Source organism: Oryctolagus cuniculus, chromosome 13 (assembly GCF_051225735.1).
Source record: "Oryctolagus cuniculus isolate XC-2025 breed Fujian yellow rabbit chromosome 13, ASM5122573v1, whole genome shotgun sequence".
NCBI lineage: Eukaryota > Metazoa > Chordata > Mammalia > Lagomorpha > Leporidae > Oryctolagus > Oryctolagus cuniculus.
The window spans coordinates 109,359,746-110,437,801 of record NC_142879.1 but is presented as its reverse complement, the minus strand read 5'-3'; the positions used below and the strand labels follow the sequence as shown (position 1 = coordinate 110,437,801).

Here is a 1,078,056-nt window from a genome sequence, read left to right as displayed (position 1 = left end):
CTCGGCGGAGCCCCGGGGTTGCTGCCCGCCTCGCGCAACTCCGGGCTTTCGGGTGGCGAGGACGCAGGGTCACGCCCTCCCTGTGCCGACCCCAGACCCAGGGCAAGGGCAGCGGGCGCACCTGGCCACCCTGGGCTGAGACTGGAGGCTGCAGTTAGGGGTGGGGGGCGCAGTGCACAGCCGGCAAGGGGCAGTCCCGCCCAGGCACGTGCGGCCCCCTTGCCCCTCGGCCCCGCAGCGCCAATCGCGCCCGTGCCTTCTGCGCGTGGCGGCTTCATAGTTCCGAGATGTGGCGCCCGGCCCTGGGAACTGGGGTGCCTCCAGCCCGGGGCAACCCCGCCCCGGTTTGTCGGGGACCCCGTGCTCTGGGCGCTTTGGAAAGTGGGGGACCCCCGGGGAGGAGGGGGGGCGGGCCCTCTCGGTGTCTGCTGCGGCCAAAGACCGTGCGCACGCCTGGTCCCCGACCCCAATCTCTACCGCCCCCACCGTCCGCGGGGCGTCCCCGCCTCCATGCCCGAGGGCTTCCCAAAGGCGGCGCCGAGGCGCGCGCGGGTCTGAACCTCAAGGGCGTTTCAGGAGCAAACGGGCTGTGGCCTCCCGAGAGGCCTGGAGTGGGGTGAATGCCCGAAGCTCTTCCAAGAAGAGGGGTAAAGGACGTCCCCTCTGGAAACGGGCGCAGCCCCCACCCCACCCCCTGGAAGCAGCAAAGGGAACAGGCTAGGGCACCCGGTCAGTAGGCGGGGACACTCGGGCCAAGGGGGTTGTTGCAAAACCTGGAGGGGTCAGGCGGGGAGAAGGGCAGCCCAGGGCGCGCGGGCCCGGCCAGGGCTCCAGAGCCCCTCGGAGTGCAGGAAGCCCCGGCCGCGCCGCGCTCTCGCTTGCAGTCCAGCCTCCCTGGAGCCGGACGCGGCCTCCGGGGCGCCGCGAGCCCGCCCTGCCCCCTGCTCCTTCCTCCCTCGCCAGCTCCCTCCTGCTGGGCTTTCGCTGCAAAGGGAGGCGCAGAGTGGGCAGGGGGCGCTCCAAGGCCGGGAGTCGGAAGCCTGGATAGAACGGAAGGGGCCGTGGCGGGCCGTGGAAAGCCTCGCGCCCGGCGTGGACCCACGGAACAAGCGCGGCGGGGGCGAGAAGCCACCCCTCTAGGCCACGACCCTCTCCTGCCGCCTCTCCCAGGGCACCAGCAAGCTCTGGGTGACTCGGGCGCCCTCAGCGCGCGGCTTGGCGGGGAAAGACTCCTCTCGGGTCTGGCTGGGTGTCCAGGAAGGGGAACGGGGCGTCCCGGCCGCTTCTCCCCGGGAGCTAGCTGGGGCGGGAGAGGGGCGCACGCAGAGATTTGGGCCATGTTGTGTTTAGCAAGCGGCCGCCACGCTGCCTTCCCGCTTTCCTGCCGAGAGCGAGTTTGCCAGCCCGACCCGCCAGGATCGTGCGTTCTGGGAGACACCCCCTCCCGCACTTCCAGGGCAGGCTCCTCCCGCCGCTGTGGGCAGAAGTGGCCGTCTCGGGCTCCCGGGTCGGGCAGGTCCGCCAGCCTCTCCAAGGCGGCCGTTGAGGCGCCCACCGCGCGCTCCGGGGGAAACGCGTGAAGTTCGGGTCTGCAGCCTGGGCGAGGGCGCGCAGCCTGCCCGCCCGCTGGGTGGTTCCGGCTCCCAGGCCGATGCCAGGCGCGTTGTCCTTGTGCTGGACACCGCCTCAGGCGGCAAGGGTCACTCCTGGAGTCCGCCTTTGCCTCCTTCCTAAGCGGAGTTTATGTTGGTTTCCAGAGTGCATCGCCTCGCGGTCCGAAGTCGCCCTGGACAGGACCCAGGTCCACCGAGGGGACCTCTACGGGCCGCGCGCGCTCCAGAGTGCGGGGCAGAGGCCATTGTGGGTGGTGCCCCTTTGCGTGTTGCAAGGGCCGCCCTCAGGGGCCGACAGGACTGCAAACCATGGCGCCCTCACAGGCCCTGGTCAGTTTGTCAGAGACCCCGTTGTCCCTTGGAAAGCCCTTGGAGCTGCCAACGTGCCCCCCCCCAGCCCCCTTACCAGGAATACCCACCTCGAGGTTCCAGGTTGGTCACGGGCCCGCGCCCAGTGCAGCCAAGCTTGTGAAAACAACAAACCCACGGATTTCAAGAAAGCGGCGGAAGCCAATGCGGGTCCAGAATGCAAGCAGTGAAAGCAGGGTGGGGGTGGGGGCTGAAACTTGTAACTTAGATGAATTATTTTCAAGAACTCCATGAGAAGTGGCACTAATGTCCAGCGAGCCTTTTCTCATTGATAGCTAGCACCTTCATCTGCACTGGCCCAGGAAGAAGAAACAGAGTCCTGACTCTGCGACCCCTCCTCTTTTTCGCTTTTAAAAGCTGCCTTGACATTCCTGCAAATGGTGGAGAAGAGACTACCTTTGAAGTTTTTAGTACAGTCTACTCTGGAACAGACGCACTTAAAGAAGACAATGATAGTTTGTGTGGGTTTTAAAAAGTTTTCATTTTTTTTATATGAGAGAGAGAAAACATCTTCCATCTGCTGTTTCAGTTCCCCAAAGCGCACAACAGTCAGGACTAGCCCAGGCCAAAACCAGAAGCCTGGGGCTCCACCCGCTCTCCCACAGGCACGGCAGGGACCCGAGGACTTGAGCTGTCTCCCCCTGCCTCCCAAGGTGCACAGTAGCAGGGCGCTGGGTCAGAAGCAGAGGTGGGACTGGAACCCAGGCCCTCTGATACGGGATGTGGACATTCCAGGGGGCACCTTAACCCCTCCACCGGACACCTGCCCCCAGGCTGCATTTTGGTTCCCCTCCGTGGTAGTAGAGGGTCAGGCCATGCTGACACCCAGTGCTGTTCCTTCCTCCCCCAACCCCGTGCTGAAATCCAGAGGCCGCCTCAGCAGTGGTGGAGGCGGGACCCTCAGGAGGTCACTGCATGGGTGAGGGCTTTCCCCTGGAGACTGCATTGCTCCTGCTGCGTCAGCAATGGGTTCCTTTCAAAGCCGGAGTCAGGCCTGCCTGGCTGTCTCCTGCCCTCTGGCCACATGAGGATGCAGCAATAGGGCCGTTCTGGAAGCAGGAGCCTTGGGCACCAGACCCCGGACCTGTGGGTGCCTTGACCATCGACCCCCAGCCTCCAGGGCAGTGAGGGAGCTCATATCTGGGTTTATTAATGGCCAGTCTTGGGTGTTAGCAGCAGCAAAAACAGAATGAGTCTAGAATTTGAAAACTGTACACTGTGACATTGTTTATCCAAAAGAAGCATTTGTCTTTACTGAACTACTGTTAAATTAGGAACACCGAAATAACAATAACCGGCAGAAACACTCATCACACCAATAAAAACATCATTACAAGACAATCAAAATTTCCAAAGCTCCGTCTTTAATTAGGACGATCTTTATCATCTGAGCAATCAAAGCAGGCAAGTGGCTACCTCCTAAAATTTAATCATAGTTTGATATAAATAGAGAACTGACATTTTAGGGACTTCTGAAAGAAGTCAATACAAAGCGATTAAAAGGATATGGAATCGCTTCTCAGCCTTTTGGCTAAGATCAAGTGTAAAATGACATGGAGACCATAAAAGCAGTTAAGCGTTGCCTCATGTGGGGCTGGTGTTGTGGTATAGTGGGCAAAATCACCACCTGCAACTCCGGCATCCCATGTGGGCGCCAGTTCGAGTCCCAATTGCTTCCCATCCAGCTCCCTGCTAGAGGCCTGGGAAAAGCAGCAGAACTCGACCCAGGAAGAGGCTCCTGGCTGCGGCCTAGCCCAGTCCCAACCACTGCAGCCATCTGCGAAATGAACCTGCAGATGGAAGAGCTCTGTCCCTCCCTGTCTCTGTAACTGTTTCAAATGAATATATCTCTTTTTTAAGTGCTGTTTTATTTTGTATCTTTATTAGGGGGATGCTGGCTGGTGCCTGGAGGATGGGAGGTAGGGAGGAAGTGAGACCAAGTGTGGAGAAGCCAGGCGGCCTTGCAGGCTGTCCAGGTGACAGGACAGACGTAGAGTGGCTGTGTTGGAGGCCACAGCCTTCACCCTGGCAGAGCCCTAGACAAAGACCGTGACCTTGGTGTGGTCCACGTCCGGCTGACCTCTGAGACAATCGTGTGAGTCAGGATTCCAAAGGAGGCTGTGCGTCTGCAAATCACTGACGTGCATGAGAAGGAATGGAGGACATCGCTGGGAGTCGGGAGAGGGGCCAAGGGCACACCAGGATCCTGGTTGGCTGGAGTGGGCCAACAGCAGGAGTCTTGGAGAGGCAAGGAGGTGGAGCCAGCGCTGGGCTGAGATGCAGCTGGGGTGCCACGGTGCTCAATGCCACGCTCATTCCCCAGACACGGCTTTCCCAAAAGCCTGTGCAGCCCCAGCACTGGAGGAACAGGCCTGAAGTCCCACTGGAGTGGGCCTTGGGCCAGGGGAGGTCAAGCAGTGGAACTGTTCCACTGCTGAAGAGGACACTGGCTCTGGGAGTGTGCATGTGTATGTGTGCACATGTGTGGTGGAAGCCAGGCGTGTGTGTGTGTGTGCATGTGTGCATGCATGTGTGCGTGTGTGTGGTGGAAACCAGCTGTGTGTGTGGGTGTGCACGTGTGTGTGTGGTAGAAACCAGCTGTGTGTGGGGGGGTGCGTGCGCATGTGTGTGTGGTCTTTCTTATTTTGTTTGCTCGTATGATAGAGTTCTCTTGGACACTCTTAAACACAGAACGCTAGTGCCACCACTGGGGAAAATGTCGAGATTCTAGCCCGGAGAAGACAGCCGTGCGCAGACTGCCTGCTAGGTTGGGAGGGGATCCAGCCCGGGGGCCGGGGGCTGCAGGAGGGAAGGGCAGCCATGGCAGGGCCACCCCTCCCCTCTCCCACTTTCCTGGTGAAGTGAGTCAGGTGGTGGAGCCAGGCTAGAGGAGAGACGCCTACTGTCCCAGGCACAGCCGTGGACTCTGACATGGGTGGGCCACGCTGACCCCACAAACTGTCACTGCTGGTGTTTTGATCATTTTCTAAGCTGAACACTGGAGATAGGAGCATATTTTCTGGAGGACACTTTTCTGAAATGCACAGAAATCTGCTTCAGTGAAATAGCAACAGGACATTAATGGTGTGATTTTGGCTCCAGCGAGCCAAAGCAGATGCTCGACCATGTTTTTCTTAAAAGCGGCTTTTCTGGGCATTGTTTACCACCAGTTAACGAAGGTCCACATGGGTGTGCAGGATAAGTGTCCCCTCCACGACTCTCTGAGATAATGAGGCCTCTCCTCCTCCTCCCCCGTCTCCCTGGGCCCTCTGTCCTCCCCGATAAGAACTGCGGACCGACATCTCCCGCGGTACCCGACGCCTCCCCAGCTTTGTGCAGACTGGAGCCAGCGTCACATTCTGCATGGATGGCTTCTGCTTTCTTCATTGCTCTGCAGCTTTCTGCCCTGGCGAAATCATCACAGGGCCTCCGTCTGCAGCAAAGCCTTCCCTTTCAGTCTTTTGTGTTAAAAGTCAGAATGCTCAGGTGCCCTGCACACGGGGTGGGCAGCTGATACTGTGGGCTGATTTTCCCCTACCAAGTGCACTGCCCAGTGTCACACAAAAGCTTGTACAACAAGAGCAAGTTGCAAACTGGAATATTTTAGGAAGCCTTCAGCCTTTGGGTCTGTACCCTTCCCTCCTGCTCAGATGCTACGAACAGCCCAGTAGGGGTGACGCGGGGCCAGGCAGAGAACAAGGTTAAGCCTCTGCTAAGATACCCCTGCACACTTCCTGCTCAGTTTTTCCATGTAGGTTTTACTGCACTAAAGGAAACAGTAGAACTGCAAAAGCTGGGACAGGCAAACCTTTAACATGATGGGCGACCAACCAAACCCAAACAGCCAGTGCATACTGGGAGTTGGAATAGTGATTTGCAGCACTCACGGGATTCAGAGCTGACGTGGGTGTTGCCAGCCAGCCCCTGGAGGCCGGGCTGCTCCCTCACACTGCGGGGGAGAGGGGGCCAGAAATGCACCCCGAGTTCAAGCCTGGCAGTGTCAGGCAGCAGAGCCGTGAGCGTGTGGAATCCACGTTCGGTGTTACAGTAGGCCAGGGTAAAACTTCACAGTGAAAGGCGGCCAAATAATCATCAGCCTATTCTAGAAAGTTCACAGAGCTTTCCAGTAGTTTCTGTGTTCTTTAAACCAACGTGGTGGGGCTGGTGTGGTGGCACAGCTGGTTTAGTCTCTGCCTGAGGTTTGAGTCCAGCTTCTCTACCTCCCATCCAGCTCCCTGCTAATGTGCCTGGGAAAGCAGTGGGAGATGGACCAAGTGCTTGGGCCCCTGCACCCATGTGGGAGACCCAGAGGAAGCTGCTGGCTCCTGGCTTCAGCCTGGCTCAGCTCCAGCCATCGCAGCCATGTGGGGAGTGAACCAGCAGATGGAGATCTCTGTCTCTCCTTCTGTCTGTAATTCTGCCTTTCAACTAAAATAAATAAATCTTGTAGAAACAAGTCAGTGTGCTGTGTGTCTGGGCACACCTCCACACTGTGACCCGTCCTCTGAATTCTAAACTCCTGTGGAGCCCATAGTTCTGCTGCAGACTCCGAGGCTGTGTGCGCAGGCATGCGTGGGTGAAGGGCTCCACCCCTCACGGCGTGTGCAGATCACAACTGCGCGACTTTGAAACCACAAGGAGGTTCATCTCGATCTGACGGCTGCAAGTCCACGGGTGTAGGCCGGGGTCTGGCCAGGGCTGCCCTGGGCGTGGTAAACGTGGCAAGAGGTGAAACCCACACTCAGGACTCAGGAGGCTCACTCTTGTGACGGATGCCTAACCCACACCCCAGGGACGACATCTGTCCACGCCTGAGTGCTCCACCTGTGCCTGTGCACCTGGCCCAGGCCCTGCCCACACCGGGCCTGGGCCACGCAGCTTCCAAACCACAGCAGCCTCTCCTGTTTCCTCCCTCCTCCCTGCTCTCTCACAGAGGTCCTCAAGGAGGTGGACCGAGCTTAGGGTACAGGAGTGCCCTGCACAACAGGGACATCTTGGGCCCCGCATGACTGGGCGGGGAACCTCTGAGAGGCCACACGGGGCACTGAACAGGGGTCCCACACCACTGGAGCAGGCAGTCCACTGCCTGGGGCAGGAGCCTCAGGCTGCCTGGAGGAGGAGAGGAGGATGCCGCTCTGAGGCAGTGCCATGGGTACACATGAGATCGACAGACAGACAGGGCCGCGACCCGCTGGCTCCAGGCACGCCCGCTGTGGTGGGAAGGGAACGGCCCGAGAGGGACCCTGCATGCATGTCCCCGAGACATGTCAGGGCTCCTGGGGCAGAAGTCACTCGTTACATCAGCACAGACTCGGAACAGGCCACAGCTGGTTTCCTTACCAAGCGTTACCTTTCAACAGGATGGAAATAGCCCCCAGATGGGGATGGGGCTATGGCCATGGCCACGGTGGTGTCAACCGTGAAGGGTGTGACAGAGAGCCAGGACACAGCTCAGCCAGCAAGTGGGGAACCAGAGAGGGGAGGAAGGCACAGTACGAGGTGGGGGCCACAGGCGTGCACTCCAGGGTTGCCCTGTGGCAAGCAGCCCCACAGTCCTCAGCGTGTGCACAGTGCGTGAATCCACGTGTCTGGCAGTGGCTGCCTGGGACAGATGTGCACATTGATGAGGAACTGGGTCAGGGCACCGAGCCCTGCTCCCACTGTGAAAAAGCCAGCTTACATCAAAAGGGTACTGGGGGGCCGGCGCCGTGGCTCACTTGGTTAATCCTCCGCCTGAGGCGCCGGCATGCCAAATGGGCGCCGGGTTCTAGTCCCAGTTGCTCCTCTTCCAGTCTAGCTCTCTGCTGTGGCCTGGGAGTGCAGTGGAGGATGGCCCAAGTGCTTGGGCCCTGCACCCCATGGGAGACCAGGAAGAAGCTCCTGGCTTCAGATCAGCGCAGCGCCAGCCATGGCGGCCATTTGGGGAGTGAACCAATAGAAGGAAGACCTTTCTCTCTCTCTTTCACTGTCTATAACTCTGTCAAATAAGCAAAACAAAACAAAAGAAAAGGGTACTGGGGCGGGTGTGTAGCGCAGCAGTAAGCCACCACCTGGTAGAACCTCAGGGTGCCTGGTTTGAGTCTCAGCTCTGCTTCTGATCCAGCTCCCTGCTAATGCACACCCCGGGAGGCAGCAGGTGAAGACTCAAGTCCTTGGGTCCCTGCCACCCTTGTGGGAGACCTGGATGGAGCTCCAGGCTCCTGGCTCAGCCTGGTTTAGCCAGGAATGAGCACATGGAAGACGTCAGTCTCTGTATCTCTCCCTGCCTCTTTGCTGTTCAAATGACAGAGAGCAAGGCCACCTGAAACTGTGGAACCCACCGCACGCTTCAATCTGCTGCATGTCCAGTGCTCTGTCAACAGAGCACAGCAGGTGAATTGCATGACCTTTCAGGCCCTTATCCATCACAAAACTCAATGAGCACTGTTTTATGAGTTGCCTGTAAAAACTTAGGAGCTGGTGCTGTGGCACAGCAAGCAAAACCACCTCTTGTGATGCTGGCATCCCGCGTCAAAGCTCCAGTTCAAGACACGCTGCTCGGCGTCCATCCAGCCCCCTGCTAATGCACCAGGAGGCAGTGCTGGTGGCTCACGTCCTTGTGTCCTTGTCACCCATGTGGGAGACCCAGATGGAGTTCCTGGCTCACGGCTGCAGCCTGGCTCAGCCCCAGCTGTTGGGGGCTTTTGGGGAGTGAACCGACAGATGGAAGATCTCCCTCTCTCTGGCACCCTGGGTCTCTCTCTCTCTCTCTCTCTCTGCTTTTAAAATACATACCTATGAACATTCATGCACACATGCATGCATAAATTCTGTAATATCGGAGCGGGCCTGTCCTTGTCCAGCACTGAGAGAGGCCTTGGGTGTGGGGAGGCACCCAGTGAGACAGGCCCTGGAAGGCCCACACTGGCATCAGCTCCTTCCCACATCTGATATTTGAAGCCTTCTCAATGTATTTTTTGAATTGTGTTGCTAACATGGACCAAGGAGCTCCAGGTGGACATGCAGACCGTGTCCTGCATCATCCGTGCCCGCTGTCAGCTCCTGCTCAGAAACACAGCACTAAAATAAAAGGCTGTCAGCGGGGTGACAGTATGACCAAAACCACTACAAAAAACAAAGCAAAGGAACCACAAAATTCACACAGATTCCCTCATCCAATTTCTTCTGATTTCTCTTAAGGACAAGGGGAATTCAAATGTTTGGGGTCAAATGAAATTTTTTTAAAAAAGCTTATCGTGGTGCAAATTTTTCTTAATCCATAGTTTTTCCCAGAATATTCTTAGGCCGAGTCAACGTTCCTGTTCAGCTGGGAGCAGAAGTGTGTATTCCATGAGACTCGGTGAAATTAAGCATTAAGGACCAGGTCCACTGAGGGCAGGTCAGGGGCAGGGCAGGAGGCAGCACCCTGGGATCCCTGGGATCCCTTCTGAGAAATCAGCCTACGGAAAATGGGCAGAGAAGAGGCCGCCGCCCGCACCAAGGGGCATAGCTACAAAGGCTCTGGGTGGGTGGAGAAAGCCCCCTGGGCAAGGTCCTGCTGCCTGCAGCCCAGGCACAGCCTCACGTGCCTAAGGGTGTCAACCCCTTCCTTATCCTCAAGGCCAGGGGGTCTCAGCCCTGATGCTCCACAACTCTGCAGGGGACATGAGTCCCCCCCCCCCAAGGGCTCCATAATTAAGTGCCAACAGTTACAGGGCGGCCAAAGCCCAGCAGCTTCTGGGGCCTCTTGTGCAGAGCTCACGTGTCCAACACGTCCCACACACTGGGCACCCTTAGTCCTCTCCACCCCAGCCAGATGGGTGCCATTCCTGGCCCTGTGAGTGCCCTGGTGTTTGCTGTCTCTCTAGGGCTTTGCTTCTAAAGGCAGGACCGAGAGACAGAGTTTTGGTTGCTCACTTGCTTTTCTTTTTGGTTACTGTCAACCTTCGGCACCGACACATGTTCTAGCTCCAAGCAGCAAGGCCACGTACATGCTCTCAACAGCTGGGTTCCCTCAGCCACTGAGGGGCCCCAAGACCTGTCCTGCTGTCACCCAGGCACTTTTCGGGGGTTCCCAGGATAGCTCTGCGTCCTCAGTTTCCTCTTCTCTTTGTTCTCCGTTTGGCCAACAGATGGCTTGGTGGTGAAGACAGCCACATCCCACTGCACAGTACGTGGGTTCAGGTCCCACTTCCACTCCTGACCCCCGCTGATGCACACCCCGGGAGGCAGCAGGTGATGACAGCCCCTTGGGTCCCTGCTGCCCAGGCAGGAGACCTGCATGGAGTGCCAGGTTCCTGGCTTCAGCCTGGCCCAGTCTGGGCTGCTGCAGGCATTGGCAATGACTCAGGGGGTGGGCTCTGACTCTGGTTCTGTGCTGGTGGTTTAGTCTTCACAGCCTGCTTGGCAGGACAGCCCTAATGCTGAGCACGTGGGTCTGAAGGGGAGGCTCTGGGGAGTGGTGTGAGGAGCAGGGATGGCTCTGGGGGTTGAGGAGGGCACAGGGAGCACCGGGCGCTCCTTGGCCGTCCAGGCTCTCTGGGCGTCAGGCCCTGTCGGATTCAACGAGGGCACAGAAGCAGCCCCATTCCACCCTTGCAGGATCTTCAGATGCCTTCAAAGTCCGCGTGCACTCCCACTACTCTTCTCTGGAAACAGCTGTGCACTCTCTTCCTGGACTCGTGTTGCTCGTGTTGGCTCTGGATGCAACAGAAGCGGCAATGCACAGACGCTGTTTCTGAGTGGTGGACAGAAGTGGGGGCTACTCTCATTGTCCTGTACTCTCCCTTTGGTGATTATCATAGTTTTCTGTACTTCACCTTCAAAAACTACAACAATAGGAGCCAGCGTGAAACACAGCAGGGTAAGCCAACACTTGTGACGCCGGCACCCTGGATCAGAACACTGGTTGGAGTCCCCACAGCTCTGATTCCGATTCCAGTTCCCTGCTCATGTACCAGGGAAAGCAGCAGCGATGGCTCAAGTGCTTGGGCCCCTGGCACCCACAAGAAAGATCTGGACAGAGATCCTGGATCCTGGCTTTGGCCTGGCTCAGCCTTGGCTGTCACAGCCATTTGGGGAATGACCCAGCAGATGCAAGATCAATTTCTTTCTTTTTCTCTCCCTATCTCTTTGTCACTCTGCCTTTCAAATACGTAAAATAAGTCTTTAAATAAGTCTTTTTTTTTTTTAAATAAGAGCAATAGTGCATCCAAGTATAAAGTCAGTTGTAAAGTGTCTGCTGTGTTGTTGCTTCAAAGTTGTTAACTTGTGCTGTTCACAGTACCACAGCGGCTGTGTGGTTTCAGAACGTTTTCAGCAATGCAGACAGGTATCTGGGAGACAGCACCCCTCCAGTCCTGCTGTAATTTGTCCAGGTGTGTTTTTCTTGCTGACAGGTGTTTTCTAAAGTCTCTCGCTAGCTTCTCCGCTCCTGTCTTTGAAAGCTGTGGTCTAGAAGCTTTTTCAGTGGCTTGCTGTTATGTCTGCTGCGTTCCCTGGGCCATCAGACAGCCTGGCTCCTTTACCCAACACCGATTTGATATTTCTCATACATCCAGGTAGGACCGAGGAGACCTGGTGACATGATCAATAAACCATTTTGAGCACTGCTCAGAACTTCATTTTATCCTTTTTTTTTTTTAAAAAAAAAAAAAAACAACCTTTAAAATCACAACCCTGGCACAGCAGCCTCCAGCCGTGCCACAGAAGGCCACGAGCATGGTGGCGGTTTTTTTTTTTTTCCTGTCTATTTTTGTCCCCTACCAAATCACAGGCTGGAAGGGAGCTTTAGAAGTCACCAGTCTGTCCGCTGCCTTCATGCTCAACATCAGAGTGGAGACATGGGTTTCAAAGTCAACAACAAATGTTTGTGCTTCCCAGCTGCCGGGAACAGCGTGGCCAGACACGGAGCCGTAAGCCCGGCCCCTGGCCCCGGCAATCTTACAGTCCACTTGGGGAGAACAGGTGCCCATCTGCCCACAAGCCACTCTTGGTGACTCTGGACTCTGTGGCCAAGCCTGAAGACCCTCACTTCCTGACCACGGCAAACACACACTCCTAAAATCCCCAGCAGGAGTCTGCCAGCTGACCGTGGCAGACCTCACTGGATGGTCAATGCCAAATTCACAAAGTCTAAAGCATGCAGTGAGCTTGGTGGAGATTAGAGGACCACTCTAGAAACACCCGAGCACAGGCCTTGGCTTCACCCGTTATTGACAGGATGGCCTCAGGCCAGTTACTGGACATGCTTGCCTTTCAGGCTTGTATTGCAACATGGAGGAGAAATAACAGCATCTGCCTCGGAGGGTCGGGAGTTAAGTGACGGACTTTCTGAGCAGTGCCCGCGATGGGGCACGCGAGTGACAGCTGCTCAAATGCTGGCCCGCACCCCTCGCGCCCCACTTCTCCAGCCTCCCTCTGCCTGCTCCTTCCCCAGGGACACCTTGCCCCCGAGCAATCACCAACTATTACCTGTTCCACACGCTTCCAGCTGGCTCCGTCCTCACTCCAAACGCAGTGAGAGAAGGAAGGGTCTGCTGTCACACCTTGGAAACTTCCAGGGTTGCCCTTGGTGGGCAGCACGGTCCAGTCACGTGCAGCTTTCTCTGCCCCTCTTTAAGGAAAGGCCAGCTATGGCTCTGAGAGAAGCCAGCAGCATGAACGAGGGGCACCAGAGCTGGGTTCCCAAGAAGAGGAGAGAATAACTCGGCAAAGCTACAAACGATGTCCGTCCTGCCCCCAGAGCCCGAGATGACACCGCACCTGGTGGCAGGCAGCGGGCACAGCTGGAGGCGGCACGATGTGCGTCTGCAGAGGACCACAGGGTCAGACACGGGAGCTGTGGCCGGTTTCACTGGTGGTGGTCTCCAGAGCACGGGTATCCCAACTTCAGCATAGGCTTTGTGGACAGCTTGGCCTGGCCCATGCCTGGCAGCACCAGTCCATCCCCAGAGTGTCCTGCCCTGAGCCCGGGACCATCGGTGGATCCCAGGATTAACACATCTATCTCTTTGGAAGACACCCAGTGCCTGTCCTATAGCGATGTCACGTGTGTGCGTGAGGGCCGTGTGCAGGTGCACATCCGGCGGCACACCCAGAGTCACGTGCACTTACTGATGAGAAACTGAGACCCAGCGGTGCTCGCGCAGGTCACCCAGGAGCCCGGCTTGGGGCTGCTGGCCTCTGGCCTGATGAGCACCAATGGTAACTGTGGGGAGGGGGCTTCAGCTGAGCCCTCAGGCCTGAGGCATGGACCTGCAGGGTGGGGTCCCCCTTGCTTCTGCTTGCAGGGGGCGGGGGAGGCCCAGCATCATCCAGCATCAGGCAGCCGGGTGTGTCCGATGTGTCTGACAATAGACTACATGAGTGAAAGTGGGGTCTGTGATGGCAGCACGCATGTGGAGGCCCCAGGCCATGGGGAAGAGGCTGTGCCTTCTCCTGAGAGAGTGGCAGCAACCCAGGGAGTTCCCGTGTGGCCTGGAGGGGTCGGTCGTGGCTGTGGCGTGGACGTCCCCGAGAGACAAGAATGCCAGCCCGCTCTCGGGACCCTAGGGGCCCCACTGGAGCCGCCACATACGAAATCTGGAGGAGAGCTCAGGAAAGCGCTCCACCTTGCGTTCACACGGCTATAAAAGGAACGACCTTCTTTCCTCTCGCAGCACAGCTGGGCTCGCCTGGCTCTCCCTGACTGCAGACGGCCGCCTCCCAGAGCCTCCTCCGCCCGCGCTCCACTGCCAGCCCTCTCCTCCCTCCCCACGCTGCTCCCCTCTCCCTTCCTGCTCCAGCGTCCCCGGGTGCACCTCAGCCTGAGCTCCCACTCTCTTCTCCACCCTGTGAGGCCCAGGATCTGACTCAGCCGCTCTTCAGGCCCATGTTTGGGTCTGGGCTATGGTCGATTCCAACCCAAGTGGGGCCAAATAACCTCCTCACTGCTCAATCCAGCCGACGATCCCTCTTCGTGGACGGCTCATCTTGGGTGAGATGCCCACACAGGTCTCCGGAGCCCCCTCCTCTCCTCCCACCTCCACTGCCTGAACTACAGTCAGGTCTGCTTGAAGCTCCCGGCCACCCCTCCTTGTACACGGAAGGAAACACAGGTGCTGGCTGGGCTGTCCCTTCCGCCCAGGGCCTGCTGTGCACGCCCACCCTGGCCTCCCTCACACAGGAGCCCTGCACTTTGCTGCCACCCGGCCGCCTCATTCTCAGAGTGCACCTGCCGTCCCAGCTCCTGCACGCCCTCCCAGCCCCACCCTTTTGTGAATCCTCTGAGATCTGAGAGGCCTGATCTTGCTCACCGTGGCCAGAGAAAAGTTTGTCAAATTGAATAAAGAAATAATGAGAAAGTTCGCAAGAGGATGTCCTCTTGCTGTTACCAATCTCATTACTGGGAGGCCAGGAAGGCCTGAGGGGATGGATTTGCAAAGAGCGTGTGCTCTGGGCCAAGGGCTGTTCTGCGCGGTTGGTCTGTCCTCATGAGGACTCTGCAGGATGACATCATCCTGAAGCCATAGACAGAGGTCCTGAGTCAGAAGAATGTGAAGCGGCTGAGTTGCATGGGCAAAACTACAGAAATGTGACGATGTCGTAGCTCACTCAGAAACCCTTCCCAGCGCTGAAGCTGCAAACCAGCTGAGCTCCGCACAGAGCCTGGGCAGTTCTGCCATGCTGCTGGCATCCGCACTGTGCTCTGGTCACTTCGTCCCCCAGGGCCGGACTCTGAACATTCGGGGGTGCTTCCCACAGTGCAGTGCAGCGGTTAAGCCACCACTTGGGATGTCTGCAGGCCCTTTCACTGTGATCCAGCTCCCTGCTGACAGCCCGGGAAGCAGCAGAAGGTGGCCCAGGACTTGGGCCCCTGCCACCCATGTGGGAGGCCTGGATGAACCTCCTACTCCTGGTGTTCGCCTGGCCCAGTCCTGGCTGTTGTGGTCATCTGGGGAGTGAGCCAGTGGATGCAAGATCTCTCTCTGTCTCTCCTTGTTATTCTGCCTTTCAAGTAGATGAAAGTAAATAAACATTTTTTAAAAAGATTAAAAAATAATTTTGGTGCAAAGAAATCTTGAAATCCATGCATAGTATTTTCTCTCTTTTAAGTTTTATTTAAGGTATACAAATTTCATGTACTTCATGTACACAGGTTTAGCAACACAGCATAGTGTTTTCAGAATTCATGAAAACCTGTATTTCTTGTGCAGGCATTTTCCATGACTTTTTGAAGACCTTTTGTACGCATGGGTTTCGTTTTGTTCCTTGGCACCAAAATGAACTTGATCTTTAATTCCATTCTCAGTGAGCTCTTTGAAGGGCCCTTGTGGGTGTCCTTCTACCCATGTCCGCTCACTCCCCACCTGCAGTGCACCTCACCAGAGGCACACCTGCCATGCGTCGGCCTCCCTGGCCACATCAGAATTAAACGCATGGTTCTCTGGAGCGCTGGGAACATTCAGCCCCTCAGGGACCACCATGCCAGTCCCCGGCAGGTTCAGGAACCTCGAGCTGGAAAATCACCTTCCAAGAAAACATCCACCTCTGTGCACTCCAAGGCCAGGAAGAGGCTGGGACTCAACTCCTGGAAAACGCCGCAAACCCGAGGGTGCAGGGCGGGCTCTCCTTTTCTAGACAAGCCAGCCTCGCCCAAGAGCACTGTCAGCCAGCTGCCCCTCGGCATCTGTAAGCCTGCGCTTAGCGAAAGACCAGGACTACGCCATGCGTCTGCCGACGGATGCAGGCCAGGAGCAGGTCCACTGTCTCCGCTGCGGTCTCTGGCCCAGCGTGCGCCATGCAGCAATTACATGCCACACCATGGAGCCTAATGCGTGTTTCCTGGCACACCGGCTCTCCCTTCTACAACAACTCGTTCACAGGGCGAGGCCTCCCCTAAATGCAACCGGAGGCTGACTTCCCAGGGCTCGGGCCACTTTCCACCCGCATGCTCGCCCAGGCTGAGCCCCTGCCGCCTGCCTGCTTTTGTAGAAGGTGAGGAGTGTCCCTGTGTGTGACACTAGTGTGCGGTGCTCGTGTGTTCCTCTCGGTGGACAACAGCAAACACAGGTGACACTCAGAGGAGCTGCACGAGACCATCACGCCTGTTGTGTGAGCCGTGTGCTCATCTCCTGGGCGTGCATGCAAGTACTCGGGAGGACAAGGAGGAGGAGGAAATGTTAAAGAGATCGAGAACTCAGGCACGGGGCCGGCGCTGTGGCGTAGCGGGTAAAGCCGCCGCCTGCAGTGCCGCCAGACCAGACTGCTCCACTTCCCATCCAGCTCTCTGCTATGGCCTGGGAAAGCAGTAGGAGATGGCCCAAGTCCTTGGGCCCCTGCACCCACGTGGGAGACAGGGAAGAAGCTCCTGGCTCCTGGCTTCAGATCAGCATAGCTCCAGCCGTTGTGGCCATCTGAGGAGTGAACCAACGGAAGGAAGACCTTTCTCTCTGTCTCTCCCTCTCACTATAACTCTACCTCTCAAGTAAATAAATAAAATCTTTTTTAAAAAAAGACCTCAGACAATTACATCCATGGTCTCTCTCTGCAGCCCCCAGGGCACATGTCTGGAGGGCCCAGGGCAACAGGACCCGGGCTGACTTGCGAGCACCTCCACAGTCTTTATTTGCCCCACCGAGTGTGGAAGTCCTGGTGCAGCTGCAGGAAGGTTAACAAGTCTGAGCGCAAGGTGCATCCCTGAATCCCATGTGGGATTCTCATCACATGGGTACAGACACCACCCCTGTCTGAGAAACTAGGTCCACTGTCTCCATGCCTCCCTCTCTCTGCACCTGTCAGGTGAGACCGGCAGCAGGCCCACTGTCTCCACATCTCCCTCTCTCTCTACCTGTAAGGAGAGATCAGCAGCAGGTCCACTGTCTCCATGCCTCCCTCCCTCTGCACCTGCCAGGTGAGACCAGCAGCAGGCCCACTGTCTCCACATCTCCCTCTCTCTCTACCTGTAAGGAGAGATCAGCAGCAGGTCCACTGTCTCCATGCCTCCCTCCCTCTGCACCTGTCAGGTGAGACCGGCAGCAGGCCCACTGTCTCCACATCTCCCTCTCTCTCTACCTGTAAGGAGAGATCAGCAGCAGGTCCACTGTCTCCATGCCTCCCTCCCTCTGCACCTGCCAGGTGAGACCAGCAGCAGGCCCACTGTCTCCATGCCTCCCTCCCTCTGCACCTGCCAGGTGAGACCGGCAGCAGGTCCACTGTCTCCATGCCTCCCTCTGCACCTGTCAGGTGAGACCGGCAGCAGGTCCACTGTCTCCATGCCTCCCTCCTTCTCTACCTGCCAGGTGGAGACCAGCAGCAGGTCCACTTCCCTAATGTAACGTGCCCCAAGCTCACCACCCTGCGTGCATCTTCTAACGTCCACTCCTGCTCTTCTACCTCCAGTCCCCCACCTCACAGGTACAACAGTGCTGAAAAACCTGCAGGTCTGAAATTCCCGGTGGCTCCCGGTTCAGTTTCAAGAGCTCTGAGTTCTTTGCTGGGCCCCCTGCAACTCTGACAGCCAGGCGGTAAGGCATCTGCAGCTCCCCCGCTGCCACTTTGCCAGCCACGTCTCCTTCCTCCTCATCTCACGGCCCCCAGGCTCTCTGCTGCCCTGGGCTGTGGGACTCGCTCTGAGCTCTGCCTGTGGCTCCCTCCCGCATCTCCGCAGAGCTGCCTCTTCTCAAGGTGCAGAACCCAGGCTTCACTCGCTGCCCGCCACACCCCTGGGTGGGGCACGCCCCCCTCCACGCTGACATTCAGCCCATAGGCTTTGTGGCTTCCTCCTAAGCCCTGGGCGCATCCCTGCATGCCTGTTTTCGCTGACAACACCCCGCTGCCAGCCCCTTCTCCCTGGCACGGACTGTGGCAGCAGCCTTTGAGCCCATCCCCACATCCCCACAACCCCACATCCCCACAGGATGCTTCTTCCCATCCATCTGTGCGCTCCGACCCCCCAGACCCTCACTGCCCTGCTCCCGTGGCCTCTCGATGCCCCGAGCGTGGACTGCAGACTCCTGGAAGGACCTGGGCCCAGCTTTCCCTCTGAGTGGCACCTCTCACTACCAGGGTTTTCTCTGAGGCCCCCAGGCAGTCCCCGCCCCTTCCCAGCAGGGCACTTCCCTCTCCCGCTCCTCCTTTGAGTCTCAGCCAACAACAGCGCCTTTCCAGCCACCCCAGCCCTCCCACAGCATCCCGGAGCCCACAGTGCACACCAGGACCAACTGTGCTGCTTCTGTCTCTGGTGTCCAGCTTGCGGGGCACGTGGCTCGCCCGCTGTGGCTCTGGGGTCAGGATTCCAGGCTGCATATCCTGGCTCCTTTTCTCACTGAGCTGTGAGAGGAGTGTTTAGAATTTCTCAGTGCATATTAAGGTCATCATGGTGCCTGCCACATAGATTGGCTTTGGGGTGTGAATGAAACATAAAGTCCTTGTCACAGTGCCTGGCAGGTGCCGCAAGCTCCATAAATCACCAAAGCTGTCACTGCTATCAGAGGCTGGAGTCACACCCACCCCTTAATCCTGGGCCACACAGAGTTTGTGGGACATGCAGTCCGCACATGTCATATAGAAGTGACCTCACTAAATGCTCTTCAGAGCACACACAAGGAGGTTGGGGAGACGCAGTTCCCACAGGCATCTCAGCGGGCTTTCTGCTGCACCATGGCCTGGGGAGGTTGTCCAGCACAGTATGTCAGGTTCACGGTCTGGTGCCAGTGAAGGGGCCACATCCGGAGGGGCCGGGCCACACAGGAGCCAGAGCCATGGCTGTGCTGTGTTTTGTGGCAGGTGTAATCTTGAGATAACCCTGTGATCCATTAATCCCATGAATTAATGAAGTCATCAAATAGCCTAACTCACGCCTCTTCAAGCCCCTCCTGGCCGTCTCTCACCAGCTGCAGAGGGGATTAGTGCTCAGGGTGCATTCAAACCTCACGGTGGTCGGGGTGATTTGGCCCTGGCTCCAGTCTGGAGAGCACTGGTGTGGAGCCCTGGAAGGCTAGTGGGGCAGAGGGTGTTCCTGGGTGCATGTGGTGCCGGCGGCAGAGCAACCCAGAGTCCCACAGGGAGAGTGGGACCGAGTGTGGAGGAAACAAGCCGCACGGAGACCAAGCAACACCACTGCCTTCTACTTTGTGTCTTGTTAAAATTTAACTATTTGGCCTGGGCGGGGGGAATGGGTAGCAAGAACATGACCATCTACCTACTGGTTCACTCTCCAAATGCCTGCAACAGCCAGGCCAAAGCCAGAGCCAGGAACTCCATCTGGGTCTCTCAGCGCAAGGGACCCAAGCACCTGAGCCGTCCCCCTGCTCCCAGGGCGTGCATGAGCAAGGAGCTGGAGCTGGAAGCAGAGCTGGCTTGAGCCCAGTGCTCTGACGTGGGATGTGGGTGCCTTAACCACCAGGCCAGCTCCACACATTGGGGCCGGAACACACGACACACGACAAGGTAAGGAACGCTGATGCTGGAACGTCAGAAGATTTCTGCAAACCAGGGCCACGAGCCAGATATCAAAATCCTTATCCAGCCCAGTGGGAGGAACGTGAGGGAACAGCCCCTCTGCCCTGGTTTCCAGACGAACCTCTTTCACGTCACCCTGTGACAAGAGTGACCCAAGCAGCGCCAAGCTGTACAGCGCAGGGGCTCCCAATGCCAGCCGCCAAAACGGCCACATCCTGAGGAGGTCTCTTGCAATTGAACTCCAACATATTCCAGTCCCCCAACCACATGCAGTATCGGTTCAAAATTTACTATTGAGCCATCCTTTTTTGTTCCATAATTAAGGTAAACCAAGCAGTATGTATCACACAGTAAATGAGGAAAGGCTAAAGATTTTGTACATAGAAGGATACCACAGAAGATTACATTAAACTTTGCAATATGCTCTTTCATAATATACTAAAAAAAAAGAACACATGGTTTTTTAACTTAAACTGACCTCATTTCATGCCAAGAAAAATTTTAAGGGGAATTAGTTCTAGGATTATTTGCAAAGGATTCATGAGTCGTGAAAGCTGGGCAAGCCTGGGGAGACTCAGCTGGAGGGGAGGTGTGTGTGTCAGGGGGTGTCCAAGAGCTTCAGGTTGGGGCACCAGGCACTTGGGGCTCAGTTTGGAAGAGGAGATAAAGGGGAAAGCGTGCAACTTGAAGTACTTTAACATTTACTTACTTATGTTCATTTTATTTGAAAGAGACAGAGAGAGAGGGACAGAGACAAATGGCTTCCATCCATTGGTTCACTTCTTAAATGGCTGCAAAAGCCAGGTCTGGACCAGGCCAAAGCCAGGATCCAGGATCTCCATCTGGATTTCCCATGTGGGTGGCAGGGGTCCAGGCACTTGGGCCATCTTCTGCTGCCTTCCCAGGAACATCTGCAGGGAGCTGGGTTGAGTGAAATCAGGACTGGAACCAGCGCTCTGATATGGGAGGCTGGTGTCACAGTGGCAGCCACACCACCAGCCCCACAGCCACATGTCCCTTAAGGATAATTAGTGCCTGAGTCCCAGCCTCATGCCACAGACCAGAGGCAGCCATTGTGGCACAGCAGTTAGACACTGCTGGAGACACCCGCACCCCATATTGGAGACCCGGGTTGAGTTCCTGCCTCCTGGCTTTGGTGCGGCCCAGCCTTTGGCTGTTGCGGCATATGGGGAGTAAGCCTGTGGACGCAAGATCTCACTCGCCCTCTCTTTCTTTCTTCCTTTATGTGTGTGTCTCTGTAACTCTGCCTTTCAAATAAAATAAAAATGAATGAAGGAAATTCAAGAGAATAAGATAGATGCAATGGAGAGAGAGAGAGAAGAGAGAACAAGCCCCAGTGCCCTGTATAGCTGTGTCTGTGCACTTCTCACACTGGCTCCACAAAGTGTGCTGATCATAGAATTTCTCAAAAGGTCATTTGCTAAAGCGAAATAAATGACTCGGAAAAATAATCCTAAGAGAAAAGTGTGTTGAACAATTAAATCGTAATAATCATAATTTAAACCACTTTGCAATTAGTCTTTTTATGAACATCTACAACTCCAAAATGATTTTCACAAGAATGAATCTTGGCAACTGATTAACGCTTGGCCTGGTCTAATTTACTGCATTTTCTTGAGGGCACGGAAGTGACGCGGCTCCTGGAAGCCACAGACACAATGCTCACCACAGCAGTGGCTTTAACAAGTGCATTACACGGACCCTGCTACAATCAGAAGCCACACCTACTTGCTTCTCACCTGAGTCCACAGGGACCATGCGGGGGCAGCTGCTCTCCTGCGCTCCGGTCACCTGGCTGGGGACGCCGATGGATGCCGTTTACTAGAAGACAGCAGAACAAAGTTTCAGCCACGGAAACCGAGTGTTGCATCCACGTTTCCATGATGATCTCTACACACCCATTTCTCCACCAAATGCAAAACCATCCCCTTAAGAACAGAATTTATCGGGACTGGTGCCGTGGCTCACTTGGTTAATCCTCCGCCTGTGGCACCAGCATCCCATGTGGCCACCAGGTTCTAGTCCCGGTTGCTCCACTTCCAGTCCAGCTCTCTGCTGTGGCCCGGGAGTGCAGTAGAGGATGCCCAGGTGCTTGGGCCCTGCACCCGCATGGGAGACCAGGAGGAAGCACCTGGCTCCTGGCTTCGGATCAGTGCAGCACCGGCCGTGATGGCCATTTGGGGAGTGAACCAACGGAAGGAAGACCTTTCTCTCTGTCTCTCTCTCACTGTCTATAACGCTACCTGTCAAATAAATAAAAAATAAAAGAACAGAATTTATCTGTCCAAGTTAACTAGGAGGGCTGAAGTGGTACCAGTACTGGCTGTTAGAGACACTTGCCAACCCAAATCTCTCTCTCTTCCTTTCTCTCCCTCCTCTCTGACTTTCCCTCTCTCCCCTGCCTCTCTCCTCTTTCTCCCTCTCTCTAACCCCCCCCCCCCGTCTATGCAGTCACTGCAAAGCTGAGCTGATTAAAGGTACCCCATGGATGTATTCTTACACAGAATTAGGCTTCCGTAAGTTTACACAAGTGTGTGTGATGTCTGAAATATCTCGTATGTAAAATAACTTCTGTGTTCTTTAAAACAATTTTACCTGTGAATAATTAAAAATGAGACAAAAGAAATTTAAATCAAACATGGTCTCCTGTTATCTGTTTCAGCGAACACATCTGAAAAGGATACCCCAGGTTGAAAAGGCAAAGAAAAACTAAGTCAATCGCAAGCACCGAGTTTAAAAGAACCAAAAACTGCCATTTATTTCCCAGATGCCCTGTGACCAGGAGCTTGGGAGTGGAGCTTCCGGGCATGGCTTTGTCCCTGCAGGAGCAGAGAACTGAGCCCCCGCCTTGCCCTGTCTCCTCAGGGCTGTGATACAAAATCCTAAACACTCTGAGGAGCGTAATCTCTCCACCACCTGCCTCCTTGTCTGATTTCTTTTGTGGGGACTGAGAAGAAAAGTAAAAATGGAAGAATCAAAGGCGAGGAATGGCGTAGGAAGGCGAAATGGAAATCGGAAGAATTGTGCAGTGGAAACAGACAAGTGGCTGGGTCAGTGACCCCAGTGTTCCCTGGAAAACAGGCACAGCCCTCTTCATTCAGCTTGGTCCTGCCCTGGCCCCACCAGCCTGCTGGGGCTGCCCAGGGACCTTTAGACATTAGGTCGTCTTGGGGAAGACACAAGCCTCTCCCAGCCTCTGTGTTCTTTTCTAGAACAGGAATATTACAGTGCTTCAGAGGAGCCACAAAGAAACCAACATGCATGCCCACATATGTACACAGATAGCAACACACGTGCACACGTGTGCACAACAGCAACACACATGTCCCACCTGTGCAGAAACAGCAACACACATCTGCACCTGTCCACAAGCGGCAACACACATGGCCACACATGTGTGTGCTTGGAACTCAAGCCTGCCTCTTTCCCCGGCTGCAACACACATGGTTTTATCTGTTCTAAAAATTAATCAATTTGGAAAAATCCACATTATACACTTTTTCTGATTCCTTCCATGAAAACAGACATTCTGTTGAGGATTTAAATAATATGTACCTCTCAGAATAGTCACTAATGGTTCGGCGTGTTTCCTCAGAGCGTCTCTGTGATGAATATGCATACCCATATTTTTATCCCACACGGCTGCATGATCACCCTGCTCCTGGCTGCACTCTCGGTTTGGCCTGTGGGCGGCGGGGACCAGGGAGAGAGGCAGATCGACCTGGCTGTGTTTACGGCTGTACAGTCTCCCGGCTCTTATCACAGCTCATCTTCTTGTGGCCAGGGAGTGCTGCAGTGCGTGTCTTCAGGCAGACTCTGTGTCAACTTTGTAGGGGCATCTCTAAGCAGAGTGTCCTGGTGACAGGTGTGCATCAGCTGAAACCCCGACAGCTCACACCGTGCGGCCCTCCCAAGAGACGGGATCCTGTTTGCGAGTTTTCCCATCTGTTCTCAAAGCCAGAAACTTCTGGGCGGTCGTGGAGCCTCCTCCCATCCCCCTGTCTCCTTCCAAATGCAATCACTCTCCAGAGACGGGCTCCTCATTCCACCTCCCAGGTCCCCTCTGCCAGCTTCCCCTAGCTCACCAAGATCCATTCCCTGTCTCCCCGGTCCCCACAGCTCCCTCGTGCCAGCCTGGCCGCCCCAATGGGAAGACAAAGGCAGTGGCTTTGTCCCTTCCAGGTCCAGCCCCCCTGCTCTTTGTGCCTCTATCGACTGCAGGTGATGAGGCCCTGTGGGACCACTGGTGAGGTTGCAGATGGCAGAGCCAGTGTTGGGGCACAGCCACCCAGAGCAACACTGCCCGTGCTAACCACCGGCATGCCCGGTCCATGTGAGGCACCAGCGGCCAGCAGTGGCTGATGTGAGACTCATCTCTCTGACGCTGGCCTCCCTGCCACCTTCTTCCCTCGCGGTCACTGCTGCTGCCACGATCCTGCTCTGAACCCGGTGCTGGTAGCAGTGGGAATGCCCATCAGGCACTACCTGGATCCTAACTCCTCACCCTGGAACAGAAGCTCCTTTACTGCACAGCACAGAGCCCAAGGGCAGGCACATGCGTTCAAGATACGCCTGCAGAACCATTTCAGAAGAGGCCGGTGCCGCGGCTCACTAGGCTAATCCTCCGCCTGCGGCACCGGCACACGGGGTTCTAGTCCCGGTCAGAGCACCGGATTCTGTTCCAGTTGCCCCTCTTCCAGGCCAGCTCTCTGCTGTGGCCTGGGAGTGCAGTGGAGGATGGCCCAAGTGCTTGGGCCCTGCACCCCATGGGAGACCAGGAGAAGCACCTGGCTCCTGCCTTCGGATTGGCCTGGTGCGCCGGCCACAGCAGCCGTTGGGGGGTGAACCAATGGTAAAGGAAGACCTTTCTCTCTGTCTCTCTCACTGTCCACTCTGCCTATCAAAAAATAAAAAAATAAAAAAAAGGGGGGGGGGGAATCCCTTCAGAAGCAAGCAGCCGAGCACCCAGGAAGACGCTCCAGGAGGAGGAGCTCCCCCGCCCCATCAGCTGCACTGTTCCGCTCCTGACGTGGCTGGGACCAGGAGGCACGTCAGTCAGCGCGGCCGACTTAGGTCCTGGACGTTCTGAGCACAGAAGAGCCTTAGCGCTCCCAGCATACAGCTTCCTCACGTGGTGGCCAAAGTCTGCAGGCCAGGCTGCCACACGACCCTGCTCCAGCGACACTCCCAGAGCACTCAGGCAGGTGCACATCTAAGACAGGCTGTCCCCTGGGCCAGTGGTGTCTTCTGACCACTGTGCGCTCAGATGCAGTGCCCCCTAGGCTCAGTCTAACGTTCTACTTCACACTCTGGTGCCTCATTTTCCTGTCTGGGACCCCGACTGCTGGTCTAACCAGGCAGGGGCAGGGCCAGCCCACTGTGCAGGGAACCGGATGTGCGATCTGGCCCGTCAATCTGCATTCCTCTGTCAGCAGGAGAATTTATTGGGCTCTCACACATACAAGGCCTTCTCATGCATCAGGGCCCCAGGCTGCTGGTGTGGAGGGAGGAATGGCAGGTTTATGACTATAATTATACCCCACAGAAAATAACTGTTGCTTAAAAAGCGTATTGTTCTCTGTCCACAGTGCAGAGGACGGACAATCGGCACATCAGAAACCAACAGCATGGTGAGCCAGGCACTCAGCTCCCGGCCTCAAGCTCCCAGGGACTCGACTTTGCCAGGAGGGCAGGATGGATGCCAGGTGGATCTGGCCACGGGCACCTCTTGGGTGAGAGAGAGGAAATGTCGACAGACGTCACAAGTTGCCCCCTGCTCCCTGCTCCCCTGCGCGGTTCACGCTGTCACCTACAAACCTAATGAGCCTCCCCCCAGGCACTTGTGCCAGCTGAGCGCCGGGCAGAATCTACGAACCCTCAGAGGGTGGCAGAGGGCGGCACTCCAGGTATCTGGGTCCCGGCTTCCAAGGGATGAGGCTGAAGCGTGGGAATAACCCCGAGACGGTGCCATGAGTCTTCTGTGTGTAACAAGGCATTTAGACGCGGGGCGCTGCTGCAGGAGGGCATGTGCCTGGGGAATGTGAGACCGTGGGCGCTCACGCAGGTGTTCACCTCCACACCTCGAGTCTGAGCCCAAGGCACTGTTGAAGGCAGTGCGCTCACGGCCACAAGGGAAACCCAGCCCCTGCCTCCACTGGGTTTGCTTTCCAACAGCACAGTAACTGCAGGGAGCCATCTTAGCCATCTCTTGGTGCACAGGACGAGCCCCCAGACCAAGTGACTACAAACAGTGCTGTGGACAGGCCAGGTGCTCCTGCTGCTCCCTCTGAGTGGGAGGCTGGGCCTCTCTGTCCATGTCATCTTTGTCCCTGAGTGGTCCTGGCCATGCCGGCAACAGCACAGAAAGCAAGGGCTGATGGGTTTTTCATGGCCATCTTGCCAGTCCACGGCTCTGGGCCACAGGAAATTGTGTGGCAATGCTCAGAGCCGTGGTGGGAGGGACCCACACGGAGGCAGGGATGTGAGGAAGCGTGGCTCACTGCAGACCACGGGAGTGAGTGCACTGTTACGAGGCACTGAGAAAAACGAGGGAGATGACACGTACAGTGAATAAGACACCGCTTGGGATGCTGACATCCCACACAGCTGTGTCTGGGTCTGATTTCCAGCTCTGGTTCCTGATCCCAGCTCCCTGCTAATGCACACCCTGGGGGCAGCAGGCGAAGGCTCAAGTACTTGGGCTCCCACCACGAATATGGGAGACCCAGAGGGAGCTCCTGGCTCCCAGCTTCTGCCCGACGTTGGTTCTAGCTGTTGTGTGCATTTGGGGAGTGACCCAGTCGATGGAAGATGTCTCTGCCTCAGTATCTCCCTCTCCGCCTTTCAAATAAAAGACGTTTTAAACATGTGATAAGGAAAATAAACCAAGAGGAAGAGAGTCTTCGGCAAGTACGGGCAGTGATTCCAGATAAGCCGGGCTGCTGCGGGCACAGGCGGTCAAACAGTGGACGCGAGGTCTGAGTCTGTGTCTCTGGTCTTTCGAATACAATGAGTAACACAATCGCACAAAGCAATTAAGAAACAGTTCTAGTGCTTTAAGCTCTTTTGCTAAAACGGGATTTGCTGGAATAATCAAGTAGTGTGGGGAGCAACTCGGACTAGACTAAGTTACTGGAATTAAGACTTATTCTATGCATCTGCTCTCCCACAATATGGCGCTGGGAGAGGAGAAAACAGCTTCTACCCAGCTGCCTCTCACCAACTTGACAAGCTGTAGGACTTGCTCCTGATTGGAGGAGAGCAGCGTACTCGGCGTGTGGGCAGCCGAGTTAGGATTGGCGGAGGAGGACTATAAAGGAGGAGAGAGACGGCATGCACCAGGAACACCTAAGGGGAACACCTGTGCAGCCCCCGAGAGAGCCGGCCGGCGGTGTGCCGCTCCCCTGCGGAAGTGGGGAATGTGGCAGGGGGAACTGCCCTTCCACGGAGGTGGAAGGGACAGTAGCCAACCCGGGAAGAACCAGCAGCAAACCCGGGGAGGGCCGAGCAGACGAAAGAACAGCGCAGGGTCCTGTGTCGTTCCTCCACGAAGAGGGGGAGCGACAAGTAGACACAGCAGAAGAGGGGCAGGGAAATAAGCAGACTATGTTGATACCCATGGATTTCCAAGGCAGCAGTGGTACTTTGTTTTCTCTTTTTCTTCAAACCACTGCACCCAGCTTGCTGGGCCACGCAGCTGCTAATGTCAGAGAGTACACTGTACATGAGGGGCTTTCAGAAAGTCTGTGGAAGTGGAATTAGAAGATATTTTATTTTGGTGCAAAGCTTTCTGAGATCGTGTGTGGCTGTTTTCATCACACACATCTCCCTGGACGTTCTGAAGGTCTGCGAGCTTCGTCTCCCACAGGGCCTGGCTCAGCAGGCCCCACACACGTTTCCTAGGGGTCGGCCCAGATCCTCCAAGCCACGTTCATTGTCAGAACTGAGCTGTACTAAATTAAACTCTTGTGATGCAGCAAGTCCCTCATGCAAACCAACCTATGCTCTGCACACCTTCTGTCTACATCTGAGGTTTTATTTTCTGTGCCTACCCTCATTTGAATGAATTGAAAAAGCAAGTTCTTTTGTTTTTTTGCTTTTATAACAACAAACTAGCATTGAACATTTGTGGAAATTTTAGAACTTCATTTCCTGTGTCCCCTACTAGGTCAAAATGCCATTTGAAAAAAGATTTATTTATGTATTTGAATGGCAGCATTACAGAGAGGGAGAGTCAGAGAGAGATCTTCCATCTGTTGGCTCATTTCCTAGACGGTCGCAATGGCCAGAGTTAGGCCAGCCCAAAGCCAGCAGGCAGGAACTCCATTCTGGTCTCCCTGTGGACACAGGGTTCCAAGCACTGGAGCCATCATCTACAGTTCGCCCTAGGCACATCAGCAGGGAGCTGTACAGGAAGTGGAGCAGCTGGGACTCAAATCAGCACCTACATGCAATGTTGGCATCACAGGTGGCAGCTTAACCCGCTACACCACACTGGCCCCCAAATGCAAGCTTTAATCTGGTGAAGTGTAATTGTGTTTTACATTAGTTCAAGAATAAATTTGGGGGGGGGGCGTTGTGGCATAGCTGGAAAAGCTGCCACCTACTATATCAGCATCTCATATGGGTGGCGCTATTCGAGGCCTGGCTACCCCACTACTGACCCAGTTCTCTGCTGATGGCCTGGGAAAGCAGTGGAGGATGGCTCAAGTGCTTGGGCCCCTGCCACCCATGTGGGAGACACAGAGAAAGCTCCCAGCTCCCGGCTTCAGCCTGGCCCATCCCTGGCTGTTGCGGCCATTTGGGGAGTGAACCAGTGGATAGAAGATCCCTCTATTTCTCCTTCCCTCTCTGTGACTCTAGATTTCAAATAAATACCTAGATTTCCTGGGGTGGAGCCCTGGGTGGAAGTCAGGTTCTGTCCTGGGTTTGAGTTCTGGCCCCAGCACTGCGAGGACGTGAGGTCAGTACACGGCTGGGTGCCCTGGAAAGTGCACGTGGTGAAGGCCGTGCCCACAGGCCTGGCCAGCTGTGTCTCTAGGGAAGCCAAAGGCCCATCCACTAGGCACAGGCACTTGTTTACAGAGAAGACAGAGGAGAGGCTGAGGCAGGAGCTCAGTGGAATGCCAGGACTGCTCCCTCGCACCCCCAGGTCAAAGTTTCTCAGAACCAACCAGGTCCTCGGGGTGCACCTGTGTCACAGCACAGACTGAGTGGACGCCCAGCTTCCGGGGAGGGAAATGCTGACGATGCCCAGGGGCGTCGTTAGAGCTTCCAGTGCTCACCCGAGCTGTGCTGTGGATGCCAGCTTTGGACACTGACTGACGGACCTGAGCAGGCAGAATCCAAAACCAGCTCAGGAGTTCAATCCCGGGAAGCTGAGGGATGGAAGCGGGTGCTGTGTGCTGGCTTTTCTGCCCGGCCAGAGATGTCAGCTTGAGATCTACATGAGGGGAACACCAAGAAGCCACACACAGAAAGGTGCTGAGTCATCCCCAGAGTGGGAGCCTGTACAGAGCCAGGAACAGGGCTTGCACAGGCTGGGCTCACTGGGCTACCGTCACAAGCTACGTTGTCTTTAAAAAGAGGAAAACCCCTCCAGCTGAACACATTAAGCCATCGTGCCTCTCTGCCAGGATTGTACTGGTTCTAGCTGGGACCCATCTTTCAGCCTCCGGGGAGCTGGCGAGACCCTCCAACCACAAGCAGCACAGCGGGAGACAGCACAGAAGAGGCCAGAGTGGTAACCGGCAGCATCGGAGAGCCTCCGGGGGTGTTCACTGTGGGGTTTTCAGGCTCAGCCCAAGAGGACCAGGGCTGGACAGCAGGACGGGGCCCCGCTCCTGTGACTCCAATCACAGCATCTGCGTTTCTTCAACATTACTGACTGATTGGGCGTCCCTGTTAGATTTCAGCTCATCAAGGTTCCCATCAAACACTTTGATTGCACAGATGGCAAAAACAGAGGCCCAGGCTGGCACTGCGGCTCACTAGGTTAATCCTCCGCCTGTGGCACCAGCACCCAGGGATCTAGTCTCGGTTGGGGTGCTGGATTCTGTCCCGGTTGCCCCTCTTCCAGGCCAGCTCTCTGCTGTGGCCTGGGAGGGCAGTGGAGGATGGCCCAAGTGCTTGGGCCCTGCACCTGCGTGGGAGACCAGGAGGAAGCACCTGGCTCCTGGCTTCGGATTGGCGCAGCGCACCAGCCATAGCGGCCATTTGAGGGGTGAACCAATGGAAAAAGGAAGATCTTTCTCTCTGTCTCTCTCTCTCACTATCTAACTCTGCCTGTCAAAAAAAAAAAAAAAAAAAAAAAACATAAAAAACCAGAGGCCCAGCGAGGTGGGCACCCATCCCGAAGTGGCATACCCTTATGTGAACTCCCATGCGTGCGGAAGGACACACAGAGCAAAACTACATAGAAGCGCAACGCTGACTCACAGATACGGAAACTGCTCCTCTGCCCACTGTCCCAAACGACTGGTGGGGGCTAAGTCCTCAGTCCCCTGAACAGGACGTCAGCATCAAGCGGGGGGGGGGGGGGCTGGCTTCCTCACGGACACACACTTTCGGACTGCGGGCCTCGTGCAAGTCATTATGCAGGTACAATCAAAGACACTCAGGCAAAACCCTACACTCGGTGCAGACACGGTCCAGACGGAGCGGCTCCCCTACCTTCTGGGAAGAGCGAGCACAAGACACAGACAGTAGCCTTCCTGAGAGGAGAGGTCCCTAGGCTGGCCTAGGGAGGGCAATCCCGAGTTGAGATTTCAGTGGGTGCCTGAAACAGGACAGGACGGGAAGGCATTCCGGGATTCCAGACGCGGAGCACTGTCCACAAGCCGCAGATCTGGGGACCCTCAGGGCTCCTGTGGGGTGGACGGTGAGAGTCAGTGCCCCAGGAGCCTCCGGGTCACTGAGGAGGCAGAGCAGGCCTCACTGCACCAAGCCTGCCCTGCTGCAGCAGCCCTCCCCGGGGCTGTGACAGGGACACGTGCTCCAGCCCCACTCCGCCCCTCACCCCAGCTCTCTGCCATTCCTGCCCCAGCAGTATCAGATAGGACGATCTGGGACACCATTTCTAACAGCCCCCAGATCGCGCCACCGTTCTACTCAACAGGCAGCAGCAAGCAGCAGGGGGTTCTGAGCTCGGGTGCAGTGTCTCTCAAAGACAGAGTTTTCAGGGGGAATATTTGAACTGGGAGAATCCGCTGGGGGAGGCGGGCAGGATCCTGTGTAGGAATCCCTGTGTGTGAACATCTCCAGGGCAGCTTTGCTGCCGTGTGTTCTGTGTATGTTGGTAATTTACCCTTAAGACAAGCCTTTGCGAGGGTAGTGATATCCCCCTTTTACAACAGGGAAACAGAGGCACCAGGACATTGCAGTAACCTCCCAGCATCAGTTCACTGCCATGAGAGCTGGGATATGAACTTAAGGCTTCACGCTGCTCCAGCTCATCCCTTTCTGGTCTTTATTTTTAAGTCAAAAGCAGATGGTTGAGTTAATCATTCTCCTGCACTCCACACACATCATCATCTTTGATCTGTGCACGGCCTCCTTCTCATTTATTTTTAGCCTGTATGAAAGCTCCCTGCACCCTATTCCCCTGACCCTCTCTTCCACCATCGACAGCTTCAGTGTTTGATGTGTCTCTGATTTCTGGTGTGTGTTCTTGGAAAATGAGTATTGTTACTCTGCTGCACGTACTTTTAATTTATGGAAATGGTATTAATTATGCATCTTCTTCTCTCCCTCACTGTTTTTCATGAAAGACTATATAATTTTTTCCAAGACTCACCCATATTTCTATGGATACCTCCAAGTAACTGCTTCTAACTCTAACTTCTGCCCTTTCAATTACATACAGTTAGTTCCCTAAAGCAAGGGGCAGGCTTGGGGGATCTCGTTCATAAATATTAATTAATCAATTAGCATATTAAACACCATTCAGTCAACAGAACATTGGTGTTTGATACTGGGAATTCTGAAACAGACAAAGTTCAACACCCAGCCTCACGAGCCTCTCAGTCCAGTGGGGAACGCAGTCTTGCAAATGAATAATTACAGTTCAGTGATTCGTGGGTAGGGATGGGTGGGAGAGGAAGTGGTCCCAGCACAGCGCAGGGCCTCAGTGCTTCTGCTGGGGGAGCTGAGCGAGATGAGTGAGATGTGGAACAAAAGGATGCCCCTGCCCATCTTTCAGAGCAGGAGGAGGCGGCAGTCCGGCTGGGTGGGTGGAGAAAGGTTGCTTTGTTGCCTGAGTTCCCGGGGCCCTCCCAATGGCCGTCTCCACCCACGGTCTCTCCCGGATTGTCTAAGCGGTGGGCAATCATCCCTGACCTGCAGGACACCGGTCAGTGGCCCAGCAGTGACACAGGCTGTGGTCCTGGTTAGGGCAGCGAGCGCCCCAGCTATTGTTCCCTCCAGAATCTGGTCCGAGAGGCCATGCGTGTGGCCGGGGGCAGACGCCCAGCGGATGTGTCCTGGTGCGTGGACACCACTACGTCCTGTGGATGAATACGCAGACGGAGTGGCCCTCAGCCGAGGCCAGCAGAGGAAGGGGGAGGGGGGACTCCTGTCCAGTTCAGGCCCACCTGGAGGCTCACGGGTTCGAGGCTCTTGGCAGCCCCACCCTTTATGGGGAAGGACTTTGCGTGCCCGCTGCGGCTCCTAACGGCGTCCTCCTGTCTGAAGCAGCATTCCAGGGGCACGTGCTTCAGAGCGTGGTCTGTTTGCAGAGCCGGCCGCAGCTGATACCAACAAGCCAACAACAGGGTGTGCGGGGCGCGGGGTGCGCTCAGGTCAGCGCCAGCGTCTGCCCCAGTGTGGGCGAGGGGCCAGGGGAGGGGGCCACTGCCGACGACAGAGAGCGGCCCCGGCCCCGGCCCGGAAGGGTTTACAAGGCAGACGCTGAAGAGAGCGAAAACTGTGGCTAAGCCCCCAAGGCATTGGGGTTTGCAGAAGGCAGATCCACATCCTCACGGCTCCACACAGGACTCCGAGCCGAGACCAGCGCCCGCTGCACCGTCGACCCGGGCCACGGAGGTCTCATTACTCGGCGCCGAAGGAGGCCCTCCTGGACGCATACGGAGAAGGTGCCCACTGCTTCAGCCGCCGCGGAGCCGGGCTGCAGGATCGCCGCGTGAGCACAGCGTCCCTCGTGGGCACGGCACCCCCGGAAAGGCCTTCCGTGCTGCAGGCCACCCCGGCAGCCGTGGCTGCGGGCTTTCCCTGCCAGCACATGGGCGACACAGCCAGGCGGCCCTGCCCGCGGGCGCCCTCCGCGCTGTCGGCTCGCATTCCACTCGCGGGTGGGACGGAGCCGATCCGGGACACGACAGAGTGCATCTTGCTGCCTCTGAGGAAAACGCCAGCCTTTCCCCGCCACGTGACCCGCGACGTCACGCAGTGACACGCCATGCCACCCACCGACTCACGGCGCCCCGCACCGACCCCAGCCGAAGCTCAGAGCTCGCGCCGTGTGTCCGGCGGCCCCTCTTGCACACCCTGCGTGACGCTGCCCTCCACGTGCGTGCTCTGGACACTGTGACAGCCAACCGATGGCGGGGTCACCCTTAGAGAGCTGGAGGCCGAGAGGCCGCCACTTTCCTGGCTGCAGAGCCGCAGCAGCTGGCGCTCGCACAAGCGGAAGCCTGGGGCGCAGTGGGCGCTGCAGGGGACCCCCACCCCGGGGGGCAGGGTCCGGGTTCCTGCACAGGTTCCCTGGCCGGAGGACGCGGAAGCTCCCGCGAGTCTTATTCCCGCCTGGGATTCACAGCTTGCTTAAGCAACACCGAATACAAGTCGCAAGACGAAGAAGGATAAAAATAGCGCGGGAAAAGCCGGGAACACACATGGCCCTGCACAGGCTCCCCCTGCTCGGGTGCGGTGGAGCGGGGCGGCCTGGCGCGGGCAGCCGGGTGCGTTCCTGGCCACGCAGCACACGTGAGGTCCCCAGGGCTTCCCGCACCTGACCTCCGGAACCCGCGGGTCCCTCTGAGATGGCAGCCGGCTTCCTGTCCTAGAGTGTGACTTTTTTCTGACACATCGGGCATCACGCGCCAACAATGCCGAGGGAACACCCCACCACCCTCCTGCAAATATGGCCCCCAAAGCTGTGTGTCCTGTGGCCTGGCGCCCGCCCAGGGACCGTGCGGAACCGCTACCGGGCTCTGCCAGGGTGGCTTCCTCCTGCTCCTGCCTTTCCGAGGGGCTATAAATAGCGGCCCCCGTGAGGATTGTTGAAAGAAATTTGTTGCTATAATTATAGTGACATTTCTAGCATGCTATAATCATATAAAACTGCAGAAATAGAAGCAGCTCTTCGGGACTTACTATGCCCCCGCCCCCAATTCCGTTTGTGCCTCATGGAACGGAAGGGAAGGCTGGGGCACCCTTGTTTGTGGCAACAGAGCCTCATTGTAGCAGGAGGAGTTCCAGAACGCGAGGTAAGAGGGAAGGCAGCTGAGGCCTCTGAGACCACACGCATGTGCCCTGGCGTTGCTCTGGCTGGGTCGCCCACCAACCCACCGTAGCGATCCCGTAAGTGCAGACAGCCGAGGCCTCTGAGCCATGTCGCCCTCTCCCTGGGACCTGTCTACTGGACCGGGCCTATCCTGCACAGCCAGGTGGGCCAGGGGTGCACACTGGATGCACCCAGCCTTGTGTTCCAGGGAACTGGAGTTGTGCCTCAGGACCTGTCCACCCCAACCTGCAAATGTCGGCACTGCAAACCGCAGGCTTGGGGGCTCTGGGGCACACATCTGGAGGGCAGAGGGGTCGGGCGGAGGCTGCAGAGCCACAGCCAGTGGACGCTCCCATGCCGGGCGCTCGCCAAAGCCAGGATTCCTGACTCACATCCTCTCTGGTGGCTCGGTACTCACAGTACATTTCCTCCTTCCACCTTTTTGGGATGAAAAGGAGCTCTAATTAGTTTTGTTTCTTGTACCCAGGAGCCCAGCTAATATGTACACACGTTCTTCTCAATAATTAAACCTCGCTTAATTGGCAATTCCGGTGAACTCTGCCACATCTTTCACGTCTTCACCATGGGCGCCCGCACACGCCCAGCTGTGAGCAGCCTCCTGGATCCCCACAGAGCAGGTGGCCGCCCCACGGGGACTGGAGGAGCCTGTGGCCTAGGCTGAATGGACGGTCCATTTCCTGGTCCCACCTTCAGGGACAGCCCTGCTTACTGCCCACAAGGCTCAGCCCTTCCCAGGCCACGGGCAGAAGTCACCAGCCCTCGGAGCTGCAGCTTCTTGTCACGCACATCCTGGCCTCCCTTTCCCTTCGTGATCTCATTGGGAAACGAGAAATTGGGTTATGAGTCACCTAATCCCATTAGGGTCATTATTCCTCAGAAACTGGAGTCCTGGGGGGTGGGGCCACAGGAGGGGAGGAGACTTGGCGTCTGAGCGACCAGGCTGTCTCCAACAAATCCACCTGCTCTCCTTTGTAAGGGGAGGAGCAAGCAGCAGGGTCCCTGGAACCCTGCAGAGGGCCTCAGTGTCCAAGGCCCCTGCAAACAGGACAGGGTCTGGTTTGAAGGTGACCTTTGTCACCTGGCCTTTCACTGCATTTTTTTTAAAGGACTTATCTATTTATTTGAAAGGCAGAGTCACAGAGAGATACAGAGAGAGATCTTCCATCTGCTGGTTCACTCCCCAAAAGGCCACAACAACTGGGGCTGGGCCAAAGCCAGAAGCCAGGAACTTCTTCCAGGTCTCCCAGAGGGATGTAGGGCCCACGTCCTGAGCCATCTTCCACCGCCTTCCCAGGCACAGATCAGAAGTGGAGCAGAGAGCCTCTGACAGGCACTCCAATGGGACGCTAGCTTCAATGCCAGCCACAAGTGTCTGAACCCCAGAGGCTCCGGGCAGATGAGCCCTGCAGCGTGGAGGGCCTGAGGCTCCGGCTCCTTCCTGCACTGGCAGCGTCCTTGGCCCTGGTGTTTGCTGCCTCAGCTTCCTGAGCTTCCGAGCGCCTCCCCTCTCACAGCTCCACCGTGAATGAGTTTCCCTGGGCAGGTGGGCGGCACTGAGCGGCTGGCCCAGAAACCCCACGCTGAACACTGGGACATGACAGGTAAGGCTGTCCTGGTAAGCACCACACTGGCACCTTGGCCCAAACCCTTCACACTGGGCCCTGATGATCAGGGGCAGGGTCAGCTTCCCACTGGGCCTGCACTGCGGCACTGGGCACAGCCACCTCTCACCTGGCAGCCATCTGGAACTTCCTGCTTACAGGCATTGGCACTGGGGCAGATTTTTGAACAACGATGCTTAAGACAGCCAAACAAATGGATGTACTGGAGCTTTGGTTTTTAAAAATGTATTTGAAAGGTGGAGTGACAGAGACGGCCTCAGAGATTTCCATCTGCTGGTCCACTCCTCAGAAGTCCACAGACGGGGCGGGGCTAGGCTGAGGCCAGGAGCCAGGAACCCCATGCAGGTCTCCCAGGTGGGCAGCAGGAAAGCAAACACTTGAGCCATCACTTGCTGTCTCCCAGGTTGTGCATTAGCCAGAAGCTGGGTTTGGGAGCAAAGCAAAGACTCGAACTCAGGCTCCGGGGTATGGGAGGCCGGCTTCCCAGACAGCATCTCGACCACCGCACCAAACACCTGTCCCCTACCAGAGCTCTGAAAGGCACCCCTCTCTGCTGACCGCACGGCCCCTGGCCCTTGTCAAATCTGTTCCGAGTTTCTCCTCTCACAGGGAGCTGAGCTCATGGCAGAGGAGAGAGGGAACATGAAATAACTCACTGAGTGGGAAAGATGAAATTTTCTTCTGTCAGTTTGCAAAAGCACAATTAAAGATCACACAGGCTCCTGCAATGTCACAGCGAATGATAACAATCTAGAGAACAGCCAAGAAAAGGCAACGTTATTGCTTTCTTGCAAACAAGCCAAAAACAATAGTTCATCAGGTTTCCACTCTATTCATAAAGCAGTGTTTTATGATCTAAGAAGTCTGATGAAAGGCACACTTGTGCTTTGGGCAGAAACGCCAAGTTTCGTTGAAGTCTCCACATTCATTTCTCACAGTTTCTTCCTAAATTCCAGGAATCTAGGGGCTGAGGTCTCCTCTCATCTGCGGGGTTTTTCTTCTAACAGGGAAGCCGTGACATCTGTGCTTACAGTGACCGTCGTCCTGCACTGGCTGTCCTTGGCCTGTTACTTCTTCACTGCTCTCACTGCCGCTTGTGGAGCCTGACTCACTCGGTCTTGGCAGTGCCGAGTCTCCTTGACCGATTCAGCTGTTTATGCCTCTGGCAGGCAAGGGGACGGAGACGCTACCACGTGCAGGAATGCTTCTTGGAACGATGGAAGAAGTGGCTGGAGAACTCCCAAAGCCCCTGGACGCTGATGGGAGGGGGTGTGACTGATGGAGGGTGCCTGACACTCATGGAGGGGGCTTCAGTGGCCACACAGGTGCGGCAGCTCGTTCTGAACAAGCAGAAGCCTTGGCTATGAAGTTCAGCTTAGGATATATGGTTTTCCTTAAAAAAGATTTTATTTGAAAGGCAGAGTTACAGAGAGAAAAGGAGGAGACAGAGATCTTCCGTCCGCAGGTTCACTGCCCAAATAGCCACAATGGCTGGGGCTGGGCCAGGCCGAAGCCAGGAGCCAGGAGCTTCATCTGGGTCTCCCACCTGAGTAGCAGGGTCCCAAGCACAGAGGTCAAGTCCTTGCTTCTGGTCTTTGCATGAACACCACGGGTGCAGAAGAGACCCAATCATAGCCTCAGTTTCCCCAGCATAGACAGTGGGACAGCCAAACCAGGATGTAAGTCCAGGGAGCAGTGACAGTACCTGTGTGAGTATGTGAGTTTGTGTGTGTGCAAGTGAGCATGTATGTGACAGCGTGAGAATGAGTGTGTATGCAAACATGTGAGTGCATGTTGTGTGTGTGGTTAAGGGTGTGAGCATGTGGGTACATGACAGTATGTGTGCATGTAAGCGTGACACTGTGAGCTTGAGTGTGTGAGCGTGTGTGTACCTGGCAGTACGTGAGTGTGCGACACTGTGAGCTTGAGTGTGTGAGCCTGTGTGTACCTGGCAGTATGTGAGTGTGCGACACTGTGAGCTTGAGTATGTGAGCGCGTGTGTACCTGGCAGTACGTGAGTGTGCGACACTGTGAGCTTGAGTGTGTGAGCGCGTGTGTACCTGGCAGTACGTGAGTGTGCGACACTGTGAGCTTGAGTGTGTGAGCACGTGTACCTGGCAGTACGTGAGTGTGTGACACTGTGAGCTTGAGTGTGTGAGTGCGTGTGTACCTGGCAGTACGTGAGTGTGCAACACTGTGAGCTTGAGTGTGTGAGCCTGTGTGTACCTGGCAGTACGTGAGTGTGTGACACTGTGAGCTTGAGTGTGTGAGCGCGTGTGTACCTGGCAGTACGTGAGTGTGCGACACTGTGAGCTTGAGTGTGTGAGCCTGTGTGTACCTGGCAGTACGTGAGTGTGCAACACTGTGAGCTTGAGTGTGTGAGCCTGTGTGTACCTGACAGTATGTGAGTGTGCGACACTGTGAGCTTGAGTGTGTGAGCGCGTGTGTACCTGGCAGTATGTGAGTGTGTGACACTGTGAGCTTGAGTGTGTGAGTGCGTGTGTACCTGGCAGTACGTGAGTGTGCAACACTGTGAGCTTGAGTGTGTGAGCCTCTGTGTACCTGGCAGTACGTGAGTGTGTGACACTGTGAGCTTGGGTGTGTGAGTGTGTGTGAGGAAGGCAAAGCAGTGTCTGTGCTCCCACACTCCTGTCTGTCATCCTGCCAGTCACCCCGTGTGAATGGAGTGGGCAAGGTGTAGTGCAGCTGATCTCTGGCCCCATGCTCTCCCAGCAGCCACACGGCATTGACAGGGACGGGAGGGAGGGAGCCATCCGTGGAACCCTTGGGGCAGTCCAAAGGATTCACAGCGATTTTTGAAACTTAGCGAGGACTGGTGTGTTAAATAGTCATATCAGGTGCTCTAAAAACTCACCATTACAGTCAGCAGGGCAGCCAGTGATGTGGAATCTGAGTTAGGTCTCAGGCTGCTGCCCCCGTGGTCTCCGGGTGTTTGAGAGGATGACGTGGAAAGAGCAGGCACGCACACCTCTCTCACAGGGAGATGTCATCGGGAGGTGGAGAGCTGTGGATGTGTTTAAATGTAAATTTTTTGTGGTTTGTTTGTGTGGTCTCTGAGATTGGATAAGAGCTTTATTAAAGGGGCAAAATCACATCTGATCCTGCTTTACCCAAAACCTGATAGCAGACTACTTTCCTTGGAATAAAGGGTTACCTAGGACTCACTTGAAAATCACCTAGACAGCTGTTTCTCACACATTAAACCAAGACAGTGCCTCACGGCCCCCTAGCTTCCTCAGCGGTTTGTTATACCCAGAAAAACTGGAACTTATCATCAAAGTGAAGCTAATTAATAGCTATCTGCTGTTTTGCAAAGATAACCTTGGAGCTAGTGGTGGTGAAAGTATTTAGACCTTGGAATCCATTGACTATGTATATTTTTGGAAAAAAAGAAAATCCTTTCAGTCAGTTTTTTATAGTGTGACTGTTTCTGAGTGATCCAAGTCAGACCCTGAAGGCTGATTTTCATATCCCTTGATCAAGGGTTTCACTCTTGGTGGGGACCCTGTCTCTGCAGGTGTTACAGAAAGATCTGGAAGCAGAACACTGTAGCCTGCTGCCTACCCCTAGATCAGATTCTCCAAAGGACACCCGGAGCTGTGATGTGGGGGCCGGCACAAAGGATGCAGCCTACAAAGCATGACCAAGGTGCCGATGGGCTGGGGGAGGGGAGGCGGTGGTCAGGAAGTCCCTGGAGACAAAGGAAGCCAGCAGAGAGCAGAAACCATCAAACCTTCCCAGGACAGGAGAAGGAAGCCGCCCCACACATGCGCATCTGGGACTTCCTTGCATCCACTCCACAGGCCAGTGCAGGGGTCCCCAGCCCTGCAGGGCCACAGTGCTCAGCTGCTAGGGTCAGATTCTCTCTGACCGGAATCACAACACCAAAAACTGGACATTTGTAGCCAAAATGTTACTGGAAGGAGTGTCAACAAGATGCCTGCTGACGGCGGACCCTGGGGCAGCCGTGAGCTCAGCGGGGCGAGGGCAGGCTGCTCTCAGCTTGGCCTGCGTGGGAGCCCCCGAGCTCTAAAGCCACAGCAAACATGAGATGCCCACAGGAAAGGCCCAGCTGTGCAGGCGGTGCCAGTGCCCGGGAAAGGGCAGCTGCGCAGAGGACTCTGGAGCCAGCAGAGCAGGGCTGCCAGTGCCCCGACTTCTCCACAACTCCTAGTGGTGAAGACGCCCACAGCACGTGCTGCCCACATCACAGTGCCTGGGAGGGATGCCAGCCCCTCTCCCTAGTCCGGCTCCCTGCGAATGCACACCTTGAGAGACAGGGTGATGGCACAAGGACTTGGGCCATTGCTACCCACATGGCAGGTCCAGATGTAGTTCCTGGTTCTTGTCTTTGCTTTAACCTGGCCCAGTTCTAGCCACCACAGGGATCTGAGGAATGAATCACAGATGGGAATGCTCTCTCACCTCTCTCTCTCTCTCTCTCTCTCTCTCCTTATCCCAGGCACCACGTCAGGCCAGCACTGGCTAAAATCTATTTTCTGCCACTCTAGCTCTGGGACCATGATGGGACACAGGCTACCGCTGTCCCCAGCAGCTTCACACAGGCACACTTTAAACCCAGTCCGGGCTTGTGACAATGTTCTGGTGCAATGGACATGAGGAAAGTAGATGTGAGAAAGTTCTGGGCCAGGCCTTAAAAGGGAAGGGCACACTGCCCATCTCCTTCCTTTGATGGCTGAGTGCGGAGGTGACCTCTACCTTGGCATCAGCTGTCCCGGGCTGTGCTGGCCAAGGATAAAGTCACAGACACGAGTTGCTCACATTTCTTCCTCCTGTAGGAGCGGTCAGAGAGAGGACTCCCTACGGTCACTGCTGGTGTGCCTGCTGCCGCAGCTGCGCTTGGGCTCCACACACTTAGTGATGATGGGGATAAACTACTCACTTCATAGACTCGGGAGAACCGACCCTCTCCGGTGCACCCAGGCACCCTGCACACACTTAGTGACGATGGGGATAAACTACTCACTTCACAGACTCGGGAGAACTGACCCTCTCCCATGCACCCAGGCACCCTGCACACACTTAGTGACGATGTGGGATAAACTACTCACTTCATAGACTCGGGAGAACCAACCCTCTCCCGTGCACCCAGGCACCCTGCACACACTTAGTGATGATGGGGATAAACTACTCACTTCACAGACTCGGGAGAACCGACCCTCTCCCATGCACCCAGGCACCCTGCACACACTTAGTGACGATGTGGGATAAACTACTCACTTCATAGACTCGGGAGAACCAACCCTCTCCCGTGCACCCAGGCACCCTGCACACACTTAGTGACGATGGGGATAAACTACTCACTTCACAGACTCGGGAGAACCGAGTCTATGCCTCTCCCATGCACCCAGGCACCCTGCACACACTTAGTGACGATGGGGATAAACTACTCACTTCACAGACTCGGGAGAACCGACCCTCTCCTGTGCACCCAGGCACCCTGCACACACTAGTGATGATGGGGATAAACTACTCACTTCATAGACTCGGGAGAACCGACCCTCTCCCATGCACCCAGGCACCCTGCACACACTTAGTGACGATGGGGATAAACTACTCACTTCATAGACTTGGGAGAACCGACCCTCTCCCGTGCACCCAGGCACCCTGCACACACTAGTGATGATGGGGATAAACTACTCACTTCATAGACTTGGGAGAACCGACCCTCTCCCGTGCACCCAGGCACCCTGCACACACTAGTGATGATGGGGATAAACTACTCACTTCATAGACTCAGGAGAACCGACCCTCTCCCGTGCACCCAGGCACCCTGCACACACTTAGTGACGATGTGGGATAAACTACTCACTTCACAGACTCGGGAGAACCGACCCTCTCCCGTGCACCCAGGCACCCTGCACATACTTAGTGACGATGTGGGATAAACTACTCACTTCATAGACTCAGGAGAACCGAGTCTATGCCTCTCCCGTGCACCCAGGCACCCTCCACACACTTAGTGATGATGTGGGATAAACTACTCACTTCACAGACTCGGGAGCCCAGCCCTCGTGTGTTGCAAGTACTGAGCCAGTGTTTCCTGAATTGAGGGTACTATGATCAAGTGCAAGGCTGGAGGAAAAATTTCCAGGGGACATGTGGGGGAAGCCATAGCAGGGGTGACACTGGAGATACACTGGGGATTTGAACTTTGGCCCCTCATGGGTAGCAACACACAAACACGGAGGCTTTGTCATTTATTTTGACACAAACAGGAAATTCAGTATTTATGGAGCCCCAGTGTCAAGCATGTGGAAAACAAAAGAGAATGAATCAGGTCTTTGTCCCCAGCCTTCTCCTTCATGCAGTCCTTTTGTGCTAGGCCGTTGAAAGAAGGGGCTCAGTTTCCAGACTGTGGCTTTTCTCCTTCTCTAAGGCAGACAGAGACAGAAATCTCCCACCTGCTGGTTCCCGCCTCAAATGCCTGCAGTAGCTGGAGCTACGCCTTGGCCAAAGCCAGGAGCCAGGAGCCAGGAGCCAGGAGCTCCATGCAGTTCTCCCTCAAGGGTGGCAGGGACCCAAGTACTTGCGTCCTCACCACTGTGTCCCAGGTGTGCATTAGCAGGAAGCTGGAGTCAGGAGCTGTGGCTGGGAGTCGAGCCCAGGCACTCCAGTGAGGGACGTGGGCATCTTAATTGCTAGAGCGAATGCCTACACTGTCTGCTTTGATCCCAGCTCCATTATTTAGCAGTTAGTGAATATATCAACTTTTTCTCCTGTCTTTAGCTCAGTCTCATTCTCAATAAAACAGTGCTAACAACATCTGCATCACAGGTTTGCTGTAAGGAGTGAATGAAAGAGGCAGCACTTCATTTACGGTGGCTATTGTAGCTGTTGACGTTGCCCCCTGCAACTCCATGCGACATGATGCGGATTCCATTCCGGGTTCTTCAGGCAGGCCTTCTAGAAGGCAATCAGCTGCACGGCTCATCAGGTCTTGGGAGTGCTCCTTCCGCACCTGCAGTCAGCGACAGGCTGACTGGGTGTCTCTGCTTGGGGAATGAGCCCATTTCTACAGTCACTTGCTGGGCAGTGACAGTGGCAATGGAGCCATTTGCCCCTTCTACTCCAGCAGGAATGCCATGCCTGTTCCCACAGTGGAGGGATTCCAGGAGACACTTTCTACACACATGGAAGGTCTTGAGGCCTAGGCACAGAACTGGCAAAGATCACTCTGCTGTGTTCTGAGAATCTAGGCATTTACAGGGTGCTGAGCCAGCCTCTGTCTTGGCGGAGGAGTAGCAAAATCACTCTAAAGGTATAGAAGCCTTTGACCAGGACTCTCAGCACATCCCATCAGCCATAGTCTGTCCTCTGGCCATGACATCTCACCTCCCTCCTACAAACAAATGTGTTTGCTTCCTCCCAAGACCTCGGCATCTCATTATGGCACCCAGCTCAGCATCTGTTCTGCGCCTGGCTCTTTGGAGGCAATTCCTCTTTTCTTGGATGCCCGTGAGACAGGAGACCCAGGGCAGAATGATGATACAATGGGCAGAGCGACCACAAGGAACACTGCTATTGGGAGGGAGGAGTTGGGGGCAATGCTGAAACTCCCCTTGGTAAGGCCATTAAGCCCCCAACTTTGTGGAGACACAGCAGGTGCTCCTGTCCTCACTGGCGGCCCCTGAGTCACCAGCCTCAAAGGTTCCTGCTCCAACTCTGGCTGCCTGGACACCCCTCCCCAGGTGCTCTCTTCCCATCTCCCTTCTTGGCTGCGTCTGAAGCAGCAGCCCCTGTTGGCAGTTCTGCAACTTTGCTAACCTACTTCTGCCTGAACAGAGTGGGAGGCCCACAGCCTTGGTCATGTTTTTAACAATTTCAGTTCCTTCTGATGCAAACTGGCAGCACTTTTGCTGGACAACTTTGTGAGGAATGTGATGGGTTTCTTACTAATTTGGTTATTTTATCTTCTTCCTTGGACAGAAGCCAACACCCACACTGTTTTCTAGATGTGCCTCTGTTACTACTGCTTTGGGATTTGGTTTTTGTGAGTTGATGATGTTAATATTCTACACAACTTGGGTCCAGACGGGATGGTTGACCTCAATGATTTCAGAGGTTTTAACAGGTCCTATACTACATATGATCCCTATTTTACTTTAAGAATATTCTGGTGGTGAGAAGACGGCATAGTCAGCTGTTATAGTCTCCAATCCAGCAGTCTTTCTGCCCCCAAACTGGCCAGTTCTTTATCCCCGCTGTTTCTTGATGTCCTTGTCAGGCCCAGCTGGAAGTAACCTGCTGACACCTTCAGAGTTCTGCCTGGGATCTCATCTGCCAAACCCACATTGTTGAATATATATTCTTGCCTTCTTATCTAATATCCATCAACAATTCTATCTTGATGCAAATGACTGTTTTTAAGAAAACATTATTGAGGAATAAATCACATACTATAAAAGTTCAGCAATTCAGTGGTCTGTGAGCACCATCACAACCTAACTTTATTTATGACTCCAAAAAGAAGCCCTGTACTCACTAGTGGTCATTTCCCATGGCCAGCCTCTTGCAAATATTAGTGTAATTTCTGATTCCATGAATTGACCTGCTAACAGTTAAGCAAGGTATGTCGTCCTATGTCTTGATGCAACTGTTTTGAAAGTAGTTTTGCTACTATACAATACCAATCTTCATTTTTCTAGCTTTAAAAAACATTTTTCTTTATTTGAAAATGAGGGAGAGAAAGGGAGGGAAATGGAGAGACTCTTCCATCTTCTGGTTCATTTTCTAAATGCCTGCAACAGCCAGGGTTGAGCCACGCTGGAGCCAGGGGCCTGGAACTCAATCAAAGTCTTCCATGTGGGTGGCAGGAGTCCCAGACACTCAGCCATAAGCTGCTGCCTCCCAGGGTGTACAACAGCAGGAAGCTGGAGTCAGAGCTGGATGAAGACGTGAGCCCAGGTGTGCCAATATGGGATGCAGTCTTCCCAAGCAGCATCTTAGCCATTCATGCCAAACACCTGCCCCTTTTTACTAGCTTTGGAAAAAATTTCTCTATCAGTGCTCTAGCCAGTGCTGATGGTGTGCTTACTGCTCTTCCACCCCTCTGGCAGGTTGTCAACAAATGATGCACGTTTCAGATTTCAGCTGTATTAGTTGGTACCACTTCTGGTACCAACTCCCACATCATGATGCATTACTACCACAATGTTATATGCAATCACCACTGTGCAAGCACAGTTATTTAGCTTTGTTCACGAGTCTACAGGTCAGTTGGGTGGTCCTTGTGGCAGTGCTGTGGCTGTCAGGCACGTGTCAGGTTGAAGGTGTCATGGTGCTGGTTTGTGGTAGGCTTGCCTAGCATGGCTGTGCCAGGACCACTGGGCTCCCGTTTGTGCAGTGTTGCCCTCCAGCAGGCCAGCCCTACCCAATCACATGCAGCTGGGGAGGGTCCCTCCAAAGCCTAGGCTCGGAACTGCACACGGACACTACTGCCACAATGCACGCGCCAGAGCTCATTCCAGGGCTGGCCCAGAACCGAGAAAACAGAGTCCTCTCTTTATGCGAGGAGTTGTCAATTCTTGTCACAAAGGAAGCCACATGGAATACTACACAGCAGTTAAAAAAAAAAAACAAAATCCAATCACTGGCAACAAAATGGATGAATCTGGAAAACATCATTCTTAGTGAAATAAGCCAGTTCCAAAGGGACAAATACCATATGCTCTCCCTGACCTGTGATAACTCATAGAGCAGCTAAAAGGCATCTGCAGAAGTGAAATTGATACTTTGAGAAGAAATGTCTTTAACAGCCCTTGTCTTGACAGTCGAGAAACAGGTATCTGATCCACTGTCTTGGTACCCCAAGTTGTGCTTAAATATCATCTTCCAAATACGTGCTAGGGTGACCAATTCTCAGAAGAGCAGTTTTCAATCTAGATCTCAACTCTGCCCATTGGTAGTCTACAAGTGTTATTTAAGCACTTGTTGGTTTTGACAGTTCCTTGTGAGATGACTGTAATGGTGCAGGCAAATTCTGTTGACCCCACAGCCAGTTCCCTCCTTGTGTCAACCTGGCACACACCTGTACCACATCACAACCAACTGAAAGCTGATGCCCTCTGTGAGCCTGGCGCATGCACTTACCTACAGGTCAGTTTTATACAATTTTATTGTGTGTGCAGATTTACATGGCCACCACCACCATGACAGAGCAGTCACAAGGGTGCCCAGGGCTGTCCTTGGAGCAAATATCGCCCTCTGTTCTCTACTCCTCAACCCCTGTCACCTGTTAACCTGTTCTGCATTTCTGTAATTTAGTTATTTTGAGAATGTATTGTAGGTGAAATTGTGTTGTTTGTGTACTTTAAATCTTGGCTTGTGTTCATTTATAACACTTCTCTGGAGACCCAGCCAAGTCATTGTACATATCAGTGCTCTGAGCACCTGTCTCACTGCTGGGTGGTAATTCCTAGTGTAGTTGTGATGCGTTTGCTGAACCATTCACTCGCCAAAGGATGTTTGGCTCATTTTTAGGCTTTGGTTGTTAGAAATAAAGTTGCAACTCATGTGTGTGCAGGTTTTTGTGTGCACGTAAGTTTCAATTTCTTTGAAATAGAAGTCCAGGAGTAGGACTGCTGGGTCTTGTAGAAATACAGGTTCAGTCTGACGACATGCCAGAGAGGCTGAGCCATTTGGAGGAGGAGGAAGTGTGCTCAGCATCTTTGTCAGCATTTGCTGTTTCTTATTCCAGCCATTCTGGCAGGTGTGCAGAGGTACCTAGTGTGGTTCAGACTTAACATTTCCCAGCAGCTCAGGGTCCTCCAGGAGCTCAACCTCTTCACTGACGAGCCTGTGTCTCTTCTCATTTGCTCAGCTGACTGTCCTCTGCTAGCATTTTCCCACTCCTGGCTTCGTGTGCTCTCACTAAGGATGCTTTTCCTTGGTGGGGAGTGGAAAGTCCGAGCCTCCAGAGCACTGCGCTCGGACGCCTCACCTGGGTGGTGTGCGGCAGACGCATCTGTCATGGACACCAACAGAACTGGCCCTGCCCGTTTGTTCCTTCCTGCAAGCCACTGCTGTTCCTGCATTCCCTGGGGTTCTCTGGGGCTGAAGTCCAATTATTTGCTGAAGCTGGTACTACAGATCTTGGCTTATGCGAAACGTTTGGCTTCAGGTTCAACTAAGCTTTGTTATCCATACATCTCTAAAGCAAAGTGTGGGCCAAGCACTTAGGCCACAAGAGGCAGGCGCCAGGGCGGTCCAGTCGTCCTGCTGGTGTACCACTCTCAGAGAGCAGTGGCTTTCAGGGGAATTTCGCCTCTAGGCTCCCCGCTCAATGTGCAGATCTCCCCAAGCACTGGATGTCACCCAGAGAACCCTATGAGATGTCACAACGATTGAGATAAAAATCACCAAATATGGATCCAAAACTGAATAGCAATTCTTGTAGCAGAAGCAGCAACTCCTATCTACATGGTCCCTCAGAAACCCTACTGCACAGAGCAGCACGTGAAGTGGGCACAGCAACCAGCAAACCCAGAAAACGGCCCTGTGGTGTGAGGAGGACTTCCGAGGTCCGTGTCGTGCTCTGAGTGGGCTGAGTCTACATGCCTGTGTGGCATGACTTCTCAGGTTCATGTTGTGAATCTACACATGTGTGGTTTGTGGATGACTTCTGAGGTACTTGTCATTCTCTAAGCAGGCTGAATGCACACACGTGTGGCATGTGCAGGACTCTCCCACTGCTGCTGCGATCAACACCCCAGATCCAGGGGCTTAGCGCAAGTGACTGTCTTATAGCTCTGGAAGCCTCAAGCCGCATTCCTGGGTTGACTGTGGGGTCAGTAGGGCTGGCTCTTTCTGCCATCTTAGAATTTCATCTCTGGCCATCAGCACATTTCCCTCTTCTGATATCAAACCCCTCTGCCTGGGAGAAGGACTTGGGACTGGGTTGGGCCCCCTGGGGTGAGGTTTACATCCCACCTCCAGACCCCTGACCTTCTCACGGATGCCCACCGGCTCCAGATGGGAGAGAACAAACCTCGGGGAACTGGGATTGGCTCCTGCGACAAAGGCTAAGGTGAGGATTCAGCTCGGTAGTGCGATCTTCCCAGACTTAGGAAGAACCGCATGAATTCCAGCCCACACAGCCACTGAGAACAGATCCCGTGAAGGTCGCTCCCAGCAGATGCATTCCTGACAAGACAATGAGCAGCTCCAGAAGGGAAACCATAAAAAGAACGAACGTGTCTGTTCTCACAAAGGACGGTAGCATTTCAAAATCCCGATAAATAGAGCATGTGCCTGGAATCCAAGTCTCCGGAGGCAGAGGAAACGCTGCAGAATGAACACAAGCACAACCACGAGTCAGATCCGACAGAGCGAGCACAACCGTGCCGCCTGCGCAGAGGGTGGGGAAGGGGCATTCGCAGACGCACTGACTCCAGCAGCAGCAGCGCACGCAGGCGGGCCACACGGCCCCCAGCGCCTGGCTGGCGGATTCCCCACCCTTCTCCAGCCTGTTCTAGGCTGACTCCCGAGTCTGACTTCTCCGAGCAATGCACACTGAGGGGGGCATTGGCAAGACTTGGCATTGATGAGAGACCCTTCTAGATCTTCAGAATCCCCCAGATTTGAAAGCACTCCTTGCAAAATGTGTTCCCTCTCCTTTCTGAAGTTCAATGAAAAACTATGGAGATATACCACAACGTCCTTCAAAACTGAAGACCACAGAAGTGCCGACCTAAAAACCAACATTGTAAAAACCAATCCTGCTGCTAAAATGAACACTTTCCTGTGTTACGCATATGCTGTGTGCCAGCCACGCTCAGCAATTCATCTGCACCTGACGGGGAAGTGGCGTCACCTTCTGCACTGACTGCTGGTGCGGCAAATAAAGAAGTTATGCCTCATCCAAGCCACATGAACCATGGGCCTTTAAAACAGTTCATAGAAGGCCGGCGCCGCGGCTCACTAGGCTAATCCTCCGCCTAGCGGCGCCGGCACACCGGGTTCTAGTCCCGGTCGGGGCCCCGGATTCTGTCCCGGTTGCCCCTCTTCCAGGCCAGCCCTCTGCTGTGGCTAGGGAGTGCAGTGGAGGATGGCCCAGGTGCTTGGGCCCTGCACCCCATGGGAGACCAGGAAAAGCACCTGGCTCCTGGCTCCTGCCATCGGGTCAGCGCGGTGCGCCGGCCGCAGCGCGCCAGCCGCGGCGGCCATTGGAGGGTGAACCAACGGCAAAGGAAGACCTTTCTCTCTGTCTCTCTCTCTCACTGTCCACTCTGCCTGTCAAAAAAAAAAAAAAAAAAAAAAAAAAAAAAAAAAAAACAGTTCATAGGGGCCTGCACTGGGGCGTAGTGGATAGAGTTGCTGCCTGCGATGCTGGCCTCCCATACGGGACCCTGGTCATGTCCTGGCCTGCTCCTTTTCTGATCCAGGGTCCTGCTAATCTTCTGGGGAAAGCAGCAGAGGATGACCCATGTGCTTGGGCCCCTGCCATCCTCACAGGAGACCAGAAACTTCCGACTCTGCTTCGGCATGGCCCAGCCCTGGCCATTGTGGCCATCTGGGGAGTGAACCAACAGATGGAAGATATCTATGTAACTTTGACTTTCAAGTCAATTAAAAAAAAAGCTCATAAATGACCACATCTGGGGCCAGTGCTGTGGCATGGCAGGTAAAACCTCTGCCTGCAGTGCCGGCATCGCTTATGGGCACCGGTTCAAGTCCCAGCTGCTCCACCTTCTATCGATCTGTCTGCTATGGTCTGGGAAAGCAGCAGAAGATGGCCCAAGTCCTTGGGGCCCTGCACCCGCGTGGGAGACCTGGAAGAAGCTCCTGGCTCCTGGCTCCAGATTGGCCCAGCTCTGACCATTGCAGTCATCTCTGCCTCTGCCCTTCTGTAACTCTGCTTTTAAATAAATAAATAAATCTTAAAAAAATGACCACATCAAACACTGTTAAATTTCTGCTCACCAGGGACTAACAAAGTTTGGAAACTGAAGGCAAACACAACAGCAGGAGTCAAAGCATCTGGAGAGGACTTCGCCAGGGAGCAGGGGAGCTGAGGCTGAACGTGTCCTCCTAGGAGACAGCTGGGTGAGGACATGGAAGCTCTTGACCTAGCCGTGTTTTGTGTGGGTGAATGGCTGGAGCTGGTGTGGGCACGCTGCGTGCAGAGGTGGAACTGACACCTTCCTGAGTGTTCCAGGGACCAGGAAATCAGATGAAACATGAAAAGAGGAAATACCACAGCCAAGCTGATGCACTGTGAGACTTGTCATGAACAGAACACGAGACAAAAAGACCAAGCAGTCAGTAGGGTCAGAGCCACGGGTGGGACGAAGTCTGTGTCGGGCGGCCCTGGCACCTGCAGTGAGGCCCCAGCAGGGTGAAAGAAACAGAAGTCATTCCATGTAAGACAGGGACCATGCTGTGGCAGATGTGAGAGCTGTCTGTGCTCTGAAAAGGAATCGGAGAAAAGAACACTGTCTCGGCCACCAGGGCTGCAGATTCAGAGGCGAGCAGGGAACTGTCCACCTGCAAGTCTGTGCAATCGTCTGTGATGCCTCCCCTTCCCCAAGTGGCCACTCTGACACCCAAGTCTGCACCTGGAACCCAGGGGCCAAGAGCAGAGGCTGCAAAAATGCTGAGCCAGGAAGGATGAGGTCATAGGGGAGGGCAAGAGGAAAGATCTATCAATGAACCAGAAAACCCCTGGAGAGACCCAAGGCCAAAGACACAATGAACAGTCAGGGCAAGGAGCAGGCAGGGATGCGGGCTGCGTGGAGACCTGTGTGGTCAGCTCCCACAGAGACCTCATGTGGGCCATGAAGAGACAGTGGAGGACAGTGGCAGGGAAAGTGAAGACAAAGCAAAGAAGGCCGAACTGAAACCAGAGAGGACGGTTTCCAAATGTTGGAACTGGGAAATATCGTAATCAGAACAAAGAAGAAAATTCCCACCACAGGCTGCACCATGGTGGGGTCAGTAGCGGGGAACAGTCCCTCAAGAGTCCAGGAAGACACTGTTAAGGAGACGGGCTCGGGAGAGGGCAGTTAGCAGCAAGACTCCCACATCCCACCTTGGCGAACCTGGGTTTGATTTCCAGCTCTTGCTCCTGACTCCAGCTTCCTGCTCATGGGGCAGCAGGTGATGGCTCAAGTGACTGGGTTCCTGCCACTTACAGGGTGACCAGGATGGAGTTCCTGGCGCCCAAGACCAGCCATTGCAGGCATCTGGGGAGTGAACCAGAGGACAGGAGCATGTGCGGTGCATATGCAGTGGACAGAAACTCTTTCTCTGCTTCTCAAATAATAAGTTGCAAATTTTCAACAAGAGAAAGAAGAGGAACTCAGCATGCAGCTCAGAGGTGAGGAGACAGGAATTAGAATGTACTTCTATGACAGAACTGCTCAGAGTCTCCCCCAGGGTGGATGTGAGGAGGGCTCCAGAAGACAGAGGGGAACAGGCAGGGACACGAATGCTGTGAGGGCTCAGATGGGGAAAACATCCTTGCCCACTCACTGCAGAGTGAACCTACAGATACCAAAGGGGAAGAGCACATTTAAGTATTTATTTATGAGTGACAGAGATCTACCCACTGGCTCACTCTCCCAATGCCAGGCCACACCAGAAGCTGTCCAGGTCTCTCATGTGGACGACAGGGACCCAGATACTTGAGACATCGCTGCTGCCTCCCAGGGTGCACATTAGCAGGAAGCTGGAATCAGGAGCCAGAGCTGGACTCAAACCCAGGCACTCCGATGAGGGGTGTGGGCATCTAGGCCAAACGCCCACTCCACAAAGGGTAACTTGTAAATCTCAGGACACAGAACAGCTAGGTTATCCACAGCAGAATGGCAGCCAAACACACAGCTGAAGGAGAGCAATTACCAAGGTGATTTTTAAAACCAAACCATCATCCAGGAGTGAGATCAAAACAAAGCCATTTAAAAACACATAAAAACCTAAGCACTGTAGCAAAAGAATAATGCACTCCAGGGATGGATAAATGCAGTGAATAAGTTAAAAGCAATTATAACACAGAATTTTATTAAGAGACAGTAAATTTAATTTTTGCCATAAAATGACTTTAAAAAGTATAAAATAGGGGCTAGCACTACAGTGCAGTGGGTTCATCTGCCATCTGCAGTGCCGGCATCCCATGTGGGTGCTGGTTCAAAACCTGGCTGCTCCACTTCTGATCCAGCTCCCTGCTAACATGCCTGGGAAAGCAGCAGATGGCCCAAATGCTTGGGCCCCTGCACCCACGTGGGAGATCAGGATGAAGCTCCTGGCCCCTGGCTTTGGCCTGGCCCAGTCCTGGTCATTGCAGCCATTTGGAGAGTGAATCAGTGGATGGAAGGGCTCTCTCCTCTGTTTCTCAAGAAAATATATTTTGAAAACACGGTGTAAAGTAGAACCTAAATAAGGACCCTGAGACAAGGAGGAAAGATCCCTCTTTAGGCATTGTTGAGACTGACACCATCGTCATGGTCAGGATTTAAGCAATGGATTATGCGGGGCCTGCGTGTGGCATGATGGGTTAGGCTGTTTGCAGTGCCAGCACCCTACATGGGTATACCAGCTCCAGGCCCAGCTACTCCACTTCAACCCAGCCCCCTTGCTAATGCACCTGGGGAAGTAGTGAAAGATGGCCCAAATGCCTGGTCCCCTGCCACCCACATGGAAGACCCAGATGAGGTTCCAAGCTCCTGGCTTCAGGATGGCCCAGCCCTGGCTGTTGTGGCCATGTGGGAAGTGAACCAGTGGATCGAAAATCTGTCTTCCTCTATTTCTACTTCTCTGTCACTCGGCCTTTAAATAAATACATAAATCTTTAAAAAGCTCAAATTAATTTTTTCAAAGATAGTTTTTTTAAATTAACAGTTGTCAGTAAAGAATGAAAGCACAGCCTGTGATGAAAGCAGCTGAGGAACAAATGCAGACAAATCACAGCAAAAGGCGAAGCAAGAAAAAGTCGGGGGAGAACGCTGAATGAGGCAGCAAATCTGTGCTGAATCTCAGTACGCGTCAGGTGTCAAACCCATCTGATCCAACAGAGGTCAATCAACTGATGAAATCTGGCATATGTTGCTTTAAAGAGGCAATTCAAGACAATTCCAAGCCACACGTAAAGATTAAGCTGAAGCGAAGGAAGGAAGAAGGTCCACTGCTAAAATATTTACCAAAGAAACCCGAAAACTAAACCCCATTGGTAGTGTCAAACAAGCTGGGCTAGAAGGCAGAAACAATAGAGAGGAGAACCTTCCATTAAATTTAAACAACAAAGGTTTGTGTCCCTGTAGGCATCTAAGAAAACAAGCTTCAAAGATTAAAGACTGATGCAACCGGAGGCAGCCTCAGAGTGGGGACGGCACAGCAGGGTCCTGGCTCTGCTCCTGCAGCTTGTTGCTGACGCCCACCCTGGGAGGCCCCACTGAGGACTCAGGTACTCTGGTCCCTGCCACCCACATGGGAGACCTGGATGGCGTTTCTGGCTCCTGGCTTCAGCCTGGCCCAACCTCAGCTGTTATGGCCATCTGGGGAGTGATCCAGTAGAAGGAAGGTCTCTGTCCCTCCCTGTTCCTGTGTGTGTGTGTGTGTGCATGTATCTGCTTTTCTAATAAAGACAAGTAAATAAAATTTATGAACAAAAATTAAGCATTAAAAAAAGAAATGAAAGAGAAACAAATAGTTTGCTTTGAGCATAGGAATAGAGGGAGGTGGGCTGGTGCAGGGAGGTTGCAGGAGAGCACAGAGGGAGGTATAGAACCTTGTGGGAGAGCAGACACCCCCAGGAGGGCCCAGATGCTGGGACAAGGGGAGGCACAGGTGCCAGCACCTGCTGAGGGTGGCTGCTGCTCGGAGGAATGAGGACTGAAGAGGTGGGAACTTTGGGCTGCCGAAGTGAAGTGCCTGGTGGGTGATGGGTTCATTCCTCCACGCCCCAGAGAGGGAAGCGGCTGCCTGGGGAGGAGGAGACGGGTGGAGGAGCAGCGAGGAGGAGGAGTCAAGGCAGAGGCAGAACACTGACTCACAGCGGAAGAGGTCCAGGGGACCATTGGTGGCTGGCCACTCTGGCACAGCCGCGGTGGGAACTCTTGACAGGAACACTCTGGCCGTGACTCACACTGGTCTGTTGTGATTCAGATCCCACAGCAGAGAGAATGCACTGCAACTTTCAGGAACGGGGCCATCCCTGACTTGATCCATCTGCAGGGGAAGATGAGGGCTGGCCTGGCAGAGGAGCCATCCATAGGCCAAGGGCAAGAGCCGCGAGCATGTGAGTGACTGCAGGGACTGCAGGGGCTGTGGGAGGCTGTGGTGAGGGTTCCTGGACTGACAGCAGGAGGGTGACCATACCAGAGGGCAGCTGGGAAAAGTTCTGTTCTCAATCATCTTCAGGGAAGGAGAGGGACCGTCTACGACTGGTTATGTAACTGCACACAGGGAATGTTCTGCTGCTGGCCTGAGTCTCACAAGTTTCCGGTGTGCTCCCTCTCTGCAGGGAAGCTGTGCGCTGACCCAGCTCGCAAGGAAAGCTGCACTGGTGACCAATGGGAGGGAGCTGGAGCAGGAGGCATCCCAAGTCCTCTCACTTCCTTGGGGTGGTCAGATACCAAAAGGCGTGTGTCCATCAGCGGGGACAGAATTCTATTGGCCTGTGTGCTTGATTCTGGACATCAGAACTGGGACTGGAGCATTTCAGTCATGTTCTCCACAGCTGATACGTAACAAAAATGCATGTTTAGTCAGGAAATGACTGCTATTCTAGCTTCCAGCTGCATGAGTCTCTGTGGATCCCCTTGGCCCTTGGACAAACGCAAATGAGCATATCCAGCTCACCTCAGGCACCGCCTCTGACCCCTGTGGAGTGCTGACTGGGGTCTCCATGGCCTAGGGGCTGAGTACCGAGTGCCGGATCACCTCTCTGGACACCGAGATGGAAGTGGTAAGAGATGCGGCGTCACACCTACAGAGAGGAAAAGCAGCCGAGTTGGGCAGGAAGGGACTGAGCGGGACTCCGTGATGTGGGCAGCAGTCACTTTCAGATGGGAGCTGCGGATGGGGCTGGAGAAGCCCTGGTGTCTGCAGACTGCACGGCAACAACAGGAACTCGGCTGGGAATAAAACCCGCAGGAGTGAACTAGATGAGATGTTGAAGGGGCTTGTGGGATGTGGTTTTCACCTGAGGACCTCATGTTGAGAATTCCAGTGCTCCAAGGTCCAAGATTATACTTTTCATTTGTGCAAGGAAACCCAGGTGCCGTGGGAGCCTTCTTTGCCTCAGATAGGGCTTTGAGGAAAGCGGAAGCCAGAGGCACCCCTGGGTCCAGACAGACTCAAGACTCCAGGCCCATTCTTTTCTTTCATGACCTACAGACTCCTGAATCACACAGGATGGCTGCCAAACCTTGGCTTCTGAAGAGACAGGAAGGGGATTTTAAGAGCACATCCTAATGTCTTGGGGAGGAAGGGCTGGTTTTAGGAGATGAGGCTGCGCATGTGACTTGGCAACCAAGAGAAAACATCACGGATTTCCACTTACACAGATTGATACAGGGAGATACTTCCGAAGGAGGGGGTCACCCTCATGGCAAAAGCAGAAGAAAGTTCCAGTGTACGTGCTACCCAGGTGGCCAGCCCACTGAATGCGATCTCAGGGTCAAAAGGAATGTGCCCTCCGTGAGGATATCTATGTATTTTATACGCTGGGTAACAGAACTTCTTGGCAATTTTTGTTTAGAGTCACCAACCTTGAAATTCTGTCCACACTGAACACACAAAAAAGATGTGGCATTATAGGACAGAATTAGCAAATGTCTTATCAGACCTTTCTCTGCTAAAGGTTTCACTACTGAGTTTTGAATAATCATGAAGGGTGAGTCAGACAACCAGACCAAGTCCGTTTAAGGTCAAAGGAAGGTGAAGGAGGGGTTGTTGGATTCTAAAACAAGACAGAGCAATAGAGAGATGAGCCGCAGAGAGCCACATGGGCAGTGGCAGGGTCAGGTTCCAGAAGGACACACAGGAGACCCCCACTGCATGGTGTAAGAAAGACTGGCAGCTGGCCGAGTCAGCACAGCTGTGATTCTGGGGGCAGATTTGGATTCCTGAGCAGGTAGCTTTTGTCCACAGAATGCCTACTGAACTTGTGATCCTCTTTCTAAATGGACATAGTGTTGGCCAGCAGGAACACAGCATTCACATGGATGGATGATGAAGTTGATGGATAGATGATGGATGAATGAATGGATGATGGCTAGCTGGATGTTTGGACAGATGGTGGAAAGATGGATGGATAACAGATAAATGGATGAAGATGGATGGATGATGGATAAGTGGGTAGATGGATGGATGGACACATGACAGGTAGATGATGGGTGAATGGAGGGATAGATGGTGGATGCTGGACGGGTGAATGATGTATGAATGAATCACAGATGGATGATAGATGTACCAAGAATGGACTGTGGATAGATGGACCACAGATAGATGAAGGGATGGATGATATATGGATGCCTCATGCATGGTTGGTAGATGAACAGATGGATGGATAGATGATAGGTGGGTGGATGGATGAATGACGGACGCATCACAGATGGATGGGAGATGTTTCATGGATGGACGCAGATGGACAGATGGATGGACCCATGCATATGTGCATTTCCACATACATATGGTCTGTAATGAATTTCACAGTCATCAGCATTCTAAGAATTGTTGAGTGGAGGGGAAATGTGTAGAGGAATCTGCTAAGTCAAATGGCAAGAGGTTGCTCCGAGAAAGCAGGGGCCACACCTGAGGTCAGCATGGCCAAGGGTCAGGGACCATCGATCTCCTTGGACTGTGCATTCAGTACTGTCCTGAAGACTGCAGTGTTCTCAAACTACATGACATCCATGCAGAGGTGTTGGAGTTTAACATTACACAAAAATCCCAGGCGGCGCAGGCTGAGAACGAATAAAATGAGAATGGAAAACACACGGGGAGGTGTCTGGCACAGCAGTTCGGATGTCTCCTGGGACATGCACCCCATATCCAAGTGTATGAGTTGGAGTCCTAGCCCCAACCCTGATTGTACTTCCTGCTACTGCACTCCCTGGGAGGCAGCAGGTGGCAGCTCAAGTACTTGGGCCTCTGCCACCCAAGTGGACACCTAGATTGAGTTCCAGGTTCCTGGTTCCAGTCTAGCTCAGCCCCAGCTACTGTGGGCATTTGGGGAGTGAGCCCAGTACACAGGAGGTTCGTTTCTGTCTCTCACCCAAACCCATCTCTGCCTTTCAAACAGATAGAGCATATATATAGCTATATATTTACAAAGACATACTAAGGAAGAGAAACTTCCCTAGAATGCCAGGGGTACTAAATCAGCATCAGGAAAGGCTGTCTATTACACAAACATCTAGGGCACAGTTAGCACAGGAGGAGGACCCCGCAACCCAGACCTCTGGGGTAAGCCCAGCAGCACCCATCTCCACCCACAACTGGCTGTGGCCTGTTTCGCTCATGTCACACAGAGGAACAGGACGTGTTTCTTCTTGGCTCTCTTATCGGTACTAATACCTCATGTCTTTGTGCTCCAGGAAAAGACATCCACCCAAGGCCAAGCCGCAGCCAGGGAACCCCACCACCTCCCCCTGCCCATGCTGGGGTGAAACTGCCATGAACGCAGTGAACAACATCGCTGAGGTTTTGTCAAGACGTGTAAATCTCAACAGTAAGCCGCACAAGTGCTGTGGCAGAGTTCCAGGGTGGTCTGCAGGGCCATCCTGGGGTGGCCCCGGGGGCCTCAGGAAGTTCCCTTGGCAATGAGCACTGGGTGGTCTGGCTGCACAGCAACAGCCCCTTCCACGCACCCGTACAGATCCCTGAGCACCACTGACAGTGCGGGAAGTCCATTCTGCATGGACAGGTTGAAGGTGCGTTGTAGGAGCGTGGCTTTCTGGCTCCCGGACCCAGAGGCACCCTGCAGCTGCAGCACCACTCTAACAGCACAAGGAGGCGTGGGGACCAGAGCAGGAGCTCAGAACACAGGCAGCAGGCCCAGCTCCCTGGAAGTGGAGAATCTCCCTGGGCTCCCGAGGTCCTCCATTCACGAAGACAAAGCCTCGGGGCCTAGCAGCTCCCTGGGCAGCAGCAGAGGCAGACCTCCCCCTCTCTGCCTTCAAGGGCTCTGGGGAAGTGTCTCTGCCAGCCCGCAGCAGCCTCCACAGCTCAGCCCTCCCTCAGGACCACTCCAAGGCCCTTCTGCTTCCTGTTTCCTGTCCAAAGTCATGAAGTCTTCTTAAAGAAAAAGTAACAATGGTGCCTAGTGGTACAGCCTGCTGTGACTCAAAACAACAGGTGTTTAGAAGCCACTGGCTACAAAGTAAGGAAATACAGTATGCCCCTATTACTTGTGCATGGTACACAGGATATGAAGGGGGTTTCAAAAATTCATGCAAAAACAGAACGAAAAGATTTATGTTCATGTTAGTGCAAAACAGTTTTGAAATTCATGCAGTTTTTTCATAAAATGCATTTCCTGCAAACTTTTTGAAGATCTCCACTATTTAGCATACATTCCAAGCTTTAAGTCAAGTAAATTAAAATGAAGTGACTCTTCAATGTTAGAGGAAGCTGCACTGGGAACTCTGAGAGCCAACTGGTGACCGTGTGGAGGACACGGCCAAGAACAGCAGAAAATGAAATAAAAAAGAGGCCACACAAATATAGTGAAATGCTGACTTTTATGCTGAGCAATCAACCTGGAAATATAAGAGAAAAAAACCCCACGTGAGTGGACTGGGGAGCATGGTTGGGGCTGAGAAAACAGAATGTGAGGGTAAACTGCAGATCCCTGGGGAGGAGAGGAGATAAGCGCAGAGTTGGAGTAGGAAGTCAGGGTCTGGCAGGTCCAGCAGGAAATTGTTCTGCCTAAGCAAGAGACACAGCAGAAGCAAGAAAGAAAGTGCTGCATGTGTGAGATTTCTGAGCAGGAAGTGGAGCAGGGCTCCTGTGGGAATGAACGTGGCCAGAAGAGGAAACGGAGGAGTCACAGGCGATGGCGTCTGGGGCTGTGGAGCAGGAGGTGTTAGGCACCCTTGAGAAGGGGACCGGCGATTTCAGAAAGAACAATGTTCATTTTCAGGTTGGTTGTTTGATGGATGGGAAAAAACAGATGCCAGGGGAGCGCACAGGTAAAAGGGGTGTGAGCCTGCTCACTCCAGAGACAAGAGCCACCTCTGGGCAAACATGGCAGGAGCCCAGCGTGAGGGCAGTGGTACCGTGGCGCTGCCCAGGTCCTGTTTCTGCCCACCTGTGTCTCTGCTCATCAAGCCTGTGGTCTGTTTCTTATCGATCAAACTAGGGAGAGCTCCTTGGAAAAGCAAGAGACAAAATCAGGATCTGCCTGCCTCCTAGTGACTGGCACTTAATAAGGAATCAGGAGGAAGATGTGGCAAACACAGGCTGATTCTGAAAGCACAGGGCAGGTGGGTAAAAAGCATCCAACGGAGGTGGTGGGGAGGGGAAGCAGGCAGGCCTCTGGAGGGGATGCTGTCCAGGGATTCAGAGGCAGATGTTGGGCTGAAGGACCCAGGAAAGCCAAAGCCACCCCACTCTGTTCTCAACATTAGCTAAAGGCAGAGTGGGCCCCAGAGCAAAGCTTTACATTCTGATTTGAAACGAGCAAGGAGTGGGTAAAGAGAAGTGATCAGGGCCGGCGCCGCGGCTCAATAGGCTAATCCTCCGCCTAGCGGCGCCGGCACACCGGGTTCTAGTCCCGGTCGGGGCGCCGGATTCTGTCCCGGTTGCCCCTCTTCCAGGCCAGCCCTCTGCTGTGGCCAGGGAGTGCAGTGGAGGATGGCCCAGGTGCTTGGGCCCTGCACCCCATGGGAGACCAGGAAAAGCACCTGGCTCCTGGCTCCTGCCATCGGATCAGCGCGGTGCGCCGGCCGCAGCGCGCCGGCCGCGGCGGCCATTGGAGGGTGAACCAACGGCAAAGGAAGACCTTTCTCTCTGTCTCTCTCTCACTGTCCACTCTGCCTGTCAAAAAAAAAAAAAAAAAAGAGAGAAGTGATCAGTGATCTATGAATGCACCCAGCCACTGCTGAGGCTGCAGGCATGTGGTGCTCAGGGTGAGGGCCTGGGGATGTCACGGATTTGACGACAATGGAGACACTCACTTTCCACACACACACACAGGTGGTTATCTACAGGTGGCAATTTCTTGAACAGTATCCATTTTCTACTTATCAGCTTTAAACATTATTTTAAATTTGAGTTACTTTGTAACCAGACAAAAAAAAAAAGTCATTACGAAAGTCCGAAACTGAAAATTAAGCCAAACAAAATGTCAAGCCATCTTAATGCCCAAATATTTAAGCTGCATAATCCTTTCAAAGAGCTTTTTAATGTGATTGCATGGAAAGTACAGCGTTTTGCCAGCAGGTGAGAGCTTGAAGGTTTTCTGCTTTTACAATGCCAAGGACAGGCACTCTTTACCTTTAATGCTTTCCTCCTCCACAGGTGGCTTAGGTCTGGGACAAACCAATCCTTGGGGACATTCGTGGGCAGAGTGGAGTTGTGAGCAGGGCTGGACTGTGCAGGCTGCACTCTGTAGAAGAGGTCTCCCGGGAAGATAGAGGGCTCTTAGGCGGGAGTTTAGGATGCTGTGGGGTAGGCCGCCATGACAAGCTAGGCTTGAGCAAGTTGGTGTGTGACCTTGTACATGCATGGCTCCTGCTTTCTGGACCACAGTCTGGTGCCAGCACCCAGTTAAGGCGTCCAGCCAACCACAGGAATGTCCCAGCGACTCCAGCAGCGCCAGCTCTGAACCCTGTGAGTCAGGCTGTCCTGAGAATTCAGAGGCCACCACACGCCCCCACTGGAGGGCGAGCTGGAAGTTCTGGTTTGCAGATACAGCAGCTGCGTCCCCAGCATACAAGGGGCTCTGCCAAATCAGCCAGCTCCCATGTAGGTGGCACTGGTCTCAGAGTAGGGTGGGAGAGAAACCTTACAGTTTGTTCTGGCTTTTTTTTTTTAAAGATTTGTTATTTATTTGAAAGGTGGAGTTACAGAGAGGGAGGGAAGGTAAGTGTTCCCTGTGCTGGTTCACTTCCCAAATGGCCAGCACAGCTGGGTCTGGAACTCCATCTGGGCCTCCCATGTGGGTACAGAGGCCCGAGCACCTGGACCATCTTTTGCTGCTTTTCCAGAAGCATTAGCAGGGAGCTGGATGGCATGTGAAGCAGACAAGACTTAAACCAGTGCTCATACGGGATGCCAGCGTCTCAAGTGGTAGCTCACCCTACTGCACCACAACACTGGCCCCTGTCCTCGCTCCGTATCTGGAACTTATACAAGTCCCCCTGCTTTGGTTGCTGCTTCTGCCTGGCGACGTGCTGTCTAGGCATGGAGGGGCTGAGGTGCCCAGGGAGCTCCAAGAGGCAGACGCAGGCAGTACCCTCCATCGCAGCAAGGCTTTGCGACTCAGAGGCCCTGGCCCTCTTTTCCACGTCGCCTGCTTGACACCATGTGCGACTGACCAGGCTCCTTCTGACCCAAGCCAAATGGGAGACTATCCAAGGAGGATGCACCTGGGCATACCTGGCTCTGCCCCTATCCAGGACGAGAGGAAGGTGAGCTTGCTCTGGTCTTGCTGCCTGCTTTTCTTTCTTTGAAAGATTTATTTGAAAGGCAGAGTTAGGGAGAGAGATCTTTCAGCCGCTGGTTCACTCCCAAAATGGCCACAACAGCCAGGACTGGGCCATGCTGAAGCCAGGAGCTTCTTCCAGGTCTCCCAGATGGGTGCAGGAGGAGCCCGAGCACTTGGGCCATCTTCCACTGCTTGCCCAGGTGCATAGGCAGGGAGCTGGATGGGAAGTGGAGCAGCTGGGTCTCAAACTGGTGCCCCTATGGGAGGCCAGCGCTGCAGGACACGGCTTTAACCTGCTGAGCCACAGCACTCACCCTCTGGCCACGCCTCCATCCCTGTGTTCTCACTTCTCTGTGTGTTTCCCACTCCTTTGCATAAATGAAATGTTCTCCCAGCTGCAGAGCCACTTTCCCTGATTGATTCCCACCGTGGCCTCTGTGTAATGCAGCATCTTCATTTCCTGAAAATAGCAGGCGTTTGCTTTTGGAGTTGAGTTAATGTGGGTGGAAAGTAGTGAGCTAAGTCCCCACGGGCTCCCGAGAAGCCCCTCAACCTCTTGTCAGCAGCTCACATTTCCTGCTGATTTCTTCTGATTTTGCTCATGCCTCCCCCAGGTAGGAGACAGCCTGTGTCACTCAGAATCCCAGGAGACGTCGCTCTGGCCCGGCTTTCCCCAGGCCACCCCGGGAATTCAGGGGCATCCAGTTCTCTCCTGCACCAGGGCCTGGTTGGTGATCAGCCACTCGCAGAACGCACAAGGCACAACAACTGCCGCCCCACTGCCCACGTCCCAGCGATCATCTCCCGCTGCTGCTGGACTTGGACAGACGGCGTTCCCTCCGGAAGAGAGGCTTTACCACGACACGCTCAGTGCAGGTCGCAATTTTCACAGCCACTAATGTGAATTAATAATCTAATACCCTGGTTTCAGATGCGTCACTGGACGCCAGTGCACGTTGCCATGGTGATGGCGTTTTATTGCTCACAGCTGTGCAAACTCCGTTTGGCCGGCACGGTTCTCCAGCGTGACCTCTCCCCTCATGGGTTTGCACACTCTCAGGCGCTGCAGATGTAACAAAAACAAACAGAGAGAACAACTTCAGGGGAAGCTGTGTTCTTAGGCTCTGGGAAAGGACACTGGTGAGTACCTGGGGGTGAGGGCCCAGACTTTAGGCAGAACTGTGCAGTGGTACGTTCATGAAATTAAACCACAGCTTCAGCGCACTCTCCAGTATCACGTGCAAATGATAATCTGCTGGCAACTCCAAAGCGTCTTCTTCAAGCGCACTGGGCATAGAGAGTTCCATAATCGAATGCCCCAAGCCAGCTGCCACACACGAGAGGTACAGCCTCCCGGGGTGTCAGCCCCCGAGGACTCTGCCTTCCAAGGCTCAGGCCTGTGAGGCAGATGAGCTATCCAATGGACCGGCCTGAATCCCTAATCTGCTCCATAGCACACTGGATCAAGCGCCTGCCCGTCTCCAGGTTTAGGGGCATTTACCACATAGCCGTGGACAACTGGGAGACTGCGAAAACTTACAAGTGAAATGACTTGACCAGCATCAAGGCCCAAGACTCAAAATGGGGTCTATTTGACACTAAATCTTGAAATATTTCACCCTAAAAATAATATGCCCTGTAGGAGAAGTCTACAGACAAGGCTGTCCTTTTTGTCTGTTTTGTTTTGTTTTTAAAAGCAGCTGTAAACTTTTACAGGGTTTCTAAGCTTGTGCAAGCCTTAAGACCTGCAGGTGGCTGAAGCAATGCTGGACCGTCCTGCCTAGGTGGACATCGCCTCCCTTCAGCAGGCTGTCGTCTGTTAACAGACTCAAGTTTCTGCTCGCACTGAACAGCAGTGAGGCCAACACCACGTCTGCCTAGAGGTTTGCAGGCCACAGGAAAGCACTTGTGAATTGGGAACAATTTGATAAAACCTCAGGCCGCACTGCAGCAGAGCTGCAGGCCATGTACAGCTGCGCTTGGAGGACTCTAAGGCAGCTCTGCGATTTTCTGTGAACTCCGTTTTCCTGGAAGCACTGATGACCTCCCTGTAATGAGGCTCAGAACAAGGTGGCAGGTGAGGGAGCTGCTTCTGCAATTACTCGCTGCATCTCGAAGCCTGGGGGAATAAGGGGTTTTCCTTGCTAAGAAGCCTTATTTATTAATTGTTAATTAGAAGTTCTCTTATCAGCTTCTCTGTGGATTTGGTGTCTACAAAGAAAGAGTAAGGGGGAAATTACAAGGGCTTCTGTGGCGCCAGTGGCCTGCCCGCAGCGGCACCCAGGAAGCTCAGGTGAGATACAAGACGGATGCACTGGCCGCTGCATCTGTACAACATGGCAGGTGGGACATCTGAGCACACAGCACCACGCTGCAGAGCTCCCTGGGCGCAGTCCTACAATGACGGCACAGGAGAGTCATCCTCTACGGGAAAGCTTCAGAGGGCCCCAGCCCCGCATTCAGCTGCATGGCCTTTGAACAGCCCTGGGCAGGTGATCACTGATGACGTGGGCCTTCCTCCAAATTGGTGGGTCCTGAGACACCAACAGGTCACACGTCATCAAGACAACCTGCTGTGTGCGTGTGGCAAGCAGAGACCCTGTGTAGGGAGCCTTCGTGGGTGTGATGATGCATGGCTTCCATATGGAAGGAAATGAATGCCACCAACCCTTAAAGACACATTGAGCATGAAAATAAATATTGCCAGTTTAATTTTTTCTCTATAGGGTGGTTGTCTTTGTGGAATCTGTGGTATAATTCTTTGCAAGTTATAAAAGCGCATAATTGCTTTTGACAAATATAGATACACACATTTCCCCACTAGCAGTAAGTGGATTAGATGATATTTCAGATCTAGACAACCCTAATTAAATTACTCCTAACTTTACTGGCCTCTGTGGATTGATCTCTGGTTGACCTTCACAGCCCATCAGTATAAATGGAAAGAAAGATTCTAATATTCTTTCATGTTAACTTTTGCGAGAGCTCTTGCATCTGTGTACTACATCTGTGTGTGATCGTGTACCTATATTTTATACGTACATCAACCACAAGCGGCAAACGCTTGCTTGTTCTTTGTGTGCCTTTTGAAGGCCTTCAGTGGTATAAATTAGCATGATGTCAAGGAAATACATTAGATTGCTGCAAGGAAAGGTCATTTAAGTTACATTTTTTATGTTCTCACATTCATTTTATAAAGAAAAAATGTTTTAAACAAACATCCTCTCTTAAGATAAGAATGTAAATGCATTCGGAGGCCTTTATCTTTTTAAAAGCACAAGCTGAATGTGTTGTCCAATGTAACGAACAAAGGAATTTTCTTGAAATGGGCAAGGCAGTGGAAATTTCCTTTACAGCATCAGGCACTGCAAATTGTCTTTTGTGTGAAAGGAAACTGTTCCGCTCTCTGTGAGGTACCTTTGTGGCAAGCAGTGGGAAGGGGCACTTCTTGCTGTTGAAGAAAGAATGTTTATGTCACACATTTTTTAAGAGGTTGGGTGTATTTTGCTATTTGTTTAAAAGTTATATTTCACTGCATAAAGCAATATGCCCTCTTTTCCAAAAGGAAAGCATTCATACTTGGAAGTCACAGAGATCATTAGGACTAACAAGTCACAGAGATTACCAGACTAACGAGTCACAGAGATCCCCAGGACTAATTAACAAGTCACAGATATCCCCAGGACTAATGAGTAACCAAGGTCCCCAGGTCTAACAAGTCAGAGATCCCCAGGACTAAGCAGGTCTCCCCTCTCCCTTGGTGCCTCTGGCTTTCCTCATCTCTGCCTGATGCACGCCAGCTGAGGAGTGTCCCAGAGCACTGCATGTCCCCTGAGCGGTCAGGGCACTGCCCATTTATGAACCTGAGCAGCCCCACTGAGTAGGAGTCCCCACCCATGGGGATGTGGTCTTTGAGGACCTCATGGGAAGAAGCATGCAAGCATTTTGAGCAGTGCCTCAGGTTGTGTCTGAGTTAAATTCAACTGTAGCCCTGACCAACAGGATAGGTAATGTGGTGCTGGCTGATGGTGGAAAGGCCACCAACCCTGTGGTGGCCTGGCGATTCTGCAGTTTCACCAAGGGGAGCGTGGCCCTCAGGATGTGCACAACTACCTTGGCTGTTCTTGCTGGGACCTCTACATGGCCTTGGGACAGTGTCACCCTCACTGCAGGTGTTGGATCTTCTCTTGTCCTGACCTCATCTTTGCCTGCCTGGAAGGAAGGGTCTTTGGGCCACACACGTGCAGCATGCATTCACGACGTGCACGTGTGCCCACACACACGCGCGCACACACACACACACACACACACACACCGAAGGTTTCCCAAGACTGTCCATTTCCAGCTGGAATTCCTAATCCAGGGGCCTGTGTTGTGGCACAGTGGGCTAAGCTGTTGCCTGTGATGCCAGCATCCCATATGAGCTCCAAGTCCCTTTCGATGCACCCACGGGACACCCACACCGTATGGTGGCAGGCACGGATCCCCACAGTGCACATATGCTGTAAATTACCTTCCATAAAACACGGTGCAGGGAGACAAGGGCAGGGAAGGCTCCATTAGCAAATGAGTTCGGCTTCCTGCCCCCGTGAAGAGTTCAAGGAGGCAATCTGGTTAAACAGACACTTTACATCCAGCAGTCGTGGGCACCACGCACCCTCCCAAACAGCACCAGTGTTCTCCAGAACGTCTGTCAACTCCCTGCTTGGAGGAGCAAGAGGTGAGATCTCACTAGGGAACGAAGTCAGCCAGGGCCAGCAGCTTCGCCGCTGTCCCCAGCACATCCCCACCTGCTGCCATAAGCACCTCTAGGGCTAGCTCCCACCCCGAGACGCAAAGTCCTGCGGCTGGAGTTGTGAGACACATGCTGTAACCACAGTCCACCTCTGACTCTTTCTCATCGCCTCCCTCTGTTCCTACCCACCCTCCTGAGATGGGGAACATGTCCTCTCGGGAGGGCTGGAGGGGCTGGAGGGGGATGGGACTGCCTTGGGTTTGCCAGAGTTATGTTAATAATTCATCTATTTGAAGCAGGTTACACAAGCAGGACCCACTACTCAGTTTCCTGGTTGGACTCGTTCCTGTGCACACACACTTGTGTGCTGAACTAACATGCCCACGGCTGCCAAAGTCTTCACGGAATTCTCACCACTGCACCTGCTCCAACCGTCCCACCCAGGCAGCACACGGGAACAAGACAGCACCCACGTGCTCTGTCTGGGTCTGGTGGTTCTTGGAGCGATCCACTCACTGTGGTCTTAATGAACCCCACACTGAGCAGGGCCCCAGCTTTCTTTGTCTCCAAAGGGACCCCTGCCCAGCAGATTTGGGAAACTCTGGGAAACAAAGTTAAATAGTCTTCTTTGCTGTGGAAATGTCACTGCAGAGCCTCTGATACATTTATTTATTCTGTGGTTCCTCCCAAGCATTACAGTTTGTTGTGTTCCCCAAGCCTACTTGACTTCGACGAGGGACTGTCTTCTGTCAGACATGCCTTGTGCTCTGGGCTGCAGGAGCACAGAATCAGCAAAGCAGAGGAGAATGGCCCTTCCTCAGCCCTGACGGGGCCTCCCCAGGAGGCCTGCTATCCGAGGGGCACGATGAGATTGGCACGGTAAAGCCTTGTCCCAGAGACTCTCACTTTGCAGCTCTGTTGCAGCTGGCATATCAGGGAGGCCCAGGTGGAAGGCGCAAAGAACAGCTTCCCACCAACATCTAGCAGAGAGACAGGGCCTCCAGGACTCCCAAGGCTGTTGGGTGAGGCTGCAGGCCCTAGGCTGACATCCTGCCTGCAGCCTGTGGGAAGTTATGAAACAAAGACCACTGAGGGCCTGTGTTGTGGTGCAGCTGCCGGCATCCCATCTGCGTGCTGCTTTGGGTCTTGGCTGCTCTACTTCCCGTCTGGCTCCCTGCTAATGTCCCTGGGAAGGTCTAGGCCCCAGGACAATGGGGGACAATGCCTCGATGGGATGACCTTTGAAAGCAAGAGCTGAGAATGTGAGTGCTGGACAGTTGTGGAGAAGGAACGCATTGCTGCTCTCAGGACGGGAGACTGTGTTCCAGGTATGAAGCACAGGATGTGAGGAACTGATCATGCCAATCACTGCGGAGAACAGTCCTGAGGCGCACCGCAGCTGTGTGCCGCTGTGAGCAGAAAACCGAGCGATTTCTCAGTCCTCAAAGGGCCTCGTCCCTAGCTGAGCAGGTGAATCAATGATTGAGCAGCCATGCGCGAGAAGCAGCAGTACACAGAAAGGACAGGAGCTGGGAGACATCAGCTTCGGCAGAGGCAGGCAGAAGCTGAGGACGCCGACCCGCAGGAAAGGCCGAGGGAGCCAGCCTTGAGGAACAGGACTTACCGCAGAAGTGCTTCACCAGGTGGTGAAGGAGCAAGACCCTCCCCACAGGAGGGAGGAGCAGGAGTTCCCATAGCAGGAGGCAAGGCTGTGACACCTCCCAAGGGGCACCTCTCAGAAAGAGCTGAACCCAAAACTGGCTATCAGCCACTTCCGTCTATACTGAGTGGAGTTCTGTTTAGACAAATTATATCGAGTGAATCACAATTTGTCTCCCAGAAGGAAAATGTAAAATCTGAATTTTTTGCTTGGTTTGAGCTGACTCTGATGTGGGCACACCCACCTTTTTCAGCTAAGTCCGACCATGCCTTATATACAAGACCTTGCCAGCGCCACACATTCGAACCCAGAAATAGCAGGAGATGGACACCACAGCAGCTAAGGACCTCCAGATAAGATGCTGCATCCTCACGGCTCATCACCCACTCTCAAACATGGAGATGCTTGACACTTCGCTATAATGTTCCTTACTCTTTCTCCAAGTCATTAATAATGGTCACGTTCCCCTCTGGACCCAGTACAAATACGCAGGATCCTTCTAGGAGCAGACTCTATCTTGGCAGTGCACATTAACAAAGGACCTAACACGCGACAGACAGGGCTCAAGATGCCGTGACCCCACGTCTCCCACTCCCACTCCACATGCATGGCGTCACATGGTGCTGGCCTCCTGATGTCAGTGCCATGCCATGGGCACACCGTTCTCCATCAGGCACACCTTCTAGAGCTGCAGAGGAGCCTTGGCTGAGAGAGCTCACTCAGCCTATCTCTGGGGTCCTAGAATTTCACTGCTCTTACACCTCCCGAGGCTGCACTGGAGCAAAGAGCCCACGGGATCAGCATTCCGCATCCGAACCAGGGAACAGGAGGGGCCTGAAGCTCTCTGTTGCTGATCACGTTCTATGAACCTATCCAGGTGCTGTCTCTGACAGTGTCACCATCACCTCGCTGAGAAGGAAGACGGCTCGTAGTTCTGAATTATTCTACCATCGGGGAACTAAGGCTTGAACCATGGTCCTCAAAGGAACCCCTGCAGAATCTGCCTCTTTAAACATGTCCCCTACAGAACCTTCCCTAAGCCCTGGAAGCCGCAACTATGAGAAAATGCAATGTAACTGCTGTATCGCAGCTGAAATTTAGCCATTGCAGGTGCACTATCAGGATGTGAGGGCAGACTGCAGAGGCTTGGCTTTGTTGAGCCAGCAGGTGCCTGGACAAGATGCTGCTCAGCACAGTAACAGAGGCGCCGGGGAGAACTCCCGTCTTTCCCCTGATCTGCAAGCCAGCCGGGCCCTCTGGGCTCTCGCAGGTGGCACAGCCTCTTCTCTGTCTACCTAGGAGTGTGCATCAACCTTGGAGCTGAGTGAAAAGACCCATGACTTCTCTCCCCAGGAACTCTCAGATCTTCCTTTCTTCTCGAGGCCAAGTGTCTGACAGCAAAGTCAACACCTCTATCTGCCAAAGTGTGAAAAAGTTCACAGAGGGGCCAGCACTGTGCTGCACTGGGTTAAGCCACTGCCCGTGAAGCTGGCATCTGTATGAGTGCGGGTTCAAGTCCTAGCTGCTCCACTTCTGATCCAGTTCCCGGCTAAGGCACAGGGGAAGGCAGCAGAAGATGGCCCAAGTGCTTGAGTCCCTACCACCCACCTGCCAGACCTTGACGAAGCTCCTGGCTTCAGCCTGGCCCAGCCCCGGCCACTATGGCCATTTGGAGAGTAAACCAGTGGGTGGAAGAAATATCTGTTTCTCTTTCCTTCTGTCATTCTGCCTTTCAAATAGTAAGTTTTTTAAAAATTTCATGAGAAATGGAATTAAATAAGTTCATTTTGGGCAAAAAGTCTTGAAATCTATGTGTAGGAGGACTCTTTAAAGCCTGTGGAAAATGCATATATTGGTAAAACTGCATGGATTCCAAATTTTCTGCACCCAAACAGACTTCTCTTTTAACTCCACTTTCCCCAAACCCTGGTCTGTCTCCGCCCAGGCTTGGGTTTTGGTAGAAGGACCTACTGTGCCAGAAAAACCTCTTCTTATCTCCACCTTTGGAAGTCAAGACACTGTTTTCAACTGAAGCCCACAACTACGCAGCCGCTCCAGCTGGGGCAGACTCTGGCTTCTGTGTCCTTCCTGGGGACCTCACTGTGGGCAGTGGGGCAGGACTAGGAGATGCAGGTGCTCAGAGCCCCCTTGCCTGGCGATTCCAGTGCTTTGTGGTTAAAGTCGCAGCCTTCACTGAGAGGGAGGAAGTCAGCGACTGGGCACAGCCAGTCAGCAAATCATATTCTCGGTGCTCCCTCTGGAATCAATTACAGAACATCTTTAACAAATTAGTCCTTTTGTTTCACCATTAGAAAGGAATACACAAACAAGATATTTAGACAATGAAATATTTCTCATTCAGATTAATTACAGCGAATTAGCCAGAGAATTTTCAATAAACTGCAAAGTTTGACACCTTATGAACTTATTACAGTGAGAGTTTTCCTTGTAGCCTTTACATTATTCATTCTTGTGGCCTAAAATTATAATTTAATAGTTTTATTGCCATGTGATAATATTTAAACTGCAAGAACAGCCATCTTTCTAGTTCTTCAGATGATGTAACTGAAAATTACCCAGAGCATTTTAGTGGTGATATAGTCACCAATGAAATCTCAGATCTAATTGGTTGCAGAGTTTTCCAGTTTTACAAAAGAGATAAAAATTCTTTTCCTCCTCAATAACAATTTTTTATTATTATTATAAAACCAATAGTTTATACCTAACAACGTCCATCTAAGAGAACCAACTCTTTCACTTGATTATCATGAGCATCTCAGGCGTACTGATTTTGTCCTTTACTTCAGTCCTTCCCGAGTGCCCAACTCTGGACTTCCTCCGTCACAGAGGAGGAAGAGGTGCACTCAGCATTTCTAAGGCCTCAGGCCCTGCCCGGCGGGGGCCCTGCACAGGGCAGCCGAGGGAGGCCCTCCCCTCCTCTGCAATCAGCGTCTACCCTGGTGTCCTCTGAAATGACTCCTTCAAAGTGCCAGTGGTCATTTCTTCTCCTTTCTTTCCTGACTCGGCAGTGATTTTCACAGCACTTGAATGCTCACGCCTGTACAACACTGCTGGCTCCGGTCTCTGCACAGCCTGCTCTCCCCTTACTGTGCACATCCTGGCTCTTGGTCTCCTGTGCCAACTCCTTTCCCTGCATCCACATCCAAGCAACACTCCCAGGCCCCTTCTCAAGCTCCAAGTCTCTGCTCTCTTCCTCCCCAGGGGTCCTTTCAACCCCTGCAGTGTCACCTGCATGACACTGAGCTCCCCTGTGCCTGCTGCCCTGACCTAGCTGGGGGTTTGCTTCTGCATTTAACCCTTCACAGACTCTCAGCTCAGCTTCAAAACAGAACTCCTGGCTTCCTCCCGTGAGTGACCCCCATCTGTGGCCCCTCAGCAGCATATCCCAGCACCTACCCAGCTGTCACTCTGAGAACCTGAGGCGTCCACGGCTCCTTTGGTTTTCAATACATGCCCCGTTCTGTCCACAGGGCTCCCAACACATCCAGTTCCGCCTGTCTCTGACTATACACCTCTACATACTGTCACCTCCCTCACTCCAACACCGTCAGAGCCTTCCTAGCTGTGCCCTGGATTCTAACCCTGTCCCCTGCACTCCATATTCCACACAGCATCCTGAGTGGCCTGCAAAGTGAAATTGTCCACTCCCTTGTCCACAGCACTCCCTCAGCCTATAACAAAACCCACGCTGTGTGTTGTGGCCCGGCCCAAATGCTTCACGGGGCCCAGTCTGTCCCCAACTCCTGACATGTGGGTTCCATCAGCCATGGTCACAGGAAGGGCGCAGAAGAAGAAATCTCCAGGCCCCAGGGGGGCATGGTGGAGGTGACGGAGGTTCTGGGATCCTGTGTACCTGATGGTGACCTCACCTGTGGCAGCTGCACAGGGAATGACCTGCACACCCACCCCTACAAAACAGGGTTCCTGAGTGTACAGCGTATGTCAGACATTGCTTCTGGAATAACGTGCCTGGGGATGGTCAAAATACCCTCGCCAAGGGGTCTGTGTTCTAGTGAAGGAGGCGCCATAAACAAGCAAACACATGAATAGGACGCTTTTCTATAACGAAGTGAGCAGGGCAGTTCCAAGTAATACTTCAGATCCAACCTGGGGGTCGCAAACCCAGGGCACCAGGGCACCGTGAACAGAGGCAGCTGGGACCCCGAGGCGAGGAAGCAGCCGGGGCGCTTCTACAATGAGCGCGAAGTTCAGGCTGTTTGAAAGAAGGGTGACGGACACGAGTAACGAACAAAGTCCAGCAATTAAAAACACGGTGGCCAGGAATGCTCCGACACATGAACGTGTAAGAGTTAAGAGACTGTCTAGAGTGCTGTGTAACAAGAATGAGAGGAAAATGTCTCATACGTAAGACACCACAATCATTTGATAAAACTCAAATCCAGAAGACCACTTAAGCTTTCAAAAGAAAAAGAGGATTACCTGAACACGAGTGAGAATTGTGCTGACCTCGGCTTTCCTCCTCCACGTCGGGAGAGAGAGAAAATGGAACAGCAGCTCCAAGGAGCAAGGCCAAGATTCTGTACTACAACTGTAAAATAAAAGCTGAACTTTTACTCGCACACAAGAGTGAAATTAGGAAATTTTCAGGCCAAATATTCACCACACAAAGGTTCATCCCGGAAGCCCTTCTGAATAAAAAAGAAAGCAGCGAGAGTCTGGCAGCTGCCACGCACAGAGTTCTCAAGCTCAGGACTGACCAAGGAAAGAATGGCCACCAAGAGACGCCTACACTGCAGACAGACAGTAAAGTGTGGGGCAGGCGGTACAGGCAGAGTAGTGTTCTGAGCCCTAACCAGGAACAGGAGACCTTTACCTAGAAAACCCGTGAGCCATGACTGCAGGAGCCAACCAGGCTCCAAGGTAGGTCCACGTCCTTCAGACTGGTGTCAATGTTCACACAGTCCCCACCACACCCCACTGAAAACGGACATGAACACAGGCCCACACACAGCCAGGAGTGCCACAGAAAATTGCCATGGGCCTCTCAGTGTGCAACATATTAAGACCCACTTCCAGTCCGTAATGTTGAAGTAACTTAGTGCTGGGGATAATTTGATGGCAGAGCAGTGGATCAGAACAAACCCAGTTACCTATGGAAACCTGATACAAGACAGCAGAGAAATACAAACCAATTTCAGATATCAAATTTTAAATGTGTTCTTCTAGGGAACGGTATAAAAATCAAATTTGGGACCTGACACTGTGGCGCAGTAGGTTAAAGCCCTGGCCTAGAGTGCCAGCATCCTACATGGTGCTGGTTCATGTCCTAGCTGGTCTACTTCCGTTCCAGCTCTCTGCTATGGCCTTGAAAAGCAGCAGAAGATGGCCCAAGTGCCTGGGCCCCTGCACTCGTGTGGGAGACCCTGAAGAACTCCCGGGTCCTGGCTTCAGATCAGCCCAGCTCTGACTGTTGGGGCCATTTGGGGGTGAACCAGCAGATGGAAGACTGTCTCTACTTCTCCCTGTAACTCTTTAAAAAAACTAAAATAAATCTTTAAAAAAATCAAAATTTGATCCCTATCTCACACCACAAATCAAAATAATTTGGGGCTGGCACTGTGGCATAGTAGGCCAAGCCTCCCAGCTGCACTTCTTCCAATCCAGCTCTCTGTTATGGCCTGAGAAAGCAGTAGATGGGCCCCTGCACTCATATGGGAGACCTGGAAGAAGCTCCTGGCTCCAGAATGGCCCAGCTCCACCTCTGTGGTCATTTGGGGAGTAAACCAGCAGATGGAACACCTTTCTGTCTCTCCCTTTCTCTATAACTCTACCTCTCAAATAAATTTAAAAAAAAAAATTTCCAATCAGCTTCAAGTTTTAAGGATAAAAAATAAAACATATACACAATTCAATATACTTAAAAAAAACTTATATATTTGAGAGGCAGAGTTACAGACAGAAGATGAGACAGAGAGAAAGGTCTTTCATCCACTGGAAGGAGCAGAGCTGATCCAAAGCCAGGAGCCAGGAGCTTCCTCCAGGTCTCCCACGTGGGTGCAGGGGCCCAAGACTTGGGCCATCTTCCACTGCTTTCCCAGGCCACAAGCAGAGAGCTGGATCATAAGAGGAGCAGCTGGGACACAAGCTGGCACCCATATGGGATGCCAGTGCCGCAGCACCAGCCCCCTCAATATACATATTTCTATGAAAGAGCCCCCCGGGGAGCTTTTATTGTTACAATCGGGGTATAATTTTTTAAACAATAAGCAAAAGTCATCAATCATAAAGTGAAATTGGTGGAATGCACTAAATGAGAGATTTTTATTTAACCAAGATCATGTAGAGGTAACAGACTGAAAGAAGATACTCTTTTTTGAAGATTTATTTATTTATTTATTTATTTATTTATTTATTTATTTAAAATAAAGAGTGACGAGGTGGGGGCAGAATCTTCCATTGGCTTATTTACTCCCCAAATGGCTGCAAAAGCCAGGTCTGGGCCAGACTGAAGCCAGGAGCTTCATCAGCCCCCCCCCCCCCCAGGGATGGCAGGAACCCCTGTATTTGAGCCATCACCTGCTGCCTCTCAGGGTACACACTAACAGGAACCAGAACTCCACCCTAGGCACTGTGATATGGGATGAGGACTTCCCAAGAGGCAGTTTAACCTGCTATACCACAATGCATGTGCCTCCCTGGAAGGACAGATCTCTTAGACTACTCATAAAGGGTTAATATACAGAATATTCATGGAACTCTCCAAGTCGAAAACAAAAAGGTTTGAACCAAATAGAAGTGGAAACCTTAATGACAAGTGAGGTACTCAACCTCATTATCAAGTAGAGAAATGCAAATTACAATAACAGTGAGAGCCACTCATTTGATAAAAACACAGGAGCTGTACAGTTTCAAGTGTTGCTGAGGGTAAAAGGAAGAAGAGTGAGGTGAGCCCAGCCCCTTGCTGTGGGGTATCAACAGGTGTGCAGTGCCTTGGAGCGTTGGGAAGGGGAGGGCACTGGCATCTGGGCCTGTGTGTGAGGCTGTGTGGAACACTCATAGAGACCCACAGGGGGATGTCCAAATAGACGGTTTGAAGTAGTAGGTATGGGATAAAACAGATGGGTCTGTGAAATCTGCACATGAGGGACCCTACTGTGGCTCAGAGGGATGGACAATCCATGTGCATCTCCACGGATGAGTCTCGAAACTATAATCTTAAGTTCAAAGCAAGTAAGAAGTGGAGTGCCCAGCCATACATGCCACAAAGGAGGCCTGAGAAGGCCTTGGTGGTAAAGGAAGCAACAACGCAGTAAAATACAAGGAGCCCACGCGTGATCCAGCGGGAGAGAGGTGCATCTTAGGCACACAGCCTGATGCCCGGGAGTGCAAGGGAGCAGAGGCTGCTGGGTAATACAGCACCAGGAGTGAGCTGGCTGGGGGCTTTGGGGAGAGGCCCTCAGAAGATGCAACCTGAAAGCTCGGATGTGAGGGATCAGAAGGGTCACACCCACCAGGCAATGACCTGGGGGTATGACTTCCGGGTAGGCAGTGCGTACCCTCTGATGGGATGGACAGGTTGAAGTGGAGGGAGGGGAGAGCTGGTCTGGGTGCACGTGGGTGGGGAGCGGGATTTGAGGAGATTTGAGGGATTTGAGTGAAACAGTTTGAGACCTGGGCCACGTGCAGTCAGGGGGATCCTTGGAGATCATCTGGGAGGGGCTAAGACAGGAAATGGCAGGAGAACTTGGGATTTGGTCTCCATCTCTACAGGATTCATTTGGCTTCTGAGTAAATAAGCCAATGGAAGATTCTGCCCCTACCTCGTCACTCTTTATTTTAAATAAATCTTCAAAAAAGAGTATCTTCTTTCAGTCTGTTACCTCTACATGATCTTGGTTAAATAAAAATCTCTCATTTAGTGTATTCCACCCATTTCACTTTATGATTGATGACTTTTGCTTATTGTTTAAACATCATCCCCCTACTTGGAGCTCAAGAGGGAAATGGGCAGCACACAGGCCAAGCCCTCGGTCAGGCTGGACCATGGTGACCTTTCACCTCAGAAGACAGCAGAGGAATCTAAAGCACAATGTGAGGAAAGCAGACGTGATCCAAGAAAGAAAAGAATTTTATACCAGGGGAGATGTCCTTCCAGTGAAGGCAAGGGAGGGGCATCTCAAGAATGCGAGAATTTAATACACGCACCTCCTATCAGCTCTTCTTGAAACACCTGTGCAACTATGGAGTCCAGCCAAAAACGAGATGTACCAAACAGGAAGTCAGAGGATAGAGAAACCTCACTAAAAGCACACAAACCAAAGCCTGCACAATCTAGGTGCTAACACTGTGTTCAGCTAAATATGTTTAATCTGGGCAGCCATGAGAACCATAGTGTGAGTGCTATGATCCAACATCACCACTATGGTGTCACCAATATGACTCAGAGAGAGGTTGGGAGAGGCGGTTTTCGCACATTTAAAGCAGATCACATAATCAATGTGACTCCACCTGGTTCTCTTCTTAAAAAAATCTTTTCATTTTCATGTAATTTTATGTGGAGCATTTAGGAACCAATGTCTTTGTTAAGAAATATCATCTTGAACTTCAATTCTTGCAGTTTTGTATCATTTTCCTCTTTTAAATCTTAGACATGTCCACTTTTAACACTTGTACATACGTACAATCACCCTTTTTCGTTAGTATGCATTAAAAAGCACATCTCATGTTACATCTCTCTAGATTGATCTCTATACACACATGTCTAGGATGGCATTAAGACAGTGGGAAAATTATATTCCTAAAGTTGTACTTATGAAATCTGTACTTATTAAATGAAAGGTTTCTTCAGGGGGAAAAAAAAGGCGGGTTCCAAGTAATAGATTTTTTTTTGTCTTTCCATATATTTTTCATTGATAGTTTCTCAGTTGTTAAGTAAAAATCATGCTTCACTTCCACAAAACAAATGATTCCATCATTCTACAGACTAGGGTTCAAAAAAGGAGGGGCAGGTGTTTGGTGCAGTTCTTAAGTGGCTGCCAGAGACACCCTTACTCGTTATGGGAAAGCCTCAGTTCAGCTTTCTGTTAATGTGCCTCTTGGGAGGCAGCAGGTGATGGCCCCACTGCCTGGGTCTTTGTCACCCCTACTGGAGACCCAGATAGAGTTCCTGGGTCCTGGCTTTGACCTGGTCCAGTCTCAGCCATTGCAAGCATGTGGGGAGTGAATCAGTGCACAGACGATCTGTCTCTCCTTCTCCCTGCCACCCTGCCTTACAAGTCAATACATAAATATTTAATATTCTAAAACGCTTGGATCCATACAACTGAAAGATTCCTTAAATCATTTTTACCTAGTTTTTTCCCTCCCCATCTTAAAGACATGTGGAAGGGAGCATCTGCCTACCAGCTTCCAGGGTAATCACTCCACACGCCTTTCTATTCCATCAAACTCATCTAGTTTGAACTACAGACATTAATAATGAAATCAGCCATTCAAGTTTTTAGTGTCTTGCCATATTGAAAGTACTTGCATACAATTATTTTTTATTTACTCATTTTAACTGTGTTAAGAGGTACATAGAATCTAATTTTATACAGGAATAAAAGTAACTAAACAACAACACACACACACGCAAGACGCGAGACAAAGTCAGCAATAAAACTCAGGTTGAACAACATCTGGGGGCAGTCATTTGGTGCAGCAGTTGAGATGCCACTCAGGACACCCCCATCCTATGACAGAGGCCCGTTTCCAGTCTCAGCTCTGCTCCCCAACATCAGTGTCCTGCTCATGTGTATCTCCTGCTCATGAAGGTAGGAGGTGATGGCTCAAGTGCCTGGGCCCCTGCAACCCACATGAGATCCAGAATTGAGTTCCATGCTCCTGGTTCTGGCCTAGCCCAACCCTGGCTGTTGTAGGCATTTGGGGAGGGAACCAGTAGATAGAAGACGTCTTGCTCGCTTTTTCTCTTTGACAAAATCAAAGTAATAAAATAACAGTTTTGAAAGTTTTTAAAGTTAGTATTTTTTCTCTTTTTATTCTTCCTGTGCACTGCTTCAACAGTTCAACAACTATTTAAATACCATCAGCTCAAGAAGAAGGTGTGGGCAAGGCACTGAGAGAGCTGCTCCCTGCCCAGAGTGATTCCTGTAGTCCTAGTGAGCACCGCCACACACAAGCAGCCAGGTTTCTCTGTTCTTCTTTAAATCAACCTTCTCTCTGCACATCCCATAATTCTGAATTACAGCTTAGTGTTCATTTACAGTTGGGATTTTGATTAAAGGGCAATTAATCTCTGATAAAGCTGTGTCTACATGGATTCACTAAATCAAACTTTCTGAAGGTACATTTTCCTTTTATTATTTCATTAATAACTAACTTCTGGTTAATCAGACAAGCACTGCAATAAATCCAACAAGTCACTGCCAACAGGCTGGGCTGACTTGTTCCTTATAAAATTGTGGTTTTGGTGTTTATAGGTCTTCCAATGTTCTCCTGCTTACAAATCCAACTTGATTCATAAAATATTTCAAAGATTTAAAATCCAGCTCACAGCGAATCAAGGCTCAACCTTTCTGTCACTCATGCAGTGCTTTCCGATGAAGAACTGTGTCTTAATGATTTTTAAAGTCCTTACGGAAGCATTCTTTATGGCTTTTCCTCTTCTGGGGAAACACTGCAGATGCCTGTACCTACGACCAAGCTTGATTCTGGGACAAGGCCTTGTCTTTTCCGTGCACTCATCCATTCTCTTCACAACATTTTCCTAGGTTACAGAAGGTTCAGCTCCCATACATCTTCAGATGTACAAGTCACATACAAGTTGGGTGTAAAATTCCCAAGGGTGGAGGACTGAAGTCCATTTGGTCATCAAAGATTCTGAAAACACAAGACTGAGTGGGTAGGACGTGGCGGATGTGTGGCTGCCACATTCCATGTGGCCCATCCACAGAAGCCAATCATCTCCAAAGGGCTCGTTCAGAGGTGGGAGCTGCATGAGGCCATTCATAGTCAGTAGCACAGCTGGTTACACTGGAGGGAAGTAAAGCCATCCACAGGGACTGCAAGAAATCCTGCGCGAGTTGTCTGAAAACCTGCAGCGCAGAGCTCTGGAAAGTTCTGTCTTCCACAGCTCCTCGCTGTTCACTCACTCAGAAGCAATCTCATCCTCGCTTCCCACACTGCACTTGCACACGGCAAGCTGTGACGGCCCAGCCGGTCTGCTTGTCTGCACAGGCTCAGGCTTTCTCACTGGGCCACACAGCACGCACAAGGCCCTCCCAATCTCTGTTCAGGGATGCCTCTCTGTTCTCAGCCACTTGACAACTGGGTGGCAGGAGTCAATAATTCAGATTCAGTTTGCCCAGGAACGTGATTGGCTTTGGTGATGAGTGACCTGGCTATTTTGAATTCTAGCACCTACCTGCAGAAGTAGTGGTTTCAACAGGTTCTCAAAACATTCACATAGGAGCAGGTGTGTGACCTAGAGGTTAACATATGCACCCCACATCAGAGGACCCAAGTTCAAGTGTTGGCTCCACTGCTGATTCCAGCTTCCCGCCAGTGCAGGCCCTGGGAGGCAGTGGTGATGGCACAAGCACTAGGGTCCCTGCATTGGGTTCCTAGCTCCTGTCTGCAGTCTGGCCCAGCCCTGGCCATTGCAGGCATTTGGGGAGTGAACCAGAGTATAGAAATGCTGTATCTGTCTGCCTCTCTCTCTCCTACTCTTTGCTTCTCAAATATATAAAAATTTTGAAATGTAAATACTAATAGAACTCAGATAAGCAAAAATGATGTACATAAACATGATTGTGCAATGCTAAGGGCAGGGACACATTAACTAGATGCCTGGCTCACAGTGGCTGTGACATTCCCATCCTAAGGTGGCTACATCTTCATACCTGGGTCTCATAAAGCTCATGCAAAGTACATATTACAATAAATAGGAACAGAAATCAAAAACTCCTGCACCAAAATAAAGTCAGATTTTTTTTTAAGATTTTATTTATTTATTTGAGAGGTAGAGTTACAGTGAGAGGAAGAGTTAGAGAAAAGGTCTTCCTTCCATTGGTTCACTCCCCAAATGGCTCCAACGGCCAGAGCTGCGCCAATCCGAAGCCAGGAGCCAAGAGCTTCTTCCAGGTCTTCCGTGTGGGTGCAGGGGCCCAAGCACTTGGGCCATCTTCTATTGCTTTCCCAGGCTGTAATAGAGAGCTGGATTGGAAGAGGAGCAACCGGGACTCGAACTGTCACCCATATGGGATGTGGGCGCTGCAGGTGGAGGATTAATCTACTGCACCACAGCGCTGGCCACTAAAGTCATATTTTAATTGAAATTCCCATGAACTTTTTTTCAAAAAAGGACTTATTGATTTATTTTACAGTAAGAGACAGAGAGAGAGAAACGGCAATCTCCCACCTGCTAGTTCACTCCCTAAATGCCTGCAACTGCCAGGGCTGGGCCAGGCTGGAGCCAGGAATCCAGAACTCCATCTTGGATTCTCATGTGGATGGCAGGAGCCTAAGTACTTGAGCCATCACCTGCTGCCTTCTCCAGGGGCATCAGCAGGAAGCTGGATCAGAAGTGGAGTAGTGAGGACTGGAACCCAGGCACTCAGACATACAGTCTGCCGCTTCAGCTCTTTCCAATTCTCGAGAATGTAGGTAGAGTGGTAAAAAAGTGGTAAAAAAGATCTTTAACATGAGAACAAACACTCTGAGACTATTTGGGGGAAATAAGAAACAATTTTCATTGAGAAAGGAGCTCCCAAAGTGGTGTGGGTGTGTGTGTGTGTGTGTGTGTGTGTGTGTGTGGGTGTGTGTGCACATGCGCGCATAGGCCTGAATGCCCGTCTCCATGTCTATCGTCATCAGCTGCAGTGTGCTCTCTGCTCACACTCACTCTCTCCACTACCATCCTTCAGCCTAAAAGACCAAGACCCAGGGGCTGGCCTTGTGGCACGGTGGCTTCCGCCTCCACTTAGGATGCCTGCAGAACGCTGGTTACTCCGTTTCTGGTCTGCCTTCCTGCTGATGCTTCCTAAGAGACAGCAGCTGATGGCTCAAGTATGTGCTTCCTTGCCACCTGTGTCGAGACTCTGCTGGAGTTCCTGGTTCCTGACTTCAGTCTGGCCCAGCCCTTCGGTTGGGGGCATTTGAAGAGTCAGCCAGACAATGGAAGATCTCTTTTTCTGCCTCTCTGCCTTTCAAATAGATGAAAATAAATAAATAAGATCAAGACCCAGAGGAATCAGGTATTAAAATACACATTCAAGTATATAATATAAAGTAAGCAGATAGAATTATCCTTAAAACATCTTGAAAAGAATAAAGGTTTTAAAGAGGAAATTCAGGGTGTCAAAACCTCTGAAAGGCCGGCGCCATGGCTCAATAGGCTAATCCTCCGCCTGCAGCACCAGCACACCGGGTTCTAGTCCCGGTCGGGGCGCCTGATTCTGTCCCGGTTGCTCCTCTTCCAGGCCAGCTCTCTGCTGTGGCCCGGGAGTGCAGTGGAGGATGGCCCAAGTGCTTGGGCCCTGCACCCCATGGGAGACCAGGAGAAGCACCTGGCTCCTGGCTTCAGATCAGCATGGTGTGCTGGCTGCAGCGTGCTGCCCGCGGTGGCCATTGGAGGGTGAACCAGCGGCAAAGGAAGACCTTTGTCTCTCTCTCTCTCTCACTGTCCACTCTGCCTGTCAAAAAAAAAAAAAAAAAAAAAAAAAAAAAAAAAAAAAAAAAAACCTCTGAAAAGCAACACAACAAGAAAAATATTCAGTGAAATTATTAATTACAAAATAATTCCTGGGGCCGGCACTGTGGCGCAGTGGGTTAAGGCTCCAGCCTGCAGTGCCAGCATCCCATGTGGGTGCTGGTTTGTGTCTTGGCTGCTCCACTTCCCATCCAGCTCTCTGCTATGGCCTGGGAAAGCAGTAGAAGATGGTCCAACTCCTTGGGCCCCTGCACCCATGTAGGAACCTGGAAGAAGCTCCTGGCTCCTGGCTTCAGATCAGCACAGCTCCAACTGTTCCGGCCACCTGGGGAGTTAACCAGAGGAATGGAAGACCTCTCTCTCTCTTTCTCTACCTCTCTCTCTAACTCTGCCTTTCAAATAAAATAAATATTAAAAAAAAAAAAAGGAAAGAAAAGAATTCCTGGGGCCGGCGCCATGGCGTACTAGGTTAATTCTCCGCCTGCAGCACTGGCATCCCATATGAGTGCCAGTTCTAGTCCCAGTTGCTCCTCTTCCAGTCCAGCTCTCTGCTGTGGCTTGGGAAAGCAGAAGTTGGCCCAAGTCCTTGGGCCTCTGCAACCGCATGGGAGACCAGGAGGAAGCACCTGGCTCCTGGCTTCGGCTCTGCGCAGCCCTGGCTGTTGCGGCCATTTGGAGAGTGAACCAACAGAAGGAAGACCTTTCTCTCTGTCTCTCTTTCTCTCACTGTCTGAAATCTACCTGTCAAATAAAAATTAAAAAAAAGAATTTCCTTTTTAATTCATTTATTTGAAAGACACAGAGAGCTTCCAACCACTGTTTCACTCCCCAAGTGTCTACAACAGCCTAAGATCCAAAGCCACAACTGAGACCTCAATCCAAGTCCCCACGTAGGTCACAGGGACACAGTTTCTTGAACCACCACTGCTGCCTCCCAGGGTCTGCATCAGCAGGAAGTTGGGACCAGGAGGCAGAGTGAGCAATGGATCCCAGCCACTTCCATGTGGGACTTGGGGGTTGTAAGCAGCGTCTTAGCCACCAGAGCAAACACCTGCCAGTAGAATACTTCGTGGGCACTGTCACTCTGGGAAACTTTTCACCTAACAGAGGGCTTAGTGGCAGCTTGAGGCAGAGGATCTCTGCAACACCTGGAGATAAACACAATGCGTATCAAGTTCATCATTTCCAAAGCGGACTCATCCATAAATTAAGTTTTCCTAAACTGTAGCCCTAATTAGAGTCCCATAACATGTGCCATCATCAGGACACACTGTGGTGTGTTGTTATCACTTCAATTGTTTTAATGATAAATTTCATTTAGAAAATGTAAGGATCTGATGACAGACAGAAACAGGAACCAACAATGGGGTGTTTAGACTTGCAAATGATGGAACATTTAATTATTCCAAAACAGCACTCCCCAGTTAGGGTCTGATCATTAAATCCATCATCCTTCAGAGTACATGCAAGGACCATTTGTCATGTCTTCCTCAGCAGAAGTCAGTCATCTAAATATAGATTCCCCGACCATCCACTGCTGCATGACATTTCATCGAAAGCCCAGAATTTCATTTATTTTCTGTAGCAGAGATAAAGTGTTTGTAAACGAAGTGATAAGACCGTGCGGCGAGAGCAAAGTGAATCCAGCTTCTCACAGAGATAAACACAGACTGTGGGAGGAAGAGATGCTGAGAGACCAAGCAGGAGCCACAGTGTCCTGAGTGAGAGTCCTTCCCAGGCATGGTTTTAGATGGGGTCAATTTTAGCCTCCAAATTTGTTTGCAAATTAACTTCAACTCAATGCAGAGGCAGCAAAGCCAAGACGAAGTAAAACCAGGTCCACCTGCACTGCTGTCAGTCTTCAACACTGAAAACATGTTCATCCCTTACTTGAGAAAGAAATGTCTCAGGCAGCCATGACTTGGGAAATTCAGTCTGCGGTTATTCTGCAGACCTGGGTTTCAGGACGCCTGTAAGAGGGGCCTTCCAGAAAGCTCATGGAAAATGAGCAATATGGAAACCTATGCATGGATTTCCAAGTGTTTTCTCACCAAAATAAACTTATGCTTTAATTCCATTTCCCACATTTAGAAGAGCCCTCTACCTGCAAAAAATACATACATGTAACCTCATGTACACGTGTACACAAAACGTGTGTAACTCCTTACATATGTGTACACACAGAGAGTACATTCAGGAAGCCCTTTTCAAAGTATAGTCAAAAACTGCAATCAACTAACATAGCTGGCGTCTGGCATAGAGTGACTGCTTGGGATGCCCATATCAGAGTACACGGGTTCCAGTCCAGCTCCACTCCCTATTCCAGCTCCCTGCTCATGCACACTCTGGGAGGTGGCAGTGATGGTTCAAGTACTCGGGTCCCTGCCACCCACATGGGAGACAGGAACTGAGTTCCTAGCTCCTGACTTCGGCCTACTCCAGCCCTAGGTGTTGTGGGCATTTGAGGAGAGTAATTTGAGAGGGCATTTGGGGGCTCTGCCTCTCTGCTTATCAAATAAAATTAAAACACATGTTTTAAAAGCTAATAGCTCACAACAGGTCTATCCCCCACCCCCAGGCCTGGCCTTCTACATCTAGAAGGCACGGCTGCTTTGCGCATTCCATCCAGTCTCCTGCTTTCCCACTGGAGGTCGGCTTTGTGCTGGTGACTGTGGCAGTGAAAACAGAGAGAAACATCACTGGTGGCCAGGGTGGAGCTAGCACCAACTGTGTTGAATTTTTTCTTATTTTGCCTACAACAGAAGTAGGCAAGTCAGGGGCCAGTGACTCTCTTCTGGATTTAATTAACTGTCAGGTGCTTGTCAACTGCGGCAAGTTCTCCCCTTCCTAATTTGCCCTTTTTATCCTGGTGGACTAGTCCACATTCACTACTCTTTGGGAAAGTAAACTTTTCGGTGGCTTCATCACTGACCTGGTGAAGAGAGAAATGGGAGACGTGTCTTCTCCTTACAATGGGGACAGCACGGGCACATGGAGGCCTTGGGAACTGGTCAACAGCACAGGGCTTTAGCTGTCGGATTCCTAAAGACAGGATGTAGGGACGGCAAGGGCGCAGGTGGTGACTTTTTCTCCTCAACAGGGTGGCGCAGCAGGGCTGAGGAGAGAGAGGAAAGCCACCATGGACACTGGGAGGTACCCTACGTACGAGGCAGGGTGGGAGGCCAAGCAGCACAAGTCTATGGGAGCAAGCGCCTGTCACGGGACAGGTGTTTTGCTCTCATGTGAACTGCAGTGACGCCTAATGGCTGTGGTTTCTTGCATACGCAGGTCCTCCTGGCACAGGCACAGGCCCTTGGTGAGGGCCCTATGCAGCTTCTGCCCTAGTCCTGCAGCAGCGCATGCTGCGTCCATGCTGCATTGCCCCCACTGGCTCTGCTTTCACTCCCTGCCCTGCCAAACCACCTGTGGTTCTTGTCTTTTCTGCACAGACGGCCCACTTCCACACTCTCATGCAAAGGAGACAGTGCCTCCTGACATTCCCCGTGTGGACAGGAAGTGAGCCTGGACACAATCGGGAGCCTTGGGACAGAGTCTCACCACAGGAGAGTCTGAGGTACGGCCAGGGCAGGGTTAAGGTCACCCTCAGAAACAGAATGGATGGGGTCAGCCATGCTACCCAGGGGCTGTGGGGCTCTGGGTTCAGGGACACTAGCTCCAGATCCCTCAGAGGCACTATGAGTGCAATTCAGGGGCGGACTCTGTGTTCCTCAGGTTTGCAGAAAGGAGGGGCCAGAGAGGGTCTTCATCTTCATCACTCTGCGTACCCCTTGGGGATCCCCAGGGATGGGTGCCAAGAAGAGGCCCTGATGCCTCTGCCTCCCTGACTCCCAGGAAGTGAGGGGGTCTCCTTGTTCTTCAAAACTGAGGGGTATTGTTTTTTTTCCTCTTCCTTTTTAAATTCAATGAAATTAGCCACCAAGCTCTCAAATTATATATACATGTAAGAATTTGGGACAGAATCAAAGGAATATGGAATGATCCCAAAGCAAGGCCTGGCGAGCAAGCAGGTGAGCTTCAAGCATTTGCTGCAAGCATTTGTCCGCTCACACACAGACACTGCCATGGAATTCAGGGTCCTGGCGTCGGGCCTGTGGCGCCCTGGTAAAGTGAAGGGTTTGGGAGAGGGCAGGAAACAGTTGAGACACAGTCACGACCTCACAGAATCGGAAATGCTAATGAGAAAAGACTGCCCTTCAGAGATGACATCTAGAGAGCGTTCGCACAGCCACACGCTTCAGACTCGCACCTCCAGCTGGGGACACACACACCTGGATTAGAGTTTGCTTCTTCCTGGCAGTGGAGTGAACGTGCAGCCACCGGCTGTTCAGCACAGCAGCCTTCAAAGCACACGCTTGTGTTTATGGGTTACGATTAAAGCAAGGAGAGACCTGGGTAAACTGTTAACCCGTAATGACCTCTCTTTCCTGAAAATGAAATACGTCGCACAAGCATCCCTCTTGAGAGAGACGTGATGCTAGTGTTTGCAGAGATTATTCAACTAGAGCAGGGATTAGCTTTTTGTTTCTGGCTCACGTTGGTTTAATATTTTAATGACACTATAAATTTTGGAGCTAATCAACACAGGAAAAAGCTCCAGCTCATTTTCTTCAATATTTTAGGACATTCTATGAATAGTTTCAGACAGTCTTCCGATGCCTGTTTTAAAATGTCCGATTTGCATCAGAATAACTCCTAATTGCCAATAACACCATCCTTTACCTGGAATCCTTCCTGAAACTACCTGTCTTGTGCTGTTTGGGCTGTTGCGACAAAATGCTGTAGACCTGGTCATTTATAAAAGACAGAGCTGTGGGCTCAGCCTGGGGGTCCAGGGCCAAGGCAGCAGCAGTGTGGTGCGATGAGGCTCTGTCAGCCTCAATGCACCCTCTTCTGCATCCTCAGGGCAGGCGCAGTGAACGCACTTCCTTGGGTCCTCATGAGGCACTCATCTCATCTCCTAGGGCTCTGACCCCGAGGGTGGGAGGGCATTTGGCACAGCAGTCTGCACAGAACCTGGCATCCCAGGGGGTCTGTTTCAAGTCCTGGATCTGCTTCCTATCCCCAGTCACTACACCTTGGGGGAAGTAGGTGATGACTCAAGTACCCTGCCAGCCACATGAGAGACCTGGATGGAGTCTGGCTCATGACTCCAGCCTGGGCCAGTCCTGGCTGCTACAGGCATATGGAGAGTGAACCAGTTGACAGAAAAATCTCTCTTTCTGCCTTTAAAATGAAAGGAAAATAAGTAAAAACTGAAGACAATAAAGGCTTTGCACTCATGACCTAACCTTCCCCGGGCCCACCTCTAGACACTCTTTCATACTTAAGGCTGTGGATTAGGTTCCAACAGCTGAATCGAGCACGAGGCAGAAACCTTCCGATGACAGTATCACCAGATGAAGCCACAAAGGACAGTGGCTCCTGGAAGACAAGTGAGGCTGGCCCTGTGGTCACCCCAGCTTCTTTACAGGCTGTGGTCAGGAGGGGGATCCTGGGCAGAGTCTAGAGGGAAGGAGCTGAGAGTCCAAGAGGAATTGTGCAGCCAGAGTCTGCAGGACCTCATACTTGGGAGGAGAGAGCCAGAGAGAGGGGGAAGAGACTAGAGCTCTGCAGAGGGTCCCCTCCAGTGAGTAGCCGGGCACTGACCAGGTTGAATATGGGAGGAAGCCACCAGAACCCAGGGAAGAAAGCAGCTCCAAAGAGGAGATGCATAAACAGAACTCAGCTGATCAAACACAAGGCATGACAAGAGGGGGAAGAGGACCACAGAAAACTAACAGCAATGTAATAAATGCAAAGTTATCCATATTGATATATTAAATATAAATGGTTTCAGCACTCCAGTTAAAAGGTAGAGACCATCAGACTGGACACAAAGCAAGTTAAAAAAACCATGACCCAACAATTTATGCTGCTGACAAGAAAATAACTTCAAATATGAAGGCACAAATAGTTTAAAGTAGAAGAATGGCAAAAATATACCATGCTAAAACTCTTTTAAAAGTGGGACTGTTAGGAAAAATATATTTCAAGGCAAAGAACATTAACAGAGATAAAGTCATTTCATAATCACAAAGGGATCAATTAACCAAGAAGATGTAATAATTCTAGATGGTTATACATAAAAAAATTTATAATACATGGAAGAAAAAACTGACAGAGCAAAAGGGAGAAATAGTGTCCATTTATAACCATTTAGACATCTCTCTCTTAATTAGTATAACAAGAGACAGAGAATGAATTACGATATTGTTTGAATAACACATTTACATGACCTAAGTGGCACCTGTAGAATAGCCCAGCCAGCTGGGACCAGAGCTGTGGCACTGTTGGCTATACTTCCACCTATGGTGCTTGCATCCCATTTGGGCACCACTTCATGTCCCAGCTGCTCCACTTCCAATCCATCTCTCTGCTAATGCACCTGGGAAAGCAATAGAAGATGGCCAAAGTGCTTGGGCCCCTGCACCCACACGGGAGACCAGAAGAGGCTCCTGGCTTCAAATCAGCTCAGTTCCAGCTGTTGCTGCCATTTGGGGAGTGAACCAGCAGACTGAAGACATTTCTCTCTTTCCCCTCTGTCTGTAACTCTACCTCTCATGAAATAAATATTAAAAAAAAAAATGAAAAGAATAGCCCAGCCAACACACACACAGGATTGTTTTCAAATACATGCTGGCCACTGACTAAGAGGAACAACAATGCATGTCAAAAAAGAAAAATCCCAGTACATTTCTGAGGCTTTGAGTATCAAAACCAATAAAAACCAAGATGCTTCTTGGACAATAATCAGATGTTTAGAAATTAAATTTGTCCTTGAAGTTATTTGTTTAAAAACTTTCCCACAATTAAAGCTCTGAGCTCAGGAGGTTTTATTTGTGAATTCTACAAAATATTTAATGAAGAACCAGTACCATTCTACACAAAGTTTTTAGGTAAGTAGAGAATGTGTCCAGCTAACTTCCTGAATATTACTCTGATATCAAAAGCAAATACTTCAAGAAAAGATTATGCAGTACAATATTTCTAAACAGCACAAGCATACATTCTTTTTTCGGTAAAGATTTATTTTTTATTTACTTGAAAGACAGAGTTAGAAAAAGATGAGCAGAGAGAGAGAGAGAAAGAAAGAGAAAAAGGCAGATAGAGAAAAATTTATCTTCCATTTGCTGGTTCATTCCCCAAATGGCTGCAATGTCCTAGGCTGGACCACGCTGAATCCAGGAGTCTATATCTTTTTCTGGGTCTCCAACGTGAGTGCAGGGGCCCAAGCATCTGGGATATCCTCCACAGTTTCCCAGGCTCACTAACAGGGAGCTGGATCAGAAGTGGAGCAGCCAGGACTGGAACCAGCACCAATATGGGATGCCAGAAGCACAGGGCAGGCTACGCCACAACACCAGCCTCACGAGTGCACAATTCTAAGTGGAATGTTAGCAAACCAAATAGGCCAATATAAACAGTCTAATATGAGGAGTCTAAAAAGTTCATGAAAAACGCAGATTGTGGTGGGAAAAATACATGGATGCATTTCAAAGTTTTTTTGTACCAAAGTAAATTTTTTTTTTTTTGACAGGCAGAGTGGACAGTGAGAGAGAGAGACAGAGAGAGAGGTCTTCCTTTGCCGTTGGTTCACCCTCCAATGGCCACCGCGGCCCGCGTGCTGCAGCCAGCGCACCGCGCTGATCCAATGGCAGGAGCCAGGTACTTATCCTGGTCTCCCATGGGGTGCAGGGCCCAAGCACTTGGGCCATCCTCCACTGCACTCCCGGGGCACAGCAGAGAGCTGGCCTGGAAGAGGGGCAACCGGGACAGAATCAGGTGCCCTGACCGGGCCTAGAACCCGGTGTGCTGGCGCCGCAAGGCGGAGGATTAGCCTGTTGAGCCACGGTGCCGGCCAGTAAATTTCTTTTAATTCCATCTTTTCCTGTGAACTTTTTGAAGTACCTTTGTATGATATAATGAAGTGCTGTTTCTCTCAGGAATGCTGAGCTAATTTAACATTCAAAAATCCATTTGTGATATCCATATTAATAAAATAAAAATTATAAAGCACACAATCATCTCAGTGAGCACAGAAAAAGTGCTTGACAGAAGTCTAAAACCCATTCTGGAAAAACAAGAAACTTCCTGGGAGTAGAAGAGACTCCCCCCGCTAAGGGTCTTTATAGAAAACCTGAGGTTGATGTCTTCCTTCAGTAAATGCTTTGGATGTTGGTGAGATGGCTGTGAGCAGAGGTGCCTAGGGGCTCTGGGAAGGCGGCAGGGTCACTTGCCTGATTTGGCCTTGTCTGTCCCTACTACGTTTTTTTGTTCCTGGCATTGTGACCTTTGAAATGCTTTCTAGAGTATGATTGGCAGCTTTCAGGCTATACCATGCTTCACTGGACCAACTGACCACTGCCAGCCACCTGTCTGGGGAAGCTGTTTGGGCCTCCTCTCACCTGCTGTTTCCTAAGCAATTAGAAGTACAGCCCAGTTTCTGTGGTCATACATGACTCAGGACACAGTCACGCCAAACCCCACACATCCTTCTCGCCTGGAGCATCACAGAAACCCATGAGCCTGGTCTCAGAGGTTGACTCAGCAGGATCCCATGGTGCCTCTCGAGTCATTCCTCCTACGTTGCTCTACTCGTCTGAGCACTGTGCTCACGATGGCCTTGACTCCAGACTTCATGTGTATATGTCCCTTCAAGGTGACCCTGACTCATTAGTCTTTAGACCCTCCCCTGGGTGTCCTCAAGAGAATATCACTGGGAAATGTGTGGAGGCAGGTGTTGGCCTTGTGGCTATGCCAGCCATGTGCCACGATGGAGTGCCTTTTTCATGTCATTAAAATCCCGTGAAGGGCAGTGGGTGCCACTTTCACAGCAGACCCTGGATACACAGAGCATGTTCCGCAGTGCAGCCACTTCCTGCTCCTGCTAAGGTTCCCACACTTGGGCATCCTGAAGAGCCATGTGCATCAGTGATTGTACTTCTAAGGATAAACTCAAGGCAGTAGAGGTGCTGGCTGTGAATCTACATGTTTTAAGGTTTTTAGTAAATGCACATTCTGAGACCCTTATACAACATCTCTCGCCTCTGAAGGTGCTGAGCATCTTGACACATAGAATGGAACTTGGAAAAGTTCATGGAAAGTGTGCATTTGTATTTATTTGAGAAGCAGAGATAAAGAGAGCTCTCATCCACTGGTTCATTCCCCAAATGACTACAAGAGCTGAGACTGGACCAGCCTGCAATAGGAAACCCAGAACTCCATCTAGGTCTCCCACATGCCAGGGTGTGCATTTAAAGGAAGCTAAAATCAGAAATGGTACTGGACTTGAACCTGGGCTGTCTGCTGTAAGACACAAGTGTCTAACTGCTAGGCTAACTATTTGCTCCTGCATTACCTTTTAATTCCACTTTCTGCGAATTTTTTGAAGTCCCTCAAGTTTTTACCACCTCTCACGTTGAAAAGGACAATCAGTGAATTTGGAGCCATGAGTCAGAAATCTCATTTTGTAGAAATCTGTGCCTCTGTAACAATCTGCACCATTTCTGTTCTTAATGATACCTCACAAAAATGCTGTCCAACTCCAAGATGGCAAGTTCTGGTACCACATGGTCCGTGTCGGTCCAGGAAAGGCCTGAATTGAAGACATCTGGGGTGAGATCAAAGCCTTCCCCTCAGGGTCATCAGCGCCATCACACTCACTGGGAAAACACCAAGGTGCCCTTGGGGAGCCTGGCGGCATAAGGTGGACACACTGTTCAAATCTGCCGGTGACTCTGCAGGCGGCTCTTCCTTCACGTGTGTCACTGGGCCAGTGGCACAGGATGTAGAAGTCAGAGCTTCAAGGTCTTGGTCAGAGGCTCCTCCCAACCTTCCAGACAGGGGAATAGGCACCAAGCCTTCTGCAGGAGAGGCTGTAGGCTTGTGGGCAGAGCAGAGCATACAATTCTGAGTGTGCCAACACAAAAAGACTTAGCTGTTCTGAAGGCAGCATGAGATTCACAATCATATCAGATAGACCACGACGTCTACGAAAACCTCAGGTCTGGCTTTAGAGTGAGCTGGTGGGGAAAGAGAAAAGCAACTGCCTGCAGGTCCACACTGGGCATCAGTAACTTGCCTCTTGTGGAACACATGCTGCTAAGATAGTGGGTACATTACAGTAAGAGACCTCCGTATTTATTCAAAATGCAGGTGACAGAGGTATAGAGTAATGAGAGAAAAGTGCCTGCCATAACCCAGTGTAAGAAATGCCACTGGGGGTAAGATCTTTGCATTGTGTGATGTATGTAAGCTGTGTGGATGGCTCACTGTCATCTTGGACCATTTATTTTACACAGCAGAATCAGAAGAGAGCAGTATTAAGGACAGAGTCCCCAGAAGGTCACAGCACTGTGATGAGTCTGATTGTGTGGCGTGTGACCTGAATGAACATGGGGACCGAGGCAGTAGGCCTGGGTTTCTGCCCAAGAGCAGGACTGGCAAATTCCCAAGGAATTAGGTCACCAGGAATTGTTCCAGGGCTGGCAGCATCCTGGTGACTCTCCACGTCCCTCTAGAGTTGTTAAAAAAGACTCTCTGGCACTTAAGCATTTTGCTAAGATAGTAGGAGAAATAACAGAATGGCTGAAAGGGACATCTGGTGAACGCAAGCTAGGAATTCACGAAGTGTAGGAAGAGCCCCGAGTACTGAGAAGCTCTGCTCCTCAGGCCAGCGGGAGAGGTCAGGAGCTTATCAACCTCCCAGTGAACAAGTTTTCACTGTAAACACGCATGATACCCAATCACCTTGGTAACTACTGTATAAGACAGTTAACCATGATAACTGTTGTACAAGATAACTGAATACCACAGTCACTATTATATATGGCTGACTAACTATGGTAATATTGACAAGATGCCTGATTATCACAGTTAACTCTTTGGATGAGATAGCTACTAACCATGGTAACCACTGGACAAGAAACCTTATCACCATGGTAACTACTGGATAAGACAGCTACTAAACTTGGTAACTACTGGACAAAATTCCTGATCACCATGGTAACTGTTGGACAAAATATCTGATAACCATGGTAACCGGTGAATAAGATACCTGATCACCACAGTAACTGTTGGATAAGACACCTGATAATCATGGTAACCATAATAACTGATAGCACCATATGGGAAGGAGTGTAACACTTAGGGTGGGTGTCTGCCTTCAGTTCATTTAGAAATTTACTAACATTCAAAACAGGAAAACTAAAGCAAAGGAATCCACATGGCCCATTAGGTCATTTGAAAGGTGACCTAAGTGTGGATGAGGGAACGTGTGGAAGTCAGTGGCCAACAAGTCAAATAACTAGATTTGGGACCTTCTCATTTTCAAATCCTGAGTTCTGCATAAGGGACACATTTGATAGCATGCTCACTTTAAAAGTTCTCTGAACAAACATCAACTCTAAGCAGTCTCAGAAATCCAACAATGTCCAAATACTTCTTCCCAGCCAATGACACAGGTGTCAAAATTTCTCTTGTTGTTTGAAGAGGTATTTTTTAGCCTAGTCATCAGTTATAGCACAGTAAGCCAGCAAAAAAAGTATAACTTCTTGGGAAGAATGAAGACTTTCTGGAGCACTGAGCTTCCGCATGGCTGGCACTGAGGCAGAGGGCAGTCCACACCCTTGTGTCAGTCATTGGCAGCAAAGTGCTTAGAAAGGTAACCTGTGCACACTGATGCACTCCTGGAAGGTGCTGCCACAACAGAAACAGGGAAGGGTGACAAATGCTCACTTCCAGTCACAGTAACAGGACTGATTTCAGCTCGGTGTTGCTAGTTGTCCCACACAGAGATGGGGGTCTTTCCCCTGCCCCTGTGCTCAGCCATGTAGACAACAACACCAATGACACAAAAGACTTCTTAAAAAGGTAATCTTGTACTCATGGAATAAAGTCTTCATTTTGTTCTTGCTTATTTTTTTTAACCCAGCAGTGGCTATTGGGTCCTTTTGAAAGCCAGAGTTAGAGAGAAGGGGCAGAGACACAAAATTTTCCATCCATTGGTTCACTCCCTAGATGACTACAACATCCAGCACTGGGCCAGGCTGAAATTAGGAGTGGGGTGCTTTGTCTCCATGCGGGTGGCAGCGGCCAAAAGATTTGAGCCATTTTCTACTTCTTTTCCCAGGCCATTAGCATGGAGATGGATTGGAAGTGGAGCAGCTGGGACACAAACTGGTACCCACTTGGGATGCTGCTGTCACCGGTGGCGCCACAATGCTAGCCCTTCCGTTAGCCACTTCTGGTTCCAAGTTTGGAAACCTGTGACTGCAGAAATGCTTTTCAGTGGCCCAGATGCTCTAAATCACACTTACGCCGTATGTTCTGTCACATCAATAATGCAGTTTATAATTATTTTGAACTTCTGATTATTGCTTTGTATCAGACAGTTTAAACTCTATATCATGTGGCAAGCCTTTCACTTTCAAGAAGAACTTCATGTTACATATGACTCACTGCTTATCTATAACGTAGAGAAATACTAATCTTATTTGGGAAATACCCTAAGGATCTGTTAAATTATGGACAAAGTATGAATCACTTTGTGACTAATTATAAAAAGTGGTGAGTAAAATGTCAAATAAATTGATTTGGGTTTTTCAAAAAGTGAATACTTCTCCTAATAGACTTTTTGAAGTTTTTAGACTCCCAATTTTGTAGGGGAAGTCATTTAATTGTTATTAATGTGTTTAATTCTCAAGTTAGTTGTGATTTTTTTGTGTAGGTTTGCTTGGAAACTGTAGGCAGAATATTATTATGATGTGAGCTTTATTATCTCCCTGAGAAAGCAGAAATAAACAAAGTCTAGTTTCAGATAAGGATAAGAATTCTATATATTTTTATCTATCACTAAATAGTCTTTTGCAAATGATTTTAATTTCCTGGGGCTCGATTTCTGCATCCATAAAATAGACTAGAAGTAGATCGCTCTCAATGATAATCCTGAGATATGCTCTGCGGAACATTGTTTCTGGTCACGTGAATTTGGAAGCCACAACACGCTGCATTCCCTGTGGGATATTTAAGATGCATGCTGGTGAATTAATATCAAGAATCTTGCATAAAGTGATTTGCTGATCATGTCTGTGCCAAAATTTCCCAAACCAATTTGGGAAACTCTGCTTTCTCCTTGTGACAACAATTAATGCACTCAGACCATGCTGGTCAGTCTACAGGGTATTCCAAACCCCACATTTTGATGTTTTATATAATTTAAGGCAAGACAGCAAAGAACTGAATGCCATTCCTTTTTTGAGAACAAAAGTTATAACCCCACGTACATACCATCATGTATGGTTATTCTCTCTCATCATGACTTACTATTTTCACTTTGGTTTCCATGCACACTAACGGTCATAAAGTTCATGCTTGTACCAAGTAATTCACCATCGTTAGGTTAAGCCTTCCTCAATTACTCAACAAACTTCAAGAAGCACAAAAGGACAAATGACTAAAATCCAGACGTACACACTTATTAACTGCAACACATGTGGGCCACACTGACTCCACAAATACTCAGTGAAGATGGGTCGTTTTACAAAAGTAGGACAGACACCCTGAAGACATGAAGAAGTGCTCCCTCAACAAAAGGGGCCTGTGTGGAGCAGGAGATGAGCTCATGTAACACAGGTGATGATGCATTAGTCACACATTCTGTGTTGTCACGACAGCAGAAAACAGCACAGGTCTGTACCTACTGCATGGCAGGTGCTCCAGACCCACTATCACTCATCCATCTCTTAAAGAGATGACCCTTACAGCACAGATCCCACTATTGTTCTCATTACAGATGTTTATAGCTTGTTTAAGGACACACTCAGCTGTCAAATGATAGAGGATTCAGACCAAGGTCTACAGGATTCTTCAAAAAGTTTTTGGGAAATGCATATGGTGAAAAAAAACCATGCATACAGCTCACAATTTTTTACACCAAAATAAGCATTTTTAAATTTCATTTTCTATGAACTTTTTGAAATGCCTATGTACATGATGGCAGCACCACCCTGCCTTTCAAATCATGCTTACTCAGTAAGAGGAGAAGGGACTAGTGAGGTGATGGGACAGTGCTGACAGCCGAGGACTGACTGAGATGGGGTTTCATGGAATCATTACATCCAGGTTGCTAGGAGAGTAAGGTGGCCTTGGGACATCCGTGGTCTCTCTCTCTCCCAGAGAGAAATGAAAACCGTCTGACAAAAGGGAGATGGATCAGAAGCATAGGCAAGAAGGGCTCCCAGATGCGCTCCTTCCCCATGCAACAGCTGGAACAATTCCTAACATTCACCCCGCTGGGAGCACGTGTCTGGACATGATCCACCGTTCTCACTCAGTGGGAGACCAGCCTGAAGGGACTAGAGTCCCTATACAAACAACCAAGTCTAACTTGTTGAACGGAAGGTCAGCCCCCTGCTTTCTCCTCAGGAAGTCAAATGCCCCAGCAATAGTTGCTGATCATGTCTGTGCCAAAATTTCCCAAACCAATTTGGGAAACTCTGCTTTCTCCTTGTGACAACAATTAATGCACTCAGACCATGCTGGTCAGTCTACAGGGTATTCCAAACCCCACATTTTGATGTTTTATATAATTTAAGGCAAGACAGCAAAGAACTGAATGCCATTCCTTTTTTGAGAACAAAAGTTATAACCCCACGTCCATACCATCATGTATGTACGAAAGGCAAATGTGAAGTACATTCCAGAATCCAATGGTCAATAATGATGGAAAACGGGCCGATTCTCCACCTGGTTGTCAGGAACCCTTCAAACCCAAAGACCCCCTTTGTCTTGGAGAACACCCACTGTGCTAGAAGCCTGGAGAAAGAGCTCCTTTTATCTCCACCTATGTGTGACCTAGGAAGCAGCCTTCATCCTAAGCTCCAGCACTCTGGGATGTGTGCTGTGCTGGACGCTCTGGAGGACCACGTGGGGCTTGCCCAGGGGAGATTCACCTCCTTGGAGGACCAAGCAGGCAGCCCTCTCAACCCTCATCTCCTCTTCATTCACAGCCTCGGAACTTCCCGGGCTTCTATCAACTAAAGTACTGGGCTCCACCACAATGCAAGATCTGCCAACCTTGCTCCAAGGCCTCAGAGGAGCTGCAGAAGATTAGGACAGAACCTGAATTCCTGAAGCCCGTGATGTCTGGCTGTCTGGTGGGTGGCAGAAAGTTCCTATGAATTCTTGCTGAGGCCTCACCCCAACGGAGCAACATTTGGAGCCCTTGACCTGTGTGCTCCATATTCAGCTCTACTGAGAATTCATGGTGGGGCCGGTGCCACGGCTCACTTGGTTAATCCACCGCCTGCGGTGCTGGCATCCCACATGGGCGCCGGGTTCCTGGTGGCTCCTCTTCCAGCCCAGCTCTCTGCTGTGGCCTGGGAGTGCAGTGGAGGATGGCCCAAGTGCTTGGGCACCTGCACCCACATGGGAGACCAGGAGGAAGCACCTGGCTCCTGGAAATGCTGGCTGTGGCGGCCATGTGGGGAGTGAACCAACGGAAGGAAGACCTTTCTCTCCGTCTCTCTCTCTCACTGTCTAACTCTGTCAAATAAATTAAAAAAAAAAAAAGAATTCATGGTGTGGTCTTGGGGTAAACACTCAATTTGAAAGATTCTTCTGATTGAGAGATTCCAGGTCACAGGAGTGGGGAAAACAGAAAATCTACATTAAGGAAAAACAGAACTGTGATGTAGGCACCACAGAATGCAATGTTCACAGATTTAAAAATAATTACATGAAAGGCATAGCTACAGGGGGAATGAGAGGCAGAGAGGAAGATTTTCCATACACTGGTTCACTCCCCAAATGACTACAATAGCTAGGATTAGGCCTGGCTGCAGCTAGGAGGTCTCCCACAAGGGTGGTAGGGACCCAAGTACTTGAGCCATCTTCTGCTGCTTTCCCAGGTACATGAGCAAGAAGTTGAATAAGAATCAGAGCCAACTGGACTCAAACAGGTGCTCTGATATGGAACGCAGGTGTAACAGGCAGCAGCTTAACCCACTATACCAAAATGTTGGCCCAACATGCACAGCTTTTAATGACAGAGGCATGGGGTCGGCACTGTGGCATAGCGGGTAAAGCTGCTGCCTGCAGTGCCAGCATCCCATACTGGCGCCAGTTCAAATCCTGGATGCTCCTCTTCTGATCTAGTTCTCAACTATGGCCTAAGAAAGCAGTAGAAGATGGTCCAGGTCCTTGAGACCCAGAAGCAGCTCTTGGCTCCAGATCAGCTCAGCTCTGGCTGTTGCAGCCATTCAGGGAGTAAACCAGCAGATGGAAGACCTCTTTCTCTCTCCCTCTGCTTCTCTGCAACTCTGCCTTTCAGATAAATAAATAAATCTTAAAAAAAAAAAAAAAAAGGTCCCCATTTTTAAAAAACAAAATGACAAAGGCAGTTCTCTCTGGATCCTGTGCTTGGAGAACATGCGTACTCACAAAACAGGCTGCCTCACAGGAATCACATTAATAAATTATGGGCGTGTACAACACGCTAGTCCTGTGCACTGCAACCGTTCTCAGCTATGCAACTCACACACAGCAATCACGTCCAAGGTCAATGGCAGTTTCCCTCAGGAGTCTGCCAGTCAGAAGCTCTGGATCTGAGTGCAGCCCCAGGCCCCTTTCACCCCTGACTGTACGGAGCTCTGCATTCTTTGCAGCAGGAGGAAGAAAATGCAGCTGCCCCACTTGCGGAAGGGCTTAAATCTGTGATCAGAAGTCTAGTAGACGTCTCCAATTACTTACATCAAGGAATTAGCAACTTCCTATGTTTCTGCTGTGTGTTATTTTCTAATAAAAATGAAGTGGTTGAGCAGAACTATTCCTACTCATATAGCTCATATGTTCTGAGAGCACAGAAAATTGGAGAAATGCTTGCCTGAATTTAGGCACAAAATACGAAGCCTTGGAAGAGAAGAAAAACGAAACTGATTAGCTTAAAGGCTGGGTCTGCCATTGAGTCTTGTGAAATTCACTCTGCATGATGAGATCAAAATTAACTCTGTATCTGAGCTGCCATTTTATACGTGTTATTTTCTACTTCATTTCCACCAAGAGTTCTAAATGTATTGTTTACTCTCTTTGAGGAAAATTCTTAATTTTTTTCCAAGACAGACTTTCTGCCACATGACAAGAATACTTAAAATAAACTAGACTCTAAGCTACACAAGACAAGGAAAATGTCGTAGCATCCCCTGCACCTGGTGTAGTCTCTGGCACTGATGAGTTCTCACTGAATGTTCATTAAAGAAGGTTACTAAGTGAATAAATCAATGAGGGAGTAGGAACATGGGGACCCTAACAACATGTAAATGTGCAGGGTCTCTGGAGGTCCTTGCGGTGCCTCTTGGCCTCCTTGTGATGCTAAATCAAGTTTGAGTTAACTGGTTCCATTCAGAGACTGAGACCCTGGCCCAACCCTACCATCCCTTGACAGATCCCATGGAAGATCACAGAATACCCTCTGGTAGAATATTCTACCAGTTAAGACTGGTCCTGGCAGCCCTGGCATTTACTGAATTCATGATAAGGTGAGTTATCATCAAATGCTAGCAAGACAAGGTATAGAATGTTAGGTCCACTGAATATGGAGATGGTGTCCCTCCCTGCCTGGCTCTTCCTAGAAAAATTTATTACAGCTACAGAGCACACCCCTACCCCTGGTCATTCACAGCTATGGAAATTCAAGTTCAGTTCCTATGTCTCTCAATAACCTCTCCTACAATGAAAGCTGTGACTTCTACAATGAAAGGACCGTGACCAAGTCCACCACTGTGACCAAGTCCTGTTTTCAAGAAGTAGGTATGGCATCAACAGAAAGCTACTCCCCTCCCCCCTGAGCTGTATTAGTCATAGCCATGGAAATCCCGAGTTCAATCATAAACAATTCCTGAACATGTGAGGTCTTTCTCCTGGGGTTGGAGAGAGGAGGTACAAAGCAATCTGCTGGTACAAGGTCACCACCTGTGTGCTGCATCTCCTGCTCCTCTGCCCTGAGACTCCAGCAGTCATGATCTGTCCCAATTCCTCTCAGTTGTGTCAAAAACTAGGGAAGACTTACTGGGTGACCGAACGGCATGTTTTCATTCTCAGGGTTTAGGATCCTCAGTCCATGGGGATATCATGAAAACTGCAGAAAATCTTGCCTGTCCAGTAAACAAACAACTCTCATCTAAATAGATGGATAGAGATTGTTTTATCTTCTAAAAAGTTCTTTTATGGGGCCAACACTGTGGCCTAGTGGGTAAAGCCGCTGCCTGCAGTGCCCACATCCCATATGGGCGCCAGTTTGAGTCCTGGCTGCTCCACTTCCGATCCAGCTCTCTGCTGTGGCCTGGGATAGCAGTGGAAGACGGCCCAACTCCTTGGGCCCCTGAACCCCCTATGGGAGGCTGGGAAGAAGCTCCTGGCTCCTGGCTTTGGATTGGCACAGCTCCAACCGTTGCAGTCATGTGGGGAGTGAACCATCAGATGGAAGATATCTCTCCCCACCCCACCCCACCCCATGCCTTTGCCTCTCTGTAACTCTTTAAAATACATACACACACACACACACACACACAAAGTTGTTTTATTAGAACAAGAAAGATGCCACCTCCTAAGGGACGTGCCAACTCTGGAGAAGAGCAGTGTCCAAGGGGGGAACATGGCTGTGGAGGATGAGGGTCAGAATCCACATCTGACCATCATTTGCTGAAACTGGGTTTATGCCCAGTGTGGCCAACAGTCCCTGTACACAAAGGGGAGTCGCTGAAGAAATGCACTGAAGGGTTTCTACAAATCTGGCTGCTGCAGTAAAGAAAAAAGGTGGCACTGAGCAGATGGTACTGATGTGAACCACAGTCAAGAAGCTCAGAAATGGAAGCTCTAAGGGTGCCCTGAGGTCCTCCAACGTCCAACACCCTGCAGCACGGGCCGCGGGGTGGGAGGTGGGTGGCAGAGCTGGATGCAGAGAAAGGGCAAGGACCCCAATTAAGTTGATCCTTATAGCCACGGCGAAGCCTTCATTTTCTTCTAAGTGTAAGGACTGGAGACTGACAGGGAGTGATATCATCTGATTTATGCCTAACAGACCACTGTGGCTATTTTATGGGAAAAGGGGAAGCTGGGAGTCGTCTGGGAGGTTTTTTCAGGCAAGCAAGAAACAATAGAGAAAACAGCAAACTACTGATGCACAATGTCAGCTGACACCACTTCCTCTGTGTGGGTTGGCACTGGCACCCCGTGCACGTTCTGTCCCAAGGCCCCACACTTGCATCTCAGTCCTCAGATTTCTTAGGGCTGGCATTGTGACACGGAGGGCTAAGCCACTGCCTGCAACGCCAGCATCTCATGTGAGTGCCTGTTTGAGCACCAGATTCACCACTTCTGATCCAGCTCTCTGCTAATGCACACAGGAGAGCAGCAGAAGACAGCCCAAGTGCTTGGGCCCCTGCCACCTACGTGGGAGACCTGGATGGAGTTCCTGGCTCCTGGCTTTGGCTTCCTGGCCATTGCTGCCATTTGGGGAATAAACTGGTGGGTGAGAGATCCCTCTCTAGCTGTCTCTCCCTAACTCTGCCTTTCAAACAAACAAATAAATCTTTTTTAAAAATACACATTCCCAGACAAAAGCATTCTGCACTCATGTCTCATCTGGTTAGGCATGAAACTCACTTTCTTCTCTTACCAAGCCTACGTAGACCACAAGAATTTATGTAAGCTCTGAATGAAAAAGAAAAATGGGGCAAATCAGGGGAGATAAACAGACTCTTGATAAGAACAAAGAAAAACTGTCAGGGGCTAGGAGGAGCAGGAGTACTTAGAAGCCCAAGCAGCCCTAAGCTCTTCCTATGAGGACACTGGGCAAAACACACACACACACACACACACACAGCAACCTACTGAACTGCACAAGGGATCTTCAACAGAAGGAAATCATGAATTATGAAAACATTATGCATGGGTTTGAAAAATTTTTTTTGCACCAAAATAAACTTTACTATTTTCACAAACTTTTATAGGTACTCTTGTATATTGATTTATCATATGTTCAATGACAAAAATCCAGAGGATGGCCAGGGAAAGGAACTCGATGGCATTTCTGCACACATCTCACAATAAATGAAAAGCATGCTTGGAAATGGAAATGTAGGAATTTCCAAGAAATGTTCATGGCTTTATGTAGATAAGGAGCAGTGTTGTTTAATCATTCAAGCAAACTGGGGAGGAGGAACAGACATGTGACTGACAGCTCTCTTCCTTGAAAATGGATACTTTCCTCCTGCTTCCTTCAGCAGAGATGTGTCCCTCAGTGCAATGGCTCAGTGATGAACAAGGGTGTGTGAGGGATCGCTTCTGATGCCAGAATGACCAGGCCTGGCCTCGAACCTGCACATCCAGCTTGTTACCTACCACCTCAGCTACTAAGTATGGGGCTGTGGTCATCTAACACCTGCCTGGGAGCCCCTGCACTCTTGCCTGTTCTTATATGATTTCACTTGGCAGAGAAAGGTTTCCTGGTAAGGAAACTGGAAGAAAAGGAAAAAGAATTCTAATTCATCAAAATAAGCAACATATAGGTATGACAAAGCACACACACACACACACACACACACACACTCATCACAGAAACCTCGCCCATCCCTTGGTGTACTTCATCTCATTGCTTCCAGCCATCTGAAGACAAATAAATCCATAATGTGTCAAGATATAACACCTTTTTTATTCTGTATAACTATATGATACCTCATTGTATTCAGTGCCATTAGATTCTTCTTTCAAAACTAAATAAATTTAAACGTTCCAAAAAAAAGAATTAGAAAAGGAAATCAAAGAAAAAAGATTAAAATGTAGCGAAATGTTGAATTCTGAATGACAGAGGCAGGAAGATAGTTCCCTAAGAACCCACAACAATTTATACAGGTGAGGGTCACAAGGACAGCAGCAATGGACAGGGATATCTCCTCCCTGTCCAGGCCACATGTGAAGATTTAGCTCACTAGGGAACACAACAATGAGTTTATACTTTGTGACTAGGATTTCTTGTCCATTACTACTCAAATTTCTGGGGAATAACAACTGTTCAATACCAGAACTATTGACAACAAATGACCACTTTAGGCCCAATCTCTGTCATTTTCTCCTTTGTTGATGGACAGTTTCCCATGTGTCTGTTCTGTTTACAAGCCCTAATCAGCTTCAAGGCACTGACCAAATCCCACCACATTGAAACAGAGTGGTTTTCACCATTTATGAAGCTCTGTAGCAAAACAGAACTCTGGCATTTATACCCACAGCTCCAGCTGCTTGCAAGAGATTTATTCCGCTTGAGTTGGGCACGGGATAGCATCTCGATGCACAGGAGGAACTCCCTCCGAGACACAGGAGCTGGCCCAGCAGTGAAGACCGGCAGCCCAGGAGGCCCTGTTCCTCTCTGCACGGAATCCTCAAGTTTGTCAGTCGGCATCTCCGGCGAATCTCAAGGATCTATTTGATGTAAAAATCTGTATCCTATAATGAGACTCCTAGTCTACACAGGGTCTAATCTGAATAACCATCCTTGGGACTCATGGCACCCACGACCAGCTTCTGGTTCATCAATTTACAGGCAGCCATCTAAGCCAGGGAGAAATAGATTAAGACTCAAAAGGCAGTCTCAGGTTAAGTCAAAACAAAAATTCTGGAAGTACTGTTTCAAGGAGTTTAGTATAAGGTCACAGTAAGAATCCAATCATCTGCCAAAACTAGAGTATGAAGAAAGCACCTTGACACTGCCACCTCCTACAGTGCAGTACGGTGTTCTACACTGGGAAGAAGGCAGTATGAGTGTCCTCCTCCCTCAGCGCGATGAACACAGAGTGTAACCTCCCACCACAATGTGAAGGCGGCAGGAGAATGTTCTCCAACTACCGTGTGAAGAGGGTGCACCAGGGTATCCTCTTACAGCAGTGGAAAGGCAGCGTGGGTGTATCCCCTACTGCAGTGTGGAGATGACAAATTGAGGGCCAGTGCTGTGGTGTAGAAGGCTAAGCCTCCACCTGCAGTGCCCATATGGGTGCCAGTTGGAGTCCCAGCTGCTCCACTTCCCATCCAGTTCTCTACTAATGCACCTAGGAAAGAAGTGGCAGATGGCCCAAGTGCTTGGACCCCTGCACCCACGTGGGAGGACTGGAAGAAGCTCCTGGCTCCTGGATTCGGCTCAGCCCAGACCTGGACATTGAGGCCATTTGGGAGTGAACCAGTGGATGGAAGATACATCCCTCTCTTTCTCCTTCTCTGCCTTTCGAATAAATAAAATCTTAAGAAGAGATGACAAACTGAGTATATCCTCCTACTACTGTATAAAGAAGACAAACCAAGTGTATCTTCATACTACAGTGTGAAGGCGGCACCTTGCATGTATTGTACTACAGTGTGAAGACACCTTGAGCGTGCCCTCCTATTGCAGTGTCAAGAAGACAAACTCAGTGTATCCTCCTCCTACAGTGTGAAGAAGGTTCCTTGAGCATGTCTTCCTACTACAGGGTAGGGCCTGTGATATGGCGTAGTAGGTTAAGCCCCCACCTGCAGTGCTGGCATCCCACATGGGCATCGGTTTCTGTCCCAACTGCTCCTCTTCTGATCCAGCTCTCTGCTTGCGGCCTACGAAAGCGGTGGAAGATGGCCAACTTCTTAGGCCTCTCTATCCGTGAGGGACACCTGGAAGACGCTCCTAGCTCCTGGCTTCGGATCAGCTCAGCTCTGACCGTTGTGGTCATTTGGGGAGTGAACCAGTGGATGGAAGACCTTTCTCTCTGTAACTCTACCTCTCAAATAAATTAAAAAAAAATCACCATGAGTGTTCCTTCTTCACCCACTGTGCAAAGCTACAGTCCCAACACGAACTCCTCTTCAAGTCATGGAGAATTTCCAGTTGAAAGGTAAATGAAGTCTGTTCCAGAACTTTCTGTAGTCCTGTGGTATGGCAATTTAGTTGAAGTCCTTTTCTAATGACCTTCAACATTAAAAAAAATTATGATTGCTCTTCAGAGCTCAAGAGAATTCTTGGTATCATTGGTTAGGTAAAAACTCCTAAGAGGCTAACTTATAGGAGATGACACTCTGATAATTAGGATAAAAATGATTCATTCTGCAGAAGTACTTAATAATAGTATTCCTCCTCATCACCAGCTGAGTCCTTTTTCAGTATCTATATTTATTTTCTCTTTTAATCTTTCTAACTGCCATTTGATGTGGGTGTCATTAAGCCTTTGTACAGAGCAGGAAACTGAGATATATTTGAGAATTCAAGCCAATTATCGTGTGAGAACTGTCTGAGGCACGAGTGGTAGGGTCAGTGTTCAAGCCTAAGCCTGTGTGATTCCAAAGCTTGTATTTGTGATCACTGACTTCAGTGTCTTCTACACAATGGCACACAGGCTGAGGGATGGTCTTGAACAAATCCAGAGTCAATCTCTCATACCAGGAGAGGCTTCAATGTGGCCAGGGTGGGGTGGCATGGTCAGGTAGATGTGTGGGGTCAAGACACAGGGATCCTGAGGGGTAACAGCAGCTAGAATGGGGCCCAGCCTTGGATTTTGGGGTAACTGGGATGGTCAGGAAACCAAGAGTTTCTCTTCTATTTTCCTCAAGTCGCTGAATGTGTGGTATGCAACCCAGTTGTACATTTTCACCTTGCAGGTGGGAAGCTCAGTCTATAATAATAGTAGTTACTTTCAGACATTTAAAATTTACTTGATAGGTCCTCGTTCTTCTAAGATGGGCCTGTGAATACAGTGAGCAGAGAGCTTTTTAATTACCAAAAGCCTCAGTTTTAGTTATACCCTCACTGGTAAAGGACATTTTCAGGAAGACACTCTTAAAAGGCATTTCCCAGACAACAAATGTCTTTTCTGTTCAGCAGCTGTGACCTTCACCCTTACTTTCCATTCTAAACTTTTTGAGCCAACAAGACATAATCAATTCATGGTCCAAACCTGCAAACCATGCACATGCAGATTTATGTAAATATCCATGCAAATCAGGCACCACCGTCATTGGGCTTCTGGGAAATTGCGAATGGAGCCCTTGGTACAGTAGAGGTCAAACCTGCATGGTCCTGGCCGATTCCATGGCAGACCGCAGAGGACGGTGTCAGCCCTGAGCATAGCAGCCTTTACATGCTGCAGTAATCCCACGCCTGAGTGGTTTCCGATCCCAATCAGGAATGGGTGACCCGGTTCAGAGGAAACTAAAGAGCGGGGTGATCTAAGCTCTCAAGTCCCCATGCGCTGGAGCTGGCCCTCCTCTTCCTGGCCCTGCTTTCCTGATGTTTTTCTTGTGTCCACAAAAGGACCTCAGCTGGCACAAACACAAGAATGGCATTCACCTTCTGAGTTGGCTTTGGCTTGAATACTTTCTATAACTTACCTGCAAAGTGGGCTGGCCTAAGGCCATGTCCGTGGAGATGCCTCAGTTCCAAGGTCCTCCTGCCTTGAAGGGTGGGAACCTTCCCGAAACACTAGTTCATCCCTCAAAAGCCCACTACCATCAGGCTCAGCCAGGCCAACACCAGGAGCCAGGAACTCCATCAGGTCTCCCATGTGGGTAGCAGGGATCCAAGCACTTGAGTCCTCACCCATTGTCTCCCAAGCACCTCAGCAAGAAGCTAGATGGGAAGCGAAGTGTCCAGGACTAGAACTAGAACTCTACCATGGGATGCTGGCTTCATAAGCAGTGCCTTAACCGCTGTGCCAGCGCTTCCAGCTAACCACACAGGAAACTTTGCTCTGTCCCGGTGCTGGCCACTCCAAGTCCCCTGCCACACAGCATGGCCTTGTGGTCTTCACAGACACAGGATTTCCCTACTCCGTCACACGTTCCCTGGACCGTGGCCGTGGCCAACAGCAGCTTAGCTCACACACTCACTGCTGCGAGGCTATGGCGAGGACAGGACAGCTCTAATGAACGCTCCACCACTAAGCCCTGTATTCCTGGGATAAGGTGATTATTTCTGAGTTCCTCTGATTCCACACAAAACAGATCAAAAATGCCAATTTCCTACCATGAAATGGTGTGGAAAATGAAAGAGATAAAAATCAGTAAGTATTTACACACACCACTCTTCAGTTGAGAAAAGGAAATTACTGAGTTTGGAAGTAGCCAAATTCCACGAGGACTTTCTGTAAAATCTCAATCTACCAGGGTGAAAGCTCCAGCTCCAGTGATGACTAAAACAGGGAGGGGAAGGTGTAAGAGGGGGGAGGTGGGGCTTGCTCCGCTGAAGGCAGAAAGCCAAGGACTTGGAGAAAGGGGAGTGGGGCTGGGAGCTCTCCTTCAATGAGACACGAGAAAGCAAATTATGCCGCACACAAGGGGACCGGGTCGACATCCCGCTTCCAGTGTCAGATCAGCACTCTGATTTCAACTCGACGCGGCTCTCACTCAGGCTTTGGTGTGAGCCAGGCGAGCAGTACCAGTGTTTGAAAGGGGGACTTGTTCTCGCTTCTCATTAACAGGTATCATATTCTCAGTCAGCTGCGTGGTCCAAGAAGCTGTTAATCAAAGAGACCATCACATCTCCACTTACGTTAATTCCATTATTGAATCACGTGAGTTATGTTCAAACATTTATTGCCCAGTAATTTTCAGAGAAAAATGTAATAACCGGGGCGGAGATACCGTTAATGTGAGGAGATTCCTGGCATGGGAACTGATGGAACACATACCAACCTCCAACCCCAGGTAGCAGGGACCTTGCCAACTCTGAGGCTGATGAAGGGAATGGGGTGACTGGATTCAGGCAGCACTGTGCAAATGCCAATTCAGTCCCGACCTCTGCGAAGGCGGCATCAGGTAAGCCACACTAGGGCACCCTGTACACCTTCCAGAATGCTGCAGGCCACTGCCTACACACCCACTGATTGTTTTTAGCAACAGCTTGCATTCAACCTTCATATAAAAGGACATTTTTACAGGAACAAACTGCTTCCTAAAGCAGGTGCTGGGTTGTTCCTTTTAAACACCTCACGCGGTAGCACAATACCACCATAAAAACAATCCCAGCAAGACTCTGCAGGCTGTTACAGAGAATTTGCCAAATGTTTCCTGCTGTCACTTAGCCGGTCAAAGGCAGACTTGGGGGACAAAGGGTAATGGCTACCCTGCAGGGTTTGCTATGGGAGCCTGAGTGACATCAAGACACACCCCCAACATCTGACGCTGGGTCCAGACTCTGGATGAATAATGAGAGTCTATTGGGTGGGGCTGATCACAGCACCCGGACACACACTGGGACCTCCAGGTTCGTCTGGACCAGGCAAATTCCCCTGTCAGAGATGAGGGGAGACTCAAAGCTGGGAATCCAATCGTCACAGCTATCAAAATGGGAGGGATCAAACTTGGAGGCCACAGAGACAAGCTTTTATCATTGGTCACAACAACAGCTAAACCAACAAAAGGTATTTTAAGTAAAATAGCACATCAAACTTCAATATATAAAATATACAGAATGGGAGTGGGTTAAGACACCATTTGGAATGCCTGTATCCCATACTGGAGTGCCTGGGTTCGAATCCTGACTCCTCTGGTCCCGATTCAGCTTCCTAGTAATGCACACCCCACGGGTATGATTCAAGTAAGAGACCCACATGGAGTTCACATTTCCTGGCTTGGGTCTGGCCCAGTCCTGGATGTTGTGGGCATCGGTGGAGCAGACAGGAGGATGGAAGATCTCCAACTCTGCCTTTCACATAAATTAATTTTTTTTTAATGTATAGAATGGAGATGCTTGGGTTGAAGGCAGAGGGATGGAGTAGACCCCTCCCCCATCTACCCAGCCCTGCTCTCCTCTCTGCTAGCTTCTCTGCAGGGGGAGATGATTCACTGAGATCCCTGGGGAACCGCAGGAGTTAAGACTTTTCTGATTGCAAAGCAAAGAATTCCATCTGTGCGAGAACGAGACCAGCAAAACAATGACGATGCTGTTAGCATAATTGCGTACATGCGGCTGGCCTTGAGGAAGGGGCTGCCACTGGGAGAGTGGCCGTCAGGTCTGCCCCTGCCCCGAATGCACATGCGTGCACGCGCACACTTGGTTCTCGGTTCTGTGGAAGATGCGGAGTGGTCCAGCCTGGGTGGGGCTGTCAGCTGTGATGGGTGGGGGAGGCGCGGCAGTGTAGGGGGATGGGAGGCAGTCACGGCTCTTACGGCAGGCACCTGGCTGTCTAGGGGGTGGGCGTTGGTTCCCAGAGAACAAGAGCTGGTCGGGTGGCCCCGCAGTATGGAAGCCCCTGGACGTCGGCACTCAAGTCTGGAGTGGGACTGGCGCTCGGAGGCCAGCCACGCTGCAGGGGCGCGGCTGTCGCGGACCCGTGGGCCAGCACCCTGGGGAGGCGGCCAGCAGCAGGGCAAGGCTGAGACCAAGCTGGGCCCGCCACGCAAGGCTGGGAAAGCCGGACGGTGGCCTCTCCAGAAACGGGATCGGAATGAGCCAGACGCCCCCCTTCTCGGCCTCACCGAGACGGTGAGTGCCACCGGCTGCCGCCCGGGCGTTCGTGACCTCTCCTGAGGGGCCTGAGCCACGGGCAGAGACAGCCACCGGCCGAGAACACGCCACACCTGGGCCGGGCCGCGCCTGCTCCCCCAGGTCCACTCACCGGGCGGTCGACGTCGTCCGACGGGGCGGACGTGCGGAATCGTCGGGTCTGGTCTGTCGACGAGGCCCTGTGTGGCTTTCCACCACACAGTTGGCTGGTCAGAGCTGAGGCGGGCGGGCGGCCACCCCGGCATGGCCGCGGAGCGTCGGAGCGGCCGATTTGACGCAGCCAACTTCCCAGGATGCACCGGACGCACCCGCGGGCCCGGGGCGCATGCTCAGACGGCGGGGTGCGTGCTGGGACCTCGGGGATGGTGACCCCGCGGCGAGGGCCCTTAGTAATAGAAGTGGGAAAGGCCGCGCTACTGCCGACGAACGCGTGGATGTGCGTGTGTTCACTCACTGCCCAGGAAACTCCCGCGGGAGACAGGAGCCTGGCGCCCCTCGGGCTGGCTGCGGTGTTCCCGAGGCCCCGCTCCCGCCGTGCCCGGGCCGGCCTCCCGCGACCCTCCCTCCTCCGCCTGGGCGCTCAGCTCTCCCCGGCGAAGATGAGGCCCACGGGGCACACGCGCCCCACTCCGCAGCCCACCCACTACCCCGAAGGGCTCCTCCCTGACCCCGGGGCGGGCTTCTCTTCCACCCCCGACTGTCGCCCGCCTTGCTTCTGCGGCTCCGGTTCCCTCGCGTGGCCTGCAGGCGACCCAGCCTGGGGCCTCTCCGGCGAGGAAGCGTGGGATGCGGCTCCATCGGAGGGACACAGCTTATGCTCCTCAGATAATCCCCGGGAAACACGGACATAAAGTGCCAATTACTGTCCCCATGAATAGGGCTGGCATCTTACTGTCTATTTCACCAGTCACTTGCAATTTGCTCATTTTTTTTTTCTCGGCTGGAAAGATCAGAGTTCGATTTGACTTCCTATTTTGTGAAGGGGCCCCTCCGCGTCCCCGTGTGCTCCTCTCCTCGTGTGGATCGGGTGACTGATGTCCACAGATGGCCGCCTGCTGAGAGTCACAGTCACAGCGGGCTCGGACGCCCTGGGCGCACGGGAGCAGAGGCCTGGTCACTGCATCGGGCCGGCAGCCCCTGCTTTGGGTAGGCTCCCGCCAACCTGGGAGCCTCTCGTTTTTGAGAACTGGCTGCTGTGCGTGCACAGCCCGCCTCTCTCGGGAAATGGCTCCCTGGACCCTGAGGAAGGCCTGTGGCCAAGGGAAGCCCCCTCTCTCCAGCCTCACGGCTCCAGGAGCGGCAGAAGCAGCGGCGGCCTCTTTGGTCCACTGTCAGGGGAAGCTGTGTGGCCAAGCAAGGCCCAGGCACAGCGGCGCCCCCTCCATAGGCTGCAGGGAGCACTGACACTGCCCTACCCAAGAGCCCGAATCAGCACCGGGGTGGAAGGCGTCAAGAAAATGCAGAATCCAGACACGGCCGGTATGTGAGCCTCAATTCTCAGAAGCCAACTCCTGGATACACACGAGACCCGGGGACAGGCAGTGGCTGCGTGCGGGGACCCAGGGTGTCTGACCGCCTGCAGCACAGAGCGCCCTAGCCTCCCCCGGGACGTGTGTGTCCACGGTGGGAGCTGCCAAGCACCTCAGACACAATGCCTGGCAGCCCGGTGAGAGCAGTGCGCCAGGCCTCCCGCTCTGCAGGGAGTTTCTGCTGGAAGCAGCAGCCTCTGTCCGTGCGCATTCGCTTGTCCTCTGGATTTGTGTGTCTGCTTAGGAGACAACCAATGTCAAAGTGGTTTTCTCTTTATTATTTCTCATTTTTACTTGCTAATTTTCATTTCATTTAAAAGGGAGAGAGAAAGAGTGAGAGAGAGAGATTGAGCTTCCATCTTCTGGTTCACTCCCCAGATGCTTGCAACAGCCAGGCCTGGGCCAAGACAGAGCCAGGAACGAAGAAGTCTACCTGGTTCTCCCCTGTGAGTAACAGGGACCCAAGCGCTTGAGCCAGCATCTGCGGCCTCCCAGGGTCTGCATTAGCGGGGAACTGGACAGCAGTGGAGCAGCCGAGGACTTGAACCAGGCAGTTTGGTATGAGGTGTTACGTCCCAAGGGGCGTCTTAGCTGCTGTGCTGAATGCCTGCCCCCAAGGCCGTTTCTCAAGATGGCAGGCCATCTGTGTGGGACGACGTGCATCAGGGAGCCCAGGGGAGCTCAAGATGCAGTCCAGACCCTGATGCAGTCTGCCTAGTCATGAGGAGAAAGGCCAGGTGCCCGAACCCCGGGGTCCACACTGACCTCACTGGCTCATCCGTCACAGCCCCTCCATGGCCTCCCCTTGGCTCACTCCACACAGCCTGGTGGGCGTCTGCACCGTGCTTCCCCGCATGTCTCTGCTCGTAGGGTTTCTGTCAACCACGCTGGGCATCTCCAGGGCTCGCCCTCGTGGTGTCCACACAGGGCTCAGTCGCTTCCGCCTGGAGAGCTGCAGTTTCCAGGACGCGTCCATCACACCGGAGTGGCAGGAGTGCCCACCTTTTTTGGGGAGACCACCCCCCTCCTCCCCGCCTGCCTGCTCTCAGCTTCCTCCCTCGGCTGCGCTGACAGCTGCTCCATCTGACTTGTTCAGCATCTGTGACTCTTGAACCCAGGGCGCGGCCATCCTGGGGCAGCCCCTGGGGTTCTCCCGAGGTGGCAGTCCCGTGTGAAGGGTTGACAGGTCCCTTGAGTCATCCGGGAACACCGTGACTGGGTTACTGATGCGCATTTTCCAAGTCTGGCTGACTTGGGGAGTGGGTGAGGGAACACATTCACTGAGCCTTCGCTGAGGTCAGCACGAAGCTCGGCTGGAGAAAGTGCGAGGGCCACACCAAGAATAACGTAAGGAAACGCACCCTGCTTCTTCCCGGCCGGGTCTCTGACTCCTGAGCTCCCTCCCTCCTCCCAGCCGGGGCGGGGGGTGGGGGCTCTCCTCTCATGGTTGGCGCTGCAGTGAGCCTTGGGTAACAGAAGACGCACGGACCAGCCAGGGAGTTGGAACTCAACACCTGCAGAGGCAAGGGAGGAAGTCTGGAGCCGGGGTGCACGGGTGAACAGGACTGAGTTCAGTGGCCAGGAGAGAACTCAGGAGCCCCACATCACAGGTGTCAAGGTCAAAGAAACGCAGGTCAGAACCCTGATGGGCTTCCAGAATGCTCCTGAGGTTCCAGGGGCCGAGCTGCAGCTCTGCCTCTGCGAGAGAGCCCGGGGTGGTGGTCCTGCTGGAGAAGGAGCCGTTTTCGCTGGACCCGGATGAGGACAGGGGCACAGCAGAATGTGGAAGCGGCTCCCTTGGCCAAGTTTGTGTCTCAGGATCTCTACTGCTCGATATAGACCCTGATACTTGTTCATTTGTTTAAAGACCCAGAATAGATCACTGCACAGTTTCCAACGTTCAGAGATCTTTGAGGCCATCTGGAAGCCCTGGATGGCAGGCACTGCTAATCTTCACACTCCCCATGCGAGCCAGTCAGCCTCTGCTGGGTGCCTCAGCTCCTCCAAGCTGCAGAACAGGTGACTCCCAGCACCTTCCGCTGAGAAAGGTTTCCCTCTCTAGAGCTCTCTGGCAATGACCACTGTCAGACGGCCCCTCCCATCTGGAGGAGGAGCTAAGAGAGGAGAAGGTGAACAGGACTGGAAAGCAAGAAGTAGGGACGGGCTCTGGTGCCAGGGTTAAGCCGCCACTGGACACTCACATCCCATATCAGAGTGCCTGGTTCTAGTCTGGGGGCCTCCACTTCTGCTCCAGCTTTCTGCTCCTGCAGACCCTGGGAGGCAGCAGGTGATGGCTCAGGCACTTGGGTCCCTGTCACTCACATGGGAGACCTGGATGGAGTTCCTGGTTCCTGGGCCAACCCTGGATATTGTAAGTATTCAAGGGAGTGAACCAGCAGATGGGATGGGAGATATCTCTCTTTCTCCTTCTCTCTCTGACTTGCATATAAAATAAAACTTGACATGTACATTTAAAAATACATTTTAGAACAATGACTTTAGAAAGCAAGTAGGAGGTGGTGTTGGAGAAAGACGGGAGTTTTAGCAGTGTGTAAGAAAGGAAGCTAAAGTAGGAAATACTACATGCATGCATCTACTCAAACATTTGTTGGGTGTTTGGGTGTTTACAGCATACCAAGCTCTGCACACTCAGCCAGACACCAAAGGCATCCCGTAAGAGAAATCTGGGGGCCTCTGGCCATGTCTGCATAGAGCGCGCAAGACGGCTATGGGAGACACAGACACTCAGAGGAGGATCAGGCTGGTGAGGCTGAGGGTCCTCTACAGGGTCCTCAGGGGGTGCGTGCCAAGGATCTGGGTGTTAGTTTTACAATTTGGGGCAAGGCTGAATGTTTTGGCTCTCAGTTCCCGCCTCCTTAGGACAGGTTCTTCATTGTCAAGGTCAGTGCAGAGGACATCGTCCGGTGGGCTGGGGGTGCTGTTCCAGAGACAGAGGCCAGCTCCACACACTCAGTGCTCAAGGCCCCCTGTTGGGCAGAGGGGGACGGCAGTCAGGACACCTCTGCGGAGGGCAGGGGACACCACACTACCAAAGCCCGGCTGAATTCATTGCTCCTTCATTCATTCAACAGATTTTCCACCTGCTGGGTCACTCCAGGGCTGGGCCAGGCTGAAGCCAGAAGTCTGGAACTCCATCCAGGCCTCCTGTGTGGGTGCAGGAACCCAAGTACTTGGGCATCCTCTGCTGCTTTCCCAGGCACAGTAGCAAGGAGCTGGATAAGAAGCAGAGCAGCCGGGACTCGAAACAGTGCTAGGATGGGATGCCGGTGTGGTGTTGGGGCACTGACTTAACTTACTGTGCCATAACACCGGCCCAAACTAATACTGTTTTAGACACTGGGGATAAGGGTATTTCAAAAGGTGCATGGTCAATCCACCTAAAATACAAGTCTATTTTGGTGTAAAAAATTTTGAAATCCATGCATATGAAGAGTTTTCATAAAATGCATATGGATTATGACAAAGTTATGATCTGTATAGCAACCAAATAAGGCCTCTGTTCTCAACATCTCCAGTCTTGGGGACAGAGAGACAAGATCAAGTGACGAGCACAATTAGCTTGGAAGTGATGCAATCTTAGGATTTCAATAAGCCACGAGAAGAGCCAAGCAGGATGAGAGAGTGGATGATCATGGTGCTGGAGGTGGAGACTCTAGCTAAGTCAGGGAGGGCCTCTAGGGGGAGGCAGTGTTGGCCTAGAAAGAAAGACAGGGTCAGCATGAGAAGACCCGGAGTTGTTCCAGGTCACGCAGGGTCAACACTTGGGAACTCTCCAAGGCGGGTGTCACAGGTGGTACTGAGCTGGAGGAGGGCCAGGCCGGGGGAGGCCAGAGGGTCTCCTGACCATGGTGAGGACCTGTAGCTTTCCCCGAGTGCAGGGAGAGCCATGGGGGGCCCGGGTATGTGCATGGATGGCACGTATGGGAGATTCTGAGACCTCCAGTAAGGGGTAGGTGGGGGGGGAGGTAAGAACAGCACCACCCAGGGTGATGTCACCCTGCTGGCAATGGCACCTGTCTGTGGTGGGACCATGAGAAGCAGAAGGCTCTTGGCCGGCGCCGTGGCTCACTAGGCTAATCCTCCACCTGCGGCGCCAGTACCCCAGGTTCTAGTCCTGGTTGGGGCGCCGGTTCTGTCCTGGTTGCTGCTCTTCCAGTCCAGCTCTCTGCTGTGGCCCGGGAAGACAGTGGAGGATGCCCAGGTGCTTGGGCCCTGCACCCTCATGGGAGATCAGGAGGAAGCACCTGGCTCCTGGCTTTGGATCAGCACAGCGCACTGGCCATGGCAGCCATTTGGGGGGTGAACCAATGGAAGGAAGACCTTTCTCTCTGTCTCTCTCTCAGTGTCTAACTCTGCCTGTAAAAAAAAAAAAATAGCAGCAGAAGGCTCTGGAACACTGTTTCCCACGGCAGGAAAAGGTCGGGGGGAATGTAAGCTGTCAGCCTTTAAGAAATGTTGCCTCTCAGGGCCCTGGGGAGGCTTTGGGCCAGAGGTGTGCAGAGAGAGAGGAACGCCCTGTGGTGGACGCACTGATTCTGAGATGCGCACTGAATCAGGCCGGAGGTGGCAGCTGGCGTGCTGCCCACATCGGGACTGGCGCAGGGCGCTCACAGCCCTGTGCTCGAGGAGTGAGGCAAGGGCCGCATCCATGGCCCAGCAGGCCACGAGGACCACCAGGACCCTGCCGAGCACCTCCCAACAGTGCGGCAGCTGGGAGACGAGTTCAGACCAACCTGTACTAAGTTCAGATGGACTGTGGGATGGGTTCTAAAGGCCTAAGACACCAGGGTCCCCTATGAGACTTCCACAGGCCAGGCCCCAGCGCGTGTAACGTCAGCTTGGAAGCTGTGACCTATGGGTGGGTGGACAGGATTAGAAGAGGCAAGCACAGAGGGTTGGAACCCAGAGAGGGCTCGTAAAGGAGGGGGTGGGAGTTTGGCCTCAAGGGTATAGTGTAGGCTATGACGTCACGTCCCATATCCAAATGCCTGGTCTGAGACCTGGCTCCACGTCTGACCCAGCTGCCTGCTGATCACCGAGGGAGGCAGCAGTGATGGTCCAAGCAATGTGCCCCTGCCACCCACGTGGGAGACCCAGTGGAGTTCCTGGCTCCTGGCTTCAGGCTGAATAGTTACGGGCATTTGGGGGAGGGAATCAACAAGGAAGATTTCTCTCTCTCTCTCTTAAATAAAATGAAAGTAAACAAGCATTAGAAATGAAGAAAATGAGATGAGTTGCCATTCACTAGCCTAAGCAGAGGCCACACCGGGCCAGCACGTCCATGAGCCCCTGGTGTCCAGCGCCAGCCTGAGGCCACGCCTTCCCCTCCACTGATACCCTCTTCCGCGGTTCTTTGACGACTGTATCACCTCCCAAGCTCTGTTCCTCCAACACAGAATAAAAAGGAAACGTGTCCGGCTTCTCCCTGGTAAAATATAAATCTCGGAAAAATCAAATTCCAACTGGAGGAATCTGGTTTGGATCAAAGTCAGTAAATCATCAATCTGGATCTCTCTGCAAACCTGGAACCAGCCCAGCCCAGGCCATGATTTAAGACGGCGGAGGCCAGATATTTAGGGGATGCTAATCCCTCCTGATTGTTGATGTGTTTGTGCTGACAGGGAGACTAAGACCGACGGCAGAAGACAGACTGCTTTTGGGTATTTTTAGCCTGATTAAAATAAGGGATGATTTAAAACTATTCCAAACAGCTCTTCCCACAGAACTCTGCAAAGCTCCCACCCCCTTCTGGACTGCAATGGACATGGGGCACCGGTCCCACTCGGACTGGCCCCAAGCATCCAGAGGTTGCCCCTCATCCATCTATAAACAGCAGCACAGACCACAGATGGGGCTCGTCTCTGAGTGTCTCAGATGGGAATGCCAGCAGTTCTCACGAGCCCCTCGCAGACAGTAAGAATCAACTGCAGATGGCAACGTGTCCATCTCCCTTTGCAGGGCACTCTCGGGTGACAGCAACCACAGGCGGGCTCAGCATCCCAGGCTGGGGCTCATGTGCACTGGGAAGCTGTCGCCAGCCCTCTGAGCATGCCCTAGTATCTCTGGCTGGAGGGTGGGCCCGGATGGGCCAGCCAGGAGTCCCCGCCACTCCTCCGCTGGAGTTGTGAGAAGCCCAGAGAATGATGAGCAGTTTTAGTGCTGATAGGGCGGACATGCAAGTGGCCTCATGTTGTGCATGGGAACTTGGACAACACAAGCACCTCTGATGTCTGACTCACTTCCTGTCCTCAGAGAAGAGGCAGGGACTCCTGCCCAGAGCCCTCACTTTCCACAGCCAGGTTCTGAAGCGTGGTGAGAGACAAACCCAAGGACCTGACTTTGGGGCAGGCTGTCTCATGCCAGAGAATGGTACAACCTGCAAACATGCAAGCAAGCAAGCAAAAACAGGGCTCGGCCAAGACCTCACCTGTCTCCCTGCTTCAGGCTCTGCACGTGCTGTCCACAGACGGCGCCCAGGTAGACACGTGTGACCTGACAGTGAATGTGCGCGTTCAAATCTAATTTCACTGCTGTATCTTGGAAGCCTTTGCCGATCCCTGCTTGCACACTTGGTAGAGCAAGCGACAAGGCTGGGCAGAAATTGACAGAGGCCAGCCCTGCCCCCCTGTGCCAGGTCTCCAATCTTGTCACCAAGTGTCTCCTTGCAGGAGGGACTCAGCAGTCACCCGGCATGTCTGCAGCCCCTAACCACAGCACTGCTCTGTGCACTTGGCTTAATGGTGACACAAATCAATCCCCAGTGCCAGTCACTCGGGTCTTCCCTGAGCATGTCCAGGCAAGCCACCCACACAGAATGTTCTCTTGCCTTTTTTTAAGATTTATTTATTTGAGAGGTAGAATTACAGAGAGAGAGGGAGAGACAGAAAGGCCTTCCATCTGCTGGTTCACTCCTCAATGGCCACAATGGCCAGAGCTAGGCCGATCCGAAGCCAGGAGCCAAGAGCTTCCTCTAGGTCTTCCATGTAGGTACAGGGGCTCAAGCACTTGGGCCATCTTTCACTGCTTTCCCAGGCCACAGCAGGGAGCTGGATCAGAAGAGGAGCAGCTGGGACTTGAACCAGCACCCATATGGGATGCTGGCCCTGCAGGTGGGGCTTAGCCTACTACTCCACACTGCCAGCCCTACTCTTGGTCTTTAAGAATTGGGAGATGAGGAGCTAGCATTGTGATGCAAAGGGTTAGGTAACCACCCATGACACTAGGATCCCACCTGAGCAGCAGGATCCTGGTTGCTCCACTTCCGATCCAGCTCCCTGCTAATGTACCTGGGAAAGCAGCGGAAGATGGTCCAAGTGCTTGGGCCCCTACACCCATGTTGGAGAACCAGGTGAAGTTCCAGGCTCCTGGGTTTGGCCTGGCCCAGCCCTGGCCGTTGTAGCTTTTTGGAGAGTGAACCAGCAGATGGAAGCTCTCCTTCTGTGTATTTCTCCTTCTCTAACTCCTTCTCTAACAAATATTTTAAAAAAAAATTTGAAAAATGGACAGGTTTGTGGCACAGCAGTTAAGTTGCTGCTTGAGACGCCTGCACCCCAGATCAGAGCTCCCATGTTTGAGTCCTGGCTCCCCGGTCCCGCTAATGTACACCCTAAGAGGCAGCGATGGCTCATGTAGTTTGGTCTCTGGACTGAATTCTTGTCTCCTGGCTTTGGCCTCACCCAGACTTGGCTGTTGCGGCATTTGGGGAGTATACCAGCACATGGGAGAGCTCTCACCCTCTCAAATAAAATGAGGAATGACTAAATAAATAAGCTTTTAAAAGAGTTGAAACATAGCTCATTATGGTTTGGATGGGCGTGGACAACCTCCTGGGACAGGGGTCTGACCCGTGGAAGAGGCCGGGCACCGGGAATGACCAGGCACCTGCCTGCCCAGCTGGCTGGAGCACTCAGCCTGCACCCTCAGGGATGAGACGCGGCGTTCACCCCAGCTCCACTCCTGGCTCAGGGTGCCGCGGGCGGCGGACGGGACGGGTCCCCGAGAATCGGCCGTCGCTCTTGCTCCGTTACGGTTTCATTCACTCTGAGGGGACGCTGCAAAGCCCAGGGGCCGGGTTAGGTCAGATCTCGCAGGGAGGTCCCTCAGCTCTCATTGTGACCGCGAGGACTGGGGGAGATGTCCAAGTCCTCCTGACACAGAGGAGGTACATTTGTAAACATTCATTCATTCATTCATTCATTCTGAGACAGCTCTCACCCAAATAGTGCCCAGCAATAGCTGGGCTGGGCCAGGCTGAAGCCAGGAGCCCAGAATTCAATTTGGACCCCCACGTGAGGGCGGCAGGGACCAAGCTACCTGAGCCATCACCGCTGCCCCCTAGGCTGTCCAGTAGCAGGAAGCTTGAACTCGGGGGCTCTGGGTGGGATATGGACGTCTTAGCTGGCGTCTTAACTGCTAGGCCACATGCCTGCCCCAGGAGACCATGTCTATACCCTTCAATGCCAGAGTTGTCCCAGGACAGAAGCAGGGTTCATAATCACACCCCAGCACTGTCGTGGGTTCTGAGTTGGGACGGGGGCAGCGCAGGCACTCCCACCCGCCACCCATGAGGTATTGATGCCCCACTGCACTTGCTTAGGGTCCCCCGGTCACAGAGTGGGGTGCATGTCTCCCCATCTCCATCTCAGGGCAGCCAGTGGGGACTGTGAACCGGTCAGTCTGCATTGCACAGTGGCTGCTCAGAGCTGAACGGAGCCAGTGAGGGCCACAGATCCTGTCCAAGCTCTGGGCAGGATGAGGGGCAGCAGCAGCTGGGGGAGGGGCATGACCGTCAGGTCCTCGTGCGAGGAGCAGCAGCCAAGAAGATTCTCACTGTTCAGCAACCGAGATGTTAGGAGACCTTCGGAGAACAACTGAGGCGGTTACAGGATGGAGCCCAGTGAGGGTGGGCGGGACCACGAGCGGCGCTGGCCGGGCTGCCGTCTCCTGCCCGTCTCACGAACCAAGACCATCCCGGGCCTGAGTCTCTGTCCAGGACCCTGCTCCAGAACATTCTGCCCACCACCTCTTCCTGCCTCCTTCGTGCTGTGAACCAGGTCTCAGATGGAGGATTTTTTCCTGAAATAACCCATCTCTTTATGCTGACGCCACACAAGCTTCTTAACCTGACTTTGCATGCTTTTCTTTAAGCAAAGCAGCACGGCCCCGAAGGACGGGGGCTCTGAGAGGCGCTCCTGGCCTACGAGGTAAGGGCCACTCCCTGTCGTCCATGGTGACTGCGCTCCAAGCAGAGGCGCCCAATCCACCGGACACGACCTTGCAAAACTGAGCCTCCGGCTGAATGTTTCACTGCATCCACAAAACACGTGGACCAAGACCGTTTTTCCCTTTCGTTCTTTTCTCCTTTAAGGTAAAAAAAAGGGGGGGGGAGTGGAGGGGCTCTCTTTTTTTCTTAACCCCTGGCTCATTCGTTTATGTCTTTACATCTTAAACAAAAGGAATTAATGGCTTTTAAACCCTTTTGACAAGCTCCGTGATAAGTCGCAGCCCAGTGGGTTTGAAATGGACCAAACATAAATCCGTCCTCCAGAGAGTTTTAATTGGAAGCCACTCTGACCCAGACCTCCGGCCGTGCTACCACACAGCTCGCGATAACGAGGCCGACAAATTGTCCTGGTGGGACACAGACGTCTGTCACTCTGGCCCGCGGCCCCCACCTCACGGGGCACGAGCCAGGAGGCGCCTGTTCCCAGGTGAGGGAAGGAAGGACCCAGGGCCCACTCCGGGGCAGAAGCAGGTGTTTCAGGGTCGGGAGAGCGGGTCTAATGTGTGAGTACGCCCAGGCACCCACCTCTGAAATTCAAAGGGAGTGGTGGGGGCGGGGAAGAAGCACCCCAGCTCTGGAGGTTCCGCCTGCCTGGGGCCTGCTGGGGACTCAGCTAGAGCCCCTCCTCCGGCCCCCTGAGGCTGCACGGCCTCGGCCCAGCCCTGCAAAGCAGAGAGCGGGCGCCTCTGGCATGGCGTGTGCTGAGCAGAATGCAATGCTGAGGCCCTTCCAGGGGAGGAAGTGTCAAGGCCAAAATTAAAATAGCACATTTGTTCCTTGCAGTTTGACTTCAGAATCCCCAAGCCTCCTTCCTCGAGAAGGCTTATTTTTCAACTAGAGATGCTGTGTGCCATATGGACCCTTCTCTCCCTGGGTTTGCACGCTGCGTGTGCCAAGAACGTCTTAGGGGACCCCGTGCCTCGTCTTCCGCGTGCGTCCCAACAGAGAGCAGGTACCTTCAGAACTCTGTGTTTCTGTCTCATGGGGGTAAACACGCAGACTGAAACACTAGTTGGCAACTAAGACGATCCTCCCGTAACTTTACACTGTGACAGTCAGTCATGGCAATCTCAATCACTATCACTTAATGTTCAAAAGGCACCAGGCTCCACTTAGAAGCAACTTAAAATTGGAATCCAGGCTTGACGTTAGCCTATCAGAGCCCAGGGCCTCCACAGATGGCACACAGCCGTCTGCACGGTGAGGCTAATTCCCGGGTGAAGTCAACATGGCGGTTCCCCAGAACTCCAAGCCGATGGACGAGGCCCAGCTGTGCTGTCAGCGTGTAGTCACGGCCACTGCACAGAGACGGCAGTGGAGAGAGCGCAGAGGCACAGACAGGAGGTGCGGTGGGGGGACAGAGTGGCCGAGGGCCCTGTCACTCTCTCTGCAGCCTCTGCATTGGCTGCTGGTGTGCTCCTGGGTCCCCAGAGGGAACAGAGCCACTGCTGGGGACTTGAAGTGAAGCCGTAAGGGTGGGCCTTTCACCTGGCCCTGAAGACACCACTGGGGCATCCAGCTTCCTGCTATTAGGTCCTGAGGGGCAGGGGTGATGGAGCAAGTAGCTGACTTCCAGCTCCTGCCTTGGCCTGGCCCAGCTCCGGCTGTTGCAAAAATAGGGGGAATGAACCAAGGATGGAATCAGTCAGTCAGTCAATCAATCTCTCTCCCCCCACCTTCAAATACACGTGTAAGTTAAAACATTTAACTTTAGAAAGTGAAGCTGAAGTGGTAGAAGTTGGATTTCAGAGGCTCACGCTCACGCTGCCACTGACGGCGCCTCTGCCGTGTCCAGCTCCCCCCACGCTGGCATCTCCCGGGCTCTCCACATTTCTCCCTGGCTCCAGGCTCAGTGGTCACTGCAGTTGGATCTGAAAGCGTCTCTGTGGCCAGTTCTCCGCACTTCCTAAGCCGTCTTCAGCTGACCCCAGTCGCTCTTGCTGTCAGATTTCATAGGCTGCATCGCAGGAATCACACCCAGTGCTCAAAATGCGGTCGCATGACAGAGAGCAGAGACGGTCCTGCGCGCCTCACAGGGTCTCCGTAACTGGTAACCAGCGTTCTGGGGTCTCCCTGCCTCCTGAGAAATAGTCCAGGCAACACCCCCATACACGTGAGAGGGTGCACACACACGCACACGTGGATGCAGGTAAGAGGCAGCTTCCGAGGCTCACGGAAACTTTGTGTTACTGAAAATCTGTGGTGGATTTGAATGTTTTTCCCACCACAATAAAGCCTGTCTTTTCATTCCATGTCCCGCACTTTTTCACCACCCTCACGTGTGTGTGTGTGCCAGCACCCACAACAGCCTCTCAGAACGACCCGACAGAGCACGGCGTCTTCCAGGGCAGCGCCGCGTTCCTGGTCCTTCAGCGGCGTGTGTCCCGCACAGCACTCCCTGGAGCTCCGCTGCTGCTGCGCCCGTCGTCTACACCCACTGCACCACCAGCTTCCAGCCATCTTTGCAAAGTCGCAGCTTCTGTTTCCAATTTTTTTGTTTTGTTTTGTAACTGCTGGCTTCATTCAGCTCAGGAAGGAAGGATGATCCAGTGGACAGGAATGTAGAGAGAATAAGTAAAGCCTCAAACGCGTGGCGCTGATGCACGGTGAGCCCTGAAGGACGGTGGCGGCCGCTGTGCCTGCCTGAGTGCGGCCTGCAGATCCCCTGGGGAAGCCTCGCCAGGCGGCGTGGCTGCAGGGCTCAGACTGGGCCTGCGCCGAGCTCTGAGCTTTGGCATTTAGCCAGATGCGTGAACGTGGAAGTGTTTCTTGAGCCTGGATTCTCTGTTCAACTCCAGCCAGGTTCTGACCATGACCTCACGGTTTCTGCAGGCAGTGTTACAAATGAGCAGCCACGCACACGGAACATCTGTGTGTGACATCACAGTGCACGCAGGGTCTACACGTGACGTCACACCGTGTAGAACCCCTGCATGACGTAACGGCGTGTGTCAATATGCTTATCACCAGGGCTTACCTCACATTCTCGATCACCCTTCTATTGCCCAACACCCTGGATTTCTCTCTCTGGTCTTTTCTTGTGGGGCTCATTTCCCAGGCGTTGGATCATCCTCACTGCTCTCTCTGAATCGTGCCCAAGTCCTCCATAATTCATCTCAGTTCATCTCGAAGCAAGACACAGCCCCTTGACCAGGGCCAGTCTGCAACCGAGTTAGGAGAGGCACCAGCTTGCTCTTGTGCGTGGAACACCCACCCGCCCTCTGATCCCCGCATGCCCTGTGGAAGAGTCCATGCTGAGATCTGAGTGGAGAAACGGAGGCACAGAGCAGGTAAGCTCCTCACCACAGCATGCACCCACCCGCCAGCAGTTCAGCTTCCCTGTTTCCAGTGCAGTTTTCATCCAACCCCCTCCTCGGTTGGTACTCATCGTCCCAAGCAAATGACAGCAACACGCTGTTCCTCCGTTAGGAGGAACGGAGCGAGTCAGACGCTGTGCTTTGCTTTCTAAGTGCATAGGTAGTGTGGAGCTTCCTACACAGCCAGGACTCTGCAGTGGGCAGCGGCTGAGGGCCCTACGTGCAGTGGTCAGAAGCACACGGATGCAAAGGGCCAGGACAAACAGCGAGGGAATTTGCAAGCAAGGCATCTCAGTTCATGTTTCTGCTGAGGGCTGTTTTCTGGTTGATTTGGGAGATTCAAGCCAATGTTATCAAAATCACTTAGATTACAAGGAAATTAATCTCTGGGCCATTTTATATACAGGGCCACTCTGGTCAAACCAAGAAGGATGCAACGTGGATTGAGTAGGGGTCCTGGAGGTGTCCCTGTGAGAATCCCCGCAGGGACCACCACACCGAGGCTCTGTGTGCCAGGGTCCCCGCAGGGACCACCACACCTGGGCTCTGCCTGACAGGGTCTCTGCAGGGACCCAGGCTCTGTGTGCCAGGGTCCCCGACTTCAGGTGTGCTGCCTGTACTGGTGAAAGTGTGCCTGGCAAGTTCTGTGTTTATGGCAGAGTTCATTTTGCACATTTTTATTTATTTTCATTTTACTTGAGAGAGAAAGAGAGAGAGCGCACGTGCGCTCCCATCTATTGCCTCCCTGCCCCGATGCCTGCAATAGCTAGGACTGGGACAAGCTGAAGCCAGGAGTCTGGAAGTCCACCTGGACCAGGAATCCAAGTACCTGGGCCACCCTCTGCTTCCCAGGGTGCACTTCAGCAGGAAGCTGGAACCGTAAGTGGAGGAACGACCCTGCTATGAGATGTGGACATCCCTAGTGGCGACTGAACTGCGGCACCAAACGCCTGTCCCTGGAATCCACGTTTGGCAGAGGAAGAAGACAGGGAAAGGAACCCATCTTACCTGTGTCCTGGACATCAGCAGGAGCCATGGCCTCATGCTGGTCCCGCAGACAGCCAAAGTGATTTCTCGAAACGTCCAGAACACCTCCACGCTGACCAGCTGCTGCCGAGCCTCCAGCAACGGGTCTCAGCCATGATGGTTTCCATCACCTGGCCGTGGTCCCTGCCCAGGCCGAGCTTTGCCTCAGGAAGGCCGGCTCCTGAGCCCTCAGAGGGCATCAGGCTGGGGATGTGTCCCACGTGGGGGAAGCAGGTCTCGCTCCACCTGTCAAAGACAGAACCTGCAGGTGAGACCCTTCCCGTGCACCCAACTGTCCCTCGGGAGCTAAGGCAACGGGGCCCCTGAGACGCAGCCCTCAGAGAGGCCCAGCGCATGCTCAGGTTAACAAGAGCTGTGGGCTCAGCCCAGCCCCTCAGAGCCCTTGGCCCTCGTGCCGAGAGTCCCGGCCACAGCGGTGACATCACAGGGCATGGAAACTTGAGCCACACCAAATACGTGGCCTCCACGTGGTGGGCCTCTCCCCAGCACGGCTCCTGGGTTGATGCTTGTGTCTCGCCCTCCCTGGCCGTCCACACGGGGCGGCTGACGGTGGCAATAAACGTGGCCATTCCCAGGGATGGGGCTGTGACAGGCGCAATAAGGAGAGGACTGATTTGTTGCTTTGGGGTTGAAAGCTCAGACTTTCATGAAACAAAAATATTATATTCAGGGTAGCAATTTACAGCCCTGACTCCTGTTTGATTGCAAACTATAAATACTGGCAAACGGCGCTTGTGGCGTCTCGGAGACGTCGGGGACACGTGCTGGTTTATCGCGCGCAGCCGTTACCCACTCAGTGGAAGCGTGGGCATGTTTAGAAGACATCAGTTCCGCTGAATACGTCTTTGTGGACCTTGATGCCCTGCAACGTCCTGCACACCAGCCCTTCCCACGACTCGCACGTGCTCAGAGAAACCCGAGGACAGAGCCACCAGGGAGCGGAGGCGACGCCGCAACGCTCTCCCGGGACCCTCTTTTTATCCTTCAGAAGCTTCTCGGCCTTGAGTGCACGACCTGCGGCCAGCACTGGGCCTTCCACTTTAGCAGCCACGGAGCCACCACGTCTTCGGCCAGCACTGGGCCTTCCACTTTAGCAGCCACGGAGCCACCGCGTCTTCAGCCAGCACTGGGCCTTCCACTTTAGCAGCCACGGAGCCACCGCGTCTTCGGCCAGCACTGGGCCTTCCACTTTAGCAGCCACGGAGCCACCGCGTCTTCGGCCAGCACTGGGCCTTCCACTTTAGCAGCCACAGAGCCACCGTGTCTTTGGCTTGCTGGCTGGGACCGCCGCGATCCGGCCTCCTGCATGTCCTGGGCTTCACACCCCTCCGGCTGCAAAGCAGGAACACACTGTCTTTGGGGGGTTAGCCTGAACCTCACTATACCTATGGGCCCTTGGAAACAGGCAAACACGTCTGACCCGGGGTGGGACGAGCGGCTGTCGGTTCTCAGGGCCCCGTTGAGTAAGCGACTTAAAGCTGTGAAATGTTTTCTGCGACACAGATCTGATCCTGACATGGACAAGAGCAATGCCTTTTTAAAAAGCCGCTGCTGAGCTGTCCTAGTTGGAGCCCAAAGACGCCCACGAAGGGGAGTCTCGGGGAGACAGGGTGTGGCTGGGGGCCGCGGTGGAGCCAGTTCCCCGCCCTGCCCTCTGGGAGAGACTTCCCGGAAGACAGAAACAATTAACTCTTTGTCCTGGCAGTGACCATGCTAGGTGTTCTTCTAATGGGCACGCTCCTTGCTAAATTATGGATGAGCTCGATCGTAAGACAAATGCCATTATCCCAGTTATTTATTCATGGGATGTTGTCTGTAGCAGACCCGCACCGCTCTTCCTCCGGCTTCGGCATTGATCAATCGCTTTCCTGGGTCATGGCCGGGGAGGCGGGAACACTCGGCAGTCTCCAGGAGGGAGACCTGTGGCCATGTTCAACCCCCTTGGTAACAAGCTCTGGGTAGATGCGGACGGACGGCTCCTGCCATTGAGACGGAGGGTGTAGACGCTCTCCGGGCTCACAGGCACGCGCCCGCCCCTCCAAGGCCGCCACAGCTGTGTCCCCGCCCCCTCCCCGCCGCCACTGGGTTCGGAGGCAGCGGGCAGCGCTGCGACACGAAGCTCCCTGGCCCCCGCTAATGACACCCACACATCTTCTCCAACTCTGCTTTCGAAGCAAAAGCGCAGGGCTCTGCTGGCTCCCCGGAAACACAGGGCCGAGGCCGGGTGCATAATCAGCGTTCTGTCTGCAGGCAATTAAAGATGATGTAGCCGGGCTTTGCTTTTATTTATACTGTGTAATGAGGCTCCAAATTAAAAAGCGATGCCCTAATCTCCGCTAATGTACGTTGCCGCACTCGAGCGAGAGCAGCAGTCCATATTGGGTGACAAATTCATCATGTTTACGCCTCCTCTCCGTGCCCAGACCCAGCCCTTCGCGGGCACAAGTGCTGATGCAAACAGCAGGCGGCCTGCTCCCCTCCCGTCCCGCACCGCCGTGCACATGGGTGTCAGGGCTCGGCTGGGTGGGGCTCCAAGGGCCAAGGCTGAAGGAAGGGGCTGTGGCGTCCTGAGGAGTGTGGCGGTGGCCGTGAAGTGCCCAGCAAGGGCGCCCTGTCGCAGCTGGGAGACGGAGTACGTTAAAGTGGAGACAGTGGGGGACACAGACCTGAGTGGAACTGGAGAGGGGGGCTGAGGCGAGGCCAGGCGATCATGAGCCTGTGGGGGGGTTCTATAGCCATTCCTGAACAGCGTCCCTTGACAAAGCTCCCGCGCGCCTGCTTTTGTCTGAGAAGAGACTTTCGCCAAGGCCAGAGGCCAGGGGTCTGCCCTGACCTGACACGTGGGCCAGAGGCCTGTGTGGGAGCCGGACGAGGCTGAGGGAAGGTGAGGGGTTCAGGACAGGCCGGATGCAGACACGCCCGCAACTGTCCCCGAAGACGTCCGCGAATCTACAACCATGGCAAAAATGTTCACAGAGGGGTCTTCGCTGACGTGATCAAGCTGAGCATCAGGGTGTGGGCGGTCCCGTCATCCACGTGGGCCTTAAACACATCCCACGCCTCCTTACCAGTGGGAGTCAGCACCCACGGAACACCAGATGCACAGGGGAGGCGGCCACAGAGCAAGGGTGCAGGGGTGGCCCCGAGTCGGGCAACGCTGGCACCTCTGGGGCCCGGAATTGGCGAGGACCCGGCTCTCCCCAGAGCCTCAGCAGGGAGCTGGGCCTGGCCACCACCTCGCTGTCTCCCAGTGTGCTGGCTTCCGGCCTCAGACCTCAGGTTGTTTCTTTACCCCATCAGCCCTGGCCACAGACCCCACCCTACTGCGCTCCCAGGTCCTCCCTCAAAGACTCCCGTGGGCCTTATCTCCAACCTCAGACAGCCCACAGGTAAGTTGTTAGAGAGAGCGAGCGAGAGAGTGCATGAGAGCGAGTGCACTCCCACTCACCAGTTCACTCCCCAGACGCCAGCAACAGCCTCAGATGGTGGCTCCATTAGTTGGTCCTCGCCACCCACATGGGAGCCGGGAGCCTCCTCCAGGTCTCCCATGTGGGTGGCAGGGACCCAGGCCCTCGAGCCATCCCCGCTGCCTCCCAGGTTCCGCTGTAGCAGGGAAGCTGGAGCCAGGATCTGAAGCCAGGCACTCTGACATGGGATGCGCCCATGCTAACCCACGTCAGTGCCACTAGGCCAACCCAGCACAGGGAGACCTGACTCCCACAGAATGAACGCTGGCTGGGCTGGGGCACCCAGCGTCTGTTACTTATGACAAGTATTTCTCTGCCTTCCCACTCCATGTCTGCCTTTCGAAGCTCCAAGAGCTGCAGAGCCTGTAACAGTCTCAGCTCCGGGCCCAGCAGGAGGCTGCATCTCCCATCCTCCTTGGCGGGGCGGGGGTCGCTGACCTACAGAGAGCCAAGCAGTGATCTCTTTATGAGGCTGGAAAAATCCCTTCCTCCCGGGAACACTTCCCCCGAAGGTGTTTTGTTTCGCAAGCAATTTAGCGGTCACCCAGAGACCCAGGACACAGAGAGATTTTATCTATTTGTTTATTTCTTAAGGCTATGGGGGAAGAAAATCAATGAGTAACAGGTCTGTTGCTTTCGTGTGTTCTGAAACCTCACACGTTGGAAACCTGATCCCGGAGGTCATTTGTCAGTGGTGTTTGGAGGTGACTGGGGTCAGGTGGGGTCACGAGAATGGGTCCTTCCTGGTGGCACTAAGGGGCTTCATAAGAAGAGAAGGAGGGGCCGGCACTGTGGTGTAGCGGGTAAAGCTGCTGCCTGCAGTGCCAGCATCCCATATGGGCACTGGTTCAAGTCCACCTGAACTGCCCCACTTCCAGTCCAGCTCTCTGCTATGGCCTGGGAGTGCAGTGGAGGATGGCCCAAGTGCTTGGGCCCTGCACCCCATGGGAGACCTGGAGGAGGCTCCTGGCTCCTGGCTTCGGATCAGCACAGCTCTGAGCACTGTGGCCAACGGGGATGGGGAGGAACCATCAGATAGAAGACACCTTTCTCTCTCACTCTCTGCCTCTCCTTCTCTGTATAACTCTTTCAAATAAACAAATAAATCTTAAAAAAAAAAAAAAAGAGAGAGAAGAGCGGGGCGACATTCAGCATAGCAGTACAGATGCTGCTTGAGGCCCGCCCTCCCCCATCAGAGAGCCTGGTCCAAGTCCTCACTCCAGCTCCTGCTGATGCACACCCTGGAGCAGGGGTGGCTCAAGTACTTGGGACCCTGCTCCCCACATGGGAGACCTGGTCCAGCCCCACTGGGTGGGCACTGGGGAATGAGCTGGCCGACAGTTCTCCGATAGATCAATGAATCACACTTTTTTTAAAAGGAAGAAACTTGCTAAGAAATGCCCTGCCACTTGGTGGTGTGAAATGTGAACCCAGGCTGTCAGTCGAGAGGGCATGTGCTCTCTGTATGTGCGACACACACACAGGTCAAAGAGCTCAAGAAGTGAGGCCATAGGATAATCCATGCATACCAAGGTCCTCACGGAAACACGCGTGATGAAAAGGCCGTGCACGGGTCTCCACATCCTCACACTAAAATAACCGCGTGTTTTAATTCCGTTTCTCTAGATGTTGAGGGCGCGCCCCGTGCGAGAGAGAAGGATGTACGCCATCCTCACCGCGGGTCTCAGTCTCCTCTACGCACTGGTGGCTCTTCTCCGTAAGTCAGCAATGTGGCCCCTCGAGCCCTTTCCTGCTGGGCCGCTCCCCAGCCAGGACCTGCCACCCGCCCACCATGGCGGCGCCCGCGAGGCCCGGCCCCTGCGCAGGCAATGGCTGCTCTAAGGCAGGGTCGCCCCCAAGGACAGCCTCTGCACTGCGGCTGCCGGACAGGGTTGGGGCCAATGATCTGGAGATGTTTCCCCTGGGGTGTGTGCGCCCCGACTGCTCAGGGGCCTGCCTCTGCCTCCCCACCAGGCCAGGAGCCCCAGAAATCTCAGCTTCCCACAGGGAGACCGACCCCTCCTCCCGCTCTGGCCTCTCTTTCCCCTCCCCGCCCGCCTCTTCCCCTCTCCTCCCCTCTCCTGCTCTCTCCCGCATGGACTTGGAATTCCAACACCTCTGCTTCCTTCACATGGTGGCCGCTGGTGCCCCGGCGCCTCTCACTCTCACAGAGACACACACGACGCCCCTTTCCCGTGATGCTCCCTGATATCTCTCTCCTCCGGCTCAGACCCTCTAGGCTCTGTGCCTGGCAACTCAGACGCTGTTATAGAAGTGCATGTCACAGCCGACATCTGTGCAGTGATGGACAACACAACAAATCAATGCTTGGACTAGTCTTTCCCTACTTGCTGGTTCAACCTACAGTGCTTTTTAATACATCTTGTCCTTGCGGACAAGGACAACAGCAGGGACTTAGGACGTGGGGGATACGTGGCCGCTGCAGCCAGCAGCAGCGAGGGTGTCTGGGACGGCAGAGGAGAGGCCCAGCAGCCAGTGCCGAGTGCTAGGGACACACAGGTCCTGCAGAGCCCGTGTTGGTGTAGACTATCACCCCACAGAAGAGAGAATGGAGACCCCGGAGGTAACAGCCAACATCACTGTTAGAGTCACAGCCTCTCTGAGCTGGGAACGCCCTCCAGGGCCACCTGGCCAACCACCTGCCTGCATCAGCCATGGACACTCCCCGGCAGGCGGTGCTCCCACCACGCCAGACCCTCCCACTTCTGGCCCTTTGACAACGTCTCCTTACAATAAGCCTACACTCTGCTTCCACGCCCCAGGAGCCAAGCATGAGCAGCCTTCAGAAAGGTCATGGAAAATGCATAGCAGGAAGAACCACGCACGGCCCTCAATGTCGTCCTGCACCAAAACGAACAAATCTGTTAATTCCACTTGCTGGGGCCTTTTTGAAGCGTCCTCGTAGGGCAGAGCCCGGCCTCCCCCACATCTCTGAACTCACCTGGCGCCGCCTGCCGGGTCATGGCCAAGCCAGCATCCTCAGATGCTCCCCAGACCACCTGGTCTCTTCCTGCTCCAAAAACCCCCACTGTTTGTTTCACTCCCTTTAGAAATGCGGGCACAGGACCAAACATGAGCTCCAACAACGCCTGAATTCACTCGCCAAGCTTTTTAACCTTCTCTTCCTTGCGCAAGATCACGGTCACTCGCTCAGGGCAGGGATGGGCTGAGAGACAGGGAAGGGAGGGGGACACCGCTGTCTGTGGGCCGCTCCCCTCTGTCTCCCAGGAGGAACCCCCCCGCCCCGAGAACGCTGCTGGGGAGCTGGCGCCGAGCTCCGCCCTGGAGCCTGCCGTCGCCGTATCTATATATACCAGGGCGCTTTATTTCGTGGGAAAATGGAATTCCAAGAGGCTCGTTTTTGGCACAACCATTTTTGAAATCCATGCATCTTGTTTTCCATAACACAGCTTTTCCATGAACATTCTGAAGACCTCACATTTGCATGGATTGCAATATTTTTTGCACCAAAATCAACCTATCTTTTAATTTCCTTGACCACAGACTTACGAAGTCCCCTCACCTGCTCCCAGCAGGACTTACACAGTTGAAACCAACGTCGGCTGACGACAGGAACGCACTGGGTAGGGTTCGGATCGCTCACTCTACACCAGTCACGTCCGAGACGGCTGCTCGAGGCTGCTCGAGTATCTATTCACCAGAAGTCAAGATCAAGCACAGCAAGTGGACTGAGACTACTGTAGGAACCCGCGCAGGCCTTCTCGTGTCGGCAAGTGAGACAAGGAGAAACAGTTGCCACAGGCGGCCCCGACCACTCTGCAGGGAGCTTGCAGGGCAGACTGAGCTGCAGAGCTGGGCAGCGCTGGGGTTCACCACGCTGGCACGGAGGCCAGCTCCCAGGAGTGGGCGGCTTTGTTGCTGCATGGAAGTGGCTGCGTCTCCTTGAGTCCATCCTGACCAAGCCTGGTGTGTCCCGAGTGGCTGGGGGGTGGTCACGGCGTGGATCGCTGTCTGGGAAAGAGCCTCCCACCGAGGGGGACCTCACACAGCTCAGAGACGGCCGTGTCTGCCTGCTCTCTCCAGGCTGCTGAGAGGCCACGGCTGCACTGAGCTGGCCTCTGCTTGGACACACCCTGCGACCTCAGCTGCAGATAGCCCAGCAGGTGACCCGCACCTGCTCCCGAGAGAGCTGCTGAGCGCTAATCCAGTCGTGGGCAGTGGGAGAGACTCAGTAAGCACAGTGAGTGGGCAAGCTACATGGGGCCTTGGGGGTGGAGGGAGGGCAGAAAACAGGCCTCCTCACTCAGGGCTCCCGCACCCCCACTGTGCTCCTCTGTGAGACGAGGGGGCAGGGCCAGATGGGCTGTGAGGTCCACCACCACCCATGAGCCGAGTGACAAGAGGGCCTTCAGGGAGCAGCAGGCTCCAGAGAGCAGAGGCGATGGGGACGGCGACTCCGCCTCTTCCTGGCACCTGCTGCTCCTTCTCTGGGAGGCCCCTGGAGGAACTGCCTTATCGTCAGGCAGATCAGCATAGGGACGAGCCAGGGCAGCCGGCCTGCTGCACCCCACGGAAGTTGGTCCTCCAGGGATGGCCGGCGGCCCTGGGCCTTCATGCCCCCTTGTCTGCAGGGTCTCGCTCCAGACGCACCCCAGTCGTAGGTGGGGCTGGAGGGAGCAGGTGCGTTTGCAGGGACCTGAGACCACCACCCAGCACCGGAGGAATGCTGATGCCTCTAGTCATTTCTACTGCCCTGGCCATGGCCATTTTTTTTTCTTTTTGAAACGTCTGTGTTCTGTAGAGAGCCCAGGGCTGCGGGCCCCTTGAGGCTCCAGCTTCCCCAGGGCAGGGACGGAGCCCTCAGCTCCTGGCCAGGGTCTGTTGTGAAATACGAAGGCCAATGAATCAGAACGAAGGACCGACCCGTACTTTATCTGCTGAATGTTGCAGGCGCTGGGGAAGCGAGACGCCGGGCAGCCCAGCCACACGGGGTGAGGGCGCCGTCCCGGGCTTGCGCCTGCGTCTCCGTCAGCAGCTTTGGAGGCTGCAGCCCAGAGGCTGAGGTGAGGGCGTGGCTCCACGTGCATGGGGAGAACCCCGCAGGGAGCCCCGTGAAAACACCCAGTGGGGCTTTTTCCCTCAGCCTCTTTTCCTGAGGGAGCAGACCTGCACTCCGGTTGGGTTGTGGACAGGGCCATGCTGTACCAATGACTCATCGCCACTCGGGCCGCGCCAGCTGCCTCCCCGACCACAGCCCCGTCTTAGCTGAAATGCCTTTTCTCTCTGTTTTAAGATCCGGGTACATGGGGGGAGCTCTGGGGTAAGTTTTTCCCATGAAAACCGATGCCCTGTCCTCCTGCCAGCCTCTCCCTTCCCACCCACAGAGTCGGTCAGTCTTCCCACGCTTGGGCACCACAAGCATGCACAGCCACTGGTGGGGGCCCCACGGCCACCCAGTGCCGACCCGGCTCTCAGCTGGGAATGGCCAGGCCAGCGGAGAGGGTGACCACGGCCGGCTTTGATTCCAGGCGCAATGCAGACCGCGCATTCCCTAGATGTGAGGTCAAAACAGCCAGAGCCCAACCAAGCGGAGGAAGAGCAGAGGCGTCTCAAGTTCCTTCAAACTTGTTCTTGGGCAGAGATCCTGGTAGGAGTATTATCATCAGTGTGGTTCAGTGTATCAGAAAGAGAGAGAGAGAGAGAGAGAGAGAGAGAGAGAGAGAGAGAGAGAGAGAGAGAGAGGGAGGCTTCCATCTGCTGGTTCATTCCCCGCATGCCCACAAACAGCCAGGGCTGCTCCAGGCTGAAGCTGGGAGCCACGAGCTCCATCCATTTTCCCACGTGGGAGGCAGGGTCCCAAGTGCCTCCCAGAGTGCACACTAGCAGGAAGCTGGATCAGAAGCAGACGAGGCAGACTCGAACCAGGCTCTCAGGTGGGACGTGGCGGTCCAAGCAGTGACCTAACCACTGTGGTGAGTGTTCACCCCCTCTTAGTTTCTGATGGACAAGCCTTGGAATGCTACCTTCACCAGGTTGTAAATGTTGGCAACACCAATATTTGGACAAGCTGACATCAAGAGACTCCTTGAGTGCTTCACTGGGCAGGGACACGGATGACTTCCAGGTGTTCCTGCCAGAAAGCATGTCCCGAACCCAAGCACAGGGAAATAGCAGAAACCCGCACGGCAGCGCCCTCTACAAAATAACAGCCCTGTGTTTTCCCAAAGGTCAAGGTCAAGAAAGACAAAGAACGGGAGACTAAAGAGATGTCTCAACTAAGTGAAGTACACGAATTTTCTATTTGAAAGGCAGTTACAGAGAGGTCTTCCATTTGTTGGTTCATGCCCTGAATGGCCACAACCCAGCCCAAAGCCAGGAGCTTCCTCTGGGTCTCCCATGTGGGTTCAGGGGACCCAGCACCTGGGCCATCCTCCACTGCTTTCCCAGGTGCATTAGTGGGGAGCTGGATCAGAAATGGCACCCACACCTGGTGTGGGCTGCAGGCAGCAGCTTAACCCACCATGCCACAGTACCAGGCCTCGAAATACATGATCTTGAAGTTGATCCCGAGGCTCTAGAAGGCGTCGTATGAATGACAACATCCGGGTACAGACTGCGGATTGGATACTGACACTCGGGCAAGTCTGATCTCTACGCCGCGGCTGTGTAGGAGTGTTCTCTGTTCCCAGGAAGCACAGTGATGTTGCCAAGTCCCTGCTCAATGGACTTGGCGCCGTCAACCCTGCAGGGAAGGTAGGCTCCATCTCTGTCTACCGTGGATTGGCCAAATGTGAAACGTCGGCGATCTCCCTCAGGGGTGTGAGGCTATCCCCTCAAGCAGGCTTGTGACTTTTCTGGAAGTTTGGAAATGCCACACAGGCATCCCAGCCGTAAATCCAACGGGACCAGGACACAGTTACCGGCTTGATCCTCAAAAGGAAAACTTCGCAATCTGCCAGCCGCTGTGGGGGGAGAGGGGGCCCCTCCTGCCCTGTGATCCCTGGGGGACAGAGCGGGTCTGTGTCTGGATTCCCAGCGCCATGGGACTGACAGCAAGGTCACCACCCTATTCCTGGGCTGAGCTCACTGCCGCCCGAGACCTGCAGCCGGCCTCATGGCCCAGAGCGGTACAGGGAGCGTAGAGGGAGCGCCTCCCCTTTCTCTCCACGGCATGCTCCCAGCCTGCAGGAGGTGTAATCTACCACAGAGCAGTCCATGAAAGACAGAAGTAGTGGCAGAGCAAGTGTTGCTGGCTGGGGGTGCGGAGGCCGTGACTGACTGCTTGTGGGAGGGGCGGGATTGGATACATGCACTCCTCACAGACCTGTGCACGAGAGGGGTGCTGCTGTGATGAGGTCGTTAAGCTGCCCCGTGCGACACTCCAGCATCCCACGTTTCAGTGCCGGTTCAAGTCCCGCTGCTCAGCCTCTGATCCAGCGCTCTGTTACGCACCCGGATGCTGGGGTCCCTACCATCGAGTGGAAAGCCTGGATGGAGTGCCGGAGCCGGCTTCAGCGTGACCTCGGCCTGGCCATCGTGGCCATGTGGGGACTGGGCCAGCGGGTGGAAGAGATCTTTCTCTCCTTTCCTCTGTCCACCTCACGCCCTTCAGTCTGCCATAAGAAGGAAAAAAAGCCAACTAAAATGTGCTTCAGAGAAAGGTCACCGCCTAAAAGACAGCAGGTTCGCAGGAACAGTGACAGGGGCAGCGCTGTGACCTGGGCGCCACGCCTGTGCCGTGGGTAGTGTGGGTTCTACATGGCGTGGCTCCCCAGTCCCGGCTCGGTGCGGGGTCCCTGACAGCTCCGGTCTGTTCCTGCCGGAGACCAGTCGTCTCAAGGGAAGTGGTCGTGAGGGGTGCATATTACCTGTGGGAGCTGGCAGCCGGATCCACGAGTGTGCTCTCAAGGTGGACGCGACCTGGTGACGTCCCCACGGCCCAGGCTGGTCTTCCTCAGGGGTCAGAGGCCACCTCACAGTCATCTCCCAGGTGACTGGAGGAGCAGGCGCAGCTTCCACACTCGAACTTTCGACCTGACCTGTCCAGGTTCATTCACGCCCTTCGCCAAGGAGCGTGCTCAGCGAGATCCCGCGGCAGCGCCTCCCTCGTCCCTTCCTTCTCTCGGCCTGCCAGGAACACCTTCCTGTGCCGGGTGTCACACGTGTGCCGGTGCGTGAAGATTCATGATGCATGTGGGCTGCTTCCTCGGAGCTGGTGCTGGCAGAGGACGTGACGGCCGCGACAGGTGTGCCAGCCCCGTGGCCACAGCTTTCCCTGCCGCAATTCAACAAAATGAGCTTAGGAGCGATCCACGACTGTTGTGAATGGCTTAGCAAACATCTCTACCCCGACTTGGATTACACAGAGAAAAAAAAATCATACAACCCTAGGATGGGACAACTGATCAGCCCAGTAAGGAGTATCCGCCCCCGAGAGTCCTGCCCCCAGCCCAGAGCTAACCACGCACTGTAGAACCAAAAGTGTGTTTATTAATTCATTTTTATTTATTTGAAAGGCAGAGCAACAGAGATAGAGATAGCAAGAAATGAGACTGATCTCCCATCTGCTGGCTAACTCCCCCCAGAATGAACAAAATAGCCAAGGCTGGGCCAGGCCAAAGCCAGGAGCTGTGAACTCCATCCAGGTCTCCCATGGGGGTGGCAGGGGCCCAAGTATTTGCCCATCATTTGCTGCTTTTCTCATGCCATTAGCCAGGAGCTGGGTCAGAAGTGGAACAGCTAGGACACAAATCAACATGTGGGATGAGCCATCCCGCACTGCCTCCCATGGACTTCAGCAGGAAGCTGGAGCAGAAGTCGGGGCGGGACTTGATCCTAAGTGGTGGCCTAACCCATTGCACCACAGCACCTGCCTCTGATCACTTTTACACCCAACTCACGGCTCCATGGACAGGATCCTGTGTTAACTGTAAAATAACTCATTCTGCTCTCACCAGGCTGCACCCACCTGAGGCTGGGACTGAGTGCCAGCCACGCTTTTATCAGCCCCACCCATCCCTGGGCAGGTGGTTTGCCTTGCAAATCAGGCGGGTAATTACTGTGGTTTGCGTTTAGGAGAGGCTGTGCTGGTGGGGACAGAGAAAGGGTAGTGCTTACCCTGTTTGCGATTTGAGTTTCTTCATGGCCCTCTTAAGGAATGCAGATTTTTAATAAGCACAAAAGAACACTTTGCAATGGATAAAACGAGGCTCTTCTTCAGCCTGTTGCTCCTTAGCCATGTTATCTCTATGCGGTCATTATCATCTCCAGGCTGGGAACTCCCAACTATGCTAGAACTCACTGACTTTAGTACCCATTGATTCCAGGATCCTTGCGGCCAGTAGTTCTCAGGACAAAAGCCTCTCTCCTTGAGGTTCTCTGTGTCATCTTTGCAGTTTTTCCCACCGCTTTCTCTTGACACTGGAAGGACTCCGGGAAAACTGCAGCCCAGCAGAAGACGTCCCATAAACACCCCGTCATCTGCGTTTCCTATCAGGGCCCCTGACAAACCACGTGTTTTCAAAGGTAATTGGGAGTACAGAGACAATTTAAGGGTCATTATTGTGTTAGCCAAGAAAATAGCTAATGATGACTTCAGCTACTGGGCTGTTCAGCCGATGTTAGGACCTATTAGCTCAATTAAGTAAATCAAATAGGAAAAGACATTTAGACTTGAAAAGCCACCACCCCCCACGACTTGCCTGGCAGGCCATTTCGTGGTGAATCCTACGGGCTTGTGTACTCTGTTGAATAAGCTGATTTGGCCAACGTACTGCCTCAGGACCACTTGGCATTTATAAGCAAAGATCACGTTAAATCCCAAGGCCAAGAATGCAGGTAGGAGGGTCAGTTCAGCAGGCAGAGGCAGGCATGGGAAACAGCTGTGCATTTTCCTCCCTGAAGGGATTTTCTCCCACCCTGCAGTGGTCTTTAGGTCCCTGCTTGTTGGCTGATGCTCCAAACCCTGCCAGCCCCAAGTGTCTACAGCACCTGGATCTGGACCGCGCCCCCGAGAGGACGGAGGCTCCTGTGGTCTGGGATCCTTCTGCTGGGCAGCGCAGAGGTTTGAAGTGAGTCGGAGAGAAAACAGCCCTGCTCGCGTCATTAACAGTTGCTCTCTGGTTACGACATTCAGACCACGGCACTGCTGGAGGCCGTCGGTCACGCTCGGCTTTGATGGAGCGGTATTTCATGCCGCAGCAGTTTGGCCCCCACACAATCAGCGGTCAGCTGAGGGGCGCCTGCTGCTGGTCTCGGTGGACCCTCCCCTGGTGGCAGCTGCCATGTGACCAAGGTGGGCCCCTCGCCTCATCTGACTGCCGGGCAGCTCAGCGAGCAGCTTCGCCGCCGGCGCCGGCAGCTCCTGCACACTCCGGTGTGGCGCAAGAGGAGAGAGGGGAGAGGAATGGTTGCCTGTAACTGGAATCTGAGCATACGCCTCTTAGACACACCTCAGGCTTCCGCTCCCCGCAGAGTTCCTCCCCTTCAGGGGGAGGTGTGGGGCCGCTGACCAGAGCACACCTGTGAGGGACTCGGCTTCAGGCGGGCTCCCTGCCTGCCGTGTGACTGAGAGGAGCAGAGCCTCCCATGCCCCGGGACTCCTCTGGAAGTGCAAGTCCTTCTCCCTTTCGGCTCCTGGGCACGCAGCTGAGTGTGGGCACTGATCGTGGGCCTGGAACAGGCACGAGAAACGAGGGAGGACGCACGCGCCCGAAGCTTCCTAGGGACTTCCCAGGATCGAAGGTTCCTCTCTCAAAGACTGGCCTTCTCGTGGGCTCTGCCTGGGGGCAGGTGCAGGACTGCTTCCACCTCCCTCTGGCCCAGGAGTGCCCTCATCCCAGCCCCACCCAGGGTCCGTGCAAGCTCTCCTTCCTGCCTTGGCCATTGGGTCTGAGAAATGGAGACGCCCCCTTGTCCCGGCCCCCACGTCTCCGCTCAGTCCTGTGTTACGAGGTGGCCACCAGAATACCCTCTCACGCCCACGCTGAGACACTCAGCGCTGGAAGAAACACGGGAATATCAACATGTAAAACCCACACATGCGACGTGCCCCTTGACACAACATCCCAGCCTAGAGAGACTGGTCCCCTGTTCAGCTGTACCTTAGGACTCACTTCTGTCCACGATGTTGCCCTTCCAAGATCATCAACCGAAAACCAGCCTGCTATGGATCTGGGGGACGTCGAGTCCCACCTGCGGTTGCCTGGGCAAGCCAGACGCGTCCCACTCCAGGGCCAAGGTGCACTCTCCCCTCCGTCCGCATTTTCCCTTACGTGCTCTGTTTAGTTCTAGAGGATGGCAAGCACTTTCTTGAGCCGTGGGCGCGGACTTAGGCAGGAAAGCTACACTGTACCTGTCAGCTTCCTTCCAGGAACAGGTGACTGAGATGTGGACGGGGCGGAGAACCAGCCGCACGACTGACGCTGGTGGAGCAGCGAGTGCACACAGGGGATGGCACTTCTGCCTTCTCTGTGCTCAGCCGGCGGCTGGGATGGCAGACGCGCTGGGGGCTGGAGGGCGGCGTGAAGACACTAGGAACACGCAGAGCCCGTGGTCCCGGCCAGGTGTTGGCGGTGTCAGCTGTGTGCCATCGCCGCTGACTGGCAGGCCGTGCAGCTGAGCCACGGCGTTGGTGGGTGCAGGAAGCCAGCACCCTCTCCACCCTGCTCCTGTGTGTCCCTCGGTTCCCGCCCTCCCCATAGCACCCATCCGAGTGTTCGCCTTTCTGCAGGTGCAGAGAGGAACCATGTCAGGAAGCTGTCGGACACTCACCCTTGTAGGGTCTCAGGATACAGCTCCGCAGCCCAAGGATTTACAAAACCACGTAAGCTCGGAAGGGAATGGAAGTGTGTGTTCAAATGAGGTGATAGCCAGAGGGCAGATGTCGGATTTCTGGCCTTTGTTTGACCACTGAGAAGTTAAAACTGCGTTGGTTTTTTACCTCTCAGAATCAAAAAGAAAAATGGGAAATGGGAGTGTGTGTCAATTCTACAGGAGATGCAGCATGCCGATGTTTTAGCAGTTAGGGAGAGAATACGTCTGTTTCCAATTACACAAACCGGTTAAGAAAGGCAGTTTAAGTCAGCTGATGTTTTTTCCTTTCATTTTCTGTGATTTAAACCAGCTCATCTTTCACTGTTCACGTGGCGTCGAGGAACTGGGATGATTGGATTAAAATACCCACAGTTGTTGCCCTGGCTGTGTGGATGCAGGACCAGTGTCTGTGCAGGCTGCCTACCTCTCTAACAAGAACTTTAGTATTGTTTTATTTATTATTATTTTTATGAAATAGAGCACCTGAAGAGGAATTAAATGTCTATTTCCCTCTTTGTGATTCTCTTAGGCCCATAAAGTGATGCCAATTGGATCATTAGTTACAAACAACACTGTCAGCACAGAGTGAAATCAGTAATGAACTCGATGTGCCTCACCTTCACTCACATCCTGCGTGTCAGGGACAACGTCTTAGCAGCGACAAGCCCGGTATGGCCACCCAGAGCCTGGACTCTGCAGTGGAGGCCATGGGTACAGACCTGTACTTGGAGAGACCCGGGAGAAAACGGCCACCATCGTCCTGATGCCTCCGTCGTCCTGGGGCTCTCTTAGGCTTCCTCATCGTGGCCAGTGGGGGCCCAGGTCAGCACATACCACCCCTGTACTTGTCCTTGTCACAGCGAGCTGGCCAGGAGGAGGGACAGTGGGGCCCAGGTCAGCCACACCACCCCTGTGCTTGTCCTTGTCACAGCGAGCTGGCCAGGAGGAGGGACGTGCTGGGGAAGCCCGCCGTGGCCGTCCGGCTGGTGAGCACAAGCTCTCCGGGGTGCTCTCACACAGTCACCTTCCTCTCCTGCCCACAGAGTGCATCAGCTTCGGCGGCGGTCAGGGTGGCCGCGTGGGGGTGGGTACATCTGCCTCTTCGTGCAGTATTGGGGAGCGGCGGGAGCCACACTCACTGCCCAGCACCACGGCTTCCTCCAGGGAATCGCTCATCCCTCCTTACCTAAAATTGTCTGGAGACTGGTGCCGGTTACCACATCATCAATGGAAACCAAAACAGGACAATAGGGCAGGAAAATAATAAAATGTTTGTCTTCAAAATAATCACACTTCTGTGTTTCATCAGTCGCTAATCCTACAGGTCGAAAGCTGAAGAGAGTCCTGAAGACTGCAAAGGGGCTGGAGTGAAGATGAGTCGCTCCGATGTGGAGTTGAATTCCGGCGCTCCAGGGGTGACGTGCGCTGTGCACAAGGGACGTCTCAGGTGGCCCGAGTGACTCGTGTGCCCAGGGAGACCTGAGCAGGTGCAGCGTCCCGTGAACAGGAAGTTCCACAGTAGCTCACACGACTCCCACGGACCCAAGAGCAGGTGAGGTGTGCTATTCCGCGGTGGGAGCCCTGCGCAGGTGCAGCGTCCTGTGAACAGGGTGGCGGCGGTCCTGTGGCGCTCCCACGTCTTCTGCAGGCCATTTCGGAGTATCGAGGCAGCCCTTCATAACGAGTACTCAGCAGGGACGGTAACATTTTGACAGTATGGGGACAGGGCTCTGCAAACTCTTCATTTCAAACCCCATGTTTACTTATTTTCAGATATTTCTCACAGACCCAGAGCTGCTGATAAACACACCTTAAAAATTTAAACTGGATCCAGATGAAATATATGGTATTTATAAATTATAAAAGGCATCCATTAGACTAGGAAAGAAGGTTAATGGGAGTTTTTATGTTTTTCTCTGATTGTGAAATGTGTCTTTTTACAGAGAGCTTATTTTCAAGTGGAATTAGTTTAATAAAAACACTACTGAAAAGAAGAGAGTAATCCCTCACATGAGAAAACACTACGATAATTATAGACTTTCACCTCGAGCACCGTATATTACTTTGAATTAATACTCAGTATCAATAAATACAGAAACAATAGAAGGAAAAACAGAATCGCATGTGTTTCCTCAATCCTAAAAATTAACATTGTCTTAACAATTTTACATCATTCCTTGGAAAATTAATTCATCATTAGATGTTTTCAATAATACAAGAACTGGAAACGTCTGTAAGACAGAAACAGAACAAAAACTCAGAGCTTGTCTAAGCAATGAGGATGTTCCTGTTGAACACAGAAGTTCTGAACTTGTCCTCTCACTTGGTCAAGGCTCCCCAAAACACTCATTCATTTTCATTCTTTCTCTCTCCCTCTCACTGTTAAAGATTTATTTATTTATTTTGACAGGCAGACTTACAGAGGGAGAGACAGAAAGAGCTCTCTGATCCACTGGTTCATTGCCCACATGGCCACAACAGCTGGGGCTGGGCCAGGAACTCCATCTGGGTCTCCCATGTGGGTGGCAGGGGCCCAGGGGATCCTTAATGTCTCTCCACCAGGGCCCTGCAGGGCACAAAGATGCACACTGGGGTGGGCCCCAGGGGTCTCCATGTGCCTCCCTCACAAGCACATGGCTGATGACTTGGCTGGGTGCGGCAAGGTTCACTGTGGCTCAGCAGAGAGCAGCCTTAGGAACAGCGGGTAGCACTGGCTGACGGCTGGGAGCTGCCGAGGTTCCAACCCAGCCAGGCAGAAGCAGACACGCTAGGAAAGCCACCCTTGGAGGAGCAGGAACGTGCCCCAGCGTAAGCCTGTTGCAGACATGACCTGGTAAAGTCTAGAATGAGACCACCTCTGCACAGGTTCAGCTCCACTAGCTTGGAACTGAGCTGTCTCCTAAAGCGAAGCCTGAACTTCCCCAGGAAGATGAGGGGCTCCTGAGACTCCAAGACCCTTCATCCGTGCTGTTGAGAAAACAATAAAAAAGTACCAGGAGAAAAGCAAAATGTGGGAAAATGTGACCAACAGTCAGGGGAAAAGCAAATAATTCACGTCAAAGTAGGCCGGAAGATACTACACAGATCATTAAGGCCGATAGAACAGACATGTTCCAAGGACTTAGAGAAAAATAGTATCTTAATAATGAGTGGTTAGGGCAATTCAACAGAGAAATGGAAAAAAGAAATGAAAATTCTTGAGAAAAAGACTAAAATAACTTGGATTTTTAAAACAGGGGGCAAGCATTGGCCTAGTAGGTAGGACGTCCACATCCCGCATGGGAGGGCGTGAGTCTGATTCCCGGCTCCAGCTCCTGGTTCTGCTTCCTGCCAGTGCAGACCTTGGGAGCGAGCAGCAAATGACAGATCAGGCACTTGAATCCCTTCAGTGTAGAAGACTGAGTGCTGGGTATTTAGAGAGTGAACTCTGTGTCTCTCAAAAGTACAAATAAAGAATATAAATATCTTTTTATGGGGTCAGTTTCTCTCAAGTCCACAAACAGAAAGGATAGTGCAGCAGTTGTCCTTTGGGCTTGTTTCACTCAGCATCATGGTCTCTGGGTTCACCCCTGTGGTCTCGGGTGGCAGGCACACATTATCTTCTGGCTGTAGAGTAGTCCACTATGAATATTCCACACTGTCTTGATGCATTCTCCAATTGATAGGTATTGGGCTGATTCCATGTTGTGACTACTGTGAAAAGAGCTGTGTTCAGCTTGGAAATGAAAATATCTTTTCGACATACAGATTTCGTTTCCTTTGGGTATGTAATCACTAGTGCAGTTGTTGATGCTACAATAGTTCCATTGTTAACATTTGTTTGAATTTTGTACCTTATCTGAAAGCAGAGACATACACAGAGACGGGGAGACAGAGGTGCAGAGACAGAGAACCCTCTGCTGGTTCACTCCAGATTCCCACAGCAGCCAGGGCCACGCCAGGCTGCGGCCAGAAGCCTGGCACGCAATCCAGGTCTCCGACATGGGCGGAGGGACTGAAGTACTTGAGCCATCACCGGCTGCTTCCCAGGTGTGTGTTAGCTGGGAACTGGCCTGGAGGAAGAGATGGGACTTGCTCCCAGGCCCCTCAGTGTGGACGCACATCTCAAGCAGCAGCAATGACTGTGTCAAATGCTCACGGCCAAGTTTACCATTGGAAAACCTGCCCAGTGACTGTTTTCCATGATGGCCACACTAACTCAGACCCCCACCAATTCTGCATAAGTGTTCTCTTTTCCCCACACCCTCACCAACACAACCTTTTGTCTTTTTGATAACAGCCATCGTAACAGACAGGAGGTGACATCTCACTATGGTTTTGATTTGCATTTCCCTAATGACTAGTGAAGTCAAAACATTTTCAGATATATACTGGTCATGGACTCATCTTCTTTTGAGAAATGTCTTTTAGGTGTCTTGTACATTTTTGAGTAGGGATATTTGTCATCCTACTTGAGGTGTTTGGGTTCCTTGTAGTTTGGATGCAACTCCTTGTCAGATGCACAGCTGGCAAATGTCTTCTCCCGTCCTTAGCTCCTCATGCTGTTGACTGCCTCCTTTTCTGTGTGGAAGCTTTGTGGTAAAATTGTTCAATGGCCTCTGCTTTTGAGGCCATATCCAGCAAGTCTTTGCCCAGACCAATATCCTGAAGCGTTTCTTCTAGCAGGTTCATAGTTTGGGGTCTTACATGTAAGTGTTCTATCCATTTGGGGTTGACTCTTGTATACAGAGGGAGCAAGCTCTAGTCACTTCTTTTGCCTGGGGATGTCCCATTTCCCCAACACCACTCATGGAAGATTGTTCTTTCCCCACTGTGGGCTCTCGGCATCTTTGTCGAGCAAGAGTTGGCTGTAAGTGGGTGGGTTTATTTCTGAGTTCTCTATTCTGTCCCACTGACCCACATGCAGATGTTTACGCCAGTACCACACTGCTTCAGTTACTATAGCTTTGTAGTATACATTGAAGTTGGGTAGGGTGATGGCTCTAGCTCTTCCAGCTTGCTCAAGATTTCTTTGACTCTTTGTGGTCTTTTGTGGTTCCATAAAGTTCAAGAATGTTTTTTCCATTGCTGTGAAGAATGTCATTGATATTCTGAAAGGAATTTCATTGGCTCTGTAGATGAGTTTGGTCAGTATGGAAATTTTCACAATATTTGTTCTGCCAATCCACGGACATGAAATATCTTTCATTTATTTGCATCTTCTTTGATGTCTTTCATAGGTGTTTTATAGTTTCTGCATAGAGATCTTTCACTTCCTTGCTTAAATGCATTGTTGATTATTTTACTATTGAATCTATTGTGAATGAGAGTTTTCTTGGTTCCTTTTCCAGATATTTTGCTATTGAAGTATAGGCATGCTGATTTTACCTACTACAACTTCACTGAGTTCGGCTGTTTGATCCAACAGCACTTGGTGGAGTCTTGACTCTGAGATTTAGCATCCTGTTGTCTACACAGGGACAGCAGAACTTCCTCCTTTCCAGTTTAGGTACCGCTTATTTCTTTCTCTTACGTAGTGGTTCAGAGAGGACGTCCAGGATGAGGTTGAACTGAAGTGGAAGGGAGGGCATCCTGTGTCTTCCCAGAACTTTGAGGACAAGTTGTCCTGTTTTTCTGTTTAGTGTGAGATTAGCTGCAGGTGCATCACATGCAGCCTCTACTGCGTGGGGCTGTGGCTGGGATGCTCCCTCTGCATCAGTTCATGATCACAGGTGGCTGCCCCTTGCCGGCGAGTGGGCTGCGTGTGCTGTATTGATGTGCGTGCGGTGTACTGATGTGCATGTGTTGAGCCATCCTGCACCCCTGGGCAGAATCCCATTTCACCACAGTGAATGATCTCTTTAATGTGCCGTTGACTTAGGTTTGCTGGTATTTTGGTGAGATTTTTGCACCTATGTGCATCAGGGATACTGGACTGAGGTTTCCCTTTCGTTGTGTCTTGGCATCACAGTAAAGCTGGCTGAAAGTGAAAATATTTTAAGAAATAATAGCACACCTTTTCTTACATGTGATGGAAAACATTGACTTAAATCTCCAAGATCCAAGTGAGCCAAAAGGAAGATAAACACACAGCCACCCACATAAGGCCCATCCTAGGCAAACTTCTAGCAACCAGACATAGAGAAATAATCTTGGAAAACTGCATACAAATGTAAAACACCACAAGTGACAGCAAACAACAGAAGGTGGAGGACAACAGGACAAAATTTTTGAGGGTCAATACTGTGATACAACTGGTCAAGCCACTGCCTGCAATGCCAGCATCCCATGTGGGCACTGGTTCAAGTCCCAGCTGCTCCACTTTTGATCCAACTCCCTGCCAATGCACCTGAGAAGGCAGCAGAAGATGGCCCAAGTGCTTGGGCCCCTGCACTCATGTGGGAGACCCAGATGGAGTTCCAGGCTTCTGGCTTCCGCTTGCCCTGCCCTGCCCATTGCAGCCATGTAGGGAATGAACCAGAAGATGGAAGATCTCTCTCTGTCTCTCCTTCTCTGACTGCCTTTCCAATAAATAAAATAAATTAAAAAAATAGTTTGAGACTGAAAACAGAACACAGGTCTGAATGCAAGAGAAAGAAAAAAGACCCTTCGTAAACGTTCTGAAGTGAAGCTGAAAGATGCTGTGCCCCAGACCTGAGTCGTAGAAACCGCCAAGGCTGCTGGTGAGGCTGAGGGCACACAGTGCGCATGGGAGTCTGGGTCTGCAGCACAGGACAGACAGAAGGGCCACGCGCATCTTCCCTCCTGGCACCTGGCGGCTTACAGGAAAATAACCACGTGAGCTGGGACTCATTCAAGGTGCAGAATCAAAGTGCCACAGCAGCACAAAGCAGGGCGTAGCAGGGACTGTGACACGTGTGACACGTGTGTTACATCTGTGACCCGTGAACAATCCGATGTGAAACGTGGCCGGGAAAGCCACAGGTGGACATGTGAGGCACCAAGTGTGAAGTGGGGTAATGCTGATTCAAAATACACCCTGATTAGCTTGGGTGATATTGGTCCTTATGGTAATCATTAGGCATTAGCTATGATCATGGCTACATCAGTGAAAACCATCTAAATGCTGAAACAAGGCTGAGATTCCCAGAATGCATTTTCAGAGTGCGAGTCCCAGCCACATGCTACCGCACGAGGTATCTTAGAGGTGAACAGAGACAAGGTCCAAAGGAAAGGACAGAAGATGTATCATGAAAGCTACGTGCACGATGAGGCAGTGCGGCCTATGAGTGCGAGACAGAACTGACTTCAGGAAGATGGGTATCAGCCAGGAGGAAGAGGGACACCTTATGCAGATTTTAAAAGTCAAGTCACCCAGGGGCCGGCATTGTCGCACAGTGGGTTAAACTGCGATCTGAGATGCCACCATCCCAGGTCCTGGCTGCTCCACCTTTCTGCTGATACACCCTGGAGGCAACAGATGCTGGCTCAAGTGCTTGGACCCCTGCACCCACACGGGAGACCAGGATGGAGCTCGTGGCTTGGGCCTGCCCCAAATCTGACTGTTGCAGCCATTGGAGAGTGAACCAGCAGATGGGAGCGCGCTCGCGCTCTCTCTCTCTCTATCTGCCTTTCGGAAATATACATCAATAAACACATATATAAACTTTTTAAAGAACACAATAAAACTGCAAACTACGTAAAGCAGCTGTGGCAGAATTAAGGGACACATCTGCGACCCCGGCCGGAGATCCCGTCAGCCCCTTGGGTAGCACAGAAGACGTGAACACCGCTGATCAGTCTCACTCACTCGATGCTTGGGGAGCCTCGGGAGGCGCGTCCTTTCCTATCGCGCCTGGCTCAGGTTGAGACACAAAGAAGACTGCATCGATCCCTCCACGACGGAACCACACAGCAAGTGATCCCTGACCACAGGCTGAAGTCAGCATCCGCAGGACACCTACCAAGGCCAAAGAATATTTGGAAAATTATTTCTAAACAACTCACGGGCTGATTGTTTAATAAATTACAGTGAAAATGGTCAGGCTTGATGACACGCAGCACTTCCGAATGTGCAGAACTGAAGCCGCGCGTAGAAGGAACTGTGCCTTGTGAACGCCTTCCTGGGAAGGCCAAAGTGTTAAACTAGCAGCCAAGTTTGCAGCTCAGGAACAAAAGAGCAAGTTAAATGGAAAGCAAGGAGAATAAAAGAATTCAAAGCAGGACTCCATGGAATCGAGACAGCAACAGAAGATATCTAACACAGGCAGGAGCTGGTTCTTTGGAAAAGCCCACAAAGTTGATAAAGTCCTAGCAGAACTAATCAAGACATAGAGATAACGAGCAGATATTGCCCTAGTGGGAATCAGAGGCGAGGGCTTCACTGCTGGGTCCTGTCAGACGCAGGAGTGAGCAACAGCGCAAAACTCACACAAACTTTTGCTGAAGGAGAGGCAGGTGCGCTTGCCAGCTTGTCGTGAGAGGCTGTAACACTCCAGACGCAAAAGCTTGACAAATAAATTAAAAGAAATTCATCAAATGAGATCCCTCAGGACCAGAGACGTAAAGAACTCCTTTATAGAATCTTAACAAAGTGAATTCAAAAGCGCATAAAAAGAATTCTCTGTGTTAATCCCAGCAGTGCGAGTTTGGTTCAGCATTAAAGAATCAATGCGGAGGGCCGGCAGTGCTGCTGTGGTGGACACCCACATCCCAGAGGGGAGTGCCAGGGTTCAAGTCCCGAGTCCCCCACTTCAGACTCCAGATTCCTACTCATGTACCCTAGGAGGCAGACGACCCCACTGCCGGGTTTCCTGCCAGCCACGTGGGAGACCTGGATGGAGTTCCGGGCCAGCCCCAGCTGCTGTGGGCATATGGGGAGGGAATCAAGGGAAGGAAGATCTCTTTCCCCTTCTGTTTCTCTGCCTTCCAAATAAATGAAGAAAGGTAAACATAATTTAAGAAGAAAACAATGCCCGACCTGGTTTACGCCGACAGATGCAGCAAGCGTTGTTCTCAGCCTTATACTCAGGAAAACACCCAGCTCCATGCAGTCAGTGAGTCCATGAGATCTGGCGTGGCAGGCAAAGACACAGCCCATGTCTGGGCGAGACCAGGGTGTGCAAGAGAAGGGGGGCAGTGCTTGCTGGGGTGCAGCAGGTGCACCTACACGGAGCTTGGGAAGTCTAACGCACTGCTCAGGCTGCCCAGGGAGGAGCCTGTGGGTATCCTCCCCACGTACACCACTAGGCACACACGGGGAAGATATTGGGGGGGGCACCATCAGGCACACACGGGGAAGATATAGTGTGGGGGGGCATCACCAGGCACACACGGGGAAGATACGGGGGGCACCATCAGGCACACACGGGGAAGATATGGGGGCACCATCGGGCACACACGGGGAAGATATGGGGGGCATCACCAGGCACACATGGGGAAGATACGGGGGGCACCATCAGGCACACACGGGGAAGATATGGGGGGCACCACCAGGCACACACGGGGAAGATATGGGGGGCACAGCCAGGCACACACGGGGAATATGGGGGGCATCACCAGGCACACATGGGGAAGATATGGGGGGCACCATCAGGCACACACGGGGAAGATATGGGGGGCATCACCAGGCACACAGGGGGAATATGGGGGGCACCATCAGGCATACACGGGGAAGATACAGTGGGGGAGGGGCATCACCAGGCACACATGGGGAAGATATGGGGGGCACAGCCAGGCACACACAGGGAAGATATGGGGGGCACAGCCAGGCACACACAGGGAATATGGGGGGCACCACCAGGCACACACGGGGAAGATACAGGGGACACCATCAGGCACACACGGGGAAGACATGGGGGAGCACCATCAGGCACACACGGGGAAGATATGGGGGGCTCTTTAGGCACACACGGGGAAGATACAGTGTTGGGAGCATCACCAGGCACACACGAGGAAGATATTGGGAGCACCATCAGGCACACACGGGAAGATACGGGGGACACCATCAGGCACACACGGGGAAGATACGGGGGCACCATCAGGCACACACGGGGAAGATATGGGGGGCATCACCAGGCACACACGGGGAAGATGGGGGGGACACCATCAGGCACACACGGGGAAGACATGGGGGGCACCATCAGGCACACACGGGGAAGATATGGGGGGCATCACCAGGCACACACGGGGAAGATATTGGGGGCACCATCAGGCACACACGGGGAAGATATGGGGGGCACCATCAGGCACACACGGGGAAGATATGGGGGGCACCATCAGGCACACACGGGGAAGATATGGGGGGGCACCATCTGGCACACACGGGGAAGATATGGGGGGCATCACCAGGCACACACGGGGAAGATATACCCAAGGAAGGGTAGAGCAGCGGCTGCTGGAACCCCCAACCCCTCCCCAGCAAGGAGAACGAAGAAGAAGAATAAAATCTGTCAGGTTTCTTTTCCCTGTTATCCACTGGTTTTTAAGGAAAGAAATCAAAGTGAAATAGGTTGGAAGAGTTCGTGTGTTTCATTCCAAACCACATTCCCTGCGCCTTCCTCCTGCTCGCTCAGCTCCACTGGAGAGCTCTCACCTGCTGGGTCCTGGATGAACTGTTTTTTTAACGGTTTTATTTGTGTGCCTTCATTTTATTTGAAAGGCAGACAGAGAGACAGATGAAGAGCAATCTCCCATCCTCTGGTTCACTCCCCAAATGACTGCAACAATGCACAGCTGGGCTAGACCCTAGCTAGGAGTCTGGCACTCTACCTGGGCCTCCCACACGGGTGGTAGGGACCCAAGCACTTGAACCATCACTGCTGATTAGCAGGAATCTGGGTCAGGAGCAGAGGAGCTGGGACGTGAAGCAGGCCCTCCGAGGCGGGATGCGGGCACCAACTGTCCACCGGGATGTACTGGGAAGTAACAGCCAAGCCGCCCAAGTCCCTCCCTCCGGGGTCTCCTGCCCCTGCTCCAGCGGCCTGAGTGGTCAGGAGGCTGAGGCAGAGTCGACGTGGACCCTGAGGAAGAGGCGAGGACGAGGGCTGGACAGGACACGCCCAGTGTCCAGGTAAAACACCACGGGGCCCTCAGCGCTATCCAAGGCCGGCATCCCTGGGCACCACGTCCTCTGAGGCCCTGCAGCCGGACGTGGAATTTGAGGCTGGGAATCCGGCTCCAGCAGGTTCTCAGGGACCATGTGTGGGAGCCCTCGGTGCCCAGGGGGGCTCTGCAGCTTTACAGTGACCTGGCCGCAGGCAGGCTGGAGAGCAGGCAGCTGTCAGGGACCAGCACATGGCTGGGGCGCTTGGCTTTGCCTAAAACTCAAGAAGAACCCCAATTCGACTCAGAGGGCACCCTGACCCCAGTGTGCCCATCAGGGGTAGCAGTCCACATGGCTACCGGAGCTCTCCTTCGGAGCCCTGTTTATTTCAGATGTGCAGGGGGCGCGGCCTCGGTGCACCCGGACTCCCACCTGTACAACTCTGCCTCCCACCCACGGCCTCTTCCTGATATTTACAAACAATGTATGCCATCTAATCACTCACTTTTGCTTTCCTCAATTCAGTCAGCTGTTAATAATCCTGTTGTCATTTTTTCTCATACTTAGGACCAAAACTTTATTCATTCTCCTTGGAAGCTCTTCTACCAAGCCACTATAAAAACTGTCACTGTCACTATCAATGCCCAGTCCTGACACCTGTGAAGAGGTGTATTTTACACTTCAAAAGTCAGTCTACACAGCTGACAGAACCCTGTCACAGTCTTACAGCCTGCTCTTGTCAAATATTTGGGAAAATACATTTTGCTTTTAAAAAAATATGTGGTTTCCACAGAGAAGAAAACAGTATGTATTTATCAAAAACTTACTTTGTTTCTTTTCCCAAAAAAAAGAAGTCAACTTTTCTTATCCATTGATTTTTTTTTTTTTAGGGAAAAAGCAGTAAAATGGATTGGGATCATTTCCGTGTTTCATCCCAATCATTTCTTGCTCCTAATGACCCTGAAGGTCAAGGAGGTCATCCAAGTGCCAGATGAATTACTGGGAAGAAAGTCACAGCTGCTGGGGCCGTCACTGTGGCATAGCTGGTAAGGCCACCACCTGTGACGCTGACAACCCATATGGGTGTCCATCTGTGCCTTGGCTGCTCCACTCCCAATCCAGCTCCCTGCTAATGAGCCTAGGAAGGCAGCAGAAGATGGCCAAGTGCTTGGGCCCCTGCCATGCACGTGGGAGACCTGGAAGCAGCTCCTGGCTCCTGGCTTCAGCCTGGCCCAGCCCCAGTCATTTTGGCCACCTGGGGAGTGAACCAGCAAATGGAAGATGTCCCTCTCTGTCCCTCCCTCTCCTTGTAACTCCAAGTTTCAAAATAAATAGATAATGAAAACAAAGTCACAGCCATGTGACCGCCAGGGGCGAGGGAAGACACTGCGGCTCCTGTCCCAGCAGGTATGCTGGTCCTCGGCACAGCCTCTGCCCAACCCGTCGGGATCTGAACCTTGGCCCTCTGTGCCCCGCCCAGCCGTCCAGGGGACAAATCCCCACTGCCCTGGGGCACCACTGGGGACAGTGTGAGGAGCCCAGCACCTCCCTGGGTAGGCTTGAAGCTTGCTACGGCCCCGCCTTCGATCCTGTGTTGGTCTCCATAGCCCTGGGGCTCCACTCACTGCGTGGGGTGACAGGAGGAACAGGCACCAGAAACCCGATGACCTGATCCTGTTCTGCCATGAGCTGTCTTTCCCATGGGAAAATCCACCTGGCTTCTTCCAACTCCTTTCTCTTGTGGGTGCAAAAGGTGAAATAATCCCCAACCTCTGGCTGTGTGGAGGTGACCCGGAGACCAGGATGGACTTGTGATGAACCTGAGGCGGGGCCGCCACAGCCTCCAGTGCTCTGCAGTTGAGGCCAACTTCCCGGAGAGGCGAGGGGTGCCGCGGTGAAGGCACAGCTTGGAGTCCCTCACCCCATGGTGGAGCGCCTGGGTTCAAGTCCTGGCTCCCTTCCCACTTCCAGCACATCGGGGGCGGCAGGTCATGGGTCAGGTCGATGGGCCCCTGCCACCCACGGGGGAGGCCTGGCTGCAGCTCCTGGCTCCTTCCTGGCTCAGTCTCGGCCAGTGCAAGCATTTGGGGAGTGAACCAGCAAATAAAAGCGCTCTAATAAAACAGTAAACAGCCTCCAGCGTTCTTACCCCGCTCCTCTGGCCAGCTCTGGTCTGCAAGCAGCTGGAACTCGTACTGGTGCTCCTGTGGGGAAAGAGAACAGAGTGGGCCCGGCTTCCAGGTGGGAGGAAGAGAGAGGCAGCAGGGCACCGCACAGGGCTGCGACCGGCACACCACCGCCTCGCTGGCATTCCGAACTCCCTCGGCCGCGTCTCGTGCTCCTGCTCACAGGCCGGGGGAGGCGAGCTGTTGGCTAAGCACGGTTCCCACGGCTGTGCCTGGGATGCTGTACAGTGGGTGGGGTCTCCCATCCTCAGCCCCTCATCAGGTCACTGCTGCTGTGGCCCCACCAAGGTCATGTGCCCACCCCAATAGAAGCCAGGGTCAGATGCTAGGGGGTGGAGCCCAGGCCGAGAAACCCCAGGTCCCTGCCTGTGCTGGGGGGCTCTGCTCCTCGGCCTCCCTGGTCCTGTCCAGTTCCACTCCCTGTTTTGTGCCCAGGGCTTCCCACCTGGAGGCCACACAGCTGGGATGCCTGGAGCTCCCACCATCAACGACCTCTGCCTTCTGCAAGGCCCTCCTCCTGTGGGAAACGCTTGTGTGACCATGGGGAGGAGAGTCCCGTCCCAGGCCCTGGTGAACACCCACGCAGACCTAGCTTCTCCTCACAGCTCTCACAATGGAGCACAGAAGCTTAGGCACCCGTGCCCCGCCCACCAGGTCTGGGGCATCCGGGCTTCAGTTACTGTTTACTGAACAGGTGAATGGGTCAGCAGACCAGGGCCTGAGGGCGTGGCTGCCGGGACCCTCACTGGTTTCCACCCTTCCTCTCTTCCTCCCTGCGGAGCTGCCAGTCCTCTTCCTGCTTGCACCCTTGGTGTGGGAAGAACTCAAGAACCACTGGGCCCTGAGTCCACAGCAGGTGACTCAGGGGTGGGCGTCACCATGAGCAGCTCTGGGCCCTATGCCCGGGGAGCCTGCCCGCCGGGTGACACGGGGAGTGCATGCTCCTGGACACTCTCGGGTCAGCGTGGGCTCAAAGCAACTGCAGGGCGTGGCACCTCCCTCGGCACGCGCCTGCCACCTCAGAGCGACGTCTGCAGACAGCGGCGCAGGCACCAGGAGAGGTGGCCAGGAGAGATGTGTTCTAGAGGGAGGTGCCCGTGTCCACAGTGGCCCCTTTCACACCCGCCCTCCGGCTGCACATCGGCGAACTCCCCACTCCCTCCTCCCCTCGCTGCCCTGGCCACTGCGCCTGCCCTCTCCGGGTCTCAGGCTGTGACTGTCTCCTTCCAGAACCCTCCTGTGAGGCTCACTGTCACACCAGAGGCCTGACGCTGTCGTTCCACGGCGGGTCAGCGGGAGGGCGCGGTAGCAGTGCGGGCAGAGTGCCACGCTCGTTCCCATCACGCTGCACAAGCTGCCTCGTTCATCCTGCTTGGTGTGCAGGGAGAGGAGATGTCATCAGCGGCCCGGGGCTCTCCGCGTGCCCGCTGCACCCTCGGCTTGGGAAGCCACTGTTCCGCACCTCTGTAAGCCCCAGCGTTCTCGTCTGTGAAACGGAGCGGGAAGAGGAGCAACCATCTCAGGGCCTCAGGGACACGGAAGGCGCGTGCGAGGGAAGGCCTAGCACAGAGCAGCGCATGCAGCAGCTGTCCTGGATTCTGCCGCCAGTCATCGCGGGAGCCACACCCTCCCGTGCTGCACACGGAGCGCATCCCCCAGCTTCTGGGCGTCCCCCGGTCTCTCCCATCACACAGTCCATGGAGAACATGTGGCTGGGCAGAGTGCAGTGACAGCAGCTCCTGGGGACGGGAGCAGCCTTCGGTGAAGCCTCCAACACCTGCTGGTCAGAGCTCACGGGTGGATGCTCTCGGGGGCAGGAGGCACTGGCGGGAGCCAGGGCAGGACACACAGACACCACTGCTGCACACCTGACGGAAGGAGCAGGCAGCTCCCAGCACGCGGGGGCCCGGAGCTGGGCCAGACGCGCCCCTCCCGCTGCACTGGTGGGCGAGGGAGCCAGGCGCTGTGCTCCATGCTCCTGCCAGCTGGCCACAGCAGGTGCCCAGACCATCTCCCCTCTGTTCCAGCACCCACAGCCAGGATCTCGCTCATCTCTAAGAGCACAGGTTCCCTGCTGTGCAGCGGACCAGGGGCCCGGAGCACCGTGAACTGGAAGCTGCCTCCTTCTGCTCGGGGCGGTGCTCAGGACAGGGGTGGTGGCAGCCTGGGCGGTCAGAGACGGGACCTGGCAGGCACGGTGTAGGGCGGGGTCCCTGGGGACAGACGTCCTTCCACCCCCTGCACTAGGCACCGCCGCACGGGCACCTGCCTGCTACCTGGACTCCGAGCCAGCGCCGCTCCTCTCCCAGGGCTGCTCCGTCAGCTGCTCTCGGCCCTTCGTCCTCTCGGGGCTGCTAATTGCCCGTGAGCAGCACGGCTTCTTAATTCCGACTTTGCTAGAACAGCAGGCGGGAGATGGAATCGCTGTAATGGGGTTAATGTTCATCGCTAAGGCAGGAAGAGGCTTGGTCTGAGGCCGCCCTTCCAAACCTGTCATCCTGAAATAAAGCAGAGCCTGGGCCAGGAACAGCGCCGACGTGCCCTGCCGTCTCTCCTTGCTCCCTTAACCCAGGAGCCCCACAGCCAAGGAAGCTGGACGCCCCGGCTCGCGGCATCAATGCCGACGATGCCACCAGGGCCACGGGGGCCCTGCTGATTTCAGAGACTCGGGAACCGGAGAAACAGTCCCGACCTCTGCAGCACACAGAACGCTTCCCAAGTCCCCGTGGGGCACGCGGTGCGGTGCATCCAAGCAGGCACTGCCCGCGCAGGAGGCGGGGACGGGCGCCACAGCCCAAGTCCCGGATGCGGACCCCGTGGAGTCCGAGCAGACTCAGCAGCGGCAGGGACCCCGGCAGCGAGAGGAGGCGGCCCTTGTCCAGCGGGCTCTGCAGACGGCAGCGGTGCACCTGAGCTTGTCCAGAGCTGTCCTCTGACACAGAACTCTGGGATGCACTTCCTGAGGCCAGTGGGCGCGAGAGCAGCCCCGCTGTGGTGATGAGTCCTGGCCTCCGCTCCTGCGCTCCGCCCCACCCACCCCACACAGGGAGGCGCAGGACCTCACACGCACCCCAGCTCCCACCAGTGCTCCTGAGGCCGTGGGGTCTTCTCTAAGGAACCAGGAGCTGTGGGGCAGGTCTTGGAGAGGCCCTCCCTGGGGACACCCTGGGAGCAGCTTCGAGCAGCAGAGGGGGTGGTCTGAGGTCCCACGTTGCAGATTCCACAGGAGGCAGGTGGCCAGGGGCCAATCCTACAAGGACAGCAACACTCGTGAGCGGGTCCTGTCCCTGATGACGCCACACAAAGGCATGGCCTGCGACAGGCCCGGGTATGGGGTCCCCCTTCCCCAACACAGGCCTTGCTGTCCCTGTCAGCTGTGTCCCCTCCCACAGAGAGTGCTCTGGTCCCCAGGTCAGGGGGCTCCACTAAGACAGGAATGGCACTGGCTGACAGACAGAAAGGCAGTGGAGTCCTGGGGTTGGTGCAGAGGGCACGGCAGGCATGGTCATGACTCCCACCTTCATGACAAGTCCCCACCCCACCTCCGCAGCTAGGAGCTCTCAGCCCTGCATGTGCTCCTGCCCTAAGCACCCGAGCCCCTCTCGGTCAGCCTGAGTCTCACGCCGGGCATTTGCAGCTGAAATGGAGGGAGGCAGGGTGCAGAGGGCTGGGGTGGCCCGGGGAGGGGCCCAGGAGCACTGGCGGCTCACGAACTGCTCGCCTTCCAGGGACAGCAGACTCGTCCCGGGGCTCTGCATGCCCGCACCCGCACCCGCACCCGCACCCACGCCCACGCCCACACCCACCCCCCAAGCCCATCCCATTGCCTCACTTGCTCCGCAGGCTGAGTTCCCTGTCCTCTGTGCTTTCTGCAGGGTGAGGGACGAAGCAAGATGCCTCCTTCAGCGCGGGGTCCCTGAGAAACCCCAAGAAGCAAGGCCAAGTATAAGCCTGCTCTCTAAGCTTGCAGTTGCGTTGGCCTGGGAGAGAGTCTGTGACAGTGTCCGGTTCCTCTTGCCCAGGACGGCCCTCCTCAGCCCTCCTCTGTCCGACCACAGCGCCTTCCTCCCCGGCTTTGCTCCTTCAACCCTTTGACCCACAGGCTTGGATGGGTGCGGCAAGGGTGCCTGCGGAGTTTTGCGAGGGTCTTCCTTAAGGAGAAGATCACCAAACTCGGGCTAAGGTTTTCCGGGGTCACCCCGAGTGCTCTGGCCGTGAGTGTGGAGCAGGCGCCGTCCTGCTGGCTGGAGCCCTGTGTCTGTCGGCAGCCAGGGCTCACACCAACGCAGCAGCTGAGGGCCCATGGGCGCCTGGCTGTCGGGCACAGCACCGGCTCTGAGGACCCACTCTACCCCATGCCCTCCACCACCCTGTCCCAGGAATGGAAGGGTTGTGCTGGGCTGACGGCAGCCCTCACCCTCACCTGCCCTCAACATGAGGCAGCTTGGGGCCCACCTGGCTGGTGCTACAAGGCTCTGGGTTCCTGCTAAGAGCTGGTGCCCACCAAGGTGCCAGGGGACAGGTGGGACGTGTGTCCACAGCACTGTCCCTTCTGAGGAAGAGCCAGCTCCCCAGAGCCCTGACCAAGAGTGCTGCCCACCAGGCTGGCCTCTGTCCTGTGCCGGCACAGCATCTCAGAGCAGCCAGGAGGCGGGGCCGCCGCCCCACAGGGGCTGAGCTCGGCCCAAAGATAGTACCGATGACCACCTCCGACTCTGACCGGGCCCACACTGAAGTTTCCCTTTTCGCTACTTAACGGGGGTCTCCTGCTCTTAAGAACTACCAGGTGGGGGATAGAGCTGATAAAGGGTCAGCATCCTGGGGATAGAGCCAATGAAGGGTCAGCATCCTCTGCAGCGGGCCTCTGTCGTGGGAGGGCTTTGTGACCACAGCGACGTGCACCTCTTCCCTCCTCTACTCAACAGCAGACACTGGCCACACACTGCGAGCTGTGCAGGTGGTCAGGGTCAGACTTGGGGGACGACAGGGTCTCTGTTTTGGTCCCTGGGGAGGAGCAACGGCCGCGTAGACCCTAACAGGCAGGGCTTCCAACGCCATTGCATTTTGTGTCGGAAGCAGACGGCGACACAGGCACACACCCAGGGCTGCCGAATGCCTGCAAGGCCCCACCTCCCCACAGGATAGGCTTTACTGCGTGAGAACACCTGGCCGCTGGCGCGCGCTGCCCAGGCTCTCCTGCCAGGAGGGTGGAATGAGGACCTGAGGGAGGTGGAGGGAGGGTGCTTGGAGCCGCGCCCACAGGTGGCTCCCGCATTTGTTCCAAGACGCTGGGAGGCCAGAACGTGGCCACACAGCATGCCTTGGGGCCTTAGTCAGCTGCGTGGGCTTCCTGAACCCCACTGTGAGGCAGATGAGCCCAGAGCATAGAGAAATGACTGAATTTGTCACTCCAATAATTGGAACAAGAGGAAGCACAAGAACCAAAACGTGGAGAAGAGTTTACACCCTCACTGGCCGAGGAGCCCGCGCCAGGGCAAACCCAGGATCTACTTTCACTCGTGTGTATTAGCAAGAACGCTATGTGGGAGACTTACTGGGAAGAGGACGTTACGCAGTCACTGCTGTATTACTGTCGGCCTCGCTGTAGATGTTTCTGGAAAGAGCAGCAGTGAACAAACGTGGTCAGAAACTCTGGCCCAGTCGTCTCACTCCCAGGACTGGATCCTAAGAACACAACGCAGTGGAAGCCAAAGCTCTGTGAAGGACATCAGCAGAGCAAAAAAGAAGCCAGGCTGGGAAGGGGCCATGCCAGGACGGTGCAGGCACACTGCCCAGGGAGCACGTGCGCAGTCACGGAGAAACACGGCCACGGGGAAAACGTCCTGGAGCCGAGTCTGAGAGCCGCCAGGAGTGCCGTGGGCAAGCACGGCGGGGGTGTGGGCAGGCCCGGCAGGGGTGCACTCAGACGACACACGACACGTACATGTTATCCACAATTCCAGTGTCGCTATGCCTTGTCTTCTTTCTCAAGATGTAGCTATTTATTTATTTCAAAGGCAGAGAGAGTGAGAGGTCTTCCATCTGCTGGTTCTCTCGTTAAATGGCTGCAACTGCTGGGGCCAGGCCAGGCCAGGCTGAGGTCAGGAGACAGGAACTCCATCCTGGTCTCCCACGTGGGTACAGGGCCCATGACTTGGGCCATCCTCCACTGCTTTCCCAGGCCACAGCAGAGAGCTGGACTGGAAGAGGAACAGCTGGGACTGAAACTGGTGCCCATTCAGGATGCTGGCGTCTCAGGCCACAGCTCCACCTGCTGTGCCACAGCGCTGGCTTCACCACATCTTGTGTTTAATGAAAACGCATTTGCAGATGAAATCCCAGATCTCCCTCAGGATAAGGAGCGGCATGGCACCCACTGACTTCAGAAACAAGCAGTCGTGTGATGAGTGACAGCTGCAGCCCAGGGCCCGGCGGTGGCTCCTGACCCAGGCCTGTGTCCTGTGTGGGGTCTGAGCTGTGTCTGATGGAAGCCACCCAGGGGATGTCCCTGCTGCTTCCAGGAACCGGCAGCGGGGCTCGGCGGCAGCTTCCCAGAACCGCGGCTTCCTGGCAGGAGGGTCTCTGGAGACTCTAGGCAGGCCCACCCGACACAGCAGCTGAGAGGTCTACACTCAGATCCAGGGGTCCCGGGGGTCTGGGGTCCATGTGAAACCTGCAGTTTCCCTTTATTTTCTCTCTCAAAGATGCTAGGGACTCTGGGATATGTGTAGCCTGGCTTCATATTTCATCGTATTTTTTATGATACAAATGTTACTCCAAGATCTGCGGATTATTTCCTGGGTGTTTGAAAAGGAAGCTTCGCCTAAGCTTACTCACAGGCACACAGGAAACACAGTCCTTTGATTCCAAGAAAGAAAGATGAGCCTGGAAGGGGCTGGGGGCTGGGCCTCTCCTGGCGCCTTCAGCGCCTGTGATGGAGGAGACAGCGCCAGCCCAAGGGCAGCCGCGGGCAGTGGCTGCGACCCCCGAGGAGGACCAGCTTGGGGTGACCTCTCGCCCCGCACACGAGACGGGGTCCCTGTTGCCGCTCCGCCAGCACATGGAACAGTTCTTTTCCTGCTGCTTGGTTACGGAGGACGGGCGCACACCAGAGACTGCAGCTCACACTGTCTTCTGCACGTTGCCTGACAATCGTGCGGGAATCCAGCGGCTGTCTGAGCTGCTATGCAGCTGTTGCTAAGTCCACGCAGGGGCCTCCCCATGGAATTACCCCGAGCTTGGATGAGGGACACAGGGATGTGGTACCCAAGCTGCAAAGCCGGGAGCCCAAGCGAAGGCCTCGTTCATACCTGCTAACTCCTGCAAGGTCAGCATCTGGAAGCTCCTACACTCAGCCTCTGGCCAGACAGCAGACTCTCACGCTGACAATCTGACGCTTGGGGGCTGCGTTGTGGAGCAGCGGCCTGAGCCGCCACTTCCAGGGCTGGCATCCCACGCTGGAGCGCAGGTCCCAGTCCTGGCTGCTCCGCTTCCAACCCAGCTCCCTGCTGATGCTTGGGAAAGCAGCAGGTGATGGTTCATGTACCTGGGCCTCTGCCACCCGTGTGGGAGGTCAGGCTGTGTTTCTGGCTCCTGGCTTGGGCCTGACCCAGGCCTGGATACTGCATCCACCTGGGGAGTGAACCAGCGGATGGAAGCTCTCTCTCTCTGTTATTCTCCTTCCAAACAAATGAATAAATCTTTCTTAAGAAAGGAACTCGGGGGCTCAGACAGTCTTTCCCTGCACCACCTCCTCAGGACAGCACGTGTCTTGTCACTCCGCTAGGCGTCAACAACTGTGTGTCTCTTTAAGAGCCAAGAGCTTATTTTCTAAAATGCAAGTTACTTTACAAACCAGCGTCAGCTCCAGTTCCAAGCATGCACACCCCGTGTCCTCAGGGGCATCACTTACGTGGGCAGGGGGAGGGCGGGTGCGAGGACAAGGACAGCGAAGGCCTGTGCGGTGGGCAGCTCAGCTGAGTCATCCCGGCGTGGCCTTGACCCCAGGCGAGCTGCGTACGCTGCCCGCACTGAGCACCAGGCTCAAGGTTGCTCAGCCGCAGCAGGGCTCCGCAGGCACCCAGGACAGACACCGCCTGGGGTCTGGACCAGGTGCATGCAGATTCCCCCGCGGGTCCTTCCAGGCCCAGTGGTCAGCTCCGCCAGAAAGCAGGCCCTTAGCGGCCGGAGATGGACCGGCCTGGAGGGGAAGCAGTGACAGCTGCCTGCGTCATCACTGTGTGCGTGCAGGTGCTTTGCGTCCTCACCCTTTGACAAAGCCTGGCCTCTGCAGACACGGGCAGAGGGGGGGTCTCTTGCCAGGGCGGGAAATTCAGTCCAGAAACAGGGGGCGGGCACAGCTGGGCACAGTGCCACGTGCCCGTCTGCAGGAGCAGCTTTCGGCCTGAGCTGACCCCGCCCGCGGAAGCAGAAGCGGGCATGGAAGCACAGTCTCCCTACCCTCCCGAAGCCACCATCAACAGAGAGGGGCAGGCGGCACGGGCCTGCTCTGTACAGGGTGAGCTCTGGCTTGTGCCTTCCACACTGCGGCACGCCCACTTGGGTTTCAGTATGAACATGTCTTTGGTGGCCTGCCATGCAGGATGCAGCTCAGACCCGCTACAGCTCCTGGGCCTCGCTCGGATGCCCATCCGTGTCACCAGGTCAGGGCAGGACCCCAGATGCTGCCCATGGGGCTGCCTGGCGTGGGCCCTGTGTGCTCTGGGAAGCACCAACCCTGGGTCACAAACTCAGAGGGGCAGGGCGCAGGGGTCTCCTCCAGGCAGCAAGGACTGGGTCAGACAAGAGCAGGGACCGCAGGTCTCTAGGTCCTCAGGTGCCTGCCACACAGGCTCTGTAGAGCCCTCCACCTTTGCCCCCTCACCCCACCCCCACCCACCCCCACCCACCCCACCCCTGCTCCAGAGCGGCCTTTTAGGAAATAAGGGGAGGGTGTGTGAGCACAGCATTCATACAGAGACAGCCACGCCCTAAAAGGTCCATTCAAGGGCTTTGCAAAGATCCATATCCCACGAGGACCCACCGGGAACCATGAGAACCAGGAACTCAGTTTCAAAGCACGCGTCAGTCGCAGGCACCAACTCCGTGGTTCATGAGATGACAAACCAGCAGCCAAGCGCTGACTCCGGCTGTGTCCTGTATTCCACGGGGGGACTTAGAGGCACTGGGCCTGTGGTCACCATGAAGCAGCAGGAGTCAGCCGCTCCGAGGAGCTGGCCTGGCATTCCCGACGGGAATAACCGAGGCAGCGACCGAGCTGCACCACACGTGCCCCATGTGTTCACGGGAGAACTCACCAGCCCCAGCGGAAGTGCTGCTTCCCACCGTCGCAGAAGGCGTCACGTTTATCCAGCAGCTACTCCAGGAGGCACGGTGCTGGTTGCCGTGGCTACACGTTGTCGTCTGGCCCACACAGGAGGGTTCCCTGGAAGGGAGGCGCCGAAGCCAATTCATGTCCACCTTTGCATCACCCGAGTGCCTCCCAGCTCAGGGTGGGCGCCTGGACCTTGGCGAGGCTGTGGGTGGGGTCTTCCCTGCAGGGATTGGTAAGTCCCCCACGAAAGCCTGAGCACCATCCACCAAGGGGTTAAATGGGTTTTCCAAGCCAGTGGCATCTGCATTGTGTTCACACCTGCAGGGAAGCACACCTCGGTCCAGGAGCCCTGCCTTTTCCTTTCCTGCCCCAGAGCAACCAAAGTAATGGATTTCAGCAGCCACGCCGACCCATGTAACTAAACCTGGCCCCTCTAACTAAGGCAGAAAATCCAAAGCAAGGTCCGAACGGCCGACAGGCTGAGCCGAGGAGGTCGTGAGCAAGCAAAGAGAAGTGTGAAGCCTTGGAAGGCACCCCAGGTCTGGTTCTAGATCCCTCCTCTGCCTCCCAGGGCCTGAGGCACTGGGTTTTGCAGCCAAAGTGACAACACGGTGATTTTCCCTTAGAGACCACTCCACAATGCTGTTTTATAACACAGTCTTTAGGAGACATGTTCTGTTATCTTTGAACAAGATTTATTTATTGAAAGGCAGAGTGATGGCGGGGAGAGAGGGGAGGGATGGAGGGAAGGGGAAGAGAGAGGGAGAGAGGGAGAGAGGGAGAGAAAGAGAGAGAAAGAGAGAGAAAGAGAGAGAGAGAGAGAGAGAGAGAGAGATATCTTCCATCTGCTGGTTCACTCTTCAAATGGCCACAAAGACTGAGGCTAGGCCAGGTCAAAGCCAGGAGCCAGGAACTCCATCCTGGTCTCCCACATGGATATAGGGGCCCAAGCACTTTGCCATCCTCTGCTGCTTTCCCAGGGAGCTGGATCAGAAGTGGGGCAGCCAGGACTTGAACTGATGCCCATATGGGATGCTGGTGCTGCAGGCAGGTGCAGCTTAACCCACTGGGCCACAGCACCGCCCTGACATACTCTATCCTGATGAATGAGTTTTCCTTGTGAAGACGGAGCTGCTGAAGGTAAGACTTGTGACTCTTGGATAAGCAAGGATTCAGTTTCTTAAACAGAGAGCACTCACCATGAAAGGAAATAAACAAGTCCATGAAAAACTGAGACCTTCTGTTTACACGGGGACGCAAGCGTGGGGAGGAAAGGCAGGAGGAAGGGCAGACGTGGACACACTCCCACCCAGAACAGACTCAGGCCAGGGACCTGCTGCTGCTGGACAAGTGACCGCCAAACAGACGCTCATGGCAACAAGCCCTCGGCCTCCCAGGTTCGGGGGTCAGGGCTCCACACCAGGCTGTGCTGAGGGCCTCTGGCCCCTGAATCTCAGCAGGGGCTGCCCTTGGTTCAGGCCCCATGGGGGGAACCCTGCCAGCCTGTGAACGTGACTGTTGGAGCGGCCGACACTGCAGTGGTGGGCTGGAGGCGGCCATCCTTGCCTGGTGGGCCTCTTCGATCTGGGAGCTCAGCTTCCCATGAAACAGGGAGAAGGGACCAGCAAGACCGGAGCCGGCGTCATTTACAACCTCGGCCCCTGTGCCGTGTCAGACTCCACAGGAGAGTCGCAAGCGTCTGTCAACACCCCTGGGCAGGTGCTCAGCGTGTGAGCGCAGGAGCTGAGGGTCACTACAGGGCACCTTAAAATGCTTATTTGTGTTGTTTATTTGAACATCAGAGAGAGAAGGAGACAGAAAGAGAAATCTCCCGTCTCTAGGTTCATTCCTCAAATGCTGCAACAGCTGTGCCTGCAAAAGTGAGGCTGGGCCAGGCCAACGACAGGAACCAGCAACTCCCTCTGGGCCTCCCACATGGGTGGCAGGGACCACCACATGCGCAGCCACAACCGAATGGACAAATTCACCTGATAAACATGTACATGAATCCCTGAAACAGGCCAGTCTCACTCGTGGTGAGAGGAGAGAGCAGGCCCCTGGTGAGACTTGGCAGGAAGGCCAGGGCCAGGTGCGCCCTGCCTTCTTGATGAGGATTATCTGCTCTGTGAAGATCTACGCACTACACATGGCCAGCACTGTGGCGCAGTGGGCCAAGCTGTTGCATGAGATGCTGGCAACCCATAGGAGCACCAGGTGGAGTCCTGGCTGCTCCACTTCTGATCCAGTTCCCTGCTAATGAGCCTGGGAAGGCAGCAGAAGATGGCTCAAGTGCTTGGGCCCCCGCCACTGCTGTGGGAGACCTGTACAGAGTTCCAAGTGGCTATTTGAGGAATGAATCATTGCATGGAAGACCTTTATTTCCCTCTCGTTCTTTCTTTCAAATAAATACATATTTAAAAATAAATGCATAAGTAGAACAACATACACATCTGTGACCTGTGCATTCGGGTGTGCAAGGACTTCTGGGACACTCTACCCCATGTCGGAACACCTGGGTTCAAGTCCTAGCTCCACTCCAATGCCAGCCTCCTACTGTGCACTGTGGGAGGTGGCAGGTGAGGGCTCAGGCAGCTAGGGCCCTGCCACCCACATGGGAGGCCCAGGCGGAGCTCCCGGCTCCTGGCTTTAGTCCCAAGCACAGGGCCACTGCAGGCACCTGGGGAGTGAACCAGGAGACGGGAGCGTTCTCTCTCATTTTTAAATACATTTTTAAAGGAATAAAAAATTTTAAAACTCATATCACATTTATTCCCGCTACACAATTCAAAATGGCACCTACAAATAAGTTCTCATAAGCAGAAAAAAGACGGGTAAGCCAGTCCGCTGCCAACTGAACCATGTGTCCACGGTGGTGGTGTCCCGAGCCCCAGTCCCTGAGGCCCCGACTGCCGGGAACTGGCTTCCATTCCTGGCAGCTGGAGGCTCACCACATCCTTTACTTCCTGCTTCTTCCTTCCCCAGAGAAACGCTAGAAGGGCTCTGATCCGGGGAACCCAGGTGGGGCTGCCCTTCCTTCCCGTGTGCCCACGGCCACCCACGCTGATGCTCTGTCGGCAAACGAGACCAGAGATGGGAGCGGGGTGGGGGAGGAAGATGGGAGCCATGGGACAAAGGCCCCCTGGGGTGGGGGGGTAAACAGGCGGGTGGGGGTGTTCAGTGGAGTTCAAGAGAGCACAGCCGCGGTGTTCCCAGAGGAGGGAGGGCCACACAAGGGCCTGAGGAGAGCCAGGTGAGCCGTGGGATCTGCCAGCCCAGCCCTGTTCACCCTGTCGGCTTGGTGGACGGGGTTCCAGCTGCAGAGCTGCACGCCACTCCGTGTCAAATACCGTTTGGAACAGGTGTTACCTGGGGAACGGAGCCCCAGGGTCCTCCCCCGGCCATGTCCGCCTGGCGAGAACTGAGGCCTCGCAGGGACCCGGGCAGCCCTCCGTGCTTCATGGAAGCAGGGCATGAGGTGGATCATCCCACCCCAAAGCCGAGTGGCTGCCTCTTCGTGAACTTGCAAAGGGAGACCAGCGGGAAACAACACATGTCACAGGCCGGCAATCTTGTGTTTTGTCTCTGCCCTGGGACACCGCATCAGACCTGTTTTTCTGGGGGCTGGAGGGCCCACACTGCCTTCCCAGTGGTAGGCCACGTGGGAGAGACCCCACAGCTGTGTTCCCACTCGGCAGCTGTAAGCACGTGGTTTTCAAGGCTTCAGGTTATAGCGGCTGGAGTAGAAAGCCCACTGACCAAGCCAGCGAGGTCAACCCTGCCTCACGGAGCAGAGGGGGAGAGCCCCTCTCCAACACCCCCACCCCACCTCTTCCAGACATGGCAGTGTGCACGTGATGACCCTGGGGACTCACATGTGATGACTATGGAAAAACACATGTGATAACCATGGAGACACACACATGACCATGGAAACGTGTGGTGACCATGGTGACACACACGTGATGACCATGGTGTATACATGCATGACCGTGGAAACACATGTGTGGTGACAAAACGGTGACACATGTGTCATGATCATGGTGAACACATGTGATGACCCTAGTGACACACACACATGATGACCATGGTGAACACACACATGATGATCACAGAAACACATGTGTGGTGACTCTGGTGATACATCCATGATGACCCTAGAAATACACACATGATGACTATGGAAACACACATGTGATGACCATGGAGATCCAAGTGTGATGACACTAGTGACACATGTGATGACCATGGTGACACACATGTGATGAATATGGTGACACATGATGACCAGGGTGTACGTATATGTGATGACCATGGAAACACACATAATGGTCACAGTAACACATTTAATGACCTTGGAGACCCGAGTGTGATGACTCTGGTGAACACACGTGATTACCAAGGTGACACTCACATGTGATGACCCTGGTGAACACACGTGATTACCAAGGTGACACATGTGATGACCCTGGTGACACACACATGATGACCATGATGAACACACTTTGAAAACCCTGCTACACAGTGGAAGCTTACCACACATCTATTACAGGGATTCTAAAAAGTAAATTATGGTTTTTTTCTGCATCATTTAAAGGCCTGCTGTATGAATCCCTCTCACTGAGGATTCTATGTTTGCATAAGGTGTGAAATCATTAGTTTTAAATTAGAATTAATGTTTGACATCAAGCGGAAGGAAGAAAATTAATCTGTCTTGGGAAAATACTAAACGGTAGTGAAATAAACAGATGAGTGCCGTATCATGTGCCCTGTGTGCTTCCTGCATGGACACAGGTGTGCTGCACTGTGCACCCTGGGTGCTGTACAGAGCAGCATGCATCTGCTTCCTGCATGGACACACGTGTGCTGCACTGTGCACCCTGGGTGCTGTACAGAGCAGCACACGTATGCTTCCTGCATGGACACATGTGTGCTGCACTGTGCACCCTGGGTGCTGTACAGAGCAGCATGCATCTGCTTCCTGCATGGACACAGGTGCTACACTGTGCACCCTGGGTGCTGTACAGAGCAGCACACATATGCTTCCTGCATGGACACACGTGTGTTGCCCTGTGCACCCTGGGTGCTGTACAGAGCCACACGCATCTGTTTCCTGCATGGACACACGTGTGTTGCCCTGTGCACCCTGGGTACTGTACAGAGCAGCACACGCATCTGCTTCCTGCATGGACACACATGTGTTGCCCTGTGCACCCTGGGTGCTGTACAGAGAAGCATACGTGTGCTTCCTACACACTAGACACGGATGTTTAGAGGTGTGGCTTCTTCATAAGCCAAGGACTTGCTCTCTGGGCGTGCAAGGCATCCGAGCACCAGTGTGGCACTGAATGTGGGCCTCGCGAGCTGCAGACCGCGCTGGACTCGCCCAGGCACATCTAGGAGACACTCATCTGGGGCACTTTTCTAATCACTTCCATTCTTATCAAAAGCAAAATCAAACTATTTCCATTGCAAAAGCAAATTCCAAACAACACCCACTGGAATTAGCAAAGCAACAGTTCATCAGAAAATCACCTGTCGAATTCAGTGCAACCTGGAGTTGCTCGTGGGTGTGCTAATGGGCGAGTTCAGGCTGCAAGCAGGAGTCGGCTCTTCTGAGACAGCCTCATTCCAGGGATCCCCTGAGTGACAGCTCCACGTCGTCCCCACACGGGTGACAGCAGTCAGCTCTCCCAGACGTCTGCCACGGACACCATCTGAAAGAGTACACAGTACTTTGGAACTCACTCAGGCTCATTCTGCCAGGAGGACACCCTCTCTGGGCACCCGGCCACCAGAACCCACCCTGCTCTCTCTGTGGCTGTGGCCCCTGAACCATGGCCTGCAGTTTTATCAGAGAGCAATCAGGAAGAACCCAGGGCACTGAGGACAAACAGGTGTGCATGAGCCCTTGGGGCAACTGAGCTGTGGCCATATTTATTTATTTAGACCCGCGTCCTGCTGTTCCTCCACCTCCACGGCCACACCACCATCGCCTCTCACCCGCTCTTGTCTGAGCCACAGCAACAGCCCCTGCTGCTCTCCTGTCCTCAACCCTGCTCCACACCATGCAGCTGCCACGGGGAGCCTGCGTGGGCCTGGGCCTGCTGCAACAGTGGGGGCCGTGCGGGCGGGAGAAGCAACCCCATGCCTGGGGGAGGCATCACTCCCACAAGGACAGGCCTGTGGCTCTTCCCAGACGGCAGGCCTGGCCATTCCCAAACTCAGCAGAGGACCGCGCCATGCTGGGGCTCAGGGTCGGCCCAGAGGGGTCCGTAACCACAGCACCCAGCTGTCCACCAGGGAGCCCGTGGGAGGCGTGGCCTTGGCCCAGATGAGGCGGTAGGTTTCAGGGCCTTGCGTCCTGGGTCCAGCCTCACTCACACACCTGTGGCAGGGGGTCTGCAGGGTGCATCTCCTGCCATGCAGTCTCCTCGTCAGTTCAACCAGAGCCGCGGCAGGGCTTGATGACTCTTCCAAGTCCACAGCGGATTCTGAAATGTGGATCGGCATTGGAGCGCACCAGCTTAAGCCACGGTTTGCGACTCTGAGCCTTCCCAGAGTGCTAGTTTGAGTCCAGGTGGCTCCACTTTCCATCCAGCTCCCTGCTGATGCACCTGGGAGGGCAGCAGAAGATGGACTAAGTGCTTGGGCCCTGCACCCATGTGGGAGACCTGGATGCAGCCCCTGGCTCCTGGCTTCAGCCTGGTCCAGCCCTGGCTGTCACTGCCATTTGGGGAGTGAACCAGTGGAATCTCTCTCTTTCTCTTGTCACTCTGCCTTTCCAATAAATAAATATAACTTTTTTTTTACAGGCAGAGTTAGACGGGGGGAGGGGGAGCTTCCTTTTCTGTTGGTTCACCCCCCTCATCCTCCAAATGGCCGCTACGGCCAGCGTGCTGTGCCAATCCGAAGCCAGGAGCCAGGTGCTTCCTCCTGGTCTCCCATGCGGGTGCAGGGCCCAAGCACCTGGGCCATCCTCCACTGCACTTCCGGACCACAGCAGAGAGCTGGACTGGAAGAGGGGCAACTGGGACAGAATCCAGTGCCCCAACCAGGACTAGAACCTGGGGTGCCGGCACCGCAGGCGGGGGATTAGCCTAATGAGCTGCGACGCCGGCCCTAAATATAACTTTTAAAAATAAATACATTAAATTAAAATGTATCTGGAAACATAAAGAACTTAGATACCTGAAAAAGGAAGAAATTTGGAAGACTCACATAACCTAAACTCGAGATTTATGGTAAAGCTATAGCAATCACACACACACGTACACACACATGTTCACACATGCACAAACACACACATGAAATCAATCTAGCTTGAGTCCAGAAATAGAACCAAGTGATATTGTGTATTTATCTTTTTTTAAAGTTCAAGGATTACTTGATGGGAAGCGGCTACTCTCAAACAACATAACCAAGACTGGACGCTGATGTGCAGAAAATGAACTAGATCCTCATGACAGAGTACACAGAGGTCAGCTCATGACCTCACACACACACACAGAGGTCAGCTCTCAGTGACCTCACACACACACACACACACACACACACACACAGAGGTCAGCTCTCTGTGACCTCACACACACACACAGAGGTCAGCTCAGTGACCACACACACACACACACAGAGATCAGCTCTCAGTGACTACACACACACACACACACAAACACAGAGGTTAGCTCTCTGTGACCTCACACACACACACACACAGAGGTCAGCTCTCAGTGACCTCACACACACACACAAACACAGAGGTCAGCTCTCAGTGACCACACACACACAGATCAGCTCACAGTGACCTCACACACACACACATACACAGAGGTCGGCTCTCAGTGACCTCACACACAGAGGTCAGCTCTCAGTGACCTCACACACACACACAAACACAGAGGTCAGCTCTCAGTGACCACACACACACACAGATCAGCTCACAGTTACCTCACACACACACACACACACACACACAGAGGTCAGCTCTCAGTGACCTCACACACACACACACAGAGGTCAGCTCTCTGTGACCACACACACACACACACACACAGAGGTCAGCTCTCAGTGACCTCACACACACACACACACACACACAGAGCTCAGCTCTCTGTGACCTCACACACACACACACACACAGGTCAGCTCTCAGTGACCACACACACACACACACATACACACACAGAGGCCGTTTACAGTAGGTCACAGACTTTAGTGAAAAATTGGGAGCCATAAAACTCCAGGGAGAGAATTTGAGATCGTAATCTTGATTTCTGCAGGATCTCTAGGACATAAGAATTATGAACTGGAAAGGACATTTTTCCTAGCACCTGGAGGACCACATCGCACATCAAATATGTGAGTTTGAGTCCCAGCTCCAGCCCTTGGCCCTAGCTTCCGGCTAATGCACCCTCTGGGACAGTTCACGTAGTTGGGTCCCTGTAACCCTGGGGCGAGACCTGGACAGCATTCCCAGCTCTAGACTTTGGGCTTGGCCCAGCTCTGGCCTGATCAGGCATTCGGGGAATGAGCCAGCAAATGGCAGTGTTCTCTTTCCTTACAAATTATGGTCTATAAAACAAAAATTTAATAAATTAGGTTTTATCAAAATTGAATACTTTTGCTTTGGAAAATATATTTTTTAAAATTATTTATTTGAAATGCATTTACAGACAGAGAGCAGGAGAGAAAGGTCTTCCATCCACTGGTTCACTTCCCAAATGGTTACAATGACCAGAGCTGGGTGGATCCAAAGCCAGGAGCTAGGAGTTTCTTCCAGGTCTCCCAGATTGGTGCAGGGGCACAAGGACTTGGGCCATCTTCCAGTGCTTTCCCAGGCCAGTAGCACAGAGCTGGACCGCAAGAGAGCAGCTTGGACATGAACTTGTGCCCATATGGGATGCCAGCACCACAGGCAGCTTAGCCTACTATGCCACAGTGCCATCCCCAGAAAATACATTTGGAGACAATGAGAAGACAACATGTTCTTGCAGAAAATATTTACATGATGTATGTCAAGGATATGTGCAAATATACAAAGAGCCATTGCAAGTCACTAATAACAACACAACCAACCAATTTCTTAATCGGTAAACACTTCAACCAAAGAAGTTACTGGAATGTAGAATAACCCGGATATAGGCTCAACACCAATAGCTGTTGGGAAGCAGAAATTAGAACCACAACAGTATACTAGGCTCTACGCACCAGAATATCTAAGAGTAAAAAGACCGATAAAAAACAACTATTGCTAAGCACAGAATGCTGGTATATTGCTGGAGACTGCAAGTGGCACAACCATTTTGGAAAACAATGTGGTGGTTTTTTATAAAGTTAAATGTGCATATACCATGTGACCCAGCAGCCCCACCCCTGGGTATTTACCCAAGGTCAAGGAGAATAGATGCTTACACACAGACCTGTAATGTCTGTAGCAGCTTAATGTGTAAGAGCCACAAAAGACAACCCATCTAAACCTCGACAGAGCTGCAGATTCACACAGTGAAATGACTGCTGATCTGCCCCGCACATAGAAAAGTCTCAGAGGGGTCAGCCCATGCAAGAGGCCAGACATGAACCCGGCCGGGTTCCTGTGTATGACATTCTGGAAAGGTCAGAACCACGGCAGCAGCTGGGTGGTTTGCAGGGCTAGAGGCGGGAGAAGGGCTGACGACACAGGAGCGTGCGGGGAGGAAATCCACCCGTCACGAGACCGGAGAGATCTCTACATACTCGTCAGAACTCGTCCAAGTGTGCACTTGAAATTGGTGGATTTCATTGTAAACAAATCACTCTTCAAAAGGCTGATTCTTAGAAAGCAAGTGAAGCAATGGGGACACAAAATGGAGCTGGAAATAAGATTAATAAAATTTGACTCTGATTTAATGGACTGTGTGTGTGGTTCTCGGGTTTCCGGCCGCCGTGGCGAACATGAAACCCAATCGTCATTAATAAAACTCACCGGTCTCGGTCCCGAGACCAAGTAGCAGCTTCCCTCCACGCACAAAGTGGGTGCCACTTAGCACCTGCATTAACCACAGGACACTGGCTCAGCAGACCCTGTGCTGGACTCCTCCTCCCGTGGATTCATGGATTCCTTTCAGAGTTGATTCAGCACAGCCAGTCGGGGCAGCCACGAAACAGGACGTGCGGAAGCTGCCCTTTCTCCAGCCGCCCTGGCCAGGGTCAGATCTGAGCACACTTCACCTTCAGACCTTCCTTTCCTAAGTGTCTGGAAACCACTGGTGACGAGGCTCAGGGCGAACTTCTTGTTCGCCAGAGCCAGGCCTGTACGTGGTGGCACATTCATGTCAGCCGTGTTCCCTGACTGCACGCTTCCCTCCGTGCTGACGTCAGAAGTCCACACTGGGGTCCTTTCTGCACATGTGTCCCCCGCAGGCCCTGAGCGCGTGCAGGGGCCATGTTTCCGAGGCTACAGCCCGAGCTGTGGCTAGCAAGGTGGCAGGCGGAGGGAAGGAAGCATGACTGGACGTCAGAGACTTCTCTGTGCACCGCAGGCGCCAGCTCACTCACCCCCACGATGCGGTCAGGACGGGGTTAACACCAGGAACCGACCGTGGAAAAGGAGCGGGAAGTTCATTTTCACATAAAACACCCAAGCATGCTATTTCATCAGGCACATCTCCCACCAACTTTTTGAAGCCCCTCATGCGGATGGATTTCAAAATCTGTTTGCCTATAAAATATAAGTCTGTCTACTGACTCCATTTTCACAAACTTCAGTCCTCTCACTGGACTCAGGTGAAGAAGTTAGGACGACGCAGTTAGGAACCTGCCCAAGATTGTGACAGCTTGTAAGCTCATTTTTTTTTTTTTAAGATTTATTTATTTATTTGGAAGGCAGAGTTATAAGGGGAGAGACAGAGAGAGACCTTCCATCTTCTGGTTCACTGCCCAAATGGCCACAATAGCTGGGGTTGGGCCAGGCTGAAGCGAGGAGCCAGGAGTTTCATCCAGGTCTCCCATAGCCCGACGCTTCCGGGTTCCCCACTTGCCTTCCTGCAGGGTGCACAGAGCCCTTCAGATGCCAGCACTGGGAACCAGTGCCTCGTGTGGGCCCTCAGTAGACCCAGGGCTGTGATCTGGCCAAAGCCACCCCCTTGATCTGCATTTCGTAGGCTGAGCCTGCTAACCTGTATCCACCCTGACATCAAGGACCCTTCGACTGCTCTCAGCACACGGACAACTCTGCGCATCCTGACTTTAGCTGGGGGCCAGCAGCTCCTGCTAAGCTCCTGGCAATCAGCTCGGCTGGCACCTCCTGACAGGCCACCCGGTGCAGACAATGCCTGAGGAGTGGAACTACACCATCCTGAGGCCGCTCGGGGTAAATGGAGCCGATGGACGCGGCACCCATCTTTGCAGGTAGAGTGTTCCTGCCTTCCACACCCAGCTTCCCCAGGCTGGGCAAGGCTGCACAAGCTCCGCTGGCCAGGAGTCGGTGTGGCCAGTAACAGCTGGCCCAGTGCTTCCTCCCTGACTTCCCCACCGCTGTCTCACGTGGGCACCCACGTGTTTGTCTCTTGCTCATTTTGGCTGGGGAGCACGTGGGGACCAGGATCAGTCTGCTATGGATATCTGCAAAGGGAGAGGAGAGATCTGCCCCCACCCCCACAGAACGTTCCGACGATGGTCAGCCAGGGCCCTGCGTGCCCAGGCCTTGGAGCTGCGCTTCTGCCGTGAGGCTCAATCCACCCAGCACGCCTTCTGTTTGCCACGACCTGGGATCCCTGGGCCGGCTGCGGTAAGATGCCCATCGGGTCCACCCCTTGGAGGACAGCTCACCCTGTCCTCACTGGGCCTGTTGACTGCAAAAGCCACAGCACAGAGCACTCGCCTCCAGCAGAAGTGACCAGCAGGGCCAGCCACGTGGCCTTCCTGCCCACTGGGCACCCTGTGCTTCAAGGCTCCGCTGGCCAGGCTCTCTCCCTAGCGGCTGAGAGCTGTCCCTCCCTCCCTGCCTGCCCCTTCAAGCCCAGGGCAGGTGCACAGTGACCCCACTTCCTGTGGGCACTCCCTGGGCTGGCTTCCCTCTGAGCCACGCTCAGGGCCACTGCTGCCTAGGTCTGCGTCTGAGACCCCACCCCACTGTCCTCTCACACCCAGAGCACCCCGGGAACCACTTACTTTACACAGAGCGCTGGAGGCACCGGGTCCCGGCCCTCACTGAGCGTGCCAGTGCTGTCACCACACATCTGCGACTCACTCTCGACCCCAGGCTCCGCGGCTCCCCACGGGACGCACAGGCACCTGCTCTGCTGCTCTGCTGTCCACTCTGCACAGGCCCGATGGCAGCAGGAAGAAGCAAACTGACCAAAGGCAGCTGCAGTCATGGAAACGGGCGTCACTGTTCCCGGGGAGAGGCTGCCACCCCTGCTGCTTCTCTTCCGTGGCCGTGTCAGCCTCGTGTCTGCGCCTGACGGCTTCTACAGCCACTGCTCTGCTGCGGCCGGGGACCAGCGGCAGGCACTGGGGAGGTAAAGTCTGCTTCTCAGAGCGGGGAGCGAGCAGGAAAACTGCTGGAGGCATCTGGGAAGGGAACCAGCAGATGGATGATCCACCTTCTCTGTCACACTGTGTCTCTCACTCTATCTTTCAAACAAATGAATGAATACATAAATACACCTTTTGAAAAATCACTGGAGGGTAAAAGTGACGGAAATGGAGTTTGTAACATGGCTGATGTGGACTTACAGCAACAGGTGCAATGCAGCAGACAGGGGGAAATGAGGCTGGAGAGGGTGGGGTCCTGCCGTGGGACAAGTGCCGCAGTGCTCAGTTGTGGGGGTGGGGGGTGGGGAGTCCCTCGTCTTGTGGGAGGAGGGAGGAGCAACCAAATGACCACCTGGGGCCCTCTCCTTCCTACAGACTGCGGGCTGCACCTGCCCAGCCTGCCTGCAGCAGTGTGGCCACTGCAGGCGTTCAGGGAGTGACCCCGGGATGAAGACCTCCTTGTCTCTCTGACACTGTTCCTCTCAAACGAATAGAAACACATACCTATCGTTTTAAAGGAAAATTCCCCAAATCTTCATTCATCAAAATCCTATCTGGTCCTGCTGTTCCTCCGCTAAAATCCCGTGGTGGCTTCTTGGCGCCTTCAGGAAGAATTTCAGATTCCCGAGAGTAAGGCAGGCTCTCCCCACATGCCAGGCTGCCTCCCGCGCATGGGGCGCCCCACCCCGCCCCCACCTCCCCACCTGCCTCTGTTCTGCCTGCCCCTGGCCCCGAGGGCATCCATGGGTGGGACCAACATTGGCTTCAGGGAGCCCCTGGAGTCGGGAGTGACGCCTGGACAACTGGGAGTCCTGGAAGGAAGAATACAGAAAGGACTGAGTGGGAGCCGCCGCACGGCAAGTCCACCGCCATGGGTGGCTGTCACGCGCGAGCCCCGCGGCAGCATTTACTCACTCTGCTTTAATGAGACAACTCATGTGTCAAGGCTCAGGTGCCGTTTGGGAGAATGCGTTTATCTCAGCGCCCCCTGTGAGTCACTGGACCCCTGGGGCCGAGGACTGAGCCAGCACAGGGAGGCGTCTCGTCCTGCACCAGAGCACGAGAAACAGAAGACAGAGGCGATGATAATAAACGTGAAAAAATAAAATAAAGTCAGCAGCATGACTGGCAGCCCAACCTTGCCTACTCGGGGCTTTGAGCCGGGTCACAGGGAGTAGACTCTGCAGACCCGCCCCGGGCATTTCTTGCTGATGGGCAGCTCCCCACACAGCCCCTGGCTCACCAGCCCTGGTTTCGGGAAACGCCCCCGGGGCCACCCCTCCCCGCTTGTCCCCTGCCACGCCCACTGGCCAGGGTCCAGGACGAGTGGGCTCAGCGTGCAGAAGGGCAGCAGGTGTGTGTGGCAGTGGCTGCAGCAGCACAGTGTGACCTAGTGTGTGCCAGGCGGGCCCTAGGACCCAGGAAGGAAGAAGCAGGGTTCCTCCCTGGAGCTGGGATGAGGGAAAGGCCCAGGCGGGACTGCCCTGGGACCAGCAGAGCAGAGAGCGGCAGAGCGTGCACTCCACGACCTGTGACCCAGGGTGTCCCCATCTCTGCCCAGTATGTGACCCAGGATCAGCACAGGCACGGAGCCCTTCTGCTGGCTTTCCCTCCGACAGCTGAGAAAGGCTGGGTTCAGGGAAGGAAAATGAAAGTGACTGTTTGTGGTAGAACACTTCCTACAAAGCCTAGAACCTTCTCAGAACACGCAGAGTGTGACAGGGCAGGGGAGGGTGCAGCCTAGAACCTTCTGAGTGCACACAGCGTGTGGTGTGATGGGGGAGGGCACAGCCTAGAACCTTCTCAGAACACGCAGTGTGTGACAGGGCAGGGGAGGGTGCAGCCTAGAACCTTCTGAGTGCATGTAGCGTGTGGCGTGGCGGGGTAGGCACATAGCCTTCTGGGAGCAGAGACTTCCCCCACGCTCAGGACAGAGACAGACGCCATGGGAGACCACCCTGCCGCACAGACTTCCTGCCAGGACCCACCGACTTCCTCCCGGACAAGGACTCGGGCTCTTTTGCTGCAAACCAAAGCAAAACAGCAACAACAAAAAGAACCAAGGTGAAAAAGAGAAGAGCGTTTGCAATGAACTCTTCTAAGGTACTTCCCAAGGCTAAGCAGAGGCGGCGGACGGTGCCCCCAGACATCCTCCCAGTCATCTCTGCTTCTTCTCACCCAGACCTCCTCTGGATCATCACTGCTTCTCCCCCCCCAGACCTCCCTCCTGTCCACCTCTGTTTCTCCCCCCAGCAGACCTCCTCCCAGTCATCTCTTCTGTCCCCAGACCTCCTCCCGGCCACCTCTGCTTCCCTCCCGTCCCGGACCTCCTTCCAGTCATCTCTGCTTCTTACCCGCCAAGACCTCCCTCCTGGCCACCTCTGCTTCTCCCTCCCCTGGTTCTTCCCCCTCCGCGTCCCCCCCCGCCCCCGGGGCCAGCATCAGCATTCTGCAGGAGGAGCCAGGGACGGAGCTCCAGACTTTGGTCACCAGGCAGAGCACAGGGCAGCCGGGAAGGTGTGGGTTTGAAGGCAGAGCCAGGAGGTCTCTGCTGTCCTCGGGTGTTGGCCCTCGAGCCGAGAAAGACAGACTCCCTGCTTCACAGCTTTGGAGGATAGGACAGAACCGGATGCCCTGGTCACGTGCGGTGCAGCCTGCGAGGGGCTCGCCACCAGCACAGCACTCTGGCCTCTGGTGGTTAAAGGCCACAGCCATGGCTCAGCTGAAGGCCACAGCCTGCACCACTCTGCTTGCTACGATTCCATGAAACGCAACTGCCTCTTGAGCCTGCAGGCACTACACACAGAAGCAGTTCTGTGAGAACACACAGCCACATCACTGCTCACGGCTCCACTGCACGGGAAGATGGGAACTGTAACATCAGAAATACAAAATGTGCAGGGAAACGAAAGCGTGAGACTGTTGTACATGATGAAACTCGGCAGTCATCGGCTTAAAATAGCTTTTAGTGCTCTAAGTCATTGCTTATAACCCACGGTAGTCACCAGGAGAGTGGCCTGGAAGATTCCCCAAAGAGGAAGAGGGAAGAAACCAAGTACACTGCCATGAAGGATTATTAAGTCACGAAACAAGAGCAAGGAAGGAACAAGGCAGTGCCACAACCAGAGAGCAGAAACGGGACCAGTGACCCCTCCCATCCACGGGTAGCAGTGCCATGCTGGTTCAAACACAGGACTGGGGGTGGGGGGGTGTGCGCATCAACAGTGCTTTAGATGGACGCAGATCAAATTATCCAACAGAAGGCAGACAGCGCAGCAGATTTTTAAAAATCCAACAATATGCTTCCTATACGAGATTCCCCCTAGGTTCACAGACAGGGAGAGAGGCAAGGGACTGAGGAAGAAGTTCCAATAAACCATACCCAGGAGAGGACGGGCAGCCGTGCTCAGAGCAGCAGAAAGTCACGGAGACGGTGTCAGGTCAGGATAAGGGGGAGACCACGGCCCTCACAGATGCACGTGCCCTCAGCTTCCCGGCACCCAGGTCTGCAGAGCAGGGGAGAAAGCGACGGTAGCACCCACCTCCCACACTTGCTCATGTCCAGAGAGCAAGTCAGTAAGGAGACAGCACACCAGAGCGGCCAGGTGGGCCCAGCAGACCTAACGGACACCGCGGAACTTTCTGCCCCACGGCGGCACTCATGGAGCCCTCCCAGGACAGGCCGTCCGCGAGCCCCGGCACAGTCTTCACGAACTCGCCAGGAAAGGCATTGAGTGTTGTCTCCAACCCCAGTGGAAGCTCAGAATCAGAAACAGGAGGTAAACTGGGAAACTGACAGATACGTGGAAATTAACCAACGCACCCCTGAGCACCCAACCCCATGAAACAGAAATCAAATGGAAATCACAAACATCTCGAGGCAAACAAAAGTAGAAATAAAACACTCCAACACTGTGGGATGCAGGAAAGGCAGATTTAAGAGGGGAAACTGTAACAATAAGTGTATGTTAGGAGAAAAGAAATACCTAAAATAAACAACCTAACTTTACATGAAAGTAGCAAAAAAAAAAAATCTAAGCCCAAAGTTAGCTTAAGGAAGGCATAATAAAGGTCAGGGCAGAAATAAATGAAATAGAGGTTAGAACACAGAAGATTAACAACATTGAGTTATTTTGTTATTAACAAAATTGACAAGAGAGAAGATATAAATAAAATCATCAATGAAATAGAAGATAATTGATAACCACCAAAATACAAATCATCATAGGAAACCATTATGAACAGATATATGACAACAAACTGGAAAAGCTGGAGGAAACTGATACATTTCTAGAAATACACAAACTTCCAAAACCGAATCATGAAGAAATAGCAAATCTGAACAGACCGGTAACGAGGAAAACAAGGGAATCAGGCAGCAGTTGGTGCAGTGGCTAGGACGCCAGCTGGGATAGCAGCATCCCCTATCAGACTACCAGGATTCAAGTTCTGGCTGCACTCCTGATCTGGTTCCCTGCCAATGCACCCTGGGAGGCAGCAGGTGAGGGCCCAGGTAGCTGAGCCCCTGGGGAGACCCAGCCTGAGTTCCCAGCTACTGCCTTCAGCCTGGCTCAGCCCTGGCCAGTGCAGACGTTTGGGCAGTGAGCCAGAAGATGGGAGATTTCATCTTGTGTCTCTTTGTCTTTCTCTCTGCACCCCAAATAAAGAGTTAATTAACTTATTAATTTTTAAGAGGAAGATTGAATTGGTAGTCAAAAATCTCCCAACAGAAAAGACCCCAGGGCCAGCTGTCTTCCCCTGGTGAGTTCCATGCAACATTTGCAGAGGAATTAATACCACCCCCCTAACTCCTGCAAACACTGAAGATGAGGAAAACCTCCAAACTCAGCTCACAAGGCCAGCGTTGCCCTAATGCCAAAGCCACACAAGGATACCACGTGTAAGAAAAATACAGGCCAACACCCCTGATGAACATCAGTGCAAAAACTCTCACCAAAATATTCCCAAACTGATTTCAATGGTACTTTGGAAAGGTCATTCACCATGATGAAGTGGGAGTTTTACCAGGAATGCAAGGATGGCTCAATATGGCAGGCATTTGGCACAGTGGTGAAGACCCCACTTCAGATGCTTCCATCCTGTATCAGAATGCCCAGAGGTAAACTCATACACTGGCTGCCAAGGAATCTTTGACAGGTGTGCCAGGAATAGGGAATGGGGATAGGGTGGGCTCCTCAGTCACTGCTATGGGGTCAGCTGCATATCCACAGGCAAAAGAGTGAAATCAGACCCGTGGGTTACATGGTGCACAAGCATCAGCTCAAAACGCAGTACAACTTTCACGGAAGACCTGACCCACGTAGCTCCTACAAGTAAACACAGGAAAAAGCTCCTGGACAAAGGTCTCATGGTGATTTCTCAGATACAAGGCCACAGCATGGGCTGTAAAACCGAGATAAATGAGTGGGATCATGTCAAAGCAGAAGTGGTCTGCTCACTAAAGAAAGCAAGAAATTAACTGATCAGGCAACCTAGAGAATGGGAGAAAGCTTTCAAACCAGGTATCTGATAGGAGTTGGTATCCAAAATACATATAAATAAGGTAATCCTGTCCCCTGGATATCAAAAAACAGCCTGATTTTAAAAAGTGGGCCAAGCAGGGCCAGCGTGGCACAGCAGGTAAAGCCACCCCCGGTGTTGCCAGCATCCCACAAGGGTGCTGGTTCGAGTCCCAGCTGCCCCACTTCTGATCTTTCCTGCTAATATTCCTAGGAAAGCAGCAGAAGATGGCTCAGTGAGAGAACCAGAGGGAAATCCAGGCTCCTGGCTTTGGCCTGGCCCAGCCCCGGTTGTTGCTGCCATTTGGGGAGTGAACCAGCAGATGGAAGCTCACTTTCTCTCTCTCTGTCTCTGTCTCTCTTTCTCTCTGCCTCTCTTTCTCTGTAACTCTAGATTTCAAATAAGTAGTTGTATCTTTAAAAAATAAACTGGGCAAAGTACCTCAACAGGCATTTCTCAAAAGAATACATAAAACTGGCCCACTGAATCAGAAATGATGTATCACTAATCATTAGGGAAATGCAAATCAAAACCACAGGTGAGCCAGTACCTTATCCCTGCTAGGACTGCTATTGTTAACAGCAACATACAGCAGGTGGTGTGGAGCTGTGGGGGAAGGAGCCCCAGCACGGGTTGGACAGCTAGGGAAACAGATACGGACGCTCCTCAGAATCAGAACTAGACCTGTCCATGACCAGGTTTCCCTAGCTGCAGCCATTTACATTCGCACCAACCCGTGCTGGGGCTCCTTCCCCCACGCCTTGTACGGAGGCGTCTGCACCCTTATGCTCACTGCAGCATCACTCACAGTCGCCCAGATGTGGAAGCACCCAGACGTTCTGACACATGAATGAATAAGGACAGTGTGGTCTGTACATGCAGTGGAACATTATTCAGCCTTAAAAAAGAGGGTGACCCTGCCGTCTGCAACAGCATGGATGGACGTGGAAGACATCACGCTGAGTAGAATAAACCAGGCTCGGAGGACTGAATCCGCAGTGTCATTTGTGTGTAAAATCTCGATTCGTCAAACTCACGGTGGACACGTGAGCTGGCTGCCACATGCTGGGGAGGGTGGAGAAAGGAGAGTGATGGGTGAGGACATAAAGTTTCACCGCGCAAGATGACCACACAGCACAGAGACGCAGAGCCTGCAGCTAACAAGACGCCATTTATACTTAAAATTTACCAGGCATGACTGGCGTTCAGTGGTCACACCACACACAAGCTAATGACCACAACGAGGGACAGAATCCCAGCCTTGACGGTGGGGAGGGTCACCGGGGTGCTCCTTCCCAAACTCACTGAGTTGTACTCGTGAAACCCTCAGAGTGTCTCTGTGTCAATCACACCTCAAAAAGGGGGTTTCCTCCATGCATTTGTCATTTGCTCTTTATGGGAGTCTATAATCCACTTCTACTTCGGTTTTGTGGACAAGGTGGGACAGGGGTCGACATTCATTCCTTTCTCCTTGTGAAGCTGCCTCGTGGGACTGTAGCTGTGAGTGGCCAACACTGCTGACCACAGCGGCGTGGGTCTGCTTCTGGGGTCCCCTTTCTCTTCCATATCTTAGTGGCTCCCTCGCCTTTCAGGAACTCATAAATCAAGACTGCTGTGGCTACTCCACATCCTTTCCATGCCCACATTAAGTGTAGGGCATTCTCATCAGGCACTGAAATTAAAGAGCATCCTGACATTTTTCACTTGGGCACCGCTGATTATCTGAAACAAAGGTGGAGGAAATGACATCTCAAAAATATTGTCTTTGAACCCCAAAGGTGCGGAACCTCTCAATTCATCTTGGTGCTTGGCTCCCCGCAGCAGTGTCTGCTGGTGAGTGTTGAAGAGTACAGAAGTCTTACACGTGTGTCGCTACACTTATTCCCAGATATTTGATCTAAGTGCTATGTGACATGCTGTTGTTTACGTTCAATTTCGAATTTTCCATTGCTAGTATATAGAGAGGAAATTGAATTTTATACATTTACATTCTGTTCAGGGATGTACTCAATCCAGCTATCAAATGGAACAAAATTTTTAGATTTTCTACACATTTCAATTGCACCACCTTTGCAGCGGCCGAGCGACACTCCTTCCTTCCAGTCTTCAGGTGTGTGAAGTTCATCAGTCTTCAGGTGTGCAATGGGGCACTTGGATGACACAACACCTACGGCTGGTGCCCACGGCGGCTCCACCACTGAGCGGGTGTTGGCTGCACGGTGGTGTGTACGTGGGTAATCTTTACCCAACTAGGACATGTCCTTCCATTCTGAACTGTGTGTGCGTTTTGCAGCTCCGTTTTTTTGCACTGTGATATGATTTTCTTTCTCTATACTATTAATGCAGCAAATGTTTGATTTTCTCGTAACAAAAATTCTACTTCCTCAGATAGACTCTAGAATAAATACCATGTATTGACTTGTTTTATTTGCTATGATTTTCATTAGGATTTTTGCATCCACGTGCATAGGCATATTGGCCTCTCATCCGTCAGGCATTCTCTCCCTTTCCCTTCCCTCTTCTTCCATCCTTCTTCCCTCCTCTCCCCTGCCCTCATTCTTTCCTGCAATTTCCTTGAGAGGCCTCACAAAAATCCGGGCCGGGACATTCCACCTTTTGCTATCATCTGGACATCTTTGATTAAATTTGGTGTTGGGGAAGAGGGCATCTGGCAGCACGGTTAAGCTGCCGGTCAAGAGGCTGGCACACCAGGCCCAAGTTGTGCTGGGTCCATACCTACCTTGGCTCCCGACTCCAGGGTCCAACCTGGGAGAGCTGGGTGGACCTCCTGACTTCCAGCTGCAGCCCCGGCCCAACCCCGTCTATTACAGCATTTAGGTGAGATGGGAGCTCTCTCTCCTCCTCCTCCTCTCCCCCTCTCAAATCAATAAAATGAGCAAAGTCTATAAACTTGCATTGTCTCTTCCTTTACTATTTAGAAAATTTATGAGTAAAACAACCTGAGCCTGGAGTTCTCCTTGTGTGAAAGTCTTAAATTCCAGACTCAACTAATATAAAACTATTCAGTTTCAGAAATTTCTTCTTACATCATGTTTGATGTTGTGTTTTCTTATGAATTTCTGCATTTTACCTATTTTTTAGAGTTATGGCATGAAACTATTTATAATGCTTTACATTATCTTTCATGTCTATAGAAAATTTACTTTTGTCTATCTGTATTTACTAATGTGTATTTTTCCCATTATCTTCTACATCAGTCTTGCTTGTCATTTGTCAATTTGAATAATCTTTTTTTTTCCTTAAGTTTATTTATTTATTTGACAGGTAGAGTTACAGACAGTGAGAAAGAGAGACAGAGAGAAAGGTCTTCCATCCGATGGTTCACCCCCCAAATGGCTGCAACGGCCGGAGCTATGCTGATCCGAAGCCAGGAGCCAGGTGCTTCCTCCTGGTCTCCTATGTGGGTGCAGGGGCCCAAGCACTTGGGTCATCCTCCACTGCTTTCCCAGGCCATAGCAGAGAGCTGGACTGGAAGAGGAGCAGCTGGGACTAGAACCCTGTGCCCACATGGGATGCTGGCACCAAGGTGGGGGATTGACCTAGTGCGCCACATTGCCAGCCCCATCAATAATCTTTTCAAAGGACCATATGTTAAAAAGTCTGTCCTCATCTGTATTATTTTATGTTATTTGGGGGATATGATACGCCCCTCTCTTTTTTTTAGAATGTTGTCTAATGGAAATTTTTACGTTTTCAAACTTTCTTCATTTCTAATAATCTAATTTATTTTTAAAATATTTATTTACTCATTTATTTGAAAATCATAGAGAGAGAGGGGAACAGGGATGGGAGGAACATGGGGAGAGAGAGAGAGATCTTCCATCCTCTGGCTCACTCCTTAGTCAGTCCAACAGTTGGGGCTAGGTCAAGCCAAAGCCAGGAGCTGGGAGCTTCATCCAGGTCTCCCATGTGGGTGGCAGGGGCCCAAGCACTTGAGCCACCTTCAGCTACTTTTTCTAGGCCACAAGTAGGGAACCGAAGTGGAAGTGGAGCAGCCAGGACTCCAGCTGGTGCCCATATGGGTGTGTCCAGATCACGCGGTAGGAGCTACAGATGCTGTCTTTCAGCAGTTCCTCGTCTCTTACTTCCCCATTAGGTAGATAAGGTCACAGTGTAGCCACCCAGTGTGTTCACAGACCAAGCTGACACACGCTTGCGAAGGAATCTTCAACACAACGGACTTTCTGCTTTTCGCCCAGGCTTCCTTTCGGGGGTAGGATACAGAGCACTCCTCTCACGTTTTCTAATGAGAACCTGACAGACCTCTGTCTCTTCAGCTCCGGAAAGCCATAGGCAGTCAGCTCTGTGCTGCGCAAGTTCTGGGACTTGCTCTTCCGTCTCTGACTTCCCCTGCCATAACCACTTCTCCCAGCAGCTGTGAAATCCAGTACATCAGCTGCTTCTTTAATTCTTAAATGTATTTTCATTTATAGTTGAAAGGCAGAGAGATCTCCCCTCCACCAGTTCACTCCTCCAATGGCTGCGACAGCCAGGGCTGGGCCGGGCCAAAGCCAGGAGCCCAGTGTCCCACCCAGGAGTGGCAGGGACCCAGGGTGAGGGCTTGGCCATCACTGCCGCTCCTCAGGGGCACAGTAGCAGGGAGCTGGAATCGGAGCTGGAGCCAGGACTTGGCCCTGGCACTCTGACCCGTGATGCGGTTTTTCCGAGGGACATCTTCACTGCTGACCAGACGCCACCTCACATTTTCAGATTCCCTGAGGGGGAGACAAGCGGAGTGCTTTACGCAGACTGATCCCTCTGAGCACAACTTGTTCCCCTGAGACTCCCAGGACCAGGGAGCTCAGCCTTCGAGAGGCACTCGGCGTGGATGTAGTCCTCTTCACTGTCCCAACACCCCTAAGAGTCAGCTCCCCAAAACAACAGCACGTGGGCTTTCTGTGACAAGCTGGGGTTCGGGAAGGGTGGACGGGGAGCCCAGCTGCCGAGGCTGGGCTGGGTGTGGGAGGGCCACTCTGTGGCTGCTCCCCATCGTGTCTGCAAGGCGGGGCCGGCCTTGGCTGGGAGCCCAGCCGGGGCTGTCTCTGGAGTCTGCTCACCACACGGCCTTCTCCGTGTCCCTGCAGGATCTCCTCACAGCCCTGAGCTTGCTTCTAAGAGGCAGGGAACGGAAGCTGCCAACCCAAAGCCTGGGCTGAGACTGCGACATCACTACTTTCTAGGTCTTTTATGTGTCAGAGCAGCCACTGGGCCTGCCCAGACCCACAGCAAGTGATCCAGACCCCGATGTAAGAAGGGACACAGAGCGTGCACTCACTTTTCATTTGGCACAAACGTGCCGTTCCCCGAACTCCACACGTGTCCCCTAGTGCTGCCAGTGGCTCCCAGAAGTCAGAAGCCTGCTGGTCTCAATTCCCTCCGTGCAGAGCCTCAGAGGCCGGCACTCAGGCTGGGGCACCACCACCCCAGGATTCAGATCTACCCACGTCTGACCTCAGGTCCATCCAAGGTGCTCTCAGAGGCTGTGCCAAACCAGGAGGTGCCTCTGTGAGGGCAGGGAAACAGACGCGAAGGTCAGGGCCAGAGACAACAGGTAGAGGAGCGGGCAGGGGGTGGGAGCCAAGAGGAGCCTGAGCCGCAGACGCTCCCGTGGAGAGTGGCGCAGTGGCCATGCCACCGCGGGATAAGAAGCAACAGGGCAGGAGGTGTCAGGCTGGCGAGGGTGGTCAGCAGGCAGTGGGCTGAGCAGGGCACACAACCAGAGTGGACGGCGCTGTCAGCGGGCCCAGCTGTGAAGACGGGACCAAGGGACCTGAGGCTGCGTCAGTCTGGGATAACGCGCATGCGTCTGAGGGGGTGCAAACACCAGAAGCCCCCGCGCAGCTCCAGCTGCAGACGAGGAGGAACGGGGGTGACAAAGCTGGTGGAGGAGAGGCAGCAAGTCGGTCCAGAACACAGCAGAGGAAGCAGACCTGGACTGGGGTTATAGCGGTGGGGTCAATGAGCAGACGGGTCGATTCTTTCCCACTGACCTCAGGCGCAAGGACAGGCGCCCAGGAGCTCAGCTGTGGGGAGCCCCGGCTTCTGCTGTCTGAGAGGTCGGGTGGCAGATCCGACAGGAGCCGTGTTGGAACAAGCACCGTGGAGCCCAGGCAGTTCTGGGTGCCACTGAGGCTACAAGCCAGCAAGGAATGCACGCGTCAGCAGCTAGGCCCCCTGTGCCTGGCATCTCCCTCTGTGTGCAGAGAACACAGAGGACGCTGACAAACGAGAGCGCGGGGCCACGGGCCCTGACGAGAAGGCCGCAAGGCCCGACACTCAGCGAGAGTGGGAGGACGGATGAATTACAGCCACCAGAGCTGTGCAGATGAGGTCAAAGGCCAGAGGCACTGAGAGCGAAGGTGGGAACGTCTGGCCAGAGGGCAGGATGGGGCGAGCCGAGCTGCGGGAGGCGGAAGGCCCTGGACAGCAGGGCCCACGCAGCGGCCGCCCGAGCAGAGGGCGCTGAGCTAGGAAGCGCAGGAGCAGCAAGGCCCCGCTGCTGAAGGGCTGTGCGAACACAAGGGCTGGCAGTCCGAGGAGTGTCCGCGGGCCCACGCGCCTCACTGGGCCAGTGCCAGCCTCTGCTCCTGGGCAGGAGAGGACCTGTGAGGTGTGCACATGGCCTTGGAACGGTGGGGACCCCTTCCCTGCTCCAAGCAGGGGGGCAGAGACCAGGTGGACAGAAGCTGCCCTTCACTGTGGCCTGCCCTCCACTGCCACCAGGAAGACACTGCCCCCCTGGGGCAGTAGGCTCTTTGCAGGCGTGTGGGACAGCTCACCTGCCCAGGGGGAGCCTGTGTGTCACCTGACCATCTTGTCCTCCCGCCCACCCAGACACAGGCAGGGCCACCATCTCCAGGACAGTGTGTCCGACAGTATCCCTGCACACATGGCCATCACAGACTGATACTGCAGAGAGAACAGAGGCAGCTCTCAAACCAGAGGGCCGGGCACACGGGAAAGGCCAGCGGCCAGTGGCACCACACCGTGGCAGAGCCGTCTACTTCTGAGTCAAGGTGAGGATGCCCACCTGGCGCACCATGCTGGAGTCCACGCAGCTTGGGACAGAAAGACAAAAGCAGGAGGCAGGTGTGGGAGTCACACCGCAGAATAGGACCAGCGTGGGCAGCGGCCATCTGTGTCCCCCTCCAGCTCCTTAGGTCCTGCCGGGGTATCAGGAAGCCGGCAGGGACTAACCGGGCCCCAGGCTGGTGACTGCCAGCAAGCCTCCATCTGACCTGCTGTCACATCACTTTCCCATGGTGCCTCAGAAATAAAAATCCATGTGAGGGTTTGAGCATGGGCTCAGCCTCCACTCTGAACACCAGGGCAGGAGGGGCTAGGCTTGAGTTCGGGGCTGTGGTCTCCTCAGGAGCAGGGTGGGGGAGGGGGAAGAGTCACCTGCATCTGAGGCTGCCCCTGCCCCCGCCCTGGGAACAGGCATCTCCCCCAGCACCTTCAGTCTCTCCTGCATCCAGACACCCTGGGCTGTCAGATGGCCCCGACCCCAAGGTGCTGGGAAACACCCGAGACCCTCAGTAAAGCCCACCTCCCTCGGCAGCCACTCGGAGCTCCAGCAGCCAGGCCGGAGCCGCGTCAGCACCCGCAGGCCGAGGTCGTTTCCAAGAACGGAGTTCCACAAACCCACGTCCAGATCCAAGCAGAGAGGCGCTCAAAGAGCGCCCGGCTCCCGACAAGATGGCCGCCGGCCTCCCTAAGGCGTCCCCATACATGTGCACAGACTCTCGGCACCCATGAGGACACACCTTTGGCTGGACACGCAAACCCAACGCCCAGGCTGGGAATCACCTTCAGTCCCGCTCAGCAAGTCTTCCGAAGCCACGTGCTCCTTACACTGTTAACTCAGGAAGCCCAGACAACGCTCAGAAAGAAGCTGAGATAACGCACCCACCGCCTCCCCACTGTGGTTCCCAGCACCGCCACCTGCGGATGGTAAAACTGACCCAGAAACGAAGGAGAGGGCGAGTGAGCGAACAAGATCCAGGGCGTGGGGCTCCAACAGAGGGCTGGGGGCACCTTCCTTACGCGTGTTCCCAACCCTCTGCTTGGAGAAGAGGCCTCCATGGGGAAGGTGAAGTTAGACCTTAACCCATGTCCACCCAAACCTGCCCCGGGCCCAGGCAGATCCCACTTCCTGTCTTCTGGGAGAGGGCAATGCAGCCCTGCCACCCCACGCTTGCTGAGTCAGCAGCACTGGGAGTGGTCAGCGCTCCGCTGGCCGCGGGGCCCCTTGCACCCTCTCGGTCTTCTCCCCTTTGCTGTTTGTCCTCCCTCAACTCTGACCCCGTGGTGACCGTGACATCTGACACGGCTGTTGGCAGGAAGGGGTGACAGGATGCTAAGCCGGCCAGGAATGTTTGCATTGCTGAAAAGGGCCTCGTGGGGAGCAGAGAGAGCAGACTGCTGACGTGGAGATTTCAAGAATTCATCAAGGAGAGAGGGGAGGGAGGAAGTGTTTCCTGCAACCTTCATGGCCCAGCGGCCGGCCAGACATGCCCACCCTGGGCGCCCAGTCACAGGCACTGCATTTATCCAGAAGACACTGACGGAGAGGCTGTGAGGAGCAGGTGTGGCGTGGGGTTCTGGTCCACAGGGGCTGAGAGGGGGAGGGGGAGGGGGAGGGGACGGGGGAGGGGAGGAGGCTGTAACATGACTGTTACAGCCCATGAGAAGCCAAATCCACCTTTCGCCAATTTTGTCATTCACTGTCATTCTTTGTGGGTCTGAGAGCGGTTCGTTTTAACAGCTGGCAGCTGGGTCCTGTGTCACTGTCACCAATGGCCATGTGACGAGCCGCCCCAGACAACGAGGGCCCTGCTGGGTCTGCTGGGGTGACGGGGCCGCATGGGCTGGCCTGGTTCCGTGGTGGGCAAGGGCAGGTGGGAGGGCCTGCGTTTCCAGGGCCTACTTGTCTCAGCTTCGCTGCTCTTCCACTGTGTGGCCCAGCCCGGGCTCGTGGCCCAGGGGTCGCCCAAAGGTGTGGACTTGGAGCACCTGATCAGGTAGCACTCAGGAGGAACAGCACTGGGACAGCTCCTGGGAAATCAAGCACAGCCACAGAGCCACACCCAACAGGGTGCCCCCAAAACCCCCCGCCCCCACAGTGAAGCTTAGCTCACACATCAGGCCCAGGAAGAGAGGAGCAGTGCTAACTCCCTGCAGCCATCTCAGCACGCGGCTCTCTCTTTCCTTGTTAAGTTGGCAGCATCCGCACAAAAAGGATGCACAAGGCTGGCGTGTGCAAATCATCAGCATTACCACGTGTGCACTTTGCAGCCGCTTTCCAGGGAAACGAGGGTGACCTGGACAGAAGCACCGTGACGGCCAGCAGTCAGGCTCGCAACCGAGACAGACAAAGGGACGACCGGGGCCCAGGCAGACAGAGCAGGTGAGACAACACAGTGAGAGGGTCCAACGCACCACTGAGGTGCCTCACACTTAAAACGGATCAAGCTTTGTTTCGGGAATTTTCCTCTAATACTCTTGTACCAGAGTTGACCACAGGTAACGGAAACCACAGCTGAGGCGACTTGGTTTGAAACAGAAAAACCAGTAGCAGGGGTCTTCGCCTCCCAAGGCTGGGCTCCGCACGCCGCCCAGCTCTGTCAAGGATGATCACGAGGGAATGGGGTGGGGGGGAGAGGGATCAGGCTTTATTTTGCCAACAAGCAGTTACCATCTGTGACCACCATCATCTCAACGAAAGAAGGGACGTTTCAGCACTGAAGCAGAAGACACAGCTGTAGGGAGCACACCAGCCCTTTCGATGAAATCACTGCTGGTTTTACAAAAAGCTACCCACACGGGCCTCTTCCCTGACGATCAGGGAAGACTTCCATTGAGTGGCCCCGGTCTGGTGACTGATGTGTCAGAACTGGCGGTCCGGAGTCAGACGATGGGGAAAGGCAGCATTGCTGACGTGAGGCCCTGGGCCTGCACCTGCTGGTGTCGTCCCAAGGCACTGGGCAGCGAGCAGCACTTCCTCCAGGCCTCTTGAATGCAGCCAGGGAGGGTGGCTTGGCGTTAATCTAAGTGGGCACAGACTTGGAAAACAGAAGTTCAGACGCAGCACAGAAAAGAGCCAGGATCCCCGTGGGATGCCAGCTTGAAGGCCAGAAAGGAGAACTCTGCGAACTGGTTTTAGGAAGCCTCCTGGAGTCACAGGGCGGGAGGACACTTCCTTCCCCGAGCCCTGTCCTCTGTCCTGCTGGCAGAGAGCCTGGCCCCCATGCCAGGAGCAGCACCAGCCAGGGGGGCCCTGGGCCCCATGCCTGCGTCATCTGTCCATATTTGGGTGTTCACACGGCACAGAGCTTCCAAGTCTGCCACTTTCTAAGATTCTTGGAGTCTGTGGGCTGCAGAGGTGTCCGTGGAAGTGGAGCATGACCACCAGGGACTTCTCTCTGTGCCTCTCTGAGCCCTGCGGCTTCCTCCCCCTGCAGCCACGTCAGCGAGCCCAGGGTGGCTTTCCCGAGCCAGGTGGGGCCTTACCCGTGTTCCCGTAACCCCACACGGCACACGGAGGCAGCACTCATGGCTCCTGAGGGTGCTTTCGAATGTGGTGCCATGGACACATGGGCTAGGACAGATCTAGCATGTTTCAGAGCCCATCCCCAGCCCACGTGAGCTGCAACTATGCTGTCCAGGAGCCTCAGAGCTGGAGGGCATCCGGGGGTCCCCAACGTCCCCTCCTGGCACAGGCTCTGCCCAGTACGAGGCCTGGCAGAAGTTACATGCTGTCTCCACAGAGTCCATGAGCCCCTCCCTTCCTCCCTCCACTGCCACTGGAAGCCCCTTCTCACAGGGCAAGGTGCCTCACAGAAGCCACAGACACCGCACTGCTGGCAGCTCTGCCCGCCGATCTCCACGGCGTTCCCCTGGGAAGACAGTCCTGGATTTAAGCACGACACAATCGCAGTCACCTGAAAACCCGATCTAAAACACTTTGCTTCTCAGACCCAACTCCAAACTGCACCCCCTTAGCCAGGCGCACATCACCCCTGTGGTGACAGCATCCACCTGCCTACTTTGTTTTCAAAATTGAGTACTCATTTGAAAGGAAGAGCGAGAGAGATCCTCCATTTGTTGTATAACTCCCCAAATGCTGACAACACCCCAGGCCGGGCCAGGCTAAAGCCAGGAGACACGAACTCCATCCAGGTCTCCCATGGGGGTGTCAGGGACCCAGGTACTTGAGCCATCCGGCTGCCTCCCAGGGAGTGCATTGGCAGGAAGCTGGACTGGAAGTGGAGGAGCAGGGACTCAGTACGGGCATCCCAAGGGTCAGCTCAAGCCACTCTGTCACAACATGCCCAGTGGCTCCCTGAGCCACTGCCATACTCCCCCTGCAGAACCTGAGTCAGCTAAGGGTGGCCTGTAGCTGTGACTCCCTGTCCACAGAGGTCAGTGGGATGAGAAGACACAAAAGCTGCCTAGCCCATGCACACCCGCCTGGGCCCCGGATGCCGACACACTCTGCTTTGTCTCAGCCCCAGCACCTGGCCAACTACACAAGCTGCCTTTTGGCAGGGTGTCATAGGATCAGAATTCATATTTCTCATTGTACACAGTCTGCATAATGTTGACCGAGTAAAAATGTTCTCTCCATTCTGGAATGAGTATGTGGTTTCCCACATCTGCCTACAGTCATGAACCGCACCAAAACTCGTCTGTGGGGCTGGCACTGTGGCGCAGCAGGTAAAGCCACTGTCTGATGCTGGCATCCCATATGGGCACCAGCTCCAGTCCCAGATGCTCCACTTCCGATCCAGCTATCTGCTAATGGTCTGGGAAAGTAGCAGATGATGGCACAAGTGCTTGGGCCCCTGCACCCACATGAGACATGCAGAAGGAGTTCGTGGCTCCTGGTTTTAGCCTGGCCCAGCCCCAGCCATTTTGACTATTTGGGAAGTGAATCAGCAAAGAGAAGTTCACTTGCACTCACTCTCTCTATATTCCTGCCTTTCAAATTAATAAGTAAATCTGAAAAAAAAAAAAAAAAGAACTGGGTCCATGGAAAGTCACACGTGGACCCACGGGACCCGGGACCCACGAGGCCAGGCACTGTACGCAAGAGCCGGAACTACTTCCAGTGGTGGTGGGGTGGGGTGGGTGGTTTGCATCCCCACCCTGTCTGTGGGATCTGGGGGTGGGTCAAGCTCTCTGTGGATGCACCTGCCTGTCCGTTTGAACCCAGAACAATCCAAAGCCTGTCCGTGAAAATGAGTCCCACTCTGGTGTTTTAGTACAGCAACTCGCACGTTAGACTGCATTGAAGGGTGAGGCTGTGGCCGTGGTGGGAAAGGTCCAGGGAAGACAGCAGCTCCCCCACTGCCGCTCTGCCAGGTCAGCGGCTGTCTAGCTCTCGCCTTACCCACCTGTGCCCAAGGCCACTTCACCTCCCATTGGCCGTGGGTGATTGCCTGTCCAGCCGTCGGGAGATGGTTTCTCGGCATTTTACGACACCAGCTGGGTGGTGTGAGACAAGCCTCAGACAGCGCAGCCCTGGCTCAGAGGAGCAGTGCAACAAAAGTGGTGGATGCCTGGGAGCAGACAGGGAGGGGACGGTGAGCACCGGGAGCCAGCGCTGTCCCAGTGAGATGGGAGCAGTCACGGCCCAGTGGTGTGAGGCTGCCGGCAAGGACCTGAGAAAGCTCCCATGGGGAAAGGCTGCTGGGCTCAACACCACAGTGGACACCGTGCCTTGAGGGGCCCTCCGCGTCCTGCTCCCGTCTGTGGGTCCCACGGGTGTGCCAGGAGAAACGGAACTGACCCGGTGAGCACGAGGCAAACACTGTGGTCAGCAAAGGAGCACTGTCAGTCAGCAGGATGCTCAGGCCACAGGCTTCTGACGCTTCTGCAGCCGCAGGACAGGAACTGAAACTCAGCTTAGGGAGTGAGTGCTCCGGGCACCCACTGACAGACGTTACGGGACATAACCCCCAGGACGCAGGGATAGATGGGGCTCCTCTGTCCATTTCCTGCCCAGTGGGCCTCAGGAGACAGGCTAGAACGGCGGGAGGCTTCTCCTCTTACAACGGGGTGACCAGGGTCATGGCTCACATGCAGTAACCGAGGGTGGGGGGACAAGAGGAAGGCCCAGAATGGTCACGTGATCCGAGCTGTGGGTGACCCAGAGCCTTCAGGACTGCAGACCATAGCACCGAGAGAAGCTGTCGTCACCATGCCTCCATGTGCTGAGAAGGGACAGCCACGAATAAGGCCCTGGACAGAAGGGCGCTGTCCAGTGGTTATAGACTGAGGCCTGGCTCTCTGGTGCCTCCTTAAAGGGGCAGGCATTTGCTTCAGTGGTTAGACGCCTCTGGAGACACCTGCATCCCACATCAGAGTCCCTGGGTTCACGCTGTGACTTCACTCCCGATTCCAGCTTCCTGCTACTGTGCACCTTGGGAGGCAGCGGTGATGGTGCAAGTCCTTGGACCCCTGCCACCCAAGTGGGAGACCCAGATGAAGCTCCTGGATCCTGGCTTTGGCCCCGTGCAGCCCTGCTTTTGCAGACATTTGGGGAATGAACCGGCAGACGAAGATCTTTCTCTGAGTTTGTCTCTCTCTCTCTCTCTCTGCCTTTCAAACAAAATGAAAATAAGTAACTTTAAAAGCATCTCTGTGGCTATCTGTGTAGCATTCCTCTACAGTCCAGGGAGGATCCTCCAGGATCAGGGTCTGTGAGCCAACCCAGGAGCGCAGGCACACGGCCACTCCCACACACACAGGCGGGGAGGGGAGGAGGAACTCCGATTCCCAGGAGTCACGCCAGGGGAGGTGGGAGAGAGGCCTTCTGAGGGTCCCGGTGTGAAGTCCTCACGGGGAGCACAATGTCTGGGCCCCAGGGGGCGGGAGTGCCACCACCTCGGCTCACCACGACATCAAAGCCCTCACTGGCTCAGAGCCCACCAACGGCCCTGGGGGGCAGGGCCTGTGTCCAGGAGCTCATGGCCTTGGCCTGAACTGGTTTCCGTCCCGCTGCTGTGTTTCCTCCCCTCTCACTGCTCAGGGCATGGAGCCTGCCCCATGGAGGGTGTCAGCAGCATGGTTCCTCCTTGGCTTTGGACAAAAGACCCGATGCTCTCTGCCCCGCAAGGACGTCAAGCAAAGAGATACAGTAACAACCCAGCCACCCTGAGGAACAGACCCAGCATACCCCTGGACTCCCAGACACATTTCTGAAGTGACGAGGGCCCTTGCACGCCCCATTCGTGCCCTGGTGGCTTGGCTTGTGCGTCTGGGGCAGTGAGCCCGGCTGAGACTGTGCACGGAGCCTCCTGCAGCCACTAAATGCAGGCAGGACACAGATGCTGGGCCCAGACCTGGAGGGCAGGGACGACCAATGGGCTTTGCTCTCTGCCACAGCAACACGGCCATCCAGGGAGCTCCACTCGCCCCTGGAGCAGGAACCTGCTGCCTTGGCGCCTCCTCTCTCTGTTTCTCGGAAGTCAAAGCCCACTTCAAGCACGGTAGTGCCACAGTGCTCAATGGTAGAGCTTTCTAGAAAGGTCGGTAAGGCTGCATGTGGCACAGCCCCTCCAAGTTGCACGCGGCACCTGCTCAAGGCTCCCACAGGGCAGCCACGCCAGCCAGAACTGGTCTCTTCAGAGGACCTGGGGCCTAGGTCCAGTGAGCCATCACATGACATCAGCGATGGGAGGAGGCACTCTGACCGAAAGACAGCAAATTCAAACCATTACCCAGCGAGCCTGTCTTCAGCGGCCCCTTCCATTCGCACCAGGACAGCAGGGACTTCCGAGAAGGTGAATGAGGAGGAGCCGGGGCGTTCACCCGTCTGGGGCCGTGCTGGCCGCCGACCCCTCGCCAAGCGTTCACCCCGCTTGCATCCGCCACCTTTGACCCGCACTCAACGCCGTTACAAGAAGACAGAGACGGTGATCACCCCCTCCCCAGCGCGGTGTCCCCCGTGGGGAGCTGTAACTGCAGCCGTCGCCAGAACCTCCGCATGCACCCCACAACAGGGCAAGGCCTTCCATTAGGAGTGGGGAGATGGCTTTAATTAAAAAATCAATACATTGTTTCTAGTCATCAGACTCCCGGGTCCAGGACAAAGATCAATCCTCTTCACACAAAATGCCTGCGCTCACCCTGCACCCAGTCTGCCAGGGACAAGCGGGGCTCCTGGCGGGTGCTGTCCAGGACTGTGGAGAACACGGCAGCTGTGATGTTCCAGGCGGGCAGAGGCTCGCCTCGCTCTCCCGGCCCTCCCTCAAGGGAGCGCAGACCCGCCACGCCGCGGCCACGATGGATCCGGGCCATGTGGGACCCCCATCTGCCGTGACCGTGCAGACCCCACCCAAGTTACCCGTTCCTGTGGGTAAGCCTGGGGCATGGGAAAGCCAGCCCTGTCCCATTCTGGGGTCACTTTTCCTACCACGTGAGGGTCATGCTGGAAGGCCTCAGGCAAGGGCCTGTGTGCCCTGAGCCATCAAATCGACACACAGGGCCTTTCTCAGCCAGGGGCCCAGGCCCTCCACAGGCCTCTGACGTCCCAGGCCTCCGTGTCTGTTCTCCAGGGAAGCGGCAGCAGTGCTAGCTCTGTCCTCATGCCCGAGACAGCGCAAGATAGTGAGAAGTGGCTCCAGACAGAAACTGAGGGTCAGCAGCAGCCAGGGGTGGGCGGGAGAGAGAGGTGAGGCACGGGTGATCAGTGAGGGCACACAGCAGGCGGCTGCGATTGGCTCCCCCTCTCCCAACCCTCTGTCTCCACACAGCAGCACCCCCAGAGAGTTGTGGGATACGCCCCCGGCTCCACAGCTGGTTGGTGGAGGTCCATGGTGGCAGCCAGCTCTAGGGCCCGTGTCTTTCATCCCACACTCTGCTGCTGTCCCCAAGGGTCAGAAAAGCAGAGCAAGAGAATAAAGAGGCCAAGAGATGCTGACGTGAGGCCAAGGAGGGGTTGAGTGGTGCTAGGGCATGGTCCTGGCAGCAAAGACCAGGCAATCATGAAACTGGGGGATGTGGGGACAGTTCAGCAACCACAGGTGTGCTCAGGTGACAGCGGGCTGTCCACAGGTGTGCTCAGGTGACAGCGGGCTGTCCACAGGTGTGCTCAGGTGACAGCGGGCTGTCCACAGGTGTGCTCAGGTGACAGCGGGCTGTCCACAGGTGTGCTCAGGTGACAGCGGGCTGTCCACAGGTGTGCTCAGGTGACAGCGAGCTGTCCACAGGTGTGCTCAGGTGACAGCGGGCTGTCCACAGGTGTGCTCAGGTGACAGCGAGCTGTCCACAGGTGTGCTCAGGTGACAGCGGGCTGTCCACAGGTGTGCTCAGGTGACAGCGGGCTGTCCACAGGTGTGCTCAGGTGACAGCGAGCTGTCCACAGGTGTGCTAAGGTGACAGCGGGCTGTCCACAGGTGTGCTCAGGTGACAGCGAGCTGTCCACAGGTGTGCTAAGGTGACAGCGGGCTGTCCACAGGTGTGCTCAGGTGACAGCGAGCTGTCCACAGGTGTGCTCAGGTGAAAGGGAGTGCAACAGATAATGATGAGAACGGGGACAATGGGTAATGACCACAACTGGTATAATAGACAACGGAGAGAGCTGGTACAAGAGGTAACGGTGATAACTGGAACAACAGATAATGGTGAGAACTGGGACAATAGGCAGACAATGGGGAGAGCTGGAACACTAGGTAATGGTGAGAACTGGGACAATAGGCAGACAACAGGGAGAGTTGGAACAACAGATAATGGTGAGAACTGGGACAATAGATAGACAATGGGGAGAGCTGGAACACTAGGTAATGGTGAGAACTGGGACAATAGATAGACAATGGGGAGAGCTGGAACACTAGGTAATGGTGAGAACTGGGACAATAGATAGACAATGGGGAGAGTTGGAACACTAGGTAATGGTGAGAACTGGGACAATAGGCAGACAACGGGGAGAGTTGGAACACTAGGTAATGGTGAGAACTGGGACAATAGGCAGACAACGGGGAGAGTTGGAACACTAGGTAATGGTGAGAACTGGGACAATAGGCAGACAATGGGGAGCGTTGGAACACTAGGTAATGGTGAGAACTGGGACAATAGATAGACAATGGGGAGCGTTGGAACACTAGGTAATGGTGAGAACTGGGACAATAGGCAGACAACGGGGAGAGTTGGAACACTAGGTAATGGTGAGAACTGGGACAATAGGCAGACAATGGGGAGCGTTGGAACACTAGGTAATGGTGAGAACTGGGACAATAGATAGACAATGGGGAGCGTTGGAACACTAGGTAATGGTGAGAACTGGGACAATAGGCAGACAATGGGGAGAGCTGGAACACTAGGTAATGGTGAGAACTGGGACAATAGGCAGACAACAGGGAGAGTTGGAACAACAGATAATGGTGAGAACTGAGACAATAGACAATGGGGAGAGTTGGAACACTAGGTAATGGTGAGAACTGGGACAATAAATAGACAATGGGGAGAGCTGGAACACTAGGTAATGGTGAGAACTGGGACAATAAATAGACAATGGGGAGAGCTGGAACACTAGGTAATGGTGAGAACTGGGACAATAGGCAGGGGTCCCAGGCTGGGTAGGGAGAAGCATCCCAGCAGGAGACTAGCTGAGGAGGTAACATGGGCCAGGTAGGCAGGAAAACTTGGCAGGTAGAGTGCACCTGAGAGCAGACTTAGTGCACCTTGGAGGCTGGGAGACCGAGAGCCAGAGCGTAGAGATGCGTGACTGGAAGAGGGATGCTGCCACGTGGTTTCAGGGAGGATGATGGTTTATTAACGCTGTGGATAAAGGCTCAGTGAGGAGTGAGTAGGTGGCTGAAGAGTGGCATGGGGAGAAGGATGGGGACACAGCCCACCACCAGGCACCACAGCACCATGGTCTGTTAGAGACCCTCTCCTGGGACTCTGGACAGGGGCACCCTAGCTGAGACGGGTGGGCCCAGCAGGAAGAGGGAGCCCACTGCTCAGAACGCAGAGTCAGACTAGACAGAGGAAGAGGCGGCGTGGGGCTGGCTGCACTGAGTCGGGGCACTGTTGCCACAGAGACCTCGGCAGAAGGCTGGGGCTTCAGCCGGGGGCATCTCCACAGCAGTGCACAGGCAAGGCAGCCCTAGGGAGATGACAGCACGTGGAGCAGGTGCTGCGGGGGCCCGGCAGGCAAGGACCTGTCCCGGGCCTCCCTGTGGGCGGTGCCACCTCCAGCCGTCAGGCTGCCCTGGCATCAGCCTGACTCTCATTCTCCAACACAAGCAACAGTGACTTCTGCAGGACACCGGGGTGGGATGGTTCCCACTCCACCCTGAGCCAGCAGAACGAGTCCAGAGTAGGGACGACGTCCCCATCGATGTTGGAGTTTCTAGTCCCTCTGAGAGTTTTCTGGGGAAGTAATCGAAACATTTCTCTAATTAGAAGACGCCTAAAATATACACTCCATTCAAAACAGTTGGGCAGCTCTGAGAAGAGATTAACAAACAGAGGGAATGTGCTCAGGCTGTGGTTTTGTTTGCCAAGTTTCGGCAGACAACCAAGCTGGGCTCGGAAGGAGGAGCCCTGGGAGAGGTTTACGGCAGGAAAGCAAAGTGAAACCCCACATGGGCTGGGCTGGGCTGGGCTGGGCCGGGCCGGGGCCAGGGTTTTCAAGGCAGGTCGCTCCCTGCACGGAGACTGTGGTGACTGCAAGCTGCGGGCCCCGCAGTCCACACTGCACTGCACACATACACCGCCGCCCTCCTCCTCCCCAGGGGCGCAGCAGACGTGACATGCTTCTAACCTCACTTCTCTGCTCGCTGCTACAAAAATAAAAGAAGAAAACAAAGCAACTTCCACCACTGCATATTCCCGGGGGAACGCAAATGCCAAACACACAGCCGCATCTGGGTGACCCAACACAGGGAGCCCCGGAACCTGTAAGAGGTCCGGAGGTTGCACATTCTCATCAACTAAATGAGGAATCTTGGTTTAATTCAAATGTTGGCAACAGAATACAAGCATCCAGGTTTGCACCGTGGGATCAGTTTCTCCTTATTCACGAACCTGTCCTGTCAAAAATGCATACTAGCCAGGTACTGTGTGTAAACGCCAGGAACACCCAAGGAAAGGCTGTGTCACTCCAGGTCTGGGGTCTGTGACAGGTGGTAGGAGCGGACAGCCTCCTATCTTCACATCCACAGTGTGAAGCCACATCCGTGGCTGCTCTTCACACAAATGACCCAAGAAGACTGGATTTCCTGGTTGCTTCCTCTGCCCAAACCACGTGCCTGGCCCTGGCTTCCTTGCACAAACCCCGCCTTCCCCCATCCACTCTCCAAGGGCAGGGCATACTCCTCATCCAAGTGCAGGAAATGCTTAGTGCTGGCAGCACAGCGTCAGAGTCTCTCCTTGCAAGGCGCCCAAGGGCTCAGCCTGCTCTGCACGGACTGCTGCACGGGCTGGGGTGGACAGGACAGCGCCAGGAACTGCCGAAGCATGGAACCTGCGTGAGAAGTAGGCACGTGCAGTGGGAAGGGAAGTCCTCACAGGTAAGGGACTCTCGCGGACCGTGGCACAGCGGTCTGAGGAGAGATCCTTGTGTGTCTGGGGCATGTCTGGCAGGTGAGTAGGGCCAGACCCAGGCTGGGCAAGGAAGACAGAAGTCCTGCTGGGACAAAGGCACCCCTTCATCACCTTGAGGATTCCGGGTGTTGTGCTGGGGCAGCCATGGAAGGTGCACGTGGTGAGAGGTGGCAGTCCCAGTCCTCCGAAGTCCCTCCCTGCTGCCCAGAGAGAGCCTGCTCCATACGGTAGGTAGCATTCAGGCTTCTGAGACAATATTGTGGGTTAGAGCGCCAGGGAGGTCCTGAGCAGTAGTGATGAGGCTGTTATTTAAAGCAGTCCTAAGGTTTACTGGCTGGATGCGTTGGAGAATTTCAAGAACTGTGTTGACTGTGTGCATGCACAAATCCACTAGTCTCATTTTATGTTCTCTGCTCCTTTTTAAAACTAACGCGAAGGGTGGGCGTTTGGCCCAGCAGTTAGGACGCCAGGGACCCACAAGTGCCTGAGAATGAGTCCTGGCTCTGCTCTCCTATCCAGCTTCCTGCTAATGCACACCCTGGAAAGGCAGCAGGTGATGGCTCAAGACCTTGGGCCTCTGCACCCACGTGGGAGACCCGGAGGAAGCTTCTGGCTCATGGCTTCAGATGGGCCCAGCTCCAGCCCTTATGGCCATTTGGGGAGTGAACCACATGATGGACGACCTCTTTGTCTCTCTCTACCTCTGTCTGTAACTCTACCTCTCAAATAAATAAACAAAATCTTTAAAAAAAAATTTTGGATCCAGCCTGTGTTACACAGGCCTTTGCCTACAACACATGGGAGCAGTAGTCAAGGTCTCCCCCCCCCCCCACACACGTGTGTTTAACGACACAGCCATATGTCAGCCTCCAGTCACCTAGGCTTGACCCAGGAGCACACATGTCACAGCGGGGCTGTGAACAGACAGCAGGATTTCTCCCTCCCTTTGCTTCCTTGCATAAAGGGAGGCCAGACCTGCCTCATACTGGCACCTGTTGCACATGACCTGAGATGCACACTCATCACGGTCACATTTTAAAGTCTTTGTCAGTGTGCATCCCATGCCACCACCCAGACCGCGAGCTCCAAGCACAGCCCTGGTCACCCATCTCAGACCCACGCCTGTCCACGACCATCACTGCCGGTCAGCTCTGACGCCCCAGGCTGCACGCTACAAGCCCTGCAGACGAAGAACAACCCCGCGCCGTCTCTGCTGCTGCTGCGGCAGGCTCCCTCCACGTGGTGAGGAGCTCCACGCAGAGGGTGACTGCAGGCTGGCTCAGGCGAGCAGGCCCGGGTCAGACGCCCGCAGGGAAGGCCCTCCATGTGCGCCAGAGGAGCTGCCCTCAGAACGTCCCAGCTGTGGTCACATGCGTGTCGGTGACATTTCTGGCGGTACCTGGTTACAGTCATCTGGATCTTAGAAAACAGAAAAAGGAGGAAGAAAAGAAAATGCAAATTCCTGGATCCAACCTAAGCCACTTGAGCAGAGTCTCTGGGGTGGTGCCCAGGGATCTACATTCGCAGATTTCCCAGGAGGTTTACCTGCACAGTAATTTAAGAGTAATCGGTGCACACAGGTACTTTAACATTTCTTCAGAAAGTAGAATTACAAGAGACATTTAATTTGGCCTAAGAAAAATTTAAAATCTATGTATAGTTTCTTTTTAATAGTACACACTACGAACTTTCCAAAGAACCGTAGTATGCAGGGATTTCAGAATTGTTTACATCAAACATAAGTTTGTATTTTAAAATTTTTATTTATTTATTTGAAAAACAGACAGAGGTAGAAAGATGTAGATAAATTTCTGTCTGCTGGTTAACTCCCCTGATGGCCACAATGGCCGGGGTGGGCCAGGCTGGAGCCAGGAGCTGCATCTGGGTCTCCCACGTTGGGGGCCTCCCAGGTGCATTAGCAGGGAGCTGGATCAGAAGCTGAGTAGCCAGGACTCGAACCCAGGCACTTGGGTATGGGATGTGGCATTCCAAGCTGTGTAACGTGCCTATTCCATAAACTAACTGTTCCATTTCCCACAAAGTTTTAAAAGCATGCTAGCATGGCCTTCAGAGGATGCTGTGGTGGACAAAGGGGAGCGGGGGCCGGGAGCCGGGAGAGTCCCCACGTCCCAGCACACACGCTCCTGCTGGCCGCCCTGCCCAGGCAGAGGCCTCAGGTCCATCTGCACTGCTCCTCAGAGAATTCAGCTCTCCTGAATTCACCACTGAGTTCCTCACGTCAAAAAGCTGAAGACTTCACTCCGCCGACTGCTTTGAAAGCAGGCAGCCTGTTGTGGTCGGGGTAGCAGCCTGAGCGTCCCCACAGGCCCCAAAGCCCTACACTGGTGGGCCAGTGGTAAGGGTGATGGAACAGGGTGGAGACAGGTCTGACTGTGGTGCCCAGGCGGTGGCCGCGGGAGCAGCCCGTGTCACTGTGGGTTTCCCTCGCAGGCAGCCCTGCCTGGTCAGCCTAGCTGTGCCCCTGCTCCTGGCTGTGCCGCCGCCCCACCAGCAGGGCTGCCTGGCTGTGTACTGGGAACCTGCTCAGCTGTGAGTGCAAAGAAAGCGGCTCCCAGCCTAGGAAACCCCGCAGGTGTTTCACTCAAAGCACCGGGAGGCAGACTCAGAGCAGCATTGCTAAGTGCGTCCCGCCCAGGGAGCTCGGCTGCCCTCTTCAGATGCCTGGCCGCCAGGACGGCTGCCCTGGACCTGGGGTCACTGACCAGGGCTGTGGTCTGTGCCTGTGCCCTCTGGATTCCCCACCCGTGGTGTTAGGAGGCAGGGCTTTCCCAGTGTGGATTAAGAGAGGAGCCTCATGGGTGGGGCTGGCGCCCACAGGAGCTGATGTGAGCCTCCCGCCACTGCCAGGACCAGGCCCTCACCAGACACCCACTTCTGTATTCAGAGCTTAGAGGGGGGGGCATCTGGCTCAGTGCTCAGTGGTCTCTGGGGACACCCAGGTCCTGCATCCCATGGCCTGGGCCCATGACTCAGCTCTGCTGCCTGTCCCAGCTCTGTGCTAACATGCACCCTGGGGGCAACAGTGAAGGATCAAGTACCAAGCCCCTGCCACCCAGCTGGGAGACCTGGACTGGGTTCCGGGCTCTGGCTTCAGCCTGGCCCCCAGCCTTGACCATTGTGGACATTTGGGGAGTAAACTACCAGATGGAAGATCTCTCACTCTCTCTGCCTTTCAAATGAAAAATAAGTCATTTTTTTTTCTTTTTTGAAGCAAAGGCCTTGACACTTTTTAAGCCCCAGCTCATGGGATGGTGTGAGGTCTGGGCAGTGCCTGGAGCTGTTCCCATCAGCGTTGCTGGCTCACGTGTTCATGTTCAGTGATGGAGAAAACTGACAACACTTGCTGCATTCTCGGGCTTTGGGAGACGGGGCCACAGCACCCGTTTGTGCCCCCACCTGCATGGGCATGGAGTCCGGGTCCCTCCACTCCAGGGTGGTGCTGCTGCGGCCCTCAGGGCTGCCTCTCCCAGGCCAGCACACAGGCCCAGCCACAGGGAACACAGAGGGCGTCAGCGGGCCTCATGGGTGCGTGGCTGTCTGAGCCGAGGCAACCACGTGTCTCCAAACCCCACGCCCAATCTCCTGGCTGCAGAGCTGAGTTCTGGCCGGATTCATTCTCAGCGACATCAGGGACAGCAAGCCTGAGGTGTTTTTGAAGAATGATAAAAAATGGATTAAAGAGGAGAGAAATAATTTATCCCCAGCAGATGTGCAGAGAGAGAAGGGGGTGGCTCGCAGCCTGGTCTGAGAAGTACAAACGGTGAAGGCGTGAACATCCGTGAACGAGGGGACTTGAATGTTGGATGAGCCGGCAGGAGCACACACTGGAATCACAGGGTTGGAGGATCAGGCAGGGGCTCCCCTCCCCCGAGCGGGGGCAGCCAGGAGAAGCCCTGGCGGGGCTCAGGGAAGTCCCTGTGAGCTCCACTCTGCAGGGAAGGATGGACAGAAGCCTGAGCCCAGGAGGGAGTACAGGCCGAGCAGCAGCTCACAGCTTCCAGATTCTTCTAGGAGGGAAGCTCGTCTGGACTCCGAGCACTGTGTGTGTGTGTGTGTTTTAAGACTTATTTATTTATTGGAAAGGCAGTGTCACAGTTGGGCCATCTTCTACTGCTTTCCCAGGCCACTGCAGAGAGCTGGATCGGAAGCAGAGCCTCTGGAATTTGAACCGGTGCCCATGTGGGATGCCGGCACTGCAGGCAGTGGCTTTACCTGCTCTGCCACAGCGCTAGCTCTCCCCCACCCCCAACACTTTGTGTCTAGAAAGTACAGGGCTTCTCAGTGAGTCCTGCTGTCATCTGGGCTTTTACCCCGAGAAGACGGGATAGTGTGTTGGGAATTTTAGGAAGATCCACGGTCAACACAGGGAAAATTTACTCCCTCTTTATGACTTGCTCTTCAGAGGCACCCTGGGGATGGGACGAAGGTCTTCATTTCTGTTGAGTCCAGTTTGTTCCTTTTCTTCACAGTCAGTTCTTTTGACAAATATTTCCAAACCTCAGGATCATGAAATTCAACATCTTCCCATGTTGGCGTCTGCAAACTCCGCCATATGGGCTTTTATACCCAGGTCAGGCGTCCACTTGGAGCCGGTTTCCTTGGTGGGGACCTCGTGCCTCTCCCCTGCCTGCCCGGGCTCCTGTTGAGGAAGGAGAGGGCTCTATCCTGACAGCTCTGCAGGCCACTCTGTCTGGGCTGGGTTGTCTCTTCTGCCTCTGCACTGACAGCACACTGCGTTGCTGCCACAGCTGCACAGGGGCCTGCTGCCTGGTGGACCAGAGCAGAAGCTCCGCCTGCCATCCACTTCTTCCTCTTCCTCTACTGCCTCCTCCGCTCCCCCACCTCCTCCTCCTCTTCCACCTCCTCCTGGTTCATCCTCCTCCAAGAGGGTCTTGGCTATCACTGGCCTTTTGCTTTTCTATGCAAATTTTATAACGAGTTTGCCCCCCCACCCACACACACGAGTGTGCGCACATGGATGCTCCCAGGTGTACAGCCACTGGTATTTAAACAAGGGTGGTGCTGCCTCCGTAGAACAGTTTGGGGAGGACGTAACCCGGGCAGCCTTGCACCTATTTCCATGGCCTGTCTCTGACTCTTCTCAATTGTGCTTTGTGGTTCTCTACACAAAGTTCTGCTCTTGTTTTGCTGGATGCATCCCTGTCTTTTAGTTAATTTGTGGTGCTTTTGTAAAAGCAAAACAGACAAAATGCACACTGAATATGCAGAACCCTTTCAAACACCAAGAATAAAACAGAGCAGAGCTCACCGAGGCTGCGTGAAGAGCACCGCACACACAAATGGCAGTGGAGACTGCAGAAGGCATTCCCGTCTCGTTAGTCCCCGGAAACGCCAACCGACAGCACAGCACTGCAGGTGCCAACGTGGAAAAGCCCGCGGGATCTGAGAGGAGCAGCAGCAAGACGCTGCCCGAGAAGGACCCTTGCTGACCGAGCTACTCATACACAGGAGCCAGGAGCCCAGGAAGGAGCCCGCAGCACCTGGGTCTGCGTAAGCAGGAAGGGAGAGCTGTCCATGTCACCCTCCTGGGCTCTAAGCAGCTTCCGGAGGGAGCCGCCTACTACACGGGGAGGGGCAGGAATGACACCCGAGCCCGGTATCAGCTTGCCACGCTGAAAGCCACACTAGGCAGAGCCCCCTAGGCCAGTGCCCTGGAACGTCAGTCATCAGACATCCAGAGGACCTTGACCTCAGCCGCACTGTGTGGAGGAAGACCCCGCCCCCAACCTCGGCCGCACTGTGTGGAGGAAGACCCCGCCAAGAGGGCATCCGGGCAGCAGCCTGAGCACAGGACTGCAGCCGCCAAGTGACCCTTGATGGCTCTGAAGGCAGGGAGGTAAGCACGGCGTTAGTCTCCCCACTCTCCAGATGAACCCTGAACCAGCAGGGACTCTGGCCAGAGCTGCCAGCATACCCCCACCTGAGGAGGCTGCAGCCCAGCGGTGCTGTGACCACACAATTCCTATGCATCGCCAACACTGGAGGCAGCTGAAGAAGCTACACGGACGCTATGCGGAAGTGCCCACCTGGACCCAAAGCCCCTCAGCCCAGCAAGCCACGCCCTACGACGTATCACCACAGGAAAGCCTTTTCCAACAAAACTGGAAGCAGCAGTTGCCCACCAGCTGCACAAAAACCAATGTCCAGACACGAGAAGCACAAAAAAGCAGAGAAAATGGTGCCTCCAAGGGAACACAGAAACTGGCCAACAACAGGGATGGAAACCATGGATTGCTGGACACGGAAGCAAAATTGGTGATTTTAAGGAAGACCAATGGGTTATCAGAGACTATAGACAGACTTCTCAACAAAATTGGGAGACAGGAGCCAGCACTGTGGTGCAGCGGGTTAATGCCCTGGCCTGAAGTGCCAGCATCCCATACAGGTGCTGGTTCGAGACCCAGCTGCTCTACTTCCGATCCAGCTCTCTGCTATGGCCTGGGAAAACAGTGGAAGATGACCCAAGTCCTTGGGCCCCTGCACCCGCGTGGGAGACCTGGAAGAAGCTCCTGGCTCCTGGCTTCAGATCGACACAGCTCTAGCTGTTGTGGCCAATTGGGGAGTGAACCAGTGGATGGAGGACCTTTCTCTCTCTCTCTTTCTCTCTCTCTCTCTCTGCCTCTCCTCTCTCTGTGTAACTCATTCAAATAAATAAATATTTTTAAAAAATTGGAAGACAATTCATGATATGAGCGAAAAATTAACAGAGAACCAGCAGAAGTCTTGGAGCTAAAGAACTTAAAAACTGAAACTAAAAATACAGTTGAAAGCCTCAGCAGCAGACATGAGCAAGCAGAAGTAACTTCTGAGATTAAAGGCAATTCTGGAAATAACTCAGTCAGACAAAAAACATCAAAGAATGAAAACACCCTTCAAAACGTGCAGGACATCATGGAGAAAACATTGACAGTACGGCATTTCCAGAAGGAGAAGCGAGATGTGGACATCCAGGTGAGGAAGCCGAAAGGACCCCTGATTACGTTCAGCCAAAGCCAATCCCTCCTTGGTGTACTGAGTCAGACTGTCAGAAACCCAGGACTGAGAGAACTCCAAGATTACCACGAGAAACACGCCAACCTGCTCATAAGGGAATCCCCACTGAGGGAGTGACAGACCTCTCAGCAGAAATCGTACTGACCAGCAGAAAATGCTATAAAATATTCAAAGTTCTGAGAGGAAAAAAATTCCCAGTCAAGGTTAATATACTCAGAAAAGCTATCTTTCCAAAACGAGAGGAAGACGTTCCATGACAAGCCAAAACTGAAGAAATTCATCCCCATCAGCCCCACCGGAAATGCCTAAAGGCATCTACACTAGGAGCGGAAGTGGCATGGAATCACACAGAAGTGAAAGTATCAACGGTTAAGTAAATACACAGGAGAGAGGAGCACCAACTCTGCCATACCAGAGCCACAAACCCAAGTCAAGAGATGAAGAGACCAAACTCTCACACCAGACACCTCCCAGCCACAAAGCCCAAGTCAAGAGATGAAGAGATCCAAACTCTCACACCAGACACCTCCCAGCCACAAAGCCCAAGTCAAGAGATAAAGAGGACCAAACTCTGTCACACCAGATACCTCCCAGCCACAAAGATCGAAATCAAGAGATGAAAAGAGGAGCCAAGGACGTGCCAAATGACCACAGTGGTAAAATTAACAGGAAGACAGAAGCACACTTCTGCTCAGTGATAACCCAAAATGCAAACAGATCAAAGTCCCCAGGTCAAAGATACACACCGGCTGAACAGATAAACAGAAGCAAAACCCAGGGACAGGCTGCCTACAAGAAACCCACTCACCACAGAGATGCACACAGACCAGAAGTGAAGGGCTGGAAGAAGACACCTCATGTGATGGAAAGAAAGCAAGCAGGGATAGCGATACTCTACCAGATAAACTCAAGTTTAAGTTAGAAGCTGTGAAAACAGACAAAAAGTCCACGACACAGTGAGCGAGGGGTCCGCTCGACCAGAAGGCACACTGCAAGCACATCGGTGCTCAGTGTGACAGCACCCAACAACATAAAGAAGCACCGTTTGACCTCAGAGGACAGAGGGACTGCAAGAACAGCGGGGGGCTCCAACATCCCAATTCCCCTCAACAGACAGTCATCCAGACAGAAAAGTCCACAGCACAACACCAGAGTTAACCAAGCTCACGCCCGTGTACAGGGCACTGCACCCAACAGCCGCAGGGCACACCCCTTCTTCAGGGAAGGCAGCGTGCTGGGCCACTGCACAAGCCTCAGCCAAGTAAAAAGGAAGCTGAGGTCACAGCACGCTTCTTCTCTGACTACCATGGGAGAAAACTAGATCGCTTCTCGGCCTTTTGGCTAAGATCAAGTGCAGAAGAAAACTAGAACTCAGCACAAGAAGGCTTTATAACTTGTACACACACCTGGGAAAAGACCCATCTCTTGAACAACTGATGGGCCAGAGAAGAAATCAATAGGAAAATTTAAAAAGAGAGAGAGAGAGGGAATGCAAACACTGTCTACCAAAGCCTATGCAACATAGCAAAGGCAGTTCTAAAAGCAAGGTCTGTAGCAGAAGAGCCTACACGGAAAATTAGACTTCAAATAAACAACCTAACAGTACAACTCAGGGAACAGAAAGGAAAAAACAAATCAAACCCAAAATGAGGAGGAGAAAGATGAAAAGATCAGAGCCAAAGTAAATGAAGCAAAAACTAAAAAACAAAACACAAATGGTTGATGAGAAAAGGCTGGTTTTTTTTTAAAGATAAACAAAACTGACAGAGCTTTCTCTAGACCAATCAAGGAAAAGAGCAAAGAGCTACATGAATGGAATCAGAGATGGAAAAGGAGATGTCACACCAACAGCACTGAAACACAAGGGCCAGGAGGGATTATCACAGACAATTACACATCAGCAGCTTGGACAGCCTGGAGGAAATGGGTAAATTTCTACACACGCACGCTCCGCCACAGTGGAGCCATGAGTACAAGGAAAACCTGAACAGAATTACAAGAACTCAGGCTGAATCAGTAATGAGAAGTCTCCCAACCTCAAAGAAAAGTCCAGGATGGGGGACTTCACCGCTGAAGTTCACCAAACTTCCCAAGAGGAACCAGTGCCACTTTCCCCTCCCCTGTTACAATGCACTGGAAGTGAGAGCTGCCAGCTGGATGTCCACGCCACACATGAGTGCCTGGGTTTGATGCCCAGCTCCAGCGCCTCACTCCAGCTTTCTGCTCCTGTGTACCCTACGAGGCAGCAGATGATGGCTCAACACGTGGGTCCCGTGCACCCAAGAGGGAGACCCGGCTGGAGTTCCTGGCTGCACGCTTTGCCTGCCCCACGGCCACGGCAGGCATTTGGGGAGTGAACCAGCAGAAGGGAGCTCTAGCACGCTCTCCTGCTTGCTTGCTCTTGCTCTCTTTTTTTTTTTTTTTTTTTTTTTTTTTTTTTTTTGACAGGCAGAGTGGATAGTGAGAGAGAGAGACAGAAAGGTCTTCCTTTGCCGTTGGTTCACCCTCCAATGGCCGCCGTGGCCGGCGCACCACGCTGATCCGAAGGCAGGAGCCAGGTACTTATCCTGGTCTCCCATGGGGTGCAGGGTCCAAGCACTTGGGCCATCCTCCACTGCACTCCCTGGCCACAGCAGAGAGCTGGCCTGGAAGAGGGGCAACCGGGACAGAATCCAGCGCCCCGACCGGGACTAGAACCTGGTGTGCCGGTGCCGCAAGGCAGAGGATTAGCCTATTGAGTCGCGGCGCTGGCCTCTCTCTCTTCTTTCTGTGTCTGTCTCTTTTAAAAGAAATTGAGAGAACCCTTCCAAACTCATTTTATAAGGCTGGCATTACCATGATACTGAAACCAAAGGCTTATGCACGCACGCATGTGTGCAAACACACACCCACACACACACACACACACACACTACAGATAAATCTCCCTGATGAGCATATACCAAAGTCTTCAGCACAACACCAGCAACTTAAGCCTATCAACACCTCAGAAAGACTGGACGCCAGGATCAAGGGCATCTACGCCAAGGATGCCAGAACAAACGGGATCGACCACATCAACAGAATGAAGGACAAAAACACGATCACCTCCAACAGGCAGGAAAAGCACTCAATAAAATTCAGCATCACTGCGATATGAACCTTCAGAAACTCAGGACTTCTACAAGGAGCATGCCTCACAGAGCACAGTCACCAAAACAGCACAGTACAGGCACAGAAACCAACACACAGGCCAGTGGAACAGAACAGAGAACCCAGAAATGAATCCATGAGTCAGAAGTCAACTGGTCTTCCAAAACAATCTTTACATATTTTTTATTTTTAGTATTTATTTATTTACTTATGAGGCAGGTTGAGAGGGAGAGACAGAGAGCTCCCATCTACTGCTCAACCCCCCTCCCCCATGCCCACAACAACCAGGGCTAGTCCAGGCCAAAGCCCAAGCCAAGAACTCCACCAGGTCTCCTCATAGATGACAGGGACCAGTACTTGAGTCGTCACCTGTCACCTCCCAGGGTGCACAACAGCAGGAAGCTGGATGGGAAGCTGAGCTGGGACTTGAACCTCAGCTCTCTGATCCGGGATGCAGGCGTCCCCAGCAGTGGCTTTACCCACTGAACACCAATGCCTGCCCCGTATTATCTTTACTTATTGAAAGGCAGAGACGCAGACAAAGAAAGAGAAAGAGAAAAGGAGAGGGAGAGAGGGATCGAGAGGGAGAAGGAGAGATCTTCTATGTGCTGGTTCACTGCTGTAACGCCTGCAATAGCTAGGGTCGGGCCAGGCAGAAGCCAGGATCCAGGAACTCCATCCAGGTCTCCCACACTTGAGCCGCGAGGTGATGCCTCCCAGGACGCTTGCTAGCAGGAAGCTGGGTTGGAAGCACAACCAGGATTCCAGACACTGACATGAGATACGCACACTGCAAGTGCTGCCTCAACTGTGGCACTGAACGTCCACGCCCAGCCAACTGTTTTTGACAAAGGAAGCAAATGCATACACTGAACAAAGAAACGTCTCTTTACTAATTGGTGCTGGGAAACCTGGTATCACACGCAGAAGCAGGATCTAGACCCCTCTCTTAGCATATACAAAAATCAATTCAAAATGGATTGAAGACTTAAATCCAAGACCCTAAACACTGAAACGTGTGGAAGAAAATATAGGGGAAATGGTTCAGGACTTTTCTCTGGGCAAATATATTTTTTGGATATGACCTCATGCACAGACAACAAAAGTGAAAATTGGCAAATGAGGGTACATCAAAGTAAAAAGCTGTGTGCATGAAAGGAAATGGGCAACAGAGTAAAGACACTTGGAGAACGGGAGAGGATACTGACACATTGTACATCTGACAAGGGGTTAATTTCAAGAACATGTAAAACAACTCAACAGAAACAAACAAATGGCCTCATTAACAAATGGGTGAAGAACCCAAACAGACATTTCTCAACAGAAGACATATGCTTGGCTAACAGACGTATGAAGCATGCTCAATATTGCTAGCCATCAGGGACACACACTTATGGGGAGCAACTCGGACTAGACTAAGTTACTGGAATTAAGACTTATTCTATGCATCTGCTCTCCCACAATATGGCGCTGAGAAGGGAGTAAACAACTTCTACACAGCTGCCTCTTGCCAACTTGAGTGATGACCTGCAGGAGCTGATCCTGCTCCTGATTGGAGGAGAGCAGCATACTCGGCGTGTGGGTAGCAGAGTTGGGATTGGTGGAAGAGGACTATAAAGGAGGAGAGAGACAACATGCACCAGGAACATCTAAGGGGAACATCCGGGTAACATCTGAGCAGCCCCCGAGAGAGAGCCGGCCGGCAGTGTGCTGCTCCCCCACGGAAGTGGGGAATGTGGCAGGGGGAACCGCCCTTCCACAGAGGTGGAAGGATCGGCAGCCAACCCGGGAAGAACCAGCAGCAAACCCGGGGAGGGCCGAGCAGACAAAAGAACAGCGCAGGGTCCTGTGTCGTTCCTCCACAAAGACGGGGAGCGACACACACTGACACCACAGTGAGATGCCATCTCACCCCAGTTAGAGTGCTATGATCATGGGGATAAAAACAACAGAAGACTAGGGAGCAGGAGACAGGAAACCTCGTGCATGGTGGGTGGCAATGCAAACCAGTGTGACAACTGTGGAAAACAGCACGCGGGTCCCCCCAGAACCTAGAACTAGCTCTCCCATGTGACCCAGCAGCCCCAGTGCTGGGTCTGTATTGGGAGGAATGGAAATCTGTTTGTCAAAGCGGCACCCGCATTCACAGGTGAGCTAAAGCACCACTCAGGACAGACACGACGTGGAATCCATCTCGATGTCCATCAACGGGAACTGACAAAGACAGCGTGCTGTGTACACAATGGAGTATTGTTAGCCACAGACAGTGAGATTCTACCCAGACAGAACCCTAGGAAACGATGTTAAGTGATGTAAGTCAGCGCAGGGAGACAGATACCGCCTGCTCTGGCTTATGCGTGGACGCTGAAGTTGATCCCAAAGGAGTGGAGAACAGAATGGGGTTCCTAGAGCGTGGGAAGGTTATGGCAAGGGAGCGATCGAGAGAGGATGGTTACTGGGTTCAGGGACACGTCAGACCAGAGGGGCTGCTCATGATCCACAGCAGAAACACTGACAACAATTAACTGAATATTTCAAAACAGCTGGTAGAGGGGCCCACGCTGTGGCAAAGCAGGTAAAGCCTCCACCTGCAAGCCGGCATCCCACATGGGTGCTGGTTCAAGCCGATCTAGCTCTCCGCTACAGTCTAGGAAAATAGTAGAAGATGGCCGCCGGCGCCACGGCTCACTAGGCTAATCCTCCACCTTGCGGCGCCGGCACACGGGGTTCTAGTCCCAGTCGGGGTGCCGGATTCTGTCCGCAGTGCACTGGCCGTGGCGGCCATTGGAGGGTGAACCAACGGCAAAGAAAGACCTTTCTCTCTGTCTCTCTCTCTCACTGTCCACTCTGCCTGTCCAAAAAAAAAAAAAAAAAAAAAAAAAAAAAAAAAAAAAAAAAGATGGCCCAAGTCCTTGGGACCATGCACCCACGTAGGAGACCTGGAGGAAGCTCCTGGCTCCTGGCTTCAGATTGGCGTAGCTCCAGCCGTTGTGGCCACCTGGGGAGTGAACAGTGGATGGAAGACCGCTCTCTGCCTATGCCTCTCTGTAACTCTACCTTTCAAAGATAAATCTTAAAAAAAATCAAAGTAGAGGATTTTGAATGCTCCCAGGACAAAAAATGATCAATGTCTGAGGTGATAAATACGCCGATTACCCCAAATGGATCGCTGCACTCTGTACACAGGTACTGCCTGCCACACTGTACCCCGTAAATACGCATAACTGCAGCATGTTAAGTTGCAGCAAATGTTGGCAAGGATGTGAAGCCATGGAGGGCTCATGTGTGCTGATGGGTGAGCACCACTGGACTGGAGGAGTCTGGCGAGGGCTGAAGAACCTTGCCCCCTGCCGCCCCCCATCCAGCAGCTCTGCACGCCAGTACACACTGCAGACACACCAGGCTACCTGGGCAGCAGTGTTCATGGGAGCATCCCTTACAACCACCAAACGCTGGAAAACTCCAGTGCACGGACAGGAGGGGGGACAAACGTGTCAAATGCCTACAATGGAACATCACAAGAGTTAAAATGAACAACTTGGCAGTGTAGAGAAGAAGCAGATAAATCTCACAAACAGGAGCAATGTTGAGTTTAGGAGCCACATAGGAAGGCAAGGTCACTGCCACAGAGGCTGTCTGGCAGCAGCAAGGTCCTGAGGCCAGGAGGCTGGCTCAAGGGGCCTTGCTCTGCTTCTCTTCTGATCTGGCTATGACTGGGGGGTGGGAGGGAGGCGTCTTCTGTAATAACTGATTAAGGAGTGACTGAGTTTCTGTTTTCTGAAACTTTCTGTGTGTGATGGGGGTGAGCATAGAACCCAGCAGTTCAGACCCTGCATCCCGCGGCAGAGTACCGGAATTCAATTCCTGATTCCAGCTTCCTGCCAACGCTAACCCTGGGAGGCAGCAGATAGTGCCTCAAATACTTCAGTCCCTGCCACCCACATGGGAGAGACTGAGACCTGACTTCAGCCTGGCCCGGCCCTGGCCATTGCTGGCATTTGGGGAGTGAACCAGCAGCCGGGAGCTCTTTCTGTCTCTCAAACAGAGAATTTGGAAGCACAAGGAAAATGTGCATTGTTTTAATTCCATTTTTCATGAACTCTATGAAGTCTTCTTGTGCATTAGAACATACTAATGATAAGTAAGACTTGTACATTCTCAATTTAAAAAATTTAGGGGGCTAATGTTGTGGTATAGTAGGTTAAACCTCACCTAAGATGCTGGCATCCAATATCGAAGTGCTGGTTCAAGTCCTGGCTGCTCCACTTCTGATTTAGCTCCCTGCTAATGTGCCTGCGAAGGCAGCAGCAGATAACCCAACTGTCTGGGCTCCTGCGACCATGGGCGAGACCCAGACAGAGTTCCAGGACCCTGGCTTCAGCTTGGCCCAGCCCTGGCTGTGGTGGCCATCTGGGGAGTGAACCAATGGATGGAAAATTCTCTCTCTCTCTGTAACTCCACCTTTCCAATAAACAGGCAAATAAATCTTTAAAAAATTGATCGTCTGTATATAAAGATAATTGAAAATGAATCTTGATGTGAATGGTATGGGAGAGGGAGCGGTAGATGGGAGGGTTGCAGGTGGGAGGGAAGTTATGGGTGAGAAAAAGCCACTGTAATCCATAAACTGTATTAGGAAATTTTTTTTTAAGTTTTATTTATTTATTTATTTATTTATTTTTTTATAGGCAGAGTGGACAGTGAGAGAGAGAGACAGAGAGAGAAAGGTCTTCCTTTGCCGTTGGTTCACCCTCCAATGGCCGCCGCTGCAGCCGGCGCACTGCGCTGATCCGATGGCAGGAGCCAGGATCCAGGTGCTTTTCCTGGTCTCCCATGGGGTGCAGGGCCCAAGCACCTGGGCCATCCTCCACTGCACTCCCTGGCCATAGCAGAGAGCTGGCCTGGAAGAGGGGCAACCGGGACAGAATCCGGTGCCCCGACCGGGACTAGAACCCGGTGTGCTGGCGCCGCAAGGTGGAGGATTAGCCTATTGAGCCACGGCGCCGGCTCTGTATTAGGAAATTTATATTTACTAAATAAAAGTTTAAAAAATAAATTAAAATATGTCAAAAAAATTGAAAAATTACCAATTTAGAAAATCACACATGTTGTAACTCACCCTTTAAGGTTTACTATAGATTGTGTCTTGAGTATTAAAGAACATGAAACTTGTGTAGAAAATTCTCCCGACCTTCAATTACTAGCCCACCAATGCAGTAACCCAGGCCAAGAACAGTCGGAATGATGTGACCCTCCTGATGGTCATGCTCCACTTTGAAAAATTCATCTTAGTGCCATATTATCTGAATCAGCATATATTAATTTATACAGGTTTGTCCATGAAAACGTTTCAGAGAGTCCCACATTCAGCAGGAAGGTCACATAGTGGACACCCCTGACAACGAGATCTGCTCCTGGGAGAAAGCTTGTTCCTGTGACACTGGAGTTTGCATTTGCACCTGGCACTCACCGGGCCTGGGACTGACACACACTTACAGGGTGAGAGTGTACTGCACCACACGGCTCCTGAATAGCTTTCCTGTGGCTGGGACTCAGCAGAGGTTATCTTATTCCTTCAGGGGCTAAAACGAGTCCCTGTCTCCTTCACAGAAAACAACAAATGACTGAAGAGTGTGTGTCCCTATCAGAAACTCACAGTGCTGCCTGGACGTGGAATACCCATCTTCCCCTTTATACAGTGGGGCACAGTGGTTACGCACCTGCTGGTAACTCTCCGAACCTTCCCCTGATTCACAGAAGGGGTGCTCACGGCTGCGGTTTGATTACACCCCCCGGGGCTGCAGCGGAACCGGAGCCTCTGCTCTTGCGCTCCTGGCTCCCCGCCCTCTGTCAGACTGGAATCTGCTCCACCAGCTCTCCTGGGTCTCCAGCGAGCTGACAGAGGTTGTGGGGGTTCTCAGGCGCCAGAACCATGTGCGCTAATACCACGTGTCTCCTGGTCTCTCTCCCTCAGTAGGATATCCAAGGGCTCTCCAGGATGTTCATGGGAAACGTGTAATATGAAAGAACTATGCATGTATTTAGAATTTTTTTACACAAATAAACTAAAAAAAGTGTAGGTCAAGATGTAGATTATATAAATACAGACATAATTATAGATATAGATCCAGACACAGATAATATACAGAGGTAGGTATAGATACAGATGTAGGTGAAGTGTAGATGATATGAATGCAGCCACAGTTATCAAGTAGGTATAGATAATATACATACACATGTAGGTATAGTTATAGATGTAGGTACAGACACTATAGTTACAGAGGTAGGTACAGTAGTAGAAATAGGTGAAGATGTAGGTGATATGGATATAGCCATAGTTATCATGAAGGTGTAGGTGAAGATATAGATGATACACATGCAGAGGAGTATAGTTGTAGGTGTAGATGCAGGTATAGATAACATGGATACAGAGGAGGTACAGCCGTAGGTGTAGATGCAGGTATAGATAACATGGATACAGAGGAGGTACAGCCGTAGGTGTAGATGCAGGTATAGATAACATGGATACAGAGGAGGTACAGCCGTAGGTGTAGATGCAGGTAGAGATAACATGGATACAGAGGAGGTACAGCCGTAGGTGTAGATGCAGGTAGAGATAACATGGATACAGAGGAGGTACAGCCGTAGGTGTAGATGCAGGTATAGATAACATGGATACAGAGGAGGTACAGCCGTAGGTGTAGATGCAGGTATAGATAACATGGATACAGAGGAGGTACAGCCGTAGGTGTAGATGCAGGTAGAGATAACATGGATACAGAGGAGGTACAGCCGTAGGTGTAGATGCAGGTAGAGATAACATGGATACAGAGGAGGTACAGCCGTAGGTGTAGATGCAGGTATAGATAACATGGATACAGAGGAGGTACAGCCGTAGGTGTAGATGCAGGTATAGATAACATGGATACAGAGGAGGTACAGCCGTAGGTGTAGATGCAGGTATAGATAACATGGATACAGAGGAGGTACAGCCGTAGGTGTAGATGCAGGTAGAGATAACATGGATACAGAGGAGGTACAGCCGTAGGTGTAGATGCAGGTAGAGATAACATGGATACAGAGGAGGTACAGCCGTAGGTGTAGATGCAGGTAGAGATAACATGGATACAGAGGAGGTACAGCCGTAGGTGTAGATGCAGGTATAGATAACATGGATACAGAGGAGGCACAGCCGTAGGTGTAGATGCAGGTAGAGATAACATGGATACAGAGGAGGCACAGCCGTAGGTGTAGATGCAGGTATAGATAACATGGATACAGAGGAGGTACAGCCGTAGGTGCAGATGCAGGTAGAGATAACATGGATACAGAGGAGGTACAGTTGTAGGTGCAGATGCAGGTAGAGATAACATGGATACAGAGGAGGCACAGCCGTAGGTGTAGATGCAGGTAGAGATAACATGGATACAGAGGAGGCACAGCCGTAGGTGTAGATGCAGGTAGAGATAACATGGATACAGAGGAGGTACAGCCATAGGTGCAGATGCAGGTAGAGATAACATGGATACAGAGGAGGTACAGTCGTAGGTGCAGATGCAGGTAGAGATAACATGGATACAGAGGAGGTACAGTCGTAGGTGCAGATGCAGGTAGAGATAACATGGATACAGAGGAGGTACAGTCGTAGGTGCAGATGCAGGTAGAGATAACATGGATACAGAGGAGGTACAGTCGTAGGTGTAGATGCAGGTATAGATAACATGGATACAGAGGAGGTACAGTTGTACGTGTAGATGCAGGTATAGATAACATGGATACAGAGGAGGTACAGGTATATGTAAATGATATTCAGTTATCATGTAGGTGTAGGTGAAGATGTAGACAATAGATTCAGATGTAGGTCTAGTTGTAGAGATGTAGGTGTAGATTAGCTCCATCCCATTTGTTGTGTTTTCTGACAGCTCTAACGTACTCTTACTGACCTGTCCACCCAAAGCCACCCCAGTCAGATGTGAGGTTACTGGGTTATACGTCACAGTACTACAAGTTTCAGGTCCCCTCTCTCACACTGATTTGTTCTAGGAAAGTTCTAGAGGCTGTTAGCAAAACTTCAGGGAATGGAAGATGACTCAGCAGCCACGATATAGTTGTGTGGCAGATTAACACAAACTCAGGGAAAGACAATCAGAGGACTGGCGCTTTGGTGTAGCAGGTTAAGCCACTGTCTGCAATGCCAGCATCCCACATGGGTGCCAGTTCTAGTCCCAGCTATTCCACTTCCAATTCAGCTTCCTGCTAAAGTATCTGGGAAGGCAGTGGGAGACGGCTCAACTGCTTGGGCCCCCGCATGCATGTGGGAGACTCGGATGAAGCTCCTGGTTCTAGCTTTGGGTCAGCCTAGCTCCAGGCATTGCAGCTGTTTGGGGAGAGAACCAGTGAACGAAAGCTCTCTCTCCCCCTCTCTGACCACCTTTCAAATAAATAAATCTTAAAAAACAAAAACAACAACAACAACCAAAAAACAGGCTGAAGAGTATGTTTCCTCCAGGCTCGGTGCTGTTTTCAATCTGAGCTAAGTCCTGCAACCAGGAGCAGAATCTCCGTGTTAGTTATTTCTACTATTATTCTGACATGTAGCCAAAGTCAAGCTATGGTAGAAAAGAGGAGACTTAAGAAGCAAACCAAGGCTGTGTGTGTCATGGTAAAGAAACAGGAAACCCCTCTCAGCCAAGCAGCCGCGCACAGACCACGTGCGTAAGGCCACACTGCCGTCCCCTGACCGTGTCGGGGGAACCCTGCCAGGGAACAGCATGAACCCTAACGCTGGCTGTGGGGAGCCAGGCCTTCCTCCAAAGTGGTGCTTGCATTTTCACAGGCACTTACTGTTATTGTGCTCCCAAATGATCAATGATATGGAAGTTTCTGGAGCCAAGGCAGGGCCACGGAGAGAGACTCTGGAGGGGCAGGTCTGTCTCGCTGCTCAGGGTGATCCCAGCAAGCTTGAGGCCCCGCCGGCTCTCAGCCTCCAGGACCGCTCCCTCCCCACACCCTCCCCGCGGCCCCTCCTGTGTGACTGTGACCCTGGCGGCAGGCTCCCTCCTACCTGGCTCTGAGACATCACAGCAGCGGCTGACGAGGCTCCCACAGCGCCTTCCACTGCCCTGGCGTCCCCACGCCTCAACACCACACACCTGCTGCCTCCCGCGTCCCTCCGTGGAGACGTGTCCATGCTCTCCCTGGGCTCGAGGCTCTCACTAGTTCCTCTGTGGGGAACAATTCCGTTCCATGCCCCTCTCCCCTGAGTGTCACTGGGCCACCCTTGGGCAGGTGCCACACTGTGCACCCTGCAGCCCCGGAACAGCGGGGCTTGAAGCAACAGAAACCTGGCGTCTCACGGGTCTGGGAGCGGGGACCCCAAAGCCAAGGCCTGGGCAGGCAGCACGCCCCCAGGGGCTCTGGACTCACTGTCCCCAGGTGCTCCAGCTGCTGTGTCCACTGCCATAATTTTGACATATGCCCAGGAGAGTGGGATTCTGTGTCCCGGGGCAGCTCTGCGTTTGGCCATCTGAGGAAGGCTATGGCTGTCCTCACAGCGGCTACAACATGTTAACTGCCCCAGCCCCGACACGTGAAGGCATCCCAGTGCAGGGAGATCGCCTGACCACACTGCAGCTGGGTTCCTCTGAGCCATCTTAGACCAGGACGCGGCCCTGGGCCCGGCTTCAGCCGTCTGGACGCCCACTGTGAGTCCTGAAGGCGACCTTTCCACTCTGACCCACACAGGCAGCCCCCTCTACCTGCGGGCGGAAGTGGCTTCTCCTCCGGGTCTCACCCACTTCCCAGGGCTGGCCCCGAGCAGCTGGGGGCAGAATTAGAAAACACGGGGTCGGCCTCCGCTCTGAGGCACAGGAGAGGGACTTTGATGGAACTGGGAAGGAGCCAATGTATGTTTTTACTGTGCTTATAAATTAGTCGATTCACTAATTGAGAGGCTGGCAGAGAGAGTGAGTGAAGAGTGAGCTCCCACATGGTGGTTCACTCCCACAGTGCCTGAAATACTGAGCTGGGCCAGGCTGAACTGGGATCTGAGAACTCACTCCAGGCCCCTAACAACTGGGTGGGGGGGGGAGGCAGGGACCAGTGATGGGAGCCATCACCACTGCCTCCCAGGGTTTGCGTTGGCGCGAGGCTGCAGTCAGGAGCCAGAGCGGGGAATACAGCTCAGATACTGTGATGTGGACACAGCCCTGACCTGGTGTCCGACCCGCCAGGCCCAAACACCTGCCCCCCCCCCCCCCCGTGTGTTTTCCCAGGGAGAGACTCAGGTCTGCCTCTCACCAGGTGAGACTTCTTAGCAAGCAGAGTCCGTCTACTCAGAGCGCCCCCATCGCCACCTGTGAGCAACCACCACGGGGCCACGTCCCTCCCCTCCCCTGTCAGTCACTCCACAGGGACACATCCTGCCCTTCCCCTATCAGCCACTCCACAGGGCCACGTCCCTCCCCTCACCTGACAGCCACTCCACAGGGCCACGTCCTACCCTCACCTGTCAGCCACTCCATGAGGCCAGTCCCTCCCCTCCCCTGTCAGTCACTCCATGGGGCCACGTCCCTCCCCTCACCTGACAGCCACTCCACGGTGACACGTCCCTCCCCTTCCCCTGTCAGCCACTCCACAGGGACACATCCTGCCCTCACCTGACAGCCACTCCACAGGGCCACGTCCCTCCCCTCACCTGACAGCCACTCCACGGGGCCACATCCTGCCCTTCCCCTGTCAGCCACTCCACGGGGCCATGTCCCTCCCCTCCCCTCTCAGCCACTCCACGGGGCCACGTCCCTCCCCTCCCCTCTCAGCCACTCCACGGGGCCACGTCCCTCCCCTCCCCTCTCAGCCACTCCACGGGGCCACGTCCCTCCCCTCCCCTCTCAGCCACTCCACGGGGCCACGTCCCTCCCCTCACCTGACAGCCACTCCACAGGGCCATGTCCCTCCCCTTTTCTGTCAGTCACTCCATGGGGCCACATCCCTCCCCTCACCTGACAGCCACTTCATGGGCCACGTCCCTCCTCTCCCCTGTCAGCCACTCCACGGGGACACATCCTGCCCTTCCCCTGTCAGCCACTCCACAGGGCCACGTCCCTCCCCTTTCCTGTCAGTCACTCCATGGGGCCACATCCCTCTCCTCACCTGACAGCCACACCATGTCCCTCTCTGTTCATCGTGAAAGCCAAATTCTCAACCTACCCTCCAACCGTCTTTAAATGAGAGGAGTCCCTGCTCAGGCCTAGATTTCTGAAGGGCCAGACCTGTCCAGCCCCCACAGACATGAGAGGAAAGCCAGGTGGAAAGTGGGTCCAGAGCTACCCAGTCCTTCCTGACTCCGTGCCAGACCCTTTTTCTTAAAGCTTTCTTTGATTTTCATGCAAAAAAAAAAAAAAAAAAAAAGGACCAGGGAGAGCACAAGGACACTGCCAGTCTCTTATAATGACAATAAAGAAGAGAATGGTGGGGCTGGCGCTGTGGCATAGAGGGTAAAGCCGCTGCCTGCAGTGCTGGCATCCCATATGGGTGCCAGTTCGAGTCCCAGTTGCTCCTCTTCTGATCCAGCTCTCTGCTATGGCCTGGGAAAGCAATAGAAGATGGCCCAAGTGCTTGGGTCCCTGCACCCACGTGGGAGACCTGGAAGAAGCTCCTGGCTTCAGCCTGGCGCAGCTCCAGCTGTTGCGGCCATCTGGGGAGTAAACCAGCAGATGGAAGACCTCTCTCTGTCTCTGCCTCTGCCTCTCTGAAACTCTTCCTTTCAAATAATTAGATAGATATTTTTTAAAAAGAGGAGAATGGTAGCAGACTTTGCTTATGGCAATAAAGAGGAGAATGGCAGTGGACCTGTGGCCTAGCTTTAAGACACCCTGCCATATCAGAGAGCCTGAGTCAAGTCCTGGCTCAGCTTCAGATTCCAGCTTCCTGCTAATGCACACCCTGGGAAGCAGTGGTTATGGCTCAAGTACTTGGGTCCCTGCACCCATGTGGGAGACCCAAATGGTGTTTCTAGCTCCTGGCTTCAGCCTGGCCCAGCCCTGGATATTAGGGGCACTTGGGTATCTCTCTGTTTTTTCTTCTCTTTCTGTCCCTCTTCTGCCTCTCAAATAAGAAAAATAAAAACAAAAACAGTGAGCATGCCCAGAAAGCAGGCTGGGCAGCGCAGGCTGCCGCAGCTGCAACTGTGTGAACTCCCCAGTGCCCTGTGGGCTGGGGCCTGCACAGCGGTGCTGGCCTTTTATGAACTGCATCCATCACCCTCGCAAGCCCATGCAAATTGCAAAATCACATTTTCCAATTGAGTTAATGAAGCCAGATGAGTACTGTCCTTCGCAGAGAGTGAGCTGCCACATTGTTTGTGGAAGACAGGAGCTGGTGGATGGCTATCCCAGGTCAGGACGGCAACTCCTCCTGGGAGGCCTGCAGCCCAGTCCTCTGTGACCCAGCTGCAAGACACCTGCACACCATTTCAGAGAGCCTGGGTTCAAGTCCCAGCTCTGCTTCAGATCCCAGCTTCCTGCTAATGTGCACCCTGGGGGGCAGCAGAGATGGCTCATGTTCTTGGGTCCCTGTCACCTATGGGAGAGATCGAGATGGAGTTCCCGGCTCCTGGCTTCTATGTGGCACAACCCTGGATGTTGGGGACGCTGGGATTTGTGGATCTGTTTCTCTCTTTCTGTCTCCCAGCCCCACGTTCCGCTGCCCTCCAGAAGAGAAAGACGTTAACAGAATGTGTTGCTCAGTAAGTGGCATCCACAATGAGCATCGCATGAGAATCTCTGCACTCCAGCCGTTAGCCCCAGGAGTCTGCAAGGAGGGGCGACCCCACGCACGTGGGTTTCTTGCAGAAGCAGTGGGGTCTCTGCCTTCGGATCCACATGCTCCTCGTGGCTGGGTGTCACATGGCACATTCTGACGGCAAAATTGACCCACCCTGCTTCTCAAAGGCTCAGATGCTGGTGGAAAGAAAGGCGTGGATCAAGACCGAAGGCCTGTGGCACACGAGGGTCTTGGAACCAGCCCCTAACGAGCTGCAAACACAAGGACGCATGGCAGAGGGCTGCAGCCTCCTGAAGTGACACCTGGACCCCAGCCTCAGCACCTTCCTTGCGCCTCCCCACAGTGTGCAAACAGGACACAGAGCCCCACCAAGAGAGCCCCCTCATGCCTACAAATTCACTCTGGCTACAAACAGGGCCTGAAGCTAAGCTCTTTCCCAGGCCAGATTCAGCAGACGCCCCGGTTCTGTGCCTTAAATTAACTGTCTACCTGGTTCTGTGCACTTAACCAACAATCTCTGTAAGAATGTGGGACACCATGCAGGTTGCACACACCCGGCGTTTTGCAGGCACTCGAGCTGCACACATGGACAGGGTGGGCGGCAGGTCCCACCCTGAAGTGGGAGACAAGGGCCCTGTCTCCATCCTCCCCTGGAGGGTCTGCAGCAGTCTCCACCGGGATGGCCATGGTGCAATGGCAGAAGTAGGAGCTGCGCCAACGGAATGCGTGAGATTCCGCACATTTGGAGGTTCTGTTGCACTGAGGAGCATGGCGCTGATTTCCCATCCCTAAGATGCCGCAATTTTTGAAAAAGCACCCTCAGCATGATTAGAAGCAAAGGAAGAGACCAAATCCTGAGGTACTACTGATCCGGCCGGACTCCTCGGCGTGATGCAGTCCCACCACACGTGCTTAGTAAAGGACTTGCTTTAAACACAGACTTGTGAAAAACAGCAGGGTGAGACGCCAGAAACACCACAGGCCTCCCGAAAGCCCCCATGATGCCGACCTCGTGGACCAGAACTCAGTGGGCTACGGTCTGGGCACAGCTCTCCATGCCCCTCTAGAGGGTGGAAGCTAAAAGGGCCTCCCCAGGTTGGTAGCAGGGCTGGGGGTGGTACTTGGCGGACAAAGCCCAGGCTACGGCTGCACGCAAAGGCCCAACAACCATGGGAAAGCTCAGGCTCCCAGCAAGGGCAAGGAGGAGACTGGAAGGGATTCTCCTCGTCGGACGAGCAGCAGGCTGTGCCTCTGGGCTGGCGCTGCCTCCACCCTTGCTGCCACGGTCCACACGTGGTGCCGAGTATCGGACCACCTCACCACCCTCCTGGTACTCCCTCTGCTCACACCAGGCCAGCCCTGGCCGCTGCCTGGATGCTGTTTCCTGGGAGGTGTGCAGGCCTGCACCTCCTCTGTGCTGGCCCAGGTGTCCTTTTCTGTCTAGGCCATCCTGCACAGTGTCACCCAGCAGCCCTGTCCTGGGTCACTCCAGTGTTGTCACAGTGCACACCACGCTGCCTGTGCTCATCGCTGCTGTTTGCAGCCACATCGCTAGTGCCCAGATCTGTACAGGTGGATGGTGGACGGAATCCAAATGGCACAGCCTGCACCCAGGGCAGCAGGGAGACACGAGGGCACCAGCATGAAGGCAGACAGCCTGGCCCCAGCATGCAGTGCCTCTGAGAGGTTTACATCCGGGACTCAGCTCCCCACGGATGGCCCTCAAAGCCCGGGACAGACTCATGTCACGGTGTTTACTGAGGTGTTACTTGTAACAGTCAGAAATGAAATGGTTAGGATAAAAAGTAACACAGTTGGGTCAGGCATGTGGCATAGCAGGTAAAGCTATCACCTGCAGTGCCGGCATCCATATGGGTACCAGGTCAAGTCCCAGCTGCTCCACTTCCCTTTCAGCTCCCTGCTATGGCCTGGGAAAGCAGCGGTGCTGTCCCAAGTCCTTGGGCCCCTGCTACCCATGTGGGAGACCCACATGAAGCTCCTGGCTCCTGGCTTGGGCCTGGCCCAGCCCTGGCCACTGCAGCCATCCGGGGAGTGAACTAGCAGATGAAAGATTTCTCTGTCTCTCCCTCTGTTTAACTCTGCCTTTCAAATAAATAAGTAAATCTTAAAAAAAAAAAAAAAAAAAAGTAACACTCATCCTGTGGTGTCCAAGGGTAACTGGGTCAGGTTTCCAACCCCCACCACAGTAGATTTCCAAGTCCATGGAGGTTCAAGGCCTTTCCATGAAACAGCACATAGGACCCACGCAATCCTCCCATCCGCTTTAGGTCACCCCCGGATCACGCGTGACACTTCCCACCATGCAGCCGCCGTGGATGTCGCTTGCTAACTGGAAAGGGAGTAATGGAAAGGAACAGCCATGTGTCTTCAGCGCAGGCGCACTCTGTTCTCTGGGTATTTCTGATCTGTGGCTGGTGGAACGCATGGGTGTGGCATGGCTGAGGAATCGTGGCTATGAGGGTCAGTTGGCAGTGCTAATAGCCACACAGAGCAGCTACCAAGTGCTGACGGGGAGGTACACAGCTTCCATGTGCTGTGAACTCGCTGCTTCTGACTGATGGCGAGGACCCTGAGTCAATGCCCAAGGCAGCACCCACTCGTGTGTATCACCGACGGAGGTGCTGACGTGGTGAGGCTGAGCAATGCCAGCATTCTGCTTCCTGGGGAGGGTGGCAGGGTGCCCACGCTGCAACTGGGCCAGTGTCCCCTCGGCCTCTGCACTTCCATGTGTGCAGCCGGCGGAGCAGACATGGTCCTGCGCCGCACCCACGCCCTCCCTCTGTCCCTGCACTGCCAGGCTCCACGGCTTCCTCCTGGATTCCCGAGCTATTCTCTGCGCAGTCTCACTCATTTCCTGTCCAGGGAGCTGTGGCCCGATCTCAGGCCAGCAGCGGGAGTGAGAGCCAGCAGCCCCACAGCCTGTTGCTCCTCATTATCTTGGGGGGAGGAGGGTCGGGGTTGATCTGCCCCCGCTTGCCCGAGGGCCACTGTCGGAGAACTGGAAAACCGAGGTCCTGGCAGGAGGAGGCCAGCTGGCCCCACGGCAGCCCTGGGCGGGGCTGGCCTCCTCCCCTTCCTCTGGCCTCCATCTGCTCAGGCTCTGGACGCACTTTCAAAAGCCTCTGCCTCTACCCCTTACTCTCCATGGGCTCGTCTGCAGCAGTGCCATGGCTGTGTTTTCTTCCTCTACGCGTCGGATTGCTCTAATTTAAACCTGATGCTGATCAGCAGTTTGTCAAACTTCTGCCAGCCAGATGCACGCGACCTACACTTTTTCCTGTGTGTGCACGTGTGCACACGCACATGTACGTGCACACATGTGTACGTCTATTTGCATGTGAGTACATGTCTACGTGCATGTGTGAGCATTATGTGTGCAAGCATGCATGTGCGTGTGCACAGGTGTGTGCATGCGTGTGTGCGAGCACACGCACTGAGAGGAAAATTCCTTTCACGTGGCCTCCTGTCCCCAGAAACCTGACCATGTCTTTGTCTTGGCAGCTGTCCCAGCAACACCACCACATGCCCTTTCCTGCAGCCGACTCGTGCAGTGTTTTGAAAAGAGCCCTGGGCTCTGGCAGTGCTGACTCTCACCACAGCCACAGGAAACAGGGTCCAGCTAGGGAAGACCCCAACTGCGCCCCAGGGAGGACTCACCTGAAGCTAGACATGACCATCCCCCCTGGGGCCCCCTCCCTCCCACATCTCTCTCACCGCAAGCAGTAGAAGTGGTGGACACTTCCTCCATCGCTGGCCTCCAAGGCCGACTCCCAGGAGACTTCCAGGGGCTGGGGGTGGGGACATCATGCTGAGTTAGTTCCACAAGCACTCCTGGCGGATGGCAGCCACAGGCAGCACCCCACTGCTTAACCTCTCACTGCAACACCAACACTGCCTGAGCCCAACAGCATTTTTAACACAGGGAAGTATTCTAAGGCACCCCGCTTCCCAGTAGGTTGGTCCCTCCCCACTGGGTTTGTCCCTCGACCTCTCTCTCGGGACACCAGACTTCCTGTGGGGGTGGCCAGGACCTGGCTCTCCAGGCAGGGCGTGTCCTTGGAGCCAAGGCCACAGCAGGCTTGGGTCTGCTGTGTCCAGCCCCAATCTGTCATTGGCAATACCAGTATTCAAAGGAACTGTCTGGAAGATCAAATGCGAACCTCAATGTGGATTTAATTTCAAGTAGTGAGACTCAAACATGAATTTCCTCCCTGGGTTTTCCTTTTCTCTTTGTGTTTCACAAAGCAGGATGGAGGGGCAGGGCCCGGCCCTGGAGGAGGCCTCCTTGCAGTGCTGTTGCTACTGGCAGGCGACTCTCCCTGGCCTCGTGCGCTCGGCTGTGTTCTCAGGATCGCGTGTGCTGCACACATCACCCTGCCTTCTTCTTTAGAAACTGGTTGGGATCACAGACAAAAGGCCATGTGTTTCAAAGGAGGAAACACAGAGGAGTGGAAATCGCTGCTCTGTCCTGATTGGAGACAGTGACAGTCGGGTGAGCTTTTGAGGCCTCGTGCTGGGCTTTATTTCTGCTCTGTGCTGGAGCAGGCCCTTCTCCAAGGAATGCCATTGGTTACTCTAAGTCCAGGAGGCTGTGCATAGTGGGTGCTCCTAGGGCAGATGACAGGTGCCCAGGCCCCATGATGGCCATGCTGGAGCAGCCAGCTCACTGGGCAGGAAACAAGCTGATGGAGCAATTTCTAGGGCCCCCAAGCCAAAAGCGGTGAACGTGGCCTCCTCCGTGTGGGGGAGGGAGCAGCTGGGAGGCCTGGGATCAAATCCATCTCTGCCTCTGGTTGCCTGCAGGTCACGAAGCAGATCTTTTGTTTTAAACATTTACTTATTTATTTCAAAGTCAGAGTCACAGAGAGAGGAAAGACAGATTGGGAGAGAGAGATCTTCCACTTGCTGCTTTACTCCCCAAATGACTACAATATCCAGGGCTGGGCCAACCAGAAGCCAGGAGCCAGGAGATTCATCCTGGTCTCCCACATGGGTGGCAGGGGCCCAAGCACTTGGGCCATCTTCTGCTGCTTTCTCAGGCACAGTAGCAGGGAGCTGGATCAGAAGTGACTGGGACTGTAAGCGGGCTCATATAGGGTGGCAGCTTCACCTGCTGTGCCACGTGGCCAGCCCTTGGAGCACATCTTTAAGGACCCCCGGCTCGGCTTCCTTGTAGGTGGAGCAGCCCAGGGGGTCTTCCCTTCTGCTGTCAGCAGGGCCAGGTCTGATGTCTCCTGTGCAGCACAGGCCTTAGCTGTGTGTGTTGGGGGGGAGGACCCAGAGCTAGTCCTCTGTGTGAGTTCACCAGTTCTGTCCTCAGGGGATACCCTCATGCTGTCCCCCAGGACCGTCCCACAAGAGAGCAGGGGAAAAGGAAGGAGAACCCGCAAGCCTGGGCCACTTGGAGAGCCCGGCGCCCCTGTCTAACTTCAGAGGAAACCGTCTATTTCCTGCAGAGTTTCCTACACTATCCAGAATTGTGGGGGCCCCGGCGGGAGACTCTGACCCAGCTCCAACTCTGAGCACAGGAGAAGGCCAGCAGGCAGGGCGTCTGGCGCAGGGAGAGGAAGAGGTGCATGTGGCTTACGTAGTCTGGAGTGTGGCCAATCTGACGGCAAAGGAGAAGCTCCATGACTGCCACGAAGCATCTCTCCAGCCTGACGTCCTTGGCCCAGCACACGCGGCCGAGAGGCCCCATCCACAACCAGCCCCAGACACGCCTGGGGGTTCCGAATGGCAGGGTCCTCCAATTTTAAAAGAAAGCATGCTCTCCTGTAGCTGACTTTTTGTTTTTCTTGCTTCCAAATGCCCCTTGATAGATTCTACCTCGCAGGGAAATCAATACAAACTTTAATCACAGAATTAAATAAAGTCCAAAACTGCCAACATTACATAGCAACACTCACCGAAGCCACTTGAACCTGGAGTTTCCTGGTTCTCCTTGACCAGCCCTGTAATCTGTAGGAAAATCAATATCATCTTTAGAGTAATTTGGGTACCTCGTCATCACGGAAAACAAGCTCCCAGTGGAATTTACTACAAAGGAGTGCCTGCCCCCCAAGAGAGTGACAGGCCCTGGATGGCACAAAGAACACCAGGGGAGTGGCTCCATGTCATGTCACGCACAGCCGCCTGCCACGCTCCTGCCCACAGGCACAGGCCCCGAGAGCTCAGAGTCGACCACAACCAGAAAACCGGAAATGTCCCTGGAACACAAACAGCTCCCACTGTTGTGGGACCCAGAGGCATCTGGGAAGGAGGGGCCTGCGTCACACCAGAGATGGCTTCATCGAGCCAATGCGCACTGCATTGGCACTGACCCCGACCAGTGCCCCTCTTCCCACCCCTGGGAGCCCGGGAGAAGGCCAGGCCCCTCGGTGCTCACATTCCCACGCCCCCCGCTCAGCAGCCGTGCGTATCCAGACTGTGCCTGCACGCAGCCTCCGTGAGCTCCGCTCTCCTGGAATTACGGGGCCGAGACCCTGTTCTCCTCGCCTAGGGCAGGTCTGCGTGGGGAGCCGCAGTGGTAGGAAGGCGCTTCTGTTGATGGCTGCAGCACCCTGAGCTGCCTGGGGGTTTCCTGGTATTTAACTCAGTCTCCCTAGATTTCCTGTGCTCCTGTCCTACGTCTTCACAGTGAGCTTTTCAGGTCGTGCAAGCACACCCTGGGAACAGAGAGCAGAGGCAGAAAATGGGCTCAGAGGTAGCCCAGCAGGAGCCAGCTGGATCAGGACTGGAGGAAGTGAGAGCAGAAGATTTTACAAGGACAAAGCCAACGGTGAACGGAGCCAAGGCCGGGGCTCAGAGCCTGCAGTTGCCGGCTGTGAAGCAACAGAGCAGCGTTTGGCACCCAGACCCCGCATCAGAGCTATTTCCGGGTGAGAGTTAAAGGCCAGCGAGGGCTGGGATACTCCCCGAAGCAGCAGCTGAGTGCGACAGCAAGGTGCTCTTGGGCTGCCCCTCCTGTGGCTGCGCAGAGACGGCTCAGGGCTCAGGTGGGGTGGGGTGGACTCAGGCTCTGGTTTTCTTCCCCCTTTGCCAGCAAGCGCCAAAGAGGGGAGAGGTCAATTAGCACTTATAGTACCTGAGGTCTTTTAATTTTTGTTCATTTATTTGAGAGGCATAGAAAGATGGAGAAAGAGAGATTTCCCATCCGGAGATTCCCTCCCCAGATGTCCTCAACAGCCCTATCTGGGCTAAGCTGAAGCCTGGAGTGGATAATCAACTCAGGCCTCCCATGTGGGTGCAGGGACCCAAGCACCCGGACCGGCACTGCTGCCTCCCAGGGTGTGCATGAGCAGGACGCTGCGCCCAGGCACTGTGCCGCGGGATGCAGGCACCCCAGAGGCATCTCAGCTGCTGGGCCAAATGCCCACAGACATCAGCACTTGTTTCTTTGTTCCTGTTTTGAGTGACTTCTCTGATTAAGCAAATAAGGGCCTCTTCAGGATAAGGTTCTGATAGCTGCCAGTTCTTGGAACAGTCTTCCTGGGCAACACCAGTTCTGGAATGTTCTTTATGAGCCATCAGCGCCAGCTCTTCCTCCCTCACATGCCCAGCGCTCATCTCCATCTCCAGCAGCCTGTGTAGTGTCCAGCTACCCCACCCCCCAGCCCGTGCTCCCGGCTCTAGCCAGGAATGACTGGCTGAATGATTAGCTGCCTCTGCATCTGAGCATGAGCTGGCTGTGTTTTGTCTTCTGTTTGCACTCACATCTTGACCCACCACTGGTGCCCGGCCGATCATGGACGGATGGATTGAGTGCATGGCTGCCCCCTGGGGAACACTGTGAAGGGGCATCACAGGCATTTGGGAAGTGAACCAGCAGATGGAAGATCTGTCTCCCTCTTCCTTCTTGTCTGTCTCTGTGTCACTCTGCCTTTCAAGTAGATTAAATAATCAAGTAGATGAAATAAACGGGGCCAACGCTGTGGCGCAGAAGGTTAAAGCCCCAGACTGCAGTGCCGGCATCTCATATGGGCACCAGATCCAGTCCCAGCTGCTCCACTTCCAAGCCAGGTCTCTGCTACGGCCTGGGAAAGCAGTAAAAGATGGCCCAAGTCCTTGGGCCCCTGCACCCACATGGGAGACCCAGAGTAAGCTCCTGGCTTCAGATCAGCTCAGCTCTGACCATTGCAGTCATTTGGGGTGTGAAGCAGCATAATGGAAGACCTCTCTCTCTCTTTCTCTGGCTCTACCTCTCTCTGTAACTCTGTCTTTCAAATAAATCAAAAAACAAAATAAACATATTTAAAAAGATCACTTTGGCTAAAATTTATGTTCAGCTCAAAATCTATACTGACTTCAACAATTCTTCAATGAATCTATGGGTTAAGTTTAGTGCACTTGCTTTTCATTCCTCTCACTCTTTTTAATCTCATTTTGGTGGTGGTGGGGTGAGTGAGTTGAAAAATCCAGCAACTTTGGGAAAACCAACAAGGTTACTGACGCGAATACTGGGCTTCCTTCCTAGAGACCACGGGACGGCTGTTCTGGGGATGACTCCAGCTGTCACTTACCTCACCAGCAGTAAGATCCACTCGGGAATCAAAAGGCAGACGCTGTCCCCCCGGAGGGCCAGAGACAGCAGGTTATACGAGGGGACTTCACAAAGCTTATGGAAAACCAAGTTAAAAGGTAAGTTCATTCTGCTGTTAAAAACTGAAATCCATGTGAATGGCCCTTAGAAAGTTCATAAAGAATTCCTATTATAAAAAAAAAAAACTACTCTTGGATTTAAAAAATTTTTGCTACACTTTTTTTTGAGAAACAGAGACAGAGATAGAGATCTTCCGTCTGCTGGTTCACTCCTCACTCAAGTGCCCACAACAGCCAGGGCTGGGCCAGGCCAGGGCTAGGAGCCAGGAGCTCCATCTGGGTCTTGCAGGCGGCTGCTTGCACCATCAGCTGCTGCTTCCTAGAGTGAGCATTAGCAGGGAGCTGGGTCAGCAGAGCCAGGACTCAAATCGGCACTCCATCATCAGATGCAGGGCCACACATCACTCGGCAAAGCACCTACTCCCTCGGTGAATTCTGCTTGCACCTTTCAAGAATCCTCGTGGGGGGGGTGGGGGGTTCTGTGCTCTGTCTCCCGAGGCTCACGTCTCAGTGTTCTGTGTGCTCCCATCCACACACACTGGCACAGGCAGAGCTGACAGCTACAGCAGGTGCGTCCCACCTGACATTCCCACCCTCGCACCTCTGCACCGGGGGTCAGACACCAGCTCAGTTGAGGGTCAGTCATGAGCTGCCCAGCCCTTCCCACAGCCTTGAGTGGACACAGGAAGCAGAGTTCCGCTGAGGGACAGTGCGGGGCATTTCTCTCTGCCCCTCCAGGTTTGTCTGACACAGGGGATGAAGAGAGCAGGTGGCGAGATCCGTGGTGATGCAGCCGAGTCTGGCTGTGTTGTCTGCGTGGACTCAGACAACCTGGTGCTGTCTCTAAGCCCTGGTTTTACAGGCACCACCCAGGGGCTCAGCAAGGGCCTGGGGACTGTCGTGGAAGAGTCTGGTGCAGGATCCCACCCCACTCCCCACTGAACTGCAAGTTCTTCCGTGGAGAGGGCCGGGGCCCAGGACTGTTTCTGTTCTCCCTTGTGATGCCCAAGCTGCTGCAGGCCAGGCGGGTGGTTCTGCTGGCCCGAACCCTCAGTGCTGCTTCCAGGGACAGGAATTCTTACAGGTCCTGGCACTAGGGACTTCTGCAAGCATTTCTTCTACCCTCCGCAGATGTCCTGAGAGGGCCAGGTGCTCTCCAACCCTCTGCTACCCCTTGGCAAACTGGTTCCTCTGGGCACCGTGTTGGGTCCTTCTGTGCTTCTCAGCTCAGGTGTCTCAAGACTTAAATGGTATCCCAGGGCCTGATCAGCAAGCTTGAAACTCCTTTCCCCATCCTTTGCGATGTGGGGCTGGGGTGTCACAGGACACCTGCACCCTGGTAGGTGGGAGCACTCTCATTAAGTCCTCACATGCGTCCAACCCAACTCTCCAAAGAGCCACAGACCTCAAAGCCAAGAGAAACCTCTCGGGGATAACACGGAGGCAGACGATGAAGATGTCCAAGGAGGGGTGGACGATGGAAAGTGTGTGCCGTGTGCTGGTGCCTGTCAGTCGTCCACACACGCCTGCCTCGGAGGATGCTGGACCTCAAAAGAGCACGGTCTTCCCCAGAGCCAATCCCCGGGTCGAGGAAGCCACAGTGGTGTGGGGACACAGGTTTGGCGCAGTTGCAGCTCTTTGCAGCTGCCTCCCCCCTTTCTTTCCCTGTAGGGCTGCAGCGCAGCAGCCGACACCATGACGCCGACGCCATGACGCCATGACGCCTGCTCTCTGTGGAGCACAGGGAGCCTAGGCTCCAAGGGCAGACAGACTGCTCAGCCCTGCTAGGAGCCGAGGGCCTCCACGCTCAGCACAGAGCTGCATGGGCCCCCCAGAGCTCAGAAGATCCTCAACAGAGCTACAGGCATTCCTGCGGATCTACCCATCGCCGACAGGGAAATGCAGCACCTATGGGGAGACGGCCGGGGGCCAGGTAGACCCCGACGCACCAGCCTTTCATCACTAGAGCAGGGCACCTGAGCAGCTACCTGGACGAGAAGAGGACCTGCAGCTACAGTCTTGCAGGTTCAGAGTCCAGGGGTCTGCCAAGGGCCTGCAGTAGACGGCAAAGCGCAGGGGGTAGGGAGAGGACCGCACGGCGAGCCCAGGCCCACACTCAGCTCTGAGGCCAGCCCTCTTGGGGCAGCTGCGCTGGAGAGCAGGCACCCAGTGATTCAGGGCCCCTCCCCCCCACTAGGACCCACCAGCCACTGGGAGTACCACTCGGGGGGGGGGGGCAGCCTCTGACACAGGGCCTGTGGGAGTACATTCAGCGTGTAAACCCCAGCAACCACTTAAATTACATCACAAACATGATTCTCCTCTGTGGACACACACCGTGACCTGCTCGCATACTCCGAGCTCCCAAGACATCAGAATACCCCAGACAGGGGACAAGCTGGGGACGAGCCGGGCCCACGAGGGTGAGCAGCGGAGTGTGCTTCTGTTTTCAAACGTAGACAACTTACAGCTCTCATTCCAGCCCTCGGGGAGCGTGTTTTAATGAACAGATAAGAATGATTTGTGAGTGAGGCATTAATTGCTTATATGTAAATAGCTGATTGTGAAATGCTATAAGGGTTTGTTTGAAACTGGTTTACTCCCTTAAACCGTGGCCTACAGATCAATTTGCTTTTACAATTTACTCCACAAGCCCTGATTTTGTAGATAACACAAAGGTAAATTTCAACAAACTAATGAGATCTGAGTTTCTGTGTTTTTCCCTGAGTTGCTGGTTCTGGGTCCTGGATAGCTTCAGTTTTACAATGATGAATGTTCAGTTCTAAGACACATTTAAAATATGCCATTTGCTGTTCTTGCCTCGTGATGCTAATTTTAGCCAAGGCTGCAGTGATAAAGATTTACATAAACAAAAGCATAAATAAATAAAATCTACAGGGCTTCCTGGAATTACCAGGAAACAATAGCTTCCAGAAATGTCTCTAATTAGCCAGCCTTCCATGGTGGCAGTGGACAGTTTTATAGATGGTTCCCATTTGCAGTGACTTGTTCACAACATGCATCCGCTTTCATAAACACACTTAGACACATGTGTGTGTTTTCTGTTAGCTTTCTGGCTTCAGTATTTGCCATCCACATTTCAAATTATCCTGAAATCAAGCATTAAACATGGACTCAGTAGGGTCCTACTGACAGCAACGCGTATGTCACAGCTCTCGTCAAGAGATCTGTTCCCTGGTAAGCCCATAATCCTCTCTGTAGCATTTCTTCGCACTGAAAAATAGAGATCCGAGGTTGCAGAAATGCACGTCGTGGAAATCCCACCGGCAAGGAAGGGAATAACTTGCAGGTGGCCCCTTCCGTCTTGGGAAGAAGCCGACTTCCCATGCAGACCTTCCAAACAGCTGGAGAAACCCGACCCCGGCGTCCGCTGGGTCCCAGCCCAAGGACCAGCCCAACACCTGGCCAGCCCATCCCACACACTCCGTTCCTCCCTGCATGTGTGCACATTTCAGGAAAAATTCTACTTATTCCACCACCTACCAAACAGTGTGGCCCACCAGGCAGTGGACACATTCTTTTCACACCCACAGAGTGACCCTCAATGCTCCTCTCCCTGTGTTTGTGCCACTGTAGCCTATGAGCAAAGAGGGGGCCTGAACTGCAGTGATGTTCTTTCACGGGGTGCAGGAACGACAGCCTCACATCAATGAAGTGCGTCCCCCAGCACAAGAGAAATGGAGGTCGCTGTGTTCTGCTCAGAGCCTGGGGAAGCACCGGCTGTCAGGGCTCCCGTTGTGGCCGTGCGTGCCTGGAAGGGCCTGTCAGCTGTGCCGTCCGATCCTGATGGCAGCGAGTGGCTGCCCGTGGGGAAGTGGGCAGCGGCTCAGCCCCAGACACGGGGACCCCAAAGACGCAGACTTGTGCTGCCTTTGGAAGCACATCCTCACCATGCTGGCAAGCACGGGAGGCGTCCTCTTCTGCGTTGGAACTTGTGAGAACGGCTCCTGGGGTCCCCGGCGGCGTGGGCAGAGAGGTTCCCTCGCGGTTTCTGGTATTTCCTCTCCGGCCAGGCTGCAGCCATGGAGCAGAGCCTCCGGTGGGGTCTGCGCTCCACGCTCGTGCAGCACTGGGAGCCACTCAAAGCCACGGAGAACAGAAAAGAAATCCCGTGGAGGAAAGCACGGCCGGGCACGCGGCCCTCCTGGCGCCATGTGCACGCTGGTTTCAGCAGTCAGTGGGAAGGACAAGTGCCCACCACAGCTGGGAGTCCCACCCTCAGCCCTGAGTCCCGGGCCGCTGACGGTGGAATCAGCAGATACTCCGCCCCTCTGCCAGGAGACAAGGTTTCTGAAGTCCTCAACGTGTTCACCAAGGGCTGGGCGTGGCACCCTGAACGGGCTGCGGCCGTGGCAAGCTTGTTTCTCTGCCTGGTTCCTGACCTCACACCAGTGCTCTTAGCACTTTGGAGACTCTAGCATGCGACCTTTTCACTTTAACACCAACATCAATACCTTAGGCGTGTGTTGTGGGAATTAGAAATACATTCGCGGGGCCAGCGCTGTGGCGCAGTGGGGTTAACGCCCTGGCCTGTGTGGCTGCATCCCATATGGGCGCCGGTTCTAGCACTGGCTGCTCCTCTTCTGATCCAGCTCTCTGCTATGGCCTGGAAAAGCAGTAGAAGATGGCCCAAGTCCTTCGGCTCCTGCACCTGCAAGGGAGACTGGGAAGAAGCTCCTGGCTCCTGGCTTCAGATTGGTGCAGCTCCAGCTGTTGCGGCCAGTTGGGGAGTGAATCAGCGGATGAAAGACCTCTCTCTCTCTCTCTCTCTGTGTGTGTGTGTGTGTGTGTGTGTAACTGACTTTCAAATAAATAAGTGAATCTTAAAAAAAAAAAAAAAAGAAAGAAATACCTTCACTCTGGTTGACAGTTTTGCTGAGCAAGGAAAACAGTTAGCCTTTGTCCTTTTCGTGATGGGACAATCTGACGCCATCTCCCACTTCAGGATTTCCCCTTCAGTGCTAAAAAACAGAGTGTAGGTACGGACGCCACCTGGGGTCTACCTGTCAGATGCTCGGGCTGTGCACCGGACAACTGGGAAAAGTTCCATCCACCTCAAAGAAACCACAGTGCTGTCCTCTGGAATCGTACGCAGCCTCCTCACACTTCCTTTGCAATCACTAAGTCCTGGTCGTCGGCCTCTCCTGAAGTAGGCCATCCATTCCCCGCCTCTGAAATATCAGCACAGCTCCAGCAAAGCAGTGTTCCCATGGGCACGCTCAACACAGTGACACCCTCAGAGGCAGGCCCTCGGCACGGGGCCGCACTCACAGTGCAGGCAAATGCTTGCAAAGCGCCACGTCTTGCTGTATTTAGTCTGGTTTGTGTAATTCAGAAGAACAGAAAAGGAAAGACGGAAAGTGACTGCTAAAACTTAGGTTGTAGGGGCTGGCGTTGTGGTGCCTGTGACACAAGCATCCCATATGGGTGCTGGTTCGAGTCCCGGCTACTCCACGTTCAATCCAGTTCCCTGCTGATGTGTCTGGGAAAGCGCCAGGCTGTGGCCCACATGCTAGGGCTCCTGCCACCCACGTGAGAGACCAGGATGGAGTTCCAGGCTTCTGGCTTCAGCCTGGCCCAACACAGGTCGTTGTGGCCATTTAGGGAGTGAACCAGCAGATGGAAGATCTTTCTTTGTCTCTCTCTCTTTCTCTGACTCTCCCTCCCTCTCTGTAAGTCTGCCTTACAAATAAATTATGTAGTTTTTAAAAACTCAAATTACACGCAAAGAAAAGTAAGTTACGTACAAATATAAGCATACTGTGGAACTTCACACTAAAACCCATAACCAGCCTCCTGGGGCTCTGACCAACCCCCCCAGTTCAGCCACGTGCCTGTGCCTCCCTCTCTGACTCAGCACGGAACCCGGAACCCTCAGAAAGGCCCCGAGCTGCCTGCACAGCTTCCACAGTCCCACTGCTTCAGCGTCCTCCTACTGTCTACTCCTTCCCAGATGCCTTGAAAGACACAAAGCAAGCATAAACTAAGGCCCAACCAACAGTAAGATCAGGATCCAGTGGGGCCAGCGCTATGTTGTAGCAGGGTAAAGCCCCAGCCTGCAGTGCCGGCGTCCCATTTGGGCACTGGTTTGAGTCCCAGATGCTCCTCTTCTGATCCAGCTCTCTGCTATGGCCTGGGAAAGCAGTAGAAGATGGCCCAAGTCTTTGGCCCCCTGCACCCACATGGGAGACCTGGGAGAATCTCCTGGCTCTGGCTTCGGATCAGCTCAGCTCTGGCCATTGTGGTCATTTGGGAAGAGAACCAGAGGAATGGAAGACTCTCTCTCTCTCTGGCTCTACCTCTCTCTGTAACTCTGTCCTTCAAATAAATAAAATAATTCTTTAAAAAAAAAAAAAAGAGCATGATCCAGAGACAAGCGCAGGTGGGAAGGGGAACAGACACGTGGGTGAATGGCAGCAGCACGTGAGAAGGGCTGTCCAGGCAGAGGGGTGGGGCGGAGTTGGGGCACAGAGTGGAACCTGCACATGGGCTCAGCTCCCAGCCCCATCACTGCTGTGTGCCTCGAGGCCTCCCTCTCCAGCAGGAGAGCCAGAGCTGCTCTGGAATTCACCGCATGGACCCTCAGGGCCTGGTGGCTGCTTCCAGGGGTCACGAACACTGAGCCCCTGCTCCCGAGGGAGACGCAGTGTGTCTGGCCTGCTGTGGGCGGGTGGTCACCAGGAAGCCTGTTTGTGCTCTTCTGTTCAAAGGCGCTTCCCTTCACGGATGCTGCTGTCATTTACTGCTGACACTGCCACCCACGGTGACTCGCCCTCCAGCCCAGCAGCCCCCGTGGGCTCTGTGCGCGCCACCTGTGGCTTCCCTGGAAGGCGCACCACCCTGACCTGTACCACCCAACAGCCAGGACCATGGTGCAGCACTGGATCCCCTCGGAAGACACGACAGGGGCAGAAAACCCAGCGCTGGAGCCAGCGGTGTGGATGACATCTGCGATGCGCCGCACGCAGTGAGGGGACAGTCGGGCCAGGCGGGGCTGCTCCCAGCTAGTCAAGGCCCTGAAGGCAATGCTGAGGTTCTCTGGGGAGGAATCCCTGTCTTGGAACTGTCCCCAACTGCCAGCTTGCCCCACAGACTCAAACATGCTAGGCCCCTTATTCTGGGAGCCAGCTGCATGGAACATGTCCTACCACAGGCACACACACGGGCAGGTACACACTTACATACATGTACCATCCATACATGCATGTGTCACACACATCTCCTCCAGAGATCCCTGGCACATCTGCTTTTGAGTGCTGCCCATCTCCTGGTGCTACCGTCAGACAGGCGGGACGTGTGGCCAGATGAGGTCCTGGCCTCACCCGCTTCCTTATCAGAGTGGCATCAGCCACGTGGTTAGACTGCCAGTTCTATGGATGCTTCAGTGTCAAGATCTCTCTGCAGAGGAAGTCATGTGAACCAAGCCTCCCCTCCCACCTTCCAGGTCTCTCCTTAGAATCGCAGCGTGTGGGGCACGCCCTTGATGCAGCGCTCATGATGCTGCTTGGGATGCCTGCCTCCCATCTCGGGTGCCTAAGTTTGAGTCCCTGCTCCTCTGCTCGATCCGGCTCTCTGGGAAGACTGAAGATGATGGCTCAAGTACATGGAGCCCTGCTGCCCATGTAGAGACCCAGATGCACGCCCTGGCTCCTGGATTTGGTCTGGGCCAGCCCCAGCTCTTGCAGGCATGTGGGGGAGAGAACCAGTGAATGGAAATTCTGCCTGTATTTCTCTGTGCTTTTCAAAAAAAGGGACCATAAACAAATTGTTTGTATAAATTTAAAATAAGGAATCCTGGAGGGTGACCACATCTTCCCAGCACTTTGCTTCTTTATTTCTTCAGGTACAGAGGTAAAACCTCAGCCTCAGGTAGCCTCCTGCTCAGAGTCTGATATGCACACCCCCAGGGCGTGGCCCCTCTGTGGCAGGCTCTACGGGCCTCCAGGCCTGTGGCCTCCACAGACAACCACAGGGAGCTGGGCTGGGGGCCAGGAGTGGGCAGGAGGGGCCCTTTTGAAGGCCTGGAAGTGCCAGCAAAGAGCAGATCAAAGCGCCCATTGCGATGGCGGCCTCATCAGGACGATTTGTCACACTTGTCCATGGGTAGGCAGAAGCTCCTGTAGAACTGTCCCCCAGCCCAGTGCCACAGGCAATGCATCTGAAACGGAGCTCTTAGATGCAGAGTCACCACTGTGTCCCCACCCAGCTGCCATGACCACTGCTACAGAGACGCTGTCCAGGAAACAAGGCCACCCCTGAAAACCATCCCTGCGTCTAACCCGTTACAGGCTGGCAGAGACCCCTGCTGAGACAGCCCAGCCAGCGGTGAGCCTCAGCGGGGCAGAGATGCCTCTGGGCAGAGCGATCGCCTGTGACCCCGGAGGGCCCCCGTCCAGCCCTGGGGTGCACGGCTCATGCAGGGACCCCATCCATCAAACTGGACGCCCGTCCTGGCCGAAGTGGCTCTCGGGCAGACACGGCTGTCACCAGCGAGCCTCACAGGGCTGCCATTCTTCCCCCCAACAAAGCATCTGCTGTGCCCCAGACCCAGAGCACAGCCGTGTGCTGCAGCCCCAGGCGCAGTGGGTTCTGGGGGCGGATGTCAGGGCTGTATCGGGGCCCAGGCTCCCCTAGGTCTGCTCCGGGCAGAAGACAAAACCATCATTTCGCCACACTTCTGGACTGAGTGCGTTTCTAGGAGACTCCCAGGCAGTCCTCCGCTCGCCTGTCTGCACACCCGCCTGCCACGAGCTGAGGTGATGCAAAGTGGCACCTTCTCCTGCAGCAGCTCTTCATGTGCAGGACGGTGCCCCCCGCAGGCAACACCGCCACCCTGTGAACACACAGCTTTGATGCACACCTCCTCCCAAGCACCCGTGCGGGGCTCACCTGCCGGGGAGGGCTTCTTCTGGGACATCAGGTTGTACAGGTGGCCGACGCCCAGTCACGGAGGCATCCCTAGTCTCTGATGCAGGTACCTGCAGGAGGAGCTAGAGGTCAGGACCCCCTGACAGTGACCGCAGTGATGCCCACAGAGGCCTCCTCCCTCTCCCTCCCGGCTCCAGGGGCCCGTGTTTCACCAGGGATTCACACAAGAAGGGAAGACACAAGGAGTTACTTCAGCAGCTCCTCCACTAGGAAAAAGTCTGGAGAGAAGCCTCTCCCTCGGCAGACGTGAGCAGCGACTCCCACCCACGTTCCTTCCACTGTGTCTGGGAAGCACAATGAATGGCCTCTGCCCAGGGCTAGGTTTGGGGGAGACGGGTTCCCACACACCACACAACCAAACAGGAGAGGCCCGCGGGACTCGGGGCTGGACCTCGGCCGCTGCCAGCCTCCTGAACGGCAATCCCCCCTGCAGCTGTGGAGGGGCCCCTCCTCCTAGCCCCAGGGCTGGGTGCTGGATTCTCTGCCACCTCGGATGGCCTGGGCAGCACCCAGATCCTCAGCTGCAGAGTAGTGTGGACTCGACACAGAACCTGGGGTTCGCGACACGTATCCCCTGCTGTGGGAGCACAGTGCCACAGTCTCTGTCCTCCTCCCCCTCCTTTTCCTCTGCCTCAGGATCTCCAGCCTGCAGCTGCCTGCTAGGCCCCATTCTGTGTCTGTCTTTCCAGTAATGAATGAACGAATGATGCAAACCTTACTTTCCACTGTCGCAGAATGGCCCACAGATCTGTAGCTGTGGAATCCACACTGCAGGCAGTAAGAAGGGGAGAGCAGGAGGAAGAGGAACACCCAGGTCAGCTTCGTCTATCCTTTACTCAGAAAATCAGCAGGGGCCGGTGCTGGGCGTAGCAGGTAGAGCTGCCACCTGCAGTGCCGGCATCCCATATGGGTGCCCATTCAAGTCCCCGCTGCTCCTCTTCCAATCCAGCTCTGTGCTGTGGCCTGGGAAAGCAGTAGAAGATGGCTCAAGTCCTTGGACCCCTGCACCCACGTGGGAGACCCAGAGGAAGCTCCTGGCTCCAGATCAGTGCAGCCCCGGCCATTGCAGCCAATTGGGTTGTGAATCAGTGGATGGAAGACCTCCCCCCCCCCCCCCCCCGCTTCTCCTCTCTCTGTGTAACTCTGATTTTGAAAGGAAGGAAGGAAGGAAGGAAGGAAGGAAGGAAGGAAGGAAGGAAGGAAGGGAGGGAGGGAGGGAGGGAGGGAGGGAGGGAGGGAGGGAGGGAGGGAGGACGGGAGGACGGGAGGACGGGAGGACGGGAGGACGGGAGGACGGGAGGGAAAGAGAAAGAGAGGAAGAGAGAATCTGAGCGTGCACATCTGTATCGGTCACTACCTGACAGTCCCTCCACCATCCTATAGAGCTGGTTGCGCAGCTACTGTGGAGCCCAATACACAGCTCAACTCCAGACAAAATGAGATGCGCTGATGAACTAGAGAGGACTGCTCCATCACCTGCTTCTAGGTGGACGCCGAGCTCAGTCTGCCGCAGGCGGCTCTGGGGAAGCAGGGACAGACAACAGCCATGCTCTTCAGGATCATCTCGCTGTCCAAGGTGAGCCCTGGTGAGAACACTGGCGACTGTGTTCAGCCACCCAAGGCCCCACAACTGAGTGAAGATGAGGCGTGTTGTTCACGGAAAATGTCCCCCTGGCCCTAACTGTCCCCTCGTAGGGTGGCCAGCATCAGTGCGACGATGATTTATAGGAGAAGTCGGCCCTGGGGTACTCCTGTTAAGCAGATGTCCTTGGGCAATTGTATTTTGCCTTTTCAGAGCTGTTTCATCTCACTTGTTAGCAACACAAAGCTGACAGTCCCGGAGGCACAAGGCTGGACGTGACACGTGCCCTCGGCTGCTCTCGCTCACAGACCACGCTGTCTCTCCAGGGTTCCTCTGCTTCCCTCCAGATGCACACTTGGGCCTGCAGCACTCGGGGTCTTGTCCCCTGGCATCCTCAGCTGCAGAGAAACAAAGTGGGAATGGAGGTGACACACACAGCGCTCGCCCAGCTCCCACCAAGACCCTAGCTCTACAACCCACAGGGGCCCACTGCTCTTCAGCTGGCTACCTCGGGGGGCACAGTGCAGCCAGCTTCCTCCCCCTTTTCCCTGGGGGTTCTGGAGAAGACAGCCTGGGAGAGACAGAATGACAGTTCCAGGGAAAGCTCTGACAGGGCCTGGGGCTGCCTGGAGCTTGCTTTAATCTCATCTCCTTCACACAGATGTCCCCGATTTCCTGACAGGGGACGTCTGTCCAGTTCTCCCAGCCCCTCTCACCCTCAGAACATAGAGCACACCCTGGCATTCAGCTCGTGCCTCCACGCACTGTCTCGCAGCGGCTATCTGCTTACACCCTGTCTCCCACTCAGGGTGCAATCTGGGACGTAGGCTCCCAGGTCTGGGAGCTGTGGAGTATCCAGAATGCCGGACCCAGAGCAGGCAGGGACTTCACAAATACGGGTTCAGCCACCGTGACAGAAGAGCCCAAACTACTGTCCTAATGCCCACAGGCTTTTGTTTGGAGACAACAGGGAAAAAGAACCATTTCTGTGTCTTCGGAGCACGGTGCCAATGGGGCATGGCAGAGGTTCAAGCAGAGATTCTCTCGGCAAGACCCGGAACGTGTACTGTGGAGTTCTGCATCTGGGGACAGCATGAGTAAGAAGGTGTCATCCCACACGGTGGCCATGAAGCCAGGGATAGGAGCCGAGCATCCCTGACCAGGAGGGAGGCTGCCATAGGCCTCCCTCCCCCAGGTCACCAGGTGTAGGAACAAAGGGGGCCAGGAGACGCTCACAAGACGAATCCATCGCAAGGACACTTACAAAGCAGTACTGTGGAGGTTGCCTACCATAAGGAGGACACACAGCACTGTAAAATATGTTCTACGAGATAAGCACAGTTCAACACATTTGGACAACGTCCATGCACCCAACTCCCCAGCTAAGCCACGTCCAATCTTCCAGCAGGAACTGGTCCTGCTGGTCCCCTGAAGGCACTCCCACCCAACCTATAGCCCAGCTCCAGGTGCCCACTGCCATACTGTCCCACAGAATAGTTGGCTTTGGGAAGAAGCTCAGGAACTGAATTGTGTAGGGCATGTGTGTAAGCACCGTGCTTTCCTCATTCACCACAAGGTTTCTGGGATCCATCCACACTGTCATGCATTTTCATTTTTTTTAAAGAAAGCCTACTTTTTTTTTTTCATTTGAAAGACAGATCTTCCACTTACAGATTCACTCTTTTTTTAAGATTTATTTATTTATTTGAAAGTCAGAGTTACACAGAAAGAAGGAGAGGCAGAGAGTGAGAGAGAGGTCTTCCATCCACTGGTTCACTCCCCAATTGGCCACAACAGCTAGAGCTGCACCAATCGGAAGCCAGGAGCCAGGAGCTTCCTCTGGGTCTTCCACATGGGTGCAGAGGCCCAAGGACATGGGCCATCTTCCACTGCTTTCCCAGGCCGTAGCAGAGAGCTGGATCAGAAGAGGAATAGCTGGAACTCAAACCGGCGCCCATATAGGATGCCGGCACTGCAGGTGGCGGCTTTACCCACTACGCCACAGCATTGGCTCCGAGGTTCACTATTCAAATGCCTCCAATAGCCAGGGCAGCACCAGGCCAGAGCCAGGAGCCTGGAACTTAATCCAGGTCCCCCACATGAGTGGCAGGGATCCACAAGCTTGAGCCATCACCTGCTGCCCCCCAGGGTGTGTATTGCCAAGAAACTCTGGAATTCGGGGCAGAGCTTGGACTCAAAACCTAAAATTGTTCAACCATCTTATTTTTAAAGATTTATTTATTTGAAAGGCACAGAAATAGGGACAGATCTTCCATAAATGGCCACAATGGCTAGAGCTGGACCAGGTAGAAACCAGAAGCCAGGAACCCATCTGGATCTCCCATGTGGGTGGCAGGGGAACAAGCACTTGGGCCATCATCTGCTACCTTTTCAGGAACATTAGCAAGGTGCTGTATTGAAAGTAGAGCAGCCAGGACTCAAACTAGCACCCGGAAATGGGATGCTGGCCTTACAAGTGGTGGCCTAACCCACTGTGCAGTAAGTCCACCCCTTGACCAGTTTAAATCCCCACTGTCAGTGCATGGGTGCTCCTGCTGCTGCACACCCCGACAACATTTGGAATAGCCATTCTATTGGGTTTGTAGTCACATGGCATTGTTACTGTCACTAACAATGCTGATCCTCTCCCACGAGTCCTTGGCCATTTCTCTTTGGGAAGCACCTGTCCTCGTTTTTGGCCACATCTAAATCTGACTGCATGTCTTGTTGCTACTGCGTTGAACCAGCACCACACATCGCGAGCACAAGCTCTCCGTCAGGTGCACACAGTGCAGGTTCCCCGGTTATACCCTTGCCGTTTCATCTTCTTAAAGGTGTCTTTTGAACAACAAATTTTTAAAATTTTAATGAAATCCATGAACATATTTACCTTTTTCCTTTACAGTGAGGGCCTTTTGTGTCTTGTCTAGGAAATATTTCCTTATTTCTCCTAAGTCTTCTAGGTTTCTTCTAGATCAGTGGTCAGCAGCCTGTTTGTTAAGGGCAGTGGACACTTCTGGCCTTGCCTGTCACGTGGTCACAATACTTCGTCTCCAGTGAATCTGAGGTACGACCTGAGTCAGGGACTGCGATTCCCTTCCCTTCGTGTACATCCAGACCTTCCAGCCATGAGCACTGGGAGGACCAAGTGTGCAGGGTGGACGTGGCTCGGCACCTCCTGTTCCGCTCACAATCCCATGTCCGTTCTCACCGGCTCATTCATGGTGGCCTCACAGGATTTCTCAGTAATTCTCCAACTTTATTCTTTTTACTTTAAAAAAAATCAGCCTTTTTCTTTGTTTTTCTAGTATAACTACTTAAACCAGCTTTCCAGCTGGGATTTTTGTTAGGTTTGCGCTGAGTCTAAAGGTTAGTAAGAAGAGAACTGTCTTAACAAAGTTCAATCCTCCAATTCATGAGTATGGTGTATAACTTCATTTATTTAGTTGTTTTATGTAACTGCTTTCAGGTCTGTTTGTGTTATTTAGTCTGTAGGTCTTAAGTATATTTGTTTCATTGTCTCAGTGTCCCATATTTTGATTATTACTATAATGGTACTTTTACTTTAATTTCCACTTTTTAAACAATTGCTACTGCATCACAATAATTTTTATATAGAATTTATATTCTATAAACATGCATAATACATCTTCTAATTCTAGCATATACTTGGTAGATTCCAGTCTTCCACATGGGTGGCAAGGACCAAAGTACGTGAGCCATCACCACTGCCTCCCAGCGCCCACACTGGTGGCGGCCAGTGTCAGGAGCTGGCACTGGGAACTGAACTCACGCGCTCTGATGTGCAGCACAGCTCTCTCAGCTGGCACCTTCACTGCTAGGACGCATGGCCACCTCTACGTCATAATAGCTTTTAGGGATTTTTGCATGTACAGTTATGAGAGAACTGACCTGCAGTTCTCTCTTTAAAAAATATTTACTTATTTATTTGAAAGGCAGAGTCTGCAGGGAGAGAGGGAGAGACAGATCTTCCATCTGCTGGCTCTCTCTCCAGATGGCCACAATGGCAAGTGCTGGGCCAAAGTCAGCAGACAGAAGCTTCTTTCAGGTCTCCCCAGGGGTGCAGGGGCCAAGCACTTGTGCCATCCTCTGCTGCTTTCCCAAGGCCATTAGCAGGGAGCAGGACTGGAAGTACTGCAGCTGGGACTCCAACCGGCACCCATATGGGATGCCGACGTTGCAGGCGAAGGCTCTGTCCACTGTTACAATGCCGACTTCTAGTTCTCTTTTCTTCTAATTATCTATTTTTGTAATGAAGGGCAATTTTGAATGCATTAAATAAGTTTGGAAATGGCTCTTCTTCTATTTTCTGAATTTTATGTAAGATTTGCTATTTCTCTTTTAAATTAAAAAAAAAAAAGATTTATTTATTTGAAAGGCAGAGTTACAGAGAGGGAGCGACAGAGAGAGATCTTCCACCTATTGGTTCACTCCCCAAAAGGCCGCAGCACTGGGGCTGAGCTAGGCCAAAGGCAGAAGCCGGGAGCTTCATCTAGGTCTACCAGGTGGGTGAGAGGGACGCGTGCACTTAGGCCATCTTCTGCTGCTTTCCCTGTGAGTTACAGGTGCACTAGCAGGAAGCTGGATGGGAAATAGAGCAGCCAGGAGTTGAAGGCCCATATGGGACGCCAGCATTGTAGGCACCAGTCCCTCTCTTAAATATTTTTCATAGATTCCACCAGCAACGTCATCTTGGCCTGGAATTTATCTTGTGGAACTTTTAACTATTATTTTAATTTACTGAATAGATATTAGGGCATTCAGACTTTCCCATTTCTTTTTCATCAGTGTTGATCATTTGTATTTTTCAAAAAATTTTTCCATTTCATCTTTGTTGAGAGTTGGCAATTTTTCCCTATAAAGGGACAGATAGATATTAAATATTTTAGGGTTTCTCATGCAACTAGTCAAACCTGATACCATGGCACAAAAGCAGGCAGATACAGAAATAATGGCAGAAGCTGTGCTCCAATAAAACTTTATTTATCCAAACAGGTGGCACCAGGTTTGGCCCACTGTTGTGGTTTTCCTGCCCAGATCAAGTTTTTGGCCACATTTGTGTGTAAAATCCCCTCGTTAGTCTTCAAATGTCTGTAATATCTAGAGTGACATCCCGTTTTTTCACACACAATACTGTTAATTTTCCTTTTATCTCGACGAGACAAGGTAGTGGTTTATCACTCATTGATTTTTTTATAAAGAACTATCTCTGAGTGTCATTTGTTTTTTCATTGGCATCGTCTGTTCTCTTTATAATTTTATTTCCTCTGTCAGCCCTGGGTCCAATTTGCTCTTTTTCAAGAATATTACCCTGCAAGCTTCCATCATTGATCTGTGGTCCTTCTTCCTTTCTAGATCAGCATCTAAAGCTTTAATCTTTCTCTAAACACTGCCTTGGTTGCATCCGCAATTTCCTATGGTGTGCTTTTATTTCAGCGTAATTTAAAATGTTGTCTATCTTCTTTTGTCATCTCATCTTTGACTCACACATTCTTTGGAAGCTTGTTGCTTAATTTCTGAACATTTTACATATCTTTGTGATATAGATTCCTAATTTAATTCCAGTGAGATCATTTGAGAATCATTTCAATGCTTTCAAATTTATTGAGAAATTTTGTGGCCCAGCATTTAGCCAATCATGGTAAATGTCCCAGGTGCACTTGAGAAAATGTATATCCTTCTGTCAGTGGGAAGAACTTGATAAAAATTTCAATTGGGCCAAGCTGGTTGGCAAAGCGAGATAAGTTTTCCATCCCTTAACTGATTTTCTCTGTCCTGTTACCAAACAAGAATGCTATAATCCCCATATGTACTTATCAATTTGTCTGCTTTTCTTTTCAGTTCTGTTGAGATTTGCTTCTCTTTCCCACAACCCCGCCATTTGATGCACAGAGTGACGATGTTTTAGCAATGTGGACTGCTGCTCTCTGTCCATGTTCTGGGCCTGGCACTGTTTCTCAGGATATTAAGCTGCCAAATGCCATGCTGACATTCCATGTGAGTGCCAGCTCACATCCTGGTCACTCCACTTCTGATCCAGCGCCCTGCTAATGCACCTGGGAATGCAGTAGAAGGTGGATCAAGTGCTGGGGTCTCCGCAACCTACCTAGGAAACCAGGTCAGAGTTCCAGGCTCCTGCCTGGCTCAGCCCCAACCATTTGGGGAGCAAACCAAAACATGGAGACCTCTTCATCTCTATTTCTGTCTCTCTGTCTGTGTGTGTCTTTTTCTCTGTAACTGCCTTTCAAATAAATCTTTTAAAAAAAAGTCCCTGTTCTTTAAAGCATTTCATGCGCATCAATATTTCCACTGCAGCCTTCTATTGATTACTGTCTGCATGGTCTACCATTCTCTACCATTTTATATTTATTCAATTTTAATGTGGGTTTCTTGCAGAGAACATATACTTGTGCTTTACTTAATGTATTAATTTTCATTTTATTTGCAAAGGAGAGCAAGAGAGAGAGAGAGAGAGAGAGAGAGAGAGAGATCTTTCATTCACTGGTTCACTACCCAAATACCTGCAGCAGCAAGGGCTGGGCCAGGCTAAAGCCAGGAGACTGGAACTCCATGCAGCAGGGACCTAAGCACTTGGGCCATCACCTGCTCCCTCCCAGGGTATGCATTATAGGAAGCTGGAGACAGAAGCCCTGCTGGGACTCAAAGCCAGGCTCTCTGATACAGGACCCTCGTTTTCCCTTGTCTCAGAACCTCAGACTGATGCTTCCAGGTCAGAATTCTCAAAGGGAATGAGCAGACATGAAGGAGGCAGTTCTAAACCTTGAGAGCAAATGTTCTGGGGTGAGAAGGTCCTCCCTTAGGCTTCCCCAGCCCCCGCTGCCCTTGGGAGAAACTGCAGTGCAGGTTGCTGCTCCCAGTCCCAGGCTCCCACCTTCCTCTGTAGGTCTCCGCCCTGCATACTCGCTCAGCTGCTCCCTCAGCCCAGCTTTGCAGCCCACGTGCTCAGCTCAGGGTGTCTGATTCAGCCACAAGACAGGAAGCAGAGATAAACAGGCCTGCAGAGACCCAGGGGCCGCACAGGGTCCCACTCCAGTGCCCATCCACAGGCCTCTCTCCAGGCCAAAGGCTTTCAATTGCTCAACAATTAAGAAGATATTCATTAAAGAGGTCTGCAACACCGAGTTGCAAGCTGTTGTTTTCTACACAGCAGCGACCAAGTGAGCAGCTGCGCCTGCTGGGACCTGACAGCTCCACACACTTCCTGTCCTGGTCCTGAGGGGTGAATGGCAGGTCCAGTGCCTGGAGCCCACCCTGACAGAGCCAGAGAGGCTGGCAGCAGCCCACACTTCCAGCTGCGGTACCTGCTCTGCTTTTCACAGGGCCCTCTCTGCCAGGTGAACTGCTTGCTCTGACCTCTAGGGCTGCAGTGTTGGGGACAAGGAAGGGCCCCTGAGGAGCAGAGAGCAGAGGGCCAGCCTCACATTGCCTGGGACTCAGAATCAGGGACTCAGCAGAGGGCAGGATGGCGAAAACCCAGCTTGGACAGAGGACAAGGAGGTGCTGACATCAGCACAAGGCAAAGAAGCCAAGACAAGGACACGTCCTCACTGCCCAGAAAGGGTGAGGCTGCAGCTGCAGCTCCCAGCCGTGTGCTTCCCACAGGGACCAATGCCTCAGCCACTGGCCCAGGCTGCCCATTCACTGCCCCCTAGAAGGCCTCTCCCACAGCCAGCCTGCTGCTCAGGCCCAGAGCCCTCCCTGCTGCTCCTGTGGCATGCACCTGCTGCTAACTCCCAGGGAGGGGTGGGGGAGGAGCCCCTGGAATGTGGAGGGCTTGGCAGAGGTGTCCCTGTGGGGAAGGAGGCCTTTGTTGCCTTTGTACTGACCCAGGCTTTCATCTGCGCCTGTGCTATGTGCTCCAGAGAGGCGGGAGAGCAGAGCAAGCTGGTTTTTTTTTTTCCTAATGCATTTTTCCAGCACTTAGAGGAAGTGTCTCTCCAGAGGGGAGCAGGGTGATTGTTAATGGGAAGAAAGAGGTAATGTGGGAGCAAGTCCAGACACGTCCTGCAGGAGCCTGGCTCTGTGCTGTCCCTTTTTGCTCCAGCAGAAGAAAATGCCAGAGGTGAGCTCAAGGCCAACGGCAGAGTCTCCTTCTCTGCTCTGAAAGGGATTTTTGCAATTCCACTGGGTTTTTGGATCAGAGCAAAAGAAAGCTGACATTTAAAGCTGACATGAAAGGAATAAGGATGTTAGTTTAAGGAATTAAGATATAAACAGCAAGAGGATACTGTCCAACAGCAACAATGTTTATATGAATAATTATTGTTAAAGTGGCTACTATGTATTAGGCACTCAGCTTTGCTGAATATTTACTGTTAGCAGAAGTTTATTAAGACACAAACTTAGGCATAAATAAATACTCCTTAAAAAAAAAAGATTTTTTATTTGAAAGACAATGGAGAGAGACTGGCACACAGGCAAAGATCTTCCATCCACTGGTTCAGTCCCCAGATGCCTACAATAGCCAGGGCTGGGCCAGGACACAGCGAGGACCAGGAACTCCATCTGGTCTCTTATGTGAGTGGCAGAAATTCAAGTACTTGAGTCGTCACTCAAGTTACTCACTGCCTGCAGTAAGCTGGAAGGGAAGTGGGAGGAGGAGTGCAAGCCAGGCACTCTGATATAGGCTGTGGCATCCCCAGCAGATGTATCAGCTGTTGTACATAACACCCATCCCAGAATACCCATCTTCACAGACTAAGGCAAACGCAATTGTTCAGCTACACACACACACACACACACACACACACACCAGCCAGTCCACACCTTTAACAAATGCTGACATCTGTACTGCTGGGCTCTAGATAAATACTGGAGTATTATAACATCTAGGACTGCAGCCCTGGGCTGACCCACCCTTCAAACAGGGTCCCCATATTTCAAATGCTGGAGGTTCAGACTCTGAGCCTCATGCATTCTTCCAAGGGTGAAAGAGCACCAGAGACTTGACTTGCAGGTGACAGCCTGTGAGAGCATCTTTCTCAGACCAGGATGGGGAAGCCACACTTGAGCAGAGCAGCTTCCCTCTTGGACCATATTTAAATCACTGTTGTAGAAACAGTCTGGGACAGACAGGTGCAAGGCAGAGAACCTGGTCTGAAACAAAAGTGCTGAGTTCAGGAGTCAGGATCATAGGGTTGGAGTTAGAGACCCTGACACTGACAGCTCTGCAGGTGACCAGCCCACCTGCCTGGCCACCTCCATGGGGAGAGAGAGAGGAATCAAGGACTTAAGGTAATGTGTGATTGTGTTAGGGAAGTCACTGAATACTTTGTGAGCTGAATTTAGACTTGAACATGGGGACTTTTAAGTTCTCCAAGTCCAAAAGCAGATTTTAATTTAGCACCTCATGAGTCTGTCTGTGATGTATTTTCCTCTTAAAAGGAGTTGCAATAATGAACAGCAGTCTCATTCTGTGTGTATCTCATTTACAGTGGTTATCATATACTAGCAATGGTTCATGTGTGCAGTTACTGTGATCAGACACTGTGCCACGCACCTTATACCATCTCCAAGATTAGCCCTCACAATACTTTTCCTTAATTATTTTAACTATGTATTTTTAATCCCTATTTTACTTTCTGTTGCATAACTCCAGCCTCTCGGAAGGTAACTAGAATAGGTAGTCCATGCTAGACAGTCATGAACTTGGCTGTGTGTGTTTGTGAAGAACAGGCCTGATTTCCACTGTTTCTAGCCTCCACAACACCATCAGTGATAGTCTGAATTCTCTGTCTCCTGGGTGCCTATCACTGTCTTCACTTCCTCAAATGCTGAATGCAAAGATTCTGGGAGTTTTCATCTGTGCAAAAAAAGTGTTATTAAACTCATCCCTATTATCTCACCTAGAACTACCAGAAACTTTAAAAAAATTTTAATTTAATATTGGGAAGGCAGACACATACACACACTTACAGAGAGAGAGAGGGACAGACTGACTCTCCCAACTGAGAGTTCACTCCCCTAATGACCACAACACACAATAGCCAGGGCTTGGCCAGGCCAAAGCCAAGAGCACAGAACTCAGTCCAGGTCTCCTATGTGGGGGGCAGGGATCCTGGTATTATCCATCACTTTTTGCCTCTCTCCAGGATGTGCATTAGCAGGAAGCTGGAACCAGGAAGAGCCAGGACTTGAACTCAGGCATCCTGATATAGGATGCAGGCATCCCAGTGGTGTCTTAACCAATGTGCTAGGTGCCCAGCATCAGAAGCCATTTCTTCCTCCTGAAGCTTCACAAGGAACCAATAATTCCCCAGACTGGTTTGCATTAAGAGCAGCTGTGCGCTCAAGTCTGAACCTCCTTTCCCCACCTTGATAGCATGGTGATCTCTTGGAAAATGCACTTTCTTCTCCATCCAACCCTGCCCTAACACAGCAAACACCAGCTGAACCACTCGTCAAATAGCAAATGAGGCAAACTCTAGATCCAGGCTCTTTAAGCTTTTAAGGAGACTAGAGAGTAACTAAGAAAAATAATGTGCAAGTCCCCATCACAGATGTTTGCTCAGAGCAAAAACATGAATCTCCCAGGAGACATGGCACTGGCCACGCTAGGTTGTGAGTCTACACGTGATCCAGGTGAACTTTGACTTATGAACCCTCTTTTGAAAGATTTACTTATTTCAAAGGCCACATCGGGGCCGGGGGTGGAGAGATAATATCTTCCATCCACTGGTTCGGGGCGAGGCAGGCTGGCAAGGCACAAGGTATTTGAGCCATCTTCTACTGCTTTCCCAGTTGCGTTTGCAGGGAGCTGGATAGGAAGTGGAGCAGCTGGGATTCGAAATGCACCCATATGCTAATGTTTCAGGTGGTGGCTTACTCCTCAGTGCCCAGTGCCAGCCCTAAACTACAAACTCTGCACCCATTTCCAGCCCAGGCTTGGCTTCTGTAACGTGGGTGTCCTTTGAGAAATGACACCCCATCAGGCTGCCTGAAGAGCCTCTTGCCTGTGGCAGGAGCACTCCTGGGATGGAAGACAGGGAAGACAGCAGCCGGCCATCCCCCACGGTGCTCAGCACGCCTGTGAGGACTGGGCCGGCTTCTGCCCTTCTGCAGGATGCCTCATCATGGAGTCTCCAGTTCCTGAGTACAGAGGCCGAGCAATTCAGCAGGCACCTCTCTTCCCACCCACAGCCGTTGCCAAGTGGACTCTTGAACCAAGTATTCTACTCAGTACCCCTCTTCCAGACGGCTCCAGTTCAGGCAGGGGTCACCCAAGAATGCTAGGACTGATTTTACTCAGGGTTCTGGTGCACTGTGAGGGAAGAAACCAGACGTTTCAGAGAACTACACTGACTGCAAATCACAAAGACCGAGGTTCGCACCCTAAAGCATCCTACAGGAGCAGCCAGGCTCTCCGTCAGACGTCAGCTCTGCTTCCTCAAATAAGGCGAAGGCTGAGAGAGAGAGGATGTCCAGCTTCCCCGGAAACCAGTCCCAGGGCTGAAACAAGATCCACCCACCCACCCCCATCTCACTTAGCTACATCCCAATTTTTATTTTATTCTAGGAACCCAAGTTTAAACCACATTTAAGAGTATTTTTTGAAATATTTTCAGTTTATGGTGGTTTCCAGGTTGTTCCTTTCCATTTCCCCATTGTTTGCACTGCAAACAAAGGCAGCCTTGGGAGGACACAGATGGGGCCACCATGGAAGGAGGGGCCACCTTCAATGCCAGCTCTGGTTGGGGGGCAGTAGAGGACTCTCCCCAAGTAGTTCATGGAACACCAGATCTGAGGAAATCAAGTGGCTGTAGAACTAGGACCATCATGGCCCATAATGCATTGGGAAAACGTTGCTATTAATGGGTAGCACAAGAACAGTGTTAAGATCAACATGCTCAAAGCTGTCACAGACATCAGCCATGGGCCCAACACCCAGGCAAAAATACTCCAATGTGCATCTCTGTGAGGCTTCTTGTGGTTGCCAGTGGTTTCAAGGGTGTGTGAGAATTTAAATTAACTGGGGACATTTCACTCAACTTTACCTCTCAATGCCTTTGTGTCACTTTCCCTTCAAGCTCTGTGCATTTTCCTGATTGAAAGCTCAAACGTGTGTTCATTCGCTCATTTCAAAGGAAAAGATCATCATTTTGACATTTTTTGAAAGGATGCTATCAGAACTTTCTAATTTCTTTGCTTCCCTATTCCACTCACTTTCCCTCCTCACAACCCTACCTCTCTTTGCCTCCCTACCGTTGTGCCTCCAGGCTGAGTCGGCTTTGCTTCTGCAGGGAGTGCCTGCTGCCTAGTCTTTAAAAAGACTCCCCTCTGAGCGGGAAGCCTCCTGTGGAGAACCAGCTCCCAAAAGTCAGAGAGAGATTCCTGGTGTAGAAAGTAATCGTGAAGTCCTAGGACACACACGTGGCGCAGCTGTTAAGATGTCTTTGGGGATGTTCATGTCCCACATCAGAGTCCCTGGGTTCCAGTCCTGGCTCTGCATCTGATTCTAGCTTCCTGCTCATGTGTACCCTGGGAGGCAGCAGATGATGGCTCAAGTTCATGGGTTCCTGCCACCCACCTGGGAGACCTAGATGAAGCTCCCAGCTTCTAGCGTTGGCTTGGCCCAGCCCTGGTTGCTTTAGGCAGTTGAGGAGTGAATCTGCAAATGGAAGCACTCTTGCTCGCTCGCTCGCTCTCTCTCTCTCCCCCTCTTTCTCGCCTTTTCAAATACTATGAAAATAATAAACACTTCTTAAAAATCTGCAGTAGCACCAAATCATCTGAACTAGCTACAAACAGGAAATAATCCCAGCTTGTAACTCCATGAGCCTTAAATGTGTCCATGTCTGTGTTTGTATGTTTGTGTGTGTCTGTGTGAATACACTAAGGGTTCTCAACAGGCTGTGCAGTCATAGTAAGAGATTACAGTGAGTCCAGATAGCCACAGGGAGACAGACACAGGTCTCCTGGCAAGCCCACATGGACACCTGCTTGGACTCTGTGGTCTGAGCTCACTCCACATGTGGTGGGTAGAGAGTGCCTGGAGGGTCTCCACGCCTCACTGTTTGCCCTGCAGAAGCCACCTTCTTCCCCTGGAATCGATCTCAAAACCAGAGTCACTGGCATTTGCTGTGCCGCAATCAGCAGATAAATTAGATGCTGTGACGTGGAAATTCACCTGCGTGTACACAGGAACTGCTGCCCGAAAGTGCACTGTGGAGAGCCACAGGGCCTCTGGGCGCATCTGCCATCAGTGTGATCATTTTAGCTTCATCTGCTGGTGGCTCGAGCCTCACTTGTGGGCTACATATTGATTTGCTTCCTGAAAATGTGCCGTGCAATGCAACCCCCATGTGGGTTCCTTCCCCTGTCTTACGCAGGTACGGTCTTCCCAGCCAGTCATGTTTCCCACCTCCTGTCTGGAGAATGTTAATTCAAATGGTCTGCTGAAGCTTGGCTCTGTTAAGAGGAGTGCCTGGAGTACCAGCCTGCGTGCTGGTCTCATAGCTCCCTGGAGCAGACGCCTTCCCGGCAAACACTTCAAGCAGACCGCCCATCCGCATCAAGACCTGGATGTGGCAAAGTCACCAAGGGAAATAACAGGGGCTCCTCTGTTTACTTGCTCTTACCATACCCATGCGCATTTCTGGAGCCTACCAAGCCAGGACTGCCAGCATAGAGGCCAGGATCATTCCCTCTGATCTTGGGGAAGGGGGTGAGGAGGAAGTGTTGTTTTCTGTACGAACAGACGGCTCCCAGGGCTCTCAGACTCCTGGAGCTGCCACCTAGGCTATGGCCAGACATGGAATGTGTACTATGGCTGCCAGCTCAAGCTGTTGTAGAAATCTGGATGTGTCTGGGCGGTCCCGTCACCTTGCCATGCCACCTGCAGGTACTGAATGGATACCTGCCCTCAGGTTTCTCCCCAGTGTCCCACATTCCTGGCTGTAGGTTCATGAGCTGCTATGCCGTGTGGAGGCCACACCACAGAATTAGTCGTGAAAGCAGGGGTTCCCCAGGGGCCTGGGGACGAGAGCCCTCACCTCTCTCCTGAGCTGGGCAGTGCATTTCTTCTACCCGGCCTGCAGCTGCCTCGGCCTCAACCCGGCCTCGCGGTGAGGAGGGGGTGAGTGAGGGTGTTCAGCAGAGGCTTGAGCCACTCAGGAAGCCGGCGGTGACAAGGCACAGAAACGCTGGGCCTGGCTTACGGTGGGGACGCTCACACGGCACCACAGTGCACTCAGTGCTCCCTCAGTCGACTCCTCTCCACGTTCTTGGCCTGGCAGATAAGACATGGAGTTGGGATTCAATCCCCAACTCAGCAGGGGACTCCAGCTCCCTGCTAATGCTCACCTCGGGAGGCAGCAGTGATGGTTCAAGTACTGGGGCCCTGCCATGTGGGAGACCAGGAATTCCCAGGTCCTGATTTTGATCAGCCCATTCCCACCCACTATGGACATTTGGGGGAGTGAACCAGTGGATAAGATTGCTTTCTCTCTCAAATAACATTTTAAAAAGTTTTAAAACACCTCTGCAAAACTGACACTAAAGGAAAGGCTCTCTCTGTGGTGCAGCGCTCCAGTAACGCCTCCATGTGTTCACGGCAGCTTCCCTCCGAAGGAAACCAGCAAAAACCAGTCCTGTGTCCTGAGACTACACAGATCTGCAAGGTTCCCAGCACAAGGCAGTCAGGTGTGGCTTTACGGACACAAGACGACCCTAAGTTCTTTCATACCACCTCCACTGAGAAATGGGGCAGGAAGCCCCGCCTTGTGTCTGGCCAGGCTGGTGACCGCATCAGCCACTGAATAATGCAGCGCTCTCTGACGCCTCTGGCTGGGCCAGGAAAAGCGATGCAGCTTCCCTGGCTCTTCTGGAACTTTCTCTCTCGGGACCATTCTTCAGAGACCCAGCCCATGCTGGGAGAAACCAGAGGCACGGGAGATGCCCTGTGTCAGCCCTGGGGTTGACAGCCCCAGCTGAGCCTAGCCTTAGAGGGATCCCAGGGCAGCGGCAGACGTGGGCATCAGGAAGCCCCCAGAGGAGTCTGTCCCTGGCCTTTGTGTCACCCTTGGCTTTCTGCCCTCCCAGCTGAGGCCCCAGACATGGAGGAGCAGAGAGCAGCCACCCTGCTGGGCCCTGTCCAAATGCCCGACTCATCACCAGTGAGCATCAGCGAGGCAGCTGTCGCTTCAAGTCACCAAGTTGACAGGTAACTGCAACATCAACAATAAAAAGGACAGAGGTACCCATGTGACGAGGAGGAGGATGGCTTGATACCCACCCTCCGAGCCATCAGAAAGGGGAGAGACCCCAAACCTCTGTCCACCTCAGACTCGTCCTGTTCAATGGCAGTCTAGTGATTTAGATACTGGAGAGGGCTGATCCACCCTGAGTGCACAGTCTAGTGCGCAGTCTAGTGGGGACTAGGAGGAGCTCAGTCAACTTCAGGCAGGATGGCTGGAAGAAGCGAGTTTCACAGGACAATCTACGGCCGGGATCAGGGTGAAATCTCCCACTGGTGCTGAAGCAGAACAAGTAACACAGTTCTGGGGAGATGAGACTGAGAACCAGAAATGCATGCTGACTCTGTGAGCTGAGAGTAAGCTTCCAGTCCACCCATGGCGCAAGGATGTGGCCTTGAAAATGACACCCACGCTGCTGCTTCAGTAGGCAGCAGCCAGGGCCCAGGGTGGTCCCCTTCTGCCTCTGCGGTCTCAGAGACCAGCCCACAGCACCCACGGTACAGTGAGGGTGTGGTGACAACCCATCCCAGCACACCGCTGTGGGGGCCCTGGGAAAGAGAAGGCACATGAGCTTCTTAACAGCCGTCTTCCATGTTGTGGAGCAACTGAAGCAGCAGAGGCTGGGTCCTGTCACAGCAACTGTGCAAGCCCGAGCGGACAGCTGGTCAGCCGTGCTACATCAACTCCAAGTCTTCAAAGCCAGAACAAAGCCCAGGACGACAGGCAGCATCTCAGAGTCAAAAGCACTCGGCAGATGTGGCAAAAAGGAGGTTGCAGAGCTAAAAGTCTCCAACAGTCAGTTAACCACTGAGCTCTTAAAAAAAAAGATTCACTTATTTGAAAGGCAGAGTTCCAGACAGCAAGGTGAGAGGAAGAGTCAGTTCTTCCATCTGCTGGTTTACTCCCCAGATGACCACAACAGCCAGGGCTGGGCCAGGCCCAATCAGGAGCTGGAACTCTATCTAGGTCACCCACATGGGTGCAGGGACCCAAGTTCTTGGGCCCTTTTTTTCTGCTTTCCCAGGTACATTAGCAGGGAGCTAGATCAGAAGTGGAGCACCAAGACTCAACCCAGTGCTCATATGGGACGCTGGTGTTACGGGTAGCAGCTTAACCTGCTGTGCCACACCAGCCCCAACCATTGAGCTCTTGAGATCATTCTAGTTCAGCAATTTCAACCAAATTTCATTCTTAACTCATTTTTCTATCTGATGCGACGTAACTACTGAGTGCTCCATGGTAGTGCAGCCCTAGGCCGAGCAGGGCCTAGAATGGCGGACATCTCACCCCTACCTTCTGGAATCGTGTGCAGAGTGAATGGCTTGCAGGAAGACACTGGAGTTTGGGGAGAGCAGAGACACCTTCATGGGAAGGAGAGGCGACTGCTCCTGGCTGCAGGTGGAGAGCAGTGCAGCGACAAGAAGCCCTCCCTGCGGCATCTTAATGGGATGCCAGGCCTGACACCCGCCATGAATACTCTTCTCACTTCACTATCTTATTTGCATCTGCTTCAAGCTCAATGTTTGGGTTCTGTTTGAGAAATGTATGAAATCTACGTTGACATTTTGTTTGAGAAGCGCTCACTCACAATTCTCCCATTCCCGTATTTCCTGATTCTGATACCGAGAATTAAGAGACCGTAGCCATGGGAGATGGTAATAAATCAGGAAGCTTATTCATGTGGCTAAGGAGAGAAGAGAAGTAGGCCAGTCCCCGGGGGTTCAAGGCAAACTGCGTGATTACAATCTTTACCAGGACACTAATCATGGGCCAATAATTGTAGCTATCGCCTCAGTGGTAATTACGGGGGCTTGCCCGAGAGACCGCCCAGTGTCCTACAAGCCCGGGGAACGTACGTAAGACTCGCTTGCGAACACACTGTCTTCCAACGGCCAGTCTCAGGACTCCCGGGCACTGTCATGGCGACGCCAGGCCCTTCCCTGGCCAGCCGCCAGCCCTGTGTCCCGGGAGAGGCTGCACGCCTGCAGATGCGTGCTGCTCCGGCCGGCCCTCTGAGGCACCAGCTGCGTGCTCCGTGCCTCGGCCTCAGAAGAGGCCAGCGTCCGAGAGCAGTCTGGGCCTGACATGGCCGCCTCGCGGGGGCTGCCGGGTACTTGTTCCCCTCATGCTCAGCGGGGGGTAGCCCACTAGACGCTGGGGACCTGGCTGTTGAGATGGCAGAGAGCCGCACAGAGTGCGCCTGACCGTGGACGTAAGACGCCGGCCCCTCCTCAGCGTAGTGGATGTAAGACGCCGGCCCCTCCTCACCATACAGCATCTGACCGTGGACCTAAGACGCCAGCCCCTCCTCAGAATACAGCATCTGAACGTGGCCATAAGACGCCGGCCCCTCCTCAGAATACAGCATCTGAACATGGACGTAAGACGCCGGCCCCCCTCAGCGTACAGAGCGCGCCTGAATGGGGATGTCACCCACCTCAGCATGCGTCTCCCACAGCCCCGCCCTCTGCCATGAGCTCTCCCAGCATCCTCTGGTGCACAGGAAGCAACGCGTGTGTCCAGCCCCAGCAGGGCAGACCCGCTCCAAGCCCCGAGTCCTCTGTGGAGTGGCCCGGCTCCACACTGCCCAGCCGCACCCTTGCCTGCCCGGGGCACCTTCTCATTTATTCACGTTCTGCTCCACGTGGTGTCCGCACCCTGGCGCCGGCTGCCGAAGGAACCGCTTCACTTTCCACACCTGGCCTGTCACTGTTGCACCTCTTCATTCCATGCCCACCCAGGGCCATGACAGACCTGCCAGTCAAGACCTCCCTTCCAAGGCCGGCACTGTGACGCAGCGAGTACAGCTGCCTTGTGATGGCAGCATCCCACGTGGACACTGTTGGAGACCTGGCGGGCTCCACTTCCAATCCAGCTCATTGCTGATGTGCCTGAAAAAGCAGCAGAGGACGGCCCCAGCGCGTGGGCCCCTTTACCCAGCTGAGAGACCTGGAAGAAGCTCCTGGCTTCCATAGGCCCCGCTCTGGCTGTTTCAGCCACTTGCAGAGTGAACCAATGGATGGAAGATCTTTTCTGCCTCTCCTCCTCTCTCTGCCTTTCAAAAAAAAAACAAAAAACAAAAAAAAAAAAAAAAAAAAACCAACACCTTCCCTTCCTGAGGCCACCAGTTGTCACACTGGCATCCTGTATCTGAGAGCTGGTTCTAGTCCTAGCTGCTCCACTCCCAATCCAAGTTCTTGCTGAGGTGCCTGGCAGGCAGCAGAGATGGCCCAAGTGCTTTGTCACCCATGTGGGAGACCTGGATGACAGAGTTCCTGGCTCCTGGCTTCAGCCCAGCCCAACCCTGGCTACTGAGGCCATCTGAGGAGTGAACCAGCAGACGGAAGATCTGTGTATCTCTTTTGCCGTCTTTGTCTTCCTCACTCTCTGTAACTCTGCTTTTCCAGTTGTAGACTCAACTTCAGTAGGGTTTTAGAAAAACAATCAGCAGCCACCTATTTGATTGCCTTTCATTTAATTCTTATCAAGGGATAAATTCATTCTACAAGAAAGGCAGAAAAAGAGGAACCAAGCTATTCAACAAAGAGAAATTAATAGGTCTTTTAGAACCATAATAAGTCAATGAAGGAAATAGAATTTCACTTTCCAAAGATTCACAGAGCAACAGTGTCACAGTCTTTTAATGTTTTAATAAGGAAATAAACGTACTAGGAATGAGAAGGGTAAGAAAATGTCTTTCATCGGAGTAACAGTTCTCAAATTCTCTGATTCTGCAGGCACCAGAACAACTCAAGGCTTTGAAAATACAGACTGAGCATGCTCTGCTCTGGCGCAGCCTGGAGATTTGCATTTCTAACAAGTTCCAGGGAAGCTGCTGCTGTCCAGGGACCACACTTGGAGAACCTGTTCTGTGGGGCTGGGAGGATGGCTGGCAGATGACCCCTGAGGTCAGCAGATTCTCTCTCTGCCCTGTGTGTCATTACAGGAGAAACGAAAAGGAGCCACAGGAAGGAAACAGAATCCCCAGGAGGCCCCAACCCCTTGAACTGCACACGCTTGAGAACAAGTCCAGGGCGATTTAGGGTCATCAGCAATCATTTCAAAGATTTCTTGACTGTAAACACCATGACCACAGCAGGAATGCGACAACATGGTCTCTTTTCCTAAGTGGAAAAATGAGTGACCCTGAAAACCCTGGGCTTCTAAGTTTAACTTCTCTACACAGGAAATCATGGCAAAGACAAAAGAGGGCACCACGAAATCCAAGGTCAAGCACCTTGAAAGCAACAGGGCACTGAGTAACAGCAGCGTCAGCTTTCAAAAACAATCCTTGCCTACAGCTTTAGATGTGGAAAGGGTCTCGCAATCACATGGCTCAGCAGCTTATTCTGACAATAGGAAGCTAATGCCCAAAGAGGTGCTGCCCAAGGTCGCAGCTGACTGGCGCAATAAAGGGCAGGGATGCCAATTTCTTGCTCTCACCATGCTGAAGACGACGGGTTCTGATGCTTCCTCTATCAGCCCAGCCACACCCAGGACTCGAGCCAACCTGGCCAGGGTGTGGTGTAGGGGACCCCTGACCTAGTTCACAGCCGCATCAGCCCAGGTGCAGCATCTGAAACATCTTTCCAAGCCTTGTCCCAATGCCACCAAGCCACTCAAGAATCTGGGGCCAATTCTTCCAGTTGTCCAGGGTGGAGGGGCAGACAGCTGGCTGTCCCTAAGAAGGCCCGAGTCTAGCTGCTCTGCTGTCAACAAAGGCTGCTCATATGATCTGCATGGTGGACTCTGCAGTGTCTTGGCAAACATCATGCAAACAGCAATTCCTTTAGCCAGCAACAGAGTCCTGCTCTGCATGGACCCTGTGGAGCAGGAAGGAGAAAAGACCCAAGACCCCCATATCCCAAGAGGCTTACTAGAGGTAGCTTGTCAGGTGATGGCTTAGAAGATGACACCAGACTTGGGAACAGGGTGCTCAGCATAGCCATCAGCTTCCAATGTGCAATGCAAAGGAAATTGGAGCCCTCAAGACCTAGTGCAGGCCGAAGGTAAGGAAATGATGGCACACAGCAGGGACAGAGTGACAGCTCTTTGGTGAAGACCTTGGAGTAGACCCTGACACCTGGCTCTGGATCCCAGCTCTTCCTATTCCACTGTTATGCTCTCAAGATTCCCAACATGAATCAAAGGCCCTCTTGGCACCGCCACGCAGAGGACAGGGACAGAGCTGGAACTTGTGTTTTGGTTCCTGTGTGCCACAAAGGGAAGAAGTTCTCCGAGCTGCCCACCAGAACCTCCCAGGAACCCTGAAACAACACCGATGCCTGGAATCCTGCCCAGACATTTGTTTTCAATCATTTTGGAGGGATGGTCTGAGCACTGGGTGCTTGAAAAGATTTCAGATGATTCCAACATACAAAGTCAAGAACCACTGCTCCACAGGAGTGAGCCCAAGCCCATGTGATTTCAGAGGTTTGCAAAAAGGTTTCTAACCAGAGAACCCTGGTTTCCATGATGGTGTGAAATTGAGAACCTCTTGGTTGTGCTCTTGACAACAGCTTCCCAGCATGGCTTAGGGCAGCTCCTTTATCCCTCCCACTGAGTCACTTGGCTTCTGTGGACGTCTCTCTGATGACCACCGTGACTACCACTACTAGACTCTGATGTCCAACTGTAGTCCAAAGCACATATTTCACTTCTTGTTTGTGAGGCCCAGCACAGGTCTGAATTCCTAACAGGCTTTGTGCATGGTACAGAGTAAGAGAGGACGTGGTGTGGGCAGACTCTAGCTCCCAGAGCACAGTACCCAGCGCCCACCACAGCCACCTTGCTCCCTGGGATGCAGAGGCACCATGTCACTTCATCTGTGAGCCCAGGAAACTGGCCCCCTCCAGGGAAGCCTTCTCTCCGTCTGCCCTGCTTTTACCCTTTGAAAATGTGCTTGTACAGGTGGGCATTTGGCACAGCAGTTACGATGCCACCTGGGATGCTCACAATGCATATCAGAGTGCCTGGGTACCGGCAGTGGATCTGCTTTTAATTCCAGCTTCCTACTAATGTGCACCCTGGGAAGCAGCAGTTGATGGTTCAAGTCATTGAGTCCCACCACCCATGTGGGAGTTCCCAGTTCCTGGCTTTGGCTGGGCCCAGCCCTGGTCATTGCAGGTATTTAGAGACTGAACCAGCAAATGGAAGATTGATTCTCTCTGCCTTTCAAATAAAGCACATTTTTGCTATAAACGCATAATTCTTGTACATATTTATGAGCTACAGTGAGACATTTCAGTACACATATACAACATATAATGATTAGGTCAGAGTGATTGGTAGATATTGCTTAGACATTTATCATTTCCTTGGAGAACACTGACAAACCTGTCTACAAGCTATTTCGAGATATTAATCTGTCAACCACAATTATCCTGCTGTTCTACTTATCCAGTTGCACACCTGTACCCAGTAACCATTCTCTTATCACTCCCCCTTCTCACAAAACACACAGCCTTTCCAGCCTCTGGTAACGACTCTTGTATTCTCTACTTTTTTGAGGTCAACTTTAGCTTCCACATGAAGCTGTCTCATGAATAAGAGCATGCAGTATTTATCTTTCTGTATCTGATTTATTTCACTTAACCTAACAGCCTCTAGCTCCGTGTTGCATAAATGATAGAATTCCCTTCATTTTTATGGCTGAATAGTATTCCAGGATAAATGCCTTCTATGTTTTCTTTATCCACTCATCAACTGATGAACACCTAGGCTGATCTCACATCTTGGCTGATGTAAGCAGGTGCTGCAATCAACAAGTGAATGCAGGTGTCTCTTCACAGATTTTACCTCTTTTGGCTCTATACCCAGTGGTGGGACTGCAGGCTTCGATGGTAGAAGCATTTCTAGATCTGGGGACTTCTCTAGTTTTCCACAATGGCTGCACTAATTTGCATCCCCACAATAGGGTATCAGAGTCAACCTTTCCCTTGTTCTCCTCAGGATTTTTTTTTTTTATCTTCTAACAGGTGAGATGATATCTCAATGCAGCTTTAATTTGCATTTCCCAGATGCTTAGTGATGTTGAACTTTTTTCATATACCTGCTGAATCACTTGTATGACTCTTTTGAGAAACATCTATTCAGGTCATTTGCCCATTATTTAACGGATTATTGGGGTTTTTTGCTGTTGAGTTGTTTGCATTCTTCATTGTCTCTTTGCTCAGTTGACTGCGTCCTTTGCTTTACAGAAGCTTGTTAGTTTCATGTGATGCCATTTTTCAGTTTTTCAATGAAAAAAAATTTCGCCCAGACCAATGTCCTGAAGCATTTCTCGTTTTCTTCTGGAGTTCCATAGTTTCAGGTCGCCTGTTGGCATCTGTTCCATTTTCATTTGACTTCATATGTGCATGTAGATATTCATTTTCCCAGCACCAATTTATTTAAGCGAATTCTTTCTCCAACATATGTTCTTGCAGGCTTTGTTCAAAATCAGTTGGCTGCAAATATGATCTGTGGGCTCTCTCTTCTGTTCTATTGGTCTATATGTCGTTTCTGTGCCAGGACCATGCTGTTCTTATAGCTTTGTAGAATGTTTTGAAGTAAGGTGTTGTGATGCCTCCAGCTTTGTTCTTTTTTGCTCAGGATTGCTTGAATCTTTGGGGTCTTTTGTGCTTCCACACACATTTTGAGAGTATTTTTTCCATTTATGTGAAGAATGTCATTGATATCTTGATAGGAATTTCACTGAATCTGTGGTTACTCTAAGTAGATGGACATTCTAACCATCTCAGTTCTTCCAATTAATGAATATAGGATGCCTTTCCTTTTTTGTGTGTATATACTCCTCAATTTCTTTCATCAATGTTTTACAATGTTGTAGAGGTTATTCACTTCCTTGGTTAAATTTATTTCTAGATTTTTGGTTTGTTTTTTTCTGGCCATGATGAATGGGATTGCTTTTTGATTCCTTTCTCAGCAGTTTCATTTTTGGTGTATAAAATAACTGACTTTTAGATGTTGATTTTGTATCCTGCAACCTCACTGAACTCATTTACCAGTTCCAACAGTTTTCAGTGGAGTCTAGGTTTTTTTCTATATGAAACCATGTTTTCTGCAAATCTGATCTCCTTCTCTCCTACTGGATGCTCTTTATGTCTTTCTCTTGTCTTACTGCTTTCAGACTTCCAATGCCTCATCAAGTAAGTGGGGAAAGTTGACATCCTTGTCTCCTTCCTGAACTTAGAGGAAATGAATTCAGCTTTTCCCCACTCACCATGATGTAGTCTGTGATTCTGTGATGATAGTCTTCATTGTGTTGAGGTATGTTCCTCCTGTACCTCACTTTTTTGGGAGTGGAAAGAGTTTACCCTGAAGGGATGTTGAATTTTACCAATTGCTTTTTCTGAAACTACTGAGAATATTATATGGTCTTTACCCTTCATTCTGTTAATGTGATGTATTACATTTATTTATTTGCATATGTTGAATCATCCTTGCATTCTCGGGATACATTCAGCCTGGTCAAGGAGAATGATCTCTTTATTGTGGTGTTGGATTCAATTTGCTAGGATTTTGTTGAGAATTTTGCGTCCATGATCAGCTAAGATATTAGTTTATAGTTTTCTTTTGTTGCTGTTGTATATCTGTCTGATTTTGGTATCAGAGTAATGCTGGCCTTGTACAGTAAGTATGGAAGCATTCTCTTCCTTTTGGTATTTTGGAATAGTTTGAGAAGAATTGTTATTTGTTCTTTAAATGTTTGGTAAAACTAAGCAGTAACGTCATCCAGTCCTGGGCTTTCCTTTGTAAGGGACTTTTCATTTCTGATTCAGTATTGTTAATTCTTATGGTATATCCAGGTTTTCTATGTCTTTCTGGTTCATTTTTGGTACATTTTATGTGTTCAGAAATTCAGTCTTCTCTTGAGTTTTCTAATTTAATGGCAGATAGTTCATCACAATAGTCTCTAAGGATCTCTTATATTTCCATGGTATCAGCTGTACTGTCATTTTTATCTTTGCCTTCATTTATTTTGGTCTCCTTTCTCTGTTTTTGGTTAGTCCGGCTAGAGTTTGTCAATTTTATCTTTTCAATGATCCAGCTTTGTTCCACTTATCTTCTGCAGTTTTCTAAGTCTGTCTTCATTTACTTCCACTCTGATATTCATCATTGCATCCCTTCTACTAATTTTGGTTTTAGTTCATTCCTCCTGCTTTTCTACTTCCTTGAATTGCATCATTAGGTTGTTTATTTTAAATGTTTCCATTTTTTGATGTAGGCACTTAGCACTATAAATTTCCCCTTAGTGTTTTTGCTGTATACTACAGGATTGATATGTTGTGTTTTTGTTTCAGTTTTTTTTTTAATTTCTTTTATTCCTTGGCCCATGGATCATTTAAAAAAACTATTTAACTTTCTTGTGTTATGGTTTTTGAAGTTCCTCTTGTTGACTTTCATTTCTGTTCCATTATGATTAGAGAACACACAGGATATGTTTTCAAGATTTTTTTAAAAAAATTAAGACTCGTGAACCACCACATGGCTGACCCTGGGGAATGCTCCATGTGCTGATAGTATGAATGTGTATTCTGTAGCTCTTGGATAAAATGCTCTGCAAATGTCTATTAGGTCCATTTGGTCTGCAGTGTAATTTAACTCCATTGTTTCTTTGCTGATCACTGTGGTGAGATGATCTGCCACAGATGAAAGTGCAGTGTCTAAGTTCCTTACTATTAGTGCAGTAGAGCTTCTCTCTTTTAGATCAAATAACGTTTTTATTAGGGTGCTTCAATGTTGGGTACAAATATATTTATGATTGTAATTTGTGTTGAATTCATCCCTTTATTAGTATACAGTGACTTTCTTTGCCTCTTTTTACAGTTTCTGACTTAATATCTACTTCATCTAGTATAAATATAGGTACTCCTCTTTTTTGTTTCCATTCGCATGGCATTTTTCCCATTCTTTCATTCTGTCTATGCACACTTTGGTGAAATATATTTCTAGTAGATGGTGCATTCCTAGGCCATCCTGTTTTATCCATTCAGCCATCCTATATCTTTTTTTTTTTTTTTTTTTTTTTTTTGGACAGGCAGAGTTAGACAGTGAGAGAGAGGAGAGAGAGACAGAGAGAAAAGTCTTCCTTCCTTTGGTTCACCCACAAAATGGACGCCATGGCCAGTGCGCTGCACCGATCCGAAGCCAGGAGCCAGGTGCTTCCTCCTGGTCTCCCATGAGGGTGCAGGGCCCAAGCACTTGGGCCATCCTCCACTGCCTTCCAGGGCCACAGCAGAGAGCTGGCCTGGAAGAGGAGCAACCTGGACAGAATCTGGCACCACAACCGGAACTAGTCTGTATCTTTTAATTCCTATGTTTAGTCATATTCAATATTATTAATATGATAACACAGTTCTGTCATTTTGTAGATTTCTCTCTGGCTTCATATGTCATATGTTCCTTTCATCTTGTGGCCCACCTTTGTGGTTTGGTGATCTTCCTTTTTTGTGTGACTGCTATACCACTGAATTTTGTGCTTTTGTGTTTTCTCATGATGGCACTTACCTTCTGGTTACTCATTTCTCATAGGGTCAGTGTGGTGGTGAAGAATTCCTTCAGTTTTTGCTCACCTTTGATATACAGAGTTTCTCCTTCGTTTAATAAGGATAACCCTTCTGGGTATAGAATTCTTGGTTGGCAGTGTCATATTTTAGGATTTTGAATGTATCTTCTCATTCTCTGCTTTCCTGGATGGTTTCTACTGAGAAGTCTGCCGTTAGTCTAATGAAGATACCTTTATATGTGACCTGTGTGACCTGATACTTTTCTCTTATTTTTTTTTTAGAGTTCTGTCTTGTGCGTTTTAAATATTTATTTTAATCTACTTGAAAGAACAAAAAAGAAAGAGACAGACTGAGACAGGGAGAAAGAGATCTCTTCCACCCACTGACTTACTCCCTAAATGCCTGCCAAAGCCAGGAACCCAGAACTGCATCTGAATCTCCCACATGGGTAGCAAGGACCCAGGATCTTGAGTCAGTATCTACTGCCTCTGAAGATATATTAACAGGAAAGGCAGATTAAAAGCAGAGTAGCAGGACTTGAATTGACACTTTAATATGGGACACAGGTGGTGACTTAACCCACCATACCACAACGCCTGCCCTATCTCGTATTTTTGACAATCTGACTATAATATCCTCAGAGAGGATCCCTTTTAGTCAATTCTGTTAAAGGCACTGGAAACATCCTGGATCTGAATGTCTGCATCTTTCCTCAAATCTGGAACATTTCAACAATTAATTTCTTGGATAAGTTTTCTATATCTTCTCCCTTCTTCTGGAAAACCCATAATGAAATATTTGTTTCCTTAATGGTGTCCCCTAAAACGTTTCTTCATTCTTCTGAACTTGGTTATTTCAAAATCTTATCAAATTCAGAAATTCTTCTGCCTGATCTATACTTCTGTTGAGGCTCTCCGTTGTATTTTTTATTATTAAGTTCTTCAGCTCCACGTTTCTGTTTGATTATTTTCTATGGTATCTACACTGAATTTCTCATTCATGTCATGAAATATCCGCCTCGTTTGGTTGAATTGTCTGTCTATATTTTCTTATATCTAAGACTCTTCAAAATAATTATTTTGAATTCTCTTTCAGGCAATTAGCCAGTTTCCTTCTGTTTGGAGTTTACTGCTAGAGAATTGTGTTCCTTTGCTGTGTCATGTTGCTTTTTTCATCCTTCCTGTGTCTCAACACTGGTATTTGTGCATCTGATTTTTTGTCATTACTGACTTCATAGGGTGGCTTCGGTGTTGCCTGGATAGGCTTTGTTGGCTTAGGTTCCAGGTGGCCCATGTAGCTTCAGCTGTGATCCACACTGGGGATGTTTGCAGGTGTCCCTGTGGTCTAGGATGCAGGGTTGTAGGATTGTATCGTCAGCTGGGACGCATTCTCTTAGGCATGGCATGTTTGCTGGCAGCTCTGAGCCCCTGTGAACCTGGCTGTAGGTGTGGGGGCACTTGTCATTTTCCATGGATCATATGGGGACAGGGCCACTGCAGCAACTCCAACTGGGTATAGCTCAGTTGCCTGTGTCTGAGGGCCACACACACATGGTCACAGCAATGGGGCACTGTCAGTGTGCAAGAGCTACATGAGACTAACCTGCTAGGGACAGGCTGCCAGTTGCTTCCCAGAGCTGAGGGGCCAGGTCGCACCTCTATCTGCAGGTATTGCTGTCTCTTCTTCCCCACTGAGGCCAGGTTCTATACATGGTTCTCCAATAGAGCTGTCTGTGTTGACAGAAATGGCCTACAGCTGTCCAGGCAATGCAGTGTCCCTAGCCAATGCCAGCCATGTATGGTCATTGAGTCCTTGAGATGTGGCTTGTACAACTGATGAACTGGAGTTTTATTGCATGTCTAATTAAATGGAAACAGGCACATGAGGCTGGTGACCAGTGTGTTAGCATGACACGTGCATACTACGCGAGGCATGTCTTCCCGGAGCTCTCGTGTGCAAATACATTCACAGCACGGAAGAGAAACATAGCTCCCTTGTGGCGTTCTGCCAGAGGGAGGGGGAAGCACAGCGGCGGCCTCGGCATTAGCTGGAGCCGTGGCCAGGGCCCAGACAGCAGTGAAGATGCAGCGCTGTTCTTAACACTGGCAGGAATGGCTCACAAACCAGCACTTTATGGGACCGGGGGGAGGACAGCCAAGCAGAAGTGTTGCAACAACTTCTCTTACCAGCAGCTCCCAGGACTTCCTGGTGGCTGTTGTATCGGATTACTCCGACCATCGCATTCCTGTTATATTAGCACTTCCTGGTTCCATAAATACTAGGAATAGACATTTGGCATCTCCCAAAACAAGCAAAGCAAAACACTAAGGTTTTGTTTTTAGTGACTTCACCTTTTGAACTTCCGGCAGTGTTCATTCAAATGCTGGTGGGGGAGGGGGCTGGAGTTTAAATTCTCAGATAACCTGAAAGACAAGGGAAGCAGGATTTGACACAGTTAAGAAGAGATTGGTTTAGATCTGCAACTCGCCTCTGAACACTTTGAGCCTGGCACTGTCACCTCAACTACATGTGCTAGTTCCCCCTGCTCCCTGTCCTCCCCATCACTCTGGGAGTTCTGCCCCCTCCTCTCAACAGGGACCCCAGGGCTGGGTGCAGATGTGGTTAAGGGCATTGCCTGCAGACTCAGACTTCCTGGGCTTGGGAACTCACCCCCTGTCATGGCAACCCTGGGCAACCACCTGGCCTTGAAGTCCATCCTGTCCTCTCCTGCTGTTGGGATCTGAATAACCCCATAGAGGGGCAGGTGTTTGGTGCATCATTTAAGTCGCCACTTGTAATGCCAGCAGCCCATAGCAGAGGGCCTGGGTTTGAGTTCCAGTTCCTCTACTTCTGATCCAGCTTCCTTCTGAGACACACCCTGGGAGGCAATAGATGGTGAGCTAAGTACTTGGATCCCTTCCACCCACGTGGGAGACCCAAATAGAATTCATGGCTTGTGGGTCAAACCTGGCCCAGTCTTGGCTTTTGAGGGCATTTGGGGAGTAAACTAGTGGACAAAAGATTCTCTCTCCCTATCTGCCTTTCAAAAAACATGAAAACAAAAATCAAAAGGGTGTTAAAATAGTATTAAAAACAAATAGCCCCATTCATAAGGAATAGATGAGTCCATAAGCACATATATCCTAATTCACGTGAGCCCACTACTAACAACATTCAAGTTTGCGGTCCCAGGGACTGACTGCAAGACTCAACTCTACAAGCTGCTAGTTGTGTGAGCTCCCTCTAATTCCATCTCATCTCTAAACTCTGGCTTATAGCCACTGAATGACGAGAAGGCAGCCATTCCCAGAGGTGTGCACATCAGCTCCACGGGAGCTTTTGTGGAAATGCCCTTGTTGTGGTCCCTAACGCTGGTGACCTCAGCTGCAGTGGCAGGGATGTTATCAGTGAGGCTCGATGCAGCCATGACAATGTCGAGTCGGCGGTACAGCAGGCAAGGCTCTGGGTTCCCCAGCTCACCCCCGGGATGCATCCGCAGGGCAGCAGCAGAGGTGGGAGAACTCCCACGCAGGGCAGCCAGCAGGCCCACTCTCACTAGTGGCATGCTTTTCTGAGGTCTGGGCCCTCATCTTTAAAGAGAGAAAGTGCTTTGTTTCCCCACCCTGCAAAGCCACTGACCAGAGACACTGCAGAGCACCATCATAGCATTCAGCTTCTTCATGTCCCCCCAGTGACTTCCAGGAAAGTGAGTGAGGGCAGAAGTCCACGAAGGGCCGAGGGCTGTGAACATGCAGGGTGTTTAACCAGATCAGGCAGCGTGTACTAAAACACATCAAAAAGGTCAGAAATAAGATTCCTTTCCTTTACATACATACAAATACAAGGGCACTTTAAAAGGTGCATGGAAATGAGAAATAGAATATAACACACATTTCATTTCCCAGGCACTTTTCAAAGACCCTTCCCACGTATCTACAGGCACATGTGATAAGTAGATGCATTGTACAGACACATCCACATATGTGTGCCTTCACACGTGCACTTGGTTCTCATCTGCTGAGTCTGCTCTGCCCAGTCCTGGACACACATTTCTCTTGGTAGCTTCCACGGCCCTAACATTTTAGCTAATGTGGCAGGCCACATTTGAAGGCTCACCTTCAGATGGTGAGCAGAGAGCTGGATATACAACAGAAAAGTTACCCATCAAACCATAATCATCCTGGTGTCAGTTAACTTACAAAGTAAGCAGAGTTGTTTCTTAAATGTGCTCTGAGCGGGTGAAAGGAACTAAGGACAATGCCGGAATATGGAAATTCAGGCAGCACAGGCAAGTGTGCATCCACCAAAGATTGTCACATGACTTTGACTTTTTAAATTTTGTATGGAGTGATTTTTATGTATTTTTTGTTTTGTTATTGTGAATGTCAAAAGTAAATATTTTCCCCTTTGATATAATTTTCTCGTTGGAGAAGGTCAAATTTAAAAGGCCAGATCTCTCTGTAGAATTACATTCTACTCACAGCCCTGGAGATCAGCCAGACCCAGACCCAGACCCAGCCATCAGAGCAGGGAGCCTCTCTTGACCATCTTTCCTCCCCGGTAACGGGGGACACACACTGCCCCTGATCAGAGTAGAGGCCTGGTTCATGGTTCATGCAGCTCTACAGAAAAAAGAGGTGGGGCTGGTGTGGTGCTGTGGCTTAAGCCACTGCCTGAGAGTCCTGCATCTCATATGTGAGCACTGGTTCAAGTCCCAGCTGCTCCACTTCTGCTAATGAACCTGGGAGGCTGAGGTGTGATGGCTCAAGTCCTTGGACCCATGCAACTCATGCGAGAGACTCAAATGGAGTTCCTGACACCTGGTGTCAGCCTGGCCCAGCCTCTACCACTGTGGCCATCTGAGGACTGAACCAGTATATGGAAGATCTCGCTTTGTGTATGTGTGTGTGTGTGTGTGTGTGTCCTTCTCTCTATTGTTCTGCCTTTCAAATAAGTAAAATAAATATTTCAAAAAACAAAAGAAAAACACGAGGAATTCAGTGGAATTAGGCTGGCACTCCCTGAGCAGGGGAATCTAAAGGCACCACTCTGGACAGAAGCAGGCAGCTCAGGACACCCGAGGTGGGCAGAAGCTGCTGCCGTCACTGGATGCCCTCTCCTTGCCATGGGCACTTCTCTCCACCCTTGTTCTACGACACCAGCTTTCTCCAGATCCCAGACAGGAAACATGAATGGCCAGGCCACAAACTCACAGCTTGGCCTTGGTGAGACAGAGAGGCAAGGTCCTCACTGCCTAGCACACTGCACTGTGGGGGGAAGGGCACCAGAGCCCATGCATGGTGCCAGCCACAGAGGACGTCCTCACACAGACAGCGTGGCTGGAAACACAGCCAAAGTGTGCATCCGCTTTACTTCCTGCGAGAGTGGCATTGGTTTCAGTGTCTCCCACCCAGCGCTTGTGGGCAAGGAGACCTAGAGATGATTTGTGATCCTCTGACTCCAACTTTGGCCCAAAGCCAGCAACAGAGTTTGCATAGACTGTCAATCAAAGTAGGAGCGAACAGCATCGGAAGGGGTGGCGTGGTACCTGGAGGCCACCTGATCTGTTGGGTGTGCTCATGGAGGGGAAGGGTGGTCACGGCCTCAGGGAGGTGGACCGAGCCGCTTCTCTCTGCTGTATGTGATTGTCTACCCACTCAGAAACCCGACCCAAAACAACACAAAAGCACAAAGCAAAGTCTGATGCCATCTTGTGCAATTGGGTTGCAAATGTCAGGCATATGGAACCTGTGACTACTGGGAAGCTGGACACAGGACAGCTTCCCAGGGTCCACATCTCATCCTGTCAATCATGTCCCCATTGAAAACTCCACCTTCTCCTACCGTGGGTTGACAGAAGGCCAGGCTCAGTGCAGTGGCCTCGAAATACTATGAAGAGGCTACCTTAAAGCTGGAGGGAGGGAGCAGACACGCATGGGGTTTCAGCAAGGAGACTCTCCTCACCCAGGGCAGACAGCAGAGGAGCACCACAGCCATGATGCTTTGGGGCACACAAACGGAGGTGCACACGGCCTTGTGGGTTGTACCCAGCCTCACGGATCCCTGACTGTGCAGAGCCATGACCAATACAGACCTGTCTGCCGTCCCAGCAACATCCCCACCGGGGATCCAGACAACTGCTGACCCTGAGGCTCTGGGAGCTCCACACACATCAACATGGTCGAGGGAACGTGAGGTTTGCAGACAACGGAACTGAAGCACACACGTCTGGGGGAAAGGGAAGTTTGAACTCTGTGTAGTTGTCTCGTAATATTCACATTCCTTGAACTTAGGGAAGACGGCTCATCTGTATGGATTTCAGAATGTTTTGCGGCAAAATAAGCCCATCTTTCATTTCAGTTTTTCATGAATGTTTTGCAGGTCCCTTATAGACATTGTCATGTATATTTATTATGCAGTTGCCAGAATGTTCTATTTACGAGTAGACAGGCAAAGCCTCCGTTTTGGAGTCTTCAGGTTGAGTTCCCGCGAGGGCGAGTCCTGGATATGTCAACACAGTGACAGGGGCCTGCTCTCCGAAGCTGGCTCCGTGATGCCCATCCGCGCTGCAGCTGGCATTTTCCTGCATTCCAGGAGTGAGTTAGGAAAGCAGATGGGTGTGGAGTAAAGGGAATGAATCCCCTGATACAGGGAAGGCCCACACGGGGTTGATTTAACTCATCAGCCTGCTCTACCCTGCCGCGGGGCCAGTGCACACCGGAGATGAGCACAGTGCGCTGGCCTCAGGCTGTGCCCAGCGGCTGCTGCCAGCCTTCTCCACTCCCCAGGGACACTGCCAGCCATGAGCACCCTCCTCTCTTATGCAATGCGAGATTCCCTTAAGGCGTTGAGCCCCTCAGCCAGCAGACCTGCGGGACAGCACCAAGGACGGTTTCAGGGACTTGTGTTTATGACCCCACCTTCATCTTCACTTGGGCTGTTTTTAATCTCCTAAGTCAGTAACCAGCAAAGACTTCGGCTGCTGGTGCTCAACGCTCTGTGTTGTCTTTAATGGGTTTCACAGAGCTGGGATCCGATGAGCATCACATGTAACAAAAACACAGCCTCCTACCATTTTTTCTCCTTAAACACATTTTCCTTGTGCAAGCTGGCAAAAAGACAGATCCTTACCGAGTGAGTTCTTTTGCTGTTTATATTTGTCCTGGCAGAGCTCCAGACAGTGCCTAGCAGGGGATTCAGCAGCCCGAACACGAGCCCCACAGACTGTGCATTTCTGAACCGCACGTGAGAACCAAGAAGAGGTGGGGATGCCTGCATCCCATATCGGAGTACCTGGCTCTGGGTCCTGGCTCTGCTTCTGAACCAGCTTCCTGCTAATGTGCACCCAGGAGGCAGCAGGTGGCAGCTCAAGTATTCGGGTCCCTGCTACCCTCGTGGGAGACCCAGATGATATTCTGAAGCCAGGAACCAGCACCTGGAAAGTGGAGACAGAAGCTATAAAGAGAACCCCAGTTCCATTTGCAAACTGTCCCCACACTTTTGAGCAGGTGATTTCTTCAGACCTACTGTTTGCTACAGTCAGCACAGCTACCTCTGTGTCCTACACTCCTGCCGTGTCTTTCTTGACTCTGCCTCTTCTTAGCACTGAGCCTGTTGATGACGACGTCCGAGGTGCGGCTGTGCGCTCCATCGCCTCCTGGGGCAGAGGAGCACACGCAGAGAGCTTGTCAGGTGCCATGCCCGTGTTCTCAGACCAGGATACCTCGGCCCAAACACTGACTCAGCACACAGGGCTTGTGATCAGAGCAAGGGGAACTAGACCACACTCTGCAGGCCGCCCCAGACCTGCATGCCCAGGGGTCTCTGCCCCCATGAACGACAGCCCAGATCTCAAGTCCACAGCATCGCATCTTGTGCGGTCATGACACAGCTGGAGACCGGGTTCCTGGGGTTTCACTTGGTTGGCTCGGACCCAAGGAAAACTCACTCGCCCCGCCTGCGCCCTGATTCCTGCTTGGAAGCCAAGGCACACAAGGCATTTATCATTCCTGTTTGTCCCGCTTCCTGGAGTTGATACACTGAAGGAACTGCAGGACGCTTTGTGTGCTGGCTTCCGAGGGGCATGGGAGTGGCGCCCCTTTCCTGAAGGTGCCACCCTGCTGAGACGGGGTTGTTGAGCACCCCCAGGTCCCCTTCACATGCCCACACTGGCCTCGCGACCACCCAGGCACACAGCACTGTCAGCAGATCCCACCTGTGCAGCCGCCCGCTGCCTCTCTAACTGAGCTGAGCCCAGGCATGGTGAGCAAGCCAAAGGTCACTTTCCTGAAACCTGCTGGTTGGGAGAGCAAAGCTGTCCCAGGTCACTCTGGCTGTTCCACCTGATGAAGCTGGTTATCATGGAGGCAGGAATGAACCAGTAAGCATCACTCAAACGTCAATCACTGGAAGGCCCATCCCCCCCCAGGGATGGTCCGTTCTCCTCTAACTACGGCGGCCAGGGTGAAGAGGGCCTGTTTATCCACAGCACAAAGCACTGTGAAAAGACCTGATCTACAGGCTCCCTGGGGGCCACCTTTCCTGCCTGCAGGTGCAGTGCTGTGTCCAAGACAAACCCAGGTGGCCTTCCTGAGAAAAACTGGAAGCAGGCATTGAATGATGGGTGCTGGAAGGCAACATGGAGCCCCACAAGAAGACAGGAAAAGATTTATTTGTCAACAGGGATGTGGACGCTGGCTCAAGGAGTGACTGAAAACTTCGCCCTTTGTTTGCAGCGGAAGCTAGAAGAGGCCCCAGACAGGAATTTCCTAAACCTCCCGGTCTCAGCGCCAGCAAGGACCTGGAGTTCTTGGGAGAGCTTGCAACTCCATGACTCGGTGCTTCTGTCTCCAGACTCCCAACAAGAGAGGAAGCAGTGAGAACAGTTACCCCCTAGGCTTCACTGAGCAGCCACTAGTGGTGGAGAGCACCTTGATGTGTGAGCGCAGGAAGGCACGAGCCGGCCAGCGTCCTCGGCCCTGCCACGCACACCTGCTGCCCCCACACCTGCATCCAATTCCTGCTCCCGGGATCCCCAAACCTGCAACAAGTCCACTGCATCAGAAATCGCAGCAGACGTTTCATTCTCGCCACTTGGCCCCTTCCACTTCCGTTCACGGTGTGCACCACGAGCGGGCAGGGCCCGGGGTAGGACGCAGGTGAGGGCTGTCCAGAGCTGCTCAGGATGTGGTGGGAGATAGGGGCTCCAACCAAGGCGCACAAGGGGAAATGGATCCTAATTCTGCATCCGGGGAGGCTTCAGAGTCCACTGAAGACGTAACTTGGAGAAGGACGTGGACGGTGCAGGGAGGACCAGGAGAGAGCGTTCCAGAGAGGAGCAACAGGAAAGACATGGAGGTGGTTGCCATGGTCATGTTCTAGAAGCTTCTGGTGTGAAGCAGGTCGGTGTTTACGTCTCTGGCAGACAAGGGTGAGAGATCCGCCCGTCCAGGAGAGCATCAGGTGGCTTGCACAGGTCCATAAATAGTGGGCAGGCAGTCATGAAAAGATCACAGGCAGGGGAGACACACGGTCTGCTCTGCCTCACAGAGAGCACAGCCCTCGCACAGGCGCAGTCCCTGAGCAGGAGTGACTGCCATACTCCAGGTGAGAAGGCCAAGCTCCCTTAGACAGGCCACGCGAGGCACGGACCAGAGTGGGCAGACCGCCTTGCCGCAGGGGCAAGGTGGAAAGAGGGTGACCATCTCAGGGTGGCAAACTGCCCCGACAGCTCCTGCCACACAGCCCCACTGCGGGTGGCCCTGGAGGGGACGGGGCCTCGGCAGCCCAGGCTCACTCTTCCAGGCCAGCTCAGCAAGCTCAGTGTGGTGAGCACTGAGCAGTTTAACTGCATGATTCAGCTAAGAAGTGGCACTGAGGGATGACTGGAAAGCTGCTCTTGTGATTTGCCCGTGACTCAGACTCCCCCTGCCCACGAACCCAAAGGCGGCCATAAAACAGCAAACTTCGTTTTCCTGACGGTTTGAACGATGCTGTCCCCCCGCCTCTCCTAGCCAACGTCTGGAGGTGAGTTCACCAACAGGCAGCCAGGCAGCTAACAAGCAGGCATGGCTCCTGGGCCAGCGTGCTTTCAGCTGTAGAGCACGAATGCCCAGGCTACAATGGCCTGTGTGGATGATCTCACACAAGAACACGGACAAGACCTGGACAGGAGGTGGCTCTGGAGGTGGTGAATCAGGAGCAGCTGGGCTATGTGAAGACCCCTGCGCTTCCCTCCCTCCTGCTCTGCCATTATCAGAGTATTAACTTGTACTCTTGAGCTGGCCCTTGTGACGCCAGGATTGCTGCACAGATCCAAACATCACACCACCCCTTCCTGGGAGCAAAGACAACTGTTGTACAAGCCTAGATTACACTCATTCCTAAATGAGTCACTGGCAACAAAACAGGGAAGCCCTAGAATTGACTCAGAGGGATTCCAACATAGACTCTGTGCTATTTAATGGGGCCCAGTCGTCTGAGCTCAACAGTTACAGAGCCCAGATACTGGCGGTGTGTGTCAGCAAAGGTACTGGCTACCAAGGAAACAACGCCTTCCACCACACAGTTTCAGTACCAGGATGTACCAGTTCACAGCTCCCAGGAACGTGGCTCTCGCAAACCTTGCCTTTTGGTTGAGGGGTGAGAATGGAAAGTGGAGGAGAGAGAAAGTCAGTCCGGTGCAGTCAGGCTTCCAGAATAAAGCGAGGTTGTGTGCACCTCCCTATGTGGGTGGGTGTGAGCGTTCTCGGATGCCTGTGAAGTGCAGTAAGTACCAGCAAACTGACTTGGCAACCACGAGTCACGAGCATTGCAGACACAGGCGTGTGATGACCAGCTAGGGCAGGAACACAAACCCCACTCATCTCCGAATATTTACTGCATGGGAAGCATCATGCAGGTCTGGAGGAGGACGTCCACGTTACGGACATGAACTGGGAATTCAGAGGGGCAGAGGTAACTGGGCATGCCTGGGATAAACTGGCCAACTTCGTATTTTAATTGTGGAAGCAAGTATGTAGAGGTATTTAAAAAGAAAAAAGTACTGGGGCTGGCATTGTGGCAAATCAGGTAAAGCTACCAGCTGCAACACTGGCATCCCATATAGGTGCCATTTTGTGTCCTAGACATTCCACTTCTGATGCAGCTCCCAGATAATGTACCTAGGAAGGTAGTGGAAGATGGCCCAAGAGCTTGGGCCCCTGCACCCATGTGGGAGACCGGGATAAAGCTCCTGGCTTCGCGCTGGCCCAGTGCTAGCCATTGCAGCCATCTGGGGAGGGAACTATTGGAAAGAGTAGATGGAAGATCTCTGTCTCTGTCTCTCCTTCTAACTCCTTCAAAATAAACAAATCTTAAAAAAATAGAACCATATAAGCTGAGGAGTAGCTAAGAAGGCAACAAAAATGAATGAGAGAGACAGAGAGCATCAGAGCCACATTGAGAATGATCCCTTTGCAGCAGACTGATCAGTGACAAAGGCACCAAGGACAACAGTGGGGAAAGCACAGCATCTTTAATAAACGGTGCTGGGGACACTGGATGTCACCTTGCCAAAGGAAGGGACCAGCCTTGCACCACACATGCAGGGCCTTCAAAAACCCCACGGAAAATGCACATTGAGGAAAGAACTACACATGGACTTCAACCCTTTGCACCAAAATGAACTTTTAATTACATTGCCCCTGACCTTTTGAAGTATCCTCGTGTGAATGCCATGATTCAGCCTTTTTTTTTTTTTTTTTTTTTTTTGGGACAGGCAGAGTTAGTGAGAGAGAGACAGAGAGAAAGGTCTTAATTCTGTTGGTTCACCCCTGAAATGGCTGCTATGCCGGCACGCTGCACCAATCCGAAGCCAGGAGCCAGGTGCTTCTCCTGGTCTCCCATGCAGGTGCAGGGCCCAAGGACCTGGGCCATCCTCCACTGCCCTCCCGGGCCACAGCAGAGAGCTGGCCTGGAAGAGGAGCAACCAGGACAGAACCGGCGCCCCAAGAGGGATTAGAACCCTGAGTGCCGGCGCCGCAGGCAAAGGATTAGCCTAGTGAGCCACGGCGCTGGCCCACACAATTCAGCCTTAAAGGAGAATGAAATCCTGACATTTTAAGAACCTGGAGGAAACTTGAGGCCATAATGGTCGGTGAGAGACAGCAGTGTCTCCATCAATGTCATTCCTGGACACAGGTAAGTGGTGCTCATGGAAATGGAGAGTAGAACTGGGGTCCCCAGGGGTACAGAGCTTCCGTGGGGCAGGAGGAGGTTCCAGAGTCTTTATATGCCATGACATCTGCAGTTAATGTCAGCAGACCACAGTCTTGACAACACTAAGAGCAGATTCTGAGTGTTCTGAAAACACACACACACACACATACACACATACACGAACACACACACACGCACATACACATGGACACACGCACACACACATACACGCACACGCACACATGCACAAACGGACACACGCGCACACACACACACACACATACACCCACCTATGAGGGCATTTCCAAAAGTTCATGGAAAACAGAATTAAAAGATACATTTAGGTGCAAAAAGTTTTTTAAATTCATGCCTCATTTTTCACAATATGGTTTTCTATAAACTGTTGAAGTACACTGCTATGTGATGTATACTTAGTAAAAAGCTGACTCAGTCACTCCACAAGGAATGAGGGTGCTGCCGAAGTTTTGAAGGTGGGATTAAAAATTAAGTTTTGGTGCAAAAACATTTAAAATCCATCCATAGTTCTTTCATAAAATGCATTTTCTATGAACTTTTTGAAGACCTTTGCATAGATTTCAAAAACTTTTTGCAACTTTTAATTCCATTTTCATGAACTTTTTGAAGTATTCTCATATACATACATCAAAACATCATGTTGTAAGCCAAAATATTTCTAATTTTTACCTGTCAATCATAAAAGCAAAGAAAGAAAGAGAGATATTCCCAGCGCATTTTGTTAACTGATAATTCCAGGAAAACTAGTTACATAAAAGTATTCGAAATACAACAAGAGTCAACTCTGGGGAAGCAATGGGAAGCAATTCTGAGAACAGTGCTTCCCGCCCGGTCAGCACTTATCCCATGCCAGGCTCCATGTGGGTCCCTTACATCATAGCTGATGGAATCCTTACACCACCTAGGGAGGGATACTGCCTTATAAATTTTTTCCAAAACTTATCTTCATTCTTCACTTGAAAGGCAGAGAGGAAAAGATCTTCTATACACTGGTTCATGTCCCCAAATGCCCACAACAGCCAAGGCTGCGCCAGGCCGAAGCCAGGAGTTGGGAACTCCACCCAGGTCTCCCACATGGATGGCAGAGGCCCAAGTACTTGGGCCATCAGCTGATGCCTCCCAGGTGCGCATCTGCAGGACACTGGATGGGAAGCAGAGGAGCGGGGACTTGAACCCGGGTGCAGGCAACCCAAGAAGAGACCTAACTGCTCCACCAAACGCCTTCTCCAAGGGGCGCTGCTTTACCTCTTTTGCAGCTGAGAACATGTGGGACTGGGGAGGATGTGCTAGTAACGGTGCTCCCCTGGACAGTGGGATGAAAGCTTCCTGGTGTCAGCTCCAAGCTCGGAACAGGAGCTGAGCTCCGAGGACCAGCAAGTGGCAGAGACAAGTCCAGGCCAGCCGTTGGGCTCCAAGTCTCTGATCTCAGACACTGCTCTGGGCAGCACGGAAATGGTGTGCAGGGATGCCCTGGGGTCCCACTGATGCTTCAGGGAGGAGGCCAGTCACCTTGGATCCCTTGGATCCCTCACCTGTTGGTGTGAGCACCACCTGAACCAAGCCCAGAGGTTCCACGTGGGGCTGAGGGCCAGCAGCAAAGAGTCAGGGGGCAGGGATGCGGTCTCAGGAACACGTGGCCTCCCCCCGGCACCTGCAGGTGCAATGACTTCATCGGCATCTGCACTTCAGCCAGCAGGCGCAGGCTGAGGCCTGTTTGGAAGTTGGCATGGGAGATGTGGAAAATCAGCCTCTACAGCTGGTGTGCCGAGGGCTGCACCTGACGGAGAACCCGAGGCCCAATGGAAGACGCTTCCTAAGATGCACGCTCGCAGTCTCTGAACGAGCTCAGCTTTATTTCAAGAACACATTTTTTCCCCGAGCCCTGAAATAAGTGTGAACCCAACTGTGAAAAACAAACCTTGACCATATTGTTGTCACTCCAACTCACAGCAACAGTCCTCAGCTTCAAAATTTCACCCTCAGGTTCTCTTCTGCACTGAAGGATTTCTGTTTTTTTTTCCCCCCAAATCTCTAGCCAAAGATGACTCAAGATATTTCCATTTTTGATGTCTCTAGAGCTCTTGTCCCAGCTTGCAGGTCTGAGGTGCGGAGAACTGGCCTTGCGGGCACCCACGGGGACACACCTAACGAAGGGACCCACCCCACTCCGGCCCAGGCTCCTGAAGAGATCTGAGCATCCTCTCTGAGCCCTGCATGGGGGGCCGGCGCTGGCTGGGGAGTTCCAGTTCTTCGTAGACCTGCAGTCCATGCCAGGCTTGCTCCTTTCCATCATGTTCTAAGTCAATCTGAATGCATTAGAAACCACAGAGTCACAAATTGCACTTCATTATTTATAACCATAGAATAAATGGAATAATGTAGGGCTTGTGAATTTTTTTCAATGACGGATAAAGCAAGGAACAGAAAATTCCCTCGTGGGGCTGAATGATTAATGTGTGTTGAATTCACAACACGCTCGCGTCTGACTGCCCCCCCTGAAGGAGCTGAAGTGAGTTTCCTGGGCACAATACCTCCAGTCTCCCAAAACTTTCAAGTTCCCTAGCCCTGAGCCCTTACACCCACACTGCAGTTCAGAGAAATGATACTTATTAAGAAAAGAAAAGAAAGATACTCATTTCTCTTCTCTGGGCAACTCGGCTTCTGCAGGCAAAGGCCACCCGACACCATGGTTTCACCTACTTCTAATTTGCTACAAGGCAAAATAATAGGCTGGCATTTACTTCTCAAATGCTGCTCCAAGAACACTTTGAGATGAAAGAGCCTGGCGAGTTCCTGGCTGGTGTGGGCTCCCCGTGATGCAAGCACGGACCCATACACCGGGCACGCGACATCAAAGACTTCCTCAGGCCGGCAGGTGCAGCGCTCAAGTCAACGCGCTCTCACGGGACTGAAGTCCAGGGTCCCAACCAAACGGCAGCATGGAAGCAGCGTGCTGTCCTCCAGGCTGCTTCTTGGGGCACCTCTCTCCTTGGCCAAGCTTCTGGTCATGCGCCAACACAGCTTCATGTGCCGGCATGGACAGCTTTGGCTCCCCGTGCATCCAGCACTGCACCACGTCCTTCCTGCCCTTGACCCCGCGGAATGGCTGTGCCATGAGATGGTTCTGAAGCAGAAGAGAGTGGTGGATGTCCCACAGCAGGGAGCTCCCAGGCAGGAACACGGGGACAGGGAAACCACTCAACAGGCGGCCCCTGCTCCCGCTTCCTTCTGCACACATCAGTGAGGGAGGAAAGCAACCTCACACCAGACTGGCCCCCGAGTCCACCCAAGTCCACAACCTCAGAAGTCCCCCTTATCAGCAAGGATGCACACAGGCCATGTTGACAGGAGAAATGCCACCTGCAGGGTGAAACCTGAAGCAAAACACAAGCAATTCGCTGCACTCTGCTCCTGCACCACAAATCCTTGGGATGCGGTCCAAATGAGCCCAAGCCCTGTTCTACGTTCCCAAAGCATCCATGGTTCCACACAACTCCCCTGCAGATCCCAATCCCTTTCAGGAACACGTGGGTTTCCAAGAACAGACCTGGGGCTGCCGGGATCACCTGTGAAGCAGACGTGAAGGCTGTGAGCCCTGCCAACAAGCCCACCCAACAGGTGCACACTGGCCACCCGAGGGCACACAGAATGACTCCCCCAAGAGGACATGGCTCCATCAGGCAGCCTTCGCAGTCCTCTCCATACCTGGAGAGGAATGGCAGTGACCACCCTCACCCGGAAGAGGATGTGCTCGAAACACAGTCCCTCAGTCTCCCCTGGAGTCAGGGGCAGAACGCCCACCAGCCCACCTAGCTGGTGCATCCTCAGCTCTGACAGAGAAGTGACAACGCTGCTGCTGACACAGGCACACTTGCCACAGAGAGCAGCATGCCTGCAACACTTGTCTGAGCAACAGTGTCACCGTCGTCTGTCGCTTTGGGGTTGCCTGGCAACTGGGGCCAGGGTCAAGTGCCCACACTGACCATCTTCCCATGCACTTGTTTTCCAGAGCTGGGCAAGCTCACTTCTGGCAGGTGCCAGAGCCCACATGCATCCTTGGACGGACGCTTCTGGTGCAGGGAGACAGAGCGGCGGCAAGGGGCAGCTGGGACACTGGCTTGCTGATGGCTCAGAAACTGGGGCTTTTTTTTCCCTTCTCCTTTTATTGCTAACTTTCAGGAGTAATTAGGGCACTCATTTCTAAGCGAATGCCTTCTAATGGTCACTTAATTCTGGACAAACTGCAGAGTAGAAGGCTTTTGAAACTAGAATTAATTGTTTAAAAGACATTATTGGGATTAGTCTGGTAAATGTAGAGAGAAAAAAAGATCTTTCCCTGAGACATTAAAAATAATGAAGTCCCCTCCAGTCTCAGACCTAATCCATTTTGCGGGTTTCTGTTTTCTTTGTCTTTCTTCATTTTTCTCCCCCTGCAGATAACTGGCCAAGGAAAGAGCAAACCCAGAGAACCTCCTGCCTGCATACGGAGCTCAGTGATCCCTGTCACCGTCGCACTCGACCAGTGTGGCTGAGAAAGGGCAAACACCACCCCCCAACCCAGGATGGGCCACAGTGCCTCTGTTCGCCCCTCTTTCTCGCTCTCGCCTCAGAGCACACCCATCCCTGGAAGCCAGCATGAACTGCACAGGGGACAAAGACCCAGAGACCACGGAGAGTGCCAGAGGCAGCTGTGGGACACAAGGATGAGGCCCTAATGTGATGCAGGGGGCTGGAAATGGGAGAAGCAGGAGCTCCGGGCCCCTGGGTGTGTGTGGCCCCCAGTGGTTGGGTAGGAAGGGGACTGGGGAGGCATGTGGAACCAATGGGACAAAGACAGGAGAGCTGCACCCAGGGGGTGAGAGTGGGCCCCGGGCAGCAGCATAGAGCGGGGGCGGAGGGGGGAGGCTAAACACTCTATACACAGTGGACACACAGGTGTATGGACAGCCATGAGTGATCATGAGTTTCAGTAAAAAGTCTGAGTTCAAGTTGGTATATGAAGTTTCTTTTTCAGTCATGACAAAGAGAAAGCAGTCATAATGGAAGCCAGATGCAGAGAAAGAGGGTGTGGCACATGGAGTTCAATGCCTATGATGCCTGCATCCCATGTGCCAGTGCCCAGTTCCAGTCTTGGCTGCTCCACTTCCAATCCAGCTCCCTGCTGGTGTGTGGTGGAATGAGAAGGTGAAAAGGTCATGCCAAGATGGCCGCTGACAACAGAAACTGCCTGACAACAGGCCATGATTGGATGGCTTCAGAAACCACATGACGACAGAGCCTGACTGGCAACAGGCTGTGATCGGATGGCTTTGGAAACTGCCTGGCAACAGGCTGTGATTGGTTAGGGCATAGACCGCCCCTTGACTGGATTGGCTGCCTTGGCTATATAAGCTGCTGTAGCAACTGAAATAAATGCGTCTGCGGGCTGCTGGCCTCTGGCCTGCTTTCACCTGACTCCCGGGGTCTGTGTGGTGACTCTGCGACTCTTGCCCCCACCACGCTCCTCCTCTCAGAAACGAATCCTCTCAGAAAGAAATCAACTTCAACACTGGTGTGCCGGGGAAGCAGCAGTGATGGCTCAAGTGCTTGGGCACATGCCATCCACGTGGGAGACCTGGATGGAGTTCCTGACTCCTGGAGTGGCTCACACACACATACTGTGTGGACTGCCTCCCAAACCTGCAGAGGCAAGAAGCACAGGGGACGTGGTTTTGTCAGAGCCCCACAGTGTCACCACTGGGGATGTGCCCCATATTTTCAGAGCCTCGTCTTAAGAGCTCCAGGTTTGTATGCTTCTCCCTCGTGCACCTAAATCCACCCCTTCCACAGCAGCAAACACTGTAATTTAATTGCTAGCATGATTCTACCAGGGACAGGGAGAAGTCAACGTTTCTGGACAGCGTTGTGGCCCAGAGTTAAAGTCCTAATACTGTGGCAAATTTGAGAACATGCATCACAGTCCCTTCCAGATGCAAACGAGTTAATTCCAGTGTTCTCTGTTTAATGAGACTAGGAAAAGTCTTTTTTAAAAACTTAGTACTGTGTACTAGGCATCAGGGATGCACTAATCTGCTTCAGTAAGTCACGGACATCTTAAACACCAACAAAAGCTGAAGTCTCCATTTGAATGACCGAATAAAAGACCATCCTTCGCCAAGAGACATCAGCAAGCCACAGCAGAGTCGGGAGGCTACAGATCCTATGCCTGTGTGTCTTTCGAGTCTAATGCAATGAGGTTGCTTTTGGGTATTCTGTTGAGAAGCAGGGAGATAGGCAGGACGGTCACTTGGTCTGCACTCTGCAGACCAGGTCATGTGTGTCAGATCAGTCAGCTGCAGCCCGGGGAAATGTGATGGGATAGAGTTAGTGTTCTATTGAGCGTAACAGGGCAGACTTGAGTCAAAACTCCATGCGTCACTGGACCTACCACCTCTGGTCCTATAGTGATGCGGCTTCTCCTTCAGATCTCTGACCACTGAGTGCAGAGGGTTCAGGATTCTGTGTGGCACCCGTGCTCACATTCTCCTTGGGCTGTCTACCCTAGCCAGGACTCTCAACATTATGTGCATAGAACACACCCACACACACATGCGGGTACTTCAGAAAGTCCTTAGGAAATGAATTCAAATGGATACGTTCATTTGCTGCAAAAGCTTATTTGAAATCCATACTTACTTTTTTCATAATACACATTCCCCACATATCCTGAAAAAAACTGGCATTGAAATTCTAGCATCAAAATAAACTCATTTTAATTCCCATTTCCATGAACTTTTTGAAGTCACCTCATACATGTGTGTACATGGATGGATGGATGATAGATAAATATGGACAGGGGCCAGCACTGTGGCATTGCAGGCAGAGCCATCACCTGCAGCGCCAGCATCCCATATGGGTGCTGGTTCAAGTCCTGGCTGCTCTACTTCCAATCCAGCTCCCTGTTAATGCATCTGGGAAAGCAGCGGAAGATGCCCCAAGTACTTGGGCCCCTACGGCCACGTGAGACCCAGAATAATATCCTGGCTCCAGACCAGCCCACTTCCTGCCATTGAGGCCATTTGGGGAATGAACCAGAGGATGGAAAATCTCTCTCTCAGTTCCGGCCATTGAGGTTCATTCGTTCATTTGTTCGTTCTCTCTCTCTCTCTCCCCCTTTCTTCCTCCCTTTCTAACGCTGCCTTTCAAATAAATAAATTAAAAAATGTGGTGGAGAGAAGGATGACTGGTCACAGATGGATGGATGTAGAGACAGAAGGAGACAGAGGAACAGGGATTCAAGCAGGCATATTTGCCTGGATGTCCCCATTGACCTCACATATTTTCCTGACTTCCACTGTCTCCATCTGAATGTCAACAAGCTCCTTAACTAAATGTAACAGAATTGTTCATTTCTGCTTCCTCCCTCAGCAAACCTGCCCTTTCCAAGCAAGGTTCCCACCAGCCAGGGACCTATCTGTCTCTCAGACTAGAAGTCTTGATATGTTCCTCCATCCCACTCCCAGGTCCATAGCTAACACCCATAAGCTCTATAGGCCCTGCCTATGAAACGTATGTCTGATTACATCCCACAGTCACTGCTCTTTCAGCCATCTGTCTACACCATCACCACCCTTCTCTGACTTCTAGATGGTTCTCATGCTCCACCCTTCTCAGTCTCATTCTACTCAGAATCAAGGGCAGCATTTCTAAATGTGAGTCAAATCACACCACCCCAAGCTGCAGTTCTCAATGACTTAGAATGAAATCCACATTTCTGATGCCGGCGACAGGACTCCTGAGAGCCGACCTCATGTCCTCACTGCAGTCTGTGCCGGCCTCGTTCTCTCTGGGGACTGTGCGGCCCCTGCCCCGCCCCCTAGGCCGTCTGCTGCGCCTCCCTGACTGACTCTTCCTCGATATTCAGGCGACCGAGTTCAGGGCTTGGCAGCTGCTCCCAGTCACTGTCATCTCTGCCTCCCTTTATCCTTTTCAGAGCACCTCACAGACCCTGAAATTAACTTATGTGTGTGTCTATTTATTTATTATCTCTCTCCACTGCAACGTAAGCTTCTGGAGGTCTCTATATCCCTGCATTTACAACAGTGCTTATCAGGAAGTCGTTGGTCAATAAATACTTATTCCACTGAATTCCTGACCTCTCCAATTCTGCACTTTGCTTGATGAACTGCAGCATTGTTTCAGGCACCAGAGATCAAAGCTAGCTCAGGCCAGGGCCCAAGTGACCTTTCAGAAGGCCTGGTACTGGCTTGGCCTCAGAACACTGTCACCCTAGTTCACACCCACCCTTCTTCAGGGGAAGAGTGGGCGCCTCGTGCCCACTCGTGAGCTCAGTGCAGGGTTCTCAGAGGTCTTCCCTTCACTTACAGGCCTCGAGAACTAGCTCTGCCCTGGGGGGGGGGGGGCGGGCAGCAGCTCCGCCTGGGCTCTGCTCAGGTCTGTGTGCATCAGCTGGGCCGCTTCTTTTCCACTTAGTATAAATTGAATCTTTAATGGGAAGTAGGGCCTTAAAGGAATCTATGAACAGGGACCTTGAAGGAATGCATCTCTACCAACCCACCTCTCTGTACCCAGCCATCTACCTCCCCCTGTCTTACGATCCATCACGTATCTACCACCCCACACCCCCGAGGTGAACTCTTCTCCTACAGGCAGGACCTGCACTCTCTCAGGGTCTCCTTCCCTTCTCAGCCTCTGCCCTGGCAGCTGCCTTCCGGCCTCCCTGAAGCAGAGAAAGATTTCACCTGTGGGGTTCCCAGGACAGACAGCTGTCTGTCTGCCCACAGTGGAGAGGCTTCTCTCTCCAGATCCTGATGAATGAAGGACTTCCAGATACCCTCAGAGGAAACGTGCGGGAAATGACATGAATGAACCCACTCTCGATATGCAAACCCTCAACAATCGGGATTCCTCACTGGTACTCTCACCAAGCACACGCACTCACCCTCATTTCACACACTGAAGGTGGGACATGGGCTCAGCCTGAACCATCGGAACACCTCACTGGTACTCTCACCAAGCACACGCATCTCACCCTCATTTCACACACTGAAGGTGGGACATGGGCTCAGCCTCAACAATCGGGATTCCTCACTGGTACTCTCACCAAGCACACGCACTCACCCTCATTTCACACACTGAAGGTGGGACATGGGCTCAGCCTCAACAATCAGGATTCCTCACTGGTACTCTCACCAAGCACACGCACTCACCCTCATTTCACACACTGAAGGTGGGACATGGGCTCAGCCTCAACAATCAGGATTCCTCACTGGTACTCTCACCAAGCACACGCACTCACCCTCATTTCACACACTGAAGGTGGGACATGGGCTCAGCCTCAACAATAGGAATACCTCACTGGTACTCTCACCAAGCACACGCACTCACCCTCATTTCACACACTGAAGGTGGGACATGGGCTCAGCCTCAACAATCAGGATTCCTCACTGGTACTCTCACCAAGCACACGCACTCACCCTCATTTCACACACTGAAGGTGGGACATGGGCTCCGCCTCAACAATCAGAACTCCTCACTGGTACTCTCACCAAGCACACGCACTCACCCTCATTTCACACACTGAAGGTGGGACATGGGCTCAGCCTCAACAATCGGGACTCCTCACTGGTACTCTCACCAAGCACACGCACTCACCCTCATTTCACACACTGAAGGTGGGACATGGGCTCAGCCTCAACAATCGGGACTCCTCACTGGTACTCTCACCAAGCACACGCATCTCACCCTCATTTCACACACTGAAGGTGGGACATGGGCTCCGCCTCAACAATCAGAACTCCTCACTGGTACTCTCACCAAGCACACGCACTCACCCTCATTTCACACACTGAAGGTGGGACATGGGCTCAGCCTCAACAATCGGGACTCCTCACTGGTACTCTCACCAAGCACACGCACTCACCCTCATTTCACACACTGAAGGTGGGACATGGGCTCAGCCTCAACAATCGGGACTCCTCACTGGTACTCTCACCAAGCACACGCATCTCACCCTCATTTCACACACTGAAGGTGGGACATGGGCTCAGCCTCAACAATCAGAACTCCTCACTGGTACTCTCACCAAGCACACGCACTCACCCTCATTTCACACACTGAAGGTGGGACATGGGCTCAGTCATCTGAGAAAGCAATGATACCACCTCTAGGGTGCAAACTGACTCACTGGAGAAGGCACAGTCCTGCCTCCTACTAAGACTCCGCAGTGCTGAGCTATCGCACAAGGAAGAAAGGGATTCAGATTCCAGGAAGCTGAGGAATGTCACCCATGAGCTGAGCAATCTGGGGACTGTCTTGCTGACTGAAACAGTGAGAAGGCGTGGCAGCATTTTATGCATGCTCTGTGAAGACGGAAGGGAGAAAGTGGAAGCAGGAAGTGAGCTGGGGGCGTGGGAGGTTGTGCAGGTGAGAGAGGGCGGCACCCGATCTAGGGAGACAGGCCTGGGCCATGCAGAGGGTGGGCAGAGGAGAGGCTGGAATCCTGCTGTGATCTCGGAGCTGACAACGAAGAGACGAGGATCTAGACTTCTGGTTGGGTGCCAGTGACCATCACAGTGACTGGGAAGGAAAGGGTACCAACTCTGCCGTGAGGCTTCCAGTCAACCTGCGTCCACGCAGACACATGGAGCCAACTAGGGTCAGTTCCAAGGAGGTGGCCCGGGAGACCCCCGATCTGCGGGAGCTGTGACAGTAAGGCTTCCTGGAGGAGGGGGAACGAGGAGGAGGAAGGGTGGGGCTTCGACGGGGCACCGGGGAGGAGAGGGCCATCAGGGCCACTGCTGCACACTGCAAGTCGTACAGCTCCAGACCTGGACCCGCACGGTGCAGGGAGCAAGGATGCAGCCAAGGGAGGGTGGGGGGACGGGAAGCACAGACTCTGGGTCGGCTACTGCTCGGCTCATTTGGGGCCAACGTGCATCACCTCGACCCCACAGAGTCCAGCAGGTGTGAGAAGGGCCAGCGGGCACGCCAAGCCTCTCACGGCCCCTCAGCTACTCGTCCAGCGTCAGCCAGCCCAGGCGCCATCACGCTCCGGAGGAGAAGCTTCTCTCTGGCCCACGCAGGTGAGCCGCATGAATCAGCCAGTCTGCCTTCCAAGAAAGCACTTGAACTGCAGAGTCCAGACTGGGTTTTATCAATAAGTGAGTCGTCAGCACTGATGCCTTGTCCTCGTTCTCAGTCTCTGCCACGTGGGACTGATCCAAGGGGCACTCCGTCACCTCACAACTGTGCCCTTCAGCACTGTCCCTGTGTGAAGCCTGGCTTTTTCCACATCTACACACACCCTCGTCTTGAGTGTCAGCCAGGGTTCCAGAGCGTTCGGTCCCCGTTCTCACGTGTCTTGATAGTTTCAGATACTTCTTACAGGTGACCTCATTTCTATCACCCCTTACTTATGTGTCTGAGCTTCCTAGAGCAGACAGGAGTTACTGGCTCCGGGTCACATACAGGCGTCTCAGGCCCCTGATCCATCAGAGGTTGATCAAGCATCCACTTAGGTGCTGTGAGGAAGGGACTCAGGCCTGAAAAGAGAGGCTCCGGTGGCGCGGGGGACACTCGAGGTGCTTCCCACGGCGGGAGGGGCGACGACAGTCCGGGGAGTCGTGAGCAAGAGTTAAACAAGCAGCAGTGGCAGCCATATGACTTCCACGCCAACTTCAGCACGGCGCCATCAAGTTTCTATCCTCAGACTCATAAGGTCACAGAGACCTTCTCCTTCGGAGCATAGCTTGGATGTAGAAATTAAAATTCCATTTCCTGCATCCCCCCATTCATAAGAAGCAATTAAAGTAGGGCATCTGATCAGTCCGCAGTGCTGGCAAGGGCATGCGTCTGCATTCGCCTCTGTGCGCTGTGCCAGAATACCTCTCTCTTTTATTAAAGCTCTTTGCGATGGCCACCACCTCTGAGCTGAATGGCATCCCAAGGCCAAATTTGTTCATTCATCCACTTGTTTAAAAAAATTAACTGAAAACCACCGGAGGAGCCATTGATTGATTACGCTGCGCCAGCTCCTTGCATTAAGCATCTTCGTCTGATGCAGCAGCGAGACGCCCAGGAAGGTGGCGCAGAGCACACACAGCCATCCCGGCATGCCCAGAGTTTGATTCTGGGGCCATGCGCCCTCCAGAATTCCTGCACCCCATCAAACCTGGCTGTCACAGCAGCAGATCCACCTGCTCGTCCTTGCCTTTCCAGCGATGGTGAGAGGCAGGCCTGGGAAGAAGACCCCAAAGCAAAAGTGACTGGATGGGTCTTTCTGCCTATCTCCCTGCTGTTCACATGTGTTACCTCATTTCTTTACCAGGACAACTATGCAAAACAAGTACTATTGCCCCATTCTGCAGATAAGCAAACTGAGGTTCTAAAGGTAACTTGCTCGAAGTTACCAAGCCAGGCTTTAACGCAAGTCTAGTTTACCTAGCGTCTTTCTACGAAGTCATGGGAAAGTCTTCCTCTGCTTGGTGGGAGAGAGGCACAGTGACGCTGAGACAGCACAGAGGGCGCACAACACGAAGTGTGGACAGGCTGGAGAGCAGGACGTCTCCAACACCGTTAGGGACTGTTGGAAAAGTCATGACCCTGTGCAGTGCAGTCCCGAGTATGTGGTTGCGAGAAGGAACACTGGAGTTGGCGTGGTACTAGCTGCAGCGGCTGCCCTCCCTCACCAGGAGTCCCATCCCTAAGCAGGGTGAGAGAATGTGCAGCCCCCTCAGCAAGCAAGAGCCCAGCCTGCAGCCCAGGAAGGGACACGTCCAGAAAACGCACACAACGTGAAGCAGATACCAAGGAAACTGCGGGTGAGCTCTGATAGTGCCAAGAACTAGCACACTGGGCTCTCCCTCCCCTCCCCCTCCCCCTCCCTGGATGGCAGACGGGTCCAGTCGGGCTCCCGTCAGGATGGGGAGCAGCACACACAGCTGCAGGGGCTGTGACTTTGGCTGCAGCAGCCAGGTCAGCTCTCCAGGGCCACCAACAGGGAGAGGAGTGTGAGGATTTGATGGATTTTACTGCTAACCCCATTGGAGGCAAAGGTAGACAGGCGCCACCTAAGGCAACCGTGAGCTCCATGAAGGAAGTCAGGGTCTGTCACTGGGCGACACAAGGGCACAGAGCGGTTCTTGGGCTCTGTTTAGTGTACTCTTCGAAGCATTCCCAAATTGGTCCCACTAAACCCTCCCCCAGGGACCTGGGGCCTGGGCAGGGAGGGGGGAACCATTATTTTGAGCGTGAAGGCTGCATTTATTTGGCCCTGTGGATCTTAAGTAACTAAAAAGTCGATTCCTACTGATGTGCACCCTGGGAGGCATCAGTGATGGCTCCAGTATCTGGGCCCCTGCCACCCACGTGGGAGACCTGGACACCTAGCCTGGCCCTGGCTGTTGCGGGCATCTGGGAGGTGACCGAGGGGACAGGGGCTTTCTGTGTCTCTGCCTCATCCATTCTCCCTTCTGTGGGTTTCTAGGGCTGTAATTTTCTTTTTCTAAAGGAGAGGCTTTCTTTTTTTTTAAGGATTATTTATTTATTTGAAAGGCAGAGAGAGAGAGAGAGAAAGATCTATCTTTCATCTGCTGTTTACTCCCTAAATGCCCACAACAGCCAGGTCTGGGCCAGTCCAAAGCCAGGAGCCAGGAACTCCAACCAGGTCTCCCACATGGGTGCAGGGGCCAAGTACGGGGTCATGACCTGCTGCCTGCCAGGGTGCAGGTGAGCAGGGGCCTGGACGGGAAGCAGAGGATCTGGGATTCCCACTGGCACTCTGATACGGGATGCTGCCCATCACAAGAAATAGCTTAACCTGCTATACCACAACACCAGCCCCTAATTTTCAATTCTTAAACATTTCTATTCACTTATTTTTATTTGAGAGATAGAAATAGATCTTCCATCTGATAGTTTACTCCCCAACAGTCCACAATAGGCAGGACAGAGCAAAGTCAGGAGCCAGGAACGCCATCTGAGTCTCACCCGTGGGTGGCAGGGACCCAGGCATCTAAGCCAGCACCCAGTGCCTCCCAGGATGCGTCAGGAAGAAGCTGGGCGGGGCTGTGGTGTCATGGTGAAGACGTCGCCTGTAGTGCCAGCAATCCCATATCAGCGCTAGTTGGATTCTCAGCTGCTCCACTTCTGATCTAACTCCCTGCTAATGTGCCTGGGAAAGCAGCAGGTCATGGCCCCTGTTCGTGGCCTCTGCACTCATGTGGGAGACTTGGAAGAAGCTCCTGGCTTTGGACCGGTCCAGCTCCAGCCATTGTGGCCATCTGGGTAGTGAACCAGCAGAGGGAAGATCTCTCCCTCTGTCTCTTCCTCTCTAACTCTGCCTTTCAAATAAATAAATATTTAAAAAAAGAACAAAACCCGGTGGGAAGCAGAGCTGGGACCCGACCCCACGCATTCTGATGTGAGAAGAGGGCACCCAAGCAGCGTCTTAACCCATGGCGGCACCAAACGCCGATCTCGTCTGACAAAGACGAGCACATTAGTGTGTAAATCTCAGTGCTCTGGGAAACAGACTGGCCCACACTCCGGTCCAGGCCCTGGCTGGCCTACAGGGTTGGCTGACAGCTTTTCAGCTCACGATCCTCCCCTTTCTCTCTTGTCAGCCAGGAGCCAGCCCAGAAACAGCCCCTGCAGATCCTGCCTCGCTGTGTGCAGTCAGCAGGAACCCCAACTTGCTCCTACCAGGGTTCAGGTAAGTAACAGGAAATGCCCAGTGCTGTGTGAGGCTTATCCCAATCCTACTTGCTAGTCTCAGCTTTCCCATGGGGCCTCTCCAATGACCCCAGAAACCTTGTATGAGCCTCTCAGGAAAACACAAGCCCTGCTGAGCCAGGATCACTCATGGCAGCAGCTCTAGGGCCACCCCACCAGCGTTCACACACCACTCCCAGCCAGAGCCCGTCTAAACGTGGCTGCTCTGAGAACCATGTGTCTGAGTTCTCCTTGCAGGATTAATCGCAATGGACTCACAGACAAGACCGGAATCCCTTTAATAGATAAATGCCTATCACGGCAGCATCTTCCGTAATGTCACTGTGACATCTCGCTGTATTTCTCTAAATATTAAACACACAAGGGAAGCGGGCATGCAGACAGTCCAGCTCCATGGCCTACGGCTGACACAGCAGACACTCTCCTGACAGCTGGATAAGGACAGCCGGGACAGAGAAGCCATCACAGGCATTAGTAACCCAGGGTCATCAGCAACCATCGACACCAAAGCCTGATGTTCTGAAGGCCACGGCTGCCAGATGGTCGTGGGCAGAACACGGTGAGCACTCGTGGTAACCGGTCACCGGGGAACCAGAGCTCTGGAACACCTGGCACACAGCAGGTTCTTTCTGACAGTGTTCCCTGAGGCGGGGAAGGTGGGGAAGGGCCAGGGAGGACTGCACATGTGAACTTCACGTGGAGGGTCGGTGAGACAAGGAGACCATTCGAGACAAGCACAGGGCTCGCTCAGTGGGAGGGAATAAACCGAGTGGACTCGGCTGATCTCTCAATCACCGTGCGAGTGCTCTGCCCTCAGCAGTGAGCCACACACACACACAGAGCACAGCTGGGTGGGCCTTGGTGCAGCGGTGAGGATGCCACCTGGGACACTCGCACCCCAGGTCAAAGCGCCTGGGCTCGAGTCTGCCGAGCCACACCTTGGGAGGCAGCAGTCACAAAGGCCTTGTGTCCACACACAGACAGTGGATCTTCCTCGCAGGTTCCAAGGAAGCATGGAGAGACTGTGGAAAGGAAGGGGCCGAGTCGCATATGGCCTCCCAGAGGTCGCAAGATGTAGGTATGGGGCGTGGTGACAAGTGGCTTGAGCAGGTGGACAATGAGTGCAGGCTTGAGACATGATGGGCGTGACTGGGGCACCCCAGTGGAGTGGAGACTTGGGGGCCTTTGGCCGGGACATGTGAGGGAGGGCAGAAGCAGGCTCTGGGACGTGAAGAGAAATCGTCACCCTGGTCATCCAGGGAGCCAAGGCAGGGGATCACCAAGACAGGTGCTAGCCATGATCAAGGGCCCAGCAGGGGAAGCAGTGCAGGAGGAACAGACAGGAGAGGCAGTGGAGGAGGAGGCAGAAAGCACAGGAGCTGGGAGAAGGGACTTCCACAGCAAGGGGCAGGCAACCGTGTGAAGCGCTGGAGAGAAGCCAGGATCGGAGGGTGTGGGGTCTCAGAACAGAACAGCCTGGTCCCCTTCCTTCCGCACCTTTGTTAGCACGCGAGAAGCAGGAGAGACAAAGTGCCTGCTATAGATCACAGAGCCAGGGGGCAGGTGCACTGCTCCTTGAGCAGCGCGGTGTTGTGGAAGGGAGTAGGGGAAACTGTCCCTAGGAAGGCAGCCAGGGCTCCACCAGGGGATCTTGACCAGGGCCGGGGCACCACTCTGGGGAAGGGGAAACTGTCCCTAGGAAGGCAGCCAGGGCTCCACTGGGGGGATCTTGACCAGGGCCGGGGCACCACTCTGGGGAAGGGGCTCACCAAGGGGTCCCGCGTGTGGTGGGCACCCAACCAGAGCTTCCTGGGGAACCTGAGAGGGCGCTTTCTGCTGTGTGCCCTTCTGCCTGGCTCAGTCACTGACCAGCAATCATGAGAAATCCCTCCCCCAACAACTGAACTGTGTCCAATGAAATTCCTTTCTGGTAACAGAATTAATAACCAATAAATTTAATAAAAACCCCAATTAAAAAGCAAGCCTCCCACTGCTTAGGCCCCGCCGACCACCTACAAATACCACGGAAGGTCCTGAGGCATGTGGCTCTGCCCCGGTGTCAGCTCCACCGGCACCAAGACCTGGCTCTCGGCGCGATCACCGGCGAGCGCCATTTAGGGAGATGTGTTAGTCTGCGTCGTTCCTTCCTCTTGCTCTTTTTCTTTCTTTTTTTTTTTTAAGACTTACTTATTGATTTATTTGAAAGGCAGAGTTAGAGAGAAAGGAACAGATAGAGGGAGGGAGAGAGGGAGAGAGGGAGAGAGAAATCTTTTTCTGTTCACTCCCCAAATGGCTGCAATACCCAAGGCTGGGCAAGGCTTAAGTCAGGAGCCAAGAGCTTCTTCATCCTGGTTTCCCACATGGATGGCTGGGAATAGCTTTTACTGGTTTTCCCAGGCCATTAGCAGGGCCCTGGATCAGAAGCGGAATAGCTGAGACTCGACCCCATGTCTATATGAGATGCTGGTGTCGCAAGCTGCAGCTTGACCTGGGCACCACAACACCGGCCCCTCCTCCTTGCTTCACAAATACATGTTAGGAAGATGGATAAGAAGCTGTCCCTGCACCTACGGGAGAACACCTTGGAAGAGATGCCCATTGCACGCAGGCCCTCTGTAAGGCACTTGCGGTGGCCTGAACTGGCTGTACAGGGGCCCACTGCAGCCAGGACACCAGGACATGGGCCATACCGGACCTGCTCCGCTGCACTTGGAGCCCCTGTGACCATGGCTCCTGGCCTCCCCCAGCAGGCTCCCTGGGAGGCAAGGCTGTACAGGAGCAGAAACTGACCGGACTCTGGAGAGACCCAAGGTCCCGTGCCCTTGAAATCTGATTGAGTGGTGCATCCGCACAACAACAGCAAGCAATGGGACACGGAAAATTGTCACAAACAGTGCTTGAAGCTGAGAGTAAGGTCGCAGCAGCCTGACCCCTGACCCTGGACTTTAACCTCCCTACCTCTCGCTCCTAACCTGCGCTGACTGCCACTGTGCACGCCCCGTGGCGGGAAGACAGCTCCGGCTCTGCTCCAGGCACGCCCGGCAGAACACCACGGCGGACTGTTGCCGGGCAACCGCAGCTCAGACGCTTTGTTTGGGGAGCATTCTGAGGATGATTACACTTGCGGGGGTATTTTTTTTTCCCATGGCGCCTATTCCTGGAGGCTGTAAATATTCATTGGAGTTTTGCATAGATGAGGGAAATGCTATTTAAATGAGCGGGGAGGGGATCTGCAGACGCATCACCACCCTCCATTCTGTCCAGACAACAGTGCTGTGCTGGCTTGCTTCGGGGACACAGAACAATGGGGGCAGGAGAAGATGCAGTTTACAAAGGCAGCTAGTGAACACCGAGTCGCCAGGCGCGTCCGCCCACCTGCCCCGCCCCACGCTCGCAGAGCCACACTTGGCCTGGCTCAGCTGAAAGAGGCACCTGCGAATCCGAGTGCTGACTGTGAAAGGCAGTGGGAAGGAACGCTTCCTCCGGAAGGGTCTGGAGCCTCCGGGGTGGGAAAGGCAGGCAGCGAGAGCCGCCCAGGCTGGGGACACACACCCTCCTGCACACACATGCTCCGGGGGCCTTGGCAGGATTTTTTCCTTAGGGACCTGGGGAGCCAAGGTGGAAACCGTGACTCTTCCAGCAGCTTTCCCCTGTGCCTAAGTGCACCACTGAGGTCCACTTCCCAGTCCAGGTGTGTCTGGGCCTTGGTGGCCACCTCCCAGGGGAAGCCTCCCCTAGGGGCCGTCCCCTCCACCTGGCTGTGGTGAGGTCAGCAGCCTCTGGCACCTGATGGCAGGGCTCAGGCTCGACCCGAACTCTGCCCTCAGGGACGCATCCATGGATAGAGTACAGGCCTCTGGGCCCTCTGACGACGGGCCCCAGGCGGGTGCTCAGTCCTAACAGCATCCAGGTCGACTCCCAGCAGAGGGTTCCCAGCTGGCAACTGAGAACCCAGGCTCACTCGGGCACTCTCGCACAGGAGGCTGCTGCAGGGCGCAGGATTCCTCCTCCTTCCTGGTTTCACTCAGGAATACCAGCTAGCTACGTATGTTCACTTAGAGGACGTGGCGGGAGACGACTCAAATGCCCAGCACCAAAGCTGGGCGTAGAGACAGAGGAGACACAGGACAGGGGTGCAGGGTGAGGTGAGGGGAAGGAGAAAGGAGACAGAGGGGCAGGGGTGCAGGGTGAGGGGAGGGGGGGAGAGAGCAGACAGAGGGGCAGAGTGAGGGGAGGGGAGGGAGAGAGCAGACACAAGGGCAGAGTGCAGAGTGAGGGGAGGGGAGGGAGAGAGCAGACAGAGGGGCAGAGTGCAGAGTGAGGGGAGGGAGAGAGCAGACAGAGGGGCAGAGTGCAGGGAGAGGGGAGGGGAGGGAGAGAGGGGACACAGGACGGGTGCAGAGTGAGGGGAGGGAGGGAGAGAGGAAACACAGGGACAGGGGTGCAATGAGGTGAAGGAGCGTGAGAGCAGACACAGGGGCAGGGGTGCAGGGTGAGGGGGGAGCAGGGAGAGAGGAGTCACAGGGGTGCAGAGTGAGGTGAGGGAGCATGAGAGCAGACATGGGGGCAGGGGTGCATGGGGAGGGGAGGGAGAGAGCAGACACAGGGGCAGGGTGCAGAGTGAGGTGAGGGGAGGGAGAGAACAGACACAGGACAGGGATGCAGGGTGAAGTGAGGGGAGGGAGAACAGACACAGGACAGGGATGCAGGGGGAGGGGAGGGAAGGGAGAGCAGACACAGGACAGGGGTGCAGGGGGGGGGGAGGGGAGGCAGAGAGGAGACACGGGGCAGGGGTGCAGCTTCTTTATGCAGTAGTAATCATTGAGTGAAACGGCCAACCAGAAACAACCAGCAGACACGCAAGCGTGCGTGTAGCCAAAGAGGGGCCAGCCTCCTGGGGAGAAAGTTCCAGGACACAACCATCAGACGGGCAGGTGGAAGGGTTTGGGGAGACCATATGGCCGCCTTCTGTCTTCCAATGTACTGCGAGATTCTGTTTTGCAAAAATCCCTTCAAGAAACAAGTTGATTTCTAAACGATCAATCATGGCAAGGAAAACGCTTGCGATGCCTTCGCTCATGCAAAGGTGACTACGCTTCGGTTTCTGACTCGCACACCTGTCGGAGAGACCTCCGAGGAAGCAGGGGTGCGGAGGGACTTCAGGCCTGTTTCCCTAGGAGTCAGGGGTGCATGCTACCCCAAACTCACAGCGGAGGACTCGCTGGTACCCCCCACAGCCTGAAACCACGAGGGTGCAAACCCAGCGCCGAGCAGACGTAAATGCACGATAATGAGAAACAGCGACGTTTCTGGAAAGCGCTGGAAAAGACTTTTTTCTCCCTCAGGAAGGCCAAACATATGATTCTCATTCTCACATCGTGACAGAGACGCCGCCTGCGCTCTGCGCCGCGCAATGGCTGCCTGGGATTCCAACAGCCCAGACGTGGCGCGGACTGTGGATCATGCCTCTCTGAGCCTGGCGGAATCGACACCCTGGCTGACAAGACGGCACGGTGTTGACAGCAAGTGTGTACTACATTCTCAAGAAGTAGTTCCTGCTTTCAGGTTGGGAGACGAGACACCCACAGCCCTTCAGGACGCCGGGAAGCGCGGTCCTATCCCAGGGCCCCACACAGCCTGACATCGGCAGGGACTCCTCTGCCTCCGCTCTCCCCCGGCCACGAGGATCAGACCCCGCGAGTCCTCGGGCTCCTTCCTGGGGGCAGCCGAGGTCACCTCCTGGAGGTTTCAGCCCCTAAGTCACTACGTGGCCCTGACATTGTCCTGTGCTGCCCTTGGCTGAGACATGGCTGGCTCCTGGGACATCGCACCAGGGGCCCACCTGGGATCCCACATCCCAGCTGTTAGAACTGAACAGAATGGTGTTTCTACACCCATGCAAGCGCGTCTTATACAAACCAATGCTAAACATCCAGTGAGGACCAGGTGTGGCGGAGTTGGGTAAGCTGCCACCTGGGACACTCCCCTCCTACATTCAGTGCCTGGGTTCCACTCCCCACCCCACTTCCAATCCCAGCTTCCTGCTGATGTGCATCCTGGGAGGCAGCAGGTGATGGCTCAAGTATCTGGGTCCCCGCCACCCACCCGGGAGACCCACATGGAGCTCTAGGGTCCTGGTCTCAGCCTGGCTCAGGACTAGCTATTGCAGGTATGTGCAAAGTCAACCTGCAGAAGGAATATTTCTCTGTATCTCTATCTCTTTCTGTCTCTGTTATTCTTCCATTCAAATAAGTGAAAATAACCAAACTTTAACACATCCAGTGAGAAACTTTAGCCAGCATCTAGATGACCCAACTGCTGCAACAACACAGAATTCATGGGTCTATGAATTTCTACTTTTTAGAAACAAGTAAATTCATCTATTTTATTTGAAAGGCAGAAGACAGGGAGGATAGAAAATGCTTCTACCCATTGGCTCACCTCCCAAATGCCTGAAACGACCAAGGCTGGAATGGGCAGAAGCCGGGAGTCAGGAACTCAGTCTGGGTTTCCTCCATGGGTGGCAAGGACCCAAGTACCTGAGCCGTCCCCTTGCCCCCTGTGTCTGCATGACCAGGAAGCTGGAGTCGGGAGAGAAGCCACAACTTGAAACTGGGCACTGCAGTACGGGACGTGGGCATCCCAAAGGGCACCCCAACCACTGCGCCACATGCCCCTCTCTCTCCCTCTGTCTCTCACCCTATTGTGGGCGAGACTGTGGGAGAGAGCCTGGGGAGGTTGCACTGTCCTCAGCAGAAAGGAAAACAAGTACCGCAACACCAAAGACACAACAAACCAAGAGGCTCATCAGAGTCTTTCCGGGCTTCTCTGTGCTGTCCCCATCACCAATCTGGACCATAGCTACAAGACAGCATCACAAGTGTGGGCCAGGGCAAAGCTGCTCACATTCTGGGGCCAGGCCAGGGGCGCGCCCTGCTCTCCCCACTGAGTCCACTGACTGGCATCGGACCTACACACGCCGACGGTCAGCTCCAGGAGGAACTCATCACTGGTCCAGTTCTAAGGCATCCTCTTCTGCGATGCATCGACAGTCTTGCAGACACAGCCACATGCCTTCCGGGTTATTTAATCTTATATCCCACATGGCTCAGGGAATGGGAAGGGTGTTTATAACTTTTCAATGCAACCGAGATCCTTCGAAGCTTATAAAACTGTAATGAGTGAAAATCTGGGTAAAATACAGGCTTTTAAGCCATTTCCCCTTATGAACATGCTAACAGTAGAAACCTCATTTTATTTTATAGCTTAGCGTTCCTGAAGGTACCCAAGACGACGGCAATCAATATCTGTGTGAACACAACATGAGAAATCCATCCTTGCAGCCCTGAGAACCGGGAGAAGCTGCCGAACCCCTCCACCCCCAAATGCCCTGAAGCCTCGCACAGCTGGGTGTGTCTTGAAGTCGGAAACCCTCCAGCTTCTGGAAAATCAGCAGCTCTGAAAGTATTTACAGACTCCCAACACTCCCTGCACTGCTCTACAAATGCACCATGGACTGATACAGTCCCGTACAAATATCCATGCATTGCTTTCTTGGCTTCTTGTGAACTCTGGGCCACTGAAGACACAACTAAGGGGCCAGCTTTGTGGTGCAGTGGGCAAAGCCGCCACCTGGGACATCAGCATCCCACAGGGGCGCCACTCGTGTCCTGGCTGCCCCACTCCCGATCCAGCTCCTTGCTAATGTGCCCAGGAAAGCAATGGAAGGTGGCCCAAGTCCTGGGCCCTTGCACCTATGTGGAAGACCCAGATAGAGCTCCTGGCTCCGGCCTGGCACAGCCCTGGCCATTACAGCCATTTGGAGAGTGAACCAATGGATGGAAAATCTCTGTCTTTCCTTCTCTCTCTGTAATGGCATAGGACAGGATGGGACGGGACGGGATGGTAAAGGAAAGAGAAGGGAAGGGAAAAAGAAAGAGAAAGGAGGAGAGGGGAGGGGAGGGGAGAGAAAGAAAGAGAGAGGGAGAGAGGGAAAGAGGGAGGGAGGGAGAGAGGAAGGGAGGGAGGGAGGAAGAGGGAGAGAGAGGGAGAGAGGGAGGGAGAGAGGGAGAGAGAGAGGGAGAGAGAGAGGGAGAGAGAGAGGGAGAGAGAGAGGGAGAGAGGGAGGGAGAAAGAGAGAGAGAGAGAAGGAAAGAAAAAATACTAATAATTAAAGCACTTCCATGGAAGCAAGCCCAAACTGAGAAGGCTCAGTCCACAGAGGCCCATCTTCTCAGAACCTGTAATTACTGTTGCTTCACTTAGCACATTAAATAATGAGTGACTATTATTTGGGGAACGCACTGTGGTGTGGGCACAAAGAAGCACCTGTGGGACCCAATACCCAGTTTCATGGAGTAGCGGCGTCTCCCCACCCAGTAGAGAGAGGACAGATCAGCGGCACTGTCAAACTCACCCATTTTAGAAGCGACCTCGAGAGAGAATTCTCTTGACATCCTAGCCCAGGAGCCTGTAACAGCGGCTTTTAGAAGAGCGGGTTAGACACTGTGGTGAGAGCCCACGTCTGGAAACCTCCTAGGCTAACTCCCTTGTCAGAAAGCAAGAGGCCTGCACGGGGCCGCAGCCTCTCCACTTTCCCATCACTCCCGCCCGCCGTGCACTGAGAGCTGCACAGGCTCTGCTGGGCGCCTGGAGACGCGAGGGCGTGGGGGGAGGGGCTCAGGCGGAGAGACAGCCTGCAGAACCAAGCACTCCTGTCCGGCCTCGCCCTCGACGCATCCACAGCACCAAGCGCGCGCTCTCCTCACGCTGAAGTCTGCGATCGACACTCGAGACGAGAAGCCTTCAAACGTGCGTTACGGCGTGGCTGGCACGCATCCATTATTGGTGCAATCTTGGATTTCTCAGCTACTCTCTGATGCCTACGTGTGAAAAAGTCAGTATGCCTGAGCTGCATTTTCAGATGGCTGTTCGTCAATGCACGTTTGTTTGTTTTCAAAACCAACAAGGAATGCAACACCAAACAGTGTCGGCGGCTCCGTGGTGCAGGCAGCTCAGGACGAGCCACTGGTGCTGCAGAGGTGAGGAAACGCACCCGAGGTATCAGCACCTGCCCTCCAGCTGCACCTGTCTGCGCCTGTGTTGAGCGTGAAGTGCGCACACGCGGGGGCAGAGACGCGAGCCTGTCCTGACGGCCCGTGCAGAGGCTGTGTTCTCCGCAGGCGGCTCTGATCTGGAAGCGAAGCTGCAGTCTGTGAGGTCCACAGCCTTCAGAAACAGCCACGGACGGGAGCAGGCTGCACGCTCTGAATGCCAGAAATGTGGCTTCCCCTGGAGTCCACCATGCTCAGACACAGCCTGGAGTTCAAACATCGAAACACACAAACGTAAAAACTGTCTTAGGAACACCACACGCTGCATGGTTTCTTTCCTTTGAAAGATGTATGCATGTATGTGAGGGCAAACAAACATCAGGAGACAGACAGAAATCTTCCATCCCCTGGTTCACTTCCCAAATGCCTCCAACGACTGGCGCTAGGTCAGGCCAACGCACGGGGCAGGACTGGCAGTGACCCAAGTACGTGGGCCACCACCTGCTGCCTCCCAGGGTGTGTGTGAGCAGAAGCCCGATCAGACGTGGACTGGCAGGGACTGGACCAGAAACTCCAGTGCAGGACGTGAGGGCCCAGGCGACGACGGCCAACCTACTGCCCCACAGTGCCTGCCCCACCTTTTGGGAATTCTCAAAAGGAGTTCACCCCAGAGAGCAAACAAAAACGCACCCGCCATCCTCACTGAGTGCGTGTCCCTCCAGGGCCTGAGGGTGCCACCTTCCACTCCCTGAGGCGCAGACGCAAGGCCACCTGGGAGTCCTGAGGCCTCACCCTCTCGCTGCTCTCTGGCGCCACCACCCCTACACACCAGGAGAGAGTTAGCAAACAACAGCCCCTCACGCTGAAGCCAGGGGGAGGTTCAGCCTCCAACAGCAGAGAGAACAGAAACGCACAGCGGGAAACGAGCGCCGGCTGCCTCCAGCGCCAAAGCAGGCTCGAGGCTTCACATCCGACCACGGACTCCACGAGAGCCCACAGCACCACGACAGTGGGCAGCTGCCCCGGCTGTCCCCATGGCCCGGAGGTGGAGGGCCCACTGGACGGTGGGACAGGGGTCAGCTTCTGACCACAGCTTCCTCCGAACACTTGACCCCTAACTTTGCTGTCAACCAAAGCCGCTGAGCCCCGTGGGAAAGGGACAGCACTTAGCTCTGGCTGAGGTCCCCTCCACGCCTACTATGCTGGCATCATCTTGGGGATGTCTGGGGACAGGGGAGGCGGCTCGCCGGCCCTACTGACCCACTGAACCCGTCATTCACTCTCAGAGAGGCAAGACAAGCGCGGGCACGTCTCGACCCACGGGCGCCTGGCAGCGGGCGGGCGGGTGGGTGTTCCGCGGCGACAGCACGCGTCCGGCGTGGCCGCACGGGTCACGGCCACGGCTCGCACCTCAGGCCACGCAGGCGCACCGGCCCTCCGCGCCGCGGCCCGAGCGCGCCCCTTCCCGCCCACGCCAGAGGTCCCTGGGCGACCGCGGACACGAGGCGCCAGCTCTCAGCCCCCACACGCGCCCCCTCCCCGGCAGGTACCCCCGTGCCGCCGCGCCCACCTGGGTCCCGCGTCCGCCGCCATTTCTCGGAGAACCCACCGGCAGGCCCACGCGGCGGCGGTTGCGCTTCCGGCTGACCCGGAAGGGAAACCGATGTGAGCCCGGCGTGACCCTCGACCTCAGGTCACCACCCTCCTGGAAGCCCAGAACCGAGCCCAGAACCAAACGTGGGCCATGAGGAGCGAGGCAGCCGGCCCTGGGTGAGGGGCTGGGTGTGCGGCAGCTCCGTGCAGGGCCCTGGGCGCCGGCCGCGTCCCGCACTGCCCGCTCCGGCCGCAGGACCGGGCCCGGCCCCCGAGGGCCTGGTGTGCCAGCCGGGCGCTCCCCCTGAGGCGGGCTCAGCCCTGGGACACTACGCCCCGGGGCTGGCGGCCCTGTGGGACGCGGGCATCCTAGCAGTGAGCAGGCTCACAGGCTCACCCCCTCACCCCTTCACAGGCTCACCCCTCACCACCTCACCCCTTCACAGGCTCACCCCTTCACAGGCTCACCCCCTCACCACCTGACCTCCTCACCACCTCCAGGGAACCGCCGCCTGCCTCACCACACTCGCCAGCAGCAGCCAGGACAGGTCGTTCCTCCAGGGCTGCTTGTACTGAATGGAAGTCGAGGGTCGAAGGCGTGAGGCAGACGGGGGCCCTCCCAAGACGAACTCTGCATGTCTGGAGATAGTAACCAACTTGGTCTTCGAAAGCCCTGCTTCTATGTGTAGGTAATATGGTGAGTGAGCAAGAGGGAAACTGACGTCACAGCCTGTGACGTCGCCGCGTAACACGTCACTGGGTAAAACAATGTCACTGCAGAGGTGGTGATGTCACCGCATAACGATGCCACTGCTGAGGCGGTAAAGTCACCATGTAATAATCCACTGCAGGGGTGGTGACGTCACCATGTAACACGATGCCACTGCAGAAGGGGTGACGTCACCGTGTAACACAGTGCCACTGCAGAGGGGGTGATGTCACCTCATCACAGGATGCCACTACAGAGGGGGTGACGTCACAGCACAACACAATACCGCTGCAGAGGGGTGATGTCACCGTGTAACACGATGTCACTACATTCTTCTTTATGTGTTATTTTCCATTTCCACAATGGTTAGAAACGTGCATCATTAATGTTGGTCTTATAGGTGACAGCTCACATTCATTGCTCAGCATCCCATCTCAAATAACTGCACAGTGACTTTTGTTTTCACTCAAATTTTTTGTCTTTATTTTTATTTGACTTGAAAAGCCGGGAGACATACAGAGATCTTCCATCTGCTGGTCACTCCTCAAATGCTGCAACGGCAAGGGCTGGGCCAGGCTGGAGCCAGGAGCCAGGAACATAATTTAGATCTTCCACAGGGGTGGCAGGAACTGAACTCCCTGAGCTACCACCGCTGCCTTCCAGCTCTGCATTGGCACCCCAGGTAGTGTCTTGGAGTGCAGCAGCACTGTGACATGGGAGCCAGGCACTCCCCTCCCCAGCTGCTGCTGGCCCATAAGCCCACCCCGTTCCCCCTCTTAAAGGAATATCTGCACAGCAATTTCTGTTCACAGGTTTCTCTTGTAGCAAGAAAGGGCCACTTGTGGTCACTAAAGTATTTTTCCCATCACCTCTCAAATGTTGGCCTGGGTTTGGAATTCACTTTCCCTATCAGGCACATGGGGTAGAGAAATTCCTCAGATGTGTCCACTGACGATAAACAGGCCAGCCCGGGAGCGTGGCGCTCTGCCAGTCACGCTGACACCTCTGTCCTACCACACAGCAAGTGGCACGTTCTGACCCTCAGCACCGCACTCCCCTCACAAAGGAGCCAAGGACGCCCACCTGTGAGGGGAGCAGGGAAGACGCAGCAAAGACCTCCCTGGGAGGCTCCCCTACATGGATGCAAATAAAGCAAATCAAAAGGAATCAAAAAACCAAGCGTGTTGCTGCTAAATTAGACTTTTAAATACGCTACTGATATCAGAGGAGTTTTAGTGCAATTGTCTCCTTAAATTTGGCAGGGAAATCATTAATCATTTGATGTTAAATTTATACAGATTGTTGGATATATGAGTGGCACCGAGGTTACATGGCAGTGAGCCAGAAGGGAGAGAGAGAGAGACAACAGTGGCCATATGCCCTTCAAGGGACACTCACAACATGGGTGGGGCCACCCTGCTTATTTCTAGTTTGCTCCTGGGACTCTTGCTTACCTCAGTCACAAGTAGGAGCTTAAGCATCTAGCCAGGAACGAAGATAGAAAGTGATTCCAGTACCAGGCAGATTTTCACAGCCGCCAGCCCAGGGCGGACGCCAGGGTTATATAACTACAGACGCAGCTGTTGATGGAGCAGTCTCCAGTTGTCCCCAGGTCATGGGTCCTGTGGTCCCGATGCAGCAAAGCATCCTGGGGACATGGAGGTCCTGCTCTGATAAGGCTGTATAAGTGCCATGTGACCACTGCCCCGGCCATGGTCCTTCCTGCCTCCTGGCATGGCCACACTGAACTCTGTCCTCTCCTGCTGCTGGGCCCAACAGCAGCACCAGAGAGAATGACCAGCCAGGCTCAGGAAGCCAAAGAAAAAGAAAGCCACAGAGAAAAGGGGCCCCGAAACATGCTCACTTTACTCAGCATTTTTGCATTGGTGATCTTAAGCTCTTGGGATCACCACTGTAAACCTAGAGACCAGATCCTGGGCCTGCCGCCCCTAGTGACTCAGCCTTGCCATCCCATCGTCCAGATGTCCCAGCAGCACTTGGTCAGTCGTCCACCTGGTTCTCAGCACACGTGTGTGCATCAGGTCGAGACACCACTGGAGACGCCAGATTTGGTCCCTGCCAACCCTACAGAAGAGGCCAGACATGGTCCCTGCCATCCAACCCCACACCCTCCCCATCAGCTCCTCTCTAGCCAGGGCCGCCGATGTTCCCTTCTCAGGTGATGTGAGAGCCTGACAGGCGTCCTAGGGCCAGAGTGGAAGCTGGGACAGGCCTGCACAAGGAACACATTCCCCCTGTCCCTGCCTCACTCCACACATTTCCCTTCCCGACCTTCAGCCCTCACCCTCCGCCCTTGCTGCTGCCAAAGCCACGGCTGCCCTAACTACACTGTGTCTGCAGCCCTGGAGTCCACCAGTCACAGAATTCAGCACAGGATTCCCCACGCACCACCAGAGCATCCAAAAACATTTGGTCCAGCGGTGAAGACACTTGGAGGAACTCCAGATGCCTCACCGGAATGCCTGGGTTTTGAATCCTGGCTCGAGCTCCCTGCTTATGCACACCTTGGGAAGTGGTGTGGCTGGCTCAAGTGCTTCAGCCCCTGCCACTTACAGGGGAGACCAGGATGGTGCTCCAGGCTCCTTGCTTCAGCCTGGAGCAACCCCAGCCACCGTGGCCACTCGGGGAGTAAACCAGCAGATACATCTGTCTCTCTCTTCCTCTCCCTCTGTAACTCTTCTCATTCGAATAAATAATCTTTAAAAAAAAAAAAAAAAGCAAATGACCATAAAGTTCCCGTCTACCTAGAGCCCCGGGGAGAGCTCATCCTGGAGGGGTCAGGCCCTCTGTCTTTCTGGGAGGTCCGTAAACAGCAAATGCACCTTGTTGATGATTAAGTTTGCCCTGACGTGTAACGTGCCGTGCACAGGTGCATAGATGGATGTGTGTGTACCAGCCTGACATGTGATTGCCATGCACAGGTGCATAGATGGATGTGTGTGCACCAGCCCTGACATGTAACATGCCGTGCACAGGTACATAGATGGATGTGTGTGCACCAGCCCTGACGTGTAACATGCCGTGCACAGGTGCATAGATGGATGTGTGTGTACCAGCCTGACATGTGATTGCCATGCACAGGTGCATAGATGGATGTGTGTGCACCAGCCCTGACATGTAACATGCCGTGCACAGGTACATAGATGGATGTGTGTGCACCAGCCCTGACGTGTAACATGCCGTGCACAGGTACATAGATGGATGTGTGTGTACCAGCCCTGACGTGTAACATGCCGTGCACAGGTACATAGATGGATGTGTGTGTACCAGCCCTGACATGTAACATGCCATGCACAGGTGCATAGATGGATGTGTGTGTACCAGCCCTGACGTGTAACATGCCATGCACAGGTGCATAGATGGATGTGTGTGTACCAGCCTGACATGTGATTGCCATGCACAGGTGCATAGATGGATGTGTGTGCACCAGCCCTGACATGTAACATGCCGTGCACAGGTGCATAGATGGATGTGTGTACCAGCCCTGACGTGTAACATGCCATGCACAGGTGCATAGATGGATGTGTGTGTACCAGCCCTGACGTGTAACATGCCGTGCACAGGTGCATAGATGGATGTGTGTACCAGCCCTGACGTGTAACATGCCGTGCACAGGTGCATAGATGGATGTGTGTGTACCAGCCCTGACGTGTAACATGCCGTGCACAGGTACATAGATGGATGTGTGTGTACCAGCCCTGACGTGTAACATGCTGTGCACAGGTACATAGATGGATGTGTGTGTACCAGCCTGACATGTAACATGCTGTGCACAGGTGCATAGATGGATGTGCGTGTACCAGCCCTGACGTGTAACATGCCGTTCACAGGTGCATAGATGGATGTGCGTGTACCAGCCCTGACATGTAACATGCCGTGCACAGGTACATAGATGGATGTGCGTGTACCAGCCCTGACATGTAACATGCCGTGCACAGGTGCATAGATGGATGCGTGTACCAGCCCTGACATGTAACATGCCGTGCACAGGTGCATAGATGGATGTGTGTGTACCAGCCCTGACATGTAACATGCTGTGCACAGGTACATAGATGGATGTGTGTGTACCAGCCCTGACGTGTGACTACTGTACACAGGTGCAAAGACAGATGTGCGTGTACCAGCCCTGACGTGTAACATGCTGTGCACAGATGCATAGAAGGAGTCAATCACTTGGTGTCCCAGGCCCCGTTTCAGACAGTGAGGGAATTGACTTATGTGGACATGGAGCCATGCCCACAATGTCTCACACACACCCAACCACACAGAGGAATTTTGCCCACTGGTAAAAAGTCAGGCAACTGAGAGAGGCTGGACAACGGATCAAACGCCTCAGCTGGGCAGGGCTCTCCCAGGACCTACCATCAGGTGCTCTAGGCAGCTGTTTGTTTCTTTTTTTCTAAGATTTATTTATCATTTACTTGAAAGGCAGAGTTACAGAGAGGCAGAGAGAGAGAGGTCTTCCATCCACTGGTTCACTCCCTGGATGGCTGCAACAGTTGGAGCTGTGCCAATCCAAAGCCAGGAGCTGGGAGCTTCTTCGTGGTCTCCCACATGGGTACAGGGGCCCAAAGACTCGGGACATCCTCCACTGCTATCCCAGGCCATAGTAGAGAGCTGGATAGGAAGTGGAGCAGCCTGGACTCAAACCCATGCGCATATGGGATGCCAGCGCTTCAGGCCAGGGCTTTAACCCACTGCGCCACAGCACTGGCCCCAGGCAGGTGCTTCTTGGCACTAAGGGCTGGAGGGGGCAGAAGGGGGCCTCTCGTCTTCTCCAAGGGCTCCCACAGGCTGGACAGCTGGACTGGGGCGGGACACACAGCCCTGTCAGGCACGTATCACCTTCTCAGTGACCTTAGCACCCAGGCCGAGACTGAGAGCCCAGGCCCAGCTTCTACACTCTCATGGTGTCTCACTGTCTCTCAGCCACCTTCCTTTTCTAATCTGACATACGGTGATTGTCCACACACAGGATAGTACTGTGGTGTTTCAGCACGAGTGTGCAGTGCACAGTGGTCCTGGGGGGTGGTTAACATGGGCACTCCCACCAGACACCTGCCATTTGATTTCAGTTGGCATCTCCTGGCCATCTGTAAGGTCTCTTCCAACAGGAAAATATTAGTTTTTTAAAAAGGGTTCTGTGACAGCCAGAGAGGCAGAGAGTGCTCCCATCCTCTGGTTCCCTCCCCAAATGCCAACAATGGCTGGGCTGTGCCAAACCGGGACTGGGAGCTGGGAGCTTAACCCAGGTCTTTCACATGGATGACAAGGACCCCCATACTTAAGCCATCACCACTGCCTCGCAGCGTGCATGTCAGCAGGAAGCTGGAGTCAGGACTGAACCAGAGCTACTCCAATGTGGGCCGTGAGAGTCCCAAGTGGCATCTCAACGTCTAGACCAAACGCCAGCCCCATTTAAAGATTTTTAATCAGTGGTCATGAAGATTAAGCCCATCAGGACTTTTGGACTTGGTGCCCCTAACGTTTGATCTCACGTTGATTCCAACACTTGCATGGGGTTTGAAGCAGCCACAGGGGAGTCTCGGGACCCAAGAGATGTTCAAATACAAGCTTGCCTGGCCGATCCTGGCTCTGCCTCTCCACATAGTCTGTCTTTTATAAGGCATCGTGAACATTTGCTAGAACGTAAATTAAATCTGGGAGCTTAACAGGCTCAACCATTAGCCTTCTGCAGCCCCCTGCCCTGTGCGCGCACGCTCTCTCTCTCTCTCTCTCTCTCTCACACACACACACACACACCCTGTGGTCCACGACAGCTAGATTCTGTTTATCAGATTACCCCTGGCAGAGAGCAGAGTCCTGGGGGCTGGTCTAGAAAGCCAGTCGGTTTTGATGGGAAAATGAGAATCAGAGCAGATGCTGAGCCCTGAGCACTCCCTGGGGTCTGTGGAGGAGGGAGCGCTGGGCAGTGAGAATGAAGGACCAGGGGCCAGGGCCAAGGTCCTGAGAGGGGAGAGTAGCCCCTGCCCTCCAACACCCCATCTGATGCACTTGGTGTTGAGAACCCTTTCTCTACAAGGCCGGTTCCTTCCCCCAAAGCAGGGATGTGGTCCCGTGGCCCCTGCCTAAGGAGGACACAGGCACAGCAGTGCCAGTGGCTTGTGATCCAGGTGCTCAGGCACACACATGTGGAGGCGAGCAGGGCTGAAAACTGAGTATCCAAGCTCTGGCTCAGCCACACCGCACTGGGAGAACTCTCATCCGGGAAACCATGAGCAAAACTTGCTTCTGACAAGGGGCCTGTGACCAGCAGTGCACTGGCTTGTCGATGCCATAGCTGAAGCAAATGACAGGCTTCTGTAGCCTTGAGGTGGCTGGCTTCCGGTTTGGGCACAGCACATGCTCCGTGGAAAGCAGAGGGGCCACACAGTCTGTATACAGGGGTCCTCAGCAGGCCGGCAATGCCACAACAGACACCGTGAGGATGAAGCAGTGGCCAAGGCAGACACTGTATTAACTGGGGTGACACAGCAGGCTTGACCACAAGTGCTCTGGGCTGTGTGTGTGCTCCCTCCCAAACAGCCACAGCAGACGTGTGCTTGCCTTAGCCCAGACTGTGGATGCCGATGTCAACTGTCACAGCCGCACGTGGCCAACTGCCCCTCTCACCCAGGACAGCGGGTCTGTGTTCAGCCCCGGTGCTGCACAGCAGAGTATGTGACCCATGGGAGCAGGGACCCAGGTCAGCAAGCAGAATACAGTGCAAGGCGCCCGGCTCTGTGCTGTGGCATGCCAAGGAAAAAAGTATTGAGCACTCCTGCGACATCCCCTTCTCTCCTTCCTCCCACTGGCTGGGCGTTTGACGGCAAAGGGCTCTTAAAAAATTATTTACAGATGACGGAAGCTCTGCACTTCCTAAATAGCCTAAATAAATAACAAAAAGTGACCCAAAAAAGCAGGCATAAACAAAGCACTAGTACCGAGGCTATTCTCTGGGGACTAAATTTAATGCATGCAGGATTTCCGTGCCCTGCGACACTGCTTTGCAACATCACCACAAGTCTTCTCACTGAAGAGCTAACCAGGACTGGACACATCCTGGAGAGGGCTCCCCAAGGCTCCCTCTTCCTGTAGAAATGAACTCGCCATCACCATGAAGAAGTCGGGCCCAACCCTTCCTGCACGTGATCTGTTTTCTGACTTGGGCCGAGCAGGCGACCTCTTCCTACGGTCCCAGTGCCCGTGACTCGCATCGAAGTGCAGGGCACGACTTGCGGAAGATGAACAGCAGCTATTTCGGGTCGGTGTTGTGGAGCAGTGGCTAAGCTGCCTGGCTCACTGACAACCCATGGGAGCAGCGGTTGCACTCCTGGCTGCTCCACTTTCCATCCAGCCCCCTGCTAATGCACCTGGGAAGGCAGCAGAAGACGTTCCAAGTGCTTGGGTCCCTGCACACATGTCGAGCTCCAGGCTCCTGGCTTCAGCGTGGCCCAGCCTCAGCTGTGAAGGCCATGTGGGGAGTCAACCAGTAGATACACAATCTCTCTCTCTCTCCTTTTGTCTCTCCGTTTCTAACTCTGCCTCTCAAGAAAATAAAATAAATCATAAAAAAAGGAAGGAAGCTATTTGAAGGGAGAAGTCTAACCAGGGACTAAAAGCTCACTTAAAGTAACAAAAGCAGCACCTTCCTTTCTATCACGCAGTACGGCAAGACTGCTTGGTATCATAGCTTATTGTGCGATGCACGTGTTTTAAAACTGATCCTCAGAGTGACCACAGCGCTCAGTGACTGCCTTCCCTGCTGAGTTGAATCCAGTGTGACAATCGCCATTACCAGCCTGCTGGCCTTTCTGAACACCACCACGCTGCCTGGGCTTCTGCGGTCTCCAAGGCATCGTTTGTTCTCCCACGTGCTGGCGCGGTGCCATCTCCCCCTCCGCGGACACCACACGCACACGTCTGTCTGCGGACGGTTCCCGCCTCCTGCCCACAGCCCCACACGGCTGTGTGCGCGATCTTTTCATCGACTGTCACATGACCTTCCAGGTAGCACAAGCTCCGGGGGTCCTACACGTGACTTCCCACTTACAGCTCCACCTGAGCTTTGGTCTGCACGTGTGCGTGTGTGAGTGTGTGTGCATGTGTGTCTGAAACCTGACTCCTGCGTCACCCAGAGACCTCCGATTCCCCAGGCCCCAGCAGCCTCGGGGCGTGTTTCCTATTAAGGATGCATTTTCCTCTAAGAAGTGATCTTTCTGGCCCCTGGAAGAGATTCTGTCCCCATTAAGTGCTTGTAAGAAGCTCCCTGAGGTTGGACTGAGCAGGTGTTCTCCAAGCACAGGTTGCGGTGATGCACATTATGCAACAGGAAATCAGATCAGGGCTGAGCAAACCCAGCATCTGAGGGCAGGCACAAGCGGCTCCGGGCCACTCTCCCTCGACCCTGAGCAACACGCCGTGTGCCGTCAGCGCCCTGGGTAATGGGAGCACACTCGCGGCCTCTCCCTCCTCGTTAGAGCCTTCTGTGCGCCACTGCGGGAGGCACCCCTGAGCTCCCCAGGAAATCTCAGAGCTACCGGCCTCACCACGGTTTGACACTTCCTGATGGCCCTGAGTGAAATGGGCAATGTCTGGCTGACAGGCCAGCGACAACCTGTCCAATTTGCCACAGCTGCACTGAGTCACAGCCTGCTGCAGGCTGGCCTCAAGCAAGCCACAGATCCCACCCAGCGTTTAGCTCGTGGAGCCCTGCTGAAATGCGGCACCACGTGCAAACCTCTCACTCACCGGCACAGCGAGGCTCAGCTGGGTGGACAGCACGCTGTGCACACTGAGCTGGGTGAGAGGGCAGACGGTGCTGCATTCCACAGCCCCGCAGTCTAAAAGCCACTGAGTCTCAGGGCAGGGACCCATCCACTGTCACCAGAGGACCGAGCGGCTGCATACGTAACGCGACGTGACTGAGCTCCGCTTCATTCGGGGAAGCGCCCCGCGCCCGCTCACGCAGTAGATGCAGCCACCACTGCGCTTTCTCAGCGAGGGTCTCCGCTGGGTGTCTCCTCCTTCCCACCACTGCCCAGCTCCTGCTGTGGCTCCACAGAACGTCCCTCCCAGCCCTGTCCTTGGGGTCCACTGCTCGCCTGCTGGTGATCCCGGCTGTGACAACCACAGCCTCTCTTCTCCAGTGCTTCCTCCTACCTCTACGTCATGTCCTCCTCCGGTCTCAGCCACCTGATCCAGCAGCCCTCCACCCCCGTCTCTGCGTAGCAGGGCCGTCCCCTCGGCCTTCCCACACCCTGGACTTCTGCTTCACCTGTCCCTGCCTCTCTCTGTCTCAGAGGACGTGCCTCTCTGCCCCCGGACGAGGCAGTGGCCAAGAGTAATTTTAGCACTCCATCAATGATAAGGCATCTTGCTAACCACATCCAAGCATCCAGCCCTGCACGCTGGCCAGGCAGCACAGCAAACAGCCTGGGAAATTCCTTGGGAGCCGACTGAGGAGTGTCCAGAAATGTGAAATCACAGGGCAGGCTCAGCTTTCAAAGGTGACAAGTCAGGTGGGGTCACTTCCCAGGAAGGGCAGCCTCTTCTCTGACCGTCACACCAGGCCAGGGCAAGGGCTTGGAACTGCCAGAAATGCACTTTCAGGCGGAGCCAAGTACCAAAACGTCCAAGGGAAATGGAACGCAAAGAGTAAGTTTACTTTGGTACAAGAAGAATTTTCAAGTTCACGCATGGAGGGTCTTCAGGAAGTCCCTGAAAATACGGATTGTGAAAACACGCCTGCATTTCAGATTTCGGGCACCCAAATAAACTTCTATTCCATTTTTCCCCAGAAGTGTTTGGAATCCCCTGGCATCTGGGAGGGACGTCCACGCAGCAGCACAGTAAAATCTCCTACAGAGTACCCTAATGCACCCCCGTCTGGGCAAAAGTGGCCTTTGCAGTATCGGTCAGTGTGAGATCACTCTGACAAACAAGCCGGACCGCAGCCCCTGCAGAGCCAGGAATGCCTGGTTGGTCCCGACACCTGCAACCATAATAACTTCCTTCTCAAGCGTCCCACCAAAGAGGAGTCAGCGGCATTTTCCCATGCATATCGTAACTCCAGTTTCTCCTTCTGAGCATGCCCACCAAACCCTGCAGAAGGCGACCACCCCTGATTGACACCCTCTCCGTTGTGGCCAGCTTTGCTTTTGCAATCACAGCAGACAAGCCTCCCCCACCCCCACCCCTTCCTTGCCTGCCTCCTCCCAGAGGCGCTGGGGAGTGGTGGGCACTGGGCCGATTCCGCCTCTTCTCCCGGACTCTCTCCGGCATTCCAGGAATTTAAATGTTCGCGTTGCTGACAGGAGGGCTGACGTTTCCCAGCCGCAGTCTGGAAGGAGATCAGTGCCCCGAGGAGGACAGGCTGGTCTTGAAATCCAGTCACTGGGGAGTGACCACGAGCAGCGTCCAGGGGCCAGGAGCTATCAGGTGGCAGAGGTGACAGAAGGTCCCACCACGGGCCCTGGGAGCATCCGGAGGGCAGCTCTGGCTCACCCTGGCTTCATGGGAAAACACGCAGAGAGCAGATCATGTCTGCCCCCTGCCCCACCCCACGCAGTGTTCTTACCTGTTTCTCTTTTAAGGCAAAGAAGGATCTTCCATCTGCTGGTTCACTCCTCACATGCCCACAACAACCAGCACTGGGCCAGGCCCAGCCAGGAGCCAGGAACTGCACTTCAGGGATGGATCCAAGCACCTGAGCCATCAGCTGCTGCTTTGCAGGTGCATCTGCAGGAAGCTGGAGTGGAAGTGGAGCAGGAACTCGAACCAGGCACTCCAACATGGCATGCGGGCATCCCAAGCAGTGACGGCCACTGTATCAAACACCACCCCTGTTATCTTCTTGTATATTAATTTTGTGGAGACATTCTAACATTGGCCAGCACCACAGCTCACTAGGCTAATCCTCAGCCTGCAGCACCGGCACCCCGGGTTCTAGACCCGGTTGGGGCACCAGATTCTGTCCCGGTTGCTCCTCTTCCAGTCTAGCTCTCTGCTGTGGCCCGGGAGTGCAGTGGAGGATGGCCCAGATCCTTGGGCCCTGCGCCCGCATGGGAGACCAGGAGGAAGCACCTGGCTCCTGGCTTCGGATTGGAGTAGTGCACCGGCCGTGGCAGCCATCTGGGGGGGTGAACCAACAGAAGGAAGACCTTTCTCTCTGTCTCTAACTCTGCCTGTCAAAAAAAAAAAAAAAAAAAAAAAAAAAAGGAACCATTCTAACGCTCCAAATTAATTGACATTTGATTGAGACAATAGGAATGATGACATACAGAAGGCTGAGAGATGCAGAATGTCAAGGCCGCTGAGCCCCTGCGCTTTGCTATGTGCCTCCACATAAATACTCGTCAGTGATGAGGTGAGCAGAGAAGCTCAGGAAGCCGCCTCACAGCCTGGTGAGGGGTGGAGCTGTGTGACTGCTCCTGGCACACAGTAGGTCTGCCATGATTCTTCCTTTCCCATCGTAAAACACGGGAAAGACACCCTCTCTATCCCAGGCCACCAATCTGTTTATCAGAGAGCAGGTCAGGGATGCCCTGTTCATCAGCCCTGCACCCACCCTGAGTCTGACAACACCCAGGCCAGCAGGCAGGGCCCGAAGTGCCCATGAGGAAACTGTGACCTTGGGCTCCTGGTGGCCTCGGTGGCCCTGCTCTGCAACCTGCGTGGACAAAGCCAACACTTGCCCAGATGACCGTGGGGGCTCCTGGCAGCCTTGTGGTCCAGACAGAAGTCCAGAGCAGGATCTGGTTCTTGTTACTTGGTCAGCAATGAAAGCTGAGCCAACAGAGACACCAGATAGAACTGGATCTCACTATTCTTTTAAAATAGATATCCTTTTTAAACTTATCTGACAGGCTAAGAGAAAGAGAAAGAAAGAGGGGATGAAATCTTCCATCTACTGGTTCATTCCCAAATGTCTAAAATGACCAGGGCTAGGCCAGGCTGAAACCAGGAGTCAGGAATTCCACCCGGGCCTCCCTCATGGGTGGCAGGAACCCAGCATCACCTGCTGCCTCCCAGGATCTGCATTAACAGGAGGCTGGAGTCAGCAGCCAGAGCTGGGAACGGAGCATACGTCCTCCCAGTGTGGGGTGCAAGCGTCTTAACAGGCGTCTTACCAACTGGACAGACGCCTGCCCCATCCTATACTTTTTGTTTTAGGTGTAAGGCAACACCTTGTTGAGATGGTTCGAGTATCTCATGGTGTCATGTCCCAAAGACATGACAGATTCAAACCCTTCAAGCCCTTCCTATCGTTAGAAACTCTCAAAAATTTTTAAATACTTGCATATTAACCTAAAAGAGAAATGTGTGTCTGGGTGTGTACATGTGTGCATGTGTATATGCATGTGCATGTATGTATATGTGTGTTCATATGTACATGCATGGGTACATGTGTCTGTATATGCATGTATATACATGTGTGTACATGCATGTATGGTGCCTTGCATGTGTGTGTGTGCATGTGGGTGCATGTGACTGTGTGCATGTGTATATATGTGTATATGTATGTGTGCATGAGTATGGATATGTGTGTTCATGTATGGTATACATGCATGTGTGTATGTGGGTGCATGTGGGTACGTGTGTATATGTGTGGGTGTGCATACTCGTATATGTGTATATGTGAAGTATATATGCGTGTGTTTATGTGTATTTGTGTGTGTGTGTGTGTGTAGAAGGCTCTACTTCATTCTTCCTCTGAGGCACTTTCTCAGTTGATAGGACACAAATTGTTATCTGGCATGCATGGTTACCATCTGGCAAGAGGAAACCCTGGCTGAGTAAAATTTCTACATGGAAACCCTTAGAATAGTTCCTACCAATCACTCCTCATTTTGCTCAGATAAAATGAGACCAGATTAAGTTTATCAAAGTCAGTGCTCGTCAAGTCACAAGGCAACACGTAAGAAGGAAATGTTCCTGTGTGGTCTGAGATCAGTGCTTGCACTAAAGAGCTAAAAAGGAGTAAGACTATTATCAAACAGTCTCTTTTCCTCGATGGATTGGATTTCCCTTGGTAGATATGGATTGCATATCTAATTCATATTTACATATGTGATGATGTAATTCATCATTCGTACATACATGGCAATCTATACACACATTGTTACCAGTTAAAATCACACGATAAACTCTACGTGGGGTCCCTCTGCAGAAGGCGACACTGATACCAGCTCCGGTTGACTGGGACTGTGGCCCCAATTACCTGGAGGGCAGCAGTCCCACGAGCCGCAGGGCAGAGCGCCCAGCCCTTGCCGGGCACCTCTGCTCTTCTGCAAATCCAGGGGCTCATTCACTGGCGCAGCTCTCAGCACAGTGCTGCACATTTAATTACAGGTTTTTGTTATTATCATTATTACAGGGGACCCCGCTCAGGGCAAGCCAATGAAGGACACACAGAGGACAGGGGTCCTGGGTGCAGCTGGTTCAAGTCCTCTCACTGTGGGGTTAGGCTGAGTCACCACGTTGCCCATTGATGCGCTGACCAGCCAGAGGCTCTACTGAGTTTCAACAGCCAGGAATTTTACTAGGGTTTCCTTACAGACACATGATTGATAACTCCATGTTCTGCCTCTTCTCTCTCCCTGGAGGTGGGGCTACCACAAAACCCCGACCTCTAACTGTAGGGTTGTCCTGTGGCAGTCAGTGAAGGCCCTGAGATGTCTTGGGAACACAAACCTGAGGGAGTCAGCAAATTCTAAGTTTGTTGGCAGCTCCAGGCCAGGAACTCTGGAAAAGACCAGTTCCCTGTCATGCAACTGAGGTCAATGGCATAAACCACACAATCAGTGAAACAATTCTGCATACAGCCAGCCTGTCTCAGCCCAGTTACTTGTTTTCTCCTATGGTTTGCCTTCACCCAAGGCTCACTGTTAGAGTTAAAACATTAAATGACATAATTAATATCCAAGCTGTCTCTTATGACCATTGATTCCCTCAACTTAGGTTAACTCCGAATTATCTAATGAAGGCCTCTTAGAAGTTGCATGCAAGGAGGGACCTGGTGGTCATCACCATGACCAAGGGATCCAAGGTGATTCAAGAACGGGATAACAGACACCCAGCTGTCATCACCATGACCATGACCAAGTGAGGAGGGACCTGGCTGTCATCCTCATGACCAAGGGATCCAAGGTGATCCAAGAACGGGATAACAGACACCCGGCTGTCATCACCATGACCATGACCAAGTGAGGAGGGACCTGGCTGTCATCCTCATGACCATGACCAAGTGAGGAGGGACCTGGCTGTCATCCTCATGACCAAGTGAGGAGGGACCTGGCGGTCATCACCATGACCAAGTGAGGAGGGACCTGGCGGTCATCACCATGACCAAGTGAAGAGGGACCTGGCGGTCATCACCATGACCAAGGGATCCAAGGTGACCCACAAGTGGGACTACAGACACAGTGTGCCTCCTCACATGATGTTCTAGCAAGGATACAGCTTTTGTAGTGTCTTTTGTAGTGTCTCTGCCAAGACTCCCAACTTGAATCAGTCCACTCCTGAGGAACCAGCTGAGGAATGGTCTACAAAGCAGCTAGCCTGTTTGCTTCAAAATGCAAGGTAACAAAAGCAGAGAGAGCCTGAAGAATGATTCCAGGTGAGAAATGTGAAAAACAGGTGGGACTCACTACCCGGGGCTGTGTCTGGGACAGAGACAAATCTACAAAGGACACTACCAGGCAGATTGGCACGATCTGAACCTGGGCTGTGGATCTAATTGCATTATGCTAAATTTCTCCTGGTTTGACCACCGCATCATGTACAGAGATGGACAGATGTCAAGGAACTCCCGTTTCTGGAAGATGCCCTCTTCCATATTTCGGGGCACCCTGGTGTCTCCAACGTACCCTCACTTGCAGGAGATGGAAGGGGTGTGGTGCTAGCGAATAAAGATGATTGGCTGAGCCATAAGTGGCATTGTTGGCAAAGGGCCTACAAGAAGTCTTGGAACCACATTCACAACTTTTTACTTAGTTTAAAATTAAGTCAAAACAGCATTCTGCCAGTGAAGACAGAGGAAGTGTGTCGAGTGGCGGAGAAACCACACATGTGGCCTGAGAGTGCAGGCGTGTGGCCCTCCTCCTCTGCCCCGGGCTGACCTTGGACGCCTCATCAAAGGGTGTTGTTTTCCTTTCTTAAGATTTTACCCCGGCTCAACTCTGCTTCCCCCACTGTTGTGAATGGGGGGGCTTGCAGTGTAGGAAGCACAGCGCTGAACAGTTTGCAGCTTTGCCTGCAGGCAGGCTCCTCCGCCCGCTTACCTGTGTCCGTGTGATGAGAAGCAACACTGGACGCCTGAGGTCCCGCTGTGTTTTCGGAGCAGAGGTACTGTGGAAGGCTGGAAGGTGGAAAGCACCCGTCTTCCCGGCCCCGCAGGCAGGGGGCGCCGGCCCGACACACCCTCACTGCCCTTTCCCGCAGAGACCGTGCGGTCACCCCTTCGACATGTCCTTCAGAGCTGCGTGCTGCCACTGTGAGCTGGGCAGTCTCAAAAACGCTCCCTTCTGCTCTCCTGTGATTTCTCTCTGTCCTCCGTGTCTCAGCAGGGTGAGCCCAGGCTTGGGTACTCGGTCCACATCCAGCAGGTAGGACTCGGAGTTGAGCTTCGCATTCTGAAGCCCGGCCAACTCCACCCAGGTTCCAGTTTGGCCTGACTCACAAGCGTAGGTGAACAGACCCCGGTGCAGGTGGGCGTGGAATCCAGTTAATGACCTTCTGATGGGACTCAGAGAGGCTGTTCTTGACGGATTCAGCGGCAGTAACAAGCACACACAAAACACGAGCACCACCTGGCATCTTCCTGTGAATCCAAACAGATGCCTGCAGATGGCGGGAGACGCAGATGGTCATGGTAAGTCCTGATATGTAAGTTCCAGTGCTGCCTAATGTGTAATAGCATCTAACGAGCAAGCTTCTTCTTTTTATTCTTATTTTTTTTTTTTTTTGACAGGCAGAGTGGACAGTGAGAGAGAGAGACAGAGAGAAAGGTCTTCCTTTGCCGTTGGTTCACCCTCCAATGGCCGCCGCAGCTGGCGCACCACGCTGATCCAATGGCAGAAGCCAGGTACTTCTTCTGGTCTCCCATGGGGTGCAGGGCCCAAGCACTTGGGCCATCCTCCACTGCACTCCCGGGCCACAGCAGAGAGCTGGCCTGGAAGAGGGGCAACCGGGACAGAATCTGGCGCCCCGACCGGGAATAGAACCTGGTGTGCTGGCGCCGCAAGGCGGAGGATTAGCCTAGTGAGCCGCGGCGCCGGCCATAACGAGCAAGCTTCTAATACTTCCTACAGTGTAAGACACACTTGGGGTAATGCCCAATGCATAAGTTGAGAAATATAGAAAAGCTGCACTGCTTGTGCCACCTTTAGGGCTGCATGTTCAGGGTTACAGTCCCCCTCCCCAATCCTGAGACTTCCTCTCTTGCAGAAATGACAGAGGAGCTGCTAACGCCTGACTTCCAAGGGCCTCAGGGCACACATACTTTTTATTCATCTATCTTCATCTACTTGAAAGGCATCGCCAACAAAAAGGACACACACACACACACACAGAGAGAGAGAGAGAGAAAGAGAGAGAGAGAATGAGTCTCCAATCACACTAACTCATTTTCATTCCCCAAATGGCTGCAATAGCCAGGGCTGGGCCAGGCCAAAGCCAGGAGCCAAGAACTCCATCCCAGTCTCCCGTGTGGGTGGCAGGGACCCAAGCACTTGAGCCATCACTGTCGCCTCCCAGATTGTGCATGAGCAGACTTGACTGGAGCAGAGGAAGGGGGCTCGAGTCAGTGCTCAGCTAAGGGTTGCGGGCCCACAGTGGTCCCCAGCGGTGGTTTAATGGCTGCACCCAACGCTGGTGCACATAACTTTCCAGCAGTGTGACTCTTCCATTCCCGTTGAGATAGCTCTGACCACGGACACAGGTGACCTCAGAAGTGTGAAGCAGTACCTTTATCTGCCAGGATGGACGCAATGGGTTCCTCCTTGCTCTGGGCACTGTATCGACACAGGGACAGTGTCAGCCTCACCTTGCAGAACCATCTGTGTGGGAAGCATCCTCCCGTCCCTTGAGTGACAGGGAATCATCAACACGAATCCTGGCTCTTTTTTGGAAAGGATTCTTCAGGACGCTGTTGGTCTGGTGTGGTGCATAAGGAAAAACAAAACATTTTGGTTTAATTTTACCTATAGGTGTGTGTAAAGAGAGAGAGCTTTATAGTATAACTCATGCATTTTGGATCTTCCATGCACATCATCATACATTCTGCCATTGTTCGCTTAGTAATTTAAGATGACAATTTCTCATCACATGTATGTACAGAGTCCCCACTTGGCTCGGGGCACGTGTCACCACCAAGGCCTAGCTCAGAGGGGACTATAGCCAGCGGGGCTGTATTTGCTGAGAGGGAAGAGGCCTGGGGCAATTGCAGGAAGTGAGTCACTTCGTTCTGTCCAAGGCAAGACAGGTTCAGTGACTGCACAATGTTTGAGACATGAGGGTGGCTCCTTGTAGACCGAAATATGTTCTACTTCCTGCCAGCATCAAAGGGCATTCGTTACCTGCACCCCTATTGGGCTGGTGAGCCCCCTTTTACCAGTCCCCCAATGTGTAAAGTCAAATTGAAAAGATAGGGAAGGTGAGACCCCAACCCAGGGCAAAGGCTCTGCAAGATGAGAAAGAAGTCCCCAAGCATCACGCAGGCTCTCTGGGCAGAGCAGGAGAGCCGGTCCCAGCCTCCCCCTGGGGTACCCATGTGGTCAACAACTGCCTGCTTCCATCTCACTGTGGGCGCTGCGCGTCCCAGCCCGGCATGGAGCCCCTGCCCCAGCACACGCAATCTGACGGGTCTTTCTCATTACCTCAGCCATTATCCTCTGATTTATTCTGACCATATTTCACCTCTACTTTAAGTGTTCTCTCTGTCTCCCTTCTTGTTTTTCTCACCTCTTAATGCTTGACCTCCTTGAGACCCCATATAAAAAGACATACGAGGATCACCCCTAACATTTGAACTCTCGCCTCCTCCCCCACTCGCCGCTGCTTTCTTTTCTGGCCCCGGCTCGCCTTGCTTTGGCTGTAATTAGCTACATTGCTGTCCTTCTCCGACACCTGCTTCCCACTTCCCGTGTTCTCATCTGCTCTGACCTTTAATTCTGTCATTACCTTGAATTCCATGGAAGTACTTTAGAAACCACGCCTCATTTGGGATGTGGGGAGCACAAGAAGCAGTTCATGTGCCCCAGTACTGTGAGATCTTCAGCTCCCACTGTTGGCACCTCCCACTGGGCTGGCTTGAGAGAGTCATCTCATCTCTACCATTTGCCCCAATTGATTAATTAATTGATTGTCGATCCAAACTATAAGGTAGGCCAGAATACAACAGAGGGGGAACTGCAGAAGTTACTAGAATGGGGCAAACCACACACACTATGGTTGTCTTTGTTTTTTATGATACTCACACTTAGAAGTACAAGTGTGACCATCATAAACTTGGCAAGAAGACTGATTAAGAAGAACGGCCTTGTCAAGTTGGCACATGTGACTGCTCCCTCAGCGCTCCATCTGAACCCCAGCCTTCATGGGGCTACAGAGGACAGCCATGTGAAGAGGCTTCCTTACTCAGCCCAGGCTGAGAGCACCAAAAACGCATTTTTCTTAGAGGAACTTGTTGCAAGCCACTGCCAAATGGAGAAACTTTCTTGGAAGTCTGTCATGGTAAATCAACGTGTTTGTCATGGGCTAGAGAGCGGCCCAAGATACATGAAAATCCAATGCTGATGGCTCGGTTACAAATGACTTGCAGATGTGAAAACGTGTTTCCCAATAAAAAGTAAGACGGCATGCCAGGCTGCCAGCAAGAAGGGCCGAGCACCTGCCTGAAAACAATGAGCATCAAAACAAGCAGAGGCCCAGATATTCGCACACTTCCTTCCTAAAGCACACAATGGCCTATTCTCCGCTCTTGTTTCACATGAAGGGCAGAGTCCCAGAGCAAGGACATAAAGGGCCCACTTGCAATTTCCTTCTCCGTACTTGCTTCTGCAGTGGTTGTGACCTCGCGATTCCGAAGGGCCTGGCTGTAATTCTCCCAGTGCTGCGGGGACCGGACAGCACCCCTCTAGTGCTGCTTTGCAGGGCCGGGCATCAGGCGCCCAGGGACGCGCGGCTGCCTGCTCGCCCTTCAAGGTCTTCGTGGATTCCAGCCAATGCTCACACTGTGATAAACAGCACTGAAATGCTCTGAAGTCTGAGATCGAGATCCAACCTCCAACTCATTCCTCCTCAAAAACAGAGCAAGCAGAGCCCAAAGAGGCCTCCAGCCGGCTAAGGGGGAGCTACAGGTCACTCCCTGGAAAAGGCAAGGTTCCATCTCACGTCAGGAGGCAGAGACCCAATCCGGTTCCAGGACAGTGAGGCCTCGCTGAAGCCCCAGTCTCCCATTTCCCTGCAGTCAGGAGAGTGGCCTTGTCCTTGTTCAAGGACGTGCAGGAAAGGGCCGGATTAGAAATCCCACAGGAGTCCATGGAGCATTCTGACCCTTGGGCTCCCCGGGGGCTGTGTAGCCATCACTGCTGAATGAGCTGACCTCATGGCTCAAGGCCGTTCAAGGCGCACTGCAGGTGGGCTCCGTGGCTTAGTCTCAGAGTCCAGAACGAGGCATTCCTTCAGTAGTCCCTTTAAGGGAATTCAGGGAATAGCAACATCAGCACACTCAGCAGGGAAGGAGACCCTTGTGAGCCATGGCTGTAAAGAGAAGTCGTTCCTCCCAGGAGATGACGGGAAGCGCTGTTTCTTCATCCTCACACTTCAGTCGTGTTTGCGCTGTGAGAGCAAGGTGGCCCCTGGTAGTGACTGTTGTGACTTCTGGAGTTTGGCTTATGTTTATTCTGAAGGGCTGGTTTTGGTCACCTGTGAGTTAAGGGCATTTAAACCTATTCCAAAGGCATAATTAAAATAGCTAGGATGTTGAGGCCAAGCACATTTAGAGTCTATTGTGCTGGTAGTTTAATTTCATGTAAAACACATTTTTGAAAACCCACACTGAGTACATGTGACTGCGCACCTGCTCAAAGAATAGCCTTGTGGGAAAGAGCAGACATGAGCTCAAACAAGCAGAAGTTACAAACTGCATGATCCGATGGTGAGCCGTTCCTCTTGGTCTGCCTGTAATGAAATAATGAATATTTACACTACACAAACAGGAAAGAGAAGAGGGAGTACCACACGGTCAGTTTAAACATCCGATTTCAGTGAGTCGTAATCATTCCTATTAAAGCAATTTCAGGTGAAAAACAGTCAACAGACACAAAAGTCAATAAAATGAAGATATTCCTATATATTCATAAAAATGCAGAAATGTATTCCTATTTTCACACAATGCACAATACACAATACCAGTACACATGCAAAAGTCAAACCAGCAAATTAAAAATTTCCAGATGCTTCCCTCATTCAAACAGTCTTCATTTATAGCCTTCCCTAAGTTCAGTCGAAGGGCAGTCTATCTGCTTTTTGTGAATCGTTCCTGTGGGATTTTGTAAATGTCATTTGTAAATTCAAACATTCAGAATAGATAAACCTCATCTATGGTATTAATCAGATAGGGTCCCTCCAAAACCATTCTCTAATAGCTATCCAATACGTTTCAGCTTTATAAGAGTACCATATTTTACATTTTTTTTTTTTTTTTGCACAACATTTAAAACATGATTAGATCACACTCTCAACCATTTCTCAAAATAGCATCGAAACTCTTTGGACAGGGTCCATGCATGAAAATTGATACTTATTTTATTACAGAAATTCTTTTCTGATGTAAAACATGTAAACAAAAGTAATGTTTTGTGGCATTTGACTCTTCTGTTTTTAATTATTCGTAGAAGACCTTTGGGTTGGCATCTGACGCTCAGAAAATCCACCTACTTCACATGGAAGCCCACGGAAGCCCTATCAACAACAGCCTTTCAGCAGAGTAATCCAAATAGACTTCAAAAAGCTCCTGAACAACAGAATTCAAAGATTAATTCATTTTGATGCAAAACATTTTGAAATCCATGCATATGAAGGGGTCTTCAAAAAGTTAGTGGAGATGTGTATCACAAAAAAATTATGCATGGATTTCCATGTTTTCTGAAAAATAAACTTATCTTTAATTCCATTTTCCATGACCTTTTTGAAGTCTCCTGTGATTAGGAAATGTGCTCTTGGAACATGGCCACTGCCTCCAAACCTGGCTTGACTCCCAAGATGGATTGTAGACTGCATGTCCCAATCTCACAGCAGAGGAAGTTTTGATAAGGGTTTTATTTTAGAGGAATAAAGAGCAAAGCAGGCTTTTCCTGTGACTGGAACAATGGAAACATAGGACAACCTTTCTTTACTTATTTCACTTAATTAACAAAGACGTTGTGTACTTTGATGCCTTAGAAATGGCTTTTTATTTAAAAGATTTATTTAATTACTTGAGAGGCAGAGTTACAGAGACAGGGAGAGACAGAGAGAAAGATCTTCCATCCGCTGATTCACTCCCCAAATGGCTGCAACAGCTGGAGCTGGGCCGATCCAAAGCCAGAAGCCAGGAGCCAGGAGCTTCCTCTGGGTCTCCCAGGTGGGTGCAGGGGCCCGAGCACATGGGCCATCTTCTACTGCTATCCCAGGCCATAGCAGAGAGCTGGGTCAGAAGAGGAGTGGCTGGGACACGAACCAGCACCAATATGAGATGCAGCTCTGCAGGCGGAGAGGCTTAGCCTGCTACACCACAGCCCCAGGCCCAAAAAGGGTGAGATGGGTAAGAGTTTGCATTATGGCTGTAACCACTGAAATGGAAGCGGGGTGAGGCGCTGAGGGGTCCGCTCACACAGGAAGAGCTCCCGTGAGCTAATGGCAGCACCAGTGCCTCCACCAGTGCTGAGCTCGCAGCCGGGTTGTCAGAGGAACACGCTAAGCAGGGGGGAAGTACAGGGCTCCTCCAGTCTTCCACACAATCCTCTGCCATGTGGAAGGAAGCAAACTCATCAGGAGGAGCAGCTGGGCCCCGCTAGGGGAAGAAAATGACAGAGGGAATCCAGAATTGGCCAAAACGCGTCTTCTCAAGCTACGATCCCCACTCTGGGTTCCACGGCGCCTTCTCTTCCTTGCTCCTAAGGATGATGCTCTGCGGAAGAGCAAACCAGGCTCGGGAAGCCCTTGTGGACCGACCTGCTGCTGCATCTCGAGCAATGAATGAATCAGAACAGTGACAACAGGTGTGGGGCAGCCATTGGGCGTCAGGACCAAGCACTGTCACTGTTAACGTCATCATCTGTCTCCCAAGAATGGTTCCGAGGTTCAGAGAGGAAAGAATCCGTGCAACATCACACAGATTGCTGGCAAACCTGGAATCAGAGTGTTGACGTCAGGTCCACAGCTTATTCCCCTCCACCACTCTGCCTAGTGATGCACTTCCAGGCCACAGCGCTTTCCGTAAAGGGTCCCTGGCTGGCTTCAAGTGTGGCCAGTGCCCCTCAGCAACCAGTGGTTCCTTCCCCCCAGGGCTTCCTCTGCATGGAGCTGGCCCTGTCCGCTCTCTCTCCTGCTGGAAAGCCTTGGTAATGAAGAATAAACCTAGGGCTCTCGAACTGAATGATTCTCTTGGCTTCTTCAGCAATGAAAATCAATTCTTGAGTGAGAGCTGTAGGATGACAATCTGCATTAATTCTGATCACATCAGAAAATCTCACAATTGTTCATTTGCTAATCTAATTATTTCCACGTTTTTATTCCACTCAGTACAGAGGAAAATGATATAGTGGATATCAGAGTTTGGATGAGAAAGATTTAGACTAGATAAGTGATTTCGAAATGCCATCCTTTTTTTGTAACAGAATGCTTTCTTCCAAGAATATTAGAAATTAACATATAAAAGAGACAACAGAATTGTTTTTACTGAGATGGAGGCCAGAGCCGTCTTCTGCAAGGCTCCTGCTTTCGTTCCCCTCTCTGTATTCCTCCCTCTCACGTGTACACCTTCAAGGACCCATGTAGACTTCAGAAGCTGTCTGATGATAACAAAGTGAGATTATCCCCCTCCAAAATCACATCACGACTCCTCGGCCAGGCAGTCTTCTCACAATTACACCCACCCAATGTTGACATTTCAAGACAGAGTTAGAACATGGGCTTTGGGGAGGCTGGTGCAGAGGGGTAACTCATGGCCTGCAGCGCTAGCATTCCATATGGGTGCTGGTTTGAGTCCCGGTTGCTCCATTTCCAATCCAGCTCCCTGCTAATGGCCTGGAAAGCAGAGAGGATGGGCACTTGCACCCACATGGGAGACCTGGAGGAAGTTTTTGACTCCAGGCCTCAGCCTGGCCCAGTTCTGGTTGTTGCATCCATTTGGGGAATAAACCAGTGGATAGAAGACCTATTTCTCTCTCTCTCTCTCTAACTCTGCCATTCAAATAAATAAATCTTTAAATGTAAGGGCTGTTGTGCAGATTATGATTAAGATTACTACGGCCTTCACAGTGTGGTTGGGCCTGTACCACGTATGATGTCCTGCCCAAGCTCCCCCAGTGAGACTGCATCTTTATCAGACTCAAGTACAGACGTGGGGAAATCTGCATTCATCAGTTTATACACAGTGTAGTTCCACGGCGTGTAGTAAGTGCTCAAGAATAAACTCAGCTAATTTACACTGATTCACTAAAAACGTTCTTTTTTCCTAGTTGTTTTTCTAATTTAGATCATTTTATGCTCTTGCTTCACGGGAGGAATGGGGAGGTTTGTGTGACACATGACGGATGCATGGTGTCTGTTGTTTGTCCTGACAGCACTGGGGCACCTGAGCAATCCAGGCGGTGAAGAGAAAACGTGTCTCCAGTTCACAGTCTCAGGCATTCAAGTCCAAGATCACGGGGTCCCACTGGTGCAGTCCCTGCTGAGGGTCATGCATGACAGTGGCAGAGCGTGTGTAGACGTCTCCACGGTGAGCTGGGACATGGAGACACACCCCACACGCAACCTTCGTGACAACCGTCCCACGAGAATCACCTTCCAGGGGCTCGCCCCAGTGACCCGAGGACTCCCCACCGGGCCCCCCCAAGGTCGCCCTGGGGACCAGGCCTTTGACCCACGGCCTTTGGGGGAACCACACAGGCACAGAGTAGCCCTCGAGTGAGCCCCTGCAAGGGAAGGGCGTCGCCTCTCAGGAGCTGCCCAGCCGTGGGTCCAGGGAACTCACCATCTGCTTCACCTTCATGGGGTGGGGCTGTCTTGGCTTTCTCACCTAGAAACCCAAACCACCAGAAGACAGTAGAGAAGAGCCCTGTCAGGAGACCTTCTGTGGGGGTCATCTTCATCCACTGGCTTTTGTGGAGACGCTAAAGTATTTTGTAATGGAAGCCACCTTTTTGATTTCATTCACCAGTAACTCAGAAGCAGCTACAGGCAAATTTTTCTTATGTTTCAAAAAGAAAAAAAAAAATGGCCTCAAAAGAAGCAAGGAAAACTTTAACCCAAAGGATAACACTTTGGAAAGTTCCAGTTGAATGAGCCGTGGGGTTGGGACAGAATCTCTCATGAAGCTAAGTATAGGTCACACGAGCAGGAATGCATAATGCATACATACTATGGTGCGCCACTTAATTTACGCGGTAATTGCACCAGATAGCAAACAGGATGCAAACAAAAAGAACAGCGAGGTCTTTGAAAATGGAAATACGGTGGGAGAATATTGACAAAGGATGTTTGTCAGCAAAAAATAGAATTCGGACTGATCCGTATCTGGCCCTCCCCTACTCATTTAAGAGGAACTCACTACTCTCTGTGCAGTTTACTTGTCAGATGGTACAATTATAGTGATTTTACAGAGTCAATTTTTTGTTACATAATCACATAGACTTGTGTCTAATGCAACAGAAAATTGCCCGGGTAGAATAACTTTCAGGTGTTGGTTTGACTCTGGGGAATCTGTTTGCTTTTTGGCCACAATGTTTTATTTTCTTTTTCCCAAGCCTCTCCCAAAAGTCTCAGTCTCAGCCATAGCCAGTAGAAACACTGCACAGAACTATTAAGCGCAAAGGCATTTGGGGTGGAGCTCGGTGCAGTGGTTAAGTGGTCACTGGGGACACCCACATCCCATGTTGCAGTGCGCGTATTCATGTGCCAGCCCGGCTCCCGTCCAGCTTCCTGCTAACGCACACCCTGGGGGGCAGCAGTGACAGTTCGAGGATTCCTGCCACCGTGCTGGAAAACTGGATGGGATTCTCAGCAGCTGGCTTCCACTTTGCTCAGCCCCAGCTGCTGTAGACACTTAGGGAAGGAGACAGTGGGTTAGAGGTCTCTCGCTCTTCCCCCAACACCACTGCCTTCCAAATAAAAAAATAAATAAATTCAAATGTTTTCTAAAGTTAATATAGGCAGAAGAGTCAGATAAAGCTGTTATGTAATCCCAGCTCCCATACTTTCCTGCCATCTACAAGAGGGTCTTCAAAAAGTTCACGGAGACCCATGTTATGAAAAAGCCGGGCATGGACTTCAAAATGTCTTAAACGGAAATGATCAGTCCCATTTCCCATGAACCTTTTGAAGCCCTCCTGAGGCTGGGGCTGTGCTCTATGTGGTGAAAATGAACTATTTCTTTTAAAGATTTATTTATTTGAAAGGCAGAGTTTTACAAAGAGAGGGAAAGAGAGCGAGCTTCCATCAGCTGGTTCACTCTTCAAATGGCCATAACAGCCAGGGACGGGACCAGGCCAAGGCCAGGAACCCAGAACTCCACCAGAGTTTCCCATGTGGGTGGCCATCACATGCTGCCTCCCAGGCAAGATCAGGAGTGGAGTGGCCGGGATTGGAACCGTCACTCGTTTAGGATGCCAGCTTAACTTGATGCATCACAATGCCAGCCCTGAAAAGGAACTTCTGATGAGATAAAGGTGACTTTGCAGCTCACCACAGTGAGGGGAGCCCACCTCAGAGTTCTGGCCAGGGCCTGTGCGGACCTTTTTTCTGCCAAGGGCCATTGGATCTTTATATCAGCATTAGTGGGCCATATAAAATTATCAACTTAAAAATCAGCCCGCTGTAGATTTATTGAATTTTGAGTCCTGCCTGCAGCTGCCTTGGGTTTGCCAAGCCAAATGATTTCCCAGGTCTCAAATGGACCCCAGGCCGCAGGTTTCCCTCTGTTTGCGCTTTGGAGAGAAAAAGACCTGGTAGGGCCCTACTGCAAACTGGCAGGCAGAGTTTGGTTTCAGCTGGCTAAGGATCATCACAGGAGTCCAGGACTATGGAAAGAGAAATCTGAAGGGTTTAAGATCAAGGGTTGGGGCTGGCACTGTGGTGCAGAGGGTTAAAGCCCTGGGCCCCAGCAACGGTATCCTATAAGGGTGCCAGTTCAAGTCCCCACTGCTCCACTTCTGATCCAGCTTCCTGCTAATGTGCCTGGGAAGGAAGCAGAGGATGGTCCAAGTACTTAGGCCCCTGTCACCCACATGGGAGACCCACAGAGCTCCCAGATCCTGGCTTCAGGTCAGGTCAGCTCAGCTCATTTAGGGAGTGAACCAGTGCATGGAAGACCTCTCTCTGTAACTCTTTGAAAGAAATAAAATGAATCCTAAATAAAAATAGTAAAAGACCAAGCATTCCCAGAACTTCAGGGCAAAGACTGCCTGTGGATCCTGTCCCTCAAGGAATCACTTGTAAACTCCCATAATGGATTACCCAAGGGTCTGCCTGGCCAAAGACTCCCACAAATGTCAAGCACTCTGGTGAGGACAGTGGGAGAGGGTGGCTTCCAGTTCTTGGCTGCACACTGGGCCTGTGCCGCCCCTGTGAAATGTTCTCCTAGAAGAGACGTGAAGCAAGATCCGGAGACGCTCTCGCACCAGGAGAGGCCCTGACAAGCAGTCAGTGTTGTCACTTCATGGTGACCACGGGCATGGTGACATCAACATGCAGCTGGTGCATGGCACGGCCTACTGGCCAGTCATCCCACACACCTGTCAGTATGCTCACCTGAGCACCTGGCAGAGGGGCTAGGGAGCCAAGTCCTCACACACCCACACTGATGACCCTGTGCCCATCTCCCCTTCCCCACTTACTGCCCACGCAGCCGTGACGTTGCCACTCCAAGGTCTCCATCAGTAAGACTTTACCATGCCATGAGCCTCCATCCCAGGCAGCAACTTGCCTGCTCCTAAAATCCTGTCAATCTCCCACAGTCGGTGGCAGCAGCCCCTCCCAACTCTCCCCTGCACTCCACATCAGTTCTGCATTGCTGTGTCCAGATCCACAACCAGTCCTTAACCTTGCCCGCCCTGGGGAGATGCACTTAAACTCAGCCTCCCCTCCCCATCCCCAGGGCACTGCCAGAGGCCCCTGGAATGCTGTTCTTCCACTGCCCCGTGCAGACAGCTCAGCTTTGTCTTCAGCAGGTTTGTTGGCAACCTAGAGAGAACGAGTATTTGACAGGCCCAAGATCATTCTCTGAGATGCCACATTCCTAAAACCGAACCACAACACTTGGGGTTTTATTGCAAATCCATTTACAGGCCCTAAGAAAACAGCTGCAGAGCCTCTTCCCCCAACAGTGAGAGCACACGCCTCCACCTCCTAACATGCTCCTGCACTTGTTCCAGAAACATCTCCTTATCTCTCCAAGTCGTCCTGAGTGCTTGTCATTCTTGTTTGAACACTTTTGCTGCATGTTGTAGGCAGACTTGCACTGCTCACCTGTCCAACATGTGGTCTGGGAGGGGCTCATTCAGAGACTCACAGAGCAGGGCCAGTCGCCATGAAGAGTGGCTCTCTGTCCACCGTGTGGAGGAGGCACATGTTTGCACACCGCGGTGAATGTGTCATGAGAAAACCACACCTTCACGGTGCCCTGGGCCGCGGACCCGAACCCGAGGCCAAAGCTCCAAGGAGCAGCTGTTGGTCAGGACGGGTCAGACAGCAGGGTGGAGCCACAGATTCGGAGCAGCCACGTTTCCTAGGACACGGTGGGGCTGTATCTGCCTGACATTTAAACAATTAAGTCAAATTCAATCTGCAATCAGATCCGTCCAGATGTATTTAATCGGGAGACAGTGCCTGCGTCTCCTGACCACGTGGCGCTGGCAAGCTCCACACCCAGACTCGCTCCCTGGCGGCAGTTTGGGAAGGAGGGGGCAGTGCAGGCAAGTCAATGCCGTGGTGCCTCAGTGGGGAAGGCCGCGTGTTCCCAGCTCTGGGGTCTTGGGAGTGGAGCGGACTGCCGGTCATCACAGGGACTCGTTTCTGGAGGGTTTCCTGCCACGGCTCCTTCTCCCTCACAGCTGCCTCGGCCTGGGCTGTGCTGTGAGTGGAGTGGACGTGTCCCTCCATTAGATGCTCAAACGTCCCAGGAAAAGGGAAGGGCCCTGTGCCTGTGCACCTTGGCACTCTCTGGTCCTTGTCCGTCCCTGACTATTCATGTCTCAGCCTCTCCCTGTCTTTCTGTCTCTCCTCCATGTCATCCTGGCCCCGCACAGCCTCCCCCTCCCCATCCCACCCCTGCCCCAGACAAATTGTCCTTTGTCAACCGTCACTCACTCGCCCGAGACGCCGCAGGGCCACCTCAGTGCCCGGTCACTTGTGTTTGCTGGACAACCACGAAGAAGCTGGCTGTTCTTTGTTCCTGCCATTGTCCTAAGACAGCAGTTCTGGCACCACCGGGACTCTTGCTCGCGCATTATCTGGGCCTGAGCCTGTCTGTAATCGAATCGTGGAGGCTCCACGTCATTTTGGTTTCCAATGCCCAGCGCCAGTCCTCCGAGGAACCTGAATCTTACAAGGAATCGAATCTTACAAGGCCGTAATCTCGTTTCCTCTATCTGTATTGTATCAGGTCTTGCCACATAACTACTCTTAACATCGTTTGTATTGCCTTTATTGTATCTGTGGATGAAGTTAATGAAACTTTCACCATTTAAATACCTGGAATCATTTTTGGAAAATAATGTCAGTGGAGTTGGCTCGCCTCTTCAAATATGGTTGTCATCATGTTGATCCAGATCCCACTTTTAATTTTTATTTTTCTTATTAGTTTAATTCTCTTTTTAAAAGATTTATTTATTTATTTGAAAGACAGAATTAGAGAAAAAGAGAGATCAATCTTCCATCCACTGGTTCACTTCCCAAACGGCCACAATGGCTGGGGCTGAGCCAGGCCCAAGCCAGGAACCTGGGACTTCATGCAGGTCTTCCATGTGAGTACAGGGGCCCACGACCCTGGGCCATCTTCTGCTGCTTTCCCAGGCACATGGCAGGGAGCTGGATAGAAGTTGAGCAGCCGGACTCCAGCCAGCACCCATATGGGCCGCCAGCTGCTGCGCCACAACACTACCCCAATCGGTGTAATTCTTAGGATCACGTTTGCTCGTTGTCCTGCGAAGTCCTGCAAGTCTGGGACATAGCCGTAGCCATGCCCTTTTGTTTCCTGCACAATCTCTCGCAGTAGACCCCAGAGTTGAAGAAAAGCAGCCTCTTTTCTTCCGAGATGACGGCAAAACAACAGCTACTGTGATGGCACTGCTCCTCTGACGGGGACGGCAGGCACAGCTCCGGAAGCCGCCTTTCTCGAGGTACGGGGGCTCCATCACCCTGTGAGGGAAGCAGCTGGGCTGCCCTTCTCTCTCCAACTGAAAGGCAGGGCGTGTCCTACCAAGGATGGTCACAGCATGGGAGGAGACGGTGCGGCCTTGCCACAGTTTCCAGGACGCGAGGTGCACACCTGCTCCCAAGGCACGGCTCCTCAGGATGCACCTGCCACCGCGCCCTCCCAGGCTGTGAGTGTTCAGAGGCCCACCCAGAGCAGCCCTCTGGGCGACGGCACACTTTGTGATGCACTCTGTCCCAGCCACGGGTGACATGAGTTCTAGTCAGCCGATCCCCGAGTCGTGAACCGGGTCTGTGAGGGAGGAGCTACGTCAGTCTTTAACCCTTTAAGGGGCCAGCACTGTGGCACAGCAGGCTAAGCCACCAGCTGCAATGCCGGCATCCCACATCGCCAATTCAGGTCCTGGCTGCTCCACTTCTGACCCAGCTCCCTGCTAATGGCCTGGGTAAAGCAGCAGAAAATGGCCCAAGTGCTGGGGTCTCTGCTCCCCATGTGGGAGACCTGGAGGAAGTGCCTGGCTCCTGGCTTTGACCTGGCCCACTTCCGGCCATGTCAACCGTGTGGGGAGTAAGCCAGCAGATGAATATCTCTGTTTCTCTCTCTCTCTCTCTCTGTGGCTCTTTCAAATAAAAAAAAAATCTTTTAAAAAAACCCACACAAATGCTTTGGTAGCAAAATTAACATCGTACAGGACATTTAGTGGCTCGCAAATCAAGCCCAGCTGCTCTCCACCTGGACCCTAATGAGGATCCCACCCTTTCCACCAAGACTCCACCTCCAGCAGGTTTATTTCCGGGGGACGTGCTCTCAGGAATCGCCTCCTGACGGTGAGGAGACCAGAAGCATCTGATGACGGGCAGCCACTACCCCTCGGGAGGGAATTCTCACACCTTTAGAACCTCAGTGACAGGTGCCATTCACCCAAGGTCACCAGGGCCATGCTGATGAGCCAGAGTCTCACTGTTCCCACGGGGAGGAGGGCACGCCACCCCCCAGACTTGGCAGAGCTCCGAGTGGGAAGGGTGAGTTTGGAGACAACTGGAATTGGCTTGTTGAGGAGGAAATCTTCTCCGTGGTCTTGGGTGCTGTGCCGGGGTCCTGCAGATGCAGTGGGCAGGAGACGGATTCACCAGACAGAAGGTGGGCTTTTCGTCTGTGTGTGCGCTCAGGCTCACCGCAAGCCGTGACTCAGACAGCGGTGAGAAGCAGGGCTGAGACGTGGTTGTAACAGGAGAAGAAACGGCACTTATGGGAAAACATGACCCTCGGGGAAGATGCGACAGTCTGTGACAATGCCTGTGGAGGAGACGTCTTACCCAGGGCTTACTCCTTGTGTCTCTTCCTAGGAGTCAGAGCTCAGATGGGGGTGTACGCCACTGCTGACTTCCAGGCAGCTGTGTGAGCTCCATGCCTGTAGACCAGGGAACCCGGCACCCCAGCGCCTGCCTTTAGTGGGAGCCTTCCTGCACGCGAGGCTCCGCAGTCATCTCATTCCCTCGGTGGCAGCCCCACCCTCCTTACCCTCCGCTCTGGTCTTGAAATGCTCCGACATCCTGACGGCTGGTGAGGTCGCTGCACGACGCCATTGAACCCAATGCCTGCGACACAGACTGAAAGCTCCCTCGCCTGGGTCACAGGCAGGCTGAGAGCCGTGTGCTACCTCCCAGGCTGTCCGGCTGCTGCAGGTGACCGAGTAATCCGGGCGGAGCCTCAGCTTCCCTGATGGACACCATGCCTCCTGCCAGATTCCCGGCCTGGGCACGTGACGGAGCCGGCCTCATCGCCTTTGTGCACTCGTGGTCCTCGGTGAACTCCCGGCGGCCGCGTGAGGACGAGCCCTGTCTCCAGGCCAGGGTGTGCAGTGTCCCTCCAGGTGAGCAGAGCCTCAGGGAGGGTCAGCTCCCAGCCCTTCCTCCAGGTCCCATTGGGAAGGACGGCGTCAGGGCACTGGCAAGCCCTCCCAGGCCCGTCTCAGCGCCACAAGGAGACTGACCACGTCAGCTGCATATACTTCCAAAGCCCACTTTCTCCTTGCTGGTTCTGGGGCCAGCTGGCCGCGTTGACATTCCTTCCGAGAAATGGACTGCAGGGCTCTGTGAGGGCAGACAGGGACAAAGGACCAGGGCCAGGTTCTGCGAGAAAGACGTGGGAGCCCCTCCCTATTTGCACTCGTCCCCCAGGTCCTGAGAGCAGCCGGGCCCTCTGACGTGGAGCCCGCCGTCCATCTGCCCCTCTGGGTGTGACCGGAGCTCCCCCAACCTCAGCTGCTCTGAGTTTGCTCCAGGATAACAGTGAACAGTAGGAATGCAAGTCAGTCCTCAGGGAGCACACTGCCACAGAGAAGCAAGGCCCACGGCGATCAGGGGGCCGGCCCAGGCAGCACGGGAGACCGTGCTGGCGCTCATGTCCGTGACGCTGCCCTGTCGAGGCCATCACCAGGCAGAGGCCTCCCCTGGCCAGGGCACAGCAGTGTCCACGGCCGGGGCTGCTGCCAGCTGAACACAGCTCTGGATCCCCTTCCGGTCCAGATAAGAGGGGGAGACGGCGCCAGCCCGAGCTGTGTCCTTGACTCCAAACGCCCACCCACATTCAAAGGGAGCCAAAAATCTGCGTGTTTTGGCACCTTATAGATAAGACACCCATTTTTAAATGGAATATTTTACATTTTCATTTGGCTGTGTGACAGCATGTATTTATTTATTTATGTGTGCCCTACTGACTTTCCCAAGGGGTTGGAGATGCTAACATCATAAAGACAGCCGGAGGTTATAATTTGCTCTTAAAAAAAAAAAAAAAAAACAACCCCAGAGAAATACCTTATGAAAACAGAGGGTTTGAAGAGGAATAACGGGTTGCAGTAAACATAACACCATTAATTTAAGTACTAAGCTAAAATAACAAACAATATATTAGGCACCAAATCAAATCTGCAATTGTATCTTAAAGCACTGGCATGAAAACATAATCATTTTAACTAAATGAGAACACTCTTTATCGTAACAAAATTAATCCCCCAAACCCATTTGCATTTATCTACATCTTGCACACAGTTTCAGAACGTTACCATGCCACTCTGAGCGCCTGTGCCCAGGGCCAGAACTCAACAGGCCTCGAAGCGAGAAGAGAACGAGCGTGTGACGTCACACAGGCACTGAGGTTCCAGCCACGGACAGCAGGCACCAGCCAGTGATGAGCAGTAACTGTGCAGGAGCAGCTTGGCCGTGGACAGCAGCCCTGCGCGGGGGCCTGCCTCCAAGGCTGGCCCGGGTCTCCACCACCAGGCCATCCCATGGTCATCACTCTGTTTGGTTTTGGTAAGTCAGAAACGAGGGCGAGGGTGGGCGCAGACACCCTGCAGACACTGAACTCCAGTCCTCTCCGGCTGACCTACATGAATATCTTTCCGGGTGCGCGTCCGTGCCTCTGGGCAGGCTCAGCGCCAGGCCCACGCACTGGGGGCTGCCTCTGCTGAGCACCTGTCACCACACGTGGGTGTGGCCTGGCCTAGCTTGGTCACCACAAGGATGTGACGGAGCATTCTTGTTTGTCCTTCCCTGGGGAGGCTGAGGCTTTGGACACTCAGATCACGCCGGTCACCACCAGTCTCCCACGCGTCCCTGACTCTCACCTTGTAGACTCTCACCTTGGTCTGCTTTCCTGTGGCCCCTTGTCCCCCATGCTCAGTGTGTAGTTAGGTAAAACTCATGGTCCGGGCCAGCACTGGGCGAGGCAGGTTAAGCTGCCACCTGCGACGCCAGCATTCCTTACTGGCACTGGTTTGAGTCCCAGCTGCTCTTTCAATCCAGCTCCCTGATAACGCACCCGCGACAGCAGCAGAAGACGGCCCAAGTGCTTGGGCCCCTGCCACCCCAGGGGAGCCCTGGATGGAGCTCTAGGCTCCTGGCTTCTGCCTGGCCCAGCCCCAGCTGATAACACCATCTGGGGAAGAGAACCAGGAGACGGAAGATCTCTCTCTCTCGATCTCTCTCTCTCTGCCTTTCAAATCAATGAATACATCTCAAAAAATAAAAAAAGAAACCTCACTGTCAGACTTTATCCTCTTCCCTGTGTGTCTCATGAATAAAGCAGAAGCACCAGGATCCTGCACCTGATGTCCGTGGCTCCCCCCACCCCGCCCGGAGGAACGACCATGCAGGAAGGAGGCTGTGCAGACAGCGCCCAAACAATAAACAACCTGCAAAGGGGATCCGGGAGCTGCCCGGCTGGCTTCTGAGGACCAGGTCACACAGTGCACCAGAGATGCCAGGCGAGGACTAAGCATGGGGACGCTGCCTTCCCGTCACTCCCGCTCTGTGCTCAGCCATGCAGACATCACTGGAGGGAGCTGCTCCCACGCTAAGGTGAGCCCCTGGAGGCCGGGGACACATTGTTCCCAGCCCAGGGCAGTGTCTGGTCAGGCTGGGTGGACACAAGCCGGAGGCCTTGTCTTGGCGACCTGAATTCAGCCCCCAGGACGCGGGCGAGGTCCTTGGTCAGCATCAGCCCCATCTGGCCACACAGAGCTGCCTCAGCGCTGACCGCCTCCCAGCCCCTCCTCTCCCTACATCCCTGCTCATCGCTGCTGGGGGTCACCAGGATTCACACGTCCACCAATGCTGGGAGGGTAAGGACGGGTCACAGCGACCAGGCGCCACGGCAGGAGAGGAGACCCCTTCCCTCCATCCCACATCCTGGGTCCACCCAGCCATCAGCCCCTGCCGGCCTCTCCTCCTACCATGTGCGGTCAGCAGAACAAGCTGGCCTTGTCCACGCTTAGAGCCCCCCGACCCAGTAGTAGGCTCAGTCCACCTAACGGCAGAGAAGTGAGGCCACCAGACACGAATCCCCACATTTCTTGTATGTCTGTCACCACGCTCGCTCTCGCCGCCTCACCCCTGTGGGGTCCCCACCCCTACAGATGACGCCTCCACCAGGCTCTGGGGCAGCGCCATGTCCACCTCATGGATTCACAGGCACCTGAGCCAGAGACCAATCCCTCAGGGCCCTGCGTCACACCCTCCTGCTGAGTGGATCGCGATGCTCTGCGGAGTGAGTCCCCTCCTGGACACGTCCCTTCCGCTCCAGACCCCCCGCCGAGAATCACCAAGTCAGGCCCTGTCGCTCATGTCAACGCATTTCAGCGACTTGCTGGCTCTAGATTCCCATGGAGACCTTCATCCTTTGACCTCCGCCCACCCAGCCAGCCTCCTCCCTCACCACGTACCTCATCAGCAGCGGAGGCCCTGAGCTCACTCCCTCCCACCCCCGAGAACATCTGCAGTTTCCCTCTGCGTTCCCCTCGCTCTCAAGTCCCCCACCCCCAACCCAATCCCGCCAGTCTCCTCCCTCAAGTGGCTCTTGAAGGTGGCACTTCTCATCAGACAGCAGCAGGACACAAGTGGACACGGGACCTAGCCAGGAGACACATGTGGGAGGTGGGAATGTTTCCCCCAAAATCCCACATCCGGGACTCACGGCCACACAAGCAGAGGGGCTGGGCTGAGGCTGTCCCCTCGGGTGCGTTTGTTACCATGCGGTGAGCATGAGATGCAGGGGGAAGGAGGGTGAGGGCCTGCCCCCATAATGCCCCCGCACCCTTCTGCTTTCTCTAGCCATTGGCTCTGGTGTGGAGGTGCTTGGAGCGAGCCCCAAGGCTCTGTGTGAACACTGCTCCCGCCTGTGATGATGGAGGTGTCTCATGAGCCCCCATGTCTCTGTGTGTGGAGAGGTGACTCCAACACTGCATCTGTGACGCTGGAGGTGTCTCAGTGAGCCCCCAAGTCTCCGCGTGTGGAGAGGTGACCCCAACACTGCATATGACTGTGATGGTAGAGGTGGGGCCCTAGGGGATGTTACGATGAGATGAGGTCACTGGGGAGGAGGTCCCCAAATCCTAGGGCGAGCAAAGGCGACCAGAAGAGACACACACGGACATACACCCTCCCTGTCCTGCAAGACAGCCCAGGACTCAGCCAGCCAGACGTCCACCAACCCCTCCCCCCTCCCCCGCGTGTCCCCTTGACCTTGAACATCTAGGACCTGTGAGCCAAAATAAACCTCTCTCCTTCTCAAAGTCGATGGCCCGGGCATTTCCTAATAGGAACAGAACCCCCAGATGCACTCTCTGGGCCTTCGTCTCCTGCCAGAACCGGGAGCGAATGAGCTTGCACTGCGGGGTCCAGGGATTCTGCTGCCACAGCACAGAGCAGCCTGGGACAGTCGCGAGGCCAGTCCAACCACAAGGCTGAGAAGACTGAGATAACGTCCTTCCCCACTTCAGCAACACCAAGCCAGAAGTCAACCACGGGAAGAAAACCGGAACACTCACAAAGGCATTGAAAGAAAACTGCGTGCTCCCAACAACCAACGTGTCAAGGAAGGACCCAAAGGGAAATCTTTTTTTTTTTTTTTCAAATCTTGAGACAAACAAGAACGGAAACACAGAGACCTAGGAGGAAAAAGCAAAAGCAGTGTGGAGCAATAAATGTCCGCGCTGAAAAGAAGAAAGGCCACACATAAACAACCTGAGGCTCCGCTTCCAGACACAACGCAGCGGAGCGAGCTGAGCTCATGTTAGTGCCAGGAAGGAAACTCAGGATCAGAGCAGTGAGCAACAAAACAGACAGGAAAAAACGAGGAAAAGGCGAACAGGACCGAGCTAGCTTTTGTGTGCTTTTTTTTTTTTTTTTTCAAAAATAAACAAAATTCTGTGTCCGTGCTGTGGCATAGGGGCTAGCCCCCCACCTGCAGCGCCGGCATCCCCTATGGGTGCAGGTTCATGTCCTGGCTGCCCCACTTCTGATCCAGCTCTCTGCTATGGCCTGGGAAAGCAGTGGAGGATGGCCCAAGTCCCTGGGCTCTTGCATCCACATGGGAGACCCGGAAGAAGCTCCTGGCTCCTGGCTTCGGATCGGCCAGCTCTGGCCGTTTCGGCCATTTGGGAAGTGAACCAGTAGGTGGAGGATCTTTCTCTCTGCCTCCCAAATAAATAAAATCCTTAAAAAAATAAGAAACAAAATTGACAAACTCTTAGGTACACCAAGAAAAAAGTGGGAAAAGACTCCAATAAGTGAAATTATAAAGCAAAGAGAAGAGGCAGTAACCAACACCCAGCTTAGACAGGACTGCGAGACTGAAGCGAGTCAGCTCCTGACGCTGCAGCCCCATGGGAGGAGCCGAATGGGAGGAGCGGGGCCATACGGCGACACCACCGGGAGTGAAATCCCCAGGGAAACGGGAGCCTGGCCCTGAATGCAGCCAGGCTGGCGTCTACCAAGCTTTGGCAGAGGAATAGCAGATGCCTCCAGAAACTGGAGACACGGAGAGCTGGGCAGTGGCTACCAGTGGACAGGCAGCGGGAAGCCATGGCAGAAGGCACTTGCTTCCGAGTTGGTGTGGGAGACAGATTGTGAAACAAAGTAACAATAAAGAGGGAATCCTTGAAAAACCAGAAGAAAGGAGATGCTGAAAGGTCTCACTGTGAACAGGTGGCAAGTACGCGAGGTGACTGCATCTAGTGGACTGATCTATGCCATTTGTAACGTGTGCACTCGTACAACACCTGTTGTACACCACGGATATGTTCTGATGTATTTGTCAGTTATATCTTGATACAGCCAAAAAGCAGTCACACACACACACACACACACACACACCCCGCCCAAAACAAAACGGTGCCTTCCTGCTGGAGGTGCCACTGGCCTGCAACACCTCCCTTCAGGCTCCTGCTCCTGCGATCCCGTGGACAGCCGAGCGTGCTCGGGAAGTCATGGAAAAGTGGACTGATGGCTATGTTCATTTTGGTGCCAGAAAAGAAAAACCTGCTTGAAATCTGTGCATATTGTTTCTGTGAGACACATTTCCATGGACTTTCTGAAGATCCTCGTGTGTGACTGAGTGGGACGAGCTTCGCAGCATTGCGTGTGCGGTGTGGCGCCCGAGCTGACTTGGTTGCTGACTTCCAGGGGTCTGCTAACATCGCATCCCGGGAGGGCCTCTGTTTCCCACCACAGAGCACTGGCTCTGCCCTCACGCGGGGTTCTCCTAGGACCAAGCATTTTCAGCCCCCACCCTGGAGGCCCCAGATGTCACCCCATATTCCTTCCCACATCCCCCCTAAAACAGCCCCTGGGGATACTGGTGTTGCTTGGCCTGTGTCCATGTTCTATCTGCACTTCCATTAAGACAATTACATCTCGGGTGTAGGAGCCCACGTCTCAGCTCTCCTGCCTGACTGCACTGGGGAGGCAGAGCTTCTGGGATGGGCAAACTTGGCACACCTGGCACCATGGGACACGGTTGGCAGCCAGAGAGGGGACACAGCAGCAGGGGTGCCGGCTTGCACCTAGCACAGTGGGAAGGCAGGGCCAGCCACAGGAGGCCTTGCTGCGAGATCCAGAGATGAGTGCCAGGTCCCCGAGAGAGGAGCTGGGAGGCTTAGCAGACGGACTCCCACGACTCGGGCCCCAACAGGAGCTGTGCGTGGCCCCCCGAGGGAAGCAGACGGGGTTGGCCGAGTGAGCGCCCAGCCTGCACGCCGAGAGCCCTCCTGGTGTGCAGATACACGCTGCATGGCCTTCCTCTCGGGCCTTCCGGGACAGGAACGACTGCGTACCCTCACCGTGAGCACAGGGAGTCCCTCCCCCTTTCCCAAGCAGAGTGCAATCTCATGAAGTATGACGCTGTTCACGGGGAGTGGGGTGGCAAGGGCCAGCGAGTAGGAGGTCCAGAGAGTGGAATGCCGGCCTGGGAGGATGGAGGCGCTAGCACCCAGTGGCCCCTCAGGCAGGGAGCCCTCAGGGCCTGCTCTTCTGCAGGGGGAGGTGTCCTGACTGTGCCCCCTCTGAGCGTGGGACCACAGGCAGCTGGGGCCACATCACCCCATCTCCTACACCTCCCAGGTACTCCGAGGGTGGGAACAGAGATGTCCCACGTGGGCGGTCACAGGCACGGGTCAGTGACACGACAGGTGATCCCCATGTGTTTGAAGATGAGACAGAAGCCGCGGTCCACACGAGGCAGACCGAGCCCCTCTCCCTGGAGCAGTTATGCCGCGGGTGCTGTTATCACCTGGAGACCGGCAGGTCTGTGACATGAACAGTGGTGTTCACGGGTGGCCAGGAGACCCCGCTCATCCCACTCAGCAAGGGCTGACTCGCATTGCTCCACCTGGCATCCCGGGAATAAAGACTTTCTGGTCTATTTTCCGGGGATTTTTCTGGAGGACCCAGGGAGACAATGAAAGGTGGGTGCCGCGCTGTGGGAACAGGCACTCACGCTGCACACACGGAGCCCTTCCTTCCTGCCATTCTACGCCCCTGCACACAACAGCTATTTCTCTGTCATTCCTGAGCTCCAGCTGACGGCTTTGCCCGAAGCAGCCGCACGGCAGCCTCCCAGCGGTGAGCGCGGCGTGACCGAGTCTCATCCAGGCCACATCCTGCCATTGATTTCTCCCAAGAAGTCCCCATGGATTTCAATGGGGAGTGTTTCCCCCGGATCAATGGCAGGATATAGCCAGCGACTTTTAGCACAGACAAAGGACCCTGGAGTGCACTGTCAACGGAGCTGAAATTTAGATGCAAATTCGCTAACAGAAACTGGCTTCCAAAGGTTCGTCAGACAAGAGTTTCACAAGGCCCTCTCCTCCGAGAAGCCGGTGTAACTAAGTTCTCTCCTCTCTGCGTAACTAGAGGTTCCCCTAGCTCTTTCTGCATTTATCAGAACCACACTCTCCCTAGGATTTCTAGTGGGCTTGAGCATGTTTTGAACACCATTGCCCTGTAGGAATGAATCTCTGGTGGGAGGGGAGAAAAGCATATGGAAAACTTGGGTACTAAGTGGGAGAGCAAAGGACAGAAAAGGGGAGAGTTTCAAACCCCAGGATTAAGAACGAAGCCCCTCCAGAGTGGGTTGGCAAGATGACAGTTAATGCGCGTAAAACTAGGACAGCAGCCACCCGGGTCTTTCAAAGCCAGGCACTCTCACTCCTTGGCCCCGTGCGGATGTTGGGACAAAGCGGGGAGCTCACTGGCTGTCAGGGAACCGACAGTCCAGGGCCCCCCGCAGACCCGGTTTGCACCTGAGACCCCACAGCAGCCACGAGGAACGCTCCTTACGCCCTCAGAGGGGGCCTGTGTTGCAGATGAGGCCACAGCCACATTCTCAGCACCACTGGTGGCTTGGTTCTGAGACGCGGAACCGGGGTGTGCAGATGTTGCTGTCCCCATCCTGGGCTCAAGGCGTGGGGCCCAGGCTCAGTCTAACTCCAGGACTCACTGGGCAGGGAACAGCCAGCACCACAGGCGGCCCTAGCAACAGGCACCCTGCTGTCTTCCAAGATCCTGGGTTATCCTTATTCTGTTATCCTTATTCTCCTTATTTTTTTCTGATTTGCTTTTTCCCCCACTTGTTAGGTGACTGCTCTGCAAGGCAGCTGCTCTCCTGCCTGGCCCAAGAGTGGCCAACATCTCTTCCCGACTGTGGCAATGCCATCCTGTGCCGCCTGCCTGCGAGGCAGCTGCCGGCTACCAGGCAGAACGGTAAGAAGTCAGGAAAGGGCTGTAACTGCTCCCGTACCTGGAGTTTCACCTGGGGCCGCCAGGCAGGTCACGTGCCACCAAACCACGGTCTCAGATTTGCTGACAGACCTGTGAGTGTGACCACGCACAACTGCCCTGAGGGCTCCGTCAGTCTGAGCAACTCAGATCACAGCCGAGACATTTTTCCAATTAGGGGTGATCATTTAGGGTTGATTCATGTATATTTGAAACTGATGTTAATCACATTCAAACACATTTAATGAGCAATCATTAAAATTTGATGTAAGTCGACTTCACAAATATGTGCCTTTTTAACCAAGGAATTGCGTGCATAAAAGGGAACACGGTGGACAGGACGGCTTTGTTCTTGGACGTGAGAATGTCTCATTGCCTACAGCAGCCTGGCTAGGCATGTTTTTTCACTCTTTTCCCTATTTATTTTTCCTCATTTAAAAAAAAATCATTTATTTACTTGGTTATCTGAATGGCAGGCAGGGAGAGAGAGTCTTCTTCCGCTGGCTCACTCCCCAAATGCTCCCAATAGCTGGGACTGGGCCAGACTGAAACCAGGAGCAGAGAGCTCCACCCAGGTCTCTCCTGTGGGTGGTAGCGACCCAACTTCCTGAGCCCCCTCTGCTTTCTCCCAGGTGTGCAGCAGCAGGGGACTGGAATGAGGAGCAGATCCAGGACTGGAACCTCAGCATTGTAGTGCGGCATGCAGGTGTCCCAAGCCCTGTGCTCATCGCTGGACCAAATGTGCACCCCACCCCCGCTCCCTTCCCCACCCTTACAAGGCCGAGTAACAGACCGCAGGACTTTGCTCAGGATGCCTCGCCCGTGCTGCCGTCTGGGTGTAAAACCATCAACTTGTACAAATGGATGTGCACATGGTAAACTCCCAGCTGCTGCACTGCAGACCCTGGTCAGCAGAGGGGAAGCTGCCGGGCTGCTGCAGGTGTGGGAAACTGAGCTGTAGCAGCCCCTGCCCGCCACACAGGGCCCTCTCCACCTGCCAGCCCTGCTCCTGCCCCCTGCAGTCAGGAGTGGGCCTGGTATGAATGTGCACACGTGCGTGCCCTACAGACCAAGTCTGTAGACGGCACGATTCACAAAGGCCCATGGGAAGGGTGAGAGGAAGAGGATGGTGCAGAGTGGCGCTCTAATGGACGCAGAGTTAATCCACGACACACACACTGCCAGTTTCCTCCTGCTCCACGGAGGCCGTGGGGTTGGCTGGGGCCTGAGTCCGGACAGTCTGCCTGGGTGGGTTTTCTGATGCAGTGGGATGAGCCATCCCCTGTGATGCCGGCATCCCAGATGGCCTCCAGTTCGAGTCCCGGCTGCTCCACTTCCGATCCAGCTCTCTGCTATGGCCTGGGAAAGCAGCGGAGCTTGGCCCAAGTGCTTGGGCCCCTGCACCCACATGGGAGACCCGAATGGAGCGCCTGGCTTCTGCCTGGCCCAGTCCCATGTCTTCTACACAGTGACGGAGGTGTGTGGCCACCGATTCATTTGGCTGTCCACCTCCCTCTTTATCCACCCCCTTCCAAAAGCTGTTCCTGTTAAGAACAGCTGTTAGCCCTTGCCCATCTCCTGTCATTGTCACAGACGCTCGGGGACACACCCGGCTGGGGACATGGACTCACAGCCTGGGCTGCTGGCTTGGGAGGCTGGCCTTCCACCAGCATCACTCCCTGGGAACAGAATATCGAAGCACTGCTCTCGGCAAGCCCTCCACTTATTAACTCAGAGTTAGCAAAAAAGTCCAGTTCAGTTGGGGATAGCAGAAAGTACTCTCCCACAGGCCTGGAAGAAACCACAGCTCAGGGACGAAACACTGAGATCCTCAAACGCAGGCCTGCTGCACAGAGACTGGTGCCCTGTGGTTAGAGTGGCGTGGTTGTGGGCATTTCAGAAGCAAATCCTACTTCCGCTAAACCCAGAAGTTTAAAAACAGGCAGAAACCTCTTGCTCATTTCCAAAACCAAGGCGCCAACAGCAGCAGAATGTGCCCTGGACAACTGCTGTCTCAGCCTGCAGCCTAAAACCCCTGCCCCTCTGCTCCCGTTTGTGGTCCCTCCTCCAACACGTCTGTCAGGTGACGAAAACACGTGCCGCGGACCTGCAGACCTCACCAGGCCGAACAGCGAGGCTCCCAGGGGCTCCCAGCACCCCCTGCCCGTGGTTTACACCCAGGGCGGCTCCTCAGGGGCTCCGTAAGGCAGGGACCACGTTCCTGGCAGCCAGCCGTGTGCTGGGCGCTCAGCGCACACTCAACAGACACTGAACACTCGGGGTTTTTCAGTGAGGCTTCCTCTGAGTGTCCCACACTCTCCTCCTAGTCAGGGTGGGAGCAGGGGCTCCCCTTCCCAAGGAAGGAAGCCAGGGGTCCCCCAGGCGGGGCTGGGAGGGACGATCAGGCTCTTTGTGCGGTGGGAAATGGGACTAAAGGAATCCCCAAGCTTTCCCGTCCACAACTCTAGATGGCGTCTCCTCTGACCTGGCTTTTCCGTTTATTCATTCATTCATTCATTTATACAATTTGTATTCATTTATTTGAGGTAGAGTTACAGACAGAGAGGAAAGGAGAGAAAGGTCTTCCATCTGCTGGTTCACTCCTCAAACAGTCGCCAACGGCCAGAGCTGCGCTTATCCGAAGGCAGGAGCCAGGTGCTTCTCCTGGTCTCCCATGGGGTGCAGGGCCCAAGCACTTGGGCCATTCTCAACTGCCCTCCCGGGCCACAGCAGAGAGCTGACTAAACCTCCTCGGGCAGCCTTCTGCTCAGTCAAGGACGACTTCAGAAACTCTGGTAATTTGTGGTGATAACAATCTTTTACATCTTGAGAGTTTGCAGAAAAAAAATTCAGTATTATCCAATGGCCAAAAAAAAAAAAAAAGGCAAGAGGCGGCGTTTTGTGCTGTTGCACAAGCAGGCGTGCGCCCCGGCCAGACCTCCCGTGAGCAGGGACTTTTCGAGATGATGAAACGCACTCCGGGTCCAGCCCCCCGACGGGATCCACACCCTCCCGGCCCACGAGAGACAGAACATCTGCTCCTCATCTCTGGGAAAGCGGATTTAATTACTGGACGCTTTCCTTTTCAAAATGGTGCTGGCTGCAGCTTTTCTTTTTTTTTTCTTGAGCCTCCAGGGCACAAACCAAATAAAATCATCCCTTCGACATTTGACGTTTGAATCAGATCATGGCATCTGCAGCAACAGCACCAGCAGCCTGTAGCATTTACTCAGGTCTTCTGTATGTACGCAGCAGCGAGCGTCGGCGCGGGGCGTGGGGTCCCCCCGCTCCCGTGAAATGAATGTACCTCCAGAGAGTTCTGGAAGCCAGGGTGGGCCACGAGTGGGGATCGAGGGACTCGAGGACCCCACAGTGATTGGCTGTTGTTTCCTGCTGCGGGCAGAATCTCTGGGAACAGTGTGAGAGTGTGAGTGTGTGTGTGTGTGTGTGTGTGTGTGTGTATGTGTGAGAGAGAAAGAGGGAGGGAGGGGGGATACGCCAGGGGAGATGCAGAAACCAGCCAACTGTGCAGAAAACAATGGACACCAAATGTCACCAAGTGAATCTTCAGACAGCAGGGCAGTGCGAGGGCTGCGGCCAGTCCAGGCCCAGCTCCCGCCACGGTGGGCGCCACCCTGACACAACACACACACACACACACACACACACCCGGTCTCCGCGGGGAGGAAGTCTTCTCTTGCAGTGTTAGGATTGTTCTGCCATCTTACTTGTTTTAAATCCTGTTTCTCTAAAAGGAAACAAAAACCAGCCGACTGGCAATGTGCTTTTGTTTTAGCAGCAGCGGGGAGAGGAAACCAGGACAGGAAATGTCCCTGCCCCTCCCCCACCCCAATTCACTGTAATTCGATGACCATTAGTGAGTCCCTTGGAAGCCAGCTGCCCAGGGACCCAAGTCACGGAGACATTTGCCGCCCAGTCTGGGGGAAAGGTCAGCTCAGAACCAGGCGGGGGGACAGGATCGGGGAGCTCCTGCCCACCGTGCTGCCCTGCACGGCTGCAGGCAGGCCCTGGAGACCGCACGTCCAGGGCCCCTGTGGCTCTGGGTGCTTGCAGTCAGAATCTGTAAGCGGTGTCCCCAGGTGAAACTCAGCCAGGCCTCGCACAGGGCTCCAGCAGGGGCTGCAGGCCAGCAGCGTGGTGATCCTGGCTGCATCTCAGCACTGCTAGGTGGGGCAGAGGGACCTCCGGGGACGGGAGGATGCAGGAGCCCTGCCAGAGCCAGGCCTCCTCCAGGGCCCTCGTCAGCCAAGAGCCAGCCCCTCTGCTGTCCGCCCGGGCTCCCCGGGCCACACCCCCTTCCTTCATGTCCTTTCTCACAGGGAAAGGGATGAGGGAAAAGCCAAGGGGTCAGCTGGCAAAGCCCTCCTTCATATCACACAAGCAGAAATGTGCACAACCACGGGCAGGCGCTCGGCCCACAGTCAGCTCCCAGCTCTGCTTCTGCCTCTGGCCTTCTGCTAGTGCACACCCGGGGGCAGCAGGTGATAGCGCAGGTATGTGGGTCCCTATGCCCATGTGGGGGACCTGCATGGACTTTCAGCTCCTGGCTTCTGCCTGGGCCAGCCCCAGCTGTTGTGTGCCTCTGGGGAGTGAACCAGAGGATGGAAGACCTCTGCCTGTCTCTGTCTCTCTCTCTGCCTCCCAAAATAAATTTAACAAGAAAGTGATGCACACAGCCTCATCACAGCTCTGAGCCTGTGCCCCAGCTGCCCTGTGTGATTCCACTCTCCCCTTCCCTGACCCCACAGTCTCTCGCAGACACCACAGCTTGCTTGTGGGCCCCCTGCCCTCTCAACCTCGTGTCGCTGTGGCAGAGAACTGGGGCTGGTAACTTACAGAGCAGAGAGGTCTGCCTGGCTCACAGTGTCGGTGTGAGGCCTCCACACAGCAGGATGCTGGTGAGGGCCCCTGGCTACCTCAGGATGCAGGGTGCAAGCAAGAAGGGCCCAGCCCTGGGCTGTCGGGCCCCTGGGAGGAGCCAGGCTCAGAATTTCTGTAACAACCTCTCCTACCAGACGTGACCCTCATGACCCTCACTCCCAAGGATGGCCTTGACCCCTCCTGAGGGCGGAGCCCAATCTGGGCACCTCCTCCAGGTCCTGCCTCTTAAACGTCCCACCCCTCAGCCCCTCCACCTGGGGCCCAAAGCCTCTGGCACAGGAACCTCAAGGACATGCCATGCCCTACTTATAGGTCCCTTGGGTGACGGGGCCTCATGGTGTGATGACTGCGTCACGGGGACCAGGCATGGAGCAGAGATGAGGAAGGGCAGTCCTGGGCCCTCTCCTCTGAGCAGCCGCCCCCTCCCTCCCCAGGTACCTCTGTGTGAGCCCAAACAGCAGAGGAGGAAATCCAAGCAGACTCCAGCCAAGACTGAGCAAAAGCCTCTGTGGTTACAGGGCAGAGACAGATCTGTGGGAACCACAGACTCCGCCCAAGCCTGGGGCTGAAGGGAGTGCATTTGCTGAATAACGAGCGAGGCCTCCCCAGGCGGAGGAAGTAGAGCATCTAGAGAAACCAACCTTGTGATAACAGAGATTACAATCTCCCCCAGTAACCACATCTCCAATCAGCCTCCCCGGGGACACCTAGGAGGCCTCCAGCAGCACCCAGCGTGGAGTCCGCATGGAGGTGAGTGTGGCCAGGTCTGCGGCCAGCGCTCACCGCCTCCTCTGCACAGTGCCGGGGCTCCGCTTCCAAGGCAGTGGGGGTGAGAGCAGAGCTTTGTTCTCTACTTTCAGTCGAATCCAAGCAAACTCCCTGAACCCCAAATCCAAAGACAGGCCTCGGGACAGGCGCTGTGGCGTAGCAGGTAAAGCCGCCGCCTGCAGTGCCAGCATCCCATATGGGCGCCCATTCAAGTCCCGGCTGCTCCACTTCTGATCCAGCTCTCTGCTGTGGCCTGGGAAAGCAGTGGAAGATGGCCCAAGTCCTTGGGCCCCGGCACCCATGTGGGAGACCTGGAAGAAGCTCCTAGCTTCAGATCGGCACAGCTCCAGTCACTGCAACCAATTGGGGAGTGAACCAGCGGATGGAAGACCTCTCTCTCTCTCTCTCTCTGCCTCTCCTTCTCTCTCTGTGTACTTCTGACTTTCAAATAAATAAAAATCTTAAGAAAAAAAAAAACAGGCCTGGAGTTCTAGTCCCCCCACTTGACACTCTCCCTCCCTTTCTCTCTCTCTCTCTCTCTCTCTCTCACACACACACACACACAGTTTTCATGTATTTGAAAGGCAGAGTTGTTACAGAGAGAGAAGAGACAGAGAAATCTTTGATCTGTTGGCTCACTCCCCAAAAGGCTGCAATGGCGTGGGCTGGGCCACATGAAAGCCAGGAGCAAGGAACTCCAGCCCGGTATACCACATGTGTGGCAAGGGCCAAAATACTTGAGCCATCACCTGCTGCTTTCCCAGGTGCATTAGCAGGGAGCTGGATCAGAAGTGGAGCAGCTGGGATTCGAACCGGCAACCATGTGGGATGCCTGCATCACAAGTGGCAGCTTTACCTGCTGCCCCTCAACTCGGGATCCAAGAGTATTTCTCTTAAAGCCAGGTAGGTCAGAATGCCAGCAGCACTTGTAGTGGGAAAACATCTAATAAAAGTCGTCGCTGAGACCTGGAAATTAATTTTAGTGGAAGAAAGCTTTAATACAACAGATGATACAAGGAGCGTGGAGAACTATCTTTACAAGTTCTTGTTCCGGGGAAAATCCTTAGCTAGGAATTAAGCTACTACGTGAAGGCTGTAGTTTGATTTGCTGAGTGAAGCCCAGATCCTGATCAAAGGCAGAGCAATCTAAAATAAAAACCTAAAAATCTGCGCTCCTATCCGAGCTCTCCAAAAAAAGAGGAAAGCTTAGCCCAAGCAAAACACCAGAGTTCTGAGCCGTTCTTCCTCTGGAGACAGAAAGAAAAATGGAGCAATAAACAGACCCAGAGAGAGCTGGGGGAGATAGGGGGCAGAATGTTCTGTCGTCACGGGCAGGTAGCTCGTCCACCTCTCAGATGTCAGCTGCACCCCGCTCCTGAACACGTGAGCGACATGGAACCGTGACTGTGCCCCTGGGGGTCGGAGCCAGCCCGAAGTTTGACAGCATGGGCTTAGAAACCGTCGTCCGCATCATCCGTCCGCGGCTCGCCTTGGACTCCAGCCCCGGGTGGAACTAATAGCTGTAGCAGAGCAAGCTGGTAGCTCCAGGGGGAAGAGGTGGGACGCAGAAACATCAACAGGGCCAGCGCCAGCCGTCAGGGAACTCGGGAAGCCAGCAGCTGACACTGTTTCGTCTCGGGACCTACAGGGACCGTGCTGCTTCAGAAGCGACGGTGAACAAGGTGAAGGGCTTGCAGCAGGAACACACTGGCAGCCGTGGGAACCACCCTGCTCCTGGCCACTCCTAAGACTGCAGCTCACCTGAGTCCTGTGGAGAGGCAGGAGAAACGCTGGGCCGACGGGAGTCAGTCCGTGCTTGCGGGACCGCAAACCCAAGCCAGGCGTGAAAGCCAATTTTTATAGAGTGAAAGGCACCAGCAGTGTATAAAATTTTATAATCTGATTTCTACAACACGGTCCCGGCTCCTGAAAGTTCCATTGTGTTGAGGCTGCCGGGTGAAAGACGGGAACCGCGGGGGTTAATTTATACCTGTGCAAGCCCCAGGGTTGGAAAGTTTATCCCGAGTCATCGCTCAGTCCTCAACCCGGAAGAATTCGGTATCGGAACCAAGGCTGGTCTTAAAGAGCTAACCCAGGCCCTGACACCAAGACAGTCACCATCGGGGCCGGCCTTGCGCTGCAGCAGGTTAAGCTACTGCTTGTGACGCCAGCGTCCCGTACTGGAGCACTGGTTCAAGTCCGGGCTGCTGTTTCCAATCCAGCTCCCAGCTGACGCACCTGGGAGGCACACATGAAGATGGCTCAGGTGCTTGGGCCCCTGCCACCCATGTGGAAGACACAGGCTTTCGGCCTGGCCCAGTCCTGGCCGTTACAGGCATTTGGGAGAATGAACCAGTGGACAGAAGACATCCGTGTGTGCACGTGTGTGTGTTGTCACTTTGCCTTTCAAATCAATACATTTTAAAAAGACCACCTCCTTCCCCTTCCTCCTCTTTCTTCCCCCGCAAGAGCAATTTAAGTGAATGCGGCCGAGACCAAACTTCCCAGCTCCGTTGACGATCACTCCCAAATTAACACACAGCAAACGTTTACCTAAAGAACACTGAGGCATTATTCCTGCACCTGCTCACCTGCATTCTCATTCCACTCCGAACTGCCAAACCAGCTGGAAAGGCGCGGAACGGCTTCCAGGGGCCTTCACGGCCGGCCTCAAAGAAGCCCCATTACTTCCCAAGACGCCCCAGCATCCCGACGAAGACAGACGCCTGGGCCTCGGCACCGCCTGCACCGTGCTGTGCCAGCAGCGCAGGCCTGGGGGCAGCTCAGGCACACGGAGGGCATTCTTCATCCTGAGCCGAGGACCTGCGGGGTCCAGCTGCACCCCCTGGGCCAGGGAAACAGGTTCATCTGACGCGATCCATGCGACTAACTTGCATGATTTCCACTCCCCTAAAATCCCTAGTCCCATCCAAGTACCAGCCAGGCCCGACCCTGCTTAGCTTCTGCTATCAGACGTGATCGGGCGACAGAGCGGTGTGGCCACAGATACCCCTAGTCCCATGAGTCCAGTTCCTAAGTTCTTTAACTTTTGCCATGAAACATTTTCGTTGCATTCTACTCTACTCATGCTTGCATGAAACACTAGGCCACTGCAGCCAATGATTTCACGCCACCCACCCACAGAATACACGTGGCTGCAGGGTGGAACACTGTAGCCACCAACAGTATTCACACCTCCCACCCACGGCACCCATGTGGTACAGGGTGGGACGCTGTACCCACTAGCAGCATTCACACTGCCCACCCACGGCACCTATGTGGCTACAGGGTGGGCAAGTGTAACCATCAACAGCATTCACACTGCCCACCCACGGCACCCACATGGCTGCAGGGCAGGACACTGTAGCCACAGAAGCATTCACACTGCCCACCCACAGCACCCATGTGGCTGCAGGGTAGGCAAGTGTAGCCACCAGCAGCAGAGAGGCAGAGGCCCTGGAGTCAAGCACCTGGGCTGGTGTCCCACCTATGCTGCCTACAACTGGCAAGACTTTGAGTGAGCTCTTAACTTCTCCAAGCTGAGGTTTTACAAAGTACCCACCTTAAGGCTTTCAGTCGGGAGAACAGGGTGTGTATCTTATGCAATAATTATGGGAGGATGGAGAGCAGCGATGCACGTAAAGTTATTACAGAGAGTGCCTAATGCACGGAGCAGTGCCAAATGGCCCGTTTTTACCAAATCAATATCTGTGCATAATTTAAACAGTGAGACTGTGCTGGGTGGGAGGAGGAGGACAGGGGGCTTCTAACTGCTCCACAAACAACTTTCCCACTGTCTGAGGTGCGCTCTCTGCCAGTTCTTGAGCCTGGTCCAGGCCCAGAGCCTCGGGAACTAAAATAAGGGATTTCTATCTGCCTCTTCTCCGGGAACAGCTGGGCCTCAAGAGGGTCTGCTTCCGACCCACCAAACCTTCCATCTTCCAAGACGACTCTGATGCCCATGTGTACTGGGTGTCTTTGTCCTTGGATCTGAAGCCTTTCAGAATTATTCAGTCAGTCCTGAAGCGACTAGTGGTGAGGAGGGGACTTGTGTGTTCAATGACATCACAGGTTCTAGTACAGTTATGAACACATGACGAGCACACCAGCCAGCGTGGTGTTAGGAACACACAGGATCGCACCAGCTACACAGTCACACCAGCCAGCGTCACACTATTCACACACAGGATCGCACCACTACACACAACCGCACCAGCCAGCATCACACTATTCACACATAGGATCACACCAGCCACACACGGTCGCACCAGTGTCACATTATTCACACACGATGATCACACCAGCCACAGTCACACCAGCCAGCATCACACTATTCACACACAGGATCACACCAGCCACACACAGTCACACCAGTCAGCATCACACTATTCACACACAGGATCACACCAGCCACACACAGTCACACCAGCCAGCGTCACACTATTCACACACAGGATCACACCAGCCACACACAGTCACACCAGTCAGCATCACACTATTCACACACAGGATCACACCAGCCACACACAGTCACACCAGCCAGCGTCACACTATTCACACACAGGATCACACCAGCCACACACAGTCACACCAGCCAGCGTCACACTATTCACACACAGGATCACACCAGCCACACACAGTCACACCAGCCAGCGTCACACTATTCACACACAGGATCACACCAGCCAGTGTCAGGATCACAACAGCCATTGCTCCTGTTCACAACAGTGTCGGCGGAGTCAGAGCTGAGCTCAGCAGCCCCATCCATGTGCACTTCCCCTGGCTTCCCCCAGCACCGCCCGGGGCCCTTTCCTCCAGGAATTGTTTAATGGACCCCTGGGTCCATCTAACACTCCCCTGCCTCTCGTGGTTTCCAGTGGCACTGGTCAGCCTTCTCGCCCCAGGTCAGCTGCAGCCTGGGGACTGTGGCTCGCAGACCACTAAGCCGCAAGGCACAACAGAGTGCCAGACAAAGTCTAAAGTCCATCCAGGGCCTGCGCTGAACTCCTCAGAGGAACGGTCTGTGTGGGCACGAATCTTAAGCAAGCCAACACAAACAACTGTTTCTCGGCATGTTTCCAAGCATCCCAAGAAGAATCGTGGAGGAAAAAGCACGCATCAGACTCAGAGGGGTGAGAATCCAGAGCTGTGCAACTCGGGGTTTGGAGTGGAGACCTCGGATCCGGGCTGACTGTGCACATGGGGCAGAGAAAGGATGGCCCTCTACTCGTCGCTGCCGGGACCGGAAACCACCTCTGCTTTCCCAGGATAGACGGTTAGATGCAGGGACGCACACAGCTGAGGCCTGGGCCTCCACTCCAGGTCCTTCACCTCCCTTAGGTGCTGTCTGGTCATCGTGTGGAAAGACCTGGGGCTCTGGCTGCAGGTACGACCCCTGCTCTGAACGAGACCTTCCAGCTGACTCAGCTGTGTTCCCCAGAGACGCATGCCCCCGAAACATGGACGTGCAGCTGAACCCCCTGGACGTACAGAGAAGCAGCAGGGAACAAACCCGAGGAAACGGGACGAAGGCGCGGCTGCAGACAACTGCAGTGAGAAACCTCACAGTGGCAGGTGCAAGGGGACAGCGAGCGGCCACTTCCTGTCTGGTCAAAGACCACGCTGGGGAAATCACACAGCGAGGCGTGCACTGTGTGAGTGGGGTTAGGCCATGGCATAGCGCGGGTACAAGTGCTATGGCTTGGCTGGAAACTCCTGAGCCGGAATTGTTGGACAAAGAAGACACTGGCAAAATCCCAAGCTGGAACCCCCCTGGCTGAGCTGATGCCGCTCCCCACCTCCCCTTGGTAAACCTCCCAGTGAATGGAGGAGGCAGGCAGGTGCCAAGAGAGGTCTGGATTTCCAAGAACAGTTTACCTTGGCTGCTACGTCCCTTACCTTCTCCTGAGCTGGAGGATACTGAATTTGCAGAAGAGATAAGAAGATCTTTCCTTGGAATAAAATAAGGAAAATGCATTTTGATGCATCAGCTACTCCACAAAGGGAGAAGAAATACTACCCAGACGCCCCTCCATTACCTGCAGTTCTCTGCACCCTGGCCTTCTCCAAAACAGAGGTCTGCAAAATGGAAGAAGTGGAGCCTACCTCCGCTCCACACCATTCAAGACATGTAGATTCTTTCACAGATCATATATATATATGTGTGTGTGTGTGTGTGAAAAAAATATATACATATTGGTAAGGTAGAGGCACACACAGAAGTCTTCATCCATTTGTTTATTCCCCCAGTGCCTGCAACAGCCGGGCTGGGCCAGGCTAAAGTCGGGAACCTGGAACTCCACCCAGGTCTCCATCTTGGACGACAGGAGCCCAAGCACGTGAGCCAGGAGTGCAACATGGAGTCCAGGCATCCAAGCGGAATCTGCACTGCTACGCCAAACACCCACTCCAATACTTGTTTTTCTTCTTAGAAACCCTCTCTGAAGGCCAGTGTTGTGGCATAGCAGGTAAAGCCACCGCCCCCAACACCAGCATCCCATCTGGGCACCAGTGTGAGTCCTGGCTGCCCTGTGTCTGCTCCAGCTCTCTTCTAATGCTCCTGGGAAAGCAGTGGCAGATGATCCATGTCCTTGGGCCCCACCACCCACATGGGAAACCTGGATGGACTTCCAGGCTCCTGACTTCAGCCTGGCCCTGTCCCAGCCATTGCAGCCACTTAGGGAATGAACAAACAGTGGATGGAAGCTAGCTAGCTCGCTCGCTCGCTCGCTCACTCGCCCTCCCTCCCTCCCTCCCTCCCTCTCTCTTTCTAACTCTGCCTTTCAAATAAATAAGTAAATCCCTAAAAAAGAAAGAAAGAAAAGAAAAAAGGAAAACCTCTTTGGCCCAACCACCCATGAGGAAGTCACTGTAACTCCCACCAAGCACCCACACCCAGTTGTAAGTAAACTAATGAAAAGCAGAGCATTTCACCCTGGAGGAGACTTGCAAAGCATTCTCCCAGCTACCTTTTCTCCTGGTAAATACGGGCTATTTGTCATTTCTGTAAGAAAACACGGTTTATGGGTGAAAATTTGAGAAGTTTAGTAAATTGCAGAAAACCATGACCAACAGAACAAAAAGGTGACTGTTTGCAGAGGAGATATGGTATTTATTTATTTTTTTTTATCTTTTATTTAATGAATATAAATTTCCAAAGTACGACTCATGGGTTACAATGGCTTCCCCCCCCATACCGTCCCTCCCACCAACAACCCTCCCCTTTCCCACTCCCTCTCCCCTTCCATTCACATCAAGATTCATTTTCGATTATCTTAATATACAGAAGATCAGCTTAGTATACCTTAAGTAAGTATTTCAACAGTTTGCTCCCACACAGAAACATAAAGTGAAAAATAATAGATGACTTTTTTTAAATGATGATGAAATCAGATCAGACCTATTGTCATGTTTAATCCCAGTGAGAGTCAAGTTGGGAATTGAAAATTTCTTTTTTTTTTTTTTTTTTTTTTACAGAAGATCAGTTTAGTGTACATTAAGTAAAGATTTCAGTCGTTTGCACCCCCATAGAAACACAAAGTGAAATATACTGTTTGAGTACTCGTTATAGCATTAAGCCTCAGTGTACAGCACGTTAAGGACCGAGATCCTACATGAGGAGTAAGTGCACAGTGACTCCTGTTGTTGACTTTACCAATTGACACTCCTGTTTATGGCATCAGTAATCTCCCTATGCACCAGTTATGAGTTTCCAAGGCTATGGAAGCCCCTTGAGTTCTCCGACTCTTATCTTGTTTAGACACGGTCATAGTCAAAGTGGAGGTTCTCTCCTCCCTTCAGAGAAAGGCACCTCCCTCTTTGAAGACCTGTTCTTTCCACTGGGATCTCACTCACAGAGATCTTTTTGCCAGAGTGTCTTGGCTTTCCATGCCTGAAATACTCTCATGGGCTTTTCAGCCAGATCCGAGTGCCTTTAGGGCTGATTCTGAGGCCAGAGTGCTATTTAGGACATCCGCCATTCTATGAGTCTGCTGAGTATCTCACTTCCCATGTTGGATCACTCTCCCCTTTATTTATTCTATCGGTTGGTGTTAGCAGATACTAGACTTGTTTATGTGCTCCCTTTGACTCTTAGTCCTTTCATTATGATCAATTGTGAACTGAAATTGATCACTTGTAGTAGTGAGATGGCATTGGCACATGCCACCTTGATGGGATTGAATTGGAATCCCCTGGTATGTTTCCAACTCTACCAATTGGGGCAGGTCAGCCCGAGCATGTCCCAAATTATACATCTCTTCCCTCTCTTATTCCCACTCTTATGTTTAACAGGGATCACATTTCAGTTAATTTTCAACACTTAAGAATAACTGTGTGATAATTACAGAATTAAACCAGTCATATTAAGTAGAACAGACAAAAAAAAATACTATGAGGGATAATGTATTAAGTTGTCCATTAGCAGTCAGAGCTATGCTGATCAAGTCACCATTTCTCATAGTGTCCATTTCACTTCAGGAGGTTTCCTTTTTGGTGTTGAGTCAGTTGTCACCGATCAGGGAGAACATATGGTATTTGTCCCTTTGGGACTGGCTTACTTCACTCAGCATGATGTGTTCCAGATTCCTCCATTTTGTTGCAAATGACTGGATTTCGTTGTTTCTTACTGCGGTATAGTACTCTAAAGAATACATATCCCATAATTTCTTTATCCAGTCTACCGTTGATGGGCATTTAGGTTGGTTGAGATATGGTATTTAACTGACTAACGCTGATTACAAACACCAGCATGGCGGCCTACACCATGGTATAGTAGGTTAAGCCTCCACCTGCGGCGCTGGTACCCCATCTGGGTGCCCGCTGCTCCACTTCCAATCCAGCTCCCTGGTAATCCGCCTGGGAAAGCAGTGGAGGATGGCCAAGTGCTTGGGCCCTTGCACCCACGTGGGAGACCGGATGAAGCTCCTGGCTCCCAGTTTAGCCTGGCTCAGCCCCAGCTGTTGTGGCCATTTGGGGAGTGAAATGGAGGATGGAAGGTTTCCATTTCTATCTCTATTTTTATTTCTCTTTCTCTGTCTCTCTCTGCCTTTCAAATAAATAAGTCTTCAGGTGCTTATATTGTGGCACAGTAAGTTAGGCCCACCACCTGTGATGCTGGTGTCTCATATATTGCCAGTACAAGTCCTAGCTGATCAACTTCTGATCCAGCTCTACGTTAATCCATCTGGGAAAGCAGAGAAAGACAACTCAAGCATTTGGGTCCCTGCACTCACATGGGAGACCCAGAGTCCCAGGCTCCTGGCTTTGGCCTAGCCCAGACCAGTCTTGGCAGGCATTTAGGGAGTGAATCAGCAGACAGAAGATCTCGCTCTCCCTCTGCCTAACCACCTCTCTCTGTAACTATGCCTTTCAAATAAGTAAATAAATTCTTTTAAAAAAAAGATAGGTGTAAAATTCACTTCTTATTCGCAGGCAAGGACATAGGACTGCCCAGACAGGCGTGAACACGGCTGGGCTTTCATCACCATGGCGGACATCACGCCTTCCTAGTGTGACAGGCCAGGAGGGGGCACACCCCACAGGCTCTGGGCAGGAAACTCAGCCCAGGCTGCGGTTCTTGGGGCTCGTGGTGCAGACCCCTCCTGCCTCACTGTTCTGCAGGGTAGGGCTGTCAGTGGGCACTGAGGCGGCTGGAGAGTAACCAACATGCAAGGTTGATGCCTGCTCAGCCTCAGCCCTGCACCCTCCTGTCAGTGAGGACGCCCTCCCAGCTTCAGCCCTGCACTCTCCTGTCAGTGAGAATGCCCTCCCAGCCTCAGCCCTGCACCCTCCTGTCAGTGAGGATGCCCTCCCAGCCTCAGCCCTGCACTCTCCTTCAGTGAGGGCGCCCTCCCAGCCTCAGCCCTGCACTCTCCTTCAGTGAGGGCGCCCTCCCAGCCTCAGCCCTGCACTCCCCTGTGAGCAAGGACGCCCTCCCAGCCTCAGCCCTGCACCCTCCTGTCAGTGAGGGTGCCCTCCCAGCCTCAGCCCTGCACTCTCCTGTCAGTGAGGGCGCCCTCTAGCCTATATCCTGAACCCAGGTAGTTTCCTCAAGAAGCCATGACCTGGGGAGAAACCTAGCTGATGGAATTCTGGGCTCCCCAAAGTTTCAGTGAGAACTTGACTTTCTTCCACTCCAAAATGTGGACCAAGCGCATGCTTTCCTCACTAAGTCTCCCTCTTTTAGGAAGTCTCCTCTAGAGAGAACACTTGAAAGTGGAAAGAAACTTCTAAATAAAGCGAGCTGCACGTGGGCCGCAGGAGGCCAGGAAGAGCGCAGCTCTGAGCGGCACGCGCCCGGACACTGTCCCCGCATCTGCAGAAGGCGCGGCAGTCCGTTTGTCTGAGGAGGGCGTGCGCTCACAGAACCACATCATCCGCAAGCAGTCCACAGCGGCCCTTTCAGGGACACAGCATCCGTGACTCGCAGCGCTCGATCCACTTAGTCAAGTTATTATTATAAGCAAAGACTCCTCTAACCATTTATGTGTGCTCATCGTTAGTAAAATAACCCATACCCTAGGGTTTTCCAACTCTCCATAAAGATAAATTAACTATGTAATGCCAGATACTCTGTATAAAGGTGCTCCTAAAAGTTCATGGAAAGGGGAATTAGAAGTATGAGTTTATTTTAATGCAAAACAATGTGTTGTGAAATATTTACCTAATAATGCTTATCAATGTGTATAATGAAACAACTATGTATGGATTTCAAAAATAGCTTTGCACCAAATAAACTCCTTTTGAATTCCAATTTGCCATCTTACTTCTCTGAGAGGCAGGCGCAGGTAAGGCGAGGGTGAGGTCAGGCAGAGGTGAGAGCTGCCGTAGGTCTGGGCAGGAGCAGGTCGTCATCCCAGAGAGAGGGACCTGACCCTGTTCTTGGGGGGTGCAGCTGGCAGGGGCAGGAAGCAGCCAGCAACCCCACAGGGAAAGAAGCCTGGCCCCAGGTAGGAGAAGCAGAGCAAGGATGGACCCAAGGCCTGGGTGCGAGTAGGACCTGGGGTGAAGGAGGAGAGATCGTCAGGGTCACGCTGAGGCTCCATCGCACAGTGACCACAGCTGCCCTGTGGTCAAGGGTGGACAGAGAGATGTGGATCCAAGTCTAGCTGTGAGCACAGAGCTCTGCAGGCCAGGGCAGACGTGATGAGGAGGGGGCTGCCCAAGGTGTACCGCACAGCCACGTGCCGCCCATGAACACTCGGGAACGAGAGCCCGGTGGGGGAGGACCCCTGATGGGTTTGTCAGCCCCTCTTCCAAGCGAGCACACGCAGCGAGAGCCAGCACGAGCAGAGGCTGGGCAGCACACAGGCGCTCCAGAAAGCTCAGGCAGAAACCGCTCCCGCCATCTGGAACGGACTTCCCAGGGCCGTCGGCGTCCGTTGTGTCACACGGCGGGACGTGTGCTGTCGGGGCAGCACGGCCACTTGCAAACTGCAAGTGTATTTTTCTCAAGTGCCAAGCCTACTGCTCTGCCCAATAAACTACGTCATCCAGACAAAACTAGGGCATTCTCCTAACGTGGCGGGATTTCTGGATACGAGAACCCAGAGCCAGCCCGGCTCTGCCCATGGGCCATCAGCAATGCAGCCCTCTTGCTGAGCCCAGTGCCTGGCCACAGTGCTGGACTGTAAGTAATGGGGTTTGCTCTCTTCCTGTTTGGTTTTCACTCTTGTAATGGCAACAAAGTGATTTCCCCAAGTATTGGTGTTTTGTTTTGTTCTTTTTTCTCTCTCTCTCCCGCTCCCCAAGATTGGGTGCAGTAGAAGATACGTGTGAGCACCTGTCCATGACATGGTTGGTGGCAAAGAAGAGAGCGGGCGCTGTGACCATAGTGCCAATCTGTGTCCCCACACCTCACACAGGGAAAACAGGATGCCACTCCTGTTAAAGATTTTTCAGCATGGCCAGTAAACTTTCCGTACTCCATCCATAAAGACGACTGTTAAGGTCAGCTCTTCAACCTGAGTCTCTCCATGAATGGCCAGTTCTGTCTAAACCTCCGCCATGAATACATCACCGGGAATGATTTCCACTAAAGCCTCCTTGGCCGCAGAGCTAAGCAGGATTGGTCATTACGAGAACCACAGCCTTTTATTCTCAAAGAGAACAATGCTACTCTTGAGCGGGCGAGGGAGGTGGAGGGCAGGGAGGGAGCCGCCGAGAAGAGGGCCTGTGCTCAGAATGTGCCTGTCACTCAAACACAAGATGATACAAGCGGCACTCCAGCTCCACGAGGTGGAGTTGGCAAAGTGCTGAGTCAGGCCCCACCGTTTCCCAAGCCACCTGCTGAGGATCGCTGAGCGAGCCCCAGCTGCTGGAGCCCACGGATCATCTGGGAAAGTATGGGCGCCTTCCGACCGAGCATCCTATTGTGCAGTTCTCAGAGCACTGGCAGCTAAGCTGCCTGCAGGACTGCTCAGCCCCTGTGCCTTCCTCCCCACCCCAGACCCTCAGGGAAGGGGCAGACAGGGCACAGAGGACTCCGCCTTCCAGCCCCCACGGCTCTCCCCCCAGACAGGAGCAGAACAGGAAGAAGGCATTCCCTTGGCCGAGGTGACACACACACAGCTCAGCTGCCTTCCACTTGGCCCGCAGGTCCTCCAGGAGCTCCAGCCTAGGAGGGACTCAGAGAAAGCCCAGCTCCTGCCCGGAACGATCCAGAGAGGCCCCATGCAGCCAAAGAGTGGAGCAGCGAGAGCCTGGCTCGAGGACAACTTGTGCACCTGCTAGGGCTGGGGAGGCCTGCATGGGACGGAGGAGAGGGCACTCTTGCCAGAGGAAGGAATTCCCGAGGATTTTCTTGGAACAGCAGCGCAATTCTCAGAACTGGGAGCTGCCTCCTTCGAGGCCTTTTCTGGTCTCTTCTGTGGTCTCCATGATGACCATCAGCGTCCATGCACTGGCGGAGGGACTTTGGGCATGAAAATGAGCGGAATCAGAGGCCAGACACCTGCCTGCAGCCATCGTGGCCTGGGAGGGTTCTGTCCTCCAGCCCTCTTGCTCCCAGTGAGAAGGGGGGGGGCCTGCCGGCATCACCCAAGGTAACCGCTGGACAGAACCAGTGTGAGTCTTCTCTGGTGGTCAGAACATGGCAAAGCACCAGTCCCAAGAGGCGGGCACTGTCCCTGCAGGGTGACGGGGTCACCTCTACAGTGGAGCCAGCCCCCCAGCCTCAGCATGAACCTCAGTTCTCAGGAAGCTCACCCCTGCGTTCTGTTGCTGCTCCAGTTACTTCCAGCACACTGAGCTACTCAAGGGGTGATCACTGTGGACAGGGTCCCCTTCCTGATGTCGCTGCAGCCGTTCCCCGCATGAGGCCACGCATCACTGGTCAACCCCGGAACCTGCTTGGCCAGTCGGGTGACCAGGAGCCACGAGTGGCTGCGCATATTTAAATGAATTAAAATGAAAGTTGGAGTCTCCCTCAATCAAGCCAAGTGTTGAGGGGTCCAGAGTCCCATGGGGCTGACATGGACCAGCACTGAGCACGGGGGCTTCCCATGTCACAGAGACGCTGCTCTGGGCTGGCAGTGAGGTCTCGTTCAAATAGGAACCCCCCCCCCCCACAGCAATTTCACTGTTAATACAAAAAATAGCTACAAGAAAAAATTTAAGCTCTAATGATACAAAACTATGTGTTCTCCAGGAGCAGGTGTTTAGCCTAGCGGTTAAGGCTCCCAGGTCCCACACTAGAGCCCCTCACTCCCGCTTCCCGCCAACGCAGACCCTGGGAGGCAACAGGGAGGGCTCCTGCCGCCCACAGGGGAGACCTCAGTTGAGTCCACAGCTCCCATTATTGGCCTGGCTTAGCTCCAGGCTTTGGCATACATTTGGGTGGTGAATGAACCAATGAGGGCTTGAGCGTGCACGCTCTCTCTCTCTCTCTCTGCCTCAAACTCATTAAAAATAAATAAATTTTTAAATTTATGCTCCTACACATGAAAGGCCAGGAGACAAAATCTGTATGATATACCAAAGCAACAAGATAACAATGACTTCCTTGACAGAATAAGAAGTGAACTTAGAAAAAAAAATCAGTTTATCTTCTCAACAAGCTTAATCTGCTGCATAATTGTACTAATTATCATAGAATTCTCTGAACTTCATATAACTATTTTCATCTCATATTGTTCCTTTAGGGTCTAACAAAAACTTACGTGTTGAAAGCCTGTACTGTCTTAATTTCACAAACCGGACAAAGAGACAGCAATCCCCAGGCACAAGGAGCAAAGAGAACTGCACCAACTTTAGAGGTGCGTGATGGGTTCATGACAGCTGCCCATCCAGCCCCTCCTGCACCTGCACGCCAGCACCTCTCCAGGTCCTGGGCTCTGCCTCCCCAGAGCCCAGGTCTGTCCCTTCTTTCCGGCTGCCAGCAGAATCTGGGCTCCTCCAGACCCAGGACGCTCTCAGCCCCTGGCTCCCAGAGGCCACGTGGCAGGCGCCTTCTGCCATGGGCCAGGGCCTCCAGCAGCAGGGGGAGCCTGATGGGGGGGCAGGAGCTGTAAGGGCAGGGCAGGGCGCTCCTGAGGATGACTGCCTGGGGGGCTACCGCATCCCCCAGACCCCCCCAGAGCAGTGTGCCACCCCATTGCTTCAGTGACCGATAAGACCTAAAGAAGAATGAGGCAAAACTGGGTTCCATAAGACGTACCTGTCACTTTCCAGCTGCCCACATCCTGTCTGTACCTGCTATGGGAAGTCGCCTCCCCTTCTCCAGGATGGCTGCCAAGGGCCACACATGGCTCAGGATCAGCTTCTCCCCTTGGAGTGTGAGCTAAGATGCACCCCAAAGACCCTGTTCCCCTCCTTGGAGTGTGAGCTAAGATGCACCCCAAAGACCCTGTTCCTCTCCTTGGGGTGTGAGCTAAGATGCACCCTAAGGTCCCCCACCCCATTCTTCCCATGTACGTCCCAGCACTTCCCCTTCTCTCCTGTGGCCTTGTGTGGGATCTGGGAAAAATCACCAGGGTTGTGTCAGTCAGGCCACACACACAGTACGTGGGTACTGTTTCAGGGTACGTGGCAGTATTCATGGAAAATGCAATTAAAGATCAGCCTGGTTTGATGCAAAAAAAAAAAAATTGAAATCCATGCACAAGGGTATTTCCAAAAAAAAATTGTGAAAATGCATATTATGGTAAAGGTACCCGTGTATTCCAAGATGGTGTGCATCCAAATAAGCGCATTTAAACTGCATTTTCAGGGCCTGTTTTACATATCAGTGTCCTTTCTGGAACCCATCAAGGATCTGAGCTCCCTGCCTTCACAGGAGTTACAAATAGAAGCTCTCTCCTTTGTCACAACACACAACTGTCTCCAGTGTGTGGGCAGCGGGGGCTGGGGGAGCACACACACACAGAGCACCCTGGCGTGGATGACAGCGGCACTCAAGGCACGGAAGGAGAGGGAGCTTGGCTGTGAGGCCAGCCGCGGCAGCCCCACAGCACGCAGCAGGTTCAGGCCTCAACCCATGCGCAAGGCACGCTGGAGACTGGGCAAGGTCCTGTGCCCCCTCCTCGGTCCAGCTCATTGCCTGCCCAGGCACTCAGGCAGCAGAGTGACACTGGGAACATCCACGACGTCCTACAGTCCACGCCCCATGGGAAAGCAGGGACTGCTCTCCCAGAGCTGGGCCAGAGTTCACGGCAAACACATCCTGGTCCTCAGGGCTGGGGGGGAGTGCGTGTGGGAGAGGCAACCTGGCTGAGTGCGTCTCGAAGCCTGCGAGGAGAGGGGGCGCTCGGGGCCTGGGCCGTGCGCCCTGGACTCCCCCAGCCGAGCTGATGGCAGTCGGACGAAGCTGCACTCCGCGGCAGGGAAGACACGGCTTTCGGGGGGAGGCAGCACCCAGGTGACACCCTCGTGCAGTTCAAGTGCTCTTCAAAGCAGCGGAGTTCAAGATAAAGCTAAAGGGAAGACAGAGTGTGTGTGGGATTGTGCGGGCTGAGTGCTGAGCAGGAAGTGGAGTTCAAAGCAGACAGAAGAACAGCCACGGAGGGCAGCGCCGAGTGGAAGCAGTGGCTAATTGGAGCAGTCTGCGATCGCGCAGCACGGCTGCTGGAGAGACAACGACCTAATCTGCCGATTCCGAACGAGGCCCCCACTCCGCCGTAGGACTGACAGTTACAGCCAGTGCTGCCGAAGAAGCTAATCTGTGTATTCCAAAGGCGGGCGTGGTGAGCCCTTGGACCCCACGCCACATTTGTTTGGGAAGGAACACTGACTGCTCAAGACCCTCCAGAAACACTTTTGGGAGCATTCTCCGTGACGTGCCCACGGGGGTGCCAGGAAGCAACCTGGACCTCCACAGGCCTGGTGGCTGCATCCCACCCAGCCCTCGAGGGCTGCTCATGAAGAGGCCACTGCTGGTCCCAGCATGCACAGCAGGGGCGGGGAGGGGGGAGGATGTCGCCAAGGACACTGCCGGCTCTTCTATTTCTCAATTTTTCATGCTGGCAGGCACACACGCACACAGCGCGCACACAACTCTACGAGGAATTCTGAGAGAAGCAGAGCATCCCGCTACATGAATGGGGCAGAGGTGAGAAACGGGTCCGCCATTTAGGGTCTCAGAATGGGAAGCAGAGATGGACAGGCAGCCAGTGTCCCTGGGCGGCTCTTACGCAGGAGAGACCTGGGCTACGGGAGTAAGGGTGAGCCCGGCCAGCCAAGGGTGCGAGGTTACTTGGTGTTCCTCATGCATCTTTTCACTGGACCAGGGCCTCACCTGCACCTCCTCTCCTGGGAGGTGAGCCGCTCAACTTTCCTGCCTAAGAACACAATGAGAGGAAAAGTCAATGACGTCCTTGGTGCTGGCCATGGGAAAAGGGCTGGATTTGAAGGAAGGCTGTACTGTCTGCCTTCAGCACTCATCCACCGTTCTTCCCATCCGTCTAACGGGGAGAAGAGGAGATGGCTCCTGTGTGGAGAAGAATCAACGGCAGGTGCGTGGCATTGTGAGGGGTTGGGGGATAACACCAGATGGAAGGGAACCACTCAGTGACACTGCCATGCATAAACCATGGCAGGTGCAGGCACGGGGGGAGGGGTGGAGAAGGGGAGACAACACTGGATGGGAGGGAACCACTGATACTGCCATGACAGAGACAATGCAGGAGCAGGCACTGGGGAGGGGTGGAGAAGGGGAGACAACACTGGATGGGAGGAACCACTCAGCGACACTGTCATGACATAAACCATGGCAGGTGCAGGCACTGGGGAGGGGTGGAGAAGGGGAGACAACACTGGATGGGAGGGAACCACTGATACTGCCATGACAGAGACAATGGCAGGTGCAGGCACTGGGGAGGGGTGGAGAAGGGGAGACAACACTGGATGGGAGGAACCACTCAGCGACACTGTCATGACAGAGACCATGGCAGGTGCAGGCACTGGGGAGGGGTGGGGTTGGGGAGACAACACTGGATGGGAGGAACCACTCAGCGACACTGTCATGACAGAGACCATGGCAGGTGCAGGCACTGGGGAGGGGTGGGGTTGGGGAGACAACACTGGATGGGAGGAACCACTCAGCGACACTGTCATGACAGAGACCATGGCAGGTGCACAGTACTGCAGCTGGGGGTCGGGGGGGGGGCGTGGAGACGGTACTAGCTGGAGCAGAATGCTCAATGGCACTGCCACAGACAGTTGCGTGTGAGGAGTCCACACCCAGGGTGGCTGAGAGAAGGGACTTGGAAGGGGCCAGCACCTAAAGCCTGAGTAGCCTGCAGGCAGGAGGCGGCCTCAGTGCAGATGGGTTACTGTGACAATGGGGGCAAGGCTCGAGCTGCAGAGCTTGCGAGTCTGCACGTCTGGGCGGGGACGCTGGTCCAGCGGTTGAGGCACTGGTGAAGAGGCCCTCGTCCCACACCAGAGTGCCTGGGTTCCATGCCTGACTCTGGCTCCCAGCTCCGGCCTCTGCCCAGCAGACCCTGAGAAGTAGCAGGCTGCAGCTCAAGCGCGAGTCCTCCACCACCCGCGTAAGAGACGGGGGTTGAGTTCCCAGTTCCTGGCTTCTGCTTGACCCCTGACATTGCCAGCATTTGGGGAGTGAACCAACAGATGGGAGCTCTTTGTTTCTCTGCCTCTCAAATAAAATACAAAGGTAACACTAGTTTTTCAAAAAGAAGCTTGCCTAACAAACCCCCAGGTAGCGCCCACACTGCTGCAAGTGTGCATGAGGACTTTCTCTAGGAAAGCGTGGTTATTGTTCAAGAGAATGGAATTTCAGGAGAAAGCCTGTCTCTGTTCCCCTTCCCAGGCTGCGGTCCAATGGCATAATCCGTCAGGAGGAGCATCTGTCTGTCCAGGGACCACGTTCCCAGGAATCCGGGAGGAGGCCTGGGGCTGAGTCTTGGCGCTTTATTACAGAATAGCTGTCGTCCAGGGCTGCACTGCGAAAAGTGTGGGAAATGTCTCAAATACACACATAACTTTCTGGACCTGTCTCTACATTAAGGGGAAGGCCTGTTCTTGTTATTTCACATCTGCGTGTTCTCAGTACTCAATACACGACCCGACCCGACACAATCCTGCACCTTTCACCAGGGCCCTCGCCTCCTCCCGAGCCACGGTTTCTCCCCAGGCCCTGCTAAAGGTCCCGGGAGATCCTGACACCTCTGAGAGCGCTGCAAATGCAGACCGTCCCGCAGGGAGAGCCGGGGCTGTCCACCGTGTTGGCTCTGAGTGGGATGGAGCGCGACTCGGTTCACGGGGCCAGGCACACTCCAAGGGGAATTGCTGGGTGCATGCGATCCTTCTGAGAGTCAGTGATTTCCAGGCAGGTCTATTCTGTCTGGCTGCCTGAAACTGTGTCCCCTGGTGATCTGAGCAAGATGACCGCCATAGCTATTGCCCTAAAGCCTCACTTCCACTGGAAAACCATTTCAGCACTTGCTCATTAAACTGAAAACATCAAAGAGGATTTGCAAATCTGGAAGACATTTGTGAAAAACTTAAATGGGGTGTCACTTTGGCAGTGCAAGTGGCATGCACTGTTTGATTTTCAACTATTTACAGATGTATCTGACTCTGCAATGCATGCATGCATTTTGCAGGGAAATTGTTAGCAAAGTTTTGACTCAATTTGTCCAAGAGGGGGACATTAGCTTAAATCTGTGTAGTGCAGAGCTGTTCTTCTGCATGTGTTTATGTGAATGAGAAAAGAGGAACATTTTTCAAATTTGTATTGTGTTCTATCAGAAATTCTGCAAGAGAAGATTTCAGAACTTCATGTTCCAGTTCCATTTTTGTTTGGAATTCCTGAGGTCCAAGGTTGCCAAATCCTTTCTTTCCCAGTTAGTATTTGTGTTTGGGAACGGCCTTTAAATAACTCTCTGGAAACGGGTCACATCGGATAATGCCAAGAGACAACATGAACTGGGAACATATCTGGCCGCCGCGAGGCCGCCCCAAGATTCTCTCGGCCATGGATTCCCGTAAATGAACGATCCTGTGACTCAGAGCCTCTGCCCTTGGGAAAAGACGGGAGGATGTCGGGTTATTGCCTAGAATAGTTTAAAAGATAAATGAGGCGTTTTCTGTAATTCACATTTTAGTTATCAGTGTGTCACTTGTTACTCTTTACTTGATTTGATGTGATTGATAAAAGTCCATGCAATACTTGAAAAAGCCAGCCAAGAACAGGGACAGAAAGAGCCATTCCTGTCAGTGTGCTTCAACAGAAGTCAGCTGCACGCCGAGACCTGAATGCTCCAGCCGCAGCTCAGAAAAACGAACCCTCCCTTTGCCGACTGTGGGGGAGGGGCGGGAGTCGGCACTTCTCAAGCAGTACAGCAGGCCGTCCTGTACGGAGATGGGAGAGGGGCTGTGCTCTGTGGTGTTCTCAACAGCTTCCGACACATTGCATGAGTGACTTCTCGGAGCTGAGCACCAAGCAGCCCTCAGTGACGGCCAAGGACTACAGGGAGCGCAGGGAGAGCCAGGCTGTGTGGGCCACAGAGGATCCATTCTACACAATCCATCATCCCCGAGGCTGGCCCAGCCAGAAAAGCAGCCGGCGGCCCTCGCAGAATGGACGGGTGCTCGGCCTTCAGGAAAGCCTCTCTGTGTGTTATTAGCTTGAGACCGAGAGCTGCAGAGGTGGAACAAAGTCCCGCGACGACGCCTCCTGAATATCCCCTGGGAGCAGACAGAGATCTTCCAACCACTGGTTCACTCCCCAAATACAACAGCCGCCCTTGGCCAAGCTGAAGCCAGGAGCTGGGAACTCAATCCAGGTCTCCCACGTAGGTGGTGGGGACTCAAGGGCTCGAGTTATCACCTGCTGCCTCCAGGGTGTGCATCAGCAGGGAGCTGGAGTCAGGATCCAGCCTCAGCAAGTGACCCTGGCCACTCTGTGTGGGATACGGGCATCCCCAGGGAGCGTGTGAAAGTGCAGGCCTCAGACCCCAGCCTCTCCCAGGGAAGCCCCCGGTGTCTGGATCTGGTGGAGCTGCTCTGGCCACCTTTAGGACAACCGCATTTGGCCACGTTGCTCCTCAGTAGTTGGCGCCATGAACCCTTGGCAATCACGCCTCCTGTGACATTTTACCATGTTCCCTATGTGACTGTGACCCCTCCTGATTTCCTCTCCCAGTCTCAAGTTCAGGGACACAGACACCCACTCAACTGTCCCACTGGCAGCTCTGTCTGCATAAGCACCTGTTCTTAGCCGCCAGGCCACTCAGTCAACCCCCTCCCAGGGACCTCTGCTCAGTCCTTTGAACCCAAGCCAGACTGCACCAGCCACCCCTTCCACCTGATGAGCGCCTTGGCCAGCAGTGCCCAGCCAATCACAGCAGGGGTCCTTGCGCTCTGCGCTGGCCCACCACTTCCTGTTGCTGGCCAAGCCCTCTCATCCTTCTCATTGCTTGGTCTCACCGTCCTCTATGGCCACGTGCCCTGGGTTGGGCCCTTGCTGCATCTCGCCAGCAATGACTGTCCTCTGTGAACATGCTGCAGCCTGGAGATTCTGGGAGGGGTCAGCGCAGCTTGGAAAGGACTTGGTTTTAGATTCCCATGGCCAACCTCTGATTCGGAAAGCTGTTTGTTATTGTTTGCCCTAAGTTGCGATGTTTCTGGATCTCAGTCTGCTTTGCCAACACCCTTGCCCCATACACCTTCTGCATCTTCAGTGACAGTCTCTCTCTGCCCCACTCACGAGGAGGCCCAAACCCCAGCAGAAGACGTTCCCAGAGCTGCAGCTCACGCACCACTCACTAAATGAGTGAACCAGAGGGCCTTGACGGTCACCTCAGGGCTGCCTTCTCCCACCTCCCAGGGAAGCCAGAGCTCAGCCCCCAGGAACAAGAGCAGTCTGGCTGCTGTGGCACCCCACCCTGAAGGGAAAACGCTTTTCTGTCTGGGAAGTTCAGACCCTACCGTGCACACCACAGAGGCGGGCCTGTGGGGGTGGCCTGGCCCGCTGCAGGGGAGCCCTCAGAGAGCAGTCTGCCCCGGGGGCGAGACCCAACAGCTCCAAGCGGGAGCAGCATCCGGTCAGGATAGGCCCAGGGCTCTGCCCAATGCCATGGCGCCACGGGGTGCTGCGGTTCATCAGGGCAGTGGGACCAGTCCTGGGAGGAAGCAACAGTGAGTTCTGACATCTTTGTCTCAGACAAGAGACCTCAAGGCCGAGACAGCTGGCACTCCTGCCGCACGGCCGCTGAAGCGAATCGCACCTGGAGACTGACGGCCCTCCCGGAGGGACTGCCCCCAGGAAACAGAGGCACATCCAGGGGAAACCTCTCGTCTCATCCACATTAAAGTCGGACTTACATCCGGTTTCTTCCACAGTGAGGTTGGGGAGAACAAATCCACAGAGGGAGCAAGTGTGCCAATCTGGTTCGCTGTTGCCCACGCCTACAGCACAGGATGGTGGGGGATTAACTTAATCACAGGCCCTCGCTCCCTGGAAATTCAGCACAGGCCTGTTTCCAGTGCTCACAGGCGATCTGCTAATGCCTGATGTGGGCGTGGCCGCCGTCCCTGGCCCTAGCCCCCACGGAGCCAGTCTCGAACACAGTGTCAGCCACCTCATGTCTCCTCGCCTCCTGCTTCCTGCCGCCTTGCCCACACCGCAGGCCAACGGGAGGCCTCACCCGCTGAGCTGCACGGGCTGTGGGCAAGAACCCATCCTCCTGCAGGGGGACGTGCCCAGGACGGAGCTGCTCCTGTGAAGTTGGCAGCGAAAGCCCCTCGCCCAGCGGCAGATCTGCTGCTGCTCCGTGTGCTTGGCACTCAACAGCTGGCAGAAGAAGGCTGGGTGAGCCCCTCTCGTCAGCAAAGTCATTGGTGTTCACATCTTCCACACACATCCTCCAGAGATGCGCCGGCCTGCACCCGGGGGACCATCTCCAGCCCTGGGCCACCCTCCCTGCCCCATCCCATTTCCAAACAGCCCAAGCATCCCCTGGAGAAGGAAGGTGCCCCTAGGCTCCTGGGGCTCTCTTGGGGTCAGGGCTATTGCCCTGCCCTCAACCTGGACACTGGACATCCTCCTGCCACTGCATCCCTTCTGCTTCCTTTTAGTGGCCTATCACTTCTGTTAATATTTATTTTATTTATTTGAAGGGCGGAAAGACAGAGAGAGAGATGTTCTATTTGCTGACGAAGTCCCCAAATAGCCACAGAGGCTAAGACTGGGCCACACTGACACCAAGAGATTCACCCGGGTCTCTTAGGTGTCAGGGTCCTAGCACTTGGGCCATCTTCTGCTGCCTTCCCAGGCACATTAGCAGGGGGCTGGGCAGGAAGCAGAGCAGCCAGGACTGGAACCAGTGCTCCGATAAGGGACGCTGGCATTGCAAGCAGTGGCCGAACCCACTGCACCAGCACTTGAAACCCAACCTGAGACCATATTCTGAAAAGAACTAACACGCGGTCTCCATCTTAATTTTGAAGCCCTCAAGTAAGACACGCTCCTGGGTGGTAGGCATGACAGGATCTCAGGACTTCCCTGTCGTGAGCGTTTCTCAGAGCCGGGGGAGGAAGGAACAAACCTTGGAAACCTCATCTCCCCGGACCTGCAGCTCACGCTCAGCCGCCTGTGGCCACAGTGACTCAGTGACTCAGGCCTGCACGGTGGGAGACGGCTGAGCAAACAGAACCGCACAGTGCTCGCTCAGGGAGTTGCTGTGGAACACACCACCAGCAAGGACCCTGAGAAGGGAGACGCCCTCCGGCCCCACTCCTCACACTTGCCCTTCCCACACTCACAACCCCAGGAACAACGGGCTTTTCCGATTTCAATCTCACTTTCTAGAATCAGCAAATCCTCCCGGCTGGGCTGGGCCAGGCCCAACCTCACTGCCTAGCGGTCGGTGCTGGACCCCGTTCTAGGGTCTGAGCCCCTGAGAGGCACTGCTGGGCTTCTGGACTCTGTTGTCTCCACTTCCAGGGGGTAATCCAAAGACCTCCCAGGCTGAGAATTCCCAGTAAGAATAAAAACAAAGCTTGAACTAAAGGACCCTGTCGCAGTTTAATTCATGGGGTGGGACCAAGCTGCTGCTTGTGACTCAGGCACTCCCGGCAGCTCTGCTTCTACTCCAGCTCCCTGCTAATGCGCCTGGGAAGCAGCAGGTGATGGCTCCAGTATGGGGCCCCTGCACCCACATCAGAGACACAGATGGAGCTCCCAACTCCTGGCTCCAGCCCTGCCCCAGCCCCCAGCCATTGTGGGCATTTGGGGAGTGACTGGCAGACAGGACATCCCTCTCTCCGCTGCTCAAATAAAGGTGCGTGTGATGCACGACAGGATGAAAGGAAGAGCGAAGAGCCCGTGCCACACACACCCCCTACAAGGCCGTTCTGCCAGCCTAAGGGGGTGGGGCAGACAAGTTTGCCCCAAAAGCGATGCGAAGGCAAGAAAACAAGCAAGCACTACAAAAAATCACAGCCCTTTAACTTCTACTGTGTAAAGTGAACATTTGGTTCTCTCTGTGTGTAGCCTACAGCCAAGAGTTGTTTGTTAATGAATTATATGATAAGAGATTAAAAGGGGGTTGGGAAGTGATTTAGGGGGAATGTGAGGACCCCACTGACAGGAGGGCACCGTGTGGCAGCAGCACAATTCCTCTCCCACCAGCCTCTCGCCAGCACGCGCTCTCCTGTACTCTGTCTTCGGCAACGGTTCCCATGGCAACCCCTCCTGCACTGGCAGAGCTGAGGGCTACTGCAGCCGGAAACCTGGCCCTGCCCCGGGCAGGCTGTCCCCGTCCTCCTGCGCTTCTCATGTCTTTGTAATATTAATCCGTGGGCATCTTCAATATCTCTTTGCCCTGAGCGTCAGAGACAACATGAGGTCCTTTCAAGGACAAAGGATGTGTGACCTGTGATCGAGGTGAGGCAGGCGGTGGGGGTCAGAGGCAGAGCCCCAGGAAATACTTCACCACCCTCCTGCCCTGCTGCATCCCTGGAATCACCGTCCACCAATGCTGAGCCCAGAACCAGCGCCGCCAAACATACCCAGCATGCCTGCGGACGTTGTCCCGTGACGCCCTGGGCGACGCTAGTGTCCTTCTAATGAAACGACCATGGCAGACACTCCCACGCTCACCACCCGCCCGATGCCAGGACTCGGGAGACTTCCTTACAAGGCCAGAACTCCTGGAGACCCCCACCCTTTTTCTGGGGAACCCCACCCAAATCACCACATCCTGCGCCTCCAGATCACAGAGGGACCCCAGACGTCACGGGGTGCACTCCCTCACTTTGCTTGTCAACCACACGCCTCTGTTGACCTTTGGCCCCGAAGTCCACCCTGAGCCACCAGCACTTGTGTTAGTTGTGTGTTTTAAGGCAGAGGCTCCGATAGTCAAAGCTGTCCTCTCCACGCTCAGTTATGACTTTCAGACCTGTACCTGTGGACACAGAAGGGACACAGGAGTCCAACGCCAGCCCTGCTCAGCCCTTTGCTCCTGGCTGACACCCAGGAAGGACAGGAGCTGGGGAGGCCCTGTGCAGAGACTCCTGGGGGAGGCTCCGAGGGTCAGCCCAACCACTTGGAGGCTGTGTGTGTCCTGCTCGCTGTATGTCTCCCTGCCCCCAGATAATACTAGCTCTGGGGGCGGGCCCAGGGACCACAAAATCAAATATTAGCATTAATCTCTGTAATTACTTTTCTTGGCCCGACCGCGGAGCTGCGAAGCAAGCCGGCTCTCTGGAGGGCAGTCTTCGCTGAGACACGCCGCGGGGCCCCATGACCTCATCCTCGGTCATCCCACACTAGAAAGATGCCTGCGACTTTTCTCTGCACTATCACTGGACTTGTTTGTTTACACACTGAACTCGTAGACTGGGAGGGCTGAAGCGTTCCTCCCTGAAGATGGAGGAAAATCTCGTCTCTAGCAAAAATGTCCAAAACGCTTCCACGTAAACCAAAGTAGCTTGAAGCTCACGTCTGCACTCTGGTTTGGAAAGGATTAAGATTTCAGAGCGGGTAACACCTGGGTGCCCTGCTGGAGACAAGAGCAGTTACACTTGTCATAAACCAGGGGTGCCATCCCTATTCCAGTAACGCACACCTCGGGCCTCCGTCGCCACGAAACGCCGCAGGGCACCGAGCAAGCTGCAGAAATCTCACATCTGGGGGTTCTCTCGGCCCATTCTCCGCAACGTGGAATTAAAATGTTTCAACCTCCAGCAAACCAAAACCAGCGTATCATGATGAGTATCTGAAAGCAGGAGATAAAAAAGATCCACAGCAAGCTGTGCCACTTTCTAATTTAGACAGAAGCCAGTATTCAATATATTAAAGTCATCAATAGGGGTTTAGAATACACCAGAATTCTGATGGGGACTGTGGTCAGACAGCACCAGTTCTTTTGTGCTGTGCTCAACAATTCACAAGACTGTGTGGATTTTTCAACCAGTGGAATTACTGTCAGTCAACTCCAAGAATCCACAGACTCACAATTACAGATCACTTATGAAAATGTCATCCTGACTTAGCTTTATCAGTGGCGCAAGCCAAAGCTTTTGCCTTTTGCCTTGGGTTTAGAACACTGCACTCTGATGTGATTTGGGCCAATTCACCCCACTCAGTCTGGTCCTTCACCTTAAAAAACTCAATTACACAACCCCAAGATCTCTGTGTATCTCATTACATCACATGTGGGATCCACTGATGAATAACCTCATTGCCATTGCTATTTCACGGGTCAAACGGCAGCCTAGGAGACAAGCGGTCTAACTCCTGTTTTCTGCTCTGGAACAGAGGTATTGAGACGTGACTGACGCACAATAAACTATACTTAAAGCACACGGTTTGGGAAGTTTGTACATGCCTATCCTCACTTCTTGCCTCTCCTCTCCCTGAACCCCATTCTGATCCCAGCAATTGCTGGTCTACATCACTTCCTATAGATCAGAGTGCATTTTCTAGAACTTCAGGTCAGTAGAATTGTACACGTGAATTCTCTCTCTCATCTGCCGTCTATTCCTCAAGACAGTGGAGTCCATCGATGCTCCACTGTGTGCAGATAGCAGTTTATCCAGTCACCTGCTGACAGACGTTGGAGTTGTCTCCGGTTTGGCATTATCAGTAATAAAACCTCCACAAACATCTGTGCGCAGGTCTTGGTCTGCATATGCATTTTACTTGTGGAACAGAGTGGCTGGATCACATGGTTGGGGTCGTCCTTAACTCCTTCAGAAACTGACGGACGTTTTCCGAGGGAGTAGGCCAGCAGCAAGCACGAGAGTTCCAGCTGCTCCGCGTGCTGATGAGGGCGTCGCCATCTCTTCAATTCCACACATTCTGACGATGTGTGCAGGTATGGCACAGTAGTTCCAGCTGTAGGCATTCTAACCAATGTGCACGGATAAGTCGCCGCACTTTTAATCTCCCCTTTCTTTCTCCTTATCTGGCGTGGCCGTATCATCTTCAGTGAAATGCCTGCCGAAGCTTTTCACCAGTTTGATTTCGGCCGCTTGTTCCCTTATCTTGGAAACGTCTTCCCATATTCTGCACGCACATTCCTTAGCTGATATGTGATTTTGAAATATTTCCTCCCTATGACTTTTCATTCTGGTCACAGTTCTCTCAAAGAGCAGAGTCCTTAATTTTGACAAAGCCTAATTTATCAAATGTTTACTTTTATGGATTGTGCTTTTGGTGTTCTATGTGAGAAATCGTTGCCTAATCAAATGTCAGAGACTGTCTTCTATGTGTTCTTGTAGGCTGGTCACAGTTTTGTGCCTCTTATTTATGTCTGCCATCTATTTAGCGCTGATTTTGTGATGAGATGCAATGTGCAGGCTAAACTTCATTGTATATGTGACCGTACAATGGTTCAGTGAAATCTACTGGAAAGCCTATCCTCTTCCCTCCGATTCGCCTCTGCACCGTGTCAAAAATTCACTTAACAGAGGCCAGCGCTGTGGCCTCTGCAGCACCAGCACCCATATGGGTGCCAGTTCATGTCCCGGCTGTTCCACTTCCTACCCACTCCCTGCTAACGTGCCTGAGAAACCAGTGGAAAATGACCCAAGTGGTTGGGCCCCTGTACCCATGTGGGGCTGGATGAAGCTCCTGGCTTTGGCCTGGCCCACCCATGGCCACTGTGGCCATTTGGGGAATGAACCAGTAGATGGAATCAATCTGTCTCTCTACCCCCACACCCTCTTCCACTCCCCCCACTTTCTCCTGCCCATGCAACTCTTTCAAAAATAAGGAAAATAAATCTTAAAAACATTCACTTACCATGCATGAGTGGGTGTGTCTGTGGATTTGTCTGTTTACCCTTGCAGTTCTGTGTTTTGAAGCCCTGTTGCAAAGTGGGCTGATACTGACAGCGGTTGTACTCTATGGTGAGATCACTCCTTTATGCTTAGGAAGTAACCTTCTCTTCCAGTTTGTTTGATATTAATACAGCCACTGTAGATTGCTTCTGGTTAGCTTAGTATGGTACATCTTTTCCCATACTTTAACCCAATTGTGTCTTTATAGTTAAACTTTGTTTCTTGCAACTAGCATAAAATGGTTCTTGATTTGCTTTGTTTTGTTTTTCCTTTCCGCATGACATCTGTCTCTTAATTGTGACTGGACATTATTACAGAAATGATTAAACTGTATCTAGATCTCACCATGCACTTTCCTATCTGACCCTATTCCCTTTTTCACTACCTTCTTTTAGATTGAATGTTTTTAAAATTCATTTCCACATTTAAGAACTGTTCGCTGACATCTGTCCGTGTCAGGCATTGTTGTAGGTACTAGAAACACAACAATGAGAAAACAGACGGACCCTTTCCCTCTGAGACTTCATCACAGATATGGAGGAAACATGGCGCCCGGCGTGGCTAGAGCAAGGCCCATGCTAAGCATGATCCCAGTGCAGCCCTGCGGAGCTGGGGGACCCATGAAGTGGAGTCCTAATCAGGGGTAGGTAGGCCCGGGGGCTCTGCCCACACATAGGGATCACTGCTGGTCTCAGGGCTGCATTGGTTCCAGAGTGAAAACCAGCCTGACACCTGCCCCTCACTCACGGCTCCCCGCTCCTGCACACTTGCCCACCATCCTGATGCCGCCCTTGCACGCACTCCCACTATCACGACGCCGTCTGCCGAGGCCCTCACACAGCTTCGTGGTGGCAGTGCCATGCCGCACAGCCTCCACACTCTGAGATGAGAGCACCTCCATTCTTTCTGGAGCGTCCAGCACTGATGCTCTGAACCAGAATGCACCTGTGCAGGGAGGAGACAGGCAGGAGCCCGGGCAGAGGTCCAGCCAAGCGGCAAGTCCCATGGAGCCCGTGGGCCTCAGCAGTGAGGGGAGCAGCTGCCAGCAACTGCGTATGGCAGGGCCATGCCCTGGTTTACATTTTAGAGTCCCTCTGGCTTCCACATGCATAGCTGGAGAGGACGGAGAAGATGCAGCCAAGAGGGATGGCCGCTATCCAGGGAGGCCGTTTCCTGGCGGTTTAGAGCAGGGTCAGGCAGTGGGCAGGGTGTAGGAGTGGATCCCGACTGTGTCTCCAAGCTCGCCTGACCCTACCTACGGACTGATAGGTCGGAAAGAGGAGGAGAGAGAAAGCTAGGAGACTATCTCGGTTCCTATCAGGTCACTACACAAAAGCCTGTGTGCCCCTTGCTGGAGATGATCAGGTTTGTTTTTGACGCGTGACATCTGAGATGCTTAACACACACTCAGGTGTGGGTGAGGAAGGGGGGGGGGCTGCAGGGTGGAGAGGTCATGTGGGAGACAGATACTTGGAAGTCACTGCAGGGCTTGGGTCAACCTTCCAGGAAGCATCTCACTGCTGTACTCCAAAGAAGGGCGACCCATTTTCTTGTGCACAGGTAAGGTGTGTCTCTTTGTACCCCAAGCCAAGCTCACAGCACCAGAAATCAACTCTTGATGGCTAAAGCAAAGCAAGGAAATGAACTGAAAGGAATTCTTCAGAGTTGAGGGTATATTCAAATCCTGACACGGGACGGGCAGCACCAAGGCTGGCCCAGGAACCCAGAAACAAGAGCTCAAGGAAGCGCTGTAATCGGAACGCAGCCCCACAGCCGAGGCACCCAGAGCCACTGCAGTGCCTGAAAAACCATGCAGGCAGGGCCGGCAGCTTCTCAAGTCTTAGGGGAGGGGGCAGGAATCAATCCCTGTATCCAGGGCGTGTTTCTTGCATCACGGCCTGCCTAGGGTGCAGAGTCCTAGATCCCACACCAGTCAACCACGATTTGCCTTTTAAGGATTCCCGCAGGACTAATATATACACACTGATGGCTGAGAAGCCCTGAACTAAATGATCTCTCAGTCATGACGCTCTCTGGGGCAGGTGTTCTCAAACTGCAACTCCAGCACGGACTAGTTCTTCCAGATTCTTATCCAAATTAACTTCAGGATTCCATGTTCATTTACTGATAGTTCTTCTCTTGTATATGTGAGGCCACTTCAAAAAGTTCACAGGAAGTGGGATTTGAAGATAAGGGGGTTTTCTGCCAAATATGCATAGTTTTTTCTAAATATGCATTTTCCACGAATGTGTTGAAGTCACCATATTTGTCCCATATGTGTGTGTGTATAAATTAAGTATGCAAATCTGTCTCACACTCATCTGCTCACACCAACTCTTCTTCTCACTTATTTGAAAGGCAGAGAAAGAGACAGAGGGAGACCTTCCAGCCACTGCTTCACTCCTCAGATGCCCACAACAGCTGGGGCTGGGCCAGGCCAAAGCCAGGGGGCCTGGAACTCAATCTGGATTTCCCATGTGAGTGGCAAGAACCCAAGTACTTGAGCCTGCAGCCTCCTGGGGTGCACAAGCTGGAGAAGTGGAATAGCTGGGACTTGAACCAGGTTCACTGAAACAGGATGTGGGTGTCCCAACTGCTGTGCCATACACACACCCCTCATATCAACATTTTATCCTTAGAAGTGTAGAAACCTTTATTTCCTCTTGGTCCCTTTACCTTCCCCTCCTTTAAGTGTTGCTATTTTGCGTGTCAGACCATGTCACAATCGTGGCTGCAGTCACCAAATAGTATTATAGAACTCCCCCAAAACTGGTTGACAGAGTTGCCATAGAGCCCTCAAAATGAGTCACCTCACCCAATGCACAGCAAGCCAACCTGGAACACTAGGGTGGTGGGAAAATGCCGAAGTTCACTGCAAAGCACAGAGCCAACGCTCAATTCCCGGGCTCCCCAAAGGAGTCAGGGTGGAGAATCACACAGGTTCCAGTTGGGTTGAGCAGTGCGATCAGCTCATGGGCCTCTGCTTGGTCTTCAGTGTGCCTGGCCTTCCTTTGGTTGGTCAGTGTGGTACAGGTAGGTGCCGGTGTGTCTGGGTCTAAGGGTACAAGGGTGTTACTTTGTCTGATGGGGCCTATGAGTTCATGCACAGCTCTCAGAAGAGAGGCCAGATGGAGCTGGGCACTTCATCACCTCTAGGGACAACTGGGCCACCCCCTCCACTTGATGAGCTCATCTTTACAGAGGAACCACAGGCAAAGGAACAGTGCACTGGGGCCTTATAAACTCTACATCAAAGCACTGGGGTGTGGACTTGGGGGGCCTGGAGAGAAGCGAGGCCTCCGGTGTTTCACTTCCTGCTGCTCAAACCCATTTCCTTTCTGTTTGAAGAACTTCCTCTGTCATCTTATTTAAGGCTAGGTCTGCTGGCCACAGATGTCTTTCATGTTCGTCATCTGAGAACGTCTTTATGTGCCCTCCATCCCTGACCAATGCCTTCCCCAGACACAGAGGTCCTCACGGGTGACAGCACTTCCTGCTCTCCCACGCCTGCAGGTTACAGGTCCACTGCGTTCAACACTGAGTCCTGGAGGCAGTCAGTCCCTCCCTGGCTTTCAGGCCTCATCTTAGGGCTTTTGAGGTTTATTACAGCAAGGGTTCGTGGGGGTCTACCTGAGTTGATCTTATTTGCAGTTGGCCCACATGCTTCACTGAGGCTTGTCTTTCACAAAAGTGGGGAATTCTGAGCATTTCATCCTGATTCCTTTCAGCCCTACCCTCCCCCGCCCCCGGATCTCCAAGTGACCCAAGTGTCCAAGTGTTAAGACCTTTGGTATCGCCTGCACTCCCTGAGGCTCTGCTCATTTTTGCTGTAGTCCAGCTTCTCCCTACTGCTCAGATGGGGAAAATCCCACCTTCCTTTCCTTAGCTTGGCTGCTTCTCTTCTGTCCTATCCAATCCACTGCTGAGCTGTCCCAGCAAGTACCTGTTTCTTTTATTTGTAAACAAAATATTTTAGTCCTACAACTTCCATCTTGTTCCTTTTCTTAATCATTTTTCTTCCTTTGTTGACATTTTCCATTTTTGTTTTTCCTTTCAAAAGAATCAGCGAGACCTTGCTGCAGCACTGCCTTTAGGATGACCATTTTGAAACCTTGGTTGTTGGAGGGCATTCTGGGTGCTGCACAGGATACGTGTAGGGTGAAGGACAATTATGGAGACTCCAGGCCGCACTTAGAATGTGTGTGGCAGCAGCCAGCCAGCTGGGGAGATCTGTGCCCTACAGAATGCTTTCTCTGACAGTCTCCTACCTGGGTGGTGCAGTGCTGAACTCCTGGTCTAACGGGGCTGTGTTTCCAATGACGACTTACTTTTCAGAGTCACAGGGTGCGATTTTGTCTGCTTGCTCGTCGGGCTCCTGCTACACCCTGGTACTTCCAGTACTGCTGTTGGGCACTATGGAGCTCTCCAAAGCAGAGATGTCCAGGGTTCAGAGGGGAAGGGATTCTCTGACCCGAGGGACAAAGAGCTCCCAGTAGTGGGTTTTCCCTTGTCATTGTGACCTGGCCTCTCTGTGCCTGGTGTACACAGGAGTCTGAGAATGGCCAGAGGCTGGAGGAACCCGAGCTGGCTGGGGAAGGAGTTGGCATCCCACGGTTGCTTCCTGGCTCTCCCTGCTTCGTGGCCTGTGGGGTTCTCGTCCTGCCCCATGGAGATGAGCACATCTGAGCTATCGTCTGTCAGAAAACACCTTCCAGGTCACTCTCCTGTAGGGTGGGGTGTCAGCCACACACCTGCTGGCTCTCCTCTGACCCACGTGAACTCCCCCCCTTCCTATCTTCAGAATCCTGATTCCACTCCCCTTGTGTAATTTCTAGGGTTTACAGATTCCCCTAGAAGGCAGAAATGAGTCCACCCCATTACCTGGACCAGCCGTGACTGGGAGGGAACAAAAGTGAATGTGCAGATGCCTGTTAGTGGCCTCTGCATTCACACCCCATAGGACTAGGAAGTTGCTGTGGAGGTAGAGGGCGGTGGGCAGATCTGATGGCCACATGGGAGGAGCCCACAGCCACACAGAGGGAAGGAGGGGGGAGCGGAGGGCAAAGACAGCACTGACACGTGCCACGGATGCACAGGGCTGCTACTCACTGGGGCAGGGAGTCTGGAGGAGGAGTCAGTTTGGGGTGAAATTAGTTCAGCTTGGGATATGTCCAACTTGATTTTGATGGGCTATTTATGAAGTGAGAAGTGATGTACTAAAGGATGAAGCTATGAGAGGAAATAGTAATAAAACGTAGGTTATAAACAGGAGTAAAAGAAGAAAGAAGTGGGTGTTTGGTGCACTGGGAAAGCTGCCACTGGGGATGTCCACATCCCACATCAGAGTGCCTGGTTCAAGTCCCAGCTCTGCTCCAGGCTCCAGCTGCCTGCTGATGCTCACCCTGGGAGGCAGCAGGTGAGGGCTCAAGAGCTCAGGTCCCTGCCTCCCACGCGGGAGACCTGGGATGAATTTCAGCCTCCTGGCTTCTCTCTGGCCCTTGTGGGCATCTGGAGTGTGAGCCAGCACGTGGAAGGTCTCTCTACACCTTACTCTCTGTCTCTGCTTTTCAAATAAACATAAAGACAAATGAGTAATTTTTTCATTGAAGACAGGAACTGTAACAGATCTGCCTGTGGGGCATCATGGACCATTACGGCTCTGCTCCATGACAGGCGTCTATTTGATTCTGAAAACATGTATGTTTCACTGACCGATGCTGACTGCTTCTAATGTGCAAAAAAAAAAGCTTCTGCTTCTGATTTTAGAATTAGGAGTGTTGGGCCAATGTTACAGCAGAGCAGCTAAGTTGCTGCCAGCAGCACCAGCATCCCATATGAGCACCGGTTCAATTTCCGGCTGCTCCACTTCTGATCCAGCTCTCTGCCAATGCACCTGGGAGACCAGCAGAGAATGGCTTGGGTTTTTGGGCCCTTGCACCCATGTGGGAGACTCAAAAGAAGCAATTAGCTCCTGGCTTCGCTCTGGCCCAGTTCTGGCCATTGCGGCCATTTAGGGCATGAACCAGTGGATGGAAAATCTCTGTCTCTCCCTCTCTCTTGCATGTGCTAACTCTGCTTTTCAAATAAAATGAACAAATCTTAAAAAAAAGAAAACAAAGAATTAGGAGTGTTATAGACTTTTGTTAATTGACAGATTTTTTTAAAGATTTTCTTTTTAAGAGAGATAGAGTTACAGAGAAAGGGAGAGACAGAGAGACAGAGACAGCTGGGCCGATCCGAAGTCAGGAGCTTTTTCAAGGTCTCCCATTTGGGTGCAGAGCCCAAGCACTTGGGCCATCTTCCACAGCTTTCTCAGGCCATAGCAGAGAGCTTGATGAGAAGAGGAGCAGCCAGGACATGAACCAGTACCCAAATGGGATGTCAGCGCTGCAGGTGGAGGCTTAACCCACTAAGCCACAGCAGCAGTACCAATTGATAGATATTTTATAATGAAATTCCTGTTGCTCATTATTTGTATATATTTGAAAGCTGCCACATCCTACCAAGAAAACACTCAGTGCTAGTGCAGACAGATTCCAGAGACATCCACTGACACAGCCAAACACAGAATCTACCTCAGCTTTCAGAGCAGATGCCGGGGTGGGAAGAGGAAAAACACCCTTGTGTTATAGACTGAGATTTTTCAAATACATAAAAATAATGGCTTGTAAGAAATTCATTATAAAATATTTACTGCACGAATAACAGTAACTTTAGAAAGCCTAAGTCAGCAGTGGAAACCACATTTATTTTTTATGGACGTGGAAAGCAGACAGAACTGTTTCAGGCTGAGGCTACACGTCTGCTTAGCAGCCAACACCCAAAGTCTACACAGTTTCGGGCAGCAACAGCAAACACCTGCTGGACTCACCACGGTGCTTAGCGCCGTCTGAACGTTAGAGACCAGATCACAGTTTAAATACTTGTCTCACAAAACAGCGTCAGGCTTAAGACACTGACCTTTATTTGTCTAAAACACACTGAACTCTGCCTGCCGTCCCGAGTGCAGCTGTCATGGCTCCGCGAGCAGTCACTAACACTCTCAAGGCTGCAAGCCGAGGTGCAGGCGTTATGCACCCAGCTAATCAGCCGCAGAAGGCGAGACGGAGCACGCGTGGGCTAATTTCAATAGGAACTCTAATGCACTCTTAATTATATTTGGTGTCTGGTGGCTTCATTTACTCGCTGATTGCAAGACAGAATGGTAAATACCAGCAAGTTCACCTTATAGACAGTGCACATTTCAAAAATAAATCCATCATCTCAAACCATGCTGTGGAGAGTGATACGTTTAAACAGCATCTTCAGAAGGTAATTTGGCAAAAGTCTATCAAAATTAAAATGTGTTTGTCTATGCATTATATTCCCCCCAGAAAATATAATTCTAATACTTCACCCTGCAGATAGTTTCAGAGGCTCAAAGACATGTGGCCAAAGGAAGCCACTGCAGCACTGGAGCCACAGCAAAATTCTGGGGACAGCCTAAGTCCTTACCAGCAGGGAACTGGCTTGATGAATTATGGTACTGCCATACAACAGGATAAAAGGTCAGCTATGAAAACAAGACAGGGGCCAGTGCTGTGGCATAGTCAGATACGATGCTGCCTGCAAAGCCAGCACCCGACATGGGCACTGGTTCAAGCCCTGGCTGTTCCACTTCTGGTCCAGTTCCTTGCTACTGCACCTGGGAAAGTAGTAGAAGATGGCCCTGCACTCATGTGGGAGACCCAATAGAAGCTCTGGGCTCCTGCCTTTGGCCTGGCCCAGCCATGGCTGTTGCAGCCATTTGGGGAGTGAACCAGTGGACAGAAGATCAATCTCTCCCCCTCTCACTCTGTAACTCTGGCTTTCAAATAAATAAGCCAAAAATCTTTAAACAAACAAACAAGCCAATGAGATAGTATCTCTCTACATAAGGACTTGGAACATTTTCTGTGCAGCTAGGTAGGAAGAAAACAAATGCATAACATGCTACTACTGGGTTTTTTCCCCAAATTTTTACCTCTTTTTTTGAAAGGCAGAGATACAGAGTTCTCCCATCCACTGGTTCTCCCCAAGTGCCTGCAATGGCCAGGGTTGCACCAGGCTGCAGCTAGCACCCAGAACTCAATCCAAGTCTCCCACACAAGTGGCAGGGACCCAAATACTTGAAGCATCACCTGCTGTCTTCTACAACACGTGGTAGCAGGAAGCAGGAATGCACAAGAGTCAGCACTCTGGTGTGGTTTCCCAGCAGGGTCTTAACCGCCAGCCCAAACGCCCAACACACTCTCGTGAACACGGAGGGGTGGGCACAGACACGAGGTGGACACGAGTGAGTAACAAACCAGTGCCACGGTTGTCTCTGGGAGGACTGGAAATGGGACACTGAGGGGCAGAAGATGGCGGGAGGCTTACTTTTCATAAATATCCTTTATATCTTTTGAATATTTTACTATGTAATATAAAACCCATTCAAAAATTAAAAATTAAAAATCCATCAAATATTAAAATCATATCAAACTCCATCATAAATTTTGACATGGCTTCAAGAGAAAATACTTGACTGGAAGATGGAGGAGAGGTACTTAAGAATGTACCAAATCCTGTTAAAATTACATCTTCAAAGGAAATTAGAAGCTTCTGATAAAACTAATGATCATTAGGAAAAGTCTGAGTTACAGAAACAAAGGGGCTGGGACGCCCGCATTGCTGGGCACATTCGCAAGTCACGACCAGCCCCCTGAACAAAGCCAGCTGGGAGGTCACTCGCTTCCTCCACCCCTTCCCTCCGGTCCCTTCGCTGGCTCCTTCCCAGCAGACACCCGGCGTTTACCAAGGACTGGTCTACAGATAAACACATTCATCTGGCCAAAGGGAAGGGGGCTCCGGACAATGGGAAGAGAAACCATTTAAAATGAAACCTCCTGTCAAATGGGATTTCCATGCAAGACCAATCCTTTCCACGTTCTCAATAAAAACACTTTGTCATATTTCTATGGAATGAATGGTGAACATCCATTGGCCAAGAGTGACCTTACTTGGGCATGAATGACAAAGGTTCGTGGAAGAAGACAGATTACTAAGAAGTGCAAGTGCTTCAACAGGTCCTGGGTGGCCACCTGGACAGCAGAGAGGGTACCTAGGCCACAGGGACCTCTTTGTAAGCTCTGTTCAAAGATGGAAAATCTCAGTGTGTAGCCAGTACTGGGCATCTAAAAATACCAGGAACATTGTTAAATTTCACTTCCTATTAACGATTTCTTTTTAATTTATTTGAAAGGTAGGAAGAGAGAGAGAGAGAGAGCTTCAGTCCACTGAGTCACTCCCCAAATGCCTGCTACAGCTAAGGCTTGGCCAGGTTGAAGCTGGAAGCCTAGAACTCAGTCTAGGTCTCCCACATGGGTGGCAGGGGCCAAGTACTTGAGCCACCATCTGCTGTCTCCCAGAAAGCTGGAATCAGGAGCAGAGCCAGGACTCAAACCCAGGCTGTAGGAATCCCAAGTGGCATCTTAACCACTGTGCCAAAGGCCCACTCCTAATTAGACATAAAGAATTGGTGTTTTACTTGTCCCCTTTTGGCTTAAAATTGTTTCAACAATTATCAGCCAGTGGTTTTGAGCTGCAGCTGCCCATCACCATGGTGAGGCTGCACTTCGGGCATCTCATTGGCTTGGTCATGAATCGTCCATGAGAAGTCACGCCTTAGGTCAAGGGTCACGCCCATCAAAGCTTCATCAGACTCCACAAAGTGCTGGCTGCGTCCCTGGGCCGAAACTTGCCCGACTCGAGATGCAGTGTGCACAGATGAGGAGAAGCACATGCTCCCCGCGCTCACAGGTGGCCGCTCGTAAAGCCCTGAACTGGCGCCAACGTCAGGCAGTAACTTCCACAGAGTAGACACACGGGGAGAGCAAGGGAGACATCAGAGACCCAGGCTCATTTCCTGCAGAGCAGCAACCCCCTGCCTCCTTCCAATCTCACCCCCCAGGGCAGCTCCTGCACACCACACCAGCCCACAGGCTTCTCCCCTCCTCCTCCCTCTGACCGTCTCAGGCACCCTGCCCTGGGCGAGAACACCCATCATCCAACGTCATTGGAGCTGCAGTGCAGAAGGTGAGAACGGCACGGCCTGTGGGAAGCTCGCAGCCAAACAAATGTTCTGTGCTTGACCCTGAAGCTCGAGCCCCACAGGGTGGGCCAGGCTGCGGCACTCCTGAGCCTCACACACAGCTCCAGCAGTCCTCACTGGCAGGGACACGGCAGGCAGCCCTGAAGTCCTGCTCTGGCCTGAGCCCTTCACGCACCTGCCCGAGGACCTCTGCACCAAGCATCAGGTATCGCACTGCTTCCTGTGAGCAAACTGGGACATGGACGGTTACAAAGGGTCTCTCAAAGCTCTCTCGGCCCCTGCCAGGTAACTAAAAGGCAGTGTAGGGCTCTGTCCACGCGTCATCTGTTGAGGCTGTGACATTCTTCTCTCTATAGCCAATCTGTGGTAAAGGCTGTTACAGAGAATGCAAAGGAGCAGCCAAACGAACCCTGGAGGTCCAACGCTCTCCAGGGCCTCTGTGTACTCAGAGACCTGGAGCCCTCCTAGCCAGTCCCTTTGGGTTTTCACGAGGCCCCATTCCATAAGTCTGGCTGATCACAGCATTAGTTATTGGCTTTCAGCACAGCCCTCACCCATCTCCAGGCCAAAGTGGGGGATGTAGGGCTTTGGGGCAGGGAATTCACTGGCCCAACCTCTCAGCACACGGTTGGTTTTGCTGGCTACCGCCTTTCCCCTGAGACCACCCAGGACACCGCCCACCCGCCAGCCACCAAGTCATCTCATGAGCATACAAAAGACATCTCCCTGTGTCCAGGGGCTTTCAATGGTGGAGGTGAACTTCAGGAAGCCAGGACTAAGACCAAGTGTCATTTCTCATCACAAATCAAATCACCACAGACCACACCTCACCTTGTCTTTGAACATAGATCCCTCTCAGCAAAAAGGCAGTAGAAGTGCAAAGACAGAGACTGGCTCGTTACTAGAATCACATTCTGTCATCCAACACAATCATATCCTGTGAGGGTGTCTACTAGGGTGGGTCACTCAGGCCTACTGCTTCTCTCTCACCCTGTCAGGTGTCTCCACTGACAGGTATGACATGACTTCCTGTCCGGTGTCTCCACGGACAGGTACCACGTGACTTCCTGTCAGGTGTCTACACAGGTAGAAGGCAACTTTAAAAAGCTTGCAAAATAATGGAAAGGAATGATGATTTTGGTATAAAAAAACTTGAAATTCATGCATAGTTTTTTCATAATATGCACCTTCTATGGACTATCTGAAGACCCCTCACACAGATCTCAAACATTTTGCATCAAAATAAAAACCAGTAAGAGCCAGGGCTGGGCTGGGTCAAAGCCAGGAGCCAGGAACTCCACCTGACTCTCCCACTGAAAGAGAGCACATGTAGCTCCCCAAAAACTGACTGCTGGAATTGTTACAGAACCCCCACAACAGGGTCTGCGAGCCAACGACTGACACAGGTCGGGTGGCAGATACCAGGGTTCACGTTCATGTGCAAAGAAGCCAGGCAGCTACTGCTCAATTCCCAGACGCCCAGAGGGATTAAAGGCAGGGAATCCTATAGCTTAATGTGGGGTTGAGCAGTGAGCCATAGCTGCTGAGTGGCCTCTGGTTGGCCCACAATGCACGCGGCCCTCTTTGATTGGTCAGTGACGGGGCCCGCATGTTTCCTTCGGAATGAGGAGGTGGGCTGTGGTCTTTCTGGGGTCAGTGGGTAGTCAGGTATTATTTGGTTGGATCAGAGCCTGGGCATTCCTATGAAACTATGGAACAGAGGCCAGCATTGAGGTATCGGCTACAGGGTGTCTGCATATGCGTGATTCGGGGTCTTGGCTCTGGCTCTACCCTGGTGTTGCTCCCTGGACAGAGACTGGGATCTGATAAAGTTAACACCATCGGGGGAAGGGCTTGGCGTCAACACATGGTGACAAGGACCCAAATACCTGCTGCCTCCCAGGGTCCGCATTAGCATGAAACTCGAACTGGGAGCAAGAGCTGGGACTTGAATCCAGGCACTGTGACCTGGAATGTAGGTGCCTTTATGCCAAACACCTGAACCCAAACATATTTTAATTCCACTTTCCACGAGCTTCCAGAAAAATCCTCAAGACGTCACCCTTTCTGGCATCTGGTATAATCGTGCCAAGAGGTAGCATGTGTCTCGCCCAGAGCTGCTTCTGTGGTGTTCATGTGATGGACGCTGTATATGCACTGCCGAAGCAAACACTATGTGATAGACTTTGACAGGCAAGATTCCTGGACCACAGACGGTGGCCTGCTGCCTGGCGCCCTGCCCCCTGTGGAGCCCACATTAAGGCGCATTGTGGGCCCAGGTGCACACCGTGCCTGAGGAGCACAGAGCGGGGAAGCTGCCAGTCTCCAACAATGAGTGAGCCTCCTGTTTGTCATGGGCGAGCTGGGACCTGTGACTGTGACCCCAACCCTGAGAACCAGCCCAGGTGAAAAGGCCCTGGGCCGTCACTTGCCAGGTCACCCGGCGAGGTGTGCAGGTGTGCAGGTGCAGAGGACATCACAGCGGCCTCCCTCAGAGGAGGTACGTATTTCACAGCAGAGGGGGACAGAAACAGCCTCGTCGGTTTCACCTTTCTGTGGCCACTCCAGCACCCTGCTGTCATCTGCAATGGCTCCAGTAGAGGCCTGGGCTGAAGAGAGGGGGGCAGACAGTCCCGCGGCTGCACAGGTATTTTGTGTTTCCTGACTCAGTGTCAGCAGGGGTAGAACCCATTGCACCTACTGTGCGCTATCCTGGTGCTGCAGCACTGCTGGACATGAGTCACCTCCTTCACTCTGCAACTCCATGAGGGAGTCGTGTCTTGTTATCCCATTTTACAGGTACCATCGGTGGGGCAGAAGAGTTAAGGGCTTGTCTAAGGTCACGAACAGGGCAAAACTAGATTTGGTTTATTTCTTCGAAGGCAGCAAAACAGAAAGAAATGGACAGAGATCTTCCATCTGCTGGTTCACAGCCACGGCTGGACCAGGCCGAAGCCAGGAGCCAGGAACTCCAGCCTGGTTTCTCACATGAACAGCAGGGGCCAAGTGCCTGGCCCCTCACCCCTGCTGCCTCCTGGGGTCTGCATTAGCAGGGAGTTGGAATTGGGAGCAGAGGAGCCCTGACTCGGACCCTGGTTCTATGAGAAGAGAAGTGGGCATCCCAAGCAGTCTTGACCTCCGCACCGTAATCCCACCTACAAAGGTCAAGTTGTAATGCAAACCAGGCTGACTCCAGAGCCCTGTCACTGTTAGACAACGCTCTGAAATACCAGGGCCTGCAGCCCACGTTTATGGCTCTATCGGCTGGAATACGTCCATGATCTAAATGCCCTCCTCCTTTTCTGCTAGCCAAGGTTTGCTACCCAGGCCCGAGAGGCAGGCCCTCTCCCTGAGAGGTGTAGGGAGGTGAGACACACAGCAATGTGCAGGAGCGAGAGGCGAGAGCCAGGACCAGATGAGAAAGCAGCATCTCAGCTCAACATGACCTCATCGTCTGCTTTAGGGTGCAAAGGGGTAGAGGCTCACTTCGAGGGATCCATTGAGTTGTCTCTCAGGAAGGATGTCTGGGCTGTGTCCCTATGAGAGGGACCGTTCATGCAACTGTCCATGGGGTCACCTGGGCTGTGAACGGGTTAGGGATCAGAAAAGGGGCTGGGCGCTAAGATGGGGACGTCAGCACATGGTACTTGCTCTGGCAGAGCTAAGTGAGCTCATCACGAATGGTGTGTGAACCAGCAACAAAGACCAAGTAGGGCAGTCTCCATGTCCCTGCACACCGGGTGTTACTCCACGGGCTGCACAATCAACTCCCAGAGTGAGCATCTAGAACCAAGACCACCACGCTTGGCCCACCAGGAAGACCCACAGCAACAACACACATCCAGCCGCGAGCCTGGAGGAGGCGGGCTTTTAAAGACTACACCTGATAGGGCCGGCGCTGTGGCATGGCAGGTGAGGCTACCGCCTGCAGTGCTGGCATCCCATATGGGTGCTGGTTTGAGTCCCAGCTTCTCCTCTTCTGATCTAGCTCTCTGCTATGGTCTGGGAAAGCAGAAGATGGCTCAAGTCCTTGGGCCCCTGCCCCCGCGTGGGAGATCTACAAGAAGTTCCTGGCTTCAGATTGGCACAGCTCTAGCCATTGTGGCAATCTGGGGAGTGAACCAGTGGATGGAAGACCTCTTTCTCTAACTCTGCCTTTCAAATAAAGAAAGAAATCTTTAAAAAAAAAAAAAAAAAAAAGGCCAGCCGTGCTCTCCGAAGCCTTCACTTGCACTCCCAGCCTGCAGAACTCCCACCCGACTCAGCTTTGGCTCATGAGCAGCACCACTGCCGTGGGGAGGAGGACAGACGCATGCCCTGGAGCCCACGTGCCAGGAGTACTTGAGGACGCGGTGCTCAGCGACAAGGCTGTCGCCCAACGGGAGGCTTAGCTGCACGAGGAAGGCTGCACCTCAGACCTGCTTGGGCTCTGGGGCACAGCAAGCTCAAAGCAGCACTCATGCCCCTCCTGTCCCATCGAGGGAAGTCTCTACTCAGGGAACTCACCACATTCCCCAACCCCTTCCTCATCCTGCGTGACCGCAGGGCCCTGCACCTGTGCTGCCGCACGCAGGCTGTGCTTCAGCTGTGGGACTTCCCAGGCAGAGGACGTGGGCAGTCCCCAGTCACTTCAGCTTTTCACTGGCAGGCCTTGCGGTACGAGGGGTTGAGCCACCACTTGGCAAGCCCCACCCCCATACTGGAGCATCTGGGATTCAGTCCTGCTTCTTCTGCCTTCTATCCAGCTCCCCGTTAAAGCACCTGGGAGGCAGCAGATGATGGCTTAAGTACTTGGGCCCCAGCCCCCCACGTAGGAGACCCGGATGGAGTCCCAAGCCCAAAGTGGGCATATGAGAAGCTAGATGTGAAATGTCGGGGCTCTGAGGATGGTTTCGTGTCTTTCCTTTTCTACTCTTCCATTTTACAGCACAGGAAACAGATGAGGCTCTTATTTTCAAGTACCCAGGACCAAAATAGGAGAAGAGGGTAAGCGCCTTCTTTGCCTGTATTTGACTCAGGGACATTAGTGGGTAACACCTTAGGGTGAATCATATAATATTAAGGGTGAAAAAAAGCTCATTGGTGAGCATTCTGAATATACGAGATGCCATATTTTTAAATAATCTATTTTCACATGCACATGTCAGCAAAATTCACAGCCAGTAACAGACCACAGGACAAGCCAGGGGCAAACTAGGACAGTGACTAAGGCACAGTCTACACCAGGATCATTAGTCTGTTTGTAAGTCAAATTGCTCCTGCCTACTCTGAGATCTGCTAGAACACTCTGATCACCATGGGACTCACTTAGAAGACTGTTCACTGAGGGATCTACCAGAACATGCTTCTCATGGTGAGATCCCCTGGGAACACTCCCCTCGTCACAGGAAACACTCCACTCACAATGAGATCCCCTGGGAACACGCCCCTCACCACAGCATCACAGGGAGCACTGCACTCACGATGAGATCCCCTGGGAACACGCCCCTCATCACAGGGAGCACTGCACTCACGGTGAGATCCCCTGGGAACACTCCCCTCTTCACAGGAAACACTCCACTCACAATGAGATCCCCTGGGAACACGCCCCTCACCACAGCATCACAGGGAGTACTGCACTCACGGTGAGGGCCCTGGGAAAACACCCTCACCACAGCATCACAGGGAGCACTGCACTCACGGTGAGATCCCCTGGGAACACTCCCTCACCACAGCATCACAGGGAGCACTGCACTCACGGTGAGATCCCCTGGGAACACTCCCTCACCACAGCATCACAGGGAGCACTGCACTCACAATGAGATCCCCTGGGAACACTCCCTCACCACAGCATCACAGGGAGCACTGCACTCACAATGAGATCCCCTGGGAACACGCCCCTCACCACAGCATCACAGGGAGCACTGCACTCACGGTGAGATCCCCTGGGAACACGCCCCTCACCACAGCATCACAGGGAGCACTGCACTCACGGTGAGATCCCCTGGGAACACGCCCCTCACCAGGATATCTGTTAAGAATGCTCTATGTGGCCGGCGCCGCAGCTCACTAGGCTAATCCTCCGCCTAGCGGCGCCAGCACACTGGGTTCTAGTCCCGGTTGGGGCGCCGGATTCTGTCCGGTTGCCCCTCTTCCAGGCCAGCTCTCTGCTGTGGCCAGGGAGTGCAGTGGAGGATGGCCCAAGTGCTTGGGCCCTGCACCCCATGGGAGACCAGGAGAAGCACCTGGCTCCTGGCTCCTGCCATTGGATCAGCGCGGTGCGCCGGCCGCAGCGGCCATTGGAGGGTGAACCAACGGCAAAGGAAGACCTTTCTCTCTGTCTCTCTCTCTCCCTGTCCACTCTGCCTGTCAAAAAAAAAAAAAAAAAAAAAAAAGAATGCTCTATGAACTATTGGACATACTTAAAACATTTACAACATTAGAAATACTTAGAACATTCGATCCCAAATATCAGATTCTATTTAGCTAGTTACTTGTCACCTGGCCCAGGCATTATAGATAATAAACTTCGCATAATTAACAATGACTAGAACACCTGTCACAAAATACTCTTTACTATTATTTTTTTAAAAAGAGAAAAATAGCTTAAATTACTGGGGGAAGAAAAGTGGGAAGATGTTAATTACTGTGGCTTCCAAGTCAAATCACTTAATGTGGAGTCTGTGCCGTGTTAATTTCGGTTTTCCTACAGAAAAGGAGGCTAATTGAGGGTTTGTGTCACGCGTCTTCTCCCTTGCCGTTCCTCCCAGGCAAACTGACTCACTCCATTACCTTCAGACACACTGGAGGCAGCCACACCAGTAAGACTCCCCCTTTGTAAAAGTCTTTTATTTTCATTTACTTGGGGGGGAGAGAGAGAGAATGAGAATATATGAATATCGATCTCCCATCTGCTGGTTCGCTCCCCAAATGCCTTCAACAGTCAGGGCAGGGTCAGACCAAAGCTAGAGGCCTGGAACTCCATCCAAGTCTCCCACATCAGTCATAGGGCCCAAGAACTTGAAGTATTAGCTGCTGCCTCCCAGAGAGCACATTAGCAAGAAGCTGGATTGGAAGTGAGGATCCAGGACTCAAACCCAGACCTCTGATACGGGATCAAGTGTCCCAGGTGGTGTCCTAACCGCCACAGCAAACGTCTGCCCCAGGAATTCCCTTTCGCTGAATTCCCAGATCCCACCTGCTCTCCACTGCGGGAGACAACTCTGGCCTGGGAGCCAGGACAGGGCTCCTGCTCCTGGGCTCTGCCCCCCCCCCACACACCACCTGGCACTGTGACCCTCAAGAAGCCATGGCCTCTCTGCAACCAGACACCCACATCGGGGTCAGGAGGTTGCCCAAGGTGGCTTCAGGGGTGCCCCACCCTAAGGTGTAGCCAGAGGCGTGGGAAAGGAAGGTGGCCATGAAGAGCACGGAAGAAAAAGAACAAGAGACAGGAACCCGGAAGGAAACCAGTTCAAGTTCAGTTTCACCCAAACGGAGGCAGGAGCCTGCCTGTCAGACTCCAGTTCCCATCCCAAACCCCGCGGAGCCGCATCTCGGGGCAGTCATCTTCCTGTGCTGGAGTTTCCTGACTCCAAGCAAGGGGCTCCCCCGGCCCCCCCTCCTCTACCCCCCACCTTCCTTAGCTCTCGGGGAAGAAGAGGGAAGGCACTGAGAGAACACAGAGAATTTTCAGAGAAGCAAAACAAGGAACTCTTCGCAGAGGGCAGCGTGACAAGGACGACTTCGAGCAGATGCAGCAGGCCCACATCCTCTCCAAGAAGTACCTGGGAAAGCACCGTGGTGACAGCGAGAGGGGCTGCACTGGCAGAGGCCGGCTCCAACACACCCAGAATGACCCAGAGATGGGAAAGTGCCCTCAGCAGGGGCAGAAATCATGAGCAGCCCCTAAGCGAAGCAGCCAGGCCCTGCTGTGGGGGTTCCCCAAAGCCAAGCAGGTTGAGGTGCCAGAGTGGGGCGACTGAGCAGGGTCCTCCTCCCCAACCTGCTTAGGCACTAGAGCGAAAGCCAAACGGTGGCCCGGGCACCAAGCACTGGAACAACCTTGGTGAGACGATGCACATGGACAGCGCTGGGTGCTGGGTGGATGGCACAGGGCGAGGAGTCAGACCCTTGGGCCAAGAGCGCAGTGGGATCAATCCACGTGAGTTTCCTGGGCTGGCATCCAAGCATTTCACTGCCTTAGCAGCCATGGTCTCTTAACACCCAGCACGAACATCAAAACAGCTTCTGGGTCCCTGTGGGATTTTCACGGAGGTAAGGAGGTACTGGGGAAGGCAGGCATTTCACTCATCCACCTGCTGACCCTGAGGGTGGATAGCGGGAGAGGCCTGCAGCCTGCCTGGAGAAGCCCACAAGCACCGAAGATGCACACTAGGGCTCATCCTAATGTAGTCCTGCTGCCCCAGGGACAGGGCCCTGTCCTGGGCCAGACACCGCCATTAGAGACAGGGGCCTCCCACAGTGACATCAGATAGTGACCCCGGGACTCTGCTCTGAAAACAGCAGTGGTAGGAGCAAAACAAGGCCAGCAGCAGCCCAGGGCTTTGGGTCACTGCGCACCACCGGATCCCCAGATGGCTTCCCATTCCCGAGACAGAAGCTCCGGCTGCTGCCGTGAAACAAGTCAGCTCCTGGGTCGCGGCATCCAGGCCTTGCTCCCTGCATGGCTGTCCAGTCCAGTGGCTCAGTCCCCAGCACCCTTCTCTCCGGGAGTGGGGCGTTCCCAGGATGAAGCTTAGCCTGCCTCTCAGACAGCTCAGGTCCTCACGAGGGACTGTGCAGAGCCTACAAAAGAGCAAGGCTCCCTCCCTAAGAGCCCGCGCTGTCTGCCCAGTACTCAAATCAGGAGCTCAGTCCGGCTACTTAGGGCTACCCTTGGGGTCCTTACAGCAGCCACCAGGTGCCTGCTGCTGAGCGATGCTGGTGGGAATTCCACAGAATCCAGCAAATCCAATTAGCACCCGGGCCCCAGGTCGTGCACCTCCAGGCTGCAGCCGACATGGCGTTCTAGACAGACTGACAGCTGAGGCCAGGGCAGCCTACACCTTTAGGGAGCAGACACCCCACTCCTTTCTCTAATCTGCATCTTAAAAGAGTGCCCCAAGGATTTTTTGTCACCAAGACACAGGCTACCCTAGGGCACGCATACTGCCGAGAGCCCAGGCCTACCACCTCAGTGACGTTCACACTTCCCTTTTTAGAAATTCTGAGGATTCTTCAGAAAGTCCACGGGAAAATGGAAGCAAATATAAGTTTATATTGGTGGGAGAACAGTTTCAAATCCATGCAGTTTTTCTCACAATATCTATTTCCCAGGAACTTTTTGAAGACTCCTGTGTACGCAGGCAGCCAGACTACGCACAATCCATTACTGTGGCAAGATTACATCACGGTGTATTGGCAAATGAGCCCCTTGTGGGCTCTCCTGTGCCTGCACAGTTTCCCTCTTTGGAAAAACAGGTTTAAGAATCCACTTCTGGCCGGCGCCGCGGCTCACTAGGCTAATCCTCCGCCTAGCGGCGCTGGCACACCAGGTTCTAGTCCCGGTCGGGGCGCCGGATTCTGTCCCGGTTGCCCCTCTTCCAGGCCAGCTCTCTGCTGTGGCCAGGGAGAGCAGTGGAGGATGGCCCAAGTGCTTGGGCCCTGCACCCCATGGGAGACCAGGAGAAGCACCTGGCTCCTGGCTCCTGCCATCGGATCAGCGCGGTGCGCCGGCCGCGGCGCGCCGGCCACGGCGGCCATTGGAGGGTGAACCAACGACAAAGGAAGACCCTTCTCTCTGTCTCTCTCACTGTCCACTCTGCCTGTCAAAAAAAAAAAAAAAAAAAAAAAGAATCCACTTCTGCTTTAAACTGGTTGTCCCCACATTGTCCTCATAACCCAAGAATTCTGCAAGAAATGCACCAAAACATTCCACCAGTAGAATTCAAAGACGGTGGACTAGGGCAGTTCCCGTGGGAGAGAAGGAGGGCATGGTTGCCAGGCAGGTTTGCTCACTCACATTTCTCTCAAAGCGCAGGGCAGGCTCTGGATGGGTTCTTGATGAGCCTGATGCGCTGCCTGCTGTGCCAAGGAGGCAGGTGGGATGGGCCCTTCAGAAAACAGCGCAGACAACAACGTGGCTGGGTGAGCAAGCAGCAAAAATTCCGGCTTGGTCACCGCCGGCCTCCTGGCTCAGCCGCTCGCTCGTTTCTCCACGATGGCACACACATGCTCACAGCTATGGTTCACGTCACAGGCGTGCAGCACACCCTCCTCGAACACTTCGGCTTTCATGAGGGGGGGTGGATTCTGAGCACAGCTCAACTGGGGCAGGCGTCCCAGCCCCGAGTCCCAGCTTCCCACTGATGCTCACCCCGGGAAGGCAGACAATGACTCAAGTATTTGAGTTCCTGCCACCCACATGGGAGACCCAGAAGAGCTCCTGGCTCCAGCCTGGCCCAGCCCTGGCTGTTGTAGGCAATGAAGAGAGCACACCATCATATGTAAGATCTCTCTCCTTCTTTCCCCTCCTCTTCCCCTCTCTGCCCTGCCCTTCTCTCCTTCTCTCTCTCTCTCTCTCTCTCTCTCTCTCTCTCTCTGTGTGTGTCTCTGTGTGTGTGTGTCTCTCTCTGTGTCTCTCTCTCGCTGGCTGTGTTGGTTACCAGCTGCAAAACCAGGCAGCTCCCTGTAGACGCTTTCTTCATAATTCTATCCCCATCATGAAACTAGGGTGCTGATCAGTGAGCACTTATTAGGCTATTTTCCTGAGTCTCGGCAGCACATTTAGAAGGAACCAGACAGAGAGAGACCCTGTCCCTTACTCCCTCCCCCACTTCCCAGCCCCAACACTTTCTGTCCCAGTGTCTCCCACATTTCTGCCTCTCTCTCCCTTTGCTCACTTGTCTTATTAGCCTTTTCCACCCTTCTGTATTTCCCTGTCAATACCAAAACTCAGTATCACAGAACTGAGGTGGAGAGAAACTACATCTTTATGGAAGGAGGGCCAGGACAGAGTTGAGACACACCTGGCTCAGCTTGACAAGGGAATCCCACAAGACAGAGCAGCAGGAGCAAAGCGGATTTCGCAGAAGGCACGGGCCCTTCCATCCTGGCCTGGGCTACACGCTGACGACGCCCCTGCTGGCCCAGCCTCTGTTCTGACGTCCACCCTGAGGTCAGGCGGCCCGCAGAGACGAGGGCACACCTCAGTCACATCCATGCCAAGGCACATCTCGGCCATCGCCAGCAGCAGGACTTGGCCGCAGGCTTCAGCCACGGCACAGCGTAGGAGCGGTGCGGGCGTGGGGGCGGGGAAAACAGTGCCGCGGGAGGATGGAATTGTTCTGGGGAGGTTAAAATGCCAGCTGTCAGGGTAGGTTGCAGCCACAGTACAGGAGACAGACACACCAAGAGGTGTACCTGGGGCACTGGAATTTCATGGGAGAGCAGGCAGCAAGGAAACCAAAAGCCAAGAGACAGCGGGGACAGAGGATTCATGGAAAGGAAGGTGGAGAAAGAAGGTGTGGGTGGAGGACTGGGCGCAAACACGGCCGCAAGGGAGACTCGGGAGACTGGGGAGGCTCAGACAAAAGAGCCAAGGCGTTAAAACAGCCCTCACGCTGGAGGTCCTGAGGGGCCCCGGGAAGCGTCCTACTGCAGGACAGGGTTAAATGCAAACATCGCGGAGCGGAGCTGCTACTTTGTGCTCCCAGACCACGGGTCCCATCCACGAAGCTGCACTCATCACTGGCAATGGAGGAGCCGCGACTTCAAAGCGAAAAATCCGTTCTGTGTTCCTGAATGAAAAATCATGCCCCGTGAATTCTAAACTCTAACAATAGCTACAATAGAGTAATTGAGATGCCCGCATTCACGCAATCACACATTCTGCGGGCCCCTTTGAGGCACACGCAGCACAAAAGAGCGGGCTCCTGCCGCCGTCTGCCATCGGGGAGGCAGGCAGGGACCATGGCCACCGCGCTCCCCCACCCACGCTCACGCTTCCCCCAGACGCACATCACGTGCCAGAGACCAGCTTACATTCAGTTCATTAAAATGGGGTAAAACCCGAGTTCTGAGGAGCAGCATTAATATTCTGGTCAAATCACGCCTTGATTTCTGTTTCAAGGGGCAGCCGGCGGCAGCCCGGCTCCCTCACCACAAAGAAAGCCGAGAGGCCACCTTTCCATCCTTCAAGGAGCACCTCACTGAAAGCTGACACTGGCAGGCCCAAATGGAAAGCTGAGATGCCGGCAGAAGATAAAGGATGTCTTTAGAAACATGGTCATCCATTCTGAAAAATCTGATTTCCCCTCTTCCATAGCTTCTCAGCTATTATGATCCTCAATCCCAGATGCGTCTTTGAGATGTTGCAGTGATCGCATGGAAGAAATGACTCTGCCTGCACGCTTAACAGCAAATGCATTTCAGCCTACACATTAGGCCCTGGCTCCGGCAGGCTCCGATCAATACATTTGGTTATGAACCCGGGGGCTTCCGCTGTCAACCGTCCTCGCTTGGAGACACAGGGCTGAGAGCCGCCACTGACGGATGCGCTCTCAGCAGTGCCCTGACACTGGTGCCTTGGGAAACAGAGGGGGAATGATGGGAGGCAACCAGCAGGTCCCTGGGGAGTGGCTGACCGGCACGGCCAGCAAGCACATCTCAGAGTCAACAGTGGAGGGGCCTGGCACACCCCGTGCTACTTCGAGTCTGGCTTCCGTGTGTCCGACCCCCACACAGGCCTGTGATCCACGGGGCTGTCCAGACTCAGGCTGGCCATGGCAGATTGGAAGCAAGGGTGGTAGAAGGGTTGCCGTGACAGGTGCACCTGCTGGGTGGAGCTCAGCAGCTGGCTTCGAGGGGTGGCTGTGACAGGGGCAGTCCCTGAAGCTCTGCCAGACCAGGGACCTGGAAGAACGGGTGACTGCAGCTGTGAGCCATGGCTCTCCAGTGTATCTCACTGCATGGGTGTGAAGGCTGCCTCTTTCCCAGTGGCAACATGGCACAGGCGTTCCCAATACCTAGCTGCTTCGCTGCAGAACTTGGGGGCACATTACAGTCTTTGGGGGTACATTCATACAGAACCAGACAGGCATGGAGGAGGAGCAGAGAGGGGAGCAGTGGCGGTCAGCGCCATCTCAGCAGCCATCAGGAATGACACGCTCAGGCACCCAAGACCAGGGGTCACGGTTCCTGGACTCTGTCCTTCCATGTCTGCTAGAGAGAGGCCTCGAGGAGCCAAACCCACAAACCCCCCTGCCTCTGCAAGTAACACCTTCACTGAGCAGATGGGAAATGGGAAGCCAGGCATCCAAAACTTGTCAACCAATGCCTGGATGTCTAAATATGAAGAAAATTAACAGGTAGAACGTGTTTCTAGAAAGAGCTGACGGGGGACACTGGTGCTGGAGCCCAGACGCTTCCTCCTGGGTGAACAGACCTCTGGCACAGGAGATGGAATGAGGGTCCAGCCCCGAACGCAGCTGCCTGTGACTGGGGGAAGGACGGAGGAGCTGCAGGGTTCTCACACTTGCATTCCCAGGACACCGTTTGAGTCAGGGACCCACGTGAGCGCGGTCTGCATACGGCAGGCAACGGAGAAGAGCAAGTTTCCTCTCCGTCTGTGATGGTCACATCGCCTCTCCTGCAGGGTGCCCACGCGGCACACAGCCTGGTAGGGAGAGCCCACCGATGCCAGGCCCCCATCGCCCCACGGCTCCCCAAACACCTGCACTTATTCCAACACCGTAGCTTGCGCTCTGCACACTGGTTTCAAGGTGAATTCTAACAACAGCCACACTCATTTACTGCTATGCCCGGGGAATCCACTGCAGACAAAATTCCCGGAGTTTTTCTCTCCTCTTCTTTCCTTCTGGTTTGTTTCTAAATAACAACAGCTGTGCTCCCAATCAGCTTCTTTTTGTTCCTGGTGAAGTGGCAGGGATGGGGTGGGGGCGGGGGGAGGGGGTTGAAAGATGCTGCTCTGTTCTGTTGATCAAAGGTTGCTCTCTCCGAGCCCAGGCTCACTCCCTGGCTGCCCATTCATCACGTCCTCCCCTTTCCCAGGCCAAAGACATGTTTTCCTTCCCTCCCTGGAGCTTCAGGCCTGACTCCACGTGGAAATGTGATGAAGTGGCTCTGTGCAGAGAGAGACCCCAGAGGCCCAGTGCCCAAGGCCACAGCTCCCCTTCAGGGAGACCTGACTACTCAGACACCTCTTCACTGACCCTAGGAGCCCCCGCAGCATGGGGTCGCAGCCAACGCCTGGGAACCAGCAGCCACCAACTTCCTGTGTTTGTGCCACAATGGCCCAGGGACAGCCTCCTGGGGCACAAGTTCCAACACACATCTGGGATCCTTTTCCAAACAGGACTGTCCCCCTCAGCCATCTGTCTTCCTGGAGTCGGCACATCCTTCACAACACCTTTCTATCGGTCACCTACACTCTCCTAGCTGCGAAGCTCTGGTCAGGAATCCCTTGGTAATACAGACGGGACTCTTGTCTGGAGAGCACCAGGCAACCGCGTTCACCCAACACGCAAATGCCTCCGGCTCCATCTTCATACTCCAGCCTGCACATGTGTTCCCTGCGGCTCAGCCGGTCCGATTCCGAGAACAGGCATTCCAACTCACCATGAATAAATAAGTATGTAGCCAGTGTTTGTACAACCAGAGCAGTGCCCCAGTCCTTTCAGACAAGAGGAGAGCTCAGCTTGGAAATGCGTTGCCTGGCAACCCAGAACCAACCTCTCTCTCCACTCTCCGAACGGCTGACAGCATCCCGCAGGCCTGTCAGCATCGCAAGGTGCACACTACCCCTCCTCAAATCGAGAATGACCCCAGGGAGCACTGTCCCCCATTTTAAAGCCAGCAATGAATTCTTGTGTTTTTAATTTTCATGGAATCAACATTCACCACCTTTGCTTTTTCCTGAATTCCATGGTAATCCTGGTTCCCTGGCTCTCTGTGGGTCCTTATATATTTTCCTTCCCCAGTGAGAACCACTTTTATCTCCCAATTAGGTCCCACATCTGAGGACAATCTGCATAGTCCTCATAAAAGGACCCACTCCTCAAATGGGAGTTTAGTTTATTTTAATTAATAATAATAACATGGGCAATTAAATGGCACCTTACATTTCGTAACATCCTTTCATGCCCATTTAATTAAAATTCCAGATGCTCATCCAGACTTTTGGTTCTTAATGCAACACTCACAAATGTTCTGAGTTCTGGTGAGGAGTGGTGGTGCTGTTCTGTGCTGATTGATTTTAAATCAGGAGACAGATTACAGCCTCCACACTTTCACAGGCTAAGTGGACATTTGGACTCAGGTCGGAAATCTAGAAGGAACTCAAAATAAAATGTCTAGCACACCCTCTTCTACAGCTCCGAGCTCCCCTGTGGGATGAGCCTTAGCCAGGAGGTGATAGTGCAGGCCCTCCCCCACTCCCTCTGCTTGCAGGGCCCATGCTTGGGAGGAGTGTTATCACCGTGCCTTCTCCTCCCCATTCGAGATCTTTGAAAACCTCTCTGGATGGCAGGGAATGGCTCTGGCAGCCTTTCCCTGTGCTTCCTGGCACGGCTACTTCTACAACACCACAAGGCACAGTGATCAAGTCAAAGGGCTCACAGGGCTGAGTATAGACCAGCCCTTTCTGAACAACCCTCACCCAACACTGTCTCCCACGCTCAACCTCCAGTCCTGGGCCAGTGTCCAGGCTCTGAGAGCATGGGGCTTCCACCCTACGAGCCACGCCGGGCTCCTGGAAGCTGCACCCAGGTGAGACAGAACACACTCCATGTGGATTAGAACCTCCCTCCAGTGTCTCCAGCAGAAACATGGCACAGGGGGCTGGTGCTGGGCACCACCTGCTCCACTTCCAACCCAGCTACCTGCGAATGCATCTGGGGAAGCAGCAGAGGATGGCTCAAGTGCTTGGGTCCCAGACACCCGTGTGGGAGACTCAGATGGAGTGCCAGGCTCCTTGCTTTAGCCTGGCCCAGCCACCATCATTGCAGCCATTTGGGGAGTGAAACATAGGATGGAAGGTGTGTCTTTCTCTCTCTGCCATTCAAATAATTATTTATTAAAAAAAATAAAAATAAAAATGGCACAGGCCCTGGCCTTTGCTGGGCATAGCTTGTCATGCAAACCACACGGACAGTGGACATGAGGACGTGAATCAGTTAGTGAGAGGAAGGAATTCCCACTTCAAAGGGCTGTGTTTAGACATCAACAAAATATACGAGAAATAAACGTGTCCTAAATATCCCCGCCCCTTGGCAGCTGCGTTATTCATTTGTGTCCAGGGATGTGTGAATGAGTATGTTTCCAGGCTCCAAATGCGTAGTGTATGAAGGACCCTGCAGTGCCCAGCCCACTGCCCGTGGCCCTGACCAGGACACTGACAGCCTCACTCTTCTGTTCCTCTTCACAGCAAGGGATCTCCCAAGAGCCATTCACCACTTAACTGACTAAAGAAACCACAGTGCATTAGTAAGAGTCCCAAAGCTTACAGTGTATGGGTGACAGTGACTGATGGAGCAGGAACCCAAGCAGATCTAGAGCTCCCAACGGCTTTTCGGTTCCTTGCCTAAGTGACTAAAAGCAGGCCCCAACCCCTGCTCCACTGAGAAACTTTCCAACCCCCGCCACTCTTCCTTAACCAGCTCAACCCACCTCAGCTGTTAGCCCGCGATCCTGAAGTTTGAAAAGCCAGCGCCCATGAAAAAGCCCACGTACATCTGCTCAGCCCCACCTAACACCCACCCAGAACTGAAAGCACCCCTGGCTGCACAAGTACCCCGTCTATGCAAGGGTGGTGCTCATCACCCCTGGAAGCAGCGGGGTCTGTGCCACCCACACGGGAGACCTGGATGGAGTTCCAAGGATTCTCCCGATCTCTTTTGCTTCCTACAACACAATCCTCAGGACAGCAAGTCTGGTCCACCTTGTGGCCCTAAATGTCAAGATTTTAGTTTTGGCAAGCAGTTACGTTGCTGCTTGGGCTACCGCGACCCACATCAAAGCAATGTTTTGAGTCCAGGCTCCGTTTTCAATCCAGCTTCCTGCTGATGCAGAACCTGAGAGGCAGCAGGTAATGGCTCAGGTACATGAGTCCCCACTACCCACGTGGGAGACCCAGAGCATATGTGCTGCAGAAACAAGCATGCCATCCAACTCTCTTGATAAACACTACACTCAAACCTTTTTTTCCAGTTTTATTTCAAAGGCAGAGAGACAGAAACTGTGAATCTGCTGGTTCATTCCCAAGTGGCTGCGACAGCCAGTTACAGGCCAGGCTGAAGCCAGGAGCCTGGAACTCAATCTGGGTCTCCCACATGGGTGGTAGGGATGAGACTTGGATGTCTATACAGGGCAGGGAGATAGGGCTCTGTCTGGAGAATGAGATGTTAATGACCATGGCAGGCAAGGCCAGACTTTTACATATTTCCTGGCCTTGCTGATGACTAAACACACAACACTGTTGGGAAGCAGAAAAACTTGGGGCGGCAGCCCTGGTGGTTTTCACTGGCTTATCCATTTACTGAGTTTCTTTCTTCATTTTGCTAAATACAAGTTAGGTAAGTTTCAACCATTAGACAGCCAACAAACATATTCACAAATGAGTGTTTTATAGGGGTCTGCATGTCCTGTCCACAGGATCCTTGGTTATCCCCCCCTCTTTGAACACACTGTACAATTTCCATATCCTCTGGATCCAAGAGCAGGCTAATTGAGAGGGTGTGCTGTATCACAAGGCATGATTTGCCTAAAGAGACTGCCATCCGCTCATTAACTTTACATTACCATACTGTACCTCTATTGATGTCAGCACAATGCGTACCATAGCTACTTTCTGTGATTGCACAAATACACAGATTGTTCTGTCATTAAGGAGACTAAATGGTGTTTTGAGTGATGTAGGGAAAGGAAGACTTTCATGAACATTTTCTCTGCCATCGTACACTCTCCTGTGACTGTAGCACGTGTTTACGTAGAAACAGGCACGTGCAATACACACGTGGAACAGCCACCTCCCTCTGCTGTACTCTTGAACTGTTAGTTCTATGACTCATCTCCAGAAGAGACTCTTGACATTGCTAAAAAGATGTGACTCCATCTCAATGCTCTCCTTTATTCCTGAATCATTAAGCAACAAACAGGTAAGGAGGGCCAGAGGAGAAGTACCAGCACTGTTGTCATGAGGGAAGATATGGTATACACACACTTGTCGACCCACCAGAACAAAACCACCAGAGAAAATACTTTGGAAACAAAAATGACACTCAGCCATGGATAAAGCATGAGATGAGGAGTCAGAAAATGGGTTTTGGGTCCAGATCTGCTTTTTTATGAAACATGATGAACAGGGCAGCACAGCCTTCTGCTAAGAGCCAGGGTTTTACAAATAAGACATGCACTGGTCTGTCTACAGGTTCCATAGCTCTCACCATGTGACTGGGCTGACATACAACCTGGGCCCCTGATGGGCCTTCTATCTATAGAAGAGGGATAGGAATAGCATCAGCTCCTGTACAAGGCATGCAAAGTGCTTAGCATGGCCTCTATTTGACAAAAACACCCAATAAGTAATAGGTATCATTGTTATGCTGAAGACATCATGTCTGGACTTTACATTGTTTTGCTCTCTGATGGGATTAGGCAATGGCCAAAGGCCTTCCAGATATGATAGTCTGTGATTGAACTAGGGGATGATTATACCCTCTCAAAAAAGACTCAAATAAAAAATGTCATTGCATTCATTAAAAATGTAACCTCGTATTTTAGAAATATGTGAAGTTGAGACCTGAGCCCCATGAGTATGGGAGTGTGGGAATTAAGATGTTTCTCTGTGTTTTCATATGAAGGAGCTTCAAAAATTGGTAGAGAATGTGTATTATGAGAACATATTCATAGATTTCAGAATCTTTTGCATCAAAATAAGTATCATTGAATTACATTTTCCACAGACTTTTTGAAGTTCACTTGTGGTCAGGTAGTAGGCACTCTAAAGAAAAATAAGGTAGGGTTAGGGCCGGCGCCATGGCGCAGTAGGTTAATCCTCCACCTGCGGTGCCGCCATCCCATATGGGTGCCAGTTCTAGACCCGGCTGCTCCTTTTCCAATCCAGCTCTCTGCTACAGCCTGGGAAAGCAGTATAAGATGGCCCAAGTCTTTGGGCCCTTGAACCCGCTTCAGAGACCGGGAAGAGGCTCCTGGCTTCGGATCGGAGCAGCTCTGGCAGTTGCAGCCATTTGGGGAGTGAACCAACAGACGGAAAACCTTTCTCTCTGTTTCTCCCTCTCACTGTCTGTAACTCTACCTCTCAAATAAATAAACAAAATCTTAAAAAAATAAAATAAAATAGGGAAAGGGCGAAAAATACAGGGCTAAATTTGCTATTTTCACTGGAACGGCCACAGAAGACTCTGAGATGACACTGGGTAGAGACAGAAACAGAATGGGGTGAGCTGCTTTGGTATCAGAGGGAAGAACATTCCCAAGGGAGGGGAATCAGGAGCAGAGGCTGTGCTGGGGAGTCTAATGCACATGCTAAAAGGCACAGAAAGAAAAAACAGTGTGGCCAGAATGTTGAGAACCCAAGGGAGCTGGGCAGGAGATGCAGTCAAAGAGAAAGGACAGACTGTGTGCCTGTTTATTCATTTCTATCTGTAAGGCAGAGTTAGAGAAAGAGTGGGAGAGAGAGAGATCTCCATCCACTGAATCACTCCCCAAGTCAGTACAACAGCCAAGACTGGGCCAAGCTGAAGCCAGGGGCCTGGAACTCCATCCAGGTCTCCCACATGGGTAGCAGAGGCCCAAGCACTAACAGGAACTGGACTGATATGGGATGCTAGTGTCACAGGTGGTAGTGTAACCCTCTGTGCCACAATGCTAGCCCCCCTACTGGGCCTTGAAACTGGAATAAAGATTTTGGAGTTTGAACAGGTGTTAGGACCTGATATGGTCAAACTGGATGACGCCGGCAGCTGCACTGAGGTATGGGGGCTGAGTGAAGGGCATTAGCTAGGAGGCCCTTGCCTCTTAGAGAAGATCTAACGGTAGCTTTAGGCATCCCGGTGCAACCAGTGTTGGACAGTCATATCCTGCATCAACGGGGAGGATGCAGCTAGAGGACTGCTTTGCAGGACGAGAGAGAAGGGGAGGAGTCAGACAAGCAACAGGAAGGCGGTCCTGTTCGCTGGCTGAGATGTGAAGACTGTGGGAAAAACAGGGAAAATGTTCTGGGCTCAGACACATAAAGGACATCTAAGCAGAATGTCAGACACAGTCTGGAATTCAGAGTAGAGGGCACAGAGGATGGTAGAAATGGTAAGGCACTGGGAACCGATGGCATTTAAGCCATGACACTAGATGAGTTTACAAGGCCCACGTATGTAGAAGGAGAAGAAAATGGTCCAAGGACAGCCGTGGGGATCCTTGAGTGTCTAGAGAGGGCCCCTGAAGAGAAACCAAGCGCCCGGGAAGGGCTAACTGTTGATGAGCCACGAGGGAGCAAGGCCAGGGAAGTGTGGCACATGGAAGCCAAATCACGAACTACAACCAGGAAGTGCAGGGGGACAGGTCAAGCAAGAGGCAGAAGAACTGACCACTGGGGTTAGGGAAGGACACTGAGAGCAGCTCTGGCGGAGTGGACAAAGGAGAGGACGAGGGAAGCAAACTGGCAAGCCTCCAGTCAGTTTTTATTGGAAAGAAAGGAGTGAAGCAGCAGCAACAGGGAAAAGTGGTTTCTAACGACGGCTTTTGTTTATTTTGCTTCGCTTCCTCTACAGTATGAGACGTAACCACAAGTCTGCGTGCTGGCAGGCAGAATGCACTGGAGATCAGGAGATGACCATGTAGGAGGGAGAGGACAGTGGCTGCCCAAACAAGTTCTGGGCCTAACAGAGGAGGTGCCGCAGGCAAGGGGGCCAGGCTTCAGCCCAAGGCCAGGGGCAGCTCCTCCAGCACTGGAGGCCAAGGAGAAATGGGCAGGTTTAATGACGTGGTTCCCAATTTTAATTCTTTTCTCATGAATCAAGTAGATCCACTTCTTTCTTAAAGCCACAGGACTTCGAGAACAGTCCTGAAGGAGTTGTCCTACAACTCAGATGTTAAGGGGATCCTGTTAATTCAGCATATAGCAGTTGCACCTGATTCTCCAGGAATGCGTCTACTGCCTTAGGTGGACTCCAGCCGTGGACGTTCTGCCGGAAGCAGCCACACCACGCTGACTCAGGGGAACAGATCTGTGAGCAGAGATCTGCCTTGTGGCTGTGCTCTCCGGATAATGGCATTCCACATCTCCGTTCTCTCATGGCATGCCACATCTTCAGATGTCTCTCTGCATCAGGGAGCAAACATCTTTCAAGTGCCAGCTTCCCACAGAACACCAACAGTCTCTGGGATTCTGTATCTTTTCAAGCTTTCTTTTATTTGAAAGGCAGTGTGACAGAGAGGGAGGGAGGGAGGGACAGACCTGCTGTCCTCCTGTTCACTCTCTGAACGGCGGCAATGGCCAGGACTGGGCCAGGTGGAAGCCGGGAGCCTGGACTCCAACTGGGTCTCCCAGGTGTGTGGCAGGGGCCCAAGCACTTGGGTCATCTTGTGCTACTGTCCCAGGCGCATTAGCAGGGAGCTGGACGGGAAGTAGTAGGGCAGCCACACTCCAACCGGCACCCGTAAGGGAGCAGGAGTCGCCGGCAGCTGCTTACCCTTCCGTGCCAGGACACCGCCCAGTTCCGAGCCCTCAGGCCACACTTCATCAGCAAGAACCTCGCGCGCTTTTGCCTGTCAGGTGACAGCACGTGCGCGCCTGCATCACGAACACACCGGAACTCTAAGCTACAGTCCAGTTTTGCTATTTCTGGTGTTGGCTAAGCAGTGCCCTAAAACCAGGCAATTCTGCAGAAACGCCCATGGAGCCTTGGCAAAGCAGCAGAGGCGGCAACCGAGCGGGTCCCGGGAGACGCGAGCCTGCTGGGCCCTCGCGCTGCACACACGGCCCGCCGGGCCTTCTTCCCGGGACTATAACCAGCATTCTCATCGCAATCGGGGCATGAAGGCCGCCTGGGGGAAGAGCGCAGGAGCACACATTTGCGGCCGCCACAGATCTCCCCCGTGAGCCTCACGCGGAGACGCCGCAGGCGGAAGGTGCCGGCTGCCCTCACCTCAGCCACCGCTCACGGCGACTTCCCGCCTACCTGTCACGTGGGACCGCGCCGCCCGCGCTCCGTCACCGCGTCACGTGGGGCTCCGCCGCCGCCTTCCTCACCGCCTCTGCTCTCCTCACGTCACGTCACGTGGGCCTGGGCCGCCTCTGCCCGCCTCCTGCTGTCACGTGGGCCTGCCCCCCCCGCCTCCTGCCCTGTCACGTGGGCCTGGCCGCCCCCCCCCGCCCGCCTCCTGCTCTGTCACGTGGACCTGGGCCGCCTCTGCCTGCTTCCTGCTGTGTCACGTGGGCCTTGCCGCCTCTGCTCCCTCACACCAAGTCACGTGGGCCTTGCCGCCTCTGCTCCCTCACACCAGGTCACGTGGGCCTTGCCGCCCCCGCCTGCCTCGTCCCTCATCACGTGATCCTGGGCCCCCTCTGCGCCCTCACACCAGGTCACGTGGGCCTTGCCGCCCCCGCCTCCCTCAGCCTCATCAGGGGGATCGTGCCGGGGCGCCTCCCTCAGGAGGGGGTCACCTGGGACTGCGCTGCATCCGCTTCCCAGTATAATAGGCCCGAGTGCCCACTGTCAGCATCCCAGGAAAGTCCTGTAATGTCTTACGACATTTTGTTAAAGATTTACAGCCGGCACCGAGGCTCACTAAGCTAATCCTCCGCCTTGCGGCGCCGGCACCCCGGGTTCTAGTCCCGGTCGGGGCGCCGGATTCTGTCCCGGTTGCCCCTCTTCCAGGCCAGCTCTCTGCTGTGGCCAGGGAGTGCAGTGGAGGATGGCCCAAGTGCTTGGGCCCTGCACCCCATGGGAGACCAGGAGAAGCACCTGGCTCCGGAAAAAAAAAAAAAAAAAGGATTTACTCGAGGGCGGAAGACCACCTGTCTGCTGTCTCCCCAGATGGCTGGGGCGGGGCCAGGCTGAACCCTGGAGCCTGGAGCTGCGTTCGGGGCCGCCCGGACCCGAGCACTCGGGACACCTTTGACTGGGCCGTTAGTGGAGCACCCGGGCCTTGAACAGGTGCGCTCAGGGGATGCTGGCCCCACAGGCGGTGGCTCAGCCCTGGGTGCCACCATGCTGGCCCCTTGTGTTCTCGGGTTCACAAAGCACGTAGAACATACTGGCTGCATTTCATTTTCACTAAGGAATCTTCAGTAGTAACTAATATTTTGTGGGTTGCAATTCTTAATTACTGCAATTTTACATGTTAAAACAAAACTGGCAAATGTTCTTTGTAGGAATAAATTATAAAGTGTAAATTACTGTTAATACCTTCCTAAAGTGTACTAAAAGGACTCCATCGTGTTAGCTTTATTAGGCAATACTCTGTTGACACATTTAGATCATTGTAGCAAATGCTCGAGAAACACAGGGAAACAGAAATGAGAGATTTAAGCCATCTGAAGCCCCTGTCACCAACAAGTTAATGGATGACTTGTGTGACATCATCACAACCAGCGGTCCTCCCTGCAGCTGGCCTCTCGCAGTGCCTGTTGTATAACACAGTTAATAATAGGGGCTTGGTCCTCTATGTCGATAGTTACTGCGAACATTTCTCAAGCTTCACCAGTACAAAGATACCATCATAGTTCCCAAATTCTCTATTGCTGGTCACTCATGTTCTTTCTGATTTTTCACTGTTGTAAACGATGTTGAAATGAAACATTCCTATGAATCAATTGCCCAAATCCAAGGTTATTTTGTTAGGTTAAATCTATCAAAGTAGATTTAGCCAAAAACCTTAAGCGTTATTAGGACTTTAAATGTACAAGTATCTGGCCAAGTGGCCTGCAGAGAGTTTGAGTAACTTATGTTCATCACAGAGTTTGAGAAAAATAGTATTTCCCCTGTAATCTGATATGAGTATGGGAAGTTTTTTCCTCCTGTAGAAGGACAGTTTCGATTTTGAAAAATGTGACATGAAAAGTATATTTTCATTTGTGTCTCTGAATGCTGGTGAGTTGGAGTTTCTCAAGTTTTCTGGTTGTTCATGTTTAGTATTGGGGGAATTCTTATTTAAACTTTTATCCTTGGTATAGTCCTCTTTATTTTAATGTGTCTTTCAATTTGTGGATTTGTGTATTAAAAATAGTGGTATTTTGCTCTCACACATGTCAAATAGTTTTCTCTTTACTATTATTAAAAGGTGTTTTTAATCTACTTAATTTTTAAATGGTCAAGTGTATTGGTCTTTAGGTAGTAAACATTTGTATTTTTGGCTTCCTGGAATCCACTTCCTCTTCTCTTTGCTATGTTATTTATTTTATTGAATGACAAAGAGAGGTCTTCCATTTGCTGGTTCACTCCCAAATGTCAGTAATATCTGGGACTGGGCCAAGTCAAAGACAGGAGCCAGGAACTCCATCAAGGTCTCCCAGGTGGGTGCAGGGACCCAAGTACTTGAGCCATTATCTACTGCCCCCTAGGGTGAGCTACAGCAGGAAGATAGGAAGGGGAGTGGAACTGAGAACTCTGACTTGGGAGGTGGCATCCCACGCGGCCCACTCCCCATTTCCTCTTCTAGACAGACCCCAAGTCCTTTCTCAACTCCTATTTAGGTGTAGGGGGAGGGTAGAGCTGTCATTAGGAGCGCCCCACCCAACCACAGGTGAATGTGTGATCAAAATTAGGCACAGAGGACAGAGCCTCTTCAAAGCGCAAACTTCCAGCAGAACAACGAAGCCGGGGAAGCTCGCAGTGCCTGGGCCTCCAACGCACGAGTCCTGCCCTGCTACTGTCGGGGTCTCCAAGCCTCTACGTCACACCTCTCCCCGACTCCGCCAGCTCCGGGCGGAGCCATCACAACCAGCACTTCCGCGCCAAGGTACTAGGGATGCAGCCCGGAGCCCGGCCAGAGCACCCGCTCCTTCCGGAACCTGCTGCCGCACGGTAGGGGCAGGGCACGGGCCAGGCGGAGTCTCCCGGAGGTGCTGAATAGAGGTGGCACATGCTTGCTCGTCAGAGGTCAAGGCGAGTCCCATGGCCAGGCCAGCTGTGACAGCGGCAGTGTGGCCCTTCCTGAAGGAGACAGCAAATGGGGTCAGCTACACTCAGCCAATCAGAGCAAACGGGGTCTGCTACATTCAGCCAATCGGAGAGCAGAGTCTGCTGCATTCAGCCAATCGGAGAGCAGAATCCGCTGCACTCTGCCAATCAGCAGATAAACTCCACTACACTCAGCCCATCAGAGGCCGGCACTGTTGCTTGTAGCTGAAGAACTGTGATGTCACAGTTTCCCTTGAGTCCCGCCTTTGATGCTATGTTTAGTAAGCTCTTGCTGATACAGAAATTATAAACACTTGAAGTTGTCCTGTAGTTTAGAGGTTTTAGCTGAGATTTTGCCAAGCTGGTGTTATGCTTCGAAAATAAATTAGTTTCAGATAATCAAATGCTACATTAAGATGTACCCTATGAATTCACACTGCAGGTTTACACTATTTTTGGAATTTTGGGAGTAAAAAAATGTCTTCACTTAACCACAAATCACTTTTTTTCATGTTAACCCTAATAAGAGTTAGGTTAGCTAGTGTTTCTTTGAACCCGTTTAGGAAAGGTTATTTTAATTGGAATTCATTTTATTTCCCAGGAGGTAGAGTTCTATGTTTTTAATCTACAATTTTAACCAACTGTTCTGGTACCAGATATAGAACAGACCTTACCTTACCTAGCAGTTGTATATGCCACTTTAATCAGATGCCGCATTTTTTCTATCCCAGGGATCTTTTCTGACATTTAGAGTTTGTGTCCTTGATCTGTCGGTTCTGGGACAAGCACTACCTTGCTTCAGTCATTCCAACTGTGTTGTGTCAGTGATTCCAGTTGGATCACTGTCCGTTCGCCCATTACTGGGGGTCCTTTGCTACTCTTTAACCATGTTTTCCTTATTTCTATCCAATAGGACACAAAACTGAGCACCTGCTAAGGCCAGGGGTGAGATGTGCAGATCACAGACAGGCTCAGGGAGGGTCAGCTGAGAGTCGCTGTGTACAGAAGGCTTGCATTCCAGCAAAGTCTACAGGTCTTAAACAGCTAATCGCACAATTTATTAATTAGAACCTTCACACATTCTATGAAGAATCAGGCCATAAAATTCAACGAGAGGGGAAAGACTGGGGTTTGAAGGAAAGATGTGATGTTGAACTGGTTCCTAAGGAAGAAAGAAGTAACCAGAGGGAAGAGGAAGCAGAAGGGGTGGCAGAGCCGCCGCCATGCGGGCAGGAATCGCCATGTGCAGGGGGCAGGGAGAAGGGGACGAGGCGTGGCTATGAGGGCAGGAGAAAGGGGGCACCACACCTCTCAGATGCTCAGAGGACTCCGCTCGCAACAGATAAAGCTGGTCCAGGCCCGAGCAGGAGCCAGGAGCCAGGCTCTCCCACGTGGGTGGCCCCACCCAAGCAAGCCATCATCTGCTGCCTCCCAGGCACGTTAGCAGGAAACTGGATGGGAGGTGGAGCAGCCAGGACTCAAACAGGGGCTTTGTTATGTTATGGGGTTTTAGCTCCCAGCAGTGGTGCCACAGTGCCCAGCCCTCAGCTTCTACTATCACGGCAGCTGGAGGCTATGGGAGGATTTTAAGCCATGGAGTCTCAAGGTCAGACCTTCCCTGTCTTCTTATTTTTTAAGAACAATAAAGTAACTGAGGCCACAGCGGAAGCCAGTTGGGGGGCAGCTGGAGACAACAGTTGCCCCAGGGGCAGAAGGAGGGTGTGATGACATCCTGGGAGGCACGGAAGAGCAGCTGGCCTGGACAGCTTCCAGGGATTCCCCGGGTTAGCTCCGAATCCAGAATTCACCGAGGGTCTTGGAAGCTGCCCCATGGGTAAGGGTACAAGACAGCTTTTGTGGTCAGGCCTGGGGCGGAGTTCACCCACACAGTGGTCTGTGGCCTGCTGGTCTTTTCTACGTCTCTTGTGTCCAGCCAGGAGCTTGGTTCTCTTTCCGTGCATTCCCACGTCCTTAGGCCTTCCCAGAGCCACTTGGGGTCCCACTCTCAGGCCCTCCTCAGAGCTAAATTTGGGGAGATGTGTCTTTCGGTTGCTGTTCTTAGACTCTCCCCTGACCCTTTTGCTTCTTAATCTGGTACGGTGTTCCTTCACCCTGCCCCTACCATCCACAGTTTTGCTTTCCATAGTTATGCCTATCAATGGCAGTCCAAAAATACTTCATGGAAAATTCCAGAAATAAACAATGCAGTGGCTTTAAGTTGAGCACCATTCTAAGAAGTGTGGTGACGTGGCAGGCCCCCCTGGGACTTGACTCATCTCTCTGCCCATGCATGCACCAGGCACTTACTTGGTGGCCGTCTGCTCATTTGACTGTCGCAGTATTGCATCCACTATGTGCAAATTGCCCTTGTTTGCTTACTAAGAGCCAGCAGTGCAGAGATGTAAAGGGCTTCCTGTAAGTGACATGGTGACTGAGCTCCGGATCATCGGCAAAGAAGAATTCCTAAGCTCAGCTCGCTAAGGTCTGTGGCGAGAAGGCCTCTTCTGTCTGCAAAGTCGGGCTGGCTTTGCTCTTGTACCTCAAGCTTCAAGAGCCATGGCCCAATGTGTGTGGCACCTGCTTAGTGACATCGGAGAAGGCGTTTGTCTTGGGCGTGCACATGTGCGACGTCAAACACAGACCACACATGCCGCGGTGTCCCTGAGACAATGAATGGAGTGGGTAAAGCCACCACCTGTGATGCCAGCATCCCATATAAGCACCGGTTCATGTCCCGGCTGCTCCACTTCCTATCCTGCTCCCTGCTAATGCCCCTGAGAAAGCAGCGGGAGATGGCCCAAGTGGTTGGGCCCCCGTAACCAACACGCGAGACCTGGATGGAGCTCCTGGCTCCTGGCTTCAGCCTGGCCTAACCCTGACCACTGCAGCTGTTTGGGGAGTGGACCAGCAGATGGAAGATCTCTCCACCTCTCTCTGAAACTCTGCCTTTCAAATAAATAAATCTTTTAAAAGAAGAAGTCCCCAAGGCTGTGTTTCTGAAGAGTGGCCCGTCCTCAGGCAGGGCCTCAGGAGATGGTGTGAAGGCACTGCTGTCACAGGAGGTGACAGCTCCACACGTGCTGTTGCCCCCTCGACCTTCCAGAGGGACGAGACGAAGAGCGGCAGACAGTGATGCTAATGACCCTGACGCTGTGCAGGCCCAGGCTGTGTCTTCGTGTTCAACAGAAAAGTTTGAAAAGTAAACACAAATACATTTACATATAGAGAAAAACTTACAGAATCAGAAAAAGGTTATCAAGAAAGGAAATGCTTTTGTACAGCTGTGCCATGTATTTGTGATTTAAGCTAAATGTTACCACCAAGGAGACAAAGCTTAAAAAAAAAAAGTCTACAAAGTTAAAAAGCTATAGTAAGCTCGGTTTACTATGAAAGAAATGGACTGTTTTATAAACTCAGTGTTAGCTACGTCTGCAGGAGAGTACAGGATGGCCCTGGGCCACCGCTGCTGCACACCCAGAGCCACTTCCAGTCCTGCAGGCGTCACCGCCTGTGCCCTGTACAGAAGGACCACTGTTTTATGGTCTATGTGATTGTCTGCTATGCCTTTTCTAGGTTCGACACACACACATCATAGCGTGGCAGCTGCGTGCCGTGCTGCTCAGGTGGGCAGCTGCGGAGCCACGGACTGTGGCGGTGCGCCCAGGCTCAGAGCAGGCAGTGCCCGTGCAGCCACGAGGTTGCCTCCGAGTGCGTTTCCCAAATGTGATGTTGTTCAGCTGTGCATGTCTGTGTGAGCTCGGTACCATCCAGGGCTTCCAGCATGCCCTGGGGGTCGAGGACCGTGTGTCTCATAAAGGACCTACGGTGTGCAGGACAGCTGTGACGTAGCTAAGCGTATTGCGGCTCAGCATGGTAGTGGTGCTCACTACCACACTTAACTTTCCCAGCTGGTTCTCTTGGGTTTTCTGCAAATCATCGCTTACCTTCTTTTCCATGGCTGTACCTCCCTCCATCAACCTGCTCCTCCCACCTAATGGCTCTGGCAAGACATTCGGAGGGTGCCAGCTCACTCCCAGCTTTCAGTGGGGCACCGGAGCCCAGGACTTACCAAAGAGCGTTCCGTAGCACTCTCCCAGAGGGCTTTGCCAGGAAGAACTGCAGGGTCAGATACGTGTGGGGCACAGCTGGGCGGCCAGGGGACTGGGTGATTTGACTGCATTTGCCCTCTCAGAAGCAGTCACCTGTTGATCTGGAGCGCCCCACAGAGAGTCAAACGCACAGCGCTGCCCAGGTGGCTCTGAGTGCGTTCACTCCCACTTCTTTCCCTCCTCTGCAGTGTCTTCAGGCCCCCTACCTGTAACACACGTGTGGGAAAGGCTGCCACGCTCTTTCACATGCGTCTGCTCGTGGCTGTGGAAGCAGCATTCCAGCTGGTCCCTCAGCTTCCCATAAAGAGTTCAGTGGCCCAGCTGGAGTCTGGGATTCCCCACACCAGGACTGTAGAATTCCTACAGTCACTTCTCCTGAAGGCTGCCCTCGGGGTGAGTCTGGACAATCCTTGGCGCCCCAAATCCTAGGCAAATCATGTCTGACTCCCATTGTGGACTGATGACGGCCACTCAAACGACAACTGGTAAACCTGCAGGTGAGGGACGTGCCCCTGCATAACTCCAACTGGACTCACTTTACAATTTGCCAGTGAGCAGTTCACCCTCCATTCCACCCGGGTCTATGCCTGCCGCACCATCTACTCACAGGGCACGTGACTGGGGTAAGGAAAAACAAAAGCTAGTCTTCAGTGGTGGCGTGATGCCCATCAAGTCCACCTTTAGAATTAAATAGCCTTTCCCTAATGCATAGTTTTTACCTCTCAGATCAAACAGTCCACGCATCGTACACAGTGAGACGCAGGTGAATGCATGTGAGCCACAGGCAAGTCGCCTGGCCTGGCACCGTGGTGCCCCAGAAACGACCCCTGGACAACAAGGCACAGGTCTGTAAAACCGGTGCCAACGTCCCAACAGCAGCCCCTGCCCTGTTACCCCAGCGACTTCTCCATGGCATTGCTCCTGCAAAGACAGTCGGAACTCAAACCACTTCACATCAAGAAAGCCACGAAGCACCTACACACACACCCGTATGTGCTCCCCCAGTCACGATGGCATTGCTTGAATAAAGATATTCTTATTTCCACTCATTAAATTGCTGTGTTTGAAATGTCTCAAACAAATGCTTGGGAACAGCATCGTGCCAAACGCAGCCACACAAACAGAAAGGCAAGTCAGCTTAAAAACAGAGCGCTAACAGCCGCTGGCTCTGACTGGAGCCACATGGTGGCTGGGATGCCGGGTGCGGCTCTGCCTGTGGGCCCCGCCCACCGCCTCTCAGCTCTGATTCAGAGCTCCTCACAGAGCCCAGAGAACGCTCGCTCCCTCACCCACAGAAAATGAAGATGATCCAAGCCTTCTGCTATGTTCCCTAATCCCCAGGCTGTCACGACTACCTCTTACCTGCTCGCACAAAGACCAGCTGACTCCCAGCCATTAGCGGAACCCAGGGAATGGTCTGCCCTGCTGTGTGACTGCTGGGGCCCTGGGGGGTGAGTGCTGGGGCAGGGAGCAGCAGGCCAGGGGCTCCGTGCACCTGAGACACAGTTGGGTGGGAGTGCAGCCCCGGGCCGTGGAGGGGGAGATAGGACCCTGAGAGCACGGTTTACACGCATGGAAACGGAGAAGCGATCTTGGCTGGGCTTGGCCAGGATCCCACAGCTCCTGAGAGGCTGAGGGAAGAGGAAGGTCGAGGTGAACCAGGCAGCAGCCCAAACTGCGCTGCCTGGCCTCAGGCGTCAGAAGGGCTATATGCAACAAGGCTCCTCTGCAGTGCAAGACGAGGGCCCGCTGTTTAAATAAGAGGCGAAGACCTGGTTAAACTCGAGGTTAAAGGCACCTGCATCCCACACTGGAGTGCTTCTGTTCATTCCAGCTTCCACCACTGTGCACCCTGGGAGGCAGCGCTGATGGTTCAAGTCCTCGGGCCACTCACGTGGGAGGCCCAGATGCAGTCCCTGGGACCTGGCTTTGGCCTGGCCCAGGCCTGGTTGTTGCAGCCATTTGAAGAGTGGACCAGTGGATGGAAGATCTATTTGTTTCTGTGTCTGCCTCTCTGTTACCCTGCTTTTCAAATAAATTAATAAATCTTAAAAAGAAAAAAAAAGATGGCTGTCTTGTTTGTGGTGTGGCTGCTCACGGACAGGGCTCTGTGACCCCAGGAGGCCAGATGGGGGGCTCTGCTGGTGAAAAGCCCAAGTAACCACAGTCTGCAGGCCCCCACCTGGCACCCAGGCAGGTGGGCGAGGTGCCCTTCTAACCACCAGGCTCAGAGCAAGGCTGTCCGATGGCCCGAAAGACCTCGCTGGGGGCAGGGACTGGGTCTGCTCGCTCTGGGTAGCCCACGCTGGTCCCCAGGCCCATCCCCCAGTTCCCAGAACAGTGGCTGAGACCCGGCCCAGCCAGCACTCCATAAATATTTATGGAAGCCAATCTGCTGCACCCTTCTTCACACTGGTGCCTGGAGCGCAGTAAACCTCCCAGCCAGCCAACGTGGAACCACAGAAACTGTTTTCCCAAGGAGAAAAGCGTACTTCCAAACGACACGTGTGAGCTCTTTCTGATTACAAAAGTAATACATATTCATCACAGAAATTTGGAAAATGCGGAAAAGCATACATACAGAGTACAATCATTAATAATCCCATCACCTGCACAAAGAGAGCCGTGGTTAATGTTTTGACACCACCCCTCCCAGGCGTCTCTACACGGTCCGCCCCTGCGCACGGCCGTTACAGGATCGCCTCGGAGAGATTGCTATTTTTAATCTTTTGAACATAACTTATTAGCTCTGCCATGCATGTCCTTAACTCTTCTTGACAAACATGATTTCTAATGGTTGCAATGTGTTGCACCATATGGGTGTACCATAATATGTAATTTAGCCAATTTCCTTTGTTGGGTATTTTGGTTATTTTCAGATTTCTACAATTATAAAGCAAGCTTCGGTGAACATCCTAGGACATAAATCTTTGCACCCGTCTTAATTACTTCCATACATGAAATTTCTAGAACTGGAATGGCTCAAAGACAGAAAAAGCAAGATTGTCTTGAAGATGAAAAACGAGATACTGGCCGGCAAGCTAACTTTATCCATCTGAAGCGATAAAAACCAGGCAACTATCGCATGGCGTCAAGACACAACCTCTTCTTTTTTTAATCTATATTTATTTTTATTTGGGAAGGAGGGAGACACAGAAAGAGATGGAGACAGACAGAGATTTCCCATCTGCTGGTTCACTCCCCAAATGCCAGCAACAGCCAGAGCTAGGCCAGGCTAAAGCTGGCAGCCAGGATCTCCATCCGGGTCTTCCACATGGATGCCAGGGATGCAAGTCCTTGAGCCATCACCTGCTGCCTCCAAGGGTGTGCACAAGCAGGAAGCTGGAGGCAGGAGCAGAGCCGGGACTCAGACCACGTCAGGCCCTCTGATGTGGGATGTGGGCAACCTAATGGGCGTCTCACGCACTGGGCCCAACACCCAGCCCGGGACACAAGCTCCTGAGCCCTGGCTCTGTCAGTCCAGCCCCTGCTGTCCTCCTGGTCCCCCGAGAAGACCGTGTGCTCCCCATAATGAAGAGAGACTTGGCCCTGTGCTCTCATCCTGAGCCCTCCATTTATTAGCCATGTGCCTTAGCTAACGCGCCAAGCCCTACTTTCTACAATTCCAACACTGCACATGAGATTCATGTATCTGTACATCACAGCTGACTGCATTCTCTTCTTCCTGATGCCTGAAAGGCAGATGTGATCGCTGGAGCTCCAGCAGTTACCTTGGGATCTTGAGCTGTCACATCTGCACAGAACAGACTCATTCGCACCTCTTTGACCGAGGTATCAAACCAACATTGTTGTAGCTTTCTCTTCCAGCCAGGCAAACACGGTCCCAGCTAAGGTGCACACCCCTTGTGCAGTCATTGTGAGGATAGAGCCATTTACCTGGGTGCCTCAACCCCCCTCCAGAAAAAAAAAAGCTAACCTTCTGTTCTCTCCCTCCCTCTCCCTCTCTCTCCCTCCCTCCCCCTTTCTCCCTCCCTCTCCCTCCCTCTCTCTCTCTCTCTCTCTCTCTCTCCCTCTCCCTCCCTCCCCTCCCCCTACTCTCAACTCCAGTAGGAGGTCACAAAGGACTTCCCCCTCAGGTGAGGACCTCAGCACTTTATCTCTGGTGTAATTTCTCCTTATCTCCCCACTTCCTGCTTCCTGGAAGCCCTGGGGTTTCCGGTGATTTCCTGGGAACTCCACGCTCCGTGCCTCTCTCAGCGACACCAGAACCGGTTCTGATCTCTGCAACATTTAACTCAGAAATGCACTCATAGTATTCACCCCAGAGATGCACCCATCCATCACAGACTGAGAGCAGCTCTCACGCACTCGGATGTGTTTGTGCCTGGGGTTCTGATTTACAGTTTGCACTGCCTCAGTACTTGCTCTGGCAGACTCCTGGCCTGCAGTCAGAAACTTTTTCTCAATTTGGGAACCAGAAAAACGCCTCTGAAGTCCTGTCCCTTGGGAGCCGCGTTCTGTTTGTGCTCTGGGAACCTGTGAGCACATCCAGGGCACAGCCTCCATGCGATCTGCCCTCTCCCCTGTAGATTGGGCTGCTCTGGGCATTCACTGATGAACAAAGCCCAGTGCGTCTCGCCGCGCCGTCTGTGACGGCTCTCCCTTCTCACGGTGTTTCCAAGGCCACGAAGCAGCCCTGCACTCCTTCTCGTGGCCAGTTCACAGCCTCCTGCAGGCCCATCAGTGGTTGCAGGCTGAGGCTCCTGTGCATTGTGGCAGCTGTGAGCATGCGTGTGTGTGGACATGTGTGCTGGCTCCCCCGTGACAGTGGAACTGATGGGTCACGTGGGCCTTTAGAGTCTGCATTCTGGAGGACTGCTGGGCTGTGCTCTCCAGGGGCCGCGCCGCCGTGCAGCCGACCACCAGGGCTGCAGTGCCAGCTCCCCCGCGTCCTCGCCAGCACCTGCTGCTGTCTGCCTGCCTATTACAGCCACACAGGAGGAAGGTGGCAGGAAGCGAACTTCACCTTTGTGCTGATTTTCCTTCTCCTGTTGGCTAATGATGTCAGGCCTGGTGGCACATGTAAATTTTTGATATCCGAGTTACGGCTTTCTCTATCTAGGCGCAGAACTCTGCCCAGATACACACTTTGCACCTTTCTTTTCCTTTTCTGCAGGTTCCGGTTTCACTTTACTTGTGGTGTCCTTTTTAAGAACACAAGTGTTTAATTCTGATGAAGTTTCATTGTTCTTGCTTTTATTTTGTGTTTATGCTTTGGAATCATTTCTGAGACGTGTATGTAATCCGAGGTCACAACGCTTTGCCCGCATTTGCATGCTTTGTGGAGGTTCGTTGGTTTAGGCCTGACGTTTATGGCTAGGATCGGGCCCCCGGACCGTGCGAGACAGGGCTGGCATTCCTGACAGCTGAAGTGCCCTCCTCACGCCCTCCAAGACTAGGCTTCTCCCAGGCTTTCGCCTGTCTCGCTTTGCACTCGCTCCGTTTCTACAGAAACTGCTTCTTCTCTCCATGTCATTGGCCCCCACGTTTCTACTGAAACTTGTGTTTCATTCTGACTCCCTTACTTCCTTGTAAGTTTGAGGATAGAAACTTCCTGAATCCAATTCTGTGTTCACCAAACTTCCCACCCAGCCTGGAGCCCGGAGAGCTAAAGTGCACCTGTTACTGCGAGAACAAGGATGGCATCAGGCCAAAGCCCAGGAAGTGCGGAGGAGAACTCAGTGTGTGGATGGGTTTATTTAGACCCACGGGTACACAGATAGATGTCTTGCTGCTCATCAGCTTTGGCTAAAACGCCCAAGAGGAACAACTTAGGAGGGGAGAAGGTTCTTTGGGCCCATGGTCTGGGGGTGCACAGCCCCACTGGGGCAGCTCCATCCCTGTGGCATCTGTGGCAGTGGAGATGTGGGTGTGGCGGCGAGTATGCGGCAGGGCAGGAGGCAGAGGGGACACGGGGCTGACCGTGCCTCCAACAACCAGCCCTGCCTGGGGACCTGCCTTCCCCAGTGGCTGAAAACCTCCCACTGGCCCACACACCCTACTGTGTGCTGGAAACCTGCACAGACTTCCCACCATCCTTCTGTGTGCTGCAAATTGGAAATACTCATCTATTCACAAGGCTGAAATTTGTACTGATGCTACCGCTTCAGAAATTCAAGGAGAATGAGGAAAGGTTTCAAACAATCATTTAAAGAGATATTGATTTGAAAGGCTGAGCAAGGGAGGGGAGGGAGGGAGGGAGGGAGGGAGGGAGGGAGGGAGGGAGGGAGGGAGAGAGAGAGAGAGAGGTGGCTCTTCCATCTGCCGGTTCACTCCCCAAATGGCTAGAACAATCCAGGTTGGGCCAGGCTGGAGCCAGGAGCCCAGAGCTTCTCCCGGGTGTCCCACGTGGGTGCAGGGACCCAAGGACTTGAACTGTCACCTGCTGCTTTTCTGGGCACGTTAGCTGCGAGCTGAATGAGAAGCTGAGCAGCCGGGACTTGAACTAGTGCTCTGACATGGGCTGACAGCATCTTGAGTGGTGGTTTAACCCCCTGTGCCACAGCATTAGCCTGGAACAACTTGTTTGAGCTGAAGAGAAAGTAAGGAAGCTGTAGTCCAGTGACTGCCTGTTGGGCATGGACTGCGTCCCACTCCAAGTGCAGCGCTGACCTGGATTGTGTGAGGAGTGGGAGGTGAGTGATCCCAGGAAGCCAGGCCCTTAGAAGCTGGCCAGACAGACCCGCTCAGGGGGCTGTGTCCTGGGCACGCTGCAGGCATGCTGCCATGGGCGTCAGGCGGCGCAGGTCACCAGGCAGAAGCTCCTGCTCAAGCCGATGTCCATCTGACATCATGGACAGTGACAGCTTCACACATGGGGATTTGTGGCCCCACGAAGCCGCACCCATGGGTCGTGGTGGCTCTAGGCGCCTCCAGTGAACACTGGGCTCCTATGAGTGTGCATGGGAAGACTGAGGCGGGGAGGGCTTTTCATTTATGCTGAAAATGACCACAAGCCAGTAAGGGAACTATGGCTGTCTACTCCCACCTCCCACTTCAGAGAGTCCATGTAGCAGCCAGGGGACCCAGCCCAGCTCCCAATTCCTGCTGTCTGCTGATGAGCACCCTGAGAGACCACAGCTGATGGCCAAGTCCTTGTGCTCCTGCCACCCACGTGGGAGACCTGGATGGAGCTCCTGGCTCCTGGCTTCATCCTGGCCACCCCAGCCCTTGGGGCCATTTGGGGAGTGAACCAGCAGATATAAGATCTTGCTCTGTGCACAGGTGTGTAGGTGTGTGTGTGTGTGTGTGCCTCCTCCTTTCAAATATCTTTTTAAAGCCCATGGAAAATGAAATTAAAAGATAGGTTTATTTGGTGCAAAAAATTCCTGAAATGGTTGCATGGTGTCTTCATACTCGGCGTTTGCTGTGGACACGTTCCTGCCTGGATTCCCACCCCTCGGGCCGAGTCCTGCCCAGCCCCCACCCTCCAGCAGATGCGAGGGGTTTGCCGTGGAAGAAACCGGCGCTCCGCTCCCTGGAAGCAAGCTGATCATTCATCAGGAGGCTGGGTGGAGTCTAAACGACACGTCCAAGCCGGGAACTGGCCGGCGTCCCTCTGAGCCAGCGGGCAATCCATTTCCTGGAATTACCAGATCTGCTGCTGTGAGAAACTGCTGTTTATCTCTAGGTGCGAGACCACGTCACTTCCAGGTGAAACCCAGACGTGGAGATCCAAGTCCACACCAGAGTGAGCTGTTCCACAGCCCAGGGCCTCACCAGGACTCAGTCACAAAGCAAACCCTCCAGGCTCCGATCCCTGCCGCACAGTTCTGGGGCAGGGCTGGACATTTCTCTACCAACAGCACTGCCCACCTCGGTCAGCAGGTAACGCTAGTGCCGAGGCAAGTTCCAAAGCCCAGCCAGATTGCTAGAGGTCAATTTTAACTTCAAGTTGGAGTGCTTAGTAGCAGACTGTTTTCCTGTAAGGGACCCAGGTGCAAACACGGGCTTGCAAAAGAGCCAGCAGGGACCTGCACGGTGCCCTTCAGAGCGACTTCCTCCACCGTGCCAGTGACAGCACCCACCGTGGCAGGTTTCCGGCGAGGAGCGGCTCGGAGCCTTCCTCCCGCACAGCGGGCCCACCCACACCGCACACCACACTGTGCAGGCTACAGTCTGCCGGGGGAGGGGCCCGCTAAGTGAGCAGCGCTTCCCCGCACGCTGAAGCTGAAGCCTTGTTTCCCACATCCCTCGTGGGCAACATCTGGTGACAAACGCACAACCTTGGGGGCAGCCTCTGCGGCGTGGGGTTAGGAGACCTGGACACGCAAGGCCAGGGCAGGTGCGGCACAGGTGGGCTTGTAGGAGAAACAGTGGGGCACCTGTGTGATCTGAAGAGGCCGGAGCGATGCTTTATCTACTGTAAATGTTCAAGCCCAGGTTCCGTGAGCATTTAGCAAGCGCCACAAGGCCAGGTAAGAAAGACACAAACGGATGGGTGGACACGCTCAAGGAGCAGACGGGCCTGGAGTGGCAGTGGGGAGCCCACACTGAATCCGCTCAGCATAAACAGATGGGGGGAGCCAGGCCCCAGGATCCACCAGCAGCCCCCTGCCCTGCCACACGCAGGACCGTCAGGTGAGGGAGTGAACAACCCGGAAGGTGAGCTGCAGTGAAAACTGGATCTTTTCCCAAAAAGGACTGATCTTGATTTCACACTGATTCCGTCACACCTGCCCTGCACTTCGCTCACCTGTCCAGGTGGTGCGATGCAGGTGAGCTGCTTCTCTCCCTCCTTTCTTTTTTTTTTGAGAGGCAGAGTTAGACAGTGAGAGAGAGAGACAGAGAGAAAGGTCTTCCTTCTATTGGTTCACCCCCCAAATGGCCCCTACGGTTGGCGTGCTGCAGCCGGCGCGCTGTGCCAATCCGAAGCCAGGAGCCAGGTACTTCTCCTGGTCTCCCATGCGGGTGCAGGGCCCAAGGACTTGGGCCATCCTCCACTGCACTCCCGGGCACAGCAGAGAGCTGGCCTGGAAGAGGGGCAACCAGGACAGAATCCAGCGCCCCAACTGGGACTAGAGCCTGGGGTGCCGGCGCCACAGGCTGGGGATTAGCCTAGTGAGCCGCGGCGCCGGCCTCTCCCTCCTTTCTACTGAGGACCAGAGTGACAGCTGTGCCCCACGTGAGGCATTGCCACCTGCATGCACTGGACCAGCCCATTTAATTTTTGGAGTGATGGGACTTTTCAAGCCTTCCAAGGAAATAATAATAAGAAGAAAAGCAGCAAAGAAAGGCTACTTGAGGTTTCCCCAGCCCCTGGAAGTGATTTTCCTGTTAAACCACGAAGATATGGAAACTATCATCATGGCCATGTTTATGCCACGCGATCCTATTTTGTCACCGTATTTGAATACCTCTGACAGCAAAGGAATCATAAAAGGACGGCCGGAAGATGTGTCAGTCCCACGCGTCTCCCCACAGAGGGGTCCCAGGCAGAGCCATGAAAGTCCGAGCACCCAAGTGATGGGGAGGAGCCAGCAGGCGCGACACAGGGGGCATCTGAAGTGATGCTGCGTCTCCTATGGAGAAGCAGAGTCAATCAAACTGGGTTTTAATTGGAACAGGAGTCAATCAGCTGACTGCCTCCGAAGGCAGCGTCCAAAAGCAAACCCGAAAGAGCTCAATCAGGCGTTGTCGGGTTCTCGGCTCAGACAGAAGCCTCTGGCTAATGAGGAAGGCGTCATTCATCCCGCACACACGGGGAGGCTGCTCCGCAGACATTGGGAGCAAACCTGCCTGGAAATGGGCAAGCATTGCTCTAGCTCCAACAACGCGTTCAGGGGGTCTCAGCCCTCGCTGAAACTCCCGCTGTGTCCCCACTCTCGGAGCCGCGTGAAGGGAGCGTGCTCATCATTGAAGGGGCCAGCGCCCAGAACAGCCCTCCCCACCACCTCCCTCAGCAGAGTGGGAAAAATGCGTGCTCCTCTTGACTGGACGCCCATTTAGCTGCTTCTCCTTTTCTCTGCCAATTGATTACTTCCTCCAAGTTCATTGTCATTAAATCACCGGGCTTACAACTTAAAAATCGCCGGGCTTACAACTTAATTGCCTTTCCTATAAGAAGAATAGGCTTTATGACAGCTGTCCTGAACGTTAAAAGTGATAAATAGAAAAAGCAAAATAACCCAAGCACAGTCGCCCCGGGGTGCCAGTCCCACCCTCACAGCCCCACCTCTGTGATGGGATGCAGACGGCGCACCTGCCGTCCTAAGGTCCTAAGGTACCCATGAAGTTACTACCCACGTGCCCACAGAAAGCTCTGATCGCTTGGTTTGAGGAAGTCAAAATGGTGCGCATGACGACCCTGCACTTTGGCACCGAGGAAACCAGCCGCAGTCCGCGCAGTCACACAAGCAGCGCCACGGAGCTCCCCCGCACACACGGCGCTGTCCTGTGCTGAGCACAGCTCACCTGCATCTGCAGGCTCAGAAATGTCACTTCCTGCCAACAATGGACTGTAAAGATCGGGTTTTGTTCACGTGGAATTTAGTTTTCAGGTGCTGAGTAAATCTTTAATGAAATATTTTTCTATTCTCCACCAAAATATCATTTCTAGAATATTCTTCAGAGACAAAAAAAAAAAGAGGGCATACAATATTCATACTCAAATCCATTTTCTTCAGTTCAAGTTGCACTCACAGGGTTTTCTATTAATAAAATGACTGCGTCTGCAGGAATGCCCCCGGTTACCCACAATGGGCGAGAGCGCCAGTGTTTCCGTATTACAGAAGAGTTCTCCTGGCCGGCAGCCAGTCGGGGAAGCTGGCGTGTGGTGCAGCCCCAGCCTGGAGAAGGTCCCACAGGTGGGGAAAAGGCGAGGACGCTCACCCTGGAAGCCTCCCCATCTCCCTGCTAGGACTCGGGTTCTGCAAACACTTAGCGGGAACGTGCCCTGACTGAGGTTTCCGAGGGAGACGGGAAGAGGCACCAACCAGCTCTGTAGAGGAGTCCTTGGCGGCCTCCAGGAGGAGGTGGACAGGGGTGCCCCCTCTCGGCTCCCCTCTTGCCGGGAACGCCTCTCCTTCCTAAGTCTAAAGCGTACCTCCTGTTTCCTAAGAAGGCTTCCGCCCAACTACTTTTGCTTCCTTCCAGAGCTGGCCCCTTTAACAGAAACAGCACGAGGCCTGTGCTCTTCCTTTGGGGGTCCCCACTGCACACCCACATGGACGGAGCAATGAGCCAGCCCATCACAGCCAGAGGCCCCGGGCCCACCACCTCTGCTCAGTAGCTCAGCCTGCGTGCTGTCCTTTGTCTGCAGTGGCGTCCGTCCCCCAGGGCCCAGCTACGTATCACAGAGAGCCCTGGGCAGCAGGGTCAGAGCAGTCTTCTGGGACTCAGCCTGGACATGCAATGGACAGAGCAGAGCAAGGAGAGGAGCCCCCTCAGGACAAGGAGACGGCGAGATTCTCAGACAGGAATCAGATCCCCACACTCCCTGCCCGCGAGCAGCCGTCCTGAAGGACCTGTTGCTGCAAACAGCAAAATCTATGAAATTCCCACTAAGCCAGGGGGTCCCGTCTCTGGAGAGACCCCTCCTCTCTGCCTGCATCCAGGGGGCCTGATGCCGAGGATCCCAGGACTTTCCTCCTCCCTGGAGGCTGCTGGGCATCTGTTGGATAAGGAAGACGTGTTGCAAAGACACATGTTGCAAAACCAGTCGCGAAAGCAGCGTATGGATCACAGAAGGGAGGCAGTGTCTGGAGCCTGGATCTAGGGTGCCGTGGGCACTGGGAGACGTGAACGCGAGCTGGTTGGTTCAGGCCACCTCCCGAGGCGGTTCCAGTGGACGAGGTAGACGGAGGTGGCTGACGGCTATGGCAGGAGGAGGCAGAGCCGGGAGCCCTGGTGGGAACGTGGCTGGTGAGTGAAGCCGCTCTAAACATCAGCCTGAGTTTCCCTGGCGGATTTTCTTCCCCTAACGCTTCACTTGGGGGGTTGGTTCCTGCTTCCCGCTGACAACGAGCAGTGAAATCACCCAGGGTGGTGGGCGGTGCCTTGCGTTACGCTCACCGGTGAGCACCCTGGTCATCCTGACCTCGCCAGGGCTCGCGCCTGCAGATGCTGAAGCTCCACCCACCCTGAAAGTGGGCGGAGCCTGCGACTCACTCAGAGAAGGGAATGAAACGTATAAATGCCTATCATCTTTTTTTTTTTTTTTTTTTTTTTTTTTTTTTTTTTGACAGGCAGAGTGGACAGTGAGAGAGAGAGACAGAGAGAAAGGTCTTCCTTTGCCGTTGGTTCACCCTCCAATGGCCGCCGTGGCCGGCGCGCTGCAGCCGGCGCACCGCACTGATCCATCCAATGGCAGGAGCCAGGTGCTTCTCCTGGTCTCCCATGGGGTGCAGGGCCCAAGCACTTGGGCCATCCTCCACTGCACTCCCGGGCCATAGCAGAGAGCTGGCCTGGAAGAGGAGCAACCGGGACAGAATCCGGCGCCCCGACCGGGACTAGAACCCGGGGTGCCGGCGCCGTAAGGTGGAGGATTAGCCTAGTGAGCCGCAGCGCCGGCCTCTTTCTATCATCTTTTTAAGCCAAAGAGGCTCCTTCCCCACACCCAGCTAACTTGATTCGACTCTGAAAGATCAGCCCGTTTCTTGCTCCTGAAGATAGTATTTTCATTACCAAGCTGGTGCAGCCCCGGTCCTCGCGTGCTGGTTCAGGCGAGCGCACTGTGAAACACGCTGGTTCTGAGGCCTCCACTCCCCCTTTCCCCGGCCCCCAGCCAGCCCCTCGCTAGCTGTTTCCCAATAGCTCGTTGTCGGCAAAATTCCTGGGCACCAGGCAGACCTCCCAGACTGAAGTCGCACAGGAGAGAGAAGCAAGCACAGTGGGTTTGGCAAAAGAAACCTCCCTGAGGGAGCAAGACTGACTTCTCCTGATGTGGACTTTGTGGCCAAAAAACATTCCCCGAAAACCCACGAAGCAGCGGCTAAAGGCAAACGTCTCCTTTCTCAGGACAAAACCACAGGTCCACAGAGCACCTGCAGGCAGAGCAGTGCCTGGGACACATCACATCGGAAAGACCACGGGACGCAGCAGACGCCAGCCTGATGGGTCAGACCACACGCGCATATACGTGTGCCCCTCTTACACAGAGAGCCCCTCTCTGCACGCACTCCTCAAGCCGCCTCTCCCTCCAGTCCTGGCACAAGCACCCTGCTAGGCAGAGCACAGGCCAGCGTGAGTGAGCGAGGGAACGCCGTCTGTCACACTGGCTGTGTCGGAAGACCGCCCATGCACAGGACTCGTGGGGCAGTGGCCGGCCAGGAGGGAGGGGTCTGCTCAGGCCAGGCCAGCAGGCTGCCTGCCTGGCCCCTGGACAATCTCTCTCTAATAGAGCTGTCCTGGGCAGTGATGGATTACCCAGCCTGGAGGCTGCCACCCGACCCTGCCAGGCTGGGACTGAGCCACCATGCAGAGGGAAGAAAAGCCACAGCACCCAGCCCCTGACCCAGAGGAGGCCCCCTGCGGGGGGAGGAGTCGCAGAATTCCAGCGGGTCAGCCTTTGAGCATTGTTTGCAAAGCTTCCCTGAGGCTGGCCTGGCCATACCCCTGTACGGGCTCCGGGACAATAGCCGCTTGCACGTTTCCCAGACGGGCTGAGAACAGAGGCGGTCTCAGTCGTGTCGGCCAGCGTCGGCGGAATGTGGGTTTCTCTGATAAGAACGTGAGGCTGTGCACGTGAGAACGGGGTCTCGCCTCTTCCGAGGAATGCGGGGTCTGCTCCCGGCCCCTCCACCCTGCACACAGGCACGCGTGCTCCCAGCCCCCTCCACCCTGCACACAGGAACACGTGTCCTTGTCCACTTCTGCTCTTGAGTCTCCAAGGAGGAGCGGTCCTGACACCCGAGACTTTATCGTGACGACCGACGGCGAGAATCGAGCCCAGCCCCTGGGTGCAGGTAGCAGATGCAGAATTAACTGACGGCATCAGCTACGGGAGGACTTCAAGAAGCCCGTGGGCAGCGCAGTTAACATGGACGATTGTCTCGGTGCAGAGGAGTTTTCAATCTACCAGGGTTTTTCATGATGTTCGTTTCCCATGAACTTTTCTGAAAAGCCCTCATATTGCCATGGCAGAGGGACCGCGTTCCCAGTGGCCCGCCCTCCCCAGCCTTAGAAACATCCCCAGCATGCCCCCCCATTAACATCCCGCCTTCAACACAAGTGAAGTGCGCCAGGCCATGTCTTCTGATTCTTGCTCACTAAGGCAATGCATCCTTTGTGCCTTTGCTTAAAAATGTCTTCCAAAAACCCACAGAAAGAATCTTCACGGACATGGATAAAAAATAAATAAAAACAAGACACCAAATCCTTGCACCCAATGCATACTCAGGTTCAGAAAGAAATCCCAGGAGTGGGTTCTGCCAGGGCAGAGGTGGCGGGCAGTGGTCGTTGTCCTCTGCCCATTTAATTGCATTGCACTGAACCTGAGAAATAAATACAAGTAGAAGAAAGAGAAATAAACACCCTCGAACACAGCAAGCCCCTCCAGCACGTCAGACAGACAGAACGCGTTTCGTTCACACCTTCCCTGGTAACAGGTTTCTCTCAAAGGTAAGGTATATTTTTATACTAGCCATGCTCATTAAGATCAGGAAGTGCTGATTTACGGCGAATCTGCAGAGTCCTAATTCACATATGGGCGTTGTAGGAGGGTGGGGCTGCTGCGATCCCGCTCCCCAAGAGGAAGTGCGAGGGCTGGCTTGCATTTCGCTTGCTGTAAACATTGTATATTCATTTTCTGAACATAAAATAATGATTTATAATAGCTTCCCCTCCTGGCCTGGAAGCCACCGGCTAGAATCACGTTACTAATGGAATTTAAGCGATTTTCACTTATTATTCATAGTCATAGGCAGGTTCGGCTGCAGGCAAAATTGTTAAATAGGCAAGACTTATCTTTGGCGACTTCCCCTCAGTGGAAGTTATCCCTGCTGGGCCAGTACGTACTCTGGCACGTACAGAAAATACTGCGAGGTACTCAGCGTTACCCCTTCCAGGAATATCTGCACATTAATAAGGGATTCTTGCGTTCTGGGGAAAAAAGTAATTCCCTAATTTTCAGATTCCAGGTGGTCCCAGCCCCGTGTAGCAGCCGGCATCATCCACCAAGTGAGCACACACCGGCTCTGTCGGCTTGTGGAGACAGCAAGGCACTAAGGTTCGAGTGTGGATTTAACCATTAGCTGTAAGTGGAGATCGCGATAAGCATTGCAATTCAAGGATAAAAAACAGCACTTTGCAGCCCGCCCCTGAACGTCCAGTTCCTGGGAAGTCCTCCAGGAGGTTCCACGGGCTGAGGAAGACGGGAAACTGTGTAGACCCCAGGCTGACTCACTGGCCCGGTCTGCCATGTGGGAGTCAGAACCAGAGCTTCCGAGGACCCCTGCCGAGCCACCTGTCTGCCTGCTGGGCCCGTCCCTAGGAACAGGAAAGCAAACACGGAAATGCATTTTGGACTCAGATCCAGGGCTCCAAGCCCACGGCACAGTTATCACGGTGAGGCCTTGAGGAAATCATGTCTCCTCGGGCTTCAGTTTCCCGTCGAATAGCCAAACCTCCCTTCCGGTACTGCCGGCACCGGCGGCACTGCCGGCATCGTAAGTGCGAGGACCTGTAACAGGCCAGCAAGGATCAGAATCGGATTGCAGGCCCAGTTACCGGGTCGGACAATGGTCTTCGATATTTGGACCACGCACAATAATGACGGCCCTCCCATTTCCTCTTCCATCGCACCAGCCTTGCGATGTTACAGCCGTCCAATTATGACTCATTAAGGAGGCAAAGTCTTTTCTTCTCGATTTAGCGAGGGGCCCATTTTTAATGCGATTCAGGTCAAAGGTGCCTCTTCTGTGTCGGCTGAAATTACGTAACCGCCTCCAGAAACAGGATTACAGCTGGGTAAGATAATCGCGTTTCCCGTAATTAACGGGTCTGGTTGTTGCTGTGCAGCTCCGGGTTGGTCCTGGGGCCGAGCACAGGCCCACGTGAGACAGACGGCTCTGGTGTGCCCGCCCGGCATGGGGAAGCCCCGTCAGCGCACGGCTCAGTCCTGTCTCCATAAATTGCTTAATAACAGTTAAGTGGATTTGGAGAAATCGGATTTTCCCCACTTCTCCTCGGGCAGGAAACAAAAACAGGAAAAGTTCTAAATATGGTTAACAGGACTGCTTCCTCGGGCCCATTTCCGGACGCTGATAGGGGTCAGGGCGGGCCGCGCCGGGCCCTTTGTTTTCATTCTCCATCACCCACACACGGACACTTGGCTGTAACAGACCGCTCTCCGTGTCTCTGAGTTAAGTACTGCCTATTGATTGACTGGTTAGGACTTCCGCGCCCTGCGAATTGTCCTCTGGAGGTGATGAGATGTGGAAATCAATGCTCGTATTTGCGTTTTAAGTCTGTCTGCTGAGTGAATTGGATTTTCCAACGGCAGAGACAAAAGGGTATTGTAGAACATCGTTAGTTAAGGGGTGAGATTAAAAAAGGCTAATCGTGTCAACCCAAATATTGCTCAACGTATTCCAAAATATTCCGGGGTCCATGATTCACGACCTGCACCAGAAAGTTCCCCCTTCATCGCTGGCCCCCGGCTACCTGACACACAGCACCACGTGGTTGGGTGTGGAGAGAGCGTGTGCATGGAGTCTTGTGGGTCTGGGGTCTCCCAGCTATGGGGCCCTCAGATGGGGGCTTATTTGACTTCAGTCTTAGTTTACTTTACTATAAAACGCACTAACAGTAATTCTTCCTTGCAGGATTGCAAGGAGGCTTACATAAGGCGAAGCATGACATCGTGTCTGGCTCACGGACAGCACCATAGCAAACAGCAGTCGTCCTATTGCTAGAAGGAGGTGTCGCTGTGACCGTATGGATTCAGTGGACACCTAAACAAGGTTGAGACAGTAAGCACTGGAAATGTGCTTCCGATGCGCCGCTCCCTGGCCAGCCCCGGCCTCTCCTCCTATGCCCCGGCTCCACCTCCAGGACGTCAGCTACAAGCATCGACAACTTGCTCATCCAGACTGAGACCCCTGCCTCTTCCAGGGGCACCTCTGGTGCCCCTCACATGAACGTCCTCCTCTCCCACGCAGTTCAGCCTGGTCCCATTGCTGGGCTCAAAGATGACCCCCAAGTGTGGCGCTTGATGTTCTGAGCTGGAGAAGTGGTCATGGGCCAGCACCTCTCCCGCCCCATCTCCCCTGTCTGACCTCTCTCCTTTATAAACCCAGGGACAGGCTTTCTCTGGAGCCCAAGGCTGACCCAAAGACCAGGGAGGACACAGCTGACCAAGGGAGGCTAAAGCCATGCCACTGAGGAAGAAACCGAGCCGCGAACACTGCTCCCAGAGCCCGGGAGAGTGGCGCCCAGGCCGTGCTGTGGCCTCCGACCCCACTCACTTCCCCTCTACAGCTGCCCCTCATGCCCCCGCCTTTTTCTTTCATCCTGTGAAAAGGGCAGGTGATTTTTTTTTTTTTTTGACAAACAGAGTTAGTGAGAGAGAGACAGAGAGAAAGGTCTTCCTTCCATTGGTTCACCCCCCAAACGGCCGCCACAGCCGGCACTGCACCTATCCGAAGCCAGGAGCCAGGTGTCTCCTCCTGGTCTCCCAAGCGGGTGCAGGCACCCAAGCACTTGGGCCATCCTCCACTGCACTCCCGGGCCACAGCAGAGAGCTGGACTGGAAGAGAAGCAGCCGGACTAGAACCCAGCGCCCATATGGGATGCCGGCACCACAGGCGGAGGATTAACCAAGTGAGCCACAGCACCAGCCCCCGAAAAGGTCAATCTTTAGGCCGGCGCCATGGCTCACTAGGCTAATCCTCTGCCTTGCGGCGCCAGCACCCCGGCACCCTTGGTTCTAATTCCGGCCGGGGAGCCGGATTCTGTCCCGGTTGCCCCTCTTCCAGGCCAGCTCTCTGCTGTGGCCAGGGAGTTCAGTGGAGGACGGCCCATATCCTTGGGCCCTGCATCCACATGGGAGACCAGGAGAAGCACCTGGCTCCTGGCTTCGAATCAGCGTGATGTGCCGGCTGCAGCGCACCAGCTGCGGCGGCCATTGGAGGGTGAACCAACGGCAAAGGAAGACCTTTCTCTCTGTCTCTCTCTCTCACTATCCACTCTGCCTGTCAAAAAAAAAAAAAAAAAAAAAAAGAAAAAAAAAAGAAAAAGGTCAATCTTTAAAAAGATGTAATTATTTATTTATTTATTTTGATAGGCAGAGAGAGAGAGAGAATCTGCCATCTGCTGCTTCACTCCCCACGTGGCTGTAGCCATCTGGGAATGCTTGGGTGGCAGGGGCCTAAATACGGGGGGCATTAGCCTGGAGCTGGGTTGGAGGTGGAACAGCCAGGACACAGGCCAGCGCTCCTATATGGGTGCCTGCACCTGCTGCACGGCAGCACCAGCTCTCGGGGGATTTGAGCTTCAACCGTTCTGTCTTTTGCTGGAGTTCCAAACCAAGCTCCTAACCACACGGTGTCCCCAGTGGGTGTTCCAGCACCTTCTACCCAGGATACCAACAGCTTTACTCGTGCCTCTATCCATAGGCCTGTCCATCAACTGCCTGTGTTTGTATCACTCTCTATCATCTGTCTATCACCCACCAATCTACCTATCATCTGTCTGTCTGTGTTTGTTTCTGTCACTATCATCCCTCACCTATCCTCTGTCTGTGTGTGTTTCTATCATCTATCATCGAGGTCACTAGCACCTGTCTACCTACCTATTGCGTATCTATCTCTATCATCCATCTATCTACCTATCATCGATTTGTCCATCCATCTGTCTCTCTCTCCATCTGTCTACATCAGCAGATACGAAAGCCTAGGTCTGCCGCTTTGGTCCTGCGTGGACGTCGAAATCCTACATTAAGCCGTTTCTCGTGTCCACTCCATAGCGCCCGCAGGAGCTCCCGCCTGTGTCCTGTGCCCGTTCCTTCCAGACAGTTCCACACTCGCTTGGGAGCCCCCACGCTGTCTCCCAGAAGCCTTGCTTATGTGAGAGGACACGTTTCCCACATATTCGTGTCTCTGTGTGTGTGTGTGTGTGTGTGGTCATCAGTGTCAGCAGCCAAACCAAGTGGTGGCTGAGAGCACCCTGGTCCTGCTGAGGGATTGCGACACCCACCCCATTAGCTTTCTACGTCCTGTGGCAAATGTCTAACAACTCCGTCCACCCTGGCGTGCTGGATGGAGAGACTCTTCTTTAAGATCTATTTATTTGAAAGGCAGAGTGACAGAGAGAGAGGGAGAGACAGACAGAGATCGGTTCACTCCCCAAATGCCCACAGTAGCTGAGGCTGAGTCAGGAGTTTCATCCAGGTCTCCCACGCGGGTGCAGGCCATCTTCCTCTGCCTTCCCAGGCACATGCGCAGGGAACTGGATCAGCAGTGGGCCAGCAGGATTTGAACGGGTACTCACAAGGGCTGCCAGCATTGCAGGCGGTGGCTTAACTTGCTGTGCCACAGCGCTGGCCCCCTAAAATTATTTTTAAAGCTAGCAAACTAGATGCTGCATGTTCTAGTCTCATTCGGAAATGGAAGTCCCCTCTCATCAGAGCGAGTCCTATTTCTTAGTGCAGCCAGCTTTACAAAATTCCATTCCATTTAAAATAATCTTATCTTACAAGCAAAAGTGACAGCACTGACTGAAAGAGACAATTTCTTGAGTTGAAGTAGTAATTATTTCCATTTTTCATTAAGGTAACCCACTCAGTAGTAAAGATCAGAGAAAATGAAAATTATGAGATGAAACTGGCACGGAAGCAGAAACGAGCTAATGGAGGAGACAGGTCAACAAGACGGCTGTGGTCGCTGTGGCCGTCCACAACACAAGTGGTAGCCACGGACGCCGCCAACACCATCTCCCCGAACGCCGTGCCCCAGCCTGCCGAGCATCAAGGGCAAATGCGTAAAGAATTCCTCCGCGTGGAAGAGCACGAGGAAGCCTCCGGCAGCCGTCGGCGCAGGGAAGCAGAACTGAGACCAGGCCCCAACTCCAGGCCCCGCGCCCCGCACCCCGCGCCCCAGCATGCTCCTCAGACGACGGGGTTTCCTGCGAAGATCCCTGTGTCTGCAGGCTTCCTCTGCTCCCTGGGATCCTGGATGAGAGGGTGGTGTGTGTGTGGTGTGTGTGTGGGATATATTTGTGTGCAGTAGATGTGTGTGTGTGTAGTGTGTCTGTGTGTGGTGTGTGTGTGCGGTGAACGTACAGTGTGTGTGTAGTGTGTGGTGTATATGTGTGTGGTGTGTGTAATGCGTATAGTGTGTGGTGTATGTGTGTAGTGTGTGGTGTATGTGTGTGGTGTGTGTAGTGTGTGTGTGGTGTGTATTGTATGTGGTGTGTATGTTCTGTGTGGTATGTGTGTGATGTGTGATTGTGTGTTGTGTGTGGTATGTGTGTGATGTGTTGTGATGTGTGTGATGTGTGTGGGGTGTGTGTGTGTGGGGAGGCATCACCCCTCTCCTGCTCCAGGTATGTGTGTTGTGTGTGGTGTGTGTGGTGTGTGTTGTGTGTTGTGTATGTTCTGTGTGGTGTGTTGTGTGTGATGTGTGTGGTGTGATGTGTGTGATGTGTGTGGTGTGTGTGGTATGTGTGTGATGTGTGTAGTGTGTAGTGTGCATATGTGTGTGGTGTGTGATGTGTATAGTGTGTGTGTGGTGTGTGTGGTATGTGTGTGTGTAGTGTGTAGTGTGCGTAGTGTATGCGTAGTGTGTTTTGTGTGTGGTGTGTATGTTCTGTGTGGTATGTGTGTGATGTGTGTGTGATATATGTGGTATGTGTGTGTTGGGTGTGATGTGTGGTGTGTGTTGTGTGTGGTGTGTATGTTCTGTGTTGTATGTGTGTATGTGTGATGTGTGTTGTGTGTGGTGTGTTGTGTGGTATGTGTGTTTGATGTGTGTAGTGTGCGAAGTGTGTGGTGTGGTATGTGTGTTGTGTGTGTTGTGTGTGGTGTGTGGTATGTGTGGTATGTGTGTGCAGTGTGTAGTGTGCATAGTGTGTGTATGGTGTGTGGTGTGTGTGGTATGTGTATGTGTGTGATGTGTGTGTTGTGTGTGTGGTGTGTGTGCTGTGGGGAGGCATCACCCCTCTCCTGCTCCAGGTGTGTGTGTTGTGTGTGTGATGTGTGTTGTGTGTGTGATGTGTGTTGTGTGTGGTATGTGTGTTGTGTGTGGTATGTGTGTGATTGTGTAGTGTGCAGTGTGCATAGTGTGTGGGGTGTGTGTGCTGTGGGGAGGCGTCACCCCTCTCCTGCTCCAGGTGTGTGTTGTGTGTGTAGTGTGTGTTGTGTAGTGTGTGTGATGTGTGGTATGTGTGTGTTGTATGTGTGTTGTGTGTGTGATGTGTGTTGTGTGTGGTATGTGTGTGATGTGTGTAGTGTGCCGTGTGCATAGTGTGTGGGGTGTATGTGCTGTGGGGAGGCGTCACCCCTCTTCTGCTCCAGGTGTGTGTGTTGTGTGTGTAATGTGTGTAGTGTGTGTGATGTGTGGTATGTGTGTAATGTGTGTGTAGTGTGTGTAGTGTGTAGTGTGTGGTGTGTGTGTGATTGTGTAGTGTGCCGTGTGCATAGTGTGTGGGGTGTGTGTGCTGTGGGGAGGCGTCACCCCTCTCCTGCTCCAGGTCATTTTCCTGCTCCTTGGTGTCTCTGAGGCAGGCAAGCAGGCTGGAAAGGTGGGAATAATTCCCGCCCTCTGGCGAGCAGCGCTGGGACTCTCCCGGGACCGAGCCCACCCAGCTCCCCGGAGCACAGACGGACGGCGTGGAGGAACCGCGGCACTCACACCGTGCCGGGCGGCGTGGTCTCTGCACACACACCAGACGTACCCTGCTGGCCGCATGCTTTTTTCCTACAAACTAGAAATTCTGGAAGAATCTGAATTCCAGCTTTCTTGAAAGAAGTAGGAAGTGGGGCCGGTGCCACGGGGTAGCAGGTTGAGCCTCTGCCGACAGCACCAGCGTTTCCTATGGGTGCTGGTTTGCACCCTGGCTGCTCCACTTCTGACCCAGCTCCCTGCTAATGCTCCTGGGAGGGCAGCAGAAGATGGCCAAGTGCTTGGGCCCCCGCACCCACGTGGGAGACCTGGATGGAGCTCCCGGCTCCTGCCTTCAGCCTGGCCCAGCCCCAGCTGTTGTGGCCATCTGGGGAATGAACCAGCGGCTGGAAGATCTTTCTCTGTCTCCTCCTCTCTCTGTAATTCTGCCTTTCAAGTAAATAAATCTGTATAAAAAGAAATAGGAAGCTATGGGCATTTTCCCCCTTTTCTCATCTCAGAATGCTCAGGCTTATAGAACCTGTATTTTTCTGGGTGCACACGGCTTCTCGGGTGCTGAAGACAGCAGTGAGCGGAACACAGCCTGCGCGAGACACGGCTGCACCTGCTGTCCTCTCGGCCCCGCAGCCCGGCGTGGCACCGCTGTCAGATGCGCCTCTGCAGGCCTCAGTCTGCTCATGTGCAAAATGGGCGTGCAGTTAGGTAACACGGCCGGCGCGGTCTGCTCTCAACATCGATTCCGTGTTTATTATTGACAGTTCTAGAAAGTCAGGATCGCTAACCAGGACATGCAGAAAGAACAAAGGAGAGGACTGGAGAGACATGGAGTCCAGTGGTTAACACGCCCGGGGAGGCTTCCACGTTCCACACCGGTGTGCCTGGGATCGACCCCTCCAGCCTCCTGCTCATGCAGGCCCTATGAGGCAGATGGCTGAGTGCCTGCCTCCCATGCAGCACACCTGTTCTGGATTCCCAGCTCCTGACGTCAGCCTGGCCACTGTGGGCAGCTAGGGGATGAGCCAGTGGGTGGGAACTCTCTTCCTTTGTCTGCTTCCCAAGTAAATAAATAGAAATCAGAGAAAAATGGAGGGGGAGGGAGCCCAGCAGTAACGAAGCGGCAAACCTGTTTCAGAAATGGTTTTTGGCTCACAACACAGACTGTATAAGGAGCATTAACTTCCCTCGGCTCAGCAGGGACCAGAGGAGGTCACTGTCCAGCGGGACCGGACAGAGAGGATGTGGGGACCAGCCGCAGGTAGAATGCGTCCCGACCTCATCGTGAGTCTCCCCCAGGCTCTAACGGGTCCACCCTGCCCCTTCCTCCAATGCCCAGGGAAGGTCTCATGCAGAGGCAACCTCGCCCCTGCACCCCCAGGGCGAGTTCCGTGCGCTGATGTGAACGGTCTTAGGGATGTCCAGGGAGCGCCGACGTCGCTTCCCCGAGTGCGGGGACTCCTGGAGGGCACAGCACTCAAGTCAGTGGACGGAGGACAGAGCACTGGCCGTCCGTCCTGCTGTGCTCTGTGTGATGGCGCCCCCCAGAATTCCCAGGCTGAGACCCTCATCCCCACGGGGATGTGGTTGGCTGGCCCTCGCCCACCCACGGGAGCACTCGGGGAGAAGAGGCCACAGACACCACGGGGCATGGGCCCTGGCGGGACACCTGCCAGCACCAGGCAGCCGTGGGACCCTGGGCGCCCCGCTCCACCACCTGCTCAGGCCTCTGCCTCCTCCCTGCAGTGGTGCCTCTACCGGCGTCTCTTCTGTTGGGTGTTTGAGTCTCGTGCTTGGTAGAGGGTGGCCTCTCACCAAATGCGACCTTTCACCTGCTGCTTCTCTCCCAAATCCCGGACATTAGATATGAAGCACTTAGACCAGGCCGCCCTGACAAGGTCGGTCCAAGGACGCTGCTCTGGGCCCCATGCCTGCTGATTGCTATCCCCTCCACGGCGGGAGCCCCAGACCACAGGCGCTGCGCCCAAACTGCTCCAAAATCTGGACGAGGACCAAGCACACACACCTGCTCGTTTTAATCCCTGTGCCTCTGCCTGCCCCGTGCATTCCCTTTGTGGTTTGCATGGTGACTGGGACGCCCCAGGGCCTGATGATGTCCGGACAGTGGCTTCCAGCCACGGCGTGAGGCGCAGGCTCTGCCAGCTCTGCTGTCTGGCAGGAGACGCGTCCAGAGGCGCAATCATGGCACACTAGCCGGGGGAAGAACGGGAGGAGGATAATCATGGGAGTCAGGTACCGTTCCGCCTTATCAAGCCCAGCAGATGCAAACAAGCGTGGGCACACGCGACACCAGAGAGGGGATAATCGCGGAATTAGGAAAACGCTACCTTCAGGAGATGCCGGCTTGCAGACCCGATATGCAGTTGTAAGGCAGATAACACGGAAAACAGATGATAAATGCAACTTTTCATTCAAACGCGACCTTCAAAGAAACACAAATGAAAGGGACCAGGCCTCCAGGAGATCACACCTTGGGCATCTGGCCTCGCTCCCATGGGAGCGCGGGTGCAGCCCAGACATGGCTTTCATGGCATCGAGTCCTCTGCTCTGACTCCCCTGGCCTCCCCCCGTGCCACCCACCTCATCCTGGGGAGCAGGCATGTGCACCGGCCCCGAGGGCAGGCCTTTCTCTGCCCACCCTGCTCTGATCTGTGGGCCAGCCAGGAAAAGCAGCTGGGCTAGGGGAAGCACCAGGACCACTGTACCACGGCATGGGTGACTCATCCCCAGGCACGGTCCACACCGAGCGCCTGGCAGCGGCGGCTCTGCCCCTCGCCATGGAGAGGTGGGGGCTGGGTCTCACTGCTGGTCAGCAGTGGGTGCATCACACAGCACCCCCTGCAGCACCCTCACAGCCACCATGGTTCCTCTTTCCTGCCCCATTGTGATGGGGATGGGTTGTGTCTTCCCCGAGGTCGTGGGAAAGTTGGAATTAAGAGATACATTTAGCTTGATGCAAAAGCAAATTTTAAATCCGTGCATAATTTTTTTTCCCATGAAATGCATGTTCTGTGAAGTTTTGGAAGTTTTTCTGTCTGAATGAATTTCACAAAAACTTCTGCAGTAAAACAAACTTACCTTTTAATTCCATCTTCCATGAACTTTTAAAAAAATGTTTTATTTCGTTTATTTGGAAGGTACAGTTATAGACAGAGAGGGAGAGACACAGACAGAGAGGCAGAGAGAGATCTTCCACCTGCTGGTTCGCTCCCCAGATGCCGGCACAGCCGGGGTTGGGTCAGGCCGAAGCCAGGAGCCCGCACCTGGAGCTCCATGGGGGGGGGGGGGTCTCCCATGTGAGTGGCCAGAGCCCAGGCACTTGGGCCGTCTTCTGCTGCCTTCCCAAGAGCGCTGGCAGGGGGCTTGGAGGGGAACGGAAGCAGCCGGAACTCAAACTGGCAGGCATCACAAGCAGTGGCCTAACCCCCTGTGCCACAACGCCGGCCCCTCCGTGGACTTTGTAAGGGATCCTCCCGTACAAAGGTCTCCATGGGACAAGACGTTAAATGCAGACCTTGGCCGGCGCTGCGGCTCACTAGACTAATCCTCCCCTGCGGTGCCGGCACCCCAGGTTCTAGTCCTGGTCGGGGCGCCGGATTCTGTCCCGGTTGCCCCTCTTCCAGGCCAGCTCTCTGCTGTGGCCAGGGAGTGCAGTGGAGGACGGCCCAAGTGCTTGGGCCCTGCACCCACATGGGAGACCAGGAGAAGCACCTGGCTCCTGGCTTCGGATAGGCACAGCGCGCTGGCTGCAGCACGCCAACCGTAGCGGCCATTTGGGGGGTGAATCAACAGAAGGAAGACCTTTCTGTCTGTCTCTCTCTCTCACTGTCTAACTCCGCCTGTCAAAAAAAAATTAAAAAGAAAAAGAAAGAATGGTACATGGAGGAATTAAACTCCACCAAGTAGAAGACACACACACTCCCATTTCGGGGGCGAGCTCTGAAAAGCCTTCTCCAATTGATAAAACGGAAGGCCCAGTCCGTCTGTGAAAAGCAGCAGGAGTTTGATGCGGATAATGAGTGGAGTAACCGACCCAGCAGCAGATGAAGTGGCGCTGCCCAGAACACACCCTTGATCTGGTCGGTCAGGTGCCTGGGAGCGGCCTGCAAGGCCAGCCCCGTAGCCACAATGCTGCAAGTGACCCCGACCCCTCGCTCTGGACAGAGGAGCTGCACTTCAGAGCAACTGAGCCGAAATCACTTCCTCTCTGGTGCATAACAGAATTGGCAGCCCGGGGACAGGGCTGGCCGGCGGCTTTACAAGCGATGCTAATGATGGCAGGGTCACAGGGTCAAACCCCGCACGGGCCACGGGTCCCTGGAGAGGGAGGGAGGGCACTGCAAGGCCAGAGTGGCTGCAGCAGCAAAGGGCCCATCAAAGGGACGCCCGGTGGCAAGACTTCCCCTGAGCCCTTCCTGCAGGTGCTGCCCAAAGTCTCTCCACCTCCGTGTCCCAGGGGGACAGCAGGTCACAAGAGAATCCCGAAAGCCCAGGCTGCAAAAGGGCTGGGACTTGAGCCGGTTTTCACCGTAGGTTGTTGCCAGAAGGAGCAGAGGCGAGAGGGTGGGGAAGTCAGGCCGCATGGCAGCTGAGACACATGTGGGACACACACAGCCCAAGCGGGAGTGCCTGGGTCCCAGGCCCAGCTTCCTACTCACGTGCACCCCGTGAGGCACCCACCCATTGGCAGACATGGGTGGAGTTCTGGCTGTGACCAGGCCGGCCGTTGTGGGCGTCTGGAGAGCGCACTGGCCCATGGAAGATCCATCTCTCTCTAGACAAGAACCCCCTGGCCATGTGGCCTGAGCTCTCTTCCGTGAATGTGGTCAGTCCTGCCTTCCACAGCCCTCGCTTCTACCTAAAACCTACAAGGGGGAGAGGGGCACGCAGGCAGAGCTGACCAGTCATTTGTTGAAGCGGTGATGCCTAGCACACACCCTTGATGGGACGTCCTGGATGGGCCGCTGCAATCCATCTCCCCAGCCGACGGTGTCCCAGCTACACACGGAAGCAACTGGAAGGAGACAGTCGATGGGGATTTCATGGCTGAGCCTCAGAAATCCATTAGCCGTGTCTATGAGGAAGTCACTCGTTAAAACCTGCACCTCCCCAAAGGATTCTCCGCTCTTCAGACCTATGGATAAACGCTCTGGTATTCTTCAGAGCTGGTATAATCCAGACTGCGGCCTCAGAACAGACACAGCGGCTCACCTGGCCCTGGGTGTTTCACAGCACCACAGGCAGAGGCAGGCTGGGGAGCCCGGCTCCCACGTCATCAGGATCCGCAGGAGGTGGTCCTGGAAGGCTGGGCCCTGGGGGGCAGGCGTGCCCCGGACCTGGTGAGCTGGAGCCTGGCTGGCTGCGGGGGCTGCCAGCCCTGCTCCCGAGCACACGTGCCTAGCTCCAGCTGACAGAGCGCGAGGGGGAAAAGCCCACAGCCACCAAGAGCCCTGCGGCACTGCAGAAAACCGGCAAGGTGCTGGGCTTGCCCTGTGCTCACACGGAAGGGCTTCCTGTCTGGGCACCTAAGGACCCCTGCCATGCACCACACACAGTGCGTGGAGTGCTCCACCCAGGACCCCGCCTGGGGGCCCTCACCTCGCATACCCCAAGCCACGCTCCATCCAGCCCTTCTCCCACCCGGGAGCCCGGCTGAGGTCCGAGTCCTCTCCTCCAGCCACCAGGGAGGATGCGAGGGCGGGCAGATCCAGGCACAGGGGGCTGATTCCGGGCCTGCCACCCTGCCCCGGACAGCCTTGAGATGACTGCCAAGCCTCAGAGCCCAGCCTAAGTCGTGGCTCTCCCCTGCCTGCCTCCAGTGCTTCCCTCGCGCTCACCCTACCTGGCAGAGGTTTACCCGTGTGTCCACCCGAGCCTTTCATGTTTTCAGGGTGGATACGAATGCAATTGACACGGGATCCGGGAAACGATAGCACGTTCGTGACGGATGCTGTCATGCTGTGGATGCCACATGTTCTAGAACCCTCTGCCACCTTTAATAGCATCCATGAACGTTCGCTGAGTAAACACACGCATGTTTTAGAGCATTTTGCTAAGAAGGCTAAATTCACCACTCAACTACAAAGTGAGAGATTCAGACGACAAGGTCATGAAATTCCTTTTTTCCTGGTTCATTGTTCTTGGTCATTGATCCCCAATTATATGTCACATTAACGTTCGTGTTTGTGCAATCCGTTTGCTGACAAACAGAGCCAGGCAAACGAACGCCCAGGAAAAGTTTAAGACTTCTGGATTTTATACTTCTGCACTTCAGCTGCATCTATTTAATTGAAACTGATAAGCTAATTAGAAATCCGTACTACTATATCTGACACTACTGTGTTTCGGATACGTGAAAACAGTAGAAGACAATCTGTGAGTCTGTCTGATTCACTGGAACTAAGTTCCTGCCAACCAGTCAGCGGCAAAGTGAGGATTCACTGATTGATTTCTGCGACATCCACACCTTTTAAAACCTTTCCTGGGGCCAGCACTGTGGCCTGGGGATGAAGCCACTGCTTGCAGCACCGGCATCCCACATCAGAGAGCCCGTTCCAGTCCCAGCTGCTCCGCTTCCTGTCCAGCTTCCTGCTAATGTGCCTGGGAACATGCTCGGGTCCCTGCCATCCATGTGGGAGACCCGGATGGGGTTCCTGGCTCCTGCTGCAGCCTGGCCCAGCTCTGGCTGTTGTGGTCATCCGGGGGAGTGCATCAGAGGGAAGATACCTTTCTAAGTGTGTCTCTTCACATACCCCCACCCCCTCTCTCTCTTCCTCTATTTCTGACGCTCTGCCTTTCAAATAAATACATTTAAAATAACAGCCTTTTGACATATAAAATGTCAGAGCAGTCCTGCCACATTGGCTGTTCAAGTCACCACCTCCCTATTATTGCTACATCTCGCTCATTCACAGCCAATTCCATCACTATTTACTGAGAGCTTCTTCTATTTGGGGCAGATCTAAAACTGTCGCTCACAGCTCGGGAGCCCAGGAGGTGCAGGGAGAATGACACAGCGATGTGACTCGAAGGTCATAGGACAGACAAACCGAATCTCGGCCGGACGCCGGCACACGCCCAGGAGGAGAACTCCCGGGCTGACACTCACAGGAGGGGCAGACGCCAGGAGGACGCGGGGGCTGTGTCGGGACTCTCTCCAGGCGGGAGAACTGGCCACAGGAACGAGGGAGACAAGAGAAGTGTGCAGCTAGAGGAACGGGTTTCATCTGGCCACCACAGAGTGCAGAGGTGTGGGGTTGGGGGAGGGGAGGTGGGAGGGGGAGAGAGAATGAGAGGAGGAGGAGGAGGTTGAGGGGGAGGAGAAGAGGAAGAAGAGGAGGAGGAAGAAGAGGGGAGAGCTCTCTGCTTCTGTCACTGCGCCTGCCACTCCCTCCCGACCCTCCCGCTGCCCCACCTCCTCCCACTCCGACATCCTGGCTCATTCTTCTCTGCTCTCCTGTCCCCCATCTAGAGAAATGACTGCGACCACCCCCACCCCACCCCTCCCCATCCCACCCACACCTCACTTCTTCCCCGTCCCACACTCCTCACCCTCCTAACGCCAAACAGACTTCCAGGAGTCCTTTTACTTCCTGCCCCGGAACACACGTGCATCAGCCCGCGGGCCGCGTCCCTCCTGCTTGGCTCTCCACGGGGCCCTTCCACCCCCACCCCCACCCCCACCCCGCTCCCGTCCACTGACCCTCTCCATGCCCACCAAGTCCTGCCAGACCACTCTTCCCACCCACCACGTCCACAGTTCCCAGCTGGCTTCTGTCCACCGTGCCTCCTCTTCTGCTCCCTAGCACCTGCCTCCAGCACCATTCCCGCCTCCCGCCTCCCCACCGACAGCCAGCCCCTGCCGGGAGAAACGACCATCCTGGCCTGCTCCTGGTGCTCCTGCCGTGGCCGCCACTGCTCTGCCCTAAGCGCAGTCGCAGCCGTGTCCTGCAGTCGCCACTGCCCGTTGCCCGTCTCGTGGCCTGAATGCATGAGACCCACTGCACACGTGCAAGTCTTTGTTAATAACAGCTCATTTTTCCTTTTTTCTTCATTTTTTTTTTGTAGTGTCATCTTGAACAGAGGTCCCAAATTGGCAGCTGGAGACTGAATCTGGCCCACAGATGTGTTTTGTTGAATCCACAGCTATTTTTTTAATTGAGTCAACATTTTTAAATGGAATTTTTTTTATACCAAATGCCAGATTTTCAGCTTTGCTATAAAAGGAGTCTGTTATGGCAACACACAGACCATATTCACTTTGGGCAGAAAATGCCTGTGACGGGCCTGTCCACCCCCTCTGGGGAGACTCCCGCCTCAGCTCCGCCCACTGCACAGCCCTGGCCCACCCTCTGTGGCTTCACCCACGGGTGCCCAGGTGCTTCAGGGTTTGCAAGCCCTGGTCGGGAGACCATATCAGGGCTTGTCCTATGGTGTCCAAGTGTCTAGCCCAGGGCTGCTGCTGGGGTCACGTCTGAGGGGTTCCTGCACTGGATCGCGGCAGCCCCTCCCCTCACCGTGCCCTTGGGACTGGAGCAGGCCTTCTCACCCGGGGCGCCTGGCCTCTCGGGCAAGTTCCCTGGAGAAAATGGGTTGAAAGACAAAGACTCGACAGTGACGGCACTTCCCGCCTGGGGCAGGGTGAGCGTGGCCACCATGTGTCACGACTGGTGCCCTGCACACTCACACGCCACAGCAGGTGTCGCAAGTCATCACCCTTCTCCCAATGAGCTCCACTGACTGCCTCAGAGCCGGTCTCAGTACAGACCATCAAGAAGCCGTCATCAATGGCTCAGGTAGGCACCTGCACACTCCACGGCGTGCCAGACCCTGGGGGTCTCACCTGTGCGTCACAGCAGGCGTGGGTGATGGACAGAAGCTACGGTCATTATCATTCAGGAGAAGCGGCTCTGAAATATCTGTCATTGGCCCAGCATCTCCTAAGACAAAGGCATTGAGATGGATGTAAGATCCAAGCCTCCTCCCCTCTGCGAGGGGAGCGGTTTAAGGAGCAGAGTGGTGGATGCTGATTTCAACTAAGAGAGGGGCAAAGGTGCTGGGTGCGCTTCTATGTGCAGGGGTGAGGGTCTGGCTGCCCCTGCTGCATGGGCACTGTGGGCACTGCTGTGAACAGCTTGGCTGCGTCCACCTCCCAGAGACCCCCGGGCAGGGGCAGACGGCAGGCGGCACTGCGGGCGTCTCCATGGGAAAAAAATGAGCAGGAGACCCTCCCCCCCACAAAGACCCCAAAAGGCAGACGTGGACGCAAGAGAGGAGATGCAGGAAGGAACACGGTCGCTCCCTGTTGCCGCCCAGTCCCAGAGGTCAAAGGGGGTCACCCTGGGCCATGTGTTTCCCAGGAGGGCTGGAGCCAAGCCTGGCCCTGCCACACCGAGCACCCACACAGACGGTGTGACATGGATCACAGAACCTCAGCACTGCTCACGGCACTCCCGCACAGCACGACCGCGTGTCTACAGGGCGTGGGTCCCTTAGGGCAGATGCGGGCTTTGGTAGATCCCGGCTGTCTGTCGCGACACACTCACATCCTTCCTTCCTGCTTCACTCCCCTGTCAGCTCTGCCTGTCGCCAAAGTCACCAAGAGTTGGGGCCCGTCTGGCTGGAAGTCTGCGGGAACTGCCACCTTTGCCACATGGCGTCCCACGCTCAGCTTCAACAAGTAACTAACCCCTAGGAGCTCTGTGTAACTCCATGGCGCCTGGGGCTTGGGTAGGATCCGCTGAGCACGCAGGGGTGAGGAGAACCAGGGGACGGACAGTGATGAGACAGGCACAGGGGGTGCGGTGTGCCTCTCACCACAGCCAGCCCGGGTCGGAGAGCAGTGGGCAGAAGGCGAGCCAACAGCCTTCGGTCTGGGCAGCAGGCACACCTGACCGTCACCGGAGGCACCAGCACCCCAAGGAGCCTGGGCGATCGGCAGGAGAGGCCTGGCCATGCTTCCTGTGGGTCAGGGGCGGCTCCTGACAGTCGTGGCCCAGCGTTTACAGGGGGCGGTGAGAGAGCCCAAGAGCACTGAGGACGAGACCGCTCCGACCGTGCTGTCGTCATGGAAACCACCCCAGACTCGGGGTCCTTCTCTGCGAGTGCCCAGTCCCCCGCTGTGTCGCTCAAGATCTCCAACATTGGGAGAACGGTGCAAGACTCGTGCCGCGCAGAGCTGAGAAGTCACCAGCACCCCGCAGCTGAGAACGCCGTGCTCCCGGGGACGGCCATGCACACGCTCATAAAACACACTCACACACACACTCATACTGACATGCACAGCTACACGCAACAATGCTTCCAAACTCACACATACTCATACACGCACACATGCGCTCACATGCATCCAAACTCACACATGCGCTCCTATGCTCACACTCACAAGCATGCAAACTCACACATGTGCTCACATGCTCACACTCACACACACTCATACTGACATGCACAGCTACACGCAACAATGCTTCCAAACTCACACATACTCATACACGCACACATGTGCTCACAGGCATCCAAACTCACACATGCGCTCCTATGCTCACACTCACAAGCATGCAAACTCACACATGTGCTCACATGCTCACACTCACACACACTCATACTGACATGCACAGCTACACGCAACAATGCTTCCAAACTCACACATACTCATACACACACACATGTGCTCACATGCTCACACTCACACACACAAACTCACACACTCATCCACTCACTCACACTCACATGCTCACACTGACACACACATACACAAACTCACACATACCCATCCACTCACACATGCACTCACGTGCTCACACTCACACACACATACACAAACTCACATGCACTTATCCACTCACACATGTGCTCACACACTCATCCACTCACACATGTGCTCACACTCATACTCACAAATGCACAAACTCACACATACTCATCCACTCACACAAGGGCTGACATCCTCACACTGACACACACATACACAAACTCACATATACTCATCCACTCACACATGCATTCACATGCTCACACACACGTGCTCACACTCACACACACTCATACTGACATACACAATTACATGCACACGCATGCATCCAAACTCACACTCTCATACACTCACATATGTGCTCACATGCTCACACTCACACACACATGCACAAACTCACACATATTCATCCACTCACACATGTATACACGTGCTCACAATCACACACACGTACACAACTCACACATACTCATCCACTCACACATGTGCTCACACTCATATACACAGACTCACACATACTCATCCACTCACACCTGTGCTCACATGCGCATACTCATATGCTCCCATTTATATACTCAAATTTGCACACTCATGCACACTACTCATATTCATATTGACACATATACTCACAAGCACACTCACACTCATGCACACACACTCATTGTATATACTCACATGCTCACACTCATTTACACATACTGTCATAGTCATACAAATCACTTGTACACACAGATTCACTCTTTCACACTCATGTTCATACACACATGCTCACACATTCACTCTCATTCACACTCACACATGCATACACTTATATACTCATGCTCACATTCATTCACACTCACACACTGTCAGTCACATTCACTCATATACATTCATACGCTCATTCACATTCATATTCACACACACATTCACACACTTATATACTCATAGGCTCACACACTCATTCACACATACAGTATCACACACTCACTCATACACAGTCACACTCACTCACTTATATTAACACATACACACTGTAGACTCATATGCTCACACACACACTGTCATGGTCACACACACACTCATTCACACTCACGCATGCTCACTCACACATTCACACACCACACCTACTTCCACACACTTACTTACTGGAATCCTAACCCACTACCTGGCTCAGGTGCACAGCTCGCCTAGAGCACAAAGGAGACCAGGGACAGAGGGCACCCATGCCCGGCCCCGCCTGGCAGCACTCCTCTCCCGCTGCCCCTGGTGGAGAGGAAGCGCCCACTCCTGCCAGGCCTCAGGAGTGGTGAAACAAGGCGTGTGCTCCCCAGGGGTAAACCCTTCCCGGCTTCCCAGGCGGCTGTGCTGCACAGGGCTCTGCATGCACGCGGTTGCCCACTGAACACCTTGCATGCCTCTGGTGCCAACCAGGAACGAGTCAACACACAGACAGTGGCCTCCTCGCCTGTGTCCCGAGGTGGACTAAGCTCGTCCCTGTAGCTCTCCAGGCTCAGCCCACGAGAGTGAGCATTCACATAAACAGTTAACCGAGCTGCGTTGTTCAAAGGCAACCTATAGCTGAAAAATAAAGGCAAAAATGCTGCTTGTAAAAAAATTCTAAAAGTTGTGATTAATGGGTATACTTAATGGGATATTGTGCACATCTGTCTTTGTCATAAAGTTGCCTTGATAGCTTTTGGAGACCTTTATCGGTGTTAATTTGGAGAGAGATTATCGTGAGAAGGAGGTTTCGAGACATTGCCTTTCATTGCTTAGGGCTGTTCTCCCTGGCAGCGCAGCCAGGAGCTTAGCTCTCAGCAGGGCTGCCCCATGCCACTGAGGCCCACGGGGCTCCTCTGCCAACAGGAAAGACCAGTGCTTTGTCCACGTGCCACGCTCAGGGCAGGATCGATGTCTATTTCTGAGAGTCAGGCTTGGGTGATAACTCAATATTAAATGCTTGACTGAATGGGTTTCTTTCCAGTCAGCGGTGGTATCCAATCTAAGTTCCATTTCTAGGAATTCAGAGGCAGGAAAAAGAACAGGATTCCCAGTGGCGGTGCTCTGTGTCAGGAAGAGACACGAGGCCTGCTGAGCTCCTCGTGGGACCCTGGAACCAGTGACTCTAGCTCAGGGGACCTGCCACAAGGCCACGGGACTCTCGGCGGTGGAAGCGGACAGCCTGATGTTCTTCCTAGTGCCTTCTAAACTGCTGAAGATTCTGGTAGACCACATCCAGTTTTTCATATGTAAGTAATTTTATTGAATAAAACATGTATTTGAGACTAATTGGCTCACCTACAATCTGTAAGAAAGTTGCAGCAGACAGGATACAATTTTAAAGAAAGAACTAAAAGAAACCCAAGCACAACTGATGCCTTCCTGGGTGTTGGCTTCCACTGCACTCTGTGGCTCAATGATGGGATTCACAGCCTCGAAGAGCAGCTCCCAGCAGCCCATCCACACTTGTCACGTCTGTCACCAAGCTGACACCACCATGCTGCCCCATCCAAGTCCCTGGGTCATAACTGTCCATCCCTCTACCCATCCATCCATCTGCCCATCCATTCACCCACCCTGGTATCCATCCATCCATTCACCCACCCGAGTATACATCCACCCATCCAACCAACCATCCATCCACTCATCCACTCATCCATCCATCCATCCACCCACTCATCCATACACCCATCCAACCACCCATCTAACCACCCATCCATCTATCCATCCATTCATCCACCCGGGTATACATCCACCCATCCAACCAACCATCCATCCACTCATTCATCCATCCATCCATCCACCCACCCACTTGAGTATACATCCACCCATCTAACCAACCATCCATCCATCCGCCCATCTAACCACCCATCCATCCATTCATCCACCCAAGTATACATCCACCCATCCACCCATCCATCCATCTACCCATCCATCCATCCATCCACCCATCTAACCAACCATCCATCCACCCACCCACCCACCCATCCATCCATCCATTCACCCACCTGAGTATACATCCACCCATCTAACCATCCATCCATCCATCCACCCATCCATCCACCCATCCACCCATCCATCCACCCATCCATCCATCCATTCACCCATCCATCCTGGCTCTATGGAAACTGAATCAGCTCCTTTCCCCGAGACACAGGAAACGGCAGTGCTTTGCATCCAAGCAGCAAACAGGTCCTAAACAGCTCTCGATTCAGCATAGGTAATTTCAGTTATCTTTTCAGCTGATCTGCAGATTCAGGCCTGTCACGCATTTTCACCACTCATTGGCCTAATCCTCTTGTGGGCATTCATTTTATAGGTCAGCATGGCTGGGTCATGAGGGGATATACCACTGGCCCTGCTGGCTCTCAGGCCTTCAGACTATTGATCTTGGGGTTTCTCTGTCTCCACAGTTGCATGAGCCAATTATATTCAATCAATCAATCAATCAATGATCTGTCTGTCCATCCATCTATGGCTATCTATTATCTATCATCTGTGTAGTATCTATCTGTTATCTACCGACCTATCATCTATCTGTCTACCTATCATCTATCTATCCATCTATCTTTCTCTTTTTAAAAAAAGATTATTTATTTATTTGAAAGGCAGAATTACAGAGACAGAGGGAGAGGCAGAGAGAGATCTTCCATCTGCTGGCTCGCTCCCCAAATGACTGCAATGTCTGGGGCAGTTACTGGCTGAAGCCAGGAGCTTCATCCAGGTCTTCCACATGTGTACAGGGGTTCAAGCACTGAGGCCACCTTCCACTGCTTTCTTGGGTGCATTAGCAGGGAGCTGGATTGGAAGCAGAGCAGCCAGGACTCAAACCAGTGCCATATGGGATGCTGGCACCACAGGCTACAGCTTTATCTGCTATGCCACAGTGCCACACCCCAAATTTATTTCCATCTATCATCTATCCATCAATCTATTATCTATCCATCTACCTATCTATCCATCCACCCATCTACTATTTATCTATCCATCTTTCTATCCACCTTTCTGTTCATCCATTTAATGACCATGTGTTTATCTTCTATCTGTCCTCTATCTATTTATCTGGGCATGTATCTATTACATACTATCCTATAGGTTCTAGCTCTTGGCAGAACCCTAACACACCCCTGATGTTCATGGTTGTAGGTAGTTCTACTCATCACAAGCAAGGGGCCCTGTGACAGGATTTTGTGGCTTTCCCTGGGAACCAGGGCTCAAGGGTAGGGAGTAAGGTGTAGTCTAGTATTTCAAGGCAACTTTGTGGCTGAGCTAGGATTCAACCACATGGCTACAAAACTAGGGCCCTTCCCATACAGTTCTCCCAACTGCACTTCAACTGGTCCACTCTAACTTGCTCCCTCTGAACGAGGGCTGGAAAAAGAGGAAAGAACAGCAGCAGCAATGGGTTCAGAGACTGAACCAGCAAACAGCCTTCACGTTGGCAGTTGCAAAACTCAAGTCAAGGCGAGACCTTCAGAGTCCAGACACAGGGCTTGCAGCAGCAGAGCAAGACAGCCATGGAGAACGAGACCCGGCACCCACCGCCCCCCGCTCTAGGAGACAGACAAGGACAGAGCCAGCTGGATCGCACAGGCAGCACACGGCAGTGACATCATCCTGGTGATGGGACAACGGACTTCCCCAAGACCAGATGCTTCTCTTCTCTCCTCACCTGGGTCGTGCCAGCGCTCGGAGAGTCTGGCTGAAGCCCCGCAGGTAAGGCAAGTGGAGAACAGCTGACGGGCCAGTGCATGGGGGAGCCGCGAGCAGACCCTCTCTCTGGCACTGGCCTTCCCCTGACAGGTGGCAGGAGGAGAGGCTGTTCCCAGTCAAACAGCGTTGGATGGAAACTGCTCAAATGAAAAACAAACTCCATGCCATCTCTCCACATCCTCCACAGGCAATGGGAAGCGGCTGCGGGCCGGGAGCTGGGCGAGGAGAAGGACGCCTTCCCAGCCATGGGCCCACGCAGGGACATCTGGGCAGCTCCCCGAAGGCAGCAGATCCCGGATCCAGATGCGATCCTGATTCACGGTCACAGTTGGGGTAACAGCGATGCCAGGTCACTGACCGAAGCTGCCCATGGTCTAATACCTGCCATCATGTCCCAGCGAGTTCTCCATTCTACAGGGGAGGAGAGGGGGGCTCGCGATGGGTAAGTGACTCACGCACCTCGTGCAGGAGCACCCGCTGTTGTCCCAGCAGCCCTGTCCAGCAGTGGGGCGTCCAGGGCTCCAGCCCCTGCTACAGCAGCCTGACGAAGACACGCTTCCCCAGCCAAAGCCCCAGAATGGGCGGCTGGAGGGGCAGCCCCAGCGAGCTGCTGTCTGCTCTTGGGGACAGCCCCCCATACCCCTTCCTGTACCAAGCTTGCAGGCTTCAGAGTCACTCCCTTATATTTTTCTTGAAACAACCACACACATTCTTTCTTCCTCCAGAAGATACAAGGCATTGTCACAAAGTTCCCAGGACACGCCCTCTGGCCCAGCAGTCAGACGCCCATATCCCAGATTGGAGAACCCGGGGTCCGAGTCCAGCCTCCAGCTGCCTGCTAACATAGGTGCTGGGAAGAAGCAGGTGATGGCTCACGTAACTGGGTTCCTGCCACTCACCCAAGAGACCTGGACTGGATTTCTGGCTCCTGGCTCCTGGCCTCTGCCCCAGCCCAGCACCAGCTGATGTGGGCATTTGGGGAATGAACCAATGGATAAAAGTGCTCTCGCTCTCTCGCTCTGCCTCTCAAATAACCACAGAGGAGAAAATTTTTAAAGTTCATAGAAAATGCACATTACTAAAAACCTATGCATGGATTCCAAATTTTTTTTGCACACAGCAAGCTTGTGTTGTAATTCGTTTTTTTCAGAGACTTTTTGAAGTACCTTTGTGGATCCGAACATCCCATTTTAAAGGGGAACATAAAGTACTTTCCCACATTCCTCTTCAGAACTGCTTGCTTTATGATCATGTCCCAGAACTTAACTTTTCTCCCAAATGGAACTTTTTTTTTAACATCAAAAGAGTTATATAAGCTCATTATTTTGCCATTTCAGAAACCTGATGTAATGTCCCTGTTCTGAATGGCAACGTTGATCCAATATTCCTTAATGACTCCGGCTGAGTTCCGTAATAGTTAAGGGAGTGGGGTGAGTTTCCCAGAACAAAGTCCCGGCTCGCGCAGGTAAGGCCCTGACTGGACGCCAGGGGCTGCGGGGGGAGCCGTCGCCGTGCGCTGCTCCTGAGCGGGGAACATGTTAAAAGCCTTTTGCCGGTGCCATTAGCTAAGTGTGGGCTACTCGGCACTCTGCGCCCATCAATGGGGCAAGACTCCGAGCGCTCCGTGGGAAAGAACTAAAGTGTTTCACTCGCTGTCTCAACGCTCTGTGTCTAATTTTAAACACTCCGTGGCTAGAAGAGCAGCTTTAGGGAAGTCTGTCTGAGGGCTCACGCATTAGGAGTCGGGTGTTCTCCGATATAATTTCACTGCTCACCCCAGACGGGCTCTTCAGAGAGCCTGCGGTACCTGAAAGCGGCGCATCGTGTCCGCCCGCGCTGTCCCTGCCTCCAGCGCAGGAGCCCAGAGCACAGCACCGGAAGAATAGCCCGGAAGGCAGCTCTCCATGCTAACGGGCTGCAGATGGGCTGGGCACGTCCTGCCACCTTTTATTGTTCGCCCGCTTCCTCTCCTCTGCCTGGGCCTTCACGACCTGCCTTCCTCGGTAGCCTCCTGGACACCGCATCAGCCACCTGCATCTTTCTCCGCCCGCAGCCCCGTGTCCCGGGGCTGTGGGCTGCACTCCCTTGCCCCCAGTTAGGGAAGGGGCTCAGGTGAGCCCAGCCCAGCAAGATGGCAGGACGATGGTGCATTGTTGCGAAGACCGTAAAGTTCCCACAACTGACGTTCTGGGGGCCACGGAGGCTTCCCCACACCAGCCTCCTGAGGAGGAGCAAGCTACTGGTTCAGCCCTCCAGAGGACGATGTGGTCAGGGAGTGGTCAGCACCGTAAGGGCCCCACCTATTAGCACATTGCCTGGCTCACAACACCGAGGAGGATCCTCACCCGCACACCCTCGCTGAACTTGGAATCTGGCGGCTCAACCCCCACCAAAACGAACCACGTCAGATGCCGCTCTTGTGGGGTAAAAGTCAACCAAGCCAAACAACAGAAGAACGGACGGCTCACCGGGAGCACGTGGGGTCAGGAAGCAGCTGGCTCCAGTTCAGTCCCCAGTAGCCACTCCCAGCTCCGTGGAAGGCACCCACTTCCTCCCCTTGGCAAACACACCCCTCCCGCCCCACCAAGCACTTCTAGCGGGGCTGCCAATCATAGCAACCCGCCCCCTGCTCGGGACCGGAGTCAGCAAACCAGAGCCCTGCCCTGGGAATTTCTGACCTTGAACTAAGAGAGGGAGAGAGTGGTGGAGCGTGGAAGCCAGCAGGGGCCGTGCCCTGGCCACGGAGAAGAGGCAGACAGCAGGATGAGGCCAGGATTGGCAGAGACCAGAAGTTCGAATCATGGAAAATGCCACAGAGAGCTGAACCCCAGCATCTCACTCAGGTGAAGTTTCAAAGCTGGTGCAGGGGCTTGGATTCAAGTCGGCCCCGAGATCCGTGTGCTGGACAACTGGCTCTAGTAGCACCGGACTGATAGGGCTGGGCCCTTTAAGAGGTGTGGTCTCCTGGACAGGGACTGAGTGCCACACCCACAGAAGGAATTAATGCCCATCTCGTCTTGGGCAGTGAGTTAGGTCCAGACGGTTTTGCGACCGTGGACGCTGGTGCTGTACGTAAAGTGAAGCCGCCCTGTGCGTGGGCCCCTCCTCTTCCACACACCACCACTGCCGCTCTATTTTATTAATCTCAGGGGTAAAGAGAGGGAGAGCTCCCAAGTGCGCACAACAAGCCGGGAGCCAGGAACTCAGGCCAGGCTCCCCGGGGTAGCAGGAGCCCAATCACGGTCTGCATTAGCAGGGAGCTGGGGCCAGCGTCGCGTGTCGCTATGGTGACGTGGGCCATGGCGTCTTAACTGGTGTCTTGACTGCCCACCAGTCTCCCCTGTGTTCTGAGGTCCTCCCTGGGTGTGGTCCCCCAGCTTGGGGCTTTCAGCCTACAAAACCAGGAGCCAAAACATCACGCCTCCTTTCTTTCCGTGGCCCTCAATCCCAGGTGCTGTGCTGTAGCAACAGGAGGCAGGCCACGTTTGCCCCTCCTTCCGGAAGGAGCCTGGCTCTTTGTCACCGGGGGCTCCGGGGGATGCTGAACAAGGAAACTGCCCTGGAGCCCAGGGGGGTTTGATGTGTTTCCCGGCTGCAGGATTTGACCACTGAGCAGACCAGACACCCCACTGCCCCCACTGCTCCCCAGACCAGACACCCCACTGCCCCCACTGCTCCCCAGACCAACCACCCCACTGCCCCCTACTGCCCCCCAGACCAGACACCCCACTGCCCCCACTGCTCCCCAGACCAGCCACCCCACTGCTCCCTACTGCCCCCCAGACCAGACACCCCACTGCCCCCACTGCTCCCCAGACCAGACACCCCACTGCCCCCACTGCTCCTCCAGACACCCCACTGCCCCCACTGCCCCAGACCAGACACCCCACTGCCCCCACTGCCCCAGACCAGACACCCCACTGCCCCAGACCAGACACCCCACTGCTCCCACTGCTCCCCAGACCAGGCACCCCACTGCTCCCAACTGATCCCCCAGATATCCCACTGCCCCCACTGCCCCAGACACCCTACTGCCCCAGACCAGACACCCCACTGCCCCCCACTGCTCCCCAGACCAGGCATCCCACTGCCCCCACTGCTCCCCAGATACCCCACTGCCCCCCACTACTCCAGACCAGACACCCCATTGCCCCCAACTGCCCCAGACCAGACACCCCACTGCCCCAGACCAGACACCCTACTGCCCCAGACCAGACACCCCACTGCTCCCACTGCTCCCCAGATACCCCACTGCCCCCCACTACTCCAGACCAGACACCCCACTGCCCCCACTACCCCAGACCAGACACCCCACTGCCCCAGACCAGACACCCCACTGCCCCCACTGCCCCCCAGACCAGACACCCCACTTCCCCCACTGCTCCCCAGACCAGGCATTCCACTGCCCCCCACTGCTCCCCAGATACCCCACTGCCCCCACTACCCCAGACCAGACACCCCATTGCCCCCAACTGCCCCAGACCAGACACCCCACTGCCCCAGACACCCCACTGCCCCAGACCAGACACCCCACTGCTCCCACTGCCCCCCTTTCAGGATAGTTTGTACTGCAGTGCACCGCCACCATAGGCTTACTGCAGGGAGGAAGCAGGAGCAAGCGGCCCTCATCTGGGTGTGACAGACTCCTCACTCAGGGAGAGGCCCAGGTGTGGAGCTGGATGCAGTGGCTGGGGAGGGGGTCTTCCCTGGGGGATGGGCAGACGTGGCCAGTGGGGGAGGGAAAATACATAAGGATGCCTGAGGGCCAATGTCGGGGCTAGGACAGAGACGGGTGGGGGGCTGGAGTGAGGGTGCCTGGGGGCCGATGTCGGGGCTGGGACAGAGACGGGTGGGGGGCTGGAGTGAGGGTGCCTGGGGGCCGATGTCGGGGCTGGGACAGAGACGGGTGGGGGGCTGGAGTGAGGGTGCCTGAGGGCCGATGTCGGGGCTGGGACAGAGACGGGTGGGGGGCTGGAGTGGGGGTGCCTGAGGGCCGATGTCGGGGCTGGGACAGAGACGGGTGGGGGGCTGGAGTGAGGGTGTCTGAGGGCCGATGTCAGGGCTGAGAGATGGCTGGTTGTCCCCAGCATCTCTCAACAGAACAGCTGCTTTCTAGCTGGTTGGGTCATGGCTAAGGACAAGGACGCCCCCAGGCCCTTGCTCTGGGGAGCAGCCCTCTGACCAAGCCCAGCGCTGTGGACAGTCCCCTCTGCTTCCCACCGCGTCCTAGCTCCACCATTTACAGTACCGGTGCTACCTGGGCCAGCTACCCTTTCCAAGGGTCCATGCTTTATCTTCAGAACCCAGAGAAGGACGCTAACCGTGGGGAGCTGCTTCGAGATTCCAGCGCTTCCTAAGTGTCCAAGAAATCCTAGCCGAGCTGTGCCGGATGGCTGGGCTCCCTCCCCCTGGCTGCCGCTTGCCGGTCCCCAGGCCGCCTCTCAGCGGTCAGCCTCCACAGCTGACGCCCTCCTGCGCCCATCTGCTGCTGGCGTCCGTCCTGTTCTACCTGCCATGGTTGCCAGCGCAGCGGTGAGCGCGCTCTGTCCCGAGCGGAGCTCCCGGATCCGACTGCATCTCACTCAGTCGGCGAGAGCGTCTCCACGGGGCCCATTGTGAATCCACACCAGGTCTCCTCCAAGAATCCACACCAGGTCTCCTCCAAGCGCAGACCAGCCCAGCTGCCGTCGGAGACGCCCTGCTGACCAGCACGGCGGTTTCCAAAAGGGGCTTGCCGTTCCCGGTCCCTCGGCGTCACTGTCAGAAAGGACAGGAGGAGTCGGCCCGCCTCCGGGTGACGTCTCAGAACTCACGGGAGAGAAGGTCGTCTATGAAGGAGAGCGCGATCGCTCCCCGTCCCTGGGTTAGCTTGGAGGTCTCTGCAGCACATGAGTCAGCCGAGGCCAACTGGACCCCCTCTGCCGCCCTGGAGGCCTGCCTGGCAGAAGGGGCAGTCGGCAGGACAGGAGTGCCACCGTGAGGCCCCTGCCAGAGAGGTCAGCAGCAGCTGCTCCTGCCCCGGGAACCACGCTGGCCTGGGAGAGCAGGCACAACTGACTCAAGTCACACTAAGGGGGCGGCGTGCCTGGCTCTTACGCACACACCTGGCCCCCATTCCCTGGACTGGGACCGGTCTCTACTTGGTCTCCTCAGAGCCTCCCCTCCCCTCCAGCGCTGCCCCAGGGCTCCCAACCAAGAACAAGGCCCATGCAGCTTTGCTCAACCTTGCCTTGGGAGCCACAGGAGAGGGGGAAAATCTCTTTCCCCTTTGTTGTTCTGTTCCTGTTTCCATCATTTTAGACAGGTAGCAATGGAAACGGAGATTAGGGAGGGCGGGAGTGACACGGGGGCAGAGGGAGCGGTCTGGTGAGAAGAGGCTGAGGATCTGGATGGACAGAGAGAGGAGAAAATGAGTTCTGAAAGATTCTGCCAGTTTTGCAAAACCCGGCACACACAGCAACCCCCCGGGGGGCTTTGTCCTCACTCAGCGTGTTCAGGCTTGTAGGTGACTGCAGTCCGACCACCGTGGGCAGAAACATCATCAAAATGTGTCACAGCATTCCCTCCTGCTCAGCGGCCACGAGCACCAGTGGTGTCCACAGGGAGGCCCAGACCCGTCGGGTGCGTGGCCGCTGGGCTGCAGGTGCCCCCGGGCACACAGCCTCTGTCCTCAGGGCCTGGCTCCAGTCCCCTCTCACACAGCCTCCCTCCCTGGGCCCTCACTCCTGGCGGAGGACTGTGCCCAGGAAGACGGCCCCGACCTGACCTCGACAGCAGACCGGGCAGGCGCGCAGGCAGAGGTCAGGAGTGTGCTGAGGAATCGGGGTCTCCCGCAAGCTCTGCGCACCTTGGGCCCAGGCCCGCGTCCCAGGCTCGTCCACCACAAAGCAAGAAGCGGAGCGGGAAGGGACAGCGGCTCCGCTGGCACGCGGTGCTGCCCACTGTCGTGGCTGAGGGGTTGCTGCTGCACTGGTGGTGTGGACTCTCCAAGGAGAGGACCGTGGGGGCTTCCCACATGGCACTGCCAGGGCGCCAGGCTCTGCGCCTACTCCATCATCCTAAGTGTCCTCCAGCCACGGCAATGCGACTTCCGCCCATGGCAGAGCAGCGTGGGAGCTGCCAGAACCCTCCCTGCCGCAGAGCCCGTCCCTGGCCAACTATGACTCCATCGGGCCTCGAGTGCAGCCAGGGAACGGCTGTCACTCCTGGAGGCTGCGGGCCAAGCGCGGGTGCAGACGCTCCCTCCCCACCCCGCTGCCCACTCCAGGCTCGCGCTCCGAAGGGAAGTCTCCCGCCCACTCCGATGACCTTCCTCTCGGATGTGCAGAGACACCGGCTGGCTCGAGGCTCCGCTCTGCAAGCAGCCACAGATTTCTGCACCATGGGTCTCCTCCCTTTCCCTGGAGAGCTTCCCAAAACGCCTCTCACCTTGGAACATTGCGGGGGCCCTGGGGACCGGATGTGAATGGCAGAAGCAGGACTCTGAGCTGCCTGCATTTCCTCTGCACTTCCTAGCTACTGCTGACCTTATTAGGGCACAATCAGATCCAGGGCCACGGAGGGCAGCGCCTAGAACGCACATGGCGCGCAGACCCGAGTTGGGGAAGGCATTGGCTCTGCTTTCAATCCAACACCCTGATGATGTACCCAGGAAGTAGCGAGTGACGGCCCAGGTCCTGGGTCCCTGCCACCCAAGTGGGAGATCCAAATGCAGCTGAGGGCTCCTGGCTCCAGCCTGGCCCAGCCCCGGCTGTTTTGGGCGCTTGGCTTCCTACTCTCGTTGCCCCTTGAAGACCAATGGCCAAGAATAATCCAACAGGTTGAATGAGGACAAAAGGAAAAAAAAGATTGGAGAAAGCTGTTCACGTTTCTGAGATACTGTCCTGGGCGAGAGGCTTAGTTGAATGTCCTTGTGTTGTGCGAATGCGTCCGTGACCTTCAGGAAATGCAGAATTCCTGAAGTTCTTCACTCTTATAACCTTGTGTTTATGGACCAGTAGATTTAGCAACTGCGTGTGAATGTAACTGATGGAGCCGCTAAATCTTCAGAGCCACTGCTCCCATCAGCCCAGCAACACTGCCGCTCTGACCCAGGGCGCAGAGAACGCGTTTCAGAAAATCACCTTCAGGGGCCGGCGTTGTAGCGTAGCCGGTGAAGTGGGTGCCTGTGACGCTGGCATCCCACGTGGGCACCGGTTCAGGCCCCGGCTGCTCCTTTTCCAATCTAGCTCCCTGCTAGTGCACCTCGGAAAGCAGCAGATGCCCTAAGCCTTTGGGCCCCTGCCGCACGTGGGGGAGACCTGGATGGACCTGGACGAAGCTGCAGGCTCCTGGCTCACTGCAGCCATCTGGGGAGTGGCCCAGTGGATGGAAGACTCTCCTCACCCCCCCTTTTTTTAAAAAAAGATTTATTTGAAAGAGAGAGAGAAGGAGAGGCAGAGAGAGAGAGAGGTCTTCCATCTACTGGTTCACTCCCCAAATGGCCACGATGGCCAGAACTGTGCCGATCTGAAGCCTGGAGCCTCTTCTGGGTCTCCCATGCTGGGGCAGGGGCCCAAGAACTTGGGCCATCTTCTGCTGCTTTCCCAGGCCAGTGGAGCAGCCGGGACTGCCACACGGGATGCTGGCATTGCACGTGGCGACTTTCCCCGCTACACCACAGCACCGGCCTCCTCTCTAACTCTTTCAAAATAAATAAAATAAATCTTAAAGAAAAACGAAAACCACGTTTAGAAGCAGCAGCCTGAGATAGACATGGCTCACTCCCCCTCACCCCTAAATCCCACGCCAGTCTAAGACCCCCACAACTCCTGCGACAGTCTCTTTAGGGTCCTTGAGCCTACTCTGGTCTTTCAGAACTTCACTCAGTTCTGAGAAACGTCCCCTGGCACCACGACCCGTGAATTCTGCCACCGCCGGGGCCCCCCGGGTCTGGGCTGGCTCCCCAAACTCACGGGGAGACGCTTGAGCCCCCGAGTCTTCCGTCAGCCGCTGGTGGGTGAGTGGCCGGGGGCACACGGGGGAGGGCCCTGGGTCAGCAGCGCTGCCCCCGGCTGACTGCACTGTACCCGGGCTCTCCACAGTGGCCGTGCCGCGGCCAGCCCCCACACCACCGTGACCGGAAACGGCTCTTCCTCCCTGGAAGCCCTCGCCTCTGCGACCTTATTTCCGGTGAAGGAAAGCTGACGGTGGACACGGCCGCCCGTCACAGGCTCCGACGTTCCCAGTTCTGAGCGCTCGGCCGGGCACGCTCACAGGGAGCCCGGTGTGGGCGCTCCCCGGGGCACACAGAGCAGGGGTCCCTCAAACATGGGGACCCGGAACCCCCAGCCTGGCCCCAGGCCTGGCCTCGGCACAGCTTCCCCACGCCGTCACCGAGCTTGGACTTGAGACCTGGTTCTCCCACCCGGCTGCTTGTGAGTAGCCATTAGCGATAGAGAGCAGTCATAGAAAGGCTTCCGTTCCTCGCAGAGTGCGCGTAGCAGGCAGGGACCCCACACCCAGCACGCCCCTGAGGTGAGGGTGCAGGCTCTGGGGTGCCGTGAGCCTCCCTTGCACCTCATCTCAGCCCTGGGGACCCACTGGGCGGTTCTGTTTCTGTCCTGCAGGACGACCCCTCGTGGGGCCCACCCGGCAACCCCCAGCAACACAGAACTGCTTGGTTCTGCACCTGGTTCAGCCCAGGGCCCCACAATGTCCTCTGAGAGCTCTCCCAGGAGGACACTGGCCCCACCTCGCAGTTCAGGAAGTGGGAGGCGCCAGCCAGCACGGGCCAGGGGCCCTCACTATGGTCTGCAGCCAGAAAGACACCAAGGGCCGGCAGGAAGCTTCCAAGAGGGAAGAGGAGGCTGTGCTGGGCACGGGGGCTCAGCCGACAGGACCTGAAGACCCCAGCGCAGCGCAGGACGGAGGGTGTGGGCGAGAACCGGCGAGGCAGGACTCTGGGGGCTCAGTCGGTGTGGGCCCTGCGCCCAGGGTGACGATCGGGGATGCAGGCGGGTCCCCAGCGGAAGAGAGGCATCCAGGGACAGGACCCCGCTCTGCACAGAGGCGCAGGTGCGTTGGCCCAGCGGCCGGACCCTCCACTTTCCACCCTGCCTGCTGCTGAGTAGAGCTCACACCTCAAAGCTGACCAAACCCTCGGTCATCCCAGCTGCTGAGCATCATGGGAAAGAGGCCGGAGGAGACTGGAGGAGGTCGTGCACACACCTGGAGGAGTAAAGGAGAGTTTATCCCGCAGGCCCTGGCATCACAGGGTGCTCGCTGCCTCGTGGACATGGCCGCGGCCGCCTGTGCACGCTGTCTGCACAGCGTGGCCCCTCCCTGGAAGGACTCGGGCTGCTGACCACAGAGGGCTGGCCCCCGGCTCTGGAATGCTTTAGAGGGAGACCTTGATGGGCGGGCGCTTGTTAAACATCGTACAAATCCTTACGTGACAGGGTCTGTGTGGATGACATTACATTCCTAAGCAAGATCCTTGTCAGGACGTCTCATTTACATTCAGTCCTGCATAAAGGTCCCTTCCCTCCACAGCTCCTTGTCACAGATTATTTTTTAATCAGATAATTGAACATCAGACAACAGTGGTGTGGGAGAGACACGACAGGCTGGGCTCAGCTGGCCTCCCGCCGCCTTCCGTGGAGAATCCCGGCCTCTGAGATCGGTGGCCCCGCATCTCCCAGCCCTCTGCACCGCACAGCTGAGCGTGCCCGGAGCAAGGCGTGGCCCCTCGGACACTCCTAGGAGGCAGGAGGGGGCTGCTCAGAGGTGAGCCCTGGAGTCCTGCCCTGACGGTCACAGCCAGGCTGCATGGAGAGGGCAGTGGCAATGGCCCGAGGCTGCTGGCCTACGGGACCGAGTCTGCCACTTTGTCGGGGATAACAACAGCTGCTGTGTGTGTGTGTGTGTGTGTGTGTGTGTGAGAGAGAGAGAGAGAGAGAGAGGCCATGCCTCATGGTTCCATGCTTGTACAGGCAGGAAATGCCAATGCGGCGTTCACAGGACAAGGATGGAGACGCCCAGACAATGGGGCCCACAGCCCCTTTCTCTCTGTCTCCCAAAGCTGTTCTCTAGACACTGCCAAGGCGCTCTTCCGCTCAGCGGTGAGTCATCGGGCCATGGCGAGGGTCCCGGCTCAGATCCCAGAGACAAAAGTGAAAAGCTCCAAGTAGACCTGTTAATCCCGCCACTCGCCTCAGAGTCCCCTTCCGCCCAGGAGTGAGCCCTGCTCTGTCACAGATGGGTGACGTTGCCCAGAGACGGGAAGCTGGCGTGCGTCAGAGCACAGAGGTGACCGGCACAGTGACTGCTGTCAGAGGCCCCCCGGCGCTCCAGGCATGCAGAAGTGGATTCAGAGAGAAATCTGTCTGGTGCAAAATGTTTTTGAACTTCATGTATACGGGAGGTCCTCGAAAAGTTCAAGGAAAATGTGCATTATGAAAGTGCTACAGATGGATTCCGAAACTTTTTGCACCAAAGATACTTATCTTTAAAAAAAAAATGAGAGGCAGAGAGAGAGAGAGACAGACAGACACACACACACACACACACACTGAGAGCTCCCATCTGCTGGGTCACTCCCCAGATGGCTTGCAATGGCCAGTTCTGGGCTGGGCTGAACCTAGGGTCTGGAAACTCCGTGCAGGTCTCCCACGTGGCAGGTGGCAGGTCTCCCACGTGGCCGGCAGGGTGGCAGGAACCCAGCCACTCCAGCCATCACCACTGCCTCCCCGGGGGCACATGAGCAGGAAGCTGGGATCGGGACCCAGAGCACAGACTTAACTCAGAGGACTCCCATATGCGACACGGGCCTCTTAACCTCTAAGCCACACGCTTGCCCGTAAACTCATCTTCTAAGCTCATTTTCCATGAACATTTTGAAGCACCCTGGAATGTATTCCTGCCTCCTGGGGAGGGGCGGGAGGAGCAGCCTGGAAGCTTAAATAACCACGCACAGGGGGCATCTATTTTGACACCAGCAATGGGCAGGGGCTCCCTCGGTGTTGGGATGGTTGGGTGAGCAGCCAGGCAGGAGGAGGTCTGCTCTCTAACACCTGAACTGACAAGGAGGTGCGTGTTCCATTGGGTGGGTTCTGTCACCTCCATTCCAGTGCTCCCTTTCGCCAGGCCGTAGCCGCAGCCTCGGCGGTGGGGAGGTGAGGGAGGGCTCCCCGCCGGCTGGTTGGGGGTCTGCGAAGCAGAGCAGTGCCAAGAGCAGCAGAGACACAGCTGATGGAGGGTGTGGAGCCGGGCAGGGGAGACTGCAGCGGGCGCTCACTGCAGGGCAGGGACACGGATGCTGGGAGGACAGGGACACTGTGCACTTTCCCCAGGCACACGGTGGGGAAGCCCAGAGAGGCAGTGGGATTCTCCAGCCCAACCTCAAGAGGCAAGCTTTCAAATCCAGGAGGCTTGTAACGCAAATCACACTCTGGAGTGGCCCTGCCTCTCCCTCCCCTCCTGAACATCTCTGTCCCAGGAGCAAGGGACAGATGGAGGGGCCACGGCGGGCGGCCCAGGGTGGGAAGGCACTGAGGGTGGGGAGAGGGACAGCTGAGAGGCAGCCACCTAAAGGAGACCAGACCCAGGTGTCGGAGCCTCCGTGGGCACGGGGATTCCGCGCGGGCACAGCTCCAGTGTGGGCTGCATCTGCGTGCGGGAGTTGATCAGATAAGCAAGGGTGCTTGCCTGGTCAGACTCAAGTTTCCACAGTGAGGGAGACACAGGCAGGCAGAGGGAGGGCACAGGGTGAACCCTGGAAACAGACGGGGATTGGAGGAGGTGACGATTGCACCTGGAAACACAGCTGTAGAAACAGAAATGATGTGGGGTGAGTGTGTGTGCACATGTGTGTGCCCAGGTGCAGACATGAGCGTGGGGGTGAGTGTGTGCACATGTGTGTGCCTGGGTGCAGACATGTGTGTGCCTGGGTGCAGACATGAGCGCTGGGGGTGAGTGTGTGTGTGCACATGTGTGTGCCTGGGTGCAGACATGAGTGTGGGGTGAGTGCATGTGTGTGCCTCGGTGCAGACATGAGCGTGGGGGTGAGTGTGTGCACGTGTGTGTGCCTGGGTGCAGACATGAGTGTGGGGGTGTGTGTGTGCACATGTGTGTGCCTGGGTGCAGACATGAGTGTGGGGTGAGTGCATGTGTGCACATGTGTGTGCCTGGGTGCAGACATGAGTGTGGGGTGAGTGTGTGCACGTGTGTGTGCCTGGGTGCAGACATGAGTGTGGGGTGAGTGTGTGCACGTGTGTGTGCCTGGGTGCAGACATGAGTGTGGGGTGTGTGCACATGTGTGTGCCTGGGTGCAGACATGAGTGTGGGGTGAGTGCGTGTGTGCACATGTGTGTGCCTGGGTGCAGACATGAGTGTGGGGTGAGTGCGTGTGTGCACGTGTGTGTGCCTGGGTGCAGACATGAGTGTGGGGGTGAGTGTGTGCACGTGTGTGTGCCTGGGTGCAGACATGAGTGTGGGGTGAGTGTGTGCACGTGTGTGTGCCTGGGTGCAGACATGAGTGTGGGGGTGAGTGTGTGCACGTGTATGCCTGGGTGCAGACATGAGTGTGGGGTGAGTGCGTGTGTGCACATGTGTGTGCCTGGGTGCAGACATGAGTGTGGGTGTGTGCACGTGTGTGCCTGGGTGCAGACATGAGTGTGGGGGTGAGTGTGTGTGTGCACATGTGTGTGCCTGGGTGCAGACATGAGCGTGGGGTGTGTGCACACGTGTGTGCCTGTTGCAGACATGAGCGTGGGGGTGAATGCGTGTGTGCAGGTACACCAAAGTACTTTGAAACGTTTGTGGAAATTAGGGACTAAGAGAGACTTTGCATGTCTAGGTAGAGGCTCGCTTGAGAGTAGGACAGTGTGCCACCTCAGAGCCCCTGCACACTTCTGCTGGGTCTTGTAGGCGGCAGGGGCCCTGTCCGTGTTCTGTGTGTCATCGTGTGCATGTCTGTGAACGTTCTGAGGCTCCGTCACGTGTGTTTGTTCAGACACACATGTTCCCAACATGTACGCTCCCTGCCTTGTCCTCAGAGAAGGCCAGGTTCCAACAACACAGAGCACCCCGACGTGGCCTCTAAGTCCCCCTCCATGGAGAGGATCCAGGGCTCTGGGAGGGAACGGATGGAACCCTGGCCGGCAGGGACACCTCACTGTGCCAGAGACGAGCGAAGCGCTCCAGTAATGACTGGAGGGGCGTGAGCGCAGCGCAGAAGCCAGCACGGGGCACCCGGCCTGCCGAACCTGGACGCCCAGGAATCACGACCCCTTAGAACAGGTCCTCAGTGGCAGAAACCCACGTCTGTGCGGGGTCAGCATCAGTAGGCTGGAAGTTGCTGGAGTAGGTGGTTCCGTCGGCTACGACAGGTGAAAGAATGAGTCGAGTACGGCGAGGGCTGGCACATGCCATGAGCAGGTCTCCCAGTAAACCTTATCCCGGCTGGCACAGGCGCACCGAGAACCCAGCACTGCCCCGGTGAGCTCCCTGCCAGGAACACAGAACAGAGCCCTGAGACGAGAACGCGCCAGACACAGCGGAGAGGTGCCTGTCAGTCCACGTCCTGGGATCTTCAAACACAGCAAGGTCCCGGAAGCTAAGCGAGGCTGAGAACGCCCTCCCCCCAAGACCAATGCCACGCCCGCCTCTGGTGGGCCCTCCTGCCGCCCAGCCCCTGACTGGGACAGTGGACGACCCTGGTTGGAGGTCAGAGGACAAGTGAAGTACATCATTATTTTCAAAGATTTATTTTAATTTATTTGAAAGGCCGAGTTAGAGAGGGAGAGGCAGATCTCCCATCCCTGGTTCACTCCCCAGATACGTGCAAAAGCCGGGGCCGTGCTGGGCCAAAACCAGGAGCCAGGAGCTTCTTCTGGGTCTCCCATGTGGATGCAGTGGCCCACGCGCTTGGGCCATCGTCCACTGCTTTCCCAGGCCATTATCAAGGTGCGGATTGGAAGCGGAGCAGCTGGGACTCAGATTGGTACCCTTATGGGATGCCGGTGTTGCAGGTGGTAGCTTAACGCTCTATGCCACAATGCCGGCGCCAAATTACATCACTTTAATATCATAACTTTGATGGTTTCCTTGTGGTTACACAGAATGTCCATCTGTAGGAAAGACACGCCGACGTGTTCAGACGTCCTGCAGCAACCTGATCTCAAATGGTTCCAGGAGAAACAGAAGATGCGCTGTGCTTCTAACTTGCCTGCGATTTTTTTTTATTTGACAGGTAGAGTTACAGACAGTGAGAGAGACAGACAAAGGTCTTCCTTCCGTTGGTTCACCCCCCAAATGGCCGCCATGGCCGGCACTACGCCGATCCGAAGCCGGGAGCCAGGTGCTTCTCCTGGTCTCCCATGGGGTGCAGGCCCCAAGCACTTGGGCCATCCTCCACTGCACTCCCTGGCCACAGCAGAGAGCTGGCCTGGAAGAGGGGCAACCGGGACAGAATCCGGCTCCCATATGGGATGCCGGCGCTGCAGGTGGAGGATTAACCAAGTGAGCCACGGCGCCGGCCCCATTGCCTGCAATTTTGAGAGCACTCAACATTTCTTTCACAAGAACCTGTTAGGGAGGCACATGCTACAAGGATCTCCCGTAAATCAGTCCAAGGCTGGGCCTCCTGCAGGGATTCCAAGTCAACAAGTGCAGCAGAGTGAACCACCTGGGGACTCTGAACCACACACACACACACACACACACACACACACACACAGCCTCTGGAGGGGAGTGGGATCAGCAGGGCCAGCCCACAGCCAGGCACGCCCACGGCTACAACACAGCAAAGGATCTAACGAACATGGGCCAGTGGAGAGCCACACCAGTGCCTCTTCCCCACAAGCCAGTTCCAGAAAACCCCCCTTCCTTTTGTTGTTAAGATTTATTTATTTGAAAATGCCTGGGCCATCAGAGTGGAGCAGCTGGGACGAGAACCGGTGACAGTATGGAATGCCGGCATCACAGGTGGTGGCTTAACCTGCTACACCACAGCACCAGTCCCCAGGTAACTCCGCCTCTGACCTACACGGTCAATGCTAAATGCGCAGGTCAGAGCTCTGTCTGGCCATAACTGGCATCCCTGTGTGCCAGATGCTGTGCCAAGTGCCCTAAGTGTGCTATTCCCACAGTCTCCACAACTACAGTGTAAGGTACACACCAGGAAGTCACAGTTACCATGTGACAGCCCACCCACCTGAGCGACAGTCAGCCTGAGTGGTAAGGGCCCGCCCACCCGAGTGACAGCCTGAGTGGTAAGGGCCCGCCCACCTGAGTGACAGCTTGTGTGGTAGCAGCCTGCTCTGAGTGACAGCCTGAGTGGTAAGGGCCCGCCCACCTGAGTGACAGCCTGAGTGGTAAGGGTCTGCCCACATGAGTGACGGCCCACACAACTGAGTGACAGCCTGTGTGGTAACAGCCTGCTCTCCTGAGTGACAGTCAGCTTGTGTGGTAACAGCCTGCTCTCCTGAGTGACAGTCAGCCTGAGTGGTGATGGCCCACCCACCTGAGTGACAGTCAGCCTGAGTGGTAAGGACCTGCCCACCTGAGTGACAGTCAGCCTGTGTGGTAACAGCCTGCTCTCCTGAGTGACAGTCAGCCTGAGTGGTGACGGCCCACCCACCTGAGTGACAGTCAGCCTGAGTGGTAAGGACCTGCCCACCTGAGTGACAGTCAGCCTGTGTGGTAACAGCCTGCTCTCCTGAGTGACAGTCAGCCTGAGTGGTGACGGCCCACCCACCTGAGTGACAACCTGAGTGGTGAGGGGCCGCCCACCTGAGTGACGACAGCCTGAGTGGTAACAGCCCGCCTACCTGAGTGACAGTCAGCCTGAGTGGTGACGGCCCGCCCACCTGAGTGACAACCTGAGTGGTGAGGGCCCACCCACCTGAGTGACAGCCTGAATGGTAAGGGCCCACCCACCTGAGTGACAGTCAGCCTGAGTGGTGATGGCCCACCCACATGAGTGACAGTCAGCCTGAGTGGTAAGGCCCACCCACCTGAGTGACAGCCTGAGTGGTGAGGGCCCACCCACCTGAGTGACAGTCAGCCTGAGTGGTGAAGGCCCACACACCTGAGTGACAGTCAGCCTGAGTGGTGAGGGCCCACCCACCTGAGTGACAGCCTGAGTGGTAAAGGCCCGCCCACCTGAGTGACAGCCTGAGTGGTGAGGGCCCACCCACCTGAGTGACAGCCTGAGTGGTGAGGGCCCACCCACCTGAGTGACAGTCAGCCTGAGTGGTGAGGGCCCACCCACCTGAGTGACAGTCAGCCTGAGTGGTGAGGGCCCACCCACCTGAGTGACAGTCAGCCTGAGTGGTGAGGGCCTACCCACCTGAGTGACAGTCAGCCTGTGTGGTGAGGGCCCGCCCACCTGAGTGACAGTCAGCCTGAGTGGTGAGGGCCCGCCCACCTGAGTGACAGTCAGCCTGAATGGTGAGGGTCCACCCACCTGAGTGACAGCCTGAATGGTGAGGGCCCGCCCACCTGAGTGACAGCCTGAGTGGTGAGGGCCCACCACCTGAGTGATAGCCTGAGTGGTGAGGGCCCACCACATGAGTGACAGCCTGAGTGGTGAGGGCCCACCACATGAGTGACAGCCTGAGTGGTGAGGGCCCGCCCACCTGAGTGACAGTCAGCCTGAGTGGTAAGGGCCCACCCACCTGAGTGACAGTCAGCCTGAATGGTGAGGGCCCGCCCACCTGAGTGACAGCCTGTGTGGTAAGGGCCCGCCCACCTGAGTGACAGCCTGTGTGGTGAGGGCCTGCCCACTTGAGTGACAGCCTGAGTGGTGAGGACCCGCCCACCTGATGCTCAGAGTCCAGCCACGTTCAGGAGCACAGGCTAGCAATGTGGACTGTCCTCCTGGCCCTGGGGGAGGCCAGCCGCCTGCCTCCCAGGCCCTGCACTCCCGCACCGTCCCCCAGCCCCGGGTAGGCGGGAGCTAGAGGAGAAAGGGGGCGTTCTCAGTGTCCAAGGCCCAGGGAGGAGACCTTGCTCTCCTCAGGAACAACATCGAGACGCGAGGCTGCGTCCCGGCCTGGGGAGGGGGCCGCGTCCCGGCCTGGGGAGGAGACCACATCCCGGCCTGGGAGGGGGCCGCGTCCCGGCCTGGGGGGGGGGGCCGTGTCCCGGCCTGGGGAGGGGGCCATGTCCCGGCAGGAGACCACATCCCAGCCTGAGGAGGGGGCCGTGTCCCGGCCTGGGGAGGGGGCCGCGTCCCGGCCTGGGGAGGGGGCCGCGTCCCGGCCTGGGGAAGACACCACGTCCCAGCCTGGGGAGGGGGCCGCGTCCCAGCCTGGGGAAGACACCACGTCCCAGCCTGGGGAGGGGGCCGTGTCCCGGCCTGGGGAGGGGACCACATCCCAGCCTGGGGAGGGGGCCGTGTCCCGGCCTGGGGAGAAGGCTGCGTCCTGGCCTGGGGAGGGGTCCGTGTCCTCTCCCGGCTCTCCCTGCCCAGGACGTAGCTGGCACGAGCAGCACTGTGGGAAACCCAGTCCTCCCCAGTCCTCCCCAGGCCGTGTCCACGTGTCCACACGCTGCCCCCACCCTCCTGCCCCCACGGCAGCGCAGCCAGCGCCTCAGCTCCCGGCAGGCAGGACGGGGAAGAGCGTGCACACGCAGCGCAAGCCCCTTCCCGGAGCTCTCGGCAGTCGGCAGTCGCCAGATGGGAATGCCTCCCGCCAGCGGTTTATGGGTGTGTTAGCCCTCCTGGAGCCGGGACCCTGAGCACAGCAGTGGCACAGGGACCAGCTCAGACCCCGGAAGACGCCGTCCAGTGGGAGGCGTGGGGATTGGCGCGCAGAGCGACGTGGGCCGACCTGCCCTCACATTCCTCGGAGGTTGACCCACGAGCACCAGAGAGGAGCGTACCGGTTGGGGGCGAGCGAGCCCCTCCCTCAGAGAAGGTGGGCTGCGGCGGGGAGTCCCCGTGCAGCCTGTGTCATTCACTCGACACACCGTGGTCTGCTCGTGCAGCCCGCACAGCCCAGCTGACGCAGACGGCGCCCCGGCCACAGCGGCCCTGGCCGAGCCCGTAGCCTTCGAGGCGGCTGAACGGAGGCTGGGACCCCTGCCTTCCTCTCAGTGAGGGGTGTGGTGGTGACGGATGCTGGCCAGGGGCACCTCCACTGGCACTGGGGCCACTAACTGGCATCGCCTTTGGGAAGGCTGGGCCGGGACCGGCCGCCAGGCAGAGGGAACCCAGGGGCCGCTCCCGTGGCCAATCAGCCGCCGGCCAGCGTCCTGAGCACAGCACGGCAGCTCTTGTGAGCCCCAGGATTCCAGTGGCAACGGCGGACTCCCCGTGTTGTCTGGGATTTGTCTCGGGGCCTCTTCACGAGGGGAAACAAAGTCTGCCTGTTTGTCCAGGCCGCTGCGTGTTTGCAGAGACCATCCACCGCCTGCCAACTGGACACAGCGTGGGGCTGGCCGCGCTCGGGCGAGAGTCTTAATTAGGACCACCAGCAAAAATCCCATTTGGACCGTTATCTCCTGCTCCGAAGCCTGCTTCTCAGCCCCCCCGAGGTTTACGGATGACTCTATTTCTGGAATGTTCTAAGGCAGACATGGCAAGATACACAGTCACACGTTTGTCTCCTTACAGCAAAGTCACAGCCGTAGGCAGCCCCCGCTCCCCCCAAGCAGAACAAAGCCTTCTAAAGAAGCACTCGGGCCCCCGAGCCTCGGGCTTCCTGGAACAAGAAAGAATTCCGCTCCCCCAGCCAGGCTCCCACCACGGTGGAGTGCAGTCCATCACAGCGGGCACCTGCCGTCCGTGTCCACGCACCTGAGGACACTCGGACCCCCGGGGATCCCCAGGGATCTTGTGAACGTTCAGACGTTGATTCTGGGCTTTGGCTGCAGCCTGAGAAACTGAATTCTCATGAAGGCCCCAGGTGGGGCCACTGCTGCTGCTGCTCCGGGGACCACACTTCGAGTCAAGGGTGGCGGACGGGCCTGGGGCGCCTGCTCGTCCGGAGGCGACTCCCTGGCAGTTAGGATGGCCGAGGACGCGGTGACCGTGAGGGATCTGGGAGGATGCCCTCCGGACCCCGGGGGAGCTCAGACGGACCCTGCCCCTCCTGGGCCCCAGCAGCACAGCCTCCAGTCCCACCCCTTGCGCTCCACGCACACCTGGAGCCCAGCGGCGGGTCGTAGTTGGGGCTGGCCTGGCGGCTTCCCCTCCCAGCGCACCTCTGAACACGGGAGACCACTCTGCCCCGTTGCAGGGCCTGCTGGGAAAGTCCTTAGCTGAGACTGGAGGTGCTGAGCCCGGGGGTTCTGAGGAGGCTTCCAGGGCTCTCTGTCCCCCACAAACCTCTGCAAATGACCTCACACAGGAGAGGACCCCGCCCCACACCCCTCCTCCAGCCGCCCACGCGGACCAAATGATGAGACTCTCGGACAGGTGTCTTTTCCTACAGGAAACAGGGATTAGTGACTGGAAAAGCAGAGCAACAGAGAGAAGAGAAGAGACATCTTCCATCTGCTGGTTCACTCCTCAAACGCCCACAACAGTAAGGGCTGAGCCAGGCTGGAGCCAGGAGCCAGGAGCTGCTTCCAGGTCTCCCACGTGGGTGCAGGGACAAGCACTTGGGCCTTCTGCTGCTGCCCTCCCAGGCCGTAGCAGGGAGCTGATTGGAAGTGGAGCAGCAGGGACGTGAACCAGCGGTCCCGTACGGGATCCCGGTATCGCAGTGGCGGTTCACCTGCTGCACTCTGATGTTCTGACTCCTGCTCACTCTGAAAGGCTGTCCATGGGAGGAACACGAGCCGGCATCTGCAGGAGGCAGACCGGGGGGACCACAGCCCCTCGAGGTCGGACGCCAAGTGCTTTTCACCTCCCGTCTGAGCTTGGTTCAAGTTTCCGAGGCTGGCAGTCCTGCCCGAGCGCTAAAGAAGCAATCACACACCCTCTGTGGGGATGGCATCTTCCTGCCAGACAAGTGGGTGGGCAGACACAAGACACCAGAAGCCGGGCCCAGAGAGGCACGGGGCGTAGACAGCGACCGCGGTGCTGGAATTACCCGCCAACAGCTGTCCGTGTGGGGCTCGCCTTAGAAAGAGTCAGAAAACATTACACAGGATGCAGACTCTTCCAGAAGTCAGGCTAAGAGGCACGAAGACAGATTCCTAACGTACGGCGTATTCCATGCTCCAGAGAAGCGGGAGAATAAGAACAATACTAGAAGAAATACCACACAGACGCAAACTGCAGATTCCAGGCCAGCCAGCCTCCGTGGGGGCAGGAAGCAGACCCACGGCTCCAGCCACCACCACCACCTGGAAACCACAGGCCCCTGAAGGCAAAGTGAAGACGGCACAGCAGAAAAGCCCTAGACTGACAGCCGGCTTCTCCAAAGGGACAGCGGGGCTGGGAGCCCGCGGAAGACATCTTCCCTGTCCTGGAGACGGTGGCCGGGGCCCCCGAAGCAAAGACGGAGCACCCGACAGCGGCACACCTGCCCGAGGCAAAGCCCAAAGCCAATTTCTCACCCTGCCTGTGGCGGGGGATCCGGCTTTGGGTTTTCTGGGTTTGCAGTTACTTTAATTTCCAATCCACCATGGGACTTTGGCCTGCAATACCTTGTTCAGCACATCAGGGCACAGGCGGTGGCCCGGGCACTGCCGTGAGGTCACAGCGGGGCCACGTGTTGGGGTCTCACTTTCTGGACTTGTGGTGGGGGAAAGGTCGCGGCTGGCAGAGTTTTGTGGGCACAGGCTCGGGCGAAAGTTCTCGAGGGTGGACTTCGGTCCAGGAGAAGCAGTCCCGCATGGGTGGGCTGAGACCCCAGGAGGGACAGGGAACCAAGCAACGACGCTCTTGTCACGGACGCTCCTGTGGAACACGCGTGTCGGGACTAACCCGCGCGGTTCCACATCTTGTGTCCCATAAAGTGCTGCTGAGGGAGCCGCCGTGGCTCAGTAGAGATGGTTTGTACCCAGCTTCTCCCGGGCTGCAGCAGAGGGACTCGTGAATCTCATCGGGGGGGGGGGGGGGGGCGGAATCTGCCTCCTCTTGAAACTAAGCGGCTGATGTCGTGTAGTGGGCGCAGCTGCCACCTATGACACCGGCATCCCGTGTGGGCATGGGTTCATCTCCCAGCTGCTCCACTTCCTCCCCAGCTCCCTGCTCATGGCCTGGGAAAGCAGTGGAAGAGGATGGCCCAAGTCTAGGGCCCCTGCACCCACGCGGCAGACCCAGATGGCGCTCCTGGCTCCTGGCTTCAGCCCGGATCAGCCGTGGCTGTTGTGGCTGCTTGGGGAGCAGACCAGGGTGGGAGGGGGGGGATTCTCTCTCACTCCTTCAAATAAGTAAATAAGTATTTTCTTAAAAAATCAAACACACGGAGCCATCTTTGTGGCGTAGAGGGCAAAGTCGCCCCATGGGATGCTGGCTTCCCACATGGCTGCTGGTTCGAGTCCCGGCTGCTCCACTTCCTATGCTAATGACCTGGAAAATCAGTGGAAGACAGCCCAAGTCCCTGGGCCTCTGCACCCACATGGGAGACCCAGAAGAAGCTCCTGACTTCTGGCTTTGGTCTGGCCCAGCTCTGGACATCATGGCCATTTAAGGAGTGAACCAGTGGGTAGAAGACCAACCTCTCTCTGACTCCGCCTTTCAAATAAATCAATCAGTCTTAACAGGAATCAAATACATAGCGCACGCCCTGTCTGTGGGGAAGTGTCAGTAACTGTGGAAAAGCCCTTGAGAAAACTGCCTCAGAAACACCCGCTAACGCCCGTTTAGAACAGCGGCGTTTGCTCTGCGGCGTCCTGGCCAGCAGCGAGCCCACAGAGCCCGGCCGCCGAGGCGGAGCCGGGAGCCGCGGGCTGCGGCAGGCACGGGAGGAGCCGGAGTGCGGCTGCCCTGAACAGCAGTGTCCGGCAGAAGAGGCACTTATACGTCAAGTGTTCTGAGTGACAACAAGAGTGAGCTTCGCGGGAGGTGCCCGCGGCTGCCTGCGGGAGACTCCATCCCCGCCGCAGGTCGGGAACCGCACCGCACACGCGCCAGCCCAGCGCCGGCACCTGCAGCCTCCTCCTTGCTTCCCGTCTCCGCCACCCGCTCCCCTCGCAGACCCTGGCACGGGGTCCACGCGGATGAGCCGGACACGCACGGCGGCCGCTGTGGCCCTAGGCAGGGCTCGGAGGTCCCGGCCCTCCTTCTCCCGGGACCGCCGGCCCTGACACCAGCGTGGGCCCAGGCCGGCGGTCCTTGCCCCGAGAAGGGGAATCGCAGCGCTGGGAGGGGGCGGTTCACGGCGACGAAGCCAGACGCAGGGCAGGTCTCCTCCTGGGCCTGGGCTGACGCGCCCCCACGGTGCCCCCCCCACTGCACCCACTGCTCACGGCGACGCCACGGCTGCTGGGCTGAGGCTCGGGGACTGACTTCCCCAACTCTCACCCACGCCCGTCTTCCGCGCCGCTTCTGCCCTGACCCCTGACCCCCACCGTCTCTGCACCTGCCACCGTCTCACCCACGCCGGGCTGGGAGCCCCTGCTCTCTGCTCCGACGCCTGTCTGTGTCTCCCACAGGCCCCTGTGAGGCGTCATGGACATGCGTGCTGAGGCCGGCCAGGGCTGCTCGGACCGGTGCTGGCTTCCGGGACGGGCAGGCGCCGGGGAGTCGACGGGCTCCCTCCGAGATGGCAGTGGTGTGAGACGGGCCAGCAGAGCTCAGGGCCGCGGTCCCAGCTGGCCCAAAGAGGAGTTTGCACCGGCACTCGTGTCTGCCCCTGGGGCTTTGCGTGGGTGCGGCTCTGCGCCTGCATGGCCCTCGCGTCTGTGGACACCAGCCCAGGGGGCCACGCGTCGGTGAGCATGGGAAGCCCCTTGCAGAGCCCCTTGCTATCCTCTCAGGAGCTGAGCAGGGCACCCACTGCCCTGACCAGGGAAGCTGACGCTGGGTTGCGCTGCACAGTGGGATCAGCGCGGCAGACCGATGGCCCCGCTGGGCCCCGGCGTGCACAGCTCTGCCCCAGAGAGCGTGGGCCATCAGGGCAGCAAACACCTGCCTGGGCAGTGCTGTGCACCAGGAGGACCCTGCAGGGGCCGGCCCGGGCCTGGGCGGCCTCGCACCCCCAGGGAGCCCCCAGAGGGAGCCCCGTGCTGCCGTGAGAGCCGGCCTGCCCCTCCCAGCTGCGTGCCGTGCGGTCGGAATGCAGCCACCCAGCCCCACGTGCAGTTAGGACGCGTTCCTTAGCAACCAAGACAATATTGTGCAGCGCCAGGGGAAGCCCCAGAGGCACAGAAAACCCACAGCCCAGGCTCCGCCTCGGGGCTTCTGGCCGATCGCGGCTCTGCCCTCACCCGGCACGGGCGTGGGGCCGGGCAGGACAAGCGCTCAGGGCCTGTCCCTGGCCAGGCAGGGGTGGAGCCCGTCCCCACGCAGCTCCAGGCCTGCTCTTCCTCCCTCTCACCCTGCTGACCCCAGCTGGGCAGGAGCAGCAGGACCTCGGAGCTCTGGCCTTGCCCAGCCCCCTGGCTGGCAGCCTCCCCCACCCTGGGTGACCGGGAGACGCTGCTGTCCTGGCCCAGGGCCCGTGGGGGCTCCTGGAGGCTCTGGTGATGGAAGGGCCACGGGGTCCCCGTGTCCCTCACTCTGCCACTCTAGGACAGAGGCACCTGCTGCCAGACCCCCGAGACGCCCGCCCAGGGGTTCCGAGACGGCCGCGTGCAGCCTGCGCGGTGCCCCTGCAAGGTGGGGTTGAGAATCTGAGCCGCGAGGCCGGACCCTCGCCTCCCCTGCCGCCGGGATCCCCCAGGAGGAACACAACCCCGCCCAGGTCCCACATGATGCCGGGAACTACAATGCTGGGGTCACATATAGCCAGGGGCTGGGGGAGGAAGGAACGGAAGCTTCCAGAACCCCATCTGCACCCAGGTGCCGAAAGGGAGCCTTGTCGACACTAGTCGCTTCAGTTTTCACCTCTGCTGTTCCGTCTATCTTGGGCTGCCTTTGAGAAACCCCAGCTCCAGCTGGATGAGGACAGAAGGAAATTTGTCACTGCTCTGTGGGGAGGAAGGGGGTGCAGGGGGCTCAGGCTCTGCACTCTGCTCTTGCCTTGTGCAGTTCTTCCCATGGATGTGGTCAACTCATTCTCAGGTTATGGCTGCCACAGCACCGGCCACCACATCAGGCATTCTGATAGGGGCTGAATTGTACTTCCCCAAAAACTTCCATGTGGAAATCTTAACAGCCAGCACCTCAGAACGGGGTGATATTTGGAGATAGGGGCTTCTGAGAACTAAGGTAGAATGTGGCCACTGGGGTTGGCCCTAGTCTGACTAGCGTTCCTCTGAAGAATGGAGTAGAGTGCAGATGCAGGCACGGAGGGCAGCAGCTGTCCACAGCCAACACGGCCTGGGAAGAATCCAGCCCGCAGTCCCCGCGCGACTCACCTGGGACTCCCGGAGTGGAACAGCCGACCCTCCTGCCGCCCTCTGCCAGCTGGCCTCGTACGCGCCGCACGGGGCACTGCTCGGAAACAGGGGGCCACCTTCTCTGCCCTCAGAGCCAGGACTGTCTCCAGACCAGCTCTCAAGTCCTCCCCCCACCCAGTCACCCCAGAGAGATGGATGGGATGGCCTCGCTCAGGCAGCGCCCCCACCCAGTGCACAGCCCAGGAGACAATCCCCTCTCTGCTCTCACCCGCTGCCACTTGAGACCCCGAGTGTGGGAACCAGACCCCGGCCTCGCTCGCCGTGGGGCGCCAGACCCCGAGTGCGGGAACCAGACCCCGGCCTCGCTGGCTGTGCCCTGGCAGCTCCTTCCGGCGTGCTCAGAGCCACCGCCCAGCACACACTCTCGGAGATCAACTCTCAACCACTTGAGATGCAGCTTCTCCAAAACAGGTCACCTGTGCAGAGGCAACGGCCGCGCAGGACCAGCTCGGCCATGGGGACCAGCCTGGCCATGGGACACCAGCCCGGCCACGGGGAGCAGCCCGGCCATGGGGGACCAGCCCGGCCATGGGGACCAGCCCTGCCACATGGGACCAGCCCGGCCACACGGGACCAACTCGGCCATGGGAACCAGCCCGGCCACACGGGACCAGCCCGGCCACGGGGGACCACCCTGGCCACGGGGCACCAGCCCAGCCATGGGGAACCAGCCCGGCCACGGGGGACCAGCCCGGCCATGGGGCACCAGCCCAGCCATGGGGAACCAGCCCGATCACACGGGACCAGCCTGGCCACGGGAGACCAGCCCGGCCATGCATGGGGACCAGCTCGGGTCCACCGGGTCCCGTGTAATGGGCACTCAGTGGTCGGGTGAAGGCCACCAGTTACTTGAAGCAGCTCTGATGATGAGAAAAAGGACTGGAGGGTTGTACATGGCCGGGGTTCTCCAGAGACACAGAGCCAGTGGAATCGCTGCTGGGCCAGACAGACAGAGATGGGCATAGACAGGTCCTAGTGGATGCAGACGCTGAGAGATGACAGATTAGACATACAGATCTAAATGGATGATAGTTATAGATGTCAGGTCATACATAGGTGATGGATCGATACAGGTGACAGAATGGATAGATGATAGGTAGAGGTGATGATAGGCAATGAGAGAGATGGACATATAGGTAGATGCTGGATATAGGTGTTATATAGAGGATAGATTAGATGATGGTAATGAAGATTGATAGATGATACAGATACACAGTTGATCGATAGCAGACAGCTAGATGATAGACAGATGTGTTAGATGGGTGATAGATGGATTGGCTGTCGCAATGATGAGGCTGAGAAGGCCCGTGACCTGCTCTCTGCAAGCCGGCGGCCAGAAGCACTGGGGAGGGGGTTCAGTCTGCGTCTGAAGGCCCAAGGACCCCCGGGCAGGCATCAGCCCCTCCCCAGCGGCCGACAAACCCCTGTGCCCTGAGGACGTAGAGGAACTGGAGCCCCCTGGTGCTGCCGGCGGGGATGGGAGACGGTGAGCCCGCGGTGCAAACAGCGTCTTGAAAGGTTCAGCGTCCCTACCGTGCTGTGCCCACGTGAACCCTTCCACGCCAAGTCCTGTGCGTGGGTGTTCACAGCAGGGCTCTCGGCGGCAGCCCCAACCCGGAAGCATCCCAGAGGCCCAGCCACCGCAAATCCTGGCAGCTGCATGCAACGGCGCAGTATCGGCCCACACGGGGCAGGCGCAGGTACACACGGCCCGTGAGGGACCCTCAGAATAGTGAGGGAAAGAACCTGGGAGGAACCAGAGCTCGTGCGCTTGTACTTGCCAATTCCTGAAGTTCCGGAGCGTGAAGGCTCATCTCCACTGACACGGGGTGCATCCGGGCATGCCCGGGGTGGGTGGCAGCAGCGGGTTCCCTGGAGCGTGAGGAAGCTTTGGCAGGAGGGTGCTCGCTAGCTTCGGGGAGAAGGTGATGTACGCACCTGTCAGAGCTTGCCGATGGCACCAGAAAGCCACGCAGCTTCCCACAGGAACACGCTGCTAAACGTCTGCAGAAAAACGCGTCTGGGAGAGAAGCTTGTGTGGGTGCACACGGTGCCCTGCTGTGCCCGCGGCGCCTGAGCAGTGCTGTTTTCAAATCTATGCTTCTGCGCCCTTCCTGGCTCGCCTGGCTGCCCTCTGGGACACGGCCCCAGCACTGCTCACCTTGCGAGGGAGGGCTCTTGGCCGCCGACCACTGCCCCCCCCTCAAATGCTCCCCTCAGAGGCCCGCTGTGCTCACCTGTCTTCTAATAATGCGCCTCAAAGGGTTCTAATGGCCCACTGGCTCGTGTGGGCCTAAAGCGTCCCTGGTCCCTTCCATGATGGCAGGCACAGCAGTTCAGTGAGTGCTGAGGGTTGAATAACTGCACACTGTAAAGTGAGCTAGTCTGCATCTTCCAGAACACCAGGCGGCTGAGCAGGGAGGTCAGAGATCCTAACACCCAACAGAGGAGGGAGAAGGAGGGCAGGAGAGGGGGGCTGGGGTGGGTGGGTGGGGTGGGTGGGTGGGTGGATGGATGGGGGGGTGGGTGGGGGGGTGGGTAGATAGATAGATGGGGGATAGATGGATGGATGGATGGATGGGTGGATGGGTGGGTGGATATGTGGATGGATGGATGGGTAGATGGATGTGTGCATGGATGGATGGATGGATGGAGGGGGCTGGATGGATAGATGGGTAGATGGATGTGTGGATAGATGGATGGGTGGATGGATGGATGGATGGGTGGGTGGATGGATGGATGGGGGCTGGCTGGATGGATGGGTAGATGAATGGGTGGGTAGACAGATGGGTGATGGATAGATGGGGGCTGGATGGATGGATGGGTGGATGGGTGGGTGGATGGGTGGGTAGATAGACGGGGGATAGATGGATCAATGGATGGATGGATAGATGGATGGATGGGTGGAGGGGGCTGGCTGGATGGATGGGTAGATGGATGGGTGGATAGATGGATGGGTGGATGGATGGGTGGGTGGATGGATAGGGGGCTGGATGGATGGATGGGTAGATGGATGGGTGGAGGGGTGGGTGGGTAGATAGATGGGGGATAGATGGATCAATGGATGGATAGATAGATGGATGGATGGATGGGTGGAGGGGGGCTGGCTGGATGGATGGGTAGATGGATGGGTGGGTGGGTAGACAGATGGGGGATAGATGGATAGATGGATTGATGGATGGGTGGGTAGATGGGTAGCTGGGTGGAATGATGGGTGGCTGGAAAGATGGGTGGATGAATGGATGGATGGGTAGGTAGGTGAATGGTGGACGGATGGGTGGGTGGGTGGGTGGGTGGAGATCTGCTGGCCTGATCATACCTGAACCTGGAGCACCTGAGGCTGTACTCCCCCAAGACCCAGAGTGAGCCCCTCCCAATAGCCACAGTGTCCCAGGCCAGCAGCCCAGATATGCTTCCTTCCTCCCATGCACCCCTGGGCCACGCCCCCACCCCCACCCCCAGAGCCCTGGCGCTCTCTCTGTGGTAACGACAGGACCCTTTCCACCTGGACAGTGTTCTGCTTTGGCGTGGTGCCGAGTCCAGTCTGACGCCTTCTCTTCCCTCTAATAAACCCCAATTTCCCACAACATAATTAAAAGGAAAATATTAGAGCGCAAACAGCATTACGAAGTCGAATTGCTGTGTTTGGTGGACTTTGCTCTCTAAATCCACATCAACAGACAATTTAACAAAGGGAGAGCTCTCAGTGGGAGGAGGACAGAGGAAATTAGCACAGCACACAGCTCCGGACGGAAATATTCTTTACCCGTGGAACGCTCGCAGTCGCCCGTGCAGAAAGTCCCCATCAGATTACGGGATTTGCTGTACGTAAATTGAAGACTAAATGGTTGGTAGCACCTTTCAGCTCTGCCATGCTGGAAATGAGTTTTTTAATAGGAAATTAGATTAGTAATATTTTAGTCAACAAAAATGTAGAAAAATTCTGCATAAAGATGAGAAAATTATTCAAGCAAAAAAAAAAAGACTTTCAGTATCAAGAGTGAACAATTGCTGAAATCTGTGAATGGTTCTTCCACAAAAGAATTTCTCTACACCGCTCCCGGCCCAAGTCCGGGTCAGAAACAGTGCATTTCCCTTTAGATCTTTATCACGAGATCCCATCACAAGGAATGTTCTAGATAATGACAGCTCAGGCCCCTGTTCCACAGCTCCTCAGAGTGTGTGCAACCTGGAAGCCCATGTTGGGGTAGGGCAGTGGCGGTGCCGCCTGCACCTGCCGCCCGGGGTGGCTGGGGGTGCTGCCGAGGGATTTTAGCACTGGGTCTCTGGGAGGCCAGGAGTGCAGGCCACAGGGTGGAAGTGTGGCAGGGAACGCAGGGTGGAATCGGGCTCCCGGCCTCCACGTCCCAGCAGGTGTACCTGTCAGGTCTTGTCTGTCATTCTGGACTGGAAGTGAGGGCAAACCGGCACCTGGGTCCAGCTCCGGTCCCTGGAGGGTGTGTGCCTCAGTCCAGGCTGGGCTACTATGACAGCGTGCCACAGACTGTACCCGGCTGCCGGCCAGGGCGGAAGGTGGGAGGCAAGAGCACGAGATGGCGGCCGGCGCCGCGGCTCACTAGGCTAATCCTCCGCCTAGCGGCGCCGGCACACCGGGTTCTAGTCCCGGTCGGGGTGCCGGATTCTGTCCCGGTTGCCCCTCTTCCAGGCCAGCTCTCTGCTGTGGCCAGGGAGTGCAGTGGAGGATGGCCCAAGTGCTTGGGCCCTGCACCCCATGGGAGACCAGGAGAAGCACCTGGCTCCTGCCATCGGATCAGCGCGGTGCGCTGGCCGCAGCACGCTGGCCGCGGCGGCCATTGGAGGGTGAACCAACAGCAAAGGAAGACCTTTCTCTCTGTCTCTCTCTGTCCACTCTGCCTGCAAAAAAAAAAAAAAGAAAGAAAAGAAAAAACACGAGAAGGCAAAGGGGCCTGGTTGGCTCTCAAAACAAACCCACTCTCGAAATGAACGTCCCACTCCTATGACGACGACCTGGCTCCTCCTCAGCTGCCCCCCCCCCCCCCCCCCGCTGTCAACACCACTGCACCAGGGACTGGACGCCCATGCCTGAACCCTGGGAGACGCTCGGCCCAGGAGGAGGGAACAGGTGGGGAGGAGGGGGGCGCTGGTTTGGGGCCGCAACTCCACTGAAGCCAGGTTTGCACTGGGCGACAGCACCTGGGAGGGAAAGCCACACAGGGCGGGGCAGCTCCCAAACCAAAGGACTGGAAATGGTGAGAAACGCACTGGGCGCAGGTCTTGGAAGGGGCAACCGTGCCTCTGCGCACCCAGCACGCCTGTCCACGCCTGTCACCCTCGGTGGGGAGACAACGCCGGCAGGGGACGGCTGGGTGACCCAGCAGGCGTCAGGGCCGGTGCAAGGACACAGGGCGGCTGCAGGGAGCCGAGCCCAGGGCCGTGCTCACTGGGCAGGCGGCAGGACTGGGTGCGATCCAGGGCCCGGGAACCTGAGATCAAGGGCTCAAGTCCCCTCCTGCCTCGGCTGTGCAGCTCTCGGCCCAAGTGTAGGCTGAAATGGCACAAAGGGATGGACGGCACCTGGCGGACAGCTGGCACAAGAGCTCCCCAAATGTCCCCAGCACCTGGGGCTGGGCCGGGCAGAATCCAGGAGCCTGGAACTCCATCCAGGCCTCCCACGCGGGTGACAGGGACCCAGCTACTTGAGCCACCATCCGCTGCCTCATTGAACCTGATATGGGATCTCCCATCTGCTGGTTCACTCCCCAGATGCCCGCAACAGCAGCAAAGGCTGGGGCAGGCTGGAGTCAGGGGCCAGGACCACCGGCCAGGCCTCCCAGAGAGGCACAGGGGCCCACCTCCTGGCCCACCCTCCGCTGCTCTTGCAAGGAGCTGAATCAGACTGGAGACGCCAGGACTGGATGCAGAGCCCCAGTGTGGGACACAGGCATCTCGGATTTTTACTGGGTCTCCCACGAGGGTGCAGGAGCCCAAGCACTTGGGTCATCTTCTACGGCCTTCTCAGGCACACTAGCAAGGAACCAGATCAGAAGTGGAGCAGCTGGGACTTGAACTGGCACCCATATGGGATGCCGGCATCACAGGCGGAGGCTCAACCTGCTAGGCCACAGTGCCGGACCCGCGTGTAGCACTTCTTGGAGGAACAGTTGGCACCTTCCCGATGGCGAGATGGCCACGGAGGAGGAACTCAGGGAGGAACTGTGCATCCAGTCTCCTGTGGGTGCCTGCGGCACCCTGGGCCCAGGGACAAATGGAAGGCACACCTGCACTAAGATCCACAGGGCAGACGGCTTGTGTCTGTGGGGCCACTGGTCCCTTCTAAGCACAGAAGGAAGTAAGCCGTCGCACTCCCGCTTAGCACCACTTGAGGCATTGATACAGTGCCCACTTTACAGATGAGGAGACTGAGGCTTGGAGGGGTTCCACAACTCATCCAAGATCCTCTAGGAAGAGGCAAAGCTGAGATTTGAACCCACGTCTGCTGCACGAAATGGCAGAGCAACCCCTGAGGGACACTGAGTGGGTCCTGGGAAACAGGGGTTTTGGGTGCTGAGTGCCCAGCATAGGGACTCCGTGGGCTACAGGCAGGAACAAGGCAGCCAGAGCCAAGGCTCGGGAATTCCAGGGTCACCTTGACCTCAGCCTTGGGGCGCGTACGAGGGCGGAGGCAGCGAGAGCGAGAAAGAAGGACCCAGGGCAGCCCCCAGGGCAGCCGCCCCTCAGAATCAAAGCTAAGAAGGGGCGGCCCACATCCACCAACTCCAGGGGGGCCGGCACCCACACTCCCGTTCCCTCTCTCTCTGGGGCTGTGCCTTTCAAATAAATTAATTGTTTTAAAAAGTGCTACACCCTTCCCATCGGCACAAGGAGACTCGGGGAGAGGCTGGAGCGAAGAGAAACACGTTTTAAGTTTCAACCAAACCATTCATTCAGCAAACACGGCCGGAGGACCTCTCACGAGAACAGCGCAGGAGGAGCCAGACTAACTTCACAGCCAGCGCCGCTCAGGAGGGGTGGGGGTGCGGAGCGGGATCCATGCCTGTGGGCATCAGCTCAGGGGCAGCCGGGCCCACGGGTCAAGTCCAGGGGCACAGGTGACCGGAACAGGACTAGCTCAGCATGGACGGAAGCCCAAATCTGGGGTCCCATGGGAAATGGTGGGAAACCGACCAAGGAGCCGCTAGGCAAAGCTTCTGCCTGGGCCTCCACGTGGGCCCAGGGGGCAGGCAGGGAGCCCCATGGAGTTCTGGGGGTCCCCAAGTCTCTTGAGCGGACGCACGCCCGTGGCACGGGGGTGGACCGCCTGGGGAGCTGCCACAGTAGCCCCTCTGGGGGTCTCAACTTTGGAGTCAACGCGTGTGCCTAAAATCCCCGGGGACAGGGGTCCTCCGAGAGCTGGCTTTCCCAGGAAGACCCCAGGCCTTGGCAAGGAACAGCTTACAAAGCAGCCAGCGCCGTGGAACCGGGGGTTAAGCTGCTGCCTGGGACACCCACCTCCCGTACTGTGCCCTGGCACCTCCACTTCCCTCGCAGCTCTCTGCCGATGCACCCTGGGAGGCAGCACGGACGGCTCAAGGGCTTGGGCCCCTGCCGTCCACATGGGAGACCCAGATGGAGTTCAAGGCTCCTGGCTTTGGCAGCTCTGGCTGTTGCAGGCATTTGGGGAGTGAATCAGCAGGTGGGTGAAGATCTCTCTCTCTCTCTCTTTTTCTCTCTCTCTGTCACTCTGCCACTCTGCCTCTCAAGAGGTTGAGAATAAATAAGCGCGTTGTAAAAGCCTACCAAGAATGGACTGAGAGGAGGCGCACGGCGTCTGCACGAAGGGCAGCGAGGGCTCCATTAACGTCTCGTGCAGGCCACTCCAGTGCGGCCGTCTCTCTAATGCAGGCTGTTAACCACGCCGCTCACCCGCGGCCTTTGTTCTCCTTGGCCAGAGACTTTTAATCAGACAGGGAGCAGCGTCTTCTGCCCATCGTGGGAGATCAATACCCACACCCCCGCCAAGAGGCTGCGTGCCAAAGCCGGCGTCTCTGTCCGTCTCCCTGGGATGCAGCTGGGTGAGCGGATGGCCTTCGAGCGGCCACTCCACAGTGCCCGTGTGGCTCCCGGCTGTGCAGCCCCGGTCATCTCAGGACAGCTCCCAGGCCCAGGCTCCCGTGGCAGGCGCCGGCGATCTCAGCCGCAGGGAGGAGCTGGGGGCGTGCGTCCTGCTGCAGCGCACGCTGGCTAGGTCCCCGGCTCCCCCTCAACTTGGGACCCAGTGAAATGTCCTCTGTGCACACTGGTGAGGGGCGCCCAGGCGGGAGGCGGTAGGGCTCTGGAGCCCTCCCAGCCTGGACAGCAAGCCCCAGCCTCTGCGAGAGCCCTCGGTTCTGGAACTCATAAAAACTCAGCTTTTAAGCAATTTTTCTTTAAAAAATAATGTATATTATTTATGTGGAGAGGGGGAGAGAAGACGACAGAGGGAAGGAGATTCCAGTCACTGAGTCACTCCCCAAAAGGCCACACAGCCAGAGCCGGGCCAGGCTGAAGCCAGGAGTCAGGAGCTCCCTCTGGGTCTCCACGTGGCGCCCGGATCCAGGCACTTGGGCCTTCCTCTGCTGCTTTCCCAGGCACACTAGCAGGGAGCTGGATCGGAAGTGGAGCAGCCGGGACTTGAACCGGCGCCCATATGAGATGCTGGCAATGCAGGCGGTGGCTTAACCCACTGTGCCACAGTGCCGGCCCTAATCCATTCTGTTTCTGATGGAAACTTAAAATATTTCAGTAAAAGCCAGCCCGAAAAGACCAGAACAAGAGCTCACTGAAGAGAGCTTTTCCTGTCCCAGCTACCACTTGATGCTGGGGAGAGGGCGGAGGAAGGCAGAGCTTTCGCTTCCGAGTAAAAGAAAACTGTTAAAGAACCCTTCCCCGTCTCTGACAGCACCCAGCACCTAGCACCCAGGCTTCCCCCCCCCCCACAGGCAGAGTTAGACAGTGAGAGAGAGAGAAAGGTCTTCCTTCCGTTGGTTCACCCCCCAAATGGCTGCTATGGCCGGTGCTGCAACGATTCGAAGCCAGGAGTCAGGTACTTCTCCTGGTCTCCCATGGGGTGCAGGGCCCAAGCACTTGGGCCATCCTCCACTGCACTCCCCGGCCACAGCAGAGAGCTGGACTGGAAGAGGAGCAACCGGGACAGAATCCGGTGCCCTGACCAGGACTAGAACCCGGGGTGCCGGCGCCGCAGGCAGGACTTTTTTCTAAAGTGAAGAAGACAACTCTCGCAAACCTCTCTTGCTCTACAGTCGCTGGCGTCTCCGTCACCCACTCTGCCTGCACCTGTGCCCTGGGCAGGCTTGCCGACCGTCTCCCAGCAGAACCTGGGCCGGCCCTGCCACTCGGCCGCAGCCCCTGCCAGCTGGGATTTCAGAAGGCAGGGCCACCCTCGCCACGCCCGCGTTCTCCCAGCTGTGAGCCGAGGTCAGCCCTGCCTGCCTGGGGCCTGCAGCAGGTACACCTGCTGTGCCCACAGACGCTGGCCTGTACCCCTTTGTCCTGCATCCCTGCGATCTGGCTTCAGCCCCTCCAGCTATGGTCCAGGGACCCACCTGGTGACCCCAGGGACAGCCCTCCCAGTGACACAGAGAAGGGACGGCTGCCTGCACCCCGACCGCAGGCCCACAGAGAGCAGACCCTGCTGACCAAGGCCGTGCAGGCAGTCTCGTCTACTAGGAACCAGAGGGGTCCATGCAGGCTGGAGGGCCTGGTAACAGATGCACTGGTGGAGCAGAGACCCTGCTGTGGCCCTGGCGGCAGCCACACGGCCAGGCTCCAGCTTCCCTGCCCTGCAATCCCGCCCCACCCCACCCCACCCGCCAGGTGCATGACAGAAGACATGCTTCCCTGCTGGAGCCGGGAAGTGCTGTTGGTCCCTTCCGACGCACAGAACGCGAGGCAGGCGCCAGAGAAACCGACGCCCGGGAAGCAGACGCGGGCCACCTGCCTGAGAAAGCTCACGGCAGTCATCGTGGAGAAGCTCAGCGACACGGAAGGACACACACACCATCAGCCAGAGGGAGTCAGTGACGCCACACGTGAAGAGTCAGTTAATGAAAAAAGTTAAGGGCCGGCAAGGTGGCGCAGTGGGTAAAGCCACAGTCGGCAGCACGGGCATCCCACCTGGGCACTGGTTCGAGTCCCAGCTGCTCCATGTCCAGTCCAGCTCCCTGCTAACATATGCGGGAAAGCAGCGGAGGACGGCCCAAGTGCCTGGGTGCCTGCACCCATGTGGGAGACCTGGCTCCTGGCTTCCACCTGGCCCAGCCCTGGCCATTTTGGCCATTCTGGGAGTGAACCAGGGGATGAAAGACCTCTTTCTCTCTCTCTCTCTCTCTCTCTCTCCCTCCCTGTCTCTTCCTGTCTCTTCCTGTTTCGAACTGTACCTTTCAAATAAAATAAATAAATCTTTTTTTAAAAAGTTAAAAGATAGGGGCTAGCGCAGTAGCTCACTTGTTAATCCTCCGCCTGCGGCACTGGCAACCCATATGGGTGCTGGGTTCTAGTCCCGGCTGCTCCTCTTCCAGTCCAGCTCTCTGCTGTGGCCCGGGAGGGCAGTGGAGGATGGCCCAAGTGCTTGGGCCCCGCACCCCATGGGAGACCAGGAGAAGCACCTGGCTCCTGGCTTCAGATCGGCGCAGCACCGGCCGTAGTGGCCATTTGGGGGCTGAACCAACGGAAGGAGGACCTTTCTCTCTGTCTCCCTCTCTCACTGTCTAACTCTGCCTGTCTAATAAAATAAAAAAAAAAAGTTAAAGACAAAAGTATTAAAAATGACTACAGGAGTAATAATTTGTTAGCAGATACGCAACGTAAAAACACGTGAAGTGTGATGTGAGAAGCACAAAGTGCGTGTGAAGTGTGCAGTTCTGTATGCGATTGTGGATAAGGTGGTGTCAACCCAAGCTAGAATGCTCCAAGATGTTTTATGTAAGCCCCGCGATGACTGCAAGGGAAGCTCTTCCAGTGGGCACACAAATGAGAAAGAGACCAAAAGACTGGAAGGGACTAGAAACAGCACACAGCAAAACAACAAGCCTTGACCTATCCACAATCAAGTGTACAAGGATTAAACTCTCCTATCAAAAGGCAGATGGCAACTAAGTGGATTTTTTTTTTTTTTTTTTTGACAGGCAGAGTGGACAGTGAGAGAGAGAGACAGAGAGAAAGGTCTTCCTTTGCTGTTGGTTCACCCTCCAATGGCCGCCGCGGCCAGCGCGCTGCGGCCGGCGCACCGCGCTGATCCGATGGCAGGAGCCAGGAGCCAGGTGCTTTTCCTGGTCTCCCATGGGGTGCAGGGCCCAAGCACCTGGGCCATCCTCCACTGCACTCCCTGGCCACAGCAGAGGGCTGGCCTGGAAGAGGGGCAACCGGGACAGAATCCGGCGCCCCGACCGGGACTAGAACCCGGTGTGCCGGCGCCGCTAGGCGGAGGATTAGCCTAGTGAGCCGCGGCGCCGGCAACTAAGTGGATTTTTAAACAAAGATCCTACATCGTGCTCCCCAGGGGAGCTGCATGGACTGAAAGCGAGGCGGGGGAATACGCGCTCTGCGCTCAGCAAAGGAGAGCAGAGACGGCTGTGCCATGTCAGACGCAGGCGACTCCCAGACAGCACCTGCCCGAGGCTCCGCAGTCACCGTGTGGTCACCAGGGGCAGCCCTGGACACGGGCGCCCTTGCATATGGAAAGCAAGTGCCAACAGGACTCCAGGGAGAACCAGCAGTCTCGGTAGGGGACACACAGCCCTCACTTCCGGCGATGACGTCTCCAAGGGGGCAGCAGCCTGGGACACGCACCGACAGGAGAACCCAGCGCATTCGGCCCGCCAGCACCAGAACGCGCATCCTTCTCAGTGCCCGTGGGACGACGCTGTCCACAGCACAACGTTTCTTCAGTCGTAAACCAAGTGTTTAAAACGCAGATGCGGGCCGTCTGCCTGAAAAAGCTCACAGCAATCATCATTGAGGGTCTTTTCTGACCATAATGGAATAACAATAGAGTTCAAGGGAAGGAGAGAACTCACAAATATGCAGAAATTCAACAAGGTGTTCCTGAGTGATCAAAGTAGAAGTCAAAAGGCAAACACAAAGTTACCTTGTAACAAACGAAATTTCAGATGCAATAAACCAGCACCTACAGGCTGGGGCATAAGCCGAGCTGGGAACAGCTGAGTAATAAACATCTATGTAAAGACAAAAGTGTGGGGAGCAATCCGGACTAGACTAAGTTACTCGAATTAAGACTTATTCTATGCATCTGCTCTCCTCTGTGGGGAGCAGCTCGGACTAGACTGTTACTGGAATTAAGACTTATTCTATGCATCTGCTCTCCTCTGTGGGGAGCAGCTCGGACTAGACTAAGTTACTGGAATTAGGACTTATTCTGTGCATCTGCTCTCCCACAATATGGCGCTGGGAGAGGAGAAAACAGCTTCTACGCAGCTGCCTCCAGTTCAACCAATAAACTGTAGGACTTGCTCCTGATTGGTGGAGAGCAGCGTACTCGGCGTGTGGGCAGCCGAGTTAGGATTGGCGGAGGAGGACTATAAAGGAGGAGAGAAACGGCATGCACCAGGAACATCTATGGGGAACATCTAAGGGAACCCATGCAGCCCCCGAGAAAGCCGGCCGGCGGTGTGCCGCTCCCCTGCGGAAGTGGGGAATGTGGCCAGGGGGAACTGCCCTTCCACGGAGGTGGAAGGGATAGTAGCCAACCCGGGAAGAACCAGCAGCAAACCCGGGGAGGGCCGAGCAGACGAAAGAACAGCGCAGGGTCCTGTGTCGTTCCTCCATGAAGAGGGGGAGCGACATAATGGTGCCGTGACTCGGATATGAAGCCTAGGCAGGGTTTAGTGTCGTTCCTCCACGAAGACGGGGAGCGACATAATGGTGCCGTGACTCGGATATGAAGCCTAGGCAGGGCTTAGTGTTGTTCCTCCATGAAGAGGGGGAGCGACATAATGGTGCCGTGACTCGGATAGGAAACCTAGGACGGATAGGAAACTTAGGAGGGAAGAAATGGGAAGAAGTGGGAAATTACCGGAGAGAGAGACTAGCAAACAGCCTAGGGAAAAGCCGGACGAAAAAGGAGCCGGAAGAAGCTATTGAAAGCCTAGGCATAGACTCGGATACGGACTACGGGGGGAAGCTGGGAGAAATCTCTAAGGTCGAAAGCGAAAGTGAAAGCTAGAACAAACAGACTCGGACGCGGACTGTGGGGAGAGGCCAGGAGAAATGAGGGAGGAGTATTGTTGGAGGAAAGCTTGGGGAAACATACCGGGTAGAGAAAAATGTTAGGGAAATTGAAGCCGCGGGGGGCAGGCCGAGGCGGAAACGAAAGCCACTTTGGGATTCTCAAGTTAGCCCGGGAATAGGGGGCGAAAAGTTGAAACCAGAAGCTGAAACGTGAGCCAGGTTGGGATCCGTCTGATTAGCCCGGGGAGCAAAGGACGGGAAGCCAAACCGTGGGGCGGAGACGTACGCTGGGTTGAATTCGCCAGGCTAGCCCGGGGAACTTAGATTGAATGCTAGTGGCGGACACGTGAGCTACGCTGTGTTACTCGCGGAAGCCGCCGCGTGCAGAGAGAGCACGGGGCGTGAATAGATAGGGAACGGGGCTGGCGTAGGCTGTGGTTCAGACGCGAAAGGGTTAAGCGTGGAGACCGCGGAGCGCGCGAAGCCGAGCCGCGCAAAGCCGGGAAGCTGCGCAGATGAGAGAGGCGCGCGGGCTGAAGCGGCGAGGTGCCGGGAAGCTGCGGGGATAAGAGAAACAGAAGTTTGGAAGTGAAGTAAAAGAGAAATGGGAATGCTGGAAGATAGAAGTGAAATGGGAGAGGTAGGAATGCCCGGAGATAGAGAAATAGAGAAAAATAAGGCCTCCCCTCAACATGCCAATTAGAAGGCTTGGATTCGGTCTGCCCGATTAGTGAGGCGATGAGCACCTGGGCGGCTAGCCGCAGGTCACCGAAGACAGGCACGAATTAACATCAGTAAAGCTTCCCCACAATGCAACAATTAGGAGGCTTGGATTCGGTCTGCCTGATTTAAGGCGGTAAGCGCCAGCAAAGCTCGACCAGAGTATGAGCTGCAGGTCACCGAAGATAGGCACGAACCAACACTAATAAGTCTCCCCCACAATAAGGCAATGAGAAGGCTTGGATTCGGTTTGCCTGATAGGTTTTGTAAGCCCCTGCAGGCAGAGCAGAGCATGCGCTGCAGGGCACCGAACACAGGCACGCATCAGCGCCTAAAAACCTCCTCACAACATGGCAAAGAGAGGACCCGGATTCGGTTTGCCTGATAGGACTTGTAAGAGCCTGTGGCAACTCTAGCAAGTAGAGCAGAGTATGTGCCGCGGGACACCGAAGACAGGCGCGTATCAACGCTAAAAAATAAAAAGAAAGGGGGATCTGTGGGGAGCAATCCGGACTAGACTAAGTTACTCGAATTAAGACTTATTCTATGCATCTGCTCTCCTCTGTGGGGAGCAGCTCGGACTAGACTGTTACTGGAATTAAGACTTATTCTATGCATCTGCTCTCCTCTGTGGGGAGCAGCTCGGACTAGACTAAGTTACTGGAATTAGGACTTATTCTGTGCATCTGCTCTCCCACAATATGGCGCTGGGAGAGGAGAAAACAGCTTCTACGCAGCTGCCTCCAGTTCAACCAATAAACTGTAGGACTTGCTCCTGATTGGTGGAGAGCAGCGTACTCGGCGTGTGGGCAGCCGAGTTAGGATTGGCGGAGGAGGACTATAAAGGAGGAGAGAAACGGCATGCACCAGGAACATCTATGGGGAACATCTAAGGGAACCCGTGCAGCCCCCGAGAAAGCCGGCCGGCGGTGTGCCGCTCCCCTGCGGAAGTGGGGAATGTGGCCAGGGGGAACTGCCCTTCCACGGAGGTGGAAGGGATAGTAGCCAACCCGGGAAGAACCAGCAGCAAACCCGGGGAGGGCCGAGCAGACGAAAGAACAGCGCAGGGTCCTGTGTCGTTCCTCCATGAAGAGGGGGAGCGACATAATGGTGCCGTGACTCGGATATGAAGCCTAGGCAGGGCTTAGTGTCGTTCCTCCATGAAGAGGGGGAGCGACAAAAAGATCTCAAAGAAATAATCCAATGTCACATCTCCAGGACGAGAAAAACAAGAATGGTCTAAGACCAAAGTCAGGAGAAGGAAGAAAGAAACGAAACATCAGAGCAAAAACAAGCCAAGTTCAGACTAGGAAAGACCAGCAAACCTGAGACTGGATTTTCTGAAAAGCTAAAGCAGACAGACTTTTAGAGAGAGGACTCAGGAAGAGAGATCAGACCAATGAAATTATACACGAGAAGGGAGATAGGCAGCAGACAGCACAAAACACAAACGATCGTAACAGCCTTCTGTGAATTATACACCAATAGACCACATAATCAACTTAAAAACAGATCGATTTCTAGAAACACGCAGCCTACCAAGACTGAATTCTGTGAGGAAACGGAACATCTGAACAGATCAATAACACGTACGGAGATTGAGATCAGTAATCCGAAAATCCCCGACACAGTCAAGCGCGTGTGGTGAAGTTTACCAAGAATTTGGGGAAGAATCAGTGCCAACTCCTCTCAAAGCCTTCCCAATAACTGGAGAGGGAGAGGCAGGTCCAAGCCCGTTTTCTGAGGCCAGCAGTGCCCTCATGCCAAAGCCTGAAAAGGAAGCTACGGGAGAAGACCACAGGCCCATACCCCTGCTGGAGAGTGATACACAAAAATCCCCAGTAAAATACCTCAAACTGAATTCTACAGCACCTCCAAAGCACCCTATCCCACGATCACATGGGACCTATCCCAGGGCAGGGGTGCAAGGATGCTTCAACACACACAACAGAGTGTGGAACATTAACATCGTGAAAGATAAAGATCCTATGATCTGTCGTCTCCACAGGTGCAGAAAAAGCATTTGACAAAACTTGACACTCTTTCATGAGAAAAACTCCCAGCCAATTAGGTCTAGAAGGAGGGAATCTCCACATAGTTAGAGCCAAGTACAGCAAGCCCACAGCTACTATCATTCCCAGTGGTGGAGACCAAAAACACTTCCTCTAAGACCACGAACAGGACACAGCTCTACCCAACATGGCCCTGGCAGGAGCAATTAGCAAGAAAAGAAGTGAAAGGCATCCAACTCTACCAGGAAGATGGAAGTGGACTGTGTTTGCAGGTGCCGGAGCTCACACTTGTGTATGGGACCATAACTGTGAGGGTAATAAACTCAATGAAGCTGCCAGATGCAAACTCAACCCACAGAAACCCGTTGCATTTCTATATGCCGCAAAGAGATTAAGGAAATGATCCTACTTCCAACAGCATCAAAAGGAAGGGAATGCTTAGGAATGAATTTAATCAAGAAGATGGAGTATGTGTCTACTAAAACTAAATACTCCAATGAGAGAAACTGAAGACGACGCCTGTAAATTCAACGATACCCTACGTGTCTGGCTAGAACTAAACACTAAAAAGACTGTGCTGATGGGAAGCAGCGCCTATCAAATTCCAATAGCAGTTTTGACAGCTATAGAAAAAAATCCCCAAATATATCCAGACCCACTGAAGACCCCAAATAGCCCAAGCAATTCTGAGGAAGAACAAAGCTGGGGGCATTGCACTTGCTGATTTCAAACTGCGCCACAAACACGTCGTCTTCAAGATGGTATGGTGCTGGCATGCGAGCTGACACACAGCCCAAGGGGACAGAAGAGTGAGCCCAGGACACTCAGGCCAACCCAGCGTCGACACAGCAAAGGACCGGCTCGGCAAACGCTGTCTGGAAAATGAGAGACAAAACGTAGCCCAAAATGGATTGGAGACTGAAAGGCAAGACCAAGACTTAAAAACCATTAGCAGAAAACATAGGGGGGCTACACGGCGTTGGTCTGGGCAAAGAGTTTCTGGATTTGACCCCAAAATCTTAGGCGATGAAACCAAAAATGGACAAATGGGGCTGCGTAAGATGAAAACACTTCTGTTAGGAAAGAAAACAATGACCAGGGCCCGAAGACAGCCATCAGGTTAGGGGAAAACATTTACGCGTGAGGAGGGCACAACTGCGTAAGGCACTCAGCTCAGCAGAAGACCACCCCCGGTTAGAAACCCGGCCGAGGGCTGGCAGGCATGTCTCAGGAGACAGTGGACAGAAGAAAGCGCTCAGGGCACGGATTCCGCTGACCACTGCCTCTGGAGGGAGCTGCGTCAGTCACTCTTCCGAGGCAGTGAAGCTGATGGGGGTTGGAGCGGCGGTGGGAGAGAGGCCTCGGGCACTGTCGGTGGGCTGTCAGCTGGTGAAGCCATCAGGAATCCGCACTGCTCAAACAGTGCAGGGGAACAGGTGTGCACTGCTGGTACAGCCCCTCTGGAAGACGGCGTGGAGATACCTCAGGAATCTGAATACATTCCTGCCACACGACCCAGCCAGCCCACTCCTGGGGACGTACCCAAACCAAATGTAATCGGAATACGAGAGGCTGATCTGTACTCCGGGTTCATTGCAGCTCAATTCACCATTGCTAAGATATGGAGTCAACCCAGATACTCCATCAACTGTTGACTGGTTAAAGAAATTATGGGATACGTGCACCATGGAATACTACACAGCAGTAAAAACAAGTGAAATCCTGTTGTTTGCAACAAAATGGATGCAACCGAAACCAATATATGTAGTGAAGTGAGCCAGTCCCAAACGACAAATCCCTTGTTCTCCCTGCTCTGTGGTAACCAACCTAGAAAGGGATCTAGAGGAGTGAGACTGACACTGTGAGGTGCGGTGACGCTGAACACCTTGTCTCGCCTGTTCCTTCATACTGTTTGCTGAACTCTGTACTTCATGTAGGGTTAACCTTATGAGTATAAAGTGTCTGTAAAAGTAAGAGTGGAACGGGAGAGGGAGGAGGGGTGAGGGTGTGGGCAGGAGGAAGTGCGGGGGGTGGGGGGAGAATCACTATGTCCCTAAATCTGTATACAGGAAATGCATGAAATTTGTATACCGTAAGTAACATTTTTTAAAAAAAATAATCACACGCACAAAACCCAGAAGTACCGTCACTGCCCAGGAACTCCACCTCTGGGGTTGCATGGAAAGCAACGGCGTGTCCCAGAGACGTCTGTCCCGAGTCACCGTGGTCTCATTCACAGCCGTGCGGCATGGAGCCGACCCAGTGCCCACCGACTGCAGCGGACACAGGTGACGTGACAACCTCCTGTGTGCAGCCGCAGCAGTGGACACTACGGTTAAAGCAGCCACACGCCGTGGGATCTCACCTCTGACAGCCCACAAAACCTGAACTCGGTGGCCAGAGGCTGGGGCTGGGGAGCTGGGGCGTGTCCACCACGGCGGTCAGCGTGGTGCTGACGGGCGTGTGTCAGTTACTCTGCGATCATGATAAAATGCACGCACGGATCGACTCGAGCAAGCACACAGAGTGCTGGTCAACACAGATTCACAACGAGCAACGGACGCGCGAAGCTGTCGTAACGGTCTCGGGCACTTCTACTTACCACCGAGCACGGCGCGCTAACCGGTTAATAGGAGAGACGAGGGTGCCCAGACGGGAGCCGGCCTGGACATCCGAGGCGGCGGCGGCCGTGGGGGCAGCAGTGCCAGGGACGGGGAAGGCGGGCGTCGCACAGTCTGACAGTGTCCCCACTGTGCCTGGCCACCGGCCCTGCTTCCGCTCTGAGGTCCTCCAAGGGGAAGGGAACCAGGCGGGAGGCACGGCAGCCCAGGGAGGGCTCAGGTCAGCACGAGGTCTGGTGGGCAGCAGGTGGGCTGCAGGGGGTCACGATGGATGCGATCACCCCACGGTGTCGTGACCACAAAGCCAGTCTCCAGGGGCCTCCGCCCGCCAAACCGTGCTCTCCACGCTTGGCCCGGCACGGCCAGGATCTAAGCTGGCTCCCTGGGGGCCTCCTCGGAACTGCCACGTTGTCACGGCCTCTCTTCCTTCCCGCTCTTCTCCGCCGTAGCAGCAACCACGCTCAGGATCCTGCAGCCGGCCACCGGCCTCAGCAGGGCGCCTGGCACAGCCCGAGCCGGATGAGCACAGGTGGGAGACCCTGATGCAGTGCACACGGCCGACATCCGCTGAGTGTGTCCTGCAGGCGGAATCCAGTAGACTCGAGAGGTGCCCCAGAGCCTGCGGGGGCAGGGGCTTGGGACGCCTGCATCCCATGGCGGGGTGCCTGGTTCGAGTCCCAGCTACTCCACACTTCTCTCCGGGCCTCCTGCTGATGGTCCTGGGAGGCCGCAGTGATGGCCCAAGTGCTCGGGCCCCTGCCACCCATGCAGGAGACCTGGGTTGTGCTCCTGACCTTGGCTTCAGCCTGGCCCAGTTCAGCGGGTTGTTGTGGGCCTTTGGGGAGGGATCCTCTCCCTCTGTCACTCTGCCAAAAATTAAACAAAAATCATTTTTAAAATTCACGGAAAATGTATATTATTTAAAATGTATGCACATCAAAATTGTTTTGTACTGAAATATTTTCCACTGAGGCTTTGAGGCCCCTGGTGGCTGCCGGGCAGCTGACGCCCCTCACAATCGCCCCCGCTCCCCGCCTCTCTTGCTTGCTGCCCAGACATCCTCCACCGAGTGCTGGGGGACTGGGCGCCCCACTTCCCTGCTGTGCACACCCCCCTCTGTGGGGGCTGGGAGGGGGTCCAGGCTTAGGGCAGATCAGGTGTCCCAGCCTCTCTCCATGGCCAGGGGACGAGGCCGCACGCACCACCTCGCTGCCCTCACGCTCCCTTCCTGTCCACGGCAGCCGCAGCAGAAGCCCAGGAGCTGGAAAACCCCAAGCAGCTCCTGCTCTGTTCACAGTTCCTGCCACTGCCCAGGTCCCCGTCCCCTGCGCCCCCACTGTCAGGGCTCCACGCCCAGATGCCCGTCCCCAAGGCCTGCTTCCTGCACCTGCCTCTGAGCCCAGCCCTCTGAGCACACAGTCCCTTCGGCCATCGTAGGAGGCAGCGCTGGCCTCCTTCACGCCTCCCTCCGGGCCCAGAGCTACGGTGGGCAGCTTGCTCATTCCAGACCCTGTTTCTCTGGTCAAAGCCCTGGCCCCCGAGCCCCACGTGGTCAGACTAAGTCCCACGCACAGCCTGATCCTCGTGGCCACAGTCACCATCCTGTGACGACGTGGGCTCCCACGTCTCGGCCTCTCCTGCCTTCCAGCCAGCTGGGAGCCACACACTCAGAGCCTGCCGTGGTCTCTGTGTCCACACGGTTACGTCCCTGTGCTGCCACACCCGCCCCAGCCCACCTGCAATGCTGCTGGTTCCCCCTTCTCTGCAAGGCCATGTCACTGTGCAATTTCCTGTCAGATCCTTTTCCTCTTTTTAAAGATTATTTTGAAAGTCAGAGTTACAGAAAGAGAGCCAGAGATAGAGATAGAGAGAGGTCTTCCATCTACTGGTTCACTCCCTGGATGGCTACAATGGCTGGGACTGGACCAGGCTGGAGCCAGGAGCTTCTTCCCGGTCTCCCACGTGGGTGCAGGAGCCCAAGCACCTGGGCCATCCTCTGCCGCTTTCCCAGATGTGTTAGGAGGGAGCTGAATTGGAAGTGGGGCAGCTGGGACTGGAACCAGCGCCCACACGGGATGCCGGCGTTGCAGGCCACAGCTTTCCGCTCTGCCCCAGCACTGGCCCCTAACGCGGGATCTTCTGGGGCTTTGTGTGCTGCTGCCTGTCCCGCCCCCGACACATTCACTGCACCAGTGTGACACATCCCGGCTCAGCTCGCTCGGCCTTGGCCCCGTGCTCTGATGAGTTCTTCCACAGACAAGCCTCAGTTAAGGGGCCACGGGCCATGGGCCCGCCCACCCTTCATTGGCCGCGGAGTGGGAATGGTTTTCAGCTGTGGCGATGCGGGCCCTTGCCGCGCCAGGCTCACCCGGCCAAGGGCCCGTCATGCACCTGGGAAGCACAGGTTGGAAATGAACTTCCCTGCCCCGGAGTGCCCAGGACCACGTCTCGGCTGTGCCCCTTTCGCCTTGGACAGCGGACGCTCTAGGCCACCCGTCCCACGAGGCCTCACCTCCCTCTTCTCTAATTCGCACCCACAGCCACCTGGGCGCGAGGCTGACACCCCCACCCCACCCTGCACGCTGCCCTCTGGGTCCCCAGCCGCACAGCACAAGCTGCCGAGCAGGCTCCTCACGGTCTCAGATGTGGCGGGCACAGTGGTCGTGGGGACCTGAAGCCCGCGCTCCTGAGTGGGGGTGGGGGGCTGCTCCTCCCTCGAGGCCACGCCGCTGTCCCCGCCTCCTTCAGGCCTCCATCCCTGAGCACCGCCAGGTGGGACACGGCTCCGGCCTGCTGGGACCAGGCTGCGTTACTCAGCCACGCACAGGACCTGGCCCGCGCAGCCCGGCCCGCGCAGGGGGGTGAGTGACTGTGAGGTCGTGACCTCTGCTGCTGACCTGACTCCTCCTGAGGCCTGTGAACCTCAGGCCACACGAAGGGACGTCCTCTGCAGCCTCACCATCGCCCTCCAGCAGAGGCCACGCCTGCCGACTCCGCACACCGCAGCCCCCAGGCCCGCGAGCAGCAACCACGGCCCCAACAGCCCCAGCGAGCCGTCTCCTAGTGGACAGCAGGGCATTATGGGAAGTGCCTCGTGCTGCCGATTGGTTGCGGGAAAGGTACTTCCTGGGCTGGGCTGGGCTGGGCCTTCTCCAGGGACGCGGGACCCCAGGACTCCTGCCTCACAGCCCCCCCCATCCACTTACAGGGGCCATGCAGGTTAGCGCCTCGGCCACTAAGGCCCAGGACCCTCGGGGGTGGAGGCAGCAGCCCACCCAGCACCTCCCGGGAGAGGCCCCGTCCTCTGAGAGCCCCACTCGCCCGAGCTCTGGACGGGCCCAGCAGGGCCGGCCCCCCGGCACCTGCCGAAGTCCCTGACGTCTGAGCACGCTGAGTCAGGACGAGAGACAAGCCGCTCATCTCGCTGGGACCGACGCGGGGCTGGGAGTTTCCTTCCTTGCACAATGATTCTTCCTCTTTGAAGATGAATCCCCTCTCTCCGGCTCCGCAGCTGGCTCTTTCCCGTGGCTGGGACCACGTCCTCTCCTTACCAAAAATACAATAAAATACAAAGCCGAAAGGGCAAGTACAGGAAAACCCGGGCTGGGAGGGATTCACAGAGCTCAAGAGCGCGTCGCAGCGCGCCCAGCTTGCGAGCGCCTCGCACTCTGCTGACGGCTTCTCCCATCTGCGCCGAGGCCGGCCGCCCACTGAATGCAAATTGTGGCAGTGTCACAATCCCTCTGCGGTCCTTGCTATTTTGGGTTCGCGTTCGGGGAGTCTTCTGCACCTGCTTCGGCAATGCGGCTGCTGGGACTGGCATTCGCTGTGGCCGCTCGGGGCTCTCACGCATCCCGCTCTCCTGGGGCAGGTGCGGGCATCCTTGACCATGAGACATGGGCAGCCACGAGCGCCTGGTCCAATTCCGCCTTCCTGCTCACGTGAGCCCTGGGATGCGGCAGGTGATGGCTCAGGTCCTTGGGCCCCGGTCACTCATGGGGGAGACCGGATGGAGTCCCGGCTCCGGAGTAGATGGACGGTCCATCCCTCGCTGTCTCTGCCTCTTCCTCTAAGCTCTGCCTTTCAAAAGGAAAGAAGCAAAAACAAAAACACAACACCGAGCTCGTGGATGGGCACCTTCTGCTCCAAGGGCGGTAAACAGAGGAGCAAGGGAGGCGCGTCCTGACCCAGCAGGGGCTTCCGAGCCACGGGGCAGCCTGGCAGGCCCGGCCCACTCTCTGCCCGAGGTGTGAGTAACCACACATAGCATGTGCAGAACGCCTGTGTGAGTATCCACAGGTGCGGAATCACACCTGCTCTGTACAGCACACCTCACAGTGTCCGCATTACACACGCATCCGGAATTACACCTGCTCCACGTAACACAGCACACCTGGATATGAATTATACACATATACACAATCACACCTGGTATATTATGCACACGTACATAACACCTGTTATGTATAACACAGCACACCTGGATATGAATTATACACACATAATTACACCTGTTACACATAACACACAGCAACCTGGTATATGAATTATACACACGTACATATTCACACCTGTTACATATAACACAGCACACCTGGTATTTGAGTTATGCACATGTACATAATTACACCTGTTACATACTAACAGCACACCTGGTATATGAGTTATGCACACGTACATAATTACACCTGTTACACATCACACACAGCACACCTGGTATATGAATTATACACACATACATAATTACCCCTGTTACAGGGGCTGGTGCTGTGGCTCACTTGGTTATCTTCCGCCTGTGGCGCCGGCATCCCATATGGGCAAGAGGTTCTAGTCCCGGTTGCTCCTCTTCCAGTCCAGCTCTCTGCTGTGGCCCGGGAGTGCAGTGGAGGATGGCCCAGGTGCTTGGGCCCTGCACCCGCACGGGAGACCAGGAAGAAGCACCTGGCTCCTGGCTTTGGATTGGTGCAGCGCTGGCCTTGGCAGCCATTTGGGGAGTGAACCAACGTTAGGAAGACCTTTCTCTCTGTCTGTCTTTAACTCTGTCAAATTAAAAAAGAAAATTACACCTGTTACATATCACACACAACACACCTGGTATGTGAATTATACACACGTACATAATTACACCTGTTACATAAAACACACAGCAACCTGGTGTTTGATTTATGCATATATACGTAATTATACCCATTACATATATGTCTCATATATGGTATATAAATTATATATATATACACTTGTTATACACAACGTACATATTATATGTGGCATATGAATTATATATGCACAGATAGTTGTACCTGCTAATATGCATATTATATCCGGTATATGAATTATGCATATTTACACCTTTCTATATACATATACCATAGTATATCTGGTATATAAATTATACATGCATACATAAGCATACTTGCTATATATACATATATGGCATATGAATTATATATGCACACATTATACCTGTTATATATAACACTCATATATCCATTATATGAATTATACATATATGCATAATGCTACCTGTTATATATAAAATGCATAATATATAGTATATGGATTATACATTTAGATGTAATTATACCTGTTAAATATAACCTACACATTATATGGTATATGAACTATATATAATTACTTACCATAATATACATGTTATACAGTGTATGAATTATGCATAGACAGTTATACATATTAAACATACCATCACATATAACATATGAATTATACGTGTATTATGCCTATATCATAGTATCATATATATGAATAATACATCTAAACATAGATCATATACATTATATTCATGCCATACTACATGAATTATGCATACATTGTGCATGTTATACATACATGCATAAATCACACACATTATGTGCAAGCTTTTACATATGAATATGGCTACATCACACATTACATACACCACTCACGTGTGTGATTTTTCAAGCACATACGAGCAGGACTGTGATGGCCAAATTCAGGCATGGCTTATGTTCCCCATCACCACCAAGGCTGGGATTTACAGTGGCGAAAGACGGCGTCGTCTTTGCTTCCCAGGGTTGTGCCGCCAGAGCGGCCCACCACGCAGTCTCAGGTCCTCCGTGTGGAACCTGACGGTCACTTCTCACCCGCCTCACAGAGTTTGGGGACACAAACAGAACAGAACATCTTGCATACTGCCCAGTGCTACCACGCCAACCAACCCGAGGTGCAGGCGGGGCGGCGGTGGTCTCTGATCCCGGGTTGGAGTTTGGGGCGCCACAGTCCAGGCTCTGAGGCGGCCCAGGACAGGCGCAAGGCCCCCATCCGACTGTCACTGGGGCGAAGGCTCACGGTGTCACCTGCTTCATCCCAACACAAACCCAGCACTAAGTGTGTCACCGCTGGATCAAAGCAAGTCAGGCAGAGCCGAACCCTGAAGCTGGACCAGGAGCAACAGTCACGGCTGTCTTACAAGCTTGCTGTCACTCACTCTGCAGCAAGACACGGCTCCGCCCCCTCCTCCACTTCAGTGGGCTGGGCCCCGAGCCATGCGAGCCTGTTTTTCATGGCAAAACCTTCCAAGTTGTACTTGAAATAGCTGCACCGCCAACTCCCTTGGGGAAAGCAAACTTCAGCTGCATGGTGCTGCAGCAAGTGGCAAAACTCTCCAACAGCGGGTCGCAGAGGGTGGCAGGGCCCTGGGGGACACGACCGTGCAGGGGCACTTCTGAGACCACGCAGTGCACCTTGGGAGGGAGCGCAAGTACTCGGTGCCTGCCCCCCATGCAAGAGCTTCACCAAACCTCCATCCAGGAAGGAGTTGCTGGCTCCCCGCTCTGACTCGACCCAGCCCTGTCTGTCGTGGGCATTTGGGAACTAAACCAGCAGAGAAGCAATCATCTGTCTCTCTGCCTTTCAAATAAAATGAAAATAAATAAGACTTAAACAGAAATCGGGAAATAAAAATTGGTCATTTAAACGTCAGGGAAAACGTCACCGTGAGGACACATTACCCTTGCAACAAAGGACCGAGCTGGTCCCAGGTGGAATCCCCCACCGCGGGTGTCACCCCAGAAACTAAAGTGGGCAGCAGGGACCCAGAGACTCGAATTCTGCTGATGGAAGCCGAGGAAGAGGGGCAGGTGCTGGCGGTGGGTGGGCGATCTGCACGGGAGCCCACCTCACGGGGAAGCAGGGGCCTTTTGGGGTTGCCATGGCAATGAGCTCCGAAGTGGAGTATCAGCTTCCCTGACAAGAAGGCTGATAGGGACAGGAGACTGGGGACGGAGCTCACCAAAGGGAAGGAGACCGTGAGGCAGAGCATGGGAGCATGTCAGCCCTTCCCCGCCCGGGACGCCTGTGGTCCACCGCCACGCACAGAGCAGCCACGCAGCACGTCGTGTTATTTTACACTCATTTGCGAGGTGGCCGCACCATCACGGGGACAGCTGAGCCGCTCCATGCCCGCCCTGCTCTGAGTGTGGACCTCAGGGTCCCCACCCACGCCCCTGGGAGGCAGCCGGGCAGGACCAGGGCCCCTGTGACCAGGGCCGGCCTGGGGAAGGTGCTAGAGCCTGGAGGTCACCGTGGAGGGGTCGCCCCTGCTGTGCTGACCCACACCTGCCCCGGGCCGCTCAGGCTGTCCCTGAACACGCCGAGCAGGTACATCCGTTCCGCACGTGCAGATAACCCGAGGGACAGGGCAGCCAGCACCGGGCAGGAGGAGGCACACCTTTTCTTAGCAGGCTGGAGCGTGCACAGGGAGGGCAGGTCACCACGTCCACCCGCGGGCACACGGAACTGCACAGGACATGTGGACACGTCTCTAAAACACAGAATACACGGTGTCGGTGAAAGAGAAGGTAGGTGTTTCCATACACAAGGGTCGATTAACGCACGCCAGGCCGGGCTCCGCTGCTGTCTGCAGGCCCTTCAGCCACGGCTGACGCACGGCGTGGCCGGACACCGGGACACAGCACAGCTGTAGGGGACGGGGCCGCCCCTCTGCACCCTGCACGCCCCGATCCCCACACGGGGCCCCCTGCACAGGCCGTGGGCACTCCACAGGTGCTGGCATCACGACAAGAAGCGTGTTTATAAACGCAGACTAGGATGCTCGCTTTATTGGAACAGGGTTACAGGCAGTTACAAAAGACCCAGGGTAACCCACGGTGTGGGATATGGCTTAGCTTCTCAGGGCTCGGGGCTGTCCGGTCCCAGGGAGCCCGCACGGAGGCCCCAGTCCTGGCGGCCAGCGACGAGGCAAGACCGGCGCCGGCGGCCACGCTGGACTCCGTCCCGCGGGTGGGGCCCAGGTCCGCGGAACCTGGCGAGGGCGGGGCCGGTGATTGTCCGGACACGCGTGCGCCGCCCGCCGTGGCGAGGGCGTTAAGGCCTTCGGGTTCCCTGCGGCGCGGCGAGAAGGCACTGACACGGGCGCCGTGGTGCCCCCAGGGCGTGCCTAACTGCGCCGTGGAGCGTGCGTCCCTCTGTCCGTCCGTCCGTCCATCCGGCTCAGGAGTAGAAGGGCCGCCCCTTCTCGGGAGTTTGCAGTCTGCTGAGCCGGGCCACCTGTGAGGGCGACGGGGGCACGTCCTGCCGGAAGGGGCCCTTGGCGGGGGCGTAGGCGCCCTCGGGGGCTGGCAGCTTCTTCATCTGCTGCTCCTTGCGCCGCTGCTCCTGGCGCAGCAGCTCCTGTGTCTCCAGCATGACCCTGGCGTTGAAGCCGTGGCCGCCCAGGTAGCCGTTCTTGGAGCCCTGGTAGCTGGAGTAGCGCGGGCTGTCCTTGGCGCTCTGGAAGGCCTCCCCCGGCGGGCAGCTCTGCTCCCACGAGTCCTGCGACACGCAGCTGGCGTTCTTCCTGCTCTGCCTGCAAGGCGGAGGTCAGCGGTCAGCATGGGCTAGGGCGGGGGACGGGGCAGCCCGCGAGGCAGGGGCTCCAAGCCTCCCCGGACCTGACCCAGCAGAGAGACTGGCCGCAGGGCCCCCAGATCTCACCCAGCAGAGACTGGCCGCAGGGCCCCCGGATCTGACCCAGCAGAGAGACTGGCCACAGGGCCCCCGGACCTGACCCAGCAGAGAGACTGGCCGCAGGGCCCCTGGACCTGACCCAGCAGAGAGACTGGCCGCAGGGTCCCGGATCTCACCCAGCAGAGAGAGACTGGCCGCAGGGCCCCTGGACCTGACCCAGCAGAGAGAGACTGGCCGCAGGCCTCCTGGACCTGACCCAGCACCGGGCACACACACTCCATGGTCAGCAGTGGGGAACCGCGGTCTGCACGGTCCCCCCCAGCTCGCTCCCTGCCACCCCAGGAGAGGACACACACAGGGTTCCAGTTCTCACTCCTGCCGCCAGGCGCTCGGGGTCTTGAGGAAGCATCGTTGTAATTTACCACTGCGTCTGCAGATCTACAGCAAGACTGGCTATGATAAAGTAAAACAATTTCAGGCCCTTACTTATTTATTTTTGCCTTGAAAATGGAAAAGAGGGAGAGCCGACGGAGTCGTAAAGCAAAATATATTGCTGCATTTATCAACGGGAAAATCGCCAGGGCACAGCCTGCACGGCTCCGCCTCGCACATCCACCCGCGCCAGGGCACAGATGCCAGAGCGCCAGCGAGGCCTGGGGTGAAACCCGCCCCTTTCCCACGGTGGGTGGGGGCGGTCTGCCATCGGCCATTTGGATATCTGTGGCATCACGGCACCATCAACGCGAAAATCAGCCCGCTGTGGGGTCCCTGAATTCCGAGTCCCGCCTCGGCAGGGCCACTTGGCAGGGCCGGACGTGCTGGCTGTGTGGGGCTCTCTCGGCCCACGGGCCCTCAGCCAGGACAGCTCGGTGAGGTAACCGGACTTCCGGTGCTGCGCCTCCTCTGGACCCGGCCGTCGGCACCGCAGCTGCCCACGCTATGTGCACATGGCTCTCTCTAGATGGGCGCCTGACGTGCAGCTGGCCCCGCGAGAAGATCGAAGAGTTTATTTGCCTAAAGCTCTGATTATCCGCACTTAAAAAGTCATGAATTAATAGGCTGGGGGCATTGAGTGATGGGAGAAGTGGCAGCGCGAAGCGAGGGAGCTGACATCCATCACGAGACTGTAATTAAAACAGCCAACGTGTTACTGAGACCACGCCACAGAGGCGGGGTTCCTTCGCAGGTTCCTGCAGATCTGCCTGTCCCCTCTCTGGGCCTCCTGGGATCCCCAGAGCCCTCCCCACACCAGGTGGGCGGATTTGGGATCACCCCAGGAAGACAGACTTTCTGTATCTAAACACACCGAGAATTCACTGAAGGTTTGTTAGGGATGGAAAATGTGATGATGCGAGAGAACGCATTTCCTGCAGCTAAAATCTTCAAATTGATCGGCTTAGAGAGAAAGAAGCCGGCTGCCCTGAGGTTCGCGACGTGACATGTCGGATACGGGGACTGCAGGATGTTCATGAGGGGGCGGGTGCTTGTAGCAGTGGCTGGCATGCTGTTAGGGACGCCAGCAACCCACACAGGACCACCTGCTTCAAGTCCTGGCTCCACTTCCGGTCCAGCCGCCTGCTAATGCGCATCCCAGGAGGCAGTGGGTAATGGCTCCGGTACCGAGGCCCCTGCTGCCCACCTGAGACCTGGGTGGAGACCCTGGTCCACTCAGGGCTGTTACGGGCATCTGAGGAGTGAACCTGCAGATGGAAGGGCTCTTTGTCTGTCTCTTTTTCTGTTTCAAACAGGCCTTGTGGAGACCAAAAGGACACGGAGGGTTGGAAACCGGGCGCCAGCACGGTACGGGGAGACAGACATAGTCACAAACCTGCCTCTGCGGCTGGACAGCTGTGGGACTGGGAGGGCTCCCCGACTGGGCCCAAGCACCCTCATCGGGAACAGGCATAAATCCTGACCCTGTCAGGGTGGCGGTCAGAGAGGCGCTGGTGGGTGGGGAGACGCCCACGCCCCGCTGCCTGCACTCAGGTGGCTTGAGTCTGGGGCTCTGCCTGCTCTCCTCTGAACAGGAAGAGGAGGACTCGAAACAGCTACCGTCAGTCCAGTGGGAAAGCCGTGGCTGTTTTGGGAAATGCCAAACAGCAGCCGCCCCTCCTGGGCAAGTGTGAGTGCCAGAGCCTCGGCCAGGGGCGGGCAGGAGAGGGACTGCAGAGGAGGAGGCGGGAACAGGTGGACAGCAGAGTCGGGGGGCAGGTGAGCCAGAGAGCCCTGTCCAGAGGGTGAGGCCAGGAGAGACCCAGCAGACGCCCTGGTGCCACCGCCCCCCTCCCGAAGGTGGGGACCCTGGCACCCCCGTTCCCTGCCCCGACCTCCTACCGGGCCCTCCCCACGGGGTCTCTCCCAGCGCCTGCTCTGGCCCTCCGCATTGCGGGTCACTCCTCCCCTGAGACACTCCTCGCTATACCCAGGGGCACCTCAGCACGCTGTGGGACAAGGCGAGGGAGAGCTCTGTTTCTTCAGGTGCAAAAACAAAAAAGCTTGAAACGCGAGCACAGGCGCGGTCTCCAGGAAGCGCGTGGAAAACGCAAGTGAGGAGAACACTGCACAGTTTCCCGTGATGCCATGTGCCCGGATGCACGTTTTTGCACCCCACACTCCAGCTCCCACAGTGAGACACCGCAGCCCAGGGACTCCCCTCAGGATGCAGGCACGGCGCCACCCGCACGCGCCGGTCAGAGCGGCCAGGGGAGGGGCTCCAGGAAGAACTGTGCCTGAGCACCTGACGGCCGACTCCTTCACACAGGGGTTCCCGCCAGCCCGGAGGGGAGCGTTCCGGCTCCCAGTGCCCCAAACGCGGCCCCAGGAGCACAGCAGGCGTGGGCTGGAGTTCGGTGTGGTCCTGGGGAGGCTGCTGCACCTCCCTGAGCGTTTCTCCGAGAGGCCCTCTCACACCTGTGCAGACCCAAGCTTCAACGGCTCATCCAGCGAGGGCTGTGCGACCCTCAGGGAGAGCGATTCGGCACCGAGAAGATGCATCCCGGGGGACTCCCCTCGCGCCCAGGGTCCCCGGCTGACCCGGTCAAGTGGGTGACGACCGCTCGCCTGTGCACGGAAGCAGCCGGCCGAGGCTCACGTCCGGTGGTCAGAAGCGTAACCGACAGGACTTTCACCGAGGACAGAGTCGCTGTGCCGAGGTGGGAAACAGCCAGTAGGAGGGAGCAGGACCTGCACCAGGGCCCAGCCCCGCACTCACAGGCCACCGCTTCACCTTCCGCCCTGTCCAGTCTTCTCGCCCTGCCCAGCCCAAGCCACGCCCCGTGCTCGCCCGCTCACTCACCTCGGCAGGGAGCTGTACTGGCGCTGGGCCTGCTGGAAGCTGTCCCGCTCCTCCTGCCGCTGCCGCTGCACCTGCACCTCCACCGACACCGAGTGTCTGCCGCTCTGCGCAGCCGGCCGGGAGCTGGGCTGCAGGAGACAAGGGGCTGTGGTGAGTGGGGGGGAGACATCACCCAGCCAGGGCAGGAGATGAGGGGCCGTGGTGAGCGGGGAAGAGACATCACCCAGCTAGGGCAGGAGACAAGGGGCCGTGGTGAGCGGGGGGGGGGGGGGGGGGGACATCACCCAGCCAGGGCGGGAGACATCACCCAGCCAGGGTGGGAGACATCACCCAGCTAAGGCAGGAGACGAGGGGCCGTGGTGAGCGGGGGGGAGACATCACCCAGCTAGGGCAGGAGACGAGGGGCCGTGGTAAGCGGGGAGAGGGGGAGACATCACCCAGCCAGGGCAGGAGACGAGGGGCCATGGTGAGCGGGGGGAGACATCACCCAGCTAGGGCAGGAGATGAGGGGCCGTGGTGAGCCGGGGGAGACATCACCCAGCCAGGGCAGGAGACGAGGGGCCATGGTGAGCGGGGGGAGACATCACCCAGCCAGGGCAGGAGACGAGGGGCCATGGTGAGCGGGGGGAGACATCACCCAGCTAGGGCAGGAGACGAGGGGCCATGGTGAGCGGGGGGAGACATCACCCAGCTAGGGCAGGAGACAAGGGGCCGTGGTGAATGGGGGGAGACATCACCCAGCCAGGGCGGGACACGTCTGGAGCACCCTCTCACACTGGAGAATAGACAAAGGAACATCACTGCTCTAAGGAGCAGCAGCTCCGCCATCCTAAACTGCGATGTTGGTGTTGGCCTGTGGTTTCCACTTGAGGCCAAACTCTCCGGCCTTCTGAATGAGGTGTGGTCAGCAGTGACACAGGATGCCGACGTGTGGCACGCCTCCCACACGTGGCAAATACAGCAGGACTGGGCAGATGCTGAGACGCATGGAGAGTGCGGGGGGAAGCATCCCAGCTGTTACCAGGATGGCACTTCACCTGGTTACGCACACCCAAAGCCCCTGGCTACGTATGCCAGTGAGCAGGCCGCCTGCTGACGGGTGCATCTCCCCAGCACTGGATTACTGAGTGTGTGTGCTGTGCTGTATAGACCGCGCCCCGGGAACGCATCTGTGTCTCACTGGCAGTTGCTGGCTTGCGGTCCAAGTGGCAGCCGCTGTCGGTGCCACAGGCCCAGCACCGGTATCTGTCACGGCCCTGGGCGCAGGTGCCCCAAGCAGGGCTGTGGCACTCACAGAGCCGAGTCCCTGTGGGTGTTACACAGCACTGTGCACCAGCCTATCATGCTACACACGAGGAGCGGCTTGTGCGTGGAGAGGAGAGCCCAGGCACTTGCGGATGCAGAGGGGTAGGCGACATGCAGCTTTGGGGCATCGAGGACGGCCCCCGTGTACTCCGCTGGTTGTGCCCGGCCAGGCCAGCACATCTCCTTGTGGACAGCCGTCAACTCAGCAGAGCCAGCGAGCCCATCAGAAATACCCAACACACAGACGCCCTGCTCTCACTCGCAGATGTTCATGGCCACAGAGGCCCGGCCTTCCTCCTCGCGGGAGGGGCCGGGAAGCAGAGTGGCAAGCGTGGGCAGCCCAGGAGCAGCCGGGACAGAGGGCGAGCAACGGAAGACGGCCGGCTCCCTTCCCGGGCCGCTTGGCACCGGCGACCGGTGACCGGCTCAGGCACTGGCGTAGCTGTACAAGGACAGGCCAGGTCTTGCGGGGACATGGGCTGCGTTTTCCAGGTGTTTCTCCCAGAGGCCTGAAGATTCTGACAGAGGAAGACGATGGAGAAGGAGATGGGCTTTCGATTGCCCAGCTCTGCCTTCTGCCACACGGCTCACCCAGCACCTTCTCTGTGGCACCTGCTGGGGTCCCCACGATCCCCACCCCACCCAGGACACAAGAGGTGTCCGAGGCCTGGAAGTGCACACCAGTGTCTGTCGCTCCTGGGGCTCCCACCGACGGTGTAGACAGGGGCCGCCCGTCTGTTCTCTCCATGTCCCTTTTCAGAGCACGGGGAGGGGTCTGTTACCAGGGCCAACCACGTTACCGCAAACAGGAAGTGTTCATGGGTCACAGATTTCCACAGAGGCCACGGGCCACGGTTGGCCCACAGCGGAGATGGAGCTGACACAGGGCGTGAGGAAGCCACCTCCTGGTTAGGGCCTCCACGCACACTGTGGGGACAGCGTCACACGCCCCAGTCCCTCGGCAGGAACGGAGTCACACACCCACGCCCAGAACCACGAAAGGCAGGAGTGAAATGGAGACAGAGATGCTCCTTAGGCTCACTGAGAAGTGCGCGCTTCTGGGGCCAGCGTCGTGGTGTGTGGTTAAACCATCACCAGCAGCGCCAGCATCCCATGTGGGAGTGCAGGTTCCAGCCCTGGCTGCTCAGCTTCCCATCAGCTCTGTAATGGGCACCCTGGGAAGGCAGCAGATGAAGGCCCAAGTGCCTGGGCCCCTGCCACCTCTGTGGGAGACCAGGGCGGAGTTCCAGGCTCCTGGCTTTGGCCTGGCCCAGCCCTGATGCTGTAGCCGTCTGGGGGTGAATCAGCAGATGGAAGATGGACCTCCCTCTGTGTCACTCTGTGTGGGGGACGCGTGTGCAGGCGCAGGGAGGACGGCTCTGCAAGGCGCGGCTCAGCTCCGACAGCGCGGCCCACAGGTTGGCCTGGCTTGCGCATGATGATGCAACTGGTTCCAGGCAAAGACCTTTTACATGAAAACAATGGTGCAGGCTGCCCCGGCCGCAGTGACGATGCCGTCTGCAGAAATGGATCCACCATGGTGCTGTGGCCAGGGCTGGGGCACGCACAGTGGCCCTGGAAACCCAGCGCACGTGTGCTCATCTGGTCCCGGGGAGACCCTGTGTACAGTGTGGCTGCCACTCAGCCGTGTGACACAAAGCACCAACTCCACCTCCCCACGGTGTCCCCTGGTCCCGGGGAGACCCTGTGTACAGTGTGGCTGCCACTCAGCCGTGTGACACAAAGCACCAACTCCACCTCCCCACGGTGTCCCCTGAACTGAACCATCCACTAGATGCTTCTATTAAAGTCACTCTCATGTTCCAAAATAAAAACAGAAAATAGGATAAAAAAAAAACACTAAACAGTTAATAGAAAACAAAAACAAGGACCCACAGTTTGAAGCATCTCTGCTGATTAGAATTAGGACGCTTTGTAGGACTTTTATAGCTGGATGTAAAAGTTGCCACAACACACAGCACGTTAAGCCGCCACATGTGATGTTGGCATCCACACGGGCCCTGGGTCGAGTCCCAGCTACATGGCTTCCCAGCCAGCTCCCTGGGATACAGGCCTGGGAAAGCAGCGGAAGATGGGCCAAGTGCTCAGGCCCCTGCACCCACCTCGGAAACTGGGACAGAATTCCTGGCTCCTGGCTTTGACCTGGCCCTGCCCTGACTGTCGCATTTGGGGAGTGAACCAGTGGATGGAGACCTTTCTCTGTTTCTCCCTCTGTCTGCAACTCTACCTCTTAAATAAATAAATATATCTTTGAAAAGAAAAAGAATAAAAAAAGTGAGTAAGCACATGCGTGCATACACATGTGTACCTGTAAACATGTATGTAAAATTCTTAGATCACTTTGGGCAGGCTTTCCACTGAAATTATGGAGAGTGACAGTATTCACACTGTCACTGATGTCGGTTGATGATAGACGGTCCCTGTGCTTTGGATGGAGACGGAGGGTGAGGACCACACTGATCAGGACCCTAGGAGGCCAGTGGCACCCGTGAGACCTGGCCGCCTTCGGGGAGCAACTCAGATGTGCTGTGACCCTCGCGTGAACCCCACAGGCTGATAAACACGGCAACCAAAGACTCGGTAGGAGGGAGGACCAGGCTCGTGCCGTGAAATCCTGCCCAGGATGTGGTCCCTCACACCATTCAACTGTGGCCACTGTGGGCAGCTACTTTCTGTAGCTGGTTCAGGGACACACCGTCCCCCTGGGCCTGGTCACCCGGGCTCCGAGCTTCCTGTGGCACACACTCCTCTCCTGGTCCCAAGGCCACAGAGGCCCTGATACAGCACCTGTCTCTCACCTTCCCGCCATGCGGCTTCCCTACCTTAAACAGGGCAGCTGCTTGACAGCCATGGGGGCTGTGCACATCACCCCCAGGCCCTCACAGGTAGAATGGGTTACAGCTCACACCCGAGTCCCCACCCCAGGTCCCCCTGGCTCACAGACACGTTCCCGCCTCCAGCCATCTGTCTTTGAGAAAACTGCCATTTTCTCGGGCACAGGAGAGGCAGCCAACGGGCTCACCCACCAAAGAAGCCACGTGGAGCCCTAAAACGGTGAGCAGGCAGGAAAACGGGGGTCTGTACGGAGAGCCGGCGAGGGGGCAGGGGAGGAGGGGAGGCCAGGCCGGAGGCGGGTCCCCACTGCTTTCAGTCGCCGCCGACCTGGGATGGAAGGAGTGAGCACACAGCTATTAGGTGCCCCATTATCCCATCCGTCAGGCGACTCGGCGGGCCAGGCGTCTCCTTGTGGCACCACTCACGTCTCTGCAGAGTTCTCACAGCAATCCGTACTCGGGGCTGCAGCCTGCAATTTAATTCTTTTAAAAGCCACATGATGGCCTGTCCTTATCTGAGCCCAGCCGTCAGCCCATCATCTTGAGAAAGATTTAAAGCAACTTGCTGCTGTATCTACGCTGCACCTGGCACAGCGGGAGGAAGATGATGTTTCTTCTCTCCCTCAACTTGGGCGAGGGCTAAGCAGGTTTTCCCGGGCCTGTGCCCATCTGAGGACCCTCTGAGCCACAGACCAGCTCCCTTGGGCCCAAACGTGTTTTTAAACAAAGGCCCTGGAACAGGTGCATTCTCCGGAGTTTATGGGAACATGTTCAAAATAGAGGCACTCAGCAGGGCTGGGGTGACCTCTCCGCAGCTGGGTATGTCAAGTAATTGGCTTGGATGCTTGTCTGAAGGACACATCTGGTTGCATTTGTGTGTGGGCAGTCCTAACAAGCATGCGGATTTCCACTAACAAGGGCTGAGTCCTACGCAGATGAGCAGGGGCTCCTCACGCCACCGAGCGCGGGCCGCGCCAGGGAGTGACGTCATACTCTCTCCCTCTCCAGCACGGCGACCTGGCAAGGCCAGCACACACACGGAAGAGGCACTCAAAGCTCACCCTGTGGGCGGATGAACAGAGCCTCCGGACTGAGTCGCCATCAGAACAAGGGAGTGGCTCTTACCCGGGGAGGATGAGGCCTGGTACCAAAGGTTATCATGCAGGGTTAATCCTACTGAAAATGGATCTTTGCATAAAAAAAGATTGGGACTAGGAGTGGGAGGAGGAAAAGGGTAGAAGTGTGGGCGGGAGGTGGGTAGAGTGGGAAGAATTAGTATGTTTCTAAATTTGTATACATGAAATGCAAAGCTTGTATACCTTAAATTAAAGGTCTCTTTAAAAAAAAGAAAAGAAAGTTAATCCAGCCATTACGGCCACCTGGAGCTCATTTCCGTGAGCAGCAGACTGGAGAGCACAGAGCAAGGCCTGACTTGTTTAAGAATGGAAAAAAAAAATTAACGCTTAAAAAAAAAAAAAAAAAAAAAGGAAGGTCACCTCCGACCCACAATTTAGGAAATTATTCCTCTGCACTGCCAAGGCAGCGGCTGTCATCGGGTCGTCCTCCGCCCCGTTCCAGGAAGCGATCACACGGCTCCCGCTGTCGCTACAGGAAGCCATCGCACCACTTGCTGTCATCCAGAGTCGTGCCGGCGTGGTTGCCACACACGGAATCCGGCCAGCGTCCTTCAGGGCGGGTTTTCAACGGCGCGGGAGGCCCTGAAATGCCCTCTCTAACACGACTGTCCGCGTTCAGCGGGCAGCACAGAAACACGGAGAAACACATTCGCTGCCTTCCTAGTCCAGAACCAACAATTCCTAGGAAAGCCAAGGAACGCACTGCACGTGGAGCCTCTGGGGCTAAGGGCAGGAACCCCAGGCAGCCTCAGGCTCGGGGTCTCGCGGATGGATGCAGCGTTCAGACAGTAGCAAACCCTTGGTCTCAGTTCGCAGAACTGTGCACTGAGAATACAGTGCAGCCTCATGGGTGGGAGTCTGGGGATCTGCTTCTCTGCTCCCAATCCAGCTTCCTGCTGACGTGCACTTGGGAACCCAAGTACTCGGGTTCTTGCCACCGAGTGGGAGACCCAGATGGAGTTCTGGGCTCCTAGCGTTGGCTGTTATGGGCATTTGTGGAATGAACGAGCAGGTGAGATTTCTCTCTCTTCTCTCTCTCCCTCTGCCTTTCCAAGAAACGTAAAAAAAAACACATTTCAACTTCCAAGAGGAATCGTGAAGGGCTTTTCCTGGCCACTGCAAACTGAGCTGGGCCGGTCTTTCTGAGCCTCTCAGCATGGCACGCTCCAACCCTACCAGCCCACTGCAGTTAGTGCCAGGGCCTTCCTCCTGCCCCATCTCTGTTCTCAGCACCAGGCCCCGCACTGGGGCACGCTCTGCCCTCCCGAAGTCAGAAGACTGAAGTAGCATCGCAGAGCTGCTGGCTTGAACTCCACGCTCCATGTAAGGAGAGAGGCTTACTTTGCTCCTGCTGCCCAGGTTCTGTCAAGCCCGCATGGCTGGCTCCGTGGGGTGACCGCTGCGCCACCTCCCTACACAGCTGTTGTGCCCTCTCCAGTGCATCTGACGGCCACTGTCCTGCTCAGCCCCTTGTGCAAATGCACAGCTCAGAACATACTTGCACGGTCACGACAGAACCCAGCAGGGTGAGAGGGGTCAGTGACACCAGACGACTACTGGGGGAGGGGAGGGTAACAGAATTCTGTGCTGGGGCTGCATGGGAGTGACTCACCTCATCACCTGGAAAAACAAGCCAGCCCCTTGGAAAAAGCAGCATTAAGAGCAACACTGTTGCAGAAGACAGGAATTTCTTAGGTATTGGACCTGCTGAACTTGTTTCTTTGCTTAATTTCTTTTATTTGGAATGGTACAGAAGCACAGAGAGACAGAGACCTTCCATCTGGGGGCTCGCTCCCCCAGAAGCCTGTAACAGCGGGCCTGGGCCAGGGAAAAGTTGGGAGCTAGGAACTCACTCCAGGTCTCCCATGAGGCTGGCAGGTGCCTGAGCCCCCACCTGCTGCCTCCCAGGGTGCCATCAGCAGGCAGCTGGAGTCAGAAGCAGACCTGGGACTCGAACCCAAGCACCTGGACAGGGGATGAGAGCAACCTAAGTGGTATTTTACCACTGCCTGCTGGTTCACTCCCCAAATGTGGGCAACAGCCAGAGCTGGGGCGGGCCAAAGCTGGCAGCTGGAAACAGTCTGGGTCTCCCACAGGGTGGCAGGGACCCTAGCACTTGAGCCATCCCCTGCTGCGCCCCGCAGTCTCCAAGTGGAGGCGGGACGGGAAGCCAGGCGTGCAGTGTGGGACGTGGGCATCCCGGGCGGCAGCTGAACCACGGTACTGCCCTGAACTTGCTTCACAACCTTGCCACGCCAGGTAGGGCCGGCTCCTGACGCATCCCACTCCCGGGTGCTGGCACCACACTGCCAGTCACCTGTTCTGAGACCCCACCTCCCCCACGGGGACCCAGGGGCAGCCCTGCAAACTCGTCCTGCTGCTGCTTCTCCTTCCTCTCCTTCATGTGCAACAATAACCTCCCTCACACTCTGGCTGGACCACCAATCCCTTCACCAGAGACCTTCATGGAGCTCTTACTTTCTGCAGCGTGGCGCACTGGGGGTGCTCGGCTTTGGGACCAGGGAGGACCTCAGAGGTCAGCCAGCCTGCAGAACACGTTTCGGGGAGTATACAAACGCAGACGCCATCTCTGTCTGCCTGTCCATCTCTCCGCCTCACAAATAAAACAGAGCAAACCAAACACCCACGGCAGGCATCTAGGCTAGCAGTTACGATGCTGCCCAGGACACCCGGGCCCCACGTGACAGCGCCTGAGCTTGGTACCTGGCTCCACTCCTGATCCCAGCTTCCTGCGAAGGCAGAGCCCGGCAGGCAGCCGTGGTGACCGCCACCCTCGTGGGGACCTGGATTGATCCCCACGCCTCTGTCACTGTGAGCATGTGGGGAGTGAACCAGGCGGGAGTGTCCTTTCCCTCTCCCTGTCTCTGTATTTCTGTCTCTTTCTCTCTTGAAGAAACAGACACAGGTGCCTGGCAGCAGACACAGCGGTCTCAGCCAAGCAGGTCCGAGGCAGGCCCAAGCGTCCGGCAAGGCCCCGCCCTCGCCTGGGGAGCCACCTGTGCTCCACATGTGGCCTGCAGCGTGTCCGCAGGTCATCGCGGGATGCCCATCTACCCGCACACTGCTGGTTTAGAATAGGAGCCTGGGGCCTGGAAGGTCAGCCTCGCTGGTTCCTGGGCCACCTCCTGTGCTGGTACCACTGCTCAGAGCTCCCGTCTGGCACGCGGGGTCCCCGACACCTGCACCTCTCATTTCCGCTCCCGTCAGCGGGGTAAGACGCGGCCACGCGCTCCTCACCGCGAGCCTCTTCCAGCCCGTCTTCCTTCTGCCCTGCTCTCCCGAGCCCTTTGAGCCGAGGGCACGGCTGCGTGCTCGGCTCTCCCTCCTTCTGGAACGCACGTGGGGGCAGCACGCTTGGGGCCTCACCCTCCTCCAGAGCCGTGCCCGCCCCAAGACCCTGAGGTCCAAACGCCAATGCCTGCCAAGGTCTCACCAGGACGCCACGCCCACCAGAATCAACGTGCAAGTCCGTTCTCTCCTGAGCAGCACTGGTTTGGTCACAGGACTGCGTGAGCAGACGCATGACCACCCGTAGTCAGATGTCCCTACCTTGAGCCGCTGATCCGTTCACCCTAACGCACTCCCTGTGAAGTCTCCCATAATTCACAGCCGTCTCGAACCCCACGCCCCGGGAGGGCCATCGTCCCTCAGGCAAATCACGGGCCCCCAGCAGGGGCCGGACGCTGAGAATGCCACTCACAGCTTTGTTCTAGAAAGCTCGCTGGGGCGGCCAAGTGCAGGCTGGACACACGGGGGTGGGGGCGGGGATGGGGTGGGGAGCGAAGCAGGCGGCACACTGAACGCTGCCCTTTGTGCACAGCAGACACCAGGGACATATGCTGAGCGAATCTGCACTGCCCTCGCCCTGGGAAAGATCTAACCATAGAAAATATTTACTAAATTGCGAAAAAATGCACAGTGAGAGCAAGAACACTGCGGCTGTGTCTTGTCACGAGGCTAATTAAATCTATTCTGCCACGGGCAGATGGTGGAACAAGATCCAGAAGGAAATCAGCCGTGGGGACCCCCAGATGGAGACGAGGCCAAGGCCACCATGTGAAAGGTCGGGGGCTGAGGGCGCAGCTCGGGGGCGCTCACCCAGGGCTGCTCGAAGCTGTAGGTGCGCCGCCGGTCCTCCGCGTCCTCCTCCTGCTTGGCCTGCTGGAACTCCTGCCGCAAACGCTGTATCCGGTCGTGGTTGCTAGGGGCGGCTCGGCTGTGGGACACAGAGAGGAGACGGTGAGCACCCGACCGTGGGCTGGGAAGTGTGAGGAGTGCCTGGGCTCAAAGTCCCTCCAGAGCCACGTCTCCTCTATGGGACATGGCCAGCTGGGAAGGTGGGGGGAGAGAGGCCCACCCAAGCCCTCTGCCCACCTAGACTGGTGCACTTCCCACTTCTGAGCCATGGGCACCTTCCTCTTTAAAAACTATTTGTTTATTTACTTGGGAGACAGAGAGACACAGACAGGGAGGGGTCCCATCCACCGACTGACACCCCAAATGCCCACCACGGCTGGGGCTGGGCTGAAGCTGGAAACCAAGGTCCCGGTCTCCGGTGCGGGTGGCAGGGACCCAAGTACTTGAGCCGTCCCCGCTGCCCCCCAGGTCGCACATGAGCAGGAGGCTGCAGCCAGGAGCCAGAGTGGGTGGCAGACCCAGGCACTCACACACAGGGACGCAGGTATTCTAATCAGCATCTTAACCACTGGGCTCAGTGCCCACCCCTGCGACGTCTTTATGAAGTAGGGCTAATAACGTTGCTCCCAGTGGCACAGTCGTAATGATCCAATGAGATGGTATCATAAACTCCAGCCTCACCGACGCACAGGGTTATTTTCACTCGGCATTTCCTACTAATGAGTCACGAGAGGTCTGTGATGGGAAGCGTGTTCACGTGAGTCCGGGCGGTGGCTCGAGTTCACCAGCGAGTTAGTAACCATGCAGCCTGCCTCTCCTGCAGCCCTGGATCTGGTCTTCTAGCGAGAGCTGATGAGATGCACACGCGTGTTTGCAGATGCACGTGGTGGTACCCTGAGAGCCCGCGTGGCTTCCGGCCAGCCAGTGTGGAGGGTAGAGCCGGAATGTGGGTTCTCGGGCTCCCAGCGCCCCTCATTGTACTACGTCACGCACAACACTTAGTGGAACACAGCACACACTCCTGCTTTCTGCCAAACCTGGGGCGATCAAGGATGACATCATCTGACACCTGAGGGCGCACGGGGTCCTTCCCCTTCACTAAGGTGCTGACCTGCACCCCAGCAGGAAAGCTCGCCAGGGGCTCCAGCAGGGACATCTGCCCTGGAGGACAGCAGGCTCCTAACAAGGACTGGAACTGGGGCCAGCACTGTGGCACAGCAGGTAGAGCTGGGGCCTGCAACACTGGCATCCCATGTCAGCGATGGTTCGAGTCCCGGCTGCTCCTCTTCCGATCCAGCTGTCTGCTAATGTCCTGGGAAAGCAGTGGAAGATGGTCCAAGTGCTTGGGCCCCTGCACCCACCTGGGAGACCCAGAAAAAGCTTCTGGCTCCTGGCTTTGAACCAGCCGTGGTGGCCATTTGGGGAGTGAACCAGTTCAAATGGCCGTGGTGGCCATTTGGGGAGTGAACCAGTGGATGAAAGACCTCTCTTTGTGTCCTCCCCTGACTCCCTACTCCTCCGTAACTGTGCCTTTCAAATAAATAAATAAATCTTAAAAAAAAGCAGCTCTTTTAAGATTTATTTTACTCATTTTTTTAATTGAAAGGCAGGGTGACAGAGAGGGAGAAACACACATACAGAGGACTTGCACTCACTGTCACTCCCCAAATGGCCACACAGCTGGGACTTGGCCAGACCAAAACCAAGAGCCAGGAGCCTCATCCATCTCCCACCTGAGTGCTAGGGGCCCAAGTCCTCAGGCCATCTTCTACTGCCTTGCAGGTGCATTAAAAGGGAGGCGGATAGGAGGTGGAGCAGCCGAGACCCAAACCAGCACTCCGACGTGGCAGTGTGGGCGAGGCTTGACCTGCTGTGGCACACGTCGGCCCCGGGGGTTAGGTCTTACATTTACACATGCGTCCTCTGCGCGGTGGACAGGAGCGGCAGCCGCAGGCCCTGAGGAAGAGCAGGTCTCTCGGGGTCTCTCGGGGACTGCGTGGGCACCAAGCTCCACCCCACCCCACCCCACCCCGTCCTCACTGGGCCAACAAAGCTCTCAGGCAGACGGGTGTCGACGCGTCACTGGGTACACTCTGAAGAATTCCAAAGATCTGGAATTCTCAAATAGGAAACACCCAAGACGACAGGGCACAGGCTCATCCGTTAGTGCCCAGGAGGAGTCCCTGTGCCCTTGGCATTCCTGTCACTCCCAGGACAGACCCCGGACAGGCTGTCAGGATGGCAAACTTGACACGCTTCTGCCTTTCTTGCGTCCTGGTCAATCTCTCCAGCTGAGCGGCGCAACACACAACAGTTTAGTAGGCGATCAGCCGTGGGGCTGCACAACTGGCGGCTCGTCTACACTGGGTGCAGCTTCAACCCCCCTGCCCCTGACACACAGCCAGGCCGTCACTGCCACCGGCTTGGAGAAGATGCAGCAGGCATCTGCAGCGAGGGTGACCCGTGTAACCGGCAGCCTCGGGCTCCCGACTCTGCAGGTGTGAAGGCACTGGCCCTGCAGCAGCAGCCCCGGGCGCCCCACCAGGGAGCCACACTCTGCCCTGCATTTCCACGCAGCATGGATACCTTTAACACCCGAGGACAAGGACCACAAAGTCCGCACCACTGACAAAACCTAACCGGCTGTGACAGACGCAAGGTCCGTTCTCCCAACAAAGGAGGCTGACCCAGCACCTTCCGCTTTAAATCCTGGCAACCCCAACGTTTCTCAGGGTAAAAGGCAAGCACCAGGGGTCACTTCTGCCCTCACTTCCGAGTCCAGGTGACCAGAGAATGGCTGGCTCTCCTTGCCCGAGTCCTAGAGACAGTGATAGGCTCAGGTCAGCTGAGCAAAGCCAAGAGGAGCGTTGCAGCCAGCCATGGGCCAGGAGGCTGCATGATGGATGATGGCTCACGGAGGCTGGGAGGGCGCCCGGCACCCTTGGGGAACAGCGGTTGGCAGAGCGAGGCGCAATCCTGGCTCCCGGAGACGGAGCCGCCGCAGCTGCCTGGTTGTTTCTCGGGCCAGCAGTGTGGATTTGGACGTCTAACGTCCTCGGTGAGGACTTGTGCCAGGAGAGCTAAGAAGCTGCAGGTATCCATCGGCAACAGTGACTAATCCTGCGGCTCTCTATCAGCTCGGATGTAGGCCCTGCCAGCCCCAAGCTGCCCATCATTGTCTTTCCGGTGTGTGGGATATCGTAAAACGACACCTCGGCGGAGCAAAGTGAGCGAGACGGTAACACTTAACAAGGAGTCGGCGAGTCATGGCTTACAGATGGACGGGGTCCGCACGGGCAGAGGAGGGATGCACAGCGGGGCCTCTGTGTAAGAGGCACACACACACACACGGGGCAATTTCAGTTCAATACTAATACTTTTTGTAGCCAACTGGAGCTGCCTTTTTTTTTAAAAAAATATTTTTATTTATTTGACAGGCAGAGAGACAGAGACAATGACAGAACACCAGTTCACTTCTCCAAATGCCTGCAACAGCCAGGGCTGGGCCAGGCCAAAGCCAGGAGCCAGGAGCCAGGAACTCCATCTGGGTTTCCCATGTGAATGGCGGGGATCCAAGTCCTTGAGCCATCACCTGCTGCCTCCCAGGGTGTGCATGAGCAGGGAGCTGGAATTGGGAGTGGAGCTGGGAGCGAACCCAGGCTCTCCAATATGGATACCAGGGTCCCCAGTGACAGCTTAGCAGCTACATCAATCTTCAGTCCCTGGAACTGTGACACACACACATGCACAGCCTTCATACACATTCATGAAAAATGAGCATCACGAAAAAACCACGCATGGAGCTCAAAAGACATTTGCAGCAAAGTAAAGTTACCTTTCCGTTCTGCTTCTCCATGACCATCCTGAAGGGTCCTTCTGTGTGTCTGTGTGCATGCACGTGTGTCCTGAATGTACACACGTGTGCCCCACATGTATACGTGTGTGCTCTTGTGTGCACGCGTGTACTGGTGTACATACTCATGTGGCTCTTGTGTGAGCACGTGTGTGTGGGGGGGTTTGATTCAGCCTGACCTGGTTCTCTGTCACAACACTAAGGAGCGGCAGGCACAGGGTGACCCTGAGTGACACGAGGTTTCTGTGGGGGGTCAGAGCAGACCCAGCCACGTGCCGCCCAAGGTGGCCGCACTCACAATGCTGACTTCTGAGCTCTCGGTAAGCCAGACGGCAGGCTTGGCTTTGTGCTCCCGGTGCGTGGTCCGTCCCGGCAGCGCTGCGCTCCCTGCACTGGGATAAGGTGGTACTCCTGTCAGCAGAGCCCCAAGGAGCAACACAGCCACCCTGCAGGCTCGGCGCCACGGGAAATATTAAAAAAACAAAGACAAGTCACACTTGCACTGAGCATGTCCAGACGAGCTTTCTCATTGCGATTCCCTAAGCAAGGTGTTGTAACAAGCACTCACACAGCTCCGCACCACGCTAGGTGCTGTGTCATCTATGGACGAGGGTGGCACAGGATGGAGCTGGACATCCCCGCACATGGGAACAGAGCCAGGCCCCACCGCCGCAGAGGGTCGACTACTCAAACGTGACAGCTGGGGGCCGGTGTTGAGGTATTGTGGGTTTAACCACCGCCTGCCACACCAGCATCCCAGTATGAGTGCTGGGTCCAGTCCCAGCTGCTCCACGTCCACTGCAGCCCCCTGCTAATGCACCTGGAAAGGCAGCAGAAGATGGCCCAAGTGCTCGGGCCCCGGCCACCTTATGGGGTGCCCAGTTGGCGTTCTAGGCTTCTGGCTTTAGCATGGCCCAACCCTGGCCGATGCAGCCATTTAGGGAATCAACCAGCGAATGGAAGATCTCTCTGTCTCTCCCTCTCTCCATAAGTCTGTCTTTCAAATAAACAAACGCATCTTTAAACACACACACACACACACACACACACAGACACCTGGGCACTATTCGCTTGGCCTTGCCTCTGCCGAATCCTCTCCTGCTGACCTGTCTAGAACTTTCCTGCAGGCCTGAGGTCTGACCTGTCTCCTTGGAGGAGCACACGCTGAGACAGGAGCCTGCGATGCGGACGACATTAGCAGGGGGCACTGTGTTGGGACCCGGGGCTCAGTGTAGGGGAGAACGAGGCACTCGTCCTATGACCCAGGTGGGGGCTCGCTGGCATCCACCATTTCCCACCAAAGGCGGCCGACAGACCAGGCCGCGGGAGGAAGTGGCGAGAAGGGAGGGGCAGCCAGTCGCCGTCTGTGCCACCTGGGAGGCTGTCGCAGAGCAGGGGGGACACACGTCTGTGTTTCTCTTTCCTTTGCAATCCCCTCCGCCCCAGATGCCTCCAGGGAGCACGAGGCATCGGCTTCTACTCCCCACGGCTCTCCCTGCCCTCACTCCTTCTCTCTAAGCCCATGCCTTCGTGACGACTCCTAAACACGCGTGTGTCTGCGAGAGCACTTCAGCAAGTCCACAGAATAGTCGAACTCGAAGATGCTGAAGCCTGCGCACCTTTGTCTCCTAACACTCTGTCTTCCATGAGCTTTCTGAGGCACCGTCGTGTAGGCGGCAGGGGAACTGCTCAGCAAACGCTGGTGATGCACGGACATCCAGCAGGCCCTGAGGCCCCTGCTGACGCTCACAGCCGTGGGCAGCCCCTGCCCATGCCGGTGGCACAGTCGCAGATGTGTGCTGGAGCCTCCGCATGACGCGTAAGGACACTGTGTCCTCCCGGCTCTCCATCTCCCCTGTGGCCGGCTTTGAAGAAGCCACCGTGAGGCCCACAGCTGCAAGCAGCAGGGCAAAGCTGACAGTGACAGCGCCCGGCTGCTGACCTGGCCCGGTGCAGCCTCCACGGGACAGCCGGTCTTGGCTGGCCCCGACATCAGTAGCTCGGTGAGGCCCCGGCCCGGCCACATCTGGACCCCAGACCCGCAGAAGCTGCTGTTTTATGAGCGTGTGTGGCTTTGAGCTGCTCAGTCTGTGAGAATCTGTCGCACAGAAGAAAAGCTAACACGCCTCCGATGTTGGCCCTGGCTGGGCGACCTGTTTGGCCAGCAGCACGGCACACAGGGGCCTGGAGCTTGGCTGGCTGGCTGGCTGGTCAGCTGTCTCCGGTTCCTGAGTCCCACCATGACAGGAGTGGGCCCACAGCCTAAGAACCCGCGACACACGGGGTGGACCTGCACCCAATCCCACGCTCTCAGTCAAGCCCGGCGACCCGCAGACACACGAGCACAAAACACGCTGGTTGTTAAGACGCCACTGGGTTGCAGCAGCAGATAAACCCTTAACTGAACGTCGCTCCCCGGGGCCTGTGCACAAGGCCGCTGCCACATCCAGGAAGCCATGGGGAAGGGCTTAAATGCTCAAGGTCCACACAGTGAAACGAAGTGGCCTAGGCGCACGTAGGCCCCGCCTACAATGGGAACCTACTGATGTCACCTGTTGCCCAGAAGGACTGAGGGGAAGTTGGGGGGGGCACACTTTACAAATGAACCCCTCCCCCCTCTTCCATACTGCCAGTCCCTTCAGAGCCTGCTCGAAACACAGCACACAATGCCCACGGGTCAAAGCCCCAACAGGAAGTCACAACTGCCATGCACACCCAGAACCCACAGGATGCACTTGCCACGGGCACCAGCTGCGGCGCCATGAAGCCTGCTGGTTCCTTAGGCTGGCTCCTTGCCACCCTCGCCATGACCTCACAGCAACACCCCGTGCTCTGAGAACAGGAGGTGGGTGTTTTCCCGGCATGTGGGGGACGTGCACCTGCTGACCAGGTGACTGGTAGACGGAATTTAAGGGCTAGTAGCTTCTCTTTCTGTGGAAACGGAGCACCTGGTGGGTCTGGGTTGAACACAGCCCACGGGGAGGCTAGAGCTCGTCTTGCATAGGTTGCCGTGGGTCCAGCTCTTCAACCCCACCCCCCGGCCCTGGCCTCTGTGCACAAGAGAACAGGTCCATGGTCAGGGCTGCCGTCTCTCCCATCAGCTATGTCCTTGGCTGTTTCATGGTTGCCAGATGCTTCTCAGCCACAGCAATTTACCTAAGTATAAAATCCTATTCCAAATGCGGGCGAATTTCACACCTGCACCTGGCATGCAATTACTGGAGATGCAAAAGGGCATCTTTTCCCAATTAAACAAATACAAAAAGTCAGTTTCTGAGATCTGAGAAATAATGCAGTCCCTCCCTCCCTGCTGACCTATTTCTCTCTGTGCAGCAGGATCCTACACGCCCCTGAAGGAACGGCTGCACGGGGGCCTGCTCCCTGCTGAGCCCCTGCACCTGCACGACCAGGCCCTCTGCGCCCCCGCACATGCAGGAGAAAGGTTGGCGCTTCCGGCTCCGGACCCATTCACACACAAGGCTGGTGTCTTCCCCAGCCTGCCTGGCCCAAGCCTTGCCAGTGTCCCGGGGGTCTGCAGTCCCCTGCACTTGTCACAGGAAGCAGCACGCCTCACCATTCCCTTCACAGCCACACAAATGGACAGACCTGCGAGCCAGTCCCTCAGACACATAACCCACCTTCCAGGGACACTGCTTTTTAGGAAACATTTTCATTAGAGAAAGACGAGAGGCTGTCTTCCTTTTCTTGCCCGATTGCTAGTTCTTCTTGTATCCCGGTCCCATGGCTTGCACCAGTGGTTTAGTGTGACGTCCGGCCATTTCCCGGATGTCACTCAGAGCCAGCACTGGGACTGGTAGGGGCGAAGCGACACCGGGAGGAAGGGGACAGGGGCAGACCTGTCACATAGCCTCGGTAACAGATCATTAAGCAATGTCTCGCTGTGATGTCACGCACGGGTGTGCAGAGCTGGGATCCTTTCAAAGCAGACAGATTGTCAGCATGATAAACGGGATACAAACGCAGTCTTGAGCATGAGGCCTGGCTCAACGGGGGCAGGGTTGTCGCGCAGCAAGAAGGAGATCCGAGCAGAGCGTGTGGGAACTGATACACGGTTCAGGGCGGCCAGGTGAACAGCCTCTTCCCACGGAGCTATTTTTCTGTACTGACTGGAAACTCCATAAAGTATTTCTGAGCTGGTAATCGCCGGAGAGGCCGTTCTCATCCACAGATGTCAGAGCCGAGTCCTTAACTGCCCCAAATGAGCGTGCAAGCACAGGCTTCTCATTAGACACATCAGGCCCTGGATGCCCAGGTGGAAGGCTTGTCACTCGCTTTCCTTCCTGGCACTCGGGAGGGAGACCCTGAGCAGATACAGTGGCGCAGGGGGCAAGTGGGCGAGCCAGGGTGCTCCTGGCAGGTTCCTGTCCTCTGAGTGAGCTTTTGCCTAACCCTAACCCTAACCCAACCCTAACCATAACCCTAGTGAACGTGTTGCCTAGGTCCGCATGCAGTGGTGTCTGCATTGCCCCCTCCTCGGAGGGGCTGCAGTGGGGTCCCCTGTGCCGGAGCTCTGCCTCTACTGGAGGAGAGAAGCCCACACTTGCAAGCCTGCGTGCTGGCTCCTGCTACCTGTGCAGGTAGCAGCATGAAGGGAGAAGGGAGGAACCACAGTGTCACGGGGCTGGCCGGGACCACGGGGCCCTTCCTCTCTGGCCCGGCCTCGCAGGCTGGACGATTTACGAGGAATCGGGGAATGGCGGGGAGGTTTAAACCAAGAAACCTATCAATTACCAAAATACACATAAAAATAGCTCCCCTGCACAAGCTTCATTAAGTTTTATCAGCAAGCATCTTGGGGTTTTACACTCAAACCGCAGGTCATAAATTCACAGCAACCCCCACCCCCGTATGTTCACCAAACACCTGAATTCAATTTCTCTCCTGGTTGTGAAGTAGCAATGTGGCACGCTCATTCATTATGCATGCAAAGTTAGTTCCCAACAAGGGCAGCTTTTCCTGGGCTGCTGAATGCTATTTATAGCATCTGGAAACTTGGTCTAAAGATCTTTCTTTAATCTTAGTGCTTTTCTACTGGGATGCCAGTAGAGACCCCAACACTGGGAAAAGTCAGGATCAGCCATTACCTGCCACGGGTAGATAACCCTCGACCTTCATGACACGGCACACTTGGCCCTGACATGGGGCAGGGGTGAATCGCCTTGAATCAGAGAGGAAGCTCGCTGAAGCTGCGCGTGTGTGTCAGCGTGCACACGTGGAATTAGCTGCGAGTCGTTTCCAGTTTATTCTCACAGTTGTCCTCATCTTCGGTAATAGGAAGAGAGTTATGAGGAACTTAGGCAAATCCCAAAGGCACTCAGGTTGCTCAGCTGATAAAATTCATTTCCAGATCCCGACACCCGTGATTTGTCGTCCATTTCGCACCAATTCCACTGGCATAAATCAGCGCAAATTAAAAACACACAGCTACGCTCTCCGGGTTGAAAAGGTGGTCGCTATGGCTGTTAATCCCGCGTGCGCCCAGCACCCCACGGCCCGTCCCCCCGCCGCTTCCTGGATGGCAGGGAGGTCAGGGCTGCCCCCGGCTGGGCCCCGCGGTGGCCGTCGGCAAACAGACGGAGCATTTCATCAGCTGCATGGTCTCGGCCGTGTGCCCCTCGCCCTGTTTTATGGCTGTCATCACTCTTCCTTATTAGCCTGTCACCGGGTGTGGGCAGAGGGAGGGGGCCTTAGCTACCTCCCATCCAAGAGGCTTCCTCCACCTGGGACGCCACCACAGGGCCCTGCAGGGAGCCAGCCAGTGTCCCAGACTTAATCCAGGCCGGCTTCCACCCGAAGCCACCGCTACCACCATTGCAACCCTGCCTCCCAGGAGGCATCCGCCTAACCGAGCCCGAGTGGTTAAAAAGTCATCAACAGAAAAGCAGTGACTGCAGCTCTTGTCTGAGAAGCCGTATTCCAATAAAACCCTGGATACCAGTGACGCCCGGGTACCGAGAGGGCCTGCAGGGTCCGCGTGGAGGGTGGGGCCAGCCTCACCAGCCTTCCCCGTGCCTAGAGGCAGCCCCACAGAGCTTCACACAACAAATGATGGGAAAGAAAATGTTCTCCAGGTGGACCTGCGGATTTACACGGAGTCTAGAAACTGCCTGTGAACGACAAAGGCCTAGAAGAGATCACCTGCTCTCGCACACGGGAGAGCCTGGGGAACATGCAGGACGCGCTTACTCCTGAGGGCTCACAAGGGACACGACGCGTTCCCCGAGGGCGGCGCAGAAGGGACCCACGGACCGCACTGCTCACTCCACGAGACTCCGGGAAACGCAGATGTGAGCGCGGCGTGGGCTCCACGCTGGAATGCCAGGGCCCCACGGCATTCAGCAAGAGTGACAACTCTGACGCACTGCAGGAGATGGCAGATCAGGAACACGTGACGACACGTTGAGATAAAAAAGCCGTGGAAACGAGAGAGTCTCGTGGGTTCTGGGGACAAGATGATGATCACATTCTTTCTCATAGTACAGAGGTTTTATTATACAAGCATAGAAACTAATTACAGAACCATTATTTTAATTTTTTAATCATGAAGCAGACACATACAATTCACGACTAACATTCTGTTTCTCATTCTCCGTCTTTAATGGCAGCATAATTGCAAAACACTGTACAGAACTATGCTGGGGCTGGCACTGTAGCACAGTAGGCTAAGCCTCCACCTGCGGCACTGGCATCCCTTATGGGTGCTGGTTCTAGTCCCGGCTGCTCCTCTTCTGATCCAGCTCTCTACTGTGACCTGGGAAAGCAGTGGAAGATGACCGAGTGCTTGGACCCCTGCACCCATGTGGGAGACCTGGAAAAAGCTCCTGGCTTCGGATAGCCCAGTTCCAGCCGCTGTGGCCATTTAGGGAGTGAACCAGCAGATGGAAGACCTCTCTCTCTTGTCTCTTTCTCTCTCTGTAACTCTACCTCTCAGGTAAAGAAATAAAATCTTTCTTTAAAGAAAGAACTAAGCCTTTCCTTTTATTTTACATTCCAATGTCATGCAGGGCAATGCTCGATTCTAAATGACGCTGCAGTTCCACGTGGCTTTCCTAGGACGGCCCACCACAGATCTGCAGTGCCCCTAGGTTTAACAGGAAGCCAGCCTGAAATGCCTTTCATAACCAGAAGCAAAGAAGAGAAACATGATTATCACTACACTACTAAAAGATAAACAGAAAACAAGTGAAACAGTTATCCAGTTTCCTAAAAAGAAAAAACAGATATGCCTGAAGGAGGAGCTTAGTGTGGCTTACCGACTTTAATCACCTTAGGACGGTTAGAATACTTTCCTGGAAAACTTCACTCCTGTTTACTCTATGATCTTGGTTAGCTTCCTAATTATTAGTTAACAGTGTTTTGGGATTTCATTCTTGTAACAATTTTGCCATGTCCCCAAAATTATCTGGACAGAGGAAATAAGTGAGGTAGAACTGTCAATCTCACTTCTGTCAAGCGTGGTTTAATTGTCACATGAAGAAAACGCAGTGTGGCTATAATGGTTTGGAATTTTTGAAAGATTCTGAAACTGAAACGGCTTTCATTATTCTCTTCTAAATTGTATTTTTTCAAAGTAATGTTACATGCATACGGCTTATAGTTCACTTGAAAAACATTTGTTGACTGATTTGAAAGGCGTGTGTGTGTGTGTGTGTGTGTGTGTGTGTACAGTGTGTGTGTGGGAGGGAGGGAGGGAGGGAGGGAGGGAGAGAGGGAGGGAGGGAGGGAGGAAGAGAGGGAGGGGCTGGGAGAAAGCTTCCATCTGCTGGTTCACTCCCTGAATGCCTGCAACAGCCAGGGCTGGGAAAGGTGAAGCCAGGAGCCCAGAACTCCGTCCAGGTCTCCCGTGTGGGTGGCAGGGACCCAACCACTTGGGCCATCACTGCTGTCGGCCAGGAATCGGGTAGAACCCAGGTGCTCCGATACGGGACGGGAACATCTCAAGTGGCAGCTCAGCGGCAGTGGCCAATGGTGCCCAGCCAGCTTGTATTTTCAGGCGCTAAATCCAAGGTGTAAAATCAGAGAATCTCTCGCTCCATCACGTCCCGTCCCTCGGACGGCCCCACGCCACAAAGACCCTCAAGCCTTTGGCTGTCTTCCACAAAATTCCTTTTATGCTGACTGCTGCCTCTGATACGTTCTCATCGCCAATTCGTCATGGCCACCTCCCTCTCGCTGTGTCGCAGATTTTTAATACTGTGCTCCGTATGATGAAGTGTGAATGATCCACAAGAGTCAGCTACACCAAACGAAAGCTAGCCATTTCACCGTGATCCGCATCTAACCAAATTCCTCTGGTTCTCAGCCACACACAGGAGCCTTCAGAATCTCCTAGAAAACACACATGATGAAAAAAACCACGTGTGCTTTTCAAGACTTTTGAAGAAATTCTCTCTCCTTACTTTGGGGAGCATATAGAGTTAACTTGAGGAATAAATTTTTAAAGCACTGAATTTGTAATCTATAAAACTCCAAATACAAATACTATTTTTAAGATTTAGCGAAGCCTTCCAAAACACAATTTTTTTTTTTCCAAGCGCATATCCCAGCACTGCCCTCAGAACAGTTTTACTTTCTTTGCCATGTGATGAGACTCAGCTTGGCGGCACACGACTATGACGCACGTTCAACGGACAGTGTGGTGACGGCGGCATGAGGTTTCTGATCTTTTTCAATGACTGTCAGCCGCCACTCAATCGCCTTGCCAAAGATGGACCCGCTCCTCCTCGGAACTCTTAGAATTGACCCAGTGGGGCTGGCGGTGTGGCTGTGTCTGTGGGTGCCCTGCCAACCCCTCCCCAGCACCCCCTTTCAGAACGCTGTCGCGGCCCCAGCGCGTCCTGAGAACATGCGGCTGACACCACGTTGTGCGGGGGAATGCGTGAGTGATCTAAGCACACTGGACCTGATACAAAACCCTGAGATGCCGGACTCTCAGAGGAGCCGCTGACATGGGATGCACTCGGCGTCCACCCAGGGGCCCTTGCTGCCGGCCAGTGCCCAGACTTGTGTTTGGAAATACTTCTAGGAAGCAATGAACTCCTCTTCCACCTTAGGAGGCAGGAATCATACAGGCACTCTTTTCATTTTTAAAAGGCGTTTTGCGATTCCCTTGATCTCCAGTTCTTGGGAAGCGCTCTGTGTGGGGAGGAGGGGGAGGGGAGACAAGTTCTGGAGACCAATTGTTTAACATGTGGATGAAACCTTTTGGTCTTTGTAAGTTGATTTATGCAAGAAACTTTTCACCTCTCCATATTCAAAATGTTATTAAAAGTCTTAGGCTACTAATGTATGGCAAAATTCCCCATGTAACATGATTGCAGGTGTTAGTAATGATCCGTTTTCCTGTTCATGGCTGGACTGTGAAAGGGCTAGGAACGCAGAGACAAGTACGCATGCGTGGAAGGGCAAAGGTCACGGGGGTCCAGGTGCAGTGCTGGCCTCCACCTGAGGACAGAGGCGGGAAGAACAGTGCCCGGCATCTGCTCTCCCTCAGCGTGATGCCCCACAAGCAGACTGAGATGCTGCCTCTCCTGTAGTGCATGCTTGCAGCCCACGTCCAAGTCCCAGCGTGCAGGGAAGTCACGCCAAGACCAAATGGGATGGATCTCGTGTGCAGCAGCAGCAGAGCCGGAACGAGCACGGGGAGATGTTGACAAAGGCACGGATGTAAACACAGGCACAGCCGCGCAGTCGGATCCAAGCATCCACCGCTGTCCAAACCAGCCGTTTCCACCCAAGACTCGCTTTGGGCCTTCTTGGGTTGCCCGAGAAAGAGAATAAATCTACCGAAACACTACCCGAGGGTGTCACGGCCAGCTAGCCGACGCGGCGCGCCAACAAGGCTCTGCAGACAGGTCCTCGCTGTGTCGCCCCACACCGCCCTGGTTCTCCGTGGAGTCTGGCTGACGACAGACCGCACTGACATCCCCCTGTGCCTCCGCCCGGCGGGTCTGCTGTGGCACGGAAGCACCACCTCCGTGGGCGGGCACGGCGCTGCCTGGGGAACTTAATGAGGAGTGATGGGGTCCACGGAACAGATGGCAAAACGGTCCCAAGCAGAACATTTCATGAGCGTGAAGACGTTCTGCAAAACATGAACGTGTGTCGTGTGTAACAAGAGGGTGGTGCGGCGGCTTCCCTCACGTCCTCGGTTTATTGTAACACGGATGCTGCTGAGGTGTCAATGCACCCCCTTTCCAGACAGAGATCCTATGGCACCTGGGGAGACGGCAGATGAGGGTGAATACTCAGACCCCGGCCGGCTAGGATGAGGCTCCTGGCTCCTGGCTCCAGCCTAGGCCAGAGGTGGCTGTTGCAGCCGTCTGGGTGTAAACCCGAGGGTGGACGAGATCTCTCTGTCTCTAAGCCTCCTCTGTCGGTCTGCCTTTCAAATAAATAAATCCTTAGAAAAACTTCAGAGACTTAATCCTTTATCCTTGCATAGAAAGGATCAAGTTCTTTAAAAATTAACAGGGCCAGTTTCTTTGTGCTGCAAAGCTGTAGGTATGAAGTAAACAATCATAGCTTTTTATACTCGTCGAATTTAAGAAACCACGGCTTGTGACACATTTGTTTCTCTGAGCAAGAAAGAAAACGCTGCCAATAAAACTAGCATCAGTTACACAAAGCATGTTGAAACTGGGGATTTTAAATTGTGAAAGGGTGAATCTTATAACTGATTAAAAACAGGGGTGGCATAGCATTCCCTTTTAAAAAGTCTCAGGCCACTAACTCATATTCATTCACATGAGTCCTTGTACACAGTTTTCTATTCATAATATGCCCAAGCATGCTGACCCTAAGGTAGCGCAATCTAGATTACATTAGCTTAAATTGCCAGGAAATTATCTTCACAATGCAAGCGGATGTCTTTAACTTTGGCCAAAAGCAAATTTGACAAATGATCACAAGAGGAACATTTCTGTGTTTTTTGTCGTCCTGTATCCAAAAATGTTGCTTGGTTTTTCATGCAATTCTAAAAAGTTCATAGGTGAATAACTACTTTAAACCAGAGGTTGTCTCTCTACAGGCGATCTCATATATTGCTATTTATTATACAAAGAATTGAGCGTAACAGAACTCACGACTCTTAAATAACCCTCCATCTGAAAATCGCCATTTTGTTACATAATTCCCCATCACAGGTTTAAATGTTAAAAGCACTCCCAGAATCTGTGCTGGGGAAAGCAATCTCCAGATGAACTCACAATTTCCTTTTATCACAGATCAAAAGCTGCAAGCTGTCCTTTTTGCTTCGGCTGCCAGGAGACTCTGTCTACACAGTTACAAACACACACGTATCAGTTCCTTTACACAGGCTGAATATTCTCTATCCAAAATGCATGGGACCAGAATTTTTTCAAATTTCTGAGTTTTGGTGTTTTTTTTTTTTTTTTTGAATTGGTAACTATCCAGATAGAATTTATCAGGAAGCAAGCATCTGTAATCTGAAAATCCAAAATCCAAACATCTCAAAATCATGTCATGCTCACACGCCACATCTTGGTGCACTGTGGATTTTGGATTTAGGATGCGCCACCTGACATTTCTGTGCCCTTTTAAACTTCCTTTAACAGCTATTGTTAAAAACTGTGCAAGGAACAGCGGGGAGCTCATGACACGGCCCTCCTGGCCCCTGCTAGGCTGGGCCCCGGGGTGGGACACCCACTGCTGGCTTTGCCACTCCAAGCAGAGGCTCCACGGGGCTGACAATCCAGTTCCCTTCACTGGCAGTAGAACTCCAGAATGAATAGAAGTCTGGGGGCCGGCACTGGCGTAGTGGGTGGGGCCGCCGCCTGCAGTGCCCGCATCCCATATGAGCGCTGGTTCAAGTCCCGGCTGCTCCACTTTTGATCTGACTCTCTGCTATGGCCTGGGAAAGCAGTAGAAGATGGCCCAAGTCCTTGGGCCCCTGTACCCACATGGGAGACCAGGAAGAAGCTCCTGGCTCTGGATCAGCAGAGCTCTGGTGTTGCTGCCATCTGGGGAGTGAACCAGCGGATAAAAGACCCTTTTCTCTCTCTGTAATGCTGACTTTCAAATAAATAAATAAATAAATCTTAAAAAAAAAAAAAAAGGAAGTCTGAAAGTCCACTAACAATGTGTTCACACTGCACAGGACCACAACAGCCTCCCACTGTCATGTCCACCCTTGCGACGGCCACGCCTGTGAGAGTCAGCTGCTGACTTCTGGGATGAACACCTGTTACCAACCCCCTTCCTCCTCTTCCACGGCTTAGCTGACAGTTCTGATGAGACACGAGCAGCCCAGGTCAGATCTCTCGTATTCTCAGCTTCTCCGTAGCTGAGCTGCTTAGTTTAGTTCATGTCCTCACGAAGGCATACTGGACATCACTGTGAGTGAGATCGTAAAATACTAAGGATCACTGCCAAGTCATGCAAGCTTGACTGATGACAAAGAGGAGACCACAGGAGAGAACAGCTCTGGGATTTTTCAGAGAAGCCAGGATTTTTTATCAGCACGCATGGCTCTGGTCAAGGTTTGGAAGATGAAGACATTTGGGTCCTTTAATTTTGCGACACTGTTTATAAAACTCTCCTTCCAAAAGCACAAGTGTGCGTGTGCCGCTCCGAAGTTCCCAATTACAGCTTCCGTTTGACACGCACATTGTATGCCTTTGGGGGAGGGCTGTGAGACCACACTCAGATTCTACCCACAAACGACCTTCAACGTGCGACACATTGTTCCTGTCTCGCCAGCTCCTAACGGATGTCAGAGAGGATGGAAACGCTTACATTTCCAAAAACCCAGGCATTCCCTCTTCTCACCACAACGGGATCCTGGACACCACCTCATAAAGCAGGCATCAGATCTTCCCCCAGAGCAATGCTGCAATCCAGGGTGTGTGTCTGACCAGGAGTCAGGCTGAGTCTGCAACAGCAGGCCACAGAAGCAAAGACAGAGTAACTGCAAACCTCTACAGTAACTGTGAGAGAGAAGGTGGGCTGCAGGTACTGCGAGTGCATTTAAATATATGCTGCATGTTACTCACATGAGAACCCAGGATTCTAAAGAAAAATATATATACATACAGCACTGTGAAATTTTTAGAAATTTGGCCAGAAATGAAAGTGCTAATAACTCTCATTATACTTTTGCCTCTCTCTCTCTCTCTCTCTCTCTCTCTCTCTTTTAATCTAAAATGGCTTTGTCGACGATTCAGAGTTAATTTCTTGATGCAGAAAAGGGGTCTTCTGCTTAGATTTTTCCCTTGCGGTGCAAGGTGCCTTTCGTGGGATTTTTCAGAGTCTTTCTTTGACTTTGGAAACATTTCCTGTAGCAAGCAGACTTCCAAAAAACCATTCCGTCAGCCACAGAGCTATTCCAAGATCCGAGAGCCAGGGGATCCAGATTGTTCAATTAAGTGCTCGGGTGTCTGTCGGTCTCTATCATGGCATTTAATGCTTTATTCAAATGCCATTTCAAAACCTGGCTTTTTAAAAAAGAATATCAGTCATTTCCCACATAATTGATAAAACTGGCATGGAACAGCATCCAATCTGTACTCGTACCACTGGCTTTTCTTTCTCCCGGCGCAGTTGCTAGCAGTCTGTGAATGGGGAAAATAAGATACTCGCGCCAATGCTACTGTCAGGTGTGGAGTGGGCAAGCGGCCCCTTGGAATGTCAGGCTGAGACCTGGCCCCAGGCACAGGTCCTTGCTCCGAGTCCCAGAGCGTTCCAGCTCTCAGCTCAGTATACACTCCTTCCCTTTACTGCGGATACTGAGAGAAAGCTGAGAGACCCGGCATGCCATGCAGGTGCGGGAGCCTGCCCGCGGCTAACCATCATGGGTCATCGCCCAGCACTTTATGGCTGAATTTCCAGGTGCACAGGAATCGGGGAGACGTTCTCATCAGACCATACTTGGGTAAGGGGCTCTCCACACACACACACACGGGGCTCTCTCCTCCACACACACACACACACACACACACGGGCTCTCTCCTCCACACACACACACACACACACGGGGCTCTCTCCTCCACACACACACACACACACACACACACACGGCTCTCTCCTCCATAGACACACACACACACACACACACACACGGGGCTCTCTCCTCCACACACACACACACACACACACACGGGGCTCTCTCCTCCCCCCCCCCCACGGGGCTCTCTCCTCCATATACACACACACACACACACACATATAACATGGGTTTAAAGCAGACCTGACATTATCTCTTATTCAGCCAACTGGAGTCTGTAACCTGGATCAGTCTTTAAGGAGCACTACAGTGGAGGCACCATGAACACAAAGGTGGAACACTGGGCTTGGCCATGGTAACTCAGACCCCTGAGCTGCGTGTGTAGTCAGTCCGTTTCACTCAAAGGCTTGCAGAAGGAGGTGAGTCACATATTCACCACAGTCTAGAGAGCTGTAAGCCCCCACTCCGCTATTTTGAGAGAAACTCCTTCCCCCTGACCCTTCAACATAAACAAGGCTTTCAGTTTCCACCCCGACAGCTCCTGCCCCTAAGTCAATTAAAGCCACTGCGCAATTACCCTTTCAAGAAACAATTAACAACGGACAAACTACTTCCTTGTTAAATCTGGGCAATGGGTGCCCTTCCAGACCACTGGCGTCAGTGAAGTAACCATTTCACATTAAGGGTCACTTCCTCGGGTGTAAAGTTTGGTTTTCACTGACACTAAAAAGAAACAAGTAGGAGATAAAAGTTGTTCCCCAAGAACGCGGCAGCCACAAACGTGGATTCACTGCTATTTCATGTTCCCGTGTGCAAAGCGATTAGGGTTTTCAGACAGATGGACTTGCCACAGGAATGACGGTGTGGATGGTGGCGGGGTGGGGGGCAGACGTGAGCATGTAAGGTGAAATGCAAACCACGAGCAGCACATGTCGGGCAAATGTAAGAGGGTGTGAAGGACAAGGCCAGCTGCCCAGTCTGCAGTCATGGCGATGACCAGGACGGGTGGTCACAATGTCCACTCAGTGCCTCCCTGGCTACAGGGACTCGGCGATGCCTGGGATGGAACCTGCCTGGGACCTGAGTAAGAGACCAACACCCCTGACAGACGCTGCCCGGTTTTCACACCTACAACGAGCCCAAGTCACACAGGTGAGCGGTTACCGTGGCAGGCCTGGGTGATGCTGCCTTGTGGGAGCTAGAGCTCATTCACCCAAGTCTCAGCTCGTCTCCATCTTCCCTTATGCCTCTGACCCTCAGTGAGAGCACGGGTTCACTGGGGCCAGGGTCGGGGGCGCCAGTTAGGACACCACTTCGGGGCCTCAATCCCAGACAAGACACACACCCTGGGAAGCAGCAGGGATGGCTCAAGTAGTTGGGCCCCTGCCACCCCACTCCCAGCTTCCACCTCGCCCAAGCTCGGCTGTAGCAGGCATTTAGGGGGTGAACCACAGACTGGAGATCTCTCTCCTCCTCTCAAACCACTAAGTGCAGTTCCCCGAGACCAGGAAAGCAGCAGCGGCAGGTGGCTCCAGCATCTCGGCCTGGGCCCACCGTCCCTGGAGAAGCAGCTGAGGGGCCACGGCTCTACCTCACAGGCTGCGCACACCCGTGGGCCCCTGTTCTCTTGCAAACGCCATTAAATGGCAACACAGGGAGAAAAGCCTGCAAGCCACAGAACAGGAAAACATCAGAGGGACCATCACAAACGCAAGGGGAGAAGGCTAGTGAACCAGATGCAGCCTGGGGCACGCGTGGGGACCAAGGCCCTGGCACTGGCTCTGAGAACCCCCCATGGCACGGGGAGTGCTGGGCACAGTGCATGGGGACATGGGCCAGGCAGAAAATGTCCTTTTGGCCTTTTTTTTTTTTTTTTTTTTTTTTTGCTTTTTACGGTTTCCACCATTTTCATCCTCAGAAATCATAAACCATCGAAAAAACACGTGCATGTGCATGGATGGAGCGATGTGGGCACCTCAGAAGGCTCACGGAAACACAGAATTCAATTATGTTTATTCTGGTACAAGGCGATCCATGCATACAAAGGGCCTTGAAAACATTAAGAGGAACGTGTGTCAGGAAAAACCAACGCAAGGATTTCAAAAGCATTTTGCAGATTTATCAGAAAGGCAGTTACGGGGAGTGGGGGGGAGTTCTTCATCCACTGGCTCACTCCCAAAATGACTATAATGGCCGGGAACTCCATCCACGTCTCCCACATTGCAGGCAGGGACCCAAGCACTTGGGCCATCCTCTGCTGCTTTCTCGGGCACGTTAGTAGGCAGCTGGATTGAAAGTGGAGCGGTCGGGACTCGAGCCAGCACCTGTTTAGGATGCCAGCGTTGCAGGCGGGATCTTAACCCACTCCACCACGTCGGCCCCCATCCATGAACTTTGTGCAGCTCTGGTGCGCACGTTATGCCCGTGTACTCCTGGTTTATAACCTCCTTGGGTTTCTGTGACGGTGGAAGGAGCTCAGCAGAGATGTGGTGGCCACTGGTGGGCTCCTGACGGCTCTGTGGATGGCGTCTGTGTGCAGGGACACCCTGCTCATGGGCAGAGGCAGATGCACACAGAGCACCACCTGAGCCTGAGTCAACTCGCTGAAGCGGTGGGACACACACCGCTGTGGGGCAGGCCGAGCGCTGTGGCTGCCCCTGACCTGGGAGTCGCTTCCTGCCCTGAAAACTGCAATAGGAGCAGGCAGGGCTCCAGGCTGCACAACACACAGGCCCAGAGTCACAGAAAAATATGAGACTGGTTGATTACATTTCCTATATGTATGCAGTGGTCACATGCCCTCGATTTTGCTGGACATCCAGTTTCAAACTATCCAGGAATCATCTGGAAACTGGAGCAAAATCGCTCACAGGAGGTCAGGAGCCGACAGAGAAGGGATCTGCGGCACACACGTGCTTCCCCCAAGTCAGAGACGTGGAGTGAGAGGCGGTGGGTGGGCGCTGCACCAGGACGATGCCCACATCTAGCCCCCACCCCAGTCCTCGCTAGGAGTGCACCTGCTGGCCCGGTGCCTCCACTGTGTTTAGGAAACAGCCCCTAGAGCAAGGGTGGCACAGCACAGCTCTGCCAGCCACCTGCCGCCTGCCCACACCACCAGCCAGGTGCTGACTAAACTCATGCCTTTGCCGTACGCGAACGGGAAGGGCACCTCCTGCATGTTTAATCTGCTTACTAAAAATACCCCAGCTAGGAAAAAAAGGTACAATGAAGGCTCGTCCCACTCAATTTATTCCGTTGGCATTCCTTCCGTGGGAAAGGCAGGGAACGGGAAACAGCGGCCCTGGAGGAGGAATGCAGCGCGGACAACGCGTGCGGAGCCACGAGCAGGAGCGTCACGTGACAAGTTTCACACGGTACCTGGCAACGGCACGTCATACCCACACACGGACCCCGGGCTCGGCCCTGGCAGGAGGGCAGAGGGCTGCAGCCCTGCCGTGGCTCTGGGCACCGAGCTGGGCTGCCTGACACTCACGCTGCGGGCACTCGCGGCTGGCTCAAGGGATTTGCCTCTGGGATTAGGAAGGGGGCTTTGGGGGCAGGGCTGACTACCACAGCCACTTCTGTCCTGAGCCTGGAAGCAGGTGCTCCAGGATCCTCTGCTCTGCGCTGCCCAGTGACTGCCCGGTGACACGCGCCCCTTAGCTTCCATGCCCTCTAATTTCCCACAACAAGAATTCACACCTTGGGGCTGGCACTGTGACACAGGGAGTTAAGCTGCCGCCTATAACACCAGCATCCCATGTGGGGCAGCACTGGTTCAAAGCCTGCCATAGAAGGCACCTGGGAAGGCACAGATGATGGTGCAGGTGCTGGGGTCCCTGCCACCACCTGGGACACCCGGATGCAGTTTCTGGCTCCTCGCTTTGGCTTGGCCCAGCCACGGCTGTTGCAGCCACTTGGGGATTGAACCAGTGGATGAATGATCTCTCTCCCTCTTGCCCTGTCTCTGCCTTTCTGTCTCTCCCTCTGTCACTTTGCCTTTCAAATAAATTTTAAAAAATAAGTAAAACCATTAAATAATGATAAAAAAAAAATCCATACCCTGTGCCTGCAACTCCCAACACTGGGCATGACCTTCTCCTATCCCAACCAGGATTCCTGGTGTCTCCACCTGCGGATCCCACCAGGAAGCTCGTGGCAGATTCTTCTCCCAGCCTGGGACCAAGGCCACCGTCTGCTTCCCACAGAGGGTCCCCCCGCGCCCCCGTCAACCACACACCCAAATCACACTGTTAGTTTCCACGGTCCTGAGGCCTGTCGGAGGAGGACGTGGGCTGTGTGACACAGTGGGTGTAACGCTACCATGGCAGCAAACGTGGGCAAAGTGGAAAGGAACTCCATTTATGGTGCCAGTAACTCCCACTGTTTTTCAAGCTGACCACAACTCCACAATAAAAAGGACGTCTCACGCAGCGAGCAGTACACACACCATCTCAAATAGAGATGGAACGTAACCCGCGGTTTAGAAACTGTTGCCTTCTTCTATTTTCTTTTCAACTTTTCGATGTATTTATTTAATTTATTTGAAAGGCAGAGACAGACAAACTAGATACAGAGTGCTCTGTCACCCGCTGGTTCACTCCCTAAAGCCCTCTAGCAGCTGTGGCTGGGCCAGGCCGGAACCAGGACCTCCATCCAGGTTCCCCACGTGCGTGGCAGGGGCCCAGGGACTTGAGTCATGACTGCCTCCTCCTAGGTGCGCATCAGGAGGCCAGAATCAGGAGCAAAGTGGGGACCCGACCCCATGCACCTAACAGCTGCCATCTCTCCTTTGCCGGACAGAAGGCAGAACAGAGACTTCAAGGGCCTTACACAGGAAGGGCCTCACGTAGAGGCCGACGGGCCTGGAATCCTCTGGAGCAGTCTGTCTCGGGGTTCTCCTCCCCTTAGCAGCTCCTCCCCTGCATGTCTGGACGGCTTCTGTGCATTCGAGCCTCCTCTCATTTCCATTTCATGCTGCCCATGACCTTAACATGGGGGTTAAGGGCAAGCAGGAAGTAGGGTGGAGGCCAGGAAGAGGAGGAAGCCAGCCCTGCCCAGAGCTGACCTTGTCAGGCCAGGCTTCACCCTGCAGGGCAAGAGCCACAGGCACCACACTGTGCCAACTCATACACCTGGTCCCAACTGTGGCTGATAACGTGCCGGGTGCCCCTGTGACCCACCCCTTCTATGACGCTGCCTAACAGAACTATCTGCCGTGAGCAGACCACTCCACACTCCCACGTCCAGCCCAGCTGCCACCACCTGGACACCTGGAAGGGGCTGCTAAGCCCTGGACGTGCAGCTAATTCAGTGGAGAGGCTGGAATGTTTATTTCCTTTCACTTCAATTAGAGCCATGTGTGCCCAGGGTTTCCACATGGGCAGTGCCGCTCTGAAACCCATCAGACACTGGTGCGAGAGGTGAGGCCATTGGCTTTGGGCTGAGTAAACGTCTAGAGAAGGCCGGCGCTGCGGCTCACTAGGCTAATCCTCTGCCTGCGGGGCCGGCACCCCGGCTTCTAGTCCTGGTCGGGACGCCGGATTCTGTCCTGACTGCCCCTCTTCCAGGCCAGCTCTCTGCTGTGGCCCGGGAGTGCAGTGGAGGATGGCCCAAGTGCTTGGGCCCTGCACCCCATGGGAGACCAGGAGAAGCACCTGGATCCTGGCTTTGGATCAGTACAGCATTGGTGGTAGCGGCCATTTGAAGGGCGAACCAACAAAAGGAAGACCTTTCTCTGTGTCTCTCTCTCACTAACTCTGCCTGTATAAAAAAAAAAAAAAAAAAAAGTCTGGAGAAGCTGGTCCTAACCAAATCTTCTCCCTAGATAATTCCAAGAATGAGGATGGAAAGTGTCCAAGCTCATGGAAGCGAGCGAGTCAGCTTCCACAGAGACATTTTCCCATGGGTAATGAGCCCCGCCTCCCGCGAGCCCCGCGGCGGAGGGGCTGTGTGAGTGGCTGCACGCACTCCAAGAGGCCAGAATCCATTTCACGAGGTTGGGGACAGACCTAAGTGTGGATCCTGCTCGGGGACTCACTGGCTACGAGATCTGGAGCAAGTCACAGCTGTTCAGCTGTGCTCCGTTGACAGCTAACCCGGGTGAGGGAGGCTCTGGGCACTGGGGTTCACGGTAGGTGTGCAGGTGGCTGTCCACACCACTCAACTTGTGTGCGCACACGGGCAGATGTGCACAGCACTCTTCCACTGGAGCTCAGGATAGTGACCAACTACATCACAGAAAGAATACGGACTTTGTTCATTTACATCTTTGTAACTCCTGGAAAAGGATAAGGTAACCAAAAACTTGTAAAAGGCAAGATATCAGAACAGGAAATTCTTCAACCTGACCAATGCAGGCAGTCAGGGAGCCCCAAACCCAGAAGATGGCTGGGCAGAATCAGATGGTGGGTAGGCTGCAGGACAGACAGGTACGACAGACAGAATCAGACGGTGGGTAGGCTGCAGGACAGACAGGTGTGACAGGGACTCATCCATGAGGGTGTCGACATGCGGCTGTCCTGGCCTATCTGTATCCTAGGTTCTGTTCTATGCACCTGCTCCTTGCCACAAACCTAGAAGGCTACGGCCACTCTGTAGATGAGGTAAGGGAGAGAAACACGAAGACTAAACACCTTGCTCAAGGTCTACAGCTGTGGCAGGAAGCAGGGCTGGGTTAGGACAGAACACACACGTGCCACCTCCACACGGCCCTGCCTTCACACGAGTGTGTCCCACGTGGGATGGAGTTAGGTGAGCCTTTCCCCAGGAACCACATTTTCACACAGCACACTGAGTGAGTGCAGCGGCAGGAGTGGAATCATAGTGATGACTGGGGAGAAGCAGACAGGATCTATGACAACAGGTAAGAGCATTCTCAGTCTACAGTCGCTGAGTACGGGGTAGCCTGTTCTTCCCATCTTACTTACCCCAGGAAACAGTGCAAACAGCCTGAAAACACCCAGCAAAGCCCAGCTGTCGTCCGCACGCACACATCGGGGGAGCAGCGGCTCTTCAGGCACCAAATACCACACAGGGAAGACTCCGGTGCACAGAGCCAGCACATTTTGGCCATTTGCAGGGTTTGCTATGTCAAACCCATCGCCGAGTCCTGGGGGAATAACTAGGCCGCGACACACAGGGCAGGCTGGGCTCCGCGGCCTCCCAGGGCTGCACCTCAGCAAAGGGCACGCAGCACGGCACAGTCAGTCGGCACCAACATAAGAGCCGTGCAGGGCGCTGCGGTCTCGACACCGCTGTGGGGCACATTACAGAAAACGTGCTGAAATCGCGGGCCACAGAGCCATTCTGAGACGAGATCTAACAAGGAGAGGAACTGCTGTGCAAGTCACACCACATCTGTGCCCTCACACGGAACGAGGTGCAGACGGGCCTTTGGAAGTATAATCTTCTATAATCTTTTTTTCTTTTTTTTTGGTGTTCAGAGCAATTGCTTTCCAATGGAGAAAGAAAGCAAGAGAACAATGGGGCACAGCCCCAGAGTCCCACAGACACGGAGGCCCTGCCTGCTCCCAGCGTGTGGTTATTGACCATCGGATTAAAGGACAGCACAGCCATTAACTCACTGCACAACCGAAAGGCAGCGGACGGCCCGGGGGCCTGCATCCCGCACCGAGAGCTGCAGCACAGCTGTCAGACAGACCTGGGTTGGCACAGGGCAGGGGGTGGCGGCAGCACCCAACTGGAACTCAGGGCCGACGTGATAAGGAGTGGGTTCATGGAGCCATGTCCACAGAGCATGGTAGTGTGTGCCCGGTGTCTTTCACAGGGATTATGATGCTGAATGAGACACAGAGCTTCCCACGCGTTTCCGTGGTGCCTCGGTGCCGGGTGCTGGGCATACAGTGATGAGTGTAGCGGGTCTGTTTCCCGTCCCACAGTGCCCACAGTGGATGAACAGAAATGTGTTCTGCGCCAGGGAGGGGGTGGATCAGGGTGCGAACGTGCTGAGTTTAGCTGGCAACGTTCACCGGAATTGTGGCTGCATGAAACGCACTGATGTGATAGCAAGGAAGCTCACTCAAGGCTGCTCAGATGGGCGGGGAGGGCCCCCATGCAGAGCAAGCACCCCCTCCCGGAGAGTTAACATCCCGGCCTGGCCCCAACATCATGGGGCAGCTGCCCAGACTGAAGCCACCACCACCACACTTCTAAAACCGGCAAGGAGGGTTCGAAGTGAACGCCGGGCACACATAGCTGAGAACCATGGGAGACCCCACGATGCCAGATTGAGCTCCCATGCCTCCCAGCGCACAAGTGGGCTGGGCTGGTCATGCACTTAGGGGACCACTGGGCGAGGGACGTGGGTGATCTGCTCCACACTGCTTGGGGAGGCTCCAGGGACAGCAGCACAGGAGCCCAGCGTCGAGAGGTCCAGGTGAGGACTCAGCCCAGTGAGTAGCGCCCATCCTCCCCAGCGAGGGGCGCCAGTGACGCGCACCAGACGGCTCCTGGGCACAAGACCGCATGAGTGCTGCACACGGTCCTTCAACCTCATCCTTGTCTCCTCTTCACACATCGAGAGTCGACACGGACATGGCTGGGTTCATGACAGCACCACGTGCGTGGAAGGCAGTGAGCAGCAAAGCAGGGAGACAAGCCTGTGCCTAGCACCGCACAGAGGGCCACTGACCCAACACGGGAAGCACCTGCCCTTGACCCCTGACCCTTGACTTCAGCAAAGTCGGTGCAAGGATCTAAAGCTTTAGATCCTTGTTCGTTTTCCTCACAGACTCACCACACCCCCTATAACAAGTCCACGCTAATAGTTCCTCAGTTCTGCAAAACGCAGACTTCCTCCACCCCTAAGGCCTCTATTTAAACCCACTTATTCTTGGCTGGGCTTCCAGGCAAATGGTAGAAGCTTACTTGTCCTCACCAAACTTTTTGTAGAAGCCTCCATCTACTTTTTTTTTTCCTTCTTTTTCCAAAACCATATCTATTTATTTGAAAGGCAAAGTTAGAGAGAGGGAGGGGGAGGAGAGGGAGAAGTTAATCTTCCATTCATTGGTTTACTCCCCAAATGGCCAGGTGGAAGCCAGGCCTGGAACTGCAGCCAGTGTCCCACGTGGGTGGCAGGGACCCAGGCACTTGGGCCATCACTGCTGCTTCTCAGGCCATCAGCAGGGAGCTGGAGGGGAAGTGGAGCAGCCGGGACTCACATGGGGCACCTGCGTCACAGGCGGCGGTTAAACCCAGAGCCACAATGCTGGCTCCTTTTTTTTTTTTTAAGATTCTGTTTTAGAAAGAGTGAGAGTAAGAGCGAGAGCGAGAGCGAGAGCAAGAGCGAAACCTACCTTCCATCTGCAGGTTTACTCGCCCAATATGGGCCAGACTGAAGCCAGGAGCCAAGGACTCCATCCTGGCCGCTCATCCACTTGGGTGGCAGGGCCCTGAGGACCTGATCCACCATTCCCAGGTGCTTCAGGAGGAAGCTCCACCCCAGAATTCCACGCCAGTCATGTAGCCCAGCACTGCAGAGCCGTCCACACCCGCATTCCACCTCTGTTCACCCGCGCCTGCCCCTCACTTCGCGTGGCCGTCTCAGTGCCCTGCCGGGGGCTTTGCGACAGCTCTGCTTGCATCCCGCAGCAACTTCCCAACAGCAGCGCAGAGCCCGCCCTCTCCCCGCTCGCCACAGGTCTGTGAAGTGGACCCTGCCAGCTCTCTCGCTTGTCCTGTCTGTCGGGAAGTTTTTCAAGGGACTGCCCGTCGTTCACCTCTCTCTTTGCTCTATCCATAGGCTGGTGCGTTCCATGTCTTCAGCGATCATGGATTCCAAAGTACGTATGCATCAAAAGAAATTTCTCTTCTAATTTAGTTTTCCATGAGACTTTTGAAGTGCGCTGTGTGTGTGTGTCAATACAACACGAGACGTCTCTCCAAACCTTCCTCTCCTTTTACTGCCCCTCTGTTAGTGCTACCACTACACTGTCTCCAAAATCAGCCACTTTTTAATTTCTCTTCCTAATCCCTCCCTCAGATCCAGCGAGCTGGACTCAAAAGATCCCGAGCAGGAATAAGGGATTTTACTTTATTGCTGATGAAATATTAAGCTTTGAAAAAGTTGTTCTTTTGGAGAAACTTAATTGGGAAACAAAATTAACTCTAGCCGTAGACTAGGGACGCTCCAGGGCCTGGGCTACGTTCCCGCTCCAGCACCAACTACGTTCACTCCGTCCCCCAGCAGCCAGCCAAAATTCCACCTGCCCCCGACTGCTGGGAACAGCAGAAATCTCACTTGCAGGGAAGAGCTTGTGAGACAGCCTGGACCCTGTCCCTCCTGTGGGGACAAAGTCCGTGCACAGCACACGCGCAACACACACCACGCCAGCCTGGGATTCTCCCCACCTGCGCCCCTGGAGGGCACACAGACGGGAAGCAAAGCTTCGTCCTCCTCAGAGGCTGTGTGTGGGGATGACCCGACATCACGGCTCCAGTGCCCGTCTGAAAGCATGCAGTCAGACCCGCTTGGATCTGCACTCTCGGTACAGAGTGACAAAATAGGCACGGCTTGTTGTTCCGGGCAGAAACCATGCAAGCCTGCCATGACACCTGCTGCCCGTGGGCCTGTGTCCGTCCACAGTGTCAGCCATCAAGGGGCAGTGGCCAGCTACTCTTCACACAGACCTCGCCCCCCGTGAGTCTAACGCCAAATCACACTGCACGGCCGAGGGTCACGGTCAGCAGGACCGCTCCACTCTGCCAGCCTGTGCTCCGTAGCATGGCAAGCAGTGCGAGTGCCTTCTCCTCACCAGCGCGCGAGGGCTGGACTGCAGGCGAAAGCTCCAGAAAGACGAGACCGCGTCACTCTGCGGCAGGGGTGTGGACCTTTCCCTGCGAGGGGCCATCTGGATGCTGCACAGCACGCGTGGGCCACACATACTCTCCACTTAAAAATGTGAGCCTGCTGCAGATTTACTGAATTTCCAGTCCCGCCTGTGGTCCTCTCAGCAGGGCCAGCCCAGATGATTTCGTTGGCCTTACCCAGCCCACAGGCCAGACACCCCCTCCCCACAACCCCTGCTCTAAGGAAATGGAAAATCTGAAAAAGAACAGCCTGTCCAGACATGACTCTACTGGATAGTAGCAGAAGATGGGAAAGAAGGAGTATTCTGGAAAACATAAAGGAGAGAGGCTGACACTGTGGTACCTGTAGCCGTGCTGCAGCAGGTAAAGCCACCACCCGAGCGCCAGCATCCCACATGGGTGCCGGTTCGAGTCCTGGCTGCTCCACTTCTGATTTCCCTGCTAACGGCCTGGGAAAGCAGTTGAATACGGCCCAGGTTTTGGGCCCTGAACCCACATGGGAGACCCAGAAGAAGCTCCTGGTTCCTAGATTCAGTCTGGCCCAGCCCTGGCCATTGCGGCCATCTGGGGAGCGAACCAATGGATGGAAGACCCCTCTGTCTTTCCCTCTCTCTCTGTAACTCTGCCTTTCAAGAAAGTAAACCTTTTTTTTTTTTATTTAAAGTAAAGAATATCCAAAACAAAACAACCTAGAAAGCCGGACCAAGCAAGACAGAAAAATGCCCTAGGTGAGGGTGATCTTTCCTCGCTCTGCTGTACGTCGGAAGGTCCCTCCTGCAGAGACGGGAGGCCATCTACACGACCTAATTTCTCGCTTGTGCTCTGATTTAATTATGTTCACAGCGACTTATTTGTGTCGTTGGATGAAATAATCGACTCTTGGTACTAACTGAAACGCCCCCTGACCCCGCGGCCCCAGACCGTGTGCCGTGTCCTGGGGCAGGTCTGCCCTTTGGCCTCCAGCTCCCAGGGGCATGTGAGCTTGGCGCGGGGAGGCAGCTTGTTTGGAGCAGAGGTCATGCCCCCGTCACAGCTCGATGGGGGGACTTTTCTGTCCTGCCTAGGGAAGACACTGGGTATCTGACGGAACAGCTCCGGGAGTGGCCTTTGTTTCATAGCCTGGGTGTCTGCTGCCCAAACAGAGCTCTGAAATGCGTAGCTTAAATATTTCATGAAAAATGCCTGTACTGATGGAGACGTTAATAATTTAATATATGATAAACTAGATGCTAAGTTTCTGAAACAGTTATTTAGCGACATTTTTGTATTGGGTTTGAAAACTTGGTAGATCATTCCTTTGCTGCCTGGCTTTGATTTAACATGGTGCCTTTTCTGCAAAATTATCTTTCCTATAAAACATGTCGTAGTAAATACTAAATTTTAAGATGATTTTCTGATTTTTTTTATGTTTTTCCCTGTAATCCAGAGAACTGACAGCCTGTTTATGGGGAATGCCAACACATCCTGCCAAAGCTCGATTTTGATGTTAAATATCCAAGCCCACACACTGCTATGCAGTCCCCTGTGAGTCAAATACTTCCTTAGAGAGGGGTGGGGGTGGGGGAGGAGAGCCCCAGGACAGGCGTGCGATTCGGGGCGTCACCGCGGAGAGAGGCGCCCCACTCCACTTGGCCCTGCCAGGGTTCACTGGTGCCCGGGTCATGACTGAGACGAGCGTCTAAGATCCACAGCTGTGCCCTGGTGTTGTGCCAATCTGTGCTCGTACAGCATGATGTTTCGTAACATATTTCAAACACAGTTTGCTTTTGTCTTTCAACACCACAATCCCCACTTCTGTATTTTCCCGTCACCCAAGAATTTCTACATACTTTCAGGGCATTCATTATGCCATGCGAAGTCCTTTCACCGCGACTACAGATGTAACCGGTATCCTAATCTTGGGCAATACCAACAAATCCACACGCCGTATCAGATTGCACTGCGGAAAGGCACGTCATGGAGGATGCCCGCGTGCTACCTAGAAACGGCGGCCACTGCTGACAAGTAGAGGACGTGAATGGAGGGGCCGAGCCCTCTCTGCTGACGCTGGGTCGCGGTGCTGGGGTGCTTTTCTCCGATGCCTCTGCCACACAGGCAGGCCTGCCCCTGGGAAGGGCGTGAGATGAGCAGCTCCACTCGTAATCAGCTGCAGATGAACTGGGGCTAAGGGTGTGCAAGGGAGCTCAAGTTCTATGTGCCGGGCATCACAGCCAACAGCACAAGGGTGGTGCAACCTTTACTTTCAAGACGGCTACAACTGCAGAGGGAGACCTGGCCTGGGGCACCAGAGGGGAATGAGTTCAGTTTCCCATGATGGCCACAAAGTAAACAGAAAGGAAGTCAGGAGAAGATGTGAAAAAGGATGCTACGTGTTCTGGTGATGAACTTGGAACTGAAAGTTCAAGGCTTAGTTTTACTCATAATTACCAGTGCACTTGTCAAAAGTTCTTGGAGAGGGGCTGGCATTGTGGTACAGCAGGTAAGCCTGCTGTTTGTGAGACTGGCATCCCATACGGGCACTGCTTTGTGCCCTGGCTTCTCTACTTCCAACCCAGCTCCCTCCTAATGGCCTGGGAAAAGCAATGGAAGATAACCCAAATGTTTGGGCCCCTGCCACCCACATGGGAAACCGGGTTTAAGCTCCTGGCTTCGACCTGACCCAGCCAGGTCATTGCAGCCATCTGGGGAGAGACCCAGCAGAGCAGGTGGAAGATTTCTCTCATCGTCTGTCGCTCTCCCTGTGCTCTGTAATTCTGACACATAGTGTGCGTCCAGGACATCACCAGTCATGAGTAGCCCAGGCTACAGAGAGGCAAGGTTCAGTGACCTGAGCCTGCAGCAGCTGTGTCACCTGCTGAAGTCTTAACACACTCAAGCTACAAGCTCCAGGTTTGCATTGTTAGATGCTTTTAAAAAGATGCATGTTATTTATTTGAAAGGTGAAGTGAGAGAGAGAGAGAGAGAGAGAGAGGTCTTCCATTCGCTGGCTCACTCCCCAAATGCTCCCAACAGCTGGGGCTGGGCCAGGCCAAAGGCGGGAGCCAGGAGCTTCATCTGGGTCTCCCACCTGGGTGGGAGGAACACAAGCACCTGATACAGGCTGCAGGCATCCCAAGCGGCAGCCTAACTGCTGTACCACAACACCCACCCGACGCCTGTCTTTGACAGCCGGTTACGACACAAAGGTCCTTCAAAAGCAGGTCAAGGAAAAATCGGATTAAAAAGTATGTTTATCTTAGTGCCAAAATTTCTGAACTCTATGCATAAAAGAAGTCTTTGGAAAGCTGCTGAAAAATGTGTTCTGAAAAAAAAATACACGGCTCTGAAAAAATTTTTGTACCAAAATTACCTTTTATTCTATTTTTTCCACAAGTTTCTTGAAGAATCTTCATACTTTTGAAGTCATGGGTTCATTGGTTCAACAACATTAATGACTGCCTATTGGGACTGGCATAGAGCTGGGCAAACCAGAGCCATAGCCCCAGGAGAGACAGTCATGTAAACAGCTAATGAAACACTAGTGGCACATGTGGGGTCAAAGGTAAGACTGGAACATGCGGGAGGCACAGATGGTGGACACTGACCCTGGATGGCAGGGCAGGGGGCAGTCTCCCGGTTGATCCTGCAAGGCCAGAGGCGGCTGGGTCAAGGGTGGTGAGACAAAGGGCACTGCACACCACGGCAGGAGTGACCGGAGGCATGGGCGGACCAGGCGGAGTCCCGCTCTAGGCTGCAATGCTGCTTTTCACAATGTTTAACTAAGACGTCAGCCCTGATGACTGCATCTGTCACAGGGACACAATCCGCTGGACAGAAATCCAACACCCTCTCACTTGCCGGTGGCCACCAAGAATGGCAGCGGACGCCACCTTGTGCAAACGAGCTCCCTGAACTCGGGGACAAATGTCTACAGAGGACACAATTAACTTGGTCACTGCTGCTTCCACCATCAACGCTCCCCCTACATGCATGACACATAATCTCATATGGGCACACACGTGTTTATGGGTACTATCCAAAGTCAAAAAAAAAAAAAAAAAAAAGCTGTCACACTGAATATCTGGGTTGGCAAGTTAGGCGTCAAGCTGTACCATCGGCCAGAGAGCAGGAAAACACCCACAGGACAGGGAACTGGAGTTCCTGTGTGTGGCTCCTCCCCAGCTGGGGCGTCCCCAGAGCCCTGAGTGGCTGTCCCACCCTCTCACCCTCTGTCCACATTGCTAGGAGGGTGGCTGATGCTAACCAGAGGCCAAACCTGAAATTCCCACAGTGTCCAGAGGGTATTGTGTGTCCAGTAGGAACATGGGATTGAACGACTCAACAAGATCTGCCCACGTATGTTTCTTTCCAGCACGGGGGGGCTGCACAGTCACCCTGCCCCACCCCCGGCCCAGATGCCTGAACACAAGCCCAGTGAGTTCTCCTGCATTTCTCTGCCCTTGAGAAGGATTTAGCCAAGGGCTGTGATGTTTTGGACAGGCAATTGCCGTTGCAACACAGCTTTCTCCAGGGTTAAGTGCAAATGAATCGGAAACATGTGGCCTACATTTCCCACAGAATTGAATTCACATGGGCTTAGATACCAAGGGGGGAACAGTGTTTTCCAAAACATGGTTCGAGCACTGAAAAACTCCGAGTGCTGGGAAAATAGTTTAGGTATTCGCTTAACTTTTAACTACGGCCAGAATCACTCCCCCAAAACACTATAAAACTTCAGTCAGCTGGACAATGTGTCATGCTCAGAGAAAACACAGACAGGGCGATTAACACCCCCGGCCCTTCACGACCGAGCACGAAGCTCCACGGAGCAGGATGAGAGTGGAACACCGATGCTGAGTGCCAACACTGGGACAGGGAGTCACGGAAGGGACACGCGCTTTTATTCAGGGACCTTGGGAGCAGGCGGGCTCCGGCTGTGCAGGTCTGTGGTGGGGCCTGACGCTGTGCATCACAAGCCCTGAGGTGACACCCAGGGGGCTGGGTCAGGGCAACACTGGGAGCAGCCAGGGCCCCGCACCACACACGCCTCACATCACAACCCACTGCACACGTGGCTTTCCTCCAAGTCACCAATCTCAGAGCTGAATTTGTTTGGTGAGCAGCAGGAAAAAAAATGCAAGCAAAATTACATACACGGGAATTAACATATCCTGCTCAAAAGGTATGATAATTGCTCATTTACATCACAATACCCACTGATTAGAAGTAATGAGTGATGCATTCATTACTGCCCATGAACAATAGGAAAACAAACAGGAAGCAGGGAAAATCCATCCCTCCCAGCTCCCAGCTCCCTGCTCTCTTACCCAGCAGAAGTCACGGAGGCACCACAGGCACTGCCTAACCCTGCTCTCAGGCACTTCTGTTTACCACAGGACTCATTAGCCGGGACTCTGCTGGGCACACGTGGGTGCCCGCTTCTCACAACAGGGTCCCGTCCCTGCGACGGTGTGGGTGTGGGCCCATGCCGGTCAATCACACATGCATGGAACCACACAGAGCACGGGCCAGCTTCCGCTGTCATTTTCCAAGGCCTACGAGCAGGCAGAGGCATCTTCCCGGTGTTAGGATTCCTGCACTTCAGGGTGTGGTGCCCCCAGGTCTATCTGTCAGCTGGGGTTCGGGGATGACGGCGGGGGACGGACAACTGGAGGTAGACATATCTGAGGCTCCGTGAAAGCGTCCACTCCTAACCCACAAGGCTTCTGGAAGTAACTACAGCTTCTTTCCTGCCCCTGGGCTGCACGGCGGGCCATCTTTCTGTCTGAACAGCAATCTGTGACGAGGAATCGTGCTTGTCTGCTGTCCTTCTCCTCCCGCTAACCTACAGCAGCACCCTACTCTCCTGGAGCCGTGCACACACACCATGGTGGCAAAGTCCAGCGGTGCTCATCAGCCCTCCCACGTCCATGCCGGGACGCGCACCTCACCATCAGTCTGCCTGAGACCAAGTCCCAGGCTCCGAGTCCCGCATTCTGCCGCACTCTCGCGACTGGCTGGTTCAGTGGGCTGGTCATCGGGTGTCTGTGTCAGCTGTGTCCCCAGGATGACCCCACTTCCTTAGGAAGCTGGACTCCGGCTTACGTCTGGCTAACCGGAAGTCAAGTGGTACCTGTTCTAGAAAAAATGACCACAACATTTTTCGAAAGATGTAACAGTCCTAAGTTTATCCTCTAAGAATTAATAACTACAGATGAGGACCTCAGAAGGTGCGTGGAAAATGGAATCGAGGTCTAGGCTTACTGCGACGCAAAAAGAAAACCCTGACATTTACAGGTATTTTCGTGACACTCAGTTTCCATGAACTTTCTGAAGACCTCGGGGTGCGGCAGCACTGTGCAGGGCTGGGTTTGAGGAGGGAGCAGATGGTTTCTCTTTTCACCAAGGAGGTCTGCAGTGGAAGACGGGAAGACAAGACCGCCTAAGAGTGGCCGTTCCAGCGCCAAGGACGCTAGTGCAAGAGATGTTAGGGACGGCAGGAACTACAAGACAGGGGGTGCGAGCTGTATGTGGAAGGTCAGAAACACTCGTAAAGTGCAAGCAGAGTTGTGGAGCCATCCATGATGCCAGCATCACACATGAGCACCGGCTCACGTCCCAGCTGCTCCACTTCTGATCCAGCTCCAACTAATGGCCTGGGAAAGCAGCAGAAGATGGCCCAAGTGCTTGGGCCCTGCACCCACATGGGAGACCTGGATGGAGCTCCTGGCTTCGGCCGGGCCCAGTTCCAGCCACTGAGGCCATCTGAGGATGGAACCAGGGGATGGAAGATTCTCTCTCTCCCTCTCTCCTCTCTGTTACTCTGCCTTTCAAATAAATAAACCTTAAAAAAAAAAGGACTAACAGGGGTCCAGATTGGGGGTGGAGTCAGGAAACCCCGATTCCAGCTGCAGGAGTAGGCATCAGGTAGAGACAGCAGGGGTGGGACCAGGGAGGAGAGAGGCCCTGGCATCAGACAGCAGGAGACGAATCTTCAGCAAACAGCACTGCTCAGGACCAAGACCTCACAGAGGTGCCTGGTATTGTCAAAGAGTGATATGAAGAACAAACGAGCACAGTGACACGGATCGTAAACATAAATTTATACTGGCAAAGTAGAACTGTTAGGATCTGTTACACACACGCACACACACATACACACACACACTAAGGTGTGTGTGTGATCTCACTGGGAAGAACAAGAATGATGATAGGGAGACTACCTTTATAGCCACCCCAGGACGGACAGCATTTGTTCAAGCATTTACAGTTCAAACTCACTTTGAAATTCATTTAGAGCTCCCTGTATTTTTGAAACAATGAAAAGCTTCGTGTGACACTTGGAGTCCCTGCTTGTCTACCCTGGAGACGTCACCACCGGCGCCGTGGTTATTAATTATATCAATCTGGCTGTGTCTCCTTGTATGATGGGAACTAATTAAATCGGAGCACGGGCCATTACGGGGCCTGATTGCCAGCCCCCCATTCACGACGAGTTCCACTCACAGAAGCCACATTAGCCCATGCGCTGAGCTGGGCTGGCAGGCAATGTGTGTGTCCTTGATGACTCCACACAAAGATATTAATTTCAGCTCTCCAGCTCATTCAGAAAACCGCCTGCGTATCTCGGGAGAGCCCCTGCTGCTGTGCACGCGTGTGCGCGCACGTGCGTTGAGCCCAGAGAACGCTCGCCAGCCGTTAACGGAAATTAACAACAACGTAAAGACGCTTCCATATGCCCCCGCAGCGGCCCTGAGACCAGATCGCCTGCTCGCACGTTTAAATTGTCGACGCAGATTTCTGATTCCAGAAGTGCACTCAGCAACTTCATCATCACACTCACGAGAAATAGAAGATATTTTCACCTGGGGGAAAGTATTCCTGGGGCCAGCGCTGAGGGATTTTATTTAGGCTTCAAAGACGAGGCGATCTTCTGCATGCACTGGACGGACACAGAGAGCGGACAACACAGGAGCCCTAGAAAGGGAGCTGACGACGGTCAATTCCGCGGGATGACTGAAATCCCCACAGGTCAATCCGTCCAAACCCCTTCCCAGACTAGACGGACAGGTGTCACAGCCCTACCTCCCTCTTCCCCTCACGAAACCCCTGTGTTTCGTCCCGGTTCAAACAGCCCAGGAATCCCCAAACAGTGGGTAAAATTCAAATACTTGGTAAATATATTTCTCTGAAGCTTTGCTTTGTATTTTTTTGCCTAAAAGTAATCATTCTAATCTGCCATGACTTTAAAAGATGGTGTTCCAGGGGCCAGTGCTGTGGCGCAGCGGGCAAGCTGCTGCTGGTGAGTCCCGGCTGCTCCACTTCCAATCCAGCTCCCTGCAAACGCACCTGAGAAGGCCGGAGGTGATGGCCCCAGCACGCCCTGCCAGCCGTGGTGGAGACCCAGAGGAAGCTCCTGGCTCCTGGCTTTGGCATGGCCCTGGTCCAGACATCGAGGCCATTTGGGAAGTGAATCAGCAGATGGAAGCTCTCTCTGCCGCTCTGCCTATCAAGAGTTTTTTTAAAAAAGAATAAAAAGAGATGCCATGAGAAAGGAGACCACTGCCACGCCACAAAAACCCTTAGGTCTCGCGCCCAGATGGGGCTGCTGTGACTGTCACTCCCCGCCCTGGACTTCTTTACAGCCAAGAGAATAAAGATTTGAACCCATTTTATTCCAATTTAAACAGTACTAGTGGATGCCTATGTGAAGAGGTTGTAGAGGCAGGGATATTAAACACCCCAGACACAGGTTGCCAGTAGGAAAAATGGGAGCGAGTTTGAGACAGGGTGGGGGTAGGGGTGGGGTAGGGGTGGGGTGGGGGTGGGGCAGAGAAGCAGGGGAGGGCACATCCACTCAAGTGCTCGTTAGCAGAAAACCCACTTGTTTACCCAGAGAAGGCCTCAATTAGTGGATGGTGGAAGCGCATAATTTGTTTATTGTTTCCACTTTGAGGAAAGGTTTTCTTACGTATTTCCAACCAAAATAATGGCCCCAGTGGTGTCGGAGCTGTCTCTGGGGGCAGCTCCTGCCACCTGCACCGCTGGCTGCGACCCCTCCCCCACCCCAGGCTCCCCACGCACTCTCTACAGCGTCACCCTGCTTGCTTCAGAGGGGCCCAGATCCTGGCGCAACCTCGGCAGAAGATGACTACACCTGCGGACGCCCCCAAACAGCAGCCTGCAAAGGAACACGCCCCGCTACGGGGAGCAGAGTCAGCCGATGCTGAACCCAAGACCGCCCGTGGGTGCCGAACACGAGTGTGCAGTCTTCCCAGCCCTTCTAGGAGCAGCCCAGGGTGTGTGTGGGGGGGGTCGGTTGTGCTGCCGTCGATGTTGTTTTTATTAGAAAAGTCTTCATCGTAAAGTTTAAGGCTGGTACACGAAGCCATGTGCAATGCAAGGCGGCAGTAAGGGTAGTACAGTTGTCAAAAAAAAGATTAAATATTCCAAATTGTACTATGGGCTGGCAGCGGGGAGATCGTGCTTGGGAACAGCACAGGTGATGTGAACTGCGGACCCTGGGCCTGCTCACAGCACAGATGACCCACAGCACAGACCCCACACTGCTTCTGCCCCTCCTGTCTCCCTGTCAGGCCCCTCCTGCTGGAAGCACATGGGGTGGAAGCCCCTTTTCAGAGCTGTGTTTCCCCTCCTGATCTGAAGGAGCAGGATAAGAGAGCAGAGACGCTTCAAATGAATCTGGGCAGCCCCCCCCCGCCCCCCAGCAGCTGCACTATGCTGGAGAAACCTTGGCTTGGCCCGCGCTGCTTTTTCAACGTCGTCCTCCATTCCCTATGACTGTGGCTGCTCGCTGGGCTGCTGGCTTTGAAGCTTGACCTTTGCTTTCTATCCACTCGCTGGCCCCACACCCCCACCCACTGGGCAATTAGGAGGCGAGCTCCACGTTCCCGCCCCCCATTTTAGCAGCACGCGTGATCAGAGGCCAGGAGCCCCGCCAGTCAGAGGACATCACAGGCGCATCGTGCTCCTGGTTAGCAGCGCGACACCTAGGGTGGGAGCCCTCGCTTGCCTCAGCCCCTCCGCTTTATCTGCTGCTCCCGCCTGTCCGTCCCCTGCTGGGCCCTTCCAATTTCTTCAAGTGCCTCTGACCTTATAAAGTCATTTACACAAATTAACATGCCTGGTCCGGAGACAAACTATTACAGTGAAACACAACTGAGAGTGTGGTCTCACGTATCACCGTCTGCAGGAGGCTTTTCCTTCTGACTGCATTAAAAAAAAAAAAATCACACGTGCACAGATGTGGTACGTCGACAAAAGCCAGCAACGTGTTTCCGGCTGCAAATCTCCGGAGACGGCGTGTGTACACGGATGAATGGGTGAAAGATGCCTGGAGAAAAACTGAGCCTCCCGGTAACACCAACAGGGGCACCAGTAAGCCTTCCTGGGCCACGCTGCTCACTCTGACTCATAAGTCCTGCACAGCAACGGAGAGGTCACTGCAGCTCCAGGTGTACCAGGGACCAAGCTCAGCCCCAGCCCACGGCTAACTCTGCACCAGACCACAAGCCACGGGGGCCAGTATTTTGCTTCTTTTTAAGATATGGCTTTTAAAAAATGTATCCTTTGGGGCTGGTGCTGTGGCATAGGGGGTCAAGCCACTGCCTTTGGTGCCGGCATCCTACATGGGCACCGGTTCAAGTCTCAGCTGCTTCACTTCTGATCCAACTCTCTTGCTATGGCCTGGGAAAGCAGTAGAAGATGCCCTGAGTCCTTGGGTCCCTGCAACCATGTTGGAGACCCGGAAGAAGCTCCTGGCTCCTGGCTTTGGATCAGAGCAGGTCCAGCTGTTTCAGCCATCTGGGGGAGTGAACTAGCGGATGGAGGACCTCTCTCTCTCTCTCTCTCTCTGCTTCTCTATAACTCTGCTTTTCAAATAAATAAATACATCTTTTAAAAAATGTATACTTCTATTTACTTTCATCTTTTTCAAAGGCTGGGGAGGGGGGAAGAGATCTTCCATCGACCAGTTCACTCCCCAAATGCCTTCAATAGCCAGGAGCCAGGAGCTCCACCTGGGTCTCCCACGTGGGTGGGAGGGACACAGCACTGGAGCCATGGCTGCTGTCTTGCAGGGAGTGCACAGGCAGCGAGCTGAAAGGCAAACTAAGGCGGGACTTGATCCCGGGCACTCCTGTGTGGGAGGTGGGCATCCCAAACGACATAATCCCCACGCCAAATGCCCACCCCAACATAACGACTTTAACACCTCTGCAAAAAAGAGACCTTCGGAGGGCTGGCTTTTCAAACCCTCCTCTGCCTCAGGGCTCCTCTCACAACAGGAAGCAGACTGGACCAGCTAGCACCGCCTGAGCTCACCGGCAGAGCGCGGAGCCTGCTGTGGGCACGGGGTGAGACCTGTGGGTGAAGCTTGGCCAGCCCCAAGAAACAGAACTCTGAGGTCGAGTGAGGGGACAACACGGTGATGACAGACACCAGCATGGCAACTTCCCATAACCTGTGTGGCCCGTCAGGGGACAGCTGTACACCAACAATGGGAACGAGGCTCCAGCATGGTCAGTGCTATGGTGAGGACAGACGGGACGTGAGCTTGGGGGGCAGGACGTGGCTCCCCCAACCTGCCGCAGCTGAGGGGCAGAGGCAGGGAGAGGGCGGCAGGGGCCGGCCACAGTGGGAAGAGATGGAGATTTGTCCTGGCCCTTCCAGCAGGGACGGCGCACGGGGTGGATTCTGCACTGCCCAGTGTCCCGTAGGACCAGGGGCCTGGCTGGCTGTCACCAAGCGGCCCCGAGCACGACACCGCGGCTGCGTCACTGCCAAGCAGTCCCGCCTCCCCTGGTGCAGGCTCCTATCACCACGGTAACACAGGATGCCCGCGACCAGGGTGCTTTGGAGGGCAAGCAAGCGCCCTATAAATCTGTTCAAAGTGTAAACAGACCACCTGAGGATAAATCACGGTGATTACAGAGAGCCAGTGTACAAGAATCTGTGCGAACATCCAAGATGAATAAGTGCCCTTCACTGCCAAGGCACTGGGAACTCACCGGCCCACAGCTCAGCTCCGCTTTCCGCACAGAAGCTGTGACCTGGCACGAAGCAGCCCCACCCCACACGGCACTCCTGCCCCACGCAGAGTCAGGCCTGGGACAGAGCCGAGGGCCGGGGAGAAGCAGCGGGAGCAACCGGACCACGCCAGACCCAGCCTGCTGCTCAGCTTCCTCCCCGGGGGACGTGCAGGCTTGGTGGTCGCAGGTACTGACCACGAGCTGCGTGACCTACACGGAGCTCCTTCTGCCCTCTGAGCCTCGGTGAGCAGCAGGGCCAGCACTGACAACTCAGCCACAGCTGACCTGCTCACGGCTGGCACACGACAGGCATGAGCACTGCTGCCGACTGGCGCCATTTAGGGAGAAGTGACCGCACGGGGTGGCGCTACAGCAGGTCCTTGACTTCTGGGTGCCGTCGAGCTAAAATGCCGAGCCGCAACGCTGCCGGCCAGCTCTAAAGCCTTAACTCACATAGGGGCCGGGATCTGAGTGACAAAGTTTCGGTTTGTTTATTGCTCTCAAAAGTACCTATCTGAGTACGTCCGTTTTGCAAGCGGAAAGGCACTTCTGTGCTAAAACCCTGAGCTTGAATCTCACAGCCCCCCACCGAGATACACAAAGTGCAACAGAAACAGAACCAGAGAGCTCTGGATGCACGCGGCTGGCACCGAGAGCAGCCGGCCGACTGCCCCGTGCAAGCCAGCACCACGCCAGAGCGCCAGTTCAAGTCCCGGCTGCTCCCTGCTCGTAAAGCACCTAGGAACAAGCAGATGGGTCTCTGCCACCCACAAGGGAAACCAGGATGGAGTTCAAGGCTCCTGGCTTTCACCTGGCACAGCCCTAGCTGCTGTGGCCATTGGGGGAGTGAACCACCTCACTCCTTAACTGTTTCAGGGCGTGTGTCTGGGAGACACGCCCACAGGATTCTCCTCACTGCCCGTTGGCTTGCCCTCCTCAGGCCCTCCCAGGGCCAGCCGCTCATCACAACAGCAGGTCCGCGGATCTTTCTGGAGCCTGCTGACATCCGGCTCATGGGATGGCTCAGAAACTCCTAGTTCAGGACATCCTGACGGGAAATGTTGGGTCTGACCTCTGTGCAGATGCCCGCTCCTGCCGGCACCTCTGACAGCCCCGGGCGAGGTCCCTGTAGACTGCAGTGTGGTTCTTCCCAAGGCAGAACAGGGGTCAGAGGGAAAATTACGGGGGCAGGAACAAGGCTCACGCCCAGAGCCTGCCCCAGTCTACCACGCAAGGGTCAACTGGACGTGCCAGGGAGGGCTCGGGGGTGATCTCCATTACCACTGCCCTCCTTTTCAGTGCATGGGGCTGGCGAAAAGCCAGACGTCTTCAGTCTGCCCATCTGACACCAGGGGCTGGCACAGGCTGGCAGTGTGGGTCTCCTGGGAGGGGTCCCAGCACCCGCACACACCTGAGCCCTGACCTCCTGGGGCCACCCCGCGTTACTGCCCTCACAGCAGCTCGGGCAAGCCTTTGGAAGCAACAACGGCATTTCACATTTCTTCCTAGAGGCCAGAAATACTGGAAAGAAATGAAGGATCCCCTCCCCCAGGTACATCCCTTGTTCTGTACTCGTTAACTGAAAGTCACACACACAGGCTGAACCGGAGAGGAGGAGGTAGCCCTTCCACCTGACTCCCAGATGAGACCAGCAGATGTGCCAGGTCAACACCAACTCAAGAACACACACACGCTAATTCTCACGCAACAGCTCTCGGACCTTGCCTTACGTGCTCACAGAGGGTGGGTTGTGGAAATCACTTGAATTTTTGGAAAAGATCTCAAAAAATGGGAACTTATTTAAGAAAGCAACTGCTAGGACCAACTCTCACCAGAGCCTTGACCCACAGTCACGGTTGGTGTCCCCCGTGTGAGTCTGACCATGGTCACTCACGGACAGAGCCCAAGTGTGGGTCTGACCACGGTCACTCACAGACAGAGCCCCCCGTGTGGGTCTGACGCATGGTCACTCACAGACAGAGCCCCCCGTGTGGGTCTGACGTATGGTCACTCATGGACGGAGCCCCCAGTGTGAGTTGACCTCTGCTCAGCTATAGTAACTCCTCCAGTGCCACCAAGAAGCTGAACTTTGTTGCTCTAGCTTCAAAGTACCTTTAACTTTTTTTCCTAAGATTTGTTTATTCATTTGAATGGAAGAGCAACACAGAGAGAGAGACAGACCGAGGTCTCCCACCACTGACTTACTCCCCAAATGCCCCAACAACTGGGACTGAGAAGCCCGAATCCAGCAGTCAGAAACTCCCTCTGGTTCTCAGGTGGGAGGTAGGCACTCGAGCGCCTGGGCCCCCATCTGCTGCTTCCCAGGCGCATCCGCTGGGAGCTGGATCCGAAGCCGAACAGCCAGCACTCCAACAGTGCTCCTGTACGGGATGCAGGAACCCCACGCAGCAGTGTCGCCTGTTGTGCCACAGTAGCTGCCTTCCACGTCCATTTCTTCAGAAAGCTAAAATGTGAACTTTTCATGAATTCCAACAGGCCTTTTACCTAACAAACCAGAGTCAGTGAGACTCAGTGTCTATAGGTTTAAGACCAGGTCACTGCTGTCTTCCACATACGGTAGGTCTTTCTCAAAAGAAATTCAAATATACAATGTTCATTGGTAAATGACATCGGCATTACAAAAGGAACCCAGTGATCCTAACAATGATGTCAGGGACAGGAAATACTCGCAGGTATGGAGAAATGAAGCAAGCAGCCCTGAGCTGCCACGGCACGTGCCGGGAATGGCTTCTCTCTCATGTGGGTCTTTGGGGCTGACCCTCGCCTCTTGTCTAACAGGGAGCAAGAACTCAAAACCTTGTTGGTCAAGCGGAGCAGCCACGGAGCAGGTCAGCTGGCCAACGCATGAATGACTCTGAGTTGCAAGCAGCGACAGAAACACTGGTTCTAGCACAGCCCAGTGCCGCTGTCCTCAGTGGGCACGGGGACGGAGCAGGCTCTCCGGGGTTGCAGACCAAGTGGGAGCAGAGACTTGGCGACCCAAACAGCAGGTTCCGTGGCAAACACTGCAGCCACAGAGGAGAAGCTGAGCAGCCAGCTGACAGGGCCTCTGTCCATGCCCTCGGTATCTGGGTCCACTTCACACGCAGGCTGGTCACGTCCTACCTCGCCCACCTCCTGGGCTCCAGCCAGCAGTACCCTGCCGCTCACACACCCATGCTGGCGGCGACTACTGGCCCACTGTGGTGATTGGTTACTGGGGACGGTACCTCTGGCTCACCAGGGTTTAGGGAATTAATTAATGTTTGCAGAGTGCGTGTGGCTCCACGCGTGCAAACTGCTCTCCAGCAGGGCAGCCTGCCCAGAGCACTGCTTCGTGCCGTCGGAGAAGACCGCGGCCTCCCCAGCTGGCCCTCCGGCTATGGGGGCTGTGATTCAGCCCACATCCTCGACCCTTGGCATTTTTTCCCCTCAAGGAACTACTTTGGTGGCCCGAGTTGTGTGCTACAAGCCTGCAAAAGAGATTGGAACCTCCCGCCAGAAACAAACCTGCTCCAGGAAGGGGCTGCACGGCGCCCTTCCCCCACTCGAGCAGGAGACGACCTTCTAGAAAGTTCTCAAGCCCCTCGTGCGCTGGGAGGCCCCGGCCAAATCCTGCTTGGAGCGACTGCATTCCGCTCACCTCCAGGTCCCCCTCTGCTCCACAGCGAGTGGGATTTATGGCCGCTGCCTGCCCGAGGGTGCCTGGCGGCCTCCTCCACTCTGTTTAAACAGATGCCGCATCTCAGCTGTCACGGCCCCTGCTCTGTGGGAAAAGGGACGGGCACCACACGCCACGGCTATCAGGCGGAGGACCTCGGCAGGGGCCCGCTTTGCCCGCACATCTGATAAGCTACTAATCAATCACGCCGCAGTCTCTGCCCTTCCCCGTTCTACTCACTCTGATCCTGAGCACACAGCCCGGAGGTTATGTAACCATGAACCCCGGCCCGGCGCCCTCTCTGGCCACTTTCACTGCTAACTCAATACTGGGGCATAAGGATTTGCAGCAGGATCTCCAGACAAGGTCAGAACTAGTCTTCACGTACATCAAAACACAGAAAAACAAAAAAAAAGGGGGGGGGGCAGAAAACGGAAAGCGCGTTTTAAGGGATTCATCTACTGGACATTTTCAGAAGAAGCACAGCAACACAGACGCGGCATCTACCTGTCAGGTAATTTCACTTCTGCTTTAGCTAAGGACAGTGAGGTCTCCTTGGTAGGAAGAGGACCGGGCAGCAGCGGCTCAGGCCTTCACCTCCGAGCCTGACCCACCTCGGGGAGCCCCGACAGCTCCTGGAGCAGGCAGCCGGGTAAGAGGGAAAACGACACTGGGAAGTACATTTTCACCTTAGACACTATGCCCCACGTTCAAAACACTCATGGCGGTAGGTGCTGGCTGAGTGGCTCAGACATGGGGTAGGAGGCCTCCACCCCACATCCGGGAGCCTGGGTGTGACTCCCAGCCCCAGTTCCCGACGCCAGCTGCGTGCCAATGTGCGCTCCGGGAGGCAGCGGCGACGGCTCTAGTAGGGCCCGGACTGAGCTCCCTGCTCCTGGCTTCGACCTGGCCCAGCCCTGGCTGCTGTGGACATGTGGGGAGCGAATCAGAGGATGGGAATTCTGTCTCCCCTACCTCTCAAATAGTTTTTTTTTTTAAATAGAATTTTAAGGAAAAATGGAATTAAAAGTTTATTTTGATGAGAAAAAAAAATCCTTGGAATTCATGAACAATTTTGCCTGTGAACTTTCTGAGCCCCTAGCACAGGTGTATACACGTGGCATGTTACATCGTAGTGCTTTACGGTTTAACATTAGCCTCATGTAATTCCCACGACAGCCCCACGCGAGATGCACGGCACCTCTTTCACAGATGGGACACCAAGTGCCAAGTCCACGTCACCCCCGAGTCAGGGCAGGTGGCTCTACGGTGGCCAGGTGGCCGTCAGGACTGGGGGTGACGACTGTTCCTGCAGGGGTGGGCATAGGAGCCGCCCCACGGTCCCCACGCTGGGCTCTCACCTCCCTGGGACCTTGTGGAAGGACCATGGCAGGCCCAGGTGGGCTTCACCTCGTGTGGTTCCAGCCCGGGTGAGCTGCTCCTCCCCGAGGGCCATGAGTGGGGCTCTGGGGGAGGGGACACAGCGGAGCAGGCCCCGTGAGACCCAGCGCTTCCTGCTCCCTGGGGGCCACAGGCCCAGCCCTTGGTCATGGGCCCTGTCCCCTGTGCTGTCCATGGCTCAGCCCAGCCCTGCCCACCGGGATGGGGACACGGCATAGGGGACCCCAGCAGGCTTTACTCTCCTCCGTCTCCTCATGGGGCTGGTTCCGAGGACACATTCCCAAAACTGCTGCTGGGCCAGCTCCTGACACGTCCACCTTCCACCTTCCACCTGCCCCCTGCTTCACTCAGCGTGGAGACCCCTCTCCACGCTCGGGACCTAACTCTGGGCCTGCCAAGGTCAACGAGCTGGGCTTTGGGCTCCCAGCTGTGCGGTGCTTCCTGCGTGAGCTGTGTGTACCCAGGTGTGCTGGGGACCGGCAGTGGAGATGGCTGAAGCACCAGAACCCAGTGCCCCCAGATCAGCTTCAACAGCAGCATCCTGTGCTGGTGGAGGGCCAGCCACTGGCCAACGCAGCCTGCAGCCTTTTTTTTTTGACAGGCAGAGTGGACAGTGAGAGAGACAGAGAGAAAGGTCTTCCTTTGCTGTTGGTTCACCCTCCAATGGCCGCTGCGGCTGGCGCACCGCGCTGATCCGAAGCCAGGAGCCAGGTGCTTCTCCTGGTCTCCCATGGGGTGCAGGGCCCAAGCACTTGGGCCATCCTCCACTGCACTCCCGGGCCATAGCAGAGAGCTGGCCTGGAAGAGGGGCAACCGGGACAGAATCCGGCGCCCCGACCAGGACTAGAACCCGGTGTGCCGGCGCCGCAAGGCAGAGGATTAGCCTAGTGAGCCACGGCGCCGGCACAGCCTGCAGCCTTTAAATCCCATGTGTGGTCCAGCCACGTCAAGTCCCAGGCCACGCACAGCCCACACACCTCCGTACCCTCCACAGGCACAATGCGTGCAGATGCCTGGACACTGTGCAGCCTCACTCCTAGCACAGATGATTTTCCTCTGCGTCTCTTCTCTCAGGGAGGAAACGAGAAGAAAAAAATCAAACCACAGTGCTCATCAGGACGCTGCCCAAACTGCAAAACCACTCTTCCCTCTGGAAGGCATTCACACACGTAGTCTCAGGGCTTCTGCAGGAGGGCAGCGACTCGGGAGCCACAGCAGCGCAGCCCCTACGCCACTCCCTGTGCCCTGCCCGCGATCTTGGTCTCCCTGTCTCCCCACGCTGCCAGGGGGAATCCACTCGGACACTCGCTGTGCCCGGCGGCAGACTGGACCGGGAACTGCTACATCACCAGGGCAGCGTCAGTTACGCTGTCCCAAGGGGAGGCATCTCATGGGGTCCACTGGAACCAGCTGGGTCAGCCAGAGGTGCACAGTGCATTTTCTCTCTGCCACGGCCCTGGGATGCTTCCTGCCACCTTTGCCAGGCCAAACACGACTGGGCGGGCACCCGGAGCTGCAGATAATTAAAGTGCTCTAGAGCGCTCGCGATTGATTTTCCTCTCGCAAAGGGAGTCCCATGGAAACGCTGGGAATAAATCATGTGCTGGAATTATCTTCTGAAGTAAGAGCTGAGAGCATATTGATTAATAATTATTTGCACTAACAGACTCAAGCAAGGCAATGTCATCAATTACCTCAAAGATTGGCTCAGATCGATCACAATGGGGTCGGCAGAGTTGGAAGATGCACTGTCTTTCGCTCAGTGTCTTTTAGAGAGAGCAACAAAGAGGCGGGGCTCGGGAAGCCCCAAGGCCAGGCTGGGATGACGGGAGGCGACTTCAGCGCGTTACTGTTGCCCTGGACACTGTGAGTCACGATTCTCCCACGCTTCCTCCTTGCGTAGGCGGGCTCCACAGCAAATGCTTTCCACATGTGAAACAGATCACGGGGCGCCCGCGGGAAAGGCCTTGTCGCCCGCACAACACAGAGACAAACGGTCCCAGGAGGCAGGTGATGCCTCCCCCGCCACGTGCAAGCTGCACACACAGCATGGGGCATCCACGCCCCAGGCTCACCCCAGAACACGAATGTCAGCCCACCACACGTGCTTCCTGTAGGGGCCCTGCTCCAGGGCACTGGAGAGCCGGGGCTCACTCTGGCTTACGTGTCCACCTGGCGCGGCCAAACAAGGCCTGCTTTTCTGCCAGTGACGTCCCTCTCCCGCCTCCCCAGAAGTCATTCTCTCCTCCCGCCACATGGGCACTCTGAGGCTCACCTCCCACCCTGATGCCCCCTCCCCTCACACCTGTCCTGGCTCAGACTCTGCAACCTGGGGTGAGCAGCCTCTGCCCGACCCTCTAGCCATCCCCCACACTCAGACTACGGGTCCTTTCATTAGGTCCCTCTGTGTGTGCCAAGGAGAACCAGTGCTAGCCTCACTTAGGCATGCCCTGGACACAGCAGAGAGAGACAGATTCCCCACCTGCTGGACCACTCCCCAGATGCCTGCAACAGCCAGGGAGAGCCTAAGCTGCGAGCCAGGAGCTCCATCCGGGTCTCCTCTTGGGTGGCAGGGACCCAAGCACTTGAGTGGCCTCCCAGGCATGTGCATTAGCAGGAGCTCAGGCGCTCTGACAGCAGACGTAGGCCCCCCAGGCAGCGTCTTAACCACGGCGCAAACACCCTACCGTAAGTCAACTGCCTGCATCCTCCCCGTACCCTTCTGGGTAACCTCCGCTCCTACCGCCGGAGTCTGAACCAGAAGCAGGAATGCCAAGACTCACACTGCGGCGTCCCAAGTGGCATCCTAACCACGAGGCCAAACACCACCCCCACAGATTTTTAATTCTGAAAAACAGCTGTTTCTATAAAAAAGGTATTATTTACAGTATCATGCCATGAGTTTATTATCACTGAGTTTGAAGGGATACATTATTTTGAAATTCTTCAGTTTAAATTTCCAATACGGTAAAGAGTCACAGATATTTACCCAAACAACAACAAAGAGGGCTCTCAGGTCCTACCTAGGTAACTTTTAGGAGGACAAAGTGGTCCTGAGACCACAGTCGGAGAAACTGGGCATCTGCCCGACCAGCCCCTGCCCATTGGAGCTTGTAGCCTGAGGGGCACCTAGGAAGCCACACTTCCCAGCTCTGTGAGGAATGCAGCAGCTGAGGCCTGGGCGGGTTGTGCAGGGGATGAGAGGCGTGGAAGCTCTCCGAGGAGCAGCCGAGGAGCAGCCGCACGCCAGCAGAAGGGCAAGGAGCACTTGGCTCCCTGCCGGCCCGGGGTTCAGCTGGGCTGGGGACTGTGTGGGAGGAGTGGAGGGACCTGAGGAGTGGCAGGGGAGCCCACGCACTCTACGGCATGACACACAGGGACGACAGGCATGACATCGATCTGCGCTGTGTGGGAGGGAGGAGGTGGTGACGAGGCAGGGAGCACAGTGAGGAGGCGCCGCCCAGGGACCTGGATCAGGGATGAAAAGCCCCTCCCCGCCCCACAGACCAGGGGAGGGAGCAGGCACCACTGCGGGGTTTGCACGGAGAGACCCCGAGGGGGACATCCCCAAAAGACCTCACTGGCCATGGTGTCCAGGAGGAGCACAGGTGGGCGGCGAGATGTGCTCAGTACTATGGAGGCAGCCACTGCTCACTCTGCTTGGCGCATCAGGGACTCGGGACGGAGGACACCCGCGAGGAAACCCGGTGAGACTGCTCTGCTTTCCCTAATGGGCTCCAGGAGACGCTTCTCACCCAGTGCTGCCAGCCTGGGGGTTTGAAGTGAGGAAGGGGCTCAGGGCACTTCTGGCCCCGCTGGGAAAGGTGGGCCCCGCCTCCTGGTTAAGGAGGACCACCAGGCTTCCTGGTCCCCACCCCTGACGCTGACAAGGACCTCAGAGGAGGGACCCAGTGGAAGAGTTTGCGCAGGGTCAGAAGTGCCTCTCAGGAATGAGCCGCTGCTGCTCTCTGCAGACAGGAGAAAGACACTCCGGGCCAGGGACCGGCGCCATGGAACAGCCGGATAAGTCACTGCCGAGGCCTGAGCACCGACTCGAGTCCAGCTCCCTGCTAACGGCACCCTGGGAAAGCAGCAGCAGGAGCCCCGAGTGTTTGAGCCCCAGCCTCCAGGAGACCGGGATGGAGTTTCTGGCTTTGGCCTGGCCCAGCTCCAGCCATCGCAGATATGTGGGGAATGAACCAGGGCACGGAAGATCTCTGACTCTCCCTCTCTGTCACTCTTTCAAATAAATAAATAAATCTTAAATTTAAAAAGGCCAGCACAATGACACTCTGGGCTGAACAGGGGTCCAGGTGTGAGAGCAGGATGAGCATGACGGAGCCAGAGTGCCCACCACGTGGCGTGGAGCTTGGCGGAAGGTTCCGGACTCCCGCGCTCTACAAAGCCTCACGAGCCAGTATCCAGCCCTAGAGGTGCTGCCAGGGACGGAAGGCAGTCCTCGTCCAGCAACTGGCTTGCTGCTTTACGCTCTGCGAGGAGTTGTGTGTGGCTCAGCAGAAAGCGTCTCACTCGGGACCCCGTTCTTCTCTTCTCTGCCCTGAGCAGAGCTGGACGGTGACTGCCGTGCCGGGCAGGGAGGAGCCGGTACCACCCGGGGCTGCTGGTGGCACACGTGGCTGTGGCCGGTGCACCTCCAAGCTGAGGGTCCCTAGCACCTGCGTCCCAGCAGTGTGGGTGTCCACGCAGCCCCGCCCTCGGTCTGCAGTCACCACGCCCTCCCCTCCAGTCTGCTTCTGGGATGCACTGTACGGGCGTTCTCACCCTGAGCTGAAATCCAATGTTTAAGCTTAATGGGGCCTGTATGAGCCCCTAAAAATGTCGTCTGAGGAAATGGGAACATCGCAGACGACATGTCTTCCCTGAATTACCCAAAACACCTTCTGAATTAAACAAGCAATTCTTCCCACTGAAGGATCTAATTTGAATCTAAACATTTCTTTACATGTGACCCTAATTAGATGCAGGTTTCCCCCAGCATCTTAATTTTATGCATTTTACACTTCCAAGCAGCTTGCTAGTGAGGATGGCTTATTTGCATTCATTAACATACAATTTGCAAGAAATGTTGAAAAACCTGGAAAAGGAGAGATGGTAAATTCATGGATTTTTTTTTTCTTCCCTAAATGAAAACGTCAATTCAGTGAGGAAACAAACAGTGCATTTCCCCCTCGGCTCAGTGGAGCACCTTCAACGTGGACTGTGTGTACTCAGAGGGCCATGGAGCAGGGGCTGCCCGGTGCTGAGGGCGCCTTCACACGCAGAGGAAGCCTCCGCAGGCCGGGACGCCCGCTGGAAAAATACTCTGAAAAGTGCACAGCGAGGCTGCTCTGAGGATTCGGCCCACTTAACGCCCGTTTCCTCTGGGGACGGGTCGCCGACGCTGTGTGCCTTTCACGCCACTTAACCACGTTCCCTCCACATCTCCGTCTGCCCCTGAGTGGGAATTTCTATTCACAGTCACCCCGCCCACCCTTCGAGAGGGCAGAGGACGCTGGAGTACCCCGTGGGCCACTCTGGACGTGGGCAGCCCCAGCCCCTACTCTGCAGGAGACGGAAACTGCTGACATTAGTGGGTTTCCAGCGCCCCATGTCACTACGGCTTCCCAGGGACCTGGAGCCCCGGTCCTGGCAAGAGATTGCCTGCAGCAGCAAGTCTGTAAGAGCCGCAGAGGGAGCAAAACGGGAAGCAACACTCCAACGCTCAGTGCCTTCCTTCAGCGTTAACATCTCACCTCCCCGAGTTCGCGGGATCTGTCAAGGAGCTGGCGCACCGGCCTTTCACCTTCATCGTGCACCAGTCCCAGGAGCAGAGCCCAGAGCCCGTGCACGCAGAGTCGTTTTAGGTGACTGCTCTGAGCTGCACAGAACAGAGCCGCGTGGCCAAAATAAGGCAGACTAAGCATAATCTGAGTCTTGACATTTTTCTCGCTGTAACATGATGTCACCAGGCAGATGGAGCTTCTCCCTGAAAAACAACGGAGAACCAGACGTGCAGGCCGGCTGGCCAGGCTGGGCCAGGGCGCGTGCTTAGCACAGCGTGGGCAGCTCCTGACACTGCAGGTCCTGGGCTCCCTGTGTGGTCCAGGCCAGCCACGTGACCTGTGCCTCGGTTCCCCGCCCCCTCCATGGGAAACCAAGCTCTGGCCCTCAGGGTGCTCTCTGCAAAGTTAACAACCTGGGGACCTCGTCCATCAGCCGCAGTCTAGAAAGCAGTCGGAGTCGAGTTTCTGGAAACAACCCAAGAGATCGCTATGCATACCCTGGAACATGCCAAGATTCTGTTTGTTTAAATAAACATGCTCCCCTCCACTCGGAAGGCACCACGAGGTGGATGCTGGGGAGACGAGCTGTGCAGTGAAGATGTTATCTGCGGTCCCTACAGGGGACCAGAGAAGCGGTGTTGAAAGGAAAAAGAAACACCATTTTTTCCTGAGAGCTATGGACGCTTAGAATTTACTGGACACTGATAGCTAAGCGAATACATGAGTTTATAGCTTAAGACTATTTACTACTTCATAATTGTAAACTTTACATTTTTAATGTTTATTTTTATTCGTCTATTTGAAATGCAAAATGACAAAGAGGGAGAAAGAACCAGGAATGGCCCAGGCTAAAACTAGGAGCCAGAAGCTCCATCCGAGTCTCCCATGTGGGTTGGCAGGGGCCCAAGCACTTGGACCATCCTCTGCTGCCTTCCCAGATGCAGTAACAGGGAGCCAGACTGGAAGAGGAGGATCCGGGACTCCCACCATGCACTCCAGTATGGGATGCTGGCATCCCAAGTGGGGGGTTAACTTTCTGCACCACAATGCCCACCCCCTTATAGCCAGTGCGATTATATAGGTTAGAGAAAGTAAAATCTGATGAGCTTATCTGCTAATAAAACAGATTGCCACATTCAGTCTGGCAGTCTAACCTTGATCTTGCCTGTAAACCTTCCTAAATTGCCTTCAACTAGCTCAAGATGCAGCAAAGTAACTCTGCTATGAGAAATTAGGAGGAAAATTCAAATTAATTTATTTCACAAATACGCCAAACTGCACCCCTATAGAAAATGCACAGACTATATCCCTATAGAAAATGCACAATCAGTAATTGATCACGTGGAGTAAGCTGCCGAAGAGTTGGAAGTGTGAATCTAAAGTTTGTGTCCTTTCTTCCTGAAATGCTCCGCCTTCTCCAGCCCTAACCTTCAACAATTCTTTGGCTGCCTATTTTCAGACCTAAGACCCCGGGCCCTCAGCGCCCACAGTGGCTTTTCTTCATGATCCCAAGCAAGGTGTCTGGCACCGAGAACTGGTACCTATGAAAATAACGTCTTGTGTGCACATGTGCTGAGTGTGCACACACACAGGCAGGCACCATGGTGCAGTGGGACAGCCACACGCAGCAGCACACGAGCTGAGCAGGCACATCACGCAAACGCTTAGAGTGTGTGGACAGGAAACCAGACAGGGGGACGAGATGTGTTCCTGTAACGAAGCACACATGGCCATCGCATGCCATGAGAGAAATGTGACCAGAGAAGCCACACTCACACGTCTATCGGGTCACGTGGAGCGGCACAGACAACCACCCTGAGCTTCGGGTTGCAGAGAGCAGGATGGGCTCTGTGGGCAAACACGCTGAGAAGAACACAAACCGGATCGATGCGCCCCTTGCTCACTGGGAAGACGCGGGCGAGCTCCGTGGGTCCCACCCTGGACCCCTCTGCTTGGTGCAGGGACCATGGGCACCGCTGGCCTGCAGAGCTGCTTGGAGGCACAGCCTCTGGAAGACAGAACCACGCACGGGGCTGGCGCGCGGACTCGCGTCCAGGAAGCGTCAGCTGCGGCAGGCAGCTTGCCTCCCCCGCTCTCAGCCCAATGACTCATGCTGATGTCATCTCATCTGCTCTGCCAGGGACCCTTGCTGTCCCCTCATCCATCCCGCCGCTAGCCTGTGAGGCCCCAGGACTGCAGCTTTCGAGAAGTGAGTGACCCAGCCTGGCTCTGCGGGGGGTCACACAGACACAGTGACTGCCATCTGTGCTTTGTGACATAACCCCTACAGACAGAGGGCATCCGCTGCGCAGGGCACACCCTGCCCAACCTAGTGATGGGCTCCTCCCTGCAGACCACCTGATTCTTACCACCCGGACTCTCCCTGTATGACGCACTGGTTCTTGTGGTGTTGAGGATGACTTGTGGTACAACTCAGGGACGGCCTCACTGCACACCTGATGCCGGGCAGCACTGGAGAGGGGCTCTGCAGAGAACCACGGGGACGCTCACGACAGTGGCCTGGCTTTCGACCTGTGGTGTCCAATGGGTGACAGAGACCTTATGCCCTTTGTGTTACAGGGACTGACACAGATAGGAGCAAGGCCACGCCCACCATTGAGGTCTGGGGACCTCCACGAGGGATGGGCCGCCACCATGACCGTCAGCTGTGTCCACCTCGCTGTACAGCAGGTGAGCGTGTCCTCCACCCCCTTCTGCTTTCCCACTGCACGCAGCCCACGAGGACACACTCGGCACAACACCAGGTCACACTGCTCGGAAGGGCGCTGGGTCCTCTTCCCACTTTGTAGTGTGTACCTGTGAATCTGCACACCCGGCTCAGGATCTGTCCTCACAGAGACAGGGTGTACATGTGTGTCAGTCAGCACACCCAGCTCAGGACCTTACACCACTCCTCACAGAGACAGGGTGTACATGTGTGTCAGTCAGCACACCCAGCTCAGGATCTTACACCACTCCTCACAGAGACAGGGTGTACGTGTGTGTCAGCCAGCACACCCAGCTCAAGACCTTATACCACTCCTCACAGAGACAGGGTGTACGTGTTTGTCAGTCAGCACACCCAGCTCAGGACCTTACACCACTCCTCACAGAGACAGGGTGTACGTGTGTGTCAGTCAGCACACCCAGCTCAGGATCTTACACCACTCTTCACAGACAGGGTGTACGTGTGTGTCAGTCAGCACACCCAGCTCAGGATCTTACACCATTCCTCACAGAGACAGGGTGTACGTGTGTGTCAGTCAGCACACCCAGCTCAGGACCTTACACCACTCCTCACAGAGACAGGGTGTACGTGTGTGTCAGTCAGCACACCCAGCTCAGGACCTTACACCACTCCTCACAGAGACAGGGTGTACATGTGTGTCAGCACACTCAGCTCAAGACCTTACACCATTCCTCACAGAGACAGGGTGTACGTGTGTGTCAGTCAGCACACTCAGCTCAAGACCTTACACCACTCCTCACAGAGACAGGGTGTACGTGTGTGTCAGTCAGCACACTCAGCTCAAGACCTTACACCACTCCTCACAGAGACAGGGTGTACATGTGTGTCAGTCAGTACATCTAGCTCAGGACCTTACACCACTCCTCACAGAGACAGGGTGTACGTGTGTGTCAGTCAGCACACCCAGCTCAGGACCTTACACCACTCCTCACAGAGACAGGGTGTACGTGTGTGTCAGTCAGCACACCCAGCTCAAGACCTTATACCACTCCTCACAGAGACAGGATGTACGTGTGTGTCAGTCAGCACACCCAGCTCAGGACCTTACACCACTCCTCACAGAGACAGGGTGTACGTGTGTGTCAGTCAGCACACCCAGCTCAGGATCTTACACCACTCCTCACAGAGACAGGGTGTACGTGTGTGTCAGCCAGCACACCCAGCTCAAGACCTTATACCACTCCTCACAGAGACAGGGTGTACGTGTGTGTCAGTCAGCACACCCAGCTCAAGACCTTATACCACTCCTCACAGAGACAGGGTGTACGTGTGTGTCAGTCAGCACACCCAGCTCAGGACCTTACACCACTCCTCACAGAGACAGGGTGTACGTGTGTGTCAGTCAGCACACCCAGCTCAGGACCTTACACCACTCCTCACTGTGTGTCAGTCAGCACACCCAGCTTAGGACCTTACACCACTCCTCACAGAGACAGGGTGTACATGTGTGTCAGCACACCCAGCTCAGGACCTTACACCATTCCTCACAGAGACAGGGTATACGTGTGTGTCAGTCAGCACACCCAGCTCAGGACCTTACACCACTCCTCACAGAGACAGGGTGTACGTGTGTGTCAGCCAGCACACCCAGCTCAGGATCCTAAGCTGCTCATCAGTAGCCAGACACCACCTATTCTGAGGAAAAACACTTGCCTGCTCTGTGGCACTCAGATGGTGTCCTAGTTCACCCAGCTGGTCTTGAGGTTTCACTCCTCAGTCTGAGGTTCTGATAGGACCTGACCTGGAATCAAACCTTGCACCTGCTCTCCTGTCCCTCTGCTCAGTTCAGACTGAACTCAGAGGACAGAGGACAACAAAGCTCAGAGCACGCGCCACTCCCCGCTAGTGCTGCTCAGAAAGCATCCTCCACGCTTCCAGCAGGGGATCGTTCCTAACACCTTCTGTCACAGCGTCGTCAGGGCGCCCTCTCACTGCAGGACACAGACACTGCTGTGGCCCTCCCGGCCCCGCCCAGGTCAGGTGCACACTGCGTGAACCAGCACATTCGGGGCCCAAAGCAACCTTAATGTACAAGAGAGGGCTTCACAAGGCGCATGGAAAATGTGAATTAAAAGACAATGCAAATTCTCCTGATATCCGTGAAGGCCTCTTGCATTTTAGCATAAATTAACTAGTTTTTAAAAATTATTCATTTTAAAGGCAGACAGGAAGAGAGAGAGAAAGACACATACAAACACAGAGAGAGAGAGAATCTTCCAATCACTTATTCACTCCCCGAGGCCACTAACAGCCGCTGTGCCAGCTCAAAGAGAGATCCAGGACCCCATTCAGGTCTCCCACAGGGGTGGCAGGGACCCAAGCACGTGAGCCACGTTGCTGCCTCCCGCTGTGCACGTTAGCAGGAAGCTGGAATCAGAAGCCAGGCGTTGATATAAGAAGCAGAAGCAGGTCTTACCCACAGCCTCCAACACCCACTCCTTCACAAGTGATTTGCTGGACTTCTCCTTGTGTTCTATTGGACAACCTTAGCTCCCACTACAGAATGCAAATGTGCTGTCATCGAAGGAAAAGGTTAAAAGGGAGAAGCACATCTGACCCTCAGCACTCACAGTGTGGCTTCCACACAAACCATGATTGCAGAAGACGGCACAATATGAAAGCTGGTAAAAAAAAAATTCTAGGAGCCAAGCAAACACGTAATTTCAAGTCAATTTTAAAATCACTTCATGTTTTCATTCTCATAGAACCATATTAAATTCAGATGCTAAAAGAGAAGAAAAACGAAAATCATGCATAATGCTGATGATTACAACTCGTACAATTTGTGTCTTTTCTCCTTAAATCGTCAACATTCAATTACTGACTGGGTGAATGATGGACCATATTTCAACAGATTCCACCTGAGGACCAATTTCTAACTTAAACCGATTAAAAGTCCAGAACTAATCCCACCTGGAACCAGCAACTGCTGCGTGTGCACAAAGCAACATCTGGATGGAAGGTTCTAGAATAATGTCACTGGGACATGAGGTCAAGTTCATATTTCTAGTGATTTTCTGCATTTTCGAGGTTTTTCTTTTCCTTTTTTTTTTTTTTGAACACTGTTCCTTTCATTATTAAAAAGTTAAAATTGTTCTGTTTTGGTGGAAACTTCACTGGCTGGCCTTTTGTTTTACAACAGTCAACAGGAGCACACAGGTATCATGATATTCTCTCTCAGATGACAGAACTGTCAGAAACCCTCGGCCTGCCTAAAGGTGTAGGCAACACGCAGACAGGAGGACGGCCAGATCTTCAGATGTGACCCCAGACTCGTGCTTGTCTTCGGCAGAGATCCACAGCTCCCTACTCATGCACGGTGCCCCTGCCGGTGGTGGACACTTAAACCAAGGGCTGGGGTGGGTGTTTGGCCCCGTGGTGAGGACCATACCAGAGAGCCTGGGTTCAGGCCTCAGCTCTGCTTCTGATCCAGCTCCCTGTTGATGCACACCCTCGGAAACAGCAGGCGGTGGCCCAAGTCCCCGGGTCCCTGCCAGCCATGTGGGAGACCTGGATGGAGCTCCTGGCTCCTAACTTTGGCCTGGCTGTTGTGGCCATGTGGGGAGAGATCCCAGGGGTGGAGGATGTCTGTCTCTTGTCTTTCTGCCTTTCAAATAAGTAAAGTGAATAAGTTAATTTATTTTAAGTAAATAAAGAATGGACACCAGCCTGGAGAAGCCAGACACCTTGCAGAACTGGCATGGAGGCCTGATGGGAGCTGAGTGTTCTGAGCTGGTGATCCCCGGTGGCTGGCTGGCTCAGGGTCAACAAGGCCAAGGTCCCAGGAAACACTGCCCTGCCTTGCAGCCACCGGCAGCACCCCAGCCTCAGTCCCCTGCACAACCTGCACAAAACACGAACATAATAAAGACACAAGTGCACAAGACATGCACTTCCTGTGTGGTGTGCAGCAGCCGCCCCTGCCTCCTGCCTCAGGGGACGCTGGCCTTGCCCTCCGCTCAGCTGCTGCATGGGAACGGAAGAGTCAGGACCTGGGCCACAAAGAGAGGGGCGAGTGCCGGGTGACGGCCGTTGCTACCAGGGTTCCACCCAGGTTCTTTAGCCGTGAAGAGTACTGGTCACATGCGAGGAGCAAGTTCCCAGCCCAGGAAAAGCAGAACCCAGTGGGCATGCAGATTGACTGGATGACCCCAGGGCAGGTGTGCCGATCCTGAACCTAGCAGAGATGAGGCAGGAGACTGGCCAACAAGGAATGAATGGAGAGGCATGACCTTTGCCAAGATCTTTGCTATGGTTATGTACATTTATTTATTTGAAAGGCAGAGCAAGAGTTCAAGATCTGCTCAAATCACTGTACTAGCCAGGGTTGGGCCAGGTAGAATCCAGGAGCTCAGAACTCCATCCGGGTCTCCCTCATAGGCAGGGATCCAAGCACCTGAGCCAACCCCTGCTACCTCCAAGGGTGCACATTAGCAGGGAGCTGGAACTGGAAGCAGAGTCGGGAGTCAAACAAGGCAACCGAATTCGGGATGTGGGCATCCCATCCTTAACCCTTGCACCAAACATCCGCCCAAGTCTGTTACAACGAAGGCCACAGGGAAAGTGGGCGCCAGCCTTGCCGCTCGCGAGTTCCGTCAACCCTGAAGACAAGCTACGGGGCATGGGGCACGGAGCACTGTGGCTCTGCTTCCAGAGAGGAACACTGCTTCCGGGGAAAGGAACGGGTCTAATCGGAGCTGAGCACAGACAGGCCCTTCCAAGACTTCCAGCACCGCTCAGGTGACCACAGGAAAAGACCCTCCCAGCTCTTTCACTTCGCTATGGGCGAGGCCTGTGGCCACTGCACAGTGGCACTCTTGCCAACTATGACAGTGTGGCAGATCCAGACCCTCCGGAGTGGCAAGTGCACCGGGAACTACACTAGCGGCAGCAGATGGGGTCTGTCTGCCTCATTCCTCGTGAAGGGCTCCTGGTCTCTAGTAGAGAAAGGAGACCATTAACATCTCCTCCCCACCTTCCACGCTGTGGGCAGGGCCCTCGCTGAGCCCCCAGCCAGGCACGCCCGCACACGTGTGCTGGTCCCACCACATGGCTACAAGTTGATGAAGAGGAAGGCCCCACTGGGACAGAGGGACCAGCACCGTCACAGGCGGCCGACTGCCCACGGCAGCTGCAGCTGTCTATGAAGCTGAAGCTCCCACACAGACCCCAGAGCCTCAGAGCGGCTGTTTTCCTACCGGCTGGGGCGAGGCTGCACCTCAGGCAGGGCCACTGCCTCGGCATCAGCCTCTGCTATTTCAGAAACAGGGGAGACTCCAGCCAAGCACCGGGGCAGCTCCTGCACAGCCCCGCGCCTCCTGCTCCCTCTGACGTCTGTGCAGACTGCACACATACCCCTGCTGGCTCCCCTCAGTAACCGCACCCAGGAGCTGGGAAGACACAGGACTCAGGGACAATGGGAAGCAGGTTCCAATCTCATCTCTTCACCGTGTGCTGCGTGGCCACTCTGAGTGCCCTGCTCTGGGGAGGCCGGGGCGGGACGGGGCTGGAGGCTTTGTTTCACTGTGTGCGATGAGAGCTGTGCACTGATTTGGTCAGCAGCTGCTTCTCGGGGAAATGGTGGTAAGTCACACTGTTCCACTGTGTCACTGAGGAACCCGGGGACCAGAGACAGGCCAGACTGGCCCCATCCTGCAGCTACATGACAGCAGGTACACATGGAAGCCCATTCTAACAACTACTTCCCAATGGACAAGACTTAGGTTTAACAGAAGCAAGCTAGGAGAGGCTCCATTAGACTGCCCCTGCCCTCACAGTAGCCAGTGCAGAACCACCACGCATGCTCTGCAGAAATGACGTGCTAAAGACACGCAAACACCCCTAGGCTGCGAGACCTCAGCGGCTGGCCTCTGCGCCAGCCCCTCGGTTTGCTCGGAGTTCCTCTGTCTCCTGCTCAAACTCCGCTGCTTCTCTTCTCACCGCTGTATCTGGTCTCGTTACTGTCGACGCACCAGGTTTCCTGCGACATGGGCTTCCTGGAGCAAACAGGCACCCTCTCGCTGCTCACAAGCAATATCTCATTACAGAGGCAGATCCTCATTCCAGCACGACGACAGGATATTTAAGTAAGCTACTGGAAAGCCAAGGAGAAATAGAAACAGAAACTAGAGGAGTGGAGAGCCCCCGAACGAGGCAGCCCGAGATGCTGCTCCGTCTCTTAGGTGGGCTGACGGCAAATCTCCAATGTTTAAATTAACATACAATGAAATTGACTTTTTCCATTAAAGGGTGTTAAAATTCATAGAGCTATGCATCAACAAGCCAACTCTGCTATGCATTCAAAAATAAAATGAACTCTAACACATCAAAGAGGTCCAGTTGACAACCACCACATCAAACACAGAGCTTCCACAGCCCTGAAGAGCCAACCTGGGAGGTGTGGTTCTGGCCCCTGGCCGCTGGCCGCTGGCTGGCTGAGGAAGTCATTCTGCTGACCCCTAACTGGGGAAACCATGGGTCCCACACCTGATCACCACTCTTCCTGGGAGCTGCCCGAACGTGTGCATTCCCTGGCCCTCCGGCATCTATGACAAGATGGCTGCAAGTGTCCAAGGGGCAGGCGCCACTGTCCAGCCCAAATGTCACAGTGTGCAAAAAGAGCAGGGCCACAGAGAGCGCAGTGTTGGGTGAGCGGGCAGTGCTACTGCCCAGCAGGTCTGAGAAGGCAGCAGGACAACGCCCTCCCCTTCTCACTGCGAGAGTTTTGCACACGGCACTCCCGACACGCTCGGGACGGCCGGGTTCCCCTCCGCTCTAACAGAAGGAAACGCAGGTCTACCTAGGCGCTTGCTTGTCACGCAGAGGTGAAGACAAACCAGCGATCTGTGTGCCCTGTGGTGGGACTCACAAAGGACAAACAGCTCCCATCCTGAGAGGCTTGCGACGGCAACCGGACTGGGGCCACAGCCACACTGGGCTGCCTCCAAGCCAGAGGTGGACACCACATCTGCACTGGAGGGGCCAGGCTGGAACGCCCAAGGTCTGCACTGGAACACTTCCAAGTGGACACAGAGCCCCGGCTAACACGGCCCTCGCTGCCACACGGGCCCCTCGCCAGCCACCGCTGCAGCATGCCGAGAAAGCGTGACGGCTTCATCAGGCAGTGGCTCCCCAGCCCCGGGGAGGCGGCAGGTGCCCAGCGGACACCAGTGGTTGGGGGAGAGCACAGCCCTCCATCCATACTCCACATAACCTGCCAGGCAAAGCAGTGTGGTTGCTGTCCAGTGGCTCGGATGGAAAAGCCCCCAATCCGACGCAGGTCCCGGGAGGCTCCCGCCACGCACACCTGCAAAACCTCACTACGGGGGAATACCCACAAGCTAGATGAAAAAACTGTCAGCAGGTTTCAAAACTGTGCCAAAAAACAAAAACAAACAACAACAACCAGGTCCTTTATTTCCGTTTCTCCACAAACTCCGTGACGTGCCCTCCTAGGAACAGTCAGACGCATGCGGCCGGGAACCCACATACACAGGCTCTGCCTGGGCGTTAGTTTGCAACTTAGAAAACACATATAAGACATGTGTTTCATGCATAAGAGTTTAAAAACACCAGATCACTCTGAGGAAGGTTCTAGACCAGGGCTGGGTCCTGTTTTTCTGCCAAGGGCCATTTGGGTATTTACTGCATCATTCATGGATCATACGGGATTATCCCATTAAAAATTAGCCTGCTCTGGATTCACTCGATTTCGAGTCCTGAGGCTGAGTTGGCAGGGCCAGAGCAAATGACTCTGCAGGCCTTACACGGCCCAGGGGCTGCACATTCCCCACCTCTGTTCTAGATGCTTTCAAGATGCCCCTCGCATTACAATGAAAGACCATGGCTGCAGCATGGCGGCCAGGATATTAAAAACTGGGGCCAGTGTTCTGGGATAGCCTGTGACGCCAGCATCCCATATGAGTGCCAGTTCAAGTCCCCACTGCTCTGCTTCCGATCCAGCTCCCTGCTATTGCGGCTGGGAAGGCAGTGGAAGACGACTCAAGTGCATGGGCCCGTCACCATGTGGGAGAACTTCCAGGCTCCTGGCTTCAGCCTAGCCCAGGTCTGGCTGCTACAGCCATTGAGGGAGTAAGCCAGCAGACTGAAGACCTCTCTTTCTCTCTAATTCTACCTTTAAAAGAAGAAAGGAAGAATGACTATTCAAAAAACCAGAGTTCTAGATGTTTCTAAGTAGTAACCGTGTTGACGAAGCCTGGCCCTCACTTAGCAAAGTCAAACAATCGGCATTCACTGGCACTGTGGAGTCCAAGGAGGGTTAACACCTCGCCTTTCCAGTGAAAGCTACGAGAGGCTCTGAGTTCATTTTCAGATGATCTTTCTCGACGGCATGCACCTGTGTACCGGGGCTCCCTCTCTGAGATGTGTGACGCGTTCCTCAGCAGAGCAACTGTCCTTGGATTTGCTTCTCTCATACCGAAGTACAAACCCGTTCTTGTTTACAACCACATTAGAGAAGCCTTAAAGCTTGCGCTGGCTCCGGGGAGAGGCAGCTCTGGACGTCCACCCACAGCTGAGCAGAACGACCGTACACGCACCACTGTGGCAAACGCGAGGGGTCGGCTGAGTCCAGAGACAATCGCCTTCCAGCACACGTGGGAAAACGCGCGGCAAGCCTCGGCACGCTGAGCACTGCGGTGACGCCAGCGAAGGCAGCCGGCTGGGCCGCGTCCTTAGCCGCGGCAGCACCTCTGACTGTCTTTCTCAGCTAAGGCCCCTGACTTCACTGAGCTCCCAGGTGACAGTCACAGGAAGCGGATCGCTAACACCTGCTGCTCAGCTGATGCTATTCAGTCTGGGATCCGGGTATCCGGTCTCAATGAACAAGTATTCCTACCCTGGCCTCATTTGTTTCAAAGAGCTATGTAGGCCAGCTGCGAAGAGGGAAACTTCTTAAGACAGGTTGTTGATTTGAAGACAGAGCTACAGAGGGAGGACAGGCAGAAAGCTCTTCCATCCGCTGGTTCATTCCCCTGATGGCTGCGACAGCTGAATCCAGGCCAGGCTGAAGACAGGAGCAAGGAGCTCCATCCAGGTCCCCCATGGGTGCAGGGGCTCAGCACCTGGGCCATCCTCCACTGCTTTCCCAGGCACGTTAGCAGGGAGCTGGATGGGAGGCAGACCAGACCGGGCTGGCCCTGTACTCTGTGAGATGCTGGCGTCACAATGGCAGCTTATCCTGTGGCAGTAGAATGCCAGGCCCCAGGAGGAACTTTTTACCGCGTTACAAGCAAATCCACGCAGTACTCAGCTGCCTCCGTTGTGCTTTCAAAACCCAAACCTTTAGGAGAAAGTCCTGTTGGGCTGCAGGGAGACAGCAGGCTGGGGAGGCTGGGAGGCCAAGGGCCAGGGCTGTGAGCACCTGGCTGGCCTGAGGGACCAGGCGGGGAGCACACAACCCAACACTCACCCCCAGGGCTGCTCTCATGGCCCTCACTTTCCAACCTCAACCAGGTCTAGAAAAAGCAGAGCTCTGTGAATGTCGCTTCCCTGTTACCCTGAGCTCTGTGAAGTTTGTTTTTTTTTAAAGTGGTAACTTTGCAGAGATGCTGTGAAAACCAAACAAGAAAATGCATGCAAATTCTTGCATAAGAAAGCACTTAATAAATGTTAGCTATAATTAGTGATCATTAACATCATTATTTTTATCACAAAGTTGTGTTTATGATAAAACTGTATCAGGTTTAAGATATTTATGGACAGGAATCCAAAATAGATACCCTGATTTATTATTATTCATGGGTCAGCTTCATCCTTGGTTACCAAAAGCCCCACCTACTTGAATGTCCCGTGGGCCCCAAATTCTAGCAGCTTAGTTCCCAAAGCCTCGTGCTACTGGCACCAAGACCTGAGAACTTAATCCAACTACGGCAGCGCCTTCGGGAGGTGACTGGGTTGGGCCTTGAGGATGGAGTCCCCCCCATCTAGTTCTGGTACTTTGTAGGGACACAGACACGCGTGGTCCTGACTCCGGCCATGTGGTGCTCAGACCACGCCAGCAAGAAGCCCTCACCAGGAGTCAAACCTGGGGGCCTGCCTGACCTCAGACCATGAGGCTCCAGCACCACGAGCCAAGACATAAGCCTCTTTCCTTCATAGTCAGCTTGCTTCCATTATTTCATGATAGTGACGGACAGAGGACGAGCACCACACATTTACTGCAGAGAGAGGAAGACGTTCGAGACTTCGTGTCAGAACATGTGTGCCACACTGCCTCTGCAGCCTGTGTGCAGGCCCAGGCCAGGACGGGGTCGGGGCCGCCCGGCAGCTAACAGCCTGTGTGCAGGGCCAGGCCAGGACGGGGATGGGCCCCCTAGCAGCTAACAGCCTGTGTGTAGGACCAGGCCAGGACAGGGTCTGCCAGCAGGTAACAAACACAGGTGTCCACAAACCTCCTCGGGGACCATTCTCAGTGTGAAAACAGGCTGTGTGCATGCTCAGAGGAAAACGGACAACACGAGGGATGCTTGGGTCTGGTGTTTCCCTCGGGTTGGCGAGGCTGGGTTTAACCCCTCGGTGTCACTCAGGCAGAGCCGGAGCCTCTGTTCTGGGGGTGACTGGGCCCACAGGGTTCAGGGGGTGTGGCATGGGGCTAGGGCCCGGGGAGCACTCGGAATCACTCATGCCCGTCAAGGAGACGCCTGCCCAGCAGCACATCGTGGTGTCACCTCCCCACGTCCTCCTGGTGCACACAACACACTCTGACGGCCACACTCTGGACACTGGCTGCAGAACAGGGGTGACCTGGCCTCCCCACCAGGCCCCTTGCTCACAATCTCCACCCTGGAACTTCTAAGAAAACAGGACTCAGAGCACAGTGGTCTCTTGGGAACGAGGATGATTTCCTCGTGGTCAGTTTCCAGCACACTCAGCTGGGACCCCTATGCCCCCCTATATCAGAAGCTGCCAGTGTAGGGGAGCAGTCACTGTGCACAGCTGGGTACTCAGACCCGCCTCCTCAGCCGGCATGAGCACCCACAAGTCTGGCCTGTGGCCAGTTCTCTTCCCTCTGGGTCCTGGTTCTTAGTCTGTGAGCCCAGTGTCATCACTCCCAGGCAACTCTGCACAGCCGCTGTGTCCAGGGTCACAAAGACAGGAAGTGGCTGGATAAGGACGCAGACTCAGGCCTGGCTTATCTGACCCCACACCACAGGCGGCCCTTCCTCTCCACCCAGCACCTCCTCCACAGCCTGCTGATACAGGAAAGGACCTCACACTGAGAAATGGCCAGAGGCTGGGAGGGGCACAGGCAGAAAACCACCCAGCAGGGGAGGAACCAAAATGGGGGTGGGGAGCGGAAGGGGTCCAGGCCTGGCGGGAGGGCTGCACAGCAGCGAGGCTTCTGCCTGGCTCCGCACCTGGGCCTCCCCTGCCCCACCTCCTCCCCCGGCTCCTGCGCTCAGGTGCACAGAGAGGGTCCACTCTCCCTTCCGTCAACAGAGAGGACCACTCGCTGACATGGGCCCTCACAGCTCCCACGCCTATCTCCACCCCATCCTCCCCTTCTTGCAAATGCTCACAAATTGTTTTGAAGATTTACTCTGGTTATTTGAAAAGAAGAGTGACAGAGAGGGAGGGAGGGAGATCTTTGATCTGCTGGTTCACTCCCCAAATGTCCCCAACAGCATGGGCTGGGTGAGGCCAAAGCCAGGAGCCTGGAGCTCCACCCACAGGGGCCCACACACTTGGGCATCTTCCGCTGCTTTCCCAGCATGACTGATATTTTTTTGGAGCGTGGCCTTTTACACCATCTCCGACACGTCAACTCTTGACTCAGTAGAGGACCTGCATTTTCGGCTCTTCAAGGGCTGCAAGTCAGGGCAAGCGGACACTTCTTTCAGGACCGCAGTGAGGCCGTCCCTGTGGCCACTCTGGCTGCTATGCAGTTCCTGCATGAGTATGGACTCACTCTTCCTTTATCACCCATGACACGCAACACTGGCCACCGTCACGTTCCTGGGTTCAAGCAGTGGGGGGGTGGGGATGGGGTAGGGGGGCTGCATCTGTGCACGCGGGAAGCAGAGGCAGCCAGGAAGTGTCCGTCATTCCTTCCTGCCAGTGGCTGCCACCACCCTCAAATGGTGCCGTTCACAGTCAAGTGCGTCATCACACGAGGGGGTGTCAAGGAGTTTGGGGAGGGATGAGTGGAAAAATAAGCTTCACGTGGTACAAACAAACAAGGAAATCCAGCAGGCTCTGTTCATCATACGCGTTTCCCATGCGTGTGTTTGAGGACCCCTTATGTGCACGGATTTCTAAACATTTTGCACCAACATAAACTGCTCATTGCATTCCGTGTTCCCATGCACTTCTCTAAGTGCCCTCACGTGAGGAATGCCTGGAAATATAAGAAGGGGCGTCTAAAAGCTTTCACGGGAGAGGTGCAACCTGAGAAGGTGACACTCAGGGTAATTAAGGAACTCCCCGTCAGGACTTGGCAAAGGAAGGGAGGCCGAAGACCCACTTCCAGCACTTTGAAGAGCCTGGGCCCCTCGCACAGGCCGCAGCGGTCAGATGGGGCTCCTGGTCGGGCCAGGACCCGGATCCCTCACTCTGTGAGGGCTGTCACACGAGCACCATGGCAGCAGCCCAGTTTTCCATTATGTCTCCCCCACTCATTGACATTCTAGGCATCCGGTATAAATCCCACAATAAAACCAATTAAAATCTCATTAAAAGATAAAACCTAAAACTGTGCCAATAAATGCTAAATACACTTTAAGTACATCCATTCTGCATCACTCTTGGAAGGTATAAAATGGAAAAGCAGAGTGAAAAAACCACGTTGCAGGGCCTTGCTGAGGACGGGGCCCATCTCAGGAGGTCGGCCTGGAAAACACAATTAAACCTGGAGAATGTGCCCAGACTCCTCAAATCCCCAGGGCTGGTTTCCCTCAGCTCTGCACTGAGGGGATTTCCTAAGTTCTACGTGAGACTCTGTTTGTACCTGTAATAAAGTGAGGGAGATACTGCTGAGATAAATGTGTACTGGAAAACACACCAAATGTCAAGACAGGCGAGCTGAAATGTCACTTCCAGCATCTCTTCCGTTATTCAATGCACAGCAAGCTGGTGAACATCTAGAGGAACCGGGAGTGGAATTCCAAGCACGAAACTTGGGAACGACTTGCGTGGACCGGAAGGCCTGACTGATCAAGCACTCTAGGGCGTCTCAACTCAGTCTGCTACGAAAGAGCCTTTCAGCACCGCCTCCACAGGCCTCAAGCAGACGCTCGATGTCCATTCTTCCAAGGACAGCCATGTCTCCCCAAAGTAATATAAAGAATTAAAGGGAATTATATCCACAATGAAATGAGCGTCTGGTAAAGATACGTGTGTGTGTGTGTGTGTGTGTGTGTGTGAGGGGTATTTTAAAACACAACCTTGGGGGCTGGCACAGCAAGTTAAGTCTGCCTGCAGTACCGGCATCCTATATGGGCACCAGTTCAAGTCCTGGTTGCTCTATTTCTGATCCACCTCCCTGTTAATGTGCCTGGGAAAGCAGTAGATGGCTCAAGTGCTTGGGCCCCTGCACCCACGTGGGAGACATGGAAGAAGCTCCTGGATCCTGGCTTTGGATTGACCCAGCTCTGGCTGTTGTGGCCATCTGGGGAGTGAACCAGCGGATGAAGATCCCTCTATCTTTCCTTCTGTCTGTAAGTCTGCCTTTCAAATAAATAAATAAATCTTAACACACACACAACCTGGAATGCTTGCACGTGCAGCTCTAAGCAACACGGGTAAGAGACATTTGTGTTTCTCACGTGTTTTTCTTCTCCACACTTCATACACTACAGTTGTGGTATTTTGCACTTAAAAAAACTTCTCTGTGAACGCAAAAGGACTGGTGTTAGAAAGACAAAGGCAGCAGCTGATTAAATGGATTTGATTGGTCCCAGAAAAGGAGCAGGAAACCAGGATGCTCAAGTCCGATGGCTGACATTCATTTCTTCCATCAGCTGCACTCCCTCCTGGGGGCACAGCTGAGGGGGCGCCACCGTGTTCCTGCTCATCCTGCCATGCAGTTCAACATCTGCACGCGGATCTTTGGGAATCTGAGCCAGCGGGATGGGCCGCTGCAGCAAGCATTCACACGCAGAGCAAGGCGGGGTGAGCTCTGTGGAGGTGTCCGGCTTCGCGAGCCGCGTCTTAGCCAGCAAACGTGGCCACTCCTCAGCACTGCACGTCGCTTACCCTTATCTCCCGGTGCCACTGCCTTCCTGGGCTGAAGGATGCTTGGAGTCCCCAGTGTCACATAACCCCGGCCACTGTGTGATTGTATACAGCAAGCTGACTGCTGGCGCAGACAGGAAGCTGCAGGGAGCCCAGATCAATACGTGTGTCAACAGTAAGCCGCTTAATCTAATTCGGCCTATCTCATCTGGGGGCACAGGGTTTGCAGTTCTGCTGTTGGGCCCCAGCGGCAGGAAATGGTCCGGGAAGTTCAGTCCTGAGAAGTTTGGGCGATAGCTGTCCCTTCAGGGTCCTGTTTACTTAGCAGAACGGCCGCTTTCAATGCCTTCTAGAGGGCAGTAGCGTCAACAAGGCGTCTGACTGCCCTCCCACGTGAGAACTACAATGGGGACTTCCTGGATGGTGGACACAGAGATCAGCGGCGCGTGAGGGGAGACAGCTTGGGTTCAAGTGCTCTGAGCGCAGGTCATCTTACAAGGCGGCCCCTCCCCACCTCCTGAGAAAAAGCAGCTTCTCATTCTAAATAAATATTTGCCTCTTCCCCAACGACAGACTGGACAAACGACTGCTGTGGTCATGAAACCTCAAACCACTGCCCATCAAAGCATTGTTCTTCTTCCTCGCAATGGTGTGGGCGGTGAGCAACGGCCATCTGCAATCCATTAGCGCTGCCTGCTGCCGACACTGCCATCTGGGGCTGGGCGCTCCCTCCACTTCCCCGCCCCAGGCTGCTCTCTCTCAACAAGGTGGGGCTGATGCTGTCGTCCTCCCTCGCCAGGACCTGCTGCTGCTGCCCCTCAGCTATGGGGGAGGAGAGGCGTGTACCATCTCCACACCTGTCAAACACCCGCATGTGTGCGAGTCCCCGCCCCGGAGCAAGCCTCAGCAGAGCGGCCGCTCTCCTTGCAGGAAGAGACGCGCTCTCAGAGATGGATGGAGAGATGGAGGCCCAGGCTGCGCGCGCACACACACACACACGTCTGCAGGTTCACTCAGGAGTCTAAGGTTCTGTCACTGCGCACCCGGGTCACGTGGTGCCTGGGAAAGCTTTGTAACGGGGAAGCCCGGTGTGATGTCGACAGTGGGGCGGGAAGACTAGGGATGTGGTCCAGGCATGTGCTCGTGTGGTCGACGGCGCTCACTTGACTGCTGGGACGGTCACTCAATTCATGTTTACTGAATTCCTGGTGCAGGAACACAGTGGTGGACCACAGGCAGGGCCCCTCCCTCTGGGACCCACAACCGCACAGGGAGAGGTGGAGAGCGAGCAGGTAAATCCTTGACACAGCTTCAGATCGGGAGTGGCTACCCCAGGCGGCAGGGGCCAGCCGTGTGCCTGTGAAGAATGGAGATGCTGTCTCAGGGCTGCAGCCCCACCCCGTGCACGGCCAGCATCACACAGAGATGCCCACGCCTTGGTCGCTGGAGGCACCACTCCCTGGGGAGGCTTGGAGAAGAAGGGCCGGACACCAGGATCCCCCAACCACGGGACTCTGACCTTCCAAATCCCTGTGGTTTCCGACCTGACCCCTGAGTCCCCTCAGACTGTGTCCTGGGATGTCTCGACTCCCTCATCTGCTGGTTCTTAGACGCAGCTGCCCACAGTACCGCCCATGAGTGCTCCATCACTACGGGTGGCTCAGATACACTAAGGAGCAGGAAACAAACATTCACTGAGCATCACACAGCAGGCAGGACGGGGCTCTGACCGTCACACGGCAGCGGCAGACGGGAGGTGACCCACTGCGTCACCACTCAAGGTAGACTCCCACTCTAGCCCATGCCTCCCACCCAGGCCCCCCACACAAACACACCCAGTTCTGGGCTGGGCCAGGTGACAGGTTCTCGGCTCCTACAACCTCTGGTTGGAAAGAGGAGGCTGGGGTTCCAGGTGATGAGGGCTGGGGGCTGTAGGGTTGGGAGTGCATCTGGGGATCACAGTCTGGGGGGCCCCGGGCTCCAAAGGAAAAAATAAAAGCAGAGTTTTTAATGTGTTCAAATTTGTTTTAAAGACAAAGCAGATGACAACAATGAAGAAGCCAGAGGAGGAGGAAGAGAGGAAGATGGCGAGAGGCGGGAAGGTGTACGGTTGGCTTACAGGTGGGCAGAGCGAGCGTGTGGCCCAGGGACCCGAGAGCCCAGTGGGGACATCAAGGTGGTGTTGAGTCAGGCACCATCTGCAGTAAGAACCAGGACGGGCAGTGCCAGGACTCGGTCACAAGGCCGGGGCCAGGGAGAGCAGGGAGACCTGCAGGGGAACAGGAGTGGGGCAGGACCCGTCTGTCTATAACCTACTTCCAGGCTGCAAACTGGGAGCTGGCTGGCTGTGCTGGGGCACACAAGCCCGCCCGCCAGCTGTGAAGGAACTGCCGAGACGACAGCCACGGACGCCTTTGGCTTAGTTGACGGAAACCTGGTTTCCCTGTGGTACGGTGGGTCTTTACCCCAACTTCATGCTTAACCTCACTTTCCCTTCGCGCACAGATGGGACCAGGCTGGGAACAGTGACGAGATCCTTTGTTGCAGCAGCCTCTCAGGACGACGCCCGCAGCCAGACACCAGAGAGACGGGAGCCAAGAAAACAGAAAAGGCGATGGCCGTGTCCTCAAGAGCCCACCCCCCACATGCCCAGGAAAACTCTGCGTCCACTCAGAGGGCATGAGAAGCAAACTGACAGAGTGGGAGGGGCTCTCTACTCAGGAAGGGAGCACGGGAAGCACAGGACGGGGCCCTGGCAACTCAACGGACAGAAGTCAAGGTCACTGGGAGGTCTCATGCCCAGCAGGCTGATGTCTGCTCTTTCTGAGCCCACCAGGCAATGGGCTTAGGGGCTGCACACAGGGTGGGGCAGGCGAGTCTGAGGCTCCCGTGGGCAGCGTGACTCCATGACTCCAGGGCACGGTGCTGGAAGGGTGGACGGAGTCGGCCTGTGACGGGCAGTCGCCTCTGTGGCAAGGGACAACATGTGGTCCTTTTAATAAAGTGTCTTGGGGAGACAGAGGGTACTACTGGGAGAGGAGGTGCCTGACGGCCATGCTGGCTGTGGCCACAGGTGGATCTGGTGCCGAGTCCAAGCAGGCAACACAGGGGAGGCGTGGGCTGCCTGCCCCACTCCCCACTCCACACTGGACCTCAGGAGTGTACCCTCCAAAGTCCACTCAACCTGCACAGCTGTGGGCCTAGGGAAGCAGGACCTGCACGTAGAAAATAAAAATCCCAGGCAAGCGTTCAGCTCAGCAGTTAAGCTGCTGCTTGGGACACACACTCCCCCTCCCCGATCTCCTGCCTCGAAGCGCCGGGTTCGAGCATGGCTATTTTGCTTTTGATTCCGGCTTCCTGGTGACGTGCACCCTGGCAGGCAGCAGGTAATATAGTTCAAGTGCTTGGGCCCCTACCACCCCTGTGGGAAACCCGGATGGGGTTCTGGTTCCCAGCTTCCGCCTGGCCTGGCCTAGCTCTGGCTGTTGTGGGCCTTGGGATGGGAGTCTATCAGTCTCTCTCTGTGTCCCTCTGCCTTTCAAATAAAGTGTAAATAACATTAGACAGGAAAACAAAAATCCGCCGAAGGTGCTGGAATCATTAGTTCCCCGTCTCAGGTGGGTCTGCCCACTGAACACATGAAAACCAGAACGGAAGGCTCTCCAAGGCTTTTTCCTGGGTTTCCCCATAATCACAGCCTCCCTTAAGCTCCCGGGTTAATCACACAGGGCAGGCAGGGGTGCTGCCATCCCCCTGCGGAGTGCAGCATCAGCAGGCGCAAGTACAGCACACGACTTCCCAAGAAACAAAACACCGATGAACTCCATTAGAGGAAAATAGGAATTGCAGATTAAAAAAAAAAAAAAGTTCCATTTACTGCGGCACACGTTGTTAATTACAGCCGAGGAGGAGCCCTGAAGAAGTGTGCCGTCAGCTCCCGCACTCGCGCTGGGGTCCGCAGTCCCCTAATTGCAGAACAAAGTGCACCTCTACGCACCTGGTGATTTTCCAGGCAGCGGCGCAGTCTGATGTTCGGCGGGGACTGCTTTAATAGGGCTGGTAATGAGATCTGGGTGAAAACTCTCTCTGTTAATTTAGCAGGCCTCCTGAGACGAGAACATTCCAGTTCGCAGGTGTTTTGAAGTTCCTCGCCAGGCGTGACCCCAGCCTGCCCCCTAGTTTTGACAGTAGATTCTAACTTTTACCTGTAAATCTCTAAGTAGGTTTGTCCCGGTCAAAAAATCACCTACAGTCTCCTCAAGCCGCCACGCCAGTGTGAGTGTCTTTTGATTAGTCCCACACGGACTGCTATTAAATCAGCCACAGGCTCTCTGACAATCCACGGATTTTGAAAGCCAGCCTCCCCACAGTGGAAGCCCTAACATCCTTCCAGTCGAAGCCAAGGTGCGACTTCCAACGGCCAGGGTTGTGCTGGGCGGCGGCGGCGGCTCTGCGGCCCTCCTGGTTAAGGAGAACCGGGTCCCTCTACACGCACTGGAGAGAAACGACTCGTCAACTGAAGGCAGGATTTCGACGACCCAGGGCAGGCACTGGCTTCTGGGACACAAGGTCACAGCCAGCACAGCAGCCGCCCTCCTAAGGGTATTGAGGCCGAGCTATTAACCCTGTCCTTTCGTCCTCCTGAGTGCTCACCGCGACGCCCACGCCTACAAGCTGCAAATCAAACGCAAACTTCTCTTGGGCACAAAAACAGCTGATTAAAATGTTGCACCACTAGAGAGCCGCAGAGAGGATGAGGAGTGACACCCAGCATTTTTTTTCAGGGGAAAACTAAAGAAATCGGAAGCTTCTGAGAGCTTTTGAAAAACTATGTTGTGAAAATTGGGCACTTTCATCTCCGGAAGTCGCTGGGAAGGAACAGCCCCACTTTAGAAATCCATTTGCAACCTTCAAAATAATGAGCACTCTCCCCACTAGGACGGCACCTGCGGCTTCACACAGGCGTGCGTCTTACCTGCAGGGTTTTGAGCAAGCAGGAGCTGCTTCAAAGGGGGCTGGGGGCTGTGGGACGAGAACAGAGTGTTCCTGATTACAGGGCGATTGACAGCCAAGGCTCGGGAACCAGAGCGGGGGACCTGTGGGGCCGTGGAGGGGCCACAGGCGTCTCTGGGCATGGGACTGCACTTCCCAGCTCCCAGATGCTCAAAGGAGCAGTCACTGGGTGACTAGCGCTGCATGGTGCCGGGACTCAGGACTCGCAGTCGGTTACATATGCTCCAGGTAACACAGCAGAGTTACTGTAGTGAGGGAGAGGGTGGGAAAGTGAGCTGTGCCAGCCCCAGCGTCCCCACAAGCCTCCTGTGTGTCACACGGGGCCCGGCGGACAGAGGGACGCTGCCCATAGTCCTGCAGGTCTAAGCTTGAACTTGTGGGAGTGACGACCGAGGGGTCAGAGGAGCAAGGAGTGCCCAGCACCCTTCCATGTCGCCCCACGTGTACCTGCTGTCCTCCACGCTCTGTAACCCGGGACCCTGGGGTCCCAGGCAGATGCCCACATCTCCGAGGGGCCAGTCTTCCCACTCAAACCAGAGCGGGCTTTCCAGTGTCTCTTTAATTCCCAAGTGGAAATCGACGCTTTCATGGGCAAGTGACATGACGTTTTGATCCCATCGTGGGATGGTTAAGACAGGCTGTTTGGCGGGTGCATGATGGGCAACCCTGGACATCTATTGCTCTGGTGATGAGCACTCTGAATGTGGGGCAGGGAGGAGGGGTACAAGGAGAGGACACCTTGTCACCTGGCCCCGTCCTTCCCTTCTATGACATCGCGGGCAGCCTGGGAGATGGGGACAGAGGAGGGGTGACAGGGCTCCTCAGTCATTAGCATTTCTTACAACAACACTGCCTTTAGAACTTGCCTTGGATGCAGAAAGGAGGCAGTGTATACGTGTGCAGGGGCCATGAATATGCATCAAGTAATTTTGGCAATTCCACCTCCGAGGTAAATGCTCCTCCATCTCCTTTTAAAGCTGGCGCTGATCACAACAGCATGCATACACTTAACATTACTGAGCAGTGCATTTAAAAATGGCTAAGCTGGGATGGGGGTGGCTGTCTGGTAGTTAAGACCCCTCTAGGAATGGCCTGTCCAAGGGCTGGGGTTTGAATCCCAGCTCCAACCCCAACTCCAGCTCCCTGCTCATGCACACCCTGGGAGGCAGCAGGGGATGGCTCAAGGTCCCCGTCACTTACAGGGGAGATGTGGATGGAACTCCTGGATGGAGTTCCTGGTTCCTGACTTCAGCCTGGCCCAGCCACAGCTGTCACAGGCATTTGGAGAGTGAACCAGTGGATGGACGATGTGTCTGTCTCTCTGGATGGACGATGTGTCTGTCTCTCTTTCATAGTAAAAAAACAAATACATGAAAACTGTCTTTAGAAAAGGTGCCAGTGGTTAAGATGGTCAGTTTTAGGTTACGTGGTCATCACCACAACGAACAAACTTGGGGCTTTGCTCTGCGACGCTGAATGGGAAAGTCTCCTGAGTTTCCTATTTCTTCTCTTAGCACAGCGTTGACTAGCAAATGAAAGGTGTCAGGCAGGTGGGAGAGACATGCTGGGGAGGGGGGGTGCTCCACACCTCTCATGGCATGTTTTCTGTACTTTGAACAGAAACACAGCACTTGTACCCTGCACGACACCGACCGCAGGCCAGCTCCTGGGCAAGCTCCTGGGGAGGCCTTCAACCCTGGGGAGACCTCTGGACTTGCCCCTCCCCGTGGAAAGCAGCCCTCCCCTGAGGGCGAGTCAGCTTCAGGCCCCACATGGCACCGTGGGGGTCCTGGACGCATGACCTGCGCCGTTCCTGTGAAGAACGAGAGGACGCAGGGAGCAGCCACAGAGCCGACACTGTGAGAGCAGGAGGAGCTCGGTGCTGGCAACGGGGCGGGGTTCTTTCTCCCTGATGGCCGTCTGGGGCTGCCAGCTCTGCCAGGGCTTGCCACAGGCTCAGAGCCGGACCATGCTTGACACAGCTTCTGCCCCTAGTGGAGCTCTGGGGCACAGCAGCTCTCCTAAATGCTGCCTCCAGGTCACAGCACCACAGACCCAGGAAAGGAACACAAAACCCAGCGTCCCCAAGCACCTGCTGCCCAAGGCCTCACAGGGCCGACGCATTCTCCTCCTACCTGGCTCTCCTCTCTCAGACCACCACTCCACCGCCAGCCCTGCTGAGGGTCTGCCCAGAGCACCCATCTGCTGGGGCCTCCTCCTGCACCCCCCACTGGGAAGGCATGACAGGCCCATAGGTTGCCAGGAAGCAGCTGCCCCAGGACTCCAACCCAGGCCTGGTGGCTCAGATGCCTGCCAATCTCTGCTCTAAATGGCGTGTTTTGGAGCACGTGAATGTGGAGGAAGTAAAGTGGAAGCTGAACGGCTTCCTGCTCAACCAGGAAAGCAGACTTCACCCTACAGGTCCTGGGTCCACGTCCTGAGCAGGCGGGCCCTGGGGAGAGAACGCTCATTCTGAGAGTCCGGAAGCCAAATCCTATAATCATCACTGCCCTTATCTCCCTGTCTGGAAACATCGCACCTGCCGAGGTTGACTTAAAAGCTTTTCCTAAGACCTTGCTCCGAGGATCAGCGTCCAGATGCGCCACTCGCTGAACCCCACGTGAACGGGCGGAGACGACTCTCGGCCGGATCTGGGGAAATCTTGGAAGACTTTGCACAGGCGCATGGGGAATTGGGGCAATGTTTCTTCTTCTTTCATCAATGTTTTAAACGTATTGAACCCTCCCTGGGGAAGGGCCAGGTGTTGCTGGGGCGTGCTGTGCGTTCCACGGGGCACGGGGGGTTTACACAGCGAAAGCCTGGAGACAGAGGTGTGGAAAGCCAAGGAGACATGCTCTCCCAGGAATAGGAAGCCAGGTAAACAAACTCCACAGCAGCAGATTTAAATACCCCCCAAGGCACTGCCAGGGTCTCAGGGGGCACAACAGGAAGTGCTCATGCCCCCCACCCCATCTGTGATCAGCAGGGGACCAGGAAGCTCTCAGCAGAGCAGGTCAGAGGAGGACTGTGAGCCGGTGGCAGTCTGGAGTCTGGGGGCTGCCCGGGTTTCTTAGCTGTGCTGTTTCATTAGGGCCCAGTGGTTAGCCATCACCACGTTCGAGCCCTGCCAAATCTCTGTCCCTCCTGCTATGTCCATCGCAGAAAGCCAGGACGCAATTCTGCAGGACTGTGGGCACGGTGATCCAGAAAGAGCAACTCCCTTCCCTGGGCAACCTGGTGCCCAGGACTATGTTCACAACGACTGCTGTCTCTACTGCTAAGAGCGCTTTAAATCCCAAGACAAAGGGGGGGGGGGAGAGAATACGAAAATGAATACGAATACGAATGCATTCCGGAGCCTTCAAGGCTTCCAGAGGTTCATACGGAATCAAATTCAACCAACAAGCGTGGGGCTCACTACGTCTCAGATCTAGACGGGAGCAAGCGGATGTTCTGGCAGGGGACTCGGTGTCTGGCAGGGCTTCCTACGGCACAGCAGACAACTGTTCAGAGATGGGGGTGAGCTCCACCGGGGTGCAGAGGCCAGGACGCACAGCACTGCAGACAGAGCCCGTCGCCCGTCACCGGGCTGACACCTGTCTGATCCGACTGCTGGCTACCACATCCATGGGGCAAAGGAGACCACTTTAGTTCCCGACCTCACACCACACACACACGTGATCTTACATGGCCCACATGCCTTCCAGGGGCTTCCATTACACCACAGAGGAGAAAATGTCACGGTCTCAGGTTAAGCAAAGACTTCTTAGATATGACAACCAAATGCACGGGTCAAGAAAACATAAAGTGGTGCATTGGATTTATCGAAATTAGAAACTTTTATATCTCAAAAGACATCACTTGGAACATGAACAAACCAGCCCGAGTAGAAACATTGGGAAATCATCTCCTGTTGAGGAGACCGTGTCCAGCATACGTAAAAGGAATTCCTTCTGGGTCTCCTACTCGGGTGCAGGGACCCCAGTACTTGGGCCATCGCCTGCTGCCTCCCAGGGTGCACATGAGCAGGGAGCTGGACGGGAGGCTCCCACACACGCAAACACACACGGGACTGAAAAACTAATGAAGAGATGCTCAACGTCATTAGTCGTTAGGAAAACGCGAACATCACACTAAGACACAACTTCACGCCCACTGAGGTGCCTTTAATCAGAGACGGATGATAAACAGGCTGTGTACGAACCCGAAACTCACACATCGTAAAATGCTGCAGCCACTTCAACAAAAGGGCACAGTTTCCCAGCAAGTTAGACATGAGTTTACCACTCAACCCCACGCCCTGTCCTGGGCAATGGGACATGTGTTCCATCAAGACGTATGCACATGTTCGTGACGGCTCTTCTCCTCACAGCCCACGCTGGGACGAGCCAGACACCCATCTGCTGGTGACGAGTAGATGAAGTGTGGCCTGCCCCTCCCGAGGACACTAGGAAGCCACTCACAGGAACCACGGGTCTATGCAAACGGACCACACAAACATGCCATGCCAGTTAAAGAACACACGTGCAAAGTGAGCATGTGTTTCAGCGGCTCCATGTACAGGGAATGTCTGGAAGAGGCAAGTCTGCAGAAGGTGGATGCTAAGCCATCGTCCGGGGCTGTCTCGGGTGGACGACAGGAATGTCCTCACACCAGGCTGTGGGCGTGGCTGTGCAGCTCCATGCACCAACTACACGTCACTGACCACAGACTCAGGGCGGGGGTGGGGGGGAGCTCAGCATGGAATTCACACCTCGATGAGGTCGGGGGAGAACTGCCGGTGAGTGTGACAGCGGGGGGAGAGGCAGAGATGCACGCAGCTCGGCAGCCGAACCGTCTGCTCAGCAAAACTGCCCACACCAAAGGGGAGGAAAAGAGCATGACCACGGTGCCCTCAAACACAGCTGGTCAGTGCCACCATCGTGAAGCCAGCTCCCTCCCCGGCATGTTCCTTCTCATTTTCACAGCCACCTCACCTCCTCCTCAAACCCTGGCCCCTGCTTCCCCCGAGTAGAGACTGACCGTGTCCACTGGCAGTGTGGCCTTCTCTTGTTCCTTAGCCTGACAACCTCAGCCACTGGTGCCCCCACACCTTCTGCTCCACCCCCAAATATGGCTGCATTCCCAGAACACACCTGCCCAGCGGGCCCGCCAAGCCCAGCTTCCTGGCATTGGCCTTGTGACCATTTATCCCACACTGAGGCAGGATGGCCTAGAACTCGCTCATACTCATCCACAGCTACTAAGCCGAAACGCGAGTGCCTCGTGAATGCTACCTTTCCTCTCATCGACTGTCCCTGTGTGTGTGCACACATGTGGCCTGAGGTCACATACTATCCCCCCGTATTTCTCATGTCTTTAACACGCCTCATCACTTTGCCATTATTTTTATTGCTGGGCAATGAATGAACAAATGACCAAAGAAAAGGATAATTAGAGTGCTGGCGCCAGAAAGAAACGCTAATTGCATTTATATCATTTTGTTCGCCTGCTTTCAGACCTCTGGTTACAGAAAAGTGTGTCTCTAGGAACAGCTCATGCACTAGCCCCGACACCAATCCCTAGGAGCACGCACGGCTCATATCTATGCCGTGGTTCGCCATGAGGTGAGACGGAAAACAAACACGTTAGCTTCGAACATCCATGACCCCCCCGGGCCCGTTCTGGGCAGGCCCGGGCTGAGGCGACACTTTGGCTTTTGGTTTTAATACATAAAAGCAACCACAAATCAAAGAAGGACCCAACGAACAAATAGGCTCACAGCAGAACATAAACCAGCCTGGCGAGAGTGGTAGCACGTCACGGTCCAGACACGGCGCGGGCTGCTCCCGGGGTGCTCCCGGCCCACCCCTCGCTGCCTCACTGTCTCTACCCTAGCCTGCCGTGGGTAGAGAGGGGCAGAGCTCTTTCTAAACTCACACTGCTTCCGTCTGTCAAAAGGGCACAGTCAAAAGGCGCTTCAATACAGCCAGTAGCTCGAGTATTTGCTAATGGCAGGAACACACGGGCAGCTCCCTGCACCCAGAGGCTCCGTCTGCACAGCGCACGTGCACCTGGACTCTCTCTCCTCCAGCCTGCTTCCCTTCACGCGCTTACTGCTGGCGAAGCCTGTCCTGCGCTGGCCTTCTCTTTCTCAATGCCAGCCAGCCACCTGGAAAACCAGAGCCCCTTCTCCCTGTCCTTCGGAAAGGACAGGTTTATAAGCTGCAATGTAGGGACAAAAGCAAAAACAGCCTCTTCTAACCTTGCTTCTCATCCCGCAGTTAGTACAAGTGCATCCAATCGTGAAGCCTGCTCCCAGCCACAAAGATCTGCCCACGTCTGTCAGCTGATTTAGACAGCACCACACACACCACCACATCCACACACACACCCAAATATATACACACAGAACTTCCTGAAATAAATTATAAACCTCACTCTTAACAGGAAAACAATTACATGAAGTATTTCCCCTTCCACTTGACACATGCTTTAGCATTACAATCTTGTTAGACACAGAAAAAAAAAAAACCTGATTCACAAACTCTGTGCTGTGAAGGATCAACTTTTAGCTCCTGAACTATATTATCTCCAGGAGTCACTCTAGCTGGAAATGTATTAGTTCTCTCTGAAGGTCATAAGATTTCAATCAAGTTTAGAATGTCAGGGCTGTCTGAGACATTTTCCGAAGCTCTGAGCTCACAGTGGCAGCCATGGCTTAAAGACAGTCAACCTGGGGCAGGGGTCTGACACGGCAGGGGTCTCCCACTGCACAGCAGTGCCTGGTTCAAGTCCCAGCTCTTCTCCCAATTCCAACTTCCTGGGACCCTGAGCCTGGGAGCCAGCAGTGATGACTCCAGTCCTTGGCCCCCGCCGCCACGTGGGACTCTCAGATGGAGCTGCTGGCTCCTGCCTAGCCCCTGGTCCAGCCCTGGCTGTTGTGGACATTTGGGGAGTGAACCTGCAGGTGGGCCATTTCTGTCTGCCCTGTTCCTGGTTTCCCTGTCTCTCTGCCTTTCAAATAAATACGAAATTACACAAAGTAACTAGTGGTCACCTTCCAGGGCCCCCAGCGAGGCCAGCCACGTTGGTGGGGCAGCGAGGTGAAGAGCTGAGGGACAGGCCTCCTGAGAGTCTCCCGGACTCGCTGGACAGTGGCCTGCTGTTCTCCGACATGGCAGACTTGCCTTCCTTCTTCACCATTGCTTTTCAGAAGCCCTGTTGCGTGTTACTGCCCTGACCCTGGCATCTGTGCTCGGCTCCAGCAATGTGGACGACTGGCTGGGTGATGTCAGAGGCCTCATTAGGGGTACCCAACATCGTGGGCCCGGGAGCAGATTCTTACAAAATGCACTCCCAGGGAGCAGCGGTGTGGCCTGCTGATGGCAGTAAACAATGCGCCTTTTGTCCTGCTGTACACATAGTACTCTGACCACGACACAGGCCTGCTGCTCTTCTCTGTCCAGCGATGGCAGGGAAGCCAGCTGGAAGCCAACTCACATACCACAGGAAGATGGCCTGAGGCCCTGCGCGCCTTGGGAGGCATTGCACAGAGCTCTGAGAAGGGCCCAAATGTCAAGCAACCTCTTAGCAAACAGCCCCTTTGCCCACCGTGGCCGAGAGCAGTCGGCTGAGACTGCTGCCGGAGCAGTATCAGCAGAGACACTCACTAGACTAAGACAGTGTGGTGCACGCCACACAGCCCGCGACCTAAGTGATCCTTTACTGCACGGGCAACACCCAGCGCTCACACAGCAGACACAGGTTGGCTTCCAAGGACTCCCATCATCCTCTGTCACTCTGGATTCAGCAGAGATGGCCCAGACACGACAAAGCCCGATGAGGTTACAGCAACACTTCCCAGCTCTGGTCTCCTCTGGCCCGGTCACAGCCAGAAACGTCCTCTGCACAACCTACCCTCAAACTTAACTGTCACAGTGACGTCTTGGCAAGGTGACTGGGCCCTGGGAACCAGGCACTACAGGCTGCAGTGAGGTCCTTACTCCACTGCGGGAAGGGGTGGCTTCGTTATAGAGGATCCAGGTCCCAGCCCTCTCTCAAGTGCTCTCACCCTGGGACAACCTCGTCAGGACACCCCCCCACACACGTCAGGACCCCCTCCACGTCAGGACGGCCCCCTTCACGTCAGGACAACCCCCTCCACATCAGGACGGCTCTCCCCACGTCAGGACAACCCCCCCCATGTCAGGACAACCCCCCCTCCACGTCAGGATGGCCCCCTCCATGTCAGGACACCCCCCTCCACGTCAGGACAACCCCCCTACACGTCAGGACCCCCTCCACGTCAGGACAACCCCCGCTCCACGTCAGGACCCCCTCCACGTCAGGACAACCCCCGCTCCACGTCAGGACGGTTCTCCCCACGTCAGGACAACCCCCTCCACATCAGGACAACCCCCTCCACGTCAGGACAACCCCCCTCCACATCAGGACGGCTCTCCCCACGTCAGGACAACCCCCTCCACATCAGGACAACCCCCTCCACATCAGGACGGCTCTCCCCACGTCAGGACAACCCCCCCCCACGTCAGGACAACCCCCCTCCACATCAGGACGGCTCTCCCCACGTCAGGACAACCCCCCCCACGTCAGGACAACCCCCTCCATGTCAGGACGGCTCTCCCCACGTCAGGACAACCCCCCCCCACGTCAGGACAACCCCCTCCACATCAGGACGGCTCTCCCCACGTCAGGACAACCCCCCCCACGTCAGGACAACCCCCCTCCACATCAGGACAGCTCTCCTCACGTCAGGACAACCCCCCTCCACATCAGGACGGCTCTCCCCACGTCAGGACAACCCCCACTCCACGTCAGGATGGCCCCCTTCACGTCAGGACAACCTCCGCTCCACGTCAGGACGGCCCCCTTCACGTCAGGACAACCCCCTCCACATCAGGACGGCTCTCCCCATGTCAGGACAACCCCCCCATGTCAGGACAACCCCCTCCACATCAGGACGGCTCTCCCCACGTCAGGACAACCCCCCTCCACATCAGGACGGCTCTCCCCACGTCAGGACAACCCCCTCCATGTCAGGACGGCTCTCCCCACGTCAGGACAACCCCCCCCATGTCAGGACGGCTCTCCCCACGTCAGGACAACCCCCCCAACATCAGGACGGCCCCCTCCACGTCAGGACACCCCCACACACACATCAGGACGTGGCAGGAAGCCCTCTGCCGAAGGCAGTCCTTCAGTGCTGGACTTGGCAACTTCCAGCATTGAGAAATGCATTTCTTTTCTGGATAAATGACTCACCGTGGTGTTACAGCAGCAGCAAATGGCCTGAGGCAGGCGGAAGTGCCAGGTTAGGAAGCCTGCTAGCATGCAGGATTTACCCAAGCACCTGAGAAAAGCTGACCTTGAGTCGGGGCTTAAAAGAAATAAAGTGTCCAGCAACAGCATTTCTGAGAGCGTGCATGTGATGCGAGCGAGACACGGCCGTGACCGGGGACTTCCCTGCTCACTGAGCAGTGACTGAAGACGATGTGTGTGAAAGTCCCCTAGTAATGGGCTCTGTGCAGCCCCATGGCCATTTGGTGCCCAGAATGCAACACAGAGAAGGCAACGTGGACGGGCAGGCAGGGCAGCGCTAGCGACACTCTGGGGACCAGACACATTCCTGTCAACATCCGTGCCCTCACTTTGTCCAGCTCCGAGGAGGGCCCTGGGCTGAGCAAACAACTGGGCCCTGACACTGGGTCGGACTCTCAGCCTGAGAATGGAGCGTCCCTGCCTCCGAGACGATCCCAAGCCTTCTTCTGCACCAGGCGTGTGACCAAATACCTCCCAGGGCTAGACCACGGACGAGACTGTCCACACCTCTGTCACTTCCCAGCGACATTAGTGGGCGCTGTCTCCTCCTGGCCTGGTGTCTCCCATTCCCTACTCTCCAGGACGAGACTGTCCACACCTCTGTCACTTCCCAGCGACACTAGTGGGCGCTGTTTCCTCCTGGCCTGGTGTCTCCCATTCCCTCCCTACTCTCCAGGACGAGACTGTCCACACCTCTGTCACTTCCCAGCGACACTAGTGGGCGCTGTCTCCTCCTGGCCTGGTGTCTCCCATTCTCTACTCCCCGAGCTTCCCGACCTCCACCCAACAAGCTGGCTCTGGCCCCGCGGCAGGAGTGTCCACACTAGGGGCCCCAGGGCTCAGGAGCACGCCTTGTCTTCACGATCTCAGTAGAGGGCGCTGTCCACCTCGCAGGTCTCTGCATACACGAATGCTGACGCCCACACACCTGCTTGTGCACCTGCCACCTCTCACCTGCGTGAGTCCCACACGCAGCAGCACGCCTGCTTCCCTGCACACTTGCTACACGCTTCCCCAGCTCTGCCAGTGATGCCACCATAAGTCAGCCATGAAGCTCGGAGTCAGCACCCACTTCACTCTCAACAAACCCACGGCAGGTCCTGTTGGTTCAGGGCTCAAAATCTCCCTCACGTCTCTTCATGTGTCCCAGTTTCCCATCTCCCACCCTGGAAGGACTCCAGCAGCTCCTTCCCAGGGGCGGCCAGGGGTGGACTCTGTCAGCCCCCAGCTCCCAAGTCGCCCAATTCTCTGCTCCGTGTTCTGGGAGCCGGTTCCACAGTTCACCTGCAGTTACTTCCCATCACCTTCCGTTCTCCCGGCACTGTGCAGCCATCCATGCCCCTCCAGGAAGTCCTGCCTATCCGCAGCACCCAGTGTGGCTCCGTCTCCCCAGCTCACAGAGGTACCCTGCAAACAACAGGCCACACAGAACGCCCCGGGGGCTCCACAGTCAGTCTAGGGACACCCCGGGACAGAGGTCTTCTGCTTGGGGCGTCCAACTTTGACAAGCCTCTCCGACTTCTCCCCATGCCAGGAGACACGCTGCGGCCACACGGCCTGCTGCCCTCCTCCCTGCCCCCCTCCCCCCACACATTATGGAGCTCCTTCTGATCAGGTGTTCTCTCCACCCTCATCTCAGCCCAAGGACAGGACACCAATGTCACCCTGTCCTCTCAAGTTATGCCCCTCCCCCCACATTTGCAGCTAAGCATTGATCCATTCATCCATTCATTCACTCTGCTGTTAGCTAACAACCATCTCCCCCACAACAGGGGACACACGTACCACCGGGCACCCCTCACAATGACCCTAACTTACATGTGTGCAGCCAACAAGCCGGTGAGTGACTATATTCTTCCTGTGCTGTGTAAACGACTCGGCTCTGAACACCACAAACCAGGGCAGGCGTGCAGCACACAGGTCAGAGAGCCGGGTCTGAGTCCCAGCTCTGCCCCCCACCCAGCCTCGTGCCAGTGCGCATCCCAGGAGGCAACAGGGGAGGGCTTAAGAGCTGCCCCTCTGCCACTCGTGAGGGAGTCTCGGACTGAGTCCCGGACTCCTGGCTTCAGCCTCACCCACCCCACTCGCTGCAGACACTCCAGAGCATAAAGCAGCGGAGGGAAGATTCCTTTCTCTGTCTCTACCTTTCAAAGAAATAAAGACTTTGAAATAAACAAACACCACAAATAACTGGAAAAGCCAGAAGTAGTCCTCTACCTTAAAAAGGAAGATTGTGTAAGACAAATTCATAACATGCACGCCCTTCAGGGAGAAAGCCGCTTAAAACCGCTAACGCGTAAGGGACTCTCGAGAAACACTGCTTTATTTACAACCTTTGTGTTTTCTGTAAATGTTTCTTATCTATTCACCAAAGCAATCCCTCCAAGGAACTCCATGAAAGTGAAATTCACTAAATTACTCTACCTTTTTTTAAGGTTCCAAATTTCAAGGCACTAATGTACTCAGGTCTTTCTCCTACTTAATGTAAATTTATGAAGTTTCGCCATGCTTTCTCCATTCGTGTTTTTCTAAAAAGATAGAATCGACTATTAGGTTACAGAACTAGAACTTTTAGCTCCTTTAAATCCACAGCACATCTTCCTGAGACTCTGAAAGCTGTTGTTTGGCGAGGGGGACAAAGCAGAAGACGGTCCTGCAGCCACTGTGGCCGTGATGCCGGGGCTGGCGTGGGCGGCAGGGCTCCGGGCTTGTCCTGAGTCCCGAGCCTGCCCCCACTGACCGCCTGCGCCGCCTCCCTTGCCCAGGCCACAGGGATCCTGCCCCAGACGGCCTTCTCTACACAGAGTCGCTACTTGTAGAATGCTGGCTACTCTCCCGCGTTAACAGTGGCTGCTGTTTGGTTCTCGAGCTCCAGGGACTGACATAAACAAACAAGTGGGTGTGAGTGGATGTGACCAGCATGAAATCCCATCTCCCCAAGTTCTGAGTGACAGCGGCTGTGTGTGGGCTCGAGTCGGGCATGCACGTTTCCAAGGGGGAAGGCCTGCTCTTGAGCTCCGGCATGCCTTTCACACCTCACGTGGAATTAAATGATGCCGATCTGTCGAAGGCAATGTCGGGTGACATCCACTTCAGCGCACTTCCTAGCTGCACTGCTACCAGACCTATTCCCCCCAAAAGTATTCAAGCATAGCACATCGAAGCACTTCAAAGGTGTCTACACCAATGGAGACAGAGGCATGGGCAAGCCCTTGTGCACAGAGGCTGTCACGGGGACAATGCTCTCTCTTCCACGGCCGGTCAAAGCCAAACACTGCAATTAGGAAGGACCTGGGAGACCTTACCCAACCCCACTGCCTACTGAAAAACAAGGGCAGTTGGGCAGTCTGTGACGGCCATGAAAGCTGCTGATCCGAGGAAGCGACAACGCCACTGTCCACACAGCCTACCGTGTGGCAGACACACTGTCACACATCTCTGGAAGCCTTCTATTTATCCAAGCCCACTGACACTGAACCTGACTTTTGTTCCCACTGCCACTCCGTGTCAGTGCCCAAGGCTGCCTGATCAACACTATTTTAGTATAACCTTTGTTAAGGGTTTTCCCCACTTTTATAATAAACAGCAAGTTAACTTACTCAACTGTCAAGGATGACACTAAAGGGACTGGCACTGCGCCATGAGTTATGGCACAGCTACGACGCCGGCATCCCATAGGAGCACTGACTCGAGTCCCACCTGCTCCACTTCCCATCCAGCTCCCTGCTAATGGCCTGGGAAAGCAGTGGAGGACGGCCCAAGTGCTTGGGCCCCTGCACCCATGTGGGAGACCTGGATGGAGCTCCAGGCTCCTGGCCTTATCCTGGCCCAGCCACGATTACTGTGGCCATCTGGGTAGCAAACCAGCATATGGAATATCAAGAGTTCTCTAAGACTGCCTTTCGAAGAAATAAATGAATCAACAACAACAAAAAATAAGACTTAAGATCGCAGTATTTCTCTTTAATGAGTCTATGATAAATAATGAAGTTTTAATTATGACAATGACTCTTTTACCACGAGCCAAGTGCAAGGCTTTCATCGCTGTGATTTTCTTTGCTGTTTGCAAAACCTGTCTGGTGACCCCCGTTTCCTGGAAGAATGGACCTGGCCGTACGCCAGTGCTCTGTGACCAAACACATGGACAGATGCCCAAAATACTTACAGAAGTTTACTGGGGTTTAATTTGGGATAACGCGGGGAGAAAGACTTTGACCGCCTCAGCCGCATCCAAATCTATTCTGCCACCAGTCTGCATGGCTTCTGTCATGCCCAGGTCACTGGGACGGCGTTCATCGAGGGTGGGTGCGTGGGAAAAGAATTAGGGATCTTAAAAGTGTCCAGAAGCTCACAACAAGTTAGCTACCACCTCCTCCCAGGAAAACATCACACCCAATATTGATCACTGACGTTGATGTTACAAGGACGTAGAACTAGATCCTCTACAAACAGAATTTTTAAATTGCTACTAAGAACAGAGAAACTGCAGCTGACAGATGCTGAGGTCAAGCCTTCTAGCCTTTCACAGCTCACACAAAACCTCTCCCAGTGCTGGGTACACACCGCGGGGCACTGGGAACTGGCTTGTGTCTTTTAAGCTCCCAACCACAGATGAGAGGCTGGCTTCCTGAGGGGTTTTAGTTTGTTTTCAACAGATGGTCCAGAGTCGAGATGAAGGAAGTGGTGTGGATCCATTGTGTAGGTAGAGAAAATTATCTTTGTTGTGTTTCAGCACCGTCCCTTGTTAAATAACTGGGTGGGAGTTTTCGGCTTTAATTCTGAAGCCGGAATCCACAGAGACAAAGTGTTTGATAATTTTTCTTCTTCATGTGTTTGCTTAATTGCTTACTTTCCTGAGAACATGGAGATGCCTGCAACGATTCTTAGTATCTACGTGGCTATGCCAAGGCCAGGCAGACCTCTGAGTACCGGTTTATATGTATAAAATTCATGTTTGGCCAAACTGCAGACAGGGGAAAGGAATCCCATGGAAGCTGCTACACAATATCTCAAACAGCTTTCAGAAGGCAGCAAGTCAATTTTACTGCCACGTCTTCTGAGTCTGCAGACGGGGAACACACACAGGTGAACCCAGCTCTGAGATGCTCACTTGCTCTGGGGCGTCGGGGTGTGACATCACGCTGATGCACGTGAGGGCCCCACATTACACTGTTAACACAGCGAAGCTCAAAGCAGTCCTCCGCCCTCCCAGGACTGGGGAGCAGGAACGCCCCCCTTTCTAGCCTCCCCTGCAAATGTGCGACTGGACGAGCGGATCCGGCCTGGACCCAGCACACGGTTGGCTGGTGATTCAGCCCCCTAATGCTGGGAGAGCAGCTTCACGCGTTCAGTTTACGAGCGCTGACACATTTCAGGAAGCACCGTGTCAAAATGGAGCTAAGAGAGGAAAAAGCGCGCAGCAGCCAGTAGGAAAATCTCAATGAAGTGAACAAAGGCATTTAATTTAATAATGAAAGCCACTTCAATTTACAGCGCTCCGCCCTGCACCTCCAGCCAAGGAATTATTAAAACAGATGCATATTTAGATGTTTCCCAAGGATGCTTTGCTTCTCTTTCCGATTCAAAAGGACGCCTCTCTAATCCAATCCGATTCTTTTCACGCTGCATTTCAGCAGCTGTCTTCCCCGATTTCTAATCAAAGCTGGAGATAACTGGCTTTGGCACCAGACCGCAGTATCCCAAATGAGTAATTAAAGCTGTAAATGTGCTCACTTCTTTTCGCAAAACCCAGGGTGCATTCCATTGCCTCGTGGATTGAAGGATGCCCTGTTGTAACGTGGTCCAGTCCTCCCTGCCCTAATAAAGGAGTGGCCCAGGCTGTGTGCCAGCCTTCTTCAACAGCAAGCTTCGCTCCAACTCCCCCAGCCCCAAACATCGCCCACACAAACAGGAGGAAAGCTGGGAGCCAACAACTGCTTCAGACAAAGAAGGGTGCTTAAGAACAAAACGGTACAGCATCTTACAGAGAAGCCTGAGAACACATTCTCATAATTACAGAGAACATTTCTGAAAAAGCCAGCAGTGCTGAACGCTTGAAAATCCTCTGCAGAGACAGATCAGGGAGAGACGCTGAGGGGACCCAGCCCACCCCCTGCAGGAAAGACTGGGGACACATGCGTGGCATGCACCGTGTCAGCCTCACTGGGCCTAACCAGCCCTCCACTTGTAGTTCCTAATCACAGCACCATACAACCACGGCTAAATACAGACGCGGGGTGGGTGCTACGGCACAGCCAGCAAAGCTGGGGCTTGGGACGTCTGCATCTCCCATCAGAGGGACTGGTTTCAGTCCTGCCTCCTCCACCTCTGATCCAGCTTCCTTCTACACACGCCCTGGGAGGCAACAGGTGATGGCTCAAGTCTGTGGGCCTCCACCACCGCTCTCATGAGAGATCCAGACAGAGCTCCAGGCCCCGGCCTCTGGGCTGTGAACGAGCGGATGCACCATCTCTGGTACTCTCTGCACGGCTCTTCCAGCACTGTGGCCTGGTCTCATGTAAGTCCTTTAGGCTGCCTCGGCAGTGTTATTCTCGTCACACCCTCCACAGGCTAGCAAATGGGGGCTTAGAAGCTTAAGCAACTTGACCAAAATAAATCCACCACATGAAACGCCAGGGAACCATTTACAAAAGGCTCTTGTCAGAGAACAGGTGATGCCATGGAAACAGGTGTGTCAGAGGGCGTGTGGTGGGAGAGTGACACACAGCGGGATTCTGCTCAGCAATGGGTACAGATACACAGACATCCATCACTGAGTGCTTCTCAGAATAAACCCCAGGGCACCAACATTCGGTTTTGAGTTGGCTCATCTTTGCCATTTCTAAGTCTTATACAAAAGTATTTTCCTGGGGCCGGTGCCATGGTGAAGCAGACAAAGCTGCCGACTGCAGAGCTGGCATCCCATATGGGTGCTGGTTCGAGTCCCAGCTGCTCCACTTCTGATCCAGCTCTCTGCTATGGCCTGGGAAAGCAGTGAAAGATGGCCCAAGCACTTGGATCCCTGCACCCATGTGGGAGACCTGGAAGAAGCTCCTGGCTTTGGATCAACGCAGCTCTGGCCACTGAAGCCATTTTCAGAGTGAACCAGTGGATGAAAGATCTCTCTCTTTCTCTCTGCCTCTCTTTCTCTGTGTAACTCTGACTTTCAAATAAATAAATAAATCTTTAAAAAAATTATTTTCCTTTTCTAAGTTTTATACAAAAGTATTACTATCATTTTGAGATAATTTTAAGGTTTGACCACAGGAATCACACTATTAATATGTATTAACTTTATGATAATTTCTAGAATAGAGTTTCTGAGAGAGTGTGCAGAAAGGGTTGACAGCAATGCCTTAGATACACCTGTCCTAAGGAAGTGCCCGACAGAGCCTGCTCTGCTTCCTGTGGGTGTAGACCTCCTGGTGGCACAGCCTGGGGGCAGCCCCTGTCCCCTCCCACCAGAGCAAGAAGCTGGGATGGAGGAAAACAGTCTTCCTATAAGGCAGGGCTCAAAACTGCAGAGGGAGCACAAGAGCAGTCAGCAGATGTTGGTGCCTGGGACCTGCAGGGATCAGGAAGGCGCAGGGGCGGGGCCCAGCCCGCTCACACAAGTGGAGTGACAGGTCCTGCCCATACAGGCAACTGGCACACCTGAGAGCGCAACACAGGTGAGCAGGACACACGTGCCCAGTGTCAGCCACTGTCAGGAGCTCACACACACAGGGGTACAGGGCAGTTATAACTATTTTTATTTATTTTCATTTGAAAAGAGAGAGGTGGGGAGGGATCTTGCATTCAGTAGTTCACTGTCCAAGTGCCTACAGCAGCCAGGTCCCACAACACCCTACAGGAATCACCAGCAACAGGTCCCACAACACCCTACAGGGGTCACCACCAGCAGGTCCCACAACACCCTACAGGGGTCACCACAACAGGTCCCACGACACCTTACAGAGGTCACCACCAGCAGGTCCCACAACACCCTACAGGGGTCACCAACAGCAGGTCCCACAACACCCTCAGGGGTCACCAACAGCAGGTCCCACAACACCCTACAGGAATCACCAACAGCAGGTCCCACGACACCCTATAGGGGTTACCACACAGCAGGTCCCATGACACCCTACAGGGGTCACCAACAGCAGGTCCCACGACACCCTATAGGGGTTACCACAACAGCAGGTCCCACAACACTCTACAGGGGTCACCAACAGCAGGTCCCACAACACCTTATGGGGTCACCAACAGCAGGTCCCATGACACCCTATAGGGGTCACCACCAGCAGGTCCCACAACACCCTATAGGGGTTACCACAACAGCAGGTCCCACAACACCCTATGGGGTCCCAACAGCAGGTCCCACAACACCCTATGGGGTCACCAACAGCAGGTCCCATGACACCCTATAGGGGTTACCACAACAGCAGGTCCCACAACATCCTACAGGGGTTACCACACAGCAGGTCCCACAACACCCTATGGGGTCCCAACAGCAGGTCCCACAACACCCTATGGGGACATCAACAGCCAGGTGACACTCTGTACATGCCACACTTGATCCTCTTGACTGGACACCCAGTGTGAGCGCCCTAGTGACTGTTTAAATATTTATTGATTGATTTCCATTTCATTTACAAGGCAGAAATAGGGGGGGGGAGAGAGAGAGAGAGAGAGAGAGATCTTTCATCTGCTGGTTCACTCCCCAACATCCAGGGTGGGCCAGGCCAAAATCAGGTGCTAAGAACTCCAACTAGGTCTCCAACGTGGTTGTGCTGACCCAAGTACTTGAGTCATCACCTGCAACCTCCCAGGGGTTGCATTAGTAAGGAGCTGGATGAGAAGCAGAGCCAGGACTTGAACCAGGCACTCTGATACAGCATGCAGGCATCCTAAGCAGCGTCTTAACCACTGTGCCAAGGGCCAGCCACTCTTGTTTATAAAGTTTTAAAACAGCTACTACAAGGGGCCAGCATTGTGGCATAACGAGTTAAGCCACCTTTCGCGATGCCGACATCCCACATCGGCCGACTCAAATCCCAGCTGCTCCACTTCCAATCCAGCTCCCTGCTAATGTGCCTGGGAAAGCAGAAGATGGCCCAAATGCTTGGGCCCCTGCACCCCTATAGGAGACCAGGAATCAGCTCCTGGCTCCCAGTTTCGGCCTGGTCCAGCCTCAGCCGTTGCAGCCATTTGGAGGGATGAACCAGCGGATGCAAGCTCGCTCTCGCTCACTCTCTCTTTCTCTCTGTGCCTCTGCCTTTCAAATAAATAAAATCTTTTTTTTTTTTTAAAAGCTACTGCCAATCAGGTGACTTACTCTCTTCAGGTCACCAGCCCTCAAGTGTCCAACTCCACGTTTTTCAGGACTTCCTGGAAGTTGACAAGATGATCTCAAGGACAAGCAGGGACTCACTCCAGTCCCCACCTGAGCTTTCACAATGAGTAGAAGTGACAGAAAGCCACGGTTCCAGGTAAGTTTTTATCAACATAAAATTTACTGAAGCCCAGCATATTTGATCAACATGCACCTGTCAAGCCATCTTTATCCCTCCAGGGTGCAGACTGAGGCATGGTTACCACCTCAGGACCTCGTGAAAAATGTGCACACTAGAAATAATATACAGAATCAATTCCCTGTTTGCAGCCACAGTTTAAGAAAGAGGAAAATCCATTTGCATTTCTATCTTGTTAATTCCGGTGTTACGTTGTTGTTACTAATAACATAAAATATTTAAAATGTGTGTTACACACAGCCAATTAGCATTACCTAGTGAGAAAATAATTTTATATTGCGACTCTAAAAATAATGTATTTTACCACTGCAACAGATCAGACACATCATGAAGTAAATTCTGCCACCCACTAATGTTACACCGGCTCATCTGCTGGCAGCTAATTTGAAGTGCTCTTGTCCCAGCTAACGACCACCTACCCAACACCAGATCAATGAAAACCATTCTCACACATGTAACATAAAGTACATTGTCTAATATGTGAGATAATCCATCAGGGATTATCTCACTTTGTTGGCTCTGCACTTGGGCTAGCAAGTTTAAACAAACTCTAAGAGGTTGTTCAAAATTCAAAGATGTGTTAAAATGGAACACTTCTTCAAGTAACTGTGCTAACCAATCAGTTTTGAAGATCTACTTTGAAGAATTTTTCTAAGTTTATTTTTGTTTATCTGAATCAGTGAGAGGGAGGGCGGTGGTCTTCCATCTGCTGGTTCACTCCCTGAAGGCCTACAACAGCCAGGTTTGGGCCAGGCTGAAACCAAGAGCCAGGAATTCCATCCAGTGTCCCACATGGGTGACAGGGACCCAAGTAATTGAGCCAGTACCTCCTGACTTCAAGGGTGCACATGAACAGGAAGCTTGATGAGATGCAGAGTAGCTGGGTCCAATGCAGGATGCAGCCGTCACAAGCTGCAGCTTAACTGGCTATGCCACAACACACACCCCTGAAAATTTTTTTTTTAAAGCCATAACTTTAAAAAAAAATTGCACATGATGACCTGAACCACAGCCAAATATATTTATAATATTGAAATCAGTCACTATTTCCAGTGTTTTACTTAAATGATCTCATTAATTCCATACAAAACCCTATTAAGAGCAATTATGATAATTTCCTATTAATTATTTTTGCTTATTTGAAAAGCAGAGACAGAGCAAGAGAAAGGGAGAGAAAGATTTTCCATTGGCTGATTCACTTTCTAAATGCCTGTAACAGCCAGGAGACTGGAACTCCACTTAGGTCTCCTATGTGGGTGGCGGGAACACAAGTGCTTGAGCCGCTGCCTCCCAGGGTATGCGTTAGCAGGGAGTTGGAATCAGGAATGGAGATGGGACTGGAACTCAGGCTCCAATTTGGGAAGCAAGAGACCCAAGCCAAAGTGGTGTCCTTTTCTTTTTTTTTTTTTTTAATTATTTGAGAGGCAGAACTACAGACAGAGGAAGAGACAAAGGTCTTCCATCTTTTGGTTTACTCTCCTGATGGCTGCAACGGCCGGAGCTGGGCTGATCCAAAGCCAGGAGCCAGTCACCACATGGGTGCAAGGGCCCAAGTACTTGGGCCATCTTCCACTGCTTTCCCAGGACTGTTAGCAGAGAGCTGGATTCAAAGAGGAGTAGCTGGGATCGAACCAGTGCCCTGTGGGATGCCGGTGCCATAGGCAGAGGCTTAGCGCACTACCCACAGTGCTGGGCCCACAAGTGGCATCTTCATCAGGGCACCCAACGTCTACCCTGACAATGATCTACCTCTCTGCAGACAAGGGGAGGAAGGTGCTACACTTCCCAAAGCCACACAGCGCTGACACCCGAGAGAGAAGAAGCCGTGCTGCCAGTTCATTAGGCCTTCTGGGTGGCTGAGGCAGGAGCACCGATGAACGGATCATCGTGCTGACACGCGGTGCACTTGTTTCCCCCGTGCCTCAAGTGCAGTGTCGCAGGAAGGTAGCAGGATGCTTCCTCAGACAATGCTTAATTATCAGGGCTTCTGTGCAGAATTTGAAACTAATTGGAATAGGACTTTGTTTAGTATAAACAGACATCTCCAAAGAAGCTGATTAGGGGAGAATATGCTTCTTACCCAGGAAACATGGAGAGGAAATCAGCAAAGGGCTGTGTCTAGTTAAGCAGGGTGACCACCGCACCTGCGCAGCTACACGGACGAGGCCGCCCACAACAGCAGACACTGTAGGTCCCCAGTGAAGACCCTGGCGTCCCCTTGCAGGACAAGTATGTTCTGCCCACCAGCTAAAGAAATTTACCAAAAACCAAAAATAATATACATACAAATCTATCATTCTGAACTGCAATTACTCCTTGAGGGAATAAAGTGTGAGCAAAAATTTGCAGTATAATAATGGATCTGTGAAGTGGTAGATTCTATTCCACTTCATTCACCGACTCGTTACATGCCGGGGTCATATACTATACGAAGAAATCTTCTTGAATAAAAAAATCAAGTCCTTAAATAACTTACAGCCATGTTTTCCATCTACTCATTTCACACCCCTGCCTTTAAACTCTCTAACTGCAGGGGGCATTCAGGTCAGTGAAGGCATGCTGCTGGGCCTTACCTCTAAACATATGTCCCTGTCTCATTACAGGAGAGATCATCCTTATACAGCGATCACAGGGCTTGAGGTGGGAGACTGCTTTGTAGCTGCACGGTGAGCCCTCAACACAGGTCGCTGAGGGTGGGTGTCTGTCTCAGTGCAAAGGAACCATGTGGGAGGTGCACTCCATACTGCAGTGCCTGGGTTTGAGTACCTGCTGCACTTCTAACCCAGCTTCCTGCTAATGTGCACCCTGGGAGATAGCAGGTGATGGCTCAAGTGCTTGGGTCCCTGCACCCATGTGGGAGACCTGGATGGAGTTCCAGGCTCCTGGCTTTGGTCTGGTCCAGTCCTGGCTGTTGCAGGCATTTGGGGGGTGAACTAGTAAGATGGAAGTTCACTCGCTCTCTCACTCTCTCTGTTCCTCTACCTTTCAAATAAAATAAGTCTTTATAAATTATCCTTTTGATCCACTGCACATGCTAAGAATGTAATGGGCAGGATATTTGAAATGAAAGACACAAATATGCTGACGGTGCCAAGGCAGCTTGGGACAGAGTGGTGCCAGGAATTCAAGAAGCTAGGAGAGGGGACTTTGAATGTTCTCATCATCGCAAGATGACAAAGTCTAGAAGTGGCAGGTCTAACACTCGAATTCCATCCATACATGTCACATACATGTACCAAATACCATGCTATACCACAAAATATGCCTAATTATTGTGGCCAATGAAAAAGAGGATCAATCAATCCTTTCAGAAGACAACGGATGCTGTATAACTGTGCGCCACAGTATTCTGTGGTTAGTGCTATGTCAGCTGGGACAACAGGGACGCCGAGCACTTTATAGGAAAAACGAAAGTGAAACAGCATTGCCCTTAAGACTCAACAATTTTTAAAAATCGCCACTACTGAGAACTGCTGCACTGTCCCCCGCCCCGCCTTGTTTGAATCCCTCAGGTACTGGCACACAAAGGAAGGGAGCTGCACCGTGTCCCCACAGCTAAGTGACTCAGGGTGGCTCCAGCGCTCCCAGGGGCCCCCACTGCTCAGTGGCTGTTCCCTTCCAGGTCATTGCACACACTGGTTGCCTACAGTTCTTTGAAGCAAGAAATCTCCAATGACTGACGAGCGCTAATCTGCACTCTGTCCCTGACGATGGGTGTTTACATGATCAAGAGCTCGGAAAATGGATCCATCCGAGATAAAACATTTTGCTAACAACTCTCATGGTTCATTGGCAGAAAAAGAAGGCTGATTAGCTTGGCACTCGAGATATGGCCTTGCCCATATGGTGAAAAACACACCAGATTTTTAAAAAGTCAATCAAACCATTCTGGTCTGGCTATTAAAATAAGCAGCATGGTCAATAAAACTGGTTGTGTTATTTAAGTCCGTCTGTTGTTCCCCCTCAAGACTGAAGAGCGTTACGACCGAGATTGTATCCGAATTTCTCTTTCAGCTCCAGCCGTGGGTGGTGCAGATCGCGGTGCACGCCTATAAGGAACATACTTTCTAAATGCAAAAATCAGGACACAGCTGACATATGGTCTAACAATGGGGCAACCAACGTGAAAATACAAGGGAGAGAAGGAGGCTCTCAGGGTCAGATGACTCAGTGAACAGCCGAGTGAGCGGCACTGCTCGGATGTGGATCTGAGGTCACGTGGGTCTACAGCAAGGGGCCACCGCCCGGGCTCCGTGGACACACACGTGAGGGGCAAGGGCTGGGAGCAGGGGAGACCACGCAGTCCACGGGAAAGTCCAGTGAAGTCAGTCTCCACCTCAGAACTTGTCCTGAGTCCCGAGGAGCCCCACAGGCAAAGGATAAAATTATTCAGATACACAAACTCACAGAAAGCAAGCCGTGTTCTCTCCACCCGCTCAGAAGGAGGTATTTATTTTATATAAAACACCAGGAGAACACAGCCCATAGGCAACTAAAACACATGCAGTCACTCTGGGTAAACAAGGAATTACAACTGTTAGGCAGCCATGGGCATCCTGGTAAAGATAGTTACATACCTACTGGTTACTCCTATTTACTTAACAGTATCTTTCAAATGTATTCAAAAGGCAGAGAGAGAGAGAGAGAGAGAGACAGAGAGACAGAGACAGATCTTGCTTCTGCCAGTTCACTCTCCAAACACCTGTATTAGCTAGGGTTAGACCACACTGAAGCCCGGAACTCAATCCAGGCCTCCAACCACTTTGGACCTGCTGCCTCCCAGGGTGTGAATGACGCAGGAAGCTGGTACTGGAAGTCAGGCTGCAACTCAAACCCAGGCTCTCCAACACGGGATGCAGGTGACCGCTGTGCCAAATGCCCACCCCTCCTCCCCCTTTTTTCCCCCCAGACATGTTTCTGGAACAGAAATGTGAGACAGAAGGTAGGCCAGCATTCAGTTTTCTGGGAAATATTAAAAAGTTACTACAGGGCCTGGTGCAATGAATAGATTCGTATTTTGGAACACATTTTCAGATTGCACATTTTTAAAGGCCTAAGTGTTTATTTCTTAACACTGAGCAATTTTTACTCAGCACCAAAACTGGCCCAACTCAGGGAAGCTGGCCACGTGCACTTTACAAACACGTGGCCGCAGAGGTCAGTTTGGAATAGTGAGTGCTGGTATCTGCTCCTACTTCTTCCCTGCTCTCCACGCCAGTGTCAGCTGGTCTGAGCAGCAGCCTGCACCGAGTACTGAGTGTGAGTGCAGGGGCAAGGCTGGCCAGCACCCAGAAACCTCACACACAGCTGAGTGCTCAAGAGAACTCAGGTCTGGCCCATCTTGGGCTCTGATCTAACTGTGAGCCAACCAACAGGGGAGACGCTCTGAGAAGAGTGGCTCTCTCTGAGCAAGCACCATGTGGCTCAGAGTCAGTGTGGCTTCCCTACATGGCAGCACAGGAGCCTGGGGCATCCCAGGCCAAGTGTCTGTGTCTAAAGCAACCAGAGAAATATTTTGAAAATATGGTACGGGCTTAGCTAGCTACCTCGTCTGCTAAACACCCGTATGCAGGTGCTCTGTGCTTTCCTGCCGAGTGCACCAGCTAAGAGCACGGCCAAACTTTACCGCCCAACTTCTGTGTGTGACAGATCGGTCTGCACCCTTAGAACCCATGTAACAGGAGACCAACACGCCGAGATCAGTTGCTCATGTGAGGAAAGAAATCGATTGTTACCAGGGAGGCTAGAGAAGGCATAGTGGGAGCTCTGCATACACTAGAACCCTCAGCTTTAAGCACAGTTCAAACAAGAAAAGCCGGCTCAATCAGTAGCCCTAGGAATGCTGGGAACATCTCAGCGTGTTGCAGGGATGAAGGCCTGCACCACGGAATGAGAAATGCAGGGAAGTGCAGGGAGGGAAAGGTGTCCGCCGCCACGGCGCAGCCAGGCCCGGGAGGGGCCTGACAATCAGCAGGTTCTGATGAAGTATGAAGGTGGGTGATTACTGAGGAAAACAAGTAAGCCTTTTGATTCCGGCAACCTTGACGTCACGCCTAGCGAATGGAAACAACTCGGGCGCGTGCGTTTATTCCTTGGGCGGAGAAGGACTTCATTTTAGGAGGCACGGGCACGTGCCTGAGCTTAGGGACCTGGGCAACACTTGCCAGCAGTGACTCATTCCACACCCCTAACAGCACAGAGCCCAGCCCTCCACACTGTGTTTACCATGTGTAAGCTGGATTATTTTCTGTTTACCAGAAAGAAAACATCAGTAACAGTGGCCTGGATATCTACTAACCTCCAACCTCATTTTCATTAATCATCACATAACGAGCACAAGGCACGTATAGCACTAATATTAGGCAACTATACGCTCCATTTTTTTAAATACAGAGCTATTTTAAATGCGTATTGCACCCGGCACCTCCAGGAGGCAGGCAGTGCACAATCTCTGCAGAGGGGAAGACCACCCTGGCAGGGCCCAGCTGGGGTCCCTGGGCCTGCCTGATCTTCACTCACAGCCCCTGGTCCCTGGTCTCCTGCACTGGAAATTCATCTCTGACTATTCCAGTTAAACACTACCCCAAAACCACTACAGATGTCCACGGCGACACACCTCATAGCATCAACATACAAAGAGCTGCAGAGGGCTGCACAACCCGCAATATTGAAAGATGTGAAAAGTAAGATTCAGAATCAACATGGATCAGGCCCACGTGAAAAACTACTGCAGACAGCACTTCAGACGCCAGATGCCTTTAGAACTTCACATTACAAGGAACGGTGACAGCGGTGATGTCATCGTGGTGACATCATCACAGTGACAGCGACTCACTTACTGGATGCCCCTGTGCCAGGCAGTACTCACGCAGCTTACATGGTCACTTACCAATGCTCTCAGAAACCGAACAAGCCAGCCTTCCCCAGACACAGCAAGGGAGGCACAGGTTAATGGCAGAGATGGGATGGAACTCAGGCCATGGACGCTTCATAGTTCCTGTTTCACATCCTGTCACAGCACCGGGCACGGGTGGGTGGGCATCTGGGCTTCCACATAAGGCGCCCACACCCTGAATCAGAATGCCTGGGTTCAAGTATCCACTCTGCTCCTGACTCCAGCTTCCTGCTAATGTGCACCTGGTGATGGCTCAAGTAGCAGGCTTACTGCTTCCCACATGGGAGACCTGGATGGAGTTCCTCGCTCCTGGCTTCAGAGGGACCCAGCCTCAGCTACTGCTGGCATCTGGGGAGTAGACTAGTAGAGGTCCAGGTCTCTCTTTGCCACATTTTCCCTCCCTACTAAAAGTACAAATGGTATTTTAGGAGGATTTCGAATAATCATTTTCTATTTTAATGGTATGCAATCTACAAATGAGTCTCATAAAAATTAGGGAAATTTATGTTTAAATGAGAATTAAAAATAATCTATGGTAGGAATGCCTACTAGTGTGCACCCAGGGAGGTGGCCCAGTGACACCCTCAGGCGAGACCTGGATGGAGCCCTGGCTCCTGACTTCAGTCTGGCCCAGGTCTGGACATTGTGGCATGTGGGGAGTGAACCAGTGGATGGGAGCTCTCTCTTTCAAATACATTTTTAAAAAATAATAAATAAATAAATAAAGTAGCACAAATTTGAGTTAAGGTTAATCTCTTGCCAAATATTTAACACAATAACATTTATAGTTTACAGAAACAAAAGTCAAGCTGAAAGAGCTACCTATCCCACATACTACGCCCAAAGGGACGGCCTTGGAGACGATGACTTGGTACCAACATATGTCCTTTTAGGACCATTTTCAAATCTCTCAATTCTTTTTTTTTTTTTTTTTTTTTTTTTTTTTTTGACAGGCAGAGTGGACAGTGAGAGAGAGAGACAGAGAGAAAGGTCTTCCTTTGCCGTTGGTTCACCCTCCAATGGCCGCCGCGGCCGGCACGCTGCGGCCGGCGCACCGCGCTGATCCGATGGCAGGAGCTAGGAGCCAGGTGCTTTTCCTGGTCTCCCATGGGGTGCAGGGCCCAAGCACCTGGGCCATCCTCCACTGCACTCCCTGGCCACAGCAGAGGGCTGGCCTGGAAGAGGGGCAACCGGGACAGAATCCGGCGCCCCGACCGGGACTAGAACCCGGTGTGCCGGCGCCGCTAGGCGGAGGATTAGCCTAGTGAGCCGCGGCGCCGGCCTAAATCTCTCAATTCTTAAGGGTTCAAGTCTTTGGGGCAGAATGATGAGACAGGAAATTCAGTTTGAAAACAGAATGTGCATATGTACTGATATGTACTAATGCATTCTCTCATCGCATGGCAACCCGAAATGCATACTCAAGTAAGGACTGCATACCTGCAGGATGCTCCAATCATCTGTATGTCCCGTTCTGGATCTTCACCTGACCACATACAACTCCCATTTTAGGGAAGAAACTGAAGATATTCCAGCCAGAAAACAAGTGTTTTAAAAATCCACTGCCAAGAAGGAAGGAAGCAGAAAACTAATAATCAAACAGTTGTCCACACTAAAGCTGTCAGCTGCCCAGGGAAAAAGCTCTCAAACATCTGGGAAGTTAATTTAAAGATGCATTGCGGATTCGGAGCGCGAGTCTCCCAAGAAGCTGAAAACGCATGGGGCACCAAGCTCCACGTAAGCCCTCATGAATTTATATTAACAGCTGACTAACACCCACGCCTATGCAGGAGCACGCGAGAAACCACACCAAGCTAGGACCTCCAAATGCCAACGAGACGGGCACTGGGAGCCCGGGTGGGGACTGACGAAGGAGCAGGAGACCCGGAGGCTCAGGCCCAAATACAAAGAGGAGTGACTGTGCCATGCTACAGTTGAAGCAGGAGCCCAAGGCTTCCAAGAATAAAATCAGACAGAATTGCAAGGAGACGCTGGCCAAGCAGCTAAAACCTCAATGTTCAGTGCTCTAGGCAGGAGGGCGGAGGGCAGAGGACACTGAAGCCACAGTGAGCAGAGGCGGCCGAGGACTGCCTGGAGTCTTGAGGTGCTTGCATTTACCCTCCGACTTCTCCAAGGCTAAAACAAATACAAAATAAACAATCCCCCTCCCCCCCTTACATGCTGCTTCTACAAACAAATTGTGGTTTCAGGCAATGTTAATCAAGAAAAAGAATTAAACAAGAAGTCTTCAGAATTAGCCATGACCTTATTGATGGCTTCATTACTGTCGAGATTTCATTTGCTGGGCTGTTTATGTCACCTCAGCCTTTAATTTAATCGCTGCATCTCTTAACTGTCTTGGAAGAGCTAACGAATGGTGATCGCTTATTTTCACCCCCCCAAGATTTAACAGCTGCAGAACCCCAAACATCAAAAAGTTATCTAATTCACCCATGGATGAGATGGAACTGGACGCCTGCTCTCACACTGGTCCTCTCTTGGGAAGGTGTGATATGAACCCATGAGGCACCGTTGCACACAGAACGAAGCGTGAGAGACTCAGCCATCACACCCAGGGCTGGGGCAGGACGAGAGGCCCCAGAGGAGTTCTTAGTGAGGGAATAATGGGGTTGTGTTCATTTTGGATGGAGAACTCCAGGTACGGGGGGGGGGGGGGGAGGCGGAGCCTGTGGAGGCAGGGCCAGTGTCAGACAGACAGTGGGGTAACTGCGTGGGCAGGGGGTGGGCCTGTGTCACCAGCTGTCCCCTGCATGGAGCAAGGCTCCTGCCTCAAGTGGGCACACAGGTCGGGCAGCACTCACCGAGGTGAGGACCACGAAGCCAGAGTTGGTTTAGGACACAAGAGGACACATTCGGCTCAGACAGGCAGGGGGCGGCGAGGGACAGCAGCTCCCAGCAGTGAGGAGAGGGCCCCAGGCCGCTGCAGGGGCCCACAGGGAAGGGGCAGGGGTGTCACAGGATAGGAACTGCAGCACATGGGGAACACACGCGGGCCACAACAGGAGAGCAGCGGCGGCCTCACTGGGCTGGGTGAGGGCATGGGAAGCGTTGGCCTGGCCCAAGGCTCAGGGAGAGCCTACTTCCAGGCCTGGCCGGCTTCCCGTGGCCCCTGTCCTGTCTTCAAAGCCCACTCGGGCACTCGCTCCATGCCCTCCTCTCACTGGCAAAGACCCTTGTGACTGCACAGGTCCCATGAGGGCCACCAGCCTCCCTCACAGAATGCATCTGCCACATCCACCGTGCGGTCCCAGGGATGGCCAGAGCTCCCTGAGGGAAGGCCGCGTGGCGTGGGGGAGGCTCAGCCGTGCACACAGGCCTGGATGCAGCTTCCGAGAAGCCTGCGTTAGCAGTGAGGAGGGAAACCAGGTGGTCAGCGAGGAGGCTGTGGTCAACACAGCAGGAGAGGTACTGGCAAGTCTCAGGCCAGCAAAGGGGCAGGCACGGGGCAGATGGGGAGCCCCAGGGAGCAGGCTCCACGCAAGAAGGGTGGGGACCCAGAGCTGCCCGAGGAAGGCGCTGTCCTCAGCAAGTGATGCATGGGCGGGCACAGGGGAGGGTAGGTTACAGGTGAGGGCGGGCACGGGAGAGGGCAGGTTACAGGGGAGGGGGGTTACAGGTGATGGGGGGTCACAGGGGAGGGGGGTTACAGGGGAGGGGGGTTACAGGTGAGGGTGGGTTACAGGGGAGAGGGGTGACAGGGGAGGGGGTTACAGGGGAGGGTGGGTTACAGGGGAGCATGGGTTACAGGTGAGGGCAGGCACAGGGGAGGGCGGGTTACAGGTGAGGGGGGTTACAGGGAAGGGTGGGTTGGGGGGGTTACAGGTGAGCGTGGGTTACAGGTGAGGGTGTTACAGGTGAGTGTGGGTTACAGGTGAGGGTGTTAGAGGTGAGCATGGGTTACAGGTGAGGGTGGGCATAGGGGAGGGTGGGTTACAGGGGAGAGGGTAACAGGTCAGCGTGGGTTACAGGTGAGCGTGGGTTACAGGGAGGGCAGGTTACAGGTGTGGGTGTTACAGGTGAAGGCAGGCACAGGGGAGGGTGTGTTACAGGTCTGGAGCCAGGAGGCAGGTTGGCAGGAGGAACAGAGTGTGGACCATTTGCCTAGGGGGAAGGAGGAAGTTGGGGAGGGGCAGAAACTGGCAGCAGATGACAGGCTGGACAGGGCTGGCTACTCAGCTGGGGTGCCCACCCCAGGACACAGGCTGTCTAGCCGCTCCAGCGAGAGGAACCCCTACGCAAGAACAGCAGAGGCAGAGCATGGTGTGTGTGGAAGGAACCTGGGACCTGACTTTTGGAACTGTGAACGTAGCTTTGCTACCTGAGCCGGGGCTTCAAAAAGGCCTGTGTCTCACCACGGCCGGGACAGGAGAAACTTGGCTTTGTTCTACGTCTGCAAGACCGCCTTTCCACGCCGCTGGATTCCAGTTTTAATGGGGGGAGGGGGGCAGGTTCACAAAGGTCTTTTCTTTTAAAACTGGCATTTTCTCTTTAGTGGTAAAATGCATGCAAAAAGCGTATGATTATGGTATTTATGGTCCCATTAAGGTGTCCTCAGCCAGCCGGGGGAGTCTAGCCTGCTATTTTCATGCTATTTAGATTTATAGCAGCACAGTTCGTATTTTATTTCAATTATATTGGAGGACAATGCACTCTCGGTGGCAAATGATTGTACGGTGACAGTCAGCACGTGTCCACGAGGGCTGTCTTTGGAGTTTTCAACCACAGATGCTGGTGGCTGGAGACAGAAAGACAAATTGCATGGTGTACTGGCGTAAATACAAAGCATCATGGACGCAGGTTTTATCAGTTCTTGGTCAGAATTTAAAACATACTACACTTTCTGAGCTGCAATTGTGTAGCTCACGTGCAAACGAACTTCCTGGGGTCTTTGTGGTGCTAGGGCAGGTGAAGCCGCCGCCGTCCGTGATGCGGGCACCCCGTATAGGCAGACCCTTGCTTCTGGAACAGAGCCCCCGACAGCTGTTCACACCAGGACTCCTGCTGGCCTGCCTCACGGCAGTTAACTTGATGCTAAGAGAAATGCCAGCGTTTTCTATCAAGTTTGAGGAGTTCAGTCTCCCCACCTCCGCGGAGCACTGCCAACTTGGAAAGAGTGAGAACCTCAGGAACGCAGAGCAGGAAAGGACGTCAGGGAGCTCCACGAGACACCAAAGGACAACCTTCCCACCACCCAAGGACAGACAAAACTGGCAGAGAGACCGCCTGCTGCTCTTCGTCAGGTCATCTTACGTACCCGGCATCACTTTCAACCTCAGTGCCTGTGTGTGCAAGCGACCTGCAGGCCTCAAGCTGCACACAGGGAGCCCTAATCTAAGCTGCTCATGATACGCTGTGAGGTCTGGGGGAGACGGACAAGTGGCGCCCACAAGACTGCCTCCTCGCGCTCCTGAAAAACGGATGTCGGCACTGAGGAAGCAGACCCATCTTCATGAAAGCAAACCTGCTTCTGCACCCACTGCCACCCCCCGGGGAGACCTGGAGGGAGCTCCTGGCTCCTGGCCCAGCTGCCTGCTGTGGGCATTTGGGGAGTGAGTCAGCAGATGGAAGATGTCTCTGTTGTCCCTCACCCCATCACTTTGCCTTTCACAATGCAGACCCCAGGAGGCAGCCACTATGGCTCAAGTAGACCAGGATTTCCTGACTCCAGCCCCCAGCCAGGCCTGGGGCCACTGTGGGCATTTGGGGAGGGAGCGGTCTTTCTCTGCCTGCCTCTGTCTCTCAAATAAACGAACACTTTTTATAAGATAAGTTTTTGTGAAAAAACAAAAAACAACAACAACAACAACAACAAAAACAATCTTGAAAACCCAGGCCTAACTTTTTCATAAAGCATATTTCCACGAGCTCTTTCAAAGACACCTCATATGCATGGTTTCCACATTTTCTGCCCCAAACAAGCTTATCTTTTAACTCCCTTTTCCATGAACATCCTGGAGCCCTCTCAGAGCAGAAAGCTGGACCTCACGTACAAACAGGGCAAAAGTCACTGGACTCGGAAGGGCACAAGGGCTGGAGACATGTAACTGAGAGATGCAACGGGTAAACTGAGTCAGCAGACGCCGTGGCACAGGCTACCAAACTTAAGAGAACCCCATGTGCCAGGCACCACTACAGTCATGATTTGTGCAAGTGTTTAGGTTTTAAAAAAATATTGGCTACATTAAATGAACACTACTCAGTTGGATGTAATGGTCTTATCATTTTGTTTGTATTTAATTTGTAAAGATGCTTGGTTTTATGGCAGTATAATGGTTATCAACAGGAGTTTAGTTCTATGTCATTTTTATATATATTTAAGCGACAGTATAAGCAAAAGGATTTAATTCAACGTTGCCATTTCAAGAGACTGTCTCTCCTTTGAAGGGCAGTTTCCACACAATGCAAGCCTGCTCCTCCCTTCTCTGATGTAAAAGACCCAGGCGGGATGGCATTACTCCCAAGCCACGGTCTCCTCTGGGTATGGGCAGGTGCAGAATCCCCTCCAGGTGCAGCAATCAGTAACTGCTGGGTCACATCAGTCACTGCTCTCGTGGACACCTTGGTGTCTGCAAAAGTAACACTTAACAAGACATTAAAGTCTCTGTACTTCCTTCTTCCCCCAAAACAAACCAACAACGTCTAGCTTGAGTTGAAACTATCTTCGAAATCTTGCATTCCGACAGATCTTTCTGGAAGTGCCTAGCACTGTGCAGCATCCGAGTTCTAGAGGGATCTCCTGCTTGGAACAGGGGTCTGAGGTATTCACTGTTTTGTGTACTTGTTCTAGGACTGAACAAGTCCTAGACCCTTCTGGACGAGTCTGCCAGGCAGGTGTTTTAGGCAACTCGGTTAGGAGGCAGACTTTTGGTCTGGGGTTAGCATGGGGCGGGGAGCACAGGCACCCCAAACAGCTGCAGCCCACTAGGCATTCACAGAAACCCTCAGGTGAGATTTCTACAGGTATAGGTCTCAGGGTTTGAAGCAGCCAGGAGCCGGGGTGGTCCCTTTTGTCATCAGATGGGACTTGTGAGAGACATGAATGACTGCAACAGGTATATCTCTATCTATGTCCTAGGTTTTTTCCTTAAGATCTATTTATCCGAAAGGCAGAGTTACACAGAAAGAGGGGAGGGAGAGAGAAGGAGAGGGAGATCTTTCATTGTCTGGTTCGCTCCTGAAATGGCAGCCATGGAGCCTGGAACTCCATTCTAGTCTCTCACATAGATAAGGGGGTTCAGGCACTTGGGCCATCCTCTGATGGTTTCCAGGTGCATTAGCAGGGAGAGGGATCAGAAGTGGAGCAGCTGGGACTCGAACCAGTGCCAATACGGGACACTGGCACTGCAGGCCATGGCTTAACCCACTGTACCATGACACTGGCCCAAGGAAAAGTCTTTTTTAGTAGAACCTGATTGGGGTCTCTTTAGCTTCCTGTGTTTGGAGGTCCTCGTCTCTTTCAAGATTTGGGAATATTCTGGCATTATTTCATTAACTAGGCTCTGAATGCCTCTCATCTTTTCCCCTTCAAGCATTTCTATGATGAAAATATTTATTCACTTAATGGTGTCCAACACGTCTCATGCACTTTAACATTATTTTTCTTCATTTTTGTCTTTATTTTTGTCTGACTGATTTATTTCAAAAGATTTGTCTTTTTTTTTTTTTTTGACAGGCAGAGTGGAGAGAGAGAGAGAGAGAGAGAGAGAGAGAGAGAGAGAGAGAGAGAGAGAGGAAGGTCTTCCTTTTGCTGTTGGTTCACCCTTCAATAGCCACCACGGCCAGCGCGCTGCGGCCAGCACACCACGCTGATCCGATGGCAGGAGCCAGGTGCTTCTCCTGGTCTCCCATGGGGTACAGAGCCCAAGCACTTGGGCCATCCTCCACTGCACTCCCGGGCCACAGCAGAGAACTGGCCTGTAAGAGGGGCAACCGGGACAGAATCCAGCACCCCGACCGGGACTAGAACCCGGTGTGCCAGTGCCGCTAGGTGGAGAATTAGCCTAGTGAGCCGCGGCGCCGGCCCGAGATTTGTCCTTAAGATCAGAAATTCTTTCTTCTGCTCCATCAATGCCAAAATTACTGATTTTAATATCTATTTCTTTACTGACTCTCATGCATATCATGTATCATTTCTCTAATTCCTCTGAATTATGTGCCTCTGTTCTCAAACCAGCACCCCTCTGGGATGCCGGTGTTGCAGGTGGTGGCTCAGCGGCTGTGCCACGATGCCAGCCCCCATTTCTCTGGTTCGTACACTAGATGAGGACGGTGCTTCAAGCGGTGAGTGCTGGAATCGACGATCAACAGTAGGTCAGATTTTTTGCTAGTCCCTCCAAAAGACACTGACTGGCATGACTGACTACTGACGTTTCTGGTGTCCTCCTCCCAGGGAACACCCCCCGTGGGACGCTCACAGCCCTGCAGCAGGAGACCACCTGCATGCAGCTCATGGCACAGCAGCCTCCAAGTGCGAGGTCTTTAAGGGAAGTGTCACCGCCCGGATGACAACTTTATCCTCTGAAGCCTGACACAGCTGTGAGCAAACCAGCGTGCGGACCACCAGCCTCCCCGAGGGAACCTGCACTGCTCCCTCACCACAGCCAATAAGGTAAGAAAGCAAACCAAAGACAGCGTAATGCAACACTCACTTGACTGCAGCTTGGCCTGGAGAGTTGCCTCTCCGCTCACCACTTTCAAAAAGGCTTCCTTGGGCTGTCTGAGGGCTCCCTGCTGCATTTGCAAAGCTCCATTCAAAAGGAGTTGGAAGTAGGGAATTAAAACACAGAATGTCTGCACAGAGCAGCAACCAGAGACGCACGGATGGAAGCCCTGGGGGATTTGTCCTGACACACCTCTGGCCTCGCCAGGCTTCCCAGAGCGAAGCTCCAGGACCAACAGAGCTGCTGCCCACCCTGGGGAGGTGGAAGACATGCAGGTGGCTCCCACCAGACCCACTGCGTCAACATCCTGGGAGAGGGCCAGCCAGTCTGTGCTCTGAGAAGCCCTTCAGGTGATCACAAGGCGCGCCGACGCCTGACAGGCTCTGGTGTTCAGGAACCTGCTATTTGTACCTCTCAGAGCCCACTTCCCATGAAAAGCAATGTTGCAGGAAAGCAGCATGGGACGTGATGGGATTGACACTGGGGTTACAGCAATAACACACATGTAGTTCCATGTACCAGTGACTGAAAACTATTTTCCTTGTAAGCTAAAATGCACAAAGATCCACTTCAAAGCACTGCAGTTAAAATGGGAAATGCACAGACAGCATTTGAAATAAATACACAATGGTAACACACAGCCGTTAATGAATACATAGCCACATAGCTAAAACAGAGGTACACAGACAGCTGTTAAAACGCAGTCCACAGCGCACTTCTGTATGTTATCCCAAACATCCGTAGTTCAGACTGGAAACACCGTGTTTCTTATTCACGGATTTTCTCAGAACAGAAAACTCTGCCAGCAGAACGCCAGGGCACCCTCCCCATCGTAACGGAAGAACGCGTGCCACTTCCCATCTGTCGGATCACACAGCTGGACCCTCTGCTACCTACGAAAGGCAGCGTCGCTCAAGCCGAAGGGCGGTCATTCCAGGTTTGCTCTTTATCTGAGTCCTGGCTCCTCGGCCCTGCAGCCGGTTTAAGGGCAAGACGGACCGAGCGGGCATCATGAGCAAAGCTACCCAGGCCTTTCCTCCCATCGGTGCTGCCTTGTGCACACTCAGCGTTTAGACACAGCAGGTTTCAGAAAAGGCAGTTCGGGGGGAGGGCTGATGCCCAGCCCACTCCCTCGTAAACACCTCTACCAGTGTGGGCTGGGGCAGCGCTGGGACTGCCCCTGGAGCCTACCTGTCCACGGGTGAAGGTTTGGGGTTCCGCGGCTTCTTCACTTGTGCATAGAGAGCATCCATCAGGTGTCCTTCTCTCGGGCTCTGGGGCCTGGCGCTGAGGGCCAGGGAGCCCTCATAGGGAGAAAGGCCCCCGTACATCGACTCCTCACCACAGCCGAACGTCCGGTGAAAATCCTGGATCTCGGCATAGTCGCGCTCCCGAGCCTGTCGCTCCCTAAATTCTCGGGTTTTGGCTTGAATCCTGTAAAGTTAGAACAGAGCTGAAACAAGAGAAGCTCCTCCTTTGCTGAGAAGTGCACACAGAAACAGTGGTTGCGATTACGACGCAGAAGGGGCCTCACGTCATGCAGCTTGAGGAGATCAGTGGTGTCACTGACGCTACCAGAGTTCTCGACGGCCCCATCTCGCCAGAGGCACAGGAATCGCTTCCCACACCTGCAGCCGTGCCCACAGGACACAGGCCTCACATTTCAGTGCTCACCCAAGCAGTGCCCACGTCCCAAGCAGCTTTACGAGCTCACTGGGAAGAGAGAGCTCCTGGCGCTCGCTCGGCTGTCGCTCACGGAGGGGCTCAGGCGACACAGACGCGTGCTAGCGTGTGCGTGTCTATGTGAATACTCTAGGTTCCAGATGAACCCACACTGCAACTCCTCCACGACAGCAGATCACGCTTTGGTGCCACTGACCTGGACTTTATGTGACACCTGCACTGGCGTTCGGGACAAGGGGGGCTGCACCTGAGCAAACCCTGAAATGAAGCCGGTCAGCATTCCAACAGACCCGAAGCAGCCACAGTGACCGCAGCTCCCCGTGCGAAGGCTTTACTGAGTCACCTGGCACAAAATCTTCTTCAACTTGCAATGTATCAGTATATTTTAAGCCCTGAATCAATCTTTGTTATCAAAAATGATTAAATAACCCTGAAGAAAATGGTGATGAATTGAGGGGAAACAGTATCCATTACACACACACTGCAGTGTTTGCTGAAAGAAAGTGGAGTCCTTTATATAAAGCGATATTTTAGACTGAGTTCAATGTTTCACTGCAAACTTAGCTGCTTTTTTAGCATCTGAAGTAGACTTCCAATAGCACAACTGACACATTAACATATATGCAGAAGAATCAATAAACAATGCTAAAACCAGATGAAGACTTCACAGAGGAGAAAAGAAAGGAGAACCATGGGTCACTATTCCTCATGAATACGGAAGCCAAACTCCTTAACAAAACATGTAGCAAGTAGAATTTAGCCATAGATAAAGAGAATTCACCACCGTGTCCAAATCGCATTGATGCCACAAATTTGAGCCAGATTCAGTATGCAAAAATCAATCACTATAATCTATCACATTAACAGGTTAAAGAAGACATGTCACATGATTTTATCAACTGAGGCGGAAAAGCATCTGACAAAATTCAATGCCATCGTAACAAAACCTCTCAGTAAACCAGGAGCAGAGTGCAACTAATTATGTTCCACAAGGAGCAGCCACGGGAAACCCCGAGGCTCCAGCACACTCACGGAGAAAGACAGGACACATCCCCTCGAATAGGAGATAAGGCAGGACAGGTGCTCCACCACTGTGAGTGCATGCAGAGCTGGCCCTTCCAGACAGTGTGAGAAGCCTGGGTAGGGAATAAAACCCACACATACTGGAAAGAATGAAACTCCTCCCACCTGCAGCAGACAAGATTGTCTACAGCAAAACCCCAAGAAAACTGACAAAAGTCCAAAACTAAGAAAGCAGTTCAGAAAGACCCCAGCATGCAAGATCAATGGACAAACACCCATCGTGTTGTCTATCTGCCGGCAACGAACACGCGGATGCTGAAACAGAAAACACAATGGTGTTTATGTTCCTGAAAAGAGGAATACAGATACGTAAACAGAAAGGGTGGATTATGGGTACATAAAAAATCTCACAGAAATGCACAGAACTCAGATGCTGAATACTGGATAACGCTGTGGAAGAAATCGGCATCGGGGATGGCACTGTGGCTAAGCACCCCCGCAGCCGGGATGCCCACCACCCACATCAGAAAGGCTGGGTGCAAGTTCCAGCTCCATTTCTGAGGCAGCTTCCTGCTAACGCACACACCTGGAGGCAGCAGGTGACGCTCAAGAGCCTGCCGCCCCGATGGGAAGCCCAAACGCAGTTCTGGGATCCTGGCTTTGGTCTGTGGGCATCTGAGTAAACCAGTGAATGAATGAAAGACCTTGTCTATCTCTTTGCCCCGCCAATAAATACAGAAGAAAAAAAAAAACTTAAAAAAAAAAAAAGATCTAAAGGAGGGGTCAGGAATCTTATATCTGCCAAAGGCCATTTGGAAACGTATAGCACCACTCATGGGCCATACAAAATCATCAACTTACAGATTAGCCTGCTACAGATTTACTGAATCTCAACCCCCACCCGTGTTTGCCTTAACAGGGCCAGTTCAAATACTTTGCAGGCCTGACACAGCCCGCGGCCTGGACATTCCCCTGCCCTGATAAAGAACAGCGGTCACGGACATGAAGACCCACAGCACACCAGCGAGCTCGCCCCAGTCCGACACACAGGTTTCCAGTGACTCCTGTAAAAGCCACAGCAAACAAACGATTCTAAAGCTTGTACAGAAAGGCGAAAGGTAAAACAGTTGAAGAGTTGTAAAAAAGAACAACAAGTGCTGAATACAGCGGGGCTGGAATCACACACATGGGCTCTAAGACTCATGACAGCCGCTGTCACCTGTCAGGGCAGCATTGTGGGGAGTTCAGTGGCACAGATCAGTGGATGAGAACAAAGGGCCCAAACAGACAACAATCAATTTCTCCCAGCCATGCAAAAACACATCAATGGAATAAAACAGTTTTACAACAAACGGTACCATTTGACATCCAAAGTCAAAAAAAGAAAGAAAGAAAAGAAAAGAAATCTAAACTTAGGGGGCCAGTGTGATGGCACAGTGGGTTAAACTGCTGCTTGCAACACCAGCATCCCATATTGGAGTGCTGGTTAGAGACTCGTCAGATCTGCTTCTGATACAGCTTTTTTTTTTTTTTTTTTTTTTTTTGACAGGCAGAGTTAGACAGTGAGAGACAGAGAGAAAGGTCTTCCTTCCGTTGGTTCACCCCCCAAATGGTTGCCACAGCCGGCACGCTGCACCTATCTGAAGCCAGGAGCCAGGTGCTTCCTCCTGGTCTCCCATGCAGGTGCAGGGCCCAAGCACTTGGGCCATCCTCCACTGCCTTCCCGGGCCACAGCAGAGAGCTGGCCTGGAAGAGGGGCAACTGGGACACAATCAGTGCCCCAACCAGGACTAGAACCTGGGGTGCCAGCGCTGCAGGCAGAGGATTAGCCTAGTGAGCCACGGCGCCGGCCATGATACAGCTTCTTACTAATGCACCTGGGAAAACAGCATTAGACAGGCACCTGCCAACCATGTGGGAGACCCAGATGGAGTCCTGGTTTCGGCCTAGTCTCCCCCGGCCCCCCAGCTGCTGTGGCCATTTAGAGAATGAACTAGGAGACAGAAGGTCTCTTTCCCCAGCACCCATCTCTCTGCCTTTCAAATAAATTAATTAATGGAGGGGGAAAAAAAAAAAGAAAGAAACTCGAATGTAAAATTCACAGCTCACACAAAAGTTACCCGAAATGGTCACGGCTTTAAACGTCAAACTTCTAGGGAACTTTAGGAGAAAACGCTGCAGAGTATCTCAGGGCCCCGCGTGCTCTGTGACGACTTCTCGCAAAGGGTCCCCAGGGTGCTGTTCCTAAAGTGAAACCACAAAAGTGGACACCACCCACGGCTCGACGTTTTCATCCTGGGGACAGGCTCCCCCAGCATGGGAGAACTCGTGGTGGCAAAGCACGGCTCGAGAAAGGAATCTGAGCCAGAGTATATAAAGAGCCCTCGAGATTCAACAAGGAGAAAACAATGCTATGAGCAAATGGGCGAAGGCACAGAGAGGGCTGCACTGCAGAGGACAGGCCAAGGACGCTGAAGGTAGCATTTTCACAACACTCCAACAGCCTCCAGTCAACATGAGAGACAAGGCTGGACGCAGGCCAGGAGGCAGGGGACCAGTCTCCACACAGCACCGGGGACACCTCAACAGTACAGCCACCCAAGGAAACCTGGAAAGCTCCCTGGCGGTTTGGTAAAGAGTTAAAAATGCACGTTCAGCATTCCACCCAGCGATTGTGTGAGCAAGCATCTGCACAAAATCCTGGACACCACTGTTCACAGCCATTCTAAGTCTCATAACCAAGATGTCCTTTACAAGGTTATGGATAACTCAAACCAGCCACGCCCACATTGCAGAACGCTACTGGGAGGTGAGGGTGTGCACACTACAGCCATACGGCACATGGAACCACTGTGTGTGCGCACACACTACAGCCACACAGCACCCTGCACCACTGTGTATGCACACTACAGCCACACAACACCCTGCACCACTGTGTGTGCACACTACAGCCACACAGCACCCTGCAGCACTGTGTGTGCATACTACACACAGCACCCCACACCCAGTCATACAGCACCCTGCACCAGTGTGCACAACACTACACTTAGCACATGGAATCACTGTGTGCACACACTATACACAACACACTGAACCACTGAGTATGTGCATACACTACAGCCACACAACAACCTGAACTACTGTGTGTGCACACATTACAGCCACACTGCACCCTGTATCACTGTGTGTGTACATACACTACAGCCACATGGCACCCTGTACCACTGTGTGTGTGCACACACTATAGTCACACAGCATCCTGAACCACTGTGTGTGCACACACTACAGTCACACGGCACCCTGAACCACTGTGGACGTGCATACACTACAGCCACACAGCACCCTGAACCACTGTGTGTGCACACACTACAGTCACATGGCACCCTGCACCACTGTGTTCTATTCCTGGATGGCAGGCTGGTGATACCCATGTACCTGATAGATCAGTTGGAAGAGACCTAGGTACCTGTGCCAGTGCGGTCACCTGGTCCTGACACCACACGGTGGTCACCTAGGCCAATCACTGGGGCTAACTGAAGCAAGGGGCTGTTGCACCTCAGAGTGCCATCTTTTTTTTTTTTTTTTTCCATTTATTTACTTGAGAAGTGGAGATAGAGAAAGAGATACAGACAGCTCTTCCTTTTGCTGCTTCACTCCCCAAAATCCTGCAACACCTGGGACTGGGTCAGACTGAAGCCAGGAGCCCAAAACTAAATCCAGGTCTCCCTCATGGCTGGCAGGGACCCATGTCCCTGAGCCCTCAACCTGCGGCGTGCCTCCCAGGGTGTGCGGAGCAGGAGGCTGGATGGGAAGTGGTGCAGCCAGGACTTGAACCAGGCTCCAATGTGGGATGCAGGAGTCCTATCTTAACCACTGCACCAAATGCCCTAAGATCTCTGTAACTTCCTATGAAAATAAAATTATTTCAAGACCAAAAGTTCAAAGAAACCAGATTGTCACACTACATCACAAGCGGCATCTGTGTCTGTCTCCCTTGTTTCTTGTCACCACTCAAGTCTTGTGTTCCAAGTTGTGAACCTAGAAGATCCAATCTAATTGGATTAGCTATGAAATGGAAGCATCTTCAGCTCCCCTAACCCAGTGTTTCTCAGTTGGGCCTCTGACATTCAACAATGGGTGATTTGCTGTGGTGTAACCCCAGCACGAGGAGCCCCGCTGCATGTAACCAACACAGCCATGAGCCAACCTGAAGTGCTTCTCACAGTCCCGAAAGCTCCACAAGAGGTCCCACGTCTCCTGAGCCGAGAACCATTGCTTTCTGAGCTAGCAGGACAGCACTGGAAAGGTTAAGGCATTTTATCAAGAGAATCCTAGATTCTAATAACTCTAAGTGCTCCAGACAGAAAACTGACAAGAGGAACGGCAACTCACATTCTAGTGCCATGGTGAAAGTCTGACCTCGCATCACGACACCCATGTTCCGCATCAGCCTCTGATTCCAGCTTCCTGCTCATGCACACCCTGGAAGGCAGCACAGGATGGCTCAAGTACCCGGGTCCCTATTACCATATGGGAAACCCGGAAGATGGAGCTCCTGGCTCCTGGCTTTGACAAGATCCAGCCCTGGCTGTTGTGAGAATTTGGGAATAAAGTAGCAGACAGGATCCATCTCCCTCTTTCCATCTCCCTCTCTCCCCCTGTCTCATGCATTAAAAAAAAAAAAAAAAGTGTAATGTCAAATTTAGCTAAAATTATACATTTTTAATTGTATTGTATCTGGGGCTGTGTTGTGGTATAGCGGGTTAAGGAGCTATCTGCATCACTGGCATCCTATATGGCAGCCATTTTAAGTCCTGGCTGCTCCACTTCCGATCCAGCTCCCTGATAATGCACCTGGGAAAGCAGCAGAATATGGCCCCAGTGTTTGGGCCGCTGCACTCATGTGGGAGACCAGGATGGAGTTCCAGACTCCTGGCTTTGGCCTGGCCCAGCCCTAGCTGTTGCAGCCATTTGGGGAGTGAACCAATGAACAGAAGACCCCTTTCTGTCTCTGTCTCTCCCTCTATCTTTCTAACTCTGCCTTTCAAGTAAATAAAACAAATCTTTAAAAAACTGTACTCTATCCATATAAAGCAGTTATAACAGTCAGGGACATTACTGTAAAAGCTTATTACCAATGAATACTGGTATCTATGATGGAAAGCTGACATGTTGAGAAATAATTTTATGCTTTGTACCATCCTGACTTTTTGACACTGGATTCAGTCAGAAAAAAAAAAAATGAGTGGACAGACAACAATCCTTCCTTTAAGCCAATGGGATATTAACTTGAAGCTCAATTATGCCTTCTGACAACCTACTTTTAGGCTACCATCAGTCACCCATCACAAGGTGACTGAGGATACCTGCTAAGTCTTGAAGGTTGGGAACTGTGAGATATGTGGAGGGAAATAAAGTAAGCACACAAACATGCAGCTGAGAGGTTTCCATTCTGAGAGCCTTCAACAATCAAAGGGAGTGACTTGGGTGGATTCACAAATGACTCTATCCTATGGGACAGGAACTCAACTCATCAAGAGTGTGAAGACGGGCATGTGCAGCTGCTCAGAGACCAGGACAAGGTCCTGCTCGGTGCGGGAGCCTCAGGCTCCCCGGGTGCTGCACATCAGTGTCACAGCGTTACTGATGGGTCTGGGCTCTCAGTGCACTCTGGGTCAAATTACACAGAAAACGGCGTTCCCTGGAGGTCAATTTCTCAGAAGAAACCCTGGGCGGCAGGAGGGGCTGCTCACAAAGGCCAGCTGTCCACTGCTGTCTTTTACCCAAATCTGTGCACAAAGACCAGCCTTGAATCCAATGCACTTCCCAGGCCATCAACAGCACCTTCTGAGAACACTGATAACTCTTCTAAGCGAGGACAAGGGAAGAATTTACAGCTCGGCTGCTTACCTGGTGAAAGCTATAGGCGCCTTTGCTCTCCACCCTAGGGGCTTCCAGGGGGAATAAAAACCGTGGCAGAAAGCACGGCACACCTGCGGCGCACATGCAGGGCCAGGCTGGGGCGGGGGGGGCTCTCGGTGCTAGGAGGCTTGTTGGGCAAAGGGGGATCCTGACACCCAGGAACAAACTGTGGGTTTGGGAACGCTGCTGACAACTGATGAGCAGACTTAGCCAAAAGCATCAACCATGCTCTGCACCAGACTGGCCTGCACCCGGTGTCCTGTGCATTACACAGGGAGGGGGGGGCTCCAAGTGGAAGAGAAAGGTAGTATCTTGTCTACAGGTTTGCGAAACTGACTTCAGGAAAAGAAGTGTTTGGCTCAGGAAGAAAACATGTTTGGTGTCACAACGGAAATACCATGGTTTCTGGGGGAGACTTTTAAACGGACGGTGTCTCTCTTGAGTTAAGCCCTGCCAGTTCCAGATGGCCAGGGCAATAAAAGGGCACCCTCTATTCTTTTATTGTGGCCCGAGGTCACCAGTGACTGCTAAGATGTCACGGTCATCCGTTTCTCTGAACAGCCAGGCTGTTGTCTGGTCCTACACATCCCATTTAACTCGGCCCAACCCTGAGCAGCTACAGAAGTCACCGATTAGTCCCAGACACAGCAAAAGCAGTCAGTGTCTGCTGCTCCGAGCAGCTCAGCGTCCGTCCCAGGCACCAACAAAAGAACAAGTCCGAGGCTGAAACCAGCCCAGGCAGCTGTCCTGGCCGACACCGACACACACTCCCCTGCACTTATGATGTGGAGGAAAACACAATTAAACGACAATGAAAAACTTCTCATCAAGACTTACAAAAAGTTATTAAAGAATTTATCAATTGTTATGTTCAAATGTAAATATTCACACCTTTCCTTTTGGTTAAAAAAAGTCTTTTCCATTATGATAATGAAACTGCCTTCAACCTGCATAGAAAATAATACACAAAATAATGTAATATACTAAATAAAGTAATAAGGTTAATTTCTTCCCTGCTGTCACTAAATTCACACTAACAGCCTGTCTGCAGCTTGACATCAATTAATGATTTTAATTCCAGACGCTTGTCCCAGTGTTCGGCGGCTCCGTCCGCTAATTAAAATGGATGACGCGTGATGCAGATCAAACACACACGGCTTCTGTTCTCCTAACATTTCTATTCATTAGTATTTTTGCTTTTTACAATAAATGGCTTTTAGCACTAATTGCAGCAGAGCAGGAGGAAAGGAACTTGTTTATAGCTATGCAGTGCATTCTCTACCCGTCCAGGAAAGGCGCCAGGCCCTGGAGTCATGGCTGAGGGACCGGCTCCTCGGGACGGTACAGCAGTGGTGAACCTGAACCAATCAGCGCGTCCCAACACCTGTGAGCATCCATGAGCAGAACCCGCCTGGGGCTCGTTTGTTAGACTACAAGAAATAGAAATTGATCTTAATAAAGAATGCTGTGAACATTTACAGAAGACAAAACATACTAATAATAGTCTAGCAAAAAAATCTTTTTAATAAGCTTAGATGGCTATGTGCTAGATACAGCTGTTAACTATCTTCAAAACAGCATTCAAGATTTCGTAATCAACTTTTCTGGGAAACATTTCCCACCCGAAAGATTGGCCACCCCAAAGCCTCATTTTGAAGTAAAAAATCATTGAGGCTCTTCCCAGTAATATTTCCTCTCTCAAAAAAAAATCAGTAGTACAGAAATTCATCAAACAATGAAATTTAAGCTCCAACTGGAAAGCACAGCCTACGTAAACAGCAGTTTTTCGTCTGCTGAGCGATCTGCCCCACACTTCAGCAGCGGTGGATACGGGCCTGGCAGTCGACACGCCCACATCCCGTACCGGAGAGCCCGGGTTCACGTCTGAGCACCACATCCAGTGTCCTGCTCATGCACACCGTGGGGGGCAGCAGTGGTGGCTCAAGTGCCTGGGTCCCTGCCACCCACATGGCAGATGCAGGTGGAGTCCTGGCCCAGCCCCAGCTGCTGAGGGCATCTGGGGAGTGACCCCGCAGATGGGGGCGCTGTCTCTTTGTGTCTCTCTGGAGAGCACATCAGTAAACAGCAGCTTCGGAAACACTGGTGGCTCAACCCGCCAGTCCTTTAGCTGACCCTCCTCCTGCCACGTAAACCTGACCACGGCCACTCAACAGCACACAAGGGTACTTCAGGAAGTTCACAGGAAAAGGAACCTAAAAGCTAAGTTCATGTTGGGGGGAAAACCCAAAATGTAAGCATAGTTTCTTCATAATTTGCATTTTCCATGAGATTTTTTTGAAGATCCTTCCTATGAGATGCCACTCAGGTGTTTATGTCATGTTCCCAGATGAGGGACAGTGTACCACCAACTGTCTGATTCCGAAAACATTTGCGATTTTAAGTGGGATTTTAACAGGCTTGAAATCTAAGGGCAGAAGCTGACTGAGAAGGAAGGACTTCAGAAAGACTTTCCCGCGGGTGCACAGCTCCCCGCCACACGCAGAGGGATGCGAGTCGCTGGACTTCACAGAAGCGCCGTAGACGAGGTGGGAAGACAGGTTACCTGGAGTCGCGCGTGGCGGCACGAGATGACACCAGCTTCAAACAATTAGACGGCTCCATGTTTGGAAAGGCCCCACTGAGCACACACACAATCCCCCCCTCAAAGAACCTGTACAGCCACGGGACTGCCCAGAAGCCAGGGCTCCGGGCCAGACGCACGGGCTGGGGGCGCAGACGCCCGAACTCAGGCTGCAGTGCAAGGGCTCAGGGACCAGGAGCAGGCAGGAGCCAGTGTGGCAGAGAACCTGTCCGGTGAGCCACTAGTCCTCACCCTGGGGAACCACAGGAGCCCCCAGCGGCCACCTCCAGCCCCTCCAGCCTCTCTCCTTTCCCCAGTCTCCGTCACTGCCCATTTCCATACCTGATGACATCATCTTAGATCACCTTTGCAACCTTTCCAGGTTTACGCCCTTTCTCTTCTCGACAAAGGAAAAGGACGGCCAGAAGAGGGAACACGAGCGACAAAAAGCGATTCCTACCATCCTGTCCTGCACTCGACCTCTGTGAAACAGCAGGCCCCTTTCAAATAAAAGAAGGGGCCTGCACGGTGGCACAGCGTGGGTTCAAGTCCTGTTGAGCCACTTCTGATCCAGCTCCCTGACGCACCTGGGAAAGCAACAGAAGATGCCTCTGCCACCCACATGGGAGACCCGGACGGAGTTCTAAGTTCCAGGCTCCTGGCTTCAGACTGACTTGGCCCAACTGTGGCCGCTGTGGCCATTTGGAGAGAAATGGATCCCTTTCATCACTCTGTGTAACTCTGCCTTTCAAATAAATAAATCTTCACCAGATATATCAGCAACATAAACACACACACACACACACACACACACACACGCTCACAGATACACATTCAGCCCAACAGTGTTTGAGATTCAACAGGCATCAAAGTAAAAACAATTTTGTCAAAGAGACGCTCCAAAGCCCAAAACATCTAGGACAGCTCTCATCAAAAATCAAACTGTGTTTACCTACACCAGTGGGGTGTCTCTGTCAACAAAACTAGTTCCAAATATTTCATTTGCCCAAGGCTGAATTTCTCCAGGGCATCATCTAACTAGCGAGCTTTCGTGAAGAAAGTTAAGAGATTCTTAAAAACTCTTCTTGACCTGAACAATAAAGAATTTTAAAATTTTGAAGGAGTGAATCCCACTGATTAGAGCTGACTCTTCTGAAGGATTTGGGAGGTCAGAGAAGCTATGAAAAATGCCGCTAGAGGCTGACAACAACAACAACAGAAGAAACACACAGCTTGTCTATCACCCACTGAAGGGGTCTGAGCAACTGAGAACACGGAAAAATCCAACAGAAATTCATTTCTTCAAAAGCAGATACTGAAAGCAGGAGTTAGAGAGAGGGGCCAGGACTGTCAGCTGCTGCCTACAGAGCTTGCACCCCACATGGGGCACTGATCCGAGTCCCAGCTGCTCCACTTCTGATCCAGCTCCCTGGTAACATGCCTGGGAAAGCAGTGGAAGGTGGCCCAAGTGCTTGGGCCCCTGACCTCTTGTGGGAGACCTGGGAGAAGCTCCTGGCTCTTAGCAGGCCCAGTTCTGGTGGTTGCAGCCATCTGGGGAGTGAACCAACACATGGCAGATCTCTGGCTCTCCCCAACTCTGCCTTTCAAATCAATGGACAAATCTTTTTTAAAAATTAGAAAGAGAGGATGCCAACGAAGAGGGATCACAGGCAGTGACGGCCTGGTAGCTTGCACACGGCATACCAAGGTGTGAGAGTGCCTCGCCAGCACACAGCAGGCACTCACACGGTCCAGCATCAAAAGCACGGGCCTGCAAGGGGGTTCCAACGCTGACCAATGGAGAGCTCAGCCCCTGGATTTCCTGGCCTGACCTACAGATGTCCCTCATGTGCCGGCAACATGAATTCCTTAGAAATCCATGGGTTTGCTCAAATGCCCGCTGACAGCACTCTGTGCCCTTGGACATCTGCCCACGTACAGCACACTGTGTGGGTGTGGTCACTCGCATTGTGACAGTCATCCACTCGTGGCCAGCCAATGCTACAACTCTCATTTAACACAACTCACCTAAAGATTATCTGAGGGCTGGGGAACAAGGCCAGATATCACAGCCAGTACCTTGTCTTTCAGACGGTCTTTGCTGCTTCCTCTCCTTCTTCCTGTTCATCCACCCATGCATACAGACATGACTTTAGTACAGGTGACACGAATTCCTTCTTTTCAATAAAAAAAAAAAATACCCATTTAAGAGGCAGAAAGACACAGAGAGCACTCCTATGCACCCACTGGTTCACTTCTCAAATGCCCGCAGCAGCTGTGACTGGGCTGGGAGCCAGGAACTCAATCCAGGTCTCCTGTGTGGGTAGTGGGAATCCAAATACTTGAGCCATCGCTGCTGCCTCGCAGGGCATGCGTTAACAGAAAGCTGGGGCTCACACGCAGGCACTCTGCTATGAGACGCAGGCATCTTAACGCTCACCCACACTACAACATCAAATACTCATCTCAACATGATTTTATAATGAAATAAAGCAGAAAAATACAAAATAAATCAAAGTGGAAATGGATGTCAACATTTTTAAGTATGCATGGGTATAAACATATACAGAAAAAAGGTGGCGCCGCGGCTCACTATGCTAATCATCCGCCTGCGGCACTGGTACCCTGGGTTCTAGTCCCAGTTGGGGCGCCGGGCTCTAGTCCCAGCTGCTCCTCTTCCAGTCCAGCTCTCTGCTGTGGCCCGGGAAGGCAGTGGAGGATGGCCCAAGTGCTTGGGCCCTGCACCTGCACGGGAGACCAGGAGGGGGCATCTGGCTCCTGGCTTCAAATCGGCGCAGCGCGCCAGCCGTAGCAGCCATATGGGGGGAGACCCAAGGTAAGGAAGACCGTTCTGTCTCTCTCTCACTGATTGCCTGTCCAAAAAAAAAAAAAAAAAAAAATACATATATACAGAAAAAGATTAGAATGGCATAAGCCAGTGTGTTCACCATGCTATTAACAGAGTTTTGTTTTCTGTTTTATGTCATAGGCTTTCCTCCAAAGCTTCTGCAGCTCTATAACTAGAGAAACTTACATTACAGCTTTAAAGTCTAGTCTCATGCCAGTGAGAAACGTGGGGCAGGGAAAACAGGAAGACGAAGATGAAGCAGGGGCAGAATCCCCAGCGGCCCCAACGGAGGCTCCAGAGGAGAGCCAGGGCGCGTTCCCGGCTTCAGACCCACACTCATCACGTGGAACCAGCCACGGTGTCTCCAGCCAGCGAAACAAGGGCTTTCCTTGCATGTGGATTTCCACAGGAACTGAATCCTGACGGGGGCAGGAGCCCAAGAACAGCACAAAGGGAGGTGTGGGGAGGACGCTTTGTAAATGAACAGGTTAGGACAGTGGCAGATCCTCCACTCCCGTCATTCCCGTCTCGGTGACTTCCCAGCTCCGCGAACTCAGAGTTCAGAGAAGTAACACGCAGACATGGGTTTGACCTGGTGTTGCACTGGGAAAACGTGCACCACACTTTTGTTTACCATCACTTAAACACTGGAGCCAAAGCTGAAATGCTGCTTGTAACATGCCGCTGCGATTCATGACAGAAGCCAAGGGCGGGCATCATGGCTCAGTGGGTTACGACACTGCCTATGACACCGGATTCCAGATAAGAGCAGGGGTTCAAGTCCCAGCTGCTCCGCTTCTCATCCAGCTCCTTGTTAATGCACTCGGGAAAAGAGCAGAAGATGGTCCAAGTACTTGGGCCCCTACACCCACATGGGAGACCTGGATGGAGTTCCTGGCTCCTGGCTGCTGGCTTTGGCCTGGCCCAGCCCTAACCACTGTGGCTATCTGAGAAGTGAACCAGAGGATGGGAGATCTCTTTATCTTTGTCTCTAACTCTGCCTTTCAAAAAAATAATTTTTTTAATAATGAAATAGCTGCTGCAAAGCTCATTTTACGCATTCTGTTTGGGGTGCTTGTGTCTGCAGGCACTGGGAAAGGCAAGCCCGTCAGAGGTGCAACCACTGAACTCACACCTCAGCTGGGTTCCCAGCCCTCCCCAGTGTGGCCCCAGTGCCCCTGAAGGGCTCACGGGTGAGGGTCAGAGCCAGATGAGCAGTCACAATGGCACATATCAGGGCCAGTCCCCTTTCACCCCAGCATCGACCCAGACTCAATGCCCCGGAAGGGGGCCCAAGTCAGACGGGCTCAAGGTGTGGAAGGCAGCACCAAGGCACTGCAGACAGGCCCACCCAGCCATCTCCACCCCCCCCCCCACAGCCTGGGTGCACCAAGGCACTGCGGACAGGCCCCCCACCCTGGCCATCTCCCCCTACACCACAGCCTGGGCTGCACCAGGGTACTGTAGACAGGCCCCCCTGGCCATCTCTCCCCCACATCACAGCCTGGGCTGCACCAGGGCACTGCAGACAGGCCCACCCAGCCATCCCCCCCACCCCCCGCCCCACACCTCCCAGTCTGGGCAGTGGGTGAGAGGCAAGGAGAAAAGCTGGCAGGAACGAAGTCCAATTTAATCTCAGACTCCAGGCTCAGAAGAATCCAGTTTGCTTTCACCAGCAAAATAAATCTGAACGTGGCAGGAAATACATTTTAAGTCATATTCATGGTCCTTTCCGATTTTCAATATTTATGTTTTGAGTAATATTCAGGCCTCACAGATGTGGATGGGAAAGAAATATTTTGGGTTTGGGGCATGCCGTAACTCATAACTGAGGAATGTTAGGCTTTCTATTTTTATATGGAATCAGCCAAAATAATTTCTGGAACTCAAATAGCTCCGGCGGTCAGTGACGTCAGAGGAGAGACTGGCCCCACCCCTGCCTGCAGAAATGGAGGGGTGTGAGGAGACTCCTTTCTGTCTATTCCTCCAACCCAGTCTGTCCCCAGGAAGCTGTGCTTCTTCTTGAAAGGAGCTGTCAAAGGTGACAGGGCACAGCCAGTGGACCCCACGGGAAGGTGACAAGGCAGAGTGGACCCCATGAAGGTGACAGGGCACGAGTGGACCCCACGGGAAGGTGACAAGGCAGAGTGGACCCCATGAAGGTGACAGGGCACAACGAGTGGACCCCACAGGGAGGTGACAGGGCAGAGCGAGTGGACCCCACAGGGAGGTGACAGGGCAGAGCGAGTAGACCCCACGGGGAGGTGACAGGGCAGAGTGAGTGGACCCCACGGGAAGGTGACAAGGCAGAGTGGACCCCATGAAGGTGACAGGGCACAACGAGTGGACCCCACGGGGAGGTGACAGGGCACAACGAGTGGACCCCACGGGGAGGTGACAGGGCAGAGCGAGTGGACCCCACGGGGAGGTGACAGGGCAGAGCGAGTGGACCCCACGGGGAGGTGACAGGGCAGAGTGAGTGGACCCCACGGGGAGGTGACAGGGCAGAGCGAGTGGACCCCACGGGGAGGTGACAGGGCAGAGCAAGTGGACCCCACGGGGAGGTGACAGGGCAGAGCGAGTGGACCCCATGGAAGAACGCGCACCCGACAGCTCCCCTCTGGCAGCTCGGAGAGCCTCGCCCACTCACTTGCTCATTGCCAGGTCCACGCGCGTACATGAGACGCAACTGTAAAAACGCGACTTAACCATGAAGTGCAACAACTGTCCTCAGTTACGGGCCTGGGTGATTCCTGCACATGGACTGATTACTCGGTCCTTGCCCCTAAAAGACTTCTCCTCAGCCTCCTGTCCACTGCAACTCTTACAGCCAATCTGGTCCCCAGAGGTACAGTATCGTTAGAGGTACAGACACGGAGATTAAAAGCCAAACAGAGGCGCAAACTGTGCCTTAGGCAAATTAATAATAAAGTGGAACCATTATGTAAAAAATCATTATTTGGCTGACAGTGTCTCACCATGCATTATAAAGACATCTGGGAAAACAGAGGCAGGATTCTGCACTGGATGGCAGCGCTCACCTTCGGCTGCAAAGCAGGGATGTGCAGAATAAAGACAGAGAGGCCGGACTGCTGGCACCAGCCCCTCGGCAGGAACGGGAAAAGCAGGGGCAGGTGTGAGAACTCGCAGTAGGACACTCACATCCCTTATTAAGTGCCTGGGTTCTCCTGGCTCTCGTTCTCGATTCCAGCTTCCTCCTCAAGTGCACCCTGAGAGGCAGCTGGCGATGGCTTAGCCACACAGGTCTCTGCAACCCCCAGGAGAGACCTGATAAAGTTTATGGCTCCTGGCTTGCACCCAGCCCAACAAGGCTGGCAGCCGCGGAGTGAACAGGAATTCTTTCTCTCTCTGTGCCACATAAATCAATTTCTAAGATTTATCCATTAGGCCGGCGCCGCGGCTCAATAGGCTAATCCTCCGCCTTGCGGCGCCAGCACACCGGGTTCTAGTCCTGGTCAGGGCGCCGGATTCTGTCCCGGTTGCCCCTCTTCCAGGCCAGCTCTCTGCTGTGGCCCGGGAGTGCAGTGGAGGATGGCCCAAGTCCTTGGGCCCTGCACCCCATGGGAGACCAGGAGAAGCACCTGGCTCCTGCCTTTGGATCAGTGTGGTGCACCGGCCGCAGCGCACCAGCCGCGGCGGCCATTGGAGGGTGAACCAACGGCAAAGGAAGACCTTTCTCTCTGTCTCTCTCTCTCACTGTCCACTCTGCCTGTCAAAAAAAAAAAAAAAAAGCATTAAAGATTTATCCATTAACTTGAAAGACAGCTAAAGAGTCGAGAGAGGGAGAGAGAGACAAAGAGAGGGATCCTCCATTTGGTAGTTCACTCCCCAAATGGCCACAACAGCTGGGAGCCCAAAACTTCGTCCAGGTCTCCCATGTAGGTACAGGAGTCCAAGCACTTGGGCCACCTTCTGCTGCTTTCTCAGGTGAATTAGCAGGGAGCTGGATCATAAGCAGCGCAGCCAGACTCAAACTAGCACTCAATATGGAATGCCAGCATCAGAGTCAGTGGCTTAATTATCTGTGCCACAGCACCAGTCCCAAAATAGTCAACATTTAAAAAGTATGTTTTTAAAAAATGAGAAGTAGAATGCTGCTTTCTTCCACAAGTAAACTGCACGCCTGTGGATGAATCTACATGCATGTATTTAACTGGTGTTCACTCTTCTTTTAGGGACAGGAGTTTAAACCTCTGAGCAATTAAACGCAATGTTATGCTACGGAACCCGGCCCACCTTGGCCTAATCACGATGAGCCAACCACTGAGCTAAAGGATCCTGGAACTGGTGAGGGTTAAACAGAACCCTACCAATACCAGTGCTGAGAATTTTTTCTAAGCAAAAATTGAGGAAGAACCAGCAGAAAGAGCCAGGCCAGACTTTCACCAGAAACTACATCTATGCATTTTCCTCATGTGTATAGTTTACACCCTGAAGAGCTGCAGAGACTCAGACCCAAAACACCTCAATGCATCTGAAAGATGACTGGGAGGGGCCGGCCTCATGGCAAGTGGGTTTATCCACCACCTGCGATGCCAGCATCCCATGTGGACGTGGGTTCGAGTCCTGGCTGCTCCACTTCTGATTCACCTCCCTGATAATACGCCTGGAAGAGCAGCAGATGATGGCCCACGTGCTTGGGCCCCTGCCATCCACATGGGAGACCTGGTTTTGGCCTGGCCCAGCCTAGCTGTTGTAGTCATTTGGGGAATGAGCCAGTGGGCAGAAGATCTGTTTCTCCCTTTCTCTCTGTAACTTTGGCTTCCAAATAAAATAAATCTTTAGAAAAGATGAATACCCTTTTCTTTTAAAGAAACCAGGCATGGGATGCTGTTTTCGGTTCCTTCATTTGTTAAGTGTACAGCATCCTGCCTCTGGGACTGTGGGAAGCACAGCGGACTTGGGGTCCAAGACAATGAGCCACTGTCTTAGATAGGGAAAATATTTAGCTTCATAACCTTGACCGAGGTACCAGGAACTTATGGAAACCCCAGCTTTTATTTTCTTTTTTGACAGGCAGAGTTAGACAGTGAGAAATACACAGAGAAAGGTTTTCCTTTTTTCATTATTAACCCCCTAAATGGCTGCTACGGCCGGCGCACTGCGCCGATCCGAAGCCAGGAGCCAGGTGCTTCCTCCTGGTCTCCCATGCGGGTGCAGGGCCCAAGGACCTGGGCCATCCTCCACTGCACTCCTGGGCCACAGCAGAGAGCTGAACTGGAAGAGGAGCAACCAGGACAGAATCTGGCACCTAAACCGGAACTAGAACCTGGGGTACTGGCACTGCAGGCAGAGGATTAGCCTAATGAGTCACAGCGCCAGCCAACCCCAGCTTATTAAAAGTAAAACACGGGGGCTTCCATGGTGGCCACTGAGAAATTACACAGGACCACAGAGAGCAGCTGGCTGTGCAGCCTGTGGACCCCAAGCATACAGTGGCCAGGGCCCTTTCCCATCCCAGGAACACCCATGAGAACAATTCTAGTCACTTCTAAGAGTGGTGTTCAAGGAGGTGAGGCCATTGTGGCACAGCAGGTTAGGCCAATGGTCGGGTCACCTGGATCCCATTTCTGGTTCAAGTCCTGGCTACTCTGCTCCGACCCAGCATCCTGCCAACGTGCCCCTTGGGAGACAGCAGTAATGGCTGTTATGGGTCCCTGCCAACCATGTAGAAGACATGGATGGAACTTTGGGCACCTGGCTTCAGACTGGTAAAGCCCTGGCTATAACAGGCATTTGGGGAGTGAGACAGAGGACAGAGGATCTCTGCATGTTCTCTCTCTCTCTCTCTCTCACTGCCTTTCAAATCAATAAAAGTTTTTTAAAAAGCAGTTCTTTGGTGGCTTTTTAAACAGGTGTTTTCATTCACTGCATTAATCTTTGGGGGGCCACTCAGAATGACTCAACAATAGACAACAATCTTTCTGGAAGACACAGAATACAACAGAGGTGGAAAACGCCCCACAGTGCAGGCAGCGGAGCAGGAGGGAAACGGGGAAACAGGAGTCACATGTGAGAGGGGCACAGCCCAGCGGGAAGCACCAGCCTCTGAGCTTGTCACAGCAGAGACTCCGAAGTTCAAAGAGTCCGATTTCCAGATGGGCATTCTTAAAAATCACAACAGCACACTCACAGACGAATGAGGCAGGAGTTTAAATGCTTCTGTGACTTGAAAAAGAACCACAAATTCAGAATTGCTGTTTACTTAGTCATCCGACATATTCTCCAACGTGAGCGATCTTAGCCAACCCATAAAATGCACTTTGATGCTCAAATAAAGATAAGAGTGTTTGTTTCTTTAAATCTTTCCGAACAGTGAGTCCATCCCACAAGCCTTAGTATTTGGATTGACAGGGACAATATGAAAAAGTCATCACGTGCCAAATCTTTATATGAAAATAACAAAGAGCCCCTCTCTACCGAGGTGGAAGGGAATAATCGAAGTCTACCTCTCCCGTTCCTGCTTCATTCGTGTCCTCTCCTCTTCTGACGTAAAGGTTTCCTGCATTTTTATTCTACCCGTTTTCTCAATCTTGTCATCTTTTCGATGTTTGCCAAACCTGTTGATAACAAAAAATTCTAGCTTGTCAATAGATACAAAATGAGTTTCTTTCTTTCTTCTGAGATACAGACATGGCACTCAGTGAAATGTTTATCTTCCTTGAAGCAAGGGCCAGATGTCTCCCGCAGTCAGGAGCTGGGGTTGGAATTCATATCCGCAATCAGATTATTCTGTGCATTTCTGGTTAGAACTTCCCAGAGAAAACTCTTTTGGAAAATGGCCTCAATATTCATTTTTATCGTGGCATAACAACAATAAAAACAAGGAACAGGGAGTCTTGTTGCTTACTTTATTCAACAATCAATCTACTGCTGAAAGAAGACAGATCTGTGCAGCAGTGAACCGGTCTTAGGACTAAAGAATAGTAAATGGTTTATCACCTAATTAACCATCTCTCCGTAACCAGCTACTCCTACTTATTTTCAGTCAGGGCTACTGGGAACACACACCCTAGCTTAAAGAGAGACCAACGAGACCACCTGTGCAAGGTTTACAGCACCAAGGGCACTGATGCTGCGGGACAGCGTGAAGCTTCTCATCAAACACACCAAAGGAGGACAGCTGTCAAACATGGCGTCTTGGAGGTAGAAACCTTGAACCCAGAAACAGCACATGGGGCCAGTGTTGCCTTGCAGGGGTAAAGCCGCCTCCTTTGATGCCAGCATCCCATGTGGGCACCGGTTCAAATCCTGGCTGCTCCACTTCCCATCCAGCTCCTTGCTAATAGCCTGGGAAAGCAGTAGATGGCCCAAGTGCTTGGGCCCCTGCACCTACATGGGAGACACAGATGAAGTGCCTGGCTTCAGCGTGGCCTCAGCTGTGGCAGCCAACTGGAGAGTAAGCGAGCAGACAGAAGGTCTGTCTCTGTCTCGCCCTCTCCTTCCGTAACTCTCATCAGTGAATCTAAGGCAGGGAGTGAGACAGGAGCACATACACGGGTGCTGCCCCTGAACTCTGCACAAAATCCCCAGTGCTGCCCTGGTGTCCAGCTGTCTCAGAAAGCCCAACCCTGCTCTCAGTTCTTTCCCTGCCGCGTTGTTTTTCTCTGTGAAAGCCCACCCCCCACATCCCCTCTGCAGTGACCTGGGCACAGTGAGTTTCGAATAAAGGTGTCTCTGACACAGAGAGGCAGCCCAGCACTCATGGACGCTGAAAGCAACTGGGTTTCCCTTTCTGAGGAGGAACCAGGGATTCCGGCAAATGGTGGCAATCCCTTCTCAAAAACACAGACTAGGAACAAAATTAATGGGCCCCTGCCACCCAACGGGGAAGACCCGGCTGGAGTTCCTGGCTCCTGACTTCAGCTTGGCCCAGCCTGGCCACTGCGGGCACATGGGGAATGAATCACTGGACAGATGAAGACAGCTCACTCACTCGCTTTCTCCCTTTCAAATAAACAAACAATAAATCTTTGAAAACAAAAACCTGATGCACCCCAGTGGAAAACATCTAAGATGTGATGTTCATTCATTTGACAAAATCCTGGCAAGCGTCTCATATGCAGCTGGGGCTTAATTATTGCGGCACTGGGCTATAAGCAGTGAGCAGTGTCTGGAGTCACGGCCAGGACCACAGAGCCTACTTTGGTCACAAACCAGCAGGCAATACCCAGACTAGGGAGAGCGAGGGGACAGAGGGACAGGGTGTGTGCACCGTGTCACGTGGGAGATGGCTCTAGGAGACAACACCCCTGATGACATGACGGCTGAGTGAAGTGAGGGGCTGGCCATGTGCAGTGGGGTCAACAAGGCAGGGGGAGCATGTGTGAGGGTCCTGGGGCTCAGGCAAGGAGGCTGCAGGTATCTGTGGCACAGCACAATGGGGCTGAATATGAGGAGCAGAAGAGGGAGGAAATGAGGTCGATGGGCTGGAGCTTTGCTTGCCACTCGGGATCTGGGCTGATGGAGACAGTGTGAAAAGCCGCTCGGAATCTGGGGCTGATGGAGACAGCGTGAAAAGCCACTCGGGATCTGGGGCTGATGGAGACAGCATGAAAAGCCACTCGGGATCTGGGCTGATGGAGACAGCATGAAAAGCCACTCGGGATCTGGGGCTGATGGAGACAGCGTGAAAAGCCACTCGGGATCTGGGCTGATGGAGACAGTGTGAAAAGCTGCTCGGGATCTGGGCTGATGGAGACAGCGTGAAAAGCTGCTCGGGATCTGGGCTGATGGAGACAGTGTGAAAAGCCACTCGGGATCTGGGCTGATGGAGACAGTGTGAAAAGCCACTGACAGAGCTGAGGGGGAAGGGCACCGGTGACACGTTAGTGATCCTGGCTGTGGTGTGAGGGATGCACTACGCGGAAACAGGCAGGACACAGGGAACCACTGCTACGGCGACAGGGCATGTGGACGGCAAGGAGACCGAGAAGCAAGACATTTCTGGGTGTCTACCGACAACAGCACTCGTGGGATCAGCTGTGGGGGGAGGGGGCAGTGATGGCTGCAAGGTTTGACCTGAGAGGGGGGAGGGACCCACGAGAGGCACTCAGGGCCAGGGCGAGGGAGGCGTCCGGGACAGCGCAGGGCGCGGCAGATTCACCAGCATGAGATGGCAAGCGTGGGGCGAGCCGTGCAACCTGAACCCTGCAACACCGAGGCAGCAGACGCAGAGGTGGATCAAGCTCCCACTCTAAGCTCCCTCGTAAAGAGCCGTTCACAACCCTAAACATGAGACATTCTCACTATTCAGTTTTCAGGACACATTTTTTTTTTTAAGATTTTCTTTTTTTATTCGAGAGGTAGAGTTAGTGAGAGGGAGGGAGGGAGGGAGGGAGGGAGGGAGGGAGAGAGAGAGAGAGAGAGAGAGAGAGAGAGAGAGAAAGGTCTTCCTTCCGCTGGTTCACCCCCCAAATGGCCACAATGGCTGGAGCTGTGCCGATTTGAAGCCAGGAGCTTCTTCCAGGTTTCCCATGCCAGCGCAGGGGCCCAAGGACTTGGGCTATCTTCCACTGCTTTTCTAGGCCATAGCAGAGAGCTGGATTGGAAGAGGAGCATCTGGGACTAGAACTGGCGTCCATATGGGATGCGGACATTGCAGGGGGAACATGAACCTACTGTGCTACTGTGCTGGCCCCTCAGTCTACATTTTTCAAACACTATGATGTGGCCACAGTGACACGGGTTGTTTCTCTGAAAAGATGTCGGGACGTGGATTCGGGCCTGTGTCGGGTTTGAGAAGCTCCAGGCAACGACACAGACAACACTACGGTGTCTGTCTGCTCCAAAAGGTACAGGAGCAGATCTGTGTTCTCAGCCACACTGGGAGGCACAGAGATTAGCGGATTTGTACATGTTCTAAAATCAGCTTAGGTATTTTCAGCCCAAACCAAACCTTGACTGTAATCAGCTCTGTTAAAATCCTTCCAAAAAATGGTCTTGGGTAAGATTGAGAGGGGGCAGTTACTGTGTACAGGGGTGCAGGAGGACAGAGGAATAACTGTGGCTTACGATTAACTGAATATTTTAAAATAGCTCATAAGGAGGATCTGAATGTCTCAACACAAAGCAATGATAAATGTCTGAGCTGATGGATATGCCGGTCACCCCAACAGGTCTGCTGCACGTTGTACTGACGTGCCACACTGCACCCCACAAATAGGAAGTTACTACGTATCTAGCAAAAATAAAAACACACCAAATAAAAATTAAAACAGACTGGGTCTTCCTAAATGAAGAAAGTTACAGCTTGTTCACATAGTTCACCAACATTCAGCTTTCCATCTCAAATTCACAGGATTAAAAAGAAAAAATGGGGGCTGGACCTGTGGCATGGTAGGCTATGCCTCCACCTGCAGTGCTGGCATTCCAGATGGGTGCTGGTTCAAGTTCTGGCTGCTTATCTTCCCACCCAGCTCTCTGCTATGGCCAGGGAAAGCAGAAGATGGTCCCAGTGCTTGGACCCCTGCACCCTCATGGTGGACCCAGAAGAAGCTCCTGTTCCTAGCTTTGGGTTGGCCTAGCTCCAGGTATTGCAGCCATTTGGGGAATGAACCAGCAGATGGAAGACCTTTCTCTCTGTCTCTGTCTGTAACTCTATCTTTCAAATAAATAAACCTTAAAAAAAAAAGAAAGAAAGAAAGAGAGAGAGAGAGAGAATAAAAATGGGTAGGTGTTGTGGTACACTTGGTTAAGTCTTCTCTGTGAGTACCCACATCCAATGTTGGAGTGCCTGGGACGGAGTCTTGCCTCCACTTATGATCCAGCTTCCTGCTAATGCAGACCCTGGGAGGCAGCGGGTGAGGGATCAAGTACTCGGGATCCTTGCTACTCACACAGGGACACAGACTGAGTTCTAGGATCCTGACTTCAGTGTGGACCAGCCCTGGGGATTGTGGACATTTGGGGATTGAAGCAGCAGCTGAGAGAGAGAGAGCGAGTGAGCGCGATCGCTCTTCATCCCTCTCTGCCTCTCTGTAGCTCTGCTTTTCAAATAAATAATAAGTAAACACTAAAAATAAAGAGTAAGATTCTGATTGCTATATAAGAACTTTGTTTTTTCTTGTTGTATTTGGTGTCAAAATATTAGGTTACTAAACAGCTGCAAAATTACCAAAATAATGTTATTTGTAAATTTACTATTCATCTGTTATAGCATACTTTCATTTTTTTTTATAAAGTACAGATTCAAGATTGATGTATGAATAAGGAAAAGAAACCACATAGGAAATGTTTGTAAGTTAGCACTTGGACATTCCCTCAACACTTGCTTTAGTTAATAAATGATGGGATTTCTTTAAGGCACACTATAAAATCACAGCCTATTACTTTATAATTGGAGCAAAAATGGATCCCTCTGCTCTAGTTTGTTTGACAGAATGAAATAAAAATTCTAAGTGAAGAAGAAATGCCAACCATTGTAGAATGTTAAAAGGAAAACAGGGGCGGATGAGGCAGGGTGGCTGGACAAGCCCCGCTTGCGACCTCCAGGCCCTTCATTCCCATTCTCAGCAGAGAAAGGTCCACACCACCAGAGGTGGCCACCTCCCCCGTGCCTGGGGGAGAACGACACTGGACAAACGGAAAAGGGAGGGCTTGGGAAAAGCTGGAGGCAAAGGGGGAAAACTGCCCGAGGTAGCGCAGGGCGGACTGGGCAGAGAGGCATCCGGAAAGAAGATCCCTTCCCGCCGACGTGGCAGCTATGCCCCGTCTCACTCTGAGGGCTGACGGTCACGTTTCTTAAACACGGGGCCTTCTTCATAAAGGGCACAGAGACCTCTCCACCCAGTGGCAGCACCCTCGGAGCGAGATGCTAAATGTGTCCCTGGACGCAGTCACTGCCCCTGCCAACCCCGACTGGGGCTCTGCAGCTCCCAGGGACCAGCGTGAGGCACAGCAGCTACAACAATACTACCAGGACTTCACATGTGCTGCCGACCCTTCCAGAAACAAGCGCCGTGAAAAGCTTCAAGGCTATCCAACCATCACTATGTGTTTTAGTAAAGTAATGTAATCCTCTCTATGGTATAAATGCTGCAGAAAACCCTCTAAATTGCTGTATTTCTCCTGCTACTCAAATTAGAGATATTTAAGAAAAATTATACTGAATCACAACACACAGCATCCTGCCATAAATAAAATAAAAACATCACTGGATTCGTCACGAGAGGGTTTTCCTTAAGACCATATTGAACAACATGACAGCAAAAAAAAAAAAAAGTCTTCAAAATCTGCTACCATTCTTAAAAATAGAATGCCCCGGCAGTTATCTCACAGGCTGGAGAAATAATTTTTAAAGTAATTTCCTCTTCAGAAAGACCCCTGGCGCATCCCCTAGAAATTCGGCAGTTGTCACTCCTGCTGAGCAAGGTCTCCATATCTGAGGAGTGGGCCTTCGATGCAGCACAGGGCCATGATCTTGGCCAGGAGAAAGAATGCAGAAGGGACCATACAGGATGTCGGGGTCAGTGACCAGCCCCCGCCCTGGGAGGCACCATGGCCTGAAGCTCAACTCCGCCCGGTGCATCGCCCCTCGTCTCCCAGGCCACTGCTCTTCCTTGACAGATAGGGAAACCGAGGCGCAGCAGGTCCTGGGAGCTGCACAAGGCCCCACGCTAGAAGTAGGGCTATTTTTATGGAAATATTTACTTTCATTTATACCTGCAAGGCAGAGAAAGAGACAGACACAGATCTCCCATCCACTGGCTCAACCAAATGCCTGCAACAGCCTGGGCTGGGACAAGCCAGAGCCAAAGCCCTCAACTCAATCAGCACCCACCACATGGGTGGCAGGGACCCAGATTCGGAGCCTGTGCCTCCCAGGGTGTGTGTGAGCAGGAAGCTGGATCAGGCAGAACTTGAATCCAGGCCCTCCAAAATGGGACGTGGGTGACGTCACCGCCGCCAGCAGAGCTACTACTTAAGATGTCTAACAGGAGATGGAGTTTCCTACCCTACAAAGATCACCTGGGGTAACTCCTAGGCAGGCACACAGCTGAGCACCTGCTGAACGCTCTATTACTCAGCTGCATTCCCTAGAACGTACTGAACTCTTCTGGTGCTGTTTCCCAGGGACTCCCACATCCTGCCGGAGGGCAGGTGTCATTGAGCCCCCTTCCACAACGGGGAACTTGAGGGAGTGGCCCTATGGCAAGAAGTGGCAACACTGGCGTTCAGATGGGAGACTCTGTGCCAGCCTGAAAAGCCAAAGACAGTCCCTGGGAGCTCTCGCAGGGAGGGCAGCTGCTTAGCAAATCTCTGCCTGCCTTGCCCTGCTTCTAGTGGCTGGATCCAGAGGACTGTGTTTCTGAACAGAACATATCTACTTACTCCACAAACGTGAATACAAGAATGACTCCAAAGCACTGGGAGGGATCATTTTAAAAAGTGCCCAGATGGGGCCAGCATTGTGGCACAGTGGGTTAAGCCACTTCCTACGATGCCAGCATCCCACGTTCCCAATACTTAGAGTCCCAGCTGCTGCACTTTAGATGCAGCTCCCTGTGAAAGCAGAGAAGAGGGCCCAAATGCTTAGGATCCTGCCACACACAAGGGAGACCCAAATAGAGATGCAGACTCAGCCTAGCTCAGTCTCAGCTGTTATGGCCACTTGGGAAGTGAACCAGTAGATGGAAGTTCTCTCGATCTCTCAATCTCTCCCCCCACCCCAACTCTTTCAAATTAATAAAATAAATCTTAAAATCAATGAAGCAGGGGCTGGCGCTGTGGCATAGTGGGTAAAGCCGCCGCCTGCAGTGCCAGCATCTCATATGGGCACCAATTCGAGTCCCAGCTGCTCCACTTCCCATCCAGCTCTCTGCTGTGGCCTGGGAAAGCAGTAGAAGATGACCCAAGTGCTTGGGCCCCTGCACCCACGTGGGACACCCAGAAGAGGCTTCTGGCTCCTGGCTTCAGATCGGCACAGTTCTGGCTATTGCAGCCAAGTGGGGAGTGAATCAGTGGATGGAAGACCTCTCTCTCTTTCTGCCTCTCCTTCTCTCTGTGTGTGTAACTCTGACTTTCAAATAAATAAATAAATCTTTTTAAAAAATCAGTCAAGCAAACAAAGAAAAAGCCAGTGCCCACAGACCAGGCATAGGGCACTGCCCACAGTGCTAAATTCACTGTCTCTCTCTCCAAACGTCAGAATCACCTGCATCAGAACAGACAAAAGCCATCCTGCCAAACTGCCCAGGCCTCTGCCGAGAGTACAGCAAACAGCAAGGAACGCACTGCTCACACTTATCCTCCTATGCTGGCTGCCGGGCCTCCATTTCACAAATGAGAGAGCGAGAGCGAGCGAGCGAGCCCCTCCCTCTGTGTGGCTCCTGCACGGGGTCTCACATCTTGGGAGACTACTCCCCTGAAGGTGGGATTTGCCCAGCAGTAGACTGTGGCAACGCTGGAGGAATCAGGAAGCAGAGGCTGATGAGGGAAGGCAGAGGCCCCACTCAGCCGAGGAGAAACTCATCTCAGAAATCAAGGACGAGGAGGGCGTCGCGGCGAAGCGCCCGCGCCGACCTGGGAGTGCGCCTGCGAGCTGGGACGCGGGGCGCAGCCGGCTGGATTCTCGCTCACAGCAGATTCGCAAACGTGAGCATCATTATCTGATTGTGTGTGCTGTTCATCAGTGCCAGCCTGATTAGATTTGATAAACTAAATTTGTGTGGCTTGGCATCCACGGAAAAAAGAAGTGATTTTCCCCCCAAGGAAACACAGCTTCTACTTCAGCAGGCTGGAGCAGCCGTGGGACGTGCCAGGGAGGCGGAATGCAGAAGGACCTTTCTCAGGACCCCGTGAAAGGGGCTGTGAGGGCACCCGGGCAAGCTGAACCATGGCTATCTAACCGCGGAGGCAGTGACTGGGGACTAGCTGACACCTCAAAGCTCCCAGGAGGATGGCCTAAGGCAATGAGCTGAAAGTCCAGGAGGAATGGAGCCCAAGGCAGAATCGCAAAGATCTGAAAAGGGAAGACCAGCAGACAAGATAAACAACAGGACTTCAGAGGTGAGGATCTGGGGGCGGTGGGAGCTGTGGGAACGCAGGATAAGCAAGCCTGATGGCGAACTGTGCCATCTACACTCAGACACCTTCCAGCACAGGACATGGGGGGCGGGCGATCATCCATCAGTCATGAAGCTTTGGGGCGTCTGCTGCTCCTCATTCGGCACCGCCCAGTGTCCCGGCAAATGAGCTGCGTGAGGTAGGAGAGGGAGGCCTGATTCATCATTGCTTTCAATGAAGCTTTCCTGCCACACCGGAAGTCAAAGGACCACACAAAACCCCAATGCCCAGAATATGCAAATGGTATTTTTTGCTCCCCTCTCTGTCCACACTGACTTTATTATAACACACACAGACTTCAGCACAGCAAACGCCACACACCACTCTGGTCTCTCTGAATGCCCAATCTGGCGTGGAAATCAGCGCTTGCAGGGTGCCCTTCGCACCACGACTTCCCCGGCTCCGCTCTCCGCGGCCGCACTCCCAGTTCTTGGAGCGCTCGTTTTAATGCACGATTGTTTCATGATACAATACGGCAAATTGCAAATTACGTTTGGCTCAAGGAGTGATTATGAAAAACACTCTCTCTGGCGCCTTTGCTCGGATAACTCCGATAATAATGAGAGATTGATTGAGCTCTGAGCAGTCCAAGAGACGAGAAGGGTCAATTTGAACATTTCTATTAAGCTTCTTTTGTTCAACCCCACACTTTGCCGGGTCAGAGGCGAATAATCACACCCTTCATCCCGTTACCATGGTTTTCCTTTCCCCGAAAGCATCAGAACAATCCAGTAAGTGGTGCAGCCCCCGAGGCAGTCCCAGTAAGAAACGCTAATGAGCCCGAAGTCACAAAAACACATCCATCTAAAGGGGCACTTGAAAGAGGGAAAAGGCAAAGGCAGACCTGTATTTTGCTACGCACCTTTCTCTATTAGGACAAAGGACAGGAGTCTTCAGTAACAGAACAATCCAAGGAACTCCCTGGGCTTCTGCATGTCTCATACTAAATCTGGGATCCTGGCTGCAAACCCCTATGGGGTAACGCGGTAAGAAACTGCTAGAACAAGGGTGTGGCTTGGAGTTTGAAACACTTGCAATGAAACACGCACAACAGACCCAGCCTTACAGCCCCACTGTCTCCTCACCCTTCAAAGTTTACCAAGCAGATGAAAGTCACAAAGACAGAGAACTTGGTTACTGAAGTTCCAAGAAAAAAAAAGTCACAGATTTTTTTTCTGTCGGAATCCTGCGAACTCTGGGAAATGAAACTTCCCCAACGGCCTCATTATCTGTCAAGTTAGAACGTCAGTCAGCACTTTTTGCTGTTGATTGCGGGAAACAATTCCTGTTGTTCACACTTCTTGGAGAATGCTCTCTACAGACTAAATTAAAAGGTGGAGACTTTCATTTTTTATCTTTAGTCGATTTGCATGCTCGGATTTTAAGAAGCTGGCATGCTTTCTTCTAAAGAAAAATGTATTTATTTATGCAGAAGGCAGAGTGATCTTCCATCCATTAGCTGAGTCCCCAGGCAGCTGCAATAGTCTGGGCTGGGTCAAGCCGAAGCCAGGAACACGGAACTCTATCTGGGTCTCCCACGTAGGGAGACACCTGGGCCATCCTCCACGGCCTTCCCAGCGCATTAGCAGGGAGCTGGATCAGAAGCGGAGCAGCAGGGACTCCACGTGGCGCCCATCCAGGGTGCCAGCATCGCGAGCCACTGCTTAGCCCAGCGTGCCACACACCAGTCCCTCTGACAACATGCTTTAGAGCAGGCATGCGGCACTGTTTCTGCCAAGGGCCACTGGCAGAATCAGAATATCATTAGCAGGCCGTACAAACTATCAACTTAAAATTGGCCTGCTATAGATTTACCAAATTTCGCACCCTGCCTGCAGTTGCCTTGGCAGAGCCAGATGGAATGATCTCACTGGCCCTGCATGGCCCACAGGCCAGACTCTCCCCACCCTTGCTTTCAAAGCCCAGGTAGAGGGCTTTCCAAGCAACACCTGAAGAACTGGAAGTCACACCTACCTCTGAGAACAGGCGGGACAAGCTGATACCTGCCCACGTGGCAGGCTCCCAAGCCGGGCATCACACCACACCCTCGGAGGACATGGGACTCCAGATGACACCTGGGTGTAAAAGCTGTGTCATGCTACACGCCTGGTCCCAGACCTGAGACCAAAAGGTGGCCGTGACTTCTCCCCAAAAGCTCTGTCCCTGCTGTGTGCTAGGGCACCACTCACCCAGGATGCACAGTGCTGAGTCACTGCTGACTCAGCGGTGGCTAAGAGCCCAGCTGGGACCTGAGAACTGAACTCCAGGGGTGGTTTCAGGATGGAGCAACAAGGGGTCAGAGGAAGGAGACTCGCCCACAGCCTTGTCCCCAGGAACACCCGCCATGTGAAGGGAATCTGGGGATCCACCCAACATCACCCCCATTCTCCCTTATGTGCCTACACAGTGCAACACACAGAACAGAAGCCACGGATTCGTGCACCGGCCTGCGATTCCTGCTGTCCCGACTCACATCCATGCTCTGAACTGCCCCAGCTGCACTGCCTGCCGTGTGGCTGCACACACTGCGTGGCCTTGCTGATGATCACAGGCCACAGAAGAAAGCATGTGGTGTGCGTCCCAGGCACTGTCCTGATACCACTGGCAAAGCCAAAGTTCGCACCCTGGCTAACACGCCAGGGACAAGAACACTCTGTGCAGGTGCTTCTCCACCAAAACCAAGAGGTTCCAAGGCACCCGAGCCCATGCAGTCAGCAGCAGAGTGCTAGGACTGAGGGCTCAGACCCCCAAACCAGAAAGACACAGCACATTCGATGCGGGGTGACTGGCGCTACTTAAAGATAATGCAGACACTCTCTACACAAACAGTGGCAGCAAATATTAAGTGCAATCAGGTTTTCCAACACAGCAGACATCAGCAGAAACCATGGCTCCATAATGAGACCATTTTCCGATGAAAGTCGCCACACAGCCTCGCTCCCTCACTCCGGGTTCCGGCTCTGGGCCCCCTGCCTGTGGGAAATCACTACCCCGTAAGTGGCAGATACGGTGTTGTCCACCACTGTGGTCTACTCCCTGTCTTTTTGGTTGAACCAAAATGACCAGCAGTGTCTGGGCCCAGCTGTGGGGTGAGGGCACGCGGCAGCCCAGGGCTAGGAGGTAGCAGTGCCACGTGACCTCAGCTACAGCAGGTGTTGTCGGGGGCCTCTCCACTGTCCATTCTCCCCAACTTGGTTGGGCGAGGAAATGCACCCGGCTGAGCTGAAACTTCACTCCCTGAAAACCAGTGTTTGGCGACCACAAACCCCACAGCCAGGATGCTGGGCCCCTGTGCAGCTGTACTTCTGCCTGGCTCTCCGACACAAAGCCACACAGCACCCTAAGCTGAACTCACCCAACCTCTGTGTGCCTCAATGTCGTCTTTGCTAAAACCCTCTCCCCTGCCCCCAGAGCTGCAGGCTCACCGTGAGGACTGAATGAATTAAGCATCACCAAGTGTTGGCATGCCTAAGAGTAGGTCAGTGCATAGAAGTTATTTTATAATCCTTGTCCTGTCTTAGCTTTTGGTTCACGGGAACCAATGCCTGAGATTTCTGGGGAAAACCCTCAGAAAGCGGCCGACGCTGATTTCTCGCTTTCTTCCTCCTTCTTGCTTGGAATGCTGACAGGACGGCGTGAGCTGACGTCTGGAGCTGACGCTGAATGCAGAAACAGGTGTCGAGACGCCAAGCTTACAGCAGCATCGCTCACAACGGCGCCCTCGTGGATCAGTGCACACAGTGGGGTCTAGCCACACAGTGCAGGTTCCCTCAGCCTCAAATGGGAGGGAACTGCACTGCACTCGTGGCGGGGTGACATGTGCGGGTGCTGCACAAGCGAAATCAGCCTGCCGCAGAGAGACTGACCCTCTGAGAAGTCTCTGGTTTGCGGTCTGAGTCAACCTCAGACACAGAACAGTGGATGCCGGATGGAAGGGGGTTAGTGTATGGTCAATCCAGAGTGCCAGTCATCAGGATGGCAATGGCCTTGCAGGCGGACAACTGCACAAGGCCAGAAAGCCCAGCCCACAGACCTAGAACAACATAGCCATGCCCCTGCCACATTACTAGAGCCACAGGCACGAATGAGATGTGACCCATAGGGTCCCGTCTCCAATGCCAGGTGCGACTCTCCCTTAGGTAGAGGCAGACAGCATCACACAAGTAAAGTCCTTTCCCTGTGACTCGACAGCCGCCCATCGGCTGCACCTGACACATGTCTGGGAGAAAAGGCCCATCCCGCTGCTGAGCAGGCTAACGGGAAACAGACGGGAAACCCTGCTTTAGGGACGCCCAGAACGTCCCTCTCGCAGGAGAAGTAATGCTCAGAGGAATTTGCCAGACTAAACAGATGGAGCTACACAGAGAATAAATTACAGGACCTTGAGAAGAAAAGACCCGTATGGACAAAGCTGTATCAAAATGTGAAACCTTTCCAAAAGAGAATTTCAAAGGCAAAACGTCAGATTTTTTTTCCTATTTGTTCACTGAAATTGAACAAGTAACACAGTTAAGGATTATAATGGCATATAACTATGATCAAATAACAGCTAACTAATTATATTATCCCCTTTCTAAAAATAGTCCATAATACTTTCTTATAACATATTAAAAAAATAAAAATTGTGTGACAGGAGAAAATACATATAATTCCATACCTTCTTGGGAAAAACATTCCCAGAAAGAAATCTCGTTAATTTTTTTAATGCAAACACCATACAGTGCATAAAAGGATGTTCTGTAAAATTAAAAATGTACATAAAAGAGTAACAACAAGGTTTTGAAAAGACGCTTGCAGGCAGGGATAGTCGCCGAACCGCCTTTACAAAAGGTCCACACACATCGTAAGCACATCCAGCCAGCAACCTGAGGACTGTGCACACAGCACGAGACACTGAGCACTCCAAGGACTCCACGTCCCCTTGGGTAGGACAGAAACGGCGAGTACCGCTGTCCTGAAAAATGAAGTGTTTTGCAAATCACTGCTGATCAGCTTTTTAGAGGTTTACTTTATTTGAACAGCAGAGTGATGGAAGAACAGAGAGACACAGCTCTTCTATCCATTGGTTCATTCCCCAGATGGCCACAATGGCCAGGTCTGGGGCAGGTGGAAGCCAGGAGCAAAGAATTTCATTGTGGTCTCCCACGTGCGTGTAGGGGCCCAAGCACTTGGGCCATCTTCTGCTGCTTTCCTAGGCCATCAGCAGGGAGCTAGACTGCAAGCAGAGCAGCTGCTCTAATAGGGGATGTTGGCCTTGCAGGAAGCGGCTTAACCCACTGTGTCACAACAGCGGTCACCATTACGGTGGGCAGAAGCCCTTGGGAATCTTGGGGACATAGCCTGGCCCTCGTCTTGTGTAATAACAGGCAAATATCACAGTGTTTTCTTTAAAGGTTTCCAAGAAAGGTCATTTTAAAGCTGGCCTTGGCAGAAACAGGTGATTTCTCTGCCCTAAGCGCTTTCCTTGTTCTGCAAACACGAGGGAGGACGGAACTAAGTCAGCGTGGCAGGGCCGGCAAGAGAGGTCGTGGGCCGGCAGCACCACCACCACCTACGCAGAAGCCAACAGCACACAGCAAATGAAAAGCTTGTTCACCATGGAACTGATGAGGGCCCTGGACCAGCAACACCACACACTATACTTGGCCTTCCTCTGAGGTGCACCCTGGTAATAATTCACCTAAAGCTCAACTCCCCACACCCTAAGTTCCCCAGTCCTCCGTGGAAATGTACAGTTGGGGTTAATACAACACCGAAAACATCACCTCCGCTGCAGAAGACGTGGGAAACCCAGTCTTGGCTTCCTGTCTGTGTGGGAATGTTGGGGAAGAGCTTCTCTCCTCCATCAGTCAACATGCACTGTCCTTTACCAGGGCAAACATCGGCACTGGGGACTGCACCTGCGCTGGGCATTGCATGGCGACGGGGACACCCTCTGAGGGCTCCCTGGCACCCAGGCCGGGCCTCTCCACGTCCCTCGGGTGCACAGCTGACCAACACCACACACAGCCTTCACAAACACACGCTCCCATCCTCCTCCCCTCTCCAGACACCTGCACTCCACCCACAACATGGGCTTCCTCTGCCCGAGCCCCTGCCCACAGCTAGCCCCACTACTTTTTTAAAAAAATGTTTTTTTGACAGGCAGAGTGGACAGTGAGAGAGAGAGAGAGAGACAAAGGTCTTCCTTTGCCGTTGGTTCACCCTCCAATGGCCGCCGCGGCCAGCGCGCTGCAGCCGGCACACCGCGCTGATCTGAAGCCAGGAGCCAGGTGCTTCTCCTGGTCTCCCATGGGTTGCAGGACCCAAGGACTTGGGCCATCCTCCACTGCACTCCCGGGCCACAGCAGAGAGCTGGCCCAGAAGAGGGGCAACCAGCACAGAATCTGGCTCCCCGACCGGGGCTAGAACCCGGTGTGCCGGGCACCAGGATTAGCCGAGTGAGCCGCGGCACCGGCCAGCTAGCCCCACTATAAGAAGGGACCTCAGACCTCTGGCCCTGGCTTGTTCCCCACTCTGCCTGGCTCCAGGCATGACCTTCCGTGTCCAGCTCAGCCCTCCCCTGGTTCCACTGGGAGCCCTTGTGGACATGGCAGATCCTACACATCCCACAGGGTCCGCATGTGATCTCCCCCCGAGACTTTCATGCTAGGGTATGACGGTCTGCCCCGCTGACCAGGTCCCCTCTCCCTCTGCGTTCAGCACCTAAGCGAACAACCGAGTCCCCTGGAGTCCACCTCTGGAGGGAAGCTCATCTCCGTCCTCAGCCACCAGCAGGTCTGGCTGCAATTTTCACCACAGTCACCCAAAAAGGGACCTGGTCTCACGCAGCTCTGCTCTACCCAGGGATTCACGTTCTAATGTGTTCAACATTGTGCACTGGGGCAGGGGTGGTGGCCCAGCAGGTTAGGCTGCTGCTTGGGAGGCCAGCATTCTGCCTCCCAGTGCCTGGGTCTGAGGCCCCTCTCTGCTTCCAGTCCAGCTCCCTGCTGCTGTGCACCCAGGGTAGCAGCAGGTGATGGCCCACGTACTTGGGTCCCGGTCACCCAAGTGCAAAACTTGGATGCAGCTCCAGGCTCAGCTGCAGTGGGCTTCTGGAGAGTGAACCAATGCTGGGAGATCTCTTTCTGTTCCTCTTTCAAACAAATACAAAATAAACTTTAAAAGCTGTCAGTTTCATCAAGGCCATAGCTACCTACCACCTAAGACAAGAGGACTTCCATCACTGAAGTACTTTTTAAGATTTTATTTATTTGAGAGGTAGTTACAGACAGAGAGGGAGACAGAGAGAGAAAGGTCTTCCATCAGCTGGTTCACTCCCTAAATGGCCGCAAAGGCCAGAGCTAGGTGGATCTGAAGCCAGGAGCTTCCTCTAGGAATTCAGGAAGTTAAACTTGGGATGCACTTCTAATGCCTGAAATCAGGTTGAAAGCAGAACTGGCTAAAAACACGCGTTCCCCACAGTCAGTGGAAGTCAGTGAAGGCTGGGAGGGAGGCACTCACTTGGGTACAAGGTACACAGCCCTGAGTGGCCCCGCAGGAGGCAGCCCGAGGGCGTGTGCTGCACAGGGTGTGGAGCAGCCACTGAGTCTGCAGGGTTGGGTCATGGGTGGCACAGGTGCGGCCGGGCGAGGTGCAGAGGAATCTGTAGAGGGTTGGTAGAGCAAAGGAAGCCTGCAAGTGTTTCTTAGCAGTGAGAGGAGAACATAAAGAAATAACTGTAGCAGAGCCAGACAGGAGGCTGCACAGGGGTGCAGAGCAGCCCAGGACTCCAAGGCCACGGAAGGAGAGCAGCAGGAGGGAAGGGGTCTCATAATCACCATCCTCAGGGCCTCCGTGTACGGTGGTCAGTGAAGGCATGGGCAGGGGCCGGGGGGATGTGGCCAGCGGCCGTGTTTAAATGAGAAATGCGATCCCTCTCTGAGACAGAAAGGCCCACAGACAGAGAGCTACACCAATCAAGGAGGAACTAAAAAGTTCAAGTTCAGAACTACTAACTTCTACACTTCCAAGCTCCAGTGAAAGGAATCTTCACAGTGCACACAACAGCAACACCACGTCACATGGCAGAAGGCACAGCCCCCCAGGAGGGGTGCGTGGGCTGGGTGGAGGTTGCCCCATGACCCCACCCAGGGAGTCGCCACCACCAGAGCACAGGGTGACCGTGGTGAGCCCGCCGCTCTCCCATCGTCAGTGTTTCTCTTTGCCGACAAGTCAGGGCCGAGAACAGCCCTGTGAGGGCTGTGGGTTGCTGTGAGGATTAAATAGCTGCGCTGTTGCAAACGGCGTGCTCAGCAGAACGTGCGCCTGCACAGACACGCAAGGAGCTGACTGCCGGCGGCCGCAAGGGTGGAGGACGCCAGTCCGGGGGTGCCTCGTCCTGGGGAAAGTCTCACGGACCAGCAGCTCCCCCACGACGCCTGAATGGCGGGTCTGGGGTGCCAATGGCCCCTGAGTCCGCTGGCAGAGGAGAAATGGAGGAACTGACAACCGTGAGCGCCTTTGACTTCATCTTCCTTCAACCTCCCTGCACGCAGAGGTAAGCCGTCTCCACTTGTTTTTCTAACCTGAAGCTGTTGCGTAAGCCCAGAGAAAGAGCTATTGTTAGCTGCAGCTGTGATATAGATTCAGGAACGCTATAAACCCAGGGACCCTCACAGCATGAAGCCACCCCCACTGGAGGGAAGACTCCGGCCTGCAGGGGAAGAGTTGGGCCCAGGTGGCTCAATGGGTGCGGATCCCTAGTGCCCCTGTGGGCCAGGCAGGAGCCGGGTGTCGGCTGCCCTGGCGTAGGGGTGGCCTGCAGGAGAATGTGGCCCTGTGCCAACTCCCCCTGCTGTGGCATATGACTTTAGCTTCTCTATGAGGCCTGCCATCCTGCGGGTGGGAAGACATCACCAGGGTAGATTTAATGCCAGCTCCGCATTGGACTCTATGTCCCCTCAAGGACACAACACCCAGCCTCAAAGATGAGAATTGCCTGGCATGACTGGGCAGGAGTCTGAGGTACCTGGGGCCGTTTCCATCACCCATGGCCACCAGCAGCCAAGAAAGACAGGCGGACATAATGTGAACCTCAGGTTGTAGTGGCTGCCCATGACAGAGAAAGTACCCGGGAACACTCACATGGTGGCCAGCGGCAGAGAAAGTGGAGTGAGGTAACAGGGGACACTCACGTGGCCAGCAGCCACAACAGAGAAAAACGACGCTGACGTAAGGGGGGATGCTCACGTGGCAGCCAGCAGCGGTAGTATCAGCCCTGAAGTGACAGGGAACACTCACGTGGCCAGTGGCGCCCAGCAGCAGACAAAGCAGCATTAAGATAAGGTGGGAGACACACGTGGCCCATGCTGCCAGCGGCAGAGAAGTGGTCTCATGTAAAGGGGAATGCTCACAGGGGGGCCAGTGGTAGACAAAGTGGTGCTGAGGTAACAGGGGACATTCCCGTGGCTGGTGGCCGCATCAGAGAAAACCAGGCTGAACTTTCACGTGGCCCATGGCTGACGGTGGCAAAGAAAGCATGGCTGATGTATTGGGAATGATCATGTGGGGGCCAGTGGCAGAGAAATTGGCACTGAAGTAACAGGGGTTACTCCCGTGGCTGGTGGCTGCATCAGAGAAAACCATGCTTAACACTCACGTGGCCCATGGCTGCCGGTGGCAAAGAAAGCATGGCTGACGTAACAGGAAAGCTCATGTGGGGGCCAGTGACAGAAAAAGTGGTACCGAGGTAACAAGAAACACTCCTGTGGTCGGTGGCCACATCAGAGTAAACCACGCTGAACGCTCACGTGGCCCATGGCCACCAGCGACAAAGTACCCCTGAGGTAATGGGGCAACTCACGTGGTGGCCAACGGCAGAGAAAGTGGCCCTGAAGTGGCGGAGAACACTCACGTGGCCAGTTGCGCCCAGCAGCAGAGAAAGTGGTGCTGACTTGACAGGGGAACACACAAGGCTGTGGCCACCAGCAGTGGAGAATGTCTGCCCGAGGTTAACAGGGAACATTTACGTGGCCGCCAGCGGCAGAGAACGCAGTGCTGAGGTAATGGAGAATGCTCACGGGGCCATGACCACCAGTTCTCTGCCACAACGGGGAACATTCACGTGGGGGCCAGCAGCAGAGAAAACAACATTGACAGATGGGGTAAACACCTGCGGTCCACGACCACCAGCGGCAGAGACAGAGAAACCGACGTAACAGGAATGCTCACGTGCCCGCAGTTGTCCCTGCGTGGCTGACCTAGCTGGGAACGCTCACGTGGGGGCCAGCGTCCTGGCGTGGCTGAGCCAGCAGGGAACGCTCAGGAAGGGGCCGGCGTCCTGGTGTGGCTGTGCTAACGGGAACACTTGGGTAGGGGCCGAAGTCCAGCATGGCTGAGGTAACGGGAACGCTCGGGTAGGGGCCAGCGTCCCAGTGTGGCTGAGGTAACGGGAACGCTCGGGTAGGGGCCGATGGCAGAGAGAAGTGAACGCAACAACAAAGGACACCAAGCAGATCAGGGGCCATGAAGAAGGGCTGTCCCCTCCCTCGGGGCAGAGACCACGGGCCCACTTCCCACAGCCAGGGCTCCACACAGACACAGCTGGCCGCTGACGCTGGCCGCTCTCAGGCCTCCGGTGTCCGGCAGTGTGGATGGCACCAGAGGCAGACCCTGGCTCAAGGATTCAGAGAGGAAGTGGGGTCCTGTGGGAGGGAGTCCTCCCCCATCTCCCCAACGCAAGGGGCGCACCTAAGTAAGGGCAAGGCCTGATCAGGCCTGCTGGGGGGTGTGTTCCTGATCCCAGGAGCTAAGGGGCTAGAAGTCACTTCCTCCACGTGAGAACCCAGAGGGCCAGGCATCGGGGACCTCAACCCGGGCTTTGGAGCGCTGGTGGGGCTCCCCAAGGGGGTGTTACCCCCAGCAGAGCCAGATGGAGACACAGGGCTCCAGGCACAGAGGCAGAGCCTGGCTACAGAGGAGTCCCAAGGACCAGCTCGTAGACACTTCCTGGGTTCTGCCCCTGCCACTCCCCTCTTCCTCCGATGATGGCTGCCACCCTCCAGGTAGGTTAGGTCCAAACCTGGGTAGTCTTTGATCCTTCTTGTTCCGTGTACCCCACATTCAGTGTGTGGGGGTGCAGGAGCCCACCTGCTCTGTTTCCAGCAGGGTGTGTCATCCTAGAATTTTTCAACCCCATGCAGCTGTGGAAAAGGCCAGATGTTAAAAAAGGCATGAGAGCGAAGCCACCGGCATCTCAGACAAAGATACCCCAGGTCTAGAGAGAGCAAGGACCAAGGCAACAGGGGCCACATCCCAAGGGGCCCAGCAGGGGACTCAAAAGATTTCAGTTTTACCGAGTGACCCAGAAGGCTACAGCGGGGCTGAATGCCAGGGCAAAGTGTAGCACACTGGGGTTGAAGCTGAGAGCAAAGCATGGCACCATCTGGCTATGATGACAAGGAGAGACCACAGGCACAAGGGTGTGGCTCTGAGGCCACTGCCAATGTGGGAGGAGAGGGGATGGGGAGCCACCAAAACAGCCTCGACTGCAGACGACTCAGAGAGGGTCCCTGTGATTTGTGCTTGACCCATGCCACTGATTCTGCTGGGGGATAAGTGCGTCCTTGGCCCTGCGGGAACACGGTGCTGGGGGTCAAAAAATACTAGGGTGACAGACCCTGCTGGAATCAGATCAGGTAGACTACTGCTCCTCCACAGACTGAAGGTGGGGTGCAGGGAACAAATGGGGTCAGGGTTACCCCAGATTAAGACCTAACCTAGCTGGAGGGCGGCCGCCATCGTCTGAGAAAGGGGGGAGAGGCAGGGGCAGTGAACATGTCAGGAACACAGCGGCCCCTGCAGGTGCACAGCTCCGAGTGCCCAGGCTGGAGACAGGAAGCAGGGAGTCATCAGCCTAAAGGCACCCGCAGAGCTGCAGACTGCATACTGGGCACAGAGCCGTTTGCTACTGAAGGAGGCGGGGGAGACGCGAGGACCAGGGCCAGCCCTTGACCCTAAGACCTGCAGAACAGCACAGGACACAATCTGCAAAGGAGCAGGGAGGGCAGGGACCAGGAGGGAGGAGCAGAGCTGGCAGACTGGTCCCCACGATATGCAGCGTCACAGGCAGATGCAGAGGACAGGTGACAAGGCACGTGGACTTCTCCAGGCACTGGTGACCTGGACAGGGCAGGATCAAAGGGTTCGCTGAAGGCAGCTGAAGAGAAAACAACAGAGAGACTGCAAACACAGACTGGCCAAGGAGTTTGCTGGGGAGGAGGGGGTGAGGTGGGGCTAAGATGGAAGAAACAACGCCATGCTGGAGGACAAGGATGGGCACCAAGGACACGGGAGAGGAGACAGCCAGGCAGTGATGCCCGAGAGAGGGCCATGCCGGCTTCAGGGGCTTCGCCTGGGTGTGGACTGTGGCTGGGTCAACTACACAAAGACAAACACAGAGAAGTGGAAAGGTTTACAGGAGCCAGGGCTATTTCACTACAGACTTCATCATTAGCGTCTCAACTGGCTATGATTAAACCCAGGTCAGAAGAACCCCATTCAGGGCTCTCCCTGGTATGAGGGTAAAACAGTTGCATTTATGTAAGAAGTTGTGGCGGGTGGAAACTCATTCCGGAACAGCAAGGACTCGATCCCTTCTACAGAACGTAGAGGCTGCAGCGCGGTGGTGGCAGCAGATGGAAAGCTCAGAAAGACTGTTCCCACACACGTCCTGGTGGATGCCATTACCCGAGCTGCCTCGCAGCGGTGCGGCGCCGCTTATTTACCCCAGGTTATTAGAACGTGAATAGTCACTGCTCTTCAATTTTCACATCAGTTGCAGAAAAAAGGATTCCATTTTCTACCCAGCCTGGAAGTGAAATTGACTTAGCAGCTCAGAAGTGTCAAAAATTTCTTTTAGGGAAAGGTCTGCTTTTACAGAGACGATGAAGCAGGTGTCATCGCTGACACCCGCGCCACAGGTCCGTGGCAGAGAAATTGTGAAGACGGCAGCCAGTGAAGGGCCTGGAGAGCCTCCTGCCCGGGCCTCCCGCCTCCCCGTCCCCTCTGCAGGTGTCAGAGGTTCTCTCTATAAAAGGCGCTAACAAGAAAAGGAGCACGCCTCAAGCAGAGGGATCAGCTCCCCTAGAACCTGTCTTTGCTGCGAATAGGTCTGTCTGGCACTTATTTCCCAGTGTTAAGAACAGGAAGCTCTGTTTCTTTTCAAATGAAAAGGACCATCCATGAAGTCCGTGGGATTCACACACTGGAGATTCATGCCAAAGAAAGCCCCCGGACGTGTAAGGACATAACTGGGCTTCTGCTGTCCGGGGAGCAAGTGAGAGAGCAAAGAAAATGCAGCAGCACCTCTCTCTCATGAGGTTCTTTCTTTCCCTACAAAGCACTGCTCCAGGGATTCACGTGGTTAGGGGCAGGGTTGAAAGTACTTATTGTAACTGCATTCTCCAAGCCACCAGCCGACTGCACAGGATGCTACTGGAGGCTACCCATGTGGAGCTGGTCACAGGGATCCATGCTGGACTGAAGCCAGAGGCACAGAGAACCCCAAGCCGTGTCCTGAAACAAACCATCAGACACCATGACCTGTGCCTCCCTGCTTGACACAGGCGGCTGTGTGCTTGGCCAGCGTGGGGTGAGGGTGGGCGTGGGAATGCTACCAAGTGAGAGCAGTCGCATCCTTCTCACAGGCACGCAGTCCAACTCCGTAACACTCTTTATTGAATGGGTTCCCTCTTCCCATTTACTTTTTGTGAGGGTGTGATTCTAACACTGTTGAAGGCGGAGCTAGCTAACTAGTCTTCCTCTGAGATCCCGGGTGTCTGGATAACAGAGACGATGAATTAGGTTTCTTGGAAGGCAGAGGCTTTCTCTGAAGCAGGACGTTCTACAGTGCACCTGCACGAGCCCTGGACTGTGTGGTTCAACCGAGGCCGGCACACTCTTCCCAGACACACTGACATTCACAGAACATGCATGCTTCTCACATGCATGTTGTCTCTCTCTCTCCATTCCCCCCCCTGCCCCCCCCACCTCAGCATCACTGTTTACCCGAGTAGCTCTACTTCCTAGTGCTGGAAGAACGCGTACATCAGTCCCCTGAACCCAGACACTTGTTTCCCTCACAGCCCCATTTCCTGTCTAAAGTCTGCAATGCTTAGAGGGGACAGACCCTCACCACAACGCCCTCACAAACTGGCCTATTTGGTCATCACGGGCTCACACCTCACCCACGACACTACAGCTGCATCAGCCCAGTCCACTACACTGCTTCTTTCCTGCAACTCACTCATGGCCCTGTTCCCACTCAGTGCCACGACACCACTGGGTGGCTGTGCATATGCCATGAACACGCAGACTCCAACACCCACTTCGCGTGCACTGGTGGTTTCTAATCACACCAGCAGCAAGGAACATGGCTTTTCACCATGAAGAGAGGCTAATGATGTGCCCCCACCACAGGCGTGGAATCAAAAGTTCCAGAATGACAAATACAGAAGTGACAAAACCATCAAACCCGCTGATGACGTCAACAAAATCCATCAACAGCCACTGGGAATTCTTTAAAATTAAATTTATTGTTTGTTTAAAAAACAACTGTGCAATATACGCTGCTCAAGACACCACTGAGTCTGGCTCGCTGGTCACCTCTTCTGGGGCTTCGGTTTGGCCAGGCTAAACGAGAAACACGCACAGACTGGGTTAGTACACACAAACAAGGCAGGCCTGTGACCAGCTCCAAGCCCAAGGCGTGCCGACCGCATTTAAAACTTGATCTTGTTCATGCTGTGCTGCAAACGCCAATGTCCTACACACAGAAGACAGGGGAGTGGATCTGACTCCCACCGAGCAAGACCGCCTCCTGTGACAGAACTGCATCAGAAAAAATGCTGGGGGTGGGGGTGGGGGTGGGATCCCAGACAATTATGCAAACTATAATTGGAGGATCTGATGTTAATGGTAGGATCACAGCAAGGCTTTTGCTCTCGCTCTGCCCCAGCCACACTCGCAGCTGCCATGGAGGGACACCAGCATGCAATAGACCAGAGGCAGGCTCAGCAAGGTCACGTCCGAGACGTCAGCTGGAGTCCACACAATTCCACACCGTGGAGATGATAACGGTTCCAATTTCCCAGCAAAGCAACATCAAATTGTACTTACTCCAGGGCTGGCAAAAAAGGGAACACGTGATTTTAAATTCGCAGTATCTAAGAATATAGGATTCTGGTGTATTGTTGCATACATCAATTTAGAGATGGGACTAACTGCTTAGGAAACACTGTCGCTCTGCTCCAAAAACAAACACGTGTAAAACACTCACAACAGATCTTCCTCCTTCCAAAGTGAGACTTGGTCCCTCGTTAGTGACAGTATCACATAGCAGCAGGATTCTCAGCTGTGTTGAAGCGGTTTACATTTAAAGAGCCAAGCACCTGAGACGCCAACACACACACACAGGCTCAAAATTGCGGTGCTCTTGGGCACAGGGAATGGGCTGCACTGACCTGCTCTGGAGGCACACTCAGGTTTCTAAGACAACAAGATATTTCATTTAAGGAGCCAGGGCCTCATAGGTGCGAGGAGAAATTAATAGGGACACAAAACACTCAATGTTCGCTATTTCATTTCTTACAGACTTAAATTTGTGAACTGAAACATGCATCAGGACAGCAGTGGCGCTCCGTATCCTCCGTAATTTAGAGAAATTGATTCGTGTGACTCACAACACTCCTTCCTGGGGCCGTGTGTGAATGATTCAGTCACTCCTGTGCCTCCCGTTCAATGTGTGAAATAGAAATCTATGTGTCTGTGGGCGCCAGCGACAGCAAATCCCCCAGCACCGAGCCATGCGATTCCTCTGTTTTTGAAAGGCCCAGCTACCCGGCTCTCATCAGATTTAACCAAAAGCCACGGTGTGTGTGGTGGGGTGGGGCAGGGCCAGTGGGTGTGGAAGCTGGGCTTGTTTTTACAGGGCAGGACATGCCTCAGATAACCAGGCCCTCCGCAGGGAAGGGCTGGTCTGTGCTGCACTCACCCAGAGAAGTGTTCCCCCGGCTCCTGGCATCTCTAACCTTTTGCCCCTTTCTCCTTGTACCTGAACCACAAATTAAAACAAAAGCAGCTCAGGGACACACCCCTACCTGAACCTGAGGCTGGCACTGGCGCTACCACACGCAAACATTTCACTGTGCCAAGATGTGTCCATGCAGAGATGGGCTTTGATGAAGCTATTTAAAAGCAACAAAGCTAAGGAAATTACATCTTTGTTTTCAGAAAGAAACAAAGACGAAGAGGCTGGGGCTGGTGTCAGCGCAGCGGGTTCAGCCTCCACTTGAGATGCCAGCGTCCCATGGGAGAGCAGGTTCCAGTTTCAGCTGCTCCACTTCTGATCCAGCTCCCTGTGAATGCACCCGGGAAGGCAGCGGAAGATGGCCAAGTGCGTGGACCCCTGCCCCCTACGTGGGAGCCTCAGAGGCTGAGTTCCAGGCTCCTGGCTCTGGCCTGGCCCAGCCCCAGCCATTGTAGCCATTTGGGGAGTTTATCATCAGATGGAGATATTCTGCCCCTCCCCCCACAACAGTAATTCTGTCTTTCAAATAAATAAATCGGTAAGGAAAGAAAGAAAAAGCAATTTTGAAGTCTTACTGCACTTCCCTATGTTAAAAATGGGGGGTATGTGTTGTGGTTCAGGGGTGAAGGCACCATGTGGGATGCCCACATTTCATGTTCAAGTGTCAGTTCTGGTCCCAGCTACTCTGCTTCCAATCCTACTCTCTGCTAATGCACTAGGAGGCAGCAGACGATGGCCCAAGTGCTTGGATCCACCCATGTGAGAGACCTGGAGGGAGTTCCAGGCTCCTGGCCTCAGCCTAGCCCAGCCATGGCTGTTGTAGGCATTTCGAGAGTAAACCAGTGGATGGAAGATTTCTCTCTCTCTCTCTCTCTCTCTCTCTCTCTCTCTCTCTCTCTCCCCTCTGTCACTATGTTTTAAAGGACATGAAAATAAATAAATTTTAAAAATAAAAGAATCAAGTCGAGGGAATACTCGTCCCAAGCAATCCCACTCAGTAGGGAGGGAAGGTAGCTAAAACATCAGTGCTCTAAATACTAATGCCATGTAACAGTGCTGGGAAGGAAGATTCGGGGTCAAGATTCACTAACACAGATGGCACCTGGCAAGCCACGATCCTCAGTGGGCCACAACCAGACAGAACACAGCCGTGTCCAAAGGACACACACAAGATGCTGAGCTCTGCAGACAGCATCACTCGGGCATGCCTCGCAGGCTGTGCTGCTCTCCTGGGAGAAAGGCTCTGTCCTTTGGACTCCAGACCTCAATGGCATCAATACTAGAACCACTGCAGCTCCAGACCTCAATGGCATCAATACTAGAACCACTGCAGAGTCTCAGCTGCCGCAGACGTCACCGAGCCTGGAGCTGGGAAAAGCTCTGCAGGAGTGATCAGCACACGAGAGCGTGTATGTCACAAAGCTGGTAGAAGATAAGTTTAAAAATAAGTTTATTTGGGCACAAAAAAATTTTGAAATCCATGCATACATGGGTCTTCCAAAAGGTCATGGAAAATGCATTCTATGAATAACCTATATATGGATTTCAAACTTTGCACCAATATAAACTTTTACTATTTTTATACTTCATTTTATCTGAGAGGTAGAGACAGCGAGCATATCGTGCATACACTGGTTCTCTCCTCAAATGCCCACAACCGCCAGGGCTGGGTCAGGCCAGGGTCAGGAGGCAGGAGCTCCATACAGATCCACTCAGCACTTGAGCCATCACCTGCTGCCTCCCAGGGTGTGGTTCAGCTGGAACCTGAATCAGAAGCAGAGCCAGGACTCAAACCCAGGCACTCTGGTATGAGATCAGGTGTCTGAACAACCTTGTCAAACGCCTGCCACAAACGTCTTTTCATTCAGTTTTCCACGGAATTACTTTTGAACTTGCCTCACAAGCCCAATCAGTGGGCATCATCTCAGAATCAGAGCTCCCAGTAAAGCACAATGGAGTAACTGCAAAATGCAAACGCGGGGGGGAAGCTGCTTCCTAACTTTCAGAAAAACCTCAGCCTCTGACCCAAACCCAAGAGCTCAGTTCTCAAGAACGAGCAGGCCTGTGACGTTTACAAATGGGTCCACTCTATCACGACGCTGGCTCCTGTGACAGGCCACAGAAGAGCCTGCAGGGTAGGTGCAGTGCTAGATACAGCACATGTGGCGTGTGCAGCACCCTTAGCAGGCGGAGGGCCACACTGCACTGCTTATCACGGCTCCCGGAAACAACACACACTGCCCCACTCTCTGCAATCTCCTGGTCCCAAACCGAAAGCTCGACCACAGGCCTCTGCTCTGCACTTGCAGGTTGCAGAAAAAGGTGATTCATAATTAACAGATCCCTGAACGAGCAGCGGCTTATCTTCTGTTCCATGACAAGAAGAGCACACAGCATCCATCACAGGAATGCCGGCTGATGCGTGAAAGCCAACAAGCCAGTCCTCCACGCTCCCTGTTTTTAATCGCTGGGCAGCAGCCATAATGGCGTGCATTATGCAGGTGCTAGATGACGAGCTGTCAGTCTGCACGGCCCCCTGGCTAACACAGAAACTCGCAAAGTGGCAGTTCAAGCAATTTCACCCAGGGAGTCCTGTTGGACTTGGAATATAACGAAGAAAGATGACCTGACCAAACAATGCATTCAGAAGAGCAAAAAACAAACAAGAAACCCCTGATGGAAACCCTGTGTTCCAAAGCACTGGGCGACGGGAATCCAATGCCATTTAAATTAAAGGTGACACTGCTGGGAGCCCAGGCCCTGAGTGCACTGAGTCTGTAGTGAGTCTCTGTCTTCCACGCACTTGTACCCGGATGTCCTCAGAGCACCCCTGCTGGGCCGCACAGCCACAATTCCCCGACTTCCCGGCCTCACTTACCTGTAGGTCCCTGAGTTTATGGAGGTCAACCCTGGCATCACAAGTGAAGAAATTCTACGAAGACGAAAACGCTTGCTCACATTTGGCAGTTCAGAACAGGCCAAAGGAGGGGCTGTGTGACGCGGGATAACTACTTTCTGAAAAGTCAAATGGCTGTGCCATTTTCAATTTCCAACCTTGCTATGTGTGCGGCTTTAATTTATGCAACAACAAAGCCATCCTCGTATTTAACATTTAATGCCTGGCTGTTACAAACCACCTTCGACGGGCATTCAAGGGAGAGTTTGGGGGCGACTTCTGAACAACCTGTCACTTTAATTGTATGGCATGATTTGTTAAAAAAAAAAAAAAAAACATGCTAAGTAACCTCGAATATAATTTAGGGGCACAAAAACAACTGTCAAGAAACAGCCAGAGACTATGTTTAATGACATCGTCACAGACCGAAGCAATGAGTATTAAATTAATCAACACAGCTTAATTGAAGCTCTATTTGTAACTTTTTTTTATTAGACTTGTTATTAATGAACCTCTAAATGCTACCACTAACTTGAGCTCTGTGTTGCATTTAAATAATGAAGCATTGTTCCCACACAGAGAATAAACACTGTGTTAACAGCCCTTTGTCTCGCTGGGGCTCCTGCTCTCTTCCCTCCTTTTCCTACCAGCAGCTCAGCGGGCTGGCAGGCGTCTGAGGTGTGACACTTCAAGAAGGGGACACTACAGTGGCTGTGACTGGAAGCTGTGCAAGGACCTCCAAGGTGGTTCTCAGATCTGCACATGGGCACTTTCAGTGGTCTGGTGCCACCTAACCACACGCGGGTCCACTGTGGGCACATGTGCGACAGGGCACAGCCCGCAGCCCAGGCAAGCGTGTCTATGACGGTGGCACGGAGCGTTTCTAACACTCCGGGGGCAGGGGCTGGGTCGGTGCAGCCTTACCTGAACATGTCTCCCAAGCCCTTCAGCATGCCTTTCTTGGCTTTCATTTTGTCCTTTTCTTTGTCTCTGTCTTTTTTCTTCTCTTTCCCGGTCTTATCCCTTTTCCTGTCGGTCTTGTCACCCCTCTCCTGGTTGCCGTTTGTCTGTCTCTCCAGGGAGTGGGACGGCTGGTCGCTGGCTGTGGACACAGACTCTCTTCCTGACCGAGAGCTTTCTTCCGTGTCTTCCTCCACTTGGAAAGGAAAAAAAGGAAGAAGTAAGGGACACAGTGAGACACAGTGACAGAGACGGGCAGGTGGAAACGCGCATGCGGACTCCACTACCGTCCATCTTCCACTGCAGTGTGGTCCTGCTGATGCCATGGACAGCGGTGCAGCTTAAATCTGAGCAGATGTGGGGCCAGCATTGTAATACAGCAGGCGAAGTCACCACCTGAGACGCCAGCATCGCATATGGCTGCCAGGTCATGTCCCAGCTGCTCCACTTCTAAACTCACTCCCTGCTACTGTGCCTAGGAAAACAGTGTCACCCATGTGAGAGACCTGGATGAAGACCTTGGCTTCAGTCTGGCCCAACGCTGGCACCACGGAAATCTGGGGAGTGAAAAAGCAGATGGACAATCTCTCTCTGCCTCTTCCTTTCTATAATTCTTTCAAATTAATAAATAAGTCTTTAGAAAGCAAAATCTGAGCAGACATGGATGGCACATAGGTGGGGTGGATGGCTCCCAGGCACGGACAGGAGGGGGCTGCTCCTGGCCAAAGCATCCATGTCCCCTCCTCCTCCAGCACTGCCAGGACTTAGTGTTCAGAGCCCCACCATAGCTTCCACCACCCCAAGGGGCCTGCACACCTTATTTGCAGGATGCCAAGAAAGTATAAGCAGCCCATCCCAATTGTTGTCTTTTTCCTTGGACAAGGAAAACACAGATTAACTCAGCTAAAAGTAGTTGAAATTAAAAGTAGTCAAATTGCACTGCTCATAAGTAGGCACATCAGGGTCAGCACAAGGACCCCTTTCCTCGGGCCCCCAGATGTACCCACCTAGGATGACTGCACACGAGAGTGCATCTGTTTGCCTGTTGCCAGGGTGGACAATCACAGCATCTGTGAGTTTTGGTTATATTATCATTGCACAAAGCCAACACCACACATAAATGCTCTATATGTTCTAAGTCATTGTGTTAGGTAGGAAGTTACATATGAGCTTATGTGTGTATGACAGGCCTAAAGAGAAGATGTCTATATCCAGCATACGCATCTGTATCTCAAAGTCATCCCGATAATGTTTCAGGGGCAGCCCAGCCTTCGCATCCTGCCCTGCCCCCTTCTACCTGATAACCTGCCAGGTGGAGGTCCCCGCCCCTTTTGCCTGACAAATCTTCCACAATCTCCCAGATGCAGCCCAGTATCTGCATTTCAAACATCCTGCTCTGGATCCCCGTTCTCTAGGGGGTCCTGCTCACCCTTCCTCTGAACCCAGGATGGCGCCAGCTAGGCTTCCTCCTGTCTGATACCTTCAAGGGAAAACTCAGATAGGAGCTTCTTAGTATTTACAGCCATAAAGTCCTTTGTTTCAGGAGGAGATGTGTGAGGACAGAGACCCATCTCCTTAAAAACCCCCGTCTCAACCGGACTGTGTGCTCAGCCCTCTGCCTCTCTGCTGAGCTGCCTACCTGGTCTGGCCAGGTGTAATCTCTCCACTCAACCATGTAACCTCCCACCTTCCCCCCACCCAAGCGACTGGGCACTCTCTCTCAGGTCCTGTCTGGAGAGGTGCCCATCTGTTCTTGTGGATGTCTCTACCTTAATAAACTTTGCTACTTTTTACTTTCCACTACTCTGTCTCATGCCTGAATTCTTTAATGCACGAAGACAAGAACCCTGCATTTCTCCAGTAACAATTGTACGTGCCCAGCTCCACAATAGTAGCTGGACAGAGGATGGGAAATGACTATGAACCAATCAATGACGTCAACCCACCGGGCTTCACAGATAAAACTACTTAGTGCTGACAGTGTCCTATTCCTGGAACCAACACTCAGTCAGCAGACGGTCCAAGGGCATTGCAATACTCCAGTCATTTTGCACGTGAATGACAAGAGATTAAAGTAAGCTTTGCTCTAGCAAAAGGCCTTCAAGAATTTCTCTACTAAGTAAGAAGCAAGGATGTATGGAGAAGTCTTTTCTGAGACTGGTTATATGAAGTCGTCTTCCAGAGACAGCAGGCATTACAGGGGTTTCAAGCCAGTCCTTGGGTTTTTATTTCCAGCATCAACACATAAAGTATGGTCAGCATTGTTGTGCTTCTAGTACCAGAGGGCCCAATGGGACAGCAGGCTTCTTCCCAACTGATTGCAAGGAGCTGACCTCTTGGTCTAGCTGAGGCAGCCAGGGAACTGAGGTCTGGTCTCTCCGCTAGCGAGGAGCCATTGAATAAGCAATATGCAGTGTCAACGGACCAGACAACACAGTCTGATATCTTAGTGTTCTGCTACCAAACTCCCACAAATCAGAGGAGACAATCAAGTGATGCCTGTCAGGCCCAAGTGCTACAGTTGTATTTTTTAAATACCAGCCACTTAGCACTCTACAAAGACAAAGTTGCAGAGTTCTTCTTTTGATACATTTGGTTAAAAAGTCAACACATTTTCCATTCCAGCAACTCACACCCTAGCTACAAGGACTGAAAACAGAGCCCTGTGGGAATCTGGAAGTACTCTGCAGCTCACTGGGAGTAACTTCGTCCTTCCCCTCGTCGGGGAAGCAGCCCTTTCTTTCCTCTCACATCATTGCACACTTTCTACTCTTGCATCATTGCACCTGAACTTCAGCAACTCCATCAACTGAAAGTTCCTGTACAGGTTTGTGAAGAAACCAGTTACAACTTTCAGAAGCAGTGTCATGAAAACCCTCAGCTGTTTTTATTTATTTGAGAGACAGACAGACATAAACAGGCAGAGAGCAAGGGAGTGAGATCCTGAGTGAGCACTGTGCCAGGTGGAAAACAGGAGCCAAGAACTCAGCCCAGGTATCCCACAGGGTGGCAGGTACTTTAGCCATTACCTGCTGCCTCATTAGAAGGAAGCTAGAATTGGACAGAGGCAGGACACAAACTCCGGTACTCCAGTGTGGCACGGAGGCACCTCGCCCCCGAGGTCAAAAACCACCCAGAGGCTGGAATTGTTGCATTACACACAGAGCAGAGAAAAACATCCTGGCCTTGATGATCACATGTGGCCTTTCCAGATGGGTGCTCCCACAGGGTGGCAGCATCATCCCTACCACCCTGAACATGGCACACTCCCTGTGCCTGCAGACCACAGGAAGTGGGTGTGGTCACAAACTCCAGATCACTGTCAGCTCATTATGAAACAATTCTCCCAAGGTCCTGGGAGCTACAAACCTAGGTCTTTTGTTAACGCGAATGAACCGTGGACGCTGGTGACCTCTAGGATTCCCTCCCAGAAACCACTTTCACCCTGCATCCCCGCTGCACTTCTGCAGTCGCACCTCTTGTCCACGTCTCAGCCTCTGGCTCCTGAACAAAGAGCTGCTGGGAGGACAGCAGCGGCTCAGCAGCGGCTGTTCACACCAAGAACCACTGGTGAAATGGGACTGACGACTTCTATCTATCCCCGGTGTTCCCTTCCATCTTCAGAGAAATGCCTCTCGCCCGCCAATCAAGCAGACGTGGCGACTACAACCCAGCCCCAGCAACAACAGGAATGCCCAGTGCCCTTTGGCTTCACTCTAATTGGTTTCTGGTACATCTTTATGCTATTATTATCAGTGCTATATGTGTCATCTAATGGATTTAACGACCCTCTACCACGTCTGAAACTATAAACAAAACAACGAGCTCAATAAACGAAAATGACTCAGTCTTCCACAGCAACCATTATCATAAATCATGAATGGAAGTACCAGGAGTGATTCTGCTCGCTCTCTGCCTAACAGTGCTGGCAGGGGCTCAAGGGGCATATGTCTGCTCTGCTCTTGGCTCGGCAGCGGAACCAAGGCAGTGCCTTCACAGCTCACTATATGCTGATGGCACGCTTGGTGCCAATTTTTTCGTATTTGCAATAATTTTCTGGTATATGTAATGCAACTTATTTTCTAAGCTGGGTGATATAAAGTACTAAATCATCTACTAACATTGGTTTCTATATCTCATTTTAAGAAATTAGAGCTCCTACCTCAGTTTCCTGCCCAAGACAGAAGACAGTTTACAAAGATACATTTGAGGATTCTTTATGTTCTAAACGTTCCAATTTAGATTATGCTTTACCCAGCAACTCTGCTGGGGGTGTACTGACTTAACCAATCCCTCTCAATGCCAGCTAATTAAAAATATTTAGCAATATGTATCTTCACATGTGCAAACATAAGATGTTCTTTTAGAGTTCCACGTTATATATGCTTCAAATTCTGAAATCATTTGGTAGAAAAAATAAGAACCTCTCACTTTATCTTTCCCCTCTGAAGAAAGACTATGGTTTGATAAAGCTCAAATCAGGCAGCTGTACGTGCTTAATTTTTGAATATATATATATATATATATATATATATATATACACATTCAAAAACTCCAACACGGAAGTCAGATTTTAAGTGTTAAAACCAAACTCTGTCCATTTAATACTAACTTTATAACAACTGAAATATTTTAAAGAAAACACAAAATAGTCATACAGTTACCAGAACAAAATAGGACAAAAAAAATCATACAAACAATGCTTCAAGTAGGAGAAGCACTAGTGATAAATGGCTTGATCTATTGTGTTCATAGAGTAGATTACAAACCAAGAACTTAATAAACCTGTATCATATAATTCACTATTTTAAATGCTGCATCCGTTGTGTTGCTTGATTCTCTGTAAATTCTGCTCCTTGTTACAGATTTTCTCTCCTTTTACATACAGCCTGCACAATGAAAGCATCTCCTTCCAAACAGAGTTCTATTGTTGACTACATCTCTGCCTGTTTTAACTTGCTCCACGTTGAACTATCAGCTACTTTCCCATGTGACTGCTTAGGAGGACAGTATTTGCAAATTTCTTGTCTGAAAGAAGGCATAGCATGAAGCTGCTTGTCTCTCCTTACGGCAGCACAGTCCTTCTGCAATTAAGGCGTCCCTAATTACCGTGTTTTCAGCACATGCCAAACGAACCTCAGTTAAAATTCTAGTTCACGTTAAGAACCAAGCTGCTCAATTCTTAAAGGAACCATGTGGAAACTAGACTAGCACAAGGTTTGGAAGAGTGGGCACTCGTGTTCACTGCCACGGGGACCTTTCAGGTCCAGCGAACTGCACCCGCGCCATCACTGCTGCCCATCTCAGCCATCACGAGCAGCTCTCTGTCCAGAGCAGACTCTGTGCCCCACGGTCACCAGTCTTTACTCTTGAATTGAGAGGTGACATTCCTGTCAATCTTTGCTGGATGCTCATCCAGTGATTTCTCCCTCTCTTCTTCCTAATGGGACCCTGACTATTCATGAATGTAATCCAGCTCCAAGTTGGGGAATCTTTATTAAGTTCACACCACCTCCTAGGCGCCATGCCCAGCTGACTTGTTGGTCCATGGTAGTTACACTGAAATGGACATACGGCATGCTTGGGGAGACAGCTCACTCACATCCATGACATGTGATCAGGACACAGAAAGTCTCTAAGCCCCAGCAAGTACCCTGTGAATGAACAGAGTCGTGGAGAGTGGGAAACGAGGAGGCAGGAGACCTTGGGTCTTTGGAGACACCGCTAGGCTACGGAATCATAAACCTCAGGCACCGGTGCTGTGGCATGCCTCTACCTGCAGTGCTGGCATCCCATATGGTTTGAGTCCTGGCTGCTCCACTTCCGATCCAGCTGTGGCCTGGGAAAACAGCAGAAGACGGCCCAAGTCCTTGGGCCCCTGCACCCACATGGAGACCAGAAAGAAACTCCTGGCTCCTGATCAGCCCAGCTCCGGCCATTGTGGCCACTCGGGGAGTGAACCAGCGGATGGAAGATGCCCCCCACCCCCGCCTCCACCTCTGCCTCTGTAAGTCTGCTTTCAAATAAACAAATAAATAAATCTTTAATAAATAAACCTCAAAGCTGCCCAACTCCAGAATTCAGTGATGAAAAATGATGTGTTTCCTCTGGGTTGAGCTGGACTGAGTCAGATCTTCTATTAAATGCCACTGAGTGCATCCTAACAGGTATGCTGTACAAATCTCACGGCCAAACAGTTATGGAATATCTACAGTGTGATTGATCAGGAAATACAGGAAATGCAAAAACTAAAAGGATAACATAAATCCACTTCTTACTGACCATTCAACAAGTACTCTCTCGAGGGCAAGGCCAAAATAAGCAATGCTGAATGTCTGTCAAGTGAACAACCACGGGATTGGATGAGCCAACAGCATGCAGAAGTCTGTGACCCCCCATCCAGAGAAAATCACCCGAGGGTTAGGAATGCTCAGCCCCAGTCCAGCACCAGGAGCAACGCACTTTAGCAAACAAAGGATCAGACGTGAAACTTCAGTGAAAACGAGCCATCAGTAACTTCTCCAGATTTAGCGAATACTGACCATCTTGATTCTCCACTAAATAATGTTAGGTTAAAAAAATGCAATAAAAGTCAATGAGAACTGGACTCGGCAGCACTGCCAGGTCCTGCCAGGACCTGAGCACACTGGGGACGTAAACACTATTTTTGTTTCTCTGGGAAAGAAAGAAAATTAGGAGATGAACAGCTAGTGATCCAGATGGAGTCTGATGGCAGATCTGCTGTTCTGGATTCTTACTTTTAACATCAGAGTGAGTTCTCAGCAGTGGAAAGACAGCCTTTTCTGAAACCAAAGAGAACTCTCCCTTGCCCCTCACAAAGCTGCAGGAAACATCAAGTCTTGGGGAGCTTTTACAGCAAGCGTGGGGTCTCAGAAGTGCTAGAAGAACCCAGAGCGTCAAGGTGGTAGCCCAGGCAACACATGTGACTAAGGGACCACAGGGGGCTTCTGCGGCTAGCAGATGTCCAACTGATGCCCTTTAGAGAGACACGGCCCCAAAGACAGATGACCCCGAAGCCACTTTACCCTAAACAGACTCCACCTTGGTCAACCTGTGTGGATGGTGGGGTAAAAGCCATGCGTCACCCTCCCACAGAGCTGGGGCTGTGTTCCAGGAGCCCCTCCTCCCACCTGCCTTATGCTCCACACTTCTCCGTGAGCTGTGCCCCGCCATGGAGCCGGTAGGGCGCTCCCACATGTGAGCGTCAAGTCCCCCTCTCCACCCCCATCCCAGACAACACTGAAAAGCCCAGCACACCCTCTGCTGGTGCTCAGGTGGCCTTAGCACCACAGGGGAGCCCACGCGCGGGCTGTTTCCAGTCCACAAGATAATGGACAGCCAAGTCACGGCACTCCTGTCCTTGCTGCTGACCGCGTGGAACTGAATGGCCACGCTGACAACTCCAGAGTTAAAACTGCCACTGGAAATTGTATTTGAAACAAGAAGTGGGTTTCCTGTCAGCTCTGTTTTAACAAGACACAAAGCAATGTTTGCTGTGTTGAAGATGCCACTGCCCAGAATCTTCTGAAGAACAGAAACACAGAAGCATAAAAATGCAAAGATACAGTACCCAACAACACATAATGAACTCTTTTGTTCTCCTTTCCTTCTTTCTGAGAATTCAGAACGTCTGTGTTCTTAATGACCATGAAACAGAACCCGTATTGAGGGATCCACGAAAACTTACTGATGTTGAAAAAGCACTTTCCACTCCCAGTCCCAGGCATGTTCTGTAGACTCAGGGGGCTCTGGAGGGTCCAGAGAGAACCAGATTGCTCAGGAACAGCTTCTTGGTGCAGCCAACTAGTGCAAACAGCACTGCGTAAGAAGCTGCACCTCGCGGGATGTGCACAGTGTGGACAGGAACGATCCAGAACGGGCGGCTCAGGTACTTGGTCCCTGGCCCCCATGGGGGAGACCAGATGGAGTTCCTGGCTCCCAGCCTCACGCAAGTGCAGCCCTGACTATTGTGGGCCATTTGGGGACACAACCAGTAGATTGAAGATCTTAACTGTCTCTCTGCCTCTCTCTGCAACTCTGCCTTTCAAATAAATGGAAAAATTTAAAAAAAGAGAAAAGAAAAGAAAAACCACAAGAAAGGAGGAGGAGGAGAGGCAGAGCTGGAGGGCTGTGAGAACGCGAGAGGGATTTCGCAGCTTACAGAGCAGACCAGCGGCCCACAAGGAGACCATGATCACGCTTCACAATGAGGGCCTGCGCTAGGTTGGAAAGACAGGGTAACATCCCACTTCTAGAGGGAAAACAAAGACTGCTTGGAAAGGGAGCGGCGACATGGCGAGAGGACCCCATGTTTCTGGGTGCCTGAAGCGCTAGTGAGCAAAGCCCCGTCAGCATCATCACCATCCGCCTTTCTTCGCGGGCTGCTGAGCAGGCCAACATGGCGTCTCGTCAGTCCCCGCCAGAACTCGCCTTCCCACCTCCAGCACATCTGCTCGGCCCATCGCTGGCCCACAGCCCCAGCAGTCGGGAACTCGTCAACTGTTTCTAAAGGTCGACTCTGATCCATGCTCTGCCCCTATCTTAAACCTCAGTGCTAGGGAAGCTCTCACGGACCCACGCTGGCGCAGCAGCACTGGAACCAGGGTGCCGACCAGGGGCTGTCCCCAAGCAACCCACAGCCCAGTATCAGATCTGGGCGCTGCCACTCAGAAGCACCTGAAATACTCCACACCTCCTTAGGGTGGGGTGGGCCCTCCCACTGGGAGGTTTAATGTTCTAGAAGAATCAAAGGACTGAGGATTGAAAGACAAGAATTCGAATACTTCCTGGGTGTGCCCGCGGTCCGGTGCAGGCTGACAGCTTCTCCGGATAACGGTGAGGAATAAGGATGCCATCAGAAGCAGAGGTGAGTCTCCAGCGCACTTTCGGCTTCTTACTTTTCACGTAAAATGAAAGGGAAGGAGCTGTGCTGCCTCCCAGGCCGACACGCACGCTGGAGTCAGAAACTCCCTGAGAGTCAACCTCAGTGCCTTTCCTTAAACCACAGGGGGATATGAATGTACACGGTTGGCAGAAATGGCAGGATAGGCTGTTCGCCTCCCAACACCGTTAGACAAGATCTCATACATCAACGTCCAATCACCCATGGAGAAGGATTAGCCAAATAGGAGCCAGTTTGCAAAGTGCTTGGACTCTTACACCTGTCTTCTGAGTTCTTCCACAGAGGCTTCCTATACTTCAGTGGGGTTCGGTCAAGATAAAATCAGACTGGGTTTGCAATATTTTGCTCACATGGGTGGTGATGAAAGGTGGGTGGGGAAGAGATGAATGCTGGGAGAGACAAGACCTCAGATGCAGTGCTGTGACTGTACAGTAACAGAACAATGTCATACTGTCACCAGAAGAGATGAATGCTGGGAGAGACAAGACCTCAGATGCAGTGCTGTGACTGTACAGTAACAGAACAATGTCATACTGTCACCAGAAGAGATGAATGCTGGGAGAGACAAGACCTCAGATGCAGTGCTGTGACTGTACAGTAACAGAACAATGTCATACTGTCACCAGAAGAGATGAATGCTGGGAGAGACAAGACCTCAGATGCAGTGCTGTGACTGTACAGTAACAGAACAATGTCATACTGTCACCAGAAGAGATGAATGCTGGGAGAGACAAGACCTCAGATGCAGTGCTGTGACTGTACAGTAACAGAACAATGTCATACTGTCACCAGAAGAGATGAATGCTGGGAGAGACAAGACCTCAGATGCAGTGCTGTGACTGTACAGTAACAGAACAATGTCATACTGTCACCAGAAGAGATGAATGCTGGGAGAGACAAGACCTCAGATGCAGTGCTGTGACTGTACAGTAACAGAACAATGTCATACTGTCACCAGAAGAGATGAATGCTGGGAGAGACAAGACCTCAGATGCAGTGCTGTGACTGTACAGTAACAGAACAATGTCATACTGTCACCAGAAGAGATGAATGCTGGGAGAGACAAGACCTCAGATGCAGTGCTGTGACTGTACAGTAACAGAACAATGTCATACTGTCACCAGAAGAGATGAATGCTGGGAGAGACAAGACCTCAGATGCAGTGCTGTGACTGTACAGTAACAGAACAATGTCATACTGTCACCAGAAGAGATGAATGCTGGGAGAGACAAGACCTCAGATGCAGTGCTGTGACTGTACAGTAACAGAACAATGTCATACTGTCACCAGAAGAGATGAATGCTGGGAGAGACAAGACCTCAGATGCAGTGCTGTGACTGTACAGTAACAGAACAATGTCATACTGTCACCAGAAGAGATGAATGCTGGGAGAGACAAGACCTCAGATGCAGTGCTGTGACTGTACAGTAACAGAACAATGTCATACTGTCACCAGAAGAGATGAATGCTGGGAGAGACAAGACCTCAGATGCAGTGCTGCGACTGTACAGTAACAGAACAATGTCATACTGTCACCAGAAGAGATGAATGCTGGGAGAGACAAGACCTCAGATGCAGTGCTGTGACTGTACAGTAACAGAACAATGTCATACTGTCACCAGAAGAGATGAATGCTGGGAGAGACAAGACCTCAGATGCAGTGCTGTGACTGTACAGTAACAGAACAATGTCATACTGTCACCAGAAGAGATGAATGCTGGGAGAGACAAGACCTCAGATGCAGTGCTGTGACTGTACAGTAACAGAACAATGTCATACTGTCACCAGAAGAGATGAATGCTGGGAGAGACAAGACCTCAGATGCAGTGCTGTGACTGTACAGTAACAGAACAATGTCATACTGTCACCAGAAGAGATGAATGCTGGGAGAGACAAGACCTCAGATGCAGTGCTGTGACTGTACAGTAACAGAACAATGTCATACTGTCACCAGAAGAGATGAATGCTGGGAGAGACAAGACCTCAGATGCAGTGCTGTGACTGTACAGTAACAGAACAATGTCATACTGTCACCAGAAGAGATGAATGCTGGGAGAGACAAGACCTCAGATGCAGTGCTGTGACTGTACAGTAACAGAACAATGTCATACTGTCACCAGAAGAGATGAATGCTGGGAGAGACAAGACCTCAGATGCAGTGCTGCGACTGTACAGTAACAGAACAATGTCATACTGTCACCAGAAGAGATGAATGCTGGGAGAGACAAGACCTCAGATGCAGTGCTGTGACTGTACAGTAACAGAACAATGTCATACTGTCACCAGAAGAGATGAATGCTGGGAGAGACAAGACCTCAGATGCAGTGCTGTGACTGTACAGTAACAGAACAATGTCATACTGTCACCAGAAGAGATGAATGCTGGGAGAGACAAGACCTCAGATGCAGTGCTGTGACTGTACAGTAACAGAACAATGTCATACTGTCACCAGAAGAGATGAATGCTGGGAGAGACAAGACCTCAGATGCAGTGCTGTGACTGTACAGTAACAGAACAATGTCATACTGTCACCAGAAGAGATGAATGCTGGGAGAGACAAGACCTCAGATGCAGTGCTGTGACTGTACAGTAACAGAACAATGTCATACTGTCACCAGAAGAGATGAATGCTGGGAGAGACAAGACCTCAGATGCAGTGCTGTGACTGTACAGTAACAGAACAATGTCATACTGTCACCAGAAGAGATGAATGCTGGGAGAGACAAGACCTCAGATGCAGTGCTGTGACTGTACAGTAACAGAACAATGTCATACTGTCACCAGAAGAGATGAATGCTGGGAGAGACAAGACCTCAGATGCAGTGCTGTGACTGTACAGTAACAGAACAATGTCATACTGTCACCAGAGGCTCGAGGCAGCCAGTTCAGTCAAGTCTACGGAGTTTCTTCCGACCTCACGCTGGAAACCTAAGCCCTGTGTACCTCACCTCCCGACAGAGCTGGAGGGCAGCAGGAACGTTACTCAGAAGTAGCCTCTACGTGTCTGCAAGGCATCAGGTTTCTCACGGCTAAGACCTGAACTTGACAGATCCGCAGATCAGCAGGAGGCATTCAGCTTTGAGGCGTTTCATTTCCGAAAGCCCCACGAAGTTGTTACTAACTTGATAACGAGGCTCATGCTTTGTGGCAACGTTTAATTATGGAAAACGGGATTATGAATTTTCTAGAAGTTAAACAAAGCAGTGTTACTGCGCACAGGGTTCTGGTGCCAAGACGGGACGGGTGCGGGAAGCAGAAGCCGCTTGCTGCGTGCCAGGCTGGGCGGGTAATTTGCATGGCGGAGGGAGCAGATGCTGATGCCCTGACCTGTCAAACGCAGGTAGGGCCTCGGAGATAATGGGTCCCAGCGAACCAAGCTCCGTCCTGATCCAGACAGACACAAGCAACACGGAGCGCCAGATGGATTAAATGGAAGACAAAAACGCTGGCTCCTGCCATCCCCACAGGAAGATGACAGACAGCAGATCCCATGTGGCCCCCGCCCAAGCTGCTCGGCCTCTGTCTTGTGCCTGTGCCAGGAAGTCACCACCACCAGAGAGGCCAGTTTGTTCAGAGCCATGAAGCACTGGCACCAGGGAGTGGCTGGGCCCACTGTGCACACCGCCATGAATCCCTGCTCCCAGGTGTCCTCATTCACAGATGGCAAGCTTGAGGTTAGAGCAGAGGACAGACAGGGCAGCACAGGTAACCCTGCTCTCTCCTAGGCAGTATTCCAACACCAGCCCCTCTGCACCCCAAAACCCCCAGGGCGCACTGCACCCTCACAGGCGTCCTGTGTCACAAAGACTGACGGCTCCGAAAACAGCCCTCTCCACGTTCGGAGCCATGTGCCATGGGGACGCAGAACCCATGCGTCCTCAGAACGCAGGCACTGAGCCAACCAGGTCCAAGAAAGGACCCTGAGAAGCCAAGCCCCAAGGCGATGGTGGACGGGGAGAGCACAGGGCCAGTAAGCACACAGAGCAGGCTGGGAGTGCTGGCGCCTGGCCACCACCGCGTGCTCACCATGGAGGTGGAAAGGTCCACATATCTGGCCACATGGAAAGGCAATGGCTCAGTGGCCATTAACAGTGCCCTGCCCTTGTCAGACTTCTTTGTCTTCTGAAAAAAAAAAATTAAGTCAGCCGAGGCAGGAAAGGTCCACGACCCACAAAGGCCAGGGCAGCACAGCAGGTGCAGCCAAAGGCCAGCCCACACAGGACCACACGCCTCCCGCCTCACTGGTCTCCTCACTCCCTGGCTCCCATACCCACAGGGCTGCCCGTGCCTCCTGTGAGCCCACCACTCACTGTGACCCCATCACTCGCTGGGCCTTGCAGGACCAAACCAGCCACGGTGCTGTGCCCTGCACAGGCCTCACAGAGCCAAGAGGGCAGCAGGCAGGATTTAGGTGTGAGAGAGACCACATGTGAGAACCACGGGCTATTAAACCAGGAGGGGCCTCAGAAACTCCCTACACCAGGGCTTCTGACGCTGCTGCTTCAAAGTGCAAGCTCCCTTTTCTTCATCTATCTGCTTCTCTATTTCTGAGAGACAGACAAGACAGAGAGATCCTCATCAGACAGTTCACTCCCCAGATGCCCTCAATGGCCAAGGGCTGGGCCAGACCAAAACTAAGAGCTGAGAACTCAATGCGGGTCCCACATGAAACTCAATTATTGGCATGACCTGCCACCTCCCAGAGTCTGCAATGAGCACTCATCCGGAGACGGAGCCAGGGATCCAAGCCAGGGGCTCTGATACGGGACACTAGCATCTTAACCACCAGGTCAACTCCCACCCCACGAACCATCCTGTCTGATACACAACAGTGACTACTCAGACAGCTGCCCAGGCAGAGGCGTGGTGACAGGAAGGTGAGGGGTAGAGCTGATAGCTCCCTACTCCCCAAAGCACACGTGTCCCTACAGTCAACTGGAGTGTCAATGGTCTCGTTGTCCAAATGTTCAGTTTTACAAGTGAAGAAATTAAAGCTCAAGGAATGTGAGTGCTTTGACCAAAATCTCAAACTGTTAGAAGTGTATGGGATAGCCGGCGCCACGGCTCAATAGGCTAATCCTCGGCTGGCGCCGTGGCTCACTAGGCTAATCCTCCGCTTAGCGGCGCCGGCACACCGGGTTCTAGTCCCGGTCGGGGCGCCGGATTCTGTCCCGGTTGCCCCTCTTCCAGGCCAGCTCTCTGCTGTAGCCCAGGAAGGCAGTGGAGGATGGCCCAAGTGCTTGGGCCCTGCAACCCATGGGAGACCAGGATAAGCACCTGGCTCCTGCCTTCAGATCAGCGCGCTGCGCCAGCCGCAGCGCACCAGCCGTGGTGGCCATTGGAGGGTGAACCAACGGCAAAAGGAAGACCTTTCTCTCTGTCTCTCTCTCTCACTGTCCACTCTATCCAAAAAAAAAAAAAAAAAAAAAAAAAAAAAAGAAGTGTATGGGATGAAGTTATCAGAATTGGAATTGGATTTCTGTGTGCACACTGCCCTTTTTTTAAAAGGAGAGAGAAAGAGATGTGTGTCTTCCATCTGGTTGTTTACTCTGCAACCGCCCACAATAGGAAGGGCTGGGCCGGGCAGAAGCCAGGAGCCCATCACTCAAACTGGGTCTCTCACATGGGTGGTAGGGACCCAACTGGTTGAGCTGTCACCTGGTGCACTTGAGCAGAGCATGGATCAGAAGAGGAGCAGGATGCCAAGCCCAGACACTGCTATGGAATGCAGGAAGTGCCACAAGCAGCCACTTGACTGCTGAGCCCAACACCTGCCCCCTCCATCCTAGAAATGCAGTTTCAACAACAGAGCTGCAGAAGCAGGAAGTGTGCAGTAGTTGTCTTCTGTCTAACTCGAGTTCAATAGACAGGTCTGAAAAAGGAAGATAGGTCACTGTGTGGCTGCCGTGGGCGTGGCATGATTTAGGGCACATGTCACAAGCATCTATCTTTGACTTACAAATGTGTCTATTTACCATTTTTTCCAAAACTGGTGAAACAGCTGTACACTCTAATGAACTATTTTTCCATTCAAAATCCATCACTTCCCATTTGGAGAGGAAAGTGAGCGTATCTAGGGATAACATCAGCTGTGGAGCTGTGGACCTTGCTGGGATGCCACAGGCTGAGCCTACAGGATGAAGACCATGCCCTGCGTTCTCAGGAGCTCACCTCCGCCTGCAACTGAAACGAGTGATGCGCGATAGGAAATAACGCAGGTTACCTGGGAATGCAGACAGCGCTTTAACCAGACCCAAGATGCTTCAAAATGCATACACACACACTCGGAGAAACATAAATGCACTCACATATGAACATTTACCAAGGAGCCAAAGTTCTCGTTCTCTCTCTCTCTCTCTCTCTCTCTCTCTCTATATATATATATATATATATATATATATATATTATTTGACAGGCAGAGTTAGACAGTGAGAGAGAGACAGAGAGAAAGGTCTTCCTTCCGTTGGTTCACTCCCCAAATGGCTGCTATGCCGGCGTGCTGCGCTGATCCGAAGCCAGGAGCCAGGTGCTTCCTCCTTGGTCTCCCATGCAAGTGCAGGGCCCAAGCACCTGGGCATCCTCCACTGCCCTCCCGGGCCACAGCAGAGAGCTGGACTGGAAGAGAAGCAACCGGGAAGAGAAGCAACCTTTTTTTTTTTTTTTTTTTTAAATTTAAGACACCTCCAGGACAGACAGAAGCCAGATCTCTAGGAATGGTGGTCAGGACGGTGAGGAAAGAGGGTCACAGCGGGAGAGGACTTGGCACAGCCGAGCACTCCCACGACGCAGGCTCTCGGAGCCCAGGCTGGGCATCACACAGGCACTGTGATCTGGCGAGAAGCGGCTGCGTGGGCCTGGGAGCACCAGGTTTAGGCAGAGAAGCAGGGGAGGGGGCAGAAGCACAGTCACGCCCGCCCCCAGTTCTGCTCCGCAAATCATGTCACCACACAAAGCCCGTCGTCCCTGGCATGCGGGCAGAAATCCCATCACTCTGCTTCAAACCTCCCGAGTGCACTATTTTTCATCTAAAGCTCTCTCGCTCACCAGCCTGCCCTAGCTATGTGTAACAGAAGTGGCTTTGCTAAGTGTTAAATCACAAACCATGTATAATCGACGTAAATTATTTCTACTCTCTGAGGCAGGAGTTTGGCTGCACCCCTGCATCCCAATGGGAGTGCCCAGATTGAGGCCTGACTCTACGCCCGCACCCCAATGGGAGTGCCCAGATCGAGGCCTGACTCCACCCCTGCACCCCAATGGGAGTGCCCAGATCAAGGCCTGACTCCACCCCTGCATCCCAACGGGAGTGCCCAGATCGAGGCCTGACTCCACCCCTGCATCCCAATGGGAGCACCTGGACTGAATCCTGGCTCTATTTCTGATTCCAGCTTCCTGCTACTGCACTCAGGGAGGTAACAGGTGATAACTCAAGTACCTGGGTCCCTGTACCATGTAGGAGACCTGGGTGGAGCTCTGGCCTCCTGGATTTGGCCTGGCCCAACCCTGGCTGTTGCAGTCATTTGGAGAGTGACCCAGCCGATGGAAGGTCTCTGAATGTCTGTATCTCTCAGATTCCTGCTCTCTCAAAGGAAATAAAAATGAAGAAATTTTTTAAAGTACTAATTCTGCTTTTTGCTTTTGTCTTTGGGCTAGCTATAGTATCGCCAACTTATACTCATGTTTGAAAATAAAACGCAATACTGTAAACTACTAGTTGTAAACATCAAGTAATTGATCATTTTTATAGACTTTGGGGACTTCTAAATCTAAAGTCTTCTCTAAATAAGTACATCAGTAGAGTTCTTCCAGAATTTTTAAATAGAATGGTTATTTCTGTACCACAAATGTTGAATATAAACATAACCCTCTGAAGCACACACTTGCACACATTTATAAATGTTGCTTTTTTCCCTCAACACACCATGGGAAACATACTGCTCATCCATATTAACCTCTGACTTGGAATAATCTTGGCTGAAAATACTTGGCAAATCAGAAATACATGAACACATACGGAAATATATATTGCTACTTCCATGCAGGGAAGGCAACACTAAACCCTAAGCATAAAATGATAATCTTTTTAAGATCATGGATTTTTTAAAGCTCATTTATTTTTATTATTTACTTGGAAAGCAGAATGAGAAATCTTCTATCCACTAGTTCACTCCGCAAATGGCAGCAACAGAGCTAGGCCAGGCCAAGGCCAGGAATCTCATCAAGGTCTCCCGCACGAGGGCCAGGAACGTGAGCCATCACTGCTGCTTTACAGAATGAACACACGCAGGAAGCTGCATCAGAAGCAGAGGCAGAGCGCTCTGAAAAATGGGATGCAGGTGCCACAACACCCGCCCCACAGGCCATCACACACACTCGGGGAGACTCCACGGAACAGACACTACACAGCAAACACGTCGGCCTCATAACACTGTACCTCGTAGACTATAAAGGGCTACACCTAAGTCTTCTGAATGTAGCTCCAATGTATCCATGTGCACCGAATTAAAACTGAGAGGACTAAAGACATCAACTGCTTTAGAACAACAAAATAATTCCATGGGAACAGACATTGTACTGAAAACAACCACACTTCCTGAAGCAGTTAGGGAGAAGGAAGGCACAGCTGCACGCCTCTCCCAGTCACAGATGCTCTTCTGCTATCTGCACCCAGCCTAAGGACCCACGGCCCCCAGAGAACCTCACTTACACTTGAGAGAGAACAAAAGGGCAAACCACGTCTTCTCATCACTACGCAAACTGCTAAGACATCACCCATCCCGCTGCGGGGTGGGGAGGGAGCGGGCTCTTAGGAAGCCCCCAGGGTTCCGTGGCGCACACCTGAAGAATGGCTACTCCCTGACCGCAGTCTCAGTGTTCTTCTCCTGACCCTCAAAGACTTACAGGTCTCCATGCCTTCATCATCGTCGTCGGCCACGGGCTTGTCATAGGATTTGTCGATGGCCGCCCGGAAGCTCTCGTTGCAGCCCCTTCCTCGGATGATGCGCGGCCGGGGGCGGTGGAAAGGAATGTCCCCATTGAGGGTCGCCTCGGCCACGGCCGTCTGCAGGCTCTCCAGGGAGCTGGACTTCTTCAGGCCCAGGGAGGGCCCCACGTCTCTGCTGGGGGAGCCTTGAAGGTCAATAGGAAAGAGCGTCAGTGTATGCCAGGTTTCGTGAAGCCCGCACATCCAGGCGTCTATATACGGGGAGAACGCTGGGGACATCAACAATTCACTCAGGGACGAATTCTGGACATGGACGGTAAAGAGCTAATGGCTATACTGAGTCACAGCAGCCGAGTACCCTGTATCCAAAGTGCTTGGGACCAGAAGCAGGTCGGGCCTCTGCGTTTTTTAAAATTTTGCAATGATTACTCTACAGGCTGAGCATCCCTAACCCCAAAAATCCAAACCATAAAAGGCTTCAAAATTGGAAACTTTAGAACGTGCTGGCACTGGAAACACTTCAGATTAGGAGCACTGTGGCATTCAGAGGTTCACATCAGAGAAGTCTGACCTGAAGTTATTTAATTTTTCCCACAGATTTTATCTGTCTTCTCTGTTTGTACTACTAGGAAGCACTCTCGGTCATTAGTTTCTACTTCTGTCCTAACAGAATTTTGCTCCAAATCTTATGAATAACCTCAAAGAATCAGAAAAAGACAGAAAGTCATCTGTGAAAAAAAAAAAAAAAATGGTGAGAAAGACCAGACAGACATGCACTCGAGAGCTGAGCTTGTTCACTTCATGGAGAGCATTCTGGGCAGCTGAGGACGGTCTGCACCAGCAGCAGAGGTGAGGCCCTCCCTGAGGATGCAGCGGATCCGCACCCCTGCCTGCCTAAGTGAGGGAGCACGGGTTGGGGTCCTGTCACCAAGACAATCAGGGCATCCGGCCCCAGGCACAAACCTAAACTCTCTCACACACAAGGAGAGGAGACCAAAGAACAGATCTGAGTTCTTACAGCTCCAGGCATGGGAAGAAGGCCTGTTTGCAGAACAGGTGACAGACAGAAGGAAGAAGACTTAGCAACTGCCAAGGAATGCAAGGGGATTCAGGAAATTAAAAACCAAGCTCTCATTCTTGCCGACCTGGGGCAGAAAGGCCTGAGATAATAATACCAACAGAACCAAGCTTTGAAGGCAATCAAAGCTGATTTCTTTAACCCAGTGCGACAGCCTCATCCATCAGCGCCCAAATTGGCACTCGGGGAGGCTAATTTGGCCTCTCGGTGACTGGAACACCAGCTCTGCACCAGCACCTGGGCAACTCCGGTTCTAACGGTGGGTCTTCCCTTATGCTGTTAAAAAGACAGATGAAAACACGGACTAAATAGTTCATCTCTACATGGGGTCATCAGCCCATATGTTGATCAATAATTAAGGAGTAGCCTTGTCATGTTATTAGCTACAAGACAAATCGTTGTGACATGGGCTTTCCATAGCTCAGAGTATAAAACAGAAGGAAAATTAAATCATGAGCGTCAAAACAAGACTTATCTTCTTGGGATTCATTTACATAACATCTTTCGTCTAATTTTCACAATGGGGTAGCAGCTTTAATAAGCATAGATATGATAAAAAGGTATAATACAGAGAGGGTGGTGGTTTAGCACAGCCAGTAAGAAACTGGGTAAGGCTCTCATGTCCCAACTGCAGTGCCCGGGTTCGAGTCCTGCCTCCACTGCCAACTCCAGCTTCCTGCCAATGCAGACCTGGGGAAGCAGCAGGATTGTTTCCATGAGCTCTGGATTGAGTCTGCAAATATTTGGGGAATGAACCATCAGATGGCAGATCACCCGACACACATCCCACCACTCCCGGTCAAATAAATGAGTTAAAATTTTAGAAGAAATAAAGTAACAGGGGCAGATAAATGATTCTAGTGAAGAAATGGCACTTCATGAATTATTATACTGGGAAGACAAAGATGATGTAGTTTTCTTCATATAAGGGTTTGTACATATTTCATTTTTTGGATAAAACTACACATGAAATACTACTTTCAAGGAAATAAATCGAATTTTTTCTCTTGATAGCACTGTAACACTTGAAAAGCTCATTTTCAAAATTCTTCATAGAAGTTAAGAAAATAGATTTTGTTGCAAAGAACTAAATAAAAAAATCAGGAATCAAACACAACGGGAAAATATCCTCCCTAGGCAGGGATTTTCACCCCATACTTCCTAGATTTAGCACTGAGATCTCATCCTGGATAAGTTACGCTCTGAATTTTCAAAGTTTACCAGCTGCATCTGAGTTCCATAAACATGCATGAGGCAGATAGTTAGAGCTTCTTTGCATCCATGAAGGACACAAGTGTACCTGAGTACATGTGTGCATGTTTGTACATGTGTGTGTGTGTCGATAAGCGTGTTCAGTGTACATGTATGTGTCTTATCTCCAGTAAAGATTTCCCAATCACAATAAAGATTATTATAAAAGTTGTTAAGCTCTTCTGTATGGAGTGAGCTGAGATTTATGAGCATGTTAATAATTAATTTCAGAAGTGCTCCTCAGCATACACACAGGCAAATCTGATCAGAAAAGCAGGGATGAAGCCGTACTCAACGAGCAGTAAAAGCTGTGACATGAAATACAGAGCTGACCTCTCCTGTCTTTCCCCTAAATCCATGACATCACCATAAAACATCTGGGCAAAATGCCGATCGCTGCTGGTGGTGGGTGCTGGGCTTACGAGAAGTCCATCAACCACTCTCCATACAATTACATCAAGATCTTCATGACAAGTTGCACAAACGGTTGGCATCTGTCACTTATGGATCTACAAGGATCTGCAGCCTGCGGGCCCTGTCTGCAGACTGTGCTGGAACACAGCCACGCCCATTCATTCCCGTATTTCACAATGCTGATTCCACGCTACAGCATTGGAGGCAGGGAGCTGCAACAGAGACCAGCAGCCCACGAGACCTAAGGCCCTTCACAGACACAAAATGCAGACGTGCGATCCACAACGCGAGTGTCACACAAGGAAGTGCGTATCTGTCCGCAAAACTCACTAAGGTTAGTTTATTTACGTTCATTTGATTTGAAAGGCAGAGAGAGAGAGAGAGAGAGAGAGAGAGAGAGAGAGATCTCCCATCTGCTGGTTCACTTCCCAAATGTCTGCTACAGAAAGGGCTGGTTCAGACCAAAGCCAGGAGCTGAGAACTTAATTCAGGTCTTCCATGTGGGTGGCAGGAATCCAAGTATTTGAGCCAAGTATTTGACAGATGAGAGGGAGACAGGAGGGAGGAAGACAGGAAGGCAGCCAGGATGGGCAGGCGAGCAGGCAGAGAGAAGGGAAATGGACAATGTCTTCCACCAGGGGCTCGGGAGATGGACTCCACTCTAGCGAGAAAGGCTCATGGGCCACACAGATCACCTGTGCTGAAATGCACATGACTCTCCCCCAAACCCTTGAGAATAAACGGCAAAGACATGATGGTCTTGGAAATTCAAAGACAGGAAAACATGGGACAATCTCTTCAGTGTCTAATGCTGAGTGGCGGAGGATCCAGTTTAGATATTTTTTTCATGCAGATTTAAACTCAGCAGGTCCAAAAGCACTCTGGAGTCTATGTCATCATTTTTTGTCCCAGTTTGGTTTGGTGGGAGAGATTATCCACAGTGCAGAAACAAAATAACTCTTTATTTAATATCTCAAACATAAAAATATCAGTTGGATTAGATTTTCATGAAAAAATTTCTAAAAAACTACAGGCTTTTAGTTTAAAATCTGGATATCACTGTTATTCTCACAATAATCTCAAGAAATTACGCTTTTCCTTGTAGTAGCTCAGAGTTTGGTTAAATCAAATATTCTCCTTATTTCACCTAACTGGCCTAGCACACAAAGTTATGCATTTTTAACTTAAACAGTTCAATTTGGTTTATAGCAATATTAACTTGGGTAGGAAATACCAACTAACAAAAACCCCAGAAATTATTATTTTACATATATGAGCTATCAAACCATGTTGTTCTTTAACCTTTGTTAGAATTTCAATGCATTTTTAAGTTCGATAAGAGAAAGAACCAATTAGCAAAGGCTGAGGCCACACTTAATTGCGTTGCCAACATAGTTAATCTTATGATTCACTGGCTGTGACTTTGATAATCTATCTTTGACTCTACAGAACATGATAACTCCAACCACGTCTGCAGTAAGCCCCACTTTCATACCTGGGGTGTTCATTTTTCATGCAGGCTAAACCTGATTATGACTGCAGGTCTAAAAGGTGACTGGAAGCTCATTAGGAGTAAGTAGCATGAGGGCACTCACCCAGGCGAGCATAATTAAAATACGATCCCAAAAATAAAATAATAAATCATGAAGGCTCAAGTGCATACAGCTCCTTGTATTATACTGAAAGACTTTCCACTCATTATTTTTAGACAATAACTGAAAAGCAAATTCTACCATCTTGGAAAACCCAATTCCACATGGATAAGGATAGGACAAGCTCACAAAGGGCAGACATGGAGCCACAGGCATTCGGCAGTCACTCCCACTGCCCCGTCATTTATAACCAATTCCTGCATCTGAAATACATAGGGGGTTTTCTGAGTGACTAAGGGTGACACTAGACACTAAACTGTGGGAGAAGGAGGGGGGCTGTCTCTATCCACTGTCAGCTCTCAAATCAAAATCTCCACTCCGAGAATCGCTTTCTGAAGGTCAACCTGGATGTCATATAGATACTTAAGACATCCAGTTTCCAGGACTCTGATTCTTGTTTAAACTGTGACAAAACATTCCTACACAAACATAATTAAGAAAACCTGGGTGGTTCTTTGGTGTTCTGAAGCCACTAAATTATTTTTACATCAATGATAAATTTCTCCCAATGGAAAATTTTTTCCTCTTTTACACAATTTGATTTCCCACAGTGAAAACATCCCGGCAGGACTGGAGGATTTATGTTGACACGCACTGTGATTGGCAGCCCTGTAATTGGGATAAGCTCCTTGGACCATGGTTTCTATGGCAACAGCCTAGCTGTCCGTTCTTACCTGATGTCTGGTCATCCACTGTATTGAGTTTAGTCTCGTCAGCTACTGTTAAAAGGTAAATGTAGAATGGTTAGCCCAGTTAGTCCCCGAAGCTCAACATGCTGCAACCATTCCCAGATTGTGTCAGTTAGGTGACAATTCTTAGGTAACACTTCATGCAGATAACACGCAAAATCAAGCCAACATTCCTCATCAAAACCAGGAGAGGGGCAGAAAGCAGTGTCTCCATGCACACGCAGTCATCTCCTCTCAGACACGTGTGTTATTTCTGGGTTAGCATGTTGGAATTAGCCAAGGCAAGGCATCGCCCGATTTTTCCTTTATGCATACGATAAATTAATTAATGCTTTTAGTCTTGAAGTACAAACAGCCACCAGAGAAAGGCGTAAGTTACAGGTGATCAACAAGGGCTTTTAAAATCATTGACTTATAGATATAATCGTTTTATTTTTTGGTGGATTTGTATATACACACAGGCCACCGGACTGGTGTTCAATCGAACACCTACTGACCTAATTTCCCCTACAGAAAATATTGTCAAATTATTACTGTGATTAAATGCATAATTATTAAAGCAACAGTCTTTTTTTACTATTAAATAAACCTTAAGAATAGCAATGAAAAGAAGATTATCATATGGTAACCAAATTCCAGACATGGATTGAGATAATGGTTTCTCTCCAATATTTTTTTCAAAATATCCCACAACCAACCAAATACAATTTCAATGAAATTGGTTTTAAGTTGCTGAAGTGTTAAAACATGTTTTTAAAATAAAGATACATGAATATAGCATAATATACACATGTGTTTGTTTCGTTTCTCACAAGAAAACATACATATTAACATATTGCGTGTTAACATACTGCATATGTAAACACGCCACTTAGGAGTAGTACGGTTATCTCAAACTCAGAGGAAAACTAATTTTCGCCAAATTGCCATATTTCACATTTATTTTCTCTATTGCTCAGAGTAAACAGACATGTGTTGGGAACCACAATTTTATCCTGAAAGCATCTAAATCTAATTTAGATAAAGATTCATGGAGATTGTACTCACTACCTAAATCCATGCTTTTTGATTTTCGCGTTTTAACGAAATCCAATTGACTGGCATCTGAAAATTGCTTTGTGCGTTTTTCTGACATACTCTGGCGTCCAAATCCTTCTCGTTGAAAAGCAAGAACTGGATCAACATCTGGACTCAGAGAGCTGGTGTGAAGACAAAGAGAAACATAAAAACATTAACTGAAAACAGAAGATGGCCATCTAGAATGCCCTCACATACCTGGGTCATGTGTGCACACACGTGTGTGCTCCTCAAAGACACTTCACAAAGACAGTAGCTGAACAGAAAGTGAAGGCAAAGCACAGGACTAACTGCTCACTGGAGCCACCCTTGCTCCACCTGGACTTCCTCTCTCTACTTTCTTCTCTTGAATTCTGTTTAGCAACACATCAGCATTTCTAGGTGATGATATGAAAGGAGCCTGATATTGCCCAGACCTTGGGTGAGCAGAATATTTAGGAGAATATTCTATGAAACATGATATATTGTATACACATCCTGGGAACGAGTGTCGACTCAACAGGATCTGTCCTGCACACGCTCCATCAACTCTTGTTGCACCAAGTGGAGCACTTTAGACCCTGAGCTCCAGGAAGGCACCAAGCTCAGTTTCCATCAAAAACGTTGGTTGAGATTAAAAAAAAAAAAAAATCGTTGCCATGAACACTGCCTGGAAAACCACATCTCTCACTGAAAGTGTTGCTGTTAAGGTTTCCTGTGTCAATTAGCGGGTAGAGAGAAGTCTATTCTACGAGTTCAACAAGGATAAATTCTAGTCCTCATATTGTCTTTATCTTATGTTTAAGAAAAAAAAAATTACAAACCATCCAGCAGCACGGTGCTGCATGAGGCTGAAGTTTGTCTAACATTTAGTCAAAGAAGAAGAAATAAATTCACCAAAGCTTCCCGAGAACAAAGGTGCTGGGCTGGGCACCCAGGTCAAAACAAATGAGTAAGAAACAAGCCCTGCACCCCATGAATTCCTAAGAAAACAAGAAAGCAGAAGCTGAGACAGACGCCGAGGATGCACAGATGAGAGGGAGCCGGGGGAGGTGTGACTAAGTGTAGGCGACATTTGATGGGGCGACAGCACCACAGCGGCTCAAGCTCGGGTGACAGGAAGCATATGGGCGCTGGCTGGTGGCAGGGTACGCTCTGCACAGCTCTCCAGGGAAAGTGGCTGCAGACAGCATGGAATCTCTATTTGTAAGAATCTGAGACAGAGTTAAGAAGCACCAGCAGGGCTGCGGGCACTATGCTTACTGCGACAATGGCCTCACCTGTGTGGCCAAGCGTGAGGAGGCCACGGCACAGCTGACCAACCCCTTGGAACTGACCCCAGCCTCCCACGTGTCTGATGGGAACAGCCCTCCACAGCCTACTGAGGATCACCACGCATGCATGTGAAAGGACAGAGCTGGAGGCTGAAACCCCACAGCAACCATCTGTCTGTGAACGGTCGCTGGCTCTGGGCACCTAAGCCAGGAGTTAGGAAAAGGAGGGTGCCCAGGACAGGATCTGAAATGTCAGCACAGGTGTCTCCCCAGGCTTGCGATGAAGACGCAACACCTCACCCAGCTCAGAAGCTCCAGGGAGCAGCCCAGGACAAAGCGTGGAAGGCTCCGCCAACCACAGGCCACAAGCACAGTGAGGTATCACTCAATGCAGACCACCTCAACGGATCCCAGTAACCACCACGGGGATGGGAACCTGCAGTCCCTGGGGACCACGGCAGGGACTCGGACAAGCCTCCTCTATCTTCCCCTCCACGGACGGAGCAGGGCCCCTCAGGTGAGGCAGGCCAGGCGCAGGGGCCTCAGAATTTCAGGCAACAATTTTTCAAGGGCACGTGCGTGCCAAGTCAACACGGCACAGTGACCCCTTCCCTTCCTTGAACTCTGACACCTGAGCACCTTGACTTCCTCAGCTTAGACCAGGGAAGCTGTGTCCACAGGCAGTCCAAGGATGACCTGTGTTTTCTGTTTGTGTCATACATGATGATACACTGTAACAAACGCTGTTTGCCTTCTGTGTCAGTCTGTGATGTTTCATCTGCTACAACAGGAAGCAGGGTCGCGAGTGTATAAAGTCCCAGGGGCCCCATCACACGTGACGCGTAGTACTTGGCTGCAGAGGGGCTGGCGCTGTGACATAGTGGGTTGAAAATGCCGCCTGTGATGCTGGCATCCCTTATGGGCACTGGATCCTGTCCAGGCTGATCCACTTCCGATCCAGCTCCCTGCTAGTGTGACTAGCAAAGCAGCAGAAGATGGCCCAAGGGTTTGGGTCAATGCCACCCACATGGGAAACCCAGATGAAGCTCCTGGCTTCGGCCTGGTCCAGCCCGGGCTACTGCAGCCGTTTGGGGAGTGAACCAGCAGATAGAATATGTCTCTATCTCTCCCTCTCTCTGTAATTCTGCCTTTCAAATAAATAAAATAAACCTTAAAAAAAAAAAAAACCCTCAGAAAAGCAAACAAAAAAGAACTTCCAGAACACATATACCCAAGCTAAGAAATGTTCTGAAAGTGATGTGAAAATTCACGTGGTGAGAACGGTGGTGGTGAGAACGGTGACCCCAGTTGGTGGAAATAAACTCTACACAGAGTATTTCCAATAAAAAGTAACCCTTTGTATCTCAGAAGTGGATCTGTCCTGCACACGCTCCATCAACTCTTGTTGCACCAAGTGGAGCACTTTAAGCCCTGAGCTCCAGGAAGGCACCAAGCTCAGGCACAGGTGCGTGTGAGACCCAGTTTCCATCAAAAATGTTGGTTGATATTAAAAAAAAAAAAAAAATCACTGCCATGAACACTGCCTGGAAAACCACATCTCTCACCAAAAGCATTGCTGTTACGGTTTCCTGTGTCAGTCAGTGGGTAGAGAGAAGTCTATGCTACCAGTCCCCACACGAGAAGCACACCCATCTCACATACCTGCCCTCCCACCACCGCACAGGGAGCTGGAGCCACACACCACTGAAAACGTCCAACAAGCCTGGGAGTTATTAAGTCTTAAAATAAGTAAATATTCCTAAATCATGACATAATTAATTCTTCCCTATCAATAAACCCATTAAACTAACTTCAGACACAATAAACAGTGCACAGGGCTATTTAATGAGTTAGACTGCAGGGCTGACAGACACTCTTCAAAAGAATGTAACCATATCCTGACCCCCAGCATTATTAAAATTCCAGTTACTAATTCTGTCTTATTGCTCTTTTGTTTTCATAACATTCTCATGGTGGATTAGGGAGATCTTGTCCAAGTGAACGGCCGCCACGCTGCGCTGTGATTCCCAACAGCTGCCGCTCCTGTCGGCACAACCCTCTGCCTCTCGGGTTCACTGCCAGATTCCCCGCACCACGCTCACACAGGTCCTCACCTTTCCACTAGGGCCCTTTGGGCAAACGAGCAGCACAACCAGTGGTTTCTGTAGTTTCACCAGCGTCGTGTTTTATAAGGCCGCAAATGGACCCGCTCCTAGGACTACTTCCACCCACATTCTCATCCTGCTGACGGCTCCCTAAGACCCACACAGCCGGCACCAGGTCCCCACTGTCTCGGACAGCGGCCGCAGCAGGCAGTGCAGCAGCCTCCGTGGATCCCAGACCGGTGTTTACTTTGTAGAGCAGCCCTTGGATGTGCGGCCAAGAAACTCACGGCACGACACGCCAGGAGCACGTGGGCTGGAGGGCACTGCTCTCTTTCAACCCTGGGTTTGCAAAAAGAGAATTTAAAAAACTGGAGGCGAACTTTCCAAGCAGGTGAGATCATCCAAGAGAATGGGTGCAGAAATGCACAGCTGACTGGGCTGTCTCTGCGCTCAAAGGAGGGGGCTGGAAAGTGGTTCTCTTCGCTAAGATCACCCCTAGTTACTAACACCACTCCCCACCCTAGATACCTAATACTGAACAGTGACTGTAGTCACAGAAACGAGAGGTGGTGAGAGGACTACACACACATTTTAATGATCATTTTCCCAAGGTAGTCACAGAAGACCCCAGCGAAAGGGCAGCAAGGAATGCCATGGAATCCTGGACACGGTGAGCGTCACTAAGGGGGCACCCCCAGCAAGGGTTTACTGATGTGCAAAATGACAACACAGCAAAGAAAGGTGTAGCCCATGTTCATGAGACACACCCTGGCCCAAGGACACCCAGCACTCCACTCTGTGTGGGAGAGAAAGGGAGAAAGGCAGCAGGAGTCTGCCCCCGTCAAGATGTCGGAAGCAAGCACAGGAGCATTTTAAACAGCATGGTCAGGGTGTGCCACAAGGGGACCCTGAAAGTACTTCCTCCCACGGCCGGAACCCAAGGTTATCTGCTACCACCCAGTCAGAGACTGCTGAGAATTTCTTTACATAGTAGGAAAAATTTCTTCAAATTAGCAGTGATCCAAAGTCAACAGCGAACAGCAAAACTTGAAAACAAAGTGAGTAGGGCGTTTGGGTCAGGGGAAGATTTGTGTTGTTGTTTTGGCAAAATTCCTACCTGTGACCAGGGAAAGAAGAAAAGAACGGAGCAGGGTGCAGAGTCGGGGTGCAGCCTTTCATTAGAAGACCGAAAATGGGGAGCATGAGAACCCAGCCACAGGACAGGACTACACAACACCGACCGGCTGGCTCCTGGTAAACAGGAGCTAGAACGGCACCGAGATGAAACAAAGCTTCCCACCCCGGGAGGAGCAGCTCACCAGTCGGCTGAATCACTGATGGCAGCCTTGGCCCACGTGGCCACCTCTGTGGTCACGAAGCCCATGTCGTCGTGGGAGCTGGACGAGGACTGGTCGGAGAGCTGCGGCGGGAGCACAGGCAGCCGGTCGTCTTCGATGATGACGCTGTCGTCGTGGGACATGTTCACAGTGGGGGACAGCTGGAATTTACCTGTCCAGGGAAAACAGTGCAGACGTCACACAGAGCGCTCGCCGATGTATTTCAACACTTGGCTACCTCGGAAAAAGCCTGAATGTTCCACGTCTACTTGACCTGGTGGAACACGACAGAATTCACCACATTAAAAATAAAGTGTGCGTTGGTGGGGGAGGGATTCCCAAGATGGCAGAAGAGCAACAGGACGGTCTGATTTAGGCTGGCAGAAATTAATATAAGAAAGTGGAGAAAGTCCACAAGCAGGGTAAGGTGGTAGGGCAACTGCAGTGGGAGACCCTGAAAAAGCAGCAACAATGGCCAGACCTGCATGGAAAGTCAGACACACAGGAAGGTGCAAGACCCAGCAGCTTGGATGGGGAAGAAGCATCAGCCCTGGCAAACCAGGTGAGACAGGACTGCACAGGCCTGCGTCCCTGGGGATACAGCCAGAGAGACAGCTCAGAGAACTGCACCTCCCTGGTCCAGCCCAGTGGGGCCACTGCTCACCTGGTGGGGGAGGGGGCAGGAAGCAGCGTGTCTCTCTCCCCCTCTCCCTGCTAGAACAGCAACCCACAGCCAGTGATGGGAGGGCTGGTGCTGTTCTTGAACACTGTCAGGTAGCGGCCGCCCTAGCTTATGTGTGCACACTCAGCAATTATTGGGCTCAGCCTCCACCCAGTAGGCAGGGGCAGCCACAACAGCTCCAGAGCAACCAATGGAGATGTCTCCACCAGGCCAGCCACGCCCACCTGGCAACAGGAGGGGAAGGGGAGCCATCCCTAGGGAAGGGACGTGCCGCCTAAAGGACTCGCTTAGCACCAGCACAAAACCTGGACACAGCCTCCACACACCTCTTGGTACTCACTGAAGGTGCAGACATTCCACAAAGCCAGAGAGGCATAGCTCAAAGATAAAAGCCATCAAAAGAAAAAGAAAACTTCTACAAATGTCTAAAAGTAAATGCAGAAATTCAAGAAACAATAATAAGGAAGACACTATGAGGCCCCCAAAGGAACACAACAACACTTCAACATTAGCATGTGAAAATGAAGAGATTGAGGATATGCTGAAATGAAATTCAAAAAATTAATCCTGGGATTACTCAAAAGCATTCAGAAGCAAATCCATGAACAAAAGAAAATCATATGATAATGAAAAATTTTCCCATGAACTTAAGATTTTAAAGAGAAATGAAAAGGAAATGCTAGAAATGAAGAAGTCAATAGATCAAATAAAAAACACAGTGGAAAGCCTTAACAACAGAGTTGGTGAAGCAGAAGACATAATAGCCAAGCTAAAAGACAAATCTCCAGAAATTTTACAGTCAGACCAAAAACAAGAAGAAATTGGCAAACTTAAAAACAGTACTGGAGATAGATGAGATACTAAGGAGTGGACAGAGAGAAGAGAATAGAAAGCCTATTTAGGAAAATAATTACAGAAAACTTCCCTAATTTGGAGAAAGAAAGGAATGTCCAAGTACAGAAAGCATATAGAACTCCTCACAGCTATGGCCAGGAAAGATCTTCACAACACATTGCATTCAAACTTTCCACAGAAAAGCCTAAGGAAAGATTCCAAAATGTGCATGGGAGAAACGCCAGATTACTTTCAGAGGCTCTCCAATTAGACTCACAGCTGACTAGCTGACTTCTTATCAGAAACCCTACAAGACAGAAGACAATGGGTATCCAAATCTTAAAAAAAAAAAAACAGAGTACTCTACCATACAAAGCTCTGATTTATGAACAAAGGTGAAATAAAGACTTTCCATTACAAACATAAATTCAAAGAACATGTCACCAAATGTCCAGCCTTACAAAAGATGCTAAGGATGTGCTACACACAGAAAAACAGAAAAAAAGCCATCATCATGAAAGAATGGGAAGACAGAAAATCCCCCAGTAAAAGTACAAAATAAATCCAAAGTAAATGATAGGAATATTCATGGAAAAATGGTGGGCAAAGTAGTTACTTATAAGTCACCTTGAATGTAAATGGCTTCAACTCTCCAGTTAGAAGACACAGACTGGCTGAATGGGTTAAAAAACAAGATCCATCTATTTGCTGCCTACAAGAAACACACCTCACCAACAAGGATGCATGCAGACTGAAAATGAAAGGATGGAAAAATATATTGCATGCAAATGGGGAAAAAGAGGCGGCAGGTGTGGCCATCCTAATATCAGACAAAATAGACTTTAACACAAACATTGATAAAGGAGACAAAGAAGGATACCATGTAATGATTAAGGGATCAATACAACAGGAAGATCTGACTATAATAAATGTATATGCAGCCAATCATAGGGCATCTGGTTATTAAAAAGAACTGTTAACAGATCTGAAAGGAGACATAGGCTCCAATACAATAGTAATTGGGGACCTCAACACCCCACTTTCATCAATGGATAGATTAACCAGAGAGAAAGTCAACCAAGAAACAACAGAATTAATACTATGGACCAAATGGACCAAACAGATATCTACAGAACTTTTCACCCCACAGTGACAGAATACACATTCTTCTCAGCAGTACACAGAACGTTCTCCAAGATAGACCACATACTAGGCCATAAGCAAGTCTCAGCAAATACAAAAAAATGAAAATCCTACCATGCACCTTCTCTGATCACAATGGATTGAAGCACAAAACTAACAACTCAAGAATCCCCAGAACATAGGAATGAACAACATGCTCCCGAATGAATAGTGGGTTATAAAAGAAATCCAAAATCTTCTGGAAACCAAGGAAGATGACAGTACCTCATATCAAAACTTATGGCATGCAGCAAAAGCAGTGTTAATAGGGAAGTTTACAGCAATTAGTTCTTACATCAAAAAAATAGAAAGGCAGCAAATAAATGAGCAGTCAATGCAACTCAAGAACCTAGAAAAGCAACAACAAACCAAACCCCAAATTTGTAAGAGGAAAGAAATAATTAAAATTAAGGAATAAACAAAATTGAAAGGAAAAAAATACAGATCAATGAAAAGAGCTGTTTTTTTTTTAAATAAACAGATACCACAGAAATAAAAAGAATCATCAGGAATTACTACAAAGAGCTGTACACAACAAATCAGGAAACATAGGAAAAATAGATTCCTAGACACATACAACCTACCTAAATTAAGCCATGAAGACACAGCAAACCTAATCAGACCCATAACCAAGATGGAGACTGAATCAGTATCAAAGACCCTCCAAACAAAGAAAAGCCCAGGTCCCAACGGCTTCACTGATTAATTCTACCAGACATTTAAAGAAGAAATAATTCCAATTTTTCTCAAGCTATTCAAAACAACTGAAAGAGAGGGAATCCTCCCAAACCCCTTCTAGGATGCCTGTATCACCTTAATTCCTAAGCCAGAAAAAGATATGACACAGAGGGCCAGTGCTGTGGTGTAGTGGGTAAAGGGACCACCTGCAGTGCTGGCATCCCATAAGAGCACCAGGTGAGTTCTGGCTGCTCCACTTCTGACCCAGCTCTCTGCTATGGCCTGGGAATAGCAGCAGAAGATGGCCCAAGTGCTTGGGCCCCTGAACCTACATGGGAGGTCCAGAAGAAGCTCCTAGCTCCTGGCTTCGGACCAGCCCAGTTCCAGCCTTTAAGGCCATTTGAGAAGTGAACCAGTTGATGGAAGACCTCTCTCGCTATGCCTCTGATTCTCTGTAACTCTGCCATTCAAATGAACAAATAAATCTTAAAAAAAAAAAAAAAACAACAAAGAAGGAGAACTATAGACCATATCCCTGATGAACTCAAATGCAAAAATCCTCAACAAAAATACTAACCAACCAAATCCAATGTGTCAGAAAGATCAGTCACCTGGAGTAAGTGGGATTTATCCCTGGTATGCAGAGATGGTTCAACATCTGAAAATCAATAAATGTGATAAACCACATTAACAAACTGAACGCCAAAAACCATCCGATTCTCTAAATAGATGCAGAGAAAGCAATTGACAAAATTCAACACCCTTCTATGATTAAAATCTTAAGTAAACTGGGTACAGAGGGAACATTCCTCGATATAATCAAGACAATTTAGAACACAGTTATAGCCAGCTTCCTACTGAATGTGGAAAAATTAGAGGCATCCCCATTAGGATCTGGAACCAGACAAGGATGCCCACTTTCACCACTGCTATTCAGTACAGTCCTGGAAGTTTTAGCCAGAGCCATTAAGCAAGAGGATACAAAGGGATACAAACAGGGAAGGAGGAAGTCCAACTATCCCTATTTGCTGATGACATGATTCTATTTATAGGGTACCCAAAAGATTCCACAAGAGACTATCGGAACTCATAAAAGAGTTTGGTAAAGTAGCAAGATATAAAATCAACACACAAAAATCAATAGCCTTTGTATACACAGAAATGCCATAGCTGAGAAAGAACTTCTAAGATCAATCTCATTCACAGTAGCTACAAAAAAAAATCAAATACCTTGGAATAAATTTAACCAAGGATGTCAAAGATCTCTATGATGAGAATTACAAAGCATTTAAGAAAGAAATACAAGATACAAAAAGAATGGAAAAATCTTCCATGTTCATAGATTGGAATTATCAGTATCTTCAAAATGTCTATTCTACTGAAAGCAATTTATAGATTCAATGTGATACCAATCAAAATATCAAAGACATTCTTCTCAGATCTAGAAAAAAATGCTAAAATTCCTATGGAAACACAGAGACCCCGAATAGCTAAAGCAAACTTATATAACAAAAACAAAGCTGGAGGCAACACAATACCAGACCTCAAGACACACTAAAGGGGAGTTATAATCAAAACAGCCTGGTACTGGCACAAAGACAGACGTGTAGACCAATGGATAAGAATAGAAACTTCAGAATCCATGCATCTACAACCAACCTATCTTTGACAGAGGAGCAAAAATCGATCCCTGGAGCAAGGACAAAAACAACTGGTGCTGGGAAAACTGGATCTCCACATGCAGAAGTATGGAACAAGACCCCTACCTTATGCCTTATACAAAAATCCACTCAAAATGGATTGAAGACCTAAATCTGCAATGTGATACCATCAAATTACTGGAGAACACTGGGGAAATTCCACAAGAAAACAGCAGAAGAAAGACTTCTTAGAAAAGACCCCAGAAGCACAGGCAATCAAAGCCAAAATTAACAAATGGGACTACATCAAACTGAGGAGCTTCTGCACTGCAAAAGAAACACACAGAAAAGTGAAGAGGCAACCAACAGAATGGTAAGAAATATTTGCAAAAAGTATGCAACTGTCAAAGGATTAATGTCCAGAATCTATAAAGAGCTTAGGAAACTGAACCACCACAAAACAAACAACCTAGTATAGAAATGGGCAAAGGACCTAAACAGACACTTTTCAAGAGATGAAATTCAAATGGTCAACAAACACATGAAAAAATGCTGGGGATCACTAGCCACCAGGGAAATGCATCACAAAACCACAATGAGGTTTTACCTCACCCCCATTAGACTGGCTTTCATACAGAAATCAACAAACAACAAATTCTGGCACAGATCTGGGGAGAAGGGTACCTTACACTGTTGATTGGAATGTAAACTGGTACAATCACTGTGGAAGGCAGTATGGAGATAACTCAGAAATATGAAAATAGATCTACCTTATGACCCAGCCACCCCACTCCTGGGAACTGACCTAGGGGAAATGAAATCAGCAGATCAAAGAGTTATCTGAACCCCAATGTTTATTGCAGCTAAATTCACAATAGCTAAGACATGAAATCAACCAAAATGCCCATCAACTGAAGACTGGATAAAGAAATTATAGGGGCCGGCACTGTGGCGCAGTAGGTTAATCCTCCACCTGTGGTGCCGGCATCCCATATGGGTGCTGGTTCTAGTCCAGCTGCTCCTCTTCCAATCCAGTTCTCTGATGTGGTCTGGGAAAGCAGTAGAAGATGGCCCAAGTCTTTGGACCCCTGCACATGGGAGAGCAGGAAGAAGCACCTGGCTCTTGGCTTCGGATCAGTGCAGTTCCGGCCGTTATGGCCAACTGGGGAGTGAACCAACAGATGAAAGACCTTTCTCTCTGTCTCTCCCTCTACCTGTAACTCTACCTCTCATATAAATAAATAAAATCTTTTTTTAAAAGAAATTATATATACACACACTATGGAATACTATGTAGCAGTAAAATAAAAGAAATCCTGTCATTTGCAACAAAATGGATGCAACTAGAAACCATTATACTTACTAAAATAAGCCAGTCACAAAAAGACAAACACCATATGGTCTCTCTGATCTGTGGTAACTAACACAGTAGTTAAAATGTAATATATAGGAGCGAAACTCACACTCTGAAATGTGATGATTTTGAACAGCCCTTCCCTTTTGTTTAGTTTAGTTTTAGTTTAGGGCTTTTTTTTTCTTTATACTAATCAGTGAACGCTCTACTTAGTGTAGGATTAATCTTATAACTACAAAAATCAACTGAAAATTGATCTCTGTAAAAAGTAAGAACGGGGAAGGAAGAGGGAGGAGGAAGGCAGGAGTATGTGTGGGAGGGAGGTGGCAGGGGAAGAATCCTCATGTTCCCAAACATGTATATATTCAATTCATGAAGCTGTAGTCCTTTTAAACTAAATTTTAGGAAATACCTTAAAAAAGATACATAGTAAAAAGATACAAAAGTAAGAAAATTTAAAATAAAAAAAAAAGGGGGGTTCTGGGCCGGTGCCATGGCTCACTTGGTTAATCCTCCACCTGCGGCGCCGGAATCCTATATGGGCACCGGGTTCTAGTCCTGGCTGCCTCTCTTCCAGTCTAGCTCTCTGTTGTGGACTGAGAGGGCAGCAGAGGATGGCCCAAGTGCTTGGGCCCCTGCACCCGCATGGAAGACCAGGAGGATGCACCTGGCTCCTGGCTTCGGATTGGTGCAGCGCTAGCCGTAGCGGTCATTTGGGGGGTGAACCAACAGAAGGAAGACCTTTCTCTCTGTCTCTCTCTCTAACTCTCCCTATCAAATATATATATATATACATATATATTTGTCAAAATATATATTTGTCATATATATATATATATATATATATATATATATAAAGGGTTCTGAATTTATTTATTTTCACTTTATTTGAATGGCAAAGAGACAGAGATTTTCCATCCTTTGGTTCACCTGCCAAATGCCAAAGGCATCTGGAACTGGTGGGAGGGACCCAAGTCCACGAGCCACCACCTGCTGCCTCCCAAGGCACACATGAGCAGGATGCTGGAGTCAGGAGTCCAGCTGGGACTTGAACCCAGGTACTCCCACCAAATGGGCTGCTGGTGTTGCAGTCTTGACCATGGTGCAAATGCCTAGTCTAAATGTAGTACCCTTATTCTCCAGGAATGTGTCACCAAAGGGTTTCAAATCAATTACTACCCATGATGTCACAGCTACACACATCAGGGCGGCACACGGAGCCCGTCCCTGGCTATAAGCTTCTGAGAGCCACAGATGATCTGCAACACATCTCATGCAAGATTCCAGAGATTCAAGTTGTAAACATGCTTTGAGAAATTTTGCCTGGGAGCGTGGAGGAGGGCTGCTGACCTGAGTCCTACATGTGCTGGTTCATCAAGCAACTACTAGACACCAGGCAGCTGCTCTCAGGATAAATGCCTGCCTGCAGGGAAGCAGAGAGGCAAGGAGGCCGGAACCCTTCACCAATGCCAACATCAGAGCTGGGTTCTTCATGACGAGTTCTGGAAGAAGGGAGGACACTGACCCCAGCCACAACCACCATCACTAAGTGCGGGGGGAGGGGGGGGCGCTCTCAAGAGAGGCAAGGCCCACAGTGCTCAGGCCACGGCCCAGGAGCCTGAAGCTTCCAGCCGTTCAAGGCAGGCAGGACTCGGCCCTCTTGGTGCAGAGGCACAGCCATAGCTGTCCACACTGACAAGTCTCCCAGTGGAAAATCGGCTCAGGTGCACAGAATGGCATGACAGGTGTTTACATTCCACAGCCTTTCCGAGGACAGTCATTCCCAGGCCTTCACTCCTTACGGATAAAGCTGAGAGTCCACACGTTGTCACTTCACCCCCAGATCCTGTGCCACGCTTCCCCTGAGCCAAGGGTGTGCTGATGAGACACTGGTCCCCGGGCTGCCTTGGGAGAGGCCAGACTCAGACAGCATGCACCCAGCGAGAGGAGTGCCTGCCGGCCGGTTCCCCACAAAACAAGCAGCACCCACTGCTTCCCTGTGCCCCTGACAGGTGGGTGGGAAACTCAAGTCCAGTCTCCAAACCCAGCAATCAGCTCAGCTCTGCCCAAGCCCCCTCGATTCTCAGGGTACTTTAAGAAGTCTGGAAAATGGAATGAAGAGAGTTTATCCTGGTTCCAAAAAAAAATGCAATCCATGCCTAGCTTTTTTTCAGAACACACATTTTCCACAAACTCTTTCAAGACACTTCTTACGCATGGGCAGTGTACTCACCAGGAAGAGTGTTTGGGTCCTTGGCTCCAGGTACGCGGAGGGAAGACACAACTACATATTGTACTAAGCTGCTTCGGTCAGTGCAGCTCCTTCTTTAAGGCATCTGTAACACCTGGCATAGTGCAAATACAAAACCTCCGAGAGTGACTAAGAGCCTACAGGGAGTCCCCTAGACAAAGTCCCCTCAACTGCTCAACCAACTTCCAGGAATGCGAAAGGGAAACCAGTCAGTAGCCTGTGGAGGAGTGGAACAATGACACACAAACCGACTATTCAATGAACATTATTCAGTGGGAAATGTACATAGAATCAACCCCAGGCACGGTACCAGAATTGAGGCCACATGGGCCGCTGATGTGACTCAAACCCAAAGCAAGAGTAAAATTCCATTTTTCATGTCCACACATGTTCCAACATGAAGAAAAACCCACTGCAAACTCATGGACACACAACCTGCTGAGGTCACTTCTGAAACACATTCAGAGATTCCAGTTCTGCTTCCACTCTCCAGACAGAGAGACTGGCAGGAACATGAAGTTTCTAGGATCCCAAAGCTGAACTTGGAACATGCTTTATGAAGCAAGCCTGCTGGGTACTATGGTAGCTATACTTACTAGGGTTTTGCTGCTATTATTAAGACAGCATGGCAACCAGAAAATACAAGGAAGACAGCATAGGTAATCTCCCCACAATGCACTTGCTGATGGCTGTCCAAGAACACTCATTCAAAACTCAAAATTCCATCCAAACAGATGACAGTGTGCGAACTCTTGCCTTTGGTCATGATTCTGGCTGACCCCCACCAAAAGCTAAGGAGACCGATCAGGTTTGAGACATTTGGGACAAACGACACAGAGAAACTCACACCCAAACTTGGCTGGGCAGCTCGGGAAGGGTGCACCTTCCTTCAGGTCCCCACTTTTCTAAACAAGGAGGGGTGCAGGCTGGAGCCGGTGAGCATGGAGGCTGTTTGCAAACATTCACCTCTCTAACGTTCCCATCCCAGAGGTTCTAAGTTCTGAGGCCAGTGAGCACCTCTGCCTGAAGGCGTGGGCACTCAGCACTACGTTAATCAGCTAGTATTCATCATGGCACCTCGGCATTCCCGAGAGGACGGCTTGTAGGAAACCACCTAAAGCAAAACAACACCAGACCCCACACGAGGTCTTGGGACTTCACTTCCCTCTCTGTTAAGTAAGCACGTGTCACTGAGGACATCCGATATCCTTCTATCACAAAGCCAGTTCCTTCTGGGTGATTTTTCAGAAACCTCTCCACTGGGATGTGTTCCCACAGAAAGGGATCACAAGACCTGAACATCCCCGTGGCTCCAAAGTCCTACGAGGAGAACATCTATGTGAAAACATGCGCTCCTCACCATAGCCCCCCTCACTTCTTAATGCAATCAACATCAACCAGAATTTCAAAGGGAGGTTCCCTGGGTATCACAGCAGACCACAAAGGGATTGCTCCCAACTGCGATGTCCACACAGTGTCCTGTGTGGCCACTGTACCTAACAAGACAAGCATGAGCCCAGGCAGGATCTGAGGGCTACCAGGCCCCTGCCCAGTGTGCAATCGGCAAACACTGTTGCTGGTGTGCTGGTGGTTCAGACTGCAGGAAACCCAATACTCCACCGCCTCACGCTGGGTGTTCTCTTGCAAGGGAGCATCATGTACCAGACTTCTAACTCTACGTGCTAACTAACATCACCAACAGCATTTGACTCTTAGGGCCAACGATCCCAGAATAAGGACAAAGGAAGACAGAGAAATTTTAAAATTTGCACAATCTAAGAGAAGTCAAGTACACACATTTATTGGGGTACAATTCTATAGGACCCCCAGTTTCCAGGATGACAGGTAAACAGAAATCTTAGGAAAACACTCATGCATCGCCCCTCTGGCCTAACACCAGACAGCACTGGGTCTGTCCACACCAAGCCAAAGTGCCCGAGGACAAGCACAGAGGTGGAGGGGACCCCTAGCCCTGGGAGTGCGTGGCATTCTGGAGACAGCTGCAGATGGGTTGAGTAACCCACACTGAGGACCAGGAAGCCACTGCTCAGGCAGTCAGGGCCACGAACCATGGAAAAAGGGACCCCTCAGCCCACAGGCACACGCCGTGAACAGTCACTGGGTGAAGTGGGAGGGGCCGGGTTTGCTTTTGAGTTTTAGTTTCCACCTTCCTCTGGAGCACCAGGGGTTGGGGGCAGGACCAGGGATCTGCGTCAGTGTGGCAAGTCCTGCGTTCCAGTAACAAAGGGGAAATCAGAGTGATGCACTCTGTATGCCCACAGCTGCGTGGGCACGCACAGATCCGTGCACGTACGCTCCGTCACGGGGTCTACAATGTCACTGATAAACCAGAATCTTACAAAGAGTTCTCCACCAAAGCCAAAAAGCAGACAGAAACCCTGACAGCAGTGTCAAGAAGACAAACCACAAGCAAGGGTTCAGGGTGATAAACTGCACAACGACCATCGCCTGACCGGTGTTCAACCCAACAGGCGCTCCATCTGACAAGCGGAGCCTCCCCTGCTGACTATCGGGAAGCTGACAAAGTTAAACCAGAGCCGGCAGGTCTAAGCTCAGTGCCTGACAAGGCAAGAAAGGGAGATTCAGCAAACTCTCCAGGAGGATCAGAGAACAGGGAATTCTACAAGCGTGTTTCTGTCTTATCCCATCACGGCCAGGAGACAGTTCCAGACAGGCAGAGACTGCTTTCCATTCCTCTTGGCGTCCACACACAGGAAAACACAACACCTTGCCCACAGTGGGGTTTCCCGACGCCCACAGAGGAGGGGAAGACTTCCCTGCTCCCATGCAGCTTCACAGTGAAGACCCGACTCACTTCAAATCCGCATGCAACGAGCACAAAATGAAACCAAACAGGGTTTCGTTTTAAATTAGAGCCTCGCAAAACCCACCAGCAATGAGGTCGGTGTTATTCTCATCACAACTGCTGCTTCAGCCTGAGGACTCTCAAGCTGATCCCAAGATTAGCAGCACAGTAAATGCAACCACTCGGGCGCCAAAGCGCGTCTTTATGAACTGGATCTGTGAGTAGCAGCGGAGCGGTCACACAGCTGCTGCTCACCGCCCTATCACCCACCGGGGCCGCGCTGAGGGCTGCTGGGGATCCAAACGCAGGACAGCAGAAACACGATGGAGGAGGAGGAACATCCTCCTGAGTGCAAACCAGCTGCTGCCGCTCGCGCCTTTCTGCATTTACACACATCCTGTGCTTCTCCCAGACTGCTACTCAGAATGCTCCTCCTTATCAATAAACCACCGCATACAACAGCTGCACCTCTGACCCAAACCAGCCAAGACGATCTCGATCTCCACGGCTGGGGAGCATCTGCAGAGGACCCCCTCTCCCTTCTGCTCTCCGCACAGGAACAGGGTCTGAAACCCGCTCCACACCCAGCGCACCGGGGCGCTCCTCATCTCCGCGCTTCCCGAAAGATCCGGAGGACTCTGCGGGTCGTTTCCCAGGGGACTCCGCACTCACGGTCTCTCCGCGAGCCACAGGAAAGCGTGGCACACGTGCAGTTACCCTGACTCACCCACGATCCGACCGAGAGCAGCGCTCCTCGCGGGCGACTCCTCCAGCTCCTCGATGCCACTGTAGAGCGAGTGCGAAATCCGCCGCTCGCTGTCTTCCAACACTGTTTCGATGGGCAGCTCTGGTCCAGCAGGGCTCCCAGGTGACTTCAGCTGCACAGGAGGGGGAGGGGAGGGAGGAAGGCGAGAGGAAATCAGCACTGGCAGCCATTCATGCCATGGGGGGATGGGGACAATGGGCTGAGTCCAACTGGGAACCAGGACCTTCACCGGTACCAAGATGAGGTGTGATGGCAGTGCTGCTGAACACCAGCGCTCTGCGCCCTCCACACGGCGCCCCCAAACGGGGAAAACGCGCACAGTAAAGACCTTCTCAAAGAGCCCTATCTGGCTGCTACTGTGTCATTCCCACCGTTGGTATCTGTGGCCGCCCACTCCAGTCCCAGTTCCCTTCAGAATCTGACACTAGATACTGCTCTGGGAAAGGCACGCTCCATGGGAAGCAAGCCCAAGGGCGGCTCAGCAGTTTGCTTGTAGACCTTCAGGTAAATATGCAAACACTCATATACGTGACAGTGCAATTATTACCACAACCCACACTGGTCAGCTTGGTGTCATCAGCAATACACGGGACCTAAATCTCTTCTTCGGGAAATTAACTAGAATCATGGTATCCTGTCACTCAACTTTTCATACAGAACAGTGCATAACCAAGTACACAGGTCCACAGTGTGCACAGGTACAGAAGCAGGGACCATGTGTCCCCACACAGCACAGACACGGGACAGCACGTGACCTAGTACACACGTCCACAGTGTGCACGGTACAGAAGCAGAGCCATGTGTCCCAAACAGCACAGACACGGGACAGCACGTGACCTAGTACACACATCCACAGTGTGCACGGTACAGAAGCAGAGCCATGTGTCCCCACACAGCACAGACACGGGACAGCACGTGACCTAGTACACATGTCCACAGTGTGCACAGGTACAGAAGCAGAGACATGTGTCCCCACACAGCACAGACATGCGAAAGCACGTGACCTAGTACACACATCCACAGTGTGCACAGTACAGAAGCAGGGCTACATGTCCCCACACAGCACAGGCATGTGAAAGCACATGACCTGGTACACATGTCCACAGTGTGCACGGTACAGAAGCAGGGACCACGTGTCCCCACACAGGACAGACACAGGACAGCACGTGACCTAGCACACACGTCCACAGCATGCACGGCAATACAGAAACAGGGACCACGTATCCCCACACAGGACAGACACAGGACAGCACAGAAACAGGATAGCACAGGACATAGCACACAGGCCCACAGCATGGCAATACAGAAGCAGGGACCACGTGTCCCCACACAGCACACAGCAGGTGTACTTCACACACGGACACAATGCACCATGTTAACCAGGAACCCAGGGGCCTTTCTCTGACCAAGGAGCAAGTGACCACACAGCCTTCATGACAGCAGCCACGCGTGCACAGCATCTTCTCCCCCCCGAGTCACACGTTTATGCTGTGGAGGCCCGGACACAAGTCTGCTCCAGGGAGACAAGGTATACTGAGCCACTAGCCTCACCGCGTGGGCTCTGGGCAGAACCCGGCAGGCTCGGCTCCCTCTGGGATGCTGCGGTGGCAGCCGTGCCCCAGAGGGCAGGAGCAGACAAGAGCTCGGACCACTGCGGTCCCTGCGCCTGAGGAAGTGGTGATTTCTGTTGGAGGCGTTCGTCTGCTTCATACAAACGAGCAATTTAATGAAGCTCTGAAGGCAGACTTATGGCTCCCAGTTTGATAAGCACCAGGAGGCCAGAAAGCATGGAAGGTCAGCACAATTACCACTGCAGGCGCGTCCTGCTGCGGGAGGGCCGGCCGCGCCTGCGCCCTGCACTAGACCAGATAAGGCTCGCGCTGCGAAATGAGGATTTATTGTACTACTTTTTTTTTTTTAATTGCAGATGGCAACTGACAGCTTTATGGAAAAGGAAATTAAATATTCAAGGTCTCTGACATAAAGACATTTTTAGAAGAATTCAGGGTCTAAATTCGAGGATACTCTGGGAGGCAAAAATGAAGCTCAAAATACTAAGACTCCCTACGTTTAGGGACAACTGTGCTTTTTAAATGAGGACATGCATTATGAGACTTGCTACAGAACTCTCTATAAACAACTCCTGCTGCTTATACAATAATTTATTTTATCTGAAGGCAATTTATCCACAAGTTTGCCTTAACATACATTTCATTGACCTATATAATTCTGCAGCTTTCCAAATGATAAAACCTTTATAAATTCCCTTCATGAGAAAACCCTAAGTATCCCAACAGGCTGTTCTAAAATTTTACAACATCAAATAAAAATTCCATTTAAGAAAATAGCGCAGGCAGGGCTTTTGGCGGAGAAACAATGAGCCCCCTTCAGAAAGAACCTGGCCAGCCAAGGTTTGCCTGGGAACAGCTTATGCCTCCCCCATCTCCAGACCCACGGTTCATCTGCATCTGAAAAGGCAGATGTAAATGAAGACATCAACAGCCAACTGCAGAAATACTTAACAGCAGATACAATGCCTTTTCATTTCTTGTAAAAAAAATGTTTGGGGAACAAGGCTTTGTTTTAAATCTTTTGATGATTAATTTTTTGGGGGGAGAACCAGTGAGAAAGAGAAAGCTGTGTGGGCCAGCGCCCCAGCCACACTGAGGGAAGGGCACAGCCAGGAGCCCCGCTGGCAGGCTCCTACCATGAAAACCTGAACAAAATTCAGCTTAGCTGGAAGAAGGAACTAGAGTAAACAAAGGCTATTTTCACGTTGCTGTCAGTTGTTGTTGAAATTGGGAAAATTTTCCACAGGCCCACTTAATTCTGTTCTGGTAGCCAGTGGCTGTTGGCCCCTTCCAAGGATCACAGAACAGAAGCAGCAGAGAGACCAGTGCAGGTGGTGCAGCCTTTGGCTAAAGCCACTGACAGATGTAAAAGGTGACTACTGCTCCTGATTCTGTATCCAAGCATGTATTCCACTCTGCTCATTGTCCCCAAAAACAGTAAGTGAACAACAAAGATTCCCATAAATCAGTATCTACTTACTTACAAAGGTATAATAAAAAGGAAATACCCTCAACATCTGAAAACAATATAAAATACAGAACCCTTTTAGAGACGATATTCAAATGACCAAATATTGCTTTCATGATCAGAAAATAACAAATGCTCTTTAATAACAAAAACTGGATATTAACCAATGAGTAAGCTTTTCATTATATACTTGGCACATTCTTAGGAAGAGCTAAAATCTTTTTTAAAAGTAATAATTTTAAAAAAGCTCATACAATTTTTGAGGGCTTGAACAGACTCTCACTGGGCTGTACAGTGAGCCGAATGGTGCTGCACATCAAGAAAGCGTCCCCATAACCACCAGGCCATACGCCTGGCCTGGGCAAGAGGTTTGGACAGTTAACCAAAGAAGATGGCAAACAAAACCATGAGTTCTGCTCACTGTCATCCATCAGGGATGTGCAAATTAAAACTGCAACGTGATACCACTAACAGATGAGAAAGACAAAAAACAAAGACTGGCAACCCCACAGGCACAGGAAGGTGTGAAGCAACTGGAACATTTTTCGTGTGCCTGGCGAGAATGCAAAATAATACTTTGGAAAACGGTTTGGCAGTTACATATAAAGTTAACCATACACTGACGTTTCAATCCAACCTCTCATTCACAGGCATTTGACTGAATGAAAGAAAAACCTGTGTTTAACATAAAAACCTACTTGTGACTGTTTTAGCAGCTTTATGCCTAATCACCCAAAGCTGCAAATAATCCACAGGTCCCTCAGCCGAGGAGCAAATAAATGGTGGCACACCCACACAGGGTGCATTATTCACCGACAAAAAGGACAGGCTACGGATGCCATGCAGCTCATCTCAAACTCACCACACCAGGTGAGGAAGTCAGATTCAACAGGTTCCATGACCAAGGTTATCTACCTGGGGATGTCATTTATGTGCCATTCTGCAACAGGGGTACCCAGTCCAAAGGATGGAGGAAAGGAGAGATGGGGGGGGGGTGTTGATGAACCGTTCTGTACCTTGTTTGTGGTAGTGGTGGCGAGACAGCCCCTTGGTTCTGTCAGAACACACGGAACTGTCTTTTGAAATGAAGGAATTTTACTGTTTGTCAATTAAAAAAAGACCAAAAAGAAAATACCTCAAGAGCCTCCATTACAGCCACTGAGGAGTGGGCCGGGCTAGGCTGGGCCTCAACACCCAGTGTTGGTAAAGTGGTACGGCCTTACCTGTGGCGCCATCTTAGGCTCTGGCCCTATTGCCATTTTGTACAGAAAGTTGGATTCTAAGCCCAGCCGGGTTTACTGCAAGTCAGGTGACCAAACAGCCCAATCACAAGCGCCAGCTCCACCCCCTCCCTAACAGGACTTGCTGCTCCCACGTCCTTACCCCAGCAAAGCTATGACGCCCTGTTCCCCAGCACGCGCTGCTACTCTCTCCTGCACCGGGAGGCAGCCTGTCTGCTGTTCGGTGTGCTTTGTGGTGACCTTCCACCCTGGGCACCCAGGACCACAGTCTGGCTAGCACTGACTGAGCTGATCCTACTGGACATTTCACACTGGAGAGCATATCCCATTCTATCACTGACGCCGGCACAGGCTGAATAACCAGGTTGCGAAACTCACGGAGACACAACAATGACGGAGGTGCTTCCTAAATGACACCTGGGTCTCCTAGACGTGGCTTTCATGGCAGAGGGCACCACTTCCTGTTGAGATGGAGCCACTGCACCAAGACCTCAAGGATGCACTGCAGGGAGCACAGGTGTCCAAAGCACAGGTGCACAGGGAGGGAAGATGAAAAGACGGGCGGTGGGGTTCCAGGGCCCAAGTGCAGCAGATCCCACCCCCTCTGAAAGCCTGTGCGCGTGCATCTGTGTGTGTGTGCGTGTGCGTGCAGCGTCCACAACACCTCACATCCAAGTAGACCCACTCATGTGTGCCAGGGGCCAGGATGTCTTGCTGTGTGACTGCCTGGGCACCAGGCCCTGCAGCCATTAAGCAAATGACTTGAACTGCCTGCATTACAAAGTGAGGAGTGCCCTTAGGGGCACCTGAGGCCCCTTCCTATTCTAAGGCAGCTTTCACACTGTAAGAGGATTAAACCAGACAAAAAAGGGACTTCAAATCATCCTTGATGACTAAATCCCTCTAAGTGGGGCCAGAGACAAAAGCTCACCTGGGGGACTCTCTGCTGTGGTGCTGAGACAGGCTTCACACAAAGCCTCTTGCAAAGGAGGGGAAGGCAAGGACTGGGAGCTATGCTACACCACAGCCCTGCCTAGGAAACATGAACCCTGCACATGACTAACTAGGAGGCTGCACAGCCCACCGTGGATACCAAGGAAGAAAGCAGGTGAGGACTCTCAGCCACAGAGCTACCTGCTGGGAAGGTGAGACCAGTTTTTCTCTTCTTGCTTTTCCAAAGCTGAAGCAGTGGTCAGTCAACAAGGGGAGGACCCTTCTCTCCAGAAAAGTACAGAAGGGGAGGAGTTAGCCCAGAGTTCCAACTCCTGCGCAACCACCAGGTCTCACATCAGAATGCCCAACGTGGATCCCCAGCTCGGCTTCTGATCCAGTGTCCTGCTGATGCACGCCCTGGGAGGCAGTAGGTGAGGGCTCTAGTACTTGGTCCCGCCACCCATGTGGGAACCCATTTGGACTTCCAGGCTCCTGGATGCACCAGGCCAGCTCTGGCTGTTGGAGGCGTTTAGCGGGCGAACCAGCAGATCTTTGTCTTGTTCTCTAACCGTCAATCAGTCAGTCAAGGAGAGAAACAAGGACTGCTGTGAACTGTTTTCAAACACAGCTAAGCAGAGCACCAGCTCCACCCAAAAGCCGCCAACGAAACCTGGAAACTGCCCGACTGCACCTTACCTGAGGGCTGTTTCAGAGCTTGCCCTTCTAATAGGAGCACTAGGTCCTTGTTTCCTAGCTGAATGCCAGGCTCTGCAGGGCTGTGGCCCTCAGCACTCCATCCACGTGGATGCTGGATCCAAGGGACAGACAGGCAAGCACAGCCAGGGCTTTGGCCGTCTCAGAACTTCTGTTCCAAGAGAGAAACCAGTGGGAGGCTGTGTGGAGTGAGGTACACCCCTGAGGAAGAGGAGAGCTGGAGGCTCCACCAGTCTTAGCTAGAGCTCCATGGTGCAGTGCCAGGGGCTGAGGCGAGGACTCACCGAGGGCCCAGGGCAGAGGCACAGGGGCCTGGCTCCAGCAACCCCAAGGACACAAAACCCAGGTACAAAGGGGCAGGGTCGTAGCACGCAGCCAGCACGTGTGCTCACCTCTCCATTACTCACACACCTATTCCGTGTAAATGCTATGTAAACAGCTGAGGTTCAGCATTGCTCAGGGCATGGCAAGAAAAATGGTGTGCACAGCTGTTATGTTCCCTCTGTGTGTGGTTGATGCAGCAGACGTGGAACCCGTGGATACAGAGGCAGGAACTTGCAAACTCTTGTGGAAACATGGATTAGGGATCATTTTATCTTGGTGCTATACATACTTTGAAATCCGCACATACTTTTCTCATAATTTGCACTCTCCGTGAAATCTGTGAAGACCCCCGGAACCAGTGGTGACGGATGGCCATGGACGAAGCTCAGCCAGGGAACAGGTGCAGCCGAGAAAGCAGCAGCCCAGGCAGAGCCATGAGATTCACCGAAAAGGGCAGAACAGGCAGAAAACACGCACACCCAGAGGCATGAGCAGCAAGGAACGCGGGCAAGCAGCAGCCCCCAGAGCAGGTCCCCACGGGCAACGCCAGGCGAGTAGGAGTGCACCGTGGTCTTCCAGACAGCAGCTGGTAAGGGAGCTGGCCAGTAACTTTAAAGGAAACACGAAGGCAAGGAAAAACGTGGCAAAGGACAGCCAATCCCAAGATCTTGGTAAACCTCTTCTTCTCGAGTTAAGTGAAGCATGCCAAGCCCTTGATTTACACATGAGCAGGGCACAGGTCCAGAGGACAAACCACTACCTGAGACAGCGGCATCCCCTATCAGGGGGCCTGGATTCAAATCCCCACTCTGCTTATGCTCCACCTTCCTGCTAACGCACACACTGGGAGGGAGCAGGTGATGCCTCAACTACTTAGGCCCCCACCACTCACATGGGAGACCCAGATGGAATTATCAGGTCCTAATTTCAGCCTGGCCCAACCCTGGCCGATGAGGGGCATTTGGGGAGTGAAGGAACAGATGAAAAATAAGTCATCTCAACTCGCTCCTTCTCTCTCTCCCTGCCACCCCCCCCCCCACATCTGCCTTTTAAATAAGATGAAAAAAAATAAAGATCTAAGATAAAATGAAGATGAGAGACTATAACAAGGTGTTTGAAACGGACAGATGGAACTGTGTGGCCAGATAATGCCGGCAGGAGGCAGAGCCCAGCGTGTGATCCTGGCGTGGGGTCCCTTCCTACAGCAGGAGGCCCATGCCGATATCAACACTTCCCTGCAACGTCACTGACACGTGCACTCTCCAGACCCCGGGAGAAGATGTCCCAGTAATACAACAGAAGAACAACGGCAGCAGAAGCATCTCTCAGGCCCCGAGGAAGCCGAAACGGGCTCTTCTGTCTTCCTCCGATTCCTTATCAGGACAAGAGGCTTCTCGGCACGGCACCACGCACAGCATTCAGGTAAGGCTTTTGACAGAACTGCATAATAAGCTTACCACGTCCTAAGAAACAGCAATAGCAAGTGCCGTATGCAAGACACTGCAAGGAATGACGAATATTGAAGTCCACCACTGTCGACGGCAGCTGTCCCCACACTGAAGCTCAAGGGCAGAGGCGCCCCGAGTTGATCTGGGGGTGCCGGCTCCCAGCATGTTACTGGGCAGTTACGTGGGAGTACCACGCGGCTTTGACTAAAGCACCGTCAGCCAAGCCATGCTTGGCTGCTGCCTGGGGCACAGCCAGGAATGGTGAGAAGAGGGCGGAGGCTGAATGCTGGTCCCCAGTTCACTGCAGGTACTTCCACTTCCCCTAACGACACTTTCTGTGAAAGGAAACTTCGCAGGGCCGATCTTATTTGATTTTAAAACGTAGGACGCTAAGCCTCAATAAAACAAAATCAAGCTAACTTTGCGTTTTGATGAGGTCATCCTACAGCTGGTGGGTTCCTTCTCACAGATGGGGGAAAGTTAGTCCTCAGGTTCCAAGGGCAGTTACCAAATCCAACCCCAGCTTGTTTTTCACCTTGAAAGGAAGGCGGGGGTGCAGGCTGACGCTGTGGAGCACAGCCGCTTAAGCAGCTGCCTGGGATGCCGCATGCCCTGCAGAGGAACCTGGGAGCCAGAACCCCACCACTTCCGATTCTGCTAACACGACCCTGGGAGACCGCGGTGACACTCAGGTGGTTGAGGCTCTGCCACCAGGTTTGTTCACCTGGATGGACTTCCAGGCTGCTGGCTTCACCTTGCTCCAGTCTTGGCTGCGGAGGGCCTTTGGGGAGTGACAGCCAGTGCATGGAAGCTCTCTCTCCCTCTCTCCATGTGTGTGTCTCTTTTGCCTTCTCTGCTACTCTTTCAAGCCAGTCTTTACTTAGGTGGATGAAGAGGATGACGCCTCTCAGAGGGGACGTGTGGTGCCTCCCGCTCACTCCTGACGCCCTGCCCTGGAGGGCGCCTTGCTCACCTGCCCGCCCTTGCTGACACGCCGCGCCACGATGAGCTGAATCATGCCCCGCTTGTTGCCCTCGGTGGACATGGATCTCCTGAGGGCATCCATGGCGTCCTGGTTCGTCCTGCCCAACAGGGACTCCCCGTTCACGGCGATCAGCTGGTCATTCACACGGAGTCGCCCATCCTGGGAAGAAAACACAGGAAGTCAGGGCTGTTCTTTCCTTTGGTTAGAAAACAAACACAGGGCAGCAGCAGGGAGGGCCCACATCCTAAGGGATCCCTCACAGCGGAGCAGGAGCACAATGGGGTCCTCACAGCCACTGTGGCCAGTGTCTACTTTAATCATTCACACACTTGTAAACTAAGTCATTATCATAATCTGCTACCCCAGAGTGCATACCAATGCAGAGGACACAAAGAGACTCCAACAGAAGACATCCACAGCCCCAGACAGAAGCCCACTGCCCTGGTGCAAACACAGAGACCAGGTCCCTGAGCCAACAGCCAGAGTGGGAGGCTCCCAGGATGGGGCCTGGGAGAGGAGTCCTCCTTGGGGGACAGCTCTCAGAAGGGACCCAGGCCAAGTCTCTGTAGCCATGGCCACCCCAGTCCCTAGCACCACAGGGGGCTATGGGCTCTGTGAGAGGAGGAGGAAGAATGGGGTGGGGCCCTGCCGCAAACCACAGCCCTGGGCGTCTCCCGCATGATCAGATGGGGTAGAGAGGGACTGGCTTTGTGGCACAGCAGGTAAAGGTGAGGCCTGCGATGCTGCTGGCATCCCATATGGGTGTCAGTTCCTGTCCCAGCTGCTCCACTTCCCATCCAGCTCCCTGCTAATGACTTGGGAAGAGCAGTGGAAGATGTCCCAAGTGCTGGGGTCCCTGCTACCCACACGGGAGCTCCTGGCTCTGGGCTTCAGCCTGGTTCAGCCAGGGCCCGGCGAAGGGTGGGAAGGGCTGGTGTCGGCCAGGGGCGCTGTTGCTGGATGTGGCGTCTGCTTACTTTAGAGGCGGCACCCCCATTGATGATGGACTTGACGAAGATGCCCAGGTCCGCGTGGTTCTCTTTGGAGCGGTTGCCCTTGACGCTGACACCCAGCCCCGCAGACCCCGAGTCGTTGAGGGGAACTTCAAACGTCAGGAACTCCCTGGTGCCGTCGGGGGTGAGCACGATATCCTCGTCTTCCGCTTTCTGACCGGGAACAAAAGAGTGCACAGCACTTGATCCTCCAGGGCTCCTCCGCGCACCGCTTCTCAAGAGCGCAAGCGAGCAGTTCTGACAGCACCAGGAAAAACATTTCCCCCAAGCCACATGGCAAAGACCGTCATGCGCATCTGTGTTCCCGCAGGCATCCCTGGGGACAGCTGCTCCCACTTCCTCCTGCTGTGACGTTCGGCTGAAACACACCAACCAGCACTGATACAGGGGAAGGTGTAGCAGAAACACGAGGGATGCCTGGGGAGTAGAAGTTCCTGTGGATGTGCTGCTCATGTGTCTGAGCCACAGGAGAGACTGTAACAGCAGCTGCCAAGTTACACAGCATCACTCACACGGCCCTGTGTTTCCACTGGGAATTTCCAGTGATGTCAGCCATCTCATTCACACCAGATAACCAAGCCCGATGAAAAGTCAGCAAACGGGGTGGTGTGGCATCCCCATGGGTTAAGCCACCCCACTGTGACACTGGCATCCCCTAAAGGTGCCCATTCGGGACCTGGCTGCTCCACTTCTGATCCAGCTCCCTGGTGATGTGCCTGGGCAAACAGTGGAGGGTGGCCCAAGTGCTTGGGCCCCTGCCCCAACGTGGGAGATCCAGAAGGAGTTCCTGGCTCCTGGCTTCGGACTGGCTCAGCCCTGACTGTTACATCACCTGGGGAGTGAACCAGTGGATGAAGATCTCTCTCTCACTGAACCCTGCCTTTCAAGTAAATAAATAAATCTTTTTTAAAAAGTCAAAAGGAGTAGTGGTGGTGAAAAGAATCATTAAAGAGAACTCTGGGGATTTCAGATGCAATGCCGGGTGCTACACTGAGTAATTTTGGGGTGGGGTGGGGTGGGCTGCCTCCAGCACATATCAGAGCGCCTGGGTTCAAGTCCTTTCTCCACTTCCTAGCCCAGCTTCCTGCTTGTGTGCACCCTGGGAGGCAGCAGCTGATGGCTCAAGCACTTGGGTCCCTGTCTCACATGCTAATCTTGCGCTCCTGGCTCCAGCCTGGTCCAGCCCTGGCTTCCGGACCTCAGCGCTGCAGGCACTGAGGGAGTGAACCACCAGACAGGGGATTTCTCTATGTTCATCCCTCAGCCTCTGCCCCTTAAATAACTGATCTGAAAACACAATACAACAGCAATACCCGGGGAAGCACAGCATGCATCCATAACTGACTTTCTTTGGATCACCCTAGGCATCCAAGGGCTTCGCGGTATTTCCATCTCCAAATGCACACTAACAGGACTTGCAGGGTAAGGGCTCTGACCTACAGATGCTCAACGTCAGCAGTGCACAGCACGGCATTCTTCCAGTTACGAGGGACACGGCAAACCCCGTCAAAGAAAAGCACGAACACACTGAAGACAGGAAGTGCACAGTGAGCAGCGCAAACCAGAACCAGGTGAGAAGGGTGGGCAGCGACTTTGTCGATCACGTAGACCAAACTCATCTCGGCCTTGAGGTCCAAGTAGTCAGGCTTCTCTGCCACAGATTCTTCCCCTTGTACACAAAATACTCCCAAAAAGCAGTAGCTCTAAACCGGAAAGGAAGACCACATACACCTCTGCAAAAGCATCCTTACAGACATGTTCTGCTCCGTGACCAGGAGCACTCTGCTCACTCTGTATTGTTTTCCACAGTCTGAAACAAAGGGCACTAAATACAGACTTTGTGAACAGTGCTACTTGTTAGTTGTCAAAACACAAAGTAGGGGCCAGCACTGTGGTGCACTGGGTTACAGCCCTGACATCCCTTATGGGCACTGGTTCCAATTCTAGCTGCTCCACTTCCGATCCAGCCTCCTGCTAATGTGCCTGGGAATGCAGTGAAGGATGGCCCAAGTCCTTGGGCCCCTGCACCCATGTGGGAGACCCAGGAGGAAGCTCCTGGCTCTGGATCAGCTGAGTTCCAGTAGTTGTAGCCATTTGGGGAGTGAACAGTAAATGGAAGACTTTTCTGTCTCTACTTCTCGGTGTAATTTTCAAATAATAAAACCACAAAGGAACAATTGTAGTGTTTGACATTTGCAATAGTATTAAAACACACCAAAGCATGTTTCTAGTTCACCCTTGGAAGTACTTGGGGCAGGTGCAGTGGGTTAATCCCATATGGACACCACCAGTTCGGGTCCCAGTTGCTCCCCTTCTGATCCAGTTCCCAGTTAATGTGTCTGGAAAAGCACCAGAAGAAGGTACAAGTGCTTGGCCCCTGCACCTATGTGGGAGACCTGGAAGAAGCTCCTGGCTCCTGGCTTCAGTCTGGCCAGCCAAGGCAGCTGCAGTCATTTGGAGAATGAACCAATGGATGGAAGACCCCTCTCTCTCTCTCACACCCTCCCTCTCTTCCATAACTCTGCCTTTAAAATAAAATAAAATGAACCTTTAAAAGAATACATTCAGAAACAATTACAGAGTGAAATTCTCTTTCTCAATCACCAGCTGCTGCTGGAAAGACACGGAGCCACAGACCGCCCTTCTGTGGCTCCGTGCGGGATGATCACGCAGGCTATGTATGTATGCGCCTCAGACCTGGAGCGCTCCTAATTGCCACTCCCTGATTTCCATCTTCAGTTTGGCGTGTTAATGTATACTGATTTTGACATTTCCATAATGTTTTACAAAGGCTTAAAATTCTCATTTTTGCCTCCTTGAAAAATCAAGACAAGGAGCTTCCTGAACACAGGGGGAAGGGCGGCAATCAAGGCGGAGGCGCGTCCTGACTGCCTGCTCTGAACCTGTTCTGCAGGAAACAGACGGTGCACACAACAGGCACACTGCTTAGGAAACCGTAGGATAGGGGCAACGGTCTCCCTGGGCTTCAGTTCACGTGCACTGCTTATGGAAACCCTGGGATAGGGACGAGGGTCTCCCTGGGCTTCAGTTCATGTGCACTGCTTATGGAAACCACAGGATGGGGACCAGGGTCTCCCTGGGCTTCAGGTCAGCACCACACAAACCCAAGCACGAGGCTATGCCCTTCCTGCAGCACCAGTGCCGTGGGCTCCTGGCACAGCCTGCAGCTTCCACCAGCTTCTAGAAGGGAGTGCGCAGGCAGCAAAGTGGGTGGAGTCCACTCTCCCAATCCACCTGAGACACGGCAAGCCCGGCTGCTCTCACCACAGCTGCCCCTGCGGTGGTTCCCCACTTGGAGACAGAAGCCAATTCTCCCTTGTTAAGTGAATGGCCCCTATACCAAGTTACTCCCTGGACAGCAGGCACACGGGCTCCTCTACCTCGCTGCTCATGTCTACTGCATGGCCATGTCATTCTGGACACAAGTGGGGGTTACATACTGTTCCACTCTGCACTGGCATTTGGTGTTTGTTTCTTTGCCCAGAGAGAAAAAGAGCATTTTTACCAAGCATTTCAGTAATGGGGAACCTGCTGACCGGGAATCAGGAAAGCTGTTTACTTCTCCGCTGAAACGCTGCACATTTATCCGTGGTGAGAAAGGAGATCACCCAGTGGCTACCACCATGGCCCACTTTTCCTGCTCTGTCACACAACAGCCCCACAGCAGGGAAGAGACAGCGGGCCCACGGGCAGCTGTGCACCCGCAGGTAACACGCAGCCCGGGAGCAGGAGCCAGTGTGGGCAGCCGCAGACAAAGACCTCGTGAAGAGTACTCTCTGGGCCTCGGGACAGGCTCCTTTGGATTAGATTGTACGAAACACCCTCCAGACATGCAGAGTACAACAGAACGAAAGGAATGTGCCTGAGCAGGCCTTGTGGTACAGCAGGTAAAGCGACTGACTGGGACGCTGATGTCCCCTGCTGGAGTGCGGTTCGCTTCTGATCCACCTTCCTGCTGATGCACCTGGGAAAGCAGTGAAAGACGACAGCCCGAGTGCCCGGGGCCCTGGCAGCCACCTAGGACATCTGGAGGGAGTTCTCGGCTCCTGGCTTCGGCCTGGCCCACCCTACTTGAGGGGTGAACCAGCAGGTGGAGATCTATGCCTTCCAAATAAATGAATTAAAAAACGTGAGTTCATTCTGGTGCAATTTTTTCCTTACTATGTGGAAAACACTTATTACAAAAAAACTGCACATGCATTTCCAAAAATGCTTTGCATCCAAATGAACTAATCCTTCTTCATCGTGTTTTTGCACAAACTTACACAACAGAAAACCACTCAGCTGCTGAAGTTTGCTTTAAAAATACTTAGTGACAGAGATAAATATTCATGACTTTAACACTGGGGTTTACCTGACATGCGTGCTCACAGCTCCCGCACGTCGCCCGCCATGCACCTGGACGCCTGGTCTCCAAGCTGTTTACTAACTCTCTTCCTGCATCCATGGCCACTCCATGAGCAGGGATCTACGCCAGCCTTTACTTGTGCCTGGGGCATGACAACAATCAGCTTTCCAACACGCACCCAGGACGTGAAATCTATCAGGGACAAGTGAAAGCGAAAGCCGTGACACCGCTACACCAGCACAGCAGTGGAATCACGGAACTGTGTGGCTGGTGACTTCCAGTCTTTTCTGTGTGAGATAAAGTTTCCTACAGGAAATGACTCAAAGATCCCATCACAGGCCTCCACAAGAATGCTGGGGGCAGCAGGTGCTGGGGGGGGCGGGGGGCAAGCCACAGCTTGCAATGCCAGCACACCGTATCTGAGCGTGGGTTGGAGTCCCTGTTGCTCCATTTCTGATCCAGCTTCCTGCTAATATACACCATGGGAAGGCAGCAGACGGTGGTTCAAGTACTCGGGACCCTGGCTGGCTGGAGCTCCTGGCTCCTGGCTTTGGCCTGGCCTTCCTATGGCTCTCCCCTTACACCCGTAACCCATCCCTCCCTCCCTCTCTCTCTCTCTGAGACGCTGCTTTTCAAATAAACAAACAGAAACACACTGGGGGCAGAGGAACTGGCAGAGGTGAGGTCTGCAGGACAGGGATGGCACAGGAGGGGAAGACGGCCTATGGGGGATTTCAGGGCCACAGTCCCAGCAGAACAATGGGGCCGCTGCTACAGCCCTGGTTGTTCTCACACTGAGCAGAAAGTGACAGAAACGCTGGAGGGAGGAGACGCACATTCCACGTGAGACGTGCAGATGCAGGTACTGCAGACAACCAGGGACAACCATTTATGTTTCTAATTAAGAAGAGAATCTTTAAGAGACATTACTTTGGCTTGTTTTTCTGTGTAACAGAATAAGCTTCCAATCACACTCCGAAACTTAAATTCTATGTTTTAACTTCTCCCATATGGGAGGTGAACATTTATGGATGTTATTTATGCTAAAACTTTATGGTAGATTATTCTTATTAGTAAAGTGGAAATGTCACATCTGCTTCTTGGTGCTCTTTTCTAATTCAAATAGTGAATGCCAAATAAAGGAACTTAAAAGACTTCTAAAAGTTTTGCTTGATAAGGAAAATGCCAAGAAAATAATTTTATGCAGTTACTAATCTCTAAAGTTAACCCAGAGACACACTTATCCAACCAAAGAAACATCAGAGAAACCGAAATCGAGAGACATTCTCAAAGTAGCGTGCCCTCCCAGAAGCCAAAGCCTGCCCAGGATACCGTGCTCTCCGTAAGTGAGTCACAGACACACTGAAGAAACGTCTCAGTTAAAGGAGACGAGGTTCCTAAACGGCAGGCCGAGCCAGGCTCTGCTCCGTCCCTCCACTCCTCGGTGCTGTCCAGGATGTGAAGCGATTCGGGGCGACTGGTGATGCACGACTGTGAACTCAGTGTGGATTTCCTGATTTGGGGAACCACGTGCAGGTACCTAAGATAAGGCACTCGTCCTCAGGACAAACCCACTGAAGCACCTAGGAACTCGGGCACTTATTGTTAGATGTATCCTCCATTCAGAAACAAAACACACAGAGGGGAGAGGAAGAGGAAAAGGATAAAGCAAAGAGAGACAAAAGGCGGTGAGAAAATTACATCTGAAACATCGTAAAATATCAGCAATTAGTGAAACAGTCAAAATAAGAAATACACGTAGGACTTAACCCAGAATAGTTCTGCTAGTCTGAACAGTCTCTGTTATAACTTAAAAGTTCAACGGTCAGAAAAGATACAATGAATTATAACGATGATATCAATGTTATCACTACACTGCAAAAACAAAACAAAAACCAACAACTAAGATACACCTCCCAGGGGAAAACCACACACTAAGAAATCCTCCTCCTCCTAGAGAAATGAGAAGCAACTTCAACTGCATTCCTTAAAAACGGGTTCGAAATTCACAATACACAGTGATTACTATTTCTGCGAGGTCATCAAAAATATTTTTCTATCCCAATTTTGGAATAAGTTGGAATCGACTTAAAGCACTCATTCTACAAAATTGTTTGTGACAACAGCAATATCGGAAACTCCAAATCACACCACTGCCATCAGCACATGATTAGTGGATGCTAGTATCGATCTTCACCGAAAACTCAAATGGGAGAGTTTCACAGACTTCCACGCGTGCTCTCCAGAATGTCAAAGCCGACGGGCACTGCAGGCCCAGAGAAGTGTTAGCTGATGCGTTTACCCCAAAGAGCCTGCGCAGTGCGGGATGAAGAGGAAACAGCTCCCGCTTGGGCTCCCACGTATAGACACTCAGATGTTCTCTTAACTTCCAGGATGAATACAGACTGTAGCTGACACACCATAACCGTGCGTCACAGGAATCTATCAAGGACTACGCTCGCTCATAGCTCTCTCAAGGCTGTACCCTTCGTGGCATTCACCTGTCCAGGTACTCCCTGATCTGAAGGTTGTTCTGCAAACAGCTTCCACTGTTTTCCTGTGGTTCTGGTAGGGAGAGCTAACTCCTTCTAGAAACATACTGAACTCCAGAAATTTAAGTGTGTCTGATGTCTCTGATCTGTGTACTTGAGTGTTACCTCTCAACAATATTATTTCCAAAGCTCTCTTTTGACACAACAGCTCTGGATTTGTAAGTACTCAATGATATTCTCAGAAGGTTCTATCCAAGAGTTCACGGGACATCCAAAGCAAGTTTGCAAGTCCTAGCTGAACCCCCAGGAAGAAACAGGCATTTTGGAAAGAGAAGGCCTCAAGGCCAGTAGCTAAACATACTACTCCACAGTCAAGGTCATGTGATTTACCGTGGCAGGTGTTTTCAGGTGAGACCCCAGGAAAGCAGATGCCTCTCCACAGTGCAGGTGGGCCCAGCCAAGGAGCTGAAGGCCACAACAACCACAGCAATTCGAGTCAATCCTACAAACACAACCAGCAGGGACGGAAGTGCTGAGAGCCTCAGAAGGGAGGTGACAGTGCTTCTGGTCGGGGGCAGCCTCAGGAAATGCGCAAACCCAAGGAGGGCCTGGATGTTCCCTAGGCTGAGAGGCAGGTGGGAGCGAGCCCTGAACAGAAGGGCACCTGCTGAGCCGCTCCCCAGGCTGGGAAAACAGCAGCTTCGGGGTAGCACCGAGCAGAAGTCAGAGCCAGCCTACACCCACGTTCCAGGGAGCCTGCACATCAGCCCTTAGCAATGGGATGTCCAAGCACCTCTTCTCCTGGCCCTGGCCACTCAGAAGCCACCCGAACAAGTGCAGCAAAATTCAACCAGGGGTCCTCCACCCCCAGTGTGGAAGTCACGCAGCACCGACTTACGAAGACTTCTCTGCTTGCTTCCTTTGTGAAGCACACATACCACACTGGCCCACACAGACAACGCCAAGGACAAGCAGAACCTGCCCTGGAGACCCCAAGCACACCCCTGGCTCCAAGATTTGGAGCACCCTATGTGTCATTTTTCTCTCAGTAGGACACCATGACTGCATGAAGACGACACGAGATAACCCACAGAAAGAACGCGGCACAGGAACAGATGAGTAAGCATCCATCACTGGTGGGAGCACGACGCTGCAACAACGTGCGACAGGAACCGCGCTCTAGTTCCTGGCACAGTTCCTGAATGGGTGCCGCACTGCCGACGGGAAAAGACACAGCATCCTGAGTCCATCCGCAGGTGCTTGTCCTTGGAGCAAAAGGGTGCGTCACCATCACTCCAACATCAGCCCTCAGGAAATGGGCAGGAGGCTCAGACTTCCAATGGACTCCCTAATTCTAGTCAAGGAGTCACAAGCCTAGAAACATTAATAAAAACAATGAGATCCTGCATGGAGTTTTTCTCGAGCTCTTAACTACCAAGAACAGACAACCTGAGACTTAAAATGACTAAAGGACATCACTGCCATCAAAAAGTTCACAGAGGCACAGACCCCAGCTTTGTCGATTTTCCAAAACATAATTTTAACATTAAGCCTGTACAGCCCAAAATTGTATTGCACAGCTAGCCAAAGCACAAAGAGATGCAGCTGAGAGATGACACAGAAAAAATTTGAGACATAAACAGCAAAAACAATTTTAAATCAAATCATGCTTTGACCTAGTTTGGAAAAGTCTTTCAGCAAAGCTGTGAGCAGACAGACACGGCAGTGTGCACACAACAGCTTCCTCAAAGGCAGGGCTGCGGACCCTCTGTCCTGCCGAGGCCATTTGGATATGCGGAACATCAAGCGTGGGCCCTGCACAATATGTACTGAATCCCGAGTCCCCCTGCAGAGGCCCCGGCAGGGCCAGACCACACGATTTTGTGGGCCCTCTGCAGCCCCCAGACAGACACTGCCCACCCCTGCAAAAGGGGCCCAGCTGCTCTGACTCGGAGTCACAAACACAAGGGCTGGCGAGCCGGCACTCCCCGACAGAAGACCGCGATGTCAGCCGCTGGCGACCCTTGGTGCCGGCACAGCTCCTAAGGAATCCTCAGCGTCTCAACAGAACTGGCGGCTGTGTTCACAGAGGACGCCTGCCCTTGCTGCTAATGTGCCCATTTTCCTACCCAGACGGACGGAGACTCTCACAGACGCATTTTACTGTGGGGTCTCTCAGCCGTCCAGGAAGTTCTCCGATTTGAAGATGCCAAACCGTCACAGATGACACTACAACTACTTTCTGCTCTTTCAGCATCTGTCCTGGGACTGTTTCATGTGCTATGTAAAAAGCTACATATCCTCCTTGTCTTATACGGGATGGGGTTACATGCCAATAAACCCATCGTAAGCTGATAATAGAAAATCCACTGAATATACCTAACCTATTAAACATCACAGCTTAGCCTAGCCTACTCTATATGTGCTCAGAACACTAACATTAGCATACCATTAAGCAAAATCATCTAACACAAACCTTATTAAAAAGTATTGAATATGTACTGTAATATAGTGATATTCCATTGAAAATGGAAAAACAGAACGTCCTATGGTTACATCTCCACACCATTATCAAAAGATCCAGTTTCCTCTTGTCAGTGGGAGGCTGGGTGTGCGTGCACTGAATCTGTCAGCCTATTTCATTTCGATATTTCGGTTTGGTCACGATCAGACAGGCATTCGTTATCCAAATTTTCAACTGAGAAACTTTCAAATATTTCCTCTTAAGAGTTTTCACTCAATGCCGGTACCATGGCAGAGTGAGTAAAGCAGCGCCAGCATCCCATATGGGCCCCGGTTCAAGACCCAGTTGCTCCACTTCTGATTCAGCTCCCTACTAATGGAAAGGCAATGGGAGATGGTCCAAGCGCTTGAGCCACCGCCACCCATGAGGGGGACTTGTATAGAGTTCCTAGCTTCTGGCTTTGGCATGGTCCAGCTCCTGCTATAGTGGCTGTCTGGGGAGTGAACCAGCATATGGAAGGTATCTCTTTCTCTCTCCCTCCATTACTCAGATGTTCAAATATGTAAGTAAAACTTTTTTACTTTAAATTCATAATCTATTGCAGTTTATTTAGATGGATGGTGTGAAAAGGTAATCTGACATTTTAAATGGCCAATTGTTCTAAGTACTAACTAAATCACAGACTTTGACTTTTTTTTTTTTTTTTTTTTTTTTGCATTTTCATCACCAATTTTAGAAGTCAGTCTGGGTGCCAGTGCTGTGGCGTAGCAGTAAAGCTGCTGCCTTCAGTGCCAACATCCCAAATGGGTGCAGGTTCAAGTCCCGGCTGCTCCACTTCCCATCCAGTTCTCTGCTGTGTCCTAAGAAAGCAGTAGAGGATGGCCCAAGTCCTTCGACCCCTGCACCCACATGGGAGACTGGGCACAGTCTTCAGATCAGCGCAGCTCCAGCTGTTGCGGCCCATTGGGAAGTGAACCAGCGGATGGAAGACCCCTCTCTCTCTCTCTGCCTCTCCTTCTCTCTCTGTGTAACTCTTTCAAAAAAATAAATAAATCATTAAGAAAAAAAAAAGTCCATAGGAATGTATGCAGAACCATACAGCTTTATAGTTAGAAACTTCCTCCTCTGTCTCTTATTTCCACTCTCATTTTTTACTAAGGTCTATTTTCAATTAACTTCATATACGTATGATTAACTCTATGTTAAGCAAAGAGTTCAACAAATAGTATGAAGAAAAAAATGACAAAAAAAAAAAAAAAAACAAACAAATAAAATGAAACTTCCTCGACAGTCAAGACAGGGCAGCTCGAGTCATCCCTTCTCAAAGGGTCATTTCACTTCTGCAGATGCCTTTTAGGTGCTCCCTTAGTTATCACAGGTCAGGGAGAGCATACGGCATTTGTCCCTTTGGGACTGGCTTATTTCACTAAGTATGATGTTTTCCAGATTCATCCATTTGTTGCAAATGACTGAATTTCATTTTTTTTCCATTGTGTAGTATTCCATAGTGTACATATCCCATACCTTCTTTATCTAGTCTTCAGTTGATGGGCATTTAAATTGACCCATGTCTTAGCTATTGTGCATTGAGCTGCAACAAACATGGAGGTGCAGATAGCTCTTTTATTTCCTTATTTTTACCTACTCTCTATTCCCATGTGGTCAGGACATGTCTACAGCCTCCACTGCATTCAACACGGAGGCATCCGCCTGGCAGCTTGAGTGGGAGGACCTGCCCTTCACAGAGACAGCCAACTCATTTGGCTTATGACAATGACCATGGGGGACTGGGCTCTCCCCCTGCCTACATCAAGTTTGTGGTGTTCGTTTTATGTCTGTGCCACTGTGTAGCCGCTCCGCCCGAGCTACTCACAGCTCGCGGACTCTGCACACTCAGGAGCTCACGCTCCAGTCTGCCTTATGCATGTCTTTCACAGAACACACTCCCCAAGAGGCAGGGTGTCCTAAGACCACTATGGATCTCAGTGTTAGCTATTATGAGCCAGGGAAGGGCGGGGCCAGGAAGTTCCTGCTGAATTAGTAAGAGGTTAGTTCCACTGATCTGTCCAACATCTCTGCAGCCTGCAGAAACACAAAGCTCTTACCGTTTCTTTGGGAATCTGCGTCTGCCTTGGCTCTGCATTCTAGAAGAATCGAAGAAAAACGTGAATATGGACTGAAGGAAGCCATCTTCTACACACAGGGGCACAAAGCATCAGACTGAAGGGGACACTGCTGGCTCCCGAAACCCACAAACTCCGTAGGGGCTGAGTGCACTGGGGCTGGCGCACAGCCCTGCCAGGCGCATGAGCTCTGGGTGGGACCTCGGAACGTCCACCAGACGAGCACCTCCTCCGGCTCAGCCGCCGTCCACGATGAGTTCACGCTGAAGGAAAGCAAATCTCACCAAACTGCTTTCCTCTCCTCACAGCACCGCTCCGAATGCTCATTTTTCCATTCCCCCATTCACATCCAAGTCTTACTGTACAGGACTCTAACAGATCTACGGATAGTGGGACAGACAAGGACAGCTGGACCCACTGTCCAGCCCACAAGCCTTCCACTCCAAAACACTACACCACCAGCTAGAACTGCTTTGGTTACACAGGTACTTACAAGACAGATTTACAAAAAAAGACACCTTTTGATAAAAGCAGTAAGATGAGGTGCTCAGAGTTTAAACACAGACACCCCACAGGGGAAAAGAGCTACGCTGACTGGATTCAGTGGCCATTGAGTGCGTCCCTGTACGTCTGCACAGTCTGATTCTGTGACATCTTGAAAAGCGGCTGCAACGCGCATGAAAGACTGACGGCCTACTGGCTCACTCCTTAATGAAAAGCTTACAAGTAATAAATTAAATAACCAAAGGGGGTGGGGGGACAGGCGGCAGCAGAAGGGAAAAACAGAAGCGTGGGAGATCAAAATTGGACAAGGGACTCTGACAAACCTGAAGCCGTGATGTTGGCAGGGGCCCTGCAGGCGGCTGCTCCAGAGAACAGTGTGCAGGCCCTGGCAAGCGAGTAATGGGAAGGAGGAAGGGAAGCAGCCCCGAAGGGGCTGGAGACCCACCCCCCCACCCCCGCCTTTCTCCACCACGCTCATTTACAATTTAATGGAGACATCTCCAGATTTAGGATCAGGTGGCATTTTAAGCACAAAATTGGATTTAACAGTGGGGGGAAGATGGAAAACCCAATTTAAATTGAGAAATAATGCATTAAACATTTTTTAGACATAAAGGAGTTTTCATAATTTATGCAAAATCTACGTAAAACAGGCGTTCACTTTTCAACCGCGTCCCAATCTGACATTTTCATGAAGTCACATTGAGTTCTGAGACCTCTCTGTGACCAAGCGATAGGATGCACACGGCTGAAATGTCTCATCCCTATAAGAAATGTTTATATAAACAGATAGGATTTAGGGAAGAGAATAAAAATGGTTTTTGTTTACAGTCAAAGGAAACATTTTATCAACGGTGACACAACCAAGTTATAACGGAAGACAATTAGGAGCGATTTGGGAGCCACATTCCCAAAACCCTGCCACTCTCATCACCACCAATTACTACTTGGAGAAGAGAACAAGCCAGCCAAGGCCTTACAGTGACCCAAGTAGAATTTGTCCAGAAATATCTCGAATTGTCGCCGCTACTTGAAATAAAACAACTTTCTCACCATATCACAAGCCCAAGGTAAGTCATCCAATTAGGTCAATTTTCTCTATAAATGAAACCTAGCACTTTTTAGAGAAGATTCAGAACTGGGTAAACTTAATATGCACAGTCATTCACACCAGTACCGTGTAAAGGCTCCTGTCTGATACCTAGCAATAGTGTGTGTGTATAAAAGTGAATCAGGCTGCAAACAAATGCCTCTTCATTTCATGCACGTCACTCCAACCAACACCCTCTCCACCGGTGCCGCACAGTCGCAGGGCTGACTGTGCTGCAGTCTTTTTCTGTGTAGTCCCAGTCATCTCTGTAAAGGCCCCTTTCCTGTGACAGCAAGCGGGCCTCTTTATCTGGCTCAGCTACAGGGACTAGGAGCGTCTGCAACAGGAAAATGTGTCATATGTAGGGAGAGGATGGCCAGCTTCCAACGACAGCCTTTGGAGTGACAGCTACGAGATAACTGACGTCTCTGTACTCAACCAGTCCATCTGAGTGTACAGTGACAAACACCTGATGTCCTCCAAGACACCCCCAGTCTGATTTCTAAACACCTGACGTTCATCACCAAAGCACCCCTCGCCAACCCAGGGGCACATTGCCCGCCTGAAGGGAGCCGTGCCTCGGAAAAGGCCTCCAGGAGCACTTGCAAGGGGCAGCTGCCCAGACCCCGGGATCCTGCACTCAGAAAGCCTCCCCCTGCCCCACATGTACACACCAGCTCCCTGGGGTGGAAGGCGTCCTCCTGGCGGAAGACCAGGAGGCTCACGGTCCCCTCCATCTTGGTGCTTCTCAGCAGGGACACCACCTCCTCCTGGGACTTGCCCGCGATGTCTACTCCGTTCACCTGAAACAGACAGAGTGAGCTCAGCTGCGGTCATGGGCAGACAGACATCAGGAGGGAAGGCACACGTGCAGGACAGACCCCTGACCCCTGACCCCTGACTGACAGAGCATGAGGCTGTATGTGCTAACATTCACCAGGACCTGCTCACCGCTTAAGCTTCTGAGGCTAACAAAGGAGCTGGGACACAGATCCACGAGGACGGAGGAAGCGGTCACTGTATTGCACTGTCCATCCATCAACCACCAGCACACTGACAAGCCACAAGGCATGAACACACACATTCTAGATGTCCGAGTTAACACGAAGCGTACTGACATGGCCCTGAGAAACTCCAGTGGCCATGGGGACCTCAGGTTGCCTGATGTGAAAATAAATGGTGTAGTAAAAATACACCAAAAATGTTCTGCTACAGATGCTCTGGCTTTTGATGAAACTTAACAAAGAAAACATTCTATCCCTAAAAGGTAGACACTGAAAGAGATGCAGCAACTCACCCTTTTTTTCCTTCCCAATGATATAAGGGAATTCTAGCAAGAAACAGGGCCTTGAAACAACTGAGGCCTAGGGAATCCCTGTACTTTTGTTTCACAGGAAGGATAATTTCAAACACAATTTATTGAACAGAAATGAGAGGATGTGTTTCTTTTTAAAAGCTTTCTATATTACTTTCTTTGGATGAAAACAGTATTTCATGCAAGGCAAATAACTATATAACTTTAATTACAACACCAAGGGGGCAGGGAGCTGTGGTACAGTGGGTGAAGTCTCCACTTGTGACACTGGCATCCCATATTGGAGCGCTGGTTTGGTAAGTAAATTCCTTTGAAAAATTACCTGGTCAAAATTTCCCATTAGGTAAAATGTTTCAGAAATTTGTGCTTTCTGGTAAAATAATCCTATGTAGCTTAACATTTTATTATGAAAGGATGGCAGCAAACAGATAACAACAATTCAAAGAAACAAATTCTACACAATAAAAACAAAAATTAGCCACTGGATACCCTTTCCTTTCTCAAACTGCACAGGCTCAGATACTTAGTAAAACTGTCCACAGAATTGTTGAAACAGTACAGGTTCATGAAGATTGGGTTCAAAACATAAAAACAAGGTTTCAGGTTTAAGACAGATCTGACAGCCACAGCTCTGAAAAGATACAGGCTGCAGGTCGTTCCCGATGCTCAGAAAGCAAACAACTGTCGGAGAGAAGTGCTGAGAGTACGAACAAGCAATGCTGCAGCGGCACAGGGGAAAAGGCAGGGGTGCAATGTGCGGACCAGGGTCCGACACGCGGAGCTGAGCAGTACAGAGGAGCACTACACCACTGCACATTTCACAGTCCTTAAAGCTCAACGCACAGACAAGGGCTGGCGCTTGGAGTGGCGGCTTAGACAGCACTAGGGACGCCTGCGTCCCATAACCGAGTGCCTGGATTCAAGTCCAGGCTGCTTGCTGACTCCGACTTCTGCTGATGTGCACCTTGGGAGGCCGTGGGGCAAAGTTCTGGTACTTGGATCCTGGTCATCCACACGGGAGACCTGAATTGAGATCCTGGCTCTTTGCCCCAGCCTGGCCCAGCCCTAGCTGTTGTGGGCATTTGGGGAGCGAACCAGTTGATGGAATATCGATCTCTTTCTCTGTCTCTACCTTCCAAATAAATAAAAACATGAATAAATAATCTTAAAGTACAAAAGACCGATGTGGTAAAAGCTGACCTCGTCAGCTGGTATTTAATGCTACTTAATTACTTGGGAACACAATACCTGCTAATAGGAAGACCGACATGTGGCTAACGAAGTATACTTTCCCTTAGCCCTTTTCCTGTTTCTCTTGTATGAACAACTCCCCACACAAGTAGAAACTACATTTCTAAAATTGGGTTGATAATCTCAGACGGCAGGAACACCAAGGAACCGAAACACCAGAGTTCTAGAAAGGAGATCGGTTTTTCATTTGTTCCCGTGACACTGAACTTTTATGTCTCAGTTCATTCTCCATGCTGCCATTGAAAAATTCCCCTCTTCCTCTCATCAAGACTTGCTGTATCCTTTGCTTTCAATGATGTCCTCTCTGATGACAAGGGAGACAGCGTATGGCCCGATGTGAACATAAAACATCTAGAAACACAACTACACAGACGCTGGACTCACATGCGTGTGTGGACTATATGCAACTGATCTCACAGACCCAATGTGTGAGTCGGGAGAACTCCAGACACAAACCCAGTGAACAGGTAGTCTGCCACTCGATAAAACCAGAACATGAAACAGAAAGACACTGTTCTGTGATGCATCCTTTGGCTGCGATGTGTAACTTAACGTCGTATTCTATGAAAAAGGATCCAAGATGGACTCTTGACCATGGAACTCGTCAAGAGCCAGGGGATGGGCACTGGCATTGTAGGCTAAGCTGCCTGCAACACCGACATCCCATATGAGCACCAGTTCCAGTCCCAGCAGTTCTACTTCCTATCCAGCTGCCTGCTAATGACCTGGGAAAGCAGCAGAAGATGGCCCAAGTGCACGGACCCCTGCCACTCAGGTGGAAGACCAGGAAAGAGTTCTTGGCTTTGGCCTGGCCCAGCCCTGGTTGGTGTGGCCATTTGGAGAGTGAACCAGCAGATGAAAGATCTCTCTGTCTGTCCCTTTCTCTGTAACTCTGCCTTTCAAATAAGTAGATGTATCTGACAAAGAGAAAGAGGGGGCAGCAGGCACAAGCCCAGCTCACCTCCACCAGCCGGTCTCCGGCCTTGAGCCGGCCGTCCTGGATGGCCGCGCCGCGAGGGAGGATGTTCTTCACGTAGATGGGGGCAGAGCCGCCTATCGTCACGTCGCGGGAAGTGATGCTGAACCCCAAGCCCTCTGAACCTACACAGGGAAGAGGAAAAAAGGGAATGAGATGAGCCGGATGCAGGTGTCCTGCAGAGCATCCAACACTGCCTCTGCACAGATGGGCCATCGCCTAACCTGCTAACAGCTTCCACTGCCTCTCATGCTTCAAAATCCAGAGGACATTCCTCAAAATAGGCTGAATAATGGAAGCCATGGAATGGCTAAAGCCATCAGAAGTCATTAAAGAAGAAACTGCAGTCTTCACAAAGATGGTAAAAATGAACACAAATATGTCTCTGAAACACTTCTAAGAAATCTAACTTCACCTCCATACCTGGAGAAAAATAAGCTGTTTTTCTTTTGAGAAGATTTATTTATTTATTTGAAAGCCAGAGCTACTCAGAGAGAGGAGAGGCAGAGAGAGAGAGAGGTCTTCCATCCAATGGTTCACTCCCCAATTGGACACAACAGCCGGATCTGCACCGACCTTCGGTGCAGGAGCCAGGAGCCAGGAGCCAGGAGCCAGGAGCCAGAAGCCTCTTCTGGGTCTCCCACGTGGGTGCAGGGGCCCAAGCACTTGGGCCATCTTCCACTGCTTTCCCAGGCCATAGCAGAGAGCTGGATTGGAAATGGAGCAGTCAGGACTCGAACCAGCACCCCTATGGGATGCTGACGCTTTAGGCCAGCGTGTTTACCCGCTGCGCCACAGCACCGGCCCCAAAAAATAAACTGTTAAAACCTGCAGGTAAGGAGGCTGGCGTCATGGCATAGCAGATTAAGCCACCACCTGCCAGGCTGGGGTCCCATATGGTTGCTGATTGGAATCCCAGCTGCTCCACTTTCCAGTCCAGCTCCCTGCTAATGTACCTGGGAAAGCAGTAGAAAGTGGCGTACCTCTTGGGCCCCTGCACTCACGTGGGAGACCTGAATGGAGCTCTTGGCTTCAGCCTGGCCTAGCCTTAGCTGTTGCAGCCATCTGGGGAGTGAACCAGCAGATGGAAGATCTCTCTGTATCTTTCTCTCTCTCTCCATAACTCTTTGAAATAAATAAATACATCATTAAAACAAACTAAACTTCACTTCTCTCTCTCCCCGTAGGAAAATAAACCTCTGCTACAACCCACAGTAAGCAGTAATTGAAAACCACCAAGTAGGAATGGTGTTGAGACTTACATAAGGACTTGGGGAGGTGACAGTGCTTGCAAAGAAGGAAAAATTACCTGCGTAGCCCTTCACAAAGTCAAAAATACCTATCTTTCCTTCGCTCTCATCTAACTAACCTGATTCTAATGATACATCACTCCAGGGCATCTCACTCTCCGATAGTGCCCACCTCATCTGAATATTACTGTATTTAAAGACACTGAAATGAACGAGGCATTCATAATTACTCCACTGACTTCCTGGTTCTTTGGCAGCTGCCTCTTTAAGCAATCTTTCAAGCTCAACACAGTGCAGAAAAGGGGTTAAATGTCACCAGAACCGACACGCCATAAGCCACCAAGTACTGAGGGAAGATAATGACAAACGTCTAATGAATCCCAGGATTATTCTAACACTCCTGGTCATGAGCAATTTCTATCTAGGCTTTTAAAAAACACTCACTTTGTAAGATACTAGGTTCCATTTCAGCTAAATAATAGGCCGAATGCTTGCTTATTAAAAGAATAGAGAGAGCTGGAAAAAGGAAGAATATAGAGAAAAATAATCTAACACAGCATTCAGGGTAAAGCGGTAAAGTAGAAATAGAAGGGAGCACACAAACAGGCTAAGAACAACGGGACTCAGACAAAACAGAAAGGAGGAAGCAGAAAAATCACCATAACTGCACCTGTAACAAACCCACCGTAAGTTATTCTCCTGCTCAAACAAAACACTCATTTCTTTCCAAGCTGAAGTCACTGTAATGTGCCCGGACTGTTAATTTCTAAAGGCTTCCGTGTGGCACTTGAACGGCATCCTGTCGATATGAAATTTTCCTAATTATTCCGTTGGGACCTTCCCATGTGTCTCTGTGCTTCCATGGAACTCGGGTGACTTGCAATAACATTTATTAAGAAAGAATTCTAAATTATTCTCCCCTTGCAATATTAATCTGTATGAACTACAAAGACTGACTGCAATGCGAACCTCAATACTATTAAAATATCAGCAATAACCCCTAAATCTGTAAGCTAAAAGTTCAGCCAATGACCTTTAAAAGAAAGATAAATAGATATCAATTTTCATTTAGCAAAGCCAACAAAACATTTTGCCCTGACTGAAACAGATTACTGACCTTCTCCTCCAGCTTTATTAAAAAGCTAATTTCTATAAAAGAGCAGGGTATTTGAGAATGGCAATAAATATTAAGAAATCATAATTATGGAAGCAAGCACATCAGAGCTGCTCTGTTCCACCACGTTCTATGACATAGTTCTAACGCTGTGCCAAAGAACCACTTCTGGAAGGCTGCTCTCTTCAGTCTTGAGTTGGCTCCAACTCTTGTCTGAAGAACTGGTGTCTCTCAAAATGCATTAGTTCACTCTGAGCTGAATTGAAAGTTTAACAATGATCCATCACACGGCTTAATGTACTTGACTAGAAAGCATAACTATTAGTAGTTGTTACAAATGTTTCGTTTTAGCTATCCACTCAATTCTTACATAAATATCATTAAGATATCTGCAGTCAGTCCTAATCAAAGAAAGGGGCTGGTGCCTGTCACAGTGACTGAAGCACTGCTTGGGGACATGTTCACTCCGAAATACACAGGGCCTAGGTTTCAGTCTGGGACCACGTCCAAACCAGCTCCCTGCCTACACTGCTAATGTACCTGGGAAGCCAGGAGAAGGTGGCCCAAGTGCTCAGGCCCCTGCACCTACGAGGGGGACCTGGATAAAGCTCCTGGCTTCCACTTGGCCCAGCGCCGATCATTGCGGACATTTACGGAGTTACCCAGTGGATGGAAGATTTTCTCTCTCTAACTCTTTCAAATAAAAAATCCTTCAAAAAATGCAATCACATCTTCTGAATAAAACTGTTAGCTCCCGTAATGGTTCTTTGACCGGGAAAATAAAAACCACATCACTGCTCAGGGACAGCGCCACAGGCAAGCACGGTGTGGTTGTGGACAGCCAGCACCGGTCCACTCTGAGTTCAGGCGAGCTCAGCTGCTCGTACCCCCGCCAAGTGCACTACTCGCACCTGGGACTGGGGTGCATGCTCAGACCTACCCCTCCCCTATGAGGACAGGTGACATGGGCAGCGGGCATGCTCAGACCTACCCCTTCCCTGTAAGGAGAGGTGACGTAGGCACCGCGCATGCTCAGACCTACCCCTTCCCTGGAAGGAGAGGTGACGTAGGCAGCGGGCATGCTCAGACCTACCCCTTCCCTGGAAGGAGAGGTGACGTAGGCACCGCGCATGCTCAGACCTACCCCTTCCCTATGAGGAGAGGTGACGTAGGCAGCGGGCATGCTCAGACCTACCCCTTCCCTGTAAGGCGGGGTTACGTAGGCACCGGGCATGCTCAGACCTACCCCTTCCCTATGAGGAGAAGTGACGTAGGCAGCGGGCATGCTCAGACCTACCCCTTCCCTGTAAGGAGGGGTTACGTAGGCACCGGGCATGCTCAGACCTACCCCTTCCCTGGAAGGAGAGGAGACGTAGGCACCGGGCATGCTCAGACCTACCCCTTCCCTATGAGGAGAGGTGACGTAGGCACCGGGCATGCTTGATTGGGGCCTACGGCCGCGTCTCGATGCACGTGTATCCCCTCACCACTGAATAAAATCCCATTCCTATCTTCACAAGGCACCAGCCTTCGCCGGGTGGAAACTAAAATGTCCACTGCCCACGTCAGGAACCGCGAATCCGCCCTCATGAGCGCAAACGTCCAGAAACCATCCTCATTTGTGAGGGAAAGTCGAACGTGTGGACACCCTCCCTCGTCTTTAAGCCTCAGCTTCTGACCGGATTCGCGTTCCCGCGTGTGTAGCAAACAGGGCCCACAGACCACAGATTCCCGGACACGTCAGGGTCCGTCAGCGCGGCCACGCGGGGACCCCGAGTCTCCCCTGACGTCAGGGTCGGTCAGAGCGGCCGCCCGGGGACCCCGAGTCTCCATGCATCAGGGCCCCTCTGCATGGCCGCCCGAGGACCCCGAGTCTCCTCTGACGTCAGGGTCCGTCAGCGCGGCCGCCCGAGGACCCCGAACCTCCCCTGACGTCAGGGTCCGTCAGAGCGGCCGCGCGGGGACCCCGAGTCTCCCCGGACGTCAGGGTCGGTCAAGATGGCCGCCCGAGAACCCCGAGTCTCCTCTGACGTCAAGGTCCATCAGTGCGGCCGCGCGGGGACCCCGAGTCTCCTCTGACGTCAGGGTCCGTCAGCGCGGCCGCCCGAGGATCCCGAGTCTCCCCTGACGTCAGGGTCCGTCAGAGCGGCCGCGCGGGGACCCCGAGTCTCCCCGGACGTCAGGGTCGGTCAAGATGGCCGCCCGAGGACCCCGAGTCTCCTCTGACGTCATGGTCCGTCAGTGCGGCCGCGCGGGGACCCCGAATCTCCCCGTACATCGGGGTCGGTCAAGATGGCCGCCCGAGGACCCCGAGTCTCCACGCATCAGGGCCCCTCGGCATGGCCGCCGAGGCCCCGAGTCTCCCCGTCAGGGCCCCTCAGCATGGCCGCCGAGGCCCCGAGTCTCCCCGTCAGGGCTCCTCTGCATGGCCGCCGAGGCCCCGAGTCTCCCCGTCAGGGCCCCTCTGCATGGCCGCCGAGGCCCGCGTCTCCCCGTCAGGGCTCCTCTGCATGGCCGCCGAGGCCCCGAGTCTCCCCGTCAGGGCTCCTCTGCATGGCCGCCGAGGCCCCGAGTCTCCCCGTCAGGGCTCCTCTGCATGGCCGCCGAGGCCCGCGTCTCCCCGTCAGGGCTCCTCTGCATGGCCGCCGAGGCCCCAAGTCTCCCCGTCAGGGCCCCTCTGCATGGCCGCCGAGGCCCGCGTCTCCCCGTAACCAGGGCCGTCAGCATGGCCGCCGAGGCCCGCGTCCCCGTCAGGCCCGCGTCTCCGTCAGGGCCCCTCAGCATGGCCGCCGAGACCCTGAGTCCCCCACGTCATGGCCGCCCGAGGCCCGCGTCTCCCCGTCAGGCCCACGTCTCCATCAGGCCCGCGTCCCCGTCAGCACAGCCCGCGTCTCCCTCAGGGCCCTAGTCCCCGTCAGGCCCGCGTCTCCGTCAGGGCCTCTCAGCATGGCCGCCCGAGACCCCGAGTCCCCCCCCCCGTCAGACCCGCATCCCTGTCAGGGCCCGCGTCTCCATCAGGGCCTCTCAGCATGGCCGCCGAGACCCCGAGTCCCCCCGCGTCCCCGTCAGACCCGCGTCCCTGTCAGACCCGCGTCCCCGTCAGCACAGCCCACGTCTCCCTCAGGGCCCTCGTCCCCGTCAGGGCCCGCGTCCCCGTCAGACCCGCGTCTCCGTCAGGGCCCCTCAGCATGGCCGCCGAGACCCCGAGTCCCCCCGCGTCTCCGTCAGCACAGCCCGCGTCCCCGTCAGGCCCGCGTCTCCCTCAGGGCCCGCGTCCCCGTCAGGGCCCGCGCCGCACCTTTCTTGAGCTGGATGTGCAGGCGCCGGCCGACCTTCTTGGCGCTGTAGGCGTGCGGCGCGCTGGGCGGCAGTCGCGGGTGGGCGTCGGCGGGCTCGGAGGGCCGGGGCGCGCGGGCCGCGCCGGGGAGCCCCAGGCCGCCGCCCCCCGCCCTGCCATCGGCCGCGCCCGGGCTGTCGGGGCTGAGGCGGCTGGCGCAGGCCTGGCGGCTCTCGCTCTGCGACAGCAGCTCGTACTGCTCCTTCTTGGCGGCGGGCACCACGTGGAACCAGATGACGGGCGTGCGCATGGCGTGGCGGAACATGTGCTGCGCCCTGCGGGGGAAGGGACAGGTGAGCCTCCCCGCAAATGTATGTGTCTATCCCAGAGGCAGACTCAGAGACGAGGCGGAGACATCTTCCATGCCCTGGCTCACTCCCCAGATGGCCACATCAGCCGGGGCCAGGCCGGGCCAGAGCTCCATGGGGCCCCTGCTAGTGCACCTCGGAGAGCAGCAGCACATGGCCCAAGCGCTTGAGCCCCCGGACTCACGCGGGAGACCAGGATGGAGCTCCTGGCTTCGCACCAGCCTAGCCCCCGCCATTGCGGCCATTTAAAGAGTGAATCTGCAGATGGAACATAGGTTTCTCTCTCTCTCTGTAACTCTGCCTTTCAGATATTTTAAAAAGAAAAACAATCATTAATTTTCCAAGAAACATCGTCATGAAATCAATTCAGCTCTGCGTATGCAAGCATCAGGAGCCTCATCCAGCCCCAGTGCCTGGAAATGGTAGCAGCAGTGGCTCAGCGCTACCCAGACCGGAAGCTGCCTCCCCACCCTGGCTCCGTCCCTTTGCACCCCACATCCAGCAGAACTCTGCTGACTCCTGCCGTGCTCTGTAGGCCAACTGTTATTTCATTAATGGAAGAACACCTTGAAAGTCTTTTTATGACAAATGCCATGGTCCAAAGGCGTTTTTCCCACAAAATTTAAAGGCTGAATTTGGCCTGCAATACTGGAAGTTTGATCAGAGTGTGACCACAGTGCTGAGACTGAACTCCTCCAGTGTAAAAGCAGGGCCCAGCCTCGTCAGTCTCCCTTAGCCTCAGGTGTCCCTGCCTGTCCTTTATCAAAAGGAATTTACTAAATTGAGGGGGGGGGGGTATACAGCTGGCCTGTCCAGGTTCTAGTCACTGGACTCCAGGAGTCATTTGCTTCTCAAATAGGTAACCCTGATGGTCAGTGTTGTCCAGAGGGTTTGTATAGGGGAATTCCAGGTTTGGGGCAGAAGGCAACTTACATGTCACCCCCCCCCCCAGACCAACTGGGGCCCAGCTGGCCATCATTAGTTCCCTGAAGAACAGGGCACTGCTGACCAAAAAAGGTCACGACCACCACTGACCAACCAGAAACTTGACATGAGGCAATCACACACCTCTCAGCCCGTTTCACCTGTAAAAGCCTTCACCCCCGGCTCCTTGGGGAGCCCAGGAATTAAGCCATAGCTGCCGGGCTCCTTGCTTTGCGCTTTGCGATAAACACCTGCTTTCTCCCAGCACCGTGAGGTCGGTGATTGGCTTCATCTATCTATGTTGGGTGAGAGACGAAGCAATGTTTCGGACTGTTGGCAACAATGGCAGTAATGACCCTGAGCTGACTTTAACTCTGAAAAGCCAGCTCATTGTCAGATGTGCTCCTCCTCTGTAGACGACTTTGAAAAGCCAGCTCATTGTCAGATGTGCTCCTCCTCTGTAGACGACAGAGACCGTGGCGAGACGCCAGAGCCTGCGCCTTCTCCCGCGCCCGCACTTACTGCTCAAATCTTCTGTTGCGAAGGTCGCCATCGTTGATCCTGACGATGCAGTCGTTCTCGTGGAAGAGGCCCTCGTGCTCAGCCTTCCCACCTTTCTCCAGCCGCTTCACCAGCAAGCCTAGCGTTCTGGAACACGAAGAATGCAGAGGGTCACACACCAGCAAGCCTAGCGTTCCGGGACACAAGAACGCACATCACACACCAAGCAGAGGCAGCCTACTGCTGACGCAGGAATTCTGTTTATAAAAACCTCCAAACTCAAGGGCATGGGAAATAACTACTCACAGATGTTACCCTAACACCAAGTCGCAAATCACAACACTCTAAAAATGTGCAGAAACGGATTCTTCCAATAAATACAAGAAGCCGTTTGCTGGATCATCAGTGTTACATCTGTGAACCAATCTGTATGCTTGAAAATGAGACTGACAGAGCCCAGGTTAATGGTTCGAGAGGTGTCCCAGCGGAGAGCATGGGCGCCTGTGTGTTTGTGAAGGGCTCTTACAGTTTCCTGTTGGACGCAACCTTTATGCAAAAGTAAATAAAAAGCTAATCTCACTGCACTGAAGGCTTGCTTGGCCTTAGCCTCCGAATTTGATAGTGCCTGATAGTCTGAATTTTTAAACTTGGGAGGTCCCTCAGAGGTAAGTTAGAGTTGTCAGGATTGACATTTGAAGAAAAATAGAATGTCAGTGAGAAGTACGAAGATACCTAGTCACCATTCTCCTGTTCCGTGTCTCTATTCAAACTTGACGTTGACAGAAGAGCTGGACTGAACGTTTAGGGACCCAAATGGAGGAAATAAATTGCCAGTGTACTTGCACTAGACCCCACACTGACTAATAGAGTATTCTACATATGCTGGAAAAACAGTGCTTTTTGGGAATCACAGTGTAAGCAAAAAAAAATCTTTACTTAGTTCTGCCTGCTATTATTTCTTTGGTGGGTGTCACCAATTCTATATAATGATCAATTCTGTATCATGATCACCTGCTTCCTAGGTTTGCATTTTCTCTTGTAGCCCTAATACCAAACACTCTTCACCCCAAAAAAAAGTCTAGATCCTAGAATTTAGAATGTCACAAAAATTAAAACTGATGTGTGCAATGGGAATATCCAGTCACCCATGCGTATTTTCCAGGAGAATCATGACTTGCAGCATCTTGCACATGCTTTCCAGTAGAAATTCGCCCAAATGAATAGCTTCCTCCTCTCAACTTCCGCAGGAACTGTTCCATCTACTCAGAGCCATTTATCTCACTCTCCCGCTGTATCCACTCCTTATCTGCACTATTGCTCTGTAAGCCCCTAGCAGATAGAGAGGATGGGATTCAGCAACTCATGCTCCAGCACTTAGCCATTTTGATAAATGACAACTGAATTTATGGGTGATTGAGTTTAGCTGAGGCAAACAAGCCTCAGCTTTTTGCAAAATAGAATACAAGTGAATAGAATTGAGATCAGAGGCTCCTCCAGGAAGGTATCATTTATACTAAAGATCCAATTGAGCTAAAAAGCAAAAAAGCAGAAGCCTTGCTTCCCTTGTTGTTTTGCAGTTCAGCCTGTTTCTTTATGAATATTTATAAAGTAAGTGACTAACTCCTCCTGGGGTGTCACTAAATACAGTAAAAAGGTATGATGCTGGGGTTAAGACTATCAAGGTGCAAGAACAAAAATAGGAGACAACATTTAAATTATCTTTTATAATTTTATCAGCTCACCTTTAGCTCCTACTACTACAAGGCTGTAAAAATACTAGTGACTGATAAAACAACATTATGTAGATAATCTTTGATTGCTTACTCTCACACGTATGGGAGCTACATAAATACACAAAGTTGTCTGAACATTGGACTATATTTAATGGGCATTACTTAGCAGCTAACTAGCACTACTAATTAGTTTAACTTCATAAATTTATTCCCAATAGATCCTTTCAGTATTTATTACAGTTTAAAGCAGTATAATTTAGAAATCTATACTTCAATTCTATAAGTGACATCAGTGCTTTTATCAGATGAATAGGTCAATGGATTTATATTCATCTAGATAATCTCTTTTCTTCATTAAACCTTTTTTTAAATCCTGGTAATCAGGCTAGAATAATCATCCAAAGCAAAACAGCATGCCACGTCTCATTTATCAAATGATTAGGTTTCTGCCTAAATCCTCATTCGTGGACAAAGGAAACAGCAACCCTAATGAAGAGTAAAAATTTTACGGCCCACAAATAAATACACTATCACATTTTCAGGAAACAAAATGAAGTCTCTGAACCAAGGCATTCATAATCAACACTACTGACGTAGTCACAAAAACCTCAGAATCCTTTCTTTTGGGGTCAGACACGCAGGATTCCACTGTGGGTGGGCGGGGGGCTTTACCTTGACTGACAGGGCAAGTGATCAGGGAATCAAAGAACAGCCTGAATTAAGGTGAAGTCAGAAGCCTGCTGATTTCTAAGTACTTGACCACACTATTAGAATCATTCTCTCAAAAAGAATAGATTCATTTAAAAGCAAAGTGGTACAATCTGCAGAATTATCTCATTTGCTCCACTAGGTGAAAATGATTACAAAAGGAATAGGAATGAGCCATCAAAAAAAGTTCTCAAGAAAATTGAACTGATAGCAGCTAGGCTGCAAGTGAAAAACATCTCTGGAGAGAAATCAAGGGGAAACAGAAATGACAGCCGCTTCTGCCTCCTCAACAGCCGAGGCAAAGCCATCTCAAAGAGCATAATTAAAAACAGCGTCAGGGGACATCGCACAGGCTCAAGCAGCAAACAGGATTTGTTCTAGGGGAACAAAGAAGGGACACCTATGGCTGTCACTGGGAAGGTGACTGAAGCTAGCAAGTCCTGTGGCTTGTGGCTCCACATGTGCAGGTGCAGAGGGCGGACTTTCTTCCTAACAGTGAGTTCCAGCGTCCCGGTTGGAGCAACTGCACTCCATCAGGAGAGGAAAGCACTTTGCAAAAATAAATAAAAAAGGGGGGAGGGGAGAGGGCCAGGTGGTGCCAGGGTGAGCACAGCTAGGAAAAAACACTGCAGGAGCAGAGCCCCCTGGAGAGGCTGTGCTGACAGACATGGGATGGGAGGAAACACTTGGTGCTCTCGTGAATGGGGTGGAGCAGATGGAGAGGCACTGACTGTGGGGTCTGCGGGGAGGTTAAACGGAGCCCTTCCAACTTCCCTCATGAACCTGAAGTAAACCCTACTCGGCTCACCCACCTCACTAGCAAATGAGTTTTTTAAGGCTTCATAGGAAACATCCCAAACCTATTCCTCTTCCACTATTTCTGACACATGTTTCAAAATGGGGGACGGGGGCGGCAGTAAGAAAACACTATGTCCACTGCATACAAATTTCACTTCTGAATAATTCTCCCCAAAAACAGCCACCACCCCCCAGAAAACAGGCAATGACCACATGGATGTCCTTCAAGCTGTTCCTAGTGGTTCATGAACAATGTTTCTTAAAAAAAGGCAGGCAGGAAGAATACATTTCCAAAAAGTCTTTGCAATGCTGTATCTCTGTACATGACTTTGGATGCATAATTAGAAATGTAACTGCTTAGATTATATTAAGGATTGCACCACTACATTTTTATAAGGTTCATTAGCCTAATTATATACTTAATTAAAACAAACTCAGTCACACATGTTAACATTTTCAATTCTAAGTGTACACCACAACCAATGAGACAACTGAAAATAAGGAACAAATGTTTTATTGACAACTAAATTGGCTGAGTAAGTCTGAGTTCTGCTCTGAAATGTGAACTCCCAGCACTACCACCCAGCGGTATGGCAATGGTCACAATGCACCCTAACAGAACCTGTTGTAGCGTAAACTCCTGCAGCTAAGGCAGAGGAGCTACAAGTGGGCAGACCTCTCCACAAGAAACTCCCAGACCCCGTAGAGCTGTGCACGGGACATGAGCCCACCATCTCTGCAAAGGCAGCCAATGGAGAATGCTCACAAGAACTCCAAGTTAATGCTAAATGGATCCAAAAAGCCAAACACAAATGGAGAAGTTGTTCAGCTTCAGCCAAAAACGTCAGACACTATATTCCTTAAGAAACATAGTTTATCTGACTTCTAATACAAACGCCCTGACAATCGTCTGCTATTAGGAAAAGCCAGTATGCAGCTGATGTACAACTGAAAACTTCCAGACAAACGGTGTCTCACTCTCGAAGTGCTGTTACATGGGTTTTCCGAAAATAATTCAACACAATTGAGTATTCCAAGCTGAAGAGCACATTTGTTCTGTGCAGGTTCCACAACGTTCAAATTGACACTAATTCTTCCTTACCATGTGGACCAACGAACCAAACAAGTGCTGAGATTCACAAATGTCTGACCTAACAAGGGATCTTCTCTGGGATTCACAACATGATGTATAAGGGACTCACTACCCCAGAGTGGACAAGCAAAGATGGAGGGCGCCTGAGGGCTCTCGGTGGAAGGCACGTTCATGTTACACCATCTTCCACCATGGATCATTCTTCCTAGCTCCAACCACCAAGTACCTTCTAAATGACTTGCATGTAGTTTCTCATTTAAACCACATGGAAGTCACGTCACGTAGCTCCTACTTCTCAGCTCGGGAGATGGAGGCTATGACGTCAACATGCCTAAGACACACTCAGTGGAAGACAGAGCCAGGTTCAACTCCAGGTACCTGGACAGCTCTGAACAGCTGCTCTGCCAGTAGCAAGATGACCTAACACACAGTCCAGGCAATCACAGCCGGCACAGAGGGACATCCAGCCGGGAGTTCTGGGATACACTCAGATAAGCTAAGGGCTGTAACCATGGAAATCTGAGGAGACACGAATATCATGCCCAGACACTGCTGAGTGGATAAGAAGGCCGTCGTCAGAGCCACATGCACGGACTTAACAGGCAGGAATTACTAAGTATACAGGATGCCCAAAGCCCATTCGCTGATCTTTCAGTGACTACGCATGTCCCCCATTTCCTAGTTAGCCTGTGCTGAGACACGTGTAGAACACAACTAACATGGCATGTGGAATACACAGCTTCCTGCAGGCTTACTTCTATTTCAAGTCAAAACTCCCAAGCATTCTTTATCACTCTCTGAGGTATGCGAATGGGTTTTCCTGAGCTTAGATGGCAGAAATTACAGATAATGAGGGACTAAGTCTGGAGGGCAAAAGTCACGAACAGAAACCTGAAGAGTCTGTCCACACCATATCGATGCTGCACCTGATGCTCTCAGTATCACTGAAGATCCTTTTGAGAATAAAAAGCAAAAATAACCTGTCCAACAGTGCCATATTTGTAAAAACTATGTTGAGAATAAGCAGGGCATTTGTGGACACAGGCAGTGGCAGAAAACTACACACAGACCCACACGAACACACTATACCCAAGTGTGAACTCACACACATACACAAACACTGGAGGTGGCAGTGAGCTTTGTCCGTGCGTACAAATGGGCGTGGGAGGTGACCTAGAAAAGCTGCTGGCCTTCTTCTAAGAATCCATGGTCGGAGCAGGTGTTTGGCCTCGATGTTAAGTAGGACACCTGCACCCCATATCAGAGTGCCTGGGTTAGAGTCCAGGATCTGGCTCCTGAGCCCAACTCCCTGCCAGTGCACACTCGGAGAGGTACCGGTGGAGACTCCATAGCTGGGACCCTGCGACGCACAGGGGAGACCCGGACCGAGTTCCCGAATCCCGGCACAGGACTGCCCAAAGAAAGATCTGTGTCTCTGCCTTGCAAATAAAGAAGAAACTTGAAAATACATTTTAACAATACTTGTTTCTATACTGGAAAAATTTAGAATATCCACTGCATGTTAGACTGTGGCCCTCAAGCAAAAATCAGAGTAATTTTTAAAAGAACACGATCATTTTGCTTGAAAACCTTCATCAATCCCATTATTTACTGAATTAGTACAATGCCTGACCGGGACTTGAAAGCATTTCATAAAGTGATTCCTAAAAATCACTCTGTTGCTCTCTGCCAATATGTTACAATTCCAGTCATGTAGACAGAACTTCCCACCCAACTATGAACAACTGCACAAGTATGCAGACCACAGCAGGTCCACAGTGGCCTTAAAAATCTGCCCGATGTTGGCCACGCAAGTTCCTATCCCTGAATTATCTTTGGCACGGACGGTGGTGCCGAGCAGGCAGCTTCTTGTTCTAATACAAAGCTCCCACTCTCCCTTCTCCTTAAGACCCTTTGACTTTGAACATCTAAACGAGACAGTGTGTCTGACTGGTACTGGTGACCTTTATAAAAATAAGCATTCAGTGAGGGTTGTTCAATTATTTCTGTCTCCCAAATGGAGATGGCCTAAGGATGATTGGAATTTCGTGCCGAGGAGGTTATTCTCAGAAATTTCAACCCACCAACACAAAGATGACTCCTGCATTCCCACCAGAGGCATGCGCAATTTCTTCCTGAGCTGCACTTCATTTCCTCCTGTCGGCTAGCTGGCCCTGCTTCACGTACCGTCTCTCCCTGGGGACGCATGCAGCTCCCCTCTCAAGCCACAAGCCAAATTCAGGGACCTCAGCAGCTGCTGCTTACCAGGCTCCCCAGGACCTGCTGAGCACGCCTGAGATCCCACCTGTCACTCACCTCGACAGCAAACCCCTGCATCCTACTGTTCAGTCTTCATACAGAGCTTGGTGATGCCTAAAAAGGCTTTAAGTTGGGGGGAAAGGGCTTTTCTCAAAGCCTTGTTCCTTATATAGGAAAACTGCAAAATCTTGGAGCATACAATATTTTCCATATCAAATGTCAAATTAATGGGAATTAAAATTGACTCAGAGGGGAGGGCACTGTGGCACAGTGGGTTAAGACACTGTGTGGATTCCCTGCATCCCGCACCTGAGTGCCTGGCTTGAGTCCTGGCTACCACTCTGCTTCTAATCTAGTTTCCTGCTCACGTGCTCAGGAGGCAGCAATGATGGACCACATATGGTTCCTGCCACACACGTGGAGACCTGGATTGAGGCCCTGGCTCCTGGCATCCTCCTGGGCCAGCCCCACTATTGCTGGCATCTGGGGAAAGAACCAGCAGGTGCAAGATCTCTTTCTCCCTAATTACAATAAAATGTTTAAAAACATTACTTGGCTATAGAAGTAGTAGTTCCAGATCTGCCTAGAGACCCCTTGATCATGTGGATGTGTCTGGATGCATCAGAACTAAATGCAGGGCTGGTGCCGCGGCTCACTAGGCTAATCCTCCACCTGCAGCACCGGTACCCCGGGTTCTAGTCCCGGTCGGGGCACCGGATTCTGTCCCGGTTGCTCCTCTTCCAGTCCAGCTCTCTGCTGTGGCCCGGGAAGGCAGTGGAGGATGCATCCCATGCAGGGCCTGGCTCCTGGCTTTGGATCGGCGCAGCTCGCCAGCCACAGCGGCCATTTGAGGGGTGAACTAACGGAAGGAAGACCTTTTTCTCTCTCTCACTGTCTAACTCTGCCTGTCCAAAAAAAAAAAAAAAAAAAAAAACAACTAAGTTCAGGACAAAAGCTACTGGGATAAATTTTGTGAAATGCATTCTTTCACATTAATCTACCCAGAAGGTTTCTTTTTCTATCTTATTCTCCTTTTACCTATTTATTTCTTCCCAGTATCTTTTTGCATGGAGGCAAGAAATATGCAATAAATGACCAATAAAATGTTTATAAGTGACATACTGGTTCTATAGCCAGAACATACACATACACAATTAAATCACAATTTGTGATGAGTTACATTTTACAAGCAGTTTAAGGAACAATAATATAAGGAAACTATAATTTATGCATTTTACCTTCTGGCCTTTTTTCCCTGATGAAAATATATAATATTTTATATAATTTTCAATTGTATGTTTTAATAAAACAAAGACAAGAGCCACCTGGAAAACAATTAATGTTGCTTAAATGAGTTTTTTGAAAAATTCTAATTCTCCAGAATTTAAAAAAAAGAGTGGACAATTGGCACAGTAGTTAAGTCACCCATTGGGGACACCAGTATCGTACACTGGAGTGCCTGGAGTAAGTCTCAGATAGACTTCTGATCCAGCTTCCTGCTCAGGCACACTCTGGGAGGCTGCAAGTGATGGGTCAAGTATTTGGGTCCCTGCCCCCCCATGGGAGATGGAATGAGTTCCTGGTTGCTGGCTTAGCAGGCCTAGCCCTGGTTATTGTGGGGATTTGGAGAGTGAATAGCAATTATGCTTCTCCATTTGTTTCTCTGCTTTTCAAAGAGAAAATAAAAATAAATTCAATAAAAATCATCAAATTTAAAGGTAATAAAATTATGCTTAAATAAAAGTAATTTATTTAAAAACAGAGGAGGAAAAAAGCAAAGCAGCCACAAAGCTGTAACTCTACAACCACCCAAAGATCCAAGGAGGATTTCACAGCTGGCAATCCAGCCCAGCCTGTCACATGCCAGCCTGCATCAGAGCTCTGGGCAACCCAGGAGGAAATCCCATCACCTCTGAATGCTCGCCCAAGCAGCTGAGATCTGAACCCCCCAGATTTACTAACATAAGAGGAGGTAGTACAACTGCTCCAACAGTCTTTGACAAACTGTGCGTCCTGGTGATGTGAGCACCCTTGTGTTGTGTGCTCTGAGTACCCCTGTGCTGTGTGTCCTGGTGGTCTGGGCACACCTGTGCTGTGTGTCCTGGTGGTCTGAGCACACCTGTGCTGTGTGTCCTGGTGGTCTGGGCACACCTGTGCTGTGTCCTGGTGGTCTCAGTGCACCTACGCTGTGTCCTGGTGGTCTGGGCACACCTGCACTGTGTGTCCTGGTGGTCTCAGTGCACCTGTGCTGTGTGTCCTGGTGGTCTGAGCACAACTGTGCTGTGTGTCTTGGTGGTCTAAGGCTACTTGCTAGCTTCTCCCATTACTTTCTCCAGCTTAACAAAATTTAAATAGAAAATAGTGTTAAAAATTAAGCAATGTTCAAAACCATGCTCCACCAGGGGATCACAGTGTGTGGACCTGCAAGCCAGCATGTATACCATCTACCAGGGAGGAGTGCCCTGCTACAAGGGGTGTTCCAAGCCCAGGGCAGATGCCCTAGGAGTGACAGTTACAATATCAGTTCTAACTATCTGAATATATCAAAACCAAAAATACAGTGATAGTTCTCACACAGAGGAGCAGGAGCAGAATGGAGGAAACGCATCTGATAATTGACATTTTCAAGGATGTGTGCAGTGTAAAGTGACGAGGTCATGATTAATAAGTAGTACAAAAGCCTGAGATTCTGAGTGTCCAGAAATTAGAGGGAGGGAGGCATAAGCCACTCAGATGGAGGAAAGACTACAGCCTGCCCAGGTTTCCAAGATTTCAAACCTGAAGTTTTTTAAAAATATTATGAAACTTGCACAATTAAGGAATAAATGCAATTACAAATTTTAAATGAAATCCCAGCTAAGTCATCCAGACAGCTTTGTTCCAATCAATTTTCCCAGAAAACCCCATTCAGCGCTAACTTTGCAAAGCCAGCTGCACTGTGACTGTATGATCCATTGAGAGTTTACAGCAAGGTGCAACACTGGCTCAGACGGCCCAGTAACAGCCTTGCAGGACCGTTGAGACGCACTCTCCTCCCGCTTCTGCCAGGCCTCTCCTCCCCGGGCTAAGTGCGTTCTGCAGCGAGGACATCGACAGATCGCGACATAGCAGACATCGCACCCCAGTGTGCTGAGTCAGCTCCCCTCAACCTCCTTGCACAAATGAGATAAACATGGCACCATGCGATTGAGCGAACACCCTCCAGGATACGTTACCTGCCACCTCGAGCACTGAAGGGCACTACATGGATCCCCAGGGGCCCGCCATCGTTGGAGACTTGTACGAGCTTTACCATGTCACTGTGAGACAACGATGAATGGAGGAGATGAACACGGACCATCAACAAACCAGAACTGAAAGAACAAAACAGAAAACCACCACCAACACACACGCACACACACACGCACCCGCGCACACACATATGCGATCGGCAACACAGGCATGGTGACGCTGCAACGTCCGACACTATGTACCTGGTCGCCAGGCTGAGGGTGTGGACGGCAGCAGGCAGCAGAAATGGGACACTCCAAGGACACAGACACAGCTGACCTCGGGCCACTCTCTCCCAGGGAAACCCAGATCACCTCTGGCTCTTCTCAGGGACTCCGCTGTCTACCATTATGATCAACAAAGCTAATCAGCCGAAGTCCCCAGGAGCACGGCAGGTCCGGCTACAGAACACCTTTGCCAAAGCCGGGAGGCAGCCAGGAAAACTCAATCAAGTTTCCTGATAGTGTTTGAAACTGATATTCAGGCCGGCACCGCGGCTCACTAGGCTAATCCTCCACCTTGCGGTGCTGGCACACCAGGTTCTAGTCCCGGTCGGGGCACCGGATTCTGTCCCGGTTGCCCCTCTTCCAGGACAGCTCTCTGCTGTGGCCAGGGAATGCAGTGGAGGATGGCCCAAGTGCTTGGGCCCTGCACCTGCATGGGAGACCAGGAGGAGGCACCTGGCTCCTGGCTTCAGATCAGCGCGGTGCGCCGGCCACAGCGGCCATTGGAGGGTGACCCAACGGCAAAAGGAAGACCTTTCTCTCTGTCTCTCTCTCACTGTCCACTCCGCCTGTCCAAAAAAAAAAAAAAAAAAAAAAAAGAAACTGATATTCAAAGTCCAGATGCCATTCATGGCATTTGAGCTACATAACTCCACCGTCTGGTGAAGGCACGAGACACCCCATGCGTGTGTCAGGCCATGTCCATGAGTATCTACTCTTAAAAAGCTTGCATCTGATGAAAATTAACATAATTTGAGAAGTTTTGAAGTCATCTGAAGGAGATTTTCTTCTCTTTTGGGCTTTTTTCCATGTGGAGACACTTGGTAATTCCAAGTACTAGGTATGCAACAATCAAGATTTGAAAATACTACCTCAAATTCATAATGTAAGCAACCAGGAAAACAAAATTTGTTTACTGATAGATTTGACAAATATCATAATATAGACTTACATTGTGGAAAATGCCAATTTTTAGCTGGATATCTTATATTAAATTCAATGGGATATTCTATGTACTATGAATGCCCGGTTTCTATGATACAAAGACTCAAACAAACAAAAGCACAATTGAAAATACATGCACAAAATCAATCATGTACACTAACAACATGGGACAAGACATTCATTTGCCAGACTAAAATTTTACTTCAGTAAAATACTAAAACATTTCTAAAGTGACACCACTTAGATTTGTTATTTATTTTTCATAGAATTTCATAAAATCCTACTGGTAATAGCACTTGAACACCTAGTTAATCACTGATCTGTCAACTAGGAACACAACTTTATGAAAGCAATTCGATTCCACATGCTTTCTGAAAGGAACTGTGGCGAGACGCGTATCTCTGAAGTAAACACTCAGAGCTGGGTGCTCGGTATCAGACCAGTGTGGTCTCTCTAAGAAGGTCCTGATGCCCTCCCTTGGAAGGCCAAGGCAGACAGAATTAAATACGCAAGTGTTCCTGTGCATATCCCCAACATTTACTCAAAGAATAAAAACCCAAATCACTGCTCATCCTACTCTAAGCTACCAAGGAAGAAATGCTGACAATGCTGCCCACTTAACACGGACCAATATTTAAGGCAGCTGAAAAGTTGTGATACTTAAGGGATGGTTTTCCTTTTTGAATTTAAAATCATGTTTCAGGTCCCTAACGGAGGACCTGTGTTCATTCATCAAAGATTCTGGGAGAGTCTATGTCTGACAAGTGTGTATTATAATGACTACAGTTTGCATAAAGCCAACCAGTGTTTCCTGTCACCAACACTCACAATATTCATCAGTTCAGCACAGTGGAAGAACAACTGACCAAAATGCCAACATACAAAGCAATGTGAAAGCAGTTACAGCACTTACAGGCTGTTAACAGGACACACATTTCCATCCAAATACTATTTTATGTCCTAATGTAATAGTATTTGCCAGGGCAGGAAGCTCTAGGCAGGTGCATGTGAACACGCATGCTCAGGTTCTCGTGTTACAGGACTCAATCAACGGAAGATGCTCTTTGGGAAAGCAAATCAAAGCCAGGCGTGTCTGCAACTCAGCACAAACATTCCACATGCCATATGTCTGAGGGAGACTTGCTGCAATTAGCGATGCTACGTGTGTGCCCCACGATGACTTAAAACCAGTAACAACTCACTCCAGGGAGAAGCTGGGGATGTTCTCTGAGCCAGTGTCGGCGTGTCCCAGGGGCTCAACGCGGCTGCTGTCCTCTTCCACACCATCCTCCTCCTGCAGGCAGAACGACACAAAGGGCAGGGGCTCCACGTTAGCTTACGGGCACTTGTGCAGTGTGAGAGGAGACAGGACCGTCGGGTCTCTCCTTCAGGGAGGACAGCCCTCCGTGCGAGCATGTGGGACTGTCCTGCCACAGAATCTCTACTTAGCTCAGTTATCTCATCGGCTTCCACAAGTATTTGAGGACGTAATGCTATACTACAACAATGCCATGATATATTAACAGATACACATGAGACGGAGGCTGTATGTTGAAACTGTTGACTAATCCAAACAGGTGAAACCTTTATAAACCAAAACTACCACCAGAACCTTGCACCTGCGAGTCCCCTGGTCCCTGCTGACACAGTTTATCCAAAGGAAGCATGCATTCAGCAGATCTAATCTCAGACTTAAAAGTCTTCCTCGGGCCGGCGCCGCGGCTCACTAGGCTAATCCTCCACCTAGCGGCGCCGGCACACCGGGTTCTAGTCCCGGTCGGGGCGCCGGATTCTGTCCCGGTTGCCCCTCTTCCAGGCCAGCCCTCTGCTGTGGCCAGGGAGTGTAGTGGAGGATGGCCCAAGTGCTTGGGCCCTGCACCCCATGGGAGACCAGGAAAAGCACCTGGATCCTGGCTCCTGCCATCGGATCAGCGCGGTGCGCTGGCCGCAGCGCGCTGGCCGCGGCGGCCATTGGAGGGTGAACCAACGGCAAAGGAAGACCTTTCTCTCTGTCTCTCTCTCACTGTCCACTCTGCCTGTCCAAAAAAAAAAAAAAAAAAGTCTTCCTCGGTGGCATTTGCCAGAAAATTCCCCAAATCGGCTGATGGATTGCCTGGAGGTCGAAAGGACACTTGTGCTTACTCCTGTGTGTGAAGGACCAAGCACAGGGAAAGAAAAAAAAGCGCTCCCGTGATCACCCTGTGACAAGCAAAGTTAAACCAGACCTCCCGATGTGCTGTAGCCATTGGGGGGGGTGTGTGAGGACTCCCAAGGACGCACATGGGTTCATGAAGTCAGTAAAACACCCCCTGAGAACACACCTTCACGGATCACAGAGGTCACCGTCTTCTCATGGAAGAGCTCACTAATAGTAAAGTTGACTTCAAGAGCATATGAATAACGATGAAAATATTAAAAGTATCTGCTAATTAAAGCAAAATTACCATCCTCAGGAATCTCCTGGGCACTACATTCCCGAATGCCACTTAGTAAAATTTAATTAATTCAGTCCTTGTACGTTTCTGTGTGTAATTCCTGCATGCACACTGGAGGGCGTCAGGAAGTTCATGCAAAGTCTTCATCAACTTTAATTCCATTTTTTCATGAACTTTTTGAAGCCCCTTCCTATAACATGTTATGTTTCCTTCTTCCTATTTAAATTTGACAAGCGATGTTTTGGTGAACTTATTAAACCACCAACTGTCGGCAAAATCGTATATTTTTAATCATGTTTTCTGTGAGACTCAGCAGAAACCTAGGTAGCATCCACAGACACATCAACTGGAGGCATCAATCCGCAGAATGATAGGCAAGGCGCCTGCTTTGCAGACACAGTGTCAGACGATACAGTAAATTACCAAGGAGTGCAAGAAACAGCAGAGCAGCTCAAATGCCACATGGACACGTCCTCCAAAAATTTACCCTAAGAACCGAGCCTTCCCGGGAGGTGTGGCTGTGCCTCTGGGTGCTGATGGCGTGTGCAGCGGGCATCCAGGCCCCGGGAAGACTGCTGGCGAGGCCCTCGCGTGCCCATCTCGTGGCAAGCAGCAGCACACGGCACCTCTCTTAAAGGTTAGCCTGCACCTTGACCCTGCCTAAGAGCCACACCTTGACTATCAACACAGACTCCCCGAAGGACGCTTGTGGAGTCAGGGCCAGGGCAGGACAGCGTATGAGGTGGAGGCAGACATAAAAACGGACTTTACGTTATACATGTGTTGTTCCGGAACTGCCAGCGAGCCGGGTCACCCACCCAAACACCCAGGCTTCACTCTGAAACAGCCACGCGAATGAAGTGCTCCGGACAGCTGTGATGCACCATCACAGGGTGACTGACACTCTCAGAGTTCCCACTGCGGAAATGACACAGAAACCCGTGACACGCAGGTCAGTGTCTCACGAATCTGCACGTGTGCTAAGGTGGGCTGGACACGCACCCACTGCAGGGAGGCCGTGGGAACCACACGTAGCGGTCCCAACCTTGGGCTGGATGAATATCAGCTCTTACATGGATTTATTTTCTTGGCTGGTCCTTTGTTTAAGCTGTGACTGAACACAGTCACGTTTAGCGAGGACTGTATGCTGAATTCCATTATAACCACTGTAAGGGAAGTTCTAGTACACGTGTACGTGTGTGTGTGTGTGTGTGTGTGTGTATTCAATATTTACAGACCACAGCATGGATTTAAATTGGACAGGGTTAAACTATGTGCAGATTAGTCAAATAAACTTATTTCTTCTTTCCCGCCTTTCCATCTTAGAGGGTAAAGCACCCAAGAACTCAGGTTTGAGGGTTCACTAGAACAGAGTTTAAAAAAGCCAACTCCTGGGGGTCTGTACTGTGGTGTGGGAGATTAAGCCTCCAACAGCAATGCCAGCATCCCATATGTGTGTAAGTTCCAGTCCCAGCTGTTCCACTTCCAGTTCCGCTCCCTGCTAATGCACCTGGGAAAGAAGCAGAAGATGGTCCAAGTGCTCGGGCCCCTGCACCCACCTGGGAGACCCAGAAGTAGCTCCTGGTTTCTGGCTTTGGCCTGGCACAGCTCTGGCTGTTGTGGCCATTTGGAGAGTGAACCAGTGAATGGAAGACCACTTTCTGTCTCTCTCCTTCTCTCTATCACTAACTTTCAAATAAATAAACTTTAAAAAAGAAAGCAACACCCACATCTGCAATTGCAGGACCTCAGCAAGTTACACACCCATTCTGTGTTCCTCTCCCTTCTGTGACACAACAGCAACAGACTCACATTCCTGGGCCTAGGAGGCTCAGCTGCCACTTTCCACACCCGCATCCCCATGTCGAGTGCCTGGGTTCAAGCCTCAGCTCCTCCACTTCTGCTACCGCTCCCTACTGATGCATCCTGGGAGGCATCAGGTGAAGGCTCAACCGCCTGGGGCCCTCCCACCTGTGCCGGAGACCTGAATGGAACTCTGGGCTCCGGCTTGAGCACAGCCCAGTGACAGAAGACCTCTCTCTCTCTGCCATCTCTCTCACTCAAAAAGTCATGAAATGGAAATTTGAAAAGAAAAAAGGCTGATCTCATTCCTGCCCAGGTCGGTCTTTTTATTTATTTTTTAATATTATTCATTTGAAAGGCAGAGGTATAAAGAAGGGGGGGAGGAGAGGAGAGGAGAGGAGAGGAGAGGAGAGGAGAGGAGAGGAGAGGGGAGGGGAGGGGAGGGGAGGGGAGGGGAGGGGAGGGGAGGGGAGGGGAGAGGAGAGGAGAGGAGGGGAGGGGAGGGGAGGGGAGGGGAGAGGAGAGGAGAGGAGAGGAGAGGAGAGGAGAGGAGAGGGAGAGAGAGAGGAGAGAGGAGAGGGAGAGGAGAGAGGAGAGGGAGAGAATGAGTCTTCCATCTGCTGGTTCATTCCGAATGGCCACAACAGCCAGGATTGGGTCAGGCCAAAACCAGGATCCAGGAGCTTCATCTAGATCAAGCACATAGGTGGCAGGGACCCAAAGACTTGGGCCATCCTCCACTGTGTTCCCAGGCACATTAGCAGGGAGCTGGATATAGGAAGTAGAGCAACCTGGACACGAACCGGTGCTCATATGGGATGCCGGTGTCACAGAGGGCAGCTTTACCTGCTCTGCCACAGCGCCAGCTCCCCTGCCAGAACTTTTGGGAGGAGGAAGGAAGACAAACCCAGTCAGGAGCAGGACCAGTGCCTGATGCATAGCGACTGCCCAAGAGAGGGGGACAGATAAACGTAACTGAAACAGCAGTACGCCACAGGTGCACAACACAGACCCATGCACTGATAAGCAATCAGGGCGAGCATAAACAAATACAGGACAGTTTAAGGGGGTGTAGCCATCCACTCACGCTTTCTGACTTTCAAAACATTTTAATACAAGACATATTACCTACTCAACTAAATATAAAATACATCTTCTGCAATTTAGGAACCACTGCCGAACACCTGATATTTATTCTGCTCTACTGAATAGAAAGCATTTTCATTGTAAAATGTCTCCGGAATGAGACACCAAGTGGAGAAGAAGACACACAACCAAATGCTACCATTAGTCCAGAGGCAGGAGGAAGACAGCACAACAGATTTCCGTTTGCGGAAATTGACCGAGACAAAGATGACCTGAGGAGGTGCCCAGGGCGGAGGTTAGGAAGCTGCCCAGGACGTCTGCATCCCAGATCAGAGGGCCTGCTTAGGATCCTGGCTAGAGCTCCTGAGTCCAGCTCCCTGCTAATGCACACCCTGGGTGCTGGTTCATGTACCTGGGTCCCTGCCATTCACGTGGAAGACTGGGTGGAAACGTTCCCAGCTCCTGGCTTTGACCTGGCCCAGGCCTGGCTGTCATAGGCATTTGGGGATTCAATCAGTGCATGCAAGATCTCTCTCTCTCTCCCCCTCTCTCCCCCTCCCTCCCTCCCTCTCTCCTGATCCTCTAAGACAGCCAAAGGTAGATGTCAAGAGCTGAAGTTTCTGTCACCTGCACCTTCCAGGAAAGGTCAGAAATGAGGCTGCCCCGGCTTCACGGGAGTTGGCAGAAGGCATGAGAGTCCCTGGTCAGAGACGAAGGACGGTTCAGCATAAGGAACACCGTCAGGGCACGAGGTGCGACCTCGAGCTGCAGTTCTCCTAAGACGTGGTGAACGCAGGCGGGGCCGGCAGTGCACAGGGGAGCACCCAGAGAGCAGGAAGCCCAGGTCCTCCTTGCAGGTGGGAAGCACACCTGCTGACTGCAGGAAGAGACCCCTCGCCTGCCTCCTACAGCTGTGCTGAGCAAGCACCACGGACAGGGCCATCCCCAGCAGAGGTCCCCGTGCTCCCAGCGTGCAGAAAACACGAGAACCCCGGAGAGGCAGCTCCAGCAACAGAGACTGGAGGAGGAGGAAGAGCACCCACACAAGCCCCAGGAAAGCAGCCCTTCCGGAACACACACACCATGCTCTCCATGCTGAGTGAGGGACGGTGACCTCCCGTGAGGCACTGTACTGATCAATCACACGGGGCCTCCAGGACGTGGGCCCTGCCACCCGTACGGGAGACCCAGGTTGAGCTGTCACCTCTAGGCTTCAGCATGGCCCAGCCTTGGCTGCTGTGTGCACTGGGAACATATCGCAAGATGTCCCTCTGTCTGCCTTTCAAATCAAAGAGTATTCTTAAGCCTCTTGGTGCGTGACTTTATTCTACATGCATATCTGGGACGATCACAGGCATGTTCAAGTCCCCAGAGACACCCCAGGAAGTGTTCCCAGTCACCAGGAAGGTGGTCAGCCAGGAGACCCAGTGGGGGCCACCAGCACCCTGCTTTTATCCTTGGGAGGCACCTGCTTCTCCCAGCAGTCCTCATTGCTGCCCACAGTCTTCTCTTAGATCCCCAAGCGACAGCTCAGGAGTAGGGCAGGTGACTCACGTCAAGAGGTTAAGAGGGGCTGGCATCGTGGCACAGTAAGCTGCCACCTGTGACACCAGCATCCCATATGGGTGCAGGTTTGAATCCTGCCGCTCCGCTTCTGATCCCGCGCCCTGCTAATGCACCTGGGAGAGCAGCAGAGGGTGGCCCAAGTGCTTGGGCCCCTGCACCCACGTGGGAGACCAAGAAGCTCATGACTCCTGGCTTTGGCCTGGCCCAGCCCTGGCTGTTGCAGCCATCTGAGGAGTGAACCAGCAGATGGACAATCTCTCTCTGTGTCACTCTGCCAAAGAGAGAGGTTACAAGAGCCACCCCCACAGAAAGGTCCTCCTGCCCCAGGAAGGCCAGAATCTCCTGGATCACCACCAAAGGCACAGCTGTTCATCAGATATGTGGATCAGCGTCACTTACAGAGAGGCAGGTGCACTGCCTCTATTAGATTTCCAGAAAAATGGAGCCTAAAACCAGAAAATTTAAATTCTCACTCAGCAAGGAGAAATGGCCTTGTCCTGTAGTCACTGCATTACAAAAAGTACGGAAGATGCTGGGAGTCCAGGCAGACAAAATAGTGAGAGGAACACACAGTGCACGGGCCCAGGAGAGGAGAGTGGGTCCTGTTACTGCATGGGGCCGGGCGTCCCACAGCAGGTGCCCGAGTCTGACGGCCCACCTCCACTCCTGATGTGCCCACCCTGGTCCTAGGTCAGGTGGACACAGAGCACTGTGTGGGGCCGGGCGTCCCACAGCAGGTGCCTGAGTCTGACGGCCCACCTCCACTCCTGACTCCAGCTCCTGCTGTGCTCACCCTGGGAGATGTGGCAATAGCTCCAATAACTGAGTCCCTGCCACAGACCTGGGAGGCCTGGCCGGCCCAAGTCCCCGGCCCAGCCCCACTGGGGGCACTTGGCAGGAAGCCAGTATTGGGTGAGAACTGCTCTGTGTATTTGTGTGCGTGTCTCTCTCTGTCCTCTGCCTCTCACACACATTCTCTGTTATGGGAAGCCACCTGCAGCCCGTCTCTAGTACAGATTAGCCACCCTGCTCTCCTGCACTACAGGGTACCAGAAAGACTGGCCCACAGGAGAGGGGCAGCCGGAGCACGCGGGTCAGGCCGTGAAACTTGCCTCAGCTCCTGATCTTCCTCAGAATTTCAAAAATCATCTAATTTTCTTCTGTTTGACTTCAAAAAAGTTCTCTCTCTCTCTCCCTCTCCCTCTCTCTCTCTCTCTCTCTCTCTCACACACACACACACACACACAAATATCCAGCACCTTGAGTGGATTTCAGTACAAAGAAATACAGGATCGGTAGTGAGAACATATATTGGAACTCCATGTCACTCATGCTATGACCAACAACAGAAATGCTTACAAAACAAGGAAAACCAAACCACGCTGCCTAGCCCACAGACTGGAGAAAGCCGTCACCCGCAGGCCTACCACCTAACTCCGACTTCTAAGGAACGGAATGTTTTAAATGAGAAGTGCTCGAAAGAAAAGACCATGATTTTGAGCCGTATGTTGTGATTTTACAAGTGTGTTACACAAACCAACGTTACACTGCCCCGATTACCTTCACGCCAATGACTTTCATGTTTAGGAAGCAGAAGTAGGAAACAAAAGCTCTTCTGCTGCCTTCGCAAACAAGAAAGTTTACAGTATTTTCCTCACCTAATTTGATAATTATACTTTGCAGTAAAATATTTTCATTGGTTTGACTTTTATTGCTATGAAAACACTCAAGTGAAAGGGCTTTTCACCCTTTGGAGGGCACTGCCACGTCTCTCCTACCCTAACCAGACACGCTGCCCATCAGGAGTTACCGCGGCCTAGGAAAATCTGTACTTGGGTATTGACAGAATGAATCAAGCCACTTTTCCTTCGTATTGCCTTTGGTGACAAACGACTCCAGAGGGATGCGTTGCCGAGACCCCTGAGAAGCACGAGGAAGATTCCAGAAGGCGCTTGTGTTAAAGTTGTGACCAGGTGAGTAATTTGCCGAATCGCCAGGGAGAAGTAGTTTCTAACGCCACAAGCAACAGAACTGAAACCATCTAGGGGCGGGGCTTCATAGGGAAGAGTGATTTATCTACAGCAACCTGCCAAAGACGCAAGCCCAGGAAACACACACACAGTGTCACCGCAGGAGCCCCATGTCAAGCCTGGAGTGAAAACCAGAAAGGAAAAAATCCTCATCCAAGTGCTCTAAAAAACAGACAGTATCGCTCCCAAGGGAGATATCTGAGAATAAGGATGGGCTCCTGTAGAGCAGGATCAACAGCCCTCTGAGGGCCGGTGCTGTGATGCGGCAGGTTAAGTCCCCGCTGGGGACGCCAGCCTGCAGAATCGGAGCACCCCTCTGATTCCCACCAAGCTTCCTGCTAACGAGCCAGGGAAGGCATCCGAGGATGGCCCAGGAGACCCACCTGGAAGGCCTGATGGAGCCTGTGGCTCCTGGCTTCAGCCCAGCCCAGCCCTGGCTGCTGCAGGCATCTGGGAGGTGGACAAGCATATGGAAGATCTCTCTCTCTCTGCCTTCCAAATCAATAAATCTATAAAAAATATGACTTTTACTTTCAGACGCAATCCAGTTCGTCGTCACATACACGGAGCTCTACTGAACAGAGCCCGCCCCCCAACAATGTAGAACACCGTGCGGAAGGCTCAGTGCCTGCGATGCCGACTATGGCACGCGAGCTCCAGCCCCACGGGGGGATTCCTACTGTCCCCATCTCAGGCAGAACCAGCCCATGGAATGTGCATTTCCCAGAGGAACCTGCTGTTTGCTGCGTTTGACGCACACGACGTGACTCCACCCACCCAAGGCAAGAAGAGTCGCTGGACAGAAGCAGGCGGTGGTGAGTGACAGGGGTCAACTACACAGAAGAAAGGGCACCGCTTCCATGCTCACGGACCTCAAGGCAGCTCCGAAACACAAGCCCTTCCCACGGGTCAGGAGTGCAGGGCACGGGGACCTCACTGGGACTCGCCCAGCACAGTGTCCAACTGGGATGCTTGCCCAGTTCTCTTCCATCTGGCCTTTGCCCAGTGATGCCCAGGGGACGACACACCCACTCATGCTCACCAGGAATCACTGACCCCAAGGGCTAGCCCACCCATGTCCACCGCAACACAGGCAGCTGTCTCCACTCCACGCACTCTGGACCACCTATTTACCCAGAATCCCCTCCGCTCACTGACGGCCAAGGGACCACCATTTAGGTGACGTAATTTTAATCAGACTCACCAGTCTGGCTTCAGCAAGAGTCATAGCCACTGGGTTTCCTCTGAACATTGCTGAGAGCACACTCGCTCACAGACTGCTAAAACGTGCGGATACTCAATCTGACCAACCTGGCCTTTCTAATGATACCATTATCTTTAAAAAAAAAAAAAGTTACAGAGTTACAGAGAGAGGTAGAGATAGAGAGAGAAAGAGAGAAAGAAAGGTCTTCCATCTGCTGGTTCACTCCCCAGACAGCCAAAACAGCCAGAGCTGTGCTGATCCAAAGCCAGGAGCCAGGAGCTCCTTCCTGGTCTCCCATGCGGGTGCAGGGGCCCAAATACTTGGGCCATCTTGTACTGCTTTCCCAGGCCTTAGCAGAGAGCTGGATGGGAAGAGGAGCAGCCGGGACTAGAACTGGTGCCCATTTGGGATGGCAGCGCTTAAGGCCAGGGCTTTAACCCACTGCACCACAGCGCCAGCTGCCTCAAATAAATCTTTACAAGTAAGTTTTTTAAAGTAACATAGGATTTACTGAGCTTAGGAATAAGTTTATTTTTTAAATAAAGATCTTCTTACACCTATTAAGCAAATATTTTCTTACTAAAGAGAAGTGCAAACCATTCCTTAAACAGGTAAAAAAAAAGTTTATAAATTTAAAAATAAACAACAAAAAACAGAAATGATAAACTCTGGCATGTACCGAAAACATACCAGGGAGACCTGGATGGAGTTCCCAGCTTCTGGCTTTGACCTGGAACAGCCTTGGTCATCCTGGGCATTTCTCTGTCTGCCTCTCAGATAATAGGGGTGCGGCAGGGGAAGAGTGGTCCAGTAAACAAAGCCTGTGGCAGGGCCAATGACTGAAGTATGTTCTGTGTCTCTTTCCTAATGTGACGGAGCCACTTCTCGCCCAGACAAGCAGCGGGGTCCCAGCACCACACACACAGTGGGATCCCGACACGCAGGGCTCTCACGTGGGTGAGGCTTGCTGACCGCTGAGGATGCACCCAGCCTGCCCAGAGCCTAGAAGGACCACAGAGCTGGGGGTCCTGCCTCTGTCCACCCTACCCCCTCGCTCCCGAACCTTCTGAAAGGGAGCCACAATCCTGTCTCAGGAGTCCGCTGAGACATGCTGAATAAGAAAAGTGCAAGTGCAGAGCAGAGACAGCATCTAGGACACATCACAGACAGGGAGAATGCATGGAAAATCCATCTATTTGGGTGTGAATTTCATCACCGGCAGGTACCAGGGCCTTTTCCCTGTGTGCAATCTCAAACTGTTTTGCACCAAAATAAACTCCCCTTCCACAAACTCTGTGAGGCTCCACCATGCTTTTATTGACTTCGTCCTCACAATGACTTGGCCGTTCCTATGCTATGGAAATCAGCACCAAGAAGGGGCTCCCGCTTCTGCAGACCCTGCCCCAGCCACGCCAGGGGCTCGCAGGTGCGGCACTTGCTGAAGGAGACCTGAGCTCGGCACTGAGCCGAGGGCTAGGATCTGCGAAAGCCAGAACCACATCTGCACGGCAGAAAGCAGGGTTAGACTGAGCATGTAAAGTCAGAACGACTGCAGATGCTTCTGACAACCTTACGAGGAATGGGTAAATAATGAACTCGGGAAGTATTTCAGGGGAAATTTCTGGGCAGCAGGATAACAAGTTTTGTCTTTGTCTTTTTTAACAGATTTATTTATTTGAAATTCTGAGTTACAGAGAGAGAGGAAGAGACTGAGAAATCTTCCACTGAAATCCAGGAGCTTCATCTGGGTCTCCCATGTGGGTGCGGGGGCCCAAGCAGGGGAGCCATCGTCCACTGCTTATCCCAGGTGCATCAGCAGGGCGCTGGATAGGAAGTGGAGCAGCCAGGACCGGAACCGGCACCCACATGGGATGCCTGCATTGCACACAGGTGACAGCTTTACCTGCTACATCCCAGCTATAGCCCAAATAAGTGGCTTTTCAATGTGCCGTTATAACTTTAAGTATTTTTACAAGGAGCTAAAACCTGCAGCGCTGTCATCCCATATGGGTGCTAGTTCGTGTCTCGGCCGCTCCACTTTTGATCCAACTCCCGGCTAATGCACGTGGGGGAGCAGCAACTGGGCTCCTGCACCCACACGGGAGACCTGGATGAAGCTCCAGGTTCCTGGGTTTGGTCTGGCCTAGCCCTGAGCATTGTGGCCATTCGGGGAGTGAACCAGCAGATGGACAATCTCTCCTTCTCTGTCACTCTGCCTTTCAAATAAATAATAATAATAATAATAATAATAATAATAAAAACTCCTTGCAAGATAAAGGCTATTTTTTATTGTTTCCCTTTAAACCCTACAACGTTTTGATAAGGGATTTTCTAACACAAATCATTGTACTATAGTATCTGGAAAATGATTTTGCTAAGAATCAAGAGCCCAGAAAAGAGAAGACAGACAGGGCCGTGCACTGCAACCGACGCACATCCGGCTTAGCCGTCCTGGAAGTCAGAGATGTATACATCAGGGTTGCAATCGCGCCATCTGAACACAAGAAAAGTGTATCATGAGCCGAGGACACACTGCTACGCTGCCTGGGGTAGTGAGTCAGGTGAGGAGAACAAACTTCAGAGAGACAGACGCCAGCCAGGAGTGCTGCCTGCAGCCTCCATGCCAGAGTGCACAGGCGTCCACCTGGGACCTCGAACAAACGCCCAGACGCTCCGTCTGCTCCCTGTGCCAAGAGGAACAAAGTCCTTCCTCAACCCCAGCTGCTCTCAGAACCCAGGGGAACTCACAGACCTATACTGAGGGTCTCACCCTGGTCTCAGCCCCCGACCAGCCACACACGTCCAAGGCCAGCGAGGAGACCCAGAGCCTGGCTCCAGGCTGACTCCACCCGACCCTCAGCCCTGCATACCCTCATCATAACACAGCCATCAGGACGCAAAATTCACAGTACCGGCCGGCACCGCGGCCTCTGCCTTGCGGCGCCGGCACACCGGGTTCTACTCCCAGTCAGGGCGCCGGATTCTGTCCCGGTTGCCCCTCTTTCAGGCCAGCTCTCTGCTGTGGCCCGGGAGTGCAGTGGAGGATGGCCCAGGTGCTTGGGTCCTGCACCCCATGGGAGACCAGGAAAAGCACCTGGCTCCTGCCTTCGGATCAGCGCGGTGCGCCGGCCGCAGCGCGCCGGCCGTGGTGGCCATTGGAGGGTGAACCAATGGCAAAGGAAGACCTTTCTCTCTGTCTCTCTCTCTCACTGTCCACTCTGCCTGTCAAAAAAAAAAAAAAAATTTTTCACAGTTCCACACAACCAGGGGCCGCAGGTGTAAGGAAGGAGAGAAGGGGCTGCATGCCCAGTTCCTGCACGGCAGCACCCTTTACCAGAGGCAGGAGAGGAAGTTCTGCCCAGACACCAATCTGCTCTCCTGGACCCCTAAGCGTGGGCCCCAGCTGCACAGGGAGCTGGCGGCCTGCCCTGTGCCAGTTCCTTTAACAAAGCCCTCCGTAAAGACTGACTTACGTGGAAGTCACAGCTAGAGAGAGAGAGAGAAGAGACAGAGAAAACTTCCATCTGCTGGTTCTCTCCCCCAACGTCTGCTGAAGCCAGGAGCCTGGAACTCCATTCAGGCCTCCTTAACGGGTGGCAGGGCCCCAAGCACGTGGGACGTCCTCTGCTGCTTTCCCGGTGCATTAGCAAGGAGCTGGATCAGAAGTGGAGCAGCTGGGACTCGAACCAGTGCTCACATGGGAAGCCAGTGTTGCAGGTGGCGGCTTAACCCGCCACACCACAGTGCTGGCCCCCGACTTCTCTCCCTGGCCAAGCACACACCCGAAGCCGTGGTCAAGGGCAGGCTGCGTAGAGTGGTGACAGCACAGAATGTGCACTTTCACACATTTATTATGAAAATTTCTTGAATCAGAGAAATGGATTAAATCCTGGGAAATCATTTCATTAGACTTAATAACCACATCATTTGCTTTTGATTACACAATTTGGCCCAATTATGCTAGTGCTTTTGGTTTCCTTGGGTTTGTCCCTCGGGATATAATTAAATCCAGAATTCGTGTTTTGCAAACGGGCTGCGGAAACGTCGAGTTCATGTTGTATGAAAGGTTTCCTTATCAATGTTTACCAGAGCGCCGTGCCTGCAGAGAAGAGACTCACGGCCACTCCGAGTGGAGAATGATTAAATCAAACATAGATATAGCCAAGTGAGAGGCGGAAGGCACAGCAGATGTTACTCTCATTCACAAAAAAATAAAGGTTTGAAATATTTATTTAGGTCATACTCAGACATCAGAAGAGCTTCCCTCCTGAAATATTTACTCTTAATATGCTCGGATGAAACAGGACCAAGTCGATCGCTTGTTTGCTCTACAAATAACAGGCCAGGATGAACAGGAAAACGTGGAACAATTTTCTCTCCTGGAAAAAGATTATTAGGCAGTATGTCTGCCAGGTTAAAAAAAAAAAAAGACTTTGTAACGGAGAGCAAGTGAAAATACAATTTGAGATATTAGATGTTAAGAGTGTGCCTAGAACAACTCAGAATCTGTGTTTTCACTGCACTGAGGGGGTGGGAGGGGGCTGGATGTGCAGGACCAACACACTGAGCCAGAGAGAAGGCAGCCATGCAGAGGCCTCGCGCCTGGCCCTGGGAACGCAGCGGCCGTCCTCACTCACGTCCGCCCTGCAGGGGCCCAAGCTCCCTCCTGTACTTGAGAAACCTTTTGAATAAAAAGACACTTCTCTGTACAGAGGCCCAAGCTTGCCACGAGGCAGCTTTTTTTTTTTTTTTCTTTTTTGACAGGCAGAGTGGACAGTGAGAGAGAGACAGAGAGAAAGGTCTTCCTTTGCTGTTGGTTCACCCTCCAATGGCCGCCGCGGCCGGCACGCTGCGGCCGGCGCACCGTGCTGATCTGATGGCAGGAGCCAGGTGCTTCTCCTGGTCTCCCATGGGGTGCAGGGCCCAAGCACTTGGGCCATCCTCCACTGCACTCCCGGGCCACAGCAGAGAGCTGGCCTGGAAGAGGGGCAACCGGGACAGAATTCAGCACCCTGACCGGGACTAGAACCCGGTGTGCCGGCGCCGCAAGGTGGAGGATTAGCCTAGTGAGCTGCGGCGCAGGCCGCCACTAGGCAGCTTCTACAGTAACTCCCCTGGCCAGCGCTGCTTCTAGAACTGGAGTGGACAGGGGAGGCGGGGGCTACGGTACAGTGGGAGAAGGGGTGGGCCCAGGAACCCCACTGCAGAGGTCAGAGAAGGCGGGTCCAGAGTCTGCAGTTTAAGGAGACGCCAGGGACACACCTCATTCCCTCTAACAACAGAAGCGCCGCGGAGGCACGAACCGCATTTGAGACAAAGAGCCCCGGCTGGCGCTGCGGCACGGCTGGTCAAGCCGCTGCCTGTGACACCAGCATCCCACGTGGATGCCGGCTTGAATCCCGGCTGCTCCACTTCTGGCCCAGGCCCCTGCTACTGCACCTGGGAAAGCAGCTGCAGACAGCCCAAGTGCTTGGGCCCCTGCACCCACCTGGGAGACCCAGACGGAATTCCTGGTTCCCGGCTTGGGCCTCACCCAGCCCTTACCATTGCGGCCATTTGCGGAGTGAACCAGCAGATGAAGATGGCTCTCTTTTTCTCTCTCATTTTAACTCTGCCTTGCAAGTAAATAAATCTATTTAAAAAAAAAAAAAAAAAACAACCAGAGTGCTGGTAGTTGACCACAGGCCAGGGAGGGCACATGCAGGACAGGGCAATGCCCCTGAGGACTCAGCCCTAAGACACACACAGAGGGCAGCGAGCCCTGCCCTGCCCCAGACAGGAGGAAGGGTGTGCAAAGGTCAGTTTCTGTGCTTTCTTTTAAAGGTTTATTTTTTTTGAAAGGCAGAGAGCTGGGGCTTGCCGGGGAGGCTCTTTTATCCATCTGCTGGTTCATTCCTCAAATGGCCACAACGGCCAGGGCTGGACCAGGCTGAGGCCAGCAGCCTGGAACCCCATTTGGATCTCCTATGTGGGTGGCAGGAGCCCAAGCACTTGGGCCATCATCCACTGCTTTCCCAGACGTGTTAGCAGGGAGGGAGCTGGATTGGAAGTGGAGCAGCCAGCACATGGACCAGAGCTTATACAGGACGCTGGAGTCGCAAGCAGCAGCTTAACCCCCACTGCGCCACAAGGCCGGCCCCTGGATGGGTTACTCACACTCACAACCTCCAGGCAAGTTCCCAGGGTTTCTAGAGGGCAGCACCACCAAGACCACGAAGAAACATTTCTCGTGGGAAGAAGACTCAACCGAAGCACCCCTGCCCCTCTCAGCCCTCCAGGGACCCCAGGACGGGCTCAGGGCAGCCAGCAAGACAAGCAGACCACAGAGACACAGGCACCTGCAGTAACCGGAACTCGGACCACACAGGTGAAAAACCAAAGTCAATCATGCAACTGTGGCCAGCCCACAACTCCCAGGAATGGGGATGAAGCTGGCCTACCACCAGGCATGCTGATCAGACCCCGTGGACCCCCCGCACCCCCGCCACGAGAAAATACCCTCCTGGCGCACTCCCTGTGACACCAGCATTCCCACCCAGACCAATCTCAAGGCAAGGACTCAGGCTTGGGCACAGGGAGCTGCGGAGACAGCACACCCAGCTCTCGGGAGGAGGAGCTGGCTATGGGATCAATGAAAGAAAGAGAGAGAGTGCTTAGAAAACCAAGGAATGAGGAAAACCCGCAACTTAAAGGAGTGACACTTTCCAGTGCTCTCCCTGAGCTAGTCAGTGACTGCCAGATTTTATTTTATATCCTTCTTTGTTTGTGTGTTTGCCTTTCAAATGAATAAAATAAATTTAGAAACAAAGAGAAAGAGAGAGGAAGAAAGAGAAAGAGAGAAAGAGACAGACAGAGAGACAGAGAGACAGAAAGCTATCTTCGATGAGACAGTTCATTCCCCAAATGACCACAACAGCCAAGTCTAGCCCAGGTTGAAGCCAGGATCTCCCACGTGGGTGCAGGGGCCCAGGCACTTGGGCCATCTCCCACTGCTTTCCCAGGTGCACCAGCAGGGAGCTGGATTGGAAATAGACGAGATGCGTAATCCCTTATGCCACAACACCAGCCCCCTGTTTTATATCCTAACAGGGCCATTCATACAAGTGTCAGGTGCTGCGTTGTGTGAACCAACAGAGGAGTGACTGTCAATGAATTTACAGAGCATCAGCCCACTCCAATAGCAGACAGCAACTTAAATCTCGTAAAATGTGAGCTAGGAAGGATCCGACTCAGCAGTGCTTTGCTCCCCACGTGACGCCTCTGTGGGACCAGGGAGAGGACCCAGCCGGGAGTGCAGGCAGGGCCTGTCCACCTGCACTCTCCACACCAGCCGGGCAGCCTGGGCCCTGAGACGCTCGTCAGCACTAAACACATTGCACCTGCTAAGCACGTAGCTCAGGGAAAGCGCTTCTATTTTACCTTATAAATATTTCAGTTAAATACGAAGACAACTTTCCATGAAGCAATTATCTCTGAGAATAATGTTTATGGAGAGGGAAAATACAGGACAAACCTTCACGATGCACCAGGCACTCTAGGAAGGACCTTCAACAGTCTCGCGAAAAGTGTGTCATGAGAAAACCACCCACAGACTTCAAATGTTTTTACACCAAAATAAACTTCTGTCGTGATTCTATTTCCCCGTGAGTTTCAGTTAGTCCCTAACTCGACCCTGCTCTCCCACGAGGATGGCAGGAGCCCAATCACTGGCGTCTCCCTGGGTGTGCAGCAGCAGGAAGCTGGAGTCACGAGTGAGGAGCTGAACCCAGGTACCGCGCTGTGGGGTGTGGCGACCGAGATGTGGGGCATGGCGACGGCTGTGCTGAGCACACACTCCCTGAACTCTGACAGTAGAAAGCTTTAAGGATCAACTGTCAGACTCTCCCAGACAGGAAAACGCCAGGGAGGAGGCTGCCGCAGAGCCTGCACTCTACCCATCCTCCTTGTTCCTGACGGGAACCTAAGCTGGACCTCAGCTCTCGACCCATAACTGAGAGAAGTAAGTGGAAGTTAATGGGTTATGCAGGCATGATCACAAGCCTCCAGAAAACTGTGCCAACTTGTGTTAGAAACACTTAAATGGGGCCAGTGCCGTGCGTACTGGGCTAAGCGTCCACCTGCAGTGCCAGCATCCCCTCTTTTCCCTAACAACGTGTCCTGCAGGTCTTTCAGGACCTATGGTGCATCTGCCTTAACCGTCAAGAGCCACAGTACAAACAGGAAGTAACTGACGTCGCCGTGCCCCCACAGTCAGCATTCTCGCCCACGTGCCACAGCCACAGGACCTTCCCAGCACAGGCAGGTACGCCGGATCCACGTCCAGAAAGGATCGGTTCCACTCCAACCTGCAGGACACGAGTGCGTCTCATTGACGCAAGCAGCTGATGCCACACAACTGCATCCTGCTAACCCACAGCGAGACCCTGAGCAGCTCCGAACGAGCGCACTCCCACGCGCGCTGGTGAGGGTGCCGAGCCCCGGAGAGGCAGTCTGCCACCATGGGCTCGGAGAGCGGTCAAGGGAGCTTTTATCAGGAAGGGTTGCATCCAGCCCAGGTACTGGAGGGAAACTTTAATCCACATGTGTATGACTCAAGTCCCCCGGGGTAGACAGCTGGACAAGACGAAGGGGTGACCCGTGACAAAGCCGAGGACCAAGCGAGTCGGGGATCAGCAGCATCACGCACGGCTGCGTCCACATGCACGCTCCTTCTGCCTTCCACTGCTTCCTTGGGCACTGTGGACCATTACTAACACGACTGCAGACAGGAGGCCTCTATCCGTGCAAGTGGACCCTCAGAGCCCACGCTGGTGTTTCCTGTACCAGGCATGAGCAGTAGTTTCTGTGGCCTTGAACTGAGACACATCATGTGCGCACAGAAAGAAGGCTTGAGCTACAGCGGCCAATTCTCACAAATGTTGGAGACGTTTATGTAGCATGAAGTCTGTAGCGTGGCCTGTCGTCTCAGACAGCAACATTCAAATATGGACACCTGTTCACATATCCGGCAGGAATTCTGATCACCTTCAATCTGCAATTCTAAAATGCAAAACTCGGTTTATCTTTCCAAAAGGAGCCAAAAGTTGGAACTCCACGAGTTTGCACCGGTTCGTGACAGCATCAGTTTCTGTGACTCATACGCCACAGACAGCACCTGCCTTTCTGTGGATTCAACGTGAAGGCATACGGTCACCACCCTGTGGCGTGAACGCGGGGCCGGGTCTGATGGACTGAAAATCTGGTAACAGCCAGGAACCCTCTTCCCAGCAGCGAGCCCATAAACCAGTGAGTCCCATCTAAGAGTGCAGGGCGTTCTCACCCTTCTACCCACTCACTCTCTGACTCGAGGGGATGTGCCACAGTGTCCCAGGGGCGTCGCAGAGGCCTCTGCCCTCCTGAAGCCACTGTCACAGGCAGGGATCGAAAATAAGTGAAAATGCAGTTGTCGCAATGCGTAAGTAAACGCAGGTAGGTAAGGCCAGAGAACGGGGACCGCACAGGCGGGCAGCTGGCAGCATGGGAACCAGCAGAGAACCAGAGCCACAAGCCCAGGTGCGAGCAGCCCAGGCCTCAAAGGACGGCCTCTGCAGAGCACACCAGGGACGCCAAGCCCACCCGGCTTCTCATCCACAGAGCCCCTGCATCGGACACAACAGCCAGGGCTTCAGAGTTAGGGCGACGCCACGTGCGGCCGCGGGGAACGCACTCGGAGCCCTGCAGCAGATCCAACGACCCCATCCAGAAGAAATGGGTGTGATAATTATGGAATCTACTCACAGACTCTTCAAAGGATGGTGAGGGGTCAAGCATCTATTGGAGGATGACAGAAAGGACCAAGTGGAGTAAAATTCAACAAACAGTTCCAGCAATCCCAGCACTGGGTGTCCATCGCTCAGGGGAAATCGCCATGTCGAACAGCTGTCTACACTCCCACAACCATCTGTCACAGCAGCACTCACAATACGCTGAGGTCAGGGGTCAGGGGTCAGGGGCAGGCACCTGGGAGCAGCAGGGGGAGCTAGCACGTGCTTCACTTCATCCCAAATCAGAGTGCCTGGTTCACATCCCAGTTGCTCTGTGCTTTGGCTTCTTATTAATGTGCCTGGGTGGGCCAAGGACCTGAGTCCATGCCACTCAAACGGGAGACTCGGATGCAGTTCCTGGCCCAGCCCTGGCTGTTGTGGGCCCATGAGAGTGAACCAGCAGGTGGAAGACAGATTTCTCCCTTTCCCTCTCTTCTCCTCTCTTTTTCAAGTAAATAAATATTTAAATGAACAGATAGGGAATCAAGTTAAATGTCCACTTAGGAATGAGTGGTTAGGCCGGCACCACGGCTCACTAGGCTAATCCTCTGCCTGCAGCGCCAGCACCCCGGGTTCTAGTCCCGGTTGGGGCACCGGATTCTGTCCCGGTTGCCCCTCTTCCAGGCCAGCTCTCTGCTGTGGCCCGGGAGGGCAGTGGAGGATGGCCCAAGTGCTTGGGCCCTGCACCCGCATGGGAGACCAGGAGAAGCACCTGGCTCCTGGCTTCGGATTGGCGCAGCATGCCAGCCACAACACGCCAGCCGTAGCAGCCATTTGGGGGGTGAACCAAAGGAAGGAAGATGTCTCTCTCTCTCTCTCACTGTCTAACTCTGCCAGGCAAAAAAAAAAAAAAAAAAGGAGTGAGTGGATAAGGAAAAGTGGCAGATACACACAAAAGGACACTCTTCGACCACACAGAAGGAGGAAAGGTGCCATGGGTGACCACGCGGCTGAACCTGCAGGGCACTGTGTTAAGGAAGCAGACACGGAGTGGCAAACACGGCACGAGTGGGAGCTCACAAAGACCAGTCACAGAAGTTCAAGAGCAAAACTGGGGCCAGGGCGGGGTTGTGGTCAAAGCACAGGTCGTTTCAGTCAGACGGGAGAAGCACGAACTGCAGAGCCCCTAGTCAACAGGACGACCCCAGACCCCAACAACGGACAGCAATAGTAACGGCTGTCAGAGAAGAAACTGTGTGTGTTCTCATCCCGCAAAAATGGGAAGCAAGTGAGTCAATGCATATGGTGGTAACCAGGTCAATCTAGCCATCACGCAATCCGTGTGCATTTCAGAGCAACATGCTACACGCAGGAAATCTACCACAAACGCTGCCAACTAAAATAAAAAGCATTTTAAAAATTTTTAAAGAAATCTTAGTTTTTATAATTATTATTGACCAAACAGCACAGCACAAAGATTCAGACATCACGAGCACCCAAGTAACTGAATCTGGGGGCATTAAAAAAATGAAAAAGCCAGCCACGGTTTTTACTATGTTCAAAATTGCTTTTATGAGAGCTGTAGTTACAAGAAGTTTCGTTACATTCTGTAACAATGACTGAGGTTTTCCAGAGCAGCGCAGAATCAGCGGTGTTTTCCAGCTCACAGAGCCGTTATTAAAGTTCAAATATTAACAACCTGGCAAATTTATCATCGCAGGGGGAACTGAAAAGAAACCATGAAACTCTGGTCCAATTTTTATCTTCTTACTCACAGGAAGTCCCTGAGCAATATTACTCCAGCCAAGAGCAGCTCACCACAGTCTGGAGATTAACCCTTAATGTCCCATTTAATTTGATGGTCAGAAATATTTCTACACTTGCAAGGGATAGATGCCATAAAGTATGATGATTCACACATTAACATCTTATTTAAGCACAGAAACAAGGAAGTAACAGAAGAAGCTAAAAACCGAAGGCCGCCAGCTCCATCATCTCGGCACTCAGAGTTCCACGCGAAGGCCACATCTCCAGCCACAGCATTCTGAACAAACGCACATGAAACGCTGCTTAGCACGAGCAGAGACGTTAATATCAAAATCCCCAGGGATAGCAACCAAGTCCGGTGCTACTTAATACGTTCATAAAGACCTGCAGGAAGAAATGGACAGCGAGACGTATTCCAGTAACACAAAACCATTTTGGTCAGTGGAAACCAGAAAGGTCTTTGAGAGACTCCAGAAGGAACTAATCAAATATGAAGCATGATGAGATTTGGCTTATTAATGCAAGTAATCAAGGTTCCCTTGAACTCCAGATTTCGAGCAGCCTTCTCAGACGAGCAAAGCCCTTCTCATCAGCAAGCAACAGAGCTACTGCCTCCCCCATCGTTTAAAAAAAAGAAAATGCAGGCCGGCGCCGCGGCTCACTAGGCTAATCCTCTGCCTTGCGGCACCGGCATACCGGGTTCTAGTCCCGGTCAGGGCGCCAGATTCTGTCCCCATTGCCCCTCTTCCAGGCCAGCTCTCTGCTGTGGCCAGGGAGTGCAGTGGAGGATGGCCCAAGTGCTTGGGCCCTGCACCCCATGGGAGACCAGGAGAAGTACCTGGCTCCTGCCATCGGATCAGCGCGGTGTGCTGGTTGTAGCGCGCCGGCCGCAGCGGCCATTGAAGGGTGAACCAATGGCAAAGGAAGACCTTTCCCTCTGTCTCTCTCACTGTCCACTCTGTCAAAAATAAAAATAAAAAAAATTAAAAAATGCCTCCTTGTGTTTTATTTTTGGTTAGTTATTTGCAAAGTCAGAGTGACAGAGAGAGGGGGAGAGAGACAGAGACAGAGACAGAGAGATCTTCCACGTGCTGGTTCACTCCTCAAGTAGCCAGAATGGCCAGGGCTGAGTCAGGCAGAAGCCAGAAGCCTGGAACTCCAACCAGGTCGCCCCTCCCACGTGCACCTGGATCATCTTCCATTGCTTTCCCACGTTCATTAGCAGGGACCTGGATCGGAAGTGGAGCAGCAGGGACTTGAACCAGCACTCACACGGGATGCCGGCGCCGTAGTCCAGCCCAGCCCGCCGGGCTTCAGGTCTTCCACCTCCTGTTTTTGCCTTAGCCCCCAGAAGCCGTATATGAGCCCTCCATCCAGTGAAATTGCCATGGGCCATTTTTAACGTCCCAATCACAGAAAAATCACACGTTGATTAGGACCAGCATCCACAGCTTCTGCCTCCTACCCTCTCCAAGATTAGCCCTTCCTGTCTCCACCGCCATGGCTGGAGGCCATGACCTCATCCTCATTTCCTCCCTAGACGCCCTCCCTTTAGTCCTCCTCTTCTCAAATCCATTTTCCAAGGATTCCACGGTGAAAGCAGCATCGGTCTGCATCATGGCCCCTTCTTACACATATTTGGATCCACTGACAACAAGAACCTGTCGAAGCTCCATTGTCTGTCTCATCCACTTTTGCACATCAAACTCTGGATACACGACATCATTCGGACACAGGATCCCACACAACTTCACGTCGCTGTGACCTGGCTGCTTATCCAGGACCATGTGGCCTTTCGAGTTCACCTCCCACCAGCGCTTCCAGATCAAAAGTAAAAGCCGCCTACTTGAGCACCCCTGGCCTCCGGTCCTAGACAGCATCTACCACCGTCCTCCAAAAGTCCACGTCTATGATCACATCGCATGCACGGCGAGTCCAGTCCTCTGTGGACCCAACAGGTTTCTGAGAGCTGGAGCTATTCTCATTCACACTGAACACCGATGCTTAGAGTCAACGATAAAGAAATAGGAAGCGGAATGCAAACACGGAACACAACACATTTAGCATCGCAAGTGTAGAAGGAGCGGACGTGGGAGCCAGACTCGGCTGTCCGCCACATCCTGGGCAGGCAGCAGTGACCGTGCTCACCCTGACTCAGGCGCGGCAACGCCCAGCTCACAGAGACCTGGCCCACAGCGCACAGGCAAGCAGCTAGCACAGCACAGACATGTCATCATCTGCCAGGATATCCACTGCAGTCCATGCTTCGCCGTGCCTGCGGCCCACGCCACACTGACTGGTCCTCTGCAGAAGGGGATTCTTTTGAGGGAAAGAAAATAAAAATAGTAACAGTGCTACAGAACCTATGCTACAATGTTTAAAAACAGACAACGCAAGAATGTAGAGCTGGGGCCGGCGGCGCCGTGGCTCACTTGGTTAATCCTCCGCCTGCGGCGCCGGCACCCCATATGGGCGCCAGGTTCTAGTCTTGATTGCTCCTCTTCCAGGCCAGCTCTCTGCTGTGGCCTGGGAAGGCAGTGGAGAATGGCCCAAGTGCTTGGGCCCCTGCCTTCGGATCAGCATGGCACTGACTATGGCAGCCATTTTGGGGGTAAACCAACGGAAGGAAGACCTTTCTCTAACTCTGCCTGTCCCCCTCCCCCCCAAAAAAAGAATGTAGAGCTATGGTTTAGTGTTTCTGAACACCAATATACGTTAATATACGTTAAGACCTACAATTTCATGGATTAAAAATTCACACTGCAGGGGCAGGGGTCGCCCAAGATGCTGGCATCCCATATGAGCACTGATGCTCCAGTCCCTGCTGTTCCACTTCCAAGCCAGCTCCCTGATGATGTGCCCAGGAAAGCAGCGGGGGATGGCCCAAATGCTTGGGCCCCTGCACCCACGGGGGAGACCTGGATGGAGCTCCAGGTTCCTGGCTCCTGTCTGGTCCAGCTCCTACAGTTATGACCACTGGGGAATGAAACAGACAACGGAAGATTCTCTTTCTCACTCTGCCTTTCAAATAAATAAATAAATCTTAATAAAAAATTAGAAAAAGTTCATGCTGCTGAAGTGAATGCTCCCAGTACACGTGACGCTCATGGGTGGGGTCAGGAACAGGAGGTCCTCAGGGAGTCCTGGGTACAAGACAGGTCATAGCCAGGAAGGGCAGCAGGCATGGGGGAGGGTCGGCTGCGGGGCACAGTCAGGAAGACACACCCACCCCACGGGTCGGGTCAGGAAGCAAAGGGGGCTGGGTAGGGATTCACGGGCAGAACCAGGACACGAAAGGTGGGCAACCGCCAGTCCCCAGCAGGAAGCACACTCAGGGTGCGTTTCCACCTCCCACCAACCTTCAACACAGAAAGTCCAACTGGAGCAGGCACCGGCCGGGCTCCCCGACTCTGAGCGAGCTGGAATATGGAGCAGCAGTCTGACTCCCAGGAGCAGAAGCCTGCAAGCCCAAAGACACCCAAGAGGACTTAACCCAAAGTCCTCCATCCACGCACAAACAACTGTGATGGCGTCCCAGCATTTAAAAAAAAAGGGGGGGGGGCTTGAAATTCCACAAGTTGATTTTACTGTGAACACTGAGGTTTAGAGGACAGAGAAGTTACCGACAAGCACACACAAGTTACTGACTCAAATGCAGGTGGCAGCAACGCCAAGACAGTGCAGAGCCCACGCTGCCCTGGCATGGCCGAAGCCCAGGAGCAGTGCCGCAGCCAGGGCCCAGGGCCCTGGACAGCACACAGAACACACACACACGCAAACCCCCCACGCAGTACAAACCACCATGGAAACAGGCGAACATTCACAGCAATGCCGACGAAGCACCCTGGGAAGGAAGACCTGGGAGAGGTGAGGAAAGCAGACGTGGGGAACGGCTCCTCCAGGGTGGGGCGTCGGTCAGACGCCCAGGGAGGGGCATCACACCCGCCGTACCCGTCGGCACGCAGCGACACCGGCATCTGCTATAAATATCCACACCCAAACCACCTGCTCCACTTTCAACAAAGTTCCTACATTTTTATGAAAGTTACTAAAAACGCTTTGCTCAGCAGTGCCATGAATTTTTATTTTTAATCCCCAGGCCCAATTTAGAGCTGACAGGGTTGTTGGTACGTCTGATGATTGCTGTAAAAGAAGCAATTCTTTACGGAAGCCGAAGGATGAAGGTGGAGATGTTATTTTAGAAGGAAGAGTCTGTGTATTCAGAATCTGAGCAAACCGCTTATGAACCTAATTTGTAAAGATTCTAAAGGAATTTGAAATAGAAAGTACGATAAAAAACCCTTTCATATTTTACAGCCAAAAGGAGTGACAGTGCAGAACCTGAAAAACTTTACTGGTTTAAACAGGGAGAAAAGGAAAGAGTCGTGGCTCAGCAAGGGAGAGATCAAAGTCGCCTGGGCACTGGCTCACTCACACGCTGAGAAGACAAAAGCCCGGAGCCGAGGGCCTAATTACGAGTTTACCTCTGTGAACGCACCCAAAAGACTGACCCAGATGAGAGGCGAACAGTCACAAGAATTTTTTTCTGCTTTACAGAAAAGAGACTTGGCCATAACACTGAGATACCAAGAGACGTCTTGGGGCGCAGCAGGTTAGCGGCAGCCTTCCCCTGAGTGCCACTTCCAGTCCCAGCGCTCCACTGCAGATCCGGCTCCCCGCTAATGCACCTTGGAAGTGGAACAGCACGGAAGGAAGCAGAAGAGGGCCCCGCACCCACGGGGGAGACCCAGATGGAGCTCCAGGCTCCTGGCTTCAGCCTGGCCCAGCCATGGCCGTTGCAGCCATTTGAGGAGGCACCAGTGGATGGAAGATCTGTGTGTGTGTGTGTGTGTGTGTGTGTGTCTGCAAGTCTTTTAATAAATTAATCTTTAAAATAAAAAAAGAGGGACATCTAATAAAGAATTTCCAATCAGTACAATTACCTAGATGCTAACTGACATTCTTGACTACTGCTTTTTAAAAATATATTTATCTGAAAGAGTTACAGAGAGGGAGAGACACAGAAATCTTCCATCTGCTGGTTCACGTCCCCAGCTTCGTCCAGGTCTCCCAAGTTGGTGCAGGGGCCCAAGCACTTGGACCACCTTCTGCTGCTTTCCCAGGTGCATTAGCAGGGAGCTGGATTGGAAGTGGAGCAGCCAAGACTCAAACCAGCACCCACATGGATGCCAGCATTACAGGCGGCAGCTTAACCTGCTACAACACAACAGCAGCCCTGACCTTTGTTCTAAATACAAAAAACTCGTAACACAGACAGAATCTTCAGTAACACACCTGGTCTAACTTGCTTATCCATTTAAGCAGCAGCAGCAACAGGGTGACCGACATGCGCATGGAAACCCCGTGGCCATCACGAGTAGGAAGCGGAGCGCGGTCAGTGTAACCTGGGCTCCCAGCAGTGCACGGGTGACCCAGGCAGGGAACTCAGGCTTACAGAACACTGAGTCACAGGCGCGGCCCCTCCCCCAGGTAGCCTGGCAGGCGTCAGCCTGGGTGTCCCAGAGGGCATCTGTGAGTGGGTGGGTGCGGGAGGAGATACAGAATAAGGCTTGGGGGCACAGCAGCATCTGTGCACTAGGTCTGATCCTGCTGGACAAGGAGGGGTGGGTCTCTCCCTGCGGGCAGCTCAGGCGACTCCTACCTGCGCTGCACCAAAGGGGCTGCTGGCTCATGATGCCATTCCAGGAGGAATTCTAGGAATGCCGGCCCAGGAAGCCCTTCACTCAGGGACATGGCAGACAGGCAGGACAGTTACCACAGGGCCCCTGCCCCTGTCCCTAACAGTCCAGTCTGAGTGCAGCCCTGTCCTGAGACGCCAGGTGGAGTCTCTTCATTAAGCTGGGCTTCAACCCCCACCTGCCCTTCCGTGGGCATCTGCAAGACAAGGACCCACACCTGCCTCGAGTTGACCAATGTCCTCGCACACGGAAAACAACGGAATTCACTTGGTGGCAACATCATTAATCAAAGTAAATGATTTAGAATGTCTCAACGTGTTATTAAAATTAATGTATGCATTTGAAAGTCAGAGTTACAGAGAGACAGGAAGAGAGAGATCCTCCATCAGTTGGTTCATTCCCCAGATGGCTGCCAACAGCTGGGGCGGGACCTGGACCAGGCTGAAGCCACACGGGTACAGGAGCTCAAAGACCTGGGTCATCTTTCGCTGCTTTTTCCAGGCCACCAGCAGGGAGCTGGATGGAACCTGCCCCCATATAGGATGCCAGCGTCATGGGTGGCAGCTCTACCCACTGCACTACAACACCAGCCCCGTCTCAAAACTCTGCCACGCTCTTTCTGATCCCCAGATACAGGGATACTAGCTTTCATCAGGTGACTGCTTCTGCGCAGTCCAGAGGTGCTCCCTCGGGTCTCCAGGGAGTGAGCAGGATCCAGCGTTCCACCTAGGTCTGCACGACCCCCAGCTCTGCCGCCGCCCCATTCAAGCCTGGGCTGACACAGAAGCAGCACCCAAGACGCCTGTGAGCAAGCAGCAGACCAATAACCCGCAAGCCAGGCAGGGGACCAGGATTTGTCTCAAAGGCAGGCATGGTTGTGCCCTGCGGTGCTGTGAACACAGGAGACCTGGCAGGCAGCGGATGCCCTGAACAGTCAGACTGGAAAGGGGAGTGCGGGAACAGGGGACCCCAGCTCCGGGGCGTTTAATTCCCAATCGGCACAGCAGGGAGCCTCTTCATGCTCCTAACTTGTGTCTCCCCCAAAGGGAGACACAGAGCATTAAGTAAATCCCAATACGCGATTTCTTAGAACAGATGGCAGAGGCGGACAGGACGCCAGCCCAGTGCAAAGGAACGCTGTGCAGTGAGAACGAGGCCATAAAGAAGGAAGGTGTGGGGCCCAGCACAGTGGAGCAATGGGGTGAGTCACCTGCCGTGCCGGCATCCCATCTCAGAGCTGGTTCAAAGCCCCACTGCTCCACTTCTGATCCAGGTCCCTGCTAACGTGCCTGAAAACGGCCCAGGTATTTGGGCCCCTGCACCCACGTGGGAGACCTGGAAGAAGCTCCTGGCTCCTGGCTTTGGCCTGGCCCAGCCCTGGCCGTTGTGTCCATTTGGGGAGTGCGCCAGCACATGGAAGATCTCTCTCTCCCCCCACTTCCGAGCTTTCTCTGTAACTCTGCCTTTCAAATAAATAAATAATTAAAAAAAAAAAAGGAAGATGTGTAGAGAGGCCAGTGCAAAGGTGAAATAAATAGTAACCAGACAACAGATAAAGAAAGGAAGAAAATAAGCTCAAACCCTGGGAGTTATGTAGCAAAATTAAAGGAAATACAGTCCTAGACAAGCCTAGAACTTTCTAGGCCTAGCAAACATGTGGGAAGTGCACAGGTGCCAGGCAAGCCTGTGCCCAGCCCCAGCCCCATGGGCAGACAGACCCAGAGCAGGTACTAAGGGAGCTCAGGGCTGAGGGGAGTGGGGACTTCACCTCTGCCCAGCTCAGCTCTCAGGGAGCAGGCAGACGCCAGGCAGAGGGACTGGCCAGCCCCCGGAGCAAGCTGGTGCTACAGGCGTGGGAGCAGCAGTGCGGCCGAAGGGAAATTCACAGGGAGGAGCGCGGAGTCGCCATCTGGCACTGAGGGCCGGCACTGCTGCCAGCAACGCCAGAGGGGAGAATGTCAGAGGGGCCGGGGGCCGCGGAGCCCAGATGTCAGAGGGGCCGAGGGCCAGGGGTCGCGGAGCCCAGATGTCAGAGGGGCCGGGGCCGTGGAGCCCAGATGTCAGAGGGGCTGGGGGCCGGGGGCCGCGGAGCCCAGATGTCAGAGGGGCCGGGGGCCGCGGAGCCCAGAAGTCAGAGGGGCCGGGGCCGTGGAGCCCAGATGTCAGAGGGGCCGGGAGCTGCGGAGCCCAGATGTCAGAGGGGCCGGGGACGTGGAGCCCAGATGTCAGAGGGGCCGGGGTCGCGGAGCCCAGATGTCAGAGGGGCCGGGAGCTGCGGAGCCCAGATGTCAGAGGGGCCGGGGGCTAAGGAGCCCAGATGTCAGAGGGGCCGGGGGCTGCAGAGCCCAGATGTCAGAGGGGCCGGGGGCCAGGGGCCGCGGAGCCCAGATGTCAGAGGGGCCGGGGCCGCGGAGCCCAGATGTCAGAGGGGCCGGGGCCGCGGAGCCCAGATGTCAGAGGGGCCGGGGGCCGCGGAGCCCAGATGTCAGAGGGGCCGGGGCCATGGAGCCCAGATGTCAGAGGGGTCGGGGCCACGGAGCCCAGCGCCACCACAGCACGTATGAGCTGATGGCACACACTAAAGAAAGCACATTCGCGAACCTCACAGAGCCAGGTGCACCTCCGTCAGAAACGCATGCTTTAACACTCTGCACACACCTGTTGGTCAAAGGACTCATCCTTCCATGGAAACCCACAACAGAGCCAGGTGCTTGCGCAGTGTGGGCAGCCGCATTCCACACCGGAGCGCCACGGCTCAGGCCCCAGCTCGGCTTGGGTCCCGCCTCCTGCTAACGCACACCCTAGGAACCAACAGCTCTGTCCTTGGGTCCCTGTCACCCACGTGGGACACCTGGATGGACTCCTGGTTCCCAGCTTCAGCCTGACCCAGCCCCAGCTGCTGCAGACTAGACTCTGTCTCTCAAGTCCCTCTCTCTTTCAAATAAAAGAAAAATAAACAAAAAAATTTTCTAACATATTTGACAGCTGAGAGATCGCTGTAAAAAAAAAATCCACAACAAAAGGAATAAGGTAACGGTTACATTAAATAACGTATAATCTATCATAACTTACCCTAAAGTCAAAGCAAAACCTTTAAAATCCAAATAGCCGTCATACTGGGCTGCAGAAAATACAGCAAGGAACTGAGCCATGTGCAATATTAGACAACTAAATTAGCAAAAAGTGTGACACACCGCTCGATGGAAAAATCCCTTTAAAATAACAAATGCATTATTTTTATTTGAATTGGGGACCTATTTCTCTTGGCCAACCTACAGAAATATGTTTTTCTTTCTAAGAGTTCAGGACATTAATACCAAAGTCGCAGCCAAAAGTTTATGAAAGTATTACCGCATTCGGTCTGTTTATGATTAAAATACAAAGTTCTCAGGCAAATTAGCCCCTCCAGGGACTTCAACTATGAGTAAGCCCAAAAGCCTAGGTTTCTGCTGATAATAATCAAACTAGCATTTCTTGCCCTCCCCTCCAAGTTTCTGCAATTTAATCTAGAAGAACTTCTTGGAACAACCCATGGAAGAAGATATTTTTAATCAAAACGCTGGCTACAAAATTGTTTTACAAGAACAACGTTCTTCATGCAAACAAATTCCATGCAGAGAGCTGGTGACAACGGCAGACGCAGCCCACAGGAGCCTGGAGTACACGTGTGGAAGAGAACAAAGCCACAGGGAAAACCCTAGGTTTGCACATGGGCCCAGTCCTCATTAAAGAGAAAGACAGGTAATTAAAAGGAACGGTGGTCGGCACCAGAACAGGAAAGTGAGACGCCACACTCCTCGGTGGGCGGGAGCAGGCAGGTGACAGGGAAAACGCCCTCAGGCTACAGCGGCACAAAGGTGCCAAGACTCACGGACCGGACCGGGAGACCCAGGGCCGGCGTGGGAACCAGTGGCGTGTGGGTCAGTGTGGGAAGAGGAACCACAACAGGCACTGGCCACTGCTGACAGGTGCATCCGAGCGAGCAGGAGGGACCTCGCCTGATCCTCACTGCCCTCTGAGACACACCATCAGAGGGAGGCGCAAAGCCGTCTACCAGGCTTGGAAGGCCAGCAATCTCTCAGCGAAGCCGCTCCCTGGAGGACACCCCTGTCTGCCGGCGGTGACCTCAGCCATGAGCGACACCTCCCTACTCAGTGCTCCTCCAAGGGGTCAAAGCAGGGTCACCACACACACTGCCCACCCTCAGAAGAGAGATGGACAATGCCAGGCCCGGGTCCCCAAGACAGTGGCCTACAAGGTGGGCGTGGGAAGGAGGAACGAGTGGGTTTAGGACAGGAATCCTCAGGGGTCAGAGCCACGTGGAGAAGGCACAGGAGGTGTGAGGGCTGACCCGGAAGACGCCACTGGTCAGCCCAAGGACCTGGGACAGCAGGAGGCACGAGGGCTGACCCGGAAGACGCCACTAGTCAGCCCAAGGACCTGGGACAGCAGGAGACGTGAGGGCTGACCCAGAAGACACCACTGGTCAAGACCTGGGAGAGCATCCTCAGGATACAGAGTGATGAGCTTGCCCTGCGCTGCTCAGACCATGCACGGACCTGCCCACAGGTCACAGCGACCTCCAGGTCACCCACTTCACTCTACACCTACTTCTGGCTGCTTCTTGGGAGCACTCCGAGTTGTCACGGAAAATCCTTTACGAACTCACGTAAGTCTACAGAATACCGGGAGGATGGGGAAAATACTAAGAGCACAGCACAAGGTGTCTCACGGTACAAACACCCTCGGCCCGCCGGAGGCCACGCGATATAATTCAACCTCCACCATGTTAGGGGCTCGTTCAGTGCATGGAAAATCCCTGGCTTTTCTTTTCTCTTTTTTTAAAGATTTATTTTTTATCTTGCTTGAAAGTAAGAGTTGCACACAGAGAGGAGGAGAGGCAGAGAAACAGAGAGGTCTTACATCCGCTGGTTCACTCCCCAGTTGGCCGCAATAGCTGGAGCTGCACCAATCCAGAGCCAGGAGCCAGGAGCCAGGAGCTTCCTCCGGGTCTCCCATGTAGGTGCAGGGGTCCAAGGATTTGGGCCATCTTCTACTGCTTTCCCAGATCATAGCAGAGAGCTGGATTGGAAGTGGAGCAGCCGGGGCTCGAACCGGCACCCATATGGGAAGCCGGCACTGCAGGCGGAGGCTCTACCTGCTATGCCACAGCGACGGCCCCTTTTCTTCTCTTATAGTACAATTTCTCCAGCTTTCCAGCAAGAAAGAAAATTTGTACTTACTTCTGAATCTCCAGTATCTAGTTGTACAGAGCAGAATTTACTAGCTGTTGAATAAAACTTACAGAACGTTTTTTTTTAAAAAAAAAAAAAGCTGCTCTGAGGAAAGGCGCTAAAATACAGGTACAACTGGTAATGGATGGACATAAAAACAGGGACGATCCCATCACCTGTGAGCCTGAAACACAGTGGTAGAATCTCCACACTGGGAGACCACGATTAGCCCGTATTTACCCACAGTGTGTGCGTGTGCGGAACTCCGTGGCTCTGCTTTCTAGGCTACAAACGCCAGATAAAACCAGCAGACAGAAGAAGGTTCTCTCTCTCTGCCTCTCCCTCTCTGTAATTCTGACTTGCGAATAAATCTTTCAAAAAAAAAGAACAACAAAACACAAAGCAAAAGGGTAAAATGGCTCACACAGAGAGAAACTTTGAAGTGCTACAGGCCCCAAGTACCGGGCCTCAGAGGGACAAAAGACCAGGTAACTCTGGGTGAAAGGGTCCACATGTCAGGCCCACTGCAACAGTGGTGGTGAAGGTAGCTGGGGCATCGGGAACAGGGCTGGTGACAGCGATACCTCTCCACTCACAAAACCCCCAGACTCAAAGTGGCTTCGGGCTGATCCAGTTTGCACAGGCAGGCTGCAGGGAGAGCGACGCACTGCAGGCTACACGCTCAGGCAACCTCCTCACCAGGGACCGTGCGAGGGTCGCAGCCCCAGTGTCTGCAGACCGGGGGACGAAGGACAGGATGTTGAGAGCAAGTGGCACGCACAGGGCTGGGAACCAAGGGACGTGGAGCACCCAGCACGGATTCTTCTCGTCGGGCGTCTGCGGTGAGGGTGTGAAGAGGCAGCTGAGGGTCCGAGCTGACAGGGCGCAAGCTCTCCGTGGCCAGATTCACAGGATAGACCGCCAGCCACGGGGCTCCCCACGAAGGCTGACCCACACGCCACTCTCAGCTCAGAGTCACCTCCCTGCTGCTTGCCGGCTCTCAGCTGCGCAGGCCCAAGAAGCAATCAGCGTGGCCGGCACAAGGGAGGGAGAGAGAGGGACAAGCAGCCCTCCTGCGCCACACAGCTCGGGAAGCCGACACAGCGCCTGATGCGCGGACACGACCCTCCCGAGACACTCGGCAGACTTCACCGTGACCCGGCTTCCAGCCTTGCGAAAACTGGGCGAGGAAGCAGACAGAGATGTCTCAGGAAGGAGCCAGAGACGACTTAAAAGGATCATGGGGAGAGTGGCTGAGGTTTAACCATTAAACTCCCAAAGGAAAGACAGAAGGAGTGTCTGCGACGCACCAGACACGGGGCTTACATTTCTTTTTCAAGATTTTATTATTTGAAAGGCAGAGTTACAGAGAGAGGCCGTCTCCATCATCTGCTGGGTCACCCCCCAAATGGCCACAACAGCCAGAGCTGGGCTGGGCCGAAGTGAGGAGCCAGGAGCTCCACCCAGGTCTCCCATGTGGGTGCTGGGGCCCATGCACTTGGGCCATCTTCTTCTGCTTTCCCAGGCCATTAGCAGGGAGCTGGATTGGAAGTGGAGCAGCCAGGACTCGAACTGGCGCCCATATGGGATGCCGGCACTGCAGCCAGCGGCTTAATCTGCTGGACCACAGCACCAGCCCCAGGCTTGCATTTAAACCTGGGCTGCATCTCCTACCTTCACCCCATCTAACACATGGTACTGCACGTGTCTCCCCCATTCTGTAGACAGCAAGGTGTTGGCAGGGTGTACGTACCTAGCATGCAGCAAATAAGCTGCACCAGGGCCCACTCGTCCTAGGCACTGGGTTCCAATGCAGCCTCCAGGTGTTTTCTGATGTCAGTCACACAGCTGGCTCTCAGCACAGCAGGGCACCCAGGAGCCAGCACGTGGGGCTGCAGCAGGAACCCCACTCGGGATGCCCACGACCCACGCTGCAATGCCTGCTGCAGTCCGGGCTCCACTCCCGATGCCAGCTTCCTGCCGACACACACCTTGGGAGATGGCGGTGGTGGCCCACGTTCCGGGCCCCTGGCTCCCACGGGGGGAGACCCAGATGGAGCTCCCAGCTCCTACCTTCAGCTTGGCCCCGCCCTGGCTGTCGGAGAACGTGGGGGAGGGAACCAGCAGACGAGACAGCTCTGTCTCTCTGCCTCTTTTTCAAATAAATAATAAACGTTGGGGCTGGCATTGCGGCATGCAGGTTAAGCCTCTGCCTACGATCTGGCATCCCATACAGGTGCTGGTTCAACACCCAGCTGCTCTGCTTTCCATCCAGATCCCTGCGGACGTGCGTGGGAAAGCAAAAGATGGCCCAAATCCCCGGGTCCCTGCGCCCACGTGGGAGTCCCAGAAGCAGCTCAATCCATCTTTCTCAAAAGAACACTCACCAGGACCCTGACCCACCAGGCCTGTTCTCCATCGAAGCTTCTAGTCCACAGTGCTTTTTTTTTTTTTTAAGCAAGATTTATTTTATATTTATTTGAAAGTCATAGTTACACAGAGAGAGGAGAGGTAGAGGCAGAGACAGAGAGAAGTCTTCAATCCGCTGGTTCACTCCCCAAGTGGCTGCAATGGCCGGAGCTGCGCCGATCTGAAGCCAGGAGCCAGGAGCCTCCTCTGGGTCTCCCACGTGGGTGCAGGGACCCAAGGACTTGGGTCATCTTCCACTGCTTTCCCAAGCCATAGCAGAGAGCTGGATCAGAAGTGGAACGGCCGGGACTCAAACTGGCACCCATATGGGATGCCGGCACTGCAGGTGGAGGCTTTACCCACTACACTACAGCGCCAGCCCTCTAGTCCACAGTTCTTGAAACTAAAAACTGGCAAACATGCAGAGCTCCCAGAACACAGAAAGTGGCACAGGCTCCCGAGGGTGGCTCTGCTCCCCACGTGAGGAAGCTGTTTTCACACAGGGCGGGACAGCACTGCGCTGCTTCAGTCAAAGCCCCACAAAGCCCCTTGCTCCTGGCACTGACACAGCCCAAGACAAGACATCTCTCTTGGCAGAGTGCTTCGGTCTCCTTTTTGGTGTTCTTGTGAACAAGACAGATTTCAGATATGAAATAAAATTTCTGGCATTTAGGAAATGTAAACGTAATTTTAAACCAACCTCGATGTGGTTAGTATCCACCTTCGCGGCTGTCAAGGATAAACGCGATTATGTCTCCTTCTATTTTGTAAAAGCACATCAATCGGAAAGCAGCACAAAAAAAAACAAATATTAATTTTAGAATGTTGAGGCAGGGGATGCAGATTTTTAAACCAGAGAAACGGAAAAGCCACTTGGTTATTGAGTGTGCATTGGACACTGCTGGCAAAGGGAAAAATAAAAGCCACCAAACACACACCCTTGCAGCTGCCATGTGACATCATTGTGACCTGTGGTTGGTCTCCTTAGGACAGCGGATGGCACGACCCCGGCTGTGCCCACACCCAGCAGCAACAGCTCTCCAGCCTGTCCGAGCTGTGACCCTTGGGTCGTCTCGCTGACCCGCCTACAGCTGGCTAATCAGATTTCTGGGCTGGCCACCTCCTAATTTCCTAATTAAGACAGAACAATTGCCCCACACTCCGGAAACCAATTTCAGTGTGTAGTGTGGAGCGTGCTAGCTCGGGGAGATTTTTCTCCTTTTGTGCTTAGCACAGCTGAGTGAGCACACGGGAAAGAAGAGGGAATTTCGCCCACACGGGGACCCACCGGGACGAGCTGAGTGCAGACGGGAGCCAGAGCTGGGTCCACTTGGAGCGCTATCTCTTCCCAACACCAAGGCCACAGAGGCCAGGCCTGGTGCCACAGCTGGGTGGATGGCCTGGGGAGACCCAGGGAGACACATAACCACGCACCTCACCCCGGCCTGGTACACCCCAGATAACCCGCTTCACTGGGTTCTCCTCTACCTGGGAAACTCAAAGATTTGGACTCAATTAAATTACACGGAAGAGGCTACAACAAAGTCCCAGAGGCATCACTCATGGAGGACGTCAGCGTCATTACTGCAAATCAGCATCAAGAGTTTAAAAAGTGTCAGAGCAGGGGCAGGCGCTGTGGTGTAGCGGGTAAAGCCACTGCCTGCAATGCCAGCATCCCCTGTGGGCGCGGGTTCAAGTCCCAGCTGCTCCTCTTCGGACTCCACATCCTGCTAATGCCCCTGGGAAAGCAGAAGATGGCCCGAGGGGCTTAGGCCCTGCACCCACACGGGAGACCTGGGTGAAGCTCCGGCTCCTGGATTCAGCCCGAATAAATAAATGAAGACAGCCATTTGGGGAGTGACTCAGCGGATAGATGATCTCTCTCTTGCTCTCTGATTTCCAAATAAATTTTTTTTTTTTAAAGTAGCATAATAATCAAACCATTTGGCTCTCCTTTTCCTTAAGAATAAGGTAACCGAGACGCCTGATCCAGCATGGTCTTGCCATCAACACTGGGCCACCTCCTTTATTTGAACGCCTAGGAATCAGTGAGCACGTGCTGGCACAGCGGCAGGCACCATTCCGTGCCAGCGCCCTCACTGAGGAAGACGACATGACCAGAGGTCAGGAACCCAACGCCACGCACAAAACCACACAGTGCGCAGCACCGGGGCTGGAGCGGGCGACAGGGACACGCAGGAGCAGGGGCGGCGAGCGCATGGCCGGGCGGCGGGGCAGCCCACATCTCACCGCGTCCCGCTTCTCCCAGCGCCGGCACCCTGCAAAGGCAGACTTCAGGAGCGGTGGTGACAGCTGCGCAAGCACTTGGGTCCCTCGTGGGAGGGAGGCCCGGATGGAGCCCCCGGCTCCTGCCTTTGGGCTGACGCAGCCCCAGGGAGTGAAGCAGCAGGTGTGTTTCTCGCTGAGCCCTAACCTGCACAAGTCCTTCCGGCTGGGGGAGGCACGGCACACTCGGCGTCACCATCGCCGAGCACTCAGGACGGCCCACGCCACCCCGGCTGCCTCGTCCCTCCAACACATCAGGGGACTTGAGACAGGAGAGAACCCTAGAGCAGGGGTCTCTCTCTAGAGGCCAGGCAGCCACTCCCCATCTCGGAGCCCACGCGGCAGCCGGAATGTTCTTGGCACCGCGCTGCCACTTCTGTTAATTGGGCTCAGGTCCGCTCAGCAGGAGTCGGCAGTGAAAGTGGCAGGCCCCCAATTAGCTGCTGCTTCCCTTTCGTGTGCCGGAGTCCCTGCCTCCTCTCTCCTCGAGTTTATTAGCTGCAGCAAAGTGCGGGACGAAAGAACAGGGGCGGGGAACGCCCACGTGAACCGACAGTCTACTCAGAGTCAGGAAGGGGGCCGGGCTCAAAGGCATGCCGACGTCTGACCACACGGTCAGACATCCACACGGAGTTGGGGGTCTCAGGGTCACAACTCAGACACCTCGTGGACAGACACAACAGGGAACCGTCTCCCTCCAGGATCTCCCAGGAAAGACTGGCTTCAGCAAAGTGTGCCCCCGCCCCACGAGATGGCTCTGAGCAGGCTATGGCTGCCTCCAAGGCGACTCGGGCTTCGGTTCAGCTTCTAATGATATTTACCACCCCGCTTTCGTTGTCAAAGTAATGCTCCATGTGGCTTTGAACCAGGGGACGAGACTCAAAGCCCCCACCCCACTGTGTGCCCTCCACCCCTCCTGCTGTTCCCCCAGGCAGAGCAGCTGAGAGAGAAGCACTCTGAGAGGAATCCAAGGAAGAACAAACCCACTACAGGGACAGAAAAATCTAGAACTCTGTTGATGTCTCCAATCTACAAGGCACCTCTTCCACCCTGCTGACCCCAGCCAGCAAGGCAGAGGCTCTGTTCCTATTTTTAAAACCCCAGGGGCTGGCATTGCAGGGTCGCGGGCTAAGCCGCCTCTTGGGACGTGGGCATCCCACATGGGCCCCGGTTTTGCAAACTCAGTCACTGAGCTACTGTCTCTGGGAGAAGAGAAGCACCATGGGGGTTCCTTAAGCGTTACTCAGCAAGGCCACAGGCCCTGAGGTCTGAGGGGTGGGGTCAGGGTCAAGAGCAAGCATGTGCTGGCTGTTCACAAGAGACCCACTCCGGGGCCGGCGCTGTGGCACAGCAGGTTAACCCTCCACCTGCAGCACCAGCATCCCACATGGGCAACAGTTCTAGTCCCGGGTGCCCCTCTTCCAATCCAGCTCTCTGCTATGGCCTGGGAAAGCATTGGAAGATGGCTCCAGTGCCTGGGCCCCTGCACCTGTGTGGGAGACCCGGAAAAGGCTGCTGGCTCCAGATCAGCTCAGCTCCAGCCATTGCAGCCATCCTGGGGGTTGAACGAGTAGATAAAAGACCTCTCTCTCTCTCTTTCTTCCCCTCTCTCTCTCCCTCTCACTGTCTCTAACTCTACCTCTAAAATAAACTCTTTGGAAAAAAACAAAAAGAGACAGAGAGTCGGGTCTGCCAGCTGGACTCTGACCTAGAACCTGGCACGGACGCAGCCCCTGGAGTGACCGGAGCAGCACCCTTGGGTGTGCTGAGGCGCAGGGCTGCTTCGCGTTACCTGTTCTTGCTTCTCCAACCACTTGTCCACCAGCGGGTGGCTGGCGCTCAGAGATGACCGTGCGTTGTCCCTCTGGAACTGGGACCAGCTGCTCGTGTCCCGCGGCAGGCTCCGGTAGTTCTCGTCTTTCTGTTCGAGAGGAGACAAAAAGAAGTCTTGTGAGAAAGATGGACAGACCTTGCACATCAGCTCGGGCGTTCAAAAGGAGCAGAAAAATGATTCTCCATATTAAAGACATGGTGACTAACTCATACACAGCTGGCTGAGGACACCCCACCACGCGAGACCTCAGAAACACAGGCCCTGGGGAGGCTGCTGGCTGCAGCAGGTGCGCATGGGGACCACACACACACACACACACACACACACACACACACAGGCTACACGCTGCACTTGGCAACTGAGTCGGCCTCCCCAGGACAAGCATGTGCACCAAAAAAGCGAAAAATGTTCCTACACAGGATTTCACTCTCTCAGTCACGGAGTTTTCTGTTTCCCTCGTTCTGATATCGTCCCGTGAAATATCTCCCGCAATTCATCAAAAATGCTGAAAACACTAAGACTGATAAATCTGTTCCTGTGTGGATCCCTGTCGTGTTGGGACGCTGGGTAAAGACGTGAGAACCTCCAGGTCGTCTCTGACCCACCTCACCAGCTGCCCATGAGCGGTCACTCAATCCCAAGATGAGAGCCGTGGACCTCGGATTTGGGAGGTAACACGCATGAGAGCCTGGACCTCGGATTTGGGAGGTCACACACATGAGAGCCGTAGACCTCGGATTTGGGAGGTCACACGCATGAGAGCCGTAGACCTCGGATTTGGGAGGTAACACGCATGAGAGCCGTGGACCTCGGATTTGGGAGGTAACACGCATGAGAGCCGTGGACCTCGGATTTGGGAGGTCACATGCATGAGAGCCGTGACCTCGGATTTGGGAGGTCACACGCATGAGAGCCGTGGACCTCGGATTTGGGAGGTAACACGCGTGAGAGCCGTGCCCTCGGATTTGGGAGGTAACACGCATGAGAGCCGTGACCTTGGATTTGGGAGGTAACACACAGCACCTTCACTCTGACACGGCCGCCACAGGTGACATCAGGACAACCAGATGCTACCGGATGCCTCTGTCAAATAATAAATTGTAACAGGAGTGGACAGCTGGCACATCAGCTGAAACACCACAGGGACACAGACATCCCACATCAAGTCCCTGGGCTCACATCCTGGCTCCCTCCCATCCAGCGTCTGCCATTGCACACAGGGAAGACAGGTGACGGCTGCAGTACGCGGGTCCCTGTCACCCACCTAGGAGACCTGGGCTGAGTTCCAGGCTCCAGGCTTCAACCTGGCCCAACTCTGTCCACTGCGGACATTCACGGATGAACCAGGCCACGGAAGATCTGTGTCCTCCTTTCTCTATTTCCCTCTCTAATTTTCAAATGATCACAAATTTTTAAATTAAAAAATAAATGACAACATGGTTTGGCTTTTGAGCTGTCAACTTCAGAAAAGAAATGGGAAGGTCAGAGTCTGCTGGGGAGGCAGCGTCTTCAGCTCAGCCTCCATGGGGCCAGTGCTATGGTGTAGCGGGTAAAGCTGCCACCTGCAGTGCTGGCATCCCATAAGGGCGCTGGTTCTAGTCCCGGCTGCTCCACTTCCCATCCAGCTCTCTGCTATGGCCTGGGAAAGCAGCAGAGGATGGCCCAAGTCCTTGGGCCCTGCACCCATGTGGGAGACCAGGAAAAAGCTGGCTTCAGATCAGCACAGCTCTGGCCATTGCAGCCAATTGGAGAGTGAACCAGCGGATGGAAGACCTCTCTCCCTCTCTCCCTCTCTCCCCCTTGTGTAACTCTTTCAAGTAAATAAGTAAATCTGGGGGAAAAAAAAAAAAAAAAGCATGGGCTGCAAAATTATTTCGCAACAAACTTATCTTTAAATATCAGTTTTCCAAAAACTTTAAATGTACACATTATACACATACCTGAAGGTGATTTCCTATAATAGTGTTCGTGCATCTGGAATTTTGAGTATAACCTGTCACATGAGGTCCCACGTGGAATTTTCCACCATGGCACCTAAACTTGAAATCAAAGCTTTGTTTGTGGTGTTTTGTTTTTTTTTGGGGGGGGTGGGGGATTTCAGATTTCAGATAATCAGAGTAAGGATGCTCGGTCCACACAGAAACCACAAACGTGCAACTCAGCAGGTCTGTGTGGTACAGTCCTAAGCTGTGGCCCAGGGTGCTGTCTCCTCCTCCCTCTTCACCTGGAGAGAGACTCTGACAGTCCGGGACCCCTCTCCAGAGTCTCACACGCAACACGCACTCCGCCACCTGCAACCACAAACTCACACATGAAACGGAGCACGCTTCTGCATGAAATAAAGTCGTCCCTCTAAGACTCAACAGCAGGCCGGCGCTGTGGCTCAATAGGCTAATCCTCCACCTAGCGGCGCCGGCACACCAGGTTCTAGTCCCGGTCGGGGCACCAGATTCTGTCCCGGTTACCCCTCTTCCAGGCCAGCTCTCTGCTGTGGCCCGGGAGGGCAGTGGAGGATGGCCCAAGTGCTTGGGCCCTGCACCCCATGGGAGACCAGGAGAAGCACCTGGCTCCTGCCTTCGGATCAGCACGCTGCACCAGCCACAGCGCACCGGCCGTGGCGGCCATTAGAGGGTGAACCAACGGCAAAAGGAAGACCTTTCTCTCTCTCTCTCTCTCAACTGTCCACTCTGCCTGTCCAAAAAAAAAAAAAAAAGACTCAACAGCAGAATTCAACCTCAGCGGCCAGCACTTCCTACCGGACAAACTCCACCCATTTCTGGTCTCTGCAGCTGCAGGGACTGTGATGGACAGGACCACGAGCCCAGAAGGTGTCACCACTGCCTAGGGCCTGGCCTGCTCCTAGCAGAGGAAGTGGTAACCAGGAGACCAGAGCAAGCGGGGAGGAAGGAAGGAAAGGAAGAAACCAGGTCTCACTGCAGCGGCAGACACCAGGAGATCTGCACTTGGAGCCCGGGACCGTCTCACACGCTGCTCAGACGTCTGAGCCGGTGAGACTCCAGGAGGCCGCAGAGGGAGGCATGCCAGCAGAACCCTCAGATGTCCACGAGATGGGGAGGGCTAGAAGTGCAACACTATGTCGCAGGCCAGGGGCCACCATGGCAAGAGGACCCAGTCTGACAGTGCCGTTGGTGGTGACCAGGGTACCAATACCTTGCTGAGGAAACAGGCGTGGCGCAGGACACCCTGAAGACCGTGGTGACTGTGCGCCTGTGTTTTCAGAACAACGCCACTCATGCAAGCAGGACAGGGAATGGAGTTTTTTTAAAATCAGCCCAATGATAATCAGTGATGTGATGGGAAAAGTCGATGGGGAGCTGGCTGTTTGCAAAGGGACAAAACATCACTCGAGGAGAAAAACCTAACTGCCTCCCGGCTGCTCCACTTCCAATCCAGCTCCCTGCTAATGCGCCTGGCAAAGCAGCAGAGGACGGAACCTGCACCCAGGTGCCAGACTCGGATGAAGCTCCTGGCTCCTGGCTTGGGCCTGGCCCAGCCCTGGCTGTTGCAGCCATCTGAGGACTGAACCAGCGGATGGAAGATCAATCTCTCTCTCTGCAACTTTGCCTTTCAAATAATTAAAGAAATTAAAAAAAAAAAAAAAAAAGACAGCCACAAACCCCTCCCTGGTCTTGGTGTAGGAGCCGGCACGGTGCCGAGACTCCCTCACTGTCCTGGGTCCCGTGCTGACTCCAGTTCCACACAGGGTACCTGAGGACTGTGTGGCCAGCGGCCATCACCTCCCCCAGAGGCTCCAAAGAGCACAGTTCTAGAACCTTCTATACCACTCACTACCACTAGACATTTCCTGCCTCTGTTTCTCCAGGGCATCCCAGAGACCCCTCAGAGCCAACCACAGTTCCAATGGGAAACTCGACTCACACCCCTTCCCCAACACCCAGAGCCATCCTCTCCTCCTCACTCCCTCACAAGCCCTGGCTGCAGCTATGTCTGGTCTGAGTCGACGTTTGGGGCCAAGACTTGCTCCTGGGCCCCAGCCCTCCTTCTACATCCACTATATCCTGCCTGGAGCTGTCCCTGTGGCCCTCAGCCATGGACCCCGGCTGGCTCCTGCGTCATCCACCACGTGGTGCACCCCACTCCCCACAGCACAGGACACCAAGCCAGCAGAGCCACGGCACTGGGACAGGCACTGGGCACAGGGTCTCTGGGATGACACACGCGCTGTCGCCCACGCTCCCGCTCATTCTGCAACTTGCAAACACTCGGCTTCTGTAGAAAAACTCGCCACTGTCCACACCTAGTTCCAATGCGCTTCCTCTTAGCAACGCGCCCCTCTGGGCAGAGCTGATGGTGGCATGAGTCTGCTTCACGTTAATGGCGGCTCTAAGCTGTAATTGAGCTAATTGTTTAAACTGCGGTTTCTGCTGTCACAGGGAAGCTGAGGCAGGAGGTCACTACTCACCATCAACCCCAAACTCGCAGCAGCACGGCCCGAGAATGCTTTGTCTGCTGCCTACTGCCTGCTTCTATCGAGATAAACTATCGAGATGAGCTCGGGTGCTCTCTATTTTGGGGGAGGGTATTTGCACACGGCTGGTGCCGCTCTAGCATCCCACATCGGAGTCCCCAGTCTAAGCCCCAGCCCTGACCCCAGCTCCCAGCTAACTGCAGCCTGGGAGGCAGCAGGTGACGGCTGAAGTGTTTGGGCCTCCCCCACCCAGGTGAGACACCTGGATTCAGTTCCCAGCTGCTGCCTGTGGCCTGGCCCATCCTCTGCTGTTGTAAGCATTTGGGAAGTGAAACATCGGATAAAAGATTGTCTCTCTGACTCGCTTCAAATAAAGTTTAAAAAAAGGGGGGAGGCATTTAAAAGAAAAACCTGGAGGTCACGTTAGGCACTATCGCTCAGCATTTCACTGGGTGGACCCTCCACGCGTGGCTCCTCGCGATGCTCAGAAAGGCGATCTTTGGTCATTTCTGATTTCAGAGTCCGCAGGGAGGGCTGCTTTATCCACACCGGAAATGCAGCTTGGGATGAGGACACGAAAGTACAGAAACCTCGGAACACACGTGGTGCACAGATGGGACGACAGGAACCGTTTCCACCCCAGGCCGTGAAAACCATGACCGGGGTGCTTTCCTACCCGGGGCCTGCGTGGAAAACAAACCCTCCCACCTCCCAACTGACGGAATTCCTCTGCGGGAATCCAGTCCCAGACAAGCCTCCGAGCTGTCCCAGTAACGGACACCCACATTCTCTGAAGGCCATGTCTAAAGGTTACTTACAAGAGCAAACCAAATTGGCAAAAATATAAATGCCAACCAACAGAGAAACCACCCAATAAAGTTAATAAGCAGCAACTCTAGGAGAGTCAGCAGGTGCGTTATCAATGAGACGCAGGAACAATCGCCCTACAGACAGAAATCAGGAAAAACTGCCAGAAATCAAACCACAGGTGAATCCCCGCGCGGTATCAGGGACAGCTGTGCTGTGCAGAAGTCCCGAGGCTGGCGCACCCAGATGTAGACGCTGCTCCTTTGCGAGATCTCAAACAACTCTAGACTGGGGGGGCCAGTGGCTGGAGAACCGTAAGATACCCCATAAGAGCCGTCGACATCGGCAGTTCTAAATTCAGAAGATCTCCCATTTCTGAGAGAAAGCACCGAGACCCTGAATATGACTCTGCGGGCAGGGGCAGGGCCCCGGAGGGGGAGGGGCTGCAGAGACACCAGATCCAAGCCTTGAAATCACCCGGCAACCATAAGCCCAGGGCACAGGAAATCATCCAAGGCCCTCTGAAGTCATTTGTTTTAAAAAAACGCTCAGGATGCCAACGCAGTGTCTTCCCACTCCCTAGCAGCAAAGCCTCTCCCTGGGACGCTGGCAGCACTGCACCTACCTGTGCGGGTTTGGGGGGGGGGGGGGGAGGGTTGGAGGGGGAGGGGGAGGAGGGGGGAGGGGAAGGAGGAAGGCAACTCAGAACCAGGCACCTGTGGCTGCCAGGGGCTGCTGACACAGCAGTGGTCTTTACTGCTCAGAGCCTCGCTCCACCTTCCTGATGGGGTGGGCCAGCCGTGCTCCCCGCCCTCGCCAGCCTCGGTCCCCAGCGGGCTGACTGACAAGGGGCAGTGGCAGAATCGCAAGCACTCCGTGGCACCGTGACAGGCACGCGCTCTCAAACACGTGGACGGCCTGCCCACTGCAATGGACAGACATCCCACAAAGGGGCCACCCGGTCTCCCCTCCAAGGACAAGGACAGAAAACCTCAAGGAATGCAGAAGCCCACAGACCCGGGGCCTGCCCACACCCTGGAGGCGGGGCCAGGATTCCAGCCGGGGCAGGTGGAAGACCCCAATCAGGACAGAGCGCCTGCTGCAGCAGAGGCATTGAGGGATGCCAGCACTGCTCTAGAGCCTGCCGAAGACTCCAAACCACCGGGCCAGACCATGAGCCCTTCAGGCAGGGGACTCATGGGAGCCCAGGGGGACAGAGGAGGCAGAAGAACCTGGACGCTGAACCAGTTTATTCCCGTGATTTCACACAGAAACGAAACCACGCCGCACTGACAAGGCCGGGAACAGGCAGCACCTGCGCCTGCTCAGAAATAAACAAACTTCCCGCCTCGCACCTCATCAGCAAGTCGGCCTCCCCGCTTTCCCCACCCTCTGCATCAGGAATACACGGAAGTCTCTGGATAACTGGAGATGAGGCCGTATCTCACCAGACACAAACACGTGAAAAGCTCTGACTGCATGCAAACAGCACAGACTCAGCGAGATCACTGGGCTGGTATTTGAAAAGCCAGAGAACAATGTGTAAGCCAATGCATGACCCGTGACACTGAGTTATCCGTCCACTGGGCTTCCTCAGACACAGATGCTTACACAGCTGAAGAACCTGGTGTGGGGAGTGCGGGCAGCTGGCCACATACAGCTCCGCACAGGGGAAGGCTGGCTGAGTAGCCAAGGATCTTTAAACCAAATCACGCTCAAGGATGTATCACCAGCGTTAAATACAAAGTGGGGATACCATGAGGGACTTGAAAGAGTTGGGGGGAAACTTGCACTACAGAAAAGCTCTGTGTGGGTTTCCAACATGTCTTGCACCGAAATAAACTTAACTTTAAAATAAAAGAGATTGGAAAGTCAGAGAGAGAAAGACATGAGAACCTTCTATCCACTGCTTCACTTGACAAATGGCCACAGAGGGCCAGGGCGGGGCCAGGTCAAGCCAGGAGCTCCGTGCAGGTCTCCCACATGGGCGCAGGGGCCATCCTCCTGTGCCTTTCCCAGGCCATAGCAGGGAGCTGGACATGAACCAGTGCCCACGAGGGATGCTGGTGTCACAGGTGGCACCAGCTGTGCCGGCTGTGCCACAATGCCGGCCGTAAGCTTAACGTCAAATCACACTTTCTGTGAACTTTCTGAAGTCCCCTTGTATAAATACCCACTAATGGGAGAACGAAGAATTATAAGAGACGGTACAAGAGAACATTGGGCATTCGTTAAAAACGCTGTCTAATAAAATTCACAGCAGGGGAACTATCCCTTGTGATATAGGGAAAATGTACAGATAACCAGGATGCAAACCTGTACACACGGCAGGAATCCTGTGTGTGTGTGTGTGTGTGTGTGTGTGTGTGTGTGTGTGAGAGAGAGAGAGAGAGAGAGAGAGAGAGAGAGAGAGAGAGAGAGAGAGAGAAGAGCAGAAGAGGGGAGGGGTGGGGAGGGGAGGGGAGGGGAGGGGAGGGAGATGGTGGGGACACCTCAGTGCCAGCTCCTGGCTGCTGGGATTGGGAGTTACGGGCAAATCCGTGTTGCTCTATCCTACCAGCGTCCCCATTTCTGCAGCGACAGAGGTGGACGTGGTGGGCAGTGGGCACTGCTCCCAGGACTGGAAGGCTCCAGCTTCACGTTGCAGACCCCCTGCTTGGAGGGGCCAGGTCCCCACTGCCCCCTGCCCAGTCCAGTCCTGTGGTGTAAGGTTTTACCGGGGGTGACACAGGGCACAGCTCGGGGAGGAGTGCGGGCGCCGCCCCTCTGAGTGACGTTGACATAAACAACTCCTAGGAACTGCGTGGGTGTGTGTGCTGTACGTGAGCCTGCCTGCCCCACACCCCCGAGATGCAGGACGGCTGAAAAGAAAGCCCATCACCATGAGGGCTCTGTGGGAGCCCCGGCTGCTCACACGCTCCTGATCATCCCTGCAAACGCGGTCCAAGCCAGGACGCCTCTCCAGGGCCTGGACTCCCGGGAAAGCCTGCTACATGACAAAGGCCACTGACTTCCCGCTACAGTGAGCAGACGCCCTCAAGGCTCTTCCTGGAATCCAGGGTATTTCAGGGGAGTGGGCCTGAAGTTAAATCCCTCGGCCAAAAGTTTAAAAACCCAAATACTCTCCATCTCTTCCTAGTAGATTCTTCTTGGTTTAAATGTACACACCCCAAGGATTTCTTTTTATTGAATGGTCAAGGGCCAAAATAATGGTTTCTTCAAAGGCAAAACTAAGTTACAAGAAATATTCAAGACAGGCTCCTTGATAGAGGTAGAAAGGGTACATCAAGCAAGTATCGAGATATGTCCATCCTGGGCCAGCACTGTGGTATAATGGGTTAAGCCACTACCTATGAAGCTGGCTCCCATATGGCTGCTGGTTCAAGTCCCAGCTGCTCCACTTCCAATCCAGCTCCCTGCTAATGTGCCTGGGAAAGCAGCAGCAGATGGCCCGAGTGCTGGGGCTCCTGGCTTCAGACCAGCCCAGCTCTAGTTTAGTGGCCATTTGGGGAGTGAACCAGTGGATGGAAGATTCTGTCTCTACCTCTCCCTAATTCTGACTTTCAAATAAATAAATCTTAAAAAACAAACAAACAAACAAAAAACTTCTCAGCTTAAAAAAATTGGGGGGGCTGGCACTGTGGTGTAATGGGCTAAGCCCTGACCTGCAGTGCCAGCATTCCGTATGGGCACCGGTTCAAGACCCAGCTGCTCTACTTCCAAACTTGCTCTCTGCTGTGCCTGGGAAAGCAGTGGAAGGAGCCCGAGCTCCTGCACCCACAGGGGAGACGCGGAAGAAGCTGCTGGCTTCTGGCTTCGGATCAGCCCAGATCTGGCCATTGTGGCCATTTGGGAAGTGAACCAGTGAACGGAAGACCTCTCTCTGTGTCCCTACCTCTGCCTCTCAAATAAATAAATAAAATCTTAAAAAAACAAAAAACACGATGTCCATCTTGACATTAACAGGCGTTTACTATGATTTCCACATTTCTCGTTGCACGCTGTGCTGAGTGACAGGCCACACTGAACACTGTCTACTAATTCATCCCACAGACAGGGGCGGGGCTCCTGTCCTGCAGGTGTAGCAGCAGAAGTGGGTGGGGAAATGCCGGAGTGGACACAGCGGGTGGTAAGGGCTCCAGGGGGACAGACGACAGAAAGCATTAACACATGCATCTTCAGAAACAGACGGCACAAGCTAAAGCTTATTTAGATTGAACACATCAGGTCAAGGGCCAAAATAAATTAGGTCAAGGAGGAAAACTGCATTAAACCCAGACAGCACACTTCCATTTGCGCTGGGAGACTTATAGGAGATGAAGTTATCAATCGGCCAGTCAGAATAAACGGCCCGGAGATCCGCTGCGGCCTTTCAGGGGCGCTTCCCAAGCACACGGGGAAACGCGCTCATCCCTGCGGGAAGTGTCCCTGTAGGGACATACGAGCAGCACGCCGAGGGGGGCCTGGGACCACCGCAGGGAAGGGGCTCTATGGGGCACACCCTTCCTGATGGACCTGCCCATTGCTGATCCAAGAGTATATCACCCACTCAAAAGCTGGACACAAAAAGAAATGTATGCCACACTCAGCATGGAATCTTATCAGGAAATTCAGCTCAACGAGGCTCAGGAGGCATCTGGGTATGCAAGCAGCCTCGACAGGGGCGTCCCTGGAGTAGACGACACCTGGCCCCAACACTACCACTGCCACCACCAGGAAGACAGGAGGGTGGGACTACAGCCAGCAGGTGCAGGGGAGGAGGGCGGGGCTAAAGCCAGCAGGTGCAGGGCTCACCTTCCTGTCGCAAGTGTTGGGACCACCCGATGGGCTCTGCTTGAGGAAGCCGGCTGTCGTGGACCAGCGCGTGGGGTTCTTCCTGGAGGGCTCCTCGGAGGAGAAGTGGTTGTCGCTGAGTGAGGTCGACAGGCCCACGAGGGCGGGGTCGCTGCTCCGGCGCACGTGCAGAGGCATATCTGGCAGCAGAGAGAAGCACACGGTTTAACACAAGGCACGAACCCTGAAACTGCACGGTGGGATCAGCTGGGTGCCAAGGACTCAAGCTTCCCCGTGAGGGCCAAGGAGCCAGCACGGAAGCATAAACTCCACGGCTTCCTCTGCAACGCCACAGGGCAAACAAGAGGTGGCCAGCTCTGGAGCGAGGCTGCCCGGGCGTGCACTTGGGGTCGACCGTGTGTTGTCCCTGGGAGTCTGGGGGAGCTGAGAGCCCTGGCCTGCAATCCCTTACACTCCAGTGCCTGGCTCAGCCCATCTCACAGAAGGAAACCGTGAGGCCCCATGGCACCAAGTACACCAAACACGGCTCCCTGGCAGACAGCAGTGACACCCCCCACCCCCAGCACTGCTGACGACTCCTCACAGACACGACTACTGAAGCCGAGCAGCTCAACAAACCCCACACGCGCGGTGTCACGGAGCCACTGGAAACGGGATCAGCAGGAGAGTTCATTCTCGCCCCCACAAAGTCTGAAATGCGTGCCTGATTTTTCTTAACACACATGTCCCTTGAGACGTTTGAAGATTGCCTCGTATGCACAGGTTTCAAGGTTTTTGGCACCAAAAGCAATTTCCTTTACGTCCACGTTTCCAGGAACTTTGTCCCCCGGTATCTGGTAGATCAAGAAGCACCTCGATGACGTGCGGCTACTCTGAAGAATTTGGGGGATAAATTGTTGCTTTCACCCAGTAAGCAGTTATCAGACAGAATGAAGCAAAAGCACGTCTCTCCACGCGGAAACCTGGACAAAGTCCAGACAGGTAACACCCACAGAGTTCCCGCATCTACTCCCACGATGGCATTCGAGCCACTGTATCCACAGACCGCAGTCTGCAGCTATGGCGCTAACGCAGCCAATCTCCCTCTTAGGCACGGGCTGGCATCAGCAGCGCTGGCAGCCAGGCTCTGACGGAGAAGAGACAGAAACAAAAACCAGACAGACAGACAGCAGCACAGGAGATGCCCCTTCAGCATCGGAACCAAGAGGCCCGTGTCAGCCACAGGGAAAACACTCGGAAGCGTGGGAGCACACCAGCTGCACAGGAAGCCATGTTCAGAGGTAGGACGTGAGTCCCGGGAACACGAAAGCAAGTTAGCAACGACCCCAAGAAGCAGAAGCACGGGACTCACCCCACCAAAGCACAAACTGTGCCAACACACCACGAGGACTTGGTCACATACAGCCTGGCAACAGGACCACAGGACAAGCAGACCCAACACCGAATAGCTAACGTTAGTCCTGATGATGGCTATACACAGTGTGCTGGCAGAAACAGACACGAAAAACACATGGATTTTAAGTTTGTGTAAGTACTGTTACAGCCCTTGCCACCTGTTACTCGCGCCCCAAAATAGACAAAATCCAGTAAGAACTCCACAGAGTCCAGGCTGCTCCACTTCCAATCCAGCTCCCTGCTAATGGCGCTGACAGCCTGGGACAGCAGCAGAGGGTGGCTCAAGTGTTTGGTCCCTGCCACCCCTGTGTGAGACCTCAATGAAGATCTTAGCTCCTGGCTTCGGTCTGGCCCAAGCCCGGCCGTTGCAGCTGTTTGGGGAAGTGAACCAGGGGATGGAAGAACTCTCTCTCTCCCTCTCTGTCTCTGTAACTCTATGTTTCAAAGGAATAAAATGAATCTTAAAGAAAAGCTTGAGTGAGATCAGGTTGTGGGCAGAGCGGGTTAAACTGCCACCTGCGATGCCAGCATCCCATACTGGAGCACCTATCTGAGTCCTGCTGCTCCACTTCCAATCCAGCTCCCTGCTAATGCACCTGAGAAAGCAGCCAAAGGCGGCCCAAGTGCTTGGTCCCTGCACCCACGTGGGAGACCCAGATGGAGTACTGGGCTCCTGGATTTAGCCTGACCTGACCTGGCGGTTGCAGCCATTTGGGGAGTGAACCAGTACATGCAAGATCTGTCACTCTGTCTTCCAAGTAAATAAATAAATGTATGTGTTAAGATCACAATGCTTTTACTACAAGGAAATTTCTCCACCAAAAGGGGAAAAAATTATCCCCGGGAGTCATTACATAAAAACACAAACACAAAGTGGGGTGGAGGGTTGCACTGCACCACTCTGGTGCAACTACAACACTGTTCAAGGTCTCTAGCTGCTCTGTTAGGAAACTCCAAGCACCCCACGTTGTGTGAGGGAGAACAGCAGCACTAACCGCCCACAAGACAAGGCACAGGAGCACCCAGAGCTGCGCCCGCGGTCTGCAGACGACCACAGGACAGAACCCCGAGCCCTGGAGCACAGAGCTCCCGCGTGATCCCCCGAGTGTGCTTGCCCCAAGGAAACAGCGTGCTCTCCGTGTGCCTGAAATCCCAGGGGCACCAGGACACACGGTTTCCACAGGCAAGTAACCAGGACCCTCTTCCCACAAGCTCACCGGGTTCATCTGCTGGTCTAATGAGCACTTGTCTAGATTTCTTGGCAGCTCACCAGCGCGGCATGCGCCGGGGGCCAGGCATCACTGGCATGAACTGCACCGTCTGGCAGCCACTCGGCTTGGCGGGTCATCCCGGACTGGAGGGCCTGGTGTGGTCCCAGCCTGGGTCTCCACCCCAGCTTCCTGCAGTGTGCGTCCTGGGAGTGGTGGGGGTCTCTGACACCCACGTGGAGACCCAGATGGAGTTCCAAGCTCCTGCCATTGACCCGCCGTAGCCCTGGCCATTGGAGGCATTTGGGAAGCAAGCTAGCAGGTGGGGAGATGTCTCTCTCTCTCTCTCTCTCTCTCTCTCTCTCTCTCTCTGTCTCTCTCTCTTTTTCAGTTTTTTTTAACTGCAATGTTAAGGACATCCAGAGAAGCTCCCATAATGCGGCCTTCCCGTGAGTTCCCAGTGCACTAAGCTTTTCACGTTCAGGAAAATCCATACAAGGAAGCAGCATAAACGCTCACTGTGCCGGAGTCTATTATGTCACTCCGTGGGCGCCAGGTACCCCCAGTCTCAGACCCCAGGTTTACGTCAGTTTCCACTGTTGATCCCAGGAAGGTGGCCCCGGATTTGATAACCGAGCTGACGAGGCCAGAGCGGAACCCAGCTGAAGACACGCGCAGCATGGCCTCACCCACAGACACCCAAACCACATCATCGAGGCGCCGAGCTGGGTGCTGCGAGGCACCTGGGAAGCTTAGCCACAGCGTTCCATCAGCCCTGCAAACGGGGACGCAGCCAAAAGATCTACTGACTTCAACGGCAAAGGCACTGCGGACTGGGGAGCTCCATGGTCACTGGGGAACAGAAACCTCCAGACCCCAAGTTGCACACGGAAGTCTGAGCTGTAGCATGGGGGACAAGAACGGTCAAGGGTCCGTCTTGTTATGGATGGGCTCACATCACTGATCCTCACATAAACCAAGTAACCGGGGTGCGCTGGCCTTCCTGAGAAAACACTGTTCTGGGAAAACTGGCTCCTTGGCACACAGACCACTGCAGACAAGGAATTCTCAAAAGACACGGTGGACATGCCGCATACAGCAGAAGTGTGTCATGCCTACTCCATGTATGATCATGCAAACATTAGAAAAGGGGCCGGGGCTCTGGAGTTGTAAGTTAAGCCTCCGTCTGAGGCACTGGCATCTGACATGGGCACCAGTTTGAGTCCCGGCTGCTCCTCTTCTGATCCAGCTCCCTGCTGATGAGCCTGGGAAAGCAGTGGAACATGGCCCAAGTGCTTCAGCCCCTGCACCCCCTCGGGAGGCCAGATAAAGCTCCTGGCTCCTGGCTTTGGATGGGCCCAGCACTGGTCTTTGTGGCCATTTGGGAAATGAACCAGTAGACGGTTCTTTCTCCCCCAGCCCTGCAACTCTGCCTTTCAAATAAATAAATCTTTTTAAAAAATTTAATTTTTTTTTTAAAAAGTCAACAAGAAAGGAGGTTGGTGCCGTGGGGCCGCAGGTTCAGCCATTGCATGGGGCGACCGTGCACACCGCGGAGTCTCGTACCAGCTTCCGATTCTGCTTCCTGAGACGCTGGCTGCTGCGGGTTTGGGGATGAAGGAGAGAAGAAAAGAGCTCTGTATCTTTCTTTCACATAAAATGAAAAGAAAATTCGAGAAACGACAACAAGAAACGCGGTTTGGTCTTGGCCGCAGAGCACTGGAAGGTGTCTTCCCCTGGGATCTGGGGCTGTTGCTGGCGCCCACTCGGCATCAGGAATAATCGGATGCGATCTGCACTCATTCCAGTGATGAGAAACAACAGGAGCTGCCAGAGGAAGGGGTCCTGGTCGTTATTATCCCAACTCCTCCGTTCCTAACTTCAGGAAAACTGCAGTATTTAAAAATATGGCGGCAGAACTTTCCAACCCTGTAATCTTCTGATTTATTGAATACAGAGCTGTTCAAAGTATATCATCTGAAATATTAAAAAGAAGATTCAAAGACCGGGTTCTTCAATAATTAAGCTGCTGGCAGAAGCGCGAGGGCTGGAGCGATGTCCCTGGGCCGTTTGATGTGCGGGTGGCTTTGAAGCTGCAGGGAGCAGGCACAGCCGCGTCTCCAGACCCGAAACCGCCCGGCACTAATGCACTGTAAATATTGACTTCTCTCTCTAGACATGGAGCTTCTTAAATAAGCTCAAGAAATGGCCAATCTGATTGTGAATTAGAGCAACGCCAACAAGAAGACACATGGCTCTTCATCCACTCACCTGACGTGTACTTCAAGGCACAGGTACTCAGCCAAATTTAAAATGAAACACACACTACAGGGAGTGCAGGCACTGGGCCTAGCGCTAGGAGCCCACCTCCCACACGGCAGTGCCTGTGTCCGATGCCCAGCGCCCACTCCTGACCCCAGCTCCCTGCTAACGCAGGCTCAGGGAGAGGCAGACGCGGCTCAGGGGACTGGAGCCCTGCCACCCACAGGGCAGACCCCCCCAGAGCTGGCCTCGCCCCAGCAGCTGGGGGCACCTAGGGAGAAAACCAGCAACAGGCGTGCTGCATCTCTGTGTGACATAATCTCTCTGCCACACAGACTCAAATAAGTAAATGCAGCCCTGAAAATACTCAGCTGTGGGTGTCCTGTTAGAACTCAGGGCGCAGACAGCAGAACCACGCTCCGTGGAAAACCAACGCTGCCAACACCATCCTAGTGCGACTGTCCACTGCCTAACTCAACCCTCAGCACGCCGAGAACCAGGGCAGTGACACGGGCCATGGGGACTGCCACAGGCCTGGGCACTGTTCAAAAATACATGCAGACAGAATGAACCACCCATGTAATTTGGAGCGGAAATTGGTGAAATCCACACATACTTTTTGTGTTACTATACTTTTGCCACAGTAATTTCAACAACGTTTTACACAAAAATTGGCTTTACATTTTTTTAATAAAATTAATTTATTCATTCATTCACTCACTCATATGTCAGTTACAGGGAGAGGCAAAGAGAGAGAGGAGAGAGAGATCTTCCATCTGATGGTGCGCTCCCCACATGGCCACAATGGTCAGGGCTGGACCAGACCACAGCCAGGAGCCAGGAGCTTCCCCCAGGTCTCCCAGGTGGGTGCAGAGGCTGAAGCACTTGGATCATCTTCCACTGCTTTCCCAGGCCATATAGCAGGGAGCTGGATGGGAAGTGGAGCAGCCAAGACTCCAACCAGCGCCCATAGGGGATGTCAGTGCTGCAGACGGCAGTTTTACCCACTTACACCACAGCGCCAGCCCTTACTTAACCTTTTTTTTTTTTTTTTTGACAGGCAGAGTGGACAGTGAGAGAGAGAGACAGAGAGAAAGGTCTTCCTTTTGCCGTTGGTTCACCCTCCAATGGCCGCCGCGGCCCGCGCACTGCGGCCAGGGCACCGCGCTGATCCAAAGGCAGGAGCCAGGTGCTTCTCCTGGTCTCCCATGGGGTGCAGGGCCCAAGCACTTGGGCCATCCTCCACTGCACTCCCTGGCCACAGCAGAGAGCTGGCCTGGAAGAGGGGCAACCGGGACAGAATCCGGCACCCCGACCGTACTTAACCTTTTAATTTCACTTTCCATGAACTTTCTGAAGGACTCTCAGACCAGGCTGATGTGAAGGTACTTAACCAGTGTGTCACTGAGCTAAGATCCTCGGAGGCAACTTGCAGAAGACACGCCAAGAAGTACGATTTGGGGGCTGGGCTGTGGCGTAGTGGGCTAAGCCTCTGCCCGCAGTGCTGGCATCCCATATGGGCACCAGTTCAAGTCTTGGCCACTCCACTTCCACTCCAGCTCCCTGCTAAGGTGCCCAGGAAGGCAGCGGAAGGTGGTCCAAGTGCTTGAGCCCTGCACCCACAAGGGAGACCCAAAACAAGCTCCTGGCTTCAGCCTGGCCCAGTTCCAGCCATTGCAGCCATTTGGAGAGTGAACCAGCGGATAGAAGACTTCTCTCTGTCTCTCTATAACCCTGCCTCTGAAATAAATAAATACATCTTTTAAAAAAAGAAGCAGCAGCAGCAGCAGCAGCAGCCTTGAAAAACAAGGAGTGACCCAGAGAAGGGGATTTAACAGCTAGTGTTTCATCATGCTGATATCAACTACGCTGTTACGTGTCAGCAGCAGGTACACAATACTACAGCTGGAGGGGGCCTTGGAGAGCAATGGGGCCCTCATGTTTTGTTTTTTAAGATTCATTTATCTGGGCCGGCTCCGCAGCTCACTAGGCTAATCCTCCGCCTTGCGGCGCCGGCACACCGGGTTCTAGTCCCGGTCGGGTCACCGGATTCCGTCCCGGTTGCTCCTCTTCCAGTCCAGCTCTCTGCTGTGGCCAGGGAGTGCAGTGGAGGATGGCCCAGGTGCTTGGGCCTTGCACCCGCATGGGAGGCCAGGAGGAGGCACCTGGCTCCTGGCTTCGGATCAGCGCAGCACTGGCCGTAGCGGCCATTTAGGGGGTGAACCAACGGTAGGAAGACCTTTCTCTCTCTGTCTAGCTCTGCCTCTCAAAAAAAAAAAAAAAAAAAAAAAAAAAAAAAAAAAGATTTATTTATCTGAAAGGCAGTGTTACAGAGAAGCAGAGGCAGAGGGAGAGGCAGAGGCAAAGGGAGGGGGAGAGGCAGAGGGAGAGGGGGAGAGACAGAGGCAGAGGCGGAGGGAGAGGGAGAGGGAGGGGGAGAGGGAGAGGGAGAGGGCGAGGCAGAGGTCTTCCATCCATTGGTTCACTTCCCCAGATGGCCGGAGCTGCACTGATCTGAAGCCAGGAGCTTCTTCCAGGTCTCCCCGTGGGTGCAGGGGACCAAAGACTTGGGCCATCTTCCACTGCTTTCCCAGGCCATAGCAGAGAGCTGGATTGGAAGTGAAGCAGCCAAGACTCGAACCGGTGCCCATGTGTGATGCTGGCACTGCAGGTGGCGGCTTTACCCACCATGCCACAGCACCAGCCCCAGCCCTCATGTTTTATAGATGAGGGCACTGAGCCCAGACCCGAGAGGGAAGGGTGGATCAGAGGCCGAGCTGCTGCAGCGTGCACCTGGGATACTGGTTAGTCAACTCTCGGTTCTCTGCACTGTCGAGTGCACACCACTGTCCAGAACGGACAGATGCAGCAGGCTGACGTGACAATGACATGTCCCCGCAGGCACCAGGTGATGTCCTGGGAAGTGTATGCACCTGCCTGCAAGCTGAACAATGCATTCAGTGGCTCCACCGAATATTAGACACAACAAGTGCACAACAAGTTCATACAGTAGCCAGCACTGTACTGTCGCAGGTAAAGTTGCCACCTGCAGCACCAGCATCCCATATGGGAACTTGTTCACATCCCAGCAGCTCCACTTCCAATCCAGCTCCCTGCCAACGGCCTGGGAAAAGCAGCAGAAGATGACTCAGTGCTTGGGCCCCTGCACCACGTGGAGTCCTGGATGGAACTCCTGGCTCCTGGCTTCAGCCTGGCCCAACACTGGCCATTGCAGCCAACTGCAGAGTGGAAGTGGATGGAAGATCTCTCTGCGTCTGTCTCCCTTTCTTCCTGTAACTGTCAAATAAATCAATTTCTTTTATTAAAGATGTATTTATTTATTTGAAAGTCAGAGTTACACAGAGAGAGAAGGAGAGGCAGAGAGAGAAAGAGAAAGGTCTTCCATTCACTGGTTCACTCCCCGATTGGCCACAATGACTGGAGTTGTGCCAATCCAGAGCTAGGAGCCAGGAGCTTCTTCCAGGTCTCCCACATGGGCGCAGGGGCCCTAGGACTTGGAACACCTTCCACTGCTTTCCCAGGCCGCAGCAGAGAGCTGGATCAGAAGTAGAGCAGCTGGGACTCGAACCAGCACCCGTATGGGATGGCAGCACTGCAGGCGGTAGCTTTACCCACTATGCCACAGCACCGGCCCCTAAATCGATCTTTTTAAAAAAGAATAAAAAAGAATTTGTTCATAGGAAATGGAATTAAAAGATTAGTTCTGCAGGAAGTTGCAAACATATCAAAATCCACGCATGGCTTGTTCATAATATGCAATTCATAAATTTTTTGAAGAACACTTATAAGAGGAGGGGAAAAAAGCAACAGGAAAATCACCCACAGTTTTCAACGGTTGAGGCTGGTGCGGTGGCATAGCGGGTTAATCCACTGTCTACAACCAACCCATATGGGTGCTGGTTCAATTCTCTGTAAGGTGTCTGACAGGCTGTGCTGGGGCGAATACGACAAAGTTTCCATAAGATCAACTGCTAAAGGCAAAAAACACGGCATGAAACAAAGCCCAAAGGACACGGGACAGGTTCACAACCCGGGGGCACCGCCTTGCGCAGCACCACTCTGGCATGTGCCCTGCACGTGGGCTCCCCAGATACGCCGCCATGTGAGCACCATGTCTGCAGTTAGAAACCAATTCAGCGAGAATTCACAAATTACAACGACCACCTGTACCTTTCTCTCTTCTCAGTAACTGTCTTGAATTGTTAACTTGTTTTTAATTGAAAGACACAGATGCATACAACATCCATCCACTGGGTCACTTTGCTGATGTCCACAATGGCCAGGGTTTGGACAGGTGAAAGCCAGGAGCCAGGGACTGCACTGTGGCCTCCCACGGGCATGCCAGGGGTCCAAATACTTGAGCCATCCCCCGCTGCCTACCGGGGTGTGCAACAGCAGGCAGGCAGGATTAGGAGCAGAGCCAGACTGAAATCCAGGCACCCAGAGAAGGGCTGTGGGTGTCGTAACTGCACCTTGCCGAAAAGTCTGCTGGAACCAGCAACCATTGGGAGAGTGAACCACAAGCCCAGAAACAGCAGCTCCACCTGAGCCAGGCTCGGCGCCGCAGGCAGCGTCAGAGGCAGGCACGGGCACCTCCTGGCTCTGTCCACCACGAACCTGCGGTTGGCCGGTTCCACCCCGCCACCATCAGTAACCCCACTGCAGAGGCCGCGTCCCAAGACCTCACAGCACACAGGCCGCTCGCAGGAGTCATGGACGTGGAGCCTTCGGCAGCAAGCACACGGGCTTCAGGAAGACTCCAAGAAGTTCACAGGACTGGAATTTAAACATGCATTTACTGGACAGCAAAATAAATGATTTTTCAACTCCAATTTTCATAATTTGGGGGTGGGGGACAGAGAACAAGCATTCAACTGCTTTCAACAGCCAGGGCGCCAAAGCCAGGAGCTAGGATTGCACCCCAGGTCTCTTAAGTACTGGAGCCTAGGGCGCCCATTAGCAGAAAGCCACAGTCAGTGGCCAGAGCAGGATTCGCAGCCAGGCACCCTGGAGCAAGACGTGAGCATCTTGACCTCCGAGCCAAACTCCGGTCCCAGCCATTTTCTGAAGTCCACTCATGCAGGGACAGGAAGGAGGGCTTGTGCCAATCACCAGGAGCGAAGACATCCAGACGGAAGGGACGGCCACAGTCGTCCTACCGCCCACCTGCCCCACACCCTCCTTGCGTCCCCTCTGAGAAGTCCCTGGCCTCGTCCCCATGAGCTCGCTCTCCAGCAGACACCTGCCAGGCGTCACCAGCACCCAGCTTCCAGGTCATACCCTGGAGGCGAGGCCCCTGCCCAGCTGGACCCACAGGAAGCAAATGATGGCACAGCAGACGTGCCTTGGGGGTTGGTCTGCCTTGGGCTCTACCCAGGCATGGGGTGAGGCGGGTTTCTGAGCCTGTGGGAACGGAGGAAGGAAGAGAAGGGGCGAGCAGAGAAAAGCCAGGCCAGATCCTACACTCAAGGAAAACACAGGAACTCCATGTGGCTCATGCACAGAGCTGAAAGACACGGGTTCCACCCTGGACCACACGGCCCAGGGCCCAGGAGGCCACACGGTGTCCACCTGCCACGTGTCCACAGCCACCCAGCAATCTGGTTAAAGTGACTCCATGGGTGTGGACGGGCAGGACTGAAACTGTGCTTCCACGTCCAGTGCCGTGAGTGCTGCTAGGCCAAGTGCCACCGAGACCCAGAGCAGCAGGGCCAGGCCATGCTGAAAGTGAGTTTGGTGATGGTCAAACACCCGGGCTGCATTCTCAAAGCCACAGGTTCTCACCGTCACCCGCTCACTGGATTCTGCCCTGTGGTCGGAGCCAGCCCCAGGGCAGCCTCGGGAATGCACCCAACACAGCTCAGGAAAAGCCCAACGGATGCCCAGACTCAGCCCCCCAACTCGGGGGTCACAGCACCCTCGGAGCGAGCTGAGCACGGACCCTCTGTATATGCTGAACATCACATGTCCACTGGATGGCTGCATCCACAGTGGACACTCCCCAGGGACTCAGCATGGGGGGTCAGCATGGGGAGCCGTCAGGCGGAAGCTGACTCCCCACTGAGTGAGGACAGACCCTCCCTAATCTGGCTCCCTAGCTCAATTCAAACCCCGGTTCCCGCCCACAGAGCAGCAGGAGCCCATGTCTGTGGTGTGCACCTGTACAGTGAGCAGCACGGCTATCCTCGGCAGGCACAGGCGCTCGAGGCCTGGGGAGGACACACAGCGCTCTCCCGGCTGGCCAAGTTCCCAAGCATCACCGCTTCCGTGGCTGGTGACAAATCCCTGGCCACAACGCCTGGCCACGTCTGGCTTTTTTTTTTTTTAAACTATTAACTTTGTCCCTATCATCCTTCACACACCGCCGACTTCCTGACAGGAACCCGACAGCCCAAGTCAAGCCCAGCCCAGCCCAGGCTTCCAGAAAATTCCGCACGGGTGTCTGGAGGGAGTCCCCCCGTCACTGCCACTTTTCCAGGGGGCTCAACAATCACATAATTAGATTTTGAAATTATCAATTTCATCTGACAAGTAATTCGTCTTCCAAAAATTGATGCTGACTCCTGATTGCACTGAAGGAACCTCTCAGCGCCCAGCGCCGCCTGCTGCAACATTCGACTCCGTGATTTCATTACGGATTCAAGTACGCCCGTAGCTGTCAGGCTCACGTCTGATGAGCATCACTTCTCCGTCCCTTCCTTATTATAGCCTTTCTTCCATCGCTCCACGTGGAAGCGTAGTACTGTTCCCCCACATAAAGACTCCGCCAGCCAATCTTCTGTTAGTTAAGGATGCGTCTTTGCAGCCCCTCTACCTTACTGGATTTTACAGTTATTTCACTGTTCTGTGCCTGTAATTTTTACTTATTCTATGTCAAAGGCACAGAGACAGACACAGAGAGATCTTCCACCTGCTGGTTCACTCCCCCAGCCAGGAGCCTGGGACTCGTGGGTGCAGGGTCCGACTCCTTCAGCCATCGCCACTACCTCCTCGGAGCAGACTCGAATCCAAGGGCTCCCACACGGGATGTGGGCGTCCTGAGTGGCGTCTCGGCCACTTTGCAAACGCCCGCCCACACTGTGGTGGGTGACCAGCTCGTACCGTGAGAAGCCTCGGTACCTCCAAAGGAGGCATCAGGACCTTTTTCCTGCCAGGGGCCATTTGGGCATTTCTGACACTGTTCCTGGGATACACACCATCAACTTAAAAATTCTCAGGACCCGTCATCCTCTTGGGAAGGTTTCGGTGCCAACTGGATTCCTTGCCACAGAGCTGTGCCCATCCTGCTCCTGGTAAAGGCACCAGGCAGTAAGCAGGGGGCTCAGGAGCCTGCGACACCGACACCCACGGCTGCGCGTCTGGCCATGGCCACACCGGGCACGGCGACCTCCCGAGGTCAACGCCTCTTCTCAAGGAAGCATCCTACCCACACCAGGCACGTCTGCCTTGGCCAACAAACGTGCTGTATTCTTCTGCCCAGTAACAATCCCACCAGAATGGTCTCCCCAGGATAACAGCGACCTGCATGTCGTGAGCACTCAGGAGTTCTCACTTGCACCCACAGCCCTTGCACACGGGGCCATGGCTTGGGTCAGTGGGCGTGTGCACCTCTGTGGGACCTCACTGGGGCTCAGCGCCCACCAGTCATGCAAACGGTCTGGGAATATTTCAGAAATGGTCCGTTCCAGCAACCCCAGTCAGAAACGCTGAAAATCCGGTCCAGGATGTGGCTCAGCCACTCTTGTCACAAGCAAGGTTTCCAGTTGATTCCGTGGCGCAAGCCAGGCTGGGAGTCCCTGCTGTAAAAGCAGAGCCCGATACAGGAGGTCTCCAGTGACGGCTCCAGCGGCCCCGCCCCCTGCTGCAGCCAATCCCCATGTCTCCTTTAAAGTCTCATGTCAACTGCTCAGTGTGCACACACACACACACACACACATCCCTCTGAAAATGTAACAGTTCCGGGGGTTCCCTGAACTGAGCTAGGCCAAAGTGAAATTACATTACAGTCTCAAAACTCTCTCAGCACTCACCCAGGAAAAGATCTGTGGCTCTTTCAGGACTTCCAACTTTATCTGAAAATGTCTCACAGAGAGAATACTGTTTCGACTCTCCAATGCAGGGCAAAATCGCCTGCAATTTCAACATCTCATTGAATTTTTTATGAGATACTTTTATGTGTATATTTGCATGGCTTGGGATTCATAACACACGTCCACGACTCCCCGAGGAAGTAAACAAACATTTACATAAGCTTTTTTTTTATTAATGTGCTATATTTGGAACTAACCCAGTGTGACAGCTCAAATTCTATTGTCAATTTGTGCATAAAATAGGAAATTGCAATAATCATGGAGGAACATATTAATTCTCCACTAAGTATTTTGAGGAGACCGAACGAATGTGTGGCTGCTTATTAATTGAGGAGATAAAGCACTTTAATACTGATAAAGCATTTCTAATATTTAAGTAGCACTTTTACGATGCAAAAGCCAAGAACTTTACCCATAACTCCACCAGCCTGACAACCAAGCAAACAGAATTCTACCCAATGGTGGTTTCCTAGGCAACAAGCACCGTTAGGGCTCGCGGAGGAAGAGAAAGCACCCCAGCTTTTCCAGTGGCTTGGGAAACGCATTTTAATTGTCAGAATGTCACAGGGACAACAACACTGAGAATCGTTTCATTGGAAACGACTCAAAGCCGAGTGCCATTTTCATTATGGGAAACGAGGTGTGGAAAAATAGAAAAATTAGATTCCCTTCCTTTGCTCTGATTAAGCCCACACGGTAATCTATCATATTTGATTCTACAGAATTTATCCACGTAGAGACGGATTTCTTCCGCAAATCTGGCCGCCTAACCGACTGAACTCAGAACACAGTCCTTCGGGATAATGGGACAGCGTAGCACGACGCGTGTGCCCGGCAGCCATGTGACACAGAGACAAGCTCACGCACGCCTAGGTCTTCATCCAAAGCACGCTTCGCAAAGCAGAGACGAAAGGGAACTGGGCTGCCCACGGCCTGCCTTGGCCCCAGCTTCCTCACCTCCAACCAGGAGGGCCAAAGAAAAAAACCATTCCCTTCCTCCGCAGCTCTTGATTCCTGGAAGTAAGGCGTAGAAGTCTGTTCTGCCTAGAAGCACTGCTTACAAAACGCTTCGTTTAAGCATTTTAAAGTTTTTCTTTGTAGGACGTCAACGTTGACAGTTAACCTTTAGAAAATCAGGCTGGAAGTGCCCGCTCCAGGGCTGTAAAAATGCCCGGGTTTTACACCAGTGCTGGCGTTTGCTCTCGTATCCCCGTCAGGAACACTCACTTGGGTTGGAAGCAATGTGTCGGCTGCCCCCACCCCCATCTACACGCCCACAATACGTCACCACGGTCTGCATTTTCCTTGTCTAGTCGATTCAGGAACTCCGATGAAACCGATCGGTTATTCCATCAGAACCCCCCAGTGTAGGAGCTGCAGCCACTTATTGCCAGAGCGATCTGATAATGCGCCTCCCGGTGACTGGCAGGTCGCTCACAGGACCGTCAACGCCAAGACAGCACGTACTCTGGTGAGGAGAGTCAATCATCTGTTCCTTTTCTTCTTGGTGCCTCCATCCCCTTTCTGCCCGCTGCTCAGAACCCTGGACATAGGAAGACTCCCCCATACGTGATGCAGGATTAGCTCAAAGTCTCACGAGGCCACTACAGCAACAGGAGAGGGAGAAGCCCAGGACCCTCACGGCCACACCGACCGGATCCGGCGGCCGCTGGGCTGGAGGCCCTGGCTGGGCTGGGTCGGGCAGGCTGGGGAGAGGCACAGCCGGAAGCCGGCTCTCTTCCCACCACAGCACACGGCTGTGAGCGACCTCAGCACTGTGAGGGTCTTAGCCCCTGTGACAGACGGCGGGCACTCACGTCACTCCCCACCTCGGTCCTGCTTTTCAGCTCCAATTTACAAGGACCCTGTTCACGGGTCACTCGGTGCCGCCTTATGCTCATCTGCGCTGTTAACCGGATCCCACACCTCAGCGCCGGCGAGAGCACGGGTTCTACCCCGCCAGGTCTGCACAGTGTCCTGCGCGCCCGCCCCAAGACAGGAAGTGGCAAAGACCAACGCTGCTGCCAAATTCACACCTCCAGGGCGCGGTCTCAGGAAGTGACCCCGACTCACGGGAATGCACTCATGCCAAGTCCTCCCCGTGCTCCTCACGGGAATGCACTCATGCCCAAGTCCTCCCCGTGCTCCTCACGGGAATGCACTCATGCCCAAGTCCTCCCCATGCTCCTCACGGGAATGCACTCATCCCCAAGTCCTCCCCGTGCTCCTCACGGGAATGCACTCATCCCCAAGTCCTCCCGTGTGCTTCAGGCAACCACAGCAGGATGGAAACCCAAGCCAGCTCCTCCCACAGGGGAGGCGCCTGTCCAGCCCACCCCGGGACTCGGAATTCCGTAAAGGCAGCAAGCTCCTCTTTAAGTTGACGATTTTGCATGGCCCACGAATGATGTCAAAAACACCCAAAGGGCCCTTGGCAGTTTAGAAAAAGAAAAAAGGTACCCACTGCTTTATCAGGAAATGAGAAAAAGGAAATCTCCAATCTTTCGAATCTTTGAAATCTCAGATTTAAAAGAAAAACCCCACATGCAATCAAAAACTAATGAGAAGAGTTAAACAGCACACCAGCATTTCTAAAAAAAGAAAGCATGTGGCTTAGTAGGTTAACGCCCTGGCCTGAAGCACCGGCATCCCGTATGGGCGCTGGTTCAAGCCCTGGCTGCTCCACTCCCGATCCAGCTCTCTGCTATGGCCTGGGAAAGCAGCTGAAGATTGACCAAGTGCTGGGCCCCTGCACCCACGTGGGAGCCCCAGAAGAAGCTCCTGGCTCCTGGCTTCAAATCGGCACAGCTCCAGCCATTGTGGCCAATTGGGGAGTGAACCAGTGGGTGGAAGATCTTTCTCTCCCTCCTTCTCTCTCTCTCTCTCTCTCTCTCTCTCTCTCTCTCTCTCTCTGTGTGTGTGTGTGTGTGTAATTCTGACTTTCAAATAAATAAATAAATATTTAAGAGAGAGAGAGAGAGAAAGCAGAAAGTCCTATAGGGAAAGACAGTCGTTGGTATATTCCTAAAAAGCAAGAACCCATCGCAGTCAGAGGACTGACCCCCTGTCAAGAGCTATCTACTGGATTAAAACACCAAAAACCCCAGCACAGATAGCACGGTAGGACAGCTCCACCCCAGGAAGAATCCCATCCTACACATCCAACCACATCAGAACCGAGCCAGTGCCACAGCCCCGCGGCACCATGGAAGTCCAGCACACGCCAGCAAGGTCAGGTCACGGTCAGAGGGAGGGGAGATCCAGGGACCACGTGCCAGGAAGAGGAGGCAGAAGCCATGGGGGAGCGGGGGAGGGGTGGACATGGACATGGACCAACGTGCAGTAGTCACGTCCAAACCTGTGCTCTTTCCCTCACCTCTAAGTGCGGCTTAAGTCCAGCTCCTCGGCTCCACCCTCAAATCCCCTCTCCTCCCGCCCCCTCCCTGGCCCTCCCAGCTGGAACAGTCTACAGGAAGTGCCCCACCCAGGAGCCTTCAGGCAAGCCCAGCCCAGACAAAGGGGTCTGGAGCTGGCTTACAGCACTGCGTGAGAGCAGATTACTAAATCTCCAGCCAGTTTTGAGAGTTGAGTATTAAACTATCATTGTTAACAATCAAATTATATGACGTTCCAACTAGACAAATTGTAGGAAAAAGACAACAAATGTTCTGAACTCTCCAGCTCCTAATTAGTTTGCTACCTTTTTATTATCATCAAAGCTTCCGGCGCCAGCACTGCACCTGCGTGGCACAAAGACCACAGAAGGCCCCACCGCCCGGCACCTCGTCCTCCCACCCCCTGCACACGGTCACGGCCACAGAGAACTTGGGCTGTAGTCAGCCTATGTAGGCCATCAACCACAGCTTTAGGCACAGGGTTGCAAGCCAGGTGCATGTGGGCTGACAGGGCCACCTGTCCAGTGTTCACACCCACAGCAGCAGATCTCGAAAATCTAAATGTCTGGTCTGCAGTCACCGAGAACAGAAAACGCTGTGGGCCTGGGCAGCAAGCCCTCCAGCATCGGCAGGGGCCTAGAGACAGAGTGACTGAGCGCAGCCCCAGGCAAAGAGCTGGGGTTAGCAGGTGGATGACGAGGGCAGAGAAGTCTGGCTAGACGGACGAGGGGCAGACAGAGAGCTGGGTGCCAGGCTGGGCGATGACTCACCCAGGAAGCCCAGAGAGGCCCCCAGTGCAAGCGATGGGAGAGACCACGCACCCATCTTTACTGGAAAACACTAAGGGGGCAGGCACAAGTGCTGGTGGTTAAGACCCCGGTGCCTGTGTCCACGTCCCGGCGCCGCTCCAGACTCGAGCTTCCTGGCAGGCAGCAGGTGGATGACCCGCTCGTAACGTGCCTATCCACAGCTCTGCATTTCCAGCAGATTCGTCAAGAATGAGCACAGAAGTTCTTTCTACCTGTGCAAGAGAACTGCAGGTCAACCAGCCGTTACCAAGCAATATTTTTATCCAACTAACAAAATGATATAATGCTGGCTAGACTTGTATTCTTGGAAATACAGCCCCGCTGGGTCACGTCCTTAAAAAACGGTCTCTTGCCAGCGCCATGGCTCACTAGGCTAATCCTCCGCCTGCGGCACCAGCACACTGGGTTCTAGTCCCAGTTGGGGCGCCAGATTCTGTCCCGGTTGCTCCTCTTCCAGTCCAGCTCTCTGCTGTGGCCAGGGAGTGCAGTGGAGGATGGCCCAAGTGCTTGGGCCCTGCACCCGCATGGGAGGCCAGGAGGAAGCACCTGGCTCCTGGCTTAGGATCAGCGCAGTGCGCCGTCCACAGCGCGCTGGCCGCAGTAGCCATTGGGAGGTGAACCAACGGCAAAAGGAAGACCTTTCTGTCTGTCTGCCTCTCTCACTGTCCACTCTGCCTGTCAAAAAAAAAAAAAAAAAGAAAGAAAAGAAAAGAAACGAAACGGTCTCAGTGTCCCCCTAATAAAGGAGGTGGCTGTCCACCTCTCACTTCCTCCTTCCCCAACACTCTTACGTCACAGGGACCAGCCACGGCTGCTCCTGGGTCCTTCGCGGCTTCTCATACCCACGGTCAGCTGGCCAGGAAGATGTCATCATGAGCACGCTGTGGGGGCGGCACTTTTTTCACACTACACAAAAATATTGAATGCGTGTACTACAGACCCACCCGCCCCCTTCCCGCTGTTACATTCTGTAGCTTCATTTCCCTGGTCAACCAGGGACCCCCAACAGTGAATGGAAAACCCCAGAAATAACCAAATCATCACTTGAAACCGCATGCCGTTTTGAGAGGTCTGACCCCTCAGGCCCTCCTGCCCATACGTGAAGCACCCGTGAACAGCGAGCGCGTGGCCAGCCCACTGGCTACTCAGCAGCTGTGTCCAACATCAGCTCCACTGCCCCTGCTCAAACAGCCCCTGTTTCAGTTCACAACGGCGGAACACTCCAGACGGGTGATGCTGCAACTCGGCCACGCCAGAGAAAACCCACGAGATGCCTCATTTAAGCCCAGTCTGGCATCGTCACAGGAGCAAGGGGGCATCCGAGACAGGGCCCACGTTCACACCAAGGTTGTCACTGTGTCTCGACAACGGCTTCACTTCATTGCTGTTGTCATTCTCTTACTGCAATTCATAACTTAATCTTAGATATGTATGTAAAAACCCACACAGGGTCCAGGACTGCATTTTGAGGGGTGTGATGGACTCGCCCCCTCCGTGGACAGAGTGGTAGGCAGACAGCACCCCGTGGGAGATGTCCACCCCCAGCCCTACAACCTGCTGTGTTACCGTATCTGACCCACTACCTGCTGCAGGCAAGAATAGGAGGCAGGCAATGAGGACCCTGGTGTCAGCTCCTGAATGTCTGCCCCCAGGGTGATGGGTGTGAGCAGGTGGGACCTCGGGGAGGCTCTCCATTCACGACTGGGACTGCAGCCCCGTCGGCTGCTGGCACCGCACGGGGACACAGCGAGAGGGAGCCCTCGAAGAGCAGCGGGCGCTCACCAGACACGAAGTCCACCTTGTCCTGATCTCACAACTGCCAGACCCCGCAGCCGTCAGAAACATGTCTGTGGTTGAGAAGCCGCTCAAAGCATTGGTTTCAGCATGAACGGACTAAGACGCCAGGGACACACAGCGGCCGGGGGAATCCCGGAGCCCTCAAAGGTAAAGAGAAGGGCGGAGCAGCCAGCAGATGGGAGGCCACGGAGGAAGGGCCAAAGAGAGCAAGGTGGCTGTGACGGAGAGGAGGACAGGCCCTGAGCAAGGAACCGGGGGCTTCCAGAGCCGGAAAGGACGGACACGGGTCCTCCCCGCGAAGACCCCAGGCCGAGACTGTCCTGCCTGGACCGTGGGTGCAGCCCAGTGAGGTGCACCCAGAGACTGAAGTACAAAAGTAAAGTTGTGTTGTTCTAGAAGCCTCAACGTATGGAGAACTGTCTGCCTGTCTGTCTCTCTCTCACACACACACACTCACACGGACAGAGACGAAAAGAAGGCCAAAACTGCAGGCTTTCTCGCTGGCGCCCAGTGCAATCGCTGTCTCTTAACCCCACCTAAGGGATCACCACGATGCTTCCAGCAGGCCCAGGGGTCACGGCCAAGAGCAGAACTCACAGAAACTCTCCAGGACAGTCCCTTCACCAGAGACCTTGATCCTGCCTCCCACTGTCAACTCTTTCATCCTGGTTAGTAGACAATGGACATGGTGGACCATCAGTGGTCACTCACATCCACCCCTCATCCTGGTTAGTAGACAATGGACGTGATGAACCATCAGTGGTCACTCACATCCACCTCTCCCTCCAGCTGGTAGACAATGGACATGGTGATCCATCAGTGGACACTCACATCCACCCCTCTTTCCAGTTAGAAGACAATGGACACGGTGAACCATCAGTGGACACTCACATCCACCCCTCTCTGCAGTTAGAAGACAATGGACATGGTGGACCATCAGTGGTCACTCACATCCACCCCTCTCTCCAGTTAGAAGACAATGGACATGGTGGACCATCAGTGGTCACTCACATCCACCCCTCTCTCCAGTTAGAAGACAATGGACATGGTGATCCATCAGTGGACACTCACATCCACCCCTCATCCTGGTTAGAAGACAATGGACATGATGGACCATCAGTGGACACTCACATCCACCCCTCACTCTGGTTAGAAGACAATGGACACGGTGGACCATCAGTGGACACTCACATCCACCCCTCACTCTGGTTAGAAGACAATGGGCATGGTGATCCATCAGTGGTCACTCATATCCACCCCTCTCTCCAGTTAGAAGACAATGGACATGGTGGACCATCAGTGGACACTCACATCCATCCCTCACTCTGGTTAGAAGACAATGGACACAGTGGACCATCAGTGGACACTCACATCCACCCCTCACTCTGGTTAGAAGACAATGGAAACGATGGACCATCAGTGGACACTCACATCCACCCCTCACTCTGGTTAGAAGACAATGGACACGATGGACCATCAGTGGTCACTCACATCCACCCCTCACTCTGGTTAGAAGACAATGGACATGGTGGACCATCAGTGGACACTCACATCCATCCCTCCCTCCAGTTAGAAGACAATGGACACGGTGGACCATCAGTGGACACTCACATCCATCCCTCCCTCCAGTTAGAAGACAATGGACACGGTGGACCATCAGTGGTCACTCACATCCATCCCTCTCTCCAATTAGAAGACAATGGACACGGTGGACCATCAGTGAACACTCACATCCACCCCTCACTCTGGTTAGAAGACAGTGGACATGGTGATCCATCAGTGGACACTCACATCCACCCCTCTCTCCAATTAGAAGACAATGGACATGGTGATCCTTCAGTGGTCACTCACATCCATCTCTCCCTCCAGTTAGAAGACAATGGACATGGTGGACCATCAGTGGACACTCACATCCACCCCTCACTCTGGTTAGAAGACAATGGACACGGTGGACCATCAGTGGACACTCACATCCATCCCTCCCTCCAGCTGGTAGACAATGGACATGGTGATCCATCAGTGGACACTCACATCCACCCCTCATCCTGGTTAGTAGACAATGGACGTGATGAACCATCAGTGGTCACTCACATCCACCCCTCTCTCCAATTAGAAGACAATGGACACGGTGGACCATCAGTGGACACTCACATCCACCCCTCACTCTGGTTAGAAGACAATGGACACGGTGGACCATCAGTGGACACTCACATCCACCCCTCACTCTGGTTAGAAGACAATGGACACGGTGGACCATCAGTGGACACTCACATCCACCCCTCACTCTGGTTAGAAGACAATGGACATGGTGGACCATCAGTGGTCACTCACATCCACCCCTCACTCTGGTTAGAAGACAATGGACACGGTGGACCATCAGTGGTCACTCACATCCATCCCTCCCTCCAGTTAGAAGACAATGGACACGGTAGACCATCAGTGGACACTCACATCCATCCCTCCCTCCCTCCAGTTAGAAGACAATGGACATGGTGGACCATCAGTGGACACTCACATCCACCCCTCACTCTGGTTAGAAGACAATGGACACGGTGGACCATCAGTGGACACTCACATCCACCCCTCACTCTGGTTAGAAGACAATGGACACGATGGACCATCAGTGGTCACTCACATCCACCCCTCACTCTGGTTAGAAGACAATGGACATGATGGACCATCAGTGGTCACTCACATCCACCCCTCACTCTGGTTAGAAGACAATGGACATGGTGGACCATCAGTGGACACTCACATCCATCCCTCCCTCCAGTTAGAAGACAATGGACACGGTGGACCATCAGTGGACACTCACATCCATCCCTCCCTCCAGTTAGAAGACAATGGACACGGTGGACCATCAGTGGACAATGTGCTTCTGCACAAAGCAATCAGCAGCTGACTGTCCTGGCTCTGAGTCGTATTCTCCACGCCACACCACCGTCGGCAAGCATAGAACACTCCTCTCCAATTCATTAATATAAAACTGGCACTTAAAATAAATACTGCTCAAGCTGGTTTAAGAAAATTAACCGGTGGATCAGCCGTGCACACGCTGACATTTTAATTAAGTGTGACGACAGGTGGAACACCCTAGCAGGGCTCTCAAACGCTCGTGAGTTACAGCTTTTACTGTACTACACTTGGTCGGAGGTTCCGTCTTGAACATCGGAATACTCTGACAATGGCTTACCTTCCTGAAGTTACATGCTACTTCTGAGACAGTCCCAAATACAGCCTCACTAAACGTGTCTGTACACATGTGGGAAAGTACATGTGCACGCGTACACATACTCTCACAGGTGCTCACGCACGAGGATACTCCCCACAGTTCTCCAGGGGCGGCTGACGTGCCTAGGAGAGGGAACACGGCTTGGGATGGCTGCATCCAAACTGGAGGTGTGGGTTTGCGTCCCAGCTCCTCCGCTCCCGACACAGCTTCCTGCTAATCTGTACCCCGGGAGGCAGCAGATGGCTGTTCGAGGACCTGAGTCGCCCAGGTGGGAAACGAGACTGAGTTCTGGGCTCCTGGCTTTGGCCTCATTGCACTCCGGCCGCTGGGCACATTTGGACAAATGGAATTAAAGGTAAGTAAATGTGCTGGGAAAAAAAAAATCTATGCATGGATTTTTCAGAATGCACCTTTCTGTGAATTTTGACAACTCCTGATAGGTAAAGACCTTACAATTTTTTGCACCAAAAAAAACTTGCCTTTTAACCTCACTTTCCGCAAATAGTCTGAAGAACAGTTATATATACATTTAATTACTCCCAGGATATTCACACAGACAAGACAAAGGCGTGATGTCTGGCGGCAGCACAGGCTACAAGCTCTTGTGAGCACTGTGCCCTCCCTTAGCCCTGTGAGCAGGAGCCGACACACAGCAGACGGCAGCTGCTTAACCCCACGGCACACAGAAAACGCAGGGGGCAGAAGGCTTTCCAGAGCCCCAGGCAAGGACGAGGTGGAAAGGGGGTCGTGCAGGGAACACCCAGTGCAGGAAGCAGGTGCGTGGCCTGGTGCGGGAGCAGGAGGCCAAGAGGGAGGACGGCAGACGAGCGAAGTGAGGCTCAATCCTCTTCCACAGGGTGGCGAGACCTCCAGGTTTTATTAAGCGTAGTGCTCTGCATCGTCGACAGGACGAAGCATCAAATCAGACACGGAGAGACCTTCGTGAACCCCGTCTTCAGGAGCGAACACCCACCCAATGGATGAATGTGCAGGTCCCACACTCGAGTGTCCGGCTCCTGCACGTGGCCCCAGCTTCCTGCTATGGCTCAAGCAACAGGGTCCCTGCCACTTCCATGGGACACTTGCACTCAGCCCTGGCTGCTTTGGGAATGCGGGGAGTGCACCAGTGGGTAGGAGTGTTCTCTCTACCCTCCCTCCCTCCCTCCCTCTTTCTCTCCTTCTCTTCCTGTCCATGTCTCCCTTTGATTCTCTGTCTCTCAAATAACTAATAAAATCTGAGGGTGAGAAAAGACCTGTATTTCTTGCGTTTTTCTTTTAGGATTTATTTATTTGAAAGACAGAAAGGCAGAGTTACAGACAGAGAGAGGGAGAGGCAGAGAGAGAGAGGTCTTCCATCCACTGGTTCACCCCATAAATGACCACACAGCTGGGCTGAGCCGAGCCGAGCCAACCCAGGAGCTTCATCCAGGTCTCCCGCGTGGGTGCAGGGGCCCAAGCACTTGGTCCATCTTCCACTGCTTTCCCAGGCCATAGCAGGGAGCTGGATTAGAAGTAGAGCAGCCAGGACTCAAACCAGCATGCATACGGGATGCCAGCATTGCCAACGGCAGCTTTCCCTGCCATGCCACCGCACTGGCTTCAAGACCTCTACTTCCGAGAAGGCAGGATCGCTAACTTTTACTCCGCTGTGGTCCTCAAGCTCACAGGCCTACCGCATTCTGCGATCACCACCCCACTGCAGCCCATCCTGCACCCACACAGCCGCACACACAGTGTGGACACACTACAGCTCCTTGATCCTTAATTAAGACGACAAAAAGGGCCGGTGCTGGGGCACAGTAGGTAAAGCCTCAGCCTGCACATCCGCATCCCACATGGGCGCCAGTTCAAGTCCCGCCAGCTCCACTTGCAGCCCAGCTCCCTGCTATGGCCTGGGAAAGCAGCAGAAGATGGTCCAAGTGCCAGGGCCCCTGCACCCACGGGGGAGACTCAGAGGAAGCGTCTGGCCCCTTGCTTTGTCTTTGTCTGTCTGTCTCTCTAACTTTTAAATCAATAAATCCTTAAAAAAAATCAAATCAGTTCAGACATAAGAGTTTTTCCTCCGCCTCGGGTGCAGCCCTCACACCGACGTCGCCACTGTCCACTCCCCGGGAGTCAGAGGCGCTCCAAACACCAGCAGTGCACAGAGCAGCCCCCACTGCCTCCGTGTGCCTTGCTTTCAGTCCTGCACCGACTCAGTGGCCCCGAGACACCCGGCGCATCTCCAGCTGGGTGAGGAGCCACATCACAAAGCCCGTTCTGACACTCACAACAATGAAGAAACTAAATAAGCAAACATATTCTGGAGAAGTAAACAACAGATCTCTAACAAGTGCAGCGAGAAGAAAGGATTTCAACTGCCAGGCTTTCACGCTGACAAAATCGTCCATAATGTGAGTCTCCCTGTGACACGCACTAATAGAAGGAGAACCTGCACACCTGGACAGATGGAAGATGAAAAGGAGAAAGGAGCCCTGCGCACTCACCAGCGTCCAATCTCATCTCAGCTGCGGGAACAAACATTTTCATACAATTACTTACTCCCGGCTACTCGCTGCTGCCTGCCATGTGAAGGCGGGATTTCTGGCTCTGATTTAAATTACTCTTTCTTAACATATCCACCGCCGCTATAAAGTTTCAGGTGTCCCTGTCCCTGCATTAGCGAGACAACACAATTGGACTAACCAGGTTCGCTCCCGTGTAACGGCCATGCACAAGGCAACACCTCAGGGTCAGGGACACAGGACAGCGAGCAGGGCCGAGGCACTGGGCTTCCCTAAGACCACAGCGGGTCTGGATGAGAGAGAGCATGGGCACAAGGGCTACCGTTTCCACTCGGTGCGCAATTCCCACGGGCGGGAAGAGCGCGGCTCAGCCGGTCCCACAGGCCGTGAGTCCAAGGCACGGAGCCCTCACAGGCGGCCTCTCTGATGAGGGCCCTGGGCCAGCACTGGTCACTGCCGGTCACCACCAGTCAAGCAGAGTATTTTACAGGCACGTGTCCAGGTGTTTTCAAGGGCTTCACACCAATGAAAATAAAGGCAAGAACCAAGTGTCTTTGGCTTCTTGGGCGGAGGGGCTTACAAGTAACTTAGAGGGGCTGGCGCCACGGCGAGAGGGTTAGGCTGACACTTGCAACACTTCCCATTCAGCTCCCTGCTGTGGCCTGGGAAAGCAGTGGAAGATGGCCCACGTGCTTGGGCCCCTGCACCCACGTGGGAGACCAGGAGGAAGCTCCTGGCTCCTGGCTTCAGCCTGGCCCAGCCACAGTCATTGTAGCCAACTGGGGAATGAACCAGCGGAAGGAAGACCTCTCTCTGACTTCATCTTTCAAATAATAAAAACAAACAACAACAAAACCCAACCCAGGGCTCTGGAGGTGCAGGGAGAAGGGGAGGCAGCTTTCCAGCAACTCCCCAGCTTGTCCTGGGAGCAAGAACCGAGCTGTGCAGAAGCCCTAAGTCCAACAAAAGAGGTCACTGTTCTGCATCATTGAACCTCACCTTGCAAATGAGAAAAACACTGACGCTGAATGGGAATGTGTTCTGTTCCTTTTTTTTTTTTTTTTAAGATTTATTTTACAGAGAGAGGTAGAGACAGAGAGAGAGAGGCCTTCCATCTGCTGATCTGAAGCCAGGATCCAGGAGCTTCTTCTGGGTCTCCCAGGTAGGTGCAGAGGCCCAAGGACTTGGGCCACCTGCTGCTGCTTTCCCAGGCCACAGCAGAGAGCTGGATTGGAAGAGGAGCAGTCAGGGCTTGAACCGGCACCCATATGGGATGCCAGCACTGCAAGCCAGGGCGATAACCCGCTGGGCCACAGCTCCAGCCCCTCTGTGTTCTGTTCCATTCCATGCAGTCATGGAAACCTTCTCCAAAACCAGGCACTGATGGCCTCAGCCGACGGAAGCCACATACACGATGGTGTGTGCCTGTGCTCCATGGGGGCAGGGGACCCAGGAGAGTAAGCACACACAAGCAGCGCTGCAGACACAGAAGACGGTATACACATGGCAGACACCACATGCAGACAGCACACACGCAGGAGACACCACACACGGGGAGAAGAGGATGTACACGCGGGAGACACCACACACGGGGAGAAGATGGTGTACACGCAGGAGACAACCACACACGGGGAGAAGATGGTGTACACGCGGGAGACACCACACACGGGGAGAAGATGGTGCACACGCAGGAGACACCACACACGGGGAGAAGAGGGTGTACATGCAGAAGACACCACAACACACGGGGAGAAGAGGGTGTACATGTGGGAGATACCACACAGGGAGAAGAGGGTGTACACACGAGAGACACCACACATGGGGAGAAGAGGGTGTACATGCAGGAGACACCACACACGGGGAGAAGAGGGTGTACACGCGGGAGACACCACAACACACGGGGAGAAGATGGTGTACACGCAGGAGACACCACACACGGGGAGAAGAGGGTGTACACGCAGGAGACACCACACGGGGAGAAGATGGTGTACACGCAGGAGACACCACACACGGGGAGAAGATGGTGTACACGCGGGAGATACCACACACGGGGAGAAGATGGTGTACACGCAGGAGACACCACACACGGGGAGAAGAGGGTGTACACGCAGGAGACACCACACATGGAGAAATGGTGTACACGCAGGAGACACCACACACGGGGAGAAGAGGGTGTACACACAGGAGACACCACACGGGGAGAAGAGGGTGTACACGCAGGAGACACCACACACGGGGAGAAGATGGTGTACATGCGGGAGACACCACACACGGGGAGAAGAGGGTGTACACGCAGGAGACACCACACACGGGGAGAAGATGTGTACACGCAGGAGACACCACACACGGGGAGAAGATGGTGTACACGCAGGAGACACCACACACGGGGAGAAGATGGTGCACACGCAGGAGACACCACACACGGGGAGAAGAGGGTGTACACGCAGGAGACACCACACACGGGGAGAAGATGGTGCACACGCAGGAGACACCACACACGGGGAGAAGAGGGTGTACATGCAGAAGACACCACAACACACGGGGAGAAGATGGTGTACATGTGGGAGATACCACACAGGGAGAAGAGGGTGTACACACGAGAGACACCACACATGGGGAGAAGAGGGTGTACATGCAGGAGACACCACACACGGGGAGAAGAGGGTGTACACGCGGGAGACACCACAACACACGGGGAGAAGATGGTGTACACGCAGGAGACACCACACACGGGGAGAAGAGGGTGTACACGCAGGAGACACCACACGGGGAGAAGATGGTGTACACGCAGGAGACACCACACACGGGGAGAAGATGGTGTACACGCGGGAGATACCACACACGGGGAGAAGATGGTGTACACGCAGGAGACACCACACACGGGGAGAAGAGGGTGTACACGCAGGAGACACCACACATGGAAAAATGGTGTACACGCAGGAGACACCACACACGGGGAGAAGAGGGTGTACAACAGGAGACACCACACACGGGGAGAAGAGGGTGTACACGCAGGAGACACCACACACGGGGAGAAGATGGTGTACATGCGGGAGACACCACACACGGGGAGAAGATGGTGTACACGCAGGAGACACCACACGGGGAGAAGAGGGTGTACACGCAGGAGACACCACACATGGAGAAATGGTGTACACGCAGGAGACACCACACACGGGGAGAAGAGGGTGTACACGCAGGAGACACCACACATGGAGAAATGGTGTACACGCAGGAGACACCACACACGGGGAGAAGAGGGTGTACACGCGGGAGACACCACAACACACGGGGAGAAGATGGTGTACACGCAGGAGACACCACACACGGGGAGAAGATGGTGTACACGCAGGAGACACCACACACGGGGAGAAGATGGTGTACACGCAGGAGACACCACACACGGGGAGAAGATGTGTACACGCAGGAGACACCACACACGGGGAGAAGATGGTGTACACGCAGGAGACACCACACACGGGGAGAAGATGGTGCACACACAGGAGACACCACACACGGGGAGAAGAGGGTGTACACGCAGGAGACACCACAACACACGGGGAGAAGATGGTGTACATGTGGGAGATACCACACAGGGAGAAGAGGGTGTACACACGAGAGACACCACACATGGGGAGAAGAGGGTGTACATGCAGGAGACACCACACACGGGGAGAAGAGGGTGTACACGCGGGAGACACCACAACACACGGGGAGAAGATGGTGTACACGCAGGAGACACCACACACGGGGAGAAGAGGGTGTACACGCAGGAGACACCACACGGGGAGAAGATGGTGTACACGCAGGAGACACCACACACGGGGAGAAGATGGTGTACACGCGGGAGATACCACACACGGGGAGAAGATGGTGTACACGCAGGAGACACCACACACGGGGAGAAGAGGGTGTACACGCAGGAGACACCACACATGGAGAAATGGTGTACACGCAGGAGACACCACACACGGGGAGAAGAGGGTGTACACACAGGAGACACCACACGGGGAGAAGAGGGTGTACACGCAGGAGACACCACACACGGGGAGAAGATGGTGTACATGCGGGAGACACCACACACGGGGAGAAGATGGTGTACACGCAGGAGACACCACACGGGGAGAAGAGGGTGTACACGCAGCAGACACCACACATGGAGAAATGGTGTACACGCAGGAGACACCACACACGGGGAGAAGATGGTGTACACGCAGGAGACACCACACACGGGGAGAAGATGGTGTACACGCAGGAGACACCACACACGGGGAGAAGAGGGTGTACACGCAGGAGACACCACACGGGGAGAAGATGGTGTACACGCAGGAGACACCACACACGGGGAGAAGATGGTGTACACGCGGGAGATACCACACACGGGGAGAAGATGGTGTACACGCAGGAGACACCACACACGGGGAGAAGAGGGTGTACACGCAGGAGACACCACACATGGAGAAATGGTGTACACGCAGGAGACACCACACACGGGGAGAAGAGGGTGTACACACAGGAGACACCACACGGGGAGAAGAGGGTGTACACGCAGGAGACACCACACACGGGGAGAAGATGGTGTACATGCGGGAGACACCACACACGGGAGAAGAGGGTGTACACGCAGGAGACACCACACACGGGGAGAAGATGTGTACACGCAGGAGACACCACACACGGGGAGAAGATGGTGTACACGCAGGAGACACCACACACGGGGAGAAGATGGTGCACACGCAGGAGACACCACACACGGGGAGAAGAGGGTGTACACGCAGGAGACACCACACACGGGGAGAAGATGGTGCACACGCAGGAGACACCACACACGGGGAGAAGAGGGTGTACATGCAGAAGACACCACAACACACGGGGAGAAGATGGTGTACATGTGGGAGATACCACACAGGGAGAAGAGGGTGTACACACGAGAGACACCACACATGGGGAGAAGAGGGTGTACATGCAGGAGACACCACACACGGGGAGAAGAGGGTGTACACGCGGGAGACACCACAACACACGGGGAGAAGATGGTGTACACGCAGGAGACACCACACACGGGGAGAAGAGGGTGTACACGCAGGAGACACCACACACGGGGAGAAGAGGGTGTACACGCAGGAGACACCACACACGGGGAGAAGAGGGTGTACACGCAGGAGACACCACACACGGGGAGAAGATGGTGTACACGCAGGAGACACCACACACGGGGAGAAGAGGGTGTACACACGAGAGACACCACACATGGGGAGAAGAGGGTGTACATGCAGGAGACACCACACACGGGGAGAAGAGGGTGTACACGCGGGAGACACCACAACACACGGGGAGAAGATGGTGTACACGCAGGAGACACCACACACGGGGAGAAGAGGGTGTACACGCAGGAGACACCACACACGGGGAGAAGATGGTGTACACGCAGGAGACACCACACACGGGGAGAAGAGGGTGTACACGCAGGAGACACCACACGGGGAGAAGATGGTGTACACGCAGGAGACACCACACACGGGGAGAAGATGGTGTACACGCGGGAGATACCACACACGGGGAGAAGATGGTGTACACGCAGGAGACACCACACACGGGGAGAAGAGGGTGTACACGCAGGAGACACCACACATGGAGAAATGGTGTACACGCAGGAGACACCACACACGGGGAGAAGAGGGTGTACACACAGGAGACACCACACGGGGAGAAGAGGGTGTACACGCAGGAGACACCACACACGGGGAGAAGATGGTGTACATGCGGGAGACACCACACACGGGGAGAAGAGGGTGTACACGCAGGAGACACCACACATGGAGAAATGGTGTACACGCAGGAGACACCACACACGGGGAGAAGAGGGTGTACACACAGGAGACACCACACGGGGAGAAGAGGGTGTACACGCAGGAGACACCACACACGGGGAGAAGATGGTGTACATGCGGGAGACACCACACACGGGGAGAAGATGGTGTACACGCAGGAGACACCACACACGGGGAGAAGATGGTGTACACGCAGCAGACACCACACACGGGGAGAAGATGGTGTACACGCAGGAGACACCACACGGGGAGAAGAGGGTGTACATGCAGAAGACACCACAACACACGGGGAGAAGATGGTGTACATGTGGGAGACACCACACACGGGGAGAAGAGGGTGTACACGCAGGAGACACCACACACAGGGAGAAGAGGGTGTACACGCAGGAGACACCACACACGGGGAGAAGAGGGTGTACACGCGGGAGACACCACACACGGGGAGAAGATGTGTACACGCAGGAGACACCACACACGGGGAGAAGATGGTGCACACGCAGGAGACACCACACACGGGGAGAAGATGGTGTACACGCAGGAGACACCACACACGGGGAGAAGATGGTGTACACGCGGGAGACACCACACACGGGGAGAAGATGGTGTACACGCAGCAGACACCACACACGGGGAGAAGAGGGTGTACACACAGGAGACACCACACATGTGGAGAAGATGGTGTACACACAGGAGACACCACACACAGGGAGAACACGGCGCAGGCAGAGACCACGTGATACTTTAAAGACCCCCCTTGTGGCGGCATGGACCAAGCGCGTCAGCCCCTCAATGCAGGCCCACTCTGGAGCCCACCGTTCCCACCCCCTGACGTGGGGAAACTACATCTTGTTCATTTTGTGAAAAGTTGAGTTTAAAAGCAACCTCACAACCAAAAGCACTGTGCGCTGACTGCTTTACGTAACCAGAACCCCGACGGCTGCAAAGCTCCCCTCTGCGCGAGAAGCCCTCATTCACGGCGCTGACACGCGGCGCTGGGGAACAGACCCCGAGGAGCCGCCCCGACAGCCCAGCTGATCTGCCAAATTGCTCATTAGGCTCGGCGACGCTCACCTGCGCCTCCAGTCGCTATGTCAGCAGGAGCGCACGTCAGCGGCTCGCGCTGGCAGCACCGCCGCCACGGCGCCCACCCGGCAGCCCACCCGGCACACTCACCTTGTGCACACACCGCTATATTCTGAAATGTCAAACCAGCTTCCTAAATACAGTGAGAATCCGAGAGAGAGAGAGAGACAGAGGCACACCGTGGGCTACTACAGCAGGTGTAAATTATCGGTGGACCAATATTTCACTGAATCAGTTAACCCAAGAAAACACAGGAGCCGTACAAATTTAATTTTTTCTAAAAGCCACCTCATCCTGCAGAGCACTTCTGAGTAGGGAGAGGGCTCCTTTTCCAACTGGATCCGCCCCCTCCGAACTTCCTTCCAGTGCCGAGAGGAGAGGACGCCACCACACAACAATGGAGGCGCAGACAACCCAACCAGGAGGCGCTGGCAGTCCTGCTGGGCTCTCAGTGCCCTGGTCCCTGCCAGTGAGCGGGGTGACACCTACAGGAGAGCCATACGAGAGAAAAATAAACAAAGAGATACTTTCTGGGCACCAAGCACCAAACACAGGACACAGAATGCCTGCAAGAACCCACAACAAGGCTGATGGAATACTGTTTTTCATTTTGCTGAAGTAAAAATATTCACCACCCACCCTGCAATTAGTGGGAAAATTACAATAATTACAGCAATTTTGTATCCCATCTCCAATCCAATTAATAGATATATGACCTTGTCAACACGTAATAATCAGACTGCATCTACAGCGTAGCAGGATGGGCTTTCCGCGCTGAATGGAACGCGCACAGTCAGAAGGTAATTATCTGAAATCCTGAGAATATCATTTGTATGGCATGCTCCACTTCACAAGGTAAAAGGAAATGCAATTGGAATACTATTCCTATTTTCAATATATATTTAAATCAGGTCCAGAAAACAGTATTTTAAAGATCTGGGATCTTCTAGAAAGACAAAATTGATCTGTGTATTCTTGGGTAAAAAAACAATTAAAGGAACAAAAAGGGAGAGGAGATGCAACATTATGACACAATCCTAACACAGTGACTGGGATTACATTAATTTCTAAAAGTCAGCATACTAGGAAGCTCCAACTAATTAGTTAATACCACGACAGAAAAATTATCCAGAGAATGGAAAAGAACTAAAATTAACACAGCCGAGGGGGCCGGCGTTGTGATGTAGCAAGTTAAGCCACTACCTGCAATGCTGGCACCCCACATGGGTGCCGGATCGTGTCCTGTATGCTCCACTTCTGATCCAGCTCTGCCAACAGCCTGGGAAAAGCAGCAGAGGAAGGCCCAAGTGTTTGGACCCTGCCACCCACAGGGAGACCCGGATTAAGCTCCTGAATCCTGGCTGAGGTCTGGGCCAGCGCTGGACACTGTAGTCATCTAGGGAGTGAACCAACGGATGGATGGAGAATCCGTCAATCCCTAACTCTTTCAAAACAAAAGGATAAATCTTTGAACCATTTCTAAACTGTATTAACATTTTTTAAAGTGTCTAAAGACAGAAATACTAAAATGAAATGTAATAAATCATACAGTTGTTTCGCAAAAATCTTAGACTACACCACTTTCAGAAATCCACCCTCACTAGGGCACGAGCCACTTCCAAAGACACCAACCTTCCCTCTGGTTTCGGGGGAGACACTGAAGAGTCAGGATCCCACAGACGGCCCTCACCTCAAATCCGAGAGGGGGTGTGACGCGCCCCGCACCACCCACCTCCCCTCTGCCAGAGGGGGCAGCTGTGACCCAGCCCCACCCACCTCCCCTCTGCCAGAGGGGGCAGCTGTGACCCAGCCCCACCCAGCTCTCCTCTGCCAGAGGGGGCAGCTGTGACCCAGCCCCACCCAGCTCCCCTCTACCGGAGGGGGCAGCTGTGACCCAGCCCCACCCAGCTCCCCTCTACCAGAGGAGGCAGCTGAGACCCAAACCCACCCACCTCTTCTCTATCACAGGGACAGGTGGGACCCAGCCCCACCCACCTCTCCTCTACCAGAGGGAGCAGCTGTGACGTGCCCCGCCCCCACCCACCTTTCCTCTACCAGAGGGGGCAGGTGTGATGCAGCCCCACCCCCACCCACCTCTCCTCTACCAGAGGGACAGGAGTGACCCAGCCCCCCTCACCTCTCCTCTACCAGAGGGACAAGAGTGACCCAGCCCCCCTCATCTCTCCTCTATCACAAGGATAGGTGCGTCACTTGGGCCATCTTCTACTACTTTCCTGGGCCATTGGCAGGGAGCTGGATGGGAAGTGGAGCACACAGGACTAGAACTAGCGCCCATAGGGGATGCCGGCACCGCAGGCGGTGCTGTAACAGGCTACACCACGGTGCCCGCCTCTTCTGCAATTTTTAAAGCTACTTCTCACTTTGGGAGAACCAGAGGCAGCCACATCGTGCAGGCACCCTTCTCACCGCACTCTCCGGGCTTCCAATCAGAGCACTGCCTCCCCTTCCCGAGGGAGGCCGCTGGCGCCCTCCAGTGGCAAGGACGGAGTGAACCACCACGGTGGTCTCCAGGCATTTCCACGGCTTACACACAGAGCACGGGCTATGGCTGTGGCATTCGGAGCAACCGCATGCTGACAGACACAACAACCACATAGTATCCACAGAAAGCTTTTTAAAAAGTTTAAACTCTCATAAATATTTTGCTGTTGTAGAGGGGTAAGAATTGACGGCCGTGAGAAAATATTCAAGGCTAAAATTATGTGAGCATTCGGTTAAAATCCTGGGCTGCGTAGAATGGATGAAATTTGAACTTTTAAAGCATTAAAGAGCATTGTGTGTGTGTGTGTGTGTTCCCTTTCTTAAAAGCTATCTTTAGGAAGGACCATTTTAAAGCCATGGCAACACAGAACACTGTGAAATCCATAGGTAAGAGACTTCTGAAGACGCGAGTTTGGATCCCTTTGAAGCAAAATCCAGATACATTATGTCAAGCATGCGAGGTTCAGTATGTACTAATGACAATTTCTTTTTCAAACGCATTTATCACACCTAAAGAAGTAGGAATTCCTTATAATAATTCCTTATAATAAACACCTCATTAGTGTGCACCTCACCAATGAACACATAAGTGTCTTTCTAAAAAATATTTTACTTATTTGAAAGACAGAGATACAGAAACAAGGAGACAGAGAGGTCTTCCATCCACTGGTTCCCTCCCCAAATGGCCTGAACAGCCAGAGCTGGATGGATCAGAAGCCAGGAGCCAGGAGCTTCTTCCTGGTCTCCCATGCAGCTGCAGGGCCCCAAGCACTGGGGCCATCTTCCTCTGCTTTCCCAGGCACATTAGCAGGGAGTTGGATTGGAAGAGGAGCAGCCAGGACTAGAACCAGCAACCACATGGGATGCCGATGCCACAGGCCAGGGCTTTAACCCACTGCACCACAGTGCCACCCCACAGGTGTCATTTTTAAGCTTCATTATTACAAGGACATCAACACAGTCACACCTTTGCTGGGGTGTTAGGTCTCCTAACAGTCTCATTAACCTGTGTCTCCCCTTATGTTGGTTCCCGGGAGGTGCTGGGTCATCTGTGTGCCAGCTCGCCACACTGTGGCTTGCTGAGTGCATCGCCGTGGTGTGAACACGCTTCTCCACGCCGCGCTCACAGCTCCCACCGGCTGGCGGCTGCACCCACACGTCTGCTTCTCTGTCCAGACCCCAGCACGGGAGGTGAGGCAGCACGCACGCTGCGCTGTCACGCGGTGCTGCTTCCGTCTTTATCCTTCCAGTGGCTGGACCGTCTCAGTCCACTCTGCGCGGCTCTCACAGAGGCCCAGAGACTCAGGACGGCTCAGAAAGAGCGGGCACCGATGCTCTCACGGTTCTGGAGGGACAAAGTCCCAGGCCGGGACACCGGCAGTGAGCGGGGCCTCACTTAGTACTGCGTTCTTACGGGTGGAGGCCGCGGAGGAGGACAGCACGGACGCTGTGTCCACATGGGGCAGAGAAGCAGGAACAGGTGTGCTCCATGCATGTGGGTGGGAGCCCCGCAACCTGCGATACCTTCACCCCTGGCCAACTCGAACAACGCCAGCGGCACAACCACCGTGGTGGGCAGCAGGCACCCCTCTTCCTCCTCCTCCTCCCCCTCCCCCTCCCCAACAACACTGGGGGTGGAGGTGGGGGTGGGGTGGCCACTGCTCAGGACGCCCATGTCCCAACCACATTGAAGTCGCTGCTCCTCCAATTCTGATCCGGCGCCCTGCTGGTGCACCTGGACGCAATGGGTGACGGCTGAGACCCTGACTCCCGGCCACCCACGTGTGAGACACGGATGGAGCTCCCCGCCCCGGCTGCTGTGGCCATCTGGGGTAGTGACCGGCACATGGAAAACCCCACTCCGTGTCTCCCTGTCTCTCACTCTGCAGTTCCCTTAAATAAATCAATCTTTATTTTAAAACAGGGAATAGAGTCCTCTTAACACAAACACAGGCCACAGAACACTCACAAAGCTACAACCACAGCATAACCCAAAGCGATGTACCTTCAATGAAAATGCTCTGAGATTCAGACGACCGACCTCACACACAGGCTCACCCCGAGCACACAGCCACCAAATCCCTCACTCAAGGAGCGACCCCGGGGTCACCCCTGTACCTTGAGAAAACAGGCCTGAATGGACCACCAAGGGGGATTTTCAAGGTCGCACATCCCAGCAATACCAAGGGGTGTGCGTGCTCAAACAACCCGAAGCTGCCGGCAAACACCGAACTGCCCCCCAGAAACCGCTGGACAGCAGCTCTTCCGGTGCACGCCTCCTGCCAACAGGACCCCCCCCCCTGAGGCATCCATCCGCCGTTCATACACCCCGTCCCCAGCGTCCCTTCCACATCTCCCACACGCGACGTGGGTGCCTCCTGTGATTTTGCGAAATCCACGTTGCTTCCCTCCCGGCCTCGTGTGCACCTTCAAGGGGCAGTGGAAGCAGACGGTTCTCAACATCTAGAAGCAACTCGCCCAAACGCTACAGACTGCCAACCACCGGCCCCAGACGCGGCAACCCAGACGCATGCCGGAAGAGCAAATCGGGCATTCAAACCCTCATCTACCATGTTCTACAAACGACGTCACCGTCCACCTGAGCCTGACGACAAATTTCTCACTTGAAAGACGGCGGGCTTTTCCAACAGTTAAACCTGAAAGGTAAGCCATCTTTGAATCCGCCCAGTGCCTCGAGGTGAGCCTTGTTCTGAACGCTCCCACAGCACCAACGCTCATCACTCCGGCTCCTCTGAGCGATCCTCCAAGGACGCTGACAGAAACCTGCACGAGGCGCCGTGCACGTGGGAAGGAAGCCTGGGTGCTGGCTGCCTCACGCTCCCCGGGCCCCACCACCGCTTCACCAAGGGGGTTTTCTCCGAGTGGCTCGCCCCATCCCTGAACTCCTCCTCCCCGGCTCCTCAGCGTCCACACAATACAAAGACTGCGACCCCGTCAGACTGGAAGGGGTGCCGAGCCGTGTGCCGTGGCACGCAGGCAGAACTCCTGGAATGGGGAAACCAGGTCTCTTAGCTCGAACCACTGCGCTTGCTTACGGGTCGCGAGGCCACGGCGAGCTTACGGACTTGAAGCAAGCCCCATCTATCACAATCGCAAGAACGGCCTCCCTCTCTTGCAGGAGACACGTGCCCGGGGTTCCGAACTCCATCCCCTTCTGATCACGACGGTAATGAATTCCACTCACAGGGCCAGGGAGGGGCGGCGCAGCCTGGCGCCCCGGAAATGAAGATGGAATGTGCAGAGGAGAAACCGCTTCCACTTACTTGTGCGCAGGACGGAGGGCGTGACCTCAATCTCGCTCGGGGCCTGGTAGGGCTGGAAGGCCGACGCGCCGCTGGGGCCCAGCTCGCCCCCAAACAGCTCCGGGCTCTGGGTACCCGTGGAGCTGGCGCTGGTGCCATCGCCTCCGTGGTGGGGATCCTGCTCGTCAAACACCGCCACCAGCTAGAAAGGAAGGCAGAGAAGGCGTCGGGTCACTAGGAAGCAGGAATGGGACGTTTTGGGAAGCAAACCCCACGCCGCGCGATCCCCTGGATTTCGCAGCCTCACTTTCACCGGTCTCAGTTGCATGTCTCAGATCCAAAATGGCATTCGATCTCGCAGGACGCCAACACGCTCCTGACACGTGTGTGCACTGGGAGACGCACACTCAGGAAAGCGGGGACGTGAAGTCTGTCCGTGCCTCTGCTCACCTGCACACAAGGCACGGGCTTCCCAAAGGGGTGGGCCACTGAACTCCAGGAGTCACCCAGGGCGGCACGGTCACCTGTGACGGGACACTGGGCTACAGCAATCAACCAGGACAGCCGGCCATGTGGGGCCACCTGAGGGACCCAGACGGCACCCAGGTGAACCTCGTGACGCGGCAATGTCGATCACATGACACAGGGAGGGAGGCGGGGACCAAAGGTGGCAGCGCTGAAGGCTGTTCATGGCCCTGACCAGGAGTCCCCGCTGACCGTGACAGCACCAGGGGTTAACACGGGGCACACGCAAACACTCTATATCCCTACTCTTCTTTAGTATACAACTATTTCCTGTTAAAAAATTCTTTCATGTTATAATGCATTAAAAAATACTGTAGAAATAAAAACCCACCCTGTTTCTTCTTACAATCAATACACGTTCCCAAAACATTAATGCCAATACACCTGAAAGTCCCCAAAACTAAGCAAGCCATCAACCAACCTCAGCGTTACAGTGCAAAGACAACCCCAGCTTGTGCCCGGAACCCAAGCCTTCTGAGTAGCCGACAACGCTGTCAAACGGCACCAAGACGGACACACAGAGCACGGGCAGTGTTGATGGCGACAACACTCATTTCAGAGACACTTTTGTCACTGTGAACAAAGCCTGCTTCCGAGACACCGGCCATCGCTTGTGAAACAGCAGTGCAAACCAATACCAGGTCGAGCAGACGTGCTGATGAACAGGCCGGGGAATGCTGCTGGCGTCTGACAATGAGCTCATTCAGTAACGGGCAGGATTTGCAGGGACACAGCCCTTTCCACACACAGGAAAACCGGCCTTGGTTCTCCCACAGCACAGCGCCAAGCCTCAAGACCAGGGACCAGCAAACTGTCCTGAGAGGGGCCGTAGCGTGAGGGCAGAGGGAGCTGTGAGCCCCAAGGTCTCTGTGGCCACCTCCCCGCCCCACTGCTGAAGGGCAGCACAGGAGGCGGCTGGGGTCTACGGGGACGGTCAGCCTGTCTGACCCACTGGGAGGGAGGCGAGCCACAGCTCCAGTATGGAGAAATGTGGCGGCAGGAACACCCGTGGCCCTGACGGGGTTGTCACACTCTGTATACAGGCGCTGAAGCATCCCGGGGTACCGCAGCAATGCATAACTGGCAATGTGCCAGTTAAAAACCTGACAACTAGGACAGAACAACCAAACAACAAAGGCAGGCGGTGAGGGAGCCTCCGCCCCGGGCGTACTTGGACAGCCACGCCCCAGACGGCCGGGCTGCTGGGCAGCTCACCAGCCACTGTATCAGAAGCCACGTCGAGGGGCCTGTGGAGCCCTGTGCGGTGAGAACAGCGGCTCCCAGCTCTGCTCACACGTCTCACGCCTCTCACCCACCAGGTGGGCAGAAGAGGCCGAGTGCTGACCTGAAGCGCCTCTGGGGAGCAGCCTTCTCTCAAGCCCCCTCCACACGCCGGAAACAATTTGAAAGCCACCCAGAATGCACCTTTCACCCCCACCCACACGATTACGCGTATTCTGAAATCCGGACGGCGCGAGGAACAAGTGTGTCTGAATCGCCACGCAGAAGCACGGCTGGGGACTTGCAATATGCCAGCAACACACAATGCTGCCACTTCCTGTTGGACCAAAGCTGAAGCGCCAGGTGCAGCGCCAAGTAATCCCGTGTTAAATTGGGAAGGATGTGTAATTTTAGAAAATCCACTCTACAAGGACACACACAGTAACACGGGCCTTCACAGAAACATCACAGGATAAAAATCTCTCCTGCCCTTCAAAGCACAGAAAATATCTCCTGAAAGCGCGCAAGAAAAAAAATCAGGAAACGTGACTCAAATCCGAATTCCAACAGATGGAATCCCCGCGCGGCCCGTGAAGCGGATCGGAACTGAAAGTTCGCTTTTTTTACTTCGGCGGTGGCTCACGCCCTCCTCCTCCATTCATCCAAGTCTCCGTGGGAACAGGCTGCCCGACGTGGACGGCGTCCATGAAAATGGGCTCTGAGCCCCGCAGGACAAGTCACGCAGACGCCCCAAGCCTCCGCTCCCACGGGGAAGCAGCTGTGCAAACGTCACACGGAAATGTTTGCACACCACGGTACGGCGGCTCCTTCGGTGGCAGGGAAGGGTGGGCGTGCAGGGAGCTGCGTTCAAGTCCAGCTCTGACCACACCCCCTGGGTAGCTCCTGGCAAACACAGCTAAGCCTCATTTTCCTGGACCAGAGAAAGAGGATGCTGACAGCAGTGGCAGAGTCGCACACGCGCATGCATGTGCCCCACACGCATGCACACACATGCACGTGTGTGAGTGCACATACCCAGGCATGCACACTTTTGCACATATTACACACATGTGCACGCGCACACACACACACACACCCCACAGTTGTCGGTGCCCACGTCCCCAGAACTGGGGGATATTCACTGCGATGACTAAAGGGACTCTGCGTGAGCCCCTGATGATGCAGCACCTAATCCTCCAGTGGGAGAACCCTCGCCGGCAGGCTGGGGCCAGAGAGAGAGGCAGGAAGACGCTGGAGGCTGTGACCCTGCACAACGCGGGAGTGGCATTGTGATGGAGCGGTTAAGCCACCCCCTGCAGCACCAACATCTCATAGGGTGCTGCTTGGATGCTGTCGGCTCCCTTCCCATCCCACCTCCCACTAATATGCCTAGGAGGCACAGAGGGTGGCCCCGGTGCCTGGACCTCCGCCACCCACGGGGAGACCTGGATTAAACCCCTGGCTCCCGGCTTCGGCCTGACCAGCCCTGGCCATTGCAGACATCTGGGGGCCTGAACCAGGGGATGGAAGATTGATCACATGTGCTCTCTCCCTCTCCAATTCTTTCAAATAAGGGAATCTTTAGGGGAAAAAAAGATGCAAAAAGGAAGCAGGAACCAAGCAGTGTCACCTGCATAGACTGGCACCAACCCAGGATGTCAGGGCTCGGCATACACGTGGGTCTCACCCTGGTGGGACCTGCACCAGACGAGGGCCTCAGAGCAGGGCCATGAAGGCGTGGTTTATCTTAAAGGCTTATTTATGTATTTAAAGGCAGAATTAGAGAGGGAGAGAGATCTTCCATCTGCTGGTTCACTCCCCAAATGCACACAGCTGCCGAAGCTGGGCCAGGCTGAAGTCAGGAGTCAGGAGCTCCATCCAGGTCTCCCATGTGGGTGCAGGGACCGGAGCACTTGGGCCATCCTCTCTTGCTTCCCCAGGTGCATCAGCAGGGAGCTGGACCAGATGTGGAGCAGCCGGGACTCAAACCGGCGCCCATATGTGGTGTGGGCTTCCCGGGGGTGACTTGATCCACTGCACCACGATGTGAACCCCGAGGCGTGGTGCTTCAAGGCACCCGTCAGTACTGATCCATGACAACAGCAGCAGGAAGCCAAGGCGGGGCGAGTGCAACGCTGGTGGCCTTGTGTGACAACCGAGGTGCCCGCTGACGGTTGCCACCACTGGGCACACAGGCACGGCCGGGGAAGCTGCCCAGCACAAGTGGTGAGCTCTGGCTCCACACAGCAGGACAAGGACAGGCACCTTGCTGGAGAAGCTTCTGTCTGAACCACACCTGCCCCTCAAGGTCGCTCCCCGCCCCCCCCACAATCATTTTCAGTTACGGAGGAGAAAACCCAGGCTGAGTGAAACATCTGAAGGTGCCATCAGCTGCAGGCGACGGCACAGACCCTACCTCCTCAGAGCCTCCGGGACGCCCCCCAGTCAGGTGCACTGCCCCGGAGGGGGCCACACACAACACACAGGCACCTGCAGGAAGCTCCGCCCACCTCCCCAAACCAACAGTTTCTTTCTTTCTTTCTTTCTTTTTTTTTAATTTTTTTTTGACAGGCAGAGTGGACAGTGAGAGAGAGAGAGAGACAGAGAGAAAGGTCTTCCTTTGCTGTTGGTTCACCCTCCAGTGGCCGCCGTGGCCGGCGTGCTGCGGCCGGCGCACCGCGCTGATCCGAAGCCAGGAGCCAGGTGCTTCTCCTGGTCTCCCATGGGGTGCAGGGCCCAAGCACTTGGGCCATCCTCCACTGCACTCCCTGGCCACAGCAGAGAGCTGGCCTGGAAGAGGGGCAACCGGGACAGAATCCAGCACCCCGACCAGGACTAGAACCCAGTGTGCCGGCACCGCAAGGCGGAGGATTAGCCTAGTGAGCTGCGGCGCCGGCTTCCAACAGTTTCTTACAGCACCACGTCCACCCTCCTGAATGTGTCCGAGAGCAAGATGATGGCAAACAACTTCACTGAGTCTTGATCTGAGAGCTTAAAGATCAGGCAGATTCTGGCTTCACCCGGGGCAACAGCAGGCCACTGAGGTTAAGTAGCACCTGCCACCTCACTGGAGCCCACCCTATGCGTCTGTCTCTCTTGCTTCCCTCATGTACAGGCTGAACACAGGCAGAGAAGACAGCCACTGTGAGACTCAACACTGGCCCCTGGGTACTCAGTACTAATACATGGAAAACTGTCCGACTACCAAGTCTACTGTCGGCCCCAGACATGGGCCAAGGCGAGTGGCGAAACACAGAAACCCAGAGTGAACGAACAGAGGCCGTGTCTGCGACGCTCTCCCCAGCCAGGCAGCGAGCGAGGCCACCGTGGCTCGGAGGACTTCACCGGGGCCAGGCCCTGACGGGGCCTCCAGCACCAAGCTGGCCGGCAGGAGCACCGGCAGGCACAAAGCGCGTCGGAGCAGCAGCACGGAGCTTCCTGGGGCAGATCTGGCTTTTAGAGGAGAAACGCGACAAAAAAACAGCAGACTTCAGTCTGCGTAAGAACTAACAAGAAAGACGGGGTGGTGGGAGACCCAGGTCCGAGCGATCACTGCTCCAAGGAGTCATCGATGGAACTCTATAACCAGCTTTACATTTTCAGTCTGGGACTCTGTTTTTTTAAAGGTAAAGTGAGTATTTGGGCTCCAGATTTCTGCATTACCCATCGCTTCATTTCTTTTAAAGACGCATTTATTCATTTGAACTGTGGAGCAACAGAGGAGGCAAAGCCGAGGCAGAGATAGAGAGAGAGAGAGCGCGCTTGCTATCTCCCATCTACTGGCTCTCTCCCCATACGACTGCAAAAGCCAGGACAGGGCCAGAAGCCAGGAGCACCCCCCGGGTCTTCCACGTGAGCGGCAGGAGTCCAGATATGTGGGCCGTCTTCCGCGCTGCGGCTTTCCTAGGCCCATCAGCAGGGAGCTGGATCGGAAACGGGGCAGCTGGGACCTGCACAGGCACGGCCTCACTGCCGCACCACATCGCCGGCCCCCTCTTTTCCTCTCTGTCCTTCACTGGTGCCTCCTACAAGGCTCACCCGATGCTGTTTACATAAAAGGAGCCGGCAGCAGCCCTACAGAGGAGAATGTTACTCTGATGGAGACGCCCGGCTCCCGCCCACAACACTTACATTTCAGGGGTGGGCGGGCCACCCCCACCAGACTCATCACACCCTCCATTCAAGGGACATGTTCAATGGACAGCCACAAACCACACGAACACACGTGAAGGCTACGGCAGGTGGCCGGTCCCGTGGCAGGTGTGACATGGGCCCTCTGCTGCACTGATGCTGCCCGCCAGGACACAACCACTTCAGAGGCCACGAAAACCAGGGTAGCACAGCCACGAGAGCCACATAACTCAGAAATCAGCCAATCCGAGAGAGAGGGCCCCAACTGAGGAGGGGGCGCTCACGGCGGCTGTGCACGAACACACCCATCATGCCCTCAGAGGTCAATCGCAACAAGCAGACGTCAGGAGGCCAGAACCAGCTGGACGCACAGGAACAAGGACCCACACAACCAACGGCAATCACAAGACTGACCTCACCGCAGGAACAGGGAGACAACGCTAAAGCCTTCCCCGTGCTCTGAGCCTCACTTGCCTGGACGGATCCTTATATCTCACGTAAACAGAAGTGTGGTTCACGGCACGAGTGTGCAAAACATTCCTAGCACAGCGTGGGTGGACTGATGACACTTCCTCCCCACGAGCTTCGCCGATACAAACCAACCCACCGCAGCTGCAGCTCAGCTCGGCACTGAAACGCAGGCAGTGAGGTCTCGAGTAGATCCCGTCTGACGAGAACAGGAGAAGACCCAGAGCTTAGAAAGGACCCGAGGCTGCTCCTTACCCACAAGGCTCAGGGTGCAAAGATGTGGGGAGTCCCTGCCCTCAGCTGCGCCGGGGAACTTGACCTCCAACTCCAGCTCCCAGCCAGAGAGTCAAGAGGTGCTGTTTACCTGTGAACAGGTGCCTCCCCCCCCCCAGCCCTGTGCTGACCGTCCGGCACCAGTGTGCATGCAACACTAGGTAAGGAGTGTGGGGGACAGAGTCCAGCATCATGGCATTTAAAATTTCAGTTATTAATTTGAAAGTCAGAGTTAGAGAGAGAGAGACAGAGATCTTCCAACCGCTGGTCCACTTTCCAAATGGCCGCAATGACCAGACTTGCTTGAGCCAGGCAGAAGCCAGGAGCCAAGAGCTCCCCCCAGGTCTCCCACACAGGTGCAGGGGCCCAAGCGCTTGGGGCATCTTCCACTGCTTTCCCAGGCGCATTAGCAGGGAGCTCTGTTGGAGGTGGAGCAGCTGGGACTCAAGGCAACACCCATATGGGATGCTGGCACTGCAGACGCAGGCGTAACCCACAGCCACCTCAACATCACGGCGTCTAAATCTGCGGCCAATTGGCTTCACAAACAATGCACGTTACACATACTCAGGAAAGGCTCTGACACTGAAAATCAACCCAGCAAGAGTGAAACCCTTCCAGAACAGACCATTTAGGCCGCCCTTGGGGACATGGGCATCCTGTATCAGTGTTTGCTCTAAGTCCCACCTCCACTCTCGATCCAGCTTCCCACTAACAGGCCTGGGAGGCAGCAGTGACTGCTCAGGCATGTGGGTCCCTACCACCCACAGGGAGACCTGGGTGGAGTCCTGACTGCTGGCTCCAGCCTGGCCCAGCCCCAGTTTTTGCAGCCAAATTGAGAGAGAATGAGTAGAAAAAAATCTGTCACTCTGACATTCAAATTAATAAAGCATTAAAAAAAAAAAAAAAGTAACTCCTCCAATAAACGCCATAGTCCGTGCACCTGGGATCTAAGTTAGGGAGAAAAAAGTTGCGTAAATCAACTATCGTGTAGAAAGCACAGCTTCACACACTCAACAAATCCTGCCCGCTCCATGCAGCCAGCGAGACACAAATGTCTGGATGCAAGGACGATGGAGCCTGCCCGAAGCCACAGGTGCCCCCTGCAAGCCCTGGGCTGGAGTCTGAACCAGGGTCCCGGGAACAGTGCAGGCATCAGTTTGTCCTCATCAAGCCACACCTCTCACAGGATTCACACACCATGCCAGGCCAGCGCTGGGGGATGATGGTAAAGACCCTGCCTGTAAGGCCACCAGCCCATATGGGCACAGGTTCAAGTCCCAGCTACTCCACTTCCAATCCAGTGCCCTGCCAATGGCCTGGGAAAGCAGTAGAAGATGGTCCAAGTCCCTGAAGACCCAGAAGAAGCTCCTGGCTTCGGCCTGGCCCAGCCCTGGCTATTGGAGAATGAACCAGTGGATGAAGGATCCCTCTCTCTCTGTTTAAATAAATCTTTAAAAAGAGAAATTCACACACTATCCTAGAACCTTTCCCCAGTTCCACTGTTCAACATGGCAGGAAAAAAAAAAATGATTCCTCACTAGAATCTCCTGTCAAGGCTGGTGAATTAAATTATTTTTGGCAATCAGGAGTGGGAAATATTCCATCCTAAAATAGAACCTTCCTCACTTCCGAATTTTTCAAATTGTATTTAAAATTAAAAGCACCAAAAACGCCGAGGGCTTTCAACAGAGCACTTGGCTAGGGCGCCAGTCAAGCCACTAGAAGCAGGCAGCAGTCACAGAATCTCTAGACAGCACCCAAAGGCAGGGTCAGGTTAGCAAGCCCTGCCCTCAGCTCTGGCACTCACAGACAGAACAAGGCACAGGTGTCCAGCTCAAAGAGCAAGCCCAGCTTCCCACTCCTACAGACAGGGCAGGCGCGAGGCTTCCTACATGCCTGGTGTTTGAAGCAATGGGACTGTGAGCCCAAACCAGCCTCTTCCTTCCGCCCAAGGGCTCGGGTTCAAGTGACCGCAGGAGAACCTGCCGTGTCCACAGGGGGCTCATTCAGGGGTCGCTGGCCACAGCACCTCACAGCCTGACCCGGGCAGCGCCCCTGGAGGCACCATCAGATCATGAGATGTTCACCTGTGTTAAGGAAGCTCCTCTCCCAGCCCCTGAAGACGACGACACAGAAGTGGGACTTGGCCCCGATTTGTTTGCCGATTAATGCAGCTCTGTTCCTTCCAAGTTCTGAATGGAAGTCCCGGGTACAATGATGCTTAATGAAAGAGTCAGCATGCATTCTGACAGCCACAAGCCAATATTAGCAAAAGATCAAAGTTCAATGAATCTGTTTTGTAAAACAGAAGCCTCATGTTACATTACAAAATGACTTTCAGTTTCATTTGCATGCAAAAAGGAAGAGTGGGATTTTTAAATACGCACCCAGGGGCAAAGATGAAAAACTTCAAACATTTCTGACTTGTGTGTGTGTGTGTGTATTCATTCTTTCAATACCTTCTACAAAGGAGAGATAACAGGGTGTCCTTGACATTAGCCTAAATTATCTTCAGCAAGAAATACAATGCTGATAGAATTAGGCTCGTTTTCATCATCTGGCAGGTTTATTCAAAAAGTAACTCCATAATAAAATCTTTTATCAACTCTTCATTAGGATAACCTGTTTAGCCATGTTTTTTAAGACGTGAACGCAGAATAAATACCAACTGCGTGCCAATCCTTTCTTCGCCGTGTTCGGCAGGTAAGTGAATTACTTACCAGTTAACTATTTCTCCCAACCCACAAAGCACTTCAGTCCTGAGACCTAATGCAAACCTTTCCGAAGGTAAAGACCAGAGCCATCTAATGGACTTCCTGTGGAAACGTCCGCGCTACAGGGAGAAGGCATCCTGAGGACGCCCAAAGCCGGCACAGTGAGCTCAGGGCCGATGGGGGTCAGGGGAGCGCCTTGACCTCTGTGAGCACCCGAGTTTCTCAGGTCCCCAAGCTTGCAAAGCTCCCCCCACCCCACCCTGCTTAAAATTGTGTATTTTCATGAAAGACAGAGAGAGAGAGAGAGAGAGAGAGAGAAGAGGGGGGAGAGAGAGAGAGCGAGAGCGAGAGCGCTCTTTCAGCCCCTGGTTCTCTCCCCAAATGCCCACAACAGCCAAGGCTGGGCAAGGCTGAAGCGGGGAGCCAGGAAATCTGCCCAGGTCTCCCACATGGATGGCAGGGATCCACGCACCTCAGCCATCATCTGCTGGCTCCCAGGTGCACACTGGACGACACAGAGCTGGAAGTGAAATCCAAGGCATTTCACCAAATAGGGGCGTTCCAAAGGGCGACTTCACAGCTGTGCCAAATGCCAGCCCTGGGCAAGACGGCGGCAACTGGCAGAGGAGCCGCCCATGCCGTGTGACCCCAGGCAGTTCCCTCACACCCTGGGTGCAGAACTGTGTAGGGATGCTGCGTGTGCCGTTTTATTTAACCATGAAAAATCGCTCTGAATCGCCCTGCAAGCGACAAGTCCTCAGTGAACAGCTGTGGCTGTTACTGGAGAGAGCTTTAAGAGACAGAGGTGAGGGAGAGGAGGACGAAAGGCGCTGGCTGTGAGGTGAGCTCGCCTCTGGGGGCTGTCCTCGAACGCACCCCGACAGATGATGGGGGTGCGCAGACAGGAGGACAGGCGGGGGGACACGCGCAGCTCCCTAGCCCAGGAATGAAGAAGTCATCGGCAGTGCAAGGAAAGACAACTACACCAGAAATCATTAAAACGCAGAACTGAGACCTACAGAGTGGGACCCAGCAGGTGGCAGTGGGTGGATCCCAGACACCCAGGCTGGTGGCAAGGGCGGCCAGGCAGAGGGCAGCTCAACACCCCTGGGACAAGTGACAGTGCACTTGTCCCAGAGTCTGTAGCACAGAGGCGAGCTCAGGCCGAGGCTGTGTACCTGGTACCTGGGTGACATCGGCAGGCAGGGGCAGCTGCCGCTAGGGGTTCACCAAGGACCGGCTCTGAGAGGGGGGCAGGTGTGGGAACCAGGACCAGAACCTGGAGGCGGCTGTGTGCAGTTCAGTTTCCCTCTCCCTCCTCCAAGCCCACGTTCAAGGGAACCCGGGAAGAACTGAGGAGAGCATAGAAGGCACAGGGCTTTTAAGAAACTGGGAGGCGGACGGTCTCCTGGGGAAGCCCAGCAGTCACACTCAACCCCACCAGCAGCCACCAGAGCCCTTTCTCACTGGACAGGCGCTGTGCCGAAGTGGGTGAAGCCACCGCCTGAGACACCAGCATCCCATATGGGCGCTGGTTCGAGTTCCGGCTGCTCCACTTCCCACCCAGCTCCCTGCTAACGCACCTGGGAGGGCAGCAGAAGAAGACCAAGTGCTTGGGCCCCTGCACCCATGTGGGAGACCCAGAAGAAGCTCCGGACTTCAGCCTGGCCCAGCCCTGACTGTTGAGATCATATAGGGAGTGAGCCAAGAGATGGAAGATCTCTCTAACTCTTTAAGAAAACCCACATGGACTACAAGCAGAACACCCTTATGCCACAAGGACCACTGGCAAAAATAATCTTCCAACATTTTTAAATAACAGGATACAATACAGGGCCGCCACCTGCAGTGCTAACATCCCACATGGGCTCCAGTTCAAGCCCCAGCTGCTTCACTTCCAATCCAGCTCTCTGCTATGGCCTGGGAAAGCAGTGGAAGATGGCCTGAGTGCTTGGGCCCCTGCACCCTCTTGGAAAACCAAAGAAGCACTGGCCCCAAAACACATTTCACACTTTAGGACCCCGGTCCTCAGTGAGGGCCACTGTGCCCAGGGCAGGTGGCCGATGTCTGGAGATGTATGTAACTGTCACAGGGTCAGTGGCAAGTTTGGAGGCCAGCGCCTAAAGCCCTCCTCCACCCTGCCTGGTGGTCTCTCCCTAGAACACTCAGAACACACACACTCACACATGCAGGCACTGCCTGGAGTGGAGACAGCTAATACTGAAACAATAGCTTCTCAGGGGCACAGCTACCATTGGGCTACAAACTCTCCCTTCCTGATCATAAAAATCCTATCTAATGCCTGGCTTCCAGTCCCCCTCTGCTCCCCATTCCAGCTTCCTAGTGGTGAGACCCTAGCAGAAACCAAGTGATGGCTCAAGTGCTTGGGCCCCTGCTGCTCCAGGCTCCTGGCTTTGGCCTGGCACAGCCTTGGCATTGCAGCCACTTAGGGGTGAAACGGTGAGTAGAAAATCCTCTCTCTCCCTCTCTCTCTCACTACACTGCCTTACAAATGAATGAGAATACAAGCTTAAAAAAACAAAAGAGATCCTAGGGAAACAACAATCGCAGATGCTCACCGCAGACAACATAAAGAAGGACGCCTTCGTGAACAGCCCCAAACTTGGGAAGCTTCTGCCGGCGGTGGGCACGCACCTTGAGGATGAGCTGCGTCAGAACGGTTTCACTGTCACGATTTCCACACAAGAAACTCTCTCATCGTCCAAACGTGCCACATGCACGGGTCCGGGAGAATGGATCAAATGTGAGAACAGAGACCAGACAGACAAATACCAAGCCAAGAAACAACAACGGAGACCCGCCCTGCACCAACCACTCAGGCTCGTTCTAACCTCAGCACAGTCGCAGGTTCTCACAGGCTGCTCTGAGAGCCAGTGCTTCCTGGGCATGGGCCGTGCCACGCGCGGCCATGGTGACTGGCTGCTCCCGGGTACTGCCTGTTCTGGGTAGGGCCACTCTGATTAGCTCTTTTTATTTTATTTATTTATTTATTTATTGGACAGGCAGAGTTAGAGAGAGACAGAGAGAAAGGACTACCTTTACCATAGGTTCACCCCCCAAATGGCTGCTATGGCCAGTACACTGCGCCGATCCGAAGCTAGGAGCCAGGTGCTTCTCCTGGTCTCCCATGGGGTGCAGGGCCCAAGGACCTGGGCCATCCTCCACTGCATTCCCTGGCCACAGCAGAGAGCTGGCCTGGAAGAGGGGCAACAAGGACTAGAACCTGGGGTGCCGGCACCGCAGGCGGAGGATTAGCCAAGTGAGCCAGGGCGCCGGCCTCTGATTAGCTCTTACAGAGTGTGGTCTATTCCAGCTGGGCCACTGTGATATGACACTTCCTGGGCGTGGCCTGTTCCACGCTAGGCCACAGCGATTGGCTGCTCCTGGTGCAGCCTGTTCCATTCCGGGCCATGGTGAGTGGTTCTCCCTGGGTGTAGCCAGTTCCAGGAGGGGCCCCAGGACACAAAGCCACAAGCTGCTGGAGGACTGCACACCAGTGCTCTCTCAACTATTGCAGAAACTGAGCCACAGAAGCACACGCTGTGACGTCTGAAGTCAGGGATTCCATCCCGATTCTTTTTGTAAAAGTCGATTTATGCTAAAAGTCCCCTAATTCTGGGAACTGTAGCTAAGGAGATCTCAGGCTGCGGGACCACCGTCAGACATGGCAGCCAGGATCCAAGAGGCTCCGCCTCCTTGGCTGCATAGGAAAACCAATCAATGGCTGATGGAGCAGCTTTGTGGAAGAGTGCTAAACTGTGTCCCCAACGTTCATTCTGTACCCACCCTGGCCTTGACTCATGCAGAAAGGCCCAGTTCCCACAGGGGACAGCAGGTCACTGGCTCTGCCAGGGGTCTTAACCATCTGGCAACAATAAAACCGCCGGGGTCGGCGCTGTGGCACAGTGAGTTAAGGCCCCAGCCTGCAGCACTGGCATCCCATATGGGCGCCAGTTTGAGTCCCAGCTGCTCCTCTTCTGACCCAGCTCTCTGCTATGGCCTGGGAAGGCAGAGGAGGATGGCTCAACTGTTTGGGCCCCTGCACACGCATGGGAGACCAGGAGGAAGCACGTGGCTCCTGGCTTCGGATTGGCACAGTGCCGGCCATAGCGGCCATTTGGGGAGTGAACCAACGGAAGGAAGACCTTTCTCTATCTATAACTCTGTCAGATTAAAAAAAAAAAAAAAACCCAAGTGTGAGCAAACACACAGATTGTCTACATCTGAGGCACCAGCTTCGTTAATTTCCATCAGTATTATATATATAAACTTATACAACATCACAACCGTCAAAACCTGCAGCAGTCTGGCTCTGAAACCATGAGGCAGCTCCAGGTCTGTATTTCGTGAAAACCCCCAACAAATCAGATTTGACAGCTGTAGCAAACAGTGCTACATGCTATCAAGTTTGCTCAAATTCAGTGTCTTACACTTTTAAACACAAGGGGCTGGAGTTGTGGCATAGTGGGTAAAGACGCCACCTGCAACGCCGGCATCCCATATGGGCGCCGGTTCAAGTTCGGGCTGCCCCACTTCTGATCCAGTTCCCCACTGATGGCCTGGGAAAGCAGCAGAAGATGGCCCTGGTGTTAGGGCTCCTGCCACCCACATGGGAGACCAGGAAGAAGCTCTGGCCTGGCCCAGAGCTGGCCACTGCAGCCATCCGTGGAGTGAACCAGTAGACGGAAGATCTCTCTCTCTCTCTCTTGTCCCTCCTTCCCTCCCTCTCTCTATGTAGCTCTGACTTAATAAAGAAAGAAAGAAATCTTTAACACAAACAAGCAAACACAGACTGAGCTGGGTGTTCGGCACAGAGGTGCAGACCCTGCTTAGAGAACCAGCACCCACAATGGGAGTGCCGGGGGTTTGAGCCCCGCTCCTCCACTTCAGATCCAGCTCTCCCCAATGAGCACACCCCCGGGACGAGATCTCAGCTCCACACCAACTCCAGAACCCACGCACAGCGATGCCATGACCGTTTGCTCCTCTGCCGTCCGTCTGCGTTCACCTCCCTGTCGGGAACACAGCTTGGGTGTCACCCACTGCACCGTCTTTGCGGCTTCATCAACTTTCCCACGGTCAAGGCAACGCCTCCAGAACTGGTTCATCTCAAACCAAAAGCCCAAGGTCCCCGAGACAAGGGGGAGGTGGACTGTGGTTTTCAAAGTGGTGTCGTCACAGACACACAGGAACAAGAAATGTTAGCAGCACACCAGCATCAGCCTGGCGCACCTGCCAACTGATACACTATCCATCGACACAGATGAGGAAAGGAAAAGTACTTAAAACTGTTCTTCCCACATTTCTGCGTGACACCCTCGAAGAGACTCAACAGGAGCTCGAGTAAACACTGACATCCACGTTATCTGACATCTCTCTCTGCAGTTAATAGATTTTATACCCACAGACACAGCAAGACCACCAACAGACACATGCCAACACGTGACCACGCTGTACGACAGACATCCACCGCGTCGGCGCGTTGTCTGCAGTGCGCACCTTCATCTTTCAATGCCTTGCACTGTCACATGCTTTAAGTGGTATATTCACAATGACAGGAAATCAGAAACACCTAGAATGGATATCGTACAGTCTTCAAAGCTAACACAGCGTCTGCATACAATGTTACTATTCAATGCATGATGAAAAACTGTTTGAAATGCTGAAGTTAACAACTTGCACCAACAGTTAAAACAGAGCACGTTCCAATGAAACTATTGCAAAATACTCAATGTACGCGAGATGGAGGCACTTTCCTTCCAAGGAAAATAAGCTCTTGGCCGACCGTTACAATTACCCACAGCCACCTCCATAAAGCAAGGCTCAGGGCTCCCCTGGGAAGGAACACATAGCTTTTATCGTCATTGGAATTCTCCCGGCTGGCTCTCTCCTTTCACATTGTTTTAGACTTTCCATGTATTCCTCGGGCTTATCGCAATGAGCGAGCATATTAGAATTTAAGACCCTTCTAGAAGTACCCCTGCTAGCCGGATAAAAAAGCAGTTACTGCTGTCAGAAGACAGACGCAATAATCCTGAGACGGCGAGGAATCAGCGGCACCGGGAGCACGTTCTCCACGTCACGCTCGGGCTTTCAAGACGGTTTTATCGCACGCACTTCCTCGGTACTTGGTAACGGGATCACAGACACTTTCCTGGCGCACAACGGCCAGGGATGCTAAATCAAGTCTCCATGACGATACAGGCAACAGGTTAGGTGCCCGACAGCTCCATCGAACACCCGGGGGAGACTCCCACTGCCCGCCCGTCCCCACCAGCAGGCCGAGTCACTGGATGAGAGTGATTAACAGCGATTTACGAGAGGAAGTGTTCCAAGACAGGATTACCTACTCTGCCTGGTTTATGTTCACGCAACCACTTAAAAACAGAACAGCAGGAAATTCAGGGAGACATGCAGCATTTTTTTCCCCACTGTATCTAAAACATAAACCACATCAATAACCTGCCCGAAGGAGGCCCATCCGTCTTACCTCTGGGAGGATTATAAATGTTATCTAAGCCGCACGTATTAAATAATTATGACCGCAGCGGGCCACGGCACGCATAAACCGCGTGCAGAGATGTGCCACGTGGAGACACTTGGCCGAGAGAGGAAAGCACGTGGTTAGTGGAGGTGTGTCCTAAAGATGGAGGCCTCCTCCTCCTCACACGCGTGGCCTGGCATCCGCGGTCCCAGCGGTCACTCCGATCCAAACACTGCTGGTCCTGATGGTGGAAGAGACACCCGGTGCAGCCAGCAACAGCCACCACGCCAAACAGCCAAAGCAAGCTTGCACCAACAATTCTAGGAACTTCTGAAAAATTAGCCTTGGTCATGAACTCTTGGTATTAAAAAAAATCTCCTGGGGCCAGTGCTGTAGCACTATGAATTCAGCCACAGTCTGCAGTGCCAGCATCCCACGTGGGCGCTGGTTCAATTCCCAGCTGCTCCACTTCCAATCCAGCTCCCTGCTGATGGTGCCTGAGAAAGCAGCAGCAGATGACCCAAGTCCAAGGTCCCCTGCACCCACATGGGGATCTAGAAGAGCCTTCTGGCTCCTGGCTTAGACCTGGCCCAGCCCTGGCTGTTGGGGCCATCTGGGGAGTGACCCAGCAGATGGAAGCTCTGTTTAACTCTGGACTTCAAATAAAACAGCAATCGTTGAAAAGCCAACCAGATGGTGACAAACAAGTGACACACAGGAGCTGGCAGCCTCAGGCCCGTGGGCGCCATCTGACCCTGCAGGGAGTCAGCTGGGCCGTTACTCTCCGCTCTCTGAGTGTCACTCTGGCATAGCGTTACCTCCGTCTAAACCCGGGTGAATGGGGCGGTGCCGCCGTGCTGCCAACACTATGCCCCGTATCTGAGAGCTGGATCTTGTCCCAGCTGCACCACTTCCGACCCAGCTCCCTGCTGAGGCACCTGGGAAGGTAGCAGAGGACAGCCCATGTGCCTGGGCCCCTGCACTAAGGAGTGACCCAGTGATAGCAGCTTCTCTCTCTCTCTCACTCACCTTCCAAATAAGTAAATAAACCTTTTCAATAAATAGGTAAATAAATGAGCAAGCATGAAATCCACTACCCAGGTGGACAACATCTCACCTAAAGGAACAGACACCGAGGTCCACTGGCCATCGGCCTCAACACCCCAGTCCTCAACACTGTCACTCTGCTCCGATCCAAGACCAACCACTGGGGGGAGGACAGCCTCGGCCTCCAGCCCTGGCACAAACACTTTGAACAAGAATACCAGTCACCTCTAAGCCTCACCTCGGGGGAAGCTGCCAATCACACCCCAAGTCCTATGCTGGGTCACCCTCAGTCTGGGAGGACAGGAAGGACCCAGGGACACTGGTCTCAGACCCTGCAGCAGCGGGGTCCTAAGGGGCAGACATGGACCACACAAGAAGCCCAGTGCTGGTGGACTGCAGGGGGCAGACTGCCTGCAGGCCCAGGCAGTCACAGCCCAGCGGGGTGGGCTTTCCACGCCCTCACCGCCACAGTGAGCCGGGAGCTGGGCTGCATGTGCACACGCATGCTAACACAAACCGCCCTTCCTCTCGGAGCCGGGAGCTGGGCTGCATGTGCACACGCATGCTAACACAAACCGCCCTTCCTCTCGGAGCCGGGAGCTGGGCTGCGTGTGCACACGCACGCTAACACAAACCGCCCTTCCTCTCGGAGCCAGGAGCTGGGCTGCGTGTGCACACGCACGCTAACACAAACCGCCCTTCCTCTCGGAGCCAGGAGCTGGGCTGCGAGTGCACACGCACGCTAACACAAACCGCCCTTCCTCTCGGAGCCAGGAGCTGGGCTGCAAGTGCACATGCACGCTAACACAAACCGCCCTTCCTCTCGGAGCCGGGAGCTGGGCTGCGAGTGCACACGCACGCTAACACAAACCGCCCTTCCTCTCGGAGCCGGGAGCTGGGCTGCGTGTGCACACGCACGCTAACACAAACCGCCCTTCCTCTCGGAGCCAGGAGCTGGGCTGCGTGTGCACGCGCACGCTAACACAAACCGCCCTTCCTCTCGGAGCCGGGAGCTGGGCTGCGAGTGCACACGCACGCTAACACAAACCGCCCTTCCTCTCGGAGCCGGGAGCTGGGCTGCGAGTGCACGCGCACGCTAACACAAACCGCCCTTCCTCTCGGAGCCAGGAGCTGGGCTGCGTGTGCACGCGCACGCTAACACAAACCGCCCTTCCTCTCGGAGCCGGGAGCTGGGCTGCGAGTGCACACGCACGCTAACACAAACCGCCCTTCCTCTCGGAGCCAGGAGCTGGGCTGCGTGTGCACGCGCACGCTAACACAAACCGCCCTTCCTCTCGGAGCCGGGAGCTGGGCTGCGAGTGCACACGCATGCTAACACAAACCGCCCTTCTTTCTAAGCGGCTTTCTTCCCTGAAGGAGCCCGGCTCCAGGAACACGCACACGACACTCCCTGGCCAGCAGCCCTGCGTCACGCCACGGGGCGAGAACCTCCTCCTCTACAGTCCGGCCAATCGCCCGCCACCTGCCCTGTAAAACGCCGGATGGGGCCCGTGGCTGGCTGCTGCGGCGGCTGGGCTCCCTGTTCTGCTGGAAGGTGGCCGACCCCACACAGCACCCACACGACACCAGTTGCTGTTTTAGCATCTCCAACAACACACTGAACTCACACCCGGGCTATGGCTGCATTTACATATTTCTATTGTTATTTTTCAAATTATCACCCTACCAGGGGGGTGCTGAAATGCAACGAATTACCCTGCTGCCTGGGACCCCCACATCCCATATCGGGGGTGCCTGGGGCGGGGTCCAGCCCCACTTCTGGCCCAGCTCCCCTGGGCAGCAGCAGGTCCCTGCTCCAGCTGTCATCAGGATGTAGAGAACCCAAGATTGGAATATTCCCGACTCTCTCTGCTTTTGAAAAATAAATGAACAGTTAAAGAAAAAAAAAAAAACAGAGCACCCTCTTCTGCTCAAACAGAAACACAGTTCGTTGCAACGCTGTTTCATGAAGTAAAATCACTGTGCGTCCACGGTTCCACCAGTCTCGCCCTTCCACCCTCTTCCTGGGGGCCAGGGGGCTGTGGGCCTCGGATCACTGCCGACGAAGGGTCTCTCGGCAGATACAAGACCCAAGCCCACCCACGCCGCCACTCCAGGATGACCAGGCCCCACAGCTAGAGGCCAGGGCCCCCCATCCCACAGCCACCACCTGGTCTTCATGCCGAGAGCTGTGCCAGCCCCGCCAGTGCGAGAGACCCCCACAGGCTCTGTGCCATGGGGCACGCCGACACCACCTCCACCTTCCCAGCTTGGGACCCACAGCACGTGGAGGAACGGAGCCCTTCCCCTGAGGGGGTCGGGGATCCCACAGAAACTTGCCAGGAAGCCACCTCACAGACGCTCAGGCAGAGCGAACGCCCACCCTCGGGGCTTCCGTATTTGACAGACGCTCCAAGTTTGGACATAATTAGGGCTTTTTTTTTTTTCAGCCCAGAAAAAAAGAAGAAATCTCTGTTGTACTCTTTTAACTAAGAGTTTAAAAATAAAACAGCAGGAGCCTGATACTCTACGGCTTCACTTCAGAAACAGAGCGCCCTCATTATCTACATAAGTGACCCATTCATCTCTGTATCCGTGACCCCTCCGACATCCTGTCTGCAGGCTGCCTTCCACGGCGCGGGCACAGTCGCAACGATGCCGTAAGCCGCAGGGGAGTCCTCGGCCGTCCCCCCTAACCTCACGAGACCCTGGTTTGCAAGGGGTGACCCTGAACCAACCGCACACGAATCATGGGGAAGCTCCAAGTCGCAAACTGTGGCGCCCGCCCACACCTGCCAAGGTGAGAGGAGAGAGGGGCACACTTAGGGACGCCCAGCACAGGAGACTGACCGGGCGGTAGGGCCAGGGATGGCAGTCCAGGCTGCCAGCATCAACAGCCCCGGCCCCAAAGCTGTGTGAGCTCAGAAAACGCCACCCCCATGTATCAGCACTCGGAGGCAAATTCTCTTTCTCACCCTCCCTCTGCTTCCTTGGGCACAGAAGTCATCCTTCCTGGGAGAGGGGGAGGGGCATCCAGTTTCCATGACAGCTGTCAATCAACCTGGGAACATCACTCTAACCCTCCCCCACCCCTGATGGCAGCCTCTCCCACCCCTGCAAATGCAATGGTTTCTAACAGACTCACATCCTAACACGCCACATGCACGGCTCAAACGCTACACGCAATCGACAGTCACGGCTCTCCACACGGAGCACACGGGCTCACGCTATGTAGACTCACTCCACAACCCAACACGCGTGTCAGCATCAAAGGCCACGAGCACAGGGGCCACCCTTTCCCTCCCCAGCGCAAGGTCCTAGCTGAGGGACCCCGGGACGGGGGAGCCCAGGCGGACAGCAGAGCCCCGAGGAGGGCTCAGGAGCCCAGGCTGAGAGGGAAGTCCCTCCCTCCGGGCCAGACAAGCCGGATCCTGCCGGAAGGAGGCGGATCTCACAGCGCACTCACCGGCTGCACAAGGGCCAGGCGGCCAGGGTAGCGGTTCCTGGGGGAGGGCAGGGCCAGGCCAGGATACTCCCAATGCGGCTGGGCTCACGAGGAGCTGTGACTACAGAGCAGCCTCCCAGGAATCTGTGCGAACAACAGTGGGGTGACCTCAGCCCTGCACGCAGCCCAACGCACGGCTGTGTTGACCAAAACAACAGGTCAGGACCGGGGCAAAGAGAGGGCACCGAGGCCAGGGTTTCCAGCAGGCTCTCTCTGGACCAGGCGTCGACAAAACGAAGCAGACACGCCACCGTCCAGACCCACACTGCTCAGGAACCCAGTGTCTTAACCGCTTCCTACAACCGATTTTAGGTTATCGAGGGAGCTTAGGAATCTGTGGGTGTGTATCTCGTACCATTGTGTTTTCCTGTTCATTCATATAGGTGTGTGTGCATCTAGGAAGTGTACAGAGAGAGCTCCCCACAGTTTACTGGGAAAATGCCCACGACAGCTGAGGCTGGGCTGAAGCCAAGAACTGGGAGGTCCATCCAGGTCTCCCATGGGGGTGGCAGGCACCCAGTGACTCAAGCCATCACCTGCTGCCGCCCAGGGTGCACATTAGCAGGGAGCTGCAGTCCGGAGCCAGGGACCCGAATGTGGAACACAGGCACGCTGACCAGGGTCTTGATCCTGAAGCCAGACGCCCACCCCTGCAAAAAGCATTGGAATATCAAGGTTTATTGTCACCAAAATCTAACGGTAAAAGTGACGCAATTCTATGTCACTGCTGAAGGGAGGGGACTCTGAGAAGCAGCCCAGCGATACCCCCAGTGCCCCATAGGAGGAGGTCACATACTGCCTAAGTGACCCCACCTGCAAATGGACATGGACACAGCCAGCACCATACCCCGGGACGGACAGCCTGGCCAACGTCTCCAGAACCTCAGATGCTCCAGAGCTGCTGCAGCGGCTTTCGGGGTGCAGTGGGGGCCACGCGTGCCAGGTCTACAAGGTCTACAAGCCCACACAGGAGCCTTGCTACCAAACCCCAACAGGTAACAGGCGGCCTCTGGACAGTTCCTACAGCAACAGAATTAGCACAAACAGGACAGGAACACTGTGAACAGTGGTACAGTCGATTAAAAACAAAATCTGGCCGGCGCCGCGGCTCACTAGGCTAATCCTCCACCTTGCGGCGCCGGCACACCGGGTTCTAGTCCCAGTCGGGGCGCCGGATTCTTTCCCAGTTGCCCCTCTTCCAGGCCAGCTCTCTGCTGTGGCCAGGAAGTGCAGTGGAGGATGGCCCAAGTGCTTGGGCCCTGCACCCCATGGGAGACCAGGAGAAGCACCTGGCTCCTGCCATCGGATCAGCACGGTGCGCCGGCTGCAATGCGCTGGCCGCGGCGGCCATTGGAGGGTGAACCAAAGGCAGAAAAGGAAGACTTTTCTCTCTGTCTCTCTCTCTCTCTCTCTCACTGTCCACTCTGCCTGTCAAAAAAATTTAAAAAAAAAATCTAGGGGGGACCCTGCAGACGGAGGGCAGAGTAGAGAGGAGCGAGTTCAAGGAGCTTGGTGGAGCCCACACTCCACGGGCACCCACGCATTTGACGAGACACGCTAAGGACAGTGATGGACAAGGCAGGAACATGTGGGCAGAAGATAACACACAAAACCAAAACCAAGCATGAGACACTAAAGCGTGCATGTGTCACACACAACCAAGGTGTGGCACCCCAGCAGGGAGATGAGCTGAGCACAGAATTCTGCACCCCCTAAGAACACTAAGACCCTCACAGAGCACCCAGAAACCCCAGCTGCTTCTGCTGCTGCAGACCCGGTGCCCGGCACGCTGGCTCTGCCGCGGTCCACGTGCAAACTGCCGGCCGCTGTTTGATGGATTTTACTGCTGCTGGACAGGAGACGCATTTAACCTGCGAACGCCGGCAGTTCCAGGGCAGGATGCAAACCCAGGCTGTGGATGTGTTTTATGTGAGTTTTGATTCCTACGGGTTACCATCCATCAGCTCTTCCAGTGCCAATTAGCACCTTAAAAATTGCGTGTAAATATTTGAAAAGCATGTTAGCAATTACAGGGAGGAAATATTCCACATTAAAATCAGGAAGAGACTTTAGGCTCCGTGCTAAAAGGTATCAGCATTACCAAAACATCAAGTTTTCACAGCATAACACCAAATGGCACGTGGGATCTAAAAACACGAACACCACATGCAGATCCTGCTTAAAATTCAGTCAATGCCAATTATTATTTACTGCTTCCAACACTAATAGGTCCTCTAATTGAGAATAAGAGGTCTTAGAGTTTGTGCATCATTAACTTATACTCCATATTCGTAATGAAGTGTTGACAAACGCTTTCAGTGCGCTAAGGATGTGGAAAAGTCTGCATTCTTTGTACAGACTTTAATGACCGCCTTTTAAAAACACCAAGAAACAGCAGAGTCAAGCACGAGGCTTAAAAGCAAGCTCTACACTGAAGTCATCGGAAAGGGAGCACACACATCTCACATGCCTCCGAGACTTGGCTTTCTAAGGAAAATCACCCTCAGTCACAGGAGAAGTGACACACACTGGAAGAAACTTAATAAGCCATGCCGAGGCCAATGACAACGCCACACCTGTCACAGGGAACCAGAACCTCACACTACGGGGACCCATTTGGTAAAAGGTGGTGAGCTTTCAGACGGGCCCAGAAACTAACGGAGGAAATGACATATTCAAAACCACACCAGGATTTCACAGTCAGAAGAATGACCAACGGCACTCAAACACGAGAGAAACCAAGAAAATTAAGGGCAGGACAGTTAAATGCTGCTGCGTCCAACGTCTGAGAATCCGCTCAGCGGTTCAGAGAGAGTAACATCTTCGCAGAACAGAGACTCGGCGGAGGGAGAGGATTTCCAAGGCAGTGAAACAACATGGAATGGCGTGGACTGACATCACCGTGAACCCGCCCAGATCCACAGCGTCCCCAGCACCCAGACCCCAGTGCAGACACGGACTTGGAGCGGCCGTGACACGTGTGCCACAGCTCGGGTGCCAACAGCAGGGGCACTGTGCACATGGGGCTGCAGGGGTTCGCAAACTCTGCCCCTTCCACTCAGTTGTGCCATGAACCTAGAGTGGCTGAGCAACGAGGCCTGCTGTAACCGTTAGGTAACCGTGCGCGTGATTCCCATGTTCTATGCGTGTTAGCTGTGAGTCGTTTCCGTGTTCTCTACGACTCCGTTCACCATGAGCGTGTCCTTCCCATGTTCCGTCCGTGTCTGTTAACTGCATGTGTTCTTCCAGGTTCCAATCGACAGCTGAACCTCACTGACGAGGTATTTTTCACTGACCCGAGACAAAACCACACACAGCTTAACTGGCATGAGACAGTTAAGACTGTCTAAACGCCAGCCCTCAGGTGCAGGGTCCTGGGTCGTGTCTGCGACCGTTAGGTACCGCCCTCCCACGTTCGGCAGGGTCACAGACATCCTGGAGAAGCAGCCACAGGCGTCCACGTCTCGCTACTCCTACACTCACCCTGAACCTTCAGTGCCCAGGCCTTCGTGTGTTCCAAAGCACAGAAACACGGAGCATCAGAAGGAGAAGGACACGTGCCGGCATGACCAAGACACCTCCCACCCTCTGGTTCACTCCCCCAGTGCCCACAACAGCTGGGGCTCGGCAGGGCCAAAGCCAGGAGCCAGGAACTCCATCCGGGTGCCTGCCATGGGTGACAGGGACCCACGTCCTTGAGCCATCACAGTCGCCTCCCAGGGCGCACATTACAAGGAAGCTGGAATCGGAGACAGAGTCAGGACGCATATGGGAGTCCCAGGCAGCTGCATGCCCATTGCTACATAAAAAACTTTAAGTTATAAAGAGGCTTAAACTTGGAAACCACAGCTAACAGGAAAAAAAGCTCCCACCCTCTACAAAAACAAATAAAAAACTGTGCAAGTCTTCCTGGACCTCAGAATACTGACTCTGATACTCGGAACTTGCCGGATGGGTTCCTCACAATAGAGTGAGCTCGCAACGAAAGCCGTTCACCCTTGGCCGTGCGGGAAGTCAGTGACTGTGCAGACACTCGTCAGACAGGTGTTTCAGGAACGGCCCATCCCTTCCCTGCTCTGAGAGCACAGGGGTGGGTGCGTGGCGGACACGAGCCAGCGCCATGTCTCAGAGGGGCACACCGGGACGCCGAGGGAAACATCACGTCGCCTCCTCCGCTCCACACTTGCACAACTCTGTGTTCTTAGTAAGCGGCTCCCAAGTCAACCATCAGTCCCGGCTTGGGAATTGTCAACAGACGCCCGGGGGGGCGAGGCTTTGGGAGAATGGGGGCCTCTGGGGGTAACGCAGGGAGCAGAAGGTGGGCACAGGTGAGCCTGCGGCACCCTTGCTGTGTCCTTCTCCCGCCACAGTGGTGTCAGCCTGATCAGGAGCTCACAGCACAGCCGGGGAGGGAGCGGCCGCACCTCACCTTGCTCTGCTAAGGCATCTGGCACAAACTCAGCCATTTCCTTAAAAAGAAAAAACACAAAACTTGGTCTCACATTAACTCTACAGCTTTTCTCCCTAGGCATGGACTGCCACTGAAGGGACCAAGCTTTTTTTTTTTTTTTTTTTAAGATTTATTTTTATTTATTTGAAATGCAGAGTTAGAGAGAGAGAGAGAGTGCGCACCGGAAGTCAGGGCCACACTGAGCACTGGGGTGTGAATGCTAACACCTAACGAAGTGAAACAGGTCATTCACCAGGCCGTGGGCACGACAGCACCGCCCTTGGGGCCCGGGACGCAGACTCTGGTCCTGCGGAAACCCACGGGGGGGGGGGGGGGGGGTCAGAAATGACCGCGGGAAGTCACGCCCACGATAAAGGGAACTGAGGCAGCCGCGGGCACGGACGTAGTGCCGAGCCCACATCCCGCCAGCAGCAAAGATTAATAATCGACACCCAAAGGCCTGGGTGAGGCTTTTTCGAATTTTTTTTATATTATTTGAAAAACAGGGAGACAGAGACAAAGAGAGAGCTTAACATCCACTGGTTCACTCCCCAAATGGCCACAACAGCCCGAGCTGAGCCAGGAGCCAGGTGACGTGTGCTGAGGCAGCCCAGCTAGGTTGGGGGCCTTGGTGGCATCTCACGTGGGCTTCTGCAAAGGGCACCCAGGACGGCAGAGGGAAGGGAGAGAGCTGGACCACCTCGATGCTACTCAGTCACACGACATCCCCGCGCTCAGGGCCACCCTAGTCCACGGTTATGGAAAACACAGCCTCCGTGCCGTCCGAAGCTCTTACGTGTACCCTGGTGGCTGGCAAGCAGGGCGACAGGTACTCTGGTGGCTGCAAACAGGTGAGGACAAGCACGCAGGTTCTCCCATCTCGGTTTACAACTGCGAACTCGTGTTCCCGCATTTATGGAGGAAAACAGCCAACCTTTCACACGCTCACTGTCACCGCCATAAGGCAGACCATCTCGCCAGAGTAGACGGCTGTCGGCCAGAGCAGAGTTCAAGTGAGCTTGGCCCATGCCCGCAACATGTAGCAAAGCCGCCCAACAGAGAGCACTAAAGGACGCACAGACCATCACTGATATTAATCGCTGGCCAGAAACCCTAACACAATTTATTGTCCAATTACACACAATTATGAGAGCTAGTTTAATTACACCCAAACCGTTCTTCATCTGATCACCACCGACGCCCGCCTGGCCAGATGAAAAGACGGAACATTAAAAGAACTGAGGACACTTTCCTTAACTCGAAACAGGCTGCTCTGAGCAACTTCACGGTCCGGGTGCCCGGCGCTCCGTCCCTCAGAAGCCGAGTTTGTGAAAACGATTCTGAGCCCCCGCGCCTGGGAGCCGGGGCCCAGTGACGCCTCCCGTATTCAGCCCGTGGAAACCTACACCACGGAGGACGTCACCAGGCTGTCGCTGTGGTGGGAGGCAGCCTGCCACGTGTGGAATCCAAATCCCCGTGGCAACCGACTCTTCCTAACTCATCCTACTTCCAAATTCAAGAAACAAGCAATGTTATGATTCCACCTGTTTTCCCTTTGCTCAGAGGTGGGGGGTCTCACGCAGCGGCTTACGTGGCTCAAGTGCCGGCTCTTCTGCGTCCACTCCAGCTTCCCACTGAAGCAGCAGAGGACGACCCCAGCACTGGGGTCCCAGTTGCTCACATGGGAGACCCAGATGGACCCCCGGCTCCTGGCTTCAGCCTGACTCAGCCCTGGCTGTCGGAAGTGTTTGGGGCGTAACCCAGAGGATAGAAGTTCTCTCTTCTGCCTGTCCTCTCCGTGTCTTTCAAATAAAATGAAAATAAACACAAATTTTTTTTTTTAAAGAAAGGAAAAATGATGTAAACACAGTGCGGTAATCTGGCCCTTGACGACCAGCTCAGCGCGGCCCACTGAGGTCACACACCCACACAGGAAGCGTGGGGAGTGACGGCACACCTGTAAGTACCACCGCACACACGAGTCGGGGAACCCTCTGTGCTGATGAAGTGTGAACCACTGTATCCACGGACACAGACCTGTCCTGCGTGTCCTCACAGCAAAGGGACAGCACCAGGGAGTGGCCCCGTGGGACACCCCCAGCCGGCCACGAGAGGCATCTGCAGAGAGGGAAGCCATGAGCCCTTCCCAGGCTTGCTCCTCTCCCAGACACGACAGAACCCGCAGCCGTGGCCTGCAGGGGCCAAGACGTCCTACAGGACGCAGAGGAGAGACTCAGAGGAGGTCAGGGAACCCAGGGAGCTGGAGGCAGGGCCTCCCCGGCTGCCTGTGTCCCCACCACAACCTCTAGGTCACCCTAACGTTGCTACCGTAAGATTTCCACTCTCACCATGCACCTGCAGCCAATCCTGATCTCTCCACAACAGGAGACAGAAATGGGGGGCCCTCAACCCCACCACCACGGAGCACTCCACTGAGGCCCACCCCACGTCTCCCAGGGTATAAAATGGCCAACGAATCCAAACCCTGTAGAGGGACGCTTAGCGTGTGCTGCCCCCTGCTGGCCCACACCCCTTTCCACCTGCGGGAAACACGTTCCCGCGAGGAGGGGACAGCCCGGAGTCGGCGGTGGAGGCCACAGCAGCCCACGACCACAGTGCATGTCAGTGCATCACCCAGCAAACCTCACAGGAAGCAGTGAAAATCCTACCTGCGTGTTGCCCGGAGGAGCAGGGGTCACAGGCGTGAACTGGGAGTTTGTCCCTTAACTGAGAATAAAGTCTCCCTAGAGTCCTTGACGCCATTCTCTGTAGACTTTAAACACATCCATCAGACTGTATCTACAACGGACACCTGCGGTTCCTGCAGCAGACTACATAAAGAGAAAGACACAGGGGCCGGCACTGTGGCCCAGTAGGTTAATCCACCACTTGCAGCACCAACATCCCTTATGGGCACCGGTTCTAGTCCCGGCTGCTCCTCTTCCAATCCAGCTCTCTGCTGTGGCCTGGGAAAGCAGTAGAAGATGGCCTAAGTGCTTGGACCCCTGCACCCACGTGGGAGACGCAGAAGAAGCTCCTGGCTCCTGGCTTCAGATTAACCCAGCTACAGCTGTTGTGGCCATTTGGGGAGTAACCCAGCGGATGGAAGACCTCTCTGTCTCTCCCTCTATAACTCTACCTCTCAAATAAATAAATAACTTTAAAAAGACAACATGGGGTGACTGTTGTTATAAGATTACATTTTTAGATGTTATTATTCAAACTCTTATGAAGATACTATTTTAAGGACTTAAATATTTTGAAAGTGGGCCAACACTTCTAGGATTTTTTTTTTTTTTTTGAAGTGGACTTGGAGATAAAACTTAACCTCTCTATTTACGGTCACTTCCTCTATAAAGACTCGGACATAAAGAGCAGTATTGACTGTTGAGAAGGATCGCTACACAGGAAACTAACAACAGGAAATGCAATTTATAGCTGTTAGTATAGAGCACCACTCAAGAAAACACGAGGTTAATGAGATCTTGTTGAGGCGATCTTTCTTGGCTAATCAATGGGGGACAGACAAAAAGATGCTCCATAAAAAGTTGATAGCAAGGCTTACGGCAAACCCCTCTTCTGTGAAGGCTTACTTAGCGCACGTTCTGAAAATGAAACGCCCATCTGCCGCAAAGCATAAACCAGCGTCAACACCACGTTCTTTTCAAAACGGTACTTCCCCACACTCTGATCAATGTCAGGATTCCCACACTTCGTGATGTTCATCCGTCTGTTTTCAAGAAAAACTCACATCTAAGAAGATCATAGCAAAACATATTTAAAAACTCAATCTTTCAAACTAAAAAAACTTACAATTTTTCAAAGTTACGATAAAGAACCAAGGCCATTTTAAAGTAAAATACTACGTACATATGATGGTACTTCCACACGTTAGTGGAGAAATCAAATTAAAACTTATTGTTGAAAACCACTATGGGGCCAGTGCCATGGCTGACTAGGCTAATCCTCCACCTTGCGGCGCCGGCACACCGGGTTCTAGTCCCGGTCGGGGCACCGGATTCTGTCCCGGTTGCCTCTCTTTCTCACTGTCCACTCTGCCTGTCAAAAAAAAAAAAAAAGAAAGAAAAGAAAACCACTATGGCTTTTCCACGGACTGCTGTTTGAAGAGCCCTCGGACGCCTGCACTCACAGAACGTCTGTGTTCCACCCGTGATTGTTCTTGTCAACGTTTTGGGCACCATTTCTGAGAGCTTCAACCCTTAAGAAAACCGGGCTCCTGGACAGCTCCGTGCCTCCACTCTGAATTAACGTCTCCCACTGCTCTCGTCAGGACCTGGATCCAGCCACGGGTCCCCTCCCACACACGCCCCTCTGATAGAGGACACAGACACACAGCATCCGTCACCCACTCTGACAACCTAATTTAAAATTTTTCAGTGCTTTCAAAGGAGTAATAGCCTGATTCATTTAAACAACCAGATTAAAACAGGGAAGCCGGAGACCAGCAGTCACCGCTGGGCGCCACGCTCTTCCCGTTCCACCCGGGAGCCATGTGCGAGGGACTGGATGTTAACATCTCCAACCTGTGTCCCAGCATCTGTCCTGTGAAGAAGTGTGGTGCGAGACGGCCCTGGGACAGAGCGAGGGAGCATGACGCGCAAAGCACAGAGGAGCTGCCAACAGGTGGGTTAAGGAGGAAACCGACTCGCACTGGCTGTGGGTTCCTCCTGCTGCTGCTTTGGGCTCCCCCGCCGGGCCCCACCCGCACCCAGTGTGTGGCTGGGGTCTCACCAGCTGCCTCCCAAACCGGCATGCGGCCCTGCAGAGACGATCACTGACCATGAAAGCTGGCTCAAAACTCAGCCACGCAGCGTGAGCGCCAGAACGCTCGTGATTCTACCCACAAGGACCTGGTGTCCACACTCCCCCGGTGCCGTGCTGTGCTGACGCTTCCATCACCGGCAAACAAACACCCTTTAAGAGACCTGATTCAACAGACCTGAGTTCAATACGGGTACTTTTGTTCCCAGTCAACACCTTTTCCATTTCAGAGTGTGCAGGCACTAAGTAAGAAAACGTATCCTTATCAACCCCCCCCCCCCCCAAAATCCAACAAATCTGGAAAAGATTTTACAGAAGATACAAAAAAGATTGTGGATTTCTTTAATTATTTGAAAGTCACAGTTACAGAAAGAAAGGAAGACAAACACAATGCGCGCGCACACACGTACACACATACAGAGGGAGAGAGAGACGTGGGGCTGGGGGAGGGGGGTTGGGAAGAGGGGGTTAATCGCTGTTCCACCTGCTGGTTACTCCCCCAACAGCCATGGCTGGGTTAGCCTGAAGCCAGGAGCTTCGTCCAGGTCTCCCACATGGGTGCCGGGGCCCCAAGCACTTGGCTCATCAGGTTATTAGCAGGGAGATGGATCAGACACAGAGCAGCCAGGACATAAAACAGCACCCAGATGGGATGCATCGCAGGCGGCAGCTTTACCTGCTTTGCCACAACGCCGGCCCCGTGGGGAGAGGTTTTTTGTTTTTAAATAATAGAGGTTATTTTCATTTCCAAAACTAACACACATACCACGTTCTGAGAATAAGGATCTGCATAAAGTCAGCCGGCCTAGGGCTGCAGACCAAGTGCTCTGGCCCAGGGACTTCCGGGTCTGACGGACAGCCCGGCCCAGAGCTTGCTGGCCGCCTCACTTCTGCACATCGGCCTCCCGGAACCTCGGGAGGAGGGAGCACGCCCCACACATCCGCTGCCAATCCTCTTCTCAGTGTATCCCAACAGTACTCAGTGTGAAGTGCCTCGGCTGATACAGATACAACTGGACTTACAGTGTGGACTATTAGCTCCCAACAAAAATGCTAACACAGCCATCCAAAAACAGAGTCGCGAAGGGCATGCATATTCACAATGAAACCCATCCGGGTCCTCATCACCAGACCTCCAAGAATAAAACAGTTTGTGCCAGATGAACCGCATTTCACAATGAATAAAGAAAGATGGCACAGCACTGGCTGGTCGCAGAGTAGGAAGAAATGCGTTGCACTAAGACTTCGGCGTCAGCAGCAGGCGCTGTGGTGCCGAGGGCTAGCCTGCTGCTTACGGTGCCGGCATCGCACACTGGAGCACTGGTTCAAGTCCCACCTGCGCCACTTCTGATCCAGCTTCCTGCTAATGGAAGATGACCCAAGTGCTTGAGCTCTGGCCACTGACATGGGAGACCAGGATGGAGCTCCTGGTCCCTGGTTCAACCTGGCCCATCCCTGGCCATTGCTAGAACTTGGGGGGTGAGCCAGCAGCTAGGGGATCTCTCTCTCTCTCTCTCTATCTCTCTATCTCTCTCTCTATCTCTATCTCCATCTCTCTCCACACCCCTCCACTCACTCACTCATTTGCTGTATCTCTGGTTTCCAATAATTCATTCTTCAAAGTAAAAATACAGATTTGGTATTTAGAAAAATGTACTTCATCCTGTGGAGTGATGAGAAAAACAGCACTGAGCAAGATGGATGGGGATTTTAACAGGATGATGGCAGCAGTGCCTAGGACAGACTGGGCACTGTCCCTAGACTTTTTCAATTAGGATTTGTGCATTTATTTGAAAGGCAGAGGGACACATGGAGAAGAAGAGACAAAGGTTTTCCCTGTGCTGGTTCACTCCCCAGATGCCCACAACAGCCAGGTCCAAGTGAGATTCTGGAGCTCCGTGCACACCCTGCACGTGGCAGGAACCCGAGTACCTGACCATCTCCTGCGGCCTCCAGGGACTTCAGCACGAAGCTGAGGGGGTGCACAGAGCAGCAGGGACTGGAAGCAGCCTCCCACGGCCGGCCGCTCACTGCTGTGCCACGTCGCCTGCCCCCCGCCCCCACGCCTTTTATACACGAGATTCATTTGCCCTGGAAATCAGCGCCCATAAAACACAAACCGTCACAGGCGTCTCTGTCAAGCATGAAGTAGCAAAACTCTCAACAGTTCTGACTGACAGGCGAAAGCCGTATTCGCTGGGAAAATAAAGCAAATGACACTCGGAAGAACAATAAACCAGAAGAACAGATGGATCGGGAACTTTCGAGGAGGAAAGCAATGATTGATTCAATTAAGGATGCTAATGGCCCCAGCATGAATGAACCAACAATTCCAGCTCTCAGCACACTGGGCTGCAGAACGACTCCCTGGTTTAACGCAGGAATTCACCAATTGAATGCACATCACTCCTGTGGTTATTTAGGTAAACAAAAATATTTGTTTAAAAACAGGTATCTAAGAGGAAAAAAAACTGCAGGTTCCAGAGGAGAGCCCAGACTAGGAGCAGGAAGCTCCACGCAGGGAAGGTGACCCCCCTGCATCCTCCCCGCGGGCAGGATTTCTGCAAGACCCCCCCCAATCTCCACTAACTCAACCCCTTCCCAGGTGTTTGCTGTCTTGCAAACACCACTGCTGGGAGGAAAAAAACAGGTCTGTTTTACTAAAGTAATTGAACAAACCAATATGCGGATTTTTTTCAGATAAGAACAAGTCTTAAAAAATAAGAACGAGGTCCTTTTAAAACTTTGCGGGAGGGCGGGCAGGGAAGCTGGAGCATCAAATCCCATTAGGATGGGGGTGAAGCTTGACACCGGTGGTTGGGCCATGTGGCCACCTGGCTGCTAGCAATGGTGGGGGAGGGGGGCTAGAGCCTAGGATGGTGTCAGGTTATAGATCACGCCATAGATAGAACGGCCCCATTTTCCTCCCACTGACCTATACGGCTTCCCCACGTGGTCGTGTGGCTGTTCCCTGGCTGTGCCACACAACAGACCTCATGGAAGGAGTAAATAAAATCTAACTATCAGTTGTGGTTTCGAAGTCCATGGTAGGGGCTGGCATTGCGGCACAGTGGGTTAAGCCACCGCCGGCAATGGCCAGCATTTCACCATGGAGTCAGCTGGAGTCCCAGTTGCTCCACTCCTCATCCAGCTCCCCACGAACGGCCTGGGAAAGCAGCAGCTAACGGCTCAAGCGCTTGGGTCCCTACTAACAAAGTGAGAGACCTGGATGAAGCTCCAGGCTCCGACATCGTCCTGGCCCAGCCCTGGCTGTAGCAGCCATTTGAGAGTCAAACAGCAGTAGATGGACTATGTCTCCCTCCCTCCTTCCCTCCCTCCCCTTACTCTGCATTTCAAATAGATAAAAATGAATCTTTTTTATTAAGGCTGATGGTAATGAAGTTATGTAATGCAAGGGGACAATGGAATATAAGACTTATTTTACTGGCAGAATTTTTTCAATGCTTTATTTTATCTCCTAATGGGGTTGTTTAAAGTTGTCTACCTGATTTAACATATTGCAGGAGCATTAAATAATCTGCAGATTTTAAATAGCCTCTGAGCGTCACAAAGAATTTCAAGGATGAGGTAGGTGATAGCTCAGCATGGGACACCCACTGCCAACCCAGCTCCACGCTGGTGCACCCAGGAGGCAGCAGGTGCCGGCCCAGGCATGCGGGTCCCAACCACACACTTGGGAGACCCGGATGGAGTTCCGGGCTCCTGGCTTCCACCTGGTGCGGCCCTGGCTGTTTCGGGCACTGAGGAACTGAACCAGTGATGAGAGAATGGGAGATTGACATCTCTGTCTCCCTCTCTGCCTTTCAAATAAAATCAAAATTCTAAAAACCACCTAGCTTTCAGAGTATTCAAATGAAAGGCGAGAGAAGAAGGCTCACGGGGCTGTGAAATTTGCTCAGGGCTTACGGAGCAGCGTCCCGGGGCTCAGAGTCCCGGCGCCCGGCCCCTCCAGATCCAGACCTGCCCCCCACCGCCCTCAGGACTGCGACCCCCTCCCCCAGGAGAAACAATGGTAACTGAGACCACCTGCCCACACTTGGGGGAAGACACACTCTCAAAACCTCAGCACCGAGGACCGGGCGCTCCCTGCCACGGTGCTGCCCACCGGACACTTTACCCCACCCAGCCCCCCAAGACCCCCGGAGCGGGAAGACAGCCACGGAACAAGAAAGGCTGCTCTGGTGCCCTGTGACGGAAACCGCCAGGCACAAGCTCCACCAGGTCAGCCGCCTCTGAGCGCAGTCTCGCAAAGGACGCCCATCCGGGGTTTTCCGGCTCTCATGACGTGGAAATTGTGGTCCTGATGCCACGTTCCCATCAGATTTGAAGCCCCTGGGACGGCATCGTCAGGGGAGGCTTTTTGGTCTCATGCCATCTTCCACAAAGGGCAGCCCCCAGAGACCAGGGCTGGCTGTTCTGGCACCTGAAACCCCAGGTCTGATGCAGGAACTCAAGCCCCACACTGCCTCCCTTAAAGGGGCGGAGCCTGCAGGGGCGGAGCCTGCAGGGGCGGAGCCCACAGGGGAAAACCAAGGCCTCCGCTTGGGGCCCACAGAGCACAAGCCTCCGGTGAGCTTCTCACCCAAGTCAGAGCCGGAGAGAAGGCGCCACCCACGGACCGGACAGGATATTTGCACACAATGCATCTGATAGCATCCACAAGATACAAGAAGCTTGCAAAATTCAACAACAAAATTAAATATTCCATTTAAAATAAAATTAGCAAACAGGGAAGATCGCCCTTGTGGTGAAGCTGGTTAAAGCCCCGGCCGGCAGAGCAAGCATCCCATGTGGGCTCCGGTTCTAGTCCCGGCTGCTCCTCTTCCAATCCAGCTCCCTGCTAATGGCCTGGGAAAGCAGTCAGGGATACCCCAAGTGTTCGGGCCCCTGCACCCACATGGGAGAACTGGAAGAGGCTCCTGGCTTTGGATTGGCCCAGATCCAGCTGTTGTGATCATCTGGGGAGTGACCCAGCAGACGGAAGACCTCTCTGTCTCTCCCTCTGTCTATAGCTCTGCCTCTTAAATAAATAGATCTTTAAAATGTATCAGACAATGAAGAGAGGGGGGCAGAGAACAGGCACTGCTTCCCCAGGCCCTGCAGGTGACTTTCACTCCTGAGGTTAGAGATGTTGATGGGGGAGTGAGAGGTAAACTGTGCTCCCCAAGTCTGATGACAAAGGCCCCCTGTGCGGGCACACAGTTCTGACCCCGGCCCTGGCCTCTCTTCCTCACCCCAGCGAAGCCTGCGTGAGGGACATGGTCCAGGGGCACTGGTGCCCATCCTCTCAGGGCCTCAGAGCTGTGACAGCCACATCAGGGGACCTCGGACAATCAGTCATCCGTGGGACACCTGGCATGCACTTCTCTTTCAGGGCAAGCCGCGGTGGACGCCTCTTCTGGACCCGGTGCCATTACAGGGGAGCAGAGGCGCTGTCCCTACTGCTCCTCTGCCCACTGCTAGCTCAGCCTGCCGCCCCGGACTATGCTAATCACCACGAAGTCACGGCAAACCCAAAGACAAAGCCGTGGGCTGACCGGCGTCGGGATCTGAATACTAACACGTAGGAAGCCAAATCCGGAGTCCTCGCCATGTCTCTAGGTGCTGCGGACCACAGCCCCACACCGGCGCCTCTGCAGCGAGGCATACAGGTGACAGGAAATCCAGTCCCCCCACCCCACAGTCCCCCAAAAACAACCCGCCATCAATTAACGTTGTCAGCAGCAGCAGAACTCAATCTTGTCCCCTGCGTGCACAGGTGAACAGACTGGTGGTTCCCGCGGCATGTTTCTAGGCAACCCAGCTCCATGGACGCCTCACACACAAGCCAGGCAAAGACTGGAACGGGCCTGCCACCCCGGCCAGGCTCTGAATGCTAATGCCGGGGCAGAGAGGAAGGGCTCCTTGCGGCTCACCGAGAAAAAGGCGGGAAGATCGAGCTGCAAATACACGCTAATTAGAAGTCAGGGTGCTGCTCCTGTGGCTGAACCCAAGCCTACTGCCCCCCAGGACTGCCCACGCACAGAAGGGTTCATTCCTTCATAAACTCCTGCACCGTTAGCTCCGCAAAGGACGCATGTGTGCTTGCTAGAAATCAGGAGAAAAAAACACCTTCCCAAACTGTCCACGCTGGTGCTGTGAAATCTGTTCAGTCCCCGTGGCAAGATTTAGAGGACACCATCATGGCCTAAGAGCCCCCACGCAGAGTCACACACACACACACACACACAGAGCCACGGAACAAGCAGCCCAAGGCCGCAATCATCTCCCACAGAGCACGGTCTAGCACAGGTCCTCCTCTCCCTTTGTCAGATCCGTCAGTGAGGTGAACGCCCTTGACCCCTGTAAAACAGGCATGAAAAGCCCCGTTTCCCGGTCAAAACTCCGCAGGACCACAGAACATAACACACGGGGTGAATGGGGATAGGAACCATTTACTCAATGTGTCCACTGATACTAGAATCAACTTACAGGTGACACATCCTCCAAATCCTTAAGGCCACAGTCAGAGAAAATGACCCGGGAAGAATTAAAGGGTCCAAGTTCTATTCCAAACACAGTAAAACCTTTCTTTGAAAAAAAAAAAAAAACAAACTTAGCTGAGCCATACCCTGGGTGTATCCTTTTAAGAGGAATTCTAGGCAATTAAAGAGAAGAGGAGGGGGAGGAAGGGGGAAGGGGGAAGAAGGAGAGGGGAAGGGAGAAAAGGGGAGAAGACGGTAGAGGAGAGGAGGAGAGGGGAGGAGAGGAGGGGAGGGGAAGAGAGGAGAGGGGAGGAGAGGAGAGGGGAGGAGAGGAGAGGGGAGGAGAGGAGAGGGGAGGGGAGGGGAGGAAAGGGCAGGAGGGCAGAGGAGGAGAGGAGAGGGGAGGGGAGGGGAGGAAAGGGCAGGAGGGCAGAGGAGGAGAGGAGAGGAGAGGAGGAGAGGGGAGGGGAGGGGAGGGGAGGGGAGGGGAGGGGAGGGGAGGGGAGGGGAATTCTAGACAATTAAAGAGAAAAGAGAAAATAAATAATTAAATCTGGGCCAGCACTGTGGATAAAGCCACCTTCTGAGACAACCACATCCCCTGTGGCCACCAGTTCCAGTCCCGACTGCTCCACTTCTGATCCAGCTCCCTGCCAATGCACCTGGGAAGGCAGCAGCAGATGGCCCAAGTGCTTGGGCCCCTGCACTCATGTGGGAGACCTGGAAGAGCCTCCGGTCTCAGCCTGGCCCAGCCCTGGCCATCGCAGCCACCTGAGGAGTGAGCCAGAGGATGGAAGACCTCTCTCCCCAACCTCCTCCATCACTCTGCCTTTCAAATAACTAATTTTTTTTATCTGTAAAATACTCCCAGTAGTAATTGAATAAATCTTCATTTATTTTAAAAATTCTTAAGGCATGCCCCGTTTTAAGTCAAATGGGAAGGTATCATATACCAGTGAGACAGCATCGTCAGAGACTGAGTTTTAACCGACCGAACGGCTGACAGGACAAGAACGCCCCTTGTACCAAGCACCAGGCTTCTGATTCCCGCGCCATGGTCTCACTCGCACCTGGCACATGGGGGCCGGGAGGGATGACAGGCAGTGACTCCTGCTCTCCTCTGGATCGGCACAGCGACTCTGCCTCTCCACCACCTGCACCGCTCATCCGACATGTCCTTATGTCCTCTGCCCCATTCAACTCAGCTGTCTAAGGTGCCCACTTAGCTGTCAGACACGTGCCAAGTAACTAACAGCTACCACGGTCACGATGGAAAACAATTTCAAATCTCCCGTTTCACAGTCTCGGTGGAATTCCAAAAATCAATTTAATTTATTAGTAAATAATGAGATTTTTGAAACCTAACTCTTCCTTACAGTTTTCTCTAATCCTGGGTGTTGTCGCTAAAAACATTCCAAAAACTTGGAGCTGTAGTTTGAATGGTTCCCAAGCTCCAAAGGCCCCCCGGTACGGGCAGGCGTTTGGCATCCCAGCGAGGTCACCACTTGGGGACACCCACGCCCCCATCACCTGCCGGGTTTGAGTCATTTTTCTGTTTCCAATCCCAGGCGCCTGCTACCGTGCACCCTGGGAAGCAGCAGGTGATGGCTCAATTACGTGGGTCTCTGTCACCCATGGGGGAGACCCAGATGGGGCTCCTGGCTCCGGCCTGGCCCAGCCCGGGCTGTTGGGACCATTTGGGGAATGAACCAGCTGGATGGAAGGTCTTTCTCTGCATCTCTCCCTCCCTCTGTGCCTTCACAGTCAATCCTCATTATGAGACTTTAGGAGGTAAAAAGAAAGCTTATAGGTAAGAGGGATAAAGAGGCTCTCCCCTGCAGAAGGATCAGTCCACCCACGTGACAACAGGTATTAACAGGTGCACACACCGGAGCTGTCTCAGGAGTGGGGCTCACTCGACGGCCCATCTGTGGAGGGCTGGCTGTCCCCCACAGGGAGGTCCTGCACCTGCTCCGGACATCACCAGCAAGAAAACCATCACCAGATGCCGCCGCACAGCCTAGGACCAGAACCAGAAGTCCAAATAAACCTCCTTTCTCTATAAGCTACACAGCGTGTGGCGATGAATCGTCAGCAACAGACGACTGACTCACACACGTGGTCTCCCACATTTAAAGGAACAGGCTGAGGGGTCAGCATCGAGACACAGCAGGTTCAGCTGCTACTTGCTAACGCCTGCATGTTTGCCAGTTTGATTCCTAATGCCCCACTTCCGATGCAGCTCCCTGCTAACGCGCCTGGGAAAGCAGTGGAGAATGGTCCCCACACCCACGTGGGAGACCCAGAAGCTGCTCCTGGCTTCAGCCTAACCCAGCCACAGCCAACAGGGCCATTTGAGGAGTGAATCAGCAGATGGCAGGTTTCATTCTCCCTCTCCTTCTCTCCATAACGCTGCTATCAAATAAATCAATAAATATTTTTTTAAAGTTCCATCACAGTACTCCTTTTTTTTATTTATTTATTTTTTGACAGGCAGGAGTGGACAGTGAGAGAGAGACAGAGAGAAAGGTCTTCCTTTGCCGTTGGTTCACCCTCCAATGGCCGCCACGGCCGGCGCGCTGCAACCAGCGCACCGCACCGATCCAATGGCAGGAGCCAGGTACTTATCCTGGTCTCCCATGGGGTGCAGGGCCCAAGCACCTGGGCCATCCTCCACTGCACTCCCTGGCCACAGCAGAGAGCTGGCCTGGAAGAGGGGCAACCGGGACAGAATTCGGTGCCCTGACCGGGACTAGAACTTGGTGTGCCGGCGCCATAAGGCGGAGGATTAGCCTAGTGAGCTGCGGCGCCGGCTTACATTGTTTTTTAAAGAGTACTATGGTGGGCTGGCGCCGCGGCTCACTAGGCTAATCCTCCGCCTTATGGCGCCGGCACACCAGGTTCTAGTCCCGGTCGGGGCGCCGGATTCTGTCCCGGTTGCCCCTTTTCCAGGCCAGCTCTCTGCTGTGGCCAGGGAGTGCAGTGGAGGATGGCCCAAGTGCTTGGGCCCTGCACCCCATGGGAGACCAGGAGAAGCACCTGGCTCCTGCCTTCGGATCAGCGCGGTGCACCAGCCGCAGCGGCCATTGGAGGGTGAACCAACGGCAAAGGAAGACCTTTCTCTCTGTCTCTCTCTCTCACTGTCCACTCTGCCTGTCAAAAAATAAAAAAAATAGGCCGGCGCCGCGGCTCACTAGGCTAATCCTCCGCCTAGCGGCGCCGGCACACCGGGTTCTAGTCCCGGTTGGGGCGCCGGATTCTGTCCCGGTTGCCCCTCTTCCAGGCCAGCTCTCTGCTGTGGCCAGGGAGTGCAGTGGAGGATGGCCCAGGTGCTTGGGCCCTGCACCCCATGGGAGACCAGGAAAAGCACCTGGCTCCTGGCTCCTGGCTCCTGCCATCGGATCAGCGCGGCGGCCATTGGAGGGTGAACCAACGGCAAAGGAAGACCTTTCTCTCTCTCTCTCTCACTGTCCACTCTGCCTGTCAAAAAAATAAAATAAAAAATAAAAAACAATATAAAACAAAATCCTGGTATGTGGTAATACTTGTTTCTGTCTTTTTCCATGAAATATAGGCCTCATGCTAAAAACTAGCTGACAAAACTGGCTCATAACAAAAATCAAGCAAGATTTCATTTAAGCGTCCTTTCAATGTAATAATGATGACACCGTTTAAGTTACACACAGCTTGTTCAATGAAAACTATGTCCTTGGAGCTCCTGGGAAAATATTATTTTCTGAGGTTATTAAAAGCTATGCAGAGAGAGACAGAATTCACTTTCTTCAATTTCAAGACTATTTTAATTCCACTTCTTTCACACGAGCAGGAAGCTGGTACTCAAACCCAGACACTCAGATGTGAGACACCAGCGTCTCACCCAGGGGGGCCAGACATCTGCCCCTCGACCTCATGAAAAATGTGAGGCGACCAGGTCCCAAAGACAGGGCTGGGTGACCTTCAGAGGCGGTGGCGGCAAGGAGGGACTTGGCTGGGTGTACATAAGAAATAGGAGTAGACTCTCAAAACGTGGGGATCACAGGCAACCCCTCCAGCATCCAGAAATTTCTACGCAGCCTGCCTGACACAGGAGACAGGCAGGAGCTGATTCACTGGCAATCGCAGCCTTCCCAACGACAGCGCAAGCTGGGCTTCACACGCGCTCCACAGCCATGGCAACATAAAGCATAGGACGCTCATATCAACTATTTAAAAATTTACACCAGGAACCAAGGAATTCCCCAGCAGAAATATAACAACGCGCTAGAAGTTTCATTATGTGAATTTATTGCCCATTCGCTTGTCTTAAAAGTGATGCCATAAAACATCTCGTCCTTTGCTGTTCCGAATAACATTTGAAAGAAGTCATAACTTGCGGAGGAGCGCTTCTGGAGTTTTCTCTGAAGTCCCATCTAAGACCACTGAAGCGACGGTGAGCTGGCACGCTGCCCACGGTCTCGGGCAATCATCAGCGCCGCTAATGACACAGTGAAAACCACTCCAGCGTCCAGCTGCTTGGCTTTCCTCCCGAAGCCCCCGGGGGCAAGGTGGAAGCTAGCAGCAGCTCAGAAAGGCAGGGCGCGGTCACTCCGGCCTCGGTCGCTGCAATGCGTGTGTGCGTGTGCGTGTGTGTGCACACACACGTGCCTGCTCGTGAAGAGGAGCTACCTGGCTTCCTGGCGCTGATGCTGTGCAGCACACTCTGTGAGTTGCTGACTGCGGCCAACACCTGCTGTCGCCTTCCACCTCAGACGGGCAGGGGACATGCAGCACGGAGGGCACCCGCTGACTTAGCCGCCAGCTGTCCCCTGGCCTCATCGACGGCCGCAGCACGATGGAGGCGGGACATTATGTGGCGCATCCTAAAAGCAGGTGCTCGTCCTCCTTCCTCCCTGCTGCCTGAACACGACAGCGGACACGTAGGCGTCCACCTTGCACCAGGAGGAAATGCACGAAGGGCGGCCCTGCAGTGAGACCCCCCCCCCCCCATCTCCTGTTCTCAGACGCTGAGGCCATCACGCATCCCGGCCCTGGACTGGCAACCGCTCGCTGTCTTTGACGTGGGAGAGAATTCGTTTTCTAGCAAACAAACCTTCTGTGATGGTTCCGGGGGTGGGGGGGGGGGGTGCAGTTATGTGTGGTCACACTTAGTCCTAAGTAACAGTAAGGCTTAGCCAAATCCCCCTGACACATAATAAATACAATTCTGACAACAAAGATGGAAACTCTGTTTCTGTTTGAATGCTAGGAAATTCAAATCAGGTTGAAGCACACGCCAGCAAAACAAACCACCAAGAAGAAAGAACCCAGGGTACCGTCCACAACAGGAACATCAAAGCGTGTCAGTCCCAAAGACAGAGTAGAAGGCGCTCCCGGAGCTCAGAGCACGCGCACGCTCCCGGCCTCCGTGCTCAGGTTCTGCTCCGGAGGGAGGCGGCGGCTGAGACCCCTGCAGGTGTGTCTCATCTGAAACCCCCGTCTCTGCTCTTCCTCTGCCATCGGCTAATCAGTACAGCCTCCTAAATTGAGGAAATGGTGCTCAATCAAGCTGCTTTTAGGCATAGTTAAGAAATACGCAGAGAAAACATCATTAGGAAATCCTATCTTGCAGAGGTCACCGCGCGGATGAAATACGAGGCACGTCCGTGAATCCACTTTGTAAACGCTCAAGCACAATACAGATGATGTTAGCATTGATTCTACCTCAGAACCCAGGGAGGAAGACAGACCCTCCGCCTTCCCACAGCAGAACGTGTCTTGCGATTCCCTATCGCTTAGTGCCCCAGTCTTAGTCCACGAATAGGATGTGTTTTTTTAAAAAAATAAATAAATGCAAGTTAGGAGCTACTTTTAATTCCTTTATCACCACCGATGTGATTCCTATAAATAATATGACCATTTCTAGACATCAGTCTGTTACCATCAATCACCCAGGACGACTAAATCTTAGTACCACTCGGTGATCATCGTCACACACTGATGTGAAGGCAGGAAGATGCCTGCTCACCCTCTTGATGGTACCTCGTGGTCCCAACCAGACACGCACCTGCTGACGTAGGACTCCTGAAACCAAAAGGACCACCCGCACCGCATCTGCAAGACGGAGAGCGTACCCCTGCTCTTGTCCACGGGCACCTGTCTCTCCTGCTTCATAAAAGAACATTGAATGGGGCCGGCGCCACGGCTCACTAGGCTAATCCTCCGCCTTGCAGCGCCGGCACCCCAGGTTCTAGTCCCGGTCGGGGCGCCGGATTCTGTCCCGGTTGCCCCTCTTCCAGGCCAGCTCTCTGCTGTGGCCAGGGAGTGCAGTGGAGGATGGCGCAAGTGCTTGGGCCCTGCCCCCCATGGGAGACCAGGAGAAGCACCTGGCTCCTGCCTTCGGGTCAGCGCGGTGCGCCGGCCGCAGCACACTGGCCACGGCGGCCATTGGAGGGTGAACCAATGGCAAAGGAAGACCTTTCTCTCTGTCTCTCTCTCACTGTCCACTCTGCCTGTCAAAAGAAAAAGAACATTGAATGGATGCTGTCTCGGGATAGTCCACTCAAAGCCCTTCTGCAGTAGGAGAAGCAAAGAGCTTTGTGCCTTGCGGAGCGGGGTTTCTGTTTCACATGGCCCCTGCTACCCGAAACCCACGTGGCGAACAAGCCACCAGCTCCAGGGAAACACAGACCCCACCCACACCAAAGGGCATTCGATGATGGCTCCGTGGCCCCAGTTCAGCCATTGAGGACGGCAGGGACATGGACCTGGCTCCTCGCGAAGTTGAGAGCCCTCATCATGCACCTGACCCAAGAAACATCCCCGCTGCCTGAACACCGCTTGTCTAGTTCCTCTTCAGTGCTCCCACTGGAGAGACACTTGTTTTATTTTTCTGTTATTGAGCAGAAGCTCTTGTCTTCCCAGCTGCTGCGCTGTCTCACGGCAACTGAGGCTGAGCCACACGGCACAGGAACTCACGGAGGACAGCACACTGCTCAAGTGAGCACTTGACATTTCTCCGGTCTAAGGGCTGGAAAACTGGAGGCCAATCTACTTCTCGTTCTTGTGCAATTCGTGGAATCATCAGCTGTCATTTTTCCACCCCAAAACCCCTCTGCTAAGTAGGTTTTTGTCCTCCTCTGAACCCATGGATTGGATTATTTCTCCCCAGATGTCACTCATTTTCCAAAAGATGATGTTTTCATCCTTTGCTTTCACATAAAACTTGAGTTTGATCCAAAGCCTCATTCTTTTTTTTTAAATATTTTATTTATTTGAGAGGTATAGTTACAGAGAGAAAGGTCCTTCCATCCGCTGGTTCACTCCCCAACTGGCCGCAACAGCTAGAGCTGAGCTGATCTGAAGCCAGGAACCAGGAGCCTCTTCTGTGTCTCCCTCATGGGTGCAGGTGCCCAAGCACTTGGACCGTCCTCCACTGCCTTCCCAGGCCTGGCAGAGAGCTGGACCAGAAGTAGAGCAGCCAGGACTTAAACCGGCACCCATATGGGATGCCAGTGCTGCAGGCGGAGGATTAACCTACTGCGCCACAGCACTGGCCCCAAGCTTCATTCTTTCTAACACTGATTAAAACAAATAAGAGCAGCTGGCACTGTGGCACAGTGGGTTAAAGCCATGACCTGTGGTGCTGGCATCCCACATGGGCGCGATTCATGTCCCGGCTGCTCCACTTCCAACCCAACTCCCTGCTGATGGCCTGGGAAAGCAGTAGAAGATGGCTCAAGTGCTTGGGCCCCTGCACCCATGTGGGAGACCCGGAGGAAGCTCCTGGCTTCAGACCACCCTAGCCCTGGCCATTGTGGCCATGTGAGGGGGGTGAACTAGTGGATGGAAGCTCGCTCGCTCACTGTCTCCCTCTCGCTCTCCCCCCCCAACTCTGCCTTGCAAATAAATAAGAAAAAAAAGCAAAAACAAAAAACAAGAGGCACCCAATGTACCCTGATCTATAGATTCCATTAATATAACGCCTGGCTAATTCTTCTAGATCATTAAGAAAATGTACACCAACACCCGTTCTCTGTTCGGCTGGGTATGTTTTCTATGATCCCTGCCTCCTGGACAGTTTATTACACACTTGCCATTTCTTTATCCAATTCAGTTAATTCGTGTATAAGATCTCAAAAATATCGCTTTCCCAAAATCATGATATTTAACATCTACAACATTTTTTTAATCAAGTAATTTTATAAGCTATCAAGGAAAGCAATCAGGTTTTTGTACGATGATTACTCCTTTAAAGTCTTTAGTCCTGCTTCCATTATCTTATAGATGTTTACGAATTCTAGTTAATGTTTTTTTCATCAGTCTATTAGGAATTGAAATTAAGCTAACTGGAAGCTAATTTTTCTTGTTAAAAACAATCCACTAAATTTTGCCTGCTAATTCTTGACTATCTCTAGGCACTAAGGGCACAGAACTTTCTCATTTTTCTTCTCTTGGTGAACCTCTGGAATCCAGCAGACAGCACTACCTCCGTAATCAGAACGAAGAGAAGACGGGTGTGGGGTGCAAGGTGGCTCAGAGGTTGCTGGGCACAAGTACTCCCTGTCCGTCACATCCTTCTGCAGACGAGTGCCAATTGACTCCAGATGGAGACACACACGCCTCTAAGGAAACAGGACAGCTGCACACACACACACACACACACCTCTAACACTGCCCGACTCGGAGGAAGCAAACAGGAAAGCTAGGAGCTGACCTTGTCACCAATGCATTCGTGTGTGCATCTCATGTACCAAAAATGCAGGTCAGTATCCCAGAACCAGGCAATCAGAATTCTCCACAAAATTTGGACTGGCATTAAATAAAAGAAAAATCTCCCACGAATTCCATGATAAGCAAAAATCCATGAGAAGAAAACGGGATTTTTTGTGTGTGTTGTTTTAGTTGTGTGGCACAGAGACAAGACTGTTCCCAGGCTGGTTTGGCCAGGGCTGGGAACTCAGTCCACGTGTCCCATGTGGGCAGGAGGGACCCACTCACTGCATCACCTCTGCTGTCCAGGGCCTGCATCAGCAGGAACTGGAAACAGACGCCAGGGCTCAGAATCCTACCAGACACCCCGAGGTAGGGAGCCCGTGTCTCACAGGCGAGGCCAGAACCCACCCTGCTGTAACCACCACCACCCACCCCGCCTTTGCTTGTACTGCTGCGGCTGCTATTACTACTGCTGCTACTGCTAATAGTACTACTACTAGTGCTGCTGCTGTTACTACCACCACCCACCCCGCCTTTGCTTGTACTGCTGCGGCTGCTGCTACTGCTACTGGTATTACTACTGCTGCTACTGCTAATAGTACTACTACTAGTGCTGCTGCTGTTACCCACCCCGCCTTAGCTTGTGCTGCTACTGCTATTACTACTGCTGCTCCTACTGCTACTAGTATTACTACTGCTGCTACTGCTAATAGTACTGCTACTAGTGCTGCTGCTGTTACTACCACCACCCACCCCGCCTTTGCTTGTACTGCTGCGGCTGCTGCTACTGCTATGGGTATTACTACTGCTGCTGCTGCTAATAGTACTACTACTAGTGCTGCTGCTGTTACCCACCCGCCTTTGCTTGTGCTGCTACTGCTGCTACTGCTACTAGTATTACTACTGCTAATAGTACTACTGCTACTAGTGCTGCTGCTGTTACCCACCCCGCCTTTGCTTGTACTGCTGCGGCTGCTATTACTACTGCTGCTACTACTAATAGTACTACTACTAGTGCTGCTGCTGTTACTACCACCACCCACCCCACCTTTGCTTGTACTGCTGCGGCTGCTGCTACTGCTACTGCTACTAGTATTACTACTGCTGCTGCTGCTAATAGTACTACTGCTACTAGTGCTGCTGCTGTTACCCACCCCGCCTTAGCTTGTGCTGCTACTGCTGCTACTGCTACTAGTATTACTACTGCTAATAGTACTACTGCTACTAGTGCTGCTGCTGCTGTACTACCACCACCCACCCCCTTTGCTTGTGCTGCTACTGCTACTACTACTAATAGTACTACTGCTACTAGTGCTGCTGCTACTCAGTATTACTGCTACTAGTGCTGCTGCTACTACTTATAGTACTACTGCTGCTGGTGCTATTACTACCATCTTAATGTGCGAGGGTTTGCAGTCCAACTGATGGAAACAGAAGTAAGATTTGTAAATAAAAATTTGAAGAAAAAGTAAAAGAACCAAGAAGAGAAAAGCAGCAACGACTCAGGGAGAGCTGACCACGCTCGTTTGAAAACAACTTGATTCAAAGAGCTCCCATTGGCCAGCGCCACGGCTCACTAGGCTAATCCTCCACCTGCGGCGCCAGCACCCCGGGTTCTAGTCCCGGTTGGGGCACCAGATTCTGTCCCAGTTGCTCCTCTTCCTGTCCAGCTCTCTGCTGTGGCCCGGGAGTGCAGTGGAGGATGGCTCAAGCGCTTGGGCCCTGTACCCGCATGGGAGACCAGAAGGGGGCACCTGGCTCCCGGCTTCGGATCGACACACCGGCCATAGCAGCCATTTGGGGGGTGAACCAACGGAAGGAAGACCTTTCTCTCTGCGTCTAACTCTGCCTATCAAAAAAAAAAAAAGCTCCCATGAGGGACCCATGGGAGCTTCAGGCAGGATGAAGAGAAGCGGACTTCAGACCCCTTCAGACCTCAAGGTTCTCCTTGGGCCGACCTCGATGAAACGTGTTTTCTTGGATTCCATCATAATACATGGGAGGTCTTTAAAGTTAGTGCAAACGCAAGCATGGACCTCAACGTTCTTTGGCACCAACATGAACTCACCTTCTCATTGCATTTTCCACAAAAGCTGTGGGGTCCCCTGGTGCCCTTTAGATGACGGGGAGCAGAGCTGGGGGAGAGGGGAAGGGCAGCAGGTATCAGTGCAGGTGGGGGGGTGTCAGGACGCCGACCACTGCTCACCTCTGAGAAGTGGAAGGGAAGCACTCCCCCAGGTAACCGTCTGTTAAGAAGCAGCAGACGCTGTCGCCTCAATGACAAGGGAGAACACCCGTCATCGGGCCGAGCGACTCCCGGGTCCCAGCCCAGACTCAGGGGAAGCACAGGTCACTCGGCAGGGTCAGCGTGGTGCCAGCAGCCACCTGCAGGCAGAAGCCACTGGCACAAGCGACACCTGCCCTGGGTCCTGTACGGTGTGTGCCACCGTGGCGCTCTCAGCACTGTCCCCCAGGATCTGTAAAATGCACACCCAGCCCCGGCCCGGCTTCAGCACGTGTGGCCTGAGAAATCCAAGTATCCGTACCGCTGGTCAGAAACCCAGGATGCCAGGGTCCACCAAGCACCCATAGGATCCCCAGTCTGCACCCTCACTGGATCCCCGGGACCTAACGCGGAGGTGAAGTTGGGGACGCTTGGCTCCAGGAGAAGTGACTGCAGGTTAAAACAGGGCCCCTTTGACACACCACACGGTGGAACGCGGCACGCGGCCACCAGATCCAGCGACCTGGGAGTCTGACGCGTGTGAAGTATGCTGCCTTACAGACAGAAACTCTGATTACACGCAGTCGCTGCCCTGCCCTTAAATTCACTGACCAAAGCTGCACCATCACTGTTCTCTAGACGTGCACGACTGACAGTCGCCCATTGCAGCCCCAAGTCCCAGCACGCGACTGCACCCAAAGACACAGAATCTAAAGGAGAGGAGGAGGAGACAGCCGGGTCATCAGGTGGGCTCCAGCTGAGACAGAAGGGAAACTCTGGACATGGACATGGACATGGACATGGACATGGACATGGACATGGACATGGACATGGGGAGGAGTCCTGGGCCTGCCAACCCCTCATCTCTGCAGCGTGAGAAAACCAGGAGCCGTCAAGGTCGCCCAATCTGCAGTAGCTGGGTGGCTGGGGAAGGGAATCTGGGCACACAAGCACACCTGAGAACCCACGCCCATCAGAAGCAGCTTTCTTCCTGTCTCCGACACCCCCCTGAGCTGGCGAGGCCTTGCCCACCAACCTCTGCCCCGTCTGTGTTCTCTAGGGGATGTCCCACCAGGACACCAGGGACATTGACCCGCAACTGCCACAGTGGGGAGAATGACACAGCAGAGCCCTGCAGAGCGTCCAAGGCTGGCCGACCGGAACCCCCCGCCGGCTACACAGGTGGTGGCTGTGCTTAGCCAGAACCCCATCCCGCACCGACTTCCACAGGACGCCAACTCCATTCCCACTGTGGATTCATTGCCAGGGACACGATCACACCCCCGACCGTGGACCGTGGTGCTGTCCCCAGGGTACTACTCGCTCACCGCGGAAGGCAGCATCAGCCGGGGGGCACACCTGTGCACCAGCCAGGAAGCAAACAGGAGCTGCCTGTTCTGAACCCAAGACCCACAGGCCTCTCCCACGACGCGCTCCAGTCTGTGTGTAACACGGACTCTCGTGGGTATAACAAGCACCCCCCAGCAGGAGCAGGTGACACTTCCGACCCTGAACCACCTGGACCCATGCCCCTCTGGGTGGCAACCCAGACACAAAGGAGCTGAGGGCGTGGTCAGTAACCTGGAACCTACTGCTCGAATAAACCGGACGCTGCCCAGAGCACCTGGCACAGGACACTGCTGGCCAGAGGGGCCAGTGACAGTGCTGCTGAGTCCCAGGCCACAGGGAAGGAGTGTCAGGTGTAGAATCCCCCACGCACAATTCCTCCACGCGGGTGCAACAGCTCTCACTCCACAGACAGGAAGCTAAGTCTCGCGATAAAACAGGGGGTCCCCTGTGACACCCCAGGGCTGGGGTGAGCCCCTCCCAGCCCACGCCAACTCGGCTCAGCTCCAATAGATGCAGAGGCCAACAGCAAGCTGCATCCTCCTAACTCAGCCAGCAAAGAATGCCGTGCCCCCGGGCCTGGGGCTACTGGGCAGGAGAGATGCCTGCCAAGGAGGGGGCGGAGCCAGAGGGTTCTCCAGCGTCAGGAGGGCGAATCAGAACCGATTCTTAGGTTCTGATTCTGTTTATTTGAAGGGCAGAGCAGGATGAGATATTTCCATCCGTTCAATCACAAATACCCAAGTCAGGACTGGACCAGGCTAAACCGGGAGCCCGCGTACTTGGCCTGGAAGTGGAGCAGGGACTGGAACCCAGGCACTCTGAGGTGCAGGAGGCTCTGCCACAATGCCTGGCCCCGCTCCCCCAGACTCAATTCTGAAGCTGCTCGTAAAGAAGACATCAGGATGAAATACATAGAGAGCCCACGTCCACATTTATACACGAGTGTATTTAAACCTTCCAGAAAATCCAACTAATATTTCCTAACTGAACGCTACGTTGTACTAGATATTTAAATAAATGAGCTACGACAGATAAGTAGACCCTACCAAACACACCACAGTTAACATACACTTTTATGATATGGGATGTGTATCACTTCTAATCCCTATTCAGATTAAGCACCACTCTCGTGCACGTGTGGGCACACACTCTCCCACCTTCCAGCACTGGAACCCATACATCACTGAATGAGTATCTCAGGGCTATTAGAAAACATTAATTCAATTCCTCAAGCTAAATTACATTTCACAAAACCCATCAATGGACTTGAGCAGAGCCTCCACATGATTAATGCGTCCTCAGAGATGGGGCAGCCGGGGGCCCAGCACAGGGAACGCACTGCCAGGCCCGCACAGGAGACCACAGTGATCCTGCCTAGATACCATACACACCTGGACAGGTGAGTACCATTCACTCCATTCAGGGGCCCAGCATGGGGAACGCACTGTCACCCCTACATGGGAGACCACGGCGATCCCCCTTGGATACGGTGCACACCTGGAACAGGTGAGTGCCATTCACTCCATTCAGGGGCCCCGCACGGGAACGCACCGTCACCCCAGCCCAGGAGACCACAGTGATCCTGCCTAGATACCATACACACCTGGAACAGGTGAGTGCCATTCACTCCATTCAGGGGCCCCGCACGGGGAACGCACTGTCACCCCAGCCCGGGAGACCACAGCAATCCTGCCTAGATACCATACACACCTGGAACAGGTGAGTGCCATTCACTCCATTCAGGGGCCCCGCATGGGAGACCACGGCGATCCCCCTTGGATACGGTGCACACCTGGAACAGGTGAGTGCCATTCACTCCATTCAGGGGCCCCGCACGGGGAACGCACTGTCACCCCAGCCCGGGAGACCACAGTGATCCTGCCTAGATACCATACACACCTGGAACAGGTGAGTGCCATTCACTCCATTCAGGGGCCCCGCACGGGAGACCACGGCGATCCCCCTTGGATACGGTGCACACCTGGAACAGGTGAGTGCCATTCACTCCATTCAGGGGCCCCGCACGGGAACGCACTGTCACCCCAGCCCGGGAGACCACAGCAATCCTGCCTAAATACTATACACACCTGGACAGGTGAGTGCCATTCACTCCATTCAGGGGCCCCGCACGGGGAATGCACTGTCACCCCTGCACAGGAGACCACGGTGATCCCCCTTGGATACCATACACACCTGGAACAGGTGAGTGCCATTCACTCCATTCAGGGGCCCCGCACGGGGAACGCACTGTCACCCCTGCACGGGAGACCACAGCGATCCTGCCTAGATACCATACACACCTGGAACAGGTGAACTCCATTCAAGACTCCCTGTCATTTCAGACTCCACACTGTTCTCTCACTAGGAAACCAGGAGAGCACAGGTTTCCAAGGAGGCTTAAAGAAAGCCCATTGTGGAGAAAGGCGATTCCTCCATGAGCTGGGCTCGGCGAGCCGGGCTCGGCTGGTTAAAGCTGGACCGTTTGTCACGGATTTGCATGCATTACAGCGCACAGCGCTCACCTGTGCCCCTCCCAAGCGGTCAGAGCAGCGCCGCCCTTGGCACCTCACACAGCAAAGGCTCTGTTTCTGGAACAGTCCACCGCAACCCGCAGATGACACCCAGCACGGGGACACACTCTGTAGTACAGGGTGTCTGTCCCACCTGGGCCTGCTAGTCGAAGGCCGCCGTGTGTGAGAGAGACAGAGAGAGAGACAGAGAGAGAAACACTGAAGTAGAAAAGCAGCATCTTCGAAATGACCACAGGAGGCCAGCACTGTGGCGTAGAAGGTTAAGCCTCCACCTGCAGCACCAGCATCCCATATGGGCGCTGGTTCAAGTCCCAGCTGCTCCTCTCCCTTCCAGCTCTCTGCTGTGGCCTGGGAAAGCAGAAGATGGCCCAAGTGCTTGGGTCCCTGCACCCACAGGGGAGACCCGGAAGAAGCTCCTGGCTCCTGGTTTCAGATTGGCACAGCTCCGGCTGTTGCGGCCATCTGAGGAGTGAATCAGTGGATGGAAGATCAATCTCTCTGTCTCTCCTCTCTGTAACTCTACTTCTCAAATAAATAAAATCTTAAAAGAAATGACCCACAATTTACACCTCACTTACAGCCTTAACAAAACTGAACACAGGCATTTTTCTGTGATTGAAAAAATGAACTACATGGCTTCTGCTAACGGATTGTTTTCTTCAGTCTGTCTCCATTACACTAATACTCAGATCACTAAGCCGGTATCAAGCGCGCTCCCACTGCTCTCGCACTGGGCTTTGCAAGAAACCAGAAAACCTCAGGACGGGGAGAAAGAAATCCCCCTGTTATAAAGACGGATTAGCCTGCCTTGGAGTCCCTTTGAAGGCAGATGAGCGCCATGAATAGAAAATGGGTTTAAACACACTCAGATCTGGGCTTTGATCCCAGTTTTGGCACCTCCTGGGCCGCCTCTGTGCGGTCCCTCCCGCTGCACCTTGCTTTTGTTGGCAGTGTTTAAAACACACAGGACAGAGCCAAGCACACGCGAGACACAGGGCCAGGGGAACTGAGAGGGACTGTGTGTCAGACACACCCATCGGCTCAGAGACACAGAACTTCTCACGGCGGGAAAAGGACCAGCCCTAAGTACACGCTGCGGCGTGGTGGGTGAAGCTGCTGCCTATGACATGGGCATCTCACGTGGGCACCACTTCCCACGCAGCTCCCTGCTAATGGCCTGGGAAAGCCGTGGAAGACGGCCCAAGTGCTCGGATCCCTGCACCCACATGGGAGACCCAGAGGGAGTTCCTGACTTCAGCCTGGCCCAGCCCTGGCTGTTGAAGCCATTTGAGAGTAAACCAGCAGATGGAAGATATCTCTATCTACATATCTCTCTCTCTCTTCCTTCTCCTTAAAATAAATAAACAAATCTTTTTTAAAAACATCGTTAGGTCGAGGCAGGCGTTTGGCACAGGGTTAAGCTACCACTTGGGGCACAGCGTCCCCCATCACAGTGCCCGGTTCCTGAGTCCAACTTCCTACGAATGCGTGCACGGAGTGGACAGCAGCGACGGCGCAGGAATCCGCGTCCCTGCCACTGCCATGGGCGAGCCGGATGGAGTCCCTGGGCATCTGAGCACGGGCCAGCAGGTGGGAGATCTGTCTCCGGGTGCTTCTGTCTATCAGGATGTCCGGTTCAGACTGCAGCTGTGAAATCCTACCTTCCCTTTTCTTCCTTAGGCAAATTAGCCTCTCCTTAATATTTAAAAAGTCTTTCCTGTGCGATGAGACGGAGGAGTGGGGACAGGAAGCTATCTGTCCAACGGCACGGCAAAGATAAATGAATCAAAACACTGAGTTTTTATTACAATAGAAATTCACACTGCAAAATACTTACTGAGTGTCCATCTGGAATCTACTAACCAGAACGTCCTTTGAAGACCTAAGAACCCAGCACTTTTTGCTTGCAACAGGGGCAGTTTAAATCTACTTAAAACAGCAAAGTCGGACGCCAGCCCGTAAAGCAGCCTCCAAGGCAGAATGCCGCTGTGTGGCTCAAAACCGCACGACCTCCTTGCATTCTCCTCCCAACGGCATTCCCGGGGCCCATACGCAGGGGTGCTTGGTCCCTTGGTAAATCACTTTCTAGGAAAGCCAGTAAAATTTATGTGTTAGGGTAGAATCATTTCTACCACTGAAATGGGTGCAAAATAAAACTTTATTTTTCACTTAATTATTTCAGATAGGAAGAGTTCAGTACTTAGATTAAAAAAAACAAACTCAGGTTAAATCTTAAAATCCCCTTGGTGTTTCCCCCCCCCCATCCTTGCCTCAAATGCCATAGAGAGAATAAAAACCAAGGCTTTCCTGGAAAAGCAGTGGGGGAGGAGACCCCAGGGGGGCCTGAGAGACCAAACCTCATCCCAGCTACAAGGTCCCTTACATATGAATGGAGTCACCTTGGCCCAGGTGCAATCCAGCAGGTAAACTTGGGAATATCTGAGTCCAACTCAGACCCCTTTTTCCAACATGTGCTTCCTGAATCTGGTAACTGAAGACAAAATTCAAGCTGCCAACACCCAGCACAGCCGCACGGCGCAGGTCTAGGAGCTGTGGAGGTGAGGGCCTGCATCTCCTGCACAGAGCAGCAGGGCCGAGCGCAGCACTTTTTAATATATCATCTAAATCTCAAATAAGTCTGGAGAGAGATTGCTCTGGAGAGCAGGGATTTAGCCGGCTTTAGGCACATAAATAAGAAATCGCTCCCAGCTGTGGAGTTTAAATAGCGGCAGGGTCAACTCCACACCCCAGGGTCCAGGCGTCGGCACGTCCACAACGGAGGCAGCGGGCACCGAGCTCAATGGTAGAGACGCCCACGCCACCCACCAGAGTGTCTGGGTTCCGGCGCAGGCTCCCGCTCGGGACTCCAGCTTCCCGCCGACGCAGGCCCTAACAGACGGCAGACACAAGCAGTGGGTCCCTGCTGCCCACGGTGGGGACCTGCACGGAGCTCACAGCTGCGGCCCCAGCTCAGCCCTGGCGTGCTAGGATGGAGCAAGGGTGCAGACAGCAGAGGGCAGAATGCGTCTAAGCAAGAACAGCTCAGAAGCAAGGACTTGGGGCCACCAGCGTGGGACTTGGGGGGACAGCAGGACAGGAGTTCCCACAGTTGCTCAGAGAAGGACCCAACACCCTGAGTGACAGCTGCCTCCTCCACTGCTAGAATGTCAGTATTGTTTCTGTTTGCATCTATATAAAATAGAACGATATACATCATACATGTCTGTCAGTTCCAAGAACAATTCAAAGATTTCATGACCAAACGCAGCTAACAGACACGTTTGCTTTGGTGTAACGCAGTTCTGAAATCCATTCAGTTTTTTCCATGTGTACATTTTCCACCAACTGGTTGGAGGTCCCTCATGTGCAAGGATTTCTACACGTTTTGCACCAAAATAAAATCTTTGTAAACTCCACATTCCATAGGTTTTTTGAAGCACACTCGTAGTTTCTACCTCGAACTACTCCCAATAAGTTTGTGAAAGACAAATATCTTGTTTAGAAAAACAGATGGTCCTTGAGCAAGATCCCAAACATTGCTCCTCGAGGAAAACAGTACTAAGACTCAGTCTAAGGTTCTGCGCATGAGGGAGATGAAGTTGGGGGGACTGGGGTGTGCGGGGGAGGCGCAGCTTCCGGTGGGGACAGTCACGCTGGCCCTGGTCCCTGCTCTGGTGAGCTGCGGCATCACCCTCAGCACGGGGGCTGCGTGTGTCTCAGCAAGCCGTCACGTCTCCAGTCTTTTCTCTGGGAAAAATGCGATTCTCACCTGCAGTCTGAGAACTCTGAAACCATTGTGTTTTGAAATCTCACACAAAACAGCCGCGGCCCATCAGCGCTGACTGCTGGAGATGAAATCCTTGGCACAGAACCTCTGTGCTTACTGGAGACACGTTCCCGCCATCTACGGAAAATGAGGGGTCTACGACGCCCCCAGGAGCAGGAGGGGGCTCGGGAGCCACCAGAGAGGAAGTGGGGTTGCAGCAGCCACGCAGGACCGGCACGAGCAGTGACCGGGAGGTCAACCTGCAGCTTCACCCCAAGGCTCGGTCCACCCCAGAATGTCACACTTTAGGATTCCAAAGTCAAAGGCGAGCACGGCATGGATGCAGCACTAAGTTTCGAGCGTGTTCTGTGTAACAGGAGAACGGCGGGCTGGCTGTGGAGGATGGGGGGGGGGGGAAGGGGAGGAGGAGGAGACATGCATGAAGCAGGCTCTTCTTTTTATTGACCTGGTCTGCTGCCAGGCAGGCTTCGGTTCACATCAGGAACGAAGTGGGTGGACCCCGAACGCACTGGACAGCGTGAGGAGCAGGGACAGTGGCCAGGAGCCATCCCAGGCGCAGGGGACGGAGGGCGGCTATGAACGGTCTCCAGCCTGGACGACCACTGCCACAAGGGGCTGAAGTTACACACCTGGCCACTCCCAGCATGCCCAGCCCCCCTTCTGGCCCACCTGTCTCAACTTGCCCTTCCTGGCCCTCCCTCCACCACACCACAGCCTCCAGCAGGGAGGGAGTCAAGTCCCCCCTACCCTGAGACCCCAGGCCAAACCAAACGCTCACAAAGCTGCCTCGTCACCCCTCTGTCATCACATGCTGAGCACCTAATCCTCGATGGCTGTCTCACCACTGCACAAGGGGACTTCAAAAGGCCATGGAAAACGCAACTAAAGGATGTGTTGATTTCAGCGCAAAAGAAAAAAAATTTAAATTCTCCGGTTTTTTTCACCATGCACATTTTTCACCAATTTTTTTAAGACTCCCACATACACCCAGATCTGAGCGCAGGTTCAACATTAGGATTAAACAACTGATAGCTGAACATTTGTAGGCCAAATCTGACCCCACGGCTCACTCCACAATGGAACATGTGCAAAACACTAGCACCGACACCGGCACTGTGGTGTAGCAGGTTAAGCTGCCATCCGCAGTGCCGGCATCCCATGAGGGTACCAGTTCAAGTCCTGGCAGCTCCACTTCCGATCCAGCTCCCTGCTAATGCACCTGGGAAAGCAGTGGAAGATGGCCCAAGTGTTTGGGGCCTCTGCCACCCACATGGGAGATCCGGAGGAAGCTCCTGGCTTCAGCCTGGCCCAGCCCTGGCCGTTGCAGCCACTTGGGAAGTGAACCAGCAGATGGAAGACCTTTCTCTCTCTGTCTCTCCTCTCTCACTCCCTCCCTCTTTTCAAATAAAATAAATTAAAAACACCAGCATGAAGCTACCATGTGCAAACCCACAGCACGTGCCCACTCACTGAAGATTACAGCGGAACAGGTCCCTAGCTGCTGGAGCCCAGGCTGCCGGTGTGGGACGTGAAAACCCACCCAACACCTCACAGAGGGACGCCTTAGATTAGGGGTGTTGCACGTGGCTTCAGAATCCGTGTCAGTGGCCTTGAGGCGCACACAGGAGGGAAACACTCCCTGCCGTGAGACGGTGCGGGAGAGCAGGTGCAGCTCGGGCACCGTGCAGACTCCCGCCTTTCCCTTCACCGTCACACCTGACGCGCTCCTCACTTCCCCAACCACAGCTGTGGGAGGAGGACCAGTGAATCTGCACACGCCTCCAGCAGGGACACACATCCACGGAGATGCGTTCAGAACAGGAGCCGGGAACAGCGGAGCTGTCCCGGAAGCAGGCTGTGAAAACCGTTATCTGAAAACAAATGCATTTCTTACCATCACCGAGTATTTGCAATTTCAAACATGGTCCATGGTAAGAGACTCCTCTACCAGGGCGGTGCTCAGCCAGGCAGTTTAAGACACCTGCGGCCCACGCCGGAGTGCCCGGGTTCCACACCGGGCTCGGCTCCTGACTCAGCTTCCTGCTAATGTGCACACAGGGAGGCAGCCGTGGGAGCCCTGCATGGAGCTCCCAGCCCCCGGATCCGGTCCCAGCCAGAGGACCATTTAGGGAGCGGACCAACATTGTCTCTCTCAAATAAACAGAAATTTTGTTTGTCTCAGTTCCAATTGTCAAGGCTACTGTCAAGTCTGAATTTCCATTTAATTTAAAATTCAAATTAGCATATTCCCACTGCTTATGCTTCGGTAAACACCATTTTTCATGTGGACAGTAACTGAGAAACCTCTGGTATAAGGTGTTGTTAGAACCGTCACCCAGGTACTCAGGGTACACCCAGCTACACAGGGTCCTTCCAAGAGGCCCCTGGGGTGCCACAGGCACTGGGCCCCCGGGCAGAGCCCGCTTCCTCTGCCTCTGTGGCACCAGCTGCTCTCTCAAGGTCACAGACCCGGGCCGGCGCTGTGGTACAGCAGGTTAAGCTGCCACCTGGGATGCCGGCTTCCCACATGGGCGCCAGTCTCAGTCCTGGCTGATCCGCTTCCTATCCAGCTCCCTGCTAGTGCACCTGGGAAAGCAGTAGAAGATGGCACAAGTGCTTGGGCCCCTGCACCCACAGGGGAGACCCTAAAAGCTCCTGGCTTCAGCATGGACTAGTCCAAGCCAGTTACAGCCAGTTGGAGAGTGAACCAGCAGATGGAAGATATCTCTCTCTCTCTCTCTGCTCTTTCAAAGAAATTAATTATAATTAAAAAAAGTTATAGACCTGAACAGATGGACCAAGCAAAGGGATTGACAAAGAAATGCAACTGATCTCCACCCTGTGGGTCCTCGCGGGCCTTTGGACTTATTTGTGCTTAAAGTCCTCCTACTATGGAGACGGCATCTGCAACTCGCCACAGTGACGCCGCGAGAAGGAGACACGATTCCCAGAATTCATCGTGCAGTGTTAGCTTTGAGCATCTCTGACACAGTGTTGTCCTGCAGACTGCTCCTTTATGTGAAGGAAGCTTTCCCAGTTAAACTGTTCTTCAGCACAATCCTCACTGAACCATAAACACGCCCATGAGCATGAACCCCAGCCGGAGACAAACCCGTACAAAGTCACCGGTGAACCGGGAGACTGCTCAAAGCCAGAGACCACAATGCTGCCGATGGCCGTGCCGGAGCAACTCCCAGGAGCACAGTTCCTGCAGCCGGCTATCAGTGCTCGGCTGCAGTGCTCAGTTTCCTTCGTAACAGACGTGATTAAACTGGAGAGTCACTAAGCGGAACTTCTGCTGAATTTCTTTCCTGGTGGTTACTCCTATGTGTTTCCCATATAATGCAAAGTAGTATCCAACAGCATTCGTTCTTTCTATTTTTTTAAAGACTTATTTATTTGAGAGGCAGAGTTACAGAGAGAGAGAAACATACAGATACAGAGATCTTCCATCTGCAGGTTCACTCCCCAAATGGCCACAGTGGCCGGAGCTGCGCCGATCCGAAGCCAGGAGCTTCTTCCAGGTCTCCCACGTGGATGCAGGGACTCAAGGACTTGGGCCACCTTCCACTGCTCTCCCAGGCCATAGCAGAGAGCTGGATTGGAAGAGGAGCAGCTGGAACACAAACCAGATTCCAGATGGGATGCTGGCACCCCAAGCAAAGGCTTAGCCTACTGCGCCACAGTGCTGGCCCCAGCATTTCTTCTTCAAAAAGAAGTTGTCAGCGATGGTTGAGAGTGGTTGACTGTAAAATGGGATGGTGGGCGTGGGCACGTGACACAGTGGTTTCGATGCCACTCTGGTCATTCACATCCCAGGTGCAGTACAGATTCCTGGGACGGCCACGGAGGACGGCCCGAGTGCTTGGGCCCTGCTACCCACCTGGAAGACCAGGGTGGAGCGCCCCGCTCCTGGCACTGGCTTGGCCCAGCCCTGGCTTTGTGGGCAGCTGGGGAGTGGACCAGAGAAGGGAATCTCTCTTTCTGTTCATCTCTGTCCCTCTCTCTTTCTGCCCTTCAAATAAAATGAATCCCTTCACGCGCCAGTTTGGTTGAGAGAGCTTAGCAGCAAGAGCCGAGTGCAGTCAGAGGCTGAAGTTAAACGGAGCACACAGCACGCGAGGAAGCATATGGGAAAAATGGAAGTTGGGCGCTGACAATTGCTCTTTATTGGCAGGTTGTCAGAATGTTCCGGAACGGAGCCACGGCGCCTCAGTGGGCTGCAAGCTTACATTGTGAAGGACCCCCTGCCCGCCACGCGGCTGCGCTGGTGCTAACAAAGCTACAGCCACATCCCACGAGGGTCCGTTCTGCTCCGCGGTGGCACCCTGCCCTGGGCAGAGACCCCGACACATGCCCGGAGCCACGGGGGTCCACACTCTCCGCCCAGAGACAACATGAACTCTGCCGAATTCCTTCCAAAGTGACGCAGGACAGAAAGCAGCAGAAGCAGCACGGCACCCCGCGCTTGTGGGCTCCCAGGTCACCACAGCTCAATGCGCAAGTCCACGAGCAACACGAGACGGGCAACTCCCGAACTCACGTCCTCACCAGCACCTTTAAAAGGAGATGCAGGGTGGCGCAGTAGGTTAATCCTCTGCTTGCCATGCCAGCATCCCATGTGGGCACCAGTTCTAGTCCCGGCTGCTCCTCTTCCGATCCAGCTCTCTGCTGTGGCCTGGGAAAGCAGTGGAAGATGGACCAAGTCCTTGGACCCCTGCACCCACGTGGGAGACCCAGAAGAAGCTCCTGGCTCCTGGCTTCAGATCAGCGCAGCTCCAGGCCGATGCAGCCATCTGGGGAGTGGACCAGTGAGTGGAGAACCTCTCTCTCTGTCTCTACCTCTTTCTCTAACTCTCTTTCAAATAAATAAAATAAATCTTTTTTTTTTTTTTTTTTAAAGTCAAGTGTTCCCCTCAAAACCAGCTACCTCGGGGCGGGAGCTGTGGCTCACAGGTTAAGCCACCACTCCTGTTGCAGTCCAGCTGATCTGCTTCCGAGACAGCCTCCTGCTAATGCACACAGGAAGGCAGCAGACGATGGCTCAGGTGCTTGGCCCCAGCCCTGGCTGTTGTGGACATCTGGGGAGTGAACCAGTGAATTTAGGATCTCTCTCTCTGAGAAATAAATAAATCTTGGGGGAAAAAAAAGATGCATTTAAAAACCACTGCTACCTTAAATTCCTCTTCATGTAGGGGTTAACTTTGTGAACCCAAAAGCCCACAAGAAGTAAGACCTCTGTGGGAGCTGTCCGTCTGCGGTCGGTCACCCTGTCCACACTCCCAGTTTGCCAACAGTGGGAAATGAGATCTGAGCACAGGTGCGCAGGGGTGTGAGCCGTGCATAGGGGTGGGGGGTGGGGGTGGGGGGTGGGGCACAGCTCTCAACCTGAGCCCAGCAGGGCCAGGTCAGTGAGCCGGGGCAGGCAGCCAGGCTGGCCAGGGTTTCTTGCAGGGCAGGGAAGCAGCTAAAGTACATTCCCGTGACGACAGACGGCCCTCATGCAGCTGGCGTGCCCAGAGTTCTCCGGACTCGTAGACGTCCTGATGGCAAAAGGCAGAGGCGAGAAGCGCAGCTCAGCTCAAGTCTGAATCTGCGGAGACGCCCGTTCCCGCGAGGGCAGCACCAGCCTTCTTCCTCTGCAGATCTCCGCGCCTCGCCGCAGGAAGGGCCAGCGTAACTCACTACTGTGCGCCCTCCACGCTTCGGCCTCGCAGTCCACACTGCTGGCTGCGGGAAGTAACCAGCGCTTTCCGAGGTGCACCGTGCCTGCAGGCGCTTGGAAAAGCCGAGACACCGTCTGCCTCCACAACCGTGCGCCCAACAGAGAGACACTGCAGAGGGAACCCTGCCCAACAGCTGCCGTGCTCAGCACCATCAGCCACAGCCACCAGCACAATCAGCCACAGCCACCAGAGCACGGGTGCTAATAAACAGCGCGACCTAAACCTCGGCACAGACACAACCCTTTTCCTGATCGGAGAGGCGGGCGTACCACCGCCACCGCCGTGCAATGGTCTATCGCCGGAAGTTGTTCCAAAGCGTCACCAGAAGTAGGTCTGTTGCTTTAATAAAAACAGATGGAAACGCGGCAAAGTGACAACAAATCAAAACGCGAGCTCGCGGTGGGGCCACAGCCCGGCTGCACCTTTCTCTGTCTACACTGAGCAAAAGCCCTAGAAAGCCTCATCTTCATCGCAAAGCAGTCCCAAAACAGGGCTTGAGCGCCAGGGTGTCAGAGCGATTATAAAGTAGGCCGATCATAAACGCTGAACTCATTAACTCTTATTTAATTACCATCCACTCTGAAGTGCACAGGGTCCAGCTCCAATTCATAGCAATCACTCCCCTCCCCCAGCACCCCCGAGTCCTGCCACCAGGAGACCCTGGCCACCGTGTGGCCTTCTAGCTCCTCCTGCCCTGCAGGCTGCAAGAACATGGAAAATTCAGACGACACATCAGCGCACACGGGAGTTTCTGCCCAGCCCCCCTGGAGACCAGCTGCCCGGCTTCAGAGGTGACGGAGGAGCCTTTTCCCAAAAGCTTGGTTAACTTTTAGCCTAAGCCGGCTTTTTAGAATTCTGCTGCATCTCCAGCTGTGGACGTACGACGGTGGGCTCTGTGGCTCGGCAGATATTTTCTGAAATGTATTTATTGATTTGAAAGGCAGAGTTACAGAGAGGGGGAGAGGGAGGGAGAGAGAGAGAGAGATGGATCTCCCATCCGCTGGTTCACTCCCCAGATGATACAATGGCCAGGGCTGGGCCAGGCGGAAGCCAGGCGCCAGGAGGTTCATCCAGGTCTCCCACATGGGTGAAGAGGCCCAAGCACGTGGCCATCTTCCGTTGCTTTCCCAGGCAATTAGCAGGGAGCTGGATCAGCAGTGGAGCAGCCGGGCGCCCACATGGGATGCCCGCGTCACAGGCGGCACCTTTACCCCCTATGCCGTAAGGCCGGCCCCAGAAGATACTTTCAGAACTGCTTCAGGCGGCTGACCGCTCCTGTGGAGATCACTAAGAAGGAACTGTCAGGCGACCTCACAGGGCCAGTTCACACACAGAGGAGGGAGACCGCCAGCTCCCAGGACTGCTCACGTGCAGGTCAGCTTCCAGAGGGAAAGGTAAACGTTTCTCTACTGACCAGCCTGCTCCTTGGGGCAGGCACGGAGCACAGCGGTTAGGACGCCCAAGTCCAGCATCAGAGCACTTGGGTCCTGGCTCTGCTCCTGGTCCAGCTCCCGCTAACACACACCTGGGAGGCAGCAGGCGATCACGCAGGTGCCTGGGTCACTGCCACAGGTGGGAGACTGGGCCGAGTTCCCGACTCCCGGCTTCCGTCTGGCCCAGTGTCAATGTTAGAGGCATGTGGGGAGTGAATCACCAGATCGGAGACATTGTTTCTCTCTTCCTCAATTGCTCTCTTAGGTAGGCAGTCAGGTAGGTAGGGAGATAACACTTTGCCCCTTCTTGCCTGGAAAGAATGATTGAACGATTCACTGATTGATTGACGGGGAAAGAAGGAAGTTAGCTAGGTCACTTGCTCGCTCGCTCCTTCCTGCAAAGAACGCTCACGACACAGGCGGCAGAGCACGGAGGAAAAGTCGTGTGAGCCCAGGTACGCGCCTCTCTCCCTCTCGGGCTCCACTGCAAGGGACAAGGGGACGGATTCTCCTGGAGGAAGGCAGATATTTGACAGCTGTTCTGGCAATCGGTGGCAGCAGCTCAAACCCGGGAAAATGCACATGTGGGAATACCAGGTTTTCTAGAGGCAGGCACTGTGCCACAGCAGGGGAAGCCACCGCTGGGGATGGCCCGGAGCCGGCGCTGTGGTGTAGCGCGTGAAGTCGCTGCCCGTGACACCGGCATCCCATATGTTCAAGTCCTGGCTGCTCTACTTCCAATCCAGCTCCCTGCTACTGCACCAGGGAAAGCAGCAGATGATGGCCCAAGTGCTTGGGCCCCTGCACCTGCGTGGGAGACAAGGGGGAGGTGCCTGGCTCCTGGCTTCGGATCAGCACAGTGTGCCGGTCGTGGTGGCCATTTGGGGAGTGAACCAACGGAAGGAAGACCTTTTTCTTGGTCTGTCTGTAACACTACCTGTCAAATAAATTAAAAAAAAAAAAAAAAAAAAAAAAGAAAGAAAGAAAGAAAGAAAAAGAAATGGTGCATTTGAAACTTTTCCAGAGGAGAACATTTTGAGGGTGAGCTGGAGCTCCTCCCTACGTACCAGGGCTCCCTGACTTCTCTGGTGCAAAGTACGGTTTCAACCAAGGACTCCCATAGCCTCCTGCACCGTGAGCCCAGAACTTACCAAAGCAGAAGAAACAGCACAGATCCACCACCATTTCCTGCCCTTGGGCAACAAGAATCAGAGAAAAATCCCGTTCCTTCACCTCAGCCCTCCCCACAGCAGGGGTGCAGCGTCCACGCGCGTCACAACACCTTGGTCCTGCACAGAAATCCAGCGACTCCTGTGAACCCCGAAATAGATTCCTTTCCCACCCCGCTGAACACAGCTCAACTCGCGCTGACATCAGCTGACACCCTGCACGGTGACGCCATCCTGTGAACACACTTCCCTCAGAGCGAGAAGCCGGCACGGCACCCCAGCGAATCCCCGCAAGTCCATAGAACAGATGCCACATGAACCAAACGTCCACTTAAACTGGGGCCCAGACAAGCTGCTCCCCAAACGCCCAAGTGTCTTTGCGGCTGCCACACGGGAGACTCCACCACTTTCAGCCGGATCCCATGCACACCACACGCCCACAGCTGTGTCCGCTGCCACCCGCCCTGGCCACATCCCTGCCTGGCAGGCAAGGTCACCTGTCCACTCCACGGCCACCTCGCGCCTCCCTCCAGCCCCAGATGCAGCCAGCAACACTCAAGGTCAACTCCAATGGGCTTCAGCCGCCTCCCTGGTCTGCCCGGCGACCACGCCCCTCAGCCTTGGCTCTGGGCTGGGCACACACACCCTCAGCCCTGGCTCTGGGCTGGGCCCCGCCCGGCAGCCCCAGGCCACCGCCTCCCAGCACCTGGAGTTCTCAGGTGCACATGGCGACAGAGCCGATGGCAGCTTAATCCCCCTGAATTTCCCTGCGGAGGTTTATGATCTGCTACTGGCCTACTTTTATTTTGCAATTTTATTTTACCGCCACCAGGAGACTGAATTTCGGAGCAGGCCCAGGCTCATCTCTTAAATCGCCGGGCTCTCCCCCCCGCCCCCCCGCACTGTTCTGGAAACAGCGGCTTCCGGACATGTAAGGGAGTCTCAGAACATTAGGAGGCACCATTAAAACCCTGTGCAGGGCTCCCACCTCGCACCCTCCCCAGACAGCACCAGGCGCCTCCTCCTGACTCAGGGACCCCTTCCAGGAGAGCCTGCCCCGACCATCTCACATATTCACTCAGCAAACACTAGCTGAGCTATGGCCCTGCGCCAGGTAGCAGAGGTTTAAGGACACTGCTCAGCCAGGGGCCTGGGCCTCCCATCCCTGGTCCCGCAGCTCCTGGTCCATGCACTGTCTTCCTTCTCTCTCTCATCCCACGTCTTGCTCCCAAATGCCACCCGCTGATTCCACAGGGCACCGCCCACCTCGCGACACACGCAGACGGGGGTCTGACTCCCTCCACGGCCGAGGCCACTGGATTCTCTCCCGGAACATCGAAAGCCACGGCTTCCACGATGCAGGACATCCTCTCCCTGACACCAGCGGCTGCTCCGGCAGCACCTGACCCACAGACACACGTCTCCCGGATCTCGGGTGCAGACCACAGTGACGGGCAGTCCTGGCCCAGGTTTGATTTTTGTTCAAATCTGTTTATGTTATTTATTAGAAAGCGGGAGCAAAGAGGGAGAGAGTTTCCTTCCAACTGCTGTTTCACTCCCCAAATACCTGCCCCAGCCGATGCTAGGAGCTGGGGCTCCATCCAGGTCTCTCTCATGGGTGGCAGGGACCCGAGTATGGGGTCATCACCTCTTACCTCCCAGGAGCATGAGCAGGGGGCGGGATGGGAAGTGGAGCAGCTGGGACTCTCCAAGCGTCGCTCGAGTACGGGGACGTGGGCACCCCAGGCAGCGGCTGCACCTGCTAAGACTGTCTGCTCACGTGTCACCGTCCCTTATTCAAAAGACAACTGAGAAACACAGCAAGGCTGTGAGATTGACAAAGGGGTGACCCCAAGCGGGGTCCGGCGTCATCTGAAGCCGAGACACCCGTGTGTTCCCACAGTCCTCTGTTGCTCACCCATTAACCAGCCGGAAACTCTCACTGGTGCCTCTGGCCCTGGAGGCAGAGCAGAAGACGAAGCAGCAAAGGCCCACGGAGAGCGTGTGACAGACACGCGGCGGCACATGGGAGCAGGCACCGGGCTTCCAGGGCGGGGAGTGAAAGCTGATGCCTTCCCGAGGCCCCGAGGTGCTGCTCCTGGCCTGACGACGGCCACTCCCGGCGAGGCAGCCCCAGGAGCAGGGCGCACCCCCAGGCTGCATCCCACAACAGCACCACAGAGGCCTGGGCTGCCCCTGCTCCCTCTGATGAGTGGTTTTCCATTTGTAAGATCTCAGATCTAGGGCCAGCATTGTCTGCCTCCCTCCCTCCCTCTCTCTCTCTCTCTCTGAGAATAGCTTTTCTCTCTCTAGGGAAGGCAGGGGACAGACCAGAAACAGAGAACAAGCCACCTCATTGGTCACTATTCTGTGATTAGCTCAGAGCACAGCATCAGCATTCCGGCTGCAGTCGGCATCCCCAGTCCAGTCCTGGCTGCTGCACCTCCAACCAGCTCCCTGTCAATGCACCTGGGAGAGCAGCCGAGGATGGACAGTGCTTGGGGGCCTCACCCACCTCAGAGACCCGGATGGAGTCCTGGGCTCCTGGCTTCTGCCTCTCTCTGTCCTGGCTGTTGTGTCCACTTGGAGAGTGAACCAGAGGATAGAAATCTCTCTGTCTCTATTGTAACTCTGCCTTTCAAAGAAATAAATATTAAAAAAAAAAAAAAAAACACTTTCTGTCAGTATATAGCCTCGAAACACAACAACATGCGAGTTATCTGTTATTCCGACTAATGCATAAAATTCCTACTGCATAAAACTGACTGTGTTGGGGGCTCCTATGTGGACATAAAGATCTGGAATCCGGCGATGACATCGCAAAGCAACACAGGGAGCATGACCTCATGGGAGCCATGAATTCAGGACCAGCTCTCTAAAAAGAGCCCCTTCCTTCTTGCTTCCTTTTTTTTTTTTTTTAAAGATTTATTTATTTATTTGAAAGAGTTAGAGAGAAAGGGATCTTCCATCTGCTGGTTCAGTCACCAGGTGGCCACAACAGCCTGGGCTGGGCCAGGCTGAAGGCAGGAGCCTGGAGCTCCATCCAGGTCTTCCATGTGGGTGCAGGAGCCCAAGCACTTGGCCATCTTCCACTGCAGGGAGGGCTGGGCGGCCAGGGTCCAGGCAGGAACACGGCTGAGACCCTCCCAGCGCCTGACCTGGCAGCCCGCCGCAGTGACAGAGGACGAACGCTGCTTCCCTGCCCTGCTCACGGTGAGCACTGCCTGGCAGTCAGGGGCGGGAGGTGCCTCTGCTCTGACATGATGGCTGATCTGGTCGGTGCACACAATGGACGCTGCCTGACGGCTCCTGGGCCGAGCCCAGCCGTGGCCAAGGGACTGGTCGGCAGGAAGGCAGGTGCACCCCCTGCCGCTTGGGAGGAGCTCACAAAGCCAGGCACCTTTTCCCTCTCACGAGAGGCAGAGCACAAGAGGACCTGGAAGGTGGTCACGATGGGGTGGACGCAGCATGGCCAGCAATCTCCACAGTGGGCAGGTGCATGGAGCCGGCCACCGGGGAGCAGAGGTCTTGCAGATCCGCTAAGAGAAGCCTGTTGGGAAACCTGTAAGCAGGCCACTCATCCTCCACCGAGCACCTGCTGCTATCCAGGTCAGGGGTCAGAGGACAGTCAGGACGAGAGCTCTGCCCCTGTGGCCACTTGCCCACAGCCAGCACCCAGGTGGCAGCGAGCAGCCAGAGACAAGACATGGATTCTAGGATGGGGCCATATCTGGCCACTCACTTTAACCATGACAACAGGCAGCTCTGTCCGCAGGCTGAGACACAGCCCAGAGAAGCAAGGAGCTGCCACTCACAGCACGCAGGGCGTCCGCAAGGACAGGGGGCCATGCGCACTCCACGCAGAAGTAACTGCAGAGAGACCAAAGGGAGCCGGCAAGAAAGCAAAGAGAGAAACGCAGCGCACAGAGGAGCGGCTCACCAAGCATGTCACCGCTGGAGGTGACAGGAGCGTCACTCGCCTACGTCTGTCAAACACAATCTCAACCCCCCCGCCCGAAGCCCAGTAGACAACACCTGGGTGCAAGAACAGGTCTTCAAGCCTCCCCCAGAAGAGGGGTGGGGTGTGCTAAGCTCCTCTGCTCATGAGGGCCCCACCCAATTATGAGGTGACAATAACACACCACGCAGTGACGACAAGTCCCTGGGCACAGCCACGGGTGTGTGATTTATGGCTCCTGATTCTCACACGAAACATTTTCAATATCTTCTAGCAGTTCGATAAAACCTGTTACAATTACATTTCCACACCTGAGGGGTCAAGGTTACACTCACGTGACCTCCCTTTATAGCCCTGGTCAAAAAGAGACAGGAAGTGCCTCCATCTGCATGGGCCAAGTAGGAACCCAAAACCACAAAGGGGGAGAGGAGAGGTTCCTCTCTTAATGTGCATCCACACATGTGTACACACACACACAACTTGTGGTCAGGGAACACTGACATGAGAACAGGTTCGGCCACATACACGGGCACACAGCATGATCAAGTTGCAGACTGCACTGTATTCCTTGGAACCCATTAGAAAGAAACTGAGTTTGTTATGTGAATTACGTTACAAAAAAACTCTGGACACAAATAAACTCACACTTTCAACTCCATTCTCCCATGACTTTAAGCAAGGTTGTCTTTGTAGCTACTTCACGGTCACGTGTACCTAGGTCTTATATAGATATCTCACCCTTAAGAGCACAGAACACACAAGAATGCACACAGTTGTGTGCCACAGTGGTCAGTCATGGCCTGCCTTACCCACACAAGCGAGCAGTTCCTACATGGTGGGCTCAGCCTCTGCCCCATCAAACAAGAGGCGGCAGTTAGGGAGGAGACGGGCCAGGCTATCTCAAAATGCAGACACAGCAATGGAGCGCCTGGATTTTAGAAATCTTAAGGTTCACCTCCCTGTGGGCCTGCGCTCTCTCAGCATAAGCAGCTGGTCCCCTGATCATCCAAACTGGGAAAAGATTCCCAGGTCTGACCTGTTTTCACAGAGGCATAAACCATGGCTGAAAAACCCTGCCTGCATTCAGCAGAGGAAGGCACCTTGCTCATGTCCAGACTCCCAATCTGAAAACAGTCATGGCTACCCAAGACCAACTATGACCAACACAGCCAACCATAGCCAACTACGGCCAAATACAGACACATACAGACACCCACAGCCAACCACAACCAACCACAGCCAACCATGGCTAACCTTAATTAAACACGGCCAACCACAGCCAACCACAGTTAACCACAGCCAACTACACCAACCATAGCCAACCATGGCCAACCACAGTTAACCATAGTCAGCCATAATTAAACATGGCCAACCACAACCAAACAGCCAATTGCAGCCAACCATGGTCAACCTTAATTAAACATGGCCATGGCCAACCACAGTTAAACACAGCCAACTACAACCAACCATAGCCAACTATGGCCAACCATAGTCAACCATAATTAAACATGGCCAATCACAAACAGCCAATTGCAGCCAACCATGGCCAACCACAGCCAACCATGGCCAATCTCAACCAGCGATGGCCAACTATAATTCAACATGACCAACTTCAACCAGCCATAGCCAACCGCAACCAACCGCAGCCAACCATGGCCCAGCACAGTTAACCATAGCCAATCTCAGCCAACCATGGCCAACCTCAACCAATCATGGCCAACCACGGCTAACCATAGCCAGTCATGGCCAACCACAACAGCCATAGCCAGCCATAGTTCACCACAGTTAGCCATAAACAACCACCACAAGCCCAGGCCTGGACGCCCAGTCTGCACTTAACCTCCCTGTTAAAGACCAGGGGAAGAGCAAACCCACCGTAAGTGACTTTTATAAGTGAATGCTCTTTATTTTCCAACAATCCAAGTCAACAAGTGATCACAAGTAGGTGAAATCGTGGCAAAATCCCCACACGTGATCCATGAACCTACGCATCCTCTTCCCTTGTCCTTTCTTTGTTGTCCGAACACTTTTTCCTCTAGCTGTGGAACACACACAGTCACACACAGCCGGAAGAGCTGATGGAGGAGAGGAACGTGCATTGTGTGTGACGAGACCAGGGCATGCCCAGTGAGCATGGATGCCCCAGGAGGGCCGTGGTCGCAGGTCGGTGAGAGCCTCAACTCATTTCCATGGGGTCCATCGAGGACCTGACCCCACGCACACCTGCTGCCAGCCCGGATGACTGCTGCCCACCCCATCAAAGGAGCTGCCAATCAGAGAGAGGTGGCCCTACTGCTCTGGGCTCCCACGCCAAGGGCCAGCATCAGGCTACATAAACACCAGCGTGAGAGCTGTAGAAATCCAGGATGCTGTCGGCTGAAAACAATAAACCTCGCCCGTTAGAATCGATGAAGACCCCAGCAACTCACTCCTTCCAGGCGTGCCCTTCTGTTTCCTGCTGGGTCCCCCATCCCACCCCGAGACCCATGCCCCGAGTCCAGCTCCACCCCAACCCTCCTGCCACATCAGCTGGGGGACAGAAGGCACGTGCGTTCTCCTGCGTGCTTTGAGCTCACATGGGACAAAGGGATTAGCTCTGGTTGAGAAGGGCTGGCAAAAGCCACACCAAAACTCCAGAGAGAATGGCGCTTCCCAAGAAGTCAGCTACGTGACGGTGGATACCGCTGCCTGCTCCAGCTGCTGTGTCGTCACACCAGGCAGGTACAGCTCTCAAACGCTGGCTTTTAAGAAATCAGAAGTCAGTTGGCTAAAAGTTGTCTATTTTTAAAAAAAGAGAATCATATGCCGTCACAAGCTAATTATCCTGATTACACATAAATACAAATTGTTGGCAGCACACAGCTCGAGAAAGTAAACCTAGCAACCTATAATTTCATAAAAGCACTTCAGGACTGCATTCCCCCGGAATAGAAGGGATCCGTGGCAACGTTCGAGTGCGATCTTTCTAACGCACTGAGTGTTTTCACTTCCTGTTTAGGCGAAACGCTGAGAGTGCCCCAGCGGCTGCCAACGGCTAGGAAGGACACGGGCGGGGAGGTCACTCAGTAACCAACCAGCGGGTGGCGCGTGGATCCCCAGGGTGCCCCTGGCCTGGAGGCAAAGGGCTCGCGATGCGGGGAAGGTTGCCACCGTGCGTCTTGCCCCTAACGCCGTGTCCAGCTGCATCTGTCCACGGAGTTCCTGCCCGGGGGCTCCGACCCACACCTGGTAACCAGCTCCGGTGGCCAGAAGCTCCGACAGGCTGAGGACATGGAACTCCTTCTTGGGGAGGCAGAGCTGGAAGGGCGCCTCGCACAGGAGACGGTGCGGGGGGAACCCTGGGAGTGAATCCAAAGCAGCTTGTTTTGGAAGCAGAAAAAAAAAAATAGGGGAGTTGTGAGAAATTATCCCCTAATTACTAAGGAGCTGCTAACAGACGAAGTCAATCTATATTTGCCGGTGCAGAAATGTATCCAAGATAGCCTGGCAGAACAATGCAGAGCCGGAAACCATTTGCATGTGGGGGTGTCTTTGAAACGCTCCTGTGTGTGTGCACACAATTTCTGGAAGGACACAGCAGCAAAGGAAAAGGAAAAAGGAGGTAATTAAGTGTCCCCTGCTGGGGAGCAGCAGGGCATGGGGTTCGGGACATTTCCACCCATTTCCCACCCTGTATAGGCCCCTGCTTTTCTGTGAGCGGCAGAATGGTTACAAGGTACCAAGGAGTCCTCGGGCTTTGAAGGAACTACAAGAATCCCGAGTGGAGCAGGCTCAGGGTTCAGGGACTTGTCCTCCGTCATCAGCAGAGAGACACAGGCAGAGCGCGCTCTCACCCACACACGGGACACCGAAGACGAGAACGGCTCCGATGGGCTACACGGAAGCTCACTCTGCTGGGGGGTTCCTAGTGCAGACGGAAGCCGGGAAGAATGGTAGGGCAGGCTCTGCACACAGGGCCGAGATGCACCCGGAACACCGCATCCCATCCTGAGTGCCTGGCTCCAGCTCTGTGTCCAATCCCAGCTTCTGTGGTCACAGCTGGGTCCCTGCCCCCCCCCCCGCCCCACCCTGTGTGGGGGACCAGATTCACTCCGGGGCTCCCGGCTTCAGGGTGGCCCGACCCTGGCCAGTGCAGGTGTTTGGAGAGCGGGCCAGCACACGGGAGATAGCTCTGCTTTTCACATAATAATTTGACAGCAAAGAAGTGACATCCTGGACTTGGGAGGTCCATATTTGAATGCTCACCTTAGGTAAGGGAGCTGAAGATAAGCCAGGAAACCCTGAAGACAGGGTCTTTAGGGGCGGGCATCGTGGCACAGCAGGTAAAGCCACCGCCTACAGCAACAGCATCCCATATGGGTGCCGGTTCACGTCCCCGCTGCTCCACTTCCAATCCAGCTCCCTGCTAATGCCCCCGGGAGGCAGTGGAAGATGGGCTAAGTAAGCTTGGGCCTCTGCACCCACGTGGGAGACCCAGGTCGAGCCCCTGGCTGCAGCCTAGCCCAGAGATAGAAAATTCCTTTTTTTTTTTTTTTTTTTTTTTTTTTGACAGGCAGAATGGATAGTGAGAGAGAGAGACAGAGGGAAAGGTCTTCCTTTGCCGTTGGTTCACCCTCCAATGGCCGCCGCAGCCGGCGAGCTGCAGCCGACACACCGCGCTGATCCGATGGCAGGAGCCAGGTGCTTCTCCTGGTCTCCCATGGGGTGCAGGGCCCAAGCACTTGGGCCATCCTCCACTGCACTCCCAGGCCATAGCAGAGAGCTGGCCTGGAAGAGGGGCAACCAGGACAGAATCCGGCGCCCCGACTGGGACTAGAACCCGGTGTGCCGGCGCCGCAAGGCGGATGATTAGCCTATTGAGCCACAGCGCCGGCCCCCCTCCATCTCTTAAATAAATAAATAAAAATCTTGGGGGAGTCAAGATGATCCACAGTCCAAGCTACACTCCTGATACAAAATCCCCCAGACTGTCCACCCCAGGCGAGGAGCTGCCCAGCGGCCTGGCAATGGTGCGGCTCTCTCGCCAACCATCAGCAAGGAAATCAAACCTGGCGCTGCCAGCACAGTCCTTACAACGTGGGTGACACCTGCCACATGCCGTCATCTGCAAGCCTCTCCCATTCTGAAAACAGGCGGAGCCGCCACCCAAGCCTTCTGGTGACTCCACTGGGGGTGGAAAACTCGCCACCCACCCCAGGGCTGCCACAGCTCAAACTTCTACAGCGAGGGGCACCCAGTCTGGCCTCCGTGAACACCAGGCTCATCCCAGACCCCACGCCTGAAGCCACACACGGCCAGCAATGACGCGCTTTGTTCTCCTAGGTGTGCCCTGCACCTGCCTCTGAGAACACAGCCAGAGAGAGGTCTGGCGGGCAGGGTGCGAGCACACTGCCCTCTGGTGGCCGCTGCTGGAACTGTGCTTCTAAAGGGCTAGAAGCAAAGGCAGCAATGTTCCAACAGGAACTGAGCCCTGTCGTCCAAACTCTCAGGGGTGGGGCCGGCGTGACACACAGCAGTTAAGACGCTGCCGGGACACCTGCATCCCACGGCAGACTGCCTGGACCCCAGCTCCCTGCTCATGCGCACCCTGGGAGGCAGCAGGTGATGGCTCAAGTACGTGGATCCCTGCCACCCACCTGGGAGACCCGGATGGAGTTCCCAGGTCCTGGCTTCAGCCTGGCCCGGCCCTGGCTGTAGTAGGAATCTGGGGGAGAAAACCAGCTGATGGGAGATTTCTCTGTCTCTCTGGCATGCAAATATATTTATATTTATATTTATATTTATATTCAGGGGTGTTTCATGGGCAGTCTGCAGGCGTGAAACAGACTGGAACTCAGGCACGCGCAGTCACACACACAGCAGCACGCCCACCGTCGCACACTGCCCCCAGCAGTGAGAGTGAGCGACAGGGGCTGCACCGGACACCACACGGAGGAGGGAGCACTCTAGCGGACAAGGGACGCTCCCCTCCAATGCAATGATGGCCAGAGTGGCCAAGAAAGCCTTGCCGTTTCAGGAACATTCGAAGTCGGCGGGAAGTCGTGGACTCCATGCGCTCGCCTTCTTGGTGCCCGTTACAATCCCATCAAAAACACAAGTGCTCCACTCAATCTCAGGAGCGGTTCTGTTATAAAAACTCAACTTCGGGGGGAGGTGGGCGTGGGGGAGTGGGGTCCCTCGGCGGCGACAGCGCCCGCCACAGCCCAGTCCAGGCTGTGATGACACCGCCGTGGCTCTCAAGGTCTGAGAAAAACCTAAATGTTCTCAAGTCGGACGCAGACCCTGGGAGTCCCCAATGCCAACCACAGGCCCGCAGCGGCCTCTGCTGGCCACGTCAGGAATCACACCCTGACAACCACTGGTCTCTGTGAGACAGAAAAGCCACCAACAGCTCACCTGTCTGCCCCCACTGCCCGCGTCCCCTCCTGCCGTCACAAGTCCCTGCACAACCTCCACCTCCAGCAGACCTGCTGAGATACGGAAATCAGCTCTAGATCGACCTGCGCCATTTGTAGGATGGACCCAGGGGGGAAAATACTCACTTCTTGCACAACCCATGGAAGAGAAACACCCGGTAAGAGCGAAGGCTACTGGAACCACCGCAGAGTTGACTGCTGGCTGCTGCTGTTAGCATGGGACCCGGAGCCCTCTCGGCTCTCACAGGTATGCTAATGGCAGACAAGGGTGCACCAGGCCTCGGCGAGGGTACATCAGGACGACACCGACCCCTTGTCCGACAGGGCCAGGGGGAGGGGCTGTGGACATCTGGTGCCCGCGTCTCCTATCAGAGTGCCCGGTGCCAGTCCCAGCTCCTCCACTTCTGATCTCGCTGCTGCTCACGCACCAACTGCAGCTCCTTCTCTCTCTCTTTTTTTTAAGATTTATTTTATTGAAAGGCAGAGTTAGATACATAAAGAGAGATCTCCCATCGGCTGGTTCACGCCCCAGATGACCACAACAGCCATGGCTGAGCCAGGCCAAAGCCAGGAGCTTCTGGGTCTCCCACGTGCATGCAGGGGCCCAAGCGCTCGGGCCGTCTGCCGCTGCTTCCCCAGGCACATCGGCAGTGGAGAGCCGGGACTCCAACCAGTGCCCACATGGGATGCTGGCGTCACAGGCTGTGGCTTTAGTGGCTACGCCATGGCGCCAGCCCGGTGGTTCCTTCTGATGCCACAAGACGGCACTGCTGGCTCCCACAGCCCAGGACCGCAGTGTCAGGGTCCCTGGCACGCACGGGTTCCACGCCTCCTCTGCAGACACAAGGAAGCCCGGTGAGAGACAGCAGCAGGCAGGGGTGGGAAGGCAGGCCGGCGGCGGATGAAGGGCTGCGGACCACAGGCCGCACAGCATCTGCACGTCCCGACCCCTCCAGGTTCTAGGGTTAGAAAACTTTGACCACACTGAGAGGAAACTTCCGGCTAAAAACCAAGTGGGAAAGAAACCTCTGATGAGCTCTCTGGAGGATGACAAGGAGCAAGCCCAGCCCAGCCCAGCCCAGCCAAGTCCAGTACCAGCCGTGCAGGCAGGGCCCCCATGCCAGCAGTGACCTGGGGCGGGCACTGGCCCCATGGAGAGCCTGGGCTCGGCTCCGCACCAGCCCCGTGCCCTGCTGCTGCACACCCAGGGGCCGCGGTGATGGGTCACACACTAGGGTCCCTGCCACTCTCATGGGAGACCTGTGCAGTTCCTGGCCACGGCTGCGGCCTGGTCCGGCTCTGGCCACTGCAGGCATTTGGGGAGGGAACCAGCACACGGGGGGTCTGCATCTGTCTCTAAAATAAGTCAATAAAATCCCGAAAACGAAAAAAAAAAAAAAAAAAGAGTGACTTGGGAACAATGCCAGAATACTACTTTTCATGAAAGCGCAAGTTAGAAACGCACAGTGTAGGGCCAGTGCTGTGGCAGAGTGGGCTAAGCCTCTACCTGCGACGCCAGTTCAAGTCCCGGCTGCTCCAGTCCTGACCCAGCTCCCTGCTTAGGGCCTGGGAAGCCAGTGGAAGACGGCCCAGGTCCTTGGGGGACCTGGATGAAGCTCCTGGCTCCAGCCTGGCTCCGCTCTCCCTCTCCCCCACCCTCCCCTCCTCCTCCACTCCTCCTCCTCCTAACTGCATTCCAAATAAATAAAACACAAATCTTAAAAAAAAAAAAAAATGCTGAGTATGTGGTTATGATAAGAACAAATTCTTATAAAAAATAAAAGGTGACTGTTTTTCTAAGCAGCCGTCACCAGGACCCTGTCGCTTGTTTTCAGATGAGTCGGCGAGCGCCCGCGAGCAGCCGAGCATCCCGCGTGGGCAGGCGTGGCCAGCCCAGGTCCAGGGAGAACCTCGTCTCCCTGTGCGGCGGTCAGCAGGTAACACACTGGATTCTGCACGCTCGCCCTGAAGCCTCCTCTGCTGTCCAAATAATTTCCCAACTGCATTTCCAACGCGGCCCCTGAGCTCGCGTGCTTTACGACTTTGCTTTAATCTGTTCGATGATAGCAGGGCTATAAAGTGTGGTCCTCATTGAGGACGGCCATTAAGATCACTTCCCACCTCAGAGAGCAGAATGGTAATTCGGCCATAAAACTAAGCACCATCCTAAGCCGCTAATAACCGGGAGAGACACCCTGCTAGGAGTCCCTGCCTCCCTCAGCTGGACGGGCGCCCGCCCTGTGCCGCACCTCGGCGCCCAATTCCGTGCCCGCCCGTGCACATCTGCACGCTCACAGCCACCCAGCCACCAGCTGGCCCCTCCTTCTGCAGACCCGTGCGAGGATCTGCTTTTATCACGAGAGCTGTGCGTGAGTTCGTCTCCCGTGCATCTGCTATGGAAAGGAGGGAGGGTGGACAGTTCTCGACGGAGCAGCCAGGGTCTCCGCGCCCGGAACCTGAGTGGGCTGCACCAAGCAGAACCACATCTCAGAGACACAGCCTCTGTCCCCACCTTCCTGCAAATAAACCCCGGCTTATGAGTGGGCGGGGCTCCGGCGACCCTGTCCACTGGACCCCAGCACCCACAACACAGAGGGCTGGATGGAGGAGACGGGGCGGCCTCACTGTGCAGGGTCCGTGGGGGCAGGCCCCGGGGCAGGGCTCTGTGCCCCACAGTGGCTTCCTTCTGACACCCGAATGGTTCCAGCATGGGAGATAAGCAAACGGCAGAGACCACAGGAACCAATCTATGGAGCAGGTGTCTGGTGCAGCGGTGATCCGTCGGCGGGGGACGCCCAGGTCCCCTGTCGGCAGGCTGCCAGGTCCTGGTCCCGGCTGTGCTCCCTGCGGGGCAGCAGGGTGGGGCCGTGGCCACCGCCACGGGAGACTGGGATGCAGAGCGCATTAGGGGAGTGAACCAGTGGCTAGGAAATCTCTGAGCTCTAATCTGAGAAGTCCTCTCTTCCACACCCACTGGAGCCCCAGACGGCCACGCAGCCCCGATGTCCCCGTTATTTTCCAGTTCCAGGCAAGGGCACCCAACAGAGCTCGCTTCCCACCTTCCAGCACCCTGCACATTGCCAAGGCCGATTCGAGGGAAGTCCTGGGGCGTGGACCCAGCAGCTGGAGACCAGGGCACAAACTCTCAGCTTCACTACACCCAAACCTCCAGGGACACCGTCCAAGAGGGCTGCGGGGAGACCCTGGCCGCCGCTGGCTCCCTCCCCGTCCACGGAGAAACAAGGACGCTGCAACCCCAGGGAGAAACCCGAGACGCACACCAGAGCCAAGGGACACACACACTTGTGCTTATAAATAGAAACCCTTCCTCCTCCCTGGCCACTCGCCTCCCGCATGACCCGAGGGCTGTGCTTGATTTATGTCCGTCTCAGACCCCGCGCGATGCTATCGCGTCTCAAGACGCGCATGTGAACCCAGGACGAAACCCTGCTGAGCTGAGCTGAGCCGCATTGACTGTTGTCGACGCAGCAGGGTCAAGCCAGCTTCAAAGAGTCTTACAAGAAACCCCAAACGTGGTAATGAATGTTTTATGGTTTCCCTTAATATCCACGCATTTCATCTTCAGACACCGAGGCCAGGAGCTGCTGGAGATGGCTCCTCTTTTCCTGTTGGGCATGCCGGTAGGAGTCTCAGGACCAAAAAACACCGTGTGGCCATGCGAGCCCCCAGCACCCCTGGAAAACCGCAGCCCGACAAGAGACGGGAGTGCAAGGGAGACAGCACTAACGGTCAGCCAGTTTCCAAGCCAAGAAATGCTGATGGCCACTCGTAAGGGAAACGCGTGTTAGGGGGAAAATCTATGCGTGGAATATCAGAAAGTCTTTCCAACAAAACAAGCGCCCGTTAAGGTTGTTACTTACGCACTGGGGACAGAGACAGAAAGGTTCTGTCATCCACTAGGCTCAGGCAAAGAGCCAGCGATGGGCTAGAGGCTCAGAGACAGGAGCTGGGGGCTCCATCCAGGCAGGGACCCTGTCACCTGCGCCATCACCACGGCCTCCCAAGTCTGCACTAATGGGAAGCCGGAGCCAGGAGCCAGCCCTGAGCCAGTTACAGCACCCACTGCCCCCACGGGGCAGGGGCTCCTAACCACTACGCCGCATGTACGGACGTGAAAGACAGAAAGGGAGACAGAGAGACACATGAAAGGGAGATCTTCATCCACCGGCTCACCTCCCAAAGGCCCAAGAAAGCCAGGGCTGGGCCAGGCTGCAGCCAGGAGCCAAGAACTCCACCCGGTCTCCCCGGGGGGTTGTAAGGACCCAAGTGCTTGGCCAATCCCCTGCTGCCTTCCTGGGTGCATCAGCAGGGAGCTGGATGGGAAGTGGAGCAGCCGGGACTCGAACGAGTGCTCCCATCTGGGATGCCGGTGCCACAGGCGGCCGCCTGAATCCCCCGCGCCACAACCCTGCCCCGTGGAACTTCCTCACGTGGAGTCTCAGGGCCTCGGGAGCTGTGTTCAGAGCACCACCACTCCTCAGGGTCAGAAATAAGGGCAGGTAAGAGGAACACAGGGGCAGAAGACAGCACAGGCGACCGCCCCGGGAGCCATGGGGACTCCCCGCTCCTGGCATTGCCGTCTCACAAACAAGGCCACCCCTGCAGACAGCAAGGTCAACGTGGCCACTGATCTTGTCCAGCCCACACCCTGAGCCGAGCTGGCCCCAAGCCGGCCCCGAGCCCTGAGCCACACACAGGAGCTGGCTCACGTCCCTACCTGCAGACTGGGTGCTAGTCCAGACGGCGGGGTCCCGGGGGCCGTGTTCCCCTCCCGTGGCAGGGATACCTGGCATGGCAGAGCCAGCAAGAGTACTGACACAGCGCCACAGACAGAAGCAAAATGCACACGTGGAGGCAGGTGAGGGAAGGTGGTGAAGACAGTCCTCGGGTGTCCCCAGTCCACATCGAGTCCCTGGTTCAAGTCCCAGCGCCCTGCTCCTACTGCACACCCGAGGAGGCGGCAGTGACCCCACATGGGAGACCCAGATGGAGTTCCTGACCTTGGCCATGACGGAGGGCACAGGGACAGCCTCTGTGCCTCCCCAGGGGGCCCTGCGCCCTCCAACATAGACACAGCCCCAGGACGGGAAGAAGCGAGACCCTGGGCAGAAACTCCCATGTCCATGCACACAGCCACATGTGAACGCAGCCACGCACCCTTGGTAACGGCAGCGTGCTGAGGAAGCATGTCCCGTCAGCGCAGAGGTGCGAACTAACACATTCACACCTGGTCTTCATGAATCACCGTGGCAGCAAGCGGACAACCTTTATAAATCTGAACATGATCACACAGCGCTCATGGGAGCGAGGAGGAGACACGCGCATTTAGCACCTGTGAAATTGAAAAAAAAAAAAAAAAAAACACAAGACAGACGTTCAAGGCGGCTCATGGGAAACAGCTCCGTGAGCTGCTCCGAGAAGGGGTTTGCAAAGACGAAAACTGACCACAGCAAGCCGAGGCAACATCACACCCAAACGAGGACATCACGTTCACAGCAGCTGTTAAGACTCTCACAGTTACGGAAGGAAGACCACCCACGCTCATTTCTTCCAGGTCTCTCCAGTGCACCATGCAGACACGGGACCCAGAGCTGCCAGAACAGCCGCGCCCAGGACTCCGCGGGCTCCCACGGGCTCCCTCAGCAGTCGCACCTGCATTCATCTCTGCAGCCTGAGCCAACGTCCCCTCAGCCCCGCGCCGAGCCACGACGCTTCCCAACGGCGCAGCCTGGCATGAGGCTGAGGGGCCCCGGGCTTCCACAGGGCACCACCCATGCCCCCACCGTGTGGCACCCGAGGGCCTGGGTTTCTTCGTGTGCTTTACAGAGATCAGCCCTGGCCTGTGATTGCCCCGAGGATCCAGTAGGGGGCGCGCGAGAGCTGTGGGAGCAGCAGCCCAGGGGGCTGCCCAGGCACACTGTTGGACCTCAGAACCGGCCATCTGCAGTGCGGACACCAGGGGGCAGCCTGCTGCTGCCTGCGAGAAGGCCTGGTTATCTCCAGCATCCAGGAAGGCATGGAGCCCTGCCTCCAGGCAAACACAGGTGCGGGGAGGGGGAGGGGGAGAGGAGGTGCAGGTATGGGGAGGGGGACAAAGGGCAGGGTCCACACTGGCTCACAGGGCAGGGGGCAGGGTCCTCAGTGGCTCACTGGGGCACAGGGCAGGGTCCACACTGGCTCACTGGGGCACAGGGCAGGGGGCAGGGTCCACACTGGCTCACTGGGGCACAGGGCAGGGTCCACACTGGCTCACTGGGGCACAGGGCAGGGTCCACACTGGCTCACTGGGGCACAGGGCAGGGTCCACACTGGCTCACTGGGGCACAGGGCAGGGTCCACACTGGCTCACTGGGGCACAGGGCAGGGTCCACACTGGCTCACTGGGGCACAGGGCAGGGTCCACACTGGCTCACTGGGGCACAGGGCAGGGTCCACACTGGCTCACTGGGGCACAGGGCAGGGGGCAGGGTCCACACTGGCTCACTGGGGCACAGGGCAGGGTCCACACTGGCTCACTGGGGCACGGGACAGGGTCCACACTGGCTCACTGGGGCACAGGGCAGGGTCCACACTGGCTCACTGGGGCACAGGGCAGGGTCCACACTGGCTCACTGGGGCACAGGGCAGGGTCCACACTGGCTCACTGGGGCACAGGGCAGGGTCCACACTGGCTCACTGGGGCACAGGGCAGGGTCCACACTGGCTCACTGGGGCACAGGGCAGGGTCCACACTGGCTCACTGGGGCACGGGGCAGGGTCCACACTGGCTCACTGGGGCACGGGGCAGGGTCCACACTGGCTCACTGGGGCACAGGGCAGGGTCCACACTGGCTCACTGGGGCACAGGGCAGGGGGCAGGGTCCACACTGGCTCACTGGGGCACAGGGCAGGGTCCACACTGGCTCACTGGGGCACAGGGCAGGGTCCACACTGGCTCACTGGGGCACGGGACAGGGGGCAGGGTCCACACTGGGTCACTGGGGCACAGGGCAGGGTCCACACTGGGTCACTGGGGCACGGGGCAGGGGGCAGGGTCCACACTGGCTCACTGGGTCACAGGGCAGGGGGCAGAGGTCTGTGACTCCTGCTGCAGCACACAGGAGCTCCCCAGAGGGAGCACCAGCCAAGGCACCCACAGAAGCCACAAAGAGGGCACACCCCCAGGCCCGTGCAGGTTTGCTAAAAATCGCTCGAGCTCCCGGAAGGGGGGAGACACAGCACAGGAATTCCCGCACACCGGTTCTCCCAGAATCCTCTACTGGGTTGTGTACATGGCCCACACCCGTAGCTCCAGGCTCAGCCAGTGCTTCAGTTCTGATCACGACGGGTGACGTCTCTACACCAAACCCTGCCGTATCTCACAGTGACAGGACCAAGAGGACGCTGTGCCACTCGGAACTAATCTCTAACAGGTCCCTGATCTTTTTTTTTTTTTTACAGGCAGAGTGGACAGTGAGAGAGAGAGACAGAGAGAAAGGTCTTCCTTTTCTGTTGGTTCACCCTCCAATGGCTGCCGCGGTCGGCGCACCGCGCTGATCCGATGGCAGGAGCCAGGTACTTATCCTGGTCTCCCATGGGGTGCAGGGCCCAAGCACTTGGGCCATCCTCCACTGCACTCCCGGGCCATAGCAGAGAGCTGGCCTGGAAGAGGGGCAACCGGGACAGAATCCGGCGCCCCGACCGGGACTAGAACCCGGTATGCCAGCGCCACTAGGCAGAGGATTAGCCTATTGAGCCGCGGTGCCGTCTACAGGTCCCTGATCTTAACCGAGGCTGACCCCAGCTCGGAGGCTGGGCTGGACACAGCCTCAGCACTCATGCCTGCAGCACACCTGCCCAGCGGCAGTGTGAACACGGTCAGCTTGGTACACCGCAGGCACGGGCTGGGGGGGGCTTTTCAGAGGAGCCTTGAGGCTGGCGCACCACCCCGAGGCTAAGGGCTGAACCCAACACAGCCAGCAGGTGTCGGGCATGATGGGGCCACACACCCATGGCCCTGAAATGCAGAGGAAAATCCAAGCAGGGGCAGGGTGGCCTGGGGGATGGTGGTGGCGTGGTCTCCCACACACCGACCCCGTGCACACCAGGGCTGGAACTGCCTCACCGAGAACCACACAGGACAGCAAGGCCACAGCGGGACCGCAGGCAGGAGAGTCCCAGGGGCCAACAGCTGTGCACACAGAGCCGTTTCCACACCCGACACCTGCATTGTGGGCTGCACACGCGTGCGCACACACACACACAGAGTCCCTCCTGCTCAAGGAACTGAGCTGCGCCTTCCCCTCCCCCACAAGCCCCTCCTGCTCAAGGCCAGCCCCGAGGGGCTGAACCGGACGCCTCTCAGACTTGGGATGGACACGGACTTCACCTCTCAGACCCAGGCATGGACAGACCTCTCTTGTGTGCAACGTGCCTTCGACAGATGGCGGAGGGGCTGGGCTGAGAGCCCCCGCAGGGGCTCCAGCTTCTCACACCCCGTAGCCTTCAGGACATACCGGCACCTCAAGTCTAAAAAAGCCTATGGGGCCAGCGCTGTGGTGCAGTGGGGTAAAGCCGCCAGCCACATCCCACACGGGCACCGGTTCGAGTCCCAGCTGCTCCACTTCCAATCCAGCTCTCTGCTATGGCCTGGGAAAGCAGAAGAAGGTGGCGCAAGTGCCTAGACCCCCTGCACCCACGTGGGAGACCCAGGTGAAGCTCCTGGCTTCAGATCAGCGCAGCTCAGGCCATTGTGGCCATTTGGGGAGTGAACCAGCGCACAGAGGACCTTTCTGTCTTGCTTTCTCTGTGTTTCTGCCTTTCAAATAACACAAAGAAAGAAGCACCCCAGAGATGGGGCTGTCAGCGCAGCTGTGCGAGGACGGCCCCTCCAGAGGCCGGGGGAGGCGACAGGCGGAGGAGACCCTTCCGAGGCAGGCGTCGTGCGAGGCTTCTCATCAGGAGCACAGCCGCTCCGAGCGAGAGGCCGCCTGCATCCCGAACGCCCTGCCTGCCTGCAGGAAGACCCCAGACCAGGTCCCGCCAGGAAGCTGCAGGACGGGCGCGGGTCCGAGCCTCTGGCAGGATGAAGTCACCGCCACACTGCCGGGACATGCGGTGGCCGAGGGACGGGAACTTGACACAGCGGCTGAGCGGCCACCTGGGACACCCACACCCCACGCCAGCATGCCTGGGGTAGAACCTCTGCTCCCTGCGCACGCACCTGGGAGGCAGCAGGTGAGGGGTCGAGCATCTGGGCCCCCGCCACTCACTCAGAGACCTGGACGGAGCGCAGGCTTCTGGCCGCCCTGGCCCTGGCTGTTGCTGCTATTTGTGGAGTAAACCAGCAGCTGGAAGAACTGTCTCTCTTGGGCTGGCACCGCAGCTCACTAGGCTAATCCTCCGCCTTGCGGTGCCGGCACACCGGGTTCTAGTCCAGGTCGGGGCGCCAGATTCTGTCCCGGTTGCCCCTCTTCCAGGCCAGCTCTCTGCTGTGGCCCGGGAGTGCAGTGGAGGATGGCCCAAGTGCTTGGGCCCTGCACCCCATGGGAGACCAGGAGAAGTACCTGGCTCCTGCCATCGGATCAGCGCGGTGCACCAGCCGCAGCGCGCCGGCCGCGGCGGCCATTGGAGGGTGAACCAACGGCAAAGGAAGACCTTTCTCTCTGTCTCTCTCTCTCACTGTCCACTCTGCCTGTCAAAAAAATAAATAAATAAATAAATAACACCGTCTCTCTCTCCCCCACTTGCTCTCTCTCCAGCCCCTACCCTCCTTCCTGTGTGTGCACACAGGTGCAAGCACCTCTCATACGCTTGCAAATAAAATGACAGCAAATTAATTTTTAAAGAATTTTCAGGCGGGCAGGGGGCCCAGGCGGTAGAAGGAAAATGTGCTTGGAAATGCTTCCCACGCCCGTTACAGATCTGCAACACTCGCCAGTAGCTGAGACTTCCAGCACGTGTCCACCCAACCAGGCCCGGCGAGGGGACGGTAAGCGGGCAGGAGCCACCAGCGTCTTTACCAGTCAACGAAAGCCGAGCCCCAGAACACCCGCGTAAGTGGCGAGGGGACACCGGGGGCACGGATGGCGGTTCACACACCAGCCTGGACACGCCCACGACACGCCCACCACAGGCACTGAAACTGAGGAGGAAGAAACCACGGTGACATGAGCTGCACTGAACACAGCACAGCCGAGAGGGCTCTCCAGGCCTCTGTGCAGGCACAGCGGAGGGGGACTCAGCCTCGTGCTGGGCCCTGGGCGACAGCGCAGGCACACACCCAGGAGACCCTCCCGCTGCCTGCTCAGGGGGCCGCCTCCGTCCCAAGTCTGCTTCCAGACATCTGCCTCAGGCTCGTTCTCCCAGGCAGGAAGAGGCGGCAGGCACCGGAAGGAAGTCCAGAGCGGATGCCCCAGACCTTGGCCAGCCTGCATTTGGAAACAAACCTTCATCTTCATAATGAACTCTCCGTCTCCTCACCCTCCCGCCCCAAACAAATCCATTCCAGACTTTTCCAGAGTTCTAAACAACTGTCAAGTAGCTCAGACCGCAATTCCTGACACCGGGCTGCGGGCGGGTGAGACACCAAGCGCACAACGCGGAAGATGACACGAGCACATTCCTTCGGGGCAAATGCAGGGAGCCAGGCTTCGCCAACCCCAACCTCAACAACGCGTCAAAGTAAGAATTCCGCTCTCAACTCCCAGCTCCCCGGGACGCCAGCAGCCACTCAGAGGCGTGGGCTCACCGCACGGTGGACGCCACTGTGGCTGGATGGACGGCAGCACAGCCCCTGGTCCATCTGTTCATCGTGACCAGGAGAGACCTCAGTTATCAGAAAAACAGTAAAAAAAAAAAAATCCAGTCACAAGAGAGGATTCTCTAAGCACGCAGGCGGCAACATAGAAACGCCTTCCAGTTCAGACCTGTCCAACAGGACTCGGACCCACAGCCAAACGCCCCGCCCACCTACGCAGGTCTCATGACCCACAGACTGACAGCCCAAAGACCCGCCCACATCAGCAGGTCCCAATAGGAAGAGTGTAAACCCACGGCAGCTAACAGTAGTCTGTTTCCGGATTCCACGGGCAATACAGCGATGGTGGGGATGGTTTTGCTAAAGTAGACACACAGTGAGCAGCTCAAATCGCTGCTGTTTCAGTACCCTGGGAGACACAGAGGAGAGGAACCTTCAAACAGAGACGGAGGAGGTACAGGAACCTAGGTCCGTCCATGCGCCCACTGCCCTCAGTTCCCACGACAGAGGATGGGGGTGGGGAAGACGGATTTCCCTTAGATGGCAGGAACGCTTCAGGTGGAGGGAGCAGCACGGAGAGACACCGGCTCACAGACCACACTCACCACTGCCACGCAAAGCCAAGTAGTACTCACACCACCACCGACACCTGCAGACAATGAGGGCAGCGCCCAGCTCCTGACAACCTCACCTACCTGCTGCACACACCACAGTGAGGGCACAGCACAGCACACACACTCACCTACACCTACAGACACAGCAGTGAGCACACAGCACACCACACACACTCACCTACACCAACACATACAGCAGTGAGCACACAGCACCCCACACACTCACCTACACCTACACATACAGCAGTGAGCACACAGCACACCACACACACTCACCTACACCTACACATACAGCAGTGAGCACACAGCACACACACTCACCTACACCTACACATACAGCAGTGAGCACACAGCACACCACACACACTCACCTACACCTACACATACAGCAGTGAGCACACAGCACCCCACACACTCACCTACACCTACACATACAGCAGTGAGCACACAGCACACCACACACACTCACCTACACCTACACATACAGCAGTGAGCACACAGCACACACACTCACCTACACCTACACATACAGCAGTGAGCACACAGCACACCACACACACTCACCTACACCTACACATACAGCAGTGAGCACACAGCACACCACACACACTCACCTACACCTACACATACAGCAGTGAGCACACAGCACAGCACACACACTCACCTACACCTACACATACAGCAGTGAGCACACAGCACAGCACACACACTCACCTACACATACAGCAGTGAGCACACAGCACACCACACACACTCACCTACACCTACACATACAGCAGTGAGCACACAGCACACCACACACACTCACCTACACCTACACATACAGCAGTGAGCACACAGCACACCACACACACTCACCTACACCTACACATACAGCAGTGAGCACACAGCACACCACACACACTCACCTACACATACAGCAGTGAGCACACAGCACACCACACACACTCACCTACACCTACACATACAGCAGTGAGCACACAGCACACCACACACACTCACCTACACCTACACATACAGCAGTGAGCACACAGCACACCACACACACTCACCTACACCTACACATACAGCAGTGAGCACACAGCACACCACACACACTCACCTACACATACAGCAGTGAGCACACAGCACACCACACACACTCACCTACACCTACACATACAGCAGTGAGCACACAGCACACCACACACACTCACCTACACCTACACATACAGCAGTGAGCACACAGCACACCACACACACTCACCTACACCTACACATACAGCAGTGAGCACACAGCACAGCACACACACTCACCTACACCTACACATACAGCAGTGAGCACACAGCACACCACGCACACTCACCTACACCTACACATACAGCAGTGAGCACATAGCACACCACACACTCACCTACAACTGTAACAGATACAGTACTGAAGGCACTGGACAGATGTTTGTAAGCACCTGCTCTCGACCTTGGCTAGAATTCTTGGACTGCACGGCAGGCACTGTTCTACAGCAGGTGAGCCACTTCCAGGACACCCCTGCCACATGGGCGTCTCACAGGAGTCCTGGTCCTGATTCTGACCCAGGTTGCTGCTCATCGCCTCGCTAGCCAGTAGAATATGGCACAAATACCTGGGGCCACCACCGTGGAGACCCAGATGTTATTCCAGGCTCCTGGCAAATTGCCTGGCCCAGCCCCAGCTGTTGTGGGCATTTGGGGAGTGACCCAACCAGGTCAGAGTTCTCTCTCTGTGTCTCTCTCACAGGGACGAGCATGAAGTCCAATCGAGTTGCGACAGAAAGGGACTGTGGCATTTCCAGCCTCGCTATCAGGGGCAGAGAGCAGTGCCGGTGCTGGGACCCTCAGCGACAAGCCTTTCTCAGGCCTCACTGTCCTGCTGGTTTCCTTAGCAACCACGGGCAGTCATCCGGGCTACCGAGAGCTATGGGCCAGCGTCAGCCCCAGGTGCTCCGACTCGGCAGGCGTTGTCTCCACAGAAAGAGAGGGCGGCACTGCACACAGCCCCAGGCACTGCGGTGGCCCCGTCTGGCCCCACCGCTTCCACTGAAGGGGAACACGCATGATGAAGTTGACTGAGCTTTGCTTTTTAAGAGCTTTGCAAGGAGTGCCCAAACACACAGATCGTCACACTATCAAATGCCAATTTGGGTGGGGAAAAATCAAGTGACACCTGCCAGTCAACTTAAGGAGGACTAATGAGAACCTAGTTCCTCGTGCCATAGTTGTCCCTCCTACTGTGGTCAGCCCTTAAAATAAGTGAGTAAGAGGTGGGGACAGGGGTAAGAAGATGCTTGGATGTCTGCTTCCCACATGGGAAAGCCAGGTCCCTCTTGCATTTCTTCTTCTTCTTTTTGACAGGCAGAGTGGACAGTGAGAGAGAGAGACAGAGAGAAAGGTCTTCCTTTGCCGTTGGTTCACCTGCCAAGGGCCGCTGCGGCTGGTGCGCTGTGGCCGGTGCACCGCACCAATCCGAAGCCAGGAGCCAGGTGCTTCTCCTGGTCTCCCATGGGGTGCAGGGCCCAAGCACTTGGGCCATCCTCCACTGCACTCCCTGGCCACAGCAGAGAGCTGGCCTGGAAGAGGGGCAACCGGGACAGAATCCGGCGCCCCGACCCGGACTAGAACCCAGTGTGCCAGTGCCACAAGGCAGAGGATTAGCCTAGTGAGCCATGACGCCAGCCCCCTCTTGCATCTCAACATCCAACTCCAGCTTCCTGCTAAGCGCACCCTGGGGTGCAGCAGGTGATGGCTCCAGTAATTGGGGCTCTGCACCCATGTGGAGACCTGGGTGGAAATCCTGGCCCTACTTCAGCTTGGCCAACCCACGGCTGTTGTGGGCCTTTGGGGAGTGAACCAGTGGATGGAAGATGGATTGTGCTCGCTCGCGCGTGCTCTCCTCTCTTTCTCTCTCTCCCCCATCATTCTGTTACATATTAGCTTTAATTAATAAAAAAAAAAAAAACCTTTTATCACTAGCACTGTTATTTATGCATTTTCATCTTCCTCACCCACTCTTATGATCAAGTACAAAAGTGCAGACTTTGAAAGCACAAATTAACATCAATCACAGTGCAGTTAATTCAAAACCCAAAAAGATCAACAACAAATTTACCACCAGCTGTGCGCCAATTCACTGGGAGCAGCCCCGGAATCCAAGGCGGGGCATTGGGTTTGTCACTGAGATGCACAGAAACACAGAGGCTGACAGAGCTCCCATTGGCTGTTTCACTCCCCAGATGCCCACAAAGCCCCAGGGCAGAGGCAGGAGCCAGGAACTCAATCTGGTCTCCTACAGGGTGGCAGGAACCCAGGTACGTGAGCCACCACCTGTTGCCTGCCAGGGTGCATAGCAGGGAGCTGCAATGGGAACCCAGCATCCAGCACCCCTCTGGGAGACAAGAGCATCTTAATACCCCATGGTCTTACATCTGACAGAGAGCTGCTCACTGCAACCTGTGTAACCAACTTATGAACTGCCTCGCACACACTGCGGCTCGGTTTGTTTGTATTTGTTTGAAAGGCAGAGTTACAGAGAGAGGGAGAGACACAGAGAGATCTTCCATCAAAAGGCTCATTTCCCAAACGGCCCCAACAGTCAGGGCTAGGTAGGAAAGGCTGAAGCCAGAAGCCAGGAGCTTCCTCTGGGTCTCCCATGTGGGTGCAGAGGCCCCAAGCACTTGGGCCATCTTCCACTGCTTTCCCAGGAGCATTAGCAGAGAGGTGGGGCAGCCGGGACTCGAACTGGTGCCCATGTGGGATGCCGGCCCCTCAGCTGTGTTTTAATAAACATGTCTATAGCCTGCTGCCTTTCAGAGAGTATGTATAATCCTCCAACTACAGAGCCTGAGTTTTCCTTCCAAAACAAGCCATGGCGGGGCAGGCGTTTGGCACAGGGGTTGACAACGCTTGGGACACCCGTGCCCCATATCAGAGCCATCTGAGCTGGAGTCCTGACTGGCTCCTGGCTCCAGCTTCCTGCTCATGCACACCCGGAGACGCGGCAGGTGATGGTTCAAGTCCCTGGGGCCCTGCCACCCACCTGGGAGCCCTGGTTAGAATTTCTGGCTCCTGGCTCTGGGCTGGCCATTGTGCAGTCAGCTGGGGAACAAACCAGCAGATGAGAACTGTGCCGTGTACACGTGCTCTCTCTTTCAAATATGATGAAAACACTTTTTTTTTATTTGACAGGCAGAGTTAGATAGTGAGAGAAAGAGACAGAGAGAAAGGTCTTCCTTCCGTTGGTTCACCCCCCAAATGGCCGCTACGGCCGGAGCTAGGCCAATCCGAAGGCAGGAGCCAGGTGCTTCTCCTGGTCTCCCATGTAGGTGCAGGGCCCAAGCACTTGGGCCATCCTCCACTGCACTCCCGGGCCATAGCAGAGAGCTGGACTGGAAGAGGAGCAACCGGGACTAGAACCCGGCGCCCATATGGGACGCCGGCGCCGCAGGAGGAGGATTAGCCAAGTGAGCCACGGCGCCAGCCAACACTTTCCTTTAATTTAAAAAGTTCACTTTGGTGCAACAATTTTTGAAATGCACACATATGAGGAGCCTTTCCAAAAGTCCGCGTAAAGCATACACGAAAAAATTCCACGTGGGTATCAACGTTCTTTGGTGTCAAACGAGTGAACCTATTCTCCAGGAGCCTCGTGAAGCCCCACTGCGATGCCCGACACACGAACTCCGCGGCTGCTGAAACACCCGCTGTCCCCTGCCGGAGAAGACGTAACACTTACGCAACACTGAAGGTCTGTACTACCTCGGACTCGTGTCCAGTATCCCAACGCTCCCCATGTTAATAAAATCCCTCAAGACTCAGCACACCGTGAGGACCACGCTAAGTGCAGACCCGGTGCCGGCAGCTTCCTCTCCTGCCCGCCAAGCACTCTCCCTCAACCAGCTCTCCGCGGCAGCCGGGTCTCAAAGCAAACCCAGGTTCTTCTTTCAAAACCTGAGCTGGACATCTTGCTGATGGAGATGTCTTGAGGCAGGACAACTTACTCGAGTTCCACTGTGATGTTTCACACTGCACCTCCCAGCTAAACCTTCGACCGCCCTCAGGCAGCCGAGGGCTAGCACTGGGTGATGGGTGCGGCCATCAGGAGAACCGGCAGGGGCCGCCAGGCTGGAGGGACCGCACGTGCTGGCCACACGGGGCCGCTCTTCCAGAGTACCTTGCAGTACCACCTGCTGCTACTTTACAAACGCCACACCCATCGCTCTCCACTGCCTTGAGCCCCAGTGGCCACATCCCACAGCCTCCCTGACACCTAACAGGACCTCCTGACCAGAGCCTGCACCTGCGTTTCCCGCCATGCCTCTCGGGCTCCCAGGACACAGAACCTCCACGCCCCCTCCACTTCATCCCAGGGTCCTCCTCGGCCCTCACTGCCCCCCACCAGAAATCGGGGAAACCCCAACCACAAAAATCACCTCCCCACCTGTGCTGGTCCCCCAGGCCAGCGGGTCCCTGCGTCATCTCTCCTCTAGATGGCAGCCTTCTCACCGCCTGCTCCCCCAGCAACCAGGCATTCTCCCCGAGGCCATCTAAGAACCGCTGGCTGCACAGCCTGACTGGGGCATCTCCATCTCATTGCAGGTGGCAACACAGCTCAGATCCCAGGTAAGGCTCTTAGCACCACACCCCCCCACCCACGACCCTGAACCCCACCGCCTCCTGGATCCCGACTGCACCCCTGCCACAGGGGCTCCCTGCAGACACAACACCACCCCTCCATTCCCCACTCCACGCTGTTGCACCCGCTGTCGGGTACACACAGCCCCTCCACCCCACTGAGCGAAGGGACAACCGTCGAAGGTTAGGGCCCAGGCTCGAGAAACGGACAGTGGTGAAGCCAGGACCCCGATAGTGCAGACCCTAAGTTTATGGGGCAGCAGGAAAGCAAGGGGCAGCCACGGTGAACACTGGGAGGCAGCGGGGCAGCTGGGGTGCCCCAGGTCCCCCGACTCGCGGGGAGGCCCGGACAGGCCTCTGCTGAGCTCTCCCACCCTCCCTGTTGGCCGACCACAGACTCCTCCGCCCCCACCGGCTGGAATTGGGAGCAGAGCCTGGACTCGAACCCAGGGACTCCAAAGTGGGAAGCAGGTGTCCCGAGCTGGGTCTCAGCCCAAAGTCGCACTCCCAGGCTAACAAAGTCAGGTTAAAAACAGAATAAAGACAGTTTCCACTGAAATCTGCCTGACGCCTTCAAATTGCAATCAGGAAAGGCAGAGCCGTGCAGAACACACGCGGGGAAGCAGGAAACACCCCCCCCCACACCAGACTCACTGCCCGTCACAACTGTCTGGCCATCGAGCGTCTCCCAGCACCCGTGACACTGCACCCGTGGAACACAATCACGCCACGTCTGTACGTGGCTGTAGCCTTGTTCCACTGTCCTGGCTGTTCCACTTCCGGTCCAGCTCCCTAACGCGCCTGGGAAAGTAGCGGCAGGAGACCCCGGGCTCCTGGATTTGGTCTGACCCAGCCCTGGCAGTTCCAGCGGATGGAAGATTTCTCCTGCTCTCTCTCTGTAACTCTACCTTTCAAATAAATAAAATAAATCTTTGATTGTATCCTTCTTCCAGCCCTGTGAGCAGCTGAGCTTGGTCGTGGTGTCAGGTTACTCCTCTCCCAGGGTGCTTCTCTGCAGAGCTGGGACTGTCAGTGATTATGCATTTAATTTCTCTAACAGTTTAATTCTTATCCTCACAGCAAACGACACTTCAGGCCCAAGAAGCAGGGAGCATGTCCACTTCCACTCCACGTCGCACGGTAGCAGGGACCGCAAAGCCTGGCACGTTCTAGGAGCTCCACACCCTGGCTGGATTCAATAAAAATGCTAACCTCTCTCTCTCTCTCTCCCAGGAAACGCTCCCACAAGCTGTGTTTTCAATTAATATTATGTGAATATCCGACCTAAGCAGTCTCTCCTCCCAACTTTTATTTGAGAAGGGAGTAGGAGGAGACTTGGCAAGGCTCAGTACTGACACCATGTTTTAACCCACTTATTCCACTTAATCTCAACCTCAAATATTCGCCCAGAACTCCCGTGTTCACACATAAATCTGTGTCGGCTTTCAGTTTTGAGGACAGAAAGCAGATTTCAGGAGGATGGCTCTGGGACACAGAGGTGCGGCTTCCGAAAATTCCGCTTATTTGAAATGAGCCTTCCGGGGGGCGGGCACTCGGTGCAGCAGGTGAAGCCACAGCTCGCAAGGCCTGCGTACCACAGGGGAGCTCTACTTTGGGTCCTGGCTGCTTCACTTCCAATCCAGCTCCCTGTTACTGCACCTGGAAAAGCCGTAGGAGATGGCCCAGCTGCTTGGGGCCCTGCACCCGCATGGGAGACCAGGATGGAGTTTCCAGCCCCTGACTCTGGCCGGGCCCAGCCCTGGCCTCTGCAGCCATCTGGAGAGTAATCCACAGGACAGAAGATCTCTCTCTAGCTCTTTGTCTCTCCCTCCCTCCCTCTCTATCGGCCTTTCAGATAGATAAACGCTGAAAACTCAAATGAGGCTTTCCCCGAGGCAGAGAGGTTGGGCACTACGGTACGGCCGGTGTACACTGCACCCACTGCACAGAAGATGAAGACGAAGGGGAAGACCCAGGCTCTCAGACCACTGGGCCCCGAGAGCACCCTCAGTGACAGGGTGACCCACTGGGCCTACGGAAACCCAGCTGAGCCCTGCTACCCCAGTGTGAGCCATGGGTACCAAGACAGACTAAGGGTGTGCACACGGAGTACTCAGGATTCCTGCATCTGTCCCAGGGCCCCATCCCACAGAAATGACACCCAGCCCTCAGGAGCCCGTTCTGCAACCCAAAGTGCAACCCAGAATCGGTATGTACTTAGTGGTCCTCCAGCACTCCTATGTCTGTTTTTGCTTATTACTTCAAAGGCACAGTTACAGAGAGAATGGGAGAGACCGAGAAACCTTCCATCTCATCTGCTGGTTCACCCCCAAAATGACCACAGTGGATGAAGCTGGGCCAGGCCAGAGCAAAGAGCCTGGACTCCACCTGGGTCTCCACGTGGGTGCAGGGGCCCAAGCACTTGGGCATCTTCCGCTGCTTTCCCAGGTGCATTAGCAGGGAGCTGGGTCAGAAGTGGAGCAGCTGGGACTCAAACAGGCTCTCGTATGGGATGCTGGTGTCACAGGTGGTGGCTTAACCCACCAGGCCACAATACTGGCCCATTGATTTTGCTTCTATAGCTTGCAAGCTCTTGGAGAAGACACAAAATGTAACATTGACAAATCATTGTCTTTGACAGCCACACAAAAGGGGTTTGTTTGTAAGCATTCCTTTTCCTACGACTTTTTTCCGTTTTCAAAATCGAGGCGCTGTGAGATCCTGTGGATTTCAGTGCTGAAGGAAAAGTGGGTGTCTTTGGAAATCACCCCACCAAACGCACCTCTTCAGGAAGGCATCATGTCTCAGTAAGAACACCCCGTGGCCGGTGCTGTGGTGCAGCGGGTAAAGCCTCTGTCTACCGCGCCGGCATCCAATGTGGGCACCGTTGAGGCCCGGCTGCTCCACTTCCCATCCAGCTCTCTGCTGTGGCCTGGGAAAGCAGCAGAAGATGGCCCAAGTTCTTGGGCCCCTGCACCAGCATGGGAAACCCGGAGGAAGCTCCTGGCTCCGGCATGGCCCAGTCCTAGCAGTTGTGGCCATTTGGGGAGTGTACCAGCAGATGGAAAATCTAAATCTGCTATTCAAATACATAAAGCAAATCTTTAAACAGGGGAAAAAGCCCTTAAAATTAAAAGCGCACGCTGGCGCCGTGGCTCACTTGGCTAATCCTCCACCTTCGGCGCTGGCACACCAGGTTCTAGTCCTGGTTAGGGTGCCAGGTACTAGTCCCGGTTGCTCCTCTTCCACTCCAGCTCTCTGCTGTGGCCCGGGAGGGCAGCGGAGGATGGCCCAAGTGTTGGGGTCCCTGCACCCACATGGGAGACTGGGAGGAAGCACCTGGCTCCTGGCTTCAGATCAGCGCAGCGCCAGCCATACAGGCCATTAGGGGAGTGAACCAAAGGAAGGAAGACCTTTCTGTCTCTATAACTCTACCTGTCAAATAAAAATAAAAAATAAATTAAAAAAAGTTAAAGTGTATCATACTGCACACGAACCAAAACCTGAACAAGAAGTTCTCTTTTTAAAACAATCAATGAACATGAAGTCCAGAGCACCCAGCTCCCCCACTCCCAGCATTAAGAAATTCACAACACAGCACAACACTGCCCGCCCCATGTGTTCCTAATTCAGCACAACGTCCCTTGAGAAAACCAAGACTCAGGTGTGGAAAATACCAGACACAGCGATGCTTTGTGCACCTTGGAATGCAGTGACGTGGAGCCAGCACCAATGACCAGGACGTGGGGGCGGGGCCTGGCACCGTGGCTGTCATCTCACTGGGATCCCTGCATCCCATGTCAGGGAGCCTGGATCAAGTCCCGGCTCCGTCTCCAATGCAGCTTCCTCCTCACACACCCACTGGGAGGCTGCAGGTGATGGGCCCCTGCCACCCACGTGGGAGACCCGGATGGAGCTCCTGGCTCCAGCCTGGTGCAGCCGCGGCTGCTGTGGACATCTGGGGAGTGAGCCGGCAGATGGAAGATCTCCCTCTCTCTCTTCCCCTCTTTAACTCTGCCTTTCAATAAACAACATTCCTGTGGTACAAGTAGACCTAACATTCTATGTGTCAGAAAACCAAACCTAACACCAGCACCGATCTGAACTAATTCTGAACCTGGACCCCGGAGCCGTGTGCTGGGCCCAGAGGGCAAGAACAGGTAAATTCAGGGCAGGCTGAGGACTCACGCCGAAGTGCCTGGGACCAGAAGCGTCTGCATTTCAGCTGTGTGCAGATTTGCAGCATTTAGGAATGCTGTGAATTCTTCTTAACCTAAAAGCTGAACAGGTGTCTAAATGCTTACGGGCACGGGCTGCCAAAAATAGCTGAAAACGCTCCAGGGCGATGAGAATGGGGTCTCGGAGCCAGAGACCCCCTGCGTGAGGACGCACCTGGACGCACCTGGGGACCGGGCGCTGGCTCACTCACTCCTTTCCTTCCCACAGCTGAAAATGGAGCCCAAGATCTTAGAAGCTAATTCAGAAAATATAATTAATCACATCCAAGTCTTGAACCTGTGGGCGAGACACCGACGGAAAAGCTGTTGCAGGCCGCGGTCCGCTGCGTGGGCCCGCACGTTTCTCTCCGGAAGCTCATCTCCATCAGCATGACATAAAAGCGCTCTAAGACGGCATCTCACGGGCCAAGGTCTCAAACTGTTTCCTAGACTCCTCAACTTGCACAGGAAACGCAAAGACTCCATAAAATGTAGTTTCCTCGAGAATGCAAACGCTAAGTGCTTCTTTGAAATCCTACAGTTCTAGCAGGAGGCTGATTCCAGGAGCATGGTGTACCTGCTCCTTGGTTTCTCCTGGGATCTCACAGCTGCGTTCACAGACGACTGCAGGACTCTCAGCTGCCGAAAATCACCCCTAAGACGTAACCAGCCACCGCCCGCCTCGACCTCAACAGTGGCAGAGCACGTGGGACTGCCACGTGCACAGGGGACGGCCACCCAACGGGCCTCCTGCTGGGCCACAAAATAAGGCCACACGCATTTCCAAACACGCTCGGCCGAACACACACATCTCAGGACTCCACCCACTGCAGCGCAAGCTCTGTGGAAGGCGCCTATGTGCCCCGGGCACCCAGGGAGGAAGGAGGGATGGCAGGGCCGCAGTCCCTCACCCTGCGGTCGTGACTGTGGGCATGTGCCCCGGGCACCCAGGGAGGAAGGAGGGATGGCAGGGCCGCAGCCTCCTCACCCTGCAGTCGTGACTGTGGGCAATGCTGGGCCCGGGGAGGTCCCCCCAGCTCAGCCCTCGCAGGAGCACGGGGGCAGGGGACAGGGTTGTAACCCCCTTACCACCCAGCACCCTCCGGCACAGGAGGCTGCCGGGCGCCCACCGAGAGGGCCCACACCTAAGCTAAGGAGGCAACGAGACAGCAACAGTTCACGCGTCTTCACTGTCCGTCTCCGACAGACACGGGAGGATGAAACACTTCGGCCGCAGCAGGGGCGAGCCCTGGGCATCCAGGGGGCACCTCCTTCCTCCTGCTCACCTGTGCCGGCTCCACTCTGAGCGAGGAGAACGAGAGAAGGGAAAAACAGGGACAGGTGGACACGTGAGCCCCGGCACCCTAACCGCAGAGCTGGGAGAGCAGCCAGCAATCGCGTAAGCCTGCAGCTGAACCACACGTGCACGGCAGAAGAGCGTCACAGAGACGCCCGGCCCCTACAGAGCAAACAGCACCGACTCACACTCCTCTGACCGTGTGTTCCTGGCCCCCGGCAGCTGCCAGAGGAGCCAGGACGCTGGAGGCTGCGGGACACCTGGTATACCTCAAGGCTGCAGGGAAACAGCTAAGATGCCGCCAACTCTGAGGCAGGCACGGCGCCGGTCGTGAGAACCGCGGCAGTGGGAAAGACTCCACAGCTGTGCTCGGGGGCTCAGAGCAGGCGCAAGGGCCGGGGCACTGACCAGCGCGCGAGGCGCTCCCCATCTCCCAGCCCGGCCACTGATGGGGAAGCTGTGTGCCGAAGCTGCTGTGCCCGGCAGGGTCCTCGGCATCCCGTGACCCGGCCGCGCCCGTGGCCAGGAGCCGCGGTGCAGTTTCATTGTGAGCCGAGCTCAACCAGCCCTGGAAGTTCTCACAGGGGAGAATCCACCAACTTCCACACGCACGACCCGCCACAGACGCTCACAGTCCTTCCCCATCCAGGACACCGTGAAGTGCAGTGGGCAGCACGCTACAGCCTGGAGATGCCGGTCCTGGGTGGAAGCAGTGGTGGACAGGGCGGCTTTGCGAGAGCCAAGCGCATGGGCAGGGAGGGGCCTGATGCACGCGGTCTGCTCCCCTCACTCCCCCGCTGCGAGGCACCGGCAGCTGCTGGGAGCACAACCCAGACCCCAACTCCCCCCTCACGGAAGCTCAGGAAGCAGTGAGGGTCTTGAGTCGTCAGCAAAGCCGCTGTCTGGTTGAAGCACAGCGGGAAATGGCAGGGAAGAGACAGCTTGCGGTGGGCGCATGTGAGAAGCTGCAGGTTCACAACTGCAAAACTCAGCATCAAGTCCAAACAACACACCAGGCCCTGGCTTTAGGGTAGCCAGGATTCTTGATACTATAAAACAAAACTCACGCAGCTGAGGATCTTTAACCATGTGACTAAAACAGAGAGGGGAGGACCCCACGCCCCACCCCTCCCCAGTCGCGGGAAGAAGGAGCTGGGAGCTGTCTCCCAGGAGGAGCGCTCACCCTGTCCTTGTCGTCCACCACGTCACAGAGCACGTCGTCCAGGTCTAGGATCCCTCCGTCTCCATGCTCCAGGCGGTGCACCTGTATCCAGTAGCTCGGGTCCTGCAGAAGAACAGACACATCGGACACGGCAGGTCAGCACCACGATTACTGGGGCACAGCCTGCTGGTCCACAGCAGGAACCCACCCCAGCGCAGCCCTGCCAAACCCAGGCAGCTCCGGTCTGTGGCCGAGTCTCCACCCCTCCACTCAGACGCTGATGCAAAATCCAGACAGGGATTGCAGACAACAGCAATGCAACCTCCCTCAGGAAGCCCAGGCTCCCCAGGACACTCATGGTAACCAATTCCCGCCACGCAACCTGCAGCAAGCCAGCAGCGTGCCCTGCGTGCCTGAAAACCTCCCATTGAGCCCCTCTGCAGAATGCAGGCAGCACATTTGGGGGACCCCACGTGCTCCTCAGCACCAGGGGTGAAGAGACACACACGAGACGCGACAAATAGACTCAGAACGGGCCGTGCGGTGCGAGCCTCTTTTTATAAAGGCAAAGTTACACACACATACCAGTGCATTTTAAAACGCCCTAACAGGGACAGAAGTTGTGGCACAGTGGGTTAAGCTCCCTCTTGAGACGCCCACATCCAATATGCAAGTGCCTGAGTTCGAGTCCCAGCTACTTCACACTTCCCATCCAGCTTCCTGCTAATGCACACCCTGGGAGGCAGCTGATGGCCCAAGCACACGCCTTCCTGCCACCCAGGCAGGAGACCTGGATGGAGCTCCTGGCTGCCCAGCCCCACCTGTTGTGGGGATCTGGGGGAATGATCAGTGGATGGAAGCTCTCGCTCGTGTTCCGTGTCGCTGTCTTCCAAATCAATAAACCTTTTATTAAAGAAACAAACGTCCAAAACCTATGTGAATAGTGTCTTTCTAAGACATTTGAAGAAGGGAACATAGTTGATTCTGAGTCAACCTCAACCACAGACTCAAGGGGAAACCCATGAACATGTGTGTCTCCCCGTGAGCGACAGCTGGACCCCTGCGAAAGAAGGGTTCATCTCGAACAGGAGTCTCATGCATCACGCATACTCACACGTGCACATACACACTCAAACATGTACACACTCATGCAATCCACACACACACACACACTCAGGCAATTCACACAATCACACATACACACACACACTCGTGCAATCCCTATTCTCTCTGGCTCCTCTTCCACTGCCACCTCCCCTGGGAGCACTTGGCTTCACCGATCCCGTCCATCAGAAAGGCACCAAACACCAAGTCCCAGCTCCAGGAAGCAACCCTCCGGCCACCACCCCTCACTTCTCACAGGGCCACCCCACTCCCACTGCTGCTCGGCAGCCTCCCTGACCAACCAGGCCCACCACAGGCGGTCCTCGGCGCCTGCCCCACTGCGGGAACAGCCCTGATGCTGGGGCAAAGCGGCAGTGAGACAGCAGCCGCCTGCCACACTGGGTGAGGTCCTACCGCCCTGGAAAGCCCGTCTGTGCATGCTGTCCGAGGTGGACAGAGGGTTTACACACGACAAAGCCCAGAGCCAGCCTATGCTGCTGACCAGCGGTCACAATCAACTCTCACCGTCAGCCAGGACCCCGACCAGGGCTGCCCACCTGATTCCCAGCCTGACCCAGAGGGGCACAGCCAGGCCAGCAGCACCCACGCTTCTGTCCTCTCTCTGCCTCCCCCTCCTTCCAGCTGCTTCCCAGAGCCATAAAACACTTGTTTTAATGAAAACCTTGGGACTGCTAAAAAAAAAATACAGCAGGTTTGCAGAAGCACCCACATCGAACATTCTGTCGCCGGCTCTGATCTCGCCCGTGAGCCACAGCTGTGGTTCTCGGCGTGCCGCCAGCCCAGCGTCAATTTGACTCGGCCCCACCCAGGTTCCCACGGAGTCTGTCCAGAGGTAAACTGAGTCTGAGACCCAGTTCTCTGTCAACAAAGACAACGGCCACCGTACATGTGTCAGGTCAGAGGCTTTTTAAGATTTATTTATTTATTTGAAAGTCAGAGTTACACAGAGGAGAGGCAGAGAGCTCTTCCATCCAATGGTTCACTCCCCAATTGGCCGCAACAGCGGGAGCTCGGCTGATCCGAAGCCAGGAGCCAGGAGCTTCCTCCGGGTCTCCACGTGGGTGCAGGGGCCCAAGGCCTTGGACCATCCTCCACTGCTTTCCCAGGTCATAGCAGAGAGCTGGATCGGAAGTGGAGCAGCCGGGACTCAAACACTCGGGCCCATAAGGGATGCCGGAACTGCAGGCAGCAGCTTTACCCACTAGGCCACAACGCCAGCCCCAGATCAGAGGTTTTAACAAATAACGGTACCGAACAGGAAGCCGGCATTGAGGTGCAGCTTGTGATACCAGCATCCCATATGGGCACAGGTTCGAATCCCAACCCAGCTCCCTGCTAATGGCTTGGGAAAAAAGCGGAAGATGGTACAGTGCTTGTGTCCCTGCCACCCACAGGAGACCCGGATGAAGCTGGGTCTTGGCCCTGACCACTGTGGGTTTCTGGACAATGAACCACCGGATGGAAGATTTCTCATTCTCTCTCTCTCCACCTGTAACTTTGACTTTCAAGTAAACATGAGAGCTGAGTACACCCAATCGAGGAAACCACCACACAGCAGCTCAAACGTTGTCCTCCGAAGGCTGTGGACGCCACGTGCTCGGTAGTTCAAACAGAACAGGAGACAAGACAGAAACCGCCCTGTGAGGGACGGGCAGCCCCTGTGTGCTCTCCGGCTTCCCGGGACACACGTGCACACCACCTTTCTCTGCAATCCCCTTGGAGAGCTCGGGAGCACACGTCTTCTTGCCCACCCTTCTTCCTGTCCTCGCAATGACCTCATCACCTCCACACTCCCAGCCCTCTGGTCCTGCCCTGCGTGTGGCAATAAGCCAATGTCCACAAAACGTCCCTTGGGTGTCACAGTCATGTCACAGGAGCCATCTCCCACAGGTCAGATGCCCACCCCTCGCTGAGTCCACCCCTACGGCTCCCCACCCCGTCCCCTCCAGGCTGCCTGGCCGTCCTGCACTCCACGCTCCCTATGTGGGTCTGAACCAAGGAGGCCGCACGCTTCTGTCTGCTGTCCACACTCCTCCAACGCCTTCATCCCCACAGCCCAATGACCACCATAGTCAGCTGATCCCACCTATCCCCACACCCACCACTGTGTGGCACAGGCCACCGAGACCCTGCCCCTGCCCCTGGACATGATGCCAGAGGCACGGACCACCTCCAGCTCTCCTTTAGCTCAGAACAAAGAACAAAGCCTGCGTTGTCGAAATAATGTGCACTCGGGGAAAAACTAAAATACTATCTGTGTGGGGCCAATGGAAGGAATGTGCCCCAGAGAGAACAATGAACACACACAGGCTCCCGCTCTCCCAGGGCCAAGAGAAACACCAGGCCACAACGTGGGACCCCCTCCCCGCCCCCTGCCCACGCCGCGGCTGCTCAGCTCCACTGCCCACTCCGCGAAAGGAACGCAGGCCGCAGGGGGAACACCTTTGTCTGCTGCACAGGTGAGAGCACACCTGGATGAACCTGCTCCCATCCCAGTGCAGGAAGCTCCTGGTCCCACTCCCAGTGGGGGGCGGGAAGCACTTCACCCGGCGAGCTACTCAGCGAAGGCGGACACCGGCGAGGTGGTGGCCATGAGACATCGCCACGCTCATGTGCCAGCGACTCAGCACCCACAGGACGTCCTGCCCCAAAGCCACAAGCTCTGCACCCATCGGCACCAGCAAGGAGGCCGCTGGGGCTGTGCCTGCTCGGAAGTCATCACCACGGTGGGTGACAGCCCCAAGCCTCCTGGCGCGTGCAGCTCCATTGCACAGATGAGCAGACAGAGGGCCCTGGAACAAAAGGCGACAAGCAAACCAAGGAGGGCTAAGCTCGGGTTTGACTCTGACCTGGAAATCAGCGCCAGGTTCTGCCTCTTCCAGGGGGGTCAACAGGTTTGTGAAGCGCATGCAGGGGAGGAATTAAGGCAATGACCAAGGGAAAAAACTCTTGTTTCAGACTTAGAATGGGGGGGACAATGATGACAACTGTACCGCCCACCAGGCAGTAAACTTGACCAAGTTCTATAAGATAAGAAAGGCTTCCCCACAAGTTACCCATTAAAGACCTAAGAAGAGAGACCAGAAATATTCACAGGGCCAGAGCTGCAGCACAGCAGGTAAAGTCGCCACCTGCCACCCCGGCATCCCATGTGAGCAACAGTTCCTGTCCCAGCTGCTCCGTTCCGATGCAGCTCCCTGCTAATGGCCTGGGAAAAGTACTGCAAGATGGCTCTCATGCTTGGGCCACTGCCACCCACATGGGAGACTTGGAAGAGGCTCCTGGTTTCAGCCTGGCCCAGCCCTGACCACTGTAGCCACTTGGGCAGTGAACCAGTAGACAGAAGCTCGCTCTCTGCCCCCTCTCTCTGTAGCTCCTTCAAATAAATAAATAAATATTTAAATATATATATATATACACAATAGGGGGCAGGCTGTGTGGCACATCCAAGTGCCTGGTTCAAGTCCTGGCTCCTCTACTTCCAATCCAGCTTCCTGGTAACACATACTCTGGGAGGCAGCAGGTGATGGCTCAAACAGCTGGGCCCCTGCCACCCGGATGGAGACCAGGATGGAGTTCTGGGCTCCCAGGTTTGGCCTGGCCCAGCCCTGGCTGTTGCAGGCAGGCATCTGGGGAGTGAACCAGCAGATGGGCCCTCTTCCCCTCCCCCTCAATAGATAAAAGTAAACTGTTAACAGGAACACCTAACAGGGTCCCAGGGCCCCCACGCAGGGACAATTCCTACTGCACTGTAGGATGCGCCTGAGAGCTGGCTCAGCGGTTCAACATCTCTCGCATATCCATCAAACAAATCACTCCCCACAGCCACCCCAGCAGGTCCCTAAAGCTGGCTGGCACCAGCCCAGCGGCTGACTGAGACCCAAAGGAGCCTTCCTGACCCACAGTGAAAACCTCACTGCAATACCACGAATCCTAAGTAGCTCCCAACCCCAAAACAAACGGAAACTTCACCCCAAGCCCCCCTCCTTATCTCCCTCCTGTTTTCTAATTCAAACCCATCTTCCCTTTTTATTAAGAAAGCCCTCTCCCATCACTGAGAAAGCAGAATCAATTCCTTACACCTGCTGATACCAACGCGCCCAGCCTAAAGCAGAGTCCTCGACTGAGCCAGCCCAGGAAGGACAGACGGACGGGGAAAATAAAAAATAATTAAAAAAAAAAAAAAAAAAAAAAGGAATCCGACGGGGTCCTGGCACCCACCTCAGCTCTCTCCTTGGGAAGCCTAGGCAGACAAGCGTCCAGCTGCAGCCTGTGGTCCCAACACTCGCACCCGGCACACGCCGGCATCCTGGTGAGGGTTCCACAGCACCACATCCCCAGACTGTGACCTGGCTACAGCCACCCAGCAGGTGCAGCAGGAGCCGTGCCGGGTGTCCCGGAGACAGCTGGGGCTGAAGGTGGGGCTCCCGTCCCTGCCCAGCAGAGGGAGGGACCTGCGATGCTATCTTCTGAAGACCCGCCCACCTCTCGTGATGGAGGACACCTCCTCAGGCCAGGAGCACACAGCAGCTCTCGGGAAAGACGGGCAGAGCAGCAGAACCGGACAAGGGACCGTCTGCAGCTCCTGAGCAGCCGCCCCGTCCCCTGCCCCCATGTCCATTCCTGGTCACGGTCTTCTGCCCAAACTCTGCGGCACCGGGAGCACGTGGCACAGTCATCACCGTGACCAGTTCACAGGCAGCCCTGTGCATGCGCTCTGCAAACACACGGGTTATGTGCCGCTCACCGGCGCCAGGACTGCCCCATTGAGACACCGCCACCTGTGGGTCTCTATCAGCGTGTTCTGTGACGACTGCCCGAGGACGTCGCCGAATGCGGAGTCTCAGCAGGTGCTGGACCAGGCCAATCACCCTGCCAGAATCCCCAGTCCAGCGAAACAAACCATGGGGACTCTCTCCAAACACAGCTCCCACCCCAGGACACTAGGTGATGACGGATGTTTCAAAATATCTGTGGCCAGTAAAATTTTCCCTGAAAGGCCCCAACAGCGTCCATCTAAAGTGAGGAAAACTCTGAGGGCAGGAAAGACACACAGGAGAGCCGTATGTTAGTCCATGTAGTTTCCTAACCCTCAAATGCACGGCCAGCTCTCTATCCTCATACCTGAATTTCAATCACCTGCACCTTCAAGGAACTGCTTTTAAGAGATGATAGGGGCCGGCGTTGTGGGACAATGGGTAAAGCCGCCGTCTGCAGTGCCGGCATCCCATATGGGCTCCAGTTTGTGTCCCGGCTGCTCCGCTTCTGATCCAGGTCCCTGCTATGGCCTGGGAAAGTAGTGGAAGATGGCCCAAGTCCTTGGGTCCCTGCACCCACACGGGAGACCTGGAAGAAGCTCCTGGCTTCAATGTGGCCCAACTCTATCAGCTGCAGCCATTTGGGGAGTGAGCCAGCAGGTAGAAGACCTCTCTCTCTTTCTCTCTCTTTGTAACTCTGCCCTTCAAAGAAATAAATTTTTCAAAAACCTGAGCGAGGTTACGATAGATAGTATCAGTCAGAAGACGCCCAGACTAAGGGAAACCATGGAAGCTCAAAACCAGCACACTGCGCACACCAGGAGTGTGCCAGGCCGGGCTCGCACAGGATGCTGCAAAGTCTGATAAAAATCCTGCACAGAAGCAGAGCAACAAATTAGCTGTGTGCAGACTCTGGCAAAACAGAATTCCACAGCTAGTAATTAAAGTGCGAAACAGACTCGCTGCAACAATGAAACATGTCCCCATAGAGGATCGCAGGAGGAGGAGCAGGGCCAGGTGGAGGTGAGGCCAGGACAGGCTCAGCAGGAAGCCGCCGGCCGGGCGACAAGGGTAGGTCAGGGGTGCACACCCAGCCCTCCCCTCCAGACCAGGCAACAGATGACCGAGCTGCGAGAGGCTGCTGACCCTGCACAACCCCTTCCTCCCCGTGGCACCGCTGCCTTGGGAGAGAAAATCAGGGGCTGGATTATCTCCAAGGTTCCTGTCTCGCTCTCATGACGCTTTATCACCAAGACTGAACACACTCGGGCGGCTTTCGTCTCTAAGCAGAAACGAGAGAACCTCGGGTACCGGCATAAAGTGTGGCCTTGCGAGCAGCTCTAACGCAGGCACGCACCCACCTAGAGCCTCCCCACACACGCTCTGTGCCTCCCGAGCTCACCTCTCCAGCTCTGCAGGCACTGGGCACCTGCAGCGGCTCCGGACGCCTGGGAGAGCCGTGCCAGGGGACGCCCAAGGGACCGGGCAGAGGCACGTGTTCATCACCACATGGCCCAGAGCAGCAGGGACGTGGAGGGGAGCCCGTCCTGAGGCTACAGGAACCCCGTGTGCTCAACCCCAACCCAGTGACAGCCGTCAGAGGCGTGACAGCCGTCAGAGGCATGGCAGCCGCAGGCTCAGAACTGAAGTCTGAAGAGAAAAAAGCATTTGGAGGCCCCCAGACCACACTAGGAGAGGGTTGTTCGGGGGCCGGTGCTGTGGCGTAGCCGGTAAAGCACCACCTACAGTGCCCGAATCCCATATGGGCACAGGGCCGAGTCCTGGCTGCTCGGCTTCTGATCCAGCTCCCTGCTAAAGCGCCTGGAGAGCAGTGGAAAATGATCCAAGTGTTTGGGCCCCTGCACCTGTGTGGGAGACAGGACGGAGCTCCAGGTCCCTGGCTGCAGCCTGGCCCAGCCCTGGCCATTGAGGCCATCTGGGGAGTGAACCAACAGATGGCAGATCTCTCTAACTCTGCATTTCAAATAAATAAAACAAATCTTTAAATTCAAAAAAAAAAAAAGGGAGGGGGGCGTGTTTGATTACCCTGGGGCTGTAACCTCCTCTGCTCCCCACTTCTTTATGCATGTATATGTATTCATATCTGTGTATTGTATATGTAATAGTATCCGTGTAGGGATGTGTATTCGTATCTGTGTATTGTATATGTAATAGTATCCGTGTAGGGATGTGTATTCGTATCCGTGCATTGTATATGTAATAGTATCCGTGTAGGGATGTGTATTCGTATCCGTGCATTGTATATGTAATAGTATCCGTGTAGGGATGTGTATTCGTATCCGTGCATTGTATATGTAATAGTATCCGTGTAGGGATGTGTATTCGTATCCGTGCATTGTATATGTAACAGTATCCGTGTAGGGATGTGTATTCGTATCCGTGCATTGTATATGTAACAGTATCCGTGTAGGGATGTGTATTCGTATCCGTGCATTGTATATGTAACAGTATCCGTGTAGGGATGTGTATTCGTATCCGTGCATTGTATATGTAACAGTATCCGTGTAGGGATGTGTAATCGTATCCGTGCATTGTATATGTAATAGTATCCGTGTAGGGATGTGTATTCGTATCCGTGCATTGTATATGTAATAGTATCCGTGTAGGGATGTGTATTCGTATCCGTGCATTGTATATGTAATAGTATCCGTGTAGGGATGTGTATTCGTATCCGTGCATTGTATATGTAACAGTATCCGTGTAGGGATGTGTATTCGTATCCGTGCATTGTATATGTAATAGTATCCGTGTAGGGATGTGTATTCGTATCCGTGCATTGTATATGTAACAGTATCCGTGTAGGGATGTGTATTCGTATCCGTGTATTGTATATGTAACAGTATCCGTGTAGGGATGTGTATTCGTATCCGTGCATTGTATATGTAACAGTATCCGTGTAGGGATGTGTATTCGTATCCGTGCATTGTATATGTAATAGTATCCGTGTAGGGATGTGTATTCGTATCTGTGTATTGTATATGTAATAGTATCCGTGTAGGGATGTGTATTCGTATCCGTGTATTGTATATGTAATAGTATCCGTGTAGGGATGTGTATTCGTATCCGTGTATTGTATATGTAACAGTATCCGTGTAGGGATGTGTATTCGTATCCGTGCATTGTATATGTAACAGTATCCGTGTAGGGATGTGTATTCGTATCCGTGTATTGTATATGTAATAATATCCGTGTAGGGATGTATATTCGTATCCGTGTATTGTATATGTAATAGTATCCGTGTAGGGATGTATATTCGTATCCGTGTAGGTATCTGTATTCGTATAGTGTAGGGATGTGTAATCGTATCTGTGTGTAGCCCCACCCTTTCTGGGGAACCTCCTGTTTGCCGGCTCCTCCGTGGTGGGCCACTGCAGCTCTTCCTGTTTACCCGAGACCCAGAGCAGCTCCACGAGCCCCGCCAAGCAACACAGAACTCGCCGGGCAAGTGAGGCCACGCACGTGCGCCTGGAGGGCAGCACGAGCCCCGCCCGCCTCTGCGGCCCGACCTGCTTGGCGCCCTGCCACAGCCAGGGCGGCGACACTCGGCATCCCGGCTGCTGGATCTCAGGGGCTGTTCCTTTTGGAATACGTGCGTCTACATGGTGACCCATCTCGGGGGCGGGACCCAAGTCTAAACACAAGATTCCTTTTGCTGGCGGGGTCACGTTACAGGGCATCGGCTGTGCACTGCCACTGGGACCCACCGGGAGGTCGGATGGGGAGCTCTGCGCTTGTGACGCCGCGTCAGCACCCACCAAGCTCCACGTCCTGTATCTGGGCGCCGTGGATGCTCTGGCTGCGTGAGCCTCAATCCAGGCCCCCGTCTGCTCCCCCCACCACAAGGTGTTTCCATGTCAAGCCAACCTGAGATCTGGGTGAGGAATTTCAACTCTAAGTGCAAGACATCCAAGCTTCAGTTATCACAGCCGAGTAACGAATGCTCCAAGTGTGACGCATCTAACATCAGACAACAGCCACACATGTGGAAAAGGGAACCGGCTCCCAGGCGATGCCGGCAGGGCTTGGTCACCGCACACTCCTGCAGCCGCCGCTCGGACGCCCCGGAGAACAGGGCCGGCACCAGCACTTCAGCCCCGGCTCGAGGGAGCAAGCAGTAAACAGAGGCAGCCGGCAATGCTGACACTGGCATTCTTGTGTTTTCTGACTCACAAAACAATCTGCCCTGGAAATAATTAGTAGCCACGTCCAGATTTCTTTTGAACTCGCCTAGAACAAAACCTATGGCCACGCTACCATGCGGGTTGATTCCCCAAAGATCACTGAGACATTCCCAAGACATTTAGAAAGGAGAAGCCCACCACACCGTGAACAAAATCACTGCCTTCAATGATCGTCCCGCTCACATAATTCAAAGCCACAGGTTTACAAGGAACTAAAACCGCTTTTCACCAAGATGGCGCCGAAGGCGAAGAAGGAAGCTCCTGCCCCTCCTAAAGTCGAAGCCAAAGCGAAGGCCTTGAAGGCCAAGAAGGCAGTGCTGAAAGGCGTCCACAGCCACAAGAAGAAGAAGATCCGCACGTCCCCCACCTTCCGGCGGCCCAAGACGCTACGCCTCCGACGGCAGCCCAAATACCCTCGGAAGAGCGCCCCCAGGAGAAACAAGCTTGACCACTATGCCATCATCAAGTTCCCCCTGACCACGGAGTCGGCCATGAAGAAGATAGAAGACAACAACACACTGGTGTTCATTGTGGATGTCAAGGCCAACAAGCACCAGATCAAACAAGCTGTGAAGAAACTCTATGACATATGACATTGATGTGGCCAAAGTCAACACCCTGATCAGACCTGACGGAGAGAAGAAGGCGTATGTGCGGCTGGCTCCGGACTATGATGCTCTGGACGTTGCCAACAAAATTGGGATCATCTGAACGGAGTCCAGCTGGCTAATTCTAAATATATGTTTTTTCACCATAAAAAAAAAAAAAAAAAAAAAAAAAAAAAAAAAAAAAAAAACCAAGGAACTAAAACCAACATGGTTCAGGCTAATGAGGAGGGCACTTAAACAGAAACCTGCGCCCCAACAGACCAGAAAGGGAACGGTGGCCGCTTCATCCTAAATGGGCACCAACTGTTCAGACACCCTTGTGAAAGTGTGCCTCGGGAACATCACCACATCCACGCGAGCTTTTCACACCACCTCACGCTCCATGAAGGACAGACAGTACTTGGGGAGGTCGCACTCTAAAAATAGCAGAATCCTAAGGCTCAAATCAAGTTATTATTTTTTCCTGTGCCTCCATCCGGTCTTGGCAGAGTCAAACAACTGTGGGAAAACCAGGTGTAAAATAGACCACGAGAAGAGAAGAAAAACAAGAGGCAAACAGGGCAGGAACACGGACAAGGACACTGGGGAGACCTGAGCGCCCCCCGGGGACAGTGGACACCTGCCAGGGTGAGCGTGGTGACCCGGTGACTGGCAGTGCGGCCATGGCACCTGCGTGCTGCCCACCGCACGGGCATCTCCCGGTGCTGTCACCTTTCGGGCTTGCACCATCAGGGTACGGCTGGAGAAGCAGGCGGACAGCTAAGGACTGGATTCAGACAGCAGCAGGAGACGGGAGCCCAGCACCAAACTTCAGTGCTGCTCCAACTTCCATGAAAAAGATGTGTGCGGGGCGTCCCAAGGCCTGCCAGGGACCGTCTATTAAATGATGAAGAAACCAGCAAGAGGCTCTCCGTGGAAATACGTGCACCCCCACCCCCGCCGCCACCAAATCCCACCCCACAACGTCCACCAAAGACGCCGACACAGAAGCCCGGCTGGAGTCTCCGGCTCAATGCTGCTGCCCGGGTCTTTGCCCATGACCGTCACAGGAAGCAGCCATGGAGCCATCCCACTGTGCGGACTGAAACACAGCCTGGCCATGTGGCCTGAACTCACAGGGCTGCCCCACACTCGGCACCGGCACCTGAGACTCCCGCACGCTGCACTCCTGCCCCTCAAGCCTTCCAGCACATTCTCCAAAGCCACAGACGGCCTCAATCTCAAAACCATGGCTCCCGGAACGTCACAGAGCCACTTCTGTCACTGCTGGCAAAACCCAAGGCTGCCAGCAGAGGGCGCCACACAGGCCAACAGCCTCCTCTTCCTCTGCCGAAGGGGCTGGAACTTCACACCGCAGGGAGAAAGGCGTCCTTAAGGGAGACGTCCCATCCAGGGTGGGGACACTCCAATCAGAACCTGACCAGGTGAAGCCGCCACTCAGAACACATCACAGCGCCTGGGTTCAAGCCCCACCTCCGCTTCTGATCCAGCTTCCCCACAATGCACACTCTGGGTTATGCTGCCCAAGTGCCTGGGCCCCTACCACCCACAAGGGAGACCCAGATGGAGCTCCCCGCTCCCCGCTTCAGCCTGGTCCAGCCCTGGCTGTTGCGGGCCACTGGGGACTGAGCCAGTGGATGGAAGCCCTCAAGCCCTCCGTATCTCTAGCTGCCACTCTGTCTTTCAAACAAATGAAAATAACAAGGATTTTTTTTTTTTTTAAGAAAATGCAGTACATGTTAAGTATTCACGAGAAAATAAACAGGAAATCAGAGGTTGCTGCATCGTTTAAATATTATTCTACACAGTGCTATTTTTACAGTTTTTAAAAAAATCGATGCAGCTGGACATTGCAAGGTGACCTCCAAGGTCCTCCTTGTGTGCAGCAGGCCCCCTCTGACAGTGCCCGTTCTGAAAGCCTGCCCAGGCTTCTGCCCACACGATCGATGCCGCCGCCAGCATGGTCACGTCCCTGCAGCGCCCCTAGTTGTTAGCTTTTTGAGCTCAGACATCGCCAATTAGCTAGTAAAAGAAATCCCGGATCTGCTAATAACCTAAGCTTGCGAGTAGAAAAAAAGGAAACTGTATGTAACAGGCTTCCTTGTTCCTAATCCCAATAAAGCACAAGAAATCTGGCGCTGACCACAGCACACAGAACCACAGGGTGCACACACACACGCATGCGCCACAGGGCTCCTGCCAGGGTACAGAGTGATGACTCAGTGCCTCCTGCCTCAGTTTCCTCATCTGAGGAGTGGAGGAACACGCAGCCCTACCCCATGGGGCTGTTCCAGACCTGGGGAGCACCTCAAACCGCTCGCGGCACTTAGTCACTGCTCAGTTTGAGTTGTTTTATGAGCCAGGGTTTTCAAATTAAAAAAAAAAAAAAAGTCCCCGCCTTCCTCAACTGCATGACTAAGCGTCACACACATGAAGTCCGCCCCGCGTGGGGCGGGAACACCCAGTGTCAATCTCTCCCGCGAGGGGTGACCCGTCTCCACCCTGGCTGGGTCAGAGCACCCGGAGCGCCAACCAGGTGATGCTCAGGTGTGGCCGGCGTGGGGCCCGCATGGCCATGCGCAGGGGCTGGAACTGAAGCAGTCACTCTGCCAACAGACACGTTCTGGAGCACTGCTGACATGTCCCCGGGGACAGCGTCTCCCGACTCAGGTGAGGACCCTGCGGGCCCCCAAGGCAAGCCCGCGCTCTCAGCCTCGGCAGTGTCTGGACTGGACCTGAGGGAGGTTCCTGCAGGCACCTCACGCATTTCTGCCCCAACTGAGCTTCCTCAGCCACCTCTTCCCTACACCGAGCTCATGCACACCCAGGAACAGCCGCAGGGTGCACCGGGAGCCCCCCGCTGCCGGCAGCTTCCCGGCCTCTCTGCGTACCAGGAATCAGCTCCAGCCTCTGCTATGCCAGCAGTCAGCCGGCAAGTTCAGCAAACTGCCGGTCACAGCAAAGGAGCAGCACCAGGTCCAAGGGGCGCCGTGAGCCCACCGACGGCAGACGGCACGGTGGGCTGCTCAGTCCCCTGGGGCGCGGGAGGCACAGGCTCCCCCAGCTCAGGTGCCCACAGGAGCCCGGTGAGCAGATCAAAGTGGTGAGCGGGAACCACATCTGAGGAGCAGCTGGCCCCACCCCCACCCCCTCACACGAGGTCAGCTGCGGCCTCTGACTGAGGGCTCTGTGTCACGCCCCCCACCCCGTGCAGCCAGGGCAAGCCTGCCCAGGCCCCTCCCACCCGGAAGCCCAACAAACGTCTGCCTGGCTCCCTGCACAGGGGTCGAAACCCGCCTCGCTGAAGCAGATCTGAACATAGCAACGAGGGGGCCGTCTTTCCTGTGTTAAAGAATGACCCAACTGTGCACACAGGGTGACTCGGGCACTCTGAAGTGTCTAAGATCTTTCTGCCCCCAGTCCGTCCTCTCCCAACTCCCACACTGCATGCCAGAACAAAACTCACTATGCCTGCAACGGACACTCCCGACTCGAGAACCCAAGTAGCTTCCCTGTGCTGTGACTCCACGCGCGCACACATGCAAACTCACATGTGCACACATGTGCATGCTAACACATGCACTCACACACTTCAGTCACATGCACACACATGTGTGCACATGCAAACTCACATGTGCATGCTCACACGTGCACTCACACTTCAGTCACAGGCACACACGTGTGTGCACATGCAAACTCACATGTGCACGCTCACACATGCACTCACACACTTCAGTCACCCTCCAATGGCCGCCACGGCCAGTGCACTGCGGCCGGCGCACCGCGCTGATCCGAAGCCAGGAGCCAAGTGCTTCTCCTGGTCTCCCATGGGGTGCAGGGCCCAAGGACTTGGGCCATCCTCCACTGCACTCCCTGGCCACAGCAGAGAGCTGGCCTGGAAGAGGGGCAACCAGGACAGAATCCGGCGCCCCGACCGGGACTAGAACCCGGTGTGCTGGCGCCGCAAGGCGGAGGATTAGCCTAGTGAGCTGCGGCGCCGGCCTGAACTAATTTTTTTTTAATTTGAGCTCTCAAATATTTAACACAAATAGACACTGCTTCAAATACACACCAATCAGCTTAGGAAATCCACACTTTCAACGGCAAATAAAAGTCTAAAGATGCCTGCACTGAATTGGTGCCATTTCTAAACATGTTCTTGGGTTGGAAAAGTCACACCCGCAGGCGGCTGCCCCAGATGTGGAATTCTCACAGCACCACTGCAGGGAAAAGCAGCAGCCTTGCTCCCACCTGGAAATGTGTCCCACAGACGGGCAGTGAGGACGGGGAAGCACCCCCACCTGATGCACCCCACGTGCTTTTTTTCTTTTTTTGACAGGCAGAGTGGACAGTGAGAGAGACAAAGAGAAAGGTCTTCCTTTGCTGTTGGTTCACCCTCCAATGGCTGCCGCGGCCGGCGCACCGCGCTGATCCAAAGGCAGGAGCCAGATGCTTCTCCTGGTCTCCCATGGGGTGCAGGGCCCAAGCACTTGGGCCATCCTCCACTGCACTCCTGGGCCACAGCAGAGAGCTGGCCTGGAAGAGGGGCAAACGGGACAGAATCCGGCGCCCCGACCGGGACTAGAACCCGGTGTGCCGGCGCCGCAGGTGGAAGATTAGCCTAGTGAGCCGCGGCGCCGGCCCCACGTGCTCTTACACCACCAACTGTTGGTCTAAAGCAAGCATGCATCGTGCTGCTATCAATCACAAACGTCACACTCAGGCCTGCACCCCACCCAGCGGTGTGCTCGGCACTTGTCTCCTCTTCTTATCAAGAAACTACTATCAACACATCACCCCTAACGGGGCCAGTGCAGCAGTGCAGCCGCTTAAGTAGCCGCCTGACATGCCGGCATCCCATGAGCGCCGGTTCCAGTCCCAGCTGCTCCACTTCCAATCCAGCTCCCTGCTAATGGTCTGGGAAAGCAGCCAAGATGGCCCAAGTGCTTGGGCCCCTGCATCCACATGAGAAACCAGGAAGAAGCTCCTGACTCCTGGCTTTGACTTGGTCAAGTCCTGGCTTTTGCATCCATTTGGGAAATGAACTAGTGGATGGAAGACCTCTGTGTTTCAAATAAAGAAATATTTAAAACATACACACACACTTTCCAAACTATCCCAATGTATATAAACACTTTTTTTTTTTAAGATTTACTTATTCATGTATCTGAAAGTCAGAGTTACACAGAGAGAGGAAAGGCAGAGAGAAAGGTCTTCCATCCATCTTCTGGTTCACTCCCCAGATGGCCGCAACAGCCAGAGCTGCACCTATCAGAAGCCAGGAGCTTCTTCTGGGTCTCCCATGTGGGTGCAGGGGCCCAAGGACTTGGGCCATCTTCTACTGCTTTCTCAGGCCACAGCAGAGAGCTGGATCAGAAGTGGAGTAGCCAAGACTTGAACCAGCGCCCATATGAGATGCTGGCACTGAAGGCAGCAGCTTTATCCACTACGCCACAGCACCGGCCCTGTATAAACACTTAAAATGCTGTGTGTGACAGACAGAATGCCAGAACAACGACCACGGTGAGATTCTGAGGCACTCAGATGCCAAGTGTAAGCGGACGGCATGGGAACCATTCGCAGCACTGAACCAGCTCAAGAAGTGTCCCCAAATTTCCCACCACGTGAAGACGACACTCAGGAAGTTACAAGCAGTCTGCAGAGGGGCCAGGAGGTCCCCAGCCGGCATCCCCATCCCCTACGGGGGTGCACTGTGCCTCTCCACAGCCTGAGACCCGCCCCCAGGGAGAGGAAACGCCAAGGAGAGCCTGCTGAGAGCCCCAGCGGACACCCGCCCCGGCCAAAGCCAGGGGCTGCCACAGGGGGTCCAGAGAACCGCAGAGCAGGTCCTGAGGACTCCCACGCACGTCTCACAGCACAGCCCTCTCGGGGTCCTGTCCCGAGACAGGCGCTGGAGCACTCACGGACCGTCTCCCACCCGCAACAAGGACGGACACACCACAGTCACTTCCCACACCTGGCTCGGCGGTCCCTGCAGCTCACCGTGCAGGAGGCGTGCCCTCCTGGACCCACAAACCCGCACCCCAGGACTGCTGAAAGTGACAGCTTCCGAGCCTGGAAAACATATCGAACTGCAACAAAGTCCATGAAAAATTCACGTTGCCGAGGCTTCCAAAGCATAAATACTTTACGGCTTTCAACTATGCACTTAAATGAATAATTCTATGTCCACAGCAGTGCCGCTTTGACTTCTTGCTCCCCCTTGCGTGCTGGGAACGATGCCCACTCCCCTGGGGACACGGGGGTCTTCACCACAAAGCCAAATGCCCACCCCGCCCCGTTTTCAAACACACATTCGTCATTTTCAAATTTTCCCACAAAGAAACCTCCAAGCTCAGATGGCTTCACTGCTGAATTGTCTTCCAAAATTAAAGTCGATTAAGACCTCAAAGAGTTCTCTGCTCATTTCAAAAGGCCTGTACAAACCTGATACCCAAATCAGACCAAGACGTGCGCTTCCACCTCACGCGCACAGACACGGCGGCATATCAAATCAAACCCAGCATGGTTTAATAGCAAGCAGTCAGAGGCAGGAGGCAGGAGCACTTGGCCCCCAGTTAAGATGCCCACATCCTGGATCAGAGTGCCTGGGTCTGCGTCCGGCTCCAGTTTCCTGCTGATGTGCACCCTGGGGGACTCAAGTGCTTAGGTCCCTGACACCCACCTGGGAGACCTGGATGGGGTTCTGGGTTCTGGGCGTCAGCCTGACCCAGCCCTGGCTGTGCGGGTATTTAAGGAGTGAACCAGCAGATGCAAGCTCACTGTCTCTCAAATTAAAAAAAATAATCAAATAAAAAGAAGTGCTTCAAGTTATAAAGGCATCCTGCCTACAACCACAACTCTTCCTCCCTGAAACACAAATCCATTTTTTCCCAAGAGGAAACGAACTGGATCTGGAAATTAAATGAATTAAGGAGCCTGCAGACTGAAAAGTGTTGGTTCCCTCTACGCTGAACCACACAGCTATAAATCTGCCTATCACAGGAACATGTTTTAATACTAATCCAGAAATCAGGAATAGAAAATTAAACTCAAAAAAAAAAAAAAAAGATGAAGCCAATGGCACCTTCAAGACACATCCCATGAGGTCTCTCACTGTGGGAGAAAGGTCTGTGGCAGGTACGTGAGGACCACAGCCGCCCTGAGGACCAGGGATTCCCTCTCCAGGCACATTCAGGTAAGAAGAGTTGTGCTGTTTCTCCTGCCACTAAGAAATCTCTCTCGTGCATCCTCAGAGGGCACACGTGCGAGAGCACCCCATGCCCTGTTTAGTAAACTCAGCGCTGAGTGTAACAGGCACGCGGCCACCCGTGCCTCTCAAGTGAGGGCAGTGACCTTCTGCCAGGTGCAGGGGCAGCCCTACAGGGAGAGTGGCAGCCACAAAGCCCCACAGAGTCTCCGTGTGATAAATCACGCGTGTCTGTGTGCACCTGCACATCACCGTGCTGTCCCTGTGAGCATATCCGAGCTGTGTCCTGGGACCATCCCCCGTCTGCTGAATCATCAGCTCACTCACTCACTGCCTCTCAAATCGTGGCTCACCGTCTCAGAGCAGGTCTGCGCTCAGAGCTACAGAGCAGGGGCTGGTGTTGTGCCCCAGGCTTGTGACCGGGGCTTCCCACATCAGAGTCCCTTTGAGTCCCGGCTGCTCCACTTCCGATCCAGCTCCCTGCTACTGCACCTGGGAAAGCAGTGGAAGATGGCCAAGTGCTTGGGCCCCAGCACCCGCATGGGAGACCTGAAAGAAACGCCTGGCTTCGGACGGATGCGGCCATGAGCATTACTGTCATCTGGGGGTGGGGGTGGGGGCGTGAACCAGTGGATGGAAGCTCTCTCTCTAACTCTGCTTTTCAAATATATCTTAAAAGTTTCATCTCCAAATTCCCAGCCCAGTATTTTTGCAGCATGCCATACAGATTGCTTACAGAGGAGAAACAAATACTGCAATGAATGTGCAAATATTTACACAGCAATCAGCCTGCTAAACCCAGGCAGATGACGGTAATGGGAAACATCCCCCAGCTCAGGGTTCTCCGCTTCTCAGAACCGACAGGCTAGGACCCAAGTCAAGACCAAAGCATCCTGCAAGACTACCTCCCAAAAAGGCTATTTGCAGAATTCATCTTTGCCTGGTGTTCTCCACGGCCTCTCACTGTAGAAGACACCCCCCACCCCCACCCCGCTAAAGAGCTACGGGAGGGGAGCACTGGACGCCAGGGCCAGTAAACACGTCTACGAAAATGCACACAGAGCAGACCCCACAGCAGAGCAGACGCAGGTGCAGCCTGCAGCACAGCTCACGAGGGCAGGAAGCTGGCCGGCACGCCAGCCGGCAGGATCCTCGTCTCCCACCCCCACTCCCACAGCGAACACCTCCACCATCTCCTCGCAGTCGCTTCGCTTGATTTTTCAAGATGCCTAAAACGTGCCCCCAGAGCCTTCAACAAAGCTGATAACTCCCCCTCCTCCCATGGCGGGGAGGGAGGGCAGCACAGACCACACCTGGGATGTACTCCCCAGGGATGAGCCTGGCCAAGGCTCCCTCCTCACCCGCTGCTGCCCTCTGGGGGAAGCAAGGTGACACAGCAGGGTAGGGGTCAGGACAGATACTTCCTTCCAATGGGGCTTTCCCCTGCTTGGACTCTAACACGCTCAGTCACCGCCACTCCTCGATCACTCTGCACACAGGTGCATGACCTAATATCCACCTGTGGCCACCTGGTCACCTCCCGAATAACAAGGAACGCCCCCCCATCTCGGACACAGACAGGGGGCGCTGGAAATCCCACTGCCGCCACTCCTCAAGGATTCTCTTGAAGACAGGACTTAACAGGAAGAAAAAGCATCCTGTTTCCACGAGTAGTCGGAGACTTTAATGCAACTGTACTTCTCTGTTGCCCTAGAAAGACAAAGTATCCTTTTTTTTTTTTTTTTTTTTTTGACAGGCAGAGTGGACAGTGAGAGAGAGAGAGAGACAGAGAGAAAGGTCTTCCTTTGCAGTTGGTTCACCCTCCAATGGCCGCTGTGGCCGGCGCACCGCGCTGATCCGATGGCAGGAGCCAGGTGCTTCTCCTGGTCTCCCATGGGGTGCAGGGCCCAAGCACCTGGGCCATCCTCCACTGCACTCCCTGGCCACAGCAGAGAGCTGGCCTGGAAGAGGGGCAACCGGGACAGGATCCGAAGCCCCGACCGGAACTAGAACCTGGTGTGCCGGCGCCGCAAGGCGGAGGATTAGCCTATTGAGCCGCGGCGCCGGCAAAGTATCCTTTTTTTACAAGACCACACTCAGCGCTGGTGACAAACCTAAGCAGACTTTCAGATGTCTCAAACCACCCTTCTCAAAACCCCTCACCTGTCACCCCCTTAGAAAGACAGGAGGTGATGCCTCTCCACAGGCAAACACAAGCCATTTTCCTCTGATTTCCTATTGGCAAAATGAGTCAGCATAGAGGAATAAGCAAAACATACGGTCTTTAAAGTAATGGAGAATGCACCCAGTGTTGTGGCACCGTGGGTTAGGCCACCACCTGCAGCGTCAGCATCCCCTATGAGCACCCGTTCAAGTTCCAGCTGCTCCACTTCCAGTCTAGCTCCCTGCTGATGTGCCTGGAAAAACAGCAGAAAAAGGCCCAGGCGCTTGAGCCCCTGTCACCCATGTGGGAGAACCGGATGGACTGCTGTAGCCATTTGGGGAGTGACCAGCAGATGGAAGATCTCGCTCACTCTCTCACTCTGCCTGTCAAATAAATAAATCTTTTTTGTTTTTAAAAAAATTCATGGACAATGAATTGTGAAACAAAATGTTTCCTATGTTATGATTTCGAGGGTTACAATCTATTCTTCATGTTCAAACACAAATAACGGCTTCTGCAAGGATACTCAGTATCATCCAGCTCCCACAAAGTGAACAGTGATGCTGTATCAGCTGAGCACTTCAGAAAGACACAAGGACACGCAGTCCAGCAAGCCCTGCGAGCCCTCAGATGGCCGTGAGTGAAGACTCACCTGTGGAATAAAGCTATGGACATTTTAACAACAGGCACAGAATGCCGCGTTAGAACTGGCTCAGGTGGAGGGGCAGAGGGCTGTGGGGAAGGAGCTGGCTGACCACTCAACACGAAGCCAGGCTCCACAATCCGAGGGTCTACTGCTCACTCCCAGTGTCATTACTGCCACCTGAGACCGGAGAGGCTCAAGCAAGATGGTCAATGTTCAATGCACAGCCCAGGGGCTCAGCACTTCTGCAGACTGTGCTGTGTGTACCAACAGAGAAAAGCACTGTAACGCACTCAACAATTAAAGACACCGTGATGCGAGGTTTGCCCGAGACTCATCGAAAGAAGATGGACCAAGAGGACATTTGGCAACCAAGACAAAGGTCCACTTTTTGATGATCAAACAGATAAAACAGACAACCTCGCATTCACAACACGACTTAGATTTTTTAGTGGAAACTGTCGATACCTGATCACACAGCTGAGTGCTCCCCTTGGCCCCAAGCTGCTCACACGTTTCCCACAGGGAAACTCCCACGGGAGGAGCGGTTACAGAACAGGAGCTGCGTCCACCGAGAGCAGTCCTGCCCCATCCCTCTCCATCCCTCACCCACAGCCAACCGCAGCTGGAAACATGAGGATCTGTCTAGACTCTTTCATTTTTTGGAAAGGGGGATGGGGAGAGAGGGAGGGGGGGAGAGAGAGAAGGAGAGAGAAAGAGGGAGAGAGAGAGGGAGGAGGAGGGAGAGGGAGGGGGAGGGAGGGAGAGAGATGCATGCATCCACATCTACAGTTTCACCTGTCTGCTGCTTCACTCCCCAAACACGCTCCACGGCTGGGAGTGGACTGTGCTGAAGCCAGGAGCCAGGAATTCAGTGCGACCGCCTGCGCCGCCCCCAGTGTCTCCCAGGGGTCTGCAGCAGCAGGAAGCTGGGGTCCGGGGCAGCGCCAGGCACTGAGCCCAGGTGCTCCAGTGTGGGACGATGCTGCTTTAAAAGCCGGGCTCAGTGCTCAGTGCTGCCACCAGGTCCTGATTCTCTCAAAACTGAGACAGACCACATGCGCATGGTTGTGACTGCAGTGTGGTTATTCTTGTTGTTCATCTCTTGTTAGTCTGCTTTATAAGTTAAACTGGAGGGGCTGGCACTGTGGCACAGTGAATTAGGCTGCCATCTGCAGCGCCGGCATCCCATGGGGCGCCGGTTCTAGTCCCGGCTGCTCCACTTGTGATCCAGCTCTCTGCTATGGCCTGGGAAAGCAGTAGAGGATGGCCCAAGTTCTAGGGTCCCTGCACCCAGTGGAAGACCCGGAAGAAGCTCCTGGCTCCTGGCTTCAACCTGGCCCACATCTGGCCACTGTGGCCACCTGGGGAGTGAACCAGTAGAAGGTATCTGTTTCTCCCTAACTCTTTCAAAAAAATAAATAAACCTTCAAAAAAAAAAAAAAAAGCAGTACAGACATGCATATACATGAAAAACACAGTGAAGCAGTCCTCTGTTATCCCAAGGCTGGGTTCCTCGTCACACTGAAATCCACGAATGCTCAGGCCCCCGACAGTGCGTCCACAGGACCTGCACACACCCTCAAGTCATCCCTGGCTTACTCCTAACACACGTAAATGTGAGTAAACACACTTTTTATTTTTAATATGTTTTTATTTGTAAGACAGAGAGATCTCCCATCTGCTGGTCCACTCCCCAGATGGCCACAACAGCCATGGCTGAGCCAGGCCAAAATCAGTAGTTTCATTTGGGTCAAATACCGCCTGCAGTGCTGGCATCCCATATGGGCCCCGGTTTGAGTCCCGGCTGCTCCACTTCCGTGCCAGCTCTCTGCTATGGCCTGGGAAAGCAGTGGAAGACGGCCCAAATGCTTGGGCCCCTGCACCCATGTGGGAGACCAGGAAGAAGCTCCTGGTTCCTGATCAGCTCAGCTCTGGCCGTAGTTGTCATTTGGGAGTGAACCGAACCAGTGGGTAGCAGACGTCTCTCTCTGGCTCTACCTTTCTCTGTAACTCTTTCAAATAAATAAAAATAAATCTTTTTAACAAAATAAATAAAGAATACACACACATGATATACACTCCATCTGAGAGGATGATAAAAATTATAGTTTCTCGTTATATGTGGTTTTCCCCCAAGAGTTTTTAAAAGCAAATGAGACTAGAAATCATACCCAGAATGGAGCCATTTTAAGAAGGGAGGTTGGTGCTGTGGCGTAGGGGGTTAAACCTGTGACGCGGGCTTCCCTTATCACACCAGTCCTCACCCGTCTGCTCCTCTTCCCATCCAGCTCCCTGCTAATGCACCTGGGAAAGCAGCAGAAGACGACCCAAGTGCTCGGACCCCAGCACCCACGTGGGAGACATGGGTGGAGTTCCAAGCTCCTGGCTTTGGCCTGGCTGCTGCAGCCATTTGGGGAGTGAAGCCCTTTCTCTCTGTCTCCCTCTCTCTCTGCGCAACTCTGCCTTTCAAATAACTAAATCTTTAGAAACAAAAAGAAGAGGGATGGCTGCAAAGCGAGCCGTGGAACAGAGCCACTGTCATCGGCCTTGTCCTGCCCTCACTAAAGAGCAAGCGCAGTCTTCGCTGAGTGAACGCACTCCTCCCACCAAGGGAACAGTCCTTTTGCTTTTGCCTTAAAACTGGAAACAAGACAGCTGGCAGCTGGGGCGGAGGTAAGAGCTCATTCCTAGGCTGAACTGTGCAACAAAGGAAGCCCTGGAACCAACACTCACTGTTCAGGTGGACAGGCCGCCTCTCACTGGTGTGTCCTGGCTGTCCGTGGCAGCGTTCTCCCTCTCCAGGGGCCCCGCACGGCGGCACCCTGGGACAGCCAGCACCTGGGCCGCAGGCTCTGCAAGCCCAGCCTTCTCTGCGGGTTTTTCTCCCTCGAGAGGCGGAGACAGCGCCCGTCTGCTGGGTCATTCCCAAGTGGCTGCACCAGCCAGGGCTTGAGCAGGCCACAGCCAAGAGCCAGGAACTCCATCCAGGTGGCAGGAGCCCAATCACTTGAGCCATCGCTGCTGTCGGCAGGGCCGGCACTGGCAGGAAGCGGAGAGCAGCCAGAAACCAGAACCTAACTCTGCTGTGGACGCAGGCATCGCAGCCACTCGGCTAAGCACCCACTCTCAAAAATATTGGTGTTTTTTGCACTGGAACACACTATGGCCCACAAAGACAAATGAAGAAAAACCTGCGTACCAGACACTCCAGCTACACACACCCTCAAGTGTCTTCCGCGCTTCCAATGCCACTTCCACCCCGCTTCTTCCGATTTCTCTTCCAGAATTCTAGCATCCAGCTATCTACATGGTCTGAAAGTCGAAAGGCCGGCTCTGCGAGCAGCCCTGTACCCACTTCTCAGATTCAACACGGAACCCTGGCCACTGCTTTATCACAGCTCCAGCCACGGCTCCCACCCGCTGCTCCAGCCCACGTGTCCGTCTTTCTCCGGGACGCAGCTCCAGGCAATCTGCAGGCTTCAGCACCGGGCGGCCCTAGTGTGTCCGCGTGCCCAGGACTGCAGTCAGCATCCGAAACGCTCGGTCCTGCTCAGGCACGAGTTCCTCCCCTCGCGAGAACCGTGGCAGGAGCAACGCTGGCTTTTTTCTTTTTTTAGATTTATTTATTTATTTTAAACACAGAGTCATAGAGAGATGGAGGCAGAGAGAGAGAGAGAGATGAGAGAGAGTGAGAGAAAGCGAGGGCACTTCCATCTATCTACCCACTGGTTCACTCCCCAGATGGCCGCAAGGCTAGAGCTGAGCTGATCCGAAGCCAGGAGCTTCTTCGAAGTCTCTCACGCGGGTGCAGGGGCCCAAGGACTTGGGCCATCCTCCACTGCCTTCCCAGGCCACATCCAAGAGCTGGATCAGAAGTGGAGCAGCTGGGATTCGAACTGGTGCCCATAGGAGATGCTGGTGCTGCAGGCGGTGGCTTTACCCGCTACACCACAGCGCCCACCCCAGGAATGACATTTTGCCAAAGGCTCCCTGGAGCCATGACCGGGCACCTTGCCTCCACCAGGAATCCCCTTGCAGTCAGAATCCGCCCTGCAGGGGCAGGGGCTGTCCCAGGGCACCTCGTGCTGTCCACGCCCCTCCTGTGCCCGCCTCCTCTGCAGGCTTCAGAGAGCATGCAACACTGCTCTCGTGCCAACACACAGTATCAGGCCCAGAGTCAAGGCCAGGATGCCTGTCATCTGGGGAAATGGGAGGTCTCAAATGGCAGCACACACCAGGCCCCTCCCCCTGCCCCGCCCATCAGGCCCCCATTTCCCCCAACACAGGGACCCGCTCGGCTCCTGCCTGGCTCCACGGAGCAGCTTATCACTGCCACCGCACAGGATCATTCAAACGGTCCCCGTGGGGGGACCAGGAGCAACCCCACCCTGCTGACGCGTCTAAGCCCGCCTCCCACAGCCCGCTCCGTCACTCTGCACCCCAGCAGTCCTGCTGTGACTGCTCAGGTCCCCACAGCGCGACTGTAGGACTCCCTCCCTCACCAAGCCCAACAAAACACTCCCCCTTAGCTGACACTCCAGCGAGGCAGGAAAGAAGTAAACACGTGTTGCAACCCAGACAAAACTGCCTGCACTTAGAAAACAGAAAAGTAGAGGGGCAGGCATTTGGCACAGCTGCTGCTGCTCAGACAGCACTTGGGGCGCCCACGTCCACTTCCCAGGGCCTGGGTTCCAGTCCTGATTCCCACTTCCTTGAGGCACACACCATGGGAGGCAGCAGGTGACGGCTCAAGTCCCTGGGCCCCTGCCGCCCATGTGGGAGACTCAGACCTTTCTGATAAATAACTTCTTTAGGAAATAGGTGGAGACATTCCGAGAGGTTCAAAGCAGCAAGTCCCACCCCCTTCCCCGGACACCATGAGCACTGAGCCCACCACAGCCCCCCTGCCCCATGAGAAGGCCAGGTCTAGAAACCGGGATAGGCAGCAGTGCACACGGCACCGACTAGGGCCCAGGGGCCCCACAGCATGTGTACTTAGGTGGCCCAGGTCAAGGGCTGTCACTCAACCTGCCTTCCAGTTTCTAACAGAAGCCAGTTTACTGCCTGCCCCCGCACTCCAGAGTCCAAAGCTTAAGCTCCCGGTGAGGCACAAGGCGGCGGCACCGAGTCTCACCTGGAAGCCCAGGTGTGGCCACGGGAGTCGGCCTCGCACCTGGGCCGCAGGCGGGAGTCACACCCTCTTCCAGGAGCCCTATGGCATCTCCCCCTCCACATTTTCCATACAAACGTAATTGGCAAAGGCATCAGAAATACGAGGCATGGCCTTGATGTGGGGGCTGCAGGGTCTGTTTGAGGCCCGCATGCCTCGTGAGGACAAAGCCAGAAGCTACCGTCTTGGGAACTGAGACCAGGACCTCCCTGCGCCCAGAACGTGGACTCCCCGTCTCCAAAACCACGAGAGAGAAACGGGTTGTCTCCAAGGGCCCAGGAGCAGCTCGTGTGGACTGAGACTCAGCAGGTGCACAACCAGAAAGACAGGCATGGAGCCCTGGCCTGGGACGCGGGGGCTCATAGAGCAGCGGCCGAGACGGGCAGCCTGGGGCAAAGGACACACAGGGCACAGGCTGGGGACAAAGGCACGACCAGGGGTGCAAGGGATGCAACGAGACGCTGGATTGCGTCCTAACGCCGGGGTTGTCCCACACGAAGAACCCGAGTGCCTTCTCTTCTCTGCTTTCTCTGTTCAATGCCAATTTTACCCCCCATGGAACACAGGCGCCTCTTCCCCTGCGCGCGCTGTCTCTGTCTCTGTCTGTCTCTCTCTCTCTCTCTCTCACACACACACACACACCCCTAACTGCCTAGACTGTTAAGGAAGGTACACTTAATAGCTAGCTGGAGGGAATATAGAATCTTCAGAAGCATTACAAGCCTGGGAGACCCACCTAGTCACACAGGAAGACTTGTTAACATTTTTATTTATTTGAGCAGACAGACATACAGAGCGAGCTGAACAGAGCCAGGAACTCAATCCAGGTCTCCCGCGTGGGTGGCAGGAACCCAAGCACCTGAGCCATCAAGGTACCTCCCAGGGTGTGCGTGAGCAGGAAGCTGGGACTGGGGCCAGACCTAAGCATCAAAGCCGGGTACTGCGGTACAGCCTCTTTCCTGAAGCCTGGTGGGAAACGCGCTCTCTCTCTGCTACCAGGAAATAGAGATGTGACAGGTTACAAGGCACGCAGAACCAGAGCTGCGGGCAGCCACAATCGCGGGGTACAGCTCCTGCCCAGGACGCAGCAGGTGACCTGGCAAGCTCAGGAGAGGAGGGAGGGAGGCAAGAGGCCAGATGGCTTCAGCCAAGAGAAAGAAAGCAGGCAGGCAGCCTGGAGGAGGCTCCCGACCTGTACCTCAAGAGGAGGAAAAGGGAGCGGCTCAGAGAGGGAAGGGGCAGTGCCCACCACCCGCCCACCTGGGTCACGGCCAGCAAAGCCAGGGATAGGAGGCAGGTACAGCCTGGTCTGCTGGATGCACCGTGAAGGGGCAGTGCCCACCACCTGCCCACCCGAGTCACGGCCAGCAAAGCCAGGGAAGGGAGGCAGGTGCAGCCGTGCTGAGCAGTAGGTGGGAACTGAGATGGCGTCCACCCAAGGGCACGCAGGTGCTCCGAGGACATCAGGATGAAAACAGGTGGACCTGGGCTGCCATAAACCAATCTACCCTCATGGCCCAGGCAGCTCAGAGTCCCCAGCCTTCAGACTCCAGGGGACTGGCCCTGGACAATCTCCCCCGTCCACCTCTTTTGTTGGATAAGACAAAAGCCAATGTCGGCCAGCACCGCGGCTCACTAGGCTAATCCTCCGCCTTGCGGCGCCGGCACACCGGGTTCTAGTCCTGGTCGGGGCACTGGATTCTGTCCCGGTTGCTCCTCTTCCAGTCCAGCTCTCTGCTGTGGCCCGGGAGTGCAGTGGAGGATGGCCCAAGTGCTTGGGCCCTGCACCCCATGGGAGACCAGGAGAAGCACCTGGCTCCTGGCTTCGGATCAGCGCGGTGCGCCGGCCGCAGCGGCCATTGGGGGGTGAACCAACGGCAAAGGAAGACCTTTCTCTCTGTCTCTCTCTCGCACTGTCCACTCTGCCTGTCAAAAAAAAAAAAAAAAGCCAGTGTCTATCGCTAGTCACCATGGACTGTAAAACACATCCAGAGTGCCCGCCCCCTCCTTCTGTCAGCTCCTGTTCCTCCAATTTCCCCATCAGTAACACAGCTCCTACTAATTCTAAGACCAAACGCTTATTGTGAACAATCAAAAAAAAAAAAAGTTTTTAAGATCAAGACTTCACAGTTTAAGAAAACTAACCTAGCCTACTGATCATCGGAGTGGGGTTAGCAGTGGTTCTAACATGGAACTTACTTATGCGGAAACTATCAGTGTATCGAAATATGACAGGCACGTGGTAGGCACGTAACACCGTCGGTATCTCACAGAACTGATTCTTGAGTTCAGCTCTTTTCATGCATTTGTACTGGAGTGGCAGAGACAGAGTGAAGTCCACCCAGGTCTCCAGGGAAGGCAGGGACCCAACCACTCGAGCCATCACGGCTGCCGCTCAGGACTCAGCGGCCAGAGCCAAGGACCAAGCCCACGGACCCCACTGCCCAAGGCAAGCCTCCCGGCCAGCGTCTTCAACACCAGGCCAAACACTCGCCTCCCCAGCTCAGCTTCCAGTTACACGGGGAACCATAAATGCAAAGAATTTGTTTACACAAAGCTTTTTCCCCTCAAATAAACATTATTGCTTAATGGAACTGGTCTATGTGCAGGTGAGCGAGCAGGCCCCTGACCACGCAGAGCTCCGTCTCCCAGTGTAATAGAGGTCACGGCCAGGGAGGAAGGCAAGGTCCAGGAGGGGCCGCCAGCAGGATTCTGCACACCAAATGCTCGATCGTAAAACGAGCTCTCTGCGGCAAAGGAACAGCCAGTTCCCACCTGTGCTGGTTTTTTGGACACCAAAAATTCTGTTTTGAAAGGACCAAAATATGCCCCCCAAAACTACGCAGAGGGACCACACTGCACCGCAGCCCCCCACGGCACCCGCGGTGACAGCCATGTCCCTGGGCAGGGGGCGCCGGGCCCCTCCTTTCCTGATTACACGCGAGTCCAACAGGCTTCACGCCTCCCCGGCCTGACGGGCCCCAGCAGCCAACGTCGCACGGCCGGCACTGCGGTGAGCAGGAGGCGGCTGCGACACCCAACCCCAGACGGGGCTGTTCAGACTAAGCGCTGCAGCACACAGGAGTGCACACTTCTCCTGACAAGCAGAGATCTCTGACAACCAGCCTGGATGAAAACGCACGGAGCAATCCATCGTCTCCATCACGCCACCCGCTGCCAGAATAGCCTATTCGGGCGCAGCGGGTTAAGCCACCCCTTGCAACGGCAGCATCCCAGTCAAGAGCACTGGTTGGGTCCTGGCTGCTCCACTTCCCATCCAGCTCCCTGCTCATGTGCCTGGAAAAACAGCACCGGTGGCCCAAGTGCCTGCACCCCTGCACCCACATGGGAGACCCGGATGGAACTCCCGGCTCCTGGCTTAGGCCTGGTCCTGCCCTGTCTGTTGTTGCCATTTGGGAAGTGAACCAGCAGATGGAAGATCTCTCTCTCTCTCTCTCTCTGTCTATCTGTAATGCTGCCTTTCAAACAATCAAAAAACAGCGCTGGGACAGGAGCACGCACATGGACTGATACCACTGCACAGTAGACAGAAGCCCCAAATTTGCCCCTTTCCACCTAAAAAACACACAACTCTCATCTTTTTAAAGAAATTTTCTGCCACTTTAAACCAACAAAACACGTGCACAGTCGTGCTCCCGGCTGCTGGTGACTGCTGGGGCTGGGACACAGGCGGGATCCCCAGCCAGAAGTCACTCTCCCACCTGCCGCTCTGCATGAATCGGACACTAGGGTTTCAGTCTAAAGTCAGAAAGGGCGCCGCTGCCGTCTCGAGAGGAGGGGGCTCTGCAGGAGTCAGGAGGGGCTTCTCTGGGTTCCTGTCACCGCGGCACCGACCTCAGCAGGAGCCAGAACAAAGCCACCACGAGCGGAAACCTGCCTTGGCCCTGCTACCACACCAAGAGTACCGGACCCGCAGAGGCAGTGAGCGCCGACGGAGACCACCTGACCCTCACAGCTGTCCTTGTCCACACCCCGGGCCTTTGAGGAAGCAGAGCCCTGCAAGCCCTCTGGGAATTCCACACATGCCAGGGAGGCCCAGGCGGGACACAGCGGATGCCTCGCCCCACCCTTGCTCTGGGAAACTTCACTGCTGCTGCCTCCCTGGGCCGCTGCAGGCATTCTTAGGCATGCAATGTCACTTCCTAAAGCCACCTGCCCTGCAGGCAACTCTGGCCTGTGCTCCTGAGGCACCTGCCCGGCCCCTTTCGAAGCCTCCGGGCTTTAACTTTGCTGTCCAGCATCAGCCTGAACAAGGACAGGACAGAAAATGCCGCAGAACCTCACTGGGGGGCGACGCCAGCCTCCCCTGTGAGCACCAGGTCAAGGCCAGGCTGCTCCACTTCCAATCCAGCTCCCAGCTAATGCACCTGGGAAAGCAGTGGAGGATGGCCCAAGTGCTTGGGCCCCTGCACCCGCGTGGGAGACCTGGAAGAAGTTCCTGGTTCCAGGCTTCAGCCTGGCCCAGCCCTGGCTGTTATGACCCTCTAGGGAATAAACCAGCAGATGGAAAAATCTCTCCCTTCCCCACTCCATTCCCTGTCTCTAACTATGCCTTTCAAGTAAATAAATCTTCACTCATACACACACACACACACACACCCCTCACACAATGAGTACTGGCCTGGGAAAGGCTGGACACAATCACAGTGAAGTATTTTTAATATTTTTTAAGAGTCACACCATCCTTTGTGGAATACCCATCCATTTCCACGCCCCACATTGGATTTACTTTTTTTTAATGTACTTATTTTATCTGAAAGACAGAGAGCGAGATCTCCCATCTGATGGTTCATTCCTCCAATGGCTTCAACAGCTGGGGCTGGGCCGGGACAAAGCCAGGAGCTGGGAACTCCACCCAGGTCTCCCATGTGGGCAGCAGGGACCCAAGGACTTGAGTCACCGCCTGCTGCCTTCCCAGGGTGTGCAGCAGCAGGAGGCTGGGTCAGAAGTGGGGCGGGCACTCGAACCTGGTGCTCTGATGTGAGCTGTGAGCACCCAAGTGGTGTCTCAGGCACTGCAGACAACACCCACGCCGTCACACACGTCCTTATAACCTCAACAATTCCCAGAACTCTCTGTGGGGAGCAACCCGGACTAGACTAAGTTACTGGAATTAAGACTTATTCTATGCATCTGCTTTCCCACAATATGGCGCTGAGAAGGGAAACAGCTTCTACACAGCTGCCTCCAGTTCAACCAATAAACAGCAGGACCTGCTCCTGATTGGAGGAGGGCAGCGTACTCGGCGTGTGGGTAGCAGAGTTGGGATTGGTGGAAGAGGACTATAAAGGAGGAGAGAGACAACATGCACCAGGAACATCTAAGGGGAACATCTGAAGGAACACCTGTGCAGCCCCCGAGAGAGCCGGCCGGCGGTGTGCCGCTCCCCCGCGGAAGTGGGGAATGTGGCAGGGGGAACCGCCCTTCCACGGAGGTGGAAGGGACGGTAGCCAACCCGGGAAGGACCAGCAGCCAACCCGGGAAGGACCAGCAGCCAACCCGGGAAGAACCAGCAGCAAACCCGGGGAGGGCCGAGCAGACAAAAGAACAGCGCAGGGTCCTGTGTCGTTCCTCCACGAAGACGGGGAGCGACACTCTCCCCGACTTACAGCCGGAAACTCAGGTCCCGAGAGATTGAAGTTATTTTTCCAAATAGCCCAGCACCCTCCCAAAGCCTTCCCAGGGCAGCAGCTGGGGCCTGATGGCCGCGGGGAGGGGCAAGAGCACCTGGACCAGCCACACCTGCTGACGAGTCACGTCCATCCGGCTGGGGCGCCTTCACGTAGCAGGAAGCGTCATATGCAAATGGAGCTTAATCCTGGAAGCACTAAGCCTGGGTGAAGTGCGCTGTCACTCAGAGAAGAAACACCCCTGAGAACAGCTGTGGCCTCAGCAAGAAGTTGGGGCAAGCCCACCCCTGCAGGGCAGCCCCTCCCAGGGGAAGCCGGGGATGAACACCCAGGAAGACTCAACACACCGGAAATCCCACACCTGCCCGTCCTGGAAGGCGTGCCCGAAACAGCTGGGGAGAAGGCAGTGTCAGAGCCGGTTAGGCAAGCAGCGGCCGAGGGGAGGCGGGGAATAGAAATGAGAGAAGCGGCTACAGAGTCGCTGGCACCCAAGACTAAGAACTGAGATCAACAATGAGAGCACGTGGACTTGCAAGGCCTTCACTGAAACACTCAGCATGGAACCGACAGTACTAAGGGAGGCTGGACACCCAAGACTCATCTGTTCTGTTGCACTGGGGAATCTGAGAAACACACAACAGCACAGGAACTCCGACAGGAGAGGGCTGGCACTGAGGATCAACTTAGGGAGATTACTGAGTGTTCAACATAATAAAAAGTGTCTGCTGCCCGCGGTGGGGCTTCCACGCTGTCCCAGACAGCCCTGTGGAAGCACAAGCTCACGTGTCCATTACAATCGCCGTTTCCACGCGCCACTGCCAGTGGCTCTGCACCTCCAGGAAATGGGGAAGAGGGTGGGCGTTAGGTGCAGTGGTGACGTCTCCGCGTGGGACACCCGCATCCCACGTGGCAGGGACTGCTTCAGTCCCAGCTCCTCTGCTTCCGATCCAGCTCCCCACGAAGGAAGTGGGGGACAGCCCACGAGCGTGGGCCCCTGCACCCACCACAGAGACCTGGATGCAGCACCAGCTGTTGCAGGCATTTGGGGAGTGAACTAGTGGGTAGAAGATCTGCCTTTACCTCTCTCTCTCCCTCTCTCTCTCTCTGAAACTCTGCCTTCCAAATATAAATAACAACTCAACTCTGTGAAAAAGACAACCACAGGTCTAACAGAGGAGACGAGGGGTGAATCGGGCCGGCCACACCAGGAGCCCCTCACCCAGCACTGTGGCAATGCGCTCTTTCTGAGACAGCATAACTAAGTGCAAGGACCACGCCAGCCCCGCGTGCTGCAGGTACACCAGAGCAAAGCACCCAGACAACAACTCCCGAGCCACCCCAGCTCCTGCAGCGACAACGGGGAACAGAGCCTGGCGCCCACTTCATTCCAGGAACCGACAGCTGAAGACCCTCCAGAATTCTGACTTCCCTTTCGTGGGACGGGACTTTCTCTCTTTGATCTGCACACATCACTCCAGCCACCTGCACCCACCACTCCACCTCATCCGGGTGTGCAGGTGTGCAGGTTTCAGCTAGCCACGTCCGGAGCGCTGGCCAAGGACTTGGGTCCCCGTAGCATGGCAGGTGTGTCTGACACAGCTCCGTTTCCTGCCTGCAGCTCCTGTGGGACCTCGCCTGATCTACTTCTAATTCTGCACTTACACTGAGTACAGCAGGGGTGTTAGGATGTCCCTTGCAGATTAGCTGATGGAAGCAGCTGGCTGGGGTGTGGGTCCCTCCCTGGCTCATCTCGTATTTTCTTCTTCTGAAACTCGATAGGCGAGTTATCGTTTAAGCACACAGAATAATGCCTTGTCGTCTTCCTCACAGCAGCGAATTTTAAAATCCAATCACTCTGTATCGTGGAAACTTTACCTGGAGTACAAAGGCTCCCACATACAGTACAGTCATAACATTTCTTCTTGCAGATTCCATTAATTTATAGCTATTTCAGTACAGATAAATGCAGGACACTACTCCAGATTATTGGACAACAAAAATGTCAGTGGGTCACTACCTGTGTTTAGGCACCACAACCACAACCACAACCACAACCAAGGCAAGCAAATGCCCTCCCAGGTCCCCCTCTGCTTCCGGGGTTTCTTTCCACATCACAGGAGCTGGTTTAACAGATGCCGTCGGCTCTCAACCTACCTCTGAAAGTTCCTTTACTAAAAATTTTGAAATTTAAATAATGGTGCATCTACAGTCTCAGTAAGCTAGTTTTTTTTTTCTTTACTCTTCACTAACTAGTTCAAATACAGTATGTAAATTTTTATAGACACCTTATCAAAATGATTGAAGGTATCTAAAATACCATTAGTGGGTAAAACAGTAACCAAAAAAAATGACACTGAGTATCTTTTTTTTTTTTTTTAAGATTTATTTCTTTATTTGATAGGCAGTGTTACAGAGAGGCAGAGGCAGAGAAAGAGAGAGGTTTCCATCCACTGGTTCACTCCCCAAATGGCTGCAATGGGCGGAGCTGCGCTGATCCAAAGCCAGGAGCCAGGAGCTTCTTCCAGGTCTCCCACATGAGTGCAGGGGCCCAAGGACTTGGGCCACCTTCCACTGCTTTCCCAGGTCATAGCAGAGAGCTGGATTGGAAGAGGAGCAGCCGGGACTCAAACTGGCACTTCTATAGGATGCAGGCACTGCAGGCGGTGGCTTTACCCACTCGCCACAGCGCCGGGCCCAAGAGTATCTTTGAGACTTTTTTTTTTTTTCCCAGAAAAAGCTATGGGATTCATAATGAACACAGATAGAATGACACTTCAACCCTGCTGCTTTATAACATCAATAAGAGTAAGTGCATGAAACACAGAAAAGAGTGGGACTTCAGGAGAGAAATCTAGTAAACACTTGACCTCCAACCGCAGGTCCTGGCACACGAGAAGGACAAGTGAAAACCCACTGTTGTAAGCGCTGCTTGGGGTCGACGGGTTCCAGCCTGACAGACAGCATCCCAGCCAGACACGGATGACCCGGATCAGCATCGTCAGAGGGGCCCCTCACAGGAGGCGGAACCTTAGGAATCAGCACATAGAGCTTGCTCTCCCTAGATGGCTATCACGTGCGTGCATGTGTGTGTGTGTGTGTGTGTGCACCAAATAAATAAAACAAAACATGCCCGATATTTTATTTTGCAAACCTAGAAAATGTATAATATACAGCAGCCAGCATTGGGGTATAGCAGGTAAAGCCACCGCCGGGGACACCACCATCTCGTACAGGTGCTGGTGCAAGTCCCGGCTGCTCCACGTTTCCTCCCGCTCTCTGCTGTGGCCTGGGAATGCAGCGGAGGAGGGCCCGAGTGCTCGAGTCCCTGCACCCACATGGGAGACCTGGATGAAGCTCCTGGCTTCAGCCTGTCCCAGCCATGTGGCCATCTGGGGAGTGAACCAGCAGACAAAACCCTCTCTCTCCATCTCTGGGGAGGGGAGATTCGTTGTTCAAAAGAAGGAATGGTGGTGAAGCTCTCAACGTGGATTACGAGCCAGGAGGCACACCTCAGCACTCCTCACTCAACTCTGGAAGTAGTATTACACCCAACCCATTTCACAGATGAGCAAACGGAGGCACTGCACCCCTAGGTAATTTGCCTGCAGGCTACAAGGGTCTTAGGAGGTAGAGTTCAATCTCAAAGCCACCTGCACCCCGCTCTGCTCACCACCACCGGGCAGGCAGCCTGGAGAATCAGACTGTAATTAACTGGAGCCACCTTGTCTGCATGTTAAAATCAGCAGTCCACGGGAACTGTGTGTCGGGTCACCAGTCCCTCACCATCTTGTGCTCAAGGCTGGGTGCTCCCACCAGAACCCAGCTGATGTTGGATCATGTTTAGGAGACCTATCAGGGTGCTCCTAGCCTTGTACTAGGCAGGGGGGGGGGTCGTCTCTCTAAGCTGAAACAAGCAGTCGGAGGCGTGGCATTTGCCAAGGGAAACACCTCGAGGTAGGAGAGCAGATTTAACTCACTCTGATTCAACAGACATCTGCCGGGCCGCCGCCATCTGCTTCCTCTCGCCGGCAGCGACGCGTTTCAATAGCAAGTGTCAGGGCTGAGTCCTAATCAGGAAGCAATTATGGCACTTGCTCGGAGCCCCCGAGCTGACTCGAAACTCCCGGGGCAAACGTTCATGGGAAAACCACACGCCCTAATGAGACGCGTGACTGGCCGGGCTTCCTCCCAGCTCGCTAAAGCAATGGGCCAAAAAAAATCAAAATGCATAATCAGAGACCTCGAGAGAATTTTCAGAGGAGAATGGGAAAGAATGACACGGCAAAGCTGCAGGTGTCTTCCGGGGACCAGGCACCGAGGGTAAGGAGAGCCAGCCCCAACCACGCCAGGACCCCAGTGCAAGGCACACGCAGGGACAAGCAGGCGTCATCTCTTCAAAGAGCGAGCAGCCAGGCTTTGGGGCAGCCAGGGTCCTGAGCACATCCCTGGGGGTCCTCGAGGAGGTCCCACAAGCACCTGCCCCTCACCGGGAAGCAGCAGAGCCCAGGACGGCCCCGGTGTACTGCGTGGTCTTAGAGCAGCTTGCAGAACACAGGGCAGTCAGGGTGTGAGGGGACACCCTCGGGAGTCCATTGGGCGACAGACTCCGCCCCCAGGGCACAGCAGGCACCGCCGACACCAAGTGCCTGTGACAACATGGCTGGGATTCCGGGGGAAACACACCGCGAGACGGGACGCAGAGGCACATGGGGCAAGCCAGTGACAGGGCCAGGGCAGGTGGGGCCGACCACGGTAGCTGGGGCCGCTGGTCGGTGCTGCCCCGGGACAAATTCACCTGCTTCCTGGGACGGGGGCCACACAGGGCAGCCAGAGAGGACTCGCTGACTCCGCGTGCTCATAACTCAACCTCATTAACTGGCTACACAGAGGCTGCTTCCAACACGACCTCTTGTTAACACAAACGGCAGAAGCGCCCTGAAAAGAGGCGCCGGGCTCTCGGGGTTCTGGCTGCAGGTGACCCAATCCGTCACTGTCACCTCTGGACGCAGATCCAAGCTCAGTAGCGACATCCCCAAACAAGAGGGCCAGGAGACTCTTTTCTAGCTACCGTTTTTGAACAAAACTCAGCTAAAGTCTTAATGATTACGAAATGGGGGCTGACATCTAAGTTCACTTTTATCTTCAGATTGCAAGCGTGGAATTACTAGATCGCAAGAAACAGATTTTACAGATATTGGCATGTTTGCTCTTCAAATCTGTGTTTGTTTTATTTGAAAGGCAGACAGAAGCAGAGATCTTCCATCTGCTGGTTCACTCCCCAAATGCCTGCCACAGTCAGGGAAGGGCCAGGTGGAAGCCGACAGCTTCTTCCAGGTCTCCAACGAGGGTCAGGGGCCCAAGGACCTGGGCCATCATAAGAGGCCTTCCCAGGCCATTAGTAGGGAGCTGGATCAGACACAAAAACTCAGGGGAAGTGAGCAGCCCCAACACCTGCCCCCACAAATTTGTGGGGTTTTTTTGCATTTTTAAATTTTTTTAATTATTTTTATAGAATGCTTTTATTTAATAAATATAAATTTCATAGGTACAGCTTTTAGAATATAGTGGTTCTTCCCCCAATACCCACCCTCCCATCCCTAAACCATCCCACCTCCTACGCCCTCTCCCATCTCATTCTTAAGATTCATTTTTAATTATCTTTATATACAGAAGATCAACTCTATACTAAGTCAAGATTTCAACAGTTTGCACCCACACAAAGTACAAAGTACTGTTTGAAGACAGGTTTTACCATTAATTCTCATAGTACAACACATTAAGGACAGAGGTCCTACGTGGGGAACAAGTGCACAGTGACTCCTGTTGCTGACTTAACAACTGTCACTCGTATTTGTGAGATCCTTGTCCTCCGCTCAGTCACATAACTGGGCATCAAGTGCTCCCACATTCCAAGGTCAACAGTTCCCATCTGTAAGAGCTGGAACTGCCACTGGGCGCTGAGTGTCCAGGGAGGGGAAACCCAACCTGGTCTTGGCCCATTTCATTCCCTGAGCCCCAGATGGTGGCACGAGGCCCACGGCATGGTCCTGAAGTCCCCCCACGCCACATCTGCTGAGCAAGATTGGGGGGCAGGGGGACATTTGGAACAATGGGTGACACCGAAGAGGTTTCTTAACTTTAGAGTTAGAGAAATCGAGCGCGGAGAGCAGCAGCAATGGAACGTGAAGCTGACCCCTCCCGCATCAGATAATTTCAGGTCTGACAGAATCACACAAGCAGTCTCAATGTTCTTGACTTCTCCCCTCAGCAAAGACAGAACGGTAGTTTCAGCGCTTAAATACCACGAGAAAAAAAATCAACAAAACGCTCCAAATCACCCAAAGGTCTTTTGTTAAAAAGCAGCTCCAGCGTCTACACAGTGGAGAAGTGCCTCAGACCAGTCCTGTGGGATCTTCCAGGTACACACCCACACCCACACCCACACCCAGCGGGCAGCAGCGACAACTTCACAAGCAGTCGCCGCCATTCCGGACCGACGAGAGCCATCGCAAGTGTTTCCTAACGCACATGGGAGACACGTGCCGTCACCATCCCAGAGCCCAGGTTCACGGGAGACGCGTGCCGTCACCATCCCAGAGCCCAGGGTCACGGGAGACGCGTGCCGTCACCGTCCCAGAGCCCAGGGTCACGGGAGATGCGTGCCATCACCGTCCCAGAGCCCAGGTTCACGGGAGACGCGTGCCGTCACCATCCCAGAGCCCAGGGTCATGGGAGACGTGTGCCGTCACCGTCCCAGAGCCCAGGGTCACGGGAGATGCGTGCCATCACCGTCCCAGAGCCAGGTTCACGCGAGACGCGTGCCATCACCATCCCAGAGCCCAGGTTCAAGGGAGACGCGTGCCATTACCGACCCAGAGCCCAGGTTCATGGGAGATGCGTGCCGTCACTGTCCCAGAGCCCAGGTTCATGGGAGAATGGGAGACACATGCCGTCACCATCCCAGAGCCCAGGTTCACGGGAGCCGTGTGCCGTCACCGTCCCAGAGCCAGGTTCATGGGAGACGTGTACCATCACTGTCCCAGAGCCAGGTTCATGGGAGACACATGCCGTCACCATCCCAGAGCCCAGGTTCACGGGAGACGCGTGCCGTTACCGACCCAGAGCCCAGGGTCACGGGAGACGTGTGCCGTCACCATCCCAGAGCCCAGGGTCACCGGAGACGCGTGCCGTCACCATCCCAGAGCCCAGGGTCACGGGAGACGCGTGCCGTCACTGTCCCAGAGCCCAGGTTCACGGGAGACGCGTGCCGTCACCGTCCCAGAGCCTAGGGTCAGCTTCTGCCATCCCCTGGAATGACGCGGCCTGGCACAAGAGAGACACCTGGCACTGTTGTAACTGAGTGGTCTGACCGCGTGAGAGCTGGACCACCATGGCACACAGAGTGCAGGCAGCTCCCGCGCAGGGCAGGTAACTGGGCTCCCAGGCCTCAAGGCAGCCGATCCCCCAAAGCCCAGCTGTGGCACAGCCGCCCCACGTGCCTGGATGCACCTGTCACAGAAGGTGGCAGCAGCCCTCGCACTCACGGGCTACAGACCCAGGAGTGTTTCAGGCCCTGAAACACACAGCCCCAGAGGGTAAAAATGTATTTATTTATTTTCATTCATTCCAGACACAGAGAGAGATCGCCCACCTGCTGGTTCACTCCCCAAAATGTCCACAAGAGGCAGGGCTGGGCCAGCCCAAAGCCAGGTGTCGGGAACTTGGCCCAGGTCCCCCACGTCGGTGGCAGGGACCCAAGTCCTTGAGCCATCAGCAGCTGCCTCCCAGGGTGTCCTGAGCAGGAAGGTAGATTGGCAATGGAGGAGCTGGGACTCGAACCCTGGTGCCCCAAGACAGCACGCAGGAGTCCCAGGTGCCCAACACCAGCCCCTGTTCAAGCAAGCATTTAATACATCCAGTTGCAAGAACACAACTATGCTGATCTTTGAACAAATGAAATTATACTCAAGTTGGCAACAGTAAAGTCTCGTCCTGAGAGACTCAAGTCTATTAAAAACTGCAAACGGAAACCAGTCCAAGTGATCATTTTAGCAGATCTCAAGAATGTCTGACAATGTTTAGAAATGGACCCCACGCATCAGGCACACCGTCTGAGTCTCGGCACACACGTCCCAAGGATCCTTAAGGAATCAATTAATGCAACTAGGCCAGTCCACGGATACACTTACAATAAATACAAATTACCTTAAATGTTAGCAAGAAAGCAGTAATTGGAGGGAAAGCCTCCAAAAAACATGAAAACAAATGGTACCAAGCAAACGCATTTAATGCTAACGTGGCCTATTTTTTTCTTCATTTCTCTTGTATTTCCCTTTCTTTCTCTAAGTGCCTATTCATAGATACCTGTCTTATATAACCAGGAGTCAATGGCCGATCGGAAGAAACGCACTCCTTACCCGTGAGTGACACACACACATTTATGCTTAAAGTTCCACTAACCCAATTCCAGTATTTTCCACTGAATATTTTACTCCGCTGTGCTGTTAAGATACAGAATAAAAGGAGGCCATTTTTCCTGAACGCATTCAAGTAACCCTTGCTAATTTCCTAGGGCCCACTCTAAGTTACACCCTGCTGGAAGTCATTTGAAAACACACATTGTTCGGCTAGAATTAAGCAGCGCCGGGTTCTGTTTTTCCAATTTATTTGAAAGGCAGACAGGCAGAGTTCTTCCATCCCCTGGGGCTCACCCTTCCAAACCCTCCAACAACCGAGGCTGGGCCAGGCCAAAGCCAGGAGCCAGAACTCCACCTGGGTCTCACACAGGGGCGGCAGGGACCCAGGGACTTGAGCTATCACTCCCTGCCTCCCAGCGTGCACATCAGTAGGAAGCAGGACCCAGCAGTGGACCCAGCACTCAAACCGGGCACTCTGATAAGGGATACAGGCAGCCCGAGTGGAGGCTGACCCACTCAGCAAGCGCCTGCCTCCCCGGGGTGTTCTCAACACTGGAAAATGCCGCCATCCAGGGACGGCCACGGGGGTGCAGCAGGTCAAGCCGCCTCGTGATCAGTGCCCGCTCCAGCCCTGATCCAGCTTCCCGCTAACAATGTATCCAGGGAGCCATCAAAAGATGGCTCAAGTGCTTGGGTGCCCACCACCCATCTGGGAAACCCAGAGGGAGCTGCTGTGGGCATTCGGGGAGTGAACCAGCAGAGGGACCATCTGGCAGTCAAGTAGATGAAAATAAACGCTGAAAAACATGTATCACTACTCAAACATCACTTTTTTTTAATATTTATTTATTTATTTGAAAGGCAGAGTTCCAGAGAGGCAGAGGCAGAGGGAGAGAGAGAGGTCTTCCATCCACTGGTTCACTCCCCAAATGGCCACAACAGCTAGAACTGCGCCAATCCAAAGCCAGGAGCCGGGAGGAGCTTCTTCCAGGTCTCCCATGTGGATGCAGGGGCCCAAGGACTTGGGCCATCTTCTACTGTTTTCCAAGGCCACACTAGAGAGCTGGATCGGAAGTGGAGCAGCCGGGACTTGAACCAGCACCCATATGGAATGCCGGCACTGTGGGCAGAGGCTTTATCCACTATGCCAAAATGCCAGCCCCACATTTATTTAAAAAAGTAAAATTTGTCCAAAAATAGTATTTCCATTGTGCAAGCTCAGAAACAGGACAAAAGGCGATGCCTTGTGCTGTGTCAGCAACCAGGAGGCACAGAGCAAAGGCAAGGAGGCCTCCTGGCAATACTGAAATCACTCCCAGCCCCAGGAGCACTGCAGGGGGCAGGCTCCTCCCCACTGAGCCCGTGTGCTGCTCCCCACAGTCCAGGGAGGCAGCACCACCCGCAAGCCATCCAGGCTGTACAGTCGGGGCCTGCAGGTGCACAGGCCCCTGGGGACCTGGGTGCAGGGTGCAGCTGCACAAGCATGGTGTTACAGATATCTGAGTTTTTTTGAGATTTATTTACTGGGGCCGGCACTATGGTGCAGCGGGTAAAGCCATGACATGCGACACCGACATCCCATATGGGCACTGGTTCGAGTCCTGGCTGCTCTGCTCCCGATCCAGCACCCTGCTGATGTGCCTGGAAAAGCAGCAGAAGATGGCCCAAGTACTTGGGCCCCTGCCACCCATGTGGGAGACCCGGATGAAGATCCAGGCCTGGCCCAGCCCTGGCTGTTGCAGCCATTTGAAGAGTAAGCCAGCCGATGGAAGCTCCAACTCTGCCTTTCAAATACATAAATAAACCTTGAGATTCAATATAAATAAATATTTATTTGAAAGGCAGAGTTAGATTGTCCATGGGCTGGTTTACTCCCCCAGTAGCTACAACGGCCAGGGCTGGCCAGGCTATAACCAGCCAGTAGCTTCTTCTGGATCTCCAAACACTTGTACTGCCTTCCGCTGCTGCCTTTCCCAGGCAGAGAGCTGGACTGGAAGTGGAGCAGCCCAGACACTAACTGGTGCCCACATGGGATGCCGGTGTCACAGGCCATGGCGTTACCCATTATGCCACAACGCCAGCCCCTAAAAAAGTTTTTAAAAGACACTTTGAATGCAGCATTGATTTTTTTAAAAATAGGTAATCCACAAAGCCAGGCCTCTGGAATGTGACCGGGGGTGGGGGGGGGGACACAGCCTAACGGGGAGGCGGGGAGAGACAGCCTAACCGTGGGCCCAGGACTCTGCAAATGACAAAATGTGCACACCAAAAGCAGGGGCTGCAGGGCCAGAAGCTAGCCTCGGCTTCAAACCAAGCCTGTTCTCAGAAAGTCAGCCCCGGAAACATAGACAAGCCACACGTTCACCTCTCGGGGAACCTGAAGATTAAGTCTGAGGTCGAGAGATAAGAAGTAGACGTGCAGCGATACAAATTAGCTTCCGACAGAGATTTCTGAGCCATCAGTGAGCAACCTCCACAGCAGAAATGCAGCCAAGGCTCTTCGTCAACAACAGATCCCGCACTGGGCTGTGCTCGTCTTTTCTTTCCAGTGGACAACACTCTACACATCTGGGGGCTGGCGTTGTGAGGCACCAGCACCCCATGATACCGGCTCCTCCACTTCAGATGCGGCTCTCTGCTAATGCCTGGCAAAGCAGCTGCACATGGCCCAAATGCTCGGCCTCCTGCACTTGGGAGGCCCGGATGGAGCTCCTGGCTCCTGGCTTCTGCCTGGCCCAGCCTGGCCATTGTGGCCATTTGGGGAGTGAACCAGCAGACGGAAGATAGATCGATCACTCTCTTTCTGTCTCTCTTTCTGTGTCTGTCTCTATACTTCTTCCAAATAAATAAATCTTTAAAAAAGAACACCTAAGTTTCAGATTTTCAATGGTGCTAGCAAAACAAGAGAGGGGGGTGCTCCTTTTCTTTAATTTTTCTTTACTTGTTTTCACTTTAAGATGCACCCACTGGATCCCGGCTCCATATGCGCATAGTAGGGGGGCTGGGCCAGGCAGAAACCAGAATCCCAGAACTGCGCCCAGGCACTGCCCGCCAGGGAACAGCAGCAGGAAGCTGGGCAGGTGGCAGAGCAGCCAGGTTCCAGCCAGGCCCTGTGTCAGGGTCACGGGCGCCCCAAGCAGGGACCATAATCCCAGCAACACAAGCGCTCACGCCTTCTTTCCGGGCGTCATACTGAGACTCCAGCACTGAAGAACCCAAATGGGAAGGGAACTGTTGGAGACGCAGGGCAGAAATTCCCCTCTCCAGCAAACTGCACTCCGGAACGAGCTTCGTAAAGGCCAAGTTCAGTAACACACACACCAGCCTCCAGTGACGACACGGAACACGCATTGCAGGCTGAGGGCCACTCAAGACCTCCTCACCACATGTTCTCAGAGCTGCCACTGCCAGTTACCACAAATGTCTATTAAGGTCACAATCTCTCTACAGAATTACAAAGGGAAATATATACAGATAAAAAGCTAACATGGGGGCCAGTGCTGTGGCGCAGCGGGTTAAAGCCCTGGCCTGCATCTGTGCTGGGAGTGAAGGTCAGCGTGTCCACTGTGCGGCCATTCTTACACAGGGACGTCTATCACGGCCATCCGGGGCAGGACAGGGCCTTCAAGAGCACAGTAAGCACACAGTAAAGCCATGGCCTGCGACACTGGCGTCCCATGTGGCTACCAGTTCGAGTCCCAGCTGCTCCACTTCCAATCCAGCTCCCTGCTAATACACCTGGGAAAGCAGCAGGAGATGGCCCAAGTACCTGGGCCCCTGCACCCACGTGGGAGACCCAGAAGAAGCTCCTGGCTTCAGCCTGGCCCAGCCCTGGCTGTTGAGACCATCTGGGGAGTAAACCAGCAGATGGAAGACCGCTTTCTCTTTCAAATGCACACACACACACACATATAAAGAATTATATCTGTGAACTACATGGAGTCTGCTGTTTGTGCTACTATAACAGGAACAGGAGAATTCTGTTATAATTGACATGCATTTGCCGTGACCATGAAAATCTCATGTGTTAAATTCCGTATTAAAAAAAGACTTGACTCTTTTGATGATTAAAGGATTCACTCTAAAATGCCTACAGAAAACGTGTCTCTACGTGATTCTGTAGCTTGCATTCCCTTCCGAGCAAGCAAGGCTGTGAGAAAGACACAGACACGCTGCCTCTGCTTCAGTAAACACTCAGGAAAGCCGTGTCCGTGGCCACAGCAAGAACACGGCTGGCGCACGCCTGGGCCTGAAGACAAAGTCGCCCTAGCATCTCACCATCTCACGTTCGTCTTACCACAGCTGAATCTATTCTTCTAAAAGATTTTATTACTGGCCGGCGCTGCGGCTCACTAGGCTAATCCTCCACCTGCGGCACCGGCACCCCAGGTTCTAGTCCCGGTTGGGGTGCCGGATTCTGTCCCGGTTGCTCCTCTTCCAGGCCAGCTCTCTGCTGTGGCCCGGGATGACAGTGCAGGATGGCCCAAGTGCTTGGGCCCTGCACCTGCATGGGAGACCAGGAGGTAGCACCTGGCTCCTGGCTTCGGATCAGCACAGCGCAGTTGTTATTTGCCATTTGGGGGGTGAACCAACAGAAGGAAGACCTTTCTGTCTGTCTCTCTCTCACTAACTCTGTCAAAAAAAAAAAAAAAAAAAAGATTTTATTATTTATTTGAAAGGCAGAGTGACAGAGACAGGGGAAGAGAGAAAGAATCTTCCATCCACTGTTTCACTGCCAAATATCCCCAACAAGTGGGGCTCGGCCAGGCCAAAGCCAGGAGCCTGGAACTCCATCCGGGTCTCCCAGGTGGGTGGCAGGGAGACCAACCACTTGGGCCACCATCCACTGCCTTCCCAGACTCGATGGCAGGCAGCAGAGCAGCCAGGAATTGAACAGGCACCCCAAAACGGACAGCCGCATCACAGACAGCGGCTTAACCCACAGCACCACAACACCGGCCCCTGACCCAATCACCTCGGTAAAAACTATAATCGTTTAAGAAAAAATGAAATCTATAAGCCCTCCACCTGTCAACAAAGAGCATTCGGACAGAGCCTTGGTGATAACATGCTTGGCGTTCGTTCCTATCACAGTTTTCACAACACACGTAACCTCTCTTCACTCTGAGACACAGGCTTCACGTCCATCTCGGGGCTCACAGGATCCCTCCTAAGGGACGGCCTGTGGCCTCTGGAATAAGGCTCCTGCTGTGGTACTGTGGGTTAAGCTGCCACCTGTGATGCCAGCATACCACACAGGCACCAGTTCGATTCCCAGCTGCTCCACTTTCAACCCAGTTTCCTGCTAAAGGCCGGGGAAAGCAGTAGAAGATGGCCCAAGTGCTTGGGCCCCTGCACCTCATCAGGGACCCAGATGAAGCTCCTGGCTCCAACCTGGCCCTGATCTGGCTGCTACAGCCACTTGGGGAGTGAGCCAGCAGGTGGAAGATCTCGCTCTCTGTCTCTGCGTGCAACTCTAATAACCTTAAATAAACAACAATCAGGCTCCTGCTGTCAGACTTCTACACCACTCAGTTCTTGCAGAAGCAAAAGCCTGGGGAACTGAATATCGCCACCCATAACTTCCCTCTCCTAGGGGCACTCGCCATCAGAGAGGACGAGAGGAAGCACACGGACGCTTTCACAGATTTTCTGAATCCGGACAAACCGTCGCCAACGATGTCCACGGGCACTGAGCCTGTCAACCATTTCCGGGTTTGCTGATTCAATGGGAACAAAGATGACATTCTAATTGTTGAGCTTAGGAAAACCACGTTTCCTCAACATCTTTCCTGGACACAGCGCCCTCCTGGGGAACCACCCCCCCCTCAGCAGTGCCTCATGTTCTCCTGTGAACTTCATGGATTCAGAGCGCCCGGCAAGTGCCCTGCTGGCTTGGTCACTCAGTCATTCTGCACAGTTACAGAGGGAGACCTATCTTCCACCCACTGGCCCACTCCCCAAATGGCCGCAATGGCTGGGGCTGGACCAGGCTGAAGCCCGGAGCTCCATCCAGGTCTCCCACATGGGTGCAGGGGTCCAAGCCCTTGGGTCACCTTCTGCTGCTTTCCCAGGCCATAGCAGGGAGCTGCGTCGAGGTGGAGCAGCCGGGACATGAAGCAGCTTTGACCGGTGCTCATACGGGACGTAGGCGCCGCAGGCAGCCGCTTTACCCACTGTCCATTTCCCGCTTCACTCTCCGTTGGACAAACGCTCAGACGTGAGCCCCCCACCAGCTCTCCCACGGTCCACCTCTGAGAAACAGGATGGGCTTCTCCTTGAACCCGGCGTCTTCCAAGACGGAGCCACCTCAGCGACACACACAGATGAGGGGCCACACACGTTCTGGTCACAGGGACCCCCCAGGGCAACAGCAAGCGCCTGCCGGGCTTCCATTCTCTCATCAGAAAATCATCTTCCACACTCATCAGAAAAGCAGCAACCCAAACACCGCTGGTAATAAGACGCACCACGACGCCCTCCCCGCACAGCTGCAGGCGACATCTCACATGCAACACGTGACCTCCGAGGCCAAGGGTAAGGTTAAGGCAAAACTGCCCTTGAAAATCACTTACGCAGCCGGCACAGCAGGGGCACATTCAGCAGTCTTTTTCCAGAGCCCTAGCACTGCCAGTTTTCTTGCAGTGCTGGGAGACGCTCCCGTTTCTCTGGCTGAACACCAGAAGAAATGAGTCTGGTGCCTGCAGAAGAATACGGATTCCAGGCAAACATTTACAGTAGAATTAGCATAAATGCACACAACACAAGGCAACTGCAAACTGATCACGACGCAGCCAAGAGAACCGATGCATGATTTCAAAGCAAAACAGAAGCAGCCACCAAAGACCACGACCAAGGCAGGACCGCGCTGGTCACCCGTGGATGAAGCACCCTCAGAGTATTCCGGAACCAAGCACGTCTGCTCTGTGGCCCCGCAGGCATCAAACACCACGCGGACAGCAGACGGCATACTCCAGGCTCCGACGAGACCTCGCGCTCCCTGGTCGTCCACGGACACTTAACTTCAGCAAGCCCTGTGACTTCATCTTTTTTCAAAAAAGAAGCCACACAGCAGGGAAGAACCCACGAGGAGCCCCACCGCACTGAAGCATGCTATAGAAATCACTGCTTTGAGAACAGGTGCCATCCCCACACAGGGAGCTTGAGAACTGGAAACGTGAGGGTTTCTTTAAGTCTCTTTAATTCAGACACCTGTGCAACAAGCACCTGGTGTTCTAAATCTGTCTGACAGAAGCTGCCCAGAGCGCAGCAGCATTACGCTGATGGCCACTAGAACAAAGAGAACCAGGCTCTTCCCAGGACCACCATCGGGCAGCTAATGGAATGCAAGGTACCCTTTGCCCAAAAACCTACCACGGGGTGGGCGTTTGGCACAGCGGTTAGGATGCCCTGGGGGGCACCTGCACCCAGTATCAGAGTGCCTGGGGTGGAGTCCTGCTCTACACCCTACGCCAGCTCCCTGCTAATGCACACCCTAGGAGGCAGCAGGGGACGGCCCAAGTGTTTGGGCCCCTGCACCCATGTGGGAGATCCAGACAAAGTTCCTGGCTCCTGGCTGTTACAGCCATTTGGGGAGTGAACCAGCACATAGAAGATCTCTGCCTATCTCTCTCAGTGTCTCTGACACTCAAATAAATAAAATGAATTAAGCTTTTAGAAGCCTCTGGGTGTCATGAAGGAAGAGGAGCAGACTTGGCCTGTGTGCTCTGTCATAGCATGAATTAGCAAGGCTAAATTGCAGCAAAAAGCAGGACAGAATGGCATGTGTTCAAGAAGGCTTAACTCAGAACTGGCGGCTCTGGGAGTGCTGTGTTCACAACACAGCCCATCTCCCAGAGCACCAGCTGGGTAAGGATTTCCACACTGTGCACAAGGTCTGCGTGCTCTCTTAAAGATGTATGTATTTGAAAGGCAGAGCTGTAGAAAACAGAGTGAGACAGACAGCGAAATCTCACAGCTGCTGGGTCACTCCCCATATGGTCGCAATGGCCCGGACTGGGCCAGGCCGAAGTCAGGAGCTTCTTCCAGGGCCTCCCACGTGGGTGCAGGGGCCTGAGCACCTGCGCTACCTTCCGCTGCTTTCCCAGGCCATTAGCAGGGAGCTGGATTGGAAGTGGAGCAGCTGAGACACACGCCAGGGCTCAGAAGGGATGGTGGTTCCACCACCGCACCACCACGTCCGTCCCCAGAAGTGCACACATTTAGAAGGAACCACTGAGGTTCCTTTCAACTCTAGACTCTTTGAAAGTATTTGAAAGGTGAAGAGAGGCAGACACAGAGAAAGCTCCCACCCACCGGTTCATTCCCCAAATACCCACAACAGCCAGGGCTGGGCCACACTGAAGCCAGGAGCCCAGAATCTCACCTGGGACTCCCACATGGGTGGCGGGCACCCAAGCACTTGGGCCATCACTGCTGCCTCCCAGGATGGAGGGAGCTGGGATCAGAAACAAAGACCAGGGCTTTAAACCCAGACTCTGATGCAGACCTGGGTATCCCAAGCAACATTCTAACCACGGCACCCAACGCCTGCCCCACGAGCCTCTGCTTCATGAATTACATAGCCTAACTGACAAATCAGATTGTAGCGGCACTAAGAACTGGCTATTCTAAGTGGTGTGACTGATTTTCTTCCTAGTCTATCTTTTTAAAAATGTAACATCTTATTTCGCCACTCAGTTTCCTAAGGCTGTGAGAACATTTCTGTTGACAAGAAATGCCTAACAGCTAACTGACAACACTGTCAGACTGTGATGAAAATCTTTCTTCCTACAGCATATACAGTGTTATCTAATCAATCAGCATGAACATGTATAAAGAAAGCTGTGGCGTAGCGGGGAAACCACCACCTGCAGAGCCGGCATCCCATATGCGGGCCAGTGTAGGTCCCAGCTGCTCCACTTCTGATCCAACTCCCTGCTAATGACCCGGGAAAGTGCAGAAGATGACCCAAAAGCGGGGGCCCCTGCACCCACGTGGGACACCCAGAGGCAGCCTCTGGCTCCTGGCTTCAGCCCCGGCTGTCGTAGTCATCTGGTGAGTAAACCAACAGATGGAAGCTCGCTTTCTCTCTGCCTGTCAAATAAAATATTTTTCATGTACCAAGTTACAGTCACCACCCAGAGAGAAACTGAGCCATCCTCACAGCCTGGAGTCCCCTGCAGGAGCCCCCGGGCCCAGGTCTCCTGTGACTGAGCTGCAGGAGCCAGCAGCTGTGACACCGCACACATCGCGACCGCCAACACCGGCCAGGCAGGACTCCTCCAGAAGAAACCCAACAGTGTCCGCAGTGATCAGACGAGGACACCAACGCTGCCCAGTGGCTGAGATGCCCCACACACCCCTCTCCACCACCTGCTTCCCCAGAAGGGGCCTACCCCTGTGGGCCACCTCCCCCCAACCCAGAAACTTCTGCAAAGTCTACTGTACCGCTGCATCCGCTGAGAGCTCAAGACATTAAGACTGAGGCCCGAGTGGCGGCACAGCAAGCCACCGCCTGCAGTGCCCGCATCCCATATGAGCGCCCGGTTGAGTCCCGGCTGCTCCACTTCTGATCCAGCTCTCTGCTATGGCCTGGGAAAGCAGTGGAGGATGGCCCACGTGCTGGGCTCCTGCACCCACGTGGGAGACCCGGATGGAGTTTGGGTTCCTGCCTTCAGCCTGGCTTAGCCCTGGCGCCTGCAGCCATCTGAGGAATGAACCAACTGAGGGAAGATCTCTGTCTCACCCTCTAATTCAAGTTAAAGAAAAAAAAACTTTTTAAAAAATGCTAAAAAATCATTGACCTACTTTACAAAAAGCCAATTTTGTCCTTAACAAAACTTACCTTGAAAACCAAATACCCAATACTTTCCTGGCCTCCCATGTATTTATTTATTTATTTACTGTTCTAGAAACACAGATGTGAGGGGGCTCCTCCCCAAATGCCCACAACAGCCACGGCGGGATCAGGTCAAAGCCAAGAGCTGGGAATTCAATCCAGGTCGCCCACAGGGGTGGCAGAGACCCAGGAACTGGAGCCGTCACCTGCTCCACTCCCAGGGTGTGCATCAGCGGGCTCAACCAGAGAGCAGAGCCAGGCTCTGCGACACGGGACACGGGCACCCAAGCCCCGAGCCAAACGCCCAGCCCCTGGTCTGCTTCTTTGCCCCAGCCTGAGTTTCTCAGCAGGGGGACCCACAGGTGCCCTGGGGATTTCTCCTAACAGCCCCTCTCAAGACACTCCTGGGATAGAAAGTAACGACTTACATAATAAAGTGCAGCACTAAGGCTTGTGTTGGCACAAACGTCTCATTACCAGGCCTCTAATCGGAAAAGTGTCCTCTGAGCACCCCCGTGGAGGAGCGATTCCGAGGGGGTCATCGGCAGTCACAATGGGAGGAAATCCTGCCCGGCTGGGAGAGGGCTCGGGGGACCCATTAATAAAACGCACCGGGAAGCAGACGAGCACTCCCCGGTCGCGCGCCTCCGGGTCCCCAGGGACCTCGGCTCGCACTGGCTGCGCTCCTGCCACACTCCTCACGGAAGATCTGCAGGTGAAAGGGGCAGAAGCACAAGCCCAGAGCGCTGTGACCTTCCTGCCCCTGCGTCTGAGTCACTTGTGCAGGAACAAGGCACTTGTATCAGCATGCATCGGAGGGACAAGGAAACCCCGTGCCCCGGCTACGCCGGCTCCAACCACGCTGCCAGGCGCTAGGTCACACAGCGGCACCGGGAAACTTGCAAGGGATGCATTTCAGTCGCTCTGCACGACTCCTGGGGCACCCAGCATGGCCGCCTCTGTGAAGATGCCCATCGGCGTTACATGAAGTTGTCTGGTTCCGAAGCCGGGAAGAGACCAGGCGTTGCATGGGAGCCGACCCTGGGGGAGGCAGTTATGGGACATCACCGCCCCGTCCTGGTCCCACAGGCACCAGGGTGCTCACCGGGAATGGGAGCTTCCTGTCTGCTCTGTCACTTCCCACTCTTTTCCAAGGGTTTCTGGTGCTCTCCAGGTTTGCAACAACAGAGCAGAATGCCAAGTCAGCAGGTCTCCATTTCCTCCACAGCCAGTGCCTGACTGCAAAGGGGAAAGTCACAGAAGCAAACGTGGACACCAACAGTCTGAGGGCGACTTCAGGAGAGGGCGCAAGAGCGAAGAGTCCGCTGTCTCTCTAGATACACCACACTGCCTTTTTTTTTTTTTTTTTTTTTTCGGACAGGCAGAGTTAGACAGTGAGAGAGACAGAGAAAGGTCTTCCTTCCATTGGTTCACCCCTCAAATGGCCACTACGGAAGAGCATTGCACCAATCCGAAGCCAGGAGCCAGGTGCTTCCTCCTGGTCTCCCATGCGGGTGCAGGGCCCAAGCACTTGGACCATCCTCCACTGCCCTCCCGGGCCACAGCAGAGAGCTAGACTGGAAGAGGAGCAACCGGGACAGGACTGGCACCCCAACCGGGACTAGAACCCGGGGTGCCGGCGCTGCAGGCAGAGGATTAGCCAAGTGAGCCATGCCGCCGGCCGCCTTATCTATTCTTAAATTTAGGTGGGGCACCTGGGAGGAAATTAGGGGTAAGGAAGAGAAATAACCATTTCAAGTGCACAGGGTTCAGCACAAAACACATCACACACACACACACACACTGTGTAAGAGGCAGGAAATTCTGCCCCCTGTAGGACTCAGCCTTGTGTGCGTGGAAAAGCCACAGAAATGGCACCGAGAGCATTCCTGGGCGGCTGGGACCCCAGAGCCAGACAGTGCTGGGGCTGTCTCAACCTTTGAGCCAAACCCAACCATGAATCCTCCCTTCAAGGTGCCTAGGAACGACCTCAACCTGGTACCTGCTGAGAAGCTGTGACACAGCTGAAGACTTGTAAGTATTTTTAACTCAGGAAGAGAAAATACGGCCATGCACCTTGACCGATGTATTTCCCTTCATCCATGTTTCATCCCAACTGGTCTCTGGACCCAAGTGCTACTATGCTGGCAACGGAAAGCCAGCAGTAAATGAGGGCGGCGTAACTGCAGGGAAGGAGCCACCCCACACACTCCCACACACACCTGCACTTGAAGACCCAGAGCAGGGCCAAAGGCAGGGGACAGCACCACCTGCTACACTGGATGCTGGGGAAGCCTGAGAAAGTTCTCCATGGAACTGTGACACAGCCCTGCACTGCCCCGGAGGAGGACAGGTGCACACAGCCCTGGGACGGTGACACAGACTGCACTGCCCTGCAGGAGGACAGGTGCACACAGCCCTGGACGGTGACACAGACCTGCACTGCCCTGGAGGAGGACAGCTACACAGAGCCCTGGACGGTGACACAGCCCTGCATTGCCCCGGAGGAGGACAGGTGCACACAGCCCTGGGACGGTGACACAGATCTGCACTGGCCTGGAGGAGGACAGGTGCACACAGCCCTGGACGGTGACACAGCCCTGCATTGCCCTGGAGGAGGACAGGTGCACACAGCCCTGGGACGGTGACACAGACCTGCACTGCCCTGGAGGAGGACAGGTGCACACAGCCCTGGGACGGTGACACAGACCTGCACTGCCCCGGAGGAGGACAGGTGCACACAGCCCTGGGACGGTGACACAGACCTGCACTGGCCTGGAGGAGGACAGGTGTGACCCAGCCCTGGACGGTGACACAGACCTGCACTGCCCTGGAGGAGGACAGGTGCACACAGCCCTGGACGGTGACACAGCCCTGCACTGCCCTGGAGGAGGACAGCTACACACAGCCCTGGACGGTGACACAGCCCTACACTGCCCTGGAGTAGGGCAGGTGCACACAGCCCTGGGACGGTGACACAGACCTGCACTGGCCTGGAGGAGGACAGGTGCACACAGCCCTGGGACGGTGACACAGATCTGCACTGGCCTGGAGGAGGACAGGTGCACACAGCCCTGGATGGTGACACAGACCTGCACTGCCCTGGAGGAGGACAGGTGCACACAGCCCTGGGACGGTGACACAGACCTGCACTGGCCTGGAGGAGGACAGGTGCACACAGCCCTGGATGGTGACACAGACCTGCACTGCCCTGGAGGAGGACAGGTGCACACAGCCCTGGGACGGTGACACAGACCTGCACTGGCCTGGAGGAGGACAGGTGCACACAGCCCTGGGATGGTGACACAGCCCTGCACTGCCCTGGAGGAGGACAGGTGCACACAGCCCTGGACGGTGACACAGCCCTGCACTGCCCTGGAGGAGGACAGCTACACACAGCCCTGGACGGTGACACAGACCTGCACTGCCCCGGAGGAGGACAGGTGCACACAGCCCTGGGACAGTGACACAGACCTGCACTGGCCTGGAGGAGGACAGGTGCACACAGCCCTGGGACGGTGACACAGCCCTGCACTGCCCTGGAGGAGGACAGGTGCACACAGCCCTGGACGGTGACACAGACCTGCACTGCCCTGGAGTAGGGCAGGTGCACACAGCCCTGGATGGTGACACAGACCTGCACTGCCCTGGAGGAGGACAGGTGTGACCCAGCCCTGGACGGTGACACAGACCTGCACTGGCCTGGAGGAGGACAGGTGCACACAGCCCTGGGACGGTGACACAGACCTGCACTGCCCCGGAGGAGGACAGGTGCACACAGCCCTGGGACGGTGACACAGACCTGCACTGGCCTGGAGGAGGACAGGTGTGACCCAGCCCTGGACGGTGACACAGACCTGCACTGCCCTGGAGGAGGACAGGTGCACACAGCCCTGGGACGGTGACACAGACCTGCACTGGCCTGGAGGAGGACAGGTGCACACAGCCCTGGGACAGTGACACAGACCTGCACTGCCCTGGAGGAGGGCAGGTGTAACTCAGCAGAGTAGGGTCCTGGGGAAAACCTTTACCTTATGCAATTTCAAAATGTTAAAACTTTTCTACTCTTTTAAAGTTACTTCAACCCTACAGTGGCATCAAACATTCCCAAAGCTTACCACTCCTCTGCTGGCTGATCAAAAGATTTTCAAAATAGTAATTATTTCCTCAAAGCAAAAAACACTTGCCCAGCAGTCTACAAAGGTTTCCTCTGCATGCCAACTTCATTCCCAGAAGCCCTGACGCTGGGCACACACAATCTGATACCAGGAAAGGTTTTAAACGTGTGTGTGCTGAAATACCCGAGAAGCTTTTGTTATCGCGTCAAACCCAAGATTCGGCTGACTCACGCTGAATGCGTTCTAACCCACGGACAATAGGCAAAAAGCAAGAATTCTGGAGCAGAAACCAACTGCCGCAGTGTCCATCTAGAAAGTTTGGTTTCTGAATATTCTACCAAAACTACACTTATTTGAATTTATAAATGTTTCCGCTTGACTTGCATTTTGATTTGTAAGACTTCTGCCTCTGAATGAATTTGGATTAAGAATGTAATAAACAGCCGGCGCCGTGGCTCAATAGGCTAATCCTCCACCTTGCGGCGCAGGCACACCAGGTTCTAGTCCCGGTCGGGGCGCCGGATTCTGTCCCGGTTGCCCCTCTTCCAGGCCAGCTCTCTGCTATGGCCAGGGAGTGCAGTGGAGGATGGCCCAGGTGCTTGGGCCCTGCACCCCATGGGAGACCAGGAAAAGCACCTGGATCCTGGCTCCTGCCATCGGATCAGCGCGGTGCGCCGGCTGCAGCGGCGGCCATTGGAGGGTGAACCAACGGCAAAGGAAGACCTTTCTCTCTCTGTCTCTCTCTCTCACTGTCCACTCTGCCTATCAAAAAAAAAAAAAAAAAAAAAAAAAGAATGTAATAAACATCCGAAATAAAAGCAAGTGACTATAGTTTGAATTTCAGAAAAGTATTAACCAACCACATCATAAAAACTTCAGAGAAAAGGAGAAGACGACCCAAAATCCCATCACTCTACAGCAAACACTGTTATTTGTTTATTTTGTTTCCAAATCATTAACTGCATTTCTGTAGCTATTTGGAAGATTAAGAGATAACAGAGGGAAACAGAGAACACGTGCATCTTCTAGAGTTTAAGATTTATCTGGGACGGCGCCGCGGCTCAATAGGCTAATCCTCTGCCTGCAGCACGGGCACCCCAGATTCTAGTCCCGGTCGGGGCACCGGATTCTGTCCCGGTTGCTCCTCTTCCAGGCCAACTCTCTGCTGTGGCCCGGGAGTGCAGTGGAGGATGGCCCAAGTGCTTGGGCCCTGCACCTGCATGGGAGACCAGGAGAAGCACCTGGCTCCTGCCTTCAGATCAGCGTGGTGCGCCAGCCGCAGCAGCCATTTGGGGGTGAACCAATGGCAAAGGAAGACCTTTCTCTCTGTTTCTCTCTCTCACTGTCCATTCTGCCTGTCAAAAAAAAAAAAAAAAAATTATCTGAAACACAGTGACAGAGACAGACAGAGAGCTCCCACCCGCTGGTTCACTCCCCAGATGCCTGCAACAGCAAGGCTGGCCGAGGCTGACCCAGGAGCCTGGAATTCTATTCTGGATTTCCACATGGGTGGCAAAGACCCCAGACGTGGGCCATTGCTCACCGCCTCCCAGGCACATGAGCAGGAAGCTGGCTCAGAGGCAGAACAGCCGAGACTGGAACGGGCGCTCCCATATGGCACTCAGGCCTCCTAAGCGGTGGCTTAACCCACTGCACCACGACACCCACCAAACGTGTGCATCTTCCCAGCCATCGGTGAAACCGTGATGTTTGTATAACCATCACTGTACTAAGTGCTCTGGGGGTGAGCCGTGCCGTACACCACAGTGTCAGCACAAGCTACGTTTGCTTTTTACTATCGCGAGAAAACGTCAGTGTCCTGTGAGATGGCAGAAGAGGTGCTGCAGGGTCTTTCCACACCCCGTGAAAATCGGGGTGAATTTCTTCTAGTGCCTTCTGGCCCTTTCTTTTACCTTCTCTTCATTTCTTTAAAAAAAAAAAAAAAAAAAAACATTTATTTATTTATTTATTTGAAAGCCAGAGTTACACAGAGAGAGGAGAGGCAGAGAGAGAGAGAGAGAGAGAGAGAGAGAGATATCTTCCATCTGCTGGTTCACTCCCCAGATGGCCATAACAGCTGGTGCTGTGCTGATCCGAAGCCAGAAGCCAGGAGCCTTGAGCCTTGAGCCTCTTCCGGGTTTCCCACGCGGGTGCAGGGACCCAGGCACTTGGACCATCCTCCACTGCTTTCCCAGGCCATAGCAGAGAGCTGGATTGGAAGTGGAGCAGCTGGGACTTGGACCAGTGCCCATATGGGATGCCGGCACTGCAGGTGGCGGCTTTACCTGCTACGCCACAGTGCCAGCCCTATCCTTCTCTTCATTCCTTCACATCTTGAGGCGCTCTGAGAAAGTGAAACCAGGCCACACCATCGAGAACCTAACCTTGTGGGCTAGAGTCCGCCCTTAAATGCTTTCACAAGCAATTCTCCCACACGTTCTCACTGCCCCTGTCACGTCCTCCTTGGAAAGTCACTGTCACAAACCTAACCACCAGCCAAGCTTCCTCCTGGCCGGAGAGCTGCTGGAATTGGCTACGTCAGGCGTTAGAATCGATGACCATTAATCCAGTGGAACAACTACCAAGCTGGTGAGCTCATCCAGATGCTACAGGAAAAATCCGCTCCCTGCCTTCCAGACGGGAGGGCTTGGGAACCCACAAGAGGAGACGATGCTGCGCTTGGTTTAGGAACGCCGTCCATCTTTCTTGCCACAGAGTGAAGCTTTCTGGGCTGCCAGGTTACATTTTTATTTCAACACAGAAACGAGCCATGGCTTTATATTCTAAAAGCATGGTTTGCAGGACAGAGTCTGGCACAGCAGTTAAGATGCCAGCCTGGACATCCCATATCCAAGTGCCTGGGTTCAAGTTCTGGCTCTGTTTCTAATCTCAGCATCTAGCAGATGCACACCCCGGGAGCAGTAGTAATGGCTCAAATATGTGGGCCCCTGCCAACCTCGCAGGAGACCTGGATGGAGAGCTGAGCTCCTGGCCCCAGCCCCGGCTGTTGGAGGCATTTGGGGGATGAGCCAGGAGACAGAAGACTTCTGTCTCTGTCTTCCAAACAATTCAATGTTGCAAAAGCATGTATCACACAGAAACACGTACCCGTAACTTTCTCATCTCCTTAATTTCTGCACTTGGAAATTCATAATCACACAGAAAAGCTCAGGACAACCTTCAAGGAAAAGCATCCCACGCATCAGATGAGAACACACAAGCGTCGCCCTGGGTTTCTCGCCACCGTGCACATCCTCCTCCTCCCACCCAGCCCTGGCGAAGTTAAGTTCGCAGACCCAGGCAGACACACAACACGCGCAGCTCTGACAATGGACCAACTCCTTTCCCCACGCTCCTCACAACTTACCCATCCTAAAGAGGACTCTCCCTTGTCAATCATTCTGTGTTCTGGCCGAGCCTTTGACCCAGCACCGCGGACTCAAAGGGGCCAAGTAATGATGCAGAAACTGGCCCAATGAAGAGACCCTGCTTAAGAGACGCCTGTAGTGCAAGGGGCGAGTGCCTGGCGATGCCAACCCCGCTGCCTCCCAGGGGACTGAGCAAGAGGCACTCCCAGTGCCAAGCAGGAGCGGAGCATGGGCAGGGGCAGGGATGAGAAGCCCGGAACACGGCCCCACGAGGCGGCCACACTGATCCATTCCATGTTAGTGCCTCAGTAGCAAGCTGGACACTCACTCAAACGCATCCACTCCTGACGCACACCGCTGTTTCCAGGCCTTGCACAAACTTATTTTAAAAAAATTATTTAATTATTTGAAGAGTTACACAGAGAGAGGAGAGGCAGAAAGAGAGGGAGAGGTCTTCCATCCACTGGTTCACTCCCCAAATGGCCAAAACAACCAGGAGCTCTGCCAATCAGAAGCCAGGAGCTTCTTCCAGGTCTCCCACACAGGTGCAAGGGTCCAAGGATTTGGGCCATCTTCCACTGCTTTCCCAGGGCATAGCAGAGAGCTGGACTAGAAGTGGAGCAGCCGGGTCTCGACCTGGCGCCCATATGGGATGCCAGGGGTTCAGGCCAGGGCGTTAACCCGCTGTGTCACAGCACCGGCCCCATGTACAAACTTAAAATGGGGAGGGGGGGCACGGTGGCACTGTGGTGCAGCAGCTAAGCTGCCACTTGGAACATGGCATCAATTGTCCAGTGCCTGGATAGAGTCCACCTCTGCTTCCAATCCAGCTCCCTGCTAATGTGCCTGAGAAAGCAGCAACAAGATGGCCCAATGCTTGGGTCTCTGCACCCACGTGGGAGACCTGGACTGAGTTCCAGGCTCCTGGCTTCAGACTGGACCAGCCTGGGCTATTGTGAGCATGTTGGGGGGTGGGTGGGGGAATGAGCCAGTGGACGTACAACCTCTGTCACTCTGCCTTTCAAATAAATAATAGACTTGCGGTTTTTTGTTTTGTTTTGTTTAAGATTTATTTACTTGGGAGCTAGAGTTACAGGAAGAGGGAGGGACAAAGAGAGGGGTCTTCCATCTGCTGGTTCACTCCCCAAATGGCCTCAGATAGGTCCTCTAGAGCTGGACCTATCTGAAGCCAGGAGCCAGGTGCTTCTCCTGGTCTCCCATGTGGGTGCAGGGGCCCAAGCATTTGGGCCATCTTCCACTGCTTTCCCAGGCCACAGCAGAAAGTAGGATTGGAGTAGAGCAGCCGGGAATCAAACCGGCACCCATACTGGACGCCGGCACCACAAGCAGATGCTTAACCTACTGAACCACACCTCCAGCTCCAATAATAAAAGTTCTCTAAAAAACTTAAAATGAGTGTTAGCATCCTACCTATATTTCCTTCCCAATATGGGCACATAGATCTGTTTTTAGGAATCCAAAGATGGCAGAGTTCAAAGAAAAGTTACTAATACACACCCTGAATTTACCATCTGAGACCGGGGCCAGCACTGTGGCACAGTGGGTTAAGCTGCCATCTGAAGTGTAGACGGATCCCAGTTCAAGTCCTGGCTGCTCCACTTCTGATCCAGCTCCCTGCTCATGTGCCTGGGAAAGCTTGGGCCACTGCCACCCATGCGGAAGACCTGGACGAAGCTCCTGGCTTCAACCTGACCCAGCTCTGGCTGTTGGGGCCATTTGGGGAGTGAACCAGAAGATGAAAGATCTCCTTCTCTCTCTCTAAATCTGCCTTTCAAATAAATAAATCTTTAAAAAAAAATCAAAGACCAAAAACTGGTAGACGCAGATGCAACATCTCTAAAACAGTGAGTCTGAAAGCATCCCATGCGGCTCAAAGTCAGGAATCAAGAAAACTAACCTGGACTTTGCCATCTCCTGCCAGTCCCTGCTAGGACAAACATCCTGAACACAGAGGCTGCAGGGTGGCACAGCAGGTTAACCACCGCCTGTGATGCCAGCATCCTACATAGGTGCCAGTGCAAGCCCTGGGTGCTCCACTCCGGTCCAGGTCCCCACCAACACTCCTGGGAAAGCAGCAGCAGGCCGCCCAAGTGCCAGGACCCCTGGTACCCACACAAGAGACCCAGGGGAGCTCCTGACTTTGGCCAGGCCCAGCTGTGGCCATCTGAGCAGTGACCAGCGCAGAGCAGATCTGTCATTCCCTCTCTTTTTAACTCCAACTTCCAAATAAGTAAATAAATCTTTAAAAAAAAAGGCATTCATGAACATTTGTAGCCTAGCAGTTAAGACACCTCTTGCCAGCGCCGCAGCTCACTAGGCTAATCCTCTGCCTTGCGGCGCCGGCACACCAGGTTCTAGTCCCGGTCAAGATGCCAGATTCTGTCCCGGTTGCCCCTCTTCCAGGCCAGCTCTCTGCTGTGGCCAGGGAGGGCAGTGGAGGATGGTCCAAGTGCTTGGGCCCTGCACCCCATGGGAGACCAGGAGAAGCACCTGGCTCCTGCCTTTGGATCAGCGCGGTGCGCCGGCCACAGCACGCTGGCCGCGGCGGCCATTGGAGGGTGAACCAACGGCAAAAAGGAAGACCTTTCTCTCTGTCTTTCTCTCTCACTGTCCACTCTGCCTGTCAAAAAAAAAAAAAAAAAAAAAAAAAACCACCTCTTGCCCTGGCTCCACTCCCAATTCCAGCTCCACGCTAATGCACCCTGGGACACAGCAGCAGGTGACGGCTCAAGCACTCAGACCAGGTTCCCAGCTCCTGGCTTAGGCATTTGCCCTGCCCTGGCTGTTGGAGGAATTTGGGAAACAAATCAAAGGATGGCAGCTCTGTCTCCCAAATTCAACCAAGTTCACAGCAAAGCATTTGTATTTACGTACACACAGAGAGAGACTGAAAAGCAACAGCGCTCTTACATTTTAGATTATCTGGTTTTCTTCCTAAAATCACCCCTACTCCCCGAGTCCCCCACGAGTGCACACTCATTGTACTGCCAACAGCAAATGCTCCACGGTTAAGAGCGCGCCTGGCAGTGCTCAGTCCAGCCAAGAACCCTGAGCTCCCAGTGTTGAGTCAGCAGCTGGGAAGGGCCCCAGCCACCGTGCAACTCTGGGCTGGGACGAAACTTGTCCTAGTCCTGGGTAATGATTGATGGATCTGGAAATTGCCTCATCTGTAAGGACTTCCATTCTCCCGATGGCACCAGCCACGCTCTGGCCGGCCTGGAATCCGGTGTGCACACAGCCGCTTCGAGAAGGTAATGGAACGCAAGGCAGCATTCTCATTCCGAGGACGACAGGCAATAAAACAAAGCGTGCAGTGTATTTGTTTAAGGAAAACACGCTCACACACTGTCAGCCACTTCCTCTGCCGGCACTAATTTACCCATCAGTGAGATCCTGGAGGCGGCAGGCACAGGAACGAGGGAAAAGTCGGTGCAAACACTGTCCCCCAGGCGAGAGCAGGGAGCCTCAGTGCAGGTGCCTGGGTCAGGCTCTCCCAGCCCTGCCACAGTCACTCCTGTCACAGCCAGACCCTCCCACGACCCAGGACACGGGCACCGCAGGGGCTGGAAGCACAGGAGGAGCCCCAGCGAAGCGGGGAAGTGACCATTCTACTGAAAAAGCCAGAAAACCCAAGTTACAGCTGAGTCAGTGACGTTTCAGGGTAACAGTCTTCCCCATACTCCAGTAAACCAAATCCCAGTGCAAGTGTGTGCGAACCACATCCCTGTCAAAGAAGCCAGAACCTCCAGGTCCTGAAGGACACCCAGAGACGGCTTCTGCTTGTGAAGCACATCCAGACCCCTCACGGCCAACTCGGTCCCAAGAACCCCACAGACTCGCACACAGGTGCACGGACACACGCACGCTGTGACCACAAACACAACACAATCCCATCTGCAGGAAGAAGTCCCGGAAGCCACAGCCTAAACCCCTCCCGGCAACAGAAGACTCCGGCGTTCCTCTGAGCCGTGCTCAATCTGGCCAGACAGGCATTATCACTGTACCACACCAAGTGACAGGCTCGGGGCAGCGGCCACACAGGCCACCCACAGAGCTGGACGGCCCCGAGGGCCAAAGGCAGGTCAGCATGCCCAAGCCCAAGCCGTGGTCTGGGCTCTGCTGTCTTCCGGAGCAGGGGTGAGAGCGAGGGGACACCAAGGGCCTGAGTCAGCGACCACTCCGGCACCTTCTCAGGTGCCCACACCATTGACCACCGGCCCTGGGCTGAGCCGGACAGACCTCTCTCTCCATGCCATCTGCACTGAACATGTCCCCAGGGGCCTCCCGGGGATGCACCTGTGCCGAGGTGTGCATGCAGCAAGAGTGCTCTGTAGGGACCTGTGCCACCCTACACATGACAGGGTCCCCGGGGTCTTCCCAAGGACCCATCTTCCAAACACCCGGTCTCAGCCAGCAGCCACCCTTTCCCAAGTGTGCTAGGTTATCCCGGGGCACCTGCTCTGCACGGTCAGGACGTCACGGACTGCACTCCACAGGGGACGGAGATGGAGCCAGCACATGCCCGCCTGAGTACCCACCCGGCCTCCCTTACGTAAGAGGAGAGCTGGCCACAGAGCCAAGGGGGAGGAGCTCCTTCATGGACGGCAGCGTGAGTCACGGCTGCCCTCTGTCTCCAGCTGCCCTGCCTTCCCGCAGGGCTGCGCCGCAGCCTTTCATCTGGTCCTGGACAAGTCATCCCGCGCCTGGAACTCACACATCCACCCATAATCAGCTTGGTGACCCAGCCCGCCAGCACGGGAGTCCAGGAACCCGGGCATCGTCACGAGGTGACGTGGCGGAAATGAAGCCTTCCCGAGGTTGTCAGCCGACTCCCTCTTGGAGTTCATTCACAAGGAACAGAACGTGAACAGACCGGCACAGAAACACTCGGGGTGACTTACAGAAGACACCTCTGCACGGTGTTCTTTGTTCCTCAGGTGACAGGGAGGGGGGGCACATCTGGGCTGGGCCCAAGCCGCAGCCAGGGAGGCCCAGCGTGGACACCAGCAGCGGCACCTGGAGCTGCCCTGGAGAGGCTGCAGGTGGGACACCCGGCCCTGGGGAGGGGCGGGGAGGGGCTGTGCTGGAGCAACAGGGGGCATCGGAGGCTGAGCGGATGGTAGAGCTGTGGCTTCAGTACAGACAGATGCAGAGACCAAGGCAACAGCATCCAGGCTGCAGCCGGCAAGGCAGGAGACCTGGTGACAGCGGCAGGAGATGCAGCAGTGAGAGGTCCCGGGGAGAGGCCACCAGGGCGGGCTTCCCGATGGACGATGCCCCTGGTCGGTGCAGGAACGCCGGGGTGCTGGGGCTCTCCTGCCACTCTGGACGCTCCCGGAAAGCAGTCCCGAGCGGCACCCGCGCTTTGAACTTCTCAGAAGACAGCACATAAAGCTAAGCTGTCATTAGCACTGTTCCTTCCGCCCAGAGCCTGGGAAAGCCGTCAGATCTCTGAGCTTGTGAGACACGAACACAAACTACTGCTTAGGTTTGTGGGCTTCAGAAGTTCAGCGCGGGCACTTGTCTGCCCTCGCCCAGAACAAGAAAACATAACGACAAAAATAAAGTATTGGGGGCGGCGCTGTGGCACGGCCGGTTAAGCAAACCGTCTGCGGTCCAGTTTGAGTCCCAGCTGCTCCACCGCCAACCCAGATGCCCGCTAACGTGCCTGGGAACGCAGCAGCGGCTGGCTCAAGTGCGTGGGCCCCTGCACCCACATGGGAGACCCAGATAGAGCCCCCTCCTGACTTCGGCCTGGCTCAGCCCTGGCCATTGCTGCCACTTGAGGAGTGAACCAGTGGCTGGAAATTCTCTCTCACTCTCACTCTCTTTCAAATAAACAAATCTTACAGATCTTCAAAATTCACTGTGCATGTATGGCATATATGAGGACAATATTTTCTCATATTATTACAGAGAACTGAAATTTGCAACTCTGAAAATACCCTTTTTAAACACCTCCACAGTCAAGCCACCAAAGGACACAGTCCCCGTCCCCTGGGGTGGGGGCCTCCAGGAAGGAGACGGAGTGGCCAGATGAGTTCCACCTGCAGACCCCATGGTAGGAGCATGTGAGGGTTGGCGCCATCCGTGTTGGTAATGAGACCATCAATCCTGTTCTCTTTGCCCCTACTTCCAGTCCCATGTAAACAAGGTACCTGCAGAGGGATGGCAGGAAAAATGGCAACAACGCTATCTGAAGTCTGACCTGGGGCCCAAGTCAAGGTCACCACTGCATGGGACGGACACCCTGGGCCACCAGGTGCACCTGACCCTGGGTAATCACGGCATCGCCACAACCATCCGCGGTACCACTGTCCCCGGGCATTCCGCACCTATCCCTGAAACTCCTTCTAGAAAAACCTGGACTGGGATGCTGAGCAGGAAGAGGCCATGTTCAAGGCACTTTCTCAGCAAACCCCAAAGTGGCAGGCAGGGGACGAAGGCCCCTGAGCCAGCATCAGAGCTCTGGATCCCCAGTGTTCAGGGCAGCAGAAGCCGCTCTGTGGGGGCTGACACCACCGTGTCTGCAGGGAAGCAGCTTCCCTCCCGGAGGTGCGAAAAACCACGCAGCACCACGGACGCCTCCACGCAGCACCACGGACGCCTCCACGCAGCACCACGGATGCCTCCACCCCAGACCACGGTCCTGCCGAGCGGGCCGGCGGATCCCCCAGCGACTTCCCTACTCTGCCTGGGTATTCCAGCAAAGCAGAAAAGCAAGAAAGAAGTCGGGAAGGAAGGGATAAATTCCCACGCCCTGTTCTGCTGCGTTTTGTCGCCGTGGCTTCCAGATGCAGGGACACGAGTGTCGCTCCCCCTCTTCGTGGAGGAACGACACAGGACCCTGCGCTGTTCTTTCGTCTGCTCGGCCCTCCCCGGGTTTGCTGCTGGTTCTTCCCGGGTTGGCTACTATCCCTTCCACCTCCGTGGAAGGGCAGTTCCCCCTGGCCACATTCCCCACTTCTGCAGGGGAGCGGCACACTGCCGGCCGGTTCTCTCGGGGGCTGCACAGGTGTTCCTTCAGCTAGATGTTCCCCTTAGATGTTCCCCTTAGATGTTCCTGGTGCATGCCGTCTCTCTCCTCCTTTATAGTCCTCCTCCGCCAATCCTAACTCGGCTGCCCACACGCCGAGTACGCTGCTCTCCAATCAGGAGCAAGTCCTACAGTTTATTGGTTGAACTGGAGGCAGCTGTGCGGAAGCTGTTTACTTCTCTCCCAGCGCCATATTGTGGGAGAGCAGATGCATAGAATAAGTCTTAATTCCAGTAACTCAGTCCAGTCCGGGCTGCTCCCCACACACGAGCACTGGCCGGGATCAGAGCACACGGAGGACACTGCACAGGGCAGGGGCCATCACCACCTTGCAGCTTCCCTAAATGCCCCCGGGACAGGGAGGCCGAAGCATTTTAATTAACAGGAGACGTAAAGTGCCCCAGGAGAAGGCTAACTTTCAGTTCTGTGCTACAGCGAACCAGGCCGTCCTGCGCTCACGACTTTGCAATGCAACAGCCGGAAGACACCTTTAGGGGACGGGCACCCTCGGCCACACCAAAGCATTCACAGCTACATCACCCTGTCAGCCCTCACGACGAGTCCAGTTCCCTTCCCGCTGACCGAGCGGCCCCTGAGCAGAGCGAGGAAGTGTCAGGGCCACCTGGGCGACTCGGGCCTCTGTAAGAACGGGCCGCGTGCCGTCCTCCCCACAGGTCCTATGACTCAGACGGTCTCGTTCAGAGCCAAGGTGTTCTCAGAACTACCACGGGGAACAAGTGCTAAAGGTCTATACAAGCCTGCATGCTAAACACGCCCACTATGTTTACACTTCCAAGCTCGCACAGTGTTTCAAAGATGAAAAACAAAAAGTGTGGCCGGCGCCGCGGCTCACTAGGCTAATCCTCCGCCTTGCAGCGCCGGCACACCGGGTTCTAGTCCCAGTGGGGACAGAATCCGGTGCCCCCTCTTCCAGGCCAGCTCTCTGCTGTGGCCAGGGAGTGCAGTGGAGGATGGCCCAGGTGCTTGGGCCCTGCACCCCATGGGAGACCAGGAGAAGCACCTGGCTCCTGCCATCGGATCAGCGCAGTGCGCCGGCCACAGCGCGCAGCCGTGGCGGCCATTGGAGGGTGAACCAATGGCAAAAGGAAGACCTTTCTCTGTCTCTCTCTCTCACTGTCCACTCTGCCTGTCAAAAAAGAAAAAAGAAAAGAAAAGAAAAGAAAAGAAAAGAAAAGAAAAGAAAAGAAAAGAAAAGAAAGAAAGAAAGAAAGAAAGAAAGAAGAAAGAAAGAAGAAAGAAAGAAGAAAGAAAGAAGAAAGAAAGAAGAAAGAAAGAAAGAAAGAAAGAAAGAAAGAAAGAAAGAAAGAAAGAAAGAAAGAAAGAAAGAAAGAAAGAAAGAAAGAAAGAAAAACAAAAAGTGTAACTACTGCCTCTTACAAAATTCCAAATACACTAAGTGCATCTTACATAAGCTCCTCCAGCCAGCCGTGCAGCCCAGCAGCTGCGGGTACTTTGGAAAGCCACGAGGGCTGATAGGAAAGCTCACAGGTAAGACAGGAGGACAAAGGCAGCCCCGAGCCCAGGGCGACCTGGGCCCTCGTGGACCTGGAACCTGTCTCTGTTTGCAGCGGATCTGTGAGCACCCACATTGGAATGTCCACGGTGCTTTCAGAAGAAAACAGTGACACTTTCTTTATCAGGGCACCTGGAAAACCAACACGATACAAGCCAAATAAAACCAAGTTGGCTTTGTCAACTAGCCATTCCAAATGTGTCTGGACCTATGTTTCAGACTGGGAGAAGCAGGCAGGCAGCCTAGCATTAAGCATTAGGACGCCAACACGCCAGGCTGGAGAACTGGGTTCCAGCTTCCCGCTAAAGCACCTGGGAGGCAGCAGGTGACGGCTCAGGCACATGGGAGACCGGGTGGAATTCCTCACTCCTGGATTTGACCCGGCCCAGCCCCAGCCACTGTGACACAAACCAGCGGTTGGAAAATTCTCTCTCCGCCCCACTCCTGTCACCCTTTAAAACATTTTTTTAAAAAACAGACTTTCTACTTTTTGCTAATTGAGTTTTTGTACCCATCTCTGTGTTAAGCAGCAGGTCCTAAAACATGAGAGATGAAAGTGACCTCACTGGGGCCAGCGCTATGGCGTAACGGATTGAACCGCTGCCTGCAACGCCTGTATCCCATGTGGGCACCAGTTCAAGTCCCTGCGGATGTGCCTGGGAAAGCAGAAGATGGCCCAAGCCCTCAGTCCCCTGCACCCATGTGGGAGACCCAGACGGAGCTTCTGGCTCCTGGCTTCAGCCTGGCCCAGCCTGGGCTGTTGTGGCCATTTAGGGAGTGAACCAGCAGATGGAAGATCTCTGTCTCTCCCTCTCTGTAACTCTTCCAAAATAAATAAGTAAATCTTCAAATAAAAGTGACCCCACCACAGAAAGCTCAGGGGTTTGCTGGCAGCCCTGGTGGGCTGTGACTTCCTGGTTTCATACACTTCATTTTCTGCTGTAGGACAAATGCTGAAATGCCACAGCCTTCCAAGCTCGGCAATGCAATTTCACAGAGATCCACCTGGTTTGCTGAAAGGTTTTTTCCAACTCCGAGTGGTGAGGCCCCGCATCCTGTATCGACCACTAATGGATTCAGTGATTCGTCATATCCTGTGTGACAATGCACCGTGTCCTGCAGAGACACCTCCCTCTCCTGCCCGAGCTGCAGTGAGGAGTCGCGGGCAGGAAGCTGCACCGCTCACACAGGGCTCCAGAAGTAGGAACCACACAGCTCACGCGTCTCTGGCATAATAAAATGGGGGCTTGGAGCAGCTCATTCTTCAATCTTGGATTACTACTGGATGTAGGAAAGAAAACCAAAACAAAGATTCGCCAATGTTTAGCACGTACATAAAATAAACAAAAAGCCCATTTTCAGACCAACCACCTATGCATAAACAGCACCCCCTCTGTGTGTTTTTAATCTGTCACTACAACATATCTTGATTAGTTCACACGTTTAGGTTGTTGATACATACAGCAAGCTGTTTTTTTGTTGTTGTTGTTGTTCTGTTTTGTTTTGTTTTTTAGGTATCAGAAGAAAACACTGGTTTTCGGTGTAACCTACCGCAAAGAAGCCTTTCCAAAAATGCAATCCCTATAATATTTGTTTTCTAAAGATACGCAGCACAAATCACATAAAAAGCACCCACTAGGAAAATACATCTGCGCTCCAGGATTTGCAGTCTGACAGTATCTGAACACCCAACACTTAGTGTGAAAGAACTCCGACCTGCAGAATCTGAAACCACTCAGGGTCGCCACCATGAACACACCGACCCCTGCAAACCCAAGAATGCTCTTGGCACACGCGTGTATATGCTGTCTGCACATGCGTGCATACAAGGCAGGACACACACCGAGCATCGCACAGTGTCATACGTTTGGCTACAAATCGCAAAGAGAACGCACAGCCTTTTCCAAGCAATGATTTCCCTGGAAAGACACTTACTTGAGATGACAGACTTTGAAGGACACCCTGAGCAAAGGCATCCTAACCACCCCTACGCAGGTGGGACGGGGGGAGGGAGCCCCATCGTTACAACGTTAGGGAAGCAAACCATTCTCCCAGGACAGGTGGGGGGAGTAACAGCTTTGCACCCCAGTGGCCCCTCTGAGAAGCCACCACCTGCCCTGCATCCTCAGGGTCCCGTGGGCCCCGTGACCAGGCATGAGAAGGAGAGCACCCGCTAGCTCCTGAGAGACGGGAACCTGCAGGTCCCAGAGCTCGCCAACGGCTGGAAAAGTCTTCCCGTTGTGTGTGTCTTGTCTGGGGGAACAGGTGAGCACAAAGGGACAGCAAGGCCCAGGAGCTGAAGGGACAGCGACGGCACAGACTGGGCGGCCCACGGAAGCCCAACATTGTAGGGAAAGCTCCCTGCAAAGCACCAGTTTTCACACACACACACACACACACACGCACACACTCGCTGTTTTATGGGACTCTCAGAACTATAAAACGCCTCAGAATGGGGACTTGTTCATCCTTACAGTCACAGACTGTAAAGTTCAGCCACTTAAAATGCACAATGAAATGATCTTTAGCGTATTCACGGAGTTGGGCAACCGTCACCACTGTCTAAATTTAGAACCATCTCATCACTCCGAACACATCACCCCAGGGCCGCGCAGACACGACTCCACCGTCCCCACGGATCTGCCCGCTCGCGGCTCGCTCTCATAGCACGGCAGCCTCTCGCCAACAGGTGCTTCTCCAGGGTCTCGCGTGCCGCGTGCTCAGCAGTACTGCGTTCCTGATGGCCAAACAGTGGCCAGCACAGGCACTGGCATGAGGCTCTGTTCACACACTTGCTGGCTGTTGGGACACCTGCCTAGTTTTAGCCATTCTCAATAACGCGGCTAACTATAGGGCAGGTACTGGAGCAGTGGGCTCAGCGTGTCCCACATCAGAGAGCCTGGGATGAAGTTTCACCCCTGCTCCAACGTGCACCCTCACAGGCAGCAGGTGAAGGCTCAAGTACTTGGGCCCCTGCCACCCACACTGGAGTCCCGGATTGAGTTCCCGGCTCCTGGCTTCAGCCTGGCTCAGCCCCAGCTGTCGCAGGCATTTGTGGAGTGAGCCAGCAGACGGAAGATATTCTCTCTCCTTCCCTTCCTCCCTGTCACTCTGCCTTTCAAATAAATATAAAAGATGATGCTACAAATATTCACATACAAGTTGTTTTGTGTAGAAAACATGTTTTAATGTATTTTTTTAAAAGATTTACTTGTTTGAAAGAGTTAGAGATGGGGCCAGCGCTGTGGCACACCGGGTTAACACCCTGGCCTGAAGCACCAGCATCCCATGTGGGAGCTGGTTCGAGTCCCGGATGCTCTTCTTCCAATCCAGCTCTCTGCTATGGCCTGGGAAAGCAGTAGAAGATGGCCCAAGTCTTTGGGCCCCTGCACCCACGTGGGAGACCTGGAAGAAGCTCCTGGCTTTGGATCGGCGCAGCTCCAGCCTTTGCGGCCAATTGGGGAGTGAACCACTGGATGGAAGACCTCTCTCTCTCTCTGCCTCTCTTTGTATAATTCTTTGACTTATGAATAAATAAATAAAATATTTAAACAAAAAAAAAAAGAGAGAGAGAGAGAGAAAGGGAGAGAGAGAGATCTTCCATCCTGTGGTCCACTCTCCAAACAGCTACAATGACTGGGGCTGGGCCAGGCTAAAGCCAGGAGCTTTAGCTGGTTCTCCCACATGAGTGCAGGGGTCCAAGGTCTTGGGCCATCTTCTACTGCTTTCCCAGGTGCATTAGCAGGGAGCTGGATTGAAGTGAGCAGCCAGGACTGGCACTGGTGCCCACACGGGGCTTTAGCCGCTCCATCACAACGTCAGCCCCACTTTGTCATTTGGAAAGTGGAGCTTAAAATGTTATTTGTGAAGTACCAATGCCAACAGACAGAGGGGCAAAAAAACAAGCTAAAATCACACTTGGTGGTAAAATCACACTTGGTGGTAAAAACAATCACACTCCTCAGAAGGCACGCCTGACAAGACAACACAGGCTGAAGACAGACAGTCATTTTCACACAGACTTTCAACAAGACAAAAGGACTCCAGGACAAAATCAGTCACCTCTCTGCTTCATTCACTGAACGCTGCATTTCTTTTCATAAAGATTCTCTATTTTCCATGAAAAACAGAGAAGTGTCACCAATAGGTACAACTGTGGGCCCCCTGGTTCCACTGCCACTAGCCACGGGGCCAGCCAGGAAAGACCCAGAGTGGCCAGGCGAGGGCCCCAGGGAGCAGTGCCTCCGGCCCAGTCCCAGATCTCTCTCTCTACCCTGAAACACTCGCACGGGGCTCTCATCAGCTGCTGAGCGCCCGTCATCACCAACCGGCATCCAACTCCTCCAGGAGGCTGCGGGTCAGAGCCTAGCGTCCCCTGCACAACCCACTCATCCAGAGGCCTTCTGTCGGCTCCCTCCGTGCGTCCCAGACCCCGAACATCCCCATGTCCTCCTGGCACCGGCCCAGGGATCCCAACTGACACAGTCAGAGGCACCAGACCAAGAGGAGGTGTCTTGGGGCCACATCGCCACAGTGCCCTGGACACTCGCCTGGAACCTGGCCTTAAATGCCAGCCCAGGACTGTCCTGTGCTCCGTCTGAGACGCAGGCTGCAGCCTTCCAAAGAGCTGACACAGAGAGCATCCTCCAGGCACTCCAATCTCACTCGATCTTGGTTTCCATTACAAACTGTGTCCGCCGTGTGCCAAACACCAGACCTCAAAGTACTTAAAACCACCAAGCGCCAATCCAGTCCCCTAAGCAGAAACGCACTCGGTGCGTGAGAACACGGGCAATGCGTCTGTCCACCCCTTGTATCTACTCCATATAAGCAGGGCCACGCACTCCACAGGGAGGGCAAAGAGGCGCAGGTGCGTTCCACAGAGGACACCTGAGCACAGGCACCTGGGACAGCACCGGAGCAACGCACAGTCCCCAGGGAATGCACACAGCAGGGGGACACTGAACCAGTCCTCTGGCAGCAGGGCTGGTGTGAGCTGAGCAAGCAGCCAAGGCCAGCGTGGAGGCAGGGACGACGAGCAAGTCCCAGCGCGTGGAACGGGGGTGTGGACAGTCTGCAGGGAGAGAGAGAGGCCAGGAGGCAAGTGGGGTCCTGCAGAGGCCTCCGGAGAAAAGTTGCACAGGGACACTTGAGCAAGAGAAGGCAAGTCCCAGCTTGGAAGCCACCAGTCCTCAAAGCTGCTGGTGCCTCTGTCCCTTCGGGGGCAGGTGAAAATGTTACAATAACAACATCTCTTTCTGTTGGCTACTTCTCAGTTTCTGAAACAATGTAAGTGTTTTCCCAAAAGTATCCATAGGCTTGCAACTGCGTGACAACATGCTTCCACACTCAACACAGGATCTTCCATTAAAAAAAGTCAACAGTGGCAGTTCAGTCTATAACAGCGCCTCCCCACCAACACCCAAAGGGGGGGAGAAAGCACCACTTCTATCCGTAAGTTTCCATCCATGACATTCTACCTCCAGTGACAGCAACAGACTGTTTTAAAGAATTCCAAAGGGACACACCTGGAGCACAGGAGCCCCAAGTCCAGAAGCCCAGATAACCAAGCTGTGCCCGAGCCTTCCCCACCCCTCACACACGCTCACGCACGGCTTGTCCATGGGTGGCGGGGCAGCAGGTATTAACATTCTCAGCTGCTTTGCTTAGATGGCACACCGTCTTTGTTAAGAGGGGAAAAAAAACACACACACACACACACACACACAAAAGGCCGAGCAGGAAGAATGAGACACTTGGGAAAGTTTCTGCGGACATAAAACACGCTAGCTATCAAAGCGCTCTCCTCTGGTCAGCTCTGCGGGCAGGCCAAGTGCTGGAGAATTCCACAGCCGGCGTCCCAGCCCATCCTGCTTACCACGGCCCTGTGAGGAAGCAACGTCTTTCCAGGGAGAGCCAAGCGAGGCTTGCCCAGGGCATACGGGCAAACGCACAGATACGCGGCGGTCTCTGAGCCCAGGCCACGGGTGCCCCCGCTCCCTCGACAAAGGGCCCCTTCCTGCCCTGGCTTGCGGCTGCTCAGCACAGCTGTAGCAAAGGGCAGCTGCCCGAGTGACCCCCTAGGGCACTACTCCCAGCTCAGTGCAAACACCCCTAGGCTCTGCAGTCTCAGGCCCAGAGTCCCGCCCTTCAAGCCTGGCCCTGACCCGGCCCGGCCCCCTCTACAGAGCCACACAGGCCCCGTGCGGACGCCTGAGTCACCCCTTCCCTCCCACTTCACAGCACTTACAGGGCCAGCTGCTTGCTGTGGTCTCTGGCATCACCAGTTGGGAAATACTGCCCCCAGTCAAGGCCGGCCTCGGGCCACGGCCAGCGCTGGTGTGCCCCGGGCTCCCAACCCTAACACCAACACTGCTGCACCTTCTGTCTGCAGCCTGCTCTGGGCACAGGCCCGGAGAGCTTCACAGAGCACAAGGTTCTGCGAGGGGCAAGGCTCCCACAACTCCCACCCCGGCAGGTGGTGTCAGTCCCAGGTCACTGGGTGTGGGGCTGCAGGCACACGCACAGGTCACGCACAGGTCCCGGGGAGAAAGCACTCAACGCTAGCACATCTCCCTCCCCAGAGGAGTCTGGCTGGGGACAAACAGAGCTGGCCACAAGCTGCCATTTTCACTCTTCAGTGGTCACAACCACCAGAAAAAAATGTTTCATCCGACAGGAAAGAAAAGTTCCGTGTCACTCAGTGTCAGCCTCCACGTCACTGCTTATCGCAGGCGTCTCTGATAGGAAGTCCAGACGCACACTGTCCAGGGACGCTGAACCAGCCTGAAGCAAACACAGGTCCAACAGAAACCCAAAACACCAGCCCCCCACACTGCGGAAAGCGCCTCGGCGAGTTAGCATCTCTCCTCCTTTGCTCCGTCTGCCTACACTGCCCCAGCAGATGGGAGAGCATGGCGGCCACGTCACCTAGCAACCGGAACACCCCTCCTCCATCAGCACCCAGCCGGGGGGCTCCATCCAGTAGCAGGGGCAGGAGCCAGGTGAGAGAACCGAAGGGCTGGCTTCCGGTCCCTGCACACAGGATGCAGACAGGAGAAGACCAAGGACCAATGGCAGTCATCAGCCAGCAAGTGGAGCCCAGGCACAACCAGCCTCTCACAACACTCCAGGGACAAGGGCCTTAGATCTCGTCACCAAACTCTCAGAGCACCAGGCGCGTCTGAAGAGTCACCCACTCAGCTGTGACGGCGGAATCACCTGGGACCCTGCCCCTGCCCTACCTCTCCCCGGTTGGCCATCTCTTGGTGAGGCTTCCTTTTCAGGCCACTGCTAACAATCAAGACCCAGCTCCCTCCCCGAGGCCTCAGCCCACCGGACATCTGACCGCTCATCTGGCGGTCAGGGCTGGGCCCTGGGCCTGTGCAGCCCCCAGAGCAGTGCCTGGGACCTAGCAGATGCCTGAGAATTTCTGTGCACCGCTCGAGGACTCCACCAACCCAACAAGAGACATTTCTCTCTCTCCTTGGAAACAGGACTGACCTGGAGCAGGTGAACGGAACCCGTGCTGAGCCAGGCACCCATCACTGCGCTTCCCTCTCTTTGGGCTGCGTTTTTGGGTGGGTTTCCTGAGTCCCCCGGACTGCAGGGCACCCATGTGGATGGCGTGGGTCGTGAACTCGCATTCACAAGCGGGGCTGACAGCACTGTGAACGCAGGTTTCTCGCTGGTCCACTCCGCAAGACACAGGGGCACCCGATTCCCACTGATTCTATCTGATTCTCAGTAACCAGCCTTCAGCCAGGAGGAAGGTTCTAGCGCTGCCCCAGAAAGTCACCCGCTCCCATCCACACAGGGAACCTTTAAAGGCCAAACTCAGGCAGTGTTTTCCAACCAATACTAAAACAAAAGAAAGAAAAAAACTTTTCTTCTTCGCTTCCGAGAGAACGCGAGGCTGCGTGGTGCGCACACCCCGTGGGGCCGCCCGGGGCCTGGGCGCAGCGGGAACCCGCAGACCAGCGAGGACCCAGGGCGCGCCTCGGCCGCCCCAAAAGCGACCTGCACGGGCGACCCCCGGGGGGAACCCGGCCAGCACGTGCGCCCCGGGCGGGCCTCGCCGGACAACTTAGGGCTCGGCGGCGGACTCCAGGGCCCAGCACTGCTCCGAAGCCCGCACGGCGGGCCTCCTGTCCCCGCAGACCCCTGTCCCCGACGGCGCCCCAACACCGCGGCTCCCCCGGCCCGGCCCGCGGCCAGAGCAGCAGCAGCCGGCGGCAGGAGGAGGAGGAGTGGGCGGCTCTCGGCTGCGGTTCTTCCCGCGTCCGGAGCCCGGCCAGGAGAGCCGGGGCTCGCGGCCGCTGCACTCGACTGGCACCAGAAACTTCCCACTCCCGGCCTGGGCCCGCAGGGCCTGGGAGCGGGGCGAGGCCTGGGGCTGGATTTGCTTGGCCCGCAGCTGGGCCGGGGGGCGCGTCCCGCCCGCCTCCGCCTGCGCCCTGGGCGCGCGGGACGAGCCCCGCCCGTCCCGAGGGTCCCCCCGCTTGCCCGAGCCCCCAGGGTCTCGGCCTGGCCGACCCGAGGCCCGCGCGGACTCCCGGCCGCCCGCAGGCCGGGGCGGGGGCGCCAGCGAGGCCCGGGCCGGGCCGCCGCGCGTCCCTTTCCCCGCCTCCGCCGCCTCCCTCCTCCCTCTCCAGGAAGCGCCATGTTGATCCCGGCGCCTTCCCCTCCTCCCCCCCCTCCTCCTCCTCCTCCTCCTTCTCCTCCTCCTTCTCCTCCTCCTCCTGCTGCTGCCCCCGACTCCCCGGCGCCCCCCTCGCCCGCGCCCGGCGCCCCCGGCCTCACCTTGGCGATGGCCTTGCGGTACCGGGTGACCGCCTGCTGCACGAGGCTGAGAACTTTCATGCGGCCGTCCCCGCACGGCACGACCACCCGGGTCCGCCCGAAGCACACGGTCACTTTCATGCCGCCCCCTCCCCGCGGCCCGGCCGGGGCCCTGGCTGCGCGCGGCCGGAGCAGCCCGCGCCGGGCGGCGGGAGCTGGGCAGGGCGCGCTGTGCCGGGGGCCCGGGCCGCTCGCTCGCCCGCCTCCCGCCGCCGGCCTCGCCGCGCTCGGCTGGCCTCTGCCCGCGGCCGCCTCCGGCCACCTGTTCGGCGTCTGGGCGCGCGCGGCGGCGGCGGCGGCGGCCCGGGGCTGTGTGGCGCGGGCGCTCCGGGGCCGCGGGGAGGGGACGGCCGCGAGGGGAGGGCCGGGGGCGGGGCAGGCCCGGCGCACAACACGGCGCACATGAGCGGGGGGCGCGGCCCGGGCGCGGGGCGGGGCGCGCGGCGGGCCCGGGAGCTCCGCGGCCCGGCCGGACCCCCGCGCGCTGGCCCGCCCGCCCAGGCCCCCAGGGGGTCGGTGCGCCGCGGGCCGCGTTTGCCCCGCGCGCGCTCCCTGGGGACGCCCCTCCACGCCCCCTTTCTTTGTGGCTTCGGCTCCCGATCCTCCGACGGGAGGGCTCGGGGCCGCGGCCGCGGGGGACCGCAGTGCCGGCCCGGCGGGAGGGGCTCGCGCGCTGCCCGGAACCGACAGCAGAAGGTTCTGGTGGGCCGGCCTCGCTCCCGGGTAGTCTGCCAGCCGCGCCCCTGGAGGCACAACTTCGGCGCGCGCGGACCTGGGAGCTGGGGTCCCCGGTGCCCCGGGGGGCGCGGGCGCAGCCGAGGAAAGTAAGGGGAGCGCTTTCCGGTCCGCGGTGCCTTTGTGCTTACAGAATGGCCGGCGGCAAGCCCCGCTGGTTGACCAGAGTGTGCCCCAAGCCTCAGGAAATTCGTTTTTCCCAGGATTTTCTGCCCTCGATGAGAGCAGCGAGGCTTTCTATGAGCTGTGGCAGAACTGGAAGAGCTGACGACCATCCTTCCGGCCCACTCCGCCTCCCACTCTAACTCTGTGTATCATTTTTTAAAGAGAGAGAGAGAGAGAGAGAGAGATCCTCCATCCACTGGCTCACTCCCCAAAAGCCCCCAACAGCCGGGGCTGGGCCAGGGCGAAGCCAGAAGCTTGCAACTCGTTCCTGAGCTCCCAGAGCCTTTGTTGGGCGCCGCCCAGGGCGTGCATCCGCCGGAAGCAGGGTCTCTAACCTTTGCGCTGAACCTTGGGCAGGGTCTTGAGCCCCGCCCCAAACGCAGGCCCTCACCTCCATCTCAAGGCAAGGACGTCGACAAGGAGCACCAGCTCCCTTCCAGAATCGCGGTCCCCACCTGCGGGTTCCTGCAAACACTGTGCCCCTCAGCTCACCGCCCCTGCCCCACGCCCTTGTTACCTGCAGGCAAGAAGCTGCCGCTGCCCCGTCCCCTCTTCCTCCAGGACCCTGACCAAGGGCTGACCCCCAGCTCCTTGTCTTTCTCTTTTACAGTGGATTGATCTCATTGCTTTTGGAACCGCCAGGGGTTTCTGAGCATGAATTAGGGTTTGACCGGGTCCTGGGCCTAGCTGCAGTGGGGCAGGTGTGACCACTGTAGCCTCAGCCGGATCCTGCAGCACGCATGCGCAGCAGGGTGAAAAGTACACACCCACGGCTGCCAGGGTGGCTTTGTCTTGCCAAGCATCTCCTGAGAAAACTAGCAAGAATAAAGCAGGGGTCAGCGCTGTGGCCTAGCGACATCCCACGTGGGTGATGGTTCCAGCCCGATCCAGCTCCTGCTAAAGTCCTTGGGCCGCTGCACTCAGGTGGGAGACATGGTTGGTGCTCCTGGCCCAGCAGTGGCCATGTGGGGAGCGAACTAGCAGATTGGAAGTTTTATATATATATATATATATATATACACACATATATATATATATATATACACATATATATAACTGTATATATATACAGATATATATATAACTGTGCCTTTCATAAATAAAGAAATCTATTTTTCTTTTATTTACTTATTTATTTATTTGAAAGGCACAAAGAGGCAGAGGCAGACAGAGTCTTCCATTTGCTGGTTCACTCCCCAAATGGCCACAACAGCGAATCCAAAGCCAGGAGCTTCTTCCAGGTCTCCCCACAGGTGCACTTGGGCCACCTTGCACTGCTTTCCCAGGCCATAGCAGAGAGCTGGATCAGAAGTGGAGCAGCTGGGACTCAAACCGGCGCCCAAATGGGATGCCAGCACTGCAGGAGACAGCTTTACCCACCACGCCACAGTGCCACCGGCCTGCAATAAATAAATCTCAAAAAAAAAAAAAGGAATAAAGGAGAGAGTTCAAAGCTCTGCCCTGTTTACAAGACCGACGTCATCCCCGGGCTTCTCACACACTGGTGTCTCCTCTTAGGTGTGCTACTGCAGAGAGAGCACACGGACAACCTCGGGTGTCCCCCACCACAGAAGCACGGAGTCACTCCCTCCCCGTTCCTGCCAGGCCTGGCATTGCACGCTGGCTTCCAAGTTGCTCCCGCAAGAGGCGCCCAGTCTGGTAAAGATGGCGGAGGCGAGCAGGCACCTCCCGAGTGTACACCAGCTGTGTCATCAAGCGAGGGAGGAGCCAGGGAAACACAGGGCAAGCAACCTTGTTGTCCCCACCAATGAGACAGATCTTAACAATGTATTGTGTTTTACCTGATATGTCCTTACTATTATCATATCAACATGAATCAAAAACTTGTTTATAAATTTTTATTTACTTATTTTATTCCAAGACAGAGACAGATCTCCGATCTACTGGCTCACTGCCCAAATACTCTACAGCGACCGGGGCTGGGCCAGGCCGCAGCCAGGAGCCCAGACTGCCAGCCGGGTCTCCCACGTGGGTGCAGGGACCCACTCTGCCGCCTCCAGAGTGCAGGTGAGCAGGGAGCTGGAGCTGGAAGCAGGGGCAGGATTATAAGCCAAGCACACTGGAACATCCCAAGGAGCAGCTTAACTGCCACACCTGATTTTGAAGCATCGCATCTTCAGCCTGGAAGCAAACGGAGTCTACAACAGCCGATGCACCAGCCTGGGATCCACCTGCCCGCCCCTTCCCTGCGAATGTAGTCCTCTCCTGCCCAGGGCCACCCTCCACCTGCCCCGTGCCCTGAGAGACAGCGGGCTTCATGCACCTCCTACAACAGAACACCTGTGGTAGGGTCGGCTGTAAGGGGAGATGTGGACTTGGGCTCCTTTCCAGAGGCCGGAAGTCCCAGGCCAGGTGGCCACACCTGGTGAGGGCCCTGTGCTGCTTCATGACATGGGGGAAGCTGGAAGGGCAAGTGGGCATGTGCAGAGGACAGGGGGCACAGGATAGCCTTGCTGTGTGCCCACCGATCCTCCAGTAATGACTCTGGTCCCACGAAAGGGAGAACTCACTCCTGCAGGAAAGGCGGGTAAAACTACCCCCTACAGCGCTGGTTTGAGTCCCAGCTGCTCCACTTGTGATCCAGCTCTCTGCTATGGCCTGGGAAAGCAGCAGAAGATGGCCCAAGTGCTTGGGCCTTTGAACCCACATGGGAGACCCAGAAGAAGCTCCTGGCTCCTGGCTTCAGATAGGCACAGCTCCAGCTGTTGTAGCCATTTGGGAAGTGAACCAGTGGATAAAAGACCCCTCTCCCTCTCCCTCTCCCTCTCCCTCTCCCTCTCCCTCTCCCTCTCCCTCTCCCTCTCCCTCTCCCTCTCCCTCTCTGCCTCTCTCTCTGCCCCTCTCTCTGCCTCTCTGTAAATCTGCCTTTCAAATAAATAAGTAAATCTTTTTTTAAACCCATCTTCAGGACCTAAGTACCCCTTAATACCCTCAGCTCCGCTTTCTGAGGGGATAAGCCAGAGTCGAACCCGTCTGGAAAAAGCAGGCACACCCCTGTCTTGGGGAGATGTTGGGTTCCCCGCAGGGCCCTGTGAGCCCTGACCCCATGCTAATGGCCCCTCCTTCCCAGGCCCCAAAGCTGCAGGACCAGGGACCCTGTTGCTGGAGTCCCTCAGCTCAGCCCGGGGCTGGGGCACGGGGCAGGCTGTGAAGACAAAGCCGCAGGAGTGAATGACCCGGCTTGCTCGGGGCGGGACTTGGAGAATCCAGCAGTGTGGAGAGGTGGCACTCTTGAGAACGCAGCTCTTTCAACCTGCTCTTTGACAGCCAAGCTCAGGGTCAGGTTCTCCGGCCAGGTCTGCCCTGAAGGTCTTCCAGGATCAGAGGAAACCGGAGATGCAGGTGCAAGGAGCAAGGCTGCCGCTGCTGGCGAGTGTCATGTTTGAACCAGGGGTCGTGGCTGGGTGACAGGTCACTCTCCCTTCTCCAGGTGGGCATGGCTCTCCTAGAAACATAAGGTCCTGAATATGTTACTATCATTATTTCAAGAACACTTTGAGAAAATGAGGTGAGAATGGGAGCAGATTCAGGAAATGGTCGTAGGCATTTCTTAAGTGAAACTGTCTTCACGCAGAGGACACAATATTTGATGATTAAAAGAAAAGAGATGGGGGCCAGCATGGTGGCACAGCAAGTTAAGCTGCTACCTGTGATGCAGGCATCCCACATGGGCACCGGTTCGAATCCTGGCTGCTCCACTTCTGATCCAGCTCGCTGCTAATGGCCTAGGAAAGCAGCAGAGGATGGCCCAAGTGCTTGGGTCCCCGCCACCCACATGGGACACACAGAAGAGGCTCCTGGCTCCTGACTTTAGCCTGGCCCCACCCCAGCCATGTGGCCATCCAGGGAGTGACCGAACAGCTGGAAGATCTCTCTTTCTCCCTCTCTGATTTTCAAAATAAATTATTCCTAAAAAAAAAAAAAATCAGGGACTGTGGACCCCAGGGCGTCCAGCCCCATGGGTTCCACCCAGCCCTGGGAGGCACAAGAGTCCTGTTCCTCATCCCCCAGGGCTCTCCAGGGTGCACCTGCTGAGGTCAGAGGAGGGAGCCATGTGGGGCCCCTGAGTCTGTGCCTGGCTTGCCCGTCCTCGCTGGTCCCTCCCCTCTGCTGCCAGTCACTCTCCAAAGCTCTGCAGGTCCTCACCCAGGATGCTCATGAAGGTGCAGCAGGTGCCAGGGCTCCCCCGCCCCAGGTCCAGCACCCACAGCAGCGAGAACCCTTTGTGTAACAGTCACCATGGAGCTTCCCACACGTGGGTGACCTCATGAGCCAGACCTCGCCATCTCTCTGCTCAGAGCCCTCTCTTGCTCTCCATGGGTCTGGGAACACAATCGGGGTCCTGCCAATCACCGCGAGGGCTCACTGGCCCGCCCTCTGCTCCCCAGTGTCTCTCCCTGCCCCTGCGCTGTCCCCTCAGTCTGGAATGTTCTTTCTCCTGGGATGTGCATGGCTTCCCCCCTGCCTTTCTGTCCATGGTCAACTTTGCATTTCCTGACCACCAACGTGGTGTAACGACCATCCCCCTGCCTGCCCTGTGCCCCATGACGCCTTCTCCCAGGCACCGAGCCCCACCTGACATCCAGTTCCTTGTTGACCAGTTCACTGCCTGTCTCCCCCAGAGGAAAGTGAACCCCATGAGAGCAGAAGCCTCATCTGCTTGGTTCATCCTGGTGTCCCTGCATCTGTGGTGCTTGGTCCCTAACCAGGACTCAGAGAATCTGTTACGCAGGGGGGACCTTACCCATGGGTTCTGTTGGTGTTACCTTCACTGCAGAGAGCAGTCTGGGGAGGCAGGTGCCACTGTAGCTCCTGTTACTGTGATGTCTGACACGGCAACTGCCCACTGTGTGCCTGGCACTGCTCAGGGGACGTGTGGTCCTGCCTTCTCCACGCACATGAGAGAAAGAAAGAGAGGGGGAAAGAGGGAGAGGGGGGGAGGGAGGGAGGGAGGGAGGGAGGCAGGCGTGGGCCCTGGGCACAGTCGTCTCCTTGGAGCTGGCCTTGGCAAACGCTGGCCTATGGACCAGATCTGGCTCCCCACCTGCTTTTCTGTTTTTGCTGAATGTGGTGAATTTGAGAGGCTGAGAGAGAGAGAGAGAGAGAGAGAGAGAGAGAGAGAGAGAGAGATCCCTGTCTGGTTCATGCTGCTTCACTCCCCAAATGCCTGCGACAGGCAGGGCTGGGCCAAGCCAGGGGTCGGGAACTCCATCCAGGCCTCCCACGTGGGTGACAGGGGCCCAACTACCTGGTCCACCACTGCTGCCTCCCAGAAAGTGCATGAGCGGGGAGCCGGCGTCAGCAGCAGAGCCAGGGCTGGCACCGAGGCACTCAGCTGTGGGACGTGGGCACCTCCGCCACGAGGCCAAGTGCCTACCCCACACCACCTGTTTTTGCGTGGTTTGTCAGCCAAGAATGATTTTCATGTTTTTGAAATCACTGAGAAAAAAATCCAAACAAGAAGAGTATTCTGTGGCCTGGGATTGAGGTTGCTGAGCCTTTGTGCCTCTGAGGTCGCAGGGCCAGAGGCACAGCGGGGTCCCGGGAGCGGCTCCTCCACCTGTGCCTGGCTGTCCTCGGACCCGGACGACCTCTTGGAGCTCCCACGACCTCGTCCACCGTGGCAGACGCACCGGCGGCAACCCCAGTGGATCACAACCGGGGAGGAAGGTCCTTCAAAATCTGCAAAGGGGCCAGAGTTGGGGCACCGCAGGTGAAGCTGCTGCCCGCGACGCCGGCATCCCACGTGGGCACCAGTTCCAGGCCTGAGTCCACTGCTCCACTTCTGACCCAGCTCCCTGCTCATGCACCTGGGAAATAGCAGAAGACGGCCCAAGCGCTTGGAGAACCAGGTGGGGCTCCAGGCTCCTGCCCATCGTGGCCACTTGGGGAGTAAACCAGTTGATGGAAAATTTCTTCCTCCCTCCCTCCCTCTCTCCCTCCTCCCCTCCCCCTCCCCCTCCCCTCTCCCTCTCTCTTTCTGTGTGTGTGTGTGTGTGTGTAAAACTCTGCCTTTAATAAATATTTTTTGAAAGAGATAGATTTTTTTAAAAGATTTATTTTATTTATTTGAAAGAGTTACAGAGAGAGGTAGAGGCAGGGAGAGAGGTCTGCCATCCACTGGTTCACCCCCCAGATGGCCACAATGGCCAGAGCTGAGCCCTTCTGAAGCCAGGAGACAGGAGCTTCTTCCAGGTCTCCCACATGGGTGCAGGGGCCCGAGGACTTGGGCCATCTTCTGCTGCTGTCCCAGGCCACAGCAGAGAGCTGGATTGGAAGTAGTGCAGCCGGAACTAGAACCAGTGCCCATATGGGATGCCGGCGCTGCAGGCCAGGGCTTTAACCCACTACACCACAGTGCCGGCCCCTAATAAATGTTTTTAAAACTATGGAAAAATAGAATTAAAACATAAGTTCATTTTGGTGCAACAGAACTTTGAAATCCATGACATGGAAAGATCATGGAAAAGTCCCATCATGAAAACACCAGGCGTGGATTCTAAAATTCTTTCCACGAAAACAACCGCAGCCCACGGAGGGGACCACAACAGGGATCCATGGGTGTGCCCTGCGCCTGAGGCGGGAGCTGTCACCTGTGTCTCTACCCTGCAGTCTGGGGACGCTTCTTAGCACGCCAGTTTAGAAAACACCGGTTTTGTTGTAAAAGAAAAAAACCCAAGAGGTCGACAGGTGGTCCTCAAGGTGCAGCAGGCTTAAGTCGCTGCTTGGGACGCCGGCATCGCACACAAAGTGCCTGGGATCGAGTCCCACTTCGGACTTGGCTTACTGCTGGTGTGCCTGGGAGGCAGTGGGTGACGGCTCAAGTACCAAGTCCCTGCTGCCCATGTGAGAGACCGGATGGAGCTCCTGGTCCTGGCTTCAGCTGGGCCCAGCCCCAGCCATTGCAGCCTTTTGGGGTATAAACCAGTGGGTGGAAGATCTCTATCTATCTATCTATCTTTTTAATTTATTTATTTGACAGGTAGAATCACAGTGAGAGAGAGAGACAGAGAGAAAGGTCTTCCTTCTGTTGGTTCACTCCCCAAATGGCCACAATGTACGGAGCTATGCCAATCCAAAGCCAGGAGCCAGGTGCTTCTTCCAGGTCTCCCACGTGGGTGCAGAGCCCAAGCACTTGGGCCATCCTCCACTGCTTTCCCAGGCCACAGCAGAGAGCTGGATGGGAAGAGGAGCAGCCAGGTCTCAAATACTGGGGCCCATATGGGGTGCCAGTGCGGCAGGCAGAGGATTAACCCAGTGCACCACAGAACCGGCCCCTATGTATCTATTTACCTATCTCTCCCTCTCTCTAACTGCCTTTCGAATACATAAATCTTTAAAAAAAAAAATTGGATGACCGGCGGCTGGTGCTGTGGTATAGCAGGTTAAAGCTCTGGCCTGCAGCATTGACATCCCATGTGAGCACCAGTTCTAGTCCCATCTGCTCCTCTTCTGATCCAGCTCTCTGCTATGGCCTGGGAGAGCAGTAGAAGATGGCCTGAGTCCTTGGGCCCCTGTGCCCACGTGGGAGACCCGGAGGAAGCTCCTGGCTCCTGGCTTTGGATCGGTGCTCAGCTCTGGCCATTGCGGCCATCTGGGGGGTGAACCAGTGGATGGCAGACCTCTCTCCCTGCCTCTACCTCTCTCTGTAACTCTTTCAAATAAATCAAATGAATATATTTTTTTAAAAAGTTGGATGACCAACAGTCAGCCACTAGGAAGAGGGCAGGAGAGTGGATGGTGGAGATGGGCGTGGACACATCTGTGAGCTCCTCTGGGAGAGAATCCGGAAGACTGTGAAACACCAGCAATGGAACAAAACGAGGAGCAGCAGCCCGAGCTAGCTCAGGTTCGGGGCAGTGATGCGGCTGCTGCCGGGAGCTGAGGTCAGCAGGAAGCTGTGCCTGTGAGTGGGGCGAGGGCGCTGGACACACACTGACCCAGCGCGCAGCAGGCAGCCGCTCTCACCGGGCCTCGCAGTGTCCACCGGCGAGGGGCCAGGGCCAGGGCCTTGGCCTGCACATGGTGAGGACCTGGCTCTGAGCCTCCTCTCCACAGGCGGTGCTGGTGCCCAGGAGCGCCCAGCAGTTAGGACACCGCTGCCACATCTGCACCCCTCTCGGGTTTGTACTGAGATCATGAGAAGGAGAATGTTCTAGAGAAGAGCCCGCGTCCTGCCCACGCGAGCTGGCTTCCTATGTAGCCTCTTTAAAAGTTTTTTTTTTTTTATTTGACAGGTAGAGTTACACAGTGAGAGAGAGAGACAGAGAGAAAGGTCTTCCCTCCATTGGTTCACCCCCCAAATGGCCGCTACAACTGGTGCGCTGATCTGAAGCCAGGAGCCAGGTGTTTCCTCCTGGTCTCCCATGGGGTGCAGGGCCCAAGGACCTGGGCCATCCTCCACTGCACTCCCTGGCCACAGCAGAGAGCTGGACTGGAAGAGGGGCAACCGGGACTAGAACCCTGTGCCCACATGGGATGCTGGTGCCGCAGGCGGAGGATTAACCAAGTGAGCCACGGCGCCGGCCCCAAAAGATTTTATTTATTTGAAAGGCAGAGTTACAGAGACAGAGAGACGGAGTGGAGAGAGAAGAGAGAGGAGAGACAGAGAGATCTTCCATCTCTGGTTCATTCCCCAAATAGCTGCAACAGCCAGGTCAAAGCCAGGAGCCAGGAGCTTCATCCAGGTCTCCTATGGGGGTGCAGGGGCCCAACACTTGGGCCATCTTCTGCTGCTTTCCCAGGTGCGTTAGCAGGGAGCTGGATCAGAAGTGGAGCATCTGGGACTAGAACCGGTGCCCACACGGGCTGCAGGCAGCAGCTTACCCTGCCCGCCACAGTGCTGGAGCTAACTCCTATCTCTAAAGGCAGTGACCTCCCCCACCTACATTCTTCCGCCTTTGTCAGAGTGGATTTTCTGATTACAGAGGTAACTGTGCCCTGTTTGCATCACTCAATCCTCATGGAAATAGATAAGAGACAAAGAGGGCCACGCCCTGGAGCCTCCCCCAGTGACAGCCCACAGCTGGCGAGCCCCATCCTGGAAGCTACACCTTGTTTACCAACCTCAGCTTTCCCGGCAGCACAACAAGCGAGGACACAGGGGGACGGGACGCTAGCTATCTCCCCATCATTGTCTCCCTCTGCCCCTCTCCCCACCCCGGCCTCTCACTTCCCTTCCACCAGGGCCTGTCCTACGGCCCCATGGTCTTACTGATCAGTTCAGAAGCCTGACATTCCCTTCCCTGGAGATGGCGGTCCCTGTTTGTCTTTGATCTCTTCTTTCTGTACCTGTTGGCTTGGCAGTCAAAGGAGCCGGGGACAGACAGGCACCCCACTGGCTGCTCCACTTCCCATCAAGCTCCCTCTACTGCGCCTGGGAAGGCAGCAGAAGGTGGCCCGAGGGCTTGGGCCCCTGCACCCACATGGGAGACCTGCATGGAGTTCCAGGCTCCTAGCTGCAGCCTGCCCAACCCTGGCCATTGCAGACATTTGGGGAGTGAACCAGCGGATGGAAAATCTCTCCCTCTCTCTGTAACTCTGACTGTCAAACAAATGCATAAATATTTCTTTAAGAAATGCTCAGAGCCGGCTCTTCCTCTCCGGGGTGTCTCTGAGGCACCCAGGAGGGCCCTGCCGTGCCCTGAGGCCTGGCTGCTGCATCTTCTCCATTGGCCCCCTGACTCCCTGATGGAGCCGCAGCCCCTCGCAGGGCCCCTGATGGACTTAAAATGGACTCGACTCGCCCACCATCTTGGCCCAGGACCTGCAGGAAGCCCTGCGCCACCACTTATCTGTGAACACGGCCATGAACGTGGCTGCCTCAGCCACACAGCCCCCACTCCCACTGCGCCCCAGCCCCCCAGGAGTGAATCCGGTCTGTAGGTGGCTGTGGAAGCCCCGCCCCCGGGCTGCCCCTCCCAGACAGGGCTCCGCCAATGCCATCCTCACCCGGGGCGGCTGGGGTGAAGCCGCCGTGAGATGCTCCCTGTGGGAGTGGGACGCCAGCAGAGCGGGCTCTGTGCTCCGGGCTGCAGGGGGTCTCACGTGTGCACAGAGAGTGTGACTGTGAGAGCTAACAGTCGTCACCCCCCACGCAGGCTGAACACGGGGGAGGCTTCCTCAGTGAGAGCGCCGCGTGACCCACCGGGAGAGGCTCGGGGGAGTCTGAGGTCCCACAAACAGTTCCAGCAGCCCGGCTGCCGCCTGGGGAGGGTCTGTCCTGTTAATCGAGAGGATCCTAAGGGAAAAACAGAGCAGGGAATAGCACTGTCCTCGTTCTCAAGACTGCAACACACACACACACACATGTGCACGATACATGCACACACATGTGTGCATACATGCATGTACATACACAGAGACACACTCATACACGTACACATATACACGTGCGCATGCATGTGCACACATACATTTACATATATACACACATACACAGATACACGACACACACATGCACACATGTACAAATACACAGAAACACACACAGTTACATACACACATATACACATATACAAGACACACATACAAGACACACACATCCAAGCACACTTACATACAGAAACACACACATGCACACATACACAAACACACATGCACACATATACAAACACATATGTCATATGCACACACGTATAATGCACAAGTGCACATACATGTGCATACATACATGTACACATATGCACACATGCATACACACAAGACACACTCATACATATGCACATATACATGCAGAGACACACTAGGCACACTCATACATGTACACATATACATGTGCACATGCACATGCATGTATACATGTACACACATACACACAGAAATGCATAAGACACATTCATACATGTGAAATACATGTGCACAAATGCATACATACACATATACATGCACATGTACAGAGACAGACTAGACACACTCATACATGCACACATATACAAATACACAGAAACACACATAGATACATACATACATGTACACATGCACACACACATATATAGACACATGACACACATAATTGAACACATACACACACATATCCAAGAACACATACATCCAGAAACACAAACACATCTACACACATACGTACACATACACAAACACATACACACAGACACAGACACACAAGTCACACACATACATGTACAAACACACACACACGGCTATTCGTGAGCCCAAATAAGGAGCCCTGAGAAAACGTAAATACCCTGCAGCGGCCTCTGCTAGAACTCGCCCAGCAGATCAGCGTCAGCCCCACAGGCCTCGTGGGCAGCACTGGCTGGCAGGTGAACACGCACGTGCCCTCGTGGTGCCTGTTCCAGGCACGGGAGAGCAAACCGAGCCTCTGCAGAACGGGAGAGGATGAGCCGCTTCTAAACAGGCTGGCACAGGTTCCCAGCCCCTGCTGCCGGCCACAGGCAGACCCCCAGGCCTGGGCACAGGTTCCCAGCCCCTGCTGCAGGCCACAGGCACACCCCCAGGCCTGGGCACAGGTTCCCAGCCCCTGCTGCCGGCCACAGGCACACCCCCAGGCCTGGGCACAGGTTCCCAGCCCCTGCTGCAGGCCACAGGCACACCCCCAGGCCTGGGCACAGGTTCCCAGCCCCTGCTGCCGGCCACAGGCACACCCCCAGGCCTGGGCACAGGTTCCCAGCCCCTGCTGCAGGCCACAGGCAGACCCCCAGGCCTGGGCACAGGTTCCCAGCCCCTGCTGCAGGCCACAGGCACACCCCCAGGCCTGGGCACAGGTTCCCAGCCCCTGCTGCAGGCCACAGGCACACCCCCAGGCCTGGGCACAGGTTCCCAGCCCCTGCTGCAGGCCACAGGCACACCCCCAGGCCTGGGCACAGGTTCCCAGCCCCTGCTGCAGGCCACAGGCACACCCCCAGGCCTGGGCACAGGTTCCCAGCCCCTGCTGCAGGCCACAGGCAGACCCCCAGGCCTGGGCACAGGTTCCCAGCCCCTGCTGCAGGCCACAGGCACACCCCCAGGCCTGGGCAGGGCCTCCAGTGTGAGGGCAGCAGGTGGTGGAGTACTCCGGCATCCACGCGCCTGCACTAGGAGCCTGCATTGGTCACCTAAGCCTCAACTTTTTTTTTTTTTTAAGATTTATTCATTTATTTTAAAGGCAGAGTTACGGGGGGTGGGAAGTGGGGGGAACAGCTCAAGCTTCCATCCACTGGTTCACTCCCCAAATGGCTGCAACAGCCAGGTGAAGCCAGGAGCCGGGAGTTTCTTCTCGGTCTCCCACACAGGTGCAGGGGCCCAAGCACTAGGACCACCTCCCAGTGCTTCACCAGGTGCATTAGCAGGGAGCTGGATCAGAAGTGGAGCAGCCGGAACATAAGCCCACGCCCACACAGGATGCCGGTGCCACAGGTGGAGGCTTAACAGCACTGGGGCCCCCACTGGCCCATCTTAAACTGGATTTTAGGGGCATGTTGCTGGAGCCTCATAACAGGGGCCTGTGGGTGGTTGTGCCCCACCGATCACCCTTCGTCACACACTCTGAGTTGCGTCTGCTGAGTCGGGAGCAGGGAGACCTTGACGCCCTGATGTGAGGCTAACTTTACGCCTTAGGAATGACTCGCGGGGACTCTTTCCATCTATGACCAGGATGCCTCTTCCATTTCTTTCGCTGCTCTTCCATCTCAATCCACAAGGTCTTAACCATGCTTTCAAGGCAGTGCCACAGCTCGCTAGGCTAATCCTCCACCTGCGGCGCCAGCACACCGGGGTCTAGTCCCAGTCGGGGTGCTGGATTCTGTCCCGGTTGCCCCTCTTCCAGTCCAGCTCTCTGCTGTGGCCCGGGAGTGCAGTGGAGGATGACCCAAGTGCTTGGGCCCTGCACCTGCATGGGAGACCAGGAGAAGCACCTGGCTCCTGGCTTCGGATCAGCGCGGTGCGCCAGCCGCAGCGGCCATTGGAGGGTGAACCAACAGAAAAGGAAGACCTTTCTCTCTGTCTCTCTCTCTCAATGTCCACTCTGCCTGTCAGGAAAAAAAAAATGTTTTCAAAAAGAGCTTGCTCTTTCTGGAAGGTTCCTCCCTTGTTACTCTATCCTTTTGCTACTACTGCAAATAGTACCTTTTTCAAAATTGTATTTTCTCACTACTCTTGCTGATGTATAAAAGTGCCACTGGCATTTGTGCATTGATTTTTGTATCAGCAACCTAGCCAAATTCTCATATTGAGTTCCTTAACTTTCCTATAGGTCCTTTTGGGTTCTCTACATACACAATTATGTCATCAAAAATTAATAAGGTGTTGGCTGGTGTTGTGGCACAGAGGGGCTAAGCCACTGCTTGATGCCAGGACCCCATATTGGAGAGCCGGTTCAAGTCCTGGCTGCTCTGCCTCGGATCCAGCTCCCTGCTGGTGCACAGGGAAGGCTGTGGACGATGGCCCAAGTCCTTAGCTCCCTGCCACTCATGTGGGAGACCCAGATGGAGCTCCAGGTCCCTGGGGCCTGGCCCTGGCTTCTACTACAGAGTGGCAATGGCCTTGTTCGGTCTGATGCCGATCCTGGAAGAAGTGTTGTAAGCTTCTCACCACTGGGAATCCACTTTTCTCTAGCAGGAAGTCACTTTCGATTCCTGGTTTACTCAGAATTCGTATCAGAAATGGGTACTGGATTTTACAGAAGCATTTTATGTATCTAGGCAGATAACCCTATAGCTTTCCTTCTCCGATTTGTTGGGCCGACGTGCGGCACAGCAGGTTAAGCCTCTGCCTGTGATGTCAACATCCCATGTGAGCTCTTGGTCGAGTCCCAGCTTCTCCACTTGCAATCCAGCTCCCTGCTAATGCACCTGGGAGAGCAGCAGAAGACGGCCCCGCACCCACATGGGAGACCTGGATGGAGCTCTGGGCTCCTGGCTTCCACCTGGCCCAGCCCTGGCTGCTGTGGCCATTTGGGGAGTGAACCAGCAGATGGAAAAATCTCTCAACACTGCCTTTGAAATCCATAAGTAAATCTCAAAAGTGCTAATGTGGCAAATACATTAATCAACTCTCTAACGACAAACCCACCTTCAGGTAGAATCGACTTGGTCACGGGGCCCCTGCTCATCTGTCACTTAAGACTTCTGCACCCACGTCACGCGAAGACTGACTGGCACGTCCCTGTTTCCTGCTGTGCTCCACGGTTTTGGTATCAAGACCACGCTAACCTCAGCAAAGGCATGGGGAGCGTTCCGCTTTTTCTTTTCTCCAAAATGGTTTGTGTAAGACTGGAACTTTCTGATCCTACCTGCTCTGGGCAAAGATGTCTCCTCCTCTGCTCTTCCTTCTTTCTTTGCAAACAGCTCCTGCGATGGCTCAGGGCCTCCCCCACAGCTCCAAGTTCACCCAGAGCAACCACCATTGACGACGAGTTCCCTTTCTCTTGATCTCGTAACACATTCTCGGGCGATCATCAGCAAACCACACCTGTCCCAATCCTCACGCAGCACAAACGAAGGACCTGCCCCGACAACCTGTCTCTGTAGCTGTGATGAGACGTGAGGAAAAACGGGCAGTGACTGTGTCCCAGCCACGTCAAGAGTGAACTCAATCTCACTGGTGACACGGAGCAGAGAAAGCCCCTGGGTGTGAGTAAGGGGTCAGACGCATGCCAGCCCAGAGCTTGCTACACGGCCTGGGGGAGAAGTCCTAGAAGCCAGGTAACTCGAGGCCACAGAGTGGACAGGCGACAGATGTGGGAGAAACATCTCTTTTTAAAAAATATGTGTTTATATATTTGAAAGTTAGTTAGAGAGGAAGAAATAGATACAGAGAAAGAGAGAGAGAGAGAGAGAGAGAGAGAGAGAGAGAGAGAGAGAGAGGTCTTCCATCTGCTGGTTCACTCCCAAATGGCCACAATGGCCAGGGCTGCCAGGCTGAAGCCAGGAGCCAGGAGCTTCTTCCAGGTCTCCCACATGGGTGCAGGGGCTCAGGGACTTGGGCCATCTCCTGCTGCTTTCCCAGGTGCATTAGCAGGGAGCTGGATCAGAAGTGGGGCAGCAGGAACTCGAACTGGCACCCATATAGGAAGCTGGCATCACCGGTGGCAGCTCTACCCACTGTCCCACAAAACGGACTCCAGGATTAGCGTCTTTGGGATGTTGTAGCCAGGTGCCCCCGAGTTGTTGGGTGGGTGCGACATAATGAGGCACAGGTATTTGGTCTCTGCCCCCCGCTTCCTAGCACAGAGCTCCTGAAACGCTTGTGTTTTCTGTGCCATGGGGACGACAGGAGCATCTGTGCTTGCAGTGCTGGGGCTCCTTGGTGCTGGGCTGCTGACACCCGGCACTGGTGCTGGGGCCCAAACCAGCTTCAGGAAGGACTGGCTGCCAGGGGAGCCAGCCGCGAGCCGCAGCCTGCAGCCTGCAGTCCTGCTGTCCGCATGCCAGCTGCAAGGGCCGATGACCTGGTCATCCGTGTCACTGTGAGGGGTCCTCCCTGGAAACCTAAGCCCTGTGGTTCAGGGGTCTAATGCTGGGGGGCTGGGAGACACGCCCATGTGCTCAAAGGGTGGCACACCCCCACTTCCTGGGTCAGAAGCTCTGGCTCTCGGAGCTCTGCCAGACCTCGCCCCGTGGACCTGTTCTTCTGGTTGGCATGTGTGACCCTCCCAGCAAGCAGTGCCCGTGGGGAGAGTGCGCCCTGAGCGGTGCCCATGGGGAGAGCATGCCCTGAGCGGTGCTGTGGGGAGAGCGCGCCGTGAGCGGTGCCGTGGGGAGAGCGCGCCGTGAGCGGTGCCGTGGGGAGAGCGCGCCCTGAGCGGTGCCGTGGGGAGAGCGCGCCTTGAGCGGTGCCGTGGGGACAGTGTGTCCTGAGCTTCAAGCCTTCCCAGCAGGTAAGCAGACACGGGCGCTCACGGGGCCCCTGCTCAGGGTTGGTGACGAGGGAGTGCAGCCAGTGGGCTGGGTCCTCGCCGGAGGTGCCCTGGGCCTACTCCAGGCCAGAGCGGCAGAACTGGGTGGGGATGACTCACAGGGCCTCCAGCTGGCATCCACTAACTGGAGAACTGGTGGCTGGTGTGCAGAAACCCACACACTTGCCGGGAGTATCCAGACGGTAGACACAGGGGCTGGCAGGCCACTGCCTGCGCTGCCAGCGTCCTGTGCTAGAGTGCGGGTTTGAGTCCTGGCTTCTCTGGCTCCAGTCCGGCTTCCTCTTAGGCACCTGGGAAGCAGCAGGTGACGATGGCCCAAGTGCTTGGGCCCCTGCCACCCCCCTGGGAGACCAGCATGGAGTTCCTGGCTATTGGCTTCAGCCTGACCAAGCCCTGTCGGCTGTTGTGGCCATCTGGGGAGTGAACCAGCAGATGAAAGATCTCTCTGTCTGTCTTTCTCTGTAAGTCTGACTTTCAAATAAAGAAATGTTAAAAAGAAAGGAGACAGATACAGGGCTCCCCTTAGAGTAAGAGAAGAACACAGGATACCTCCTCTCAGATTCCATCTGTGGGGAACAGAACGGCAGGAAAACACCCGATGACGCACACAGATGGGCGAGCGACGTCCGCTTGAACCTGCAAAGAACCCGAACTTCCACGTCGTCAGCTTTCATGCCTGGTAGTGGCGGTGCCAACGCTCCGTGGCGTGTCTGCCCAGCGCGATGTCCGTTACATGGCTGCACAGATCCACTCTCCCAGGAGCTGTGAGAAGCGGGGAGCAGCACTCGCCTTCTGTGCCACGGCTTCTGAAACCTTGGGTGTCAGGGGGTTGCAGCTACACATGTTGCAGGTAATTAATCCTCTGTGGTCAAAAATGATACCCACCCTGCCCCCAAACAGCAGCAGAAAATCCATGGGGGCAGGGTGGGCGCCAATCTTAGCTCAGAGAAGGTGCCCCGACGGGGAGGGGAGACTACCCCTGGGAAGGCCAAGGTAGGCTCAAAGGGATGTCATGCCCGGTCCAACACACAGAGAGGAGAGCGCTAGCAGATGCCAAGAAATGTTCCTCAAGGCAGGAGCCCACCTGGTGCGATGCAGCAGGGGCCATGGTCTTGCCCTAAGCACTAGAGATGTAGAGACCTGGTTAGAACATCTGAGGTCTGGGACCAGCACCGTGGCGTAGCAGGTAAAGCCACCACCTGCAGTGCTGGCATCCCATATGGGTGCCAGTTCGAATCCCAGCTGCTCCTCTTCTGATCCAGCTCTCTGCTGTGGCCTGGGAAAGCAGTAGAAGATGGCCCAAGTGCTTGGGCCCCTGCACCCACACTGGAGACCTGGAGGAAGTTCCTGGCTTTGGATCATGCAGCTCTGGCTGTTGTAGCCATTTGGTGACTGAACCACTGGATGGAAGACTTCTCTATATAACTCTGCCTTTCAAACAAACAAATAAATCTTTAAAAAAAGAATAAAGATGCTGGCGTCATGGCTCACTAGGCTAATCCTCTGCCTGCGGCGCCGGTACCCCAGGTTCTAGTCCCGGTTGGGGCGCCGGATTCTGTCCTGGTTGCTCCTCTTCCAGGCCAGCTCTCTGCTGTGGCCTGGGAAGGCAGGGGAGGATGGCCATTGCGGCCATTTGGGGAGTGAACCAGAGGATGGAAGACCTTTCTCTCCCTCTCTCTGTAACTCAATAAAATAGAAAAACGTGAGATGGGGGTTTGGGGCCAGGAGTTAAGAAACCACTTGGGGTGCCAGCATCCCAAATGGGAGTGCTTGGTTTGTGGTCCCAGCTCTGCACCCGACACTAGCTTCCTCCCAACGTGCTCCCTGGGAGGCCGCAGATGATGGCCCGAATACTCGAGCACCTGCCACCACTCACCTGGAACACCCAGAGGGAGATCCCAGCTCCCGGCTTTGGCCTGGCCCTGCCCCAGCTGTTGCAGGCATTTGGGGAGTGAACCAGGGGATGGAAAATCTCCCTCAACATGTATCTGTGTGTGTGTGTGTGTGTGTGTGTCTCCCTTTCACATAAAATGAAAACCAACTACAGTAAATAAAAATATTTTTGCAAAATAGAAGAATGCAAGTGGGACGGTGAACTGCCTTGTCCCGGGAGCGCTCCTCCCAGGCAAGTGTGCACACCAGCAGCGGGCTTTGGGATATGACGATTTCATGGTGAATTTTTCCACACACTTGAATCAGACTCAGGTTTCACATTCGCATCATCCGAGCAGGCCGGACCAAGGAGCAGACTGTCCAAGAGAAAAGAGGCTTCGGCTAACTCCGCCGGGGCAGTATCTGCCCGCTCAGCTGAATTTGAGATGGACACAAATTATAGAGCCGTGTTTTCCATGTTAATCATAAAACAGTTTCCACTGGGGAAAATATTTTTCAAGGAACTTAAGAATGCAGAGTAACTTGGCTTTCTGCTGGTGTCACTCGGCAATGAGTTAGCAAAGGTACAATTTCAGAATTACGCGGCAGAGTCCGGCCAAGACGACGGCCAAGAGCTCTGCCAGGAGCGCAGGACGCCGGCCTCTGAGCTTCCTGTGAGGCAGCGGTGGGACTTACAAAGATTACCCGGCACCTGGGAGTGACCCAGCGGATGAAGACCTCTCTCTCTCTCTCTCTCTGCCTCGCACTCTGCCTTTCAAATAAATAAATAAATCTCTTAAAAATCAAAATCAAAATGTTGCAGCTAGTGAAAGCTTGAGTATAGCCACGTTTATGAGAAACATCACACTAAGCATAACTCCGTGTTTATGGAAAATATCAGAATAGCTTTTTTTTTTTTTTTTTTTTTGACAGGCAGAGTGGACAGTGAGAGAGAGACAGAGAGAAAGGTCTTCCTTTGCCGTTAGGTCACCCTCCAATGGCCGCCGCTGCCGGTGCACCGCGCTGATCCGAAGCCAGGAGCCAGGTGCTTCTCCTGGTCTCCCATGGGGTGCAGGGCCCAAATACCTGGGCCATCCTCCACTGCACTCCCAGGCCACAGCAGAGAGCTGGCCTGGAAGAGGGGCAACCGGGACAGAATCCGGTGCCCCGACCGGGACTAGAACCCGGTGTGCCGGCGCCGCTAGGCGGAGGATTAGCCTAGTGAGCTGCGGCGCCGGCCCAGAACAGCTTCTATCCTGTCTTAAAGGACACGGAAATGTAAGTTTTTCCTAAGGCAGTATTTCCATTCGCCTGTCCTCGCGTCATCCTACAGCCAGGCTAATCCCAAGTCCTTTGGCGTAAGCAGCAGGCACTAAATAAAGTGTGCTTTAAAGGAGCAAGAGCGAAGTGGACGTCTGCGTTTGCGTAAGAGGACGAGAGTCCGTCTGGCTGGTGAGCAGAGCACGCAGGAGGCAAAAGGCAGGGCGCTGCAGGAAACGCAGAGCGTGGGCGCTTCGCTCCGCAGGGAAGTGCAGGGGCCCCGGGCCGGACGGGCTGGAGCACTGCTGCCTCCGCCACCGCAGGGGGCCCAGAGCTGGCCTGGTGCGGTGCTGCCTTGGCCACGGCAGGGGAGCCGGAGGCGCGGTGCTGCCGTCCCCACAGCGCCCACGCGGCCTTGCACGACCTGCTCGCTCGCCTCTGGCGGGACTCGGTCTGCTCTCTGTTCAACAGGAATGTAAGCCAGCTCCTGCCCCAGGGGGAGTCTGAGCAAGGCTACACGAGTCAGAAAACACAGAGCACATCTCCTGGCGCAGTGCCAGCAGGCCAGCGTGCCTTCATTCGTTCATGCCCCACACACTCAGCACCCAGCAGGTGCAGGCGCCGCTCTGGGTCCTGGGAAACATCGGGGCAGAAGAGAGAAAGTGCCCGCCCGGAGGAGCAGGGAGGCTTGGGTCCACATTGAAGACAGAGCGGTCAACAAGGACCACCTACCATCATCACCATCATCACCATGACTATTTTAAATACAAAGAGCAAGAGAGACAGAGAGAGAGGTCTTCCATCTGCTGGTTCACTCCTCTGATGGTCACAATGGTCGGTGCTGGGCCAGGCTGAAGCCAGGAACTGGGAGCTTCCTCCAGGTCTCCCATGTGGGTTCAGGGACCCAAGCACTTGGGCCATCTTCTACTGCTTTCCCAGGTCACAGCAGAGAGCTGGATCAGAAGAGGAACAGCCAGGACTCAAACCGGCACCTGTATGGGATGCCAGTACTGCAGGTGGCTGCTTAACCCACAATGCCACAATGCAGACCCCTATTATTATTATTTTAATTACTATTACTGAAAGGCCCTGGGACACACGACAGCCATCATGTGGAGGGCCTTGTGTTGGAAACAATCACTCAGGACTCTAACTGAAGAAACACTGCTTCCAGGACCCACTGGGCCCCCTCCGAGGAGCCGGGGTGCCAGGCAGGACAGCCCCACCCCGGCACAGACCCCCGAGCTTCCTCAGCTGCCCCCGCTGGCCTGGGCCCCTTAGCCCTCCGCTCCGGGGCTGTGCCATGTGCCGCCCCAGGTGACTCGCGGACGCTTGGCTGTGTTTCCGCGCCTGGCTGCTTCCCGGCTGCTCCCTGCGCTCCTGTCGGCCATCCGGCATCGCAGGCTGTTGGCTGAGCTCTGTCTGTCATGTTCCTTTGAAACTGTGATTCACAGGGTGCACCCTTTAACCAGGATCCTCTCGGCTCCCAAGACTCCAAAGCTTGTTTGAAAAACAAACTTCAGAGCAGGGTTTGCCTGCGGCACACTCAGATGGCCAAGTTCAATGAAGAGGGTATACTCTCGTCTCATGTTGTTGCTGCTAAAGATTTATTTATTTAGAAGACAGAGTTAGAGAGAGGGGGAGAGACAGACAGAGAATCTTCATCTACAGGTTCACGCCCCAGGTGGCTGCAACAGCCAGGCTGAAGCCAGGAGCTTCTTCCGGGTCTCCCTCAGGGATGCAGGGGCCCAGACACTGGGGCCATCTTCCACTGCTTTCCCAGGCCATTAGCAGGCAGCTGGATCAGAAGTGGAGCAGCTGGGGCTTGAACCAGAGTCTCCAGGGTGCCCAAGACAAATCCAGTGAGCTGAGAAAACAAACTTAAAAACCTAAAGAAAGGGACGTGTTGACTGTGGCCCAGGGAACCCTGGAATTTGAGATGCTCCAACTGGGCTTTTCAGTTTAGTGTAGAAGGTGATGACCATCGCAGCTCCACAGATTGTCGGAGCCTGCAGGATTTTTTTGTTTTGTTTTAATAAAGAGACTGAGAGGTAGCACTGTGGTCTTTTTTTTTTTTAACGCTTTAAAAATGATTTATTTGGCAGAGAGAGAGATTGGTTCATTCCTCAAATGATCACGATGGTGGGTGCTGGCCAGGGACACAGGCTGGGAGCCAGGAGCTCCATCCAGGTCTCCCGCATGGGTGCAGAGAACCAAGTCCTTGAGCGGTCACTGCTGCCTCCCAGGGCGCTGGAGCCAGGATGGAACCCAGACAGTCCGAGGAGGGACGTGGGTGTCTTCCCCCTCTGGCCGAACGCCTGCCGGGTTCACGACCTTTGAACTCTAGGGTTATTTCCTCTCCTCTCATTGGCTCGTGGGCGGGATGGTCTGGAAATACCACATGGTCCTGGTGTCATCTCGGGGCTGAGTGGAGTAATGGACGGGGGCGCTTAGTGCCACACCAGGACAGAGCGCACGCTCAGCACGCCTGTTCCTAGGGCTCAGCTGTGCTCCATGCGCTCAGGGAGCGGAGCCGGTCACAGCAGCAGGCCCTGTGTCTGTGACCAGTCCACCTCCAGGACCGCCTGGGTCTCCTCTGAAGCCGCCCGAGGCAGCTGCTCAGCGCCCACCCCTCGCCCCTCACTCACCCTGGACCTAGCTGCCTGGCTTGCTCCTCTGGCTCCCGTGTCCCTCTGAGGCTCCGCCCTTCCCCCTGCCTGTCCTGCCAGATGGAGGTGGGCAGGCCCGTGAGCACCTGTCCCTGGGGCAGGCGTGGGCGCGCAGGCCCTCCCCTCGCCCAGCCTCTCTGTCCTGGGAGCCACCTCCCGGCATTGCTCCTGCCTCGTGCAGAGGGGCCCTGGTGGATCCGCCCGGGCTGCCCTCCCAGCCACGGCATCGGCTCCCACCTGCAGGCGGCGACCTCGCCAGCCTGGGGAAATGCCCGGGTGGAGCATCGGCTCTCACCACGCACAGCCAGGTCAGCCTTGCCTGCAGGAGGAGGCAGAAGCTCAGCACCTTGGGAAGACATCAAAGGCATTCGCTAATCCCCACGCCGGCACCTCCAGACTCACCCGTGCCTCCCTCCGCCCCGGCGGCTCCCTGCCCGCGGGCGTCTGCACTGTCCCCAGGCGCCCCCTTCTCCGCCCCGGCCCTCCTGTGACCCCTCTCCCAGGCCGGTCACTGCACCGCTTCTGGGCCTGACCATTGGAGGTCACCCTTGAAAATGAGCTGCAGGCCGCGGCAATCCCGGCTCTCACCTTCAACCCTGCCCGGGGGCCTGCGTCCCAGAGAGACCCAGGGTCCCTGCCCGGCTCAGCCTCCCGCTCACTCACCCACGGCCCTGTGCTCCTGCTGCACCATCTTTCTAGAACGCCCTGCTCTCCTGCAACCCCACCTCCCAAACTCCTCTGCAGCCTTCAAGAAACAAAGTCTCCCGCTCGGCGATCCGCTCAGCCTCCAGGCCCACCTGGACACCCTGGAGACCCTGGTTCAAGCCCCAGCTGCTCCACTTCTGATCCAGCTGCTCACACCGCCGTGTGTCCGATGCTCCTTCAGCCTCCCCGAGCTGAACTCGCGGCCTTCAACGCCTCCTCTGCCTCCTCCGACCGTTGCCATCAGCTGCTGGCAGACGACACGCCAAGTCCTCAATCAACATTGGATGAATGGGTGAGCTTTTGTGTTTCTTTTCCTAATGACTAAGTCAGCGTTCCAAACCCAGAATTCCGAGAAAGCACAGAAGAACACTTTTCCAAAGGGAGAGAGATGGGAAATAATTCCCCAACGAACCTTGCACTGATAACCTGAACGATCAGAAATTTTCCTTAATTCTCTGCTTGGGCTTATCTGTATAGACCAGCCAAGGCCTAGCTACAGTGTAGCCTTGTTCTTTTAAGATGTATTTCAAGGGGCCCAGCACTGTGGCCAGTCCAGCTCTCTATGGCCTGGGAAAGCAGTAGAAGATGGCTCAAGCCCTTGGGCCCCTGCACCCACGTGGGAGACCCAGAAGAAGCTCCTGGCTTCGGATTGGTGCAGCTCTGGCTGTTGTGGCCATTTGGGGAGTGAACCAGCAGATGGGAGACCTCTCCCTCCCTCCCTCCCTCTCTCTCTCTCTCTGCCTTTCTGTAACTCCGCCTTTCAAACAAATAAATCTTTTAAAAAGAGAGATCTATTTCAAAAGAATTATACAAACACACACACATACACATTCATACAGAGATTGAGAGAGAGAAAGATGTTGCATCCACTGGTTCACTCCCGAAATGGTCTCAGTGGCCAGGGCTGGGCCAGATTGAAACCAGGAGTCTGGAGCTCCATCCAGGTCTCCCACGTGGGTGCAGGGGTCCAAGCACTTGGGCCATCTTCTGCTGCTTTCCCAGGAGCATTAGCAGGGCGCTGGATCAGAAGTGGAGCAGCTGGGACTTGAACCAGCGCTCATGTGGGATGCCAGCCTCGCAGGCAGCAACAGGTGGTGGCTTAACCTGAACCACAACGTCAGCCCCTACAGCGGGCCTTGGTGGCTCCTCACACCATGGGAATGCAACCTCTGGGCCCCTCCCCCAGATGCAAACATTCCTGCGATTTTACCGGCTGTGGCCCTGGCTCCACAGAACGCAGCAGCACCCAGCAAGAAGAGTGTGAGTTACACACAAATGAGTGGTGTTAATAGTGACGTGGCGCCAGAGTTGTAGCACAGTGGGTTAAGCCGCTCCCTGCATGCCATATGGGTGCTGGTTCAAGTCCCAGCCGCTCCACTTCCTATCCAGCTCCCTGCTAATGTGCCTGGGAAAGTAGCAGCAGTGGCCCCTGGCACCCAGATGGGAGACCCAGACGAAACGCCTGGCTCCTGGTTCCGGTCTGGCCCAGCCTGGCTGTTAACAGCCATCTGGGGAGTGAACCAATGGATAGAAGATCTCTCTTGTTCTGTCTCTCCCTCTGTAACGCTGCCTTTCAATGAAATGGTTAAATATTTTAAAAAAATGACATGAATGCTAATCTGAGTTTACTGGAGGCTCATGATGAGGAAAACATCGTATTAAATGCTGTTAAAGAAAATTTTATATTTATTTTAATTGAAAGGTGGAGAGACAGAGATCTTCCATCTGCTGGCCCACTGTCCAGAGCAGGGGTTGGGCCAGGCCAAAGCCAGGACCTAGGAACTCCTTCCAGGTCTCCCACAGGGGTGTCAGTGACCCCAGCCTTGGGCCACCGCTGCTGCCTCCCAGGGCCATCAGCAGGCAGCTGGGTAGGAAGCGGAGGAGCCGGCATTGAACCCAGGGACTCTGACACAGGGGGATGTGGGCACCTCGACTGCTGCCTGCCACGCCCGGCCTGTGCCAGGTGCTGCGTGTGCGTGAGCTCACCCCACCCTCACACCAGTCTCGGGGGGAGGGGTCGTCCAGCCCGCTACAGCCTCTGACCCAGTCACAGCTCCAGAGTCCCGCTCCCAACCAGGACAGAAGAGACGTCGGGATGGTGAGCCGCCTTCGCACCAGAGGCCCCGGACCCAGACCCTGCCCTCCCACGCACACCCACGGAGACCCAGGGCAGGGTGGGGGAGGCAGGGGCTGCTCTGGGAAGACCGCACCAGCCCTGGGTCCCTCTGGGCAGCCTCAGAACACAGGGGGCTGCCACACCCACTGTCCCTGTCCCACGAGATTCACCCCCGTTGCCTGGCGTTGGATTTTAAAATATTCTGCACCAACACGAGCTCTCTTCTCATTTGCTTTTCCTTGAACTTCCTGAAGGAGCTTTGCAAAGCTCGGGGAGCCTCCATGGAGCGGGGGACACAGAGTGCAGAGCCCATGGAGATGGGAGCGCAAACCATGGCTGTGCCAATGGCCCAGTCGTCTGATCTCTGAAAGGTGACTAAATCGTCGTGATCGAAACAGTTTCTAGGGCTCCCCAAATCCCATTTGCCTGCAGGAGAACCCCAAAGGGGTTGGAAACACACAACAGAGTCACACAAAGTGTGCCCCCACCCTGGTGTGGGGCGCAGCCCTGACTCTCTGAACCCTGAGCCCTGCCTGCTGCACTTAGCGTCCCGGACCGCAGCCTGCTCCGTGAGCCCCAAGGCACGAAGGACACCTGCCGTGCTCTGGGAAAATGCCACCATTCTACGGGCGGGCGCAGAGGGGATGCGAATGGACGCTCGCATGAAGTGAGTTTCAGGACCTCATCACAGCACACACTCGGGCCCTTCCCTGCCTCTCGCCTGCCCACCCCAGCCCTGCTCTGAGAAGCCTTCCAGGGCCGTAGTCCCTTCCCGGGGGGAGTTACAGAATTAAGTTGCTCTTCGCCACCTGGTGTTGTCTTACTTAATGTGTCGGCAAAGTGCTCTTAAACCTCCCTCTGGAACTCTGAGTTTAAACACTAGAAGGGAGGAGAGGGCTGAGGAGAAGCAGATAAGAGAGAAAACTGATCCGGCTTCCTAACACGCTCTAGAGCTCTCTGTCCGCCTTCACCACTCTTCCTCTCCTTCGTCTCCTCTCAACAATCATTTTTCTTTATTCCGTCCTCTAGAATTTTTACTATTTATTTATTGATTTGAAAGCTAGAGTTACAGTACAGAGCGAGAGACAGAGAGAGAAGGAGAGAGAGATCTTCCATCCACTGGTTCATTCCCCAGATGGCCAAACAGGTGGGATGTATCAGGCCAAAGCCAGGAACTCCACAGGGGTCGCCCACATGGGTGCAGGGGCCCAACACTTGGACCATCTTCTGCTGCTTTCCCAGGAGCATTAGCAGGGAGCCGATTGGAAGTGGAGCAGCCAGGACTCCAACTGGCGCCCACAGGGGATGCCGGCACTGCAGGCAGTGGCTCAACCTGCTACGCGGCAGCACCAGCCCCCGCCCTCCAGAAATTAATAAAGCAAGCAGCACATTGCTTCTCCCGCTGTGTGTGCTCCTGGTGAGCACCCCAAGGTGTTAGGTGGAGCGCAATGCCAGGAGCTGAGGTCCCGCTCGCTGTCCCCTGTGCGCAGTCCCCAGGGCGCCCCTCCTGCCTCTCACGCTTTTACTGGGCAAACATTTGTCCAGCACGGTGCTGTCTTTCTACTGTTTTCTTGTTGGCGCAGTGATTAACTACCCGGAGTGAGTCATTATAGCTAGCATAAAGACTATAGAATAGTAGCAAGCACTTAATTTCCACCAAAATGAGTTGTTTTTGAGGATTAGGGCTGAGTCATCCTCAAGAGCCATTGGAAAGGATGGGTCTCCTGTGGTTGTGTGCTTTCTCAATTGTTGTTTATCAAAATACAGAAACATGGGGGCTTGTTGTGGCACAGCAGGTTCAGCCGTCGCCTGTGATGCTCACAGGTTCTAGTCCCGGCTGCTCCACTTGTGATCCAGCTCCCCACTAACGCACCTGGAAAAGCAGCAGTAGAAGATGGCCCAAGTGCTTGGGCCCTGCACCCACGTGAGAGACCCGGAAGAAGCTCCTGGCTCCTGGCTCCTGCCTGGCCCGGCTCGGCCCTTGTGGCCATTTGGGGAGTGAAACAGCAAACTGAAGACCTCTGTCTCTCCCTCTCTGTGACTCTGGCTTTCAAATAAATAAAAAATGATTCTTTAGAAAAAATAAGAAAACAAAAACAAGAAATGCCTGTATCAGTTTTGCTGCAGATACAGTGTTTTCTCAGTATTTGCTTGACAGTTTTGTCAGATGGTTAGGAATTATAGACTACTATGGTTGTAATCATTTTCTGACCATTTTGAAATTGACTTTGAAGGAACTTGAACATCTTTCCATTTGCTTATTGTTTATAGCCCTTGCCTACTTTCCTGCTGACGTAGGGTATTTTTATTTGTTGAACTCTGCCTTTAGTGCAGCATTAAGCCTTTGAATATAAAGTACATTAAAAATATGCTATCTCCAAAATATATGGGATAAATAAAGTGCTATTTGAAAGAGAGAGACAGAGACTCAGAGATCTCCCATCCACTGCTCCAGTCCCTGAATGTCCGCAACAGCCTGGGCTAAGCCAGCCTGAAGCCAGGAGCCAGGCGCCCCCCTGGGTCTCCCACATGGGTGGCAGGGGAACAGAGCACTCGAGCCGCCGTCTGCTGCCTCCCAGGGTGCCCATCAACTGCAAGCTGGCATTGGAACCAGAGCCGGGACTTGAGCCAGGCGCTCTCACAGAAGTTGGGGGCGAACCACGCAGCCCCTTAGCCTCCGCCCCAGATGCTCACTCCTGAAAATGCTATCTTGGCTCTAAATGGGGCTCAGACACACTCGGGGGCCACCGACAGCAACTTACACAGCCTCACCCAGGAAGCTGACAAGCTCAAAACAACCGCAGAGTCAGTGTTAGAATCTCAGGACATGTGTGAGCTGAGAAGTAAGGATAACAGGGATAACAGGGCTGACACACAAGTACATGCCACGAGAAAGCAGGTCAAGGGGAAACACGGACTGGCCTTGGCAGGGCACCCAATGGCCGTGGCCAATGCAAACTACGGGTCCCGAGGGCAGGCCTGCACAGAGCTGTGGACTTCAGAGCCGTGTGTTCAACCCGGGGAGGGAATACAGGTGAAGCCTGGTCCCTGTCCCTGTCCCAACAGGGAGGACCGGTGTCCAGGGCTCCCCCCAATCCAGCTGGGAGTGGTGTCCCCCATACGGCTGCTGTGACAAGAGCTTGGGTGTTGGGTGCATTCAAGGCTCAGGTCAAGAGCAGGCAGGTGCACCAGCAGGTAGATTCCGACTGCAGAGGGTGCAGGTGGGGACAGATGATTTCAGGAACCATAAAAATGGCCTGGGCTCAGTCGGTGGCAGAGAGCGCACTGGGCACCGTGCCCCAGGAAATAATTCACCAGCACTTTGTTTTGGCGTAAGGTGAACTGGGTGGTTAGGGTAGTTACAAGATGAGGGCTCCTGCACTGTTTTCTCTGTGAACAATTTCTTTTTCTTTTCTTTAAGATTTATTTATTTATTTAAAAGTCAGAGTTACACAGAGAGAGGAGGGGAGGGGAGGGGAGGGGAGGGGAGGGGAGAGGAGAGGAGAGGAGAGGCGAGGCGGGGCGGGGCGGGGCGGGGCGGGGCGGGGCGGGGCGGGGAGGGGAGGGGAGGGGAGAAGAGAGGGAGGTCTTCCATCCGATGGTTCACTCCCGAGATGGCCGCAATGGCCAGACCTGAAGCTCCGAGGCCAGGAGCCAGGAGCTTCTTTCAGGTCTCCTATGTGGGAGCAGGGGCCCAAGCACTTGGACCATCTTCTACTGCTTTCCCAGGCCACAGCAGAGAGCTGGACAGGAAGCGGAGCAGCAGGGTCTCGAACCGGCGCCCATATGGCTAGCCGGTGCTTTAGCCAGGGTGTTAACCCACTGCACCATTGCGCTGGCCCCTGTGAACGATTTCTTATTTCTTGCCTGCAAGAGGAAGGAGTGGGTGTGCCCCGGCCTATGTGCTGTCCCCATCTGAAGTCAATCCAATCTCTGCTGGAACTCTCTAGAAAGCAGCCGCTGATCCCGGCCCCAGAGGCAGACGGCTGGGGTCTGGAGCCACGGGAAGGGCTCCACCGTGGGAATCTCCCCTCCCATCCGCAGCCCCTGGGGCGAGGGGGACAGCACAGCGCAGCCCAGACCCGAGTGTGAGTACAGAACCCATCCGCGAGGACACAGCGCGACCCGGCAGCTCGCGGAAGCACCTGCTGGCCTGCGCGCCGAGAACCCACCGATTCCGTGGCCGTTCTCAGCCGTGGGATGCGAGTGAACTTGAGTTTTGGGGACGCATGAACGGAGGGGTGCAGGGGACCGCAAGGCGCGCAGGGATCCTGAAGAGGCAGTGGGGTGCTTTCAGGCAAGACCACCTGACCATAACCGGATCTTTGTTCCCCAGCCGGTTGTGGCTCTGCGGGTTAAGCTACCACCTGCAGGGCCTGGGAGGACAGTGGAGGATGGCCGAAGACCTGGGACCCTGCGATACGGGGGCAGGGCCCAAACGGAGTCCCAGGCTCCCGGCTTCCGCCTCCCCCCAGCCCCACAGCGCTGTGATCACTAGGGGAGTGAACCAGCAGGTGGAAGGCCTGTTTCTCTCCATCTCTTCCTCTCTCTCTCACTCTGCCTTTTATATAAATTTAAAAAAAAAATTTTAAGAATGCATTATTCCCACTGAGGACAGTTATCTAAGTATGTTTACTCCCTACTTCACGTTAAATGCTTGGAGTTGGCGGTTTTTCTATATAAACAGACATCTTGTCCTAAAAGATTTCCTTTATTGAATTTTTATTTATAGGCAATGAAGTTTATTTAAAAAAAAAAAGGCAATGATAAGATATGGACTGAGGAATTTGGAACCCAGGAGATTTTGGTCTAGAAAATTCTCTAGAAGTACAGTGACTAAAGTTCAATGAAGACTAGAGATGGAGGGGCCAGTGTTGTGGTGCAGCGGGTGGGGCCACCATCTGCAGTGCCAGCATCCCATATGGGTGCTGGTTCGAGTCCCGGCTGCTCCATTTCCAATGCAGCTCTTTGCTATGGCCTGGGAGGACAGTGGAGGATGGTGCAAGTCCTTGGGCCCCTGCACCCACATGGGAGACCCAGAAGAGGTTCCTGGCTCCTGGCTTCAGATTGGCACAGCTCCAGCCGTTGTGGCCAACTGGGGAGTGAACCCGCAGATGGAAGACTCCCTCCCTCTCTCCTTCTCTGCCTCTCCTTCTCTGTGTAACTCTGACTTTCAAATAACTAAATAAATCTTTAAAAAAAAGAAATATGGAAGACACATTATATTAAAAAAAGACTAGAGATGGGGCTGGTATTGGTAGAAACACCTGTCCAGACACCTGCACCCACACGGAGCTCACGGGATCCCTCCCAGCTCCACTCCCGACTCCAGCTCCCTGTGCACGCACCCCCTGGGAGGCAGCAGGTGCAGGTGCTGTGTCCCTGTCACTCCTGCGGGTGCTGCCTGGACTTTCTGGCCTGGCTCAGCCCTGGATGCTGTTGGCGTTTGGGGCCTGACCCAGCAGATGGAAGATCTGTTTCTCTCTCTGCATCTCAAATAAACAAAATAAAAACCAAGCCATAGAGGAGGGAAACATTCCAATATGCTGGGACCAGCAATGCTTTTTTGGATAAGACCCCGAGCACAGACAACAAAAGCAAGAATAGACAAATGGACTTACTAAGCAGCTCCAGCACAACACAGACGACCCACAGATTAGAGAGACAACCTATGGAACGGGAGGAAACATCTGCAAACTATTCTCCTGCAGACAGGTAATACCCAGAATATATAAAGAGCTAAAAAGCAAACCCAGTGACCAAAGAGCAAATAACCCACCTACAAACGGGCAAATGAGCGAAAGAGACTTTTCTCAGAAGACACACAAACGGCCAAGAAGAATAAGGAAAAACGCTCTGGCATTAACCATTAGGGAAACGCCAATCATGGTGACCTAACCTGCTGGAGGGACACAGGGACAGTAAGGAGGCGGGGGAGGGGCACGCTGCTGGTGGGAACGTGAGTTAGTGCAGCCTCGCCGGACCCACTGCTGTGCACCTGCAGAGCCGCAATCGGGCTGTCAGAGAGACACCTGCTGCAGCATTTTACCGGAGCGTTCTTCACACCATCCGAGACACGGATCCACCCAGACACCCGCCCGGACACACACGGAAAACGTGGTATCTGCACACAGCGGGCTACCTCGCCGTCACAGAGAACGCGGAATCCTGCCCACGGACCTGGAGAACTGCTGAGGGCACACACCGCTCTTCTCTCCCACGTGGAGGCTAAAGAGTTGATTTTGTAGAAGCAGAGGGTAGACGAGTGGTCCCCGGGGGGACAGGAAGAGAAGGAGGCTGCAGGACCGGCGCCGGGCACAGAGCAGAGCCGGTGGGCAGTGCGGGGGACCGCTGAGGGCTGCAGCACCGTGGCGTAGCTATCGACAGCAACTTATCACATCGTTTCCAAAGAGCTGGAAGACAGGCGAGCAGAGGCTCGCAGCACCACGAAGCGATCCGTGTTTCAGGAGATGGCATCGGGGGAGGGGCTGGCAGTCCGGGACGCACAGCCTCAGGGCTCACACGCCCCCCCCACCCCCACGTGCAGACATCACAGGTGTCTGTGACAGGACAGCACCTGTTCGGTCTCATGAACTCCGAACTCTTTGGGGAAAGAGAAAGTAGACGCGGTGTGGCTCCAGTCGGGACTTGAGCGTTGTTTAACCCGGGGTTTTACAGCCGCCTGCGTGTCTGGGGGAGCAGCCGAGATGATCCACAGGTGCAGGGCGGTGGGGCGGGGGGGATTTAGAAAGCCGACACCACTCAGCCTGCCTCGCAGGGTTATCGTCCACTCGCAGGACAATGGACGGTTCTAGAGCTGAAAGATCTCTGTTCTGTCAAGCATGCGGGAACGGGACGCCTGCTGTGCAGGAAGTTGTGTGATCTGTGATAGGGAAAAAAAGCCGTGACGTCACCAGCAGCTGAACCCTAGAGGCTGGAGGAGCAGAGAACAAGCCAGCCAGCACTGTGGCGCAGCGGCGAAGGCCGTGACCTGTGGTGCTGGTGGCAGTCTAATGGACTCCGGTTCGAGAGAACCGGATGTTCCCCCTCTTGTTCCTTTTTTCTTTTTTTTGTTCCCTTTTTTTCCATTTGTGTTTATTTAAACACAGTTCTCAACACATTTGGGTGAAATTGGGTCTCCTTTGGGAATCAGAGAGCCTGAAACTAACATTTGGAAAATGAGCAGAGGACGCCTGCTCCCACGTCTGCAGGTCAGGACGGGAGTCCACGTGGGTGGAATGTCCTGCCACTTGCCGACACTAACTGAAATGCCACTGTGCGCCAGACAGCTTCCAGGAAACCTTGTTCCCTGTGACACAGGTCACACACAGCCTGGGAAACCCATATACGGGACGAGAGCAGTGTTTCAGCTCCTCCGGAGGTGGGGAAGCCCCCTCCCGCCGCAGGCTCTGCTCCCGCTGTAACCAGCTGCTGGGCGGGTTTCAAGTTCACAGCCACCAGGCGATTGTGACGAGAGCTGTATCCTGTGAACCATAGCAGGGAGGGGAGGAGGTGCCTGCTGTGTGCCACCTGCCACGGCGGTCCTCATCGTCACTGCCTGCATGGCACCCCTGCCTCGGGACCCCCAGGGCATGAGCTGCCACCGGAGGGCTCCCCATGTAAGTTCCTGGTGCCGGGTTTTAGTCATAGAGCAGTCACCTCCCGCTCCGTGCCCCTGAAGCTCCATCCCATTGGTCAGCTCTTTCCCTTTCTACATTTTCAACATCAATGCCTTGGGTGCCTAGACAGACAGAGCAGCACCGGGGCCACTTCTCCCAGACCCCTCGCCGAGGTTTTATGAGCTCAGCCCAAATACTCCAGGACAGCAGCTGTGGTAAGGATTCGCCCCCAGTTCCCCGTGTGACACCCCAAGCGGGAGACCAATGGTGGCCATGCTGTGTGTCGTGATCACCACGGCAAGACGTGCCACAGGGTCGGAGAGAGGCAGCCGGGCACCACAGATGCCTCCGAGAGCTTCTTCCACATCTAGACGCAGATTCTGGACCTGCGACACCTGGCATCTTTCTTCCTTGGAGAGAGAGAGGCAGATTTCCCCAACCCAGCGGCACCCGGGCTCCTGGAAGCAGAACGGGATTCCCACTCATCTCAGTTCTGCTCGCCACTGTCACTCAAGACACCCGGCTGCTGTCCCCCCTCGCTGTGTCCCGGTGGAAGCTGCCGGCACGGCCTCCACGCACGCCAGCTCTCCCGCTGCTCCACTTCTGATCCAGCTCACTGCTCGTGGCCTGGGAAAGCAGAGGAAGATGGCCCACATCCTTGATCCTCTGCTACCCACATGGGAGACCCAGATGAAGCTCCTGGCTCCTGGCTCTGACCTGGCCCTGGCCTGGTTGATGCAGCCATTTGGGGAGTGAGCCAGTGGATGGAAGATATCTCCCTCTCTCGCTCCCTCTCTCTCTCAACTCTGCCTTTCAAATAAATAAACCTTTAAAAAGAAAGAATCATAATATGATAAAGGAATAGTCAGAGAGAGCGGCTCTCCTGCCTGATTAAAGTAGGCCGACAAGAAACAAGCCTTGGTGGGGGGGGACCGCGTCCCCATGGAGGGCAGCACACAGCAGCCGTGGGCACAGCTGGGCACGCGTGGCTTCCACAGGGCGTCTCCGTGTGCAGTTCCCTGTGACGCTCCAAGAAACTGCATGAGGCCGGGGGGCAGGCAAAGGCGACCTGTGAGTGGGCATTTGAACGGGGTCACCCAGCGTCTCCCACCTGCAGTGTGCCTGGCCCCAACCTCCCCTCCCATCCCCAGGGCAGCCAGGGCCGGGCCTCGGCAGGGGTTCAGAGCTCCCCACAGGGCAGAAGGAGACCGCCAGGTCCCTAGGGCAAACAGAGGTCACCCTCGAGGGCAGTGGGTGACTGGGGGGGATCCAGAAGACAGAGCAGAGGAGGATGGAAGATGTGCTGGGGTGGGGAATGCCCCAGAGAGCCTCCCTCTCCGAACTGGAAGAAGAGCCCCCAACGGCCCCAGCAGGAGAGGTTTGTACAACAGGGGAGACAGCTGCTGTCAGGTCCTGCACAGCGTCCATGAGCAGGTGTGAAAGGCGGGGTTTGGGGGTCAGGCCCCACCCACCGGAGACCCTGCTCACTGTCCCACACGGAGCTGGGAGCCCCACGCTGAGCTCTGGGCGAGGGTGCAGGGCCGTGACCCGGCGGTCCAGGGTCTGGGTGCCAGCACAGCCAACAACAGAGAGCCCCTGAGCTGGTGGCAGGTTGCGCCTCCCCCTCGTCGCAGCGCTCGGGATTGGAGCCGGCTCCCTCCAGCCGGGCAGGTCCCTGCCATGTCTGGAAGGAGATGGAGCCGAGACAGGCAACGAGCTTCCTGGAAATGTGGCCGCGGGGCCTGAGGGGCCGGTTGTGACTTGAAGGAGTGAGCAGATCTTCAGCACAAGCTGGCAAAGCAGGTCGTACCAGCCACACCCAGAAGCAGGAGGCTGGTTTCACGCTGTGATAAAGGCTTGGCTGAAATCCCCAGGTTGGAGCGGAGAGAGCGTTCCAGGGATGTGCCTGGATTTGGGAGGAGGCTCTGCAGCAGCGTGATGAGCTGACAGCGCCCGAGGAACCAGGTGTACGGGCCAGGGAATCAGGGGCACCCTACGGCGGGAGCATGTGCAAAAGTCCTGAGGCAGGAGGCCATTTGCTGTACCCGAGACAGGGTCAGGAGGGTCCCGGAAGGCACATGAGGAGAACAGTGCCCCAGTGAGACTGAGGAGGGTGGAGGAACCACACCCATAGGGGTCATGGAGAGTCGTGAGGGGACCACAGCCGAGAGCAGGCCTATGTTAAAGCTTGTGGGATACAGCAAAAACAGTGCGAAGAGGAAAGTTTACAGCAGTTGGTGCCTGCTTCAAGAAACTGGAAAGTCACCAAATACATGAGCCCTCAGTGCATCGCAAGGACCTAGAGAAACAACAAACCAAACCCATTTTTTGAAAAAATAAACAAAATTCACACACCATTGGCCCAAGTAACCAATAAAAAAAAATGAGAGAGAAGACCTAAATCAATAAAATCAGAGATGAAAAAGGAAATGTAACCACAGACCCCACAGAATTAAAACGAGTCATCAGGAACTACGCCAGCAGCTGTGTGCCAATAAAATGGGACATCCAGCAGAAACAGAGAGATTCCTGGACGCAGACAAGCTACCAACATCGGGTCATGAAGACACAGAAAACCTAAACACACCCATAACCCAGGTGGAGATTCAGTCAGTAATAAAGACCCTCCCAACAAAGAAAAGCCCAGGACCGGACGGCTTCACTGCTCAATTCCACCAGCCACTTAAAGAACCAACTCCAATTCTTCTCAAACTATTCAAAACAACTGGAAGGGCGGGAATCTCCCCAAACTCCTTCTATGAAGCCAGCATCACCTTAATTCCTAAACCTGAAAAAAATACGACAGAGAAAGAGGGCTACGGACCAGGGGCCGGCTGGCAATCCGGTACCCCGTGTTCCAAGGTCCCAGGAGTCCAACGCTCCCCGCACCAGCCCCGGAGCAGCGCCCAGGGTGCGGGATTTGCTCCCTACACAGACTTGCTCATTCCGGATTCACCCCTGCAGAACCCTCAGCTGCGCCCACAACAGGTACAACTGCCTGTCGATTACTATTGCTATTTTTACGCAAGGATGGAAGCGGTAGTGGCCAAGGCCATCATTTCGGGATTCAATTACTCACCTTACAGCTCCAGTTCTGTCGCAGATGGAGGGTGTGGCTTCCAGGGGCGAGGGACCCAAGCTCTCGGGGATGGAGCGAAGCACCCACCACTTTTCAGTTCCTTGCCCGGAGAAACTCCCCAAGCCTCTGCAAGCGCCCTGCACCGGCTCAACCCCGCGTCAGCTGCTGGCCCTGCTGAAGGAGCCTGCACAAGCTAGCTCAGCCCCTAACGCTCAGCCCCTAAAGCCCACCCGCTCACGACCCTCAGCTGCCTTACCGACAGGAACCCCCTCCCCCAGTCTGTAAGGAAACAGCTGTCAGCTGTGTGCTCATGCGCTCACCGCTAGCGGGTCCCTCTCAGGCTTGTCTCCGGATACACCTGCTCCGGTTGGGGTCGGTGCTCGGCCCCCTCTTTGTCTTGCTTTTCTACCCTTATACCCAGGGCCTCAGTTTCGTCATTTCTTTTCTTTTTTTCTTTTCTAAGATTTATTTATTTGAAAGTCAGAGTTACAGAGAGAGAGAAGGAGAGAGATCTGCTGGTTCACTCGTCAGGTGGCCACAATGGCCAGAGCTGGGCCAGGCTGAACCCAGGAGCCAGGAACTTCAGCCTTGTCTCCCACGCAGGTGCAGGGGCCCAGTCACTTGGGCCATGAGCAGGGAGCTGGATCAGAAGTGGAGCAGCTGGGACTCGAATTGGCGCCCACATGGGATGCCGGCACTGCAGGCGGCAGCTTTTCCCACCACGCCACAGCACTGGCCCTGATCATGTCAAAATTGAAAGCACAGTGCAGCCTGTGCCGTCAGGTTTTGATTAGAACTGAAAGATAGAATGTGTCGGGCGCTGGCGCTGTGGCATAGTAGGTTAGGCTTCTGCCTGTGGCGTTGACATCCCATATGGGAGCTGGTTCAAGCCCCAGCTGCTCCACTTCTGATCCAGCTCCCTGCTAATGGCCTGGGAAAGCAGTAGAAGATGGCCCAAGTACTTGGGCCCCTATGCCCATGTGGGAGACCTGGAAGAAGCTCCCGGCTCCTCCTTCAGGTTGGCCCAGTTCCAGCCATTGCAGCTATTTGGGGAGTGAGCCAGTGGATGGAAGACTTTCTCTCTGTCACTCCCCCTCTCTGTAACTCTACCTCTAAAATAAATAAATTAAGATAAAGATAAAATGTGCATAGTGTAAACCTAACACAGGGTGAACACCCAAGAAATCCTGGCTGACAGAGCGGTTCTTGTTTTAGCTATTTTTTAAAAAAGATTTACTTGTTTGAAAGGCAGAGAGAGAGAGAGAGAGAGAGAATCTTCCGTCTGCTGGTTCACTCTCCAAACGGATGTAACAGCTGGGGCTGGGCCAGGCTGAAGTCAGGAGTCAGGAGCTTCTTCTAGGTCTCCCAGGCAGGTGCAGGGGCCAAAGAGCTTGGGCCCTCCTCCACTGCTTTCCCAGGCCATGAGCAGGGAGCTAAAATTTCACGGGCTAAACCTAACACCTGAGTGAACATGAGGAAGGGAAGCCTATGGGAAATGCAAGACAGGCCAAGGAATAATTACCCACAATGAAGAATGGAAAGAAAACAACTTAAAGAATGTTGAACAGGTCAGATATCAAATGGCCCAGCATTTGGGGAGTGAACCAGCAGACGGAAGCTGTGTGTGTGTGTATGTGTGTGTGTGTTTCCCTCTCTCTGAAACTCTGCCTTTCAAATAAATAAATAGAAACATTTTTTAAAAAAATAAGCAAAAGTCTACAGTTTTTCCAAAAGCTGCCTGAACAGAGCCGTTTGCCGACACGGGGCGGTGGAGCAGCGCCAACACCGAGACACTGGGGCAGCACACCCGTTCCCGTTCCCCGTGCTGAGAGCGGTGAGACGCGGTGGGGAAGACGCAGTCCGGTCAGCTGCTGACCCCCGCAGGAGCCCCGGGACCCAGAAGTGCAAGGGCGCCTCGCTCACCTGCTCAGTGTCTGCGAGGAGGCATCTCATTTATCTCGGCTGCAGGTGATGCCTCGCGTGCTTGGGTCCCTGCCGCGGCGCGGGAGACCCAGATGGAGTTCCCAGCCTGGCCCAGCCCTGCCGGCTGTGGGCACTGGGGCGTGAACCAGTGGATGGAAGACCTCTGTCTCGCAAGTAAAAAGCTAGAAAAATAAAAGAAAGTGAAAAGACACATTAGGGGATAAGTACAACAAAAGGAGCAGAGGCTGCTGTTTTAGTTTTCGGTAAGCTGTGATTCAAGTCCCAGAAATATTCAGCAAGACCAGCAAAGCTCTTATGATGCTGGCGGGTGGGATTTACGGTGAAGACATACAGTTATAAACAGCACCAAATAACCAAATAAGCACCAAATAACCAAGACATGGTGCCCATAAACCTGGAACACACAGAAGCACGTTGGTTCCATTCCTGTCTCGGAAGTCCATGACAAATCAAGTGGATAAAAATAAAATTAATAATACAGAACTCACATAATCTGTGCTAACCAGGAGAGCTCTGAAAATATGGATATAAAGCCCTACTCCCTACACTCAAAGCATATTTGTTTTCAAGAATGTTCAAGAGTGGAGCCGGCGCCGCGGCTCACTAGGCTAATCCTCCACCTGCGGCACTGGCACCCCGGGTTCTAGTTCCGGTCAGGGCGCCGGATTCTGTCCCGGTTGCCCCTCTTCCAGGCCAGCTCTCTGCTGTGGCCAGGGAGTGCAGTGGAGGATGGCCCAAGTCCTTGGGCCTGCACCCCATGGGAGACCAGGATAAGTACCTGGCTCCTGGCTTCGGATCAGCACGGTGCGCCGGCCGTGGCGGCCATTGGAGGGTGAACCAACGGCAAAGGAAGACCTTTCTCTCTGTCTCTCTCTCTCACTGTCCACTCTGCCTGTCCAAAAAAAAAAAGAAAAAAAGAAAAGATTTATTTATTTTAGAGGCAGAGTTACAAGCAGAGAGAGGCAGAGAGAGAGAGAGAGGTCTTCCATCTGCTGGTTCACTCCCCAAATGGCCACAACAGCCAGAGCTGGGCTGATCTGAAGCCAGGAGCCAGGAGCTTCCTCTTGGTCTCTCACACAGGTGCAGGGGCCCAAAGACTTGGGCCATCTTCCACTGCTTCCCCAGGCCACAGCAGAGAGCCAGATCGGAAGTGAAGCAGCCATATGGGATGCCAGCGACACAGGGCGAGACTTAGCCCACTACATCATAGCGCTGGCCCCCATATAATTTTCTTAGAACATAAAATTTAGTAAAATTGACTCCCAAAAGAGAAAAAGAAAGCATAACAGATTGATGTTTTCTTTAAATAAGAATTAGCTTATTTATTTGATAATTAGAGTTAGAGAAAGAGAGATATCTTCCATCCACTGTTCACCCCCAGATGGCTGCAATGGCCAGCGCTAGGCCAGGCCAAAGCCAGGAGCCAGGAGCTTCATCCGGGTCTCCCATAAGGGTGCAGGGGCCCAAGCACTTGGACCATCCTCACTGCTTTCCCAGGCCATCAGCTGGGAGCTGGAGTGGAAGTGGAGCAGCCGGGACTAGAACTGGTGCCCATGCGGGAGGCCGGTGCTGCAGGCAGTGGCTAAGCCCATTACACCAGAACGGTGGCCCCTGGCAATATCTGTATTTGGATCCATAGCTGAGTGCATTCCTCTTCCCCGCGGAGGTCCTCACTGCTCACGTGCTCGGTCCCCTCTTCTGAGGCTGCCGGTGCTCTACTGGTTTCATCCGGCCTGAGCGACTGCGCGCGCGTGGCGGAGCTCAGCCCTGCGAGCCGCTCTGCGGCCCCCTACGTCGTCCTCTTCCCCCGTGCGGACGTCTCCGGTGGGAGAGGAAGCTGTGCGGATGGCAGTGCAGGCTTATCGTTTGTGTTGATTTTTCCTGGCACCGGGAATAAAGAAACAAGCCAGACTCGGAGCCCTCGTTCCCGAATCTGTCCTCTGGAGGGGTCTGTGCAAACAGCAGGCTGCCCGGTGAACAGCAGCACAGGGGTGGGGGCCCCGGCCCCGCACAGACTGCCCGGCTCTGTTCTGGAAACATCACAGTGGCCCAGCTTCTCCACCAGGCAGGTGTGGCAGTGCTCTCCTATCAAATAAGACAGGGAGAGAGTGTTCACCCCCCTGACGTCACAGGGCTCTGTGTCGCGGAAGCTGGACTTGTGGTCGAGTCCAACCTTGGGCTCTTCCCTTTCATTCCAGCACATGTATGTGCATCCATGTGCATGCGTGTGCACCCATGAAGCAAGTGTGTGTGCACCCATGAAGCAAGTGTGTGCATGTGTGTATCACAACTATGGCTTTGGAAACCCTCCTGTGTAAAGTCACTGTGTATCCTAGAAGGTAAGAAAACAGCCAAGGGGCTGGCACTGTGGCGTAGTAGGTTAATCCTCCTCCTGTGGTGCCTGCATCCCATATGGGAGCCGGTTCTAGTCCCAGCTGCTCCTCTTCCGATCCAGCTCTCTGCTGTGGCCTGGGAAAGCAGTAGAAGATGGCCCAAGTCCTCGGTCCCCTGCACCCATGTGGGAGACCAGGAAGAAGCTCCTGGCTTTGGATTGGCACAGCTCCGGCTGTTGTGGTCATTTAGGGAGTGAACCAACGGAAGGAAGACCTTTGTCTCTCCCTCTCACTGTCTGTAACTCTCTCTCTCAAATAAATAAAAAAAAATCTGCAAAAAGAAAGAAAGAAAGAAAGAAAGAAAGAAAGAAAGAAAGAAAGAAAGAAAGAAAGAAAGAAAAGAAAGAAAAGAAAGAAAAGAAAGAAAAGAAAGAAAGAAAGAAAGAAAGAAAAGAAAGAAAAGAAAGAAAAGAAAGAAAAGAAAGAAAAGAAAGAAAAGAAAGAAAGAAAGAAAGAAAGAAAATAGCCAAAAGGGTGGGGGAATGCTGGAGCCGGGGATCTCAGGCCACCTCCATCGGCTCACTCGGGGGCAGCACAGAGACCCTGAGCTTAGGGAACCCAACCCCAGAGGTCCCCGGGGGGACGTGACTGCCCCTCCACCGCCCCCTGCAGTGACTCACTTTTTACAAAATGAATCAGAGTTTCGGATGAAACAGTTATAAAACTGCGGCCCGCTCAGACAGCAAATTGCTAACAGATGTCTTTTTGGTTGGCGTGCGGGCACATCCTGCCGGCAATCAAATGAGGGGTTGGGGACACAGATCCTGTCGTTATCACAGCCTGGGAAGCAGGGACTGGGGTGCCGTGCTCTTCAGGTGCGTGTGACACGGGGCCTGGGGTGTCCCGGCAGAGGGAGGGGCATTTCATAGCCGGAGGGGCCGTGCCTCCCAACTCCACTCCCTGGGGAAGAGCGAGATGACGTCCACCTACAGAGAGGACCTATCAGGGCAGGCCACCGGCAACTCGAAGACGCTGCGCTGCTGGTGTTTCTTGACCTGAGCTCATCTCCTTACTTGTTCTCACTCTACAATCATGTAGAGCAAATTACAGGGCCTCGGCCGAGAGGGGACGTGTGCATGCACGTGTGTGCGTGTGCACGTGTGTGTGCACGTGCATGTGTGAGCACGTGTGTGCATGTGTGGGCACGTGTGTGCATGTGTGGGCACGTGTGTGTGTGCTGTCAAGTCTCCGTGTGTGGACAACGGGTGCTGCGTGACATTGCAGGCTTTATTTATTAGCCCTAGAATGTCATCATGCCAGGCCTAATGTCAGCAGCTCTCTATTGCAGTTGTACTTAGCAGCCTGGCTAAACACACCCAGAAACTTCAGTGGTCAACAGGAGCAAGCGTAGTTTCACCCTGAGTCTGAACACTGTCGTTTATTATTCGAGAACATTCCTCTGGACAGTTCTTGTTGCCAAGCACAGAAGAGACAAAAAGCGGAAGCCGTGCATTTGCTGAGTCAGCCCCAGGGGGCGGGGGCGGGGGGGTGGTGGCAGCTGAAAACATCTCTGGGTCTCGGTGGGATTCAGCGGCTCCACGCTCAACATCTGACGTAGACATCGTCATTTCGGGAATATGGACGGGGCGGTGTTTGTGCTGCTCAGACGTAAACATCTGGCAGCTTCCTCGTGGCAGGGGGTAGGAGGGGGAGAACAGGCCGTGTTTCCGGCCAGCTAACTCAGCCAGAAGCCAGCAGTCTGTCACACTTGTTTTGGTTTGGTCGCACGTGGGCCTGGGCCATGGAAAATTGCAGAGTGGCCAGGCAGCTGTGCCAATGGACGGCCTTCCCCCATGACCTTGGAATCCCAAGGCTTGGAGCGCATGGTGGCCTTTCTGGCATTCTGCATGCAGGCACCCGTCTCTGGGAGCCGGGCCCTGGGATGAAGTGCTTCTCTGGACCTGTGAGCCAGGTGCAACCCAGTGCAGCCCTCCAAGTCGCATTATACACCAGCCCACCGTAGATGGGGGCCATGGACTGAGCACAGAGCAAGGAGTCTCCCATCAGCATGTCAGTCTATGAGCCTGTCAATGCATCAGTCCCTCGTCGAGTCCAGCGGTCAGTTCATCAGGCTGTCCACCCACCTGTCAGTCAACCTCTTCACCGAGCGCCTGCCGGGGACCCTGCTCTTCTCTCTCAGCATCACCTCTGGGCGTGGAAAGCGGGGTCAGTATAGAGGCGTCTACAGCACCACCGTGAAACAAAACAGGACGTGGGGTCTTCAGAGAGCTCAGGGAAGATGCACACAGCGTGTGGCTGCGGACCCGGCGCAGAAGCAGAGCAAACAGGAGCTGAGCATCGCTGGCCCGCAACCCTGGACCCAAGTGCAAAGCGGTTTCTATTTTGTTTATCTGGAAGGCAGGGGAGAGGGGGAGAGACAGACCGGGATCTCCCTGCCGCTGGGTCGCTCTCCCAGTGTCCACAACAACCAGGGCTGGGCCAGCCAAGGCCAGGAGCTGGGAACTGCGCCCAGGCGTCCTGTGTTGGGTGGCAGGGACCCAGCCGTCAGCTGCTGCCTTCCAGGGTGCACATTGGCAGGAAGCCCGAGTCAGAACCGGCGTTGTGGCATGGCGGGGTGAGCCCATTCCTCTGGCCGTATTTTCAAAGTAGCCTCCCCGTGTCCAGCCACTCCAGCCTGGCAGGGAACACATGGAACACATTACCCGGCCTCTTAAAAACCAGCTCTGCTCATCATTTCGGGTAGACGGCCTCGGCGTTGGAGCAGCAGCAACTCCCGAGCGTCAAGGCTGCTTCTGCCTCCAGGCGCTCTCGGCAGAGCCCGGTCCGCTGCTCCCGCTGGTGATGTCCGGCTGAGCCCCTGCTCTGCTCCTGCCGGGCAAGAACGTGGAGGGAGGGAAAAGCCTCCGCCCGGGGCTGGCCGATCCCACGGACGACGCCTGCTCCACGTGGGGCTTGTTTTCAGTGGACGAGGACACTTGCTGTGTCTGCGCCCTGAAACACGGCAGGGCGACTCAAGCTAAGGAACACGTCCGCCGCTTCGCGTACTGACGGCGTCTTTGTGCTGAGAACGCTTGCCATCTACTCTCGCAGCAATTTTCCAGTGTAGGAGCGTCAATGTGAAGGGTGATATTCACCGCCCTGGGGAGGAGACAGAGGCTCTGAGCTGTTTCTACACATTCTTTTTCATCCCCGGAACTGGTTATTTGCGGAAAAACGATACTACGCTTTCTTTGGAAATTCTAAACACGTCAGCATGGAAAACTCCCTGGTAACCTGTGGATAATAATAATAAGCAAACCTCGAACCTCCAATCACTCACATCTCCCCTATACAACCAGGAGAAAAACCCCAGCATCTTGGGGTACTCTAAGGAACAAGCAAAGCTGAGCCTTTGTGGTGAGTTTATTTTTGCAAAAATTTAATTTATTCCTTTATTTGATTTCAAAGAGAGAGAGAGAGAGAGAGAGTTCTTCCATTTGCTAGTTCACTCCCCCAAATGCCTGCAGTCCCCCAGGCTGGGCTGGGCCGGGCCAAAGCCGGGAATCTGGAGCCCAGCCTCCTGCTAACGTGCCCCTCGGGAGGCAGCAGGTGATGGCTCAAGTGGCTGAGCCCCTGCCACCCCCGTGGGAGACCCGGATAGAGTTCCAGGCTCCTGACTTCGTCCCAGTCCAGCTCCTGCTGTGGCAGGCATTTGGGGAATGAATCAATGAATGGAAAGATCTCTCTCTCTAAAAAAATAAATAAAAGATTTTGGTGCAAAAGCATCCGTGCCTGATCGTCTCATAAGATGCCTCTTTCATGACTTCTCCAAGACCCCCCTGCGTGGGTTCGCTGTTTTTCAAAGCCCAGTTCTCCGGGACGTGGCCCTGAACCGGCAGGCTGTGAGCCGGTCGAGCAGGGAAAACAAGGACAGCCAACTTTCCAGTGCACATGGGCTCGGCGTCTTAACTTCACGAGCAGCTTGGGCTTGTCTGAAGAGCCGCTGACTCACGTCGTGTGGGTGCCCGACAGAGGCCCACACGCCATTTGCTCAGACCTCAGGCACCGGGAGCCCGGACTGGCGGCCGTGTCCCCGGCCTCCTCCTGCCCACGTTGTGGCCTCCCTGGTGACCGTGCACACAGCTTGGCAGCGCCGATTGTGCGGGGAGTTCTGCGTTATTGCTGGGGATTTCTCTTCTTCTGAGTGCAGAAGCTAGATCCTAAAGACACTCACAGGGAGAGTTCACCCAACGTCTTCTCTGGCCCCCAGTGATCCTGTCCTCATCCTGCTAGAACACAGGTGCTGGACAGAAAGCAGGCTGCGGGAGGCCACGTGGACGAGCTTGGGAAGGCTTCCCAGCTGTGTGATCAGGGCCAGGCTGCTGCACCCCTCCAGGCTGCCGCTGCTGCGCCAGTACCCACATTCACACCTGTCAGCCTGGTGTGCGCCTGGTGAGCCTGCAGGATGCCTTGCAGAGGCAGCCGTGCATGTAACATCTGCTCTGTTCCCAGCACGGCACAGGACACACGGGCTAGGGGGTGTGGATCCGCGGTGCTGGCCGCTGGCTCCCAGATGCAGTGGGATGTTTGCTTTCATCTACTTGAAAGGGAGAGAGGGAGAGAGAGGGAGAAAGAGAGGGAGAGAGGGTGGGAGAGAGGGAGAGATGGGGGGGAGAGAGAGAGGGAGAGAGAGGAAGGGAGGGAGGGGTAGAGGGGGGAGAGGGGGAGAGGGGGAGAGAGAGGGAGAGAGGGAGAGAGAGAGGGAGAGACAGGGAGGGAGGGAGAGGGGAGAGAGGGGGGAGAGGGGGAGAGAGAGGGGGAGAGAGGGAGGGGGAGAGAGAGAGGGAGAGAGAGGGGGAGAGAGAGAGAGAGGGAGAGAGAGGAAGGGAGGGAGGGGTAGAGGGGGGAGAGGGGGAGAGGGGGAGAGAGAGAGGGAGAGAGGGAGAGAGAGGGAGGGAGGGAGAGGGGAGAGAGGGGGAGAGAGAGAGGGAGAGAGGGAGAGAGAGAGGGAGAGAGGGAGGGGGAGAGATGGGGAGAGAGAGAGGGAGAGAGGGGGGAGAGAGAGAGAGAGGGAGGGGGAGGGGGAGGGGAGGGGGAAGAGAGAGAGAGAGAGAGAATATCTTTCCTCTGCTGGTTTACTCTCCAAATGCCTGCAACAGTGAGGAGCCAGGAACTCCACTCAGGTCTCCCAGGTGGGTGTCAGGGACCAGTGCCTGATGCCTCCCACACATGTTAGCAGGGAGCTGGACTGGGAGCAGACTGATGCAGCACGCAGATGTGGGCTACAAGCAGTAGCTTCACCTGCTGCGCACAACGTCCACCCTGTGCCTTTTCTAGATGAGTCCATCACGGGCATCACCTATGGAAGGGATTCAAGTCTCCCACAGAACCAGGAAGTTCCCACAAGAGTGGCTGCTGTGGGGCCGGTGCTGTGGCTTAACGGGTAAAGCCACTGCCTGCAGTGCCAACATCCCCTATGGGCACCGGTTCTAGTCCCAGCTGCCCCTCTTCTGATCCAGCTCTCTGCTGTGGCCTGGAAAAGCAGTAAAAGATGGCCCAGGTCCTTGGGCTCCTGCACCTGCACGGGAGACCCAGAAGAAGCTCCTGGCTTCGGATCGGCACAGCTCCAGCCATTGCAGCCATTTGGGTAGTGAACCAGCAGGTGGAAGACAGCCCCTCCCATCTGCCTCTGCCTCTGAAACTCTGCTTTCAAATAAATAAATCGAGTGGTTGCTGTAAGAATGCCAGCCCAAGGACCGGCAGGGTGGCACCTCCCCCACATCATGGCGCAGACAGGGCCCCCACGGTAGACCTTCCAGCCACTAGTGTGGGGAGCCAAATCGGCCTGTTTCCCTTATGCTGTACCCAGCCCAGGTGCTGTTCCGACTCACAAAATGGACTGATACAACCAGGACACAGCCGTCCATGGTGAGAGTTCTCATCCCAGCCCCAGGCTTCTCGGGGCGGGGAAGCCATGGACCCGAGTGTGAAGTGAGACTGGCAACTCCTGGGCTGCTCCCCGGGCCTGTGGGCTCACGGTCCTCTGGCCGTCCACATTCCGTTCACCCGCAGAGCCAACCGCACGAGAGGCCGAGACTGGAACACTCTTGTCCATCCTAGCAGTAAAAGGCCACGCCCCGCCCATGTGACTGCCGACGGTTCTAGGGCAAGGAGACAGCTCACGTGGGGCCGGCCCGGGGTACGGTGGTGATGCGACAGCCCAGGCACAGAGGGAAGGAAACACTGAGGGCCCTGGGGGCCCCCCCTTGGGAATGGGGGGGTGTCTCAGGCCTGTAGAGCCCAGGGAAGCAATTTCTCTGTGCTTTTCAAACTAACTAAGAGCAAGACCCATTTTATTAGCTTGCCCATAAATAGAGTTGGCTCCTGGTGAAAGCTTAATAGATATTTTAGAACTGGAAGGAAAAAGCATAATAAGCCATTTGTTTTGGAAAACAAAAGAGCACTCGCCCCGGCTGTCCCCACTGTGGCCTCGGAGCCCAGGCCCAGCGGCAGGGCTGGGGCCGCCAGAGGCCCCGCTCCCTGCCCCAGGGCTGTCTGTGTCGGGCCGGCCAGGGTCTCCTCTCCTCTTGCTCAGGGCCCTGGCCGTGCCACCACCTGTGTCAGAGGGCCTGGGCCTGGCAGGGCTGGAGGAGGAATCCCAGGAGCCCCTGCTGTGGTCAGACAGCAGAGGCACAGTGTTGGCCCTCAGGCGACACAGGCCGATGTCAAATGGTTTCAGCCCCTGCGGCCTGGGAATTCCCCGGGGCAGCTGTGGATCAGTGCCCCAGGGCAAGTAGAGGGAGGGACCGAGTGGCTGAAGAGCAGGCCCAGGAAACAGGTGCAGACCCAGTGAGGCCTCACTGGAACCCAGGGGGAGCCGGAGGGGAAGGTGGCCAGGGCAGGGCGTGCAGGACGGCGAGGACGGGCATGGGGGTGGGAAGGGTGGTGGCACAGCGGGCTTTGAGGGACACCCGCCTTCTGTCCCACACTGTGCCGCCCCCACAGTCCACCCCTCACCTGCCAAGCCAGGAGGGGTCTGCCGCTGTCCCCTCAGCAGGTGAGGGCCCCTCGCCGCAGGCTCGACCACAGTCACCCCTGGCCCAGCCCCAGGCCTGCCTCCAACCCCCACGCACGTTGCCCTGAGACCCCTGCGCACAGGCACGTGGTCTCTGGGGTCCAGCGGGGGCAAGCACGGCACCCCGTGCTGGTGACCCTGGTCATCCAGCCTGCACCCCGGGAAGGGGCTACGTGGCCAGCACGTGAGCACCAGGTCCAAGAGCTGACTCAGGGCCGATGCGCTGCAGCGGGGTAAACCTTTGCTGGCAAGGCCGGCATCCCTGACCCAAGTGTAATTCGAGTCCCGGCCGCTCCACTTCCGATCCAGCTTCCTGCTAATGCACCCGGGAAGGAAAACGGCCCAAGTGCTTGGGCCCCTGTACCCACCCCCCTGATGGAGTTCCAGAGGCTCTGAGTTTTGGTCTGGCCCAGCCCCAGCCATTGCAAGCTACTTAGGGAGTGAACCAGTAAATCCAGTAAATGGAAGATCTCTCTCTGCCTTTCAAATAAATAAATAATTATTTTTAAAAGAAAGAAATAAGTGAGTTAAGCCACAGAGCCGATTTGAAATCCCAGAGCTGAGAGTGAAATCTGAGCCCAGAAACAGCTGCGCCCTTCCAGGGACAAGGGCTGCTGGCACCCGGCAGCCACCGTGGAAGGCAGGGGAGGCCACGGGGTCACCGCCAGGAGGAAACAAGCGCCCGTCATCACCAGGGGCTGTTGGAGGCCAAAGATGACTTGGCCAGGGGAGACCCTGGGTTTTTACTATTATTATTATTTATTTTCATTCTATCTGAAAGAGAAACAAAGAGAGATCTTCCACCTGCTGGTCCATTCCCCGAATGCCCACAACAGCTAGGACTGGGCCAGGCTGAAGCCAGGAGCCAGGAGCCAGGAGCCAGGAGCTCCATCCAGGTCTCCCATGTGGATGGCAGGGGCCCAAGAACTTGAGCTGACACCTGCGGCCTCCCAGGGAGCTAGAATCAGGAGTGGAGCTGGGACTTAAACCCTGAGTCTGTGATATGGGGTGGGGCGTCCCCCTGGGTGAGCTCAGCACTGCACCACAGGCCCGCCTCCTCTGGCATAGCTCCAGGGAGCCTGGGAGTGCGTTATCCTGGTGACGCCACGGTGGCCACCGTGTCATGAAAGCCAAGTCCCCGACACCACACATGGTGGTGCTGCCTCCAGGGCCGGCCACAGTCCTGCAGCCCCCGGCCCTCTGCTCTGGCTTGGCTCCAGATAACAGACTGGCCCTGCCCACCGGGTCAGGAACCCCAGCCCCCGGCCCTGGAGCCCCCCGCCCCGGTTCTGTGGTTCTGCTCTGGCCTGGCTCCGGCTGACAGACCAGCCCTGCCCGCTGGGTCGGGGCCCACAGCCCCCAAGGCCCCCTTTCAGCTGCTGTCCTTTTGTGTGCTCAGCTGTTCTCCAGGCCTGCCCGGCTCCCACGAGGACGTCACAGCTCCTCCTCCCACCTCCCTGAGCAGCTGAAGGCCCTGGTGTTGCATCTCTGGCAGCCCTGCCAGGATTCCAGTGCTTGTGTCACACTCCCCGGTCCCTCGGGTGTCCCCAGGGACAGCTGGGTCGCCCCATGAGCTCGTCGTGACCCATCATACGTCCGGGGCCGTGTGGCCCCACCGCCCCCTCTCCAGTGCACAGGAAGTACATTGGGGGAGTTCGATGCAGCGGTCCCAGAAGTCCATGTGTCCGGTGAGCTTCGTCCCTCACGTGTACCCCTCGGCACACACAGACCCACAATGCCCCCACACTCTCTCTTCTCTGCAGCCAGCGCCCGGCACCAGCTTCCTGCTAACGATGTGCAAACCCGGAGATTAATTCTGCACTGACGGACGCAGCCCAGCGCCAGCTGGCTTCTCCCACATAGATGCGGGGAAGGCAGGAACAAGGGCCCGGCGTCCACGATCCGGTTCCTCCTGCTGCCTTCCCGGTCTAGGGAGCCCTCGGAAAACCTGGTGGGGGCTCGCAGAAGGGCGAGGACGGCGCCCCTAACGCGGGCGCCCCCTGGAGTAACAGCACAGGCCGGCAGGATGCTTACAGGCCGGAGAGATTTCGCTGTGCATTCGCTCCTTCGACAAATTCAGGCAGTGAACAATGAGACAGCAAGCATGTACAAGTGGGTGTTTGGCCTAGAGGGTGAGACAGTGCCTGCACCCCACATCACAGTACCTGGGTCGGGGCCTGGCTTGGCTCCTGACGCCAGCTTCCTGCCAGCTAGAGCCGCTTTAAAGGCGAAACAGTTCACCAGCGATGTGGCACAGTGAGCTAAACTGCTCACCTACAACGCCGGCTTCCTGCATCGAGCACCGGTTTAAGTCCCAGTGGCTCTGCTTCCGATCCAGCTCCCTGCTAATGGCCTGCGAAAGCAACACAAGACGGCCCAGGTGCTTCGGCCCCTGCAACCACATGAGAGACCTGGAAGAGGCCCCTGGCTTTGGCCTGGCCCAGCACCAGCCATTGTGGCCATTTGGGGAGTGAACCAGAGGATGGAAGACCTCTCTCTATGCCTCTAACTTTGCCTTTCAAATAAATAAACTTTTTTAATTTTTATTTGAAAGTCAGAATTTTATATATATATATATATATATATAGAGAGAGAGAGAGAGAGAGAGAGAGAGAGAGAGAAACAGAAAGAAACAGAAAGAAACACGGAGGTCTTCCATCCACTAGTTCACTCCCCAACTGGCTGTTGGCTGGAGCTATGCTAACCCGAAGCCAGGAGCCAGGAGCTTCTTCTGGGTCTCCCACGTGGGTGCAGGGGCCCAAGCACTTGGGCCATCTTCTACTGCTTTCCCAGGCCACAGTGGGGTGGTGGGGGGCAGGCCTTGGGGGCTGCGGGCCCCGACTGGGCAGGCAGGGCCAGTCTGTCAGCTGGAGCCAAGCCAGAACAGAGCCGGGGGCTTGGGGCAGGGGGGCCTCCAGTCCCAGAAGTGGAGCAGCTGGGACTAGAACTGGTGTCTATATGAGATGCCCGCACTGCAGGCAGCAGCTTTACCCACTATGCCACAGCACCAGCCCCTTAAATAAACCTTTTGAATAAAAAAGATGGGAAAGTTCTAGAAATGAGTTGCACAACACTGTGAACCTGTTTAAAGTGACTTAGAAATGGTAAAGATAATTTTTATGATATGTGCATTTTACCACATTTTTGTTTGACAGAGTTAGACAGTGAGAGAGAGAGAGAGAGAGAGAAAGGTCTTCCTTCTGTTGGTTCACCCTCCAATGGCCACCACGCTGCGCCGATCCAAAGCCAGGAGCCAGGTGCTTCCTCCAGGTCTCCCATGCGGGTGCAGGGCCCAAGGACCTGGGCCATCCTCCACTGCCTTCCCGGGCCACAGTAGAGAGCTGGCCTGGAAGAGGAGCAACCGGGACAGAACCGGCGCCCCAACCGGGACTAGAACCGGGTGCTGGTGCCTCAGGCGGAGGATTAGCCTAGTGAGCCGCGGCGCCGGCCCATAATTTTTAAAAACTCCATGACAGCAAGTACTGAAAGCTCCCCACTCCCCAGTTATTCCGCTGCATCATTGCCTATGCTCCTGAGGGCGCTTACATTTCGCACACTCCCACGGTGGCTATGCTGCACACCCGGCCTCAGCTCCGCGCTCACGGGGGGGCACCTGGTGGTCTGGCATGAGCCAGAGGGAAGCAGGGATTCCATCAACGCAAGGACCACAACTTAGTGTTTTGCTGACCGTCTCGGGCAAGCGATGGGGAACAGAAGACAGTCACCGGCGTTAGCGCGGAGCTTCGAGGAAGTTTTCAATGTTTAGAAACAATGATTCATTCGCCGGGCTGATGAATGAGCTGGCGAAGTCCTGATGCGTATCCTCCTGGTTTCACTCCGTGTCCTGCTCCTTAGCTAAAGGAAAACATCAGCTATGTTCTCAGTACCACCTCGCTGCTTCATCAGTTGTGACACGAGCACTCGACAGAAGTCAGTGTGAGCGTTCTGTGTTAATTGGCTGTATGGAGCTTACGTAGTGAGGCCAGCGTTATGGCGCAGTGGGTAAAGCCGCCACCTACATGCAGGTGTTGGTGTCTGTCCCGGCTGCTCCACTTCTGATCCAGCTCCCTGCTATGGCCTGAGAAAGCAATACGATGTGGCCCAAGTGCTTGGGCCCCTGCACCCGTGTGGGAGACTCAGATGGAGTTCCTGGCTCCTGGCTCTGGCCTGGCTCAGCCTTGGCCATTGCAGCCACTTGGGGAATGTACCAGCAGATGGAAGATCTCTGTCTCTCCCTCTAACTCTTTCAAATAATTTGTTTAAAGATCCTAAGTAGAATTTCATTCTTATTTATAGAATGCGTGCTCTGTGCCCTTCCTATCGGTGGAGTGTATGATAAACCAGCTCCACTTCCACACAGAACGCTTTCTCCAAACCCCAGTTACTGAGCAGGTGCCAGCGCAGCCCGACAGCGCCTGGCCTGGGGTGCGGGAGTGGGGTGAGGGTCTAAGCGGGACTCACGTTGCCTTCTAGTGGGGCCTCTGAGGCCGCTTCTCTGGACGAACGCGCAGTCTGGCCACAGAGCCTGCAGTCGCCCGCCCTGCACCCCCACAGCCACTCGGGTCCAGTCTCCTCCAGGAACTTGCCTGCCCAGTCCACACCCGTGCGTGCAGTGCTGGGACCTGAGGCTGGAGGGGCTCCCCCGTCTCAGAGCCCACCTCCCGCACCTGTGCCTGTACCACAAGCTCCACGCACTCTCCCCTCCACCCAACCTATTCTTGTCTTCCCCAGAGCTTCGCCCTGCTGGGATCTTTGTCTCTCTCCATCAAACACGGGCTCATCTTCATTGGGGGCAGGAGCAGCCCTAGAAAGTAGTGAGCGCCCGGCACTCAGCAGACACTCGGTCGGGAGACTTGATGGACCAGCCACAGATGGAGGAGACTCTGACAGCTCGGCTGCACCTGTGCCCTGCTGCTGGGCAAGCCCCTCACGCTCAGGAAGTGCGCTGAGCCCAGCACACAGGTGCCAGCGTTGTGTGCGTGTGCATGTGTGTGTGCGCGCTTACACACACAGCGCAGCTGTCCCACTGCCTGACTGGCTCCTGTCATTCTGCAGGACATCGTGCGTCCCTTGCGAAGGTGAAATGCAGGGAGCAGCCCCGCCTGCCCGCCTGCCCCTGCCCTCCCTCCCTCCCTTCTTGGACACGGTCGAGCAGCTTGAGAACCACAAGCCCAGTCTTGCTGCCGGAGCCCTGGGGCCCTCAGGAAGGGGTGGTAAAGGGCTCACATCCAAGCCGCCGCGACCCGCGCCATGGCAGATGTTACCATCCATCTTCCTCCGCCACTGACCTGGCGATGTGTCCTAACTCACACTTTCCACGACCTTTTTAAAGATCCCCGTGTGCATGAGTGCAGACATGCCCTGCACCTGCAGCAGGTGTTCTGCCAGAGCCTCCCAGGTGCCGGCGCCACTGCTGCAGGGGGCACCCAGCACAGACAGCGCTGCGTCTGTCGTCCCAATGCCACCCGGCACCCTGCACCAAATCCCTCTGCCCACACCACAGCCGGACGGGCTGCGTGCAGGTGGCACCTCCCAACCCTCAGCCTGCTGGCTCTGCCATCTGAGAGAGAGAGAGAGAGAGAGAGAGAGAGAGAGAGAGAGAGAGAGAGAAGCCACGCCCGACAGCCTGGTTCCCAGCAGACGAGAAAGGACACCACTCCGTCTTCAGCAGCCGGCAGCCAGATAAACTCAACACAGGGAATTATGGGAGGTGGAGGCTACCCACAGGACTTACTTAGATTGCAAACAGAACAGGGAACTCTGAGAGGCAAACAGGAGAACTGGGTGGGCACTGGGGCTGCGATTGCACCTGCACTGGAGAACTGGGTAGGCACTGTATGCCCGGCTCTGGCTCCTGCTCCGTTTCCTGCCGATACGCACCCTGGCGGGCAGTGATGACGGCTCAAGTAGGTGGGTGTCCCTGCCAGCCACAAGGGAGACCTGGACTGAGTTCTGGGCTCCTGGCTTCAGCCTGGCCCAGCCCTGGTTGTTGGGGGGGATATTTGGGGAATGCACCAGTGGATGGAAGATCTCTCTCAAATAAAGAAAAATAAATAATGAATTCACTTTTTAAAAAAGGCACAAAAAAATAAAAGATTATTTTTAGCCCTGGTAAAATATCATGAAAAAGGTCTAGTCGGCAGCGCAGGACGCAGGGACAGCCGGAATTCTTTCCAGAAACTCCAGCTGAACAAAACGCACACACGGCCACAAGGTCAGTCTGCAGCTGTTGGCTCATGCATGCCAGATACAGACGGACCCGAGGGGAGAACGTGTGGTCCCCCAGGCGCAGAGCAGAGGGGAAGGGGGCAGAGGGCAGGGCAGCCTCTGGCTGAGCCCCTGCTGTGCCACGGGGCCCGCTGGCCTGGTAGCCCCCTCGCCCCCGAGCGCCTTGGGGACAGCAGCATCGCCCACGCCTGCTTCGCTGTGCTGGGCCCCGGTGTGGCTCCCGGACAACCCTCAGGTGCTGGGGCTTCCACATCTTCTCCCTGCCTTTGTGACAATCAGCGCTTACCGATCATTGCTATGATGATTTCGCTGCACACATGGGCAGATGTGCAGGGGCGCTGCAGCCTGCATTCTCCTCCCCCACCCCCACCCCCGGTCCTGAGGGAGCTGCAGGGTCACCTGAGTGGCTCCCTCCTCCTCGGCTGTCCCGGCCTGCCACGTCATTGCACAAGTGCCAGGACGGGCTGGGATCCGCCCCTGCCCTCCAGGCCCCTGCTCCCCAGTGTGGCTTCCTGATGCCACGGGGACCGGTTCTCAGAGGGTCAGAACCCAGAGGTCTCAACGGGCCCGGACTCTCACATCACAAACGCGGCTTGCTTGTTTTTGATGTGTGGAATGATCTGCAGGTTGCCTTGTGTGGCTGCTGTCCCCTGCCCAAAGTGAGCAGCAGCTGGGGGAGGGGCTAGAGGAGTGGGGGGAGGGGAGAGAGGCACCAGTTGAAGCCACCGGTCACTTAACAGCCTGCTCAGGAAGTCCGAAGCCAGCGTCCGGCTCAGCAGCTAAGACACCACACCACTCGGGACACCCATGTCCCATATCCGAGTGCCTGTTCGAGTTTTAGCTCTGCTTCCAATGTAGCTTCCTCCTTAGGGAACCCGGGAGAAGGCAGCTGAGGGCCCACGTGGTCCCTTGCTCAGCCACTGAGCCAGCTGGGGGTGGAAGCAGGTGTGGATCTGGAATTCTCTGGTCTCAGCACTTGCTGCGTCATCCCAGGCCCCAGCGCGTGTGGCGAGGAGCTGACGCCCGTTCCCGTGGGGCTCAGGTGGCTGTGTGTGTCAGGGTCCCCTGCAGAGCCAGTTGTGTCTTCTCACCCAGCGCACTGCCACCGACGGCGCCGTCTAGGGCTGTGCCTGTATTTTCCCAGTCCTCCCCCAAAGCTGCGCCAAGCTGCGTCACTTCCATCATACCCAGGACGACATGCGGCTGAAGGTTAAGTCACAAGGTCAAGACCTCACATTAGGAAGCAAGGAAGCCGAGCATGGAGCACGGGTGGGCTTCGCTCACCCGCAGCCTGGGTGCAGCCCAGGCATGAGGCAGGGGCCCCAAACTCAACCACACTCGAGACTGAGCCCGGGCACTGCCAAGTGCGCACCCACTCACCGCCGTGCAGGACGCGCCCACCGACAGGACGTGTGAGAACCAGTTGCCACCATCTGTCCCCAGTGGAAAACTCCCTTACAAGAGGAAATTGAAGATGAAGATCTTCTTCTCTCTGCTGTGGCCTGGGAAAGCAGTGGAAGATGGTCCAAGGCCTTGGGCCCCCGCACCCTCGTGGGAGACCCAGAAGAAGCCCCTGGCTCCTGGCTTCAGATCAGCACAGCTCTGGCCATTGAGGCCATCTGGGGAGTGAACCAGCCGATTGGAAGACCTCTTTCTCTGTCTCTCCCTGTCTCTGTCTGTAACTCTACCTCTCACATAAATAAATAAATCTTAAAAAAAAAAAAAAAAAAAAAAAGATGAGGCTCTTATTGACGAGTGTAAAGATGAGACCATGTCTGGAAAGCACCTGCTCACCCTGTAGCTGTCACGGCAGCGTCTGCCACGCCGGCGGG

At 53.9% G+C, this 1,078,056-nt stretch overlaps 1 protein-coding gene, 8 long non-coding RNA genes and 1 pseudogene across 51 annotated transcripts; 4 read left to right on the top strand and 6 right to left on the bottom strand.

The window, feature by feature from the left end:
• Window positions 1–11,176: 11,176 nt before the first annotated feature.
• Window positions 11,177–12,721, bottom strand: LOC149122858 (uncharacterized). The gene is made up of 2 exons (XR_016219961.1): window positions 12,435–12,721; window positions 11,177–11,537 (listed from the first exon to the last, which is right to left on the bottom strand). It is a non-coding gene; the product is annotated as an uncharacterized LOC149122858 (long non-coding RNA).
• A 40,775-nt stretch (window positions 12,722–53,496) lies between these two features.
• LOC138845051 (uncharacterized) lies at window positions 53,497–63,876 on the top strand. Its single transcript, XR_011381785.2, has 2 exons — window positions 53,497–61,147; window positions 61,779–63,876. It is a non-coding gene; the product is annotated as an uncharacterized LOC138845051 (long non-coding RNA).
• A 15,607-nt stretch (window positions 63,877–79,483) lies between these two features.
• Window positions 79,484–109,465, bottom strand: LOC149122857 (uncharacterized). The gene is made up of 3 exons (XR_016219960.1): window positions 108,930–109,465; window positions 84,182–84,364; window positions 79,484–79,741 (listed from the first exon to the last, which is right to left on the bottom strand). It is a non-coding gene; the product is annotated as an uncharacterized LOC149122857 (long non-coding RNA).
• Window positions 109,466–130,857: 21,392 nt separating this feature from the next.
• Window positions 130,858–314,879, bottom strand: LOC103352362 (uncharacterized). 14 transcript variants are annotated; one of them, XR_016219948.1, is made up of 17 exons: window positions 314,742–314,879; window positions 274,530–274,671; window positions 270,876–271,019; window positions 269,588–269,659; window positions 241,265–241,887; window positions 239,869–239,957; window positions 228,267–228,318; window positions 226,075–226,148; window positions 167,314–167,495; window positions 161,765–161,892; window positions 158,003–158,061; window positions 154,724–155,697; window positions 153,698–153,933; window positions 152,893–152,964; window positions 152,411–152,465; window positions 139,997–147,177; window positions 130,858–135,738 (listed from the first exon to the last, which is right to left on the bottom strand). It is a non-coding gene; the product is annotated as an uncharacterized LOC103352362 (long non-coding RNA). The 14 variants fall into 14 exon arrangements; XR_016219947.1 differs by having other exon boundaries at window positions 241,384–241,887; XR_016219950.1 differs by having other exon boundaries at window positions 241,384–241,887; window positions 274,368–274,671; window positions 314,742–314,856.
• Window positions 314,880–447,349: 132,470 nt separating this feature from the next.
• LOC149122856 (uncharacterized) lies at window positions 447,350–448,608 on the top strand. Its single transcript, XR_016219410.1, has 2 exons — window positions 447,350–447,615; window positions 448,435–448,608. It is a non-coding gene; the product is annotated as an uncharacterized LOC149122856 (long non-coding RNA).
• Window positions 448,609–507,907: 59,299 nt separating this feature from the next.
• Window positions 507,908–1,022,872, bottom strand: PARD3 (par-3 family cell polarity regulator). 26 transcript variants are annotated; one of them, XM_070056191.2, is made up of 25 exons: window positions 1,022,491–1,022,872; window positions 947,842–947,943; window positions 850,753–850,933; window positions 813,340–813,518; window positions 803,247–803,375; window positions 765,395–765,486; window positions 762,969–763,052; window positions 753,184–753,309; window positions 751,391–751,704; window positions 745,714–745,853; window positions 742,861–742,989; window positions 740,575–740,613; window positions 729,109–729,297; window positions 728,120–728,290; window positions 719,409–719,559; window positions 707,216–707,405; window positions 702,509–702,660; window positions 701,447–701,491; window positions 696,335–696,562; window positions 678,475–678,706; window positions 649,969–650,079; window positions 630,633–630,875; window positions 521,495–521,612; window positions 512,080–512,207; window positions 507,908–508,683 (listed from the first exon to the last, which is right to left on the bottom strand). In XM_070056191.2, exons 1-25 carry the CDS (start codon window positions 1,022,608–1,022,610, stop codon window positions 508,329–508,331), a joined length of 3,948 nt encoding a protein of 1,315 aa, XP_069912292.2. In that variant the 5' UTR covers window positions 1,022,611–1,022,872; the 3' UTR covers window positions 507,908–508,328. The 26 variants fall into 26 exon arrangements, with proteins under 26 accessions (XP_069912292.2, XP_089168604.1, XP_089168609.1 ...); XM_089312478.1 differs by having other exon boundaries at window positions 702,512–702,660; window positions 1,022,491–1,022,836; XM_089312483.1 differs by having other exon boundaries at window positions 702,599–702,660; window positions 1,022,491–1,022,836.
• LOC149122855 (uncharacterized) lies at window positions 666,877–675,211 on the top strand. 2 transcript variants are annotated; one of them, XR_016219944.1, is made up of 3 exons: window positions 666,915–667,124; window positions 674,219–674,496; window positions 674,858–675,211. It is a non-coding gene; the product is annotated as an uncharacterized LOC149122855 (long non-coding RNA). The 2 variants fall into 2 exon arrangements; XR_016219943.1 differs by lacking the exon at window positions 674,219–674,496 and having other exon boundaries at window positions 666,877–667,124.
• Window positions 675,709–676,086, bottom strand: LOC149122854 (uncharacterized). The gene is made up of 2 exons (XR_016219945.1): window positions 675,957–676,086; window positions 675,709–675,917 (listed from the first exon to the last, which is right to left on the bottom strand). It is a non-coding gene; the product is annotated as an uncharacterized LOC149122854 (long non-coding RNA).
• On the top strand, window positions 958,119–958,634 carry LOC138845050 (large ribosomal subunit protein uL23 pseudogene; annotated as a pseudogene).
• A 21,649-nt stretch (window positions 1,022,873–1,044,521) lies between the features above and the next one.
• LOC149122853 (uncharacterized) lies at window positions 1,044,522–1,058,909 on the bottom strand. 4 transcript variants are annotated; one of them, XR_016219921.1, is made up of 3 exons: window positions 1,058,645–1,058,909; window positions 1,045,923–1,046,099; window positions 1,044,522–1,044,880 (listed from the first exon to the last, which is right to left on the bottom strand). It is a non-coding gene; the product is annotated as an uncharacterized LOC149122853 (long non-coding RNA). The 4 variants fall into 4 exon arrangements; XR_016219920.1 differs by having other exon boundaries at window positions 1,045,923–1,046,077; window positions 1,058,645–1,058,907; XR_016219922.1 differs by having other exon boundaries at window positions 1,044,522–1,044,844; window positions 1,045,923–1,046,074; window positions 1,058,645–1,058,906.
• Between the last annotated feature and the right edge of the window lie 19,147 nt (window positions 1,058,910–1,078,056).

What these genes read in the sequence shown, in the direction of transcription:
- PARD3 (XM_070056191.2), bottom strand. Translation starts at nt 1,022,610, where the DNA reads ATGAAAGTGACCGTGTGCTTCGGGCGGACCCGGGTGGTCGTGCCGTGC. An exon ending in GGTTGGAGAAGCAAGAACAG is followed by an intron (nt 765,487 to 803,246) that starts GTAACGCGAAGC and finishes TTCTGCCTGCAG; the next exon opens with GAGGAGGATGGTGTGGAAGA. An exon ending in CGCAACAGAAGATTTGAGCA is followed by an intron (nt 751,705 to 753,183) that starts GTAAGTGCGGGC and finishes CTTCCCCCGCAG; the next exon opens with GGCGCAGCACATGTTCCGCC.